The 918,142-nt window shown below is 38.5% G+C and overlaps 6 protein-coding genes across 14 annotated transcripts; 4 read left to right on the top strand and 2 right to left on the bottom strand.

The window, feature by feature from the left end:
- The first annotated feature begins 65,361 nt into the window (after positions 1-65,361).
- On the top strand, positions 65,362-187,271 carry LOC145982205 (uncharacterized). Its single transcript, XM_083115781.1, has 4 exons — positions 65,362-65,476; positions 173,103-175,407; positions 182,035-182,156; positions 187,050-187,271. Exons 2-4 carry the CDS (start codon positions 173,106-173,108, stop codon positions 187,257-187,259), a joined length of 2,634 nt encoding a protein of 877 aa, XP_082971907.1. The 5' UTR covers positions 65,362-65,476; positions 173,103-173,105; the 3' UTR covers positions 187,260-187,271.
- LOC145982152 (uncharacterized) lies at positions 88,490-89,194 on the top strand. Its single transcript, XM_083115722.1, has one exon. The coding sequence runs from the start codon at positions 88,524-88,526 to the stop codon at positions 89,049-89,051; it is 528 nt and encodes a 175-aa protein (XP_082971848.1). The 5' UTR covers positions 88,490-88,523; the 3' UTR covers positions 89,052-89,194.
- Positions 187,272-208,311: 21,040 nt separating the features above from the next.
- On the bottom strand, positions 208,312-324,669 carry IntS6 (integrator complex subunit 6). Its single transcript, XM_083115771.1, has 14 exons — positions 323,946-324,669; positions 323,751-323,828; positions 319,798-320,037; positions 317,797-317,977; positions 313,666-313,797; positions 307,911-308,254; positions 307,179-307,331; positions 246,744-246,971; positions 239,199-239,448; positions 235,023-235,217; positions 232,100-232,236; positions 228,119-228,428; positions 213,997-214,305; positions 208,312-209,106 (listed from the first exon to the last, which is right to left on the bottom strand). Exons 1-14 carry the CDS (start codon positions 324,060-324,062, stop codon positions 208,895-208,897), a joined length of 2,886 nt encoding a protein of 961 aa, XP_082971897.1. The 5' UTR covers positions 324,063-324,669; the 3' UTR covers positions 208,312-208,894.
- Positions 324,180-419,379, top strand: LOC145982202 (deoxyribodipyrimidine photo-lyase-like). Of its 3 annotated transcripts, none has more exons than XM_083115774.1 (10): positions 324,180-324,273; positions 343,205-343,361; positions 357,841-357,967; positions 359,895-360,020; positions 375,107-375,309; positions 380,806-380,964; positions 389,589-389,787; positions 395,942-396,134; positions 401,847-402,088; positions 418,145-419,379. In XM_083115774.1, exons 2-10 carry the CDS (start codon positions 343,260-343,262, stop codon positions 418,294-418,296), a joined length of 1,503 nt encoding a protein of 500 aa, XP_082971900.1. In that variant the 5' UTR covers positions 324,180-324,273; positions 343,205-343,259; the 3' UTR covers positions 418,297-419,379. The 3 variants fall into 3 exon arrangements, with proteins under 3 accessions (XP_082971900.1, XP_082971898.1, XP_082971899.1); XM_083115772.1 differs by lacking the exon at positions 324,180-324,273 and adding an exon at positions 324,423-324,884; XM_083115773.1 differs by lacking the exon at positions 324,180-324,273 and adding an exon at positions 324,424-324,780.
- A 2,549-nt stretch (positions 419,380-421,928) lies between these two features.
- Positions 421,929-422,345, top strand: LOC145982191 (protein GVQW3-like). The gene has a single exon (XM_083115757.1). The coding sequence runs from the start codon at positions 421,929-421,931 to the stop codon at positions 422,343-422,345; it is 417 nt and encodes a 138-aa protein (XP_082971883.1).
- Positions 422,346-428,325: 5,980 nt separating this feature from the next.
- Positions 428,326-731,950, bottom strand: LOC145982200 (uncharacterized). Of its 7 annotated transcripts, none has more exons than XM_083115765.1 (23): positions 731,395-731,950; positions 537,872-538,040; positions 512,803-512,940; positions 492,450-492,522; positions 492,041-492,187; positions 490,981-491,048; positions 486,550-486,786; positions 484,885-484,968; positions 480,217-482,244; positions 475,611-475,777; positions 473,582-473,787; positions 472,172-472,221; positions 469,658-470,035; positions 464,622-464,675; positions 458,148-458,222; positions 455,779-455,865; positions 452,520-452,626; positions 450,747-450,972; positions 442,528-442,657; positions 437,484-437,646; positions 436,572-436,716; positions 434,845-435,043; positions 428,326-432,779 (listed from the first exon to the last, which is right to left on the bottom strand). In XM_083115765.1, exons 1-23 carry the CDS (start codon positions 731,444-731,446, stop codon positions 432,621-432,623), a joined length of 5,142 nt encoding a protein of 1,713 aa, XP_082971891.1. In that variant the 5' UTR covers positions 731,447-731,950; the 3' UTR covers positions 428,326-432,620. The 7 variants fall into 7 exon arrangements, with proteins under 7 accessions (XP_082971891.1, XP_082971890.1, XP_082971894.1 ...); XM_083115764.1 differs by lacking the exon at positions 450,747-450,972 and adding an exon at positions 448,435-448,660; XM_083115768.1 differs by lacking the exons at positions 450,747-450,972; positions 469,658-470,035 and adding an exon at positions 448,435-448,660.
- Between the last annotated feature and the right edge of the window lie 186,192 nt (positions 731,951-918,142).

Here is a 918,142-nt window from a genome sequence, read left to right as displayed (position 1 = left end):
TCTCAATTTAATTCTCTCTCTCTCTCTCTCTCTCTGTCTCTCTCTTTGTGTGTCTCGCTATCTACCATCTCCTATTTATCTTCTTCTCTCTCTCTCTCTCTCGCTTCTGTGTTTCATTCTCTCTTTTGAGCTACGACGCCAGTGGTCCCTGGGTCAAATCCCGGCCTGGGCATGGATGTTTTGTGAATGTCCATTCATCCATTTCATCACATCATCACTCATCCCCATCTTCGCAAATTAGCCTAAAGACATAAAACGCGAAGTAAAATAAACTAAATCAATCTATCAATCAGTTTTAATAACTTTTATTCCTTGTTTTCTTCCTCTCTTCTTGACCATTTCTTTCTCTACGTTTTCCTTCCTTTGCATTTTCCTTTCACTCTATCTCTCTGTCTCTTACTCTCTCGTTTTCGATTTATCTCTTCAGTCTCTTTCTCGTTTCTCCATTTCATTCTCTCTTTCTCTTTCTCTCGCCATCGACAGTCTCCTTTTTATTTTGTTTTTCATTCTTATCTTTCTTATATATCTTTTTTCTCTCTTTCTCATTTTCGATTTCTCTCTTCACTCTCGTTCTAATAACTCCACTTCTTTCTCTCCCTCTTCCTCTCGCTAAAGACCATCTCCTATTTATCTTCTTTTTCTCTCTTATCCTTTTAAATCTATCTCTCACTCTGTCTCCCGTTTGCGATTTCTCACTTCGCCCTCTTTCTGGTTTCTTGATTTCATTCACTCTCTCTCTTTCTCTCGCTATCGACAATCTCCTATTTAGTTTGTTTTCCATTCTCACCTTTCTTATATATCAATCTCTCTCTCTTTCTCATTTTCGATTTATCACTTTAGTTGTAGTTTCTTTATTTCTCTCTCTCTCTCTCTCTCCTTCTCTCTATTTCTCTCTCCCTCTGTCTCTCTCGCTCGCTACTGGCCATCTGCTATTTATTATATTTTTCTTTCTTACCTTTAGTTTCTATCTCTCTCACTCTCTCTCTCCCTTTCTCTCTCTCTCTCGTTTTCGACTTCTCACTTCGCCCTCCTTCTGGTATTTCCTTTTCATTCTTTCTCTCTTTCTTACTCTCTCGCTACCGGCCATCTTCTATTTACATTCTATTTCAATTATATTTTTCTCATCTATCACTCTCGCTTTCTATCGATTTCGAATTCTCTCTTCACTCTTCTTCTTGATTCTCCATTTAATTCTCTCTCTCTCTCTTTCTCTCTCTCTTTCTCTCTCTCTCTATCTCTCTATCGACCATCTGCTATTTATCTTCCTTTTCTCTCTCTCTCGCTTCTGTATTCCATTCTCTCCTTTGAGCCACGACGCCAGGTGACACGGGTTCGAATCCCGGCCTGGGCATGTATGTCTTTTGAATGTCCAGTCATCCATTTCATCACATCATCACTTATCCACATCTTCGCAAATTAGCAAAAAGTCGCTCAAAAAGCGAAGTAAAATAAAGCAAATCAATCAATCAATCAGTTTTAGTAACTTTATATTCTTGTTTATTTCCTCTCTTCTTGACCATTTCTTTCTTTACTTTTTCCTTCCTTTTCATTTCCTTTCATTCTATCTCTCTGTCTCTTTCTCTCTCGTTTTCGATTTCTCTCTTCACTCTCTTTCTAGTTTCTCCATTTCATTCTCTCTCTCGTTACCGACCATCTCCTTTCTATCTTATTTTCCTTTCTTATTTATCTCCCTCTTTCACACACACTCCCGCTCGATGCCGACCATCTCCTATTTATTTTCCTTTTCTCTCTTATCCATTTAAATCTATCTCTCACTCTGTCTCCCGTTTTGATTTCTCACTTCGCCCTCTTTCTAGTTTCTCCATTTCATTCCTCCCTCTCTCTTTCTCATTTTCGATTTATCAATTCAATCTCGTTGTAGTTTCTCTATTTTTCTATCTCTCTTTCTCTCTCTCTCTTTTTCTCTCGCTATAGACTATATGCTATTTATATTCCTTTTCTCTCTCTCTCTCTCGCTTCTGTATGTGATTCTCTCTTTTGACCTACGACACTAGGGGTCCCGGGTTCGAATCCCGGGCTGGCCATGGTTGTTTTCTGAATGTCCATTCATACATTTCATCACATCATCACTCATCCCCATCTTCCCAAATTAGCCAAAAGACACAAAACGCGAAGTAAAATAAACTAAATCAATCAATCACTCAGTTTTAGTACCTTTTATTGCTTGTTTTCTTCCTCTCTTCTTGACCATTTCTTTCTCTACGTTTTCCTTCCTTTGCATTATTTTCATTCTATCTCTGTCTCTTTCTCTCTCGTTTTCGATTTCTCTCTTCACACTGTTTCTCGTTTCTCCATTTCATTCTCTCTCTCGCTAATGACCATCTCCTTTCTATCCCTTCTTATCTATCCCCTTCTCACACACACACACACACTCTCTCTCTGTCTCTCTCTCTCTCAATATCGATTTCTCTCTTCACTCACGTTCTAATAACTCCATTTCTTTCTCTCCCTCTTCCTCTCGCTAAAGACCATCTCCTATTTATCTTCTTTTTCTCTCTTATCCTTTTAAATCTATCTCTCACTCTGTCTCCCGTTTTCGATTTCTCACTTCGCCCTCTGGTTTCTTCATTTCATTCTCTCTCTCCCTCACTCTGTCTCTCTCGCTATCGACCATCTCCTTTCTATCTTATCTATCTCCCTCTCACTCTCTCTCTCTTTCTCTCTCGTTTTCGATTTCTCTCTTCACTCTCGCTCTAATATCTCCATTTCTTTCTCTCCCTCTCCCTCTCCCTATCGCTACAACCATGTCCTATTTATCTTCCTTTTCTCTCTTATCTTTTAAATCTATCTCTCAATCTGTCTCCCGTTTGCGATTTCTCACTTCGCACTATTTCTGATTTTTCGATTTCATTCTCTCTCTCTCTCTTTCTCCCGCTATCGACAATCTCCTATTTAGTTTGTTTTCCATTCTTACCTTTCTTATATATCAATCTCTCTCTCTCTTTCTCATTTTCGATTTATCAAATTCACTCTCGTTGTAGTTTTTTTTATTTCTCTCCCTCTCTCTCTCTCTCTCTCTCTCTCTCTCTTTCTCTCTCTCTCTCTCTCTGTCTCCCTCGCTCGCTACTGGTCATCTGCTATTTATTATATTTTTCTTTCTTACCTTTAGTTTCTATCTCTCTCACTCTCTCTCTCTCTCTCTCTCTCGTTTTCGACTTCTCTCTTCGCCCTCGTTCTGGTATTTCCATTTCATTCTTTCTCTCTCTCTCACTCTCTCGCTACCGGCCATCTTCTATTTACATTCTATTTCAATTATAATTTTCTCATCTATCTCTCTCGCTCTCTATCGATTTCGAATTCTTTCTTCACTTTTTTTCTTGATTCTCCATTTCATTCTCTCTCTCTCTCTCTCTCTCTCTTTCTCTCTCTCTCTCTCTCTCTCTCTATCTCTGTCTCGTTATCGACCATCTCCTATTTATCTTCCTTCTCTCTCTCTCTCTCTCTCTCTCTCGCTTCTGTGTTTCATTCATTCTTTTGAGCTACGACGCCAGGGGTCCCTGGCTCGAATCCCGGCCTGGGCATGGATGTTTTGTGAATGTCCATTCATCCATTTCATCACATCATCACTCATCCCCATCTTCGCAAATTAGCCAAAAGACACAAAACGCGAAGTAAAATAAACTAAATCAATCTATCAATCAGTTTTAATAACTTTTATTCCTTGTTTTCTTCCTCTCTTCTTGGCCATTTCTTTCTCTAAGTTTTTCTTCCTTTGCATTTTCCTTTCACTCTATCTCTCTGTCTCTTACACTCTCGTTTTCGATTTATCTCTTCAGTCTCTTTCTCGTTTCTCCATTTCATTCTCTCTTTCTCTTTCTCTCGCCATCGACAGTCTCCTTTTTATTTTGTTTTTCATTCTTATCTTTCTTATATATCTTTTTTCTCTCTTTCTCATTTTCGATTTCTCTCTTCACTCTCGTTCTAATAACTCCACTTCTTTCTCTCCCTCTTTCTCTCGCTAAAGACCATCTCCTATTTATCTTCTTTTTCTCTCTTATCCTTTTAAACCTATCTCTCACTCTGTCTCCCGTTTGCGATTTCTCACTTCGCCCTCTTTCTGGTTTCTTGATTTCATTCACTCTCTCTCTTTCTCTCGCTATCGACAATCTCCTATTTAGTTTGTTTTCCATTCTTACCTTTCTTATATATCAATCTCTCTCTCTTTCTCATTTTCGATTTATCAATTCACTTTCGTTGTAGTTTCTTTATTTCTCTCTCTCTCTCTCTCTCTCTGTCTCTCTAGCTCGCTACTGGCCATCTGCTATTTATTATATTTTTCTTTCTTACCTTTAGTTTCTATCTCTCTCACTCTCTCTCTCCCTTTCTCTCTGTCTCTCGTTTTCCACTTCTCACTTCGCCCTCCTTCTGGTATTTCCTTTTCATTCTTTCTCTCTTTCTAACTCTCTCGCTACCGACCATCTTCTATTTACATTCTATTTCTATTATATTTTTCTTATCTAACTCTCTCGCTTTCTCTCGATTTCGAATTCTCTCTTCACTCTTCTTCTTGATTCTCCATTTAATTCTCTCTCTCTTTCTCTCCCTCTGTCTCGCTATCGACCATCTCCTATTTATCTTCTTTCTCTCTCTCTCTCTCGCTTCTGTGTTTCATTCTCTCTTTTGAGCTACGACGCCAGGGGTTCCGTGTTCGAATCCCGGCCTGGGCATGGATGTTTTGTGAATGTCCATTCATCCATTTCATTACATCATCACTCATCCCCATCTTCGCAAATTAGCCTAAAGACATAAAAAGCGAAGTAAAATAAACTAAATCAATCAATCACTCAGTTTTAGTACCTTTTATTGCTTGTTTTCTTCCTCTCTTCTTGACTATTTCTTTCTCTACGTTTTCCTTCCTTTGCATTTTCCTTTCATTCTATCTCTCTGTCTCTTTCTCTCTCGTTTTCGATTTCTCTCTTCACTCTCTTTCTCGTTTCTCCATTTCATTTTCTCTCTCGCTACCGACCATGTCCTTTCTATCTTCTTTTCCTTTCTTATCTATCTTCCTTTCACACACACACAATCTCTCTCTGTCCCTCTCCCTCTCATTTTCGATTTCTCTCTTCATTCTCGTTCTATCTCCATTACTTTCTCTCCCTCTTCCTCTCTCTAAAGTCCATCTCCTATTTATCTTCTTTTTCTCTCTTATCCTTTAAAATCTATCTCTCAATCTGTCTCCCGTTTGCGATTTCTCACTTCGCCCTTTTTCTGGTTTCTCGATTTCATTCTCTCTCTCTCTTTCTCCCGCTAACGACATTCTCCTATTTAGTTTGTTTTCCATTCTTACCTTTCTTATATATCAATCTCTCTCTCTTTCTCATTTTTGATTTATCAATTCACTCTCGTTGTAGTTTCTGTATTTCTCTCTCTCTCTCTCTCTCTTTCTCTCTCTCTCTTTCTCTCTCTATCGCTACTGGCCATCTGCTATTTATTATATTTTTCTTTCTTACCTTTAGTTTCTATCTCTCTCACTCTCACCCCTCTCTCTCTCTCTCTTTCTCTCTCTCTCTCTTTTTCTCTCTCTCTCTCTCTCGTTTTCGACTTCTCACTTCGCCCTCCTTCTGGTATTTCCTTTTCATTCTTTCTCTCTTTCTTACTCTCTCGCTACCGGACATCTTCCTTTTACATTCTTTTCCTATTATATTTTTCTTATCTATCTCTCTCGCTTTCTATCGATTTCGAATTCTCTCTTCACTCTTCTTCTTGATTCTCCATTTCATTCTCTCTCTCTCTCAATCTCTCTCTCTCTCTCTCTCTGTCTCGCTATCGACCATCTCCTATTTCTCTTCTTTCTCTCTCTCTCTCTCTCGATTCTGTGTTTCATTCTCTCTTTTGAGCTACGACGCCAGGGGTCCCTGGTTCGAATCCCGGCCTGGACATGGATGTTTTGTGAATGTCCATTCATCCATTTCATCACATCATCACTCATCCCCATCTTCGCAAATTTTTCTTCCTTTGCATTTTCCTTTCATTCTATAACTCTGTCTCTTTCTCTGCCGTTTTCGACTTCTCTCTTCACTCTCTTTCTCGTTTCTCCATTTCATTCTCTCTCTCTCTCTCTCTCTCTCTCTCTCTATCGACCATCTCCTTTCTATTTTATTTTCTTTTCTTATCTATCTCCCTCTCCCACAAAAAATCTCTCTCTCTCTCTCTCTCGTTTTCCACTTCTCTCTTCACTCTCTCTCCAATATCTCCATTTCTATCTCTCCCTCTCCCTCTCGCTATCGTCTATCTCCTATTTATCTTCCTTTTCTCTCTTAACTTTTTTAATCTAGCTCTCACTCTGTCTCCCGTTTTCGATTATTCACTTCGCCTTCCTTCTGATTTCTCCATTTCATTAACTCTCTCTCTCTTTCTCTCATTATCGCCAACCTCCTATTTAGTTTGTTTTCCATTCTTATCTTTCTTATATATCAATCTCTCTCTCTTTCTCATTTTTGATGTATCAATTCACTCTCGTTGTAGCTTCTCTATTTCTCTCTCTCTCTCTCGTCCTAGCTCGCTACCGGCCATCTCCTATTTATCATCCTCTTCTTTCTTACCTTTAGAATCTATCTCTCTCACTCTCTCTCTCTCTCTCTGTCTCTCGTTTTCGACTTCTCTCTTTGCCCTCCTCCTGGTTTTTCCATTTCATTCTTTCTCTCTCTCTCACTCTCTCGCTAACGGCCATCTTCTATTTACATTCTATTTCTTTTATATTTTTCTGATCTATATCTCTCGCTCTCTATCGATTTCGAATTCTCTCTTCACTCTTGTTCTTGATTCTCCATTTCATTCTCTCTCTCTCTCTCTCTCTCTCTCTCTCTCTCTCTCTGTCTCGCTATTGACTATCTCCTATTTATCTTCTATCTCTGTCTCTCGCTTCTTTGTTTCATTCTCTCTTCTGAGCTACGACGCCAGGGGTCCCGTGTTCGAATCCCGGCCAGGGCATGGATGTTTTGTGAATGTCTATTCATCCATTTCATCACATCATCACTCATCCCCATCTTCGCCAATTAGCCTAGAGACATAAAAAGCGAAGTAAAATAAACTAAATCAATCAATCACTCAGTTTTAGTACCTTTTATTGCTTGTTTTCTTCCTCTCTTCTTGACTATTTCTTTCTCTACGTTTTCCTTCCTTTGCATTTTCCTTTCATTCTATCTCTCTGTCTCTTACTCTCTCGTTTTCGATTTATCTCTTCAGTCTCTTTCTCGTTTCTCCATTTCATTCTCTCTTTCTCTTTCTCTCGCCATCGACAGTCTCCTTTTTATTTTGTTTTTCATTCTTATCTTTCTTAAATATATTTTTCTCTCTTTCTCATTTTCGATTTCTCTCTTCACTCTCGTTCTTTCTCTCCCTCTTCCTCTCGCTAAAGACCATCTCCTATTTATCTTCTTTTTCTCTCTTATCCTTTTAAATCTATCTCTCACTCTGTCTCCCGTTTGCGATTTCTCACTTCGCCCTCTTTCTGGTTTCTTGATTTCATTCACTCTCTCTCTTTCTCTCGCTATCGACAATCTCCTATTTAGTTTGTTTTCCATTCTTACCTTTCTTATATATCAATCTCTCTCTCTTTCTCATTTTGGATTTATCAATTCACTTTAGTTGTAGTTTCTTTAGTTCTCTCTCTCTCTCTCTCTCTCCTTCTCTCTATTTCTCTCTCTATCTGTCTCTCTCGCTCGCTACTGGCCATCTGCTATTTATTATATTTTTCTTTCTTACCTTTAGTTTCTATCTCTCTCACTCTCTCTCTCCCTTTCTCTCTCTCTCTCGTTTTCGACTTCTCACTTCGCCCTCCTTCTGGTATTTCCTTTTCATTCTTTCTCTCTTTCTTACTCTCTCGCTACCGTCAATCTTCTATTTACATTCTATTTCTATTATATTTTTCTTATCTATCACTCTCGCTTTCTATCGATTTCGAATTCTCTCTTCACTCTTCTTCTCGATTCTCTCTCTCTCTCTCTCTCTCTACCGACCATGTCCTTTCTATCTTCTTTTCCTTTCTTATCTATCTTCCTCTCACACACACACAATCTCTCTCTGTCCCTCTCTCTCTCATTTTCGATTTCTCTCTTCACTCTCGTTCTAATATCTCCATTCCTTTCTCTCCCTCTTCCTCTCTCTAAAGTCCATCTCCTATTTATCTTCTTTTTCTCTCTTATCCTTTAAAATCTATCTCTCAATCTGTCTCCCGTTTGCGATTTCTCACTTCGCCCTCTTTCTGGTTTCTCGATTTCATTCTCTCTCTCTCTCTCTTTCTCTCGCTATCGACAATCTTCTATTTAGTTTGTTTTCCATTCTTACCTTTCTTATATATCAATCTCTCTCTCTTTCTCATTTTCGATTTATCAATTCACTCTCGTTGTAGTTTCTTTATTTCTCTCTCTCTCTCTTTCTCTCTCTCTCTGTCTCCCTCGCTCGCTACTGGTCATCTGCTATTTATTATATTTTTTTTTCTTACCTTTAGTTTCTATCTCTCTCACTCTCTCTCTCTCTCTCTCTCTCGTTTTCGACTTCTCTCTTCGCCCTCGTTCTGGTATTTCCATTTCATTCTTTCTCTCTCTCTCACTCTCTCGCTACCGGCCATCTTCTATTTACATTCTATTTCAATTATAATTTTCTCATCTATCTCTCTCGCTCTCTATCGATTTCGAATTCTTTCTTCACTTTTTTTCTTGATTCTCCATTTCATTCTCTCTCTCTCTCTCTCTCTCTCTCTCTTTCTCTCTCTCTCTCTCTCTCTCTCTATCTCTGTCTCGTTATCGACCATCTCCTATTTATCTTCCTTCTCTCTCTCTCTCTCTCTCTCTCTCTCTCGCTTCTGTGTTTCATTCATTCTTTTGAGCTACGACGCCAGGGGTCCCTGGCTCGAATCCCGGCCTGGGCATGGATGTTTTGTGAATGTCCATTCATCCATTTCATCACATCATCACTCATCCCCATCTTAGCAAATTAGCCAAAAGACACAAAACGCGAAGTAAAATAAACTAAATCAATCAATCACTCAGTTTTAGTACCTTTTATTGCTTGTTTTCTTCCTCTCTTCTTTACCATTTCTTTCTCTAAGTTTTTCTTCCTTTGCATTTTCCTTTCACTCTATCTCTCTGTCTCTTACACTCTCGTTTTCGATTTATCTCTTCAGTCTCTTTCTCGTTTCTCCATTTCATTCTCTCTTTCTCTTTCTCTCGCCATCGACAGTCTCCTTTTTATTTTGTTTTTCATTCTTATCTTTCTTATATATCTTTTTTCTCTCTTTCTCATTTTCGATTTCTCTCTTCACTCTCGTTCTAATAACTCCACTTCTTTCTCTCCCTCTTTCTCTCGCTAAAGACCATCTCCTATTTATCTTCTTTTTCTCTCTTATCCTTTTAAACCTATCTCTCACTCTGTCTCCCGTTTGCGATTTCTCACTTCGCCCTCTTTCTGGTTTCTTGATTTCATTCACTCTCTCTCTTTCTCTCGCTATCGACAATCTCCTATTTAGTTTGTTTTCCATTATTACCTTTCTTATATATCAATCTCTCTCTCTTTCTCATTTTCGATTTATCAATTCACTTTCGTTGTAGTTTCTTTATTTCTCTCTCTCTCTCTCTCTCTCTGTCTCTCTAGCTCGCTACTGGCCATCTGCTATTTATTATATTTTTCTTTCTTACCTTTAGTTTCTATCTCTCTCACTCTCTCTCTCCCTTTCTCTCTGTCTCTCGTTTTCCACTTCTCACTTCGCCCTCCTTCTGGTATTTCCTTTTCATTCTTTCTCTCTTTCTAACTCTCTCGCTACCGACCATCTTCTATTTACATTTTATTTCTATTATATTTTTCTTATCTAACTCTCTCGCTTTCTCTCGATTTCGAATTCTCTCTTCACTCTTCTTCTTGATTCTCCATTTAATTCTCTCTCTCTTTCTCTCTCTCTGTCTCGCTATCGACCATCTCCTATTTATCTTCTTTCTCTCTCTCTCTCTCGCTTCTGTGTTTCATTCTCTCTTTTGAGCTACGACGCCAGGGGTTCCGTGTTCGAATCCCGGCCTGGGCATGGATGTTTTGTGAATGTCCATTCATCCATTTCATTACATCATCACTCATCCCCATCTTCGCAAATTAGCCTAAAGACATAAAAAGCGAAGTAAAATAAACTAAATCAATCAATCACTCAGTTTTAGTACCTTTTATTGCTTGTTTTCTTCCTCTCTTCTTGACTATTTCTTTCTCTACGTTTTCCTTCCTTTGCATTTTCCTTTCATTCTATCTCTCTGTCTCTTTCTCTCTCGTTTTCGATTTCTCTCTTCACTCTCTTTCTCGTTTCTCCATTTCATTTTCTCTCTCGCTACCGACCATGTCCTTTCTATCTTCTTTTCCTTTCTTATCTATCTTCCTTTCACACACACACAATCTCTCTCTGTCCCTCTCTCTCTCATTTTCGATTTCTCTCTTCATTCTCGTTCTATCTCCATTACTTTCTCTCCCTCTTCCTCTCTCTAAAGTCCATCTCCTATTTATCTTCTTTTTCTCTCTTATCCTTTAAAATCTATCTCTCAATCTGTCTCCCGTTTGCGATTTCTCACTTCGCCCTTTTTCTGGTTTCTCGATTTCATTCTCTCTCTCTCTTTCTCCCGCTAACGACATTCTCCTATTTAGTTTGTTTTCCATTCTTACCTTTCTTATATATCAATCTCTCTCTCTTTCTCATTTTTGATTTATCAATTCACTCTCGTTGTAGTTTCTGTATTTCTCTCTCTCTCTCTCTCTCTTTCTCTCTCTCTCTTTCTCTCTCTATCGCTACTGGCCATCTGCTATTTATTATATTTTTCTTTCTTACCTTTAGTTTCTATCTCTCTCACTCTCACCCCTCTCTCTCTCTCTCTCTTTCTCTCTCTCTCTCTCTCTCTCTCTCTCTCTCTCTCTCTCTTTCTCTCTGTGTCTCGCTATCGACCATCTCCTATTTATCTTCTTTCTCTCTCTCTCTCTCTCGATTCTGTGTTTCATTCTCTCTTTTGAGCTACGACGCCAGGGGTCCCTGGTTCGAATCCCGGCCTGGACATGGATGTTTTGTGAATGTCCATTCATCCATTTCATCACATCATCACTCATCCCCATCTTCGCAAATTTTTCTTCCTTTGCATTTTCCTTTCATTCTATAACTCTGTCTCTTTCTCTGCCGTTTTCGACTTCTCTCTTCACTCTCTTTCTCGTTTCTCCATTTCATTCTCTCTCTCTCTCTCTCTCTCTCTCTCTATCGACCATCTCCTTTCTATTTTATTTTCTTTTCTTATCTATCTCCCTCTCCCACAAAAAATCTCTCTCTCTCTCTCTCTCGTTTTCCACTTCTCTCTTCACTCTCTCTCCAATATCTCCATTTCTATCTCTCCCTCTCCCTCTCGCTATCGTCTATCTCCTATTTATCTTCCTTTTCTCTCTTAACTTTTTTAATCTAGCTCTCACTCTGTCTCCCGTTTTCGATTATTCACTTCGCCTTCCTTCTGATTTCTCCATTTCATTAACTCTCTCTCTCTTTCTCTCATTATCGCCAACCTCCTATTTAGTTTGTTTTCCATTCTTATCTTTCTTATATATCAATCTCTCTCTCTTTCTCATTTTTGATGTATCAATTCACTCTCGTTGTAGCTTCTCTATTTCTCTCTCTCTCTCTCGTCCTAGCTCGCTACCGGCCATCTCCTATTTATCATCCTCTTCTTTCTTACCTTTAGAATCTATCTCTCTCACTCTCTCTCTCTCTCTCTGTCTCTCGTTTTCGACTTCTCTCTTTGCCCTCCTCCTGGTTTTTCCATTTCATTCTTTCTCTCTCTCTCACTCTCTCGCTAACGGCCATCTTCTATTTACATTCTATTTCTTTTATATTTTTCTGATCTATATCTCTCGCTCTCTATCGATTTCGAATTCTCTCTTCACTCTTGTTCTTGATTCTCCATTTCATTCTCTCTCTCTCTCTCTCTCTCTCTCTCTCTCTCTCTCTCTCTCTCTGTCTCGCTATTGACTATCTCCTATTTATCTTCTATCTCTGTCTCTCGCTTCTTTGTTTCATTCTCTCTTCTGAGCTACGACGCCAGGGGTCCCGTGTTCGAATCCCGGCCAGGGCATGGATGTTTTGTGAATGTCTATTCATCCATTTCATCACATCATCACTCATCCCCATCTTCGCAAATTAGCCAAAAGACACAAAACGCGAAGTAAAATAAACTAAATCAATCAATCACTCAGTTTTAGTACCTTTTATTGCTTGTTTTCTTCCTCTCTTCTTGACTATTTCTTTCTCTACGTTTTCCTTCCTTTGCATTTTCCTTTCATTCTATCTCTCTGTCTCTTACTCTCTCGTTTTCGATTTATCTCTTCAGTCTCTTTCTCGTTTCTCCATTTCATTCTCTCTTTCTCTTTCTCTCGCCATCGACAGTCTCCTTTTTATTTTGTTTTTCATTCTTATCTTTCTTAAATATATTTTTCTCTCTTTCTCATTTTCGATTTCTCTCTTCACTCTCGTTCTTTCTCTCCCTCTTCCTCTCGCTAAAGACCATCTCCTATTTATCTTCTTTTTCTCTCTTATCCTTTTAAATCTATCTCTCACTCTGTCTCCCGTTTGCGATTTCTCACTTCGCCCTCTTTCTGGTTTCTTGATTTCATTCACTCTCTCTCTTTCTCTCGCTATCGACAATCTCCTATTTAGTTTGTTTTCCATTCTTACCTTTCTTATATATCAATCTCTCTCTCTTTCTCATTTTCGATTTATCAATTCACTTTCGTTGTAGTTTCTTTAGTTCTCTCTCTCTCTCTCTCTCTCCTTCTCTCTATTTCTCTCTCTCTCTGTCTCTCTCGCTCGCTACTGGCCATCTGCTATTTATTATATTTTTCTTTCTTACCTTTAGTTTCTATCTCTCTCACTCTCTCTCTCCCTTTCTCTCTCTCTCTCGTTTTCGACTTCTCACTTCGCCCTCCTTCTGGTATTTCCTTTTCATTCTTTCTCTCTTTCTTACTCTCTCGCTACCGTCAATCTTCTATTTACATTCTATTTCTATTATATTTTTCTTATCTATCACTCTCGCTTTCTATCGATTTCGAATTCTCTCTTCACTCTTCTTCTCGATTCTCTCTCTCTCTCTCTCTCTCTACCGACCATGTCCTTTCTATCTTCTTTTCCTTTCTTATCTATCTTCCTCTCACACACACACAATCTCTCTCTGTCCCTCTCTCTCTCATTTTCGATTTCTCTCTTCACTCTCGTTCTAATATCTCCATTCCTTTCTCTCCCTCTTCCTCTCTCTAAAGTCCATCTCCTATTTATCTTCTTTTTCTCTCTTATCCTTTAAAATCTATCTCTCAATCTGTCTCCCGTTTGCGATTTCTCACTTCGCCCTCTTTCTGGTTTCTCGATTTCATTCTCTCTCTCTCTCTCTTTCTCTCGCTATCGACAATCTTCTATTTAGTTTGTTTTCCATTCTTACCTTTCTTATATATCAATCTCTCTCTCTTTCTCATTTTCGATTTATCAATTCACTCTCGTTGTAGTTTCTTTATTTCTCTCTCTCTCTCTTTCTCTCTCTCTCTTTCTCTCTCGCTCGCTACTGGCCATCTGCTATTTATTATATTTTTCTTTCTTACCTTTAGTTTCTATCTCTCTCACTCTCACTCACTCTTTCTCTCTCTCTCTCTCTCTTTCTCTCTCTCTCTCTCTCTCTCGTTTTCGACTTCTCACTTCGCCCTCCTTTTGGTATTTCCTTTTCATTCTTTCTCTCTTTCTTACTCTCTCGCTACCGGATATCTTCTATTTACATTCTATTCCTATTATATTTTTCTTATCTCTCTCTCTCGTTTTCATTCGATTTCGAATTCTCTCTTCACTCTTCTTCTTGATTCTCCATTTCATTCTCTCTCTCTCTCTCTCTCTCCCTCTCTCTCTCTGTCTCGCTATCGACCATCTCCTATTTATCTTCTTTCTCTCTCTCTCTCTCTCTCGCTTCTGTGTTTCATTCTCTCTTTTGAGCTACGACGCCAGGGGTACCTGGTTCGAATCCCGGCCTGGGCATGGATGTTTTCTGAATGTCCATTGATCGATTTCATCACATCATCACTCATCCCCATCTTCGCAAATTAGCCAAAAGTCGCCAAAAAGCGTAGTAAAATAAAGCAAATCAATCAATCAATCAATCAATCAATCACTTACTTTTATTGCTTGTTTTCTTCCTCTCTTCTTGACCATTTCTTTTTCTACGTTTTCCTTCCTTTGCATTTTCCTTTCACTCTATCTCTCTGTCTCCTTCTAACTCGTTTTCGATTTCTCTCTTCACTCTCTTTCTCGTTTCTCCATTTCATTCTCTCTCTCGCTAATGACCATCTCCTTTCTATCCCTTCTTATCTATCCCCTTCTTACACACACACACACACACTCTCTCTCTGTCTCTCTCTCCCTCATTATCGATTTCTCTCTTCACTCACGTTCTAATAACTCCATTTCTTTCTCTCCCTCTTCTTCTCGCTAAAGACCATCTCCTATTTATCTTCTTTTTCTCTCTTATCCTTTTAAATCTATCTCTCACTCTGATTCCCGTTTTCGATTTCTCACTTCGCCCTATTTCTGGTTTCTCGATTTCATTCTCTCTCTCTCTTTCTCCCGCTAACGACATTCTCCTATTTAGTTTGTTTTCCATTCTTACCTTTCTTATATATCAATCTCTCTCTCTTTCTCGTTTTCGATTTATCAAATTCACTCTCGTTGTAGTTTCTTTATTTCTCTCTCTCTCTCTCTCTTTCTCTCTATCTCTATCTCCCCGCTCGCTTCTGGCCATCTGCTATTTATTATCTTTTTCTGTCTTACCTTTAGTTTCTATCTCTCTCTCTCTCTCTCTCTCTCGTTTTCGACTTCTCTCTTCGCCTTCCTTCTGGTATTTCCATTTCATTCTTTCTCTCTCTCTCACTCTCTCGCTACCGGCCATCTTCTATTTACATTCTATTTCTATTATATTTTTCTTATCTATCTCTCTCGCTCTCTATCCATTTCGAATTCTTTCTTCACTTTTGTTCTTGATTCTCCATTTCATTCTCTCTCTCTCTCACTCTTTCTCTCTCTCTCTCTCTCTCTCTCTCTCTCTCTCTCTGTCTCCTTATCGACCATCTCCTATTTATCTTCCTTCTCTCTCTCTCTCTCTCGCTTCTGTGTTTCATTCTCTCTTTTGAGCTATGACGCCAGGGGTCCCTGGTTCGAATCCCTGCCTGGGCATGGATGTTTTGTGAATGTCCATTCATCCATTTCATCACATCATCACTCATCCACATCTTCGCAAATTAGCCAAAAGACATAAAACGCGAAGTAAAATAAACTAAATCAATCAATCAATCCGTTTTAATACCATTTATTGCTTGTTTTCTTACTCCCTTCTTGACCAATTGTTTCTCTAAGTTTTTCTTCGTTTGCATTTTCCTTTCATTCTATAACTCTGTCTCTTTCTCTGTCGTTTTCGATTTCTCTCTTCACTTTCTTTCTCGATTCTCCATTTCATTCTCTCTCACTCTCTCTATCGACCATCTCCTTTCTATTTTATTTTCCATTCTTATCTATCTCCCTCTCCCACTCTCTCTCTCTCTCTCTCTCTCTCTCTCTCTATCTCTGTCGTTTTCGACTTCTCTCTTTACTCTCTCTCCAATATCTCCATTTGTATCTCTCCCTCTCCCTCTCGCTATCGTCCATCTCGTATTTATCTTCCTTTTCTCTCTTAACTTTTTTAATCTATCTCTCATTCTGTCTCCCGTATTCGATTATTCACTTCGCCTTCCTTCTGGTTTCTCCATTTCATTCTCTCTCTCTCTCTCTCTCTCTCGCTCGCTACCGGCCATCTCCTACTTATCATCTTCTTCTTTCTTACCTTTAGAATCTATCTCTCTCTCTCTCTCTCTCTCTCTCTCTCTGTCTCTCGTTTTCGACTTCTCTCTTCGCCCTCCTCCTGGTTTTTCCATTTCATTCTCTCTCTCTCTCACTCTTTCTCTCTCTCTCTCTCTCTCTCTCTCTTTCTCTCTCTCCGTCTCGTTATCGACCATCTCCTATTAATCTTCCTTCTCTCTCTCTCTCTCGCTTCTGTGTTTCATTCTCTCTTTTGAGCTACGACGCCAGGGGTCCCTGTCTCGAATCCCGGCCTGGGCATGGATGTTTTGTGAATGTCCATTCATCCATTTCATCACATCATCACTCATCCCCATCTTCGCAAATTAGCCAAAAGACACAAAACGCGAAGTAAAATAAACTAAATCAATCTATCAATCAGTTTTAATAACTTTTATTGCTTGTTTTCTTCCTTTCTTCTTGACCATTTCTTTCTCTAAGTTTTTCTTCCTTTGCATTTTCCTTTCACTCTATCTCTCTGTCTCTTACTCTCTCGTTTTCGATTTATCTCTTCAATTTCTTTCTCGTTTCTCCATTTCATTTTCTCTTTCTCTTTCTCTCGCCATCGACAGTCTCCTTTTTATTTTGTTTTTCATTCTTATCTTTCTTAAATATCTTTTTCTCTCTTTCTCATTTTCGATTTCTCTCTTCACTCTCGTTCTTTCTCTCCCTCTTCCTCTCGCTAAAGACCATCTCCTATTTATCTTCTTTTTCTCTCTTATCCTTTTAAATCTATCTCTCACTCTGTCTCCCGTTTGCGATTTCTCACTTCGCCCTATTTCTGATTTCTCGATTTCATTCTCTCTCTCTCTCTTTCTCCCGCTATCGACAAACTCCTATTTAGTTTGTTTTCCATTCTTACCTTTCTTATATATCAATCTCTCTCTCTTTCTCATTTTCGATTTATCAAATTCACTCTCGTTGTAGTTTCTTTATTTCTCTCTCTCTCTCTCTCTTTCTCTCTATCTCTATCTCCCCCGCTCGCTTCTGGCCATCTGCTATTTATTATCTTTTTCTGTCTTACCTTTAGTTTCTATCTCTCTCTCTCTCTCTCTCTCGTTTTCGACTTCTCTCTTCGCCTTCCTTCTGGTATTTCCATTTCATTCTTTCTCTCTCTCTCACTCTCTCGCTACCGGCCATCTTCTATTTACATTCTATTTCTATTATATTTTTCTTATCTATCTCTCTCGCTCTCTATCCATTTCGAATTCTTTCTTCACTTTTGTTCTTGATTCTCCATTTCATTCTCTCTCTCTCTCACTCTCTCTCTCTCTCGCTTCTGTGTTTCATTCTCTCTTTTGAGCTACGACGCCAGGGGTCCCTGGCTCGAATCCCGGCCTGGGCATGGATGTTTTGTGAATGTCCATTCATCAATTTCATCACATCATCACTCATCCCCATCTTCGCAAATTGGCCAAAAGACATAAAACGCGAAGTAAAATAAACTAAATCAATCAATCAATCCGTTTTAATACCATTTATTGCTTGTTTTCTTACTCCCTTCTTGACCAATTGTTTCTCTAAGTTTTTCTTCCTTTGCATTTTCCTTTCATTCTATAACTCTGTCCCTTTCTCTGTCGTTTTCGATTTCTCTCTTCACTTTCTTTCTTGTTTCTCCATTTCATTCTCTCTCTCTCTCTGTCTATCGACCATCTCCTTTCTATTTTATTTTCCTTTCTTATCTATCTCCCTCTCCCACTCTCTCTCTCTCTCTCTCTCTCTCTCTCTCTCTCTCTCTCTATCTCTGTCGTTTTCGACTTCTCTCTTCACTCTCTCTCCAATATCTCCATTTGTATCTCTCCCTCTCCCTCTCGCTATCGTCCATCTCGTATTTATCTTCCTTTTCTCTCTTAACTTTTTTAATCTATCTCTCATTCTGTCTCCCGTATTCGATTATTCACTTCGCCTTCCTTCTGGTTTCTCCATTTCATTCTCTCTCTCTCTCTCTCTCTCGCTCGCTACCGGCCATCTCCTACTTATCTTCTTCTTCTTTCTTACCTTTCGAATCTCTCTCTCTCTCTCTCTCTCTCTCTCTCTCTCTCTCTCTCTCTCTCTCTCTCTGTCTCTCGTTTTCGACTTCTCTCTTCGCCCTCCTCCTGGTTTTTCCATTTCATTCTCTCTCTCTCTCTATCTCTCTCTCTCTCTCTGTCTAGCTATCGACTATCTCCTATTTATCTTCTATCTCTCTCTCTCTCGCTTCTTTATTTCATTCTCTCTTTTGAGCTACGACGCCAGGGGTCCCGTGTTCGAATCCCGGCCTGGGCATGGATGTTTTGTGAATGTCTATCATCACTCATCCCCATCTTCGCAAATTAGCCAAAAGACACAAAACGCGAAGTAAAATAAACTAAATCAATCTATCAATCAGTTTTAATAACTTTTATTGCTTGTTTTCTTATTCTCTTCTTGACCATTTCTTTCTCTAAGTTTTTCTTCCTTTGCATTTTCCTTTCACTCTATCTCTCTGTCTCTTACTCTCTCGTTTTCGATTTATCTCTTCAATTTCTTTCTCGTTTCTCCATTTCATTCTCTCTCTCTCTTTCTCTCGCCATCGACAGTCTCCTTTTTATTTTGTTTTTCATTATTATCTTTCTTATATATCTTTTTTCTTTCTTTCTCATTTTCGATTTCTCTCTTCACTCTCGTTCTAATAACTCCATTTCCTTCTCTCCCTCTTCCTCTCGCTAAAGACCATCTCCTATTTATCTTCTTTTTCTCTCTTATCCTTTTAAATCTTTTTCTAACTCTGTCTCCCGTTTGCAATTTCGCACTTCGCTTTCTTTCTGGTTTCTTGATTTCATTCACTCTCTCTCTTTCTCTCGCTATCGACAATCTCCTATTTAGTTTGTTCTCCATTCTTACCTTTCTTATATATCAATCTCTCTCTCTTTCTCATTTTCGATTTATCACTTTAGTTGTAGTTTCTTTATTTCTCTCTCTCTCTCTCTCTCTCTCCTTCTCTCTATTTCTCTCTCTCTCTGTCTCTCTCGCTCGCTACTGGCCATCTGCTATTTATTATATTTTTCTTTCTTACTTTTAGTTTCTATCTCTCTCACTCTCTCTCTCTTTCTCTCTCTCTCTCGTTTTCGACTTCTCAAATCGCCCTCCTTCTCGTATTTCCTTTTCATTCTTTCTCTCTTTCTTACTCTCTCGTTACCGGCTATCTTCTATTTACATTCTATTTCTATTATATTTTTCTTATCTATCACTCTCGCTTTCTATCGATTTCGAATTCTTTCTTCACTCTTCTTCCTGATTCTCCATTTAATTCTCTCTCTCTCTCTCTCTCTCTCCCTCTCTCTCTCTCTCTCTCTCTCTCTCTCTGTCTCGCTATCGACCATCTCCTATTTATCTTCTTTCTCTCTCTCTCTCTCGCTTCAGTGTTTCATTCTCTTTTTTGAGCTATGACGCCAGGGGTCCCTGGGTCGAATTCCGGCCTGGGCATGGATGATTTGTGAATGTCCATTCATCCATTTCATTACATCATCACTCATTCCCATCTTCGCAAATTAGCCTAAAGACATAAAAAGCGAAGTAAAATAAACTAAATCAATCAATCACTCAGTTTTAGTACCTTTTCTTGCTTGTTTTCTTCCTCTCTTCTTGACTATTTCTTTCTCTACGTTTTCCTTCCTTTGCATTTTCCTTTCATTCTATCTCTCTGTCTCTTTCTCTCTCGTTTTCGATTTCTCTCTTCACTCTCTTTCTCGTTTCTCCATTTCATTCTCTCTCTCGCTACCGACCATGTCCTTTCTATCTTCTTTTCCTTTCTTATCTATCTTCCTCTCTCACACACACAATCTCTCTCTGTCCCTCTCTCTCTCATTTTCGATTTCTCTCTTCACTCTCGTTCTAATATCTCCATTCCTTTCTCTCCCTCTTCCTCTCTCTAAAGTCCATCTCCTATTTATCTTCTTTTTCTCTCTTATCCTTTTAAATCTATCTCTCAATCTGTCTCCCGTTTGCGATTTCTCACTTCGCCCAATTTCTGGTTTCTCGATTTCATTCTCTCTCTCTCTTTCTCTCGCTATCGACAATCTCCTATTTAGTTTGTTTTCCATTCTTACCTTTCTTATATATCAATCTCTCTCTCTTTCTCATTTTCGATTTATCAATTCACTCTCGTTGTAGTTTCTTTATTTCTCTCTCTCTCTCTCTCCCTTTCTCTCTCTCTCTGTCTCCCTCGCTCGCTACTGGCCATCTGCTATTTATTATATTTTTCTTTCTTACCCTTAGTTTCTATCTCTCTCACTCTCACTCACTCTCTCTCTCTCTCTCTCTCTCTCTTTCTCTCTCTCTCTCTCTCTCTCGTTTTCGACTTCTCACTTCGCCCTCCTTTTGGTATTTCCTTTTCATTCTTTCTCTCTTTCTTACTCTCTCGCTACCGGATATCTTCTATTTACATTCTATTCCTATTATATTTTTCTTATCTCTCTCTCTCGTTTTCATTCGATTTCGAATTCTCTCTTCACTCTTCTTCTTGATTCTCCATTTCATTCTCTCTCTCTCTCTCTCTCTCCCTCTCTCTCTCTGTCTCGCTATCGACCATCTCCTATTTATCTTCTTTCTCTCTCTCTCTCTCTCTCGCTTCTGTGTTTCATTCTCTCTTTTGAGCTACGACGCCAGGGGTACCTGGTTCGAATCCCGGCCTGGGCATGGATGTTTTCTGAATGTCCATTGATCGATTTCATCACATCATCACTCATCCCCATCTTCGCAAATTAGCCAAAAGTCGCCAAAAAGCGTAGTAAAATAAAGCAAATCAATCAATCAATCAATCAATCAATCACTTACTTTTATTGCTTGTTTTCTTCCTCTCTTCTTGACCATTTCTTTTTCTACGTTTTCCTTCCTTTGCATTTTCCTTTCACTCTATCTCTCTGTCTCCTTCTAACTCGTTTTCGATTTCTCTCTTCACTCTCTTTCTCGTTTCTCCATTTCATTCTCTCTCTCGCTAATGACCATCTCCTTTCTATCCCTTCTTATCTATCCCCTTCTTACACACACACACACACACTCTCTCTCTGTCTCTCTCTCCCTCATTATCGATTTCTCTCTTCACTCACGTTCTAATAACTCCATTTCTTTCTCTCCCTCTTCTTCTCGCTAAAGACCATCTCCTATTTATCTTCTTTTTCTCTCTTATCCTTTTAAATCTATCTCTCACTCTGATTCCCGTTTTCGATTTCTCACTTCGCCCTATTTCTGGTTTCTCGATTTCATTCTCTCTCTCTCTTTCTCCCGCTAACGACATTCTCCTATTTAGTTTGTTTTCCATTCTTACCTTTCTTATATATCAATCTCTCTCTCTTTCTCGTTTTCGATTTATCAAATTCACTCTCGTTGTAGTTTCTTTATTTCTCTCTCTCTCTCTCTCTTTCTCTCTATCTCTATCTCCCCGCTCGCTTCTGGCCATCTGCTATTTATTATCTTTTTCTGTCTTACCTTTAGTTTCTATCTCTCTCTCTCTCTCTCTCTCTCGTTTTCGACTTCTCTCTTCGCCTTCCTTCTGGTATTTCCATTTCATTCTTTCTCTCTCTCTCACTCTCTCGCTACCGGCCATCTTCTATTTACATTCTATTTCTATTATATTTTTCTTATCTATCTCTCTCGCTCTCTATCCATTTCGAATTCTTTCTTCACTTTTGTTCTTGATTCTCCATTTCATTCTCTCTCTCTCTCACTCTTTCTCTCTCTCTCTCTCTCTCTCTCTCTCTCTCTCTCTCTCTGTCTCCTTATCGACCATCTCCTATTTATCTTCCTTCTCTCTCTCTCTCTCTCGCTTCTGTGTTTCATTCTCTCTTTTGAGCTATGACGCCAGGGGTCCCTGGTTCGAATCCCTGCCTGGGCATGGATGTTTTGTGAATGTCCATTCATCCATTTCATCACATCATCACTCATCCACATCTTCGCAAATTAGCCAAAAGACATAAAACGCGAAGTAAAATAAACTAAATCAATCAATCAATCCGTTTTAATACCATTTATTGCTTGTTTTCTTACTCCCTTCTTGACCAATTGTTTCTCTAAGTTTTTCTTCCTTTGCATTTTCCTTTCATTCTATAACTCTGTCTCTTTCTCTGTCGTTTTCGATTTCTCTCTTCACTTTCTTTCTCGATTCTCCATTTCATTCTCTCTCTCTCTCTCTATCGACCATCTCCTTTCTATTTTATTTTCCATTCTTATCTATCTCCCTCTCCCACTCTCTCTCTCTCTCTCTCTCTCTCTCTCTCTATCTCTGTCGTTTTCGACTTCTCTCTTTACTCTCTCTCCAATATCTCCATTTGTATCTCTCCCTCTCCCTCTCGCTATCGTCCATCTCGTATTTATCTTCCTTTTCTCTCTTAACTTTTTTAATCTATCTCTCATTCTGTCTCCCGTATTCGATTATTCACTTCGCCTTCCTTCTGGTTTCTCCATTTCATTCTCTCTCTCTCTCTCTCTCTCTCGCTCGCTACCGGCCATCTCCTACTTATCATCTTCTTCTTTCTTACCTTTAGAATCTATCTCTCTCTCTCTCTCTCTCTCTCTCTCTCTCTGTCTCTCGTTTTCGACTTCTCTCTTCGCCCTCCTCCTGGTTTTTCCATTTCATTCTCTCTCTCTCTCACTCTTTCTCTCTCTCTCTCTCTCTCTCTCTCTTTCTCTCTCTCCGTCTCGTTATCGACCATCTCCTATTACTCTTCCTTCTCTCTCTCTCTCTCGCTTCTGTGTTTCATTCTCTCTTTTGAGCTACGACGCCAGGGGTCCCTGTCTCGAATCCCGGCCTGGGCATGGATGTTTTGTGAATGTCCATTCATCCATTTCATCACATCATCACTCATCCCCATCTTCGCAAATTAGCCAAAAGACACAAAACGCGAAGTAAAATAAACTAAATCAATCTATCAATCAGTTTTAATAACTTTTATTGCTTGTTTTCTTCCTTTCTTCTTGACCATTTCTTTCTCTAAGTTTTTCTTCCTTTGCATTTTCCTTTCACTCTATCTCTCTGTCTCTTACTCTCTCGTTTTCGATTTATCTCTTCAATTTCTTTCTCGTTTCTCCATTTCATTTTCTCTTTCTCTTTCTCTCGCCATCGACAGTCTCCTTTTTATTTTGTTTTTCATTCTTATCTTTCTTAAATATCTTTTTCTCTCTTTCTCATTTTCGATTTCTCTCTTCACTCTCGTTCTTTCTCTCCCTCTTCCTCTCGCTAAAGACCATCTCCTATTTATCTTCTTTTTCTCTCTTATCCTTTTAAATCTATCTCTCACTCTGTCTCCCGTTTGCGATTTCTCACTTCGCCCTATTTCTGATTTCTCGATGTCATTCTCTCTCTCTCTCTTTCTCCCGCTATCGACAATCTCCTATTTAGTTTGTTTTCCATTCTTACCTTTCTTATATATCAATCTCTCTCTCTTTCTCATTTTCGATTTATCAAATTCACTCTCGTTGTAGTTTCTTTATTTCTCTCTCTCTCTCTCTCTTTCTCTCTATCTCTATCTCCCCCGCTCGCTTCTGGCCATCTGCTATTTATTATCTTTTTCTGTCTTACCTTTAGTTTCTATCTCTCTCTCTCTCTCTCTCTCGTTTTCGACTTCTCTCTTCGCCTTCCTTCTGGTATTTCCATTTCATTCTTTCTCTCTCTCTCACTCTCTCGCTACCGGCCATCTTCTATTTACATTCTATTTCTATTATATTTTTCTTATCTATCTCTCTCGCTCTCTATCCATTTCGAATTCTTTCTTCACTTTTGTTCTTGATTCTCCATTTCATTCTCTCTCTCTCTCACTCTCTCTCTCTCTCGCTTCTGTGTTTCATTCTCTCTTTTGAGCTACGACGCCAGGGGTCCCTGGCTCGAATCCCGGCCTGGGCATGGATGTTTTGTGAATGTCCATTCATCAATTTCATCACATCATCACTCATCCCCATCTTCGCAAATTGGCCAAAAGACATAAAACGCGAAGTAAAATAAACTAAATCAATCAATCAATCCGTTTTAATACCATTTATTGCTTGTTTTCTTACTCCCTTCTTGACCAATTGTTTCTCTAAGTTTTTCTTCCTTTGCATTTTCCTTTCATTCTATAACTCTGTCCCTTTCTCTGTCGTTTTCGATTTCTCTCTTCACTTTCTTTCTTGTTTCTCCATTTCATTCTCTCTCTCTCTCTGTCTATCGACCATCTCCTTTCTATTTTATTTTCCTTTCTTATCTATCTCCCTCTCCCTCTCTCTCTCTCTCTCTCTCTCTCTCTCTCTCTCTCTCTCTATCTCTGTCGTTTTCGACTTCTCTCTTCACTCTCTCTCCAATATCTCCATTTGTATCTCTCCCTCTCCCTCTCGCTATCGTCCATCTCGTATTTATCTTCCTTTTCTCTCTTAACTTTTTTAATCTATCTCTCATTCTGTCTCCCGTATTCGATTATTCACTTCGCCTTCCTTCTGGTTTCTCCATTTCATTCTCTCTCTCTCTCTCTCTCTCGCTCGCTACCGGCCATCTCCTACTTATCTTCTTCTTCTTTCTTACCTTTCGAATCTCTCTCTCTCTCTCTCTCTCTCTCACTCTCTCTCTCTCTCTCTCTCTCTCTCTGTCTCTCGTTTTCGACTTCTCTCTTCGCCCTCCTCCTGGTTTTTCCATTTCATTCTCTCTCTCTCTCTATCTCTCTCTCTCTCTCTGTCTAGCTATCGACTATCTCCTATTTATCTTCTATCTCTCTCTCTCTCGCTTCTTTATTTCATTCTCTCTTTTGAGCTACGACGCCAGGGGTCCCGTGTTCGAATCCCGGCCTGGGCATGGATGTTTTGTGAATGTCTATCATCACTCATCCCCATCTTCGCAAATTAGCCAAAAGACACAAAACGCGAAGTAAAATAAACTAAATCAATCTATCAATCAGTTTTAATAACTTTTATTGCTTGTTTTCTTATTCTCTTCTTGACCATTTCTTTCTCTAAGTTTTTCTTCCTTTGCATTTTCCTTTCACTCTATCTCTCTGTCTCTTACTCTCTCGTTTTCGATTTATCTCTTCAATTTCTTTCTCGTTTCTCCATTTCATTCTCTCTCTCTCTTTCTCTCGCCATCGACAGTCTCCTTTTTATTTTGTTTTTCATTATTATCTTTCTTATATATCTTTTTTCTTTCTTTCTCATTTTCGATTTCTCTCTTCACTCTCGTTCTAATAACTCCATTTCCTTCTCTCCCTCTTCCTCTCGCTAAAGACCATCTCCTATTTATCTTCTTTTTCTCTCTTATCCTTTTAAATCTTTTTCTAACTCTGTCTCCCGTTTGCAATTTCGCACTTCGCTTTCTTTCTGGTTTCTTGATTTCATTCACTCTCTCTCTTTCTCTCGCTATCGACAATCTCCTATTTAGTTTGTTCTCCATTCTTACCTTTCTTATATATCAATCTCTCTCTCTTTCTCATTTTCGATTTATCACTTTAGTTGTAGTTTCTTTATTTCTCTCTCTCTCTCTCTCTCTCTCCTTCTCTCTATTTCTCTCTCTCTCTGTCTCTCTCGCTCGCTACTGGCCATCTGCTATTTATTATATTTTTCTTTCTTACTTTTAGTTTCTATCTCTCTCACTCTCTCTCTCTCTTTCTCTCTCTCTCTCGTTTTCGACTTCTCAAATCGCCCTCCTTCTCGTATTTCCTTTTCATTCTTTCTCTCTTTCTTACTCTCTCGTTACCGGCTATCTTCTATTTACATTCTATTTCTATTATATTTTTCTTATCTATCACTCTCGCTTTCTATCGATTTCGAATTCTTTCTTCACTCTTCTTCCTGATTCTCCATTTAATTCTCTCTCTCTCTCTCTCTCTCTCCCTCTCTCTCTCTCTCTCTCTCTCTCTCTCTGTCTCGCTATCGACCATCTCCTATTTATCTTCTTTCTCTCTCTCTCTCTCGCTTCAGTGTTTCATTCTCTTTTTTGAGCTATGACGCCAGGGGTCCCTGGGTCGAATTCCGGCCTGGGCATGGATGATTTGTGAATGTCCATTCATCCATTTCATTACATCATCACTCATTCCCATCTTCGCAAATTAGCCTAAAGACATAAAAAGCGAAGTAAAATAAACTAAATCAATCAATCACTCAGTTTTAGTACCTTTTCTTGCTTGTTTTCTTCCTCTCTTCTTGACTATTTCTTTCTCTACGTTTTCCTTCCTTTGCATTTTCCTTTCATTCTATCTCTCTGTCTCTTTCTCTCTCGTTTTCGATTTCTCTCTTCACTCTCTTTCTCGTTTCTCCATTTCATTCTCTCTCTCGCTACCGACCATGTCCTTTCTATCTTCTTTTCCTTTCTTATCTATCTTCCTCTCTCACACACACAATCTCTCTCTGTCCCTCTCTCTCTCATTTTCGATTTCTCTCTTCACTCTCGTTCTAATATCTCCATTCCTTTCTCTCCCTCTTCCTCTCTCTAAAGTCCATCTCCTATTTATCTTCTTTTTCTCTCTTATCCTTTTAAATCTATCTCTCAATCTGTCTCCCGTTTGCGATTTCTCACTTCGCCCAATTTCTGGTTTCTCGATTTCATTCTCTCTCTCTCTTTCTCTCGCTATCGACAATCTCCTATTTAGTTTGTTTTCCATTCTTACCTTTCTTATATATCAATCTCTCTCTCTTTCTCATTTTCGATTTATCAATTCACTCTCGTTGTAGTTTCTTTATTTCTCTCTCTCTCTCTCCCTTTCTCTCTCTCTCTGTCTCCCTCGCTCGCTACTGGCCATCTGCTATTTATTATATTTTTCTTTCTTACCTTTCGTTTCTATCTCTCTCACTCTCACTCTCTCTCTCTCTCTCGTTTTCGACTTCTCACTTCGCCCTCCTTCTGGTATTTCCTTTTCATTCTTTCTCTCTTTCTTACTCTCTCGCTACCGGACATCTTCCTTTTACATTCTTTTCCTATTATATTTTTCTTATCTATCTCTCTCGCTTTCTATCAATTTCGAATTATCTCTTCACTCTTCTTCTTGATTCTCCATTTCATTCTCTCTCTCTCTCACTCTCTCTCTCTCTCTCTCTCTCTCTCTCTCTCTGTCTCGCTATCGACCATCTCCTATTTATCTTCTTTCACTCTCTCTCTCTCGCTTCTGTGTTTCATTCTCTCTTTTGAGCTACGACGCCAGGGGTCCCTGGTTCGAATCCCGGCCTGGGCATGGATGTTATGTGAATGTCCATTCATCCATTTCATCACAACATCACTCATCCCCATCTACGCAAATTAGCCAAAAGTCGCACAAAAAGCGTAGTAAAATAAAGCAAATCAATCAATCAGTGAATCAGTTACTTTTATTGCTTCTTTTCTTCCTCTCTTCTTGACCATTTCTTTCTCTACGTTTTCTTTCCTTTGCATTTTCCTTTCATTCTATCTCTCTGTCTCTTTCTCTATCGTTTTCGATTTCTCTCTTCACTCTCTTTCTCGATTCTCCATTTCATTCTATCTCTCGCTAATGACCATCTCCTTTCTATCCCTTCTTATCTATCCCCTTCTTACACACACACACACACTCTCTCTCTGTCTCTCTCTCTCTCATTATCGATTTCTCTCTTTACTCACGTTCTAATAACTCCATTTCTTTCTCTCCCTCTTCCTCTCGCTAAAGACCATCTCCTATTTATCTTCTTTTTCTCTCTTATCCTTTTAAATCTATCTCTCACTCTGTCTCTAGTTTAGATTTCTCACTTCGCTCTCTGGTTTCTCCATTTCATTCTCTCTCTCTCCCCCTCTCTCTCTCTCTCTCGCTATCGACCATCTCCTTTCTATCTTATCTATCTCTCTCTCACTCTCTCTCTCTTTCTCTCTCGTTTTCGACTTCTCTCTTCACTCTCGCTCTAATATCTCCATTTGTTTCTCTCCCTCTCCCTCTCGCTACCAACCATGTCCTATTTATCTTCCTTTTCTCTCTTATCCTTTAAAATCTATCTCTCAATCTGTCTCCCGTTTGCGATTTCTCACTTCGCCCTATTTCTGATTTCTTGATTTCATTCTCCCTCTCTCTTTCTCCCGCTATCGACAATCTCCTATTTAGTTTGTTTTCCATTCTTACCTTTCTTATATATCAATCTCTCTCTCTTTCTCATTTTCGGTTTATCAAATTCACTCTCGTTGTAGTTTCTTTATTTCTCTCTCTCTCTCTCTCTCTCTCTCTTTCTCTCTATCTCTATCTCCCTCGCTCGCTTCTGGCCATCTGCTATTTATTATCTTTTTCTCTCTTACCTTTAGTTTCTATCTCTCTCACTCTCTCTCTCTCTCTCTCTCTCTCTCTCTCGTTTTCGACTTCTCTCTTCGCCCTCCTTCTGGTATTTCCTTTTCATTCTTTCTCTCTTTCTTACTCTCTCGCTACCGGACATCTTCCTTTTACATTCTTTTCCTATTATATTTTTCTTATCTATCTCTCTCGCTTTCTATCAATTTCGAATTATCTCTTCACTCTTCTTCTTGATTCTCCATTTCATTCTCTCTCTCTCTCTCTCTCTCTCTCTCTCTCTCTCTCTCTCTCTCTCTCTCTCTCTCTCTGTCTCGCTATCGACCATCTCCCATTTATCTTCTTTCACTCTCTCTCTCTCGCTTCTGTGTTTCATTCTCTCTTTTGAGCTACGACGCCAGGGGTCCCTGGCTCGAATCCCGGCCTGGGCATGGATGTTTTGTGAATGTCCATTCATCCATTTCATCACATCATCACTCATCCCCATCTTCGCAAATTAGCCAAAAGACATAAAACGCGAAGTGAAATAAACTAAATCAATCAATCAATCCGTTTTAATACCTTTTATTGCTTGATTTCTTACTCCCTTCTTGACCAATTGTTTCTCTAAGATTTTCTTCCTTTGCATTTTCCTTTCATTCTATAACTCTGTCTCTTTCAGTGTCGTTTTCGATATCTCTCTTCACTCTCTTTCTCGTTTCTCCATTTCATTCTCTCTCTCTCTCTCTCTCTATCGACCATCTCCTTTATATTTTATTTTCCTTTCTTATCTATCTCCCTCTCCCTCTCTCTCTCTCTCTCTCTCTCTCTCTCTCTCTCTCTATCTCTGTCGTTTTCGACTTCTCTCTTCACTCTCTCTCCAATGTATCCATTTCTATCTCTCCCTCTCCCTCTCGCTATCGTCCATCTCCTATTTATCTTCTTTTTCTCTGTCAACTTTTTTAATCTATCTCTCACTCTGTCTCCCGTATTCAATTATTCAATTCGCCTTCCTTCTGGTTTCTCCATTTCATTCTCTCTCTCTCTCTTTCTCTCGCCATCGTCAATCTCCTATTTAGTTTGTTTTCCATTCTTATCTTTCTTATATATCAATCTCTCTCTCTTTCTCATTTTAGATGTATCAATTCACTCTCGTTGTAGCTTCTCTATTAATCTCTCTCTCTCTCTCTCGCTCGCTACCGGCCATCTCCTATTTATCATCTTCTTCTTTCTTACCTTTAGAATCTATCTTTCTCACTCTCTCTCTCTCTCTCTCTGTCTATCGTTTTCGACTTCTCTCTTCGCCCTCCTCCTGGTTTTTCCATTTCATTCTCTCTCTCTCTCTCTCTATCTCTCTGTCTCTCTGTCTCGCTATCGACTATCTCCTATTTATCTTCTATCTCTCTCTCTCGCTTCTTTGTTTCATTCTCTCTTTTGAGCTACGACGCCAGGGGTCCCGTGTTCGTATCCCGGCCTGGGCATGGATGTATTGTGAATGTCTATTCATCCATTTCATCACATCATCACTCATCCCCATCTTCCCAAATTAGCCAAAAGACACAAAACGCGAAGTAAAATAAACTAAATCAATCTATCAATCAGTTTTAATAACTTTTATTGCTTGTTTTCTTCCTCTCTTCTTGACCATTTCTTTCTCTAAGTTTTTCTTCCTTTGCATTTTCCTTTCACTCTATCTCTCTGTCTCTTACTCTCTCGTTTTCGATTTATCTCTTCAGTCTCTTTCTTGTTTCTCCATCTCATTCTCTCTCTCTCTTTCTCTCGCCATCGACAGACTCCTTTTTATTTTGTTTTTCATTCTTATCTTTCTTATATATCTTTTTTCTCTCTTTCTCAATTTCGATTTCTCTCTTCACTCTCGTTCTAATAACTCCATTTCTTTCTCTCCCTCTTCCTCTCGATAAAGACCATCTCCTATTTATCTTCTTTTTCTCTCTTATCCTTTTAAATCTATCTCTCACTCTGTCTCCCGTTTGCGATTTCTCACTTCGCCCTCTTTCTGGTTTCTTGATTTCATTCACTCTCTCTCTTTCTCTCGCTATCGACAATCTCCTATTTAGTTTGTTTTCCATTCTTACCTTTCTTATATATCAATCTCTCTCTCTTTCTCATTTTCGATTTATCAATTCACTTTCGTTGTAGTTTCTTTATTTCTCTCTCTCTCTCTCTCTCCTTCTCTCTCTTTCTCTCTCTCTCTGTCTCTCTCGCTCGCTACTGGCCATCTGCTATTTATTATATTTTTCTTTCTTACCTTTAGTTTCTCTCTCTCTCTCTCTCTCTCTCTCTCTCTCTCTGTTTCGCTATCGACCATCTCCTATTTATCTTCTTTCTCTCTCTCTCTCTCGCTTCTGTGTTTCATTCTCTCTTTTGAGCTACGACGCCAGGGGTCCCTGGTTCGAATCCCGGCCTGGGCATGGATGTTTTGTGAATGTCCATTCATCCATTTCATTACATCATCACTCATCCCCATCTTCGCAAATTAGTCTAAAGACATAAAAAGCGAAGTAAAATAAACTAAATCAATCAATCACTCAGTTTTAGTACCTTTTATTGCTTGTTTTCTTCCTCTCTTCTTGACTATTTCTTTCTCTACGTTTTCCTTCCTTTGCATTTTCCTTTCATTCTATCTCTCTGTCTCTTTCTCTCTCGTTTTCGATTTCTCTCTTCACTCTCTTTCTCGTTTCTCCATTTCGATCTCTCTCTCGCTACCGACCATGTCCTTTCTATCTTCTTTTCCTTTCTTATCTATCTTCCTCTCACACACACACAATCTCTCTCTGTCCCTCTCTCTCTCATTTTCGATTTCTCTCTTCACTCTCGTTCTAATATCTCCTTTTCTTTCTCTCCCTCTCCCTCTCGCTAACGACCATCTCCTATTTATCTCCCTTTTCTCTCTTATCTTTCTTAATCTATCTCTCACTCTGTTTTCAGTTTTCTACTTCTCGCTTCACCCTCTGGTTTCTACATTTCATTCCCTCTCTCACTTTCTCTCGCTATCGACAATCTCCTATTTATTTTGTTTTTCATTCTTATCTTTCTTATATATCAATCTCTCTCTCTTTATCATTTTCGATTTATCAAGTCACTCTGGTCACACCTATTTCTCTCTCTCTATCTCTCCTTCTCTCTCTCTTTCTCTCTCTCTCTCTTTCTCTCTCTCGCTATCGACCATCTGCTATTTATCTTCCTTGTCTCTCTCTCTCGCTTCTGTATTCCATTCTCTCCTTTGAGCCACGACGCCAGGTGACACGGGTTCGAATCCCGGCCTGGGCATGTATGTCTTTTGAATGTCCAGTCATCCATTTCATCACATCATCACTTATCCACATCTTCGCAAATTAGCAAAAGGTCGCACAAAAAGCGAAGAAAATAAAGCAAATCAATCAATCTATCAGTTTTAGTACCTTTTATTCTTGTTTATTTCCTCTCTTCTTGACCATTTCTTTCTCTACGTTTTCCTTCCTTTTCATTTCCTTTCATTCTATCTCTCTGTCTCTTTCTCTCTCGTTTTCGATTTCTCTCTTCACTCTCTTTCTAGTTTCTCCATTTCATTCTCTCTCTCGTTACCGACCATCTCCTTTCTATCTTATTTTCCTTTCTTATCTATCTCCCTCTTTCACACACACTCCCTCTCGCTGCCGACCATTCCTATTTATTTTCCTTTTCTCTTATATCCATTTAAATCTATCTCTCACTCTGTCTCCCGTTTTCGATTTCTCACTTCGCCCTCTTTCTTGTTTCTCCATTTTATTCCTCTCTCTTTCTCATTCTCAATTTATCAATTCAATCTCGTTGTAGTTTCTCTATTTTTCTATCTCTCTTTCTCTCTCTCTCTTTTTCTCTCGCTTTAGACTATATGCTATTTATATTCCTTTTCTCTCTCTCTCTCTCGCTTCTGTATGTGATTCTCTCTTTTGAGCTACGACACCAGGGGTCCCGGGTTCGAATCCCGGCCTGGCCATGGTTGTTTTCTGAATGTCCATTCATACATTTCATCACATCATCACTCATCCACATCTTCGCAAATTAGCCAAAAGACATAAAACGCGAAGTGAAATGAACTAAATCAATCAATCCGTTTTAATAACTTTTATTGCTTGTTTTCTTACTCCCTTCTTGACCAATTGTTTCTTTAAGTTTTTCTTCCTTTGCATTTTCGTTTCATTCTATAACTCTGTCTCTTTCTCTGTCGTTCTCGATTTCTCTCTTCACTCTCTTTCTCGTTTCTCCATTTCATTCTCTCTATCTCTCTCTCTCTATCGACCATCTCCTTTCTATTTTATTTTCCTTTCTTATCTATCTCCCTCTCCTCCACTCTCTCTCTCTCTCTCTCTCTCTCTCTCTCTCTCTCTATCTCTGTCGTTTTCGACTTCTCTCTTCACTCTCTCTCCAATATCTCTATATCTATCTCTCCCACTCCCTCTCGCTATCGTCCATCTCCTATTTATCTTCCTTTTCTCTCCTAACTTTTTAAATCTATCTTTCACTCTGTCTCCCGTTTTCGATTATTCACTTCGCCTTCCTTCTGGTTTCTCCATTTCATTCTCTCTCTCTCTCTCGCTTCCGTCAATCTCCTATTTAGTTTGTTTTCCATTCTTATCTTTCTTATATATCAATCTCTCTCTCTTTCTCACTTTTGATGTATCAATTCACTCTCGTTGTAGCTTCTCTATTAATCTTTCTCTCTCTCTCTCGCTCGCTACCGGCCATCTCCTATTTATCATCTTTTTCTATCTTACCTTTAGAATCTATCTCTCTCTCTCTCTCTCTCTCTCTCTCTCTCTCTCTCTCTCTCTCTCTCTCTCTCTCTCTCTATCTCTGTCGTTTTCGACTTCTCTCTTCACTCTCTCTCCAATATCTCTATATCTATCTCTCCCACTCCCTCTCGCTATCGTCCATCTCCTATTTATCTTCCTTTTCTCTCCTAACTTTTTAAATCTATCTTTCACTCTGTCTCCCGTTTTCGATTATTCACTTCGCCTTCCTTCTGGTTTCTCCATTTCATTCTCTCTCTCTCTCTCGCTTTCGTCAATCTCCTATTTAGTTTGTTTTCCATTCTTATCTTTCTTATACACATGTATATCAATCTCTCTCTCTTTCTCACTTTTGATGTATCAATTCACTCTCGTTGTAGCTTCTCTATTAATCTTTCTCTCTCTCTCTCGCTCGCTACCGGCCATCTCCTATTTATCATCTTTTTCTATCTTACCTTTAGAATCTATCTCTTTCACTCTCTCTCTCTCTCTCTCTCTCTCTCTCTCTCTCTCTCTCTCTCTCTGTCTCTCGTTTTCGACTTCTCTCTTTGCCCTCCTCCTGGTTTTTCCATTTCATTCTTTCTCTCTCTCTCACTCTCTCGCTAACGGCCATCTTCTATTTACATTCTATTTCTTTTATATTTTTCTGATCTATATCTCTCGCTCTCTATCGATTTCGAATTCTCTCTTCACTCTTGTTCTTGATTCTCCATTTCATTCTCTCTCTCTCTCTCTCTCTCTCTCTCTCTGTCTCGCTATTGACTATCTCCTATTTATCTTCTATCTCTGTCTCTCGCTTCTTTATTTCATTCTCTCTTCTGAGCTACGACGCCAGGGGTCCCGTGTTCGAATCCCGGCCTGGGCATGGATGTTTTGTGAATGTCTATTCATCCATTTCATCACATCATCACTCATCCCCATCTTCGCAAATTAGCCAAAAGACACAAAACGCGAAGTAAAATAAACTAAATCAATCTATCAATCAGTTTTAATAACTTTTTTTCCTTGTTTTCTTCCTCTCTTCTTGGCCAATTCTTTTTCTAAGTTTTTCTTCCTTTGCAAGGATTCACTCTATCTCTCTGTCTCTTACTCTCTCGTTTTCGATTTATCTCTTCAGTCTCTTAATCGTTTCTCCATTTCATTCTCTCTTTCTCTTTCTCTCGCCATCGACAGTCTCCTTTTTATTTTGTTTTTCATTCTTATCTTTCTTAAATATATTTTTCTCTCTTTCTCATTTTCAATTTCTCTCTTCACTCTCGTTCTTTCTCTCCCTCTTCCTCTCGCTAAAGACCATCTCCTATTTATCTTCTTTTTCTCTCTTATCCTTTTAAATCTATCTCTCACTCTGTCTCCCGTTTGCGATTTCTCACTTCGCCCTCCTTCTGATTTCTCGATTTCATTCTCTCTCTCTCTTTCTCCCGCTATCGACAATCTCCTATTTAGTTTTTTTTTCCATTCTTAACTTTCTTATATATCAATCTCTCTCTCTTTCTCATTTTCGATATATCAAATTCACTCTCGTTGTAGTTTTTTATTTCTCTCTCTCTCTCTCTCTCTCTCTCTCTCTCTTTCTATCTCTCTCTCTCTGTGTCCCTCGCTCGCTACTGGTCATCTGCTATTTATTATATTTTTCTTTCTTACCTTTAGTTTCTATCTCTCTCACTCTCTCTCTCCCTTTCTCTCTCTCTCTCGTTTTCGACTTCTCACTTCGCCCTCCTTCTGGTATTTCCTTTTCATTCTTTCTCTCTTTCTTACTCTCTCGCTACCGGCCATCTTCTATTTACATTCTATTTCTATTATATTTTTCTTATCTATCACTCTCGCTTTCTATCGATTTCGAATTCTCTCTTCACTCTTCTTCTTGATTCTCTCTCTCTCTCTCTCTCTCTACCGACCATGTCCTTTCTATCTTCTTTTCCTTTCTTATCTATCTTCCTCTCACACACACACAATCTCTCTCTGTCCCTCTCTCTCTCATTTTCGATTTCTCTCTTCACTCTCGTTCTAATATCTCCATTCCTTTCTCTCCCTCTTCCTCTCTCTAAAGTCCATCTCCTATTTATCTTCTTTTTCTCTCTTATCCTTTAAAATCTATCTCTCAATCTGTCTCCCGTTTTCGACAATCTTCTATTTAGTTTGTTTTCCATTCTTACCTTTCTTATATATCAATCTCTCTCTCTTTCTCATTTTCGATTTATCAATTCACTCTCGTTGTAGTTTCTTTATTTCTCTCTCTCTCTCTTTCTCTCTCTCTCTCTTTCTCTCTCGCTTGCTACTGGCCATATGCTATTTATTATATTTTTCTTTCTTACCTTTAGTTTCTATCTCTCTCACTCTCACTCACTCTCTCTCTCTCTCTCTCTCTCTCTTTCTCTCTCTCTCTCTCTCTCTCTCGTTTTCGACTTATCACTTCGCCCTCCTTTTGGTATTTCCTTTTCATTCTTTCTCTCTTTCTTACTCTCTCGCTACCGGATATCTTCTATTTACATTCTATTCCTATTATATTTTTCTTATCTATCTCTCTCTCGTTTTCTATCGATTTCGAATTCTCTCTTCACTCTTCTTCTTGATTCTCCATTTCATTCTCTCTCTCTCTCTCTCTCTCCCTCTCTCTCTCTGTCTCGCTATCGACCATCTCCTATTTATCTTCTTTCTCTCTCTCTCTCGCTTCTGTGTTTCATTCTCTCTTTTGAGCTACGACGCCAGGGGTACCTGGTTCGAATCCCGGCCTGGGCATTGATGTTTTCTGAATGTCCATTGATTGATTTCATCACATCATCACTCATCCCCATCTTCGCAAATTAGCCAAAAGTCGCCAAAAAGCGTAGTAAAATAAAGCAAATCAATCAATCAATCAATCACTTACTTTTATTGCTTGTTTTCTTCCTCTCTTCTTGACCATTTCTTTTTCTACGTTTTCCTTCCTTTGCATTTTCCTTTCACTCTATCTCTCTGTCTCCTTCTCTCTCTCTTTCTCGTTTCTCCATTTCATTCTCTCTCTCGCTAATGACCATCTCCTTTCTATCCCTTCTTATCTATCCCCTTCTTACACACACACACACACTCTCTCTCTGTCTCTCTCTCCCTCATTATCGATTTCTCTCTTCACTCACGTTCTAATAACTCCATTTCTTTCTCTCCCTCTTCTTCTCGCTAAAGACCATCTCCTATTTATCTTCTTTTTCTCTCTTATCCTTTTAAATCTATCTCTCACTCTGATTCCCGTTTTCGATTTCTCACTTCGCCCTATTTCTGGTTTCTCGATTTCATTCTCTCTCTCTCTTTCTCCCGCTAACGACATTCTCCTATTTAGTTTGTTTTCCATTCTTACCTTTCTTATATATCAATCTCTCTCTCTTTCTCATTTTCGATTTATCAAATTCACTCTCGTTGTAGTTTCTTTATTTCTCTCTCTCTCTCTCTCTTTCTCTTTATCTCTATCTCCCCCGCCCGCTATCCATTTCGAATTCTTTCTTCACTTTTGTTCTTGATTCTCCATTTCATTCTCTCTCTCTCTCTCACTCTTTCGCTCTCTCTCTCTCTCTCTCTGTCTCGTTATCGACCATCTCCCATTTAGCTTCCTTCTCTCTCTCTCGCTTCTGTGTTTCATTCTCTCTTTTGAGCTACGACGCCAGGGGTCCCTGGCTCGAATCCCGGCCTGGGCATGGATGTTTTGTGAATGTCCATTCATCCATTTCATTACATCATCACTCATCCCCATCTTCGCAAAGTAGCCAAAAGACATAAAACGCGAAGTAAAATAAACTAAATCAATCAATCAATCCGTTTTAATACCATTTATTGCTTGTTTTCTTACTCCCTTCTTGACCAATTGTTTCTCTAAGTTTTTCTTCCTTTGCATTTTCCTTTCATTCTATAACTCTGTCTCTTTCTCTGTCGTTTTCGATTTCTCTCTTCACTTTCTTTCTCGTTTCTCCATTTCATTCGCTCTCTCTCTCTCTCTCTATCGACCATCTCCTTTCTATTTTATTTTCCTTTCTTATCTATTTCCCTCTCCCACTCTCTCTCTCTCTCTCTCTCTCTCTCTCTCTCTCTATCTCTGTCGTTTTCGACTTCTCTCTTCACTCTCTCTCCAATATCTCCATTTGTATCTCTCCCTCTCCCTCTCGCTATCGTCCATCTCGTATTTATCTTCCTTTTCTCTCTTAACTTTTTTAATCTATCTCTCATTCTGTCTCCCGTATTCGATTATTCACTTCGCCTTCCTTCTGGTTTCTCCATTTCATTCTCTCTCTCTCTCTCTCTCTCTCGCTCGCTACCGGCCATCTCCTACTTATCATCTTCTTCTTTCTTACCTTTAGAATCTATCACTCTCTCTCTATCTCTCTCTCTCTCTCTCTCTCTCTTTCTGTCTCTCGTTTTCGACTTTTCTCTTCGCCCTCCTCCTGGTTTTTCCATTTCATTCTCTCTCTCTCTCTATCTCTCTCTCTCTCTCTGTCTCGCTATCGACTATCTCCTATTTATCTTCTATCTCTCTCTCTCTCGCTTCTTTATTTCATTCTCTCTTTTGAGCTAAGACGCCAGGGGTCCCGTGTTCGAATCCCGGCCTGGGCATGGATGTTTTGTGAATGTCTATCATCACTCATCCCCATCTTCGCAAATTAGCCAAAAGACACAAAACGCGAAGTAAAATAAACTAAATCAATCTATCAATCAGTTTTAATAACTTTTATTGCTTGTTTTCTTCCTCTCTTCTTGACCATTTCTTTCTCTAAGTTTTTCTTCCTTTGCATTTTCCTTTCACTCTATCTCTCTGTCTCTTACTCTCTCGTTTTCGATTTATCTCTTCAATTTCTTTCTCGTTTCTCCATTTCATTCTCTCTCTCTCTTTCTCTCGCCATCGACAGTCTCCTTTTTATTTTGTTTTTCATTCTTATCTTTCTTATATATCTTTTTTCTTTCTTTCTCATTTTCGATTTCTCTCTTCACTCTCGTTCTAATAACTCCATTTCCTTCTCTCCCTCTTCCTCTCGCTAAAGACCATCTCCTATTTATCTTCTTTTTCTCTCTTATCCTTTTAAATCTTTTTCTCACTCTGTCTCCCGTTTGCAATTTCGCACTTCGCTTTCTTTCTGGTTTCTTGATTTCATTCACTCTCTCTCTTTCTCTCGCTATCGACCATCTCCTATTTATCTTCTTTCTCTCTCTCTCTCTCTCGCTTCAGTGTTTCATTCTCTTTTTTGAGCTATGACGCCAGGGGTCCCTGGGTCGAATTCCGGCCTGGGCATGGATGTTTTGTGAATGTCCATTCATCCATTTCATTACATCATCACTCATTCCCATCTTCGCAAATTAGCCTAAAGACATAAAAAGCGAAGTAAAATAAACTAAATCAATCAATCACTCAGTTTTAGTACCTTTTATTGCTTGTTTTCTTCCTCTCTTCTTGACTATTTCTTTCTCTACGTTTTCCTTCCTTTGCATTTTCCTTTCATTCTATCTCTCTGTCTCTTTCTCTCTCGTTTTCGATTTCTCTCTTCACTCTCTTTCTCGATTCTCCATTTCATTCTCTCTCTCGCTAATGACCATCTCCTTTCTATCCCTTCTTATCTATCCCCTTCTTACACACACACACACACTCTCTCTCTGTCTCTCTCTCTCTCATTATCGATTTCTCTCTTCACTCACGTTCTAATAACTCCATTTCTTTCTCTCCCTCTTCCTCTCGCTAAAGACCATCTCCTATTTATCTTCTTTTTCTCTCTTATCCTTTTAAATCTATCTCTCACTCTGTCTCCCGTTTTCGATTTCTCACTTCGCCCTCTGGTTTCTCCATTTCATTCTCTCTCTCTCCCCCTCTCTCTCACTCTCTCGCTATCGACCATCTCCTTTCTATCTTATCTATCTCCCTCTCACTCTCTCTCTCTTTCTCTCTCGTTTTCGACTTCTCTCTTCACTCTCGCTCTAATATCTCCATTTGTTTCTCTCCCTCTCCCTCTCCCTCTCGCTACCAACCATGTCCTATTTATCTTCTTTTTCTCTCTTATCCTTTAAAATCTATCTCTCAATCTGTCTCCCGTTTGCGATTTCTCACTTCGCCCTATTTCTGATTTCTCGATTTCATTCTCCCTCTCTCTTTCTCCCGCTATCGACAATCTCCTATTTAGTTTGTTTTCCATTCTTACCTTTCTTATATATCAATCTCTCTCTCTTTCTCATTTTCGATTTATCAAATTCACTCTCGTTGTAGTTTCTTTATTTCTCTCTCTCTCTCTCTCTCTCTCTCTCTCTTTCTCTCTATCTCTATCTCCCTCGCTCGCTTCTGGCCATCTGCTATTTATTATCTTTTTCTCTCTTACATTTAGTTTCTATCTCTCTCACTCTCTCTCTCTCTCTCTCTCTCTCTCTCTCTCTCGTTTTCGACTTCTCTCTTCGCCTTCCTTCTGGTATTTCCATTTCATTCTTTCTCTCTCTCTCACTCTCTCGCTACCGGCCATCTTCTATTTACATTCTATTTCTATTATATTTTTCTTATCTATCTCTCTCGCTCTCTATCGATTTCGAATTCTATCTTCACTTTTGTTCTTGATTCTCCATTTCATTCTCTCTCTCTCTCACTCTTTCTCTCTCTTTCTCTCTCTCTCTATCTCTTTCTCTGTCTCGTTATCGACCATCTCCTATTAATCTTCCTTCTCTCTCTCTCTCTCTCTCTATCGCTTCTGTGTTTCATTCTCTCTTTTGAGCTACGACGACAGGGGTCCCTGTCTCGAATCCCGGTCTGGACATGGATGTTTTGTGAATGTCCATTCATCAATTTCATCACATCATCACTCATCCCCATCTTCGCAAATTAGCCAAAAGACATAAAACGCGAAGTAAAATAAACTAAATCAATCAATCAATCCGTTTTAATACCTTTTATTGCTTGATTTCTTACTCCCTTCTTGACCCATTGTTTCTCTAAGTTTTTCTTCCTTTGCATTTTCCTTTCATTCTATAACTCTGTCTCTTTCAGTGTCGTTTTCGATTTCTCTCTTCACTCTTTTTCTCGTTTCTCCATCTCATTCTCTCTCTCTCTTTCTCTCGCCATCGACAGACTCCTTTTTATTTTGTTTTTCATTCTTATCTTTCTTATATATCTTTTTTCTCTCTTTCTCATTTTCGATTTCTCTCTTCACTCTCGTTCTAATAACTCCATTTCTTTCTCTCCCTCTTCCTCTCGCTAAAGACCATCTCCTATTTATCTTCTTTTTCTCTCTTATCCTTTTAAATCTATCTCTCACTCTGTCTCCCGTTTGCGATTTCTCACTTCGCCCTCTTTCTGGTTTCTTGATTTCATTCACTCTCTCTCTTTCTCTCGCTATCGACAATCTCCTATTTAGTTTGTTTTCCATTCTTACCTTTCTTATAAATCAATCTCTCTCTCTTTCTCATTTTCGATTGATCAATTCACTTTCGTTGTAGTTTCTTTATTTCTGTCTCTCTCTCTCTCCTTCTCTCTCTTTCTCTCTCTCTATGTCTCTCTCGCTCGCTACTGGCCATCTGCTATTTATTATATTTTTCTTTCTTACCTTTAGTTTCTCTCTCTCTCTCTCTCTCTCTCTCTCTCTATCTCGCTATCGACCATCTCCTATTTATCTTCTTTCTCTCTCTCTCTCTCGCTTCTGTGTTTCATTCTCTCTTTTGAGCTACGACGCCAGGGGTCCCTGGCTCGAATCCCGGGCTGGGCATGGATGTTTTGTGAATTTCCATTCATCCATTTCATCACATCATCACTCATCCCCATCTCGTTCTAATATCTCCATTCCTTTCTCTCCCTCTTCCTCACTCTAAAGTCCATCTCCTATTTATCTTCTTTTTCTCTCTTATCCTTTAAAATCTATCTCTCAATCTGTCTCCCGTTTGCGATTTCTCACTTCGCCCTCTTTCTGGTTTTTCGATTTCATTCTCTCTCTCTCTTTCTCTCGCTATCGACAATCTCCTATTTAGTTTGTTTTCCATTCTAACCTTTCTTATATATCAATCTCTCTCTCTTTCTCATTTTCGATTTATCAATTCACTCTCGTTGTAGTTTCTTTATTTCCCTCTCTCTCTCTCTCTGTCTCTCTCGCTCGCTACTGGCCATCTGCTATTTATTATTTTTTTCTTCTTCTTACCTTTAGTTTCTATCTCTCTCACTCTCACTCTCTCTCTCTCTCTCTTTTCTCTCTCTCTCTCTCGTTTTCGACTTCTCACTTCGCCCTCCTTCTGGTATTTCCTTTTCATTCTTTCTCTCTTTCTTACCCTCTCGCTACGGGACATCTTCTATTTACATTCTATTCCTATTATATTTTTCTTATCTATCTCTCTCGCTTTCTATCGATTTCGAATTCTCTCTTCAATCTTCTTCTTGATTCTCCATTTCATTCTCTCTCTCTCTCTCTCTCTCTCTCTCTCTCTATCTCTCTCTCTCTCTCTATCTCTCTCTCTCTCTCTCTCTCTCTCTCTCTCTGCCTCGCTATCAACCATCTCCTATTTATCTTCTTTCTCTCTCTCTCTCTCGCTTCTGTGTTTCATTCTCTCTTTTGAGCTACGACGCCAGGGGTACCTGGTTCGAATCCCGGCCTGGGCATGGATGTTTTGTGAATGTCCATTGATCCATTTCATCACATCATCACTCATCCCCATCTTCGCAAATTAGCCAAAAGTCGCACAAAAAGCGTAGTAAAATAAAGCAAATCAATCAATCAATGAATCAGTTACTTTTATTGCTTGTTTTCTTCCTCTCTTCTTGACCATTTCTTTCTCTACGTTTTCCTTCCTTTGCATTTTCCTTTCATTCTATCTCTCTGTCTCTTTCTCTCTCGTTTTCGATTTCTCTCTTCACTCTCTTTCTCGTTTCTCCATTTCATTCTCTCTCTCGCTACCGACCTTGTCCTTTCTATCTTCTTTTCCTTTGTTATCTTTCTCCCTCTCACACACACACTCTCTCTCTCTCTCTCTTCTTTTCGATTTCTCTCTTCACTCTCGTTCGAATAACTCCATTTCTTTCTCTCCCTCTTCCTCTCGATAAAGACCATCTCCAATTTATCTTCTTTTTCTCTCTTATCCTTTTAAATCTATCTCTCACTCAGTCTCCCGTTTTCGATTTCCCACTTCGCCCTCTGGTTTCTCCATTTCCTTCTCTCTCTCCCTCTCTCTCTCTCTCTCGCTATCGACCATCTCCTTTCTATCTTATCTATCTCCCTCTCACTCTCTCTCTCTTTCTCTCTCGTTTTCGACTTCTCTCTTCACTCTCGCTCTAATATCTCCATTTCTTTCTCTCCCTCTCCCTCTCCCTCTCGCTACCAACCATGTCCTATTTATCTTCCTTTTCTCTCTTATCTTTTAAATCTATCTCTCAATCTGTCTCCCGTTTGAGATTTCTCACTTCGCCCTATTCCTGATTTCTCGATTTCATTCTCTCTCTCTCTTTCTCCCGCTATCGACAATCTCCTATTTAGTTTGTTTTCCATTCTTACCTTTCTTATATATCAATCTCTCTCTCTTTCTCATTTTCGATTTATCAAATTCACTCTCGTTGTAGTTTCTTTATTTCTCTCTCTCTCTCTCTCTCTCTCTATCTCCCTCGCTCGCTTCTGGCCATCTGCTATTTATTATCTTTTTCTTTTTTACCTTTAGTTTCTATCTCTCTCACTCTCTCTCTCTCTCTCTCTCTCTCCCCCTCTCTCTCGTTTTCGAATTCTCTCTTCGCCCTGCTTCTGGTATTTCCATTTCATTCTTTCTCTCTCTGTCACTCTCTCGCTACCGGCCATCTTCTATTTACATTCTATTTCTATTATATTTTTTCTTATCTATCTCTCTCGCTCTCTATCCATTTCGAATTCTTTCTTCACTTTTGTTCTTGATTCTCCATTTCATTCTCTCTCTCTCTCACTCTTTCTCTCTCTCTCTCTCTCTCTCTCTCTCTCTCTGTCTCCTTATCGACCATCTACTATTTATCTTCCTTCTCTCTCTCTCTCTCTCGCTTCTGTGTTTCATTCTCTCTTTTGAGCTATGACGCCAGGGGTCCCTGGTTCGAATCCCTGCCTGGGCATGGATGTTTTGTGAATGTCCATTCATCCATTTCATCACATCATCACTCATCCACATCTTCGCAAATTAGCCAAAAGACATAAAACGCGAAGTGAAATAAACTAAATCAATCAATCAATCCGTTTTAATACCTTTTATTGCTTGTTTTCTTACTCCCTTCTTGACCAATTGTTTCTCTAAGTTTTTCTTCCTTTGCATTTTCGTTTCATTCTATAACTCTGTCTCTTTCTCTGTCGTTCTCGATTTCTCTCTTCACTCTCTTTCTCGTTTCTCCATTTCATTCTCTCTATCTCTCTCTCTCTCTATCGATCATCTCCTTTCTATTTTATTTTCCTTTCTTATCTATCTCCCTCTCCTCCACTCTCTCTCTCTCTCTCTCTCTCTCTCTCTCTCTCTATCTCTGTCGTTTTCGACTTCTCTCTTCACTCTCTCTCCAATATCTCCATATCTATCTCTCCCACTCCCTCTCGCTATCGTCCATCTCCTATTTATCTTCCTTTTCTCTCCTAACTTTTTTAATCTATCTCTCACTCCGTCTCCCGTTTTCGATTATTCACTTCGCCTTCCTTCTGGTTTCTCCATTTCATTCTCTCTCTCTCTCTCGCTTTCGTCAATCTCCTATTTAGTTTGTTTTCCATTCTTATCTTTCTTATATATCAATCTCTCTCTCTGTTTCTCATATTTGATGTATCAATTCACTCTCGTTGTAGCTTCTCTATTACTCTTTCTCTCTCTCTCTCGCTCGCTACCGGCCATCTCCTATTTATCATCTTTTTCTATCTTACCTTTAGAATTTATCTCTCTCACTCTCTCTCTCTCTCTCTCTCTCTCTCTCTCTCTCTCTTTCTCTGTCTCTCGTTTTCGACTTCTCTCTTCGCCCTCCTCCTGGTTTTTCCATTTCATTCTCTCTCTCTCTCTCTATCTCTCTCTCTCTCTGTCTCGCTATCGACTATCTCCTATTTATCTTCTATCTCTCTCTCTCGCTTCTTTGTTTCATTCTCTCTTTTGAGCTACGACGCCAGGGGTCCCGTGTTCCAATCCCGGCCTGGGCATGGATGTTTTGTGAATGTCTATTCATCCATTTCATCACATCATCACTCATCCCCATCTTCGCAAATTAGCCAAAAGACACAAAACGCGATGTAAAATAAACTAAATCAATCTATCAATCAGTTTTAATAACTTTTATTCCTTGTTTTCTTCCTCTCTTCTTGACCATCTCTTTCTCTAAGTTTTTCTTCCTTTGCATTATCCTTTCACTCTATCTCTCTGTCTCTTACTCTCTCGTTTTCGATTTATCTCTTCAGTCTCTTTCTCGTTTCTCCATCTCATTCTCTCTCTCTCTTTCTCTCGCCATCGACAGACTCCTTTTTATTTTGTTTTTCATTCTTATCTTTCTTATATATCTTTTTTCTCTCTTTCTCAATTTCGATTTCTATCTTCACTCTCGTTCTAATAACTCCATTTCTTTCTCTCCCTCTTCCTCTCGCTAAAGACCATCTCCTATTTATCTTCTTTTTCTCTCTTATCCTTTTAAATCTATCTCTCACTCTGTCTCCCGTTTGCGATTTCTCACTTCGCCCTCTTTCTGGTTTCTTGATTTCATTCACTCTCTCTCTTTCTCTCGCTATCGACAATCTCCTATTTAGTTTGTTTTCCATTCTTACCTTTCTTATATATCAATCTCTCTCTCTTTCTCATTTTCGATATATCAATTCACTTTCCTTGTAGTTTCTTTATTTCTGTCTCTCTCTCTCTCCTTCTCTCTCTTTCTCTCTCTCTCTGTCTCTCTCGCTCGCTACTGGCCTTCTGCTATTTATTATATTTTTCTTTCTTACCTTCAGTTTCTATCTCTCTTACTCTCTCTCTCTCTCTTTCTCTCCCTTTCTCTCGTTTTCGACTTCTCACTTCGCCCTCCTTCTGGTATTTCCTTTTCATTCTTTCTCTCTTTCTTACTCTCTCGCTACCGGCCATCTTCTATTTACATTCTATTTCTATTATATTTTTCTTATCTATCTCTCTCGCTTTCTATCGATTTCGAATTCTCTCTTCACTCTTCTTCTTGATTCTCCATTGCATTCTCTCTCTCTCTCTCTCTCTCTCTCTCTCTCTCTCTATGTCTCGCTATCGACCATCTCCTATTTATCTTCCTTCTCTCTCTCTCTCTCTCTCGCTTCTGTGTTTCATTCTCTCTTTTGAGCTACGACGCCAGGGGTCCCTGGTTCGAATCCCGGCCTGGGCATGGATGTTTTGTGAATGTCCATTCATCCATTTCATTACATCATCACTCATCCCCATCTTCGCCAATTAGCCTAGAGACATAAAAAGCGAAGTAAAATAAACTAAATCAATCAATCACTCAGTTTTAGTACCTTTTATTGCTTGTTTTCTTCCTCTCTTCTTGACTATTTCTTTCTCTACGTTTTCCTTCCTTTGCATTTTCCTTTCATTCTATCTCTCTGTCTCTTTCTCTCTCGTTTTCGATTTCTCTCTTCACTCTCTTTCTCGTTTCTCCATTTCATTCTCTCTCTCGCTACCGACCATGTCCTTTCTATCTTCTTTTCCTTTCTTATCTATCTTCCTCTCACACACACACAATCTCTCTCTGTCCCTCTCTCTCTCATTTTCGATTTCTCTCTTCACTCTCGTTCTAATATCTCCTTTTCTTTCTCTCCCTCTCCCTCTCGCTAACGACCATCTCCTATTTATCTCCCTTTTCTCTCTTATCTTTCTTAATCTATCTCTCACTCTGTTTTCAGTTTTCTACTTCTCGCTTCACCCTCTGGTTTCTACATTTCATTCCCTCTCTCACTTTCTCTCGCTATCGACAATCTCCTATTTATTTTGTTTTTCATTCTTATCTTTCTTATATATCAATCTCTCTCTCTTCATCATTTTCGATTTATCAATTCACTCTCGTTGTAGTTTCTCTATTTCTCTCTCTCTCTCTCTCTCTCTCTTTCTGTCTCGATTTCGACTTTTCTTTTCACCCTACTTCTGGTTTTTCCATGTCAATCTTTCTCTCTCTCTCACTCTCTCGCTACCGGCCATCTTATATTTACATTCTATTTCTTTTGTATTTTTCTTATCTATCTCTCTCGCTCTCTCTCGACTTCGATTTCTCTCTTCACTCTTTTTCTAGATTCTCCATTTCATTCTCTGTCTCTCTCTCTCTCTCTCTCTCTCTCTCTCTCTCTCTCTCTCTCTCTCTCTCGCTTCGGTATTTCATTCTCTCTTTTGAGCTACGACGCCAGGGGTCCCGGTTTCGAATCCCGGCCTTGGCATGGATGTTTTGTGAATGTCCATTCATCCATTTCATCACATCATCACACATCCCCATCTTCGCAAATTAGCCAAAAGTCGCACAAAAGGCGAAGTAAAATAAAGCAAATCAATCAATCAATCATTCTCTCTTTCGGAGCGGCGGCGCCGGGATTACTCATCTAGGGCTGCCGAGGGGGTGCGGTATGAAATTTTGGGGGTGCGAGATGTTGAAAGTGAGGGAATCGTGAAATACGCATAAAACCATTGGCCACTATATCAAATACCAATCTACTTCTAGTAGGCATTTATTATACTGTGCCAATAAAATTGGACATTTTGTTTGATTTCATTTTTGTTATTTGGATGAGGTTTTGCATTAAGGTGGGAAGTGGAGCGATTTTCACGGAGATCGATTTCGCCATCGGAGAAATAATGGAAAATAAGTTCCTCAAATGTTGTTTCCAGTGTATGAAACAACTGTGAGAAAATCAACATTTTCAAATAAGTGAAAAATTCTGGAAAATCGAGATGCCCCCATGAAATGACCTCCGACTGTCATTTTCGAGAGTGGAAATTTCTGAATATTCGAATTATCTTATTGACCCCCTCCCCCTAGAAAACAGCTATGTAATATTCACATTTACAATTCCAGCCTCCCCCCCCCAAGAATAATCCTGTGTACGCCAGATGAAACTATTACGAACAATTAAAAACTACTTTAAATGCAAAATGAAGATATAATTTTGGGTAGCTATGTTTAGCAGAAAAGTGTACTAAAATAATAACGCGAATTTTAAAATAAAAAGTAAAGAAAATAACATAACTTATTTTGGAAAAATTATAATACCGAAAAATCGAGGTCCCTACCCATAGGTAATATAAAAAACACAAACAGATCATTAGAATAAACAATTCTTAACAACAATGCTGAGCGGCCGCTGATCTTGATAGAACTGCCGCCAATGCGGTTTCTCTTTCCGATTAGTAACAATGCTTGCCTAGATATGCAATATCAGCGGTCTCACTTCAATACATTAGGCGCTGAATATGACATTCTAAAACTTAGTGTTTTCGGTTGAAAATAGGTTTTGAAAAAGGGGTGTAGTAGAATGACAGCATTTTGTTCCTACGCGTCAGCAAAAATTTGATGCGCCTGGTGTTACGTTACATCCGGTTGTAGCGGGCCACGAGTGATTTTATTGTTAAGTCAGCAGAACGTGTCTGATCACCTTGAAGACATCGGAAGCGGTGGGGGAGGAGGGTCAATGGGTTTGTCACGTTGTTTCTTGATGTATGCTAAACTAACACGTGCGTATGTTTGTGTGTGTGTGTGGAGGAAATGCGCGCGCAACCATTGCGTATGATTCAAAGACATGAAGAAATGATTTAAAGATGGCGCCGAAGGTGCTTTACCCCCGAAAGTTTAGCGGCTAAGGTTATTGCTCTGTAAAACAAGAGGCGTCGAGGGTTCGATTCCTGGTAGAGTCAATATTGATTGGTTGATAGATTGAGTTAGTTTTTTTAAGTCTGTTTTATGCACGGCAAAACTAATCAGGATTGGAGCTACAGTTGAAAAGTGGTGATTCGGACCACTATGTGCCTCCACCGAGTATCGAACCTGGGACCCGTTGATTACAAGGCGACGATGTCAATATTGAATGGTCTCGATTAGCCTGTGTGTAAATAAAGGCAACAAAATGGTTGAGTTCGAAAATCGAGTTGGGTTAGTGGTTAATGTTGTCACCTGGCAATGAAGAGGTCGCGGGTTCGATTCTCTAGGTAGTTAAATTAGGCCAATTGTTTTGCCCCGCCATTATAGGTCCCGATTAGTCCATCTGTGCATAAATAGTATTTGAATAAAATCAAAATGGCGGCCGCGTTTTGTGTTTAGCGGCGGCGGCGACCGGGGCGCGGGGCGGCGCGGGGCGGCGCGGCGCGGGGGGTGTTTTTTATTCCGCGAGATGTTTTAACCAAGTGGTTGAGGGTTCGATTCCCAATGTTGGTGAAAATTGGATATTCAATTGTATTTGTTTAAAAGTTCCGATTAGCTTTTTGTGCACAAAGAGAAAATGAACTAATTGGAAATAGGATGTTTATGCTGTAATGAAAAGGTCCCCGGGTTCGATTCACAATGTCAAATTGGCAGATAATGATGTTGTTTAAAAAAAAAAAAAGAAGTGTGTTGAGTCCCCATTAGTATTTAGGCAGGAACAGATATTAAAAATCAAAACAAAATGCCTTTTGATTACAACGCAAAGACTTTACTGCTAATGTATAAAGATAAATTAGAATCTGTTGTTTTGCCGTGTGGGGCCCCAGTACCGATTAGCTTAAATGCATAAAGAGTAGGTAAAATAACCAAGATGGCCGTCACTATTGTTTTGTGATCAAAGAGGAGTCACAGGTTCGATTCAATCAAAGGAGGCAAGATTCTATGTTTCAATTCCATGTAAAAGTCTAAAGTTATGTTTCGATTAACCTCAATGCATAAAGAGGAATTAAACAAAAACAAGCAAAATGGCGACAGATGTGATAAAAGAAAAATTGAATTAGTTTTTTATAGTGACAAGAAAAAATAGCGAATCATTGTTAGAAATAGAATGAAAATAAAGATACTTGCCTTTGCGTGTCCAGCGCTGTGCAGAAAAGCTCTCATGCTTTATCTCCGACAAGTCCACAATACACATTTTTTTTATTGTATAGTTAATTATTAATGTTGTTATTAACACAGATTCTTACCAGTGTGAAGAAAAGCTCTCATGCTTTATCTCCGACAAATCCACAATACACACTTTTTCATTATATAGTTAATTATTAATGTTGTTATTAACACCGAGTTTTACCAGTGTGAAGAAAAGCTCTCATGCTTTATCTTCGACAAGTCCACAATACACACTTTTTCATTATATAGTTAATTATTAATGTTGTTATTAACGATTGTTACCAGTAAAAATATAAACCATGAGGATTTTTAAAGGGGGTGCTAAGTGAAAAAAAAGCCAAGACATATATTTTATCCCTGTTTATTACCAATATTTACAAAATTCAAAAGAGCCGCACACACACACACACACACATACATATGTAAAATGTTTATATTGTGTCACCAGTTTATCAGCATGTTATTTAACAAGTTTTTATTCTTCAAGTTTGTTCACTCACCCACATAAGGAATTGTGTCACTATCATATCCATTTTCTGCTGCAACCACTGAATTAAAATGTTTCACTATTTTTTCCACAAGCATGTTCTCGCAAAAAACAAACACTTCTTTGGAAAGTCTTTTTCCGTCGATGTTTTGTATAGACAAAGGCTCAGGTTTTGTACATCCATGTAGATGGGAAAGCACAAACTTCTCCTTATGACATGCATGGACAGGGGAAATATCTGTGCAACCGAAACATTGTTCGCGAAGGTCGAGAATGCAAGATTCCACACAGTTTCCAAAATATGATTTCAGATACGGCGACACTGTTTCACACATAACTTTCGCATGCTCGATGCACACAAATATCTTCATAAAGTTCCGCCACGAACTTTCTGCGATGAACACTATCTCCAGGGAACCGTAAGCTGGTTTCTTCCTTATAATGATCTGACGGCGATTGTACAGTGTGGTTATCAGCAATTCATGTTGCTCACTTAGTGGGTAGGAAACACGAGGCTGCTCACCTGGAATAGCGATGTAATTGTCGATTACTGGAAACAATTCCTGAAGAGCGTGCCACTCCTGCAACTGTAGTTCAACACCGGCCGCCCCGCTTCTGTGTAGCCTGACCACAGGTTGGAAATCCAGATGAGAGGAAAGTCCGATTGAGATAACTTTTGTTTTCGAAGCATTCAAATAGTAGACGTGATCAAATAATAGCGACTGGCGTATAAGACTAGTTACTTGTTTTTGTTCTTCAGGTAAATGCTGATCGCTCTCTTTCTGAAGAACCCCCTTGAAATTAGTGTACGGTTGAAATCTTTTTTTCAGCGGCATCGAAATAGAGGATTCCATGACTAAGAACTGCGAGATACTGCATGTCGCAGCGTGCAGGTATACATTTGAAGAAATGCGTGGGTGTGTTTTTGAGACGCATGCGCGCGTAGCAAACCAAGCATGTGCTGGACAAAAAAGGTGGAGGGGGCGGGGCATTACAAAGATCAATGGTGAGAGAAAAATCAGCAGAATATCATAAACGTCATATTGAGAAAATATTGGATAACAAATATTAATTAATTTAATTAAAACATCAACCGCATTGTCGATCTGAAATTAGGTTTATAGACAGGGGGCAAAATGGAAAATATCGACGATGTTCTAGTATTGGATTGTTTCTGTATTTCCATCGGTATAATCCTCCACCACATTTGAAGCATACTGTTTTATCCTCTTTTTGAATGTAAAATAATCCTGCTTCGGACAGAGCTTCTACAAACGGGAATTCTTTTGATTGCCAGTTTCTGAAAGAGGACAATCTAGCATTGAAAGATCCCATCTCTGGATATTGCGTCATTGTTCTGTAAAGACACAAAACAAGATAAATATTATAAGTAAGCTGTTGTAAACTGTAACGCTACAAAATTATTAATATACTATTAGGACTATATGTAACTTGTATAAAATTTCAAACAGTATTTACTGTCAATATTTTCTAGTATACGTACCGAGTATTATAAATTTAATTTACGAGTCAGCAAATAAGTTGATATAATATTGTCGTTTTTTATCGGTACTGGGAATAAAATTTGAAATTTATGCATGGGTTTACCAGAGGCTCTATGGAATAAATACAGAAAACAGTAATGCCCACAGTACACAGACCCGTAACTTTGTATCTGATGAGTGTTGTACGTATAGAATTTAGAGTTATTTTCCAAAAATCGCAAATGGTTATGCACATGTGGAGGTTTTCCGTAACTATCAAAAAATTCCCCCCGGGAGTTACTGTCTATGTAAATTGCTACCCAGTGCTTCCCGGGGCTATCTTTGGGATCTGTATTTACAATCAACGCTGCTGGTAGTTCCACATGTACAGGTAATTCATTAGCTGCGAAAACACCAACATGATGATTGTCAAAGGCTCTATTTGATATTAACCCGTCAAGCAAATTTAAAGTCGACAGCATTGCTGGACACTAAATAGTAATATTGCGCAACTCACCTTGTTATACAATTAATCCAGATGAATATCTCTTTGATTATTAATTTCCATGAGAGCGTCAAATTCAGAGTAGATAACACAAGTCACAGTAGATTCCAAAGCCGATTTGAAGTGGACTTCCAAGCTAACAGCCCCTTGCCGTTGAAGACTGCAGTGGGATATGGCACTTGCAGCTGCGTCTGGTGTTATATCGAAAACAAGTAATGCGTATCCCTGGGGGTATTCCTCACGCGATATATTGTTTCCTTCATCCATATAGTGTATCCCTGTTCCAGAGAAAAATGTGTGATATGCTGTTATGTACTTGTTTTCAAAGTCTGGTTGAAGTGGTTTGCCGGGAATTTGGACTCCATCAACATATAAAGTAAAGAAGTTGTAATTGAAATGTTGAAAATTGAATGGGTTTGTAGACAGAGTGCCGTTGAATGCATCGTTGGTAACAAACCCCACAACTAATCGTTTCGGAAGACGTCCAAGTATCACATTGTCAATTGTTTTTGAAACAATATCTTTTGGAATAGTTACAGCTTTAAGTTGTACTCTTGTTAGAGGGTATTTTGCTGTATGTTTTTGCAATATGCGATTGTGACTAAGTTTGATGGATGAACTGACCGATACTTTTCTCACATATAGTGTAGCATCCAGAATTTCCACTTTGCCTTCACTGTCATCTAACCCCATCAAGCAGAAAGTGTTTTTCGAAGGAATCAGTTTTATTCGCATTTCCACTCCATTGATCAAAAATTTCTCTTGATTGAAAATATCAGAATGCAAGTAACCAAACATATCAAATGTTTTACTCTGTTTTGTTAGTTGGTTACGTTTTGTAAAGCCTTTGTTGTCTTCCGAAACGTTATCAAAAGCGCCTGCTGTATCCTTGTACCACAATGCACTTTGGAGATAAGATGATTTTGCAGATATGTCATAGTTCAGTGCTTTTTCAAAATAGGACCTGTATGGGTGCATGTGAGATGGAAACGAGATGAGTTTGTTATTTAAGTAGATTTGTACTTCGCTGAACATTGCATTGAGAAAATCATTGAAAGGCCCAATTGTTTTATCTGTGGGTAACTGACCATTCGCTTTTACAATTCTGGCATCTATATTCAACATTGTGTGTGCTAAATCCATATAATCATCACCATGTCCAGGTATTACAAACTCGGTGGGGGCATTATCTGCCAGAGAACTAACAGGTTTGTATCCGATGGTGTGGTGTTCTAAGATGCTTGTCTGAGTAGGTTTTACCGAGAAAATATCCAATTCACTTTTAAAACACTCACATGATTTCTCCCTAATTAGCGCCATATCTAATCAAAAATATCTGATGTTATTTGAATTTTTTTACGGTTGCGCTTGGTTGTTTTCTTGGTGTTTGTATTGGCACTGGATCTCTTCTTTCTCTGAGCGATGCTTCCAGTTCGCTGTCCCGAAGCAGAGTGATTCCTTTTGAAATGTTTATGCCCCTGATAACCTGAACCAATCATTTCCTTTAGCTTTGTTTCAGCTTTTCTTTTAAGATTTGATCTGGCATCCGAAATTCTGGATTGTAGTGACTGTTTTAGGGGTGTTTTGTCTACAACATCACCTAACACATTTACCCCTGTTTTTAACATTTCTTTCCCTACAGCTTTCGCTCCTTTTTTGATAAGAGGCAAAGCTGACCGAAAAAGTCCTCCAAGAAAACTTCCAATGCCATGTCCTTTTTGATAGGCAGCACCGTAATATATGTTACCCACACCAGATCCAGCTTGTTGATGGTAGTATTGAAAATATGGGTCATTCATAATCAGAGCTTTTCACCACAACGTCTAAAATGAAGTTTCAAACACACTAGTCCGAAGGAGAATGGGATGTGTGCACCAGTGCTATCCCTTAAGTCAATTTCTATTTGTTCGAAATTATGTTTCTGCACTGGGATGTAATGTGGTGAATCGAAAATTTGCACACCATCACTTCCAAAAGTATGTTCCATAGGATTAATGTTTATAATACGTAATAGAGGGGCGACAGCATCTCCCACCATATGTGATTCCGCAATATCTGTGTAAATATACATCTGGGAAGGAATTTCTCTCACAACATTTGGAGGCGAGCGTCCAATTTTTACTTCTGATAGATCATCGGTCGGTTTAAAACCTAATATCCGAGCCAGTTGAGGTGACAATCTTACATTTATGTTTCTCTGCTTGGTAGATATATCAACAGTCACATGTTTGTACGCAGGATGATTTCGGAGACTAAAATTTAATGTTTCAGAATATTTATTGATTTCTGCAACAATGCTGTTTATAGATGCGTAATAGCCTTCGGATATTCGAAGTTCGTTCCATTTGACATCATCCATAGATTTATATTGAATATAGTTGTTAAATCTTGTAATGTTTAGTATTGAATAAGGATAATGCACTTCTACCAATGCCATCTCCCATTTGTTGGTGTCCAACTCCACACGGTTCTGAAGCTTTGTGGTGTAATTAGTTAGAATATTACTTGGGAAATATTTCATGGAACTGTTACTAGGCAAAGTAAGGTAGAAAGCGTTTGCTTTTCTCATGATGTGTTATGAAGGTTATTTGTACCACTGATGAGAATACCTACAAAAAATTATGCCTCTCTCTCTCTTTTTTTGACTCCAAAAACGATGCGCTAATCCAACTGTCAAATAATCTGGAGTAACCTTTACAATGAACTAACAACTTTTTACTGGCTCCTTTACCTTTGGTCGCAAGGATTTTATCAATTTCATGCATATCCGGTAAGCGGACCAATTGCAACTCTTCCGTATAAAATGTTCCATCGATTTTATGTCCTTGTAGATCTTTTAATTCATACACTTGAGGATTTCTTTTCAAAATACGTTCCACCACAAATATTTCTCTTGTCCAATTTTCCATGTAACCTTTGTCAAAGCGTTTTTTGGTTTTTGTTATTCTCACTGTATCTCCTATTTTGAATGGCATCTTCAATGACAATAGTGGAGATGAATCAGATTTGAGTTTTTTGTCATACATATTGTGCCATACTTTCAAAACCTTCTCAGGAGTAACATCTGCTGGTGCCATTTTAATACTCGAGTGAATTTTATGATTATAAGCTTTCAAAAGCTTTGGGAGTACATTAACATAACAGCTGGTTCTTTGCTTAGTAAAATACTTCCACATGCGTTCCTTTAAAGTTCTGTTGAATCTTTCAACAATACTAGCTTTAATATCAGGATTCTTTGTTGTAAAATAAATTACATTTTGTTTTTTGAGATATTCCTGCACAATACTGTTGGTAAACTCACGGCCTTTGTCAGTTAGTAATTGCAAAGGTTTTCTTTTGCTTTGTTTGAAAATTTGCTGGAAAGCCTTTTTTATACATACACCAGTTTTATTTTTTACAGGGACAGCCCAAGCATGCCTGCTAAAAATATCGATAACTGTGAGTATATATCTGTACCCTTTGTTGTGATTCCGCAAACTCTGCATGTCATTCAAGTCAGCCTGCCATTGGTCATCGATATTATGCACAAAATAAAAGTTTCTCGGAAATCGACGCTTTACAGGTCTATGCAAAGTGTATGCAGTTTGCTTTGTCAGCCAATGTTTGATTGTTGACAATGGTATGGATTTTTTTACAGCTTTCCATAGTGTTGAAGCTGTAGAATAGGATGCTGGATGAGATGGATTGTACCAGATATTCTCTAATATTTTTTCGCTCATGGTTTGTATCTTGACCAAACTGGAACAGCACGTTTACGTTTGTGCCCTGGAAATGATGATACAAAAGAAATTGGTTCCTTTTCTTCTTCTTCTTCTTCTGCTTCTGTTAATTCTTGTGCCTCTTCTTGGTTAGCTCCGGACAGCGGAACATGGCGTCCGGGGTTGCCAAAAACAATCTGTTGAATAAACTCCTGTCTCCGGGGGTTTCCAATATATTCTTGAGGGATATTAGATAACGCCAGAGCTCTATTGAATAGTTGCCACCCAACAGGATTGCTTGTTTTTCGTGGTCGAATTATATCCGATACTAGATCGACAATATTTGAGCCTTCAATTTTATTATTGTTAATAAAAACTGTCCCATATTTATCCCAATCAATATTACTATTATGTAAAAGACGTTCATACAACAGTTCGGCTTTTCTACGATACATGCTAGGTGTAGCAGCTAGAATTTCTTCTTTCATATCAGTCAACTTCTCAGTAGATTCTGTAATCGGTAGCGACACAGGTTCTCTTTGTTTTCGAGTAATAGACAGAAATTTTTGGAGCACAATACTGTAACGATTCCATTTTTCATCATCCGAAAGACCTTTGAGATTCAAAATTACTTGCATATCCTGATCCAATTGCGATAAGGATGTAGACGGTGCAGACATAACAGGATGTCTCATGTTATCCATAAATTCTTGAGGTATTATAACCATTTTTTTGGCATGCTCCATGTTCAGATTTTTTTTCACTTAAATAAACTTGATAACACACCTCCTATTAAAGGGGCTAATAACGCAGGTAGAAATCCTCCGTGTTGCACTAGTATCTGTTTCTTCTGCTTTGTAGAGTGTCCTTTGGCAGAGAGATTACGTATCACCTTCTTGTACCGGCTCAATCTTGTTTTCTGAGGTGTTGAAAGAGGAACATTCCCTTTTAGAACATTGTAACAACACTCACAGATTGAATTAACTAAGGAAGAATCAGCAGCTTGTAATATAGCTGTGCGAAGAGCTGGTTTAGCATCCGACAAAACTTGGAGCACTTTAGCGTGTTTCACTCTTGGAGCCATGATGACAGAATAAACGACTAGTGATTATGCTTGCTTTTTTTGTAGGAATATATACATAATTGATATCATCGTCGGGAAATATCCGCGACCGAAAACGTACTTCTTCCGGAGTGTTCTGCTTCAGATCAAACAGCAAATATCCATGGGGTTCAGCGGTGGCATTGTAATATGCATCTTTTATAAAATTTGGATTCTCCGGGTATACTTGTCTAGATAAATAATTAATTTGGGCTCTGTCTCTTGGATTTTTGAAGCATACAATATAATGACTATTTAAAGATATATCCCTATTCCCTTTTCCCTGATGGAATAGATTTTGAGTGATAAAGAAAAGACTAATATCACGATGATGACACCCTTTTGTAAATAAATCTGTGACTCTTTGATCGCATTCCCTCATCTGATCATCGATAATAATAAGATGAGGTCCAGAATTTGGCACAAATTGGTCAATATTAGGCATTCCTTCCCGAAATTGTACAAAACCAGGGAAATCATTGTATGCAGATTGCCATTCCCCGTAGCACACCAAAATATTGTTGAATTTTACATTTACCATTTGGGGTAAACACTGGAGAAAATGCTTCACAAAATATGTCTTTCCACATCCTGATGGACCAGCCAATATTGCAGAGAACGGGTGTTTCCACAAGCACTCCATTTCTCAAACTGTGAAGAATGTTTTAAATTACATATAATATAAAAGTCGAATGTTATGAATATTTTGCTAGTTGTTAGATTTTACTGATATGTTGTATCTTCAAATTACATATATATATTATATTGTATTGTATTATATATATATATATATATATACACACACACTTCATCAATAAATAAATATGCGTGTGTGTCTGTATATATATATATATATATATATATATATATATATATATATATATATATATATATATATATATACACACACACATACAGACAATTTTCTTATAGTACAAAATTCATTTTACAACAGCACATCAAATGCCAGATAGCATTGTACGCATGCGCGTTTGTAAACCCCGCCTACATATTCCGAGCATCTGCGTTGTGTTAGATAGCTCTCCATTATTTCAACAACGATAAACAGCTTGGTGACCCAGATCAAATTGGTTCTGGAATCGACTGTGACGTGTACCGTCTACTTTGAAGTATAAAAAGGTGAGTTGCACAATATTACTATTTAGTGTCCAGCAATGCTGTCGACTTTAAATTTGCTTGACGGGTTAATATCAAATAGAGCCTTTGACAATCATCATGTTGGTGTTTTCGCAGCTAATGAATTACCTGTACATGTGGAACTACCAGCAGCGTTGATTGTAAATACAGATCCCAAAGATAGCCCCGGGAAGCACTGGGTAGCAATTTACATAGACAGTAACTCCCGGGGGGAATTTTTTGATAGTTACGGAAAACCTCCACATGTGCATAACCATTTGCGATTTTTGGAAAATAACTCTAAATTCTATACGTACAACACTCATCAGATACAAAGTTACGGGTCTGTGTACTGTGGGCATTACTGTTTTCTGTATTTATTCCATAGAGCCTCTGGTAAACCCATGCATAAATTTCAAATTTTATTCCCAGTACCGATAAAAAACGACAATATTATATCAACTTATTTGCTGACTCGTAAATTAAATTTATAATACTCGGTACGTATACTAGAAAATATTGACAGTAAATACTGTTTGAAATTTTATACAAGTTACATATAGTCCTAATAGTATATTAATAATTTTGTAGCGTTACAGTTTACAACAGCTTACTTATAATATTTATCTTGTTTTGTGTCTTTACAGAACAATGACGCAATATCCAGAGATGGGATCTTTCAATGCTAGATTGTCCTCTTTCAGAAACTGGCAATCAAAAGAATTCCCGTTTGTAGAAGCTCTGTCCGAAGCAGGATTATTTTACATTCAAAAAGAGGATAAAACAGTATGCTTCAAATGTGGTGGAGGATTATACCGATGGAAATACAGAAACAATCCAATACTAGAACATCGTCGATATTTTCCATTTTGCCCCCTGTCTATAAACCTAATTTCAGATCGACAATGCGGTTGATGTTTTAATTAAATTAATTAATATTTGTTATCCAATATTTTCTCAATATGACGTTTATGATATTCTGCTGATTTTTCTCTCACCATTGATCTTTGTAATGCCCCGCCCCCTCCACCTTTTTTGTCCAGCACATGCTTGGTTTGCTACGCGCGCATGCGTCTCAAAAACACACCCACGCATTTCTTCAAATGTATACCTGCACGCTGCGACATGCAGTATCTCGCAGTTCTTAGTCATGGAATCCTCTATTTCGATGCCGCTGAAAAAAAGATTTCAACCGTACACTAATTTCAAGGGGGTTCTTCAGAAAGAGAGCGATCAGCATTTACCTGAAGAACAAAAACAAGTAACTAGTCTTATACGCCAGTCGCTATTATTTGATCACGTCTACTATTTGAATGCTTCGAAAACAAAAGTTATCTCAATCGGACTTTCCTCTCATCTGGATTTCCAACCTGTGGTCAGGCTACACAGAAGCGGGGCGGCCGGTGTTGAACTACAGTTGCAGGAGTGGCACGCTCTTCAGGAATTGTTTCCAGTAATCGACAATTACATCGCTATTCCAGGTGAGCAGCCTCGTGTTTCCTACCCACTAAGTGAGCAACATGAATTGCTGATAACCACACTGTACAATCGCCGTCAGATCATTATAAGGAAGAAACCAGCTTACGGTTCCCTGGAGATAGTGTTCATCGCAGAAAGTTCGTGGCGGAACTTTATGAAGATATTTGTGTGCATCGAGCATGCGAAAGTTATGTGTGAAACAGTGTCGCCGTATCTGAAATCATATTTTGGAAACTGTGTGGAATCTTGCATTCTCGACCTTCGCGAACAATGTTTCGGTTGCACAGATATTTCCCCTGTCCATGCATGTCATAAGGAGAAGTTTGTGCTTTCCCATCTACATGGATGTACAAAACCTGAGCCTTTGTCTATACAAAACATCGACGGAAAAAGACTTTCCAAAGAAGTGTTTGTTTTTTGCGAGAACATGCTTGTGGAAAAAATAGTGAAACATTTTAATTCAGTGGTTGCAGCAGAAAATGGATATGATAGTGACACAATTCCTTATGTGGGTGAGTGAACAAACTTGAAGAATAAAAACTTGTTAAATAACATGCTGATAAACTGGTGACACAATATAAACATTTTACATATGTATGTGTGTGTGTGTGTGTGTGCGGCTCTTTTGAATTTTGTAAATATTGGTAATAAACAGGGATAAAATATATGTCTTGGCTTTTTTTTCACTTAGCACCCCCTTTAAAAATCCTCATGGTTTATATTTTTACTGGTAACAATCGTTAATAACAACATTAATAATTAACTATATAATGAAAAAGTGTGTATTGTGGACTTGTCGAAGATAAAGCATGAGAGCTTTTCTTCACACTGGTAAAACTCGGTGTTAATAACAACATTAATAATTAACTATATAATGAAAAAGTGTGTATTGTGGATTTGTCGGAGATAAAGCATGAGAGCTTTTCTTCACACTGGTAAGAATCTGTGTTAATAACAACATTAATAATTAACTATACAATAAAAAAAATGTGTATTGTGGACTTGTCGGAGATAAAGCATGAGAGCTTTTCTGCACAGCGCTGGACACGCAAAGGCAAGTATCTTTATTTTCATTCTATTTCTAACAATGATTCGCTATTTTTTCTTGTCACTATAAAAAACTAATTCAATTTTTCTTTTATCACATCTGTCGCCATTTTGCTTGTTTTTGTTTAATTCCTCTTTATGCATTGAGGTTAATCGAAACATAACTTTAGACTTTTACATGGAATTGAAACATAGAATCTTGCCTCCTTTGATTGAATCGAACCTGTGACTCCTCTTTGATCACAAAACAATAGTGACGGCCATCTTGGTTATTTTACCTACTCTTTATGCATTTAAGCTAATCGGTACTGGGGCCCCACACGGCAAAACAACAGATTCTAATTTATCTTTATACATTAGCGGTAAAGTCTTTGCGTTGTAATCAAAAGGCATTTTGTTTTGATTTTTAATATCTGTTCCTGCCTAAATACTAATGGGGACTCAACACACTTCTTTTTTTTTTTTTAAACAACATCATTATCTGCCAATTTGACATTGTGAATCGAACCCGGGGACCTTTTCATTACAGCATAAACATCCTATTTCCAATTAGTTCATTTTCTCTTTGTGCACAAAAAGCTAATCGGAACTTTTAAACAAATACAATTGAATATCCAATTTTCACCAACATTGGGAATCGAACCCTCAACCACTTGGTTAAAACATCTCGCGGAATAAAAAACACCCCCCGCGCCGCGCCGCCCCGCGCCGCCCCGCGCCCCGGTCGCCGCCGCCGCTAAACACAAAACGCGGCCGCCATTTTGATTTTATTCAAATACTATTTATGCACAGATGGACTAATCGGGACCTATAATGGCGGGGCAAAACAATTGGCCTAATTTAACTACCTAGAGAATCGAACCCGCGACCTCTTCATTGCCAGGTGACAACATTAACCACTAACCCAACTCGATTTTCGAACTCAACCATTTTGTTGCCTTTATTTACACACAGGCTAATCGAGACCATTCAATATTGACATCGTCGCCTTGTAATCAACGGGTCCCAGGTTCGATACTCGGTGGAGGCACATAGTGGTCCGAATCACCACTTTTCAACTGTAGCTCCAATCCTGATTAGTTTTGCCGTGCATAAAACAGACTTAAAAAAACTAACTCAATCTATCAACCAATCAATATTGACTCTACCAGGAATCGAACCCTCGACGCCTCTTGTTTTACAGAGCAATAACCTTAGCCGCTAAACTTTCGGGGGTAAAGCACCTTCGGCGCCATCTTTAAATCATTTCTTCATGTCTTTGAATCATACGCAATGGTTGCGCGCGCATTTCCTCCACACACACACACAAACATACGCACGTGTTAGTTTAGCATACATCAAGAAACAACGTGACAAACCCATTGACCCTCCTCCCCCACCGCTTCCGATGTCTTCAAGGTGATCAGACACGTTCTGCTGACTTAACAATAAAATCACTCGTGGCCCGCTACAACCGGATGTAACGTAACACCAGGCGCATCAAATTTTTGCTGACGCGTAGGAACAAAATGCTGTCATTCTACTACACCCCTTTTTCAAAACCTATTTTCAACCGAAAACACTAAGTTTTAGAACAAAATGCTGTCATTCTACTGGTGTGGAATAAAATTAAGGGGTGCGACAGCACCCCTTCGGACTCCCTGGCGCCGCCCCTGCTCTTTCTTTCTTTCTCTCTCTCTCTCTCTCTCTCTCTCTCTCTCTCTCGCTATCGACCATCTCCTTTCTATCTTATTTTCCTTTCTTATCTATCTCCCACTCACACACACACACACTCTCTCTCTCTCTCTCTCGTTTTCGATTTCTTTCTTCACTCTCGTTCTAATATCTCCATTTCTTTCTCTCCCTCTCCCTCTCGCTACCCACCATCTCCTATTTATCTTCCTTATCTCTCTTATCTTTTTTAATCTATCTCTCACTCTGTCTCCAGTTTTCGATTTCTCACTTCGCCCTCTTTCTGGTTTCTCCATTTCATTCTCTCTCTCTCTTTCACTCACTATCGACAATCTCCTATTTATTTTGATTTTCATTCTTATCGTTCTTATATATCAATCTCTCTCTCTTTCTCATTTTCGATTTATCAATTCACTCTCGTTGTAGTTTCTCTATTTCTCTCTCTCTCTCTCTCTCTCTTTCTGTCTCGATTTCGACTTTTCTTTTCACCCTCCTTCTGGTTTTTCCATTTCAATCTTTCTCTCTCTCTCTCACTCTCTCGCTACCGGCCATCTTATATTTACATTCTATTTCTTTTGTATTTTTCTTATCTATCTCTCTCGCTCTCTCTCGACTTCGATTTCTCTCTTCACTCTTTTTCTAGATTCTCCATTTCATTCTCTGTCTCTCTCTCTCTGTCTCTCTCTCTCTCTCTCTCTCTCTCTCTCTCTCTCTCTCTCGCTTCGGTATTTCATTCTCTCTTTTGAGCTACGACGCCAGGGGTCCCGGTTTCGAATCCCGGCCTTGGCATGGATGTTTTGTGAATGTCCATTCATCCATTTCATCACATCATCACACATCCCCATCTTCGCAAATTAGCCAAAAGTCGCACAAAAGGCGAAGTAAAATAAAGCAAATCAATCAATCAATCATTCTCTCTTTCGGAGCGGCGGCGCCGGGATTACTCATCTAGGGCTGCCGAGGGGGTGCGGTATGAAATTTTGGGGGTGCGAGATGTTGAAAGTGAGGGAATCGTGAAATACGCATAAAACCATTGGCCACTATATCAAATACCAATCTACTTCTAGTAGGCATTTATTATACTGTGCCAATAAAATTGGACATTTTGTTTGATTTCATTTTTGTTATTTGGATGAGGTTTTGCATTAAGGTGGGAAGTGGAGCGATTTTCACGGAGATCGATTTCGCCATCGGAGAAATAATGGAAAATAAATTCCTCAAATGTTGTTTCCAGTGTATGAAACAACTGTGAGAAAATCAACATTTTCAAATAAGTGAAAAATTCTGGAAAATCGAGATGCCCCCATGAAATGACCTCCGACTGTCATTTTCGAGAGTGGAAATTTCTGAATATTCGAATTATCTTATTGACCCCCTCCCCCTAGAAAACAGCTATGTAATATTCACATTTACAATTCCAGCCTCCCCCCCCAAGAATAATCCTGTGTACGCCAGATGAAACTATTACGAACAATTAAAAACTACTTTAAATGCAAAATGAAGATATAATTTTGGGTAGCTATGTTTAGCAGAAAAGTGTACTAAAATAATAACGCGAATTTTAAAATAAAAAGTAAAGAAAATAACATCACTTATTTTGGAAAAATTATAATACCGAAAAATCGAGGTCCCTACCCATAGGTAATATAAAAAACACAAACAGATCATTAGAATAAACAATTCTTAACAACAATGCTGAGCGGCCGCTGATCTTGATAGAACTGCCGCCAATGCGGTTTCTCTTTCCGATTAGTAACAATGCTTGCCTAGATATGCAATATCAGCGGTCTCACTTCAATACATTAGGCGCTGAATATGACATTCTAAAACTTAGTGTTTTCGGTTGAAAATAGGTTTTGAAAAAGGGGTGTGGAATAAAATTAAGGGGTGCGAGAGCACCCCTTCGGACTCCCTGGCGCCGCCCCTGCTCTTTCTTTCTTTCTTTCTCTCTCTCTCTCTCTGTCTCTCTCTGTCTCTCTCTGCCCGCGCAATTGTGTATTGTCTCGCTTCTTTATTTCTCTTTACTGTCTCTCACTTAAGTTTCTTTCTCCTTCCCTTTCTCTATGTCTTTCGCTTCTTTAATTCTCTTTCTTTCTCTCAGTCTCTGCCGCTTCTTTCATCTCTCTAAAACACTTCTTTCTCATGATGACATGTAAGGTAGGGTTGCCGTACGTCCAGGATTTTCCGGAACAGTCCCGGAATGGTATATTTTATCCCGGTGTCCCGAAACGTTGCTTCGGGACGCACTAATGTCCAGGGATAGGGTGGGAAGGCAGAAACGATGAAGACTATACCATTATTTCATGAATTCTGTTATTTATTAATTACATCCCTATACACGAATGTATTATGTAACGTACAAAATGATTTTCTGAAAATGCTTTTAAATTTTGAACTTTTCTGACTTTTGTTGCTCAAACGTGTGTTCTATAACGTGTCTCAAGGCAGTGTATTGCTTTTCCTCTTCGTCCTTGAAAATCGTTTCTGAAATACCCTTTCATCTTTGGAACCCTATGGCAGTTTCAGTGCATAGTCCATAATAATCATGGTGTACAGCCTTGTAATCAAGGGGTCCCGGGTTCGATACCTGGTGGAGGCACAAGTGGTTCGCATCCCACTTAAAAACTGTAGATCCAATTCCGATTAGCCTTACTGTGCATAAAGTGGACTTAAAACACGAAATCAATCAATCAAAATCATGGTGTACAATATACACTGTACATACATAGTACTTCTTGGAATCAGGCTCCTCCTTCTTCCGGTCAACGGTGTCCCGGATTTTTATTTATGAAATATAGCAACCTTAATGTAAACATGATGTTAATAACGTAACTTAGGAATGCAGCTTTCGATTTTTATACCTCATTGGAAAATTTCCAGCTGGTGACCCTGTAATAACCACTCAAAATCTTGCTGTATATTCATATATGATCATGCATTCATGTAGTTACACGCACACATTTATTTTGTTAAAATCAAACGTTATTAATAAGATCCGGATAGTTATGCACTTAAAATACCTAAAATGTGCATCCAAATATGCACTAAAAAGGTGCAAAATATGCACCTTAAAGAAACACCTTACCCTTTTTAAAAATGTTTTCATTCAGTTGCTGCAAAAACCTTACATGTCAATAGATATTTGTTCGTTTTTCAACTCACACATTTCACCATGTAATGCATTGTAAATGTAAAGTTCCAGTTCTGAATTGTTCCACACACTTTTGTTTTATAAATGCAAGATAAATTACATTCCTCATGATTGCACTTCTTTACAACATATCTCAAATTTTCAACCTTGAAACTCATTTTGTTTTCATCAAGAATATTTTTAGACTAAAAAAAAATAACTGTACTTCACAAGATACAATTGGACAACATTCTAAGGCAACAGTTTTAATATCATTTACAGACTGTCCATTGCATTGTTCTTGTTTCTCTCTCAAATAGAGTAATTGTTGAGTGTTCCCGTGAGGACGACGAAAGATGTTTTATCTCCTTGTTTTGTAAAAGAAGTGATATCAATAATAGAAGGAAATAGGAAGTAATTTTACTATATTTGCATATGGAGTATGCAAAATGAATAACTTTCCGAGCCACCTTTAAAAGATGCCAGATGTATGTATGTATGTATGTATGTGTGTGTGTGTGTGTGTGTGTGTCGTACAGTAGTGAGGTAGTGGGTGAAATGAAAAATATAATTGAATTATCTGTATTAACAATTTAAAACAATTTCGTTATTCGTACCCAGAAACAAATTAAATCTCTTAACGGAACACGGTCTGGGAAAACAGAACGCATGAATTGACTGTAAGAAAAAACGTTGTAATTGGAGTAAATAGTTATTGCACATCCTGCAGTTTCTTTACGGTTGGCCGCAGTACGTGATAAGACGTTACGGCCTGCTCGCCATTCAATCTAGATGTCTCTAGTAATGCTCGGATATCGATCAGTTCCCGCCGGGGTGCTACGCTATAAGAACCCACGCACGGCAGCTGGAGGAGACTACCGACACTTCCCGGAACCGCCATTGACGAGTCAGGGGTTATTTATTTCTTCAGAACTTCTCTTCATGGGAAATTGGTGAGTTGATTCAAAGCTATAACTATGATATAATGTTAGCTTGTGTCATTGAGCCTTGTGTTTCAGGTTGTGATTTAGACACTTCCGCCCCCTATCGATCGTTTAGTCGCGACCCTTCTCATTCACCGAGTACATTTCCTTCAGGCTTGCTCTGCTCCGTTAGTGAATTATATACAGGTGAGTTCATTATGATCTTTCAACTGTGATTATGACGTCGTGAGAAATGTGAAAATTCCCAAGCAGAGGAGTGTGCAGACTAATGTATTTGGGGATGCTTTAGGGAGAGTTGTCGTAACATCATGTTCCCTTTTCACAGAAACGTTTGAAATTTTAACGTACTGTATTCGAATGTGAAATAAATGTTGATTAAAAAGAATACTGATAAAAGTTCCGACACAAAAATAACAATTTTGAAGAAGAACTGAATATTTAAGTTATTAGAGTAAATTAAAATGCAGTTCAATATAAAGCTTCGTTAAATCTGCTTTCATTTAAATACTATTAAGACGGTCTGTTAATATAATATCCACAATCGCAATACCACATCAATTTTTATATTGTATATTCCACTTGGAACTTAAGTGGTCCACTGTAATATAAATGGTCGAAACAAATCTTTATCCACCTTACTCGACAAAAACAACTTCTCATAAATACTATTTGCCGTTATTAAACCATTATTATTACAAATAAATTGCACACAGCTCCTCCATAAATCGGTTTGCATTTGTTTCTGTTGTGGCTATGTTTGGATAAGTACTGCAGTCTTCTTGTATAAATGTAAAGAGACAATAAGCGTTGCAAGTTGAACAAGTTTTCAATAACAATCGAGGCTTTGCCCGGGAGAGGAATTAGTGGAGGGGCTCTGTGCGATTTGCAAAGTGCAAAGCATCTTCTCTACTATGTGACATCTGATTATTACAGTAAACCATACTGCATTGTTTTGGGGAGGGGGGGAGAGAGGGGCCATCAGAAATGAAATGATATTCCTTACTTTTTTAACACGGATATTATATTTATTATTTAATGGTAGTTTCTACATTTTATTTTTATTTTTTGAGGATACATTAGGAGATTCCCGGGTACCCCCAGCGCACACGCTTTTGTTAACAGGGATTGTATATGTAATGTCTTAGTTTATTAGAAGTTCTGCATCTATAGTATCGTGCCCCATTCGTTGAAGTAAATACTTTGTAGCATTTATTCTGCGAGGTAACAGGTGACTCTGGTGTTATTTAAGGCACGGAATAGTCACACTGTCCGTTATTTTCTTTTAGTTGGCAACTGTGGCAGATTCGGAAATATCAGTCTATGCACAATGGATTTGAATTGAATTTTGTTTTTTAGCGTCGTTGGCTAATCGCGAAGGTGACAATGAGTGAAGATAGAGTTGTGCTTTGCAAAGAAAAGAAATAAAAACATTTTTTTGTGTTTTAAACGTGTTTTCAATATTTTGACAGTGTTATTATCAATAGCAAATAAGGGCCTTGCCGATGGCGCAGTGGTAGCGTCGTTGCCTTGTATTCAAGGAGTCCCGGGTTCGATACCCGGTGGAGGCACATTGTGGTTCGGATCCCACTTTAAACTGTAGGTCCAGTCCCGATTAGCCTCTCTGTGCATAAAGTGGACTTAAAATACCAATTCATTCCAATTCAAATTCAAAAGCAAATAAAACATGTTATGAACAAATAAAACGTTTATAATATAATGCCAAGAAGACATATATCCTAAGAATAATGGTTGATAAGAAGTCCGTTAATCATCAAAGGAATGAATGTGGATTCTAGTTATAAAGTAAACACTTGACTACTTCTTAAAATGCTTGTTTGTTACCTTTAAATCTAGCATGTACACTATTCGAGAAGGTTAGGTTATTCCACAGTTGTCAGGCCCTATCACCGTTGTAGCTACATTGTTTTCCGAATTATCGCATTTTAACATTAGTAATAATGTACGTTAAGTGCCTGACAACACTGTTTCATCCACATACTATTCATAAACTGTCACAATTAATAAAGTGTTTGAAACACTTATACCGGGTGGGGCAAATAAAAGTGGGGCTCTGTACCATGCACCTTGTACCATGGAATGTTGTTCTCCGGGCCACTTTTATTTGCCCCACCCTATAAAAACATAGGCATGTGTTTTAAACGTGTTTAAAAGAGTTATTTTAAACACTTTTGTTTTAAACATGTCAAGCCTGGTTCAGACGCCAGAGCCTCGTTCGCCTGTAACATTGCAGATACGTGGGTGTACTACGTGGAAGTGAGATTGACTTTTGGTGCCTTCTCAAGAGATCACCCTTACAGGATGAGTGATGATATGATGAAATTGATGAAGGGACACTCAACAAAGAAACACCAATACCCAGGCCGGGATTCGAACCTGGGACCCCTGGCATCGTAGCGCACCGTGATAACCACTCCGCCACTGAGATCGGCAACAACAGTTTATTGAACAATAAATTCAAGTTATTAAAAATAATAACGCTAACACTCAATCAGAAAAGGGTTTGCTATTTTTTCCACTTCTTTCGTATCCTTATCTGTCTGTTACTGCCAAAACAAGCATAGAGAAATTGTAAAATTACAAGCAACAGAAATTACATTGTTGGTCATGAGTTTTATAGCAAAATGTTTCAATAGTGTTCATAGCACACCGTAGTATGATCCCATTATTACGTAACAAGATTTTCACTTCCCAAGACTATACACTGGCAAGGAAAGAATAAACATCAATTAGTTATAATTTCTGTTCCTCGTTTACTGGCCATTAACCATTGTACAAGTACCTATAAGCAAGCATGATAAGCATGATTCCAAAACTTTTTTCTTTATTGTAAATGGCCGTTGAATTGATTGATTTGCTGGGTATTTTGCCAAAGTATCTGCTTTGTGATACGCTGTGGCTGTGTCCCTCCCTTAAACTATGAAATATTATAATGTTAACCTACAGAAATCTACGAAAATAAAATTGACAATTTTTCAGATTCTGCAAGAATTTCGATTTCGTCCTTGCATATATGAATGGGTTTGTCGTCGAGAGAGGCAGGCTCCACAAGTCTGCAGTCTGCAACATTGAGTAATTTTAGCTTTGTAACCATTGTTGGAAGGCTACCAGACGTCTCGACTCTTTTTCCAACTGCAGTTGTGTTGGTAAAATGTTTCATTCTTTTGGTTGACTCACATTTAGACATGTTTTTTTTATTTTAATAATCATTGATAATACAAATAATTTAATTTATTAATACATTATTTTCTAAGCATAGAATTATCATGGATGATCGGTGGTGCTAGTACAAGAAAATTAAAGGAAGTTTGAAAACATTGTTAATTTGCTGAACACTGTACTAATTATTCGAATACTCCTGAGAAAACAGTAAGCAGCAAATTGTGGCTACGTCGCGTGCAAGCCTTTGTCTGTAAGGGACTGTGTTTTTGATTATAGATGGTGCCTATCGGTGAGTTGATTTTTTTCGGTTACTTTGGACCATAACCTTGCAAGCATGCAATTGTACATTTAGCGCTAACTGCAATACTACCACAGCATTTCGGTCGAAGTGATTACTACAGGGCGCTACGACGCCAAAGGTCGCCAGTTTGAATCCCGACCTGGGAAGGTTGTTCTTTGTTGAGTGTTCCTTCATCAATTTCACCATATCATCACTCATCCTCATTGAAGTAAAATAAACCGAGTCAATCAATTTAAAGCACTGTTTCATTTCTAATGTTATTAGCAGTATTATTGAAGTTTTTAAGAGTATGCAAACTGGCAATACCCAAAAGCAATATCAACAACAACGTAAAATACAATAACATACTGTACTGTAGCCTTTACATTTAAATTGAATTCTTAAAATATGAGTTTCATGCTTTTATTTTAAGAACACCTTGCATATTGTTAAATGCCTTTCTTATGCCAATTATATCATGATGATCATCAGTATTTTACCATCAATGGCATTTTGTGTAGAAGTTAATTAGTTTCATCCATACACTTCATGTAAATATAATGTTAATGGGAGCATAGTCTCCACTTAACGTTTCACAAACTCAGAGTATACCCTTTGAAAACGTTGGGGCTACAGCACTGTGTGTATGATTCCAAAACTACTGTTGGAATCTTCATTGCAAATGGCTGTTGAATTGTTCGATTTGATGCGTATTTTGCGAAAGTATCTGCTACGTGATTCCCTTCCATTAAAGAAACACTGCTACATCTGTTCCAGCCAGCCCTCGCGCTGCCACCATTAAATCAATAACGAGTAGAAAGATTGCTTGGAAACCGTCAGCAGAGAGGAGTGGGTAGAGCCGCCTTCGCTTGGGTATCCGTGTCAGATAACAGCCCTGTTTGCTCACACGGCGTACTTTGAGGGTAAGCGGAGGGGGCAGTGCCTTTAAACTAGTGCGTATTTGCGTTTTCCTTTTAGTCCCGTCTAGTTGGCTGCACTTTTTGACACTAGATGTATTGGAGTTGTATCCCAGTGTCAGCCTGGTGCAAGGAAATGACGTTGAACCAAGTAGACGAATAGCGGTGTTCAAGTTCAGAAGGTTGATCAAATACTTTAAACGGCCATTTGATTAGTTATCACGCACCTCGTGACCATCCAGCACACATTACAACGCTCCAGAACGTAATGCAAACGGTGCAGAAACCAAATAACACTACGTGACACCAAATCAACGAAGTAGACGGGTGGGTGCTGCACCGTGCAACCAACTATACTGATCGCAACTCCAACTGGGCGGTTGACCTTGATGGCTATTTCTGGCGCGTCCTGTCCCCCAATCATTTTCGGGGGGGGGGGTCCGATGGGCGTCAACAACCTCAGTTGCGAAGCAAAAGCTGAGGGGATCACATCGCTCTCCCGAAGCAACGTTGCCAAGCGTACTTCTGCCTTTTCCGGTTGTCTCTTTATGATTGAGTGTCCGCCTGCATTCCGACCTGTGGGAGGTCGTTCCGGAAACTCCCTCGTGTAGCACCACGTGTGCAGTTGTACCATTAAACTCCGGTGATTTCTGGTGCTCACAATATCCTTGCCCGAGAAGACTCTCTCACGCTTTGCAGTACGTTTGGCAACATATGGCGCACCCACGTTACCTTGTGACTCGAAAATGCCCGATCTCGGTCGGAGAAAATTCAGCTGATCGCTGATTCGCTGTTTCCCAATCGGCAGTTGGGGTTGCGTTCAGTATAGACGCGCGAGTGCACAGAGAGTCAAAAAGTGCAGCGAACCAGACGGAGCCTTTGGGAGTTAGATTTCTTTTGGGAATGCACATTTGTATACACGTTGCCAGTCAGTAAACTAAACTAGTGCCTTGCGGTTCTAAGTACCCTACATTGGTTCTAACCTACGTCATTTACCTCTTATCTCCTTCTCCAACTCCACTGCTCTCTTCTCTTATCCTCTTCATTCTTCTGTTCTCCTCTCTTTTACTCCACTCCCCTTTTCTAGTCTCTCCTCTCCTCTCATCTCGCCCCCCCTATCTCTCTCACATCGTCTTTCCTTTCCCCTAATTTCTTCTTCTCTCCACTTCCATCCTCTATTTTTCCCCTCCAATGCTTTTACCTTCTCCTTTCGCCTCCTCTCCTCTTCTCTAATTTCCTCTCCTTTTTTTTCTTCCATCAACGATAAAATAGTGGAAAATCTATTTTTTTAAATAGTGGACCTCTACTTCTTTCATAAAGTATTTTGTCATTTGCGACATAATACTGAATTTCTTTATAATTTTAAGTACGTAATTCTTGGTTTTATTCCTTAGGGGAGAGCGGGGCATTTGGGAGTTTGATTTTTTTTTCTTTTTTACGTTGCTAGCAAGAAAATAAAACATGTTACTACACGATAGCTTAACTCTTCACCTTTATAAAAAGCACATAAAAATTTCACAGATATAATTTGTAAGCTGACGAGAACCTAATTAGTAACGCAGGACGCAATGTCTCCACTTTCCCCGTCGTGGGGCAAGTTGATACTGGTATGGGGCAAGTTGATAGTAATTTGAAGTAGGTTGATAACGATGTGACGTAGTGTGATTAAATAAGACAAAATACAAGAAAGTAATTTTGAATTAAAGTTTAGTATTCAGGAAAAGCATACAAACATGAACAAAATATCGTATCATGATGGATAGCCTACATGCAGTCAGTCATTATTACTTTCTGTTATGCACATATCTGATTTACAGTGAACACAGGTGTACATAGAACTATCGTATCCGCATTTCAAGTGAGCCCATCTACTGCAGAAAATGCATTGTATCCATTTTTCACCAGGCTTAGAAGCTGAAAATTGTTGGAGGCACATTAGACACAAGCTGTCTTCATCTTCTGACTCTGAATTATTATTATTCAAATATTTCCTGTTTGGTATTTTCTTCTTTTGACCTTGAGTTTCTCTTTCGGTCGGTCCATTATTTATTTTCTTACTACTATTATTTCCTGACTCAATTTTACCTTTTTTCAAAGAATGGCACAATCTTTTTTAACTCTTTCTGTTCTTAATAATTTATTGTTGACTCTTGTTCGATCTTCATTTTCTAATCTGTTCTTCACTGGTGTGTCTGTAAGAATTGACGATATCATTCGTTGTTTCCCTTTTCGATTTGCTTTTCGTTCTCCAGCCTTAGGGTACGGACGTAACTCTTCTGGGCTTACTGACACACGATGCAATTCTTGATTGTCGCTGCTGGTGGAAGGGGTGGCTTCTAATCCCAAGACGTTGGTTTCAGAGATTCTACTTCCATCAGGTAAACGATCTTGCTCATTTTCTTCGGTCATCGGTCGATCAGTTACAGAACATAGTAAATAATCTTATTAGAAGATTAAAATATCTAGATTGAACAGCTTAAAAGCCTGATATAATATTTTTTGGTGTTAGAGCATTGGGTAGTGAACTACTAACGACTCCTGGTATGTCGTATGTAGTAAAGGTCTTTCCTGGATTGCTGGTCATCCAACTGTCAATTGCTGCAAAATAAAACTTCTTAAAAGGTCCATAAACTGATCTGTCCAGGGATTGGAGTTTGTGGGAAGTATGAGGCGGAAATGACAACATAATGATCTCGTTGTCCTTGCAGAAATTCAACACTTCAATCGACAAATGAGAATCATGATTGTCCAGTATCAATAGACATGGGTGATCTTTACTTGCCTTCACGTGGCTTTGAGTGTGTTTCATATACAGCAAAAAATGAAAACGCTGTCACCCATCCTGTCGGATATGAAGTTCCAATACAACCACGGGATCCGCTCTTAATAAAGTGGTCTTTAAAATAGACCCTTGGAAATATGAACATTGGGGGCACGGAGTTTCCAATCGCATTTACGGCAGTGGCAAGTGTTACAATTGTGCCCCTTTCTGCTGACGTTGCTTTGGCTACTTGACGTACATCTTTTTCTGCAACGATTTTCCCAGGGTGCTGAACAGTGTGAATACCTGTTTCATCGGTGTTCCAAATATCTTTGCTCTCAAATTTGTACTTCTCCAGAACAGCTTTTATGTTATGGAAAAATATGCCTACCTTGTGTCGGTTAAAGCTAGTACCACGGCTTAGACTCGTGACTTCAGGCTCTCTAAGAGACAGTGCAGGATGCCTTTTCATGTATGCAGTAAACCATTCTTTCGAGGCATTTTATTATTTATCCAAGTGTCAGGAATTTTCACCTTGTTAGCTACTGCTAATTCATATGCGAACTCTCTGATGTTTTTAGGCGTCAAACCATAGTAGATCCTTGAACAGTGGACAATGTATTTCTTTAGTTGAAGTTCTAAATCTTCAATGAAGCTGACGATGTTTGAAGTAACCCATTTGTATTTTGGTACCCTCACTTTGGTTTACCTCATAAGAGTCATTTTGTCGATTCCATATATCTTTGCGGATTCTCTCAGTGACAAGGTACCATTCTTGACATCGGCGTAGGCTTTCTTAAATGTTTCAATTGGTATTTCTCCTCGAACGGTCTTTTTGACGTAATGCCGGACCATTTTCTGTAAACAAACAAAGAAACAAAGTAATTAGAAGCAGCTGGGGTAAGTTGATGCACCGTATCAACCCGCCCCAATTCAGCCGTATCAACTTTCCCCAACCGGCGCCATTTCGATTAACGAACTATAACTTACTACAGACAACAGAAAAACAAACAACAATAACCGAGTTTTCTTATCTTTTAGTGGCACAACAAACATCCACCAAGACAAAATAATTCACAGTTCATGTAAGCCTACCAGGAGACTTCAAACAACATTCAAAAAAGTTACTTTACACCCTGAAAAATACACTTGGTCGGATAACTTCGCGCACAAAATTGTTCGCTAGCCATGCACACGCTCAGGCAATAGGGACTGGTGAACGGCGTCTTCTGTTTAACAGACATTGCCCAGCGCATGCGCGTTCCCTCGTAAATGGCAATGTATCAACTTGCCTCCGTATCAACTTGCCCCGATCTACCCTACGGGTATTTGACACATACTGTCGTGCATGTGACAACCCTGAAATTGAGCCTGTCTATACACGGAACCCACCAATGCCTCGTGTAAGTTGGGTTGCCTAGTATTAAATGCCGCTGTCCTAAGACTTTTGAGAGGCGCTGTACAATACCGTCAAACGGGGTAACTTAGTCTTTGAGGGTAACTTCGTCATGAGACCGATAGATGTCGGTAGGAGTCACATGCTGCTGGAACAAAGGGAGTGTGAAGCCACGCACGTGCAGTTGTGGAGTGGACATCAAGGGAGGAAGTGCAGTGTGTGCAAGTGCATTGTGCTTTGGAGCTGTTTGCAGCATTTTCTCGTGCACGATGCCAAGGACATATAAGAAGGTAGTCGGTGGTCAGGTGCAGGAGGCTTTACGACGGATCGGAAAGGGACAAAGGATCGCGGAAGCGTGACGATCTTACCTCTTCATGGGGGTAGTTTTGACCTGCTAGGAACGTAAGCGGAGATGACGAAGTTACCCCATTTGCTGGGGTAACTTCGTCACGAAAAAGCTGACGTATTCCCCCCTAATATTTTGGAATTTCTTTGGTATTCCTTCAGTACATTTATAAAGGACAAGGATTCCTCGCGTATAATTTTCGTGTTGTCACTCGCCAAGGATTTTGCAGGGCACATTAGAATATGCCAAAATCTGTACGAAGTTACACGAGTACTTGGTAGTAAAAGCAACGGTAATGTCTAGCGAGGTGAACCTTTTAATTGTGTTATTTTTTATTAAGTAGGACCATGGTATCTCACACGTGAAAAGTATACGATGTGTACAAAAAATGAAGTCAGTAGCGGATCGTGACCATACATGCGCAATGTTTATCGAGACCTTCTTGCTTCTACTATCGTGTACTTTTCACCGTTTCAGTTCAACGAGAGAGAAGCGTGGAATTTCCTTCTCCCTTCCGCAGCTGCATTCCCGGCACCGTCCTTAGGAGACGAGGGAAGAAAGAGTTCTCCCTGTTTGCCATTCTTGCAGAGACTCGTCAGCCAGGCCTCGCAGGAAGGGAAACTCATTATGTAAGTTCCCACACGGGAGGAGCACAAGAAGAATGAGGCCGTCTTGGTCTCGTGTTTGATGGAAACTTCGGTTCCCAAGGGAACGCTCGCCGTGGCATCTCCGTAAGAACAATGCGCCAGCATTGAATCAAAATGTTCCATACAGAGATGGCAACGTTTTTTTTTTTTTAAAGAAACAAACAAAACAGTTTTCTTTTGCTTTAAATGTTTTAATCAAGTAAAATAACAAGATTTAAACAGATAAAACATTTAAAACATAATGCAAAGAAGACTTATTTCCTAAGAATAATGGTTCATAATGAATCTGTATCTAAGGGAAGAATGTTGCTTCAACAGGGCGTCCACAAAGTCATTCAACCGAGACTTCGAACGTACCTAACTTTTGTACAAGAAGCGATAGAGACATGAATCTTACATTTCGTAATAACTATTTCTATGGCGATATTTTAAAAATATTAAACGAGCAAACCGTTCAGTATGTGGAAAAAGTTTATTATGTCTTTTATCCATGTTTTGTACGAAGCGAAAACAAACGTGGATAAAAGACAGCTGTAGAGTCGACTGCAAAAAATTTCGATTACCTTTGTTGGTACTTATCGAACTGATAAAATAAGGATAAATATTTACGCAATTTAACCACAATTTATGTGGTTAATTATGGCATATTCATAAAAAAACTATTTTTTTTCGAAATTATGACGTATATACAGTACAATGGAAAAGATGCTTCTTATTTGTGAATGTAGAAGACTGTTGCAAGTACAGTAAAACCTCGTTAATCCGAACTAATGGGAGGATAAGTTGACCGGTTTAACGAAAGTCCGGATTAACTGAAATAACCTAAAAGAAGAGTAGAAAGTGCATTAAAACTCCGTTTATAGCAACAAAACACGTATATTATGGTGTATTTAAAGGGGCATAGGCCTAAATACACTATACAGTACAGTAAAATGTAAAGCAATGCTGTGCATACAATGCAGACAAACGCGATACCCATATTATGATGATGTGCCCAACGGGTTCTGCATCACACTTTTGTTTTTGCCATTTGCCTGTCCGGATTAAGCAAAGTCTGGCTTATCGGGGTCCGGATTAACGAGGTTTTACTGTAATAAATATTAATAATTATTATAATAATAATAAACTGTTGTTTTTAAACTCTTCTACTCGATTCCCCAGACGAGTGAATATCTTGCACAGTTGTTATTCGTACAGGCAAGAGTTTCAATCTTCCTGGCATACAGCGCCACCGCTATTCGGGCGATTTCGTGCAGTTTGCAACTTCGTAACAAGTTTGAACATGCAGGCGCGCTCCCTGTCAAGCGGAATGCTGGCGTAGGTATTGTTGTAGGCCCATCGTCTATCTATCAGCGTGTTCGAAATGGGCAAGGTGAAGGAACTTAGTTCCGATCCGATTATAAATTTGGCTCTCAGAGGTTATTCGTTAAGAAAAATTGGACAAACAGTCAATAAATCACACTCCATAGTTCAATACATAGTAAACAAATTTAGAGAGGAAGGTTCAACACAGAATGTGTCGAGAAAACCAAAAGAGAGACGGTTGAATAAACGTGACGAACGCTTTATTTTAAAAAGAGTGCGAGAAAACTCCCAAGTAAGTGTTCCTCAGTTACGACCGTTAGTAGAAAATGTTTCTGGCAAGATGATGTCCGATCAAACTGTCCGACGTGCCTTGTGGAAGCATGGATATCATGTCAGAATACCATGAAAGAGGCCGTATGTAAATAAGGTGAATCGCAGAAATAGACTTTCATTCGCGAAAGAGCACATTCACAAGGACCAGGAATTTTGGGATAGTGTCATATGGTCAGACGAGTCCAAGATTAATATATACGGGTCAGATGGGATAAATAGGGTCTGGAGAAAATCAAATAAAGACAATGATCACATTAACACAGTTCCAACAGTTAACACGGTGGTGGGTCATTAATGATTTGGGGCTGAATGTCGTCCAAAGGTGTTGGTACCATCCAGTTTATGGATGGTATCATAGATGCATATGTCTATTTGGACATATTGAAGAACAATGTAAAGCAGAGTGCCCAAAACATGGACATGCCGCCTATCTACAGATTCCAACAAGACAATGACAGTAAGCATAAGGCGCGAGTTAACATGAATTGGTTAATATGGAATGTGCCCAAACTGCTACAAACACCAGCTCAAAGTCAGGACTTAAATCCCATTGAGCATTTATGGGCAATTTTGAAGAGGCGAGTCCATAAAGCAGGCGTCAAGTCCAAACAAGAGTTGAAAACTGTTGTGCAAGCCGAGTGGAATAAAATAAGCTCTGAAACATGTCAGAAACTGGATAATTCTATGAAGAACAGGTGTCAAGCAGTAATTAGAGCCAAAGGATACGCATCAAAGTATTAGAACTGTCAGTCAATTTGCTCTGAATATACTTTTTTCTTTTATATTATTAAGTGTACGAATAGAAAAGTTGTACAAAAATGGCATGTTTCTCTTTCAATTTCATTCAATTTATTATCATTGGTTATACAGAATTTGGGTAAGATTTTATGTTCCTAATGATATTAGTTATTGAATTGTAAAGAAACAATTTTAAAAGAGTGTGTTTCCTTTCAGATATTAAAGCATTTTCTTTGAAAATCCGTGTGTACGAATAAGAATGTTACATACTGTATATTTTTAGAATCCTGCAGGACTTTTAAAACAGACTGTATATTCACTGGAGACTCCTTCTATATGTTCAAGCAGTATCCTGTCAGACTCTTCTTGAAATATGAGAAGCTCCGATAGCGTCATAAAACGAAATGCTCACAAGCGTGGAAAATGAGATGTGTCACTTGAAGACGTTATATATAAGCCTTCATGTCGACGCGTTGTCTTCAACTACAAAACTTATTTCCATCAACCCATATTTTCGACATGGTCGTTTGAATTTCAAAGAACAGCGCATCTTTGTGTTTACAAATTTCCTACAAAGTCATGGTAGCAAGATCATAATCACACGTTAACAATAGATCGAGCATAGACATAGATCGAGCAATGGATGATATTCAGAGAACAACTTCCCCCACAATCCATTGCGCGAAATCACTCTCCCCTGCCATATTTCTGGCAAGCAGAGCAGATCCTGCATTGAAAACACGTCGGGCAAGCATTGTGAGTATGATCTTTGGCGAAGTGATTCAAGGTATGAATATCGTGATCATGTGAGGAATGTGTACGTATAAAATATCTCAGATTTCTCGCTGTAAGAAGGATTCTCATACACTTTCCTTAACACCTGCCAATCTGTTTGCACACTTCATGCTGTTTCTTCCCCAAAGTGCACTGCGTGATGACGTAACGGTAACGGACTTAGAAACTGTCTTACTTATACTTTATTTATTTATTTGATGAATCAAATCATTGAATGAATGTGTGATTTATTGTACTTTGCGTTTCTGCCACTTTTGGCTAATTGCGAAGATGAGAATGGATGGTGAAGGGACAGTTACAGACACATGTGCACAGCACACAACATGGCCATGGGTTCAGACGCCAGAACCTCGTTAGTCTGCAAAATGCAGTCCAGGGTGTATTGCGTGGAAGTGAGCGTCTTGGGAAAGGATCGCCCTCACGTCCCTTGTAGATGATTCATAATGAAAAACATAATCCAAGAACGTAGTCGTTCTTCTTGCATAGTAAAATGTTTCACAATGTATTCTGCCAACACTACATAAAAATACATTTCAAGGTAACAGACACAATTGGCAACCTACGAATCTGCATTTTCTGAATGAAAGTTAGTGGAGTGGTACAGTGGGATTCATAAGTATTACCAAACAAACTGTCCACAAGCACCTTATTTCGCCCAATGAGAGTTTCAAGATTTGAAGCAAACTTCCATACAAGTGGCATCAACATGCGTAACACTCCAGTCCTTATAAACACTTAAGATGCAAGAGAAAAAAAAATAATGAAACTAGCCATTAACAATTTGCCGAGCAATACTTGTGCATCCCACTGTACTTGATGTAATTTTTACAGACAAATGTTAGAGCATAGAAACACATGTGTTGTATATCCGCCATCTAAAGATCTCCTTCAAGAAGATAATTAGGCCCCGGATAGTTATGCATTTAAGATACCTAAAATATGCATGCAGATATGCACTAAAAACGTACAAAAATATGCATTCACTTTAGAGATAAACATCTTACCTTTCTTAAACGTTTTCTTTCAGTTACTGCAAGAACCCAACATGTAAGCAGATATTTGTTCATGCTGTACTGTAATCTATAAAATACTGTAGCCCTTAGTTTATGTGCAATCGTTAAAATAAGCGTTTCATACAGGGAGTCCACAATTAAAGTTTCTCTACCCAGAGTCCTCTGTAGCCCGTTCGACCATCGGATTGCACTGGAACTCGGTGGGAATGTGTCGCTGAAGTTACAACAACGAGAAATTTGAGTTTATGTCCCGGGTTTTATCCCCGGCCGGTTCAAATCCGGGAACTTTTCTAACGTTGGAAGCTGCCCCGGCGCCCACCCAGCGTCGAATAAGATGGGTACCTGGGGGAAACCCTGGGGGGTAAAGGCGGTCAGGGGCGTGATGCTGATCACATCACCCCCACTCACGACCGGATCAAGAAAGTGTGGGGCGTTACCCCCACACCCCCTATACGCCTTCATGGCGTGGTGCTAAGCACAGGGGAACACTTTGCCTTTTTCGCTACAGCAATGTTCAATATGCACCCTATCACCGTGAATGACCCATTGGAAGCATAAGACACCGTCATCAATGATCGCTTGAACCGTTCCCCGAGGTGTTGTTTACTGTGCACCAGATTTCAACGTCGAATTCTAATCAAGAGGTCCAGAGTTGGAGGCACAAGTGGTTGTTGGTTCGTACTTTAAACTGTAGGTCTAGTCCCGATTAACCTTGCAGTTGATAAATTGGACTTAAGACTAAAGCTCAAACTCAAACCAGATTTCAGCGCCACATTTGCACCTGGTCTCCGTAGCCTCTATACAAAGTTTCAGCGCCAAACGGGATCCACAGGGCTCTGAGTAGGGGAACTTTAATTGTGGACAACCTGTATTTATTTTAATTTTAAGATTGCATTCTCTATTGTAATATGCCTATTTTATGCCAATGGGTATATCATCATCATCGTAAGTTTGTATTCTGCCATCAATAACTTACTCTAGAAGTTAAATCATTTCAATTGAAACACAAACATGGTCTCCACTTAAGGCCACGAGGAAGGTGGACATTTATTTCAATAAGGTCGAAATGTGAACTGCTACTGAAAAAAACGAGAGAGACAAAAGAGAGCTTGAATTTCTCCCCATATTGGAAGCGGTTTGAAAGTTGATTATTAAGCCATATACGATCTGTGAGAAATATGATTTGCAAGATTCCTCATATAACTTATGGAGAGACAACTTTAACTTTAAGTTATGTCTACTGAAGTCCTCCTCCGTGGCCGTGCGGCGGTCTAAGGCGCTGTGCTTTGGGCTCCGACTGCGGGACGACATGGGTTCGGGTCCGCCTGGGTTCAGTCTCTGGGTTCTCGGCCTGTGTATAGACGGTGGAGGTACTGCGGAGCATGCGCACTCGTCTGGTCCCCCTCGAACATCCGGTTACGCTTACGGTGCTATGGACGTTAATATGAGAGGGCAAGGTGGAGATTCTTTTACAAGGAAGTAGGGTGTCGGCTGTGTAGCATATGGTTGCACAGTTCGAACAAATTTGTTGAGTCAAGTATCACTTCGTAGGTTTCCGAAGGACGTAGAGAGACGAAACCTGTTGATACAAGCAGAACGAGAAAGGATTGGTACCCGGAAAGGATTTTTACGACTTGCATTTTGTTAGAAGCATGTTGATCGTTTATCTGCGTATTGTGTTGTGGTGAGAAGCAAGCCTCTTAGTGAGGTTTCAAACCGAAGCGACGCGCGATAGCAGTGGTTCGTACCGAAATGACAAGCGACACAGGCCCATTTGGTCTATAAATAAGCATTTACCGCTCATGGGAAATCAAGTCTCAGGCGGCACAATAACGCCATTGGGAATCTGAGCGACACATGCAGCTTGTCGTGTCGCTTCGGTTCGAAAAATTTCATTGATCACTAAGGACTCACTTTTAAGTGGCACGGAGATTACACACCGAAGCGACAAGCAACGGTCTCTTTACTCTATAGGAAAGAATTCACCAACAACAGAGCGAGGCGACACAATGTATGGTACTGAGATTTGATTTGATTTGAATTTAAAATTTTGGGGTGCGTCAGCACTAAGGCTATTTCGCACCCGTCACATTATACGGGGACCAGCCCCTTACCATTACAAATAACAACTCTAACGCTGCATAACTAAAAATCTTAAAATATTAAAATCTTCTGACTTTCGTCAAAAACTGAGTCTGTAAAGGAGCACTCAGCACGAATAAGGACAAAACACAGGACAACACAAACAAAATTATACTGGCCATAGTGCCAGTCGCCAGAGCCTCGTTTGTCTGCAGTCTAGGGTGTACTACGTGGAAGTGAGGGTATCTTACTGAGAAAACAACATTCCAGTCCAAGCGACACGTGCATTTTCTCGTGGTGAATTGGTTCGAAAAGAAGCTTTCAGACTGCAGCGATCTCCACACCTCTAGGTAGGACTGTGGGAGGGAGGCTGCAGCCGGAAGATAGGCCAAGGTCCTTACGGGCTGTAGATGCACGGGTTATATCTATATCTATATATATATATATTGATGCGTTCACAGATTCTTCATTCCACAATATACATATAGCTATGTCTAATCAAATAGGCATTTTGACTTTTCCATGAAATCATGAGCCTGCTCTATTTCCGTTCATATGTTTTTCTACACCATCGGAAGTTTCATAATCTCAAGAGAAGAAGTAAAATAATACTCCCATAAGCGTAATGCTAAGTTTTCTCCTCCTCCTACGACAATCTCTTTCCCCGCTCATTATAGAGAAAGATCAGTGGGAGATGAGCAGATTAGGGTTAGGTTCTTCGCTCAGTTTGGGACTACAGCCAAGGGGGCCCGCAGGGAGGGGCACCCCACCTGAGATTTCTGGAAAGAGGTAATGTAATTCGATTGGTGAAATTCTAGCGCTTTTTTATAACAAAAAATGTTTTCTGTAACTTGCTGGCCGTAAGTTACAGCAATTATTCCTATTATTATTATATTATTATTTGAAATAGGGTTATATTTAAGCTTACAGCTCATTTTACACTGATATAACTAACTATAAAAAACAGCTTTTTGTCAGTTATAAAAATTGAATATAGATATACAGAATATGGAAATAACAAATGTATGTATTTTTTAAAAAAAACATAAATAGTAGTAGTGATAATGATAACAAAAATAATAGCAACAATAAAAGCAGTAATAATAATAATAATAATTGTTAAGTGTGCATAATATCTGAATCTACATTCAATTGTTTGTAAAGTTGTTTCTTACGAGATTATGTGTTCACCCATCTTAGAAATGGTCTTATAAGTTGAGTATCATTAAATCGTTGTTATTTTGTATCCTCATGTTAATCTTTATATCATGAAGTACCTACGTGTGTGCATTAATTAACCTCTGCGTACATACACCACAATAATAATAATAAAAGTTTCTATGACCCTGCCTCCCCTGAGAAAATACCCTGCGGGCGCCCTGAGTACAGCACTGTTCGAGTTGGAAAACCATATCCGTGTAATTCGGCCTTTAGACGTGGATTTCAACAATGCACTGGAGCGGAATTGCTTCCGATTGTTGTTCCTTATCCCTCGACGTTGTCAACGTTTCGATGCACTTTTGGCCACGATGACAGATTGAAATTTCTGTTGTTCTTTCTCTCCGAAATGGAAAGGCTTTCAAGGTACAGGAGCGTCCTGGTTCTGCCTCGGCGGTTCGCCAGTTCGAAGTATCCGAAAACAAAGTGTAGGCAGCGCGAAGTCCAACCGATCTGCCCGTCCGCACGGAGCAAGTCTGGGACCCTTGCGGGCTACGCCAGGCTGGCGGCAGGGCTGGTGATCGCGGGAGGCGCGGTCCACGTGACCGTCGATCAGGGCGTGTGGAAGGACAGCCAGCACAGCGAGGAGCTGCAGGCGAAGATGAGGGACCTGTTCAAACCCGTCGTGGCGCAGGTGTTCTCGGCGGTGAAGGCACCGAGGAAGAAAAGCCGCCATCCCGAGCGGGAAACCAGCAAGGGTGACGTCACCGTCGGACACGTCGTCGTGGAGACGATGAAGTTGTGGAACAAGGCGGTCGTCACTTTCTGCGGTTTCGTCGTGGACCCTGTCGGGGGCTTGGGGAAGTTCACGGCGTCCATTACGGAGGCCAAACCGAGCGACGACGACGACGATTAGCTGGCCGGAGCTTCACAAAGTAAAGTAACAGGACGCTTGCGGAAAATCCCGGATCTTGTTGAGACTTCCAGGTGGATAATTTCAAGATAGTTTTCGTTTGAAGTGTTGTGACCAATTGCAAATAAGTAAAACTATATGGAAGACCAGTAATTCTATCTAAGTAAAAATGTAAAGAATTTAATAGCGTTACCTTTTTCCATCTACTAGTATAAACGAGTATAAAAGCAGGTTATGTTGACAACTCTTGAAAACTCTGGATTCACTACAGTGAGACGCTTAGAGATCGGTTGGTTCATTGAACTCTCCAGCCTAACTATTGCCTATTTTGGGGGGAGCAGGAAAAGGTTCTCAAAGTCCTTCCATTGACTCAATCTCACCCAACATGTTGGTAGGTGCCGGGGCTTGCCTCGATTTGATACCTTCTTCCTGGAGAAAAGGCCTGCTCGGAAAGGTTCTCATGGGGAGGAGATACAGTTACGCACCAATTCTGCATTTATTTCAATAACGCCCGAATGGGCACTGCTACTAAAAGAAAACCCTGGGTGTATCCAAGAGTAGGAATTTCTCTCCATGTTGCAAGTGGAAGCGTTTTTCTATGTTGATTATTAAGCTGGACACGATGTTTGAAAAATATGATGAATAAGAATTTTCGGAATCCCATGTATTCCTTATAAGAATCAACTTCAACGTCAAGTTACGGCTAATCAAATGCAAGTTTCAACCTTTCCGCTTGTCAAACACATCTTCAAACCGTCCTCTTTTCGTTGATATCATTTTCTATTCCATCGGAAGTTTGATGTTCCCAAGAGAAGAAATCAAATAATACTTCCATAAGCCCAATGCATTTCTCCTTGCTTCTTACGGCCATCCTGGCAGTGTTGCCAAACCTGATGCGCATAAAGGAGCTAAATTTCACCTTAAATGGAGTTAAAACTGACTTTCAAGGAGCTAGATTTAAGAAGTGCTTCCTAGAGTAATGTTAGTTGTCAAAGGGGTGGGGCGCTGCTATTACCGTTAACTCTAAATTGATGACAATTTATTCTTAGTTTTCACCATCTAGATCCGGCGGCATCACCCATCTTATGATCGTACGAAATCGAAAATAAAGAATTCCCCGATAACAATATTATGCCAATTTCACGTCAACACGGGGCTATAGAAGAAAGTAGCTGGGGATATTAGAGGGGATGGGGCGACGCAGCCAATATATAACAATATCACGTCAAGTGCAAAATGTATAATCATGTCAGAAATTGGTCTATATGGGCCGGAACCAGTGATGGTACCATAGTGGGGCACGGGGGCAGGCGCCCCAGTTCACAGCCAAACGAGTGCACGAAAGAACCAGATCTGGCTCCAAGAGAGCTAAGTTTGCAACATTGCCACGGGGGAAGATCTTGGGAAGAGGCCCGTGGAGATTGTCCGGCATGCCCTTAAATAACTCTTAAATCACGGTCGTAAACAGCATTTCTTTTCGGAGGTGGCTGGAATTTTATTATTCACCCTCATCTTCAAAATTAGCCAAAAGTGACAGAAAAACGAAATAAAATAAATCAAGTGAATGAACAATTCAAGGGCTGCCTATTAGATTCCCGACGTATATAAAACTCAGGTTGAATCACCATCGTACTCAGAGGGGGAGTTTAGGGCTCAAGTCCCCTCCCCGAAACTTCTGGCATGTTAAGTTAAGACGAAGAGTGGCAGTTTCGCATTTATTTCAATATCGTCTGAATAGACAATGCTACTAAGAGGAAGCCCAACTACACGAGAGATTATGAATTCCTCCCCATGTTGAAAATAGAACTGTTTTTTAAAGGAATTATTAAGCTAGACACGATGTTTGAAAAATATAATGTTTACAATCCCATGCATTCCTTATGGAGACAAAATAGGCAGCTACTTCAAGTTACGGCTATTCGAATGGATACTTTCCACTTTTCCGACGCCAAATAAAATCCTCTAACCACTACACCAAATCACAGCTCGGAGATTGGAGCGTCTGGAAGCCAGTTATCCTGTCAGATAGTCTCCAACACGACCTCGACAAGTGACCACGCTGCTTAAATTCCATGTTTGCATGGACATAATAAGTCTTCTTCTATACTAATTTAACTTTTTAGTGAATCACATCTTGTTTCATTTATTTATTTATTTCGAACACACAGGCACATGCCCAATTACAGTGTTCACAGAGTAAACAAGAAAGTAATACAAAATACAAAAATAATATTACATCAAGTGAGAAATATGACATTTCGATCTACAACATACTTATAAACATGACTGATTTCATATATTTCTTGATTTGATAGAGTTTATGTAATATTTGTATACAAGTTATACAGAGGTAATCAGCTTATATACATGTAAATAGTAGTAGTGTAATAGAGATATTGAGTAATAAGTTGCACATATAAGATACAATGATACTGACGGTGAAGTGGTCGAGTGTGGAACTTCGAAAGCTCCACGAAGCATCCATGTTGCTTTGCAACTTACAGTTAGGCTGGTAACTGCAAGTAAAAGTAGCAGTAAAGATAATTACGACCACACTTCCAGTTACGACTTAACTTAAATCTTAATTACACGTTGAAAAACCGGCCTTAAGTTGAATTTGTGGGAGTGTTTTATTTGTATAAATGTAAAATAAGAGATTCCCCACACCCTCTAAACACTCCATCTCCAGAAATCTGTCTTCACACACTTCAAATGTTTCACTAGCTGACAGAAGCGTCGCTCGTCTTATTGGACGGACGGACGGGATCTTTTCAGGCGTGCTTTACAAACTTGCCGCAAAATAATAATAATACTAATCGTAGCTCGTAAACTAATTGTCAAAGAGAAATGAAAAAGGTTTTGTTTTATTTTCATTCTTAAAAACAGGGCTTTTAGTGAACCTAAAAGTAATACATTGTGCCTGCCAACAATGGAAGTTAAAGGAAGAAGACGAAAATATTGAATTTTAAAGAATGGGTATTCTGCATGCCCCTGTGGCCGACGTAAATGAAAAAATGTAGTATGTAGGACCGTACAATCATGAAAAGTTTAATTGAAAATAAGGTCATACTGCTTGGGGGTAAAATTAATAAACATGTGTATGAGCGCCAGTTTACGGAAACAATTTCGAGAATTTTGCTTCTAGCGTCTGCCTTATGGACACTACTAAATGGACCACTCATTGTGGATATGTAATGACCGTGCCGGAATTGGAAAAGAAAACTGAAATTACGTAACGCCTACACTTTCGAAAGTCGCAATTTTCGGGATATTTCGAAAATTGGGCATTTCCCCTTGGAAATTGTCGGACGTTGGTAAAGCATTATTTTATTTTTATTGTTAAAAGTAAAAGTGAAATATATCAGGGAAAAAATCGGCGGCTGAGGAGTTATAGCTCATTTATAAGGTCTACCTCATAACGCTCAGAGGGAAACAAAGGACTTTTTCAAACTTCGATGTTAATAATAGTAACAATGGATATATTGTTTCGTAATTCGATTATATACTCATATTAGACCGTACACACTGCCACCTTTTGGTAAAATGTGAACTTGTAAAACGTTTCCTTGATCGTGTACATGTGCAATTTCGGAACGTTCAAGATTTCCAATTGGAAGGCTGTTCAACGACTTTCAACTGTCGATTTTCTTGAGTTATGAACAAGGTTGTTGGAGGTCAAGGAACCGAAAAGTTCTACTGGGTTCTGCAACAGGACCACAACCTTTTTTTCTCGCACAATTTAGATTTGGTACAGGTTGCGTATTGTTTCATTTCAATACGAAATTTGGACCGGATTAAAATTAATGATAGCTATTCAGCGAACAACTTCCCCCACAATTCATTGCTCGAAAGCACGCCCACTGCCTTGATTCCGGCAAATGTTTCGGAGCGTGTTGAGAACACGATTGATAAGTATTGCGCTCACATCTTTTGTGGCAGTGATCCATGGCACAAATATAACGATTATATGCCGAATGTAGTATTTCACATTTTGCTATAAGACTCGTAACAATGACCGGAGTATCTAAAAAGATGCTATTTTCCACAAAACAACGTTGAATAAAGCTACGTAACATACAAAAAAAATACAGGACTATGGAGCCTGTTTCTTATGGAATTAATCGGGCCTATCCGATAGTGCAGTGGCTAATGATATCCTCGTAATCGAAGGATCCAAAATTTGATTCCCGGTGGAGGGAATTTTAAAAAAAATAAATTAAAATAAAGTGAATTAAAAACATACTTCGTCTCGTGAAAATGATAATTTATAGAAAAGTTCCGAAGTACGAAATTGTGTACTATATTTTTTAAGGCCGTAACGTATCACTGTCACTTTTCGTATGTGTATTGAGACAGGCATGGAAGATATGCTGAAAAGTATACAAATGTACTCATACTTCGAACGTATCCGCTGATTGATAAGCATTATTATTATTATTATTTGTGTGTGAACGTTATTAGACATCGTACATCAACCACACGCGTTGCAAAGCATGCGGATGTAAAGAGTAGCATTAAAGTCATATAACGCTAGCCAAAAGCACAGAACTTGCCTTTCAAATACGATTCATATTTCACCCTGGATTGGAAAAATCACGCCATCTTAACCACCGAAGAAACTGTATGAAGGTATGATGTTCTCTTACAATTAATACATACACAGTGGCATACACACAAGACACACACAACTCATGAATTCACCAAAAGGAAACTTCATTTGAAAATCTACAATAATACAATTAAAGATGTTAAACATCGGGTCATTTTCATGCACGCAGCATATGCTTCGCTTCACGCTTGCTGTGATTTGCCGGACTGATGCCGAAGCACGTGTGGATTTGGCCAGATTTCCCATCATGCTGTGCACCGCTGGCGTCACATTGAATATCACCCAATCGAATTGAAATACTTTACAGATAAAAAGGTTCCTTACAGTTCAGAACCCATTTACGGTTGCTGATTTTCTCTCCTGGACCGGAATGGATTTATTTAAAATTGTTGGACCTTTATCAAACCTGGTTATGAAGGCTCTCTTTGAACGACAATTGGATGGTGTACGCACGGTTTAAGACTTCGAACTGTCCCTGAAAATTTATCGCACCGATTTGACAACAATGAGTCTCATTGTTGTTCAAGTTTCCAAAGTTACAGTCTTGAATTTGGCACCAAAATTTCCAGTGTTTTTAGCCACAATGCAAAGGTTCTTGAAATTCAGAAACGGCCTCCCAGCAGCTAGGAATCTGATGCTCGCTCAGACCAGACCGAAGTGCAAGGCATCCATGTGCGAGGAGTTCAATTGCCCCCCTAAGAAGCCCACCGGGCCCAGTCTCTTGAAGAGGACCCTCAGGGGCGTCGGGTGCCTCGTGAAGTTCGGGACCAAGCTGGGCATCGCGGCAGCGGCGGTCTACGTGACGGTGGACCAGGGAGTGTGGGGCGACTGCCGACACACGTCCGAGCTGCACGAGACGGTCAGCGAATGCGTTCACCCTTACGTGTCGCAAGCCCTGGAGACCCTGCGCTCGCAGACGGTCGTGGACACCACCAAGATCTCTCTGCCTTCCGTGAAGAGCATCTGCGAGACCGTTCGAAGCCGCTGGGAGCAACTGTCCACCACCGCCACCAAATTCTCGGAGAACCCGACCGACACCATCTACAAAATCATCGAGAGCTTCACCAAGTCGGGGGAAGACGACAGCGACTCGACGGACTCGCCGAAATAATAAACGACCAAGTGTATCCCCCCCAACATCGGCCATCAATTAAGCATATGTTTTTTATTGGTCCCTCTACTTGTAGTGTAATGAGCATGTTAATAAGTGTGCCCACAACTCTTTAGATTCGAAATTAAACACAATAAGCACAACCTCATTGAATCGTTAATTTTAAAAAATCAATCAACTTGTCGTGTTTTAAGTGTTCAGCTTGTTCTTCTCGAATGTACCGATTTTACATTCCTCAGACAGAGCCTTAACCTTCCCAACGATTCATCGTCCATATTTAGATACAGTGTTTTCGGAAATATTCTTAACAGGGGCGTTCCACTGTCTATGAGGTTATCAATCCTCATCCTGGTTATAATCCCTTATTCTCATTTTATCTTCTAATAACGATGTGACCACGGAGGGTGAAAATAATACAGGACACTGAAAAGTATCAAACTGGAAATGTAACGAATTATTATGAAATATTTTCATAATACTCAGTCAGTAATTAAGTTCTGAGAATCCTTTATGTGTAGGGTGCGGATTTTTTATTATTTGCCTTTTTTTATTCCTTTGTAGTAAAACGTAGGCTTCAATGTTTGAAGTTCGTTTCATGGTGTCTCTAGTCCAAAAACGCACTTTTATAGTGCTTATAAATGCCTATTCTGCCGTTTTGGCTTACTTCAGCTTTTTTAACTCGCCGTTGGCTTTCCCTACATTGAGAAGGTAACCCTTGTTTATGTTGAGCTGACTGAAATCTGGCATTCGCCAGATTTGAGGGTTTCAGATGATTACGTGTTGCGAGCACACAGAAGAGAAGCCGTTCATTGAGCGCACGTGAAGGTCACATAACTGAGTCACCCTATCATATCCAAGGTGCAGGTGGTGCAGGATAGGAGGAAATTGAAATTTGTAAAGTGGGTTCATTCTTGCAAAGTATTTGTAGTGAGAAAGTCGTAGTTGAGAACGCTTTGTCTTTGTGTAGTTTTTCAAATGGAAGTAATCACCACTTACAAGAGTAAACCTAGTCTTCTGCTCGACGGATATCGGTACCGTGTTGGCCGTCAAACTGAGAAAATTATCTACTGGCGGTGAGTGAAGGAACTGCAACTCAAGTACAAGGGTTAAGTGAAAACGTCTTCGAACAACGATGTTTTGGAATCGACACCTCACCAATGTGTGGCAAACGTTGCTGAGTCGGAAGTAGAGAAAGCCAAAAGTATAAGTGCACGAGAAGAGCCAGAGAGGACCTTTCGACGCCATCTACAAGCAAAAGTTTGGCAAACTGTTGAAAAGGGGATACGAATTGATGACCGAAGTTCCTAGATATGAGAACGTGAAAGGAAATCTGTGTCAAGAACGCAGAAGAGCGAGAAGTGTGAGGGAAGGTTGACATTTAATCATAAAGATAGAAAAATATGTGTGCGCTCGTTGTACGATCGTATAAAGGTCATTCAGGAAGTGTGTGCTCGATGTACGAAATTTCCTTTTGCGCTTGCTGTACGTGCGCTAGTTCTACGACACCTGTCACATTTTTCCTGTTCGTGACTGATACTTGGACTAAACGATGCCACCCACACCCTTTTTTTCCACCTGAAAGTACTCATTTGCATTGTTGTGTGTGTGAAAGGAAGGAGTTATCTGTGGAGATATGTTTCAAAATGCCAAAGCACAAGACGTCCAGAAGTGTAAGAATTAGAAAATGGATTGATGCCGAAGCTTGTTTCACCACTGACGACAAATTTGATTTTCGTTATTTATCGTCGCTTTTCTCCACGTTTGGCTAATCGCAACGATGAGGATGAGTGATGATGAAATTGATGAAGGTACACTCACAAAGAACACTCATGCCTTGGCCGAGATTAGAACTCAGGATTCCAGACATCAGTGGCGGCGATTGGAGGGCGTGGAGGCAGCTGCCCCCGCTTTGTGGCCTCTTAATGCATAACTTTGTCTACCGAGAGAAACAGGGTGCCTTTTAAGTGCCTATTTCAGTGTCTTTTCTTATATTATAGCGCCTTTGTAAGTGTTTATTTCAATCACTTTGTTGCCTATTTTCCTGCCTATTTGAGAGGTTTTTAGTGCTTATAAATCCGCACCCTATTTATGTGTAATGATGAAACATTCAGTTTTCTTAAGCGTTTGAACTCTATTTCTAAAATAAATAGAATAATTAGCAAATTATTGGGTGGGCTCGAACCCCACAGGTCCATATACGTTGTCGCCATTGCATCTCAGAATAAAACTGATCGATAGCTGAAATAAGTGATCTCCCTGGAGACGGAAGGAAAACATCTCAGCGTACCTGGCAACTCTGATAACTTCCGATCGATGATGACCAAGCCCACAGCACAACTGCACAGAAATAGACTGAAGAAGTTGAAACATGTGGAAAGCTAATGCGATGATTTCCTTTCATTGTGAACGACGTTTCGGAACAGTTTTTCGAAATCGATAAAAATGGAAATAGCTTGAGAGAAGGAAGTTTCAATTTGCATTGAAGTTCTTCGAAGCCAGAGAGTTTGTTAAACCTAATTTTCATTGCACCCTTGCATAGAGAAAATACGTACGTGCAAAGGAATGCCAAACTTCGTTCTCAACAGTTAAATAAATAGCGTAATCAGTAAGTGCACATTTGAAGACAAAGTAGTTAACAGGAATGATTAAGCATCAAATGTCTGGTATGTACCATATAATCATGAGCATGCCGAAAGAGAGCAGAGAACCTACTGTCTTTCAACTTAATGCTTTTGAAGTTTGGCGTTCGTCTTGCACGTATTTTCTCTACGTAAGGATGCACTGAAAGCAACAATACAACACTTTTCTTAATTTGAATTCGAATAATGAAACAATGGAAGCACCATCAGTACTAACTAGTTTCTTAGGATAAATAGAAAACCGGACATCGTTTCATGTGAAGACGGAAACCCGTTCGCATGATGCATTTACATTCGCCAGTCATAGTGAAAATATGGCCGGTGGGTCAATTTCAAAGACATTTTAGGAGAGCGATAGAGACATAGTAATTTCCACGTAACTGCGAACACGAAATGTTCGAGAGGGAGTGGGTAACAAAAATATGTAGGATGTCAAAAAGAAATGTACACGCACTTTAAAAGGAATGTATTGCATTTTGAAGCACTATCATTTGAAGAGTTGCATACCAAGAAGAGTCCATGCTCTCAATGCAGTTGATTCGTACCGAGGAGTGCTGTTTTGTGAGTGGAACTTAGGAAGATGTGCCAAACAGGTGCATTGCACGAAGGGGTACAGAAAACTACCCTTCGCGTTCACCAAACCTCACTCCACTAGACATTTTGTACAGGGATATACAAAAGATAATGTTAACGGTACAAAACCGGAAGAGTCGAAGAATTGAAGGCAGGAATTAAACGAGAATGCGCAGAATTATGATTGAGAATGTTCTTGGATGCGATTAAAGACAGTCACTTTGATAGGTTAAATAATAGTTTGGTGTTGAACACACCCAGTTTTGTAATTAAGTATAATGAACTATCACCAGTGACGCATCGGAAATGAGAAAAAAGGTAAATTGCTCCCCTGTGCTTAGCACCACGCCATGAAGGCGTATAAGGGGTGTGGGGGTAACGCCCCACACTTTCTTGATCCGGTCGTGAGTGGGGTGATGCGATCAGCATCATGCCCCTGACCGCCTTTATCCCCCAGGGTTTCCCCCAGGTACCCATGTCATTCGACGCTGGGTGGGCACCGGGGCCGCTTCCAACGTTAGAAAAGTTCCCGGATTTGAACCGCTCGGGGATCGAACCCGGGACCTATAGCATTTAGATACTTTTATTACCCTCACATGATTCTTCGTTTTATCGCTCAACATGTTCTGCTTATTATTCTTAGGTAATAATATAAAATTGTTTATTAGCTGTAATAAATTATATAGAACATTTGTACTTCAGACTCAGGATAAAAAAGTCTCCGATTTTTTCAGACATATTAAAAATGTTGGTTACAGGTTCTGCGCGTGCACATTGGATCTCTCAGGTCCCGCACCCACCTAGGAGCCTGCTTGCACCAATATCATAATGTGGAATGGTTCAAGAACAAGCTGAATTACAAAGACCCCGTCAAGTTCGCTGCGCTTTTTGACTCTCTTTGCAGTCACGCGTCTAGTTGGTTATACTCAGTGGCGGCGATTGGTGGGGGCAGTAGCCCCCCACTTTTCGTCACTTTGCCCCCGCACTATGCTAAACCTTATCTACAAGGTGAAATATACTGTCTTTGCCCCCCAGTTTTGTAACCCAATCGCCGCCACTGGTTATACTTGAAATCCTGATTCGAACGCGTGTATCTGGTTTCCAGCCAGCACCTGCTTTCCTGAAAAGCGCTGTCATCACTTTAGCTACAGTGTTTAGACTGCGACGTTATACTCCCAAGGCCTTCACATTGTATTAAAAAAAATAGCACAACACAAGAACACAACCTATCAAAGACAACCTCAACCTCACGTTATGAAATCTCTAAAAAAACTGAGTTAGCAACATCTCATTTACTCCACGTGGACTTGACAGCAGTTCCTTAAACAGACGCTATTGGTGGAAAAGGTTTGAGGCGAGGATTTACTGGGCTCCACGTGGACTTGACACATGGTTGTCAGAGGGAAACTGATCTTTCGGAACTTTTTTTGAAGTAAAATGGCGTTCGAGTGAGGACTTCAACTATACATGGTGCAGCACAGAGTCTTCTTCTTCGTTGATTTCATGTTACGTATTCAGGTCTTACACCTTTCTACTACGTTATGGAGCGATGCACAGCGTGGCACATGGTTATGTGGCGCGTGCTACCAATGACATTTATGCTTCATTGCAATTCGTTATGTGTCCCAGAGGGCTTCGCCGTTGCCTTGCAATCAAGAGGTCCCGGGTTCGATACCTTACGAGGCACATGTACAGTGGCTCGAATCCCACTTTAAACTGTAGGTCCAGTCCCGATTAGCCTGCCTGTGCTTAAAGTGGACTTAAAGCAACAATTCAACCACGTGCAAAGTACCGTGACTGACACAGAAACGTTATTTCAAATTAAAATCCTACAAGCAAAGCTGACTCTTTCTTCCATCGTGTTTCAATTGTTGTAATGATGTAAATATATAAAGATTTATGTATCAGAAACATAAATAAAAGGTACGTAAGTATTCATATATTTATTTTATTACAATTAATGATCATTGATGTGTAATTGATTCGCACGAAAATTTCGATCAGAAAGCAGCTGTAAAAGTCACTTACAGAGACTCTGCATGTACAGTGGAATCCATGAGTATTACCGTGCAAATTGTCCATGACTATTTTCATTAATTTTTCTCTCGCATCCTATGTGATTTTAAGCGATGGATTTTTATGTATGTTGGTGCAGAAGTTGGTCAACAGCTTGTTTTGAGTTTTCTTTTAATTCTTGGAGCTCTTATTGGGTCAAATAAAGTGCACGAACATGGTGATGGACAATTTGCATGGTAATACTCGTGGATCCCACTGTATTAAAACTGTGTTATTTTCTAAAATGAGTTACAGTAACTCAGTTACTACTTTTAAAAAGTAGCTTCCCGAACACTGCTATATATCCTTTGCTAGTGCGTGTATGTGACTGAGACGTGGAGTTCGAACACTATGGAATAACGTTAAAGTCATTTTTTTTTATTAAACTATACCAGTTATGAAGAACTTACACTTTAAAACAAAACTCTACCTGCGTTGCTTCTCTTTAAAAATGTCAAACGCATTTCCAGCTGAATGGAAGAGAGGAGAGACAACTCCATGAAAAGTTTGCTTTCGGTTGCAACGGAGGAGGCGAATGAACGTCCACTAGGTGTCAGCACCAGTCGCTTTTCATCTGATGAAGTGCGACACAAGTTAGGTGGAAGATTGGGGACAGGATAATAAGGTGGGTAATTATGCATTGACGAACAACACAAATACTTGAGGTGCCAATATTTTAGCCCCGTCTAGTTCGCTACACTTTTTGGCACCAGGTGTGGTGCATGTGCATCCCACTGTCAGGCTGGTGCAAGGAAATAACGTTCAGTCAAGTGGAGGTTTTACGCAGGAATAGCGGTGTACATTCAACAAATGCCTGACTGCTGTTTTAAGCCTTCGACTCACGAAAGTATAATTATCCTTAGGATCCAGAGAAGACAGAGAGTTGCTAAATTTAGCAATTTCTTCCCCCACGTTGCAAGTTAGCAATTTATTTACATGTGGTAAAATAAGTGTAAAAACGTTACTTATATCGCAATAAAGTAACTGTTTTACAGTTACAACTGCCTATTTTTAAACGTAACTAGTTACAGTTAGAATTTTTGAAGCGTAACTGTTACTAGCAACTCTAGTTGATTCCAGACGCTCCTACATGTATGCATATAAAACAATGAATGTTCGTTGAAAAGTTAGTAACCTGGCTAACTTGTTCATCTATTCACTGGCCCACACCGCTTTTACTCCTGTCTCCAGCCAAAGTTGCTATTGTCATTGGCATGCTTCTTTTTCTTGTCAAGAAGTTCATGGGGCACTGGTTGAGAGGTGAGGAATGTGTGGATGCACTAACACTTTTCCGTCGTCGCCAGTTTCGCACTTTTCACTTGTCACTAGCACTGTATATCACAACACACTTGTTTGCCGTGGCCACACTGGTGATCATATTTTCAGTCTTACGCATTCATTAACGTTGCTAGGCAAAACACCAATCCCCACTTTCCCAGTTTAAAGAAGACAAATACAATTGTTGGTACCTCCGAAGTTAGGTGAAGGGCTAGTGGTGAAAAATGGGGTAATAGGGAAAATGAGATAAATAGTTAGACATACTTATTTCAACAATAGAACTAGCATATTTCTTGTGTAATCAAATCGACCCTTCTGTCCTTTGAGGCCGCAATTAGCTGAAGTCACAATCCTTTGTGAATTGCAATATTCGTTAACGAAGAAAGTCTCTCTTGTGAAATTGCATTCCTGAGTTATCCGTCTGAGACATGAAAAGCTTCTTTCCATGTTTAGAATTCTCATTGTACCACTTACCGAATTTCTTAACTTCTTAACTAGCACTGATTGTTGTGTAGGACTTCCTTCTTATCTTCGTCTTCCCAAAGAGAAAGTGGTTTCTAACACTTGTGACGTTGGGGGGAGGGGGTAATGGGTGATCCTCGTACGTCGTAGGGCCTCCCCGATGGTGCAGTGGTAGCGTCGTCGCTTTGTAATCAAGGGATCCCGGGTTCGATACCCGGTGGAGGCAGTTAGTGGTTCGGATCCCAATTTAAACTGTAGGTCCAGTCCTGATTAGCCTTATTGTGCGTAAAGTGGACTTAGAACACCGACCGATCTTTCGCGTAGTACACCCTGGACTGCATTTTGCAGACTAACGAGGCTCTGGCGTCTGGACGTACAGCCAGTATAATCTTCGTAGGACTGTTCGTGTTGTCCTTGTTTGTGCTGAGTGTCCTTTACAGCCTCAGCTTTTAACCGAAGTAAGAATATTTTATTCTTCCGAGATTACAGTTGTTACTTACATTTTAGTTATGGTAAGCGGTTGGACCATGTATAATATGAAAGTGAAAGGTAAAGTGCTCCCCTGTGCTTAGCACCACGCCATGAAGGCGTATAGGGGGTGTGGGGGTAACGCCCCACACTTTCTTGATCCGGTCGTGAGTGGGGGTGATGTGATCAGCATCACGCCCCTGACCGCCTTTACCCCCCAGGGTTTCCCCCAGGTACCCATGTTATTCGACGCTGGGTGGGCGCCGGGGCGGCTTCCATCGTTAGAAAAGTTCCCGGATTTGAACCGGCCGGGGATCGAACCCGGGACCTTGAGCATGGTAGTCAGACGCGTTACCGACTGAGCCACAGAGGTGTAAAATAGCCTAAGTGCTGACGCACCCAAAATTTCAAATTCAAATTCAAATTAATGGTGTAGCATTCTCGTTAAAATGTTTATGTGTAAAATTCAAGTGTGCTGGAAATTACAAGAAGGAAAGTTACGAACCTTGATTTATATATTCATTTCTGCACGGGGGGCACAGAACAGGTATCGCAGACACTGCATTATTATGCATCACTGTGTATTAACGTTATTGGTGCATTGACATTATCAGTATAAACGTTCTGTTTTCATTGGTTACACATTCATGTCAAGTAGACCCAGTAGCCTATTACTACTAAACTTATTATTCTGAAGAATTTTATTTTATGTTTCTCGAACTTTCTTTTTTTGATAGTTTGGATTTAACAATATCATCCCGTTTCATAATAATTAGTAAGGACGTATTTAGAGGGGTCCAGGGGGTCCGGACCCCCGCCGAAAGACCTATCAAGTACTAAAATTAAATAATCAAAATGTAATTGTTTATCCATTTGTTATATAAGCGATGGTTATTTATTTCGCTGAACTTATTGGAAGGCAAGGATTATATTGGGATCATGTGCTTTGAAGAACAGCACCAAATAAGGTTTGTGCATACTATGCATAAAATATTAATCAGCAATTATACTTTTCGTTAGTTGTAATAGGCAATTGAAAGTGATCCCCGTACAATTATTTTTGGCTATAACAATTGGATCTAACTCCTTTTTTGTTATTCAATAAACATTCAATTCTTTATCTATTTGACATTAATTTCCTTGCCTGAGCAGTTGCTTTTATACAAATTTTGGCGATCTTAACTACACGTAAGCTAGATAAATATTACATGCTGTTATATCTCTATTATTTAACCTTATTTTTACGTATTCATGTAATAATAATACAATATTAATTCATATATATATATTTAATTAATATTATTTAATGTAATTGAAAATAGCAATAATTATTATTACTAATATTATTATTGCAACACTTGGTCGGACACCCCCCCCCCCGAAATGAATTTCTAGATACGTCCCTGATACCTAGGTACGTCCTTTGGTGGGGCACGTGCCCCGAAGCCCTTTGCTGTCCGCCAATGACAGTACTATTCGAACACTTCTGAGAATTGAATGTAAACAGTAAGCGCGAAGCTGTACGCCGTGTGACAGTCTTTGGCCCTTTGGCCCCTTGACCCTTTGCCTCTAAGCCACTGTGCTTTGGACCATATTATTGAAACTCTGTAATTGTACGTCTACTAGAATTCTGCCATAACGTTTATGGTCGCATCTAATACTCCAACAGTATTTCACCGTTCACCGTGGCGGAGTGGTTTTCTCGGCACTCTGCTACCCCAGGGTCTCGAGTTCAAATCCCGGCCTGGGCAAGGGTGTTCTCTGTGAGTGTCCCTTCATCAATTTCATCATTATTCTTCTTCATAAACGCGAGTAGCCAAAAGCGGCAGCAAAGCTACGTAACATAACTTATAATAATCCTTCCTCCACATTTTTGGATCTGCCCCCTCCCCCTCTCAAAAAATCCTTGGTACGGGCCTGACAAGAAGTTTACATAAAATGGTTTCCACCGGGTCGTACACCTGTGGTTCACTTTTAGTACGCTTTCAGTACAGATTTTGTACGCATAATGTAGTTTTGTTAAGAGTGTAAAATTCTTCGAGTTAATATCCGTGACAACTCTCCCGGGCAACACAAAGCCTGCTTTCGGCGCAAGCTTGGCTGCGTAGAGATCCTTAGGAGAATAATGATTGCCAAAAATAGAAAATTTCACAGAAGTGGACGCACACAACGGAGTTCAAGCACTTATTAGAGAAGCTCTCAAGCTATGAAACATTAATTTCAAGCATGTATCGACATGTTTTTAAAAAAAGGCTGCGTAAGCTTCAAATACGAGAAAGAACAGCAAATTTCAAGTTTTATAGCTTATTATTATTATTGTTGGTACTATTATAATTTTATTAATAACAATAATAATAATAACGTCAACCTTGTTATAAGGATATACGGGTTCGATACCGGCGGAGGCACATAGTGGTTGGGATCCCACTTTAAACTGTAGGTCCAGTCCCGATTAGCAAACACCAAATCAATCAATCAAAACAATTATAAGGATCTCCTCTTGGACTAATTTTATTTGCAATTTTTACTGTTGATATCATGTATAGAGTTATTGACTCTACTTGTCTCTCATATGCTGACGATCTAAATTTTTTAGGGAAATAACAAGTGGATCAGGTGTTTTAAAATTACAAAATTATCTTGATCGGTGTGAAAATAAAGGAATGCAAATTAATCCTAGCAAATGCAAAGTGATGAGATATACGAGACAAGCACTTTGTTGTCTCCAATTATTTTATTGAATATCAAAACGTGGGAATGTGTTCTAGCTAAAATGATCTACGAATAATTATTGATTGAGCAATATTATTTGATGAACACATAAAATAAACTTGTAAAGATAAAAAGTTACTAGGTTCCATATTTATTATTGGATTTCTTTTAACAGATTGGAAAGTATTAGCATTTTATGTCACAATTGCATGTCCATTATTAGAATATGGTTGAGAATTATGGAGTTCAGCTGCTGAATGTCATGCTGAAAAAATAGAATCACTTCAGTTTATCAGTATGCTTTGAGTGGCAAGTTGACGAACAGCGACGAACGATTCATTCATTTGTGATATATTTTGATTTCTACGTCAGACAGCGATCATATACGTAATCCGTAATGGTAATCCGACATTGTACTGTTTATTTTGAAAATTGTTGACTTTTCATTGTTTTGGATCTACCGCATGTTGAAGATGTTCAAGTGGCGGCACATTTCGTGCATCTCCTTCTTTGATACATTCTTCATTCATCTCAGAGTTGCTGTTCTTCATCTTGCCGACCAGCGGCGGCGCCTGGTTTAATCATCTAGGGGTGCTGAGGTGGTGCGGAAAGAAATTTAGGGGGTGCGATGCTGAAAATATAGAAAACATGAAACCTTTCAAAACTGGGGGAGGGGGGCAAAGACAGTTTAGTTTTCTTTGGTAGGTAAGGTTTATCATAGTGTGGGGGGGATAGCAAAAGGCGGGGAGCAACTGCCCCTAATCGCCACTGATTAACATAAATTACTGAGTAAAATAAAATTATGTGCGAAATATATAACTTTAGATAGGGAGGCTGTGCTTCCCTTACCTCCGCCCCGGACGTCCATGATGATGTGTATTAAGTCTCTACTCCAAGAAAGTTGTCATAGAGTCAACGTTCAGAGACATGTTGCAGTCTTATTGAACTCTGTAGTGTAATACAAAATAAAATTATCCTTGCATTTAAAAACACATTTTTTTTAACCTTTTCAATGTAACCAACGGTGGTACAAAATACATAGTATGTACCTTTCGTCTGTCACTTCAGGACAAAACGCGAAGCGAACAGCAACTTCGTCTTCGTTAAAATCCCTTCCGCCGCACTATCCCCAACAAGGAACTTTCTTCGTGAACATTGGGCCACTTCCTAACAGTTTTTGAAAAAACCTGAAATGTTTACTAGGCATGTTACGTGGAACAAATACATAGAACGTTTTAACAAGAAAGGTATACCCTTCACGTTACAACTCGCATCGCATTAAATAATTGCCTGAGCACGACCTGGTGATACCTTGAATGCAGCTAAAATTTTGTCTCCGCTGCGAGGAGGAACAAGCAGGCGGAAAATATACCGTTTATCAACAATGAAAAAAATAAAAAAAACATAAGTCACACTAAGCTACAGGCAATTATCGAAAACCCCAAACAGATCACTTGAATAAACAAGGGAAGAAACATTTCTTAGCAGCAATACTTACGGAGGAAAAAAATGGCCGCTGATCTTTATTGAGGCTGCCGCCAGTACAGTATATCGGCACCTATTTCAAGTGTTTTCAGTGGAACGTAGGGGGTGCTGAAGGGGGTGCGGAAGAAAAGTAAGGGGTGCGCAAGCACCCCCTCGCGCCTCCCTGACTCTGCCCCTGTTGCCGACATTTAGTCAACTTATCCACACCTTGAGGCAAGTCGGCGACTTTTGCACTGCCATGGAAATTGTTCTATGTGTTTTACATACCATTGTTGCCATGACAGCGTGTACTCTCTTCTTGTAGCATAAGACTGTAGGTCAGTGTTTTTATTTCTGGCGGTACGCAGAGGCGCAACCACGAATTCTTGTCTGGGGGGAGCAAGTACCAGGATAAACGTACCAACAATAATAATAATAACAACAACATTAATAATGACATTATTATTATTATTACTACTTCTACTACTACTACTACTACTACTACTACTACTACTACTAGTGGTAGTAGTAGTAGTAGTGATAGTATCAAATATGTTATTATCCTCATAAATTATGCAAAAGGGGGTAGAAGTCGGTGCTAAAGCATTTGTTTGAAACAAACGATTTGAAATATATTTTCAACACCGTCAATTTCACATTAGCTAATAATGAAAAACAAGCACACAAACTATATTTTTGAATGGCAGAAGATAAATGCATTCCGAAGATAATTTCTGTACATACAACATGTATAACTTTCATGCACAAGATATGTTTTACACATATGCAACATGGAGCGACATAAAATAGGAAAATACATATGCAACATGCTAACACTAAATTGTGTCCATATTCAAAGTTTATTCAATACATACTATATACAACACATATTATTTAAATACCTACATACAGCATACATAGTATATACAACACATGTTATTTAAATACATTACATTTTTAGATCCAATTTTTGCAACTGAAAACAATATTGATTTAATATGGAGCAAATAATTTCACTGGACGCCATGGCATTCTCTCTTTTACAACTTTTTTTCATTTAGATCGCTCGGCATCCATGGTCGATTCCCACCGCCGCCCAGATATTGCTCTGAACTTGACGAGACTGAGAAAAGCAGACATTGCGAGCGAAACGAGCAAGAACATTTTAGGAAATATATTTTTATTTGCATAATACTTGAAATCGAAGGGAAAAAATGCTCCTCTGTGCCCCCTGCAGGTGCCTTTGGCCGTCAATGTTTGCCCCCTTGACCCCCAAGAATTGATTTCCGTCGAAGGTTGGGGGGTAATGCCCCCTGCCCCCCTGTGGTTGCGCCACTGGCGGTACGCCGTACCGGCACCTATTTAAAGGTAAAAATAAACCAGCAACATTTTATTTCAACACATGAAATATGCGCGCACGTGTATGGTAACTACATGAATGTAGGATCATTTATGAACATGCTTCAATGTTCTTACATGGCCGCCGTAAAACAATTTCCAAGATTCCATCCTTGTGGTAGATATCTTGGCATGTTTACATGTCAGCTTTAGAAAGGAATGTTTTAAGAGAGATAGTAAAGAAAGCAATCAAACAAGCCACAGAGAGAGAGAGAGAAAGAGAGAGCGAGAGAAAGAGAGAGAGAGAGAGAGAAAGAAAGAGAGAGAGAGAGAGAAAGAGAGAGAGAGAGAGAGAGAGAGAGAAAGAAAGGAGATTAGATAGAAGAATGAAAACATACGGGGATGGACAAAAATATGGAAGCATCACGACATCGGAACGGGTGATATAGACGCAACTTTTGCACTTGAAATCGGACGCGGTGCGACATTCTTTTGTTTTGCGCCGTGAGATAGGACCCTATCGGACTGGTAGGAGTCGACAGTTCCACTGTAGATAGCGTGCAGTGCAGTTGATGCTGAATCATGTCCGAGCTGACAGTGTTTCAAAGAGGGCAAATTGATGGTGCCCGCCTCTGGTACCCAAGTAGCCATGGTAGTATTTGGCATATCGAGAGAGACTATCCAAGATCATGATGGCATAATAGTGTGTCTGGAAAGATATCATCAGATAAACACCTGCGTGGACGAAAATGTACGCTGAGTGACAGAGACAGACGGACACTGAGAAGGGTTGTGACAATGTTTTGCATGAAGAATGGTGCAAGATCCTATTATCCACCATCCAGGACTTGTATTTGTCCATTCCTAGGAGACTGCAGGCCGTTTTGGAAGCTAAAGGTGGTCCTGCACCTTATTAGCTACAGCATTCCGGCTTTTCTTCCCAGGTGTTTCCATATTTTTGTCCATCCCCTGTAAGGGAGGACAATAAACAGCAATAAAGAAGCGAGACAACACACACGCACGCGCGAGGCGAAAATGTGGAGAAAGAGAGAGATATAGAGAAGCCAGAAAAAGAGAGAGGGAGAGAGAAAGAAGAGAATAAATAGAGCATGGAGGTAGGAATGGAGAATGCAGAGAGAGAGAGAGAGAGAGTGAAAGAAATAAGAGGAGCCAGAAAGAAAGAGAGAAAATAGAGAAGCCATAGAGAAAAAATAAAGAGAGAGAGAAAGAAAGCAAATAGAGGAAACAAGAAAGAGGAATATGTTGAAGATCAAAAGAGAGAAAGAGTGGAGAAGAAACAAAAAATGGGAGAGAATACATAAAAAATAGTGTTAGGAAGAGAGGAAAGAGAAAAGATTCACATCTAGAAGGACGATACAAGGAAACAAAGACAGACCCATGAGTTCTTATGATGAACACAATAGCAAGCCAACGCCAGTGGCGGTGATCGGGTTCTAAAACTGGAGTGGCAAGATGCCAAAACGGTGGGGGGGGGGGGGGAAGAACAGTTTACTTTCCCTTGATGAATAAGGTTTAGCATGGTGCGGGAGCAATTGCGGTACTGGCCAACACACAAGGTTCTAGCTATGTATCTGGTCAACTAGATCCATTTTCATGCGATACTCTCGAACTCATGAAGCAAAATATATTAACTTCGTCATCTCGCCTCCAGTTCCCTTATTGTTTACACTTTGTACTGTCAATTATTACTCTTTTATGAATAAAATTATTAAAATCGCAGTCGAGAAACAAGATTCCCGTTTCTAGTCCAATTCTCTTCTCAGATCCTGCTGACAATATCTTTGATTGCCATCGCATCCTGTAGGAAGCTTCGTCGAGCTTTTCTAGAACGATTTTAGCGTCTTCCGTCTTCCTCGCGAGCTCAGAATGCAATAAATTCCTCGCAGGATCTTATTTCGGAATGTTGCGATTTGATCACAGGCAGCAGCTCCACCTCCATTGATCGTGGAAGAACAGATGGAGGTTATTGACACTGTTGCCAATTTAGCTGTTTTGGAGCCACATCTGGATATTTTCCACATTCGTTTGGCTCCTGAAATTTCGAAATCTTCTAGGAACTTTTAACTCCACGGGAGTAAATTTAGCTCCGAAATTAGCCTTTTAGTGTTATACTGTCAATAAATTCGTGTCCACAGATATCTAACACTCTTAGTCCAGAGTTGCCAACTTATGAAGTAAGGATCACGTGTCAGACGGGTGGTTTGCCGAGATCTTTGTTGTGGGGAGTTTCTTTGGTTCTTCGGGCAACAGGTGCGTATCCATGGCGCGGGCTATTGTGGGCGACCACCCCTCCCAGCTAATCTACCAGTTATTTTGTGTCCATAATGACACTGTGGTTGCTTTTCTACCTCTTGGGTAAACTGCGACGAGACACCTAAAGTTATTTGCGAACTACGATGCCTGTTGTTGGTTTTAGAACGTGTCGTTACAAATGCAAGTATTCAAAATGATGCTGTGAACTGGGGCACCATTCATTCTGCTCCACTAGGGCGTACAGTTAATTCCCCACAATTCTTTGGGATGTATGGGAAGCCATATTTCACAGTTCGAACACCAAAAAGATGTTGAGAGAAATTTTAAAAAATATAACATAGTAAATAGAATTTTGAAAATAAATTTTCGAAAACATATGAGGAACGAAATTCAAATTAGATACCGTAACATAATTTTAAAACGGACTCCTCCATATGGTAGCGAATGTTGGACTCTTCGTGAACATGATGAATCCAGAATAAATTGAGGACTAAAAGTGGTAAACGTTGTAAGTGCCAAAAGCGGAAGTGTTGGGAAATCGCATCGTTCAGCACATCAGCCCGTACGAACGTTTACACTAGTGCCTTTTTACACGCCCTTTCAACTACGTAGAGGGCTACCAGCCACTTTTCACGTTTACCACATTATCAAGCATGGCACATTATTGTGGCACTTACAGCGTTTACCAATTTTAGTCTTCTGTTGTTCACAAATGAGATTTTTGTAGTCTTTAAGTGCAGTAGCCTTACGAGACATAATTAGAAGTGAAGAAATTCTAAATAAATTGGATGTCGAAGGAATGGTGGAAGATATTTTGAAATATTCAGTGAAAGTGGAATCAACATGTTCTGAGGATGCCAGATAGCTGTTTGCTTCGAAAATTATTACAAGCCAAAAGGAAAAAGGGATTTAGGAAGACCATAATGGCGATGGAATTATCAATTCTTGTAGTCGCAGAGCAGACATGCAAGAGCAGGAAGAAAAAGAAGAGAATCATTTATTTTCGATTTCATACAACCATGTGTGGATTGTTAAGATTTAGAAGTTGAAATCTAAGAATAAATTGTCATCACTTTTTTGTCCCTTGATATCTAAAATTACCCTAACAGGGATTTTATCGTGTTTTCGAAAATCTGGCTCCTAGAAAGTCAATCTTAGCTCAATTTATGGTGCAACTTAGCTCTTTTATGCGGACACAGTTTGGCAACACTGGTTATTGATTCCAGACGTATGTGGGAGACGGAGTGAGACGTCGGGAAGACGGTTGGAGGTGAGCCTCGTGTGCGGAGAGGAGAATAGATATTCCTGCCATAAATTATTCCCTTTCGTCCATGCATGAAGCAGTCAGCTCCTTTGATGCTGTTTCGAACAGATAATAAAATCCTTGTTATGAAAGATATCGGCCCCAAGTGAATGAACAACTGCCAGTGCAGTTCGCTTCTGTCTTTAGGTTCAAGGCGAAAGAAGCTTATCTCTAGCTTCTGACTATTAATGAAAGCCACTACTATGGTTGCCTTCCTTAAACTCTGTGTCAAATTTATAAGCCCTGTGGCGCGGTCTTACCAGTGGCGTATTATCCATGCTACCTCTGGTAAACCAACTTTTTCATATATTTGTATACATTTATCGTCAATATGTGGGTAATAGCTCATTATATATTGCGCAAACTATTAAAACACGCTTCTAAACCATGATTTAAATAAATTATGTAAGGAACTTAAAGACTGGTTGACGTACGCCACTGACCGTTCTCCATCGCACCCTTCTGATGACAGGGTTTTCTCCCCTATTGTAGAAGGGGAGAGCGAGGGAGCCGAAGCGCCCAGAGGGGTCAGTTCCACCGCTGCAAACAACGTTGGCGGGGGAAAACTGTTTATATCTTCTTGCTTTCCGTGCCGCGCTTGGCAGAGGCAGTTCGCACAGTTTGTTCGCACTTATTTCAGTTTTCAAGTTTCGTTCCGCTCGCGCTAATTCCTGTGTTTAATTTTGGTCTCGTGCTTAATCTCTTCCTCTGTTATTCATTTCGCGCTAATTCCTTCGCGTTTATTTCGTTCGCACTTAATCTCTTTCGCGTTTAATCTTTTCAAGTATTTTCCGTTTCGGTCTTGTTCCTTTCGCGTTTAATGCTATGCTACGTTTTTCGGTTGCGTCCGTTTCGCGCTTTTTCCAGCACCCTCTGGTGAATGCGGAGGGTTTGTTCTGAAGTTCTTGGTCCAATCCATCTGCTTGGTACATCTTGCCCAGTACCACTCACAAAACTGCATTTTTCGGGCCATATCGTGTGCCTTAAGATCATGCACATCCAACGACAGTGCTTCAAAATGCAATGGACGCTTGATTTTGATGTTCCTGTTAACGTGCGCATACATTTGTGGGACACCCTGTACATTAAATAATGGATATTTTTTTTCTTAAGCTGGTTGTCTGCGACGCAACATTTAACTAAAATACTGGGCGTTGAATTAAGATAAAGTACAACGAATATGAAGGGATACATTGTAGTGTAAAGCTCAGGGCATTACAATCTACCATTCTTCGTTGACTGAAACAAACGACTGTGTTAACACGGAACTTGCATCAGAAAGTGTTCAGCTTTTTTCTGGATTTGGAAGAGAGGGAGACAGGGAAAGGGAGAGAGAATACTTCGGCTTGTGAGGGAAGGGGCGTCTCCTATTGACGCTCTGCTTTTATTACGCGAAGGCGAAGAATTGTTCTCATCTTTTATTCACCATGCTATGATGCTGCCAATGAGGGCAGTGTTGCCAAACAAAATGCGCAAAAAAGAGCTAAGTTGAACCTTACATGGGACTAAAAATGACTTTCAATTTGACCAGATTTCTGAAGGCGCGATAAAAAGTTAAATTAGAGCTCCAAGGGTACAAAAATATGCATTATAAAAGCGAAAAAAAGAAAAAATAGTAGTATACTGCTGTATAGGCAAAAGTAATGAACATGCAGTGAGCCTTACTGCACAAATTGCCTTATTTTGTGAGTGATACTATAGGTGAATTTCATGTGACGTCAAGATGCGTACAGCCGCCATGTTTGCGGCCAATTTTGACGGAAATATCCACCATGTAGCGTTCGTTACATCTGCACCAACTGCACGTGTGATTTAAATCCCGAATGTCCGTGTTAGCATCTCCCGCCCGCTCGCTTGAATTCCGAATGCTACAAGAACTGGCCTCAATCATGGCTGCTCGAAGCCACAATGCAACAGTTTGTGACGCATCTAGGTGAAACACACCTATAGAGAAAGCCAAAAGAATCCTCTCACAATAGTAATTACGCTACCAGTAAATGGAAAACACGTTTAAGTAAGCTGCATTAACACACAAAATGGCATGCACGTGTAACATTATCTACCAGTTCTCACTTGAAGGTAACAAAATCTTCAATTTAATTTATTGCGTGAAACAAATTATCACCAACGTTTGCTTGAGGTTCAATGAGCCATGCCTCATCATTGGGAACAACGTACATTGAGTAATCACGACTGACAACTGAAGGCAGATAAGAAGACTTTCACAAATCATTGACTATACCGCGTTTGGTAGAACCTGTCCCGCTTCCCGCGCTAGGGAGCGCTCGACAGTTTCGGTGCCAATGAGAAACGAGGAAAAAATCGTCTGCTGGGCAGCGAGGAGCGAATGGAAGCCAGAAGAGAGGCGCTTACGTAGACGCTGTTGCGACGTTGCGTATTTTAATTGGCTGCCTGGCTTTGACTTTCCCCAGCACCGAGAAAAGCCAGGGAGCAACTAGCGCGGGAACCGGGACAGGTTGTAACAAACGCGGTATAGTAGGGGGATGCTGTTCAAAGGACGAAGACCAGCACAAAAAAAGAAGTGGGCAATCCCAACTTATTGAGAAGAGAGTGGCAGCTGTACACCAGCAAACAAAAAGTTTCTATTTCCTAAAGCATGTAGGTCCAGTCCCGATTAGCCTTACTGTGCATAAAGTGAACTTAAAATACAAAATCAACCAAAGAACCAATCTTTCCTAAAGCTGTCTCTGGATACCTGACTTCCTACTATCCGAATAAAAGGTTCCCAAATTCGAATTATGATACATATGAATTTTTAACATTGGTTCCAATAAGAATTTCAAGGAGCATATACTTATGTTCGAATTATATAATAATTCTTATTATCCAACTTCCAATAATAAAAAAAGAGTTCACTGTATTAGGTACTAAGGGATGGTGGGTAGGGGATGCTATTACCTTTAGCTTCCAAGTGATGACTAGACTATTAATTCTTATTACCAGCTCCTTCAATAATCAACCGATGGTAGCATGAAATCCAAAATGAAGAATTTCCGGATATCAATATCGTGTCATCTTCACGTCACCAGTTCCGTTAGAAAAAAGTGGCTGTGGTTGCAGGAAGGGGCGCGGGACAGCCATAATACCTCTAATGCATATTCGGGCCAAAAGTTCATTGCTGTCGGCTGACAGATGTAAGTTCGATTCTCTGCACGAACAGTGTTAGATATCATGAAGAACTTACTGTGGACGAATTTATTTACAGTTTAACACTAAAAGGGGCTAGATTTGGAACTAAATAGCCCCTCGGAGCATTTTGAAATTTTAGGGGCAAAATCTGGGTCCAAAAGAGCTAAGTTGGCAACAGTGAATGAGGCAAGTGTATCAGAGAGAATAGCAGCGGTAAATTCTGTTTAGCTTTGCTTTATTAAAGGTTGAGATGCTCCCCGGTTTATTGCAACGTCGAACTCAATAATTTCAAATCGATGGAAAGCTCCAGTGCGTAGAGAGGCGTCCGAACAGCCGAAAAGCTGACACAGAGACTCGCTCTTCGGCTAAGGCCTCGTAAATCTCTCTAACACTATGCAACATCCATTCCACTTGCAAACTTGTAGAAAAGAGTTTGTAGCTCTCTTTCTTTACATAGGAAAGCATTTGTGACGTCAAATTGTCAAATGAACAAAGAATGGTGAGTGGAAAATGTTTTTGTACTTCTTCAAGCGGTTTTCTTATTCAGCATGGACATCGCCAAAAAATGTTGTAGGTGGGTCAGGCCATTGATAAATGTTGAATGTAGAAATAATAAATATTATTATTATCATCATTATGATTGTTATTATACAATAATAACTATTATAACAAATTTTATTCGAAATTATTATTATTATATAGATGGGAATACTGTTGTACACGATCCACCAGATGAATGAATATCTAGCAAAACTGTTTCTTATTATTTTTTAACATTTCATACAGTGAGTGTACTAAAATGCAGAGTTTTGTCACTAACATTTACACACAGAATTTAGTGAAAAATTTAGTCATAAAATTTGTCATGGAACTCACATAAAAAGTGTATTCTTTGGATTGATTGGTTGGTTGATTTAGTGTTTTAAGTCCACTTTATGCACAGTAAGGCTAATCGGGACTGGACCTACAGTTTAAGGTGAGATCCGAACCACTATGTGTCTCCACCGGGTTGTATTCTTTGGAATTTGGAAAACTGTGGAACTATTTATTTTCTTATTTAAACAGTAGAATGTGGACATATAATCTGGTTCCTGTATTTTACACTATTTTTTTTGTTCAAACACAGTTCTTACTTTAATCATTCTGTTTGAATACTAACAAACTAAATCTTATTTGTTATTAAGAAGTTTCCTTCTTTTTTGTAAATTGTAATGAACGATGCCAACCAGCGCAGAAAAGTCCACAAACCGATTCCACCTCCTTCCGACGGGGGTAGGATGACGTTACCAGTACGCCATCGGGGAGGCATTAATCTGTAGTGAAAAATAATCATATATCACAAACCTACATCTTCAAAGTAGCTTGTATATAGCAAGTTACTGAAGTTGTAATTATTATCAACCTGGGGAGCATATTCTAGTCCTTCAGGATATCCAAGACTTTTTTAAAAAAAAAATGTCCTCAGATTTCCAGCTTTTCCAAGAGTGCGAGTTTCAAACTTGAGAGAAATATCTGCGTTAGCAACAGAGCAATTGAAGTGCACTTAACCAGGATTAGATATAAGCAGAGTAATGATGAATTCCCTCACGAGAAATTATGTTTAATACCAGACCCTGAGCAAACCTAACCCCGACTTCCCTAGGGATTTTGTGATACATGCCTCATTATAAAGAAAATCTTAAGCTGTATGTACACGTCAAATCAATCACGAACAATTTTCGTATATGCGATACCGAGGAAGATTGTTAGCTCACGTATGCATGACGGGCATATTGGACGTACAGTCTTAGAAAAAAATACCTGGGCCACGGGACGTAGAATTTCGTAACGTCTTAAAGCCTGTTGCTTATGCAACCCAAATAACAAGATATTCGCTTAAGTTTGCCTGGTGATTCTGAGTTCTCGGGAAGGATTGAGCTTTGATAGCATGAGTCACATGACTCGTGCCCCAGCCACAACAAACAGCTGGGTGCTACGATGCCTCCAGAAGAAAATTTCAGGAACTGGTTTCTTGACAAGAGCTACTCGTAAGGAAATACTATTCTTTCAAGTGATATTAGAGTCATTGTCAAGAAGGTTCGCTGAAATTATGGTTCTCATCACAGACCACATGCCACACGTTAATTGTTTAAGTCCAGTTCATGCACTGGACCTACAGATTAAAATCAGTTCCGAACCAAATGCCTCTCTATTTGGTATTGAATTCGGAAGTCTTTCATTACATGGCGAAGACGTTCCCACTACGACATCAGAGAGGCAATGGAACCCCTTGAGAAAGAGATAAGCGAAAATTGCTACGTGACAAACCATATTTGCCCGTAAATTTTAAAAATAAGACAATATTTTGTACTGACAGTTTCGAACCGTGGGAGAGGCATATATTTTTTTGTACCATCGTCCATTTCACGAGTTTATAATTCTTCCTCACCGACACGAGTAACGCGAGTGGTAGAAGAAAAGCGAAGTAAAATAACTGAAACAGAAATAAAAGAAAAAGGGAAATAAATGTTATTCATAATATTCTGCAGTCACTTGAGTTGTATTCACGGGATGCTATCTTTAAAGAAAGTCGTGGTCTCTTCCTTGTCTTTTTCGCTTCCTTTGTGCTCTTGCTTTCCCCTGTCACGATTGGTCTAAAACTAATTAATGCGACGTTAATTAAACAATCCAAACAACGAAACAATGCACAATCAACTGCACAAAACAACATTCCAAATGTTTTCGAATCGGAAAACAATTGAGATGCTGTAAAATGACTTAAGATGCAGTAATAAAGTGGGAATTCGGTACCGTATAGAATTAAATCGGTAGAGATGTTCGATTTGATTGGATGTTTGTTATTTAGATTTGCTATTCTTTCACTTTTGGCAAATAGCGACGATGAAGATGAGTGATGCTATGATGAAATTGATGAAGGGACACTTACCAAGGACACCCACGCCCAAGTCGAGATTCTAACCAGGGACCCATGGCATCGTAGCGCGCTGTGCTAACCACTCCTCCATGGAGTGGACATTATACCATATTTTGTGTGCTCAATTGGGATCAATCAATGGAATGAATAGGCATATTATATGATTAATAAATTCATATCATAATACCACGTCATATTATTCGGCACGAAGTAACATCAGAGACATTCAATCTTGCATTTTTGCCTTTCAACTTATTCTTTGAATTCAGGTTAATCACAACAATAAGATAAGTTATGAAGCAAATGATAGTGAATGTGGGATATTATTACGAATTACCTGACAGAAACAACATTAAGCAGGCTCGGTGGTCAAGCTCATTAAGTGATTGACATTCGATATCATCGCCAAAGTTCCCGGGTTTGAGTACCGTCCTTGTCGGGGGTGTTTGACTATTTCGTCATCAATTTCATGTAATGGTCACTCGTCCTTATCGTCGCGATCATCGAACAGGGAATAAAAATTATAAAAATAAATACGATGGTTTTTGAGTTGGTGTTTTTTAAGTCCACTTTATGCACAGCAAGGCTAATCGGGACTGGACCTACAGTTTCAAGTGGGATCCGAACCACTTGTGCCTCCACCAGGTATCGAACCTGGGACCCCTTGATTACAAGGCGACGACGCTACAACTGCGCCATCGGGGAGGCCCTAATAAATACGATGGAAGAGTACTTATTTCATCTCTCACGAAATCTCCTACAAAACCGGAATATATGAAATACATGTATATTCATTCACATACATTTTCGATTTCTATATTTAACTAATCGAGACCGAGAACGGGAGAGCAATTTTCAATTCGACAAACCGAGAGACGGAGAAACTGTCAAGTCTCGTTTCTTCTTGGCACCTCCGTAATCGAGTTGTTCTGTTTGTCATTGGCAATTATTGTCATTATTCTTCCCCTGCAGGTAAACCATAACGATGAATTATGATGAAATGAAGCAGATAAAAGGGCAAGAACAAGAAAGTCATGCCTGTTCGGGACTCCAACCCAGAACCTTATGTAACGAGATTTGAAATTCTGGAGAAGGCGTCCGTGTTTCGCTTGGTTTTCTCTTTCCTCTACTTCTCTTATATTATCATACATGTATAATAAAAATGGATCTCATACGATATGTTGCGATTCATAATTGTGCTGGTTAGATGCTACAGATGTGAACTCCAACCTGCAATATATTATTCCCTTTTGTTTCGTATCTGGTTGAACATGACATTTTCTTACACTGCGACAATTTCTTTCTTAGTTTTGGTTTGGTGCACAGATATGCTAATCTGGACTCGACCTTCAGTTTAAAGTGGGATACTAACCACTATGTGCATCCACCGTGTATCAAACCCGGGATCCACTGATTACAAGGCGACGACGTTATCACTACGCCATCGAGGAGGCTCCATGACAAAATTTTATTCACTTGATCTCTACCATAATTTATTTCAGCATTTACATTTTCGTTTTCTTCTTCTTTTTTCCTTTTGTTAACTACTCTTATACAACTCTTTTTGCGTCTTCGAATTTCTTCTTGTTTCAGGAAAAAATAATACATGCAGGCTGTATAAAAATCCCCCGTTCAAATAGATAAAACGTTCACTCTCGAGAACTAATTTACATGTTTATCACTAACGTAACCATTAGGAAACTATTGAAATGTTAACTGATATAACTGCAGATGAAACAATACTTACAGCCACTAACGAAATATCTATTCTTGTGTAGCCTCACAGACAACAAGTATCTGTTGAGTCATTCGCTCTTGCTGACTACGGGCGAAGGTCACTGAACTAAAGGGTGGTGGCAAGCAAGCAGGCTTCTGCTTTACCAAAGACTAGGTCACGTGTTCCTGTTATCAATGGCGTACGAAATAAGGAGGAACACAGCTATCTGACGTATGTTTTGGTCCCGTCATTGCACGTCGTCGTGGCCTTGAAGTTCCCTCAGGGCACTCCTACGTAAAGGCTTCTCAGCTAGAAGGATATCTTCCCCATTGAGTGGAGGAAAAGTGGGTGCGTATAGAGGTCCTTCAACTTTCGTATTCTTTTTCATTTCAGAACCCGTGCTGTATCGTCGACTTAATTCAATCTATCCGATGTAGGTTTTAGGTTCTGTTTCTGTTCGGTTATTTCACGTTGTCTTCCTGCTTATGTTATTCGCGACGAAGGTTCTGGATTCGATAATCTGGACAATAACGGGATTGTGTTGGTTGCTTGATTTGGTGTCTTAAGTCCACTTTATGTCCTGTTAGGCTAATCGTGAATGGACCTTATAACGGTCAAATATTGAGTGACAAGTAATTAATCTAATTGCCCGTTAGTAGGAATTAATTGCAATTGGTATTATTAATATCCGTCGCGAATACAGGTGTCTAGCGAACTGTCTTAGCCAGCACTAGCTTGCTCAACCACCGTTTTTCGCCCGAATTCGGATTTACATGCATTCTTATGGGAATAACAAGAAAAATGCAACTTCTAAACCAATGGACCGAATTTGATGAGATTTCAACCAGCGGAAGACCACATCATGAAAGTACTGATTCCAAGATTTGAGCCTAATCAGAACAGAACTACGGGAGTTATGAATTATTAAAGATTCATCGCTGAATTGAAAGGGAGAAGCTACCCTACTGAGATGTCCTTGCTTTTCGTGACTGACTACAATGGAGAAAGAGTTAGCCTAATCTCTGCGCGAGGGGCTGCTACCAAAGGTTAAGGACCGGAGTGAGCATTGACCAGGATAGGAGGACAACGGTCAAAGCACCAGAAACAATAAACAAGCACCTGATCATAGAGGGTAGCGCGTCACTACGTTCAAATCTGGAATAAAAGGGATGATTTGAAACAGTTTTGCACAGTTTGCCTACAATCGCCACCGGAGTGTGAGCTACGCGCGACCGAGCTGCGAGTTGCAAGCAGACTCGAGGTCTGGATTTGTTTTTCCTCGAGTGAGTGTTTCAGAGCCATGGAGTAGAGCAGAATAGAACCAGGGGGTCGTTACTCCCCCTTGCCGTCAACGCATCCGTGCACATACGTGTGGTTATGTGAGAATAACGCCAGACACGTCCACCCGTGTCAATCGTCCGAAACAACGTCCTAAGTAGTGAAAGTTAATACCATTTGATATCCATGTGAAACCGCGAAGGGCTCATCGCGTATGTTCGTCTCATCGCCCAAGTCACGTATCTGTACTTACGAGTGACCGCGAAGAACTGACCTATTATTGCGCAAGTTGTCGTATGGAGTCGACAGTGAACGAGTGAAGCCAGGATCCGATGAGGCCAGATGGAGCTGCCGACTGATCCACTTTCGCCAACCAGGATAACCGCGGGGTGCAACGATGGAGTGTGGGGATGTCTTCCAGAACTGTAGGACCACTTTCACCCAACCCAGGTCAGAGGGAATGCAGCGAAGGTAAGATCCAACCATGTGCGTGTGTGAGAGAGATGACGACAATCTACCGCGAATCTGCGTGAATCAAATCATTGCTTAACTTAAATCAGCGCTATGGCATCCCTAGACATCTGTTTTCCGGCGGAGTAATCAAATGTTAAAGATGAGAGTTTATGTTAACAGCAAACAATAGTTTATTGAATATATTTATACCTTCAGAAAAGATAGAAGAGTTCGCACAAGGAACAATTATTCACTTTATGCTTAAAATCCTAAACGATAAATTGTAAAAGGCAATGTAGCCAGACATAATAAGATTATGGTCAAAGTAGTAATTAATCTAACCTTTGTAATTGTCATATTGTCGCCATATGCCATGGAATGAGAGTATGAATGTGAGATCGAGTGAAAGAGGGCAAGATGTAATGTCTATTTATCTGTGCTTTAATATATGTGTATATTCAGAAACACCGTAGTATTATGTAACGTCATTTCAGGTATTTAAAATCAAATCCTCCTAGGTTTATTCTCGGTAACTCCGACTGTTAGGCACTTATCCTGACCGTATTATATTTCATGTAATGTTTAATTCGCCCAGCAGGTGAGGCGAGAGATTCTTCGTTGTTGCGTTGCTAAGCTCAGCTCAGTTGAGTTAGTTGAGTTAATTAGTTTATTTATTAAATTAGCATCCCGTGACAACCTATAGTTTAAAGGGGGATCCGAACCACTATGTTCCTCCACCGAGTATCGAACCCGGGATCCCTTAATTACAAGGCGCCCACGATCCCACTGCGCCATCAGGGATTGTGTTCGAAACGAATGAATCAAATTTGAGTGATATGATATGCAACCATTGGAAGACTATTGAAAGAAAAGCTATGGGAACCTGCCAGTTTTTCTACTGCAGACAGAAAACCATAAACATGGAAGAGAAGCTTATATTCTATGAAACCTGACGCTATGTGCTCGAATACTGGCTAAATATAATCCATAGAGGCATAGCAACGTTAAACAACCTCTTATATGATACATATAGGTTTAAAAAGGTCGAAATACAAAGATTGTGTGCGCCTCACTGATGGCGTAGTGGTAAGGCCTTGTAATCAAGGGGGTCTGGGGTACGATACCAGGTGATCGCACATAGTGGTTCGGATCCCACTTTAAACTGTCTGCACTTCAGATTAGTCTATCTGTGCCGGTGACTCAGTCGGTAACGCGTCTGACTACCATGCTATAGGCCCCGGGTTCGATTCCCGGCCGGTTCAAGCCCGGGAACTTTTCTAACGTTGGAAGCGGCCCCAGCGCCCACCCAGCGTCGAATGACATGGGTACCTGGGGGAAACCCTGAGGGTAAAGGCGGTCAGGGGCGTGATACTGATCACATCACCCCCACTCACGAACGAATCAAGAAAGTGTGGGGCGGCGTGATGCTGATCACATCACCCCCACTCACGAACGAATCAAGAAAGTGTGGGGCGTTACCCCCACACCCCCTATACGCCTTCATGCCGTAGCGCCAAGCACAGGTGAGAACTTTACCTTTCTTTTTTGCATAAAGTGGACTTACAACAAAATTTAAACTTGCGATAAAGATTATGATAAGGTATTAAAGCATTGGGTCTAACACATTTTTTTATTGTTTACCAATGACATTGTTAACTAATATTCTTAATTTCAGTTTCAAGATGAAATCGGCTACGAAATAAAAGGAGTGGGTTCATATTTCTGTTACGAAATTCCACTTTTGTAGTAGACCTGTGCCACACTAAGTTGTGACAATAAACAAATCTGAGACACTTTCAAAGTATTAAATTGCTATCTACGTATTTGGGAAAAATCTTTCAATATAATACTTTTTTTGGATGCGTCAAATCATAGTATTTAATTCCTGTTTTAGCAGCTTTAAGAAACCTGATTTTTTTTGGGGGGGGGTTACAAATGCCCTTTCTGCTCCCGTCAAGTTACGCCTATGACAAACAGGAATTCAAAGTAAAAGACTGTCCCGACTAATTCGGGAGACACGTCTGATAGATTTACAATTGGGAAAATCATAATTAAGCGTGTAGTTGAAAACAACCTATTTTCATATATTGCATGCAGCTCTACTTTTTCTGCAATGTGGATCAAGAACTGGGGACGTGGAGAAGCACAACACTCCACGTAACCAATAGTCACGTGACCCTCTTTGCTTTCCTGTCATGTTGACCTTCGCGTGGAACACATTTCTCGGTGTTAAGACAGGCAAAATCACCCGATCATCGAAGGGTGCAATATGTGTTGCCTACCCTCCTGCATTACTTGCTCCTATTAAAGCCTTATGGGGAAGAACTTTTTTCCATGACTGTACATACCTAAACTCATGGAGCAGTTTGCACCAATTTCTTCTCCAGAAAATTTGCTCTCAGATACAGTTTTGGCTCGTCTCGTTCAAAATAAATTGTCTTTAATGAATAAATAAGAAGGCATTTTCCCTCCTCAAGTCATCCTCATCATTCTTTTGAATGATATACAAATTTAACAAGAACAAATTAATAGGTTATAATACATTAGTCAAAGGGTTTTCGAAGTTTTAGCTGCCGTGGCTCCCCTTCGATGCCAAAATCTGCACGTGCCACCCCTCAGTAATAGTAATAGATGAATACATGTGATGTGAGCATGAAAGAATCTCTTCATGTGCTTATTTACTGTTGGCACGCACACAAGTAATGGATATATAATGTGTGATATTAATGAAAAGAGATAAAAAAGGATAAATACAGACAGAAAGAAAAGTTGGATAATAGAATTTGTGTGTGGTAGACAACGAAAGCTGACGGTCAGTCGTAGCACAGGAACACATATAAGCGAAACAAATCGTGCCTGACACTATCCAACACTTAAACCGAAGTCCGCATGTCGGAAGTTCTGTTCCGAGCCGACTCTGAGCTACCACAAAGAAACACTGGACAGTTTACCACTGGCCGAGATGCCAACAATTGAAAGGCGCATGAAATTTGAATCCTTTCATTGCAGTTGAAATTAAAAGACTAAGAAGGAAAAAGCACGGCTCACTTCATGCAAAACTGCTTTGGCTCACTGCCATTGTTAGTGTACCGAATCAACTTCATTCTTAATAGTTTGTCTGCTTCACTAACCTTGTATTAATGCGAACTGCACGCTCCCCCCTTCCAAACCGATTCTAAAGGCATAAGAGGTGGTGTTTCATTTCAACCCAATTGCCGCGATCACCCACAGGTAGGAAGAACCATGACTAGAAATCGATAGCAAGTCAATCAATAAAAACGATTGTTGTGAAGATATATAGAATTGGTAGCTAACTATAAAATTTTGTCCCCTCCAAAAATTCCCCCTGTGGGCATCCCTGAATGTAGAAATGCGGTCACCAATGCTTTCATCTTTAATCTTCCTCTTACAAAGCAACAACTTCCATTAGAAGGTCAGTACAAAGACACTATCAGTGAAGTTTTCAGCCCTGGCATGGTTTTTGTCTACAAGGTACGAGCGCAGTTCTTGTTCCAGTTCAAAAGGACATCCAACGTGAGTTGAAATAACAAGAAATAGATTTTTTCATTAATAAACTTAACTTCAAGAAAAAATAAATATTTATTTGCGGAAGTTCTCGCGCCGAAATTTCGGCACCTCCCCAGGGAAGCGCGCCGCACACTTTAACTACCTCTGCATTAGTCCATCTCTTATATAGTAAAAAACTATAATAATATAATAATATACGAAGATATTAAAAATGTAAGTTCAAGGACGACATGTTACGAGTAGAGACGGGAATAAATTATCTGAATTCACGATTAATTGTTACTACCAGTGACAAAGAGCGAACATATTGTTGAGTAATCTCTTTTTTGTAATGACCCTGTGTGCTAATTAATGAAGAGATTCGAACCCAGGACCGCTGGCGTCTGCTCCTACCTTCGAGGTTCGTTATGTACCTTCAAGTCTGGTTAGGAATTCTCCCTCCTCTCCCAACGCCGTGAGCAAAAGACTGGTAAACAATATTTCCTTTTTTATATTAATAATAGATTTATTCTTTGTGAATGCGCTTATTAACAATTTACAAACTTAAATACACACACCGATATTCTTCTAGATATTTTCCTTGTTGTCTTATTCCTACGCTATTGAAAACTTGTTGATAAATCTATCCGTTTTAAAATTATGTTACCAGATTGGCATATGAAGGTTAGCCTATTTGTCCATCTAATACTAGTTGCTTGTGACATCTTAAATTTTGTTAAATTAAAAGCGAGCAAACGCAACATTTCAATTGCATGTGATGTAATGTCCAGGGCATCACAGGTTAATGAAGTCGCAGCAGAATAAACTACAGGAATTTTTAGACCACAAGTAAGACAGAAATAATTAATGTGAGTTCATTGTCGATTTGTTGTGATTTCAAGAATGATGTTTACAACATCCACGATCATGATTGGGCAAAAGAAGGATATGTACGGACCATCTATCATTAGGTAACTATATTTCCAGTAGTTACTAGTACGATTTACGATTCTTCAAATAAGAGAGCTTTAGAATTATTTCTTAGGCTTCAGAGTTTCAGCTATGACGTAATGTCGGGGTCTATGGGTCACTTTGATCGTCCAATTATTGCGATGCTCGTTGTCAGGGATTCGTTCCAATTCTGCCCAATTAGTGCTCCGAGTCTGATGTTTCCTGCTCTGTCCGCCATCTTTTGTTGGAATTAAAACGGGTGAAAGCCAGGCACCGTTCGTTTCCTTGGCGACCGTCAGTTGTTCCATGTTCCTACGGCTTCGAAGCTGCAGCTTCGTAATTGGTAGAGCTGGGCTACGATATCTGAAAATACACTAGAATATATCAGTATAGGAATACACAGTGTGTCCCAGTAAGAAAGTGATTGATTGATTGAATTATAATTTTTGGGTGCGTCGGCACATTTGGCCATTTTGCACTCTTCAATGTATGCGGGTAGATCCCCTTTGCTAAAATTCATACTAAAAATGTTAAAACAAAGGGTGTAAAATGCCCCTTGGTTAATGCTAGAAGTGTAAAGTTGTAACGGGACATGCACATCAAAAGGGAAAATATACTAAAAGTTTATCACAGACAGTGGAAGAGTGCAGCTCTTCACAACAAGGTAAACACATTTGATAAAATTCGGTCGTCATCCCGCAACAGAGATGACAAACAGTTCGAGAGATTAAAAGTCTGCCTGAGAAAAGTAAATTCTGAACTTTCAAAAAAAAAAAAAAATATGCCGAATACTTAAAATGACATTACGAACACGACACATTTGAGGGTCCAGCCCATGCATTAGACGGCTGTGTCCAATACGAAGTCGGGTAAGAAGAACTTCTTCTCGACGAGAGGGATTGGACGAGGAACGCCATGCACATATAATGGGCTCGATAGCGTGAAGCTTGTTCCCCGTTTCCTTATCCCAATCTTCCTGCCAAGTGTCATGAAGGCAACCACGAAACACATTCTGCAGGTCTCTAGCTGGCAGAAGGTGGACGAGAATGTCGTCGTCTACATCAGCAGACTTGGCGCCAGCATCGGCTGCTTCGTTCCCCTGTATACCCACGTGAACAGGGACCCAGCAGAAGTGGACATCGGCACAGGCAGATAAAGACACGAGCCGTCGGAAGATGCGTTGCACTACGGGATGCCGGGAATTCGGCAATTCCAGCGTCTGAAGAACACTGGTGAAATCAGTGCAGCGTGAACGTCAGCAAAGTCTGACCTGAAATGAGACACAAGACGTTATTTATGCTTTCATTATTGTCTATTCAAACTTGGACCCTTTACCTTGTCACATTTTCGTACCTGGCGACCGAATTAAATTACATAAGAGCTCCAGAATTTAGATTTATCTCTGTTAACCACCCTTTACCTGGAAACGAGGCCAAATTGCATGTAATCGCGGTAATGCATTGTTAGTACCAAAAGAAATTAAATTTCGAAAGTACGTAATATCCTTAAAACAAAAAAAAAGTGTTCCTAATTTTGTCCTCCTAAAAAGGTACGTAGGAATGAAGTCATTACGATTTCTCATTTTGTTTATTTAGTGAAATATATTGAATGAGTACAACATTTTATACTTGTAGAAAATTGAAAGTAAATTTAGCAAAATTTATGTTTACTTGAAAACAAATATGCGAGCTTGTAAGGTCCCATCTTCAACAAAAGAAAAAGTGTGAGGGGACGAAATTAGCAACAAGTCCCAAACTAACATGTCGGCCCCTGACGGCACAGAACTCACACATCCTTCTGGTAACGAAATGTCCAAGCCAATACATGCACATAATATAAAAACAACACGTGCTGGCGCCGATAGCATTCTTAACGGCAGGACCGAAAAACTGAAGGTGACGAAATTTGAGACAAGACATGCATGAATACCTACATACATAATGACATCAAAATAACAATAATCTCTTATTCATCTTTACTATTATCTCAATATAATATATGAAGACTAATAAATTTACGCACAAGGCCTGTTCTGGGCACCAGAATGGGTCCACACTTTGCACAATTTGTATCACCTTCACATTATGTATTAATATATCAAATACAAACAACTGACGTCGTGGTTTATTTAAAGGCAGGACTTATGCGGGAGGAGTCGGCTTACTTCGGGGGTTTCTTTTCTTTCTTCTTCTTCTTATTTCTTTAATGTCTTAGTTTGAATTACTACATGATTTTGCTTATTACGTTATGCAGCAGTAACGTCAATTAATTCTTGTCAACAATAAATCCAACTCTTTTCAAAACAAATAGCCACGCACGTGGTGGAGGTACATAGTAGGTCCACTCGCGATTAGCCTTTCTGTACATAAAGTAGACTTAAGAAATAAACTCGGGTGTAAGGGAAGACGCAGAAACGTCAACTTTATTTCCACATCGATCAGATTGAAGACCAGCGAGGCCCTGCCGTCTGTCTGTCTATGAGGTTCGTGTTGTGACTAACCCTTCATTCATCTCATCATCAACATTCATCATCATCTTCGCGATATGCACTTGCTCCCTGGGATACGTGGAAGAAGTCCATGTGATTCGAATAGTGAAATTGTAGCCATATTTTGTTACAAAGAATGTTGATTTCTGCTATTTACAGGCTGTCAGTTACAGCAATTAACTGTCATGTTCAACAAATAACAAGAGAACGTTTTCGAATTTGAATTTGAATTTAAGTTTTTTTGGGATGCGTGAGCACAGGCTATTTTGCACCCGTCACTTTATACGGGGTCCAGCCCCTTACCATAACAAATAACATAGTTGTAACGTTGCATAACTAAAGTCTTAAAACATTCTGACTTAGGTTAAAAGCTGAGGCTGTGAAGGGGCACTCAGCACACGTAAGGACAAAACACAGTCATTAGTCTGCAAAATGCAGTCCAGGGTGTCCTACGTGGAATTCAGGATGACTTTTGGATGCCTACGTGGAAGGTAGCCCTTTCACCCCGAGAGAACGTTTTCACAAGAGACGTTAGAATTATGTTGACTACAGTAACTAGAAGCGTGTGGAACGGAACATTTTGGTCAGGATGGGATTGGGAAGGAACTGACAGTCGAAACTGAAACAAATTTCTCGATTTTCTGACCGGGTCGGGAAATTTTCGAAATTTTCCGATGCTGTGAAAATCTCGAATTGTGCACACTATTTTCCCTTCAAGTGATTGCTTTGCACTTCTGAAATAAACTGTCAATTTCAAGAAATTTCAGACATGTACAGTGCAGAAAATAACAAGAATTAACCTATTTCAAACAAGCTCCTTTGGAATTTCTCTGCTGTTCGTGATTACGAAAAGTCCGGAAAACATCTCAAAGTGTGGATGTGACCTTGAAAATTCACAGCCCGTCATTTTGAATTAATACTTTCTTACAGTACTCTTCGCAACGTTAAAACATGGATCATCGGTTCCATAAAGGACAGTAGATTGAGTGGTCCCTGTTTGATATCTGTGCATCGTGAAAAAGTACAAAAAGACAAAGAACTCTTCATCAACAAAGTGACAGATGTTTATGGTAAGGATACAAGGGGAATCCCGTTTCTACCTTAATGGTAGACTGGAGTCTGAACTTGAACACAACGCCAAAGTATTTTCAATTCAATTTAAATGTATGATTTGCGAATTAATATTAATAATAGCAAAAATAAGAATAATAATATAAGTTTCTGTGACTGAAGATATGAAGTCTTACTGTCCCCCCTCCTCTCATCCGAGAAAAAATCCTGCCCTTGCTAGGTAACACTGTGTATGTGAGAGTGAAATTATAAGATGACAGCAAAATTCTCACTCACCATCAGATCTTCAACTGTGAATGTTTCATATTTTGTTTAATTGATTGATTGATTTGATTTATTTTATTTCTCTTTTTTGCCACTCGTGACTAATCGCGAAGATGAGGATGAGTGATGATATATGATGAAATTGATGCCGGCAAACTCACAAACAACACCCATTCCCAGGCCGGGATTCGAATCAGGGACCCCTGCCTCGTTTTGTGTTGCTGCGATCTTTAACAAAAGAAGTTCAAGACCACGCAGGTGAGAGATGCAATACAGTCAGACCGGAAACCTACATCCAGAAAACGATACGACACTCGCTAACTGCAGCTTAGCTGAGGTAATACAAGACTAGTGGCGGATGGGTGTTGCCAGACCACAGTTACCCCCATTATCTGTTATCTTACCTGGACAAACGAAGTACAAGCAGTTTGAGAATTGACATTCTGGAGGGTCACAAAATGGAAAATCACCTGGCTGTAGTTTATTTTAGTTTTGCATTTGTAAGGTCATCCATCGTCCATACAGAAAAACATTTATTGTGGTAGCGTGTTTAATGATAATATTAGCACCCAAAGTACTTGCTGATAAATAAAACACTTTATTGAGTTTACTGAGTTTTTTGTGTTATGCACAGATAAGCTAATTGGGACTGGACCTACAGTTTAAAGTGGAATCCGAATTACCGGCAATAAATATAACAAATAAACATATAAATTATATATTTATTTTCATGTTGTATACAAAAAGAAATACAGGTATGTACGTAAGTACATACAAAATATGATAAATGAACAAATACCTCAGTGTTTTTAGTAGCTCTTGTGATTAACTGTGTACTGTTATCAATTGTGTTGACTTACGAAGGGTACCAGCACACACACACACACACGCGCGCGCACATATATCAATTACATATATGTATATATTGATACAAGCCATTTCGTTGACCGAATGTGTTAAGTGATCGACTTACAAATTGCCTTCATACGTGTTAAGAAATTTCAACGTTGCTCCTATGTTGTTAGAAATTTTGTGTAAGGAGGGACTAAGACGTAAGATACGGTGCGATAATTAAATTATTGATTGATTGATTGATTTAGTTTATTTTACTTCGCGTCTTGTACCTCTTGACTAATTTGCGAACATGTGGATGAGTGATGAAATGATGAAATTGATGAATGGACATTCACAAACAACCAAGCCCGAGCGGGATTCGAACCCAGGACCCTTGAATTAAATTATTATATGTATTATGACATACATATTTATAATGTTATTAAATATAAAAGTTGACTACTAAATATTTAGAAATATATTATTATTATTAAATTCATAGAAAGGAATCGACTTGCTACTTTTATATATATATATATATATATATATATATACTAGTAATATAGTAGCTAATTTCTTTACTAACTGCTTAAAGATGTCAATAATAAATTGCGAAATAGTTGAAATGGTTTTATCATGTGTAAGTTTTGCTCAGTTCTTACTTTGCATTAATATAAATCAATTAGATTTCGTTCTGATATTTGTCTTGCATTCTTGTTTTAACTTTTCTTGTGGTATAGATCTATTATTATCTCTTGAGAGAGAGAATACTACGTTGTGTGTGTTTTCGATATTATCCTGAATAACGTATATTCGAAGTAAAAAGTAATTGCTTATGTTTTGTTTCTACAACAAACACTCGCCCATTTTGAGGCCAAGATAGATTGTAGAGGGACATACCACCGTCTCTCTCCACTTTTGCTCCATTCACATTGTACGTTGTATTTTCAGTGGAAAGAGTGTTTCTCTTTCTTCCCATCGGAATGTGTTTCCTCTTTTTAAAAAAGCAAAGAAGCACAACATTGAAAATCTTTAAAAGCAATAACCTTAAGACTCTCTGGAAGCTCTTCGTTGAAGCATCGAGCAAGTGCAAGAAAGCTCCTGCAGATAAACATAGACTAGTTCTGGAGAGAAAAATCAGATGAAGACAAAGACAATCAAAAAAGACGGACGTCTTTTTCATTCTATTCATCTTCAGCGGTGCAAAGGCAATGAAAGAAGAGTTGGAACGAAGTGTATAATTTAACGACAAAAAGGAACGTAATTTTGTATGTTTCTTTTCCCCCTTTGAACTGTGATATATTCCTTGAGTGTAAATCTTATATTTATTCCTGGACTTGCCCAGTGTTGTCAATCTATCTCTTTTGGAGCCAGATCTGGCTCTTTAGCACACTAGCCCATAAAAGTTTGAGAAATTTAGCTCCAAATATAGCTCTTTTAGTATTATACTGTCAATAAATTCGTATCCACAGCATGTTCGTCATGATACAAGGTGTACAACTTTGCTTCCGCCGTTTTCCGACAGGTGGCAACAACAGGAAGTAGCGGTCGAAAGAAGCAGATCGCTGACGTCAAGCAGTTAGCTTGGACCTCTGTCAAGATAACCCCATTCAAACATTAGTCGAGTGGTGTGTGCATCGTGAAGTTGTTCGCGATTGAAAATGTCAGTGTACGAGCCAAATTCTCGCCATTTGCGGGAGGTTCTACTTTTTTGTTTCAAAATGAAGAAAACTGCGGCTGAGGCTCATCAAATGCTCTCCACTACGTATGGTGAGGACGCTATAAGTGAGAGAACCTGTCGTGAGTGGTTTCAACGCTTCAAGAACGGTGACTTTAACGTCGAAGACCGGCATAGTGGTGGAAGGCAGAAAGTTTTCGAAGATGCAGAATTGGAGACATTGCTGAGTGAAGACTCGCGTCAAACTCAAGAAGAATTGGCACGATCATTGGGAGTGACACAGCAAGCCATTTCAAAACGTCTGAAAGCCATGGGTATGATTCAGCATGATAACGCACGACCCCACGTTGTCAAAGTGGTGAAAACGTACTTGGAAACATTAAGATGGGACGTCCTACCCCACCCGCCTTATTCTCCAGACATCGCTCCCTCTGATTATCACCTGTTTAGATCAATGGCTCATGAACTGGCTGACCAACACTTCCGATCTTATGAAGAAGTCAAAAAGTGGATCGCCTCCAAAGATGAACAATTTTTTAGACGCGGCATTCGTACGCTGCCCGAAAGATGGGAGAAAGTAGTGGCCAGCGATGGACAATACTTTGAATAATGCCTGGGTAAGCAATGTTTTTCATTCCAGCGTCATATTTTTGGGGAAAACGGCGGAAGCAAAGTTGTACACCTTGTATCTAAAACTGGTTTTTAAGATCTGCGAGCTAACGAAGTAAGGATTATATTATGTGTCCGACTGGTTGCTTACCAAACGCTTTGTTGTAGGGAGATAAATTCAAACAAGGGAATCATGTTTCCATGATGAAGCTTTGATTATTTTAAATCGCTATTCTATATACTTCTTGGGCAAATTGCGATGAGACGCCTAATGTTATTTACGAACTACCATGCATGTTATTGGTTTTTAAGCGGATGGATACAAATGCAAGTATTAAATCTTAAGCTATGAACTGGAGGTGCTCGTCTGTCTGTCGCCCTGTGACGCCATCACTGCCTCCGGCCGTCACAGACCAAGAAGGAATTGATAATTCAATGAGTTTTTGTACTAAAGATGCATTTTACACGTGATATTTAAGTATTTGGTTGTGTTGGTCCTATCCTGCCTCTCAAATCACTTTCTCTAGCGACGTGGATGGCTCATGTGAAGTTGACATTATATTGATCCACAAGGACTAAGGCGTAACTTGGGGTGGGGGGCAGAACCAACAACTTTTCTATCCCATAAAAATAGCGTCCAAAACTAGTTGGCTAAATAACTGTTACGTTTACTAAATTATAAAAGTTACTCATTACTAGGGTTCGGATAATTATGCATTTTGCATATTGCATATGAAAATGCATATTTAAGGATTTTTAACTAAAAATGCATATTTCATATGCAGGTGCATATTTTTATGAAAATAAGTTGATGTGCATATTTTTATACCCATAATGAACGCCGAGCATATACTGTATTTATTTTTTATCTCCTCGCTTCTCTTCTCTTTTCTGTCTTTCTTATTTCCTTGATTGTATGATACATGGCAAGTACGTCATTCTCACCTCAACAATCGACTAAGCTGGCAACGCCGCGTGTAAGTTTCTTATCGCAAATGGACAACGTGTGGATGATCTGGAACTTGATGTGTCTGACTTTGTTGCCCTAAAATACAGTCCACTTGTATCTTGCGAAGTGGAGCTTGTGTTTCTCAATATAAGACTATTCTAGCTGAAAACAGAAGGAGTTTCAAGTTCGAAATTTCAGACATGTTGTTATCTAATCAAATGAAATCATGATCTTGATCTGTAGTGTATTGTGTTTCATTTAACGCAGAACCGTATTAATTGAAAAGAATCTGTGTAGCGAATGAGCATTCAGAATAATGCATATTCATTGCCTGGCATGTAATCTTTCATAGTTTGTAAGATACAGCATTTATAAATTAAACAGGTTTTGAAAGCGCATATTTTTCACTTTTTAGTGCATAACTATCCGAGCCCTTCTCATTACTTTACACCTCAGGTCACAGGAGGTTAGCAAAAGTACAAATAACTTGAAAATTTTAATAAATACTGACATTTTTGGGGCGCAAATGCCCCTTGCTCCCGTCAAGTTACGCCTCTGTACGAGAATCCTTAATTTTCGAGTGAATGGATATGGTAATGGAACCCCGCATCGATTCCTAAAATTACACTAGGAACTAGTTTAACATGTCTTCGAAAATCTAGCTTTATTTACTTGGCTGTTTTATGCGCACCCGGTTGGCAACATTGCGCGTGTCTTAGTTTCAAACGAAGTCTATTCCAATTCTATTCTCCTTCTCTTCCGACTTCAAACAGGGGCTGGCACGAATTAATTACCTTCTCTTCAGAGGCTCCACTCTTCGTATTTTGCTCCTCGAGGCGTTCTTTCGCTTTTATTACTTTTATCTTCCCTAAAACTTTTCCTCAATATGAAAAACAAGATGATCTTCAAGAAATCTGTGTATTAATACTCCCACACTGAATTTTCTGTTTTTGACACATTGAAAAATTAATGGATTTCAGGGGGCATCAATGCTCTAAGTGGGAGGACGTGGGGGATGCTACCCCTCCAGTTAAGAAAATTCTCATAAAGCATCCCCCACTAAAATAATTTCCAAAGGCATCGCACCAAGCACTTCCTTCTCTCCATGTTGAACCATACAACCCCCCCCCCGTACCTTTCCCCACATTGGGCAAATCACCCCCCTAGCTAGAAATTTCCACTACGAGCATATCTTCTCCTTCAGTCATAAAACTTATATTTTATATTTTATTATTATTATTATTATTATTGTTGTTGTTGTTGTTGTTGTTGTTGTTATGTTTTCATAAATCACAACATTTAAATTGAATTGAAAATGCCCTTGCCTTGTTTAAGATTTTGTTTTAAATCACTTTATGCACAGATACGTAGCAAATCTGAACTGGACCTACAGTTTAAAGTGGGATCCGAACCATTAGGTGCCTCCACTGGGTATCGAACCGGGGACACCTTGAATACAGGACGACGACGTTACCACTACGCCATCGAAGAGGCCCCTTGGCGTAGATGTCAAGTTCAGACTTGAGTCCGCTATTGAAATACAAACTGCATTCGTGTTGCTTCCTTTCCATAAAACATCAACACTTTGCTGACGAAGAGATCTGTTACCGTATTTTTGTATTTTTCCACGGTGCACAGAAACCACTTGATTTGCTGTATTTAACGGCACCCCTCATCCATGTTATCACGGTACAATTTCACACTTCGAATTATATGATTTTTGCATGATTTCTCAGGGGGGAAGCTGTCTCCCCTCTGAGGGCTTTATTTTTGCTTGGTTTGACCACAGCAGTCACAAGTACAGATGCGGCTGCTCCATCAGATTAGGATCAGCGGTTTGCCTCTTGTGTGCAACAATAGCGGTCTTATCTAAATATCGGTTCCGGGTTCGATACCCCGTGGAGGCACATAGTGATTCGGATCCAACTTTAAACTGTAGGTCCAGTCCCGATTAGCCTTTCTGTTCATAAAGTGGACTTAAAACAACAAATTAAAAAATCATCATCTAAATAACAGACAGTGTACGCTCAATGTGACGAAAATGTTTTAAGTAGTCATACGCAACCTAATGTAACACTAAAGATAATAAGTGTTCTCGGTTTATATGATTACCTGTACAAATCAGCTTTTGTTAATCTCAACAACTATTTAGTTACTGTAAGACGTAGAGGCAGTGCAGCCAATCAGAGTAAGAGTTTGGTTTATTATCCTTGATGTAGTAAACAGTTTGCTTTCTTCTGACCTGTGCACTTTAAAGGAATCGACCAGAAGTTAATTGCACTAAACACTTAAGCCGAAGACCCTGCATGCAACGTTCGAGATAAGGCGCAGTGTTGCCAAACCGGATCCGAATTAAAGAATTAAGCTGTACCTTAATTGGAGCTAAAAATGACGTTCAAGGAGCCAGATTTTCGAAGGTCCGTCAAACTCCCTCCTAGGGTAATTTTAAGTATCAAGTAGGGGAGAGGGGAGGTTTATATTACCATTAACTTTAAATGGTGACAATTTATTCTTAATTTTCACCATCTAGATCGGGCGGTAGCTACTTAGCTACTCTGTAATCCACTGATGGTCACATGCACCCTACGGATTGGAAGTTGATGACGTACAAAATAACAAAATAAACTATAGAATGACCTTAAATTCAATAAGAAAGACCGAAAAAAATTCCTCTCAAAATCAAAGTGATTTTCGTAAATTCGCAGTTACATAATAACTGTACGTAGCTGTCACAAGAATTTCTTTTATTTGAAAAGTGTAATTTCAGTTGTTTTTATATTCTTTTATATATTTTTTCATACTTTTATAGTTTATGTCCGAGTAAATACTGCTGCATGATGTTTCATTTATACATATATATAATAATTATAATAAATATTGCAGTTCCTTACGAAGTTACACTTAAGCAATTTACAAATTCAAGTTACGTAAAAGTTTACGGAACGCATTACTTACGTAACTCGGGGGTTACTGTATATTACAAGAGAGTAATAGAATAATTCTATAAAACCCATTATTTGGTGGTTTAAACACAGCCAATATACCTCTGAATATCACGTGTAAAATGCATGTTCATGGCTGCCGTTTGTCTATGGGAGCAGCGGGGCGGAAGGCCACAGTTCACAACTTACTTTTGAATACTTGCATTTATATCAACAAGTTTTAAAACCAATAAGACAGATCGTAGTTTCTGAATAACATCTGGCATATCGCCGCAATTTACTAAAGATGTAGAAAAGCCATTCTAACCTAACAATTCTTAACCTGCAATTCTGCTTAGTTCTAATAATACACGTGTGGTTAGGTAAGAAGGGCCAGATTTAGAGCTCGTAGAAATGAGTTTTGTGACGCTCCACCCATCTGACACATAATACGATCCTTACTTCGTAAGCTCGCAGCTCTGAAGGGTGTTGGAAGCTAGATATCATGCAGCACATACTGTGGATACGAATTTATTGATAGAATAATACTAAAACAGCTATATTTGGAGCTAAAGTTCCCCTCGTTGAACTGAAAAGCTCCTTGTAGCATTTTGTAATTTTAGGACCCAAACGCTTGTATGAAAGATCCAGTTTTGCCGCCAAAAGATCTGAATTGGCAACAGTGATAAGGCGATTGCGAGCCTGAAGGTTAAGTCGAGCATGGCGGGAAATCTCCCCTTTTCGTGTGAGCTTTCGGTTATTTCGTCGGTCGCACGCAGAGCACAACAATAGATGAACGATGATAATGAATGACGCAGGAGCGCCAGTGGCGCCAACTTTCAGAAACATTGGGTGGTCCGAACTGTGGGATTTGTTTATAACTAAATCCTAAAATGCATTTTCTTTTGTTCCTTGCCAGAAAATGGCAATTTCATGACATTTCTTAATTTTGTTGTTGCTTTTTTTTTTTTACCAATTTTCGTCAGAAGTGCCAATTTTAAAGATAACTGCTTTTTAGTGCTTCATCCGGAAAAATAATGACAAATCCGTCCGTCACTTTTTGTGCCCAACCTGATTCCAAGCCCTTACCTTCCCTTACTTTCTTAATAATTATGTGACCAGGGATAATGTAAATAACATAGGACACTGATAAGTATAATATTAGGTTGATGCATAAGTTCGTAGCGTTTGTGTTTGGTATGGCAACACTGCGGTGTTAGGAGTTCGTTTATCGTTTAATTTTCATCAATTGGAGTGGCATTGCTGTGCTTGTGAACACGCATTGAATTTTACAGATTTGAAGAAAGGTGGTGTTATTTATGGGCTAAAGAGCAATAAGTGTCCAGTGGAGAAAAGAACATTTCCGACATATTCTTCTGTCCGAGTTTAACATAGGGCCAAAGGCAGCGGAGGCGGCTCGAGACATTTGTCAACGGGGAAAGCAGAGCAAGAAAATGGGTTTGTCATTGCAAAGAGGACATTTATGACTTAAGCATTTCTCCATGTTCAGGAAGACCATAGGACTTTAATGAAGATACTTTAAACGCTTTAATCCACGAAGATCCACACCAGTCGACTCGATAATTAGCAAATGTGATGAAATGTGGCCATTCAACCATCGTGCGACATTTGCATTTCATGGGTAAGGTTCAGGATATCGCACGCTATAAAAATGAAAACAACCAAATCAGCGTGTAGGCCAGGAGGACAGCATAAAGTGCTGAAACACGATAATGCACACCCACACTCCGCTAACATGACAATAGCTGCTATCCAGGAGCTTGGCTGGGTAGTTATTTCACATCCTCTGTACTCCCCTCGATGTTGCGCCCTCGGATTGCTACCTTTTCAGCTCTCAATCCATCAATCTTCAAGGAAACTCCTTTGGTGACGAAAATGCTCTTCAAACTTGGCTTGACGACGCTTTTAACCCGAATGAGCTGATTTCTTCAGGCGTTGAATTGAAAAACTGCCCCAGCGTTCGTAGACAGCCATAGACAATGAAGGAAAATATATTGCTGATTAATTTATGTCTTTTCTTCATCTCATATTAGTATCAAATAAAAATACTTTTGCCACGGTGAAAAATACGCTACGCACTTATGCATCAAACCAATACAATGGAGATATAACAAATTGTTATGGGATATTTTGATGACAGTCATTAAGTTGTGAGAATTTTTTAAGCGTACATAATGAAACGTTTTGTTTTCTTTGCGGACCTTATTTCTAAAATAAAATTCAATAACAGGCAAATTATTGAGTGGGCTTGAGCCCCATAGGTCCATGTAAGTTGGCGCCACTGCAAGCAGAAGAGATTAATGCCCTTGCACAGCTCTTTACAGCAACAGATATTAATCACATAACTCATTAACATTCATAACGAGGTTCAAATAACTATTTTTAACATATAAAAATAATATTAATGCGAAATTGTATACACGTATTACACATAATGTATGTGGCATAGTTATTTCTGAATTCGAAGGCTTTCGTTTCAGCGTTCTCTGTGACACGACACCAGGTGTCCCGGAATCCCGGCCTCGGCATGGATTGTTATTTGTGAGAGTTCCTTCAATTTCGTCATATCATCCTCATCTTCGCGATTAGCCAAAAGTGAAAGAAAGCCTAGTAATCAATCAATCAATTGCTTTCTCTTATATTACATCAATTATTATCCAATTAATTTACTTTCCCATATGTACACATCAAGTAACACAACATACGTGCCCAGGCCAGGATTCGAACCCGGTACCCGTGGCACTCAGCCACGAAGGTGGCATAGAGGCATATAAGTTGAAATTGAACATTATTTGAGAACTTGAGAGAAAAATTTACAAAATGGACAAATATGACAAAGAAACCCTCTTAATTTACATCATTTTTAAAATTACAAAATGTACAGTCATGCCTGTAAAAAATGCGACACCTACATCCTGAAATGGTGTCATCCTAATTGCGAACACTTGCTGCTTGAACAGGAATATACTCGAAGGACTATATCCTAATAATCGCGAACACATTTCTCTGCCTTGGGACCTACAACTTTCTCTCACACTTCCCGAGTCTATTTAACGACTTGAGACTGGTCAGTGTTTTGTTGGATCATAGAAAATTTGACATTATTAAAGTAGTCGTCATTTAATAATACACTTATTAATTTTACCTAAATTTCAAATTCAAATATCGAAACATGACACTGTTCTTAAAAATTTAGGAATACCACCAGTGCTCCTCGCTAAAAAAAACAAGAACTTTTTTTTATTCCGTTTTACATCTTCCTGGCTAACTCTTGGGCTAATTTACAGATTTACAGATATCACACATGTTTCTGCCCTCAAAACCTACTTTACAACGTGCGTTGTACCTATTCTTGAATATGGTTCCTGTATTTGGTCAATGGCCTGTAATAGCAATATAAAGAGAACAAACAAAGTGGTAAATTTCTTTATCAGAATAGTCAAACATAGATGCCCAGCCCTTGCAAACTTTTCCAAACATGAAATCCTGTCCACTCTTCAAATTCACGATCCTTCCCTTCTAACATTTCTTTTCAAATTCATGAATGGACAACTTTTCACTAACGAACTCTTGCCACATCTTCACATCCGGATCCCACGTACCAACAGCAAATGCAACAACTTCTTTTATACAAAAACCTCAAGGCTATCCCTAGAACAAAGGTCATTGCTCTATAGGCTACAAACAAGGTACAATACACTAAATGATCCTCCAGGCTTCCATCTATCTAAGCAGGCTTTCAGAAAGGCGTGCATCAAGCAGCTGAAGAGTAATTAATATTTGTTATACCCTAGTTATTGTTTTATTATTATTATTGTTATTATATTTTTTTAAATTTTATTATACTTGTTACATTTGTGTGCGTGCTTCTCATTTGTTAATTTCTATTTTTTCTCTCTGTTGATATCCTCATATAAAATGGGTTCTTTCTGTATTCAGGATTTCTCAAATAAATAAATAAATTTCCATCGTAAGAATCATGCCATTAGACTTTTCTGCCTCAGCCTTTAAGCTTTGAAGGTCTTCCACTCTCGGATGTGGACTACCTAGCTCTCTGTTGATTTTGTGGTTCCATCCCTCCACTACATTATTTGTCCGGTGCATCCTGTTGAAACAGTTCCACATCTCTTTTGGCACTGAGTAGTGTTCGAGACATCAACACAGGAATGAGAGTCACATTACGTCCACAGTCTGAAAGAGTGAAATTACCTTTGGGGGGGATTTACAAAGCAGAAGACCATGATAAGTCAATCAGGTTGGCTATTGTTGTTAGTCAACCCAGCTGTCTGTCTGCGTCACTACCTTATCGGTTTTTGAAAACAGGTTTTTCAGTTTCATGTGTTCGCAATGAGGACATGAAATTATTTCTGACTTTTATGTGTTCGCAATTAGAACGATTTAGGCGTTGTTCGCAATTAGGACAGAATCCCTGAAATACTCACTTCTCTGCAACACACATAACGCCATAGGGAAGCCTAAGTTTCAGGATCTAGTAAGTGCCCCATATTTATTGCCGGTGGCTGGATGGCGACACGTTTCGCAAAGTATTTCCAATGTGTCTGCAGGTGGCTTACAAATCATCAGTATTATAGAACTGTGTTTTGCGAGCGGAGAGTCTTTCAAAAGTGTTCTCGGACCTCGCAGTGAGATCGACCTGTTTCGTGCAGAATGGAAGAAGCCACATTAAGGGGAGCCGTTTCCACTCGCCTGGCAGCTGCGCCCTTTCGCTAAGTGGGAAACGAAGTAATTCAATTGAGGGATCCTCTCTCTGCTCTAAATGTTTCCTCGCAGCCACAAAGAAAGTCTCCTGTCGATTCAATCCCTTTCGACTCGCTTACACAAAACGATGTTTGGCTTCACGTGCAGTCAGGAAATGGCGTCTCTACCTCACAGGCAAGATTCTTTCGGTGGAAGACACGGTCACATAGATCCACCACTGTATTTGAAACTCTGACATGGAAGCAGTGTCGCTAGTTCAAGTCATTGGCCCAGAGGGAAATTTCCCTGCCCTATTACAACAATTTCCCTTTTAGACCCTAAAGCTCCCTCTTTCACAAACAATAAATACAAGAGAAAAGAAAAACACTTATTTAAGTTCATATCGAGATTTCGATTTAGAAGGGTGTACAGTGGGATGCATAAATGTAAAAAATGTAATGTACCTTTTATTAGGAACCCTTTTCCAAACACCATACTTTTCAAAATTTTCAATAATAATAATAATAATAATAATAATAATAATTATCTGGATATTATATTGTCAATTCTAAAAATAGACGAGATGTTACACGACAGTTAGTAGTTAACAAATATTGTCTCTCATTTGGGCACTTTTCCTTATTCTGACATGTAAAAGTACGTTCGTTTTAAGTGCATATAGTAGTGCAATACTGGAGTGAATCTCTCAATTGGGACTTGTACGATGCAACTGTTCACAGCTGTGCGAGGCCAGGGACGTCGAGTGCCACGTCCACCGCCGGCATCCAACACCTGCCCACCTCAAGTCTAAAATGACGAAATGACGGGCGTAAAACCTTCAGTTCTTTCTTTCAATGAAGAAAGGTGGAAGTACGCCTGGCAAGTAAAACTGCATTTGGTATGGAACCTGCAATTCAATAGCCTTTCTCAATGGTTGAATTAGTCTCTTTTGCGTCGCGCTTCTATAACTTTTGGATAATCGCGGAAATGAGGATGAATGATGATATGATAAAAGTGATGGACACTGCAATACCCAGGCAGAATACCCCTATGCGGTAGTATCTCCCGTCATTCACCATATTCTTAATTTTTACTATATTTTCGGTTTTTATCTCTTTAGGACAAACACAAACATCCATGTCCTAGCCGGGATTCGAACCCGGGACTTCACTCTTATCGGTGTTTATCACACTTTCTGCGATCATTGATTCATTGGTTGTTTTATTTTCACTTTTCGCACAGGAAGGCTAATCGGGACTGGACCTACAGTTTAAAGTGGGATCCAAACCACTTGTGCCTCCACCGGGTATCGAACCCGGAGCCGCTTGATTACAAGGCATTAACACTACGCTATCGGGGAGGCCTAGGATCGAACCGGGACCCTTGGCATCGTAGCCGGCTGCGATAGCCACTCTGCCATGAAGGCGGCGATCAAGAGAGCGTGGGGGGGGGGGGGGCAGTAGCTCCCCACTATTTGCCGCTTTTTGTCTGCACTATTCGCGATTAAAATTACCACCTGAGCGCTAGTGTCGCTTCCAATATGGCCGCTCTACGTAGGATAGATCTTTGTTTACATTCAGTAGTAGTACGTAATAGAAACGTTTAAATTGCGCGTTATATTTAAATATTGCGAATGCGATGTGAATTCCAGGAACTATAACGAAGAACAATGTGTGCTGAGAGGGAAGCATTTAATTATGATAATAAAAATAACACGGAAAACGCACACGAAACTAACGTGTACGCACTGGTTCTTCAAAGGAGGTCCTGTTTCATCTGCACCTCGGTTGTAACTGGGGCTCTCAGAAATGATTTGAAAATCAATTCATCTCTAATGCAAAGCTTTGGCAGGAGAAAAATGTAAACGTGCCGTTGCAGATCTTTCCCCAAAGAGACAGACTGGTTTAATAACAACACAGGATAATACTATTGTTTGATTTGTTTTATTTTACTTCGCGGTTTGTGTCTCTTGGCTAATTTGCGAAGATGGGGATGAGTGATGAATTGACGAAATTGAAGAATGGACATTTACAAACAAACATGCCCGAACGGGATTCTAACCCGGGACCCCTGGCGTCGTAGCGCGATGTGCCAACCTCTTCGTCACTGGGGCCGGCTGAGAGCAAAATAGAGAATGCAGGTTTGTGTAGGGACATTTTGACGCTAGTAATATCTCTTCCTACAACATACATGGTGGAGGACAAGGGGGCTTTCCACCCACGAACAATCTTGTCCTAAAAATACCTCGCACCAAAAATTTCCGGGGGGAGAGTTTTTGTTATAAGAGTAAATATTAACAATTTGTTTTAACTTCAAACAAAAACTACGAAAAAAATAGAAAACTCATAGCGTGTGTGTGAGTATTGCATCATGCTTTCTCTCTCTCTCTCTGCCTCAAGAGACCATTAACATATCTACACCAATCACAAAATATGCACAATGAAAGCAACACAACAATGTAAGACAAATATAAGTATTAAATCTAATTGATTTATATTAATACGAACAAAACCATAGATGAAACATAGTAAAATAACTTCAACTATTTTGCAATTTTTTGACATTTTTAGCCAGAAGTAAAGGAATTAATTTGCCACTTTATAAATATCTGATAAATATTCAAGTAGCAAATGAATTAATTAAGTAATTTACATTAATAAGCAACAATTAATAATTAATATGTGTGTGTGTGAATTAACATCGCCTCCAATCCCCACCAGTCTGGAATGATCTCGCGCACCCTGTCCTACTATAAGAAAACGTATGTGAGGTTCTCATCACACTGTTAAAATGATTTTGACAAAAGTAAATATAAATTAATGAGTTTTGATTAAATCAAATTGTCAAAAGTGACAACCAGCATTTAGTCAGCGAGTTAATTCACGAGCATTACATGTATTCTTCCGCCATCATTAGTACAGTGCTATTTCTCCTCAAGAAGAAGAATCCAAATTTATTTCAACGTTGGTTCCATGAAAACTGATAGCTTAAAAGCTTAGAACATGATTTGCCTGTACATTTCGTAACGTTCCAACATGAACGCGGGGATCTTAAATAGGGATGTAACTTGCCCCTCCCGATTAAATACTATTGATGGTCGAGACAGCCCTGAACGGGCCAGGTACAAATATCTAACTTATCATTAAAATAGACTCATGATTCGGTTTAGACTGAAGTGAGCAATGCGAATGGCAGAATGGGTGTAGACTAGCTTACCCTGTTCGGTTTAGAAATAAGACCAGTAGCTCCTGCTTCTCCGATGATTCCAGATTAAAAGACCTCGTGTCGCTCTCATGCGCACGTATTTAAACCCTTGCTTAGCCTCTCGTCACCTCTAGCCAAAGGCCAGTGTTGTTACCATTTCCTGTGAAAGGCTTACCCTACACATTTCTGAGCAGGAGCTGACAAGGTCTGCCAGGGTCAATATTTCTTAATCGAACGGGTATGCTACGATTTCACAAGTATATGTGCCAAGGAAAAATCAGAAGAAAAGATTTATTCATGTTTATTAAATTATGCCAAAACAGCTTTTCAAAGCAAATCTTTAAGCCTGAATAAACAACACTTCAATATGTCGCCTTACTTAGTTTTGACTGTCATTTTGAACAGTGCGGATACGTACCTGCAGGGGATGGCAGAACACACAATTGCAGATGTGTTCTGGGCTCAAAAGAGAGTACGAACACATCATCTTTAGTTCAGAGACACTCTCTTGCTGTGATGTCTGTTCTTTGCCTTAAAACTCCAGCGTTCTTGATTAAAGCCGACAGGCGAGGAAAAAAACAGCTCTCTCGTCTGTTTCCATGCGAGAGGATTGGTCCTCAGGTTTCAAGCTGGTCTGTCACTTCCAATGTAACCTTCTAACTGCTTGGCGCACTCCTTGGACTACATTGTGACTTGCAATATCACTTCCTACCTTAATTGAACGGCTCTGGTGTAAAACATAGTAAGTGACATTTTCGTAATTTCTGAGTTCATTAAGGAAAAATGTTATTAGAAGCTGTACTGTAGATAAATTGTTTTCGTGTTGTGTTTACCAATTTCAGAAGGCTTCACTGAGTTCAATGCAATTCGTATGACATGGCAATTTCACTCGAAAACTGAAGGATGGAACATTTTACTTTGTAACTCAAAAATGACCAAAATGTCACTTACCATGTTTTACACCCGAACCCTTCAATTGATTGATTGAGTTGGTGTTTTAAGTCCACTTTATGCACAAGTAAGGCTAATCGGGACTGGATCTACAGTTTAAAGTGGAATCCGAACCACTATGTGCCTCCACCGGGTATCGAATCGTAATAATGAGCAATTATTCAGTCCTGTTTACAATTATAAGTCAAAATACTGAACGGATTTATATACTAACTAGTAATTTATAATAAAATTCAATTTAAATAAATTCAATTCACACTCAGAGGTAATTTCATGCCTATGACATTTCCCTTCATGAAGTGGCCGGATTCGACACTGGAGACGTCGTCGCCTTGTAATCAAGGGGTGCCGGGTTCGATACCCGATGCAGGCACGTAGTGGTTCGGATCCAACTTTAAGCTATAGGCGCAGTCCCGATCAACGTATCTGTGTATAAAGTGAACTTAAATCAAAGAAACTCAACCTGGGGACTACAGCACTGACTCAAACCTCCTGCTCCAGAGTAACGAGTCTTCTCTTGTCCCTCGATGATTCCTCTTACGGCTATATGATCTTCTTTCGTCGCTCCTTTTCTCACACGCTGCTTCTAATATTAACTTTCCTAGAAGCTCAGCTAACAAGCTGTCAGACGTTGTCGCCGCGTCAATTTTTTTTTAATTTTTAATTTTTTTAAATTTTTTTTAATTGTTTTTTTTTTTGGTTATTTTCTTATTTTGCGAATTTTGTTTTAAAAAAAAAAAACTTATTTTGCGAATTTTGTTTTTTATATTGCACTAGTTAGACAAGAACGCCTAAAAGAAGACGCGTAGAAACAGCACGACAGTTTGCCCGAAGGCCTCTTAAACTGTCTAAGCATACGTGACCGGTTTTCAAATTATCCGATATCCGCTTCGGGTGCAACGAATAGTTCAGATATCGGAAGGATATGGATATCCGAATAATAGGAAAATCCAGATATCAGACTAATACGGTAATTCCTGATATCTCAGTATTAATATAATCTGTGTAAGAATATAACTATTTACGTTTTCAATTCCAGTAAGCTATTCTGGTAGGAATGTTTTCTGAAGTGAAATAATTACCAAGTAAGGGATAGCGACACCAAAATGACATTTTATTTGTTACGAAAGAAAATTTTGTGTATTTATACTGAACTTGATAACGCAGATATCGGTAAAACGGGTAAACGGACAAATTGGTTGAAGGTTTTGTAGAATCTGTACACTACAGGGTGGTCCATATGTCTTGTTACCCCCAAATTTTTACATAACTTTATAATAATACAATATAATATAATGAAGTGTAAGGTAGCCATTCATTCCATATGTCGTGTGACACCAACAATTTTACATAATTTTATATTATGATAATAGCAATATAACAATTTGTAAGACGTATGGATTCAGCGTCAACCAGGATGTTGTTCACGCATCCAAAAAGTCAGTATGACCACCATTATTTTCATGGCACAAAATGACACGGCGCCATGACCTGTGTGAGATTTTAAGAAGCAAATTTTTCGTGATTTTTGTCTGAAAGGCTGCCCTAATAGCGTCCTTTTATTGTTCTGTTGTTTGGTATCGTTGTTGTGATACCTTTTCCTTAATAATACCCCAGAGGGCATTGTCAAAAGGCGAGAGGTCAGGGCTTCTGGGAGGCCAATCCAGAGGCGCCGGATGATGTACTGATCCGCGTCCTATCCACCTATTGGGAAACACTTCACTTAAATATTCCCTGAGAGCGATGGCATAGTGGGGCGGTGCTCCATCCTGTTGAAACCAGGAACGTCCCAGGAGATTCATTCTTTGGGGCTGTGGAACAAAAATTGGCCGTAACATGGCGAGATAGGAGTGTTGATTGACTACGCCATCGAAGAAACAGGGACCTATCAAGTGTTTAGCGGACATAGCTACCCAGAGCATCACATGCGGGGGGTTGTTTTCCAGCTCTTCGTAATAATGCGGATTTTCCTTGGACCAGAAATACACCTTCCTTGCACGTGCACTTCGATATATTGCGCATTCATCGGAGAAGAAAAGGTCAGCCCGCTGCGGGAGCGTCGGAAATACCTCCAACATTCTTCCACATGCTGTATGTCGTCTACGCATGTCATCATCACCGAGCTCGTTGACGCTTGCTGGTTTAAAGGATTTCAATCCAAGATCCTTCTTCATGTGACGTAACATTGTTGTTTTCGGGATTCCAAGCTCAGAAGACCATTTGCGCAGTGACTTCTGTTATGACCGAAGCACAGATGCCTCCACTCCTGCACATGTGATATGTCTTTTGGTTGGTGCACCAGGCCTCGGTTTGTCTTTGTTACATCCCAACATAAACAGTTTCTTTTCCCAACGCAGTATTGTCACTTTTGGTGGTGCATTTTTTTGGAATCGTCTTGTGAAATCTCGTCGCACATCCTCCATGGTCTTGCCGGTATGTGGACGTTCATGGGCCCAAACACTGACAACAAGGCGCTCTTCTACATTGTAAGAGCTTGTGTCAGCCATCTCTGCAAAAGAAACACTCAATTAGAGATAACAAGATATTGAATCGGGGGGGGGGGGTAACAAGACATATGGACCACCCTGTAGAATCCTTTTGAGCCTCAGCTTTTAACCCAGGTAAGAGGACATTAGCCCTCCGACATTTTTTAGTTGCGTTATATTAGTTGTATTTTAATTACGATAAGGGACTGGATCGCGTATAATGTGACGGGTGCAAAATAGTATATTATCCGTACCAGCTAACTGTAGACCAGGCGAACGAGAACAAGTCTATGCGCAAGTAGTGACGCGAGAGAGCTCCACCAATGAACAGTGAGAGAAACAGGATTGTGTAATGGGCGACGGGAGTTATCCGAATTTCCTCCTTCGCTATGCAGCGTTGCAAATTTTTGAAAAGGATAATACCGAACGCACATGGCAAACGGACCGTATTTTTGTCTCCAGGTCCGTACCATTGGTTTAAGAATTTCTTAGGGAAATAATAGGGATAAAACTGCAAGCGCAAATTTTGACAAGCCGTGCATTTAGCGTAGGGACTAAGGTCTGGTCCGTACGGTTGACAACGCTGCGCTTTCACCACTCGATTTTCCTCCTCCTCCTCTGCTCTACAGTTAGCTGGGACAGGTTATAAGTGCTGATGTATCCAGAATTTTAATTTTAATCACTCAATCAGTAGAAATCATTAACTACATTAATTCTATTTTGAGTGTACGATTGATTAAGGACAGCTATAATCCTATTTGCTATATTTCTATATTAGTATTTTACAGTTGACAATTATGGAACTTTTGCCTTGTAGCCGACTTTCGTAGTGGAGTGGTTAGCAGAGCGACACCAGGGCTCTCGGTTTCAAATCCCAGTCTGAGAATGGATATTCTTGTGAGTGCCCCTTCAACCATTTCATCATTACGGGATGCAAGGGTTGACCTTTTCCTAAATGTCAACCTCACTTCCATTCCAAATTGCAGTCCAGGGTGTACTACATTTCTCAGACTAGCGTGATACGTATTTGTTTTATTAGCGAGGGATTCAGTGCTTCTATTATATTTAGTAATAACTGAAAAATGCCGAGCGGTGAACGATGAGACTCGCTGAAGTACACAGACTCCTCTCAGGGAAAGGGACAGTGTTAGGCAACGACAATACTTTCACTGCACAGAGGAATGAAACGTGCATGGTGTAACGACCGCCATGCTAGGCAGATTTCAGTTGTATATTGTCATTAATCTTATTCGTATACTTTCAAGTTAAGAACTTGGATTAAATTATTTATACTTAATTTTTTTTATAATGCATGTATATATTTACGTTTTATCATATGTTATAATATTATTGGCGTATTTTTGCAATATTTATTCAGAATTTATAGGCTAATGATTATCCCAAATAATATATGCAACGTTTTCATTGTTTTTCAAGCACAAGTTAAATACATCTCTTCTTAATATCGATTTTTGTTCAACAATGTACAAGATTGAAGTAATTTGTCTTCGTTATAAACTAAATCTTTATTTAATCATTTTTATGTGCAAGAGCAAATATGATTTATTGATAAAATCAGTTTAGTTATTTGTATATAGTTTAATATTGTAATATTATAGCAAAGTATTTCTCCCTCGTTTTCAATAAAATATCGTTTTCCTATTGGCTGTTTATGTTAGGAGTGGGGGAACCACGCTTCGTGTTCTTGGCGATGTAAAAACTTCCACGTTGGCATTTTTAATTGTTGCCAACCTGAACTTTAGCTTACTATCGCTAATTAACATTGATGTGTTATATAAATTATCAGTTTTTCTTGTGCTATTTTATGTTATGAGTTTGTATTGTAAGTTAGAACAATCTGTTATGCTGCGCCTCGCGCTTGAGGTAGGGAGTTGAGGTCTTGCTATTAACTGTGAAGGCGGTGCGCGGACTCTCGTGTTAAATAAGTTGCTTATCACTGCCTACGAGCGTGCAAGACCCAACAAATTATAATTTTAACTTGTGCGAATCAGTATGTACGCGCGCGATTCGTGATTAAAGATTTTGGACATTTTAAATATAAAGTATTTGGAATTTTATTTACTGTCACGTGTCGCAATTCGGTGGTTTCCTTCCTGGAGGAATGTGGATCGTCTTAATCCCGATCCCTGGGTGAGAACTGGTGCTCCCAACTGACCAGCCGGAGCAAGGAGCGGTGTGTTGCCAATTTGGATCTCCATACCCTGGAGTCACGAGTGGTGGCACGTTGCATTGTTTTTGTGGTGCCCCAACGTGGGGCATGGCATTTTGTGACCCCGCAACGTGGGGCATTGCAATGGCAATCGGCGTACATGTCGTATGCGAACAAACGATACTCAAATGTCCATGGACGCCAGAACAAAGAAAGAACCTATGGTGTCGCATAGGCCTTTGCACCGAACTACAACAGCAAGATGTATGTACGACACGGAGCAGTTCTTTTGAGTTTCTGTCGATGATGTCCGACGATTTCTCATGCGAAATCCTCGGTTTTATACTATCATTTTCAAGATCACAGATCAAACACAGATACAAATTACAAAAAGATGCTACAAAGAAAAGTGACATCTACATGTGTTTCTATCCCACATTAGATAAAACATTTTTTTAAACCATTATCCAATACACAATAAAACATACAATACAATAAATATTAAATCAGAAACATACATTACAAAGAAGGTACAATTTATGTACAGGAACACAAAAATTACGCTTTCTCCAGCAAAAGAAATATGGATCATATCAAGCGAGGCAGTGGCGTCTAGAGTCACAGCCCTAGCAATACTTTGTAGGGTTCGTGTTGTCTCGTCTATACTATATGATTACCCATTGATCAATCTCATTTCATTGCCATTCACCCTCAACGTCGTGATTAACCAAGATAGGTAGAAAAGTGACGCTAAATAACAAAAATGAAATCGAATCAAAATTAAATGAAACTTTAAACTCGCAAAATATAGAGCACGTCTGTACACACATCGGGTCACAGGATGAACCTGGTCACTTTTGAAATTCTCTCTCCCTACACAAAACCAAACGAAATTAAGGAAATATTTCGATTTGGCAGTGAAGTTTGGAACTTGTAGTAGTATCTGTTGAACGTAGAAGCTACCAACAAGTAGTACATTTGGAGCTGTCAAGAACTACAGATAATACTCGTGTTAAATGTAAGTAGACGAAGAAAAGCGTGTTTTAAAAATGGCCATGTGTATTTATTTGCATTGTACTGTACTTCATGCGATATTTTAAAGACCATTTGTTCATAACATGGTATTTAGTTCTCCTAGAAGAGATTATAAGATTTATCGCCATCTTTTTCTTTGATACAGTGTATCCAACTGATGAACAGAAAAATGTTGCACTTTTTGGCAAATAGGGTTACGAAAATCGTGTGAATAGGGTCAACACATGATATGCCCATTTTCCCTGAAAGAGCCTTCTAAATTACTTTGTCTCCTACAGATGGGGGAATATACAAAGAAATCGTGACCTTTGTAGAATGAGGAGGACATGTAGAAAGCGATTAAGGCATATAGGGAAGGTAGGAAGCCACAGAACTCTTCGGTGTTCCTTATTTCTGTCTCCAAAGAAGAATACAGAGTGGACTGGAAAAATCCCTGATAAAAAGTGGGTAAGCTACTTTGAACGTGGAACAGAAGGATGAGCTGGTATCAAATTATGTTTGTGTGTTTTTTGCCTCGACCCCAGTGATGTGAGAAATGTTGGGTTCGAATTTGTCAAGTCACTCGCACGCTCTCATCATCATCATCATGTTCAGAGTCGGAAAACGTCAGTGATGAAGGAAACAATACTGTTTGTGTGTCCTGTTATTTGATGTACTAATACAACAACCCTATTTCTGTGAAATTGTTTGATTGGGTAGAGTGGGAAGAAAATCTAAAGATGGTTATCACAGGAAAGGTGTGACTGCACAAGGAAGAATAACATTTATTTGTGGAGGTGTTCGAACAAAAGATAAGGTCCTACACTCTGACCATAAGATTTGTAATGGAAATTAAAGACTACGATTAAAGACTGACGCGAGTCATCCGAACTCTTAAAAGTAAATAGGGGCATGCAGATTTGAAGTTTAAACTCTACGGGCAAAAAAAAATTAAAAAAAAATAAGAGAACTTATGAAATTATTTTATAGTGGAAATTATAGTTAAAGGATTGCTTTATTACCATATTCCTGATAATTTTAAACTTGAATGAAACTCCAGGAAATATTTACATTGTTTGATTTTTAACCCGGTTCACCCTAAGTTGCCTTATAAGCTTGTAATGATAGAATCACTACAAGATCATTTTTTATTATTAGTTTTAAGTATGTTCAATGTTATTTTTTTTAGTGACAGCAATACTTCTTTTTTATGCAGTTTCCAATGTAACTTGCTGTAGGGATGGCCTACGTGACGGTGAAAGCCTGCTAGCAGAAGGCTGTTAGTTTTAAAATCTTGTCCTTTCAACTTGAGGGGTGTTGGGAAAAGTTCCGTTTACTGTTTTCTTTTGAATCGCCTATATAAGGGAACCGATTGAGTAACAGGGGTTGGCATTCTTACGTTCTTTTGGGCAGGAGGAACCTTTGGAAGGTTCTTCGGTGCCGGTAGAGTGATGGGGCTGGTCAAATGGCTAGGGAACACGGATCAACCATTTGCTTTCAACGACTTGCATAGATAAGACCACGCATTTATTCTTGATTCGTTTGGTGACAAGCTAAAGCTTAGTTTCGGTGGACATTTGTTATTATTATTAGTGAAACGTCATATCTGAGGGAATTAAGGGACACGTTTAATTTCAAGTACAGCGCATAATTATTTGTTATAATTTCAACCAAGTTTAGTCTATTTCTTAGAAGCCATTTTAATTATAAACAAGAAAGGGAGGGAATGCGAGAAACATGTCATGTATGCTAGTGACAAGCTAGATACATTTTTTTAAGTAGTACTGCTGGTCTAGGCCAGCGTACGAACCTCTCATATATATACTACAGTGTTTCAATTACAGAGGATCATGTGATTTTTTATGTGGGGTTATTTCATATGTAATTCTTTGTACATATTTAATCAACTAAATTAATAGTATTTATATATATTTTTTAAACAGAACGTCTGATCTATCGTTCAAGAAAAAAAACTGAGTTTTACCTAGAGATGTGACGAAGCTGAAAATTTACCGATGCCGATGTACTCAGCGATAATTTTTGGGACCGATAACGATGCCGATATTTAACCGATTCCGATACATAAGATTATTAAACAGAAATGGGATGTTATTTTCTGCATGACAAAAATAAATTTGATATGTACATTTCGATTGTATATCATATGTATATACATATATATTCTCAAGAGATGCGAATGTACATTTGCATCTACAAAATGTTATGTGAACCTTTAAGAAGAACATGAATTCTCAAGAGATTAAACATTAGTACACAAGCAGTTCTTTGAAATGCAAAATGAATTCGTGTTCTGCCAGATTCAACTTCAGAAACACCAGATTTGGAAGCACATTCAGGAAGTAACCTACTTCTTCTCTTATCTCAAATCTGTTCAGCAACACTGAACACTCAATCACTGAATATTGATGCAGCAGGTATGCCCAAGTATTTTCTCAGGAATTGCTTCAGATTTGATCTGTATGCAGATCCTGGTTCAGCAATGTACTGTTTTATTTCCGATGTATAGTTAGGTTGATCCTCTGAATGAGTTTGCAATAATTTTATTACAAAAACTCTTCAATAATGACGAATCATAACCAAATTTTCAATAAATCTTACAAAACTAGAATATAAAACTTATTAGAAGGTAAAAACTCTAGTATAATCTGTACCGGTTTAATTATCGGATTTTTGCCGATTCCGATGCCGATGTGTCAATTTCGGCCGATTTTCATACATCTGTAATCGGCTTCGGCACATCCCTAGTTTTACCCTAATATCCATGGTAAAAAATTATGGTAGATTATTCTATGACTTTATATTCGATTGAACCATTTTCGTTAGTTTTTTAAAGTGTTATGCTAATTACTTTGCCTGGGGAAGTAAAGAAGACAAGTAACAGGTCGAGCCAAGGAAGGTTGCTCTTCCTAGAAGAGAAACAGAGCATAACAAGCTTGAGTTGAAGAAATGAAGTCTAGCACATCCAGTGATTTGAGGCGAGCCCTTGGTGAGACTAAATGCATAAATTAATTCATTTGCCGGCTGTTTATTTTGCAAAGACCTCACCTTTCCTGCTTCACTCTGCTAAGGCCAACCGAGGGCCTTCATTTGGGCCACAAATTACTCTTGTGTCTGTTATTTGGTGACCTGGGCTTGATGGGAATGACGTCATAAAGCCAAAACTCAATCAGTTAAATTGGGAAGTCAGGTTTCCACCCCTCACATTTTTTACTTCCACAGACGAGGAATTCCGGAACAGTGTTGCCAAACCAAATGCTCATAAAGAGCCAAGGTGCACCTCAAAAAGAGCCAAATATTACTGTCAAGGAGCTAGATTTCAAGCGATGACAATTTATTTTTAGTTTCCAACGTCTATACCGGCATTACAGCCGCCTCTGAATAATCCAGCAATGGTTGTATGACATCCAAAATTAAGGATACCCTGGGGTAAAAATTGTAATCATTGCGAAGGGGTAGAGGGGTTTACGACCTCGAATTATCAAATCCTTGTGGGTATATGGGGGCCGAAGCCACAGGCAGGAAGGTGAGCGTCCCCAGTTCATAGCTTAATTTTGAATATTTGTATTTGTTCTGAGCGAAAAACATGCATCGGCGCTGTAGCTCAGTCGTTATAGCGTCTGACTACCGTGCGATATACCCGGGTTCGATCCCCGGCGAGGGAGAAACGGTATTCTTTGCACCTGTTCAAGCGGCTCCTGGAGGAAACTCTGAGGGGTAAAGGAATGGTGCTGATCACATCACTCCTACCTTCGGCCGTGATCAAGAAAGTGCGTGGCCTTAACTCCACACCCCTTATCTGCCTCCATGGCGTGGTGGTGCAAAGCACAGGGGAGCACTTTACTTCTTTACTTTTACATGCATCGCAGTTCGTAAATAACATTAGGCGTCTCGTCGCAAGTTACGTAAGAGGCAGAAAAGCGGCGTAAAATACCCAGAGTGTCATTACGGACACAAAAACACGGTAGATTAGCTGGGGGGAGGGTGATCGCCCACCATAACTCCCGCCGTGGATACGCACCTGTTGCTCGAAGAACAGAAGTAACTCCCTACAACAAAGAGATCGGCAAACCACCCGTTTGACACGTGTCATCTTTACTCCATAAGTTCGGAACTCTACGATGTTCGATAAGAAAACCACACTGTGGATACGAATTAATTAACAGTATAATTACTAAAAGAGCTACATTTGGATGTGGATCTAAAAAGCTCCTTGCACCATTTAGGAGCCAAAGAGCGAGATCTGGTTCCAAAAGAGCTGAATTGGCAACAGTGTTTCGGAACACCTACGCGCTGCGCAGTTCTCCTTTCTCAGCTGCTTATTGATCCTTGACCGCATCACGTGCTCAAAGCTCAACACCCACGCGTCTCACAGCATTGCCACGTTCCTCTGTCCTGGGTGTCTGAAATATTCGTGATGAAAGCGAAGGAATGCTAGGATTGATTGATTTTTCTTGATATTATAGGCACGTCAGTGCGTAGGCTATTCTAGCCCGTCATACAATACGGGGAAAGGACTTTAACTATGGGGTCATTCAGAAAGGACGTATTTAGGGGGAGGTCCAGGGGTCCGGACCAACCTCCCCGAAAGACTTATCAAGTACTAAATAAAGTAATGAAAAATATATCAGTTTAGCCTTTGTTGTATAATTTCCTCTGAACTTATTGGAAGACAAGAATTATATTGGGATCACATGGTTTTGAAGGACAGGAAGGACGTATTTAGGGGGTGTCCAGGGGTTCGGACCCCGATATATATTGACCAAGTACTAAAATTAAGTAATGAAAATATTAACATTTGTTGCATAATCTATGGTTATTAATTTCCTCCGAACTTTCTAGAAGGCAAGGATTATATTAGAATCATACGGCTCTGAATGACATTTGGAAGAAGATTTATGTCCACTACTACTCAAAATAATATGCATAAAATATTAATCAGAAACTTACTTTTCTCCAAGTACTACACGTAACATCATTTTTATTATTCGATAAATTCAATTATTCGCCTATTTGATTTTAAATTTCATTTGCCAGGGCACTTGTTTTTATGTAAATTATTCCGATCTTAACTATAAGTAAGCTACGTAATGAATATGCGCTATTATATGTCTATTATTATACAGAATTTTTACCTAAACGTGTAATAATAATATAATATTAATTTATGTATTGTAATTAGTATTAATTATTTTAAATTAAACATTATTATTATTATTACTACTACTACTACTACTACTACTACTACTATTCCTCAGACACTTGGTTCGGCTCCCCCAAAACGTATTTCTAGATACGTGCCTGGGTCATTGTAGTCATTCCATATAGTAGAAATAATAACAATAACAATTATTAGAATGGTTGTGATTATTATTAATAAGTAGTATAAGCTAATAAAATAAAAAAAATTAATAAATAATAAAATTATTATTATTATTATTGTGTTCTTAAGGAGGTTTTTCTACTGGATCCACCAGATGAGTGAATATCTATTCAGCTCAACGTTTTCCATTATACTTTTACATTTCAAACAGCTGGTGTACTGAATGCTTAGTTATTGTATCTTGTTCTTAAGTTTTAGTCTTCGTTCACGAACATCCTTCAAACGTTACATGGTGGGGGGGCTCTCACATAAAACGTTATGCCTGCCCCCGTGGCGGAGTGGTGAGAACAGTGCTCTACGACGCCAGGGGTTACGGGTTCGAATCCCGACCTGGGCATATAGGTGCTCTATCCGAGTGTCCCTTCATCAATTACGTCAGTCATCCTCGCCGTCGCGATTTGTCCCGCGGCGATAAGTGGATTTTAATAGGAAACTTTCAATGGCAACTTCTACCATTTAGGCAACACACATAAAACCTCGCAGGCAAACGAGCATTTCAGGACCTGGTGTCCCATTTTTATTGCCGGTGAGTGTACATGTACCAAATTAGACCCACCTAACTTCTTGTAATTTTTCTGAGGGAGATACAAGTTGGAAAAAAGTAGAAAGATATACCCCAATATACTGGCTATAAAGCACAAACATTATAATTTGTATCACTTAAATCGCTTAGAAACACCTGTTCCAAAGTGGCCGCGGTGGCTCAGTCGGTAACGCGTCTGACTACCATGCTCAAGGTCCCGGGTTCGATCCCCGGCCGGTTCAAATCCGGGAACTTTTCTAACGGTGGAAGCGGCCCCGGCGCCTACCCAGCGTCGAATAACATGGGTACCTGGGGGAAACCCTGGGGGGTAAAGGCGGTCAGGGGCGTGATGCTGATCACATCACCCCCACTCACGACCGGATCAAGAAAGTGTGGGGCGTTACCCCCACACCCCCTATACGCCTTCATGGCATGGTGCTATGCACAGGGGAACACTTTACCTTTTTTACCTTTTTACACCTGTTCCAAATAAGACCCATTCCTGGCACCTATACCCTGTCCCAGCTAACTTTGAATCAGGGTGGCGCATAGCGGCAGAGAAGGAAGAGGGAAATCGAGTAGTGGAAGCGCAGCGTTGCCAACCGTAGGGCCCTGATCGTACATGTACGGACGTACGGTCCAGACCGTACGCTAAATGTACGACTTGTCAAAATTTCCACTTGCTGTTTTATCTTTAATATTTCCCTAAGAAACTCTCAAATCAAGCGAACGGACCTGGAGACAAAAATACGGTCCGTTTGCCATGTGCGTACGGTATTATCGGTTTCACACGTTTGCAACACTGCAGAACGAAGGGGAGAAAGCGGGTAACTCCAGTCGTCCATTACGCAATCCCGTTTCTCTCCCTGTTCATTGGTGGAGCCGTCTCGCGTCACTACTTGCGCAGAGACTTGTTCTCGTTGGCCTGGTCTACAGTTAGCTGGTACGGGGTTTAACAAAGCGCACCTATAGAATTGTATGAAAAAGGACAGTTTGTAAATGATACCATGTACTCTAAGCCAAAACCACATCTTATTTTAACTTACAGGAATATGGATTGGCTTGAAATCATTAGGCTCATTTTGTGCATAGGCATATGGTAATGGTTAAGACACTAAAAAGTATTTAAACATTTTTAGTGGGTGTTTCACAACAACGACAACGATTTATTTCCAGTGAAAAACTGGCCCTTCTGATAATTATACAATACATAGATTTTGTGAGTCAAACAAGACACACTGCGCCTTATTGAGAACCTCATAATTTGCAGCGCATGTGCCACTGTTGTTTTCTAAAGATATATATTTCGAAAACTGACACCAGTAACTCAATGAGGATACTTTAGTTCACTTATAATATTTACCGCACAAAATACTTCGTTTAAGTATGCGTTTTAAAGCAAATGGGAGTACCTCGAATTGATAACAGAGTGAGTTTTTCCCTCGTCGTTTGTTAATTGTCTGCAGCACACTGGCTCATGTGCGACAGACACTGGGCATTGCTACTGCCCTGCCCTCTAGGTGGAAGGAGATGACAGAATCTCCAGAAACTTTCTGGATCATTAATGATTACCTCAGGACGGGCGGAGGGGGGAGGGGAGCCTTTCTATTCCTTACCCTGAACGATAGAGCCAACTATAGTGTATTGTGGATCATTTATTAAAACTTCAGATGCCTCCCCGATGGCGCAGTGGTAGCGCCGTCGCATTGTAATCAAGGTATCCCTGGTTCTATACCCGGTGAAGGCACATAGTGGTTCGGATCCCACTTTAAACTGTAGGTCCAGTCCAGATTCGTCTTACTGTGCATAAAGTAGACTTAGAACACCAAATCAAATCAATTCAGATCGGGGCGCGAAATCATTGAACACACAGACACATACACACTTATATATATATATATATATATAAGTAAATTACTAAATATTTAGATATATATATAAAGGAAATAATTTTGTTACTTTTATATATATATCAGACATTTATGAAGTAGCGAACTAATTTCTTTAGCATCTGGTTCAGAATATTAACAAATTGCACAATAGTTGAAACTCTTTTATTATTTTTAAATTTTCGTTTAATTTTTGCTTTTTATCAACATAAATCAATTAGATCTCAAACTTATATTGTCTTGCAGTTTTGTTTTACTTCTATTTTGCATAGTTTGTCATTGGTGTAGATATGTTAATGGTCTCTCGAAAGAGAGAGAGAGCATGCAGCACTCACACATAGAAATGTCCATTATCCTTTCATTTTTCATTCGTAAAGTGTAGTTGAAGTTAAAACCAATTGCTTATCTTCGTTCTTATAACAAAAATCCTCCCCCCGGAAATTTGTGTGTGGGGTAGTTAGGACAGCATTGTTGGTGGGGGGAAAATCCCCCGTGTTCCCAAGATTTCGCACCCTGCTTCAGATCGTGATATAGCACCATATACGAGGGGAGGGGGGGATAATGAACGCACCCAAGAGAACATGCGGAACGAAAGCATTTTCGTTCTTTTCTTCTGGAAGACAAATATCCTGTGTAGGCCAGCGGATAGTCTAGTGTGCTGTTAACATACTACCGCATGCTGGGGGTCTTTTTTGTGATGGCTGTTTCATGTTCTCATTGCTATCACACCACAGACCTCGATCATTATCATTAACCGAAATAGAATCGGTTCAAACACGAACGTGCACACACATCACTTTCCAATCGATGTACGACAAGATTTCGCTACATAAAACTCTCGTAGGAAATAGATTTATGCGAATGCCCCCCGGGTTGATGGCATTCAATGTTCTTTCTTGCTCGCCTCGCTCTCACAGCTTGAGTAACTCAGTGTTCCCAACCCAGTACTTCATTAAGGCTCCTGAGGTACAGGGTCAACGAAGTTAGTAATAAGGTGTGTTTTGTACAGCGTATATTGATGCACCTGTAGATTGAATTGTACCGTCTGCATATATGCTGTATAAAGAAACAAACTGCCGGAGTACTAAGTGAGGTGAGTGTACCAGTGTCACCCATCGATATTCATTGCGAGATTGCAACACTGTGAACTATACTGCACATTGTGATTGTGTGTAGCTGAACATTCTTTCGTTATCTTCGTTCTAAGCAAAGGCGTGGGCACAATAATTTATTTGGGGGTGCCTTAAGAAGAGTTGGATAACTTTAGCCTAGTTGTGGTAACTTCATGCCCCTTTTTCACGGAAACTATTAGGCATATGAATATGAAATTTTAGCTTCATAGTATCTAAGTATTCGTTATTACTTTATCACAGGATTTCCTACCCCATATTTATAATATTTAAATAATGAAAGTAAGGATTTGAAAATCGATATTCTTATAGAATAACCAACTGTAACATATGCAATACAATGCGAGGTTATATCGCTACAGGTAACATCAGCTGAATGACTCTCATTAAATAAATATGTAGGTTTATTTTAATTACGTTTTCTATAGTACATTATTTCATAAAATATAATATTGTCCATGCTGACTTTATAGTTAATACCATGTGTTATGTACAGTTTTAAACGGTAGAGCTCTAACTTTCAGATGAAATCAAAATCTGAAAATTGATATTTTTTAATGTATTTTATCCATTGGATATCCATTATGGGAGATAATACAGATATTTTTTTTTGTGATTTCCAAATTTACGTTACACAACTTCATGCGACATAGTATTTCATAAGCAAGAAAATAAAACCATTACAATAATATAATAGTTATTTTTTTTACTTAGAGCATATTCCAATGGAAAACTGAATCAAAAATTAGTTTCAATGTATCTAATGGTGTTTTAGGATTACAAACATTCAGGGCCATATGTGCTCTGGTGTAAAACATGCCAAGTGACATTTTGGTCATTTTTTTAAAATGTGCCATCCTTCAATTTTCGAGTGTAATTGCCATGTCATGCAATTTGCATTGGACTTGGTGAAGCCTTTTGAAATTGGTAAACACAACACGAAAACAATTTATCTATTGTATAGCTTCTAATAACCTTCTTTCTTAATGAACTCAGGAATGACAAAAATTTCACTTAGCATGTTTTACACCCGACTCCTTCATTTTTGCATGCTTTTCTTTACATATCTGAGACTGTCCTTTAGAGATTTATTTTACCTGAAAATTTACAATAATCTGAATTAGCGAACAGTAAACATAGGGCTATTATATCGTAATACCACTGACAGTATCTAAAATATGAAAAAAAAATATATCAAGTTTCATATAGTGTTATTATATTATCCACTTGGGACTTCAGGGGTCAAGATAAATCGTCAAAACAAACCTCTGTCCACCGTACTAGACAAAACAACTCATACCTAATTAATATTTCCTCTTATTAAACCATTATTATTATCAGTTTATAAATTGCATATAAATCGGTTTTCATTTTTTGTTCATGTGGGTGCGCTTTCTATTATTACCGCTATATTCTTGTTATGTATGAATGTAAGTAAGGAAATAAGCCTCTTTAGTTGAAGAATGTTGCATTAGCAATTGAAGCTGTGCTCGGGAGAGGGGTAAGTGGGTGGCTAACTTGTGGAGGGGGGTGACCATAATATTTTGACCCAAAAACGGGACATTTCAAGGAGGTTACTTTACCCCCTCCTGAAAAATCGGTTAGGTTTAATTATAAAATTATTGATTATTATTTATTATAGTATGGATCACATAAATTATACATCATAAAGAATATCTACATAAAATATGATCTCCCGATGTCAAGAGCTATTGATTTTTGTAATCTCGGTATGACTTACATCATAGTGTTTCTGGTTTCTTCTGATCAACCTTTGATGTCAGTCCTACGCTGAAGTTGAGGAATGTCAGAGTTATTTATAAGAAGAAACAATCTTCTTGAGAACAACTTTATTCTTCAGTAACCGTTAATAAAACTCCCCGAAAAACTTACCTCACATATCTAACATAAAACGCGGTATTTGTCTTTTGAATTTCTGTCAAGATGCAGGAATTTATTCTCCTTAAAACTCTTCATGCTAAAAATTCTTAAATAATTTAAGAATTTTTAGCATGAACCGTCTCTGAAATATAGACTTGGTTTTCAATCTAACTCCTGGACTTTCATAAAACGGGACAAATTGTGCCTTTTTAATAATATCGACGGGACAACCGGGACCGGGTTCTGAAACGGGACTGCCCCGGTCAATATATATATATATATATATATATATATATATATCACCTTTACTACGTGGTTATTGATTATTATGATTAACAATATCACATTGGTTTGAGAGAGAGAGAGAGAGAGAGAGAGAGAGAGAGAGAGAGAGAGAGAGAGAGAGAGAGAGAGAGGCCATCTGAAATGAAAGAAATTCTTTACTTTTAATAAACACATATATCATTTTAATTATTTTAATGATAGTTTCAAAATTTTTATTTTTTGAGAACACACTCCTGGCACCCCCCGTGGGCACGCCTATGGTTCTAAGGCCGTGTCCGAAAGGTGCAAGACCATTCTTCAAGCGAGCATCCTCCGAGTATGCTCTTGCAGTGCGGTCTTGAAATCGTGGAATGGAAGTGAAAGTCATACTTCGACTGCAGCGCCAAATACGATCAGGAGATAAAACTGAGTACTCGTTGTTTTCCCCACGTTTTAAACACTTATTTTTCACCATATAAATCACGTTGCATTTTCAAATGTTGGTACACATACATTTCCACACATTAGAAGCACTTTAACCAACAACTTGCTGGCTTTCTACCCACCGTGATTTTAAACAAATGAACAACGAGTGCGAAAATCACGTGACCTAGTCAGCAACCATCTGTACTGCGAGCTGTGCACTTGCGTACTTGTCTTCTTGGCGCTTTCGAACTGAACGTCACTTCCGTCAAGATTATACTTCAAGTCTGTACTATGACGATGGAACGTGATGAAAAGAGAAGAAAGTGTAACTAAATATCAAGAAGACAATTCAGTCCAATCTATCTCTCAACTAATCATTCACTTTGATAAATGTCCTCGGTTAAATATGAAGTCCTGACTGGCACATCATTTTATGTATATAACTGTCAAAAATTCAAATCAATGTTATAGCTCAGTAGGTAGCTATGGATATATGTTGAAAAGGAATACCAGCTTACATATGAAGAATAGTGCTTATATAATATAAAATAAATATTTTTATAATTATTACATTGATAAAATAACTAGAGATAACAAAAGTTACAAGAGCATCAAATTATGCAATTATTTGAAAGAACATTTATAACATATAATGTTATTTATATGAAGAAAACACTTCTTTACTGTCTCCTTGCGAGGCATCTATCAGTTCTACATCTGAGCACACTCAACATGTCAAATTCCTCAATCAGGTCTACAAGATGACTTCCTTCAATTTTCAAAACTTCACATTTGGCTTATTCACATCCAAAATGCAGAAAATATTTCACTCACTTAGTCTTATTTCTCATAACATTTCATTTTAGATAATGAAATATTCATTTACTAGCTAGTTAATGCAGATGCCAGCAGATAATAATTTCCTGCTTCCAATTTTCAAACTTGGCACTTTTCACCAGTTCCAAATCTTTCCTTTTTCTTTTCAAAGACTATTCCATTATAAAAGCATTTTCAAGCTTCTGTTATCAACAAAATGTCTCTATATAGTTTAAACAAACTATTAAAGATTAACTTATCAATTATAATCTCTCAAAATATTAGTGTTGCCCACGGGACGAGACGGGACAGGCTTTTAAAAATTTGAGACGAGACGAGATTGACCATGTGTCATAAGACAAACGAATATTTTCGAGACGAGACAGCATTTCCACGAGACTCCACGAGACGAGACAGGCCAAAGTCTCGTCTCGTGGGCAACACTACAAAATATCCAGATTTATACCAATATCAAACCTTCCCCAATAGCCACATTTTTACTTATCCTCCATCCATCATGAGTTTTTTTTTAAGTCACAGACAACTAGTATTAGAGCAACTAGTTCAAGCCAGATTTTTTAGTATGAGTTATCTTCAATTGTTTTTGTTTTATTTTTTTGTCCATAAGTGCTTAACAGCTTGAATGTTTGTGTAGTAAATGTACATATTTGCTCTGTTACAGCTATTTTACTCTGTATATCACAATATACTTATCTAATGATTACAATTACCATTTTTGAATGTTGATACAAAATACCAAGTATGACATCATATTATACATTGAACAATTTTAAAGAGTTGACCTTTGTATATAAACCTTGATGCCAATACAAATGTACAGTGGGATCCATGAGTATTACCACGCAAATTGTCCATGACTATTTTTATTAATTTTTTTCTTACAACTTGTGTGTTTCTAAGCGATGCATTTTTATGTATGCTGGTGAAGAAGTTGTCAACAGCTTGTTTTGAGTTTTTTTTAATTCTTGAAGCTCTTATTGGGTCAAATTAAGTGCACGAACATGGTGATGGACAATTTGAATGGTAATACTCATGGATCCCACTGTACATAATTTCAATAAATTTAATTATAAATTTGAAAGTATCATATCTTTCTTGTCAGGAAGAACACATATGATTTAAAATATTTGTTTTTCATTTTGTCAGTCAAAAATAACTGTTATGAATATGAATTCAGAATATTTCACAATTTGATAATTTTGTCATGATATACAAATTGGCTTTTTTAAACATCATATTTAATGTAATTAGTTTAAATAGTAATTTCGGACATTTAATTGCATTATATGAATAAATTTTGAGTAATCATATGACTAAATTATTATAGATACTGCACAAATGTGTAACTTTGAACTTAGCCTAACCATTTTCATATGTTGTTATGACAATGTATTATTTTTATTGTCATAGTACTTTGTACCTTTCGGACAGAGCCTAAGACAATCTGTGTTGTTCTGTTGCGCTTCTAAGCCACGTAATATTAAAAAGTTAACGTCAGTCGCATGCTAGGGGGACGGTTGACGTCCGGCTGTATGTACTAAATATGGTGGTTACCGCATAAGTCATGGCAACTATTCACAATGCATTTTGGCTGGGTGGTCAGGTACTCATGAGTGTCAGCCGTCGTCGCCTTGTAATCAAGGGGTCCCGGGTTTCATATCCGGTGGAGGCACATAGTGGTTCCGGTCCCTCTTTAAACTGTAGGTCCAGTCCCGATTAACCTTTCTTGTCATAAATTGACTTAAAACATCGATTCAATCCATCATGAGTGTCCGCAGGGAGAGTCCCTCAACACCCTCTTGGAATAAGGAAAAATCCCCTACTTCTCTTTCCCCCCTTTCATTAGTAACTTTTTTGTCTCTTTCCTTGAATCTTCTTTCTAACTTTGACCTTTTCTCAGTTTTACTACCTATTCTTCACAATTTCATTTTCTCAGTTTTCCAACCCATTTTCTGTCTGCTTTTCCTTTATTCCTTTCCTACGTATATCAATCTTCTGCTATTTATCTTCCTTCTCTCTCTGTCTTCTTTTAAGTTTTCTTTTCTTTCTTTGTTGCTTTTTATTTTCGTTCTTTCCTTCTGTCCCTCTCGTTTCCCGTCTATCTGCGTGTGTTTATCTTGATTCTTTATTTCTCTTTGTCTCCCACTTATGTCCTTTTTGCTTCCTCCTCTCTCTCTCTCTCTCTCTCTCTCCCTCCCTCTCCCTCTCTCTCTCTCTCTCTCTCTCTCTCTCTCTGCGGCTTCTCTTCATTCCTCTCCGTCTCTACCGCTACTTCTTTCATCTCTCCTTCTTTGCTTTGTTCCTTAAAGCACTTCCTCTTGTGATGAGGTAAAATGACGTTAATATCTAACTTAAGGATGCAAATTTTCGATTTTAACCCCAACCCCTTTTGGAAAAGTTTGTCCGGGCGCCCTTATAAGAACTACTTAAAATATTGTGGTATGTTCATAAATGATCGTGCATTCATGTTATCACACACACTTTCGTTAAATGTGTTAATTGTAAATTAGCAATGCTAATTTTATTACTTGATAAGTCATTCGGGGGGATCCGGACCCGGGTGAGAAATCATTTAAGACTGGTGGGGGAGAAAGATCTTAATCAACAAACCCCCCCTCCCACAAACATACATATAAATTATACCATATACATATTTATAATGTTATTAAATGTAAAAACAAAATACGAAATTAAAAATATATATTATTATTATTATTAATTACACAAAAAATAAATATATTTGTTACTTATAAGTATACCAGATATAATAAAGTAGCAGACTACGTCGTTTACTAACTGGTTAAATATGTTAATAAATTATGAAATAGTTGAAGTGGCTTTATTAAGTTTTTGCTTTATGTTAATATATTCATAGTTATTTTTTTGCATTCTTGTTTTACTTTTATTGTGCATATTGATGTAGATTTGTTAAATATCTCTTGAGAGAGAAAAAGCATTGAACACTCACAACACCAATTTGTGTATGTTTTCGATATTATTCTTAGTACAGTTTATTTGAGATTAAAAGTAGTTGCTTATCTTTTGTTTGTTGTAACAAAAACTCTCCCCCCGGAAATTTTTCGTGGGGGAATTTTGAGGCCAAGATTGTTGATTTCGCACCCTGATCCGGACCCCCTGTAAACCCAAAATACGTCCTTGACAATTGGTTTTGACGAGCTACAAGCAAGTTACCAAAACCTTGGCGAAGGCTTTCGTGCTATTATCCCTCCTGACCAGAAGCACGAGAGCAATCTATTATGAACCACGTACTAAGCTTCAGCACACGAGTGACGTCATCCGCATGTGCATATATAAGTGCTTACCCACCGACGCCAGCGTTGCATAAGGTTTCCTTGCAAAATGCCTAAAAATTGCTGGCCTTCAAGCCACTAGGATCAATCAGCGTCGCTCAGTTTCGACAGCCACGCACTCAACGCACTAGCATCTAAAATGACCTCACTTATCGCACGTAAGTCAAACAGTTTCTTGGTCAAGCAAAGGGCCGGATTAACGTGGGTGCTATTGATGCTGCACCATTAGGCCCATTCCTGAAATAGGCCCAGATGAAAACAGACGAGAATTTTCCGAAAGCTGAACAGTTTTATTTCGCTATATTAACCTGAAAGTAAATCTTAGAATGAAATTTGGAGCCCCAATTTTGGATGCCTAGACACAGCGTTACTTATTATACAGTTACTATTATTTTTGCGCTGTGACGTAACTATAACGTCGTTGTGTTTATTGTTCACCGAAGATTTCAAGCATCAGGCAGAATTTTGTCTTAATCCGCCCCTGGAAGCACCGTATTTGGTCTTCTGATGTCAGTCTAAATGTAGTATATTTGTGCTATAAGATTTCAACCTAACCACGAGAGCATTCCGCGCTTGCGTCAGAGGATGAAATACGCCGCTTGACCAAGAAGGTGTTAAACTTACGTGCGATGAGTCATATACCCCTTTCTCAGGGGCGTATATTCGGGGCTATCTGCGAAGCCCAGACTCGATGACAAAAATACAGAAAAAAATATCTATCATAAAATGTGCATAAAATTGTTCATTTCAATAAGAAGATGACCCTGATTTCTTAGGAGTTGGCACGTTGATTTTTTGGGAGTTGGAAACATTGCCCGCTTTCTTTGAATTCGCGAGGTGGCTGGCGCCGGCCGGCAACTCCAGGAGGGTGCAAACCAATTTTTCCCAGCATGTAATTTCCCCAGGAACGGGTAATTGTGGAGCCAAACTGCTACAGGAGAGAGAGGAACAGGGTTGCATATGGCGAGAAAATTCCCTCTGAACTACCCCAACAGTCTGGGTCAATGTTGCAAACCAATTTTTCCCAGCATGTAATTTTCCTAGGAAAGGGGAATTTTGAAGCCAAATTATCGCAGGCAATGGGAAAGTGTGGCATATGGCAGGGAGAAGAACATCATTGAACGCTTGCTAATGAGATGAAAAAGAGGTCGTTGATCTTCAAACAACTAAAGATACAGTTGGGGGTATAAAATTGTTGGCTGACCCGGAATGGTATATGAATCTAAAAATTACCGAAATGACAAGGACCAGGTCTAGTCTAGATCACGTCTAGTGGTCTTGCTGCTTGGAATTTATTTAGAGCCAGCGTGTGAATACAGTACTGAGTGGATTCTATTTTTGTGAATGGTACATGTTGCGTTGTGTGTGTGTGTGAACTGAAATGAGGGACATAATTAACAAGCTGTCTATTCGGCTTAATTTTGACAATAAGCTACAAATTGTTGTCGATTTTTCTTTTATGTCCACATTATGCACAGATGAGCTGATGGGGATCGGACCTACAGTTAAAGTTGTATCCGAACCACCATGTATCGAACCCGGGACCCCTTAGTTTCAAGGCACGACGTTACCACTGTGCCAATAAGGAGGCCCCGAACTTAAAATCGTGAAAATAGGTAGGTTGAAGTTTTATATTTATTCTCGTAAATAGGCCTACATACTATTTCACAATATGGCCCTCTTATTTGTGCAAATAAGAATTAAATTATTGAAATCCTTTCCTTACTGACAGTGTACATTTCCATATTTTATTTATGAGGTGTATATTTTTAATCACAGCGTCACATCACTTCAACTCGCCACCCCAAATGAGTTTTTTTAAAAAAGAACAACAAAAAACAAGCAAATTCTTGTCCATTCGAACACTATGATATGGTGCGATAGCCCAAGTTTATAACCCAGTATACGTCACAGCCCTTTCTAGAATCCACCCGGTGTACGAGCTGGTGAACGCTTCGGCGGGTGGCCAATGAAAGCTAATGTAGATGGCAGCACGATAGTTATCTTCTCATGCATTTGTTCTCCCCTTTAAATAAACGGGCCATTTGATGGTACTGAACGTGCTGTTATTAAATTATAATAAATTGCAAGCTTAATTTAATCTTAACCTCAGAAATTATGTCCAAACACGCTTTCGGTAGAAGTTACGCTCGTCGGTATTCTTAAATAATTCCGATCCGCTAAATAAAAAATCAGGTAAAAAGATGCATGGCGTCACACATTTTTGTCTACAGGGTGTTCCAAAATTAATTGACACATATATGCGAAATTTATTGTGAGAGTGGGATTATTTCCGTAACATCTCTGGCTGTTTCGCGTTGGTTGCTTGGAAGCGATTCTTAATTCCGGAATCCGCCAATCAACGAGCGCGCCGCTGACGTCATCTCAAAGGAGCACCTATCGCTAATCCCGTTGCTCACGCTCTAGGCTCTAGGTAGGCTCGCTAGTTGGACACTCTCGGTAAGCTGGAGATTTTACGAAAATTAACTGACTATGACTTTTGTTGTGTACGAAAATGTAGTTTTTAAACAAAATTTAATTCTCAATGCTGGAGGTTGATACGTCTAACTACTGTACGTATGTTTCGGTATGACTATGATCCTCTTTCTGTACTGTACAAGAATAAATGAACTTGTTGTCCAGTGTAAAACATCGGCTTGGCTCACATTTAGGTAACATCTGGACGGTAGCCGAATTCGTTCCACGCCTGGAGAAGAAGTGTGACTGAGTTCCTTGAAGGTGTGGTACGGTTTTTACATCGTCTAAAGTTGTTGGTAGGGGTGGTACATGAACTGCTTCTATCATGGATCCTCCAGGGTGTGAGATCATGAGATCTAGGGGGCCAGAATTAAGCGCCAGGATGGCCTGTTTGATCAAATTGGCGATTTCAACGACAAAAAACTTTTTCTATAGGTGGAGGTTCAACAGCGAAACGAAGACGAAACGCGCACTACACCGCAGTTTTAATGAACTCTCGAACGCAAGAAATCTTGCTCTGAACTGGCGCTAGGTGAGCGCTCTAGCGGTGGTATTTGAAAATTTAGGACCTCATCTTTCAACTGTTATGTAGATCACTCGGGGTGGTGAACCTCGAAAGAGATTAAGCGTGAAAGGCACAACTGCGAAAGGTAGCAAAGGATTAAACGTGATACGGATTAAGGCCGACAGAAATTAGAGCAACGCGAAGGAATAACCACGAGAGAAACAACCGCGAAACGGATTGAGCTGAAAAAAACTTAACTTTCGCGGTTGTTCTGGTGACCAGATCATTCCATACTATGTACAGTTCAGGAAATATAGCCGTACGAAAATGAGACTCCATATTTTTGAATCAGGCTGTATTTCACTTCGATTTCCCCTTGTCTGCTTGTACCCCCTCCCCCCGGCCCCCTGGAGCATCGTTTGTTCTCGATCGCTAACGACTGCCTCGTCCTTCAGCTGAGCGCCAGCCAGCCCTGTCTTTTATGCAGCTCCACCAAATCGTGACAATGGCTGTGATGACGTCTGCACCTTTTTCTTGGAAATGCCCCCTTTCCTTGCTGAACAGATGCTTCAATGAAGCCACTTTCCTGAATATTTGAAGAACTTTGTGCAACAACGTGACAAGCCACATGCGGTAAAAAAATTCAGGAGAGCGAGTTTTACCTTTTGAAAAATTCCATAACTTTTATTCATTTAATGTTCTTCATGCTTCATAATTTTTGAAATGCATATTTTATCTCTTCTCTGGCTCAAATAATAGTATGTTTTACTTTATTCAAATGTAATTCTTTTCTAAAATAATGGTTTTGTGGCTTGTCATGTTTTTGTCCTCGCATAAAAAAAAACTGAACGTCTCGCGGCATCAATATGATTAGCCTTATTCTCTCATTAACTTTAATAACAATTAGTTAGAACATTAAGCTTCTTTAGATGCCATCCGCTCCTGTGTTCTTGTTACTTTACGAAGATATCCGATGAACTTCAGATTAAAAAGTCATCTATTTGGTGCTTTAAATAATTTTGTACCAAATATTTTGCCCCCTCAAAAGTTTTAGAAATTACAGACACAATACTATGACATGTCACAAATTATTTTATTGTTTATTTACTTGACTTGAATACGACGAATTATCACCTTATGGTGGATAGTCAATATCATCATCACTATAGTCTGTAAGAGAACTGAAATCATCAGTAGAATTAGGTATCAAAGTTTCAAAGTTAAACAATTACCTCCTGAGACTGAGGAACACATCACATCATGACGTCACCTTACACAGTGGCTTGCTATGTTCTGGGCAACAACATGACAGTCTGCATGGTGCTGAGAAATTTACACCTCAAATAGTTGGACACGGTAGCAACATACCACTTAGGCAAATAATAATAATAATAATAAAAGATTTGTGCTAAAAGTGTGGTTTGTCATGTTGCTCCAAGCCCTTCATTTCTAAAATGTGTGTTAAGAATCTGCCTTACACATGAATTGGCATGTACAGATTTTCATTGAATACAAAAAAATGGAACATCTTTCTTCATAAAACATTTTACGGTAGTGACAGCGTGCCCAGGGGGGGGGGGCTTGGTAGGGGTCATAACCCCCCCATTTGGCCCAGTGTTTCTAAAAATAACGTCAAAGGCAGGGAAATATGACAAAATAAGAGCTGACTACTAACATAATTATACGTAACGCCGCTCCCTTCGAAAATCTTGGGCACGTCACTGGCGGTAATAATTCATGTAACATAAAATTCTTCTCTCCTGCTTCTAGGAACCATTTGTGTTTCCCGAGATTTCAACGTCCTCGATTCCTCTCCATAGAAATCTTCAGAGTTGTATTTCCTTCTCAATAAACCTTCAATGCCTCATACCAACTTAAATTGTTCCAATCCCGCAGTCAAGTGTCTGTTCTCACATTCCCTGAGACAAGACTTATAAAACATGGCCATTAAAATCGGATACGGTTTTATTGACGGAGAAATAGACCGTCCAATAGTGAATGTTTTTGTAATGTCCTTGGGCTCACCAAACTACATACGAGGGCCGTTCGGAAAGTCCTACCCTTTTCTTTTTAGAAAAAAAAAGTTGTGAAGAGAATTAGTTTTTATTTTTGTGACTGTTTTCAAATTGTAAAGTGTATAATCACTTCTTGTGTAAAATAAAATGAAAGAAATGTTATAGCATACTGTTTTGTTGCTTAGCAACCAGTGGTAAGAAACAAGTGAAAAGAGATAACAAGAAAGTTTGTGAGTAGTTCGAATTACTTCAAATAGAGCATAAACTAATTTATTCATTTAGTGCAAATAACAAGTATATTCACCAGAGAACGGTGTTGTGATTTTGAACTATTTACATTACTCTTATTTCATAATTTGCTGTGAAGTAGAATAGTGATTTCCTGAGCATAAAGTAAAATGCTCAAGCCTCTACGACACTAGCAACAAGTGGCGACCGTGTGACAGGACTCTGAAGTTAAGTAGTTCTTCGGATAAATGATGTGAAATATAATCTCAGTAGGTCTGGGATTGAAGCGAATTCTAACTGCATTTGATTGATATTCAAGTATTTAAGTGTGTGTGTAAGTTTTTTTGTTAATGAAAAATGTCTTCCAAATTTTCAACTAAATCTCGTAGCAGAAAGAAGACTGCTATGCAATACGAGGACACATATCTAGCAACGTTTACAAACGTTCAAGGTCAAGAAGTTAATTCTGATGATAAGACTGATACCAGTACTCGCAAGGTGGAATGTTGTGGTGATACGAAAGCTGATATCAGATTTGTTCAGTGCTATAAATGTCTTTCATGGTTTCACTTTTCTTGTCTTTAGTTGTCAGTTGTTCATTGCTCTATTTATTCTACTACGGTAGAGAATTACTTTTGTAAATCTTGTGAACCTAGTTATAATCCATATGAATTGTCAGCTTACAAAGAGAGTATTACTCCTAATTTTAACGATCTGCTAGAAACAATCAAGAACATTCAGTTCGTGGTAGTTAATTCTAGTAAAGAATTAAAATCTCAGCTTGAAGATTCCAACAAAGAATTAAAATCTCAACTTGAGGCTTCCAATAGAGAATTGAAATTTTCCAGCGAGGAATTAAAATCTCAGCTTGAAGCTTCCAACGAAGAGTTGAAATCCAAAATTGAAGCTTCCAATGTCGAATTACAGTTTAAAATTGAATCTATGAATTTTGATTTTAAGCAGGTTAATAATCGTATAGACATGTTGGCTTCTGATGTAGGAATAAGATCGAATCTTTAGCAGAAACGTGTGTAAGTTCAAATGAAGAATTACACAAGAAGTTGCAAAGAAAGCATGCGAAATTATGACTGTAAAATATCAGACATTCTTAGTACCAAGATCTTCATAAGAAACAAATAAATGAAATTAAAGGTTCTTTGTAAGGTGCAAAAGACGATATATTTAGATAAACTCAAATGTGGATTTGATGATTGTTGTTCGCAAGTTGAAACATTCGATTCTAAGCTTTCACAGTGTTTCGAAATTGTTAATCAGTACGAATTTGAAACAGCTTGCATTGCATGTTGATGTCATTGAGAATAATATGCAGAAACCAGTTAATGTAAATTATGGTGGTGCTGATTGTAATGTTATAGGTACTTCTCATAACAAATATTCTAATACGAACACTCAAGTTCATGGTATTGATAATGTTGCAAATCGCCAATCGAGAAGATTAAATGTAAGGCGTGATTCTGGAACTGGTCATAAGCATGATTCTGGTTTGAGTGATTCAGATGGAAGTTCTATTAACTCTACGGATACTACTAAAGTAAAGACGTTTTATGTAAGGAAACCGCATCTTAAACATGTAAGTTGGAAGCAAAATTGCAAACAATCTAGTTTACATAATGCTAGAAAGTAAAGTAAATTCTAATTGCTATTGTATGAATAGATCTAGTTGTATTTTAAACGAACACAGAGTACAAACTGAGAATAACATTGATGTTTCCTCGAATAACGCATTTCCTGAAACAACATCAAATATGTTAGGTAGGCTAGAGGACTTCCGCAGTTATGGACGATAATGTAATTTGAATTACACAAACTACCCTTGCACTTGTTGTTCCGGTTCTACTAATTATACTCAAATTCATCCAGACAGGTCTGATAACACAGCTTCAAGAATGAATAATACACAGAGACCATTTAATTCTCATAATGATAACGATGAGTCTAGAAGGAAACTGTTTAATCGTTCTTACCATTGCACATATTTTTCTGGTAATCAACAGTCACCAAACATTCATGATAGTGCATTTGTGAATGGAATAGAAAATTGTAATGGTGCACATAATTTTCAAGAAGATTGTAATGCAAGACCGGACTTTGATTCTTTGTCCTTGTACATGAGGAAAGATAGACATTTGAAGTTAAATAAATTGTCTTTATTACCAAATTTCTCAGGTCGAATTGAAACGCAATCTGCAAGATAATACTTGGAACAATTAAACTGATGGATCTGATGGAAGTGCCTGCTGATAAACGATTGCAGAGCATTCAGAATTGTTTTACAAATAGAGCAGCTTATTGGTTTAGAACACACAAAAGATATTTCTTTTGTTATTCTGATTTTGAAAACAAATTTATTCAACAGTTTGCTTCGCCTGAAATGTTACAGTCACAGTTAGCTGTTTTAAGTAATCACAAATATGACCAAAATGCGCATGGAAGTTTAGAAACCTTTGCATTAAAAACACATTCCACATATTGTAATTTAGTGAACAATCCGGATGATGTTGATGTTATACAGTTGATAATGAGCCAGTTGCCTGATAATGTTGCTAACAATATCGCTTGTCATAGTGTTCAGACGATGGATTAGCTTACAAATATGCTTCGTAAGTTAGATGTTATTAGAACTAGTAGGAAAGGACTTATTTATATACCTGAAGATTTAGATTGCGACAAGTCTAACAAAGGTCTTAAGAAGAATGAACATCAAAGATTAAATGTACGACAAGTAAATATTGGACAAACAAGAAGTACTAGTACTTCTTCTAGTCAAACTCTGCCTTCTGATAATTTGGGTGCCTCTGTTGGAAATAGTTCAGACAATGTAAACCAATCTATGAGTTCAAGATATAATGCAAGTAATGCTACTAATTTTGGAAATTTCCGACGAAATAGGAATCAGATGTTTCCTAGGAATTTTTACAATACTGGCAGGTTTTACCGTAATAATAATAGAAATATCCCGAATGAGAATTCCAGACAAGATAATGGTCTTAATTTTAGGCAGCCTAACTACAAATTTTCTAGGAATGGTTACTTTAATAGTAACAGATCTTTGGTTCCTTCTGTTTACGAAAACTGTCCACCACAAAATCGAGATGTGCCAGTGGTGAGTGATACAATGAGGAATCAGCCCAGCAATATGCAAAGTAATATAATGACGAGTACATCTAATACTGGTGTAAATCCTAATTTGACTCAAAATCCAACTTCTGGTGTTCAGTCTTTACAATTTAATGATGCTAGGCAACAGCAGTTGGAAAGGCAGTCTACTTTAAATTAAAGTGGCAGTCGGAAGAGCCTCTTTCCCTCTGCACTACCTACAAGAGGCACAAGGAAGAGTCAAATGATTTATTTAATGTTTGTGATGCTATGCAATTTTCGAATGAAAATGCATTAAGTAACTTGCAAATTAATTTTTTGTTAGAATGGTTTGAGGAAGAACCTGACTGGGTTATTAACGATGACGATATTCCTGTACCTTTAACAAAAGTTCCAATTGTACATGGAATTATATGTCAATTGCCTATCATTTGTATAATAGATTGTGGTAGCCAATCAAATGTTATGAATTATGAGGTTTGGTGTAAGATATCATCATGTATTGGTAATTTTACGTTGGACAAGGTGGATGACATTAGATTATGTGGATTTGCTGGAAATAAAAAGTGCAAAATTGTCGGTTGTAAGACGATAAATATTCAGATTGACAGCGAATATTTTCCAATGGAATTTTTCATTTTAAAAGAACTTAATGCAGATATTATTTTAGGTGTTCCTTTCTTACGAAGGTACAAAGCCATTGTGGATTTTAGGAATCAGAATATAAGTTTAATAACTTCATCAGGAAGGTAGGTTTGTACAACATTAAATAATAAGGATTCTAGTTCGATAAATATTGAATCTGATAAATGTGTGGAATATGATACTAAGATGACGGAAAATGAATTCCAATCTTGTGGAGTGTTAAACTTTGAACGTATGTTAGATGTTGAAGCAAATGATATGCCTTCTCAGAAGAATATTTAAGTAGAGTGTTTGAAGATGAAGATGATCATGAATTTAGTTTGGACGAGGAGGATAATAGTGAAATGGAAGATGCTAGTGATAACAATGATGAATCTGGTGTTAGTGATAGTTCAGCATTATATGAAGATAGTTCAGAATTTTATGGATAGAGTTCAGTATTGCATGATGATTCCTCTCCTGTGGAGAGCCTTTCTGAACTTGAGTCAATTGCATATGACGACGCTGATGATCAGACCAAACAACTGATCATTATTTTTTCGTTATTTACATGATTGATTTGATTTGATTTTAAAATTTTTGGGTGCGTCAGCACTAAGGCTATTTTGCACCGTCTTACTATACGGGGTCCAGTCCCTTACCGTTACACGTAACAACTCTGACGTTGCGTAATTAAAATCATAAAAGATTAAAATGTTCTGACTGTTGTTAAAAGCCGAGGCTGCAAAGAACACTCAGCACAAATAAGGACAAAACACAGGACAACACAAACAAAATTATACTGGCCATGGGGCCAGTCGCCAGAGCCTCGTTAGTCTTTAGTCCAGGGTGCACTACGTGGAAGTGAGGTTGACTTTTGGGCGCCTATGTGGAAGGTACGCCTTACACCCCGTTATTTACATGATAAACTGTTCTGTATGTGTATACTTATACTTATACTGAAATGAATACAATTTGTGAATGGGTTACTTATGGTATCTATTGTAATTGTAGTTGTATTATAATTCTGTAATTTTGTAATTACTACTCACTATTATTATTATTATGATGTACGCCTTCTGTCATTGGAGAATACCTCTGTCGAAGGTAATAATAAATAAATAAATAGTTTATCCCAATTCTTGATTGATTTTCTTCAAATACCACACCGATTGCCTAAGGAGTGTTCTCCTTTGCACTGTATTTTTATGGCTTGTTTCAAACTATATATATATATATATATATATATATATATATATATATATATATATATATATATATAGCAACTGTATGTAATATAGCTTTCGATATTCAGTATACGCATACTTACATCAATCTAGTATTTTATACAGGGTATTTCTAATGTTCGTTTCCAAAGCGTAGGAGGTGATTCTACAAGTGAAAATAAACACAGAAGTGCATGTGACGAAATGCCGAAAACGGCACCCATTCGGATTTATTGAAGTGGGAAAAAGTGCGAAAGTTATGTTTACAAGGAAATAGTGACACAGCGGCCAACCATATGACTGCGGCAAAAGGTGTTCCACAATCAAATGCGGCATGCTCTATTAAAAAAAGCACATGGCAGATGTGTGAAGTTGATGCGCAAAGGATTCCCCAAGGGGTCTGTTGAAGTCATGGAGGTAGGGAAGGATTTAGCGAGATGTGTTATCCACGGAAAGTGATATGTGGAGACTGACAACCAAGAAGAAAGCGAATATCCGCAGTGGGCATCACCATTACGTAGAAAAACAAAGATGGTGGTGGCTGCGCTAGGTTGCATATGTGTCATGTGTGCAGAGTGGAGGTGCCGAGGGATCCATATCACAGACGATTTTCAAACTGTCTGCCATTAAATTCCACACAGAAATGACAACGCCGAATCAACGATTGTCTAGTGCGAGGAAACAACCCCGCGGTGTCGTCTGCAATCGTCGCTGCGGTGACATTAATGCGTGCAACGAAGTCCTCGTCTGACACGACAGGTGTTTCGTATACGAGGCGTTTCATCTGATTCCCTTAGAAAGAAGTCCAGGGGAGTGATGTCCGGCGATCTTGCTGGCCACGGCACATGATCACCACTACCAATACACCGATTGTGGAACAAGCCATTGAGGAAGTCACGCACATTTTGGTTGAAATGTGGTGTTGCACCATCGTGTTGGAACCATAGTTCTTGCCTCCAACAGTTCAGGCAAAACATCACGAAGAAATGCATGATATGTGCCACCACACAGGCGAACACAACTACACTTTACGAATGATTTTGTTCGCTCGCAAGTATGTCATAATGTAAATACATGAACTCATATGTTATAATACAGCAGATGGGGAGTAAAACTTGATAACCCACAAAAGTATGAAATCGAGAAAAACACAGGTCATTACGTTGTGGCTTGTGTGTTTCTGTCTATCAGCGGCTAATGACGGAACTTCATTCACTAGACAATTGTTGGACAATCAATTTTGAACGGAGTGTGGGTTATCAAGTTTACTGCAGAGCTGCTAAATGCCATATAGTAATCTACGAGGACTTTTCAGACACTCTGTAGATCATACAGGCACGATTTCACAATAATATTTCCATGATAATGCTCTACAACTGGTATAATTGTGTAATTCGTTATTGGGGCATTCCTGCGTTATGTGTGGTACATTTCACACATAAAATGTGAAGTTTTAGACATGGTATTGGATTAAAATATTCACAATGAACTGATTCCATAGAATTAGCAAGTATTTTGAGATGTCAAGGAAAGAAAAACTTGAGGATGATGCCCGAATGCATGAGTGACGCTTGAAAAATCAGGCAAAGTTTGACTTCATTTGTCTGCAAAGCATATAGGCTTATGTAGATGCTGGTATTTTATGTTGGTGAAATATGCAAATTATATGCATTCACAAACATTTAAATGTTAATGTAATTAAAATCAATAATAATTAGCAGATTGATTCATTTTGTTATTTACATGAAGTAGAACTTTTCTCGGACAGTCTTTGATCTAATTTCACAATAATATTTTCATGATAATGCTCCACCATTAGAATAATTGTGCCATTCGCTATTATTGTCAATGTACCGTCGATCCAATACCAAAACCACGAATGTGCAAATTTTGACTTTTTCACCTAGAGCCGTTTCTCACTACTTTTTGCTGACACATTCCTATGCTAACTTACAAGCATGTTTTTCTATGGGGACTGAATATGAAAATGCTTTTGCCGGACCCTGTGGCTGAGTGGTTATCACATCGCGCTACGACGCCAATGGTCCCGGGTTCGAATCCCGCTCGAACTTGGTTGTTTGTGAATGTCCATTCATCAATTTCATCATTTCATCACTCATCCCCATCTTCGCAAATTAGCCACGAGGCACAAAACGCGAAGTAAAATAAACTTAATCAATCAATCAATGAAAATGCTTTTATATCAAAGTCATATTTAGCACATGCTTGGTTTTGGCATTGGTGCAACGATATTCAAGGCGTATTGCAGGCAACATTACATTTTCTGTGTCTTTGTTTTCAGGACATGAAGGCCATATTACTTCTCTGCAGCGTGCTCGTGGCCGCTGCCTGGGGCGCCGGGGAGAACCTGGAGGGTTTCTACGACGACGAGAACGACAGTCTGCGAGCGGCCATCGACGCCGTGTCCCGTCGGCAGAGGGACCTCGCGAGCGCACGCCCCTACGGCAACGCCCTGGGCAGCAGCCTCGGGCGCTACAGGTACCCAGTCTCCAAGAAGCAGGTCCCCGTGCTGAGCGAGGACGGTCTGGCCTTCCTGCCCGAGGACGGACAGCCGGAGAACATCGGCTACGGGTACCAGCGGTCGGCGATACCGGAACCTCCGAGAATCGCCGACCGTTCCGGCGTGACGGCGCTCGAGAGGGCGCTGCTGGAGTACCTGAAGGAGGCCGAGCAAGAAAACGGAGAAGAGGAGGAAGAAGAGCCGATGGATCTGATCCCGTTCGAGGAGAAGCGGCGGTCGGCCTTCCGAGAGATGAGCGAATTCCCCCAAGGGAAGCTGGAGGCCCGCAAGAGGATGCCTTCGTCGTTCAGAGAGCGGCTGAGAGGCGACCCTGGACGGTTCGGAGACGATTTGGAGGAAGGCGAAGCGAGGAAACGATTCATGACGGTCATCAAGAAGATGGAGGACGACGATGGATTCGACGAGGAGGAGCTGCCCGCCTACCGAGAGAGCGAGGGAGAGAGGTACCTGGATACCCTGGCCGCGCTGTGGGAGAGATACCGGGCCAGCAACCCGGGCACAGACTTCGAAAACTTATCCCAAGAAGATGCCCAGAGGATCTTGGAATACGTGGGAGAAAACGCCGAAGTCCCGAAACCGCAAGGACCTATATATAGAAACGAACGCAAGAGGCAATACGGCACGGGATACGACCATTTCAACTCGCACTTCGGTTGGGGAGGAGCCGGAAGCAACTGGGCCAAACGGGGTCGGCTCAGCCCGGAAGATTTAGAAAGCATGTCTCCGGCAGAACTCGAAGCGCTGTACGACTCTTACGTGGAGAGCGAGAGAGGCGTGCCTGGCGTGGGAGGGTTCGACCCCAGGTTCTCCCCTAGCGACGGGAGCTCTCTCGAAGTCAGGAGGCGGGGACCTGACTCTTGGGTCCCCGTCGTCGATCGGGACGAAGATAGCAGCGAGGACTTTGACAAGAGAGTCGTTCCCGTCCGTCGAGCCGTGCTGAAGAAGTGGTACCCAGAGAGCGACTACGAAGCTCTGAACCGTGGACCCGAAGGCCTGGAGTACTTGTACAGCAAGCAGAAGAGGTTCCCGGTGACGAAACGCGCCTTCAAGAGAAGCTCCGACCACGAAAGCCTTCAGAAGCGGAAGATGCATCTGGAAAGACGAAAGAAGGACACCACAGATCCCAAAGTGGTCAAGGAATTATCCGAGATCTTCTCCGATGGCGCACACAAACATGACTTAGTTCAGAACAAGACCGAAGCACCGGAAGTGTCGAACGTCACAGCAAAGGCACAGCCGAACGCCACCTCTGCTGCCACCAGCGCAAAGCCTACCATCGGAACTGCGCCGAGCAACGCACTGGACATCAAGAAGAAGTCTATAGATTGGTCCGACTACTTTGGAATCGACAGGAGGCGAAAAAAGAGCAACACGGAGCAAGAAACCTTAGAGAAGAACGAGGTGGGCACCGATAAGGATGATTTAGACGATTGGTTCGTCAACGAATACTACAAAAACTTTGCAATGTCGACAAACGTTAAGCGGAAGAGAACCCCGGAAGGGGACCATCACGCCAGTGTGTACGAGCCGAACAGGAGTTTTTCTCAGGAGGACAGCGACGAAACTGAAGACGACGAACTCGATAGAAAGAAGAGGCGAGACGGTGGAAACGAAGAGAGCGAAGGGACCAGCAAATCAACCTTGAACAACATGGAGGAAAGGCTGAGGACCATCGAAGACCTGATCGTCGACCAGGCTCTCAAGTACACGGGCGCCCACGAAGGCATCACGGACAGGAAGGAGATAGAGGAAGTGAAGGAGAAGGTCCTGTCTGAACTAGCCGCCGCGTACAGCTTGGAGAAGATGAGGAAAGCTTTGGAGGAATTCAAGTCTAACCTGGACGACCACGAAGATGTCAACGCTCAGCAAGAAACAAAGAAATCAGAACACAAAGAAAGTCACGAGGAAGCGGACGAAAAGGAAAAGAAGGAAGAGCAGAAAGAGGAGCCGATAGAAGATAAGAAGAAGAAGGATGAAGACAGCGCCAACCAAGTCTTGAATCAGCACGAACAGCTTCTAGGAAAGACCTTCAGGGAGAACGCAGGACTAGAAGAGGCAGAGTTCGGTGAGTACCGTTATTCTCTTAGAACTATTTATTCAACAGCGTAATTGGAAAAACTGTGTATTACTTATGTGTAAATCATCAGATTGTTCCACTATTATATCGCCTGGTATTCAAGAGGTTCCTGGCTCGAGCCCCATTTGATAGTGGTTCGGATCCGACTTTAAACTGTAGGTCCATTCCCAATTAGTCTTTCTGTGCATAACGTGGACGTAAAACAATAACTCATTAACTCTTCAACTATTATAAATAAGGCTCAGAAGTTGACCTAAAAAATTTCTACAGAATGACTTTAAAATTATTTTAAAATGACCTAACATTTAAGAAAAATTACCTAAAAATAAGTTTCACGCATAAAGTGAAAATTTGTTTTTTTCAATATTTGCAAGAGAGTTGTTGAATAATTTGATAAAAAGCGTTGTTTGATGGTTTACACAACCGAAGGAAAGGGAAAAAGTGACAATGTAGTTTTCTTTATTTTTACTTCAAGATTACATACTACAAGATTTTTCTGTATAAGTGATTCATCTCTTTAGAGTGGGCCTTGCACAATACAGTAGGCGCCCAGCATCTGAAAATACAGTTGTGTTTCGCGTGCATCAGATTATAATTATTTTATGTTGACTAATTTTATTTTAAAACCACAGATTAAATCGGTAATAGTAGCAAGCAACGGAACCTCAAAGTAGGCTTCACTAAGTGTGCTGGAAGAAAAATAAATTTACCACAATTGATTTTAGTTGAAATTCCATTGTTCACATTTTCGATTATGACGAACCTGTGAGGAAATTTAAATAGGTGTGTTATGGTAGCAAATGCATTTAAAATTCACGAGACAACAGGGAAGTAGCCAAAATGAACCTAAAAAATATTTAATGTGCAACAAAAACTAAAAAAAAACATATTGAAAAATGACCTAAACACCAAAAAAGAACACAAAGTGGAAAAAATAAATAAAATGAACTGCTATGAGGTTTAGCATTGCCTTGAAAGTTAAGAACATAGATAACTTTTCATCAACTTACGATCCCCAATTATAATTCAACCACAGTGTAAAATATGTTTGATGGACAACAAAAGTTGCAAGAGGCGCATTTCGATGCTTCCACGAGGTTCTTAATCCTTTATTTAAACTCAAAATTTTATTTAACCACACAATCATAAATCACAATCTTCCTTCATATTTATTAACTACCTGATTACCCGGCGTTGCCCAGCGATTTATTTATCCCAATCTTCTATTAGCCAGGAAAATAATGAATTAACTATAGTGTAGAATGTAACTAATTTTAAATGTGATCTTGAATGTCACCAATTAGCTTAGCATCTCCGAAAACTATGGATTCGACACTAATCTAGGTCATTTGTGGCATTTAATTTTTCACCCCTTCTCACCCTCCATGCCGATAGGTGATGAACTTGAAGTTGAACCGCATTGGGAGTGTCACGAGAACTATGGATTCCACACGTTTTCGCAACACAAAATCATATCAGCCTGAATGTTAGACAACCCGAGAAACACTATCGTTGTGCGGAATTGCATAGAGTCACGGATGTCTGTTTCTGCGGAATTTAATATCGGTCGTTTTGGATTATTTTTACGTCACCCCTTCCCACCCCACCCCTATGGGTGCCAGGGGTGTCTTACCCCCAAAATATTATTTCCAGATTGCAAGGTCTACGTGTACCAGGTTCGGTTGAAATTGCTCTAGGTGTTCGAGAGTTAGGCCGGAACAAACAAACATACACACCCACACACATCCATCCATTTTTATATATAGAGAGAAGAGATAATATCGAAAATAATTTATCACAACAGAAGGCTTGAATAGCTGAAATATGTAAAAGTCGGGATAAAAGTAACACCTTTTTCACATTCTGTACAGTCGACATTCGTGGCGGAGTGGTTAGCACAGTTCGAATCCCGGCCTGGACATGGGTGTCACTTCATCAATTTCATCAACAGACAAAAATAGAAATACGCAAGCAGGACGGACATGGAAAGAGAGAGAGAGAGAGGGAGAGAGAGAGGGAGAAGTAAACCAGCAATAGAGAGAGAGGGGGAAGGAAGGAAGATAAACAGAAATAAAGAGGCGAAAGAAGAGAAAAGAAATAAATAAACAAGCGAGCGAGAGAGGAAGAAAGTGGAGAAAAGAACAGTAATAAAGAAACAAAGAGATAGAAGGATGCAGAAATAAAGACGTGAGAGACAAAAAGAAAAAGAAAGAAGCAAGAGAGAAAGAAAGCGAGACAAAAGAGGAAAAATGAAAATAAACGAAATGAAGAAGCAAGACAGAGAGAGGGAGAGAGAGAATTGAAAAGCAAGAGAGAGATAAAAGATTAAGAACGAAATAAAGAAGCAAGGGAGACTGAGGGAAGAAACGAGGGAGAAAGAGAAAATAACAGAAATCAAGAAGCGAAGAGGGAAACCAAAAGAAAAATCAAGAAGCAAATGAGGGAAAGAGAAGGAGACATTAAAATCAACAGAGAGAGAGAGATATGGGAACAGAAAATAAGAAGGAAATAACAGATAAAGAAAAACAGGGGGAGAAAAGAAAAACGACAGGAATTAAGAAGCAAAGAGGGAAATGAAAGAGAAGTATAGAAGCAAGAGAAAGAGAGAGAAAAGAGGAAGAGAGGAAAAGGAATAGACGGAAAGAAGGAGAAGGGAGATGGAAAGAGAAAGAAAAAGTACAGAAATAAGGAAAAGCGGAAATTGAATAGGGATAAAGAAGCAAGAGAGGGAGGAGGAAAATGGACATTAATAAAGATACGAAAGAGAAAATAGGTAGAAAGGAAAATAAGAGTAATAAAGAAGCGAAGGAGGGAGAATGAAAGGGAGAAAATAGCTGAAAGGGGAGGGGGTAGACAGAAGAAGAAACGATCAAGTTGAGCGAAAGTAGGCATGAACAAAGAAACCCAAGGCAAGCTTCGAAGTATGCAATATGTCCTTATTCCATGGAGGGGGTCACCGATCTTCCTGGACCCGCCTTGCGGCCCCAATGGTTTAGTATGCTTTTGATTCGCTCCTCAATATTATAGATCATAAAAGTGAAACGCACTGAAAAAGCAAATACTCAAGGGATGGATATGTTCCATCAATGTATATAATACGAGGGTCACTATTTATATTTTGAGCCTAACAATGAAAAAACAGGAATTTGGCATTGAAAACTGCTTTATTGTTTTTCGAAGTATTCTCCTTTATGGTCAATACACTTTTGCATTCGTTCAAACCATTTGTCAAAGCAGTTTTTCCAATCTTGAGACACCTCCATAATATGGTTTTTGAACGCATCAACGGTGTCTTCCGCCGACGAAAATCGTTGTCCACGCAATTTATTCTTGACATTCGGGAACAAGAAGAAGTCATTGGGTGCCAAATCAGAACTGTACGGCGGATGACCCATCAATTCGATTTTTTGACTGTTCATAAAGTCGGTTGTTAGACGAGATGTGTGACAGCTGGCATTGTCTTGATGAAGAATGATCCGACGGCGTTTGTTTGTTTTCCGTATTTGACCGAAGACCTCTGGCAAACAAATTGTTGTGTACCATTCAGAGTTGACCGTTCTACGTTCCTCTAAAGGCACAGTTGCCACATGACCAGTTTTCCCGAAAAAACAGGCGACCATTTGTTTCGATGTGCTTCGAGCGTGAACAACTTTTGTTGGATTGGGTTCATCTTGAAACACCCATACAGTCGACTGCTGTTTACGTTCCGGCTCATATGCATATATCCATGATTCGTCACCTGTTACAATCTTATGTACGTCTTTTGAAGCACCACGATTGTATTTATTGAGCATTTGTTTGCACCAATTGACGTGAGCGTCTTTTTGAGTTTTTGTCAAATTGTGTGGGATCCAACGAGAACATACCTTTCTCACAGCTAAATGAGCATGTAATATGTTATATATGCTGGTGGAACTAATGCATATGGTTGCCTCAATCTCACAGTATGTCACATGACGATCTTGCAGTATTAGGTTTTGCACAGCATCAATGTTTTCTTGAACAACAACTGATTTTGGACGACCTTCGCGAATCTCGTCAGTGAGCAAATGGTGGCCACGATTAAATTCGTTATACCAGCGTTTCACAGTGGCAAAGGATGGGGCTTCATCGCCAAATGTGGAAGTAAGTTGATCGATGCACTCTTGTCTTGATAATCCACGTCGAAAATCTTAAAAAATCATCGCACGAAAATGTTCACGAGTAAATTCAATTTTTTTGTTGTCGCGCAATCTCCAAGGCAACATAAACAACACAAATCAAGCTATTGACAAAACATTTGAAGTACGTTATGGTCAATAATGCCAGACGATTCCGTGCAAACGTCAAATCGCGCCTAACTTCAATCAGTGTTGCCAAGGCTCAAAATATAAGTAGTGACCCTCGTAAGCCTGTCAGTATTCAATGGTGTGCAGGATGTCCAGAAAGAACACCGGGATTTTAAACACAAGTAATCGTGAAGCGACAACAAGCAAGATTTACTTCACGCATTCCTCGCCAGAAAGCAGCAACGTCACACAGCTGTACAGGCTAACTGTTCACAGCAGCCGCGCAACCGATTCCCAGTAAAATGTATAGCCAGAAGAGGTCACATTCCTTGGCTACTGCGAAGTCACGATTTCACGCCAATGGATTTCTTTCTTGGGGATACATAACAGACACTGTGTATCAACAAAAAATCCAGTCACTTGAACAATAACCACAACCATAGATGATATCCCTGCAGATATGCTTACCTGAGTATGGACTTAAGTGGAGCAGAGGAGGAGGGTTGCCACTATGCTATCCTAGGGTAAGCTTAGTGACCACTAGTCCAGAGGGGACACACAAAAATGAGACGCTGAAAGGGCAGAAGTGAGAGGAACCATCGATTATTAAAATTTTTACATTGTGACAATAGCGAAATACAACATGTACGTACATTATTTCATGAAAGAACTATTGCAAATACTACATCTATACAATAAAGCAAAATTGGATGGAGGGAAATACAGAAGTCTCGAGAATTTGACGCAACAATGCCTTTGTTTTTCGTTTTCTGCAGTTTTTGTGTTGACGCTTTGGCGCAACAATATAATTTTCTATTTCTATTCCAACTTACGAGTACTTAAGCAATTACTCATATTTCACGATCTCCATAAGAATATAGTGAAATTTAATTGTTTGCTTTGCAATAACGTATTTCTTCACTCGGCAAATGAATACCAAAAGAAAATACAAATATAATAATAAATAAGTAGATTAGTACTAAATCTTTTGATCAATTGATTGATTGATTTGGTTTACTTTAGTTCACTTTTTGTTACTTTTGGCTAACCGGGAAGATAAGGATGAGTTTGATGAAGGGACTCCCAGGCCGAGATTCGAACCCGTAACACTAAATCGCGTCATTCCGGGAGATAACAAAGTTTGTTCAGAGACCGACAGAGTGAGATCCATTCAGAGAGGAATGTCCTATCTTTGGGACCGATCCCAACGCTAGTGCATGGAGAGCTATCTGAAAGGAATTCGCCTACGTGTTCGGTGCCAACTGACACAGCGGATACGTCATCTCTGTTTAGTGAAAGGAGAGGAACTGAGGAGGGAGAGGGATTTGCCGCCTACAACTACTGCACAAAGCAAGCGTAGGTTTTTGTGCGTCGAGAAAAATATCTCCAAGGATACCGTCTTGCTCATCGGCTTAGGATTGATGACATAAGACCTGCTCTTGAATGTCTTTCCAATTTAGCCGTGGAATGAGGCATTGTTATGTCACAAATGTCAAGGATCATCCAGTGTAGTTTCCGGTTGTATCTTATGTTCTATTCAGTGCAGGATCTATGAACCGAAAAACAGGGGGGCCTTTAGGGGGCGTTACCATGCTCTTTACGTACTCAGATATGTCTACTTCAAACAATAAATGTAGTAATTTGTCCAGCACCGCAGAGCAGAGAAGATCACTTCAGTATTGTAAAGTGAAAGGTTACATCATGTACAGATAAAATCGACAAGTTTTTTTTGTAAGTATTACGAGAACACGAACATGATTTATTATTTTGTGACTCACCGCAGTTATTTTCCAATGCTAAGAATTATTTTGTCTTTTAATGCAGCACAATATATATATTTATAAGTTGCCCCTCCCCCACTCTTTGCCGCCTTTTATCACACACACACACACACTTCTGGAAATATTTCATTTAACTTTTGTTATTTAGCATCTCCTTTATTCAACCTTTGGCTAATCGCGACGATGATAGGATGAAATCGATGAAGGAACACTTAGAAAGAACACGTACGCCCAGGCCGGGGTTCAAACTCGGAACCCCTGGCGTCGTAGTGAGCTGAGATAACGACTTTGGCCTCGGAGGTCAGTCTACTTCTGGAGAGATGGGAATTCTACTTCTCATAGAAAGGTTTTGCAAAATTATGTACAGATGAAACTTATACGAGCATTTAAAGCAATTTAATCATATTTAAAGTGCTGTTATCTCCCATATTAGAATTAGTATTTAAGGATGCTCACTAATTTCATCATACCACTATAAATCCTCATCTTCGCAATTAGCCAAAAGCGGCAGAAAAGCGAAGTAAAATAAACGAAACCAATTACTGAATCGCTTCCCTTTGTTGCAGCCGAATGCCAGGAACAGGAGAGAAGAATCGTGAACACGTGCAAGTCGTTGCTGTCCATGGCGGGGGAATTCCACACCAGCTTCATAGAGCCATGTTTGGAGCACGGGCTCTGCCACGCATGCGTAAGTATGGAGCAAAACCTTCGGTAGGCTCACACATCAAATCATTCGTTAACTTTGAAACTGGTGTCAATTTTCCATTCATTTATTTCTAGGGCTAAGCCCTTTGATCCGATACCGGCGCTTGAAAATTGCAATAATTGAAATTTGTCAATATATAATTTTGTATGAGTGTGTAAGTATTCCGCCCTATATCAATTTACCAAGCGTTTGCTTTAAAATATTTAAGAATTACATCAGGTTATCACAAAATTCAGTGTTTTTACACAAAACTGGTGCATAATTAAAATAAACTTGGAATTTTCCATAATTTCCAGGATTCTCCGCGAAAGTGTCGCACGGCATTTGTTAGGACCCCATGAAAGACCAAAACGCCAGAAAAATTTTGGCAATTAATTCCAAGCGATAGTTTCGATACCGGTTTGGAAACACTGCCTGTGGGCCTGTATCGGGTGGCCACAATAAAACTAAAATTACCCTACTCACGGCTACTGGTTCATTATGTAACATGAACTCTCTAACCGTAAATAAATAAATACTGTATTTTCCCAATTGAAGGTCCTGCTGTCCATCCTTGCATATATGCAACCAACACGAGCCATTCGTTAAATGGGTTGCATAACTAACAGTTAACAAACTGATGGATTAGAACTACGGACCTGATTGCATGTCCATATGCAAATGCTAAGTAATTAATTTTAATCTTCCGGCACTCGCGCTGTTGTAAAAAGCACAACAATGTATCATTTTTAAAAGTAAAATGAAAAGCTTGGTCACCAACAATGGATTGCACCAACGTATTCGTTTGTTGGTCCTTCCTTATAGTTACTGCTAAATATGTGGTTTTATTAGTCACTCGTTTAGTTGCAACAGAAGAATGAAGCAGTGAATGTGTCTCTGTTGTACTGTGTCCTATATGAATACTGATGTTCAGTAGAAATTATAAATATTTGGCCTAAAATTTGTCTGAAAGTTTAAAGGAAAATTTCATTGTTTCCGCTGTTTCTTTTATTTAATGATTAATAGAATTGATTATTCATAGAATTTCTGTCTAAATAGCATAAATATGTATAGATAATGTTCAGTGGCCGCGGTGGCTCAGTGTCGACCTCCGTGGCGGAGTGGTTAGCAGAGCGCGCTACAACGCAAGGGGTTCCGGATTCGAGTCCCGGGTAAGACATGGGTATTTGTGTTTGTCCAGATGATAAGAAAACTGAAAAAATTGAAAAAGTGTAAAATGAGAAAATGTGTGAATGGTGGGGGATACCTCCGAGTAGGACGTATTTCCTTTTTTCAAAAAAAAAAAGTCGGTAACGCGTCTGACTACCATGCTAAAGGTTCCGGGTTCGATCCCCGGCCGGCTCAAATCCGGGAACTTTTCTAACGTTGGAAGCGGCCCCGGCGCGCACCCAGCGTCGAATGACATGGGTGCCTGGGGGAAACCCTGGAGGGTAAAGACGGTCAGGGGCGTGATGCTGATCACATCACTCCCACTCACGACCGGATCAAGAAAGTGTGGAGCGTTACCCCCACACCCCTATACGCCTTCATGGCGTGGTGCTATGGGAGCACTTTACGTTTTTTTACCTTAATGTTCAGTAGAGATTAGAAATATCTAAAACTTGTCTGAGAGTTCTTAGAATATATTTTCTTTCACCTTTTTATTATATTCAATGATTACTAGTATTCATGATTGATAGAATTAGTGTAAAAAGTATTAATAAATATTAAGAAAATTTGAAAAACTACTTTATTGCAGAATTGAAAATGTATGACTGAAAATAGAGAGTGTTGTAAAAAATACAACGTGCGAGCGAGCACTCATGTGACAGAAATAAGCTCAAGTGCCGGAAGGACGTTCTGTTGACAAATGCATATTGCTTATGCAAGTGCATATATGAATCATACGAGGTGTAAACTTGTTGCATATTTCAGATTCAACAATCAACAGTGACTGTAACATGGAACATTAACTTTTGCACGTAATTTAGATTCTAAGAAAACCCTAACTTATATGCAAAAAGGATTATTGAACACCGAGAAAACTTGAACAAATTTCCATTGCTCGTTCATCTCAATGACGGCGTGCGGCGAGAAATGCAATATGCCTCCAACGAATAAAGCTGACGAAATTAACTCGACTTGCCACGACGGTAGGTTTTCGTAGTTAACTTAACGATGGACAGAGTAACGGCGTTATTCTTGGAGCTGTTTGTAAAACCTCTGCACCGATCACAATGTAAACAAGTAAAGAGTGGGATATTTAAAAATAGAACTTCAGGTGCGAAGTAGGATGTAATTGTTTTAAAGTGTCTTGCACAATGATTTTTCAGTGGTTCCTTAGTTAAGACATACTTCATTTATTTATTTCCATATTCTCTAGGGACAAGAAAAGATCTCTCATCTCCTTGTTTTGTAAATGAAAGTGGAGATAAAACAGATTGCGCTGAAACCTGGTACAGTGGGATCCATGAGTATTACCTTGCAAATTGTCCATCACCATGTTCGTGCACTTTATTTGACCAAAAAAGAGCTTCAAGAATTAAAATAAAACTCAAAACAAGCTGTTGACAACTTCTACACCAGTATACATAAAAATCCATCGCTTAAAAACACATAGGATGTAAGAGAAAAATTAATGAAAATAGTCATGGACAATTTGCACAGTAATACTCATGGATCCCACTGTACAGAGGCTATGGAGAGCATGGGGAAGCGAATGCAGATGAAAAACAAATAGTTCTGAAGGAAATAGGAAGTTATTTATTTTATTAAGAAGACAATGCACCCAACGCACAGACAGAAAATACAATAGTTCAATTTTTCACCACCAGGTTGAAATGTGGCGCTGAAGTAACAACAACCAGTAATTTGAGTTTATGTCGGTATAGCAGTGTTCAATACTCCCTGTCAGCACGAAGCCTTCCCCGAGATGATGTTCACTGAGCACCAGATTTCAGCACCACTGGTTGGTGAAAATTTGAACTACTGTATTTCGTCAGCATTCACTTCCCCGTGGGCTTCATAGCCTCTATACCAAGTTTCAGTGAAATCTGATGGTTCGAACGGGCTACAGAGGGCTCTTGATAGAAGTTTAATTGCGGCCATATTATTCACCTGATTCCTTATATTGTGAATGTTTTGCAGTCTGGTAGAGTACTGCATTGGACCACTTTCGCTCGCTCAAACTCGCTCGAATCTCCCACGCTCGAGCATGATTAGCTCCAATATATAGAACATAAAATATCATTCGATTGTGACAATAATCGTGTGTAAAACTCGTGTTGGTAGTTTCAGTCGACAATCATCTATTTCATTTTTATATACTGGGTGGCCAGAATTAAAGTTACCCAACTCAGAGCCCTCTGCGTAGCGTTCCAACCTGAACGCGGGGATCTTAAATAGGGATGTAACTTGCCCCTCCCGATTAATACTTGTTGATGGTAGAGACGCTACGTCTGTAGCTTGTTTGAGGCATTGTGGACTCTGAAATTTGGTGAATGCACTATGCAGACCATGGGGAAGGATGGCGATAAGGAAAAAAATAGTTCAATTTTCCGCCACCAGGTTGAAATGTAGCGCTGTACTTCCATGATGGTGTAATAATTATGTAAACTGCTCCAATTGGTTATGGATTTGCCTTTACCTTGCAATCTTGCAATAAAGGAGAGATTATTTTCTCGCAACTTCCTGCCACTAGCAAATGTCTCTCTAATTAATAACTCAGCTGAATCACTTAACGTGATTATTTGTACAACCCATCATGGAAGTACAGCGCCACATTTCAACCTGGTGGCGGAAAATTGAACTATTTTTATCGCCATTCTCTTCCCCATGGTCTGCATAGTGGGTGGATTCACCAAATTTCAGAGATCTACGATGCCTCAAACAGGATACAGAGGGCTCTGAGTTGGGTAACGTTACTTCTGGCCACTCGGTATCACTTTATTGGTAAGATAGACTAAATTACACTTTAACATAGAGATGATGACTATGTTCACCTAATTTTCAATTGCACTGGGTCTTTCACTGCACGAAGCATATTTGAAGGCCAACTAGCACAGACAAATTACGGTTGTACAGTGGAATCCATGAGTATTACCGTGCAAATTGTCCACCGCCATGTTCGTGCACTTTAGTTGACCCAATAAGAGCTTCAAGAATTAAAAGAAAACTAAAAAAAAAAACAGTTGACAACTTCTGCACCAGCACACATAAAAACCCATCGCTTAAAAACACATAGGATGCGAGAGAAACATTAATGAAAATAGTCATGGACAATTTGCACGGTAATACTCATGGATCCCAATGTACACTCACCTCTTTACACAGCAAATTTGCAGAAGATACAATTGAATCAAGAGGTATATCAATATATGCTGTATAAACACACCTTATTACTAACATCGTTGACCCTGTACAGTGGGATCCATGAGTATTATCGTGCAAATTGTCCATGACTATTTTCATTACTTTTTCTCTCGCATCCTGTGTGTTTTTAAGCGATGGGTTTTTATGTGTGCTGGTGCAGAAGTTGTCATCAGCTTTATTTGAGTTTTCTTTTAATTCTTGAAGCTCTTATTGCATCAAATAAAGTACACGGACATGGTGATGGACAATTTGCACGGTACGTGAACTACTTGGCTTCGAGCTTATATATCGTTTGCCTGTTCGAGCGAAGAAACAGTCGATTCCGTAAGCCATCTAACGTCATCCGTGCAAACTATTAGACGATCGAGCAAAAAAAAAAAAAAAAAAAAAACTCGATGCAGCACTATACAATTTGGCCAATGCTCATGAGTTAGCATAGGATACATACTAGATTTAATGACTTATGTGTTCATGGGATACTAGGACCTTAACACCAAATATTAATTTTTCTTCATTGCTTTCCAGGCTTCCTTGACGGGCTCTAGATATCGAGCTGTGTGCGACATGGAATTCCTACGCGAAGCCAACGCCATCTGCGAGAAGAACGCCGTGTGCCAGAGAGTAGCTCAAACCATAGCGGAATATCTGATGAAACTTAGGGTGAATGAAAAAGTCCACAAGCAGGAATGCTGGCGCTACCCGTGCATGTCCGAATTCATGGCACGACGCCGATAAGAAATGTAAAAAGAGTGCCACGTCAACAAATGTTGTTTCCCTACCTGAAGAAGTGACGTAATGCTGCAAAAAATCATATTTTCCTTCTTTGTTATCTGTTAAGTAAAAAATATATATCATACATGTGAAATATTAATAACACAATAAAAATAAAACAATGTGTAGCATGGTAGTTCCACCGTGTTAGAATCGAAGGTGGTAACTGCAAAACATGTATGTTGTTGTGACATAGTAAGAATGCTGATTCCATATCCCCCCCTGGTATTGGTTTGTTACGAATCATACTTGAACGAAGAGCCATGCTCCACTTGCTGTGACCCTAAATATTTTAATGTGGTTTGTTGTTGTTTTCTAGGCTTTTTACTGGTGAAGTTTTCTTACATGTTCTGATTTGTGGTTTTAAACATTTACAATAGGGCTGGTCAACGAAAGCTATTGCAGGTGGCAGCACGATAGTTGTGTCCTCACGATTCTTATAGACATTTGTTCTCACATAAAAATACATGGGGAACTTGATGCTGAACATGCTGCTATTATATTAAATATTAACTTTAATTTAATTTAAACCTCAGAAATTATGTCATATCATCATGGATGAATAATAGTGCTGTAAAACTAGGAGCTTAAAAAGGATTATGCTCAACAACAGAAAATATATCGGAACTCCAAAAACCCTTAAAATTTGCACAACATTTGTTTACGTCACTTGTAATTTTTAAAATTTAAGCGCTCTTTTGTTGTGAGTTGGTCCGTTAAAGAATTATACATAATAATTCCGCACGACTGTACTTATGTTTTTATAGCCAGTTATTAATAACAACTGATTTTATCATGGTATCACACTTTTCGAAATGGTTAGTAAATATGTTTTAAACATACATATTTATCGGGAAGAAAAGTTATTACAAAAAACATTTAAAATTCTGTTTCATGTCTCGCAAAATCTAGGGCGTTCTTATTTACAGGAATTGTAATTTTGAAAGTGTTGTAACAAAAGAATAATAATGGACGAAAGTACGCTTAATACAAGGAAAACATACTTATTGGATAAGGCATAGTGTATGATAATAAATATTATACGCACTTAGTACAGTTTCTCCAATCGTGATTACACGTACTCGCAACCAGAGAGAAAACATAAAGCGTAATGAAGAATCTAATTTTTTGTATTATATACCCATGCTAGGGACTACCAAAATGACGTCAAGTTTAGAGCTCTTTCTGCATAAACGTACTATATTTAGTCCGTTAGAGCTACCCTGCAGTTGCGCTTAAAGATCCTTATGTTCAGAACAATGTAATTCCGAAACTCATGACAGTACATTTTTATTATGAATGCACACGAGAAACTCAAATCTTCGGCGAAAATAACGTTTCAATAGCCATTCCATCGCGCTCCACTGTAAAGCTTAGGGGAAATCAAATGACGATCGACACAACGAGCCTAGCGCCGCCACCGGAAAAGTTTGTCAATGAACAGCCCTATTGTGCATGATGCTAGGCCTACATTTATTCCAAGCATAACATTTCTTTACAATTTCAAATGCTAACTCTTTTTCATTCTGCACACACACACTATCGCCTTAATAAAGTGATGAGATATTTATATTGAAAAAGATGTCAGCATGATATATTGATCGTTTTATCTTACATTTGATATGTGAAAGAAATATTATTTTTATGAATTAGATTATTAAAATTATACCATTGAACATTATTGCTCATGGGAAAACTAAATATACGAATTTTTATACAAGAACTACCAGAAATGAGAATAAAGTCTATTCCCTGCCTAATATAAGTGTCAGAGAACAAAGCCTTCTTGTTATTCCCCAGAGGAAACCTTTCCAATATAATTCGGTTACGTCATAGCACAACCATTGATTGAACGAGTGAGCGTGAGGTCACGATCAACATTTTATACTTCCACATCACAATCAGCTTTTCCCAAGCTGTGACTGTTTACACTGTGATTACTGTTCTTTTATGACAATAATCTCCAAAGGAGTATCGTTTGTTGTTGTTCACCTTTGAAGTCTTTACAAATATTGCTGCTGGAATCACAAAAAAAAAAAACATTTTTATGAACTACTTTCTCCAACACATTTCCAAAATGCCAGTTTCAATCAGGGTTGGCAACATTTGTGTTTTATGAAAAGAAACAAACAAAACAGTTTTTGTTTTAAACGTGTTTTAAATGTTTTAAGCAGTGTTCTAATCAACCAAAAAACTATTTTAACCAAATAATTCCAACAAGACTTATATTCTAAGAATAATGATTAATAAGGAATCTGTTAATCATCCAAGGAAGACTGGGTTTCCAGTTATAAAGTAAACTCTTGACTAACTCCTAAAAATACCTAATTACGTCGCTCTTAAATCTCGCATGTAGGCTGTTCGAGAAGGTTCAACTAATCCACCGTTGCCAGTCTTCCCTCTATCCCCGTAGTAGCTACATTGTGTTCCGAAACATCGCATTTTATCGTGAATTCAACAAAATACATTGACATTAACAACAATGTGCAGTACGTTAATTACGAAACAAAAATATTCGATTATAAGAGTCTTTCAAACATTTGTAAAAAAAAACATAGCTATGTGTTTTAAACGTGACGCACAGATATTTCGGCCACTGAACAGATTTCTGTTCACAGTAAACTGACAAAGATTGAATGAAAAGACAGAGTTACCAAACACACAAATAACCATAGATTATCAAGTATCCAAGTATCAAAATGTGTTCTAAACCAGTATTAAAAAAACATATTTCGAAGATAATGTAAATAAAGCAAGTCGTGTGTTTTAAACGTTTAAAACAAGTTGTATTGAACACTTTTGTTTTAAACATGCCAACCCTGGTTTCAATTACTAACGGTGCATGTTCTCTGACATTCATTTTGTTTTGTAGTTTACAGAGAAGTCATTATCATGTATCTTCGGTTCAAAAGGTCACAGAGAAAGATGATTGTGTTAGCTCTTAAAAGCCTTGTTGTTGCTGTTTGAATTCAGTGTCTGACTGAACCCCTTTGTCTTGTACTGTAATAAAGAGAATATTCTGAAGAAATAAAATATGTTTCAAAATGTGAGACGATTCTTATACATATGTTAACCAACTTTTAAAATACGAGCATCATTCGAAAAAGGTGATTACTCAACAATACGCCCATTGTTTGCTACTGTAAGCAACAATGAATCATGCAATCAGATAAGGGCTTTATTGCTGCCTCTACACGTGAGGGACAGCGATCATAGCTTGGAGATACCTGACCTACCTAACCTACTCACGTATGCATTTAATAGGAGAAGTAAACATGTGAATAGATTAGGTAGGATACGTTTTGTTTAGTTTTGCTATTAGATGCATGCGTGAGTAGGCTAGGCACGTCAGGTTTGGTGTTGTTAGCATATACGTACATCCAAGTTGTTATAGCTGTCGTTAGCCACTTGTCAAGTGACATGTTGTAGTTCCACAGATTGACGTGTGGCGGCAGCACTGCGCTGCCTGTAGCGCTGCTCTAAAACAATGCTCTCACGAAAAGAACAAGTTGCGTTCATAGAATTCAAGTTCCACTTGGAAGAATTACTGTGAAGTCTCACAGAGATAACTCATGCAAGCTTGTGCTCACGAGGCACTTCCATATCCAACATTGGTTCATACTAGTTCACCTAAAACTGCGAAAGTTCCGACAAACACCCAGCATCGTTAAGGCGATGCTTCTTGTTGCCTACGACTAGGAGATCGTTCTTCATCACACACTGCCGAAGGGAGTTACCGTGAAAAGTGAGTGTTACAGTAACTTTCTAGAGAATCTCCTTCGTCCAGCTATTAGTTGGAAACGACCAACACTTCTGACGAGACATCCGATCGTGCTGCAACGCAACTCAAGGTACCATCACAGATAAACCTATAATACGTTTATCTGTGGTACCACGTTGCAAATTCAGTGAGGCAACTGCTGAGCGCGGGGGTTGGGAAGTACTAGAGCACAACCCTATAGTCTGGACATGAGTTCTTGCGACTATGACTTGTTTCAGAAGCTAGAAGATCCTCCACGAAGACATCGGTTCAAGACATAATGCAACCTATGGCGGTCCCTCGGAGATATTCAGAAAAAAACTATTCCGCTGACGTCATGAGAAAATTGCCAGAAAGTTGGGAACATGCGCTATACTCGACCGGAGACTATTGCGAAGGAGTACAGTAACATTTTCCTCCACGATTATATAAGTAGATAGTTATGAGTAGGGCTGGGAAGTTGAAGACCTATAAATTGCCAAAAAAAAGACCTATAAAAAGACCTAAAAATATAAAAAAAAGAACCTAAAAACGGAGAAAAGAACGTATAAATGTGATCCAAATTAATTAATAACTTCAGTTATCCTTATCTGACTTGAGATATTTGCAGGCGCGTGCTGTCTGGTCGTGTACAAGCTTCAAAACAAGAGAAATTTGCCACTTACAGCACGACTTTCCAGCCAAGTTACGGTTAAAGGACCGTACCTGCTTCAGTCGTCCAAAAATATTTTTCTCTCGTTTCAGGAATGGTTCAAATATATTTCTTTCATTTTTTATTTCTTTACTACAGAAAGGATGTTTAAGAGGTGATGATTCGAATTGAGAATGGGCAGCAAAAACGTAGTCGAAAGAAGGTGAAGTTGCAAAAAAAAAAAGGCTTTAAGACCTAAAAAAGGCTAAAAAAGGACCAATATGCCAATTTTGCCGAAAAAGGCAAAAAAGGACAAATAAAACCCACCTTTTTCTGGCCTACAATGACCCAAAATGAACATATATTATGTTGGGCCTCGTCTTCGGGCACTAGGAAAAAAAAGGATTTTTCCGAGCCCTAGTCATGAGCACGTAATCACTTTTTGTATGACCCTCGTAATTATCTTCTTCTCAGTGGCGTAACAAAATCGTCCAGGCCACAGCAACAAGAAACAAATTCGGACCCCCATGTACAGCCAACAAGAAAAGCTTTTCCTAAAAATTTAATTAATTACTGTGAATGGCTGATTGGGACTACACTTATATTGATAATACAAGTCGAATCTGTGTTTGTTAATTATCAGAAATTACAATTTATTTCCTTTTGTTGCTTCTTGTGAAAGAATAAACAGAAAACGGACTTCCCGTCTATAGTTTTCTGTGCTGCGAATGACGTTATTACTTCACTAACATGTATAGACCTTACCCTATCACTGAAAATACAGAGTTCAACAAGTCTGGCCTGAGTCATACTGCTCCGGAAGTAGTTCTTTATAAGTTTCTATTTTCAGAGAGGTCGTTCTGCTGCAGCGACAGTTACGAGAAAAGTATGAAACAAACAGAAGGCGGCGAGGAGATCAACAACACGGGAAGGTAGTTTAGAGTTATCGACCAGAAGGAACCCACATCTGAAATGAAGTTCGAAACAAGAACTGTCAAAACTACTAATAGTATCCATGCCCTCAAATCTGTCGAATTGAGTAAAACCTGTCCAAATAAATATTAAATACTGTTGCTCTTAATTAAATCTTCGGATTTATTAATCTTTTATCCACAAACACAGTTAATTGAAATGTTCTACGTGTCGAACTCTTTTTAATTTGAAATTTGTTTTGGCTCTGTCCGAATAGTACAAAGTAGATACTTGAAGTATGGTCTTGACGGAAGTGACGTCACCTAGTATAGTTCGAAAGCGCCACAAGTACGCAGCTCGCAGCACAGATGCTTGGTGACTAGGTCACGTGATATTCACACTCGTTGTTCATTTGTTTAAAATCGCGAAGATAGAAAGCCAGCAACAAGGGTTAAATATTAGTTATGGATCAGCAAGTTGTTGGTTAAAGTGCTTCTAATGTGTGGAAATGTAAGTGTAAGAACATTTGAAAATGCTTGTGATTTCTGTGGGGAAAAACAAGTGTTTAAAACGCGTGGAAAGCAACGTGATCGTATTTGGCGCTGCAGTCGAAGTGCACTCACTTCCAGTCCACGACTTCAAGACCGCACTGCAAGAGCATACTCGGAGGATGCTCGCTTGAAGTATGGTCTTGCACCTTTCGGACAAGGCCAATCTTCCCATGTTTTAGTGTGGTGTGTTTGGAAATAATGAGGAACGAGGAAGTGCAAGCGTCAGTATGAGCTGGAATGCAGAGCACAACATTAGATCAACCTTGCGTTCTGACGTCAGACAAGGAATGCCTATGTTGTTATGTTAGGTTCCATTAGCATAAATACATTGAAAATGTATTATTTAGGCTAAGAGAACTAAACCTAGCTAGTCAAACCTAACAACTTAGGCAGTTAGCCCAACAATAAAAGCATTCCCGGTGACGTCAACACCTTTACCACATCTTGCCCTCGCACCACTCTGCAGGGTCTCCCTCTTTAAACAACCCAAGTAAATCCAAGCCAACCTAGCACCTAAACTTGCGTCTGTCTCTGGTTGCATTACATTATTATTACTAGGGTACGATACTTTATGTTATAACATAATTTTATTTGGTATCGGATCGAATACGGAGGTGATATCTTCACGTATCTTTATCTGATGAAAATCAGCTGAAATAGACGAACTTTATAAGGCATATTTTGACATATTTGATCAATTTCACGTTTTTACAACATATTTCTTAAATTTTCTCGTAATGAGACATATTTCTGTTATAATCGGTTATTTTATATTTTATTTTTCGTACCTCTTGCGCAAAGGATAGTTTATATTATTGATGTCAGGATAACGGAATTACAGATGAAGAAATTAAAAGCAGATGCCATTTTTTTCTTATCAAGTAGTACAGAACAATAATATTATCCCCCAAGAGATCTTCAGTATTGCAGATTTTAGACTCGGCGAAGCATCAAAATCTGATTGCCTAGATTTGCCAGAATAGCCCCCCCCCCCCCCCTTTTCCTCCTGCAAACGGAAAGAATCCGGTATTTATGTTTTATGTTTCGTTTAGTTTCTTAGTTATACTCACTTCAATTACGGGCACAAATATAAAGAAACTACTTTTGGAGAATAGTGTGGTCTAAGGCGTCAGGATTTGGGATCGGCTGCAGGACGCGCGAAGGTTCGAGTCTCCAGGGGGAAGCGTAACAAACTTTTCTCCTGAGATTTCGGCCTGTGTATTGGACCGATGGCCACCCACCGTCGTGAGGAAGTTGGAAAGCTACGAAAGACTAGTGCAGCCTGGTCATTGAAACCTACAACGACAGGGGGTTCGCCGTGTTGACCACACGTCACCCCGTAACTGGTTGGATGATTTCACACTCCGGGGAAGAATCAGTTGGGAGTACGCCGGTAGTCGGTCGGTAGGCCAGGGACCTCGATGCGCCACGGTTATTATTATAGTTGTGAAGAATAACAATGCCTGCGCTGCACGTTCAACAATCAGCGGCTGTAGCTACGCAACTACACAGAAATTGCGACTGAACCAACGCCACGTTGAAGTGAAGAAGATCGGTTCAACTTTCATGTAAGGTAACCATTTTTTATGTAGTTTTGAGTTCAACCCAGCGAGGTGTTGCGAAAGGTGTACATACAAGTGGTAAACTCCTTTCATATTTGGAATAGAACATAGGCCTAGGTTTTACACAATTTAGTGACAGTTGATATCTGTGTCTATTCTCCTTTTATTCGAGTCTTTCTTCCCGGAAACTGCTCTTATGGGTGAAATAACTTGATACTTCAGTAATAGCAAGTCTTCTGATTTCAGCTTTTAGCCCCCTAAAATTACCATTATCGCTTTCTCTTTCGTTCGAGATAGGCACCAATATTGACAACAATGATTATATTCCTATTTAGGTGTAACACCCGATGATGTGATTCAAACGAGATCTACCAGCATATTATTCTGAAGTGGCAACCCCAATAATTTGTTGCTGGTACCTATTTTCAGTTGATTTTCTGTTTCGCAAAAATCTTTCAAAATCTAAAAGTTATAAAATTTGATACAGGATAGTTTACTGATGAAAGATTAGCAAATTAAGAAAGATTACCAAATTAATCTGTCAAATAGATTTGATGTTTTGCAGGATTTAAATGATGATGAAAATATAAATGAAGCAGACGTAAACAAGAATTGGGAGCACATATGTAATGCAATAGAATCAGCAGCTAAAGAAAGTATAGGATACCATAAACCGAGAAAAAGTAAGCCATGGTTTGATAATGAATGTCAATCTAATATAAATAAGAAATCAGGCTAGACTTAGGTCGTTAAATAACTCTCATGAATCTAATAGAAATAAGAAATCAGGCTAGACTTAGATGGTTAAATAACTCTCATGATACAAATCTAAACAATTATAATAGAATAAAGCGAGAAGTTAACCGCACGTTTAGAAGTAAAACAAAGAGATTACTTGAAAAGCAAAATTAACGAAATTGAAACAAACAGCAAAAATAAAAATATCAGAGAGTTATATAAAGGTGTAAATGAATTTAGAAAGGGGTGGCAACCTAAAGTAAACTTGATAAAAGATAAAGACGGTGATTTTCTAGCTGATCCAAGCGATATTCTAAATAGATGGAAGAACTACTTTAATGACCTTCTAATGTCCATGTAGGAGATAAATCAGAAGTAAATGAAGTCCACACAGCAGAACCTTTAGTTCCAGAACCTAACTGAAGTTAAAAATGCTATTAAAAGGCTAAAGAATAACAAAGCACCTGGCATTGATTTAATACCAGCTGAGTTAATTAAATATGGTGGAAATTCATTAATATGTCAAATTCATAAATTAATTTGTTTAATATGGAATAAAGAAGAAATCTCTAAACAGTGGAAAGAATCCATAATTGTTCCTGTGTTTAAAAGAGGTGATAAAATGAACTGCAATAATTACCGTGGAATTTCTCTACTCTCAACAACATACAAAATATTGTCTAACATTCTTTTAACAAGACTAACCCCATATGCTAATGAAATTATAGGTGATTATCAATGTGGATTTAAACGTAACAGATCAACTACAGATCAAATTTTTCACATCAGACAGACACTTGAAAAAAAGTGGGAATATAATCAAAATGTCCATCAGCTATTCATTGATTTCAAAAAAGCATATGATTCGGTCAAAAGAGATAAATTATATAATATATTAGTAAATTTTGGAATACCTAAGAAGCTTGTTCACTCACTCACTCCCTAGCCTTCTTAAACCCGAAGGTTCATGCCTGCAGCAACACAGGCCTTCCATCTTTCCCTATCTTGAGAAAGTTCTATATACTCTTTTCCATCCCTACCGATTTCCCTTAGATCCATCTCAACGTTGTCCCTCCATCTTCGTCTTGGCCTTCCAACAGGTCTCTTACCATCAGGTTTCCCAACAAGAATCCTGTAAACTCCTCTTTCCTCTCCCATTCGTGCCACATGGCCTGCCCACCTAAGTCTTCTTGATTTAATTGTTCTAATAATATCTGGACATGAATACAAATTATGTAGTTCTAAATTATGTAACCTTCTCCACTCACCTGTCTCCTCATCCCTTTTAGGTCCAAAGATTTTCCTAAGGATCTTATTTTCAAATACTCTCAATTTATGTTCCTCTTTCAATGTAAGGGACCAAGTTACACATCCATATAATACTACAGGCAAAATTACTGTTTTGTATATTTTAACTTTCAGTTTCTTAGATATTAAACGAGAAGACAAAAGTTTATGAAGGGAGAAGTAACATGCATTTCCTGAATTAAGCCTATTTTTTATTTCCTCTTTAATATAATTTTCATTTGTTAATATTACTCCTAAGTATTTGAATTTGGAAACTGGTTCAAACGAGTTGTTATCAATAATTAGATTTTGATTATTACCTAACACTTGGTTTCAGCCTGTAAGCATATATTTAGCTTTCTCTTTGTTAACTTCCAAACCTATCTCTTTAGCAGTTTTGAAAAATATTTTAGCATTATTCTTAATTGTATTCACATCATCCCCCAGTAAGTCTAAATCATCTACATATGCTAACAACTGAGTCACACCATTTAATTTTAGTCCTTCTTTAGTTTCTTTTACCTTCCTTACAGCATATTCTAAGAAGCTTGTTAGTATGATAAAAATATGCACCAGTGAAACAGAAAGTAAAATTTGTGTGGGTATTAATATGTCTGACAAATTTACAATTCATGATGGGTTAAAACAAGGAGATGCATTATCTCCATTGCTCTTTAATTTTGCCTTAGAATATGCTGTTAGGAAGGTAAAAGAAACTAAAGGAGGACTAAAATTAAATGGTATGACTCAGTTGTTAGCATATGCAGATGATGTAGACTTACTGGGGGATGATGTATATACAATTAAGAATAATGCTAAAATATTTTTCAAAACTGCTAAAGAGATAGGTTTGGAAGTTAACAAAGAGAAAACTAAATATATGCTTACAGGCTGAAACCAAGTGTTAGGTAATAATCAAAATCTAATTATTGATAACAACTCGTTTGAACCAGTTTCCAAATTCAAATACTTAGAAGTAATATTAACAAATGAAAATTATATTAAAGAGGAAATAAAAAGTAGGCTTAATTCAGGAAATGCATGTTACTTCTCTCTTCATAAACTTTTGTCTTCTCGTTTAATATCTAAGAAACTAAAAGTTAAAATACAGGGTTATTATAAATGATGGACCCATTTTCAAAACGTCATAGCTAGGGAAGTACAGATCCAAATTGAACAAGCTATATACCAATGGAAAGAGTTTCTGGCTGGCAGCGGCCGGCGGGCTGTGGTGGTTGCGGAAGCGGCCGGTAGAGTTCGTGAGAGGACCGTCTCTGTCAGTTGTGAGCGAGATGGCGACCTTGGAGCACAAGGTTTTCTGCGTGCTTGAGTTCGCGAAAAGTGAGTCGCAAATTGCAGTGCAGCGGGCATTCCGTACCAAATTCGGTAGCAAACCACCAACTAGGAAAAGCATTAGCCGTTTGGTTTCAGCAATTTCAAGCGACTGGAAGTGTGTGCAAAGGAAAAAGCACAGGCTTACCGCGTGTGTCAGAGGACGATGTCCAACGGATTGAAGAAAGTTTTGTGCTTAGTTCCAAAAAGTCTACCAACAGAGCTAGTCGAGAGCTTGGAATACCCCAACCAACGGTATGGAAAGTTCTGAGAAGACATTTGCTGTACAAGCCCTACCGATTACAAATGGTACAGGCTCTCACACCCAATGACAAAGAGAAGCGTATCGCATTTTGTGATTATCTGCTAGCAAAGATGTAGGATGACGCATTTCTACAGCGTGTAATTTTTAGCGATGAAGCCACGTTCCACCTCAGTGGAAAAGTCAACAGACACAATGTTCGCATATGGGGTTTGGAAAATCCACATGCAACCGTGCAACATGAAAGAGACTCACCGAAGATCAACGTGTTCTGTGCCATATCCAATGCAAAGGTTTATGGACCATTTTTCTTTGCGGAAAGAACTGTAACGGGAATCACGTACCTGGACATGTTGGAAAAATGGTTGTTCTCTCAAGTTATGGAAGATTCCCAGGACTTCATCTTCCAACAGAATCGGGCTCCGCCTCATTGGCACCTATCTGTACGAGACTTTTTGAACGACTCCCTTCCTCAGCGCTGGATAGGTTGCAGGGGAATTGAGGACCTGGCTCTGCACTTCTGGCCACCCAGATCTCCGGATCTCACACCCTGCGACTATTTCTTATATGGTTATGTGAAGGAAGCTGTTTACGTCCCGCCTCTACCAACAACTCTGAATGATCTGCGTAACCGGATCACTGCTGCCGTGCACTCGGTAACAGCTGATATGCTTACGCGTGTGTGGAACGAGTTTGGCTACCACGTCGATGTTTGCCGTGCAGCCAATGGTGGCCACATTGAACATTTATAACAGTTACAAACATTGTGGTAACAAACTTTGAACCATCCTCTTTCCATTGGTATATAGCATGTTCACTTTGGATTTGTACCTCAATAAATATGATGTTTTGAAAATGGGTCCATCATTTATAATAACCCTGTATACAAAACAGTAATTTTGCCTGTAGTATTATATGGATGTGAAACTTGGTCCCTTACATTGAAAGAGGGACATAAATTGAGAGTATTTGAAAATAAGATCCTTAGGAAAATATTTGGACCTAAAAGGGATGAGGAGACAGGTGAGTGGGAAGGTTACATAATTTAGAACTACATAATTTGTATTCATGTCCAGATATTATTAGAATAATTAAATCAAGAAGACTTAGGTGGGCAGGCCATGTGGCACGAATGGGAGAGGAAAGAGGAGTTTACAGGATTCTTGTTGGAAACCTGATGGGAAGAGACCTGTAGGAAGGCCAAGACGAAGATGGAGGGACAACGTTGAGATGGACATAAGGGAAATCGGTAGGGATGGAAAAGAGTATATAGATCTTGCTCAAGATAGGGAAAGATGGAAGGCCTGTGTTGCTGCAGCCATGAACCTTCGGGTTTAAGAAGGCTAGAGAGTTAGTTAGTTAGTTTCTGTTTCGCAATGGTGAGGATGAATTATAATGAGATTAAATTGATGGACACTGATAAAGAATGCTTAGTCAAACCTTTGATGGCCACTTAAGTCATGGCGGACACACGAGACAATCTGACAACGAGACAGATGCCCAGGATCATAGTAATGGAGGAGGATCTTTTTAAGTAGTCTGTACTGTATTTCGCCATCTTTACATGAACATTATTTCTTTTTTACTTGGGACAAATGGGAGGATATGAGCCTCACTAAACCTTCCTCAGCACGCCACTTCCGTTTCGGTATTCCCGTACCTTTACCCACAATTATTAATTTCTAACATATATTGAGGGTTACTGCGAACCATAATGCGTGTTTGTGTAAATAAGAAAGCAGTTGTCTGAATTTGAAATCTATGTTAAATATGGGTGGATACATTCGATTGCTATTGGTTCTGTTGACACAAATAACACGATTGCCTCTGAGATGATGTGAAACGAAGTTCCAAAAGAAAGGGCGCTTTCGAAATAACATATAGAGTGGAAACTTGTGTGCATTAAATGTAGGAGAGCAATTGTTGTCTTAGCATTTCAATTATCTTCTGTGTTCCTACATAGAAATTATTACCGTATTTCCTGGTGTGTACACATTTTTTATGGGGAAAAAGTTCACCGCTGAATATTATAATTCACTTACAGTATTTCAAATATAAAGTAATATGAACGTCTATTTTCAATAAATAGATTGCGTAATCTAACTAGGAAAGAATACATTTTAATCTTCATCAGAACCTGGGCATTCGTCTCCAGAACTGAATGAAGAGTCACTTGAAACCTCTTCTAAATCAGAACTTAAGTCCTCATACAACAAATTGTCCTCTGTACCATCCAGTGCATTAATAATGCCACACTTCAATGATTTAACCACCGAGTAGGTTTTCACAGATCCAAAGAAATGTTGACCTATTCACAAACTTGAGGAATGGTAGGCCTCTTCCATCTTCCTTATAACCCTGAGTATCGGTGTATAAGATGTACCCTGTCTTTCAGACCTAATTTTAAAGGGGGAAAAGTACGTCTTATGCGTGGGCAAATGCGGTACTTAAAAAGCATCATAGGTTAATAAATTAGGATCTTACGATTTGATAGGTGGTTGACTTAACTGACCTCCTCACTTACACCAAGAGGAAAATAGAGACTTAAAAACACGCACGGAGTTCGAACCCTCGACTTCCCGATTGTTAATCCATCACCGCAATAACTCATCTAAAGCCTCCCGTGTTAGGTGCCCGTTAGTTGATCAAAATGGCAGTTAGCGTTTTGGATTTACTAGTTCAAGCTACGTACTTAATATAAACAGGAGTTCACGCGTTCAATGCCAGCGAGAAGGAATTACGCTGTCCGGATATTAGGTACAAGTGTGGGACCGCTCTCGTAGAGCATGTGTGCATAAAAGTGAACAAATGCGGCCAAACCCTTTAAGGCCGTGTAGCTTCTCTGCCTGTAATGCCACGAGCCTACTAATTCAGATCAAAAGGGGAGGGAAGACGGACGAGATGTCGCCCGTTTGAGCAGGACCCTAGCCGAAGTTCCACCACCCCTTCCACCTGGGGTCGTTCACAAGTTGCCAGAATTAGTCGCCTCAAAAGTTGCAACAATGTCGGCTCTTCATACCCCTTCGCAGAGGTGCTATGGCTCTGTGAGTTTTCCTGTTGCTATGCGGGCGATAACTATCGCCGTGAACGCATACTGCGATGCCACCGTGTAGCTCCAGTCATTTTCTTTACTTGCGTAATTCAATTAGTTCTTTCTTTGATCTCTTTATGCACAAAGATGCTAATCGGGACTGGACTTACAGGTTAAAGCGTTATCGCATCCACAAACGCTGACAGCAGGATTCGACTCCATTGCCTACAGTAATTTAATTCTTTTGGAAATTACACATGTTAGTGTTAAGACAGTCCTAATAATTCCTGCCAACTGGTTCCTAATAAATAGGTGCTTGATACGTATTCAGGAAGTGGAAAATTCATCCGTATTCCGTCTTCTCTTTCAGAATCCCCGTGCAATTCAACAGCACATTCCTATTATGTCGACAGATATACATAATGATTCTCCTTTGTAAAGAGTAACTGTTCAAGTAAATTGTGTACGTGTTGCGTGCCACTGCTTAAATCTCCCTACCAAACCAAATTCCACTGTTCGATGGATTTTAATAATCAGTAGGATTCTCCTCCCCATTTTGATAAATCCATATTCGGAAGTATCCTATTCTCTCTATCGCATTTTATTCCTCACCAGAGCTGCTTTTGCTGCACTCAAAGTCAACTTCCTTTCAATACCAAACCCTTGTACAACATACTCTCAAGCCGGCCTTGGGCCAGGATGTTTGTGAGTGTGCATTCATCAATTTTTGTCATATCATCACTCATCTCCATCTTCGCAAATTAGCCAAAAGTGGCACAAGACGAAGTAAAATAAAGCAAATAAATCAATCAATCAAAACATACTCTCAAAGCGATTATAATACTTGGTGCAAGTGAGTAGCAGAATGACATCAATACTTAGAAAGAGTTACGATAATATATCAAACAGTAGCGCAGGAACGTTTCTCATTTGGGGGGGGGGCTACAAATTTCAGCCTCCCAGCTCCCATATGTGTGTTCATATACAGAGTGATTCAGAATTCCTACTACACACTTCTATGGGTTGTAGAGGGGACTTAGTAGATAAAGTTTTGCTAAGGAGCCCATGTCCGTAAACGTACCGTTTTGGTACTACACAGATGACAAGATCACATAATTTCACATCTCCCGCTTTACCTGAGTCACTACAAGAGATGTGGCACGACCCTGAGGTTCGTTGCTAACAGTGTACCTCCGAAGGATGTTTGCATACACATGCTCGAAAATACCGGGTGTGTGCTGTATCGTGTCTGCTGCAGCCTAAACTCGTGCAACCAGGTCTTCCTCCGACACTACAGGAGTCTCATAAACAAGACTCTTCATGCGGCCCCATACGAAAACGTCAAGAGGAGTTAGATCCGGCGATCGTGGTGGCCAAGGAGTTGGTCCACCGCGACCTATCCACCTGTCCCCCTATGTCAAACATCAAGGGAAAAGTGTGCTGGTGCGGCATCATGTTGGAACCATATGTGCTGTGTAAACAGATTGTAAACAGAGGATGTTGGAAGCAGCACACATGACATCAGGTGACTGAAGACGTCGTTCTCCGTCAACGTGGGCTGCCTACCGTGAAGAGGTAGATGTGAAATTATGTGATCTTGTCATCTGTGTAGTACCAAAATGGTACGTTTCCGGACATGGGCTCCTTAGCAAAACTTGATCTACTAACTCCCCTCTACAACCCTTAGAAATGTGTAATAGGAGTTCTGAATCACCCTATATATATGTGTGTGTGTGTGTGTGTGTGTGTGATAATGTGAAGGCATAGGATATACAAAATTTGCATAAATGATTTTATTTCTTTGTCTATGTTAAATTTATGATTATTTTAAAAACAGATTTTGAAACCAGATAACAATTCCGAAGTATGTAAAGCTCTGGACCTTGTTCTGGGTTCATTTTGAATTTAACGGAACGGAAAATCAGAAGTTCCAAATGTGAAAATTGCGAACAAAGATACATCTATTTATTTTAATGCAGGGTGTGATTTAAAGGGTGATGAGGATGATTCCCCCACCTCTATCTTAAGCCATCACAACCACCCACTCACTGGATATAGAAACCATATTATTTTACATGTCATATTTAAAGAATTTTACTTCAGTTCAGTTCGATATAAAATATATTTTAACATTGTGTGGCAGATGTGCACCACATCCAATGCCTCTTAGAAACCGGTATTTTCTCAGACATGTGTGTGTGTAATATATATATATATATATAAAGTTGAAATGGTTCCCGATCTAACTTTGGAAAATTTGTAAAACATTAGACAAAGCATTTACATATAATATAATTAGCTGTACCTAATGACGCTCTTCAAGCACTGAAAGTACTATCATTCAGTACATATACATATACATTTTCGTACAAAACCGAAAATTCTTCAGGTCTCAGAGTAAGCAAGGCAAAAACCATACGCTCGAAAGCGTTTATTATTTCTTTTCAATCTTTTGTGGACGATGTGAAGAGTCGGCCAAGGTTTCTTTTCGCATGTAGTAGTATTAAATGCAGATACATGTGTGTGTTTTAGGGTGGCATGTCAATTTCTCGTTTATGTGAAAAAGTTGTGTTTAACGCATGCAAAAGCATGTGCGCGTCACAGTTAAAGATTTTCGCATGTACAATGAAAATCCAAAACACATTCCTTCATCGACGGCCTCCGTGTAAGAGTGGTTACTGATTAGGGAAATCACTTTGAAGTTTTAAACCTATTTTTCTTTCCTTAGTTAGATCCCCCAGTGTATTGCTTTCATGCAGAAAAATTTGCAAGAAATTGGATCAAGTCTAAGCATCACAATGCCCTTGACAAGCAAATTGGCAAACCATAGAACCTGTAGTGAGTCTCATTTATCTCATGCGTTCATCTGACTAATGTAATTTTCTTACAGTTTGACTTTAGAGTTAAAGGTAACCAAAAAAGTTCTTGTCGTTTTTGATGTCCCTTTAATCATGCGCTCACACAGAGGAAACTAAAGGATGCACGTGCCTGCCAAACGATCGGGAGTTAATCTGACCATCGACTGTCAGTAATACAGGCACGTTGTGCACACACAGCAGTTATAGCTCGTCCAGTGTCGAAGAGAAATGGAGGTATCGAAGCAGCTTGTTCGCGTGTGTTTGTTGTATGACTTAAAGTGGGCCTGTCAGCTGCCGCCCTCAAGTTTCCGCATTTGCCAGGCATTTGGGGAGAATGCGGTGAACGAACGCACTGCCACGCATTGGTTCCAGAAATTCCGTTCTGGAGATGTGAGCCTTTCGGATGAACCTCGCAGTGGACGACCACATGTGTTGGATGACGAGGCCCTGAAAGCAGCCATCGAGGAGGACAGTGGTCTAACGTGTGATGAACTTGCAGAAAGGTTCCATGTTTCCGCTGAAACAGTCAGACTGCACCTGCATGGGATAGGGAAGTCATACAAGTGAAGCAATTGGGTACCCCACACATTGTCGGCAGCCAAAGAAGGAACAACGAGTGACAGCCTTTTTGTCCTTGCTCACTCGGCACCTGAACACACCCATATTCGATCGCTTGCTCACTGGTGACGAAAAGTGGGTCCTCTATGACACTCCCAAGCGTACCAGACATTGGTTGTCGCCACGTGACCCTGTTCCTCACACCTCAAGACCACCTCTGCACCCACGAAAGGTTATGCTCTCTGTATGGTGGAATTGTCGGCAAGTGGTGCATTACAAGATCCTTCCACCTGGTCGGACCATCACTGCTGACCTCTACTCTCAGCAGTTGCAAAGGGTGCACCGTGCATTGCGGCGGAAGGAGTTGGTATTGGTGAATCGCAAGGGTGTACTGTTCCTGCACGACAATGCCAAGCCACATGTGGCAAAGAGGACCCGGGAAACCCTTCAGCAACTTGGCTGGGAGACACTGTGTCATTCACCATATTCACCGGACCTTGCACCAACAGATTACCACCTGTTTCATTCTCTCGACAACCACCTCCGTGGGAGATCCTTCGCAAATGAGGGAGACCTGCGGAACACACTCACGGACCTCTTTGCATCGAAGCCTGCCGAGTTTTATCCCCAGGGTATTGTGCAGCTGCAGGAACGTTGGCAAAAGGTGTTGGATGCTGATGGAGATTATTTAAAAACCTAAAGGTAAGTGCCGTCCACTGTATTGCTCTTTGTTTATCACTGCTCTAGAACGGCAAGAACTTTTTTGGTTACCTCGTAACTTAAAATTGCATTGTGTTTGTGTTGCTTTCGATATCAACATTAGATTTTAATCATGAATGTCCAGTTCTAAGTATACATAATACATAGGTAAAAATAAGCCAACCCTCTCTGATAAAATCACAAATTGCACCCTGTTTTAATGTCTAGGAAACATTTAATTTGACCTAGGAATGATATCGCGATGAGACGAGTCTAGTATCGTGACAGCCTCATCTCGTCTCAATCTCGTTCTTGTTTGTGCTTATTTTTGTTTCGGTTTCCTCTCAGAAGTCATTGAGACTTATTCTAGATTCACTTCATGCTCAGATAGGCTAATCGGGACTGGATCTACAGTTTAAAGTGGAATCCAAAGCACTGTTCACGTGGGACCCCTTAATTATAAGGCGAGATATCTCGTTGCAACCCACGAAATGTTTAGTATAAACAACACATACTTTGAGTCAGTTTCACAACGTATAGATGTCATTAAAGCAAAAACTTTTCTTAATAATGTTTTTTCTGCTTTGCGTTTTGTTTCGATGCTGCGAACTGTCGAAATACGGAATTTTATTCTGAATAGATGAAACCAGGAAGAACAGGTTCACAATCATGCTTATAAGTTATAAACAATATGAACCTTTTTATTTAGCGACATGCAAATAAGTTCTCCCTAACAGTTGCTTTCATTTGATTGATTGATTTGTAGTTTTAAGTCCACTTTATGTACAGGAAGGCTAATCGGGACTAGACGTACAGTTTAAAGTGGAATCCGAACCACTGTGCCATGTGCCTCCACCTAGTATCGAACTCCTAACAGTTGCGTCTGTCAAATTATCTAAGGGGGGTACAGGAGGTACAATTGGATTTACGGATTTAGGGGAGTACAGTACCCCTCTTCAAAAATTTTGGGGAGTACAATGTACCCCTGTACACCCAACGTTCCTGCACCACTGATACGAGGGTCACTATTTATATTTTCAGCCTTGGCAACACTGATTGAAGTTAGGCGCGATTTGACGTTTGCACGGTATTCGTCTGGCATTATTGACCATAACGTTCTTCAAATGTTTTGTCAATAGCTTCATTTGTGTTGTTTATGTTGCCTTGGAGATTGCGTGACAACAATAAAATGGAATTAACTCGTGAACATTTTCGTGCGATGATTTTTTACGATTTTCGACGTGGATTATCAAGAAAAGAGTGCATCGATCAATTTACTTCCACATTTGGCGATGAAGCCCCATCCTTTGCCACTGTGAAACGCTGGTATAACGAATTTAATCGTGGCCGCCATTCGCTCACCGACGAGATTTGCGAAGGTCGTCCAAAATCAGTTGTTGTTCAAGAAAACATTGATGCTGTGCAAAACCTAATACTGCAAGATCGTCATGTGACGTACTGTGAGATTGAGGCAACCATAGGCATTAGTTCCACCAGCATATATAAAATATTACATGATCATTTAGCTGTGAGAAAGGTATGTTCTCGTTGGATCCCACACAATTTGACAAAAACTCAAAAAGACGCTCACGTCAATTGGTGCAAACAAATGCTCAATAAATACAATCGTGGTGCTTCAAAAGACGTATATAACATTGTAACAGGTGAAGAATCATGGATATATGCATATGAGCCGGAACGTAAACAGCAGTCGACTGTATGGGTGTTTCAAGATGAACCCAATCCAACAAAAGTTGTTCACGCTCGAAGCACATCGAAACAAATGGTTGTCTGTTTTTTCGGGCAAACTGGTCATGTGGCAACTGTGCCTTTAGAGGAACGTAGAACGGTCAACTCTGAATGGTACACAACAATTTGTTTGCCAGAGGTCTTCGGTCAAATACAAACGCCGTCGGATCATTCTTCATCAAGACAATGCCAGCTGTCACACATCTCGTCTAACAACCGACTTTATGAACAGTCAAAAAATCGAATTGATGGGTCATCCGCCGTACAGTCCTGATTTTGCACCCAATGACTTCTTCTTGTTCCCGAATGTCAAGAATAAATTGCGTGGACAACGATTTTCGTCGGCGGAAGACGCTGTTGATGGGTTCAAAAACCATATTATGGAGGTGTCTCAAGAAGATTGGAAAAACTGCTTTCACAAATGGTTCGAACGAATGCAAAAGTGTATTGACCATAAAGGAGAATACTTTCGAAAAACAATAAAGCAGTTTTCAATGCCAAATTCCTGTTTTTTCATTGTTAGGCTCAAAATATAAATAGTGACCCTCGTATCAAAGAGCAAAGAACAGACATAGCACTCAGGAAGTATCAGAAGTTAAATGCGACAACCGGTTGAATTTATCAAACCCCTTTTTTACTCCTTCTTGCACATTGACACAACTTCACTCAGTTAAACTCCTGTCAAAAGAAAACTGTACGCTACTGAGACTTGCAATTCAGAATGAAAGCATATAAAGGATCACTAAACAATAACAAAATAAAAAATCAATCATAACGTCATTCCTTCTATGTTAGGGTCGGAGCAACCTGATCGCCCCTCGTATGTGTGAAACTGCAAATATTCTTCTTACAAATGGAGTTAGTATGATGTACTTCTGTTGAGAATTGGTGAAAATATGGTCTTAGAAAACTGATCAATAATTTGCATGCACCCTATAAAACCAGTAATTCATACTACAACCATACACAATGAGAATAAATAAAACAAATTTCGAATTTAATAAATAATCATTACAAGATGTTTATGATTTTGTTCAGGTTCTATTTACAAGCATAGAAAACTATAACTAACTGCTTTGCTAACACAGTAACAAAGCAAACGTCATTACACATGTGGAGCATTTTGTGTTCATTCAGAAAAAAAATTAGCACCAATGTTCTTGTTTCACCGATCACTGACTTCTAATTGTGATAATGACAAATTTAACTGGTTCACGAAATGGTTCCATCTTTACATGGCACTTCTTAAAGCTCTGTATGAAAGGCATACATATTTGAAAAGTACATAGGTGGTGTTTTTAATCCTTCAAACCATATTATGAACAAAATATAGCTTTCCACTTTTAAAAATTCAATTCAATTAAAAAAGATGGTTCAACAATTAACCGTTAAGTGGTGCCCCATGTATGACACGCGAAAATAGGAGATTCGTAGAAATAAGTTGTCTTTCAACACCAAGTATGGAAGTTCCTCTGTTTCTCGTCTGGCAGCGTGCATGACAGACCGTCCAGCAACTCTCGGAAACTCTCAGCAAACCAATAATACTGATGCATTAATGCCGCTCTAAAGTACACAGACATTTCACTGTTCAGCCATGCACAGTTTTTGATCCCTTGGTTTTACACTGTTCACTTAGAACAGTTTGTTGTCAGTCTTCAAACAATATACACTATCTTCCGACACTGCTATTCTCCAACAGGAAGATGCTTCCGTTTTCTTGCTCTTCATCCTTGATCATTGTTTGAAGAAAGTTCCTTAACAAATCGGCAAGAGATCTACGCTTAAATCGCATGGACTCCTTTATCACATCTTGTAGGAGATTCACTCGAATATCTAATGTCCCTTTCATCTTGTATAGGTGACCGAAAAGTATGCTAAAATCTGAAAAGAAAAGAGACATCAGTTCACTCAAATATGTAACTACAACAACAATCAAATAAAAATTTAGGGATGGGCTGATGTGAAATTTTTGCCAATAGCAGTACTTTACAAATCCAATATCAAACCAAAATTTTCACTGACCTCCTTAATAAATATATGTAACCAGATGAACCAAGTTTTTGCAATACAAATGAAGCTGCACATTTAGACATTTACTTAAAACAAAAAATATGTATACAAGGTGAATCACCTAAAATTACCATTGGAAATATTTCTTGAACAACAATAAATATTGAAAAACTGCTTTCACAGATATAAAGGTGTGAGAGGGGCTCATGAAATTAGTGGACACAATAGGTTCAACTACATAAGGAAATAGGGTTTTAAAATGGAAACCCCATTTTATTTTTAGTTCATTTGAAAGTATGGAAAAAATCATTAAGAATACCCTTTGTTACTTTGTAATACGTCAAATAGTTCTCAAGTAATTGTAACGTGAAGTTGACACTTGAAACAAACATTCTCACAAGTTGATTTGTGTGTGTTAACATACATATCTCCCTTTTGATGCAATTTGTGTATCGTAACAAACATGTTACGCTTCTGCATATTATGTGTTGTGCTTAGGAAAGTTGAAATGTTCCAACAACTGTGAGTTACAATAAAATGTGTAGTTTGTAGATAAGTAAGCTTTGACAAATTATCTTAAAGGGTGTGATATTTGTTAATTAAAATGTATAAATTTTAAACATTCCTCTATAAAATACATACATAAAGGTTAGAACATTAACATCTTTCTAATTTGTAATTGGCGTTCATTTATTTACGCCATAATTTTTAGTACATCGGAACAATCAACTCTTCTCGTTTGGTCATGACAAATCTTTAAGTTTTCGACTATTAAACTTTGTACCTTAGAATGAAAGAAAAATTGTATTTCTTTCAAATTGATTTACCAAATTTATCAAATAAAGCAAGGGCATAACAAAGTACACTGTTTAACCAAATGTTTGCGATAGTGTACTTACGTCAGAACTGTTGCCGAGTAGATAGTATTTTCAAACCTTTAAAAGGATGATGATACGTATGTCCAGCAAGTGTAGGAAAAATGCAGCACAAGCTTGCAGGCTGTATGCACGACAGCATTTACACTCGGCTCTGCCGACAGGCATAGTGGGGATGGACCTTCAAGCTCAACTTCACGTTACAATTACTTGAGAACTACTTGACGTATTACAATGTAACAAAGGCCATTCTTAATGATTTTATTCCGTACTTTTAAATGAGCTGAAAATAAAATGGGGTTTCCATTAAAAGAAACTAAGTTTCTGTTGAAAACCATATTTCCTTACTTACTTGAACGTATTGTGTCCACTAATTTCATGAGCCCCTCTCATACCTATATATATGCGGAAAGCAGTTTTTCAATATTTATTGTTGTTCACACAATATTTCCGGTGGTAATTTTAGGTGACTCACCCGGTATATATAATTATCTATATATGGGATGGAGATTATATATTGCACTACATTGTGAGATATTTATACATATATGGGATTGGTAAAATTATGTTGATTGATTGATTGAGTTGGTGTTTTAAGTCTACTTTATGCACAGTAAGGCTTATCGGGACTGGACCTACAGTTTAAAGTAGGATTCGAACCACTATGTGCCTCCACCAGGTATAGAACCCAGGACCCCATGCTTACAAGGTGACAACGATACCACCGCGCCATCGGGAAGGCCTAAAATGATGTTTTTTGCCAATAAACCAATGTACCTATATCGACTTATACTGGTAAGAGTACCGATTAATCAGTCCCATCACTAACTGGCAATACAGTGACACCGATAACTGCACCAATATTCATATGAGTACATGAATTGAATGTTTAAATTCACAGTTATTATAAAAACAGGGCGATTCAAAATTCAGGTCCCATAGGTAACTCCGTTATTAGTGTACATAGCGAAAAATGGAAAGAGGGGAAATTTGTTGGAAATAGGTGAGTTTCAATTTAAAGTACTTGAATTTTCAATGTATCAGTACAGTTTAGGCTGTACACTGGTACGAGCCTCATTGGTAGCCGAAAATGCCACATGCTTGGCCCTTATACTTGCCGCAAAATTAGTTTGGTATTGAGAGCTGAAGGAACATGCATCACGGTGTTGCCATATCATGCGGTACGTTACAGTACGCTGTGCAGCTGTGCCGAGGAAAACGTGTTATGAAAAAGAACAACAATGATGAAATGTGTTATTGTTTTCTCTCTTCATTTCCATCTCCCTTACAACATGAACGAATTAACGAAACGAGCATTGTTTACAGGTTACCATTTCAATCCATTCTGAAAATATTGAATATATCCACTTGCAATAACCGTTTCTTTCTGAAGTCGCCCATCTTACAATTATACCGCAACTGAAGTGTACAAAAGTCCAGTTTCACGGAGGAGACCCTCGGTGGTTTGTGGAACTTTTTTCAAATATCCCGAGCGGCTCCGGGATCTACTCAGCCCAAGTGAGTACCTGGGGTAAAGGCGGTTAGTGAACCACATAACCTCCATAATATGGTCGAGGTCGAGAATGTGTGGAGCCCTACATCCACATATGCCTCCATACTTTACTTTATATACATTTGTTTAAAATATGGATAAAAAAGATAAGTCAGTTACATCAGTTACACGCAGTTTCCCAACAGTGGGATGATTTTTCCTCCTATAATAAGAGTAAATATGGTGACAAATAGCATCTTGCTGAAAGGCATCTAAATTTGTCACGCGTTTACTGATATTCCTCTTCTTTCCTGAGGTTTCCAATTTTGAAGCCTCGCATTGATTTATTTCCACCACATTATATTTTTTTCCCTATGGTAACAATAGTGTTCTTAGACATGCCGACAGCAGCAGCAGTACTGTTCAGAAGTTTATTTACAGAAATGATTGGAACCCCGATTGTTTTTCTCTTGCTCAAATTATTTGCACCTAAAACAAACCATCTCCCGCATTTGGCCTTTGAGAGGAATTCCTGAAGGCTTTCTTTCTTTCCTTTAGTACATGGCCTCTTTGGTGTATTGTCGTCTCGAGTATCGTCTCCTGCGTTTGACACTCTTCACACAAGCACACGAGACACACAAGTAGAACAGAAAATTATGTACAAAAAAATAACACTAAAACAACATGCTATATACATCAAGGAATATGCTAAATTCAGTAAACAGTAAACAAACGGACCGGTTAAAATATCACAGCAATGTAACAAACAAACAACACTTCCTCTCCCAACAACATGAAAACTGATCATCGGATCAAACAATATTGTATTTCAACACTGTGATAAATGTTTTCTGTTGCTAGGTAACCAGGGCTTGGGTGAAGAACTGGGAAGATTTTGATTGGCTCGCATGCCAGCAACCCACCCTCCTGCAGTGATGTACACCTGGTTTCTCCACGTGCTTCACAAGCGTCAATACCAAACTAATTTCGCGGCAGGTATAATACTGCATGGCTTAGCAATACCATACATTGCAGGGTAAATTAAGAATTGATGACGATAATTACAGGTAATGTTCATACTAAAGTAGAAAAATGTGAATGTGTGACATGTGCAGTGGCACAGTGTGAAGTACTTATGTATTGCAGCCTGATTCTCAATTCTGAGTTTTTTGGCTTTTCTAGAGGTCTGGGAAAGGAGGGGTGTGCACATCACATGCTCATGTATTTAATACTTATTTATTTTGCATATAATTAAAGTCATTAATTATTAATTTACTCTGTAATGTATGGTATTGTTAAGCCATGGAGTATTCAGGGCCAAGCATGTGGCATTTTCGGCTACCAATGAGGCTCGTACCAGTGTACAGCCTAAACAGTGCATCATACGTTGAAAATTCAAGTACTTTAAATTGAAACTCGCCTATTTCCATTTCAAGCTTTGTGCATTATAACTAATAACTGAGTTGCCTATGGGACTAGACTTTTGAATCACCCTGCTTTTATAATAATCACAAATTTAAACATTACATTCATGTACAGTAATTCAAACAATATTGTATTCATTTCAGTTAGACTTTTACTTTTGAATATCAGGAGTTTGTCTATCAAAATATGTTATCATACATCATACTCTTCTACCCTACCCTAACCTACCCTAAATCTAAATAAAGTAACACCAGATCCCACTGGCGTCCCATTTTTAAATTTTGTACAGTTATTGAGTAATAGTGTACGAATGACAATTTTTTTAAAAAAAATTAAAAAGATCCATTTTTGAGAAAATGGCTACCAAAGTTTTCTTTACACCACCTTCAATTGTTTTTTAATCCTGACATAGGCATGTGATATCTCGTGTGAAAGAGCCTTTCACTTTCATAGGTGCCCTGCATGCCGAAATATTGCCATTTGAAGTTAACAAGATCTTCGAAAACAATGGGTCAAAATTGCAGTTTGCAACACTGTAATTTTGGAATAACAAAAGATATGGATCTACAACTTAGCATATTTTCCTACCTTATGTGACCCTTTCAGTATGACAAATTTCAAATGAATCAAAATATGTGGGGTCGCAAAGTGTCTCTTGATTGGTTATTTCACATGGAATGGTCCAATAATAAACAAATATTAACAGAAATAAAACATTAAATTCAGAGCAGCTGACGTCCTGGCTTATTTAAAGGCACCAGGACTTAAGCATATACCCTCGAATGTATGTGGGTGGAGGTGGGCTTATTTCGGGGTGTCCCCTGCCCCCTCATTTTTGAGTTCCAATGAATGCCCCACCATGAGTTTCATCTAATGGTAAACTAATGGAACCAATGTGTGGCAATTAAAAATGAAAAATCCAAGATAAAAGAAAAAAAAGGTTTTAAGGAATATTCAAATGAGACTTACTTCTTCCTGGTTTCCGGACTTCCTTGTACACCAACGACCTGAGGTGGAGATTGTGCTTCTTGATGTCCACGAGATCTGCCTGACTCAACTTGGTTTCATGGCTGATCACAGGGGGCTCTTCACAGAAATGATTATTATTTCTAGAAAGCATGTTAATACTTGACTTGTCGTCATCCACATGATTGACCAGATCTGGTGGCAGTGTTGTTCCCAACGCATCCACGTGGTTGACGATTTCAGAAATGATCAATTCCCGAGGAGGAGGCGAAGGAGATCTGGATCTCTCCCTGTGTTCTGGTGGTCTTTCATCTGGAAGCAAATTCACCAATTAACAGAACAACAATGTTTCAAGATATCAACATGTGTACTTCAATAGAATAGATCATCAAGAGTTACATAAGAAGGTTCACAAAACCTCCAAATACATTTCTCCCCCACCCCCCCAAGTTTCCCAGAATTCTCAACTTTTTCCCCAGAGTACTTGATACACAGTTAATTACTATTTTAAATTCATTTTACGATTCGTACAATGGCCTGTTCCATTCACACTCATAGCTACACTATCCTCGCCACCTTTATTATTATTATTATCATCAATAGTGATGGGACAGATTAATCGGTACTCTTATCGATTGGTAGAGGCATGCACATTTAGTTTTTGACGAAAACACGAAATGTGAAAGAACACATTGCAATGTTAATTTATCATGTTTCTGAAAGATGTAAGGTGCATTTTTCTACCCTGTTTGTCACGAAATAATTCAAAATGAAGTACAAAATGCGAAATAAACTCTTAGACACAAAATTTTGAGTTTATTTACCTACGTGACACTTTCTGAAGTCAGAATTATCCTGCGAGTAATGCAAAATTGATTAATTCTGCTGTAAATTTTCAAGAAGAAAAATGTACAGGAATAAACTTAATATTCTGGTAATGACATAAATGTGCTATTAGAAGGGATATGCATATCTTGAATAGTAAGTACAGCTTTTAAATCAAATGTGGGATTGTATTCACATATTTAAAACCAAACTGTCAATCTATATACTGCTTTTTCAAAGCTATAACAACGAAATTTTATTTTATTTACCGCTTTTGAACCTGAAATTGACTGGCTTTGTACCAAAATTTTGCTTTCTTATTTATCAAAAATATGTGCCTCTATCGATTGGTATTGGCCAATATAGGCATATCAGTGTATCAGTAAAATTACCGACGATTTTACCAATCTGATATATCTATAAATATCTTGTAACATAGTGTCATTTTGTTATATTAATTATGGATATAAACACATAATCTCCATGCATTGTGTTTTTAAAAAGTAAATTCCTAAATATGCAGTTTCCTCTGCATTGCAGTCATATTGTAACATACATTTTAAAGGAAGTCAATGAACCATTGAAATTCTTCAAGGGCCATTTGGAATTATATATCGGATCGACAGAATATCGGTTTTTTGGTATCGGACAAAATTTGATATTGGCCCATCCCTAATATACACAGTGTATGCAAACTGTCAGACATATTTACATTATTAATAAATTAGAAACTAATGAAACGGATAGAAATAAACTGGTGGGAATGATAGATAAACTCAAAAAGTTTTATCAGTACACTCCTTTTATCACAAGAAGAATGTCAAGACTATAATCGATAGATATCTTCCCACGTTCGGGTCACCATGCCGACACCCATGGTGGCTATTGCATTGTTTATCCAGGCTTTCAGTTCATCAATTTTCATTACTGTTGTAAGGTTCATCATCACTGTTCGTTGAGTTTTGAACGAACGCTTTCCGGGAAGATGGATTTGACTTGGTGGTCCGATTCCTTTGCCCGAAGGTCACCCAGCAAAACCCAGTCGTATTTTCTCTCTAGGGATATGTGGCAGACATTGTTTTCAGGCAAAAGTGTGACAAAAGGAGCACATGTGGAAGTTTACTGATACAGGACATAAAACTTTTTGAGTTTATCTATCATTGCCACCAGTTTATTTGTATCTTCAATAGTTTCTAATTTATTAATAATTGAAATGTGTGACACTTTGTGTACACCGTGTATATAAAGTGCCTGTTTTTTAGTACATTCTGTTATTATTTATGAATAAAAACATTATTCAATTCGTGGTTTTGTAATAAATGCACGTAAGAGAATTACTAACTTTTTCAATGAAACTTATTTGTAGAGGTTGTATTAATTTCAGTGGCCCCTGCTGCCATCCACTTGAGCATGATTTTCAACCCCAATACATTAACCAGAAAGCATTTGTCACAATTGTAAATGCCTCTATGACATTCAAAACTTCTTATGTCACGTGCCAGAAACATTCTTATTGAAAACTTCACAAAATACATCCAGCCGTGATGATGACTTCAAGGTGGAGTCGAAAGCTTCACAAACTTTTAGTGTTTTGTATCATGTTATTTGTGTGTTTTGTGATGTTTTTAGCAATAGTGTAAATGTGTCGTCGAATATTGCAATGAACTTTTGAGCAAAGACTTTTCCTATAAAATTCAATTACAGTAGAGCATCGATTATCCGAACGTCGGTCAACCGAACGACCGCTTAACCGAACTGTGTACTCGCTCACTTTCAGATATCTGTAATGAAAAAAGTACGTGACTTAGCTGCTCGTAAGCATGTAGGCTTGCTTAGACAGACCAAAATAAAGGATTTTTTTAAACGTTAATTTTGTGTACTGTGTGTATTGTTCATGCAAAATGCGTATGTAATATGTACATATTTTTGTTTAATAAACTGTACCACATACTATATATTCCTACTAAAGTTGCCTTTGTACGTTACTTTGTAATACATACTTAAAGAGATGCCTGTTTTTATGAATAAATTTACTGTACAGTACTTCTTTTTGGCAAATAAACATGTACAGTTCGATTATCGGAACAAACCAGTTTTCCGAACACCCATGTCCCCCAATTACTTCGGATAATCGACGCTCTACTGTAGTTCAAACCCTTCATAACGGTACATGGTTACGTACCAATATAAACAAATATAGGTAAAAAGATAGTAACATTTTATAACATGATTACTAAAAATCTGCATTTTGGTGCAAAGACACTTTTCACTGGTTCAAAATTTGTAAAAAAAAATTAAAAAATTCTTGTCTACAGAGAAAAATTCACGCAGAATGCACGCATAATTCCCAGAGCCAATAACGGTATAGTGATAGATTTGGATAACTTGTAACAAATCTTGTGGTACGGAAGGGCTTAGAGTAATATGCATATATAGCTCTCGGACCAACAAATGGGGTATTTGTCACTTTAAGTACATTTTACTACAGTCTCATACTTTAAAAGGTCTCCTCAGGTGAAATGGAGCCTCTAGTTGATAAAACTTGCAAATTAGTAAGACAAGTACTTGCTTAAAAAACTTTATTTTAAAAATTTGTGCAGACTGTACATGTTTGACTAGTGAAATCACCATTTTGTATTTTCGTGAAGAGAGGTTAAGTATTTTCTACCCGTTTCTTGTAAGTGGAAGCTGGTTGGCATTTTGATATCTTGAAAAGATGCAGATTGAATATTGTTTTTGAAGAAACATTCATTCTTCGAAGTTAAATATGAAGACTTCTTCCATTCTGTGCGCCTGAAATGGCCAAAGTACAACAAATTATTTTGAGTTGGTAAGGTAAGTTAAAGTTCCCTGGGTAGGGCCCCACATATTCTCGATCTTGGCCATTTTGGAGGTGATTTGATCAGCACCAAGGCTCCTGCCACCTCCCCCCACCCCCCAGGGCACCCATTGATTTGAGGCTGAGTGAGCTCCAGTGCTTTATGCAGGGACAAGGTAAGGAAAATTCCAACCATAGATCACCCACCTTGGGAATCAAACACAGATCTCCCACGTGGCAGTCAGATGCCCTACCGACTAGACTACCATGGTAAGCCTTAGCAATTTGTGACATCGTCCACAAGAAATAACTACAAAAGAATATTTGTGTTAAAAACTTGCAACGCTGATACTTATTTGACATTTAAGTGCTACATGTGACCACTTTCGCTCGCTCAAACTCATTTGAGTCTCCCTCCCTCGAGCGTATCTCAAAGTTAGTGGAATGACTGGCAACATCCCGTATTTCAGAGCCTAATAAGCAGCACTGTCAACCTCAAACCAATACATGGAAGGAAATCACTCCATGCATTCTAAATCATAATTCCGTATATTATTATGTACGACTCAAATACAATATACGTGGGTCGTTCAATATATAAGTTTCCGTATGCTGTAAAAAAAATATTTTTAACCTTTTGAGTCCCAAGGCCATTTTCACATGTAAGCCTCTCTGTCCCGAGCCGGTTTTGAGCAAAATGCAGAGTTTCAATTAAATGAGTGTAGATCGGAGACTAATTGCCCTAGAGAGATGAGTGATATACCGTTGTACGCGGAATGAACCAGAGATTCAGACTATATGAAATTTATGCAAATTCGGCGTATATGTGGCGGGGGAGAGGGGGCTAACTCTCAAAATTCCAAAATTTCTGGAAAAAAAATTTGGTTCCCCCACCCTCCCCCAAGAAAAAAGTACATCAGTGTCGACATGCACATGGAAATGATCGCTGACATGTAAGGAACACAAAAATATATGCATTATTATCATATGACCAATGTAACTTGAGTTGTACCCCCAAAAGGAATGGTCGGCACACCACTGATTCAAGCTTCAAAATGCAGCGGTACCTTGAAATGACTTTAGCTCGGAGACTATTTGCCCTGGTGATATGAACGATATACCGTTGTACGCAGAATGAATCACAGATTCAGACGATATATAATTTATGCACATTCGGCGTATATATGGAGGGGGAAAGGGGGGAAATCCCCTCAAAAAAAAATTCTTAAAAAAAATGGTGTTCTTGCTAGTTCCAAAAAGAGACTGTGCTTCCACTCCATGAATGTTCTCTTGAATTCGGGAGTGAAATGATGGACAAATGTCTCATCCCCTGTCACAATGCGCATGAGCAATGCATTGCCATCTTGCTGCTTTCGCATTAAACCTTCAAGGCTGCAGTCCCTTCTCATCAGTCGATTATCGCGACTCAGTTGATGAGGAACCCAACGTGCACACACTTACAACTTGCACCAAAGCCTAAACATTTGCACTGTCATTACGGAATCACCATAAACAGCAACAAGTTTCGTATGAATGTCACTAGGAGGTAAGCCATTCGCCCATTCATATCAAATGACAGAACGAACTACAGTCAACTCTCGATTCAACGACCTTTCACAGTTCCCGGGAAAAGGGTCGTTATTGGAATTTGCACCAATTTTCAGCTTAAACGGAGCTCAAACGGACACAAAGATGCCTAGGAGATGGTAACACCATTTATCCTGGTAGTTATACAACCTGTTATGCACAGGGTGCATGTTGTGAGAAGGAAAATAGAACATGAAAAAGTTTTCACAAACGAGAATTTAAAATAATGTTACTTTGTTTCAATTGTGCACAGTCGTTGCTTTTCCAGGAAATTCTTACAATTCTAGTTCATGAGAACCCGGTTTGCACAGAGACCAATGGAAAGGAAAACAATCTCTCGCTTATTGCAAGCGAAACTCGAAGAATCTTGACACCAGTCAGACTGGTGCCAGCAAACGTCTGGAGATAATCGGGCAGAATGAATGTTGGATTTTATACGGGTTTACTGGAGCATTTTCTGTTACAAGATTAACTGGTAAGATTAGATCTCTCGGGAGAAACAACACAACCTCTCTAGGTACCAGACAAAAAAAAAAAAAAATAAAGGCACTTTTCTTTGCTTCAACCAACTTCATTCACCCTCCTTCCCCATTCAAGGGAGCAGTCCAAACTCCTTCCTTGACTTGCATTGTAATCCAGCGTGAAAAAGGAAACGTGCAACTTGCGATCTGTTTTCACCCAATGCGTATTCTAAAGTCGTTTTCACGTTCAGAAGACACAACGGCGCTTATGGAGAAACCGCACAGTGTTGCCAATACAGCACTAGCTCATGTCGCCCGGAAATGATGACCTTCCTTTACATATTCTGTATATATAATGATAATTATATGTAATAATTAATATTAATATTATACTGTGAACGTTACAGTTACCCTTTTTACTATGATCCATTGCGATCACTACACACGCGAGTGTAATGCACGAATATGACACTTCAGAAATCACTTAAAAAAGTAAAAATTACTGAGCGCTCACACAACTGAAAACACTTTTTCGAGAGAGGAAAAAAGTCTAAACAGACCAAAGCAGATCTCTCACTCAAGTAAGGGGAACCTGGCACATGGGTTAGATTCAAGTTGCAATCCAAACAAACAAATGAATTATGGCCCACTTGAACTGATAAGATGTGAATGACTCAAGCAAGGCATGTCATATTTCTATCTTGAAGCCCCATATTTTGTCACGTGTTGGAAAGCCTTTCAAAGTTAATATGGTGTCTATGAATTTATGTGTAGGTTGGAAACTGAAAGGTGATCTTCATTTCAGTATAAATGTCGACAGTAATGTAAACAAAAACAACGTGTATTTGCCACTGCACTAATGTTTGCTCACAACAGCAGCATTGGAAATAATTGTCAATTATTAAATTTAAGTAATTTCAATTCTATTATAACAAACTGCATGAAGTTCATATTTTTACTGAATGGAAATAAAATAACAACTCGAAAACTTGGTGGTGATTAGCCGGAATGCTGCGGTGAGTCAGCTCAAGATGGCCAGACAACGTCTCCTTACTTCGCGCGCGGTTCGGGTTAAAAAGAAACTCAAAATGCATGGAAGTAATATTTCTGGGAACCTTTGAGTGGTTATAAAAAATAATTTCATTATTTTCTCCACAACTTTGTCGCTGAAAGTTTTTACTCGGAATTACAGAACAAAAAATGGCCAGCGACGACATTTTCTACTGCACGAATATAAAAAATCTCCACATACTTTATTTGAATATTTTTTAATGCAAATATGTTTTACAGTATTGATAAATTCTGAGTACCAACGTCACCTATAACAATTAAAAAACAGTGTCAATTTTTTTAATAATGAATGCTTCAATTTTACGGCATGTTTCAACGTTAGGAATGAAAACAATGTAAAAATTGTGTTTTCACAGAAAATTTGCGTTTTTAATTTATCTAAAATTATGTAAGCAAGTTACCAGTTTTTTGTGTTCACCATCGTATTCTCTACAAAATTTCCTGCAGAACTGCAGGTACCGATTTTACTTAAGCTAAATTTGTAAATCCAGAAATTTCACAACAGCGCTCTTGTATTTCCCATAAGAGCCCATTGTGTCTTCTGAACGTGAAAACGACTCTAGGACACGTCATTAAACAGCATGGCAGTTATTTGGTTTTGGAATTCAATTTCACTTTAAACTGTATATTTAGTCCCGATTAGCCCATCAGCATAAAATGAACTGAAAACAAGCTTTATGAAACTGCGCATTTTCACATATCAAAATGGTAGATCATTATTTAATCTCACGTTAATCGACGATTTAATGTTGGATTTAGGAGTATTCTCGATGTCAAACACCCACCCCTCCAAACGTTTTCCCCTTGAATACTGTCTTTTTAGTCGGTCTCAGCGACCATTCCTACATTGAACTCTTTTTTTTTTTTTTCTCCACATGAATGGTTCTGAAGAAAAGCGGATGCAAATTAAATTTACAGATTTGCTTATCAGAAGACGCAGAACATGAAGTTATTTTAACTCTTGTTTTATTTTCTGGAGATCGAATTTCGTTATCGTCAAATCAAAACAGCTTTGTGAGACTCAAAACAATAACTTTTTCCTTCACGCTGGATGAGTCATTGCTGTTATCGGCAAGGTGGCGGAAGAGAAAAATCCAAGCATTTTAAACATAACACAACTGTCGAAGACGGAACTTTTAACAGCAGTGTAAAGAAGAAAGAAATGACCCTTGCTTTACGTTTTACCATGCAACAGACAATAATACGGGCAATATTTCCTATGCAGTCAACAGCATTAAAAAATTATTTTCCTGTAGTTTACGGTTATTACAAGCATAAGAAAACAGTTTTTTCTTTGTGACGTTTCAGGAGAACACACGCTCCTTTCATCAGACATTTATTTTCATTTTGACTAAAGATACAGTTATAACAATGGTTAGTAATTTTTAAACAAAAAGAATCTGTTATATAATGGATGTTGTCAATGGTACATTGCTGTAATATAGCAACTTAACTGTGAAAAAAGCAGTCTTTTTTTTTTTTTTTTTTTAAATTATGAATGCCAAATATCATCAGGTAATTCAAATTCATCATTGTTTTCACAAAGTCTCTTGATGTTTTCTGTTACATTAAATTTTAAAGATGGTGGCTTACTCCATTTGTGAAAAAGAAAACTCCACACTGGATCTATGTTACCATTTTCATTATTTAATTTATTCCAGTGTTCTTCTGCAATGAACGAGGCTTCCCAGACATTCAACTCTGTGTTTCCCGTTAATCTTTTTAAAACCCTTCTCTTTTTAATCAAATGCTTCTCTTCGATGATATGAGTTGACAAACCTGTTCTTGGGTTTAGATTTATAATGTCCAAATCATGTTCGTGCCATCTTATTGCCATTTTCCTTGCTGTTTGTCCCACATAGTCTTTTGAACATGAACAACTTATATTATATATTCCTGTGGTTTCCACATCTGGTAGCGAGTTTCTCATTTTGAATTCATTAAATGTACATTCCAAACTTCTTGGTGATTTAAAAACAATTTTGAAATTAAAACTTCTAAAAATTTTTGCACAATTTTATGTGAGAATCCCTTGTGGAATGGAATGCACACAAATTTCTTTTCAACAGATTTTTCATCTTTGTCTGTATTTCTCTTTTCCTTTAGTTTTCTTGCAACTTGTTTTTTGATTTGGTTTATTCTGTTAGTGTGAAAGCCATTTTCTTTTGCTATATTAAAGAGCCTTTCTTCTTCATTTTTGATATCCTCATTATTAGAACATAGTCTTTGTGCTCTCAGGAAAAAATTTAAAAATATGTTATCCATTGTTATACGCGAATGTTCTGATTTGGCATGGATGTATTTTTCCCCCGCTAATTTTTTTCTATGGACTGATGTTTGAATTGTTGAGTCAGTTGTCTTAATTTGCAGATCAAGGAAAGAAATTACATTGTTATTCATGGGTTCGCAAGTGAATTTTATGCGACGATGTGATTCATTTAACGATTTAAATACGTCCATGATGGTGTTCTCATTTTTAGCAATAATTAGCACATCATCTACATATCTGATGTAGAGAATGATATCCGCACCTATCTCATTAACAATTGGAGATTCTATGTAATGAAGGAAAATGCTGGAGATGATTCCGGATACTGGGTTTCCCATTGATAGACCATTATTTTGCTGATAGATTTTGCCATCAAATATAAAGTAATTGTAATTTGCACATACAGTAAACCATCGAACCATTTCCCATGATTCTACTGGGTTAACCTTCATCTCAATAAGCCATCTGTGTAATGCATCTGTGGCACCTTCTATTGGGACACTAGGATATAAAATTTCAACATCAAAACTTGCAATATGATACTCACTATTCCAAACAATATTTTTTAGTTTCTGTTTCACTTCATATGCATTTTTAACACTGAATGGTGTTTGTTGTTTAATTATAGCAAGTCTTTCAACTAAATATTTGGATAGTTTGTATGCAGGATGTGTGAAAGTTGCAATGTTTTTGTCCCACAAAATGAAAATAAATGTCTGATGAAAGGAGCGTGTGTTCTCCTGAAACGTCACAAAGAAAAAACTGTTTTCTTATGCTTGTAATAACCGTAAACTACAGGAAAATAATTGTATCATGCAAGCAATGCGTACATACAAGAAAAACTAGCATTAAAAAAACAACAAAAAAATGAATTCTGCAATTATCAACATTGCGGTGCACACCAGTGGTGGAGAATGAGCTGGAGAAAGGGAGTTGGGTCACTTTTTTTTTTACTTGGTTTTTGTTCGTTTCAAGAATATATCCAGAACTGGTTGCCCCTTTTTAGACGTCAAAGGAAAGAAGAGGGGTGGGTCCTTTTCCACCCACACCTGTAATCAGCCCGCATCAGCAAGAAAATCGTGGCTGAAACAATCTGCATCGCACCCCCCCCCCCACACACACACCCACATTTGCTGACAGGAAAAGAGGGAGAAGTCAGTCAGCCAACGGAACACTTTTTTGGCAGATATTATGACATCGACACAATTAGGAAAACGTTTGAAGTGGGAAACGGGAGTTATGATGCACGTAAGATCGAAGTAAACTTTTGTGGAAGCCTGGATGACAACGCATTAAGCGGGTTGAAGATCTTTAGTTCACCTATGTGGTTTTGATTATCTCTAAAAGTTTCGCTTTTTATGAAGTGTTGCAGGGAACAAAGAACACGTTTTGAATGAAAGTGGTTACCGAAAGTTGTCGTCTACAAGGCCGAGAGTTGCTCACTCACGGGAACCTGCTGAACTCTAGGTCAGAGCTGGACAGATGGGCCACACTTCCAGGCACCACACATCTATATTTTCAAACATTCCTGCGATCTTATCTCTCAAGGTGGTGTATTTATCGATGAAAGAGCTTGACCTGCCATATACATTGGCAAAGACTGCAAGTCCAGCAGTCATTTTGGGCTTCTCCCCCCCCTCCCCCGTGAGTTTTCAGCAGTTCTTAGGACAAGGAAACAAGTAAAGTCGATTTAAAATAACATCCAAGCACATTCGATCTTCTTTTCTCGCGTATCCAAGAGCAAGCGTGGCAAAACAAGCCTGGCGCGTTGGGAAGCGACCGTCAGGTGCGGGGTAACATTGGTGCACTTGAGGGAGGGGAGGGCAGAGGTCAAGTGCTATTGGATATCACTCAAGCATGGTGTGGTGGTGTCTATTTTTAGTTCAGACCCAATTGTGAGCGGTAGAGGAAAAAACAACGCATTTTTCGGCCGATTTCCTTAAATTTTTCAACTTTTTTTTCCAAATTTTTCTAATTTTTTCTAAATTTTTCTAAATTTTTCATGGAAAAATTTTTCACGGTTCCCGGGAAAAGGGTTGTTACTTCGAGAGGGTCGTTATACCCGGGGTCGTAGAATCGAGAGTTGACTGTACTTCTTTACTCCAGCTTTCCAACACACGTGCACCATCCATGCTTCTGAACTCCTTATGATGCGAGCCCGCATTTTCCGAACAAGCATTTACTTTTCGCCCTTGAGCGCATGTGCCTTCACGTCTGATAACGAATCGATTGTTGTTCCTTGTAGACGAAGGATGACGTTTGTCAACTACGTGCTTCTTTTTAATGGCATTGCTTTATACAATATTTTATAGCACAGGGAAACTTACATATTAAACGTCCCTAGTATATGAAAGGGTGCAATATCTCCAGACCGAAATGTAAAATTGAACCTCCGGATATGCATGCTGACAGATCTGCCTAAGCAATTTAAAGTATCGTATCATAGTGCAACAAGTACGTGTACACCATTGTTCACTCGCTGAAAAGGATAATCATATTCTGCGAAATAATAAAATGCAGTTATAACATTCAATCGAACATCATCCTAATGTGACAATAATCGTAGAAGCATAAAATGTCAGCTTAGGTACTTTCAGCCCATAATCATCTATTTCATTTTGACTTATCATTATGTATTGTAAGATACACAAAACCGCATTTTAACATCAAGATGATGACTATGTTTACTTAAGTTTCAATTTCACTGAGTCTTTCACTTCAAGATCCATATTTGAGGGCCCTCTACCACAGACAAATGGCGGAAATACGAGGAGTTACCCCAAAAAAAAAACCCCGAATCATAATGTTGCGCGGATTACCAATGTAGTTACGGCTTGTGCCGCTAGGTGTCATTAGTATGGGATATCTTGCATCAATCTGCAAGTTGGCATTATTCTGTGCTGAGCGGTTCGTTCGTAGTGTTGCATTGTTTGTGGTGTTGCGGCAAGAGTCTGTTGATTTTTCAGTGATTGTTGAGATGGCGGACCACAAGGAGCAAAGGACCTGCGTTAAATGTTGTTTCTTGTTGGGAAAAGTGGCTGCAGAGACCGTTGTTATGCTTCACCAAGCTTTTAATGAAGCTGCTTTGGGAAAGGCACAAGTCTACGATTGGTTTTCCCGGTTCAAAAATGGCGACATGTCAACTGAAGACTTGCCAAGGCCTGGCTGTCCTTTGACAGGCAGAAATGAAGAAAACATTGGAAAAGTTTGAGATGTCATTAATGAAGATCGTCGAAAGACCATCGAGCAAATTTCTGAAGAAGTGGAGTTGTCCTGGAGTACCTGCCAGCACATTTTAACTGACGATTTGAAGATGAGACGGGTGTCTGCTAAATTTGTGTCTCGCTTGCTGTCAGAGGAGCAGAGAAAGAATCGAGTGAATGTTTGTCACAACTTGAAGGCTGAACTGTACAAGACCCAAATTTTATCAAACGAATTGTGACTGGGGATGAGTCCTGGTGCTAATGGTACGATCCTGAATCAAATCAAACATCCAGCCAGTAGAAGTCTCCAAGTTCACCATGTTCCAAGAAAGCACGTCAAGTTCGATCCAATGTGAAAACAATGTTGATTTGTTTCTTTCATGTGAATGGGATTGTCCACAGGGAATTTGTTCCCCAAGGACAAGGAGCGAACCAGCAATTTTACCTGAATGTCTTGAGAAAATTGCGTGAAAGTGTGCAACGGAAACGTCCATAACTGTGGAGAAGTGGAATGTGGTTACTGCACCATGGCAAACGCCCCAGCCCACATGGCCATGTCAGTGCAACAGTTCTTGGCAAAGAACAACATGGTGCTTGTGCCCCATCCACTGTACTCGCCCGATTTAGCACCCTGTGACTTTGTTTTGTTCCCGCGGATGAAGAGGAATGTGAAAGGGAAGCGATTCCATGACATCAAAGACATTACCTACAAAACCTTGAAGAGTATTGCGCCAAAGGAGTTTCGAAACTGTATTCAACAGTGGGAAAAATGTTGGGACAATTGCATTAAAGCACATGGGCAATACTTTGAAGGTGACTAGAGTAGACATGCTTACCTGAATGTACCTACAACATGTACATGTACGGTCAAAATAAAACAAGGTGACAAAATTCAGCTTTTTTTTTTTTTTTTGTACCTCCTCAAATGTGTACTAATAGGCTTCGAGGATATTCTGCTAATTCAAGCTTTTTTCACTCGAGCGTGAAGACATGTCCATTCTGTATGGCATTTAGTGTTGCTCATGTGAACTATCGAGCACTTGAATGAAAAGCTCTCATTGCAGAACTCTATTTGACATAACTGTTTGACCTTGTTATGAAATTCAGTAATTTAAGTAAATGTTGAGTTATATTAGGCTGATGCATAAGTTCGTAGCATTTTTTTCAGTGGCAATAAGTATTATTTGACATTAATTAGAGATGAACAAAAGACATAAATTAATCAGTAATATATTTTCCTTCATTGTCTATGACATTAAAACACAAACCAAACACAAAGGCTACAAACTAATGCATCAACCAATACATTATGTTTTTAATTATGTCAAGATGCAAACTAGTATGTTATTGATTATTCAAGCATGTTGAACTGAAAGTGGTTAGCTTAAATTTGGACCAATAATTCTGAAATCACTATGCGAGTGAGAAATCATTATTGGGTAATTCTATATTTTGAATTCTTCAACTTTTGATTTCCGAGGAAGGCTAGAGTTAAAGATTGCTACTGTTTCTAAAGTTGGTTGAGCAACTTGAACAAGACTTGAAATATGAGGATAGCTTGAAAATTATTAAATTACATACAAAAGGGTTTTTGAGTTTGTGTTTTAAGTCCACTTTATGCACAGTAAAGCTAATCGGGACTGGACCTACAGTTTAAAGTGGGATCTGAACCCCTATGTGCCTCCAAGGGGTATCGAATTCCAGGACCCCTTGATTACAAGGCAACGACGCTACCACTGTGCCATCGGTGAGGCTACAGGACAAAAGGAAAAATAAATTTAGGAAGACCATATTGACAATGCAATGATCAATTTTTGTAGTTGCAGAACTGACTTTGGTTACGTAGACCTGCAAGAAAAAGAAGTACAATATATATAAATATGTTACTCACCAATGCTGCCATTAACCATAGTGAGCTTGGGTGGGCTGCTATTTTCTGCGTCACTATACGAGGCTGCCAAGAGCGAGTTCTGTTGTATTGTGGAAATCGGGGGGAGAGGTGTTTCAGGTGTAAGGACCGGAGGTGTAGGTGGAGGGGTAGTTGGTCTCTTGACAAGAACATATTTGGGAATAGGACCTGGTTTCCTTTTGTTGGGCCGAGGGGAACTTGGTAACGATTCCATAGAGCGCTTGCTTCCTTTTCCATGGCCTCCGGTGCTGCCACCAACTAAATCGATATCCGCTTCGTCCACCATCATTCGCTGCAAAGAAATTAATTCATGAATTACATCCCACAAGAAAATTATGCCCAATACTTTCCCAAACATACATTTATTTATGTAAAATGTCAACTTCTTAACCCTTAAACATCAAGGCCTGTTTTACACAGTAAGGCCGGAATGCTGAGGATGTTTTCAGTGGGAAGTTTAAAATTGTGCAAGGTTTTGAATAAAGATTTATATCTTGGCAACTACAAATGCTAGAGTTACAATTCAGTAGAGTCTAGGCTACAAGCATATGGTCGAAAAAATTCAATTTTCATTTACTAAATAGAAGTTGTTTTTTTTTTAAATTGGAACTTTGTCGGCCCCATGTAGGCAATGCCAGAACATAAGGGTTCACCTTCACATGCATTCCATTCTCCTGGCAAGAATTTAACACTTGCTGCAGATACTTTCAGACAAAAAAATAAAACAAATGTGAATATGTCACATCTAAATATGCAAGGGTTAAATGTCCAGCTGGTACAAATGTGTACCAAACAGTGTCTTCAAGTAGTATGTTACTTTTGAAACATACTGCGTCTCAGATAATGTTCAGACATACAGGTTTGAATTGTTCCATGAGCCGTGAAGTCTGTTGTTCGTAATTGGCAAAGTGAAATTTTATTCTGGCTATATTGGGGATGGGAGTGAGGGGAGAAAATAGTTTCTTTTGGTTATATACTAGGCATGTTGTATTACTTTAAAAAATGTCTTTTTCTTTGAAAGTATCGTATCTCGAGTGTTCCTTGACATGTTTTTTACTCCTTTGGCACACAAGAAGCAAAGAGTTACAAGTGTATAGACAATCAGAGTGACCCAAACAATGCTTAAGAGGTACCAACCTCTTGACAGGGAATCGGAAATATGCCTTCGTTTTTTTTTTTCACGTGTTCAAGTGCTTCAGTTGTGTTCCATGTGACGAGTGATAAAACGTTTTCTACGTCAGCACCTGACATGGGAGAATGCCCAGTCAGCATCAGCTGAGAAATCATAGTACGCATGCAGTCGGTCTTATGTACCACAAAAAATTGTTCAGTGTTTAATCCAGCATGTTTAGAGTTATTATGTGCATAGGTTTTGTAAAAAAAAAAAAAAAAAGTAAAGTGTTCCCTTGTGCATAGCACCACACCATGAAGGCGTATAGGTTGTGTGTTGTGTTTAACTTTTTTCCATTTGTATAACCTTATTTTTTTTGATTGGTGTAAATAAATTGTCTTCTACAATTGACTAGACTGGCTAGGTACTTCGTACTTCAGCCCCAGGCAGGAGGGATGTACCGGGACCACCACCAACATAACTCGATAGACTAATCTCTTCGTCAAGGGGTCTGGCTGAAGTGCTGGAGGTAGCCTCTTAAAAGCATAATACACCAGCGACCTTCAGTGGATCCGAAAACTCCGCTGAGATGTAAATCCACAGAAAATCAGTTGAAATAACATAGCGTCAGACTTATGCAAAAAGCACTGTTTACGACAGGACAGAACTCGCCTCACGGCTTTAACAATCGGAAATTTGAATCTCCCTTAAATAGTTCGAGATACCAGATCTCAGCCCAGTGGTAATCGGAAAGTTACTGAGTGAACAGTTGTGGCCTCCAAGTTGTGGGCTGATTATCAATTGATACGTAAAGAGTTACCGCGAGGAGTGATACATTATCGAAGTTTCATTTCAGGGACTGTGCCTGCACATCTAGAACTACAGGTAAACAAACATTCCTTTGTTCCTTTCCTATTTCTCATGACCCTGCTAGACCAGTCGATTGAAGTGTAAATATCGAATGTCGAAGTGTTCCCTTATCAGTGTCAGGGGCGAGTTCCCTTTACATATAAAGGTACCTTTCACAAAAGCGAGTTGCTTTAGGCTGGCATAGCCTACGTTTCGATCCCAAAACCCTAGGGGTTTTATATGGTATCAATAACAATTGCCTAATTTTTGCAGAGTGAGAGGAACACACATGTAGCAACATGTCGGTACAATTTTTAATTATCATGTTGCGGTGATGCCTCTGTGGGAGTCCTCTGAATTTGAAATTTCTTCTGCAAGGTTTCTTGACCATAGGCTTATAGCCCAATTTGTAGTGAACAAAACAAGGTGTGATTTGTAATTCTACTTTTCGTAATTTCCAAGATATTGAATTTTATTTGTCTCGAGGGGTGAGAGACTCAAATGAGTTTGAGCAAGTGAAAGCATTCCCATTCAGCAATCTAATGTCTTGAATCTTTTTTCTTAGTTTTCCTTAACCTTTATTTATTCAACCCCTACATATGTAAAGTTGGAAATTAGTAATTAAGAAAATAGATACTATTATTCAGTGAAAAACCCCCATCAAAAGGCCAGTTAACATGAAAACTGAAGCTGTATTTAACAAGAGAATTACACTTGCATCATCTATTAATGCATCCAGGACTGCAGTTGGCAAACTAGCGAGGCTCTTGTGTGTGGATTCGCAGCCAGTATAGTCTTATGTGCAGCTCATGTTGTCATCCCTATATATTTGTGATTGATAGATGATTCATTCATTTCATCTTAACACCATTCATCCTTACCTTCGTGATTAGCCAAAGAGGTAGAAAAGTTAATTAAAATAAACTAAATCAATCATTCTGATAGAAAAAATTCTTGAGCACAAGCATCATTTCTTGACTTCTTGTTGATTTCTTTACTTTTTCTTGACTTTCATGCCTTTCTTGACTGGAAGGCATCCTGTTAAAACTTTGCAGAATTTTAAATTTACCGTTAGACGTTCATGCACACACCCAGAAAAAAAATGGCGTGGGTATCTGAGGGTTAAAACATTCTTACAGTATTTTTTTCTTTAAGTATGAACTGCACTTTCTGCATCATTTATGCAACCCAAAAATAAGAAAATGGGAAATAGTAAATCAAAAATAATAAATATGTCTCTTCACTTAACTTGAGAAATTGTTTCATGTGTAAATTACAAATATTGTAAAAGACTTCATTAATTATTGACCACATCATTTTAAACACAAAAAATGGTACTTACGTTATATGAGTATGTTATTTACAAAATGACGTTTCGAGAATCTACTGTTCTTTTCTTCAGGTCCAAAACTTCAACTACAAGAAAACTTTCCATAGCCACGTCAAGATATTTTAAATTTATTCGGGCAGCTCAGATAACGCACGACTTTGCATATATGACGTAAGTGAATAGGGAGAAAAAGTAGGGGAAGTAAGCGAGAGGAGAACTGCTTGCGAACAACTTCCTGCATTCAGTGAGGAAACATTTTGGGGTTACTAAGGGCAGTGAAATGATGCAGGCAGATTTTAAACTTTTTTAAAATTGTTCAATGTTGAAATACGTGTTTTAGATGGAAAGGATCTTTTAACTTCAGGGACTGTTAATTTGTAACTGAATATAGAGGCTACAACAGTTTTAGGCATAGTTTTTGAATTCCTGTCTAACCAATATCAAATCCACACCCCTATTCCTGGTTTTTCAAATATTTTGACGTGGCTATGGAAAGTTTTTCGTAGTCGAAGTTTTGGACCTGAAGAAGAGAACAGTAGATTCTCGAAATGTCGTTTTGTAAATAACATACCATTTTTTGTGCTTAAATATTTTTAAAAGACCTGTTATGTTGCTATTGTAATTCGGACATTCACAATGAATTAACCACATCCTAAATTAAAAATTAACTTACCTTGTCTATCTTGAAAGGATTTCCGAACATATGCTGCCTCACTGGTGCCGATTCGATCTCTCTTAGCAAAGGAGTCATTCGCTTCAGGTATTCTTGGTAGTTACCCATCTGGCTCACTGGCATGCTATGCATTTGGTCTAGGAAGAAACAAATTATTATTAAACAAGGCACAAATATATTTATAGAAATTACATTTTACATTATAAAGGTAAGATAAAGGTACCTTGTGCCTGTGCATAATGAGCTGTAACTCCGCAACCACCACTTTCTTCTGATATATTTGGCTTTTACATGTAATAATGAGGACAAAAAACATTTTAACAACCTGGAACAATTCAGGTCCAGCAGGAAATGCGAATTTTCAAAAATTTTGTGTCACTTCATTGCCCAAAATTGGGGGTTGCACATTACATATCCTCCTAGGATGGTATTTCACCATACTTCGCTCCAAATTTCGTCCGTCCGGCATCCATGGGACCCACACTAGAAGCGAACTTCCAGATTTTTTTTACTGCCTCTCTTATGCATTGTTGTTACTCCCCAAGGAGTATTTGCATATTTTCAATTAGCTTTGCACGGCTGTAAGAATGTACCACTGCTACAACCTACATTTTCCATTCACTTTGGTCTATTGTGGTGGCCATAGGAGCATGATAAATACATATTTTTTAAAAGAATTCATATTTTGGAAATGACAGACACCGTAGTAAATCAATACAGATAAAGTAGTACTCACTTTTATCACAAGACTGTTTTTTTAATAATTCTATTAATATGAAGAATTTGAGCAAAAAATGCAGCGGCATGGTATGCTAGACACCTGGGCTCAAGTCCTGGCAAGCCTGCATTTTTCACTGAAATATCTACATAGTACATCTCCTGTGTGCTTAATCTTCATGAACTTTTTCTTAGTATTGGATATTCCTATAAATATAATCTTGGTATTTTATTGAAGATCTTTGCAGCTTTTTTAAAAACCCATTATCAGTGTAAACTCACATTGCAAAACTGATTTTATCAATTGGCTAGTGATGTGCATTGAACGTGGTAACACTGCATTTGTCGTCGCTAACTGCCTCACAGTGACAGCCTGCATATTCCGCGGTACAACCAGCATTTCTGTTGAGTTGCTTAAGGACAGCACGTGCAGTGTTGTCACGTTCAACATAGAAAATTAAGAATTGTATTTGAAACCTTTCTACTTGCAAAGTATTTAAATTTCATTACTATTGGACTACTAGTTTTCTATTTAAAGATTTTCAAATAAAGAAGTCGTTTGGAAAATTGCAAAAAATTACACTTTCATTTGTTCTCACAATGATAAAAAATCAAAGGAACAATTGAAAAAAAAATTGGTAACAATAGATTGTCGTAAAATTGAATACACTAAATTTTGATGTAACATATATTTTGTAGTAGGTCTACTGGTTAATTTTTAATTAGAGTCCAAAACTCAAATTTTCATAATATTTAATCTGACAGTAAGAACTAAACATATAGGTTCGGCACAGAGGTTTTGAAAATATATCTAGAGAACAAGCTGTTAAAAGGAAAAAAAACAAAATTCATTGTAAATAAATAGGGTTATTAAAAAATACGGAAGATTACAAATCTTTATAGTGGGCACAAGGTTAAAGATACAACAATGTGCTATACGTCACAGGAAGAGTAAGAATCAAAGTTTTACGCACTCAATGTGAGCACCGTATGTGATGTGACAAATGCCAAAACAATAATCCATTTTATCTCACACGTGCTTCAACTGGTCTACAGTTATGGACTCCACGGCTGCAAGAATTAGATGCCAGGTAGAGGCAAGGCACAAGCAGCATCTTTCATGAACCCCGCAGATAAAAAACACAGTGCACAACAATGTACAAGGGCATGGTTGATGGCATGCCCAAGGGAGGCTTGGTGGGTGTTATAATCACTCCACCCTATGGCTTAGCATCTCTAAAAGAAACAACTTTAAATGCTGGAACTTAGGGCAAAATACACCATGTCCGAAAATAATTTTCAAGGTTTTAAGAAGTTGGTATATTGCAACAGACAAAGGTGAATGTTTATATTGTACACGTATGATAAGAACAGTAGTGGAAGTTTGCTACCCCGAGCGCTTATTATTTGTTTCCCATCAGTTACAGCAGCGTAGGTGTCCCGTGAAGAAGTCATCTTGTTTCATTGAACTTGCAAGACGTGGTTCTGCTGTTTCAGTTCAGCAATTAGGAAGTGATCCTCTGTCCTATAACAACACTCGTCAATGGTTTTAAAAGTTTCAAACTGGACGTGTCTTCAAAGGAAAAAGTTCTGGACATCCAAGTGTGTTGAACGAAAGCATCGAGAAGCATTGGACTACCGGATGGATGTGTGCCGTGTCACAAAAGGTGCTCACATTCAACATTTACAAGGTACACAATGTAAACTTGTTGAGTTGTTGTTTCTCACATATAAGTGTTGTCCTTGAACCCTACACATAAGTAAAAATAAACAACAATGGAACCCCAACAATCATTTTGGGACACACTGTATATGGCAGACTACTAAAAAAATAAGACAAAACTCTCCCTTTCGAAAATCCTTGGCACACCACTGGTCATGGTATCCACCTCATTCAATGCAGCATCCATGAACACAGAAGGGCTCCTCCTGGGGAGTTATCATATTGCTTTCACCACCTCCAGCGCTGCCATGCAGAATCCAATGGAAATTCTATGCAGGTTATTAAACCTTTGATCTTCACTCTCTCCAGAGATGCATAACACATGCTTGTATCTGTTACCATGAGTCCACAATAAAAAAAAAATAATCAGCTCCTTCTTTTTGAATAACCCTGTATACTTGAAGCATTCAAAGATGTACAGTAGAAAAGAAATAAGGATATGAGACTGTGTATCTTATGTTAAAACATTAATTACATCCTTACCTTCATCCTGAAGGCGCATATGTGACAGGGAAGGCTGCAAGAAATTGGCCCGCATTCTTACAACTTGATCGAGGAGAGATCGTCTTGGAATATCAAACGGATTTCGGTAACTTTGCATTCGCATGTTTCGGTCCTTCACTCCAACAACAAATCCACTGAATTCATTTAATTGTTCTCGAAGTGGGGTAAATTTATCTGCGAGAGAAAGAAAACAGTAAATCAAGTTGAAAACTGTATGTAAGTAGTGATTTTTTAAATGTAAGAAACATTTATTCATACCTCTACATTCTAACATGCATTTAAAAGTTTATTTATTTATTTACCTACAGTTTCGGATACAGTATTGAGTTAGTATTTTGTACTGAAACAGTAACAGCAGGAAAACAACAACGAAATAATACAACATGGCACACAAAAAAATTTAAAAGTGAGAGCATTTCCACAAGCACCAACAAAATTGGTGGCAACAAACTTAGTTGTGAAGTAAAAGCTGTAGGGGCAATATCACTCTCCTGAAGCACTGTTGCCGAGTGTACTTCTCCTTTTGCGAGTTGCACACCAATGTGCGGGTGGTCGTTCCGGAAACTTCATTGTGCAGTTGTACCATTAACCCCTGCCGATTTCTGGTGCTGTTGATATAGTTGTCTGAGAACTCTCTCACTTTACAGTATGTTTGGCAACATGTGGTGTGTCTGACACTAATTTGTTTTCTCCTGCTACGAGCATTTGGTGCTTTGTGACTCGAAAATGACCGTTCGTTTCCAGCCACCAGCTGGAAATGCGACCAGTACAGTTCACGATGAATGTGTGGTGGTTAGATATTCAAGGCAAACATAATGTCTATTTTTATGGAGGTGTCTCAGGGAAGATATTCCATGATGAGTAAACGTTGAGGACAGCCAATATGGGACAGATTAGTTTTTGAAGCCATGGTCCAGATAGGAGAGCAGCATTCAAGAATAGAGGAGGTAAGGGATTTGAAAAATATGGAAATCGATGGCTGGGTTTGGACTGTACTGAACCTGTACAGAAGACCAAGGATGAATTGCTCTTTTAGTAGTGTCTGTAATGTGCTCGTTAAAGTTTAGTTTTTCATCCATGATAACACAAGATCATTTTGAGTCTAAACATTTCTGAAGGGATTGTTTTCAATAGAAAGAATTTAGTTTGTTCCTTTATAGGGAAATAGTGAGGCAGAAACATTTCTGTGAATTTAATTCCAGTTTCCACTGACAACAACACACCATAAAGGGGAGTACGCCCACTTGTGAGCACTTTACACTTCCAAGATTCCAAACTCCCCCTCAACCCACCAACCTGTCCATTATGAACAATGGTAAAGCATCACTAAATCTAGCACAACTCTTCTACCAATACTTGTGCTTAGATTACATTGTAACCTTATTATGCAGACAGGTTGCAAAATATTGAAACATTTCTGAGAACTGTGTTCTTTTCTTCATTTTTTAAACATTTACTAATTACTCCAGCTATTTGCTTTTCCGTATGTCTCCCTCCCAAACACAAAAACAAGCAATACAAGTGATATTGAATTTATGGAGGCATACATACAGTGGAACCCAGATTTTACATTTTCCCTTATTATACATTCAATCTTGATGGTCCCAACATAGCAAAATGTTATAAAATTTTCCCGTATTTTTAGTTTTTTTGTCTTGGTCCCCTGAGAAACATAAAATCGAGGTTCCACTGTATTTCATTTTTGACGGAAACACAAACTGTGAAATAACACACTGTAATGTTCATATTTACATGTTTTTGAAAGGTGCAAGGTACATTTCCCTACCATATTTTGTCACAAAATTATGCAAAATGAACCCCTTCTGAAGCCTGGATTATCCTAAGAGTTATGCAAATCACAGAAAACTGATTTATTTATTTATTTATTTATTGCGTCTTGTTTATCATGTCGAAGTTAAGGCCTTTTCTACCACTTAACCATGTTTACAACAACATTTAAACCATTACATAGAAAAGTAAAGATTTGGGAAGCAAAAATGGACTCCTTTACACAGGAACACACTTAATACTCCGAGATAAATACCAAAATGTGCTATTACAAGGGAAATGTTTATTTTGTGAAGGGATGGGACAGATTAATCGGTACTGTATAGGTATCTTTTTTAGCATTTTGTACGTTTGGTGCGTATTACTCGCAATTCCAGAATATAAAAAGGACGTGAAAAATTAAAGTTAAAAACTGTACTTACGTATGTGAATATGTTGTTCGTATTTTCCTTTCTTTAGAACTACGTTTCGGAGACTAACTATACCCTTCTTCAGGTTTGTATGAAAACACTAGGTACTTAACATAGTACCACGTCGAAATGTAATAAAAAGATTGTGGACAAGGGTTGGTGTGGTTACATTTAAGATATTATATCCCTGCCCCAGACATATATAAAAAGCTCGTTATTCACTAAAAATTTGCACAATTAAGCTATTCTCATGTTAAAAAACGTTAAAAAGATAAAAAAAAACCTGCGTGTATCACTATATACAACTTGCAGGTACGTCCTTTCCTGCTCGACTGTGCTTCCTAATCCACATGAAGATCACTCCTCCATGAACGCTTTCCTCTTTCCTATATTTCCTTATTTCCCCTTATCGCGTCACAAATCAAACGTAAATTCTCGTTCCTCTCGAGCAGCTTTGGATAACTTCCGGAGTGACGTGGAAACAGATATTGGGTGCAATCTTCCAGGCTTTATCCCATTTTATTAGGAAATTACCCAATATCAGTTTCCACATCACTCCGGAAGTTATCCAAGCTGCTCGAGAAGAACGAGAATTGAGCAACAAGTTGGTGGTAGTCTGCTGGAGGGATGTGCAGCCATGTAGTCTCGATTGCCATCCACAATTTGGTCATTGTTGCCGTACTTTTTAAAAAAGTAAATGTCTATCAGTAGAATGATACAATATACAATTTCTCACATTTATTACGGAGGATAATAAACCATTCAGATTCTGCAAGGACCATTTGGAATTTTACATCAGATCAGTAAAATATCAGTTATTGGTATCAGAAATTTTATATTGATACTTTATCTGTATCGGCCCATCCCTAATTTTGTGCAATAAGTTTTTTTTATAAAATCAAATTCAGCATTTTTAACAATCCAGTATTTGCACCAAAATCTTGATCTTTTATTCACAATAAATATAAGGTATGCCCAAATGAAAATGAGACCTTTGCTGTAGCAGCGTTGTATCTAATCGAAGAAGGTAAATATGTTTGCCAATAGATGGCACGGTGTTTGTCCCAGATTGCAGGTGTAGCCAACGGCTTCGCCTGCTGTTTCCTCAGTTGGCGAGAGTTGTTTGGCACAGACGGGTGCATTATGGATTCCTCCAGAGAGCTGTAATCCATTTGAACAATGCCAGGCCACATACCCTCAACCTGCTGAGAACATTTTAATGGGAAGTTCTTACACATCCTCCGTACAGCCCCGATATTTTCCCATGTGACTCCCATATCTTCGACCCTTAAAACAGTCACTGAAAGGTCAACGGTTCACCTATGACGAGGAAGAGCAGAACACCGTGGAAAACTGGATCCGTAAGCAACCCAGGAGTTTCTACAATGAAGCCATCCACTCCCTTCCTACGCACTGGGATCAGTGCATCAATATCAATGGCAATTATGTGTAGGTATCATGTTACACATTAACTGTAATTCACATATTATGTAATGCAAATATTCTGTAATATAATATTATTTAGATATAACCGTAGCTTCCATTTCATTTGGGCATACATTATCTATGGTTCTATCAATTTGCTGTTAGTTACCAAATCATTCCCAACCTTTCACGTGAAAGCACCACAATTCCGCCCATCACAGTCAGGACAGCCTTACCAAAAAGTTGAAGTCCCCACCGATGGTAAAGAAGTGCAGACTTTGCAACACTGTGATTACATCTATCCCGGGAATCTCTGAAACGAGCGAACGTAAACAAGTCTCTGCACCAAGTAACGACTCGAGGGGCTCGGCCAATGTACTCCCGAGAGGAGAAGTGAGTGCGGCTACCAGCCATTTGCAGAAGCGCACACTGCTTCGCTCCAACTTGCAGTCTCCCCTTCTCTACTGTTAAGTGTGGCCTTCTTCTACAGATTTCCGGGACAGAGAATAGAGAAAACTGGCTATCAGCTTACCTTGCAACAGTGGATGAGAAACTAAATCCTTCTTGAGCGTTGATCTAGGAACGACACGTATTCCTTCCGCTGGCATTGCTTTTGTTTTCCCGACATCATTACATAATTTGTCGTACTCCAGCTTGGCGGAGTTTTTGAGGCGCTTGAGGTAATTGAGAACGCTGTAGCTGAGGCTGTTCTCCATGCTGTCCGGAATAAGACTTTGAGCTAAAGTCGGAGCACCCATCCGTGTCAAGGCTCGGCGAAGAGGCTACAAGGAAACACAGGAGTCGATTAGAAAAGCCACCGAAAAACAAACACTCAAAATTTTGTGTAATGTGGCAGAGTTACAGTTAAATACAGTACAACCTCGAACGTGAAATCAGGCTTCCACTGTAATTACCAAATTCAAGAGATTAATAAAAATAAAGTAACTATTTAATAAGCAGTGGAAAGTATCCGTGTAAGAGCACTAATAAACTTTTTTAAATTCTTACAACAAATGAAAAATTCAAATAATATGCATATATTTTTTATTACTTAAAAAATGAAGTCTCTTTTGCAACTAAAGGAGAGTTTATATTACATACCATATTAAGGGCTTTAGACTCCATTCCAATTCAATTCCAAATTAAATAAAAAAATATCTTAATAACGAAAGAAATTGTTCCCAAGGCCAGGATTTGAACCCTGGCATCGTAGCGCGATGTGCTAACCACACCACCACGAGGGTCGCCTAAATGACACACATTAAATGACAAGACAATGTTACCAAACACACAAATAGCCATAGACTCATCAACTATCAAGTATCAAAATGTGTTTTAAACAAGTCTAAAAAAATGTTTAAAATGTGTTGCTTCAAACACTTTTGTTTTTACCCTTAGATGCTGGCCGTGACATCTGTGTCTCACCCAGTGGTGATTGCTCACACCGGCATGGAGTGTTGTGTGACTTTGGGAACACCCTGTTTATCAGATAATGTTCCGAGGTACATGTTTTGAGTGTTGCCATAAGCAATTAGTAAAGTTTAGTTTCATTCTGACTACATTTGGGGGGAGGAACAATTTCCCACCGAAAAATCACAGATTATACATTAGAATTTTTATTTTATTTTTAATGAAAGTATCTGTAGCAAGGAAGCAATTTTTGCCACGAGAATGAAACATATACCAGGCAATATGCAGGTGCCATTTTGAACCTTGGTGTTTTGACCATAGGCTAATGTGAACTGAGAAGAAAAAAAAAGCTAAAATTTATAACTGTAGCATTTGTAGTTATTGAGATATGCAATTTTATTTAAAACCTTGCATAATTTTAAACTTAAGACTTGAAAATATGATTTGCATTGGGGCCTACAAGGGGGGGGGGAGGCCTCTGTGGTTAAGGATTAAAGAAAGGGCTTAAACTGTATCAGCTGCTTATGATATTTCTATTTCCCATGCAGGCATTTATCTAGAAATACATTTTGGGGAGGGGGGATGGGGGATCCGAACCAAGTGTCTCAGAAATAATCCAATAATAAAATAATAATTTAAATGTTTGATTTAAAATAATTATATCATAATTATGTACAATTACCCGGCGCACACCCACCCAGCGTCGAATAACATGGGTACCTGGGGGAAACCCTGGGGGGTAAAGGCGGTCAGGGGCGTGATGCTGATCACATCACCCCCACTCACGACCGGATCAAGAAAGTGTGGGGCGTTACCCCCACACCCCCTATACGCCTTCATGGCGTGGTGCTATGCACAGGGGAACACTTTACTTTTTACTTTTTATGTACAATTAATTAATAATTAATACATGTAAACTAATTAATATTGTATTATTATTACAGGCACAGGTAAAAAAAAAGTATACGAATAGAGTTATTGCTTATGTGTAGTTAAAATCGACAAAACTTGTGTGTAAACAACTGTCCTGGCAGGAAAATTAATTTTAAATAGATAAAGAATCGTATATTTATTGAATAACAAAAAATAATGCAAGGCACAGTTGACGAAAATTACGGTTTTTGGTTAACATTTTATGCATATGAACTAGTAATGTGCGTAAAGTCATACAAAGCCTTATGACCTCAAAAAAATCCTTGCCTTCCAATAAGTTAGGTGGAAATAAACCATTGGTTTTGCAACAAATGCTAATCAAGTATATTTCCATTATGTATTTTTAGTACTTGGTAAGCCTTTTGGGGAAGAGGGTGGGGTACGGGCCTTCTGGAGTCCCCTAAATACCCTTATTCCCATGCATGAATGCCAAAAGGGGTAAATGATCAATACGAGGTCCACTATTTATATTTTGAGCCTTGGCAACACTGATTGAAGTTAGGCGCGATTTGACATTTGCATGGAATCGTTTGGCATTATTGACCATAACGTACTTCAAATGTTTTGTCAATAGCTTGATTTGCGTTGTTTATGTTGCCTTGGAGATTGCACGACAACAATAAAATGGAATTAACTCGTGAACATTTTCGTGCAATGATTTTTTACGATTTTTGACGTGGATTATCAAGACAAGAGTGCATCGATCAACTTACTTCCACATTTGGCGATGAAGCCCCATCCTTTGCCACTGTGTAATGCTGGTATAACGAATTTAATCGTGGCCGCCATTTGCTCACCGACGAGATTCGCGAAGGTCGTCCAAAATCAGTTGTTATTCAAGAAAACATTGATGCTGTCCAAAACCTAATACTGCAAGATCGTCATGCGACATACTGTGAGATTGAGGCTACCATAGGCATTAGTTCCACCAGCATATATAAAATATTACATGATCATTTAGCTGTGAGAAAGGTACGTTCTCATTTGATCCCACACAATTTCACAAAAACTCAAAAAGACGCTCGCATCAATTGGTGCAAACAAATGCTCAATAAATACAATCGTGGTGCTTCAAAAGACGTATATAAGATTGTAACAGGTGACGAATCATGGATATATGCATATGAGCTGGAACGTAAACAGCCGTCGACTGTATGGGTGTTTCAAGATGAACCCAATCCAACAAAAGTTGTTCGCGCTCGAAGCACATCGAAACAAATGGTCGCCTGTTTTTTTTCGGGAAAACTGGTCATGTGGCAACTGTGCCTTTAGAGGAACGTAGAACGGTCAACCCTGAATGGTACACAACAATTTGTTTGCCAGAGGTCTTCGGTCAAATTCGGAAAACAAACAAACGCCGTCGGATCATTCTTCATCAAGACAATGCCACCTGTCACACATCTCATCTAACAACCGACTTTATGAACAGTCAAAAAATCGAATTGATGGGTCATCCGCCGTACAGTCCTGATTTGGCACCCAATGACTTCTTCTTGTTCCCGAATGTCAAGAATAAATTGCGTGGACAACGATTTTCGTCAGCGGAAGATGCAGTTGATGGGTTCAAAAACCATATTATGGAGGTGTCTCAAGAAGATTGGAAAAACTGCTTTCACAAATGGTTCGAACGAATGCAAAAGTGTATTGACCATAAAGGAGAATACTTCGAAAAACAGTAAAGCAGTTTTCAATGCCAAATTCCTGTTTTTTCATTGTTAGGCTCAAAATATAAATAGTGACTCTCGTACTATCAAAGAAAGATAAAAATAGACAATTATCACCAGGGAACGGATTTACATGTAAATACAAATTTATGTATGAAGCAGAAATAAGTTATAATTTGTATTATTTTTGCCCATCATGGCAGGTAGACAGTTTTTGTATTCCATATTTCAGAACATTTCTCAACATATCCTCCTATTTTGCATGATAACTACATGTCCCATGTGACCGAAAGAGTTGGGCGAATTTCTTGGAAATAACTGACAAAGTCCAAAGCGATGTTAAACAAACAAAAGCTTACGGCCTTTTTCATACATTGCAATTGCATTAATTACAAGTTTGCTGTCATCCGAATATAATTTTTTTTTTAATTTCACACCTCTCAACTGTTTGCTTTTGCTATTGAGTCATTCCATGCCAAATCAACACAGATATGTGCAATTTCCAACCTGACCATCTCCGATTTTCATGAAATTTGGGGAGTTGAAACTATGCATGGAACTTAGTAACTATGAAAATTTTGAGTCTCGTGCATCTTGTAATTGTTAAATTATTCAAGGTCAAAGTTCGCATAAATTGTCCTTTTTGAGCCCGCTTAGCTGTACTAAATGTACTGTAACTCTGCCCCTATTTCGCCTAGGAAGCTCAAATAAAGCTTATTATACAGGAAATTGAACAAGCTTTCCAGTGATATATAACAAGCCTATCTTTGTATAAAACATTTAATTCTGTCACATGACCTTGACCTTTGACCTTGAATATCTCAAAACATGTCATCACCAAAAATCGTGAAAAAAATATATTTGGTCCCTCATGCCATACTATAAAACATATCAAAAAATCATTCTGGGACTGCAATGGGATCGGAAGATACAAAATAATATGTGTAACTATGTGACTGATAAAAGCCTCATTACATGAACTATGACGAGTGAAAAGTATTTTAACACCCCCTACAAAATGTAAAGAAATAGGTTAGGCACAGAGAGATCTCTATCTGTGTGTGTCAAGTGCAGGTCTGGCATATTGTTGACCGCCATATTGAGTTCAACGCAAAAATTTCAAAGGAAAGGGGGTGATGTGATATATCAAATCAGCCTAGAATTTCACGAGAAATGAAGCGGCGAAGGTTTTTCCAACGCATCTTTAGCCAGCAAAAACTTATATGCATATCTTTCACTTTTTGCACATTATAATGTTATCAATGTTCCTGTGAGCACACTCGTTGACGTCTCTCACACTCACATAGAACATTTGGCAATGTAGCAGGTGTAACATCACCGCAAGCAACAACTATGACTTCTCTCAGATGGTCAATATCACGGACTTTTAGTGCATGCAACATTTTCTTCAAATGTTTCTGAAGGTTGAATGATTTGTTGTTTTGAGTCCATTTTATGCACAGTAAGCCTAATCGGGACTGGACTTACAGTTTACAGTGGGATCGGAACCACTATGTGTCTCCACTGGGTATCGAACCGGGGATCCCTTGATTACAAGCCGATGACGCTATCACTGTGCTATCAGGAGGCCTGTTTCTGAAGGTAAAAGTCCTCCTGAGATGTTAGATGCAGGCCTTTTTAAAGATCCCCGTCTGCCAATCAATCTACCTAGAAATTTACCGTGAAACAATCCAAAACAATTGCTTAAGAACTATTCACATGATCTCCCAAGAAAATAATTCCCAACAATTGTGCAAGATTTACAACATACCCACAGTCACTTCGAGAATGCATTACATCTACCTGAATAAGGTATTCCATAGTATACATAACAAATCATCTCCATTGCACAATAGGATTAAGCTCCGCTCTGAGTTCAGCACCCGAAACACCAGATCGTCCTTACATAGACACCTAGTAATCCCCAAACCTAACAAAACCAGATTTGGCCAGAAGTCCTTCTCGTACCTAGCAGCGGTAACCTGGAATTCACTCCCGACGAAGGTCAAACTCAGTACACGCAAAGTGCAGTTCTGTTGTCTTCTACGTTCACATGCATATAAATTCTAACTCCAGTAATATTATTTTCAGTGCTTACCCCGCCCACCATCACCATTCCCACCAGACACATATGTTTTGTATCCATGTACTTTGAACATTAATTCCATACACACTCATACCCAAACCCACACCCCCTGACATTTTCCTTTCTTCTAAATGTGTATAACTCTCAAACTTTCATTAGTTCATTGCTACTATACAACACTTTATACTGTATGCTCATGTAAATTCATCTCATTTTCCTTAGATGTAGCTTTTGTATATTTTTTACCACATAGGGCATCAAGTCATTATTTGTATTAATATTGTTCTAAACTAAATGTTGTATGGCTTAATTGTAACCCTATTGAAATAATAAATAATAATAATAATAATAAAGAAATTGCCACAATGTCCACATAGTGTGGTCACACTCTGGCCTGTTTCAAAACTCTGGAAAAGTGCCATATCCCGTAAGCAAGGATGAAAAACCTGTTCACTTAACAAATCCAAGTAGCCCTCAACATTTAAGGTTCCCTTGATAAATATGGACCAACCATTCCCGTTCTCCATACACTATATCACATCATTAGCGTACCAGCAACAACCATTCGGCTGGGATCTGTCTACTGTAGAATATCAAATCACAGGTATTGCATATTCTTTTTATTAACTTCACAGTGAACATAAAAATTAGCCTCGTCAATGAAGAATTTTTCATTCCAAAGGAAGTGTCACGTAATTGTTTGAGATACTTTTCCTTTCCAAATATTCTTCACTATTCAACTATTTGGTGAATGTTGCTGATTAAAATCATATGCAATGGTGCGCATACTCATTCTCTCCAGAGATGTCAGCGCTATCTCGATGAGTTCCTAACACGTTAGGAGCATTCTGATTCTTTGTTTTTAACACCTCAAAAAGGAGAAAATGGTTACAAGCATGCACTAATAACTTTTTCCTGGCTAGAGATAAGTTGGGAAAATATAGCAATATGGACCTGCTGCAGTTGTACAACGTAAAGGTTCCCAGCGACATCACGACCATCTAGTACGAGTTTCAGAACACTGGACCAACAATATTCCACCATGTGCACAACATGACCTTCTTTTCAAACCATCCTCTTTGAACAAGTGTCATTGCTTCTTGCCGTGGCCGCAACCACTGGCAAAATATCGTAGAAAGGTCTACTCTTCGTCACTTGTGACAATTCGATGCAAAAACCTGTCGTCCCGTGGCTTTTGAAGCAATTGTTCACAGATTGAGACTTGTCATTCAGCCTCTTGTGATGTCAACTCGTGAAGAACAAGTCTAGGCCATCGAGAGACAAAACCCATTTGGTGAAGAGAGTGAACCATGGTGCTTTGGACGATGCAACCTGTTGTGCCAGTCGACGTGTACTGGCACTTTCATCTGCATCCATGGCACCCAGTCTCCCACATTGGACATCGGGGCTTCTCTTCACACTCCAGTCCCAAGACAAGAACCGCTTGAACTATTTCTGTGCTGTCCTAATGTTCACTGTGGCCTCGCCTTCCACAACACAAATTTCTCTCGCAGCACTCGTACAAAACAAGATACGCACGGCCAATTTATTGACCATGACAGACTGCCGTAATTGCACTGTGACTTGTAGAAATGTGTTGTGCCTGTGTGAATGTGTGTACCAGGTGGCGTGCAAGGCATGTGCTCACCGTGAGGTGTTCGCTTGGCTTTCCAGGCATTTTCTCCAAGCCCACTGTTTCCATTGTGAAAAAACAAACAAACTTTTGACTCAACTGGTATTTTGGCAACGTTGGAAGAGAGTCGCAAGTTGAGCAGATCATCGCTAACCCCACCCTCGCTACTAGTTGCATGCCTGACAGCAGCACCAGAAGCAACGATTTTGTGGCACATGTACGGGATTCACTTCTGGTTTCTCTTCAAGACAGAGTCAGTAATAATTACAATGCCAAGTCCACATTTTGGTGAAAATAACTAAACATGCAATTACATATTTATCACAGACACAAATATAAGCTGTTACTTACCAACGCATAATATGCAGGCATTGTACGTAAGTAGTTTGAGAATTGCATCCGCCATTCACTTGTTGGTTTGAGTCTGTGGGTCTTGAAAAGCTCCTCCAACAATGGTAACAACACTGGGTAATTGTAAGGCATCACAAACAAATTCACACAACTCAGATTAGTGCTCGCTTTGAGGTAACCGAACGGATGGCCTACTTCTGAATTCTTGTAACTGTTCGCCACAAAAACCTGGAATTATAAAAAAAATTAAAAATGATATGACGCTCTCGGAAACCTGAAAATATTAATTTACAAATTTTAATTATACATGGAGCCCAGAGATTGAATGAATGAATTAGAATTTTGGGTGCATGTGCACATCTGGAAATATTGCACCTTTCAAAGTGTACAACCAAGAATCCTCTTATTAAAAACCCTTGAAGTTGAAAGAGTGGTGTAAAGACGCTCTTGAGAAATCATGCAAGGTAGTAAAGGGTAATGCATAGTACGTACACAACACATTAGAAAGCTAAAAGCATTTGTTAAAACACTCTCATCATCTCTCAATATGGATAACAAACAGTTGGGAAAACTAGGGATGTGCCGAAGCCGATTACAGATGTATGAAAATCGGCAGAAATTGACATATTGGCATTGGTATCGGCAAAAATGCGATATTTAAACCAGTACCGATAATAGTAGAGTTTTACCTTCTGATAAGTTTTATATTCTACGCTTTATTGATTCGTCATTATTGTAGAGATTTTGTAATAAAATTATTGCAAACTCTCATTTAGAGGATCAACCTAATTATAAATCTGAAATAAAACAGTACATTGTTGAACCAGGATCTGCTGTTGTATTGGAAATTCAAAAATGAGTATTCAAACCTGAAGCAAGTGCTGAGAAAAATACTTGGGCATACCTGCTGCATCAGTATTCAGTGATTGAGTGTTCAGTGTTGCTGAACAGATTTGCGATAAGAGAAGAAGTAGGTTACTTCCTGAAGTGCTTCCAAATCTCGTGTTTCTGAAGTTGAATCTGGCAGAACAGGAATTCATTTTGCATTTCAAAGAACTGCTTGTGTACTAATGTTAAATCTCTAGGTTCACATAAGCTTTTGTATATGCAAATGTACATACCAAATTTATTTTTGTCATGCACAAAATAACATCCCATTTCTGTTTAATAATCTCATATATCGGAATCTGTTAAATATCGACATCGGTAAATTTCTAGCTCCGTGACATCCCTACTAAAAACATTTTTCTGAGGAAAGGAAAATTGGCACTTTCGATAAGAATGTGATGAACATTTAAAACAACATTACATACAGGACATATCGGAAGGTTCATCCGTTGCATTAAATTAGAATGGGTGATATGGCTGTGTCCAATTCGAAGTAGAGTTGAAATGACTTCTTGATGGGAGGGATGGTACAAGGAACACTATGGGTTTGATAATGTAGAAACTTGATCACTCTTCCTGCCACGTAATGAGTAATGAAACATTCTACAGTAGCGACTGCCAAATCCAGATTAAATTTTATCAGATAATTTCGTCTGACTACCATGCGAGAGACCTAGGTTCGATCCCCGGTGGGACAAAAACCAGGATTTTTTCCAGCTGTTCAAGTGGCTCTGGCATCCACCCATCATCAGGAATTTAGCGAGACCAGCGCTGCCATTTTCTACACCTCACTTTCTTCAAATGATTGACACACAAGCTGCTTCTTCAGATGCAGTAAGATGTAATAGTACTAGGCACGAAGTCAGGATTGTAAAGAGTTTTGCATCAGAACATCCTCACTATACTTTACACCATAAACAAACAGGTGCTTGAGTTAATGTGTAAGTAAGGAATGCAACACCACCATTCAAGCTCGCTTATTTTCAGTTCCTCGATTATTGTGGTTAAGAACTACAGACTCCATTGTGTTATGGGACTCCTATTTTCACCACCAAAGAAGAACATTCTTCTCTGATTCTCCTAGATAACACTAAAATTCAATTAAAATTTAAAATTGAAATATTTAGAAGTGTTGGTATTGTCGATATCAAACTTTAAAAATCAATATTACACAGCTCTACTTACTGGTAACATTTAATTCCAGATTTCAAGATCACTAAATATTCGAAGCAGCATCTGTTTTGAACCATAAAGTTTGGTCACAAAATGAAAAATCACTTTGTTGTGTGTGTGCATTCACGAAATAATAAAGGTATTCAAAGTGTACAGAGAACGTAAAAAATGTGAAGACGAGCTCAATAGGTGATTTGCCGAGTGAAATTTCTGCAAAGCTACAGACCATTCCAATATCAACCACCGAGTGTGAAAGAGGTTGCAGTAAAATCAATGTGACTCCTACTGGAATAGAACTAAGGTTGAAACAGTATGAGCATTGGTGGGAGGGGAAGAAAAAAAAAGGAGTAGATGATCTTTTCCAATAAAATGCCAGATTTTAAAAGAAACTAAAATGTTGTCATTTTGTCAACTGCAGCTAACTTGCAGGTTCAATTGTAAGTTTAGATGTTCAGAATGCAAAAATTTGCAAAGGATAACAGTCAAAAAATAACAAAAAAAGCAGCGAAAAATCTTTTTTTTTCTTTCCAAAAAAATGCTTTCTTTAGACCACTTCCCACTCTACTACGGTGGACAATTTTACTGTGAAAAAAAAATTATTCTAAAAAGTAGCTACAGGAAGGACACCATCTGCCTACTCAAATGGTACCTCAATTGTATTGGTGGAACAGAGCTATGTCACTCATACACAAAATCTGTTTTTCTTTTTTGTTTTTTTTACGAAATGGATGGGGCTTCTGGACTGTCATCTTCATAGAAATGCTGATCTGTCTACACTGCCAATTTTGATGTAAGCAAACAAACATGAAGAAATTGATTTTTTCCCTATGGGAAAACCCAGAAGCCCATCGATTTCATGATAATTTGTATAGATATCTTTCAGATTTAGTAAACTTCCACACTACAAATGGAGCAACATCCCTTAAAACTTGTTTTCTTTAAGACATTGTTTCTGTTCTCCTAAAACATCCATACATGTTTACCATGGGCATCCGGAAGGGGGGCAAGGGGGGGCCGTGGCCCCCCCCCTGGAAAATGGAAGTTAACCAAAAATTATGTATTTCACACATATAATTTCATTTTAGCCACAATAATGTGTGTTAATTATTGCATGAACACCATAAATTCAAATTTAAGCAATGTTTTTTTAGGGAACAACACTATTTTGGGGGAAAATGTGCCTTGTTTGCCCCCCCTGGAAAAAAATACCTTCCTTGCCCCTCCCTGGAAAAAATCCTGCGGACGTCCATGATGTTTACATACTTTTATCCCTGTTTGGATGCTTGCAATTTCCACAACTTGGTAGCGCCACCATATTTCTCTCATACATATTTGGGATACACCAAGTGCAAGTCATATAAAACTGCAAACATGTCATTGCACAAGAAGGTAAAAGATAGATGGGCAGTGGAATTGTATATCGGCAACAAAGTAACAAAGCATATGCTGGTGTGCAATTTGCAGTTTTCGTGAAAAGTTATTCCCTCCCATAAGTACTTGTTTCTTTGTATGTCATTACGTTATATGTAATTAGATACAATATTTATAAATAATATTCTTGTTTTGTGTTAGTGTATACATTACTTTAGATAGTGGGTCAAAATTCACTGGAATTTAATAAAGGTGTTACGATATAAAAAGTCCCATAAATTCATATATTACTATGGAAGCAAAAAGGAAGTTAGATCCACTAACAAACACTAACAGGGTGTCTACCAAAATAACAAATGCAAAATTCTTGACTTTTTCTTTTTTCTTAACATTTATTTAATCGTGCCCTACTTAGGTATAGTTGGAAATTAAGAATGTCAGACATACAAGAATATAAATCTTAAGAAACAAATTGAACAAATCTTAACCACAACCCAATACAATTTTAGATTTACAAATATTTAACTTTATTAAATACCAGTACAGGTATATAAGTAAGTGTTCCCCTGTGCTTTGCACCACGCCATGAAGGCGTATAGGGGGTGTCGGGGTAACGCCCCACACTTTACAGGTATATAACAATGTAAATTCACTACATGAAAATATAAAAATTCTTGACCATGAGCACAATCTCTTGACTTCTGTTGATTTCTTGACTTTTTCTTCGCTGGTCAACACCTTGACAAAATGCCAGGAAGTTAAATGTGTAGTATTTCTTTCTGGTTCAACTTGGACACACAAAGTACATGGTTAACCTTTCAAAATTGTGTTCTGACTTCAGTGTGATAAGCATTCAGTCAGCAAGCTATTGTTCGACATCTTCGTAATTGTTGAAGTGTTACTGGGAAAGTGAGTGAGACATCGATGAAAACATGTGGTAGTCTGAAGGGGATAAGTCTGGTGAGTATGACGGCTGGGGCAAGAATTCCCAGTCAAGTGCAGAAATTGTATCTCTGACGCCTTTCGCTGTGTGTGATGAGGCGTTGTCGTGCTGCAAAATCACTTTTCAGTGTCTTGTCGCCCAATCTGGGTGCTTTTTGGTCAATGCATGGTTCAAATTGATGAGTTGTTGACGGCAGTGAACGGTATTCACTGTTTCACCTGGTTTCAGAAGCTCATGGTACACCACACCCTTCTGATCCCACCAAATGCACAGCATTGTCTTCCTTCCAAAGCAATTTGGTTTTGCAGTCAAAAGCAATTTGGTTTTGCAGTCAATGTTGAAGGTTGTCCTGGGTCAACCCATGACTTTTTGCATTTTGGGTTCTCGAAGTAGATCCATTTTTCGTCCCCAGTCACTATCCGATGCAAGAAAGACTTTCTTTCATGCCGAGAAAGCAACACTTCACACACCGTTTCTTGCTTTCCATTTGTCTGTCCTTCAGATGATGTGGGACCCAAGTTCCTGCCTTCTGGATCTTTCCCATGGCATGAAGACCATCAGATATGGTTTGGTGACCAACATTTAACTTCTCTGTCTTCATCCAACAGTGCTTGCAATTCGGTATCTTGGAATATTTTCGGCTGGCCTGGGCGATCTTTGTCTTTCAAGTCTAAATCACCACTTTTGAATCATTGAAAACAAACGCACACATGCATCCTGCGTTAGGACATTGTCACCGTACGATTCCACAAGGATACAATGGCTTTCACTCGCGTTTTTCTTTTGACTGAACAAGAAAAGCAGGATGTGCCGCATATGCTCCTTATTTGGTTTGAAGGCCAACATGTTTCCCACACAAACCCAATATCACGATCACTCGCACTTGGTTGCACATCCATGGCATTTTGACAGGTACTGTCCTGGCAAAACACTGACATAACAGTTGAGACTGTGCACCAACCCTTGCTTCCAGCGCCATCCAGCGACAAAATTAAGAATTATTAACTGGCACACCTGGTATTATAATAACTTTGCCACTTTTAATAAATTCCTCGCTCCTATCTCATTTTCCACGCAATTGTTCATACAAAAAACACCAGCTAAACCACAAAAATAGCAGAAGCCAGGTACTTATGAATAACTTTCAATTAGCCCTGGACTTGTAACAAACAAATGCACCAATGTGAGGAGGTGTAAAATTTTCTCGTGTCTTGTACATGACGAAACCTCTTCACTGCCCGTGGCTTATATTTGGTTTCTGCACCTAGTACAAAACCCTCCCACGTTGAGTGAGGACACTAGTGTACAACATACATCAAACTTATCACCCTGCGAATGCCATACTGGAAACAAATAAACGAAGGTGACGCCTCCATTTCGTTCGCCAACTGCCAGAAAATATTGTGTCCGCTTCTGCTTTCCCACTTATGTTTCTCGTCCAGAGGGAAATTTCCAGGTCGTATTCCAAAACTTTCCCTTTTTCAACATTAAAATTCCCTTTCACAAAAAATAATAACACTAAACACGGACTTAGGGCTTACCTGGAGCTTTCAACCTAGGAGGATGTAAGAACAGGGTGTATATGAAAATAACAAATCCATAATTCTTAACTTTTTCATGAATTTTTCTAAACCTTTATTTATTCGACCCCAACTTATGTAAAGTTGGAAATTAGCAATTAAGAAAATAACATTTATTTAAGGGGGTTCTCAAGCCATGTTAAAGAATAGGCCCAAATTCCCAGACACAACCGTATCACAAATATAGATTCGGTACGGAAGAAATTTTTTATATGAAAGATTGTTTTATTCACTACAACCTGAAATACTTAAAATTTTCTTATGATTAAGGTATTTTAGTAAATAAAATATATTTTAGTAAATGAAATAAAGTATAAGGTTCTTATGTTCAAACTCCTGAGTGCAGATGGCGCTGAAGTGGACAAGTGTCTTTTACCAATAGTAAATAGCACTCTTGAAATTTGTAATAAGGACAACAGGTTTGACTTTTAATGGCAGTTGTGTACCATGGCAGTTTTGTGCATAAGCTTCTGTGGAATATAAATCGACAATGTAGACTGTTGAACTTTACATAGCAGAGTACATACATTTTTGCTTGCTAGCGTTGATACTGGCTTGAATGATGATGATTTACTAGAAATTAAGAGTCCAAAATATGCTCAAGAAATGATGTTGCAAGTCTTAATAATATCTGACAGCAAGTGGTCATCGATTGTGAATTGTAAATTAGAGGAAACTAGATAAAAAAAGAAGCACTGCAAGTGGTGTATCTATCACACATTTACTAAGATTATTGGAAGTTGAAATTTTGAGAGGCATTTTCCCAAAACATTAGGACATTCATTGCTTCCTGAATGGGATGATGATTTGCAAGAAGCATATCTCTCAGACACTGGCGGCAATTAGGGGGAAAACAGATACCCCCACTTTTTGCCATTTTGGCCCTTGCACTATGCTAAACCTTATCTATAGTGGAGCCCAAGTTAAGAGTTCAGTATGGGCCCTTATGGGCTTTTACTTTTGTTGCCACCACCCCCAAATAACAGTGTTTCTGTCAGAAAGGAAAATGCTTAACATTCGAAGAGTAAAAAATAAATATGCAATAAGCAGAGGGATTGTAAGGTTTTGAAATTCTACACCTTCTTTTACAAGTCAGACCATCGAATAAAGACGTATTCTTTACTTGTGTTTACGTGATTTGGGGAGCTAAAAATAACAGCCCTCCGAATGTTGCCACTTGCTGCAAACACGTGTTGGCCTGTTGGGAAGAGGGAAGGGGGAGGGGGGAATGTCCAGGCAAAAGTTCCTCAATAGACTTCCGTCCTTTCGTCCCTTGGGATCAAGAGTTTTATTGTGTGCGCGCTTTCTCATTTTGGGTAGTCGTTCAAGGAGTTCATTATTAGCTCTATTATTATTGTACGTACAACAGCAAAATGGAAAGTGGAAGTGTTATTAAGCGAAAAAGTGGCCAGTGTCTTAAAAGTAAAGAGAGACAAATTGTAGTAAATATTTTTGATTATTTAAAGCAGAAAAATCCTGGCAAAAGTGTTAGTTGGATTGTGAGTGAAACCGCTGAAGCGACTGGAATTTCATGTAAAACTGTTTACAAAATTCGCAGCGAAGCGGTTCAAGGAATTCTTACAACACCAAACAAAAGGAGACAGAGGAGAAACACGCCAAATAACAGCAGGTATGTAAAATACAACGACTTTGTTCGAAGCGCTGTGCGGTAGAAAGTCCACGAGTTCTTTTTCAAAAATCGTCCTCCAACCCTTCAATCTGTGCTACGATCAGTAAATGCTGACCCTTCGTTGCCAAATTTTAAGAGAACAACATTTCATCGTTTTTTGAAAGAACTTGATTTTGTGTATGAAAAAAGGGGAAGCAAAGCAATGCTCATTGAAAGGGAAGATGTTGTGTCTATGCGTCACAAATATCTGCGTCAAATTAGAAAATTTAGGGCCGAAAACAGGTACATTGTATACACGGACGAGTCGTGGGTTAATGCTGGTGCAACTGTGCAAAAAGAGTGGAGGGACAAGACAATAAAGACTCCACAACAAGCCTTTCTTTGCGGCCTTTCCAGTGGTTTGAGAGCACCTACAGGTCGGGGGGCGAGATTTGCTTTGGTGCATGCCGGTAATGAACACGGTTTTGTTCCAAATGCGAAACTCGTTTTTGTGTGCCGGAAAAACACCGCCGACGAACATGATGAAATGGACGGCGAGACATACGAAAAGTATATTCGGGACCAGATATTTCCAAATCTCCCTCCACGGTTCGTCATCGTTCTGGACAATACATCGTACCACAGCCGTAAGAAAAAACAGCTGCCCACCAAATCATGGAGGAAGGATGACATGCGAAAATGGCTGCAGACGCACAACATCACTTATGAAGATGAGATGCTTGAAAGAGATCTGATGGACATCATAAATATTCACCGGTGCAAGTACGATATGTACAAAATAGACGAAATGGCAAAAGATCTTGGCCACACAATTCTTCGGTTACCCCCCTATCACTGCGAGTTGAACCCTATAGAACTTATTTGGGCCCAGGTCAAACACTACGTGAGCTCAAGAAACAGCACATTTAAAATAAAAGACATGGAGCGACTGATTTGTGAAGGTTTCGATGAAGTGACAAGTGAACTGTGGAAAAAGTGTGTGGAGCATGTAAGAAGAATTGAAAGTGAAATGTGGGATGCAGATGAACTTCAGGATGACATCGAACCCATAATTATACAACTAAACGAGGATTCTTCGGATGAAGAGATGACCGCCAGTGACGATTCCTCAGGCAGTGGTGACCCAATGGACGGCGTTGCGCCTTTGGAATAAGAATTTAGTAGCATTGTAAGTACATACATCATTATTATTATTTTGCTATTCCCTATTATTTTCTCCTTTTTATTAAAGGGGGGTTTCTTTGTTTTACTGATGTGTTGTCGAATTTGCGCTCTTGTATCATGGCCGTATTTAGAGGGGGGGTTTCTAGGGTTCAACCCCCCCCCCCCCCCCGAAACTTCTGACATGTTGGATTAATGGAAGTTCAGAAACCAAAATCTGTAACAAATTTTCATTTTTTTTTTTCGAAGCATCACAAAAATACAAGGAGACAATGTTGAAACGATCGAGCTAGAATGTTCATACATTTGGAATTCTGAAAGTTGAGTGAAACAGGAAGGAATATAGACTGAATATTCCCTTATGATTGTCCCAAAATTCCCTTTCCAGCTTTTAAATTCCCCGTCCGATAAAGTCGAAAATAAATCCCCCTTGACAGGAGTTCAAACCTAGGATCTCCAGTTTTGTAGCGCATTACGTTCGCAATTGAGGTTACAATCCATCACCAGGCTAAGTTTTTAAAAAGAATAACTGGTTCCACACTTTTCAAAATTCCAAAAAATTAATTTTAAAGTCAAACAACAAAAACTTTATGACTAAAATTTCCATCTAACTTTTAAAGATTTTCTCTTGAAGGTATCTAAAGTTTAATGACGAAGTATAATAATTGTGCATTTCAGTACACACTGTGTGAAACGTAAAAAAAACAAAAAGAAACTTGTGCTGGATATTCACTCATTTGCTGTATTGAGTAAGCCACCTCAAGGATATAACAAAAATATAATAATTATTATTATTAGTATTATTATGGAATAAAATTGTTTTATTATTATGAAATTTTAATAATTATTGTACAATTATTGTTATTATTTCTATTATTCAAATTTCTGGCGACGCCCATGTGGGGGGGGGGGTAATTGAAAAAATGAGGAAGACATTTTTTAAATTTGGTTTATTGGTTTATTATAATTAGGGCTCGGAAGTTAGGACCTATAAATTACCAAAAAAAAGACCTAAAAATATCAAAAAAGGACCTAAAAACGGAAAAAGGACGTAAAAATGTGATCCAAATTAATTAATAACTCCAGTTTTAACCTCCACATCCTCATCCTCTGCGCGGCACATTGAGATCTTTGCAGGCGCATGCTGTCTGGTCGTATACACCGTGCTGAAAGCTTCAAATCAAGAGAAAGTTGTCACTTACAGCGCGACCTTCCACACACGATACGGTTAAAGGATCTTGTGCCGTACCTGCTTCAGTCGTCCAAAAATGTTTTTATCTTGTTTCAGGGATGGTTCAAATATATTTATTTCTCTCTTTTTTAATTTCTTTACTACAGAAAGGATGTTTAAGAGGTGATGAACTGATGATGATTCGAATTGAGAATGGGCAGTAAAAACGTAGTCGAAAGAACGTGAAGTTGCAAAAAAAAAAGCCGTTAATATCTAAAATAAAAGAGGCTAAAAAAGGACCAGTAAGCCATAAAACGCCGAAAAAGGCAAAAAAGGACAAATAAAACCTGCCTTTTTGTGGCCTACAATGACCCAAAATGAACATATATTATGTTGGGCCTCGTCTTCGGACACTAGGAAAAAAAGAGATTTTTCCTCAACTTCCGAACCTTAATTATAATATACATACAGTATTTATTATGTTACATACATAAGTAAATTACTAAACATTATGCATACAGGAATTAATTTGTTACTTTTACATATTTCAAATATTTAAAATGTTGAAAAGTAGCAAACTAACTGGTTAAAATACCAGATTGCAAAATGTAGTTGAAATGCTTTCATTACGTTTAAGTTCTGCTTTCTATTAACATAATCAATTAATATTCCATTACTATATTTATCTTGCATTCTTGTTTTACTTTTATTGCTTACAGTGGTGGCGATTATGGGGTCGGGGGGAGGGGCATTGCCCCCGCGCTATGGATAAAGTAAACTGTATTCCGCAAATTAGAGATATTTTAAAATTTCCTTTTATACTCATTTACCAGTATAATTCTATGTTTAGAAAATAATATATTTATAAATTAAATGATACGTATTAGCAAAGATTCTTGTAATCTTCGAGGGGCGGTATGGCTCCCATGCACCCCCTTGAGTATGGGCCTGCGTGCACCATTAACTTTTGTGTTGTCATGTACTACAGCAGACGCTCAACGCGCAAAGGAAGAGTCTTCTGCTGCGCCCCATGCGGCAACGCTGTCGTCATAAGCCCCATACTGAACTCTTAAGTTGGGCTCACCAATACCAAGGGAAAGTAAAGTGTCCTTCCCCCACTCCAACCCTACTGCTTTGGAACCCAATCGCCGACACTGCTCTCAGAAAACAAAATAATGTTTCACAGGCTATCATAAAGGAAAACAATAAATATACATTGAAACAACAATGTGAATCTGAATTTTTATGTCCGAAAATCTACTTTTAGTAGTACAGTAAAACCTCGTTAATCCGGGACTAAGGGGGGGGATAAGTTGACCAGTTTAACTTAAATAACTTAAAAGAACAGTAGAAAGAGCATTAAAACTCCTTTTACAGCAACAAAACACGTTTATTATGGTGTATTTAAAGGGCATAGGCCTAAATACACTATACAGTACAGTACAGTACAAAGTCTGCGGGAAACAGAATTCCATCAGTGGTTGACTGTCCTTTCTTTGGGAAGTTCTCTTGTTGACTACTAGCCACATTTAAAACCTTGCATTCTGTTTTTTTGGGGGGTGGGGGGCTTTTGCCTGTCCGGATTAAGAGTGTGACGCTTATTATGTAAATAGTCTGTATGGTTTATAAGACCTTTGAAATTGTCGATATGTGGATAAGAAACAGATTGTGTTTTGTCTTGTATATATGGAGTTCAATATAGTTTGTTGAATGGTAATTTGTGGTCAATTAAATAATGTTGAATTATGCGTGCATATCATTTATAATGTATTCGACACCTTGTGTGAGATCTTCATGTGTTCCAAATACACAACATAAGCGAAGTCTGGCCTATCGGGCCCCAGATTAAGGAGGTTTTACTGCATATGTAAACAATTATTTGTAAGCTATTTGACTTCTATTCTATTGTACAAGTGTCTTTTTTTTTTTTTTTTTTTTTTTAACATCTGATGGTGCCACCAGGAGCCCGTGAAGTGCTAGGAAGCGGACCACTCCCAAGGCCAACGCTTCAGTTGAAGCTGAGCACAATGCAGCTGAAATTCACTGTCGAATGAGCTGTGTGCCGGAGAGGCATGCTGTCATCAGGCATTGTCTTGCTTCATGACAATACCCAACTGCATGTTGCTGCATCAACGAAACCACTAGGAAGTGTTTGATCACCCTCCCTACATCCCCGACCTGGCACCTTCACTTCCCACCTTTTCTAGGCGATGAAGAAGTGATTGGGAGGACTGTGCTTCCACACCAATGTGGAGCTTCGGCAGACCTGGCTTAACAGACAGGCGGCACTTTTCTTTGCAGAGGGTATAGGAAAGCTGGTTCATCGGTTCGATAAATGTCTGAATCTTTTTGGTGATTACATTGAAAAGTTGATTTTACTTGTACATAACTTTCGTCAATAAACCCATTTTGCTATTCACTGTGGTTAGATTTCATTCCCTGTCGGAGGTTGAAAAAAAAAAATAGCTCTCGTATTACTATGTATTAGTGTAGTGTATCTTCCCTCGCAATATGTTTTTTTAAGTCCACTTTATGCACATTAAGGCTAATCAGGACTAGACTTACAGTTTACAGTGGAATCCAAACCACTATGTACAGTCACCTAAATCCTGAAATACACACTTCCCAGCAATGCGTTATACGTATATGTTGCCTTACTCAACAGCAGTGATAGAAATTGCCATTAAAAACAGGGATCGTGACTGAAAATCATTTCAGTTCGAGTTCTGGTTCGGGTCTGACTGATAATTCGGACTCAAACACGAATTAACTATGGCAGTTTCTGCTCCGGCCAGACAAACTGAAAACCGAAGTTCCTCGTGCAAAAGAGTTCTGGTTTGCACCACTTCAGAAACCAGTCTCGGGAATAGCAGTTCGACATTTCGATCCGAGTGTACAGTCTATGCTACGGCGGAGGCGAATATTGGTTCGTGCAAACAGAAATTGGCCAAACTACCAGAGATAATTCAGTTCAACTTTTATTGTACCAGAAAGGTACCATATTGAAAAATATTACTTCTTACGATAGAGGGGTGAAATTCGGTTTGATGATAGCTTATGGTAATTGAAGAATGGCCAATGAACTGGCTACTTTAAAACCTGAAGATGTTGGACACCACAATGAAAATTGTTCTTTCTTGTGAAATTCGGTTTGATGATTCATTAATGTTAAATGGAGGACAGGAACCGCCATGGTCTAGTCAGTCAGTAGGACATCTAAATGTCTCCCCCTGTAAAGCAGATCCATGGATCACCCAGCTTTACTTGGGGCACGACAACCAGAGCGTGGTGCTCATCATCTCACCTCCAAAATGGTTGAGATCGAGAATGTGTGGGGCCATACGCAGCTGGAAATTTCTATTGCTTCCAATTAAAATTTCAATTGGATGAATTGGTTTTAATTGGAATGAATTGGATTGTATTGGATGCTCAAAAAATGTATCGGAGTGAGTTAGTTTCACTCGGAATCTCAACTGAAACCAATTTGAAATAAAGACAACTTTCAATAAGTGAATTGTTTCCCATTGTTAGTTTTTATAAATTGTAGAATCAAAGCATAGAAAGTTTAATTCTTGACAACACATTTCCTGTGATTTAAAAGTTCTTTGGAAAAACAGCACATTTGAACTGAATTTCTTCTGAAATCTATTACATGTTACTGTAGTCAGATTAATCTTAATAAATAAGTAAAAAAAACAACTCTTTCTTAAAAACTAACTCAACCTTAAAGTAGCTAGAAGTTGGTATAATTTTTAGTTCCTTTTTTTTTCCAATATGGAATTTCCATGGTTATTATTGTGTGTTGTAATGCAATTGGAAAAAATTAGTATACTTTTGATCAACTTGGTCAATCTCGACAGTGTTTTGTTTGTTTATCACTTTTTCAAGTGTTGTGGATCAGATTCATTGTTTAACCTAATTTTTTTGGTGTTTTCCCATGTACAGTGCATTTGTTTTGGCTCTGGGACGATATAGCACGTGACATTACGTGAGATAACCCAGATGCCAGCATTTTCGTCCTGTAACATCTCGCTTATTTACGCACATATCTTTTACATGTAGACAATTGTATTTGCATTGCATAATGAGTACTAACCTGTGTTATAAGAGTTGTTCAAAGTTGTTCATACTATAACTCCTCCTCATCCAAAAATGACAAAAAAAAACATGCTTAATAACAAAATCAACTTCCGGTTTTCCACAATCATGTTGATTTGTTGTTCTCTAATTAGCATGAGCTACCATCAAACCGAATTTCACTTCTCTATCTTAAGAAGCAACATTTTTCAATATGGCGTCTAATTTCCAAAGTTTTTACCAAAATCATGTTGATTTGGAATGTCCTAATTAGTATAGGTCAAATCGAATTTCAGATCTGTAACTTAGAAAATAACATTTCTCAATATGGCATACATTAAATTCTCCTTTTTCCAGATTTATTAATTTGTAATATTCTAATCACCGTAAACTATCATGTCGAACCTGCATTCTCTTGCTTGAAAATAATATTTTTCCAATATGTTGGCATCACCTTGCACTCTATTATTACGTGTATTGGTTATATAAAAGTAACATTATTAATAACAAATCTCAGGATGTCATATATATATATATATATATATATATATATATATATATATATATAAAGTGAAAGAGGAGAGAGGAAACACTCACCGGACAAAGAAAAAATTCAAATTTTCATGATGTTATGTATATCACATCTTCAGGAGTAGAGAGACTAGAGGGAAGAGTAAGCATGACCTGCAGTGTTGCCAGGTCCCGAAGGAAAAAAAAGTGTTGACAGTACCACAAAAAAAATGGTTCTTACGCCTGGCTTGTCAAAAACTGTGAGTGGTGGTGGGGGCGTGGGTTGATTGGGAAAAGGTGGTGGTGGTGGTGGTGGTGGTGAGGGTGAGGATAGGGGATGAGGGGCATTACTGGGTGGCCTTGTTCAGGCCTGGAGGTGTGGTTGCTTTCATGGTCGATATGTAGGCCCTCTCCCATCTTCTACGTATTGAGGTGTTGGTGGATTGGGGCAAGGAGTGTACGATCGCTACCTGGAAGCAGTCATTAAAAGGAATATTGTGGTGATTGGTGTGAATGGCAACAGCAAAGTCCAGGTTTTGGGTAGAGGAGCGGTGGTTGTTGATGCGGAGGTTCAGGGCTGTGGAAGTTTCCCCCAGGTAGAAGCTCCCACAGATGTTGCACGTGAGGATATAAATTAGGTTAGAGCTGTTGCAGGTTCCTTTGGGGTAGAGGGTGAATTTGCCGGTGGCAGCGTGGATCTGGAGGGTGCGGGAAGTGACAAATATGGGGCAGGTTTTGCACCTTGGGTGGTTGCATTTGTGAGCAGGTGCGAGTTGATTGTCAGTAGGTGGTGGACCAGGACAATCCACACACAATCGCGCTACCAGATGTGGCGGTCCGATGGACGTGTGTTGGTGTGGCGTATGCCCGGTGAACGCTGCTTACAGTACTGTATCGTACCCACAGTGAAATTCAGAGGAGGTGCCATCATGATGTGGTCCTGCTTTTCATGGTATGGTCTTGGTCCTCTTGTTTTAGTTCGGGAAACATGAATGCCGATACATACCAAAAAGTTCTGGACAATTCTGCGCTACCAACATTGTGGTAACAATTCGGTATTGGCCCATACCTGTTTCAGCACGACAATGCTCCATGTCATATGGCAGGCTTTGTCAACACGTGGGTCGAGGACACGGGTGTGCAAAAACTTGATTGGCCAGCCCAAAGTCCAGATATCAACCCCATTGAACACCTTTGGGACGAGTTGGAGCACTGCTTGAGAGCCAGGCCATGCCGCCTAAAAAACACCACTAAGCTGTTTGCCGCTTTGCAGGAGGAATGGGGCAAGATTCCCGTCGACACGTATCGCAAATTGATGGAAAATCTTCCTCAAAGGGTTGCGGACGTCATTGCAGTGAAAGGTGGCCCTACAAGATACTGATGTGGTGCTGCGACCGGATTAACATACTGGTATGGGGTGTCCGGTGACGAATGGCAACATAGTGTGTGTATATATATATATATTGCCTATGACCTCCAATAACATTTATTATCGATTGTTCAAGAATTCGACAATGAAAGTTTTAAAATGAAGTTACGTGACATATATTTTCTGATACATTCAATCCCCATTTGATTTGTTAAAAATAGGTTTTGTTACAACTGTACCTGATCCCAAAGTTTCAGGTATGATTGTAAGGAGAGTTACGTACCATAACGAACCCGGCATTCACAGAAGGAATAAGTTCTATGCTTTCTGGTATGGGTACAGCAAAAGCGTTACTTTTCACCTTACCAAGTGGTTCCTTGGAATGGTCCACGGCACTTGGGCTGGTACGTGGTACCCGGTGACGGAAATAACGCGGGTCGGTGACAAATACCAATGAATTAATTGCCTTACATTACAGGCCCCTGAAACAGAGTAGTGGTACAGGTAAGTAAACGGATAACCTTGCGATGCAAGAAAACTGATTTCTTGAACTGGTTCAAATCCTATTCCACACTGATCAATCCCGAACTAAATGTGCTGTGTTTAATTACACGAAGACTGAAACTATAACCTGACCTTAAACATTTCGGTACTCCCGAACTGAAATTATGTGGAAGCCAATTCCAGTCTGAACCAAAATTGAATGAAAACTCCGCGCTCACTTTTGCAAGACTGAAACTTGCTTCTGGAGTTTTAGTTCAGGTTCATGAAGACTGAAAAAACATTGGAATCACTTTTTTTATTTTGGTTTAGTTTCAGTCGCGATCCCTGATTTAAAATTTGCTATTAAAATGTATTCATTGCTGTAGATTTAGACAACACACAACACATTTCAGGGAAGAAAGAATTTCAGGATCTCACCAACCAGGGACCTCTGTATTGAAAGGCGATTACAGTACCACTTTGCCATCGAGGAGGCTCAACTTTCCTCGCAATTCATACCAATATGATGCTGAGCTCAATTATACAGTGTGATCAGCAGTGTTTGGAAAGTTACTTTTTAAAAGTAACTCAGAGTTAATCACTTGAGAAAGAAATTCCATTATAATTACTGTTATTACCGTTACTTTAGAAAGTATCTAACATAATTACTATTACAGTTACTTTGATTTGTTTTATCTCCTAAGACGTTGTTCGGAACATGAATTGCAAGCGGAAAAATATTTCTTAAACACCTAGTCAGCATTGGTGGAAAAAAATTCTCCATAGTCAAACTTTCCTACAGAACCTTAGACAGGTCCTGGACTAAAAATGCTTAGCATTAAGTATCATAAAATTGTTACTTATTACATTTTATGTATAAATATTGAGGTGATAAAATTAACAGTAAAGCCCTGATACTTAACCATGAAGATTAACATTTGATTTGATTTTGTTGAGGAAAACAAATATTTTTTAGAATTTATGTTGAACTAAAATATTACTGTATGCCCATGGGGATTGTTGGAGATTACGGATATGTGGTAAGTGTTGATACATTCTGGCTCTTGGCGATAAAATACAAAATTGTTCTCATGGTCTCACGATTTTAATAATCATAAATTCACCCATTCTTTCAGACGAGTATTTGGTTCAAGTTTTTATTACTTTCCACGTGGAAAAGTAAAGAACAACTTACTAGTTACATAGAAAAATAACTGACAAGGGAGGTTATCTAAGTGTACCCCTCTGATTTCCATGAAACTTGGCAGGTGTAAAGAGGGACCGAAAGGAAGAAATATATGTTGTGCTTCAGCTAAAAAACTGTTTTAGGGAGCACCCCCCCCCCCCCATGTCAAGATAAGGACAAATTGAAGTGGGACTCTGACCCCGAATCCACGTAAATATGGCATAGGAAGAACACACACAGCACAGAACTGTAGGATTGTCGGTACCAAACACAAATGCTATTGTGAAGGACGATGGCGGTTCAAGTGCTGTGCTAACAGTACTGGCAGATACACAAGTGGGACACTTGAGATATTAAGTGCATATCACTGGCAAACATCTCTGTGCTGTGTGTGTTAGGCAAACATCCCTAAATTTTTTAGCAGAAACACCAAAATACATTTCTTTCTTTGGGCCCCTCTATACACCTGCCAAGTTTCATGGAAATTGGAGGGGAACACAGGGGTCAGATCCCCACTTCAATTTGTCTGTATCTTGACATTTGAGGGGAGGGGAGTTGCCACTAAAACAGTTTTTTAGTTGAAACAAAAAAAACACGTATCTCTTCCTTTGGGCCCCTCTATACACCTGCCAAGTTTCATGGAAATCTGAGGACACTTAGATAACCTCCCTTGTGAGTAACAATTACTAATTTCATAACGGAAGTAGTTTAGAGTTACTGTTACTGATACTTCCAAAGATTCTACATCAGCTGCAGAACTGAAAACAAGTTCTTCCGTGAAGAACTTTGAAACAGGACATTGTGTGGTGCGAACACGAGTAAATAAATTGGATGCGCTCCAAAACAATATTTAATATTTTACTTATAAAATGAGCAAATAATTACTCTTCTGATCGTTTATCTTTATTCCAGGTTTTCAAATAAATAATTTTCTGATACTATGTATAGTAATTTCATCTGTAATTTTTACCGTTAGTTTCCTTCCAATATTGCGAATAACACTATCTGATTTTTAATTAATTTTAATATAAAAAATTACTTGGTCTTAGCATCATCCTGAAGAAATAAAACATAATTTGGAACACATTAGAATTCTGCAAGTAGAATTTACCACGAAATTAAAATTTACGACCTTATGAAAACATTAACATTATGAATTCAACATTTTTCAGACAATCCAAAAATTTTGAACGGTCACTGACACACACAAACTTCCCTGCAGAAAACTCTTTTTACTGGCTTCTCTTCTATTGTGTATACAGAAATCTGACATTTTATTTTTCAAAATCGCGATATTAAAACTCAGGAAAAAATAAGGATGCAGAATTTCATGTTCATTCACTTCGAGGGGAAAGGATTGAGAATCGCTAGAGTGTGCTAATATTTATAAATATTTACAAATCTTACACTGAACTTCTGCAAATTAATGAAGAAAAGCTAGTAAAGCCACCGATAAAAGGTATAAATGTGTTCAATAAATATAAATAACGTAATTCAAACATAATTGTAAAAAGTTTTAAATTATTTCAATTACTGTCCTTTGTGCAATTCATGTTTGAACTAACTACAGTTATATACAGGGCTAGCATAAATGATTCATTCGTTTTGAAAAGGCTATATTTTCAAAAGTATTACACGTACACACATGAAAGATATATGAAAAGAACCACAAACTCACCAAGTTTATACACCCTCTACAAATGTTCGATATGTGCCCGTTTGGTTACACGACACACGTCCAGACGATACTCGAGCTCATTCCATACATTTTGTAGCATAGTCCTGTCAATGGTCTGCACTGCAGAACTGATGCGTTCTTTGAGATCGACTAAGGATTGCGGTAGTGGGGGTATGTAAACAAGGTCCTTAACGTACCCCCACAGGAAGAAGTCGCAGGGCGTTAAATCAGGAGATCTGGGAGGCCAGGGGAACAAAGCTAGGTCATCCTCACAAATACGCCCAATCCAGCGATGCGGAAGTTCATCGTATAGGTAGTCACGAAGTGGGATGTTCCAATGAGGGGGTGCCCCGTCTTGTTGGAAGACAAAATCCCTGAAGTCAGCACTGAATTGCGGGAACAACCACAACTGCAACATATCCAGGTAACATTTACCGGTCACAGTTTGCTCAGCGAAGAAAAAAAAACGGCTCATACATCTTTGTTTGTGACACTGCACGGAAAACATTCACCTTTGGCAAATCTCTTTCAACTGTCACGACTGCACGTGGGTTTTCCGTGCCCCAGAATCGCACATAATGGCGATTCACGTTCCCGGATAAGTGGAACGTTGCTCCATCGCTGAATATCAACTTGGCAGCGAAATAATAGATAATAGAAAAAGATAATGATCTCGTGCTGCCACCTGGAATACACAATACAAACTTGGTGAGTTTGTGGTTCTTTTCATCTATCTTTCATGTGCGTACGTGTAATACTTTTGAAAATATAGCCTTTTCAAAACGAATGAATCATTTATGCTAGCCCTGTATTTACTTTTCTGCTTTTGAAATATTAAAATAAATACATAATGGATTTTATATTAATATTTCAACCATTACTATCTTCCATTGCTGATAAATTGACTTTTTTTTTAAAATAAGAACCATGATAATCAATTACCTTGCTCCACATCTACTTACTTTTTTAAAAAAATCTGCTAACCAACATGACGTCACGTGGCATCAACCAGTACCCTAATCGATCAACCTGTATGTATGTACCTTGATTACGTGGAGGTCTGGCAACATGGCCCTCGGTTGCCATGACAAACGGTGCTGCCATCTGTTATCGTAAAGTTACCGCAAAATTGGCATTAGTATGGCCTTAATGAAAAACCACACCAAAAGGCCACTTAAAATAAAAACCAAAGCTGTATTTAACAAGAGAATTAAACTTGCTTTATTAATGCATCCTGGACTGCATTTGGCAGACTAGCGAGAATTTGGCGTCTAGACTAAGAGCCAGTATAATCTTATGTGAGGCTCGTGTTGTCCTCCCTATGTCTTTGTGATTGTTCCTTCATCCATCATATTTTACCACCATTCATCCTCATCTTTACAATTAGCCAAAAGGGGCAGAAAAGTGACGTAAAATAAACTTGAGAGAGCAAAAATTCTTAAGCACAAGTATAATTCCTTGACTTTTTATTTATTTCTTTACTTTTTCTTGACTTTCATGACTGGTGGACACCCTGAAGAACGATTTTGGGGTGTGAAAGGAAATTTACCTTCAAACTAGGTCCTTGCAAACACCTTTATGGGTCAATCACAAAAAAATGATTGGTATGTTAATTGGGGGTTGGTAAATCTTGCACTATGTACTTAATTAACTTTCCTTTTCATTAGACATCAAATTTACAAAATTTTCTTCACCTTCAATGTTCACTATTAATTAAACTTATAAATTGTAAGTTCTTATACTTTGCATTACAATTAAACAGCTGAGTTCAGATTGAAACGAAATTTGATATTTCATATACTGATATTTATACACCAAAGAGGAAAAGCAGAAGCAACCATGAGTCAGAAATAAACATTGTGTAGTGCATTAATACATGATGTCCAATTTCCGATTGTAGCACATTTTTGGATGTGATTCCCTTTCCTACAATTTTCAGGAAAACTTAAGAAAATACAAAAGAATAACAATACTCTGGTAGGGATTAAAATTATATAAAAAAGATAAATATCATTTACATTTTTTCATAAATCGCTAGTAGTTAGTCAATCACTTTGCACAAAAGTTGTCTCAAATGTCTCTCTTTTGATTTTCTTAAAATTGAGCAATGAAATGTCATTTCGTTGTCAAAAATTGTGGGTATTTGTCGAATACTAAATAATAAATTACTACAATCGTATTTGCTCAGTGTTTGGAAAATGCAGTTTGTTGTATGAAAAATAAACAGTGTGCGAGGAAGAATTTTCAGTCTCCACATTTCAGACATTTTATACAGATTAGCAAACATATTTATGTACATATTTCGAAAGTGAAATTTACAGTAAATACAGGCTCTAATTATGATTGCAAGCAGAACAACAAATGCTATTAGTGAACCCACTTACAACACAGCTGCTGTCTAGTCACCAAAAGTTCAGTGTCACGAATTTCGACAGCTAATTTCTAAAACTGCAATATACATAAAGATGTACATGCTCATATCAACGGCATCCCTCCCTGTCTCCCAGTAAGTTTTACCGAAGTACTAAAGTTAAATAATAACTATGTACTTGTTTAGCATTTATTGTATATTAGAGGGTTATTTATTTCTGCTGAAATTATTGGAAGGCAAGGATTATGTTTGGATCACACAGCTTCGAAGGACAGAACCAAAGAAGAATTATGCACACTAAAAATTAAAATAATATGCACAAAATATTAATCTGGAACTTGACTTTTGACAACTGCACAAAGAATCCTATTTTGTTGGTCAATAAATATACAATTCTTCATCTTCTCGACATTAATTTCAGAGCAAGGAAAGTTGATTTTGTACAAATTGTGGAGATCTTAACTACAAATAAGTTAGATAATGTATACCTGCTATCATATCTCTATTCTTTAACTGTCTTTTTACCTGTTCACGGAATAATAATAATGCAATATTAATTTACACATTTTAATTAATGTTACTTTAATTCAATTTAATATAATTGTAATAATTATTTAATTTTAACCATAAGCAGTCGGACCTCTTGCATGCCTGACTTTTGAACAGAAGCAGCACCATCTTAAGCACGTGCTTTTCAAACTTGCTGCGAAATAAAAAAATAAAAATAATAAATCTTAAGTCGAGGACTAATTGTCGTAGACAGACAAAATTGTTTTTCTCTTCTTAAAGACAGGGCTTTTAGGGGAGGTAAAATTTACACCTTGTGGTTCCCAATAATTAGTGTTAAAGAAAGAAGAAGAAAGTTGAATTTTCTTAAAAGACCGAAGTGAATGAAAAAATTTAGTATGTAGTGGTGGTACATTCTACAACCGTGCAAAGTTTTGTTCAAGTCACACTGATACTTCTTGCGTAAAAAATAATAACATTATATAAAGTGGCAGTGTTGCCAGCTTCGGGACAATGTCCAGAATTTCGCTTCTAGCGTGGAAGCTGGATGGACCAAATTTGGAGGGAAGCACGACAAAAGACCACTCTATGAGGACATGTAATGCAAGTGATTTCGAACTTTGGGCCTTTGTCCCTGCTTCACCCCTGACCCTTCATTGTCGGATTTTACAAAAAAATATTGCTCTTTACTCATTCTAACATTTATAACTAAAATTGTTCAAAAATATGGAGTGGTTGAGGAGTTATAGCCTTTTATCTTCAATTTACTCCATAGTAACAAAATGGAAACCAAGGGCTTTTATTATAGCACTTGTTATTAATAGTAACAATGGATGCATTGTTTTGTAATTTGAGTATATAATACCATTTGACGTAAACTAATGAATAAAAAATACAGAACTGAAATATAGTGTATACTTCAAGAAATGGCGCATTAATTGATGCCGCATGATAACACGTAGTTGGGGCAAAATTAGACCATCAGGCATTTGCCCCTGCATCCCCCCATAAGCCTTAATTGTCAGATGTTGATTAAAATGTTGCTCAATCTTGCTTGTAGAATTTCAAATTTTCAAAAATATGAAGTATTTAGCAGTTTAATAAATCTATCTCATAATAATACAGCAGCAGCTAGGAAGACAAACTACAGCAACTAAAAGACTTTATCAAACGTTGCTTGTTACTAGAAGTAACAATGGATATATTGTTTTGGAATTCAAGTATGTCATACCTTCATATGTATTCTAAAATATGATGTACCCTGGTACGTTTTTTTAAAGTCCAAATCACCAACTCTGAGACCTTCTATAAAAAACAAACCACGTGCATGCAGAAAGCATTGCAAACTCATAGAAGTAAAATAATCCACACGAAAATCCAGCGTTGTTACAGGATTCATTACGTAAGGTAAAACAACGGCCAATTTGTAGTATGGGATACGCTGCCGCAAAAGACGTCTCACTTTAAACCCAATGCTCTTTCTTTTGTACTTATTGCTTCACCTTTATGGTTAACTCTTTGCACCAGTAATAATTTCCCATAAATTTGACTTCTTTCTTGCATGCGAATTGAATATATTTTACTTGCATTTTTTAGACAAAATGACATAACATGGTAATGTATATTTCTAAGGTTTGATATGGATAGGAGTGTATTTGAAATTTGTTTGTAGATTTTATGTAAATTGTATCTTATGTAAATAAAATATATAATGGGCATAAACAGCCATATGCAATGCTGTAAGTCCAATAAATATATTGATGATGATGATCAAAACAAGACAAAGAAAGTTCGTAAATTTATTGCGGTTGGAAACTTTGACAAGCATCCTAATAACGATTTTTGTTCCGCCAAATATAGTGCACTTCGTAAAATAACTTGGTGACATGGCAAGTCAAGATAAATGTGAACATTTTAAAGGAATACGCATTGTAACTTTCAATGAGCTTACAGATTTGTGTACATAATGACATTTTATAACATTGGTTATTTTTTTTAAATATTCATGTGAACAGCAAGGAAGTAGTGCCACTTAGTAATATTACCTGACTTGTCCTTAGAAAAATAACATGGCGAATTCTATGCGTGCGGGAAGGTCTCTGTGTTCTCCGAGCTTGTTTTCAAAGCACCAAAGGGGCGAGAAACAGATTCTACTCAATATTTATGTAACGTTCTGTCAGTGGTATCCTGAGAAACCAGTAAAAGAAGTGGTTAAGTTGTATCCCAGTGCAGTGGTGTGTCAGTGTCTGCAGTTTTAAGGGTTATGAAAGAGAGCATGACCGGGAAAGTAACAATGTATGCGGCTGCATATTTGTCTGATGTTTTGAGAGCGGGTTCTCACATTCAGAGGCTCTTATATAAAATGAATAGGTGCGGCGAACTATGAGTATAACAGCGGATGATTGCAGTCATGAATCAGCTGACGCGGAGTGAACACCGAATCGGTGAGACGGTTTGTTTACAGAAGGTCTCAGGGTTGGTGATTTACACTTTAGTATTATACGCCATGTCTATCAACAATGATACGTCGTAGCCCCGCATCTCAACCATCTAGACATGTGTGGCTTTAAGGGATGAAACTCATTTCTGGGATCGAAATGATCATGCAATTCATGAGACCTTTATTAGTGCAATCACAAATATTATGGGATATACTAATTTATGAAAAATCATTAACTGTATAAGAATTTCAAACTCAAATTTACGTAGTCAACTTCGAGATATCTTTTCTTGCAATAACCTTCCGTCTGCCAGATAGATCACTCTGCAAAGGACACTAAGTAAACGGATTTGCAGAAGTTTGTCTTATTTTCCACGCAGATTTAATTTCCTTGCTTGATAAAAATTAAAGCTAATCTGTGAAAAATTTGCCTCAGAGTATTTATAAATATGTCTAAATTCAATGGGAATCGATTAGTAAAAGTTGCAATTTTTCTCGTCTATGGAGAAAAATTCACACAGAATTCCCAAAGACAAAAATTCATGCATTAGCCACCCTTGTTTGTGATATGCATGGTTCAGACTGCAGTATACCATTTGTATCAGAATTGATACACGAAGCCCATTTGGAACGTATCAGTGTATATCATGTTTGATACACAGTGCGAGAAATGTGCACTGCCACATGTATCAGAAAAATCAACCCTTAGGCATTCAACGCGTTAATACAAGTCTCTACAATGCATTCTACAATCATTTATACTTATAGAGGAAGCGTTCCTCTTTCCACAATTTGTTCTTTCAAAATAATACTATTAATACTCGAAATAAACGACTATTTATTTGCAAGGACAACTAAAATTTATGTATTGGAAGTACAATGCAGCAACATTCATTAATGTATTTCTAATATCTTAGAGGGTGCCCACCCAGCGTCGAATAACATGGGTACCTGGGGGGTAAAGGCGGTCAGGGGCGTGATGCTGATCACATCACCCCCACTCATGACCGGATCAAGAAAGTGTGGGGCTTTACCCCCACACCCCCTATACGCCTTCATGGCGTGGTGCTATGCACAGGGGAGCACTTTACCTTTTTTTTATAATATGTAACTCTACCATTCGTACTTTCCTAAATAGAAACATTTATTGAAAACCTTGAGAATTTGCTAGACTAGAGAAGTGCTGAGATTTTCTTTTTTTAGCCAGTTTACAAGGTGGACTGTTTGTTGATTGAATCCTGCGATGCACCCGATCTCGGCACACAACCACAAGCTAACCTACATTTTTCACAACAGCACAGATGCCAAAGGACTAGTGACCTCAATAGTAAGCCCTCACCTGAGTTGAAAGATGGCTTACAATCAACAAAATAACTACAGTGGAAGTGACCGAGGTATCCACGTTATGGGAAATCTGCCTCAGACACAACTACTTTCAGTTTGAAGACAAATACCTCATACAGACAGAGGGATTGGCCATGGGCAATCCTCTTTCTGCACCAATAGCTAATCATCCTTCGCTCAGCAGAACTCCAATACATAAGATATGACAGATATGCAGATGACACCATTGTTATGTAATCACCATTCCTGATCTCAACACTAACCCTGGGGCTCTCAATAAAACCTGGCTTCCTGCCATCATAAATATGCATAACCACCCAACCTATTCCCCCTGAATGACAACCTCAAAAAAACCAAGCGTGAACCTGAAGCACCAGTAAAAAAGCCTGCCTGTGCATGCGAGTGAAAACAAGCACACCTTCCACGGATGCAGACAACGAGACCAGCAACGGACAGTGAAAAAAGAGGAAAGTACCACGCTGGAACAGCAGAAAGTGAAAGGACACATAAACTAGCACCTCCATGAATGCGAGCACGAGGAAGAGGAACCACACCACTTACAGCAGGACAGTACCTGCCTGACGAAACCACCAGACAGGTGGCAAAATCAACAAAACAGTACAGAAAAATGAAACTTTAACTTTTTAGAGTGGATTATCATTGCTGTGTACACAAATGATGAAGAAATAAATACACTGATGAAAAACTAAGCAACATTCACCCTAGATCCTGAAAACCAAGGCAGCAGCAACTTTCTAAACCGAACTATCAAAAGGGACAACAAATTTACTCATTCTCTTTCCAATCATCCACCCAAATACAAACCAATGTATGGCTTAGCTTTTACCGAAGTTAAGTGAAGAAGATCTGAGGAAAGAAGTTACCATGGTTACAGATACAGGAGTTAAGATTGGGAACACAGTGCATCAACTTTCAACATGGTGTAGCAAAGCAGAGATGCATGTTCAACAGGCAAACCATCACCGACCAACCAGCAACAATAAAATGAAATGGAGTGCCTTCCCTGACCGCCATACCACATCCGATCATCTTGCCAAGACTCTGAGATAATTTGACATCAAACTAGGACACAAACCAGTGACCAAAATAGCCAGTCTTCTAAACAGACACAAGTGTTATTTCCTCTCACCCCTTCATAACCCAGGTGTATATGATGTCTCGTGTGAGTGCAATTCACAGTACATTGGCAGATCAATCAGAACCATCAATGAGCATATACAACGGCACTTATCTGATGCAAAAAAAAATTCCAACCAACTACCGGACTGGCAAAGCACCTGACGTTCAACAGCAAAGTCAAAGAGGCATATGCAATTATGCACTTTCCACACGGTCTGAACGACAGTGGTCAGGTGCATCACATTTGGCTCTCGCTACTCAAACAACTTAAACCCAGCGCATGCAGCACACAAACTTGCTACACTAGCGCTCCTAGCACCACACAGGGAAACGACAAGAACTGGCAGCCAGCCCAGCCGTAAAGCAACGAGTTTGCAAGCGGATGTTGGCAGAGGCCACCAAAATTAAAAGAACCTCTACAAATAAGATACACGGAAAAAGTTAGTAACATGCTTACATCTAATCTTTATCAACTGCATTTTTTATTCGCCAAATATGAATAGAGTATTTAATATGCAAATTGTACTCTAACTACTGTTAATACTAGGTATATCAAGCGGAGTATAGTTTGTTCACAACAAAAATATTCCTTCTTGTTACAAAAATGTTGACTTTTCCAGAAACATGGTAAATTTCCCTGACATTTCCATGTCTTTTTCTAGAAAAAAGTAAATTCCCTGACTTTTCCAGAATTTCCAGACTGGTAGACACCCAGATTATTTATTTATTTATTTTATCCTGTTCAGCCACTTCCTTCTCCCACTACCCGAGTGTGAGAAGAGTCAGGACCTCGCTGGGAGGCACACTACTGTCACCTGGCGACATTCTTGATTGCAGGTGAGACTTTGAGGGTTGGCGATTACAGAATCAAATTACGGTTCATGTAGTTTCTTCCTCTGAAGATGTCATCCTTACTAATAGTCACGATGCATGGGCGAGGTGATAGAAAGCTCCCTGAACACCTGGGATTCAACTGCCAGCAAGAAATGGTATCATGCTGTTTGAATGGCTAAGTCAAATTTAGATTTCTTCGTTACGTTACAAGTCTTCTAGTCATATTATTTGGTCTAGGAATTAATTCGTGCGCCTGGACAAGAGATGGCGTAACGAGCGTATCGTCCAACAGTTCCGTGTATCCATGCATTGAAAACTCCTGTCAGCGCACATCGTTCGTAGTATAGGGCAGTTGATTGACGCGTCAACAACAGCATTTTGTAGTCAACTGAACATGGCGCAGTTCGTGCCAGATAAAGTGTTTTTGCGGGGTGTTCTGCTTCATTACTTTAACAAACAGAAAAGTGCTACCGAAAGTTATTGTATTTTGGTGGAAGTGTATGGTGACCATGCACTAGCTGAGCGAACATGTCAGAAGTGGTTTGCACGGTTTAGAAGTGGTGATTTCGGCCTGGAAGACCAAGAGCGACCTGGACAGCCAAAAAAATTTGAAGACGAAGAATTGAGAGCATTGCTCGATCAGGATTCGTGTCAAATGCAGGAAGAACTTGCAGAAGCATTAGGCGTTGATCAAACAACAGTTTCCAAACACCTCAAAGCCATGGGAATGATTCAAAAGATGTCACATTGGGTTCCACATGAATTGAAAGACAGAGACGTTGAAAGACGAAAACCATTTGCGAATTGCTGCTTCAAAGACAGAAAAGAAAGGGGTTTTTGCATCGCATTGTTACTGGCGATGAGAAGTGGATCCATTACGCGAACCCGAAACGAAAAAAGGCCTGGGTGAAGCCAGGTGAACCAGCTTCATCACAACCGAAACGAGATATTCACTGTGCAAAGGTTATGCTGTGCATATGGTGGGATATGAAAGGTGTGGTGTACTATGAGCTGCTGCAACCGGGTGAAACTATTAATGGAGAACGTTATTGACGACAATTAATGCGTTTGAAGCAAGCTCTGGCCAGGAAACGACCAGAATGGGAGAACAGACATGATAAACCTATTTTTCAACATGATAACACTCGCCCACATGTCGCAAAACCGGTCAAAACCTATTTTGAAAATGTCGGATGGGAAGTTTTACCCCACCTGCCGTATTCACCACACGTTGCTCCTTTGGACTACTACTTGTTCGATTGCATGAATAACAATTTGATTGGACAGCGGTTCACTTCTTCAGAAGATATCGAAAAATGGGTCTCTGACTGGATCGCTTCAAAGGATGAGGACTTCTTTCACCACGGAATCCGTAACTTGCCTGACAGATGGGCGAAAGTGGTGGCTCGCGATGGACAATATTTTTCTTAAGGTATTTATGTATTTTGTGTTTGAACTACAGCTTCAATGTGTGTGTAAGAACCGCACGAATTAATTCCTAGACCAAATAGTTTACAACACTGTTGATCGTATTAAGGAACGCCCTGGGATTTCACCACACAGAGTGTCAAGGATGTTAGTGATTTCTAGCAGACGTCACATTTAGAACGTGGACCAAACACGCCAACTTGAGAAAAATACTGGAGACTTTGATTCTTCCAAATGAGTGCTAGAGGTTATGTGGGGGACCCAAAAGAAACCAGAATCATTTTCTGGTGGGCAGGTCCACAGATATCCACCGCTAGAAGTCTTTCTGCATCAGTCTGCCAAGTGGCATGGTCGAGCGTAGTTGTCATGCCACATAGTAAATTTTTTGGTTAAGTGCCTCCTGGCTTGTTCGTCGATTTTTGGTGATGGCTGAAAAGTGAACAACGTGTGGCTGTGAAATTCTGTTTTCTGTTATGCCCTGCAGGCAAACAGTTTAATGCTTGAAACAGCTTACAAGGAAGCTGCTCTGGGGAAGACAAGTTTCCGAGTGGTTTTCCTGCTTCAGGAATGGTGAATTGACACTTGCAGACCAAACTCGCTAAGGGTGACATGTCAAGACGATGTCGATTCCTTTTTCTGATGCAAACAGCATTGTTCACGCAGAATTTGTTCCTAATGGTCAACCTGTTAACCAGGCATTTTACCAACAAGTTCTGTAACGCTTGACGCAATGAGACGAAAATGCCCCAAGTTGTGGCAAGTGGGGAGGTGTGGCTTTAACACGACAACGTGCCAGCGCACAAAGCCTTGAGTGTGAAACAATTTTTAACTAAAAACAGCATGACCCAGCTAATCCACCTACCATATTCAAATGATCTCACTCTATGCAACTTCTTATTCCCCCAAATGAAAAACGTTTTGCGGACATGGAAGAGGTGAAGAAAAAAAAACGACAAAGGCATAAAAAGGCATATCTTTGCAAGAGTTTCAGGACTGCTTCAAAAAGTGGAAAACACGTTTAGATGGGTGCACTGCATCAAATGGACAGTACTTTGAAGGAGATTAAATTAAATACAATTTCTTATTACAAAATGTCAGTTTCTTTTGGGTCCCCCATGTATATATGTAAGTATGTTCAGGGTGGCTACAAGCAGAAATAAAATTGCCTGACTTTTCCAGGACAAAATTTACATTTTCCCCTGATAATTACAAACTAAACATTGATGTTTTCGCAAATGGAAATAATAAAGTCATACATATCCAGGTATGGATTTGCTAAGTACCAATATTATCTTCTATGAAATTGACTTAATTTCTCTATTCTCAATGATTTGAATTCAAACAGCAAAATAGTGAATTTGGAAAATTATTACAATTCACAAGCTAGGGAAGGATTACGGAATTTTATCATAAGCAGTAAGTTTAAAATAAAATATTTGATTATTTTTAAAGTTACGACTAAATGAGATAAGAGTGAAGAGTGATTGATTAAGAAATACAATTTGTAATTTATCAGTCTATTTATACATTCTCTGTATTATATGTTGATATTTCCACCGAGGTTTGGAACCCTCTGCTTGCAAGAACCATGAGTGCGGACTCATTTTTCGATGCATAAAGCTACTTCTCTCTTCTCTGTAAAGCAATCAACTTAACTCTTGCATATAAGTGAAACAATTGAATCGAACAAAATAAAGTGTCATATTTCCTTACATTGTCAATGGGATTTCTGCTTCAGTACAATATATCCAAGTGAAGTATGTACTGTGAAAGTGACAACATGCAGTTATACCATTATTGTTGACGAAAAGGGTATGTAGGTATTAGAAACTTAACGCAAGGAATTTATAGGATTGCATTGTATAGGTACCTGATTTAGCTAACCACACATTAAAACAGGAAAACACTGTTAATAACAGCTTCTGAAAGTCCATATATGAGAGGCATCCTGAAAAAAGCTCCAATGGTGCCTATACACAGCACTAGTGGTCGGAGAGTGACACACATGCAGGCAGGAAGAAGTGACATGTAGCTGTAATCTGGTACAGTTGCAATGCAGCCGTTTTAGGACAGTTCTAGGTTAAAGACTGCAGCTTTCATACAGTCTCCCAACGACTGCGATGTAGCCTACGTGTAGTAATCAAATTTTTGCACGCTCAGAATTTGGCACAGAGCCACCAGCAATCGTGTGAAGTGTGCAGACCGAACGTCATGAGCGATAGTGTGGTCAGACGATGGTGCAGACAATTCACAGAAGGCCAATCGAATGTGCACAAGCCCTTAAAGCAGAGTACATGCGGGTCCTTTGCATCAATTCAGCTGAGAGATCTTGGACCACTCCCAGTACAGCATGTACCGACTTTCATCTATTTGTTCAACAGTAGAGGTTTCTGGCAGGAAAAGGATTTGACAGCTACACTGAGGTAGAGATAGTTCCACTCTTTGCTGTCAGACACATATGCCATGGGCATACAAAATTTAGTGTCATGCTACGACAAATGACAGAACAACGGTGGTGATTATGCCGAAAATTAGGTTAGGACTCACTGTAAAAGTAAAGTGTTCCCCTGTGCATAGCACCACGCCATGAAGGCGTATAGGGGGTGTGGGGGTAACGCCCCACACTTTCTTGATCCGGTCGTGAGTGGGGGTGATGTGATCAGCATCACGCCCCTGACCGCCTTTACCCCCCAGGGTTTCCCCCAGGTACCCATGTTATTCGACGCTGGGTAGGCGCCGGGGCCGCTTCCACTGTTAGAAAAGTTCCCGGATTTGAACCGGCCGGGGATCGAACCCGGGACCTTGAGCATGGTAGTCAGACGCGTTACCGACTGAGCCACCGCGGCCACTGTTACTAATGCAATAAATTACAACTGATATTCTTGTTTTATTTATGCCTAATAGTTAGGAACCTTAATCTTTTGCTATTTTTTTTCAAATTGATGTAATTTTTTTTATTTTTTACTATTTGGTGTTATTTTTCCCAAAATTCACATTTTCATTTTACCGCATTTTCTGCCAAATATCTGAAATTATACCCTCATGGTGTTTTTAAACTACCGTTTCAAATTGCAAGTCACATGGCCTACGCCCCTTCGTGAGAGTTTGATATCTTGAAAGTTATTTTGCGAAAGTTATTTTCCATACCCCTTTTTAATTTTAAGGTAAGGGTTTTAGATAATGGAATATTCTCCGCATATACTGAAGGGTGCATAATGACCATAAGTGGTGACGCACCCAAAGAATTTAAATCAATCAATCTCACGTGACAGATACAGATATATTATGGCACCAAAAATTGGCATTATCTTTTTTTGACTTGTTAGTGTCAAGTTTCCAAAATTTTGCATTTTGTTAGTGTTAATTTCCAAAATTTTGTATGTTTGTTTTAGAACATTTTTCTGCCAAATATACCAAAACTTAATACTCCATTGTGGTATTATTTTAAATTGTAGGTCACATGGTCTACGTATTTTCGTGAGTTTGATATGTTGGAACAGATTTTTGAGGAAGTAAAAGTAAAGTGCTCCCCTGCACTTTGCCATGAAGGTGTATAGGGGTGTGAGTTAGGACCCAATACTTTCTTGATCACGGCTGAAAATGGGGGTTCTTGACGGATTGATACATAAAAGCTGCTGCAAAGTAGCTTGAAGCGCAGCTTCGGAAGGACACCCGAAAAGAATTAAAGAAACTAAGTAACGTTAAGAAGTAGATAAAAGACAATAACGTCTTCCTGATACGATCAGGCGAAGAAAATAAAATGGTAGTTGTTAGGAGAGAGGATTATAGAATGAAAACGAAGGAATGCCTCCATATTAGCGATTTCGAAATTGTACGAGGTAACCCCATCAATAAAATTAGGAGGAAAACCAAAAAAGGAATCGAAACTAGCATAACGCTTGCAAGAACGGAGAAAAAGAAACTAATCAAATGTTGTAAAAAGGGAGAAATTCCGGTCGCCTTTGGGATCCCCAAAACCCAGAAGGAGGCAGTACCACTAAGACCGATAATTCCTATGTACTCCCACTCTGGATATAACTTAGCAAAACCTCTTGTAACTACAACTGAAGAAGTGGGAAATAACACAGAATTCAGTATTAATAATTCTAGGGAAGAAAAAGAGAAGATCAAAAATCTAGAGCTAGATAAAGATCAAATAATGAGCTTTGATGTGGTAAGCCTCTACCCTAGCATCCCGAGAGACAAAGCAGCTGACTGTTTATTCAGATGGCTTAGAGAAAGGAGTAGATATAGTTGTAGCTTGGGAATATGTACTGTGGTTTGACCTATGTACTAGATATAACTATTCCAGTTTCAACGAAGAAGTGTACATACAGAAAGAGGGATTAGCCATGGGCAACACTATTTCAGGTATTGCATCGGGGATCTTCATGCATTGTATAGAAAAAACTGCCTTAGAACAAATGGTAGGAAATATTAAATATTTCAGGAGTTACGTCGATGACGTTCTGCTTATGGGGAGAAAGGCTGATCTTCTGAAATTATTTGATATATTGGGGGAACAAGACCCCGAATTAAATTCACAAAAGAAGGGCTGGCAAAGGATGTAATGGGCTTCTTAGTTTAAAAATCATCAGAACCGGAACAAAAATTAAAACCGGGATTTTCATAAAACCCTTGCCGGAGATTATACATTCATAGCAAGTCAGAACATGCCAAAAGAACAAAACACAACGTCTTTCTTAACTTTTTCATCCGGGGAATATGATTATGCAGTCAAAGAAACGAAAGGGAAAAAGAAGAAGAATGGATCTATAGGATGGGAAAAAAGAACGGATACAAAGAGGAACATCTGAATAAGATACGCAGGAAAGTGCACAAGATATGTAAAAAGGATAGGGAAGAGGGGGAAGAATTAAACAGTGATAACGGAAAAAAGATGCAAGAAAATGAAATCAACTTGGTGAATAAGAAATACAAATATATCGGCATTCCGTATTTCAAAGGAATTTCGGAAAAGATAGAAAGAGTGGCTAAAGAATTTGGCATTAAATGTGGGATGAGGGCACCACGAACGGTAGAGAAACATTTCACAAAATATAAAAAGGATGGGAAAGAAAAGGAGAATAAAACGGAAAATGAAAAAGGGGTTTATAATATAACATGTTCAAGTAATAAAGAATATATAGGTCAAACTGGCCGGAACATGAAAATTAAGTGGGGTGATCATGACAAAGATATAAAAGAAGGAACCCCAAGAACTGGACTATCAGAACACGTGATAGAAGAAGAACATGAAATTCAGAAGCGAGAAATAATGAGAGTTGATCATAAACCATTAAGTAGGAATGTATACGAAGCAGCGTATATCTGTAAAGGGAGGGATAATAAACTAAACAGAGAGGACGGGAACATTGATGAAAAATGGATTAAAATGTTCAAAAGGTGGGATACAACAAGATAAAAAATCAGCTTCCAGGTCGCCCCGGCTGTGATAAATGCGTCTCACGAAATAATAGATTTCGAGCTAGATATGACGTAACCCAACGGAAGTAGACGGGGGGGGGGGGAGTAAGAGGGGAAATACACCGCACAACTTCCAGCATTCCATGAGAGGCCTCCTTAGAGAGCTGTACTACATTCACCAAGTCACTTCTGGGAAAAATGTGTTTTTAACATGTTTTAGAAAATTCGTTTTAGACTCTTTTTACGGACTTTTACATCAGGATTCTAACGGAATGGTAAGAACAAGGCACCTACACATGATCAGCTGCCTTAAATCACATTTTAATCTTTTTATCCATTTTTACCATACCTCTTGATCCATGTCTTGTTTGACCCAGCCAATGGTATAATTAAATTAGCATAGCATGTCTACCTGATGAAGGGAGTAGTTTCATCCCGGGACGTAATTTCACTGAAATCATATACTCACCAAAGTAAGTACTTTTAGGTATTTTATAAAAAGATTTTTTCTTTTTATTTTGTACTGATAATTTATTATTAGTATTTTATTTCATAATAATGGACATTAACTTCACTCAGTGAGAGATAAATGACCATCTCTCACGAGTTTAGACAGACAGGACAGAGAGTGGCGTTAATTTCATTGCAATACTGTTGTTGTTGCAGTAAATTTGAGGTTGGGAGCATGAACTCTCCAATTTTTATAACGTTCACCAATGCAGATTTATGTTTCACTTCTTCGTGATAGTATTTAATATATACCCTTTTTTGTTGGATTCTTCTTGATATCTAAGAATAGTGCAATGTCATTGTAAACGTATGTTAACTTGTGCGAAACCAGTAATATGTCAGGATGATGAAAGAAGACCTTCGTAAGCACTACATTAAAAGGTGAAGTGAGCCAGAAGAGTAATAAAATTCCAGCAGCATATTTGCAGTCTAAAGCTCTAGTTTATGCATGTGATTTTTGTTGGATGTAGCAGTCCAAAGACATCCAACAAAAATCAATTCCATAAGAGTGCCATGCATGCAATTTCTGTCACATGTTGTAGTGAGATACTTTGTCGGGTGGTGATACTTGACAAAAATCGTATGTATCAATGGAGCCTATTTGTTTCATGTTCCTTCAGTTTGTCCAACAAAATGCCTTAACGACGTCCGACAACTATTGGACAGCACCACCCACTCCTATCCCCTCCATCTGTTGACAGTTCTGTCCCCTTACTACTCCCATACGGACAAGAAAAAATGATAATTCAATGCATTTTCCACGTAACTTTAGAGGCTTGACACATTTTTCTGCCCCTCCGGAAATTTCTCTCTCTCCTCCTGCCATCAATGGTTTTTGGTGCCGTGGTTGTGTTGTGCATAAAAGGGGCCTAAAGTTGAGGCCGAAACTTAGCAACAAGATTTCCTGTTCCCGTGCAGAGTTTCATAACTAAAGTCAATCAAGACAAAATTCCCTGACATTTCCATTACTTTTTTTGACACTTCAAATTCCCCGACTTTTCCTGGTTTTCCAGGTCTGTCGCCACTCTGATGTTGTATCTTTGTATTGTGTAAATGATGGTTTGTATTCACGCATGAAGCATTTACACCAGAGTGAATAAGTATTATCCCCCTCAGTAAATTCAGTAGTTTAGGAGCTTTCAGAGTCCTCATGTTGACTAAGAAACATTATAAAAGGGTATTAAAGGATTTCATTATTTCGAGACGATTATGTACAGATATCTATACTTAACCATTATTTTCATGAACTGTATTAATCATTTGTTATATCCCAATTATTGCTAATTAATGCAAAATCCTTGTTACTACTACGACCTATATTAATCAAGTGAATAAACCCTTGTTTAAAGATGAAAATATGCTTTCATTTGTGGATTATTGTGGCATCAGTTGTATGACCTTGCTCACTATTGCAACTTGATGTTTGATAAAAATGTGCACTTAAAATGTGCAACGTGGTTTTCTAAACAGCTGTATATTTGCATAGCTTGTAGGAAGGGCACAAGAAGAGGCCACAAACACTCCTGACCAGTTACTGCGATATGCCTATTCCAATTGGAACAAAAAGTAGTACCTTGATAAAAAGCCTCTGGATATTTCTGCACTTTATAAATGATTCTGTGGGCCAGTTGTATAAACATCACTAACCGGCAGTGGCAGTCCCTCCATGGAACAGAGGGAACAGGCTGTTCCCTCCTACTTACTGCGCTTTTGGGCTATTTAAATGATTTATATTAACATAATAGAACACTTCTTTCTCCCGAAATCAACGTTTCCAAAAGTAACACTCAACAAAATCTTTCACCGTGGTTGGACATTTGTTGACGTCACCTACCCACAACGCATCATGGTTCTCACCCCATGCTCTACCATGGTCTCTTAGTATCATGCCCTCTACTGTCTGAAGCCGAGTATTTCCGACCACGCGCGAAGGTAAACGATCCCTGAACGAAGCTGAAAACTCTAGCTGTTCTGTCCAAGAGATATTGCGGATTCACTTTTCTTCCAGTTTTTGCTATGTGCTGAAGTTTAATCGCGTCATAAGTGATACTTTTGAGTGTAGAAAGTCCATAACTTCCTAATCTCGTTGAGAACTTGCGTCTGACATTCATAACGAACTGAAAAAATCTTCTACAGTCTAAGCGTCTGCTAAATGCCTTGGCTAAACGCTGCGAAATAGCTTCCGAGGGAACAGCTCACATCCACCTGTTCCACCAACCCCAAGACCAAAGTTCCAAGGCACGCAGCAGCAGGACAAGAAAGCAAATGTTGCGAGTGTTGTATGATCGATTGGCTGAGTACGAAAGCCTGTAGTTCATTGAACTTTGCAGAAAATACAATAAACCAACACACATCCTAACTGAATTAAAAACTAAAACGAAATCATACACAAGCCATTTTCAAATGAGTTACTATAACTCTGTAAAATGATTAACTGGATATTCTTCCAGTGGCAAATTATATTGTTGTCCTTGTTTAATCCTGAGAAGGGAGTCTGGAACAGGTCGGGTTTTGTCACATTAACAACTTCTACTAACAGGGTGGCTACTCACCGGGAATTTCTTGAATTCTGGGAATTATGCGTGAATTATTGGCTCCGGGAATTGTGCGTGAATTCTGCTTGAAATTTTCTCCATAGACATGAAAAATTGCAACTTTTTAAAATCCCAATTCCATTGAATTTATACATATTTATTAATGACCTGAAACAAGTTTTTCACAGTTTAGATTTTATTTTTATCAAGGAAGAAAAAGAAAGCTGCGTGGAAAATGAAACAGAATTCTCCCAATCTGTTTACTTTGTTAGTGTTCTTTGCGGAACAATCCATCTGATGGACGGAAGATTATTACAAAATAATATATCTTGAAGTTGATTAGGTAAATTAAAAATTCTTATAGAATTAACAATTTTTCGTAGATTACTATTTCCCGTAACATTTGTGACTTGTGTTTGTAGATGTATTTATAGTCCCGAGTAGCAGTGGCGTGCCCAGGATTTTTGTAAGGGAGGGGTTACGTATACTTTTTCTTGGTAGTCGGCCCTCATTTTGTTATTTTGTCGTATTTTCCTACCATTGACGTTCTTTTTTAGAAATATTGGGCCAAGGGGGGGGGTATAACCCCTACCAACCCCCCCCCCCCGGCACGCTACTGCCGAGTAGCTATGTGAAATGACAAATGTAAACTCTGTGCCTTAAATTATATATATGTACCGTCCAAGTGAATTAGAATTATTGGATTCATTGGAATCGCACAACCATATAGGCCTATTGTTAATATCAGAATTTGTTTGTATGTATGTGTGTGGGTGGTGAGAGACTGTAAAACCTTAGTTTGAAATAGATAAAACATCTGCTTGAATTTTTGTAAAGTTCGCCTTGAAAACCGGGAATTATACTTGAATTTTATTATGGTCCTACAGTAGCCACCCTGACTAATCTAGCGAACGTCATGAAAAAACTCAACCATCTGCATGCCATTATTGCATTGAGGAAGTTTGAATTACAAGAATACTCAACTATATGAAAAAACGTCAACTTAATCTACGAATAAAGATATGAAACAGGTCACGACAAAATATTATTTTCTTTCTCTGATGACTCATAAATTTATATTATCAAATTTTTCTTTGTTGCGCATCAACAATTTTATTTTTAATGTTTTCTTTATATTATATCACATTTGCTTTAAAATTATTATTGTCATATAATTTTAACATGCCTCATGTTTGTCACTTCTGACATTTCAATAAGGGTTGAATTTTACTTGATCTATTGTATTATATTAAGACACCCATGCAAGGGGGAGCAAGTGCAGGTGACCTGTTCCCCTGCCTGATTTATCACCGCACGCCACTGCTAACCGGAGAATAGATTTGACCTACAATCCAGGAATGAACTAAGTTCAAGCTTCTATCATGTTGTATAAAGCTAACTGTCGATTTGTCTATCTTAGATCAAATCCTGATCTTAGGTCAAAGAAATATGTTTGGCAACGTGGCAAATCCAGGCATGTTGCTAGTGTGCCTGTGATGTTGCCAATTGTCCAACACTGAACAGCAAACATTTTAAAGTCGGTTTCGGAAAATGCATGTATTTAATACTTGAATAAACAATAAATCTGAGGTGCTGGATGTAGTAAATATTCGAACGTTACAAATTTAGTAAAAATCACGTAAATTAGATACTAAACTGACATTTATTGCTTGTGCAAGTTCCATGTGAATGATTTGTCATTGACAACGAAAGCAACTATCTGTTCTCCATTGCAAAGGTCAGAAAATATGCTTCCATAAATATAATTTTTTTTAAAAAAATCTATTTCCTTTTAATGCTAAAAAGTAGGGATGTGACAAAGCTGAAAATTTACCGATGCCGATGTAAACTGCTCGCCATTAAAAATGCAACACCCAGAAGGAGTAATCGGAATCGGACGAAATGTTCACAGTGTGTAGAGGAGAGGTGCAGAAGGAAATGATTACATGTTCAAGGCCGTCATGCGTCATGTGCGTCTGCCACGCCATCTGGTAAGTGGTACCTGTAGCAGGTCAGATAGGTGCAGACAAGCAGTGAAAGTGCATGGTCGTGAGTGTAGTGTGTTAAAATCGGTCAGCAATGCCACATTGTCGAATACGGCAGCGATTCCAGCAGGTTTCCCAGTTCGTTCGCGGCCAAATTGTTGCATACCGTGAATGCGGATTACCCTACCGTGAGATCGGTGCCCGTGTAGGACGCAATGCATCCACAGTGATCAGTGTATGGAACCAGTGGGTCCAGGAAGGCACTGTAGAACGACGTAGAGGTTCACAACGTCCGCATCGGACGACGGAACGAGAGGACAGACGTCTGATACGCATAGCTCTTACAGACAGAACGGCCACGTCAACGAGGATTGCGCATGAAGTATGGGATGTTTTACAACGTCCAGTGTCCCCAAGAACCGTGCTTCGTCGTTTGGCGAACTGGGGAATTTTTTCCCGGCACCCACTGCTGCAGATTTCTCTGACGCTAGAGCATAGGCGTTTGCGTCTGAGATGGTGCCAATACCGTCGTGCATGGATGGCGGAGTGGAATGCTGTAAAGTTCTCTGATGAATCCCGCTTCTGTATACAACATCATGATGGATGTACACACGTGTGGCGGCACCGTGGCACTAGGCTTCATGACGCCTGCATCATGCATCATCACACAGGGCCTTCATTGGGTATCATGGTATGGGGTGCCATTGCCATAGGTGTTCATTCGAGTCTCGTATGCATTCAAGGGACATTGAACAGCCAACGGTACATCACACAGGGTCTCACCCCTGTTGCTGTCCCATTAATCCATGCACTGCATAATGCCACTTTTCAACAGGATAACGCGCACCCCCATGTTGCAAGGAATGTCCTCGCATTTATGGAAGCTAACCACGTGCCCCTGCTTCCATGGTCAGCACGTTCGCCGGATATGTCGCCAATTGAACATGTCTAGTCCATGGTGGGTCGCCGGCTGGCCCAACTCAGGTTTCCGGCACGTAATGTTGAAGACCTCTGGCACAGTGTGGAAGCCGCTTGGGACGCCATACCGCAAGCAGACATCGATAGACTCATTCTGTCCATGCCTCGCCGTGTTGCAGCAGTTATTGCCGCCCGTGGAGGCTGTACACGCTACTAGCTCCTTTGGGTTATGCAACCATGTTCTACGTGTTACATGTCACACCACCGAGCTCTAACTGTAATCATTTTCTTATCTTATTATGAACTACATATTTGCCAAGTTTCGTGTTTCTATCTCATTTCCTTCTGGGTGTTGCAATTTTAATGGCGAGCAGTGTACTTACCAATAATTTTTGGAACTGATACTGATGCCGATATTTAACCGATATGTTATAACTGTATCTTCAGTCTAACTAAAAATAAATGTCCGATGAAGGGAGCGTGTGTTCTCCTGAAACGTCACAACGAAAAACTGTGTTTTTATGCTTGTAATAACCGTAGACTACAAGAAAAATAATTCTACAATGCAAGCAATGCATGCATACAAGAAATACTATGGTAAAGTATGATCTTTTGGTATAGCTCAGATTCCTTGAATGGGAATGTCCATCTTTATAATATAAGAAGAAATATCAGGAATCATCCGTACACAACTCTTGTCTATTCGTTAAAACTTAGGAATTTCGTGTCCAGTTGACTTTGAAAGATGAGAAAGTGCAACAATATTGAAGTTATATACATTACTAGCATCGATGTTCGTGAATTGGTGTATGACTACTAAACATATAGGTTATGCAAAGCATAATATAGATTTTGTAATTTAATTCAAAGTGATATTAATACGTTGAACTTTGACATCAAGAAAATCTGACTTTTGGTATTGATTGTTGTATACTTTCATATTGTCCATTGGTGTATGTAAACTCATGTAATATTCAGGAATTTGTATCATGTTTGATATACAACATTGATCTTGAGTTGGGATGCATCCTGCATAGTTTTAATTCATTGTGCAGTCTGAAATGCTATATATTTCTTTATGTAAATATCATTGACAAGATTTATGAATTACCGTATTTACTCAAGTATAATGCACACTTTTTTCAAAAATTTTTGCTCCCAAAAACTGTGGTGTGTATTATGCACGGAATAATTCAGACAGCCAACATGAAACCGTACAGGGTTATTCCATGATTTTGGGACACTTGCATTGATTTTTCATGTTTACGGAACCCTTTCATTGTAAAGCTTAAATCGTGCAGTTTCTGAATATGGAAACAGTATTCCATTCAAGATAACGACATTGATGTGAAATAGGTTGAAATAAGTTCATCACAAAATGAAGGAACATTCTGATTTCTATGGTGCTTTGGATGAAAGAAAACATAAGGAAAAATAAAACAATAATTAAAATGTATTACTGGCCAATATATGGAGTGTGTAAATTCCTTAATGGAAGAAATCTTGTGCTGCTAACTGCTAGTTTGAAGGTCCTGAATGTGCCTCGTATAAATGTTACATTAGTCACGGAAAAAATATATATTTTGAAATTTTTGGAAAAAGTAAAAAAGGAATGAGAAAAACCACGCATAAAAGTTTGGAGGACATTTCACACGATTTGTCACTTTGTAATGCAATGTTCTGCAACACCAAGAAAAGCAGTGCAACTCTAGCGGAATTCGAGCATGCACCTTCAGTCACATGGGATGCATATCAGCAGTATTTGTTGGGCACTGCAAATCCATAATGTAATTTTGATCTCGCTTTCCACTATTACAGAATAAATACGGTGGTTAAAGAGTGAAAGATTTGGGATGCTAAACACAGTGGAGGGAGAAGGGGGAGGTGGTATTGGTTGGAGACTTATTGTTTACACAAGAGGATATTCTCCTCTTGCTCCAGATAGCAACAGGTGACTGACTCATTGATTAGTTATCAGCTCATAGCAACAGCTTTACGGCCTACAACTAAGGAAGCCATTTCTTGAAACTGGATTGTACTGCACATTATAATAATACAAGATATAATTTTTTGTAACTTTTACCCACCAAAAACCAGGGTGCGCATTATACACGCATGCGTACTATACATGCGTAAATACGGTATACTTGTTTGTTCATAACTCGTTTCTTTATTGAACAATTCAAGCAGATATATTAACATTGTCCTGATAAAATTTCAATATGACTCATGATACCATACCTATCTAAAGTAAGTGTTTTAATCAAGGTATTAATATTAATTCAGATAGCTTAGTGTGCACCACACATCACAATATTTCAATTCTTGAGTTACTTTACTGCATTAAATAAATTGAGGCTAATTCTTGGTCCCACTCATTGAAATAATAAATATTAGTGTGGTCACACCAAATTTAAGTGACTCTTGTAAAATCAAGTTTCGAAGGTCGTCATATAACATAGCAACTTAACTGTGTGAAACAAGCAATCTGTTTTATTCAGGGTGGCTACAAACAAGCAAAAATGAAATTCCCTGACTTTTCCAGGTTTTCCAGGACAAAATTTACATTTTTCCCTGACAATTACAAACTAAACTAAAGCGATGTTTTTGTAAATTGAAATAATAAACTCATACAGATCCAGGCATGGATTTGTTAAGCACCAATATTATCTTCAATGAAATTGACTAAATTCCTCTATTCTCTATGATTTGAATTCAAACTGCAAAATAGTGAATTTGGAAAATTATTACAATTCACAAGCTAAGGAAGAATTACGGAATTTTGTTGTACCCAGTAAGTTTAAAATAAAATACTTGATTATTTTTAAAGTTACGACTAAATGAGATAAGAGTGAAGAGTGAATAATTAAGAAATACAATTTGTAATTTATCAGTCTCCTTATCCATTCTCGGTATTATATGTTGATATTTCCACTGAAGTTTGGAAGCCTCTGCTTGCAAGAACCATGAGTGTGGACTCAATTTTCAATGCATAAAGCTACTTCCCTCTTCTCTGTAAAGCAAACAACTTAACTCTTTCATATAAGTGAAACAATTGAATCGAACAAAATAAAGTGTCATATTTCCTTACATTATCAATGGGATTTCTGCTTCAGTACAGTATATCCAAGTGAAGTACTGTGAAATTGACAACATGCAGTTATACCATTAATGCTGACGAAAAGGGTATGTAGATTTTAGAAATTTAATGCAAGGAATTTATAGAATTGCATTGTATAGGTACCTGATTTAGCTAACCACACATTAAAACACTAATAATAAAAGCTTCTGAAAGTTCATATACGAGGGGAATCCTGAAAAAAGCTCCAATGGTGTCTATACGCAGCACTAGTGGTCGGAGAGCGACACACACACATGCAGGCAGGAAGAAGTGGCATTTAGCTGTAAATGGTAATAGTCGTAATGCAGCCGTTTTAGGAGAGTTCTAGGTTAAAGATTGCAGCTTTCATACAGTCTCCCACAGACTGCGATGTAACCTACATTGCACGCTCGGAATTTGGCACAGAACCACCAGCAATTGTGTGAGGTGTGCAGACCAGACGTCGTGAACGATAGTATGGTCAGACGATGTTGCAGACAATTCACGGAAGGCCAATCGAATGTGCACAACCCCATACAGCACAACACAGGCCCTTTGCATCACTTCAGGTGAGAGATCTTGGATCACTCCATGCCCTTTAATGTACCGACTTTCATCTCCTGGTTTAACTGAAGATGTTTCTGGCAGGGCAAGAATTTGACAGCTACACTGCGGTAGAGATAGTTCCAGTCTTTGTTTGTCAGACACATATACCATGGGCATACAAAATTTAGTGACATGCTACGACAAATGCCAGAAGAACGATGGTGATTATGCCGAAAATTAAGTTAGGACTCACTGTTACTAATGCAATAAATTACTACTGATATTCTGGTTTTATTTATGCCTAATCGGTAGGGACCTTAATATTTTGTAGTTTTTTTCTAAATTGGTGTATTTTCTTATTTTTTAGTTTTTACTATACGGTGTTATTTTTCCCAAATTCACATTTTCATTTTAGCGCATTTTCTGGCAAATATCTGAAATTATACCTTGACGGTGTTTTTAAACTACTGTTTCACATGGCCTACATATCTTCATGAGAGTTTGATATGTTGAAAGTTGTTTTGAGAAAGTTATTTTCCATACATCTTTTTTTAAATTTTAAGGTAAGGATTTTAGATAATGGAATTTCCCCCGTATATACTGAAGGGTGCATAATGACCATAAGTGGCGACGCACCAAAAAAATTTTAATCAATCAATCTCACGTGACAGATATCGATATATTATAGCACCAAAAATTGGCATTATCTTTTTTTGACTTGTTAGTGTTATGTTTCCCAAAATTCGCGTTTTTGTTTTAGAACATTTATCTGCCAAATATACCGAAACTTAATACTTCATTGTGCTTTTAAACTATTATTTTAAATTGTAGGTCACATGGTCTACGTATTTTCGTGACAGTTTGATATGTTGGAACTGGTTTTTGAGGAAGTAAAAGTAAAGTGCTCCCCTGCACTTTTCCATGAAGGTGTATAGGGGTGTGGAGTTAGGGTCCCACACTTTCTTGATCACGGCTGAAGGTGGCTAGTGATGTGATCAGCACCACAGTCCTGGCTACCTTTATCCCTCAAAGTTTCCTCAAGGTACCAGTTTCATATTATGCTAGCGCCGGAGCAGTCTGAATATGTGGAAAACATCCCAGTTCTCCCCCGCAGGGGATCGACCCCGGGTCTCTCGCATATTAGTCAGATGCCCTAACGACTGAGCTCCATTATTACTCGCTTGACAAATGCCGATGGTGCACACTTAGCTTGGTAATTCAAAACATATCTTCTGTGACAAATACGAAGATGTGGCTCCCTTGTGACGGTAGATATGCACTCGATCTCCTGTTAGAACCCTACCACTTTGCTCTGTGATGCAAATGGTTTTGATAGAAGTTGAAAAAATTGTGGGAAATACATGATTTAATGTGTCTATCAGAATTATTCCATGTACGTATAACCCTACAATTTACTCTTGAGTAAAATGTTGGAAAACTTGCATGTTCTATGTACATAAACATGGCCTAGAAAAGACAAGAATGTTGGATTTCATGGAATTTTTCATTTTTTTAAGGACATTTCTTTTAAAAAATCGTTAAAAATGCCAACAATTCGCATTTTATGCCAAATTCGCATTATTTCGATATTTCGAAGGGGCGAAAAATGTGTCCAGACATCACTGCACATTCCTAAACATAACTTCGCAGCAATTACCATTTTTCACGGTTTTGGCGTTTGCGAAAAATCAATGTCCCTACTAATTGGAAATTACTTTCTGGCCACCCCTCATATAAATCAGTAGATGGAAAGTGAAAATTTAGCAGGGCTGGTAGAGAAAAGTCAATCCTTGAAGAAAGTGATTTGCTTTTATGACTGAATGAATCGAGTAAATATGATATTAAAATATTTACGTATTTATTATTAGTATTTTGTTTCATAATATTGGATATTAACCTTACCCTGTGAGAGATTAATGACCATCTCTCATGAGTTTAAACAGACAGGACAGAGAGTGGCGTTAATTTCAATGCAATACTAGTGTTACAGTAAATTTGAGGTTGGGAGCATGCTCTTGCCAATTTTTATAACTTTCACCAATGCAGTTTATGTTTCACTTTTTCGTGATAGTATTCAATATATATCCCGTTTGGTTGAATTCTTCTTGATATCTAAGAATAGTGCAATGTCATTGTAAACGTATGTTAACTTGTGCGAAACCAGTAATACGTCAGGATGATGAAAGAAGACCTACATTAGCACTGCTACATTAAATAAGGTGAAGTGAGCCAGGAGAGTAATAAAATTCCAGCATCATATTTGCAGTCCATGCAATTTCTGTCGCATGTTGTAGTGAGATACTTTGTCAGGTGGCGATATTCAACAAAAATCGTATGTATCAATGGAACCTATTTGTTTCCATGTTCCTTCAGTTTGCCCAACAAAATGCTTTACTACGTGACAAGTCCCCTTACTACTCCCATATGGACAAGAAAAAAATGATAATTCAATGCATTTTGCACGTAATATTTAGAGGCTTAACCTTTACTCCCCCAATGATACCATATGTTATCATCAGAGTAAGGTCGTACTGGCCTGATGATACCATATGGTATAATGGTGCTGATTACGAAATGAATGTGCTTTTTGGACATTCATACTCTTATGTTTGGGTGGAAACTCTCACACAGGTCTGGAGCAAGCCTGGGAAATTCATATTGATGACCAACCTTCCCCCTCTCCGCAACATATCCATGCCACATTTCCGAACAGAGTTTCACATTTTGGCTCATTATTCAATCTGTATGGCACCCAGGAAAATGTAATATGTTTCATTCTCTTTGGAAACGACCATTCTTTGAAGAGAATACTAAGGTTTGCGCCTTTTCACTAAAATAGCGGGAGAAGAGGGGGCAAACTTCAGTTTTTTATGTTTTTTCATTGAAATTCGGTGGTCGCGCCCTCAAACCCCCCTTCCTCCGTTCGGCGATCTGAATTGTACACGGTTGCATGCTCTGATGTTTTATCTGTAAAACAAAACTTATCCGCAGTAGATTGCTCCCATAGTGCCCGAGTTATAACAATTTTCCTCCAAAAATGCAAATTACCTATTTTTCGTAAAAAAAATAATCAAATTTTGGCTTATTATTCAACTTGTATAGCAGTAAAGAACATGAAACATGTTTCATTCTCTTGAGAAATGCCCATTCTTTGAAAAGAATACTAAACTTCGCGCCTTCGTCCCAAATAGCGGGAGAAGAGGGGGCAAACTCCAGATTTTTATAGTTTTTAATTAAAATTCAGGGGTCGCGCCCCCAAACCCCCCCTTCCTCAGTTCGGCGTTCTGAATTGTACACGGTTGCATGCTATGATGTATTAGCCGCAAAACAAAACTTATCTGAAGTAGATTGCTCCCATAGTGCAAGAGTTATAACAATTTTCTGAGCAATATGCAAATTACCTATTTTTAGTAAAAAAACAGTGTTTCACATTTTGACTTATGGCACCCAAGAACATGAAACATGTTTCATTCTCTTTGGAAACGTCCATTCTTTGAAGAGAATACTAAGGTTTGCGCCTTATACCCAAAATAGCGGGAGAAGAGGGGGCAAACTTCAGATTTTTATGTTTTTTTCAATGAAATTCGGGGTTGGTCTCCCCCAAATTCCCTTCCTCGGTCAGGCATTCTGAATTGTACATGGTTGTATGCTTTGATGTTCTATCTGAAAAACAAAACTTATCTGAAGTAGATTGCTCCTATAGTGCCTGAGTTATAACAATTTACCTCCAAAAATGCAAATTACATCTCTTTCGTAAAAAAAATAATCACATTTTGGCTTATTATTCAACTTGTATGGCACCTTAGAACATGAAACACGTTACATTCTCTTGAGAAATGTCCATTCTTTGAAAACAATAATAAAATTCGTGCTCTGTACCCAAAATAGCGGGGGAAGTAGGGGCAAAATCATTTTTTTTCCCATTGAAATTCGGGGGTCGTGCCCCCAGCCCCTATTCCTCGGTCCGGCGTTCTGAATTGTACACGGTTACATGCACTGATGTTTTATCTGAAAAACAAAACTTATCTGAAGTAGATTGCTCCTATAGTGCCCAAGTTATAACAATTTTCCTCCAAAAATGCAAGTTACATATTTTTCATTAAAAAAAAAATCACATTTTGGCTTATTATTCTACTTGTATGGCACCCAAGAACATGAAACATGCTTCATTCTCTTGAGAAATGTCCATTCTTTGAGAAGAATACTAAAGTTTGCGCCTTCTTCCCAAAATAGTGGGAGATTTTTGTTTTTTCTATTGAAATTCGGGGGTCGCGCCCCCCAAACCCCCTTCCTCGGTTCAGCATTCTGAATTGTACACGGTTGCATGCTATGATGTTTTAGCTGCAAAACAAAACTTATCCGAAGTAGATTGCTCCCATAGTACCCGAGTTATAACAATTTTCCTCCAAAAATGCAAATTACATATTTTTCATTTTAAAAAAATCACATTTTGGCTTATTATTCTACTTGTATGGCACCCAAGAACATGAAACATGTTTCATTCTCTTGAGAAATGTCCATTCTTTGAAAAGAATACTAAAGTTTGCGCCTTCTCCCCAAAATAGTGGGAGAAGAGTGGGGCAAACTTCAGATTTTTGTTTTTTTCTATTGAAATTCGGGGGTCGAGCCCCTCAAACCCCCTTCCTCGTTCCGGCGTTCTGAATTGTACACGTTTGCATGTGCTTATGTCTTAGCTGCAAAACAAAACTTATTCGAAGTAGATTGCTCCCATAGTGCCCGAGTTATAACAATTTTCTGTTCCCGTGCAGAGTTTCATAACGATATCTTTAAATAAAAAAATTTAAAAAAGTCAATGAAGACAAAATTCCCTGACATTTCCCTGACTTTTTTTGACACCTCAAATTCCCTGACTTTTCCCGGTTTTCCAGGTTTTCCAGGTCTGTCGCCACCCTGTTTATTATTATTATTATAGATATGCAATGAACCAAGCTTCCCAGACATTCAAATCTATGTTTCCTGTCCCTCTTTTTAATCATGTGCTTCTCCTCGATGATGTGAGGATAAATATATAATAAGACAGATTGCCTGTTCCACAGTTAAGTTGCTATGCTACAACAATGTAACATTGACAAGATCCATTGTACAACTGATTATTTTTTGTTGAAAATGTTGAACCATTGTTAAAACTGTATCTTTAATAAAACTAAGAATAAATGTCTGATGAAGGGAGTTTGTGTACTCCTGAAACGTCAGAACAAATTCGGTTTCTATGTTTGTAAAAATCGTACACTACAAGAGAAATAAATTAATTGCATAAGAATTTCAAACTCAAATTTATCTAACCAAGATATCTTATCTTTAGAGGCACATATTTTTGGTAAATAAAATGAAATTTCCCTGTTATAGCGGTTAAAAAAAAACCCTTATAAATTGACATTTTTGTTTTAAAAAATGTGAATATAATCCAAAATTTAATTTAAAAACTGCACTATTACACAAAATAAACCCTTCTAATAGCACATTAAATCATTACCAGAATATTGACTTTATTCCTGTATAAAGGAGTCAATTTTTGCTTCTCAAATATTTACAGCACAATTATTCATTTTTCCGTGATTTGCATAACTCACAGGATATTTAAAACTTCAGAAAGTGTCTAGTCGGTATATGAACGGTAAATTTCGTGTTTAACTTCTTCCCTGTGTTTGGCATAATATTACGCCCTTAGTCACTATAGCTTATTCTGTGTTGGGCGTAATATTACGCTCGCGAACATCTCTGACTGAAGTAACCTGTGTTGAATGGAATAATACCTTTTTTGTTGGTGAAAGATACGTTTTGCTACTGAAGAAACAACGACCTTTTTTTTTAGTCACGATTTTCAGTGCTGACAAAAGAAGAAGTGGTAGTTCAGAGGAAAGTAAACTGTTTTTGTGTTATGCTGACAAAAGTGCAAATGTGAGTTCGTTTGTGTGCCACGTTTAGTCAGATGCTTTATATACATTTTTTTTGGTGTTGCGTTATTTGAACTGTTGGTGATTTATTTTTGGTTTTTGAGTTTGTGAGTTTCTAATAGTATGTAATAGTATTGTCAAACAGAATTGCGAAATATCTTTTCCCTCATCCCTCACCTCATACCTATTGAAGTAATTCCAACGAAACTTGGCAGATGCATTACGTATAGACCATAGTATTTTTCAAGGTAGATTATAATAGGGTACCAATATCCAGGGCCGGTCCAGAGGGGCCCAAAGTTACCAAAAGGAATTTTTTGGAGGGAAATTTCCTGAATTATCCCCAATTAGTATCTAATAGTATTGTCAAACTGGATTGCGAAATATTTTTCCCTCATACCTATTGCAGATATTGCAATCAAACTTGTTGGATGCATTATGCATAGACCATAGTATTTTTCAAGGTAGATTATAATCTGGTACCTATATCCAAGGCCGGTCCAGAGGGCCCCAAAGTTATCAAACGGGATTTTTCGGAGGGAAATTTCCCGAATTATCCCCGATTTCCCTTTCCTCATACTTGATGTAGACATGTGCATGGTACCATTTGAAAGCCTGTTCTATTCTGAAGAGGAAGACGTATGAACCATGATACTTGAATGAATTGTGCTGAAGCAGTAGCTACTTAAAAATATTACTACCCAAACTCAGAAAAAAAAAATGCACAGAATGGAAAACCATTTTGTCAGAAATTTCACAGGGAAGGGGTTAAGAGTCCATTTCGCATTTTGCAGTTCATTTAACATCATTTCGTGACAAAACAGGGTAGGAAAATGCACCTCACATCTATCAGAAACATGAAAAATTAACATTACAATGTGTTATTTCACATTTTGTGTTTTCGCCAAAAACGAAACATGCATGCCTCTACTTATCTTGCAATAATTTTCCATCCTTCGGATGTATGGTTTTGCAAAGGCCACTAACAAAGTCAAAATAATAGCTAAACTGTGAAAAACTAACCTCAGAGCATTTACAAATATGTATAAATTCAATGGGATTTGGATTAATAAAAATTGAAATTTTTCATATCTATGGAGAAAACGTCATGCAATATTCCCGGAACAAAAAATTCAAGCATAATTCCTAGAATTCAAGGAATTCCTGGTGAGTAGCCACCCTGCTCTAGGATAGAGGGTGAAATACAGTATGGCACCCTTTTGAGTCTCCAGTGAACTGATCTGGGATGGAACCCTAAGACCATGATATGTTCCATTCACAGATGGAGCCTCGCATATGTGGATAGCCTCTCCCACCAGGAACTTTTCAAACTTGCCAGGTTGTAGAAAAAAAAATCAGCTTGGGAATTACATAGAGAGATGAAATTGGTTTTGTTTTCCCTCTTAAAGACATAGCTTTTGGTGGAGGTGAAATTTATACAATGTGAATCCCAATACTGAAAGTTAATGGAAGAAGAAAACAGATTAAAAAAAAATATTTGTCATTCCCCTGTGCCAACCACAATAGACTAAAGTGGATGAAAAAATGTGTAGTAGAGGTACATTCCCACAAACATGCAAAGTGTCATTGAAAACAGACATACTTCTTTGGTAAAATAACAATGTAAAGTGTGTTTAGTTTGGTTTGAAGCCAAGATACTGAGTGACTTCAGACGACAAGGCATGGCTCAGATGCCGGCATTTTCAATCTGTAAGTCCCATTTATTTTTACACACATATCTTTAGCATCCAGACAAATATATTTATATTGCATAAAGAAAACTAAGAGTTGTTCAAACATAACCACAGAAATAAAATAATTGCCCACAGGAAAGCAAAACTTGGAAATTTATCGAAAAAGTAATCGGACACACTGTACAATGGAATTTTACACAAAAATTATTTTCCCACTTTATACTCAAGAAAATATTACATGTTTTCTCTATATTTTGTAATTTCCCCACCCCACATATTTTTTATTTTGGGGCCATTTTGCACTCACGTTGGCAACACTGCGTGCTTGTCGTTTTGCGCATGTGCGTTAGTTACAGACATGCCTTGCACGTAAACAGATGCCATTTGCACGTTGTGAAATGCTTGGTGTGGTTGTGGTGGACAATGGAAGTGGTGCAGGTGATTGAAAATCCTGCCGAGTATGATATACGATCAGTGATCAGGTTTTTGAACCGAAAAATGTGAAAGCGGTCGACATTTATCACCAGTTACGTGAGGTGTATGGTGCGAATGTCATTGTTAAAGGTGCAAGGTGCGTAAGAGGGTACGTCTGTTTAAGGCCGGTCACACGAATGTTCATGACAATCCTAATGGACTCATTAGCGCATGATGTTGAGAGCACGATATGAGCCAACCGCCGCCATTTGACAGTGTCAACGCTGACTGATTTGTTTTCACAAGCTTTTGCTCGGTGGGTGCCCAAAATGCAGTCGCTCATTTACTCATTTGGCTGGGAGTGGATGGACCACCCTCTGTACAGTCTGGATCTCACCCCTAGCGATTATCACCTATTCCTCCACTTGAAGACTTTCCTCCCTGGGAAGCCAAACACCCCCTTCTTGGACGAAGCCAAACAGACCGTGACGCATTGGCTGTCTGAAATGGCGGCAGATTTCTTTGATGAAGGTCTACAAAAGCTCATCTACTGCTATGACAAGTGTCTCAAGAACTATGGGAACTATGTTGAGAAGTAGCTGAATGTACATGTAAACAGCACAGAGGTAATTAAATTTCTTCCTTTGCATGTTTTCATTTTATTTCGAAACGGCCCCTAATTAAAAAATAAACCTCCTACAACTGTAAGTTCTATTGTATATCTTGAACCCTTTACGTGTATATGACTGACATACTAGCCATGCTTACGTATCTGCAGTGGGTTCGACATTCTATGGCTAATATTTTCTGCATATAACAAGCTACAGACATGTCTCTTATTACCATTGAGTTAGTTCTCATTTCCATCACGAGATGATACTCTTCAAAATCTCCAGAGTATTTAACATGGCATAATCACCATGAGATAGAGACACTTCTTCCATGTTGGCACTCTGCTAGCTGCTCTTACACTTTGTAATGCTTTTTCTCATATATTTACGTACTTTTGAAAAATAGCTACAACATTATTAGTGAAGCTTCTCCAATTATCTAGTTCATTCACTCTCTACTAGATGGCTCTGCATAAGCTACCTCCTTTTCAAAAACTTGCGCCTCTGACGGCAACTCCCCCAACTAAATCCTTGACCTCAGTTCGCTATAAATTCTGACTTCCACTTTTTCGCCGGCCGATGTAGGAGAGACAGTAAATTTTATCAAGCTCCGGCGCACGCAACTTACGTCACCTGTGTAGACGTGACCAGATTGTTTCACGATGTTAACGAGGAAGGAGCAGCCATTTGACCGCATGTATTGTGGGAACTAAAAGTGAAATATGTTAGCAAATGGTAGGATTGCAGACTAAGTGTTCATACAAAAATTACAACGGTCGAACAGGTATGTTGTAAATTTTACGTATTTGGTGTTTAGTGAAAAAGGAATTTGTGATAACCTCTGATTAGTGTTATTCACACAGGCTGTTCCTCTACGAAATTATTCGTCGTGAAAAGATAGAATGCATTGGTCGCGACTTGTGAAACAGTTCTTTTTCTCTCTCCTCGAACTTAATTATGTACTTTGACAACTTCGGCAGCAAGAAAGTCGTAAAATACACTCCCCATTTTTACCAAATGGAAGTTTATCGTGCAGTGCTTGCTTGCAAAGTACACGCTTACCAAAAACTAGTACAAAAATCGTGAGAACTACAATTTCTGTAATTTAGTGTCAAGAAACTAATCTCTTCCTTTTTGATTGTGGATTAACCAAGGATAACTAACTCGTTAAAAATTGAGATCGAACGCTAGAAGCAAAATTCTATTAATTAAAAAGGCAGTAATATAATTTTTGAGAAACAAAGAAAGGCGTTGATACTAACACATCCCCCCCTTTATGCCAAAATAGTAGCATTAAAATGACTTAATAAAACTTTAGTTTTTGTTGCATGGTGAATAAGATTAGCATGTAAAATACAAGAGATGAACCTAGTGTTATTTAGGATTGTATCGTAGTTATAAATTGAGAACAATGTTTGGAAAAAACAGAATTCTTATATGGATAAAAATCAGAGCTATTTTTACAAGCAAACAATACCAAATGCTTGTTAAATTTTATGGACCTCTATATAAATTTGTCCATTGGTTAAATGTTGTATAAACCAAGATACGTGTAAAATTGTTGATGTGGCAAGTAATGCAGTTGTTAACAAGATTGATTAAAAATCAAAAGCTAATTGTTAATGGATCAGTTGACGCAGAATGTGGATTGTAAATGAGCGATTATATTATTGAATACTCATGAATAAATTCGGCGTCTTGTTGTTAACATTTGTTGCTCATTGAAGACAAGTTAGGTTAAAATTATTCCTAGTTGCCAGGTGATGGTAGTAGTAGAAACGTGCATGAATTTAATTAATGTGTCTCGTAAATGATTTGGTACGTTGACATTGCAAGGAACGCATGCCCATCATTGCAAATTGCGCTCCAACTATTGTGGAACATGGTGCCTGCGCACTTCACAAATGTTTGCATACGTAATAAGATTTTGAACGAAGTGAGCGTGCTCTATCTTTTAGGTGTGGCACCGTGTCCATGCACACCCATTCTTCCTGCATTGAATTAATACTCGAATGAGTTATAAGAAATGGAAATTTTAGATTTGTCAAGATTAACAAGCAAAATATATATATATATATATATAAATCTCACGTGCAGTAACTTTCAGAGTCGAATCGTGTCTCAGAACATTTCAACGTCCTTTTTGTGACTTGAAGTAACGTTTCATTGTCCCTTAAGGAAGATTAATAATTTGAGGCTTGCCGGTTGTCCCCTTAACACGCTTCCTCCAAAATTCCTCTGGGTACTATTGTGTCTTAACCTCACCGGACGTCACAAACTTAATGGTAGCCGAGCAAGTTACGTTCTAATAATAAAATTTTAAGAATTTTTTGTTTGTACTCTAAGATTTTGAATTACAAATTGTAATTTTTTTGCTCATCTTTCTGCTGCCTTATCTAAAGACTTAAATAAGAAGAAAAAGATTGAATTTATCCTATAGGGTGTCCCAAAAAAAATTTCAATTGATATTTTTTTTAAAAAAAATCCTGTTTGCCTCCCAACTAGCCCCCTTCTTTAATAGGCTTGTTTTGCAGCCTTAACAAATTTTCTTCCCTTTTTATGATTTTCACTTATTGTGTGTTCATTATATACAAATTTGGCCTGGACTTGTTTGACCTTTGGTGCCATTATGACTTATGATGTGCCAACACCATATGCCCCTTCACAATTACCACCTCCCTCCCCTTCCACCTTGAACTTCCTTCGGGGATTGGTTATGCCACGGGAACAGAATACTGTCACTGATTATGTCCGTCTCCAGACTATTGAATTTTTACGCAAACAGCTACCTTTCATAACGGGCAAGGTTTTTTCGCAACCGTATATCATTATCTTCACCTTAATTCTTGACCTTGCAGATTTGCTAAATAATAATCCCCTGTCGAGGAACTCTCAATGTGTGTGACAAAGAACTTCTTGAGAGTTCCTCTGCAGGGGTTTTCATTGTGAGCATGAACAGCCCAACATCATACAGTACTGACGTTACACATTCATTGCCATAAAAAGCCTTCATTCTCTGATGAATGTCAATTGGGGACACATTTTCTGCAGTTAGAAACTCGGTCACCAAACGCAGTTTCAGGTGCACTGACATAGTATGGTTACATGCTGCCATTCTCCTCGCTCTACTTCAGCAACCCCTAGTGATAGAAGTTTGAAACTTGGAATCGAGAAGGGGGAAAGTCTGAAGAGTACAATGCATGGTTGCTCAAAATGTCTTTACACAGTCACAAAAAAATAGCAGGCATTACTTTTCAGCCTGCCCTCGTACATTGTTGATGATTCTCTTGTGTGGTATGTTTTTGCATTATGCCATCTGTTATTAATGCTACTTCCCTTCCGTTCCCTTCCCCTTGGCTTCCTTATCTTTCCTATTTCCTCTGTTCTTTCTCTCTTTCTACCTTTATATTAATTTTGCCTTTCATGTTTTTGCCTTAATGAGGATATTGCCGATATGAGGAATTCTACTATTGGAACGAGTTTTGAAATTGCCTTTTTGAGCATAACATTGCAGCTTTCTTCTATTCTACCCAATTGTGAATCTATCATCATGGTGCTTCGTTGATTCTGTGATCTGTCAGTGATAATGCGTGTGTGGTATATTTTGGATGAGTTCGACCGGGATGGCGAACGTGTGTGTATGTGAGAGTATCAGAAAATTGTATAATTTTCCTGCTTGAGTAATGAGCTTATAGCTCTGTGCAAGGTTTTATTTTCTTCCTTTTCTTACATATACCTTGTATTTGGCTATTTTGATGCCATTTTGCTTCTCAAAAGATGGTGCATAATGCATTTATAGGGTGTTTGTGGGTAAAATTTTTTTTCAGATTTCTATTGATTGTCCTGGAAGGTTTTATTAGATACCATTTTGTGGTTCTCTTAGGTGTTTTTGTGTGGCGAAAATAAGTCAAAATACTTACCTTTAATGCTGTTTCTCGAGTATGTTTTGATTTTCATCTTGATTTAACTTGGTTCTTGTGCCCGAGGAGTACCCAAGATCATAAACTTATGTGGTGTGTTGCTCATACTCACCTGTTCTGTGATACTACAGATGGTGATATATATGAACCATCCTTACTATATTAATGTCTTATACCTTTCATGGTATACCTTTTTTACAGATTGTATTATCATTATTCTATTATCTTTTTGGATGGAAAATGTTGATATTTTGGTATTTAAATACTTCTTTCTTTATAAAGGTGTCATATATATAAATACATTTCAAATGGCTCGTTCTTGTGGTATTTTAGAGTGTGGTATTTAACTATCTATTTATATCTATGTGTCTATGCATGGCTATGGTATTTATGATGACAAGTTCCATGCTTAATACTCAAAATTTCTCACATATATCTATATATTTATTTCCTCAACAAAAGGGTCTTGCCTTGGTATATTGTTAAGATATCCCCTCAAGTTTTCTTTTCTTCGGGTGGTGGCCCCTAATATAATCTCTGCTTGGAGCCAGGGTGTGTGCCAATTCAGGAGCTGTGCGAGCGTATTTCTTAATTCATTGCACCAGGTCTTTTTTCTGCCACTTTTGGATAATCATGACGATAAGGATGAGATATGAAATGATGACATCAATGACCAGGCCATAATTCGAATCCGGGAACCCTGGCTTCTTACAATCTATCTTCTTTGAGTAAACAAGATGTCATTTGAAGACTAATGAGGAACTGTCAGTTTTAAAATTACCCAATACGAAAGAAATTTGGCATGTGTAATTTACCCACTTAAGGGGTTAAGGACTGTACTTTCATAACTTTAACTTTGCTCTCTCTGCATATCAGAATTACACAGAATTTGTAATGTGCAAGGCCAATTTCTTCAACTGCACCTTTTTAAATTTCAGTTAGTAGGTGCATTGCACACAGCAATTCTCCTCTATTTTGAAGAAATAGCTTAACATTTAACATTTTTGAACACAATGACAAATATTTAGCTACGAAAGCTGTTTCCCAAAACAAAAATAACAGATTTATATAAAGGTGTATGAATTTAGAAAGGGGTGCCAACCTAAAGTAAACTTGACAAAAGATAAAAACTGTGAGTTTTTGACCGATCCAAGCAATATTTTAAATAGATGGAAGAACTACTTTAATGACCTCTTAAACGTTCATGTAGGAGATAAATCAGAAGAAAATGAAGTGCACACAGCAGAACCTTTAGTTCCAGAACCTAACTTGACTGAAGTTCAAGATGCTATTAAAAGGCTAAAGAATAACAAAGCACCTGGCATTGATTTAATACCAGCTGAGTTAATTAAATATGGTAGAAATTCGTTAATATGTCAAATTCATAAATTAATTTGTTTAATATGGAATAAGGAAGAAATCCCTCAACAGTGGAAAGAATCCATAATTGTTCCTGTGTTTAAAAAAGGTGATAAAATGAACTGCAATAATTACCGTGGAATTTCTCTACTCTCAACAACATACAAAATATTGTCTAACATTCTTCTAACAAGACTAACCCCATATGCTAATGAAATTATAGGTGATTATCAATGTGGATTTAAACGTAACAGATCAACTACAGATCAAATTTTTCACATTAGACAGACACTTGAGAAAAAGTGGGAATATAATCAAAATGTCCATCAGCTATTCATTGATTCCAAAAAAGCATATGATTCGGTCAAAAGAGATAAATTATATAATATATTAGTAGAGTTTGGAATACCTAAGAAGCTTGTTAATATGATAAAAGTATGTACCAGTGAAATAAAGTAAAATTCGTGTGGAAAATGATATTAAAGAGGAAATAAAAAGCAGACTTAATTCAGGAAATGCATGTTACTTCTCTCTTCATAAACTTTTGTCTTCTCGTTTAATATCTAAGAAACTAAAAGTTAAAATATACAAAACAGTAATTTTGCCTGTAATATTATATGGATGCGAAACTTGGTCCCTTACATTGAAAGAGGAACGTAAATTGAGAGTATATGAAAATAAGATCCTTAGGAAAATCTTTGGACCTAAAAGGGATGAAGAGACAGGTGAGTGGAGAAGGTTACATAATTTCGAACTACATAATTTGTATTCATGTCCAGATATTATTAGAATGATTAAATCAAGAAGACTTAGGTGGGCAGGCCATGTGGCACGAATGGGAGAGGAAAGAGGAGTTTACAGGATTCTTGTTGGGAAACCTGATGGTAAGAGACCTGTAGGAAGGCCAACACGAAGATGGAGGGATAATGTTGAGATGGACCTAAAGGAAATCGGTAGGGATGGAAAAGAGTATATAGATCTTAGGATAGGGACAGATGGAAGGCCTGTGTTGCTGCAGCCATGAACCTTCGGGTTTAAGAAGGCTAGAGAGTAAGTCAGTCATGAAAGTGGTTTCCCATCAGAAACTCACAAAAAATAAATGAATATGCCAGTAAAAATTAGTGTTCCACTGTGCTTTGCACCACATCATGAAGGCTTAGAGGGGTGTGGAGTTAGGGCCTCACACTTTCTTGATCACTGTCGAAGGTGGGGGTGATGTGATCAGCACCATGCCCCTGGCTGTGTTTACCCCCAGTTTCCTCCAGGTAGTCACTTCGTACGATGGGTGTGCACCGGAGCCCTTGAACAGGTGGTAAAAAATAACCGATTTCCCATGTTGGGGATCGAACCCAGGTCTCTTGCATGGTGGTCAGATGCCCAAATATGAATAGAGTATTTAATATGCAAAGTGTACTCTAACTACCAGTGATACATACTAAATATATCTACAGACTGCATGCCTTACTGAAACCAGAGGTAGATCATCCAATCAGTTATGGGGTGACATGTGGTCAGTATGAACCCCTAGTTCAGTATTACCATTTTAAGCTACTCATTCATAGCTCCCCAATTTTCTCACAATGGTGGGTGGCCACCCGTCCCATAATCTGGCCAAAATCAGAAGAAAAACTGTTACCCCCCCCCAACACAAGATGATACAGACTAGGACGTGCCCTGTACACGGAACTCAAAGCCTGACACTTTAGACTGCACGGTCACAGTGCAGGACAAATTCAACATACGGGGGAACTAATTTTGAAACAAGATGAAACCCTGCTACATTGTGCTGATTGCTCAATAAATGATTCCCATGAAAGTGTATGGGCAGACCTTGGCCACAGCGAAGTCCTGATTTGATGCCAATGATTTCTTTCTTTATTTTCCGGCTACGTAAAAGACATTGCAAATCAAGAAACAGTTCAATCACTTGACTACCTGCACCAAAGAATAACAGCAACCGGACTGAAGTGGATTTTGGTTTGATGACTGTAGGGTTGCAAATGGTGCATGCATGAATTTCATTTAGGATATGAAACTTTCAACATTGTACTTTCATAAAATACGTTACAAACATGTGTGATTCAAAATGTAACAGAATAACCTGATTTCAAAACTCCAGAGTTCATTCTTGGACACCTGTAGAATTAAATACATTAAAAAATCTTGCTAAATATATAAAATTACTGGAAGTTCATTAAAAAATAAATAAAGTACTTACCTGCCAGCAAATTGTTGGCTGTTTACGAGACAGAATGTACTGGGTGAGAGGGCTCGGCTCCAATTCGTACTTGTCAAATGGCAAATTTTCTATCACCATTGGTTCCTGGCTGACACACGAAAACTTCACATTAGGGTGTGCAGTCCTTGGTGGCTGAAAATACAGAAGAAATTATTGTAACCAATGTTTTCCTCCAGTGGAAGGAATAATTTATAAATACAGGGTACAGCAGCATTCATAGCATAATTTGAAGTCACAATTATATGTGCAAAAAGTTTTTTTATTGAATGAGCTAAATACGTAATTGTACAGAAAGGTACGTTTGAATATTATCCCTGGCATATGAGTACCTTGGCATGCCGCACAAGCTTTAAATAAGTAACTTAAATCCTTGTGTATAAGCTTGTTGCAATAGTTGTAATATATAAAGGTCAATTACCCACATATTAAAGCTAAATGCCAGCATCATCATTTTTTCCTACTCAAATTCCTCTATGAATGCTGCCGCATCCTGTATGTATACTCTCTTAAAGAAATAATTTACGCCTACAACAATTTACTCAATACGTTAAATAATGAATAAGGTTATTTTCAAGACATTTCTCTAATAGACCGTACCAATTCTCAATATTCTTAAAGACTCGTACTCTTAAAGCTACTAGAAAAACCTACAAGATTTTTTCCTATGTTCCTACTCACAGTCAGGACACATTGTGGTAACTTTCCACTTACCAAAGACGAAGCACTAACGTCCGGCCAGAACGACTCCGGAATAGGCCAGAATCCCACAGCAAACCCTTTTTGTGCGGATCGAGGCACATAGATCAATTTTCGACAATTATGCCAGGATGTGTTAGAACCAGATATAAGTTGGTTTGCAACTAGATTCAGATTTGGAGTGTGAGGTCGCGAATTTACCGCCCCGTTTTGACTGGGGGTGAGTTGAGGTTTGCTTTGGGACTGAGAGTCCGAGGTCTCAGATGGAATCTGAGCATACTCTTTCTCCCAGTCTTTTTCACTACTCTTATCTGTCTCTCCATCTAGAATGACCTCAGTATTTTGATCACCTTTGACACCTGAAATGAGAAAAAGCGAGAAGCAATTAATACTCGTAGACTTAGAAGTGGGATCTAAGCTTATTTAACAAGTCTAACAATCGTAGCCAAGGCCGATCACACTGAACTGGATATTCAGTGGAATGAACAAGTTGCCGTTGGAAATGATGGCTGCTAAAGCCAGAGTGATCAAATAGAATATACTAGAATCGCCTTTATTGAGCAGGCGTGTTTTGGCCTCGAGGGTCACTCTTACAACAAAGCCTTGTCAAATATTTATTGCAATTCATATTTACATAACACTTTCATAAAATCAGTATTACAGTGGCAAAGTTAAAATATAGAAAAATAATAGATATATACTTAGAAATATAAACTGTTAATGTACTGATTACACAAGAGTAAAATCTAAAACCACAGTCAGTATAATATTATTACAGTGTTAAAATTAAAACTAAAGACAGGCACTATTGTTTAGATAATATCCATTTCTTTAAGTTTAAATCGTATGTTGCAAGTTCTCTTATCACGGTGACAGCTGTTTTTGTGGATTGAAATCTTGAATTTAGATCTTTGACGAAGGTTAATTTGTTCACATAAATATCTGGGTTCCTTGTTGTTCACAATCCTGTACAGCAAGGACAATGTCAAAGATTCAACTTGAACAAATACAGACTTTTCGTCTCCAAATGCGGGAAGTTTTGAACTGCAAAAAGCAGTGTTGCCATGCCACATACCAGACTTTTGATCATTCACAAATGATATCTTCTGATGTAAACATGCACCCTTTGCTCACAGTTCTGGGGAGTGAGAGAGAATTGAAGGTCCATTTAAATGCTACCAGGCAGTTGTTCTAACCACTCTACTACGGGGGTCGGCAAGTTTTTCATGAATGGATCCTGTGAACATCACGTATGAATATCAGAGTTCATTACAATTTATGTTGAGTACACCATGATTACAAATTTCTAGCCCATGCATTTCATTTTCATCTAAAACCGTTAACTTTAGCAATGCTTGTCCATCTTTTTAGCTTGCCAGCCCTCCACATTGGCTTGTGGGAACAAAAGTCTACCAGCAAGCACTGTGGAGAGTATTGTGAGCGAGGTGAGCAAGTACCACACAAGTAGTCAGAGCGCAACTGGAAAGTGCAGCAGGAAATCTAGCCTTGTGTGATACAGGCATAATTTACAATTTACATTACAAATTTACTCTTAAGGGGGATAGGGATAATTTTCCCTAGGTCCTCCTCTCTTCGGCAGCTGCCGATCACTGTTGCCAGCTTCGCTCTTTTGGAGCCAGATCTGGCTCTATCGTGCACTCGTTTGGCTGTGAACTATTGCACCCATCTCCTACCCCACTATGATGCCATCACTGGCTTCAGCTTACATAGACAACTTCTGTCAGTCGTAAGTATACATTTTGCACGTGACGTGATATTGTTATATTGGTTGCGCCGCCCCACCCTCTTACATCCCCAGCTACTGTTCTTTATAGCACCTTGGCTGACATGAAGAGGACGTAATATTGTTACTCGGGAATACTTTTTCCATTTCATACGACCATCGGTGGATTATTGAGATGGGTGATGCAGTCTTATCAAGACGGTGAAAACTTAAGAATAAATTGCCATAACTTTAAATCTAACGGTAATAACAGCGCCCCCTCACCCACACCCATTTGACACCAGACACCCCAGGAGGCACTTTATCCAGTTTCATAAATCTAGCCCCTTGGAAGTTTTTACTCTGTTTACAGTAAAATTTAGCTCTTTTATGTGCATCAGATTTGGCAACACTGCCAGGATGGCCTTAGGAGGGAAGGAGAAATACATTGCTCTTATGGAAGTATTATTTTATTTGTTCTCTTGGGAATATCAAACTTCCGATGGCACAGAAAAATATATCAACGGAAAAAGGACAGACTGAAGTAGTAATTGACAGACGGAAATGTCGAAACTTCCATTTGATTAGCCGTAACTTTAAGTTGAAGTTGATTCCCCATAAGGAATGCATGGCAGCAGCACAAATAATAATCCGTCGCGCAACAGCCCATGAAGGGCCTAGGCGTACCTACCGACTGCCGGTCTCCCTCCCACGCTTTCATTCGTCACCTCTAAGCGTGGAGATCTTCAACCGGTATTGGAATAGTCGGGGGATCGGCCCGACGTATCCCCAGCCGTTATAGTAGGTCTCCGTGACCGGATTACGCTCACTCACTCGGAGCTCCCCAATTTCCTCACGATGGTGGGTTGCCACCGGCCCTATACGTAGGCCGAATAAATTCCGACCAGAGCCGGATTCGAACCTACGCCGTCCCGCAGCGAACGCAGCAGCACAAAACAGTGGGAAGAAAATTCAGGTTAAGTTGGAAAACAATAATATTTCTTGTTAAAACCACACAAAACAAAGAAAGAGCACAATAAAAGACCATACAAGCTTTCAACTCCATCCCAGAGCCTCCATCAGGGCTGGTCGAGAGACTGCGAGAAAGCAGCAGCGTGTCTGCCAGAAGATGTCATTGCAGTCATGGGTTGGTAAGTACCAGCTTGTCTGGAGGCCATGTTTTTTTTTAGTTTGTGTTGTATGATAATGAATAAAGATTGTTTGAGTATCTAATCCTATGTAAGGTAAAGTTCCCAGTGCATATAGCACTGTACATGACTATTCTACCTTACAGCACAAGTTTATTTTACTTCTTATGTTCATTTGTAAATATGCAATTATAGTTATTATCTATTTTTAACTTCAAATGTTACTGTTAAAGTTGATGCTCAATAACACTGTTTTCCCTTTATGATAAGTTGTATTATGTTAATGTGCTTGGCAACATTGTCGTTGCTATGGTAACAGAGATAACAGTTGTAAAAAGTGGGTGATAAAAGTTTCGATCAAAAAGTGATTTGCTGAGTTTCTATTCATGCAAATATTCAGGTAATTTAGGTACATAATCAGCCCATAGAAGTTTAGCTCCGCCTTCTTGAATTGTGAAATATATTATTCAGTTAATAACCGTACATGCATAATTAATCAACGACGGTAACAGAACAAGTGCCATGAAGGCACATTTAGGGGATGTGGTGGTAGGGTGGCACACATTCCCAATCGCTGCCATTTTGGAGGTGATCAGCACCACCCTCCAGTCACCTTTACCCCCCCCCCCAAGGAAAGTCAAGACACCCTACCGACTAGACCAACACAGCTATCTTAATCATCATGTGTACCCCTCCCTTAACATCCCCTTCTATTTAAAGGAAGCACAATCTGGTGCCAACTGGCTATTGGTTTCAGTGACATGTTTGGACAACCTGGAGCAACGTTCGTGGTTTTAGAACCTGAAATTTATAGTTGATTCATTGAAATAAAAATTCTGGGTGCATCAGCACTTAAGCTAATTTGCACCCATCACATTACATAGGGTCCAGCCCCTTACCATAAGTAAAATCAACTCTGTCTCTTGAGGACTTAAATTTCCTTGAACATGTTAAAATCTGAGGCTGTAAAGAGGCACACATAAGGACAAAACACAGTCCTACAAAGCAATATATTGGCTGTAGGCCCACACGCCAGACCAGTTACAATGTGGAAGTGAGTCGACATTTGGGTGCCTTCTCAAAAGGTCATCCCTAACCCCTCCGTCTGTGATAAGTCTCTTGCACTGGCCTCTACATATTTTTTCTTTTGCCATTCCCATTAGAAGATCTTTATAATAAGTTTTAAAACCCAATGTCTTTTATTGTGCCATTTATTTGTATTATGTTGTTTTTAAGAGGAATGTTGCTAGAACGTGACATAAGATTTTAATGTAATATAATATTTGAAACCAAATGCAATGCATTGAGAAAAATAGAATTCAACCCAACAATCAGGTAACAATAATTAACTTTGTCATATATGCAATACTTCTCAGTTTGAACTATCCACAGGGACTATTAAAATTGGGAGAAATGAGAGAGAAAAAAGAGATTATGAACAGGGTAAACCTGCAATGAAGTGAATCTCATAAATTGTTCCAATGCTCATAATCACACTAACATATATTTCGTTTTTAAAACAAACACAAAATATGAAATAACATGCTGTGAAAGGTGTAAGGTAAATTTTCCAACCATGCTGTCACGAAATTGTGTGAAATGAACTGCAAAAGGTGAAATAAAATCTCAAACATGAATTTACAGTTTATTTACCAACGTGGCACTTTCTGTAGCCTGATTGATTGGATTGATTTGGTGTTTAAGTCCACTTTATGCACAGTAAGGCTAATCGGGACTGGACCTACAGTTTAAAGTGGGATCCGAACCACTATGTGCCTCCACCAGGAATCGAACCCGAGACTCCTTGATTACAAGGTGACGACGCTACTACTGCACCATCGAGGAGGCATTTCTGTAGTCTGCAAGATACATACCTCTTTTGATCCTGAAATGTGGACAGTTTTTGTACCAAAATCTTGATCTCTTATTCATCACAAATATGTGGTTCTACAACTTTCCGTTCTTGAGTGTGCTATGTGAGTATAAAGGGTGACCATTTCCAAAGACAGACAATTGTCTACCTCCCTTCCACTTAAATGTTGTGTTATCCTGCAATTTGCAGTCCAGCGAGGCCCGAGCATCTGGACTCTCAGCCAGTATAAGTTCCAGTGGGGCACATGTTGTATCATCCCTACATGTGCATGGTTGTCCCTTAATGCAACTCATCTAGATTCATCCTCATCTTCGAAATTAGTCAAAAGTGCCAGAAGAGTGAAGTAAAATATATCCAATCAATCTATTTGAGTGTGCTATGTCACGTGACATAAAATTCGCGCCAAAGGCCTTGCCGAAACTGGGGTTTCTTTCTGACAACCCCCTCGGTAGAGTAAAGGTTAAAACATTTAATTTATCAATTAATACAAGACTGGATTAAAAGTAAATAATTCTTGTGCAGAAGTGGCATTCCTAAATAATGCTTAACTGGTAACATTGATTTTCATTTGGTTTATTTTACATAATCCTTCTCCCCCCTCGTAGAACACTATGGTAACCACTCTGCCACAGAGTCACTTCAACTGGTAATAGCATCACTATGTAATACAGTCAAACTTCATTCAGCTAGCAACAGTGAAAAACTTTATAATCACATGTTTATTATTCCGATTTATGATGCACATAAAAAGAAACATACTGTTCTCTCTATTCTTTTTTTTTAAAAAAAAGATGGAAATTTCTGCAAGGAAACTCTAGATATTAAAAAAAGTTAGAACGAAATTTAAAACTTTAGGCAAGTGGTGAAACTCTTTAGGTGCTATTGCAACAGGGCACCCTGTATTTCTCTACACCCCTTGCCTTGACTACTTGATATGGCCAAACAAAATTGAACTGCCCATATCCTCTCTCTCGCACACACACATATTCCCCATGCCAGAAAGCATTAATGCTACGCAATATTTACCTTCATTTCCTAGTGGTGGAGGATCGGGTCCAATCTTCTCAAAGTTTATAACCACTCCACTTTGTACTTTCTGGACAAGACTGTCTATGCATTGCATCAGCATCCGATGGGAAGTGATACAATATGACCGTCCTTTCAAAGAAATAAAAAAATTGAGGTGAAATATATTTCTGTACTCTATACTAAAAAAATAATTTCTCAACAGATAACACTCATACACATTATGACAGTGAACTCAATTTCATGTTTTCAGGCCCACGTTTGATACCCGGTGGACGCACATAGCGGTTCGGATCCTACTTCAACTGTAGATCCAGTCCAAATTAGCTTTACTGTGCATAAAGTAGACTTAAAACTAGGGATGAGCTGATACCACTATGAACCAATACCGATACTCTTACAGATTCCCACAGATACAGATAAGGTCCAATAAGCAGGTTTGAAGTATGCTCTTGCCGGAAGTGAAGTCATCTAGTGAAGTTCGAAAGCACCAAAGAAATGAGCAATTGAGACGGTAGAACAGAGAATGCATCGTTGCAGACTTGACTCATGCATTCGCTGTTCATTTGTTTAAAGTCACGGAAGTCGAAAGTCAACCAGACATTAGTCATAGCTCTAATGTGTGGAAATGTATGTGTAAGTACATTTTAAAATGCTGTGTGATTTGTATGGTGAAAAACAAGTGTTTATAATGCAGGAAAAACAATGTGTTCTTAATTTTATCTACTGAATCATATTTGGTGCTCCAATCGAAGTGCAATTTGACATACTATCAGTTCAAGGCTTCAAAACCGAAAAGTGAGGGTTGCTTCAACTTTTGATTATGAATTTCCCTGCCATTTCTAGGTTTTCCAGTCAAAAAATGAAATTTTTCCAGACATGTTTATCATAATGATCTTTGCTTTTTAACCTTGTGTTTTTCAATTAAAAATATAATCCATTAATTATTATGAATATTCACTTTCACAACTTTTTTTTTTTTTTGCAAACTTCATTCTACACACACAAGAACACGTGAAAATTCGAAGAGTAAAATGTAAAATTGTAATCGGCATCAAATGTATTGGGTGCTACAATCACGTGCATCCAGCCTAAGGTAACAGAGGTACGAGGGATGATCGAAAAAAAAAGGTTACAAAACCTATTAAAGCGTATGTGTTAGACATAGCTGGAAGATCAACACACCTGATGATGGAGGGCACTCAACACTAGTCCTCGATGTAATCACCTTTTTTGTTCAAGCACTTGTCACAACAGTAGATGAGGTTTTCCATACCGGTTACACAGAAATAAGCGTCAAGTTCTCATAGCCACCGTGAGGCAGCTCTTTTGACATCATCACATGTCAGATAATGGTGGCCAGCCAACCAAATGGTAGTCCCAGCTCAGCTGATATTGAGCGTAATGTTCTTCTTCTGTCCTCACGAATACACTCATCCACAAGAGCACAGTTCACGTCAGTGGTTGAGGTACTGGGCCTACCGCCGTGTCCAGGGTTGTCATTAACAATACTGGTCCGTTCTTCTGTGAAGGCACGGCACCACTTCGGTACATGTTGCCTTGAAATTGTCCCCTCCCCATACACCTCCACAATCTGCCTATGAATGCCAGCAGGTGTAGTGTTTTTGGCCCACAGGAACCGCACCACTGCCCTCACTTCTATTGACCAATTTTCTAGACGAGTCACCATTTTAAATGTCCGCTTCTCGGGTATACATGGTCAGAACCCGAAGTCCTCAAACTCGCAACAAGACAAACATGTTATTAATTTACCCATAAATTTTCGTTACATTACAGTTACAAAACAAATGTTATATGCTTTGTAACCTTTTTTTCCAATCATCCCTCGTACATTATTTCACCATAATATTTTTCATTTTCTGGCAGATTTATAGTGTCGTAGAAAATGCTGCCTTTTTGCTTACATTTATAAGTACACAGCATCTGGAGAAATTTTTGTTGCATATGCCAACAAGACTAAGACCTAGGAATGTGCGGAAGCCAATTACAGATGTATGAAAATCGGCAGAAATTGACATATCGGCATCGGCAAAAATCCGATATTTAAACCGGTACAGATTATACTAGAGTTTTACCTTTTAATAAGTTTCACCTTCTAATAATATATTCTAGTTTTGTAAGATTTATTGAAAATTTGGTTATGATTCATCATTATTGTAGAGTTTTTGTAATAAAATTATTGCAAACTCATTCAGAGGATCAACCTAACTATAAATCGGAAATAAAACAGTACATTGCTGAACCAGGATATGCTGTTGTATTGGAAATTCAAAAATGAGTATTCAAACCTGAAGCAAGTGCTGAGAAAATACTTGTGCATACCTGCTGCATCAGTATTCAGTGTTGCTGAACAGTTTTGCGATAAGAGAAGAAGTAGGTTACTTCCTGAAGTGCTTCCAAATCTCGTGTTTCTGAAGTTGAATCTGGCAGAACAGGAATTCATTTTGCATTTCAAAGAACTGCTTGTGTACTAATGTTAAATCTCTAGGTTCACATAACCTTTTGCAGATGCAAATGTACATTTGCATCTCTTGAGAATATATATGTATATACATATGATATGCAATAGAAATGTACATAGCAAATTTGTTTTTGTCATGCAGAAAATAACATCCCATTTCTGTTTAATAATCTTATGTATCGGAATCTGTTAAAATATCGGCATCGCTATCGGTTCCAAAAATTATCGGTGAGTACATCAGCATTGGTAAATTTTCAGCTTCGTCACATCCCTACTAAGATCTATAAAACAATAGACGATAACCTCATCTTCACCAACTTTTCTGATAATTATGATCATATTGTCAATGTACTTTAGTTATAAATCATATGTCTGGACTGAAAGTTTTACTTTGATATTGTTTCTAATATGTAGTATTATAAAAGTGAAAATTTATTATAGATATCCGAAGGAATCTTAATTTTGCACAAGACTGAGAATCATAAGAATGAAAGAAATAAGTTTCTAAACTGAATCTTTCTTGGGAGTGGAATCACAAGAACCAAATCCAGAAGTGGAAGTGAACTGCTTGATTCCAGACGATCTGCAAAATTCCCCGACATTTCAGTTTTCCAGACACGTAGAAACCCTGGAGGATATTCGCTTCAAGCATGGTCTTGCACCTTTCAAGACAAGATCCAGATATTCAGATTATCCGGATTTTATGGCAATCCCTAGTCCCCACCCCATCTTAGATGTTAAAGAAGATTGAAAATAAAAAAAGAGAAATACAGACAAAGATGAAAAATCTGTTGAAAAGAAATTTGTGTGCATTCCATTCCACAAGGGATTCTCACATAAAATTGCAAAATTTTTTAGAAATTTCAATTTCAAAATTGTTTTTAAATCACCAAGAAGTTTGGAATGTACATTTAATGAATTCAAAATGAGAAACTCTCCACCAGATGTGGAAATCACAGGAATATATAATATAAGTTGTTCATGTTCAAAAGATTATGTGGGACAAACAGCAAGGAAAATGGCAATAAGATGGCACGAACACGATTTGGACATTATAAATCTAAACCCAAGAACAGGTTTGTCAACTCATATCATCGAAGAGAAGCATTTGATTAAAAAGTGAAGGGTTTTAAAAAGATTGACGGGAAACACAGAGTTCAATGTCTGGGAAGCTTCGTTCGTTGCAGAAGAACACTGGAATAAATTAAATAATGAAAATGGTAACCTAGATCCAGTATGGAGTTTTCTTTTTCGCAAACGGAGTAAGCCACCATCTTTAAAATTTAACGTAACTAAAAACAGCAAGAGACTTTGTGAAAACAATGATGAATTTGAATAACCTGATGATATTTGGGATTCATAATTTTAAAAAAATCTGAAATAAAAATAAAACAGACTGCTTTTTTCACAGTTAAGTTGCTATATTACAGCAATGTAACATTGACAACATCCATTATATAAGGGATTCTTTTTGTTAAAAAAATTACTAACCATTGTCATAACTGTATCTTTAGTCAAAATGAAAATAAATGTCTGATGAAAGGAGCGGGTGTTCTCCTGAAACGTCACAAAGAAAAACTGTTTTCTTATGCTTGTAATAACCGTAAACTACAGGAAAATAATTGAAAATTCTCTCCATAATACCTTACCTCCTGTAACTTCACACATAGCATCTATGGGAGATGAGTCACTCGGGACAAGGCCTGTATCCCTTTCTACAGCTGGTGTTCCGGACAGCCTTAGAACTAAACTAAAAAGTCTTTGGTCCCACCGAAAGGGTTCTCGTGTCAACTCAGATCCGGGTATTGGAGAATTCATCGGAAGGTTTAGCTGGAAATAAAAATTCACTATTAAGAACAAACTAAATGATGATATTGAGAACATTTAATGTATCAATACTTTTTAACATGGATGGATAATGTACTGCAAAATAACAATGACATATCTACAGCAGTGGTAGACAAAACTAAAAACAATTCAGGTATCAGGCCCGTTTTCTCTGAAGCCAGCTTTTTTAAATATTTTATTTATTTATTTGGGCAAAGCAAGCCATGAATCCAACTAGGATAATTTTTGAAATTTGATCCTAATTTTTTTAATTTATTAATTAATACAAGATTGGATTAAAAGTAAATAATTCTTGGACCAGAGTGGTCCTCCTAAAGAAGGCTCTTCCATTTTAAGCCATGTAAAGGAGTCAATTTTTGCTTTCCAAATATTTACAGCAGAATTAATCAATTTTTTTGTGAACTGCACAATGGACAATGAAACAAAATCTGTGATGTTAAACACATTATAGGCTACAATTATATTTGTGTATAATAATCTACGAGGTTTATTTTTTAATTAGGGCCCATTTTGCGAACACGTTGGCAATACTGTGTTCTTAGCATTTTGCGCATATGCGTTACTGACCAACATGCCTTGCACGTAAACAGACTCCATTTGCATGTTGTGAAATGCTTGGTGTGGGTGTGATGGACAACAGAAGTGGAGCAGGTGACTGAAAATCCCGCCAAGTGTGAGATACGATCAGTGATCAGGTTTTTGACTGAAAAATGTGAAAGTGGCAGACATTTATCGCCAATTACATGAGGTATATGGTGAGAATGTCATTGTTGAAGGCAAGGTGCGTAAGTGGGTACGTCTGTTTAAGGCCTGTCACACAAATGTTCATGGTGAACCACGATCAGGATGCCCCTCAATCATAATAGACTCATTGGTGCACGATGTTCTGGGACAGCTTCGGGTGCTTCTGATTGAGTTTCTGCCGAATGGACAAACAGTTAATGCAGCCGTGTATTGCAACACGCTCAAGAAACTTCGCCGATCAATACAGAATAAACGACGAGGAATGCTGTCTTCTGGTATCATGTTGCTGCACGACAATGCACGGCCACACACTGCAGCTGCCACACAGTCATTAATTGACTCATTTGGCTGGGAGTAGATGAACCACCCTCCGTACAGTCTAGATCTCGCCCCTAGCGATTATGACCTGTTCCTCCACTTCAAGACTTTTCTCGCTGGGAAGAGATTCAACAGCGCCGATGAAGCCAAACAGACAGTGACGGGTTGGCTGTCGGACCTGGCGGCAGATTTCTTTGATGAAAAAAGCTCATCTACCGCTATAACAAGTGCCTCAACAACTATGGGAACTATGTTGAGAAGTAATTAAATTTCTTTCTTTGCATGTTTTAGTTTTATTTCAAAACTGCCCCTAATTAAAAATAAACCTTGTAAATATTGTTCCTTTATAATAAATTTTAAGGTCAAAATTGTGTATCGTAATCACTCAAAATGTCATTCTCTGATATTTTTTAAGGGGGAAGGCAGTTGATTAACACTTCATTTTTTCAATTACCTGTGTACCAAAAGTGTATGTCAAAATTATTTGAAGCTTGACAATTTCATATTTTTCTCTTCTCTCATTCCCATGGTATGAATAACCAAAAATAGATAATAAAATCATGAGGCGAGTTCATATTTATGTTTCTCTCTTTTGAAACTACACGTCAATTCCAAGTAATCCAGCAATCTCTATTTCCTGCCTAAAATAAATAAAGGCCTGGATAGGGTAGCAGAAAATTTACATTGAAAAGGGTTAAATGAAGCAAATTATACAACAGTCTAATTACTTAACTACTTACATCTTCTTGCACTCCTGTGTTGTTAGAGAGTTTCCCTCCATCTGTTATCACCACAATTACAGACGGTTCCAAATAAAATGGGCACCGACCTTGTCCGTACGTATCTATGCCTGTTTGCATCCGATTTATATTCAGCACATCAAAAGTCTGCTTCAATGCTGCACCCATGGTGGTCATACCCTGCGAATGGAGGTTCTTCAATTCATTCATAAATGTTGCCAGGTTCTCCTTCCAACCAGCCTGCAAAATAAAGTTAATGCACCAAATATAGTATAATCAAATCTAGAGAGAATATACTGCACACAAAACAATGTTATTAAAATTCAAAAAAACATCTTGGTCAGATACAACAAATTGTCGAATTGAAAACACACAAAAATGTTATGTTCATGGCCTTAAGTAAATACGTATATTTAATTAAATTGCCAGTACAGCAAAGTCATTTTAAAGATCAAAGAAACAATAGTAAAGAAGTAGACTAGCGTGAAAAAAAAAAAATGTTCCAACATAATCAAAGCTGTTCAACAATAGCACCGAGATATTATTGATCTGATTTAGTATCCTATGGCGAGAGGCACACATTTTTGGTAGGTAATTAAAAAAGCAAAATTTCGGTACAAAAACAGTCTATTTCAGGTTCAAAAGCGGCAAATAAAATAAAATTTCACTGTTATAGCAGTGAAAAATCAGATCAAAAGCAGTATATAAAATTACATTTTGGTTTTAAATAATCCTCAATTTGATTTAAAAACTACTTATTTCACAAAATACACATATCCCTTCTAATAACACATTTATGTAGTTACCAGAATATTATGTTTATTCCTGCATAAAGTGATCCATTTATAATAATAATAATGCACTTTACACCAATTCATTCAGTGTATACGACTTTTCCATTAAATTGTGTTAAAACTATTCGGTTGTTTCCATTGGAAATCCTCGTTGCATATTTTAATTGAATGTGCATCATTTGGTGCCTTTTCTTTAAAGCAAGATTGAATTTTGTTTAATTTCCTTTTCATTTCAATTTTTAGGGCGCAGACAACATGGAAGGCGATCAGCAAGGACAATGCTAGATGAAATGGTTATATTGGAAAGAGGGTAAATGTTTACTATCCTTCGGACACCTGTGGGGCTATGCGAGAATGGTGTGTGGGGCTACGAATATTTTTTTCGAAACCAATTTTTAACTATTGTAACCTATGCGTGGCCCTACCTTACCTAACCTTACCGGAAATTGGTTCGTGGGGCTATGTACGAAATCTGTCCGAAGGATAGTAAACAAGTACCGGAAAGAGTACTGGAGTACTGTAGAGCATCACAGGCAATAGTGAGGGGAGAAATGTGATCTTAAAACATTTAATTTATTAATTAATACAAGATTGGATTAAAAGTAATTAATTGATGCGTTGGAGTGGCCTTCTAAAAAGGCTCTACTGGTAACAGCATGAAAAATATAATATACTCTAATATATAGCTGACTTTTACCATATCGCTGCAGATTATAAAATTCAGCTAGCAACAGTGCAGAATGAGGGAAACACCTACAAATCATATATTTCGGACTTCTTTACATTGCTAACGTGTTATTTTCGAATATGGAACATTTCCTAATGTGAAATAATGCATATCAATGTCTATTTCTTACATTTACGAGTACTTACTGTTACTTGTTGTTTCGAATCTGTAGCATATTATGGCCGTGATAGCGTACTGGTTTAGGGGGCGTTCTGAGAGTGTTTTGTCGATTTATGGAGTGTTGCAACCTCGTTCACCGGAAAATATCTACTTTCGTGCCCGGATTTGAAATTATGCTAATACGTCGCAAACCATTGATGTTAGCTCCAAAAACCATTCACGTTAGCCCCAAAAACCATTTTCCGTAAGGTTAGGTTTGGTTAACTTAGCTTAGGCAAGCAGAGTTAAAAAAAAAAAAAAAAAAAAAACTCGACACGTCATGTTCTAGTGAAAACACATCGAGGCTGAAACACTGGCTACAGGTTGCATCATCTTAACACACGGAACATTGCACTCTCGTGCAGAAAGCAAATGGCGGGAGGAGAAACAGCATGTCGGACAGAGATTTTCGCAGAAAACAACATGCATTCACATTAAAATGGATCAAATCTACATTCAGGAACTTCCACAACGCTAAAGAAAATGATTTTCGTAAGTACTTTCTCCTGTAAATTTGAAGGAATCCGTTTCCCTCATCCAATAATGTTACCTTAGTCTGATTTAATGATACAGAAAATACACAAAAATTTTAAAAATTTACATACTGTACTTGTTATTAAAAAGTAATGGAAATTTCCGAAAGTGAGGTCAAAATTGAAAAAAAATAAGTTAGAACTGAACTTGAAAATTCTGGCACCAGGTGAAAATTTTCAAGTGCCATGGCAACTGGGCACCCTATATTTTACACAGAATTTCTTACATTTATTATTGTTTTTCTGTAACTAATTTTGTGAAAGTGAAAACACAAAAAAGTAACAAAAATTACTGAAATCAATACATAATATGCAAATAGCTAATGAAAAATTATCTAAAAACCTCTTGGTATCAAAATGGCCACTAACTACAAAATCTGAAGCAGCAGGTATTATGCTTCTGTACTCATTTTGAAATGTTTTCTGAAAGTCTGACCTATGCCAAAATTAGAATTATTTACCCCTTATTGAACTTTATGCAATTGCCAAAACAAATAAGAAACAAGTCTGGATCAAGATTAAATATAATTCCAGGAACTTATAAATATGAAATGAATCAATTTCTATTTTCAAATGCCGGACCCTGTGACCGAGTGGTTAGCACATCGCACTGTGACACCATGGGTCCCAGGTTCGAATCCTGCTCGGTCTTTGTTGTTTGTGAATGTCCATTCATCAATTTCATCACTCATCTTCATCTTCGCAAATTAGCCAAGAGGCACAAAACGCAAAGTAAAATAAACTAAATCAATCAATCTATTTTCAGACAGTGATAGCAAAGTGTTACTGTAAATGCAAATGAAAATATTAAACATCCCTACATATCTAATCAGTGCATATATGGTTGGTTGATTTGGTGTTTTAAGTCCACTTTATGCACATTAAGGCTAATCGGGACTGGACCTACAATTTAAAGTGGGATCCGAACCACTATGTGCCTCCAACGGGTATCGAACCCAGGACCAGTGCACACATGGCAAACACTATGTGAGACCCCCTCAAAAAATAAATAACTCCACCTTGAAAACCTGGAAAGGTGTTGAGTAACAGTTGTGAACACTATTATCACATCATTTCCAAACCAAATTAAGGGGGAAATTCCTGTCAGTGAGAGTGTCAAATATATAAAACTACATGAACTTGGGATTACATATTTTTTCCTTCTAAAACTATCCACAATTCATATAATTAATAATTAACTGAGGAAAACATATAGCTGTATGAATAATATGATTGAAAAAATATTAATACATAAACACAAGATTTCCAGATACAAAAAAAATGAACTCTAATGCCAATGTTATATTTTAAATTGCGTCATGTTATTAAAAACACAATCTAATAAACATGACGATCACCCAAATACTAAAAACAAAAAATGCACTGCTTGACAAAATTATGACTCTTGTATGTTTTCCTGTAACTCGCAATACACACACACGCTACAGGATTATTTTGATGACCATGGTACAAATTAGCAGACGAAAAATGTGTCCAAATATTCAATCGCCTACAATGGAAATAAAGAACACGGGATTCAAAAGTCATGAATGAAGTTTTCAACAAAATCAAATAAGCATTTATAAAAATATTTCTCTCCATCTCTAGCATTAGTGTGATGTAACCTGATGTGTAAAATAACTGCTCTAATCATCATACGATATTAAAGTTGATTAAAGATTTATGATCACAGTACTTGGTTACTAAATCTATCCACAATGTTGTCAATATTTACTGTACCTTAATGTTTGCGGGTGCATCTTCAAAGGTTAATAGCATATATCTATCTCCTCTACTTTCTGGAGACCTCTGCCGAACCTACAAAAAATATATTAAATAATTAGAATCATAAAGTTATCCACTTTGCTTTATGTACGCAATATTATTAGAACAAAATGAATAACGTTAAAAAAAAATCAAGCAAATTTTTCTCACCTTCACGAACGTTTCTACAGCTCCTTTTGCAATGTCCAGCAACGTTGGGCGTCCACCTAAATACGCCCGTTGATTCATAGAAGAAGACGTGTCTATAAGGAATACTATGATGGTCATATTGAACCTCAAAGTACCATGTACAAGTCAGCGTTATTATTTTTTCCGTACTATGAGAAAAAGCTGGTAATATGGCAAATCATTTTGACGCAAGAGTAGCCCATTCCTACTGCAGCTGCTCCCTTCAAGCAGCTGAAACGCCACGAAGACGGAGCCACGTGACCCACTTCATCATGATTGGTCCTTTGCTTACATGAGGAGGATCACAAGTGTTAGCTACTTGGTTGTTCTTTAGATTATAAATCTCTTTATGCTGTGCAAGATTTGTAGCAATAACTTACAGTTAATTTATTCTTCATCTAAGTCCAATAAAGAATATGAAGAATATGTAATTTCTTCCTTATTCATTCACAACCTCAGTATTCGACGTGAAAGGAACGAAAATTTACTGATGAGATCATGACATCGCGTTAATGTTTGTTTCAATTCACTCGAAACTACATATTTTTTAAAAACCCGTGCACCTTCAACGAGTACACTAAATACTAGCCGAAATTATAAACACAACACCACGTTTAAACGAATCTTCTAGTGTAAAAACAACCACTGCACCACAGATGTTGCAGGAACAAAGAATTTCTCGCATCCGTGACTTGACTGCCACACAAGGAGCATAACGTGACGTCATATGCGGCGGGAACGTACACAGAATACGACCTGCTTTATACATAATTAGATGAAAGATTCTTACGACGCAAACTGAAAATCAAAACAAACGGTGAAAATTCATTTTGTTCTTATACGTTACGGTGTCGTACACAAATATGTAATTACGAAAGTGTTATGTGATCATATGACAAGTCGTGTCAATGTCAATTTCAGGTAAGGTATTGACAATACAGATAAATCTATAACGTCGATATTTAAATTGTCCCACTACACAGAAAATGAGTTAAACATATACTATATTTATATACACCCATACCATCATGGTATTACCACACGTGTGTAAACAATGTGGTTTTGCCCTTGCACTAATGTATTCTAAGTGATCTAAGTACAAGGGTAAGAAGGTTTGCAGTAACATTTCCAAACATTAACGTTTTGCACTTTTGTAGTCTTCTAGAAAACGAGAAGCACCTGAATAATTCTGCAACACAAAATGAAATAATACAATTTGTCATTAATTGATAAAAGCAGGTGCCTTTTTGACTTTCTAATCTGGGTGGGCCACTGGAAGTCTGCCAGAGATTAAGTGGGCCACATTTTTGAACCAAAAAATATATATATTATATATATACATACATACACACACACACACACTTTATTTTTTATTGAAATTTGCCTGTTACATTTTCACAGGGTGGGCCAGCCTGATTTTGGATGATCCATGACCCATCCCTGTATAAAGATCACTGGTCTAATGATGGTACAGGGACATTTGGTCACTAAATTTTTCCACTTTGCTTCACACACAGTCTGTTGTGATATGAACTTAAAAGCCTTTATTCTCTTAATAATGCATACCTGTTTCATTTGTTTCCACTTTATCCTCTTTTACCCCCACACACCCTATACGCCTTCATTGCGTGGTGATATTCACAGGGGAGCACTTTACCTTTTTTTTTACCTCTTGATCTAATTAACAAATTGGTGGTCCAACAGCCTTTTGTGAGGCAAGGCATGTTGCATGAAACATTGTATTCAGTAAAACCCCAATGCCACTCTCTTCTGATATTCCACACTGGAGCTGCTACTTCTGTTTCAAGTAGCTCCCGATTTGCCCCAAGTTCCAAATGTTTAATTCCGTATCTTCATGGTTCACAGGCATATTTTCATGGTACGATTTCTATTTATTGTCTGTTAACACATAGGCTACTTCGGAATTTTAGCAATTACTTACTGCATGTTTGTTAATGGTTTTTCACTTCCATATATTCCTATATGATTCTTCTCTTCAAACCAGCTATTCTTTTACTGTCGTCTTGGTTACAGACTGCTGCTGGGTGTGTGGTGCGAAGGGGTTTCGTAGTTAGATTAGGCAAGTCAGTTTGGAAATTTACTATGGGGAAACTCTACAGGTGCAAAGGAAGTCTTTAAATGGCAAAAGAAGGCTATATATTGTATTAAAGGAGTACAGGATATGGAGTCATGTAGGGAATTCTTTAAGGAATACCGTATTATGACAGTGCCCTCTATAAATATTTATCATAGTGCATGGTGCATAAAGGAAAACCTTCCCAGTTTTAGGTTGCATTCTAATGTACATGACTATAATACAAGGCACAATCTGAATATAGAAATGCCATACGCTAAACTATGCAAGACTCAACAAAATTTTAAACAATGGAATGAGATTATTCAATTTGCTACCAGCTTCTATACGTAATTTAGAAAACAAGCAGTTTGCTAAACACATTAATAATATGTTAGTACGATATTGTATATATAGTGTCACGGAATTTGAAGAACACTTCCGTTAGGGCCTGTAAAATGTAAATGTCTACTCATAATGCATCACAGAGCTGTAAAATGGGTTTTTGTACATGACTTGTATTGTAATCAAAATAGAGTACTATTTTCCAATTGCTTTCGCTGTAATGAAACATGTAGTTTAATTTGCAAACTGTATTGTTGAATGTGTAATATTTTAATATGTATTTTTAATTTTCTTTTCTTTTGTAATTTTTATATTAGTAATTATATACTTATTATGAGAAAGTATATTGCAATCATGTTGTATAATGACTAATAAAGTAGTCTATTCTATTCTATTCTATTCAAATAACACCAGTAAATGCTTTTGTGGTTAGGTTAGGCAGACCAGGTTTAGGGCTTTTAGCATTCAATAATTTCCCTAAATGCTTCCAACATCTCATGTTGATCCTGGACTCAAGCACAATACCCCTTCAACCCTTGTGCCTGCAGCAATCTGAGGAATGCCTTTTCGCTGATAAAAAGTTATTTTCAGGACTGCCAACCAGGGTTCCATTTTACCGTTTATTTTTTTTCCCAGATAAAACCCGATTAAACCTGTGCAAAACTGGGTTTTATTGGGGGTTTTCAGGTTATGTTTAAAAATATATATTTTAGAAATGAAATACATTTTCCCCCTGGTAGTAATGCATCATAACATTCAATTTGTATTGCTTTGTACCCTGTCCCAACTTATCTCTGGAGCAGGACAACGAAAACAATTCTGCGCAAGTAGTGACGTGAAATGGTTCCACCAATGAAGTCGTGAGAGGGATTGCGTGGAGAGGGATAAGCGACTGCAGTTACCAGCCTTCACAGCAGTGTGTACTGCTTCACTCTGCCCACTTGATTTCCTCCCCTTCTCTGATGATATGCATGGCCTTGCCCCAGAGATAGTTGAGACAGGGTATAGTTGACTGAATCAAAAACTATTTAACATTTCTGGTAACATATTCTGTTCTAAAATATTTTGTCCAACAGTTTTGATTCTACTCTTCCTGGATGGTGAAATAGTTAATACTGTTGATTTGTGATCAATTTTCAGGATTGCATTCCCTGATGAGGCACATACTTTGGTGGTGCAACCAACGATCTGACTATGGTGGTTGTTGGGGGGTGGGTTAAAAATATGTTATAACCAGTGCTTTTCCCCCCCTGGCAGTCAACAACGATACTCCACAGTGGCACCTTATTGATTTGAATGTTGATTTGGTGTTTTAACTCCACTTTATGCACAGTAAAGGCTAATGGGGACTGGACCTACAGTTTATGGTAGGATCCAAACCATTGTGTGCCTTTGCCGGGTATCAAACCTGGGACCCCTTGATTACAAGGCAACGATCCTACCATTGCACCATCGGGGAGGCCCCATTTTGCACCTTATTATAGGTGAGGACTAATAACATTTTATTTTAAGAAGAGAAATTCCTAAAATGCCAGAGGTCCTGGGTTCGTTCCCAGCCTGGGTGTGAGTATTCTTTGTATGTCCCTTCATGAATTTCATCACTCATTCTCATCTTTGCGATTAGCCAAATTTGGCAATCCAACAAGATAAATGCATGTGTGTGTGTGTGTACTTGGAGATGCATCATCGTTTATGAAGATAACAGAATTTGGAATTTTGTTATGATGAGCACATTAACAAACTACACAGTAACATAACAAATCAACTTGAATAGTGCCAGAAACATTCTTTCCAGAAAAAAAATCAATAACTGTAACATTTTTACAGTGAGACTGAATTTAATCGATCAGGTTTCTTACTTTCTTCCTTCTGCAATGATACTCAAATTTAAGCATGTTAAGGAATATGTTTTTCAAGATGCAGCGCATTTTTAGTACTAGTGAATAGTCAATTCTGAACTTCAGTTTATGAAACAAATTATTTTGTGAATGCAGTGTTGTGCCTATGTTGGAATGATTTATGCTACAGCTACAAACACATTTTTTACCTCATTTATTTCATTTCCTTACAAGCTGCCATAGACTATTAAATAATCCAAGAATACTATGATTTAAATCACATTGATTTAAATCCACTTCAATACAGTTTACAGTTCATTACAATTGTGTTTTCCCATAATTTTTCTGGATGTTTGAAGCAAGCATAAATACCTCCTCCACACATTAACCATGCCAAATTACAAGTTTGCCAGATTTTATTGTCTGGTTGATTTCGTCGTTATGTACATAGGCTGATTCTTTAGTAGAGGCAACTATGATGTAGCGACACCGTGCAACGGAGCCAGGCACTGTCGTTTATACCAAAGGTTAATTACACGAGAACCCTCTCTCAGAGCAAAAGAACTCACTCTTCCCACTCCACGCTCATGCGCGGTGACAACAAGAACAAAGCAGTTGTGAGCGAGCGGTCACAGAGTGCAGTTGCGATGTTTACGAAGCAGGAGCAGCAGAGCTGGTTAAAAATTGAATGTGCTAGAGGTCGAACAGCACAACAGTGCCACCATGGACTTCAACAGGCTCAATGCCTAAGATGAAGGAACCACTTCGTGGGTTTCACTTCCGAACAGTTCGAGACATTCTTCTGGCAGTACAAAGCTCTCTTCAGACTATCAACAGATTAGGCAGTGCCAACGGCTTCCACATCGCTGGCAACACGTTGTACGCAATGCTGGGGACTACATCGAAGGCCTGTAAAACTTAGAACCATGCATGTATGCTGTGTGTCTAGTAAATAAATAGTTGCCACTACTAAAAAATCAGCCCTTGTATCCTTCAAAATATCTGGTTGATATGAAAATCGCAATTCCTATGCTCAAAACATTTGTAACCCACCAATTTGGTCCCAATGCTCCCTAAAAATGCACTATATTTCGAAACATATATTGTCAAACTGTAGCTTAAGTGGCACCCTAAAATTCTTAAAGGAGTTTCCTTCGTTAATGTCCAAAAATGTAGTTTAGATATTTGAAAGTGTCATCAGAATTGGAATCTACTTCAGCATATGAAAAATCCATTTTTCATCTACAATCTTGAACAAATGTAAATGCAAAACAAAATCACTCCTGAGGTGTATCTAGTTGCAGTTAATTTCAGCTAAAAACCTCTAAATTTGCTGCAGTTATCGTGGTCTCAAAATTGGTGACTTACTCCCACCCTTTCTAAAACACACTACATTACAGAGTTCTTATTAAAAACTAAAAACTCAAGCGATGCCATAACATTGCTGAGACCTGTGTTTCTTTATGTACGAAAATGTAACCTAGTCAAGTATGACATGTTAAACCGGTCTGTCATGTACTATCTTTAAACATGGTGACCAATTTTTCTCAAATGTGAGACCAATCCATCAAGATATCTTGCAATTATATAAATTGCAACTCAAAAGATTTGCATTTATGGTAGTTATCAAAAATACAACATTTTTGATTTTACCACCACTTCTCTCCTAATCCATGAAATATTATTTTAAAAGCTTTACTGCAAAATTGGGGTTCAATGAAATTTTGTATTCTAGACAGTTTTGAAAGAAAGAAAAAAAACAATGTAGAGCATAGTATAGAGCCTGCAACATTGGGAAAATCAGTTTTTCACCCACCATCTTGAAACACATTTTCTAGCTGCAGGAATAATTTTACCTAAAAAGGTAAAATGCTCCCCTGTGCATAGCACTATGCCATGAAGGCGTATAGGGGGTGTGGGGGTAATGCCCCACACTTTCTTGATCCGGTCGTGAGTGGGGGTGATGTGATCAGCATCACGCCCCTGACCACCTTTACCCCCCAGGGTTTCCCCCAGATACCCATGTCATTCGATGCTGGGTGGGCGCCGGGGCCGCTTTCAACGTTAGAAAAGTTCCCGGATTTGAACCGGCCGGTGATTGAACCCGGGACCTTTAGCATGGTAGTAATTTACCTAAATGATTCTAAATTTGCAGCTGTTATTTTGGCCACTAAATAGATGGTTTATCCCTTTCTGCCCATCCACCCTAACTCATACATCATATTTTGATAATTCTTTTGTGAAATTATAGTGCAAGTACATAATGCCGACAAAGCTTAAAGCAATAGTCTGTTCAAAGGTTTGAAAATGTCAAAAATGAACATAGTGTATGAAACCTGTATGTGAAAGTATACATGTACACTGAATTTACTTGATAATCTGTGCGTTTACTCACCAAATATATTTTTTTACAGTAAAAAAAAAGTATAAAAAACTTACGTGAGTGAGTATAATGGTTGCAGACGACGTTTTGTGAAGCTACGCTCCGCTTCTTCAGGTCTCTTTTCAATACATACAGTACTTCGTCATATATGTAAAAAATCCATGATTAGGTAAAAGAGGGTGTTTGGATATGGAATTTAAAATTACATGAAGATAAAAATGCCACGAGGCTAAGAGATAATTCTAAAAGAACGGTGTGCCCATATTATCATACAGAATGAGTGACTACTGTAGTGCACGAATGCTACATCCCCTCCAATGAGAACTCCACAGATTCCGACGCAGTGCATTTTTATCTTCGTGTAATTTTAAATTCCATATCCTATCCAAACACCCTCTTTTACCTAATCCTGGATTTTGTACATATATGACGAAGTACTGTATGTACTGAAAAGAGGCCTGAAGAAGCGGAGCGTAGCTTCGCGAAATGTCGTCTGCAACCATTATACTCACTCACGTAAGTTTTTTATACTTTTTTTACTGTAAAAGAAAGAATTTACTTGAGTACCCTAAAATATAAAAAATAAAATTGTGGAAGATCATGAAGGTGCATGTCTTACATGGGTATAGAACTCCTAACCAGACATAAATAGCAGTATATCGAATAGGCAAGCAACTCATTATGATGAGAAATCAGAAAATCATTTGAAGAGTGTTCCGATTTAATTATACCATAATTAACAACATTTCAATAAAGTGTACTCACATCTCCCATGTAATGCTTAAACATGCAAAGAAACTATGAAGTGCCACTATGGTTTCCCCCACATAAGGAAGTGACTGATAACCAAAGTGCTACCACATTCAAAATTATAAGCTTTGTTCAGCTGTGCTGTATCAATCAATGCAAATATTTTATCTAAAAATGTCTGATACTTTTCCTTTGTTTCTTGGATATATATTCTTTTTATTTCTGTTAAAAGTTCATTTCTAGCACGATTTGGGGAAAGTAGCCTAAAAAAACATTATGACTTCTACTACATTCATTATTTTTGGTATTATAAGCTCTGCTAAGCCTTTTCTTTGCAAGTTTTTCAAAAAAATTTGACAATCATAGAATCTCACAAGTACAAGGGTCGTTCAAGGTTGACCGGGACTTTTATTTCTGCAGAGGAAATAGGTAGCAGAAGAAACACCAAACTATGTCAGTTTTTCAAAGTATTCTCCGTGTGCACCGAGGCACTGTTGCCATCGTTCTGGCAGCTCCCGAATTCCTTTGGCGTAGAAAGAACTTTGTTGTTGTCGTAGCCATTGGAGGACATCGCTCCACAGTGCTTCGTCTGTCGTGAATTTCTTCCCTCCCAGATGGTCTTTAAGGAGTGCAAACAAATGATAATCACTGTGGACTAAATCGGGACTGTAGGGGGGATGGGGCAGAACTTCCCAGCGCATGTCGGCCAGAGTTGTTGTTGTCACATTGGCTGTGTGAGGGCGGGCATTGTCATGGAGAAGAATGACATTTCGAGACAACATCCCAGGTCTTTTCTTGTGAATGGACTTTCGTACAGCACCACTCAACAATGTGGAGTAAGACTGGGCATTAATCGTGCTCCCTTTGTCCAGAAAATCCACATTGATAACGCCCTTCATGTCCCAGAAGACACTTGCCATGATCTTTCCAGCGGACGGCTGCATTTTGCTTTTCTTGGTGGGCGGGGAACCTTTATGCCGCTACTCCATGCTGCGTCTTTTGGTCTCTGGGGTTGAATTGTGCAACCATGTTTCATCACATGTGATGATGGATTGCAACAATTCATCACCTGCTCGAAACCGATTCAGAAGCTGTTCACAGACCGTCCTGCGTGTCCACTTCTGATCGAATGTCAGCTGGCGGGGAACCCACCTTGCACAGATTTTGCGGAAGCGTAAGTGGTCGTGAATGATTGTCTCAACACTCCCGACACTGATATTCACCTCGGCAGCAATATCCCGCACTGTTACTCGCCGGTTCTCAAGAATCATTTGCTCAACACGTGCGATATTCACTGGTGTGACTGCAGTCGGGCGAATGTGTCCATGCGCTTCATTTGTCATCAGCTCCCGTCCTTCGCGAAACTGCTCACACCATTCGTACACTCTTGTACGCGACATCGTTTGTGCACCATACTGTGCTTGCAATCGTCTGAAAATCTCAGCTGGTTTCACTTTCTCCTTCACGAGAAATGTGATTACACACCGCTGCTCCACAGCCACAGACACACTGCTTGCCGCCATGTTCCCTGCAACTGCTGCGCATGCGCGAAATACGTCATGCCGGGTGCTAGTTACTCGCGAAGGAATACATTACGTCACCCGCACGTTTCATCATGATCCGGCTATTCATCGATTTTTTACGTGCGAAAATCCCGGTCAACCTTGAATGACCCTTGTATTTAAAACAATAATTTACAACATTTTCTGAAAAGAACCACTTTTTGACTTGGTTTTTTGGTGTTGTTTTTTTTTAAAAAAAAAAAGAACATGTGGGGAAAACTGGGCTGGGCCCTCCCGGGCCAACCCTGCTGCAAACAGTGCTAGTTACTATTAGAAAGCTCCAAATTTACTTTCACAATCATTCCCACTATTCATTCTTCTATACTTTCTCTTTCTTCTGTGAACGAAAAATACCTTGCCGATGGAAAGTGCAGGTTGCATAAGGTACTTTTTACATCTTTTTTTCGCTGATAAATTGTACTTTTCCAAACTCCAAACATTAGTAATTACTTTCACCAAGGTTCAAATTTACTGTAATAATCATTTCTACAATTCTGCAATACTTCGTGTTTCTCCTATGAAACTTCAAAAAATCCTTCAACATTCAGTATCATTACCCCCAGTTGTCCTCATTATGTTAGGTTGGCACTGACATTTTAAAGCTACTTGAAATGAATGGACCTTGGACCACTTGTATCAAAGACAAGAATACAGAAGCTACACAGGATCCCAGTACCTTGTATAACCTCCACAAATACTTAATGTGATAGCCTGTTATTTTCGGCAACTTAGACACATTATACAACATTAGTTAGTTAGCTTCATTAGCAACTCTGGCTTCCAATTTTTGTCTAAGTGCAAATGCTAAAATGGTCCCAAAACCAGTTTCTGTATCTATTTTCTAGCCTCCAAAATATTAATATTAAGATTATAACACCATTAAGCCTTGTTTCCATGATATGAAAAACTCAATATGCTGACAATTTTATTTTATTATAAAACATATACTAAATGTAACAAGGTACAAAACAGGACGATATATAACAGTTGGGCTGAAAATTTCGTAGGCTGACTCATAGATGGCGTTACTAGAATTAAATCCATGTGATTTTTACTTAGTACTAACCTTCAAAAGATACGTGTATAAATTTCACAGCTGCCGGATAATTAGTTCGTGAGATATAGCATTGTGAGTGAAGCAGCTTTTGTTATTGTGAAAAAATGGATAAAAAAGAATTTCGTGTGTTAATAAAGCATTGCTTTTTGGCGAAAAAAAATACTGTTGAAGCCAAGGTTTGGCTTGATAAACATTATTCGGACTCTGCACCAGGAAAATCAACCGTTGAGAAGTGGTTTGCTAAATTTAAACGAGGCGAAATGAGCATCGAAGACGATGCACGCAGTGGACGCCCCAAAGAGGCTGTTACCGACGAAAACATCAAAAAAGTCCACAAAATAATTTTAAATGATCGTAAAGTGAAGTTGATCGAGATAGCTAAGACTTTAAAAATATCAAAGGAACGTGTTGGACATATTGTGCATGAATATTTGAACATGCGAAATCTGTGTGCAAAATGGGTGCCGCGCGTGCTCACAATCGATCAAAAGCAACAACGTTTTGATGATTCGGAGCAATTTTTAACGATATTCAACCGTAATAAAATTGCTTCCCCATCCACCATATTCTCCAGATCAGGCCCCCAGTGACTTTTTCCTCTTTGCAGACCTTAAAAGAATGCTCGCTGGAAAGAAATTTAGCACTGATGAAGAAGTAATCGCCGAAACTGAGGCCTATTTTGAGGCTAAAGAGAAATCGTACTATAAAAATGGCATCGAAAAATTGTATGACCGCTATAATCGTTGTATCGCCCTCGAAGTCAACTATATTGAATAATAAAATAGAATTTTGTCAAAAAAATATTTTTTACTATGTTAGCCTATGAACTTTTCAGCCCAACTGTTATACACAAACATTACTCCCCTCCAGACTATTAGAAAGTTGTTCTGGAACATTCTAGCAGGTGGCTTTCCCTTGTCAACTGTACTTTCACCTAAAAGGCTAAACACATTTTCTTCCATCTAGAATGTGGTTGGACTCTTTATCTCACGCTCTTTTTCCTTCATTCTTTTTTAATATTAAGACTGATCTTTCATTCAGTTTTGACAATAAAGGTTACTATAGGCCAATAAATCATATAGGAAGAGAAATAAATTCACTTCATGATCAAGTAGGACATATTCAGGTATGAACTTCCTCAGTTCAAAAAATACGTAGCTAACCATCAATGATTCTTATATGTGGTTCCTGTGTATTTATTTTATTTTGCATTTTTTAAATTTATGTTTTGTTAAATATGAATAATTATCAAAAATAGCACAAGGAACATGCTCACATAGGTTCGAAGAAATACAGCAACTTTCTTGCAATGACCAGGCTGGCAGTAATTTATTTGATGTCTTCGTAAGTCAGAAGACTGAAGGAAGTAGTTAATATTTTTTTGTATAATTCTTGCATGGGTGTATGTATGAAAAAAAAATGTGTAAAAACTGCAATCTTAAAAAAAAGTTGTTTCGATCCCAACTGCAATGGTGGGATCACTGAAATATTTTACAAAGCTTCTTCATTTACCTTAATTGAACGTTATTGATTTTAATATATGGCAATAAAGTAAATTCACCATACACTATATTTTTTTTTTCGATATGTGTTGTGGCATAAAGTTATTTACGGATTGTTTCGGTTATTTTCTGTTCCAATGAAAATTTTATATTGATTCTATTAATGTAGCCTAGCTTTATAAAGAGGTGAGATTTAATGTCATTTACACCTAGAGTTGGAAGTGGTTGGAAACAAAAACTGGCTCTTTTGGGGGGGAAAACGGAGGGTTTTTTTCCGTGGCTTTTTTGGTTGAGCTTTTTTTCACAAAAGTGTCTCAAGTCAATGAAAATACAGGAGTTGGCAGAATTTTTCCTGTTTCATGGTTTTAGTTTATCTCCCTACTCTAAAATAGACACTCATTTCTAAATATAAAATACAATTTACAATATGAAATTCGTAGCTAGACATAAGCAGTGTTTTCAAGAAAGCTGGCTTTTTTGAATGGGCAGTTCTTTCAGTGTTATCTTCATATTTCGGTAAGCTTATCAAATATATCTAGGGCCTATGTAGTATAAACATATTTACATTACTAGAGTAGTTTTGTATGTGTTTTTAATGGGACCTAATAGTATGATATGATTTTGAATGTTTGAATTTGTTATACGAGCACATACATAAAGCAAAAAAGAAAATACTGCTCTACCTTTTAAAAATCTAGTATTAAATCTCTTTACATTAAATTTTGTGTTCAGTAAAATATATCTGTATTCTGGCTTTCCAATACATAATGTATAATTTGCTTAAATGGCCACTAAACCTGGTCACGGAGCAACTAGTGATGTATTTTGGCTGCTTGTTGCAGTGGTTCTCAACCCTTGTGAGACCACAGCCAGTAAATTTATTTATTTATTTATTTATTTATTTATTTATTCAAAGTTTCAGATACAGCACTTTTAAGGCCATTTTACACTGAAAACTCTAACAAATAACAAGAACAAGTCAAGATGGTTTTAGGTAAAAACAAGAAAAGTTAAATATAAACATAAGGCATAAACAAGGAAACAAACAAAGATTTACATATTCATTTTTAGGGAAGATCGGAAAATACTTTCAGGGGCAAAAATGTCTATGTTTATGGGTAAATTATTGCAGAACTGGGGCAGCCTGTGGAATAAAGCGCGTATAAGGGAAAGCCTAGCGGTGGAGGTGTGAACAATTCAGTGTTTCGGGTCGATCGAGAGGGAACTCTGAAGTTGAATTCTGTAAGAAGAAATTCAGATCTTAATTTCCCATTGATGATTTTATAGAAAAAAATTCATATCGGCCATATCGCGTCGGGTCTGCAGTAACTGAATGTTCAATGTAGTCAGGATGTCAGGTTTCTGAAGATGCCGCAAAGAAGGAATTCTATGACGAACAATGGCGGTAAAGAAGCTGAGGACGGAATCCATGCTAGAAAGATTTGTATTGGAAGCCATGGCCCAGACTGGAGAACAGTATTCGAGAATCGGAGAAATGAATGACTTGAAAAACAGGCTAAGAGAAGTTGGAGTATCAATTTCAGTGAATCTGTACAGGAGGCCTAAGAGGCGCATTGCACTTTTAGTTGTAGCTGCGATGTGTTCCTTAAAGTTCAGCTTTTCATCTATGATAACACCTAGATCTTTTTGGGCCGCAACTGTAGTAATATAATTGTTTTCAAGAACATAATGAGAATGTATTTTGTTCTTTTTTAAAGAGACTGTGAGGGAGGAACATTTCTGTGGGTTAAGTTGTAGATTCCACTGGTTACACCATGTGACAAGTTCGGAAAGAGCATTCTGGAGAATCACAGCATCTTGCGTGGTTGAGATTTCTTTGAAAAGTTTACAGTCGTCGGCAAACATGAGTAAATTGACAGGAAATGAGGAAAGTCTTTGAGGGAGATCGTCCATGTATAGGATGAACAAGAGAGGGCCCAATACGCTCCCTTGTGGTACCCCAGACAGGACAGGAAGAAAATCAGAAGAGGCGCCTGAAAGGGTGACACGCTGTGTCCGTGAGTGTAAATAATCCTGGATTAAGGAGAGAAATTTGCCATGTATGTTAAATCTAGTTCGTAATTTGTGAATAAGAAGAGCATGGTTTATTTTGTCAAAGGCTTTTGAAATATCCAAGTATATCACATCTAGCTGGGAATTTTTGGAAATAGCCCTAGTGGCATGTGAAAGGAGAACTGAAAGATTAGTCAAGCAAGAGCTACCTGGAAGAAACCCGTGTTGGGCAGTACTGATATGCGGAGATGTAAATCTGAATAATCTGTCCTTAATGATTTTTTCACAGATTATAGACAGAGGTGACAGGAGTGATATTGGTCTGTATGATGTAGCACTATTTTTGTCTCCAGATTTGTGAATGGGTACAACGTTGGCTTTCTTGAACATCTGAGGAAACACGCCTTCAGAGAAGCACCTATTTAGCAAGAGAGAGAGAGGATGAGCCAAGAAGTCGGCAGTGTTACGGAGGAAAATTGTGGGAATTTCATCTGGTCCTAAAGAGCGGTGTATGGGTAATGAGGCAAGGAGAGATTTAACTTCATGAGAAGAGGTTTTGATAGTTGATAGAGAGTGTGAACAGACCGACTGCACGTCGGGAAGTGGGTTGGTTGAAGCATGCGAGGTGAAGTTTTCGTGAAAGAAACTGTTGAATAAGTGCACTCTTTTATCTCCACAGGCTGATTCCGATTTGTACTTGATTTCCATGGGGACGCGTGGTTTTTGCTTTCTTGAATTTAACAAAGTAAAGAATTTCTTTGGGTTGGTAAGGCACTGTGCTGTTACGTTGTCTACGTAGTCCTTATATTTTTTCTTAAGTAAATACTTGGAGTGACGTCTAATACTACAGAACGTTTGGTGTGTATGCACATTGGGGCTTTGTTTCCACAGGTTCCAGGCTTCCTTTTTGTTCTTTAGCACCAGGAGAACTTCATTGTCAAACCACAACGGATATTTTGTCGATTTCGGTCTCCTGGCCGGCACGAAGTCATCAATCACGGCGTGCAGTACGTCCACAAACATCTCCACTGATTTGTTGACGTCATCATCCTGCACCAGACACCACGGGTAGAAATGAAGAGCTCGGCGAATGTCCTCCCAGGGTGCATTCCGCCACAGGCGATAAGGCTGCTTTTTCGGTCGAGACTTTCTCTTCTCCACGGGGGGCAGGTACACAAGGACATCTAGCGAGTCGTGGTCCGATGGTAAAATGTTTCTTTCCGGGGTTATTTCTGGATCAGGCAGAGTTGCCAGGACGTAATCTAAGTTGCTGTTACCGCGTGTCTTATGCATGTTGAATTGCTTCAGACCAATACCATTCACGAATGTGTCCATGAACCATTGATCAGCCGGGCAGTTTGGAGTACCAGACGTGGGGGTGTTCCAATCGATGGAAAGATTAAAATCACCAAAAAGCATTACGTCACCACACGTTAAGGCTGCCAAGACTGAATCCCTGCAGGCTTCCAGAATTTGCACGGGAGAGTTTCTGTTCGGTCGATAGTACGAACCAATTAAAATTTTTCTACCTTTCTCAATGTTAAGTTCAACCCACTCGATTTCACAGTCACGGTTCAGATCCTTTCGAATTTTGCTTTTCCACTTCACATTCACGCACACCATCACACCCCCTCCTCTTCCAACTGGCCGATCATTTCGAAAAATATTGAAGTGACTCGCAAAAGGCAATTCATTGTCTGGAACAGTGTCGTTCAGCCAAGTCTCCGTAAACACCAAGCAATCATAGTTTAACAGCTCCGTCAGATGAATAGTACAGTCGGTGAGTTTATTTTTTATGCTTTGAGCATTTTGGTAATAAACTGAGAGGGAGGTAGAGTTCCGTTGGAGGGGCCCGGGGTTCAGATGAACGTCACCACACAGGAGCGCGAGGCACAGGAAGTGACGGTAGCTGGCGAGGGTTGTTGACTTACCTCGAGGGTGCGGCTCCCGTTGTACCGGCGGCCGAGACATGGCTGCTGAGAGCTCGTCAATACCCTGAACCCAAAAATTTCACTCATAAATACATTTCTGGGTACTATTATCGTATGAGGGAAACACCTACGAATCGTATATTTCGGACTTCTTTACATTGCTAACGTGTTATTTTCGAATGTGGAACATTTCCTAAAGTGAAATAATGCATATCAATGCCTGTTTCTTAGATTTATGAGTACTTACTGTTACTTGTTGTTTCGAATCTGTAACACATTATGGCCGTGATAGCATACTGGTTTAGGGGCGTTCTGAGAGTGTTTTGTCGATTTATGCAGCGTTGCAACCTCGTTCACCGGAAAATATCTACTTTCGTGCCCGGATTTGAAATTATGCTAATACGTCGCAAACCATTGACGTTAGACTCACAAACCATTGGCGTTAGCCTCACAAACCATTGACGTTAGCCCCAAAAACCATTCACTTTAGCCCCAAAAACCATTCACTTTAGCCCCAAAAACCATTCACTTTAGCCCCAAAAACCATTCACGTTAGCCCCAAAAACCATTTTCCGTAAGGTTAGGTTAGGTTAGGTTAGGTTAGGCAAGCATAGTTAAAAAAAAAATAATTAAAAATACTCGACACGTCATGTTCTAGTGAAAACACAGCGAGGCTGAAACACTAGCTATGGGGTTGCATCATCTTAACACACGGAACATTGCACTCTCGTGCAGAAAGCAAATGGCGGGAGCAGAAACAGCGTGTCGGACAGAGATTTTCGCAGAAAACAACATGCATTCACATTAAAATGGATCAAATCTACATTCAGGAACTTCCACAACGCTAAAGAAAATGATTTCCGTAAGTACTTTCTCCTGTAAATTTGAAGGAAATTTGAAGGAATCCGTTTCCCTCATACGATAATGTTAGCCATTTCTGATCTTTAAAGTTTATATGGAAATTAATATGCACCCTTAATTAATATTAATATATCAACTATGTTATAGTCATAGTTCAATTATTTATAGACTTGCTGTCAAATATAAAATTAGATTTAAATCAGTCATCAACCCCTGGATGCAACGGATCTTTTGCAGCCCGGCAGTTGAAAAACAGTGGCACTAAAACTGAAGCAGAAGCAAATGAGACTGGCAGCAAATGGCATAAAAAAATCTATTTAAGAAATCTGGACTGGACCTACAGTTTGAAATGAGATCTGAATCATTCTGCCTCCAGTGAGGATTGAACCTGCCCCCCCCCCTTCTTATTACAAGGCTACATCATTACTTTAAGCCACTCCAGAGACCCATTCACGATTATAAAAGGAACCTTCTATCAAAACACCAGAATTTTTTCCGCCAGTACTTTACAGGCTCAATAAATTCTAAATCTCTGATGAAGTAACTAACAATCGTGTTAAGTATAGAGAACATTCAGACCAAAGCAACACATTGCAGGGGGGGGGGGGGGGTAACATTGAAATGACAAGCGACATGGTCCCCTTCAGTGTGTAAACAAGACCGAGGCGACACGATGTGTGCCACTAAAGGAGCTTTCAAACTGAAGCGACAGATGAGAAGCGACACAGTCTCTGTCAGTATAAAGCAAGACATTCATCGTGCATGCAAGAAAAATTGACCGAAGTGGCAGGATGCACGCCATTGAGAAAACAGTATAGTCCGAGCAACATGCAAGTGGCAAGTGACACTCCGGCTGAAAAGGTTGAATGGATTACTGAGGTTCTGCTTCCAAGTGACGCACGTCAATGTTGCTTCAGTCTGAAAGTCCCCTAGAAAACTGTACAGACCAAGTGACAAGTGACACTTGCAGTTTACGTTGCTTTGGTTCGAAAGGTTGCATTTACTTCGAAGGGTTGGTTTCCAAGAGCCACGTGTTGCTTCCATCTGAATGCTCCGTCAAACAGGATATATACACACATTCACGTAATGCAAATATTTCTGCATATGTGTTGTGAACAGTAATGATTTTTAATTGTGACGAAACATCGAATATTTTGATAATAACATTTGTTTCATATTTTATGACATCAACATATAAATTGAGACACAAACATGTAGAAACTTGTTTTAAGTCCATTTCATGGTCAGATGTGCTCATCAGGGCTACATGTTTAGTTTTAACCCTAGCTTACCTGTGCCGTACAAGAAACTTATATACTTGGGGGTGGCTCACAAGCCCACACTTTTTTTATCACTAAAATTCAAGAAACCATTTTTATTATTGAATCACATCTTCCTTTGCTGATTGCATAAGCAGTTATTTAGTAATTATAATAATTTCAAAAATTACTATTAATAAAAAATAATAACCAATTATTGTATGTGTCTCGAACATATTTTATCATTAAGTAAAACTCACAAAATCCATAATATTTTTTTATTAATGCTTTTTAGTTTGTATTTGTTTATTAAATATAATAATTACAGTAATCAGCATCATTACCAATCAATTGTACAATGTCACTGTCATGAGTGTGTCTCACATTGAAAGATGGTGCCTGATATGCCCTCCAAGTGCATTTTGCCTCCTTATTACATTACATTTATGTTTTTATGAACAAAAGTAATAAAGAAATATTAGGAACATCCTAGGAAACTATGTAATTTATTAAATTTAGAAAATAGAGGTGGGAGGCCTGCAAAGCCCCCTCCCCAGTTAGCTAGGGTTTAAATTGTATCTGAACCACTATGCAATATGTGTCCTCTGGGATTGGCCAATATCTGTCTTTTGGCTGCTACATCATGTACATTTTTTTGGCTAGTTGTAAAATATTTCACTACAAACCTGTAAACTCATAACAGTAACTTCAAGTTATATCGATTAGCTGTAATTGGTAAAAAGCCACAAGAGCCAAAATTTCAGTTTTTTTTTCTTTTTAAAAAGCTGGCTTTTTATAAATAAAAAAACATCCATTTACTCTATTTACACCTAATACTACTTTGAAAAGCAAGTCAGCTGCTGTTAAAAATCCATCAGCTCAAGAGTCAAGCAGACGATACACCATGCTGTTTGTAAACTACAGCTTGTGACAGCTTCGATAGTGAGGTCAACATGACATTTCCTATGATGTATGCATAAGCTACTCATAAGACCTGGGCAAATAATTTGTGTAGAATAATATATAAAATACTAATCATATTAAACCGTTAATAGTGGTATTATCATTAAGCTGTAAACAAACATGGCAGCTGATATTTTGCAAACTATCTTTAAAAAAATCGCCAAAATTCAACTACATAGATCATAGAAAATATTTTAAGTTACAATTATATAGTACATCCAGAATGTTTTACTTTCACTGGATGAAAAGTTACTGAAACTGAAATTATTATACTTTCGTTAACACACTCAAAAACCATTTCCATAGTAGGTTCATATAAACAGAATCAGAAACAAAAAATCTATATTTACATTTAATTTTTGATTTGCTTAAATCAAACTGTTCAATTATTTTACAAGCTCGTTTACAAGAAAAAGCCTTTCTGTAAAGAATGATATATCCAAATGTACGGTGCCAAAAAATATAAAAGCAATTTGAAGCATGTTTTTTTTAAAAAATGAAGAAATCATCAAGAACAATTTTTTTAATAAAAATTGTGATTTTTATCCACCCTGATATGTATTTTGCCCACTTCATCGCACACATGCAATTACACTTTCGCATCAACCAAGAAAATGTTGGAGTGCATTAAGAAGTGATTTATGTAGAGAATTCAACTGCCTTATTAGTAGATCTCTTATCCTTCTTTTCCTTGTTTCTACAGATGCCCTCATTCTTCTCAGAGTAGAGTGACCTCGTTTCTTCCAAGTGAAAAGAAAATGTCTTCTTCAAAAAAGAGGAAGGTAATGCAGTTAGATGAAGAAGCAGTTTCATCAAGCGATGGTGACTTCTTACAGAAAATTAAGAAAAATAGAATAGCTGTGAGTAGAATGTTTATGAATAACATTATATTTGATAAGAGAAATTTTATGAATTTGTAAGTCATGTTCAACGAAATAATTATATTTTAAGGTTGACAGTCACACACCAATATATCTATAAATATCTTGTAATTTAGTGCAAAATTCTGCCATTTTGCTATAATTTTAATGGCGAATCCCCATGTGCTACTTTTTTTTAAAAAAGTAAATGTCTAAATATTCAACTTATTTTTCACTGCAGTCACCTGGAAACACATTTATTGAGGAGGTCAATGAATCATTCTGGTTCTTCAAGTACCATTTGGGATTTTATATTAGATTGGTAGAATATCGGATGTTGGTATCTGTAAGTTTTATATCAGTCCATCCCTGGTTCCTTACCATGATGACTTCAAAGCACATGCACATCCACCTTCAAAGTAATCCTCTTGGTAATTATATGCTTTTGCCAATGCTGGAAGCTGAGTTTTGCAACTTCCCGTAATGCCTCTTGCGATGCTGCTTTCATCTCAGTTTCTGATACAAAACAACATCCCTTTCATGCAGGTAAAAAGGGTGGAAGTTGTAGAGGGATAAGTCTGGTATAAAGGCAGGATGTTCCAGCACAAACATTCCATGTGTGTCCATAAACTTAGTGCTGAGTATGGGCCTGTGGGCATGAGCCTTATCATGTAGAAGGTACCATTGTCCACTTTGCCACTTCTTAGGCTGCTTAAGGCAGATAGATTCAGGAAAACGACATAAAAGTTCCACATAGAGCTCCTTGTTTATTCAATGCCAGGGGTCCCGGGTTCGAATCCCAGCCTGAACAGCCAGAGAGTAGCACAAAAGCAAAGTAGCAAAATCAATCAATCAGTCAATCCTTGTTTACTGTTCTGCCCCCTGGAATGAATTCTAAATTGACAATTTCTTGAGAATCAAAGAAACATATGAGAACTTGATGAAAGAGACCAAAGAAAATTCGGCAGGATCGAAGCAAAGGAAAAGTCATGCTCGTGGTTTTCTTTCATGGCCAAACATGGAATGTCTGTGCTGGAACATCACACCTATTCAGTGGACTTGTCTCCCTGTGACTTCTACCTTTCACCCCACATGAAAACCCATCTAAAGGAATGTCCTTTTACATCAGAAATTGAGGTGAAAGCAGCATTACGGGAGGTTGCAAAACATGGCTCCCAGCAATGCTTAACACTTAAGAGGGAGGTGGAGTTTGGCGAAGGTCGCCGTGGAAAGTGCTTAAATTTAACATGGGCTTTTTTGCATTTTGTTGAATATAACGTTTTAGGACAAAAATTTGCCGGAAAACACGCAATAGATGTGAACTTACTTTATGAAACTTTGAGTACATGACACATTTATGCAATTTCAGTCCGATAAATGTGCACAAATTCCATTATTGTTTTTCAATTTCCCATAAGGAAATACGTAAATAAGCACAGAATGGTTATAGGATTTGTGGGTAGCACCAACGAAAATGGCCATTATGATGCATACTAACGTAATGCTCAATCCTTTTATGACTAAGCTAGGGAGGGCTTTTCTTTTAAAAATCACTTGCACAGCCCAAAATGATTGTTTAAAAATGTCATGTATTATCGACGGCGAAAGATACGGCCGCTTCAGCCGAATTTCATTCATCATAGTTCGACACTTGGTCACTAGATGCCTCTGTTGCAAAATTGCCCCAGGCTGACGGTGAGGGCTAGTACGCGCGGGTGTTTGAATCCTCTGCACAGCTGGGTTCCGTCCCCTCGTCAGAAGGTCCCGTAGCTGTCACAGCTTGATTTATTGCCTCTTCCCAGGCAAGAAACCAAGAAAGCAGGAAGGCCATGAGTTTGTGTATGTTTGATTGTAGAGAAGCAGAGCATATTTACCATGAATTGGAACCAGTGACACAGTAACTTTATCTCGATCTTACCGCGAAGGACGTATTTAGGGGGGTCCAGGTGTCCCAACGTCCCCCCGAAAGACTTACCAAGTACAAAAAAATTAAATAATGAGATCATAAAACTTCAATTAAGTAATGAAAATAAGGTGGTTGTTTAATCGCAAATTGTTTATTTCCGCAAAAATATTGGAAAGTAATACGACTTTGAATGACAGTACCAAAGAAGATTTATGCAAGAATTATTACTACTTATAATAACATGCAAAATATTACCAGGAATTTTACTTTCGTCAACTGATTCTAACATCATTTTTTCATACTCAATAAATATTATATTCTTTATCTATTTGACATTAATTTCCTTGCCAGGGCAGTTTCTATTTTTTACAAATTTTGCCGACCTTAACTACACGTAAGCTAGATAATGAATACGTGATGTTATACTGTATCACTGTTGTTATACCGCCTTCTTACCTATTCATCTTATAAAAATATATTAATTAATTTAATATAATTATACTTATTTTATTTTAACATTATTAATATTATTATTTTGAGACATTACGTTAGGACGCCGCTCCGAAATATATATCTAGATACGTGCCTCGTGTTCGATTTGAATAAAATGTAGAAAAGGCGGGGAGGGTGGTGACGCTTCTTCTTTTTACATTTCGATAGTTTTACCTCACATGTAGTACTTTGTGAGTCAACGGTGGGACGCGCGCAGGTTCGAGTCTCGTGGATGAGCGTGACAACTTTTCTCCTGATATTTCGGCCAGTCAAACTCGCGGGCCGCATGTGAGCCCCAGCATTCGTTAATGCGGTCCGCCTTGGCCCCACTTAACACTTCATGCTTGAAATTATCTATACATTTGTAGTTATCCCGTTTTCTCTTTTCTCGTGATACAAGACCAGACTCATCCAAACTTCAACACATTGACCAATTTTCCCTATACAGGTATACATTCCCTTATAGAGTAGGTGTTGTGTCAACTAAGCAAGCTGATTGACAGGTTACTTCTGAAGTACGAAAATATCTTGCCAGCTGGGGGAGGGCAGCGTGCATACTTTCTGTCGCCTATGAGTCTGTTTCTTGATTTTTAAGGATTTACCTGGAAGAAAAGCCAGTTTCTGTAAAAGTTTCAGAGAACCATATCGCTGCCCAAACTTCGTGGGAGTAAGAAAAGGACTATAGAAGAGGAATGCAGATTTTTCAAGTGAAATGCTTACTTTTGTTGTGAAGTGAATACTGAAAAGCGTAGAAATTTTGTACCCTGATAAAGTAAATTCATTCAGAAATATTTCTTTATCACGAAATAAATTTGCCATAATCTGTGGCGGAGTGGTTAGCACAACCCGTCGCGACACCAGAGGTTGCGGGTTCGAATCCTGGCCTGAGCATGGATTTTCTTTGTATGTGTCCCTTCATCAATTTCATCATATCATTACTCATCATCATCGTCGCCATTAGCCAAACGTTGCAGAAAAGGAACGCTAATAAAAAAATCAGAGGAGAGGATTTATTACTTAGTCAATGAACAATTGAAAGCGAAAATTGTTCGTGTTGTTGCCTTTTCGCTCACAATATGCGAAATTACGGACGTCTGTGAGCTAGCTCGGTTTGCTCCCTTCACTCGTGGATGCGATTCTTATCTCGATATGACAGTAAAACTACTTGAATGATTCCTCCCCGTGACACAAGAGCTGATATTTTGAAGGAAGTGGAGGCCATTTTGCAAAGTTACAGTCTTCCGTTATATTAAAACTTTTTAATAAAGTTATAATTTGTCCAAAGTAAAAATACTACGTGATGAAGTTGGAAACAGGTTTCAAGACTTCGTAGGGTGCGAAGGGCAATAATCTTGTTCTGCTCTGCTCCCTTTTCTTTAAGATGGTGCGTGTGAAAGTCCTGACTTCGAATGGAACTTATTTAATTGCAGTGCAACTCGTCTCGCTCCATGCAAGAGTCAGCCAGCAAGCAGAGAAATGCGAATTGCTTTGCCAGTGGAGAAATTTTAGCCTCCGAAACCAGAATTAAAAGAAACAGGTGGGTGTCATTTTCCTGGAAACCTCGCTGCGGGAGTCACGCGGAGGGGAGGGGGTGGTGAAGGAAGGAAGGTTCTCTGGCCTCAGGCTTAGGACAGCCGAAAAGAATACCTAGTCCTCTGTTATGTCGCTAGGTGTCTCTGTATCGCATCGGGCCAGGAAACTACTTTTATGCCAACCTCCAGCCCACTCTTAACACTGCTTTTTGCTGAGTTATTTAACTTTTACAAGGTAACCAGAAAAGTTCTTGCCATTTTTGAACGTCAGAAACAAAAAAGGTATAAAGCAAATGTTACATAACGTTAATCCTCAAAGTAATTCCCATCAGCATTCAGCACCTCTTGCCAACGTGTCTCCAGTTGTGCAATGCCATGGCGGTAAAACTAGGTGGTTTTGGATGCAAAGAAATCTCTGAGTGCTAGCCGCAAGTCTGCCTCATTTGCGAAGGATTTTCCACGAAGTAGGGTGTCCAGGGAATGAAGGAGGTGATAATCTGTTGGCGGAAGGTCCGGGCACAGTGTCTCCCAGCCAGTCTCTGTGCGGTATCCCTGGGCTCGCCACCCATGCCACATGCAGCCTGACATTGTCGTGAAAGAGCAAAACAGCCTTGCGCTTGCAATTAACCTATGATGGCTCCTGCTTCAGTGCCTGTTACACACGTTCCAACTGCTGCGAGTAGAGGTCCCCAGTGATGGTTTGGCTCGTTGGTACCAGCAGTATTGCACCACTTGGCGACTAAGAACATGATCTTGCGTGGGTGTAGAGGTGGTCTTAGGGTGTGAGGCAACCAATGTCTGGCACTCTTGGTAGTGTCATACAGGACACACGTTTCGTCACTGATTATCACTTGATCGAGAAAGCAACGAGAAACACGCTGTCACTCGTTTTGGTTGTTGGCTTCCGACAGAGCATGGAGTACCCACTAGCACAATTTGAATGTCTTCCCTATCCGATGCAGATGTAGTCTGTTTCCTGGGAGACCTGGAAGTGGTTGGCAAGCTTACCACATGTTAAGTTGCTGTCCTCCAGGACCTGTGACCGACCACTGCGGGGTTCATCACAGAGGTACAGATATTCCGACCTGAACTTCTGGAACCAATGCCCAGCTGTGCGTTCATTGACGTATTCGGTCACTTGATTCGGCTGCAGACATGTCCACCTTCAAAAAGCAGACAATCCCAAACGAGCTGCTTCGACACCTCCATTTCTCTTTGCCACTGCTCAAGCTATGGCTGCTGTGTGTGCGCAACTCACCTTGTATTGTTCAAGGTCAATGTCCCCACTCCCATCCTGACCGCTTTTCCAGCACGTGGCACACGTATTACCGCATCAGTGATCACTTCTTCTCGTTAGACGTCAAAAAAGGCAAGAACTTTTTTGGTTACCTTGTACAAGTAATATTGAAAAGAAAAGAACTTACTCACAATGTACGACAAAAGTCCAGCAGGAATCATCCAATTTTAAGAAAAATTCAGAAAATTACAATTTTCTAAATTTTTGCATATAGCCCTTCTTTTTTTTTTCAAAATTGGGGGACGGGCATTATATGTCCTCAAAGAGTGATCTTTTTAATTTGGTCCATCCAGCATCCACTACAATTCTGTGAGTTTTGGCCAGCTCAACAATATTGTGCCACTGCTTTCTATCTTTTGCTTGTCTCCAATTTCTAACTTTCATTCTCCTCAAATCTTCTTCTACGTCAGCTCCCCATTTCTTTTTCGGTCTTCCTCCTAATCTAGATGCCAATGGTTCTCTTAGCCGTTCGAGCTTCCTCCATCCTTTTGATATGGCCTATCCAAGCCAGTCTTCGAGATTTTACTTCTCTTACTATATTCCTTTGTTTTATCAGTATATCCAGTTCACTTTTGTTTTTCGAATATACATTTCCTCATTCGGTCCAAATATCTTCCTCAAAACATTTCGTTCTAAGGTTAGGAGCTGTACTTCGATTCTTTTCTTTAGTGTCCATGTCTCACCTGCATAGATAACACAAGGTTTTATTGTAGTGTTATAAAGTTTTAACTTAGATGTTCTAGTTATTAACTTGGTGGTGAACAGGTTCTTATGTGCATAAGAAGCGTGATTACCTGCCGCTTTCCTTTCTTTAATCTCCTCTTCCATAGTATTGTTAATGTTTACTACGGAACCTAGATATTTAAAACCATTGACATTTTCAATTTTATAAAAAGAAATCGTTAAAAAGATCAAAGATCAATCACTTACGTGTGCGAATACAAAATGTCGATCAAAACAACGTTTCAGAGGTCAAGATTGCCTCCTTCTTCAGGTTAATGCATTTTCTTAGGCACCAAACATGGTGTCACGTTAAAAAAGTGTTAGTTGAGGATAGAGGTAAAAGGTTATGGTAAAAAACACTTATGGAAAAGACCCCACTTTGTAGCTGTAGCTGCAATGACATTCGCTTCTCCCAAGCACTGGCCTAACAGCCGCTTAGGACATTTCTTTTAAGTGTTCTTAGATTAAGAATTGTGTGGTTTTAGATGTGAGTTTTAATAGTGTGAAAGTTTTTACAGCTACAAAGTAAGTGTTTTTTACCATAACCTGTATCCTCAACTAACACTTTCTTAACGTGACACCATGTCAGGTGTCTAAGAATACGCTTCAACCTGAAGAAGGAGGCAGTCCTGACCTCTGAAACGTTGTTTTGATCGACATTTCGTACTCACACACGTAAGTAATTGATCTTTTTAACGATTTCTTTTTATTCAGCAGTGAGTAATATGCACATCACAATATGTTTCAATTTTATTGTCTTCAATTGTAACTGATCTTTCGACTGCAGGATTTCTTGAGCATTTCATGTACTCTATATGATCAGAAGTATCTGGACACCCACCTGAAAATGAAGTACAAGTTTGGGCTGCCCTCCATAGGGAACACTGTCAGTCAATTCTGTGTTGGCCCACCCTTAGCATTGATGACAGCCTTCACTTTCGCAGGCATACTTTCAAACAGGTGGCGGATGTTTTCCCTGGGGAATGGCAGCCCTTTCCTCACAGAGCGCCGAAGTGAGAAGAGTTATCGATGTGGTTCGGTGTGGTCTAGCACGAAGTCTGCATTCCAAAACATTTGTGAAATGTTCTATGGGATTCAAATCAGGACTCTGCGCAAGCTAGTCCATTAGTGGGGCGGTGTTGTCTTCAAACCACTCCCCCACAAGGCCTGCAGTAAGGACGGGTGCTCGGTCGTGTTGAAAGACGCAACGGTCATCCCCGAAGTGGTCTTCGGCGTTAGTCAGCATGAAAGTGGTTAAAATGTCAACATAAGCTTGTGCTGTGGCATTGCAACATAAAGCAACAAGGGGATCAAGCTGCCTCCAGGAGACACATGACCACACTGTAACCCTGCAACCCCCGAATTTCACTGTCAGCACTATACAGGCTGTTCACCAGGCATTCGCCAAACTCTACCATCAGATCACCACATTGTGTACCGTGATTCATCACTCCACACAACGGTTTTCCACTGGTCTATGGTTCTGTTTTGACGCTCCTTGCACCACACGTTTGGCATTTGCCTGTGTAATGTTTGGCTTATGGACAGCTGCTCGCCATGGAAACCAAGTTGCTGAACAGTCATAGTGCTTGGAGTAGATCCTGATGCAGTTCGGAAGTCCTGTGTGATGGTGGCGATGGATGATTGACGATTATGCTGTACGACCCTCTTGAACACTTAACGGTCTCTGGAGGTCACCATTGGAGGTCGGCCTACACGCTCTTGGGTTGTACACGTCCCTTCACATTTCCACTTCACTATAACATCAGAAACAGTGGACCTAGGGATGTTTAGGGGGGGGGGGGTTGAAATCTCGCACACAGACTTCTTAGACAAGTGGCACCCAATCACCTGACCACGTTGAAAGTCTGCGAGTTCCTCAGACCCTCCCATTCGGCTGTCTTGCGCCGTCTGCAGACTACTGAGATTGCTGAGCATGTGTTCCATGCAGTAGATGGCCATACTATGTCGCCCTCTATGATAAACACATACTTTGCGGTGTGTCCAGATACTTTTGATCACATAGAATATTTTGTTTTAGCTGTATTTATTGTCGGGCCAGCTTTTCTTGAGTCTTCTGCTAATTTTTTGAAGGTATCTTCCATCATTTTTCCATGTTCTGGGCAATATTAATATATCATCTGCGTATGCACATACTTGTTTTAATCTTCTTGTTATTGTGCCTCTAACATCTTGCTTTTTGATAATTCTATCAATCGTTATTGAAAAAAGCATAGCTGATTGGGGATTTCCTTGTCTTACCCCAATATTAACTCCAAAGCTTCCTGTAATTTCATTGCTTATTCTAACTTGGCTCAGTTGGTAACGCATCTGACTAGCATACCGGTTCAAATCCGGGAACTTTTCTAACGTTGGAAGCGGCCCCGGTGCCCACTCAGCATCAAATCACATGGGTACCGGGGCAAACCCTGGGGGGTAAAGGCGGTCCAGGGCGTGATGCTGATCACATCACCCCCACTCACGACCGGATCAGGAAAGTGTGGGGCGTTACCCTCATACCCCCTATACACCTTCATGGCATGGTGCTAAGCACAGGGGAGCACTTTACCTTTTTATTCTAACTTTAGCAGTTGTATTTTTTAAGGTCATTTTAATTAGTTCGATTAGATTATTTGGTACTCTATATTCCTTTAGGGACTGAAGAATAACTGTCCTTTTTGCACTATCAAAAGCCTGTTTGTAATCTATTAATATAGTATGTATTGTAATATTGTACTCATAACATTTTTCGTATATTTGTCTGATTACTAGACAACAAATTTTAACTTTTTGTTTTTTACAGAGGCCAAAATAGCTGATTTATATGGATTTGAGTGTACTGAAGTTGAAAATGACAATTAAAAATCTAGATTAGCTCAGGTTTGGAAGTTATTGAAACTTTTATGTTCTTCACATATTATAATGGGCCATAGTCTAACAAGCGTAGCACTGCCTACCACACATTTACTTACCAAACAATTGACACTGGTTTTGGGGTTAATTCGATGCACTGATCACAAATATGGAGTTCGTTTTTCTCGAATGGCTCTAGTTTTTAAGATACAGGGTGTTGAAGTTAATATTGCTACTGAAATACTGATACATATATTTTTCATATTCTATTCAAAATTTTTGAATGACAAGCTTGCTGATTCCATATATCACATCATTTTTGTCAGACTAGTTTTTACAATGCAAAGTAGTAAAATGTAACCTATTCACAAATCATGTGAAAAATAAATCAAAGTGCTTTAGACTAAGTACATGAAATGCTAGTCAATTTAGTTAAATTAAAGATACACTATTAACATCTACCTTCTTTACAACACGCGTATTCTCTTCAACTGCCGCTTATGGGGAAGATGAGAGTCTTTCTGCAAAGTCCAGCAGAAACATTGAAGCACTGAATCTTCCATTACAGAGATTTCTTGGTGAAATCTCTCACCATGTTCATCACTAAACGCCCCACAATCTTCAGGGAAAACGTCGATATGTGAGTGAATGAAGTGCATTTTGAGTGACATGTTGCATTTCAGTTTCTCATAGGCACATATAAGGTCATTCACAAGTTCAATATAATTTTCAGCCCTCCTATTGCCCAAGAACAATGACGTAACTTTCTGAAAGCATTGCCACGCGTTTAGCTCATCAGGACTGAGAATACACTCGAATTGCTGGTCTCCAAGGACCTTAAGTATTTGTGGACCAATGAATACTCCCTGCTTGATCTTCTCAGCACTCAGTCCAGGGAATTTTACACGCAAGTATTCAAATGCTCGTTCGTTGCTCTTATTCGCTGCTTTTACAAATGACTTCATCAATCCTGGCTTCACATGTAGTGGTGGTAACAGGACTTTACTGGGATTTACAAGTGGCTCCCACGAGACATTTTTCTTGCCAGGCAATAAAGTTTGTCGTCGTGGCCAGTCCTTCTGTTTGTAATGTAAATTCTTAGCACGACTGTCCCACTCACAAATGTAGCAGGAATTCTTAGTGTACCCATCTTGTAGGCCCATAAGCATGCCGATGACTTTTAAATCAGCAGATACGAGCCATTGATGCTTATCATAGTCGATGCTGTTTAAAATACCTCTCATCATGATGTAACTTTTCTTTGTTAGGGCTGCATATGCCACTGGGATGGAAGGAAGCACATTGCCATTATGTAATAGCACGGCTTTCAAACTAGTTTTCGAACCATCTATGAAAAGTCTCCAATCGTCCTGTTTGTATAAGATATTGAGTTCTTGCATCAAACCTTCAACGTTCGTACAGTATGTCATTTCGTTTGTTGTGTTGAAAAACCTTTCGCGTGGCTTTTGACGTTGGCGAAAAATACATACTCGAGCTTTATCTTCCAGAGGATTCCACTCCATTAAACGAGAAGCTAATACTTCGGCTTTATGTTTTTGAAGGTCCAAGTCTCTAACAAGATCACCGAGTTCACTTTGCGTGATTTTGTGCATTTCACTACATGATGTTGGTGTAAAGGTGGGATCGTTAGATGTAGAAGGATGGCATGTATCTGACTGGTCTTCTACGAAAGCGTACCAAAATCTCTAAGATTGTTTTTTTTACTTTATCTCAAAAACGGGAGCTAAAAAACAAAAACTATTGTCATTTTCGAATTCAGCGTACCAAAATCTATAAAGATTGGGCATTTTCCTTTCTGTAAAAATTTCATTGTTGAACAGTGTTATATGGATATTATCTATTTTGGATATGTTTGGTCTGAAACCCATTTGATATTCTTCTAATTGTTTTCCACTATTTCTGTAAGCTGGTTCTACAATAGGACAGAAAATATTCTATATGATATATTTAGTAAAGTGATTCCTCTGTAATTACATATGCTTCGGTCCCCCTTTTTATGGACAGGGCAAATTATTCCATCTGACCATATTTGTGGATTTCCTGTTTTTCCCATACTTTTAAAATTAACTTATATATTCTACGTTTCAATTCCATTCCTCCAATTTTAATTAATTCAGGCATAATATTATCTGACCCTGGTGCTTTCTTTCCCTTCAAGTTTTTTTTAATTATTTGGTCTATTTCTTGATAAGTGGGTGGGCTTAAATTCTCTTGTGTCTCTATTTCTCTTTCTGGTGGTACTTTGGTTGATCTGAATTGCTGCAGTTGAAAAGGTCTTGAAAATAATATTTCCATCTTCTTAAAATCTCTTTCTTTTCTGATAAACTATTTCCGCCTTTGTCTTTAGAAGCTATGGATTGGGCTGGGAATCCTCTGTTGTAATTTCTCGCATCTTTATAGAATTTTCTTGCATCATGCATCCTTCTTGCTTTCTCTATTTCACTAATTTTCATTTGTAGCCAACGTCTCTTCTTTTTTCTGCGTAGCATTTTTGTTTCTCTACTTTTCCATTCATAACATTCTCGATTTCCTCATGTATTTCTATTCAAACACTTTTTACCTAGCATCGTTCTTTGCTTTAAGAGAGTTTAGGCACTCCCCATCCCACCAATCACTTCTCTCTCTTTTTGGATTCATTCCAAATACTTCAGAGGCTGCTTCCAATATGACTGTTTTAATGTTTTCCCTATCTTTTTCATTATCGTTAGTTTCTGCTCTTTCTCTTACTTTTGTATTAACTATTATTTTATATTCTTTTCTCCTAAAACTGTTATTTATGTTAGACTGATTCAATCTTCTATCATTTTTGTTTTGTTGACTTATTAACTTTTGCTGAACTATTGTTTTAACTAGAAAGTGGTCAGTTTCAGCATCCGGTCCTCTCATTGATCTCACATCTTGTATTACTTGCTTCTTGTTTTGATTTGTAAGTACATGGTCTATTTGATTTATTGTTTTGCCATCAGGGGAAGTCTAATTAATTTATGTTGGAACATTATACTCGGTATCCATTCATATTTGTTTTCTCATGTAACGAATGGTTTCCTGCAGTCTGCTTATATATGAAGAGGTTTTCTCGGGCAATCAGCCAGGTGATTTCCGGATAGCCTTCCGAGCCTTCAAAAGCTAACGTCACTCTCATCTTCAGGGATTGAAGTGCAGAGATAAGTCAGGGTGTGGGAGGGGTCCAGTGTAGGTGGTGGGCCAATCAGGTGGCATTTCTCTGACGTCCACACTCCCAGTCGACTATCGCTAACCATGCTGGGTCCAGTTTGAGTCCCGTGTCCCTGTTGAGGTTGTCCTTTTCCCCATGAATAGCTATTGCTTCTTTGAAGAGACGGTCCCAGTAATTTGATGATTTATCGATGATCTCGGTGGTTTTGAAGTCAATTCTATGGCCCTCCTGGATGAAATGTTCTGTCAACCCAGATTTTTCGGGATGAAAATTCTTGATGTAGCTGGCGTATTCTTTGCAGTGTTGTTCGATTGTCCTCCCTGTTTGTCCGATGTAGGTTTTACTGCAGGAGCAGGTGATATGGTAAACCCTTCGTGTCTTCTGTCCTAGGTCATCTTTATGCTTATATCCATCTTCCTTTCCTATTTGTGCATTAAAGTCTCCTACGACTATGGTTATATCATGCTTTGGTATTCGATCAATCATCCGTTGTAATTTTTCATAATATTGCTCTTTCGTTTCGTTATCTTTCTCCTCTGTAGGAGCTTAAATACATACTAAACTGATGTTATGGTATTTCCCTTTTATTCTGAGATTACATAATCTATCATTAAACAGTTCAAACCCTAAAACTACTTTTTCAATTTTATTCATTGCTAGGCTAACTTGACTGAAGTTAAAGATGCTATTAAAAGGCTAAAGAATAACAAAGCACCTGGCATTGATTTAATACCAGCTGAGTTAATTAAATATCAAATTCATAAATTAATTTGTTTAATATGGAATAAAGAAGAAATCCCTCAACAGTGGAAAGAATCCATAATTGTTCCTGTGTTTAAAAAAGGTGATAAAATGAACTGCAATAATTACCGTGGAATTTCTCTACTCTCAACAACATACAAAATATTGTCTAACATTCTTTTAACAAGACTAACCCCATATGCTAATGAAATTATAGGTGATTATCAATGTGGATTTAAACGCAACAGATCAACTACAGATCAAATTTTTCACATCAAACAGACACTTGTGGGAATATAATCAAAATGTCCATCAGCTATTCATTGATTTCAAAAAAGCATATGATTCGGTCAAGAGAGATAAATTATATAATATATTAGTAGAGTTTGGAATACCTAAGAAGCTTGTTAATATGATAAAAATATGCACCAGTGAAACAAAAAGTAAAATTCGTGTGGATATTAATATGTCTGATAAATTTACAATTCATGATGGGTTAAAACAAGGAGATGCATTATCTCCATTGCTCTTTAATTTTGCCTTAGAATATGCTGTTAGGAAGGTAAAAGAAACTAAAGAAGGACTAAAATTAAATGGTGTGACTCAGTTGTTAGCATATGCAGATGATGTAGACTTACTGGGGGATGATGTGAATACAATTAAGAATAATGCTAAAATATTTTTCAAAACTGCTAAAGAAATAGGTTTGGAAGTTAACAAAGAGAAAACTAAATACATGCTTACAGGCCGAAACCAAGTGTTAGGTAATAATCAAAATCTAATTATTGATAACAACTCGTTTGAACCAGTTTCCAAATTCAAATACTTAGGAGTAATATTAACAAATGAAAATTATATTAAAGAGGAAATAAAAAGTAGGCTTAATTCAGGAAATGCATGTTACTTCTCTCTTCATAAACTTTTGTCTTCTCGTTTAATATCTAAGAAACTAAAAGTTAAAATATACAAAACAGTAATTTTGCCTGTAGTATTATATGCATGTGAAACTTGGTCCCTTACATTGAAAGAGGAACATAAATTGAGAGTATTTGAAAATAGGATCCTTAGGAAAATATTTGGACCTAAAAAGCATGAGGAGACAGGTGAGTGGAGAAGGTTACATAATTTAGAACTACATAATTTGTATTCATGTCCAGATATTATTAGAATAATTAAATCAAGAAGACTTAGGTGGGCAGGCCATGTGGCACGAATGGGAGAGGAAAGAGGAGTTTACAGGATTCTTGTTGGGAAACCTGATGGTAAGAGACCAGTAGGAAGGCCAAGACGAAGATGGAGGGACAACGTCGAGATGGACCTAAGGGAAATCGGTAGGGATGGAAAAGAGTATATAGAACTTGCTCAAGATAGGGAAAGATGGAAGGCCTGTGTTGCTGCAGGCATGAACCTTCGGGTTTAAGAAGACTAGAGAGTTAGTTAGTTAGTTAATTCATTGCTAGGCAACCAGTACCAAACTGTCCGGTTCTATCATTTGAGCAACTGTAGTAATCTGTATATGTGTTCTTTTTTATTTTACCAAAACCTTGGCAGTGTATTTCTTGTAATGCTGTAATCTTTATTTGTGTATTTTTTATTTCTTCAGCTATCATTTGCATCTTTCCTGCTTGAGGCGTTGTTTTAACATTGTTGGTCTGGAAAAGTCATGGTATTTGGTTGTTAGGAAATTGTAGACACCCTGTTGTTGTTTTTACATTTTACATAAATGTCCATCCTTTCAGGCTGCTGCTTCTGTGATGGAGTTTAAATTCAACAAAAAGAGAGTCCGTGTTTTGTCCAGCGCAGACGTTGTCCCAGACACAGCAACAGGGATTGTGTATTGGATGTCTCGAGATCAGAGAGTTCAAGGTTAGGCTTATGCTGATTCAAGATTTATTGTGTAAAGTTCACAGGACCTGCTGTAATAGACAGGGTGTTTCCGTGACCTTGAACCAAACTGGCTGGGTGGATGGAGACTGACCCAAGTACCAATATGAGATGAACCCAAGTCTGGAAATGCATCAAGGCTGGCTATGATGTTGGTGGAGTAAGACAACTGAAAGGGGTGGCATGTAGATTTAATATGGACATTACTGTAGTGTATCGTAGCACTATACGACTAAAACGTTACAGTAGTTCAAAATGGCAGCCCCCAGTGCCGAAATGCGAGATGTTAAATGATACTCTGACCCCCCCCCCCCCCCCCCGCCCCCAAGAAAGAGTTCCGTGCGTTTCCTTGGAGAGCAGTTATTCAATTTGTGGTTAAGTGTACAATACAGGGTGATTCAAAAGTCACCATACATAGCATGGAAAGCAGTTTTGTGGTTACCCATGTTCAATGTGCCCTTTGTTGAGTTGTCGAGTTGTTGTTTTTAATTCCACTTTATGCACAGAAAGACTAATTGAGACTGGACCTACAGTTTAAAGTGGAATCCGAACCACTATGTGCCTCCACCAGGTATCGAACCCGGGACCCCTTGATTACAAGGCGACGACGCAACCACTGCACCAGACCACCTTTGTTGTGGAACCATTAGCAATGTAGTATATGAACCTGCCCGGAAGATGATCTCTATGTGTTCGTACTTTGTCAATGTAATTGTATCACTTTACCTGAAAGAAGAACCGTGAGTGTGCTATTGTGTGTATGATGACTTTTGAATCACCTTGTACATTGACTTGTGCATCCAGGAGAAATTGTCATTGTTATAGAATTATTAAAACACACCTTAAAATTAATATAATTTATACAGTTGGACCTCCATTTTATGTTTTTCAGAGGACAAAGGTCGAAAAGTTTGGTGTTCCAATCTTTTTTTTTTTTTCAGACAAGCCATGTAATAGTAAAAACAAAAGGCAATATGCAATGCAAGGGTATTTTTTCAGTATAGGGTCATAGTTGAAGAAGATGCAGCATGTTTTTCAATATGTATAGTTTGTGACGGATGTAGTAAATGTGGTTTAAGTATTACATGGATGGAGATTCGTGTCTCCGCATTGCACAATTGGATAGTTATTTTTCCGATTAATTTCGAAGGCTCACTGCCTACATTCACTAAGGGTACAGCATCTGGAGTGGAGATGGTAGTGCATCACTTCTTTGTTTATTCTCAGGTGGCGGTAGTTGCATTTTCTCCCATTTGGCAGCAGTGGTGTGCATTTCCTGGCTTGTGTCTGTCTGATGTGCTTTCTGCTTTCCATCGTCAGGTGGCATTGCTGGGAGGTGGTTGGGTGGTTGAGCTGTCTGCTTCATTGTGTTCCTCTGTGTGGTGTAGTTCCTGTTCTATTTGTGGAGGAGCTGCATTGTTTCTTTTTGTGCTCTGGGATTTTTTGAAGGACGGGATGCCAAGTTGGGTGTTCATGTCCATTATCTAGGTTCATTGCTGGATTCTGATGCATGATGGCTTGAGTTTCTTTGCTAGTGTTTTCTACACTACACCACACCAAGCAACACAATGCAGCAGACTGCCCAACCCCCCAACCATCACCCGGCTACACCACCTGACGATGGAAAACAGAAAGCCAGGAAACACACACCAGCACCGTCAAATGGGAGAAAATGTAACTACTGCTGCCCGGCTACAAACAAAGAAATGACCCTCGTACCATCTCACTCAAGACACTGTATGTACCCTTAGTGAATGAAGGCAGTTTGACTTTGATCAGAAAAATAACGATCCAATTGTGCAATGCGGAAACACAAATCTTCACTCACATAATGTAACTAATTTTTCCAACTTATTGTCACTGCATTTGGTAGTTGAGATCATCATGCCTTCATCTTATTTTGTTATAGACAACTGGGCAATGCTGTATGCTCAGAAGCTTGCTATGAAGAACAAGATAGGTCTGCATGTAGTCTTCTGCTTGGTTCCAAAATTTCTGGATGCTACAATACGACATTACAAATTTCTTCTTAAAGGTAAGACCATATTTAGTTAAATTCACAGCTCATGTGTTGTTAAGGGCGTGTAAAGGGTGACCTTCTGTTAAAGCAAATGCCAACCTCACTTCCACGTAGTACATCCTGGTTACTGCTTCTTGCAGGCAAACGAGGCTCTGGCATCTGGACCTGTGACCAGTAAACTCCTCTGTAGGACTGTGTGTGTTTTGTCTTGATATGTGCTGAGTGTTCCTTTACAGCCTCAGCTTTTAACCCAGGTATTGATATTTTAGTCCTCGGGACACAGTTTTATTTTTGTTATGGTATGGGCTGGGCCCCGTATTATGTGATGGGTGCTCACGCACCCACAATTTTTGATTTGATAGGTCATTAAATGGCATAGAATAGACAGTTTTAACCTGTTACATTATTTATTACTTCTGTGAATAGATTATCATAATATCCATACATGTGGAAATTTGTTAATATACTGCAAGAGTTTCATACATGGGTAAGCATAATGAGCTGAAGGTTTTTAAATAGAGAAATAGAACGAACACGTTTCACTTGAGCGTATTATGTAAATGGAATAAATTCTACACTTCTTTGAGAATACCGTAACAGTTAATCTGTACACTTCTTTGAGATTAATTCAGACAACACAAACTGATACTAACCTCAAATAATGTCTTTCAAGCAGTGCTTATGATGCTACACAGTATTTGAAGCTTTCTCTGAAGCTTAACCTCACACGCTTCAAGACATCCTTCCCAATGCTAGGGCTTCCCAGATGGCTTAGTGGTAGCGTCTTCACCTTGTAATCAAGGGGTTCGAGTTTAGTACCCAGTGGATGTACATGGTGGTGTGGATACCACTTGAAACTGTAGGCCCAGTCCCAATGAGCCTATTTGTGCATAAAAGTGGACTTAAAAGGAAACTCAAAAGTAAGTGTAACAGCTTCAGCACTGTCATTGTGTGTGGAAAACACATTATTCTAAAATAATTTAGGCTGAGGAATGCTTCATTAGAAAGGCTGAAGCATTGCTACATAAAACTTGTTTGCGTGCTTAATTGTATTGAAATAAAGTGTTCGCAGTGCACTTTTTGCCATATTAGTACATAGGAATCCAGTCTCTAATAATAGCTAAAATAATCAGGGTGTCTACCAATCTAGAAAACCTGGAAATTATGGAATTATCAGGGACATGATGCTGGTGATTGTGTAGGCATTTGTGGACAGGATACTGGTGATATTGATATGGAAGCCTATTGGGACTAAAATGTTATCAAGGGAAATGGCATGTGTGTGTCGGAGGGGTTAAACTGCTGAGTTTTGTCTGGGACAAACAGCTAGTTGTCAGTCCTGGAAGAAATAACATGATATTCAAACAGGCATCTGCCCAAGTTTCTGCAAGGTACCTAAAACATCAGGGTGGCTGTTCACTGGAAATTCCAGGAATTATGCATGAATTATAGGCTCCAGGAATTCTGCATGAAAATTTCTCCATAAACATGAAAAATGGCAATTTTTATTAATTCAAATCCCATTGAATTGATACATATTTATAAATGCTCTGAGGCAAGTTTTTCACAGTTTAGCATTTATTTTAATCGAGGAAGGAAAAGAAAGGTGCGTGGAAAATAATGCAGAATTCTCTCAATCCGTTTACTTTGTTAGTATCCTTTGCAGAACCATCTCTCTGACAGATGGAAGATTATTGCAAGATAAGATACCTTGAAGTTGATTATGTACATTAGAGTTTGCAATTCTTATACAATTAACAATTATTTGTAGATTAGTATATCCCATAATATTTGTGACATGTGTTTGAGTATGTTAAATGACAAATGTAAACTCCCGCACTTTAAATTAAGTATTTGAAATGTATATATGGTATATTTATTAATTGAATTGGAATTTTTTGATACATTAGAATCACACAGACCCTTTATATTGTTAATACATGTGTCTGTGTATGTGTGTGGGTGGTGAGAGGCAGTAATACGTAAAGTTGAAATAGAGAAAACATCTGTTTGCACCCTTGAAGTTTTTGGAAATGCCTTGAAAACTGGGAATTATACTTGAATTTTATCATGGTCCTAGAGAGGCCACCCTGAACGTACTGGAGTTGTTGGAGCTATGGATGCAATGACTTTTGTGTACATACCCATGTTTATAGTTTATAATAAGAATCTCCATATCAACTAAAAGTTAAAAGATTAAAAATCAGTAACTTACGTGTGTGAGCATGAGATTAGTCAAACAACGTTTTAAAGGTTATACTACCTCCTTCTTCAGGTTGATGCGATGTATACCCTCTTTTACATCTTTATCGTGCAAATTAGTTGGAGTGAGCACAATAATGATGTAAAAGAGGGTATACCCGAGACAGGATTATCTGAGCATGTATTAGTTAACCAGCATAAGATCGCTAAAAGAGAAGTCATCAGGAAAATTAACAACAAATTAGATAGGAATGTATATGAGGCAGCCTATATATGTGCAGATAATTGGAATAAACTCAACAGGGATGACGGAAACTTGGAAAACGGCTGGATTAACTTTTCTTAAAAAAACTGGATAAAGCTACCAGGAATAGAGCCGAGATGGGCTTCCATGTTACCCCGGAGGTTAGGAAAGCTGCCGACGTGGAAGTACAATTCACCTTGGACTGGTGACTCACAAGCCCCAGTTGGGGAAAGGCCGGAGAGGAGGAGTTTTCCTTCTCCAAGCACGAGCTGACACCGTACATTCGCCTACCCCAAGCACCAATCGGCAGTTTGCCTTCAGCAACTTTGAACGTTCTTTTGTTTTAATAGAGTATTGCGTGGTTTTAGTATGTACATTTTACATCATCTTTTTAGCAAGTGTTTCTTTCCTATACCTTTTGACCTAATCTTCAACCAACACTTTCTCGATGAGGCACCATGTCAGGTGTCTGAAAACATCATTTCAACCTGAAGAAGGAGGTAGTATAGCACCATGTCAGGTGTCTGAAAACATCGCTTCAACCTGAAGGAGGAGGTAGTATAACCTTCGCAACGTAGTTCGATAAATCTCATGCTCACACACGTAAGTTACTGATTTTTAATCTTTTAACCTTTAGTTGATATTCGATTGTGAGCAATTCACACATTATCAGTATACATAAGAATCTCCATCATCACTTATCAACGTACTAAATTAGGAACAAATGAAACGCAAAGGATTCAATTCTAATATTTAAGCAAGAGATAAGGATTGTCTTTGTCGATAGAAAAGTTGAAAGTGAAATTCTGGGCTTCTTAATTAAAATCTTTGTGAATTCTATCTTATGTGAATTCTATTTTTGTGAAAAACTTCACCCAAGTGTTGGTTGTTTTGTTCGCTGCTCGATGAAAGAAAAAGTAACAGATGATGTGCATAGTATTTTTTTAACCTTGCATGTTCCTGGTGGTCGTTAAAAATTATAAACATTGTATCCTCCATTTTGGAAATTACTACCATTCGATTCCTAATGGAGGGAGGGGTTAATCTGGGAAAATCTTGCTGGTGTCAAAATCAGAGTGAGGAGGAGGGAGTGTACCCCAGCCCATTCCCTCATTATTTTCATGTTTTTTTCTTTCTTTGGGACCCTAAAAACACACAGTAGAACATACAGAGTTATAGCAAATGATTAAAAAAAAAAGAAGAAAAGGTGGCGTTTAGGGTTCGAATCAACGTTTGGGTTATTTATAAGGCATGGACGTTCTTTCTTGCTAGGAGAAATTAAAATGTACCATTAAATTAGTCACGGTCCAAAATTCGGCCGATGGAAAAAAGACGATAAAGTTCCCTTTTCATCGGTCTACGTTTACAAGCCAAATTTATCATGATTTTATCATGAATTTAGGAATCGGAAATCAGAACACTGGACACTGAAATACGTTACAAAATAATGTTTAATACATTTCTGTCGATATACTTACAATCTCTCTCTCCTACGGAGGCACCATAAGAAAAACACACTGTCACAGACCCAGAATGCACCGGATCTAAACAAGTGAGAAACGCAGACCGCTGATGGTCGGCGTTATACGTACATAAACGCTATGTCTCGAGCACCATACCTAACCAGTTACGTTAAAGAAGTTTGAAATCACAAAGCTAGGACTCTATGCATGGTCCAGAGTAGATAAAACAACTTCTCTCTGACCTATAAAGGTGCTGAAAGTTTTAACTGTGAATGTTCTAAAACTGTCTCTCTAAAAATTGAATGTCGAACTGCCAAATCGAAATGTGTCTATCGAACTGTAACTTTCCACTCTCCTTGCTAAGTCCTTACTTCCTCTTTTCTTTCCGTTCTCCCAAGAATTGTCCTTCACTCTATTGGTCGTTGAACTTTTTGCTCCGCCCACACGTGGTCACTTCTGTATGTAGGGGCGATAATCGTAACACACGGGGGTGATAGGGGCCATATTCGCGTAGCACACAAACACAATAGCACCTTGTTTGAGAGCTGATCTCGAGGAATGAAAAGCATCTGTTCTAATTAATTTTAATGGCTCTCAGCTCAAATTTTATCGCACACAACTCGGACACTTCAGTAAAGTTATTCCTTCCTTTGCTGTCGAAATTGCATCGAAGCGAGGATATACGAAAAGAAATGTTCTGGCAGGGTTGGAGTTCAAGATTCTGTGCTATTTACTCTTGTCAATCCACTGTCAATGAGCCAGACTAGCGGGCAGTGGTCGTGGAATTTATGACGTCTCGTCCAGGCTGCCATGTGTAGGGTGATTGTCTAGAATCCGAGCCTGGCCAGCTGCAAACTCTCGCGAGGACAGAGGATCTTTGTTTCCTACAGGGGAAAAAGTCTTTAAATTTTAAATGCCTGAAGTCCCAGGTGATTAGCTCCTTCTCGGCCGAAATCATCTCGATAGCTGGAGCCGAAATTATCTTGACATGAACCAGAGTTTAGATGGATTTGTACGGTACAGATATGGGAATTTATTGCCGGACACACTGTTTCCTTCACCTTGAAGTAGGGGTGGTGATATATGAGAGTTCATGGGAACAAACGCTGGTTTCTCGAGGCAGCTGTGTTTCTTCTCAGAGAGCCGAAAATTAAGATCTTGGGGGAAAGCGTAGAAAGACCGATGGGGATTTGTAATTGGCACATCGGTTATACATCCCCCTGCTCCCGAATAAAATTTGCTGAACTGTAGGGAAGCAAATTTTTCAGCTAGCTGTTGCGGTGCCTCCTGCAGGACTTCTGATGTATCTTGCCTCACGATGTTAACTTAGGTCAGAATATAACCCTAGCACCCGTAGACTTAAGTGTTCGGGTCATATCTGCCTCTTATGGGCAAGTCTGCCTGTCTCTTTCCTCTTCCCATTGCTGTAGTTCTCTTCTGCTGCTCCTCCTCCTGCCTGGATTGGCTCTGGGCAAGCGAGTTGTGCCCTTGCTGCTTCATTTGGGGTCCATGGCATCTTCTTCCTTCTAACTGCTGACTCTGGTGTCGAGTGGCTGAGGAATACGGTCGGTAATAATGGTGGGATGCCCTCATGCCTAGTTATCTCGGAGTAGTAGCGTGTCCTGGCCTCCTCTTCTGCCATCCGGTCTGCCTGGCTGGAGCTCTCGTATCGGCTGAAGAAATGTGTCCGGAGTCTCCTTGGTGCATCTTCTCCTGCCATCTCTTTGGCTGTAGTATCTTATTCTGTGAAAGTTTTTAAAGGCATTAGAATATGCTTAGTTGAAAGTCTTAATTTATCTTCATGCACTTTCTTCACACGTCACAACTTCAAGTCTCTTTACCACTTTAAGTTCCTTGTCTTCTTGTACTTGACCACTATGTCTCTTGATTACATTTTTACGAGCAAAGAAAATTACACAAAATTTTTGTAGCTTCTACATAGATAGTATAATTATGAAAATCAATACATGATTTAATAAGATATTATATAAAAAATTGTTGGCTAGTTTTAAAATAAAAAATTGAAAAATTACCGATACACATATTAAAATAAGAAAATTCCCTTTATTTATTTATTTATTTTTTTTTTTTTTTTCATGCACCCTTCTCTTCAATATTATCTCATCGTTTTTAGCTTATTTCATATTTCATTACTGGGCTCAAGGCTTTACCAACACAAGTCTATTCCACTAACACACTTCATAGGTTAGGCAGTATTTGCTGCACGGGCGTTCAGCCCCTTACATGTGCATACTTAAAACTATAATGGCCACTATGGGCAAACCTTCTGCTCTATGGCAGGAATTATGTGTGCATCATAGGCACCGTCATTATGCTATGTAAAGCATAGGCCTCCTTGGGCAAATTAAAATTAACACAACCCTTATAACAATACCATCCTTGTTATGTGTTGTTGGCAAGTGTATGTGGTAGATGTATTTATTCTGTGTCTTATACCTCACATTAAGTAAAATTAAGCAACTTGAGCCACCTAAGATGCAAAAATTTAAATATTCTCCTTATCAACATAAAAACAAACAGTGAATACTTATTATGGAGATCTAGCCTCCATTTTCTCCTGATCAACGTTAAATGGTGCATGAAACTTGTTATTATAAAAACATAATTCTTATTTTACTATACAGACCCAACTTATTTTCTTCATCATACATCACTGGCCGTCACATGCCTTGGTTGGTCTGGTGTGTCTAGCCTATCAAATATCAACTATAATAAATCAAAATACACATTTAGATAAAAGTAGATAATCAGATAATAATCCATTGATATTAACATTTTCCTGTAAATATTGACAAACAAATGACAAAAAAAACCCAAAGAAAACTACTTCTTCTTCCAAGTAAATAAAAAGATTACATGGCACTATAATTGTGCTAATTATCCTTAGTAAACATAATTATAAGTTTCACCACTAACTAGACATTAATAAAATGATAAGGCGACTTACTGAGTCACGTGTGTGCATTTATAGAGTTGCACCTGATTACACAAGTTTACAAGAATTAAGATTACAAAATGATAAAAACATAAAATTTAAACACACAAGAACAATAGAGTATATGATTGTTTAAATATAATAAAGAAGTTAATATGAGCAAATGTATGAGATTATTACAAACAGAAGACCTAACACCACCTTCTGTTAGTTACATCATAAGAATCAAGAGATTAAAATACAACTATATTACAAGTGTATGCATGTGTATGAAATGTTTGCTTTTCGGTCGAGTGTAATTGTTGTCTTACTTATTGTTAAGCAATTGTTGCAATGTGTTAGCCCCGCAGGGCTATTTTATGAGGACTACGTAGTTAGGCCCTAACTTCTAGCAGCCAAATGTCGACCTGTCACGTGGCTGATAGAATCCAGGAACCGAACATGTCCAAACCCAACCCGCATGTATATATAAAAGAGTCCCCCCCTTGAATCCGACAGCAAGATAATATGTTGATAAAAAAAAATCCCTTAAAGCCTAAAGAAGGCAAAGTGTAAAATAAAATATGCTCCGCGCATGAAAACTGTCGAATTCCGCAATGATTAAGTCTAATCCATATTTAGAATCATATTTAGCTCACGCTGCCATAGCGTCTTATGAGCTGTTGGGAGGACAGGTGACACGTGGTGTGCTCCAATCTTCCTCTTCCTAACTCCTTAACTTCCACACCAAAAAAAAATCTTTCCAAGTTACCCGGGGTATACCAAAAGTATTCCAAAATGGTGGCAAAAATAAATTTTGGGTTCTAGTCTCCTTTGAGAATAGAGATTTTGATCTTTGAGGTTCTCTATAGCAAGAAATTAACCCTAGGGAGATATATAAAACGAAGAAGTTGGTCTCCCTTTTCATTATAAGTTTTTATTTATCATCAGGTCATCCGTCACATTCAGCATGTACAGGTAAGCACGCTTGCTGAGAAAAATATTCAAGTTGATGGTTGCAAAACCATTTATAATGAATTGTTACCTAGTAACTATTATACTGTATGATTACACAAGTCACAGGTATGCTGGTTTAATCAGTACATCGAAGAAAGGTGATTTCGGAAAATAATTCCTCGGAACGTCAAAAATTTTCTAAAAAATTAGCTGGCAACACTGATTTTCACTAACTTTAAATGGTAGTTGGTTGCAAAACATCTATAACACTTATATTAAATAATTGAACAAGTTTTAAGTAAATATCATGAAATAAAAGTAAATTTTTTACATAAATTCGAAGTTTCTCGGTTTACGAGCCTCCGATACGACACCTTCGTATAAAAACTGGATAATTAAAAATAAAATTATGCAAGTCCTGGTTGATTTTTTGTAATTTCCTTCAAGGGTAGTCTATTTATGACTTCAGTAATTAGTTTTCATAAAGATCCGACTGTAATTAAGCATTTTATGGCTGATTTAAAATTCAAGTTCTCCGCAAAGGTACTAGTTCAGACAAAATTTGGATTTCTACGTCACAGTAGCTCAATTTTATGAAGCAATACAAGCTTAACTCTTTATATTTAAGTAATTTATTGTTTAATTGTTATTATTAAGTTCTAAGTGTAAGAATTTGTTACAAAAATTGTAGCTTTTATGCTGAAAATTCATTTTAAGTGCCTTATTTAACAGCGTAACGCTTTTAAGTTTGGAAAATGAAAGATAAGCCAAATATTGTTTTTAAGAACCAATTTTAAGGTTGAAGGAGAAGTAAAGAACAAGATTCTATTTACGCCATCCTGAGAATCAAGTGTAAAAGAGTCTCCCAGCCTCCAGTCCTTTAAGAGGACTTCCCTTAGAAAAGTATGTGTGTTATGTAACATGTGTATCATTAACATCCTGTGGAAAAAGATCTGGTCTCTTACCCTTCAACATCCTGAGGTACAATGTCCTTTTACCTTCGGTACAGTGCCATAGCTTCATGTTCTCCACATGCTGATTGGTTACCATCTGGCCGGTACAGCAGTCCAACAGCGTGAACACATCAACTCTCTCCTCCTGGTAGCAGTAATAAGGACCGGAGAAGGTATTGCAGTATTTCCTGGTTATGGCATCCAATAAGCTACTAAGAAAGTGTGTTTTCAAAAAGATTAAGTTACCTACAGAGACACTTTGCCTTTGGGACAATTGTGCATTTATCCTGGTGTTTCTTTTGTTCCTTTCACCTGTTGTATTAATATTAGCCATGTACAGCTTATGTTCCCAGTTCATCTCTTCACCAGCTGGCAAATCAAAGTGTGTTCTTACCGCATTGTCTATGGGATAATTTAATTGAAGCTCTATGGGTGCAAAACCAGTGGAATGGTTGACACTTCCATTCAACAAGTTAACAACTTTGGTGACGTGCTCTGGCCAAGCATTATGCGCGCCCTCACAGACCACTCGCATAAGCCGGTTCAAATCTTTGTGTATCCTCTCTACTAGGTTACTGCTCGGTTTGTATACCGGGGTGTAAGCAACCTTTATGCCTAGAGAGGCTAATGACTGTACATATTTATTTGCCTTGAACTGAACTCCATTGTCACTTACTATTAAATTTGGGATCCCGAAATGTAAAAAATAGATATCAATTAGCTTCCGTAGTATGCTGTCGGTAGTACTGTTACGTAATGTGTAAGCGGTTAGAAACCTAGTTTTTGCATTTTTAATAGTTAGTAAGAATCTTTCACCTCTCTTACCCCTTGGTAATGGGCCCTGAATATCTATGAACAAAACAATATCTCTACCTTCCATACTGTGCATTAATAGCGTTTCTCTAGGTGGGTGTGTGTTATCTTTGGTACTTTGACATGTAATGCAGTCTGCAACATAAGATCTGACATCTTTCCTCATATTTCTCCAATTATACAGTTTTAAAATTCTTCTCATCATTTTATCTACTCTATAAATGTATTAGAATATCTTGGTAGTCTAAAACACTACTGGTACCAATAATTCTGGTATGCAAAGTTTCTATTCATTCAAAAAATGATAATCATAGTGGCTGCTATGCCATCTTGCAGAAAAATTTGTAAAATACAGCTAATTTCTGATCTAATTTAGCTTTTGTTTTGTAAACAACTCAAAAACTGTATGTTGGTAAGAAGTATGTGGTGTTTCAGCTGTTCCGCAGCTACGAAGTTACTGAAAAAATTAATTTTGGAAGAAATTGTTCATTATTTACACTTATATTGGTGTATAAAGTGTGTACATTGCACAGTCATCATAAAAATCTGGTCTCTTACCTACTGGTACATTTGTGTACTTTACCTCTCTTCTTTTTTCTGTTACCCTTCCATACTTGAAATATTTTATGCATGTTGGGTGTTGTCTGGCCTACATGGTTACGAAACGAGGCGGAAACGTCGTGCCGTTCTTTACCTCTGACATTACGCAGAGCCGTACGGATGTTGCTCAATGCTACATTAGCTTCGTCTACTAGAATGCTAAAAAGATATGCTTTAGTGTCTTGGCTACAGTTAAGATTCATGAATGGTTTCATACTTTCATTGCTGGTTAGGTTAATGCTAGCTTTGGACCATTTACTGCCCTTGACCAGTTCCTTGCTGGCAGGCAAATTAAAGAGGGGTTCCATTAATTCATTCACGTACTTGCTACCTTGAGCTATCATTAATGTAGATGCATTATTCTTGCCATTATTCTCTACTTTCTCCCTTATTCCCCTTCTCTCATTAATCTTCAAACTTTCAAAGCTACGCAGCCTACTCCTAACCTTCCCATTACGGTACATCCATCCTATTTCACCATACTCAATTAGCCTTAATTCATCAGCAATAATCTTCTTAAAGTGGGTCATATCCCCCCTCACTCCTAGCTCAAAAGTTACTCTATTACTAATAGCAAACTTATGCTTCCTAGCTCTATCAAAATCCATAACAATAGCATTATCATCATTAGGCCTAACTTCTGCCTGCTGTACCTCACTAACAATTAATTCATCATCATTCACTTTGTCTACAACTAGCACTTCATCATAACAATCTGGGGATGCATCTAATTTAGAACTATTTTCATCCCTACACTCATCTATTTGGTTTATCAATTCTTCATTTCCCCTTTGTAATGAGTCTAACTTTTCACTATTAGCTTTGAGCATTTCCATTAGGGTGTCCCTAAGCTCTTCCAAGGTCAATGCCATTTTTCTGTTGCAATTTTCACTTTAATTAATTATGAAATCAACCTAACTTTGCCCACTGGCATTATAAAAACAACACTAGAAAATTTTAATGCATAGTCGTCTATTTATTTATCATACTTCATTTTCACGGTAGCGATTAAGTTATCTCGCCCTCAAAATTAGCTTTTAGCTCCATAGTTCCCCTTTACTTGTACTTTCACTTTTTACGTATGTGCTTTTCAATAATATTGTCAACTCGTTGTTTCCACTTTATTAACTTATGCTACTCGGAAGTTAGTTCACTCGCGAGGCATGCAAAAACTACCGTAGTGTCCTGATTTCTATTAAAACTTAGGGCAAATTTAGAATATTAGCAGTACATAACAAATGACAACTTGGCTTTGTAAACAAGTCCCTGTTCGGGAAAAGCCATTTATAGCAAATGATTAAAAAAAAAAGAAGAAAAGGTGGCGTTTAGGGTTCGAATCAACGTTTGGGTTATTTATAAGGCATGGACGTTCTTTCTTGCTAGGAGAAATTAAAATGTACCATTAAATTAGTCACGGTCCAAAATTCGGCCGATGGAAAAAAGACGATAAAGTTCCCTTTTCATCGGTCTACGTTTACAAGCCAAATTTATCATGATTTTATCATGAATTTAGGAATCGGAAATCAGAACACTGGACACTGAAATACGTTACAAAATAATGTTTAATACATTTCTGTCGATATACTTACAATCTCTCTCTCCTACGGAGGCACCATAAGAAAAACACACTGTCACAGACCCAGAATGCACCGGATCTAAACAAGTGAGAAACGCAGACCGCTGATGGTCGGCGTTATACGTACATAAACGCTATGTCTCGAGCACCATACCTAACCAGTTACGTTAAAGAAGTTTGAAATCACAAAGCTAGGACTCTATGCATGGTCCAGAGTAGATAAAACAACTTCTCTCTGACCTATAAAGGTGCTGAAAGTTTTAACTGTGAATGTTCTAAAACTGTCTCTCTAAAAATTGAATGTCGAACTGCCAAATCGAAATGTGTCTATCGAACTGTAACTTTCCACTCTCCTTGCTAAGTCCTTACTTCCTCTTTTCTTTCCGTTCTCCCAAGAATTGTCCTTCACTCTATTGGTCGTTGAACTTTTTGCTCCGCCCACACGTGGTCACTTCTGTATGTAGGGGCGATAATCGTAACACACGGGGGTGATAGGGGCCATATTCGCGTAGCACACAAACACAATAGCACCTTGTTTGAGAGCTGATCTCGAGGAATGAAAAGCATCTGTTCTAATTAATTTTAATGGCTCTCAGCTCAAATTTTATCGCACACAACTCGGACACTTCAGTAAAGTTATTCCTTCCTTTGCTGTCGAAATTGCATCGAAGCGAGGATATACGAAAAGAAATGTTCTGGCAGGGTTGGAGTTCAAGATTCTGTGCTATTTACTCTTGTCAATCCACTGTCAATGAGCCAGACTAGCGGGCAGTGGTCGTGGAATTTATGACGTCTCGTCCAGGCTGCCATGTGTAGGGTGATTGTCTAGAATCCGAGCCTGGCCAGCTGCAAACTCTCGCGAGGACAGAGGATCTTTGTTTCCTACAGGGGAAAAAGTCTTTAAATTTTAAATGCCTGAAGTCCCAGGTGATTAGCTCCTTCTCGGCCGAAATCATCTCGATAGCTGGAGCCGAAATTATCTTGACATGAACCAGAGTTTAGATGGATTTGTACGGTACAGATATGGGAATTTATTGCCGGACACACTGTTTCCTTCACCTTGAAGTAGGGGTGGTGATATATGAGAGTTCATGGGAACAAACGCTGGTTTCTCGAGGCAGCTGTGTTTCTTCTCAGAGAGCCGAAAATTAAGATCTTGGGGGAAAGCGTAGAAAGACCGATGGGGATTTGTAATTGGCACATCAGTTATAGAGTGGAATCCCAATTATGCAGAATGTTCCAAAGTCATGCAACCCAAACTTTGATTCTCTGTAACATGAAAACAGTAAGAGATATTTACACCTGATTTTTCATTATGGCCTATATTAATGCACATGTTTCTTGCGTCTTTTTACAAAATTTTGATGTGCTAGTGTTGCCAGCTAAGGTAATATGTCCCTAAAAATGGCACTTTTTCAATTATGCCATATAATCGCCTGTCTCAAACACATCAAATGCTGTGCATGACTTGTATTGGTCGCAAATGACAGATAAACGTATCACCAGTCATCAGACATCTTGTTATGAAAAGTGCATTTCTGGAAAATTTTTAATGCTGCCTTCCACCATTTATTAATTTATAGAATTTTCTCTACAGAGTAAACTGTATCTCACCAGATGAGGCTTTATAATGCATGAAACCCAGTGTAAATATCTTGTACGATGTTCATGTTACAGGCGATCAAAGTTTGGGTTGCGTGACTTTTGAAACACTCTCTACAATTGCAGGGTTGCTATGCATCCGAAAAACCTGGAAAACAGGAAAATGTCAGGGAATTTTGCACATCATCTGGAATTTACATGCATTTTGGAGTCTGCAAGAGAAAAAGTTGTGAAATGAACAAGCAGTTCACTTCTGGATTCGGTTCTTGCGATTCCACTCCCAAAAAGAGATTCAGTTTAGAAAGTTGTTTCTTTCATTCTTATGATTCTCAGTCTTGTGCAAAATTATGGTTCCTTCAAATTTCTATAATGAATTTTCACTTTTATAATACTGGATATTTGAAAGAATATCAAATTAAAACTTGCAGTCCAGATACTATCTGAACTAATAACTAAACTACATTGACAATGTAATAATAATTATCGGAAATTGTTGGTGAAGATGAGGTTATCGTCTATTATTTTATAGATCTTAGTCTTGTTGGCATCACCACAAAATGAAAAATTTTGTATGGTTATTGAACTTTTTTGTTGTTTATATATTGTGGAGATCTGTTAGGGTGAAATATTGTACCTCTGTTACCTTAGCCTGAAGGATAGATGCACGTCATTGTAACCCAATACATTTGATGCCGATTGTACTTTTACATTTTACTCTTTGAATTTCCATGTGTTCTTGTGTATGTAGAATGAAATTTGCTAAATGAAAGTTGTGAAAGCGAATATTCATAATAATTAACGGATTATATATTTAATTGAAAAATACAAGGTTAAAAAGCAAAAATGATGATGATAAACATGTCTGGAAAAATTTCGTTTTTTGACCTACCCTGAATTGGGATTCCACTCTGTGTACATATACAAAGATTTTAAAGATGTAAAAACAAAAAATAAACCAATCTTAACCACTCCACAACACTAAAACTTATTATTATTATTATCTCAATAGGGTTACAATTAAACCATACAACATTTCATTTAGAACAATATTAATGCAAATAATGACTTGATGCCCTATGTGGTAAAGCATATACAAAAGCTACATGTAAGGAAAATGAGATGAATTTACATGAATATACAGTGTAAAGTGTTCTATAATAGCAATGAAATAATGAAAGTTTGAGAGTTATACACATTTAGAAGAAAGGAAAATGTAAAGGTGTGTGGGTTAGGGTATGAGTGTGTATGAAATTAATGTTCGAAGCACATGGGTGAAAATTTTAAAACATATGTGTGTGGTGGGAATGGTGGTGTTGTGTGGGGGGGGGGGGCAGGGTGAAGCACTGAAAGTAATGTTACTGGAGTTAGAATTTATAGGCATGTGAACGTAGAAAACGACAGAACTGCACTTTGCTGGTACTGAGTTTGACCTTAGTCAGGAGTGAATTCCAGGTTACCGCTGCTGGGTACGAAAAGGACTTCTGCCCAAATCTGGTTTTGTTAGATGCCACATGTGCACATTAGATATTGTAAAATCTGCTGATGGAAAATTTGATTTTAAAACGAAAATTATTCATGCAACAGAATTTGAGCAAATAATTTTACGTTTGTTAATTTCAGTCTTAAAAGCTAGTAAACGAATTGCCAGAAAGCAATGCACACAATTAGAATGACTTTATATTTAATTTTGATAAATATGAAAAATAAAGGGAAGTGACAATGGTGTTAATATATATTTCTCATTAATTATCTTCAGGTTTGCAAGAAGTCCAACAAGAGTGCCAGAGTCTTGGCATTGAGTTCCATTTGCTCATAGGGCAGGCTCAAAATGTCCTTCCAACCTTCGTGAATAACAACCAAATAGGAGCAGTGGTTACTGACTTTTCTCCTCTTAGAGTTCCCATGAAGTGGGTACAAGATGTGAAAAATAAGCTACCTGATAGTGTTCCATTGTGCCAGGTAATTATTTTTTTTCCCCAATATTTTTTCATAAGTATACTGCAGGGTGTCGCGTAAGTCTGAAACTATGGGAGTTTTCAACAAGATGGCACCCCTCCCCATTACGTGCTTATGGTACCTTAACACACAGTTTCACGCATGCTGAGGATGGATGAAGTGACCTCCGAGGAACCCAGATCTCACTCCACTCAGTTTGGTTTTATGGGGCTACCTAAAGGCCATGTCCAGTCAAGCCATGATGCTTTGGGCTCTGGCTATGGAACACGTTTAGGTTTGAGTCTCCTGTTTGTTTGTTTGTTTGTTTTTTAAGAAAGGGAGGAAGAAAGAGAAAAGGAGAGGAAGGGAGAGAGAGAGAGAGATAGAGTAGTGGAGGGGAGGGGAGGGTGACAATAAGGGAAGAAAGAGAGAGAAAGGGAAAGAGAAGAAACAGAGGAAGAGAGAGAAAAAGAGTGGTATCAAAGGGAGAGAGAGAGAGAAGAAGAGAGAATTTCTCCTCTTTTTGAAGGAGAGAGAGAGAGCAAGAGAAGAGAGAGAATCAGAGAGAGCAAGAGAGAATCTTTTTTTTTCTTTTTTTGGGGGGAAGCTAACAACTTTTCTTCTGAGATTTCAGCCTCGTATGTGACCTGTGGTCACCCACCATCGTTAGGAAATTGGGGAGCTATGAATGAGTAGCGTAACCCAGTCATGGAAACCTACGACGACGATTGGGGTTCATCGTGCTGACCACACTTCACCCTGTAACTGGTTGGGTGATCTCACACCTCAGCAGATGGGAGTTAAGCTGGCTGTTGGTAGGTAGGCCCTGGCCTTTACAAGCTGTTTTGCCTTATTATTATTTATGTACCTAAAAGGCATGGTGCACAAGGTCAAAATCCAGAACATTCTCCTTCTTAAAGAACGTACTGTGCAGGCATGTCAGCAAATTTCTGCAGCTGTTATCCATGAAGTGTTCCAGGAGGGGAGATTTTTTCTTTAACTGTGTATCTGATACAATAGCGAACACTTTGAACAAACTCTGTAATTCTACATATTTTTTCCTATGGGTCCAGACTTACTTTACCTGCTTACTTACCTTATACATGTGCTATATAGGCAGGTCATGTGCTGAACTGACAAACACTTCAGATGGAAGTGCATGATAGAATCATGCTCCGTGGTGTTCCTCCATGATTTAACTTACACCTGTTAATTTACATTATTGAATATGTTACTGGTTGTGCATCATAACAGTAGATTTCTTGAGGAACAAATGAAAACTTTTTGTTTCAAGGAGTAAAGAAAGAAGGCAATTTGGTAGTCAATGAAGGGAATAACGTCTCCGGACTTGCAGGTGTGGAGGTACGTAGCTGTTCCTGGTCGAGCTTGCATTTTTCGCTGTAAATTTCTACATAGTACATCTCCTGTGTGTGCCTAATCTTCAATAATTAACATCTCTACGCTGGGAGGAACCAGGCAAGATTGAAGTCTGCTGTGTTTGAAAGGAAACAGATCCCATTGTGGTAGCACTGGCAGAGACGATTCCACACAGGTTAAACAGCGACAGCAAAAAATCAGGCAAGCGGTAACTCAGTGGTTAGAGAAATGGCACGGTATGCCAGAGACCCAGGTTCGAGTCACGGTCAAGCCTGCATTTTTCGCTGAAAGTTTCTACATAGGACTTCAGCACAATTCTTCACTTCGTTTTGCTTATAGTAGCAAGGTTTTGATATTGTACAGCAGGGTGAAGTGTCTTGCTTCCTTTCTTTCCATATCTTATACAGGGTGTTTCATAATTCCCTCTGGGGTTTCAAACGTTTATAGTACAAGAACTATAACACATACAGTAAAGAGGTGCATATCAGTACATAAAGAATCTCTCCAAGTTTGGACTGTACCTTGCAGGTGCTCGATATGTGCACGCTTGGTGATACGGCAGACATCAATCCTGAAAGCAAGTTCCTATCACACACACAGGCAGTCTCCTTGTACTTGTACCATGCACAAATTATCTTGTGTGTACATGCTTCTGTTCAATATTTTGTATGAAATCTCAATTGTACCATCACAACCAACTCACATTTAGCAAATGCTAAGATGCAAAATGCTTTGTGTTCACCAGTGCACACCATGTTTGCATTAACTGCATTATACTACCACCTAACAGCTAAATCTACAATTACGTGATGCGACCTATTAACATTAACTCTTAGATGCCAAGGCTGATTTTCCAGGTATTTGCACTAACACAGAGCATGTTTTCAGCGAGAAATTTGAAATTCTGCATGCTTCTAAATGAAATTTTATATTTCCGGAACTATGAACGTTAGAGGTACAAATGATACCTCTTTTTGTTCAGTATACTTTGGGCTATAGTCCTGATGGGAAAAGAATCCATAATCGGTTAGAAGATGAAGAAGAAATAAAGGTTAAGTAACTGTTTCTTTTGCATGTAATTTGAAAATCATCAGACCCTGATGCAGGCTACGCAAGGACGTGAATCTCCCAATAGGTACCAACATAATACCTGGTATGTGGAAAAATTTATGCACTTATTGCTAATACTTTCAGAGAAAAAACAATTTCAATGCTCTACAACTGAGCGTGTTTTCAGCGGGAAATTTGAAATTCTGCATGCTTCTAAATGAAATTTGATATTTCATATTTTATATTTACCAATTGTTAATTACATATCCTAGACTCATGCAAAACTCAAAACATGTATCTCCAATCATTATTCTAGTTACAGTATATTAAAAAAGTAACATACTACGAGAAAAAGCTGCTTGTGACACCCATGTCACTGCCCGTCCTTTAAGGGTTAAGAGCAGTGGCATAGCATTATAGTATGCCCATACGCCCAGCATTCCCAGATTTAAAATTTCAAAAATATGTAAATGCTGTAAATATAAAGTAAATCTTGACTAATTTCATATATGTCTGACCTTCATGGCATTATAATAGCTATTTTTCGCGATCCGCTTGCAACGTTCCACTAACAACAACACTCGTTCCACCATTTTTTTCAATGCCTTGCCTGCCTGGACGCTAGGCAGGTTCAGCGTAAAGAACTCTATATTCCTTGCTGTCTTTCTGGAGGGAAAGCCTATATTCCTTGCTGTCTTTCTGGAGGGAAAGCTTGGACAGGCTTGGATCTCTACAGCACGTGCGTAAATGCTCTCTCGTACGCCAGCGTATGGAGCAGAGGGCTACGTGATTGGTTCACGTGACCCTTCCTGCCTTCTGAAGCAGACGACAGCGGTAGAATTCCTACCCGGTTCTTCGCTCTCGTGCCACTCGTGCTATGTGATGCTACAATATGCAATATTGACTGACGTAACTTTACCAAACTCAAATATACCATTTCTTAATGACCATTGCATTGTATAATTTATCGCACGAACAGCGATGTGCATTAAAAACTAAAAGATCAACACAGTTTTTGTCAAATAAGTTGGTGAAGTCCTTGTGGTAGAAGTTCAGCCTGTGGCTGCTCTACCACTTAACGCGCAAAACTATTCTTTTTTTATTATCATTATTTTTTTGTTAGTATCTAACTGCTTAATATTGTGTCAATGGAAATGTTTAGGATTCATTTGAAAACTCATTAACATCGAATGGTCTCTGGACAAAATTATTTTAAAATGTTTATCACCATTCCAAGATGCAATAAACAGTGGTCTGAATTACTAATCGGCACTGTTATGTCAGTAGAGTGTACGATAGTTGGATCATCCACCCACCTCCGTGTCAGAGTGGTTTGCACAGCGCACCAAGACGACAGAGGTCCCTGGTTTGTATCCCAGCGTTAGCACGGGTGTTCTTTATGAGTGTCCCTTCATCAACTTCATAAATATCATCACTCATATTCATATTCGCGATTAACCAAAAATGGTAGAAAAGCGAAGTATTACATTCTGAAACCTTATTTTGACCGCCTTTAGAGACAACTAAAAGTGTTCAGAAAACATAATGGTGTCTTGTTCAAGTATTTGGGTATATTGTATTTGAGAAACTTGGGCCAATTTATTTTAGTATGCTAAGAGCATTTATTGTTTAAGTTGAATTTGAATATAATCTAAAACCCTTAAGGTAACATGTAAAATAAACTCTCCATTTATTGTGTTTTAAGTTCACTTTATACACAGATAGGCTAATAGGGACTGGACCTAAAGTTTAAAGTGGGATGCAAACCACTATGTGCCTCAGGCCTCCCTGATGGTGCAGTGGTAGCGTCATTCCCTTGTAATCAAGGGTCCCAGGTTTGATACCTGGTGGTGGCACATATTGGTTCAGATCCCACTTTAAACTGTAAGTCCAGTCCCGATTAACTTTACTGTGCATAAACTGGACTTAAAAGACCAACTCAATCAATCACTAGGTGCCTCCATCGGGAACTGAACCAGTGACCTCTTGATTACAAGGCAACAACGTTACCACTACCCCCATTTATTGGAAGAGAGATTTAATTTCAAACTTAATCAATCTTCTACAAATTTATTTTTTATTATATGTAAGTTTAGAAATGTTTAATAGATGCACACAAGTTTGTTTCTTGCTTATCAAATAGAGTCATTTTATTTTTGTTAATATTTTGAATTTGGTAAATAAATTTCAACTGGACAATTTGTTTTTTGTTGGGGACCATCAATGATCACCTGCTTCAGTTGGTTTTTATTAACACTTAGACACAGAGGTTGATTTTCCAGGTATTTGCACTAATGCTGAGCATTTTTTCAGTGGGAAAATTGAAATTCTGCATGCTTGTAAATGAAAATTTATATTTCCAGGACTAAGAACGTTAGAGGTACAAATGATACCTCGTTTTGTTCAGTATTCTTTGGGCCTGATGGAAAAAAGAACCTCCATAATCAGTTAAAAGAAGAAAAAAAGGGGAAAGTAACTATTCTTTTACATGAAATTTGAAATTCATCGGACCCCTATGCAGGCAAATTATAAAATAATTTGTTATCTTACATGGCCTGGCTGCCATGTACCTCCTATCGGTGTCGCAAGCCATTCTTAGGGGAAATACCTGCTGTTACACCCATGTCCTTTAAGGGTGAAGTTCTGTTGAAGCAGTACTTTATTTATTGTAGGGATGGGCCGATACGATATTTTGGCAGATACCGATAAAGTACAAATATAAAATTGACCAATACCGATAACCGATATTCTACTGATGTGATATAAAATTCCAAATGTTCCTTGAAGAGCTGAATGGTTCATTGACCTCCTTGATACATGTGTATCCAGTGATGCATATTTAGAAGGTAAGAAGGTGCATATTTAGATATTAACTTTTTTTAAAAAAAAAAAGTATGGCATGGTGATTATCCATAAAAATTATAACAAAATGGTAGCATTTTGCACTAAATTATAAGATATTTATACATATATCGGATCGGTAAAATAATCAGTAGTTTTACCGATAAACTGATACACCGATGGGCCTATATCGGCCGATACCGATAGAGTACCGATTAATCTGCCCCATCCCTAATTTGTATCATCTGATAGGTGGATGCTCACAATATTGTCCCATGCTGGGTGGCTTCTGATAAGCAAGAGTATGCAGCACGAACCATACGAGGGAAAATAACAAGCAAGCTGCCTGAGTTCCTCACGCATTTCCCACCAGTTGTAACGCACCCGTATCCTGCTAAGGTAAAATCTGAGGTAAGTTTAAGTTAAGTTTAAATTTTCCTTTAATGAAAATATGTGTGTGAGGTAAATACTTAAAACTGTACTTCATCTGATAATTAAGTTCGAAAATTTGCCAGAGAATGTCTGAACTTGAATTAGAGCAACGAACAAACATTAAATTTATTGTTAAAAACAATAAAAACACACACAAACAGTTCAATAAAATACACTTTAGGAGTTCTTCCAAGCTTTCGATTCCATCTTGGAATCATCATCAGGGCTGGTCGAGGAGCGACGAAGGGGACGCGGTTGAAGTTCCTGTGGCGCTACTCACTGTGTCTGCCGGAAGATGTCAGTGTGGTCCTGCTGTGTTTGTAAGTTCTTGTATGTTGGGATTGTTGACTGGGGGAGATGTATTTTTAAATTTCACTGTGTTGTACCATGATAAATAAAGATTTCCAGGATTCCCACACACCTGGAAATATCTGGAAAACCTGGAAATCTCAAGGAATTTGAAAATAGTAAAATCTCAGGGAAAAACACCTAATTGATCAATGAGTCACATTGAAGTACCTCTGAAGGGATTGAATATGCTCATACTGGTTGATTTTCTTCACACAAGCTGCTTTGAAGACACAGGCTTGTAACATATGTTTATTTTTTTGATATTGTGTCCATTTGCATTTATAAATTTCTGTTTCTGAAAAGTGTGAAAATATTTGTTCTGTATGTGGTATGTTTGGAATGTTATGTTGTGCACTGCAACACAGTTGGAAAAGGTGTTAACTCAGACAGATATCTGTAACAGTAGTGCACAGGGATTCTTCATTTACTTTGATTTCAGAAAGTGAATTGATATGAAGTATTTCCCAGTACTGATAGACTACTGATATAAAATTTACTGATTCCGATAACTGAGCCAATGCAAAATTGCAAGTGATTCTTGCAGAACATTCATTCACCTCCTCAATTAATGTATGTAACCAAGTGATTCAAGATGATTTACTTTAAAAATGAACTTATTTAGACATTTACTTCACAAAACCATGACATACAAATTGTATTTTTTTATTCATAAAAGTAATAAAAAATGGAAATCCAATTTGTATATTGTTCCTTTAGAGCAGTTTTGAAAGGCCAATTTATACACACATCAAGGGGTTGCAAAACTGATGTTAAGCCTCCAGGAAATATCACTTGGTCGGTGTTTTTTGAATCTAGAAGATGCTTAACTGCAGGGGTTGTATGGCCATGGAAACTGTCCATTACGATCATGTTTGAAAGTGCTCCAGGTCGGTTTTGCCACACACGCTTGATCTAATCCTGAATTAGGCTTCCATCCATCCAAACTTTTTCTTGTGCTTGCACAAAAACTCCTTGGACACTAATTTTAGGAACTGTTCTTCTCTTTAGCACAATATATGGTGGAAGTTTTCTTCCATCTGTTGTAACACACAATATCACTGTGCATCATTGTTTTTCATATCCACCAGTTCACTCAAGAACAATGGCATTTCAAAATAAACTGGGGTTTGATCCGCATTACCGATTTGTGACAGAAGATTTGAATTTTTTTTCCTAAAATTTATCACATAAGGTTGGAAACGTAGGATTTTATCTTCAAATGCATCAGGAAGTCACTGGGCTAAAGTTGTTCTTCTTTGTAACTTTTGTAGATTGCATCATCTAAAAAACCTGACAATCCAACCCCGACTTGCTTTAAAACCATGAACTCCAAGTTCTTTTGCCAGTGAAACAGCCTTCAATTGACACATTTCTGCAGAAACTGCAAATCCAAATTGTCGTTTTTCACAAACATAGTGATGCAGCTTCCCTTCTATTTCTGGAAATTTAGCCTTTTGTCCTCGAAAAGCTCTCCAATCGCCACACGTGTTTAGCAGTATTTGCTTTTTTTCTCCAAAATCTCACACAGCTCTTATTTATATCATATTTTTCACCAGTAGCACCGATTTCCAATTTCCTCCGCTTCTTGAATGAGGCGTAACTTTTCATGTGCTGTAAAATATCGCAATCTTCTTCCTTTAGTGGTCATCTTGCTTTTAGCATCCATCTGTGAAGCAAGATAAGAAGGAAGGTACTCAAATGAGTCTCTGCAACACAAAACAAGCCTTACAACTTCCCAGACTGGTCAGATGTAAACATCCAGCGCCAGTGTGACTGCAGAATGATTCCCTTGGAAGAAGCAAAGGAGAATATTCTTTTCCCTTCTGTCTGCAAGCTTTTCATGAATCAAGTTGACCCATTTTTTTGAAGGAGGAGGAGGAGGGGGAGCAATGCAGGGAGAGAGAACCGTGATTTAATTAAACCAGGACATATGTAGAATGATTTTTTCCACTTGATACACAAATTATGGCAAACGTGTTTGGTTTTCTTTCCAAGAACACAGACTGTGAGATAACATCTTGACCTCCACTCCTTCTCTCCTAAGCTTGTATAACGGGTTGCATACCTCTGCAGGATAAATTGTTTACACCTGGTGATAAGCTCTATACTCGAGTAAGCCGCGCATCCCCATTTTCTGCCACTTTTGTAAGTTTTGTAAGGAAAAAAAGTGCACGGGGTATTCGAGTAAATACAGTATATTTATTAACCTTAGATAAATAGTTTTGTTTACTTATACAGTAGAGTCTCGTTTATCTAACCTTCCGTATTTTCCGACATACCACCCGAAAAGAAAATCATCAATTGGCAACAAGAACTGCAAGTTGCGAGCATGAGCGTACTCTATTTTTGGTTTCTCTGTATTGTTTGTATTATTGTCTGTATTATTCTGTATTGTTGTAAAACATGATTACTGCATTAGGTTCATAATTTGTAAAATTATAACATTAGTTTGACGTTTAATAGGCTTTTTCTTAAAACCTCCCTATTATCCGACATTTTTGCTTATCCGACATTCTGCCGGCCCATTTATGTCAGATAAGCGAGACATTACTGTAGTTATATTTTCATTTGAATAGACGTTTTTCATTTAACATTAACAATTTCAGGTTATGCATTTTCGAGGCAACTCATCTTCAAATATCCCCTGGCTGTTATTAAAATCTCATGTTACTAGAAAAATACATTATATCTACACCCCACTCTGCACAGCCTCTGCATCTGATAGATATGTCTTTCTTACCCTACAAAAGCACTATAGTAATAAACATCGAAGGTTGCTTGCTAATGTTAAACATTTATTTCTCCTGTGAAGTACAGTTGCATCTGGGATCTGATGAGGCGAGTTTAGTCCAGTGATGCATTCATCTTGTAGGACATCTCTCTTCACTCTGAAATAAAAACTTTAAATTATTTTCAATGCAAAATACAAGCAGAAAGAAATCCTCTCTAATCAAGTATATAGGCTTTTAGGTTCAAGTTATACTGTACAGATCTTCTGTTTATCACGTTCTGCATCTCTTTACCTAGAACCATATTCTTCTAATTCATTACACTTTGTCAGAACCTGAAATTTGTTGACTAAAATACTGCAAGGTGGAATTTTATTTCAGTGATCAAGCTGCACATACAAAATGCATGTGTAAACTAAATACTAATTTTACCCTAAAAAACAACTGTGCTTGGGTGCATGTTTGTGTTTGAATTCTTAATCAACATTTGAATGTGACTAATTCTACAGAAATTGTTGTATCGAATATATTTCTCCATTCAAATCAATGGGGTTATGGGGGGGGGGATGTCCCCAAAAAATCTTGCCCTTAAATATCCCCCAACAAAAATTTCCAGGGGGGGGATTGTTGTAACCTCAATATAAGCAATCAGTTTTGACTTCAAATATATTTTACTAAAAATAATATTGAAAATAAACACAAAAAGGATATGTTTCTGTATGTTTGCATGCTTTCTCTCTCTCTTTCTATCAAGAGACCATTAACAAATTGTGTACACCAGTAACAATATGTGCACAGTAAAAGTAAAACAAGAATTCAAGACAAATATATTATGAAAATAAAAGTATTTACTATTAATAGAAAGCAGAAACTAAACATAAACTTATACATAATAAAACCATTCCAAATAGTGTGTAATTTATTGACATTTTTAACCGGTTAGTGATGGAATTAGTTTGCTACTTTATGCATATCTGATAGAATATATATGTAATAGTGATTTACATTTCCTATCATGTAATAATTCATTAAGATCTTCCTCCCCTCCATGGCCGCTGTGGCTTAGTCAGTAACCCATCTGACTACCATGCTAAAGGTCCCGGGTTCGATCCCTGGCCGGTTCAAATCCGGGAACTTTTCTAACGTTAGAAAACATTGGAAGCGACCCTGGCACCCACCCAGAATCGAATGACATGGGTACCTGGAGGAAACCCTGTGGGGTAAAGGCAGTCAGGGGTGTGATGCTGATCACATGACCCCCACTCACAACCGGATCAAGAAAGTGTGGGGCGTTACCCCAACACCCCTACATGCCTTCATGGCTTGGTGCTAAGCACAGGGGAGCACTTTACCTTTTTACCTTCCTCCCCCCCACAAGTTTTAAATGATTTTGCAACCTAGTTCATATTGTTTTACAACAGACACACATTTTCCATGTATACTATACCAAACAAAAACTTTTAAAGAAACTTACTTGTGTATGCTGCACTCCTCGATCCTCTCCTTTTTTTTTGCGTGGGCCATGCTCCCACGGAACTGGAGTTTCACTCTCTGATGGGTTTCTCTGCCTTACATGTTCCCTCACTGACTCCTTGAGCCTCCCTCCTCCAAGACCTAAGTGCCTCCTAGGCCCTTTAGTCCCCCTGGGCTCCTTCAGGGTTCCCCTGGGCCCCTTCAAGGTCTCCTTCTTGGGATCCCTTTGGGCCACCCAGTTTCCCTGGGGAGAAAACTAACACTGCCGAGGAGATCCTGGACAATGGGGGAGCCCAGGTCGGAGGGGGATGTTTTGGTGCCTTCACGCCTACCACCCTCCTTCCCGTCAAATCCCTTCACTTGGGAATGAGTTCCCAGGCAATGCAGTAATGGTATAGCAGAAGAGGTGCACGGTATCCAACCCCCTGTAGTGAGTGCCGAAAGGGACAAGAGAGGCTCCCTCACATGCACAAACTCACGGAACATAGATACACTCGCACTTCAAAAAAAGAAAACATAAACTATGGGCTAATAACTGAGGACTAAGAGGGGACTTGGAGTGTGAACTAGCATATCCACCAAATACAACTCCTACTCATTATGGTGACTCCAGCTGCCATACAGCAGCCGGAGACCACCCTTACTCTCTATGGTGACTCCGGCTGCTTAGAGGTGGCTGGAGTCACAATAGTGAGTAAGTGTGGTCTCCAGTTGCTCCCTACGGCGACTTCAGCGGCCTCTAAGCAGCCAGAGACCACTCTTGCTCCCTACGGTGACTCCTGTATATACAACAGGGGATATCATCTCCCGTCTCCCCCGTTCACTGTATATAAGTAGGAAATAGAAAAGGATTCTCACCTACTGCTTGTATGGTACTCCTCTTGCCATTTGCCTTTTCACTGGATTCTCTTCAACCAGTTCATTGGCTTCTTAGGAGACGTCCTGGAGTCGAACATAGAAGTCAGACTTTGCTGTTCCCTCAGGCTGTCTTCAAGTCTGGAAACATACAGAAACTTCTCCTGAGAAGAGAAAAAGTATTATTTTGGACTATTCATGTTGTACCACAACTTTTCCTTAAGAAATAGTGCAAAGTGTGTAATTGTACTGTTTAGCTGCATCTACAGGATATATCTGAATGTTATCCACACAGTTTCAAAGTTTTCAAACATTGTATAATTTGCTATTTTTGCTTGTAGGTACCATGTACTTTCCATGGTCAAGTTTTATGTAATACATGTAGGTAGTGTTTATTATAATGCCATTATTGACATAACATTAATAAAACTTAAACTAACCAATAGTTTAATTGCTAATTATTTTGTTTGCACATCAGGGTTGGAAAAATAATGAAATAACACACACAAAGATACAATAATGTTTCCAATTTCTGAAACTGGTAGTTTGACTCTTTCTAAGCTTGGAGACAACAAAACAAAGGGCTCATTCAGTTGATTTATTTCATTCTTCAATCTAAGATGGATGATATTTCAGTACTAATGTTTCTTTCGGTTTCGGTACACTAAAATTAGGTATTAACAAAGAATTTAAAATCTGCAAAAATTGATTGGTTCAGTCAAGCGCCTTCTTAGACAATGCTCAACTATGCTTACATCACAAAATGACAAACTTCAAGCAAAATTTATGTGGACCGTTACACACTAAATCTGGGGGGGAGGGAACAAAAAAAATATTTTCCATAATTAGAGTTGAACAGTATCATGTACAGTTTTGTAAAATATGAAAGTGTTATTTTAAATGTGTGTGACTGGGACTTAAGAGTAACCAAAGTGAAAAGGCATGAAAATAATTTAAACGAGAACTACCAGTCAACATCTAATAAAATGTTTCAGATTGGTATTTTATAGAATTATATTGATAAATGTGACCATTTTTAGGAAATTTCATCTTGTCCAGGCAGACCTTTGAAGGAAATATTAGCTAAAACCTTAAAAATTGTGTTACAAACGTCCTCCCCAATCTATTTTCAAACATTACGGAATATAAATAATACTACTGTGTTTCATACAGCAATACCTTACAGTATACCAAACTCCCTTCTACATTTTTCACTATTCAAAGCAAGCTTGAACTTTAAAACAACAAAATGCCAGATGAGCTACATTTTTTGTTTGTCAATTTGTGTATAAGTATGTTTGTTAACATTTGAATCTTAACTTACACAACAAACTTAGGTTTTGAAAATGGAACAACATGGAATATTCAATGCATAATTTGTATACAGTTCTGATAAGGTATGTTACGTGCATTTATTTTTTTTTTGTCATTTCATATTTTCATGTACTAACATATGGATCATTTTTAATCAAGATGATTTTCAACTGATCACTAATAATCTGATGTCAGTGAAACTGAGAATTTTTTAAAGAATATATTTACATGTTTTATATTATTATATGAAACTTACTTACCTTTCAATCTTTCCTTGATTTCCTATTGGTTTTATCTCGGTCAAAGTTGCATCAAAAGCCAATCTGTTATTAGCGACCACTTGAATTTATTTTGGACAGTTCTTTAGTAGCTTGAGTCCTATGGAAACAGTTGAATCGAAAGCATTGTTACACACCAACAATGCAGTATTGTAAATTGTTTACAATAAGATGTTAAAAATGTCTTACTAGAATATTCTCTAGTCTGCACATGGATTGGATTAGTTCCTGCCTAGACAGTGGCGTTAGCCCGCGGGCCTCGATCCCACTCAATAATTTGTTTATTATTTTATTTTATTTATTTATTTCGAACAGTATTTATAATGCGATAAACAGAGAGTTCCAAAGTACAGCACTTTTACACATAGACTCATAAGCAAATATCGCAAAGCAAAGTGGTTAGCACATCGTGCTGATGATGCCAGATGTCCTTGGTTCGAATCCCAGTCTGGGCATGGATGTTTGTGAGTGTCCATTCATCAATTTCATCATGTCACCACTCATCCACATCTTTGCAAATTAGCCAAAAGCGGCAAAAAAGCGAAGTAAAATAAAGCAAATCAATCAATGAAAACCAATAAATTGCCAACATAAGATCTACTGATAACGATATTCTGCTGATCCAATGTAAAATTCCAAATGGTTCATTGACCTCCTTAATAAATGTATGTTACTAGATGAAGCAAGCCTTTGCAATGCAAAATAAGCTGCATTTTTAGACATTCACTTTTTTAGAAAGTACGGAGTGGAGACTATTATGTTTATATCATAAAAATTATAACAAAATGGCACAATATTGCACTAAACTGTAAGATATTTATATACATATCAGATTGATAAACTGGTACACTGATATGACCATATCGACCCATATATATTTTGAGAACCAATCAATCTGTCCCATCCTTAGATTTTGTATAAGATGTTTTTTTTAGCATGCAGTGTTAATTGGGCACTATCCATTGTCTGGTGTTTTAAACTATATGAATTCTAACACTTTGTTTCAAGAGAGCACCTGTTCTCTCGTACTGAGGGTTTCTCCTTGTATACTTTGAACGATGCCAATGAACCCAAAACCCATTTATTCATTCATTTTGTACATGCAAAGTTACAGACTATTTATACAGGGCATCCAAAAAGTCACGTAACCGAGATTTTGAAGGTACGTAACTTTTGTAGATGAGAAATGAACCTTGTATGTGTATTAACTTGTTATTTTTTATGTGTATTGATGGTCTCTGGGTATTTATGGAATTTTAAAATACCAATAATTTTTTTATGCATTAGATGCTGTTTATGGGTTTGATTATGACATATTCATAAAAATGCATGTTTTTCGAAATTACAATGTGCACTGGCAACATTGGTTGTGTCAGAGGGAAGTGAAATGTGTGCCCAACATCTGGCTATCTTATTCAATCAATTCGGAGATAAAAGAAATAGTTGAAATTTATCATGCAAAAATACTAACATACCTATCATATCTCTATTTTTTTGTTACATTCTTTCAAAGTCTCGTTTGTCTTTTCAGACACCCTGTATGTACATGTCAATTATCAGCTTATAGTCACATCATTTTTATGTATATTGTCTTGTTATTTAGCCAGTTGATTGGTGTGCAGCTGAAGAGTCCCTGGAAGTCAACCGCACAGTTGATGAAGTGGATTGGGCCGTACCTGGAACTCAAACAGGACTTCTGCAGTTGGAAGATTTTTGCAAGAACCGTTTGAAATTGTTTGCTTCAAAAAGGAATGATCCAACAGTCAATGCGTTGAGCAATCTCTCTCCCTGGTTTCATTTTGGTAAGTGGTTTTCTTTTATATCACTTCCATATTTACTGGGGCTGAGTTGATACCGCCATTTGTTGATACCCTGACCGATTCCTACCCACCGTTAATAGCTTGAATTCTGCGTAGACGTGAAAAATTGAAACTTTTATTAGTCCAAATCCCATTGAATTTATATGTATTAACTCCTTGAGGCAATTTTTTTCACAGTTTAGTTTTTATTTTTATCGAGGAAGGAAAATAATGCTGCGTGTGAAAATGACACAGAATTCTCTCAATTATTTTACTTTGTTAGTGTCCTTTGCAGAACAATGTATCTGACAGAACGAAGCTCATTAGTTAAAATTGATCTTGAAATTCATGTACAATTAACAATTTTTCGTAGATTTGTATATCCTGTAACATTTGTGATTTGTGCTTGTAGATATATTTCGAGTCTGAGTATGTGAAATGACACCTTAAATTGAATATTTGAAATGTATGCACTGTTTAATTTAATTAAATTAGAATTTTTGTATACGTTGGAATCACATGGACCCTTAATATTGTTAATATATTTGTGTGTGTGTGGGTGGTGAGAGACGGTAATATATAAGGCTGAAATGGAGAAAACATCTGTTTGTATCTTTGATTTTCTATAAAGTTCGTCTTGAAAACTGGGAACTATACTTGAATTTTATTATGGTCCTAGAGTAGTCACCTATACTGATACTTGTATAATTCAGTTTAAAATAGCAAAGGCTAGTTACAGAGTCATACTAATTCTTGTTCTTCCATAAAAAGGGGGGGGTGGCGGGAAAAAGCAGCTTCCTTTGAAACTGAGTCAGTGGCGCATAGACATGTCGTTTGGGGGGGACAAGTCATGTTCTATTGCTCGTATGATAATAGTGCAATTATTTTCTTGTTCCAGACGTGCCAGCGATCATTTCCATGTGTATTTTGACAATGTCCTGTACTTTGTTGTCCAGTGGGGAAGGGACATTTTTCTTCAGAAATTTTGGAAGTTTCCGGTTCCTTCCCTCTCCCCGCATCCATATATACACTCAATGTGCATAACTTGTATGTAGTCCGAATCTATGGTTCATTCGGCGTATAACTGTACTTGATTCATCCGTCTAGGGCAATTAGCTTCGGACCTACAGTCGTTTCAAGGTAACTGCACATTTTGCTGAATGGATCAGTAGCGTACAGACATATCGTTTTGCGGGTACAAGTCGTGTTATATTGTTCATATCATAATAGTGCAATTATTTTCTTGTTCCAGACATGCCAGCCATCATTTCCATGTGTATTTTGACAATATCTGTAATTTGTTTTCAGGGGCAGAGGGGCATTTTTCTGAGTTTTTGGAATTTTCCAGTTCCTCTCCCCCCCCCCCCTTCATCCATATATACACTCAATGTGCATAATTTTATATTGTCCGAATCTATGGTTCATTCCGAGTAAAACGATATATCATTTGTCTGTCTACAGCAATTAGCGTCCGATCTGCAGTTCTTTGAAAATCCAAAACTTGTAAATCCTTTTTTATCCATCGAAAATCTCAAAGCGCATCATGGGGTAACTATGCATTTTGTTGAAATTCGAGACTTGAGTCAGTGGCGCGCAGACATGTCGTTTTGGGGGTACAAGTCGTGTTCTATTGATCATATGATAATAATGCAATTATTTTCTTGTTCCTAACACTCCAGCGATTATTTCCATGTGTATTGTTACAATCTTGTACTTTTTTTGAGGGGGGGGGGGTGATATCCACGAGTAAACCAAAGCAAATCGAATGGCACAATCGTTTGTGAAATTTTAGCCCAGTAAGTTCCAGTTTGGTATAAATGTTATTGTAGGTTGGCAATTCAGGTACATACTTGTGGATCTTTTTCTCTTGTGTGTCATATAAAATGTACACTATACAGCCAAAAGTCACCGGACACCCAGTGCTGTTCATTCCAAAGATGCCAGCCAGGTAACCAATAAAATGTCGGACCTCCTTTTGCTATTATTACAGCATTTACTTTAAGGGGGGAAGCTTTCCACTAAGTTCTGGTGGATTTTTTTCCCATTCATCCTGTAGCCTCATAAATAGTTCAAGGGTGATTTTCGGTGGAGTGGGTCTGGCACGCAACTGGCACTCCAGTTCATCGTAAAGATGTTGAATGGGGTTCCAGTCGGGACTTTGAGCGGGCCAGCTAAGCACATCCACTTGATTGTCCTCAAACCACGATGCAGTGGACCTGCTTTATGGACAGGGGCATTATCGTGATGATAGAGAAAAGGGCCCATTCCAAACTCTTGGCCCAGTGTTTGCAGCATGCTGTTGTCTAAAATGTCCTCATAAACATCAATGTTCATGTTGCCATTGGCCAATTATGGCTCAAGCCCAAACCAGGAAAAACATCCCCTGACCATGACACTACCACCACGCTCACTTGGGTGTCCAGTGACTTTTGGTTGTATAGTGTATTGCATATAAGTACTCAATGATGAGGAAAAGACAGTTTTCCAGATACATTGGATGAGCAACTGGGAAGAATATGTAGTTATTCAGCATGACATCCATTTACTGCCTGCTGTTGCATGTTGCCATATTTATGCATATTCAATTGAAAGTATTTGCATCTACACAAGACAGGTGCTTAAAGTATGCCTACAATTTCGTTTCAGATCAGGATGGGCATTTGGGGCAAAATAAATGGTATTTTCCCAACTAAATCAGAAAATCTTCAGTGCATGAAATATTAAAAGTTTCCTGAGACTAAGAATCTCAAATTCTATACACTATTCCTGACCCCAAGTGATTGTCTTTGCATTTCTCAAATCAAGACTGCTATACGGTGCACGCTTTTAGAAGGAACATGAGTTCGGCCAATACCCAGCCAGTGCTACTGCGCTGTTGCCAAACTAACTGCTAGCGCAAGGGAAGGACAAAAAATTCGCGATGTGTCCATTATTTTTGATAATGCATGCACGGTACATATGAGTACAGTGAAATAATATATTGAATATTTCTACACAGGATTATAATATCATATCACTGTAGCATATACGAGAAACCCATACCTGAGAGAAGCTTGAAGGTATTTATTTATTCATCACCGCTCTCGTCGTCTTCCTCGGTCTCCGCATGGACGTTCGCAGGATTTTTTCCAGGGAGGGGCAAGGAAGGTGTTTTTTTCCAGGGGGGCAAACAAGGCACATTTTCCTCCATAATAGTGTTGTTCCCTCAAAAACATTGCTTAAATTTGAATATCATAGTCATGTAATAATTAACACATATTATTGTGACTGTAATGAAATTATATGTGAAAAATATATAATTTTTGGTTGACTTTCATTTTCCAGGGGGGCCATGGCCCCCTCTCGGCCCCCCTCCCGGACGCCCATGGGTCTCCGTGTCACTGATTTCACTCATTTCCGAATCACTCTCCTGGAGGTTAATGATTAGATTTTGCACCCTTGGTGCCTGTACTACTGGTGCTAAGTTTTGAGAGTGACATTATTTAAAATAAAAAGAACACACACTATCGCATGAAAGGGCTGTATTTAATCTTTTCATAAACTGTTCTTTGTGCCGCACGAGTGAAAGATGAGCGAATAATTTTACACCAGCCTTGCTACGAAAACGCTGAACTCAAACTCACCCAGGCTTTCGATGTTCGAGAACGCCCTGAACAATGAAGGGTCATTGTTTATATCGAGGCGAATTTAACACCCACAGTTTTCCCTAGACACAACAACTCAGCTGCGTCAACACGGTGGCAACGAAAAAAACAGGCGGAAGGAAATGAAAAGTGATGTTTCCCTTGTTTCTTCAAGGAACGATAACTCCGGCTGTAGGCTACGGAAATTCATGGGACTTGGACAGTCAGGTTCAAAATGTCTTTCCCCATCTTATGATAAACCTTAAAGTGGCGAGTTTTATGAAAACTTCTCGCGCGCAAGAAAAATACAGAACACTGCTTTTAACTTCCGCGCCGCAGTCTCCTAACTGTACAACGCTGCACTCCTGCCATTGGGTGATCGCCACGCACACCCTCTGCATGGCTCCACTCGATATCGCTTCTAAAAGCGTGCGTCGTATAATTTCAAGAAATTGCAGACACTTATAGTGCAGAAACCATGAAGAATAACATTTTTTAAAACACTATCATTTGGAATTTCTCAACTGTTGATGATTTGCTGAAGGCGGGATTTGGATGACATTATTTTCTGGTACCACTACAGACGCTTTACAGCCCACATATTCATAGTGATTACTGCAGAGTCTGTTTGTCAGCTTCCAATTTTCATGCCTGGCAGCTTGAAACCAAAAATTTCAGTGTCCTAGATCAATAGGAAATTTATGAAGAGATATCTTTGAAAGATTATTTAGCCCTGACCATATGTTACCGGTATATGCTACTGCCATGCACCCTTTCATTTCTTCCCTAAATGACACTATTAGCTCAGTTTATCTACATGTTGTGGACTTATGAACTGGAAATTGTTTTACTAAAACTATGGTGTCTGCATGAGACACTTCCTTCCATTGGATAGACTGTATAGGGTTTTCTCCCCTCGGTGGGTTGGCATTACTGTACATTCGGAGCCCTTCCTGCCCCTCAGTTTTCTGTCAGGGTTTCCTTCCTTTAGCCTTTGGGGGGGGGGGGGGCGGTCCCCTCCCTTACCTGCAAGGCATCAGTGGCAGTGTTTTTTTAATGGTGGCACTTTCTCACCATGTCGCAGTGTCATCATAGAGCTTTCCAGAAGTTTTATTCAGTTGTTCTGCCTGAACTACCCTCTCCAGACCCTGCTGACACTGTCGCCTCAATCCAGAATTGCTTATTTGCACCTAACAATCATATCTGATGGTCTTTCGCTATCCGCTGCCTGCGGCCTGCCCGGTTGCTGAGGCCCCTCCCTAGGGAGTTTGGGGGGATGTTAGTGTTAGGTTAATGAAGAACGTCGCAGTTTCTATGCCAAGAATTTTATTATACCATCTTGCTTGGACAGACACAAGTGCTGAACAAAAAGGTCAAGAGAACAAAACAGTTGAACATTGATAACTGTGCAGCTTCGCACAGACTACAAATTATGTAGTATATCAACCCTTGAATCTGACACACTTTAATGTTTATTGATAATGCAACCTACATTTAGTCCACGCTGGTTTAAAACTGTCCATCTTTTTTTTTCCTCCATTAGTTTGCAAGTATGAATTGGCAATGAATGGTTTATTTTATTTCCGTACAGGCCTTCGAGGTCGGGTTTGGGTTCACCTTTCTTGTCATCTGTTTCCCAAGAGGGCTGAGGTTTATGCAGCATTTCTCGGAAAATCTACATGGAACATTTTGTGCTGGCATCCTAACCTGTCACAAGAAAGGGTGAAAGGACCTTTGAAAACGGCAAATGTTGACAGACTAAGTGTTGCTCTTCTCCACCCATGTAGCCAGTAAAAATCATTTGTTATGGGAAAAGAAAATTCAACCAATTCCAATCGGTACCGGCTCAGTCCTGATTATTAATGTGATAAAAACTTTCATTACAGTATAGTGTAATTTTTTAACATACCTGTGTCATTGCATACAGCGTGTTCGAAAAGTCACGTAATGGAGACTTTGAATGTACGTAACTTTTGTACAGGAAGATATAGAGACATGAATGTTACACTGGGTATTAACTTTGCCTGTGTGGATATTTTTTAAACATTAAACATGAAAATCATGCTCTACATGAATGTTCAGTAAGGGGGGAAAAGGTTACTAAGGTGTAAAATCTTTTTTCCATGAAGTAAAATGAAAAATGGATAAGAGACAGCTGTGTACTCACTTGCTAAAATTTTCGATGGTCTCTCTAGATATTTATCAAATTGATAAAAATCGTTACACATTTTATGCATTACAGATTATTTATGAAGTTAATTACGAGGTGTATTGGCAACATTGGTTGTGTCAGAGGACAGCATCAGGTATGTCCAACATCTGGCTGTGTTATTCATTCAATGCCGAAATGAAATAAAAGTGTTGAAATTTATTGTACAAAAAGATAGGTCGGTTAGTTTTTCATGTCTCTATTCCCGTTTTGTGTAAAAGTTATGTATGTTCAAAGTCTCGGTTCCGTTACTTTTTAAACACCCTGTATATCTACTAGAATTTATGATTAGTATTATTATTTTACTTGAACACATGCTTTCCAGGGCAGTTGTCAGTTCAGCGTGCTGCTCTTGTTGTGAAGGGGTATAAAAAGAGCTATTCAGAAAGTGTGGATTCTTTTCTTGAAGAAGCAATAGTGAGACGTGAACTTGCAGATAATTTCTGCTTTTACAATAAGCATTATGACAATCTGGAAGGAGCATCATCTTGGGCCAAAGAAACTCTCAAGAAACATAAGTATGTCTGATTTTTATTCACTGTTTGCTTTATTTTTTTAAAACCCTCTCCTTTTTTTACTGTGTACTCCTTTCAGCTATGGGAAGAACATTTAAATTATGAACTGAAGAATTTTTTTAATGCCAAAGGTGCTTAAAGAGCTTTTTTGTTTGTTTATACCGAGAAACATGAAATTACGAGCCTCAAGGCCACATAACACGTTATTTTCTTATATTTTTATTTCTGTTATTATTATTATTTCATTTTATTTTTATTTTACGTTTACGTTTATACTTTATACTTGATGCTTTTTTCACTTTATTTTATGCTTTTCTTTAACTATAATAAAAGACAGAAATTCTTAACAAATGAATAAAACATTTAAAATACTGAGAAGTTACAGTAAACATGCCAACAGAATTTTAAGTGTCTGACTTGTCGGAAGTGTCAGATTCATAATAGGAAGAAGCTCGTGTAAAAGCAATATCTCTTTTTCATCATGACTGGAGGGGCATAGGGGTCAAAATGGGACAACGTCGCCAATTTTGTGACCACTGTAACTTTTGGAGGTTTCAGATTGCAGGCAAAAAAAAATAAAGGAGTTTTTCCTAGGTTGCAGAAATTCCAAATTAATTTGATATTTTCAAATTTTTATCTAGTCGACATTTTCTGATATTATACAAGGGTCTGCTGAAATCTTCATGGCCCAACCATGTTCCCAAAGGATTTGAAGGATGGTCATATTATGTCTTGAAAGTTCATATCCTTGTATGATGAAGCACCAAAACTCAGAGCATTAGTCAAAGACTTTCTTTTAAGTCCTATGTAGTGAGCATGTCTGCCCAGCAGGCGATATTTATGAACACCGAAACCAAGGCTGTGATGAAGTTTTTGTTTCTCCAGGGCAAGTCTCCAAAGGATATCCATAGGGAAATGAGTAACACTCCGCAGGACTCTGTTCCTTCATACGCAGCTGTGAACTAGTGGGTGGCACAGCTTAAACACTGTGAATTCTCAACAGATGAAACCCTCCCTCTACACATAAAGACCAAAAACTGTAATCGTTCCACAAGACATGTTCAAACTCATGACCTGATTCTTGCAGACTGCTGCATATCAGTGAAATATGTGGCAGAGACTGGGCATTTCACGGGAACGCATTGGTGCCATAATTCACTATGATCTGGACATGTGCAAACTCTCAATGAAATGGATGCAAAAAATCTGTCCATAAATGCAAAATGTGAAGCATCCAGGAAAATCATGTCCCATTTTGAACACTCCAAACAATTCCTGTCAAAATTCGTCACCATGGACAAAACCTGTTTATAAATATCACCATGATCAGGAGACAAAGCAACAGTGAATGGAATTGCAACACCTTGCCCCTAGAAGTTCAAAGCACAATAGTCTGCAGGGAAGGTCTTCACTTCTTTTTTCTGGGGCAAGGATGGTGTGTTACGAGGGCTGCTGGAAAAGTTTCTGTAAACTATCACCAACAGTGGCGCTAGTGTTCCGCTATTATAAAAATCCGAACAATAGACCTTTTTTTATGTTTAAATTATCTTTGATTGTTTGTTTAAGCCTATTCGTTTATTTTTCACAGTTGTTTGAAGAAGTAGTTTCGTGTGAGAAATGGAAATTTCTCGTGAACACTTTCGGGCAATGATTTTTTTATGATTTCAAATGTAGTTTAACACCGAAACAATACATCGAGCGACTTCATTTGGCTTTTGGGAATGAAACACCATCCAATAGGACTGTGTACAATTGGTTTTCCGAATCCCAGCGTAATCACACATTTCTCAGTGATGTAGGTCGTCCATCTACGTCTGTTGTTGCCAGTAATGTTGATGCTGTGCGTGAAGTGATTGAGAGAGATCGGCATGTGACATACTGTGAGATTCAGGCATCCTAGAACATTGACATGAAAGCAATACATACGATTTAGCATGGTCATCTGAACGTACGGAAACTTCCAAGCCGTTGGATCCCACACAACTTCACCGAAGATCAAACACAGGCTCGTGTAAATTGGTGTAAAGAAATGCTCAAAAAATTTAACTGAGGCAAGTCAAATTTGGCGTACTACATCGTTACAGGGGACAAAACTTGGATCTATTCATACGAACATGAAACTAAACAGCAATCCACTGTTTGGGTGTTTCAAAGTGAGCCGAAACCAACAAAAGTTGTTCTTTCAAGGAGTGTTGCCAAGCAAATGGTTGCTTGTTTCTTCGGTTATACCGGACATGTGGCAACAAAAGCTTTAGAAGATGTAAGGACTGTAAATGCTGAGTGGTATACAACAATTTGTTTGCCAGAGGTCATCAATGAATTGTGTAAAACAAACCCAAATCGTCGCATTATTCTTCACCACGACAATGCCATTTCCCACTCAGCACACAAAACTGTTGATTTTTTGTCCAGTAAATGTGTCAAATTAATGACTCATTGTCCGTACTCACCTAATTTATCACCTAATGACTTATTTGTGTTCCCACACATGGAAAATAAGATGCATAGTGAGCGATTTGTGTCGCCTGAAGCAGCTGTTGACGCATTCCGAACAACGGTTTCTGAGGTATCAGCTTCAGAATGGAAAAATGCTTTCAAAATTGGTTTGAGCGTATGCAAAAGTGTATCGATCTTAAGGGTGAATACTTTGAAAAATAATAAAGCCATTCCCAGAATTTCACATGTCTTTTTTCATATTGATTGCAGAAACTTTTCCAGCAGAACTTGTACTTATATATTATCTACCCAAGGACCAAATAGTTAATGCAGAGAACTACACATCATAACCCACTCGACCGAAGGAGAGACTGAAGCAGCAGCACCGTGGAAAGCTCAAAAAGAGGGCCCTGCTCCTGCATGACAATGAAGGCCTCCCCTATGGTGCAGTGGTAGCGTCATTGCCTTGTAATCAAGGGGTCCCGGGTTCGATACCCAGTGGAGGCACATAGTCGTTCGGATCCCACTTTAAACTGTAGGTCCAGTCCCGATTAACCTTACTGTGCGTAAAGTGGACTTAAAACACCTAATCAATCGATCAATCAATGATAATGAGCCTGCTCATCGAGCATTACAAACACAGCTGCGTGTTTTAATCTTTCAGTGTCTTAATGATCACCCCCCCCACTTCCCCGATCTTGCTCCATCAGGCTACCTTTTCTTGCCCCCCAACTCAAAAAGTCATCTTAAAACAAAAGTCTGAAGGTATGCCATGGAATGTTCGTGTGAGGAGTAAAGTTCAGACTTCTTTTCAAGTTGTCTGCAAAAGTTGGAGCATTGTGCCAAGAAGTGCACCGAGCTTCGAAAGGAGTATGTTGAGTAACTTAAAAAATTCATCAGTCCCACTGCAATCCTTCTGGGACAGGCCATGAACTTTTCAGCACCTCCTTGTAGATTGTTTTTGCGAGGATCAGATAGCTGAAACAAGCGGTAAATCAATAACATTGTGACAATATCAGCTGCTCTAAAATTAGATCTTTATATCCAGGATTTTTCTACCAGCGACCTGCATTATAGAAATGCTATGGAAATTGTTCAAGGTGATTAAGTATAACTTACTTATAACTAGGGCTCGGAAGTTGATGACCTGCAAGGTTTTTCTGTACAAGCCATTCGCCTCCTTTCAGAGTGGGTGTTGCACAATACAGTAGTCGGCCAGCATCTGAAAATACAGTTGTGCTTCACAAGCATCAGATTAATTTTATTTATGGTGTGTCTAATTTTACTTTAAGACCACAGATTAAAGCGATAAAAAGACTAGCATGTCAGGCAATTTAAGTATGTAAGTTATGCTAGAAAATGCATTTAAAATTCACAAAACAACAGTGAAGGTGAGAAAGAAACCTCAAAAATGAAGAAAAATGCAACAAAAATGACAAAAAAGTACTGAAGAATAACCTAAAAGCCAAAAAAGGTAGAAAAATGGGAGTAGCCTTTCGATCACAAGTTCAATGAAATGGGATTCTGTCCAATTCACTTGCAGTAACAACGCACAACGCTTTCTCTCTAAGAAAAACTGGAGTGGGGATTCCGTCACTGATTGCTTGCACAGCACGTACTTCTGGATAATCTCGTTCCTGCCTAATGACGTCACAAAAACGTCCAATATATCATTTACTAGCTGCTGCCATTGTACACCTTCTCGAAGATGCTTCAACCACTTAGGAACTAAACGTTCATGTACTTTGTCTAGTAATTAAACAAGAATATCATGTGTAGGGGAAATTTTAAGTTCTAGAACTTTTTGAATTTTTAGCAAGAAACCAAATATAGATATAGCATCACAATTAATCAAGCGAGGAGATTCTGCATCGAGCTAGATGCTGCCTGCGTTGATATTTTAGATAGTTCTGGTTCCTGTATTCGCAACATTTTCTTGACAAGAAATGGGTTGAAAGTTAATCAAATCTCGCACACTAGAGTTACCACGGTTTACACACGTTAACTCCATTGCAGATAAAGGATTTAGTTCATTATGTAAAGCAGATCTTCTGGTTGAAGACATTCCGGAGAAGGGAATTCCTTGTGGAGTATCTAGTACCCCGTTTCATGTACAGTTGTAAATGGGTTTGACTGGTAGTGTGCCATTATATCGAAGTTTTAACTGCCAAATACAATTTGACAGAGAACCATGCATCTGTATGCACGTTACACTGGCTTGTTTAATGCATACGAACCTTGAAGTAAGCGCGCAGTGCAAGATTTCAACCTTAAAGGTCTACTTATTAGCTATGGGGCAGCTATGCTATTCGAATGTACAGATACAACACTGTTCCAAATTATGTGAGTTTATTGACATAATGTGCAAGCACAATTAGACTACATATAGAAAGATTGTTCAAAGATAGACTCGCTGAAATAAACATTGTCTTATCACTTGGGCCAGTTTGATGGATATTAGTTTAACTAATTGATAATAATGAACTAAATCTGTCTTTTGACTGTCAAGTTACTTCTTCACGTAGTGTAGACGAGAAAGATGATGAACAAAATATAATTGAGTGAGTGAGTGCAAGATCAGAACTTAAAACATTATGGAAAGTACTTATGCTTCTCCTCCATATCGTGGTTCCTCGGACAACTTCACAAAGTGTCTACCTATAGGAAGCCAACTTCCTCTCTCTCTGGGTCAGAATCCAAAATGCGCTGCCTGAAGGGCTTGGAGGTCGCACAGAGGCTTCCTTATTACGTCATTGCTTAACCGATTCTATTGACCTCTGCCGGCAAAATTAAGAATGATTCCATCAATCTGGCACAAATGAAACACAAATATAACAAAATGACGGCTCCGCGTGCACTACGTCCATACACAAGATGGTACTAAGGGTTGCCATCTCGAGAACGAACTGACTGAGAGGACTACAAGTTCATTCCTTTGAGATGGTAGGAAATAATTACAGAAAAATTTAAAGGAATAAAACAAAGTATTTTGCAACTGTAATGTTGTACTGCAATGTATGCCCATGGAGTTTGATTTTAGTTACGATAAGGGGCTGCAACCGGTATAATGTGACAGGTGCAAATAACCCAAGTGTTGACGCACCTAAACATTTGCATTTCAATCAGTCAGTTATTGTTTAAGGCAGCGACGTCAATGTTGTACACAGGTGCTCACTTGGGACCCTTAGCTGTAGTGTTTCTAACACATTCTCTCTGTTAAAGATAGTATGAGATATCTCTACTTATGCTTTCAGTAATAGTGATTATTTTTAATTACAGAAGTGATAAAAGATCATACGTATATTCTTGTGAGCAACTGGAGGAATCAAAGACCCACGATGACTTGTGGAATTCAGCTCAGATTCAGTTGGTTCGTGAAGGGAAGATGCATGGATTTCTGAGGATGTATTGGGCAAAGAAGATACTAGAATGGACGACGACTCCAGAAGACGCTTTGCAAACAGCAATCTATCTGAATGACAAATACAACTTGGATGGAAGGGATCCCAATGGTTATGTTGGTAAGTGAAGCGTGACCAACACTAGCGAAATAGGGTCATTCGAGGAGAGTTACTACCTAATTAGCATTTAGTCTATTGGTATGGTTATACAGGGTGAGGCGAAAGTCCCTTTAAATATAAAGGAGTTATGTTGGGTCAGGGCCTGAATTTTGATGACATTTCATCTTTTAACTGGTGCATCGTAGACATTGCTAACTAGTACAGAAATCCTGAACACCCTCCTCAGATTGAAATGTAATTTTTTTTGTCATTTTTTAAAAATTTTGGGTCATTTTTTAAAAATTTTGGGTCATTTTTTAAAAATTTTGCATCATTTTTAGGTCATTTTTTAAAATTTTGCATTATTTTTTTTTAAAAAAAATGTGTTGTTGCATGCTGAGACATAAGAAGTTCAACAATTTCTGTTTTGTATGAACGTTATATTGCGGTACTTACTCTGAAAATCGGGAAATGCAACATTGTCGAGTTTCTTATTCACAGTCCATACAAGACACCAAGGTGAAGAAGCATATATACTACGAGGCGTATTCGTAAAGTAAGTACCGTTTGCAAATATTGCCTCTGTAGCGATGCAGTTGCAACCTTGTGAGTTCTCGCTGACGTCATTCATCCTTAGTCAGCCACAGGCACGCGTGGGAGCAGGTCATGCTTTTTCTTCGTAGTTTTCTGAAGGTTTGAAATGTTCAAGAAAATCAATTGGCCCACTGACTGTGAAGTCCAGTCTGTGATTTGTTCTCTCAATGCAAGAATGGTTGAATTCTTGCCTTGAGGACAGACCACCAACAAAGATGCCTGCTGTGACACATTAATCCGGCTGCATCGTGCAATTCAAAACAAACGACGCGGACTGCTTAGCGAAGGCATTGTGTTGCTTCACGACAATGCTCGTCAGCATACGGCCCAACAAACTCAAAATATCATCACGTCATTCGGCTGGGAACAATTTGTTCTTCCGCCAATAGCCCTGACTTGGCACCAAGTGACTACCATCTCTTTCTTCATCTGAAGAAGAAGTTTCTTGCTGGTCATCGTTTTGACGAGGATGACGACTTCGAAGCAGCAGTACATGGATGGCTTTCGTCACAGGCGGGAACATTCTATGATAATGGGATACAAAAGCCAGTACCACGCTACGACAAATGCTTGAACAATGGTGGAAACTACGTAGAAAAGTAGTTTAAGGTCTGTATAATGGAATGCAAATAAAAAAATATACGAAACCATTTTACTTTATTTTTTACACTCTTTCGGTACTTACTTTCCGAATATGCCTCGTATTTTCAATAAGCAGATTGAGTTTTGTACGAATTTTTGGGTCATTTTTCAAAGATTTTAGGTCATTTTACAGGATTTTGTAGTCATTTTCAAGGTCATTTTTCAAAGATTTTTAGGTTATCAAAATCCGGGCCCTGTGCTGGGTACTATTTACTTTTTTTATTACGTCTTGTTTGTCATGGTGAAGTTAACGCTTTGCAGCCTTTTCTATCACTTAACCATGTTTACATTGAAATTTAAGGATTTGATAATTAGAAATCAATTTAGAAACAGATTAAGCCCAGGTGGTATCATAGTTGCACATGTCAAGCCAAGGTCCACCATATTGAATTCAACTCCCAAAATTTTTAATTGAAAGGGTGTGATATGATATAACCGATTAAAATGATGTGCAATGGCACGTAAACTTCTCACCCTAGACGTCAGCATGATGTTTATGTGTTACACTTTAGAAGCTTTTTAATGCTTTCTTCTGGCACCTTGAAAAGGAGGAACTGGGTACAAGTTTTCATTCATAACTTTCTACTGGTTAAAGATACATCGAGAAAACCTTTACCACTGCATTTCTATGAAACTCAATATTTATCATATCTCTGTCTTTCCATTTAAAATGTTTGAGTTGATTTCAGTATGGCAGCCAACAATATGGTGGACCTTGGCTTGACCCAAACAACTATGGTTCCTCCTGGGCATAACCTGTTTCTATCGTAACCAATTGTACCCAGAATATCTCTTTTACATTTTATAAGGGGTGTTAAGGGACTTTTGACTCACCCTGTATTTTGAACCCAACCCTAATTTGGCCTTGTTTCCATGGGTCTGAAATGGCCTGAAATTTGAAGTCATTACATGCCATATAAACCTAAGAGAAAACTTGAAAATTTATTAACAAATTAGTTTTCTAAAATATAAAATGGACAACGTTTCATAAGTAGGTTAGTCGTATTCCTCTCAGATCTATTCATGGTAGGGATGAAAGTAAGAATGTGTTTATAACATATTGTTACATGCTAATATACATATATATATATATAATATACATACATACACATATATATATATATATAGTGTGTGTGCGGGCGTGCGAGATTTGTAATTAATTAATACACTTACAAGGGAGGTCTAAGTCTCCCCCTCCGATTTCCATGAAACTTGGCAGGTGTATAGAGGCACCCCCCTCAAATGTCAAGATGAGGAGAAATTGAAGTGGGGATCTGACCCCGAAACCACGTAAATATGGCATAGGATGAAACAGGGGGCATAGGGCCTCTCTATACACCTGCCAAATTTCATGGGAATCGGAGGACGACACAGGGGTCATATAATCCCCACATCAATTTGTCCTCATCTTGACATTTGAGGGGGTTTTGCCCCTAAAACCATTTTTTAGCTGAAACAAAAAAACACGTATTTCTTCCATTGGGTGCCACTATACACCTGCCAAGTTTCATGGAAATCGGAGGGACACAGTTGTCAGATCCTCACTTCAATTTGTTCTCATCTTGACATTTGAGGGGGTTTTGCCCCCTAAAACCGTTTTTTTAGCTGAAACAAAAAAAACACGTATTTCTTCTTTTCGGCCCGTTTATACACACACCTGCCAAGTATCATGGAAATCGGACTGGGACACAGGGGTGAGATCCTCACTTCAATTTGTCCTCATCTTGACTTTTGAGGGGGTTTTGCCCCTAAAACCATTTTTTAGCTGAAACAAAAAAACACGTATTTCTTCCATTGGGCGCCACTATACACCTGCCAAGTTTCATGGAAATCGGAGGGACACAGTTGTCAGATCCTCACTTCAATTTGTTCTCATCTTGACATTTGAGGGGGTTTTGCCCCCTAAAACCGTTTTTTTTTTAGCTGAAACAAAAAAAACACGTATTTCTTCTTTTGGGCCCGGTTATACACACACCTGACAAGTATCATGGAAATCGGAGGGGGACACAGGGGTGAGATCCTCACTTCAATTTGTCCTCATCTTGACATTTGAGGGGAGGTTGCCCCCTAGAACAGATTTTTAGCCAAAAGAAAAAAACACTTATTTCTTCATTTGGGCCCGTTTATACACACACCTGCCAAGTATCATGGAAATCGGAGGGGGACACAAAGGACAGATCCCCACTTCAATTTGTCCTCATCTTGACATTTGAGTTGGTTTTGCCCCGTAAAACCATTTTTTAGCTTAAACAAAAGAAACACGTATTTCTTCCTTTGGGCCCCACTATACACCTGCCAAATTTCATAGAAATCGGAGGGGGGCACATAGGTCAAATGCCCATTTAAATTTGTCCTCATTGACATTTGAGGTGGGTTGCCCCCTAAAACAGTTTTTTATCCCAAACAAAAAAAAAACACGTATTTCTTCCTTTGGGCTCATTTATACACACACCTGCCAAGTACCATGGAAATCGGAGGGAGAGACAGGGGTCAGATCCTCACTTCAATTTGTCCTCATCTTGACATTTGAGGGGGTTTTGCCCCCTAAAACCGTTTTTTAGCTGAAACAAAAAACACGTATTTCTTCCATTGGGCCCCACTATACGCCTGCCAAGTTTCATGGAAATCGGAGGGACACAGTTGTCAGATCCTCACTTCAATTTGTCCTCATCTTGACATTTGAAAGGGTTTTGCCCTGTAAAACCGTTTTTTAGCTGAAACAAAAAACACGTATTTCTTCCTTTGGGCCCCACTATACACCTGCCAAATTTCATGGAAATCGGAGGGGGGGCACATAGGTCAAATGCCCACTTAAATTTGTCCTCATATTGACATTTGAGGTGGGTTGCCCCCTAAAACAGTTTTTTATCCGAAACAAAAAAAAACACGTATTTCTTCCTTTGGGCTCATTTATACACACACCTGCCAAGTACCATGGAAATCGGAGGGGGAGACAGGGGTCAGATCCTCACTTCAATTTGTCCTCATCTTGACATTTGAAAGTGTTTTGCCCTGTAAAACCGTTTTTTAGCTGAAACAAAAAAACCCGTATTTCTGCCATTGGGCGCAACTATACACCTGCCAAGTTTCATGGAAATCGGAGGGGCACAGGGGTCAGATCCTCACTTCAATTTGTCCTCATCTTGACATTTGAGGGGGTTTTGCCCCCTAAAACCGTTTTTTTAGCTGAAACAAAAAAAACACGTATTTCTTCTTTTGGGCCCGTTTATACACACACCTGCCAAGTATCATGAAAATCGGAGGGGGACACAGTGGTCAGATCCTCACTTCAATTTGTCCTCATCTTGACATTTGAGGGGAGGATGCCCCCTAGAACAGATTTTTAGCCAAAACAAAAAAAAACACGTATTTCTTCATTTGGGCCTGTTTATACACACACCTGCCAAGTATCATGGAAATCGGAGGGGGACACAGGGGACAGATCCCCACTTCAATTTGTCCTCATCTTGACATTTGAGTTGGTTTTGCCCTGTAAAACCATTTTTTAGCTTAAACAAAAGAAACACGTATTTCTTCCTTTGGGCCCCACTATACACCTGCCAAGTTTCATGGAAATCGGAGGGACACAGGGATCAGATCCTCACTTCAATTTGTCCTCATCTTGACATTTGAGGGGGTTTTGCCCCCTAAAACCGTTTTTTTTAGCTGAAACAAAAAAAAACACGTATTTCTTCATTTGGGCCCGTTTATACACACACCTGTCAAATTTCATGGGAATCGGAGGATGACATAGGGGTGAGATCCTCACTTCAATTTGTCCTCATCTTGACATTTGAGGGGAGGTTGCCCCCTAGAACAGATTTTTAGCCAAAACAAAAAAAACACGTATTTCTTCATTTAGGCCTGTTTATACACACACCTGCCAAGTATCATGGAAATTGGAGGGGGACACAGGGGACAGATCCCCACTTCAATTTGTCCTCATCTTGACATTTGAGTTGGTTTTGCCCTGTAAAACCATTTTTTAGCTTAAACAAAAGAAACACGTATTTCTTCCTTTGGGCGCCACTATACACCTGCCAAGTTTCATGGAAATCGGAGGGGCACAGGGGTCAGATCATCACTTCAATTTGTCCTCATCTTGACATTTGAGGGGGTTTTGCCCCCTAAAACCGTTTTTTTAGCTGAAACAAAAAAAACACGTATTTCTTCTTTTGGGCCCGTTTATACACACACCTGCCAAGTATCATGGAAATCGGAGGGGGACACAGGGGACAGATCCCCACTTCAATTTGTCCTCATCTTGACATTTGAGTTGGTTTTGCCCTGTAAAACCATTTTTTAGCTTAAACAAAAGAAACACGTATTTCTTCCTTTGGGCCCCACTATACACCTGCCAAATTTCATGGAAATCGGAGGGGGGCACATAGGTCAAATGCCCACTTAAATTTGTCCTCATATTGACATTTGAGGTGGGTTGCCCCCTAAAACAGTTTTTTATCCGAAACAAAAAAAAAACACGTATTTCTTCCTTTGGGCTCATTTATACACACACCTGTCAAGTACCATGGAAATCGGAGGGGGTCAGATCCTCACTTTAATTTGTCCTCATCTTGACATTTGAAAGGGTTTTGCCCTGTAAAACCGTTTTTTACCTGAAACAAAAAAACACGTATTTCTGCCATTGGGCGCCACTATACACCTGCCAAGTTTCATGGAAATCGGAGGGACACAGGGGTCAGATCCTCACTTCAATTTGTCCTCATCTTGACATTTGAGGGGGTTTTGCCCCCTAAAACCGTTTTTTTTTAGCTGAAACAAAAAAAACACGTATTTCTTCTTTTGGGCCCATTTATACACACACCTGCCAAGTATCATGAAAATCGGAGGGGGACACAGGGGTCAGATCCTCACTTCAATTTGTCCTCATCTTGACATTTGAGGGGAGGATGCCCCCTAGAACAGATTTTTAGCCAAAACAAAAAAAACACGTATTTCTTCATTTGGGCCTGTTTATACACACACCTGCCAAGTATCATGGAAATCGGAGGGGGACACAGGGGACAGATCCCCACTTCAATTTGTCCTCATCTTGACATTTGAGTTGGTTTTGCCCTGTAAAACCATTTTTTAGCTTAAACAAAAGAAACACGTATTTCTTCCTTTGGGCCCCACTATACACCTGCCAAGTTTCATGGAAATCGGAGGGACACAGGGATCAGATCCTCACTTCAATTTGTCCTCATCTTGACATTTGAGGGGGTTTTGCCCCCTAAAACCGTTTTTTTTAGCTGAAACAAAAAAAAAACACGTATTTCTTCATTTGGGCCCGTTTATACACACACCTGTCAAATTTCATGGGAATCGGAGGATGACATAGGGGTGAGATCCTCACTTCAATTTGTCCTCATCTTGACATTTGAGGGGGTTTTGCCCCCTAAAACCGTTTTTTAGCTGAAACAAAAAAACACGTATTTCTTCCATTGGGCCCCACTATACACCTGCCAAGTTTCATGGAAGTCGGAGGGACACAGTTGTCAGATCCTCACTTCAATTTGTTCTCATCTTGACATTTGAGGGGGTTTTGCCCCCTAAAACCGTTTTTTTTAGCTGAAACAAAAAAAACACGTATTTCTTCTTTTGGGCCCATTTATACACACACCTGCCAAGTATCATGGAAATCGGAGGGGGACACAGGGGTCAGATCCTCACTTCAATTTGTCCTCATCTTGACATTTGAGGGGAGGTTGCCCCCTAGAACAGATTTTTAGCCAAAACAAAAAAAACACGTATTTCTTCATTTAGGCCTGTTTATACACACACCTGCCAAGTATCATGGAAATTGGAGGGGGACACAGGGGACAGATCCCCACTTCAATTTGTCCTCATCTTGACATTTGAGTTGGTTTTGCCCTGTAAAACCATTTTTTAGCTTAAACAAAAGAAACACGTATTTCTTCCTTTGGGCGCCACTATACACCTGCCAAGTTTCATGGAAATCGGAGGGGCACAGGGGTCAGATCATCACTTCAATTTGTCCTCATCTTGACATTTGAGGGGGTTTTGCCCCCTAAAACCGTTTTTTTAGCTGAAACAAAAAAAACACGTATTTCTTCTTTTGGGCCCGTTTATACACACACCTGCCAAGTATCATGGAAATCGGAGGGGGACACAGGGGACAGATCCCCACTTCAATTTGTCCTCATCTTGACATTTGAGTTGGTTTTGCCCTGTAAAACCATTTTTTAGCTTAAACAAAAGAAACACGTATTTCTTCCTTTGGGCCCCACTATACACCTGCCAAATTTCATGGAAATCGGAGGGGGGCACATAGGTCAAATGCCCACTTAAATTTGTCCTCATATTGACATTTGAGGTGGGTTGCCCCCTAAAACAGTTTTTTATCCGAAACAAAAAAAAACACGTATTTCTTCCTTTGGGCTCATTTATACACACACCTGTCAAGTACCATGGAAATCGGAGGGGGTCAGATCCTCACTTTAATTTGTCCTCATCTTGACATTTGAAAGGGTTTTGCCCTGTAAAACCGTTTTTTACCTGAAACAAAAAAACACGTATTTCTGCCATTGGGCGCCACTATACACCTGCCAAGTTTCATGGAAATCGGAGGGACACAGGGGTCAGATCCTCACTTCAATTTGTCCTCATCTTGACATTTGAGGGGGTTTTGCCCCCTAAAACCGTTTTTTTTTAGCTGAAACAAAAAAAACACGTATTTCTTCTTTTGGGCCCGTTTATACACACACCTGCCAAGTATCATGAAAATCGGAGGGGGACACAGGGGTCAGATCCTCACTTCAATTTGTCCTCATCTTGACATTTGAGGGGAGGATGCCCCCTAGAACAGATTTTTAGCCAAAACAAAAAAAACACGTATTTCTTCATTTGGGCCTGTTTATACACACACCTGCCAAGTATCATGGAAATCGGAGGGGGACACAGGGGACAGATCCCCACTTCAATTTGTCCTCATCTTGACATTTGAGTTGGTTTTGCCCTGTAAAACCATTTTTTAGCTTAAACAAAAGAAACACGTATTTCTTCCTTTGGGCCCCACTATACACCTGCCAAGTTTCATGGAAATCGGAGGGACACAGGGATCAGATCCTCACTTCAATTTGTCCTCATCTTGACATTTGAGGGGGTTTTGCCCCCTAAAACCGTTTTTTTTAGCTGAAACAAAAAAAAACACGTATTTCTTCATTTGGGCCCGTTTATACACACACCTGTCAAATTTCATGGGAATCGGAGGATGACATAGGGGTGAGATCCTCACTTCAATTTGTCCTCATCTTGACATTTGAGGGGGTTTTGCCCCCTAAAACCGTTTTTTAGCTGAAACAAAAAAACACGTATTTCTTCCATTGGGCCCCACTATACACCTGCCAAGTTTCATGGAAGTCGGAGGGACACAGTTGTCAGATCCTCACTTCAATTTGTTCTCATCTTGACATTTGAGGGGGTTTTGCCCCCTAAAACCGTTTTTTTTAGCTGAAACAAAAAAAACACGTATTTCTTCTTTTGGGCCCATTTATACACACACCTGCCAAGTATCATGGAAATCGGAGGGGGACACAGGGGTCAGATCCTCACTTCAATTTGTCCTCATCTTGACATTTGAGGGGAGGTTGCCCCCTAGAACAGATTTTTAGCCAAAACAAAAAAAACACGTATTTCTTCATTTAGGCCTGTTTATACACACACCTGCCAAGTATCATGGAAATTGGAGGGGGACACAGGGGACAGATCCCCACTTCAATTTGTCCTCATCTTGACATTTGAGTTGGTTTTGCCCTGTAAAACCATTTTTTAGCTTAAACAAAAGAAACACGTATTTCTTCCTTTGGGCGCCACTATACACCTGCCAAGTTTCATGGAAATCGGAGGGGCACAGGGGTCAGATCCTCACTTCAATTTGTCCTCATCTTGACATTTGAGGGGGTTTTGCCCCCTAAAACCGTTTTTTTAGCTGAAACAAAAAAAAACACGTATTTCTTCTTTTGGGCCCGTTTATACACACACCTGCCAAGTATCATGGAAATCGGAGGGGGACACAGGGGACAGATCCCCACTTCAATTTGTCCTCATCTTGACATTTGAGTTGGTTTTGCCCTGTAAAACCATTTTTTAGCTTAAACAAAAGAAACACGTATTTCTTCCTTTGGGCCCCACTATACACCTGCCAAATTTCATGGAAATCGGAGGGGGGCACATAGGTCAAATGCACACTTAAATTTGTCCTCATATTGACATTTGAGGTGGGTTGCCCCCTAAAACAGTTTTTTATCCGAAACAAAAAAAAAAACACGTATTTCTTCCTTTGGGCTCATTTATACACACACCTGCCAAGTACCATGGAAATCGGAGGGGGAGACAGGGGTCAGATCCTCACTTCAATTTGTCCTCATCTTGACATTTGAAAGGGTTTTGCCCTGTAAAACCGTTTTTAAGCTGAAACAAAAAAACACGTATTTCTGCCATTGGGCGCCACTATACACCTGCCAAGTTTCATGGAAATCGGAGGGACACAGGGATCAGATCCTCACTTCCATTTGTCCTCATCTTGACATTTGAGGGGGTTTTGCCCCCTAAAACCGTTTTTTTTTAGCTGAAACAAAAAAAACACGTATTTCTTCATTTGGGCCCGTTTATACACACACCTGTCAAATTTCATGGGAATCGGAGGGACACAGTTGTCAGATCCTCACTTCAATTTGTCCTCATCTTGACATTTGAGGGGGTTTTGCCCCCTAAAACCGTTTTTTTTTAGCTGAAACAAAAAAAACACGTATTTCTTCTTTTGGGCCCATTTATACACACACCTGCCAAGTATCATGGAAATCGGAGGGGGACACAGGGGTCAGATCCTCACTTCAATTTGTCCTCATCTTGACATTTGAGGGGAGGTTGCCCCCTAGAACAGATTTTTAGCCAAAACAAAAAAAACACGTATTTCTTCATTTAGGCCTGTTTATACACACACCTGCCAAGTATCATGGAAATTGGAGGGGGACACAGGGGACAGATCCCCACTTCAATTTGTCCTCATCTTGACATTTGAGTTGGTTTTGCCCTGTAAAACCATTTTTTAGCTTAAACAAAAGAAACACGTATTTCTTCCTTTGGGCCCCACTATACACCTGCCAAATTTCATGGAAATCGGAGGGGGGCACATAGGTCAAATGCCCACTTAAATTTGTCCTCATATTGACATTTGAGGTGGGTTGCCCCCTAAAACAGTTTTTTATCCGAAACAAAAAAAAAACACGTATTTCTTCCTTTGGGCTCATTTATACACACACCTGTCAAGTACCATGGAAATCGGAGGGGGTCAGATCCTCACTTTAATTTGTCCTCATCTTGACATTTGAAAGGGTTTTGCCCTGTAAAACCGTTTTTTACCTGAAACAAAAAAACACGTATTTCTGCCATTGGGCGCCACTATACACCTGCCAAGTTTCATGGAAATCGGAGGGACACAGGGGTCAGATCCTCACTTCAATTTGTCCTCATCTTGACATTTGAGGGGGTTTTGCCCCCTAAAACCGTTTTTTTAGCTGAAGCAAAAAAAAAGCACGTATTTCTTCATTTGGGCCCTTTTATACACACACCTGCCAAGTATCATGGAAATCGGACTGGGACACAGGGGTGAGATCCTCACTTCAATTTGTCCTCATCTTGACATTTGAGGGGGTTTTGCCCCCTAAAACCGTTTTTTAGCTGAAACAAAAAAAACACGTATTTCTGCCATTGGGCGCCACTATACACCTGCCAAGTATCATGGAAATCGGACTGGGACACAAGGGTGAGATCCTCACTTCAATTTGTTCTCATCTTGACATTTGAGGGGGTTTTGCCCCCTAAAACCGTTTTTTTAGCTGAAACAAAAAAAAAACACGTATTTCTTCATTTGGGCCCTTTTATACACACACCTGCCAAGTATCATGGAAATCGGACTGGGACACAGGGGTGAGATCCTCACTTCAATTTGTCCTCATCTTGACATTTGAGGGGGTTTTGCCCCCTAAAACCGTTTTTTAGCTGAAACAAGAAACACTTATTTCTTCCATTGGGCCCCACTATACGCCTGCCAAGTTTCATGGAAATCGGAGGGGGACACTTAGATAACCTCCCTTGTTAGTCTTACACTTTGTAATTATATAACACTGCATATATTATAATGTTTTATTTTAATTTGTAAAACTGTAACTGTAGAACAATTGTATAATTTTTGTATAACATTTCTATCTTGTTATATGTGTTAAAGGTTTCATCCTGGAATGGAATGTCTCACATTTATGTGTGTTTCCATTTCCAATACATTCGAATGAATACATATTTGTTTCAATGGCATTTACAAAATCACCTCTGACATTTTATGTTATACAAATAAGATTATTTTTGTGCACGAGTGTGTTAGCCGATGCATAGCAAAGTATTTTAGGAACAACACTTGAAAAAAATTCTTGTAGGACTAACTAATGAAAAATTTCTTTGTAATCGAAGATCATAATACCTTTTAAGGTGCGGTAATATTATAATGGGATTGAGATACAAAACTCTCGGATCCAGATCCAGATCCGAAACTTTCGGACCCGGATCCGGATCTGGAATTTTCGGAGCCAGATCTGGAATTTTCGGACCCGGATCCGAAATTTTGGGATCCGGAACTTTCGGATCCGGATCTGAACGGATCTGGATTTTTCGGATCCGGATCCGTTTGGCCATCCCTAATTCACAGTTCTTTATTTCCCACTTTCTCTCGCAAATATTACGCCTGTCACCATACAACATGCATGTTTTCTCCATGCACTTCTGACAGTCTATTCTGGATGCTGTATTTTCCCAGTCTTCCAGGCATCCTAGACACTTGAATTCCTTTCCTACTTGTGAGTCCATGTTTTCTTCGTCATATGAGGATTCCAGTGCATTGGTTCCTAGGTTATTGGCTCAACTTGTATTCTTCATCATGCATATTTCCCCTTAACAGATCATTTCTTTCTCTTTGTCTGTAATTTGTTAGACTTTACTTAGATTTTAAGAAATATCTTCATTTATTCATTTTTTTAAAATTGTTACAGTTATTGTTTTAAAGTAAATTAAGATTAAAAAGAAGTGTGGCATCTGTTATTTCTCTAAAATTGAGGATTTGTCGTACTTATGTAAAATACTACATGGCCATAATATTGTAGGAAGCAATTTCTTTGTACATTTCTTACACTATTTAGTACAAAGCAAGGTTAAATTTACCATTATTGTAAAAAGTACAACTCTATTTTAAAAGTTGATATTTTACTCTTGAGGTAGAAAAGTGATGGAACTTACAGTACATTCGGTTTAGCCTGAGCTCGGGCATGCGCAAAGTGGGAAATGTTTGTTGTCTGCAGAAGACGTCACGTGATGCCAAAGTTGCAATTCTACTAGACATGGAACTGGCATAGGCTATATGCTGCTGTCTCATTAAAAAATTACTTACAAATTTAAGAATCTAAAGTAGGATGCTGCCCTTCATGATTGTGAAATTTGTTAATTGTTCTACAAATAACACACTTGTCAAATTCGTCCGCGTCACTTTAAATGTCTTTCTTCTGTATGATTTGTTAGGCATTACTAATTACTTACTGACACATGAGTAGCTGCGGAAACATGCTTTTTCACTTGTTTAACATTCAATGCAAGACCACTGTCAGCATCTTTCTTTACAAATTATGCACATTGAGATAATTTCTCTACTCTGACTGTGAATCACTTTGCTTTCTCCAATATTCTTTCCAGTTTTCACCCTAAGAAACACAGGTCAACAATCACCTTACTCGTGGTAACACAATCTGCCCTCCCTCCTTCCCCTGGAGAGGAAGAGGAGGAGGAGGAGGGGAAGGATGCCTCTTTCGCCGAGGGGATTAATCAAGGGTGGTTTCACCGACAAAAAGAATACCCTGTCATTCTTTTCCTTGAACTATCACCTCAAACTGTTGCTTAAAAAGAAGGGGGGAAAATGCAGGCATCAGTAAGTACCTAACAATAAGCTCTAAAGTCAGATGATGGATATAGGTAATTGTTAAGGCAGTTAGCAACTCTGCTCTCAGTGAAGCTCTCGCATCTTCACGCTGACGGCAGGCTTCTGCGCAGCCAGAGTTCAAGCTAGACCGAATGGCCTGTACATTTTGCCTCGATTATTTCAAAAAATAAAAAAAGATGCATCAAATCAGATTTCACACGTGATAATGTTCAAGTGCGAATAATGAAATAACAAATGGTGCATTCTCGCAGAAACTTGCTGAATTATGGGACGTGGGGCATCTCACCTCGAATGACCCTATATCCAAGTTTGGGTACTAATATCTCATGTACACCAAAAAAAGGTACTGTACATTTTTGACACAGTTAACAAAAAACAGGATTTCAGATTGTGTTTGAAAATGTGATTGGATTATAAGGATAAGGTAATAAGGATTATAATTGCATTAATTTAAATTATATCATTATGATTTTATTAGCAGTACTACGTTAACCTCGGAAGATGAATGCTGGGTAAATATTACAGACAACGAAAATTACTTCTTAAGTCCAAATTATAATTGTTTCAAATTATATAAATAACAGTACCTTTATTGATAAACTAATTTTATTAACTAAGTAACTGAAGTCCAGTTTTGGCATGTGCTTACTTTTTATTCAAACTTTCACCACATCATGTGACTTGTTCAGGAGTTTAGAAAAGAATAGTCCAAGTTTAAAACATGGAAAGGTGAGGAATTCTTGAAGCTTTCCTGGCGGTGAATGATGAAGAAGTTTTCTCGGGATATCAGCCAAGTGATTTCCGGATAGGCTTCCGAGTTTTCGAGAGCTAACGTCACTCTCATTTTCAGGGATTGAAGTGCAGAGAATGGTTAGGGTATGGCTATAACCTATAACTATTCATGTACTTATAACCATACCCTAACTATTCCCTGCACTTCAATCCCTGAAGATGAGAGTGACGTTAGCTCTCGAAAAATCGGAAGCCTATTTGGAAATCACTTGGCTGATATCCCGAGGAAACTTCTTCATGGGAAGGTAAGTTGGGGTAAAAAGGTTAAAATTGAAGGTGATTCTATGTGGAATCCAGATAAACAGATGAGAGCCATTTCACAATAAACAAATGGCAATGAAAATGCAGCCATATTTACTTCCCGTCAGCTGGGCAGCCATATTGAATATGACAGTCAGTTGCCAGCCAGAGGTGGAGTAGGAAGGAGTGCATTGTCTTTCACCTTCAATCTACTACAGTAAATGACTATTGGCATTTTCCACTTCCTTGTTGGTATTTTGATTAATATGTATTTTACTCTAATTATGTATTATTTATGATATAATTGTTATGATTTTATAAAAACAAGTTCTTTGTTTATCGTTAGTCAATATGTGACAAGTAATGCATAAAAGCTCACCCCCTGATGCCCCTGTCCAGCAGTCTTGTTATTATTTTTAATGTTCCAAGTAAATATTCTAAACACTTGGTTAAGTGAGATTCTAAATGTTATGTTTAGCTACACTTCTTACACCCATGTTTAAATGCATCGATCGTCCTGTTGCCTAGGTCTGGAAAAAGTCAGCAAATTTCATTTTTACAATATTGTAGAACCCTGAAAAATCACTCTTTCAAAAACTAATCAAAGCTTCATTTTTCAATACTAAGTTATCAAATCAACCTAAACACTGAAGTTCACATTCTATGTTCATTTGATATAAAATGGCCCCTTACTTACATATCACATGTATAGCATTATAGGTTCTTCATGAGGTATGTGTGAAAATGTCTAGAATTAGTGTGTCTATCTGTGTTTCATGATAGGAATTTTTCTGTGAATTTGAATGTTCTCTTCTTGAATCCGAATCTTCATAATCTTAATCTGTCAGGATTCGATATTCGAATTGTGAAAGATTCAGCTCCACCCATCCCTAATATACGAGGCGTATTTGTAAAGTAAGTACCGTTTGCAAATATTGCCGCTGTAGTGATGCAGTCGCGACCGTGTGAGTTCTCGCTGACGTCATTCATCCGTCAGTTAGCCACAGGCACGAGTGGGAGCAGGTCAAGCTTTTTCTTCGTAGTTTACTGAAGGTTTGAAACATTCAAGAAAATCAATTGGCCCGCCGACTGTGAAGTCCGGTCTGTGATTTGTTTTCTCAATGCAAGAATGGTTGAATTCTTGCCTAGAGGACAAACCACCAACAAAGATGCCTGCTGTGACACATTAATCCGGCTGCGTCGTGCAATTCAAAACAAAAGATGCGGAATGCTTAGCAAAGGCATTTTGTTGCTTCACGACAATGCTCGTCCGCATACGGCCCAAAAAACTCAAAATTTCATCACGTCATTCGGCTGGGAACAATTGTTCATCCGCCAACAGCCCTGAGTTGGCACCAAGTGACTACCATCTCATTCTTCATCTGAAGAAGAAGTTTCTTGCTGGTCAGCGTTTCGATGAGGATGACGACTTCTAAGCAGCAGTGCATGGATGGCTTTCGTTACAGGCAAGAACATTCTATGATGATGGGATACAAAAACTAGTGCCACGCTACGACAAATGCTTGAACAATGGTGGAAAATACATAGAAAAGTAGTTTAAGGTCTGTAGAATGCAATGCAAATAAAAAAAGATACGAAACTATTTTACTTTATTTTTTTACACCCTTTCGGTACTTACTTTCCGAATACGCCTTGTAAACAGAGTTGCCACTCAGCACTGCACTGGAAATGAGTGTGACGTCAGCTCCCGAAAGCTCAGATCTTTTCCAGAACTCCTCTGGTCCATATCCCAAGAGAATCTGTTCAGGAAAGCTTCAGGACTTACTAAAGGTAACCTCTTATTTCAGGTTGCATGTGGTCAGTTTGTGGAGTCCACGACCAAGGCTGGGCGGAGAGGGAGATATTTGGAAAAATAAGATACATGAATTACCAAGGCTGCAAGAGGAAATTTGATGTTGCAGAATTCGTGACGAAGTATGGAGGAAGGGGTGGCCACTGAGAAAACACTTGCACTCCAGATGCTGATTCTCATAATGCCATTATCTTGGTGCAATCTCCTGCAGCGTTTAGCAGGTATAGAATGTTTGCATATGAAACTTGTACAGTATGGCTGGAAATAAAGTATACCAAAATGCAGAATATGTGTCCTTTTTTTTCAATTTTGTAAGTATTATGAGAAATGTCACCTGTTTCAATACAGCATTTGAACACTAGCATTATCACAGTTTTATTAATTCATTGAGCAGGATTTGCATGTGTAGTGAACTTTTGAGCACAAGTTTGAGAAATCTTCTCGGAGATAGCGCACCGTGTTGTAATCATTGGCCTGCCTCAACGGCCACTTCCGTGGGAGAGGAAATAATGCTCCATAACAACTCCCTCTTTTCTCGAATACTCAAGGCCATTCAGGATTGCATTTCACTGTAAATGTTCTCTGTAAGAACCAGTGTCACACTATAACTGCACTTCCCACACAATACATAGGATCCTCGACTTTACGTTTTTCAGTGGACCAAACTGAAAAAAACTTAAGATACAGGAAAATGTAAAATCGAGGAAAATTTATAAACATTTTGCCATGTTGGTACCATCAAGATTATATGTAAAAGCAGGGTTCCCCTTATAACACCATTAAGCCTTGTTTCCATGATTATGAAAAACTAAATATGCTGACCAAGGCAGTAATTTATTTTATAAAAACATAAACTAACGTAACGTTTCAACCTTCTAGCAAGGTCTTCCTCAGACTCTGTATCAAGTACAAAAGTAACCAGATACAACAAAAGGGCATTATATATACACAAAGATTACTCCCTCCAGACTATTTAGAAAGTTGTTTGGAACTTTCTAGCAGATGACTTTCACTTGCCAACTTTACTTTCACCTAAAAGGCTAAACACAATTACTTCCATATAGAATGTGGTTGGACTTTTAATCTCACGCTCTTTTCCCTTCATTTTTCTTCCTTCTCCTCTCCTCTTTCTCTCTTGTCCTTTCCACTCTTTCCAACATCATCTTCCATTCTTTGTTTAACTTCAGTCCTCCATTCCAGTTCATTGTGTCTTCTTCACCTTTCTTCTCTATTTCCTTGGCTTCCTTCCATTTTCTCACTAGCATTCTCTTCTCCCTTCCTATCTGCTTAGCCTCATCCCACTCTATGTCATGTCCTGTTTCTCTCGTGTGTTTAAATATTGCATTTCTCTCTCTCTTAAGTCGTACATCATCCCTATGTTGTTTCAACCTGTCTTTCAGCCTTTTTTTCGTTTCTCCTATGTACACACTCTGACATTCTTTACATTTCACTTCGTAGATAATCCCTTCCTCTTCCTCTTCTCTGTTTTCCTTTTTCTTGTTAGCATTCCTCGCTATTCCTAAGATGCTTCTCCCTCCCTTCCTGTAAGTTTTAATTCCCGCTTTCCTAAGCACTTTGCATATCTTTTCTGTGGTCTTCCCCATACTCCTTATTCCAAACCTTCTCTCCTCTTTTTCTTTCTCTTCCAATTCTCCCCTGCCCGTTTTCTTACTTCTTCTGTTTATGTCCAGTCTATCCTGCTTCTCATAGCCATTCTTTTCCAGCTGTTTCCATAGGCTATTTATTTTGCCTTCTTTTTCACATTCTTTCATGCATATTTTCTTGATTCTGTCCTCCATATTCTTTATAAAATTTCTTTTTGTCACCTCACTTACATCACTTCTTTTGTGGCAGAATACCCCTGCTGCACACTTCTTCTGATGCCAAGCAGTTTCAATTTCTTGTCCTCTTTTCCTTTTCATCAATATATCTAGATAGCTTAACTTGTCTTCTTCTTCTATTTCAAGTTCCAATAATATCCCTCTTTCTTCATCTTGAATTTCTTTGGCAAAAATGTCAAGCTGCCTCTTCGTTCCCTTCCATATTCCAAAACAGTCGTCCACATATCTGCAAAACAGAATCATTTTGTCACCTCCCTTTTCTATCACTTTCTTTTCCCATTCATTCATAACCAATTCCGCCAATGCTGGGCTTAGACTGGAACCTATATTTAGTCCTTCACTCATTAACATTATTTTATCTCCCATTATACTGTAACCGTTATTCCAAATGGTTTCCAGCGCCTTCACTACCCTTTCACTATCCCATTCTCCTATAATTTCTTGTCCCATTCTCTTTTTAATAATGTCCAAAACGTGTCCCCTCTTGATGCTCGGGAACATACTTTTCACGTCTAAGCTAAACATTGTCGTCTTCATCTCATTTAACTTAAGTCCTTTTATGAGGTCTACTACTTGTTCACTGTTCTTAACTGCTCTGCTTTCTTGCTGTGTTACTAACACGTCAATAACTTTCTTTAATTTCTTTTCTAAGGGTTCCAAAATATTGTTTCTGCAGTTCATTACTGGTCTTAACTTTATCTCCTCTTTGTGTATCTTTGGAAAGCCTTTCAAACTTGGTAGTCTTCCTGTCTCCTTTATGCATTTCTTGAATCCACTCCTCCTACAGTCTTGTATGACCCTTTCTTTTATAGTTTGTTCTTCACCTGTTCCACAAATCTCCTCATATCCATTTTCTTTTAGGTCTTCAAACTTCCTCTCGTACCATTCTCTTTCCATCACCACAATTGCTCCTCCTTTATCTGCCTGCTCTATCACCACATCATTTCTTGTCTTGATTTTCTTCATCCCTTCCCTTTCTTTTTGACTCAAATTATCTACTTTTTCTTGTCTTCCCATTTCTTTCTTCAGTATGGCTGCTGTTCTTCTTCTTCTAATCTTGTCTCTTTTTGGTTCTTCTTTTATATGGAGCACTGCTTCTTCAATGTCATATATAACTTCCTCATAATCTACATTTCTTTCTTTAACTTTGAAACCTCTTCCTAGTTTTAAAAAAGCTTCCTCTTCTTTTGTTACGTCTACATTCCCTATTACCACAACTCTTCTTCTGGTCTCCTCTTCTTCTTCCTCTTCTCCTCTTTCTTCTTTCCATCCTAGTCCCTAGTTCCCCTGTATCAATGTTGTACAGTGTTGCCAAATTTCAATATACTTTATTTCTGGTCATACTGTAGTTTAATGCTCTCTAAATTTTCCGATTGGAACAAGTAAGATTGCGATGTTATTTGATGCACAAAACAAGTTTGTCTACAGGATGTGATGCAAGAGCAATAAAAAAATATATAAAATGACTACCACTTGAAATTATTACTTTGGCATGTGGTAAACTTTATTCTGTTTCAGTGGATAGAGTAGAACAATTACAAAAGTGATTGAAAAATGTACATAAGTACAATACGATGGCTTGTGTGTTGTGAAACCTACAGCGACATGTTGGGTGGCGTGCGAGGTCATGTCAAAAGTATAGTGCAGTGAAGTAATATAGAATATGATCCACTTCAAGGGGGAAAAATCAATGAGTGCCATGCTATATGTTTTATTTAGGCTGTTTGGAATTGATTGAGACTGTGTCCCATGTGCCTATTTGCCATAACCGAGAATGAAAGTAAGGGTGGTGTGTAAACGGTGATTTCGGACTGTGCATCACCCGAGTTTCATTTTCCTAGCTGCAGATGGTGCCACGTGACAGGCATTTGTTTCTCACAGTGTAGTCTGAGTCGTGGACAAGTAAGGTGCTGCCAAGTGGAGGTGTACGATATCAGCATGAAAGGTGACTACCGTGATCAATGGTGGACCATGAGGTTACTGTGGAAAGAAGGTGTGCCTACAGCTATGATTCATAATCGGCTACAAGCAGTTTGTGGTGAATCAACTCCAAGTCTTGCGACTGTGTTCTGCTGGGTGGCAGGTTTCACAACCGGATGTGCGAGCACCAAGAAAGGAACCAGCTCTGGACGTCATCATTCATCTCGAACCCCTGGCACGATTCAACAGGTGCCTGACATAATAATAAACAACAGGCATGTGACTGTGGAGGCTCTGCAGCATGCAACTGGTTTGGGAAGGGCAACGATCCATGCTATACTCACCAAGGACCTGAAGATGAAGAAGGTGTGTCCGCAGTGGGTTCTTCACGAACTCGTCCAGGAACAAAAAACTGCGTGTGTGAACTGTTGCTAGGATAGGATCTCTTGGCCCTCCATGAAGAAAATTCAGATGACTTTTTCACTCGCTTGGTGCTCAATACAAATTGAGAATGAGCAACATGAGACTGTATATTGGTATACATGTAATACCTCCCAGGGCACGGGAAAACATTAAGATTTGCAGTAAATAGAAACAAAAACACAGAACTTAAGTTTTAACATATGAATTCAGAATCTATTTATCTTGATTATGCAATTTAAAAAGAACCAAAGTTGTACATCATAACGAAACTCACAAAAAAAAAAAAAAAATCACAGTAACAGCACAATCTTTCTCTCGTGCACTTCCATTAATCTCGTAACTTCCAGCTACAAGATTCATATATACCAGGTGGGATGGTGTACTTCAACAGTCTGTTCATACGTCCGGGAAGGACATGTCAATCTTTCAATCATAACTCTGCTATGACCGGGAAGTGAACTGTGAGATCCTCTATCTGACAACATTAGTTTAACAGCTGGATAATGGGCGAAATATCTCTCCTTCATTAAGCGAATTATCTCAGCGGTACTAGCCTTCCGCACAGGATAAACTGTGATGAACCTGGAGAAAACATCTATAAGGCTGAGAATATAATAGTACCCTGAAGAAGGCGGTAACTTTTCAATAAGGTCAATGGAAAGCATCTCGTGAGGTTCCTTTCCACTAATGTGCAGCTTTTCTTTCATGATACCTAACTTGTCAGGTTTCATTTTTTCCCAATAATATCGGGATTGCATTTGCCAATAACATTTTCCCACACCAAAATGACTGCCATCATAAATTTTATGCAGCAGCTCGGGACGTCTCGAATTCGAACACACAACTTGTACCCCCACTGTAACTTCTAAACAGCAATCCATGATGAAGTTTAAATGACTTCCGTAACCTGGTTATGCCTGCATCTTTCTGTACTGGACATCTGGAACGGTACTGGACAAATGAATATCACAAACTAAGTTCTTGGCAGTGCCAGGCCTCTCTGAAAACACTTTACAATGAGCAATAAATATCTTAAATAATTCGGCTCTTTGCTCCTTAGTCAACAATTCACTGGAGTCAATCTTCTCCCTTATATCCTCTAGCGGTGTAGCCCATTTATCGTAGCTTCAATCCTCCGGACGGTCGGTCATCTGCTGATCAACGAAATCATCATCATCTAGCTTTTGCTCAATTGGCTCTCCATCCACCATTAGATATAACTTTTTATGCTTGAGATTGATCTCTGCTTCATATTTCTGCAGGAACGAATAACCCAATAATAAGTATGAAGGCAAATCCTTCACAACAAAAATTTCTAAAGGTATGGTGCTCTCAGCAATTTCCAGCACGATTCTGCGCTTTCCCACAACTAGAGTTCCACTTTTTCCAGTGAAATCAATAAGTCGCACCTCTGGAGTAGCCTGTAACATGGCCCCTGGCAACTTTTGCTTTATTTTCTTTCAAATATTTAGACTCAGAACAGATATTTCAGCTGCAGTGTCCACTATACAAGTGATATCAACATTTGCTACACGTGCCTTGAACTCGGGCACTCTTCCAAAGTTTTTGGACTGACTAGCCTGACACAAATTGTAAAGAAACTCACTCTCTTCATGATTGATAACAAACACCAGCTTCAGATCATAATCTACAGACTGGAAAATATTTTCTGCAGGCCCCAGTTCTATCCGAGACTGCCCGACATCAGACGTGTATGCCAGACGTGTATGCCAGACGTGAGGTAAAATCCTGCACCATGTCGAGATTTGCTCCATTCTCCCAGCAAAAATTTCTGGTCAGCTCGACTCTCTGTTGCTGCTCGTTACTAGGGTACGACACTGCATCATCGGTTTGTAATCCACTGCTCGCCACTTGCAATCGTGGAGAGCTACGACCTTCCCTCAAAGGTTCACTGTGCTCCGGTGAAGATAAACGGTTCTCAGTTCGTGGTCTCTCACAAGGTTCGTATCTGGCAGCAGCATACTCTCGTCTCTACCTATTTTGGCTTTGTTGACGATAACGATTGCCGTTTCTATATGGACCTGCAGAGCGATTTCCATCGTAATTATTCTGCATCTGGACCATACGAACCCTCGTGTTTCTGTTTACCGAGTTGCTTGGAATATCTCGGTTGTTCTGGTGAGTAGGATTCTCCTTCCTCCACGCAGTTCGTCAAGCATCCTGCTCTTCCGCTTGCTCGTATCTCTTAACAAAATCTGCAAGCAAATCAACAGTTACTGGAGCGTGGGCCATACACAATTGCTTCACTCTATAAGGCAATTGGTCGATTATGAGGTTTACCACCTCCTGCTCTGTGTAGTGGCTACTCAGGTTTCTGTAAGCAGAGTATACAGACCAAACATATTCTTCCAAACTATTGTCATTGTTTTTGTTGTACTGTTTGGCCCTAACACATGCCAACTTCCTTTCTTTTGCCTCTGAAGAAGCAAAACGCCTCTTAAACGCCGTACGGAAATCTGAATATGTGTGGAAATCATTCCTATGAGAGTAGAACCAATGATAAGCCATTCCCGTTAGCAAACGAGGAATAATCACCAGTCTGTATCTATGCGGGATCTGAAGGATCTCAAGGTTGGTATCTAATTCCTTCAGATAAATATCAGCCGAAGTGGCTATAATATTTCCGTCGAATTTCCACATGGAATTCAGGTCAGCCATCCGGGGAGTCATCCCACCATGCGTAGCATTGGTTCGAGATTTTCTTTCTTTTCTCTTTTCCGATAAAGTCGACTCACTGCCTGAAGAACTGGAAACGACCTCTCTGTGGCATCTTTTTTTTACATGTGTACTGTTTCATACTGCTCCAGTGCCCACCCAGCATCGTATCAAGCGTGTACCTGGAGAAAACTTTGGGGGCTAAAGGTAGCCAGGAGCGTGGTGCTGATCATATCACCTGCACCTTCATCCGTGATCAAGTAAGTTTGGGGCCCTAACTCCAAACTCCCTAGATGCCTTCATGGCTTGGTGCTAAGCACAGGGGAGCACATTACTTCTACTTCCTCAAAAATATGTTCCAACAGATCAAACTGTCATGAAAATACTTAGACCATGTGACCTACAATTTAAAATAATAGTTTAAAAGCACAATGGAAGTATTAAGTGTTGGTATATTTGACAGAAAAATGTTCTGAAACAAAAACGCAGATTTTGGGAAATTTAACACTAACAAGGGAAAAAAAATAATGCCAATTTTTTGTGCCATAATATATCGGTATCTGTGCAAACCTACAGCTATTGAGGAGTCAGGTAATTACACGAAAAACGCAAACTGGTTAACACATCATGCTACAATACCAGGGGTCTAGGAGTCGAATCCCAGTCTGGGCATGGATGTTTGTGAGTGTCCATTCATCAATTTCATCATATCATTACTCATCCCCATCTTCGCAAATTAGCCAAAAGTGGCACAAAAAGCGAAGTAAAATAAAGCAAATCAATTAACAATAATAAACGATAATTAGAGGAAGATGAAGATGGGTGTGGCTCGGAAACATGAACACTCGCAGACTTGGACAAGAAATCCCTCAACTCATTTGAAAATAAAATACTAAGAAAAATATATTGACGAGTCCGAGAAGACAATATTTGGAGGATAAGATATAATATGAACTGGAAGAATTAATGGGCAGAATATTATGAGCTATGTGAAATCACAAAGAATATGGTGGCTGGGACACTTGTAAAGATCAGATACCAAAAAGAATACTGCAAGGAGAGGGAGACCAAGGCCGAGATGGATTGATGACATAATGGCAGATCTACGACAGATGTGGATCAGGAACTGAAGACAAAGAGCAGGGGATAGAGAGGATTGGAGGCTGATAGGAGGAAAAGGCCCACCAAGTGCTGTAGAGCCAGGAGAAAGAGAGAGGGGTATTATGTTTGTAAGGTTGTATTTGTTTAAAATATGTTTAAAACAAGAAAAACAAATCTTTCTTTCTTTGAAAAAAAAAACACACACAAATTGTGCCAAAACTTACCAGAGTTTTCATGGTTGCTTAATAAGGAGATTCATTGATATTATTTTGAAAATTTTCCAATTCAGTGTTGTAAAAAGTATTTTCCTTTAATGGATGGAAGCCTCTTCGGATCGGAACTTTTCACATGCTTTTCAAATTTACCACAATCCACAAAAAAAAAAAAAAAAAAAACGAGAATTAAGTGTCGCAGAGAGATTAAATAATTTTTTTTCACAATGTCGGGGCTTAAAGCAAGAAGAAGAAAATTGGAACTTTACCACAATAGTGTGAAGTGAATGAAAAGAATGTACGTACATTCCTCCAACCATGTAAAGAGGCATTGAAAACAGACTGATACTTTGCTTGGGGAAAAAATAATAACAATGCTTAATAATGGCAGTGTTGCCAGGTTGCAGAAATAATTTCTGGAATTTTGCTTCTAGCATTGGCCTTATGGATGCTGGATGGACCAAATCTGCAGAGAAGCATGGCAAAAGAGCAGTCTTTGAGGACATGTAATGCCTACCCCCCAATTTTAAAGAACAAAGTAAAATTACACAACATTTTTGAAAGTCGTAATTTTTTAGAAATAGGGTGTTTCATGCTAGACTGCTAATTGTTGCATTTCGTGAACGTGTTCTTTTGTTCTCATCATTACATTTAAAAGTGAAATAATAATAACAGTCTGTGAAGGCCAGTGCTTACCAACCAACTTCACTCCTACCTGCTGCAGTGGGCAGTCATCCAACCAGTTACAGGGTGACATGTGGTCAGCACGAGGAATCCCCAGTCATTGTTTCCATGACAGGGTTATGCTACTCATTTTTAGCTCCCCAATTTTCTCATGGTGGTGGGTGGCCACCAGTCCCATACATAGGCTGAAATCTCAGGAGAAAAGTTGTTACGCTTCCGCCAGGAGACTCGAACCAGCGTGTATCCTGTAGCCAGAGCCCAAAGCATGACGCCTTAGATTGCATGGGATGTAGAAGTGAAATATATCAGTAAAAAGTGGTGGTTGAAGAGTTATGTCCCATTTTATAAGATCTATCCCATATTACTGTGAGGTAAAACAAAGACCTTTTCAAATTGTGCTTGTTAATAATAGTAACAATGGATATATAGTTTTGTATTTTGAATATATCATACCTTCATATGTGTACAAATGAACAAAAATGACCGAACAACAATTATGATTTGTAGCTTGCAACATATAACATGTTAATTGCTACCACATGGAGGTGGTTTCGTTCAAAACCGTCTGTCCGCTAAAGGGTAAGCACTGAAGTGTTGAATTATTTGTATGTTCACAATACAGTGCATTTGAAAAGTAACTGTACACCTATATAAACACGATTATATGTTGAGGGATTGTATTCCTTGTGCTGCAAGTAATGTTTTCTGAAAAGGTTGTTAATACAAGTTGTTCATGTGGAATTCTTCGTAGAAACAATAAATTCAGCTCGTTATTGTGAAATGATTCACCAATTCATGAGAGAGCTAACCAAGGACGAAATTAATAATGCTTGGATTCAAGAAGACACATACAGCCAGGCAGTCCATGAAGTTACTGCAAGAGGTTTTCGGAAATCAAATCATTTCTAAAGGCTTGTGGCCACCTCGCTCTCCGAACTTAAGCCCACCGGATTTTTACTTCTGGGGTTATGCAAAAAATAATGTTTATCGAGGAAACCTCCACAGCCTCCAGGAACTTCAAACTGCTTTTCATGATTTCACCAAGAACATTCCCCATGAATAACTTGTACAAGTCTTCGAGAACAAGAAAAAAACACGTGCAGATATGTCTGGATGTTCGTGGGAACCATTTGCAAGAACTACTGTAAGGTAAGTCGATGTTACGTATTGTTGTACTAGTGCATGACAGGTGTATAGTTACTTTTCGAATGCACTGTACCGTATCAGGACTGGATACTTTTTAACCCATTTTCCCAAGCTGTTGTATGATCCAAGTTACAGATACACATATATATGCCAAAATGAAAGTCTTTCTCGTATGTACAATTTTTTTTATTCATTCTATAGTCATTGTAACAGGTGTATTCACACGGAGTGGTACGTGAAGAGAGCTAAAACTATTTTTAATAATGACCTTAAAAATTAAAAACACTTTTGTTACTCTTTTACAATTACTCATCTTGTTTGTGTTTTGAAAATATGGATATAACTTATCAAATTTGATGAGAAATTATGTGTTTAGAAGTCACATTTGGTTGGAATTATTACACAGAGTAAACACTACATAGAGCAGTTAAAATATGAAAAATAATTTTATTTGTGGTTTAGATTTTAATCTGACAATATTATATTACTTGCTTCAGGATGGAAGCCAAATCCAGATTAACGGAGGATATTCGTATTTCAAATTATCTGATAACCATTTCAGATGCAGCGCATAATCCAGATATCAAAATATCTGGGTATTCAGATAATCTTTGTATACAGATCGCAATATTCAAGTTCAGTAAGTTATTCTGGTAAGAATGGTGTCTGAAATTAAGGAAATCATTACCAAATAAAGGTTCAAGATGCAAATGACCTACATTGAAAAATAATCAAATATCATAATTACTTAACTTTGTAATGCACAGATCTGTTTACAAAAAAGGTAAATTTTTAAAGAATATACTGAGAACCCTTAACAGATAAACAGACAGATTGAATGACGGACTGCTTGAGAATCCTTGCGGAAGATATGAAAAAGGTAAAAAAAAAGGTAAAGTGTTGCCCTGTGCATAGCACCACGCCATGAAGGCGTATAGGGGGTGTGGGGGTAACGCCCCACACTTTCTTGATCCGGTCGTGAGTGGGGGTGATGTGATCAGCATCACGCCCCTGACCACCTTTACCCCCAGGGTTTCCCCCAGGTACCCATGTTATTCGATGCTGGGTGTGCGCCGGGGCTGCTTCCACCGTTAGAAAAGTTCCCGGATTTGAACCGGCCGGGGATCGAACCCGGGACCTTTAGCATGGTAGTCAGACGCGTTACCGACTGAGCCACCGTGGCCAGCGGAAGATATGAGAATATGACTAATAAAAGAATATGCTGAGATGCTTAAAAACATTAAAACTGTCCATATAATGCACACATTTGGATATTTCAGACATCTGCATATTTTAGATATTTTGGATAATCCAAATATATAGATTATTCTGACACCTGGATAATTCAGATATCAGAATATCCTATGTAAGGATATTTGGAATCTGGATAGAAAATTATCCGATGTCCGGATTTGGCCAGCCCTAGTTTATTAGTGTAGCACAGATTAGGATGTATTGTAAATAACACAACAAATTTTCAAATATGTACTTGTGCAGTAGATTTATCATAATGTAGTTTTACATTTAATAATTTTTTTACATATGCATATTCTTATGTAATATTTTCATTTAATGATAGAATTTACTGAATGAGTTCTAAAAGTAATAAATATAAACTCGTGCTAGCATTCTCTTATGATTGTCAATTATTTTAAATTTATTGTCATACAATAATTATATACCAAACTTCAAAACACATAGTTTATCATTTTAAACAAAAGTTCTCTCTGGAGAACAATACAAATGGAAGAAAATTAAAACCGTGCAATTTAATTATAGAATTACTACTCTATTTGCAATTGTTGTGACACTGTTTCAAGGATAATACATATAATGGCACAACTTTTCAGTAGACAATGCATTTACATTAGAATAGATGTTTAAACGTCTTTATTAATCAGTTACTGTCATGTTCAAACAATGGAGATTCCTATAACCATTGTTACGTAGCATGTGAGTGTTATAATGGACTTCCAAATTTCACCATCAAAAACATTCTAAATTTTTTTTGCTTTAATAGCCACATCACAATTTCAGTAATATTATTTGTATCAAAATATTTTCTTTCCTTAACCCTGAGGCAGGCACGCTGTTGCAAAGAGTGTGCCATGACCTTGTTTTCGTTGTGGCATCTAGAGGTGATGGGTCTGGTGTCGTGTGATGAAGACATCTTTGTTACATCTCCATGTCTACATAGAGGAGAAACTTTTCCTTTCGAATACACTCTTGGTGCACCGAGTGTGACATGCAGGGTTGGTAAAGGCCCAGGATTTGTAAATACCATATTTGCCGACATATAGATGCACTTTTTCCCTTTAGAAATAGGCCTGAAAAACAGTGTGTCTTATACGCTGATACTCAGTTTTTTATTACCTTCATTTCTGGAAACTTTCTCTGTTCTGAGTTAGATGATTGCTTTCTTGCTTCCTTGGGGTGTGTGACAAAGATGATTAAAATGTATTCTTTCGTAGTTAAATTAGGGAAGTTATTTGTTGAAAGCAAATATACATATTACTTTATATTTGAAATACTGTAAATTAATTTTATTCAAAACTGGGGGTGGGGCCAAGGTTCCAAAACTGGGGGGGGGGGCAAAGACAGTATTTTTCCCTTTGTAGATAAGGTTTAGCAGGGGCAAAAGTAACTAAATGTAAGGGGGGGCAACTGCCCCTCACCCCACCTAATCGCCACCACTGATATTCAGCGATAAAGCTTTTGCCTCAAAAATGTGCTGGTGCATCTTATATGTCGGTAAATACAGTAAATTCAATTCTGGACCGTAAAGAACCTTTTTTACCTTTAGTATTTCAATTCAGTCCCGGAACCTTTTTTTTTTTTCCCCGATAAATTTAAATACAGTCAAAGTTTGGTATTGACATAAAACAATACTCAACTTAGACCGAATTGAAATTGTGCAGGAAAAAGGTTCCAGTCCTGTTACGGAACCCAATAGAATGTATGACTTCCTCCACCTTTAACAACCCTGGCTCCACATGCCTGGTCATTTTAAGTAAAACTCCAAAAATACAGAATAAGAGGATCACATTTGTGCATTATTTTAACAAGCTTTAGTTTTTATTATGCATCCAATATGGCGAGATAGGTAACAATTACATCTGTGTATCATTTAAAATGAAAAAACTGGGCATAAGGTGCAACTTTAAGCAAGGCATGCCAGCCTGAGGGTTCATTATCAAAAATTAATTTTTGTTCAATTTTTTTCCATGTAAATCAAGAAAAAAATTAGGTAAATAACCAACATAATTTAATTTTTAAAATACTTAATTCATGGTGTAATTGGAAAATTAATCTTAACAGTATTTCATGCTACGGAGTTTAATAGCACCAGGACTTGTTTCTGGCTAAGAATCAGGATTTCTGACTTAACTAAAGTGTCACATTAATTATATACAGTAAAAATATACAGGACTCTATGTTGAGAACAGCCGAAAGTAAACACTCTCTAAGTGAGGTTGTACGTCTATGCTAACAGTAGCGGAGAATGCACTAAAAAGATTTCAGCACCAAGTAACCACAGACAAGGACAAAAGTGAAAACTGAACAAGAATATAGAATCAGAGGAGTATGAAATAAATTCTAAGTGTTGTATGTCATATACATTATGCAAAAATTTTGTTTTTAGCATACAAACGCTATAATTTTTTGCAATTCTTAACATTTTTTACAATTCTTCTTCTTGCATGATGTATATGTTGAACAGAGTCTGAGCTACTACTAGACTGACCAACTCTCTCTATTTCCCAGGAACTCCCATATTAGAGCTATTTTTTTTGGATCCTCCCGTATTGCCATTCTATTTCTCCCATATATGTCAAGATTGTGAAATTTAAATTCATTCCGATGTAATGCAAGTTTGATGAGTCATGCAAAACTTGAAGTCGACTGCAAGATCTCGCACATTTAGCCTTTGGAACTGATGTCATATTTTGTGGTAGTCAATTGATGCTTGAATCTGCAGTAGCATTGGACAAATAAATATAGTTTCGGACTAAGATGTATGCAAATTCTTAAATTTTTATTCTGTATATTATACAACATGTGTATTTTGTTTAATGTTATCCATTCCATTAGCATTTGCTGGAGTGATGCCTGTACTAAAAATGCACAAAATTTGACACAACTAAATCTCCCGTAAATTCAATTCCGAAACTTGGAAATCTCCCTTAAATTCATGGCCGAAAGTTGGTCACCCTAGCTACTACCAATAATAGATTATAATATTTGCATGTGTGGCAACTAGTGTGTATTTAGGAGCTGATAGATCAATAAATAATTACTTCAATTGATTTGTACACACACCAAATTAAAGAACACCACCGCAAATCACAAATGACACTCGTCCGGTGTCATTACCCAAGACAGACCCTCTCTCAGGTATATCGAAACACTCAGTTCATGCCCCCTCCCAACCCCCAAGTTTTCGCATTAGGATCCTTTGTAGTTAAGTTTATTCGTCAATTTCGTTGTCGACGCGGCTGTTCCGTACGCCAGTTTTTCCTGTCCAAGGGTAGATGTCAGGGCAGGGTTGGCAGGTCCTCATGTAACGAACGCCTGACTTGTGCCAGAGATTGCAAACTTTTGGATTGTTACAACGTCTTGGACGTTCCTGTAAGAATAAAAACGGAAACTCATAAGCAATATTCTTACAAATTGCCCACGTTACAACAACAGCGTAACATCAAAAGTCTTAAATGTGTTTTCCTTGTTGATATGTGATCAATTCGAGAAAAATGGTGGTGAAAATTATATATCATTATGCCATACATTGTTTAAAGGAGAACACCTTTAGATTGGAAATATACAATACATGTGTTTCTAAACTGCAAAATTTGTCTGTAAAAAGTTACCTCATCAAGTAGTATTCCATTAAAGTTGATTCAGAAAACTCAGATTCAGGTTGCCAATTGCGTGAGTCTGTTACTTTCAAATTTATTTTCATGTAATGCTGGCAGAATACATTTGAAGAAATTTTGCTGTGCAAGAAATACCACTACTTGTAAATTTCCTTGGTTATTTTTTTTTTCAGTATGAAGTAAGTCTTAAAGTTTTCCTGGGAACGAATTATGAAAAGATTATCTCGGGCTATAGACCAGGTGAGTTGTGGAAAAGATTCCAAGCTTTCGAGAATTGACGTCACTCTCATCTTGACATTAGCTCTCGAAAGCTTGGAATCTTTTCCACAACTCACCTGGTCGATAGCCCGAGAGGATCTTTTCATAATTTTTTAATTATGTTTTACGAATCACATAGAAAGATAGAAATATAAATAAAACTGGTTATAAAAAGTCAGCCTGTTTTCTCTGGAATTACTTTACACATATAAACAAACATACAAAGGCTGTCGCAGAGAAAGTGAGACTAATTCCTGTATAGGAAAACGGCGACCTCCATTGGCTAGCAAATGTACTAGGTTGAAAATTTGGTTCATTAGCTGTTGATTGAGACCAAAATGATCGCAATAGGTCAAAACGTCGTGACTGCGTAGCAGTTAAAAGAGAAGCATGTACATGGACCCCTCCAAGAATTATTAAAATGAAACAAAAAAATTACAAACCACAAGATTTTTATGCAGAATCAACCATATCGGGTAGACGTACATCTTTTTCAAAATAGGCACCATTGACAGCTAAGCAAGCGTCCATACGCTCCTGCCACTTTGTGAATGTCTTTGAAAATTCGGCGTCAGGTAGCGAACTGAAGAAAACTTGCGCTGCGGTGATCACTTCTTTGTTCTTCATGAAATGACACCTCGTAAAGCGGCCTTTAAAAGTGGAAATAGCCAAAAGTCACAGGTTGCAAGGTCCAGGCTGTATGCTGGAAAATGTATATTTTTCTCTTCGTCGTGAAATCCTGAAAAGCCCGCGCAGTATGCCGGCGTGCATTATCGTGGTGCAATATGAAGGAGTTTTTTTTTCTGCTACGTGCTGGTGCAGAGTCTCAATGACTTCTTGGTAATACTGTGGCTCTACTCAGTCTGCCTTGATCGGCATATGCCTGTTGAAACATTGCATATGTTTCCGCAGCACTTTTCCCTAAATGCGAACAAAATTTTATGGCATGTCGCTGTTCATCTTGAATATTCATCACGAAAAGCAATGTTATACACAAAAACCTGGAGTTGTAAACGTAACACGTTCCACATAAATCAACACACCTGCTCACTAACGTGGTTTCGCAACATGTGACAACTTGCTACGGAAACCGAATGAGTCATCCTACACGACACGACTAGTGCCGAAACCATAGGCAGTGTTGCCAAGCCAGGAAAAAATCTGTCTCACCTTCTCTGCGACAACCTTTGTACATGCGCAAAACCAAAAACATTTCTGCACCACCACCCCTGTGTAAGGTTATAGTTTCTTAAAGCCTCACTGTTTTAAACTGAAACAGAGTGTAATAATGAAATAATACGTGCTCCTCAACATCTGGAAAATTGTTTACAAGAAGTAATGCACACGTGGAATACAGTTAAGTGTTGTTGTTTTTTTTTTTAATTTAACTATTTAATCTTAGCATCACTATTTATGTTTGTACTTGATTATATTCTACTTTTCAATCAGGTTTTTAAAACTATTTGTCATAACTGTTAAGTATAAACAACTAAGACAGTGAGCTTTTGTTAATATTCATCCTTAAAAGTACATACTTAAAAGTAAGAAAAATGCACTTACTGGATAATTGCATTGCCATGGTCTGAAGTTGTTGATGCGGGACAAGGGAGTGGGGTCCCTCATCCACTGGATCGCCTGCCAGTTGGTGACCAGCCACACATCCTCCATGCTGGTGATGGTGTCCAGGAAAGCCAAAAATCCTTCTTTGTGGTGAGGTTGCGTGAACCAAGCAGCGTGGTAATAGAGACCAAATGGGGCTCTGGAAAATGTTACACAAAAGTAAATACATGGAAACGTTCATAGTGGCAACTATGTAGGCTTTCTGGAAAGTAAAGAACGTTTATCTGTACAGCCCATGCAACTGTTTCTTTGTAGCCAGCCATTTGTTTGCTGTGTTTAGCATGTGTAGGTAATTGCCTGGTGCATTTGTTGCTGCTGACCTGTTCACGTCATGAGAGCGTAACAAGCTGTAACAATGAACACACCAATTGGCTGTAAGGTGGCATGGTGTGATTCCTTTTTGCAGGCAGAAAACTTTAAGCCAGTGGTATTCATCCGAGACTTGTTGCAATCTGCATCAAGGGAGTTATGAACAAGGCAAGTGTCCGGAAATGGTGCAACATGTGTAAGAATGGGTGAACAGATGTTCATGACGTGGCACGATCAGAGCATCCCTCTGTCATCATGGATGCACTGAAGCAAAATGTGGACCACATTATTCAAGAGAATTGATGCAGCTTTGGACTTTTACCTTTTTTCGTAAGATGAAGGAGCACCTTTCTGGTAAACGCTTTGCAGGTTATGAGGACATACAGGATGCCTACATGAAGTTGTTGAATCCCCAGGTGGCCACTTGGTACGAGGAGGGGAAAGTTAAACTGGATTTGAGTTACAACAAGTGCTTCAATGTCAAAGGCGACTATGTGGTAAAACATGTATATTCTGTTTCTGCAATATTATCAGTAAATCTCTTTGTGTGGCAAGACGTACTTTACTTTCTGAATGACCCTCATATTTATTTACAATTGATAAAAAATGGGTACATATTTCAAAGTTTTACTGTCCCTCGATATAGTCACCAACATAGTGCCCAACCCATTGCTAACGATGTGGAAGGCATAAGATACCTATAGCAGTGCCTGTAAGGTTGATAGTGCAAATGGAGCAGTCTACTGCTTGTACTCACCTTGCCACTGTTCTGTAAGGCAATGTCCAAGCCTCTTGCAGACCTTGGTGATACTATTGTTCTGTACAACCTCTGGCACTTTCGATCTTTATCGAACTCCAATGTTCTTGTTTCAAAACAATGGTAACAACATTACCACCTAACACAAGGCTCTGTTCTTTGCACATGATGTGGAAAGTAATTTGCTCTGATGTAAAGCCGGTATGTACCTAACATGTGGTACAGTGGATTTTCCTTGTTCCGTTACATGACATCTATACAGCAGTGTTGTCACTTTTAAAGTTCCACCCCACGTAAATTTTATTACAGTTTTCGTCGTAAACTTTCTATAAGGAACAATTAACAACAAAAAAATTCCCCTCAAATCCATTATTGCTTTGCATGCATGAATCCAAAGCTATGTGCACCAATCACAAATAAGCAGGAAAAACCTTTCTATTGTACAATCTCTATCCAATAAACACTGAGAACAATGTACAATGTATTACTCTGAACCAGAATTTGAAATATGCTATGATAATGCAAGTAACTGTTACACAATTTTCTTAAAGTGTATTGCAAAAATATTAGTTTTAAGATTTGGAAATAGACAATTTCTTACCTGTTTGTTGTATAGTGTCTTTCAAAGTTCTTAATCAACATCTTGTAAACTCCATCAGCGGTTGGTGGATTGCTGCAGGCATCACCCATCGAACACCGACCGCCATTCAAATCTTGCCACATCACCATAGGAACTTCCCATACTCCTATAAAATAATGCATATGTAGATGTTGAACTTAGGTCCTACACTCATATCTGTAATTAATACATTTTCAATATTCTGTATTTTTTTATGTTGCAAAAAATATGCACTGGCTTTCTCTAGAACACGTGCTTTTATTTACATCCACTTTGTAGTGGAAAAAAAAACTGACTTAGTGTTGGCCCTATGGATGCTGGATGGACCAAATTTGGAGGGAAGCATGACAAAAGGACCACTCTTTGAGGACCTGAAATGCGTGTCCCCAATTTGAAAAAAAAACAAGATTTTCAAAAGTTCTAATTTTTTAAAATTGGTCATTTCCCCCTGCCTCCTAATTGCCACATATTGTGAATGTGTTCTTTTGTTCACGTTATGACATGTGAAAGTGAAATATATCTGAAAGAAGCACTGGTTGAGGAGTTATAGCCCTTTTTTATAAAACCTATCCCATAATACTCAGATGGAAACAAAGGATTTTTTTCAAACTCCAGTTGTTAATAATATTAATGATGGATATATTGTTTATTCGAGAATGTCATACCTTCATATGTATACTAATGAACAAAAAAGACAAAACTGAAATATTGTGTGTACTTTTCAAGAAATGCATATTTTATATATATATATATATATCCCATCCATCCTGCATGGAAATATCCTATGCATCCGCTCAAGGCTAATGAAAATAGTTCCATTTGTAGGTTGAAATGAATAATGCTTTTAGTGAATAAGAGTGAAAGTGAATTAATCAAATTTAAAGACGTGCTTACCTGGATAAGATCTCGTGGGGCAAGGTGGAATCATACAGTCGTGGAAAACCTTGTAGTCCAACGTGTATGGCCAGCTGGGTGGGCGATTCTCGTATATGGGCATAGAAGAATCGTAGGTGAAGTTGGCGTCGTACAACATTTTGAACATTTTATTACCACCAATCTGAAATTGCACGGAACACATTTTCAAACACCGTTTTCAAATATTCACAGGTGTCTAAGTTAAGACTCCTTACTTTTAAGTCAGTACATGGACACTTGACATTAATACCTTGATGTATCTGAAACTTGTAAACATATATTTATTATGTACATATGTCACACTTAATAATATAACATAAAATTGCTGGAATGGCACTCGTTATACTAATCACAAAATTTTGATTTTCTTTTGTTTACTGTAGTGAAGGCTATCATTCAATTCACACGACAAAGGCAAAAGTAAAGTATGAGATAAATTAATTAGGGACATATAAATAAATAATAGATGACATTATTGAATTATCAGTGACATATTCTGAAAATTTGACCTGTTTTAATGCAACAATTCTTACTGTATATATTTATTATATAAGGTGGCTACTCACTTGGACGTGAAAAATTGCAACTTTTATTAATTCAAATCCCACTGAATTTATACATATTTATAAATGCCCCGAGGCAAGTTTTTCGTAGTTTAGCTTGTGTTTTTATTGAGGAAGGAAAAGAAAGCTGCGTGGAAAATGAAACCGAATTCTCTCGATCCGTTTACTTTGTTAGTGATCTTTGCAGAAAAATCTATCTGACAGACGGAAGATTATTGCAAGATATCTTGAAGTTGGTTATGTAAATTTGAGTTTGAAATTCTTATAAAATTAACAATTTTTCGTAAATCAGTATATCCTGCAACATTTGTGACTTGTGTTTGTAGATGTACTTCGTGTCTGAGCATGTGAAATGGCAAATGTAAACTCCGTACCTTCAATTAAATATTTTAAACATATGTATGTACTGTTTAATTGAATTTCATTTTTTTGGATACATTGGAATCACACAGACCATTTATCTTGTTAATATATTTGTGTGTGTATGTGTGGGTGGGGTGGCGAGAGGCGGTAATACGTAAGGTTGAAATAGACAAAACATCTGTTTGTACCCTTGAATTTTTGGAAAATTCGCCTTGAAAACCGGGAATTATACTTGAATTTTATCATGGTCCTAGAGTGGCCACCCTGTTATACACTCCATCTAGATTAATTTGATGTAATTGAAATAATACACAAATGCCAGCACCATGCAAGTAAAACTAAAACAGAAGTCTGGCAATTTCTATATTTTTCATAAAATACTCCCTTTTTACCGAAAGTCCCCTTCATGTAGCAATACTGCCTTTGCCAAGCTCGGCACAGAAAGCAGGCAGGAACAATCACAGTGTTCTCCTGCCAATGCTGTTTTGAACAGTGGAACTGACCTTTGACACTTGCAGTGCTAACCACGTATATATACGGTGTTCCCGAACTTCCCTAGTGTGCAGAACACGTATATATACGGAGTCGAATTCAAACTTTATTTCAACGGTCATTTGCCGTACGTTTACGGAGTTTGGACATCGTACTTCCTCATACTGCCACTCTGAGTGGTTAGCACATCGTGCAGCGACGCCAAAGGTGCCGGGTTCAAATCCCACTCGGGCATGGTTGTTTGTGAATGTCCATTCATCAATTTCATCACTCATCCCCATCTTCGCAAATTAACCAAGAGGCACAAAATGCGAAGTAAAATCAAATCAAATCAAAATCAAAAATTCATACTGCCACTAGATGGTGGGCAAATGTGAATAACCTTTCTGTTTGCATCGTTGTCTGATAGCGATATGCTTGCTTCACTTTTCTACAGTGGCAGTGATTAGGGGGGAGGCAGACAGTTGCCCCCCAATTTTTGCCACTTTTACCCCCACCAAATGTTAAATCTTATCTACAAAGGGAAATATACTGTCTTAGCCCCCCGAGTTGTCTTGGCACCTTGCCCCCCCCCCCCCCCCCCAGTTTTGGGACCAAATCGCGGCCACTGCATGTCATATATCTTGTCAGCTTTTTATTTTTAGTACATTTCATATCATTTATGATGAAACGTCCACGGTAGCCATGTAGTTATAATGTAACATATCATATATCAAAATAAAAAGGAAGAATCAAACTTTTCAACAGTGTATGATACATATATTTTACATTTTGAGTTTCTGAGATATGATTTTTTAAAAAGTAGTGAAAATGGTCAGCATTCTTGGGCAGCACTATAAGTGTTAAATAGTCACTTGCTTAGACTCCCTCACCCTCCCTCATGCAATCGGGGAGGAAACCCAGTTGTCAGGAAGGTGGATCAATGGCATACTTAAACCATTACTTAAAATCTGCTTTAGAAGCTTGTTTTAATAGTTTGCCTTACAAAGTTTGCCAGAAGTCTGGGTTTACCCTGTCTGACAGTTTACAGTTTAGATTACGTGAATCTTGATTAAATGACAGTGCACACATTCCTGTTGTGACATGTTTATTCTCAGGCATACATTGAACTGCAATATTTGATGATGCACAAGTGGCTAGATGGCTAATGAATGAAAATGAAATTACCTGTTTATTACAATTTAATTCACTAGTTGCCTTCAATATATATTATCAGTTTCAAATATATTCATCATGTTGCTTAGTCCAAGGAGCAAATTTCCACGCACTTATATATTGTGTTTTTCTTTTCAAAAACTCCAAAAGTTGTAGAATATGTAATACTTTCTATATGTAATTGTTACATAGTATTTATTGTTGGTGTAAATATAAATATTGCAGTATTCACAAATAAATGTATACAAAAGTAACATTATTCTTGTTCTGTTCTTAACCCATTGAGCAATGTGTGTGTGTATTTGGAACTGACCTCGCTGTAGGGAGTTTTTTGCATCAAATAAAGTATTTGATTACAATCATTTAATTTTTTGTAACTATTATTATGAATAATGAAAATGCTACTAAATGTTATACTAACTAACTAACTAACTCTCTAGCCTACTTAAACCCAAAAGGGGTGTAAGGGCTGACATTCCATGTAGTACACCCAATTGTCAACCTCATTTTCATATGGTATGTACACCCTGGACTGCATTTTGCAGACGAACGAGGCTCTGGCGACTTGCACTATGGCCAGTATAATTCTGTGTTTTGTCCTTATGTGTGCTGAGTGCCTCTTAACAGCCTCAGCTTTTAACCAGTCAGAAAATTTTATTATTTTAATATTTTAGTAACGACAAGACATTACAGTTATGTTATTTGAGTTATGGTAAGGGGCTGGACCCCGTATAAAGTGACGGGTGCAAAATAGCCTAAGTGCTGACACACCCAAAATTTTAAATTCAAATTCAAATTCAAAATTCAAATTAAACCTGAAGGTTCATAGCTGCAGCAACACAGGTCTTCCATCTGTCCCTATCCTGAGCAAGATTTATATACTATTTTCCATCCCTACCAATTTCCTTTAGGTCCATCTCAACATTATCCGTCCATCTTTGTCTTGGTCTTCCTACTGGTCTCTTACCTCTCCCATTCGTGCCACATGGCGTGCCCGCCTAAGTCTTCTTGATATAATCATTCTAATAATATCTGGACATGAATACAAATTATATACTTCTAAATTATGTAGCCTTCTCCACTCACCTGTCTCCTCAATGCTTTTAGGCCCAAATATTTTCCTAAGGATCTTATTTTCAAATACTCTCAATTTATGTTCCTCTTTCAATGTAAGGGACCAAGTTTCGCATCCATATAATATTACAAGGAAAATTACTGTTTTGTATATTTTAACTTTTAGTTTCTTAGATATTAATCGAGAAGACAAAAGTTTATGAAGAGAAAAGTAACTTGCATTTCCTAAATTAAGCCTGTTTTTATTTCCTCTTTGATATAATTTTCATTTGTTAGTATTACTTCTAAGTACTTGAATTTGGAAACTGGTTCAAACAAATTGTTATCAATAATTAGATTTTGATTATTACCTAACACTTGGTTTCAGCCCGTAAGCATATATTTAGTTTTCTCTTTGTTAACTTCCAAACTAATCTCTTTAGCTGCTTTGAAAAATATTTTAGCATTATTCTTAATTGTATTTATATCATCCTCTAATACGTCTACATCATCTGCATATGCTAACAACTGAGTCACACCGTTTAATTTTAGTGGTACTAACTGTTATATTTTTTTATTCCCATAAATTTTAAGGGGTACAATTATTTAATAAAATTGTGTAATAATGTGTATTACACATTAGAAGGTGTTCAGGGTTTGATACTCTTCAAAGCAAAGGTGTTCCCACAGAGCTTTGTTACCAAATAGCACCTGTTCAAAGCAAAATTAAATGGAGAACGTCTGGCTAATAGATGTCAGAACACTTAGGAGTAAAGCCGAAGCTGAATGTCACATTACATCAGTACTCCTTTGGCGCAAAGTTCGAATCATTAATGTCCGTATGTACTACAGCAGTCCACGTTATCAGGTAACGTAAATGAACATCCATACTGCTCAATGGGTTAATAGATGCATAGTAACTGGGACAGAAAGAATCTATGCTGTGCTATCCCCCACTCACCCAATGTTAAATACTAGAAGTTAGGGATGGCAGATATAAATTTTTGGCCAATACCGATAAAGTACAGATATTGATAAACGATGTTCTTCTGATTGATATAAAATTCCAAATGGTTCATTGACCTTCTTAATAAATGTGTGTTACTAGATGAACCAATCTTTTGCAATGGAAAAAAAGATGAATATTTAGACAAGTACAGAATGCAGATTATATATTTATATGCATAAAAATAACAAAGTGGTGCAATATTGCACTAAACTGTAAAATATTTATACATAAGTGAATCTGTAAAATTTTACCAATGCCTATATCGACCAATATGATAGAGTACCAATGAATCTGTCCCATCTTTGCTATAAATTAATAATTCATTTCAATATTCTCAAGATTTTGGTTGCTTCACAAAGTAAAATTTGAAAAACAAATATTGACTTACAGCTAAGAAAGGTGCCCTCATTCCTCTGATATCCTCGAGACGAACTCCGCCATAGGCTGACAAAATTTCTCGTTGGCCTGCAATCTCCTTTGTCCATTTCTTCTGTGAGAACTGCTCACCAAAACTATGTCTAAATGTAGAAATATGTGTTAAATATTTTTCCAAGAAGAAAATCTATTTTCAAGTGTGAAATTCATTTATGAAATATTCTAAGCATTCTGTTAAAATACTCATTGTTACCCTATTCTCTAAAATATAATAGGGTTGGCGTGATATGAAATTTTAACCAACATCAGTGATGTACCAATATGAACTTTATGGAAACAGTAATCAACATAATTGTATTCAATAAGGAACATGAATGGTTCATTACCCTTGCTAATTGACTTATGTAACCAGATGACTGCAATAATAATTTTGGCTTAGTAAAAGAAGGTGTATGGGTTCATTCCATGTCACAAGTGGTTCATTATTGTCCCTCCGATTTTCACAAAATTAACATGATTTACCTACGCTCTATGAAGTTTACAACCACTTGTTACAATTTCCTACCTTAACAATGTCACATCTGAAGCAGTGATAGTAACTTTTGTACATATATGCATAAACTCATTGCTGCTTCACTCAATATCTATTCTGAATTTCTTTTGTATACAACATATTATTGTAACTTTGTAACTTTTCAATCATATAGCTCTGAGATATTTTTTTAAGTATGAATGTATTCACTCACAATGCAAAAAAATATTTACTGTATTTCATGCATATAAAATTTCAGGATAATATTTTGTTAAAAAATTAAAAACCCTGTACCTCCTAGCTTCATGCATTTTCTGAAAAGTAAAGGAAAAAAACTATAAACCCATCCTAAAAATTGCTCTGTGACTGCTGGCAATAGCTCTATGATTTTTAACAAAACATAAAACTAATAAGAAAAAATATAATTAATGTACATATGCTATCTAGCGTTGACCATGCGAAGTATTTGGCACTCTGGCGAAATCATCTCCCTGCAGTACTCTAGTATGAACAATGAATTTAAAACAGTTTTTATTTCTTCTCAAGCATTCCATGATTCAATCAGATTACATACGAAATAAGTAAATATTATTTTAAACATTGATAATGAAAGTTTTCTGAGTAAAGGTAAAATATACACTTCAAAATAATTTGTTCATGTTTCAGTATTGTAAATACTGAAGTTGTAAATGATATCAAGTGGATGTAATTCTGTACATTGAATATGAGAGAATAGTGGCCAGTTTTTGTAGAATTTTGTGTTTTCTGCATAACTTTTATCATGTTTTAACCCAACTCTTGTCCAGAATTATGAGATGTAGGTGAGAGTTTAAGCAAGTAAAGATACATACTAAATTAGTGAACATTACCTGTGTGAAATTTGATCAAATTCATTACTATAGATATCAAATTGAACCCTTTTTTTCTGCAAGCGTCTATGCAGAAGATTTACTTAAAATTATGTTTGACTGGTCTATTATGCAGTGTAAATTTAATAGACAGACAGAGAGATAGAGAGAGAGAGAGCAAAATAAAATTCCTGAAGCATAAAATTGAAGCTATGCTGCTATTTTGTTTCTCTAAATAAGCCACAGCAGTTAAGAGATTCAATAGCTAAGAAATAGAAACTATGGGCATATATACATTAAGTGTTGATATTTTCACCATCCAGTTGAGGGAATGTTAGGTGAAACTGGAAAAAAATTGACTTAATAAAATATAAAATAAGTTTTCTATTACTATCAAATGAATCTTGAAGGTACTCTATCACAGCAAAAGTTAAAACTTATATATGTGCAAAATATTTAACTTGACAAACATAAGCATCAGTCGTTAGTCTCTTATTTCATGATGATACTCAAAAGCCATTTAAAATTATTCCTACTGAATGTGCATTCATGCTTGAAGCTACAGGTTACATATCATATTTCATGTGTTAAGGAAGAAGTAAGTAATTTTTAACCTTTTCTGGTGAGCATATTCTCAATACACTTGTATTGTACTACGTAGAAAGTTTCAGCGAAAAATGCAGGCTCCACCAGGACTCGAACCCGGCTCTCTGCCAGTGCTACCGCAAAGGGATCTGTTGCTTTGAAACACAGTTGACTTCGATGTTGGAGACGATTCCACGCAGGTAAAACAGCGATAGCGAAAAATCGGGCAAGGTCAGGCTGGCTCGGTAGATCAGTGGTTAGAGCAATGGCACAATATGGCAGAGTGCTGCGTTCGAGTCCTGGTCGAGCCTGCATTTTTCGCTGAAACTTTCAACGTAGTACATCTCCTTTGTGTGCCTAATCTACAACTTGTATTGTAAATGGTGGGCTGTAATGGCACCATGTGTGTTGTAACCACCTCTTTCAAATTTCAACTGCTAGATGTCACACTTTCTTCGTTGCGGAATTTTACTGGTACTCATGTCAAATTACATTGTGCTTTTGCTTATACTCTTGAGAATAGCATTGAACAATGTATATGCACATTGTAGAAATTGTTTACAAGGATTCAGCTTCGAATTTTGCATTTAGTGGTGATTTCAATCCCAAGAAGTTTTTAGGTTGTTTTTCATTATTTATTTATTTCATAATTAGTTCAAGAGAGATGTTGTGTGAAACTGTTTTTTTCTTCTTTGTTCAGAACAGAACAGAACAAAAAAAAAAACAGTTTTGTGATAAAGTGAGTACTAGTTTCTCCGTATTTATTTATTTCTTTATTATGGAAAAATGGAAAATATTGAAAATATTTTATTACAATGCATATTTTTCTTTTTTAAAAAAAATTGTTACAGAAAAATATTCATAAATATGAGAAAATATATCTAAAATGTAATTTCAGAAATAATGCACTTAGCAACATATTTTCTATGATTTTTCTGAAAAACTGGGGGAAAACATGGTATTTCAGGCCCATCTGGAAAGGGTTAAAACCACTACATGTGAAAGAATTTTTGAACATGATAAATTAATTTCTTGTATTATTTACTGACCACTCTGATTAACTTCTCGTTAGCAGAATAGAATTTCTCAATTCAAGATATTTTCAAGGGCAGAAATCCCTGGGTATAATTCTGTGCCTGTAAAAATGCCTTTCAAAATGTGGAAGTAAATTAAATAATCTACTATGACATATTTTCTGTGATTAAATCTCCTTGTATAACAAGAGTTAGTTCAGCACTGATGCATTAATGAATGACATGCAGAAAGTAAAAGCATTATTGAAGTTTTTTTTATGTGTATTTACAAAAGATTAGATTTTTCATTAACTTATTTTAATAATAATACATATAGAGGGGCTTACAATGTTCTTAATATTCGATGGAATGTTTCTAAAAACTATGTTTATAGGTTCTGACATATAAAACCATCCCTCTAAAATTTATTTTTCTTCATGAATGAAAGTTAATTTTGTGTGGTTAAAATAATCCAAATCAAAGCATAAAGGAAATAAAAAACTTCATTTAAAAATGAATACTTTTGAAGTGTTTTTTATTTACACTGAATTCTACTGTGGGAAAATAATCTTTTAATTTTGCATGTTTGCCAACAAATTGTAAACATGCTTCATTAATTTAAAAAATGCAGGAAAATACTGAACAAAACTAAATTTAATCCAAAGATAATTTACAAATAGTGAAAAAAATATTTTTATATTTAAATTGCCAAAATGAATTTGACTCCATTCAATTTATCAATTATATTAAGTTGTTTTGCCCCCTTCCTTGGAAATACAATTAGTAACTTAAATGGAGCAAAAATTGTATAGAAATCAGAGGAGAAAATAGAGTAGTGTTTATTTAGAACATTGGATCAGTAATAATCCACAAGTAAGTTAATACCTCATCAGGATAAAAGCAATTCACTTGAAGATTAAAGAAGAAAAGAAAAAAGCCAGACTTAAGGTGGAAATTAGACGCTGGATAATGTGTCTAAATCAGATTGCATGCTAGTATAGATCGATTGTTACTATACTTCTTCCATTTTGCTCGTGCTTCATAATTTTGGAAATATATATATATCAGCTAAGGATACACATAGGAATAGTTTTCATCATATTTGAACAATGCAAGCAAAAGTCAAGAAACACTGTAAAGAAATGATATCATGCCGTTGTTTAACAAAGTAATTCCCAAATTTAACATGCATATCAATTAAGAAAGTTATTCAAAAATAATTTGAGAGTAGTTTCAATTTTTAACTCACTCAAATTAATATATAACTTTTGTTACAATAAACATAGCAATTGTACGAGGTTTATTTTTTAATTAGGGGCCATTTTGCGCTTTTGGCAACACTGCATGCTTGGCATTTTGTGCATTTGCGTTAGTTACTGACGTGCCTTGCACGTAAACAAACGCCATTTGCACGTTGTGAAACGCTTGGTGTGGTTGTGGTGGACAATGGAAGTGGTGCAGGTGATTAAAAATCCCACCGAGTGTGAGATACGATCAGTGATCAGGTTTTTGACCACAAAATATGTGAAAGCGGCAGGCATTTATCACCAGTCCCTCTATACCCCTGAAACAAAACAACAATCCAAGGAATGGCACCAGACATCATCCCCCACAAAGGTGAAGTTCAAGCAAGCAACCTCCACCAAGAAACTATGCTTACCGTCTTCTGGGACAGCTTCGGGATGCTTCTGATTGAGTTTCTGCCGAACGGACAAACAGTTAATGCAGCCGTGTATTGCAACACTCAAGAAACTTTGCCGATCAATACAGAATAAACAACGAGGAATGCTGTCTTCCAGTATCATGTTGCTGCATGGCCACACACTGCAGCTGCCTCGCAGTCGCTCATTTACTCATTTGGCTGGGAGCGGATGGACCACCCTCCGTACAGTCTGGATCTGGCCCCTAGTGATTATCACCTATTCCTCCACTTGAAGATTTTCCTCGCTGGGAAGGAACAGCGCCAGTGAAGCCAAACAGACCGTGACGGATTGGCTGTCTGACCTGGCGGCAGATTTCTTTGATGAGGGTCTACAAAAGCTCATCTACCGCTACGACAAGTGTCTCAAGATCTATGGGAACTATGTTGAGAAGTAGCTGAATGTACATGTGAACAGCGCAGAGGTAGTTAAATTTCTTCCTTTGCATGTTTTCATTTTATTTCAAAATGACCCCTAATTAAAAAAATAAACCTCGTATATCCTGCTTTCCTTTTCAAAAAATCATTGTTAGTATAGCCACTAATGGAATTTGAATTAATACTTTCTACATGACTTCCATATACTTTTAGAATTTTGTATGCTTTATAAACTATATTAACCTTTAGCAGACAGCTTAAGCTATACTTTACATTTACATGTAATAGTGAAAACAAAAGTACATGTTTGCAATGTGACAATTAGGGGCAAACAGAAACTGCCCAATTTTCAAAATTTCTTTCAAAATTATGGAGCAGTCATAACATGCCCTCAAAGAGTGGTCTTTGGTCATGCTTCCCTGCAAATTTGGTGATTTTCCAGGCTTTTTTCTGTAAGCTAGCAACACTGCTCTACTTATAAATTGTCATTTCCCCCATCCCAAGAAGTATCAGCCTGTTTAAACGAAACTTTGCATCGTTGCCTTGTCATTCTGGAAAAAAATATATTTCATCTCTCTCGAAGAATTAGTTCTCAAGGTACGATTTTTTGTACATTTCATAAAGTATGAAAAATTCACGGTTGAAAAGTTCCTCATCTGGATAGGGTAGACAGACATGTGAGCCTCTGTCCACTAAAGGTTAAGCTAATATACACACACACTGGAAATTAGTGAAATTTTGTAATTCATTACAGCATAAGTTTTCAGTTGATTTCTGATTAAGGTGGGGAAATTTGTTGCTACGTGTATCATAATGTGCGAGTCTGAGGCAGAATTTGTAATGTAGAAAATATGGCGTCACTTACGAAATGGAATGTGAAGCAATCTCGTGTCCATCCGCGTACAGATTTTGGACTTGGCTGTAGTCAGTCCATTCGTGAGACACATAGAACGTGCCTGAAATGGGGCAACCGTTGGCGTTACGTCTTCCCTTCTCAAAGATTGACTTGTAGAGTTCCTTATTAAGATCGTTCACAGAGTCGTCGAAGGTGAGGAGTACGATCTGTGGGATCTGCTCTGGCTCAAACCCACCTATTCAGACAAGCAGCACAGACACAGAGCATTAAGATTAGCAAGCAGCAGCAGTAACTGAGACAAAGAATGTATGTACAAAGAGTAAAAGCTAAGACTTGAGACATTTTATTCCAATATTGTTGATAAACTTTAGACCAGGGATCGCCAAACCGTCGATCACGAGCTAGCGGTAGCTCGCGGGCTAATTTCCTGTAGCTCGTGAGAGGTTTGGCTAGAATGGACCGTACATAAGAGTGGCAATATTTGAGTGGCAGAAAGATCTGCTTTTGCAGACAGATGGACACCTGGACAACTTGTTCCAATATCTGTGACAACCTGTTCACCCAACCTAACAAATCTTGTGGATGAAAATTAGGGTTATCGTTATTAACATAATAAGAAGCAAGATGATAATGGTTAGGGCAAGTTTTTAAATGTTACTGTGTTTGTAAGAAGTATGTTTTGAACTTCCTTTAAGAAATTACAGCTTCTGTATGTTGCATAAGAATTAAAAATAATAATTTGATGCGATTCGGTTTGACTTTTGTTATTTAGTGTCGCATTTATGCCACTTTTGGCTAACGGCGACGATGAAGATGAGCAATGATATGATGAAATTGATGAAGGGACCGTCAAAAAGGAAACTCATGCTCAAGCCGGGATTCAAACCTGAGGGCCCTGGCATCTTAATGCTGCAAAATATGATTACGTATCTTAATTTTTTTATGAACTAACAATGGATCATAAAAAATTCAATCCACACTTGGTATCTCATCATGAATTTTCAAATGTGGGAAGTAACTCAATGGCTCGCTGAGTTTGGAGACCTCTGCTTTAGACAGACGTGTTTCTTGTATGAAAAGAAAATAAACATGTTATGGGACTGAAAGTTGATTTCATTTTATCTTGGTTATTTTGCTTCACTTTTCTGCTACTTTTGGCTAACGACGATATGGTGACATCGATGAAGAGACACCTACAAAGAATACCGAGGTTAGGATTTGAACTCGTAGCATGGACTGGAACTTCAATGTGAGTAAATCCTGTATGTAGATATTTTTGATTGGCCAGTAAATCATTTTATAATTTTGCCAATCTGAATTCAATTTGATTATTAAATTGTTTGTATTTATATTCAAATTCTCAATTATTTTCTTCATTTTATTCTGCAACTAACTATTGTCTCTTGGTTTGAGTCCACTTTATGCACAGATAGGCTAATTGGGACTGGACCTATAGATTAAAATGGGATCCAAACCATTATGTCCCTCCACCGGGTATCAAACACAGGATCCCTTGATTAGACGATACCACTATGCTATTGGGAGGCCTCTCGTTAACTACATATAAACCATAGTGCAACAACTCTTGAGGGAAAGGGCCTACCTTGCTCCCACATCCCTCTGCAGAGGTGGGCAATCATCCAACCAGTTACGGGGTGACGTGTGGTCAGCACGATGATCCCCCAGTCGTCGTCGTAGGTTTCCGTAACTGGATTTAACTATTTATTGTCAATATACTTCTTATATAGGCAAGTTGATAGGCTGGTCAGTTTAGCGTACCCACATCTTCCATTCTCTGCTTCTATTTACAGGGGAGGGTTTCTAACTCTTGTTGCCAACCTCTGTCGCAGCAGGAGTTATCACAGCATGCTACAATGCCGAGGGACCCAGGTTTAAATCTCATCCTGACCATGGGTGTTCTTTGTGAGTGTCCCTTCATCCATCTTATCAAATCACTGATCCTCGTCTTCGCGATTAGCCAAAAGTGACAGAAAGGGGAAGAAAAAATCAACCACATGAATCAATCTAATTGCCAATGTAGGAATATATCCATTTCTCTCTGCAAAATGTTAAGAAAATTGACAGGTTTTCATCCAAATCATCGTTCATATTTTTTGAACATTTAGCAGTATAGATGTTAAGCAAGTATGATAGCTTAATATCCTTCTTATAAACAGAAAGGTGTGACTTCAGAAGTTCCTTTTCTGGTCACAGGAATAATATATCTCAAGGCTTTAGCAAACACATAAAAGCTGAAGAAGAGGAAACCCAGAGATGAGAAACTTACACGTGTCCCAGAACCACGCAACCTATGTACTTACGATACGGAATGTGATGCCAACTCGTGGCCGTCTGCGTAGAGATTCTGCACTTGGCTGTAGTCCGTCCACTCGTGGGAAACATAGAAGGTGGCAGAGATTGGACATCCGTTCGCATTCCGTCTGCCATTCTCGAACAAATCCTTGTAAAGTTCTCGATTAAGTTCGTTAACAGCATCGTCAAAAGTTAAAAGAACAATTTGTGGGATCTCCTCGGGATTCAAGTTTCCTAAATAGTTACAACATTTAAAATACATCATAATAATGTTTTGTCTTCTGTTAGTGGTTTTCGATGTAATCTCCATGGATCATTTAAGTAAGAATAAATATGGAAAACATCATAATTGAAATTGATTATTTGTGTACATACATACCAATTAAACTCATATTTAGTGTGTTTTGTTAAATATAGATATCACTTTAAACCTGTAGGGTCTGGCAGAAGTAACGCTTGCTTCTAAGTAGTGTAGTTTATAGTGTATATTCATTCAGTGGTGTAATTGTAATGTTAGTGTTTCTTAGAAACCTCTGGTTTCAGGTTTCCTGAAGAAAATGGCTAGATCGATCCCCGGATCAAACTCTGCCCGATTTCTCTTTGTGCAGAGTCCTTGAAGATGTGCTATGTTGGAGAAAATTTTGCTGACATAACTGTCGAATTATGCCCTAAGACTTGCTTGAGTGTGGTTGCTAGGGTACATGATCTTGAAGAAATGGACAGCATTTTGAACATTTAACCTAAATTGTTATGATGTGCTTCAGTGTGGTGGTGTGGTTACATGCTTATGACTTTCGGTAAGAAATCTGCACAATCCTGATCCTATAATAAAGATTTGGTGTAGATTACCAGCTTATGAGAAACGGACGTTACTTCTGCCAGCTTTGTAAATATATATATGCATGGCATGGTCAAAAAGTAATGTCCCACATCTTTTCTTATTGAGAATTGTTTACTCAACATACATGAAATTCACAGCAGCAAAGGTACATGTTTCATCTACGTATGTTATTTTTATAGAAATTCTGCATTCAGTTCAGTTCATTCATTGCATCAGTCCTATCTTGTTCCACACATTGTGTCCTTCAATGGGCGGAACAGATAGAAATCTGATGGGGCAACATCTGGGATGTAGGGTGGATGGAGAAGCATAGTGTAATCAACTTTCGCTTATAAAAGTTTAAAGGCAATTTCCCATGATTTTTTGCTTTGTAATGTAATGTTCTGTAACACCAAGAAAAGACTGCTTCCAATGTTCTCAGGTGTGTGTGTGAGTGGGCATCATCATGGCGGAGCAAGACCCTGTTGGGCTGCACTCATCAGATTTGCTTCCGGAGTTTATGGAGGGTGCTAATTTAAGAATCTTGATTTAACCATCACAACTCCATCGATACCCCCAAAATATGATTGTTCCGATCGTGGTATGCAGCTCCATTCTCCCCAATTTGACATTTGTTATTCTCTTAGCCAATCGTCAGACTGTACACCTTATTGAGTACACACTTTTGTGTTCCACTACCAAAAATTTAATGACAGGGAACTCTTGCTTCCGCCATTTTAATTTATTGCTACAATGGCACCATCTGTTGGGTGATCATGAAATCACACACATGGGTGCGCAAGTTATCCAGCTTTGCTGGATTCAAATTCCTACCTTGATATCTTGCTTTCAGAGTGAGAAAAAAAAGGGGGCATTACTTTTTGAACAACCCTTGTATTTCAAACTCCCTGTAATTTGTATTTAATTCTATAGAACATAATTTAAGGAACAATATCAGTACCTGGTACTTCCTTGCCTCCACAGCTGCAATCTGGCAACAAACAAATGTCTCTCCTGCACTTGGCGGCTGGTTGGTCAGTTCGTGGCTGGGGATACACAGGGGGTGGCCTTCAAAGGAAACAACATGAATGAGCAACACAGCAGATAATAAAAACTTTCAGAATCAAGTGCATTAGATTGCCTGGTAAGAAATATGTCAATCATCTTTTCATATTTCTTGTTTGTGCACTGGAAAATATTCTGTGTTCAATTTACTCACTAAACCTACAATACACAGGCTGTCTTCCAGTCTGGAAAGCCTGGAATTTACTTTTTCTGGAAATATCAGGGAAATTTATTGCATTTCTGAAGAAAAAAAAATTTGTAATAGTGCGCCTGAAAAGGTTTTTTTTGAAACAAAGAAAAAAAAACAAAGGCAAAAAAAATAATTTGTTGTGGACAAACTATATTTCACTTTGATATTTGAGTATTACCAGTAGTTACAGTAGAAATTATACATTAAATAATGTAGGAAAAGGGGCCATGGTTTGAACTTCCTTCATGTAGAAATTTACTGCAGTAAATGACTATTGGCATTTACCACTTTCTTGTTGCAATTTTTGGGTTGTATTTGGTAGATATTAGGGTTAATACATATATGACTAAATTTTACATTAATGGTGTATTATTTATGCTATAATTGTTCTGATTTTTATATAAAAAATAATTATTTGTTTGCCATTAGTCATTAGGTGGAAAGTACATGTATAACGTAAAAGCTCACGCCCTGATGGCCCTATCCAACAGTCAATTTCTGTTGAGTTACCCTTCTTTTTATTGCTTATAATATGCGAAATAAATATTCTAAAAACTTGGATAAGTTGGATCATAAGTGTTGCGTTTAACTACAATTCTTACACACATGTTTAAATTAGGGATGGTCAAATCTGGATAAAATTTTATCCGAATATTGGATAATTTTCTATCCAGGTTTCAAATATCCAGATATTTGATATTCTGATATCTGGATATACAGATTATTCAGATATCCAAATTGTCTGGATTATCCAGATATATGAATTATGTGTATATCCAGATTATCTGAAATATCTGGCTATCCAATTGTGTGCATTTTCTGGACAATTTTATAATTTATCTATTTTACGGGTTACCCACATATTCTCATATTCATCATTTTCATATTTCACTGTACAGATTTTCTACAAATCCTTCATCCAATCTGTTCTATCTGAATATTGGAATTGTCCAGATATTCAATTTGTTTGGATATTCTGGATTATCCAGATATCCAAGTTATCTGGATCCAGATTATCCATTGCATCCAAAATGGATATCGGATAATTTGAAATCCAGATATCTGTAATACGGATTTTGTGGCAATTCCTAGTTTAAATACATAAATTCTCCTAATGACTTGGTCTGGGAAATTTTGGTTCTTGGCCTGGAAAAGTCAGGGAATTTTGTTTTTACAAAACTGCAGACACCCTGAATACATTATATCAGAAAGACTTCTGGCAATTTCCATTGCTTTGTCTATATCTAAATCTTTACAAAGTTTCTTCCTCATACTTGTGGAAATGCGTACTCACAACACACTGCATATTTAGACATTTACTTTAAAAAAATAGGGCACGTATATTATATATTTATATCCATAAAAACTGTAACAAAATAGCAGAATATTGCACTAAATTATAAGATATTTAGAGATATACTGGATTAGTAAAACTACCGGTCATGTTACGATACGTTGATTATCCCTATATCTGCCAATACTGACATAGTACCTGTGTGGGGGTTAAATAATTACAAAATTCAAGAGATTAATAATATAAAGTAACTAATAGCAGTGAAACTTGCATGTGTAAGTAAGACTATTAACCTTTTTACATTTTCCAACAAATGAAAAAATTCAAATAATATGTAAATATTTTTTTATTGCTGACCAAGTGAAATGTTTTTACCAACCAAATGAGAGTTTATTTTACATAATACTTTAAAAGTTTTGGACTACATTCCAATTCAATTTAAAAATTAAATCACAAAGTCTCTTAATAACAAATAAATTGGCTCAAGTTTCTCAAATACAATTTAACCAAATATCTTAAACTACAAAAAAAGGCACCATTATACTTTAATTTGTTTCATGTAAGAGATCTTAGAAAACAGAAGGGGGACAAATAACGGATTCAGCATAACAAGTAAGATGAAGCATCTCATGTTCATGTAAGGAAAGTGAAATTAAGAAAACTATAGAAAACGCCAGACTAATTATAATAGATGTTGTCAACGTTACATTGTTGTAATATAGCAACTTAACTGGAACTTAACAGGAAAATAATTCTACAATGCAAGCAATGCGTACATACAAGAAAAACTATTAATTATAATAAATGGAAAGGATGAAAGTGTCACGCACATAAGACACTTCACCCCACCATACATTAACAAATTGTTGTAAACCTAAGGGAAACCAAAGAGGTGTGACCTAGAGTCTGCATCGCAGGAGAGTGAGGCCCGGAACAGCTAGGTACCTTTGCACCTGCAAGTCCCGTGACTTCAATCCTGTACTATCAGCACACCCTCTCTACGTTTGGGAAGTAAAAGATTTGGTTTTGTTTCTTGAGGAATTGACTGTCGTGACTAGGGATGGGATTTTAAGGTGCAAAATTATGGTCGGGAATGAGAGAAAAAATGTTTTCCAAAAGGTGCTGATTCAATGCTCTCTTCTTATGCACCTTCTGTATATAATGTGCGCAGACTGCATAGTGAACTGTGGTTCTGCTGAATAAACTTCGTGTATTCTTTTGCAGGTTTTTCTACGTTATCTTGGGAACTATTGGGGCTGCAATGGTTATATTATACCGTTTCATAGCTCTCGTTCTGCTCTACAAAATGAGATTACAGGGTTTTATGTAACTGCTGCAGAAGAGTGAAAATAATTTATGTTTCTGTCCAACTTTTTAACAAAACATGAAAGAAAAGGAAGGGATAAGGTGCTGAAGGATCAAACAGGGGATAAATGTGCTAATCTCATGAAAAGGTGCAACAAAGTGTGTTCATTTTACTTGATTTAATGTCCTAAAATACATATTTCAAATGATTGGTATGAAAACAGCTATATTTTTGGAAAGGTACTGCCCCTTAAAATCCGTTCTCTAGTCATGACGTACAAGCAGCTACATGTCAATTAATCTGTCCCATCCCAATTATGAAGTAAAGGTGAAACTCGATATCTAGCATATAAACACATAACTTACCTGTTTGGAGGAAACCTGTAGATATCAATATATTCTGATGCCTTTGAAACTATGGCAGTGGAAGGTTTCAGTGTTGGGCGAGAACGTCTGAAATGTCAAAGTTATCTTTGAGCAAAAAAATATTACCAAATTGAAAGAATTGAATATAAATATATAAAAATAATTTAATTAATTAATTGTTTGCATTCTTATGAGCTTGCTATTTGACACACACATGCATGTTAATTAAAGTAATATTTTACTAAAACATTTAAATGTTTCAAAGTAATGAAAATATTATTGTGTAATTTTGAGAGAACAATATTGAAATATTATAAATAAGAATGGTAACAGTGTGTAGAAACTTCATTGAAATGCCATGAGCTGTATCAGCTATACTTTGAAAAGTATAGAATTGCAAAATAGAAATTATTTTTATGGACTGTTCTTTTTGCAGTATGTGTTCCAATAGATATTGAATAGTAACTTAAAACTACAATAGTGCCATTGAAAAGTTAACATCACATCCACAATTAGGAAGTTAACTTGGTGCAGTAGGTGAGTAATTTAAAAAAACTTTCAAGTTCCCATTCTATTGTGTAAGTATCTACGGTATACATATTTATCATAAATATTTACAAATATTTGTATGTACATTCCTAAAACTATAATATTTTGCTGAATAGTCAATTAATGCTCATATTTTTTTCTGAAGATGTATTTATTTCACTTGTGCACAAATTGAAGCAAATTATTTGCCCAACGTAACACTTGGATGATCTATCACCTCACACCATCAATTTGCATTCATTTCAAAACTGTTATTTTTGGGCCAATAATATCAAATTGTGATATGTACAGTGCCGATTCATTAATATTAGCTAAAATGTGAAGACTGTAACATCGCAGGTGCCGACCTCAATTGTGGAATGTTTAGCACAGCATGATGCAAAGGCCAGGGGTCATGGGTTTGAATCACAGCCTTGGCATTTAGACACCATTAAAGCCAAGTTTGTTTATATCGCTTAGAACCTACAAATGAACTGAAACTTCAAATGTGATGTAATATCTAAGTATAGATATCCATATGAGTTTGCGTAATACTTTTATAATAAAGGTAAAATGAAGAACAACAATCACATTGAAATTAATCGTCTACTGCTGCTTTCAGAAAAACACATTATCTTTTTTAATTGTTGTAATATTGTTGCCTTTATTTTTGTAACTGATTTCATCTCATTTTTTATTGGCTCTTTTAAATGGCAAGCATATTGAAGAATTTCAGTCACTAAAGGAAAAAAAAGTTCTCATTAAAATTAATTATTTCATCTGACTGGAAATTATAAATATTTCTTCATTTCAATAAAAACAGCACTTAATGTATTGACAAAGGAATATACATCGTGCATCAGCAGAATCTCGACAAAGTTGAAGTTTCTGCTAAATTTGACTTCGGCATTCTGCTCGACATCTTTAATTATTTGCTCGTTTCAGCTTCACTTAAGCCTCTGGACGCCAGCAGTAGTTGGTTGTTGACACGTCAAGAGAGTAGACTTGTGTGTGTGTGTGTGTGTGTAAGTAGTGCACAACATTGAAATGGTCAGGTTAGTGAGATCAACGGTGCAGTACAATCAGAGTGTGGTGATTGTTTTTGCACTGTAAGGTCGCCAACTGAAATATAATGTTTTTGGGTACCTGAGATCAATTGTGTACTACATCTCACACAAGCATGAAGCCTTGGAGAAAAATTCATTCAAAGAAGAAGACAACAGGGACTCCGGCAGTTGTCCAAAGAGCCCAAGAGCTGGTTTTGGAAGTCCCAGGGATGTTGCTTAGGAATGGCAACCACCATGGTTGCAAGTGAGGCCAGTATGTATTGGATCACTGGAGAGGACCTGAGATACACATCCTACATGATCAAGGTATGACAGATGCTGTCTGAGGCTGCCAAGGCCACGAGAGTTGCCCGATGCAACTTGTGGGGTATGTTTTTGTCCAAGGAATTCTAGCCTCCTAATACTCCAGATTTGAACCCTGCCTTTAGGCACCAGGCACCATTCTTGGAATTGGACTGAGAGCAGTTAAAGAGTGTGTGCCCATGGTACAGGCAGAGATTTGAGGTAATGATCGAAGCGAAAGGGGATTACATTGAATAACAGGACTCAGGAGGATCACTTCAGTGACATATAAAAAGTTGTTTAGTAAGTGTAAGTGTTTGACAAATAAAAACTTGCTATAATGCACTGTTTGTTTCATCCAGATTTTGCTGATGCACCCTGTATAAATTTTCATAATTATGATACTGTTATGGAGGCATCTTCTTTAACATTGTGTGAAGGAATACCTTCATAGAAACTAAAGCAAAACAAAATTTCTCATTGAAATCTTACCCGCTGGAACTTGAGCCTGCATTGGAACTAACATATGAGGCACTTCCGCGATTCCTACTTGCACTATTGTTTTCTCTGTTGAAATAAATTTCATCCATAAATAAAATTAACATTTAGCAGTACAAATGATGCTTTATAAAGAATCCAGTTGTACACAATATTGGAATGATAATGTCTTTTTTTTTTAATTAAAATTTTTCTGTTTCATTAAATTCATGTCAGTTGCAAGTCTTAATTAGACCAGATGTTAGGCAAAATTCCTATACTTCATTGTTACAGATACCATAAAAATGACTTACTATAAGTTCATGTAAGGGTATTAGAGTTTAGTACTTGAAAGATTATTTTGCCTATTTTTGTGTATAATGCCTATAAATCTGATTTTCGAACTTAACTTTGCATTGTATTAAAAACTTGAAATGTGCATTAGCCAATATTTTCTGTATGCGTTATACGTACTTTCACTCCATATTGTAAAAATCCACTTCATATTTTGATTACATTTGTGGCTACTCAAAACTTCTTTCTGAAAGGACATGTTTTTGTTTTTTCAAATTTGTGGCTTCTATTGTGCACGATCAGTCACAATCAATACCCCCATCCCTTCCTTAATCTGTCAATCACTTCCTTTCATTCAACTGCAAACACTTGTGGATGTCATGTTGGAGGTAATCTGCAAGTTACAGAGGGACATCGTGACCTACCGTCTCTCAGTTCGTTTTCCTCATCCACTGCAGACTGATGTTCTCTGCAAGTGGTCAAAAGTGTTGGTGGGTTCTCTTTGTCATTTACTGGGCAGTTGTTTCACCATTCCAAAAGACCCACACAATTAAAAACCAAACTGACAAATTCCATGCAACAATTCGGTAATGTATTTTCGACTGATGAATCTATCTTATATTGCAAAGCCTGTGAAACATCAGTGAATGTCACAAAAATTATCATATTTTGCAGCATGTACAAACTGCAAAACTGCTCTTAGAGCATGATTTAGAGATGTGTAGTAAGTTTTTAGTGCATATTTACTAGATTTCTAGTGTCTATTTTGACTATTTTTAGTGCCTAACATCCGGTCTCTAGTCATAATTTACAGAGATTCAACAAATTAAAGTAACAATAAATCAAATAAGAATTATTTACAGTCTTTAATACCAATAACATGCTTTTCTGTTAGTTGCTGGTTATGTAAGCCCCAACAAACCACTAATATTAGTGTTGCAGTCAAATTATGTGCAATAAAGGAACACTAGAGAAGCAAATATGTACAGTAAGTAGCTAAAGTCTATTTTTGGTATATACTTACTTTTTCCTCAATCTTTCACCACATCATGTGGCTTCTTCAGGAGTTAAGACGAGAATAGTCAAAGTTTAAAACATGGGGAGGTAAGTTGGGTTAAAAAGTTAAAACATTTCACAATAAATAAATGGCCAACAGGAAGTGCGGCCATCTTTGCTTGCTGGCAACCAGGCAGGCAGCCATGTTGAATAAGACAGTCAGTTGCCGGCCTGATATAGAGTAGGAAGCAGTGACAGTCTTTTGCCTTCAATTTTAACCTTTTTAACCCAACTTACCTCCCCATGTTTTAAACTTTGACTGTCTTAACTCCTGAAGAAGCCACATGATGTGGTGAAAGATTGAGTAAAAAGTAAGTACATGCCATAGCTTAGCATTTCAGCTACTTAGTGAAATGATGCATGTGATGTAACTATGCTTTATCTAAATATATATATACATATTTGTTCAATGATTGAAACACTTCAGATGCATACATGATTTCATAAACTCGGTGAAAGGTTTCTGGAAAAAAAGTCAAAAATAAAATGAAGTGAACTGGCATTAAACAGAATGAATTTTGATAGAAAATTCATACTACCGATGTAGTATCTACCAGTGGTAGCTACCAGTGTAGCTCCATTAATTATGATGATGTCACAAAATAATTTTAGAATGTTGATGGAATAACTGATGTAATGATGGAGGTTTAGGTTTTATTTATAAATTAATTTTTCTTAAATACACACACACACAAATGATAATTCACATTGCAAATTTCACATACCGTTCTCTTTTTATGATATGCATATATTTGATCTTGATGTATTTTTAACTTTTCATGTAACAAATAATAATATTTACAACTCTCCCAATTTTGAAGAAAAATATACACATTAACATTTTCGAAAGTAGTAATTTTGAAAATTGGACATTTCCTCTTCGACCCTAATTGTTGTACATTGTTAAAGTGTCCTTTTGTTCTATTAATAAATGTAAAAGTGAAATTTGTCCGAAAAGAGCAATGGTTGAGGAGTTATAGCCCATTTTATAAGATCTATCTCATAATACTCAGATGGAAACAAATGACTTTTTCAAACTCCACTTGATAGTAATAGTAACAATGTTTTCTAATTCAAGTATGTCATGCCTTCATGTGCATACCAGTGAACAAACAAAACAGAACTTCATGTGTAGTCTTGAAGGAATGCCTCATTAATTCTGCCACATGGTGCTGGAAAAACATTTTCCCATCCGTCCACTAAGGAATACTTTCAAGTAACACAAATACTTTGCACCATTAACATTCATAAGGATCAACTTCAATTGGAAAATGAAAATGGAAGGAAACATATGTGAAAAGGAAGTTGAAACTATCAGATTCTGCACCTTCCTACTTTGCCTATCTTTGGAACATCTGGGTAAAGGAAAATGATGTCATATTATATCTTGTTATGTAATGTCACAATTTACAGAGAAAAATTATGCCTTTTTTCTTTATTCTTACTGTAACTATTTGTTTATTTGATTATTTAATGCTATTTTGATGTAATGTTATGTATAGTTACAAGGGTTGTTTAGAAAGTAATGCCCCACATTTATTTTATTAAGAACTGTTTATGAATGAAATTCACAGTCAGCAAAGGAACATGCTTCAGCTGCTTTTCTACAAATTCTGCATTCAGTTCTATGGTCTTGCATCATTGCAGAACAAGGGTATGTTTCCATCCCTGTGCCAGGTTCAATCTCGTTCCTGTAGTTATCTCTTGACAGTCCCAACATCACTTTCATCATCTTCAAACCTCATTACGTCCTTCATTTAGCCAAACAGACAGCAATCTGATGGAGCAAGATCCGGGTGTAGAATGGATGGGGGAGTACAGTACAACCAAGTTAAGCAATTGCCTCCTTTGTTCTCAAGCTTGTGTGGGGGTGCTGTCGAGAGGCGCAGCAGTTAACTCCGATGCTTACATGACCACCCTTCAAAAACTCAAGAAGCTATTAAATCAAGTACAGACTAACAGGTATTTCAGAGACATCTTGTTCCATGACAATGCCTGCCCACACACTAGCCTGAGGACAATGGATGCAATCGCTAAACTTGGTTGTACTGTGCTTCCCCATCCATCCTACATCCCAGATCTTGCCCCATCAGAATGCTATCTGTTTAGCCCAATGGAGGACTCAATGTACGTAATTATGTTTGAAGACAACGAAAGCATTCTTGCAGCTGTACGGGAACAAGATAGGACCTGGTACAGGGACAGCAAACATGCCCTTTGGTGGCACAAAGGCATAGAACTGAATGAAGACTATGTATAATAAATAGTTCTCAATAAAATAATGTGGGACATTACTTTTTTTGAACAACCCTTGTACAGTGTCTCTCAAAAGTCTTAGGACATCGACATTTTAAACTAGTCAACCCAATTTACGCAAGGCATTGGTGGGTTGCATGCAGAGTTAGGCTGAATTTCAGGGTTGCCACATACACAATAGATATTTATGAAATAGCCGAAAGAAATAAAAACAAATATTATTGTATAAAATAATAAAAATATCACTATTGTATCGAAAATGACAAAAATCTTTCTCAAAGAAAAAAAATAGGTTTTCTAGTATTTCATCACTGATGAGTCTACAGAAAGGAAAAGACGCGAGCGGAAATGAAAGGTGACAAAGGAGAGGAGAAAGAGAAAGCAAAGGTAGAAGAGGAAAAGTAGAGGTGAAAAGAAAAAGAGGAAAGACGAGGAGATGAGAAGTAGTGAGAAGAAAGGGAAAATATTCTAGGAGAGATGAGGAATATGGAGCAAAGAGAGAAGAGAGGAGGAAAACGAGAGGAGAAGAGAGGAGTGGAGAGTAGAGTAAAAGAGAGAAAAATAGAAGAATGAAAAGAAGAGGCAAAGAGTGCAGTGGAGTCGTAAATGAAGGCAGGAGTGGAGAAGAGGGGGATGGAGACAAGATGCGAGAAAAGTAGGGAAGGCTTATGAGATAAAAGCAGAGGAGGAATGAAGAGAAGATGGAGAAGGAGAAGAGAAGAACAGAAGGGACTAGAGACGAGAGGAGAGAAGAGGTAGTTGCAGAAAATATCGTATCAGCATCTAGAATTGATGCATTGATTAAATTATCAACATAAAACATTCAAAAACACTTTGAAATGTATTAGAGAATGTATTAGATCGGTGCAAAATGCCTTTTAGCTGAGTACAGAGCAAGAAAAAGTCTTCCACGTAAAATCTTTGATTTTATCTGCGATTATATCACTAAAAGCATGAATGTAATTTTAATATTTATAAGAAATATCCAATTTTTCTCTTTCTTTCAGAAAGTATTTCTCATTTGCTACAATAATACTGATATTTTTTCTACTTTTATACAATAATACTTAGATTTATTTATTTCGTGTATTTCATAAATATCTATTGTGCATGTGGCAACTCTGAAATTGAGCCTAACTCTACACGCAACCCACCAACGCATTGTGTAAATTGGGTTGCCTAGTTTAAAATATCGTTGTCCTAAAACTTTTGAGAGACACTGAACATACATGAATGATAATGAAGTAGTTATAATGATGAGAAAACGAGGCAGTGTGTACTCTATGATGAATTCAACTTACAAATTAGCATGTGTTCAGCATTAATCTCTAATATCATTTACAATATAGTCACGCAATAGAACTAGTGTTGTTTACATTACTAAGAGTAATTTATTGTCTATTCTGACATAAATAGTGCATATAGAGAAAGGATAGACTATTTAGAAGAAAGTTTTCTACAAAGTGCAATTTTGTGAAAATTAAACATGCGCTGATCATATATATTAGAATACTTGAAATACATGCAAATTTCAGAAATTTTGACTATAGATATGAAGGAAGCAAATGCAACTCCAAGAATGTACATTCTTTAAATCAACTTCAACACAACTCTTGCTGAATCAGTACCCTTTTAAGTTAAGGCTCTGTTGGGCCTTTGGCCGATGCCAACCGTCAACATTCAAGCTTGGCACTGAAGTTCCCAGGTTCGAATCGCAGCCAAGGCATGGATGTTCTTTGTGATTATCCTTACATGAAGTCGTTTTCAAAAGTTCATCTCCTTTTGAAAAACCCCTATGATATTCCAAACTCTGAAAAATTACATTGCTTACAATTCCTTCTAGAGCACTGGTTCTCAACCTTTTTTCAGTTGGGGATCCACCTTGAAGGATATTACACTCCATGGGACCCATGAGCAGAATTACTTGTCGGGGTGTGCACCCAGTTTTGTAATCCAAGCAGTCTCGATAGCAATGTGAAATTATGACAGTTGACACCTTTTGGCAAATGCATACACACAGGCTGTCGGACATATCAAGTGACATCTTAAGTCAACATGCATGTGAGATACAACAGATAATTAAGAACCCGTTGCTGCGACTGAAACGAAAACGACAGATATCCAATTCCCTTGAGTTAAACATCAGAGATATGCCGCTAATAAACAATGATAGAGTGTGAATAACAGAAATGTAGAGTTTATACTAAATACAACACGGGTTGAATTTAAATTGTTAGAACAATATATCTTCATAATTAAATGTAATAGGTTTTTAAGACACAGTAAATAAATTTTCAAGCCCGACTTCACGACCCACCAAACTCCCCTTGGGACCCAGCATTGAGTCCTGCCCCATAGGTTGAGAAATGATGTTCTAGAGCATTCATGTGAATCTTCGTCTGGTTTGCTCCTGTTGTTGCCTACATATTATCAATGTAGATTTACGAAGTAATGAAAGTATAAAATAAAAAAAAACACGAAGATTCTCAGAAATGCTCTGAAGCAATTCTAACCAGATGTAATTTTCCAGAATTCGGAATATCATAGCAATTTTTCGAAAAAAGAGGAAATTTCAAAAAACTCCTTCGCTGGCATCAGCCAAAAGTCCAGCTGAGCCTTAATAAATAGATGTTATTGCATTAAATTATGGGCATATGTAATATTTTAGGAATTCGTATTCTACATCGCAAACAGAAGTTGTTTATCTTGTTACTTTATTTTTTTTAGATACGTTGTGTGTATTTTTGAGTATTTGCTTTATTTTATTTTATCTTTTGCTCTAACACAGAAAAGTACCTACAAGAAAGTGAGTAAGAAAGATGAAGCGATGCAATATTGTTAGAGTCTCGTACAAAGCATCTATTTGGAAAGTATCAACCATACCTGGAGTATACTGTAGTGGATTGGCTTTCAGGGGAAGCCGTTGTAGGCCTAACTCTGTCCATGGAAAGCAAAAGTTTCTTTTAAAGTTATAGTTTCAGAGTGTGAAAAAATTATGCAGTCAGAAAATAATTATTTATTGTTTTCGTTAAAATTCAGCTTAGATTGAAGTACAGTTACTTTGAATTATTTACAAGGAAGTTAAGAAAAAATAAATATAGTAGCTACTCTAAAAATAAAATCTTTTATTATGCAAGTGCATAATGATGTATTTACAAACTTAGCAAACTTTGATATTGAAATTGAGTAAACCACTCATTATATATTATTGGACATTTTTATTCACTTGTATAATTATTTTGTATATATGAAGTAATGCAAATCAACCAGGTAAAAATATTATGTGAGTTCCATTGATATTAACGGTCTGTATTCTACTTCAAAATCAGTGTGTTGTGTTTGTTACAAGGGCTAGATAAAAAGTAGTGGTAAGACGTGAGTCGTGAGTATGTGAGCAATGGGGTTGCCACGGATGTTAACGGAAGGTTAGACGAGCAAGTGTTGTGAGTGGGAACGGCTGTGTGTTATTCAAATACTGCAGTGCCTTGAAGAGGTACACGAGGAGAGTGCAAGCTCCCCAACAATTTATGTATATGGAATTGTGTTACTCCAAAGCATACTGCACCTTGCTGTACGTCACAGGCTAATCAGTCTACTACTTCAATTTCTTGGAACACCATCTTCGTCTCACACTCGGGAGAAAGCGATGGTACTTGCTGCAGGCCAATGCAAGATGTCACACTGATAATGCTGTTGCAGGGTCTTGCGTAACTGGCGATGGGAGGTAGTGGAATACCTGCCATTTTCACCCATGCAATTATGATCTCTTAACAAAAATGAAAGAACCACTTCACAGGTAGGATTACTACACAAGAGAAGCAATCATCCGTGCCATAGGACAGTCACTGCAAGATATCAACAAAAATGGACGCTGACGGTGTACAACGCCTTCCACAAGTGTAACAGAATATGGTCAACATGGTAGGGGGGGATTACATTGAAGCAATATAACTGATGTATCCTCTGCCAATAAAGCCTGGCACAAATTATAGCAGTGTTGCCACTACTTTTTATCCAGTCCTTGTATTTTGAGCACCATTCTTGAATGTGACTGTGTTCTTCTTCATCATTTCCTGCTGTTACTTAAAACTTGTATTATTGACTGATATTTATGTAAGCAGAACCAAAATTACGTTCTTTAATTAATATAGTTTCACTTGGTTTTCTCTCTGAAAGACAATTTTATGTATCTAGAAATATATAAGAAATAATAATAATATAAATGTTTAAATTATATCTTAATATAATTTGTAAGTCTATTCATAATTATATATAAACTAATTGATATTGTATTGTTATTTTTAATTGAATAGCTTACATGTAGTTAAGATTGCCAAAATTTGTATTAAAACAACTGTCCTGGCAAGGAAATTAGTGTAAAATAGATGAAGAATTAAATATTTATTGAATAGGAAACAAGGATGTTAGATCCAGTTGATGAAAAGTAGAGTTCCTCATTAATATTTCATGCATTAAGTAGTAATGTACATAAAACTGCTTTAGTAGTGTCAATGATTCATCAACATTTAAGTATTAAATATTTGCATTTACTAGTTTTAAAAATTAACCCTTACAAAATATATGCAATGAATCACTAGATATATTCTCTTTAAATATATTCTAAATTTAACATTGCTATTTCCTTTCTTCTTATACTTTTTTTTTAAGTGTGTATGAAATGAATGGTTTATTTTATGAAAATATACTTTGTATTTGGGCAAATGTATGGCTGCCTCTTTAGTAATATTTTGATGCAGTAATTTTCATTTACTGTCAGTAATATTTGTAATTTCTTGGTACCTATCAGAGCTACCGAAACTGATTTTCACAAAAGTGTTTGCTTTCAAAAAATAATTAATATTTTCCTAAATTGTTAATACCTATTTTATGGAACCACATAAATTATTACCTGCTTTGGTGGCCAAAATGGTAACTGGATTTCATGTAATTATGAAGTTTATTTAATGTGATTATGCAAATTAAACTGAAATATTCAAACTTCTTTTAAATATGTTTACTATCACTTTATGTTCAGTGTAATTAATAACATTAGAAATAATTTATTCTTTCTGATGTTAGCTTGTATATGGTTTTCGATATTAACATGGACATCACAAAAAATGCAAAAACTTGATAAATGTAGAATGCTACACAGCATAATTTAAACTAGAAATATTTACATATGTTAAGTACAAAGTCAGCAAACTGCAAACTCTATGCTCAGGTCTACTTGCTGTAATATGTATGTGTACAGAAATATGTACATATGGATGTGTTTGAACAAACACATGCTCATACTTACATACATAAATAATAACCCATGGCATAACAGCTCATGAGGACAGGGCCTACCTACCAACAACCGGCCTCATTCCCACCCTCTAAGGGGGGAGAACATCCAACCAGTTACGGGGTGACGTGTGGTCAGCACGACGAACCCCCAGTCGTTGTTGTGGGTTTTCATGACCGGGTTAAACTCATTTGAAGCTCCCCAATTTCCTCACGATGGTGTTTCCCATGCACTGACCAAAATCCCAGGAGATAAGTTGTTATGCTTCCCCCAGGAGACTCGAACTTGCATGCATCCCGAAGTCAGAGCCCAAAGCATGACGCCTTAGACCACTTGGCCATAGTGTGGGATGTACATACATCACACAAAATTATCAACTATTTCGTTTGCTATAGTATAATGCTTTTTTGATGTGACAACATGTTTCAACACCTCCCACACAGAAATAAGGTTTAAAATAATATTACTTATGAGGTTAAAGAAAATAATATCTTCCCAATGAAGTTGATAACTTTGCATATTTTCTGTAGGCCACCCTCATGGCGTAGTGGTAATGTCATCTTGTAATCAAGAGGTCCCACAGTTCAATACCTGGTGGAGGCACACACTGGTTTGGATCCCACTGTAGACTGTAGGTCCAGTCCCTGTTAGCCTTTATTTCAAGTGAACTTAAAATAAACTCCGATCAAAGCATATTTTCTATCTAGCTGTTTTGTTACACATTAATAGACTTCATTAATAATATTTTTTGTGATCCTTTGAAATTAGTTTGGAAATGCTAAAAATCTGCCAACATGTACAGGCCATGCAGTCTAAGGTGCAAACTTTGGGGTTCAACTATGGGACGTGTGGAGGTTTGTGTCTCCTGGGGAAAGCGTAACAATTTCGCCTGAGATTTCGGCCTGTGTATGGGACCAGCGGCGACCCACCATCGTGAATAAATTGGGGGAGCTACAAATGAGTAGTGTAACCCAGTCATAGAAAACTCACAACAATGACCGGGGGTTTGTCATCATCTGATTGGATGATCTCCCACCTCTGGTGGAAATGAGGCTTGCAGTCGGTATGTATGCACTGACCCTTGTGGGCTGTTCTGCCATGGGTTTTCTACATCACAACAAAAAGGAGTAGGGTAATACAGTACGTGGTCGTTGAAAGAGAAAGATTCCAAGTTTTGCAGGCACTTTTCAGTTGTTAGGGGAGTTCCTGTCAGGCAGTATGGTAGAGAAATGGTATTACATTTTGGAATGTGCAATAATTAAGTCAATCATCATCTGAAACTACGTAAACGTAGACCTATATTGAGAGTTATCAGAATTGCAACAATGCAGTACCACTTTGGCAGACAGGCAATGCTGGGTTTAATTGGATTATGAGGTAGACATTTGCCACGTGATGAAGTGCCAATATATCAAGCATTTATAGACGTAATGGAGATGAACTTCTAATTCTTTATTTGAATCATTCCAGCTCATGAAATATATTCTTTGCAACTCCATATGATGGAATTCCATTTTGACTGATGACATTATAATATTGTGTTTCCTATTTTCTTCTGCAGGTGTCTAGGTTTACAATTAATTATAGAGCCTTCACATGACTTATGCTATAATGTCACTATAATTACATGAAATCCAGTCACAGTGCATTTTTTTACATGTGTATATGTATACCTGGCTGTACATGTGTGCAAGTGTGTGTTTCTCTAGCATGTATTCTTTTTAATAAATGTGTATTTTCATTAAAAGTTTTTATCTCAGGGTGGCAACAACTAAAGTTCTCCCACTCCGAGCCCTGTGAAGTCTGTTCGAAGCATTGGCTTGTGGTGAAACTAACTATAGAGGCCATGAAGAACATGGAGAAGCAAATGCGATGTTGAAAGATTTCAAATTTTCACCGCCAGGTGGAAATATGGTGCTTACAATTAAATTTCCCTTACTTGGAGCCCTGTGGAGGCCGTTCGAAGCAAGGGATTGTGGTGAAACTTGGTAGAGAGACTATGAGGAAGCAAATGGTGATGAAAAATAAAATGTTAAAATTTCACCACCAGGTGCAAATTTGGCACTGAAATAACAACAATCAAAATTTGAACATGCAAAACTTTATTTCGAATTTATGTCAGTACAGCAGTGTTCATTATACGCACTGTCAATATGAATACTCTTTTGCAGGTATAAGATAGCTTCATCAATGGTCACGCAAAGTGTTTCCCAGCATCTTGTTCACTGTGAACCAGATTTCAGTGACACATTTCCACCTGGTGATTAAATTTTAAATATATTTTCATCAGCACTCGCTTCCGCCATGGTCTCCATAGCATCTATAACAAGTTTCACACAATCCTATACTTCAAACGGGCTCTGAGTTGGGGAACTTCAATTCTAAGTGCCACATTACCACCTGGTGGTGAAAATTTGAACTATTTTTTTTCAGCAGCAATCATCAGTTCTCCATGGTCTCCTCAGCCTCTACGCCAAATTTCATCGCAATCCGATGCTTCAAACTGGCTACTGAGGTATCTGAGTAGAAGAGCTGTAATTATGACCACCTGGTATAATCCACACAGTTAATAGGTGCTTCAACACTGATTGCACCAAAATATCTTTTAAAGTCATTGTGATAAACGTACCTTACTTGTGGTTTGTTTGAACGACCACAACCACCGTAAGAATCTGTTTCAGAGCAAATCTTGGAACGGGAATTGCTTGAACTCTGGCTAGCTCCACCCCTAGAGCGAGATGCAGCCGCTAGGGGTGAACTGCTCTGTGTGGACTTATTGTTTTGGTAAACAACCCTTCCTCTGGGGATGGATTCAGAGTTTCTGGTAAGGTAGGCAAAGGATTCGTTTCTGGCAGGAAGGGCGGTGGTGGTGACACGTATGGTTTGCCTGGTTGGGGAAGGAACCCGCCTCGGGGTGGGTGACTCGGGGGCGTAAGTTGAAGTGGTGGTGTAGGGAGTGGAGTGAGTGGTTGTCACTGACGAAGGGCCTCTTGCTCTATTCCTATTTCTGTTAGGGAGAAAACAGAAGATGCATTTAACTATATCTTGGTAAGCTGTCTCTTGCTTAGAAGTAAAAGTTTGTTGTGTCAATCATCTTTTCCATTAAGTAGGAACTGCAGGTTTCCTAGTGACGTGATTCGAACAAGTGTTCTCACGTTACCAGTCAGGTTAAGTTGTCATTTACTTCCAACACATGCTATCAAAACGTTAGAAGCTAACACCGACTGAACCTGGCTGGTAATCCAAGAACGCTTATTCAAATCTCTTTCATTGTACATGTGATTGATTTTTCGGTAGTTTTTGTAAAATTTATAATGTGAGGTGGTTATAATTCAAGTTCCCTTACCCAGAGCCCTCTGGAGTCCATTTGAAGCGTCGGATTGAGTGTAACTTTTATATAGGGGCTACAGAGACCATGGGGAAGTGAATGCTAATGAAAAAGAAAAATACTTGAAATTTTCACCAGCAGGTGGAAATGTGGCGCTGAAACAAAAACAGCCAGAAGTTGGACATGCAAAACCTTATATTTAGTTCATCAGTATAGCAGTTCAATATGCATACCATGAACATGAATGACCCTTTGGAAGCATAAGACAATGGTCATACAAAGAGTTTCCCAGGACATTGTTCACTGTCCACAAGATTTCAGCGCCACTTTCCACCTGGTGATGAATATTTTAACTATATTTTTTCGTCAGCATTCACTTCCCCATTGTCTCCATATCCTTGTTACCAAGTTTCACTGCAATTTGATGCTTTGAACAGAGTCAGAGGGCTCTGGGTAGGGGAACTTGAATTTTGACCACCTGGCACACAAGATGAAATATGAGCTGTCCAGGTGACTCTAGATGTCAATATATTTACATGGAAACAACTTCATATTTATTCCCAACTCAGCCATATTCTACTGTAAATATCCGTCAAGAGGTAGTTTGTTCATATTAATATTATGCATGCTTAAAATGGTGTGAACATAAAGCAAATTATTGTAAATCAGCTATATTTACATGAATGAATGAATGGCAATTTGAGAAGCCTTCATCTGTTAACTATTTTTCTTCTTACCATACCATGAAGCTATTAATAGCCATTTCTTCATATAATACAGCTGTAAAATCTTTACACCACCACTCCAAAAGCTCTTGTTCTAAATTATACTAATTGTGTGTGTTGATAAATACAAGGGCTGGACAAAAAGGTAGTGGCAACACTGCTGTCACATGTGAGTCACATGTCTGTGACCCATGGGACTGTGGCTGATAACGGAAGGTTCAATGAGCGAGTGTGTGAGGTGGGAGGAGGAGGAGACTACAAGCTTGCCAACAATATGTTCATCAAATAGGAACAATGTGTGTGGATCGAAATTGAAGTGGCATGTGGTCGGAGTACACAAGATTCTTGTCAGTGACTGTGTGAGGCATGCTGTGTTGCCTTATTGTACAGTTGCATGATGGATGAAAGAGTTTCGTGAAGGCAAGGATGCCGGGATGTTGTTCACACTGCCAATGCTTTGACGTAACTGGCATTGGAACACACGCCGTATTCACCCGGCATGAATCCGTGCTATAACGATCTCTTTACAAAAATGGAAGAATCACTTTCCGGGAAGCATTACAACACAAAAGAATCCATCATCTGTGCCATAGAGCAGTCACTGCAAGACATTAAAAGAAATGGGTGAGCTGACTATGTACGACATGTTCCACAAGTGTAGAAGAAGGTGGTCGACATGGAAAGCAATTACATTGAAGCAATGTAATGTATACTCTGCCAATAAAGCCTCGCATGAATTATAGCCACTACTTTTATCCAGCCCTTGTATATATGTATATATACACAATGTGAAATTATCCTTTGATAATCTTACATATGGCATCTATCTCTCATTTGGATTTAGAAGTAACAAGAAATTAGATTTTGAAAAGTCAAGGAAACAATGCCACAGAACTATACAGATTAAAGAAAGAAAATTAAAAAAATCTGGGTTTGAGCAAATATTCACAAAGAGATAACCATTGCTGTTATGCATGGAAAAATATAACAATTTTATGTACAGAAATGTTCATCACCCAGAGCCAAAGTTTATAGTTACAGTGTAAATAAATACATTGTATATTGTAAATAAAAGGTCTCATGTACTTACCGAGGTGGTGCACGTGTAGATTGTTGTTGACGATATTGCAGCTGCTCATCCTGAAATGTTGAAATAATATTTTAATGAACAGATTATAAAAATGTATGCAAATTCACATCACCCCCACTCATCACAGGATCAAGAAAGTGTGGGGCGTTAACCCCACACCCCCTATATGCCTTCATGACATGGTGCTAAGCACAGGGGAGCACTTTACCTTTACAATTTATATGCAAATTCATCTTATAAATTAATAAAATATTTGAATGATAAAGGCAAAATATTCACTACCAGGTGTAAATGTGATACGCCTTGTTTATTTTGGCTATATGTAATATTTTATTTGTTTTCTGTTAATTTCACAGAAATCTGTATGATTTATTTGTTAGTTTCAATACTGTTGTTTGTGTTGATTTAAATTTGTAATTTTTGCTGTATATATTTGTTACATGCAATATCGGAAGCAGAAGTCATTTCCGGTTTATAAACATTTGTAGAACTGTCCAATCTTTTATTGATTCCGTTGCCGGGACAACAGTGCGTGAAAAGGAAAAAGTAAGTTGAGTTGCGTGAGATGATGTTAATTTTGTGAAAAACACTGTCATAAAGGAAAAGCCGCAGCTTAATTGAAATGTGATTGTCTTTATGAATATTGTTGTTATTTTGCAGTGATTGTTTAAAGGTAAAATGTGATTTTAAATTTGTAAAGTGGCAAGAAACTATTTCTTTTTCAAATCGTTACATCCTGAGAATGCTCAGTGTAGCATAACATTAAGGAGAGTCTCATAACTCTGCCGCACAGGAAAATTGGGTAGCTACTGTGACATAGTGATCCAGTAGCGAACACCAGAAAGGAACGTCACAAATGTGGCACTTAGAATTAAAATTTTCCTACTCAGAGCCTTTTCGAAGCAACTGATTGTAGTGAAACTTGGTATAGAAGCTATAAAGACTATGGGGAAGGGAATGCTGGTGAAATTTTAAAAAATCAAATTTTCATCACCAGGTGGAAATGTGGCATTTAGAATTTAATTTTTCTCCACTCGGAGCTCTTGGGAGCCCATTTGAAGCAAGAAATTGCAGTGAAACTTTGTATAGAGACTATGGAAGCCATCGAAAAGTGAATGCTGATTAAAATTATTAGTTTAAATTTTCACCACCAGGTGGAAACATAGTGCTGATATAACAACAACTAGTAGTAGGACATGCAAAAACTTTGAGTTTATGCCAGTACAGCAGTGTTCAATGTGCATGCTGTTGATGTGAATGAACCCTTGGAAGCATTTGACAGCATCTTATATGCTGACAAATACGGTACTTATAGAAATTTTTCTTTGATGATTTCATAACGACAGCAATGTTCCCCTGACTGAAAATGTTTGTCATGTTTAACTCAGTGCAGTAATGTTTAAAACTCACCTGTGAATTGTAGTCATTGTAATCTTGTGATCCAACAGACTGGGTATACACGTTTTGAACCTCTGGCCTGTAAGATGGTTGTGAGAAGGTGTTGGCTCTTCCTCCAGTGTAAGTATTCTGTTGCTGTTGGGGCTGTTGAGGCTGTTGAGGCTGTTGCTGCCTTTGTCCACTGTATGTGTTCTGGCCGCCACTGTATTGTGAATAGTCTGTGCAAGAAATTGGACATATGTTATATAAAATAATTTTATTCCATCATGAGATTTAACAACACTATTAAGTCACATTGATTTAACAACAATGTAGATAAGTAAATACACAGTCTAACAATTAAGTAATGAGACAATCATTATAAAATGGACAGGAAAGAAAATATTTGAAAATTGCCTGTTTATTACTCAAAGTAAATTCCTCCTGTGTCAATACAGCAATTGGCACGGTTGGCCAGGGATTCAAATGACATCTGCAAGTCTTCATGTGGCCTGACTGGAAGAATGCACGTCACAACCTCTTGGATGCTCCTGTGCTTGTAAAAAGTGTGTAATTTCAGAAGCAGCTTCACTTTTAGGAACAGGAAATAATCACAGGGGAATAAATCTGGAGTGTAGGGAGGATGATTCAACACACTCACTTGTTTTTGGACTAGTAATACCTAGACAACTGCTGCTTGCTGACACCGTGCATTATCGTGGAACAGGAACCCATAATCATTCAGAGCACTATGATAGTAACAGCCAATTACAGTTTCACCCTCTGAAACAATTTCATGATGAATAATTCCTGTGCTGTTGTAAGAAACACAACATTGTCTTCACCTTTGATTTTTTGGAGCTGTATTTTCTTGCCTCTTAGTAAATTTAGTGACTTCCATTCTGCGATTTATCGTTTCGTAGGAGGACTGTAGCGAAGTTTATTCCCGCAAGCAGTTTTCTGAATGTCTTTCATGAAACTTGATGCTCACTCGCTGCTCCATGGTGATTATGTGATGACACCCTTACACCTCCCTCACGACATGATGGCATAATTCCCAACATGCCCTTCACAAGTTCATGAGGTGTTGCCAGGTTGTAGATTATAGACCACACTACATCGTGAACATGTTACTTCACAGATAGAATGCACATGTGGGACAACATAAAATCAGTCTCATTGCTTAACTGTTGGACTGTGTAGATACCAAGTAACCACATCATGTATACAGGCAGGCTTTGGGTCACCGGACCATAAGTTATTGAGTCTTTTCCATTGTTGTGAATGTATAATACACTATTGTTTCATACCAGGCACAGATTGATGGGGAGGATAATAGGGGCGATGTAGCCTCTCAACTGCCAAGTTTTTGGATGCCTAATATTTTTGAAGACTCAAGTGTTGTGTCTTTTCTTAACAGGTTTGATTTTTTTTTTTTTTTTTAGTTTGATTTGAGACTACTTTATGTTCATGATAGGCAAATCGGAACTGGGCATACAGTTTTAATTTGGATCTGAACCACTGTGCAAAATGCCTCTAAAGGGGATCAAACCTCTTAAGTTCAGTTTACCATGGCAAAAGGAGGAATTATATTAATGACATACAATAATAATCATCTATTCCAGTCCTGGACCTGTATTTTTGCAATACTCTATGCCAATCTCTATAATATGGGAGTCAGCTTGATTCCTGTTCACAGTACTATATGTTGCGTATACAAAACAGTGCAAGTGTAGGTTAGAATTGATTCTTGGTGAGTTGAGGTACCCAACTGAAATTTACTGCTCCCAACTGTAGCTCTTGGATCCGCCACTAATGGGTACAGCATGTGAACAATTTCTACAATTAGCTCACATCACACCATCATTTTAATTTATCTATCAAAAGAATAATAATACTCATCATTTCTACGATTTTCTGAAAAACTGGAAAAAAGATGGTATTTTCAGGCTTGTCCACAAAGGGTTACCATAAAGTTTGATTTTGTTATATGATTCAAAACTTTTCCCCTGCATTTGACTACTCTCTTTGTTTAGAGTCAGTCAATTAAAATTCTACTCACCAACATCACGATATAATTCAACATCCTCATCGTAGAGAGCATAGTAGGGATCATACTGAGTGCCAAACTGTGAGCTGTTGTACTGGTTCAGCACTGGACGAGAGCTTGGAGTAGCACTCACTTGCACCGCTGGTTCCGAATATACAGGAGCACGGCTTGGATCTGGCCTGGAAAATTAAGTCCATTTAATTTTATAGAATACTTTAGAGTGAAATAAGATGGATGAATGATAAATAAGTTGTGTGTAAAATACAGGGAGATTCTGAACGATGGGAAGAAACTTCAGGAGGTGATTCCTGACAGGACAAGGAACAAAAAATGTCCATATGAATATATGTTCGGTGTTTTCCAAGATAGATGGCACCACCCATAGTCATGGCAGGAGTCTCCCGTAAAAGCACTAGTTGCCTAACGTGGGGAAAGAAATACAGGCTATTTTCGCAAACGGACCAAAATTCATGTTTCCAGATACTCAAAATTTGCTATTTTTGATGTTTTGAGAAATTTCGTAAAAGCAAAAGAAGGTGAAAGAAAATGTGGAACGTCTGCTAAGCTCGTATACATTGCAATCAGGTCTTCCTCGGTGGCGTACGTGTTGTGTCACGTACTACACTTGCAATTCTGTGCCTGAAGCTGGAAATTTTTCCAATTGATTCCGATAGCCAATATGAGTTTCTAGACACACTATCGGAACCAATTGGTCAATTGTAATGAATTGTGTTCTATTGGAAAGTATTTGGTTGTTTTCAGTAGATTGCTACATAAACACACACTAATGAAAAATTTTTATCTACGAGTATACAACTGTAAATGCCATGGAGAAATCAGATAAAGCAACTAAAACAAATCTCTGGTAAAGCATGTAGAATTTGCTACTTAGGAATGCTTTCACATACAAAAACAATTCAAATATATGAACACGTTTTTTTAGTCTGTAGCTTGTTTGTGTTTAACACGCTTGTAGAAAATTGGAAAACATACTGTTTCAGTCATAAATTGACATGTTGTTCTTCCTATATACATGCGAAAACAGCAAAATATTAGGTTAAAGTAAGAATCCGATCCACAACACGTGAAAAAGTGTTGAGGTCAACTAAGGTGATCAAAAGATCGCTCATTTTTCCAATTGCATTACACATACATAAGAATAACATTGGAAATTACATATTCAAAAAGACAAAAACTACACAAAAATTTATTCCAACTAATAGGTGTTTTAAGGTTGAGTTAGTTCTGACTTCAGTAGTATGCATTATAATTCAGAAGAAATTCAGTTCAAATGTGCTGGTTTTCCAATGAACTTCTAAATCACAAGAAATGTGGGGTCAAGATTTAAACTACCTACGCTTTGAACCAATAAATGAATTTGTAACATATTGAGTCTACAATACATATAAATTGGATGTAATCCACCACTTGGAAATTGTTCTGCATTTCCAATTGATCTCAGTTGAGATTCCGATTGAAACCAATTCATTCCGATACCTATATTGAGCATCCAATAGAATCCAATTCAATCCAGGCATGATGGCGGGTGTGCCATCTATCTTGGAACACATGCACTTACTGACATATGTTCATATGGACAATTTTGTTCCTTGTTCTGTCAGTAATCACCTCCTGAAGTTCGTCCCCATTGTTCAGAATCACCCTGAATAGTGAATATTCTACTCCTAAAGTCTGGATTGCATGTGATGTATAGATATGCATTCTTATTCCAAGATCAATTTTTGAAATTGTAAATCATACAATGCTCTACATTATGACCATGCTAGCAAATAGCTCAAAGAAAGTATTCTGTGATCAGAATTACCATTACAAGGCAAGATTTTTTTCTCATAAAGATGAATCTCTACTTTTTTATGTGATGCAAAAATTATAAGAGAAACGTGATGATGATCTAATAATATGCATTAATACATACAAAATTAAACATTTTACACAATGATCAGAAATATTGTGCAAAGTGCAATAAAGAAAAATTGCTCTGTGTCAATTTACTTCTTTGTGAAAGTTGAAATCCAAACAGAGAAAATTATTTCAGTACAAGAAAGGAAACAAATTGAGCTTCAATTATTGAAGGAGATGTGTTTGATTATTATCAATATCTTATGCTAATAAGATCGGAAACTGGAGATCCTGCATCATGTAAATTTTGTTTGGGAAATATAACTCTGGCATATTTTCTCTTCTTCCAAGTTTCTGTTGCAAAAACTGTATTGAACAAAAAATTAGAAATGGATAGAAAAATAGAACATCTGCAGAGGTAATCAGAATCAGTCTCCAAGTTGACATCTCAACACCATATTTTCGTATTGGCCAAACAAGAAGCCATACATGGTTGTGGCCATTCAGTATTAAGAAAATTCCTGATATTGAGATGAACTACTTCTAAATTCACTAATACACCATAAAACATTATTCTGTTTCAAAACATAATTCTTTCCGTAAGTTTTTTGCGAAACTGTGAACTATAATTGTGTATATAATGTACTCAATATACGAGGGGGCATCAATAAGTTTTCCCTGTTGAGGTATATTTTGGTTAATAATGGAAAGATAGAAACAACAAACATACCTATAGTTTGCCTGTAGTGTCCTCTACTCAGAGTTATCCTTCCACATCACGTTCAATGCATTTGAGCCATCGTTTTTCCCAGGTCTCAAAAAAGGTTTGGGAAAATTCCACAGAACACTCCCTGCCCCACTAATCAGAGCTGTTTTAACCTCCTGTAGGTCCTCGAATCTTGTGCCATGAAGCACAGACTTAGTGCACCGACACCGAAAGTGTGGACAAGACAAGGAATGGCAGGCCATCAACATCGGTAACCGACGACAACCGCCAATGAGCTCATTCGAGCGGATAGACGCATCACCACCCAGGAAATTTCTGATGCAGTGCACATGTCCTATGCGTCATCACAGGCAATGATTGAGAGTTTGGGATATCATAAAGTCTGTGTTTTGTGGCATGAGATTCGAGGAACTACAGGAGGTTAAAACAGCTCTGATGGGTGGGTCAGGGAGTGTTCTGCGGAATTTTTCCAAACTTTTTTTGAGACCTGGGTAAAATGATGGCTCAAATGCATTGAACATGATTGGAACTATGTGGAAGGATAACTCTGAGTAGAGGACACTACAGGCACACTATAGGTATGTTCATTGTTTCAATCTTTCCATTATTAACAAAAATATACCTCAACAGGCAAAACTTTTTGATGCCCCTCATATTTTTTAAATACCCTAGCTGTTTACTACCATAAGAAACTCATATAGATTGCTCCACTAGGACCGATATTTTTATATATTTAGGTATTTCAAATATTTCAGTGATATTGCTTCAGTTTAAAACAGCAATTATTTTGCTGTTGATTTAATATAATATATGATCCAGGCACTTACATCAGTGAACTTTGCTTGATATTAAATAATAATAACCCGTGGCATGAGGTCATGGCCTACCTACCGACTGCCGACTTCACTCCCACATGCCTCAACAGAGGTGGGAGATCATCAAACCAGTTACGGGATGACGTGTGGTCAGCACGACAAACACCCAGTTGTCCTCGTAGGTTTTCGTGACCGGGTTACGCTACTTATTCATAGCTCCCCAACTTTCTCATGATGGTGGCTGACCACTGGTCTCATAAACACGCCGAAATATCAGGAAAAAAGTTGTTACGCTGCCCCCAGGAGACTCGAACCTGTGAGCGTCTCGTAGCTTTAGCCCAAAGTTTAGCTTGTGCCACAGACCACATGTATTATAGTATGTATCTATTGTGTTCCTGTACATGCTTTAATCTTTATGGATAACTAAACTTTAGTTTGCTTACAGAAATACAAGGTGATTCATAAGGTGTGAAAATGTCTGTGTCAAACAAGTAGAGGTAGATAAATATAGATTCAATGTCCAGACACATGTTACAGGAGAGGGAGAATTTGTTACGATATGCTACCAACATGGTTTCCATCTTCAAATAGACCTTTCTTTCAATGGAAACGAGACACGTGACACATCATGTGCTGGAGTTTTGAATTGTGTTCACCTATCCATATTTGTTGTCGACAGGTCTTTACTCATTCCTGAATCATACTGTATAATTGAAAACCTTGACGCTGGCTTCAAAGTCGTAATCCATTCCTTAAAAAGAAAAATATTGCCTCTAGAGGATAAGTTGCTTTGTTGTATCTGTCTGCTAGATGTAACATTCAGGAGTTTCTTACATTTTCACTGAGTGAAATATTCTTTTACATAGGACAAAGAACTTGAAGAAATTCAGAATATTGAATTTTCCAATGATGATTTCTTAAATTTTTTAATGAAGTGCACTTGACCTTTTCTTCTAACTATATGCTATGCTCTAAATTGCCTATTGGAAATTATGTAGTCAAAGATACACAAGACAAAGATCATTTCTACAAGAATTTCGAGTATCTAGAATGCAAAATTTAATGATGAAACACCAGTCCAGCCGTCACTTACCTCAATGCATTAAATATAGAGAGCGAGTGGTGAAATATTGAAAGTAAAAGATAGTGTTGTGATGTGGAGGAAGTGGTGTGAAACAGGAAAGAGAATAGAGAAATCTATGAGCCGATTCGATACCTGGCAGTTTCAGCTGTACTTGAAGGTGGCGTTGTCGTCGCTTTGGTAGACGTTCGTCCTCTGTTCAGTTTATAAGGAAGTTTGGGACGTACTTCGTCCGGTTCTACATGATCCGGTTCAGGAGAATGGGGCTTGTCTACAGTGGGTTGGGAGGTGGAGGTGGTTTTGGCCACCGGACGCCGTCTGGGAATCGGTGTCGTTGGCAGTTTCCTCCTGTAAGTTGTAGCAGTGAGGGGTGGCTTTGTACTGATGCTGTTCTCCATAATGTCTTCAGTCGTCGATTGCGGGCGCGTGCGAACGTACGGGCGTCGGCGAAGTGGGCGTCTGATTCTCACTGGACGCCTCGACGAGACCTCCTTGGTTGTCGTCGTAGTCGGTGATGTCACCCTGAACGGTCGCGTGGTGGTCGTCTTGTCGCTTGGGGTCACAAAGGTCGATTCTGTTTCTCCTTGGAAATTCGGACTAGGCGTGTTACGAATCGGCGACAAGGGCCTCGCTGGCGACAACTGGACGTTGACTTGGTCGTACGCTTCACCATCATCATCATCATCATCCTCTTCTTCTTCCGAGTATTCGTAGTTGTTTGGCTTCGATGCTGGTTCCCGAGAACGAACGGGCTCTTGGTATTCAGGTACATAGATTGGGGTCGTGGGAGGATCCTCCGAGATGTCCTTTGGTACATGGTGAGGCCTCAAGTAGGGCGACAGGGTCTGGAAGTTGTTCCTGTGCTTGTTGCTTGGCCGAGGGGAAGGCCTTTGGTGGTAGATTTTGTGGTCCTTGTACGCGGGATCCAAAGCTTCCGGTGGCAACGACTGCGTCGGGTGGAGAGTGTTTATATCCGCCTCGTGGAAGTTGTCGAACGTCGTCGGCCTCAAGGCCGGGTCTGTTATTTCCGGTCTGCGAGTCGATTCGATATTTTTGCTAAGGTGAGATCTGAGGAACGGATTTTCAAGGAGACCCTTTATGTATTTTCCTCTTTCGTCAGAATTGTATCTCGGATCTTCCGTGGCTGGGGACAGGTTGTATCTCTGAGGGTTGTCTCGCGGTCTTTCCTCGCTCTTCTGCCTCGTTTGGTGATTGCTCGACGGTTGCCGCTGAGGAGGGACCGTGGGGCCCGGTCTCGGTATGGGGAACGTGAAAGTGGTGTAGTTCACGTCTTCATCTTCCTCTCCGCTGCCGTGCTGCTGCGAAGAATAGTCCACGAGCCTGGTCGGTCCCTGAAGCGGGCCTCTGGCGAACGGTGGCGGGGACGTGTCCTGTTGGTTCTCTCTGTAGAAATTGGTGAACCCTGGTCTCTCGGTGGTCGTAGAGGGACGCGAAACGGGCTTGAAGCCGCCATCTTGGTTGTTGTACTCGGACAGCTCGAATGGACGCGGAGTTATGGATGGAGGAACGTTGGATGGGAGGAACCTGTGGCTGTTGTAGAAACTTGGGTTAGTAACGCCTTTGCCAAAAGGTCCGGTGACCGGTTGAAACCTCTCCGTGTACCTGCCTTTGTCGTGAGAAGACACAAACGGGGAATAAGGGTTGCCGTAGAATCTGAACGGGTCTGGGTGCTCTTCGGGTGTCTGCGTCTGCAGTCTGGGTCTTTCGAATTCCCTATTGGGCGGCTGGGGGAGGGTGGTGGGGTAGGAGTTCTGTCCTCCTGGCGGCCTCGCCTGCAAAGGGTGGTAGTTCCGGGTCTCCTGTGCGTTGGATCCGTTGAACGAGGGAGCAGGGGGCGTCCCTCTCGAAGACTTGGCATCCGAATTTCTGAAATAAGAGTTTGCAAAGTCTAAAAAGTCGTCCAGAGTGGGGAACTCTAGCGGTCGGCGAGTCGTCTGTCGTTCTTGGGCGCGGAGGAACGTGTTCGAGCCCTGGTGGACGGAGAATCCTTGGTTGGACGGTTGGGCTCGGGGAAAGACGGCGCCGTTTGCGGAATCGGGGGGCGCGGGGGGTGGTGACCAGGAAATCCCCAAATCGGGAGGGATTTTTATAATTGTTGGCTGCGGTGATTGGCCCTGTCCAGTGTGCGTTCGTCCAGGGAATCTGTTGTCAAAATAGATAAAAAAACATGATTTCAGAATAACCTTTTAATACTGAAGGTATAAAGTATTATTGAGAAATTTGATATGAATTCTAAAAAATATTTTTTATGTATTGCTTGCATTGTAAAACTATTTCTCTTGTGATCTACGGTTGTTGCAAGCATTGGCGCCAACTTTGAAAAACATTGCATGATACGTGGGCTGAACTCGGAGACTAGTTTTATAAGTTTATGCAAGAAAATGAAAATGACTTTTTGTTCCTTGGCCACAAAATGTCGGCTTTTACTTAACAAAAAAAAAAACATTTCGGAGAGTACATTAATTTTATAGTGGCTGATTTTGCCATAAGTGCCTATTTCGCAGATGACTGCTTTTTCAATGCCTAATCCAGAATAATGACCCAATTTTCTGTCGATGTTTATCAATTTGAGTGCCTATTTTGTACTTTTCGATTCTTTTTTGCCTGCCTTTTAAAAAATCCTATCACTCCTCATCCTAATTCTAAGGTCTTATCCTCCCTTACTTTCTTAATAACGATGTTTGATTAATTTGTTTGGTTTATTTTACTTTGGAGATCTAACATTTTTTTTATAAAATATTTTGATAACAGTTAGTCAGTAATTAGTTGCGAGGATTCTTTAGGTGCATAATGATGAATCAGTTTGTTCTCTTAAAATAATAGCCAAATTATTGGATGGTCTCGAGCACCATAGGCTCATATAAGTTGGCGCCACTGGTTACAAGGAGATAGTCATAATTTTTGCTGTAACGTTTCGAAGGAATAATACATGAGAATATCAATATAGACTCTTTGAAATTTAATCCTGCAGGAGAGATCAAGAATCTTTGTGGAGGAGAGGGTGGTTTTGAATTGCCTGATGATATTTAGGCCCATGATTAGAATTTGATAACAGTAAAAAATAGTAATAAAACAAATAATAATAAATAAATAAATTAGTAATAAAGGAGATTGCTTTTTCACAGTTAAGCTGTTATGTTTCAATAATCCGACATATTTGCAAATTTCATTGTATAACCGCTTCCTTTTGTTTTTACTAAATTTACTGTATTGTTATAAGTGTAACATTAATCAAATTAACAGTAAACATGTATTCCCCGAAACGTTACATTAAAAATTGTATTTACATCCGTAAACTACAAGAGAAATAATTCTAAAGAGTATTATTTGAAGCCAAATATTTTATGATTTATTTTTCAAACTTACTTGATATTTACTGTGCAATAAACATACTGTGTGCAAAAGCGTGCAAAATAATAAACATATACTTTTAAATAGTCAATGTTCATATTTATTATTGATCTTTTTATAAAAGTTTATAATTAAAACAAACGAAAATATAACATTCTAAATATATTTTCAGGTGAGTAGTATATTTAGTATTATAGTGCAAGTGCTAATCATGCCTCATTCTAATCTACATTTTAGAGATGCTATAATAAATTTAGAAAATCTAAGTGAAGAATGTAGGATATTTAGACAACAGATACCACAACTGTTAGAACAGCACCTTATTCCCATATCTAACAACCACGTCTTCATCCAAAGAAAGAGGTTTCTACGTTTCACTACTATCACACACCAAGGACTCAGTTCATTATATCCAATTTACTTCCAGCAGTTAGAACTAAATGCTGAGAAATCCAGGAATTAGTCGCGTTATTTCAGGAAGAAGTTAAATGTGTGAATTCGCATCATTCATGCAAACGGTGACTCCGTTAGTATATCTTGAGAGACTGTGATTTAATTTAATTCTATCAACCCAGTGCAACACATACCGAAAATTCATTGCCTATTTTTAATGTGTAATTTAAATTCAGCAAAAAAGCTTACTACTGTAATCGTTTCGTTAGGCTATTTACTTATTTTATGATATATATTAATAACTACATAATTAACAACATTCCTACTGTTATTGTGCTATTAAACGCATGATAACAAATTATCAAAGTACCCGCTTTAGATCTCCAGTATATATAAGATATTCTCTTTACACGTTATTTCAAAGATTTTAAAGTTCTATATTTTCGTGGCATGAAAATATATGCATAAATATCCACATAAATAATAATTTTCATCTGGCAGATGTTTTATTATAATAATAATAATAAAAATTTATATGGCAAATATATAACAATAATTTTAATATTTTAAAATTTCGAAATAGTAGATCGCGAGATAGTTTACGCTTGTAAAATCATAACTTATTCCTTGCAATATTGTTTTTTGAAAGACAATAAACAGACCTAAAATTTTCATGAACCAATTTTTAAAAATTATGTCTAGTTCTAGTTATTAGGGTTTAGTGTTCTAACTAAATTAGAAATATTCCAATGGTTTTGACAAATTTATATTTTTTATGTTTCGGTAAATTGCGTTTTATAATAATTTAGCGCCTACATTTATTATTCTATCCGTTTAGCGGCAATGAGTGGCTAATATTTAAGTGTCAATTTTAAACGTGCATGCAACTTTTAATTTTGTTTTTTGGTGGAGTATTGACGAAAATTCGAAGTTATGAGAAGAAAAGAAGATTCATTTATATGTACAGCGTGTAGAAGGTAATGGCTTAGATTGCGTTAGGATAGAGCCCAGTGCCGTGTGTCACCGTTCTTCAGTTACCTGAATCTGATCTGCCGCCGAAATCTTCGTGTCGAGTTCGTCAGAGAGTTTTCTGTCAGGTCAGGGTCGTCCAGGTGGTCAAAACTGGTCAAAATGACGAAAACATTTAAGGATAGTTATATTTGAAGGAAACAAAAATGTTCATATTTCTAAAGATGACATCTCAACGCAAGCGAGGCTTTCGCTTGCAATAATTTGTTTGAAGTTCCACAGAATTAAGAAATTTAATAGCTGCAAGGAAACAATGGTTGGTTTCCTCATTGTCTCCTTCGGTAACAACTGAAATTACGTTTAAGTCTAACAAATACAACAACTGGCGTACGCAGGGGGAAGCTGATGGAGCTACAACCCCTCCCGAAATTTTGGGGAAATCAAAACTTTCAAATGAAAGCAGTAAAAGGTTAGGGAAAACCAAAGTTGTACATGCAAACTCGCCTTAAAATGGACTCCGAGTACCATTTTTTTTATTTGAAAAACTTTTACAACGAAGGTTAGAAACGACAATTGCAAACTATTTTGTAGTTTATCCCGTCCCCACTCTGAAAAAAAACAATCCTGCGTACGCTAGTGAATTTTACAAATAGAATGCTTTTTGCACGAATATGCAATATTGATAACTTCTTTAAAATTAACGTCTTTCCTATCCTGTGCGTATATAGTTATAGCTAACTAACTTTGAAATATAGATGGTTTTGGATATTCTTAACGTAATTTCATTATGTCTAGTGTGTGTTCCCAGAAGAGAAATGAAAGTATTCATGTCGTTTCATGAAAAGACCTTATTACATAAGAGATTCATTTCGTCTTGTAAAGTTGTTGCCAGGATTAAAGATGGCTAAATGTTCTAGGTAAGATTTCAACAAACAGGTTTAGATTCTGTGACTTTGTTAATATGGTTTTGTGAAGCAATAGTGAACATGTTGTACAGTTGTAAGAAATGATTATTTTATAAATGACGTGTCAATTCAAGATCATGTAGCCTAATTTTATAATTCGCGGCGAGGACTAAGGACTAAAGATTCTAATATTATATTTAAGAGCCCTACTTCGACAAAACGTTGATTGGTTTGATGCTCAAAAGAGAATTGATTTTACAGGTAACATGATAGAAAATATCTTCAAGATCCAAGATGGTATTGGGGAGAAACTTTGAATATTTGTATCTCTAATTGTAAAATTAAACTACATGTTCTTGAATTGACACTTCATTTATAAAATAACCATTTCTTACAAATGTACAACATGTTCACCATTGCTTCACAAAGCACATTAACATTGCTTCACAAAAGCACATTAACAAAGTCACAGAATATAAATCTGGTAGTTCAGATTTGGCCTAGAACATTTAGCCATATTTAATCCTGGCAGTTGTCACCAGTTATTGCGGATATTTCCACATAAACAAGAAAAATATGCTTTTGATTATAACTATAGCTTGGTATAACTCAATGTCGCTATTCTAATGAGGTATTCTAGAGACGTTCTAACGAAAATGCACAGATGCAGTTGAAGTACTATCCACTGGACTATGCCCGTCACCTAAGACTTACGAAAGCGTTTGGTTTTCGAACTGACTGAAAAAGCTTCGTTCTGTACACGTTACACTTGAGAAAGATAAGTAAAGCGAAGACCAGAAGGAATGGTTATGTACAATCATGTATGTACCTCTCCAATATCTCGTTTGTGCTCACGGTATCGTCATTAGTAGAAGACATTTCTGTTGTTGCTTCTGCTGCTTCTGTTGTGCTTGTTGTTGTGCCTCTCGTGCTTCGTATATCTTTAACATAATACCGTGTTGGCTTGGATCTCTTGTTCGATTGTGCTAAAGATATTATACTAGGACTGCCTTCTGTGTCAACTCCGAAGCCGCAACAACTTTCATTGGCGGGAAAGGAGTGCGTGCTGCGGACAAAAGTGGCTTTTTTTCAACGGACCATATTAGAGATGACGTCACCAGCAGTCAACTGAGCTTGATCGAGTCCAAACAAACCCGTCACGTCGTTTCCCATGTGCAATAGCATTGGAAAATTCATCGTAAGGGGCAACCTTTAAAATAGTGACAGCAGTCGTGAAACAAAGACCGTGTCCGAAAGGTGCAAGACCGTACTTGAAGCGATTATACTTGAAGAATGGTCTTGCAGTTCAGTCTTGAAACCTTGAACTGGAAGCGAAAATCTTCGACTGCAGCACCTAATACGATGAGTAGATAAAACTAAGAACACATTGCTTTTCCCGCGTTATGAACAGCTGTTCTTCACCATGGAAATCACATAGCATTTTAAAAAGTTCTTGTACTAACATTTTCACACATTAGAAGAACTAGAACTAGCATCAAGTGCATGAGTCAAGTATTCAAGCCTGCAATCTCGCGTGATCCATGCTGCGATCTCGATTGCTCGTTTACTTGATGTTTTCGAACTGCTCTAGGTGATGCTACTTCCGACAAGGCCGTACCTCAAGACTGCTGTTTTGATGCACAATTGTAATTGATCATCAATGTAAACATGAGATTTCGGAGAATACGTTTATGTATTACACATACCTATCAAAGGATAAGATAAAGAATAACTGGAGTAAGGAAATCGTGCATTTTTTAAAAGAAAAGTCGAGCCATTCTGGTTCTAGAACTCAACTACCGCGATGAGTGCTGGGAGTTCAGCAGCCTCACGTGACTGCAGCGACGCCACGTGTTGGCTGCGGTTCCGGATCAGACGCCGGCTAGGAACATTTGCTTTATTCGATTTCTTACTCCAGTTATTCTTTACCTCGTGCTCTGTAAAGTATGTGTAGTACTATGTAGACGTAGGTATTCTTCGAAATTTCAATGTACGATGCACATCACAATTTTGTTTCATAACTGCTGTCACAATTTTAAAAGCTATTCTTCCGATTGCTTTTCTAATTCTATCGCATTGGGAGAAACCACGTGACGGGTTTGTATGAATTGAATCTTGCTCAGTGACGTCACTCTAATACGATCTATTATACACTTAAATCTACGACTACCTTCTCACCCTACAACTGCCAACTTGGTTCTAATTAGACCAAGAAACTCAAATGAAAGAAAGATACACCCCATAAGATTTCCAATTTTGATACACTACACCAATTTTTTAAGGTCATATAACAACCAATTAAAAATAGCATCTATTATTAGATCAGTGACGTATTTAAGTGGTATCCCTGTCCCACCCCCGCTACAAACTACGCAATAGTGGAGCACATGTTGATCGTCGGAGCTGGAATAAAATGGTGGTAAATACGCCACTGAACAAAATCGTAAAACTCGTTAAATGCATGGATATCCAAATTTGAAGCTTGTTGCTTCATACCTAGGTATAATCAATGTGGTTCTCTAGAGCAAAATAAAAATTAGTAAGAAAAGAACAAACCATTTTATGACCCACATTTCTTAACATCTCGTAATATAATCTAGTTTGGAACTATTTCAATGTCAGGTGGAATGCCAATTTTCATCTAAACACTTTTTAAAATTGAGTAATACATTTGCGAAACCTATGACGGGTGATTTCTGAAAATGATGTGCTTTCTTTTCATGCTTAGATGCAATGTTATCTGTAAATATTTTTTTTTTTTTTAATGATCTTGTTAAATAAGTTGAGATTAGCAGCAAGAAATTAATGAATTTAAAGCAAGAACATCCAAATTCGCGATGGGGACAAAAACTAAAATGTTGCTACCCAACAACCAATTTTCTCCATGAAGATCTATTTTAAATCGTAAATCCAAACACTGTCATTAGTTGCATCTATTAGGAATGTAGTGTTTCATAGAAATACACGAGCATAAGTTTAGTAATAGAAAATAGAACTTCAATTAGTAGCAACCAAAGTACGTTATGAATAATATAGTAACACTGGTCAGGAATTTATATTTAAAAATGCTGACTTGAATTCACTTCATGATCAAACTAATATGCTACAAAATAATCTTATCGATAGAATGTAAAAGTGGGATATTCAAGCAAACCATGTATAGTCTCTATATAGGCAGTAGATAGATGGCAAAAGCGATTGCTTTTTAAAATATGCAATTCCCTCGTACTTACTGCTCAGTTACTTCAACTAACAATATTTTCTTACTGTTCAGTTACTTCAACTAACAATATTTTCTAAAAGAAATAGCCGAAAATCCTATACTTGACGAAAACAATAATCCAGTTCGATGATGCAGCATTATAGCAAACACTTCGTACTGATTTGTTATTCTAATTCGTATTTTAGTAATGAAACATTATTTTCATTGTAGTCTATCAATTATTTCCGGTTAAAACGCTTTCCGTAAGTAGGTTTCATATTACCACCTCCTCAGCTACTGATTTGGAGTTTAATATTATTAAAAACGTTTGAAGATACAGAATTGAACTTGTACCCAACCTTAATAGGAGAAATAAGGAAACAATTAAGCAACAAAACAATATTGTACTAAAGAACACATGAAGAATAGGGTTTGTAAATTGAATTAATAAAATAAATTAACCTAAAGCTCTTTATAACTTTTATATGAAATTAACAATGAGATGAAGTTTGTAATTGAATGTGCAATTGGAAACAAACCTATAAAACATACTCGCACCCATTTTAAAAACAAATTATGCAAAATTCATTATTTTAATTGGTTTGCAGTGGGGACATTGTAGTTGGTACTGAAAATTTCGTGAAATCGGCAAAAGAATGAAATGTTCATATGCCCATTAATTATTATTTCCAAAAGGCAACCAATATTCAAATATAGGATTGGCACGTGTGAAAGGAGTCACGTTGCAATAGATCAATCTCAGTAGACCGAGAAAGGGAGTGGTTTTTATGTTAAGACTAAGCTTAGAAGATGAGACTGTCATTTTCTAAAATCTTAAATGCACATTACTGGTACCTCACAGTAATCTTACATTTTACTTTTGATGTTCCGTAATAATAGACAGTCAAGTATGTAAAAGACCATACATCCAGAATAACATGTTGTAGCCAAATAGTGAATGAGAAATATCAGTAATTTCAATAATATAATGTTGTTTCAATAATTTGCGATTTGCATGTACGAGACGAAAGTTGATATCATGAACTTTAGAAGAAGAATACAGAAATGAATATCCATCCTCTTACTCTGGAGCACAAGTTCAAGTAATTAGTATAGAGTTTTAATCTGTCAAATGGAAATTAAGTTCAATTATGTAATTGTTCAGCCTCAGTATATTCACATTTCGAAAGAAAAAATGAAGAAAATACAGTATATTGGTTTGAAACAGTTTTGGCATTTCAGCTGGTTAATATGCAATAGGCAACACAAGGCATTAAATAGTGTTATGGTTGTTGCGTATTTTGTCAAATTGCCTCGCAACAAAAGGCTATCGGTTCAACCGATTTAAGAGTGTGTGGTGTTAACTGCTTTAGGAACGGCAAATTTAACTGAATATAATATGAAATTGCTATTGAGAGAAGAATGGATGTTAACATTCACATCACAACAACTAATCCTAGACTGTGTACCAAGTAAAATAACAGAAGTTACTCTGGCCAAATATAATCGCACTACATATTAAACTAGAGTACTTTTGTCGATTAATTGCAAATTTTTGTTTGCGTTCAATTTTATATCTGCTATAATATTTGAAAAGTTTCACAAATACAGTTAAGTTTTGCAAAGATGTAACAAAACAAAAACAATTTTGTTTCTAATTAATATACCAAATAAAAAGCCTATGTTTTTGTTCTTTTTCACCGAGGACGTAGATGTACGCTCAATTCTGTGAGTGATTATAATTGTTCATCATATTTTCAATATCTGTAAACTTCATTTGCATAGCCAGTTTCTGTTAAAGAGTAAATTTCTAATTTTCCAGTTAATTCTGCACATGCAAGGGAAGTAGAAGGAACTTATTTGCTTTTAATGATCACATACCACACAGGCTGATAATAATCGTTTTACAAATCTTATCCTACAGCAAATAAGGAATGTCTATAAAATTCCCCGATAGTTGTGGCACAATTTCATTTAAACAGTATAGCAGTATATCCTTCTTCTTTATGAATTTGAAACTTCATTGAAAGTTGTTGCAAGTGAAAGAAATGAACCTACCTGTACTGTTGCTGTTGTCCTGTGTAGGATATAATCTTGTCACTGGCTACGCGACCACTGGTTGAAGACTGGAAACAAAAGAATGCATTGTGTCTTCTTAATGGCTTCAACTTTCAAATGTTAAAATAAATACAGTGAGGTCATTCTAATTCGAACTTCAAGGGACACGAAAAAATTCGAATTATAAAAAATTTAAAAAAGAAAATCAGTGAAACAAAAGTACAGTATAAACAAAAATAATGAAAACGCAGTGGACCTTGCCGTAAAAATTGCATTTTGTGCGTGGTCCTATAGTGAACAACTTAAAAATACACCCGTTAATGTCATGACAAACGACTGCACATTGAAGAGGTGGCTAATCCCACGTTATTGAGGAGAGCGTGGAGGCTGCATACCAGCAAACAGAAACTTCCTCTTCCCTACAGCTGTCTCTCAATACCTGCCTTCGAATTATCCAAATAAAAGGTTCGAAAATTCGAATTACATATGCATTTTTAACATTGGTTTCAATAGGAATTTCAATAAACTTCTTCTCGAATTACCTAATAATTTGAATTATCCAGGTTCGAATTAAAAAGAGTTCACTCTCAGCTACTTTCAACTACAGGCGATTCGAATCGGTTTCCTACAGGCTAAAATAACAGACGCACAGAAATTATATGAGAATATGGGATAAGGTTGAATGGAATAATCGAAGCTTATATGATTGAAGCAAGGTTGCCATGTCTAGTGAAGAAGCTTGCAGCAAGCTGTTCATGACAAGATGTGAGCTTGCTGAAAGCTTGCATCCAGCCATCTAGTTACCATGAGTCGAAGTTGCAGCAAACTTGCCAAAGCAAGCCTACATCAAGCTTGTCATAACCTGTTGTAAGCTGCTTGCGAATACTCACTAGCCAAGTATAACTTACATAGAACTTTTTGCCGTATCAAACTTGCTTTGACAAGCTATCGTAAGTTTGCCACAAGCTTGCATGCTATCTGGCTTGATACAATTCTCTATTTTGAGGAGATTGATACGATACATAGAATTCAGTAATGAATATGGAATAGAAATACTTACAGGAATTGAGTTTGTGACGGCGTGGCGGAGGCCATCTCTGTCCCTGGCCACCTGGCCTACAGTGGCCGGCTGGCCACGGTACACTCGCTGCTGTCGCTCGTTCTCCTGCTCTTCTGCAGGACCCACTTCGTCGGTGTACAGCGGGTACTGAAAAAAGGAGAAGGTCCCTTTCAACGTCTACTAGCTTTGACAAACATCAATAAAGAATGGAAAATGAAAATGTGTTTCTAGAATTATTTTGTACCATTTTATCACTAGTGTTGCTACAATTAGGATTTCTTGAAAAGAATTACCCTATGTTTAAATCCGATGAGAATTTATATCTGCAGCGTTGTTTGCATTAAATAAGAGCATTTGGATATTATACTGGAATGCATTTATTATTTAATGACAATTATTTCGTACTTACTTGGGCTTTTGATAGTTCATCTTGTTCTTGATTTCTCGTTTGAACTGTCACTGGAACTGGAGATGGTGATGGCCTGCAAGAACAGAATATCACTTATTAATGAAAGACAAATATCAACAAGACACATATTATCAAAGGCGCCCGCAGAGGGGACAGGAGGGGCATTTCCCCCTCTCCTCAGATGTAATTCGAATGATGAAATTGTAGCGTAGAAACATGGGTGAAGGGTGCCTTGAAATATAGCATAATTAGCATATTTCACAGGATAAAACAAAGTCAATGGCAATAAATGGTAAAACAAAAACCTTCCCGGAGTGAAAATAGTGGAATCGATAAAATAATTGAACAGGCATATTTGGGAACGATATTTCACACTTCGAACACCAAAAAGATGTTGAGAGAAATTTAACGCGGTGGCTCAGTCGGTAACGCGTCTGACTACCATGCTCAAGGTCCCGGGTTCGATCCCCGGCCGGTTCAAATCCGGGAACTTTTCTAACGATGGAAGCGGCCCCGGCGCCCACCCAGCGTCGAATAACATGGGTACCTGGGGGAAACCCTGGGGGGTAAAGGCGGTCAGAGGCGTGATGCTGATCACATCACCCCCACTCACGACCGGATCAAGAAAGTGTGGGGCGTTACCCCCACACCCCCTATACGCCTTCATGGCGTGGTGCTAAGCACAGGGGAACACTTTACTTTAACATATTAAATGGAATTTTGAAAATACATTTTGGAAAACAAATGAGGAACGAAATTCAAATCAGATACCATAACATAATTTCAAGACTGACTCTTCTGTATGGTAGCGAATGTTGAACTCTTCGTGAACATGATAAATCCAGAATAAATTGTTCACAAATGAGATTTTTGTAGTCTTGAAGTTGAGTACAAAATTAGAAGTGGCGATATCCGAAATAAATGGAAGAAATTAAAAAAATATCGGTTAAAGTGCAATCAACATGTTCTGAGGATGACAGATAGCCGTTTGCTTCTAAAAGTTTTAAATTACAAGCCAAAAGGTAAAAAGAATTTAGGAAGATCATTCCGCCGATGAAATGATCAATTTTTGTAGTTGCAGAACGGGCTTTGGTAACCTAGAAGACCTGCAACAGGAAAAAAAAGAGACAGAAGAAATAAGAAGAGAAACGCAAGGGAGCAACAGATAAAAAAGAGAAATATAGAAGCAACACATGCACATGTACACCACACACACACACACAGAGAGAGAGAGAGAAAAGCAGATACAGACAGAAGAAAGACGATTTGAAACGTGATGAAAGACAATCCTTGGTGTGAAAAGGTAGAAACATTCAAGGGCGCCCGCAAGGGGGCCAGAGGGGGCACTGGGCCCTCCTCTGAGATGTCTGGAAAGGGTTCATGTAATTCGAAATGCGAAATTGTATCTAAATTTTAGCTGTTTTCTGTGATGTTCAGGCTGTACGTTACAACAATTAACTACCATGTCTAACAAAATAACGATAGAACATTTTTACCATAAACATTAGCATAGTGTTGGCTAGCGTAACTAGGGGTGTGGGACGGGATTGGAAAGGGGAAATAATCGCCATTTCCAAACTACAGCGCAGAAGAAATAGCTTGGCAGTGACGTCATCTCCCACCTTCACCTCTCCTTCCAGAAGCGAAGGCTCATTCGCTAGAGCGGACGACAAGGTGGCGTGCAAACCAATCGAAATCATTCCGAGAGGGGTGATGCAGGCGTGCAAACCCCCACACTGCTAATTAGTCTAACAAACCGCAGCTACGAGCGAGGGATTGCAGGCTATTTTGTTTCTTTGTTAGGGAGGGTTTTTTGTTTGGTTTTGTCATTGTTGTACAATGAGCAGTGGAGTAAAGAAAGGTAAGCCCTTGCACAGCGATACAAGAGAAATAGTTTTCAATGTGTATAAGTACTTTGATTGCGATGAAAACAAAACCACAGCTGTTCACAGAACGCCCGTGGCGACAGGTGTCAGTGAAAGATCTGTGTGGAGAATTTTGAAGAAGAAACACAAAAGTGTTGCGATTGCGAGCGGGAAATCTTTTTCAACGGCGGGCAAAAACCGACCGAACGCCCAGCAACGTGTCACAAATCTGGATTCTTTTGATGAAGCAGTCGTGCGCCAAACAATCCATTGTTTAATACACGAAAGGCATTGTTGTCACCATACATAAACTGATGAAGGAACTGCAAGAAAATGTTAATTTTAAGGTTTCGCGTTGGTCGTTGCGTATGATCATAAGAAAATTAGGATTCAGATTTAAAAAAGCACAGCGTAAACAGCAGGAAGCTACTCCTTGAACGAAACAGCATCGTTGCGTTGCGTGAAGTTAAAGAACTGCGCACAGAGCAAACCGCCGGTCTTTCATTTATATGGATGAAAGTTTCGTGAACACACACCACACTGTCCCCAAAGTTTGGCTGGATTCCAAAGATTCGGGGGAGTTAAAAGTGCCTACAGGAAAGGGTCCCAGGTTTATTATTGTGCATGCCGGTGGTGAAAGTGGATTTGTGGAGGGGCGAAGTTAGTGTTCCTTTCAAAAACAACTTCTGGTGACTATCATGGGGAGATGAACGCTAACCATTTTATGTTGTGGTTCGAAGAACAGCTTCTTTCCAATCTGCCCCCAAACTTGTTATTGTGTGTGACAATCCTCCATACCACAACAAGTTACTGAAAAAAATCCCAACATCAAACAGCAGAAGGATGAAATGAAGTCGTGGCTATCATCTCACAATATTCCGCATGCAGAAGGTTTGCTGAAAGCCGAATTATATGAAATAATTAAAATAAACAAACATAAAATAAACATCTAGCAGTGCTAACATTAAATTGAAGATTGGTAGTTTGCACCGCGATCCTTGCTGCTCGTACTCTTACTCGTGCTATGGTTCCTTTCATAGTAGTTGGCAACGCTGACTTAGCAGGGAGTGACGTTACTGCCAGGTTATTTCTTCCCGGCTGTAGTTTCCTGACCCCGTAAAAATTTCGAATTCTAAACATTATTCCGCCCTCAAGCGATTGTTACGACGCCAGGGATCCCAGGTTCGAATTCCGGCATGGCTGTTCTTTGTGAGTGTACACAAAGACACCCATGTTCTTGTAACCAACCCTAAGGTTTCCTCACTTTCTACATTGTTATTCAATATCCTAATTATGTTATGCAGCAGCAACTTCAATTAATTCTTGTCTACTGAAATCCAACTCTTTTTAAAACAAACAGCCACGCTTATAGCTATAATCAGAAATAAGGTTTTGGCGCTTCTCCATGGTGACGCCCCCAAAGGCGGCGCCCCGGGCAATCGCCCGGCTCTTAAGCCGACCGATATTGAAAATTTAACAAAATAAAGTACAAATAGTAATGAAGTTCTCATCAGCACAATAACAACACATTTAACTGTTTAAATGAAGTTACGAAATAGCATTAGCTTGTCTCGCAAACTAGTATCTGAAAAAGGGCTTGAGCGAAATGAACACTTGGAAACATGGAGAGGCCAGGAAAGTACACATTTGGTGGGAGACAATTCGGTAAGTCCCACGGTTTAGGAAAGACAATTATAATATCCCCATGAGATACTTCTGGTTTTCCTCTCGCACGGAAAACAGTGACTTCGTTACAGCAAATTATAAAGTCATTTTGTTATTTTTCCTTTTTAGTAAATTACTAGGTTTTGTTCGAAGATTTCCAGGGAACACTATCCATCATCTAAACCGTCTCTAAATCACAACCAGAACAACAACAACAACAACAAAATACACTGTTGAAGCAGTCAAATAACGATGTATAGGTCCTTACAACATTCTTGTACTTTGAAACCTTACCTAGTGCCAATTTAATTTACAGTAAATTACACTTCTCATATTATATTAAGTTTTCATACGGATAGATTTGCATTTCAATATTATGTTTTTAAAATTATGTACATTTGTAATACCCATCCAGTTATATTGATACAACACCTTCGTTTGAAATTACATATGTAAGTAACTTTTACTGCGATGATAAAGGTAAGGTGAACTTCCCCGCGCCATGTAGCACCGTGCCATGAAGGCACATTTAGGGGATGTGGGGGTAGGGCCCCACACACTCTCGATCTCGGCCATTTTGGAGGTGATGTGATCAGCACCACGTTCCGCCTGCCTTTACCCCCCAGGGTACCCATTGATTTGAGGCTGGGTGAGCCCCAGAGCAGCTTTATGCGGGGACAAAGCCCAAGTAATTTCAACCTTAAATCACCCATCCCGAGAATCGAACCCGGGTCTCTCCACTTGGCAGTCAGACGCACTACAGACTAGATCACCGCAACTCATTATCTCATTTAAAGAGAAAAAAAACTGATATATTTCAACAACTATTTTCTTTTTCTGTTTAGCAAGATGGATGCATATATGGCCAGCCGTTTAAATCAATCAACCAAATAGCTATTATCTGCTCACTGATTCATCAATACAAAGCCTAATTGTTCATTCATTCCGAAACTTGACCCTTAAAGAGCAATACACTACTAGCACTTTAAGATGCTTACAAGTATACGAGGTATGTACGTCATAATAGCCGATCCAATATCTCAGGAGACGCATCTAGGACTTGTTCCATTATGAACCTGAGTTGGGACAAGTAGCAACTTTCTAAGATGAAGTGAACGAGTTCCACCAGGTTGCAAATTATTACTGGAACCTTGCACTTGTCCTCATTGTTGACTGTGCTATTGCTGTCGTGATGTCTCGAGGCGATGCTGCAGCTATGAAGAAAACACAGGGGGCTTTTAATGGTAGGCAGTGTACGTCGAACTGGGCACCAGGCACGTACCCAAGGAAGGGGGGTCCATGCCCCCCTACAACTATGAAATATTATAATATGAACTTATAAAAACCTACGAAAATAACTGACGATTTTCAGCTTTTGCAAGAATTTAGATTTCATCTTTACATAAATGAAGAATATGTTTGTTGTGGAGAGAGGCAGGCTACAGAGTAATTTTAGTTTTATAACCAATGATGCGAGGCTACTAGACGCCTCGATTTAGTCGAGACAGTCCATTGTTTTTAATCCCTTTTTTTTAAGTGCAGTCGTGTTGCGAAAACGACTCTCGTTTATTGGTTAACTCACATTTAGACATGTTATTTATTTTAAATGCTAACACGTATAATTTAATTTATAAATATATTATTTTATAAACACAGAATTGTCATGGTTGTTTACATAAGTGTGACTTAAGGAGAGTTTCAAATGTTTACCTCGGCAATGTTAGCCTGATTGTCATAAGTTCATGTTCCTTCTTAATAGAAACTATATGACATTTTAACATTGTCGTTTTTGAGTATTCGTTATGATTTTAGCACAGTTTTTTTCTACTATTGTGACGATATTTATATTACTTAAATAATGAAGATAAACAAAAATCAATTTGCCATTATTGAACCACTTTTCATAACTTTATAAATTGCACAGACCTCCTCCATAAATCGGTCTGCAGTTCTTTTTCTTGTGGTGTGGTTTCGTTAACCACTGCGATCTTCTTATTATATAAAGGTAAATAAGCAAGTAGCCCTTGTGAGTTGAAGACGGTTGCATTAGCAATGGAGGCTGTGCTCGGAGCCCTGTGCGATTTATAAAGTGAAAACATCATCTTTACTATGTGATTAATGATTTTTACCGTAAACAATATCACGTTGTTTTTGAGAGAGAGGGGGGATCTCAAATGAAAAACCTTACTTTTTTAAATACTGTTTTCATTATTTTAATGGTATTTCCAACATTATTAAAATATTTTGGGGACACTTACGGAGGTGCCCAGGTACCCTCCTTGCGCACGCCTTTGCCTGCAGGCACTGTTTTCGCTGGAACAAGAGAGACGGCAATTCCGAAAGTTGCTCCTCATGCCATTTCATAATGTCTTTGGACATCGCCATTTGCACTTTGCACAAATGAGTGCGAAAACTTGCTCAGAGAACGGCCCGCACCTAACAAGCTGTTCGTGCGAATCAAATGTCCAATTTGACGCATTGTTTTGTAACACAGTTAAATGTTCCAGGCGCCGTGCAATAAGCAGCCAAACACTGTTGCCAACTCAGCTCTTTTGGAGCCAGATCTGGCTCCTAAAATTTCGAAATGCTACAAGGATCTTTTCAGCTCCACAAGAGTAGATTTGCTCCAAATCCCACCCTTTTAGAATTATACTGTCAATAAATTCGTATCCACAGTATGTGCTTCATGATATCTAACACTGTTTGTTCAGAGCTGCGAGCTTACGAAGAAAGGATCACATATGTCAGCCGATAGCAATGAATTTTGGCCTGAATATGCATTTTACACGTGCTATTTAGAGGAATATTGGCTACGTCGCCCCCTCCCTGCATCCCCAGCCTCATTTTTCTAGCACCATGGCTGACAAGAAAATGGCATGATATTGATATCCACAAAATCTTCATTTTCAGTTTCATGCTACCATCGGTGAATTATTGAGGGAGCTGGTACAACCTATTCTAGAAGTTGGGAACTAAGAATATATTGCCATCACTTCAAAGTTAAAGACAATACCACCTCACCGTTGGTACACTGGCCTCAACAAGTACTCCGGCAGTCTGTATCTTTATACAGCATATTTGCAGAAGATACAATTCAATCTACACGTGCATCAATATACGCTGTATAAAACACACCTTATTACTAACTTCGTTGACCTTGTACTTCATATTACCGTTTATTGTCCTTCGAAAAGTAGCTCGTCGGGTAATGCGTAACTTAGCTATTTTATGCGCATTCGGTGTGGCAACACTGTTGCCAGCCATTTCGTCTCGTGGAAAACGCAAGAAGACAACCAAGAGGCCAGGCGAAAGTGACAAATGGGTTCTTGGGGATAGCTTCATTACGGCAATCCTTTTTCGAGCACGAGTCTGTGGTTTCGCAATGCGGCCATTGCAGCAACGGGCTGTCTAAATGCGATCATTTTCTTCTTCTTTTACAAGAAGCTGTCACGAGTCGTGCGGTCGGAGTGCTCAACATTCGCACCTCTTGCCAACACGACCTCGCTTTTGCTCAAGACGATTGTTGGTCTCCGTGGCAGAGTGGTCAGAGTGCCGCGGTACCAAAACAGAGGGCGCAGAGTGGTATAGGTGAAGTCCTGATTCGAACGTTGTTCGACATATTTGACAGCTCGAGAGGAAGCCGACAGGACATGTATTTGGTATCGATCCAGCGCCTGCTTTTCTGAAAAGCGCTGTTACTTGTCACTTTTACTTGCAGTGTTCAGACATCCATTCATTGACTGCGACGTTATACTCCCAAGGTCTCCACACTGTATAAGAAAATAGCACAACACAATAACACGACCTAGCAAAGCTAATCTATCTCTAAGGAGACTGACTTGGCAACATCTAATTTACTCCACTTGGACTTGACAAGTTCTGTCAGTTCCTACAACGGACGCTGTTTGTGGGAAAGGTTTGAGGGGATTTACTGGGCTCCACGTAGGTTGTCAAAGGGGAACTGATCTTCGGAACTTCCTTTGAAGTAAAGTGTAGTTTCAATCAGGACTTCAACTATACTCTGGTCAAGACGTTGGTAGGGACCTTAACTTTTCGCAAACACAATAACAACAAACCTGTTAATTGCTGCAGAAAAGTGTTTATGTATGTGCAATGACATGTTCTCAAAACATTTTTATTCATTCGAAATGGCGAAATAGTGCAAACTTTGCATGAAATGCGGATTGTGGCATTTTTCTAGAATTTCAACACATTTTGTGCTTATAAAACGAAAAATACCGCGTAAATCCAACATTGTTTTGTTTTAGGCTTATAAAATAAAATGCACTATAGTTACACATGTATAACGTGAACGTTCTCCAAACTTTTATCCAAATGAAAACTATGGTACGTGTTATACATGGAATATTTTCGACAGCTACTCGGGAAGCCGTAACATTCGTCGCGCGAGAGATAATGGAAAATAACTTCCTCAAAACTTGTTTGCAGTGTATAAAACTGACATGAACAATTTAAGTTGAGTTGGTGTTTTAAGTCCACTTTATGCACAGAAAGGCTACCCGAGACTGAACCTACAGTTTAAAGTGGAATCCGAACCACTATGTGCCTCCACCGGGTATCGAACCCGGGATCCCTTGATTACAGGGTCTTTAAATATCCAGGAACCCATACATTCTAATGGGCTCTAATAGGTTCCATAACAAGTCGGAACTCTTTTATCTCGCGCAATTTAAATTCCATCCAAGTTACGCCGGCCCCCGTGGCGGAGTGGTTAGCACATCGCGCTACGACGCCAGGAGTGCCGGGTTCGGATCCCGGCCTGGGCGTGGATGTTTGTGAGTGTCCATTCATCAATTTCATCATATCAACACTCATCCCCATCTTCGCAAATTAGCCAAAAGTCGCACAAAAGGGGAAGTAAAATAAAGCAAGTGAATCAATCAATCCAAGTAGCATATTGTTTCATTTAAAATGGCCCGGAAAAAATAGGGTCCATGGATCGTATTTATATTGATCCGGGAAGAAAGGTTCTTGGACCGAATTGAAATACTTTACAGATAAAAAAGTTCTTTACGGTCCAGAACCCATTTACGCTTGCTGATTTTCTCTCATGGACCGGAATGGAATTTCAAATTCCTGGACCTTTAACAACCCTGCATTTAAAATTCTCCTTGAAGAGCACAATTAAAGTGTAATTATAGGTATGTTTTGCAGGAAAATAGAGAAAATAACACCGAAAGGTGGCAATAACACCGATTTTGGGAAAAAAAACGAAAATTCAAGGTCCCTAATCATTGGGCTTATCCCATCATCGATATCATTGAGTTCATCATCTATCCTCATCGTCACGAATAACCCGAAAGGTAGAAAAGAATTCTCGAAACGGACTTTATTTTCGTTAATATGGTGTTGTATTGCCTCCTCGATGGCGCAGTGGTATCGTCGTCGCCTTGTAATCAAGGGGTCCAGGGTTAGACACCCGGTGGAGACACATAGTGGTTCGGATCTCACTTTAAGCTGTAGGTCCAGTCCCGATTAGTCTTACTGTGCATAAAGTGGACTTAAAACAGCAAATCAATGTCTTTTTGTTTTGTCTCTGGTTACTAGAGCGACGAAATAACGACTAGTTATTACAAACCATAATAGATAATATTAAAATATTTACATGAACGCAAATAGTATCAAATCTTACATTTTATTCCCGTTTCAAAATTCAAACAGACCGAAATCGTGGATGGTACTTACCTCGCCCAACTGGGGGAAAAAATGACTTAAATGTGCGTACATGTCCTCAACACTGTATCTTAATATTACTTATTAAAAAGTCAATCTTTGCAAGTGAGAAATATTTCCATATTGTTATTTTAGATATGATCAGGAATTGGGTCTATTGTTTGATTTGAATTAAAAATTTTGGGTGCGTGAGCACTTAGGCTATTTAACACCCGTCACATTATACGGGGTCCAGCCCCTTATCGTAACTAAAATAGCATAATTGCTATGTATTCTGACTTTCAATAAAAGCTGAGGCTATAAAGGAGCACTCGGCACAAATAACGACAAAACACAGGACAACACACAGAATTATATTCGCCAGAGCCTCGTTAGTCTGCATAAAGCAATCTAGAGTGTACTACGTGGAAGGTCGCCCCTTACACCCCGATTTAGTTTTTGATTGGCATGGAATTCTACTGTTGGGTTAATCAGGGCAAGGAAGAAATGACGACATAAAACACTTGAAGATTTGACTGTTGGGTTAATCTTTCAGAACAATCCATAAAACTCGATAAATAATAATAATTAACATAAAATAGTGAAATCGAAAGCCACAAAAAGATGAAGGCGACATCCCACTCTACTAATCATCCTCGCGACCACAAAGCATTCCCATGTAGAGGGGAAGCGTATATGGATGTTAGAATATGTACATTAAAAGATATTAACAATTTAGTTCACACTGAAAATAAAAATGTAGAGATATTTATTTAAAAAAATGAAACGAACCGGAATGTTGTTCCGGTCCGCTCTGGTACATTTCGGACTGTACGGCGGCGGTAGAAGATGTAATTGAAAATTTGCTATTATTATCGCCTGAGAGTTAGGCAACACACATAACGCGTTGCATGGAAACCAGTATTTCAGGAAATAGGTTCTCATTTTTATTGCTGGTGACCATACACAAGTCTTCATGAAATAATTTTCAGTTCATCTGCGTAAATAAATTAGTCGGAATTTCTGAATGAATCCCTTAAAATTTTCATTTTTGGAATAAATGATCATCATTAAAAATCCAAGATAGCGACTCTGGGGCTCACCTAGGCTCAAATCAATGGGTACCTAGGGGTAAAGGTGGCCAGTGCGTGGTGCTGATCACATCATCTCCGAAAATTGCCGAGATCGAGAACGTGTTTCACCCTAACCCCTCCCTCATCCCCTAAATGCCACGGTGCACGGGGAAACTCACCTTTTTGCCTGCATGGGTGAGAGTCTGGGAGTTGCAGCGTGAAAAGTTTCCTTGCCTGCAAGTCAAAACAAGTTGTGAAGTTAAAACGTTTTCCAATTTCGATTATTAGGATCTCGGAACATCCTTGCAAGCTGCCGTGGCAAGTGGAGGGAATCGAACAAGCTGTATAGCTTCCATCCATTCCGCAACCAGCGTGGCCACAGATCTCACTTTCTTCCACCGACAGAAGCGTAACGGCCCAGTCTCCATTGTGACGACATCCACCGACCGAGATTTCGCCTTCTTTCTCAACGACTGCGAGCAACAATGGCCGTGGGAATACAACAATTAATTTTACCGCGTCAATCCCTTTAGATACGCCCGCTACGAGCTTGTGGAATTCAAAAGAAAAACAACATTTGAAGATTAAGAAGAGAATCGTGAACAAACACTAATCTCAAATCCGGACTTTGGAGTTAAACAGTGCTTTTGTCCCATTTTTACAGTGTTTTAAATGGAGACAATGCTTGACTCCATGGGCGTCCGGAAGGGGGGGGGGGCAAGGAGGGGGGGCCGTTGCCCCCCCTGGAAAACGAAAGTCAACAAAAAATTACATATTTCACACTTATAATTTAATTTCAGCCACAATAATGTGTGTTGCACGAACATGATATATTCAAATTTAAGCAATGTTTTTTTGAAGGATGAACACTATTATTGAGGAAAATATGTCACGTTGGCCCCCCTGGAAAAAAATACCTTCCTTGCTCCTCCCTGGAAAAAATCCGGCGGACGTCCATGCTTGACTCCAAAGCTTACAAACACAGATTTGAGGATGAGTTCACGTTTCTTAATCTTCAAATGTTTTTTTACCTTTTCAATTCCAGAAGGGAGGCGGATCCTAGTTGAACAGTAGAAATATTAATAAAAATGGCTATTATCAGGTTCTCATTGTAATATACGATAATGACCATTATACGTAAATTACTAGAAATAAACCAATTTTATTCCAAATTATTAGTATTATTATTATTATATCCCTGGGAAGACTCTTCTACTCGATTCACCAGATGATTCACAGTGGCGTGCCTAGGATTTTTGAAAGGGGGTTATGTATACTTCTTTTAGCAGTCAGTCCTCATTTTGCCATGTTTTCCTGCCTCTGGCATAACCTCCACCAACCCTTCCTTTGGCACGCCACTGTGAATGTTATTGCATTATATTTTTACATTTTCAACAGTTGTGTGGAATATGTATTCTATTTTATTATTAAAGTTTCCACACAAGAGTTAGGGGAAAATTTTAGTCATTAAGTTTGTGCTGTGTGGCCTCTCACAAAAAAGTAATTTTTGGAATTTTGAAAACTGGGAAACTATTTATTCCTTGAAATAAATGATACAAGAAAGGAAATGTAACTAATTTACTGCACTTGTTTTTCACTCAGTTTTTTTTTCGATCAAGGCAGTTTTTATGTTAAAAGTAACAAGCTTTCATCCTTATTGTAACTTGAAGCGAAAGTTGGCAATTTCCGGGGTAGTGAACCGCTTCGCCCCTTCCAATGCCCACTTGTTGTTACCTATCACTAAAATTGAAACACTGTTTTGTTATCGAATCATTGCTTGCTTTGTCGTTTATGTTAGTTTTGTGTGAGGACGCTTGGCCTGATTTATTTGTCCTTAAAATATGCACTAATACTTTTTTTCATAACATTTCCTCAACGTACAGTGACCGCATAACAATTAGACCTGTTTCAATTAGATGCGTTGCATTCCATATTCTTGAGACTGGCGTCTCGATAGAGTCACGTGATGTTAAATTGTATTAAATGAATACCATTAATGTACTTTTTAGCACTTTGAAATATAATGAAACAACGCAGTCCTTGTAATGAAGGTTTATTTCGTGATAGGAACAAATACGTCCGTGTTTCGAATTGCACGAAAATCCATTCCTGAGTTGCAAACTTTTACCTGGCAACACTTGCGAGTGCACACAGTTATTGTACGATTAACAGAATTCCCTTCACAGATTGCATGTTTTGTATTTCTCGTGCAGATTGAATTGACGTACTCCATATTATTAGTTGGAATTCACCAACGAAACAACTTCGCCAAGAGTATATTAAAGAGATGCATACATGAAAGGTGTTTCTTCCCTGCAGCTGACCCTGACTAAATTGCACAGAACGTGTCTCAACTTTCTACCGTTAGTCAAATGTCACGAGCGCCTCTCGAGGCAAGCCTTCGGTCATCGTGTCTGGCGGATAATGGTTGTTATATCAGTCGGTTAGGTGGCTTCTTTTGAGAATGCGCGAGATTTGTATCACATTTGCCAGGTCTGTAGTCACAGATTTTTTTTTCTCTGGGAGGGGAACAGAAAATGCTCTAAGCTGTAAGAGATCTAACACCGGAATTAGAATGTGGATTTTTTTCTAGATATTAAACATAGTTTATACTTTGAATATCGTACAACTAACATTGAGCAATAAAGTCTTCTTTTGTATCTGCCCAAAGTATATCTCTTTATGCTTCACCACACATGTTTTGCACATACTTATCGTCATATGGTCCGCTGGACCTTTGACCGACACCAGCGCAGCTTTTATCGAATTTTCCTCTGCTTTCGTAAAAGCGCTTCCACATCCCAAAATCTGAGATACCCTCAACAGTTTCATAAGTATATTACACTATTGATAATAGGTAGACAACAGCGAGGCACAGGAAGATTCACATGAATGCTCCGGAAGGAATTGTAAGCAGATGATGGGCCGGCCACCGTGGCGGAGTGGTTATCACATCGCGCTACGACGCCAGGGACCCCGGGTTCGAATCCCGGCCTGAGCTTGGATTTGATCACATCACTCATACCCATCTTCGTAAATTAGCCAAGCGTGGCACAAAAAGCGAAATAAAATAAATCAAATCAATCAATCTAAGCAGATTAATATTTTCAGATTCCATGAAACAACGAAAGTAGAATGTTTACGCATTGTAACAGAAGGTTAACAAGAAGGTATACCCTCGACTACAGCCCACACAGGATAGTACGCTGATGGCAAGAAGGATGATGCTGATGAAGTGCAATAGTGTTCAACGTTCCGATATTGGCTGCAGCTGTCGATTAAAGTTGAAAACAAGCCTGTTACGAAAAATAACATTCCTTGGAAAAGTTGAGTAAATGCTTGAACTTCTTGACCTTCTGATTGAATGATGGCTTCAAGGGCGAGTGCCTCTAAGATGCTTCATTAGGGACAGCGGAGACAGGAACAGAAAAACAACAAACTCCAACCGGGGTCCTTGAGATACTAATGCCACTGGAGACACGGACTACTTTCTTCCGGAAGCCGTTAATAAGTCAGGGTCAGCTTGGAAACACCGGAGTTATAAATTCTCCTGGCTCTGATCTGGAAGCAACAATGGAAAGGGACGTCCACAAGGCAGGACAGTGTTGCCACAATCTGTGGACCTAATTTCCCTTTCGAGAAGGCAAAATTTCACTTTTCCAACCATTTTTTTTCGTTGACATGAAGAAATCATGAAATAGTCATAATAAGGAATAGTGTTAATAGTAGTTGTAGCAGTAGAAGTATTTTCGTTGAGCCTGGTCTGTATGTATGAAAAACATGAACAAATTAATCAGCCTTATCGTTACTGGGCCAAATGTCCCAAGTTTGAATACATGTGGGACAAAAGCTTGGCGCCCACTGAGACGCCGAAAACGCAGCAAGAGAACTCAACGGACCCGCTTCCGGCATCTCAGTGGGCGATAGCCCTTAAGAGAACCTGCAGACTTCTGGCAAGGAAATTCCCGCTTCCGTTCCGCGCATCTCCTTGTAGTGGGCGTTACACCATTTGATTTTAATAGAAGCAGACAACAGAAATTAAACGGTGTGACTCAGTTGTTAGCATATGCAGATGATGTAGACTTACTGCCGGATGATATAAATACAATTAAGAATATTGCTAAAATATTTTTCAAATCAGCTAAAGAGATAGGTTTGGAAGTTAGCAAAGAGAAAACTAAATATATGCTTACAGGCCGAAACCAAGTGTTAAGTAATAATCAAAATCTAATTATTGATAACAACTTGTTTGAATCAGTTTTCACATTCAAGTACTTAGGAGTAATACTAACAAATGAAAATGATATTAAAGAGTAAATAAAAAGCAGGCTTCATTTAGGAAATGCGTTACTTTTCTCTTCATAAACTTTTGTCTTCTCGTTCAATATCTACGAAACTAAAAGTTCAAATATACAAAACAGTAATTTTGCCTGTAATATTATTTAGATGCGAAACTTGGTCCCTTACATTGAAAGAGGAACATAAATTGAGAGTGTTTGAAAATAAGATCCTTAGGAAAATATTTGGACCTAAAAGGGATGAGGAGACAGGTGAGTGGAGAAGGTTACATAATTTGTATTCATGTCCAGATATTATTAGAATGATTAAATCAAGAAGACTTAGGTGGGCAGGCCATGTGGCACGAATGGGAGACCTGTAGGAAGGCCAAGACGAAGATGAAGGGACAACGTTGAGATGGACCTAAAGGAAATCGGTAGGGATGGAAAAGAGTATATAGATCTTGCTCAGGATAGGAACAGATGGAAGGCCTGTGTTGCTGCATCCATGAACCTTCGAGTTCAAGAAGGCTAGAGAGAGTGGGATATTCCCGTGTTTCGCCGCGTCTCAGTGGCCGTCAAGCTTAACTTTGGCGGGGGAAGGCAGAATCGAACTTGTGGCTCAACTTTGGAGGGACAGAATGTTGGAGATGCAACAAATTAATACAAATATTTTCATAACACTGTCACTAATTAAGTTCTGAGAATTCTTTAGGCGTATAATGATGAAACGTTATGTGTGGGATCGAGTTCCGCAGGCCCACGTTAGTTGGCGCCACTCCCACCAGGCAATTGTCTCGATGACGTAGCGCAGAATCTCACATGCTAATCTGGACGAAACGTGTGTCGATAGCTTTTAAGAAGCAGGATGACCCTGTTGGAGGGAAAATGAGAACACAAAGAATGAGACTTGGGCATCTACCATGCCATAACGGGCAGGAGAAGGACAACACCAGATTGTTCCTCCTCACAGCCACAACGATTGCGCAGGAGTTGCACTCCTATTCTGTCAGCTGTGTCCCTGCCCTTTTCTCATGCGGACTTACAATATTACTGCTGTGCCTGTATTTTCAAGAGCGTATACGCAAAGTTTCGTGAAACGTTAAGGGCAGACCATGTTTCCATTAAATATAAGGATAAAATCATTTAACTTGTGCCGTAAAAACTCCTTTCATGATATAATTCTGACGATGATACCCATAATTGGCGTAAATGAGACATATTACAATAGGGAAACCATTTTAAAAATATGAAATGCGTATTTTGATGATTGCATTTGTACTTAATAAGGAATACAGTACATGTTATTGTACTGTATTTTCTTGTTGATGTTGCTATTGTGAATTGTCAATTTGTATGCTGTTAATAACTCTATTAATTTTGCTAAAAACACTAAAACTGAAAACTTGAGGGGAAAATGCTTTGAAGGCCTCACCACTTGCACCGAGTGGTAGAGAGTAGTCTTCTTCTGTAGCTGTTTCTACCTTCAAAGTACCTACCCACAAAGTTTCTACCCACAAACTGTAGGATAACTGTTATTTTCAGCACGGTGCTTTTCCAGTAATATCTTTAGATACTTCTGAGGCTTCAGCCGGACCTTCTCAACATTATGTTCCCGATCACGTGAAACCAGAACTATTTGACCATAATAAGCTCACTAGAGTAATGGCCAAATTATATAAATAGGCCTAAATGTAAAAGAAATTAAAGTAGAAAGAACGTAGAAACATTATAGCCAAAGGTATTCGCTAATGAGTAAGATTATCTAGAGGGTATAGGCATGTACCCTTGATTACAGTCCTGAATATACTTACTGGAAGAACCAGTTTTAACCCTTAAATCCCGGGTTGTGACATATTGTCACAAGGAGCTTTTTCTCGTAGTATGTGACTTTTTGGACATAATGTGTCTCGGATAATGTTCGGATATACATGTTTTGAGTTCTGCATGAGTCTTGAGGTATGTAATTAGCAATTAGTAAGGTTTAATTACATTTTTTCTTCGGACAGTATCTGCAATATGTGCGCAATTTTTTCCACGATAATGAGAAACATATCAGACAATATGTAGGTACCGTTTTGTATCTTTTCGTCCCGGCGTTGCCGTGGGGTCCGACGAATTTCAAATTCCATAAGAAAAAAAATCTTGTTTCTTCTTCTTCTACCCGATAACGAAAAATTTGGAATTTATAGCATAGCCTTATGGCCCTATGTACACTTAACAAAACGAGATATAATTTGTAACTCTAGCGTTCTTAGTTCCAGAGATATAACATAGTTGTTCATGTTTTATTACGTCGCAACATGTTTGATCACTCGAGGCTGGAGAATCTTCGAGAATCTTTCTTCCGCCACTGTCTGAGAGGATCACTCTTTTGGAAAAAAATCAATCTTTCATTCTGTTGTTTATTGAATATGTAGCTGATCACTTATTTGAGAAAAAAATACACCGTACAGTGCTAAAGTCAGTATCTATATGATTGAAACTTTTCAAAATTGTATTCACTCAATTAATTTGTGGGCCTCCCCGATGGCGTATGTGAAGGCACGTAGTGATTCGGTTCCCACTTTAAACTGTAGGTCCCGTCCCTTCTGTGAATAAAGTGGACTTCAATTTCAAAATTAATAAGTCAATTAATGTATAATATAGGCCTAATTTATGAAAAAAGTCAATTTAATTTCAGAAGCACAATATTTGTCCTCAGTTTTAACACGTGGTGAAAAATTTAAGTATACATATTTTTTCCATCAGCATTCGTTTCCCAATGGTCAACGCAACCTCTACACCAAGTTTCACAATGGTGTGCAAGAGGTGACCCTTTCTCCAAACACCAAAATGCCAACCTTAATTCCACATAGTACATCCTGGACTGCAATTTGCAAGCTAGCGAGGCTCTGGTGACAGCCAGTATAATCCTCTGAGGGGCTTGTGTTGTCGGCCATATATGTTTGTGTTTGTCCATTCATCCGTCTCATCTCATACCATTCATCTTCATCTTTGTGATTCGCCGAAAGTGGCAGAAAGCAGAGTAAAATAAATCACTCATTCATGTTCATTCGTTCACCAAGTTTCATCACAATCCGATGATACGAACGGGCGCCAGGGGACCCTGAGTGACGGAGCTTTAATTCTAAGCGCCACATTTCCACCTGGTGGTGAAAAATTGAAATTTCTTATTTCGTCTGCATTGGCTTCTACACAGTCTCCATAGCCTTTATACCAAATTTCACCACAATCTGCTTCGAGGACTCTGAGTAAGGGAACATAATACTGAGCACCCGGTATTAACTACGGCTTAGTTTAACCAAACGTTGTTTCAACCGTCGTGTTGATTTACTCTGAAAAGATCTGTTTCATGTAACTCACAGAATTCAATGATGCACACAGATATGGTAAGGAAAGTATCTGCTTAACATCTATCAATCTCCGTAATTTGAAAGTTCTCCTGGGCCGTGTGCTACATGCTCAAAAGTGAAAATGCATTGTCACATACTAGTGCTAACACGAAGAGGTCAACATTTCCTCGCCCGCTGCTCTCCGAGTAGTCGTGAGGTCTCGCCCACTGTTTCGTGGCAATTGACGTGGGCATTCGTCCGAAAAGATCTCATCGCTTCTTGGTCATGTTGTAACTGGATGGCCTTCGAAATATAAACGTTTCCAAAAATGCATTTTGCAACTCCCAGATGGTCACGATAGTCGAAAATCATAAATGATCTACAACGTGCATTTGTTAATGACCTGAAAAGGTAGAATGGCCACACCCAGAAGCTTCTTATAATATCTATATCTCGAAGTTCCCGGGTTAGAGTCCCGCCCTCAGCATGAGTGTTCATTGCATCCATCTAATCATCACTCTTCCTCTTCGACGCGATTATCCAAAAAAGTGGAAAAAAAATCAAATACGAAATACATAACACACACACACACACACACACACGCGCGCGCGCGCACGCACGCACACATTTCTTTCGTTAAAATAAAATGTTGTTGGTGTTATTCTCAGGCATAAAAAGGTTCAAGTATGGCGTACCATTTCATACCGCCAGAGAAAACACTGTATTTACACACATAATAAATTCTAATTTATTTTAATGCTCATTCTATGAAAAGAAAAGTTAAATCCTGTACATTAGGAAATGACTAATATACCCTACGTGTTGCAAAATGTAATAACAATAATATGTAATGAAATATGATAATTTATTAAGATCCAACAGAGAAACAGTGTATGCTTGCGAAAAATATTTGTTTGAGGAAATTAATACGTACACCTAGTTGTTATTTTCTAGTTTTTGTAAATAATAATAATAAGGATTATATTATTGTTAATAATGTGCATTTATATCTTCCTCTTAAAAGAAAGTGCCACAGTATACGTATTTCATGCGTACGAACATGTAGGTTAAGCAATGGATAGCACTCTCCCCCTCCACGGCCACCCCTTACACCCGAAAGGAGTAAATACAGGGTCGGTCATAGGTGGGTGCGGCCCCTGGGGCATATAGTATTCTCGAGGCCTACAAACAAATTCTGAAGAAATAAGGTTTTTCTTCCTTAATCGGAATTACAGGCGTTCTATATAATCATTATTGCATTTATATACATATTTCGTATTACTATCTAAGACCAACAAGCAGAACATGTTGAAGGTGAAAACTGAGATTAATAAAAGTTTCTAAATTAGTGTGTTTCTTTTCATTTCCCACTGTTGTTTATGTTTAATTATAAACCTTGGCGTGTTTAATATGAAACTAGTATTTTTTTCTATGGAAATTGCAATTTTTAATCATATTAAATAACAGTAAATCCAACTCAACAGAACACCAGAATTCGCCCATTCTAGGACTATGTATTAAACATAATGAAATTGTCAGAAACGGTGGAGACTTGGATTTCGCTATGCCATTCATGCAATTCCTGTCCGTCCTTCGAAGAATATCATGAATAAATAATTATAGATATTTTCTGTGTACATGGGTATGTTTGTAAATACAATTATGCCTGTATGTGTGTGTGTATTTGTTTATATATGAGTATTTACATGTGTATAGTTATAAATGCCTCAGTCTGTATATAGATATGTACCTTGTTCTACCTCAGTGAATATCATTTTTGGATTTATGTTCTCTAGAATACTTGTGCTGGTGTTCTTTATGGAACGATTGTTGTAGTTTTGCTCTCCTTCTTCTTCTTTTGTTTTGTATTGTATTGTTGGAATTGTAATTTTTAATTGTTTAATATATATATATATATATATATATATATATATATATGTGTGTGTGTGTGTGTGTGTGTGTAAGCCTATTGTAATTGGAGCGAAAGCTCTGTTCTAGGTGACATAAATAAATAAATAAATAAATAAATCTGTTTTGTTTACTTCTCATTGAATTTTACTGTAGTGAAGGTACATTGTTTCATATAAAGTAATATTTTCACATCATGTGGAGTAATAACTATTGTTCTGCAAGTTAACGAATACTGCATATTAACTATTTTTAATACAAATATTTGAAGAAAATTTTCTATAGGTATTACTCTTCTAGGATATGATTTCAGTGGTTTGGATATATTACGCCAAAACAATCCAGAAGTGAGGAAAAATTAGATTATTTGCTTAGTGGACAGCCGAGTTGCCCCTCCCTAGGGTGAATGCCACGTGAAAATATCAATTTAGTTCATTTTGACTACGTCATTTTGAACAGTGTAGGTTAAGCAATGGATGACAAGCCTTGTCTTCTCCTCAGAAGCAGAAGTTTAATTCGGGCCCGAAAAGAGAAAGAAAAAAACGAGCACCACTTACCGTACAGATCGTCCGTCGGCGGCCGGAGTGGTGTGACGGGTGCGGGGGTCGGTCACTCGGATGGTGCTCACGGTGGGGGACTCCCCACCGGAGTTGCAACCCACGTTCCTTGGCCAGTCGCACGTCTGCAGTTCATGACTGAAATAGGAAATGTATATAGTCACACTTATGCACTTATAAACAGACACAGTAATAGCTCCCAGTTTCAAATACCAACAGGTTTTTCCGTGGTGTTCCTACGGGCTAATGCATTATCCAGGCTCGTAATGAGGGGATAGGTTAGGGGAACTGAAGCCCAGTGCGCCATTCATTAAAGAAAAAAATGACAACAAAGTCAAAATATGCGACGGGGAATATAAAAACTACCTGAGATTGTCGATGGGTTAGGAGAGTTTGAATAACCTCTCAATATTTTCAATTGAAAAAGAAATTGCAAAATGGTTAATTTAGAAAGAATAATTGATAATTTTCCTTCATGGAAAGCGAGAAAACTTCAATTCTAATTATATTATTTCTGAGATTTCAGTAGGGTTTTGTAAATATTTTGAAAATTTTTACTTAGAATCATGTGTAATGCATAGTTCATAACGATGCTTTTTTTCCAACCTCTACAAAATACTGCACACTGTATTTTGTATTTTAATTATTATCCTTAACCTTTTCTTCTTCTTTTATTTGTATGATTATATTCTGGTAACACACTACCGAATTTTCTGCTTCCCAAAGTAGTAGCAATAGTACGTTTTTAAAGTTGTTTGTAAGACATACTTAAATATTCTTAAATATGTTACTTTTTTAAAAAAATCAGAAATGCAAATTACGAGTTTTGAAATATAACCTGCATAATTTTTAATGAGTTTTCTTTGTTTCCTCATTTCAAAATTCGTGGAATGTAAGTATCACAAACCATGTGATAATTGAATTGAAATGATTGATTGAATCTAGATTAGAACCTTCCTATATTTTCTTATTACATGTATAGAGCTACGGGGCTGGTATTAACGCAATAAAAGAAGAAAAGAGAAGAAAAAAGGAAGTGTGAGAGAGAGAGAGAGAAAGAAAATAGAACCCTGCGTGCGCGCGTGTGTGTGATTCTCTTTCCTCATCTTCCATATTTTCCCTTCTCCTTTCTCTCTGTATGTGTGTCTATCCTCCTTCTCTTTCTAATAGTACAGGGCAATTTTAAAATCAGAAACGGCCAAAATATGAAGTACAGTAAAACCTCGTTAATCCGGATCCCGATAAGCTTAATACAAACAGGCCAAAGAAAAGGGAGCAGAATGCAAGGTTTTAAATGTGGCTAGAAGTCAACAAGAGAACTTCCCAACGAAAAGGCAGTCAACCACTGATGAAATTCTGTTTCCCGCAGACTTTGTAGTGTATTTAGGCCTATGTCCTTTAAATACACCACAATAAACGTGTTTTGTTGCTATAAACGGAGACTTAATGCACTTTCTACTGTTCTTTTAGGTTATTTCAGTTAATCCGGACTTTCCTTAAACCGGTCAACTTATCCCCCCACATTAGTTCGGATTAACGAGGTTTTACTGTCTGTGCTTTGGGTTTTGATGACATGATGGTGACAGTACAGTCACCGACAATAAAAATGAGAACCTACGAGTACAAGTATTTCAGGATCAAGGTTCTCCTTTTGATTGCCGGTCGACGTGCATACTGAAACAGCTTTACAAGACGAATAATTCTCACTATTAGTTCATAATGTAAATTACAAAATAACACCTAGAGTGCTATATTCGAAGCATTTTGACAAAGTTGTTGTTTTAAACATACTATTGTATTAAACAATTTTCTATATACCGTAATATTTATACTCAACATACTACCACAGATTAAGATATATAAGCAAAGCAGATCTTCATCTAAGGTTACCGGAGCACGGACCTCCCACTGGGAACGGCCTCTACCAAGAAGTTCCGGAATAATACGTTGAGAGGCGCTGAGAGGCACAACTCGAAATCTTGTTTCCACTTCTTGTGCCACAAAAAGACAAGAGATGGCACTAGTAAATTTCAACGCTCGGGTGCAAAGCCAGGCGTCATCGATATCTTTATCTGTGATACTACATTGTAATATCCAATAGAACATAAAGATGGCTAATGTGAAATACACATTTGTAACTAGTTGTCGCGGGAGAGTTTTGTAGTAATATGAACTTTGGTACAGTCGAGAGTTGTATTGTAAAGGTACGCGCACGTTTGAAAGAATTTGATTGATTGATTTGATTTTACTTCACATTTCTGACACTATTGGCTAATCGCGAAGATGATGATGAATGGTGATAAGATGATGATGGATGAAGGGAGAAACACGAGCATATATGGTCGACACAACACGAGCCCCACGTAGGATTCTAGTGGCCGTGAGACAAGACGCCAGAGCCTCGTTCGTCTGCAAAATACAGTTCAGGGTGTACTACGCGGAAGGGAGGTTGACGTCTGGGTGTTTTCCTAAAGGGTCACCCCGTACACCCCACCTTTGAGAGAATATTGATAACACTTTTGTGTTACTAACACCCTTTCTTGAGGGCCTCCACAATGGCGCAGTGGTAGCGTCGTCGCCTTGTAATCAAGGGGTCCCGGGTTCGATACCTGGTGGAGCCACATAGTGGTTCGGATCCCACTTTAAACTGTAGGTCCAGGCCCGATTAGCCTTACTGTGTATAAAGTGGACTTAAAACACCAAATAAATCAATCAATCAAACCAACTTCAAACTGTAGGTCCAATCCCAATTAGCCCATCTGTGCATAAAGTGGACTTAAAACAACAAATAAATCAACGTCCTTGCTTGATGCGTGAATTGCTCGAGCGTCTAGCTCTGGACACAACTCTCACGAGTCAAAATCCACAAATAATTAATTCCTTCATTGATAGATTTAGCAAAGCAACAATTAATTCTGAGCGATCGTAGAAAAAGAGACGATACAAATCGTGGACTGAAAGACTTGCCAAACTTTATACACAAATATACTAATCGGACTGGGCCTACAGCTAAAAGTGGGATCAATATCAATATCTCAAAAAAGCGTACCACTGGCCGTGTTCGATCTCCGAAACCTAATTTAGCTGACAGTGTGAGGTCACTGGTTTAAATCATGCCGCCTTTGCGTGCACGAAGGCTACTAGGCCATTGGGAAATGCTTAAAAGGTCCAAAAAGCAAAGGTTCCCACAATAAAAAACCGTGGGAAATATTTTGCTGAGAACCACTGCTTCAACCCACGCGGAAGTATACATGACCACAACATGGCCTGCAATTTCAGAATTCGCGATTACGAAACACGCGAGGGCCAAGGAAACTCAGTTTAAAGTTATAATCGTTTCCCATCTTCTGCATATCTACAGGGTCATTTAAAAGTGTGCAACAATCTATGTAATTTCTACAGATATTACTGAACACGAATGTAACCGTATGTAATATGTAGGAGACCAAGTGCTGCATCTTTGATGAATGTTACTCGAGCCATACTGGTTACGCCATATTGGATTCAACTTGTTTTCTTCAGATGGGAATAGGGCATGTTTCATATCAAAATCATGTGAAATCGAATCCAATATGGCGGACGGGATGTATAACATGTGTCAGGGATGCGATGTTTCATCTCCCGGATACTGCATAAGCAGTGGCGGCAACTGGGTTCCAAAACTAGGGGGGCCAGGTGTCAAAATTGGAGGCAAAGACTTTACTTTCCCTTGTAGATAAAGTTTAGTATAGTTCGGGAGCACGCACCCCCCAATCGCCGCCATTGTTCATAAGGTTCCATTCATGATAAGTGATATAGAAATTATAAAGTGATTCCACACTTTTGAATCACCCTGTATACATTGCGACTGTTCCTGAAGATAACTGCGTCTCTATTTAAGTGCTCATTTGTTGCCTTTAGGTGGACTAGAACCCATGAACAAGTGACACTCATTGGTAGAAAAATAAAACTTCTAAAAATAACTACAATTAGTTGGATGCATCGCAACATACAGGGTGAGTCAGAAGTCCCTTAACACATTCAATAAAATGTAAAGGAGTTATGCTGAGTACAATTGGCCACGACAGAAACATGTTAGGCTCAGGGGGAACCAACCATAGCTGCGTGTGTCAAGCCGAGATCCGCCATATTGTTGGCCGCCATATTGAATTCAACTCAAAATTTTCAAATGGTAAGGGGGCGATGTGATATATCAAATGAGGCTAGAATTTCACGAGAAATGCAGTGGTGAGGATTTTTGTATGTATCATTAACCAGTAAAAGGTTATGAACGAATCTTTGTACCCATTTCCTACTTTTCGAGGTGTCAGAATAAAGCATTAAAACGGCACAAACTCGTCATTAACTGACGTCTAGGGAGAGAAGTGCACGTGCCATTCGTTGCATGTGATTTTAATCAGAGAACTGTCGCCTTAGAGGCAAATTAATGTTTTTTCTGACTCCTTTGAAAGGAGCAAATGGGTTCAAGGATTCATTCATAACTCTTTATTGGTTAAAGATACGTCGAAAAAACTTCACCACTGTATTGGTTAGATTTGTTGTTTTAAGTCCACTATATGCACAGAATGCTAATCGGGACTGGACCTACAGTCTATAACCAGGTAGGTTATACTACTTCTTAGTGTTAGTAATAATGTAGATGTAAAATAGAAAATAATTTTGAACAGGACGTGGCAACACTGAAGAGTGCCAATGGAGGACAGAGAAGAGACTATTGCGTGAAATGTAATCTTCTGTGTAAGTTAGCTGTAGTAGTTGTATTGATACTACTATAAACCCGAGAAAGTATGAACCCCTCCTCACTGGATTTGCTATACTTAAAACAAGCTTAACATGAGCATATGAGCTTTTTGTTCAAGTGTGGAATCTTGTCTAATCTAAGATTTTTGTGAAAATGCCCTCGGGAATTTCCTCAGAAAGTATGACCCTCTCAGATTGATTTGTTTATACTTACAAAAGGCACTTCTGTGTGATTGTTATCCATAAATTTGTTAAAAATATGCCCCTCTTGTGGCCACACTTAAAACTAGGCCATACACACACATACACACCCACACACACATACATACACACATACACATACTCACATACACATATTTATTTCTGGTTTAAGTTCAATTGGCCACCAGGCTCAATTTACATATCTAATATTAAGACAATGTAATTCTTCTAGAATTGCTCCGTGACTCTCTCATTTCTTACATCATAAACATATGATTTTTCACCTATGAGAATGACGCTACATATGGTGTCATCTGGTAAAGCCTCGTGGAATTCACAGATAATTTTAATGTTTGTTCTGTCATTAACCACAACTTGTTTTCTTTTTGAAGTGTTGATGACAAACATGGGTCTCCGTGTTTTGAATTCATCTGGTGAGTAATACATATCAGTACTGCCAGTAGTGACCCTTTTGAAAGCCGAAAAAGCCTCATATAATTTGAGGAAATCATCCTTGGACATGTCTAAATTGTAATTTTCTCTAGGAAAGACTTCATTTCTGCCATTTTTAAGATATATGTTCTTGATGTTGCAGTTATCAAATCTACTTGAATTTTTTTCCTGATTATTGTGTCTTCCAGTCTGAAACAGTACCACTACAAAATCGGGCATGTCGTATTGAATACTGGAGAATGAACTTGTGGCATCAAATTCATAATAAGTACCAGAGGCAGGCTTCTGTACGCATTGATATGTGTAAAATTGAAGAGGAACCTGTGGATTTTTTAGGATATCTGCTTTGTATTTAAGAGCGTAACTGGCCTCATACTCAACAACGGGGATTCTTAACTCCATAGTCTGAATAATGCATTTGCCCTCATCAGGTAGGGTATTAGGCATAGCTTCCCCTGTGGGGTTTATTGCACTGTACCTCATCAAAGCATTATTATCATTTGCAGCTCTTCTAAATGTAATTCTTAACCCACCCTTCCACATAATTTCTTTGTAATCCGAGAAGAATCCTGGCAACAGGCGCATGGGGAACAGCACAGTGTGGTTCTTGGTTAATATCTTATCACCAGCTTCAAATCCACCTATTTTGTAGTAAGAAGCCTCGGTTTTGGATAATTTTAGTGTGGCCAAAGCCGTGGAGGTAATGCCGGGATAATCTACTCTGTTTATAACAACCCCATGCTTTCTGATCTCAATTTCAGAGAACAGATGGGGCACAAAATTGTCCACCAATCTTATGTTTGAATTTGCCGGATAATCTGTTCCATCGAGCTTTACAACATCAAATTTGATGTATAGATCTGCTCTGTGGGGGTGTATAAAGCCATCCCCTACATCAAGATCCACCTCTATCTCTGTGTTGGGTTGATTTAAATTTGCAAATGTCCTCCTGTTTGGAGGGAATGATTGTAGCTCATAACTCTCAATATTTTCCATTGTATGTATTTTTATTTAAATGTTAATCTCTATGATTGCAGTTGTTGTGGCTCCAGCAAAATCAACTAATTCTTCTTTTTCATTAGTGACCATCAATTCAATGTAATCTATTCTATTATGACATACGGGAAAATATAATGTTGGGGATGGATTGTAGATGATGGGCTCCATGAATTCGGAATTAGGTTTGAATGTTGCAATGATGCCGGTTTGTTTGTGAGTGCCTATGCCATTTGATTTGGTGATCATACCCTCAGCCACATTACAGTGAATATTCAGAGTCTCTATGGCCAAGAATTTAGGTATATTCATAGCAGTGTGTTTGATGGCCGGTTCAAGTTTTGTGTTGTTCTCAAATCCTAACAGCTCTCCTATAGTACCCAGATGCACTGTTTCTGTAGCAGATACAATTTCTACTCTGTGAGTGACAGAATTTTGACTTAACACTACACCTCTGGGTAATTGAGCATTTAGAGTGGACAGATTATACTGCCCTGGAGTGATGACAATTTTTTGATCCCCTACTGCAATTGTGTTGTTGTGGTGCGTAATATTAGGGATCAGGTACATGCCATAAAATGCTCTGAGAGCTATTGTTTTGGGATACACTATATCATCATGTAATCTGAGCTTCAATATTGAATTTTGGCTGGTGAGATGGAATACCCCCATGATGTTTCAGATACCACAAGGCTTTTTGAAAATTTTCAATTGATGGTTTATTTATTTGAGACATATATCTGAGAACAGATAAACACAGATGTCCGCAATTAACATCTTTGAAGTTTTGAACACGGGCATTATTGTAATAAAGATTAGCTGATTTTAGATATTTTACTAAATTTTCAGGTGGAACACCTCCAAATGAATCAAACACAAATGCCTCATTTTTTAAATATTTAAGATAACAGATCCAGTGAGTGCCCTGATTTTTGTACTCATCCAAATTAACAATGCCACACTCTTTGTTGAGTGGTTGCTCCGGCAAAGAATCAGACATGTACACACCTCTAAAATGTTTGATGCCCAATGGCTTGATTAAAGCTTCAATATCTTGGTTTGTAAGCGCCTCTTGTTTTTTTTAAACTTATTCATGGCTCTCTTAAGACCTTTGCCTTTTTTCTCCATTGCCAGGTTATGGCGCCTCTGCTCATCTAATTCTGCCTTATTCTTCTTGGCATCTATTACTGTTTTTGCTATGGCAGCTGATCCCCCAGCCAAGCTCCCAACAGCCCCGAGAGCAGCTAAGATGGCAGGGATGGTAAATATAAATCCCCCTGTATGCAATTTTTTCCTTGATTGCTGTAATTTTTTTAATTGGGGGGTACTAAGCAACAATTTCATACCATGCCCCTTGGCAATACAAGAGCTTTTTTTCTTCCGCTGCTTTTTGGTCAAAAGGCTATCAATAGTTTTAAGAGATTTGAGACCTGCATAAGGTATTTGATACATAACACCCTTGGCCTTCATTGTAGGTTTATTATATACATGTTCACAACCCCCACCCCAGTTTTTGTTTGGTGCTCATAGCTATGGTGGTTCCCAATGCTGCTATTTTTTCACTCAAAGAAGCATCTTTGCTTACAAATCTACCAAATGCAGCCTCTTCTAATTTCTTGTCTGCAACATGTCTCTTGTCAAGATCAGAATGTGTGTTGTATGCTATGTCATGGTCTCTACAAGCAGCATCTAAAGGATTAACACCAGGGTCCCCTCTGTTTAATCTATGGTCCAATTTTGTACCGGGACCACAATACTGATAGCCTGGAATATGTAGTTCAAATGGCAGCTTGTTTATAATGTCATTAACCAACCCCCGACCCTCAGAAATATTCCAAAATTTAGGTGGTAGAGTATTAATAATTTTTATGAGATATCCAATCCCTTTAGGGTCATTCACTATAAAATTAGACAATTTTGTGCTTATCATGTCCATAATTCCAACTTTTTCATTGTAAAAATTGTGGTTCCCTGCATTTTCCTCCCCAGCTATCACCAATAACCTATCTACAAGTTTCCTGACATCATCAACCCACACAAATTCTTTGGGCAGTGTGTTGTATTGTTTGATCCCACTACCAGTCTTGATCTGTGACCATATGGGCTTGATTAAATTGTTGTATTTTGCCCCACTGCTAGACTTGACTCTTTTTTGTGTGGGATCATTGTTCTGGTATAGAGCATCTGATTTTATTAATATTTCTTTGTAATCCTCATAATCTTGATCTGTATAGCTGCCAGGCCTTTTCCTAGTTATCAGTTCCCACAATCCAGGTGTGCCGGTGTACTTAACAAAAGCACCTTTTTCTCCGAGACGAGATTCTGAATATACAATTATATCATCCCCCATAAAAGTTACTCTGAAATTACCGATTCTATGTATGATGCTGCCATCAAGCTCTGTGTCAGCATATAAGCCAAAAACCTCATCTTTGTTGTCTTTAGGTGTGGTTAAATATTTTTGAGCAAGAAGACCCAATTCAATAGGATCCTGACTAGCCTCAATTCTTCTAGGAGCGACAGGACTAGGTGTATGAATACTGGAAAGTGGGGTGAATGGATAATCTAATATGTTCCTTGCAGCTACAGGCACAAGCTCTGTGATCAAATCTTGATTTTGCTCTGTAACAGTTTTGATATTCTTACCTAAATTATTAATAGCATCAATGACAGGCTGTTCTGTTTGTTTGTGTTTTTCATAAATTCCCCGGTTCTCTGATTTCCATCCCTTAAATCTTTTTACAAGATAATCTCTTAACTTAAGATCATCAATGACTGGTCGTTTCATGGTTGTTTATTTATGTCTCAACGTCTAGAAAATCGTTGATTTTATTTCTGTATTTACCACTATTGGGTGTTCTTGTCATATCAATTGTGACAAAGCCATAACTGTCCTGGTTCCAGCATCTACTGCAAAACTTGGAAAAATCATTGTAGCTCAAGTCCCCACCTACATATTCATCATGTATGTGTTTGAGGTTGGTATGGTCTTGATGAAACACACATATAAAATTGCTGTTGTCTCGGATCAGCTGCTTCGGTATTTTTGAAAAAGTCTGTGCAAGGTAGAAGCAATCAATGTTTTTGTGCCGGCCCTGTGTAAAGAAATTTCTAACCTTGTTTTGATTATCCAGTATAATGTCATCAAACACAACAACAGAATTATCGAGACATTCATGAAGTGGCTTAACATCTGATTCAAAAGTGGCTATATCCAATCCATCATATAGCTTCATCAGCTGCTGATATTTTAATTGTTCCAAGCTCTTAGAGAAAACATACAAGTGCCTGTTTTTCCAGTCTAACCAGTTGGGTGCCAATAAAAAATTATCAACCATTAGTGTAGTTTTACCACAAGCAGATGGCCCAACAATAAGACACCTAATATTATCAGGCAGCAAGTTGCCATTTCTCTTATTCTGTTGTTCAGGTTCTGGCAGCCTTTTTATAACATCCCAGGTGCTCATATTATCACTTTGTCTGCATCGATCCAGCTGTTTTCCGGATGACCCAGCCATTTGACAAATAACTTGTTGCCTTTTCTGCGGATTATTTTTTCTATGAGATATGTGTCAGGCTGTTTAGTTTTGCTGAGCTCTTGTTCATAGAATCGGCCTTTGAGAATTTCTCCTCGGTGATCTTTTATTATATATGTGTTAAGGGTCCCGGGTTTAACTTGAACCACTGTAAATAATTCAGTGCTCCAGTTTCTTGTAAAGCCTCTTTTGAATAAGTGCTTATATTTGCTGATTCTTACTTGATCACCCACCCTGTATTTGGCCCTTCTTGTTGTTGGCTGGTATCTAGGATAATAAACAGTCCTGATCAATTTTTGCTCATCAGATGGAGTTACTTCAGAGGGTTTCATGTTGATTGTGGAATGGACCGAGTTGTTATATTTATGTAGAAGTTCTGGTAGGATTGTAAGCCATTTATAATTACCTTGGAGTGTAAATTGTTTATACATAAGATTTTTTAAGGTTCTGTTGAATCTCTCTACAATTGAGGCTTTGAGGTCACTGTAACTCGAGTAATGTTTTATTGCCTGGCTTTTAATAAATTGTTGAAACACTGAATTATAAAATTCTTTGCCATTATCTGTTTGCAAATAGCGCGGTGATCTTCCTGAATGATTGATGATTGTCCTGAGGGCTTCTGTAACACATTTTCCAGTCTTGGATTTGAGTGGCACAGCCCAGGCAAATTTTGAAAATGTGTCTATCACAGTGAGAAGATACTTGTAGCCCTTGTTGATTTTGTCCAAGTTTTTCAACTGTCCACTTGACAACTCAATCAAGTCGCTCTGCCATAAATCATCTATGCCCTTTGTGACTACTGGGAGTCTCTTATAATTATGTCTGGCTTGTCTGTGTAATTCATCAACAATAATTTGTCTAGACATGATATGTAAACAAGAATATTGCAACTATGGGGTGTTCAGCAGCTGATACTGCAGGATTTTCTAAATATAATTTGTCCCCTATTTGTATTTTAAATTCCAGAGAGTCATCATCTTCAGTATAGGCTGTTTCTAATGTATTGGGGTCTGTAAAATCCTCTAACTCTACACTGGTGATTTTTGGTTTGTTGTCAGCATTTGTTATTGATAAGGTAGGGTAGTGGTGTGCCTGTGGCTGATGCCAATATTTGATCTTGATTGGTCTCAATATGCCCCCAACAAAAAATTGATAATAAAATTGTGCAGGGGACAGCATATATATTTTGCCACCTGGTGTAAATGGAGAATCATATTCTTTGTTGGGGATGCTGTACAATTCAAGAATTACTGTATGTTTTGGATTCTCGATAATGCCTGTTATTTCTTTTTCTGCTGTGAGCAATCTGCTTGTTACAGATTCAAGGTGCTCATTGATGGTCCTAACAACATCATCGTGGCCTGGCTTTATTTTTATGTCCACAACAAGTTTCTTGTATTGTTGCACAATCTCTTGTAGCTGGGTGGCAAAAACAGACAGAGCATTTGCTTGATTGGATTCCATGGTCCCTAGCTGTTGCTTGATATTAGCTACAATTTGTTGCAAATTTTCAATAACTGCCAATTTTGAATTTTGAGCAGTAAGATCATGGACCTGTCTTCTGATATCCTCAAACAGGGCATGCAGTTCATTAATATGTTGATTTGTTGGTAGAGTGGCCACTGTCTGTGTGAGTTGTTTGATCTCTGCTTGGATATTCTTGATATCTTCTGATTTCAATATGCGATTCACTGCCCTCTTAATATTTTTAAGTTCCTGTGATGTGGGAAGATTTGATACAGTATTCTGCAAAAATTCAAGTGCCAATTTTACATTGTTTAATTCAGAAGCATCAGCCACATTTTGCATAGCATTTTGGAGCAGGGCTATATCTGCCTGAGTAGGTGTTGATTGTTGTAAAATTTCAAGTTTTGTTTGGATATCATCGATCAAGTGATGAAAATGAGATAGCTCAGATTCAGTGTTGAGGTTTTCAAGTTTTGTGATCTGTTGCTGGACACTGACAAGAGTATCTACAATCCCAGGCAATCTGGATTCTAGTACATTTGCCAAATCACTTTGCACTGCTGCTATTGTACCTTCAAGATGGGTTATGGAACTTTGAATTTTTCCAAAATCTTCATATGTTTCAAGTTGCAGCTTGATGTTTGCTACACTCCGAGTTATTGCATTCAAAGCATCAGAAGATGGCAAATTGTTCATAAAATTTTCAAGTGTCTCAATTTTTTCTTTAACCTCGGCTATGGCATTGTTCAGAGGATCCAGATTAGGTATCTGCAGTGACTGAATTTGTTCCTTTAGAGTAGAAATCACTAGATCAAAATCTTCTTGTGATTTTATGCTTTTGACAATTGTTTGGAGTTGTGTCTGGACATTATTTATTTGCTCTTCCAATTGCTGTTTCAATTGCTCAGAATTGGTGGCCTGGGTCTTAAATTTGGCTTGAAGAGCTGCTACAGCTTCTTCTAAACTTTGAAAATTATCCAATGTGGCCAAATCAGTATATTTCTGAAGCAACAATTTAAGTTCAGAATCAATTTTAAGAAGAGGGTCCATGCATTGTGATTGTAAATTTGTAATTTCTAGTTGAAGACTGGCATTGAGTGTGGTTTGTAAAGCTTGTAAATCACTTCTCAATTTCTTGACTCTGACATCAAGCATCAGAATCTCATCACTGTGATCTTCATGTCTTGTGTGGCCAAATATATCATTAGGCATTTTCTTTTAGTGGTTATTTATTATAGAGTATCTGATTCTTAATTCTATAAAAAAAGGTATAAGCTTGTCATAGGATCCAGGGACCTCAATATATAAGCAGTCACCAGCAGAAACAGTATATACAGTGCCAGAAATCATGTTTGAGTGCTTAATTCTATAAATATTTCTCCCCACTGAAATCTTGACATCACCCTCAGGAGTTGTAATAAATTGCAATTGACCACCTACAGGTAATTGGTAATGATTTAAATTATTGTTAAATATGTACAATATTTTACCTGTTTCGTCATCATTATCTGTAAGTATGCTGTTCAGATGAATAATTAACAAGCCACTCAGTTTAGACATTACAGATTGTAAATCAGGAGAGGCTTGTGGTGTGGGCAGGTCCATAATAGCCTGTTTTTTGAACCCAAATAAGTTCATAGGCATGTTTATTTATTTCAAATCATGCTCTGTAATTGGGCATTGTTTCCCACTTTTCAAATCACAATGCCCCCAAGGTAAAGTATGTATGTTACATGACAAAATGCATCTCTTGTCATCATGTGGGTCCAGGGCCACTTTTCTTACAACATTTGAAGTCAACAAGTGATCCTCACTCTGAATTCTATTTTCTGATGTTCTGATTGAACTCTGTGATTTGATGCAATTTTTGTAATCTTCAAATACAAGCTCTTTTTCCACAGTAACTCTGCCAACGCCCTTGGCCTTTTTGGCAACAGCACCACTACATGTTTCAAAACTGTACATCTTGGCTCTTAACCCAGCAAATTCCACAATAACATCACCAAGTGTCTCATCTTTTAACTTGCCAGGCACCTTTTTGTTATGGGGTTGAATTCTTGTATGTTCACTGGTATCAAAATATTGAAACAATTCAGGCTGTGACATATCTTGATAAACATCTTCTGTTTGAATTTCAAGAATAAAACTATCCGTGTCCATGTACAATAATTTCACACGATCACCATAAAAAGGTTTCAACACATCATAATACAATATTAACATATGTAATTTGGACAATTCCAATATCACAGCCCCTACATAAATAGGTTTATCAAATTTGATCTTTGTTTTCATCATGTTGAAAAGTGCCATGTACTCATCATAAATTCTTCTGTAATTGAAGTTGGGCTTTGCAACGAATTTTTTGCTCCGGCTGGGGTCAGTAATTATTTTAACATCGGTATGTTTTCTGACATTTTCAATTGTTTTGCCATACACTGAATTCACCATCAATTTAAACAAGCCCTTATCAAATTGGCTCTTTGCAGATGTTCGAAGCTCCGTATTTGTATCAATGTATGGTTTCAACCATTCTGAGTGCCTGAACCTTAAGACTTTTCCAACTTTGGTCACTTGAACACCATGTTTCATCAGGAATTGGAGGTTTTTATAATATATGACATAACCCTGTTTTGGCTCCAGTGTCGTCATGAGCTTCTTCTGTTTAGAGCCAGGCGCGCACTGAACCTCGGGAATTGGGGGCAGATCAGAAAATTTATTGTGTAAATCATCAGGAATTGTCAGATCAACCTCTAAGAAGAGTCCATACTCACTGTCATCAAAATTCTGAAGATCTTCAATATTGAAATCTTCGACCCACTCAAGCTCTGCATATGGCAATTTATCCATCATAGCATGACCATAGAGGTTGTTTGCATCTACATACGTTATATAATTTGATGGCCGTGCTGGATCATAATCAGGCATGTATTTGTTATTTGCTCTGGCATATCTCTGGGAACATTGCACTATCCCACCTCTTATACATTCCTCCATAAACAGATACTTATTTTGATCTGGGATCAGATCCAATGGCTTTTTGGTATTGAAAAACATTGCAGCCCATGCTAGGCCATGTAGTAAAAATACACTGGGTCCAGTCCATAATTTTGCATGGAAGATTTTCTGAATGCCTGCAATATATCAGCTAAGAGGGTCACATCAAGTTTCAAATATGCCATGTGATAATCACCAAATGTCTTGCATTTTAAATTGTTCCACATCAACTGGGCATGGTGATAATCTTCATCAGTAATTCCAGATCCTCTGATTCTGCTGTAAAATGCTTCTTGCGGTGGCAGGGAGCACTCATCAAATTTAGAAAAATCTGTGGCATAGTCATATGGATATACACCCTTCCGCCTAATTAATTTCAGCTCCTGATCTGGAAACATTGCACGTGTGATTTTCAAGTCATCATCAGATAATTGAGAGGCCAGTGTATCCAGGCTAGCAGATAAAAATCTGTAAGAATCAAGAAATCTTATGTGAATAGGAACACCATCAACTTTAATTATCTTGCTAATAGATATATATTTTTCATCATTTTCAGCTAAAATGTTTAAATTCTGCTTGTCAAACCCCTCGTACCTGATCAGATGATGGAAATCATAATTGGATGCTCCATGGCAAAATATGGGGACAAATCTTGGTCTCTTGATCTTAATATTACAGCTATTACACAGGGCCATTAAGAATTTACCATCTGTATGAGAATGGTGTTTCACCTTGATATTTGTATCTGAAAATTCACAATCACATACCGGGCATTTTTCTGCTTTGTTGAAATCTTCAATCTGTTCCTCTGTTAAAGGCAACATAGGCTTTGATATTAATAAGATGTTAGATGCTATGTCACGGCACACATTTTCTATTCTATGTGCAAATTTTTTGATGGCATTTGGTCCCTTGTATAAGTATGGCTCACTAGCTACACCATCCCGTACAACCACATAACAAAAGCTGGAAGGTTCATGTTGCTGGTATGGTGTACTTGATGATTCTTCTGGATCTGGGCTACAGAATGCAATAGGTTTGAGGTTCGATTCGAAATCACAGACAATATATGCTGGGTGTTCCAACAAGGCTTCAAATTTTTTGAATTCTGCTTTTTCACTTGGATTGGGCATCACCATATGAACAGGTTTATGGTTGCCACAGTATTTCAGATGCTCTTTTAACTTGTTTTTTGCAATTTCTGCATTTTTTTCACGAATCCCATTTACCATTTTTTGACCATCAAATACAGTCAAACATCTTCTGCACAACTTGAATATTGTATGAGTTTTGTCTAGTTGTTTTCTGACTAAAGCTTCAAGACTGTGTATCAGAGTGTAATGATATGTGCCATCCCCTTCAATTAAGAGCAGATCAATCGGAATTGCAGATTCATCATCAAGTGTACTGATTCTGAGAGGTTCTATCAAAGAATTGCCACGTCCAGTGGAACAAATAAATACATTAATAGATAATTGTTTGCCATTGATGTGCCTGGCCCTTTTTTCAAATTTATCAATATTCTGAACTGACATTGGATATTCTAAACCCTTCATTGCATCGTCAAAAATATGTTCATGCTGTTTGTAATAACTTATTCTCTCAGGATGCCTTGAAACTAGAAACAAAGCAGCTAATATACACCACAGAAAACATTTCTGGTCGGTATTTTCTATATTAACCACGGCTCTTCTGTTTTTAATATTGGCAGGTAATGGCAGATAAGTGGAACCTTGTAATGGGCTGAATTCAGAAATATTAACATATAACTTGTGTGATGAACCGCATAGGCTCCATCCGGACTCTTTTGCCGCAAATTCAGAGTGTTTGATGTTCAGTTGATTTATCAAGCTGCTTATTATTGTGTCTGAATTTGCATTTGAATATACCGGTACAGTTTCTGTTAAGTGGGGCTGTGTAAATTTTGTGCCATTTGGTTTCTTATATTGTACAAACAATTTGAGGGATAGCTTATAAGAGCCATTTTGTGCATTAAGAATTGCCTGCAGATCAGAATTTATACTGTTCAAAAAATTTTTAATACCGCATCTTAGCTCTGATACAAACTGGTAATCCCTAAGTTGGGCATTAAAACTGCTACGGGTAGGTGGTGCATAGCGTGGCTGTTTTGCTGCTCTGGCATTAAGAGGTGCTTCGTGCCTTCTTTTCAGACCAGATGTAGATGGTTGAGAGGGCAATGCAGATGACTGTGCAGAGCAAGTATCTTTATGTTTATATGTGAAATATTCCATGTTGTATTTTCTATTGCATTTGGGGCAAATTTTTGTGGGAGTTTTGTATTTATCTGGATTACAAATTTTTTGATGCTTGGCCCAATTGGGGCTGGATATATTTTTATTGCATTGATTACAATATTTTTGATTCGGCATTTTTGTTGTTGTTTATTATATACAATTTCCTGGGTTTCAATTCAAAACTTTATACTGGATAAAAATATCAGTTGGGGTTCAGCACTGTACTTTGTATGTGTGTATGTATATATGTGTGTATACACTTAATATTTTTGGGCTTTGGTATTTATATAAAATTTCCTGGGATTCAATTCAAAATTCTGTACTAGTTGGGTTCAGTACAGACAAAAAAACTGCATAGCTCTATGTCAATTAGTTCTTGAGATATTGTATTTAGGAACCACTTTGGCCCCCCCCCTGCCAAAAATTGGCTTTTATTGTATCAGTGTATATTGTCTCTATGACCTTACTTGGGCTATTCCAGTGCAGACAAAAAAACTGCATAGCTCTATGTCAATTAGTTCTTGAGTTTTGTATTTAGGAACCACTTTGGCCCCCCTGCCAAAAATTGGCTTTTATTGTATCAGTGTATATTGTCTCTATGACCTTACTTGGGCTATTCCAGTGCAGACAAAAAAACTGCATAGCTCTATGTCAATTAGTTCTTGAGTTTTGTATTTAGGAACCACTTTGGCCCCCCTGCCAAAAATTGGCTTTTATTGTATCAGTGTATATTGTCTCTATGACCTTACTTAGGTTATTCCGCCAAATTATATGCTTCAAGTCTCCTATACTTTGGTGGAGCCTGTTCAGGTTCTATCCCCCACTTGTGGGTTCCACTGCCGAGCCAGCAATGGTGAAGAATCTGCACTGTGCCCTGGCTTTTATAGATTTGCAGAGCCAATCAGAAAACACCACACATCGCATTATGTCGTACAATATTAATTGATTAAATAGTTACAACATGATGCAATAGAAGTGACTGGGGAGTAAATATGTATAGATGTGGGTAGGTGCGAGTACAGGTGGGTTAGGGGTGGGTAGGTGTGTATATGGGTGTGTAGGGGTGAGTTGGGGGTATATGGGGTGGGTTGGGGGTGTGTGGGGGTGGGTTGGGGGTGCATTCAGAAACATGAGACCTTTTCTTATATTTTTGTCTCCTGAGCGTACATCCCATTTTTCTCCTGAGCGTACATGCAATCGAGACCGCAGCGCCTCCACGCTTAGGGGAGCGGAATTGTCTGGAACTAAAAAATTCAGTCAATAAGACTGCGCGAGCTTTGTCAATAAGAATACATGCAGGCAATAGAACTTGTTCTGCTCGAAATATCGATCCGATCCCACCTGTTGCCTGCCGCGCCGAGAAATTGCCCCGAATATTGATCCCACAACTCCGTGGCGCGGGAATCTGACCTGCACAGACATGCATGTCCCAGAAGGCACTGACCTAAAGCCAAGTGTATTAATTTTATATAACAACTTGGACAGACTCTAAATATGAATAGATTATAATAATAAGAGAGTCACGGAGCAATTCTAGATTATCTTAATACTAGATATACAAGTTGAGCCTGGTGCCCAATTGAAATATTCCAGGTAAAATAAATATGTGTATGTGAGTATGTGTATGTGTGTATGTGTGTGTGTGTGTGTGTGTGTATGTGGATGGCCAGTTTTAAGTGTGGCCACAAGAGGGGCATATTTTTAACAAATTTATGGATAACAATCACACAGAAGTGCCTTTTGTAAGTATAAACAAATCAATCTGAGAGGGTCATACTTTCTGAGGAAATTCCCGAGGGCATTTTCACAAAAATCTTAGATTAGACAAGATTCCACACTTGAACAAAAAGCTCATATGCTCATGTTAAGCTTGTTTTAAGTATAGCAAATCCAGTGAGGAGGGGTTCATACTTTCTCGGGTTTATAGTAGTATCAATACAACTACTAGCTGTTACTTCTATTTGTGTTCAGTGCATCAATACATTAGTCTTCTGTAACAAAGACGGTTATTTCTAGTGACATTAGTGTTTTGCCTATGTGTACTTTCGCCATTCACCTTCTACTCGCTGTTCCGAGGTGAGATAATCCGGTACGATTTGGTTGAATGGTACATTCGTTTCCGGTCACAAGTCTAAAATAACGTAGCCTACAATGCATATTCTGTGCGCAAGCCAGAAGAATTACGTGGTGCCTTTTCTGTTGTTCATTTCAATCATGTGGTACAGTGGGATCCATGAGTATTATCGTGCAAATTCTCTTACATCCTATGTGTTTTTAAGGGTTGGATTTTCATGCATGCTGGTGCAGAAATTCTCAACAGCTTGTTTTGAGTTTTCTTTTAATTTTTGAAGCTTTTATTGGGTCAAATAAAGTGCACGAACATGGTGATGGACAATTTACACGGCAATACTCATGGATCCCACTACCATGAAACAACTAGATCCATCAAGTTTTCTGAAACCTCGGAAAATATGTGAACTATAAGCTTCCCCACAACTTAGCCTAGCGACACTAGCGCCATTGCTCCCACGCCAGGGTTTCAGATGGGTTGGTGGATCTTATATCTTGCACTTTTTAACCTTTCTCAAGTGCCTTTTACACCCTTAAAGGTAAGATTTTGAAATGTTTTGATCGTATGCTTTGAAGGGTGCAAAATGGCCCTACGTGTCGACGCACCCAAGAATTTTAACTCATTCATTCTCTTGTCTCTATCATTGCACATCAGCCACATCATTTGCATGGCTGGCGCGATAAACCAAGAAATTCCTAACCCTCATATTTCGTTTGAATTCTGTCCGAGTGGCGATGACGCAGCCCAACGTCATAGAGAGAGGACCTTGGAAGATTTGCCAAGAATAGAGCCTTATGACAAATTGAGCGTTTCCATTGAAAACACAAACAGGAGAAAGTCGGACAGGGACGTGTCAGGGATTCGATTGTTGTTTTGTGAGGACGAGAACAGGCTGTTGAAATTCCAACAACAACACTCATCAAAGTACATTTATTTATGTGTAAATACCTTCTGCATATCTTTGAGCTCAAGATTTTCAAAAAAAAATAAAGTGGAGATCCTTTGAGGGGCAAAGAGCACGTTCGGCGGGATGGAAAAAATAAAACGACTGTGGCAAATGTTGCTCGGGTTCCAAACTTCATGTGGGGTGTTTTATAGTCAGGGTTGTTAAAGGTCTAGGAATTTTAAATCAATTCAATTCCGGTCCAGGCGTGAAATGGGTTGTGGACCGTAAAAAACCTTTTTTATTTGTAAAGTGTTTCAATTCGATCCAGGAATCTTCTTTCCGGGTGAATTTAAATCCGGTCCAAGATCCATATTGAAATGAAACAATACCGAACTTGGACCGAATTTAAATTGTGCGAGAGAAAAAATGTTCCGGTTCTGTTGCGAAGCCGAATAGAACCGATTTGAATTTATGGCTTACTGGACCCTGCTTTTAGGTCCATTGGCACCCAACTGGGGGTGATTTGCTTACCCTAAAAGAAGGGAATTTTGCAAATTTTAGATCAGGCTACTGTAGCAGTAATGTAGTTTCGCAGTGAGGATATACAATTTATTCCTATCGTATTTGCGTGAAGGTAATAAGCAGAATGTAGTTGGAAGAGGTAGTAGTACTCTGTCCGAACTATCTATGGAGGGAGACCGCGCATAGCGGCGGAGAAGAGGGGGGATTCGAGTGGGCGGAGCGAAGCAGCACACGCTGCTGCGAATGGTGGTAACTGCAGTGCAGTCACTTCCCCCTCCACGCAATCCCATTCCCTCTCACGTCATTGGTGAACCCGTCTCGCGTCACTTGCGCAGAGACTTGTTTTCGTTCGCCTCCTCCAGAGATACATGAGACAGAGTATAATCGGATTAGTTTTTTCATGCAGATGGAGCCAACTCCACGAACTGCTTATCCCAGAATTTGATTGATTGATTGATTTGCTTTATTTTTCTTCGCTTCTTGTGCGAAGATGGGGATGAGTGATGAAATTGATGAATGGACACTCAGAAACATCCATGCCCAGGCCGGGGTTCGAACCCGGAACCCCTGGCATCGTAGCTCGATGCGCTAACCACTCTGCCAAGGTGGCCGGCTGTTTATCCCAGGAGTCGGAAGCGAGCGAACGAGCGCACCTGCTGATTGGCTGCCAGTCGCTAACGAGGTGCCGCTGAAGGCTAGCGGAACCCGCGAGTGGAAAGAAACAAATACTAAAATTTATATCAGAAAGCGAGAGGCAGCAATAAAAAAAAGCTGTGCCGAAAGAGCCTTTTAATGGCCGTCGTGCGAACAGGAAGCAAAGCCAGCGTTCACGAACAGGTGCTGGGAACGAATTTCGTGCAAATATCTTAAGAGAGATATTCCGCGCTATTGTGGGATATTTGGGAAAAATATGGTAATTACGGCTGTTGAATGACTTTGGTCTTCAAGGAAGGAGAAAGAGTTGTGGGGGGCAACGGGTTCCTGCTAGAAACGTGACGCACTACAATCTCAGAGTCTATAATCTTTCCATATAGCTCGGTGCAGCCAATTGCTTTATTGCTAATAATTCATGTGACTAAAGTCCCTGGACAAAGCCTTTGAAAGTAACGTAACATTGCAGCATTACGTGAAATCTTGCTTCTCTCTTTAAATAAAGCATTCGTTTATCAGCTGACAAACTTTCCGGTACCTTTCGGCAGGGCTGTTAAAGCTCCAGGAAGCCATACATTCTTTTGGGTTCCCCGACAGAACCGGAACCTTCTTTCTAGCACAATTTAAATTCGGTCCCAGTTGCGTATTGGTTCATTGAAATAGGTTCCCGGACCGTATTTAAATTCATCCTGAACAAATGTTCCAGGACCGAATTGAAATACCTTACAGATAAAGAGGGTCTTTACGGTCCAGAACCCATTTACGCTTGCTGATTTTCTCTCCTGGACCGGAATTGAATTATTCAAAATTCCTGGATCTTTAACAACCAAGCCTTTCGGTTATTTCTTAGACAAGTGACACTAACTCATGTATTGTCTCACCTATTACAGTATAAAATTACTCATTTCTTACAGTGTCGGCTAAAAGGGGGCGTGGGGGCAGTTACCCCCCCGCTTTTTTGCCAAATTTGCCCCCGCACTATGCTTAACCTTATGAACCAATGGAAAGTAAACTGTCTTTGGGCCACCCTTCCCCCCTAGTTTTGGCTTCTTGCCCCCCGGAATTCAAATCCAATCTTCGCCACTGATTGCATACGTATCTAAAACAAAAGGACACGCTGTTTCTATTTGTTCCTGTAAAACCGTTGTTTGTAAATTGCTACATTTGTTTGTTTATTTGTTTGCTTGTTTTAATATTGTTGTTTGTCTTGTTAATAAATTTATGGCTCTCACTTTATGATGATCCCGGGTTCGAATCCCGGCCTGGGCATGGGCGTTTGAGAGTGACCCTTCATCAATTTCATCGTATCATCATCGTCACGATTAGCCAAAAGTGGCAGAAATGCGAAGTAAAATAAACCAAATCAATCAATCAAGCTAACGAAATTCGCATTCATAGGTGGCAACACTTGCAGGTAGGAACGAACCTTAGCAGAAACCAAGGCCAGCTTTAGACAAAAGCATGTTCCTTAGCAGTTTTCTTAACATTTATGCCATGACCAAAAAGCTACCGTGTAAAGCGAGAAATCTTTTGGCATTTCAGATGCCATGGCATATTTCATGGCATTTCTCATGGTAGAACCGGCTCTCTTTCCGCAGCGTAACCAATCAGAAGCGACCTCATGGTCACGAGTGCAGGTGTAATGGCGGCCGCGTGAAATGTAAACAATGTATCACTTCACATTTTTAAAAGCCAATAACTATTCAACCGAGAGGAACAAGGTTTGGTATAAAACGTTATCAGATACAAAACAATGGCGCTGCTTAAATACATACTTTACAACGTTTACTGTACACGTGTGGAAGAATATTTTAGTTGTCTCAATTGTAAGCACCATGAACTCATTATAGTAGATGGTGTAACTCGACGTGCCTTTCATGCTGTATATATTAAACATTGTAATCGTAAAAGCTAACAGAAATGTTACATGAAATGCTTCCGTGTAAAATACTATCTTCTACAAGATTTTTTGAAGCATTTACATAGCATTCATGCTAGCAAAAATGTTAAAGAAAATGCTTGCCTCTAAAGTTGGCGTAACTCTCAATGTTACCATGTTATCAAATTCGGTTCCTACGGTGAAATTCACTTGGATTTGACCCCTTACCCCCTGCTGTTCGCCACCATATTATTTTACCCCAATGTCCTGTTAGTTGTTTCAAACTGGCGCTCCGATGACAGAACTCTTCCTTGCTTTTCCTGGTCACTTCGTTCCATTCACCTCCCAACGTTCTATAAGTCTCGTGGAAGTGGGACAAGGAAGTTCGCTGGGACATTTCTTCCCACGACGCCCTTTCAAAACTAGCTTCACAGATTCCCATCTTGTTAATTAAGTCGCAACGCGTAATAATGTGACGCAAAGCGTCCTAACCTTGCTCTGAATTACCCAAACAAAGCCTTTAACGTGCAAGAAGGGAAATTTGGTTGCGCATTACTCTGAGAGGAGATCAACTCCCCCCTCCCCCCAAATGACATCTGCTGCTGACTGAAAGAAAGCAACACGCAAAGACTGTATTCTGGTTAATGATATTACCTTAGAAGAAAAAAATCGCCGGCTGAAAACCATGTTGTCGTGTCTCCCTTTTCGTCGGAAATGAGTTGACATCGTCCTGTTCCGTACATGTCAAGGCTTCACGTTGCAAAGAGGCGTATTTGTATGTCAAGTGATGTGAATTATGAACATTAATAAAATGTTTGCATAAATCATGAAATACCTATAAATATAACTTTAATCAGCTCTCACGTGAAGTTAGTGCACATCACATGGATATACGACAAAATAGTATTCAGGCGATTTGAAGAAAAAAGAAATAGTTCCTTCCTGAAAAAAAAATCGTATAATTGGATCATAGTGATTGAACATGTCACGATTACGAAGTTGTTTTATCACATCCACTCACTAGCAATTGTAGTAAGATTGTTCAACAGGTAATATTGTGTTTGTTATTATAAAAGGAAGTATGTAGCCTACTTTGCCAAAGACGATCTCCGTGACGCAGTGGTTAGAGCGCTAAGACACTCTTTGTGCGTATCCCTTCATCAATTTCAACATATCGTCACTCATCCTCATGTACGCAATTAGCACATCGCGCTAAGAAGCCAGGGGTTCCGGGTTCGAATCCTGGCCTGGGCATGAATGTTTGTGAGTGTCCATATTCATCAATTTCATCATATCATCACTCATCCCCATCTTCGCAAATTAGCCAAAAGTGGCCAAAAAGCTAATTGAAATGAACCATATTAATGAATTTAATCTACTCTATTTTTCATAACAGCAGTAGGCAAGTACAGCTAGGGGAGAGACATCGTGTGATTTAATCTGCGCGATGGAAATGCTCTGTGAAATGTGAACTGAACAGATTCAACGCCGACTTGATTAAACACCACAGCATTTACTTTTTTCAGTCTGATAGACCTGTTTGCCTCCGTGACAGCTAGGTCTCAAGGCCGAGTAGTCTTTGTGTCTGCCGGAGAGTGGCTCGTGCGCAGTCGCCCGTGATCCAGGCCCCTTCACTTCAACGCTCAATGCTGGCCTCGCTCATTTGGTACAAGAGTCTTGGGTTCAAACACCAATGCACCAGGAGTTCCTGGTTCTAATCCCGACCTCGGTGTCCCTTGAGAGTGTCCGTGCATCGTCACGATTAACCTAAAGTGGAAGAAAAACGAAGTAAAATGAACGCCACATTTTCACCTGGTGGTGAAAATTGGAACTTTCTTGTCAGAATTCGCTTCATCATGGTCTCCATAATTGTGGAGCCTCGCGCACGTAGCTAGCCTCTGCAGGCGGGACCTTTTCAAGCGCGCGACTTTCAAACTTGCCGCGAAATACAAAACAAATTGTAGCTCGGGGACTAATTGTAGCAGAGAGATGAAATCGGTTTTGTTTTCTTTCTTATAGGCAAGGCTTTTAGCGGAGGTGAAATTTATACATTGTGCCTTCCAACAATAGTGTTCGTTCAAGGAAGAAGAACAAAAAAATTGAAACTAAAAACTGGTCCCCTGTGGCCTCCACGAAAAAGCGCTGGTTGAGGAGTTACAGCCCGTTTTTATGAAATCTATCCCATAATACCAAGAGGCAAGCGCTTGTTAATAACAGTAACAATGGCTGTATTGCTTTGTAATTCGAGTATGTCATAAGTTCATATGTGTACTAATGGGTAAAAAAGACATAACTGAAATGTCATGTGTAGTTTTCAAGAAACGACACATTAATTACTACCACGTGGTGCTGGGAAAACCTTTTCCCCTCCAGCCGCTAGGGATTAAATAATTATTGAGTACAGAAATGCCTTACCTGTACATAAGTCCTCCAGTGCAGGACTCAAGTAGTGCACCTCCGAACACGCAGACATAGTACTGGGTGCAGTCCGTGGGGTGAGCGTAGTAGCCGAACTCCTCGGGACAGTCAAATTCCACCTGCGACACGCCTGCCCCCAAGCGCCGCCTCTGAGCATTGCATGAATCTGAAAAAAAGACAATCGACACTTTGAGTTTAATGTTTTCCAGATAATTATAATTGCAAAATAGGAAAGATAAATAACTTTTGATTGATATAACGCATGTTCAAAACAATAGTGCAAAATAAAAATGATATATTTTGAAACTGTTGTCACTTTTAATTTTCAACATGATCATTAATCAGGTCTGTATAGAAGTCAAGGATTAATCACAACTTTCAGATATCCACAATTATTTGATTTTGATTTTTTACGAAAAAAATAATGCAGAAGATTTACATAAAAATGGAATCTTATATAGATTTGACATTTAGTTCCAATCGAGAGAAGGATTGATTGAGTTGGTGTTCTAAGTCCACTTTATGCACAGTAAGACTAATCGGGACTGGGCATAAAGTTTAAAGAGTAATCCGAACCACTATGTGGCTCCACCAGGTATCGAACCAGGAACCCCTTGATTACATGGCGGCGACGCTACCACTGCGCCATCCCGGAGGCCCTCGAGAGAAGGAATATGTATATATATTTCTAACCTATCGGTATATAAAAGCCACGGTAACTCAGTCGACCTCCGTGGTGCAGTGGTTAGCACAGCGCTACGACGCCAGGGGTCCCGGGTTCGAATGCTGGTTAAGACATGGATGTTTGTGTTCGTCTGTCCTGAATGAAAAAGAGATTTGAGAGTAATTTATAGGAGTGGATGTGAGGGGAAGGCTGAGCCTTAGGGGTCGTCCTTGAAAAAAGAAAAATAATCAAGTTGGTAAATCATCTGGCTGCCATGCGGAAGACCCGGGTTCGAATCCTGGGTCAGGTGAACTGGACCAGGAAGTTTTGAAGTCATTTCTACGCTGCTCTGAGGCCCATCCAGCCTCGTATAAATTGGTACCTGGAAGCAACACTGTGAAGTAAAGGTGGGCGGGCGTGATTCTGATCACATCATGGCCGAGATCAAGAATATCTGGAGCTCTACCTCCACATCACCACACATACCTTCATGGCATGTGTGCACATGCACAGGGGTGATAAAGGGGGGAAGGGAAGTCAAAACTAAGTAATCTTCTTGGTGGAAGATAATTATCAACACTGATGTTGAGTTGATTTGAGTTGTTGTTTTAACTTCACTTTATGCACAGAAAGGCTAATCGGGACTGGACCTACAGTTTAAAGTGGGATTCGAAGCATTATGTGCCTCCGCCGGATATCGAACCCGGGACCCCTTGATTACAAGGCGACGACACTACCACTGCGCCAGCGGATTTGATTTGATTTGATTTATTTTACTTCGCTTTTTGTTCCACTTTTGGCTAATTTGCGAAGATGGGGATGAGTGATGATATGATGAAATTCATGAATAAACACTCACAAACATCCATGCCGAGGCCAATATTCGAACCCGGGATCACTGGCGTTGTAGCGCGATGTGCACTGCGCCAGCGGAGAGGCCCAACACTGATGTTATTTATTCCATGATTAGCTTTGTTAAATAGAAAGAAGGAATTCCCTTTAAAATCCGGTGTCTGACAATTATAATATGATACGAGAAATCATTTGGTGAGCTCAGGCCCTACGGTTCCATATAAGTTGACGTTCCCGCAGGCAGGGTGGAGTGAAATAAAGAAAAATTACCTACGTCTCCCTCCCTTTTAATTCCCTGTTTCTTCCTTTCTATAGTTTTCGATCTTCTTTCCCCAGTTTTAATAAGTTTTAGTACATCTTTGTTCATATTTACTTCTTCTTTCCTTAATTGTATTTTTCTCTTTCCTTCCGTCTGTTCCCTCCTGTCTCTGTCGCGTCTTCATTTCTCTCCTCTCTCTATGTGCTACCTCGCTTCATATCTATCTCTCTCTCCAACACACACACACTCTTTTTAATACTACTCATATTTTCTCTCATTCTCTACCACTCCTTTCAACTCTATTTCTCCGTTTAAAACACTTCTATCTTATTCTTAAGGAAAGGATTGTAATGTGCAAAATTATGGTTCGGGAAAGGGAAAAAAAGATTCTGAAAATGTTTTCAAAAAGGTGCTGATAAAATGCCTGTATTCAATGCTCTCTCTTTCTGCGACTTCTGTATATAATGTGCGCGGACCTCACAGAGAACGGTGGATCTGCCGAATGGTTTTTCTTGAAGTTTGTGTTTTCTCTCGCGGGTTTTGCTACATCATCTTGGGAACTATTGGGGTTGCAATGATTATACGGCGTGTTTCAAAATGATTTGAACGATAAGATATCGTTCTATGAGCGTTAAAACACTATCAACGATTAAAATTGTATTGAAATTCTTTTGACCACATCCTCGAGTTTTGTTTGGCACGGTCATAGTAGTTCGAAGTTCTTCCGCCAGGTGGCAGAGTGACAAGTTGCAAACTGGCTGCCTGTGGTTCAGAGGAAGCATTTTGCATCCTACAATTTCACGTTAATCAGTCTGTTGTGAGTGTTCAACGTGAGTTTGGTACCAAATTTCGTAAAGAACCACCATCAGAGAACTGTATCAACAATTCGAGACAACAGGATGCATTTGCGAGGGAAAATCGTCTGGTAGGCCTTCCACGTCTGAGGCAGATGTCGAGAGAGTTCGAGCATGTTTTCAACTGTGTGGCGCGTAGTGCGTAAGCGTTTACGCATGTATCCCTATCGAGTGCAGTTGTTACAACATTTAATTAACACCTAATGATCACAAGTCCCGCAATGAATTTTGTGAGTCATTCCAAGAGTTGTGCTGTGATGATGATTTTTTGAACAAAGTGTGTTTCAGTGATGAGGCTACGTTCCATGTTACGGGACGAGTAAGCAAACAAAATGTTCGTATCTGGGGGACTGAGAAGCCTCATAAAAAACATGCTGAAACGAGTCTGGGAAGACTTGGACTACTGAACTGATTTACGCAGGGTAACAAAGGGGCTCACATTGAGCATTTGTGAGTTACTGTATTACAATTTTTACCAGTAAAACTTGGACAGTTATAGTGTGTAAAGTTTTAACTAAATTGCACAATTAATAACAAAAATTATAAGCAGTAGAAATCATTCAAATCATTTTGAAACACGCTGTATTGTACCATTTTATAACTCTCGTTCTGTTATACAAAATGAGACTATAGGATTTATTTTTCTGTCCAGTTTTGTAACAAAAGATGAAAGAAAGGGAATGATATAGGTGCTAGAGCATCAAAGATTGGATAAAAAAGGGATAAATGTGCTAATCGCACGAAAGGATGCAAAAAGGTGCAACAAAGTGCGTTCATTTTATTTGATTTAATTTCCTAAAATGCTTATCTCCAACGATCGGTATGAAAACAAGTTATTTTTGGAAAGGTGCTGCACCTTAAAATCCGTTCCCTAGCTATTATGACCTAAAAACAATGTATGTAACGAGGAACAGTTTCCATGTCCAGCCAGACGCGAGGACCCCAAACTGTTCCCCCGCCGACATTTCCCCGCGGCAAGCTGAGGAAAGAGGTCTGTGCGCTGGATTGTTGTAAGAGGAGGAAACTTAGCATTGCGCTTATGGGAGTATTATACTTATTCTCTTGGGAATATCAAACTTCCGATGGCGTAGAAAAACATATGAACGGAAAGACGCGTTGTGTTAGGGAAAGTCGAAACTTCCATTTCATAATCAATTTATAGAACAGCTTCCACTTGCAATATGGGGAGAAATTTATACTCCCTTGTGCTAGATTTTGTTTTTGTTTTCCATTAGCAGTGCCCATTCTGACGATATTGAAATAAATGCATATTGTTTTAGGTTTTGACCCCCTAGATTTTTTTTTGTTTTCATGCTTATAGCTGGAATAGTCTCGCAAATATCCCAACGTAAATATATATTCACATATCGATCGTTAACTTTCAAGTTTTCTGTTTCCATAGACAGACGAGTCGGGAGGACCAATCTACCAGCTTCCTGATTTGTACACTAAAATTGGTTTCTTTAATGAGCAATATACTCTCGCAATAAAATGTAACCAGCAACAGAATATTTACACAGGATTAACTAATACGCTATCTTAATATTTATTTATTAATAACAAATTTAGCTGTACTTAACAGGTCATAAAACTAGTGTTGTTGATCAATGTTTTTTCTATAAGAGATAATGATTTCAAAATTGGAAAAATCTATCGAAAGTCATTGGTTTAGCAAACACCATATTATCTTGTATGCACTATATTATCGGTAACTTAATTTTTAAGGTAAATTATGCTTCATAATATACATTGCTCATGCTTGCATACATACAAGTAGATTTATCAGCCGGTCTCCGTAGCGTGGTGGTTAACACACAGTGCTACGACGCCAGGGGACGTGCGTTCGAATCCCGGACTGGGCACGGGTGTTCTTCGTGAGTGCTCCTTCATCAATTTCAACATTTCGTAGTGTACCTCTCATTCTTGAGTTACACTTACCTTTGTAGAAAGCAGGAAATACGAAAGAATGCGTAGACTTCAGTAAAATGCATTTCCAGCTACAGGAGAGGTAAAGTGGAGTGAGAAGAAGGAAGTAAGGGTTTGGAAGGATGCAAGTTCGGTCTTGGACGGGACGGTCGGTCTTTAGCTTGGAAAGGGAACTTCGTTTGGGGGAATTGTAAGGAGAGGGAGTACCGGGTGAGAAGTACAGAGAAGTGAAGAGACAGTTTAAGAGACATATGGGAGTGTGTGTGTGTTTGTGTGAAAAGTTAACTTTCGGACTATTATTGATCATCTCAACGAACACGAGACAGGAAATATCCTTTTCTTTCTAAAAGCTAACCTTGCCGATGCAGTCTTAAGGTCATTTAACTTAAAATGTGTGAGTTGCCATTCATTTAAGAGTTGTATAGGTTTACATTTATCTAGGTACCTCAGCAAGTGAAGATGCAGCATAAGCGAGTGGCCCCGACCTAGTAAAGTCTTGCACGATATTATCATCACTAAACCTGATCTTCGCGATTAGCCAAAAGTAGCAGAAAAGCCAAGTAAAATATACCCAATCAATAAATTTGTGTTCCGCCTAAGATTTTTTAAGTATCGTAAATCTAATTATACAATTAATTTCTTATATACCACATAATAATGCGTTTTTATAATAAAACTTTCTTGCTCAAGTATCAAGTTAAAAGCAGACTTTAAGAAGTTATTTAAACGAATATGGAATAAACTTTCCTATATATACAGGCAACACTGCTTAAAGAACGTGAACTCATTATTAGAAATCCGCAACGTTATTTCAGGTACAAGTAAAATATTTAAATTATCTGCGTGTGACTTTGAATTTTGGTAACGGAAAACTCACTTCCTGCACTTCACTTCGCTATGAAAGTGCGTGTGTCTAAGTTACACGAAAAAATAATTACACAAGCAAAAGTTGAAAGTGATTATAGAGTTCGTGTTAACATTTCTGATGTAACATCACTGATTGCAAAACAAGCGTTGCAGGAATGTTCAAAGAGCACAAGAAGCGTAGATTCCTCGTGAACCTTATCGAACGATTTACTACTACGAACGTAGAACACTCGTATTTAATTTGTAAAGGAAAATTTATATTGCAGCAGGTCTGGTATAATAATGCCTTAAGGTGGAATGATTCGGCACGTTTACAATGGAAATACTTTAAAATGAATCAATGCAGGAAAGAGGCGCAACGGGTGGGGGGGGGGGATTAGCCTAACTTCAAACAACAACCTTTCTTAGCAATTTCCCTATCTTCACCCTAAGATGACCTCATACCATGTACGAAATTTCTGAAATGCTTTTTCACATACGTTAAATTAATATGCTGTAGCAATAACCTTGTCCTGGTCAAATTACGAGAGAAAGTCTATTAGAAAAGCCATCCCCGTTGGTGACATCCAATTCTCACGCACTCTGTGACACGAAGACTTGGCTAAAGACTCATTTCGATACATAGAGACAAAGGTTACGGATAGAAGACTGTGCTGGAAAGTTGCCCTCAGAGAAACAATAGTAATTAACAGTGTTTTGACATTGCATGACAACTGAATTTCCATAATCATCTTCGTTCTACGTGCTTGGAGGACATGTTTAACACGAAACAAAGTTCTGAATAAGATACGTTTTCCTGAATGCGACTGTTGGATGTGACACGAAACTAGATCAGGATGGCAATGAAAATAAGGTGATGTCAGTTACAAATGAACCTCAAGATATCAACATCCCTTCATCTCTGTCACGATTGAAAAGTGTGACTAGAATTGATAAATCAAAGAGCCTTGAAATTCAATAATGATTTTTAGGCAATTTTTAGGCAGATGTTAGTTCAAGCAAGGTTACTCTGTGAGGACTACAGCAAACAAACACACAAGGTGCCTCTAAAGTCAAGTTTGGAGTTGAAAACAGTAGAATTGTTAAAGAACTCAAGCCGAACTCAGTGGCGGATAGAATTGGGGCAAGTTGGGTCAGTTGACTTTTTGCCCCACACTGCCCCTTAATACTAAGCCTAGTCTACCAAGAGAAAGTAAACTTTCCTTGCACCCCGAGTTTTGCAACTTAATCGCCGCCACTGTTTTAGACTAACAATTAGAATTTGCCTCTCAATCTACATAACAATGTCAAATGCAAGAAAATTAATTACTGAAAATCATAAGATTGCCTTCAAAAGTAGGAAATTGCACTAGAGAATATTACACACTTTTTCATAATTATCATGGCTTAATTTTAGAAGAATTTAATCTAAAACAAATCAACTAGTAGGTTCATTTCATGCATAAAATGTAACATTTGAAATGTCGATATGAAGTCTCTACATTCAGAGGCGTAGGAAAGGGTGCGAGCCTCGCACCTGAAGGGGGTCCGCGTCCCATTGGGCTTATTTTTGAAAAAATAATGTAATAAATAGAGGTGGGAAAATGGATGAAAAGAGCTAATCAACCTAAACATTCTCTTTTTATTCGACTTTAAATTTTAGTTAAACGTCACAATTTGAATCAAACGTCAAATATTTGGTATTTTAAATAAACCGGATGATAGTCCTCCACAATGAAATGAAGTTCACAATATTGAAATTCAAAATGAACGGATAAATGTAACGAGCAACAAAGTCAAAATGGCTTAATTAAAAAAGGTAAAATTAGTTAATGCTCAGTTTCAATCTTTACTTTCTTTAAGTTCGAAACTTCTTTTTGTACATCACATATTATTTTGTACGTAAACGTGACCTAAGGCTTTTACATTTGGAGCACAACAATGTTTAACATTCAACAGTAATTGTCCATTGTTGAAGCTCGTTACGGTAGCTATGAAACTATATTAAGAAGCTGACGGCACGACACGTATAAGAATTCTATTCTACTGCCAGCTGCAGGATAGTACGTAAGTTTTTTAAAAATGTTATTATATTCAGTTGCTTTTCTGCAGATTTTGGCTAATAGCGACCATACGGATGAGTGATTACATTAATGAAAGGACACTTGCAAGGTCACCCATGCCCAGGTTAAGATTCGAACACGGGAACTCCTGTGACTAGATCGAAAGTCGGTCACTTAACACACTCTGCCACCAAACGAGAGTGTTTCTGTTATTAGTGTTACATTGACTTGGCTTATTTTACTGCGCTTTTCTGCCACTTTTGGCTACTCGCGAAGATGAAGATGATGGGACAATCATAAAGAACACCCTTTCCCAGGCTGGCATTCGAACCCGGGACCCTTATTAATGCTACATATGTTCAAAGATGTTTGTAAAATACATAAACCCTGTGGCCAACGCCAACCAGATTTCAGTTAGTGAACTCATAGTCCCATCACTGCTGCTGTATACAGCTTGATAGATTATATTGCAGAATGATTGCTAGTTATTCTCTTTATCTGCTATTTTATCTACTACTTACATCCTATGTGTCAGATTTTGTGCTAACAAAATAAAACACACAGGATTTTCCTGAAGTAACTTGGATTCTTGCTGTAACACGATTATGCCTTGTTTCCATATTAAACACATTATAGTTGCTAACCAAGGCAGCTTTTTTTTTAAAAAAAAAATTAAAAGCACTTTACACGTTGCGTTTCCACCCTATATCTCATGAATTCTTGTTATTCGGATGGCAAGAAAAACTGTAGGATCTCTCCCAAAAAGGATTTACCCTAACGTTTGGTAGGAGACGTCGTGGAAGTTCCACCCAGGACACTGGGCGGTATATATTGAGAATACCGGAAGTATCTCCAATTGCTTTCAAATTCGGTATACTCACTAATTTTGGCCTCGTAATCACGAATCTGCAGTTAAAATTTGGCGGTCACGTCTAGAAATTGCAAAATAAGCTTGTCAATAACTTGTCAAAAAGTTTTGCAATTTCTAGACGTGACCGCCAAATTTTAACTGCAGATTCGTGATTACGAGGCCAAAATTAGTGAGTATACCGAATTTGAAAGCAATTGGAGATACTTCCGGTATTCTCAATTTGCTCCCAATGGGCCTGCCTCTGCGTTGGTGGCCTATACTTTCCGAGCTAGTAAGAGTTCGTTTGCTCTGGAATATTGCTGGGTCGGGAAGGTCCTATGTTTGCTCAGCATCCACTGTTGTTATGCTGGGGTGAATTTGGCCAGCATGCCACAGTACAATTACAGTAATAACAGTAATCCCTGAGACTTTCCCATGTCACTTCAGGCAATGTAGGTGTGTAATGAAGTAAGTCTTGATAGTCAGTGTGTAGGTATGCAGATAGTAGTATATAATGTAAGATCACTAACGGTTCTTCCTTTTGGGTCTGCGAAGTAATTCCTTACTTACAAACATAAAACTTTATGTAATAAAATCGGTTACAAATGTAAACTAATCACAATATAACTTTTTCTTAAAAGCTATTCGTTAAAAATAACCAATAAACGGGCGAGTATGCCAGTGCACTGTTTAGTTCAGTGCCCATGGATATCGCGATTATCTACTAACTGCATTCCAACTTTTTCCTATTATTGAATCGTGTAGTGCTTTTTCTGCATATCGAAATGAAATCAACGAGAACACAAACTCTAAATATGACATTTCTACAGACTTATGTAGTACGTATTTCTTGTTTCAAATCAAAATGAATGTTTCGTTACAAGTTGCAAGAGTGGAATAGTATTTTTAAGAGGAAAATGCATTGTGTGGGGAATGTTTTCACACACACAAGTGGATGTATTGAATCACCTGTCAGATGTAAAGTCCTGCATGGCCTTGAGACCACGCATTCACCTAAGATCTCCAGCGTTTAAAAACATTTCGCGTGAGAAAGCATGTCACGATTTATAGGTATTGAGTGCCTTGAAAAAATATACTTGAAGAGGCAAGGATTCTTGTGGAAAGAAAAAACAGAGCTGAAGAAAATATTCCAGTTTTTTCTCATTTCCTGGTCTTGTATATAGAATGTGTGGAATGCAAACAATTAGAGCAATTTCAGCAATTGCAAGGAGGGCTTTCTGAACTTGATATATATCCTACGGTGTAGAGAAAATGAATTCAACTTAGGAGAATTTCCTTTTACAAAATTAAGCGACAGATTGCACTAAAAGTATGAACTGTATATTGTATATATACCATGTGAAGAAATCTAGATGAATAAATAAGTTTTTGAAATATAAACCTTACCTCCCCCTCCCCATCTTTTATGCCACTAGGGCTATTTCCAAAAATTCCCAGCTAGATGTGATATACTTGGATATTTCAAAAGCCTTTGACAAAATAAACCATGCTCTTCTTATTCACAAATTACGAATTAGATTTAACATACATGGCAAATTTCTCTCCTTAATCCAGGATTATCTACACCCACGGACACAGCGTGTCACCCTTTCAGGCACCTCTTCTGATCTTCTTCCTGTCTTGTCTGGGGTACCACACGGGAGCGTCTTGGGCCCTCTCTTGTTCATCCTATACATGGACGATCTCCCTCAAAGACTTTCCTCACTTCCTGTCAATATACTTATGTTTGCTGACGACTGTAAACTTTTCAAAGAAATCTCAACCACGCAAGATGCTGTGATTCTCCAGAATGCTCTTTCCGAACTTGTCACATGGTGTAAGCAGTGGAATCTACAACTTAACTCACAGAAATGTTCCTCCCTCACAGTCTCTTTAAAAAAGAACAAAATACATTCTCATTATGTTCTTGAAAACAATTATATTACTACAGTTGCGACTCAAAAAGATCTAGGTGTTATCATAGATGAAAAACTGAACTTTCAGGAACACATCGCAGCTACAACTAAAAGTGCAATGCGCCTCTTAGACCTCCTCTACAGATTCACTGAAATTGATACTCCAACTTCTCTTAGCCTGTTTTTCAAGTCATTCATTTCTCCGATTCTCGAATACTGTTCTCCAGTCTGGGGCATGGCTTCCAATACAAATCTTTCTAGCATGGATTCCGTCCTCAGCTTCTTTACCGCCATTGTTCGTCATAGAATTCCTTCTTTGCGGCATCTTCAGAAACCTGACATCCTGACTACTTTGAACATTCAGTTACTGCAGACCCGACGCGATATGGCCGATATGAATTTGTTCTATAAAATCATCAATCGGAAATTAAGAGTGGCCTGGAGGTTGGCATGAAAAGAGTTTTCCTGCCCCGGCGCGATACAGAGACACCTAGCGACATATCAGGGAACTAGCAATTCTTCTCGCTTGTGTCCTAAACTACTAGAGGAAGAGCACAGGCCGGGGGGCAGAGGACCTCCCCCCTGCCTTCACCAACCCCTCTCCTTTGTGACCGCTGCGAAAGGGCACCACCTGTTTCATTTCATTCTGGTTCCCGCTTCTTTCAAGATTTCTCCACTGGCAAAATATTCACTGCAAGGGAAGTGGCAAAGGCAAACAGTCAGGACCTTCACAAATGAGATTTGCATTGAATAAATGTTGTTGATTACAGTGGCTGCTATAATTATGTGGAATTTCTCTTTGTGCGGTTGAGATTATAAATTGATAGTAGAGATTATCAGTTGAAAGTAACGACGAATCAAGTAAGAATAACTAATTGAAAGTACGCTGTGTAAATGTATAGCATACCAGTGGCAGTGATAACAAGGCAGAGGCATACTAGTCGCCATTTTTTCTTTTTTGTAGGGGGTTTCGTGTTGATACAAAATTTGTATCTAATAGTAATAAGCACAAAAAATAGTAACAGTTATTATTTTAACTACTACGAACAGTGCTGATAATAATTCGAGATGGACGGGAGCGAGACTATTTCGAATTTAAAGGAACAAGTCTCGGATATGTGGAATGACCTAGGGATAATCAGAAGAGGCAAAAGACAAACCAATGGAACAAAATGTACAACTACAGTAGTAGCAATGATGTAAGGTAACGAATAGGTAAACATTGAACTTACAGTTTATGTATTACCCATCTTAAAAACAGCTCAAGCGTATTTGAAACTTTCTACATGTTATCATTTTGTATCATTATGACACGTGCTTCCCCTCGAACTAATATTTATTGTTGTTAATTTATTTCTCGTTGCACAAATGTTTATTGCTCTTTCCAATTCTAGAAATATTTTTAATGTTATTCGTAATACCTTTAATTTGCTGCGTGATTTTTGTGTTATTTCATATTAAGACCTATTACTGATGACGTCACAGAATAGTGACTCACCTGTATGTATATATCTTGTAAGACAATATGCTATGGTAATTATGGACTGTGTTTAGTTTTTAGCTTTGGCTTTCGCACCCCTCAGGATAAGTCACGTATCATATCTGGTCATCTTGCTCCGAAATAACTACAAGTATTACGGTCACAATGGCAGTCTTACGGATGACGTCAAGATGGAATGTTTACTGGAATCCGAACAATTTCTTCTTACAGAATTCAACTTCAGAGTTCCCTCTCGATCGACCCTAAACACTGAATTGTTCCACAACTCTACCGCTAGGCTTTCCCTTATACGCGCTCTATTCCACAGGCTGCCCCAGTTCTACAATAAACTACCCACAAACATAGACATTTTTGCCCCTGAAAGCATTTTCCGATCTTCACTAAAAATGAATATGTAAATCTTTGTTTGTTTCCTTGTTTATGCCTTTTGTTTATATTTAACCTTTCTTGTTTTTACCTAAAACCATCTTGGCTTGTTCTTGTTATTTGTTAGAGTTTTCAGTGTAAAATGGCCTTAAAAGTGCTGTATCTGAAACTTTGAATAAATAAATAAATAAATAAATAAATTTCCAAGTTTTAAATCAATCCTGTGTTGTTGTTTTAACTATTCATCAATGACTTTCTTAATTTTACTTAATGTTCTTATTTTTAAGAAGCTGGTCAAAATATGAAAAATCCTTCAACTACAACAAATGCCTATTTTATAAATAAAACAGTTTTATTCATATAAATATACCTTATATATATGTGTGTGTGTCCTCCCGATGGTGCAGTGGTAGCGTCATCGCCTTGTAATCAAGGAGTCCCGGGTTCGATACCCGGTGGAGGCACATAGTGATTCGGATCCCACTCTAAACTGTAGGTCCAGTCCCGATTAACCTTATTGTGCATAAAGTGGACTCAAAACGCCAAATCAATCAAACAATATATATATAATATTGCATGTGTGTGTGTGTGTGCACGATCTATGTGACGGAATTGTTAGCACAGCGCACAACAACGCCATTTAGATGTGTTCAACACAACACACCAACGGTCTTAGAAAATTAATGGAATCATGGTGTTACGCCCGTTACCTATAAATAAACACAAAAAGTCAAATAAATATACGCAAATTATTTAGTACTGCATGTGATGTTTGTAGAATGTTTTTCAAATTCTGATCCATTATATTAACTGTTATAAGAAATAACAGTAAATGATGACTCATTATCGCGAGTGTGCGTTACTGAGTTAATGATCAATAGTACCTTTCTCGTGACATAATCAGGCTTTGCAAGAAATGGATTAGGTTGGAATGTAACCAGAGAAGTGGCATTTCTCATACAGCAATCTGCCTCTATGAAGGTTTCTGCACGAAAGTGTAGCTACTGATCAAAATGAAACTTGTATTGAACCTTACATAATTCAATAATTGATTGGCCTCCTATACAGGTGAACCTCGTTAACACATTTACTTCTTGCCAATCGATTATCACTGTTTATTTTTATTGGTAGAAAGTTTTTATTGAGCTTTAAGGACGTGTAAAATTGGTTGGAAGAGGAAGTCAGTTGCTCTTTACCAATTACGCAATGTCTTTTGTGGTGGCACGGTCGACAGGCTTTGTGGGTTGGGAACGGAGGAAATAGTCAAGGGAAATGCATAACTTTTCCTTCACTGCGATTGGACAAATGCACCCTCATGTCTAGTTTCATGAACCACCGTAGAAGTTCAGCGGCGTCGTCACCGGGTGAGAGACGGTGGGCTCTAGCCCTCGTGAAATTGTCCCAACATTTCTTCCAGCTCACGTAAATAGCAAGAATTTCGCACACTGAAAACGATAAAGAAAAATAAAAGGAAATAGAGGCAAGAATGGAACAGAAATAAATAGAGGGGAAATATAGAATGAGAGAAAAACAAAGCAAAGAAACATGGTAAAAGGGAAAGAGTAAAACGGAGGAAGGTAGGAAAGAGAGAAAAAGAAAGAAAACAGGAATGAAAAGGAAAAGGGAAAGAAAACAAAGAAGCTTGACGAGCAAGAGAGAAAGGGAAATGAAGGGAAAGTAAGAAAGAAGGAAAACAGAAAAACCTGGTAAGGAGAGAAAAGGAAAGAGAAGGAAGAAATTAGAAAGAAACGAGAGAACAGAAACGTGGTAAGAAAAAGAGAAAGGAAAAGAAGGAAAGAGAAAACAGATAAACGTAAAGAATAGAAAGAAAAAGGAAAAAAGAAAAATATAAAGAAAAGATAAACAGGAATGAAGAAAGAAAGAAAGAAAGGGAACAAGAAAGAAGAGCAGAAGCCACCTGCTGAAAGTATTTCGTGCAGCCTTGAGTCCACCCAAATGAAATCATATCGCGACGCCATTTTAGAGAATGAATTTGATGATATGAGAAATCCTGGAGAATTAATCTCCATCTTGTTACACTATATGTTCTGGCAACAGGAATTTAGACGAATATCCACGTAAATTATATTCACATGCATATTTATAATGTTATTTAATTTGAAAGTATATTACTAAATATTTAATAGTTCATTATTATTATTATTATTAAATACATGTAAAGGAATTAATATGTTACTTTTACATTTATCAGTAGCAACTAACTCCTTTACCAACTGTTTAAAAATATCAATAAATTACAAAATAGTCGAAATGGTTGTATTATGTATTGGTGTACAGAGATAAAATTCAAAACTCGCAACCCCCATTTCTATATGCGTATTTTCGATATTATCCTTAGTAAAGTATATTTGAATTGCTTATACTTTGTTCTTGTAACATAAACTCTCCCTTCCCAGGATTTTTTTGTTGGGGGAATATTTGAGGCCAAGATTGTTGATGGGGGAAAATCTCCCCAGGATTTAGCACCCTGGTTTTAATCTTCTTCTTTGTGTGCTTTGCATGTATTATTTGCATTTCTTCTTTTGGCCTTCTGGACCAACGAAGACTTTCCTTTTTCTTTTTCAACCGGTTGTGCAGCCACAGTTCCTCGAATGCTCGAGCACTGCAACCTCGATTAGCAAGAAGAAGTGATTTGCGGTTGCACAAGCGTCGTTTTTTCCCACCAGGACATTTTGCACCGATGTCTCTTCTAGGTGTGGTCGCGCGTCCTTGAAATTTCCCCGCAAGGTCGGGAGGCGGGGGGAGGGCAACATCCAGGTGAAGGATGTTCCGAGCAGGGAAGAACGGTATCGAAGGCAGAACAGTTGAACGACGACCTTGCCAGCGGCGCGCGTGCAGTTAGGCGCTGAACCCGGCTGGGTGTGGCCGCAAAAGGAGGGTTGGCGGTTCGAACGGGCCGCGTTACCTAACAGCCCCGCCCTCCCTCGCAAGGCGAAAGCACTTGCACCGCGGACAGGGCGGTGCAGGTTCTAGCAGTGTTGCCACGCGAAGGGAAATTTCCCTTTTTTGAAGCGAAATTCAGACCGAATTTTAAGCCAAAAGAGGAAAGACATCTACTCAGTACTAGCGAGGGCATCGTCCGCAATGGGGGCAAGGGTTGACCAGCGCCCCCCCCCTTGAGATATCTTGGAAAACTCATACAATTCGAATAGTGACATTGTAGCGTGACTACATGAACGAGGTGTACCTTGAAAAACAGCATATTAAGTAAGGTTACCAGACGTCCCTTATTAGCCGGGAAAGTCCCTTTTTTTTAGTTTGTCCCGATTATTTTAAACGAAAAAGGGACACCAAAATGTATCTTTTCGTGACAATGACTTATCGGCATAGAATTTCTGCAACAATACACTTTCTCTACTATTACTATGAACTATGGCATTGTTGAGTAAAAACTGTTTCCAATTTCCATGTCAACAATGTGGCATATTCAAATTTCCTTCACATATTGGAGTTTCTTCTCTGTTACCTGTAACTAATGCCCCACTGAACGAGTGTTTTCGTACATGAATGGTTTGTGAACAAGTGACAAGAAATTTGAAAACTCTGTTGATTAATACGGTGAACTTTAATCACACGTGTGTAAACTTTTACAAAATGTTATTTCAAAAGAAAGATGTTCTGAACGAGGGATTTTATTGTTGCCGCTTGTTGCCCAAGCACTAGGCCTAATTGGTTGTTTCACTGCCATAAAGGCGGTCTATGCGCCGGGTCCTAGGCCGTCGCCGCTATAGTTCGATACATAGTCATAGATGTATAAGGAAACGAAGAAAGTCGAGTCACGTTTCTATTTAAATAGTGAACACAATTCTGAACTTGACAACAACGCCACGGTATTTTCAATTCAATTTCAATTATATGATTTGTAAAACGACAGCCATAAGGTAAAATGAAGGCAATCCTACCAGAGTTAAAGATATATGTCTTTATCTGTGATCCTGCAGTGCTCGAAGTGGAAATTCCTAGCTGGGGACAAGTTTGCCAAGTTTAGGGGAAGATATGGGATGCTTGTATGATGAACACGGAGAAAATGAATATGCAAATTATCCTAGTGTTGAGGATGCTTCATTAGAATTTTCGTAACTGGGGGATAGCATCCCCCCAACTCCTCTACCTTTTGTTTTGCTGTCCCTGAGAAAAATTCCTGCAGATTATATTAGGTTTCAATTTCGTATCTATCATTGTATTTCTTCCTTCTTATTTCTTTTGTTTTGATTATAAGCCTATGCATCTATTTGTATTTTGTTAATTCTATGCATCTTCAGTTAATGGGAACTAGAAGTTCAGTTGAGTTGTTGTTTGTAAGTGACTTTATGCAGAGATAGGCTTATCGGGACTGGACCTACAGTTTCGGACCCGTATGTGCCTCCACCGAGTATCGAACCCGGTACCAAGGATGGATGATGAATTTATGTAATGGTCAATGGAACAAAGACAATGTAGACACGGGAAATAAAAATGGGTCACCTAAATCCTGAAATGCTCGCTTTCATACAAGGCGTTATGTGTGTTGCCTAACTCTACGGCGGTGGTTAGCGAGTTTTTCAGGATCTAGGCACAGATAAGGGTATATACCCTGACCAAGGTTAGAACAATCTGCCCCAATGTGTATTTTCTTAGAAGAAACATTTTTCAGATATGAAACATGGAGCCAACGAAAACACCACTACTAATACTTATTATCAGTGTTCTTTTATAAGTGATCAGGGCCTCCCCGATGGCGTAGTGGTAGCGTCGTTGCCTTGTAATCAAGGGGTCCTAGGTTCGATACCCGGTGAGGCACATAGGGGTTCGGATCCCACTTTAAACTGTAGGTCAAGTCCCGATTAGCCTTACTGTGGATAAAGTGAACTAAAACACTAAATCAATCAATCATAAGTGATCATGAATGAACACACAATATTTTGAATAGTTATGATGAACATAAAAACGAACTAACTTGAAGAGTACCGGAACCTTTCTACCCAGAAAAAAACACAATCCTACATACATACATATAATCACTCGCATACAGTGCTCATTTCTGGCGGTACGCAATGGTAAGTCATGCCAGCACCTTCTTATAAGTGATAATTTATGAACATTTATGATTGATTGATATGCTTAATTTTACTTCACCTTTTGTGTCATTTTGATTATTTTCGAAGATGGGGATGAGTGATGATAAGATGAAACTAATGAATGGACACTCACAAAAGGTCGGGATTCGAACCCGGGACCCCTGGCGCCGTAGCGCGATGTGCTACGGGGGCCGGCATGAACATTTACGAACCTATCACAATATTTTAAGTAGTTATTATTTGAACACTAGAACAAACCAACATGAAGAGTATCGGAACCTTTCTTTCCAGAGAAAACACTGCTTATTATTAATAATATTGTACATGAAGGGAAATTTTGGGAAAACCGTGAAATTTTGCTCCTCGCAAAAGGAAAATTTGACCTCAGATTGTGACAACACTGGCTAGAACGCAGGATAAGCTCCAGTTAGCGAATGCTGCCAGATATGATAATGAGCCCTCGGTAGACGGACAGTGGCGATCATGAAACAACTTTCGCTCTTTCCTTTCGATCACCCGCATCACGAGGACCTTTCTCTTTCCAAATAAATTACCGTCCCCAGTTCGCTTCCAGTGACATTTCTGTCAACTCTTTGCAGGGAAACAAAAGTCCAACCGCTGACATTCAGTGGATCCCTTATCTGTGCCTATTTGTTTCTTCTCGCCGATTTACCAAAAGGGCAGTGTGACCTTGAACCGCTCGGGTGGGGCCACAAGAGGTTCTTTCCCCTTTAGTCTCCTGGAGACTGCAATTTGGACAGAAAGTCCCGTCATGCATCTTGTCCTACCTGGCGTGGCCTCTGTCCTGTTTTTATACGTCACAGCATTTTCAAATATTAGAACGAAACAAAATCCTGACGACGTTCTAAGTCATACGGACATTTCCGGACTAATGAAGGAAAACTTCAAACATGTATTGAACCAGAGGTGGCCCTATGGAAGGCAGGGCAACTCGGAACAGAGACCCTGTTGTTCAGGGGGCTCCGCATTGTATACAAATAATTGTTTGTGTACGGTTTATTTCGAGGACGCTTTTTTCTTAACTTCATGGATTGTTTTTACATAGCCTTTTGAAAATGCACTTAGATAAAAGTATTTCAATCATCATTCATGTAATATTACAATGAAATCATGAAGTGAAAATATTTTCTGTATATGAAACGATCTGAATTAACTACAATTCAATGAAAATTAAACAGAAGTGAATGGTGATAGCAAATATTATTGGATATGATTGAAAATAGCTACTCTCATAAGTACAATAATAATTTGATATTGAACACACCCAGTTCCGTAATTAAATATAATGAACATCGCTCCAGAGGCACATCAGAAATGAAAAGGAACACAAATTTACAAGTTTTATAAGTTTTATGAGCCTCTCACAATTCTCGGTTTTAACCTTCCATGTTCTGGTAATTGCTTAGATAATAATACGAAATTAATTATAATCGTGTTCATACTGTTGAGATTTTTCCTTTCAGTCCTAAGAAATATTTTTGGTTATAGACCCTGCGTATAGTATCATATTTCATTCACCTGATGAGTGAAAACTTAGCGTTCTCAAACTTTCGACTACTTCTATTTGTACTTTGTCTGTTTTCAAATGTTTAAAAATTTAAAGAGACGTTCAACGTGTCGTAATTGTCACTCTGACATATGGCTTTGCTAACCCTCCTTAGTTCTTGTCTCATATATGCTTCTTCCACGCACGTATATAGAAATATATTTCAGGGGGAGTCCAAACCAAGTATCTCAAAATAATAATAATAATAATTTTAAAATTAAAATATTTATATTTAATTAAAATATATAATAATAATAATATTTAAATTAATGAATCTATTTTTATTGCATGAATAGTTAAAGGCGGATAAGGATAGTGATATAACAGCACGTATTCATTATCTAGTTTACGTATAGTCAAGTTCGGCAAAATTTGCAAAAAGAGAAAATAGAACTGCCGTGGCAAAGAAATTAATGACAAATAGATAAAGAATTGAACATTTATTGAATATAAAAAAAGGATGTTAGATCCAGTTTGACGAAAAGTAAAGTTTCTCGTAATATTTTATGCATATTTATTATTATAAGTAGTAGTGTGTGCTGTTGCCGTCATTGATGAAGACAAACTTCTAGGGGCTAATTACATACCTAAATAACCTGAATATTTGTATGAACGAAAACGCATCAAATCACTTTTTAATAAAAACTTTTATCACACTCTTTTACAACTTGTCACCATGCCAACGTCAATGTTGCTTAGCACATTAATATAATACAACTTATCATAGACTCGAAACAAACGTTATTCAACAGCAACTTGAACATTACCATTTTAAGTTTAAAATACATCATAATTCTATCTGTACATTTAAACAATGAATGTAAGGAAAAAATGAACTTGTCCTGTCAGATAGAACAGTCACAAGTGTGCATAATTCTTCTTTGGTACTGCCATCCAAACCCGTATGATCCAAGTATAATCCTTGCCTTCCATTAAGTTCGGTGGGAAGAAATAATCCTCGATTACACAAGTATGCGACCAATTTGCTTCAGCGAAAGTAATTACATTTTCAGAAAGCTTACCGTCAGTGATGACAGAAATGACATTTCGTTCCTTTTCATCACGTCAGGATTTTTTTTTTTACGCTTTTTCAATTTCTAACGAAACTGCCTTTTTGCTAGTATAAGACAATTAGTTAGGATATATCTACTTAGTAATTTGCAGTTAATTTCAATTTTGTTTTAAGAAACTTGGCGTCCAACAATGGCCTGATATTGACTTTCAATAATGCCCTGATATGGGCTTCAACAATGCCCGAGTATTGCTGATACAACAATGTCTACCTATTGTTTCAAAATGCACGTCAAGAAAATACTGATTTCTTCACTGGCGTTTGTTAATTTCATTTGGGAAATGCTGCTCACTTGTTGAACAGTTTTTCTGTCTTGGATTTATTTATTTATTTATTTATTTATTTAATTGTAGTTGTCTCCAACAGAGAAAGCTTCTCCAATTATGGGAGACTTGCATACAGTTTAAATATACATACATAATTAATAATATATAAAAACACACATACACACAAATAAAGAGATACTTCGCACAAATAGATATTTACAAGACAAAACAATACAAAGCCATACCTACACTCATAGTAAATGGTAACAATATACCTATCACCCATGATATATATACATGTTTAGAAATCCCTAAATGTCTGCACTTACAAGACAATAATTTCTATAATTTCTTGCGCAAACCATAATGATTGAAATTTTGTCTTGCAAACATTCAGGGAAAACAAAACAATACAAAGCCCTACATACACTCATAGTAAATGATAACAAATAAATATCTCACCTATAACATATATTTATATTCAGAAGTCCTAAATATTTGCACTTATAAGACAATAATTTCTATAATTTCTTGTGTAAAACATAATGATTGCAACTTTGTTCTATAAATATTCAGGGAATACGAAAAGTCTAACTCATTATCTATCATTGATAACTTATTGTACAAATCTAACATTTGCTGTAACGGAGAGTTTTGATACTTCTTAGTTTTAGCCATTTGACAATTCAGCAAGTTTCTATTTCGAAGATGACAACATTTAACTGCATTCAGGTGGTCTATATGTGTTTGTGTGTGAGCTTATCGAGGAAACCTAGTTTTGAGATTGTAGTGTGAAGTGGTGCTGAAAAATGTCTCACCGGGCGTGTAGAAATCACCCCGATAGTTTCTGTTACACTTGTGGAAGTTATATGTTGCCAACACAGAGGAGAAATATTACTTCTTTCTGCAAAAAGGCCTACTTGGCATATTTTGGTGTTCGTCTAGGCGATCAAGACAAAGCCTGGGCACCTCATTACATATGTAGAACGTGTTCAGTGAACATGAATCAGTGGGTGAAAGGAAAACGCGCTTCACTGCAGTTTGGTTGTCCAATGGTGTGTTTGGAACCTCGAGATCACACAAGTGATTGTTACTTCTGTTTATGTAACTTGCAAGGCATAAACAAGAAGAACAAGAAATTCGTGAAATATCCCAATCTTAGATCAGCCATCTGCCCCCTTCCACACAGTGATGAATTGCCAATCCCTGCACATACGCAGCTGGAGGATAACAGTGGTGAATCAGAAGAGATCTCTGAACACGAACATGATCCTTCATTTCAAACAAGTGGACCTTCTTCTACTCATCTGTTCACACAAGGTGAGTTAAACGATTTAGTTAGAGACCTGTATTTAACCAAAATTAGTGCTGAACTTCTTGGATCGCGACTCAAAGAAAAGAATTTACTTGCTCCGGGAACTACGTTTGCTTGGTACAGACATAGGGAAAATGAACTTGTAATTTTTTTTTCAAATGTGGATAAACTGGTGTACTGCAATAACGTGGTAGGTTTGATTGATGCCCTTGGAGACGAGTATAATGCTGCTGATTGGAGGTTATTTGTTGACAGTTCGGTGAGGAGCATGAAAGCAGTACTGCTTCATAACGGCAACTTGCTGCCCTCAATACCTGTAGGATATTCAGTAGTTTTGAAGGAAACGTACATAAACTTGAGGTTCATGTTGGAAAAGATAAAGTACAACGAGCATAACTGGATTATTGTTTGCTCTGATTTAAAAGTGGTAACAATTGTTCTTGGTCAACAAACTGGTTTTACTAAGTATCCCTGCTTTATGTGTTTCTGGGATAGCAGAGCACGAAATGAACACTGGACGAGAAGACACTGCCCAAGACGTACTGATCTTATACCAGGACAGAAAAATGTTGTGAGTGAATCTTTGATTCCTAGAGATAAAGCTGTCCTTCCTCCACTCCCATATTAAGTTAGGTATCATGAAGCAATTCATAACAAGTCTAAGCCAGCAAAGCAATGTCCTTCAATATCTCAGGTCAAAGTTTCAAAATAAATCTGAAGCCAAAATTCAGGCAGGTGTATTTGATGGCCCACAGATACGCATTCTTATGAAAGACCAACATTTCCCTAAGTGCATGAATGAAGTGGAAAAATCAGCATGGATGTCATTCAAAAGTGTATGTGAAAACTTTCTGGGCAACAAGAAATCAGAAAACTACGAACAGATTGTTGACGAAATGCTACAAAACTTGAAATTGTTAGGGTGCAGAATGAGTGTTAAGTTGCATTTCTTGAATAGCCATATTGATTACTTCCCTGAGAATCTTGATGCAAAAAGTGATGAGCAAGGTGAAAGATTCCACAAAGATATCAGAACCATGGAAACAAGATATCAAGGGCGGTGGAATGAGGCCATGATGGCTGATTACTGCTGGTGCCTCAAGAGAGATACTTCTGTCAATTACAGTAGAAGCTCAGTGAAACGGCGCAAAATATCTTCTGTTTGATCTGTTAGGGTTCACTCACACTCTATGAACTTCTCTTTATGATGGTGCACTGACATCAATGACAAAACTTGTATGAAATATGTAATTCCTATGACTGTTGTAATACTTCAGTTTCATTGAAAATACTCCAAACTTGATTAATGTACATTAATTTTAAAACCATATTACAAAAGAAATTGACGTGATAAGAGAAAACTGAAAGCAGATCTGAATTCAGCACACATAAGTTTATGTAAATCAGTTCTTACTTGCAGTGAAGCAGATAAAAAGTTTCAAAATGCATACTTGTGTTATACAACAAGTATATTTTGGTTATTTAATTTTAGTTATTTCATTCTTTAATTTTAGTGGGGTGGCGGACCCCCTAGACCAACCCCCTAAATACGTCTTTGGCTTCTTCACCTGTCCCCCTCCTCTTCCACGAACACACTTGACAATTTCTAGAACACAAACGTTGCTCACAACGACCGTTCTCTTGCGCAACCCGTCAGTGTTTCACCTTAGCTTACATGACGACGGCGAAGGTCTTTCGTTTAGCATTCAGAAGAGCAACAATCGGAAAGGTTGATCTCACTTGGCAAACAATTCAAAAGATCCGAATAATCGAACTTTCCACTGCGATGAAAGTGGCCAGTGACTAGAAGCCCCAATCGAGCTGCTAACAATGCAGACGCTGGACGAAGCACCTAAGTGAACCTCTCTCTCCGCCCGTCGAGATGAGATCCATTTCCTCCGTCCTTAAGCCGATTCTATCTTCTTAAATGAAACAATGGAAAGCTTCGGCTAATCGCAAAAGGTCATTGTTTGGATATTAAAACCGCATTTCGCTCTATTTACCCCCGCACCAATGAGCTCTGAATTTACTGCTCGTTACCACGTACATTGACAAGATAGTCCATTGTTGCTTTTCCATTGTTTTCGACGAGGAAAGCTGATTGTTGAAGTAGAATTTCTCTTCTTTACTCATTATTTTTAGGGCTTCATCGAAATTATCTGAACCCATTAACGAAAAAATGGAGAAAGGTGTATTTAATGTAGAGAGCTGTTGCCATATCCGACGAAAGGGCGTTTTTTAACATAAAGGAAAACATAACTTCGAAGGGTTTTTTTTCAGTCCTTACTAGAAACAGTGTTGCTCATTTTAGTAATACTAACTGTAATGCATTTTGAACTTAGTAACTTTAATTCAGTTGCATTTATATGGCCATGCACCCTGCATGGAAAATGAATGCCAACATAAACATAGCTATACATGTAAGTGCGTTTCACCTAAGTTGCAAACTGTTGCATTGTGAGACTTCTAGCAGCAATGATCGAGGCCATAACTTAGGTGATTGGTGTGCACAGTAAGGCTAATCGGGACTGGACCTACAGTTTAAAGTGGGATCCGAACCACTTGTGCCTCCACGGGGCATCGAACCCGGGATCCCTTCATTGCAAAGCGACGACGCCATTGGGGAGGCCACAATAATGTAGTCAAGTTAATACAAAGGCATAGCAGGAACATGATAACTTCAAACGATGCATGCATGATAAGGGGGCAGGGTTTAACAAATTCATTTACCTTGGCATATCTGATGACATGATACTGTTTCCACAGAGTTATTACTGTGTTTACCAACAAAGATGTAGCAGTGCCAACCATGGTCGCCCATCATAAGAAAAATGTGTTTTAAGGGAGATGCGAAAAAGAGAAGTGAAAGGAACCGTAGAGAATGAGAGAAAGAAGAGAATTAAAGGGAGAAAGAGATAGATAGAGAGAAGAAAAGGATAAAGAAAGAGAAATAGCGCAACGACAAACACACACGCACACAGAAAGAAAAGGAAGAGAGATAGTGAAAGATATAGCGAACCGAGAGAGAGAGAGATAGTTACAGAGAGAGAGAGAAAGAGAAATAAGTAGGGACGGGAGAAACAGAAGATACCGAAGCGGGAGACTATAAGAGAGAGAGAGACAGATACTAAATAGAAAAGAGCAGAGAGAGAGAGAGAGAGAGAGATAGAGAATAAATAGAGAGAAATAAATAAAGAGAGATATGGAAAGAGAAATATAGAGGAGAAAGTGAGAGAGAGAGAGAGAGAGAGAGAGAGAGAGAAAGCAAATAAATAGACAGAACGAGAGAAAGAACTAAAGAGAGACACGAGATATAGGAAAAGAGAAATATAGGGAAGAGAGAGAGAATAAATAGAGAGAAGGAGAGAGAAATAGAGGAAGCGCGCGCGAGAGAGAGAGAGAGAGAAAAGGAGAGAGATACAGAGGAAGCGCACGCAAGAGAGACAGAGAGAGAGGGAGAATAAATAGAGAGAAGGAGAGAGATATACAGGAAGCGCAAGCAAGAGAGGGAGAGAGAGAGAAAGAGAAATAGAGAGAGAGATGGAAAGAGAGATTGCAAAAGCGAGCGAGAGGGGAAGAAATAAAGAAGTAGAAACGGAAAAAGAAAAAGACAGTATGAGGCAGAGAAGAAACAGAAATAGCAGATCCATAGGAAGAATAATAAAGTAGAAGCATACAGAAAAACAGAGGGAAAACAGGAAAATAAATTGTTGTCAGAAAGAGATAAGGTAAACATGAACGAAGAGGTTTTAAAACTGAGGGAAAAAAGAGATGGAAGGCTAGAATGAAGATAGAAGTAATGAATAAACAAAATAGTTGCAAATAAAAGAGAGAATTAAGAGAAGTGTTCCATTTCTTCGTTGTTCCAAAGGGGAATGAATGATTCCTTTCAATATATATCGCATAGTTGCGTACAAATGCGTATAAAATGCAGTGTTTGGAGATCTTGTAGCATCGAAACGAAGACCCCTGTGCACTTTCTTGTTTGAGATTTCATAATACTTTAAATTTGTAAATGTAACTGTTACCGCAACATGGCTGGGAGTCTCCCCGACACACTTTGTTATCTCCCGAAAAGACCAGATTTAGTGTTCTATTTTCTATCATTATATTTTCATTTTATTGTGGTATACATTTGCCGAGCGAAGAAATTATGCAAGCCGAACAATTAGACTTCGAAATATTCCTTTGAAGACTAGTGATAGTGAAAAATCATTCATTGTTTAAGTGAGAGGAGGGAGAAACAAAGTTTGAACTCATTGTTGTGCCAAAGTGTCTGTACAGGAGCTACAAAAAAAGAAAACAAAGGCATTGTTGCGTCAGTCTCGAGACTTCATTAATTCCTTCCACTCAATTTTGCTTCATTTAATAGATTTAGTTCGTAGCAAGTAGCATGTTTGTGGGATTAGTAAGTGCATGGCCAGTTCAGTATTGCGAGAGAAGAAATGAAAGTGTTACTTATACAGTAAAACCTCGTTACTCCGGACTAATGGGGGGGGATAAGTTGACCGGTTTAACGAAAGTCAGGATTAACTGAAATAACCTAAAAGAACAGTAGAAAGTGCATTAAAACTCCGTTTATGGCAACATAACACGTTTATTATGGTGTATTTAAAGGGCATAGGCCTAAATACACTACAAAGTCTGGGGGAAACAGAATTGCATATGTGGTTCACTGCCCTTTCTTTGGGAAGTTCTCTTGTTGACTTCTAGCCACATTTAAAACCTTACATTCTGTTTTTTTTTTTGGGGGGGGGGGCTTTTGCGTGTCCGGATTAAGCGAAGTCCGGTTTATCGGGGTCTGGATTAACGACGTTTAACCGAATGTACTTATTTGTTTACTTGCAATTTTTTTGTTACTAGGCTGTTTTGATCAAGTTAATTCACAGTAGAAACACCCCAAACAGTCGAACCTTTCTTTCTCGCACAATTTTAATTCGGTCCAAGTTGCGTGTTGTTTCATTTCAATAAAGAACTTGGTAAAGGTAAAGAAAAGATAAAGTGCTCCCCTGTGCTTTGCACCATGCCATGAAGGCGTATAGGGCCCCACACTTTCTTGATCAGGGCCGAAGTTGGGGGTGATGTGATCAGCACCACGCCCCTGGCTGCCTTTACCCCCAAGAGTTTCCTCCAGGTACCCACTTTATACGACGCTGGGTGGGCGCCGGAGCCGCTTGAACAGGTGGAAAAAATTCCTGTTCTCCCCCGCCTGAGATCGAACCCGGGTCTCTCGCATTGTAGTCAGACGCGCTAACGACTGAGCCACCGCGGCTTCTTGGACCCTATTAAAAATGATCCGGAAAGAAGGATCCTGGACCGCATTTAAATTGATCCGAAAAAAAAAAAGATTCCACAACAGAATTTAAAAACTTTGCAGATAAAGAGGTTCTTTACGGTCCACAACCCATTTACGATTGCTGATTTTCTCTCTTGGACCGGAATTGAATTTATTTAATATTCCTGGACATTTAACACCCTGGTTTGAAGAGAGAGAGATTGAAAAGAGATTGAAAGAGAGAGTTATATAAAAGAGAGAGATGGAAAGAGAGAGAGAGAGAGATATAAGAGAGAGATTGAAAAGAGATTGAAAGAGAGAGATATATAAAATAGAGAGATAGAATAGAGAGAGATATAAGAGAGAGAGATAGAAAAGAGAGTGATGGAGAGAGAGAGAAAGAGAAAGGGAGAGAACTATAAAAGATAGAGAGAAAGAGATGATCCATAATGTGAAGAAATAACCTCAATATAATAATAATAATAATTTCTGTAAAGAAATCTCCAGGAATTTTATTCTCTGATGGCAGCTTATCTGTGTGTGCCACTTCGTCAATTCCATCCAACCATTCATCCTTGCCTACAGAGGCGGGAAAGCTACGCAGAATGAGAGAAATACGATCACAAGGCGATTCCAGTAAGAATGAGGGGAAGTAATGACCCACTCTTCCAGCGAAACATCAAACCGCGATCCGCTCTTCAGTAGGCTCCGGTGGTTATGAAACTTTCCATTGAGCGTCACCCACCTTAACGGAGTCTCGAATTTCAAAGCATGTATCCGCAAGTACACATGATGATTTGAACATCAATAAAATTGGGCGAATATTATCCACCAAGACTTGCATTCCTTACCAATTACTTCAGACACGAAAAATTGTGTTCATATGGTAGAGTGACATGTGTAACACACATTGTGTATATATACATATATGATAGGAAAGAAGTGTTTTATCTTACCCGTGCCGTACGAGAAACTTACATGAGGGGAGGGGGCTCATAGGCCCACACTAATTTTTTTCCCACTAAAAATCAAGAAACCATTTTTTTATCGAATCATTGCTTCCGTTGTTGTTTATATAAGCGTAGTTATTTATTAATTATAATAATTACAAAAATTACCATCATATATAAGAAATATTAACCAATTATTGCATGAGTGTCACACATTTATTTTATCATGCACTAAATTTCACAAAAAATATACTAATTTTTCATGATTTTTTGTTCATATAGGTGCAGTTATATACTAATTATTACTATAATTACCAATCAATTGCACACTGTCACTGGCATGAGTGTCTCGCATAACATGTATCCAAACAGGCTGCAAGATATGCCCACCCCTATGTACGTTACATTTATGTTTTTATGAACAAATGTATTACAAAAATATTGGCAACACTCTAGGGAACAATGTAATTTATTTTTTATTTTTTTTATTTTTGTGAAACAATCACAGTTGAAAAATCTAAAAACGAGAGGTGGTTTGCCCAGCAGCACCCTCCCTAGGGTAAGCTAGCGGGTTAAGGCAGGTAAAAAAGAAATGAAAGAGGCTGGAGAGAATGAAAAAGGAACACAGACAAGACAGACAAAGGAAGAGAAGTAATGAAGCGACACACACAGAGAGAGAAAGAGAGAAAGAGAAAAAGAGAGAGAGAGAGAAAGAAAGAAAGAGAAAGAGAGAGAAATAGAGATAAAAGAGAGAGAGGGATAAGAGAGAGATAAAAGAGAAAGAGATAGAAAGAGAGAGAGAGATAAAAGAGAAAGAGAGAGATACAAGATAGAAAGAGAGAGAGATAAAAGATAGATATAGAAAGAGAGAGAGAGAGAGAAAATAGAGAGATAAGATAGAGAGAGATAAAAGGGAGAGGTAGAAAGAGAGAAAGAGAAAGAGAGAGATAAAAGAGACAGAAAGAAAGAGAGAGATAAAAGAGAGAGAGAAAGAGAGATATAAAAGAGAGAGAGAGATAAAAGAGAGAGATAAGATAGAGATAGATAGAGAGGAAGAGATATATAAAAGAGAAAGAGAGATAAGATAGATAGAGAGAGAGAAAGAGATATATAAAAGAGAGAGAGATAAAAGATAGAGATAAGATAGAGATAGATAGAGAGAAAGAGATATATAAAAGAGAAAGAGAGAGAGATAGAAAGAGAGAGAGATAAAAGAGAGTGATAGAGAGAGAGAAAGATATATATAAAAGAGAGATAGAAAGACAGAGATAAGAGAGAGATAGAGAGAGAAAGTGAGAGAGAGAAAGAGAGAGAGATAAAAGAGAGAGAGTGATAGAGAGAGAGAAAGAGAGATATATAAAAGAGAGAGAGAGATAGAAAGAGAGAGAGAGTGAAAAATGAGAGCGAGAGAGAGATGATCCCTCCATCGACAATGTGAAGAAATAACCTCAATAATCTCTAAGCTGGATCTTTAGGAGACAGGAAACCGATTGAAGATGGGTGCATGGCTTGCAAGCTGGAGAAAGTGGAGCAAAATGACTGGAAATGAAAATTCCACTAGGAAATTGGAATTCGAAATGACGCAACTGATATGAGCCTAAGGACAAAACATCCTGCTCATTAAAAAATCATTTGAATGTCTTAAAGGCCGTCACCTATTTTTTGAGGCTTCGATTTGAATATGTTGAAGGTTAAAGCTAAGGGCTGAACGAAATATGTCAATTATCCCTAATTGAAGTGAATAATGTAAATCACGCTTTATTCCATCCGTCAGTGTTTGATTTATTACAAATTGCTTCCATGTTCGTCGACTATTTTGTTTTTGGTACAGTAACGAAAAGGCTGTGCATATTGACAGTGCAAACTGAGATGGAATCATAGGAACAAAAAAGAACAAGCAAAGATATTGCGTCTCATTACTGCGCATTACACTCTTATAATTTGAGCCTGAGGATAAGTCATTGTGGCCAGGCACGTATCTAGAAATATGTTTCAGGGGGGAGGTCCGAATCAAGTGTTTCCCGAATAATAATAATAATAATAATAACAATAATAACAATAATAATAATGTATAAATTAAAATAATTATATTAAATCAAATTAATACTAATTACAACACAAATTAATATTATATTATTATTACACGAATAGGTAAAAAACTCTATAAGAATAGATATAACAACGCATATTCATTACATAGCTTACCTGTAGTTAAGGTAGGAATAATTTACATAAAACCAAGTGCCCTGGCAATGAAATTAAAGTCAAATGAATGAATAATTTAATAGATCGAATAACAAAAATGATGTTACATGCAGTTGGAGAAAAGTAAGTTTCTGATTAATATTTTATGCATATTATTTTGAGTAGTAGTATACATAAATCTTCTTTGCAATGCCATTCAAAGCCGAATGATCCCAATATAAGTCTTGTTTTCCAATAAGTTCAGAGGAAATTATACAACAAACGCTAAACGAATATATTTTTCATTATTTAATTTAAGTACTTGATAAATCTTTCGGGGGGGCCGCTCCCCCCTAAATACGTCCTTGATTGTGCCTTAAAATAGTGTACTTCAAATCAACAAAATGATATCGTACACAAACCTAACCTACCCATCTTTCTACACGATTTCCACTCTTTTTATTTCATCTGGGCATTGAATAGGATAGCCAGATGTCGGACAGGCCTGGTACTGCCCTCTGACAGCACCAATGTTGCCAGTACACCTCGTAATTACAAACAACACTTTTTATGAATATGCCATAACTAACCCCATAAAATCGTCTGTAATACAAAAAATGCAAAAAAATGCATCGTTCTTTTATCACATTCTTATCTTCGCGATTAACCAAAAGTGAGAGAAGAATGACGTAAAATACGCTAACTTAATAAATCCAACAGCATTTCGGATCTTCTCTTTGTTACACATTTTTGTATCTGCCAGGGGTGCCTACAGGGGGAGGGGATTATGACGCAGACTGCGCCATGGCAACTTTTGGGGGGGGATTTTATTTAATTTAAATAATATCAAATCCAACATTTATATATTATTCTAAAACATTTGTAAAAAAGTTTGCACCTTTGATGCATCATACGTAATCTATTAGATTAAGAAAAGAAAGTTCTTAGGAGCAGGGATGACCACATGTGGGGAGGTGTTCGTCCACCCAACTTTGGAAGTTTGACGATAACATGTCTGGGGGAATATCCAATTCTTACATATTAGGCCTTAAATTGACACGTGGATTCTGGGGGGCTTGAGAATTGAACGTTGGGGGGACAATATCGAACACTTGAATATCAGTAATGTCTTTTGAAACAATAATTGAATCGGTCACACGGCTGCAGCATATTATTTGGTTTTCCCAGGTTGAATTTTCTATTGTTCTAAATATTCAAATTGTGATGTTTTATAAATCTTATTCTCCACTCACAAACACTGTATAAATGCATATTTACATAGTTAAATTTATGACATTTGATATTAATTTAAGTAGCTAATCAATGTGCTAGCTTTCCGTTATGTCGAAAATTTGAACAATTACAAAAATGTTCAAACTAATTTGGGGGATTATCACGTGATTTGGGGGAGGATGCGACATTGGCCTTGGGGGTATGGGAACCTCTGGGATTTGCCACCCTTCAAATAAAATCCTTGGGCCTGGCAGATATTATATCAGTGGCGTAAGTTATTTACGTATAAACCTGAGTATATATTGAATGCAAGAACCGAACAGTCAAATATATACGCCATGTTGGGACCAGACAAAACAGTACATGCTAGACAATATAGACGGTTCAATCTGACATGGAAATTTAGATTTCATACGGAACATGATTGGCACGTTCTGAATTTAATCGACTGCCTATTGGTCACGAATGCGCGCCTTGTTCTCAATCACTGTCAGCCGAACGAAACATCCATTGTTCGCAGATCAGACGAGGCTGTTGAATCCCGTTCGACTATCAATTCCGGACAGTCGGAACATTACAAGATTGCAGACGTTCCACGAACAATGCACGATCGAGCTCACACTCGGCCATAGCGCCCTCGTTACGGAACGCGGGGTGGAATATCTTATTGCGGATAGAAAGAAATGCCTGTCATTTGCAGGAAAGATTGTGGCCGTGCGAGATAACAATCTGCCTCGCGCCGAGCCATTAATGCCAAAAACAAGCATGCGTGGAGTGGCCATTGCGAGTGTTGTACCCGGGCAGTCACGATTTCCAATGCGTCCGGCGAGCAATTACGGTTCCCGGCGAGGTCCTTTGGGCGTCAACCCCTTCGCCACATGGACCACTTGTTTTACTTTGGTCTTCCTCCTTGCTTTCGAGTTTTTAAGTCTTTCTTTTTTTTTTCCCCGAGTGGGAAGAGAAAGTGGTTCGTCGTGCGCTGCGAGGGAACGTATGCGATCTATATTTCCAACCGACCGTGGCTGCCCTCGGAAGGTTCCCGTTGCAGTGTTGCTATAATTTCCCTTTCCAAGAGGAAAAATTTCTCGTTTCGCCCAATTTTCTCCTCCATCTGAAGAAATAATAAATTGATTGCATTTCGAGTTTTAAGTCCACTTTATGCACAGAAGGCTAATCGTCACTGGAGGTACAGTTTCAAGTGCGATCAGAACCACTATGTGCCTCCACCGGGTATCGAACCCGGGACTCCTTGATTACAAGACGACGACGTTACCACTGCGCCATCACGGAGGCCCCGAAAAGGGTACAATAATAACAATACTAATAGTAGTGGTAGTAGTAGCAATGGTATTCTCCTAGTCCGCGGCGATTGGGGTTTGTGGTGTCATTTGCCAACCCCACCCCCCACTATGGCCTCTTATTACTAACTTTGCCTACTAAGTGAAAATAAACTGTCTTTGCACTCCTAGTTTTGGCACCCAATCGCCGCCTCTGAGTGGGAATACGTGACAGCCAAAAATGACACTGAACCCAATTATGAGCCACGTCTACAAATTTGCCTGAAATTTTGGCGCTTCTTTGTAGAATTTCCATTTTCGCTTAAAACTCGGTTCGAATTTCCCTGCAGAAAGGGAAATTTCGCTTGATGTGGCAACACTGCTCCGGTGCCGCTCCATTTGTTAGTTTCCTACGCCTGCGTTACGAAAGGTGAGGGCGGGGTGGAGACAGAAACGTTTTCCTTCGGGAAATGTTCTACGATGCACTTGACGCCTGCTAATCGGTATTACTTACTATCGTTGCCAAATAAGTGACTGGAAACCGGAAGGCAAGAGGTAAAAACAGAGAAATATTTACTGGTTCCTTTCTCCACGTTTTGTTCTGCTCTCTAGTTCCTTCAAGCGTCAAGGGGAAAATACTATCATGCATGTGAAGTGTTTTTGGTTTTAGCTGTCTCCACTTATTATGCATACATACGTTCAACCGAGCGTTTATCGTTGCAACACAAGTTAGAGGCGTGGTAATATGACACGTGCAGTGTGGCGCCAACTTACGTGGGCCTGTGGAGCTCGAGCCCATCAAATATTTTGCCTGTTATTGTACTTCATTTTACAAATATGAAAAATAAAATCATTTTACATTTAAAGAATTCTCACACTTTAATCACTTACTGTTAAATTTTATAAGTGTGTCGTGGTTGGATGTTCAAGACGGACATAATATAGGTTTTCATTTATGGAGGTGTATCAGAGAAGAGATTCTATGGCGAGGAAAAAGTTGAGGACAGAATCAATCCTGGAAATATTAGTTTTTGAAGCATGGTCCAGACACGGAAGCAATATGCAAAAATAGGGGAGATAAAGGATTTTAAAAATATGCTAGATTGGTTTTGGATTTCAGTGAACCTGTACAAAAGACCAAGGATGTATTGCTCTTTTAGTAGTGTCTCTAATGTGCTCATTAAAGTTTAATTTTTCATCCATGATCACACCAAGATCTTTTGAGAGGATTTTTTTTTTGTTGATTGGATTGTTTTCAAGAAACTCAACAGAAGACACTTTGTTCCTTTTTAAGGAAATTGTGATGGAGGATAATACTGAATAGGCATAATTATAAAAATTCCAGTCCACTTTATTTTTTACATATACCATTACGGTTATTTACTTACATCCTTGTTCTACGAGGACCGAATCTGGATTCCAGCAGGATCCTGTTCTTGCATTGACCTCAACATGACAAAATATTAACGACGCAGAAAATCCTCGAAATGTGATACTCTAACCCAGTTGCCACAAGACAGATGCAGTCTTACTTTAACTGGTAATTACAATTCTTGAACAAAATAAGAAGTGGACTGTTTTTGCAAGTGCATGCCTGCTACATTCGACACGCTGTGCAACGTCCTTCAAGGTCAGAAAAACGAGTCAATTTGTTGGCTAAAATCTGCTATCAGATTTTACCAACGCTCGCAGTATGTCTACGTCTGCCTTTTATAATTTGGGAAGCGGATTTATAATCATGCATTCTAAGTTTAACCATTTAGAGCAAAATGAATGCATCAATGTACCAGGTGGCGCAAAATTCAGTTTACCCATACACAAATTCAAGTTTATACACAAAATTCAAGTATACATACAAAATACAAGTAAATATATACACAAAATTCCAATGTCAGTGGTTTTGTTCAAAGTGTCCTCCATTGTTTGCAATACATTGTGTGCAACGATTAACAACAGAATTGCAAATACGATACAGTAAACTTGTATCATTGTTGATGACATGAAACGCATTGATAAAAACAACCACACTACAACAAGCTAGACTCAACTGTCGACAAAAGAATAACGAGTGCACTGTTGCCAGCGTCACACGACAATATTACCAACCGTATACCTAAAAAATATTAATTAACACAAGAAACACATACACTATCTTAATACTATTATCAATGTGCTTTTTGGGTAAACTGACTTTTGCGCCACCCTGTATGTGCAGAATTCATGTATCAATTTATGTTGTGAATATATTTCTAGCATATTTTGTTAGAAAATACGATATTAACCATTCAATGACTGAAGATACAATATAAGGAATGAACTGTTTTTTGTAACAATCGACACGTTGTGCAACTTGCCTTAACAACATCAAATGTCCAAATTTTCCCTTCTAAACCACTCTTTGACATTTTATACTCCGGAATTTGTTTTGTTTGTATATTTTTACAAATATTTTAAACATTTCAAACATAATGTTTGAAATATATTTTTAGACTTGTTAAACACACTTTGATGTGTGGTTTGTTGTTAATGTCAATTTTTTTTTGTTGCATTCACGATAAAACATATTTTGGAACACAAGAGTAGCTACCACTTGTGGATGGAGTGGTAACTGTCAACTACGGATTAGTTGAATCTTCATAGGTATTTTAAGAAGTTAGTCAAATATTTACTTTATAATCAGAAACACAGTGCTTCCTTTGATGATTAAAAGTTTCCTTATCAACTATTATTCTTAGAAAATAAGTCTCATGAATGGCATTTTGTTTAAAACGTTTTATTTGTTTAAAACAGTTTTTTTGTTGTTGTTGATTAAAACAAAACTGTTGTTTTATTTATTTAAAAAAACACACACATTTTGTCAAACGTCGAGTTCTCTGTCTCAAATGTCAATCCGCTGGCAATAGGCTCGCAAAATAACCCAAGGTGGATTTTCACTAAAAGGAGGACATAAAGTGGGTGTTGTCCCTTGCTGCGGCTATCTAGTCCGTATATTACAAACAGCGCTTATCCTTTGCCACGCAGAAATCGCATGCCAAGTTAAGTAAAAAACCTGGATCCTGTTTGAGTTCAAAGCACGGTCATTAATGTCATACTGCAGACATACTAAATGCAGACATTTGTGTTCCAAGAATGCAGACCCTGTACCTGGGCATTTATAACCCCACAACTGCGATTTATGTTGCCAATATGAAGAGCGACATCGCGAGACACCAGCTGAGGTGCCACGTGTGCAAGAGATAGAGGTCGCAGTTTTCTGTTCTGCTTCTAAAAGCCTCCCCCCCTCCGTTCTTCGCTGAATGAGTTTTCTGCTTGTCATTCGAGGAATACACCTCTTCTTTGGCTATTGCTTCAGCGAAAGGAGGTAAAGGTCAGGCATAAAACACAAGCAGTCACCTGAGGACATCTTTTCTCAGTTCTTGCCAGTCTGGGCCAATTTTATACTTCTTTTCACGACATGGGGTGCGAGTTTAGAGTACTAACCAGCAAAAGGTGACAAGAGTAATGCAGCATCTGGCAACTAAGGATATCTTAGACACTACGAGACGTATAAAAAGCAAAATTTTGTGGACTGATAGAACTAAGAATGAACAATTCAACGCAATAAAAGCCAATTTCATCAGCCTGTCCGTCTAGCTGTGAGGAGCACCAATTGATACAGAGCACTGGCGTGCGCAGAGGGGGGACTGAAGGAGCTACAGCTCCCTCCAAAAGTTTGAGAAAATTAACATTTTCAAACAAGAACAGTGAAGAACTCGTGGAAAACGGAGTGATATATGCAAACCCGCCTTAAAATGACCCCCCCCCTCCCGATTGTCATTTTTGAGAGTGCAAAGTTTTTAATATACGAAATATTTAATTATGTATGCCACCCCCTTGAAGCAGCTATGTACTATCTACCTTTACAATTCCAGCCCCTCCCCCCCAAAAAATTCTACGTTAGTGATATAAAGAGACCCTTCAATCTCAAAAGCTAGCAAATATTAAGTCCTATAATTTTCTACAAATTAAGTATTGGTTAATGCTAATTTGACCTGCACCGTGGTCATGCTTTGGGCTCCTGCTACAGGACGCGCGCAGGTTCGAGTCTCCTGGGGGAAGCGTCACAACTTTTCCCCTGAGATTTCGGCCTGTGTGTGGGACCGGCAACCACCCACCATAGTGAGGAGCTACGAAAGAAACCTACAAGATCATCTTGGGGTTCTTTGTGCTGGCCACACATCACCCCGTAACTGGTAGGATGATTTCCCACCTCGGCACGTGGGTGTGAGGTCGGCAGCCGGTCTGTTCCTATGGGGATCAAGAAATACAGAGCCTGCCTCCGTGGCGGAGTGGTTAGCACAGCGCACTACGACTCCAGGTATCCCGGGTTCAAATCCCAGCCTGTGCATGAGTGTTCTTTGGGAGTGTCTCTTCATGAATTCATCATATCATCATTCGCGGTTAGGTAAAAGTGGAGGAAAATACATGCCAAAAACAAAACAACAAAATATAGAAACTAGAAAAATAAATTGTCAGTTTTAGAATAGACTGTATTTTGATAATTCAATACATATTTAAAATTACACATTATATGTCTAATAGATATAGTTATAGATCCCGCAAGGACCAAATATTGTTTCTCACTGCTAACAGCGATTGAACATATTGCTACTCTTTCCTGCCTGAATCCTAACTGGAGAGACGCCCTCGGCACGTGTAAAAGTATTTGCATTTCATTGTAGGAACAAAGGGTTACGCTCTGTTGCTTTTAGAAAGTCCACATTGACGCTGTACTTATATTCATTCTTATATTTAACTTACTCATTTTCCTTTAAGGGACAGATGTTGAACTACTCAAGTCTTCTTGTTTGCAATGTCCAGGGCATGGATTCGAAACGCTTGGAAAAATCGCACTTCTTTTATTCTCAGTCTGGATTCCATAGCCATAAGAAAAATTATGTTAACAAACAAAAAAAGAACAAGTATTTTTATTTTAGTTTCATAATCCTTAATGTAAAATAACTTCCTGGTAACTTAGCAAGATATTTTTTCTCTGTAGTGATTTTCGTTTCAATATCAAACTTTATAATTATACATTAGGCCTACTTATCATCGTCCTTACTTTCAACCATTAGTCACTGCCTCTATCCTAATTGGCAAATGTGAACGAGGCAGTTCTTTTTTACTTAACGTGCTCGAGTAAATTTATATTATTTACTTAAACTTTCATTTTCAATTATATCATTCCGCAAGTCCATGACTATAGTGGACTTGCACCGTTTCACACATAATTTTAGCTACCTTGACTTTTTGTTACTTATCGTCGCTTTTCTTCCACTTTTGGCTAATCGCGACGGTGAGGATGAGTGAGGAAATTGATGATGAAACACTCGCAAAGAACATCCTTCGAAACCGAGACCCCTGACACATAGCGATGATTTAAACGAATTTGAAATAGAAATCAACTGAAAATCATTCTTCCATATGATAATTGGTAAGGATATTTTCCAGTTTGGTTGTGTGTGTGTTTAAAGTCCACTTTTTGCACAGATAGGCTAATCTGAACTGGACTTACAGTTTAAAGTGGGATCCGAAAAACCGTGCAATATGTCCCCATCGGGGTTCGAACGCGGAACCCCCTTGATTACAAGGCGACAACGTTACCGCTACGCCACAGAGGAGGCTCCAGTTTAGTTGTAATTGATTTAGTTTATTTTTCTTCTCTTTTCAAATCGGGAAGATGAGGATGAAGGGTGATGAGATGAGATGGAACGACACAACACGAGGCTCACAGCCTGTGAGAAGTCCAGACGCCAGAGCCTCGCTAGTCTCCAAAATGCAGTTCAGGCTGGAAGGGAGGCTGACATTTGAGTGTCTTCAAAAAGGATCACTTCTTCACCCTTCAGTTTGGTTGTGGTATTCGGACCTATAGGCTTCAAGTGGACCACACTGAAATGCATTGACTGATTTCGCTCAAATGCAAATCGAAACATGAGAAGTTTTTACCTCAACATCGCTCAATTTACGCCATACGACTACAGGGAAATATATTTTCTTGTCCCTCATCTTTAAACGCTTTGACCGATTTCTAAATATTTCAGCTCAAAATCTCCCAATTTAAGCCCCTATCACACGGAACTGGAATTCTATTAGGAATGCCCTAGTTGGCGCTGAACTAAGTTTCTAGGTAGCAATCATGGCCGCCTGGCTGACTGCTTGACTGGTTAGGAGGAATATGACGTGTTCTAATTGCTACTTGCTTTCCTCGACTGGATTCTGTGGAACAGCCAATCAGAGCAAAGTTTCGCCATGTGGAGGTAATCTGTGAGTGTGCAAAGGAGCGCTTTTGTCTGTGGTTTCCGAGTGTTACTCCAGCAATGTATAACGTATACAGCATGAAAGGCGCGTTGAGTTACATCATCTATGCTGAGTGAGTGCACGGTGTTTACATTTGAAACAACTAAAATATTCTTCCACACGTGTACAGTAAACGTTGTAAAGTATGTATTTAAGCAGCGCCATTGTTTTGTACCTAATAATGTTTTATACGAAACGTTATTCCTCTCGGTTGAATAGTTATCGGCTTTTAAAAATGTGAAGTGATACATTGTTTAGATCTCACGCGGCCGCCATTACAACTTCCCTTGTATGGGAACAAAAGTCTATCGACAAGTACGCTGATAAGTGTCGTGCGAGACGAAACCTAGCAAATTGGTAGCCAGTCCAGCGCCAACTAGGGCATACCTACTGGAAATCCAGTTCCGTGTGATGCGGGCTTTAGAGTAATTTACCCTGCTCACAAAAGTGGTAACTTGCCACCTTATCCCACATCAGTGACCCACTACATTTCAAATTTATTTCGCCGTATCGGGCGTTACCAATTTCCTTTAAACTACCCATGTAATCGAACATTTAGTGAAATTTGTCAGCTTGTTAGGTGTTTGAAGCAAAAACGTTGTACGGATTTCAATTACAAAGGCAGCTACCCATAATATAATTGCATGCCCAACATAATGATGCCTGTAAACCAATAATAAAGGAATGTGGGTTGCAGTCACTTGGGAGCAAAAGCTCTTGTGGAGAGAGACACATTGCAAGGTTTCGCAAGTGGAACCTTTACCGCAGCACGTGACCCACTTTTCCCCTTCCTGTGGAATGCCTGCCGGTGGGTGCTGCGACTTCGCAAACTGCCCTGCGAGATAATCAATCCATGCAAATCATGCCCGGCTCACTTTCACAAGCAAGATCCGTTTCTTCGGTCACTTGGTTCGCAGTGGCAGAGTTTCAGGTGGTTGCAGGGTTGCGAAATCCTGGGGAGATTTTCCCCCAGTGTTGGATCCAGGCACTTTCCTCTGATATGTAATCGAAGTAACTGTAAATCTCGATAACACTGCACAAGCATATCATGCCCATTCCACAGCAAACTGTTAACTAAAAAACAGCTAAAATAGCTCCAAGAAGTTGAAATTCCTTACAACAATATATAGAAGCTTAATTACACCAGCTCCACCGCAGGCTACCAAGAATAATCCTCCAAGGCAACCATTTACAGGGTGTACCAAAAGTCCCATTACTCCCCTTTGAATTGTAGACAAACCTGCAAAATATTATTTTAACAGCATGCGTATGATGAGAGGATGGTATACCATTAAATCAGACCAATGCCACCATTTACTCCAGAGGATCTGTGTGCAAACCGCCATTTTCATGGCACAGTATTATTCGCCTCCTGGTGCAATGTGAAATCCTCCGTAACATGGCTGGCGTGAGGGAAGCAAACGCACTGCGAACAGCTTCTTGAAGTTCCTCGTTGTCTGATAACGATTATGGGCGACTTTCTGTTTGATGTGTCCCCATAGCGCATTATCACAAGATGTCAGATTTGGACTTTGGGGTGGCCATTTTAGAGGTGCCGGGAAATTTGGCGATCCTCGTCCAATCCATTTGTCTCTGAACACATCACTGAGGTATTCCCTTAAAATGGCCACCTGAAATCCAGATCTGACATCTTATGTTACGGAGGATTTCACATCGCACCTGGAGGCTAATAATACTGTGCCATGAAAATGGCGGTGTGCACACAGATCCTCTGGAGTAAATGGTGGTCATTGGTCAGATTTAATGGTATACCATCCTCTCATCATACGCATGCTGTTAAAATAACATTTTGGAGGTTTGTCTACAATTCAATAGGGGGGGGGGGTAATGGGACTTTTGGTACACCCTGTATATGATCTAACAGACTACACGCTACCTTGAAGACGGAGGCAGATTCAGCCTCTGAAACGTAGGTAAATCTCTTTTAAAAAATAACAGTGGTTAAAAGTCCAAAAACTAGAATGAATAAATCACCACTGATTAGCTACAAAGAAGAATTTTATGATATTTTACTAGTTAGCAGTTATCAGAACGGACTAAAATTTAAATTATTTTAAAGCCCTTCAAAAATTATTACAATATTTACTTGTAAATAATTTCCTGAAAATAGAATTCACAGTATTTTTTTAATCAAGTATTGTGATGCTGTAAAAGGGACAGAGGTCTTGGGTTTGAAATCTCATTAGGCATGATGCTTAGGCCTAATATTTATTTTATCTCCCATCAATTAACCACATATCTCAATCATCTCAATTAATCTAGTCAGGAGAAAAAGTGCACAAAATTACCGATTATGCATTCGTTCATGTCAGACAACAGCATTATTTTCAACTCTTAATTATAAAGAGGACAGAATCAGTGCTTATTATTGCGAAAAGACCAGAAAAAAGACAAAGTGAAAATTTCTTAACTAACGTTCGAATGTTCTGCCAGGTTATTGAAATTTTCAGAGCGACCTGTCCATTTCCGTAGGGGATTTCCCCGGGCCACTACCTGAATTCATAACTGTTCCCTCCACCAACAATCTTGTCCTAAAAAATCCCCCACCAAAAATTTTCGGAAGGGGGAGTTTTTGTCACAAGAACGAAGACAAGCGATTAGTTTTAACTTGAAATATACTAATAATCAAAAACACACAGAAAGAATGGAGGATGACGTCTGGCTCTCTCACTGTGTATCTGTGTCTGTGCACGCGTCTTACGTGCTTTTTCTCTTTCTCAAAAGACCATTAATATATCTACAACAATAACAAATATGGACAATAAAAGTAAAACAACAATGCAAGATAGATATCGTAAGCGTGAAATATATTTATTTACATAAAGCAAAAACTGAAAGTAAACTTAAACATAATAACACAATTTAAATTATTTTGCAATTTATTGACCTTTTTAAACAGTTGGTAAAGGAATTAGTTTGTCACTTTGCAAATATCTGATATAGAATGAATTCCTTTATACATATATATTTAAATCTTTAGTAATTTGCTTTTATATGTAACATAATAAATACGTGTATATTATAGTAATTCATATGTGTCAATTAAGATCTTCCTTGCCCAGTCTTCAATAATATCCCGCCCTAGAGCAGGAGGAAGCGATCAATTACCCCCCGCGGAAGGCCACTGGTAAGGGCGCCCCTCCTTCAGGAAGCCGCCGTTTCCTCCAAAGACAAAAGTGAAGGCCTTGGGAGCTCCAACTAATTTCACGGAATATCCTCCCTCGCTTTTAACAAAAGTCCTGACCTTGCAGAAATTCTTTGCTATTCTTTTTTCCACTTTCTCACCAAAGTAATTGTGCGTTTATCAAAGAAGAGGATCTACCTTTCGTTAATCCGATATGAAAAAGGACTAAAACGCTGGAGCCAATTCTTTCCTCTTTCATTATATTTTCCACTCTGCTACCTTCGATAGAAAAGAACTTATTATTTTTTTCACTTTGAATGTTTCTGTCGGTTCTTAAAAAAATCGCAGGAAATGAATGATAATGATCGTGCAAGGACGGGAGAAATCGAAGGATATTTCAGTCCAGTATCTCAGCGTCCGTCTGAAGGTAACATAGCATCACAAACGGCATTGTGGGGTGTAAGGGGTGCTCCTTCCACGTAGTGCACCCAATAGTCAACCTCACTTCCACGTAGTACACCCTGGACTGCAGACTAACGAGGCTCTGGCGACTGGCCCCATGGTCAGTATAATTTTGTTTGTATTGTCCTGTTCTTTTGTCCTTCTGTGTGCTGAGTGCCCCTTTACAGCCTCAGCTTTTAACGGAAGTCAGAAGATTTTAAGATTTTAAGATTTTTAGTTCTGCAACGTTAGAGTTGTTATTTGTAACGATAAGGGGCTGGACCCCATATAATGTGACGGGTGCAAAATAGATTTAGTGCTGACGCACCCAAAATTTTAAATTCAAATCAAATCAAAAACAATCGGCATTGTATCTCCACTAAATAAGGACTAAGAAAAAAAATACTCGATTGGACATGTCAAAAGCAAGTATAAAGAACGAAAATTTTTCTATTGATGTGCATTTTTTCTGTTAGACGCTACATTTACCCCCTTCACAAAACCTATTTCGAAATTATGGCATACACATATGCAATTACGATCAATAGGACTAGACAATTTTTATTTTTAGTATTGTTTTAACAAAGAATTACGATTTTAAAGATTGTAATATGCCAATTTAAGAAATGCTTTTAAAATTTGGTATATTTTTGATTGATTTGTTTTATTTTACTTCGCTTTTCTGCCACTTTTGTCCAATTGCGAAGATAAGGATGGAAGTGATGAAGGGACACCCATGCCGAGGCCGGGATTCGAACCTGAGACCCCTGGCATCGTAGTGCACCATGCTAAACACTCCGCTTGTGTGTATTGAAACCCATTCTGCATGTGCAACCTCGACAGGCTAAGAAAGCGGAAATAGCTATTCCGGAAACATGTTTTTTATCACACCGAATAAAAAATCGTGGTTGTTCTTGAGAATTACGATCACTCTATGCCCTTCTGGACATAGCCACACGTTCCAACAAGCCACGACCACGCTGCGGGCGATATCCAAGAACTGTTATTATTCTCGGTTCAGAATAGAACCAATTCCTTTTCAAATGTGAAAGGTAATAAAACCGAACCCACAACATCTGTCCGGGTACCCAAACAGCGCTACGTTTGTTACGAAACCTAGGCCTGTGCTCTGAATTAGTACTGCAACACCTTGACCCTTCGACCTGCAGAATCCGTTCGATTGGTCCTTTCTTCCAACGGGAGGCGCTGGAGTGGAGCCGCGGTTTGACATTTCACTGCAAGGACGCTATAAGTGTTGCCAAGTCCGTGTTTTGAAAGGTGACGTTATCCTTCTTTATTAAGTACTATATGTACGCACCACAACAATAGCATTGTGCCATTGTAAGCGCTGTGAAGGAATTTTTAAAATGTTTTGCACTTGTTTTTTATCCATGTATTCCTTTCTCTTTTTAGTATATCCATTGTCAAGTCTTGTTCTAGAAACCATGAAATGTAGGAATTACGTTTGGCACACCATCCTTCATAAACGAACTTGTGTGAAGTGTATAAATCATACACTTTGTTGTTTTTGAACTTCGGACATTTTATTTTCCTTACCCGTATGCAGCAAAGTGGAGAAGTGTTGATAAATATGTTCTTTATGACTGGACTTATAAAGCTCAAGCAATTTTTATTTGGTATCTTTTGCTTCACTTTTCTGCCACTTTTGTCTAATCGCGAAGCTGAAGATGTGTGATGATTAGACCTCGTATTTTAGTTTTTAAACCTATTTGTTTTCCTTTACGAGTATGTAAGAAATAATAAGTTATGTCAACGTTTCGTTAAAAAAACGCAACTGATGAAGTTTTATAGTGCCTAAAAGAACTATTTTGCTTGTTAGAACCCATTTTACGTTTATGCGCCTAAATCAAGCCTTCTCTTAGGTATTTATATTTTTTAAAGGTTTTACAGGATTTTTCAAAGCTCTAAACAAAGCGAAATGTCTGGTGCCACTGTTACCTGTACAGTCCAAAGTGCAAACTTCTGATCCGAGTGGTCTTGCTCCACTTTCGCGTCACTTTGGTGCTTTGTGGCATTCACCCCCTTCCAAACTAACATTTCAGCATAAGTTTGCACCACTGACTATGCTTTTGTTGAAAGATCATTTTCAGCATATAAGATGATCCTCACAGGCAAAATGGTGGAGTTTTACTGTGGATAAAATGTAAAACGATTGTTGTTTAACTATATACGTCGCAGAGTGGATTTTAATAGCAAATTTCCAAGGGAAAGTTCTGCCATCGCCGTAGGGTTAGGCAACACACATAACGTTATGCAAAATAGTGCGTATTTCAGGATATAGGTGTCCCATTTTCACAGTATTATTCACGAATTTTGAACTATTTTAAGATCTTTTGAACGTACTGTAGGATTTTTGGAGCCTAACCTAACATACCGTACTTGTCCGAAAGTAAGCCGCACTTTTTACCCAAATTTCAACTGTGAAAAGTTAAGGTACGATGTTCCCGACCTTGGCTTTTTAGGAAGAACCTATTTTAGAATTTTTAGGACCTATTTTAGGATTTTAGAACCTATTTTAGGGACCTAAAAGCACACTTTTCAGAACCTAAAAATCCAAAGTCTAGTGATGACATGATGAAGGAACACTGACAAAGAACATGCCCAGGCCGGGATTCAAAACCGGGACCCCTGGCGTCGTAGCGCAGTTCAAGCTATTGAACGAGGACTTTTGAATACTCACAAGTCCAAGGCCGGCTGTAGGTGGGGTGCCTGGGGCATATAATTTACGCTGGGCCTATATACAATTTTTTTTTCAGAAGTCTAGAAAGAATCAGAGAATTTTGTTCCACAGTTTGAAGTACAGATGTCTATGTAATAACAAAATAAACATTATTACAAGGAAACAATTATTTTTACGTGTTTTGTATCTATTACCTAAGATCTACAAGCAGAAAGTGTTGAAGAATAAGGCCAAGAATTATGTGAGGCCAATAGAAGTTTCAAAATTAGTGCCTCCTTTCAATTCTGATGTGCCACTGGTGCAACGTTCATTATACTTAATTAACTGTGTGTGTTTAATACGTATGAAACTGATATTTTTACCTATCATTGTGGCAATTTTTAATTATATCCAATAACATTCGCTATCATAATTCTCTTCGTTTATTTTTCGTTGAATTTTGACGGAAGTAAATATATATTGTTTGTGTTTCATATAAAATAATATTTTCACTACATGATTTCTTTCAATAATTAAACGATATTTCTTTGTTTAGAATATGATTTCAATACTTTTTGATATTTTTAATCATGTCAAAACAATGCTTGAAGTTAAGAAAAGTCAAATTAATTACTCAATTGGGAGCACCAGCGTCCAAATAACTCGTAATGAACCGTACACAAACATTGGTTTTATTTGATCGTACAGTATTCAGTATTCGTGAGTTCATTATCCGATCGGAGCGGGCTGGTATTGTAAAGGTAAATGTACATACCGTACTTGTCCGAAAGTAAGCCGCACTTTTTACCCAAATTTCAACTGTGAAAAGTTAAGGTACGATGTTCCCGACCTTGGCTTTTGTGGCATTTCATCACATTGTATGATATTTAAAAATTGTCATTGTATCTCATTTTTAAATAATACACCAATACAGCTAGCGTCTGTAAACGATTCGCAACTATAACCAAAGACTGATTGTTTGATTTAGTTTATTTTACTTCGCTTTGGTACCATTTTTGGGTAATCGCAAAGATGAGGATGGATGAAGGGACAAGCACAAATGTATAGGGACAACACCACACGAGCCCCACATCATACTGGCTGTGAATCCAAACGCCTCGTTGGTAACCATAAATGGTCCACGGATGCGATACAGATATGGCAACTCTGTTTGCAACCAGTTTCACTTTCAGCAATCGGTTCACCTCTTCATCTGGCTGACTGCTCCCAATACGGTGATCTCATTTCTTCCATTACGAGTCCGCCCCCACCTCGCAAGAAACCACTAGCGCTGATACATTGTTTCGGCAACACCTCTCAAATTACCTTTGCATATCAGAGACCATGACAACGGCAACCCGTGGTGAAATATGTATCTTGGTTGCAGAGACCTAAGTGGGATTAATTTTCACGATCGAACAGCTGAAGGTCTTGTTGCGTTCCATTTCATAACACTCTTGCGTTAGACGAAAAAAAAAAAGAGTTTTCTATCTTTGGTAATGAATGAAATCGTGACTGCAGGTCAGAAATGTTAGGCCCCTGGAAAGCCTGCATAATCGACAATTGTCTGCAATTGACATTTTATTGAAAGCAGTAACAGCAGCAGAAAGGTTTCACTCCGTCGGATAATGGTCACGACTGCTCTATTCCCAAGATTAGCTCCACGACTGGGAAATGGGAAATCGTTGCGTGTTATAGGGTAGTGTTGCTTCTATTGCAAGGAAATTCTCAAGGGGAATTATAGGTAGTGTTGGCGATATATCGTCACGATATTTGGCGATATATATCGTGTTGGCGATTTATCGTGACGATATTTTAGCGATATATCGTCACGATATTTTGCGATATTTATCGTGGAGACGATATATCGCCCATATCCCGATTCGGAAAATATAGTATCATATCGTCTGTGACGATATATTGCAATATCAAATTTCCGATATCGTCCATCCCTAGTTGTAGGCATACATACAGGGTCATTCATAAAATTTCCCTCTGAGATTTCGTAAGTCGGTTACTCACAGGACATCTCACCCACGGGGATGACAGCATGTCACTGAAGAGAGTAAATATCGAAGATTTAAATCCACTTTACAAATGTTGGGTATGTCCTCTCTTGATGACTGGACAGACGTCAATTCTGTAAACTTGCTCGTGTGCGGTCCACAGTCTCACGTGATGCCCCAGTCTGCCACGTCACCAACAGAGAATTATGAAACGCCTTGCATTGTCTGTTTCCCCTATGATTGAGTTGACGTTTTAAGTTCACTTTATGCACAGTAAGCCTAATCGGGTCTGGGCCTACAGTTTAAAGTGGGATCCGAACCACTATGTGCCTCCATCGGGCATCGAACCCGGGACCCTTTGATTACAAGGCGACGATGCTATCGGAGAGGCCGTGAATCTGAAATGGTAGAAGGCAAGTGAAGCAATTAAAATGTCTCTAGCACTACAAGTGAATTTCCAAACATTTGTAAGTTTTACAGGTCGGCCATCTTGAAACATGACCGATCTCGTTCAAATGTGATGTCGACTTGCGATTTGTCTCCCACCAGGCACTCCTTGCAGTGCAACTCATGCTTTAAATTGCTGTCAGATTTGTTGGTTACGCTTTTAGAATGGTATCCAGAGATATCTAAAACTATCAGCATAATAAGGAAAAAATATTATTCGCCAGCCATATTGTCCTCCTTTGATAGGGTTTCACTCAAATGCATTACAGAATCAATTGTCGGACTGTCTAGTTGTCCATATTAAAACCCCATTTTGAACCGCCAGCCCTCCCAAGTTAGGCATTATATCATTTGTTTTCAAATACGTGGTATGTTAGGAAAGTAATGAGACTGATTTTCTGTAAACGATGAATTTTATTATTTTTACAAATCAAGGTTATTTCCTTCAAAATAGTTCCCTTGGGCAGCTACACAGCGATGGAGGCGTTGTTTCCATTGTTCGTAGCAGTGCTGGAAGGCTTCTGCTGGAATACCTTTTAGCTCGTCGGTTACGCTCTTCTGGATATTATCCAAAGTATCAAAATGGCGTCCTTTCAAGTGGTTTTTGAGCAAGGGGAATAAAAAAAGTCACAGGGACTGAGATCCGGCGAATAAGGGGGCTGAGGAACCACAGGAATGCCTTTTTTGCCACAAATTCATTGATGGAGACTGCCGTGTGACATGCTGCATTGTCGTGGTGCAGCATCCAAGTGCGTGCAATGTCTGGTCACCTTTTCCTGGGTCTTGCAAGGACTTCATTCGGTACACACGTTCAAATTTAACTCACTACTGATCATTCTCACCGTCAATCGACGATCTGACTCACAAGAGACCTCACTCTTTCCACATTGTCATCCGTTTTTGAGGTTGAAGGTCTTCCCGCACGAGGTTCGTCTTCCACTTGTTCTCGGCCTTCTAAAAAGGACTTCTGCCATCTGAACACTTGTACCCTAGATAGTGCATGTTCTCCATAAGCCCTTTGTAACTTTTCATAAGTCACAGTGGCGGATTCGCCAAGCTTAACACAAAATTTGATGGCACAACGTTGTTCAAACTTTTGGCAGTCCATTTTCGTAACGCACCTCACAAACACAACTTCACGTCAGACGCTCTCAACAATCGTGTAGCAACTGTAGCAAGTTGAAACTTGTACTGAGTCAACGGCAAACATTCACCTACCTGCCGTGTGAAGGTGGGGGCAGCAGCGTTGCTGGTTCGTGCACAGTGTTACCAGTCTCATTACTTTCCTAACAGACCACGTAAAAAAAATATGTAGCTCGAGTGACGTCCTAATCTCCGAAAGTGTGGCATAGACCGCGATTTAAAAACATCAGCAGAGTTCGGAGTGTCCTCAAGACAGGATTTGTCGTCCGCTATCTTGAAACGTTCTGACCGGTTTCCCTCAAATGCAACACCAGATCACTCATTTTACGTATCTACTCGTAGTTGCTCTATGAATTTGCTCAATTTCAATAGCATTCCTGGTCTTCGAGACCACAGAAATATTTTCCCCCCCGAAACAACTATAAATGTATGGCATTCTCAAAACTGACAACTTGCCTCCTCCTATATATAGCACACTATATTTTAAAGATCTTAATTAAAATTTCTAACAAGCCTCTGCATTTTGTTCTATAATACTGCACAGATTTTTAAATATTCCAAATATGGCCAAATTGTTTGTGTTGCTTCCGAAAAAGAGCTGATATATACTGAATGATATGCAACACACAGATCATTACTATTTTCGTTAATTGTTATGATAAAGTTACAATTAAAAGTAAGACTGGTTGTTGCAGGAACGTGATTAATTAAAATAGAAGCACCCTACTTGTCCCCCACCACACCAAGGTAAAAATACCTTGCTCGCTCCTCCCTGAAAAATCCTTCGCACATGGGCGACCGGAAGAGGGGCAAGGAGGACCATGCCCCTTCCCCACACCGGAAAATGAATGCCAGTCTACAATTATAGATTTCATTCGTATACTTTCAATTCAGGCACAGTAATTTATGTTGATTGTTGTAAGGACGTTGCAGGAACATGATAACTTCAGATTGAAGGAGTGTTTTCTTTAGGGTAAAACCCTTTTTATGGGGAGAAATATTCCTCGCTTGCCCCTCCCTGTAAAAAATCCCCCGAACGTCCATGATTGAACAGATGTATAATAATAATTGTTTCAGTTATAAGCAGGGAACGGATTTATATGTAGTGAAAATGTGCTAAATATGAAAATACATATTTAGTTATTTTCACCAAAATATGAAGTTAAATATGGACTTAAAATTGTACAAATTTACCTTTTTAGTAATATAAGACACTACACGAGCTACATAAAATACAACAATGACATTAATTGTAAAACAATACAAAATTTGTTTTCATTTTCTGTTTCCAAGACAATAAATAACAACATTTTGTTGTAAGTGTTCGAACGTCAATTTCCTTCTGTATCTCGTAAGATGGTTTATATTGACTAAAACTGTGTTCAATATGGAAAGAAGCAATGGGAGTGTATTTCAAATTTGTCACTTATTTCCAAGAAATTCACCCAATTCTTTCGGTCACATGGGGGCATGCACGAATATGGAGTATATGTTAATAAATGTTCTGAAATATGGAAATAATATGTAAAAATAACTAAAATTTGTAAAATATGAGCCAACACCTAATATATGTACAAATATGGAAATTAAAAACTGCATTTTTCGACTCTACATGCCATGATGCGCAAAGATAATACAAAATGTAACTGATTTCAGCTTCATACATAAATATGAATTTACATGTAAATCCGTCCCCTGGTCATGAGTAATATTGTTTATGAAAACTTTTCCTGTTACGCTGTCCCCTTTTATAGATAAGTAGACGTGTAGTAGGGCCTTATTAACTATCGGAACTTGTATCACTCCAGTACATTTTTATGGATTTCGGGATATCCCATTTTATTACTCCGTGTGCAACATGTGTGTGCGTGTTACATGTATAGCCGCAGTGAATGGAGTGTAGATATGGTTCGTGAAGCTGTCTCAGGCGACTGAAACTCCGGCATCTTCCTCCAACCGGAAACGTTGTCGCTTGCAGGACGCGGTTGGCGTCGCACGGAATTTGATCCCCTCCTTTTATCTTTCTTGTCGTTCCTCCCCGTTGCGATCAGCGTTGCCAACCCTAGCATAATGATGCTAAACCTAGCACAATTTGAGTTTCGTTTGCACCTAGCACCCTCTGTTTCCCAAATATGAAAATCTAGCATAATTTGCAAATTTCCTTCTCTGGGAGGGAGAAATTCACTTCAAAAGACGATAATTTGAGAAATTAAAAATAAAATTATATCCATATCTTATTTCCGGTCCAATCACACCCTCTTCTCTTCATATTTTCTATATTCTCCCCATTTTACGTCGCGAGGAACATTTCATGGCAAGAAATCGGTAGAAAGTTGTGGGGCACAAATAAAACAAATGTTCCGCTTTGTAGTCGACGAATTTTCTCTAGTTCAATTTTGAACTCATCCGAAAGAATTATAAATTACTATTACTAATTGTCAAAATGAGTAATAATTCATTATTATAATTATAGATCCCAGCACAATTTATCAGCATTTAGCATAATTTCACAGATTAAACAGCACTTTTTTCTTATCTGGAGGTTGGCAACGCTGCTTCCGATCTCAACCGCAACACCATTCCACAACTACGCGTAAATTCCATGCCGACACAACCCTCTTGAGTGCCAAGGCCTGCCAGAGCGGCTTTTTCATTGGGTGACGCGTGGTCAGCGCACCGTGTCCCATCGTCGCTGTTTTCTGGCTTTCGAGACCGGAGACTTTTCATGTAGCTCCGCAGTTGTGCTCACGACGCTGGGACAACACCGAAATTTTGGGGTTCCCACAGGGAATCGAACCTAGGACCGCTCGCACCAAAGGCGAGAGAATTAGCCTTACGAGGGGCGTTTGGCCGCTGTGTTCGAAATTTCATCTCCTTTCGAAACCGATCGGAAATTCCAAAATCTGAAAAATTACATCAGTTTAGAATTCAATCAATGCGTAATCACGAAACTATTGATAATATCTAGACAACAGCAAAAGCAAACTCACGTCAATGCTCTAGAAGGAATTCTAAGCATATGTAATTCTTTCAGATTCTAGAATATCCAAGGGATTTTTCAAGTAATTTCGAGAACGGCTTTGTTGGCGTGAAACAAAAGGTGTGACGAGGGAGTCGATTTCAATCAATGCTTTTAGCTTAGAGAAAAATCATCTTTCTTCCACGGATTAGCCGTTCCCTGCTGAATATCAATTTAGACACAATTTAAATAATAGCATCACCATATGTGAAGCTGAGGAGGTTTGGTTTACATGCGTGAAGACCCGAAACTAACTTCATCAGGCCCCTTAGATACAATTTCAATTATAACTTTTAGACCGAGTTGTGACAGATTTCAAATATTTCATTCTTTATAATTTTGTGGCCCTTTTCGAAGTCCGGATCCCAGAACTTCTGGAAAGTACATAACCACTTGAATGGTTGATTGGTCGAACTGACTACGAAATATGTTTGAGTGTTCATGTTTCATTTGCCAGTTAGAAAATATCAGCAATATTTTATACCAATTGAAATGTTTATGCACGACTTTCTAGAAAGAACATTATACTATCGAAAGGTTAAGCGGCAAAGAGATATCGCAACTGTGCTAAGGAAAAAAGAGTTGCTCTCTAAATTATGATCCTTGCGGTACTCGAGTTGCGCAGGATAAGTATTAGCTTTTGTTTCACTCAGTGTTACCAAATATGAGAGCAAATTTTCCCTTTGCAAGAGGTAATATTTCCCTTTTCGCCCAGCTTTCCACATCGTCTAGATCAGGGGCCCGCGAAGCCAGTTTGCAAAATACATTAATTTTATTTATTTTTATTAAAATACATTCTATATTTACTGAAGAAACGGAAGCTCTGTGAAGAAAGACCATATCACAGGTAGAATTTATTTTGCAGTCAATAATGATCATCAGAAGAATATCAAGTGACGTAACTTTCTCTTCACATCATGCATTTCAACCTCTTCGCTATGCGGAATGAACGTTTGAAAGTGTTTGTTCTTCAATGAAGTTCAAGAACCGCTACAGAAGCCGACTGGCAGATTCTTCACTGCTTCACCTTCTGAGACTTTCAAATACAGAAATTGAAGTGGACATTCCAACTTTAATAAGAGAAGCAGATCGGCCTCAATTTTCAAATTGAACACTTACTATGAAGGATTCTCATTTCTATGGTCTGTTTTTCATTTCTTTCAATTCATCCATAACTATAGTTTGTTTTTTTTTAAAATAAATTGTAATTATACAATTTTGATTTGTGATTCCATTGTTTTTATTGCCGCATTTTAGAAATTTAGGTCATGCGAAAGTACTACATATTTTCAGTTCAGTACTTACAATTTTTGTAATTTTTAATCCCCCCACCCCCAAAGAAAATGCGTTCGCCAATTAACTGCTAGATATAATTTTGGCCCTCAGACCTTTTGAAGTTGGAAACCACTGGTCTAGATAAATCACATAATAGCAATAATAATAAGAAATAGTAATAGAAGTAGTATTTTCGTAGACGAAGGATCGTATACATGCAAATGAAACAAAAATTATCAGTCTCCTCGTTGCTGGGCCAGATGTTGCAGGTTCGAATACTGTCAGGTTTGCATTAAGGATGGCCACAAAGTCCGCATAACAGATATCTGGATTTCAAATTATCCCGATATCTGTTCCTGATGCAACGGATAATTCGGATATCAGAATATCGATATCCGGATAGAAAATTACCAGATATACGGATACAATGTTACCGGATTTGGCCATCCCTAGTATGAATGTACAGTTGTGTTTGTCCCATTGCCCATATCATAAATTGATCATTCATCCTCATCGTCGCTATTAACCGAAGTAGCAGAAAAAAAGCAAAACAAACGAAAAGGGAATAGGCACACATACATTATACTAAAAAAAGTTTTTAAAAAATCCCTTTTCGCTTAAGATACGGTCGGAACTTCGTTGCAAAATGGAAATTTCCCTTGACGTGGCAACACTGATTTCACTTCCATGTTCACATAAGAAAGACAGCCAGGTAAAAAATAAAGTTTATCCCCGCTTTCCACTTGCGACAATGTCGATTGGCGATTTTCTGTTTTCGCCGTCGCTGGCTGTGTCCACAGACCTTGTGCTGGATACTCAAGCGGTTCCACCCTGCCCCCGGGCGCCTTCGCCTAGGAATAACCTTGGCCACCGTTAGACACGTGACAGGCCGCTCCCGGATATCCTGCAACGGGAAGGCGAGCGACTGCTCTCGGAGGAGGAAGGAAAAGGACACGGCGGAACAAGGTACTTCTCTCGTCACCCAGCTAATGTAAGGTGACCACATTTTCAAAACAAAAAAGGGACATTTTTAATATTTTTACGAACGAAAAACGGGACAAGACACATTTTAATATAAAAAACGTTTCATCATTAATAATGATTGAGCCTCCTGGATGGCGTAGTGGTAACGTCGTCGCCTTGTAATCAAGGGGTCATTGAAGGGATCCCGGGTTCGATACCCGGTGGAGGCACATGGTGGTTCCGATTCCCTTTAAACTGTAGGTCCAGTCCCGATTAGCTTTTCTGTGCATAAAATGGACTTAAAGTAAAAACTGAAACTCATAGATACTTATGTGTGAAAACTAATCAAATAAATAAATACTGTTTTTTGAAAAACGCCATCTTTATACATTATGTGTACTAATTACGTTTAAACAATTATAAATTCCTTTAACTGTTTTTAACTGGTTTTTTTCCAGCGCTTGATAAAAATGATATCGCTATCAGTTCGCATTGTTACATAAAGAAACGTTTTGCTGGATCCTCTAGTGATAAATTTGTTACATAACAATAACCGTGCTGGCACCACTGACGAACAAGGGCTGCCATCTGTTTTGTCCTATCCAACGTGAAGGTTGTGCTTTGCAATTGCAGGTGTTTGTGTAAAGTTTTAACGTTTGTGGCGGGTTTCTGTTAGTGAGGTGTGTATGAAAAGGAGGCTTCGTTCAGTGGATAATAATGTCCCGTCAGTGTAAGAATAACCTTAATTCATTTTGTTATATATGTTATATATATGAACTGACGTTGAAAAGTCAAAGAAGTAGCCTTACCCCTGTTGTCAAAAAAGCATATGAACTGTATTTTGGATGCCGAGTAGGCGATCAAGATAAGCGATGGGCACCACATATCTGCTGCAATTCTTGTTCCAGGAACTTGCGAAACTGGATGCAAGGAAAGCGAAGTGGGCTAAAATTTGCCGTACCAATGGTTTGGAGAGAGCCCAAAGACCACGTAAGTGACTGTTACTTTTGTTTGACAGATGTAATGGTCTTCTCTTCAAAATCAAAACATCACATCCGATATCCTAATTTGGAATCAGCAAGGCGCCCAGTGGCTCATAATGAAGAGCTACCTGTGCCGAAAGCTCATGAAGATTGTACATTTGATACATCAATTGAAGAAGGAAGTTCAGGCAACGAGGACGTCGACTTCGCGCCACCAACCCTCTCAAGTGCACCACATCTCATCACACAATAGTTAAACTATCTGGTACGGGACTTAAATCTATCAAAAAAAAATAGCAGAAATCTTGGGCTCTCGACTTCAAGAATGGAATCTATTGGATAAAAATGTCAAAATCAGCACGTTCCGAACGCGACAGAGTAACTTTTCATCTTGCTTTTCGGAGACTGGAGGAATTGCGTTTTGTAACAATATTAATGCTTTATTTCAGGAGTTGGGCCATGAACACAATCCAGCAGAATGGCGATTGTTCATTGATTCGTGTAAGATAAGTCTGAAGGCAGTATTGCTCCATATTTGTAATGCTTATCCATTAGTGCCAGTGGCGTATACTGTTCTCAAAAAGGAAACATATGAGGTAATGTGTGACATATCGCAGTACATTGAATATAATACATTCAAGGGGCGAATCTGTGGAGACCTGAAAGTAATTGGAATTCTTACTGGCATGCAACAAGGGTATACCAAATTTTGTTGCTTTCTGTGTGAATGGGGCAGCCGGGACCGAGTTAACCATTACTTGCGGAAAATGTGGCCACCACGACAGGAATATGTACCAGGAATCAAGAACGTATCACATCAACAACTCGTGAACCCTAAAGATGTTTTTCTTCCCCCATTGCACATCAAACTTGGTGCACTGCTTCCAAATCATGGGATGTCACATGTCCCTGAAATTACATTTTTTGGATTCTCATTTTGCCTTCTTTCCACAAAATTTAGGGGCTGTTAGTGATGAACATGGGGAACGGTTCCACCAAGACATTGCAACATTTGAAAAGCGGTTCAGTGGACGATGGAACAGCAGTATGCTTGCTGAATATTGCTGGTCTATCATCAGATAGACTCCTTCAAATAGATACAAGAAAAGAAGATCACAATTATCATTTCCGTAGAAGTTTGTACTGTCTTTGGTTTGTATACGTAAAAAGCCTGTCTAATCTCTGTGCAACAAAATGTCATGTGGCTGTACAATACAAATGGTATGTCTTGGGAGAAAACTGACTTCACATATCGATTTAGCACTTTTAACTTATTTAAACTCACATGTTTTCAACCAAAGGACATTTTCGTAGAAATTTTTATAGTCTTGTTTGTATACGTTGATTTACCTGTCTAATGTCTGTGTAACAAAATGTCATGTGACTGTACAATAAAAATGGTACGTGTTAGGAGAAAACTGATTTTACATATCGATTCAGCACCTCCAATTTAGTCAAAATCACCTGTTTTCAACTAAAGGACAGAACATGACCTCAAATTTGTTGTACAGTGTAATTATTATTCCTGAGACACTTGGTTCTGACCCCCCCCCCCTCGCCCGAAACATATTTCTAAATACGTGCCTGGTCACAAGTAACAGTTACTTTCTTGAGGAATTTTAAGTACAAAGTGGCGTATTTTTTATGTTACTGGGTTTACTGTTGGTAAACCAACTTTTTTACATATTTCTGTAACACATGGGTAATTGCTCATTATACTATTAAAAGAAGCTTCTAAACCAGGATCTTAAATAAATTATGTAAAGAACTTAAAAACTGGTTTACGTACGCCACTGGTCTTTCTCCATCGCACCCTTCTGACGACAGGGTTTCCTCCCTGATTGTACGAGGGGAGGGCGAGGAGCCGAATCGAGGGGCTGTCTAACATGTGCCCTGCAAACAACATTGGTAGGAGAAAACTGCTTGTTCCTTCCTGCTTCCTATTCTGCGCTTGGCAGGGAAATCTAGTTCTAATTGAAGGTAAAAAAGGGATTTTTTAATAAAAAATATAGAAATTGTTGGAAAATTTGAAGTTGACCTAGTCCTGTTTTTTATTAACTAACATCCCTGTATTGGTGGATTATTTCTGTTAGATGTGTATAATAAATAAGGATTGTTGCTGTAAACCAAATTTTGATAATACGTCCCTGCAGGGAGGGATTTGCCACTTAGGGGCTGAAGTCCAGGGGACCCGCCCAAAAGTGAAAAGGTAGAAGTGACAAAGAAATCGAATGTCAACAATTGAAAGTCAAATGGAGGGCTGTTGACAGTTGAAATGAACACCCTTTTTTCTCAGTTCACGGCCAGTGTGGCTACCGTAATGTAGTGTCGGTTTCTTTTCCTTTGGTGTATTTTCGGTATTAGGGTTGTCTGATGTGTCTATATTTTAAAGTTTACAAGTGTTATTAATACAGAGCATGAAATTAGGGAAAGTGAAGTACCATGATAACAAAAACTGTTGATAATACAATAATGATAAAATTAATATTAATGCCGGCAGAACACAAAACAAAGGATAAGCTAGGCGCCCAAATTTTATAAATCCCCCTCTGCGTCCGTCCCTGGAAGAGAGAGAGAGAGAGAGAGAGAGAGAGAGAGAGAGAGAGAGAGAGAGAGAGAGAAGTCGAACCGAACCCATGTATGAGAAACGCTCTTCTCTGGAGATCTGCCAATATGGCATCCCTGACGAATAGATTGTTGGTGGCTTTTAAGAGTGGTCTGCCCACGCTAACACCTAACGAGCGATAACAATGCTTCTAACATCTCGCATTCTCGTTCCGGAAGGCCATAAAGCGTTGGTGGGTGATGGCTGGGTCACTCCGCCCAGAAGAAATAGTCCCCCGCCGCAATGGCATTGGCCTCGGTTGCCAAGCGATCTCGCAGTCCAAGGAATCGAACGATGACCATCCCACCACTTTCTGCAGACGCCGTCGGTTAATCACCTCGTCCTCCCTCCCACACGGGGATGTTCGTTTGGGACATGGCACCAGGAGAGTGTGGACAACAAGTCACCTTTTGTGGTAAAGAACATTGAGTTATACATATTTAGAATCCTGACCTGGGCATGGCTGTTGTTCGTGAGTGTCCCTTCTTCAATTTCATCATATCATCATTCATCCTCATCTTCGCGATTAGCCAAAAGTGGCAGAAGAGCGAAGTAAAATAAACTAAACTAAAGTGTTAATATTATGTTCAACTATTCTTGGATTTTGGAGTTACTGAATCATGGCCAGCAACACGACACGGCGCGGCAAGACGAGTTAACTTGTTGGCTAAATACTGATAGATTTTATCAATGTACGCGTAGGTCAAGGTCTGTCTTTTATAATTTTGAAAGCGGGTAACGATTCATTATAAGTATGACAGTTTACATCAGAATTAATGTGCATGTAGGATTGATGTATCAGCTTGTACCAGCTTGTAACAGCTCGTCTGTTACTGCGTTGCAAAATTGTTTAGCGCTGTCATTAGGTCGTACCTGTTTCAGTGCGAAGTGTTTGATTTCATGAAGAATAGGGGAACTGTACATAGCAAAAGCAGAGTCTTAATATTTAACGGTGTTGAACTTTTGGAGGGAAGTTAGCCAGCCACAAAGCCTGTAGCAACTGAAGTAATATATAGATACGGCGGAAGGCAAGGAAAAATTCTGAACTACGAAGCAGGGCAGTGTGTACTGAGTGAGTACTGTTATTTGCTTTAACATTTATTATTCTCTTGATTTGCTTGGTTCGATCAGTCTGTCATTAGAAATAAGCAGCGGCTAGATAGATCACAACTGATTTCCTCCATGTGGTAGTTGGATTGGCTTCTTTGGTGTACGACAATTCTCCTTGTTCATTAATATCAGCGGAGCGGAAGAGGAAGTTTTTACGAAATATTTTGCAAATCGACAATAGTATTGATATTTCTATGTTTTGAGTGATTTTATTAGGTTATCGAATGCTGAATTACCTATTGGATAATAACATCGCTCTTCTCGTGATTGGCTGGATAATTTCCGAAATATATAAAAAAATCCGTGTTAAAAAATCATGAAATATAACTCTGTCATAGCCTCATTTTCAGTGAAAGGTGATCAAAACTTTGGTTGCCAATATATTAGGCATCATTATGTACACAGAAAACGGGTGCGAGTGTTTGACAGGGGTGGTATAACACTTCTGGACGCGAGACTAAAGTGCACACCCATAGAGTCAGACCACGAGCCGCCACTGATTCAATGACTACATTTAATTGCTTCAGTTCGGTCTGTGATTAGATGTCTGTCCTGAAGCGAGTGCATTGGCGCATGCGCAGATCGTTATGTTCGCAAACGTTTTTGATGCTAAGACTGATAGAATGAGCACAGAAATATTTACGTGATAGGAAAATACATTGAGTGCAGAATAAGTACTGAACGGAAATTCTCTTCACGACAATATGGCGTAATTTCCACTTCCACGTGCACAGGTAGTTGGCTGAGAAACAAAATACCGGGAGTTTTTATTTAACGTTTACGACAGCATTTACGACGGGAACAAAGCACACGAGAAATTATTTTCTCACATAACACTGACTTCCGTATGAGCAAAACGAACCACCCAGTAAAGACACACTAATCGTCAGATATACACTGTCTCGCCCTCTCCACTCTGATTCTAATATGCCACCATTTTGTACAAAATTGAAGGATCAGAGGGAAATTCAAGTAAGCGAGCGGTGGTCAAACCACAGAAAATTGAAATTTTAATTGCAAAACGTTACTGGACTTGTAAATGAAAAGATGCCAGAAACACATACTTTGATGAAGGGAAGCGTCAAACTTTTGTAAAGCCCAGCACAGCATCAATGACCAATACCTCGCTACCACAGAAAATTGGCTTACCTGGATTTTTCCCCTGGCCCTTCAATTCATGTTATTTATTTGTATGGTCATCCTTGTATTTCGTCACTATTCTTGTAAATCAAGTAGTACCTAACACACACAAAGTATTACTAATATTATTGGAATTATAATTGTTATTATTTTTATTCTTGCTTTATATAACTCTTTGTGTAAGGTTAGATTTTTAAAACAATAAAAGGAGATTCTGATTTAATTTGTGCCGATATGCGGTCCAGAAATTGATATGAAAATTGAAATTACTGATAGCATTTGTTCTTTTAAATTTAGTGGTTTATTATTAAAAATTCACATATTAGTTTTGTAGTTTATTAATATTGCTGTGAATGAAGATCGTAAGTAGTAATATAAGGATAGTAGTGATATACTAATTAGAATAGCAATTATTATTAATTGCTTATTTGGATAATAACTATTCATTTTGGTAGAAATCCTAATAGCGGTGGAAGGCATCCTAGTGGTCCAAGGGTGACGGACAAGGAATGGCCTTCGGAGCTGCAACAAATTGACAAATTTTTCTGAATAGTTACTTAGAGCTGAAAATTACTTCACATTCTGAGGATTATTTACTTCTTGGATACTTCATGTTGCCCATCAACTTTTCAATTGATTGTTATGACTAAATCTAAGCTTTTAGCGGGGGGGGGGAGATCATTGATGATTAACACGCATTTTGGGATAACATAGTTGAGTGAACTGAACAGGCAAGGGAGCAATGGACAGAATTTACATATACCTATATAAATATTTTTTCTCAAAGTTAAAGGTTGGTATCACAATATGATTGTATGACACCTGTATTATGTGCAGAAGTCACTAGATGCAGTGTGATGAACGGCTATTGTACAGAGGGCAGTGGTAATTCATTGTTGAGTGAACCACCATAAACAATGGGAGGAAATGCCAAAGAATTCCACAGGGAGCTGATGGAAACTGTGGGGAAGACTATCCTACCGCATCCGCCACTTTGGTTCCGGTCATGCTAATGTATACAGAGCATTCCCTGACATTCGCTACGAGACTCGGCAACAAGCGGCCCGGCATCAGCGCTTGTCATTCCCGGTGAACGGATCCGCGACAGTCGCTTATATTAAACCTCGAAAAAAAGTTTAGAGTAACAGGGTCAGTTCTGAATAACAGTGGAAGGAAAAATGGGGAAATAAAGTATACAAAGACAATCCGCACACCATCCGTGAGTTAAAAGAGAGTATTGTACGACAAATCTGGAGAATTACAGTAGACGAACTTGCACCTGTAAATGCCAATTTCCTTCGGAGATGCCAGGAATGTGTTGCAGCAGAGGGACATAATTTTCAACACCTTCTGTAGTCAAGGTTAGTACACAATATGAAAACTGTAATTTTAATAGCCGACTCTACCGACTATCGCTGATTGTGGACAGTAGCGGTGATTGGTTACCAAAAACTGGGGGGGGGGGGGTGCAGGATAGATATTTTATCTTGGTCGACAAGGTTTAGCATTAAGAGGCCATAGTGCGGGGGCAACAGTAACAAAAAGGGGGAGTGATTTGGCTGGAAAATCCTTGGCGTCAGTGGGACAGTTTCTATCCTGACTAATGTGTGACACAAGTTAGGAATATTTTTCTTTCATATTTCTTAAAGAACGTTAATCGGTTGTCACGCTTTCCCTCCTTTATTTACGTTAATTACTTGTTTACTTACTTACTCCAGCCTTGTTTATTTATGCATAAGTACTACTTTGCGCGTGCGTCGTCCGGATCTTCCTTGGCCGCCACAGAATATTGCAGGACTAATTGTGATAGTCTTAAGATAACAAATGCATAACGTTTCTTCTTGGTGGGGGAAATAAGAGCGACACCCCTGTGTTGTTTTTCACTCATATGAATAAAACCAATTAGCAAAGAGGACAGAGAATAATGGGTAGAAAGTGAAAGAGACCAAAGAAACCTTTTCTCCTTCTCTGAAGGAGAAACTGTTCCTTGTTGTCATTTGTTGTTTGTACAGACAGTGTTTGTTGGTTGGGGATTCCTCTTCACGGCTCATTTCTGCATCTAAACGGATGAGACATTAGGCATTCCTGCACATGCACGTCTGGAGGGCATCGTTCATTTCAAGTTTAAAAAAAGTAGAAAGCTTGTTATCTTTATTCTTAATAACAGAAAAAGTTCAGTTAGTTAGTATTCGAACAGAATAGCCAAAGTAAAAACTGCATTAGATGGAGAAATGAGTTCAAAATTAAAGGACCAAAGATTAAAGTTTTCAAGGTTCAAAAAATAAGAATTTTCTGTGTGAGGTCAAACAACTTTTAAAGGTTGTTGAACAAAACATGTGTGCTGGATATTCACTCATCTGGTTAATCTAGTGGAAAAATCTTTCCAACAATACAATATTATAATAATAATAAATTACAATAACTTTGTTTTTATTAGATTATAATAGTTATTATTTCATTATAATACTTATTATTATTGTTACGTATTATTTCCACTATTCAAGTTTTATGAATGGCTGGCCCTCCCCCCATAGTATTCCTGCATGCTGACGTCACTAGAAAGGACGAAATATTTTAGAATAATATACACCCTGTTTATTTTTACGTTGATTCTTATTAAATCAGGAAGACTTAGGTGGGCAGGCCATGTGGCACGAATGGGAAAGGAAATAGGATTTTGCAGGGTTCTTGTTGGAAAACCTGATGGTAAGAAGGCCAAGACGAAGATGGAGGGATAATGTTGAGATGGACCTAAAGGAAATCGGTAGGGATGGAAAAGATTGGATTGTTCTTGCCCAGGATAGGGACAGGTGGAGAGCCTGTGTTGCTGCAGCCATAAACCTTCGGGTTTAACAAGGCCAGAGAGTTAGTTAGTTATATTAAGTTTACTTCCTTACATGAAATATCAGTAAACAGGGCTCATTATCGTGTGTGTATTTGTTACTGAATTAATGATCAGTAATGTCTTTTTCGTGACATAATCAGGTCTTACAAGAAATGGATAAGTTGTTTATTTTTACATGTTTTTTAGAAATTAACCAAAAAGTACTGCATGAAGTTGCATTACAGTGAAGCTAACAGGAAATAAATTCCGGTTTTGAAGCTTGTTTTAATAGTTTGCATAACATACGTACAGGGTTATTAAGAAAGAACTCCCTAGTTTTCTGATTTTATTGCGGTTGAACTTACGGAACATATAACTTTTACTAAAAACGTTCATTTTTTTCACTATATTTTCTATTTTTGGTCTTTTATATTATTGCTGGTGTACATCTGTGCCTGATGTCCTCAAGTTTTTATTGGAAGGGTCCCGCACACTACTGGATCCGCACTTCGCCGCTAGGAGCGCACAATGCAACATGGCTACATATGGAGAGGCATTTTGAGTCCAGCAGCACAAAATGAAGTCTGTCACGACCTACGAGGACAGAGGACGACGAAAGCCACCAATGGAGAAAAGCATTTGTCAGTGGTACAAGCAATTCATGTGCAAAGGGAATTCCAGTGGCCGACCATCAATGTCGAACCAGACTGTGGACCGGTTTCACGAATCTTTCCAACGAAGACCACGGAAATCAACAAATCGGGCAAGTCGAGACCTTCAACTGTCACAAACATGTGTGTAGACAATTGTCTGAATGAAGCATACTGCAGGGCATAGACTTCTCTGCTGAAGACACCATGTTACATTTCACGCTCCTAGCGGCGAAATGTTGAACTAACGTTGAGCGGGGCTATTAGAATAAAAAATAAGTCACGGGAATTGAAAATGGTAGAAGTTGTCATTGAAAATTTGCTATTATTATCGCCGCGGAGTTAGGCAACACACATAACGCCTTGCATGAAACGAGCATTTCAGAATCTAGGTGTCCCATTTTTTTTGTTGGTGACTGTACATGGCAATATGTTCCCCGCAATAAAACCATGGCGTTATTTTTTAATAACCCTGTATAATGAGCAGTTAAAGCTAAATGAACAAAAAATATACGAAGAAAAGTTGGTATCACGGACAAAACGTAACTTCTTCACCGCCTCACTCCAGCCAAAGAACTCCTCTGCAGCTCCAGGCGTGCGGGTAAGAAAGATCTCCGAATGCCCCGAGAATGCTAATGAGTGAGAGATGAGGTGTGGAATGCGCCTTGCAAGTGTCCCTTTATGGTTAATCCACCCTGTGGGGGTGAGAATCAACCCCCGAACTCGTTTTACGGGCCGCTCCCCGTGACAGGTTCCTTGTGCGAAGGAATCTCTGGCATCTCTTCTCTCTAAATATAGCCGCGACGGTCACTCCCCGGGGTGAGACTAAGGTCACGAGGCTCTTAGAGTGATGCAAGTTGGACGCATCACGTGGAGGGCGTTTCCAGCACTTGCGAGCACAGGTCTCGAAATGGGATAATGTTTATATGTAGTTTATTTTTAAAATTAACATTTCCACAAATGGATAACTTTTCATCCAATATTGACGCTTAACATTGATTTCTTGTAATACAGGATGTTTCATAACAGAGTGAACAGCTTTAAGAATTTATTTCGATTAAACTATACGAAATACAACAATGATATTTGTTATGTGCCAAACTATAGCCAGGACGGCCTAGGATCCGGCGCAGAGACCACCTTTATATCTGTTGCCGCCTTTACCTCTGAAGGATTGATTTGTTAATTTGGGGTTTTAAGTCCACTTTATGCACAGTAAGGTTAATCGGGACTGGACCTACAGTTTAAAGTGGGATCCGAACCACTTGTGCCTCCACCAGGTATGGACCCCTTGATTACAAGGCGACGACAATACCACTGTGCCTTCGGGGAGGTCTTTACCTCCGAAGGAACTCGCGGTCAAACCGTAACATACCCTTCGGTATGTGGGATCAAACTGGGATCATGTAGCTCACTGATCATTCATCCTTGATTATGGATCAACTCGCTATTCATGGTAAGCTTGATGGTAAGGTGCGAGAGGTACTAACTACACACATATGAATGGTAAGACACAACGCTTGAGTGTTAAACCCTTAAAGACTGGATCAGCATGGCTAACGGAAAACGGTATACCTGCCTCTGTATAGCAGCTGAAGTTCTGCGAAGTATGGTTATGGTCGTGAGTGTACAAAGAGTCTGACTCGCGACTCGCTTCAACACGTTCTTTCTCGATGATGTTCGTAACTCTCCTCTCAATGTTCGTTCTAAAAACTGACCCCTGACCTCTCTGCCCCCAGACATTTATTCCGATCGAATTAACTGACAATGCCGAATCAGTTAGTTACCTGTGGTCTCTTCCTTGGTTGCAATTGTTTTACACCTGTTTGCAACGATGGCGACCAAGGAAGCTCGGCAATGTCTGACAAGACATTCCTCAGATGCTTCTAGATATTTCCTGTCTGGAAACGTGATGGCAAAATGTCTAGAAGTTGGAGTTCTTTGTACTTAAACATTTCCAATGATTTTATAGATTGTTACGAAACAACCAATTAGGTACCATTTTGGACACCGAAAATTTCCACTTCAATATATTCGTTAATGAAAACTACTGCGCAAACTCAATCGACGGTGCTGTCCGTCCACCAAAAGTCAAATTTGGAGGGAAGCAACGCGCTCCCTCGGTTAGATTGCTTGATCCTTCATCAGCATTGGCGAGAAAGAATTTTCTGTTATCGCAATGGAAACCCGGACGAAATGCTATATTTCCAGATGGTTGCCAGCTTGGGCTGCAAGTCGCAAACTTCATGAGGACCTCTCGTGGCCAGGTATAATTTACGCCAGGGCTCGGCGGTTGAGAAACACTGCTCTATACCAAGTTTCACAGCAATTCGATGTTTGAAACGGGCTCCGTAGGGTTCCGAGTAGAAGAACTTTAATTCTAAGCGCCATATTTCCACCTGGTGGTGAAAAAACGAACTATTTTTTTCCGTCAGCATTCTCTTCCCCATGATCTCCAAAGTCTCTATAACAAGTTTCACAGCACTCTGATGCTTCGAACAGGGGAATTCTGACCACCTGGTATGCTAACTTGCCCCTTTGGTTACTGCCCCCTACACGAACCGGCCCTGCGATGCCAGAAAGCTGCCCGCGTTGACCGGTAGTACGACTGATACTCACTGGAAGAGGAAGAACTTTCTTTGTTCCACTTCGAAGGCGTGGAACAGGTTAAGCGGCATTTAGCGAGACATGCCATATGTAGCAACATTTGAATATAATGTAACTCGGAAGTAGCAGAACTCCACGCAGCAGGCGAGGGCCCCACCCACGCCCCCGAAGGCGGTGGGCGACGCCTGTTGCACTCATTCCCAGCTATGGGCGTCGGGAAGGAGGGTCGAATAGGTCCGTCGACCCCCCCCCCCCTTGGATATTGGTATCGTTCGAATCAAATATCAGAAATCTTGCTATTTTTATTGTTAGTAACAAGATAAAAGTTCAGTTTGTTAATATTCGAACAAAACAACCAAAGTAAAAACTGCGTTAGGTAAAAAAAAAATTGTAAAAATTACAGGAACCTGATTGAGTTTCCCTATTCCACCATTTAAACCAAAGATTAGAATTCTCAGGATCCAAATAATTAATTTTCTGACTAAACCTTCTCCTTGGTTTTAAAGGTTCTACTTGAACGAAGCGTGTAAATTAATAACAAAACAGAATAACTATACATTCAGTACACTAACTGTATGAAATGTAAAAATATAATGAAAACTGTTGAGCTGGATATTCACTCGTCTGGTGATTCAAGTAGAAAATTATTCCCAAGGATACAACAATAACAAATAAGAAATAATAAAAAGAGTAATAGTGATAATGACATGGAAGAAAATGTGTTTATTTTTATTACTTTATAAAAAATATTTTACAGTAATAATCACAACCATGACAACAATAATAATAATAATAATTATTATTATTAGTAGTAGAAGTTGTAGTAACAGCAGTTCCCCAAAATGTTCTCGAAGTTTCAGTGATACTTTTCCTCAAACAGTTATAAAGGCAACGTACTTACGAGGCAATGTGTGTCCGACATGACACTAATGCCAGTGATAATGTACAATTGGTTGGAAACGATTGGACTTCCTGCAATTATTATAATTACCATATAATGCACTTATATAAACGTAAATAGCATTGATGAAAAATTAACATGAATTTTTGAGATTTAGTGATTCGTTTGGTTTTCGGTCACTTTTGTCTCATCGCTAAGATGAGGATGAGTGATGAAATTGAAAGGGCACTCACAAAGAACACCCATGCTCACACATGGGCTAACCACTCCTAGTGAATGATAAAATATGTGTGTGACACTCATACAATAATTAGTTCTTGTTTTTTTATTAGTGATCGTAATTCTTGTAAATGTTATAATTATTATGTAACTACACCTATATAAATAATAAAGGAAACAGTGATTTAACAACAAAATGGTTTCTTGAATTTAAGTGATAATAAAACGTGGGTCGTCGAGTCTCCCCCCCACCCCCCGGTAAGTTCGTTCCTTGTACGGCATGGTACGCTAGGATCAATGCAAAAGAAGGCTCGTAAATATGTCTGCCCTCAGGATATTACTTATCCAAGCAGGAAGGAAGCACAGAACGTGCGTGTTTAGCCAAACTTCGTCTCCTCAGGAAAAGCGCAGCTGAAGAATTTCCCAGCCTCGGGAAAACTGAAAATATACGCGCCTCGAATCAGGAGAAATTAAAATAAATGTATTCCGAATGTGCTTTGCGATCAAATCACCAACTAAATATGTTAACAGCCAGTGCTTTTCTTTTCCGGCGGTACGTCGTACTGACGCATGTTTTTATGGGTGAGTAATTTTAACAAAGGCAATGTGTGTGTGTTTGTAACTACGTGAATGAACGATCATTTATGAACGTATCACGATATTTTCAGTTGTTCTTACATGGGCGTCGGCAGAAAATTTTGCGAGGGGGGTCAAAATAAAATAACTGCATCGTTAAGTTACGTATATTGATATCGTCATAGAGAAAAGACAAATGAAGGAAAGGAAGATAATTAATGAAGTCACAGAGAGATAGAGAGAGAGTGGGGTGAGGGGGAAAGAAAACAGAAAAGAGACAGATAAAGAAAGGGAAGCAAAGAAGCGAGACAACACACAAGCGCAGAGTACAAAGTACAAAGAGAGACAATCAAATAAAGAAGCTCCTCGCCCGATTTGGAGGAACAATTGCTGCAGTAGTGTCTTGTTCTGGACAGAAAACGTTTTGGCTTGCTACCCCTGAAACACCTCTCCTTCTTGTCTTATCTGCCTCTGAGGATGTATTCGAACTTCTGCCAGCCATGATCCCTTCAACGTTAACTACACCTGCTACATCTGGCAAGGAAAATTCTCAATGGACGGTTTCTCCAGAGCCAATGGTACGTACAATTTGAGTGGTTCCCTCCCTTCTCCCGTAAATACTGTAGATATAGTCTTGCAGATTTTCAGCAACAGGATGCCTCCTACTTACTTTACATGTATTTACCTCAGAGTTACGGATTTTTTTATAGTATTCAATGCTAAACTCTATTTTTTGTTCCTATGGCATTCCTACATTTGAAGTACTTTTTCTTATGATAGACTTTTAACAATTTTACGATTTCATTTGTTTGTTTTTTGAGATAACTGAGTGGTGGATATATTTTTGTGAGTAATTAAATTCGCTAAGGTTAGCTGAATTTGCCAAAAGAAGGATTGGTATTACATAATTAGGTTCTTTCCTTTGTGTATATATAGACAGTGGAGTTTTGGGTTCGAAAACTGCGGGGGCAAAGGCATTTTACTTCCCTCTGTAGATAAGGTTTAGCATAGTGCGGGGGCAAAACTGCCCCCCCCCCACCTAATCGCCGCCACTGTATATAGACAGAAACACAATCAGTGGGGGACACGAGATGTTGCTAGAATAAAAATCCAGGCCTGTTGCTGCGTCCAGTACGATTTCGAAGTCTCCCCAGCAAACCCTTAAACAACGTTTATGACGCCAATATCGACTGCGAAGTTCACTTTCCCTCCCGGACACAGGCTTGGCTGAGCTTCAATGTTTTGTGTCCAAATAATGAAAGCTATGGTTAGTCACCTCCGTAAACTTAGCAAGGTTTCCAATAAGATTCCCGTGAAGGAAATCAACGCTTTCCTTCCGTTTCCTATATTCTTCTACACATCTTACTTGCAGCGTGTCCCCATGGATGCCAACGGGAGCGCTGGCAGAAGTTTATTTTTAAAGTCAACATTTTAATAAATGGCTAAGTTTTCGTGCAATATTTACACATAACATTATCTACTTGTAATATAATTTTCGATGTAACCTTCACTTGATATATAGGTTGTATATGTTACCGTAAGCCATTTTCGTTTGCCTGTATCCACTACTCCTTGCATAGCTATTTCTCATGTTCTTTAATTTGTGAATATTGTTATGCTCAGTGTAAACCCTACCTCGTGAAGTCAGCCCCTGGGGTGACAAATATGTTGCCGCCGAAACAAATGTTGGTAGCACCAAATAAGCCTAGCAGTTTTTTTTTTTTAATATTTACATTTGTCATATTATTTCATTTTGTAATAAAATGATTGTTTCCTGTCAACGCTGCCAAGAGGTGTATGTTTGTTGGTTGCTTGATTTGCTTTATTTTACTTCGCTTCTTGTGCCACTTTTGGCTAATTTGCGAAGATGGGGATGAGGGATGATATGATGAAATTGATGAATGGACACTCACAAACATCCATGTTCCGGCCGGGATTCGAACCCGGGACCCCTGGCGTCATAGCGCGATGTGCTAATCACTCCGCCACGGGGGCCGGCTAGGTGTATGCTTGTGTTCGCGACTTAAACTGCATATCGTGTCCCGGTCAGCTTGTCTGTGCATAAAGTGAACTTAACAATTCGACAATTCACTTCTTCCAAATATCCGCAAAACCATCCTTTTTATTATTTTTAATGGAAAATTATGCCGACCTCTATGATGGAGTGGTGATCACTCCGCACTACGACGCCCGGTGTTCCGGGTTCGAATCCAGGCCTGAGCATGCGTGTTCCTTCACGAATTTCATCATACCATTACTCACCTTCATGTTCGCGATTAGCCGAAAGTGGCAGAAAAGCTAAGTAAAATAAAGCAAATTAATTAATCAATCAATTAATGGAAAATTATTGTTCATTACACCAAATTATAAACCTGTATATCTACAAACAAAGGCATTATTGGGTTTCATCATAAAAATTTTGAAAGGAAAATGATTCCTTGTGAGTGTCACTGTTAAACAAAAGAGTTCATACATACTGCCTCAGATTTAAAAGGAAATGTATTATTACAATGAACACTTTCACTATATGCTCCAGTGATCTGTTCTATGTGAATTGTTCGTCCATGAAGGAATGGCTCATTTTTTCTATCGTTTATAATAAGATGGCATGGGGAAGCATTCTCTGCGAGACAAAACAGTGTTGGGCCCTAAAACTGAAAGTAAAATCCACTTGCTTACTTTTTGCATGCGTAGTTATGAAACATTGAGCGAGCAGTGTTGCCATAGAGCGAAGAAAGTTGAAGTACCATTTGCGAAATGTCTTGGTTCAGTGCCAACGTAGAATCAAGGTGAATGGGCCACGCCTGTATGTACTGTAACAAGTGATTGTAAGGGACACACCAAAGTATTCTGGGTGCCTAGTCCCTTTCGATAAAAATGACAATCCTTCCATTTAAGGCTACTTGTAAGTTACATCTTGAAGTATACCTACTGTAAATAAAAATATAGTTGTTGTTTTCGTTTTCGTTAATTAAAAAAAAAACGAATTTCGCTAACATTCAGGTTGTTTATTTCTTTCATTAGGAAATACACTTGTAATTCTTTCTTTGAATGTTAGTGTGAAGGGTTGTACATCAGCATGCAATGTTAATTGGACATAATCGATTGTCTACTTCTTTAAACTATACTTCGTCCTTCCTAGAAATAAGGAAGGGCTGCGCGAGGTAATTAGACTATGTCGATTCATTGATATGAGTGGATGTTCATCCTTGGCAAAAGAAAAGAACATACGCCTACGAATTTACGTACTCGAATTATAAAATACCCATTTATTCCCACATTTCTAACTGGTACAATAGACAGAATCAATCATTTACGTGCTAGGTTGGTATAATTTACCTGGGATGAGTGAGGATCTTCTCCTTAAAGGACACTATTTCGTTGCCGGCTGTAATTCAACTCCTCTACCCTCGTCCTTCCCTTTCCACCAAAACTCTCGACCCCTCTCTACGTCAACACCCATACCACATCTCCTAACACACCACAACTTATTCTATCTGTCTGTCCTAGGTTGGATTTCCATCACCTGAAGACGAGAGAAGAGGTGCTCTCTCGAAATGGAGTGTCAGAATAAATAAAGTTTACACCACTAGACAATGGATAATGTACAATTAACATTGCATGCTTAAATAATTAATGATATATATTTTTACATTTATGCGCTGACCAAGAGGGTAATTTACAAACTAATAATAACAAATTACTGTTAGTTATACGAAAACATTTCCATACATCTAACATTGAAAAACTTAAAAACTGAATGTAGCATAACAAAATTTACGAACAGTTGTGGTTTTGGACAATTTATTTCATAAACGTAGATTTCAAAGGGCTCTAACATCGAAACGGTATGATGAGATATTATCTCCTGTTTAAAACCTAAAGAAACAAAAATTAAATCGAAGCTTTAGAAAAATACATCAGACAATACAATTTAAAATCATTAAGGAAAAGCAACCAAGACTTTTTCTCATGGTGGGAGGGGGCAAAGTAAGATTTCATATCCTTCAGTCATAGAAACTTTTTAGTGTTGTTGTTGTTATTGATATTATTATTATTATTGATATTTTCACTATTATTATTATTACTTTATATATAAAAAAATGAAAGTGAATTGAAAATACCTTGGCGTATACAAGTTCAGGTTTGAATCTACTATTTAGATAGAAACTGGATTCGCCTTGCTTCCTTTCTATAAACATGTCACTTTGTTGACGAAAAGTTCTTTGTCCATTTGTAATTTTTCACAATGCAGAGATATCAAACAGAGACGACAATTTATTGTCCATCATGACCTCTCCTTCATGCTTTTACGTGCGGAAGGCCTACCTACTCTAACAAAAAGTAATACATCAAAATGAAGGGGTGTGAATTTCGAAGGTCAGGTCCACACTTTGGGAACTTATTTCCCGACTTTTCGTAAACCCGAACAACCGAGTAATTCCAAAGGATCTCATTTTTAAAAAAAAGTTAATTCTTGATATTTTCTGCACTATAAGTGTCTGAAATTTCTTGAAATCACCAGTCTTTATTCCATAAGTGCAAGAACAATCACTTGAGGGAGAAATAGTGCATACAATTCGAGATTTTTGCCGCATCGGGAAATTTGAATTTTTTCCCAGATATGGCTAGCAACCCAATAGTTTGTACGCCCGCGGTGTTCGATAATTCCATTTGTGTTCAAAATTCCTTGCAGTGAAGACGCGAATAGCATTTGCAAGTGGTGAACGTCAATTACCACCTTCAATTGTTTCTTCCAGCTCCATTAAACATCACATTGTGCTTCGCAACATGCTAAATCATTGTCAAGTCTTTTGTCTTCAGTCTCCAAAGAGAAATACACCAGCGTGCCAAACTGTTTCTTCCCAATTTCGCTGCAGAAAATTTGTACAATATGAGAGAAACATGTTTGAAACATGGGGAAAAGGCCCCACTTTCTCCACTTTCAGCGTAAATTCGTTTTCTGTTACATCTTCGTGCTTCCCACCATGAGAAACGCTCGCATGCAAATTTTCAACTTGACATTGTTTCTGCGAGTGGGAGAGGGTTTTTTAGGTTAAAGAAGAAATTCGTGTTTGTTTCGGAAAGAGTCAGGCTTCGTACAACGAATTCCACAAGGTTTAAGATACTACGTCCAGGATAAACTTTAAGGGAATATGCATTATCACAGAAAACGACATTTATTTCAAGTTTGAAAGCATAGCGTCCCAGAAATGTTTGTAAAGAGAGTTAGGCCATTGATAAAACTTCATTAGTAGAAATAATAACAATAATAATTATTACCATGGTTGTAATTTCTTAACTATTATAAACTAATAAAGAAACAATTTTATTACAAATTGTCAATATTATTATTATAGCTATCCGTGGGGAGACTTGAGTGAATATCCAGTTAATGTACTGAAATGCATAGTTATTCAGTTATTCTATTTTGTTATTAATATTTATACATTCCTGGTTGGAGAAGAAGTTGTAAAAGTGAAACGAATATTTGAGTTATAAAGTTTATGTTGTGTTCTCTCACATAAACCTCTAACTTTGGAAACGGTGGAACCAATTATTATTTTGATTGAATGACAGAATATGAACAAGGTAACTTGGTCGCTGTTTTTTACACTCATTCTTTATCAATATAGCGTATTTTTACTTTGATTATATTTTACTCTGTTTTTTTGTAACTTGAAATGAAAGATGCCAATTTCTAGGGTGGGAGTCGACGAACCTGTTCGACCCTCCCGCCCTTGGACGCCCATGTTTGAAAGCATGTGAACGTGAAACCATACCTGGTAAAGAGAATCTTCTAATTGAAAATCAACCTTCATTAAAAATGAAAATAAAATATACTCTTTATTCTGGGAAGAGAATTGATTCATAGTTAATTATAAGGGAACAAGAGGAGTCATTACCAGAAACAGTTTCGAATGTAACAAGATAGGGGCGTAATAGAATAGAATAGAATTTATTTCAAGTATGAGCCTTTACAGCTGTGCATACCATACAAGGATGAAACTTTTTAGTGCAAATTTCCTACACCCTTCCTCCTCTCAGTCTACTTCCACATTCACAAACTTCACAAACACCGTCTTTCATTTCCATTCTTTCACCACACTTGTACTGTTAACTGAGTGATTTCTTAATTTTCTCCGATTTATTATTTAGTAGCCCCCTTTCGCACATTTTCGCTATCCTCACTGAGCTTCTTTGCTCTCCTTGCCCAGACATAGTGTAGGAAAATTCCCAGATTCCTTATTTGCGCCTCCCCCCCTCTCGGTCTCTCCCTCCGAATAACGCTTGTCATTATATTCTCAATGTTAGCTTCATTTATTTCCATGATATATTTTTGTCTTGCCTCCCTGTAGCGATTATGTAGTCAAGAGAAATATTGCTGTGCTAATTTTGAAGGTTCCACTGCTTTGACTTAGGTAATATACAGTGGGGTGTAAGGGGTGACTTCAGTTCCCCGTTGTACACCTCCTAAACTGTTTCTAAGGAAGTTTTTAGTCTATCCTTATCTTTTTGATGTGTTGTGTATGTATCGTTTGCAGGTCCCTTTACAACTTTGCACTTTTAACCTTTCTAAGAGGCTCTATAAAGTAAGGGTTTTAGATACACGATTTCTCCTCCTACATTTTGAAGGGTTAAATGAAACACAAACACAGCCACACATGCCTTGGTCAGGATTCGAATCAAGAAATCCGCGGAATATGCGGGGATGAGGTGTGTACCCGGTATTTGACCTCTGGCTTAGTAGTCACAGCTGGGTTATTGCGAATCGAACTTCTTAGCTTCGAGTAACAGATTAGGATAACTCTCTATCCGGGTCTCAAATATTTGGTTAACGGATATTCTGATATACGGATATACAAATTATTCGAATGTAAGAATTGTTCTGATTATTCGGATTATCCTTTGCATCCAAAACGGATATCGGATGATGGCCAGGTGTTGACTGGTGTCGGATTTATACCTTTTCTTATTTGAAATGAAAATATTATGGAATACGTTTGCAACAACTTCGTTTATTCCCACAGTTACAAGAATACATCTAAATATGGAGATTCCTTAAATCATTTCCCTCTCTCCGCATTTTGATAAATTGGAATACTACTGCAAGTTGAAGCGAACTTCATTCCAGTATTGTTAATTTTTATTTATTTTCTGAAGGAAATCGACAAGGATGGAAAAGATTGGACTGATCTTACCCAGGATAAGGAGAGATGGAAGGCTTGTGTTGCTGCAGCCATAAACCTTCGGGTTTAAGAAGGCTAGAGAGTTAGTTTGTTAATGATGGTTACATCTACAGATTGTTAATAAAAACACACTTACAAGGAAATTCCACATAAGATTGTGCAAAGTAATTTCATAAATCGGAAAATAAAAAAAACAACACAAAAAGCTAAACCTAGACAAATACATTTCACACACACATACATATACGCGCGTCTCATTTGGGAAATATTGCAGTTTATGTAATGAAAAATATTTGACGGATTCCAGTGTCCTTCTTTGCAGTTGATTTTTGCATTAGATTTAAATTGATGGGTTATTGTTTGATAGAAACTTCCTTTATTGGCATTTAAAAATAGACTAAAAACTGTTGTTTCTATTTGCTTATTTTTTATGCTGCGTAGCATGTTGCACAAATCGGTGGCGAAAGGCGAATGAACTTCGATGAGCCGTCGTGTCTGATCTGTGAACTGCCAGATCAACCAACTTTTCACTGTCTTCTTAAAGTTGCAGGTAAACAAGTTCTCTCTCCACAGAAAAAGTGGACTTTTGGGGCTTAGCTTTTCTAGGTCACAGAATCTACGTAAATCCATTTTTCTAGGAAAAGAACCAACGAACGGGGACAGATCTCGTTTGGTGGCTTTTTGTCGTGACGAAGAAAGATTCGTGATTGAGATAGATGACTTGTGGCAGCGGGACGCTCTGTTGGAGCAACGGTTATGGTTCCAATGTTTGAAACTAATTCATTGACTCATTACTAAATAAGTACTAAAACTACGCTGTCTCTGAGTGTTAAGGGTTCAATATCGTTGTGTTCTTGTTTGTTACTTTGTTGTTAGATGGATGAAACCAAGATGGAAGCTGTAATTAGAAGTGTTTGACAGTAAAGTATTTATTGTGTATTAAATAGTAGTGTGTTTGTGTTTCACGTGAATGCATGTGTATATTAGCTTGCGCATACATGACACTGAGGATCTTACCTAGGCAAAGAGCTGAGGTTGTAAAGGGCGCTCAACACACAGGAAACACAGGACAACATACAGAGCCTCGTTGGCATGCAAAAGCAGTTACTACGCGGAAGTGAGGTTACTTTTGGGTGCCTTACCAGAAGGTCGAAGAATAAAAGTAACACATTAACCCTTCCCCACCTACAATGCACCAGAAAGGCATCCATTGTGTTTTATGATATTATACTAGAAACAAGTTTGCATTTGTGCTTCTCATTTTTTGTAAAAATAACGCCAAAGTGCATCATATGATGGAAGTAAGTATTTCTTATTAATTCGAGCTGCACTTTAATGCATCGATTGAAACATTGCCAACAGAGACGGCAACAGACATTGAATTGAATAGAAAAAGTTATGGCTGATACGTTCTCGTATACAGTGCTACAAATAGTAAGAGCGGCTCCAAACCACAATTGGACGGATATGGACGAATGGAACAGCTAAACACCTCTCGAGTATCGGACAATCATTGGTATGAAGTAGTCCAATGTGTAATAGTGACAGCGGACAGACGGTACCACTACGGAATCAATGACTCGCCGAAATGCTTGTCCTGTAAAGTGCTCGACTCTTTAGCCCATAGTTTAGCGCAATGTCGAAACTCCTCTACGGCATGGACAAAACTAAGAACTATGTTAAGTCGCACATCAATAACTAAATTTACGGAAACAGACATAGTTTTCCCAGAATTCAACTTTTCTTCCTCCGACGAAACAATATGTGCACTGCAACGGATGATCACTCCCTAATGACAGTGCAGTAGGAAGACCAAGACGAAGATGGAGGAATAACGTTGAGATGAACCTAAAGGAAATCGGTAAGGATGGAAAACATTAGATCCATCTTCCCCAGAATAGGGACAGATGGAAGGCTTGTGTTGCTGCAGCCATAAACCTTCGAGTTTAAGAAGGCAGAGAGTTAGTTAGTTAATGAACAGTGCAGCGTCCAAAGAGACTTCAGTCTATTCTTGAAAGGACACTTTGAAAAAAATATTCCACTAACCAGGAACGAATCCTGTATATTTCTTAATTGTACTGTCTGTAGGGAGACATAAAACGGTTATAATCAAAACATCGTGAAAGACAATGTCCAGTCAGTGAATATTTGTATACCTGGTAGTTTTATTTCTTGGCGTATTGCAACAATTTGTAGCGCATTGATATCGTTAGGTTAATGGAAGAAAGGAAACTACAATATTGAAGAATATGAAATACATGAATTGACCGTCCACAGTAGAGACACCCTGTTCTTGTGGGTGTTCCTTCACCATAGGCCTATCATCACTCATCGTCATCGTCACGATTAGCCAAAAGTGGCAGAGAAGCTAAATAAGAAAAATCAAATGAAAACTATTGAGGATTCAAGAAGCCTGAGCGCCTTAGCCATTTGAGTGATATGGAGCCCAGCCTCAAGGTAATGAACGGCAATTAAGCTACTCCACGGAGCACAGGATATATTGCAATATATACGTTCCACGTTTCCTTCTCCTGAAATTGGACACCTAAAGACAGTCATTGGGAAGAGATCATGGCAAGGAATGAAACGAATGGGAGAAATCCTCCAAATAATGGTGCATGAAAGTTTCGAGTACCCGAACATTTTCCTTGCTGCGCTGCAAAACCATTTACGAATCAACCGACGGCTACTCATTGGTGCTAATGGGGTGGCGGAGATCGTTGCTTGCGGATCAAGGCCATCCAATTATTACATTTCGAACGACTCTTTCGGTTGGGTAATTTCGAAAGAGAAATTTTATAATTTGCCAACGGCCCCTTTTCCTCAACTTATCTCCCGTTGCTTCTGGCAACAGTTTCAGACGAACGTGGTTCCCCCGAGGTGGATTTGGTGGGGAAACCGGGTGGTGCTCCGACCTTCCTTGGAGGCAAAGCGTTGACCTCCTTCGTGGCACCCTTGAAGCGAAGCCAGGAGCGAAATGTCACGTTCAGGTGTCATGGGAATTGTTAGCACTTCGGACGCCAATGATTGAATTTGCCATTGAATGATTCCTGTAACCTTGATAATAAACATGTGTCGCCACAGTCGATACTGTCATTTCGGGCATTGTAATCGGAATTTAAGCATCTGTGTGTGCATAATCTATGGACAACTTTCATTTCGAATCGTCTGAAATAAATTTTAATCTGCATTATAACATTTGTATTCTGTAATGGCTTCAGAAAATATGTGCGTTAATTTCAAGTTTATACATCTTATTTACTAAATTACATGACTTAATTCTGTATTATTAGTATTACTGCATATATAGCATGTAGTTTGTATGTTATGTTATTATTTTTTTTGTCCTTATGTTCTATAAAATCGTTCCAATGTAAAATGGCTAACGCTGTATTTGGAATCTTCTATTAAATAAATAAATAAATAAATATAACTATAAAAGTGCTATTATCTCAAAAACAAGAACTAATCAATCGATTTAAGCATCGTTTTTGTGTTCAGTGACCCCCAAAACATAGATATATCATATTCTGCTCCCCATAACATTCAATCATATAAAATGTGTTGACCGGTTTAATATATACAGTACAAAAGGCATACGATGTACGCGGTTTTCATTTGACAAGTAAAGAAGATATGAACTTTAAAATAGGAAATGATCATTCAATTGGCGAGAAACTCTACACATTTTTCTTTAAAACGTTAAGTAACCACCAATCTCACCTATATACTGAAGTATTTCTATCAATGAGCCAGTGCCCGGTGTTTAAAGTTGAAACAACTAATTTATTCTTTCATGCGTGTATTGTATGCGCTATAAGGTATGTATTTAAGCAGTGCTGTTGATTTGTACCTAACATATCTTCATAGGAAACGTTATTCCTCTCGGTTTAATAGTTATCGGCTTTTAAAAATGTGAAGTGATACCTTGTTTACATCTCACTCGGCCTCCATTATATCTGCACTCGTGACCTGGAGCTCGCTTCTGATTGGTTATACTACGGAAATAGGACCGATTCTATTGGACCATGGTATATGCAAGGGAATCAAAATGCTGTATGATTTCTTCACTTTACACGGTAGAATTAGATCGTTGTAGAAATGTTAGGGAAAATGCTTTCGTCTAAATCGGGCGTAAAGAAAGAGAGGAGGGAGAAAAGTGAACAGGAAATTCGTTCAAAAATAATAATGATCGATTAGCTGCGACGTGTGTCCGTGCAAATCGAATCGAAGCAAGTGTCGTGGCTGTTAGACATTATAGAGTCCAGCCACGCCCAATGCGCTCGCCGCAAACGAGTTCTCTCTCTCTCTCCCGTCTCTCAGACATGTCGAAGTACACAGGTTCCGTGACAGGCCGATTCGACACTGGAAACATTCCACACAAACTTTCACTGTTGCCAACATAGCTTTTTTAGAGCCAGATCTGGCTCATTTGTAAACTTTGTTCTTTTTTAGCTCCTAGAAGTTCGAAATGCTCCAAGGAGCTTTTCAGCTCCATGAGGGTAAATTTAGTTCCGAATCTAGCTCTTTTGGTATTACATTGTCAATAAATTCGTATCCACAGTACACATACTACTTTTTTCGAGTATATTTTATTTTCGATTTCATACAACTATCAGTGGATTATTGAGGGAGTGGTACGTCCCAATCTAGACGTTCAATTGTCATCACTTTAATGCCTAGGGATGTGCGGGGTCCCGAAAAGTTGGAGATCGAAAAAAAATTCCCGTCTCAATCCAACTTCGAGAAATTATTTCCCAACTACTCGGAAAATTTCAAATAATCGTTTTATTTAAGTGGCTAATTATGCATTTTATCTGCACTCAAGTATCCGAAATTTCTTTCAAATTAGTAGTTTTAATTCCAGAAGTGTAAAAATATAGCTCGAAGGGAAAATGGTGCGTGGAATTCAAGATTTATACGGTGTCGGTTTTGATTGATTGACGTTTTAAGTCCACTTTATGCACAGTAAGGCTAATCGGGACTGGACCTACAGTTTAAGTGGAATCCGAACCACTTTGTGCCTCCACCGGGTATCGAACTCGGGACCCCTTGATTACAAGGCGACAACGCTACCACTATGCCATCGGGGACAGTGTCGGGAAAAGTAAAATATTTCCCGTTCCGAACGTGGTGATTGTGAAAATTTGTCGTTCCGATCCCGTCCCCCACACCCCTAGTAATAGCAACCGCCCCCACCGTCATCTTTGATACCTAAAATTACTGAAGAAGATTTTCTTCTGGCATTCGACAATCTGGCTACTTGAAAGTCATTGTTAGCTCTTTTATGAGGAACCCGTTTGGCAACACTGCCAACTTTCCCTTCCACTCTCGTCCGCTGCTACACTTTTCCCGCTCCAGTAGTGTTCTGGTCTATTGAAATGTCCTGCATTCTACGGGAGAGAATTAGAATAAAAAAAAGGCTCTAAATAATCGTCTACGGTTACGTGTGCTTGCCGAGGTATGCACCACACTCGTCTGTGGAGAGACAGGCGAACAGGTGACGTAAGAAGGGTGGAAAGCGAAACAATTTGTAGGCGACGTGAAAACGAAACTCGGTCCAATTTAACGGGCAGAGTCTATACACCCTTCCTGTGTTTCACTTTTATACATCTCTACGTTAATCGAAACGATGGGATGAACTACATAAAAAAAGGAAAAATTGTGCATTACTTGGAGAAGATGCCAGACCTGTGAATAATCTCTTTCACAGCTGACTGTTCTATCTTACAGCACAAGTTTATTTTACTTCTTATGTTCAGTTGTAAATATACAATTATAGTTATTATGTATTTTTAAACTTCAAATGTTAATATTAAAGTTGATGTTGTGACTGTCATCTTTTTATAACATTCATAATTTAGTTGTATTAATGATAAAAATCTTTGATAAGAAGAAAGACATTTCATTTTCACTGTTACTGTTTTAATTATGTATTATGGGATATATAGTGTAATACACGAACTCGTAAGTCGATTTCTGCATTTTATTTCTTGCAAGAAGTTATCTTCTGATTACTTTAAATAATGGATCGGAAGCAACATTCTTGTGTGGCGAGAAATTGAACAAACGTTGATATTACGAACAATTTTGTTCACTTGAATTGTGTCACTATTCTAATCTAGACAATTAAATGTTGAAAGTACTATAAACACATTTCCACATATTATATTTAAGGAAATGTATTTGATCGCAAATAAAGTAAGACAGAAATTCGCTGTGGACAAGCAATACGTCTTTTGTTTCAAAGTTTAAAAAAGCCAAGACACTAGGCTACTAACATACCACAGGAATGCTATTGTATTAGAGACAGTCCTTCGTCGAAGCATCGCTTACCTGTAAGATAAAGAAATGAAATACATTAATTTAATAAACTACCATTTGAAATACTTAGTGCAAACATATTTCTAATGCCTTTTACATATATAAGAATGAATGGTCGACATATAACTAAATAGATACACAAACACTCCTAATTACAGAATCAAAGACCTAGTTTCTTTTTTATGGTTGATTTCAACTCATATTCATTTTATTTTCCGTTATGCGGTTTATTATCTTATTTATCTTTTGCCATAACATTATTTCGTTATATAATAATATCTATTTCTTCTTCACGACTGATTTTGTTTATTTTACTTCGCTTTTCTGCTTCTTTCGGCTAATCGTGAAGATGTGGATGAGTGATGGTAGTATGAAGTTGATAGAGGGGCACTCACAAACAACACCCATGCTCAGGCTGGGAATCGAACCCGGGACTTCTGATGTCTTAGTAAGTTGTGATAATCACTTCGCCACGGAGATTGTTGATCATATTTTATACATGAACATAAACACGCTTCCGCAAGTTAAGCAAGCGATGGTAAAATCAACAAAAATGGAGAAGTAAAGCTTTGATTAACACAAAATTGCACATGTAGCTAATGTGTTTATGCATTAAAGAGAACAAGAATTGTGCACAAACATGAAAAAAATATTTACTTTTCGTAAGTTATATGATGACGTCACATTTGGGTCATTAACATAATGATGTTTAAAGGCAAACAAACCAAACAAAACTTACAGTAATATGGTATGTGACCAAAACAAAACTTATATTAATATGATATGTGACCACCCCGGACCGTCACACAAACTTTACAACGATTTTCCATGGTTTCAATCAGGTGATCAACCATCGCAGATGCGAGTAATGCCCATTCCTCTATTAGGGCAGTTTCCAACTCTCTGAAACTGGCTGGAGGAGGTAAACGTGCAGAGACAGCACGCCCGAGGGCATCCCAAAGGTTTTCAATGAGATTAAGGTCGGGGGAATACGCCGGCCACTTCATACGAGAAATGACTTCACTTTCCAGGTACTCGTCAACGATGTTGGCTCGATGGGGACGGTCATTATTGTCCATAAGGAGGAAATCAGGAACAACTGCTGCAGCGTAGAGTTTCACAATGGGGTCTAGGACTTTATCCCGATACCGCGCAGCCGTCACAGAACCGCCTTTAAAGATTTGCAGCTCGGCGCGATAACCCATTGAAATTTCAGCCCACGCCAAGACGCTGTCACTTCTGAATGCGTGATGTTAAATGATGTTCTTGGCCTGATTGCGTGTGCCTCGTTCTCTCCAGACCCTTACACGCTTATCATCTGATTCCAGGGCAAATCTGGACTCATCCGTGAACAGGACGTTGCACCAATCTGAGACAGTCCAATTGACATGTTGACGACACCACTTTAACCATGCCTCTCTGGCTTGGACGGTTAGTGCAACACAGACACGTGGTACTCGGACGTACAATCCCTTCATGTGGAGCCTTCGGAGCACAGTACTGGCAGATGTTGTCTTACCAAGTGCCGCTGCAACCATAGATGTAACAGTTGTGGAGGTCGCTCGTCGATTCCGCTTGGCTGCTATAGGAATATATCGATCATCAGAGGGGGCGGTAACCCTTGGACGACCGGGCACAGGTCTCCGGACAACTGTTTGACTTCTTTGGAATTGTTTCCATAATCGAGAAATTACCGAATGATCAACGCCAAAGAAAATAGCGACATCTTTGATTGACTGTCCTGCTACAATGCGTCCGACAGCACGCCAGCGCTCACTATCTGTCATTAGTCTTCTTTCAGCCAGAGAAACACGAATATTGTCAAAAATAATCCTACAAAAGTTATAAACACTTCGTATCAGCTTTTCAAACCCTTCAGAATCCTGGTGTGATGATTCTTGCACGAAATCCTCGCTTTTATGCTATTTCAAGAGCACAGATTAAGCTCTCTACTTACAAAAAGGAAGCTACACATAAAAACTGACATCTACATCCGAAGCGATTTTCAGCCACTCAAATTCACACACGCTTTCGAAAATTTGCATTGCGTGCTTAACTTTTGGAAGGCAGTGTATATAGGGGGGTGGGGGTGTATTTCATCTCTTAAATTCTTATATGAATCTAGGCTAGCCGTGAGGATGTTGATATAGTGTTAATTGTGAAAAATAGGATGGAAGGATTGATCTACCCTGTTTAGCATTAGAGCCTGAAGCTTCTGACCTGACATGGATCATGGCTAACGGGGAATAGAAAACTCGTTGCGAAACAAAAGAGTCCTCTCTCTGCCCTGGCGATTACCAGGCCTGGTTGGTTCCCATGCATCTGCGTGGGAAACAAATGATGTGGAAACGTACTTTGCTAAAAAAATCATTCAGCGGTATGATTTGATGAAAGGGAATGATTTATGTAAGAAACCGTTACGTCTGTGGAAAATCTAAACCACTGCATTTCCCATCTACTTTTAAGGAATACATTAACGATTGTGCGCACCAAATAAACAAAGGTATGCAGTAGGCATATCCCTTAGATGCATTGGCGAATTTAGAGAGGGGCAAGGAGGGCACGTGCCCCTCCCAGAAGACACGACTAAGTGCTATATACAGGGTGTACCAAAAGTCCCATCCCCCCTTTGAATTGTAGACAAACCTGCAAAATGTTATTTTAACAGCATGCGTATGATGAGAGGATGGTATACCATTAAATCAGACCAATGACTACCATTTACTCCAAAGGATCTGTGTGAAAACTGCCATTTTCATGGCACAGTATTATTCGCCTGCAGGTGCAATGTGAAATCCTCCGTAATATGGTGAAGGAAGCAAACGCACTGCGAACAGCTTCTTGAAGTTCACCAGTTGTCTGATAACGATTATGGGCGACTTTCTGATTGATGTGTCTCCATAGTGCATTATCACAAGATGTCAGATTTGGACTTTGGGGTGGCCATTTTAGAGATGCTGGTAAATTTGGCGATCCTCGTCCAATCCATTTGTCTCTGAACACATCTATTGTCTTAAAATGGCCACCTGAAATCCAGATCTGACATCTTATGTTACGGAGGATTTCACATCGCACCTGGAGGCGAATAATACTGTGCCTGAAAATGGCGGTGTGCACACAGATCCTCTGGAGTAAATGGTGGTCATTGGTCTGATTTAATGGTATACCATCCTCTGATCATACGCATGCTGTTAAAATAACATTTTGCAAGTTTGTCTACAATTCAAAGGGGGGGGGGGTAATGGGACTTTTGGTACACCCTGTACATTATACTACAAAGAACAAAAAATATTAGAGCAATACTTGATCCAAATAGTAAAAGAACATAACAAAATTTCGCATAAATACATTAATGGATTAGATTTATTAGACATGTAAGTCGACCCCGGAAATGTAATCCAGAGCTTGTTGGTTACAAGGCAATATATGATTGATTTAGTTTATTTTACTTAGCGTTTTGTGCCTTTTGGCTAATTTGCGAAGATGTGGATGAGTGATGAAATGATGAAATTTATGAATGGACATTCACAAACAACCAAGCTCGAGCGGGATTCGAACCCTGGACCCCCGGCGTCGTAGCGCGATGTGCTAACCACTCGGCCACAGGATCCGGCACAAGACAATATAATAGAGTACGAGGTGGTAATATGGAACCCCTCAATATCTGAAGAACACGCTGCTTCCCTCTAGTGGTGACATTTGTCACTTGTTTATTAGTTTGCCTTGAATTTCACAGGACCGCTACAGTCTGCGTTTGTGTAATGGCGGGCGTTCGAGAAGCACTTTTGTGTTTCGTCAAATTTCAAACCTTAGGAAAGGTATATAGAACCTCATTTTCCTGCAGCTTTTGATGATTTACAGATGATATTTAGAATCACACACTTTACCCACATGTTATTTTGTAACATCTTTACGTGTTTACATATATTTAGTCTTGTTCGTTTTAATGTTAAGATAGAATGTTCTTCAAAGTGGCAATGTTTGTATTATGTTTTCCCATGGTCCTGGTAATATGTAACGGGCTTCCACATTAAATACACGTTCTAGAAAGGTTTGTTTATATTTTTATATGTTGCAGTGCTGACAGAGATGCATATATGTGTAACTTTTTTTAGATAAATTTTAAAAAAAAATCGTTCTCCATTTGGTTCATTATTTTCTATCAAAAGAAACAGATATTGCATGCGTTCAATATTTGTAACATTTGTGATAACTTTGCTCATTAAATAAAATATATTCATCTAAAGTTATCATTATTTTGTAATTTTTACTAACTTTCTATCTACTTCTATATTACCAGTACATTTAGTTTGGTGACTTACTTGGACTTTTGTCGATACTTTTACACAGATTAGCCTGTTACTGAAATATCGTACATTCTAATTAGGAATGGGTAGCCAATAGAGTAAGGAAGCACATACCAGAAACTTTAAAATTTAGTTATAGTTTACACAAAATAGCTAAAAATAGTGGGGTTCCATATTACCACCTTTTCCTCTATAAATAGATAAATATGTATGTTATAATAAATAAATATGCCATATATATCTATAGGTAGTATGTATTATGTAATACAATTTAGGACTTCTCAGACACTTGTCAGTGGCGTGCCCAAGGGGACGGTTGGTAGGGTCGTAACCCCCTTTGGCCCAGTTTTGCTAAAAACAAAGTTAACCTATAGTTTGGCTATAGCTACGCCACTGTACTCTGTACAGTACGATGCACAAATATTGCTCGGAAAATTGTCCATGATCATTTTCCTTATTTTTCTCTCTTGCATCGTATGTATCTTTAAGAAATAGATGTTTAAGTATGTTGGTGCAGAGGCTGTCAGCAACTTGCTTAGTGTATTGTTTCAAATCTTGAATCTCTCATTGGATAAAACAAGGAGTATGAATGTGGTCATGGACAATTTGCTTGATAATACTTATGCATCCCACTGTACAACTCTAAAAGCTATTCCTTTCGCCACCCTTCATATCCACCAAACACAACCCTTTCGCAGAGCGCTGTAACAAAGAGAGTGAATCGACGGTGCCCAGGTAAGTGGTCAGTGGACTGTGACTTTGAATCTTTGAGGTTCAAGACCCTCGCCAACTTCCACCGAGGCGTACGGCGAGGGGAAAAAATACCGAAAGGAAAAACGAAGAAGGACGCCAAGCGAGACGCTTTCACTTGCTTTAATTTGGCTCTCTCCGCGATAACCTTTATCCTTGCAATATGTTACCTGGGAGAGACAGCCAGACAAGTACGCAATGTCAACTAGCTTCCGCCATAGAAATCAGCAATGCCACCTGCACGCTGAGAGCTGGTACCACTGGGAAAATAGGCAGTCCTCTAGTTCCGTTATTTTCACAGGGCAGACGCTAAGTTTCGTGGAATATACCGTGCGTACAGTTTGGCTCGGGGCCGAGATAGCGCGTGACATGGCACAGATGCTGGAATTTTCGTCCCGTAACGTCCCGTTTATTTTTACGCACATATCTTCAGCATGCAGACAATTATATTTACATATCATAACCAGTACTAACCTGTCTTATAAATAAGATTCGTTGAGAGTGGTGGCCAATTGACCATTCCCGGCATCTTTTGATGAAATTTTGATTGACATGCAAAAGTTCCTCTTCCATAATTTTTGCAAGTTCTGTTTCTCATAATCTCAGAACAAGAAGCCTAACTGATTCTCTACGTGGAGCTACAACGCCTGGGAATTTCTGTGAAAAACGTCTCGACATGATTCCGTTTCACGTAAGTGTCGTACATAAAAATTCTTTGTTCTAACGTCTGCAGTCACGCTCTCTATCGGCCCCGAGCCAAACTGGACGCACTGTATTTCCATTAAATATAGGTATGCCGGTGATAGTAGACCACTGATGATAATTGACATAAAAGACGCATATTGCGATAGAGAAGTCATTTTTAAAATAAAAAATAATATGAAACAAGCATTTTAATAGTTGCAGTTATACGTAAAGGCTGCAGTAATATTTTAGGTTGCAGTGCAGGATGTTATTGTAATTTATTTTCTTGTTGATATTGCTTTCGTGAATTGTCACTTTTTATATTGCTAATTACACAAATACTTTGAAAATGTTGAGCGATAAAGTATTTTCTTAGTTTTTCTACCTGTCTACTCGAAAACGCTCCAAGTGCCTCTTTTGATACGATCGTCACTTCTCACGTTTTCCACAAACTCTTCAATTAAGGGTACTTTAGTACTATACAGACTATCTCCAATTAGTACGTACCTAACCTAACTCAACCTAACCTAACCTTCATATCTAATTAGTTAGGTTAGGTTGCTATGGCGTATATATAATACTAAAGTACCGAATTAAGGAATTTGCAGTAAGGTGGGTTTGCAGCAATATCTTCATATATTTCTGAGGAACTGGTGGGCTTCCTCGACATCATGTTCCGGATACGTGAAACCACAAGCATTTGACCATAATAAGACCAAATCACACAAATAAAAATATGTAAGCGAAACGAAAGTACAAGTTAAACGCATTGTACCAGAATATATACTCTCATGAGTAAGATATACGGGGTATATCGTCGAATACTCTCGACTACAGCCATGAAGTTAACGCATACAGCAATCAGTAGAAAATAATATACAATTGGCACAGAGAAAGACAATGTTAATTTGCTTCCAATTCAATCATTGTCTTTAACCTTTTACTACAGAGAAAGTAAGCTTTCGTTTTTACACCACAAAACGATTTTCAATACGCCATCAAACAAATTAAATATTCTGAAATGAAAAGTCGATGCACGATTAAGATACTCGTAGTATGAATAACGCCTTTCTCTGTCGTAATTGTAGTTGGCTAAAATGAATATTCTGATTTCGAATAATTGGAATTTCTCTGACTCAAAATAAAATATATATTTAGCTAGCTAAATCAAGGAAACACCATTAAACGCACCATGTTAGATGAAATGAAGTAAAACGTCTCAGTTAGAAATGTTAAGATCTAACTAACTAACTCTCTAGCCTTCTTAAACCCGAAGGTTCATGGCTACAGAAACACAGGCCTTCCATTTTTCCCTATCTTGAGCAAGATCTATATACTCTTTTCCATCCCTACCGATTTCCCTTAGGTCCATCTCAACGTTGTCCCTCCATCTTCGTCTTGGCCTTCCTACAGGTCTCTTACCATCAGGTTTCCCAACAAGAATCCTGTAAACTCCTCTTTCCTCTCCCATTCGTGCCATATGGCCTGTCCACCTAAGTCTTCTTGATTTAATTATTCTAGTAATATCTGGACATGAATACAAATTATGTAGTTCTAAATTGTGTAACCTTCTCCACTCACCTGTCTCCTCAACCCTTTTAGGTCCAAATATTTTCCTAAGGATCTTATTTTCAAATACTCTCAATTTATGTTCCTCTTTCAATGTAAGGGACCAAGTTTCACACCCATGTAATAATACAGGCAAAGTTACTGTTTCGTATATTTTAACTTTTAGTTTCTTAGATATTATGTTAAGATCTTACACTGAAATAAAATTTCCTTGATGGTAGTGCCGCCCGCTTTTCTGCCTCTTTTGACTAATCGCGAAGATGAGATGATTTATGATATAGATGAAAGAACCCTCCCGAACCTTGACGTCGTAGCGCGCTGTGCTAACCACTCCACAAAAGAGATAGGCATTTACATATTTTCATCTCGATCACTTCCAGCATTGTCTTTTCACCAACTTTCCATCACACGTTGGTTTCTTATTTTCTTCAGTTCACAAGCTCCATTCCTCGCCATGAGACACATTTCTCAATCTTCGAGTCGCTTTTCCTTATTTTTTCGTAGCGTCCATGTAATACTACACTCCATAGAAAACATTTCATTGGTCGTTTCCTCGGTTCTTCATGCAGAGAATCACAAGAACACAAACGTCTTCTATTCAAGGCTTCCCGACTGCAGCTTATGTCACTCGCTACGATGCATCCTAGCTAATAACTTTCGCTTCCAGTTCTCACGTAAAATTTCTTTGCTTTTCTTTCGTTTTTCCTTGTTCGCATTTATTTTCATTCCGTACTGCTCTAGAATACCGGTCGTTGTTCTTTCGTCTTTCGCTAATGGAGTTATGTCGTCTCACTTTGTTCCTTTTCCCGTCCTTATAATAATTCTTCTGACTATATTTTGGAGATAAGCGGTAGTCTTGTCGTACTCCTCTCCCAATTTCAACTCTTTGTTGTTTCTCATCCTATTCTCCATTTAACTGGTTGTTTCTTGTATAGGTTGCTTAACAGTCTCCTAAAGTACAGTAGGAGACACAAGTATTACCAAGCAAATTATCCATCAACATGTTCATGCACTTTGATTTAACCCAATCAGCGCATCAATAATTGAAAGAAAACATCAAACACCAGCATACGTGCCGAACCATGTGGCCGAGTGGTTAGCACATCGCGCTGCGACGCCAGGGGTCCCGGGTTCGAATCCCGCTCGGGCTTGGTTGTTTGTGAATGTCCATTCATCATTTCATCACTCATCCCCATCTTCGCAAATTAGCCAAGAGGCACAAAACGCGAAGTAAAATAAAATAAATCAAATAATAATAATAAAAAAACAGCATACGTAAATATTTGTTGCTTAAAGACACATACGATGCTAGAGAAAAATTAATGAAAATAGGCGTGGACAATTTGTCGAGCAGTACTTGTGCACCCAACTATATGTACAGTCAACGGCAATAAAAATCGGACACTTTTATCCTGAAATACTGGTTAAGTGTGTTGCCTAAATCTAAGATGATGGCCAACTTCAATAGCAACTTTTTAATAGGGAGGTCTGTTACCGCCATAAAGTTAGGCAACACCCATTGCAGGAAAGCCAGCATTTCAGGATAAAAGTGTCCGATTTTTATTGCCGGCAATAAAGGGCTTTCACCCAGACGGTCACTGCATCTTACCACAGATAAACGTACTATAATACGTTTATCTGTGATCGTACTGTCAGTCAGAAGACGAAGTCGAATGAGTTATGTCTACCTGTATATGAAGAGTGCGTCGATAATAAAGGAGCTGATAAATGCTTCTGAACATGGAAAAATAGCGTTGCAATTACTATTAATAAACAGAAATCCGCTTAATTGTAACTACGGCTGAACCGATGCCGATGTATCGGTATAGGCTGATACCACTGGTATCGATATCGGAAAGTATCGGTTGCAATTTATTTACGGATACTTGCCGATATTTTGACGGTATTTCGTCTTTCACTGGCTCCGTAAAAATGCCCGCCGAAACTTTCGCGGAGACTAATTACCCTGGAAATTATGCAAAATCCGAAGTTTATTTTTATTTTGCACCGGTTTTGTGTGAACACTCTGAATTTTGTGATTACATAACATGTTATTAAATTTTCTGATATAATTATTGAATATTTTAAAGAAATACTCTCGGTAAATTGATGCATACAGTTAGAGTGGAATAGTTACACACTAATATTAATCTCTATTTTGAACAAATTTTAATCAGAGGCCTCGATTAGGGGGGGAGGAAGTTGCACCTACTTTTTGCCCGCACTATGGCCTCTTAATATTAAGCCTTGTCTAAGAAGAGAAAGTTAACTGTCCTTGCCCCCCAGTTTTGGCACCCAATCCCCGCCACTGCCTTTATTTATTATAATTTTCAATGATAGGTATCGGTGGGAATCAGTGAGAGTATCGGCTCATCCCTAAATTTTACCCTCCTTAAGCTATAAAGCTCTTTGGATTCATTGCTTGATTTGGTTTATTTAAGTCGCTTTGTGCCACTTTTGGTTAATCGCGAGGATGAGGATGAGTGATGATATTATGACATTGGTGAAGGGACACTCACAGAGAACGTCGAAGCCAGGATTCGAACCCGAGACCCCTGTCGTCGTAGCGCGCTGTGCTAACCTCTCTGGCACGGAGGTTGGCAGAAGCTGCTTGGAGCATTTCGAAACTTTAAGAGCCAGAGTGTGCAAAAGAACCAGATCTGGCTCCAAAGTAGCTAAGTTGGCAACGGTGGTTAATATACAAGTTTTTGGATAATTGTTTCCAATAACTTATCGTCGAATTTTGCACGGCGTAGGCGCTGTCTTCTCCACGCAAGCTTTCTCAGGAAGCACAGGAGTGGAGGACTGATGGATGTTGCATAACAAAACCTTTGCCGCAGAGAAAGCGTCGGTTATGAAAAGATGGATTCATACGAGAAGATGCAGGAGGATCCCTGGGAAAGGTTACGTCAGAGGGAAGTGTCAAACAGCGAGGGAAAGGAGATGTGGGTGCAGAGATGACGACATCAACAAGGACTCCTTTGACGAGATAAAACTCATGTCAACCGTCTCAGGAAGAGAAAGCCTCGGCCGGGGATCTTTGGTCCAGGGAGGATGCTGCGGTACTTCCGCCATCTCCCATCTCGCTCGCATTTGCATCGTCATCAATCACGAAGCATTTTCAATCACGGCCTTTTCGATTAGTAGAAAACGTCCGAGGAAGTTCTGGTGGGAAGTCTGAGAGAAGAGCTGTCTCTGATTCTTGCAAAATGATCGGTGGCGCATCAACTCACTCCCTAAAGAAAAAGATTTATTCCCTATTCAGCTTTTCCAACTCAGGAACTATGGAAATTCCAACGAAAACAGTACCATTTCAGGAACTGATATATACCACTCTGAATGCTAGTGCCAGTGGTACATTAGCATGCAATGTTAATTGAACATTATCCATTGACTTGTGCTTTAAACTACATTTGGAGAGAGCACCTCTCCTCTCGTCTTTTTGAGGAGAGAGAACCATGTGTGCTTGAATTCTGCACTGAGATGACTTACAGTGTTTTGGACCATTGCTATGACGCCTGCTTTTTCTATTTTCCTTAATTTACAATTCGGTTCTTTGTGCACTATTATTACGTTTCTCCACTCTTCAAAAATGAGAAATAGCAGCATAAGTGAAGAAAAATGGTAACACTTCGATCTAGTGAAAACGGATTTCTTCATTTTTACATAAGAAACCACTTACCGAAATCAGTTTCTATAGCATTATCTAAGTTCGTCAATGTATTTTCTTTCATCGTGTAATCTCTTTTACCGCGAATTCATATTTTTTTCTAGAAAAATGAATTTTTAACTATGTTTGCCTAACCTAACCTAACCTAACCTTGCCGTGAATGGTTTTTGGAGCTATGCGTGAATGGTGTTTGGGGCTATGCGTGAATGGTGTTTGTATGCGCGAATGGTTTTTGGGGCTATCCGTTAATGGTTTTTGGGGCTATCCGCTATCATTTTCGAGAGAAAAGCATAATTCCACCCTAAAGAATGTTCCGCAATGTAGAATACATAAGTAGGAATGTTATAAAGGACGAAATAAATGAGTTATAGGTGTTTTCACGAGATCGAAGTGGTACCAAGAAAAATTAGTACAGAATTGAGGACATCCTACTAATTGCCTCGGTGCAGAATGAATTGGCGTTTGAAATAGTTGACATCTATGTAACTTCTAACCTACCCTACAAACAAAATATATCCAACATACTAAGAATATATTAGAAGAAAGAAAAACTCTTCAGGGTACCGTGCAGTAACGATAAGAAACTCTCAAAAGGGTCCCGGGTTCGAATCCCGCTCGGGCTTGGTTGTTTGTGAATGTCCATTCATCAATTTCATCATTTCATCCCTCATCCCCATCTTCGCAAATTAGCCAAGAGGCACAAAACGCGAAGTAAAATAAAATAAATCAAATTAAATCAAAGAAACTCTCAAAAACCGGTCCTTACCTCTCCCTCCTTCCCTCCCAAGGCAGCGGTTCCTGAGTTGGGAAAAGATTAGTTCCTGAATTGGGAAATTTTGTCACAGTTCCTGAGTTGGGACATCACCAAACATTAGAGTCGGAGACAATGAACTCTTACCATGCACAGAAATAACTTTGAATCAATTACAATGATTTTCTAAAATAAATTTCAGTAAACGTTATGACACTATACATAAGCAGCATGAACTTATCTGCAGACTTTCGTGGAGGAGTGTTTAGCACAGGTGTTCCAGGTTGGAATCACGGCCTGGGCAATGGTGTTCAATTTCATATCTTCAGTCATCTTCGCAATTAGTCAGAAGTGGCAGAAGAGAGAAGTAAAATAAAACTAATCAATCAATCATTCAACTACGATGTATCATTAGGTAGATGTATCAGTTTACCAGATTTTCTATTTGCAGTAGTTTCTGTGATACTTATAGTTGATACGGAGACAGACATACGGACATATGGGTATTTTTGTAACCTTACTGATGAGTATCATGAAAATGACAATAAAACTGTTTCTAATGTCGTTACACACATTTAACGAAAAAAATAATAATAACTGGGTCAAAGACCAGTAATAGATTACCAAAAATGCTTTGACTACCACAGAGAACACTGTGCCTTGAATTCAAAGGAGAAAAAAAAAATCTTGTCGTGGAACAAGTAAAGATCAACGTGCAACTCTAACATGGATTGAGCTGGAAGAAGCCTGTTCGACAGGTCAGCTTTCTGAACGTAAATGTCAGCTGTATACACTTGCAGCGAAGTTATTCCCATTCAGTTAGGCTACAAATACACCAAGAGGTAAGAACGTCAAGATTTACGACCGCAATTATCTTGGATTGCGCTCAAATGCTGTAAAGTTCTACTTAATAGTTCAGTTTCAGTTTTTGCAGATGATATTTTTAAGTTGCTCAAATGGGTATTTTTTTCCATTCGGAAAATTATTGACAAATCTCTCTTATTTTTATGTATTGTTATCATGGCGAAGTTAGGGCTTTGTGGTCTTTTCTCTGCTTTCCTCCCTCCTCTACATCACGAAGCCTCCTTCATTGAAATACAAAGGACAGTCAAGTGAAAACCTTCATTTGTTTTTGTTTCTTATCTAGGAGATTTCCGTGTATAAAGGGTTGCACAAGTCTGCTGCATTTTAGCACAGACTATTGCTCATCTACTTATATTTTCAACTTTCAGTTAGTGCCTGTATACCTCAAGAAGGAAAAGTCTTTGGGGTCCACGTGCAGTCACTTATGAGCCACTGCGAAGGCCTTTTCACCCATCTGCCTGCGAACTGAGGCCATTGTCGAACTTTCTCCTCCATTAATAAACTTGCTGGTGCCGCAAACATGCACAGATATATTTAATTTTCATTTGCCGAGAAAGTTCTAGGCTGACAGAGCGCAAGAAAACATTCCTCTTCACTGGTGCAAGTGTGTATATGAGGCACCATCTTTAAAATAACAAAAATAGCATTTTGAAGCTCATTTGATTACTGTTGCAGCCTTGAGGTCCTTTCATACCTCTTGTAAATTTGAGCTGTGTACAGCTTGCCCTACAATTTTTATTACACTTTTAAGGTTTTCATTGGTTAACTCCATCCAGGAAATTCTAGATATTAATTAATGACTCAAGTCAGTCTGGCTTGATTTTGAAATGATATCTCCAGATCCAGAAATACTATAAATACTTTCTTTCCTTTCTCTAGGTATCTTTCGCCAATAGAATTACAACTGCATCTCTCGCACCTTTTCCTTCCACCAAACTGTTCTCCCCTTTCTCATGCATTTCATTGAATTGGTGCGTTTGTTTATTTTGGTGTTTGGTTTATTATGCACAGTAACGCTAATGGGGACTGGACCTACAGTTTAAAGTGAGATCCGAAGCACTATGTGCCTCCACCAGGTATCGAATCGAACCCAGGACCCCTTCATTGATATATCCTTCTTCCCCTCACCAGGGACTAGATTAGTTTGATAGGGATCACATCCACTCCTATATATACAGCGTGTAACAAAAGTCCGGGAACACTTTAAAGAAATTATTGTAGCCAAACGAGTAGCATTACAAAATAACAAAGTACATTATTTCAAAGAGTAAAGTTGTAAATTTTTCTCATTGCAGGTGTTACGTGTAGTTCCATATATCGTCGCTAGTGGTGTCATAATCAAGATGGCGCTTTCTAGAGCTGAGAAGGCTTTCTGCGTGCTAGAATTTGACAAAACAAAAAGTGCAACGGATGATTTTTTTTATGGGGTTATGTAAAGGGCCATGTACATGTCCCTCCTCTTCCACGTGATGTTGTGGAACTCAAAAGGAGAATGGAATAGTAACAGCCACAGTCTCGGAAGACATGTTGGGCCGTGTGTGGCAAGAGTTTGATTATCGCGTCGACATTTGTCGGGTCACATATGGTTCCCACAAAGAGTGTTTGTAAAATGAGTGTTGTTGAATAAAACTTACAACTTTACTCTTTGAAATGATGTACTTTGTTACTTTGTAATGCTACTCGTTTGGCGACAATAATTTCTTTAAAGTGTTCCCGGACTTTTGTTACACGCTATATCTCCCACATTTTTTATACAATGAGCAATCGAAGTTAGGGTTCCGTGACTTAAAGAACTCTTTCTATCAGGCGCCTACAATGTACAGGGTGTATCATAATGTAGTAAACAATTATACTGAATACAACAATGATATTTCTTATACCAATCAGTAACACTTTAAGTTTCTATGAATGGCTACAAATGTTCAATGTGACTACCACCAGTTATGCGACACACGTCCCATCGAAATCCTAATTCTTGCCACACATTTTCCAAGAACTCCTCGTCCACCAAAGCAAGGCCGTTTCTTGTTCTCTCCTTTAGCTGTTGCACATTCTGTAGCATTAGTGCCACATAGACTTTGTCTTTCACAGAGCCAGAAATGCAATCCCTGACAAAAATATTGGGCCCTCGGTTTGCGTGCTTGTAAAATTGTACTCCGTGGGAGGAAAAAAGTCAAATATACCTCATTGGAAAGCTACAAGTGTCTGCTTTTAGACAAATGCAAGACAAATTGCTTTTAGCTTTGTCTGTTCTCTATTCAAACAAAAATTTTCGTAAAAGTGTAGTTTTTCGTGTGTGTTTTATGTCAGTCGAGTTGAATCGTGTGTAGCTTCTCGAAAACCAGTCGTAAAAATATCAAATTTCTTGTGATGGAAGCTTGTTTATGTGTAAATATCTCGGCCATATATAATGTTGCTATAATTTGTGGAACAGCCAATATTAATGTTTAATAACAGTGTTGCAATCTCGGTAATGGTCAGCCCAATGGCGATGCAAAGCATATCTAGATGATGAGCATGGAATAAAAATCAAATATTTATGGCTTATGTTTTCATATTCTGCAAATTGAAAACGACAGACAGAATTGTTTCTGTTGGCTTCACGTCCAAAGATCTCAATATTATATTAATTGTGGATTATGAACTGTATGATGTTAAGTTCCCCTCCCCTTTCTTGCAAACTGAAAGATAAAACTACACTTTTTAGTGAATGTTTCATTATAATACGAAAATGCAACGAAGAATAATTTTTAGATGACACTTATTAAAAAATATATAATTGAAGCTTTCCAATGAGGTATATGTGACTTTTTCCACCCACGGAGTACAATTTTTCAAGCACGCAAACAGAGGGCTCAATATCTTTGTCACGGAGAGTAGGCGACACCAGCGCCTTAATGACCTTGTTTACACAAACGTCTTGCGCATGAAAAAAAACTTGAAGATTTTGTCATTGTTTCTTTTCTTTTTTTTAAAAAAAAAAAAAAGAATCAGATTAGCTCGATTGGGTTTCAAAACTGGAGGTGCTAAAGTGGCAAAACTGGGAGGGGATGGGGGGGAGGATCAAGGATAGCTTCCCTTCCCTTTGCAGATAAGGTTTAGCATAATGCGAGGCAAAGGCAGGTTTGATAAAGGTCCAGGAATTTTAATTAAATTAAATTCCGGTCCAGGAGAGAAAATCAGCAAGCGTAAATGGGTTCTGGACCGTAAATAACCTTTTTATCTGTAAGGTATTTCAATTCGGTCCAGGAATGTTTTTTTTTCGAATTAGTTTATAGGGTCCAAGTTCCGTATTGAAGTGAAACAATACGCAACTTGGATCTAATACGTAACTGACGACAAACAATTATCTACTTGTAAGCATGAAAGACTAATCCAGGTGCTGGTTGTCTCGAGAATCTAGAATAGGGCGAAACGCAAACGATGCAGTCACGTTTTCCTTCTCCATGTACCCCCATTCTCTCGCGAGCGTTCCTTCTCTTGGTTGTAGTAGCAGCACTGCCCGTACATGCTGCGATATCTGCTGGGAACATAGCAGCCTCACGTTACCTCATCAACGGCTGCAGTTCCTGGATCGGATGCCAGAGCAACACGTGACGGGTTTGTTTGAACTCAATGTGACGCCACACCAATATAGTGCATTGCGTTATGTTCAGTAACTCTTCGAGAAGGGAGTTTTTGAACCTGGTCCACGGAGAGAACAACAGCGTTTGGATTTATTACCTGTGCTACGTTTTCTACAACCGCAGTGTGACATTCTAACGTAAAACGTTCTCGCGGACATTTTTAGAAGGTAACCAACGCTGGTCTGTAATTGTAAATAAATTCAATCCCGGACTGGGAGAGAAAATCAGCAAACGCAAATGGGTTTCATATTTAAAGCATTTCAATTCGGTCCAGGAACCTTTTTCCGGATCAATTTAAATTCGGTACAGAAACGTTTTTTCCAGAATGAATTTCAATGAACCTTTTTGCAGAATGAATTTAAATTTGGTCCAGGAACAATTAAAATACGGCGCAGGAAACTTTTTTCAATGAAACAACAAGCAACTTGGACCGAATTGAAATTGTGCGAGAAAGAAGGTTCCGATCCTGCAGAGAAACCAATAGAACCCATTGGAATTTATGGATTCCTGAACCTTTAGCAACCCCGGTCAAAAGTGACAAAAAGTTTGGAGGGGCAACTGCCCTCCCATGTCCCTCCTAATCGCCGCCACTGCAGGAACTATTGAAAAACAGCGAAAGAAAACCACACGAAGCTTCACGTGAATGTTCTAGAATAAATTCTAAGCCTATGTAGGCAAATGTTTCAGATTGTTTCGACAGGAGAGGAAAATTTTTAAAAAAAAAACAGAGGCCCTGGGCAAACGGTCCAGCCGAGCCTTAATGACGTCTGCGGTAAAAATGTCATAACCGGGAAATGGATTCCTTCAAATTTACAGGAGAAAGTACTTACGGAATTGAGTTTCTGTGTAATTTCGGAAGGTCGTGGAAGTGTTTTCTCGCATTTTTCAATGTATTTGGCCGCTAAATCATGTATCTTTCCATAGTAATGTCCGTCCGATGCACGAAAGCTGTTGCTTGCATTTCCATCCATGTACTTGAACCGGATGTTGCGAGCATCTGACGACGTAATCCCCGGCAAGTGTTTCCAAACGCACAGTTTTTTTTTCACTATATTGCCCAACCTAAAGCAACCTAACTTAACCTTGCCATGATGGTGCGTGGGGCTATCGTGAATGGTTTTTGGGGCTATTCGTGGATGGTTATACGATCCAGAATAGTTTTTGGGGCCATGCGTGAATGGTGTTTGGTGCTATTCGGGAATGGTTTTTGGGGCTATTCGGGAATGGTTTTTGGGGCTATTCGCGGATGGTCACAGTATCCCGAATGGTTTTTGGGGCTATGCGTGAATGGTTTTTGGGGCTATGCGAGAATGGTTTTCGGGGCTATGCGGGAATTTTTCTGTTAAGAAGGTTGAAACACTGCTTTTCCGTTTGAAACACAACGCTAGTCAAGATTCGCCCGCCATTTTGCGTGTTCAGGAAGCGAGAAAAGAACGAACAATAATTACTCGATATGTCGACAATAGATACTAATTTCGTTAAAAAAAAAAAGCGAAATCCCTTGTTAAACAATGTTTCGCAATGCAGAATAGGTAAGAACGAATGTAAATAAGTAGAAAGTGAACGAGTTAGAGCGATTTCCCGCACATGATAGTTTTACCATGTCTGCTTCTGATACATAAAAAAGCACCAACTGTCAGGTACTCTTCTGAATGCGCTCTGACCTCTTGCACTTTATGCACAGCAGAAGCAGTTCCATTTTTTCTGTTGGCAGGAAGTTCCACGACCACAAAGAAGGGCAATTTCTGAGGCAACGAGAGAAGAAAACTACAGTAAAAGTGATCTAGTTATTGCAAATCGTTGCACCGTTTCGAATCAAAGGCAAAGAGATCCCTCGTGACGAATTACCGCAATCAGTGGATCCGAACCCACCACGCTCTGCTCGAGAGGTTGATGTCAAGTATACGCGAAGCTCGCTTCGTGACCTGAGCTTACGTCACGTTATCAATAATGCCCTATTATTGTTATTTCACAGTGCTGCAAAAAAGGAACGAGAGCGATATTACTGTCGCTTTCTCCCATCGCGGATGGGGCGAGCTAAGGAATTGGATCAACGGGATTCGTCCGCCTCAGTGTTGCCAACCGGGATTCGCATAAAAGAGCTAACAAGGGAGGTTATCTAAGTGTCCCACTCCGATTTCCATGAAACTTGGCAGGTGTATAGAGGGGCCCAAAGGAAGGAATACGTGTTTGTGTGTTTCAGCTAAAAACAAAACAGTTTTAGGGGGCAAAACCCCCCTCAAATGTCAAGATGAAGACAAATTGAAGTGGGGATCTGACCCCGAAACCACGTAAATATGGCATAGGAAGAAACAGGGGGCATAGGGCCCCTCTATACACCTGCCAAATTTTATGGAAATCGGAGGGGGGACACAGGGGTCAGATCCCCACGCCAATTTGTCCTCATATTGATATTTGAGGCGGGTTTTGCCCCCTAAAACAGTTTTTTAGCCGAAACAAAAAAAACAAAACACGTATTTCTTCCTTTGATCCCCTCCATAAACCTGCCAAGTTTCATGAAAATCGGAGGGGAGACAGGGGTCAAATGCCCACTTCAATTTGTCCTAATTTTGACATGGGGGGGGTTGCCCTTTAAAACAGTTTTTTAGCCGAAACAAAAAAAAACACGTATTTCTTCCTTTGGGCCCCTCTATACACCTGCCAAGTTTCATGGAAATCGGAGGAGGACACTTAGAAAACCCCCCTTGTAAGTTGAACCATAAGGCCAGGAGGACCGACCTATCCACGCGGTGAGCTGGAGAGATGTCTGTGCGCTGGATGGATGGAGGGGGCGGACAAAACTTAGCATTACGCTTATGGGAGTATTATTTTACTTGTTCTCTTGGGAATATAAAACTTCCGATGGCGTAGAAAAGCACATGAGCGGAAAGAAGACACGTTGAAACTTTAATCTGTCGTCCGTAAAGTTTATAACTCCCATTTAATTAGCCGTAACTTGAAGTTGTTGCCTTTTTCTCTCCGTAAGGAGTGCATGGGATCCTGAAAATACTTATCACATTTTTCAAACATCGTGTCTACCTTAATAATCAACTTGAGAAACTGCTTCCACTTGCAACATGAGGAGAAATTCACAATCCTTTGTATACTCTGGGTTGCCTTTAGTAGCAGTGCCCATTCCGACGATACTGAAATAATTTCACACCCGATGCGAAACTCAGTCTTCGCCTTAATTGCTGCTAAAAATCAAGGAGCCTAATTTTAGGTATCAAAGGAGGGGAACCGCTCTAAAGTGATGATAATTTATTCTTAGTTTCCACCGAGTAGATAGGCTGGCACCACCACCTCAAAAACGCACCCATTGCCGTATGAAATCGAATATAAAATTGCCCGGCGAGCAATATTATGTCGTCTGCAAAAAGGGGTTGGCGACGCAGCCAATATACCTATAAATATCATGTGCAAAATGCATGTTCATAGAGCCGTGGCGGAATGGTTATCACAGCGTGATACGACGGCAGGGGTCCCGGGTTCGAATCCTGGTCTGGGCATGGGTAATCTTTGTGAGTGTTCATAATATCATCACTCATCTTCACCATCGAAATTTGCCAAAAGTGGCAGAAAGAGAAACAAAATATACCAAATTAATCAGTCAAGCATATTCATAGCAAAAAGTTGGTCTTTGTGAAAGAGGATCTGGTGATGTAGCCATGGTGGGGCATTTCTAGTTCGCAGCTTAATTTTGAATACTTGAATTTCTATCCACACGTTTTAAACTAATACCAGGATATCCTAGCTTGTAAATAACATTAGCGTCTGGTTGCATATTACGTAACAGGTAAAGATGCGAGGTAAAATAGCCAAAGCACCCCCGAAGTTTGTTTCTTGAAGACCTTCCCAGCCCAATACTCAACACCTGAACCACGACACACAATACAATCCTTTCTTCGTAAGTTCGTTATCTCTGAACGAACAGTGTTAGATATCATGAATTACATAGACTGGATACAAATTTATTGATAGCGTAATACTAAAAGAGCTAGATCCGGAGCTAAATTTACCGTCGTGGAGCTAAAAAGCTCCTAGGAGCATTCCGAAATTCTCCGAAATTTTAGAAGTCAAGCGAGTTTTCGAAAGAGCCAGATGTGGCTCCAAAAGGGCTACGTTGGCAACGGTGGTTCGCCTCTCGATAGCCGAGCGTTTCGTAATGCATTTTCTGCCCTAGAAACCATGTGCTCCGGATCATGGAAAAAAATATATCACGTGAAGATGCTCGCATCGCAGGGATGGCCTGGCACCGCCACTTTCCCACGGGACACGAGGTGAACGCCGCTCTCGTAAAAACAATGATGAGCAAAAGATGTAAACTACGGACCAGAAACGTGCAAAATTTTCACGACAAACTAATAATAAAGCAAGGATATTAGGTAATATTCATGGATTGATTTTAAAATTATGGGCACCCCAGCACATCTACGCATTTGACACAATGGCAATGTCTTACACTTAAACACATAATTTCCGAATAGAATGGTGTTATAAAGTATATATGTGTGTGTGTGTGTGTATTTTTATATATATATATATAAAATTAATAATTTAAAATATATTTTCATTATATTTTTCATATATTTCTATTCTAATGTATTCACTATGTATCCATTATATGGGCTCTGAAATTAGGTATGTACCTGTTGAGTTCAATACATAAATAAATAAATAAATACATAAATTTGTGCCCGTCACGCAATGCGGGGCTAAGCTCCTTAACTAAAGCAAAATGGAAGGCGCAACCACGAATTTTGTCTGGGGGGCAATGCCAGGATAAACGTGCCAATAAAAATAATAACAAAAACATTAATAATGGCATTATTATTATTATTATTTCTACTACTACTAGTGGTAGTAGTAGTATCAAAGACGTTATTATCCTCATAGATTATGCAAAAAGGGGGTAGAAGTCGGTGCTAAAGCATTTGATTGGAACAAACGATTTGAAATATTTTTTCAACACCGTCAGTTTCACATTAGCCCCCCTAGAATTGATCCGTCGAAGGTTGAGAGGGACAATGCCTCCTGCCCCTCTGTGGTTGCGCCACTGGACAGGACATTAGTACAGAAAAAAATAGTTTAAGAACTGTAACTAATTCTGTCGTAGACAACTAACAAAACTATAGACTCTGAGAGCTAAAATCTCCTTACCTATTAAAAGCTGAGGCTGTAAAGGGGCACTCAACACACACAAGGACAAACACAGGACAGCAGAGAGCCCTACAGAGGTTTATACTGGCCGTAGATCCAGGTGAAAGAGCCCTCGTTGGTCTGTAAAATTGCAGTTCATTTTAAGTGCTGCGGAAGTTCCAAAGTGGAAGCCAACAAGAGAGGAAGGGACTTAATTAACACTTATTTCCGGACGCGCAGGAACGTTTTGGTGTTAATCCTGGAAGCAGACGTGTTAATTTCCTTTCTGTTACCTCCAGCCACTGCCATCCTCTGGCAAATGCGCGAGGTACTTTCTACTTGTAATCCTACACTCACACTCCACAGCTTCATCCCTGAGATGTTTGTTTTTGTCTGTCAAATATCCTCTTGCAGCCTTCCTCGGTGATCAAGGCAAGCAACCTATTGAAAGTGTTGCAACTCACAAAAATATTGCAAATTGAATTTCGCTAAGAGCCACTGGTTTCTTTGTTTGACTTTTTGTTTTAAGTCCACTTTCATGCACAGATACGCTAATTGGGACTGGACCTACAGTTTAAAGTGGAATCCGAACCACTATGTGCCTCCACCGGGTATCGAACCCGGGACCCCTTGATTTGAAGGCGACGGCTTTAACACTAAGTCATCGGGGAGACTTCATGGTCCACTGGTGTTATGAGTTATACCATAACATGCTATCCAAGTCTACAACTCCCTTTCTCACCCGGTTGGCAAAATTTGTGTCTTTATTTAATCAAATAAAACAATTCTTTTGTTTCAAACAGCGTTTTTAATCAAGAACAAAAGAATGTGTTTCAAATAAATAAATATATAAAAATAAGTACGTTAACAGTGGAACAAAACTGTTTCATTCATATACTATTCAATAATAAAAGTGTTTCTTAAAAACTTGTAAAAAACAGTGATACATAGGTACTCATTACGATATGTTTCTTTGTTAGTTGAAAATTCGTTTTCAGCCACTGAACAGATTTCTGTGCACAGTAAACTAACCAAATGACACTGATTGAATGAAAAGACAGAGTTACCAAACGCATAAACAACCACAGACTATCGAATATCAAGTATCAAAACGTGTTTTTACATATAAAGAACATATTTAAAACACTGTGTTTGAAACGTTTAAAACATTTGAAAAAAAAACAAAGCCAAGCCTGTTTCTTACCAATTATTCTGTCTGTAATCTTGCCCTTTTGCCTTGTTGGTAGCAAGGAACTGTTATCGCGCAGACGTAACTCCCTTCCCATCCACAGAACAGGGATTAGGAAAAGCTTCCACATCACGCATCGCCAGCCAAGCGACTGCCCACGCTTCCCCCTAATTCCGCAAAATTATGAAACAACACGTGAAGTAACGAGAAATCTTTCCTCAGCACATGTGGAAAAAGTGAAGACTTGCGAGTAACAGTCCTTGACGCTCTGCCCCATAAAACTAAAGGCATGAGAAAATAACAGGGTTGTGAGTGTGTGTGTTATCCAGTACGTGATATCACGAGCTCGGTAGGTTAGGGGGAATCAAGTTCGGAAAACAACCTTTCGCTCCTATGAAATATAAACGCAGGATCGTTAGAGGCAGCCGAAAGATAATTATATACAGAGCGCAAGGATGCATTTACTTTCAATTACGATGGTAAAGTTTAAGAAATTGCACACGAGATGGCGATCCGCAAAAAAGAAATAGCACAAAGACTTGCTCTAAATATTAATGAGCAGTGCTTAAAGTGTTTTCAGTTAATAGTCGGAACGCCAACCACAAATGTCTAGACAAGACTAGTATCACTACTACTACTACCACTTCAAGGGGTCCCGGGTTCGATACCCGGTGGAGACACATTACACAGCGGTTCGGATTCCACTTTAAACTGTAGGTCCAGTCCCGATTAGCCTACATGTGCATAAAGTGGACTTCAAGCAACAAATCAATCAATACCACTTCTTATCATAATAATAATAATGTATATTAAAATAACGCTGGTGTCTATGATTATTATTATCAGTGCTTTTTTCTGCGAAGGAAAATGTCGGATCTCTTGTTCTTATTACTATTTGTTATTGTGTTCATCATAGAACTACTCTAAATATTGTGGTACCTTCATAAATGGCGGTGCATTTCTTTCGTTAAAATAAAATATTTTTAGTTTTAGTTCCACCTGTACAAATTGAGTATCTCCATTAAAAAACACTGATTATTATTATTACTATTGCATCCAAAGTAAATATATAAACACAAGATAGCTATACCACATCTGTTATTTCAGAAAATTAAGCTCTCATTAGGATCCATTGGTTTCATATTTCTATTTCTTTTTTGTTATTTTACGAGCAATTACTAGCTCTCTGAGTTAATCGCGACGATGAGGATGAGCAAGGAGCTCAGAGTTGGATGATGGTGTAAACGCATACATCCATGCTTTACCAAAGTTTCAAATGGACCCTTGGCATTTTAGCTGTGTTTTCGAATGTTTGTCGAAGACATGTTAAGTTCCATTTTGTATTTGTTTTTATATTTGTTTGTTGTAATTGTGAATTCCATGGAATCACCTAAAAGTTGTTTAGCGACGCAAGTACACACAACAAAATTACACATATAGCTCTGTCAATTGATGCATTAAAAGTGAAATTTTGTTATCTTTGAAATTGATCTTCCCATTTTTAGTGCATCACGCGGAGCACCAGCTGATGAAAGTGCCTTCCTATGCATTTCTGTGTACTTTGACACTCAAAAAGTGCATCATTTGCAGTTTATGCACGTTAATGTGTCATTGGAAGCAACACGTATGTGTCAATTGACACGTTTTTTGTTCTTTGTGAGAGGGTAGGGGGCTTCTGACCCATTAAACCCTTTATTTTCCTTTTAACGCCGAAGAGGGATTCACTTCCGAAACGCCTTCTGGAACAGGATTCACTGCTGCCATAAATGTACTACTTGTTCTTCAAAATTACACATAAATTCGTGCGTTTAAGCATCCGCTTTGTAATTGCATTCTGTCTTAAATTTGAAGGGAATCTTCACTTCTTTCCTGGCCCAGTTAATTGTCATGTGTTATATTTAGAAGGAAAATTAGATTGTTCTTCACCAGTCCGGTAGCTGGCATGAACAGGTTACGGGAATCTAATTAGGAATGATAAAAGTGGGTTTCTGTGGATCTCAAGCTCACATGAGGTCGTGCACTTTCTAACCATCATCTGTAATTACAGAATCTTGTTCACGAAACGTGTTCCAAAGCTTGGGTTTCATAGTTTTCCACCATGTCGTTTACTTTTACCTACCGGGAGAAGTACTGATGCAACATTTACCTCCAATCGTGCAAAATACAGAGCTATGCTTTTACACGTGCGGTTCTGAGTGCTATCCGAATGAATTTTACATTGAGGTGAGGTGCAGTTATCGGCTCAATCGGAAAAGATGATAAACGCAGGCCTGATACCAGTAATGATGGCAGCATGGACGTAGGGAGGGAGAGTTGAACGGGTCCGTCGACCCCCCCCCTCTCCGGAATTTGGTATCGTTCAAGTTACAGAAAACAGAAATCTTGTAATTTTTATTGTTATGGTCAATAATGTTTATTTAGCTAGTATTAGAACAGAATAACAAAGTATATGTTTAGGTTATATTTTCACATTCTAACTTTTAACCCAAATAATAAGTAGTTCCATATTCTTCAAAATTATACTTTTATGGGAGAGTTCACTTAACATAAACTTTACGAGTAAAATTTTCCCATAGCTGTGTAAAAGTTAAAAAGAAAATACAATAACTATGAATCAAAGTACACTAACTGTATGAAATGTAAAAAAAAATGGAAAACAGGTTTGCTGGTGGATTTAGTAGCAAAGTCTCTCCGTGAATACTATAATAATAATAATATTGATGTTCATGATGATAAAAATTGGATTATAATTGGTTTATCTTTAATAGCTTATAATAGTTATTATTGTGACATAATTTTTTCTGCTAATCAAGTTTTATCAATGGCCTACACAAATTTCTGGCAATGCCCATGGATGGCAGAAGAATTCAATAAGGGAGAAGAATAAGAAATATATATATTGGCTTTTATTTTTGTTATTTAGCGTCGCTTTTCCGTTACTAGTCCAATCATGACGATGAGGATGAGTGACGAATGGACATTCCCAAAGAACATCGATGTCCAGGCCAGGATAAACTTTGCCCTTTTTATACTAAAGATTTGACAACCTCGTTGCTGTTTACAAACCTCTATCGTTTTTCATAATTACATGATGGAATATTACAATTTACAACTTCTACATCAAATACTTAATCTTGTAAATAACGTACCTTATTTCAAAGATTTTTTCAGGTCTGTTTCAAAACGTAGATGGTAAACACTGCTATAACATTCTAGTCGCATTCCTTCCACAGATCATACCGATAGATGATCTTTTACAAAAGGATACATGTGAGAATTGACTGAAGCGACACATGATGTTTCATTTTGAGTTGCTGAAGATGAAACCAACCACGGCTATTTAACATATATCAATGTTTACTCTTAAACGAAATTATAACGAACACAAAGAACGTTCGTTGCCCTCACGCAAGGGTACAAACTGTATTTCCATTGGCCCAGATGGGTCACGGAATCACGTATTCCCACGGGGCAGTTGTTACATTGCAATTGCCACTTCTTTCATACAAAGATTTAATAAATTCTACCGCTGCGTCGTTTCCAAGAGAAAACAAATGACTTTCTCTGTGCGAAACCCGACTATTCTTCCACGCCGGGGGCCTCGGGGGCTTGGCCCGGAGGGACCCATCTCCGGCTGCAGACTTTCCACAACTTCCGACACCGCTGAGGTGGAGTTCATCGACTCTCTCCCCTCCAGCTGAAAAGCCTAAAACCAGATACGTTATACTACTCGTTAATGTTGGTAATATTGCAAATGCATAGCAGAAAAGAATGATAGATAGGACCTGGCAACATCTGAGAATGAGAATGGAAGACGGAGAAGAAACAGTTGTGTTGAATTTCGTGTCGCAGACTTTGTTTCGTGAACAGGTTTTTTGTGTGCAACAGCTGACTAATATTTATGTGTCTGTTTAGTGAAAAGATACACTCATATTTTGTGTACATACCATATGTTGTTATTTCTTGTGACTAAGCTCCTCATGCGTGTGCCAGTGTACGTTATCGAGATTCGCTTCCTACTTACTGTTGCAAGGAGAGTTATTCCGGTACGGTTTTGTTGAATATTACATTCGATCACACCTAAATCCAGTTTCAAGGCAGGGAGTTTGCTTAAGCAGATCCTAATGGTGAAAAAAACATGAGATGGGAGTGTTATTTGTTTAAGAAGACACATTGCGATTCATTGATCTGCAACAATGTACTTTTTATTCGACCCGATTGCCTTTGGCTGTCATTGTTGCTGTTCACGATTGCTCTCAAATGCGGCAGACGAAGGGGTCGCTGGCTTAGACCCGTACCCAGGGGAAGGGACCATGGGAGCCATAATCCTTTCCGAACTATGAAATATTTAAATGTGAATCTATAAAAAGCGAGGAAAATAACATCGACAATTTTTCAAACTTGTAAACTTTGTTCCTTCATAAATGAGTGGGTTTATTGTGGAAAGAGGCAGTCTGCAATATTGGGTACTTTTAGTATTATAACCAATAATAACCTTTTAATCCCTGTCCCGACTTTCTTAGAAGCAGTCGTGATGTGAAAATGTCTAGTCTTTTTGGTTAACTCACATTTAGACATATTCCTTATTAAAATAATAATTGCTAATATGTATAATTTAAAAATATATTTTCTAAACACAGACTTTGTCTGTTAGTGACTGTGTTGCTGATTGTTGTGTCGGGGGTGTGGGGTCGTGTATATTGGTGAGTTACTTTTTTCGCGTTACTTTGGACCATAAATTTACAACTCAAAAATTGCGCGTTTAGCTCTAACTGTAATTTTACCATAGCATTGATGGTTACTTCTAATTATCCAACAGCAACTCCGTCGTTGCCTTGTGATCAAGGGGTTCCGTGTTCGATACCCGGTGGAGGCACATAGTGGTTCGGATTCAACTTTAAACTGTAGGTCCAGTCTCGATTGGCCTTACTGTGCATAAAGTGGACTTAAAACAACAAATCAATCAATCAATCAAAGCAACAGCATCTCGCTGACTACCATGGAGGAGTGGTTAGCAAACGACGCTGCAAGGCCAGGTGTCCTGGGTTTTCATTCCGGCTTGGGCATGGGTGTTCATTGTTCGTGCATTCCTTAATCTACAATTCAAAAGAACAATTCAATTGAGCCTGCACAGTTGCCTTATTTGTATCTCATCTAAGCATACGGACATGGGTTTGTTCCTTGTTAATATTCTTCATGAATTTCATCTCATCAGTACTAGTATTCATCGTCACGATAACCAAAAGTAGTATAAAAGAAACATGAAATATCAAAAATATTGAATTAAGCATATTTCTACTAATGCTTCTCCATGAGAAAAAAAACTTGTGCAAAGTTGACTAAGTGTTGTTTTGACTGATTGATTTCCTTTATTTTATCGCTCTTCTGCCAATTTTGGCTAACTGCCAAGATGAGTATGAATGGTGATAACATGAAATGGATGAAATAACAATCACAAACACATAAGGACAGCACACAACAGGACCCACGGTGGATTATACTGGCCGTAGGTTCAGACGCCAGAGCCTCCCTAGTCTGCACAATGCAGTCAGGGTATTCTACTGCGCCATCGAGGAGGCCATGTTGTGGTTTCCGTATAAGGATATTTCTTTCATATTTTGCATTTGCAGGTTTCTGTCATAACTTACCATAACATGTAACAAAACTATAGTGTCGCATAACTAAAATCTTAAAACATTCTGACTTAGGTTAAAAGCTGAGGCTGTAAACGAGCACTCAGCACATACAAGGATAAAAAACAGGACAACACACAGAATTATACTGGTCAAAGGTCCAGTCGCCAGAGCCTCGTTTCTCTGCAAAAAGTGAGGTTGACAATTGGGTGTACTACGTGGAAGGTCAACCCTTACACCCCCTGTCGTAACATTAGTTCAGAATATTCTCATTGATTTGGTCTATTTTATTAGCTTTTCTGTCACTTTTAGCTAATCTCGAAGATGAGGATGATATGATGAAATTGATGAAGAGACGTTCACAAAGAACACCCATGCCCAGGCCGGGATTCGAACCCGGGACACTTGAGTTCAATATATGCAATTATCGTTCAACTAATGGCTTCAAGCGAGATTGTGGAAATTGTGTGCACGTTCAAACATGTGCATCATTTACAAATGCTTATTCCTGATCTGAAGAAAGAATTACCATGGCTAATTTCAGTCCAGCGCAAGGTCATCAGCTGGTGTTACGAAACAAGTCAAGCGAACAGTTACAGAAACCGGAAATGCTTGCCAGGAATTGCAAATATCTCACTCCAACTGGAGCGAGATTATTCCCGAAGGTAATTCGGTTTGTTTCGATGTAGCGAGTCAAAGACTTGTAAATTGGGCAAATTCTAAAACATGCAATTGATTTGTCGATGGAGGCGTTGTGTAAAATTAGCATACATCCACCCTTATGGAGGCAAATGTCAAGGTATTTCGTGCAGTTTATCGCCCAAATCAGGTCCGCCCTTGCCTCAAAACCTAATCACATATTCATGACACGGAAGAAATCCTACGTTATGTAAATGAAAACTGTTAAACATTGTAAAACGAGGAATGTCGATCTTGGGTCTTAACGAAACACTGAAAAAGTACAACGAAAATACTCCTACTTCATTTCTCGGGTAATGTTTGGGTTTCTATAGGTGAGACCTGCAAAAGATAAAAGTTGTGCAAGGATTTCTCGAGCGAAGAAACACAATTTTTATCGTCAATCTTTATTGTCCGACAACATTGACCTTGAAAGCTCTATCGAATTTATTATCTGCCCAAAGAAGAATTGTGCGTGTTAGCTTATGGAGCGTGGAGTGGGTGATATACGTGCTAATAAACATGAAAGAAATATCAGTTCTTTAAATGTCCCGATATGGCGCAATTGTGTAACGGAAATGCTTACGACCTTCATGCTGGCACATGCAGTTCGATCTTGAAGAATTTGAAAGCATCATAAACCAAAAATAAGTTGTTTAATATTCACTTGGCTGCTTACCATGGACTAAAATGGGCAATGTCGATCATAGGACGTACTCAGTCCTCAAGGCACTGGACTTTGCTGACGTTCAAGTCTGAAGAAAGTCCTTATCTGCACAAATTTGACCAGTGTTTTCCAGAGTCTGGAATCTCCGATTTGCAGACATCCAGTAGTGCAGCGCATCCTGCCAGTTCTGATGTCCACTTGTGCTGGGTCTAGTCACGTGGGCATCAAGGGGAACGAAGCAGCCGATGCTGCCGCCAAGTCTGCTGATGCAGATGGCGACGTTCTAGTCCACCTTTTGCCAGCTAGCGACCTGCAGAATTTGCTTCGTTGTTCCCTTCTTGACACTTGGCAGGCCGAGTGGTATACGGAAACGGGAAACAAGCTTCACGATATCAAGCCCTCGATAGGTGCCTGGCGTTCCTCGTCCCGTCCCTCTAGTCGAGAAGAAGCTCGTCTAACTCGACTGCGTATTGGACACAGCCGTCTATCCCATGGTCACTTGCTGCAAGGACTGGGCCTTCCAATGTTATGTCTGTGATGTCGTTTTAAGTATTCGGCATATTCTGATTGAATATGCCGACTTTGCTATCCTCGGGCAAACTTTTCATGTTCTCAACAGTTTGTCATCCCTGTCGGGCGATGACAGCAGCGTTTTATCAAATGTTTTTAGTTTCTTTGCGAAGAGCTGGTCTCTTTCACCTTCTGTGAGGAAGTGTTTACTTTATTCTTACTTTTTAATGTGTTGTGTTTGTCTTGTGCAGGTCCCTTTACAACCTTGCACTTTAATTTTTCTCAAGGGGGTTCTTACACTCCTTGTTTTAACCGTTTAAGTAAGAATTCTTGATAAGGTGATATTCCTCCGCATACAGTGAAGGGTGCAAAATAGTCATACGTGCCGACGAACGCAAATAATTTAAAACAATGTAATTTATTATGTAATGAATCACGTATTGTAAATAACTTAAATATCTGAGGAAATTTTTCGAATCACATTCATGTACTTTTTATCATCCGATTTAGCTGTGAGGATCTCGTAGCTCTGTCTTTCCTCTCTTAATTCATAAGCGATACATGAAACTTCCACTACGCTATCTTGCTTCTCTAATTCTGGTGATACTACGGAATGAATACAGTTTAGGGAGATCATTTTTATGCAGGATTTACGTGACTGATGGTCTCAAAATTTGGAGAAGATGTGAAAAACACGTTTCAATAATTGCCGATCTCGGTGGCGGACCACGACAGAGGTCTCGGGTTCGAATCCTAAATTGGGCATGAGTGTTCTTTGTGAGTGTAGCCTGTGCAATTAGTCAAAAATGACAGAAAAGCTAAGTAAAATAAAACAAATCAATTAAAGCAAACATTTCAATATTTTTTGGTCATTTTACGTCGCTTTTTCCCAGTTTTGACTAATCGCGAAGATGAGAATGAGTGATGATGAAGGCCGTGATTCGAATGTCGCATCCATGGCGTCATACCGCGCTGTGTTACCACTCCGCCACGGAAATCGGGTTTCAATAATTGAATTCAATGATTTGTTCTTTTAAGTCCACTTTATGCACAGATAAGCTAATTGGGACTGGACCTACAGTTTACAGTGGGATCTGAACCACTTGTGCCCCCAACGGATATCGAACCCGGAGCACCTCGATTACAAAGTGACGACGTTACCACTACGCCATCGGGGAGGCAGGATTTCAATAATAGACTTGGCCATATAGCCTATACTCAAAGTCATATGCTACTAAATACAACAAGAGAAAATAATTTTCATAGGTTAGTAATATTATTTCAATATTAATTAGAGTGATTTTTTTGTTGCAAAGTCAAAAGTGACTGCGTGCTAATAAATTATTTTGAAGTAGCTACTGCTTTGATATTTGAATTGTAAATTTGCGCACTGCTCAAATTTTCAAAGAAACCGAACAAATACTGCGAACCCTTCTAATGTAGTTGAATCTGAGGACTGAAAAAACTGTTTCGTGGGTTTTGTAAGCAGTTACAACCATATCAATCACTCACCTTGTCAATTGGGCAAACATTGACCCAAACCAAGACTAATTGTTCATGGAGCCATTACGGCCAACGCAGTCAAGTTCGGTATTTAAATTAGACTTAGGAGTGGAGGCAATGGCCGCCTTATAGAGCTTCCACTTTGTGTTCTAAACTCAAGATCAAGGTTGTTGACCGCGGAAGCAATCGCCCACTTCTAGGGTTTGTTGGGAAGAAGAGATTTAATGGGAAGCTGAACAATAGCTGTTGAGACATTTACTCTTTCATAGTAAACACCGGCCCCTGAAAAGTCAGCATTGCGCATACTGTAAATAATGTTGGATAAATCCTACATTACTCAACTGCCTATTCATCTACTTACCATTTACTAACGTCTTATTTTAAATGGCGGAGTTAAGGCCGTACAGAGCGTTATCTTCCACTCAGCCATATACATAACACATTGAACACAAAGTACATATGATGGTTTCTCATATGTCCACACACGCACACACACACGCGCACGCAAACACTACCCGGTCCCTGTGGCGGAGTGGTTATCACATCGCACTACGACGCCAGGGGTCCCGGGTTCGAATCCCGGGTATGAATGTTTGTGAGTGTCCATTCATTAATTTCATCACATCATCACTCATTACCATCTTGAACTTGTGTTCTGTGATGTCCATTTCTGTTTGTGATTATCCCTTCATTTATTTTATCTATCATCATTCATCCTCATCGTCTTAATTAGCCAAAAGTGGCAGAAAAGCTAAGTAAAATAAATTATACATAATACTACATAACAAATGGAGATATAACAAAGACACCTCCAACACACTCCCCTGAAGAAATAGGCGGGCGAAGTTAAGAGTGGCACCCATCACCTCTGAAAATGTTTTAAAAGGTCGCGCTGGCGCACTTTAAGAACACATGCTGAAAATCCAGACGAAGTATTGGTTCGTGCAGAAGCTAATGGCTCAGGGGTCCCCAAATTTTTCGTTTCATGGCGGCCTAGCGTTTGAAGATATTTCCGCGGGGTCCAAGTCAGCAGTTAGTTTGGTTAGGTTTCTTGCACTAAGTTAAAAAATAAACACATATTTCAAATTCAGAAACATTTGTAAAACATTTGTACGTGTAAAAAGTACTAAATAAATACATATTTGGAATAAGTGTCATTTCAGTGAAAATATTGGGACTTTTACTCAAAACGTGAGGTGTGATTCTGCAACGATCATGACTAATTTCTTCGGGTTTGAAGAATCTGTCGCAATTAGCGATTCAGTTAGCACCTGCCTGCTGAGGTAGAACATGGGAGTGGTGGACCAGACTTTATCAAGAGCCAAGGATCCCGATCTACATTACGAGGCTAAGGTGTGGCAGGCATCAATTATGCTGACTTCATCCTTTCATAGGAAGAGCTCCGAACGGCAAACGTTTTGACCCTGCACACGGCAATTTCGTCAGCGCATGCATAAACTGCCACAATGCATAAGTCACTTCTGGAAAGGTGCGTGTTGAATATCCTGTGACAAGTCTGCAACCAGTTTTTACCAGTTCAAAAATACCTTTTTCCGTCTCGCTTTAGTTTCATGGATGGTAATTGATGTTTTGTCATGTGCGAGGCGATTTACGTCAGCGTTCAAGGTCCATGTACGGCATCAACCCATTTCTCCAGTCTGGCTATGGGAGTGTCTTTTCCTTCCTTAAGACAACCAAATAGAGTACTCTGACCTGACAATTCACACAGCAGTTCAGCACCACACTCTTATCACCTTTGTCCGTATGGTCTTCGATTGTCACTCTCATTAATTTCATTACTCAAATTTGTGACGAGTTTTTAAAACAGGCAAACCTTAATAAAAGTTCGTCTTCGTTCGTACATATGCTAATGAATCTAAACAGTAATATCTCTAGTTTCAGTCAAGGAACACATTTTTAAGCAAGTGAGTGAGTGAGTGATTTGGTTTATTTTACTTCTCTACCCCTTTTGGCTAATCGCGAGGATGAGGATGAATGATGATATGGTGAAACCGTTGAAGGGAAAGGGAACAGAACACCCATTTTCGGTCGGGATTCGAACCCGGGACCCCAGGAATATTTTTAGCCCAATTCTCACGAGAAGTGGTTCTACTTCATGTAAATAACAAAATCAAGCAATCTGGAAATTGTTTTTAATTGCATTACGGTTTAAAATGTTTGTGAATGCATATAAATTGCATATTTCACCAACAGAAAATATTAGCATATGTACACTATATGCTTCACAGTTCACAGACAAATGAAGTCAAGCTTTGCTATATTTCATAATCGTTGCACACGTAACACATTTTCGTTAATGCTTTTAAAATATTCAGACTATGTCGTCATATGCTATTTTTTGAAATGTATTAGCAGTTCCCGCAAAGTACATCATAATTCAACGAAATCAGTTCATTATGAATATTTTAATCGGATCGCATATATAGTCTTACATGATGTAAATGTCAGGCACGGAACACTGGAATTGCTCAATTTCAGACAAAGAGCTTGGCAAGAACCAAGGATGTATCTAGTAAAATTAGCAGAGACAATATGCAAACATATTGCTTCAGTCACTATATATTTCATTCAGTGTAATGCTATGACACTAATACAAACATTAAAATCAAGTTTCTATGTATATGTCGATATCATACTAAAATATATATTTACTTACGGTCTATTCGGGGTTAGAGATCGGCAGAATAAAGCTTACCTGGAAAGAGAAACAGAACTATTTATTTTTCAATTCTCATCAAAGCACGAAAGTTTATACTTATAACTAATACCATGATGCAACCAATTAATCACTATGTTCTATTATTTTCCTTTATTTATTTAGAATTCTTAACATTATAAGAAAATGTGGAAAATTATATAATGACATTTTTAAACATACAAAGTTGTAATGCACAACAATACATTTTAAAAATGTAGCGGTTACAATAACGCTAACGATACCTTCAGCGGTATGTCCTGTGGTATAATTGTTTCAGTAACTAATATTCAAATATTTCAATAAAAAAATGCATTATTCTTTTATAATTATAAAATAGTCATCACGTGAAAGTATTATTTTCTATGAATGTATGTAAATCCACTGCTTGATTGATTTTATGCTTATTTATTTTGAAAAACTAAATATGCTGACCAAGGCAGTAATTTATTTTATTAAAAACATAAACTAAAACGTAATAAAATAAATTACTGCCTTGGTCAGCATATTTAGTTTTTCATAATCATGGAAACAAGGCTTAATGGTGTTATTATTTATTTTACTTCGTATTTCTGCCTTTTTTGGCTAATCGCGGGGATGAGTATGAGTGATGAAACTGATGAAGGGACACTCACAAAGAATGCCAATGCCCAAGCAGAGCTTCGAACCTGGGACCCCTGGCATCGTAGCGCGCTGTGCTAAGCACTCTGCCACGGAGGCCGGCAAAATTCAATGAAAACAAAAGATTATTGTGACAGAGATGTGCGATTGGATATGATTAAAATTTGCCACTTTGATAAGTAAATAATTAGTTTCATATTGAACAAACCCAATTTTGTAATTATACATATAATGAACGTCACACCCTGCCTGCCACCGGAAATGAAACTAGTTTAGAACGTTTTTTTAGTCTCCCATAATTCTTGGTTTTACACTTCAACATGTTCTTCTTGTAGCCCTTAGGTAATAATACGAAATGTGTATAAATTAATTGTTTGTTAATGATATAATGACTACCATGCGAGAGACCGGGTTCGATCCCCGCGGCAGGGGAGAACCGGGACTTTTTCGACCCGTTCAAGCGGCTCCGGCGCCCACTCAGGGTCGTATAAAGTGGGTACCTGGAGGAAACTGTGGGGAGTAAAGGCGGCCAGGGGCGTGGTGCTGATCACATCACCCCCACCTTCGGCCGTGATCAAGAAAGTGTGGGGCCCTAACCCCACACCCCCTATACGCCTTCATGGCGTGGTACATAGCACATGGGAGCACTTTACCCCTTTTTTTTTGTTAATGATATATATTGTGATTATTTAGGACACTTATACTTCAGACTAAGGACTAATAATATGATTGTTTTTCAGATCTCTCAAAACCTTTTGTTCGAAGTCCTTAGGCTCTTCGTATATTGTATGCCCCAGGCCCCACACCCACTTAGGGCCGGCCCTGTACAATAGAGAATGTATGTTCCAATGTGTTGGACAAGTACACAAGTAAAAACAATTGAAGGGCCTCCCCCATGGCGCAGTGGTAGCGTCGTCGCCTTGTAATCAAGGGGTCCCGGGTTCGATACCCGATGGAGGCACAAGTGGTTCGGATCCCACTTTAAACTGTAGGTCCAGTCCCGATTAGCCTTACTGTGCATAAAGTGGACTTAAAACAACAACTCAAACCAAAAAACAATTGAAGTAATCAATAGCCTCCAAAGTAGTTGTCAAGATATAAACCTCTGGGAATTATAAACAAAAACTTCAACGCCAGCTGAAAAGTAATAATTATCTTCATTAATAATCACCTTGTAAATGATCTGATTGTTGCGAAAGGCAACAATAAGCTAGAGTATCTATGTAATTAACAACAATTGTCCTCAGGGAGCAGCGCGAAGCGTTATCATTCAATATCGACATCCAATTTTTACACATTGTACACGTCAAACATATTCTCAGACTAATACTTAAGTTTTTGCTTGCCTTGCAAGGAATTAGTTGCCTTGTTACGTCACTCCAAGGCCGGAGGCTATTAGTATTGCGGAGATATATTCGATAGAGACTAAAATGGAGCAATTGTGAAAGTCTCTTCCACTTGGAGCATGTCCAACACGCAAGTTGCTAGATTTTCACACTTGAGGTAAGTGGATTAACTAGACCGAAAACTTTAGGAAGGAAAATGATGCATTTTTACTCTTACGCACATGTATTCTGTTCAGATACACATCTGAGAATTCGTCTTCTTAATCGGTAAAACTCATTTTGTCACTACATGCATCAAACAATGGAAATAGCGATTAGAAAACCTTAAATGATTGATTGTATCGGATGCCTTAAGCACTGATCATAATCATTTATTGATTTGATCGACTTCCTTGCTACTGTTCCATGTTAAAAAGCAGTCTCACCCACTTGCTGCAAAGGCTGGACAGTCCAGTGTGTCGAGTCTGTGATACCATTTCAAGTGTTCCGCGTATTCTTCATGAATGTGCCAATTTTGCTTTCCTCAGGCAAACTTTTCATCTTCCCAACTGTTCGTCATCCATATTGGGAGATGAAGACAGTGTTTTAACATACGTTTTTAACTTTTTAAGAAGAGCTGGTCGCTTCCACTGTCTGTGAGGAAGTTTTTGGTTGACCTTACCTTTCTAATGTGTTGGGTTTGTCTTCTGCAGGTCTTTTTACAACCTCGCAGTTTTAACCTTTTTCAAAGGGCTTCTTACACCTATTTCATAACTCTTCCCCTAAAGCATCCCCACCCACTGCTTTTTCTCCACGTTGAGCCATACAAGCATCGCCCAAAGTGGGCAAGCGACCCCACAGCTAGGAATTTCCACTTGGAGCAAATCATATCTTGCTCTTCAGTCATAAAGACTCATTTTATATATTCCTATTAATATTACTGCTTTACAAGTCACAAAATTGAAATGAATTGAAAATATCATTGGCGTTGTTGTCAAGTTCAGTAGCCTGTCTGTGGCGGAGTGGTTATCACAGCGCGCTACGACGCCAGGGGTCCTGGGTGCGGATCCCAGCCTGGACATAGCTGCTGTCTGAGAGTGAGCCTTCGTCGATTTCATCACCCATCCTCATCTTCGCGATTAGCCGGAAGTGGCAGAAAAGCGAAATAAAATACACCAAATCAATCAAGTCAAGTTCTGTCTCGAGTCCACTATTTAAATAGAAACTGGATTCAACTTGCTTCCTTTCCATTAACATCTATGAATTGTTCTGTACTTTTTCACGATTCACAGATACCAGAGACCACTCAATCTGCTGACTTTCATCCACCCCTCGTCCAGTTTTCACGCTACAATTTCACCCAGGGTTCTTAAAGGTCCAGGAATTTTAAATAAATTCAATTCCGGTCCAGGAGAGAAAATCAGTAACCATGGGTTCTGGACCGTACAGAACTTTTTTATCTTAAAGTATTTAAATTCGGTCCAGGAACATTTTTAGCAGATCAATTTTAATACGGTCCAGGAATATTTTATTCCGGATCAATTTAAATTAGGTTCAAGAACCTTTTTTCAATGAAACAATACGGAACTTGGACCGGATTTAAATTGTGCGAGAAAAGAAGGTTCCGCTCCTGTTACGGAACCCAATAGAACCCATTGGAATTTATGGGTTCAGGGACTTTTAACAACCCTGATTTCACCATTCGAATTATATTAAGTATTCCCAGATATCTTAGGGAGCAAGTGCCTTCCACGGCCCCTCTTTGCGGACGCCATTGGTCACAGCAATTGCTTTAAAGACTTATATCAAACGAAAACGTCGCGTGTGCTAAATGGGTTTAACTTAGCTTCCAATTATGTGCCATGTCTTTCGTGATGAAAATTACGCAAACCCCGCATCTAATACATTATTCATGTAAACGGTTCCACCACGTAAGGTACTCCTTCGCAGCACTGTTGCCAACTTTGCTCTTTTGAACCCAGATCTGGGTCTTTTGTACACTCGTTCGGATCCTAAGTTTCGAAATGTTCCAAAGAGCTTTTTAGCTACAAGAGGGCAAACATAGCTCGAAGTTTAGCCCTTTTAGTATTATACTGTTAATAAATTCCTATCCACAGTATGTGGATGATATCTAGCACTGTTCGTTCAGGCTGCGAAGTTACGAAGTAACAATCATATTATTTGTCACACCGGCGGCTTTGAGATGTCCCGGCAACTCGGCCATGTTTTGTAGTCCATAATGGTACTTTGATTAATTCACGTCGCTTCTCTACCTCTTGAGTAAAATGCGAAGAGACGCCTAGTGTTATTTACGATCTACGATACATGGTAATCGTTTTAAAACGTGTCGGTACAAATGCAAGTATTCAAAATTAAGCTGTGAACTGGGGAGCACCCACCCCTACCCCCTATTGGATCCACCAAGACAAAGAAGGAATTGATAATGCAATGAAATTTTACCCTGAATTTACATTTTCCAGAGCCTTCGCAAATCTAGCTCCGTGAAGGTCATTGTAGGCCGAATCTCACGGAAATGTATTTCCAATAGGAATGCCCTAGTTGGCTCTTAACTGGCTATCTGGCTGGAAATGATGGCTGCTAGACTGGTCTTGACGACTAGACCGTGTTCTAATTGCTACTGGCAGTGGCGGCGATTGGGTTCCAAAACGGAGAAGGGGCAAGGTGCCAAAACGTGGGGGGCAAGGACAGTGTATTTCCCTTTGTATATAAGGTTTAGCAGAGTGTGAGGGGGGAAACGTGGCAAAAAGTAGGGAGGGGCAGTTGCCTCCCCTCGTCCCCCTAATCGCCAATATATTTAATGTTTGACATATTTAGTTGAATATTTTTTTAATGAATGAATTCTGTGAATCTCAAGTATGAATACATACCCGAATTCATTATAAAGCTTGTTGAGTACACTTTGATTACCAAATATTCTTTCGAGCCAATTTCTAGGCCATACTATTATTTTATTTTTTAATAATAACAGCAATAGCTATTCTCCTACGATGCAATGCGAAACTAGGAGATCAGCAAGTTCAACACAACTAGTCCAAGTCCAACAGGAAATCTAGCCTCTTGTGATTCAGGCATTAGCTCCTTTATGAGGATCCAACCTGGCAACACTGCTCGGCAGAGCCAATTTTCTGTGGATAGGGCCTGTTTTCGTGCACGACTACTCACGGTTGCAGTGTTACCAGGTAGAACGTGCAGGAACAGATAAAAATATGCGTGGCGTGGACGGTAACAGCGCCCTCTCGTAATGACGCAACGACGATAACGGTCCGTTATTAAAACGGTTCCTCCATTGTGCAATGCGTATGCAGGCTGCCTCTGATAATTAACCACTCACTTTTCGCATGCAAATCCCTGTGCACGGAATTTCATGTAGTTCCTGGCGTAACGCATGGACGAATACAAAATATAAGAATATGTGAATAGTTTTTACTCTTGTGAAAGTCTCTGGTAAATGCTGACGAAAATTTCCTGTGAGTCGGGGAGTTAATCAATTATGTTAATTTCACTAAAACGGATGCAATGTTTGGCAAATTACATTCCACGGTGGAATGTATTACGTTCAATTAAAGGTATGTGTGAGATGTTTCAACTTGACCACGATGGCTACTACGCTTCTGAGTGAACGTAAGAAAATAAAATTCCGGATGATTTTGTAGATCTATATTTGGATCTTTTAGTAGAAATAGACATGCATATACAATCTATTATCATTACTGATAATATACAAGGATGTACAGTGGGATCCATGAGAATTACCGTGCAAATTGTCCATTACTATTTTCATTAATTTTTCTCTCACGTCATACACGTATATGTTTTTGCCCGACCCTGTGGCCGAGTGGTTAGCACATCGCGCTGCGACGCCAAGGGTCCCGGGTTCGAATCCCGGTCGGGCTTGGTTGTTTGTGAATGTTCATTCATCAATTTCATCATTTCATCACTCATCCCCATCTTCGCAAATTAGCCAAGAGGCACAAAACGCGAAGTAAAATAAACTAAATCAAATCAAAAAAAAAATAAACTTATATGTTTTTAACTGATGGCTTTTTTGTATGCTGGTGCAGAAGTTTTCAACAGTATGTTTTGAGTTTTCTATTAATTCTTGAAGCTCTTATTGGGTGAAATAAAGTGCACGGATATGGTGATGGACAATTTGCACGGTCATACTCATGGATCCCACTGTACGTACACGTGCACATAGATACTATGTCTCGAGTCAGCCATTCTCGGTGTCACAGACTACTCATTCCTGCGTAATGTGAGCACTGTGGCCAGTCCACAACAGATTTCCTTACAGCCTTCAAACCATTTAGATTAAAAAGTTCTATAATAATACTAAATCTCGTCTTTCCGGGAGATAACAATGAAAGCAGTGCAATCTCAGGCACTGGACTTGGTTGTTTCACTGAAATGTCTTACTTACTCAGAAACTATGGAAATTCCAATAAAAGCAGTGCAATCTCAGGAACGGGTCTTTACAAGTTGGATATTTCAGTGAATGTCTTCCTTACTCAGGAACTACGGACATTCCAATGAAAGTAGTGCAATCTCAGGAACACTGATCTTTGCAAGTTGGATACATCAGTGAAATGTCTTCCCAACTCAGGACGTCATACTAATTGCCTCGGGGAAGGATTAATTGGCTGAGCTGATTTGGTGTTTTAAGTCCACTATATGCACACTCAGGCTAATCGGGACTGAACCTACAGGTTAAAGTGGGATCCGAACCACTTGTGCCTCCACCGGGTATCGAACCAAGGATCCCTTGATTGCAAGGCGACGACGCTACCACTGCGCCATCCGGGAGGCACTGGATTAATTGTCGTTTGAAGTATTTCGCATTACACATACGTAACTGCCAACCGAACCTAACCTACAAGCAAAAGATCTGCAGTATACTCAAGATATATTTGAGGAAAGAATAAACCCCCCGTAAAGCGCAGTACTTTTTTTGCAAATGGATATATAACGTTCGCAGTATTGCAGCGTAACGTGCGGTAACGATAAGAAACTCTCAAAAGCCGATCCTTACCTCCCCTCCTTCCTTCCTGAGTTGGAAATATTCCACGTGAAAATATCGGTTCCTGAATTGCGAACTTTTGTCACGGTTCCTGAATTGGGACATCACCACACGGACTCGAGAGGAAAGTACTAACTATTAATTATTAACCAAGAAAGAAGAGTGATCATTATAGTTACTAATCGCTAAGCATTTCTTTGTTCCTTACGCCATTTTCCTCTTTCTTCGTGGTTTACAAGCATTGAAGTAGTTAAGATGGCGACGTACCAAGATCGTGCTGCTTCTTACAATCTGACTACTCCCATTGCGATTGTGGAAATTACACGAAAGCGATTGTCTCAGCCCCTTTGTGATCCATCATAAATAATTACAGGATGGCCTCATGAAGTGAGCTGGAGCATTTTATGCCCGTCACGAGCGCTTGGTGTTTTCGCTGTCCGCACCTCGTGAAACTTGATTCATGCATCGGAAACCGTTACGACGGGCGTTCGGCTGCTCTGGGTGAATCACTGCACCCACGACTCCTTCCTTATCCGCGAACGAGAGAAAAAGGCGGGGAGATCGTATCGACGGCCGAATCCAGGTTATGAAGTAACTTTCTATCTTACATCGCCGCCGAGCGTTGGATAACGGCCTATTTAAGCTCACGCCGCTACGGAACGACTACTGGCAGTGTGCCTGCAGGGAAACCTAAGTTGGTAAAGTTGAAGTCCTGATTCGAACGCCACTTTACTTCAAAGAAAGTTCCGAAAGATCAGTTCCCTGTTACAGGAGTGGACAACCATCAGTCACGTCCGCGTGGAACCCAGTAGATCCTCCCCTCAAACTTTTCCCACCAATAGCGTCCGTTTTAGGAACTGGCAGCTCTTGTAAAGTCCTCGTGAAGTACGTAAATTAGATGTTGCCAAATCAGTTTCTTTAGAGATTTCTTAGCGAGGGTAGGTTGTGTTATTGTGCTGTGCTATTTTTTTTATACAATATAAACACCTTGGGAGTATAAGGTCGCAGTCAATGAATGGATGTCTGAACACTGCAAGTAAAAGTGACGAGTAAAACCGCTTTTAAGAAAAGCAGGTGCTGGCTCGAAGCAAGATACATGTCCTGTTAGCTTCCTCTCCAGCTCTGTCAGATATACCGAGCTGGCATTCGAATCAGAACTTCAACTATACCTTCCGTGAATGCCGCAGTCCACTTCCTGGTCGCCTGATCCTCTAGACGCTAGATGAAGTGCACAAGTTAGCGATGTTTTAAAACAAACATGGCAAACACGAAAGTATTACATTTGAAAATAGTCAAGATGGATAATCGATAACAGATAGACAAAAGTCAAACAAATTATAAAAGTTGATGATTAGATTTTAAGTCTGGCGTGTAATGTTAATCAGTACACGACACTTCCAATAAAATCTTTCGCATGAAATTTGTGAAAGGAAACTGAATGTTTTCTGTGTCATGGTGTATAACTTGTATATTTTCATGTTATATATCTGGTTCATTGTGCATTTTTGTGAATTGTGTTGTGTATTCATTTTATGTATATCTGAATGTATATTTATATATTGAGTAGTAATTTATAATTGTTTATTTAATCTTGGACCAAAGCTTAAGTAGATGTCACTTTCTTTGAAGTAAAAGGTCTACCAATTTGAACGTCAGAACTTTAAAATTAGACAGAATGAAAAGCACAAGTGATAATGACATATTATTTTGAAGAGCAAACAATGGCATTAAGTTTTGTGTTATTCCGACAGGACGGTGCAACTTGGAACACACCTCGCCAAACAATGGAATTATTGCAGGAAAAGTTCCCCGGACGAGTTCTGTCCAGAAAGGGTGATGTGAACTGGCCACCAAGATCATGTGACCTAAACCCCCAGGATTATTTTCTAGGCTATGTCAAATCTAAGGTCTATGAGACTAAGCCACGCACAGTTCGTTACCTGAAATGGAACATCGAACGAACCATCGAAGCTATACAGCTCAATATGTGTGCAGACGTGCTGGAAAATTGGGCATTCCACCCACCGAAGCAGAGGAGGACATTTGTTCGACATATTGTTCAAAACTTAATGACATTGTTTGCTCTTCAAAATAATATGTCATTATCACTTGTGGTTTTCATTCTGTCTAATTTTAAAGTTGTGACTTTCAAATTGGTAGACCCTCTATGTTTAGTACCTAGAGGCCAAATTCCTACCTTGCCTCTGTAATAAATTCTGACGTTCATGTTTTGAAATAAGAAAAATGAAGAATCACTCACTCACTCACCGTAGATTTCGTGGTGAAAATAACTTTATTTAGGTTCCATAGCAATGTCCGTTTCCATTGTCAACAACAAACATTGAAAACACGACAGTGTTACATCTATAAATATTTCATTATAACAGCCATGATGGACCTATTTTCGAATTTTCAGTACTAAGTTGTGTGTAACTCTTTATGTAATCCCTGGACTGAATAGTCTTACATATATGTCACTCTTGTTTGATGCACGTTTTCTAACTTGGAATTGAATCATCTGCGTATTTGTTGATCTCGGGGATAAAGTATGAGAAAAATGTCGGATTTTTTAGCTCCTGCAAACGGACATTGCTAGGGACGTCAAAAATGGGCATACTCACCCTTAAAAAAAAGGCAAGTGGGTGTTTTTTAAACGTTTTTCGGTCTTTTGGGACAATTTCATGGGGGGTCGTAATGGAGCAATTTTTGCCTCCGGTGCTTCCTTCATGGAGAACATTTATGTGAGTGGTGGGGCTTTTTATATGTTGGATGGACAAAAGACGAAATGAAACCGTCCATATCTTAGATAACATTGGGCTCCGTACTTCTTAGCCTGCCTATCTAATGACGGACGCTGCCGCCGACTTCTTGCACATGGTTACGTGGGTGTGTGAGTAGCGAGGGGGAGGAATTACTTTTCGTATTTCTCCGCAGGCTCAAGTCTTGGCAGATATGTGAAAGCGTTGGTGTCTTATTAAGGATATCGCAGCAAATATTTATTTTCGCGAGTGTTACGCAATGTCGCTGGTAGTGGAAACAGACTTAAGCAATTGCCCGCTGGAAAGCTTGCTTGCTTAATTAATTAGATTCTGTCTGTCTCGGTTGCTTAAGCCGTTTCCACCGCTTGAAGGATACTTTTTCTTTGTACAGGCCACAGGACATCGCTTCCGTATGTTGTATCCACATGCATCGCTCAGGGAGCCTGGGCTAACATTTAGTTTTCCCGTCGTTGTGTTTGGAAGTGTTTGAGCGCGTCAGCCGTTAGGCTATTTTCCAGCGTTACATAATACGGAAACATGAACACCAGAGATCGGTGGCAGGATTTAAGAAAGAGCCGAACACCGTGGCGGGTCTCGGGTACGAATCCCGACCTGGGCATGAGCGTTCTTTGTGAGTGTTCTTCATCACATCATCACTCATCCTCATCTTCGGTATTACGCAGAAAAGCGAAGTAAAATGAAGCAAATCAATCAATCATTCGTGTGTGTCATAAATATTAGCGCAAGTAGGGCGTAAGGGGTGACCTTTTCTCAAGCAACCAAATTGTCAACCTCACTTCCACGTAGTACACCCTGGAGTGCATTTTGCAGACTAACGAGGCTCTGGCGTCTGGACCCATGGGCGGTATAATCCTCTATGGGATTTGCGTATGTTTGTTATTTTCCCTTTATTAATTTCATCTTATCATCATTCATCCTCAACTTCGCAATTAAGCAAAGTGGCAGAAACGTAAAGAAACAGAAAATCACATCAATCAATCAATGAAGCATAAATATATTATAGGCTAATTGAACATTGACTTAGTGTTGGATTAGAAAAGCTACCAAAGATCATCATAAGTCAAAATGACGGTATGAATAAAGAATCAGTGTCTCAAGCCATTCACTATCAAACGTCATTCAAATGACTAAACGAAAGTATTTCCTTTAACATTTTTGCTAGCATAAATGCTACGTAAATGCTTCCAAAAATCTGATGGCAGATAGTACTTTCCACGGAATCATGTCATGTAAAATGTCGGTTACCTTTTGAGGTATAATACATACAGCATGAAAGGCACGTCGAGTTACACCATCTATGGTGAGTTCACGTTGTTTACAATTGAAAGAACTAAAATATTCTTCCATACGTGTACAGTAAACGCTCTAAAGTATGTATTTAAGCAGCGCCATTGTTTGGTATCTAATAACGTTTTATACGAAACGCTATTCCTCTCGGTTGAATAGTTATCGGCTTTTAAAAATGTGAAGTGATACATTGTTTACATCTCACCCGGCCGCCATTACAACTGTACTCGTGACTTAGAGGTCGCTTCTGATTGGTTATGCTACGAAAAATGCTACGGCAATAGGACGGATCCTATCCTTGAGAAATGCCATGAAATATGTCATGGCATCTGAAATGCCATAAGATTTCTCACTTTACACGGTAGCTTTTTGGTCGTGGCATAAATGTTAAGGAAAATGCTTTTGTCTGAAGCGGGCTTAAAACATGTTGTTTTAAAGAATACTAACTGTGTACAATACAAGGTTCACTACTTGTCAGTAACATTGTTGAGATACGTCTTGGCGGTAACTGCGGTGGCCTATGAGAAAAGAGATGCAATGGCGTTGAAACCTTACTTTCCTTAGACAGCTTTTTTTTTATCTGCAGACATTGCTTTGAATTAGATACCGTGATACCGTGTTTGCAGTAACGAGCAACAGGTTTAAACTCAAAGTCCGGAGACAACGAAGACCTTCCAAGCTCTACACTGGGCTTTTTGAGAATAGCGGGCCTCTGGCACTGTTTCTGAGAAAGTTTTTTAATGTGTTTTATAAGGTAAGGATAGACTAAAAACTTCATCTTTCCAACTTTCCACTTTAAACCTTTTTCAGGGAGCTCCTTTACATCGCCTTTTTAACATTAAGGTAAGGATTTTAGAAAGAGGTTGTTTTCTTTGAAGGCTGCAAAATTGCCGTACTTGCCGATGCGTCCAAAAATGTTAACCCTAGCATACCCTAAGGAGGGTGAGGGTTGTCACGCCCACCATCTCCATTTCCTCAATTTTTCAACTATATGGAAATTTTTATCAAAAATTGAAAATAAATTACTTTGTTTCCTAGGGTGTTGTGAATCATAACTGTAATGTAAATAGGCGGCAAAATTCACCTAGAGGGCGTACCAGGCGCCATCTTTAAAAGCGTGTCATTCGAGACACTCATGCCAGTGAGAGTGTACAATTGGTTGGTAGTGATGGTATTTTTTGTAATTATTATAATGAATAAACAACTGCCCCTCTATAAACAAAGAAGCATTAATAAAAAAAATATCATGTTTTTTGTGAGTTTTAGCGAATGGTAAAATATGGGTGTGACACTCATGCAATAATTGGTTACTATTTTTTATTAATTGTGGTAATTTTTGTAATCAATAATTAACTAAAGATCTACAAATAAGAAAGCAAGCTAGGGTTAACTCATTCATTAGTTCATTTTATATACGTAATAAATAATTTATTCATGCTGAGAATAAGTGAGTGTTCTCTTCTTTGGAAGCAAAAGCTTCATACTGCAACAATATACGTACTGGTTCTCCAAAAAGGTACAAGCAGGTCCTTGACAGAATACGACTCATTGAAAAGATTGACCTATTTTTACTATTTGCCAATTCAAATAGGCGAAAAGCTCAGTTGTATTACGGACATGAGTAAGTGCTCTCAATTAGCTGATCAAACACCGTTTAGCAACAATTTATTGACACTACACCGAACATTGGCGTTCATTTCGTTGTACAATCTTGCGTGACTTGCACACACTACCCTGTCTCCCTCTCCTGAGCACGTATTGTATGAACAAGGCTGTACAAAGATTTTTTCACCCAACGTTGGAGACAGTTGCAAAGAAATTTCGAAATTCCGGTACATTTAGATTTGATTGGCGGAAATACTTTTTACTTTTGATGTTATCGTCAGTTCTCTTTTCGTTCGTATTATTATTATTATTACTATACCCTAAGGAATTTTCAACTGTGAACATTTTTAGAAAGAATTAAAAATAAATTACATTGTTCCCAATATTTCTGTATTACTTTCGTTTAAAAAATCATCAGGTAAAATAATTCACGCGGTGGGCCTATCAGTCTCCCCCTCCCCCGTTGGAATGAGTGTTTCGACTCATAAGGCCTCCCCGATGGCGTAGTGGTAGCTTCGGCCTCCGTGGGGGAGTGGTTAGCACAGTGCGCTGCAATGCCAGAGGTCCCGGGTTCGAATCCCGGCTCGGACGTGGATGTTTGTGATTGTCTGTCCTGAAAGTCTTGAACAAGATATTTGAGTGAAAATGATATGAATGAATGAAGTGTGATGGGGGAAGCTTCCGCTTAGGGGTTTCCCTTTATAAAAAAAAATAAAAAATGGTGCAGTGGTAGCGTCGTCGCCTTGTAAACAAAGGGTCCTAAGTTCCATACCCAGTGGAGGCACATAGTGGTTCGTATCCCACTTCAAACTGTAGGTCCAGTCCCGATTAGCCTTACTGTGCATAAAGTGGACTCAAAACACCAAATCAAACAACCAACCAAAGCCAATGACAGTGTACAATTAGTTGGAAATTATGGTAATTTTTGGAATTATTACATAACTGCACCTATATAGACAACAAAAGGAGCAATGACAAAATGGTTTCTTGAATCTTAGTAACAAGAAAGGTGTACGTCTCATATCAAATCATTGTCTGCTTTGGTGGTAGTGTTAATTATAATAGTAATAATAATCAAACCGTGTCAATAAATGTCACTTGGGTAAATTAATTAGAGATATCATCTTGGTCTTGTAATACGATACTGACTATGCAATATCGTGAGTATCAATTGTACTTTAACACCAACATTTATTGCAATATGTTAATGCACTTTTGTCTAAATAAGAATGGTAGAATATTTCCGAATAAACTGTAAACCTTGTGTGTTCTGGAAACCAGAACAGATTTTTAAAACAACAAAACGGGACTTCTTTATATTTTCCTGAAGGAAAAGCGGGACAAAACGACACGGCAAAATGTACACATTTTAATATAAAAACAGTTCTGTTATAAATACTTAAATTTGAAAACTATTTACATAAAGAAATGAATACTGTGTAAATAGCTTCCATAATATGGTGATATGCACTGTATCCTAATTCTAAAGAACTGCTTAGTTGAAGTCATTCATTGATATTTTGGCAATGGATCTTCTTCACTGCATACTTCATTTCAAATAACATTTTGTGAAAGTACACACACGTGTGATTGAAGTTCACGTTATTGATCAACATAGCTTTCATTCAGAGGTTGCACTGAAAGAGCATTTTTGTTACTTCTCCACAAACCGTTCATGTACAAAAACACTCGTTCAGTGGGGCATTAGTTCCAGATAAACAGAGAGGAAACTCAAATATTTTATGGAACAATGTGGTACATTGTTGACATTGAAATGTTAAATAATTTCTACCCAACAACGCCATAGTTCATTGCAATAGTAGAGAAAGTGTATTGTTCTATGCTGTTCTGTTGTACTATTATATGCTTATAAGGTCACAAAAAAAACGGGATTGTCCCTGCGGCTGGTCACTTTAGGCGAGGTACTCTAACTGGATAATGTATAGCCCAAAATTGAACGATGAAGAGCAACCAAAAATGGGGGAGCCATTCGGTGTTGTGCCGTAGACTATAAGTTTACGTCTACATGCGTTGTCTACACGTAATCTACGCGTAGATTACATTGGGTTGTAGTTTACATAGACTACGTAGACAATCTAAAGTGCATTAAAATTAATTTTCAAGGGTTTCATGAAAAGAAAGTTACATTTTCAATTATATTGGTTCCTAAAGAAATGAATAGAATCCTATTTATAACAAGATTTCTCTTCTCTTCTTATCAACTATGGAAGAAGATAAATAGTATGCAAAAAACAACAACAGATGACAGTCGTGAGGCAAAAGTGGTATTTTTCCCATAAAGCACTAGAATATTTCCTATATTAGGTTTTTTCCTAGGTGAGAAATTCTTCGAATTTGGAAGAAAGAGTATGAAAAGTTCTCCTCACACATCAGCAACTGATACACAGTATAATTTTATTTTAATTCCACGGCGCCCTTTGCTAAGTTATCACCTTTCGCCATGTTGTTTACATAGATTTCGTAATCTACGTGTATAAAATAGTCTACGTGTAGAATGTAGATTATCGTTGTTTACGCGTAGACGCACATCACTGGAGCCATTATTCGACAGACGCCCTGGTTAACTGTGCGTCCAGCGACGATCCCGTTCCGACATGGCGGAAGCCCTGTGTGATCTGTGGGAGCGTGCCACTTCCCAGCATGCAATGAGAGCGCTTCTCACTTTCCACCCTTGTCGTTCCCAGTGGCTGCAGCGTTTCTCTCCGAGCAATTCCGTGGAGCTATGCCGCTGCCCAAATTACAACTTCCTGGAAGAAAAATAAGGCTCCTTTTCACGGAAAGTGAATTAACAAGAGTTACGCGGTTGGGTGGAACCGATCCACATTCTCCTGTGGCGGACAACGAGGGCTTTCCAGCCACGTGCGCGGGTTGAAAGTTACAGGGACAATGGCGCCAGACAATAGCTGCCATATTGTTTAAGGAAATATTTTGCTTAGAAATGTATCGTCTTTGCATTGGATTCAATAAGCATCAAAATTATACAGAAAATGTCAAAGTGGCCCTGACTTTCCATTTTTGAAATTACTGTATTTGCCGCCGCATAAGACACATTTTTGACCTCTCCAACGCCGATACTCAATTTTTTATTACCTTCATTTCTGGAAATTTTCTCTCTTCTGAGTTAGGCGATTGCTTTCTTGCGGTGTGTGCAATTGTAAAGAAATCCCAAAGGGTCCTAACAGAACAGCGTCTGATCGATGTCAGAGTAACAGTACAATCATCTGTAATATCAAACTACTGTCTTCTTTAGACAGTAGGGTGCGCTGCGACGCCAGGGGTCCCGGGTTCGAATCCTGACTTGGGCATGGACGTTTGTGATGTCTATTCATCAATTTCATCATATCATCACTCATCCCCATCTTCGTAAATTAGCCAAAAGTGGCACAAGAAGCGAAGTAAAATAAATCAAATCAAGTCAAATTAGACAGTAGGGTGTTCAAACTCAACAGACGACCGACGACGTATATTTTTCCGTGGTTTTCCTCTGTCATTCCAGGCAAATACTGGACGCATTCATTCATCGAAGGTCACGGACTCTTCCACGTATTTCCTTCACCCCTTTGGCCTCTCGACGTACCCGGCGTTCATTAAATCAACCAACCTCATCTCTCGTAAGATCAAAGTGGATGAATTCACGTTTCACCATTGCATTTTTTCTCAAACCAGGAATTCAATTTCTACCTGTAATAAACGGCTAATCCTTCTTAATCGTTTCCGCAAAGGATACCCTCCGCTTGAGGTGAAGGTACCGCAACGGGAAAAGTCGGAAATTGAATTGCGTGACATTTAATGGGATAAAAAGGAAACAACCGAGCAATTTGCAGTCCTTATCTCTGCTTTTCCAGTTTACCCTACCAGCCAATTGCGTCATCTCCAAGTTACCGCTTTTACCGACGGTAAACTAACTCTTTCTTATATTTTTTAATAAATTGCTCATTATAAACTATGCAAAGTACAAAAACAAGATCCTAAATCAGAATTTAAGTAAACTTTTCAAAGAACATAAAATACTGGTTTACGCACGCCACTGGTGCACCCTTGTGACGACCGGGTTTCCTCCCCGATTGTACGAGGGAAGGGCGAGGGATCCGACGCGAGTGGCTATTGAAAAACGCAAACAGTGTCCTTTCATCAATTCCATCACATCATCACTCATCCTCATCTTCGCGATTAAGTGTGGGAAAAGTGGCAGAAAAGCGAAGTGACATAAACAAAATGAAGAAAATCTAGAAAGCACACGTATTGTAATTGTGTAGAAAAGTATTATATAGTCAGAAAGAAAATCATATTTAAAGCCAAATCACCGGGATGGATTTCCAGTAGGAATGACCCAGTTGGTTTTGGACTGGCTACCTGACTGGACACGATGGCTGTCAACTGCTAGGCTGGTTTTGACGATTGGACCGTGATCTAATTGCAACTGGCTTCTCTGCTAGATGCCGTGGTAACAGCCAATCAGAGCGAGAGTTTGGTCATGTGAAGACAATTATTTTACAAGATTATTTTATACAGAAAAACCTAGACTTGAAATTCAAAAAAGATCTATCTTTTACAGACTTGCCACACAATACAATGATCTATCATGAAGAATCTATATATTTTCCTCCGAGTTTGCATTTCGGTCATCTATTAGAAGAAATGTTTGTAAATAATACCAAATAGTGCCATCTTTTACTTATTTTTTGTTAACTTGCTATTCACTTTTCTGTTATTTTGTTACTTTTATTATTTTTGGCTTATTATTATTATATCTGCATTTTCATTGTTGACAATTTCAGTGTAAAATGGTCAACTGTGCTGTATCTGGAATTTTCTCAATAAATAAATAAATAAATAAATCTGTGAGTTTGGCAAGGAAATGAGTTTTTGTTTTTGTGGTTTCAGAGTGCTGGTTGTTTTTGTTCCCTGCTCGATGAATGATGTGCATTCGTGTTCATTAATACTTAGGAATTCATCCATTCATTTTATGAATGAATCCTGCGAATCTCATGTGTGAATATACATTTGACCGAGTTCATTGAATGGCTTGTTGAGTACAATGTCATTACCGTATTTTCTTTCGAGCGAATTTCTAACCCAATCTTTTCTTTTAATTGTTTTAATTTTAAATAATAACAGCACTAGCTATTCTCTTCAAGTCGCTCGTCCATCTTTTAATCTTGTCTGCTCTTCGCAATGCCTTACGGGAACAAAAGTATACCAACAAGTACGGTAAAGAATATCGTGTGTGGCGAAAACTAGCAGAAAGTGTAGCTTCGTGTAATTCAGACATTACTTAAAGTGTACGTTGGAAATAAAAATACCTTTTAAGCTCTAAAATGATGTACGATGAGACATAACAAACAAAAATACATATCTTAACGTCATGTGATAAGTGACACTTCAGTTTCCATCAATTCAGTGTGTTCCGCTACATCACCTAAACTACGATGACCATGTTGAAAGAGAGCCTTGAATAAATCACACGATGCAGCTCGGAACGTACAAGTAAATTACAGTGTTGAGAAGACCTTCATTATCATGAAGGATGGAGAGAAAGAATACCTCAAACAGGCAACAAGACGTTTTCGTTCAACTTCCTCTTGTATTAAAAGGACTCGAGTCCTGATTATACAATGGATTCTCATTTTAATGTGATGCTCACATCATCTATTTCATTTTCTGGTAAGACAGACTTGCATATTTTAACGTGGAGATGATGAATATGTTTACTTAAGTTTCAATTTCACTTCTTCTATCGCCTCATGAACCACATTTGAGGATCCACTACCACAGACAAATAACAGTTGTACGTGAACTACTGGGCTTCGAGCGTATACCGCACGTTTTGCCTGTTCGAGCGTTATTCGCTCGAGCGAAGAAGCTCTCAATTCCGTACGCTATCTAGCGTTGTCCGTGAGACTTTTTGGCGCTAGAGCAAAATCCTCTCTCTGTAGAACTCTAGTAAGGACCCTCTGCATGAACAGACCAAACAAAGGCTAACGAAAATCAAATAACGTTGTCACAGTGTATTTATTGGCTTAGTTCTAAAGCGAAGACTTTGCCCTCTCAGTGGAATACATAAATGTGAAGTGATACATTGTTTACATCTGACTCGCCATTATATGGGCCTCCTCGATGGCGCAGTGGTAGCGTCGTCGCCTTGTAATCAAGGGGTCCCGGGTTCGATATCCGGTGGAGGCACATAGTGCTTCGGATCTCACTTTAAACTGTACGTCCAGTCCCGATTACTCTTACTGTGCATAAAGTGGACTTAAAACACCAACTCAACTCAACTCACTCGCCATTACATCTGCACTCGTGACCTAAAGGTCGCTTCTGATTGGTAATGCTACGGAAATAGGACCGATTCTGTTCTTGAGAAACGCCATAAGATTTTAAACTTTTCACGGTAGCATTTTGGTCATGGCATAAATGTTAAGAAAAATGGTATGGATAATGCTTTCGTCTAAAGCGGGCCTAAGTAGCCTGGTCTTGTCGAATAGCAAAAAGACTTTACTCTCACAATGATATATATGTTGTCTTGTGTATTAGCACAAGAATCAATGTGCAGTATCGTCCCAAAGTAGTAAAAACACTGTCGCCCTCTCCCAACATGGATGATCCTACCTAAGGCGCCACAGATATCATTGTGGCAGTAACTGCTAGGATGTCTTTTTGGCGATAAAAGATGGAAGTTGTTTGGGTATTTGAGGCAGAACACACGAAAGTGAGAGGATTCGTGAGATTGCGAAACGGGCGAGATATTCCAGGTCAGTGGATTGCTCGAGATGTCAAAGGTGAAGCAGGAAAAAAGCAGAGAAGATCGGAATCGTGTCTGGGGAATCATTCCTCGTGTGGTGTAAATCTCTTCCCGGCAGCCATAATTGCCACTGTTGCCAATTCAGCTCTTGTGGAGCCAGAACTGGTTCTTTTGCACACTCCTTTAGCTTATAAAATTTGGAGGAGCATTTTAGCTACACAAATGCTAGTGTTCAAGTTTAAGCTGCGAACTGGGGGGGCGCCTGCCACTCTATGGTGCCATCACTGGTTCCCGCCCCATTTAATAAACTTTCGCCCTGAGTATGTATCTTACGCACTCTAAGAAATATGCAATCGAATTGCCGGTGGTGGAATATCCTTATTGGTGTAACTCAGCACCCAATCAAGTGGTAAATGCCTCCTCCCTTGGTGTGGTTTGACAGCAAATGATGTCACCAAAGATGCTGAAAAACAATGCATTAACACCAAAAGTAGTGTCCTAGTACAGTCAACGGCAAAGATAATGGTAGGCAAATTGTCCACCGCTATTTTAATCACTGTTTTATTCTACATCCTGTGTTGTTTTAAGGAATGAAACTATGTTGGTTCGAAGATGGCATTGTTCTTTGCTTACTGACGTCATTATTTCAATTCATATTTATCACATTATGTAATACAGACCGAATGAAAATGGTGGTCGACAATTCGCCTACTGTTTCTATCGCCGTTGGGTACACCACTATACTTTGGTGGCAACTCTTCCATACCTTTTAGAGTGCAGAGGTATAGGTATTGGAAGGGCTCCTGAGTAGCCAAATGCTTGGCGCTCTCGCATCTGGTGCGAGCGGTTCCTGGTTCGAGCCCACAAAATTCCGGTGTTGACCCAGCGTCTTGAGGAGAATTGTGGAGTTATTTGAAAATAATAAGTAGCGGGCTCCAGTATCAAAAGTCAGAAGTCAGTGGTAATGATGAAGTCAGCTCCCCCCACGCCTCCATAACCACTTTTATTCTAGACGACATAATACTAATCTCCTAGAATCCTTTCTTCTCGATTCCATACGCCCATCGGTGGATTATTGAGAGGGTGGTACCACCAGACCAAAAAGATTGTAATCTAAGAGAAAATTGTCGTCACTTTAAAATTAATGACAGTGGCGGCTATCAGGAGGCCTGCGGGATCAACTAAACCTCAATATTTTGCCGCTTTTGGGCCCGTCTCTTAATGCTAAGCATTGTCTACCAACTTACTCCCAGTTTTGGCACCCAGTCACTGCTACTAACTGGTTCATGGTACCCTTGATACCTAAAATTACCCTAGGAGCCAATTTATGGCGCCATTTGAAAATCTAGTTCTTTTTATGGTGCAACTTGGCTTCTTTGTTGATTGGTGTGGTTTATTTTACTTGGTTTTTCTGCCAACTTTGGCTAATCGCGAAGTCAAGAATGAATGAATAAAATTGATCAATGGACACTCACAAGGAACATCCTTCTCACGCCCAGCCCGGGATCCGAACCCTGGACTCCTCGTAGCGCGCCTTGCTAACATTAGCTCTTTTGTGTGGATCGGGTTTGGCAACACTGGTAATTGCAAACACGACTTCATGACAATTGCAGCCGCACGCTCTGGCGCGAAAGTTATGTCATAATGAACTCATAAAAAAGCAACGGTTTTTGTCCTTCGTTGCAGGAGACGGGATGAAATGGGTTGCTTCCTCCGTTAAACGGGGGCGTGATTGTAAATATTCCATCTTTACGGGCACCGACGCAACGATCTATCACGTTGATCACGCTTGAGTTTTCTTGCACAATCGCTGGGAAAATCTTTATATCCGGGGAAATATCAGATGGCAGGGAAAAAGGGAATATCCTTGGAGATATACGACAGCTCCATGTGCATCACACAGCACGTCTGAAGGTTTTAGGATAACTGTACATTAATAAAGAAAAAAACTTCTTTATTTGTCCAGGGGTCGGTATTGCTGCTACAACCATTTTTCGTCGTCTTCTTCTTCTAAGAGAACCAAACCCAACAAGCCTAACCTAGCCCCACAGATTATTTACTACCCTAAAAAGCTACCAGCCATGGCAATGCTTAAAACATTTGTAGCAGCAATCACTTGTACTATATTGTCCAGGGCTCTCATTTCCAAACTTTTCCGGTGGCGGCGCTAGGCTCGTTGTGTCGTTCGTCATTTGGTTACCCTAAACTTTGCATTGGAGAGCGCTAGAATTGTTATTCGAACGTTATTTTCACCGAAGGTAATAATATCTCGTGTAAATCGAAAATAAATATGTGTTTAGTATACCTTTGTGATTATGTAGCGAGTCATAAGTATCCAAATATTACTTTTTCCTGAAATTAAGAATTAATATGCAACGGCAGGGTAGCTCGAACGAGGTAAATATCGCATGGTTACCCACAAAGACTAAACGGGACGTCATTTGGCTCGTCCCTAGCTGCCATGGTTCAATAATACAAAACAATATATGCTACATATGTTTTATGTTATTCCTGGCTCTGAGTATGTGTAATTCAACTGCGGTGGTAGATACCTGAAAAATTCCCCGAATTATCCAGAAAAAAATTATTAAGCGCGTATATGTATGATATTTATTATTATACACTATGTCTTATCCAATAATTTAATGTTATCGTATGTTTTCCCTAGTATTATGCAGACATTTTCCCCTCGTACTTTCGCAGGCATCTTCTCAACTGTTGCCATCCCTGTTGGGAGATGAAAGTGTTTTTGCTAATGTTTTTACCTTATTTAGAAGAAATCTTGTCTCTTCCGCTGTCTATGAGAAAGCTTTTAGTATATTCATACCCTTTAAATGTGTTGTGTTTGTCTTGTTTAGGCCTCTTTACAACCTTGCACTTCTATCTTTCCTCAATGGGCTCTTTATTCCCCTTTTTTAACTTTTTAGGTAAGGATTTTAGATAAGGGCCTATTTCCACGCTTGTATTGAACGGTGCAAAATTGCCTTATATGGCGACGCATCCACCAATTTCAATTCATTCGTGGTAAGAGACCTGTAGGAAGGTCAAGACGAATGTGGAGGGATAACATTGAGATGGACCTAAAGGAAATCTGTAAGGATGGAAAAGATTGGATTGGTATTGCGCAGGAGAGGGACAGATGGAAGGCTTGTGTTGCTGCAGCCATAAACCTTCGGGTTTAATGAGGCTAGAGAGATTTATTCATCACTTTCAAAATTATAATTCCTGTATATAAAAACGCCTTACAGTGACCATATCTTGTCCTACAGAAAATAGAAATAAAAAAAACACTTCTTGTTTGAGCATTGCCCAAGAAGCCAGTCTCCATGTATTCTTTATACTTGTATTTCAATGGCTTGAATTATTTCTTGATCATGAGAGCCTTACTTAGTTTCGCAATTATACGTACACACGTTAAGACGCACACGCGTTGTTTTTCTTACGAAAAAAGCATCTTACAAGATCTTCATTATTGCTAGCTGCGCGGCTGAAATCCGTCCTTTGTTAACCCTCATTGTTTCACGCGTTCTTGTGTTGCGTCAGTCGCTGTTTCCTTTGTTCCCGGCGCATAATCGTTCCTTACCTCGTTGCAACGGTTGGGTAATGCACGAAGCCTTCCAACGCTCTTTCAAGGAAATTAGATTTACGACTGAACACTGGGAGAGCGTCGAGGTTGGAGTGTGCTGCGGCAAATGATCACGAGGTTCTGGGAGTTTCACAGGAATCGGTGCCCGAGGGACGAAACACGGAGACACAAGCATCGTTGACCTTTGGAGGGTTGGCAGGTTGGGAGATTCGGTCGCATCGTCTTCTTTGTATTTCAGTTCATGGCCTTTGAAACTTTGGATACATACTACTATCCTATTAGGGTTGCCACAACAATCGTAATAGGGATTAAGCGCGAAAGTGAAATTTTCGCTGTTGTTCCTTTCGCGGTAATTCCATTTCCCTCTCGTTCCTTTCGCGTTTAATCCTGTGTTACGTTTCGCTGTTCTGTCCTTTCGCGCTTCATCCCTTTCGAAGTTTTGCCTCCACATTCGTGGAATTAGTTGTTATGAATTCCAACGCGTCCAGCAGCATGCAAAGGACACAAAACTGGTTGTACAATACCGGACACTTCTGGATTGTAACGATTCCTTTGACGCGACGCGTCATTCTTGCCGCAAACCGTCTCGGGAAAGGTTTAGCATGAGGCTCTTATGGGCGGCCGCACACCGGATGAAACAACTGACTCGAATCATCTTGCTACTGTTTCCGACTAAACAACGAAGGTCCATGGAATTTGGTCTCGCGTGGAGCAGTTAGCGACAAAACGATCTGCGCATGCGCCAATCCATTCACTTCAGGAACAGACATCTAATCACAGACGGAAAACCGGGGCAACTTTAAGCGAGCAATTTAAGTAGTCGTTGAAACTCACATTAAATGGTTAATATCGTATTTTCTAACCAACTATTTGCTACAATTATATTCAATTCACAACATATAAATTGATACATCAATTCTACATACTCATTGATGCATTGATTCTGCTGTAAACTGTTATTATGTATTGTTAACCCGCTTCCCGAATTATAAAAGACCGACCTAGACCTATTACGTACATGGACGAAATCTACATTCGGACTTTAGCCAACAAATTGACTGATATTTCCGCGTGGTGTCGTGTCGGATCTGCGCCTGGCCTTAAAGCAAAAAGGAGAGGTAGGGAGGGTGACGTTGGTGTGAGACATTACCGAGGGTACCACAACAGAACAGAACCGATTCCTGGAGAGGAAGGCTGTCCTTCCGGTCTGTGTCTTCACGGGCCTCCAATTAAAACCCCCGCGAGGCAGCGGAGGTTGAAAGTAGGCCTTAATTTAACAAGGGCAGGGAAACGGCCTCAGAGCTTAATTCGCCATGCGCCATGAATGCTCTGGTTTCGGAGGGGAGGGAAAGTAACTGAGCTGTAAAAAAGATTTCTCTTTTATTAAATTGTGAAACATGAACTTCTAATATCGACTTGTGCAGGATCGCCCCTAAATAATCGAACATTTTCAGAGTTCTGAAAAAATCAGAGATTCTTTTTCCTTAGTGTGAAGTACAGGCGACCTATGTAGTGTCAAAATTATTACAATTAATAAACAATTACTTTATATATTTTGTATTATTGAGAGCAATAAGCATAACACATTGAAAGTTAAAACATAGAATTATGGGAGGATATTATTTTTTCTTAACGACGTTCATTATATTTAATTACAAAAGTAGGTGTGTTCAATGTAAAACTATTATTTTTGGCATCAAAGTGCTAATTTTTATTCATATCTAATAACAGTTTATATCATATTTCTCTTTGTTTATGTTTAATTGAATTTTGATGCTGTATAAAGTAATATTTACCCTTCATAATTTCATTCTGTAATTAAACGAATAACGCATGTTAACTATTTCTCACTTCTTTGTTCACAATATAATTTCAGTAATTTTGGTTATTTTTTTAGTGTCAAAACAATCCACGAAGTCAGAAAAAAATTAGATTTCTTGCTTAATTGGAAGTGTCCTATCAACTCGTAAAAAGCCGTACAGAAATAATTATTTTAATTTTCGCCCCCCCCCCCCCCAAAGTGCGCGGCATCGGGCGTGTGCTAGAGTTACCCGGGACCAGGTCTAGATTTGTGACAGCTGCTTATTGACGTTTATTGAGTCGTAAGAAACACATAAGTTGATGTTCTTCAATTGCGGTTATTTCTGGTTGGAGAAGAACGTCTCCTCAAGTAAACACTGTAAAAGGAGAAGAACCTGTCGTGACGCTTCGAAAACTCTTGTCCCGCTCCTTCAATAACTGGAATCAGAGATCTTGAGACCGCTGTGCCGCTGATACAAGGGACAAAGCTACAATCTTCACATTTCGATAATGCTTCCCTACCATGGGCATTGCCAATATTCAACAAGCTTGTACTTAAGGTGTTTCACTCGGCGTAGCAGGCATCTTGCTCTAAGTTTATGCGATTGCAAGGACGGTGCAAGAAATTTTACATACAGGAGAACTTTTCTCCCGCTTCCCGCCTCGAAATGTGGAGGTTGACGGGCAGGCACCAAGGTCAATTCACTTTGCGCAGCAATTTTCATCAACAAATATTTTGAAGTTGAAATATTCTGATTAATAGAAATTATTCGGTGTCCGAAATGAATGTTGCATTGAAATCAGCACTTACCAAATTTATTTATTGATGTTGGCCAGAGGAAACTAAAACATTACATTAGATTCAGTTGTTGTCATCTAATTTAAACCAAATTTTATATTAGTCAAGAAGCCTTAAACGTAATCGAACTAATACTATCAATAATTAAGGTAAGTCCGGGATAGACCACCACACGTGGGAGATGGCCAATCGCTGTCATTTCTACAAAAGTAGTGGGATTTGAATGTTACTCCGTTTGAGACAAGCCTTTTGTCCGAACAACTACTTGTTGAGTATGTTCGTTGCTTATTGTTAAAAGCGCACGAACATTTCCTCATTGTTAATTTCAGGTTTCTCGATTATTTTGTGTCCTTTGAGAAAGTCAGACATTCTTCCCTTATTCTGTGTTGGGCGTAATATTACGCCCGCGAACATCTCTGACTGAAGTAACCTGTGTTGAACGGAATGATACGTTTCTTGTTGGTGAATCATATGTTTTGCTATTGGGGAAACAACGACCTTTTATTTAGTCAAGATTTTCAGTGGAAGAAGTTCAGAGGAAAGTAAACTGTTTTTGTGTTATGCTGACAAAGTGCAAACGTGAGTTCGTTTGTGTGCTGCGTTTAGTCAGTTGCCTTATGCACATTTTTTTGGTATTGCGTTATTTGAACTGTTGGTGACTTATTTTTCGTTTATGAGTTTGTGAGTTGCTAATAGTATGTAATAGTATTGTCAAACAGGATTGCGAAATATATTTTCCCTCATCCTTCATACCTATTGAAGATATTGCAACGAAACTGGGCGGACGCATTACGTATAGAAAATAGTATTTTTCAAGGTATATTATAATCGGGTACCTATATCGAGGGCCGGTCCAGAGGGTCCCAAAGTTACCAAAAGGGATTTTTCGGAGGGATATTTCCAGAATTATCCCCGATTTCCCTTTCCTCATACTTGATGTACACATGTGCGTGGTACCACTTGAAATCCTGTTCTGTTCTGAAGAGAAAGACGTATGAATCATGATACTCGGATGAATTGTGCTGAAGCAGTAGCTGCTTAAAAATATTACTACGCAAACTCAGAAAGAAAAATACACAGAACGGGAAACTTTTGTCAGAAAATTTCACAGGGAAGGGGTTAGGATAGAGTAAATGGAAATTTATCACATAAGGTAAGTTGTGTGTTTCGCAGAACCTAATTCAGGACTAAAGCAATATCCCCAGAAGAAACCACCAAATGAAACTATTTTGTAATAAAGAACGAACATTAATGAGTTTGAGCTTTTGTTCTAGGTCCACTTTTATGCACAGATAGGCTGATCGGAACTGGACGTACGGTTTAAAGTGGGATCCGAACCACTGTGCGCCTCCACCGGGTATCGAAGCCGGAACCTCTTGATTATAAAACGACGACCATTTGGAGGCCAACTTTTTTAACAAGCTCTAGATACAGAAAAAGCATCGTGCATAATACTCAAATAACAAAAGGGTACCAGCTAGAAAAGTCTACTGCTTTTCGTCTCTTTGCTTCCTTACACAGGGCATACAAACACCAGTTGCAACACACGAAGTCTGCCCCGAAGGAACAAGTGTAATTTTTATTTTGAATAAGTCGCTTGCTATATTGAATATCATTAATATTAAACAGGGCAGGGCAGTTGCCACTATTGTTTCATAACAGACGTAAAATATTTCTGTAGTCATACGTGGTCATTAATCTGAGACCAGTTCCCGCTTTCGTTTCTTGCTCTGTCAAACACATTTCACGCCTTTCACCAAACACCACTTCGAGAGACCGGCAGATCCTGTTTTGCTATGCGCAGAGTGTCACCACACTGGAACGTATCCCGCTGGAAAACAACCTCCATTTGGTAGCAACCCATGAGCGCTTTAGACCAAAGCAATTTCAGTAGCATTTTTCATAACGTTTGTGCCCTGACCAAAATGCTACCTTGTAAAGTGAAAAATCTTATGGCATTTCTCAAGAATATAGAATCGGTCCTATTTCCGTAGCATAACCAATCAGAAACTTGGCTCTAGGCCCCCCGATGGTGCAGTGGTAGCGTCATCGCCTTGTAATCAAGGAGTCCTGGGTTCAATACCCGGTGGAGGCACATAGTAGTTTGGATCCCACTTTAAAAACTGTAGGTCCGGTCCCGATTAGTCTTTCTGTGCATAAAGTGGACTTAAAAACAACAATTCAACCAACCAACGAAGCGAGCTCTAGGTCACGAGAGCAGATGACATGGCGGCTGAGTGAGATAAAAACTTCACTTTTATAAAGCTGATACGAGCGTATGTATTGAACCGAGAGGAATAATGTTTCCTATTAAAGAGGTATTAGGTACAAATCAGTGGCGCTGATTAAATACTGACTTCACAGCAACATGGTACACGCACGGAAGAATAAATCAGTTGTTTCAATTGTAAACGCCGGACACTGGCTCATCTCGTATGCCTTTCGTGCTGCGTATATCATCTAACGTTCTCTGCACGCTTTGCATCGCAAACTCAAATGGAATGGAATGTTACAGGAAATTCTTCCGTGTAATGTATTGTCACCCACAAAAAATGCTATAAGATTTTTGGAAGCATGGATCCGTCTATAGCGGCCCCAAGATCGGCGATTCTGTGAAAAAATATCTTCTTCCATATCCACTCAAATCTACTGTCTTAATTATCTTCTTTGTTCCTGCCTCTCTCTCTTTCTCTCCACTTTTCTTTCTCTCTTGTTTCCTCATATTGCTCTTCAATCTTCCTTATTTTCTTATTTGGTCCTATTTCCATTTTCTTCTCTTTCTCCTCTTTCCATATTTCTTTCTTCCTTTTCTCCTATTCCTCTTTTTTCTACATACCTCTCTCTAATTCCGTTTCTATCACCGTATTTCCATTTTCTTCTTTCCACTCTTTCTATTCCCCCTATTGCTTTTCATTCTTTTTCCTACCACCTCTCTCCTCTCTTTCCCTTTATTTCATGTTTGCCTTCTTTCTTTCTGCCTCTTTCTTTACACTTTTCTATTTTCCTTGCCTATTCCACTTGCTCTTTTTATTCTACGTCACGTTTTCACGGGGATATAACAATGTGTCCCGTTTTATAAAACTCTATAGGTTAGTTTAGAAACCAAGACTAAATTTAAGAGAAATTTCTTGCTAAAAAATTATTGTCGGAATGTTTAACGTAGAGTCATGCCAACAGGGTGGCAAAACACATTCTTAATCTCGACCACTTTGGAGGTGATGTGATCAGGACCACGCTCGGTCGCCTTTACCCTAGGTACCTATTGATTTAAGGCTGGGTGAGCCTCAGAGCAGCTTTATGCTGCTCTTTCTATTCTACACCGACCTTGGAATCGAACCCGGGTCTCCCACGTGGCAGTCAGACGCTCTACCGACTAGGACTAAACAGTGTAGGACTAAACCTCATTAGTTGCTACACCACTTCTCTTCCCGCTTTTACAGGTGAAATGTCCTGTACTCCAAGACATAACTGCAGACTTCTACATAAAAATGTGTAATGCCCTGAACATTACATAATAGATGTATGTTATTTGGTTTGTTCAATTTTTTTTTATTTCATCAACTGTTTAGAGTGTCACAGGCAACCAGTAGTAGAAGGACAAGTAGACCAACCTGTAGATATTAACCTGAGAATTAAATTTTCGAAACGATTCATTTATCAACGCTCACAATAGCCATGGCATAAGGTACGAAGAAATCTTGAATACCGATGCAGGTCTTGAAGTTTGTAAATTATTGTGAATACATTGTATTCATGTCCAGATATTGTTAGAATGATTAAATCAAGAAGACTTAGGTGGGCAGGCCATGTGGCACGAATGGGAGAGGAAAGAGGAGTTTACAGGATTCTTGTTGGGAAACCTGATGGTAAGAGACCTGTAGGAAGGCCAAGACGAAGATGGAGGGACAACGTTGAGATGGACCTAAGGGAAATCGGTAGGGATGGAAAAGAGTATATAGAACTTGCTCATGATAGGGAAAGATGGAAGGCCTGTGTTGCTGCAGCTATGAACCTTCGGGTTTAAGAAGGCTAGAGAGTTAGTTAGTTAGTTAGTGAATACATGAAGAAAAAACCTTTTATTAAGGTTAAACCGAAAGTTTAGTTTACCACACGACTGGTAATTGCCAGAATCCCTTTCTCACGATGTGAGAAGCGTAGAGTAAATTCCTCGTACAGACACAGAAGGTCCGTAACAAGTGGTACCAACCAATTTCCAAACCATTATTTCCACATTTACTTGCATGGGACAAGAGGAAATCATTGTGAGAATCAGCGTGAGCGTAAGAGCAAAACTGATGAAGCTTTCTGAATTTCAGTGCAATGATCACCTTTGACCTTAGCTGAAACAGGTTTTTTCACACTTCATTTCCTTGTTACATCGAATTATTACATTGTTGGACTTTCACATATCTTCAAATCCGTGCCATTAGCTAACGCGGCAAACGATTTTCTCCTATTTTGTCCAATAGGCAACATTTTCGGCAAAACGGAAATTCTCTTTTCGCCGAATACTTTGCAAGGAGGTAATTTTCTCTCGTCTTCTGTTAACAAGGCCATGTCGTCCGTATTATACATTTTATTCTTCTTCCTGCTATTGTTAATCCTCCCTAATTCTGGAAACGGTTCTTTACTAATTCTTTTAAGTAGATGTTGAATAATGTAGGTATTGGCAGCATTCCTGTTCTACTTCTCTACGAGTTTCACTTTCTTCTTGTCATTTCTTCTCCAATTCTCACTTCAACTCGATCTTTTGTTATACTTTCTCAACAAGTTTTCAGTTTGTTTACAAAAAAATTAAACACATTCACTTTAGCATCCAACACCTGAAATTTACCAGCTTCTCTCTCTTCAAAATATTCGTAATTGAATTCTTTTTAAGTCCACTTATGCACAGATTGGCTAATCGGGATTGGACCTACAGTTTAAAATGAGATCGGGTGTCGAACCCGGACCCCTTGATTACAACGCGACGTTGTTACCACTGCGCCATCGGAGAGGCCCCTCAAAAGATTCGAGAAGACGGGAAATCCCTCTTTGCCGAAAGTTTTACCTAGATGGGAAACATGGGCCATTCGGCGAAACGGGAAGGCACGCTGCAAACTGACCGCTATATTCTGTCCTCTTGAGGTGGAAAGGCAAAGTTTACTTTCAACTGGGGACCAATTCCTGGTCCTCAAGGTCAGTAGCAAGGGCAGATGTCAATATTTTTCCTTTGATTATTATTTATCCGACCGGGACTAAAGACAATTTACAACAACAAAGGAAAGAATACCACAACAATCAGTACGAAAGCGTTTGTAGGTTTAATGCTTGTAGAAAACCCAGGCACGGCCGCATAATTAATCGCCTCCTTTGCCTTTTGATAATCACCGGAAGCCTCACGTTTCAAGGCGACTGTCTCTCATTATGCGATACCGTTTCGTCTTTGCAGTCGGATTCCTAATGTTCATATTTTCACTTTTATATCCTATTCAAGGAAACGCAACGTTCAGTATCTTAGAAATGCAGATTAATGTAATTTACATGTTTTAAGTCAACATTATTTGTGCTAGAAATCATTTCGAATTTCTCTTATTAGTTACAGTCAGGGTGATATTTGTAGGGGGGGATGGGGGATTTCCCCCCTCTGGGTACTTGCGTCCCCCCCTCTGCTTGATAAATTTTATCCATGGGGGGAAATGTTATATGGCATATAGTCATTATCTCATGCTGTCCCTAGACAGGCAGTAGAATCACCCCCCACTGGAAATTTCTTAAATACCACGCTGGGTATAATTGCGAAGTTTTCCTCAAGAGAGACAATTAGAAATATTTGTATTCCGTTACCAGACTTAAAATATTAAAGGCGGAAGCTTTGTGTGGCTGGGTAAGCGGGTAATAGAGCGAGTTGGTTGATTATGGAGTGGTGATGTATTCCACTTTTTGTACTTCTGAATGGATATTTTTGTACTTAGTGCTAAGTTATAGTTGTTATGTAATCTTGGGCTGAAGGTTGTGTAGATGTCACTCTCGTTTAAAGCATGCTTAGTATCTAAACTCAATTAAGCTGTATTGATCTTGAGGAAAGTGTTAAAAAAAATGGCAGAAATGGACTTGCTAGGGCCCTCAAAAAAGGAATTTTAACCCGAAAATTGTGGAAAATGAGAAATATTTGAATTTTCTCGATGTTTTGAGACAATTTCGGCCGCCTCACTTTTAGCTACTCGCAAAGATGACGATGAATAGTGATAGGTTCGAGTGAACCGTATCAAATAGTAACAAGATAAAATAGATGAAGGGACAATCACAAATATATAGAGAGCCAGCCTTCGTGGCGGAAGCCAGAGGTTCCGAGTTCGAATCTCGGCCTGGGCATGGATGTTTGTGAGTTTCCATTCATCAGTTTCATCACATCATCACTCACCCCAATCTTCGCAAATTAGCCAAAAGTGGCACAAAAAGGGAAATAAAATAAAGCAAATCAATCAATCAACAAACATATAGACGCAACATAAGCTCCACAGAAGATTACACTGGCTTGGAGTCCAGACGCCAGAGCCTCGCTAGTCTGCAAAATGCAGGTTGAGAGTTTGACGTTTTGGGTATTTTCGGAAAAGGTACCCCGTGCACCACAGGATGAAATTGCTCGCAAAGAACGCCCGTGCAGAGGACGGGATTCGAACTCGGAACTCTTAGCGTCGTGGCCTGCTGTGCTAACCATTCCGCTACGGAGATCGGCAGTTTCGGTTTTGATTCCGCGTCAAGATGAACAGGAAGAAAACATGATTGTTAGTCTGATTGCGGACGCTACTAAAGAGAGGCGATGCGTCGATTGGTAAGCGACACCTACGAATTAAGTTTTGCCGATTCGATTACCATTAAAGGTTCCCGCATGAGAAGACGGACGCATAGAAGTTTCTCTCCTTTCTATATTCTTTCTTTCTCTCCCTTTCTTTATTTCTCTTTACTTCACCTTTCTCTTTTTCTTACCAAGTTTTTCGGTTTTCTCTTTCCTTTCTTCTCTTTCCTTGTTTCTCTTTTTTCTTTATTTTCCTAAACTTCTATTTCTCTTTTTGTTACCAAGTTTCTGCTTTCTTTTCTTTCTTCTATTTCTTTTTCTTACTATGTTTCTCTGTTTTATCTTCTCTTCATTTCCTTTACTTCCCTTGTTTAACTTGTTCTTACCAAGTTTCTTTCTTTTCTCTGTTTCTCTTCTCTTTCTTACCATGTTTCCCTTTTTCTCTCTTCTTTATTTCCTTTTATTCCTCTCATTCTTTTCCTCCCTTTCTTATCATGTTCCTTTCATTATATATATTTTCTGTCTCTCTTTTTCTTACGTTTATCAGCTTTCTCTCTTCTTCCTTTTCCTTTTCTTTCTTTACATGTTCTTACGAGGTTTCTGTTTCTCATTTCTCCCTTCTCTTCCCTTTACTCTATTTCGTTCCAAGTTTCTCTGTTTTCTATTTTTTCTCTCTCTTTAATTCGTTTCTCTATTTCTTACCAAGTTTCTATTTTATTTTCTTTCTCCGTTTTTCTTGCTCTTCCTCTCTTTCTTACAATGTTTTAGTTTTCTCTTTTCTTTCTTCTCCGTTTTCGTCTTTCCTTTTTACCATGTTCCTCTGCTTCTGGTTTTCTTACTTCTCTTTTGTTTCCCTGTCTCCCAATCTCATAATTTTCCCTTTGTGTATTTCTGTTCCATTGTTGTCTTTCTCTTTCACAGATTCGAACCCTCCTGGCGTCGTGCTAACAAGTCTTGGGTCCTGATTGTTAATCTGAACGCGGATGCTACGATCGATAAGCGACGTCTATTGAAGTTTTACCGATGCGACGGCCATAATAGGTTCCCGCAGGTGACGCTGGACAGAGGACGTGCCTTCCCAACGAGGCCAGAGGAGGTTTTCCCTCTCGACGGCCACTGGAGCTGCCCCACATCACGTTCCCTGCGACGGGAGTTTCTCCTTCGATGTGCGTGCAGGAGGAATGCGAACGGGGGAACGAAAGCGGGCGCTGGGAACTTGGTCAGTGCGACATGCAAAACCGGGTTACTAGATTATTTACTGTTAGCCACTACCCCCGCTGCGGTGGTCGCTTCCCATGGCTTTCCTCGTCACTCTCAGGGAAATCCCGGCTTAGAAGGGGAACTGGCTAGGCTGGGTCTTTCGCCAACGACGCTGCGGCAGCTCCTTGCGAGAAACCCCTGTGATATTAGAATTACTTTTAGAGCAGTTTATGTGGTCTGCTTTCGCTGTTGCCGATATAATCTCAATATTTTCGTGGCTACCGGAGTCTATTAAAATATTTATAATATCTACCCAGTACCCACTTCCCCTACTGCGATTCCAGTAAGACCCCACCCTAAATCGTCTCGAATTACTAATCTCCAAACTTCTTACTTGACCTTTGCTAATTCATGGTGATGAAGAATTTTTAACATATAAAAGTTAACAAATAGAGACTTTTAAAGTTCCTACCACTCTCAATTAATTAGTAACTTTGTCAACTTTAAATTCCTAACCCATTAACTCTTTTATCACATTTCGTACACTTTACACTAGTATTACTAACCTGTTCTCACTATCTTCAAGGTCTTAAAATCAATAATTGTAGATCTAACTCGATGACATTTATCATGTATTGATTCGAAGAACTTATTCAATGAAACTCTTGGGTTCGAACATTTTTATATTAACTCCATCACACATGTATCTAAACTCGACAACAAGTAACCATAACAACAATATACTAGTATATATCATTTGAAATTTATGGCTGTTTAAGCCCATGGCTCCATAACGTAACTTCCACTAATATATAACAACATTTTAACCCTACTAACACTATTATAATGTAAAGTAATGATTATTCTGGTCTTCGAATAATCATTGGTCCTTTCTCTGGTATGATATTAAGTCATGGAAATTACAAATAAAGAATAAAGAACAAGGACAAACGGGTGTATTCGGTAAACTGACATTCCGGTATAATTTATGCGAGTGAAGGAGGACATTAATTCATAAAATTAAAAACTCTAAGGAGATGTAATTCTTAAGATTTTGGAATATCACAGAGGAAGATACGAAAACAGCTGCCCTAGCGAGAGACCCAGCCTAGCCTCAGAACGTGCAAAAAATTAAAGCACGGCAAATTCTGGTCCAATTTCGAATCTAATTTTCCAAATCGCGTCGATGAGGGTGAATGGTAATAAGAAGTTACTGATGAAAGGATAATCACAAGCCCCACGGAAAATAATATTGGCTGTGGGTCCAGAAGCCTGCAAGGTGTCACACCTTACAGCCTTCAAACATTGAACACCTGTGTGAAGAGGAACACTCTTGAAATATGGAACTTGCCAACCCCAGAAGTGTATCTTTGGATAATATGCATTGAAATTCAAATTTACAAGTTTCATAAATATTTATCGCCTTCAAATGGTATAAAATAAAGAACAAATGCCACATTCTGGTCAACATTAATTAATTATATTTACGAATGTACTCGATGAAGAAGCAAACCTTCTGAGTTGTTTCGCTGAGTCCAAGTTACAAGAATCAATCTGTGAAAGTTCCATAGAACAGTCAAGTTTGTCTAACATGTATAAAGAATTGAGTTAGAACCTACTAACAAACTGCAATTGAATTGGATTGCCGATTGGATTGCCTCCAAAGATCCCTGGTTCCTTCATCAAATCATCACTCATCTTTGCGATTAGCCAAATGTGACAGAAAAGCGACGTAAAATAAACCAAATAAATTATTAAATCGAGTGTAATAAATCGTTTTATAAAATTGTGTTACTAAATATGGATATGAAAATTCAAAGGGTGTATAATTTTTGTAATTTATAAGTGAAGGAAGCTATGTCAAAATCTTGAAAAGATGAATGATCAACAGGAAGTAGAAATAGTTGACAAACTTAAATTTACGTACCTATACAATATTTTCGGCATGGTAGAACATTTTGATTTTGTCAATTAATGATTGATTACCGATTGAAAAGTATTTGTGTATACTTGGATACAGTAGCGGCTTCTGCCTATTCGCACATTCGGACGTGCACACCCAAATAAATCTGTAATGCAAATCATTATTATTATACTTATTTATTGAACTCTCTCTCCTTCGGTTCGATACCTGGTGGAGGCACAAGTGGTTCGGATCCCACTTTAAACTGAAGGTCCAGTCCCGATTAGCCCTACTGTGCATAAAGTGGACTTAAAACACCAACTCAAACCATACCAAACTCTCTCTCCTTCTAAACATCAAGTGTTCCCACGCCGCTCCACCAAGAGAGATGGTGGAGAAGTCTGCGATCAGTGATATCAACCCGCGTAGACCAGACCGTGATCGGGGCTGGAACACAATGTTAGTTTCGCTCGCTATGACGCTGTTGCAGCAGTCGCGTAGAGGACGCTGATTGGGTGTTTTGGCTTGAGCGCAGTGTGAGGGGAGGTTGCATCATTTAGGAAGGCTGTGAACTCAGGGATCTGTGTGCGAGCGAATGTAGTGTTGCAAACCATTGGAGATCGTGTTACGCAGTCGATGCAACCCATACATCATCGCAAATTGAGGCATTTTTTTTTTTTTTTTAATGAAAGGGAAATTTCGATGGTATATTGTCCCGAGCATAACAGGTGAAGAAAAGGAGGAGAGGGGGGAGAGGGCAACTTAAACCAAAACGGATGATTTAAGCATGTCTTTGCTTCGTGCATCTTGGTCAAAATAAACGGCCTCTGTGGCGCAGTAGCCGAATTATCAACCCGCGGAGAGGGAGCTGTTTTGCATTGTGTGGCTGTTACTGCGTTACAAAATTATTTAACGCTGTCAAAAGGTCGTCCCTGTTTCAGTGCAAAGTGTTTCATTTCATGATAAATAGGGAAACTGTACATAGCGAAAGAAGACTTAACGTTGTTGAATTTTTGGAGGGAAGTTAGCTACAAAGCCTGTAGCAACTGCAGTAATATATGGATACGGCGGAAGAGAAGGAGAATTCTGAAGTACGATTTCGAAGCAGGGCAGTGGGAACTTAGTGAGTAGTGTTGTTTGCTTTAATATTTATTATTCTCTTGATTTCTCTTGATTTGTTTGGTTCGATCAGTCTGTCATTAGAAATAAACAACAGCTAGACAGATTACAACTGATTTCCTCCATGTGGTAGTTGAATCGGCTTCTTTGGTGTACGCCAATGTTATTATTCTCCTTGTTCATTAATATCAGCAGAGCTGGGGAGAAAGTTTTTACGAAATATTTTGCAAATCGACAATAGTATTGGTATTGTAGATCGGTAATTTTATGTTTTGAGTGATTTTGTCAGATTATCGAATGCTGAATTACATATTGCACAATAACATTGCTCTTCTCGTGATTGGTTGGATAATGGATAATATTTGAATTTTTTTAAAATATTAGTGTTCAAAAAATCATGAAATACGTATAACTCTGTCATAGCCCCATTTTAAGTGAAAGGTGATCAAAACTTGGGTTGCCAATATATTAAGCTTCATTATGTACCACAGGGGTGGTATAACATTTCTGGACGATAAACTTAAGTGCACACCCATAGAGCCAGACCACGAGACGCCACTGCTTGGATACCGGGTGGTAGGGAAATGCATTCATGTAAGTAGCAAAACTGATTCCCAATGTCGAAGTACTGAATGACAGCAGGACCCGAGAGAAATTCCCCGCTTGAAAACAGTTATGTTCTCAGATGACACGGAGGAACCTCCCGCAACTTTCGTCGCACGAACAGCAGATGTCTGCAGTGAAATGAAACATACAACCTCATTAGGAGAAGAAAAGAACGACGAAACCGAGAGTTACAAGTCAGTGGCATTCCAGGACTTCGTGAAACAGTCAAATAAATTGGGAACAATCTATGACCGGTTAAAAACAGCTGCTTTCCCGTTACAAGGATGGGTTTTCACCTATCTGCCTCTCCTTTCCGTGTAGTTTCTAATTCCGCCTTTGTACGATACGCGGCACATCTAGAGCATTGTCGACTCTAGAACGGGAGGTGTGAAAGTGCCTAAGCGAAACCGCACGGCACATTTGGCAATTCTGAAATCGATAGAAGACGGATGCAATATTACTGACAATAATTGCTTTATTAACGCACTACCATTCAACGGAAGTCACTACGTTTTTCTTTTCCATTTTTGTAACTTGTACTTGCGCACTTTCGACGATGAGGTTCTCAAATGCTCGTCAAGTCTTTATGTAACAGACATGGACGTCCGCAGGATTTTTTTCCAGGGAGGGGCAAGGATGGTATTTTTTTCCAGGGGGGGCAAACAAGGCACATTTTCTCCAAAAATAGTGTTGTTCCCTAAAAAAAACATTGCTTAAATTTGAATTTATGATGTTCATGCAATAATTAACACATATTATTGTGGCTAGAATGAAATTATATGTGTAAAATACATAATTTTTGGTTGAATTTAATTTTCCAGGGGGGGCACGGACCCCCCCCCTTGCCCCCCTTCCGGACGCCCATGGTAACAGACAAGAAAAAGTGAGTACGTTCACTTGTTTATAAAGTTTGTAATCCCCTGGACATTTCACCGTAGTTCTCTATTTAGTTGGAATATTGTGTTGTTGTTTTTTTTTTGTTGTTTTTTAATTTGTCAAATATTTAAGACGTCACAGGCAACTAGTATTACAAGATCAAATAGACTAGCCTGAATATGTCAACCTGGCAACATAATGTAACAAACTGATAGATTTATCAATGGACTTCGAGAGGAGTTTTCATGGTGGTATCGTTTGGATTCTGTGTGAATAGCGTGTTGAATTGTTTGTTTTTCTAGTTTGAGATCTAATTAATTGAAGTTTGATTTGAGAATAATAGTTCTAGAGTTACAAGATTAAATCTCTCTATACATTTTACATTTGATATGTGAAAGAGAAAAGCGAAATAAAAACGCTTGTGATTTCCCAAGATGGCTCAGGATGTGAAGATTAATGAAGAAAATTTAATGCAAGCAATCCAGAGTGATATGAATGTGATTGTACCTGAACAGTTAGCGGAAATGGAATTTAGTGATAAGACTTCTTTCAAAAGAGGTCGATCTAATGAAGAATGCACGGAACCTGAAGTGGAGAAAAACCCCAAAAATCCGAAAGTAAGTGCAAGTACAAAGGTTGGTGTTGCTAAATATAAAAATGAGGCATATGATATGTCTTTATATTATGAGGGACATCAAGGCCCATATATCGTGTTGGTGGACAGTACATTACCTGGATCACAGAGCCTGAATACGGTAAAATTAGGTTATAATTTGTGTAAGGAGAAGGTTGATGTTGAATTCGTTAAACAAAGTGGTTTGAAGCAGGCAAAATTGTCATTTCGCACAGCATATGATGCAAATAAATTTGCTAAAAATGAATTCATCAAGGAAAAATACCATTTAGAAGCCAGAATTCCTAAAGGTCTATTAGTGAGAGAAGGATTAATATATGGTGTACCTACCGACATCCCAGTAGACGAGATAATCGAAGACATTAGAGCTGAAGTTCCAATAATAGATGTAATAAGGATGAAGAAAACTTTTTTCAATGAGGATGGGGAAGTAAGACAAGAACCTACTAAACTCATTAGTGTAACATTCCAATCTCAACAGTTACCAAAAGAAGTGAAGTTGTGGAGACAAATATTTGAAGTGAAGTCAAAAGTAAGATCTGTGATTTTATGCAAGAAATGTTTCCGTTTCTCACACTCACAAACACAGTGTAAATCCTCTCCCGTGTGTTATAGATGCGGTCAAGCGGAACATGGAATCTGCAATGCCAGTCCTAAATGTATTAATTGCAAGGGAAACCACTTATCTACCGATAAGTCTTGTGTAAGATGGGAGCAAGAGAGAGAAATACAAAGGCTGATTGCTTATAACAACATCTCCTATCAAGATGCAAAGAAACAAGTACTTTTTGGAATTGATCCACGAAATGAACGGCGAACATATGCGACCTCTGCTAAAGACTTTCCTAAATTGCTGGAGATAAGAAAGGAATCAATAAACAAGGAAAGCCCTTGCACAACAGAAAATTATACTACAAACAGATTTAATTCTGTTACAGATTGGGAAAATAGAAGAAATGACACATATCTAAGTAACCTCTGTTGGAAGAAAGTGCCACCAGAATCTGACCGGTCTTATGAAAGTTTTAAAAAACAACACGGGGAAAATTTTAGACTGCATTCTGCTTCACAATTGAGGAAAACAATTAAACCTGTTTTGATAAAGGACAAAAATAAACACAAGGATCCACAAATTGCGTCAACATCATCAGCAGTGGATAATTCAAGTGAACCTGTGAGCACGACGTGTTCCTCTAAGGAACAGGAGAGAAAATCAGATTCGATTGGACGCAGGACAACAGCAGAGAGTCCTTCTCAGAAAGAATCGCTAGTAAATCTGCTACATCTAATAGCAGAACTAACCACAACAATTTCAGTGAGTGATGATTTATTATATATTAGGAAAATAATATTAAAATGTAACGAAATTTCTGTACAAATTTTAAAACTAATTCAAGACTTACAAGATTTCGGGGACACCCCCTAATTTAAAACAACAATGTGTTGCCAGCAAAGAAAAATCTTGCCATTAATAATACAATGGAATTTAAGATCCTTTTCTGCGAGGAAACTTCAATTAATTAAATTAATAGATGAGTGTCACCCGTTAATTATTTGTGTTAGTGAGGTATGGGGTTTAAAATCAGAAAATATTCATATTGCTCACTATCATACTATATTAAATGATTATAATGTGGGAAATAAGGGTGTGGGAATTTTTGTTCATGAAAGTGTACCATTTCAACAAATTCAGTTTAATTCAACACATGATTTATTTTCCAAATATAATGTAGAAGTGGTCGGTATAAAAATGCAGTTAAACAACTTACTTTATAATATTATTAGTTTGTATATTCCATCTCATTATACTTCTCAACAAATACAGAGCTCTCATCTAAATTCTCTTTTGTCTGGCTTTCAACATCCCTTTATCATAACAGGAGATTTTAATTGTCATAATACATTGTGGGGTGATCATAGAATTGATACTTTGGGAAAGACAGTTGAAGATTGGATGGATTATAATAACTTGACAGTTATAAATGATGGATCTCCAACACATGTACCACCAAATGGAAACAATATGTCCTCAATTGATCTAACTTTAATATCTGATAATCAGTGTTTTGAATTTGTATGGGAAATAGACTTTGATTTACGAACTAGTGATCATTTTCCATGTTTCATCACGCTAACATCATCTCAAAAATTTCCAAAATTGATAAAACAAAAAACAATTCGTAAGTGGAGCGTAAAAAGGGCAGATTGGATGAAATATAATTCAGTTTTAGACTTAAAATTTTCAGCTAAAGAATATCAAAACCAATATACTGTACAATATGAAAAATTTGTGGATATAATAACTCAAGTTATGGATTATGCCTGTCCGCGACTGAAACCGCAATATGATCGAAATTTTCCTAAAATAGATTGGTGGAATGAAGAATGTTTTCAAGCAAAAAGGAAGCGAATACAAGCATTGAAACAATTTGTAAGTGCTCCTTCACCTGCAACTTTGATAAATTTAAAACGAGCTACTGCAAAATCTAGAAAAGTATATATAAAGGCTAAGAGATTTTCATGGCAAAAATATTGCGAAGAAATAAACCCTAAAACAAAATTAGACGTCATATGGCGCAAGTTCAGATCACTTAGAAAAGCACATGTAAGTCGGACTTTACCTTTGTCCACTGAATGGAAAACTGATTTTATTAATAAAGTAATTCCTACACCCTTTACATCAGCCTGCGAACCTCCTAATATATTCTACACGTTCTCATCTACATCAAAATACTCAAAGGGGTTCACATCCTCTATCACTGTAAATGAAATTCATGAAATTCTTCAAGGGTCTAAAGATTCTGCTCCTGGCATTGATGGAATTACGTATTCTATGGTACGAAATCTTCCACAGAATGCACTAAGCATTTTATGTAAAATTTACAATCAAATATTCCTATCGGGTAAAATTCCTGTTGCATGGACCTCTCAAATTATTATGCCAATTCTAAAACCAGGAAAAAAACCTTCGTTGGGTCAGTCATATCGCCCAATAGCTCTTAGTTCCGTATTGGCAAAAATTTTTGAGAAGCTTTTATTAAAGAGATTAGAGTGGTTTATGGAAGGTCAAAAGGTATTTTCTCCCAGACAAATGGGATTTCGTAAAGGTTATGGAACCCAGGATGCATTAGTAACATTATCTTCTCATATTTATAGCGTTATTAAAAAAAAACAATCAGTACTTTCAGCCTTTATTGATATTCAAAGTGCATATGACAACGTAGATATTAATGTTCTATTGAGACAACTACAATTACTAAAAGTGCCTCATTGTATACTCATATTGACATGGAAATTGTTATCTAAAAGACAACTTTATTTTCATTTTGGTTCAGAAATGGTAGGTCCAATATATATTGGACAAGGACTACCACAAAGAAGTCCTCTTACCCCATTATTATTTAATGTTTATTTATCAGATATTAAAACAATAATAGATTCCCCATTTCAGTTTCTACAATATGCTGATGATGTATGTATATATTTAGACTCAAACAATCACTTGAAAGATTTTTCAATGTTTGAAGATAAATTAATAGAATTTAACCAATGGTTAAAGCAGAAAAAATTATCAATATCTTTAGAAAAGTCCAAAATAGTAGTATTTAAACATAAGGGTCTTCAAAATATTTTCAACATTAATCATAGGAGATTACAAATTCCAATTGTTTCACAAGTAAAATATCTAGGTGTATACTTTGATGCATCATTATCATGGCAGTATCAAATAAATATGATGAAAAATAGATCCGATAAAATATTTCATTTATTTAAAGCTATGGCGAATACCAAATGGGGAGCACATCCTACCAGCATGCTTATGTTTTATAAGAATTATTATCGAGCAGTATTAGATTATGGATTAATGGTCTTGTGTAATCTTCCAGTAACAAAACTTTCTCCACTAGAAGTCCAGCAACGAAAAATTCTAAAAAGATGTTTGGGATTAATGAACAGTACTCCTAATGTAGTGGTATATATGGAGTCAGTAGAATGTTCGGTTTCTGTGAGGATAAAGTTAATTGCAATAAAAATGTTATTTAAAATACAACATTCACCATGGCATCCATTCAATGATGTTTTATTAAACCTTTTAGAGCTGCATGATTCAGGAATAACCAATGATAAATCAGCTACCCTTTGGGTACAACTATTTAGTAAATATCACCATGAATGTAGTCAAGTACTCATAGCAAGAACATTGCCAGTATACTCGTTAGAATTTCCCACACAACCAATTCAAAATATATATATCCCGAAATATAATCATTCAGCTGAGTTTAGAGAATCTTGGGAAGACTTTTATCATATATATACAGATGGGTCTAAAACTGAAAGTGGAGTAGGAGCAGCTCTTTATGATACTGAAAGAAATATATCAAAAATGTTTAGGTTACCAGTGGAGGCATCCATATTTACAGCAGAAATATATGCGGTATATCAAGCTTTGATTTATATTGGTACAGTTCCTGAACAGAAATTTCTAATACTGGTTGATTCGCGAAGTGTTTTACAAGCAATACAATCTAATTATAAAAATTTATTTAAAATATCACCATATGTCATCAATTGTATTCGTGCAACTAATAGCTTAATTAGCAATGGAAAGGTAGTTCATTATGTGTGGGTAAAATCACACATTAATATTTACGGAAATGAACAAGCAGACAGATATGCAAAAGAAGCTGCTCAAATGAATGAAACAATCCAGTTACCATTGCATTACACAGATCTTCTTCCGAGGGTTAAGAAGAAAATTTTTGAAGAATGGAACTTATGGTGTAATAATGCATTAAAAAGCGTTGGTGAAAGTTATCGTCCTTATGTTGATTACAATAGAAAAAAACCTTGGTTTTATAATTGTAAAGGATCAAGAAATGCAATTGTTTTAATAAATAGACTAAGAAGTGGTCACGCGAGAACATATCATCATTTATTTAAAATACACATTTTAAAATCTCCGAATTGTGATTGTGGTGATTTAAGGGGTGATGCTCATCATATTATTTTGGAATGTCTAATTCACTCAGAGAGAAGAAAGACTTTATACAAAACATTGTCAAAAATTAATGTTCCTTTCCCTATTAATATGACTTCAATGTTGTATGCTCCAGATATTAGAATTGGATATGTTATACTTGCTTTTTTGAGAAAAGCTGATATAAAATTATAATATACTTCTGTTACTGACTGACTTAATGTAGTTACATAAAATTGTATTTAAGAGCGTTTATGAACTTTGTGTGTAAAATTTATATTAAAAATGTTTATTGTGTACTTATAATGTATGCTGGGCATAAACAGCCATCTGTAAAGCTGTAAGTCCAATAAATCTTTGTTGAGTTGAGTTTATCAATATTACAATAACTTTACGACCACAACTTACTATGACTTCGATTCAATGGTACTTCTGCTCACAAGTGTACTACATCGCAGACCTTTGACCAAAACTTCCATATACCCGGCGGTAAGGGTCACGAAGAAGAAGAAGAAGAAGAAGAAGAAGATAGATTTATCAACAAGCTAGAAACAAGATAACCGTAGTATGGAAATATCGACAATAACACAGGTGTGTATTTAAGTTTGCAAATTGTTGTTAAGTGCGTGTATGAAGAAAATATATTTTATTAATATAAAACAGGAAGTATTGTTTACCACCACTGGTGATTATCAGAGTTCTTGCTCACGACATGAGGAGCGAAGGCTAAATTCCTAAACAGACTCAAAGGTACGTAATAAGTTACATCGCAATATTATGAACGTACCTCCTCTAATATTATACAAATAGTTGAAATATTATTGTCTATTTCTCAATAATATACTGCGCAAATACACATACATAATACTTAGATGCTTCTTAAACGACACTTATCGCCGAAAGCAATATTTACCTCCCTTGACAATTTTATATTTGCAAACATAATGGAAGTAATTGTTTTGCAAATGCAAATATTATAGAATTCCGCGCATTCTCCTTAAATTCCCAAATTGCTTCCGTAATAAATTCTCAGTCCCATATTTTGAAGTAACATATGTGCATATTCTGCTTCTGAACTGACGAACAACAAACATAGCAAACACGAAGGTATTACATCTATATACACTTAAAACAGCCAAGATAGATAATCGATAACACATAGGCAAAAGCCAAACAAATGACAAAAGGTTGATGATTATATATTTTAGGTCTGTAATGTTAACCAGAAAACGACACTTCCAATGGAATATGTCACGCATAAAATTTATGAAAGCATACGGGATTTTTTCTGTATCATTATGCACAACTTGTACATTTTCATGTTGTAACTCTGGTTTATGGTGAATTGTTTTTTGTATTCCATTTTGTGTAGTTCTGAATGTCTATTTTTGTATTAAGTTGTAATTGTTTGCAATCTTGGATTTAAACTTTTGTAGTTGATTCATCTGTATTTAGCCATGAGAAATGGACATTGCTAGGAAGTCTCCCGAAAGGTCTTTTCACCCATAAAACTATGGAAAGTGAACGAAATTTGAAATTTCTCTGTATTTTGAAACAATTTCGTTGGGGGTCGTAATGGATTATTTTCTGGCTCCGAATTTCCTTCATGGTGAGAATTTATATCAGTGTAAGTGAGTGGTAATATTGGGGCTTCATATATTATGGATTATCAATTAGGACAAGAAATCAATTAAAGCATTCACACACTTAAACAAAATGCTTCCACGAAGCAACATACCACAGTTCCCTTTTCAGTCGTCATTCCTTAATTATTCTCTGAATTTCTTCAGATCACAAGGGACCACTTCTCTCGTCATACGATCCCATCACAAGCTATCTCATTGTTTTGGATTATTATTTATTTTTTTATTTTGGATTACCGCCTTTTGCAGTTTTTCCGAAATCAATGTACTGTACATATACTTACATATCTCTTTTTTACTTTTCTACATTATTTTTCTTTTAAAATCTATTATTGATACAAATTACTCTTATTGTACCGATATTCTACATTTCCTAAAAAATGATAACAATATATATCCAACTGTAAGGTTAGGTTCACAAATCAAAGATCCCAAACACTGTGGAAGAGGAATTGCACAGTTTATGAGTGTTTTCTAGAATGTTTCTCTTTCTTGTTTTGGTAGTATTCGAGGATGGATAAGGTTTCTATAGTTACCAATGAAGCACGTCAATTCATTGTTGTCTCAATTCTTCTTGACCTAAATATTTCCATGGAAACTTGAATTAAGAATTTCTTGGAATTTTAATGTAAATAGAAAGCTTTTATTTTTAATTGGATTTTATCATTAGCGAAGTATTAATTCCGCAAAAATATATATGCAGATAGTGAAAAGAGAAAAGTGTCTTCAATAAGACTGCAACTGGGACTCCCTGATGGCGAAGGGGTAACGTCGTCTCATTGTAATTAAGGGGTCCCGTGTTCGATACCCGGTGGATACATATAGTGGTTCGTATCACACTTGAACACTGTAGGTCCAGCCCCGATTAGCCTACCTGTGCATACATTTAAAACAAAAAAAATCAATAGTGTATTAAAATAGTTTTCTTCGTTTTTTCTTTAAATAGAAGGAAATTTCACAGCGAGTTTCATTCAAACTCTAAGATGACCGACACTGAAATTAAGATCAAGAGAATTTTCAGATATTCCCATAGACATCGATAAATGCAGCGTTTCAACATATCCGCCAGTCACTCAGCTGGTGATACGGAAATGTGTGCCATAAGCCGACGGTGACACAGCGATTCGGACACTGGCCTGATTAAAATAAGGGTCTTCATGTCAAGCGTCGGTGGCGGAGGCATCGGGCCGTGACGTCTACCCGCAGTGGTGCCAAGACATGCGACACCTCGACACTAGTTCTTGCAAAAGGGAAAAACAACGTCGAAAGTAAGAGTTGGGTCGCAGAGCCAGGTCGTAACATCGTTTCGCCGGGGTCTAACACGCACCCACACTGTAACGGAACAAGAAAGACTCAACGCAGAATATAATTGGAGAACGACGCACGGCACATCTTTTGTCTTCTACTACCATAGAATGCCATGAAACGTGAAGATTCGACAATTGTTAGCTAGTACATAACATAATAAATAGACCACATTATTTCTATTGAATACTTTAGGTTCAGTATTATAAATTGAAATAAATTAATTTATACAGGATGTACATAAAATAATACAACAGTTTCAACTTTTCTTTTTATTTCTCGTAGCGACGGGGTATGAAAACAAATATTAGATTTGATGAAAGAAGAACTATGAAAGATTTTACAAATTATACCAGCGAACTTGTACTTCCCCTCACTGCCACGGGCGACGCCACTGTCGAGAAATGACGATTCCTCAGCAGAAACAGCAGAAAGCAATCTGCTTATCTCTACCGTGGCGAACGCACCCATGTGATTTCTTCCTTTGGGGATTTGTGAAAGACCATGTTTACGTGTCACGACTACCGGCCGATCTGCCTGAATTGAGAAACCGGATTGGTTCAGCCATGCTGATACGAGTGTGGCAGGAAAAGGACTTCCGACTGATGTATGCCATGTCACCAAAGAATCGCACATTGAACACTTGTAATGCAAGTTGTAAAAACTTGGTCAGTTCTTCTTTCACCCAATGTAACATTTGTTCTCATAACCCGTCGCTGCGAGAAATGAAAAAAACATGTTGAAACTACTATATTATCTTATGTACACTCACAGGCAATAAAAATGGTACACCCTAGATCCTGAAATACTCGCTTCCATGCAAGGCGTTATGTGTGTTGCCTAACTTTACGGTGATACGTGGATTTCAATAGCAAATTTTCAATGGCATCTTCCACCACCGCCGTAAAGTTAGGCAACACACCTAACGCCTTGCAGAAAAACGAATATTTCAGGATCTAGGTGTCCCATTTTTATTGCCGGTGACTGTACACCCTGTATATACCGTCTATCATAAGTAATAGTTCAAACTGACACAATTGAAAGTATACGATAATAGAAGCAAAAAAGTCTCAGTAAACTTGGGTCTGCAAACGAGCCGTTTTCGAGATAATCGCGAATGTGTGGTTACAAGCCGCCACTGACTTCATTGTTTGTAAACGTCGTCCTAGTTGGTAAAATGCTAATGTGTGCGAATGTGTGGTTTGAAGCCGTCACTGATTGCATTTTGTAAACACCGAATGCTTTACTCCTTGCCAGGGGCGCCGACTTGTTAAAATTATTGGGGGGGCCTCTGATCACTGAAATAAATTAATGAATGACTCACTCACTCACTTTTTTAAGTTTTGATCTCAGTGTTCGGAATCACGTAAAAGCGCATGAATTCCTCAAAAATATCAAAATTTTTATTCACAGTTCTAATGCAGAATATTAATATTGTCCACGAACGGATATTTCACACGTTTCGTCAACCATAATAGCAAAATATTCCCGCCTTTTAATATCTGCTACCACGGATTGCAAAACAGATCTCCCTAATATATTAATGATTTCGTTCTGAATGTCATGTTAGAGTCATTTGTAGCCCAAAAGTCTCATCCACTACCCTAGTTCATGCACATCGACTTTTGAAACTCTTTTTAGTAAAACTTTTAACAATACTCATAATTACATACTTAGTATATAGTAATAAGTCATGTGTTTTGCTGTCTCTGGTCATAGCCTCCCCCCCCCCAAGTTGATGGTTTAGCGGTCTCAGCCCCCCCAGCCCTCAGCTTCTATTATCGTGTACTTTCAACTGTGTCAGTTTGCGCTATTACTTTTGATACACCCTGTATATATTTTTGATCATTTTCCCGGATTAGGCACGCAAAATGCAGTTACCTTCAAAATAGGCAAAAAAAAAACACCATTTTAAAATTCCTCCCAGGCATGTTCTGAATGTTTTTTTTTTTTATGTAAAAGCCTTCATTTTCTGACCAAGGATCGAAAAAAAGGCATTTTAGGGCAAATTATCCTCCTAGTTATGACATATCATTGCACAAAATTATAAAATAAATACAGGGAGTCCAGTCCACCCAATATTTCTTAAAACTTGGCGCTACAAGAAAACATGAACTTAACATTAGTCTTGAAAGGTTTAGTGGTCAATAAATTTTAAAAACGTGAAAGTGAACACAGCGACATTTTTTTCTATTTCACAAAATTGTAATTGAGAGTACGTAATTAAACAGGTATTTGAACTTCAAAATTAAATGAAAGAGGAAGCACAATTTTTTTCAAGATGCATTTAGAAGAAAATTGAGTCAACATTAATGGTATGAGAAAGTAAGGTAGTGGTATGTGTGGCCTTGTATGTACAGTACACATGGGTTCATTTTAGATTAATCTTCCCATAAAATCTATTTCTTGCTTACTACAAACTCTCTCCTTGCCTTGTATCTTTTTAAATGAAGGAAGCCTTTTTTTCTATTTACAATCCTTCGAAATAGAAAGTTGTCAGCAGGACATGTTTTTGCTCCTAGTCCACCTGTTGGAACATTTTCCCGCCACATTATCAGTTAAAAGAGCTTATTAACTTGCTTACCTTGATGTAACTACAAGAGAAGTTTTATTTTCATTCAAGTAACATGTTTTGGAAAGGTACATGATTGCAAATGCTCGAAATCAACCAGTGTAACACCTTATGGGCAGGGTTTAATCGGTTAGTAAACATTTTGCATTAATTACATAATCAAATCAACAATTAATCATTACATTACTATATGTTTTTAAATAATTTTGAAAATTATATTTATGGTTTATTCATAATTGATCGTCACATACTCTTTAAACACAATAATCATTAATTATTCACAACCTTAGAATATTTCAGAATTTGTTTTGAAAAAAAAAATACTGTAGTTGGCAATAATCACTTGTATGTAGTTTCAAGAAGTGAAAATTTCAGACATATTTTGATAGATTTTTCAAAAGTTGAAAATAGAACTATGAATGTACTCCTACAATAAACATAATGAATAATAATAATAATGTTGATCTTAATAGGTGTACATTGATATATACAATCAGATTGTTTAAAATGATTGTATTATTGATTAAAAGAACTGTTATTAGTAACCCTTTTCCAAATATGATCATTAACATCAAGCAATATTTCTTATTATTAGCGGTCTATAAGTATTAAAATGTTACTATCCGTGCGTTGCTGAAAGATGAACCCCTCGAATTATATCTCTATGTGTATGGTCATGATCAGTGGCGTGCTCAAGAGGGGTTGGAGGGGGTCATAAGACTTCTTTGGTCCAGTAGTCATAAAGAAAGAACGTCAAAGACAGGGAAAGAAGGCAAAATGAGGACTGTCCACTAAAAAAACAAAACTATATGTATCCCCCTTTTTCGAAAATCCCTGTCTCCAGAATTTTATTTCAGGGGGCTCATCTCTTAGCAGCAGCCGCCATCTAAAGGTGAAAAAGTGGGGGGGGGGGGAGAAGCCCTGAAGATGACTTTCTCAGTATATTACAATTTATTATGCAAGATGTTTAATTCTGCTACGGAAGTAAAATTAATTACCACTATCCACTATTTAAATAAGATATTTGTAGGATTTCGTGGGAGGGGGGCTGAACCCTTAGACCTTCCCCTGGCTACGTGCCTGCCTGTAGCTTTTACAACAGTTGTGTAAGTATGCGCGCAATTGTAACTGCAGGATGGAACTTGAAGAAATGAAATCTGGGATATAATACAACTGCATTCACAACATTTTTGCTTTCTTTGTCCTTTTTGTTGCACAGATTTTCATGGTAGACGGATGTGAAATTTCGTATCCGCCGCATGCCACGGAATCTCTGGACTGCAACTGTTTCTCACGCTCGCCAGATGGCTCTGCTGGCCTCTTATTCCACATCTTCACTTTACAGCCATCACTTGCATAACCAGCATGCAACGCTTTCGTGAAGATTATGACAAAAAAAAATCTTCAAATTTTCACGTAACCTCATATTCATTCAATACTTCAATGGCATTAGTTCTTTCGAGATAAACTAGCTTCCAAGGTAAAGAACCGTTCAAGATTGTTCATGTAACTTCTTTTCAACATTATATTACGTTCCTTCCTTCATTCTCAAATCCAATGATTGATATTCAATGATCAACTTCCCCCACAATTCATTGCGCCATATTTCGAGTAAACAGATCAGATCCTGCGCTGAAAACATGTGATTCAAGATATGATTATCGTGATCACATGAGGAATGTGTACTTTGTACCTTTTTCGAAGCCCTACAAGTGTGTAAAGTGGTGAAATGCAAATGTTCTCGTTGTAAGAAGGCTTCTCATACGCTTTCCTTAACACACGTGAATTTGTTAGGAAGATTTCTTCCCGGAGTGCAGTGCGTGATGACGTCAAGTTGAATAGCATCCGCATTCAGCTGTCACTAAAACTAATTGCTAACAGATCCACACCTGGCCCTTGTAACCTGACAATTCCTAACCTACAATTTCGTTTATTTCTAATAAGGTGAATGTGGTTAGGTTTAGAGGTCTTAGCAATTACTTTTAGTGACTGTTAGCAGCTGGAGGTGCCTCACACCATACCCCGACAAGAGTAATCTTGGATTTTAGGTAGTGCACACATTGCAAGGTGCAAATGTGCTAAATTACATTAACCAATTGAGGAAATGGAATGAACGATTTAAAAGTTGTTGGTGTGTCGGCACAGATGGCCATTTTGCACCATTCAAAGTGTAAGAAGAAAATTCTCTTATTTAAAACCCTTGCCTTAAAGTTAAAAAGGGGTGTAAGGTTAAAAGTGAGAGGTAGCAAAGAGACCTGCGAAGGACAACCACATTAAAGAGATAGGAATGCTCTAAAAACTTCGTCATAGACAGTGTAAGGGGCTCGCTCTTCTGAAAAAGCTAAAAACATTTTCTGAAACTCTGTCATCTTCTCCCAACATGGATGGTAAGCAGTTGGGAAGGTTAAAACTATGTATGATAAAAGTAAGATCGGTACATTCGACCTTAAAACGTGGAGACAGAAATTCAACATGCTACACACGGATAAAGTGAAAGCTTTGTCAATCCTATCCTCAAAGCATGTTGCATTGACTGATATATTGCAGACGAAACAAGTAATATTGCGTTCGATTTCAAACAAATCTTGAATGAAAACTCTTTCTATTTGCATTGTAGTATTTATCGCTTGAGTATCATCTAATTTGGTATAGAAAAGAAAAGTCGCATACACTGCTCAATGAACAAGCAAATAAGTTATTGTTGTAAAAGTAGAGAAGCAATGCATTCTTTTCTTGGATCCTCATTTGCGTATCATCTAAATTCACCAGTCATTATTTTCAGGCATTTTCATTTTCATTACCACTGTAATCGTAACCGAAGAAAAATGAACAATGAACTTCTGATGCTTTCTTTATATCTTTCAAATAGAAATCTTATATTTGCACCAACAATCGTTCCATGTTTCCATTTCGTTGCCATTGTTGAATACACTGACTTATGTAAGACTTATTCGAGCAATGCTTCCACTCGATTATGTAATTTCCTTTAATTATTCCATCATTGCATTGTTGTCCAGTATGGAAAGATTATGGAATAATTATTTCATAATTTGAAGATATACGTCTAATTATGTTTTGGAGTGTGATAGGTATATACAGGAAAGAGATACATTCAATACAAGACTTAGAAACTAAAATTCCTCATGCACAGTGTTTGGAATCGACAACCTTATAGTGCGTTATTTTCTTATAAATTGTGGAATTTCAGTATAACAAAAGTGCCTTGAATCAATAGTGAAACATGTTTGTGTTAAAAATAATGTAAACAAGGTAAGAAGAGGAAATACGACAGGTTATATACAGCAACTGAGGCACTCGCCCGTTCAAGGGGAGCCAAGCGCCACTTAAATATAATTGTTATTAGTGTATGATTTTGTAAATATTATTTCATATGAAACATTGTAAAGTCACTAGTGTCAAAATTCAATGAAAAGTAAAGAAAAGAGAATTATGATAGAGAATATAATTTTATATGATTTAAAAACGGCCACTTTGATAGGAGAAATAATAGTCCGATAGTGAATATATACAATTTTGTGTCCTCCTCCGTGGCCGTGCGATCTAAAGGCGCTGTGCTTTGGACTTCGACTCCGCCTGGGTTCAGTCTCTGGGTTCTCGGCCTGTGTATAGGACCGGTGGCAACCCACCATCGTGAGGAAATTGGGAAGCTACGAGTGAGTAGCGTAACCCGGTCATAAAAATTTCCTATAACGGCTGGGGGTTTGACGTGCTGCCCCCATCTCACCCCATTACTGGTTGAAGATCTCCACACCTCTAGGTAGGATTGTGGGAGGGTGACTGGCAGTCGGGAGATAGACCAAGGCCCTTCCAGGGCTGTAGAGCCATGAGTTATTGTTATATCCAATTTTGTAATTAAATATAATGAACGTCGCACCAGTGCCAAATCAGAAATGAAAAAAAAAATAGCTTAAAACTTTTATTAATTTCATAAAAGTTGAACTCGTTCTGCTTATTGCTCTTACAAAATAATAATAATGTATGTATTAATGCTTAATAATGAGAATAAAGTTTATATTGTAAATATACGAGTACAGGACACAGTCTGTTTTTCAGATGAAGGAACAAAAATATATTTTTTTAGGTCTGAAAAAATTGGTTACAGGTCTCCCGCGTATATTGCATGCCCCAGGCCTCACACCCACCCTGTGTGCTGTAAATTATTACGGGAAAAACTGCAAAAGGCGGTAATCTCAAATAATTATTTTGAAAAGAACATCGCTCTTATTTCGAACAAGTGATGGTGGACGTCGCTGCCTCGTTGCCAGACGCCCGCCAACTCTTGCTTGCGTGATCGCCTTGCTCCAACTCGTTGAAAACACTCGTAGCTTCCACGCTGGGCTGGACAGAGCATTCCGTTGCTTGTGATCGCATTCCAGAGGCACCCGATTCTCTTTCTCCTTCGGAGACCAAAATAAGTGTTCAAGGGAGAGTCTACAAGTGGGATGAGAGCCGAAAGTGACCTTAATGTCTTCCGCAGCCTAGTAGTCGACCGTGAACGAAAGCGACGGACTGCTCTTACTTGCATCTTCCACGTCGACAAGGACACCCTTCAGGGTCCTTACTACATATGGGACATTCCATCGTCACCTAAACTACATTTTTGATTAAAGTAACTATTCTACTGATACTTAAGCAACATTTTTCTTACAGTTTCTGCGCAATGAAATGTGAAGCATAACACTTGATTAAACCTTTAAAATACTTTCCCACATTGATTACAACTGAAAAATTTTGTGTCACGGGTTGGACAGACGAAACACTGCCTCTTCAATTAATAAGAAAATTATCTTAATTTGAGAATTGTCAAATGATGAAAAATAAATGATTTAAAACAAAAAGGGAAGGAAATTGACTTTTGAATATGCTATTGAAGGGGAAATGCTACAGGTAAATGAAAAAATAATTATTTTTTGTGTAACGGGTTAAAATAAACGAACAATATGTAAAACACCTTCTACCTTCGAATTTAATTATGTATAATACAGTAAAACTTCGTTAATCCGGATTAATTGGGGGATAAGTTGATCGATTTAACGAAAGCACGGATTAACTGAAATAACATAAAAAACAGTAGAACATTCATTAAAACTCCTTTTATAGCAACAAAACACGTTTATTATGGTGTATTTATAAGGCATAGGCCTAAATACACTATACAGTACAGTAAAATGTAAAGCGATACGACAATGCAGTACGTACATACGTTCTCCCATGGACGTTGGATCTCCGTATTCTTAGCCGTTACGGAGCAATATGACGGATGCGATTATGTTGACTTCTAGCCACATTTAAAACCTTGCATTCTGTTTTTTTTTCCCTTTCGCCTTTTGCCTGTCCGGATTAAGCGAAGTCCGGATTAACGAGGTTTTTCTGTACTTGAATTTTCATCCAAATGATAAGACTATATTACTTACAAGAGAGACTCAAGTTACAGCATTTCATTTCAAAAATTGAGAGTCACGGTCCCTACAACACGGAATCCACATTTGAGTTGTTGTTTTAAGTCCATTTTATGCACAGATAGGCTAATCGGGACTACAGTTTAAAGTGGGATCCGAACCACCGTGCAATGTCTTACACCGGGTGTCGAACCCGGAACCCTTTGATTACAAGGGCGACGACGTTACCACTACGCCATCGGGGAGGCCTAATCCCTCATATTATATGTACATGAAGCTGTACGATGAAGGATGGCTTCAAACAATCTTTGGAAAACATTTTTCGCCTACAAGATGCATCTTGATTGATTGATGATTTCAATCAAAAAGGATGTGCCCGAACGAGTGTATTTTTAAAAATTTTTGCACTTTAGAAGTTGTAAGTCAATCTTCTATTTGTAAAGATTCATGCGCCGATATTATTGTTTATAATCAATACCATATACACGATTCAAAACAGGCATAATTCAGGAACAGGTAAGCTTTTGCACTCATTTTAAGCACTTTTCCATTCATTTAAAGGTTTTTGAGAGCACAGATCGAGTTAGTTAACTAATGTAAGTTCACAGTGGTTTGAATTGTGTTGCATTTTGCAACTAAAGGAGATTGTTTAAACGGAAACATCTTTCGGCTGTCAAATTATTTTAAGGGCGGTACTAGTGGTACAATGCCCCCCCCCCCGCGTTCTGCGCCACTGTCTAGAAACTAGAATTTATTTATTTGAAAAATCCTGAATTCAGAGAAAATCCATTTTAGATCAGGATATGAACAGAGGAAAAAATAAATTAACAAATGAGAAGCATGCGCGCGCGTGCCCGTACACACACATACATATACATATGAAACAAGAACAATTATAGCAGAGTTTCCCAAACTTTTTCGTTTCACAGCGCCCTTAGTGGTTCAAGATTTTTCCGCAGCGCCCGAGTCAGAATGTAGGCCTATCTAAAACTTGCAACGCTCAGTTAGTGAGGTTGCTTGCCGTAGTTTAAAAATATACACATATTTCAAATTCAGAAACATGTAAAAAGTACTAAATAAGCAAAGCAAATATTTGGAACAATCATTTCATTTCAGTGAAAATAATGGAACATTTCGCGGCACCAGGACGCCGCGGCGCACACTTTGGGAACCACTGAACTAGGGAATAACAAATAATAACTCTTCGGCTGCTTGCTGCACGCCGTTCTGAATGAATGGGTTGTACAAAGTTTCTTGACTGTCGAATCTTCAGGAATAATGAAAAGTAACCCTTCGACAATCAAAGAGCAACAATTGGTTGAATAAGCAATGAAAGAGCTTTGCCAGAACCGTTCTGCCAAGACGGATCCAATTGGAAAGGAAATCTGAAACCAGTTTACCAAGTAGGTTGTTAATCTTGCCTAATGCAGCCACACCCCCCTAACCCTTTCCTCACCAACAGCCCCCCCCCCCTCCCCCGGCCACCTTATTTCCTCCGTTCCACAACGCTCGCACACGATGAAAGCGCGGAATTGTAATAAAGGCGAGAGGAAATGAAACCAAAGGACATTTTATGAGCGACGCTTGAGGCGGAATCGTGCCACACCGCTTCCACCATTGCAACGTCTTCTCAGCGGTTACGAAACGTCAAGTTTTCCAGATTGAACCACGACAGATTATTTCAAAATATATTTTGAAGCCACAAGAATTTCCAGATTTCGAAACATGCCTAAATAATTAGAACATATATTACAGCTCATTGCTCTTGTTGACGAATATTTCTCCAAGAACAGATAGCGGAAAGGGGCCTCACAGGTTACTGCTTCCGAAGGAATTTCTGGCATGTTGCCCTAAAGGTTAAAACTCTTATCACTTTGACAGATTGTTATTTGGAAATATTGCAAATATTTTGCATCAACGTTTTGAAAATTTGACTATTTCTTGAAATATACATTGAGATATGTTCACATGTTAGACATTTGCAATTCAAAGTGGATCATTACGTTGATTTTCCCTTGCAAAGATTAATTTAATGAAGGGAAATGAACCCGGTAACTTCGGCTGCGAGATCAAAAGTCCATTAGTTAACGCACTGTTATTTAAGCCCCGATGGACAGTTTGTAATGTCATTCTCTTTCTCTATTTTCTACTCAATTCTCTATTTTTCTCATCCAGAACAAACGCAAACATCCACGTCTTATCTGGGACTCGAACCTTGGATCCCTGCGTCGTATCGCGCTATGCTAATCATTTCTCCACCGAGTCGGCCACACAGCTTGTGTTTGTACAGTTCCTCAGGTTCCAGGAAGTTAACAAAAGTACCATTATGTTGTAAATTTTAATAAACCTGAACATTTGTGAGGCAACTGTCTCTCTTTGGCCCCGCCAAGTTACGCCAAAGACTCACTGTTGTGCGATTTCGAGATTTTCGAGAAAAAACTAGATTTATTCCAAACTCACAAACAAGGTACAACTTTACATATTAACGAAACTGCATTCCATCTTTGTTAGACTCCAGTTTTTGTTCTACAGCCTGGTTTCGACGAAGATTCGGACAATTTTGAGGTCTATTTGTTACGTGCCGAACAGTTGTGCATTGTTCAAAAGTTCACCGATGAGCAGAGAGTTCCTATTCTCATCTCTTCCATCTAACAATTTACACCCTGATAGATACGGTTATATTCGTTGATCATTTCTTATAACTCAGGGAGGAAAGTGCTGCCTCCTAGAGGAAGAAGATGCAAACGGCTGTTACTGTGCAATAGTCTGTGAGAAGAAACGTGTAATGCATTTCGTTGAGTGTTATCTGTGTTCCGGAGTTTCCGGAATAAATGCAGTTTATGTTGATACTGATTTTGTTTCCAGTACACAAGTCCACGGGCGGGCGCCGGGGGGGGGGGGGCAGAGGGTCTTTGCACCCATGAGATCTAATAACAGTGTATGGATAATTTATTACAAATTATTTATTTCTGTTATTTACAGTTCCGTGATGAACAGTGTAAAATAATACTAATAAACGGTAATATTGATTGATTTGCTTTATTTTACTTCGCCGTTTGTGTCACTTTTGGCTAATTTGCGAAGATGGGAATGAGTGATGAAATTGATGAATGGACACTCACGGATTCGAACCCGGGACCCCTGGCGTCATAGCGCGATGTGCTAACCACTCCGCCACTAAACGGTAAAATGTAAGTCTTTATGACCGAAGGGCAAAATATGAGATGTTACTCTGTCCACCCCTTCCCCAGAAAAAATCTTGCGGGCTCTGTTACTCACGTCCGATCATGTGTCTAGGGACTTCAGCTGGATATCTCGCGAACACATACAGTAGCAAAAAACTGTCCGTGTTCAGCTTTCGACCGATGAGCACTCATAGATCGTGCGATAGCTGCCTGTTGAATACACGAGCGCTCACTCGCTCGCATGTGGTGTTCGTGACGTCCTAATGGGAATCTACCCCAGATATCAATGAGCAGGTAAACAAAAGCTGGGATAATGGGGCAGTCGTGTGACTGGGAGACACGCTCCACCGACGAGAAGTGAAACCGCGGGCCCCGTTACTCGCGAAACGGGTTCGCTTGAGAACCGTTAGCCGTCGGACGTCCTTCGTCAATGCCGCAGCCGTAACTGTTCTTGGATGCGCCGGTGACGTCACGCAATGCTGCTGTGCAACGAGTGCGTCTTGTTATCTGCACTTTTTCTCTCTTTGCATTCACGTGTCTAATTGGTTACAAAGTGCAATACCGAGCAGTCCAAATTCGCTGATTTGGTGTCTACAGTCGCGGAAGGAAATGCTTCCCCTATAATTTCGATTGATTGGTTGATTTGGTGTTTTAAGTCCGCTTTATGCACAGTAAGGCTAATCGGGACTGGGCCTAAAGTTTGAAGTGGGATCCGAATCACTATGTGTCTCCACCGGGTATCGAACCTGGGACCCCTTGATTACAAGGCGACGACGCTACCACCGCGCCATCGGGGAAGCACTCGCTTCCCCTATAAGACTACTGGTATTAAGCTCTATGGGGGAAGTACTTTCCTCCATGCCTGTACGCCATTTGACCTGCGTTCTGGAGAGGTGTAGTGTGTGGTGTATGGTCACGTTGTACGTGTAAACCAATGAAAATGAACGTTTAAAGCAGCGGACAGGCATTTGTTGAATCTTCTTTCGTACAGCGTCTTCTTGGTTGAACGCTATTTCCTTCAACCAGCCTGATACGGAATGGACCTGCACTACACCTGGTGTCAAAAAGTGCAACGGAACGAACTAGACTGGGTAGCAATAAAATAGGAAATTTCTAGATCACAAGGCAATGTTTACACTTTGTTCAACAGGAAAGAACAAATCGAAAGAATGATCGTTTTCATATCAATTATAACCTGTTATGGACTGAAATCTGCCGTAGGGTTTGCAAAATGGTAAGGTACTTCACAAACTATCTTCAAGGATGCGTAAAGCCGGCCCTACACAGCGGTCCAGTGTTCGAATCCCGGCCTAGGCATGAGTGTCCCTTCATCAATTTCATTACATGATCACTCATCCTCATCTTTGCAAGTATGCCGAAAGTGGCAGAAGTAAAATAAACCACATGAATCAACCAATCATAGCGGTCTTTGGAAAGGAGAGGAAATATTGGAAACTGCTCGGCCGTCGTGGTCGAAAAGACTACAACGGAAACTCTTGTCTTTGAATGACAGACATTGAGTGGGCGGCGCATCAGAAAAAGAGTCCATGGACCAATTTCACTCGGAGGCCTCCTGCAAGTGTGTCAAGTTGGGATGAAGATGGAGAAACGCTACGGGGCTTTTGACTTCCTCGTCGCCGAGAAAGGAGGCAGCCCACGAGGCCCTGGGAGACATCTTCGCGTTTTCTTTCGTGGAATCACCCAGCAGCAATGTCAACCCCAGCATGATGATACTAAACCTAGCACGATTTGAGTTTCGTAGGCATCCCAGAGGGAGAAATTCACTTCAAAAGACGATATTTTGAGAAATTAAAAGTGAAATTACTACAGTCTGTAACAAAATAACTGTACCACTTAACACAATGGAACGCAAACTGTGTTTTAGGTGATATGTAGACAATTATACCGCTCATATTTTACTTTACATTACTCCTGGGCCATGTTTTATGTCTGTTAAAGCCTGGATATTGACCTTTTGTCGTTTTTTTTATTTTACAGTAAAATAATAACTACATGTTGATTTTGAACAAACTGACATTATTAATAAATCCCATTTCAACCACAATTTATTTTTAGCTATTTTTTCCCTAGCAAAACTCAATGTATCTGCTCAAACTACGAACAGGGATTAACCCATTGAACATTAAGAGAAACATGAAAATTATTACAACACAAATGGCACTCAGAACTTCGTATGTCACCCCTTACAGGCGGCAGCCATTTGCACACAGACGTCAGAGACACCTGTTGGCAGAGTGTGGAATGAAAGACAGCAGTGCAAAAATAACAGAAAAGAATTAAGATGCACCAAGGAACAATCCCAGGTGCAATTTACCATTGGCCATTGTTACCACATTATTGCAATGGAAATTTAAACAAATTTATTTCATTGTTATTTCCGGGCCAATCACACCCTCTTCTCTTCATCTTTTCTTTATTCTCCCCAGTTTACCTCGCGAGGAGCATTTAATGGCAAGAAAGGGTGGACAGTAGTGAGCCACAAATACAACAAATGTTCCGCTTTATAGTCGACGAATCATTTCAAACTTCAATGTAGAACTCATCTCAGACAATAAAATGCGTAACTTAAAATTACAATTCGAAAAATAATTATGATAATAAATTACTATTACTAATTATCAATAATAGTAATAATCCATTGTTCTTCTTCTTATTATTATAGATCCTAGCACAATTTATCAGCATAATTTGACACACTGAACAGCACTTTTTCTTATCGGGAGGTTGGCAACGCTGTAGTCAGTTCAATCGTCATTTGTTCACGTGTCGCGATGCAAATGCCACGGCTCATTGGATGGAAAAACTACGGAAGAACTTTCTCAAGCCTATTTGTCTCCGAGAAGAATTCGGGCCTTTGGCCTAGTGGCATTTCGGCTCTCTCAAAGGTCAAGGAGCACGTTGCTGTGCGCAGGACGGCCTCATCAAACTCTCGGGAAATGGACGATGTTTTGCTTCGAGATGTGCCTACAATTACCCACAGATTTACCTTGCCAGCTCTTGAGACTTTCTTGGAATGGCTAACTTGTAGTTGTACTTTTAGACGAAGTTTCTCAACCTTTATGACACCGCACCGATCCCAACAACTTTACGCGTAAATATATTTCTAATTTTGTGCGTTAATTAATACGCACCTTTGAAATTAAATATGCTATGACAATCATAAAGAGATGGGGTGATCCTTTCTGAAGACAAATGTCAACCTCACTTCCACATAGTACACTGGGCCTCCCGATGGCGCAGTGGTATCGTCGTCGCCTTGTAATCAAGGGGTCCCAAGTTCGATACTCGGTGGAGGCACATAGTGGTTCGTTTTCCAGTTTAAACTGTAGGTCCGGTCAAGATTAGCCTTACTGTGCTAAAGTGGACTTAAAACACCAAATGAATAAATGAATCGATAAAACAGTTCGATTTTGTCTAGGCTCGTTGACAAACATAAAAGTATGATCCAATAAAATTCTGTAGTTTCCTTGCACAAATTACTTTGGCAAATGCTGATTTTTCTTTGGCATGTTGCATTCTGAACACCGAAAAATTCCCGTTAATCATAATATTTGCACTACAAAATATTCGTTAATGAATATTCGCATTATTAACTAAATACTCTGAGAGTACACTAAAAAATTGAACTTTAGTCAGGTTTGTACTCTTATTCAAGTAAACAGTATTCATCATTCTTTGTTGAATGTTCGTGTTAGGCCAAGATTAGTAGGTCACTGGATCACTGCATTAAACCGAACGAAAGTTTTCTGGAGAAAATGTAAATATTTAATGCCGAGAGAAACGGATTTCCCCTGTTCTTCCGAACGATGAATAATCTCAAATGGAAACGCTCATAAAATGTCTCCCTCGATAACAGCGTTTCGCTCAGCATAAATTTTACCTTCCGCTTCGCTTGAGCTGTTCCTTGTTTTCATCTGGGGATAAAAGGCCGTGCCAGGCTGTGGGACGCGACGCGATGCGATGCAACTTCCGCGACCATTTTCAAAGAATCAATCACCTCATATCTGCTCCCATAATTCCACGGGACATCTTTATTATTCTTCTCATGCTAACGTAATGAAAAAATAAGTTAAATTCTTCGGGGTGTTTAAACCTTCTAAGCATATGAAGCGTCCCGAAACCTGACCGTGGGGTCAAAGAGCATTTGCAGACGTACCGATATTTTGTCGTAGCAGTTATGGGCAACGACACTGACACCCACCGATGTCTTGGCGCAAGAAGTTGTGGACAAAGTAGAGAGAAAAGATTGCTCCTGCCTGGAATAAAAAGGTTTTGTTGCATCTTCTACGTGTACAACCGTGTAGAAATAGAAGAACTTACTGGTTGCATCCCCGAATGCGAAATCGTTGAAATAGCAAGATCTCTGGATGGCAGTTCATATATTCTTCCAACTTGCTGCCGGCCCCCGTGGCGGAGTGGTTAGCACATCGCGCTACGACGCCAGGGGTCCTGGGTTCGAATCCCGGCCGGGCATGGATACTTGCGAGTGTTCATTCATCAATTTCATCATATCATCACTCATCCCCATCTTCGCAAATTAGCCAAAAGTGGCACAAAAAGCAAATCAATCAATCTTTGCTGTTTTCTCTCCATTTGGGGAAAGGCAGCTTCCAAGACAGCAAAATCTGAATTCCAGCCCATTTGCTTTTTTGTTTAACCTTGGAAAGGATCACTGGCTTTGTCTCAAAGTTAGGAGAAGCTGGCTACTTTAACGACACAGCTAAAGTGTGTGACTGGTGGTCTGTGTCTTTTACATAGAGAGCGGTTGTTGGTCCGGTCCGACAGCGGATTTGTCGAGGGGAGCTCCGGCTGCATACCGACCTGTCGGTGGTCTTTCCGGAAAATATATCGTGCCTGACCACGTGTGCAACTGTGCCATTAACCCCCGTTGGTTTCTGGTGTTGATGATATCAGTTTCGGAGACGACACCTGTTTTCTCGGTGCGTGTGCAAATGTTCAAAGGCTTGATCCGCATCTACGCTCAATCAACGCTCAGATTTCGCTACGGTCAAGATACGATCATGGACAGTCTGGTGTTGGGTGCTTGGATGTGTATACCGATTTCTTCTGGTACCTGCCGATTGTTCTAACTACAATGTTTAAAAAATTTTCAACGACGGACTTGGCTGTTATAACATTGGCGTTAGAAGAAACTACAAAAGGGAATGAGAATTACATAAACCAAAATGGCTTTGTGTTCATCCAGTTAGTGCAAGCCGGAAAACAGAAAGCGAATTTCGTCGTAGCTCCCCAATTTCCTCACGATGGTGGTTGGCCACCGGCCCTATACACAGGATGAAATCTCAGCAGAAAAGTTGTTACGTTTCCCCCAGGAGACACGAACCAGATCGCGTCCCGTAGTCCGAGCTCACAGCGGGACATTACACGAATTGGCGTGCTTAAAGATCATAATTGTTGTGCGTTGAAAATAAAAGTTGCCACAAAAAGTGACATTAGTTTAGTAAACACAACGTTCTCTTCCCACGAATTTAAGTCCTTATAGTCCGAAAACGTTACGACACCGACAGGATTTTTATAAAGAAAATAAAATAAGAAAATAAATACTCTTTCTATCTCTTGTAACGCGAGAAGTAAAAGGTGGTGGTTGTCAACGTACTCCAGATGTTCGCGTGCTTGTGCTTGGGCTGTCTGTAGGTGCCTCACCTGCTGTACTTCTTGCTGTAAAACCTTCACTTCTAAGTTCTTGGATTTCGTGCTCACGTTTATGGTGTTCGAAATTAACACGCATGCATCTACGATAGACTGGGTGTGGTCGAAATTACGCACATGGAAGGGTGCAACAGTCGCCATGCAGGGCGGATCGGGCCCTTTCGTAACCGTGGAATGAATTTGCACCGTTGCCAACTTAGCTCTTTTGGAGCCAGATCTGGCTCTTTCGTACACTCGTTCGTCACCTAAAATTTCGAAATGCTCCACGGAGCTTTTTAGCTTCACGACGATAAATTTAGCTACAAATGTAGCCCTTTTAGTATTACACTGTCAATAAATTCGTATCCACAGTAAGATCTTCATATGTCACACCGTTCAGAGCTTACGAAGTAAGAATCATATGTGTCAAGAGACTTACAGAGCTCTTGTTGTTGAGTTCTTAAGTCCACTTTATGCACAGTTAGAGTAATCGTGACTGGACCTACAGTTACCCGGGACCCTTGATTACGATGTTACTACTACACCATCTGGGAAGTTCCACCCACCACTCCCTATCGTGGCATCAAAAATCGAGCTTCTTGAAAGTCACATTTAGCTCCATTGAAGGTGGAACTTAGTTTTTTTCTGCGGATTGTGTTTGGTAACACTGCATGGCGGATCGGTCCCTTCGTAATTGTGGAATGAATTTGCGGACACCCCGTGGCCATCGGTCACATTGAAGCTTTCACTCAGCGTTGCCTGGTGGGTGCAAAAATGAAAAATATTTTTAGGAAAGCTTGTTTTCATATTTGTTGATCTTTCCTGTGGCAAGTTAGACCAATTCTGAACTTAAGAAAACAGGCAAATTGACGCAAGGGAAGGAATTTGCTAGCGTTTTGTGTGACGTATGCAGGCTTGTATTATCGCAATAACTTAACATAAACATAACCAGTAGCGCAACAGCCCTTGAGGGCCAGGACCTAACTACCGATTGCCGGTCGGTAGAGGTTGGCGATCCTCCAAGCATTTAAGGGGAAACGTGTGGTTAGCAAGACGAACCCCCAGTCGTTGTTCTAGGCTTTCACGACCGGGTTACCCTACTCATTCGAAGCCATGGTTGTTAAACGTCCAGTAATATTAAATAAATTCAATTCCGGTCCAAGAGAGAATATCGGCAAGCGTAAATGGGTTCTGGCCGTAAAGAAGCTTTTCATCTGTAAAGTACGTATTTCAATACCGTCCAGGAACTTTTTTCCGGATGAATTTACATATGGTTCAAGTTTCGTATTGCAATTAAATAATGCGCAACTTAGACCGGATTTAAATTGTGCGAGGAAAAAGGTTCCTGTCCTGTACCCATTAGGATTTATGGGTTCCTTGAAGCTTAGCAACCTGTTCGGAGCAGAAGCTCAGTCGTTAGGGCGTCTGACTACCATGCGAGAGACCCAGATTCGATCCGCGGCGGGGGAGAACCGGGATTTTTCCACCTGTTCAAGCGGCTCCGGTGCCCACCCTGCGTCGTATAAAGTGGGTACCTGGAGGAAACTCTGGGGGGTGATCACACCACCCTCACCTTCGATCGTGATCAAGAAAGTGTTGGGCCCTAACTCCACACCCCCTACACCCCTTCATGGCGTGGTGCATAGCACAGGGGAACACTTTACCTTTACCTTTTACATCCTGAAATACTCGTTTCCATACAAGGCGTTATGTGTGTTGCCTAACTGTACGGCGGTGGTAGAATTTGCCATTGAAAATTTGCTATTAACATCCATTTATTGCCGTAGAGGTAGGCAACCCACATTACACCTTTGCAGGGAAGCGAACATTTCAAGATCTAGGTGTCCAATTTTCATTCCTGGCGACTGTATAATTGCTATGGCATGAACTTTCGTTTATGTATTCATTTTGTTTGTACAATAGTACGTTCGTGTTCAATATTTAGTACTCTGGCTGTGTCACATAGTTGAAAATCGTCCTGATTTAAAAATTAAAGCTAAACCTCATTTCAATGTCACTATTTCAATTTTGAATTTGGATTTAAAATTTTGGGTGCGTCAGCACTTAGGCTATTCTGCAGCCGTCACTTTATACGAGGTCCAGCCGCTTACCAGAACTAGAATGTAACTAACAACATAACTGTAATGTTGGGAGACTAAAATATTCTGACTTAGGTTAACAGAACTAAAACAAACATTACTGTAATGTCGAGTTGTAACTAAAATATTAAAATATTCTGACTTCGGTTAAAAGCTGAGGTTGTTAAGAGGCACTCACCACACATAAGGACAAGACACAGGACAACACAGAATTATACTGGCCATGGGGCCAGTCGCCAGAACCTTGTTCGTCTGCAGAATGCAGTCCAGGCTGTACTACACCCCTAATATCACTATTAATATTATTATTAAATAATAATAATAACCCGTGACTCGACACCCTTGAAGGGCCTTGGCCTGCCTATCTTCCTTACTGCCAGTCTTCCTTCACAATCTTACCTAGAGGTATAGGAGATATCCGTGACGGGGTTACGCTACTCACTCGTAGCTCCCCAATTTCCTCACGATGGTGAGTTGCCACCGGTCTTATACACAGGTCGAGAACCCAGAGATTGAACCTAAGCGGACTCGAACGACTGCCGTTCCGTAGTCTGAATCCAAAGCATAGCGCTTTAGACCGCACAGCCACGGAGGAGAACCTAATATTATTATTATTACTAGAGCTATTTTTCAACTTTATAACTTCATTATTTCTTCCAAAAAAAGTGTTTGTTTATTTGCTTCTTGCGAGTACGATATAACAAGGACAACAAAAAGTTTGGAAAAATGGCAGACGTATGGAATAATTGATTGAATGATTCTTGTTATTTACCGTCACTTTTCTGCCACGTTTGGCTAATCGTGACGATGAGGATGAGTGATGGTATATTGAAATTGATGAAGGGACATTCACAAAGTACACCCATGCCAATGCCGTGATTCGAACCAGAAACCCGTAGCACGCTATGGTAACCACTCCGCAGGAATACACAAGGATTATTGTTACATGGTACAGTAACATTACTATAGTATACCAGTAGTTAGTGTTTCCAAACGCTAGCATGTATGGAAATGGTCGAACGAGAAATCTCGTCTCGTAGCGGACGCTGACATTTCGTAATTTCCATTTTCGCAAATCCACTTCCTGCTTTGCGTAGTGTTACGTGTCGTGCCGGCATTCACTGTGGCTGCATGCGGCTGTGTTTTGGAGCGTCAAAAGGGCAATTAGACCGTGCTGTAAGAAAGCAGAGTCCTTTGTAGGACACTTGTCGGAATAGAGCTTTACAATGTTTCAGGAATTGTCTGTTGCGAGTGGTATCTGATGGTAACGCTGGGGAACAACGATATCTTGCGATCTGGCGGAAGCAAGGAAAAGTTCTTGTAATGCACAAGGCACCAGGGAACCATGGAAACATTGTCGATTAACCACCTGTTTGTAAAAGTGCATTTTCATGTGAAGGCGCGATGTTTGGTTTTTTTGTTTTTATTTTTTGATGATGTTTTTAACAAGTGATGGCCTTCACTACTACCTAGGTATAAAAAATAATTATTGAAACTGACCAGGGCAAAATAATCCCTCTAAGGCAGTAATTCTTTTCCAAAGTAACATAATGTTACTTTGGAAATGAAAAATGAACAGCTATAGCGCTTTATGAATTTCACTTCTTTGAACTTGGCTTGAATTTTCAAATATTACTTACAGAGATCAAAATGATGTCAACGTCATCATGCACTCCAGTACATTATTCATGAGACCATTGTTTACACACATGACACATAATCCAACCTTCGCCATGAACTGCAGTAAATACTCTGAATTATCATTATCACTATCAGAAATGTCTCTCCTCAAAGGGTTGATTTTGCCCAAATTGCTGTTATAACAGAAAACACAATGTCACAGCAAAACGGCACCTTCAATGGAAGCGACAAACCATATGCAAGTAACCCTATTATATACTTTAAACACCTAAATATTTGTGATATTTTCAGAGTTACTATTCTGTGCATACAGTGTTGAAAAACAATCACTTCCCTTACATCAAGATGTCTCGCAATAACATTTTTGGCCGTGAATTTGAAAGAAAAGATTGTGAGCGAAATGAACTCCCACTGGTCGCTTTACCTCAACTGATGAGGTAGTACATGAATTGTGGTACCATGATAAGCAAATGAGAGTTCCACTATCCGAGCAGAAATTACGAATGGTTGTTTTGTCCTGATCTACCCTGCATTTGCATTTACGCACCTGATACACTTTTATTCAACAACAATGAGCTGCTGATCATGAATCTGTTCTTCACAATGCACTACCAACAATGCAATGAAACATTGTTGTTGACATTACTTCGTTAACGTCGAAGAACTGAAGAAAGCCGTCGCCACGAACGTGGGTGGCGATAAATAGCAGGCGAGTTGTTTTCGTCCAATCACACTCCACCTTCAGCCAATGGGCGCAGCTGTCATTCTGCTCGTCTACTCCACGTGGAGTCTTAGTCACATGACTGCGGATACGCTGTTGCCGTACTTTGCAACTTCAATGTGGAGACCGTGAGAAGACGGAGGGACAAGGTGGCGTAGAGTAGATGTGTAGCAACACTGTACGTTGAATGTGATTGTTGCAGCTGGTGGGCGCGCTCCGTGGACTTGAAAGCCAGCCGGTCGTTAACGTAGCTAGCGCGTCGACTAAATTAATTCAATTCATTCATTCTACAGGGATCACACAAACATACCATGTGCTTTAAATATGTAAACAGGCACCCCTGTTTTTATTATTAACTGAATATTCATTTTCGGCTACTGAAGAGATTTCTACGCACATGTCACAGATTGAATGAAAACACAGAGCTACCAAAAGCACAAATAACCACAGACTATCAAATATCAAAATGTGTTTTAAGCAAGCCTTTAAAAGAATGTTTAAAATACTGTGTTTCAAACAAGTAGTTTTCAATCCTTAGCACAAGAGATCTGTACAGGTGGTTGGGTCAACGGGCACATATTTTCACTTTCACAGTCACTGCTTGTAAAGATGACGGCGAGACTTGTTGTCGGTGAAGAAAGAAGTGCAATGCGTGGCCCACTTATTGAGAGGTGACACTGACCCGGGGGTCCTTCTCCTTCCTTGGGTTTAAATGTTTTATTTGCCAAATGTCTTGTGAGCCTCCGATCTCTGCCTCTCGCTTGGAAACGAAGTCAACGAACCCCGTGGGAGGGAGGGGCCCTGGGTGCCCAGAGGGGCCGGTTTTTTCCCCCGTGCTGAGTCCGTTGCGTGAATACCAATGGCTCCAATGAGGCCACGCGAGGCAAATTAATCCATTTCCCTCCCAGCCACGACCGAACTCGAGGGACGGAAAAGTGGCCAGCTTCTGGTGCTCCAAATAAGTGCTAGGATCCTTCCTTTCTCTCTCGGTTCTCTTAATGGCTCCTTCCAGTTCGCTGCACTTTTTGACACTAAACGCACGGCCATGAAATTAGGCGGGTGGCAGAAGTTTGCGCTGTTGCCACGTCGGAACACAGCTGTGTTTCGAGGTTTAAGAGAATGAAAGATCTCGTTGTAGTGTTGGTCTTTGTAATCCATGTGATACAAACTGACAGTATTTTCTCGAAAGTGCCCTGGAGAGAGGTCGGGCTGAACTAGGCAACGCAGCCCGGTTGACGTTGTCGCTTTGCTTTTCCATATGTGGCACCAGCGCAATTCTGACAGCCGCCTATTTCCATTGCCGTGCGTTTAGGTGTAGTGCAGGTGTATCCTGGTGTCAGGCTGAGGCAAGCAAATGACGTTCAACCAAGTAGACGGAAAGCGGTGTTCAAGTTCAGAAGATTCAACAAATGCCTGTCTGCTGCTTTAAACGGTCATTTGATTAGTTAGCACGCACCATGTGATCATACACCACACACTCCATAAAGTAGTGTAAACGGTGCAGACACGAAATACACTACTTAACACCAAATCAACGAAGTAGGTGAGTCGTTGTTGCACTTGGTAACCAACGAGACTGCAGAGAGAGTCAAGAAAATTCACATTTACTTATATAAAACCTTTATGCATAATTGTAAATTGAAAAGAAAAAAACATAAGCATTCTTCGAATGAGGAATTTTAACTCAACCTTTGCATTTTATTTATTCATCTTGATTCTGAGCGTTGATAAATCAACATATTATGAATAATCAAAAATTCCTATGACTTTGCAGAAATTATTTTCATGCCATATTTAGATTCCTTCAACTCATTTACTTTTACATTTTAATTTTCGTCTCAAATTGTTTTTTTACCTTATGATTTTATTCTTATTGTACTCTCTTGTCGTTGAATTTCTTTGTAATCTCTAATTTTATCTTAATTTTTATCTGTACGTTTGGAGTTTTGGTGGTAGACCAAGAGCTGAACCTCGCCCAGAAATAAATATATAAAAGTATATACGTACACTTTATACAAATTTTATACGAAGTATTCATTCATTGTTTTATTTTCGACCTAACAGCTTTTTAACCACTTTTATGCCCATGATTTTTCTAAAATCTAAAGAATTCCTTTACATTAAAAATATCCTTACATATTTCCTTCCTTTTTTCACAGACGTTAGATTAAAAAATAAAGGTGTTCCCCTTTATAATTGTAAGTTATATTTTCTTAAGAATGTTAACAAGCTATATCCCAGCCGAACATCTGGATTAACCACCAAACGTGACATTTTTGTTTTGGAAACTGTTATATCAACTAGCTGGCCTGCCAGGCTTTGGCTTAAAAATATTGGAAGTAATCCTACACTGACAAGAAAGCAGGGAATTTGTAGATGTAGATATGAAATTAGGCAACGCTGTAAGTGATAGCTACCGTTTTAAAAAGAAACCCTTTTTCACAGTTCATTTTTTAAAAAAATCTATTCGAATGTAGTTGTAAAGCAACATGGCTACCCCTGGTATCGTACAAACGTCGTGACTTTTCTGGAGTTATATTCGCAACTCACGAATACAGTAACACGAATGCAGCATGAAATTATTCCAGAACTGCTATACTCAAGACATGTCACAATATCCTTTCGACCCACGATATAATTTTCTCATGCAACGAGAAACTTACACGATTCTACACAGGACCATCAAGCTAAACAGTTTGATATCCTCCCATTCTAAAAAAACAATAACATTGCGACAAGACATCCCGTAGACAGCTCAATGCTTTCTTGCTAGTTCACAGCGTTATTTTGCGCACAAAAGTTTGTTATGTAGCAATGTTGTCCTTAACTCGAATGAAGACCAATGATAATTACTAATTATATTTAATATGTTATAATTGTTATTAGCTATATTTATCGTTATTAATGACGTAAATGTTCTCCATGAAGGAAGCCCCGGAGGCAAAAGAAATGCCTCATTACGACCCCATGGAAATTGTCTCAAGACAACGAGAAAATTCAAAAGTTTCTCACTTATCGCCTTTTTAAGGGTGAAAATGCATTTTTGAGGTCCGTAGCAACGTCCTTTACCTGGTGCACAAACTTTCCTCAAGATCAAAAATACAGATGAATCAACACCATGGATAATAACACGCTTCTAAGAAGAATGACATCTACATACGATTCAGTCCGAAGATTATATAAACAGTTATATAACTTAGTATTGAATATAAAAAATAACTCCTTCGTGGCTATTTTAAAATGTATAGTGATGTAACACTGTCCTGTTTGCCATATTTGTTGTTGGCGATGGAAACGCACGTTGCTAGGGAACTAAAGAAAGGTTATTTTCGCCCCAAAACTACGCTGATATTCTTACATTTTTGAATGGACCTATTGAATTCGTTTATGTAAGAAAGTATTGTGAAACTTACCCAGTTCGTTATTAAGATATAGACAAAATTTTGAGTATTTGTACAATATTAGAGCACATACGTTCCTAATGTGGATAGCCTTAAAATCCGGATTTCAAATTATCCGATATTCGTTTCAGATGCAACGGATAGCCTAAGCCAGATATGTTAATAATATGGATATTCAGATAATCCATGTATGTAGATTACTATTTACTTTTCTAAGTTCAGTAAGTTGTTATGGTAAGAATGGTGTCTGCAATTAAAGAAATAATTACCACATAAAGGTTCGAGATTTACCTCGAAAAAATGACCCACATTTAAAAAATAAGCAAACGTGATAAATACTGAATTTTGTAATGCAGAGATCTGTTTTAGAAAAGAAAGGTAAGCATTTAGACTTTGTAAACGGACAAACGAAGAGATTGGATGAAGGATTGGTTGAGAATCCGTATGGAAGATATAGAACATGACGAATATAAGAATCCGCCGTGATTCCGTAAAACAGATAAACGTTTAAACTATCCGGATAATGCAAACATTTGGATATTTCGGATATTTGGCTAATACGAATATCCGCTTTCTGGATAGAAAAATTATCCTACATCTAGATAAAATTTTATCCGGATTTGGCCATACCTAGCTTGGATGTTGTATTATTGTTACTGTATTTATCGTGATTAACATCAATGATCAAAGTGTATATCATGAAGGGACATGCTAAGCCCATTCTTACTATTTGCTTGGACGAGTGAAGATGGGAAAGAACGTGTGTGCGTATGGAGTCATGCTGTGAGCAACTTCTCCTGAAACTGTGGCACGGATTATAGAGCTCTGTCTCCCAACGGGCTACGAAGTGATTCACAACTCACCACCCAATCCTCACAATTGCTTAAACAAGTCACACTCGACAAAATAAAAGTAAAATTCTTCTGCTCTCTCTGTATTCCTTACTTTCATTACTTGACGAGGCTGGTTATGTACACGTCAACCCAGTAATTACAAGAACCCATTTCTTACCCTGTATCTAAGGTTATTAAATTAAATGGCTATTGTCTTAGGCTCCTTCTCGTGCTATGATTTATAGTAAGTGTCACATAGAACTGGTCAACTCCTCTCACAACAGAGCGTTTGTTGATCTCGGTGCTTCTTCATCTAAGACAAGAAGACAAACTAGTCCACAAACACGCCTACAGAGAATGTGAAAAGGACTATGTAAGGTTCTTGAACGTTGCGGACGGTTGAATGCCTTCACTGGGCTTATCCTTGTAACCGAACGTGCTAGAGAAGGTAATGATAACTTTGGTGTCTGCTTGAGAAAATTATCACAAGTCACTTTCAGTGTCTATGTACACGGATTGTTGATGTTTCTTACGAATGCGAAATTAGGTACGCAAATTTGTAATGAACTCTCTTAACCTCTCGTTTACCAGTGCAAGAAGCACTTGGAAAAATCGAAACAAAAGTATTTCCATTCACGCAATCTCAATATTCGAGATATATCAGGCAAAGAAAGCTAGTCCCGCACATTGTAATATGGCATGACGGCAGGACCCAATACACATACGATCTCGGCCATTTGGGATGTGATGTGATCAGCACCACGCTTCGATCGTCTCTACCTCCTAACGCTGCCCCCGGATACAAATTTATTAAAGGCTGGGTGGGCCCCAGAGATACTGCACTGAGGGACGTTCCTTCAAAATTTTCCACCCGAAGTCACCCATCTTGTTTGTGTGCGCGCGCAAAGATACAATCAAGTTCAGTTTTACGTACTTTCATCTCTCAGTTAATCTTTCTGTAGTAACGTCTGTCTGCCCTGCAATGACATCATTAACTGGGTGTTCTGTGGTGATAAAATGTTACGGTGAAGTGGGAAAACCCAGAAGTACATGTTCATCATACTATCTGCAAAGTTTTGCCCATAAGGGTTCCTCCGTTCGAAATACTCTGATAACCACTTCAACTGACTAGAGCATCCCTTAAGGTTAAAAAAGAAGAGGACCGATAGAAGATGTGAAAGAAAAACAGTGACCAGGGAAACAACCTCTGTAATCTGGTCTTTCCAGCCTGCTCGTGGCTGCCCCGATGGCGTAGTGGTATCGTTATCTTGTAATCAATATGTGCCTGGTTCGATTCACGATGGAGGCTGATAGTGGTTCGGATACAACCTTTAAGTGTGAAAAATGTTGTATCTGAGAATGAACCAGTATCCAATATCATGAACGCTATTTTCAGTTTCAAAATGTAAAGTTAGCCGACCTCCGTGGTGTAGTGGTTAGCAGATTGCTCTACGATCCAAGGGGTCCCGGTTTCGAACCCCGGCCTGGGCATGGGTGTGTAAATGTCCCTTTATCTATTTCATCACATCACGAATCTTCGCGATTAGACAAAAGTTGAAGAAAAGCGAAGTAAAATAAACCAAATTAAACAATTATAATGGATAATTATCATCAAAGTCAATTGAAATTATGTAAACTTGTGTTATGTTAGGACAAGAGTTAAATTTTTCTAAATTTTTCTAACTCTTGCAAACACGGAATTGCACAAGTACTGTTATTAGCTTATGGCCTCTGCTGTGCCGTGTGTTTAATGCTAAGTATTCGGCATATTCTTGTCACTAACTATTTATCTTCCATGTTGGGCGGAGATGACAGTGTTTTACCAAACTTTTTTAGGTTTTTGAAAAGAACGAGCCTCTTACACTGTTTCTGAGGAAGATTGTAGTCTGTCCTTAGCGTTTAATGTGCTGTGTAGGTGTCCTTTAACAACCTTGGATTTAAACCGTTCTCTCTTTGCACCCCCTTTTTAAGGGTTTTAGATAAGGGGATGTTTTCCTCCTACACTATGAAGGGTGCATAAGAGGCAACACACCCACAACTTTCAATTCACTAATTCAAAACATACAGAGTAACGAATACAAGTCATTAACATTCGGTATTGTGGATTCACATCCAAACGCAATAACCTCTTTCGCTATTGCAGTATAACTTCGGTGCTTGTTTCCCACCCGTTGATTGGTTAAGGAAACGCGTCTCGGCTGACAGTTTTATGTCTTCCTAGCACACGCCACACTTCCGCGGTGAGGAAGTGAAAACGGTTGCAGTGAAGTGGCGTGTGCTGAAAGCGGACCAACACAACAAACTAAGAAGGGAATTGTCAGAGTATTTAAGAAAATCAGTCGTGTGGATTTAAAAAATAATGTATTGATTAATTCATTGATTTGGTGTAGTTTACTTCGCTGAGGATGAGTGATGATATGACGAAATTCATGAAGGAAATTACAAACATATACAGGGTGTATCATAAGTAATAGCGCAAACTGACACAGTTGAAAGTACACGATAATGGAAGGAAAACAGTCTCAGTAAACATGGGTGTACAAACGAGCGGATTTAGAGATAATCGCGAATGTGTGGTTACAAGCCGCCATTGACTTAATTGTTTCTAAACGTCGTCCTAGTTGGTAAAATGTACTCTTCGTTGCTGTAAGGTTCCATTTTCACTACGCAGTACAGCACAACTGACGTGACTCCCGCAGTACGATTATTATACTGTCTACTGATTGTATCCATCCTGTTTGATTACAACGCCACCTCTCGGAAATGTTCTGTTTTGTAAACCTCGGAACGCGCAAGGAGTAAAGCACTTGGTGTTTACAAAATGCAATCAGTGACGGCTTCTAACCACACATTCGCACACATTATTAGCATTTTACCAACTAGGACGACGTTTACAAACAATGAAGTCAGTGGCGGCTTGTAATCACACATTCGCGATTATCTCGAAAACGGTTCGTTTGCAGACCCAAGTTTACTGAGACTTTTTGCTTCTGTTATCGTGTACTTTCAACTGTGTCAGTTTGCGCTATTACTTATGATACACCCTGTATGTAAGAAACAACACGAACTCCGCTTATGATTATACTGGCAGTGTCCTCATTTGGGTGTCCTCAGAAAAGGTCGCACCTTACAGGATGAGTGATGAAATTGATGAAGAGGCACTCACTAAGAACACCCATAACCAGGCCGGGATTCGAACCCGGGACTCCTGGCGTCGTAGCGCGATGTGCTAACCACTCCGCCACGAAGGACAGCATGTTAGAAATGCAGAAACTAGATAGATACCTAAGACCAGACCAGAAACTTGAAAACTTAATCGTAAATATTAAACATACTACAGGGTGTGCAAAAAGTCACGGAATCGAGACTTTGAACGTACGTAACTTTTGTACAAAAAACGTTAGAAACATGAAAGTTACACTGGGTATTAACTTTGTCTATGTGGATATTCTTTAAACATTAAACAAAAAAATCATGCTCTACATGAACGTTCAGTGTGCGGAAAAAGTTACTAAGGTGTAAAGAAGTTATTTTGTATGAAGTAAGAACAAATATGGATAAAAGATAGCTGTAGCAAAACTTGTCGATGTGTATAGATGGTCAAATTTACAATAGAACGATACATTTTTACACACTTTGTGCTTTACAGACAATTTATGGGGTTCATAGAAAAGTGTTTTTTTTTCGAAATCACGGGTGTACTGGCAACATTGGTAGTGTCAGAGGGCAGTACAAGGTCTGTTAGAAATCTTGTCATTCAATCAATGCCCAGATGGTACAAGAAACTAACCTACCAATCTTTTTGTACGATTTATTTCAACGTTCAAAATCTAGGTTGCGAGTCTTTTTGGACACCCTGTAGGTGTGATTCAACGCGGGAGGTTTTTGAGTGAGAATACGCCTAATTAAATATGCATTAATGCAGTGGCTGCAACTCTGCGGTTTCTAAATTCCGACGCGAACTTTCCACGAGCAGAGAGCCTCTGCTTCCGATAATGTTGTTTCCTTCTTCAGGGACAAAGTGGGTTAAGACAAAAGCGCTTACGATAAAAGTGAAATTTTTATGAAGAATTTCTCCATTTATGAATTCCTACATCTAAACAATTTTTAATTGAGGGCAACCGTGCAGGTTTTCACCCGGCAGACGATGTTTATGTTGTCATTAGTGAAGCAGGAAATTAACAATATTTGCATCTTCGTGGAAAGAAACATGGACTTTGTCGAGCATTTCTTCTGTGTGTTTAGGTAGTTTAAATTCATCCAACGTACAATGGGATGCACAAGTATTGCACGACTATTTTCATTAACTTTTTATCTTGCATTGTACATGTTGTTAAGGATAGGTACAGAGGTTGTCAGTAACTTTTTGTTTCAATAATTAATGCACTCGTTGCGTAAAACAACAGAATAAACATGAATGAATTTTTGTTTGGATGTATAACACTGTACGTGTTGTTTGTCTTTCAATCAGGCAACTGCATTTTAGGAAAGCATTTTTGTTTTGTTCTTCATTGATAATTGTTAGCAAGTTATTACAACTAAAGACAATACTATTCCATAACCAACGTCATATCTTAACGTCTGAATTGGATTATAATAATACATTTTTAAAAACAAGCATTCTTTTAGAAATAAGGAAATTTACTCTCAGTGCTAATCGGAACTGGACCTACAGTTTGAAAGTAGGATCCTATCCACTGTGCCTCCACTGAGTATCGAAACCTTGATTACAAGATGACAACGTTACTACCAGGCCAAGAATTCTCAAATCCCAACGTCATATTTCAAGACATTAGAAAGCATGTATAATCATCACAATTAACACTGATTATTTAATCATTTTAATTCTTAACAGGAAGTGAACGCTAGAAGTAGTGAAAAGTTAATAACAGCAATGATTTGGAAGGAAATATTAACATTGAACGACATAATTTAAAAAAAAAAAATGTTGGTGGAGTACACCATGTGTACGAAATCTCAACACACTCCAGCAGTTAGGTTCCTCACCATCAGAAACAGGGAAGTTGATCGTTCATTTCCTCTGACAAAATTAAATCAATGAGGAATGTTCATGTTACTAAAGCACATATTGTGTTCACTATGAGATTTCGCGCCTTTTCAATTGCGCTCAGAAAGTTTAAAGTTCCACTGAGGAAATAACTCGCGAAGAAAAGGGCAATCAGACCGTTCAAAGTATAAACTAATAGTAAATCTTAAATTCTCAGCTGGTAGTATTACTTGTGTAATTATTTTCCCACGCATTTGATAATGGAAGCTACTTGATTGGATCTACGTGATGAAAAGCTTGAGGAAAATCTAAAGAAAAACATTGTTAATTCGCAATGGAGAGAGTCCTCCTAGCTTTTCAGTTAATCGCTAATTTTAAAGGCTATTTTTGTTCTGAAATGTTAATGGAAAAATTACAATACACGGCCCAGACATTAGTACATGGTTAATGGGTTCGCCAAAGAAGAGAAACCATGCAGAGACTTTCTGTGTGGAGTTAAAATGTATGTCAGTTAATGTTTCGAGCTTAAGTCCAGTTCTGAATTAAATGTCTTCTATGTTCAAATTCTTTGTCTTTTTCTCCTAATCACAAACTCATGTCCCATCCACGAACTTAGAAATTCATTCAAATTAATTTTGGGTCTATGTTTGGCAGGAATATCAAATCTAATATGTTTATTGTTGTAAGTTGTAACATGATACAAATTATACTTTTTCGTTGGAATTTGGTGTCAGATGTTTGTTTATTCTGGCATCAAATTGATCTTTAAGACGGAGGTTTATTGAGAATTTTTAATTTGGGGATGGTAGTTCGTGTTTAAGGGGGTATAAGGTTACATTCAGAGCCAAAATAACCATAAATTCTCACCCAAACAAGGTGTATCCAATAAAAACCAAATGTCACAGAAACAGCAAACACTTTGTCATGTTTTTAGGAAGTTCCAAGATGCATATACTCTTTCATATGTTCATAAAACGCCTCACTACTATATTCCCAAAATGCTTGTTTTCTAAACTTAATATCTCAGGCGGCAAAACTGCTGCTTACAACGTTGATCATGTGACCCGATTCATTTGGGCCTTCGTGAAAAATTTTAGGGTGGTGTTGAGGATGTGTAGATAAATCATTGCCTGAAACCGTAAATAAAATTTAAAGTATTTGTGTACTCACCGTTTAAGAAGAGAAGCACTGCTACAGCACTGATGAAGGGTTTCCAACTCATTTTCACCGTGTGTATGCTGCCGCACTACGAAGTGAACAAGATCACCGATAGTCAAAACATGAAACACTGAACTGCGCTACACGATCGCTTCTGCACCAGCTGTCGAACAACACTGTCCACCACTCCGCTGACACCGAGAAAGGACTGGCCTCGCAACCTTGGGCGAACGCTTTTCAATCCCGTTCGAGATGTCGACCGGGGACCTTGAGGTCGGGAAGGACACTGCAACACCTTCAACCGAGCACTTTTCCTATTGGGCTGGCCGCACCGGAAGGGGCACGAGCGGAGGAAGGATTCTGGAAGAGGGAAGACTTCTACGGTGGATCGGAAAGGAAGCTAGAACCCGCATGCACGGGGAAGGTCCTGGGGTAACGTCTTATACGTAACGCATCCACATCTGTGAGAGGTCGCGTGTAACATGCCTCGCCCGAACCACGTTGGTGAGGTAGCGAAAAGCCACTGGCGCAGTGGCTATAGTTGGGCTCTCGACGTCTCTCGCAGGAATAAGCTCTGGATGTGAACGGTTTCGACTTCGCTGGCTGAGAGCTTCGCTTCGGTGGAAACTGGGCCAAAAAGAAAGTGCAGGCAATAGCTCGCACGGCACCGTTGCCAACCTGCCAATAAGAAAAGGGGCTGTTCCAACTCTTAATTTATGCTAAATGCGAATAAATTATGCTAGGATGTATCATTATTAGGACTAAGCCGATACTGCTTTCAACCGATACCCCTTAAGTTATTGAAAATATTGATTAATATTAGTGTAAGTATTTCACTAATTATATGCATCAATTTACAGGGACCCCTTGATTACAAGGCAACGACGCTACCACTGCGCCATCGGGGAGGCCGGTATAAGAATAGAGATATAACAGCACGTATACATTATCTGGCTTACGTGTAGTTACGATCGCTAAAATTTGTTTTAAAGCAACTGTCCTGGCAAGAAGATTAATGTCAAATAGATAAAGAATTGAATATTTATTAAGCAACAAGAAAGGATGTTAGATACAGTTGACGAAAACTGACGTTACTGATTAATATATATTTTTTTACTGCCATTCAAAGTTCGGCCGAAATAAATTACCCTCGATTTGGCAACAAGTGTTGAACAACTATATTGTCATGGACTCCTAAATACGTTCTTAGATGAAACTGATAAAGGGACACTCCATGCCCAAGTCAGGACTTGAACCTAAAGCCCCAGTCGTCTTAGCGCTTTGTGCTAACCACTCTGCGACATAAAGGTTCCTCACGATATAAATTGGGGAAGAGGATATGATTGTTACAGCTTGTAAGCACACTATCTTTTTGTTTGAAGCAAAGAAGTACAAATAAGATCTGGAGATTAACAGAAAATTCAATTTCTCTCTCTTCCAGGCATGGTTAGTCGACTCTCCCCACCCCTCCTTGGAAATTGGCACGATTCATTCCAAGTTACAAAAAAGCTGAAATATTGTTATTGTTAATAACGTAAATAAAGTTCATTTATTTAGTATTCGAACATAATAACCAAAGTCAAAAATGCATACGATTGAATGCGAAATACAGGACCCACGTTACTTCCTTTTACCATTGAATCAAATTAATGAATGGTTTCACTGTTTCCAAAATTCCAAATATAATTGTATGTGAAAGATCACACAAGATATAGGATATAGCTACTTTTTGAATAAAATTTCTCCAAACATTTTGAAGGCATTTCTTGAACGAGGTGCGCAATAGTTAATAACAAAATACCATAAGTATAAACTTGGAGACACTAACTGCACTAAATGTAAAAAATAGTTGAAAATAGTTTTGCTGAATATTCACTCATTTCGTAGATCGGGTATAAAAGCCTCACCATTTACATAATAATAATAACAACAATTATTATGAACGAAATTTATTTTTATCAGTCTATAATAATTATTGTAGAATTACAATTATAACCGTAGTAATAATTATTGTTATTATTTCTGCTAATCAAGTTTTATCAATGGCCTGACCCCCTCCCCCTTCAAAAATTTGTGGCAACGCCCATGCTTCCAGGGACTCGCGCTTGCATGTTGTGGTACATTTTACCATTATGTTCGGAGGTTCAGATTGTGTCAGGTGTAGTTGCATTGTGGAAGGGTTGGCACCACTGAGGCAAGAGCTCGCTCAGAGTCTCGGCGGGATGTGGGGCAGCGGAACCCAAAGAGCAGACAGTCAGCGAGATTTTCTTGCTGACCCACTTCGGCGCTGCGGTCGCTTTTTTAATTGATAGTGCAACACTCGCTCGTGCCTACCTTTACTCGCAAGCCACCAAGATCAAGACGGATTACGCAACAGCCACGAAAATCCACTTCCTCTCTCCTTTCTAAGTCTCTGGAGGTGCGCGACAGAAGGGAGGGGGGGACTGTTCCACACATCGCTACCTACCATTAGCGGGAGGGGCACGCCTCTGCTACCTGCAAACTATATTATTAAATAAAAACAACATCAAGTTTGTCCTATAGGAAATCCACTCAAGAGATTGAATGATTGATTGAGTTTAAAATGTTCGGTGCATCGTCACATTAGGCACCCTTACGGGGAAATAACCCTTATCTAAAATTCTTACTGAAAATGTTAAAATACGGGGTTTAAAAAGCTCGTTGGGAAATGCTAAAAGTGTAAGGCTGTACAGGGACCTGCTCAAGACAAGCACAAGACATTAAAAAGTCAGAAGGTATTAAAAATCTCCTCACAGACGGTGGAAGAGTCCAGCTCTTCGCAAAAACCTAAAAACATGGGATAAAATACTGCTGTCATCACCCAAGAGGGATGACAAACAGCCGGAAAGGTTAAAAGTCTGCCGGAGGTAAGCAAGATCGACACATTCAACGAGAATGTGACGAATGCTTAAAACGACATTACATACACGACACAGCGGAGGGTCCAGCCCTTGCAGCATGAGTTAGACGGCTGTGTCCTAGACGCATGCGGGTAAGAATATAGCAAAATACGTACATTCGTATATGGACAACATTTGGTGCACTGCCTCATAAAAGCCCAGGAACTTATTATGATCACTGATTACGCACGGGGAAGTACTGCGAATAGCAAAGAGAACAGTGGCGGATTCAGAAGTTACACTTGGTGGGCATGAATTTCAGTCGAGCACCTCACCTCACCGACAATCAATTCTAACAACAGTTGTAATGTTTTATGTAAACTTTCTTTATATGGAACCGTAAACAGGAACCAAGGTGACTTCCATGTTTTAAAGATTAGCGTCTTGTTACAAAAATAGGAATCTATGAATGGAATAGATGTCATTGTCATAATTACTTACTTTTCCACGATAAACTTAACGATCAGATGTAAGGAAACACCCTTTTTTGAGGAATATTGCACAGTAGTTCAGAACCAATTCAAACTGTAGGTCCAATTCCGATTCGCCTATCATGAGCATAAAGTGGGCTTCAATCAAACTTTAAAAAATATTCTTGATCCTGTAAAACTTTGTGATGAAAGTCGAAACATTTGAGTTTTCAAAAATATTACGAATGATAATATATCCAAAAACCTGACACTTGGGAGGGCTGATCGCCCCTATAGCCCTCCCTGTCGATCCGCCGTTCTATTTACATCCTGATGTTCCATTTCAGAGTATCTTTTAACAATCAGAATGATTGATTTGGTGTTTTAAGTCCACTTTATGCACAATAAGGCTAATCGGGACTGGACCTACAGTTTAAAGTGGGATCCGAACCACTACGTGCCTCCACCGGGATCCAACCCGGGACCCCTTGATTACAAGGCAACGACGCTACCACTGCGCCATCAGGGAGGCCCGCTTTTAACATTTAGACAAAGTAATAGCGAGTAAATGCTGTTGTACAGCAAACAACCCACCCAGCCATAAGATACAATTATGTATTATACGGAAATTATGGTTTGATTTGATTTGATTGTTAGATTATGGGCAAATGAGCACAAATGCTATTTTTTGCCGTCGCACAATACGGGAAAAATTAGGACAGGGGCATAACAAGAAAATAAAAGATATCTGTTAAAATCTTAGTCATTCAATTTCTAAAACTAACACATTCATTAATTACTTAAGAAGAACTAAAGCCTATGCTGTTTCCGAGGTCTAAAATCTCGTTGCCCAGTTAAAAGCCGAAGGGCACTCAGGACACGCAAGGACAAGACCGATCACACAGAGGATTACAATGACCGTAGATCTAGGCGCCAGAGCCTCGTTGTCCTGCAAGAAGCAGTTACTGGTGTGTATTTCAGGGAAGTGAGATAGATTTGTGGGTGCTTTTTCTTCTGGCGGTTCGGTACCGGCATCTTTCTACAGCTGAGAATAAAAACTAATAACGTTTTATTTTAACAAAAGAATGTGTGTGTGTGTGTGTGTGTGATGGTGTGTGTGTGTGTGTGACTACATGAATGCACGGTCATTTATGAACATACCACAATATTTTGAGTAGTTCTTAGGTGGGCGCACGCATAAAGCTTTAATACTTTCTATCCTTAAGTTGGACATATGTTATAGCGTGATTCAAAAAGATGGACTCAGTTTCGTCAACATCATGATTACAACTCATAAAAAAGAAGTCTTTTATGGGAGACAGAAAAAGATAGATGAAAGAAACGGTTCCGAATTAGAGAGAGAGAGAGGAAGGTAATTCAAGAAGCGAAAGAGATAGGGAAAGAGAAAGAAAAGGAAACATAAGTGAGAAGCAGATAAAGAGTAAAGAGAAATATAGAAGCGAGACAGTACACAATCGCGCCGGCAGAGAGAGAGAGAGAGAGAGAGAGAGAAAGAGAGAGAAAGAGAGAGAGAGAGAAAGAAAAGAAAGGAAGACACAAAACATTAAGAGAGAAAAGAAGACAGACAAAAACAGACAAGACACGAGAGAAAGAGAGAGATGAAGGATAGAGAGTGAGTGAGTGAGTGAGAGAGAGAGAGAGAGAGAGAGAGAGAGACAAAGGTAGAGATGGAAAGGATGAGAGAGAGAAAGAGAAAGACAGAGAAAAAGAAAGAGATAGAGAGACAAAGTGAGAGAAAATAAATAGAGTAATGTAGAGAAATAAAGTAGGAGAGAGAGATGTATAGAAGCAGAGAAAGATAGGGAGAGGAAGAGATAGAAAGAATGAGACAGACAAAAAGAAAGTGGAATACAGACCAATAGAGTGAGAGAGAGAGATACATAGAGAAAGGTGAGAGAGAGAGAGAGAGAGAGAAGGGAAAGAGATGAAGAAATATAAAAGCGACAGAGAAAGGAAAGAGAAATTTAGAAGAAAAACAGTCGGGTAAAGAGAGCGAGAGAGAAAGAGGTTGACAGAAAATGGGAAGGAAAACAAAAGTTTCAAATAAAATGGAGGGAGGGAGTAGAAGTGTGCATTTTTCGTTCTTCCAAGGGGGTAAAGCGAACACAACAAACCAACTCTTCAAGTCGAGTACCAGAAGCTTTCTTGCCAGATAAAAAGTAAGGCACTGTATATGTTTGTATGTATGTATGTATGTATGTATGTATGTATGTACGTATGTATGTATATGTATATAAGGTAGTACCCCAAATAAGAGACACTTGGTTAACGTCTCGAGTATTCGCGATTAAAATTATCCGATATGCCATCTGGTGAGATTTTCAGAAACCACTCCACGTAGGACACCTCGCTGCACTTCGCCGTGTTGAAGCCATTCAAAGCAAGGGGAACATGCGAAGAAGTAGCGTATACTGTTCAGTTTTTATCTCTAAATCGTTTTGTGGTTCAGGACAAGTGAAAAGCTTACATGTGTTTTCCACCCCGTGGAATCAACAAAATGAAATGTTTAAATAAATCAGGGAAAACAGAACTGATTGACAAGATTGGCATAACTGAAATGCGGGAAGGAAATTACGAAGAATGTACGAGTCTGTAGACTCTATTTTCTGCAACAGCATGTTTTCATTTATTTCCTCCCAAGCTTTGCAATACAGGTGAATTGCTTTATTTTCAAATCATTTCTGAGAGCCCCAGTTAGGCAGTTACAACCGAGGTGCAGTGCAGATGAAACAGCACCGCTTTGAAAAGCCAGTGCGTATACATTAGTTTCGTGTGCGTTTCCCGTGTTATTTTATCATAATTTCACCTTCGTTATAGTTCCTGGAATTCACATCGCATTCGCAATATTTAAAAATATCGCGTAATTTAAACGTTTCTTCCACACCAGCAATGACAACACGCTGCTATTACGTACTAGTACTGAATGTAAACAAATATCTATCCTACGTAGAGCGGCCATATTGGAAGCGACACTAGCGCTCAGGTGGTAATTTTAATCGCGAATAGTGTGTCATTTGTCGGCAACTACGGGAACAAAACGCTTTTGCAACGCATCGGGCTACTACGCCGGAGTATCCGGGTTCGAATCCCGACCTTGGCATTGGTGTTCTTTGTGAGTGTCTCTTCATGAACTTTATCATATCATCATCATCCCCACCTTTGCGATTAGACAAAAGTGGCATAAAATCAAAGTAATATAAATCAAATCAATAAATAAACAATAAATACAATACAATAAGTTATAACTTTAAAACTTTGAGGAAGGAACGAACTCAACCCTCCGCTATTGCTTTGGCAAGAAAACTGTGGCTGCTTCGAAACGTATTATAAACCTTAGAGGTGATGGAATTCATTGCAAGGGATGTACGTTACGGCAAGAGAACATTGACGCTCTCATAAATTAAGAATGAATATCCTTTCGCGTTAACAGTTGCTGAATTTTATTATCAAAGATACTGTTACATTTAACATAATGAAGACATTTCACTGGCAGCTACTATAAGGAAGACTTCAAAAATGATAAAAATGGGATTAAAATTTTAAACTAGAATAATGAATAACGGTAGCTCTGGTTGTCTTGTGCACATCCTGTAACGGCAGACAAGTTGGATCTGTGGTGTCGAAAGTATTCCATATCCCGACATTTCATTATTAAATTTTGTTATTATTATACGTATCTATACAGGGTAAGTAATAAAGAATGAAACAACTTTACACAGTTATTATGACGTTACTATTTATGATAGAAAATCAGACAAGGCATCAATATAATGAAGAACTCTGGAAGTTTTACTCACATGACTCACATTATAAAGATTCAACATGCGAACCACGTGCAATGCAGTAAACATCCAAACGATAATCAAGTACTTGCTATGCACGAGACAGAAAGTGGTTGTCCACGGTTTCGAAGGCACTAACAATTCGCAGTTGTAACTTTGACAAATATTTCGGAAAGGGTGAAGTACATACATTACTACCGAAACGCATGCGGAAATGTCTTTGCACCATTGTGATTGAATCAGTTCTCGATAGCTCCAACACACAATACGCCTTCTCTGGTCATAAGCCATTTTGCGACACTGGCGATCCTGGTGGAGCAGCAGCAAAGCAGCATTAGCACACTAAATGGGAATAAAACTTCCAGAGTTTTTCATTATTTAGGTCTCGTTTGATTTTCTGTCACAAATAGTTACGTCATAATAACTGTGTAAAGTTCTTTCATTCTTTTTTACTTACCCTGTATATTGAGAAATATAATAAAATAATATTTGTTTTATATTTAAATATGTTACACTAAAATTCATAAAACCAGAACATACATAGGGCATGGACGAAGGTGTACTGACAAAGTGTCGCATTGTAACCAAATGGTTCCGGGTTCGATTCTCGATGGAGGGATGCCGTTTTAAACTGTATAGGTCCAGTCACGATTAGCCTATTCGACAAATACAGAGAACTTAAACACAGCTTTAGCAAACAAAGAAGAATCCTAAATAGAATACTCACTGCGATAAATACACAAGATGAATCTCTAAATGCAACATTCATTTTCATTATTTATAATAGAAATAATAATATCATTCCTAAAATTCTACCTCCTGTACTGGAAGGTATGTAAAGTTCAGGCACCCAATACATGCTCGTAAAAACATGTATCTATCTATATACACACAAGAAAACACATTCAAAACATGGAATACAGTCACAGGGAAATAAGCCTACCGATGTACACAATTAGCCGTAGATAAATTTAATTTATAATATTATTCACAAAGTGGCAATATATGATAAACACTAATCTAAAACAATACTTACAACAATCAATCATAGCATATTAACAATTTTGGTTCACCTTATCAATTACATTTCATTCCAGTTTATTGAAAGTGGTTTAGTTGGCCAATGTAGAAACAGGTTAGAATAATTTTTTGTGCCTAAATTAAATTTACAGTATACTTAGCAATAAATAATATCCATTTCATTATTTATAACATTATTAATAACATGAGATCAAACGTTCTGTCCCCCTGGACTGGAAGGTATTTGAAGTGGAGGTAGCTAATACATACTCGTAAAACATACTAAAATATAAGTATTTTGTAAAAATCTTGAGTGCTTCATAAATTTTGTCATATAGCGTTGTACAAAAATAGAGTTATACATAAAGGTAGAGAGACAGTACTTTCTTACGTGGCAATAATTACTTTTACAATCAAGACTTTCAACATGTATGGTATGCAAATTGCAAAAAAAAAAATAGTGCACTCCTTGAATTACAACCAATATGAATTAACTTGGAATATAAAATCAAAACCGCGTAGATATAATGCTATCAATTTTATCTTTCATAAAACTTTCTACATTATATGGAACGTTGAGCCTTGTAATAGTCATTCTTACAGTTTTAGGTGTGCTTTTGTTACCTTTATTATATACTTTTGATGATTAAAGCTTTTTTAGAATTTTTTTTTAGAAACTGTTTCTTATCATTAGCATAAAAATATAAGTAGTGTAATTGATGATACTATAAACTCAACAAATGATGAACCCCCCTCAGGCAGATTTGGCTACACTTAAACCTTGCTCAAGATGAGCATATGAGCTTTTTGCTCAAGTGTAGCACCCTGTCTAATCCAAGATTTTTGTAAAAATGCCCTCGGGAATTTCCCGAAACTACAGTGTACAAATGATGAGCCCCCTCAGATTGATTTGCCCATACTTACAAAAGTTGCATCAGCCAGATTGTTGTCCATAAGCTTGTTAAAAATATGCCCCTTCTTGATATTGTTTTGGATACACTTGAAATTAAGCCAAACTCCTCATAAAACACACACCCACACACACACACATACACACACACACCCACCCACACACACACATGCTTACTTCTGGTTTATTTCTATTGTATCATGATGTGCAACAAATTATTATCCAATATTATGCATGTGTTGTTTTCTGATTGGTTAATTATGACATAATGTGATGATGTGTTATATTCTGATTGCTTTGTTGTTTCAGATGTTTTAATCCATGCTTAGGGTATATAAAGAGATTTTGCATTACATATCAGCCAGTATTGTGAGAGTGGCTGCGGAGTATAGCTGTGTTGTTACAGTGCTTCTCATACTTACAGGCCTGTTTGGTTTAATATATAATATTTCTTATTATTCATATTAAATATATTTCTGGTATATTGAACAAAAAGGGCTTATATTTTGTATAAAAATCTGATATTTGTTGCATCCAGCTTGTTTGTTGTAATCCACTCTTATTTAGAGTCAGGCTTATATCTGTCCCAGCCTGTTATACAAAAATCAATACATAACACAGTGCTAGGTCATTGCCTTTCTAGGACATGCATGTCTGTGCAGGCATTTGCGGAAGGTCAGTGTAGATCAATATTTATTCTCTTTTTCCACTTGTAGGCTATTAGCTTTACAACCTGTCATAATAAGCATAGAGTTTTGATTTAAAACCCAAAAAATTTTGTATAATAAACCGAGAATAAAAATTAATAATATTAACATATTAAATATACACAAGAAATATACAAAGCACACAGCTGAACAAAATATATATATATATTAAGTACAAAATTTTGAATTGAACCCCAGGAAATCTTATATAATAAACCAACAACAAAAAATGCCAAATCAAAAATATTGCAATCAGTGTAATAAAAATATATCCAGCCCCAATTTTGCTATGCACCAAAAAAATTGTGACCCAGGCAAATATAGAACTCCCACAAAAATATGCCCCAAATGCCATAAAATATTTAGCAAGGCATATTTCAATAGACATGTAGGCTCTTGTTCTGCACAGTCATCAACATTGCCCCCACAACCATCTACATCTGGTCTGAAAAGGAAGCATGAAACACCTGTTAATGCTGGACCGGCAAAGCAGCCACGCTATGCACCACCTATCCATAGCAGTTTTAATGGCCAACTTAGGGATTACCGGTTTGTATCAGAGCCAAAATGTGATATTAAGAATTTTTTGAACAGTATAAATTCTGATGTGCAGGCAATTCTAAATGCACAAAATGGCTCTTATAAGCTGTCCCTCAAATTGTTTACACAATATAAGAAGCCAAATGGCACAAAATTTACACAGCCCTACATAACAGAAACTGTACCGGTATATTCAAATGCAAATTCAGACAAAATAATAAGCAGTTTGATAGATCAATTGAATATTAAACACTCTGAATTTGCAGCAAAAGAGTCTGGATGGAGCCTATGCGGTTCTCCACACAAGCTCTATGTTAATATTTCTGAATTCAGCCCATTACAAGGATCTACATATCTGCCATTACCTGCCAATATTAAAAACAAAAGAGCCGTGGTTAACATAGAAAATAATGATGAGAAATGCTTTTTGTGGTGTATTTTAGCTGCTTTGTTTCCAGTTTTAAGGAATCCTGAGAGAATAAGTTATTATAAACAGCATGAACACAATTTTGATGAAGCAATGAAGGGCTTAGAATATCCAATGTCTGTTCAGAATATTGATAAATTTGAAAAAAAAAGCCAGGGATATTAATGGTAAACAATTATCTATTAATGTATTTATTTGTTCTACTGGCCGTGGCAATTGCTTGATAGCACCTCTCAGAATCAGTACATTTGATGATGATTCTGCTGTTCCGATTGATCTGCTCTTAATTGAAGGGGATGATACACGCCATTACACTCTGATACATAATCTTGAACCTTTAGTCAGAAAACAACTAGACAAAACTCATAGAATATTCAAGTTGTGCAGAAGATGTTTGTCTGTATTTGATGGTCAAAAAATGGTGAATGGGGTTCGGGAAGAGAATGCAGAAATTGCTAAAAACAAGTTAATTGAGCATCTGAAATATTGTGGCAACCATAAACCTGTTCATATGGTGATGCCTAATCCAAGTGAAAATGCCAAATTAAAAAAATTTGAAGCCCTGTTGGAACACCCAGCATATATAGTCTGTGATTTTGAATCAAATCTCAAACCTCTTGCATTCTGTAGCCCAGATCCTGATGAACCTTCAATTACATCATACCAGTTACATGAACCTTCTAGTTTTTATTATGTGGTTGTACAGGATGGGGTTGTTAGTAAAGAAGATATATACATGGGAGCAGATGCCATCAAATAATTTGCAGATAGAATAGAAAATGAGTGCCATAACATAGCATCTAATGTCTTATTAAAATCAAAACCTATGTTGCCTTTAACAGAGAAACAGATTAAAGATTTCAACAATGCAGAAAAATGCCCGGTATGTGATTCTGAATTTTCAGATACAAATATCAAGGTTCATCACCATTCTCATACAGATGGTAAATTCTTAATGCCCCTGTGTAATAGCTGTAATATTAAGATCCAGAGACCAAAATTTGTCCCTATATTTTGCCATGGAGCATCCAATTATGATTTCCATCATTTGATCAGGTACGAGGGGTTTGACAAGCAGAATTTAAATATTTTAGCTGAAAATAATGAAAAATATATTGCCATTAGCAAAATAATTAAAGTTAATGGTGTTCCTATTCACTTAAGATTTCTTGATTCATACAGAATTTTATCGGCTAGCCTGGCTACACTGGCCACTCAATTATCTGATGATCAATTCAAAATCACATGTGCTTTGTTTCCAAATCAGGAGCTGAAATTAATTAGGCGGAAGGGTGTATATCCATATGATTATGTTACAGATTTTTCTAAATTTGATGAGTGTTCTCTGCCACCACAACAAGAGTTTTACAGCAAAATCAGAGGATCTGGAATCACTGATGATGATTATCACCATGCCCAGTTGATGTGGACCAATTTAAAATGCCAGACATTTGGTGATTATCACAAGGCATATTTAAAACTTGATGTGACCCTCTTAGCTGATATACTTCAGGCATTTAGAAAATCTTCCATGCAAAATTATAAGCTGGATCCAATGTATTTTTACAGTGCTCCGGGCCTAGCATGGTCTGCAATGTTTTTAAACACTAAAATGCAATTGGATCTGATCCAGGATCAAGATATGTATCTGTTTAAGGAACAATGTATAAGAGGAGGCATGGTGCAATGTTCTCAGAGATATGCCAGAGCAAATAACAAATATATTCCTGATTATGATCCAGCACTGCCATCAAATTATATACTGTATGTGGATGCCAACAGCCTGTATGGTTATGCTATGATGGATAAATTGCCATATGCAGGGCTTGAGTGGGTTGAAGATTTCAATATTGAAGATCTTAAGAATTTTGATGACAATGACTATGGGCTGTTCTTAGAAGTTGATCTGACAATTCCTGATGATTTACCCAACACATTTTCTGATCTGCCCCCAATTCCTGAGGTTGAGTGCTCACCTGGCTCTAAACAGAAGAAATTGATGATGACTCTGGAGCCAAAACAGGATTATGTCATATATTACAAAAACCTCCAGTTCCTGATGAATCATGGTGTTCGAGTGAGCAAAGTTGGAAAAGTTTTGAGGTTCAGGCACTCAAGATGGTTGAAACCATATATTGATACAAACACAGAGCTTCGAACATCTGCAATGAGCCAATTTGATAAGACCTTGTTTAAATTGATGGTCAATTCAGTGTATGGCAAAACAATTGAAAATGTCAGAAAACATATTGATGTTAAAATAATTACTGACCCCAGCCGGAGCAAAAAATTGATTGCAAGGCCTCATTTCAATTATAGAAGAATTTATGATGAAAATATGGCACTTTTCAACATGAAAAAACAAAGATTAAGTTTGATAAGCCTATTTATGTAGGGGCTGTGATATTGGAATTGGCCAAATTACACATGTTAAAATTGTTTTATAATGTGTTGAAGCCTTTTTATAAGGATCGTGTAAAACTGATGTACATGGACACAGATAGTTTTGTTCTTGATATTCAAACAGAAGATGTTTATCAAGATATAACACAGCCTGAATTGTTTAAATATTTTGATACCACTGAACATTCAAAAATTAAACACCACAACAAAAAGGTGCCTGGCAAGTTAAAAGATGAGACATTTGGTGATGTTATTGTGGCATTTGCTGGGTTAAGGGCCAAGATGTACAGTTTTGAAACATGTAGTGGCGCTGTTGCCAAAAAGGCCAAGGGCATTGGCAGAGTAATTGTTGACAAAGAACTTGAATTTGAAGATTACAAAAATTGCCTCAAATCATGTAGCACAATCAGAACATCAGAAAATAGAATTCAGAGTGTGGATCACTTGTTGACTACAAATATTGTAAGAAAAGTGGCTCTGGACCCACATGATGATAAGAGATACATTTTATCACGTGGCATACATACTCTACCATGGGGTCATTGTGATTTGAAAAGTGGTAATCAATGCCCAATTACAGAGCATGATTTGAAAGAAATAAACATGCCTATGAACTTATTTGGGTTCAAAAAACAGGCTATTATGGACCTGCCAACACCACAACCCTCTTCTGATATAATATCTAAACTAAGTGCTTTGTTAATTATTCATCTGAACAGCATACTTACAGATGTTGATGATGAAACAGGTAAAACATTGTACATATTTAACAATAATTTAAATCATTACCAATTACCTGTAGGTGGTCAATTGCAATTTATTACAACCCCTGAGGGTAATGTCAAGATTTCAGTAGGGAGAAATATTTATAGAATTAAGCACTCAAACATGATTTCTGGCACTGTTTATACTGTTTCTGCTGGTGACTGCTTATATATTGAGGTCCCGGGATCATATGACAAGCTTCACTTTTTTTTATAGAATTAAGAATCAGATATTCAATAATAAATAACTACTAAAACAAAAATGCCTAATGATATATTTGGCCATACAAGACATGAAGATCACAGTGATGAGATTCTGATGCTTGATGTCAGAGTCAAGAAATTAAGAAGTGATTTACAAGCTTTACAAACCACACTCAATGCCAGTCTTCAACTAGAAATTACAAATTTACAATCACAATGCATGGACCCTCTTCTTAAAATTGATTCTGAACTCAAATTGCTGCTTCAGAAATATACTGACTTGGCCACATTGGATAATTTTCAAAATTTAGAAGAGGCTGTAGCAGCTCTTCAAGCTAAATTTAAGACACAGGCCACCAACTCTGAGCAATTGAAACAACAATTGGAAGAGCAGATAAATAATGTCCAGACACAGCTCCAAACAATTGTCAAAAGCATAAAATCACAAGAAGATTTTGATCTAGTGATTTCCACTCTAAAGGAACAGATTCAATCACTCCAGATACCTAATCTGGACCCCTTGAACAATGCCATAGCCGAGGTTAAAGAAAAAATTGAGACACTTGAAAATTTTATGAACAACTTGCCATCTTCTGATGCTTTGAGTGCAATAACTCGGAGTGTTGCCAACATTAAGCTGCAACTTGAAACATATGAAGATTTTGGAAAAATTCAAAGTACCATAACCCATCTTGAGGGTACAATAGCAGCAGTGCAAAGTGATTTGACAAATGTACAAGAATCTCTAGAATCCCGCCTGCCTGGTATTGTAGACACACTTGTCAGTGTCCAGCAACAGATCACAAAGCTTGAAAACCTCAACACTGAATCTGAGCTATCTCATTTTCATCACTTGATCGATGATATCCAAACAAAACTTGAAATTTTACAACAATCAACACCCACTCAGGCAGATATAGCCCTGCTCCAAAATGCTATGCAAAATGTGGCTGATGCTTCTGAATTAAATAATGTGAAATTGGCACTTGAATCTTTGCAAAATACTGTAACAAATCTGCCTACATCACAGGAACTTAAAAATATTAAGAGAGCTGTGAATCGCATATTGAAATCAGAAGATATCAAGAATATCCAGACAGAGATCAAACAACTTACTCAGACAGTGGCCACTCTTCCAACTAATCAACATATTAATGAACTGCATGCCCTGTTTGAGGATATCAGAAGACAGGTCCATGATCTTACTGCTCAAAATTCAAAATTGGCAGTTATTGAAAATTTGCAACAAATTGTAGCTAATATCAAGCAACAGCTAGGGACCATGGAATCCAATCAAGCAAATGCTCTGTCTGTTTTTGCCACCCAGCTTCAAGAGATTGTGCAACAATACAAGAAACTTGTTGTGGACATAAAGATCAAGCCAGGCCATGATGATGTTGTTAGGACTATCAATAAGCACCTTGAATCTGTAACAAGCAGATTGCTTACAGCAGAAAAAGAAATAACAGGCATAATCGAAAATCCAAAACATACAGTAATTCTTGAATTGTACAGCATCCCCAACAAAGAATATGATTCACCATTTACAACAGGTGGCAAAATATATATGCTGTCCCCTGCACAATTTTATTACCAGTTTTTTGTTGGGGGCACACTGAGACCAATCAAGATCAAATATTGGCTTCAACCACAGGCACACCACTACCCCACCTTATCAATAACAAATGCTGACAACAAACCAAAAATCACCAGTGTAGAGTTAGAGGATTTTACAGATCCCAATACATTAGAAACATCTTATGCTGAAGATGATGGCTCTCTGGAATTTCATATACAAATAGGAGACAAATTATATTTAGAAAATCCTGTAGTATCAGCTGCTGAACACCCCATAGTTGCAATATTCTTGTTTTCATATTATGTCTAGACAAATTATTGTTGATGAATTACACAGACAAGCCAGACATAATTATAAGAGACTGCCAGTAGTTACAAAAGGCATAGATGATTTATGGCAGAGCGACTTGATTGAGATGGCAAGTGGACAGCTGAAAAACTTAGACAAAATCAACAAGGGCTACAAGTATCTACTCACTGTAATAGACACATTTTCAAAATTTGCCTGGGCTGTGCCACTCAAATCCAAGACTGGAAAATGTGTTACAGAAGCCTTCAGGACAATCATCAATTAGAGTGGAAGATCACCGCGCTATTTGCAAACAGATAATGGCAAAGAATTTTATAATTCTGTGTTCCAACAATTTATTAAAAGCCAGTCAATACAACATTATTCGAGTTACAGTGATCTCAAGGCCTCAATTGTAGAGAGATTCAACAAAACCCTAAAAAATCTTATGTATAAACAATTTACACTTCAAGGTAATTATAAATGGCTTAATATTCTTCCAGAACTTTTACATAAATATAACAACTCGGTCCATTCCACAATCAACATGAAACCCTCTGAAGTAACTTCATCTGATGAGCAAAAATTGATCACGACTGTTTATTATCCTAGATACCAGCCAACAACAAGAAAGGCCAAATACAAGGTGGGTGATCAAGTAAGAATCAGCAAATATAAGCACTTATTCAAAAGAGGCTTTACAAGAAACTGGAGCACTGAATTATTTACAGTGGTTCAAGTTAAACCTGGGACCCTTAACACATATATAATAAAAGACCACCCAGGAGAAATTCTCAAAGGCAGATTCTATGAAGAAGAACTCAGCAAAACTAAACAGCCTGACACATATCTCATAGAAAAAATCATCCGCAGAAAAGGCAACAAGTTATTTGGGATGTTATAAAAAGGCTGCCAGAACCTGAACAGCAGATTAAGAGAAATGGCAAGTTCTGCCTGAAAATATTAGATGTCTTATTGTTGGGCCATCGGCTTGTGGTAAAACTACACTAATGATTGATAATTTTTTATTGGCACCCAACTGGTTAGACTGGAAAAACAGGCACTTGTATGTCTTCTCTAAGAGCTTGGAACAATTAAAATATCAGCAGTTGATGAAGCTATATGATGGATTGGATATTGCCACTTTTGAACCAGATGTTAAGCCACTCCATGAATGTCTCGATAATTCTGTTGTTGTGTTTGATGACATTATACTGGATAATCAAAACAAGGTTAGAAATTTCTTTACACAGGGCCGACACAAAAACATTGATTGCTTCTACCTGGCACAGACTTTTTCTAAAATACCGAAGCAGCTGATCCGAGACAACAGCAATTTTATATGTGTGTTTCATCAAGATCATACCAACCTCAAACACATACATGATGAATATGTAGGTGGGGACTTGAGCTACAATGATTTTTCCAAGTTTTGCAGTAGGTGCTGGAACCAGGACAGTTATGGGTTTGTCACAATTGATATAACAAGAAAACCCAATAGTGGCAAATATAGAAATAAAATCAACAATTTTCTAGACATTGAAACATATATAAATAACCATGAAAAGGCCAATCATTGATGATCTTAAATTAAGAGATTATCTTGTAAAAAGATTTAAGGGATGGAAATCAGAGAACCGAGGAATTTATGAACAACACAAACAAACAGAACAGCCTATTATTGATGCTATTAGTGAATTAGGTAAAAATATCAAAACTGTTACAGAGCAAAATCAAAATTTGATCACAGAGCTTGTACCTGTAGCTGCTAGGAACATATTAGATTATCCAATCACCCCACTTTCTAGTATTCATACACCTAGTCCTGTTGCTCCTCGAAGAATTGAAGCTACTCAGGATCCTATTGAATTGGGTCTTCTTGCTCAAAAATATTTAAGCACACCTAAAGACAACAAAGATGAGGTTTTTGGCTTATATGCTGACACAGAGCGTGATGGTAGCATCGTACATAGAATTGGCAATTTCAGAGTAACATTTATGGGAGATGATCTGATTGTATATTCAGAATCTCATCTTGGAGAAAAAGGTGGTTTTGTTAAATATCCCGGCACACCTGGGTTGTGGGAACTGATGACTAGGAAGAGACCTGGCAGCTATACAGATCAAGATTATGAGCACTACAAAGAAATATTAATAAAATCAGATGCTCTATACCAGAACAATGATCCCACACAAAAAAGAGTCAAGTCTAGCAGTGGAGCAAAATATAACAACTTAATCAAGCCCATATGGTCACAGATCAAGACTGGCAGTGGAATCAAACAATACAACACCCTGCCTAAAGAATTTGTGTGGGTTGATGATGTCAGGAAACTTCTAGATAGGTTATTGGTGATAGCTGGGGAGGAAAATGCTGGCAACCACAATTTTTACAATGAAAAGGTTGGAATTATGGACATGATAAGCACCAAATTGTCTAATTTTATAGTAAATGACACTAAGGGGATTGGATATCTTATAAAAATTATTAATACTCTACCACCTAAATTTTGGAATATTTCTGAGGGTCGGGGTTGGTTAATGACATTATAAACAAGCTGCCATTTGAACTACATATTCCAGGCTATCAGTATTGTGGTCCCGGTACAAAATTGGAGCATAGATTAAACAGAGGTGATCCTTGTGTTAATCCCCTAGATGCTGCTTGTAGAGACCATGACATAGCATACAACACACATTCTGATCTAGACAAGAGACATGTTGCAGACAAAAAAATTAGAAGAGGCTGCATTTGGTAGATTTGTAAGCAAAGATGCTTCTTTGAGTGAGAGAATAGCAGCATTGGGGACCACCATAGCTATGAACACCAAACAAAAACTGGGGTGGGGGTTGTGAATATATATATAATAAACCTAGAATGAAGGCCAAGGGTGTTATGTATCAAATACCTTATGCAAGTCTTAAATCTCTTAAAACTATTGATAGTCTTTTAACCAAAAAGCAGCGCAAGAAAAAAAGCTCTTGTATTGCCAAGGGCCATGGTATGAAATTGTTGCTTAGTACCCCCAATTAAAAAAATTACAACAATCTAGAAAAAAATCACATGTGGGGGGTTTCATATTTACTATCCCGGCCATCTTAGCAGCACTTGGGGCTGTTGGGAGCTTGGCTGGGGGATCAGCTGCCATAGCAAAAACAGTAATAGATGCCAAGAAATATAAGGCAGAATTAGATGAAATAAAGCGCCATAACCTGGCCATGGAGAAACAAGGCAAAGGTGTTAAGAGAGCCATGAATAAGTTTAAAAAAACAAGAGCCGCTTACAAACCAAGATATTGAAGCTTTAATCAAGCCACTGGGCATCAAAAATTTTAGAGGAGTGTACATGTCTGATTCTTTACCAGAGCAACCACTCAACAAAGAGTGTGGCATTGTTAATTTGGATAAGTACAAAAATCAGGGCACTCACTGGATCTGTTATCTTAAATATTTAAAAAATGAGGCATTTGTGTTTGATTCATTTGGAGGTGTTCCACCTGAAAATTTAATAAAATATCTAAAATCAGCTAATCTTTATTACAATAATGCCCGTGTTCAAAATTTCAAAGATGTTAATTGTGGACATTTGTGTTTATCTGTTCTTAGATATATGTCTCAAATAAATAAACCATCAATTGAAGATTTTCAAAAAGCCTTGTGGTATCTGAAACATCATGGGGGTATTCCATCTCACCAGCCAAAATTCAATATTGAAACTCAGATTACATGATGATATAGTGTATCCCAAAACAATAGCTCTCAGAGCATTTTATGGCATGTACTTGATCCCTAATATTACACACCACAACAACAAAATTGCAGTAGGGGATCAAAAAATTGTCATCACTCCAGGGCAGTAATGCTCAATTACCCAGAGGTATAGTATTAACTCAAAATTCTGTCACTCACAGAGTAGAGATTGTACAGAAACAGTGGATCTGGGTACTATAGGAGAGCTGTTAGGCTTTGAGAACAACACAAAACTCGAACCGGCCATCAAACACACTGCTATTAATATACCTAAATTCTTAGCCATAGAGACTCTGAATATTCACTGTAATGTGGCCGAGGGTGTGATCACCAAATCAAATGGCATAGGCACTCACAAACAAACTGGCATCATTGCAACATTTAAACCTAATTCTGAATTTATGGAGCCCATCATCTACACTCCATCCCCAACATTATATTTTCCTGTGTGCCATAATAGAATAGATTACATTGAATTGATGGTCACTAATGAAAAAGAAGAATTAGTTGATTTTGCTGGAGCCACAACAACTGCAATCATAGAGATTAATATTTAAATAAAAATACATACAAAAAAATGGAAAATATTGAGAGTTATGAGCTACAATCATTCCCCCCAAACAGGAGGACATTTGCAAATTTAAATCAACCCAACACAGAGATTGAGGTTGATCTTGATGTAGGGGATGGCTTTATACACCCCCACAGAGCAGATCTATACATCAAATTTGATGTTGTAAAGCTCGATGGAACAGATTATCCGGCAAATTCAAATATAAGATTGGTAGATAATTTTGTGCCGCATCTGTTCTCTGAAATTGAGATCAGAAAGCATGGTGTTGTTATAAACAGAGTGGATTATCCCGGCATTACCTCCACAGCTTTGGCCACACTAAAATTATCCAAAACCGAGGCATCATACTACAAAATAGGTGGATTTGAGGCTGGTGATAAAATTATATCTAAGAGCCACACAGTGCTGTTTCCTATGCGCCTGTTGCCAGGATTCTTTTCAGATTACAAAGAAATTATGTGGAAGGGTGGTTTAAGAATCACATTTAGAAGAGCTGCCAATGATAATAATGCTTTGATGAGGTACAGCACATTAAACTCTACAGGGGAAGCTTTGCCTAATACCCTACCTGATGAAGGCAAATGCATTATTCAGACTATGGAGCTAAGAATCCCAGTTGTTGAATATGAAGCCAGTTATGCTCTTAAATACAAAGCAGATATCCTAAAAAATCCACAAGTACCTTTACAATTTTATACATATCAATGTGTACAGAAGCCTGCCGCTGGTACTTATTATGAGTTTGATGCTACAAATTCATTCTCCAGTATACAATATGACTTGCCGGATTTTGTGGTGGTACTGTTTCAGACTGGAAGACACAACAATCAGGAAAAAAATTCAAGTAGATTTGATAACTGCAACATCAAGAACATATATCTTAAAAATGGCAGAAATGAGGTATTTCTTAGAGAAAATTATAATTTAGACATGTCCAAGAATGATTTCCTTAAATTATATGAAGCATTTACAGCATACAAAAGGGTCACTACTGGCAATACTGACATGTATTACACACCAGATGAATTCAAAGCACAGAGACCCATGTTTGTCATCAACACTTCAAAAAGGAAACAAGTTGTGGTTAATGACAGGACAAACATTAAAATTATCTGTGAATTCCACAATACACTCCCTGATGACACTATATGTAGTGTTATTCTCATAGGTGAAAAATCATATGTTTATGATGTAAGAAATGAGAGAGTCACAGAGCAATTCTAGAAGAATTACATTGTTTTAGTACTAGATATGCAAGTTGAGCCTGGTGCCCAATTGAACTTAAACCGGAAGTAAATATGTGTGTGTGGGTGTGTGTTTTATGAGGAGTTTGGCTTAATTTCAAGTGTATCCAAAACAATATCAAGAAGGGGCATATTTTTAACAAGCTTATGGACAACAATCTGGCTGATGCAACTTTTGTAAGTATGGGCAAATCAATCTGAGGGGGCTCATCATTTGTACACTGTAGTTTCGGGAAATTCCCGAGGGCATTTTTACAAAAATCTTGGATTAGACAGGGTGCTACACTTGAGCAAAAAGCTCATATGCTCATCTTGAGCAAGGTTTAAGTGTAGTCAAATCTGCCTGAGGGGGGTTCATCATTTGTTGAGTTTATAGTATCATCAATTACACTACTAATATATAATGCCAAAATTTAAAAATTCCACAATATTCTGTATGTAGACCAAGAAAATGGTACAATTCAAGAAAACAGTTATGAATACATTGGCTAGAAAACAGTTTGAAATACACGTTAGAAAACTGTACAGTATTGTCATTTTATGTGTTATGTAAGAAATTGGTGTAATCCTGTTGAGTTCAATATTATTATTATTATTAATAATAATAATAATAATAAATATAGATTCTTTAGTTACACCACAAAATATCTGACAAATATTGGAGTTCTTAAAATTTTAAATCGAAATGTTTCCCTTGTAAATTAGTTTTAAACTATTTCATAAAAAAAAAATCAAATCTGCGTAACATTTCCAACACCACATCCACTCCCAAAGACTATAAGAGCGTTGCTTCAGCTGATTTTTGTCTGAAAAACTAGACCCGGAGCACTGAAGTGTCACAGCTGCGCAGTTAACCGCCTAAGTTGCAAAATTGTCTTGCACTAGAGAAGTCTGATAGGTGTCTAACTTATCGTACAAGCCTGGAACAACTTTCCAGCCCTTCGCCTTCTGACGTGTAAGCGCAGAATGCTTTCGTTGTTAGGTTAGGCTTGTGAAGTTTAGGTCTGTTAGCATAAATACACTGAATTTTTTCGCGGCTTCACCAAAAAGCTACTATTGATGGTAACAGAACTACGGTAAACCTACCATGCCTAACCTATCTGTCGTGTATGCACACAGGCTAATACGCACGCGTTTTATACATACTTAAACTTGAGACATACGCGTAAACAGACCACTAATTAACATGTAATAATATATTTACTGACACACAGCTTAAAATACAACTTCCACAATGAACACCTCCGTATATCAACAAACCATAAACAAAAGCCTAGACGATATTTCATACCTAACACTATCAACAAAGACGTTGTCTCAATGCGAGAATTTGGGCTGACGCACGGCCAGCTTTATTACAGGCCGGAGCCTTCAATTTGGCACCCCTGTAAAACGTGACATCAGCCGTACTGTACTCGGAAGAAACATTGTAGAATATGAACTTACAGACGTAAAAAAGTAATAATTTTATTTAGCCTATTCATCCCGATTTCACTTTATTCGCTCAAATTATATTTGCTAGTGTATTCAACGTTATTTTTCATAAGTAAAGCAGTATGTTATTAAGTTGTTAAAAATATACATTACATTTTTTGAGCTGAATACCAGCACGGAGCATTCCGTACTTTTCACATGTGGTAAATCATCAAATATAAAAAATATCCAATATTGATGTCATAAATATTCTTAATTATCATGTGCAAAATAAATTAGAGACGTCGAAGGCTTTAAACATGTTTACGCAAGAAGCATATTCCAAGCTGAGAAAAGTTGTGTGCGTGAGGTACCACATGCTAAGCTTTTACTTGTATTAAGTACAAGGGTTAAACTACTCAAACACTCAAACAAGAATTCGGGAAACAATACAAACTCAAAGAAACCTCTAAGAGCATAAAACTGCCTAACCTAACAAAAACGAGCAGAACACAAAAACACTAATTCCTTCACTGTAACATATCTCCGCAAGAGAAAAACAACCCTGCAAAGTTATCCGCTTTCTCGCAGGGAGTACATAGTCACCAGCACTCGGTATTATTTTAGCCTTGTGCATACATAGGCTATATTCACACAAAACAAATATTTGTACATATGCACATCGGAATTACAATGTATTGTCTGTCAAACAAAATCTTGGCAATGATGTCATTGACTGCTAAAATGAAGACGTTGTACAGAAATATATACAGTACATTGTTATTCGTACACATAGAATTTCTGAGGAAAAAATGTCATATCTACTGATTGTAATATAATTAAGCCTTGTTTCCATATTAAAACCAATAAGTTGCTGACCAAGGCAGTTTATTAAGATAAAAACACTTAACACGTAACGTTTCGACCCTGTATCAGGGTCTTCCTCAGACGAAGAACTAAACTAAAATGATGAAATATACTACACACAGAAAGATTACATACACATAACAGGGTCACAAGCCACACAACAACAAATCAAGTTGACAGTCCTTATCTTTACCCGCCAATCACCTGTCAGTGTAGTAGACCCATTAGTCAACAACTGTCAGGAGGTGATATGTTTAATTCCTTTGGAGAAATCTTCCTAGATAAGGACTGTCAACTTGATTTGTTGTTGTGTGGCTTGTGACCCTGCTATGTGTATGTAATCTTTCTGTGTGTAGTATATTTCATCATTTTAGTTTAGTTCTTCGTCTGAGGAAGACCCTGATACAGGGTCGAAACGTTACGTGTTAAGTGTTTTTATCTTAATAAACTGCCTTGGTCAGCAACTTATTGGTTTCATATCTACTAGTAAATATAATCATTTTCATATGTACCTGGAAATTAATGTTAATGAAGGTTTCACCAACAAATGTCAATAAAAATGTATGTTCAAAGTGTATAAACAGAGCATATAATTTGTGTGAAAAGAGAAAAACACGCTGTTTCATGCAACATTGTTATTCGTACAGGCAAGAGTTTCTTCCTGGCATACAGCGCCACCGCTATTCGGACGATTTCGTGCAGTTTGCAACTTCGTAACAAGTTTGAACATGCAGGCGCGCTCCCCGTCAAGCGGAATGCTGGCGTAGGTATTGTTGTAGGCCTATCGTCTATCTATCAGCGTGTTCAAAATGGGCAAGGCGAAGGAACTTAGTTCCGATCTGAAGGATGTTATTATAAATTTGGCCCTTAGAGGTTATTCGTTAAGAAAAATTGGACAAACAGTCAATAAATCACACTCCACAATTCAATACATAGCAAACAAGTTTAGAGAGGAAGGTTCAACACAGAATGTGCCGAGAAAACCAAAAGAGAGACGGTTAAATAAACGTGATGAACGCTTTATTTTAAAAAGAGTGCGAGAAAACCCCCGAGTAAGTGTTCCTCAGTTACGACCGTTAGTAGAAAATGTTTCTGGCAAGATGATGTCCGATCAAACTGTCCGACGTGCCTTGTGGAAGCATGGATATCATGGCAGAATACCACGAAAGAGGCCGTATGTTAATAAGGTGAATCGCAGGAATAGACTTTCATTCGCGAAAGAGCACATTCACAAGAACCAGGAATTTTGGGATAGTGTCATATGGTCAGACGAGTCCAAGATTAATATATACGGGTCAGATGGGATAAATAGGGTCTGGAGAAAATCAAATAAAGACAATGATCACATTAACACAGTTCCAACAGTTAAACACGGTGGTGGGTCATTAATGATTTGGGGCTGTATGTCGTCCAAAGGTTTATTGATGGTATCATTGATGCATATGTCTATTTGGACATATTGAAGAACAATGCAAAGCAGAGTGCTATCTACAGATTCCAACAAGACAATGACAGTAAGCATAAGGCGCGAGTAAACATGAATCGGCTAATATGGAATGTGCCCAAACTTCTACAAACACCAGCTCAAAGTCCAGACTTAAATCCCATTGAGTATTTATGGGCAATTTTGAAAAGGCGAGTCCGTAAAGCAGGCATCAAGTCCAAACAAGTATTGAAAACTGTTGTGCAAGCCGAGTGGAATAAAATAAGCTCTGAAACATGTCGGAAACTTGTTACTTCTATGAAAAACAGGTGTCAAGCAGTAATTAAAGCCAAAGGATACGCATCAAAGTATTAGAACTGTCAGTCAATTTGCTCTGAATATACTTTTTTCTTTTATATTATTAAGTGTACGAATAGAAAAGTTGTACAAAAAAATGGCATGTTTCTCTTTCAGTTTCATTTAATTTATTATTGTCATTGGTTATACAGAATTTGGGTACGATTTTATGTTCCTAATGATATTAGTTATCGAATTGTAAAGAAACAATTTCAAAAGAGTGTGTTTCCTTTCAGATATTAAAGCATTTTCTTTGAAAATCCGTGTGTACGAATAAGAATGTTACATACTGTACATAAGATTTATTTCAACTCTGAATGTAGGGTAATACTCGCTGATGCTGGTTATCTCATCCACAACTGCTTTGTACGTCTTACTATTAGAACTGTAAGGCCAGTGAGTTAGATCTTCCATAATTTAAATATATAGTTGCTAAACAAATTCGAATGTCATTACGAAATGCTAGCAAATAAAATAAGGGCAAACTACACACTATTGGAAAGTTCCATACTGCGTATGAAATGCCAAGTTGGCCTTATATTTTCTGCTTATTTCCAGTTATTTAACGGAAAATTTATACTTCTATTGTTAATGTAGGTTTTTAAACTTACATTGTAATGTCAATCTTCTGTCCAGATTTGGAAAAAGAAAGAAAAATACAGTTTCCCTTACTTCTTTAAGAGTCAACATCAATTTTGCTATTCGCGCCCATACTATGTTTAGGCCGGCGAGACAGCGTTGCCAAATTTCAGAATTCCGGTCTGTAATAAAGCTGGCCGTGGCTGACGTCAAAAGATGAAAGGCGGGGAAGTTGTTTGAGGCTTGTACGATAAGTGAGACGAGTCAATTTTTTCTGTTTGAAAGGAGTTAACCCATTAGTTATTGATTTGTGCATTATAATATCACACTGAGAAAATTTACTACACTGTTATTTCATTACGCAATGAAAGGTTATAAGCGAAGAACGGATTGTACCAGAAAAGTGTTAGATATTAACTAACTAACTCCCTAGCCATCTTAAACCCGAAGGTTCATGGCTGCAGCAACACAGGCCTTCCATCTTTCCCTATCTTGAGCAAGTTCTATATATCCTTTCCATCCCTACCGATTTTCCTTAGGTCCATCTCAACGTTGTCCTTCCATCTTCGCCTTGGCCTTCCTACAGGTCTCTTACCATCAGGTTTCCCAACAACAATCCTGTAAACTCCTCTTTCCTCTCCCATTCGTGCCACATGGCCTGCCCACCTAAGTCTTCTTGATTTAATTATTCTAATAATATCTGGACATGAATACAAATTATGTAGTTCTAAATTATGTAACCTTCTCCACTCACCTGTCTCCTCATCCCTTTTAGGTCCAAAGATTTTCCTAAGGATCTTATTTTCAAATGCTCTCAATTTATGTTCCTCTTTCAATGTAAGGGACCAAGTTTCACATCCATATAATACTACAGGCAAAATTACTGTTTTGTATATTTTAACTTTTAGTTTCTTAGATATTAAACGAGAAGACAAAAGTTTATGAAGAGAGAAGTAACATGCATTTCCGGAATTAAGCCTACTTTTTATTTCCTCTTTAATATAATTTTCATTTGTTAATATTACTCCTAAGTATTTGAATTTGGAAACTGGTTCAAACGAGTTGTTATCAATAATTAGATTTTGATTATTACCTAACACTTGGTTTCGGCCTCTAAGCATATATTTAGTTTTCTCTTTGTTAACTTCCAAACCTATCTTTTTAGCAGTTTTGAAAAATATTTTAGCATTATTCTTAATTGTATTCACATCATCCCCCAGTAAGTCTACATCATCTGCATATGCTAACAACTGAGTCACACCATTTTATTTTAGTCCTTCTTTAGTTTCGTTTACCTTCCTAACAGCATATTCTAAGGCAAAATTAAAGAGCAATGGAGATAATGCATCTCCTTGTTTTAACCCATCATGAATTGTAAATTTGTCAGACATATTAATACCCACACGAATTTTACTTTCTGTTTCACTGGTGCATATTTTTATTATACTAACAAGCTTCTTAGGTATTCCAAACTCTACTAATATATTATATAATTTATCTCTTTTGACCGAATCATATGCTTTTTTGAAATCAATGAATAGCTGATGGACATTTTGATTATATTCCCACTTTTTTTCAAGTGTCTGTCTGATGTGAAAAATTTGATCTGTAGTTGATCTGTTACGTTTAAATCCACATTGATAATCACCTATAATTTCATTAGCATATGGGGTAAGTCTTGTTAAAAGAATGTTAGACAATATTTTGTATGTTGTTGAGAGTAGAGAAATTCCACGGTAATTATTGCAGTTCATTTTATCACCTTTTTTTAAACACAAAAACAATTATGGATTCTTTCCACTGTTGAGGGATTTCTTCTTTATTCCATATTAAACAAATTAATTTATGAATTTGACATATTAATGAATTTCCACCATATTTAATTAACTCAGCTGGTATTAAATCAATGCTAGGTGCTATGTTATTCTTTAGCCTTTTAATAGCATCTTTAACTTCAGTCAAGTTAGGTTCTGGAACTAAAGGTTCTGCTGTGTGTAATTCATTTACTTCTGATTTATCTCCTACATGAACATTTAAAAGGTCATTAAAGTAGTTCTTCCATCTATTTAGAATATAGCTTGGGTCAGCTAGAAAATCACCGTCTTTATCTTTTATCAAGTTTACTTTAGGTTGCCACCCCTTTCTAAACTCATTTACACCTTTATATAAATCTCTGATATTTTTGTTTTTGCTGTTTGTTTCAATTTCGTTAATTTTGCTTTTCAAGTAATCTCTTTTTTTTACTTCTAAACGTGCGGTTAACTTCTCGCTTTATTCTATTATAATTGTTTAGATTTGTATCATCAGAGTTATTTAACCACCTAAGTCTAGCCTGATTTCTTATTTCTATTAGATTATGACTAGAGCCCGGAAGTTTGGCAAAATGCCTCTTTTTATCTACTGCATATATTGATAACATTTTTCCGGATATACGTTTCTTATGTTGTTTCGAATGTTTTGGAAGCCTTTTCATTTTGCCTATTTGGGACCCCACTGCCTATTTTTAATTATAATGCGTTTTTTTTGCCTTTTTCAATGAAATTTGACATTTTTTTAAAAAAAAATGTGTATATAAATTATGTTTCTCCCAAAAAACGTTGTTGGCACTTATTTTTCTTCCGTTTATTATCTGAATAATTTTCGCCTTATTTAAGTAATATTGAACTCACGCATGTTTCAACATTGCTGAAGGAGAAAAGTGTGAGAAAAAAGTATTTCATGCTGAGTCAGGATATTGCCTTTCGGTTAACATTTCTTGTGCATGATTGACTGCTGAAGTGGACAGGTTGATTTCGAACACAAAGAAAATATTTCTGAAATCTCCCTCTCGAACCCGAAAATTTCAGGAAGTTGCGATTGAGTTTAGTTTACCTCAGCAACCAGTCTTTACGAGATAGGGAACCTGGATATCAGCAGCTATATATTATGCTAACAACCTTCAAAAAATCAGTGAGGTGATCGATGCTCTTCCAGAAAATGAAGCGGCTTCAATTCGTGAAGTGAAAAAACTCCTGTGCTATTCAAGTTTACTTTTGCACATTATGGTGCATTGCCAGAGACAATTACAATTAGAGCATCCATGAAAATCTTCGAGGAATCTATGCAGCAGATGATGGAAGTGCCAGGAGAAAAGGGGTGAGCTGTTGCGGAAAAGTGCTAACGGGTAGTGAGTGCAAATGAGAACTTGAAACAATTGAAAACAATTTGTGATATTCTAAAAGGTGAAAATGCTGTTACCAAAATGAGTTCAGCTACATTAGCTTGTTATATGTATGCTCCAATAACTTCTGTCGAAGTAGAAAGATCATTTTCTATTATGAAAAACATTCTCTCTGACAGACGACTATCAATGAATGTTTAGAACTTAAAAAGCACCTTGGAGTTATGTGCAATCAAGACGGAGAAAATCGAAATGCTCTTCCCAATGTAGATTTTAACATTTTGCCAGAAATTATAGATAAAAGTAAGCGACTTCTAAATGTGCCTTTTTTCGGTTTATTTTGCCTTTTTTTATTTTTAGTGCCTATTTACCACATTATAAATGCCTTTTTGCCTGCCTTTTTTAACGAAAATAAATGCCTGAACTTCCGGGCTCTAATTATGACATTCATTATCAAACCATGGCTTACTTTTTCTCGGTTTATGGTATCCTATACTTTCTTTAGCTGCTGATTCTATTGCATTACGTTTGTGCTCCCAATTCTTATTTATGTCTGTTTCATTTATATTTTCATCATCATTTAAATCCTGCAAAACATCAAATCTATTTGTCGGTTTAATTTGGTAATCTTTCTTAATTCTTTCATCAGTAAACTTTCCTGTATCAAATTTTAGAACTTTTAGATTTTGTTGCTTATGATTTATCACTGAGAGTCTTTCTCTTAATTTAGCAATTACTAAATAATGGTCACTGGCACAGTCAGCACCTCTATGTGTACGAACGTCAATTATACTAGTATGCCTTCTCTTATCAATGAGAATATGATCTATCTGATTATGAGTTTTACCATCTGGAGAAGACCAGGTATATTTATGGATATCTCTATGTTTAAAAGTGGTACTTTTCACAATTAAATTCTTTGAGGTTGCAAAAGTAATCAATCTTATACCATTATCATTACTTAATTCATGAAGACTTTCTTTACCAATCGTGGGTTTAAATGTATCTTCTTTGCCAATCTGTGCATTACAGTCACCTAACAGAATTTTCATATCATACTGACAAAATTTATCAAAGACCTGTTCTAACTCTGTATAAAAATCATATTTAGTATTATCATCTTTATCTTCCGTTGGTGCATGAATGTTTATTAAAATAATTTTACACCACCTACCCTGTAAAACTGCATATGATATCCTATCATTAATAAATTCTACTGTTTTAAGAGCCGAGATAATTCTATTATTTACAAAAAAGCCTGTTCCAAAATTATGATTTTCAGTACCACCATAGAAAAAAGTATAATTTTTAGTTTTACAATTTCCTTCTCCTGGCCACCTAACTTCCTGGACAGCTACTACATCTAATTTATACTTAACTATCTCATTAACTGTACACTGAAATGCCCCAGGCCGGTAAAGGCTCAGAACATTCCAGGTGCCTAATTTAATATCCTTATTCCTAACGTAGATCTTATCCTTAGTCCAGGGACCTCCCAAAGTAGTCCCCACCCGGAGATCCGAACGGGGGACTATTTTACCTCCGGAATATTTTACCTCCGGAATATTTTACCTTGGGAACATCCGTGGCCTTATATTGCTGTTTCTTGACATTTTTTTACAGTGCAGAGTTGTCAGCTCTACGCCTAACCCCCAATATGAATGGAGGAACTACGTACTACACAAGACAAACACAAACACATTAGACAGCACAATTACTACACAAGACGAACACAAACACATTAGACAGCACAACTACTACACAAGACACACAAGACTGCTGTTTACGTTCCGGCTCATATGCATATATCCATGATTCGTCACCTGTTAGAATCTCAGATACGTCTTTTGAAGCACCACGATTCTATTTATTGAGCATTTGTTTGCACCAATTGACGCGAGCGTCTTTTTGAGTTTTTGTCAAATTGTGTGGGATCCAACGAGAACATACCTTTCTCACAGGTAAATGATCATGTAATATTTTATATATGCTGGTGGAACTAATGCCTATGGTTGCCTCAATCTCACAGTATGTCACATGACGATCTTGCAGTATTACGTTTTGCACAGCATCAATATTTTCTTGAACAACAACTGATTTTGGACGACCTTCGCGAATCTCGTCGGTGAGATATTACATATCTATTTATTTATTTTAATCAAGATATGGAATTAAATATGGACTTATAGATGTGAAAAATGGCAACTTCACAAGAGGCTCACATAGATAAATAAAACACATTAGGCTTACAGCTTTACATGACATTAATAGTAATGCAAAAATCAAATACAAAACATGCTTAATTTTTTTGCTACCAAATCAAAGGATTATCAAACTTTCTTTTGAAGTGGCGAAAAATAAATCTCCCAAATAACGTTTACAGTGACTAAAACTGCGTTCAATATCGTATGAAGTAGTGGGAGTATATTTAAAATATGCAAATGATGTCACCGCGAAAGCATTCTCTATTTTTCTCAAGAATGTTAGAATAACAGATACATTGAATAATGTCAAGAGTTAAAATAAAGAGAGAATACAAAGCGAACAGAATGCAGATAAACTGTAAATCTTTTGTATTTAACGCAAGAAGGGAAAATGTAGTAATGGGCATGAATATGGAATATAGTCGGAAAATATATGAATATATGGAAATTATATGAAAAGATAATTAAAATATGTGCTAAAAACGAATATATGTAAAAATATGGAAAATAAAAATAGCATTTTTCGAGCTTACATACCACAATTCGCCAAGATAATACAAAATAACAATGATTTTATCGTCATATGAAAATACATATAAACCCGTTTCCTCGTTATATACCAATATTTGGACTGAAAAAACAAAACAGAGTGCGACGATTATGCAGTGAATCACGGTATTAACTAAACCATTGCCTTGTATGTAGTGAATTCGTCCTGGGTTGGTTCAGTATTTAAGATTGTTCAACTTTACAGTTCGCATTCCTAGTCATTCTAAGGGTGGACACGGAAATCTCTAAGTGACTTCTGGTCTCAGAAGAGTCGTGTAACTCGCAGGGTCGAAATCCGTGACATTTACTTAGCTAGTTGGAAGGGAACTTTCTCCCATCGTCGAATAATGTGTTTCGCAACTCCGCCGCTAGAGCGTGTAGTTGCTGGCACTAAACAATATGCCTCGTGAAACTGGCAACAGTGCCACTGGGTATTCGGGGGAAACTGAGTCTCATCAAAGATCACATTGATTCGCTGTGTCGGGTCAAGTTAAAGTGCAAACTTCCTTAATCCACAGATAGATTTTCATACATGGATGTAACTAGTGAAAGTGTGTTTGTTGACTGCTATTCTTATGGTTTAAGTCAATGGTCGTTATTGCTGGTACAACCATTTTCGTTGTCTTCTTCTTCTAAGAGAACCAAAACCAACAAGCTTAACCCAACCAGCCATGGGCGTCCGGAAGGGGGGCAAGGGGGCCGTGCCCCCCCCTGGAAAATGAAAGTGAACCAAAAATTATGTATTTCACACATATAATTTCATTTTAGCCACAATAATATGTGTTAATTATTGCATGAACTACATAAATTCAAATTTAAGCAATGTTTTTTTAGGGAACAATAATATTTTTGGAGCAAATGTGCCTTGTTTGCCACCCCTGGAAAAAAAATACCTTCCTTGCCCCTCCCTGGAAAAAATCCTGCGGACGTCCATGCAACCACCATAGATTATTTACTACCCCAAAAAGCTACCAGCCAATGGTAATGCTTAAAACAGTTGTAGCAGCAAACAATACCTAAGTAAATAGCCGGAACGCCAACAAAAATGAATAGGCACAAATACTACTACTACTACTACTGATAATAATAATAATAAATGTACATTAAAAAAATGCTATTTATTTATTGATTCATTTAATTAATTTTATTTCGTCTTTCTGGCTAATAACGAAGATGAGGATAATATGATGAAAGGAAACTCATGGCCAGACCGAGATTCGAACTCGAGACCCCTGGCGTCGTAGCGCGATGCAGTATGGAGGTCGGCTAATGCAAAACTGCATTGGGAATAATTAAGACATTAAGAACGACAAGACGAAAGATTAAGCAACTTCAAAAGATGGGAAACCAGAAACGAAATTACTTTTAAACCATAAACTCTAAATTGTTCTCATTGCTGACTTCCTTAATAAAGGAAAAAGTCCCCTCAAGTCTTACCAGCTTCCGCTACTCAAACAGGTACACTTTTGTGTTGTTGTTATTACTAATGTTGTAGTTTTCTGCAGTTCAACTAAAATTTTAAGAATGCAATTAAAAATGTAATCATATCACTTATTGGGATCCAAAATGGGATGGACTAGGCGCATGGAACTCTCTTTTAATGTAACCTGGAATCTTTGTAGTAGGTCGTAATTTACTGGAGTCGGAACTTACATACTTTATCCTCTCTCTCTCTCTCTCTCTATATATATATATATATATATATATGCCTTAAATTTAGAAGGAAATAGGTCTGTCTCTCCGAAGTCACAATCTCTAGTGACTCTGCGTGCAGATAATTATCACCTGTATGAAATCTTCATTTGCTTCATTGACAGGCATAAAGAAAGAAAAAAGAAGATTGGCATGGAAGATTAAAAACTTGAAATACAGGCTGCTGCAATGAATCGGGCGCTTTTAAATACTCCACACTTAAGACAAACTAATAATACATAAGGAAACATGCGTAATTAAGAGAAAATGAACTACTTTATTCATTGATGAAGAAATACCAAAACAATCCTTACAACTTGAGTTTGGGTTACTTGAAAATAACATCTTTAGGCGTTATATATCGTTATACACACTTCATCAGTCTCTTGGGTAGGTTAGGGTTACGCATCTCACTTCGCGGCATAGCCATATGAAATTGAGCCACCTCTTCCCGAGGGCTGAGGGGGAGAGTGATTGGAAAAGTTTAGCTTTCATGTAACCCTGTTCCCGAAATGCACTCTCCGCGGACACGTAACTATCATTATTTTTGTAATAGGTTTTTATAGCGACTGCGCTCTCTGCCCTGTTCCACGACTACGGAACGGATTTTAAGATGCAGCACCTTTCCAAAAATATAGCACATACCGATCGTTTGATATATGTATTTTAGGACATGAAATCAAGTAATATGAACACACTTTGTGTAACTTTTTCATGAGATTAGCACATTTATCCCTTTTTTACCCTCTCCTTGATGCTTTAGCACCTTTTCCCTTCCTTTTCTTTCATGTTTTGATAAAAAAAAATTGGACAGAATAATAAATGATTTTCACTCTTTTTGAGCAGCTACATAAAATCCTATAGTCTGATTTTGTAGATAAGAACGAAAGGTATAGATATAATCATTACAGCCCCAATAGTTCACAAGGTAATGTAGCAAAACCCTCGAGAGAAAACACAATATTCAACAAAACCTTTTTTTTTTTTTGCACCTTTTTGAAAACATTTTCAGAACCTCTTTTTCCTCTTTCCCGACCATAATTTTGCACCTTAAAATCCTTTCCCTAATCATAACTGAATGGTACAGCAGGGGTTGTAAGGTGGTGGTAGTCATGTGTTACCTCTGATTCATTGCCGCGCCCTCTACATACAAGGAGTAAGAATCACTGAACATGTTTGACACTGAAGCACTTATGGTGACGGCACTTTGAAAAGTATTTGAGCCGGCCCCCGTGGCGGAGTGATTAGGACATCGCGCTACGACGCCAGGGGTCCCGGATTCGAATCCTGGCTTGGGCATGGATGTTTGTGAGTGTCTATTCATCAATTTCATCATATTATCACTCATCCTCATCTTCGCAAATTAGCCAAAAGTGGCACAAAAAAGCGAAGTAAAATGAAGCAAATCAATCAATCAATCAATCAACAGCATTTGAAGCGTGTGAAAATATTGATTCATACATCATCGATTTCCAGAAGTCACTTTTTTCGCCACTGCTAATTAACAATGTAAAAATGCTATGTGCTCAAATTGCAATCAGTCTTCAGAGCAGACGATTAACGAAGTGCCAACCTCCCTTCCACGTAGAACACCCTGGACTGCAATCCGCAGACTAACGACCCTGCGTGGTCGCCATATTATATTTTGTTAAGAAGAATGCATGCTATATGTCCCTGCGAGGCGTACGCTTTTAGTTTAAATGTGTTAACGGATCCACCTCTACGATAATTAGTTTCGCTTATTATTTGACCCTGCGTGGTCGATGTATTCAGTAAACGTTAACGGTTCCACCTCTACGTTTAGTAGCTTCACTCATTATTAGACCCTGCGTGGTCTAATATATTCTTTTTAATGTTATCAATTATTGTCATTTACATTGTTCAACGTGTTGTTTAGAATAGCAGAGTCCTGCGAGGCTCATTATTAATTGTATTGTCTGAATGCACACAGTTTTAGTTTATATTGTCACGTGCATCTAGTGATTTTCCCACTAGTGATTTCTCAATGTCAAAATCTTGATACTCCTCAGTACGAAGTTTGCAATATGTAAAAAAATGAGTTAGCAACGCGTACTTGTAGTTAAAATTTTCACCACCCATGCGCCACCGCGAGTATAAAACCCAGCGCAGCGAGGCCGGAGTTCAGTTGGCTCCCTGATGTCAACAGGCAAACATCCAGGGTTAACTGGCCTTCCAGCCTGAGAACAAGAAGCCATCCCAGAAGGACGGACGGAGAAAGAAGAAAGAAGAAGAAGAGCCTAGCAGCAACCTACCTACCTGGTCCGCTCGCTTAGGCTGATAGGTGCCCAGGTTCTACCTGCCCGGCTTGTCTGGGAGCACCCGGACCCTCCTTTCTAACCTGCCGCCCCTGCATAGGAGACACCGGTTGGCTTGCCAATTCCCAGCTTACGCCGGGGGTGTCGCGGCATCCTTTAATCCTTTTACCCTGCGCCCGTTATTCGGGAGTACCGATTGGTTTCGGCCAATTCCCGGCTGTGGTTGGGGTACTACGCACAACCTACTCTCTTTTACAGGGGAACCCGTGACGTCAGCGGCGACCAAGGCCCTAAGTAAAATTAGGTCCCCATACTCCCCGTGGCGCCTCACAGCGAGGAATAAATTGGATGTTCCCTGCCCCCCTTTTCTCTTCGAGACCAAAGGTGGTACAGGTAAAAAAACGTGCGTGGTACAGGTAAAAGCACGTGGGTGGTACAAGTAAATGCACGCGCATGGTAAGGATTTCAGGTAAAGACACGTGTGTAAGTGTGCTAACGGACACCCTTGTGTTAAGATTATAATAAACATATATATACATAAAGCTGGTATAATCTTTCCTTACACCCAGCAAGCCCTGAGATAATTCTGAGTCCATGTTCTACGGCTGACAAAAAGTTAGCGCATCTGGGTAGACTTTTGCCGTCCACCTAATTGCAAGGTTTAGTGTGTAGAACGCAGCCTGTGCCAGTACTCCTGCGCTGTGTTGTTAGTGTAGTGCGGAGCACGTGGGGAGGACGTTGCAATTTTAAGCATTATAAGGAGTTATTGTACACAGAAAAGCTGGACCTATAGTTTAAAGTGGGATTCGAACCACTTTGTGCCAGGAACCCCTTGATTACTAGGCAGGCAACGACGTTACCAATCCTCCATCGGGAAGACCCCAGGCACGTATTTAGAAATATATTTCTGGAGGGGGTCCCGAACCAAATGTCTCAGAAACAACAAGAATAATAAATTTAATATGCATGTTTAAATTAAAATAACGATATTATTTAAATATGTAAAATAATATTGTATTTTTATTATTACATCAATAGGTAGAAAGATGGTATAAGAATAGAGATATAAGAGCACGCGTTCATTTTCTAGCTTAGGTGTAGTTAAGATCGCCGCCAAAATTAGTTTTAAAGCAACTGTCCTGGCAAGTTAAATGGATAAAGAATTAACAATTTATTTAAGAGCAAAAAGAAACGAATGTTAGATCCAGCTGACGAAAAGTAAAGTTCCTGATTAATATATATATCATAAATAGTAGTATGCAAAAATCTTATTTGGCCCTGTCATTCAAAGCAGTGTGGTCCCAATACAGGGTTTCTACGATTTTTTTATTATAAAATTCCCTGACATTTCCAGTCCAAAAATGACATTTTTCAAGACATGTTTATCATTATGATTTTTGCTCTTGAACTTTGTGTTTTTCAATTGAATATACAATCGTTAATTATTATGAATATTCACTGTCGCAACATTTTTTTTTAGCAAATTTCATTCTACACACAAGAACATGTGAAAATTCGAAATTCGAAGAGTAAAATGTAAAATTACGATCGGCATCAAACGTATTGGGTGCTACAATCATGTGCATCTAGCCTTCAAGCTAAGGTAACAGAGGTACAATATTTCACCATAACAGATCTCCACAATATAAAAAACAGCAGAAAGAGTTCATAAACCAAGCACAATTTTTCATTTTCTGGCGGATTTATAGTATCATAGAAAATGCTGCTTTTTTTGCTTACATTTATAAGTACACAGCATCTGGAGATATTTTTGTTCCACATAGGAATTTTATAGGAAATGCCAACAAGACTGAGATCTATAAAACAATACACGATAACCTCATCTTCACCAACCTTTCCGAAAATTATGATCATATTGTTCGATGTACTTTAGTGTTCAATCAGATATCTGGACTGCAAGTTTTACTTTGATATTATTTCTAATATCTAGTATTATAAAAGTGAAAATTTATTGCAGAAATCCCAAGGAACCATAATTTTGCACAAGACTGAGAATCATAAGAACGAAAGAAACAATTATAACACCATTACACACAAGTTTCTCTTGCAGACTCCAAAATGTACGTAAATTCCAGACGATCTGCTAAATTCCCTGACATTTTCCTGTTTTCCAGACGCGTATGCAACCCTCGATAACCCAGTAAATGTAAAGTATGTTTTCATTATTTAATTTTAGTACTTGGTAAGTCAGTCGGGGGAGGTCGTGACCCCCTTGGACCCCTCCTAAATACGTCTTTGAATTCCCCTATCTTGTTTCTTGCCAGTCCCACTGCTAAAACGCTCTTGCGGAAGTGGTCGGTAAATGTTGAATGCATGCAGCGAGGAGAAAGTTTGATCAGATGCCTAACACCAGAAAACAAAAACATTGCTTTGGAATTCTTATCCACAGCTTTCTATTATTTTCCTCCGTTCTTAATGCTTATTGAAGAAATGCCGTTTCAAGGTCGCGTGTAGCCGTAATTGAGAACCCTGCTTGGCCTTGGGTGGCAGCACCATTTTTTCCATTCCTTCCAGACCTGATGCAATATTTCTTGCAAAATTATCTGCAAGTCCTCTGTTGTTCTCTTGCTTCAGTGCACTTCAAAGCTGTTGCTTTCCTTTTTAAGTCGTGATATGTATTTTTCTGGAAAAGAAAGAACATTCCTGCCACTGGAAACGGAGATCACGTGTGCGAGCGAAAGAAGACTTTGTAAGGGCCTTTGGGATATTCAGGGAGGGTGTGTAGTGTCACATTTGTCTGTGATTACTCCCCGTGCAGAACCCTCCTGCCAAGTTTCCTATTGTTGTTACACGGCCAACTCAACGCAGAATTGTGCGAATTCCTTCTGTATCCTTCGCAGCGTTCGGCTGTTCTGGAAAGACACCCTACGACAAGACAGACGAGAGACTTTCCTTCTCCCTTGAAGGTCTAAAGCCTTTTTTACAACCCCTATGTTTGCAATCACGGCAGGATTTCTCTGACGTCATCAAGATTAAACTTCTTCCAAGTTTTCCAGCATTGTGAAGCATGCAACGCTCTTGTTTTTAATTACATATTGATTAATGAGTGACATATTTAAGGGGGGTCCGGACCGCCCCCCCGAAAGGCTTACCAAGTACAAAAATTAAATAATGAAAATATGCTTGTTTAGCATTTGTTGTATAATCGATGGTTATTAATTTTTTCTGCACTAATTGGAAGTCAAGGATTATATTGGGATCATACAGCTTTGAATGACATTACACACTACTATTCATAGTAATATGCATAAAATATTAATCAGAAACTTTACTTTTCTCCAATTGCATCTAACATTGTTTTTGTTATTCAATAAATATTCCATTCTTCATGTATTTGACATTAATGTCATTGCCAGAGCACTTGTTTCTACATAAATTATTCCGATCTTAACTACAGGTAAGCTACATAATGAATACGCGCTGTTATATCTTTATTCTTATACCGTCTTCATGTAATAATAATACAATATTAATTTATATTGTAATTAGTATTAATTTGATTTAATGCAATTATTTTTAATTCAAAAATTATAATTATTATTATTGTTGAGACTCTTGGTTCGGACGGACCCCTTCCCCCCGAAACATATTTCTAAATATGTGCCTGGTGATATGATATATGTTTTTCATTATTAAAACCAAGATAGAAGCTTGACTTATAGTGACTTGAGCTTTCGAACTATCGAATAAGCCCCGTGCGAAAGTTTCATGTTCTTGTTTCACTTTCTCGCAACAATTGGCTTTAAAAGCAACAATTGAGGTTTTGGCAATTCAGTTTCAAACACGGAGAGACAGAAAAAATGAGAATTGTTGCTTTTTTCGTATTGCTCAATTAAGTAGCGCCATGCCAAAGTATTTTCTTCAAAGTTTATAATTTTTAGTGTTATTAGCAGTATTATTAAAGTTATTAACACTATATGAACAGGCAATTCACATTAATAATATCAACAACTACATAAAACACAATAACATGCTGTACTATAGTCTTTATGCTTACTTTGTAATTCGTATATCTCAATTTGTTTTAATTAATTACAGCAATAATAGAAATTAATGAGATTTCAAAATTCTCATCCTATTTGATAGCATAATTTGTCTTGTGTAGTCGCAAGGTCTGGAAATGACCTTGGCGTTTTCCGCGGAGGAATAACGTGCATAACTTCCACCCCCCCCCCCCCACTCCCCCATCCGATTAAAAGATCGACCCTGACGTTTGGCAAGTCTTGCGATGACTACGCGAAAAATTCACGCTTCGCCACTGATATTAATACATATCGTGAATAAGAAAAGACTATAATGGTAAACAAATGACACCTCTCAGAACACGGGAAATCTGTATATTTGCAGTCAAAACGAAACTCAGAACTTACTTTTCGATTATACGTTCAGACATCGATTTCTTTATTTCGATTATGAAATTAATATTTTAAAAAAATCAAAATCAAAATGTGCATAAGTGTACAAAGGCAAAACTATACAAAACAAAAAATCAATTCAAATAGGACCGATTTTTAAGACACAACTAATTGCTTATCGTTTGTTGTCTTCATGGGGGGAAATCTCCCCTGTTCCCCCGAAAATTTCGCACCCCGCCGATTAGTTAAATCCGCAAATAGGAGATTTCGACCGATGATCTCCCACTTCTGCGGAGGAATATGATGGGTGAGACCGGAAGTCGGTAAAGTAGGTCCTGGCTCTCAAGTTGTATTGTGCCACGGGTTATTACTTGAAGTGAGACCCTAGAGACGCTTTGAATGTTGTTGATAAAGCTTATAATCCTTATCTGGTAAACGCTGCTTAGCGTAGCTCACGGGGTGTGTTCAATTTTAATCCATTGTTCAAACCTTATACTGTTTAAAAATCAATACGCCGAACTGAACTGGAAACTAGAAGTTTTATTTCTGAAGCCACAGAACAAGATGAACCAAAATAAAAATGAGTCGCTTCACAGAATATATACCACATATGAAAAAGTTACGTGAACATATTTGAGTATGAGAATCTTTTGGAACAAAACATTTTTTCAGGGTGTAAGTGCATTTCCGAAGGCACCCAAATGTCAACCTCACTTCCAAGTTTATACACAAGAGGTTAATGTACGTATCTCCGAGCAGCTTGTTGTAATATAAGCAGAAAGGATGTATGTTTGGAATGAGTGGAGGTTTACAGACTTCAGCCACATGGCGGCGCTAATGTGCATGGTAACAGCGCACACAGTATGTCGTATGGTATGAGAAATTTACGAGTATTACATGCATGCTACTGCCGCCACGCAGCTGAAGTCAGTAAACCTCCACTCATTCGAAACTTACATCCTTTCTGCTTATGTTACAACAAGTTGCTCGGAGATACGTACATTAACCTCTTGTGTATAAAGGTTTACTTTTCTGCCATCTCAAACGGATCACCCGGTATATTCTGAATCGGAAATAAATCAACAAATCAAATTAATCAATTAATTAATGTAGCTCACAACTGAAACAATTTCAGTGCGCGGTTAATCCCTTTGACTAATATTGATGGAATTCGTATGCTACAGGCTACACGCTGCCTTGAGCTCAACATATTTTAACTCTACTTTTTTTAAGACAAGCAGGAACAAATAGAGTCATTTACATTGGAATTACGTAACCCCAGTGTGAATATTTAAATTGGTTTATGCATGTTTTAAAAATAATTTAATATTACTTGCTTCCAGTATCGAACGGCGTGCGACTTCATTGTGAAAAATGTCACGTGATTGTCACTAAACATTTATTTGTCGAGACCAATGCAATGCGAACATTAGCAGTTACGAAGGAGTTAGGTTGTTAGTTGATCATGAGGTTCTCTGTTTCTGCGTCTCACATGCAGAAACCGGAATACATATCTCACATGCTTGGCCAACAACTTCTAAGAGGAAGTAGGGCCAATAAGTTGTCTTGACACCCACGCGCGCGATTGATTGATTGAATTAAAATTTCTGGGTGCGTCGGCACTTAAGGCCATTTCGCACCCTTCTATGTATACGGGGAAATGTCCCCTTATCTAAAATTCTGACTGAGAACTTAAAAAAGGGGTGTAGATAGCCCCTTGGGGAAAACTAAAAGTGCAAGGTTGTAAAGAGACCTGCACGAGACAAACACAACACATTAAAAAGTCAGAAGAAACAAACTAAAAACCTCCTTACAGATGGTGGAAGAGTCCACCTCTTCGCAAAAAACTAAAAACATTTGTTAAAATACTGCTGTCATCACCCAAGAGGGATGACAAACAGCCGGAAAGGTTAAAAGTCTCCCGGAGGTAAGCAAGATCGACACATTCAACGAGAATGTGTCGAATGCTTAAAATAACATTAGAAACACGACACAACGGAGGGTCCAGCCCTTGGAGCAGGTGACCATGCGTTAGACGGCTGTGTCCTTGACGCATGCGGGTAAGAAGCGCGAGTGGAGTGAGAAACATTATTAAACCAGGAAATGGATTTATATGTAGTATAATTGTGCTAAATATGTAAGTTATTTTCACCAATATATAGAGTTAAATATGGACTAAAAATTATAAAACATTTCGCTTTTAATAATATAAGACACTACATAAAATACAGTATGCTTACATTGACATTAGTTGTAAAACTCCTTCTTTTGTCTCTTAAGATGGATTTGTATTGACTAAAACTACGTTCCATATCGCAAGAAGTAACGCGAGTGTATTTGAAATGTGTCAGTTATTCGTAAGAATTTCACCCAACTCTTTCAGTCACACGGGGACATGTAGTTATTGCGCGTAGTTATGTTGAGAAATGTTCTGAAATATGGAAATAATATGTAAGATAACTAAAATATGAGTCAAAACCTATATACGTATGTTCAAATATGGAAAATAAAACTGATTTTTTTGAGTCTACATGCCATGGTGCGCAAAGATAATACATTATATACCTGATATCAGCTTCGTACATGAACATGTATTTACATATAAATCAGTTCCCTGCTTATTACCTTTTGCAATATTTACGAGTCATCTAGAATGTGTCACAGTTACAATATCCTCGTTGCAAACAACCAATGTGTAGATTTTTCACTTCCATTTGACAGATATAAAATAATAATAGATTCAGTGCTATAGAAAACGAAACTCTGATAGAATATAGATTGTTTAATATAAATGTTACCATTTACAGTGTGCAATACCTATGAACTACGTTATAAACCTATTGCCTAAACGTATGCAGATAAGTGTATATGTGTTCTCATGTGTTATATGTGTTGTGCGTGAATGCATATGTGTTTATATATTTCCATGTAATTTATTAACTAAACGCAGTCTACTCCTTCTGTAATTGGAGGTTCAATCCTCTGTAGAAGTGCAAAGCATAAATGAATAAATAAAGAACAGAAATATGTGCAACAACGAGACAGACAAGGATAAAATGAGAGAGGTGTTTGAGAAACATAGACAAAGCAGGATAAGAATAAAATAATAAAAGAGAGAACGAAAGAGAAATATAGAAGCACTGGCGTGCGACAGACAGAATGAAAAAGAAAGAAACGAGAGCGCCAGAGAAATAAACAAAGAAACAAGCGAGAGAGAGAATGTGCGAAAGAAAGAGAAGTCAAAAAGCGAGGAGGAAACGAGATAAAGATAGTGTGAGAAAGAAAGAAGAAATATAGAAATGAGAGAGAGAGAGAGAGAGAGAGAGAGAGAGAGAGAGAGCTAGGAAGATCGAGAGTATGAGAAAACGATACAAAGAAAGAAAGAAAGAGAAAAGTTATTAAAAGATAATGAAGAAGATAGGACGGAAAGAATCAAGTCTAATCACATTAAAGAATGAGAAAGAAATGCAAAAATATAGTTAGGACATAATGGGAGATACGAAATAAACAAGGAACCATACGTAAACATTTTTTCTACATTCCGAGGGGTGTGTTCTCGAGTGACTAACCGTGAGTCTTTGTGTGGTCGTCTACGTATTTGACAACCAGGATAAGTCGTGAAAACCTGTAAAACTCAAAGAGTGGTGTATAAGGCAGGCTCCTGGTGCCTGAATTTTCAAATTCAGTACCAAAAAATATATTCTTTTAATATTTCGAGTTCGCTTATAGAAATTTCCATTACCTTTTTTCTAAAAAATAACGAGTTCAGTATGTGTTTTTTAATGTTTGTGTCTTTTCTGTATTACGTGTAACATTATATCAGACCAATAAACATGCCATTATACATTATTTGAACTGTTGCTAGCCCAATTTTAAAATATACAGCGATATGGCATTGTCGGCCATATATTACGTCACACAGAAAACTAAGTGCATCATATCGATTGATGCACCAGAATGCATCGATTGATGCACTAAAGTGTGTTTTGTAGCTTCTTCAAATAATCAGATTCACATTTTATGCATTTGGGTGCATTTTTGTATCTCGTGAAAGAAACACCAAAGTGCATCATTTGATTCAAGTGAGGATTTCTTTTAGTTGAGATGCACTTTAATGCATCAGTTGATGCACCTTGATGCACCTTCCTGTATCCTTTTGGATGATGCACTTAAACGTTTGGTTTGAGCTAATGACTTTATGTAGCTCAGACGAAACGTTTAAGTGCATCATAAAAAAAGATGCATTCTGATGCATCAAAACGCATCAGCTAATGCATTAAAGTGCATCTCGACTGAAATAAATCCTCACTTGAATCAAATGATGCACTTTGGTGTTTCTTTCACGAGATACAAAAATGCACCAAAATGCATCAAATGTGAATCTGATTCTTTGAAGAAGCTACAAAACAGACTTTAGTGCATCAATCGATGCATTCTGGTGCATCAATCGATATGATGCATTTAGTTCTCTGAGTGTAGAATGTATTGCATAGTTTTCAATGATGTTACCAGTTAAGTCTTCTATAGGAACGCCACTCCGGCGCAATAATTAATTGCCTTTAAACCAATCTTGTATTAATTAAGAAACTATATGTTTTAACGTCACATTTAAAAAAAGCTGGCTCCTGAATTAATCTTAGTTTCTTCTACCTCTGTGTAAAGGTATGAAAAAATATGAACCTTTTGGAGCGCTTACGATCTGTTGAAAAGTAGAAATCACAACGAAGACTACTAACTACTTTTATTCCTGTCACGTGCAGAGCTTCTTTGCCCTGGTATCGAATCTGGAATCAGGTTATGATTTCATATTCTCTCTTTTATTCCAAAGAATAATTGGTGCCACTGTTCTCAAACTTCCAAAAAATAGAGTTTATACGTGAGAGGTCACACAACATGAACTTTACGAGTAAAAATTACACCTAACTTTTAGAACTTGATTATTAATAACAAAATAGAATAACTATGCATTTCAGTGCAATAAATATAGGAAATGTGTATAGATAATGAAAAAACAGTTGTGCTGGACAGTCACGCATCCTTTGGGTCAAGTAGTAATCTTTCCCAATAAACACAACAACAACAATATTAATACTAATAAATCTAGAATGAAACTGGATTATTCTTATTAGTTTATAAGTTTTTATTTTGTAATTATAATAATCATAAGCATGATAATTATGATTATTGTTATTATTTCGACAATTCAAGGTTTATCAATGGGCTGGATCACCTCCCCCGCCTACAAAAATTTATGCTTTTTCAGTTATCCAAATTGTTCAGGGTTTTGCAACCAAATTACTTACTTGTTATCAATATCCATTCGATCAACCTTTGTCGATTGATTGATTGATTTGCGCTATTTTACTTCACTTTTTGTGCCACTTTTCGCTTGCTAAGATGAGGATGAGTGATGATATGATGAAATTGATGAATGGACACTCACAAGCATCCATGCCCAGGCAGGGATTCGAACCCGGGACCCCAACCTTTGTCGAATCAACTAATCCTGCCACTGATATTCGTGAAAGTTATTTGAAGGTGACTGCGGAGACATTTGCAGAAGTAAAACCGTTTTGATATCTAACGTAACGAAGTCTGAAAGTGATTTTTGATGACGTAGTAATTGTTCGATTGCAGCGTGTTTATCTTTTTAACCCGTTGGAGGAAACTTTCCGATCATGCCTTCCTTCGCACGCTCCTCCACGCTCGAATTCCTTCTCCTCCATCAACCCGTGGGAACCCCTCGCCTCGCTCTAACCACTTCCGTGTCAAAGCGACGGACAGCGGCGACGGAATTCGCATTTTCACGGAATTGTGGCAACCTCTCTCTCCAGAGGCAGAGGCGTATTGTTCTGCAAATACTTTTTTCTAATACAGTTTATTGATTATAATGGTTGTTTTATATCACTGTAAAGCTTATTTATTGGTTCATCCACAGGCTTAAAATAATTTTTCTAACGCTTCATTTGTCTTGATTATAGCCTTTTTACTATTTATCTTGATTATAGCCTATTACACTAGAATAATGAATGTAAAATATACGTTAGACGGCAAAAAAATATTGTAAAATATATAAACGAGATCAGATCTTCATATTTTTATATTCTATCACTTAATTCAAGTACTAAATGGATACACGAGTATTCAAAACATAAATTTTATGATTAAAATTTCGTTCTTACTTTCAAAGACTTTTCTTAACGATGTGTAAAAATTAATAACAAAATAACTATGCATTTCAGTATGTTAAATATAAGAAATATAAAGAGAAACAGTCATGTCGGATTTTCATTCGTGTAGTGGCTCGAGTATAGGCTTTCTCAAAGTTACAATAATCAATCACATATAAAACAATAGTTTATTAATAGTTTATATAATTATTATTATTATTATTGTACTATTCAAATTTATGTCACGGTCTGACCACCCTTATATAAAATTCTGGCGACAGCCCTGCAGTACACGATGTCTAATTGATTTCTGCTATAACATCACAGTCAAATGACACACAACGAATTGCAATAAATAACGTAGTGCTATTGTGCACTATCTAATTAAAACTTGAAGTATACGAACAGATAAAACAAGATACAATGAGAAGTTTAAGAAAGGTTAAAAATGATGTAGTACAAATACAGGTTTATTAAAAAAGAACTCCCTGTTATTGTGATATTATTGTGAGGATCTTATGGAACATATCGTTATTATATACATCTGTGTCTTATGTCCACAAGTTTTTACTCGAATAGCACTGCACCCCGCTGGTTCGATACTTCGCCGCTAGGAGCGCGCAATGCAACACCCTACGGAATGTTTGCCAAATTATCTAGAAATACTGAGCAGCACATTGAATTTGCAACCGACACTGCGAAGCATACTGTGATGATCTTGAAATACTTTCGTTCTTTAGCATGAAATCTCAGTTTGTAAGCAACAACAACTGGAGGTAACAATTTATGATACAAAAACTTGTTCAGGGGTGATGGTTTACGAAGACTCCCAAATGTCAACTTTACTTCCAGGTAGTTCACCCTGAACTGTATTTGCAGACTAGAGAGACCAGTATAATCCTGTCCCTAGAATCTGTGAAGCAAGGCCATGCATAACAGTAGAGAAGGGGAGAAAGCGAGTTGGCGGAGCAAACGGCTGGTAGCTGCACTCACTTCCCCCCTCACGTGTTCATTTGTCGAGCACTCTCGAGTCATCGCTTTGGTTCACTCGCTCCAGATATTCTCGTGACAGATTGTACATGTCTGTGATTGTCCCTTCATCCATCAACTTCTCATCATTCATCTTCGCGATTAGCCAAAAGTAGCAGTAAAGCGAAGTAAAATGAATCAAATCAATTATCCAAGCCTATGGTCTCTAGTAATAAGAAGATATAAATGATACAGGGTGGACCATATTGATGGGACACATTTCAAATGCATATGTGGAGCATGTAGGAAGCAACATTTACTACCAAATATATGGAAAACACTGCCAAAGGACGGGAGTTTTGCACTGTGATCAGTGTTTGAAGATTACATCCGTGAGATGGACACCACCTTGACGAGAACATGCTTTGGCTCTAACAGTTATGTTCAGCATAGTTTTGTGCAGGGTTTCGGCTGGGTTGGCCGCTATCTCCCTTCCGTTGTTGTCCTTCAGTTCATTGATGGTAGTGGGCCTTATGGTGTACACCTAGTCCTTTGGAGGGGGCACTTGCCTTCCCTGAGATTTCTGGAAAGGCTTCGCATAATTCAAATTTTGAAATTGAAGCGTGAAAACATGGACGTGAAGTGCCGTGAAAGACAGCAGATTAAGTGCCTAAGAAAACATTCTTCATACCCGAAATGAGACGGCTTGGCCTAAGGGACACTTGGCTGCATCAGGATGGTGCCACTAGTCATACAGCAGTAGTGTCAATGACAACCCTTCGACGACACTTCTCGGGACGGCTCATCTCGAGATTCGGTGATGTCCATTGGCCATCCAGATCCCCGGATCTAACTCCACCGGACTACTTCCTGTGGGGTTACCTAAAGGAGAAGGTGTACACCACAAGGCCCACTGCCATCAAAGAACTGAAGGACAACATCCGAAGGGAGATAGCGGCCATCCCAGCCGAAACCCTGCGCAAAACTATGCTGAACATGACTGTTAGGTGGTGGTGTCCATCTCAGGGATGCAATCTTGAAACACTGAACACAGTGCAAAACTCCCATCCTTTGGCAGAGTTTTCCATATATTTGGTAATAAATGTTGCTTCCTACATGCCCCACATATGCATTTGAAATGTGTCCCATCAATATGGCCCACCCTGTACGTTTAAAAAATCTTAACAGAATGTAACACAGGGAGATCTGATGGATAGTGTGGTGCAATTCGGGAGCTGGCGCTGCCTGGCTGCAAAATATGAAAGTGCAAACGAGAAAGGAAGTCATTTGATTGCAGTTCTTCTTGGCCGAGGAAATGTCAGTCAACATGGATTCCAGCAGGGAGTGAATGTTTTAATTCTCTCTGCTCCCTCTTGAGAAGGGAACGAGATGAGAGGAGAAAATTGAACATGTCAAATTTTTCGTTCCGGTCTGATATTGCCTCCATCAACAACTTTCTCCCGTATTTGGCTTCTGTTTCAGCCAGAGTAAGTTAAAGTTCAGAAATACACATACAAGCACTTCCAGGCATACACACAGGGTGTCATTTTAATGGCGCCCACGAACCAGAGAAACGTATAGAGGACATCAAAACAAACAACTTTTCTCAGTAACATTTTTCTCGTTGATGCATCACTTCGGCGCTACAGTCGTTCAAAAAAATCCAGTTTTACCGCCTGAATGCTGGCAACCCAACATCGCATCTATGACGTCATTTCCTGCTGTGAAACAGCACAAGGCAGTGTTGCAAGGAACACGCACATTTTCTGGAAAATGACAAACTATCAACCACATTATGTGCTGTAAAATAAACCGACCAGCGCGTCTAGTAGACCAACGGGAAGTGAAGGAACGACACGAAAAATGGTAAAAACTACGGAATTTCAGATTTTGTCTTTTAGCCTAAATGTCAAATATTTGGAGACCTCGTTGCAAGGTTCATATCTACAGGTTAGTCTATGCACTTGTCCTTCTGATACTAGTTGTCTGTGAAACACTGAGCAGTTGACGTAATAAAAAATTAAAGAACTCAAAATTCCAAAGGCAAGTAACACATAACTCTAATGTAATATTCAGGGCATCATAAGACAAGAGACAAAAGTGGTTGAAATGCAGGGATATAAGTAATAGTCAAACAAGCTTTCCGACGACTGTGATACGGACCGGATACATGTGTAATAGTTGGCAACTGCGAACATGGCAGTATATTCGCTGCTGTTTCATCATAGTTGTACGTGTTTTAGCCATATTGTAACAACGTGAACCTCGAATGATGTCGATATCAGCACCACAATACCACAACGCATGCATGATATGTCCATGGATTGAGAGAAATAACTTTAATATATGGGGTGAGCAAAATGTAACTGTGCACCTACACTACGCTACATTACGCAGAGAAAAACTTCCCTTTCTTGATGTTTGTTGGTACAGTGTCTCTCAAAAGTTTTAGGACAACGACATTTTAAACTAGGCAACCCAAATTACGTATGGCGCTGGTGGGTTGCGTGTAGAGTTAGGCTCAAGTTCAGGGTTGCCATATGCACAATAGATATTTATGAAATACGCGAAAGGAATAAAACATACATAAAGTATTATTGTATAAAACGCTAAAAAAAATATCAGTATTACATTTGTCGCAAATAAGAAATACTTTCTGAAAGAAAGAAAATCGATTTTCTAGTATTTCATCGATGATGAGTCTACACAAAGGAAAAGAGGAGAGAGGAAACGAAAGGGGACAACAAATGAGAGGAGAAAAGAGAGAGCGAAAGGGGAAGAGGAAAAGTAAAGGAGGGAAGGAAAGATAGGACAGATGTGTATAGGAGAAGTAATGAGGAGAAAGGGAATAGATGCGAGGAGAGATGAGGAAAATGGAGCAAAGAGGAGAAGAGAGGAGGGGAGGGAAAGAGATGAGAGGAGAGTAGAAGAGGTGGTTTGAGAGTAGAGGAGGAGACGAGAAGAGGGGAGTTGAAAGTAGAGTAAAAGAGAGAACGTGAGAAGAACGAAAAGAAGAGGAGAAGAGTGCAGTAGAGTCGGAAATCTAAGACAGGAGAGGAGATAAGATGAATGGAGAAGAATGTGATGGAGACAAGAGGGGAGAACAGGAGGGAAGGCGATAATACATAGGAGAAGAAGGGAAGAGAAGAAGGAGAGGAGAAGAAGAGAAGAGAAAGAGAAAGGAGGCGAGAGGAGAGATGAGGTATTTGTAGAAAATATTGTTTCAGCGTCAAGAATTGATCCATTGATCAAAATATCGACATGAAACATTCAATAATATTTTAAAATGAATTGGAGAATGTATTAGATTGGTGCGAAATGCCTTTTGGCTGAGTTCAGAGCGAGATAAAATCTGCCACGTAAGATCTTTGATTCTACCTGCGATTATACCACTAAAAATATGAATGTAATTTTCATATTTATAAGAATTATCCAATTCTTCTCCACTTCTCAGTTCGTTGAAATTGAGGTTTTGTTATTTAACATTTCTCCTCCCCCATCGTTAATTCCAAACAAAATCATTCCGTTTCACACTGGGTGGACAAAGAACGCAATGGGATATGTCTAAAACTTACGAAAATTTTCTGCCACCGGAGGGGTTTGAACCTACGACCATCAGGTTGACGATCTACAATGGTAACCACTACCCTACAAAATTTCGTTCTTGACAATAGCTAGGAGGAGCTGACCAGTGTGAAATGTAGATGCAACTCTCCTCCTACATGTAATGTGCAAAGAATACTTGTTTGTAACAAAGAAAACGAAGGTAGTACGAATCGACGCAAACATCTAATGAAGAATTGAACATTATGAAAACTTTTCATTCGATATTTGCGGAGGTATCCCCTTGCATTTTACTGGAGTTGGTAAAGTGGTAAAATTAGTATGTCCTGAATTACCACAAATATAAATAGTTATTTCATTAATATTTGTCAATGTCTTTGAAGCAGTACACAATTATCGTTACGATCTTATACGTAAAAATATCCCTTTGAACATGTGTCAATTCATTTATGTTTTTTTTTTAGTAAATTCCAGATGCAGAACAATGTAGCCACTCTACACTACTATTACAAATAATGTTACAATGCTCTTGTTTAATGAAAGGAGAAGTAAAAAAAAAGAACACGTCGTAAGGAGAATCGAACCTGGGACCGCTTGATGCTCAGTCGAGAACTCTAATCACTACACCACGCTCTTACAACAACAACAATTTTTGTATATTCAATTCCAATATTGTAAATGTCCTTTGATATTATGTAGTTGAGCTTTAACTTTAATTTTGAATTGCTTTTCTTTTATTAGCAGCTATCTTCGAAAAAAAAATCGAAGTGATGAAGAAAAACGAGAATATTGGTAGCTGTTGTGAAAATGCGAGTTATTTCTTCTAACTTATTAATGTGGTTAGACATTATTAATGGAAAAGATCTAGAGGCTTCTACATTGCAGGACGATGTTCTCTTCCCGTGATACTGCAACAGACGAAATGCCATGTGTACTGACGAAAGCCTCGTGTTCAGAACAGTATTATCAAACGTATTTGCTGTTGCGTAAGGGAACGCAAAACAAAGATATTCTACATAATACGTGTAGTTATAAAGTGCTCATTTCATTTCTCATTAATAAAACCACAGAACAAATTTTTCCATAAACCTGTATGTTAAGTAGGTTCTAATTTATGTTTGGCCATTTATCATTCTATATAATTATCATTCCAATTAATCATATACATACACATGTCAGCTGATTATTAATTTCACGAAAAAAAGAAAAGTAGGCATTTCTACAAATGCTGTGAAGGTAGTTTGAGGATTCGCAGATTGAAATAGAGCTTACATTATTTATAAACATTCAAATACTTCGAAGCCTACCCGATAGCGTAGATGTAACGTCGCCGCCTTGTGATCAAGGAGTCCCGGATTCGATATGTGGTGGAGGCACAATGTGTCTACTTTAAAGTGTAGGTCGAAAGCCGATTTAACCTTACTGTGCATAAAATGTACTTAATGCGTCCTGCAATGTAGAAGCCTCTGGACATTTTCCATTATTAATGTATTATCACAATAATAAGTTAGAAGAAATAACTCGCATTTTCACAACAGCTACCAATATTCTCATTTTTCTTCATCACTTCGATTTTTTTTTCGACGATAGCTGCTCATACAAGAAAAGCAAATGAAAAGTTTTCATAATGTTCAATTCTTCATTAGATGTTTGCGTCGATTCGTACTACCTTCGTTTTCTTTGTTACAAACAAGTATTCTTTGCACATTACATGTAGGAGGAGAGTTGCATCTACATTTCACACTGGTCAGCTCCTCCTAGCTATTGTCAAGAACGAAATTTTGTAGGGTAGTGGTTACCATTGTAGATCGTCAACCTGATGGTCGTAGGTTCAAACCCCTCCGGTGGCAGAAAATTTTCGTAAGTTTTAGACATATCCCATTGCGTTCTTTGTCCACCCAGTGTGAAACGGAATGATTTTGTTTGGAATTAACGATGGGGGAGGAGAAATGTTAAATAACAAAACCTCAATTTCAACGAACTGAGAAGTGGAGAAGAATTGGATAATTCTTATAAATATGAAAATTACATTCATATTTTTAGTGGTATAATCGCAGGTAGAATCAAAGATCTTACGTGGCAGATTTTATCTCGCTCTGAACTCAGCCAAAAGGCATTTCGCACCAATCTAATACATTCTCCAATTCATTTTAAAATATTATTGAATGTTTCATGTCGATATTTTGATCAATGGATCAATTCTTGACGCTGAAACAATATTTTCTACAAATACCTCATCTCTCCTCTCGCCTCCTTTCTCTTTCTCTTCTCTTCTTCTCCTCTCCTTCTTCTCTTCCCTTCTTCTCCTATGTATTATCGCCTTCCCTCCTGTTCTCCCCTCTTGTCTCCATCACATTCTTCTCCATTCATCTTATCTCCTCTCCTGTCTTAGATTTCCGACTCTACTGCACTCTTCTCCTCTTCTTTTCGTTCTTCTCACGTTCTCTCTTTTACTCTACTTTCAACTCCCCTCTTCTCGTCTCCTCCTCTACTCTCAAACCACCTCTTCTACTCTCCTCTCATCTCTTTCCCTCCCCTCCTCTCTTCTCCTCTTTGCTCCATTTTCCTCATCTCTCCTCGCATCTATTCCCTTTCTCCTCATTACTTCTCCTATACACATCTGTCCTATCTTTCCTTCCCTCCTTTACTTTTCCTCTTCCCCTTTCGCTCTCTCTTTTCTCCTCTCATTTGTTGTCCCCTTTCGTTTCCTCTCTCCTCTTTTCCTTTGTGTAGACTCATCATCGATGAAATACTAGAAAATCGATTTTCTTTCTTTCAGAAAGTATTTCTTATTTGCGACAAATGTAATACTGATATTTTTTTTAGCGTTTTATACAATAATACTTTATGTATGTTTTATTCCTTTCGCGTATTTCATAAATATCTATTGTGCATATGGCAACCCTGAACTTGAGCCTAACTCTACACGCAACCCACCAGCGCCATACGTAATTTGGGTTGCCTAGTTTAAAATGTCGTTGTCCTAAAACTTTTGAGAGACACTGTACATAAGGGCATGGACAGTTGGTTAGTTAGACACTTATTGTTGTTTCTTCAGTTGTCCCGTCGGAGCGCGATCTTGCAAAGCGCGGAACTGCATTAGCAATGGTTTTGTTACTCGAAGCTCGTGTGTTTTTGGTGGAACAAGTCTTTGGACATGGAGGTGAATGTACGGAAGAAGTGCGAAATAAATTTATGGAAAGGTTTCCTGATACAGATCCACCACATCATAATGCAGTGCGGCGGTTGATCGATAAATTTCGCAGAACGGGATCAGTGAAGAATGCGCCGAAATCAGGCAGGTCACGGGTTCTGACAGAGGACACATTAGAGGATATTTCGATTACAAGTTCGCCTGAATTGACACCTCCAGATTTTTATCCGTGGGGAGACTGAAAACTGCGTTTTCAAAGACAATCCCCACTCTCTGGATCAACTAAAGGAAGTCATTACAGCCTTCATCAGGAAGATCTCACCATTGGAACAGTCAAGGGTTCTTGCAAACAAGATAAACGTGTCAATGCATGCCTAGATGTACATGGAGAACATGTTTAATATTTACTGTAGCAGGTATGTAGCATGTAGCTTGTAGCATGCAAGAATGTGTGAACAGTAGGAACACAGTTACCTTTCGCTCACCCTGTGCAAGGTGATTGAAAATTCTCTTGACATTTTAATGAAAAAGCATTCTATTGACAAAATTGACGTTACTGCTAAAAAGTACTGTAGAATAGAAGACAAACTCAGTACCTTTCAATGTGGTGGCCCTGTAGCTGTAGGCATAGCACGCACCTCTCTTGAGTAGACCGGAACACGTGCTCCAACATAGGTGGCGTGATCTCCCCTGGTCAGTTGCTCTATGGTGTTGATCTCTACTTGGTACACTGTAGACTTAATGACAAAAACGTCTAGGGGAGTCATGTCTGAGAGCGAGCCGCCAAAGTCTTGGCGAGTCACGGCCAATCCACCATTCGGAAAAGGTGTCAGCGAGATAGTACCGAACAATTCTGGGGAAATGGGGTGGTACACCATCTTGCTGTAAAGCAACAGTCTCCTTTATCCCATCCCGAGCACCATTGATTAGCGATATAAGGAAAATGTCAAGATACTTTTGAATCAGCCTGTACTTTCTTTTGCATATAAAGCTATGTTAAAGGTGATTACAATTTGGTTAATAAAAAAGAAGGAATATCATGCCTAAACCTTAGTTTGTGCACACAGTAGGGGAGACCGGGACAGCGTGATCCCCCTAAGCTTTGACCCTTCCTACAGAACACTGTATGGCGACGAATACATTGAAACTTAACACAGTTGATACCACAACATTTGCTTTTACATTAATATATGTTTGACGTTATTTTATTGTGTATTTAAGAAGTAATTTGGCCAAAAGTAAGGTAATAGAAAGTGATCCCTTTTCAAATTGTTATTATCAAATACGATTTTATGTATATGATTAATTAATGTTATTAATAAAAAGTAAATGTATTAAAAGTAAGTAACTCACAAATACGTTGAAGAAAATAGGTCTCATTCAGAGAAGAAAATACGAAACAGTTTAGGTATACACGATATTGTAAACTGCTTACTTTAGTTCAGACGTGCCAAAAAACAAATTTTTTATCGCCACTTGTTCACAACCCACGTTCTGCAACATTCATCGGCTACAACACACTCAAGATAGCTGCTCTGCAGTTGACATGTTTCCCGCTTGGAAGCAGCACCGTAAATTGCATTCTTTTTTCGAGGGATTACTTTGCCCCAAGGGATCGCTATGCCCCGGTCCCCTTAGATCTCCGTAACATGCGTCGCACGTGCTGTGTGGGTCCTTGTATCACCTGTTGCACGTGACACAAATGCACTTCCTACATGAAACACTAAAGGCAGTCAGGCCCCTCGTACGTGTGGCACTGACATTTCCATATCTGCAAAGATCTTCAGGTGAAGATACTCCAGTGATTTTGTAAAGTCCACGTTTCCACGGGTCGATGCTCCGACCAGCGAAGGCGTCGCCTGGATGGGATTCACGGAGCACACGAACACCCAACAGAAAATGGAAAACTTTCAATCTGTTTTGTTTTCTGCACAATAAAACACTACATTTCAAGATACTTATTTTACAAAGCAGATTTTTTCGTTCATGAAGTCTTGACAATGCTTGAAAATTCCAAATTTTCTTCGACAGTTGACAAGAAAAGCTCACCAGATTAGGCAGCGAGAAGTCGGCGCACATCTGGCGTGTAAACTCTTGTGGCTCTTCTTAGCTCCACGAAGAAGCCGAGAGAAACGAAGGAAAACCGCCGAACAAAGTGAAAATTGGCGCACGTGAACCTTCCGAGTCGTCTCGATTAAAAGTTACACAACTGTCAACAGATGGCAGCAACTGTTAATGGTTCGGAGAATTTCGGTGGAGGTACTTTTATTTTTTATATTCTCAAATATTTTAGTTTTCGTTTCGTTTGGCTTCTGTATTGGGCGAAAGTAAGTAGTAGTTAAGATATTACATTACATTACATTACATTATTACAGTAATTCCTATCTTCTTCGATGTTTTTGTCTAATGTCTTCTATTTGCAATACATTTTGCCAAAAATTATGGCGACAAACTTCCTGAACAACTCAATTGCAAGTAGTTGTTGCGCACCCATTGGGTGTGAACACCAAACGATTTACTCCACGCGACGCCACTGAAACCAGGAACAATTTTTCTGCTTCTTCTCTTCTCTACCGTGACTTTCAAGTATAGTTGCATATATATGCAGCGAATCAAACAATCCAACGGCCGCTTTCAATAAAGTTTCCTTCCGTAGTTTTGGAATCACACATTAAAAAAATACTATTTACTGACTGGCAAAGCTTGTGGACAAATTTTGGCACTCAATGCGGTAAGGCCTACTTTTCTATACAAGAAATAATTCCAAAGGAATGTTGGTTTTAACAGATTCACTCTCCCTGAGCTCCCTCATAACTATATAATGCGCTGCAGGTTAAATCACACTATCGCCGCAGCTCACCTGTACAGTGTCTCTCAAACGTTTTAGGACAACGACATTTTAAACTAGGCAACCCAATTTACACAAGCCGTTGGTGGGTTGCGTGCAGAGTTAGGCTCAATTTCAGGGTTGCCACATGCACAATAGATATTTATAAAATACGCGAAAGAAATATAAACAAGTATTATTGTATAAAATTATTAAAAATATCACTATTATATCGCAAATGACAAAATTCTTTCTGAAAGAAAAAAATAGGTTTTCTAGTATTTCATCGCTGATGAGTCTACAGTAAGGAAAAGAGGTGAGAGAAAACGAAAGGTTACAAAGGAGAGGAGAAAGAGAAAGCGAAAGGAGAAGAGGAAAAGTAGAGGAGAGAAGAAAGAGGGGATAGACGAGGAGAGGAGATGTAGTGAGGAGAATGGAAAAATATTCGAGGAGAGATGAGGAAAAAGAACAAAGAAGAGAAAAGAGAAGGAAAACGAGAGGAGAGGAGAGAAGGAGACGAGAAGAGGGAAGTGGAGAGTAGAGTAAAGAAGAGAAAAAGAGAAGAACGAAAAAAGAGAGTGCAGTGGAGTCGGAAATCTAAGACAGGAAAGGATATAAGAGGAGTGGAGAAGAATGGGATGGGGACAAGAGGCGAGGAAAGTAGGGAAGTGGATATGAGATAAAAGCAGAACAGAAAGAGCGGAGAGAAGAAGGAGAAGGAACTGGAGAGAAGAGGTAGTTGCAGAAAATATCGTCTGAGCGTCAAGAATGGATGCATTGGTCACATCATCGACATGAAACATTCAATAACATTTTGAAATGTATTGGAGAATATATTAGATCGGTGCGAAATGCCTTTTGGCTTAGTTCAGAGCAAATTAAAATCTTCCATGTAAGATCTTTAATTTTACCTGCGATTACACCACTAAAAAAATGAACGTAATTTTTAATATTTATAAGAATTATTCAATTTTTCTCCACTTCTCGGTTCGTTGAAATTGAGATTTTGTAATTAAATATTTCCCCTCCCCCCATCGTTAATTCCAAACTGAATCATTCCGTTTCACACGGCGTGGACAATGAACACAATAAGATATGTCTAAAACTTACGAAAATTTTCTGCCACCGCAAGGGTTTTAACCTACGACCATCATATTGACAATCCTGAACGGTAGCCACTACCCTACAACCTTTCGCTCCTTAAACCAGGTAGAAGAACCACTACACCACGCTTTTACCTTCGAATGATGCAACAATTTTTAAGTATTCTGTCCCTCCAATATTGTAAATGTCGTTTGGTATACGTGTAGTTGAACTTTTACTTTAATTTTGATTTGCTTTATTGTAGTATAACCGATATCTTCGAGAAATAATTTTCGAAGTGATTAAAAACGAGAATATTGGTAGTTGTGAAAATGCGTGTTATTTCTTCTAACTTATTATTGTGATTAGACATTAATAATGGAAAATATCTAGAGGCTTGAACATTACAGGACGATGTTCTTTTCCTGTGATACTGTAACAGACAAAATGCTTGTTTACTGATGCAAGTCTTGTGTTCAGAACAGTCTTATGAAATGTATTTGCTGTTGCGTAAGATAACACGAAATATTTACACCGTGTGCGAATACCAAATCTGAGCAACGTTATACGTAAACAGGCGGAAAATTTTATTCATAAAATCATGTCACATTTGACAGTATTAGTCAAGAGAGACTCGTGGGACACTGTGTTAAGGTGCTGGACTAAATCCTTCTAATTTTTCTTCATCGAAGAACAACAATTTCTAAGGAAGAGCAACATGATGATCTTTCTTATATCTTTTTAATGCTTACACTTTCCTTTAATTGGGTTAAAAATAAATAATAATATTGCTTGCATTTCTGTCATTGACGTAGACCAGAGAGAGAGACAGACAGACAGACAGACAGATATTACAAAATAGTTCAAATAGTGCGAGCGCCATTAAAAAGTCATGATAATTCTATGTTGCGTACTTAGAATTATTCATACAATAAAGAACATGTCTAATTATGAGTTAACAAAAAACAATAATAAAGAGACATTTTCGCATCACGATTGCAGTTCGAAAAGTCGGGACGGGGATTGAAAGTAACGCACTGTCCTGACTAAATCGGTGAATCGGACGTCTGGTAGCCTTGCATCAATGATTATAAAACTAAAACCATTCAATATTGCAGCTTGAAGACTTTTGCGCAAGAAAGAGATTCATTTATGCAAGAGCAAAATTGAAATTTTTACACATTTCAAATATCGACGATGTTATTTTCGTATTTATTTATTTATAGGCTCACATTTAAATATTTTAGGGTTCGAGGGGGGAGCATGGCCCACATGGCCCCTCCCCTGGGTACTGATCTTACGTAGACAGTGGAAGAGAAATTTTGGAGAACCTTTCTATTAAATTTAGTATTTACATTCTCCTTATGCTCAGATATGTTAAACCGTTTATTGACAATCGTGAACTTTTCGTTTAATAGATAATATTTGGTTTTAAACGACGGGAGAACATTGGTCGAATTTCCTTTCTTGCTCTTTTGAGAGAATATATACTTCTACAATAGCAATCGCGTTCGGAAACCGTGAAAAAAATGACTTGGTTTTCTAAGGCAGACAAGCTTGGTAGTCTACCTTGCTCGCGATCAAAGTGACTCACTCACGCTATTCAAGGCCGCTTCTTATCGCAAAACACTATGCTTCGATGCACAGTGTCTGCACCCAGCACGTTACAAGTGACCAGAGTCGAATTTTAAAGAGAATCTGAAGAATGGTAGATTTCATCAGAGGCGGCTAGGTAGGCACCAGCTTAACATGCAATAGTTTAAGTGATAATTCCTGACAAACAAAAAACAGTATTGAATAATTATTGGGATAGTAATACGTGTATCCGCTCCTTCTTAACAATGTAAGCTTGAAGACAATCTGTATTCCATTTATTTACGTATATTGGCAACTTGGTCAATCGGAGGTTATTTTATCGCCTTCGATAATCGAATTGTCTGATCGATTTTTTTTTTTTACCCAGGAACATGCCCCATAGGAGATTTTCGAAACCGGGTTACGCTACTCACTCGTAGCTCCTCAATTTCTTCACGATGGTGGGTTGCCACCGGTCCCATAAACAGGCCGAGAACCTAGAGAGTGAGCATAGGCGGACTCGAATCCATGCCGTCCTGCAGTCGGAGTCCAAAGCACAGGTCCTTAGACAGCACGGTCAAGGAGGAGGAATTTTCTTATTTTACCTTTGGCTAATCGCGACGATGAGGATGAATTGGAATAGAAAAATAAAGAAGGTCACGCACAAAGTAGAGGACGATGTTCAACCTCTTAGGTGACGAGTTCAAGCCCTAAATATGAGGATTTCAACCTTAGACGACCTCAATTTCAAAATTATAAACAAAATGCCTACTTACACTAAACTTCTCATCAAGGCCAAAATAGTTTGTAACTGTGAAACTACCCCTGAATACAAATCGACTTTTTTTTCCATGTGAGTAAGAATTAAATGTGTGGCATACAGACATAGATGATACCTTTTGAGAAACAAATAACTGTGCCCTGTCCCAGCATTTCTGGAGCAAAGCCGCGCATAGCGGAAGAGAAGTGGAGGAGGGGATCGAGTGGACAGAGCGAATCAGTGCACGCTGCTGGGAAGGCTGGAAACTGCAGTGGTTTTCCTCCCTCCACGCAATCCCATTCCTCTCACGTGTTCATCGCTGCTCAGATACTTGTTTTCGTTCACTTGCTCCAGAGATAAGTGGGACAGAGTGTAGTTCGCATACATGTAGCAAGTAAAGAAACTTATCCCAGAATGAAAATTCCACATAGTTTTAAAACGTTTGTTTAAGTAATGAATGACTGGAAACGGATCACACATAATTCCCTTGCCAAAATCTATTGGTCGAAAATTAATTTCATTCATTATATTCCAAGTTATAAGGAACTATTTCGTAGATGTTCATGAAACCGTTATAAGATTACAAATAAAATATATTCACAAGCTTAGATATACTAATACGAAGAAAGAAATTCAGAGTTAAATTTCAAATGCATGTGTATAAAGTAATTCTAGAAGTACAGAGCTATATCTGAGTATTTAACTTCTTTATTGCAGATAACGTTTACAATATTGAGGCGACAGAATAATTAGGAACTGTAGCTCCAAGAAAACAAAGGGCGTAGTGTATTGGTTAGAGTTCTTGAAAGCATTGCGATCCCACGTTCCTTAAAAAAGAATCACTTCCATTAAACAAGAGCATGGTAACATCATTTGCAATAGCAGTTTATGGTGGATACATTGTTCTGCATATGGAATTTATAAAAAAAATAAACAAATAAATGAATTGACACACATTCAAAGGGATATTTTCATGAATAAGATCGTGAATTATGATACTCTAACGATAATTGTGTACTGCTTCAAAGACATTGACAAGTATTAATGAAATAACTATTTATATTTGTGGCAAAACAGGACATACTAATTTTACCCCTTTTCCCACTCGAGTTCAATCCAAGGAAACGTCCGCAAATATCGAATGAAAAGTTTTCATCATGTGCAATTCTCCATTAAATGTTTTCGCCGAGTCATACTACCTTCGTTTTCTTTGTTACAAACAAGTATTGTTTGCACATTACATGTAGGAGGAGAGTTGCATCTACATTTCACATTGGTCAGCTCCATCTACTTACTTTTAGGAGCGAAAGCTTGTAGGGTAGTGTTTACCGTTCAGGACTGTCAATCTGATGGTCATGGGTTCAAACCTTTCCGGTGGCAGGAAATTTTCGTAAGTTTTAGACCTATCCTATTTGTGTTCATTGTCCGCGCCGTGTAAAACGGAATGATTCAGTTTGGAATTAACGATGGGCGGAGGGGAAATATTTAATTACAAAATCTCAATTTCAACGAACCGAGAAGTGGACAAAAATTGGATAATTCTTATAAATATTAAAATTACATTCATGTTTTTAGTGGTATAGTCGCAGCTAAAATCAAAGATCTTACATGGAAGATTTTATCTTGCTCTGAACTAAGCCAAAAGGCATTTCGCACCGATCTAATACATTCTCCAATACATTTCAAAATGTTATTGAATGTTTCATGTCGATGATGTGACCAATGCATCCATTCTTGACGCTCAGACGATATTTTCTGCAACTACCTCTTCTCTCCAGTTCCTTCTCCTTCTTCTCTCCGCTCTTTCTGTTCTGCTTTTATCTCATATCCACTTCCCTACTTTCCTCGCCTCTTGTCCCCATCCCATTCTTCTCCACTCCTCTTATATCCTTTCCTGTCTTAGATTTCCGACTCCACTGCACTCTCTTTTTTCGTTCTTCTCTTTTTCTCTTCTTTACTCTACTCTCCACTTCCCTCTTCTCGTCTCCTTCTCTCCTCTCCTCTCGTTTTCCTTCTCTTTTCTCTTCTTTGTTCTTTTTCCTCATCTCTCCTCGAATATTTTTCCATTCTCCTCACTACATCTCCTCTCCTCGTCTATCCCCTCTTTCTTCTCTCCTCTACTTTTCCTCTTCTCCTTTCGCTTTCTCTTTCTCCTCTCCTTTGTAACCTTTCGTTTTCTCTCACCTCTTTTCCTTACTGTAGACTCATCAGCGATGAAATACTAGAAAACCTATTTTTTTCTTTCAGAAAGAATTTTGTCATTTGCGATATAATAGTGATATTTTTAATAATTTTATACAATAATACTTGTTTATATTTCTTTCGCGTATTTTATAAATATCTATTGTGCATGTGGCAACCCTGAAATTGAGCCTAACTCTGCACGCAACCCACCAACGGCTTGTGTAAATTGGGTTGCCTAGTTTAAAATGTCGTTGTCCTAAAACTTTTGAGAGACACTGTACAAGAAGAATTTAGTGACTTCACCAGTTTGTTTGTGCAATGAATATACTGCAACTCCGAACCACATTATATTTCAATGCAAACTTTAGGAAACTTACAGAGAACCATTTTTACAGGAATTGTACGGGAGTGGACATCAAGCGCCACCGACACTGCCTTGTTTACTGACTTCACCTTCACCCTTACAAAATATCTTAATAAGTCGAATATAAGTCTGTAAAAGTGTAATTAAATTTGGTAACTATTTATTATGAAAGGAAGAATTGTGAGTAAATATTATGTGCATACATGTATATATTACCAATTGATAAATTGTTAACTGGTGCATGGATTTTGTCCACTATAAAAGTATAGTTGTGGAGATTTTGCAGCACCTCTGCAGGGCTACTATCCTTCTCCTTGCGAACACTAGTGTGTCGATGCTGAGTCTTCTGCTGTAGCACTTGTTGTGGATTGAATGGGTGCAACCCTGTTGCTCTTAATGCATTCATCATTATCCTTTGCGGAATATTTTCAAATGACGAAGTAACCCCGGATGACGAAATTACCGCGTTTGACGGTATATAATAATAATTATTATAACTCGACAAATTATTGGATGTTCTGGTCCCCACGGGCCATGATGAGTTCACTGATTCTTCAGCGGTTACGCGGGACCCCTACAATCTCCCTTATCAACCCCTTGGCCGTGGCGTGGAAGTAAAGAAGGGATGTTATGCGTCGACCAACTCACCTCTCGATCAAGTAGTCCGGCGTAGACGTCAGGGTTTAGACTCGTGTTGTAGTACTCCGTTGTCCGTGAAGTCTTCCGTTTGTGTAGCGGTGTAGGCTGCTTGGGTACTGGCGACGTAGATGACGAGCGTCGGCCTCGTAATGTGGAGCAGGAGACGGCTAACCGCTTCAGCCTAAAGAAGCAAGGCTGGTTGCCCTGGGGTCTCCTTCGACGCTCGTCGCAGTGTCCTCAGCTGACAGACTTCTCCTGGAGCAATTATTCGCAGATAGCGTTTACGATCAACTGTCATCTTTTCCAAATTTGCTGGGCTTTTTAGCGTTGTTGCTGTGCTTGCTTTTTGCTGATGAATCGTTCCGGGTTTTGGTGTTTTGATGAGTCCTAGTTGGCTCCACTGTAAACAGACACGCATTCATAAGCATGAGCAACAGCTTGGCCTTAGATCCACATAATGCACGTATGCTAATCACGATTTCAGTTTGAAAAGCCATTGAGAGCAACAAGTCGCAAACCACCGTGGTGGAATGGTCAGCACATAGGGTTACGAAGCCAGGGGTCTCGGGTTCGAATGCCGGCCTGGGCATTGGTGTTCTTTGCGAGTGTCTCTTCATCTATCATCACTTATGCTCATCGTCGCTTACTTACTTGCTCCGATCCTTTTCTACCCAAAGATTTAATGCCTCTTCTGCTGCTCAATGTTCCAAAAGTCGTCGTAACATGTCCTCTCCAGTTCGCCTTCCTTGTAATTCGTCCGTCTAGTTCTATCTTTGTTAAGGTCCATGAATTTAAAATAAATTCAATTCCGGTCCGGGAGAGAAAATCATCAAGCGTAAATGGGTTCAGGACCTTAAAGAACCTCTTTATTTGTAAAGTATTTCAATTCGGTCCAGGAACATTTTTTCTCAATGAAACAACAAGCAACTTGGACCGAATTTAAATTGTGCGAGAAAGAAGGTTTCGGTCCTGCAGCTAACCCAATAGAACCCCTTAGAATTTATCGGTACCTGGACTTTTAACCACCCTGCTATTAATCATGTAAAATTCGAATGTGCAAGGGATTGGCCTACAGCATCCGATCCCAGTATAGAGGCTGTCTCCTCTTTGCCTCTGGGCTTCCAGGGAGCATTAGATGTTGGTGCTCCTGCTCTTGTTCTGTTTTATGGAGTGAGTCTCTTTACTCACTCCAACCCTCCTCCTTTCTCATCCGCCGGAGTTCTCATCGTCGCGATTAGCCAAAAGTGGCAGAAAAATTAACAATTAAATCAAATCGAGATCAAGAAGTCGCAATATTGTGAACTCCAACTCTCTCTCGGGGAGACCCATAAGCGAGCGGACAGCTTCTAGCTCAGCGAGCGTACACATTGCCAGCTATCGTGGAAATCATATCACGTTTTTGCGTAGAAAGTTGCTCGTTTTGTTTCCTTCATTGCACAAAATGAATTTGAATAACAGCTACCAGTTTATATCTTGTGTTGTGGAGAAACCGCGAAATGTGCCTGACGGAACTCGCAACAGAAACTCCTTGGGAGTGGGAAGTTGCTCTGACCTTATCATTCGGGCAGAGCCGCATCACATGTGCGTCACCAGAAATGTTTGAATGGGGGGGGGGGGGTCAGGCTATCGATAGAACTTGACTATTAGAAAAAATAATGACAATATCTATGGCTCGAAAGTTGATGACCTAAAATATCTTTAAAAACTGACTTATAGAATGATGAACACATGATCTAAAAATTTTAAAAATAGACCTAATAATTATTTTCGATCTTAGAATGAAAGCTTCATTTTGATTTGGTGTTTTCAGTCCACTTTGTACACAGAAAGGCTTATCGGGACTGGGCCTACAGTTTAAAGTGTAATCCGAACCACGATATGCTTCTAACTGGTATCAAACCACGGACCCCTTGATTAGAAAGCGACGACATAACGCTATCGGAGAAGCCCAAAACGAAAGCTTGATTTTTTTCGTAATTTACAAGAAACGAATTGAATAATTCGACGAAACCCGTTGTTTGGTGTTTTAAACTACCAAAGCAACAGGAGCGGCGCCAGGGGACGCGAAGTGGTGCTTGCGCACCCCCTTAATTTTCTTTCGCACGCCCTTCAGCAAACCTTATCCAAAACCTATATTCTACAGAAAATATTACCTCTTACAGTGTCATATTATGCCATGTCGTTGTCATATTCAAAGCTCAATGTTAGGTACTCAAGTGAAACTACTGTTATTTATTATTTTTAATTTATTTTACCTAAAGTTTCAGATACAGTACTGAATGACCATTTTACACTGAAACAGTAACAGCAGGAAAATAACAAAATAGAGTACAAGATGGCACAGAAAACAAATCAAAATTATACATACATCGTTAACAATTTTCTAAAACTTTTACAACAGGCAGTCTATAAAAATCAGCTGCCCTTGTCTTTATTTCTTCAGAATTGTTGCTAAGAATTGTTTCTTCTTGTGTTTGAAGTAGTCTGTTTGCGTTTTTCGATAAATGTATGTAGCTCAGTGTCAGTTGTATGTTTTCCTTTGCACTGTTGATACTAGTTTTTGTTGTGCGCCTACTTCTTCATCCACTTTTCTTCAAGTCGGATTGTAACAAAAATTTCAATTGCTTTCAAGTATCATCAGGTCGTTCTCGTATCGTGACGGTTGTGTCTTTGTTAATTCGTTCTATTTGTTGTAGTAAACGTAACATTTCAGACTTTTTTCGAAGACTGTTACGAAGAGGCCTGACATTCGCGAAGAAATGTTACAGTTCGTTGTTGGGGACAGTGCGGTCCAAGGGAGTTTAACTAAGAAGTTGCTGTGCACTTAGCGTTTTGTCCTGACACCACAGCATCTGGGCAGACGGAAGGTAGGCCATGTATTGTGTAAAACGAACGCATATGAATAGAGAGGTAACAAAGAAACGGAACATTTTCAGAAAAGTGAAGCAGTCCAAAAAAAAGTGAGTTGATAATTACATGAAAGTGACTTCATGATTTCGTATTTATTGTGTCATTTTCTTTTTCAAATTGCAGAACTTTAGGTTACATAGTAGCGATTTGTTTATTTTACCGAACGTACGCAAACTGAACACTCAGCAGTTGTTGTCACCTATGCAACGTATTTAACATTTCATTAATAACTGAATTTTGTACCTCAATTGGCTGTGCATTATAATTAGACGTCGCATTTTTAGGTTCTAAAAAATGTGCTTTTAGGTTCCTAAAATAGTCTCTAAAAATCCTAAAATAGCTTTTAAAAATCCTAAAATAGCTTTTAAAAATCCTAAAAAAGGTCCTAAAAATTTTAAAATAAACTGCTCGCCATTAAAAATGCAACACCCAGAAGGAGTAATCGGAATCGGACGAAATGTGCACAGTGTGTAGAGGAGAGGTGCAGAAGGAAATGATTAGGTGTTCAAGGCCGTCATGCGTCACGTGCGCCTGCCACGCCATCTGGTAAGTGGTACCTGTAGCAGGTCAGATAGGTGCAAACAAGCAGTGAAAGTGCATGGTCGTGAGTGTAGTGTGTTAAAATCGGTCAGCAATGCCACGTCGTCGAATACGGCAGCGATTCCAGGAGGTTTCCCAGTTCTATCGCGGCCGAATTGTTGCATACCGTGAATGCGGATTATCCTACCGTGAGATCGGTGCCCGTGTAGGACGGAATGCATCCACAGTGATCCGTGTATGGAACCAGTGGGTCCAGGAAGGCACTGTAGAGCGACGTAGAGGTTCACAACGTCGGACGACGGAACGAGAGGACAGACGTCTGATACGCATGGCCCTTACAGACAGAAAGGCCACGTCAACGAGGATTGCGCATGAAGTACGGGATGTTTTACAACGTCCAGTGTCTCCACGAACCATGCTTCGTCGTTTAACGAACCGGGGAATTTTTTCCCGGCGCCCACTGTTGCGGATTCCTCTGACGCTAGAGCATAGGCGTTTGCGTCTGAGATGGTGCCAAGACTGTCGTGCATGGATGGCGGAGTGGAATGCTGTAGTGTTCTCTGATGAATCCCGCTTCTGTATACAACATCATGATGGACGTACACGCGTGTGGCGGCACCGTGGCACTAGGCTTCATGACGCCTGCATCATGCATCATCACACAGGGCCTTCATTGGGTATCATGGTATGGGGTGCCATCGCCATAGGTGTTCGTTCGCGTCTCGTACGCATTCAAGGGACATTGAACAGCCAACGGTACATCACACAGGTTCTCACCCCTGTTGCTGTCCCATTAATCCATGCACTGCATAATTTTCAATAATGAACTCAACAGGCTGGCGCCCAGTTAGAGAGTTCAGAGATACAGGTTTTCATACATGCTTCAGTGACTGTTATTTGATATTGTATTCATTACACAGTTTTTAAATTGTATATATGGCATAGAGAACAAATCAATTTTTTTGTTACGCTTTTCTAAGGCATTGTAGAGAATACTCATTCTCCAGATAGGGGATTTCTTGACAATGTTTGTTCGCGCTCTATTCACAAAAAAGGTTTGATGATTGGGTCGCGTCTTATTGTTAGGAACGCGTAATTTAAATTGTGAGATCCAAAGAGGAGAGCGAAGTTTTCCATTATATATTTTCCAGAGCAGCAGCAGGTCGCGCACTGTCCTTCGATCGTCAAGCCTGTGCATTCGGAGCTCCTCTATTAGATTACTGTACGAATCAAATTTGGGATAAGTACTTCAAGTTTATACTTCATATAACGTAACATCTTTGATTGTACTCGCTCTATTTTTGTAGTCTGTACTATACTGTCAGTGTTCCATACAACAGACCCGAATTCAAGTTTTGAACGCACTAATGAGTAATATAATACCTTAAGTGTTTGGGTGTCTCGAAAGTCTCTGCCCATTCTAATAATGAACCCGATAAGTTTGTAAGCGTTGCCTATTACTTTGTTAATATGGTGAGTGAAAGTTAGCTTAGAGTCAAAATATATTCCTAGGTCCTTTGCTGTTTCAGATTTTTTTAGATCGGTATTATTAAGTTTATATTGAAAATTTAAGATCGTTCTTTGTTTAGAATAAGTAACGGAATTGCATTTTGCTACATTAAGAGAAAGACCGTCGCGCAAGCACCACGCACTCAACCTATTTATGTCTTGTTGTAAACACACACAGTCTTCAATATTTTTTATTCTTTGAAAGAATTTCAGGTCGTCTGCAAATAACAGTTTTCTAGAATTAATCAAATGTTCCGGTAAGTCGTTGATTAATAGAAGAAAGAGAAGAGGTCCTATGTTGGACCCTTGAGGTACTCCGGAACGTACTAGAAATTCGCTGGATGCGTGGCCTTTATACGAGACATATTGTTTTCTATTCATTAAATATGACGCCATAAGTTTCCTGAGGGGAAGGGAAAAGTTGAAAGTGCCCAATTTACTTAGTAGTACATCATGATTTACAGTGTCAAAGGCTTTGGAAAAATCAGTGTATATTACATCCACCTGCCCCCCATCATCTAGCACTGTGCTTATATAATGCAGTTTCTCGCCAAGGTTTGCTTCTATTGAGCAGTTGGGCAGAAAGCCATGCTGGAATTCAGATAAAGTTTCTTTGACATGGTTATATATGTGGCAATATAAGATTTGCTCAAATATTTTAGCAGGGGCAGATAAAAGAGCTATAGGACGATGGTTTTGTATGTTTCTGTTCTCCGAGGATTTCGGTACTGGACATACAGCAGTAACTTTCCACCGTTCGGGAAACTGCGTGGAAGATAATATCGCATTGTAGATAACAAAGAGTGGAATTTTTAAAATGTCTACACATCCTTTGAAGATGTAGGGTGGGATTTTGTCTGGCCCCGCCGACTTCTTTGGCTTTAATTTTTTTTACAGCTGCTTCAATTTCAGACATACTGATCATCTGAATGTTGAGTGAATCTAGCGTTTTGCACTCTGTGTGCCCCGCCAGGATCTCGAGGTTATACTTTGCCGTATTGTTTGCGTACACAGATTGAAAGTATTTCGCAAATTCATCAACAACGGTATTCAGGTTTAATATGGGTTCATTGTTTGAAGAAACTGGAAACTTTGTTTTGCCTGTTGCGATTTATGTACGACCTGAAAAGTGACGGGTCACTTTGAATATTGCTTTCGATGTCGAACAAGTAATTATTATGAGCGGCTGATATTTCTTTTTTGATTGCTTTTCTGAGTTCTTTAAATTTGTTGGCATGGTGAACTGGGTTACCTACGTTTTGCTTCCATTTTTGGTGGTGGTGAGCCTTTGCTTTTATTTTTTTCATTATATTGGCGGTAAACCAGCATGGATATTTAGGAGGGGTTATGCGTCTCAAGGGGATGCACGCGTCAAATGCTTCGTATATTATGTTGTAAAACATATCTGTCATTTCGTTTACGTTATCACAGAGTTTTAGTGTATCCCAGTTAACGACCGATAGTTTGTTGTATAGTTTGTTAAAGTCAGCTTTTTTGAAATTGTACGAGAGGTTGTTTGGTGGATGGTTACTCTGTGTCCTTTTTCTGTGCTTTATTTTAATTACGAGACAAGGATGATGCTTATCCTCGGGCACGAGTGGCTGAGTTTCTCGTGTCAACTGCATGCCAAAAACGTTACTTAGCACAAGATCGAGAGTTTTGCCGTTAATATTTTGAATGTTATTTACGCTGCGTAATTGAAAAAAGCACATATGATTGTATAAATCGCGACATACAGGAGTGGCGTTAACGAGGTTGTATTCGTTGCTTGTTATGCAAGGGATATGAAATCCCCTATGAGGAGAATGTTATGTGCGGGTCTACAATGCCTTTCAAGAAAATTATAAAATAAGTTGTAAGACTTGTCGTTACAGCATGGAGTAAAGTAAACAATACAGATGTATAATGTAGGCAGTCCATGAATTACAATTTTCACAAGCAACGAGTCGACGTTAGGGTCGTCGTTAAATTTGCCTACGAGCGTCGCTGCGTATTTGTTATGAATTGCCAGAAGAGCACCCCCGCCCAGATTTTTCCCAGAGTCAGTCGGGTTCCTGTCAGATCGGAACACGTTATAGCGATCATCAAAAAGTTCCGTGCTTAGATGGTTTTCATTAAGCCAAGTCTCTGTAATTGCTACGATGCTGTAATTGTTAGATAATATGTTCCGAGAGAACACTTGCATTTTGGTACGCAACCCGCGAACATTTTGGTACACTATGCTCAGGCCCGTAGCCAGGAATTCTTAGTAGGGGGGGCGAAGTCAATCCTAGAGGGGGCAAATTTTTAATATATTTTGTGTTGTATTGACAGTTATAGCAAGGTACAGAGAGACACTTGTCCCCCCTCCAAAAGTAATAAGTAACAGGAAAGGGATGTTATCTTGAAACTCCAACAAACAAAAAAAGTTCGAGCAACATCAAATAACAATATTTCGATAATAACCTTTTGGACTACCAAAGAATATAAAGATAAAGTGTAACATAAATAGGCTAATCAGGACTGTATCTACTTTATATTTACAGGTCAATAATGTTAATAGACGATTAATGTGTACTAACAGATTCGGGCTTCTCCGCAGAACTGATTAAGGAAGTCATTTATAAATCGTGCTTCATAATGTTTCCCCTCTAGATTCCAGTATGCAAGATTTTTATGCAAAAAGGAATCTAACGAGAATCCAACAACACCATTGTGTTGTGTTATGCAAGAAAAAACGAATTAATTAAATAATAATGGTTACATATTATCTAGACTTTGATGAATTGTGTAAAAATGTGTAATACATTTGTTGTAGGCCTACTTGCTAAAACATTGAAGCATGGGTCTCTTACTCCACCACGGATTCTATTTGCTTCAAATGAAAGACTCTTGCATCACTACAGACAATGTTTGCCTACTGGTTACGTTAACCATTTCGCAAAATATTGTGTTGTTGAAATACATGTGTTTGACACCCGACAATCAAATAGGAATCCCTTGATTGATCAATGGCTTCTTGGATTACAGTGTCATCATTAATATTTCATATCAAGTTTTATAGAGGGAAATGTTGTATCCTCTTTACATTATGAAAAATACCTTCCTTAATGACTATGGTACGAAACCGAACGATATAAGAGACCTCCTTCGCTTACCCCATTTCCAAGGCACGAGGTCTCTGGGCCGCTTATCGTCACCACTTTTTGAGCAGAAGCGTACAAACCCCAAATATCAGGTTTTCTTTATGCTGATACTGATTTCTGCCAGTCACAGAATGGCTTAAGATAGAATGAATAAAATTAGGAGAATCCACTCCTTACAAGAAGAGTTGACATAATAATTTGTCAAGAAATTAGGTTGTGCCTGAGGTACTTTAACAGACAACGTCTACAACACACACAATGTAAATAGATTATAATTTGAGAGATTTTCAATCGTATTTAGGGCCTCCCCGATGGCGCAGTGGTAGCGTCGTTGCCTTGTAATCAAGGGGTCCCGGGTTCGATACCCGGTGGAGGTACATAGTGGTTCGGATCTCACTATAAAATTGTAGGTCCAGTCCCGATTAGTCTTACTGTGCATAAGTGGACTTAAAACACCAATTCAATCAATCAATCGTATTTATTTCACTGCAGCATTTTTCTACTTGTCATTTTCTTGAACCTATATTCATAGGGTGCTGCCTAATAACACAGACAACTTTCACAGTGTGTACAGGACATCAAGGCAAGCAACTCTTCTCAGTCACTATTTGCTTGTCTAATTCTTCTTTCGATGTTACAAGCAATCGAAATATGGCATCTTCTGTCCTTAATGTATGCAATACCATTGATAGCTTCACAGTTGCAAATGGCATTAATTTTTACTGCCCTTTAAAATTCTGAGAGCAATATATAACATGCTGTAGAAACGATATCATGCAAACAGTAAGGGTTAAAACTTAACTTTTTCTTTATAAAATGGATATCATAACACATACCTATGTTGCTTATCATATTTGATGCGTTTGCATAGAGAAATGATTCATAAGATTTGAAATTGATATTTACACTCCATAAGATGCTTAGTGTAACCTGTATCAAACTACAAATTTTATCGCTTTCTAACCGAAATAATAAATGTGAAACACTATCACATTTTCATCGTGTCTGATAATAATTTGAGACAGTAAGCTGCGTCCTACATCTTTCACTAGTCGAACTGCATATTGGGATGGTTACATAACACACTACGAAGCCAGGGGTTTCAGGTTCAAGCCTGGGCATGAGTGTTCTTTATGGGCAGAGGCGAAATCACAAATTTTTATCTGGAGTCAAGTACCAGGACAAACGTGCAAATAATAATTACAGTACTATAGAGGTGGTAGTGGTAGTAATAATAGTAGCATTAAAAATATTATTATTGTCGTAAATCATGCAAGAGGGGGTAGAAGTCGGTGCTAAAGCATTTGTTTTTCAACAAATGATTTGAAATATTTTTCCAACAAGTTCAATTTCATATTAGCTAATAATGGAAAACAAGCATACAAACTGTATTTTTGAAAGACAGAATATGCATGACGAACATTATTCTTTTTGTACATATGACACGTATAACTTCCATGTACAACATGACTGCTTGACTGGTTTTGAGGAATAGGACATGTTCTAATTGCTACTAACTTTCTTCGACAAGATTCTGTGGAACAGCCAATCAGAGCAAAGTTTGCCCATGTGAAGATAATCTGTGAGTTTGTAAAGTAGCCTTTTTTGTCTGTGGCTTCCGAGAGCATACAACACGAAAGGCATGTTTACAATTGAAAAAGCTAAAATATTCTTCCATACGTGTATAGTAAACGTTGTAAAGTATGTATTTTATCAGCGCCGTTCTTCTCTACCTAAAACCATTTAATACGAAGCGATATTCCTCTCCGTTGAATAGTTATCGTATTTTAAAAGTGTGAAGTGATACGTTGTTTACATCTCGCGCGGCCGCCATTATGGGAACGAAAGACTATCGACAAGTACGGTATAACAAGTACCGTGTGAGGCGAAAACTAGCAAATGGGTAGCCAGTCCAGCGTCAACTAGAGCGTTCCTACTGGATATCCAGTTCCGTGTGATTCAGGCTTAATATAACGGACGCCATGGCATTCTCTTTAACATTTTCCCCCCCATTTAGATCGTTTTGGCTTCAATGGCTGACTTGCGCCGCCCCCTAGCTATAGCTCTGAACTTGGACTATAAGAATAGCTTATATTTGATTGCGAGCGAAGCGAGCAAGAAAATTTTACAAAATGTACTTTAATTTGTATAAAATTTGAAATCGAAAGTGCAATTGCCCCTCTGTGCCCCCTGCAAGTGCCCTTAGCCGTTTGGAAGAAAAGTGCAAGAAACACTTGAAAACTAATTCCATCTTGAGTATCCATTTGTCCTGCTATTCTTAGATTCTGCTACTCATGTTTCTTTACTTCAATGTTTGCCCCCCCTAGATTGGACTTCCGTCCAAGATTGGGGGGACAATGTCCCTGCCCCCCTGTGGTTGCAACACTGTTTGTGAGTGTCTCTTCATCAATTTCACGTCATCACTCGTTGTCACGATTAGCTAGATGTGGCAGAAAAGCAACGCTAAGTAACAAAAACACTCCCTCTCTTTATCACATGAATCGCTATTACCAAAAGGTAGACTTGCGAAACAAAAAATTATGCAGTTCAAACCTCATAGCAACACATCCAAGAAAAACATCTAAACACATTAGGCACCTTTAATACAAGACTATTGAAAATGTCACAACAGTTCTACTATATACTGAAAATTGCAAAATCATTTCCCGAAGTCTGAAGCTGGAAGGGAATTCTTTCCCCCCAATCCTGATACGACATTATACAGAATCCACCTTCATAAATCACAAAATCAACAAATGTCTTTGTTATGATGCTAGAGTAATACAGAATATAATTGTAAAGATTAGTGAGAATCCCAGGTAGGAATATGTTCTGTATTTTTCATAGGGGGGGCAAGGCAGGCAACTGCCCCGCCTGCCCCCCTTCTAGCTACGGGCCTGACTATGCTAAATATTTTAGTCTGAGAACTTACGTGTTTATGTTTGTGGGAGTTGCCCCCGGGCTGACATTCTTCCTCCGTTGCTGTCACTGCTACCACGTCACTTGGGGGAGGGGTGGGATTTGGGAGGGGGTGGGGATTTCCAACTTGCTTCCGAGATTCGGCCTTCGTCTTCATCCCTCCATAGAAGCGGCACGCACCTTCCGAAACTCATGGCCTGGGGGTTTTGGACGTCCACGTTCTATCAGATTTAGTTCCAAACGCTGGCGATTGTCCACCGTGTGAAGGGGTGGGGGGAGTCCTGCTGTTTCCGCCGAGGTCGACGACTTCCTTCTTTCCTGGAGACGATCGGGGTCCTTTGTTCGAAGTTGTTGCCAAATTTACTTGTGCGTCTCTGGAACTTGCTGGAAGTGGTTTTGACGGGACGTTGTTGGATTTCAATTCTTCCAAAGTAAATGGTTTTCCATTTATGAGTAGCTTGTTATATTGCAATGGACATTTCCACTCAATTTTTTTTACAACAATTTTAAAAACTACACCCTGGAAAAATGACCCCTGCAAGTCCAGTTCCGGATGGGTAGCCCACGGTGACCGAACTCGTGCAGCAGTTTTACAAATCTCTACCGATTTAAATAATGGAAGAAGGAGCGATAGGAGAAAGGAAAGCTATGCTCTGTAATGATCATCTTCTATGAAATATCCGTGCTGCTCACGTGCAAGATAAATGAAAGGGTTCAGCTGCGTGTGTGTTCTCAGGCCATGCGAAAAATATTGCTTATAAAATTGGTTGCTGACCAGACACTCAAAACTATTTTTTAAAATTATATTTATCGATATTTACCGTAACCTATGTAGTGCAAAATAGGAATTTTCACATTCTTCACTTTATTTATAAAGCCTATTTAACTTTCTTTTCCATAAAGCAATTTCAGTTTGTGTTCCATTTCTGTTGCGCAAATTATGATCAAATATTTTTCTGCAGATAAGAGAAAATACACTGAGAAGATTACATTAGTTGCACAGTACATATCTATACTTAGTTTATGTATAATTATTGCAAGGAAATAATGTGTATAACCATGGGCTTATTTAAGTAGGATTCAACGGGTCCAACCCCCCTTTTTTTGGTTCACTAAAATTACCAGTTTCCTTGTTCTATCCGCTTGTTCATAAAAAAATCCTTCGGACTTATTTCATTCTCTTAAATTAGAGACGTATAGGACGGGATACGGATGGGGAGGAAATTTCGTAATTCCACACACCAGATGAAACTGCAGACCAATATCTGCAATTTCCTGATAGTTTCGGAATTTCTGCGATAAGAAACTGCATTGAGACTGTCAAATCAGTTATTTCCCCCCCCCCCCCTCGAATCATATAAAAGGAATTTGGTTCTTAAAAACGTAGTGACACAAGATGAACAGAAAAGTATCAATACTTTGTGACTACAAACACACAACTTTGTCGGGTCCAACATCCCCTCCCCCCATGCTCCCCAACAAGCTTCCGGCCAGCAGTGTCCTGGATTTTCACTTACGAAATAAAGCAACCCTAATCATACCAAAAGTTGATCCAACCCTCCCCCCCCCCGTGAACTATATATACGCCCATGTGTATAACAATATCCCATACTGAAATGGTACGATATAATTATTTTGAATTTTGTACTGCGAAAAAAGCCGCATCATCTCGTTACCCCGAACGCATTAATTGGTTGGTTCACAACTTCACCACTAAGTATCCTATCGAGACGAGACATGGCAGCCTTGGTCTCGTTCTCGTTGAGAGTTGTAAATGTCTGTCTCGTGTTTATTTGTAAATGTCTCATTGACAGTCTCGTCTCAATTTATAAACATCCGTCTCGGTTTGGGAGGGCAATTCTCGTTCTCGTCTCAAGTCTAGAAAAATATAGAATTAACAACGTATGCAAAGGCTTATCATTATAAATACAAAAAAATCTCTCTTAATATTTTTTTTTATTTGACTCCTCGTTTCGACGGTACAGCCCCCGAAAACTAAATATTATTCTGCTTATATATGCAAACCAAACTGCAGATTCAGAATTACCAGGAATGAACTGGCGTTGTAATTATTATACACAAAATTCATGATTTTTCTGAGGAAGTTGCATGTTCCAGGTTTGACTCTCGACCTGGGCATGACTGTTTCCTTGTGAGTGTCATTTCATTGAACTGGAAATTGTTACATGGGAGGATGTTTGTTCGAGACTTTGGGGACAGCTAGGGGGATGCTTCTATTGTTAATGTTAGTGTTGCTCACGAGACGAGACATTGCCCGTCTCGTCTCATAAAAGGAGATGGGACTAGTGAATGATTTAGAAATGAAATGGGACAGAAGAAAAAGTTCGCCTCTTATCATGGCAGGTTGGGTGATACTTGTGCAGTTGGTGGTAGTATGTGTGTGTTGGGGTGGGGGGGTGTACTCCTGCACCCCGACTTCGAATACTGCTTGTAGTTATTCATCTTCATTGTAACGATTAGCCAAAAGTAGGAAGAAATGTGATGTTAGAGATGATACATAATAAATTAACCATGCGTTCTCATCGTTGCGGTTAAACAAAGTGAACGGAAAAGCGACGTAAAAGTAGGCTAAATACAAAAATTTGCAATATATATATTACCTGAAGAAAACTGTCATTTACTGCAGGAAATTTAAAAACTCCCCGTACCTTTTTATACCGTATCACCTCTTATATTGCAGAAATTGGCGTGTAAACCAGTGTGTTCTAAAAGTATTATCTTAGAATTTGTGAAGAAAATATTATGACGAAAACAATTGTAATTCCAGAAAAGGCATTCCTATAACATTAAGTTCTTGCCAGTCAGAACAATGAACAAGGCTGTTCACGTGTTCAGCCATTGACTGTTACAAGGTTTGCTTTGTCACCCTAATGGGAAAACCCTCTACCGAGTGGCTGAATTATAGTAAATACTACTACAGTATACTGCTAGGGCATAATTCATCTCCAAGAAATGGAGCACAGATTTTTGCACTGGAAGTTACAAGATACTTGTTTTACACAGTAACAAGTGACTTGCTGTCGCTTCCGCGGCTCATGCTAAGTTGTCGGGACGAGCAGAAGCCCCGCCTGCACGCATTTCTAAGTGATGACGTCAGAGGACCTCCTGTCTGTGGAGAGGACGTTTTCAAATCCGTGACGTAGGAGGTGAATTTCAGCGGTGTTTGAAGGCGTGTTTCTCGAGAACCGAAACAAATATCACCAAGATATTTTGCACATCTCATGTTGGTGTCATTATCTGTAAAATGAATGGATTTAAAACGTTTTTCATGTCAAAGTGGAAATGTCCATTTAGCATGTTGACCGCGAGCCTTTGCTTCTATAAGGTACGGTTTGAGTTCTGAACGTACCATCCGCGTTCGGCGCGGGTAGTCTTCTTGGATATAGACTGGTGTATTCTTGGCTCTATAACTGTTCAATAAAATTTCCTCCCTCCTTTTATAAAATGCCAATTTTACAATTATTGGCCGGGTCCGTCCGTTTGGCCTGCCGAGACGATGCGCTCTGTCAATGTCGAAATCATCAGTATCGATTCCCATTTCCGTTGATAAAAACTCCCTTACCAAGTCTTCTGTTCTGGCCCATGTCTCCTCACGTTCCTCCCTTATGTTGTAGAAAACGAGGTTATTTCTTCTTGATTGACTTTCCAATCTATCTATAGCGTCCTCGTTCATTAGCACTTGTTGCTTAAGCCTGTCATTTTCTTGTCTCGTGTCATTCAGTTCCTTTGTGAGTTTGGATATTTCACCCTTCAACATGGCCGTGTCTTTGGTCACTGAGTTAAGTTTTTCGTCCATGGAGTCAAGTTTTGCCATGACGTCCTCGATGGTGCAGGGGCCAGGATTCTCTTCCAAGCCACTCAACACTAATAACACCAGAGTAATCATGGCCACAAAAAGCAAACGCACTTCTTTAGCGGGGAGCTGCCCTCTCGCTTGCCCCGATTGGGGCCTCCACCTCCCGCTCCACGCGCCTATAGCCAGGCGCCACTGCACAACACTGTTTCCCATTCCGTTACACTTCACTGCACTCAGGAGCTGCACGAAAACACGTCCGTTCAACTCAGACTCAGACTCACACTTTTCAACAGGATAACGCGTGCCCCCATGTTGCAAGGAATGTCCTCGCATTTATGGAAGCTAACCACGTGCCCCTGCTTCCTTGGCCAGCACGTTCGCCGGATATGTCGCCAATTGAACATGTCTGGTCCATGGTGGGATGCCGGCTGGCCCAACTCAGGTTTCCGGCAAGTAATGTTGAAGACCTCTGGCACCGTGTGGAAGCCGCTTGGGACGCCATACCGCAAGCAGACATCGATAGACTCATTCTGTCCATGCCTCGCCGTGTTGCAGCAGTTATTGCCGCCCGTGGAGGCTGTACACGCTACTAGCTCCTTGGGGTTATGCAACCATGTTCTACGTGTCACATGGCACACCACCGAGCTCTAACTGTAATCATTTTCTTATCTTATTATGAACTACATATTTGCCAAGTTTCGTGTTTCTATCTCATTTCCTTCTGGGTGTTGCAATTTTAATGGCGAGCAGTGTAAATCCTAAAAATCTTAAGTTAGGCTTGAAAAATCCTGGAGTAGGTTCAAAAAACTTAAAATTGTTCAAAATTCCTGAAAAATGCTGATTAGGTACAGACACCAGCAAGGAAAATGGGACACCCATATGTGTGTTGCCAAACCCTTCGGTGATGGCATAACTTAACATTGGAAATTTGCTATTAATATCCATTTTTCGCCGTATTCTTAGGCAAAAATCTTTTTTCATGTTATCCACAGTCAAATTCCGCAATTTTGTCTGTGAGGATCATCTTATATTTCAACAGAAACATAGTCAGTACTGCAAACATCAATGCTGAAAAGTAAGTTTGAAAGGCGTGAATGCCACAAAGCACCGAAGTGACGCGAAAAGTGAGCAAGACCACACAGATCAGAAGTTTGCACTTTGGACTGTACAGGTAACAGTGGCACCAGACATTTGAGCTTTGAAAAATCACCATGGACTTGGAGGAAGGGAAATCGACAGAGAGTAGATTTCTAGTAGTAGAATTTTTTTGTGACCAAACAAAGCAAATGCCTCTGTGTGACATAAAAATCCTGTAAAACCTTTAAAAATATATAAAAACCAAAAAAGGTTTGATTTAGGCGCATAAACCTAAAATAGGTTATAACAAGCAAAATAGTTTTTTTAGGCACTATAAAACTTCATCAGTCGTTGCGTTTTTTAACGAAACGCTGACATAACTTATTATTTCTTACATACCTGTAAAGGAAAACAAATAGGTTAAAAACTTAAAATCCAAGGTCTACTTATAATCAAGGGAAAGCACATAGTGGATCTTTTGTCTTCTCGTTTAATATCTAAGAAACTAAAAGTTAAAATATACAAAACAGTAATTTTGCCTGTAATATTATATGGATGCGAAACTTGGTCCCTTACATTGAAAGAGGAACATAAATTGAGAGTATTTGAAAATAAGATCCTTAGGAAAATATTTGGGCCTAAAAGCATTGAGGAGACAGGTGAGTGGAGAAGGCTACAAGTAGTGTGTTTTGTACTATTATAAACTCAACAAATGATGAACCCCCCTCAGGCAGATTTGGCTACACTTAAACCTTGCTCATGATGAGCATATGAGCTTTTTGCTCAAGTGTAGCACCCTGTCTAATCCAAGATTTTTGTAAAAATGCCCTCTGGAATTTCCCGAAACTACAGTGTACAAATGATGAGCCCCCTCAGATTGATTTGCCCATACTTACAAAAGTTGCATCAGCCAGATTGTTGTCCATAAGCTTGTTAAAATATGCCCCTTCTTGATATTGTTTTGGATACACTTGAAATTAAGCCAAAATCCTCATAAAACACACACCCACACACACACACATACACACACACACCCACCCACACACACACATGCTTACTTCTGGTTTATTTCTATTGCATCATGCTGTGCAACAAATTATTATCCAATATTATGCATGTGTTGTTTTCTGATTGGTTAATTATGACATAATGTGATGATGTGTTATATTCTGATTGCTTTGTTGTTTCAGATGTTTTAATCCATGCTTAGGGTATATAAAGAGATTTTGCATTACATATCAGCCAGTATTGTGAGAGTGGCTGAGGAGTACAGATGTGTTGTTACAGTGCTTCTCATACTTACAGGCCTGTTTGGTTTAATATATAATATTTCTTATTATTCATATTAAATATATTTCTGGTATATTGAACAAAAAGGGCTTATATTTTGTATAAAAAATCTGATATTTGTTGCATCCAGCTTGTTTGTTGTAATCCACTCTTATTTAGAATCAGGCTTATATCTGTCCCAGCCTGTTATACAAAAATCAATACATAACACAGTGCTAGGTCATTGCCTTTCTAGGACATGCATGTCTGTGCAGGCATTTGCGGAAGGTCAGTGTAGATCAATATTTATTATCTTTTTCCACTTGTAGGCTATTAGCTTTACAACCTGTCATAATAAGCATAGAGTTTTGATTTAAAACCCAAAAAATTTTGTATAATAAACCGAGAATAAAAATTAATAATATTAACATATTAAATATACACAAGAAATATACAAAGCACACAGCTGAACAAAATATATATATATATATTAAGTACAAAATTTTGAATTGAACCCCAGGAAATCTTATATAATAAACCAACAACAAAAAATGCCAAATCAAAAATATTGCAATCAGTGTAATAAAAATATATCCAGCCCCAATTTTGCTAGACACCAAAAAAATTGTGACCCAGGCAAATATAGAACTCCCACAAAAATATGCCCCAAATGCCATAAAATATTTAGCAAGGCATATTTCAATAGACATGTAGGCTCTTGTTCTGCACAGTCATCAACATTGCCCCCACAACCATCTACATCTGGTCTGAAAAGGAAGCATGAAACACCTGTTAATGCTGGACCGGCAAAGCAGCCACGCTATGCACCACCTATCCATAGCAGTTTTAATGGCCAATTAAGGGATCACCGGTTTGTATCAGAGCCAAAATGTGACATTAAGAATTTTTTGAATAGTATAAATCCAGATGTGCAGGCAATTCTAAATGCACAAAATGGCTCTTATAAGCTGTCCCTCAAATTGTTTACACAATATAAGAAGCCAAATGGCACAAAATTTACACACCCCCACATAACAGAAACTGTACCAGTATATTCAAATGCAAATTCAGACAAAATAATAAGCAGTTTAATAGATCAATTGAATATTAAACACTCTGAATTTGCGGCAAAAGAGTCTGGATGGAGCCTATGCGGATCTCCACACAAGTTATATGTTAATATTTCTGAATTCAACCCATTACAAGGATCTACATATTTGCCATTACCTGCCAATATTAAAAACAAAAGAGCCGTGGTCAATATTGAAAATACCGACCAGAAATGCTTTTTGTGGTGTATTTTAGCTGCTTTGTATCCAGTTTCAAGGAATCCTGAGAGAATAACTTATTATAAGCAACATGGACACAATTTCGATGGGGCAATGGAGGGTTTAGAATATCCAATGTCTGTTCAGAATATTGATAAATTTGAAAAAAAGGCCAGGCACATCAATGGCAAACAATTATCTATTAATGTATTTACTTGTTCTACCCGTGACAATTGCTTGATAGATCCTCTCAGAATCAGTACACTTGATGATAAATCTGCAATTCCGATTGATCTGCTCTTAATTGAAGGAGATGGCACATATCATTACACTTTGATACATAATCTTGAAGCTTTAGTCAGAACACAACTAGACAAATCCAATACAATATTCAAGTTGTGCAGAAGATGTTTAAGTGTATTTGATGGTAGAGAAATGGTGAATGGGGTTCGTGAAAAAAATGCAGAAATTGCTAAAAACAAGTTAATTGAGCATCTGAAATACTGTGGCAACCATAAACCTGTTCATATGGTGATGCCAAAGCCAAGTGAAAATGCAAAATTCAAAACATTTGAAGCCCTGTTGGAACACCCAGCATATATAGTCTGTGATTTTGAATCAAATCTCAAACCTCTTGCATTCTGTAGCCCATTCCTGATGAACCTTCAATTACACCATACCAGCTACATGAACCTTCCAGGGTTTATTATGTGGTTGTACAGGATGGTGTTGTTTGTAAAGAATATTTATACATGGGAGCAGATGCCATCAAAGAATTTGCACATAGAATAGAAAATGAGTGCCATGACATAGCATCTAATGTCTTATTAAAATCAAAACCCATGTTGCCTTTAACAGAGAAACAGATTGAAGATTTCAACAATGCAGAAAAATGCCCGGTATGTAATTCTGAATTTTCAGATACAAAAATCAAGGTTCATCACCATTCTCATACAGATGGTAAATTCTTAATGGCCCTGTGTAATAGCTGCAATTTTCAGATCCAGAGACCAAAATTTGTTCCCATATTTTGCCATGGAGCATCCAATTATGATTTTCATCATTTGATCAGGTACGAGGGGTTTGACAAGCAGAATTTAAATATTTTAGCTGAAAATAATGAAAAATATATTGCCATTAGCAAAATAATTAAAGTTAATGGTGTTCCTATTCACTTAAGATTTCTTGATTCATACAGAATTTTATCGGCTAGCCTGGCTACACTGGCCACTCAATTATCTGATGATCAATTCAAAATCACATGTGCCTTGTTTCCAAATCAGGACCTAAAATTAATTAGGCGGAAGGGGGTATATCCATATGATTATGTTACAGATTTTTCTAAATTTGATGAGTGTTCTCTGCCACCACAACAAGAGTTTTACAGCAAAATCAGAGGATCTGGAATCACTGATGAAGATTATCACCATGCCCAGTTGATGTGGAACAATTTAAAATGCCAGACATTTGGTGATTATCACATGGCATATTTGAAACTTGATGTGACCCTCTTAGCTGATATATTGCAGGCATTCAGAAAATCTTCCATGCAAAATTATGAGCTGGACCCAGTGTATTTTTACAGTGCCCCGGGCCTAGCATGGGCTGCAATGTTTTTGAATACTAAAATGCAATTGGATCTGATCCCGGATCAGGACATGTATCTGTTTATGGAGCAATGTATAAGAGGAGGCATGGTGCAATGTTCTCAGAGATATGCCAGAGCAAATAACAAATATATTCCTGATTATGATCCAGCATTGCCATCAAATTATATACTGTATGTGGATGCAAACAGCCTCTATGGTTATGCTATGATGGATAAACTGCCATATGCAGGGCTTGAGTGGGTTGAAAATTTCAATATTGAAGATCTTAAGGATTTTGATGACAGTAACTATGGCCTCTTCTTAGAGGTTGATCTGACAATTCCAGATAATTTACACAACACATTTTCTGATCTGCCCCCAATTCCTGAGGTTCAGTGCTCACCTGGCTCTAAACAGAAGAAATTGATGATGACTCTGGAGCCGAAACAGGATTATGTCATATATTACAAGAACCTCCAGTTCCTGATGCATCATGGTGTTCAAGTGACCAAAGTTGGAAAAGTTTTGAGGTTCAGGCACTCAAGATGGTTGAAGCCTTATATTGATACAAACACAGAGCTTCGAACATCTGCAATGAGCCAATTTGATAAGGCCTTGTTTAAATTGATGGTCAATTCTGTGTATGGCAAAACTACTGAAAATGTCAGAAAACATACCGATGTTAAAATAATTACTGACCCCAGCCGGAGCAAAAAATTGATTTCAAAGCCTAATTTCAATTACAGAAGAATTTATGATGAAAATATGGCACTTTTCAACATGAAAAAAACAAATATTAAATTTGATAAGCCTATTTATGTAGGGGCTGTGATATTGGATTTGGCCAAATTACACATGTTAAAATTGTATTATGATGTGTTGAAACCTTTTTATGGTGATTGTGTAAAATTGATGTACATGGACACAGATAGTTTTGTTCTTGATATTCAAACAGAAGATGTTTATCAAGATATTGCACAGCCTGAATTGTTTCAATACTTTGATACCAGTGAACATACAAAGATTCAACCCCACAACAAAAAGGTGCCTGGCAAGTTAAAAGATGAGACACTTGGTGATGTTATTGTGGCATTTGCTGGGTTAAGGGCCAAGATGTACAGCTTTGAAACATGTAGTGGTGTTGTTGCCAAAACGGCCAAGGGCATTGGCAGAGTGATTGTGGAAAAAGAGCTCCAATTTGAGGATTACAAAAATTGCCTCAAATCATGTGGCACAATCAGAACATCAGAATCCAGAATTCAGAGTGTGGATCACTTGCTGACTAGCAATATTGTAAGAAAAGTGGCTCTGGACCCACATGATGACAAGAGATGCATTTTGTCATGTGGCATACATACTCTACCATGGGGGCATTGTGATTTGAAAAGTGGCAATCAATGCCCAATTACAGAGCATGATTTGAAATAAATAAACATGCCTATGAACTTATTTGGGTTCAAAAAACAGGCTATTATGGAGCTGCCAACACCACAACCCTCTTCTGATATGATATCTAAACTGAGTGCTTTGTTAATTATTCATCTGAACAGCATATTTACAGATGTTGATGATGAAACAGGTAAAACATTGTACATATTTAACAATAATTTAAATCATTACCAATTACCTGTAGGTGGTCAATTGCAATTTATTACAACTCCTGAGGGTAATGTCAAAATTTCAGTAGGGAGAAATATTTATAGAATTAAGCACTCAAATATGATTTCTGGCACTGTTTATACTGTTTCTGCTGGTGACTGCTTATATATTGAGGTCCCTGGATCCTATGACAAGCTTATACCTTTTTTTATAGAATTAAGAATCAGATATTCAATAATAAATAACCACTAAAACAAAAATGCCTAATGATATATTTGGCCATACAAGACATGAAGATCACAGTGATGAGATTTTGATGCTTGATGTCAGAGTCAAGAAATTAAGAAGTGATTTACAAGCTTTACAAACCACACTCAATGCCAGTCTTCAATTAGAAATTACAAATTTACAATCACAATGCATGGACCCTCTTCTTAAAATTGATTCTGAACTCAAAGTGCTGCTTCAGAAATATACTGATCTGGCCACATTAGATAATTTTCAAAGTTTAGAAGAGGCTGTAGCAGCTCTTCAAGCCAAATTTAAGACCCAGGCTAACAACTCTGAGCAATTGAAACAGCAATTGGAAGAGCAGATAAATAATGTCCAGACACAGCTCCAAACAATTGTCAAAAGCATAAAATCACAAGAAGATTTTGATCTAGTGATTTCCACTCTAAAAGAACAGATTCAATCACTCCAAATACCTAATCTGGACCCCTTGAACAATGCCATAGCCGAGGTTAAAGAAAAAATTGAGACACTTGAAAATTTTATGAACAACTTGCCATCTTCTGATGCTTTGAGTGCAATAACTCGGAGTGTTGCAAATATTAAGCTGCAACTTGAAACATATGAAGATTTTGGAAAAATTCAAAGTACCATAACCCATCTTGAGGGTACAATAGCAGCAGTGCAAAGTGATTTGACAAATATACAAGAATCTCTAGAATCCCGCCTGCCCGGTATTGTAGACACACTTGTCAGTGTCCAGGAACAGATCACAAAGCTTGAAAACCTCAACACTGAATCTGAGCTATCTCATTTTCATCACTTGATCGATGATATCCAAACAAAACTTGAAATTTTACAACAATCAACACCCTCTCAAGGGTATATAGCTTTGCTCCAAGATGCTATGCAAAATGTGGCTGATGCTTCTGAATTAAACAATGTGAAATTGGCACTTGAATTTTTGCAAAATACTGTGTCAAATCTGCCTACATCACAGGAACTTAAAAATATTAAGAGAGCAGTGAATCGCATATTGAAATCAGAAGATATCAAGAATATACAGACAGAGATCAAACAACTCACTCAGACAGTGGCCACTCTACCAACGAATCAACATATTAATGAACTGCATGCCCTGTTTGAGGATATCAGAAGACAGGTCCATGATCTTACTGCTCAAAATTCAAAATTGGCAGTTATTGAAAATTTGCAACAAATTGTAGCTAATATCAAGCAACAGCTAGGGACCATGGAATCCAATCAAGCAAATGCTCTGTCTGTTTTTGCCACCCAGCTACAAGAGATTGTGCAACAATACAAGAAACTTGTTGTGGACATAAAAATCAAGCCAGGCCATGATGATGTTGTTAGGACCATCAATGAGCATCTTGAATCTGTAACAAGCAGATTGCTTACAGCAGAAAAAGAAATAACAGGCATAATCGAGAATCCAAAACATACAGTAATTCTTGAATTGTACAGCATCCCCAACAAAGAATATGATTCACCATTTACACCAGGTGGCAAAATATATATGCTGTCCCCTGCACAATTTTATTACCAATTTTTTGTTGGGGGCACACTGAGACCAGTCAAGATCAAATCGTATCAATCCCTAAGATTGTATGTTTATTTTATTAAGTCTCTCTGAACGCTTCATGTTGACCAAAGCGTGCTTCCACTATCGACCTCCTGTCTTGCTGACATCCTCTCTCTACCAACTCAATTCCCAAAGTCCAGCCCCTTCCCAGCTTGTCTCACCTCTATATTCCCTGGCCATCGAGCTCTTCCTCGATGCCGAATCGCCGAATCGTGTTTATTATAATTGCTACCATGCAAACCGCTGACACCAAACCCAGAAGTGTTACCTGTTTCCTGAATGCTCAGGAGGTTTGCATGGCACAACACAATGCATTGTAAACATGCCTAAGAGGCTTGAGACAGCTGAGAAAAACAAGTGAATGCCCTGGTCAACATGAAGCGTTCAGAGAGACTTAATAAAATAAACATACAATCTTAGGGATTGATACGAAATATTGGCTTCAACCACAGGCACACCACTACCCCACCTTATCAATAACAAATGCTGATAACAAAGTAAAAATCACCAGTGTAGAGTTAGAGGATTTTACAGACCCCAATACATTAGAAACAGCCTATGCTGAAGATGATGGCTCTCTGGAATTTAAAATACAAATAGGGGACAAATTATATTTAGAAAATCCTGTAGTATCAGCTGCTGAACACCCTATAGTTGCAATATTCTTGTTTTCATATTATGTCTAGACAAATTATTGTTGATGAATTACACAGACAAGCCAGACATAATTTTAAGAGACTGCCAGTAGTCACAAAAGACATAGATGATTTATGGCAGAGCGACTTGATTGAAATGGCAAGTGGACAGCTGAAAAACTTAGACAAAATCAACAAGGGCTACAAGTATCTACTCACTGTAATAGACACATTTTCAAAATTTGCCTGGGCTGTGCCACTCAAATCCAAGACTGGAAAATGTGTTACAGAAGCCATCAGGACAATCATCAATCAGAGTGGAAGATCACCGCGCTATTTGCAAACAGATAATGGCAAAGAATTTTATAATTCTGTGTTCCAACAATTTATTAAAAACCGGTCAATACAACATTATTCGAGTTACAGTGATCTCAAAGCCTCAATTGTAGAGAGATTAAACAAAACCCTAAAAAATCTTATGTATAAACAATTTACACTTCAAGGTAATTATAAATGGATTAATATTCTTCCAGAACTTCTACATAAATATAACAACTCGGTCCATTCTACAATCAACATGAAACCCTCTGAAGTAACTCCATCTGATGAGCAAAAATTGATCAGGACTGTTTAATATCCTAGATACCAGCCAACAACAAGAAAGGCCAAATACAAGGTGGGTGATCAAGTAAGAATCAGCAAATATAAGCACTTATTCAAAAGAGGCTTTACAAGAAACTGGAGCACTGAATTATTTACAGTGGTTCAAATTAAACCTGGGACCCTTAACACATATATAATAAAAGATCACCGAGGAGAAATTCTCAAAGGCAGATTCTGTGAAGAAGAACTCAGCAAAACTAAACAGCCTGACACATATCTCATAGAAAAAATCATCCGCAGAAAAGGCAACAAGTTATTTGTCAAATGGCTAGGACTTCCAGAACACAGCTGGATCGATGCAGACAAAATAATAATATGAGCACCTGGGATGTTATAAAGAGGCTGCCAGAACCTGAACAGCAGATTAAGAGAAATGGCAAGTTGCTGCCTGAAAATATTAGATGTCTTATTGTTGGGCCATCGGCTTGTGGTAAAACTACACTAATGGTTGATAATTTTTTATTGGCACCCAACTGGTTAGATTGGAAAAACAGGCACTTGTATGTTTTCTCTAAGAGCTTGGAACAATTAAAATATCAGCAGCTGATGAAGCTATATGATGGATTGGATATAGCCACTTTTGAACCAGATGTTAAGCCACTTCATGAATGTCTCGATAATTCTGTTGTTGTGTTTGATGACATTATACTGGATAATCAAAACAAGGTTAGAAACTTCTTTACACAGGGGCGACACAAAAACATAGATTGTTTCTACCTTGCACAGACTTTTTCAAAAATACCCAAGCAGCTGATCCGAGACAACAGCAATTTTATATGTGTGTTTCATCAAGATCATACCAACCTCAAACACATACATGATGAATATGTAGGTGGGGACTTGAGCTACAATGATTTTTCCAAGTTTTGCAGTAGGTGCTGGAACCAGGACAGTTATGGGTTTGTCACAATTGATATGACAAGAAAACCCAATAGTGGCAAATACAGAAATAAAATCAACAATTTTCTAGACATTGAAACATATATAAATAACCATGAAAAGGCCAATCATTGATGATCTTAAATTAAGAGATTATCTTGTAAAAAGATTTAAGGGATGGAAATCACAGAACCGAGGAATTTATGAACAACACAAACAAACAGAACAGCCTATCATTGATGCTATTAGTGAATTAGGTAAAAATATCAAAACTGTTACAGAGCAAAATCAAAATTTGATCACAGAGCTTGTACCTGTAGCTGCAAGGAACATATTAGATTATCCAATCACCCCACTTTCCAGTATTCATACACCTAGTCCTGTTGCTCCTCGAAGAATTGAAGCTACCCAGGATCCTATTGAATTGGGTCTTCTTGCTCAAAAATATTTAAGCACACCTAAAGACAACAAAGATGAGGTTTTTGGCTTATATGCTGACACAGAGCGTGATGGTAGCATCATACATAGAATTGGCAATTTCAGATGTAACGAACCTGAGAGTTTAAGATTTTATATTTATAAGAAGTTAAGATTTTTAAAATGTTTGTTACTTCAAATAATGTGCAAGTTGTCACAGATAATTATACTTAGACTGATACAGTTGTAGTTGCAACTTTTATACATGTTTATAAATACGTCAAAATCTGTTCGTGTTGACGTCACTTTCTAATCTCAGCCGAGGAAGTGAACTAACCTGAATGTTTCTCACCTGACGACAGACTGAGTTTGAAAAACAATTGAAGGTGAAAAATAATAGGAACTTGAAAACGGAGAGAATTGAAGTATAGATTTTAGTTTTTCGAGTTTTCTTCTTGACGATAAGTTGAAAGTAAACAATTAATTATGTTCTTTGACTTTCGCTTTATGTGAGGGAATATACCAACGTTAGTAGTGAATGTTCTAGTGTTGTACTGGTAAGTGATTATGAAATATACGCGTTTATAAAACTGCGTTTTAACTTTGAAAACAGTGTTGTGTTTCTTTTCTACCCAGCAAGCCCTGATGATTTGCAGATTCTCATGTTCCCGACTAAAGGAGTAGCGGAGTAACTTTGTGATGACTGGTGTCCAACTGGAGTACGTTGCATAGTTATTTTGGCGCCCAACGTGGGGCTCGAGTGCATAGTTATTTTGGTACAATCGTGGGGCTTGAGTGCAAAGTTATTTCAGCAATTAAAACGTAATACCCGATTTAGTGAATACTGAAAGTGCTCGTGCATAGAATTCACGAAGGTGATAGTGAAAGTCCTTGGAATTCACGAAGGTAAAAGTGTGATAGTGAAGTGAAGGTATTAACTGGTAAGAGCCATAGACGGTGTAGTAGAATGGAGAAAGACGCGACAGGAATGAATCTGCGAAGCAGAGGAAGGACGACAATGGATGCAGAAACCAAGTTTGGATGCTGTGATGATCTTACCAATGACAGGGAATTCTTCCAGTGTTGCCAATGTTTGCAGAGGTTTCATAGTAGTTGTGATGGGCAGGAAGTAACGTTGGCATCAAATAAAGAGATGCGATGCACATCATGCTTGTCAGCACCAGAACCAGAACTGAGCGTTCCTACCAAACCCTCATCAGATCACTGGCTACTTGATTGGTTGATGAAAGATAAAGCAGAGCGAAAACAGAAAGAAAAGGAGGATGAAGAGCGTAGACAGAAGGATGAGGAGCGTAGACAGAAGGATGAGGAGCGGAGACAGAAGGAAAGAATAGAGGAGGAGAAACAGCGTAAGAAAGAGATGGCTCAGATAGAGAAAGTTCGAAAGAAGGAGATGATGGATTTTAAACTCATGGTTGAGTCTATAGAAGAAAAGAGAAGGAAAGAGAAAGAAGAGGAAGAGGAAAGGAGAAAGAAGGAAAAAGAAGAGGAAGAAGAAAAGAGAAGGAAAGAGAAAGAAGAGGAAGAGGAAAGGAGAAAGAAGGAAAAAGAAGAGGAAGAAGAAAAGAGAAGGAAAGAGAAAGAGGAGGAAGAGGAAAGGAGAAAAAAGGAAAAAGAAGAGGAAGAAGAAAAGAAAAGGAAAGAGAAAGAGGAGGAAGAGAGAAAGAGAAAAGAAGACTTAGATATTTTCCGTGCATTGATTGAAAACCAGGAAGAAAGGAGGATACAGGAAGATATAAAACTAAGGTCAGAGCTACAGGCTCTATTCTCTCAACATAAACTTGAACAGGTACAGAGCATCAGAGGAGAGATAGAAAAGCTTAGTAGTAAAGTCACTGAAATGGTGGACGAAAGGGTAAAGGAAATTGTGGAAGAGCAGCTAGAGTTCTTAACAGTTCGGCAAGGACGGATAGAGAAGGAACAGGATCAATTGAAGAAGAATATGGAAACCTGCCTTGAAATTGTCCAGTCTGGGATAGAGAAGGAACAGGATCAATTGAAGAAGAATATGGAAACCTGCCTTGAAATTGTCCAGTCTGGAAGAGAATCTGAATGTGACCCTCCAGAGAGAGTTCAAGAATTAAAGAGTTCTGTAGAGTCTATTAATGTAGCACTAAAAACCTTTGGTGAACGAACAGAACTCATAGAAAATATAGTGCAAGAACAGAAAGTTGAAATAAAAGAAGCTGGAGAAAATGTTAATTTTCTCCATGAGAAGGCTAAAAAGATGGAAGTATCTCTTCGCCAAGAAATTCAGGAACAGACAGTTACAATTATAAGTAGGGTCAGTGAACTGCAGGAAAAGATCCATAATTTACAGATTCGACCAGTAACCTCTTCCGATATACTGCCTGATCCAATCCGAGGACTGAACCCAGAAGCTACTTCCTATGAACCTCCAGTTGTACTTCCAAACCCTTTCTTCCCCGGTAATACCACAACTTCTGATAGATGCAAGAGGCCTAGAGAAAAGGATAGTAATGACAGTTTTTCTCCTCGACGAAGAACAGAGTTTAAGATGCCCAGAATGGCTGATATCGCGAACATTCCTAAGTTTAAAGGCGATATCGAAGCTCAATCTGCCGAAAGATATCTGCGTGAATTAAATGTCAGTTTCGACTTAATGCAAGTGCCAGAGCATTATAGATTGGAATTATTACCTCGGGTTTTCACCGGCAAGGCTGAGCATTGGTTAGCTGGTAATATGGACAACTTTGTGAATTATGCTGATTTCTGCGCACGCTTTAAGGATGAATTTGCATCAGAAAAGGCAAAACAAAGACAACTAGCGGCTGTGAGGAACCGAAGGTATTCTCGCCTGGTCCACGACAACTTAGAGAGTTTTGCCTGGAGTGTCTACGCAGCGTACAGAAACCTAGCTGACAATTTTAATGAGAGCGAAGTTCTTAATTTGATCATTGGACAGTTGCCGTATCGCATTCGGAATCTTTGTCTGGCGCACGCTCCACGAAGTGTGGATGAATTGACACATTTCTTGAAGGACTTCGATATTTATGATGACCCTGATGCCTGGAAGAATAAAGAAGACTCTAAGAATAAAGATGCTGCAGGGAATAAAAGTTTTAAGATCCGGAATATCCAGATGGATTCAGAGAGTCGAGCAGGAAATTTCTCACGACCTCGAAGATTCAACAGAGGATTAGGCAGGAGAGGTTTCAATCGAGATCAAAACCAAAGACAGAGAAATTTCTACAGACCTCGTCCAGAACAAGAGCTTAATTCTCCAGACGGATGGCGTTACCAAGAACAACGTAGTCCTACTTCGCCCAGACGGTACTCTCCACCACGTAGAGGTGACAATTGTAGTTCCTTCTCACCAAGACATGACGTTGCCTCAGAGCAGGAAGAAGCAGTGGAGACTACTACAGAGTTTCTGCAAAACCAGCGATCCCAATCATGTCAAACAAACTAGGACCTTGTCTAGGTGTTTCGCTTCCGTTTAGGCAAGGAGCCTCTGAGGAGCGTCCCATACAAGAATTACATGTAAATTTTCAGTTAACAGAAATGGAAGAAATTAATTTACAAAGCCAATTAAAATCAGCTCGAACATCAAAAACTAAGTACAAATCTCCTGCAGTTCCTGCAAAATTAATGGACATCCCGGTGACTTGCATTATTGATACTGGAAGTGAATGTTCAATATTAAGTTACGAGATCTGGACCCAGTTAATTAATCTGATACCAGGCATTCAAATGCAAAAAGTTTCTGACATAAGACTGGTAGATTTTTCCGGAAGTCATAAGAAGAGAGTGTTCGGAAGTAGACGGGTAGAACTGGAAATTGGTGGCATGAATTTTAGCACAGAAGTATTCATCTTAAAAGGTTTTCGTACGGATCTTCTTCTAGGTATGCCTTTTCTAAGACAGCACGAAGCAGAAATAAGTTTCAGGAAGAATTCAGTTACTTTGTTGTTCGGTAGAACTCCTGATCAAGAAGAAGGGAATCCTGTAGATATAGAAATAGTGCGGTACATCCAAAAGGTCCAGGATGAGGATGAGAAGTGGATGTATAAAACCGCGGACCTCAGAGAGAAGGTTGAAACTATTAATATTTTAAATGATTCCCAGAAGCAGGAGCTAATAAACGTGCTGACTCGTTATTTGAAGGTATTCTCTGAGAAGCCCGGAACAATGGAGAGCGCTGAGTGTGAAATACTCTTAACAAGCACCGAACCAGTCCATCGCCCACCATACCCCGTGCCACTTTCAAAAAGGGCTGCTCTGGAAAAGGAATTAGACTTATGGAAGGCCTGGAATATCATTCAACCGTCAGTATCTCCTTACTTAAATCCTCTATTGGTTGTAGACAAGCCAGATGGGAGTGTCAGACCATGCATAGATTTCAGACTGCTAAACTCCATCATGTTAATACCTAAAAGTTCGGTTCCGCCAATTGACGAGTCTCTTCAGAAGTTTAAAGGATCGCGGTACTTTACAAGTCTGGATCTTGCCTCTGGTTATTTACAGATTCCTTTAAAACCAGACTGCCGCAAATACACAGCGTTCTCATATAAAGGCAGACAGTACGAATTTTTGAAAATGCCTTTTGGTTTGTCAAATGCTGTGTCCACTTTTGTATACGTAATGCATCGAGTGTTTGGGCCAGAAACAGAGCATTTCTTAACAGTTTATATCGACGACCTGTTGATTTTCGATGCGGATTTTAACACTCACATTCAGCACATACAAGAAGTACTTCAAAGACTGAAAGACGTAGGTCTTAAAGTGAAACTTAGGAAGTGTAATTTTGTTAAGGGAGAACTAGTGTATCTAGGACACTTGATTTCTGGAGACCATGTTAGAGTTGATCCAAAAAAGAATGAAGCAATTTTAAAATTCCCACAACCTAAGTGTAAGAAGGATGTTCGAAAATTTTTAGGTTTAGCAAATTGGAGGCGGAAGTTTATAAAAGACTTTTCCATCAAAACGGAGCCTTTATTAAGATTGCTCTCAAAATCTGCTAAATGGAACTGGGGCCAGGATCAAGAAACTGTTTTTGACCAGCTGAAAATTGAGTTAACTAATACTCCAGCCCTAGCTCAGCCTGATCTAAACAGAGAATTTTGTATTCAATGTGACGCCTCTACCAAAGGTCTAGGTTGTATCTTATTTGAAGAACAAGGCGATGAGAAAACTGTCGTGCAGTACGCTAGCAGAAAATTAAAAGAAAATGAGAGACACTATTCGATTCACGAATTGGAATGTTTGGCTATTCTTTTTGGTATCAACAAATTTGAAATATATTTGAGAGGAAGGCATTTTAAAATATACACAGATCATCGTGGATTAATGTGGCTTCAAAATTCTAAAAATTGGAATTGCAGGCTTACAAGATGGTCTCTAAAATTGCAGTCTTACTCTTTTGAAATTAAATACATCCAAGGAAAGGATAACGTGGTACCAGATATTCTCAGTCGCTATCCCATCGATGAAAGCAAAGGGAATGAAGAAGCTAACTATTTTCATGTAAATTATATATGGCAAGAAAGAGGAGAAATGGAGGACATAACAAATTGGGCTGAAGCACAAGAAGATGTTGTTTTTTTGCCAGAGCATAATAAAGCTTTTGAATCAGCCAGAAACTGAAGACTCTCCGACTGAAACTAAGGTGAAAAACGTGTATCAGGTTTATGGAAGTCTCTTATTCCGAAAAACCTCCGGTGAAGAATTTACTTGGAAATTGTGTGTCCCTATAAAGTTCAAAGAAAAAGTGCTTCGGGAAAATCACGACGAACTAGGACATTTCGGGGTAGCAAAAACCCTAAAGAGAATAAAAAGTAGATACTTTTGGCCAATGATGAAACAGGATGTTGTTAAGCACACTAGGGATTGCCTCGTATGTGCCAAGACTAAAATGGACAAGTTAGGAATCATCAAAGATAAGTTACATATTAATCAAAAGAGTCCTCACGAACTACTATCAATAGACCTGATCGGTAAATTGCCCATGTCCCAAGGATTCCAATACATTCTATCCTTGGTAGATTTAGGAACAAAGTTCGTCTCCGTTTACCCACTGAGGCGTGGCACCGCCAGAGAAATAATCAATGTGATGGAGAAAGGGTACTTCACCCATTTTCCTAAAGTCAAGGCAATCTTATCGGATCGAGGTACACAATTCACTTCTGCGCTGTGGAAAGAATATTTGGACAAAAAGGGTGTTAAGTATTTATTCACTACGGCCTATCACCCTAGTAGTAATACTATAGAACGTATGAATCAGGAGATTGTTCGACTGCTCAGGCTATTTTGTCATCACGAACATCAAAGTTGGTCGAAATATTTATCAGAAATTGCCTGGTTACTGAACAATTCTGTTTCGGACACTACTGGGTATGCTCCTTCAGAACTATTTTTCAATCGCCCTGTGCCCAATGAAATATTGGACCACTTTTATTGGCCTGATAACGACGATGATCCTCATTTAACTAACTGGGATAGAAAGATGTTTATGGCAAGGAAAAGGGAACGCTCGAAAAGTGATACGAGAAAATTCAAAGTCAAGTGCAATGCTCTTCACCTAAAAGAAGGAGATTTGGTGCTCGTAAGAAATCACAAACTAAGTTCTAGGAAAAATAAAACCATCGCTAAGTTGTTTGAGGTATATATTGGTCCCTACATTGCAACAGATATTCGAAGCAATACTACCCTACTGTTACATCCCAAGTCCAAGAACCCGATCGATCGAGTAAATTTTGACAATCTTAGGATCTTTAATTGTTCTCAAGAACACAGACAAGCATTGTTTGGTGAAGTTGACTTAGTGTCAAGATAATTTCTATATTTAAAGTTTCAAAATTTTTTCAGAACTTGTAAATTACAATTTCTTCAAAAATTTTCCCCAGACGAGGGGCAATTGTAACGAACCTGAGAGTTTAAGATTTTATATTTATAAGAAGTTAAGATTTTTAAAATGTTTGTTACTTCAAATAATGTGCAAGTTGTCACAGATAATTATACTTAGACTGATACAGTTGTAGTTGCAACTTTTATACATGTTTATAAATACGTCAAAATCTGTTCGTGTTGACGTCACTTTCTAATCTCAGCCGAGGAAGTGAACTAACCTGAATGTTTCTCACCTGACGACAGACTGAGTTTGAAAAACAATTGAAGGTGAAAAATAATAGGAACTTGAAAACGGAGAGAATTGAAGTATAGATTTTAGTTTTTCGAGTTTTCTTCTTGCCGATAAGTTGAAAGTAAACAATTAATTATGTTCTTTGACTTTCGCTTTATGTGAGGGAATATACCAACGTTAGTAGTGAATGTTCTAGTGTTGTACTGGTAAGTGATTATGAAATATACGCGTTTATAAAACTGCGTTTTAACTTTGAAAACAGTGTTGTGTTTCTTTTCTACCCAGCAAGCCCTGATGATTTGCAGATTCTCATGTTCCCGACTAAAGGAGTAGCGGAGTAACTTTGTGATGACTGGTGTCCAACTGGAGTACGTTGCACAGAGTAACATTTATGGGAGATGATATAATTGTATATTCAGAATCTCATCTTGGACAAAGAGGTGGTTTTGTTAAATATCCCGGCACACCTGGATTGTGGGAACTGATGACTAGGAAAAGGCCTAGCAGCTATACAGATCAAGATTATGAACATTACAAAGAAATATTAATAAAATCAGATGCTCTATACCAGAACAATGATCCCACACAAAAAAGAGTCAAGTCTAGCAGTGGAGCAAAATACAACAATTTAATCAAGCCCATATGGTCACAGATCAAGACTGGCAGTGGAATCAAACAATACAACACCCTGCCTAAAGAATTTGTGTGGGTTGATGATGTCAGGAAACTTGTAGATAGGTTATTGGTGATAGCTGGGGAGGAAAGTGCTGGCAACCACAATTTTTACAATGAAAAAGTTGGAATTATGGACATGATAAGTACAAAATTGTCTAATTTTATAGTGAATGACACTAAGGGGATTGGATATCTTATAAAAATTATTAATACTCTACCACCTAAATTTTGGAATATTTCTGAGGGCCGGGGGTTGGTTAATGACATTATAAACAAGCTGCCATTTGAACTACATATTCCAGGCTATCAGTATTGTGGTCCAGGCACAAAATTGGACCATAGATTAAACAGAGGTGATCCTGGTGTTAATCCCCTAGATGCTGCTTGTAGAGACCATGACATAGCATACAACACACATTCTGATCTTGACAAGAGACATGTTGCAGACAAGAAATTAGAAGAGGCTGCATTTGGTAGATTTGTAAGCAAAGATGCTTCTTTGAGTGAGAGAATAGCAGCATTGGGGACCACCATAGCTATGAACACCAAACAAAAACTGGGGTGGGGGCTGTGAATATGTATATAATAAACCTACAATGAAGGCCAAGGGTGTTATGTATCAAATACCTTATGCAGGTCTTAAATCTCTTAAAACTATTGATAGCCTTTTAACCAAAAAGCAGCGCAAGAAAAAAAGCTCTTGTATTGCCAAGGGTCATGGTATGAAATTATTGCTTAGTACCCCCCAATTAAAAAAATTACAACAATCCAGAAAAAAATCACATGTGGGTGGTTTCATATTTACTATCCCGGCCATCTTAGCAGCACTTGGGGCTGTTGGGAGCTTGGCTGGGGGATCAGCTGCCATAGCAAAAACAGTAATAGATGCCAAGAAAAATAAGGCAGAATTAGATGAATTGAAGCGCCATAACCTGGCCATGGAGAAACAAGGTAAAGGTGTTAAGAGAGCCATGAATAAGTTTAAAAAAAAACAAGAGCCGCTTACAAACCAAGATATTGAAGCTTTAATCAAGCCACTGGGCATCAACAATTTTAGAGGTGTGTACATGTCTGATTCTTTGCCAGAGCAACCACCCAACAAAGAGTGTGGCATTGTTAATTTGGATAAGTACAAAAATCAGGGGACTCACTAGATCTGTTATCTTAAATATTTAAAAAATGAGGCATTTGTGTTTGATTCATTTGGAGGTGTTCCACCTGAAAATTTAATAAAATATATAAATTCAGCTAATCTTTATTACAATAATGCCCGTGTACAAAATTTCAAAGATGTTAATTGTGGACATTTGTGTTTATCTGTTCTTAGATAAATGTCTCAAATAAATAAACCATCAATTGAAAATTTTCAAAAAGCCTTGTGGTATCTGAAACATCATGTGGGTATTCCATCTCACCAGCCAAAATTCAATATTGAAACTTAGATTACATGATGATATAGTGTATCCCAAAACAATAGCTCTCAGAGCATTTTATGGCATGTACTTGATCCCTAATATTACACACCACAACAACACAATTGCAGTAGGGGATCAAAAAATTGTCATCACTCCAGGGCAGTATAATCTGTCCACTCTAAATGCTCAATTACCCAGAGGTATAGTATTAACTCAAAATTCTGTCACTCACAGAGTAGAGATTGTATCTGCTACAGAAACAGTGGATCTGGGTACTATAGGAGAGCTGTTTGGCTTTGAGAACAACACAAAACTTGAACCGGGCATCAAACACACTGCTATTAATATACCTAAATTCTTAGCCATAGAGACTCTGAATATTCACTGTAATGTGGCCGAGGGTATGATCACCAAATCAAATGGCATAGGCACTCACAAACAAACTGGCATCATTGCAACATTCAAACCTAATTCTGAATTTATGGAGCCAATCATCTACAATCCATCCCCAACATTATATTTTCCTGTGTGCCATAATAGAATAGATTATATTGAATTGATGGTCACTAATGAAAAAGAAGAATTAGTTGATTTTGCTGGAGCCACAACAACTGCAATCATAGAGATTAATATTTAAATAAAAATACATACAAAAAAAATGGAAAATATTGAGAGTTATGAGCTACAATCATTCCCCCCAAACAGGAGGACATTTGCAAATTTAAATCAACCCAACACAGAGATTGAGGTTGATCTTGATGTAGGGGATGGCTTTATACACCCCCACAGAGCAGATCTATACATCAAATTTGATGTTGTAAAGCTCGATGGAACAGATTATCCGGGAAATTCAAATATAAGATTGGTGGACAATTTTGTGCCGCATCTGTTCTCTGAAATTGAGATCAGAAAGCATGGTGTTGTTATAAACAGAGTAGATTATCCCGGCATTACCTCCACAGCATTGGCCACATTAAAATTATCCAAAACCGAGGCTTCTTACTACAAAATAGGTGGATTTGAGGCTGGTGATAAAATATTATCTAAAAACCACACAGTGCTGTTCCCTATGCGCCTGTTGCCAGGATTCTTCTCGGATTACAAAGATATTATGTGGAAGGGTGGTTTAAGAATCACATTTAGAAGAGCTGCCAATGATAATAATGCTTTGATGAGGTACAGCACATTAAACTCTACAGGGGAAGCTATGCCTAATACCCTACCTGATGAAGGCAAATGCATTATTCAGACTATGGAGCTAAGAATCCCGGTTGTTGAATATGAAGCCAGTTATGCTCTTAAATACAAAGCAGAAATAATAAAAAATCCACAGATTCCTTTACAATTTTATACATATCAATGTGTTCAGAAGCCCGCATCTGGTACCTATTATGAGTTTGATGCTACAAATTCATTCTCCAGTATACAATATGACATGCCGGATTTTGTGGTGGTATTGTTTCAGACTGAAAGACACAATAATCAGGAAAAAAATTCAAGTAGATTTGATAACTGCAACATCAAGAACATATATCTTAAAAATGGCAGAAATGAGGTATTCCCTAGAGAAAATTATAATTTAGACATGTCCAAGAATGATTTCCTTAAATTATATGAAGCATTTACGGCATACAAAAGGGTCACTACTGGTAATACTGACATGTATTACACACCAGATGAATTCAAAGCACAGAGACCCATGTTTGTCATCAACACTTCAAAAAGGAAACAAGTTGTGGTTAATGACAGGACAAACATTAAAATTATCTGTGAATTCCATGAGGCATTACCTGATGACACCATATGTAGTGTTATTCTCATAGGGGAAAAATCTTATCTTTATGATGTAAGAAATGAGAGAGTCACAGAACAATTCTAGAAGAATTACATTATCTTAATACTAGATATACAAGTTGAGGCTGGTGTCCAATTGAACTTAAACCAGAAGTAAATATGTGTGTGTGTGTGTGTGTGTGTGTGTGTGTGGCCTACTTTTAGGTGTGGCCAAAAAAATATCAAGAGGGGCATATTTTTGACAGGATTATGGACAACAATCTGACAGAAGTGCCTTTTGTAAGTGTGGACAAATCAATCTGAGGGGGGTCATCATTTCACAGGAACTTCCCGAGGGCATTTTTACAAAAATCTTGGATTAGACGGGGTTCCACACTTGAGCAAAAAGCTCATATGGGCATGTTGAGCTAGGTTTAAGTGTAGCCAAATCTGCTTGAGGGGGGCTCATCATTTCCGGCACTGGTTGTACCACAAATCACACTACTGCTACATAATTTAGAACTACATAATTTGTATTCATGTCCAGATATTATTATAATGATTAAATCAAGAAGACTTAGGTGGGCAGGCCATGTGGCACGAATGGGAGAGGAAAGAGGAGTTTACAGGATTCTTGTTGGGAAACCTGATGGTAAGATACCTGTAGGAAGGCCAAGACGAAGATGGAGGGACAACGTTGAGATTGACCTAAAGGAAATTGGTAAGGATGGAAAAGGGTATATAGATCTTGCTCAAGATAGGGAAAGATGGAAGGCCTGTGTTGCTGCAGCCATGAACCTTCGGGTTTAAGAAGACTAGAGAGTTAGTTAGTTAGTTAGTTATTGAATTATTTTATATTTATGTATCCAATTTTTTTTAATTATGTATCACTGTATTTTGACACTTGGTTGTCATACCGTGCTCATGACTTTAATAAATTCATATTACATGATTATTCCTGCGACACTTCATTTGGGTTCCCCCGAAAATATGTTCTAGATACGTTTTCAAGGGCTTCTTAAAAATATTTTTCACCCCTTCGGCTCCCCCCTTGTCTCGGTGCCCTGGTCGGCCGTCTCCATCTCCCAGAAACGATCAAGGTAAAGAGATGATGTTTCCCTCCTGAGGGAGCAGACCCTGGTTCGCAAGAGCTCGATCGCCAAGAAGGCGAGATTTTTTTCCTTCAAGTTCTATCTCGTTAACCTTGTCGCGTCATTTGCCATCCGCATCTCTCATCACATCTCTCAACCATGTTTCTTCAGGAGGGACTATTAATGGAAGTTAGTTACACCCTCCCTTTGGCCTTGCTGTCCTTATAAGAAAGGAAGGCACTCAAGGAGACACTAAACTATAGCACTGACTCAGGATCATACCCAATGTGGACCAATCCCCCCCCCCCCCACCATTTTCGAACTTTGAAACTATTTTAATGTACACACTCCGACAATTAATGAGACAGTCGTTATCAAATGAAAAGGGAAGAAAATATTTGAGCATTGCCTGTTTGGTACTCAACGTACATCCCTCCTGCATCAATACAGCAATTGTCACGGTTGGCCAGCGATTGAAGCGACATCTGCAAGTCTTCATGTTCTATGACGTGAAGATTGGACGTCACAACCTGTTGGAAGGTCCTGTGTTCATCAAAAGTCTGTAATTTCAGCAGCAGCTTCACTTTCGGGAACAGGGAATTATCACAAGAGGATAAATCTGGAGAGTAGGGAGGATGATTCAACACACACACTTGCTTTTGACACCATGAATTATCCTACTGAGGTCTGACACGGTCAGTTCTCTTTCATAATATTCATAGCACTAATATAGCAACAGCCAATTTAAGCTGTCGCAAAAAAACACAACATTGTCTTCACCTTTGATTTTTGGAACTGCATTTTCTGCCTCTTGATAAATGTAGCGACTTCCATTCTGCTATTTGTCGTTTCTTAAGAGGACCGTAACGAAAAATCTGTTTCGACCTCCACAACAATGGAATTCAAGAAATGTTCATTCCTGCAAGCAGTTTTCAGAATGTCTTTGATGTTCTGTCAGTGTTCATTGGCGATTGCGTAACGACACCCTTATGCATCCCTCACGACATGACGGCATAATTCCCAGGATGCCCATCGCAAGTTCACTACTCTCCCTGTGAGTATTTCTTGTTCCCGAAAGTGGAGCTGGGAAGAATTTTTCATAAACATGAAATCTCTGCAGTCCATCATCCTACGTACATATGCCTATCCATCAGGGGCGGAGCCAGGGGATGCACGAGGGGGTGCCCTTAATTTTCTTCAGCACCCCCTACGTTCAACTCAAAACACTAACCTTTAGAGTGTCATATTATGTCATGTCGTCATATTGAGCACAGAATGTTAGGTACTGAAGTAAGAACGTTATTGTTGTATGCGACAAGCAAGCACTGAAAGAGATGCCGATGTACAAGTACATACTTTTTTGTACTGGTGGCTGCCTCTATAAAGATCAGCAGCCCTTTTTTTACTTTCGTCAGCATTGTTGTTATGAATTTTTCTTCTTTTGTTTCTTCAAGTGGTATGTTTGTGGTTTTCGATAATTGCCTATTGCTTAATGTGAGTTATGTTTTTTGTTTCTTTTTTGCATTGTTCATAAACGGAATATTTTCCGCCTGCTTGTTCTTCCTCACCTAGAGCAAAAATTTCAGCTGCTGTCAAGCTATCACCAAGTCGTATTCGGGAAATTATTTAATGCGAGTTGTAACGTGAAGAGTAGTTTTCTTCTTAATAAGTTCTATGGATCTGTTCCACGTAACATGTCTAGTAAACGCACCATTTCAGGCATTTTCAAAAACTGTTAGGAAGAGGCCCAATGTTCAAAAACAAATTGGTGATAGTGCGGCAGAAGGGATTTTAACGAAGGCGAAGTTGCTGTGGACTTCTGCGTTTTGTCCTGAAGTGGCAGGCGGAAGGTACAATGTACGTACTATGTATTTTGTACATCCATCGGTTACATTGAAAAGTTCAAAAATTGTGTTTTTAAAGGCAAGGATAATTTCATTTTGTATTTCAGTACGTAGTTCAATAAGACTGCAACGTGCATCTGAATGTTTACACTGTATGACCACTTTCTTGGAGTATAAGACTTAATGCACATCATCATGAACGTCCAGGAGGAGGGCAGGGGGGCACAGCCTCCCTGTAAAATGAATGTCAATCAAAAGTTATATATTTCACACATATAATTCATTTCAGTAAGTAATTTATGTTAATCAGTGGCGGCAATTAGGAGTGCAGTTGCCCCCCCCCTCCCCCGCTCTTTACTATTTTTGCCCCCGCACTATGCTAAACCTTATCTACCAAGGGAAAGCAAACTGTCCTGAACCCCCTCCCCCCAGTTTTGGCACCTTGCTCTCTTAGTTTTGAAAGGTTGCATGCGTATTTTTAATGTTTTCCTTACTTTCAGCATCGCACCCCATAAATTTCTTTCCGCACCCCTTCTGTACCCCTAGAATATTAATCATGGCGCAGCCGCTGCTATCTATATAGAAGAAAACTTATCAATGGACAATCCTAGTTAAATAATAAAGTTCAGTAATATCCCATGTTTACTTTCCTGTATTGCTTATACGCCGAGACATGCAGTATTGACAAACATAATAGGTTTTGTTTTAAGATCCGTGGAAATGAGATAAGAAACGTGAGGCTCGTGGAGAAGGAGGAAAGTATATAGGAGCGACCGTCACATCTTAATTCCGATGGCGCCTACGTGTTTGAAGCGGGAGTTCACTGAAGCAAGAACCACGAATATCCATTAACTGTTGCTCGTTGGGAAGCACCAACTTTCAAATGCGATAAGAAACACACATTCCACGTCTCCCGTGTTGGGAGGAAATATGCGGCAGCATCTTCCACGCGGAAACCATTCCTTTTACTTTCTTCTCCACATACTTCATGCACATATGTGGAAGCACCGAGCAGGAGTCAAACCAGGATCCATCAGGGTGATAAATCATCGAAGAGGAAGACTTCTGTCTCTCTCTCTCTCTCTCGCAAATATATTATGGTGACCAGACGTCCCGTATTTTTGAGTCACTGTCCAGATATTTTTAAAACGTGAAATGGGACGCCAAAATGTGTCATAAGCAGTTTAAACAGAAACTAAAAAATCATCTACTAGCAAGGCAGCTAAGCACAAAATCACGAGCAACTTTTCTGTTGTCAATATATATCCATTGTAATAATTGGCAACTCTGTTCATGTAACTTGTTATAACTATGTATTAGAATTCTAAATTTCATAATTTTCTTTTGTCTTTTTAATTTATTATTATTTTTTTTATTATTATTATTATTGCTATTGCTGTTTCATTCATTGTTCCAGCTGACTTCATACATGTATATGTACTAAAGATGAAAGCGACGAACATTAGACATTAGTTTATACATGTAATCCTTTTTTTCTTCTTTTTATTAAATTTGTATTTTTTTGTAATCAATGTTCATCCATCATACATGTAATCAGGGCTATTGACTTATCGGCATAGTATTACTGCAACAATACATCTTCTCTACTATTACTATAAAGTATAGCATTGTTGAGTTGAAATTATTTCACATTTCAATGTCAACATTGTGCCATATTCCAATTTTCTTAAAATATTGGAGTCTCTTCTCTGTGTACCTAAAACTAATGCCTCCACTCAACGAATGCTTTGATACATGAATGGTTTGTGGACAAGTGACAAGAACGCACTTTTCAATACAAACTTTGAAAGCTGTTTTGATTATCATTAATAAGGTGAACTTTAATCACACATGTGTAAACTTTCACAAAATGTTATTTCAAAAGAGGATGTACTGAATAAGATACATTCATCGGCAAAATATCAATGAATTAATATTACTTCTAATTCCGAAGGACTGCTTGGTGGACTGCAATGCATGCCAGCATTTTATGCAAGTTATTTACACAGTATTTATTTATTTATTTAATTTTCAAACAAAAGCATTTAAGATTAAACAGTTTTTATATTAAAATGTGAACATTTTGTTGTCACGTTTTGTTTTTAAAATCTGGTCACCTTACAATACGGGGATAAGATTATTAATTAAAAGAACATCGAGAACACGCTCCTAACAAGGAAATAAAATATTTATATTAAAAACTTCCTTAATTTTTCAAACTAATTTATTAATTTATTATTTAAAAAGATCTAAAACTATTCCATCTCTCAGGAATAAAATCTCCTTACCTATTAAAAGCTTGAATACAGTGTAAATAACTTACATAATATTGTGATATGTAATGCACTGCAACCTAGCAGTCCTTTAGAATTACAAGCGATTCATTGATATTTTGCCGATGAATGGATCTTCTTCAGTACATCCTTGTTTTCAAATAACATTTTGTGAAAGTTTACACAGGAGTGATTAAAGTTCAGTTTATTAATCAACATAGCTTTCAGAGTTTGTTCAGAAAGAGCGTCTTTGTCACTTGTCCACAAACCATTCATATACGAAAACGCTTGTTCATTAGTTCCAGGTAAACAGAGAGAACTCCAATATTTTAAGAAAATTTGAATGTTGACATTGGAGTGTGAAATACTTTCTACCCAACAATGTCATAGTTATATAGTAATACAGTGCGTCCATTTCGATCTGCAGCCGAGAGATCGGGAGAAACGTGGCGGGCGGCGCTGACGGAGATGCCGACATTTGAGGCCTGTAATGCCCGCTTATTTTTGTGGACATCTTGCAAAACGAGCACTAACCTTTGTTATAACACGCAAAAGTTCTTCTGTAATTCTTCCAAGTTCCACCCTTATATACACAAATAAATTCGCTTTAGAAGCGATGTTAAGAGCCACAGATAATAAAACATTTCAATCATAGTTTTGACCAGTAACGTCCTGCTTAAGTTTATATCATTGAAAGAGTTTTGTGTCGATGGGGATCGTTTGGAGGTTTCGAATGTGAAACACTGTATCAAGATTACGCTGCAGACGAACCGTTAAAAGCTAATGGTGTTCGTGAGCTTCCTTGCAATCCGAAATCTCCTAGCTCAAGTTTTTTGTTCCTTCGCGACTACAGAGCTGTGAATATAGTGGCAGGCAGATGTAAACCAAGAGCGTGTTAATTTCGTACTGTGCGTAAGAGTGTTATTCTTGGTTACTTGCCGTTACTTGTTTGTGTTATTGCAGTGTGTATGTGTGTTGTGTCAGTCAGACGATTGGAATGTCAGCCGCAAGGTTCACGTTAGAACAAAGAATTTTTATGTATGACACTTACGTGAAAACAGACTCGTGTCGAGACGTGTGTAGGCAATTTGTACAGAAATTCCCAGGCGTTTCACCTCCACATAGAGATACGGTTAGACGTCTTGTCCTTAAATTACGAGAAACTGGATCGTTAAATTTTAAAACACCTAAGCAAAAACGAAGGATTCTAACCGAAGCAAAACTCGATGAAATTGGTGCAGCGTTAGAACGTTCTCCAAACAAACCTCTACGCCGTGTTTCACAGGAGATGGGCGTGTCAAAATCATCAGCACATACAGCCACTAAGCTACTAAAATTAAAACCGTACAGAGTTTCTATAGTGCAAGAATTACGGCCCCCTGACAACGTAAGTAGAGTAAATTTCTGTAATTGGGTTTTGCAGAATATTGTAGATGGTATTGTTGATCCACAGTTAATAATTTTTTTCGGATGAGGCATGGTTTCACTTGCGTGGTCATGTTTGTTCACAGAACAATAGATACTGGAACACTGAAAATCCCCGAATAATACACGAAGTTCCGTTACACGATGCAAAAATTGGTGTGTGGTGTGCTGTAAGTGCCAAAAGAATAATAGGGCCTATATTTTTTGAAGACACAACAAATTCAGAGAGGTACCGCACACAAATACTCGCGCCGTTTTTTCAGTTGTTATCAGATAATGAGAGACAATATTGGTATTTTCAACAAGATTCGGCCACAGCCCATACCGCCGCTGATTCTTTGGACGCTATAAGGGAGGTGTTTGATGACAGAATAATTTCAAGAGGTTTATGGCCTTCACGTTCGCCAGATCTTACCGTATGTGACTATTATTTGTGGGGAACCTTGAAAAATAGAGTCTACCGAAATAACCCTCATAGCATCGACGAACTAAAAGACAATATAAGGGCAGAACTAGGAAGAATTACGGAAGAAGAACTTTTGCGTGTGAATCAAAATTTCATCAAACGATGCCAGGAATGTGTGAATGTAGGTGGACATCACTTTGAACAACTCTTATAACACAAGTTAGTGCTAGTTTTGCAATATTTATATAAATGTCTGCATATGTCCATAAAAATATGCGGGCATTACAGGCAACAAATGTCGGCACCTCCGTCAGCGCCGCCCGCCACGTTTCTCCCGATCGAAATGGACGCACGGTAGTAGAGGAGGTGTATTATTGCAGTAATTCTATGACAAGTCATTATCATACAAGAAAGGAACATTTTGGCTTCCTGTTTTACATTCAAACAATCGGGACAGAGACTCAAAAAAAGGAACTGTCCAGGCTATTACGGGACGTCTGGTCGCCTTACCGTATTATGTGACGGGTAAAAAATAGCTTACGAGTTGCTAAACCAAATCAAATTTCATCGACCACCTGCATGTTCACTAATGTTGATTATACGAGAGTCGAATAATAACCTTCAAAGTCCGATAAAAATTATATGATAGACTGTGTACAGGTCAAATTTACATCAGGTATCAACTGCTATTTACAAAACGACCTGAAGGGTGCAACACGGAACAACTGAACTACACAACACTATTTTCGTAATTTTTAAAGATGGCGTCTCCTTCACACACTTGCACCAGGGAAGAGCAGTGGTCTGCAAGCCTGAAACTTACATAAATTCTCTGTAAAATGAAAATTCAATATCTCTATGCATGATTACCGCACCAGCAAGTTTACGAATGGAGGGAGAAGTACGACAATGGCTTCAGTTCGCAGGCAGATGGGTGGCAAGACCATCGCAATGGTGGCTGCACGTGCATCCCAAATATTCTTCTTCCTAAGATATACAGGCAGTAACTCAAGACTTGAAAATATATTCATATTCTTTATTTCCATAGACCCCTGTCCATAGGTATGGAAATCGTCATATAACAATACATACAGCAAAAAAATTATTAATACAATTTTAGACTAGGATTACAGTAATGATTTTAAGAACCACTACATGAAGTGAATTCAAATATACTAATAAAATATTAATACAATTATAGACAAGAATTACAGCAATGATTTGAAGAACTTCCAAATGAAGAAATCCAAATAAGGGAAGAATACACTATGGGAATGAAATTACATACAATATTTAAGGCGAGCACAATAATAAGCGAAGAAACTTTTTTAGTGTAAAAATAAAATGTAAATGTAAATATGTAACTTATACAACATGGAAGAAAGTGGAAGAATGCAATATATATACAAAAAAAAAAAAAGTGTTCTCCTGTGCATAGCACCATGCCATGAAGGCATATAGGGGGTGTGGGGGTAACGCTCCACACTTTCTTGATCCGGTCGTGAGGGGGGGTGATGTGATCAGCATCACGCCCCTGACCGCCTTTACCCCCCAGGGTTTCCCCCAGGTACCCATGTTATTCGACGCTGGGTAGGCGCCGGGGCCGCTTCCACCGTTAGAAAAGTGCAATATATATACAAACAAAACCAATTAATGATCATTTAGGCACAATAATAGCATATAGTGAATACTTCGTACATAATAATATAAATAGTATAATTCCATTTTCTGTACAATCGAACTCTCTATGTTGACAATTTATGTAATTTAATATTTACAAGTTTAGAAATTCATTTATTGAATAAAAACAATGTCGTAATAAGAATTTTGTTAATTCCCTCTTAAATTGGGTACTTGATTCCATTGTTTTCATGTGATCAGGTAATTTATTATACAGGTGGATACCTACGATTTTAGGACCTATTTCAAGGATAGTTGTATTATGAGTTTGTATAACCATATTGTGATTTTTTCTTGTGTTGTATTGATGTACTTCCTTGATACGTTTGGAGAAACTAGACATATCTTGTTCTACATAGTACAGTAAATGTAATATATATAGGAAGGTAATGGTAGAATGCCAAGATCTCTGAAGATTTTCCTACATGGTTCATTTGTTTTCTTTCCTGCCATAATTCGTACTACTCTCTTCTGCAAAATACATTGTTTTGCACTGTCTCTAGCATTCTAGATCAGCAATAGGTCTGTGCTACAAATGCAGAAAACTTGTGGAACTCTACATACAGAAATCTAATAGATAAAAAACTAAAACAAATTAAAGTTTCAATTTGACTGTTCCTCCAATTTACAATTTCACTTCGCTTCATGTGAAAGGGTCGGTGCTTTTTCCAAGAGAGGTGCCAAGCAAGCAAAAACACGCAACGAAATATACGACCACAAACACATCCCAGAAAGACATTAAACAGGGAACACAAGGAGGCACAATTTTTGTATCGCTGAGGCGTAACATTTCACACGCGTTGTGTAACTTGCACTCTGTATGTACAAACGCGCAGACGTGATTCGGGTGTTCTGGAGGCAGTGAACATGCGAGGGCCTTGGTGGATGACTCCAACTGGGTTTTATGGCTGAAACTTCAAAGTGGTTCTACGGTAGGGCTGCGAATGAAACTCCCAGGAGTAACGAATAAGAGAAACACGTGTGTTATGCAGGAAGCAGTAAGGGAAAGTCACTTACTCAGCACACGGAATACGTTTTAGACAATACTGAAAGTATTTTGGTACAGTACTACACTATTGAATAGTGGGTACACCACTGTCTATCTCTACATAATTTCTAATGCACTGTACAGCGCCGGATCTACAATTTTTCAGGTCCTCATGCGAAATATTACCAAAACCTCCCTACTTATCTACCTATATACGAGGGTAAGTCATTAAATAACAGGAATTTTACTCTAAATTTCATGGATATTTATCCACAACGAAAATTTGCATTTCGGGACTCAAAATTGTTTGCTTGGTGTCGTGATGATCGAGTAGTATGCGCCTGCGCAGTAGCTCGTACAACATGGCCGTTCCGGTGATGACTTGCAACGTAGAAGAGCAACGAAGGGTTATTAGTTATTTGTGATCAGAGGGGGTGAAAGCTTCTGAAATCTACAACAGAATGAAGGTTGAGTACTGAGACAATTGTTTTAGTGAGGGGAGAGTGTACTAAATTAACGGATTCGCTGGTCGATCTGGTGTTTCACTGCCTCAGTTGACACACAAACTGGCCTCCAACTCCGGTGTTCATCACTGACATTTCGCCTTACGTTCTTAAAATCGGATCTGTCAACCCATTCATACGGGTCCTGACTTAAACCATTGTCTCCGTACTGAACCTTCATTCTGCTGTAGATTTCAGGTTTCACTCCCTCTGACCACAAAAAACGAATAACACTTCATTGATTTTCTACGTTGCAAGTCAACAGTGGAGCGGCCATGTACGATTGATTGATTGATTGATTGATTTACTTTATTTTACTTCGCTTTTTGTGCCACTTTTGGCTAATTTGCGAAGATGGGAATGAGTGATGATATGATGAAATTGATGAATGGACACTCACAAACATCCATGCCCAGGCCGGGATTCGAACCCGGACCCCTGTCTACGTAGCGCACATGTTGTACGAGCTACTGCGCAGGCGCATACTGCTCGATCGTCACGACACCTTTATGGTGTGTTGCTAAGGATGTATTTTGAGTCCCGAAATACAAATGTTCGTTGTGCATAAATCTCCATGAAGTTTAGAATAAAATTGCTGTTAGTTAATGACTTCTCCTGTTAAATGAGCGTGTGTGTGTGTGTTCGACATAAAATACACGTCGAGCTTTTGTTTCGCTGCTATTCAATTTCTTCAGTACACACACACACACAGCACATACACTGAAGAGACTAAGAAACAGCGAAAGCTTTACACACGCACACACACAATGAGAGGGGAGGGATTTGAATTTTTTGAATTTGAATTTAAAATTTTGGGAGCGTCAGCACTTAGGCTAATTTGCTCCCGTCACATTATACGGTGTCCAGCCCCTTACCATTGCAAATAACAACTCTAACGTTGCATGACTAAAAATTTTAAAACCTTAAAATATTCTGACTTCTGTTAAAAGCTGAGGCTGCAAATGGCCACTCAGCACACACAAGGACAAAAAACAGGACAACACACACAAAATTATACTCGCCATAGTGCCAGTCGCCAGAGCCTCGTTAGTCTTTAGTCCAGGGTGCACTACGTGGAAGTGAGGTTGACTTTTGGGCGCCTACGTGGAAGGTACCCCTTATACCCCGAGAGGGGAGGGAAGGAGATATTTTCAGGTATCTAGCCTTAGGTCAGATAGGCAACAGCAATGCAAAGGAATCTAGCAGTGGATATTCTGGAAAGGTAGGCAGAAATGTTGTGCACTTCTCATACAGAAGCGTTGCTCAATCACATACAGATGAAACTTTTTTTTAAGTTACTTTCGAGAGCTCTTTGAAGACCCAACAATTCAGCTGCGAATAATGAACTATTTACTTATTTGTTCTTTGTACTTCTACAGAGGATGAAATCTCCAATTACAAAGGCGTAGCAGACTGCGTTCAGTCAATACAGTACAATATACTATACGTACAAAAACATATTCATACACGCACGACGCTTACAACACATGTAACACATGAGAGCATATATACACTTATGTACATACATTCAGGCAAGAAGTTTATAAGTATTGCACACTGTAAATCAGTGGCGAAGCGTAACATCTTTACGTAGTCATTGCAAGATTTGCCAAAAGCCAGGGTCGATCTCTCAACGGGGGAGGGGGGCACAATATGTATCTGCGATAAACGCCAAGGTCACTGACAATTCAATGTGAAACCTCATACCACAGATCTTATGACTACAAAAGACACATAATTCTGTCCCCCCATACGATAAGAATTATCAAATATGATTATATCGTTCAATGTGTGTTTCTCCTTTTAACAAGTGGAAATAGCAGACATTCGCAGTGGCGTGCCCACGATTTTCGAAAGGGGGGGGGGGGTTACGTGTACTTTTTTAGTAATGATTCCTCATTTTACCACCTTTTCCTGCCATTGTAATTCTTTTTTCCCATTTTTAAAAATAATATTGATCCTAAGCAGAGCTATGACCCTCAGCAACCACTCCTTGGACACTCGGAAGAATCTTGATGACTCCAGAGAAGCCCTGTCGTGGCTGTAAAAAAAAGGCCTGTTATGACCCAGACCTTCCAGAGTGGGGGAAAGTAGAGGTCGTAGGATCTTGGGTTTGCCTACACGGAAGTGGTCGGCTGTTTTCGGCACTAAGAGAGACCCATGACCGTATTTATGGTGGGTAGGGTTCAGACCCCTCGAAACTTCTGGCATGTTGGATGAATGAAAGTTCAGAAACAAAATTTGTAGAAATACAACAGGGAGACAATTCTGGAATGATGGAGATAGATTTTTCAAACATTTTGAATTCTGAAATTTCAGGTAAACTGATTTAATTCTCAGAATCGCAGCCCACCCGCAACCCCTTCATTTTCACTTCTGCTGTCCTCTTTCCAGTGCTGTTCCTGGATCAGACTGAAAATTCCCTCGTGATTGTCCCAAAATTCCCGTCCCAACTTCTAAATTCCCCCTTTATAAGAGTTAAACCTAGGATATCCAGCTTCGTAGCGCGTTACATTCACTACCCTTCACCAAGCGGTTCGATATAGTACATACATTTACCCTAGATGCGGTCCTATAAAACATATACTTGTATAGTGCATAGTGGTTGTATATAATGCTGTTTGGTAAGTATAGGAACAATATGAGCGTCGGAAAGTGGGGTCGAACTGGTCCATAAACCCACCCCCCAATTAACATAGTTTATTCTAAGTTACAAAATAGCGTTTGTTAGTTTTATTGTTAGTAACGGAAATGAAGTCCAGTTAGTATTCCAACAGAATAACCAAAGAGAAACAGCGTTAGATCGAAAAATTGAGATTACAATACAGGCACCAGGTTATGTTTTACCATTTAATCCAAAGAATAACTGGTTCCATAGTTTTCAAAATTCCAAAAATTAAGTTTTATGTGAATGGTCAAACAACATAAGCTTTATGACTAAAATTTCTCTCTTACTTTTAAAGCTTTTCTTGAGATAGCCTATCTAAAATTTAATAACAAAATATAATAACTGTGGATTTCAGTATACACTGCATGAAACGTAAAATAAATACATAAAAACAGTTGTGCTGCGTATTCACACTTCTGATGGATAGAGTAGAAAAGTGACCTCAAGGATATAAGGACAGTAATTATAATAATAATAATATGTTTGGAATTAATTCGTTTATGAAATTTTAAAAATTATAATTATTATATTAATAATTATTATAGTTATTAATTCTATTATTCAAATTTCTTGCGACGCCCATGGGAACAATTATGAGTGAACCCCGCCCCCCCCCCACCCGAATTTTTTTCCTGCCTACGGCCGTGCAGAGACCAGAGGGATTCGCACCATTCTGCGATGAGCTGAGACTTCTAACATTATTGCATTCAATAGGAAACTTTACGGGAGGGTTTGGCGCGAGGGGTTGTACTCGGCAATCATTTCGATGCTCTAAGATTAACGAATCTCTTGCGTATTTCGAGCTGTTTCTTGCTGTCGCTTGGCTTATTTCGCACAAATATGCGAGTATTCTGACTTATTTTTTTTTACTTCTTCTCTAAAATATTTAAAATGCTATAATTTTAATATTTTGCTTGGTCATCGTCGCATCTCCCGATGGCCGGACGCCTCTGCTGTAAATGCTAAGCCTAACATTTATACTTAACAGTCTATAATCTATCAGTTTCGTTTTCTACAGTACTGACTTTATTATTCTTTTATATAGGGTTTTCCAATAAGAACGATATGATTTTACAAGCATAGTTACCAGTTCATTTCAAAATCATATCATTCTTATTGGAAAACCCTTTATCTGTCAAATGGAAGTGAAAAATCTACACATCTGTTGTCTACACATCATGTGTCTCAAAACATTTCTGTAATTTGCATGCTTATTCTATCAGTTCGTCATGGATTGGGTTGGGTATACAGAAAAACTACATATGCTGACCAAGGCAGTAATTTGTACTTGATACAGAGTCTGAAGAAGACCTTGCTAGAAGGTTGAAAATAAATTTTCTGCCTTGGTCAGCATATTTAGTTTTTCATAATCATGGAAACAAGGCTTAATGGTATTTTAATTGGGTATACAGTTGTACGTAGTTATGTTAGTAAATTAGATTTGTTGGGCCCCAAAGTAACTGTAGTAATTTCGTTCCATCCACGGGTTTATATTAGACTTCTAGTAATACCAGTTTCACTTGTTACCTTCTATGTACATTTATGGAAAATTCTGGGTTGAAAGTCACTCTCCACTTAGCGTTTAGCCTCTAGAAATTTCGGGACTACAACACTGGGTATACGGTGTATGGAGGATACCGCGGTAAACAAAAAATAATCGATCAGTCAATTCGATCATCGAAGGCGAAAATAACTTCCGGTTTCACCAAGTTTTCCATATAAACAAGTGGAGCTTCGAGCTTTTGTTGTTACAAATGATCGCATACAAAATGGATCACTTGAAATTTTTAAGTGATATGGAGAAATAAAGGCACTTAGAAGGCAAGTTTCCAGAGCTTCTGGATGAAGATTTATGGAACAATAGTAGTCTTCCGAGACAATGTTGATCTTCTACCAACGGTTTCGTCAGGAACTTCACTTTTCGCCAACTGGATCTAATACTCTCTGACTGGATCTATCATTCTTTTTTTGTTATCCAATAAATATTCAATTCTTTATTAATTTCTTTTATTTTGGCGATCTAAACTACATATTTTGTAAGCTAGACAATGAATTGCTATACCTCCTTTTTGTCTATCAATGTAATAAAAATACGATGTCAATTAATTTACATATTTCAGTAATTTAACATAATTATTATAATTTAAACAATTATTATTATTATTATTGTTATTATGAAACACGACTTGCTTCGGACCCCCGAAATATATTTCTAGATACGTTCCATGTATATATATGTATGTATGTACGTAGGTATATATATTTAATTGACAACATTGAAATAACATTGAAATATTTCGATTAGAACAGTAAAATGGTTAACTTTATAAATTGTGTATACAAACACATAATTTTATATCGTCTTGGAAAGGGCTTAGTTCTACCAAGGCTAATAACTTGCATGATATAGCCGAATAACATCTTTTACATTTGTTATATCAACATATTCGCGTTAATTTTGAAACACGTAAAGTATTTCATTGGGTTTACTTGCCGGCGATGAAGTGCCGACTCTAGAGCCTACTCCTTTGTGTTGGTTCCCAGTCTTTTCGCTTCACTGCCTGAATCAACTGATTTTTCATATCGGGTATGTCTGTCTGTCTGTCTATGCATCACAGATACTTGAGAAAAAATATTCGTTTCCGACCTCATGTTGCAACCAACCACCAGGCAATGGTTGTTGCCTTTTCTGTAATACATTACCCTTACACTTTTGATATCCATGTTATTTTTTTCAAAACCGGAAGTAGAGTCCCCTCCCGCGCCAAACACGGACGAAAATGTAAACATCCGGTGAATAGCCCCTATGCCACCGTATACCCTCGACTCCAGTCTTGCGTTTGACTAAGAAACAAGGTGGAGGACATCAGACTGCAAAATGTATGGATTGAAGGTTTCAAATTCCTCCGCAAAGTATGCGTTTCCGCAGTGTTTGCTACTCTTTCCCGTCTAACTGTTGTGTTCATTTGTCTGTTTAATGGAATTTTACCGCAAGGATCTACCCTTTCCTTGCCGCTGCGCATACCTTAGGTAAAAGCTGCGAAGAAAGAACTGAAGCGTGGCTCTTTCCTTCCCACTTGCTTATTCAGGATATATGCTAAGGTGCCAGGAATGGGGAAAAGCTGTGAATATTGCTCATAAATAAATGTAAGTTGTGTGTGCAGGAAGGGCACAAGGCGTGTAATTCCAATCATTAACGTTGGTCACATTTTCTGTCATGGGCGTCGGTAGGAGGGGGTGGGTCGAACCGGTCCGTCGGCTCCCCCCTCTGGAAATTGACATTGGTTCCCTTCTCTGTACACCTTCCCCTCTCCCTTCCTGATTTCAAGTTAAAGAAAGGAAAAAGCACGAATCTTGTTATTGTAAATAACAAAATAACCCGTTGTTCGACAGCCCTGGAAGGGCCTTGGCCGATCTCCCGACTGCCAGTCTCCCTCCCACAATCCTACCTAGAGGTGTGGAGATATTCAACCGGTAATGGGGTGACGTGTGGTCAGCACGTCGAATCCTCAGCCGTTATAAGATATTTCCGAGACCGGGTTACGCTACTCAATCGTAGCTCCCCAATTTCCTCACGATGGTGGGTTGCCACCGGTCCTATACACAGGCCGAAAACCCAGAGACTGATCCCAGGCTGACTCGAACCCATGCCGTCCCAGTTGGAGCCCAAAGCACAGCGCCTTAGACCGCGCGGCCACGGAGGAGGACAGTTGTTATTGTCATTGTTAGTAACATAAATAATGTTCAGTTCATTAGTATTTGAGTAGAATAATTGAAGTAAAAACTACCTTAGACAGAAAAACGTAAGTGCAAAATATAGAAATCCGGTCATATTTTCATATTCTACCATTTAATTCGAACAATAAATGGCTCCACTGTTTTCAAAATGCCAAAAATTAGTTAACTGATTTGGTTTATTTAACTTCGCTTTTCTGCTACTTTTGGCTAATCGCGAAGATGAGGATGAGTGATGATGATGAATTGATGAAGGGACAGCCGCAAGGAACACCCATTCCCAGACCGGGATTCGAACCCGGGACATCTGGTGTCGTAGTACACTGACGTAACCACTCTTGCACTGAGGTCGGCAAATAGAGTTTAACTGAGAGGTTTCATAACACAAACTTAATGACAAATTTTCCCCTAACTTTTTGTGTAGCGGTCAGTAACATAACAGAATAACTATGCATTTCAGTACTTTCAGAAATGTAAAAAAATAATAAAAATAAACAGTTCTGCTTTATATTCACTCATGTGGTGGATCGAGTACAAGTGTTTCTCCAAGGAAATAATAATGATAATAATCTTTGGAATAAAATTTGTTTTCATTAGTTTATAATTGTTATTATTTTATAATAATAGGCATAATAATGATAATTATTATTATTATTATTTCTACTATTCAAGCCTTATTAGTGCCCCCCCCCCTTGGAAATTTTCTGGCGAAGCCCATGTTTCTTGTCCAGAAACTCTATGTACCGAAAGGTCCAGCACTGCTGTCTTGGCCATTATTTTAGATCGTAATGTTGTTGTTGTAACCCCTGTGCAAGGGTAGTTCAGTTCAAAACAGGCATTATTAATTTTAAAGACTTTGTTTAAAATTTGTGGTGATTTTTGTTTCATTGACTTTGGCCTTCATAGCGACATGCAATAAATTTGCATCCCCATAAAAACTACTCCCCAAAATGCATTGCATTGCAGTGTGTGACGACTTAAATGCTAAGCAGAATGAAATATGTATTTCTGCAGGAAATAAAAATAAGTAAACGCCACACAATACGGTTTTCTCGTGGAAGAAATTCAAGTAAGAATTTAGCCAATGCTTATTTCCTTTTAAAACAATCACCTGTCATTGTTGTCCTTGAGTATTTTACTTTTATTGCCATTGTCAAAAAGAAACAATGGTTCTCTGTTCCTTACTCTCGTTCATTGGCGAAGGGCCTTCGCGGAATGAAAGGTCATTGCTTAGCGACGCTGTTCAGGAGGTTGGTGTCCGGAGCAATGGTCAATGGATGATGCTCTTTGGAAGGAATGCATCCTGCTCAAAGCACTCTGCAAGTGCGAGTGCAACGAATCTGAAGAATGATTTCAATTATTTTCATTTAGGAATCGCTCGTGGGAATACAGTGGCGCAATCACAGGGGTGGGCAGGGGGCATTGCCCCGCCAACCTTCGATGGAAGTCAATTCTATGGGGGGGGGATGGCAAACGTTGACGAACAAGGGCACCTGCAGGGGGCACAGAGAAGCAATAGCTCCCATTGATTTCAAATTTTATGCAAATTAAAATACATTTCGTAAAATTTTCTTGCTCGCTTCGCTCGCATTATAATTGTTTTTTGTAAGGTATATAAATAATATGTGTTGTATATATGTATTGAATAAACTTTGAATACGTGCACAATTTAGTGTTAGCATGTTGCATATGTATTTTCTTATTTTATGTCGTTCCGTGTTGCATATGTGTAAAACATATCTTGTACATGAAAGTTATACATGTGGTATGTAAAAAAAATAATTAACTTCGGAAAACATTTATCATTCATTTTCTGCTATTCCAAAATACAGTTTCTGTGCTTCTTTTCCATTATTATCAATTTGAATTGAATGTCTTGGAAAAATATTTTAAATCGTTTGTTCCAAATAATGCTTTAGCAGACTTCTACCCCATTTTTGGGTAATTTATGAGGATACTAACGTCTTTGATACTACTACTACTGGTGGTGGTGGTGGTGGTAGTAGTAGTAGTAATGTCATCATTATTATTATTATTATTTGGGACATAGTGCTGTATAAGTTTTTTTAACTGTTCTCAGTACTTTAAATAAACTACTATTATTATTATTGGTACGTTTATCCTGGTACTTGCCCCCCCCAGACAAAAAATCGTGGTTGCGCCTCTGAATGGGATACATAGGCAGATATAGGATTTTTTCAGGGAGGAAGATGTATACCTGACAACGAAATTTACAAAATGATCAATTTTATCAACAGTCTCACAATAGCATAGCAACGGGATAACAAGAGCATGAAGAAAATCTAGAATAATGCCGATGTGTGTATTGTTGTGAGTGAGTAGCCTACACGAAGAAAAAAACTGTTATTAAAGTAAAACAGGATTTGATTTTTTGTTTACCACGACTGGTGATTGATTACCAGTAGGTATGGGTGTAACTTGGGGCCTAATTTTGAGGGGGCAGAACAACCCTGGGGCTTATCTTTGGGGGGAGGGAGTTTTCCATCTCATAAAAATAGCGTCCAGGATTATTTCCTAAATAACTGTCACGTTTGCGAAATCCCAAATATTACTCCTTATTACTTTGCTTCTTGCAAATTTTAATAAAACAGAAAATTTTGAGGGGGCCAGCCACCGCCAAGTTACGCCTATGTTTACTAGAGTCTTTTGTTCACGACGCGACGAGTGAATGGTAAATTCTTCCATGTACAGACGTGCAGGTCGTAACAACATTATGAAAATGATGGAGGGGCACTCACATGCCCAGGCAGGGAGGGAATCGAACCTGGGACCCCTGTAGTCTAGTGCGCTGTGCTAACTACTCCGCCACGGAGGTCGGCACTGCTGATGATGACTATTTGCTCTGCGAAAAACCTAGTTAAAGAAACGAAGAACACGTGGAAACATAGAAAAATTCGAATTCCAACTTTCTTCGTAACTAACGACTAGTGTTCATTTTGTTAGTGCAATCCTTTGCGTTGTCCCGTTCGATTGTGTGAATTTTCTTTCGAAATTTTTAATTGATTTTTGTTTCATTTATTGATTTCGCTTATTTTATTTAGCATTTCGACCACTTTCGGCTAATCGCGAAGATGAGGATGTGTGGTGTTATGGACGAAATTGACGAAGGAAGACGCACAAAGAACACACATTCCCAGGCCAGAATTCGAAGCCGGGACCAAATTTTGAATTGAACATCATCACAAAGATCCACTGTCGTAATAAAGCTATTCTTTGTGCATTGCACTCAGAGGGTAAGGAGATGTGTATTAACATATTCTCGATACTGGCCATACTGGAGATCATGTGGTCAGCACCATGATCCCGCCGGCATTAACCTTATGTATCAATTAATTAGGGACCGTGTGACAATCGAGTCACCGAGAAAGAAATGCGAGTATTTTGGGTGTATTTTATTCGGTTTGCCCGTTTCCTTGTCATGTTTCGACGGTGACGTAACTAATAGCTCCATCTAGTTGGCTGCACTTTTCGACTCTCTTTCCACTCACGCTTCAACACATAAATGAATTCAACAGCGACACTAAATTGGAAAAGCAATGTTTACTTCTTTTGTCATGTTTACATTTTTAAAAATAATTGTGTAACGTCATTCCCCCCAAATTCCTACCTTGTCTCTGCAATAAATTTTGATGATCATACTTTTAAAAACGATAATTCAAGTATTACTCACTTGCCTTAGTATTTAGGGTGAAAATAACCTTTATTTAAGTTTCCTAGCAACGTCCATTTTATTGGTCAACAACAAACATTGCAAACACAAAAGTATTGTTACATCTCTAAACAGTAAACATTACATTAAAACATCCATGTAGCAATTTTCACATTTTGAGTACTAAAGTTGCGTAACTGTTTATGTAATCTCTGGACTGAATATTCATATGTAGATGTCGCTCTTGTTTGATGCACGTTTTCTAACTTGGAATTGAATCATCTGCGTTGTTGTTGATCTCGAGGATCAAGTATGAGATAAATGTCGGATTTTTAGGCTCGGACATTGCTAGGAACGTACAAAAAGGGGATTTTCACCAGGGGTAAGTGAGTGATTTGTGAATTTTCTCTGTCTTTTGCCCCCGGGACTTCTTCCTTCATGGACAGGAGAGTAACATACAGGCAGTGATGTACGTACATCTACCCGTAAACTACGATAGTCTACATCAAGGTTATTAGAAGTATAGGTTGGGCCAATCCGTTGTTTACTCGTGATGACGAAACGACGGTAAGAAGTGAATTTATCAATGAAATGAATTCCAAATCTATGCGCTAGTGTTGCACTATGCAGATAGGAAAACCATACCAGAAACTGAACACACGAAATCGAGTACACAAATTGGCATTTCCACCCATTTACATTTTGTGGCTTTAGACAAATTGAAAATAAATATCGATAGGTACTTATTGTTATGCGGGACAGAATATTATTCATCGGAACGGGATTTTTTTTAAAATCCCGTCATTTGGGACGGGAAATATTCGCAATTTCTCGACTAGTCGGGAAATTTTCGGGACGGGAAATTTCGGAAATTTTCCGACGCTCTGTAAATTTCAAATTCTACACGTCATTTTCACCTTAAGTGATTGTCTTTGTATTTCTGGAATGAAAACTAACAATTTCCGATAAGTTCCAGGCACTTGCAATGTAGAAAAGAAAAGAATTAATGCCGTTTTGAAGTGACCATTCGGTATTTCCCGACTGCTCGGGATCCAGAAAAGTAGGGAAGTCATTTGCTGAAGTCGGGATCGGGACAGAATTTTTCTTTCCGATCCCGGTCCCGACTTTTCTAGATACCGCACACCACTTGTTATTATTATTTATTACAAGATACATCTTCCAAGTACGTTGAACGTAATGTACTGTGTATACCAGAAAAGAAAAGTTCAAATGAGCATTTATGTACGCTATATTTACACTAGGCTATGCACTTGTATTTTTTTCTTCAGTGCACAACATGTTTCCGCGAATATATCAAAGTCTGCCTAACATGAAATGTAATATTGTACAACTTTGCTTTCACACAAACTTGGCATAAGGTAATATTTCATTCTCACAGGCAGTGGTGTGCCCAAGCGGGAGTTGGTGGGGGTTATAAATTTTCCTTTTGGCCCAGTATTCCTAAAAAGAAAGAACGTCAAATGTAGGAAAAGATGGCAAAATGAGGGATGACTACCAAAATAGTGTACGTAACCCCTCCCTTTCGAAAATCCTGGGAACGCCACTGCAGTCTCAGGTTAACATGCAAGGGCAGATTTTTTCCACCTTTCGATGTGTAGTCTTTAATTTCTGCAGTAGAAACCAAGTGTGGCTTCTTACCGATGTGTTAAATGATTAATACAACTTTCGTGTCGGTATTTTATAAGCACAACATATACACGAAGTTTCGTTCAAAGCTAAGTTGAGTTACTGCGAAGCCGTAATTAGATTTTGATCAGCTGTAGGAGTTTAGCTTAATGGTTTAATTTTTGCTTTGTAACTTGGCCATAAAGCAGAATTGAGTTGCAGAAGTATTGTATTTTTTAATATCGCTTATACGTTCTATGAAATAAATGTTAATGTGTCTGTAATGGTCTTACATAGTAGTATACATTTTTAAGAATACTTCAGTGAATTGAACACGTTGCCACAAATATTTAAAATACTATTACTAATTTGTATAATACATTTGAAACTTCTGCTCTATAGAATCCTTCAAAATGTCACCAGTATTTTTTTCATACAATCAAAAGAACATCACGTTATGAATCTCCTGCATGTGATTGCAGAGTAATCAAACAAACGCCAAATTATCTATTCTTCCATTGCACGTTAAGGAACAAACACAGACACGCCCTTTTTTAACAGACTACACAGAGCCAAGATACCATTTCCTGTATCATACACTCCCTGTTATCGTCTCCCCACCCCCTCGTACAATGTGGATACTATATAGTTTTGCCCGCCAGATTGGTATTTAATTTTAAAATTTGTGTGTATATGCAAGTTTGTGATCAGTGTTACAGGTCAGTGAAGTGAAGTATAGTATTGCGATATCTATATGACCACAGCTACTACTACGAATTCAATTCTATGGTACTCCTCCACAATTCCCAGTGTTGTACACCTTCTTGACCAAGACTGCCACATACCAGGCTGTGAGGGTCACGAAGGAGAAGAATTACAAACGCTGTTTTGACTTTTTTATATTGTTTAATCAGCACTATATGTCTTAACTTTGTTGAGATGTCAAATGGGAGAGGTCTATGATGCGCTCCTTCAAATAATTGGCGACAATAAAATTGTCCAAATGGTCGGATATGAGGCTCGGTGTATTGCAAACTAAACCCCGCGACAGGTTAAGTTTGCAGCAGGTTTTATGTATCAATCCACTCTAAAATGTCACTCAGCATCCCCGTGCCAGTCTCGCCTTAACCGCCGAGCTGTTCACATCACAGACAGTGAGAGAATCCGCAGTATTGAAGCGGAACTATTTTCTGCGCGCACGTTTGGGTCTATATATGCGAAAAGTTGCTGCAAGGTTAACCTGTCGCGGGGCTTAGTTGTGTGGCTTTACATTTCTTTGCTCACTAGTTATATGGTACGTATGTGTTTGATGATTTCTTGCAAGCATATCGGCGTTTTGAAAAAAGCCTTTACCTCCCAGGGTTGCCCCATGGTAGTACACCCATTCATTTGAGGCTGGGTGAACCCCAGAGCCGCTTTATGCGGGGAAAACGCAGGAAAGAATTAAGACCTTAGATCACCCACATTTTAAAAATCCAATCATGTATCACAGACCTACAACGTTAAACATATGAAGTCAAGCCTTCATTTCTTTCCTAATACTTGTTACATTTAAGATACATTTAGAAGAAAGAGAGAGTTTTCATAAAGTATAATAATAAGTCTAATATAAAATTAGTGTTTAACTGTGGTCGAGCGAGATATCCTTTTTTGGTTAATAGTATAATAAAATTATTTATTTTATAGTTTGATGTTTTACTTAGGAATATATTAATTTTCAATTTACCGTTGCTACGTAATGACGGGAGGGGGGGGGGTTCGAGAGGGAGCGGCATCTGTCGCTACCTCCCAGGGCGGCAAAATTACTAGCGCCAGCCCTGGTGTACACTGTATATAATACACCTTATTACTGACTTCCTTGGCCCTGGATGTACAGGGTCAAGGAAAACAAAGAAATGAGCATAATTTTCTCTACGGAAAAGATATTGAACCTAAACCAAAAATAACACAAATAATAAACTCGACAATGTAAATTGATGAGATTTAGTAAATCATTTAATGAAGCGACAAATCGGAAAGGACATAATCAGCTCAGATCCTATTACTTCTTCATGGTATGTGACGTAAAGTTCCCGCCCAACCGTTTGACGGCGTTAGTGGCTATCACGTCTCCTTTTCCACAGCCTGTAGTACACATCCTCATCTAGACATCGTTCTTGTTCTGGTGTTTAATATGTGCATACTGGAACACTGTCGTTTTGTCATTTCACGTGACTTTACATTGAAGTGATGGATTCACTTGGCCGGTCACACGTCATCGCAAGCAAAAACTTCAACCGTTACCATGGTTTTGGGCCAGGGCTGGTCTACATTCTACACGTAGACTATTTTATACACGTAGATGACGTAATCTATGTAAACAACATGGCGAAAGGTGATAACTTAGCAAAGGGCGCCTTAGAATTAAAGAAAATTATACTGCGTATCAGTTGCTGATGTGTGAAGAGAACTTTTCATACTCTTTCTTCCAAATTCAAACAATTTCTCACCTTAGAAGAAACCTAATATAGGAAATATTCTAGTGTCTTATGGGAAAAAGACCACTCTTTGCTCACAACTGCCATCTGTTGTTGTTTTTTGCATATTATTTATCTCCATAGTTGATAATAGAAGAGACGAGAAATTTTGTTGTAAATAGGGTTCTTTTGATTTCGTTAGGAACCAATGTAGTTGAAAATGTTACTTTCCTTCCATGAAACCCTTGAAAATTAATTTTAATGCACTTTAGATTGTCTACATAGTCTATGTAAACTACAACCAATGTAAACTACAACTAATGTAATCTACGCGTAAATTACGTGTAGACAACGCATGTAGACGTAAACTCATAGTCTACGGCACATCACTGCATACAGGCCCGAACTGAAGCAGTATATTTAGTAGCTAAAGTTCTGCATTCAGAAAATGTGGACTTGGAAAATCTCCAAACCTCCTTAAAAGTTCTTTAATTTCGTTATGCTAATACAGAGAGAATTTTCAGAAAGCACTGTCATCGGATAAATCGCTGTCTCATTTGCGGCGAGTTGAACCAAAATTTGAAAATAAAACAGTTCAACATGTAAAACTTTATTTAGAGTAACTAAATCTGGATGAAAGTTTTCTACTTCTATTACTGAAGTAATAGCTTCATTCGAAGCCCAGAAAACTCGCTAACTGTAATCAAGACGGTATGTGGTCGTTTTTTCTCTCTTTTGAATACATTAGTGCGAAAGGGATATAACTATGATATTTCATAGGCACAGGTTCGACTTGTGAGGTACACTCCTGTGCGTGTGCACACATGCCATGAAGGCAAAAGGGGTGATGGGGAGGTACAGCTCCACATATTCTTGACCTCGGCCATAGTTGGGATGATGATCAGAATCAATCCCGGCCGCCTTTACCCCCCATGGTTGTCCCCAGGTACGAGGCTGGATGGGTCTCGGAGCAACGCAGAAACAGGGAATGACTGGAAAAATTTCCGGTTCAGATCGACTTGCATAATTATTTCATGTAAGGGTATCCCAAACCAGCCATTCAAAGTTATTACGCGTGCTTAAATATATCTAGAGATATTTTTTGTTGTACGTACATGAGGGGCCCAAATTTGTTTCTTGATTTTCTTACGTCACTGTTCAAGGAGGACATTTATGTTCGTGCGTGAGTTAGTGGTGGAATTGGGACTTTATACGAGTATACACACACCACTCACAATTAGAATCTGTACATTCTCATTAGCAGCACTCTAAATGCAGCTATTGGCCAGCATGTTTTTAAAGATAAGATCCCTTAAGGAAAACGAAGAGAGAATTTAGAGCACAGACTTCGGAAAGGGATTTCCTGGACTACAATTAATGAACGTGTTGCAGTAGTTTAATATGCAAAATACAATGTTCTGTGAATTTCCGTTTCCATTGCATATTTATGAGGTAACTACTTTCAATCGACAAGTACCGGATATCGGAAAATTAATTTGAAATTGTCGAGTGCAATCTTGAAGGAGTGAGTCGCTAATTTAATAGGCAATAAGATTTTTATTTCCTCGGTTTCCCATACTTCTTCCTCAGTATCTACTAACGTTTGTTGTTCCTGCAATGCCTTTGCCAACTCTCAAATGAAGATTTCGATAAATCATTCACGCCACACACTCCTGAATTGGAATTATAATTTCAATTCTGCACTTATTTCATTTTCATCCTTCTTTATAGTTCAAAACCCCTTCATTTTTTTATTTTTACTTATATTATCTATAGAAGTTTTTCATTATATAAAACAGGCTCGTATCTACAAATATATCTCGAGGGGGCTCGACCCAAGTGTCTCAGAAATCATAATAATATTTATAATAATAATAATAATAATTACATTAGATTAAATTAATATTATTTAAAATATGTAAATGAATCAATATTGTATTGTTATTGTTATTATTATATGAATTGGGTGGCCTGCCCGTCGCCTTGTATTCAAGGGGTCCCGGGTTCGATACCCGGTGGCTTCACATAGTGGTTCGGATTCCATTTTAAACTGTAAGTTCAGTCCCAATTAGCCTTACTGTGCATAAAGTGGACTTAAAACAACAACTCAATCAACAATCAATCAATATGAATAGGCAAAAAGACGATATAACAGCATGTAGGCTATTCATTATCTAGCTTACGTATAAAGAACGTCAAAATTTGCATAAAAACAACTGTCCTGGCAAGGAAGTTATTATATAAAAGGTAAAGAATTGAATATTTATTGAGAAACAAAGGATGTTACATGCAGTTGATCAAAAGTAAAGTTCCTGACTAATATTTTATAACACCATTAAGCCTTGTTTCCACGATATGAAAAACTCAATATGCTGACCAAGGCAGAAAATTTATTTTATTATAAAACTTTTAGTTTATGTTAAAATAAATTTTCTGCCTTGGTCAGCATATTGAGTTTTTTAATATTTTATGCATATTATTAGAAGTACTCCTGTGCACAAATCCTCGTTGGGACTGTTTGTTTGTTTGAATTGCTGCTTTATAGCTAATCGGGACTGGACCTACAGTTTAAAGTTGGATCAGAACCACTGTGCCATGTACAAGAAATATTAAGCAAGTATATTTTAAATATTTACTTTTTGCACTTGATAAGTCTTTCGGGGAAGGGTCTTGACCCCTTGCGCCCTCCTTTAGATACGTCCTTGCTTTTAAATCACAACATACTAGTGTTCTAAACAACCTAATCGTCAAAAGAAAACAACGGTAAGACAAGTATCTGAAGTCAAATTACTATGTTTGCAATCAGTACTGAAATATCTTAAAATACGTAAAAAGATTTTCATGTTTAAATTAATAACACTGGTTTTATAAACATTTTGTAAATTTTACTTAGAAAAATGTGTAATACATAGTTTAAAGCGATGTTATTTTTTCGAGCAGAGTTGAAACATCTTAATTACCAAACATTTTTTTCTACTCAAAACATTCTGCACTTCGTATTATTTATTTAAATTATTGTTCTTAAACTTTCCATATTATTTTATTTGTATGATTATATTCTGGTAACACACTGCCGGAATTTTCTGCTTCCCAAAGTAGTTGTAATAGCACTTTTTAAAGATGTTCTTCAGACACTATCACATAACTGAAATAACCTTAAATATGCTAAATATTTTATTAAATCAGCAATGGAAAGTACGCATCTTTAAATATAGCGTACATTATTGAAAATATTTTTTTCTTTGTTTCCTCATTTCAAAGTGTGTGATGTAAATATCACAAACCATGACATAAGAAGAAAATATCGAAGGACACATGTCGGTACTTGGTAGAGCGAGGGGCAGGCATGGAATTGGGAGGGGGGGGGGCAAATCACAATCCTGTGTAGGGAGCCAAAATATCTAGCTATGGGTCTGGCAATTGGTCTGGTCATTTGCATGTGGAATTGCGAGGACTTCAACCACTGCTGTGCACGGTTGCTTGCAAACATCTTGCAAACACAAAACGTTTTTAAAGAACCTTTAATATCTATTTTGCACGTTTATTCGCATGTTTTGTGGCAGGAGTTTTTCAGTGGAATGCGAATTACAAGAAATTGTTGCAATGAACGAACACTTATGCAGTAAATAGTAACATTAAGAATTTTCTAACATAATGTTCATAATTGTATGTGAGAAATGCAAATTGGAAAGTGAAATTTTGGAAACCAAAGGTGTTCATGGAATGCTATGCTATTTGGTTCGAGGTCAGGCAGTGAGGCTATTGAGAAGATTACCAACACTGACCCTGGATAGTGGGCATCTTACTTTCACTCCAAGACACGTGCAAAATACATTTTCTGCGGTACAAGAAGGGTTTAGCGTAATTGGAATTCTATTATTCCATTGTATTTCTTCAGAGCAGAGACCTTCAATGCGTTGGGTGGCACACAAGGGTTGTGAACTTTACCTATATATTTTTATGGTTGTCCTTCTTCCCATTGGAAGCATGGTAAACATTTCCTGTACAGCAAAATATCACCTTAACATGTCGACATACAATAAATAACTGGATTTAATCAATGCAACAATGTTTCCTTCGTTGCTAAGTGTTAACAGAATGAGTTGATCTAATTTCCGATACAAATTATAAATTGTAATTTAAAACTTCAAAAGCAAAAAAAGAATGCTTTTTGTGCATGTATTGTTTACTTGCCCCATCGCTATAAGAGGCATTGCACTTTTGCTTGCAAGTTGATTAAGTTAAATTATAAATGTTGAACTAAAATCCATAAATCTGCGATGTAAAATGTTTTCATCTCATGATTTACAACATCCATATCTAACTAGAAGATTAATATTAAAAAAGAAACAGAATTTGACTTAATACACATTTTGGTATTACAGTTGAAGGGTCAGAGGAAACAGGTAAGCTAACGCTCGTCAAACTTCAGAAGAATTAAAATTTTAATTGCAAAACGTCACAGGACTTGTAAATGAAAAGGTGCAAAAATTATGCTTTGAAGAATGGAAGTGTCAAGTGTATGAAACAAAATAATGCATGTTGTAAAGTCCAGCACATCATCCACATGGCAGGAATTTGCACCACTACCTTGCCTACAACAGAAAACTGACTTACCTGCCTTTCTTCCCCCCAGCCTTCAATTACGAATAATCATCTCACCAGATATTCGAATTGGAAACATTACACCTGCATTTTGAGACAAGCTAAGATGAAATTGTAAATTTGTTTTTTTATAATAAATGAGTGGATGTAGTTACATAAAACAAGTTATCTAAGAGTGTATTTGAACTTTATGTTTACAAATTTATATCAAAGTGTTTCTTTATGTACTTAAAATGTATTCTGGACGTAAACAGCCAAATGTAAAGCTGTAAGTCCAATAAAATTTGTTGTTGATGATGATGATGACGCTAAGAATGAACACAATATATGTACTACTCCCGTCATCGGTGAAAAAATACTTGGTGTGAGTTTCTAAACATCAATTAGAATTATTCGTTCACTGCTAATGGATTTAGAAAATGTGCTACGATGTATAGCCTATACCACCACCTCAAGAGAGTAAGCATTCACGACCCCTACCCTTCATAGGGTACAGCAGTTATTCTATTGAACATATTTTGGCTAGGTAGTCGTACTACTGCACCAAGGGCAAGATGAAGCACATGAATATCACGTCGGAACGTTAGTCTGTAACAGCTGCCTGTCGCACGTGAAAGAACCTTCTCCACCAACCCCAGCCCTGTACTTCTGTCCTCCACAAGGACGTTTACTCAAACCGGCAGATGTCCTTGGTCAATGACACGGCGCTAATGAAATAATTTAATTTGCGGGCAGCTTTATGAGCTGCCTTAATTACTCTCCGCGCCCGTTCCCACATGCTAAAGATTAAATGTACTCCTGGTGTCATGGAAAAGCACAAGATTGTACAGCCATGAAGTTAGCATTGAGAAAGGGTCCCCAAGAGTCACTCTTACACTGATGAAAACTTTCTGAAATGATTGATTCCGCAGCTCTTTGAAAAAAGAATGCCCTGACATCAGTAGCGCAGCGGGGAGAATGGGGGGTTTACAAGGGTGCATTGTACCCCTACATTTTTTGAGGGGGAACAGTACCCCCTAAATTCGTAGATCAAGTTGTACCCCCTGTACCCCCATAAAATAATTTGACAGATGCAAGGTGCTGCTGTCAAAATAACCTAGGTTCTAATAGCTCAACTCAAAGATATTAAGGTAGGTGTACGCAATTTCGCCACGTTAAGCTTTGAACGACCGTTACAAATTCCTGATAAGTATGATGATAACGTCTGTACTGGAAATTGATAGTATATATGTTACGGTATGTGTGGAAAAAAAATCACGTTCATGCGCTATTAATCAGGTACTTCAAAAGACAAAAGAAAAAAACCTTGCAACTGGCGAAATTGCATACACCCTGTACACAATTTTGCCACCCACTGTAAACAGAGGGGACAGGACAAACCGCGCTACAAAACAAACATATTTTCACCCCATAAATATAATGAAAAAAGTATAGATAGTAATGACATACATAATATACAGGGTGGACCAAAAGTCCCTTACCACCCCTTGTAAAAATCGTTTTAGTGGAAATTGATGAATAACAACCATGTGTGACCACATTAGGCCTAGGGGGAAGTCATAAGGGGGGGTGCCCTTGACGGCGGCCATCTTGAAAGCCGCCATCTTGGATACAAGTCCAGTTTTGTAAATAGGAAGGTAGGCATGCGATACATGGCGAAATTGCAAGCACTTCCAATGACTACACAAATGGGGTGAAAATATGACTCTCAATGTATACGACACAACACTACACATATCATTGTAGGCAGAAAGCGTTCGTCTTCACAATGCAATACTTGCTACATAGCTTCGAACCCTTCTTCCTGGACAAAAGGACCGCACTTTGTTGCTCTCGATCTTATAACAACGCTACGTCTCGCACACACAATGGCTGCCTGTCTTTTCCGTCTAGCTCCTCCCCATCAAAATGAGACAAAACACGATCAGCGTGCGCTACCTACCTATACACTAGCACCATCTGCCGACTTAGGCCGACGTGTTGGGAAATACAGGTATCTGGCAGAATTGAAAACATGGCGAAATTGCGCACACCCACCTTATATTGTTTACAATCATTATCTTCCTTTGCAATAAAATTCAAACCACTTTAAACTTATTCTACTACATTGTGGTACTAGTTCGCTTCATTTGTGCTCTTGGAAACCATTTTAAAGGGATGGAAATTCTTTTAAAAGAGTGTGAAACGATGGAATAAGATAAAGTTTAGTTTCAGAAAATCACGCTGCAGGCTAACTCCCCGCTTGTGTAGGGCAGGGGGGGGGGTGAGGGGTAGAGTTTTCTAAAGAGGTAGTATGTAGATTGATTAATAAGATAAATACCTGTTTTCCTAAAGTAAATATTTTCACAATTGTCAGAAACGAAATTGTGGGAATTTTTACGATCTATGAAATTACATAATTACATAAACTTTTCATATTCCATCCCTATAAACAGAATTTATAATTTTCCAATTTTATGCATACATAAATGCGTTGAAATTCCACATAATTTTATCAATCAAATTATTTGTAAGATACTTCTATTTCTATTTAAACTGTAGATCCAGTCCCGATTACCCTATCTGAGCATAAAGTGAATGTAAAACAAGTTTTGACAAACTTCTGAATCGAGACCAAACCGAGAACAAGCACAAACAAGAACGAGAAGGACCTCTTCATACAGGAGACAAGCGGAGAATACGGAGACTTGTGCTCTGGTGAACTATTGTCAAACATCTATAATCTTATTGAGATAGGAAACGCACCAAGTCTATCCCTCGCTCTGATAAAATCACAAGTCGCGCCCTGTTTTAATGCCTAGGTGTTCCATTTCAACTAAGAACGATAGCGAGGTGAGTCAAGTTAATTAATTAAATCAAACTATAAGAAAATTATATAAATCAGGTGAATACACAAGATGTTCCTGTAGGTTGCATGCTTTGCCAGTAGCTTCGTCAAGGGCACTCTGGTGCTTAGATTTGATCCATTTTGTTACGATTTTTTCTGCATCAAAGCAATGCACTGGAGGTCTATTAATTGAAAGGAAAAGCAAGTTTAAAAGTACAGTTCTAAATAATTTCTCTGATCAGTTAAGGATAGATTTATAGCACTGAATCCGCTTTGACATTGAGCTGTAGATATTGGTATAATTTCGATTGTATACATAAGGTCTTTGAGTGAGGTGGGAATCTGTTAGAGGTGTTTACCCAGCCACTTGGTAAGTAACAGGAATCGAAGCAGAACTTATACACTGAATCCTTTGGATTTCCTTTTATTAACATTCATCCTCTATTCGCGATTAGCCAAAGTTGGCATTATAGCTAAGAAAAATAATTCAATGAAATATACTTGCGGACGTGGAGCATAGAGTCCAGGTCATTCCATTATAAATAACTGCTATGTCAAATGTTTTATCAGTCCTATAAACTTGGACCTCTCACGAGTAGATTGTGAATAATCCCGACTCAGTTTTTAAAGCGATACAACAAACACAACAGCTCTCAACAAGTGCTTGAAGAGCATTGAAGAAAAGCTGTCCGATGAAGCAAGTCTTTCACACACACTTCAACGAAACATCCTAGCATTTATCTTTATCCAAGTCTACTTACAGTTTGTTAAATTCAAAGAAAACTCGGACGTCACTATATATAATTTCAATATATTTTTCACTTATTGATCTAATGTCTTTTGTTTTTCGTTGCTATGCTCAAAATATGTATAGAAATTTATACATCGTAATTTCACATTACGTTACCCCCACACCCCCTATACGCCTTCATGGCGTGGTGCTATGCACAGGGGAACACTTTACCTTTTTTTAATTTCACATTATCAATAATTAATTATACATCTTATTAATTCAACAACGTTTTAGAACATAACAAAATAGTAATTGATAACAACATAAATATCATAATGCATTTTAAACACAAAATTAAACAATAAATATAAATGAAATAAATGAACATCTTTGGGTCAGTCACACCGACAAGGCACAGTTTTTAGTTCTCGATAGATAACTACTTTTTGGAACACGCTCTAGAAGTCTGAGAAAATAACGAATATATCTAAAAGAGACTACATATGGTATGGTACACATCCGCTAGAAATAGCTTACGATATCTTTATGGGACTAAAATTAACTGAAATGAACTGGATCTCTATACGTATTTAATAATACCGTTTACATATCCAGTGAGTCCCTGGTTGGGATTTGTCGTGCATAAGCAGAGGTTGACATGGCTCAAGACAGAGGGTGGGGAAATTTCTCCCATCCCTCTTCAAATTGCACTCTGCATTAAAATAAATAGCTGTGTGCTTGTTCTCGACTTTCATATCACAAACTTCTGATTTTCATTTCCATTAAATTACAAATGGACCAAGAACGAGGTCTAGAGCTTTATATGTTTTGTTATTTGTTTTTCAAAGCTGTTTTTAAAAATAGCTGTAGGTTCTAAGAAATAAAGAAATGAAAATTATTTAACAAAACTTTCGATTCAAACAAATCATGTGTGCTGTTCTAAAATTGAATTTTCTATGTTCCCTATATATATATATACATTCAATTGAAAAACGTTCCTGCGCCACCTGACTTAATAAAATCTATCTTTTTCCTTTCTTGTGACTAAGTCCCACACTTAGCCCGTTCTCTGTTTACATATTTTCCACTATTCTTTAATTTCACGATAATCTGTGTTTCTTCTTTTCCTGAATATGCGTAAGTCGAGTGTCTCATTGTAGATAGGTTGTGAGATAAATGTATGATTTTATGTGAAAGCTCATAAATGTGCTAATAAAAAATAATTTGATTGTGTCGATGTAGAAAATATAGGTCAGAACACGCACAGACAAGCTCATCTTTTCGAAGGAAGGAAGTAGGAAATTTTAGTAGGGATTGACATTCTTGTCCCAAAACCATGTGCCAATGTTTTGTGGAAACTTATATTCATTATTCCAATTTTAGTGTATGTGCCCTTCCTGAAATATTAAAAACCAGGATTTTTTGTTCAGAAGTTGGAAGCCAAGGATGATGTTTCAGAAGGGGCAAATTTATCCGGTAAGTTCTAGCCCAGAGAGAATTGCATATAGTCCAGAGATTTCGTTTGACATGCTAGGATGTATGCTCAAAATATTTGCATTGGGTGATCTCCATACTACAGCTATTGAGGAGACAATTTAACGCGTCTGAAATTCTTGCATGCGTTTACGAAAAGAAATGTTTCTGCAATTAATTATGTAATAGAATGGAATCCTGTTCGTAATTTCCATTGTAGGAAACGGGCGCAAGTCACCAATAGTGTGATATTTGCTTTTGTTGGCTAAAACAGGCGTATAAAATAAATTCAGAGCTAAAATTTCATAGAATGGAAGAATCTACCCCATGAAAGGCTTCTCGTTTTGTCAGTACACATTAACCCTAGCTTGCCCGTACCGTATGAGAAACTTACTTACCTGTGGAGGGGGAGAGGGTTCAGAGGCCCACACTTTTTTCATCACTAAAATCTAAGAAACTATTTTGTTACTGAATCACTGCTTCCCTTGTTGTTTATATAAGTGCAGTTATTTATTAATTATAAAAATTACAAAACTTTCCATTATTAATAAATAATAATGACCAATTATTGCATGAGTGTCACACACATAATTTATCATTCACTAAAACTCGCAAAAAGCATATTAATTGTTCGTCATTGCTTCTTTGTTTATATAGGTGCAATTTGTATTAATTATAATAATTTTAAAAAATTACCATGTTTACCAACCAATTACACTGTCACTCGCATGAGTGTCCTGAATAAGACGCATCCAAAGGGGGTGCCAAGTGAATTTTGCCTCCTGTGTACTCTACATTTATGTTTTGTCAAGAAAATTAATACAGAAATATGTGGAACAGAATTAGGAATAATGCAATTTATTTTCATTTTTTTATAAAAAAAATTACTGCTGAAAACCCGATAAAACTGACAGCCCCTCCCTCCCCCCTCATGTCTTTGCAACAACACGAACACGTCACAACATCTAAAGATAAAACCAATTGGTACTGTAATAAAAACTGCACAGGTTGTAGACCTAGAAAACTACCAATGCACATGAAAATAAAAATTCAATAGAACGAACAGTAGTTAATGACAAATGTTTGTTGCTAAGATAACCTAACTCTTTGAAATGAAGTACTTGATTAACCTATGTCTAGTTGGGATTGATGGGGGGACGAAAATAAAAACGTAAGTATGAGTTAATCTAAGTCACGTGATCATATTATACATTGTATCGTATTACGGTAGAAAGTGATCTAATTTGTAATAAATATTGATTACTGTAAATCGTAGAGAAGGGAGGGCAACGACAGAAGAGACGAATCGCGATATGAGGTGATATAAGTCATGCGGTGATATCATATTACAGCGTATTACTAAATGAATGAACCTAATATATATTAAATAATGTTTATGGTAAATCATGAAGTGGAGGAGGGAGGCGACAAGAGAGAGAGAGAGAGAAGTCTAGCGTATTACTGTACCACATATTGTTTATTACAAATCACAGAAAAAATCACAAACATTTAAAAAATGAAGAGATTGGTATGGCAACGTTCATCATAATATTGCTTCTTCCTTGAAAATATTGGAACGTGTTTAATATGTTCAATAAAATTATAAAATTCTCCACATACTCAACAGATAATAATAATAAGGAAAATTCTCACTTTCCTTGCAGACGTAATTCTCTTCTTCAGAAAAACCTACTTCCAATTCTGATGACAAGAATTTATTGTTACAGAAACAAGGTTGCATGAAGCTGCGAATGCACCACGTGATATTCTCAGAGTAACCTCTTGAGATAAAGTTCAGCAATAAACATCTGTCTTGTCAATACAAGAATTGAACACGCGTTTAATTACCAATCTCAACATTTTCCTTAATGTTATTATTAATATTTTCCATTTGTGACAAGCAATCTTTCTGTCTTATCTCTCTCTCCTCCTATTTCTTTTCTCCTCTATTTCTCTCGATCTAGCTATTCTCTCTCCTTCCGATCTTCTATTCTTTATTCATCTCTTCAATTGTTCTTTCTTCTATTTCATTCTTATACCCACTGTGCAAATAAAGGTTTTTATTTGGGAGGATGTCCACTCAGTGGCGTGTTTGTAATTTGATTTCACTTGGGGGTAGTTTTTTGGGGGGTATGCACATATATATACACGTATGTTACCAGTTAGTAAATTAAACTACACAGTGTGTCTAGTGTCTACAAAGTTTTTAGACTGGCTACATTGTAAGGTAAATGCTGCAATGTGGCATTTGGTACATGTATTACGTGGTGTCACATGTAGTGAGTGTGTTGTGAAATTGGTGTCTGATTCGGTGCAATATTGAGTGAGTTTACAGCTTTAAAACTAGTGCAGTGTTTTGTACCCTCGTCATGCATTTTAAAACAGAACAAAAAGTAACGATTACGTTTTGTGTAAAACTCAATAAAATCTCTTCAGAAACCGTTGAAATGCTGAAAACTGTTACGGCAATGAAGCCTTTTGTCATTCCATTGTTTTCATTTGGCATCGTCGATTCCGTGATGGTCAGGATGATGTGGCGGATGATCCGAGGGAGGGTTGTCCATACACCAGTCGAACTGACGATAATGGTGAAAAAGTTATACAAAAACTGTATGAAAACCGGGCACAGTCACTGAGGATGACTGCTGATAATGATTGATGATTGCAGCTGTGTGTAGATCCATTTTAGAGCGCTTGCTAAAGAGATTATGATGAGTGAGACCAGAGCTGCCTAACTTATCCACGTACGCATCTACAATAATAGCTTAAACCCATTTCCATGCTTATTTCTGCTATTATATGCCTACATGGATAGGTTAGGCACGTCATGTTTGGTGCTGCTAGCATAGCTATATCTCACAAGTTGCTGAAGCTAGAGCTAGCAGCTCGTGGGAAGTTCTCCGAGACATACCATGATATTGTGGTACCACATTTAACTTTGAGAAAACATATAGTTGTCGTAACTTATGCCCCATCCCTCGTATATCCAAAATATGGTAGTTGGGAGGGAGATCGCCTGTATTCTGGTCAGCATTTACGATTCAAATGCACCCCATGAATTTGAAGCCTGTATCGGGGGGGGGGGGGGGGGTTGGCCCAGTCCATTGAACCAGTTGGTGCTGGTGAGAAGAATGTCATGGTCCTTCCGTTAATTAGGTGAGATCCACTCGCCTAATTAATTACGTACTTGCTAATGAGAGAATATTGAGGCACCCAAAGGAAAGGAAGGCGCTTCCTCTGTAACGAGGTGACGAAATGAACCACCCACTGGAAAACTAGCGCCCAAGTAGATCAAGGTGGAATACGTAAGTCGCGAAAAAGCCTCAGTGCACAACCGAGGTGTTATAAAATATTGCCATTAAGTCGTTGGTCTTTGAAGCAAATTTATTATTCAAGGTCACGGTCAATTCTTTACATATGCCTGCATTGTGGGAAGATCTCTCACGCTATAGTACAATAGTGTTTGTCCGTTCTACGAGACTGCAATACTTTTGGGGAGAAAGTGTTGATGCTTTCCCATAAGAGGAACCTCAAATTGCTCTACATGGCAATTGCAACCCATGGCGCAATAAGATTATCTTTTATTTCAAGACTAAATCTATCTTAAGACACAAGTTGCTCTTCATTCATGCTGTCATCTCTTGCAAATGAAAAACATTCATTTCAAATGAATTTTATTAGAAAGATAGAAAATATAATTCAAAATAATTTCAATAATGGGAAATATTTAAGAAAACGAACTAGTAGAAGATATGTATGTAATAATCTGTGATAAAGTATTTCAAACACGGAAGATTATCCATAGCTTCAAGAAACTTACTTACCTGAAGGGGGTCTCATTATCAATAAAATTCAAGAAACAATTTTGTTGTTGAATCACTGCTTCTTTGTTGTTTTATATCCAATAATTATAATTTTAAAAAAATACCATAATTAGAACAAATTATTGCACGAGTGTCACACATGGACGTATTTAAGGGAGGTTCAACGGGCCCAAACACTCCTCTTTTGGTTTAGTAAAATTATTATATTACCTGTTATATCCGTTTGTTCATAAAAAATTCTTGACTTATTTTATTCTCCTAAATTAGAGACGTATAGGACGGGATACGGATGTGAAGGAAATTACGTAATTCCACACAGCAGATGGGACTGCAAGACCAAATGTATGCAATTTCCTGATAGTTTCGGAATTTCTGCGATAAGAAACTACATTCTGACTGTCAAATCAGTTATATTTTTTTCCCCTTGAGTCCTCTTAAAGGAATTTGGTTTTTAAAAACGCAGTGCAATAAAACCAGGGAAACACCGTAACATTCTCAAGTTGTTTGACACAAGATGGACCAAAAAGTATCAATACCAAGTAGCGTGACTTGTGGAAATGTAGAAACTTTGGAGGATTTACAATTTTCCAGTACAAGAGAAACGTTTCAGCAAGCTCTTCAGTCTCTATAGTGTGTAACCTGTGGGGAGCTTGAAACATATCCACTTGTTCTAACCAAATTGCTTTATGTAGTGCAATATTATTTTGGGCACCTCTAAAGGTGGACTGTTCAATATTGTGAACATGCCAAGACATTTATTTAAAGAATCTAAGAGAGAGTTCTGAGAAATTTATTTGAAAGCAGAGAAAATACTTAGAGACTATGATGAAGAAATGAAGAGACCTAGAACACCCAACCGTCAAATAGGAGGAACAATGCACCAGCTGAGAGCACAAAATAATATTACAAACTAAGTCATCATTGTCCATTTGATAACCATTTTTTAGTAGAATTCCGGGACAATCCCGGAATGATATAATTTGTCCTGGTGTCCAGAATAGTTTCCTTGGGAATGCCAAATGTCCTGGAATCGGGTGGGAAAGAAGAAATGATGAAGACTATACTTTCCTGAACTTTATTTATATTTAAATGCGGATTATTAAAATGCTCATTTTACTAAACAACCTAACTGTACATTGAACTACTTCCTCTCGATAATACAAGAGTTATCCAGTTACAAGATGATGCTGCAAAGATATTTGACTTCACGACAGCGCCGCCGACTGCTAGCAGCACTGAAATTCAGTTGCAAATCTCTTCCATTGCATAGTAAGTTGCTTACTGTAAACAGTCGGTGCTTGGGTGCCCGCACTGTTCAGTCCGCAGTTTTCAAATAAAGGTTCGACATTGTTAGAGTAGTTCATTATGACCCCCAAAAGGAATTGGAAGAGATATACTTCGAAGAGGATTCCCGTTTTCTTTTTAATAAGTGTGTACATACACACAACTTTGTCGGCTCCAGCACCTCCCCTCTCCCCCTTCGCTCCCCAACAAGCTTCAGGTCAGTTGAGTCCCAGATTTTTACTTATGAAATATAGAAACCCTAATCATACCAAAAGTTGACCCCCCCCTCCCTTACGTGAACTATATATACGCCCATGTCACACACATATCTTATCATTTACTAAATCTCAGAGAAAAACATATTGCATGAATGCTTTACTGTTCATATAGCCTACGTGCAGTTATATAACTAACTAATTAACTCTCTAGCCTTCTTAAACCCGGAGGTTCATGACTGCAGCAACACAGGTCTTCCATCTGTCCCTATCTTGAGCAAGAGCTATATACCCTTTTCCATCCCTACCAATTTCCTTTAGGTCCATCTCAACGTTGTCCCTCCATCTTCGTCTTGGTCTTCCTACTGGTCTCTTACCATCAGGTTTCCCAACAAGAATCCTGTAAACTCCTCTTTCCTCTCCCATTCGTGCCACATGGCCTGCCCACCTGAGTCTTCTTGATTTAATTACTCTAATAATATCTGGACATGAATACAAATTATGTAGTTCTAAATTATGTAACCTTCTCCACTCACCTGACTCCTCATCCCTTTTATGTCCAAATATTTTCCTAAGGATCTTATTTTCAAATATAACGTGCAGTTATATAGTAATTGCAATATTTACATTACCAATCAATTGTGCACTATTACAGGCATGAATGTCATGTCCGACATAACATAAGGTGACCAGATTTTTAGAACAAAGAAACGGGACTTTTTCATATTTTGCTGAAGGAGAAATGGGACGCTACACATTTTAATACAAAAACAGTTTCGTCATAAATACTTATGTTTGAAAAGTAAATAAATAAATGCTGTGCAAATAACTTCCATAACATGGTGATATGCCACGCACTGCAACCAAGCGTTCAGGCACGTAGCCGGGGGAAGGGCTAAGGGGCCGAAGCCCCCGAAATCCTACAAATATCTAATTTAAATAGTGTATTGTGGTAATTAATTTTACTTCCTTAACAGGATTAAACATTAGATACAAAAAAGTTTAGTGTATAATAGAAGAACCAGGTTATATTTATACGAGACAACTTAATCCAAAGAATAAATGGATACACAGCTCTCAAAATTTATTTTCTTTGTAAGAGGTCACACAATGTAAACTTTATGGGTAATTTTTGGCCCTAACTTCTAAAGCCTTTTTTTTAACGCAATGTGTTAAAGTTAATAAGAAAATACAATAACTATGAGTTTCAGTACACTAACTATACAAAATGTAAGAAAAATAACAGACAACAGTTGTGTTGGATTATTCACTCGTACAGTGGGTCAAGTAGTAAAGTATCTCCATCCATTTAAGTAATGAAAATAGTAATAATAATAATAATAATAACAATGCATTTGGACTACAATTGGGATATTTTTAATAACTTATGATAGTTATTATTGTAAAATGACAATTATAACCGTAGTAATAAGTATTATTGTCATTATTATTTGTACTAATGATCAGTGACCTGCCCCTCTACAAATATTTCTGGCGACGCTTGTGCTAATAAGGAATGAGCCCCCCCCCCTCCCCCGGGAAAAAATCCTCGCTACGGGTCTGCAAGCAGTCTTTTAGAATTAGAGTCATTCATTGATATTTTGGTGATGAATGGATCTTCTTTTCAAATAATATTTTGTAAAAGTTTACACAAGTTCATAGTAATAGTAGAGAATGTGTATTGTTGCAGTGATTGTATGCCGATAAGTCAGTCACAAAAAGGGACATTTTGGCGTACCGTTGTACGTTAAAGAATTCGGGACAGAGACTCAAAAAAATGACTGTCCCGGTTAATAAGGGCGTCAGGTTACCTTACCCAAGGGTGGATGGGGGGCTGATAGATCCACCACATGAGTTTTGCGTCCTATGTCGCTTTTATCATTTTATGAACAAACTTTATGCACAAGCATTGGGAACACAAAGAAAAACCCTAGGAAACAATGTAATTTACTTCCAATTTTTTTGAAAGTATTCACAGTTGAAATATCGAAAAACAAGATATGGTGGGCCTAGCCCCCCCCCCCTCTCGGGAAAGCTAGGGTTAAGTTTTTCAATTTGGGGAGGCTGTTTCCTGGTCTTAGGAGGTGTCTATTTGCTTTCAGAAATACTATAATCCCCTTGGCGTGGTGGCAACGCCGTTACCTTGTAATCAAGGGGTCCCGGGTTCGCGATACCCGGTGGAGGCACATAGCGGTTCGGGTCGCCCTTTAAACTGTGGATTCAGTCCCGATTAGTCTTTCTGTGCATAAAGTGGACTTAAAAAGTAAAAACCCTCAAGTAACACTATAAATGCAGTTGCCCCTTTCAACCTTTTAAAATTGCGCCTTGTAATTGAAGTAGAAGGTGACCAATCAGGATGAGCCAATGGCACCGACTCAAGGCGAGTACCTTGCTCTTCCCTTGACCCGACATTCCTACAATCCTTTCCGTTTCCTGTCTTCCTCTAAACCTATATTCAGTGCTGTAATCCCAAAATTTTCACAGGCTAATCGCTAAGTTTTGTGAAACGTTAAGTAGAGACCAAGTTTACATTAAATAAATGGATGAAATCATTTAATTTCTATAATACTGACAATGATGATGATAGACCCAATTGTCATAAAATGGGCATTACAATAGAGGAGACATTAAAAATGATACAATTTAAACATAAAAGCTACTGTAGTATTTTATGTTCTTGATGTTGATTTTGTTTAATAATACTGTTAATAAACAAATATGAAAAACTTGAAAAAAATGCTTTGGTTCTGATAACGAAAGACAGATCTGCACAAACAGACCAAACTAGCAACAGTTCTGCTAGAATTGCCTGTACACATTATTCGCATTCCTACAACATTATTATATTAGTCAAATGATGGGGATGAAAATCCAACGTGCATCCTCTATTCACACCGTCTACCCTTTCCAACCTTATGTTCCCGATGACACTGGCGGTTTCAGGATTCGTGAACAAGGGGTAGGATAAGCAAAACAGCGCCTCCTCCCTCGTTACTTATACAGAATGAAAATCGATTACACAGTTTCACACCGTCTTTTATGTATTACAATACCTTTACCAATTGACGTGACAAATGTAGGCTACAATTTGTGTCTCGTTAAACAAAATACAAAATGCGCATACAATATCATTTATTAAACCTTAGGTTATTGAGAGACAATCAAAACATGTAGCCTGTTGCCCCTGAGAAGATTTGATTAACTGATTGATTGATTGATTGATTGATTTGTTTTATTTTACTTCCTTTTGTGCCACTTTTGGATAATTTGCGAAGATAGGGGTGAGTGATAATGAATGAAATTCATGAATGGACACTCACAAACATCCATGCCCAGACCAGGATTCGAATCCGGAACTCCAGCGTCGTAGAGCGGGGGCCGGCCCCTTGAGAAGAAAAGTTAAAGAAATGCATAATAACTTTTGCAAATATCTTCTCCATTAACTACCGTGTTAACCCTAAAAATTAAGATTTTTGGTCCTAAGTATACATAACAACATAAAAAAAAAAACAACTATAAGCCACAAAAGAAATCAGGAACTTCAGAGTTCCGAACAGTATAATTACATGTCTAATCCTAATATTTGATTTTCTTTGGGGGACGATAAAAGAGAATTTGTTTCGTGCTTTTAGAATCATTAAGACGACCGGAAGTATGAGGAATGGGTGAAACTATACGACTACTTCACTCAAAACGTATGATTTGGTGAACTTTTTTCTCAGGGGCGAAATGTTACATGTTCTCATTGTCTCTCAATGACTTAATTTCACGAACGAAAGGTTGGTTAGCTCATGTTTCGTTTTGTTGTTGTTAGCCGTAATACTATACGCAGTTTTACCAAGAAATGTCCAATTTTTTCAGCAATAACAACACTAAACCTGACATAACTAATGTTATTCAAAATTCAAGTGTCAATATCTCTAGGTTCGAAACTCGAATCGCAAAATTGTTTTCACTATCATACTGTTCGGGAAAAGTGTACTCGCTAGAAGTAGGCCGTTTTTCAGTTATTTCAATAACTCACCTGATTTCGAACGTTTCAGAAAATTATTCATGAAAGTAGACTGACTCAATGTAGCCTTTCCTCGTTCTCTCTGCCTTTTCCTATTTTCTGCACCTGACAGTTTTTTATTTGTTGTACTCATTTTTATTGGACGCGAAAACGGAAAACCAGAAAGAAAAATTCAAGTATGGAAACTGCTAAGACCGTACTCTTATAATGCATTCGATTCACTCACTACCAGACCACAACTGAGTATCCGAAGGGAAGCAATACTACGAACTATTTTGAAAAGAATGTTTATCGTGTCGCTTATTGTTGCGGATTATTAAAATGTTCAAAAATGTCCAGTAGCCCTTCCGAACAGCCGCCTGCCGGGTTCTGAAGCAGTGAACGGAAAAAGAAACACCAACAATTTAATTCGTCAAAGAGAGAATGGATCTGATTGTTGACGTTAGAGGACACGTTCCGCGTGATTGTTGACAGTTGATTGAAGCAGCAAACAAAATGTACGATGTTTTGACATTTTTTCCTCTCACATATCTCCAAAGTGTTTCAGTCGGAACTTTGCAACATGGAAGTTGCATAGCAACAAACATGAGCAAGAACAAAAACAAGTTTACCCCAAATGATGCATTCAGTAAATAAAATCCGGCTTCGTTCTGCCTTCATGTCGCTCCGGGTTCAGTGAAACAACAGGGGGTACCTTCGTACGCCCCACCCCCTTTCCCGAAGCCGCCGGTGCCCGATGACGTGAAACCAGATGTATTTGACCATAATAAGTTCATTGGAGTGACGGCCAAATTACATAAATAAGAATAAACGCAATCAAAGTAGAAGACATTCGCATTGAGTAAGGTTAACCAGAGGGTATATGGCATATACCGCCGTATACCTTGGATGCCTATATTGCACATCCAGTACCTTTGGAATAGTCGAAAGTCACGAAGGAAGGCAGTTATGGAACAGATCTGGTCAAGTTCAGTTAGATTCAATTCAAATACGAACATATTTATATTATAAATTCATACTCTTCAAATACTGCTATGATTCGATTTGGTTCGATGTGGTGTTTAAGTCCACTTTATGCACAGTAAGGCTAATCGGGACTGGACCTACAGTTTAAAGTAGAATCCGAACAACTATGTGCCTCCAGCGGGTAAATACTACTATGAGTACAATAATATAAAGATTTCAAATTAGACAGCCTTGAAGTAAGAATATATTAGAAGGAAGACTGGAAGTTCCTAACCTACTAACTTTAATGTGTTTGAAAGTAAATCATCACTTTTGTTGCCGGATCTTAAGAGAAAAAAAAACGAAAAAAACAAACAAACATGTTTTTACTATTTCTATTTACGATGAACAATTCTGATTTAGCAAGGTTAGAAAATGATTTTTAATATTACTCTTGAAGTGAATCGTTCAAATGAATAATTATTCTAAGTAAAGGGTTTTCCAATAAGATGATATGATTTTGAAATGAACTGGCAACTACGCTTCAAATGTTATAACTCTCACTAGTTGTCATTTGTGTTTAGTATACTGTGACAATTTATCATGGCTAAATACACGCTTCAAGAACGTTTGGTTATTATCAAAAAAAAAAAAAAATGAAAATACACGTTCTATTGAACTTGAAACGGATCATAATTTTGGGCAAAAAATTATCTTCTCAGATGAAACACATTCCTGGTTAAGTGGATATGTTAACAAACAAAATTGTCGTTTTTTGTGTGAAAACAATCCACAAGATTCACGAGAAGCCCTTGCATCCGCAAAAGGTCACTGTATGGTGTGATTTATGGCATGGTGGACCATTTTTTTTTTTCAAAACGAGGTAGGAGATGCAGTTACAGTGACTGGTGACCGGTACCGATTGATGTTAACAGATTTTTGTGGCAAAATTTAGATGAAATTGATTTGGAGAACATGTGGTTCCAACAAGATGGTGCCACATGTCACTCTGCTAATGCCACTATCGACGTATTGCAAGAACAGTTTGTGGAAAGGATAATTTCAAGAAATGCAACTGTTAGTTGGCCTCCAAGAAGTTGTGATTTAACTCCTTTAAGCCCCGCGACAGATTAAGTTTGCAGCAGGTTTTATGTATTAATCCGCGCGAAAACGGCGCTCAGCATCTCCCGTGCCAGTCTTGCCTCAACAGCCGAGCTTTTCCCATCACAGACAGTGAGAAAATCAGCAGTATTGCAGCGGAACTATTTTCTGCGCGCACGTTTGGGTCTATATATGTGAAAAGTTGCTTCAAACTTAACCTATCGCGGGGATTAGATTGCTTTTGTGGGGTTATTTGAAATCTATAGTCTACGCAACAGACCACGAGCCCTTAATGCATTAAGATTACCACATCGAACGCTACATTCGTGACATTAGACCCGAGTTATTGCACAAGTCATCGAAAATTGGGTTAAACTCGTGTGCTCGAAGTCGAGGTGGACACGTAAATGATGTGTTATTCAAAATATAATGTAATAAACTATAAAAAAAAAAGGGTAAAGTGTTCCCCTGTGCATAGCACCACGCCATTAAGGCGTATAGGGTGTGGGGGGGTAACTCCCCACACTTTCTTGATCCGGTCGTGAGTGGGGGTGATGTGATCAGCATCACGCCCCTGACCGCCTTTACCCCCCAGGGTTTCCCCCAGGTACCCATGTTATTCGACGCTGGGTAGGCGCCGGGGCCGCTTCCACTGTTAGAAAAGTTCCCGGATTTGAACCGGCCGGGGGTCGAACCCGGGACCTTGAGCATGGTAGTCAGACGCGTTACCGACTGAGCCACCGCGGCCTCCAATAATAAACTATGCTTCAAAATAATATAACAAGTTTGGTTGTACCTGAAATAGTTTTTATTTTATTTCATTGTAAAATCATATCGTTCTTATTGGAAAACCCTATACACCTATTGGTAGTGTATCTGTTTGATTAGGATTCAGTGTCAATCTTCTTAGTATTTTATTAATTTTACGTTACTTTAAGTTTCGTTCTCCATGTTCATAATTATATGTAATTGAATGTTTTATCTTTTATGTATTGTAATTGTAAGTTATGTGTTTTTGTACTATTTTGGACCTAAAAGGGATGAGGAGACAATTGAGTGAAGAAGGCTACGTAATTTAGAATTGCATAATTTGTAATCATGTCCTGATATTATTAGAATAATGAAATCAAGAAGACTTAGGTAGGCAGGCCATGTGACACGAATGGGAGAGGAAAGAAGAGTTTACAGGATCCTTGTTGGGAAACCTGATGGTAAGAGACCTGTAGAAAGGTCAAGACGAAGATGGAGGGATAACGTTGAGATGGACCTAAAGGAAATCGGTAAGGATGGAAAAGATTGGATTGATCTTCCCCAGGATAGGGACAGATGGAAGGCTTGTGTTGCTGCAGCCATAAATCTTCGGATTTAAGGAGGCTAGAGTTAGTTATGTAGTTTGTTAGTGTTATTTGCGTACAACTGCTGTAATACTGTTGTCAGCAGTATCAACTCCTACAATAAATAAAACAATAATTACATAAAGAGAGCAACTGTATTGTGCCAGATACCTACAAAAATGTATGAGGCCATAACTTTCGTTAACACATTTTCAATCACTCGAATATTAATGAAGATGTGCGAGAAGAACCATATATTTGAATTGACACTTTTTCTCGTGCTCATATAATTATATGGGGAAAGCGTAGTCGTGACGGTATGTGGTAGTTCATTCTTTTAAGAGCGTGTGTCGTTTTTCGTCGTTTTGGAAGTACCATGTGTACGTGATCAGTTTTCAAATGTTATTCCACACAGTTTTGTTAATTTGTTTGTTAAATGCCAGCAAGAATGTGGCTATAAATAGTTTCCTGAAGATGCAGGCTGCAAAACTACCAATACGCTGAAGATTACAGTGTAACAAATTCAACCTCACTTCCACGTAGTATGTACATACACCCCGATAACTGCAATTTTGCAGACCGACGAGGCTCTGTCGTCTGTATGTACAGTCAGTGTAGATTAAGATGTAAATGGGAACCTAACATCCTGAAATGACAGACATGATAGACCTTGTGTTTATATATACAGGGTGATTATAAAGTCCCATAACATTTTTGGGAAATCGGCGACTAATAACAAAATAAATGGTACTGCAGTACAGAAGAGACACCAAAACACAAAATTAACGCTTTTCCACATCTTCGATCTCTGTGAGTCTGCCCATCAGGAACAGTTAATGGACAACATCCTTTTCAGCGACGAGGATACATTCCACGTATATGGGGCAATGAGCAGCCCAATGATACCATCGAATGGCAAAGAGACACTCCGAAAGTGAATGTCTGGCTCGGCATGGCCAAACAAAAAGTCTATGGGCCATTCATGTTTGTGGAACAAACAATCAATAGAGGCACTTACCTCGACATGTTACAACTGTTCCTAGAGCCGCAGTTGTTGGATGATGGTATCCTTGATACAGTGGTCTTCCAACAAGACGGTGCACCGCCCAACTTCGCAGGTCATGTGGAAAAGTATTACTTTTGTGGAGGTCATGTGGGAAGGTGTTAGTTTTGTGTTTTGGTGTGTCTTCTGTACTGTAGTACCATTTATTTTGTTATTAGTCGCCGATTTCCCAAAAATGTCATGGGACTTTATAATCACCCTGTATGTTTTGGATGCAAATCAATGTTTTTTACTTTACTGTATGCAATGGTTAAGCTGTACCGGCATCTTTTATAGGTCAGAATAAAGCTAAAACATTTTATTTTAACCAAATAAATGTGTGTGTGTGTATGGACGCGATAATTTATGAACATATACCACAACATTTAGAGTAGTTCGTATGATGAACACAATAACAAATTAACTTTAAGAGAACCGAAACCTTTCTTTCCACTGATAATAATAATAGAAATACCACTGTTATTTTACTATGCAATTATTATTATTATTATTATTATTATTATTAGTAGTAGTAGTAGTAGTAGTAGTAGTAGTAGTAGTAGTAGTAGTACTAGTAGAAGTAGTGTCTATTGATTTGTTGTTGGCGTTCCGGCTATTGCCTGCTACTGTATATTGGTGTATTGAAGCTACACCCACTAATACAAAGAATCTCTAAAATGCAAGTGTACGGTCCGGAAGACAAAAATTAGATCCATTTGTCGGGTTGAACACTTTGAAATTCTGGCAGCCAATCGCGTTAATCAACAAAGGCAGCTGGACTTTCACTTGTAGAAGGTCACGAAGTAAAAAGTAATTCCTTGAGGAAATTCTACGGAGCATGCTGCGTGAAGATATGGAAGAAAGAAGATAATGGAGAACAGTGACGGTAGAAGAATAATTATTTGTGTACTAAGTTTTTACTAAGGGCCTTTTGTTTGAAGTTATGCAAAAAGCATTAAGAACTGTTACTTTTACCGCGAGAGAGCATTGGCATCGACCATTGTATTCACAAAGAAAATCAACTTCGTTGGAAATGAATATATTAATATATTTATGGCTAACAGAAGATCAAGTTTTCGGTACAAAAACTGGACATATTTTGGGATAAAAGCCAGTAATTACATAAAATGGCATTTCGGTGTTAAAATGGTGAATATAATTATAAATTTGATTCATTTTCTTTGTGTTTAAAAGTCCAGTTTATGTACAGTAATGATAATTGGGACTGGACCTACAGTTGAAAGTGTCTCCACCACAAGGCGACGACGTTACCGGGGAGGCCCTTATAATCCTAAATTTGATTTTAAAAAGGACACTTATTGCACAAAAAAAACATTTCCCTTGTAATAGTACATTTATGTGGTTATCAGAGTATTAAGTTTATTCCTGTATAAGGGAATCCATATTTGCTTCTCAAATATTTACAGCAGAATTCAATCAATTTTCAATGCATTGCAAAACTTAAGCATAATTCGGACTTCAGAAACTGTCACGTCGGTGAATAAAACTCTAAATTTCTTGTTCAAGAGTTTATTTCACATTTTGCAGTTCATATCGCATCGACTTGTGACAAAGCATGGTAGGAAAACCAAATTCAAAACTTTTAAAAATATGAAAAATGAACTTTCGTGTAGTGCGTTATTTTACATTTCGTTTTTTCGTCAAAAACGAAATATGCATGCCTCTAAATGTATAAGCGTAAATTCCACCTTTGTAGAATCCACCCGAGCATGGGCGTCGCCAGAAATTATTGTGGGGGTCAGATCATTTACAGTTGAATAGCTTAAATAATAATAATAATAATAATAATAATGAAGTTGTTATATAATAATATCTCTTATAGACTAATAGAATTTAATCAATTTTATTTCAAATTATATTATTATTATTATTATTATTATTATTATGTCCCTAACAAGGCTCTTCTACTCGATGAGTGAATATCTACCCCCCAACAGTTTTTCATTATTTTTAATGCCTTTTATGCAGTTCGTGCACTGAAATGCATACTTATTCTATTTTGTTAGTTACCTTTCCCCACAAAAGTTACGGGAAAATTTTAATCATAAAGTCTTTGTTGTATAATGTGTCATGTAAAACTCTAACTCTTATTTCTTTTTAAGTCCACTTTAGAAGGTATACACATTGGTATACGCTAAAAGGTTAACCAACGGGTATACAGCATATACAGTGCCGGATCTACAAATCTTGGGCCTCCCCGCAAAATATTACCAATGGCCCCTCTATATACCTACCTTTACACCCCATATACAGGGTTGTTTCCGGGCTGATGATACAAACTTTCAGGGATGCTGGAAAAGGTCACATGCATCAATTTGAGATAAGGAGCCCTGGTACGGAAACGACTCAGTCGAAAATTATAAGCGAAAATCGGTGTATGAAGATTTAATACTTCTATTACCTGCACACGTTTCACAAGCTGCTACATTCACAACAGTTGTTCAAAGTGGCGTCCCCAAGCTTCGCTGCAGGCATGACATCGTCGCACAAAGTTCTGGCGTACCCTTTGGAACAACCCCGGGGTCGTTCGAACAATGTACAAGCAGCGAGAATTCTTGCCAGGAGATCCTCTGCAGTCTACTACAGGTGTTTCGTACACAAGACTTTTCACATGACCCCACAAGAAGAAATCAAGTTGGGTCAGTTCAGGTAACCGAGCTGGCCACGGAACAGCTTGTGCAGGTAGTAAAAAAGTTTTACATCTTCATCGATTTTCGCTTATAACTTTTGACTAAGTCGTTTCCGGAGCAGGGATCCTTATCTCAAATTGATACATGTGACCTTTTCCAGCATCCCTGAAAGTTTGTATCATCAGCCCGGAAACACCCTGTACATATATTTGTATGTATGTGCGTGTGTAATCCTTGATCGCATGTTGACAAAGTCACATATAAAGGCCTAGAGGGTGATTCAAAGTCCCTTAACACTCCCTATCAAAAGTAAAGGAGTTAGGCTGGGTTTGGTCATAATAGAAACAGGTTAGGCTTAAGGGCAACCACATTTGTGGCCACAATATTGAATTCAACTCAAAATTTTTAAATGGAAAATAATACATTTGTTACAGTCATGCAGTCATAACTTTTTCTTGATTAATGATAGGTTGAAGAAACCTTCATCACTGCATTTCTCGCGAAATTCTAGCCTGACTGCAACGCGGGAAACCCGGAATTTTTCCGGCTTTGTTCCTGTATGAAGCGGCTGCAGGGCCCACCCAGCCTCCAATCAAATGGTAACCGGGGTGGGGTGTAAGGGCGGTCGCAGCGTGGTGCTGATCACATCACCGCCAAGATGGCCGACATCGAAAATATGTGGGGCCATACACTAAATATGCCTTCATGGCACGGTGTTATAATATATATACAGGGAACATACCTTTCCCTGTATATATTGTATTTGTTTCTCTACCCCGGAGTAAATACTTTTATATTTTACATACGCATATACGAACTCTCTACTGTCAATGGTTTAAGGCCCCCTTAAAGGCTTACTTGCCCCCGGGACCCCCCGCACTGCGGGGTTTTGCGGGTTGTGGATCCGGCACTGACTGCATATATCGCCGTATACCTTCGACTACAACCCCGCTTTTTATGTTTCTCTGCTTCTTTCCTTTCTATCTCTTGTAACCTACCTAGGACTTCCTAACTTTTATATTATGCGTTACCAGCAGGTCCGAAACTAGCGGCATTAATTCTAGATACACCTAATCTTCAGTATCAATTTCCACAATGGGGTTCGTAATAAGCATACAGATTTAGAAATCGATTCGCAGACACAAATTTGTATCAGTCTTTTCACATCTTTAGATTTCGTATATACATACAAATGGGCATGTGATTAATTTTATCTTTATTGTTAATAATTTGTCGTCACTGTTTCTTTTCATTTTTATCTAACACTTTATTCCGATATTGTTCATTTTTCTCATTTGCCTTGACCTTTATTTACACTATCATTTATGTACAATATACCAATCTTCTTTCTTGCACGCTTTGTGCTGCCATCTCCAATGAACTTTCGTAACTATTTGCATGGGTTAGGCCTATTGGGTACGTAACACTCTCACCCTTCTCTATGCATATCTCTCTCACTCTATTGGTCTGTCTTTTCCTTCCTCTTTCTCTTTGTTTGTGCCTTTCTCTCTCTCTCTCTCTCTCTCTATCTCTTCCTCTCCCTATCTTTCTCTGCTCTGCTTCTATATGTCTCTCTCCTACTTTATTTCTCTACATTACTCTATTTATTTTCTCTCACTTTGTCTCCCTATTTCTTTCTTTTTCTCTGTCTTCTCTCTCTCTCATCCTTTCCATCTCTCTCTTTCTCTCTCTCTGTCATTCACTCTGTTCTGCAACTCTCTCTTTCTCTCTGGTGGCGTGTCTTGTCTGTTTTGTCTATCTCTTCTTTTCTCTTTCAATCTTTTGTCTCTTCCTTTTTATCTCCCTCTCTCTCCTTTATTTTTCTTTCTCTCTCTTTCTGTATCGATTCCTTACTCTTTTCTTCTCTTTCTCTCACTCTGTTCTTTTAGTATCTCTCTCCTCCTCTGTCTCTATCTTTCTCTATATATATATATTTTCTGTCTGTCCATTCTCCCTTTCTCTCTCTCTCTCTCTCTATTTTCTGTCCATTCTCCCATTCTCTCTCTCTCTCTGACTCTCTATTTTCTGTCTGTCCATTCTCCCTTTCTCTCTCTCTCTCTCTCTTTTCTGTCTGTCCATTCCCCTTTCTCTCTCTCTCTCTCTCTTTTCTGTCTGTCCATTCCCCTTTCTCTCGCTCTCTCTCTCTATTTTCTGTCTGTCCATTCCCATTTCTCTCTCTCTCTCTATTTTCTATCCATTCTCCCATTCTCTCTCTCTATATATATATTTTCTGTCTGTCCATTCTCCCTTTCTCTCTCCCTCTCTATTTTCTGTCTGTCCATTCTCCCTTCCTCTCCCTTTCTATTTTCTGTCCATTCTCTCATTCTCTCTCTCTCTCTCTCTATTTTCTCTCCATTCTCCCATTCTCTCTCTCTCTGTCTCTCTATTTTCTGTCTGTCCATTCTCCCTTTCTCTCTCTCTCTCTCTCTCTCTCTTTTTTTTCTGTCTGTCCATTCTCCCTTTCTCTCTCTCTATTTTCTGTCCATTCTCCCATTCTCTCTCTATCTCTCTATTTTCTGTCCATTCTCCCATTATCTCTCTCTCTATTTTCTGTCTGTCCATTCTCCCTTTCTTTCTCTCTCTATTTTCTCTCCATTCTCCCATTCTCTCTCTCTTTCTTTATTTTCTGTCTCTCCATTCTCCCTTTCTCTCTCTCTCTCTCTCTCTCTCTCTCTATTTTCTGTCCATTCTCCCATTCATTCTCTCTCTCTCTCTCTATTTTCTGTCTGTCCATTCTCCCTTTCTATCTCTCTCTCTTTCTCTCTATTTTCTGTCCATTCTCCATCTCTCTTTCTATTTTCTATCTGTCCATTCTCCCTTTCTCTCTCTCTATTTTCTGTCCATTCTCTCATTCTCGCTCTATCTCTCTCTCTCTATTTTCTGTCTGTCCATTCTCTCTCTCTCTCTCTCTCTCTCTCTCCATTCTCCCTTTCTCTCTCTCTCTATTTTCTGTCCATTCTCCCATTCTCTCTCTATCTCTCTCTATTTTCTGTCCATTCTCCCATTATCTCTTTATCGCTCTCTCTCTATTTTCTGTCCAGTCTCTAATTTTCTCTCCCTCCCTCTCTCTCTCTCTCTCTCTCTCTCTCTCTCTATTTTCTGTCCATTCTCCCATTCTCTCTCTCTCTATTTTCTTCTCTCCATTCTCCCTTTATCTCTCTCTATTTTCTGTCCATTCTCCCATTCTCTCTCTATCTCTCTCTATTTTCTGTCCATTCTCCATCTCTCTCTCTATTTTCTGTCTGTCCATTCTCCCTTTCTCTCTCTCTCTCTCTCTCTCTCTATTTTCTGTCTCTCCATTCTCCCTGTATCTCTCTCTCTATCAATCTAACCCCTGTTCCTTTCCCTGCTTTAAAAATGAATTTTTCACTCCCCTCAGCTTTTCAAGAACAAATACAAACACTCCAGGTTGACAGAAAACAGAAATCCATTTCCACCCTTTGACTCTGCCGAGAGAAGTTGTCTCCTAAAATTTCGCACTGGCAGTTGCTTACGACACTCCTTATCAGCAAGAGCGACATCTTGTGTTGCAACAGATAGAAGAGTTAACTTGGGAATGGGGTCAGCCGCAGGTCAGAAGCCTTTTGTCGCTCAACCTTTGTTTTCATAATTGAGGAACGTACGCGGATACATCGAGGGGGAAGAGGTGGCCGTGTCTCCCATGCTGCGGTACTTATGTCACTTGCAGTGTTGCCAATTTAGCTCTTTTGAAGCCAGATCTTTAACCCTTGAGTACAATGGGCGTTGACTCGTTTCATGTGACTAAACGTTTCTGTTAATTGTTATAAGTGTTATTTACGAAATAGATTTGAATTTGAATTTAAAATTGTGGGAGCGTTAGCACTTAGGCTATTTTGATCCCGTCACATTATACGGGGGCCAGCCCCTTACCATTACAAATAACAACTCTAACGTTGCATAATTAAAAATCTTAAAATGTTCTGACTTCTGTTTAAAAACTGAGGCTGTAAAGGAGCACTCAGCACACACAAGGACAAAAGGACAATACAAACAAAATTACACTGGCCATGGGGCCAGTCGCCAGAGCCTCGTTAGTCTTCAGTCCAGGGTGTACTACGTGGAAGTGAGGTTGACTATTGGGCGCCTACGTGGAAGGTACCCCTTATACCCCTATTTACGAAATACAATGAATACTATTGGTTTTAAAGGTACCGATACAAATGCAGATATTCAATATTATTAAGCTGTAAACTGTGGGGTGACAGCCTCCCCTTCCAACGAACTTTAGAAATGAATATGCATTTTACACGTGTCATTTAGATATATATGGGATGTGTCGACCGTAGCCGCCTTTTTCTAGCGCAGTAGCCGATGTAGAGATGACATAATATTGCCCCCTGAGAACCTTTTTATTGATTGATTGATTGATTTTGGTTTATTTTACTTCGCATTTCTGCCACTTTTGAGTAAATCGCGAAGATCAGGATGAGTGATGATATGGTGAAGGGACATCACAAAGAACACCAATACCCAGGCCAGGATTCGAACCCGGCACCCCTGGCGTCGTAGCGCGCTGTGATATACAGTAAAACCTGTCTATCCCGGAACATGATGGTTCCGAGCAACATTTTCCGTCTTAACAGTTTTCCTTTTTATAGAGGGTTGATTTTAAATACAGTATAGAGCGCTGCAGGAAATAATGGAAAGACAGATTTACATTTCGCATTACTTATAATGTAGAGTACTAATGCATTTACGTACATGAATAAAAATGCGATACAGTCGCAATAAGCATAGCAGAAATTACAATTATGTAACTACACAACATGTTGGTATACTTTTTACAGTATTTTAACAACGTACAGTAAGTACTTATGTATCTTTTCGAACCCGGGACCCCTGGCTTCGTAGTGCGATGTGCATAGAGGGAAAGAGAAAGATTGAAAGATGGAATAAGAGAGGTGAAAAAAGATTGAGATAAAAGTGAAGAAAAAAGAAAGAAACAAAGAGAGAAAACAAGAAAAATAGAAAGAACAAAGGATAAATAGGCAAAGAAAGGTGGAGAAAGAGGGTAAAAGATGAAAGAAACTGAATCGTAACAGCTATGAGTATTGTAGCGCATTCTTTCATATCGACAATGTTACCAATAAGAGAGTGGCAACAGAGGCGTGTTCCACTTACAGTATTGCATTGTTTTCTTGCGAGCGAAAAAAATAAAGGAAGAAATTTCCGTCTTACTGAGATTAAAAACATCTCGATGGTCTTTAAATGGTGCTCCGTTTCCGCCTTAAAGAGGTTTCCGCCTTAAGCAGGTCATTTTCAGGTATAAAATCGATCCGTTCTGGGGAAATTTGTTCCGTATTTACAGGTTTCCTTCTTATAGACGTTCCGGGATATGCAGTTTTTACTGTATAACCAATTCTCCACTGAGGTCGGCTGAATCGTTATCACTTTAGAGTTAATGCATACTGTACTGATACCTAAAATTACCCTAGGAGGCAGTTTTTCTTGCTCCATCGGAAATCTAGTTCATTGAAAGTGATTTTTAGCTCTTTTATGCCCACCCGGTTTGGCAACACTATTCAATTGGCGCGTAAGAACTCGCCTCGCGTGTAACATGCATTCTCACAGGAACAGCATGCTTTGTGCCACTTGTGACCAACACCAACAATGATAACATTCACAACACTCCGACAATGGGGAACAAATTTGGGCATTGTTGCTTCCTTGGAGATCGGCTGGAATCTGTGCTCTATGTATGTGAAAAGATGAGGCATCTTCCACTGCTGGAAACAATTGTCCTCCACCAGGAGAATGAAACACTTCCACAGGGAAGAAAAACACTTCTCTCAAGATTCATATTCATCGCTGCCATACGGGAAAATGCGGTATATTCCGCCAGGCAAACACCCAAGCTTTCTCAACACACACCTAAATATTTTCACAAAGGCCCCTTTTATGGTCATTTTGGCTCTAAATTTCCCGTTGCATAGAAAATTCTGGATAAACCCACGATTTCGGGTAATAAATAATCTGCTACCTAAGGGGTATGGTGGTACGAGACCTCCCAATCAAAAAAATCTAATTACACTAAGCTTACATCCCATTCACGTCCAGCCTCATTTGAGGACAGTCAATTGGTTACATTATTTTTGACATGTCATCTTCATTTTTGTTCTGTTATTGCTTGAAATGTTGTTGTAAGTCCACTAATCGGGACCGGACCTACAGTTTAAAGTGTGATCCAAACCACTACCGGGTATCGTAGCAGGGACCCCTTGATTACAAAGCGACGACGTTACCACTACGCCATCGAGGAAGCATTTTGCTTTCTTATGTTAATTGTACTATTCTTCAAAATATATATTTATGTTCTTCATATCTTCAGTAGTATTTTTATATTATCAATAATTTTAACTGATGTGCTGTGACGGTAATTTGGAATCTATTATTTAATACATTTTAAATGTGTGTTTGGTTTGAGTTGCTGTTTTAAGTCCACTTTATGCACAGTAAGGCTAATCGGGACTGGACCTACAGTTTAAAGTGGGATCCGAACTACTTGTGCCTCCACCGGGTATCGAACCCGGGATCCCTTGATTACAGGGCAATGACCCTACCACTGCGCCATGGGGGAGGCCCCTCAAATGTGTGTTCAAAAACATATTAATTGTGAAAGCAAACTGAGTTTACTAAAATCAGTATAAAATATGATTAAACTGTATTTTATATTGGCAAGCAAGGAAGATGTAGAAAGCATGTTTGAGATGCTAAACCACGTACAGTCACGGGCAATAATAATGGGACACCTAGATTCTGCAATATCTGATTCCCTCTTCGGCGATGAACGAATTTCAATACCAATTTTTCAATAATAAGTTAGTTCTGTAACCGCCGTTCAATTAGGCAACAAACAACTTGCAGGGAAGCGAGCATTTCAGGATATAGGTGTCCCATTTTTCTTGCTCTTGACTGTACACATTGCAGTGAGTGAAATGTAACACTATGCATCCAGTGTTGTATCCCCCCTACTCTAGTTAAAATAACAGGATAAGGTGAAATACTACTTTCAGCTATTAGTCAAAATATCCTATAGTTACATTATACATTTTTAATATTTCTTCCATGTGAGAAATTTATACTATATCCGCCCAGCGTTCTCATTTGAGAAGTGCACTGTTCCAGAAAATAATATGCGTCATTCTTTTCATCCTATCATATTAATGTAAATAGTTTTCAACTGAATAAAAGAAGAAAAATTAATAAATGAAGAAAAATAATTTGGGCGTTAATGGGTCTTTATTCTTTAACTAGCTCAAAAGCCTTCTTAAACCCGAAGGTTCATGGCTGCAGAAACACAGGCCTTCCATCTGCCCCTATCCTGAGCAAGATCTATAGAGTAGAGGCGGCGAATGTGGAATGGTCGGCAAAAGTGGAATACCATGATATTTACAACTACATACGTCTACCATCTATCGGGGTAGTTTAGAACCATCAGACGGTATGTACAGATGGCAGCACTGAAGCAACCCCTGCCATCCACTGTGAATGTTTGATGACAGAGCACATAAAGCTGTTTTGGAGTGAGCGGACTTTTTTTCGTTACCGTCGTTTTGTACACACAAAGCAAACACAAGGTAAGATTTCTGCAAGTGTTCTATGTGACATTGTTCACCAATGTCGTAGCTAAATAAGCATTGTCAATTAGGTGTCCTGGAAGTTTCCGTTATTATCTAATTTAAGATTAAAAAAGAAAAGTAGTTAGCGGGTAATGTGGAATAGGTGAGGGTGGTTAATGTGGAATACTATTCCACATTACCCTCTCTTTTTCAGGCCTGATACAATTTGTTAAAATCACATTTTTATAGTTTTATGACTTCCTGCATGCAGTTATAAGGTACAGCTAAATGGCAGAGAACGTTTATCTTGTTGTGGGGGTTCAAGACACCCTCAAAATTTCTGCAACTTGTTAATGAGAACATTTTTGGCAAATATTCCCTCGACATTGATCTTATTATGCGACAGCCATTCCTTCTTCAGCCCTTATTACTGTTCTTATTACGAAATTAGATTTTCCTAAACCCTTTCAGAAAACAAATAGAAATTGTGCCCATGTTAAGATAGAATAATTACTGTAAATGTATTATGACAAAAAATCCTATATTTAATCTGCATATTTAATGCTCAAAATGGTCTCTTTATATTTTGCAGATTCACAGACCCTCCCAGAATGCCGAAAGGCGGAGTACAGCAGAAGAAGTGGGACCCAGAGAAAATGACGCAGGCAGTGACAGCAGTCAGGCAAAAAGAAATGGTATTTCTGCGTGCCAGCAAAACATATGATGTTCCACGGGCCACATTATTTCGATTAGTTAGAGAACATTCTGACAAATCTGCAGATGACGCTGCAATAATACGTGTAGGTCGAAAGCCAATCTTCTCTTGTCAGTTATGTCTTAGAAATGGAATCTCGTTACTATGGACTCACAAAACGTGACATTTGTTCAGTTGCTTATCAATTAGCTGTTCGAAATAATGTGAAGCACCCATTCTCTGTGGTAAGAGAATGTGCTGGTAAAGACTGGTTTAGATTGTTTATGCAAAGACATAAAGATGTAGTGACTCTTCGAAATCCCACTGGAACCTCATTTGCGAGAGTAAATGGCTTCAGTCGCGAAAACGTGGCTAAATTTTTCAACAACTTGGAAGATGCCTACAAGAAGTTCAATCCCCCCCCCCCCCCCCCGACCGTGTGTATAACGTAGATGAGAGTGGCCTTACTGCGGTGCAAACCAAACAGGACAAAATCATTGCATTAAAGGGGGAAAAGACAGGTGGGTACTCTGACATCCGCTGAGCGAGGATCACTAATAACTGTAGTAACATGTATGAGTGCGGGTGGTTCATTTGTCCCTCCCATGTTAATTTTTCCAAGGAAAAATGAAAATGTTCAACTGATGAAATATGCACCTCCAGGTTCCATCGCCGCGTACCATCCCTCAGGCTGGATTCAACTCTCAATATTCACTAACTGGTTTCGTCACTTCATCAGTAAAGTGAAGCCAACCAAAGATGACCCAGTACTCCTCATACTTGATGGCCACTACAGCCACACCAGGAAAATTGAGGTTATTGACCTAGCTCGGGAAGAATCTGTTGTTATAATTTACTTTGCCCCCACACTCGACACATAAGCTACAACCTCTTGAGAGAACATTCTTGGGCCCTCTGAAGAGATATTACAACGAGGAGTTGAGATTGTTTCTCCGTAACCATGGGAGAAGAGCAACTCATTTTGACGTAGAACTCTTTTCCAGAGCTTACCTACGTGCTCAGTCGGGCGAGATTGCTGTTAATGGATTCAAATGCACAGGGATTCATCCCCTGAATCCGAACGTTTTTAGGGATAGTGATTTCATTGGAGCTACCAACACAGCCAGTAATGACGTCTCTCTACCTCCTGATAGTGTTAATCCACAACCATCCACATCTTCGCCAACTGGAAATCCCACACCGCCTGTACAGAAAACAATTTCACCATGTGAAAAGTCTACAAATGCTGTCTACACTCGCCGATCAACTCAACCCAACCATGCAGTAACACCATGGCATATATCTCCAGTTCCAACTACAAGTAATGCACAATCCAAGAGGGGAAGCAGAACCACTTCGTCAACTGTACTCACAGGAACACCTTATAAACATTCTCTACAACGCTCTCTTCATGAATCAGAAAAGAAGTCGTCAAAGAAAAGCAACTCGCGCAAGTGATGTATCTTCAAAGAATCAAATCAGTGTGAAGGGAAAAAAGATGAAATGGCAAAATCCAGAACGCAGCGTGGCAAGAAGCAGGAAGACATTGCAAGTACAACAAGTGAATCGACCATTGAAAGTGATGGAATCACCTCTGATCATTGTAGTGTGATTGGTGAAAGTGTAGGTCCGAGGAACCCAGACACTGAGTGCTTGTTCTGTGGAGAGAATTGGTCGACTGATGTTCCAGGCAGTAAGTGGATCCAGTGTTTATTGTGTGAATTGTGGGCCCATGAGCTCTGTAGTGCATCAGAGGGAGATGTGTTTATTTGCGATTTTTGCAAGTAAATTTGTAGTTTTTCATTTAACTGTGATATGATCCATATTTTATGTGACGTCACAAGTAGAAAATATGTCACTAATATTTTATTTTGTGAAAGAAAGCGTAATTTCCTTGTTATTCTATGTAATATTGCTCCTTATTAGTAATATATATATTTTGTTTAATGTTTGTTGTATTTTATGCTGTGTTATGAGTAGTTTAATGTATCTTTCTTTGCAAGAGTGCTCTATACGAATTTGTATTTCTAAAGATGTATAGATGTCAGTCTTGTTGATAGTAACCTTTTGTAAATAGTGAGTGATTCATCTGTACTTGAATCTGTGTTCTCGAAACAGTATAAAAGCGAGGATATCGCGTAAGAAATATCACACTTTCGCGACGGATCGTCGAAGCTTTTAAAACTAAAAAGAACTCCTCGGTGTTGTGCATACATCTTGGTATGGTAGTTCGGGGCGCAAGCTAGGCCTATGTGAACATAGGTACGCCGATGGCCATGCATTGATGATATGCACAATACTGCAACCATTCTACGTCAAATAATAAAGTTAGCCTAAAGATTAATTTGGAAATAAAAGACTAAAGAGCAATTATTGGCTCGGTTATCATTGCATATCTCTTGGTGTGGTAGTTCGGGGCGAAAGCTAGGTCTATGTGATCATAGGCTTGCCGATAGCCACGCATTGAGTTTTATGCGTTTTAATTGAGTCAATCCATCAACAAAGCGAAATCCTCGCCTTCGTTTCAAGTATAGTTGCATTATAATTGCAATAAATAAAGAATAAAACTTTTCAGTTTATACATACGACAGTAATGTGGTTTTATTTCTCTGTGCTGTGAATATTGTCTTTGCCCAACACTATCCCTGTACCTGAGAGGAGTCTGTGTACTTCACCGAGTCTCATTGTTCACCGCTGAGTATTATTAAGTTAATATTAATAGTAAAATAATACGACGCGTGAAGTCATTGTGTGCCTTTTAAAAAATTGGTACGTGTCAAGTGGCAGCTCAACGTGTTGGCTCGATTTTGTAGTGTACAAGGGCAAAACAATTGTTTAAAGTTGATATTCATTGTGCAAGAGCACTAAACTTTTATATTTGTAGAAAAGCACAGAACTACTTCGTTGAAATGGAAAGAAAACATTTGCGAAGCGCAAATAAAAATCTTGCTTCAAGTTCAGAGCTTAATGTTCCCGATTGTTGTCGGAACATTGATAAAGATATAACCACATTTGTGTGCAAGAAATGTACAAAGCTTTTGCATTATGAATGTTGTGGCTTAGATGTTCGATCTGAAAGCCACGAAGCTACCGATTTCGTTTGTAAAGAATGTGAATCATTGTCTACAACTATTACATCAGATCCATTAAATACAAGGGTCGTTCAAGGTTGACCGGGACTTTTATTTCTAGACAAGAAGTATACATACATAGAAGTACCAAACATTGTCAGGTTTTCAAAGTATTCCCCCTGAACACCCAGACACCGTTGGCATCGTTGTGGAAGTTCCTTGATGCCTTTGGCGTAGAAACAAGTAGGTTGGTGTCGTAACCACCGCAGGACAGAGTTCTTGAGTTCCTCATCTGTCTGGAAGTGCATCAAACCCAAGTGCTCCCAATCAAGTGGAAATCACTGGGGGCTAAATCTGGACTCCAAGGACTGTGTGGTAAAACCTCTCAGTGCAAGTTGGTCAGTGTTGTTGAGTCAAATGGGCCGTGTGTGGCCTGGCATTGTCATGGAAAAGAATGACATGTGTTTCGACAACATTACAGGTATTTTCTTCCAAACGGCCCAACGTACAGCACCGTGAAGCAGTGTTGAGTAATACTGGGGAATTAATTGTGGTACCCTCCTCCAAAAAATCCACATGGATAACACCTTTCATGTTCCAGAAGACAGTTCCTAAAATCTTACCGGTTCAAAAATCCGTGCGGTTCATTTGCTACCAACTCCCGCCCTTCACTGAACTGTTGACACCATTCGTATACTCTTGCCCGTGACAGTATTTGTTCATCATACTGTGCTTGCAGTCTACGCCAAATTTCAGCAGGTTTCACCTTCTCCTTCACAAGAAATTTTATTATACACCACTGTTCCACAGCAACAGATACACTACTTGCCGCCATGTTCGCTGCAACTGCTGCGCATGCGCGAAATACGTCATGCCGGGCGCTAGTTACTCGCGAAGGAATACATTACGTCACCCGCACGTTTCATCATGATCCGGCTATTCATCGATTTTTTACGTACGAAAATCCCGGTTAACCTTGAACGACCCTTGTATGTTTGAAGCTTTAAAAGCCATGATTGAAGGAATTAGCAAGCAGCAAGTTGAAAGTATGGAAACATTGCAGGCTGATATGTGTAAACAGTCTGAAGCACTGAAAGCTGATATCTGCAAACAGTCTGAAACATTGCAGGCTGATATGTGTAAACAGCAAGCTGATTCCATTAATAACTTGAAGGCTGATATCTGTAGACAATGTACGCTATTAAAGGATGATATCGGTAAGCAGCACGATGAATTTATGAAAGCTTTAAGAGCCGAAATAGGCGAGATGGCCTGTGAAATACAACAGCTAAAGTCTGAGAACGAGAATACTAGGGCCCGATTCTCTGAAGAAATTCGGCAGGCTAGAGAGATGGACTTTGATGAGTTCCGACGTAGCTTGGCAGCCGATGTTAATAAAGCCACGGAAAGTGTTCGCATCGATGTAGAGGGTATTAATTCGAGATTCACTGAGGAGTGCAATAAGATTGTTGAAAAACAGCTGACGATGGAACAGATATTGGCCGAGGCCGAGACAGACAAAATACAGTTCCGGGCTGAGGTCCAAGAAAATTTTAGTCAGATTTCCGTCGTTGTGTCTCAAAGAAGCAAGGATGTTGAGGAAATAAAGACTCAAGTAGAACAACTTACGAATCAGTTAGAGACTATGCACGTTTCCCGGCAAACGGAAACAGAAACTGGATCTCGAACAGCTGGTCACCCGTCTGCAGTTGTTGAGAGTGCAGTGTTGCCAACCATTAACATTGAACTAAATGAAGCGATGGACAGAACAGGTGGAGAGAGAGCTAGAAAAGACAAACAAGTCTGTCGCCCACGAGTTACTGCTGATTCAAGAGCTAGTGAAGTGGTCTCTGCAGTTCCACCTACCTTTAGTCTTTCGGGCGATGATAAAGGTTACAGAGAGCGTGAATCTCCCAGGTCACGGCATCGTCGTTATGAAGAAGGGGCAAAGAGGAAACGTCTAGCAAGGAAGAAAGATCGCAGTTCCTCTTCTTCCAACACCAGCTCTGACTCTCAGTATCAAGCGAGTATCAGGAAGCGAACACGAAGGCATGGAAATGTGAAAAGCGGGTCAGATGAGTCGCCACCGCGAACTCAGCGATCAACGACGACAGGAACCCCAAGGATGGCAGACCTTAATTCCTTGTCCAAGTTCAAGGGAGACCTGGAAGCCCAGAATGCTGAACAGTATTTAAAAGAACTCAATATCAACTTTGATTTAATGCAAGTTCCATACGAATACCGATTGGAAATTACTCCTCGGTTATTCAAAGGCCAGGCTGAGCATTGGTTTCGAGCAAATCAGTTGGAGTTCAGGTCCTATTCTGATTTCTGCCACCGTTTTCGCAAACAATATGCTTCTGAAGAGGCCAAAGAGAGGCAGCTGACGGCAGTGAGGTCTCGTCGATATTCAAAGCAGTCTGGTATGAGTATGGAAGAATACGCATGGTCCATTTACTCAGCCTATCGCAATCTGTCTGCCCGTTATGTAGAACCCGAGATAGTGAACTTAATTATCTCTCAGCTTCCATATAGAGCCCGCAGTCTGAGTTTGGCTAATTCTCCTCGAACTGTACGACAGCTTGCTGATTTTTTGAAAAGGTTCGAGGTGCTTGAAGAGCAAGACAGTTGGAAGCCTGTGTGGAATAAGGAAGGTGCAGGCCAGGAAAATGCTCCCAGACAAAATAGAATTGGAAACCAACAACCCAGAGTCAGACAAGTTATGGAGAACCAGAGGAATGGATATTCAAATTACAACGGGCGACGTAATCCTCCTAGAAGGGATGGCAGGAACAACTACGCACGTGGGCCGCGTCGTTCCAGATCTGATCCAGAAGACCATTCCCGTGACTCTTCACGTAACGCCTCTGAACCCAGTAACTTCAGAGCGACGGCGCCTCCGTTTGAACCTTCTGCTTCACGTTTGACGAACGAGCAACGTCAAAGTGTCGACATAACAAGAGACTTTTGTTGGGCACCATCGACAAGTGCTAATCCGAGTGGTATGCAGTCGGATTTAGCCAGTCGCCCAACGTGAATTCTTCGTTCCCGATCACGGTTGGGCTAAAATCTTGGACTTCTCTGGGAACCGATAACAGCGATATAAATAGTGAAGATAATCATCTTTTTGTTGTGCTGACTCTCAATGAAGGAAAACAAAGTTTAGAGAAAGCACTACAACAGGCAGTTAGAAAGGAAAATTTACCCAGGGCTCCGTTAATTAAAGCAACTGTAGCAGGCGTCGATTTTATTTGTGTTCTGGACACTGGCAGCGAATGTAATCTCATGAGCTGCGCCATTTGGAAGAAGATTAAAGAGAAACTGCCATCATTGCAGTTACAAACATGTCCAGATGTTAGGCTGACTGATTTCACTGGGAGAATCAAAACTAGAGTTGTAGGATGTAGACAAGTATATCTGGAGATTGCTGGAAGAAATTTATTGGAGGACATGTTTGTCTTGAAGGGTCTCGAAGCTGACTTTATTTTGGGCTACCCATTCCTCAGGAAATATGAAGCAGGAATTGACCTACAGCGCGAGAAGTTATCCCTCACCGTAGACGGAGTTCCGGTAGAGCAGGACCTCGTGAATAATGGATCTTCGAAAGGGACGTATGTAAGAAATGTCCGTGAAGATTCCCATGTCGATCAGTGGACGGCTAGTCCTGACGACATTCTGCAGAAGGTCAATGCGAATGAGATTTTATGCGAAAGGGGTAGAAGCCAATTGAAAGAAGTCTTATTGAAGCATAGAGATGTATTTTCCGAGAGACCAGGTACTATTAAAAACTTCCAGTGTGAGATTGAACTCACCACCACAGAACCTGTGTATCGATCTCCGTATCCCATACCTATAGCAAAAAGGAAACTCCTGGAGGAAGAATTAGAAAAGTGGAGACAATGGGGTGTTATAATGCCTTGTAATTCCCCTTACTTGAACCCTTTAATTGTAGTCGACAAGCCTGACGGTACAGTACGCCCATGCATTGACTTCAGAAATTTGAATAAAATTATACGTGTTCCACGGAATTCAGTTGAGCCCATTTCGGATGCCTTACAAAAATTTAAAGGTGCTCGTTATTTTACAAATCTGGATCTGGCTTCTGGATATTTACAGATCCCTGTAAAAACTGACTGCCAACCATGTACTGCCTTCTCCTATAAAGGACGTCAGTGGATGTTTGCTCGAATGCCTTTTGGTATCTCTAGTGCTGTGTCAATTTTCATAGCTGCCATGCATGCTGTATTTGGTCCTGAAACCGAAGAATATCTAACTCAATATATGGATGACTTGCTGATTTTCGACAAAGAACTCTCCAAGCATCTCGAACATCTGGTCGAAGTGTTGCAGCGACTCCAAGAAGTGGGCATGACTGTAAAGCTGCGAAAGTGTGAATTTGTCAAAAAGGAAATCACCTACTTGGGTCACGTTGTTTCTGGAGATGCGATCAAAATCCAACCAGACAAAAATTCAGCCGTTAAGTTATTTCCTAAACCTAAAACTAGAAAGGATGTTCGGAAATTTCTTGGCCTCGCCAACTGGAGGCGGAAGTTCATTGAAAATTTTGCAGCTAAATCTGAACCGCTCACCAAGCTGTTAGGTAAAAATCAACGTTGGATTTGGGGAGACGAGGAAGAACAAAGTTTCCAGCTACTGAAGAATGAACTTGTAAGAGATGCTGAATTAGCACAGCCTGATTTTGAACAGGAATTCTGTATCCAATGCGATGCTTCTTGGAAAGGATTGAGTAGTATTCTTTTCCAAATGGATGGTGAAGAGAGAAAGGTCATTCAGTATGCAAGCCGAAAACTGAAGGAGAACGAATGCCATTACTCCATCCATGAGTTAGAATGTTTGGCCATAATCTTTGGAGTTGAGAAGTATGCTGTTTATTTGAAAGGTAGGCCCTTCACTATCTACAGTGATCATAAAGGGTTGGTATGGTTACAAGACGCCCGTAACTGGAACAGTCGGTTGACTCGCTGGTCTTTAAAACTCCAACAGTACCAGTATAAAATAGTATACGTCTCTGGTCGCCAAAACGATCTGGCAGATATTTTATCTCGGTATCCTGCTAATGATATACCCCAGATTCATCCTGAAAATAGCCAGCAGACATTCAGAATAAACTACCTGTGGGCCGAAAGAGGAGAAATAGATGACGTCGACAAGTGGAGAGAAGCACAATCAAAAGATGAATTCTGCAAAAATTTACTCCAATCTCTAAATTCTCAGGAACCTAACCTCAGATTGCATCGTTCCTATCGCGTTCAAGAAGGAATTTTATTTAAGAGAGGATCAGACAATCAGTCCCTTTGGAAATTGTGTGTTCCGGTGGTAATGAAACAACCTCTCTTGAAAGTAATTCATGATGAAGCTGGACATTTTGGAGTATCCAAGACATTGAAGCGACTTGCAGTACGATACTTCTGGAAAGGCATGAGGGATGACGTGATACAGTACATCCGAGATTGTGAAATTTGTGCCCATAGTAAACCAGACAAATTGGGGATACTCAAAGAGACCCTTCATATCAGTCCCAAGCAACCTCATGAGATGCTTTCTCTGGACTTGATTGGGAAGCTTCCTCGGTCTAATGGATACCAGTACATCTTGAGCCTTATTGATGTGGGTACACGTTTTGTCTCCGCATATGCTTTACGGACTGCCAGCACCACAGAAATTATAAACACGCTTCAGAGAGGATATTTTGCTCACTATCCAAACGTTACGTTTACCCTGAGCGACAGAGGAGCTCAATTTACCTCTAAGCAGTGGAAAGAATTTACCAAAAGCCGTGGTATCCATCATGTTTGCACAACAGCTTACAATCCAAAGGGGAACATGGTAGAACGAGCAAATCAAGAGATAGTCAGATTACTTCGTTTATTTTGTTATCGAGAACATCAGACTTGGTCTCGATACATATCAAAAGTTGTTTGGTTAATTAATTATTCCATTTCTGAGACTACTGGATATTCACCTGCTGAACTATTTTTCAACCATCCCGTACCCAGAGAGATCCTAACCCATTTCAATTGGCCCGAACGGGAAGAAGCCCAACCGGATTGGAAGTCCAAATTATTCTTAGCCCAAGTCAGGGAGAAGAAGAAGCTGTCGAAGAATTTAAAACAGAAGGGAAACGCCAAGACAGTGACAGTTGGAGACTTCGTGATGGTTAAAAACCATTCCTTAAGCTCCTCACTAGATAGGACCATTCAAAAGTTATTTATGTTGTGGATAGGACCTTATCTAGTGGACAAAGTGGAAAATAATGTTGTGACATTGCTAATTCCAAGGACTAAAGAATTATATGATAAGGTTAACTTGGATAACCTAAAACTGGTGCGTTTTTCGGAGGATAAAATGAAAGAGTTTGTACTTTAAAACTAAGTTTCCTCCAGGTAGATAACTTCCTTCCTGAAACTTAGTTTCCGAAAGGAAGGGGCAGATGATATGATCCATATTTTATGTGACGTCACAAGTAGAAAATATGTCACTAATATTTTATTTTGTGAAAGAAAGCGTAATTTCCTTGTTATTCTATGTAATATTGCTCCTTATTAGTAATATATATATTTTGTTTAATGTTTGTTGTATTTTATGCTGTGTTATGAGTAGTTTAATGTATCTTTGTTTGCAAGAGTGCTCTATACGAATTTGTATTTCTAAAGATGTATAGATGTCAGTTTTGTTGATAGTAACCTTTTGTAAATAGTGAGTGATTCATCTGTACTTGAATCTGTGTTCTCGAAACAGTATAAAAGCGAGGATATCGCGTAAGATATATCACACTTTCGCGACGGATCGTCGAAGCTTTTAAAACTAAAAAGAACTCCTCGGTGTTGTGCATACATCTTGGTATGGTAGTTCGGGGCGCAAGCTAGGCCTATGTGAACATAGGTACGCCGATGGCCATGCATTGATGATATGCACAATACTGCAACCATTCTACGTCAAATAATAAAGTTAGCCTAAAGATTAATTTGGAAATAAAAGACTAAAGAGCAATTATTGGCTCGGTTATCATTGCATATCTCTTGGTGTGGTAGTTCGGGGCGAAAGCTAGGTCTATGTGATCATAGGCTTGCCGATAGCCACGCATTGAGTTTTATGCGTTTTAATTGAGTCAATCCATCAACAAAGCGAAATCCTCGCCTTCGTTTCAAGTATAGTTGCATTATAATTGCAATAAATAAAGAATAAAACTTTTCAGTTTATACATACGACAGTAATGTGGTTTTATTTCTCTGTGCTGTGAATATTGTCTTTGCCCAACACTATCCCTGTACCTGAGAGGAGTCTGTGTACTTCACCGAGTCTCATTGTTCACCGCTGAGTATTATTAAGTTAATATTAATAGTAAAATAATACGACGCGTGAAGTCATTGTATGCCTTTTAAAAAATTGGTACGTGTCAACTGTATAACGAATGTCGAATTAACATAAATGAACAGAACAATAAGGCTAAGTGTGAAAGTTGTGTAATCTCTAATTATGAGGGTAATGTGGACTACTGTATTACACATTACCCCCAACTTTCATTTTGTTGACATTTCGCACTTTATTCACTAATGTTTTTTCTTCAAAAGCTCATTAATTATTTCAAATATTCTGAGTGTTTTTTTTTAAAAAGGAATGTGTATTGTATTTTTTGTTGAATTTTCATATTAAAATGTGCACAAATAAAGTAATTATAGTTCAAAATAAAAACGGTATTCCACATTTGCCGCCTCTACTCTATACTCTTTTCCATCCCTACCGATTTCATTTAGGTCCATCTCAACGTTGTCCCTCCATCTTCGTCTTGGCCTTCCTACAGGTCACTTACCATCAGGTTTCCCAACAAGAATCCTGTGAACTCCTCTTTCCTCTCCCATTCGTGCCACATGGCCTGCCCACCTTATCCACTCACCTGTCTCCTCATCCCTTTTAGGTCCAAAGATTTTCCTAAGGATCCCATTTTCAAATACTCTCAATTTATGTTCCTCTTTCAATGTAAGGGACCAAGTTTCTCACCCATATAATACTACAGGCAAAATTACTGTTTTGTAATTTTAACTTTTAGTTTCTTAGATTTTAAACGAGAAGACAAAAGTTTATGAAGAGAGAAGTAACATGCATTTCCTGAATTAAGCCTACTTTTTATTTCCTCTTTAATATAATATTCATTTGTTAATATTACTCCAAAGTATTTGAATTTGGAAACTGGTTCAAATGAGTTGTTATCAATATTTAGATTTTGATTATTACCTATAACGCTTGGTTTCGGCCTGTAAGCATATATTTAGTTTTCTCTTTGTTAACTTCCAAACCTATCTCTTTAGCAGTTTTGAAAAATATTTTAGCATTATTCTTAATTGTATTTATATCATCCCCTAACAAGTCTACATCATCTGCATATGCTAACAACCGAGTCACACCATTTCATTTTAGTCCTTCTTTAGTTTCTTTTACCTTCCTTACAGCATATTCTAAGGCAAAATTAAAGAGCAATGAAGATAATGCATCTCCTTGTTTTAACCCATCATGAATTGTAAATTTGTCAGTCACATTAATACCCACACGAATTTTACTTTTTGTATCACTGGTGCATACTTTTATCATACTAACAAGCTTCTTAGGTATTCCAAACTCGACTAATATATTATATAATTTATCTCTTCTGACTGAATCATATGCTCTTTTGAAATCAATGAATAGCTGATGGACATTTTGATTATATTCCCACTGTATATTCAAGTGTCTGTCTGATGAAATTTGATCTGTAGTTGATCTGTTACGTTTAAATCCACATTGATAATCACCTATAATTTCATTAGCATATGGGGTTAGTCTTGTTAAAAGAATGTTAGATAATGTTCGATAATATTTTATATGTTGTTGAGAATAGAGAAATTCCACGGTAATTATTGCAGTTCATTTTATCACCTTTTTTAAAGACAGGAACAATTATGGATTCTTTCCACAGTTGAGGATTTCTTCTTTATTCCATATTAAACAAATTAATTTATGAATTTGACATATTAACGAATTCCCACCATATTTAATTAACTCAGCTGGTATTAAATCAATGACAGGTGCTTTGTTATTCTTTAGCCTTTTAATAGCATCTTTAACTTCAGTCAAGTTAGGTTCTCGAACAAAAGGTTCTGCTGTGTGCACTTCATTTACTTCTGATTTATCTCCTACATGAACATTTAAAAGGTCATTAAAGTAGTTCTTCCATCTATTTAGAATATCGCTTGGGTCAGATAGGAAATCACCATCTTTATATTTTATCAAGTTTACTTTAGGTTGCCACCCCTTTCTAAATTCATTTACACCTTTATATAAATCTCTGATATTTTTGTTTTTGCTGTTTGTTTCAATTTCGTTAATTTTGCTTTTCAAGTAATCTCTTTTTTTACTTCTAAACGTGCGGTTAACTTCTCGCTTTATTCTATTATAATTGCTTAGATTTGTATCATCAGAGTTATTTAACCACCTAAGTCTAGCCTGATTTCTTATTTCTATTATACAATATTATGACATTCATTATCAAACCATGGCTTACTTTTTCTTGGTTTATGTTATCCTATACTTTCTTTAGCTGCTGATTCTATTGCAATACGTATGTGTTCCCAATTCTTATTTACGTCTGTTTCATCATCATTTAAATAATGCAAAACATCAAATCTATTTGACAGTTTAATTTGGTAATCTTTCTTAATTCTTTATTCTTTACGATACGAAACAATTTACTTACTGCATCACATAAGGTGAGCAGAAGTGTTGTATTAACCGGGACAGTCCCTTTTTTTGAGCCTGTCCCGATTCTTTTTGAACGTAAAACATGATGTCAAAATAGCCCTCTTTTGTGACAATGACTTATCGGCATAGAATTACTGCAACAATACACTTTCTCTACTATTACTATAAATTATGGCATTGTTGAGTAAAATTATTCCACATTTCAAGTCAACAATGTTCCACATTGCAATTATCTTAAAATGCTGAGTTTCTTCTGTGTTTACGTGGAAGTGATGCCCTCACTGAACGAGTGTTTTCGTATGTGAATGTTTTCTGGACAAGTGACAAGGACGCTCTTTCAGTGCAACATTTGAAAGCTATGTTGATTAATAAGAGGAACATCTGCACGTGAGTAACATTTTTACTTAAAATTAATTTTCCATTTCTCGTCAACAAATACAGATGCTAGGGCTCCGTGTGACGGTAAGAGCACACTCGGTCTCCACCAAAGCCTCACCATTTCGATCGGTGACGCAAAAGGATCTCGCGCGACAAATAGCAATGTGTGACACCGGAACTTCGTCACCATGTAACTTTCTTAATTGTTCCATGTATAAGACGCACCATAGCTTTGGGGGGATAAACTTTAGGAAAACGTGCGCGTTATACACGCGTAAATATGATAAATTTCCTTTTATTCAAGTCTAGAACACAAGAAATGTTGATTTCTTGTGATATCTTTCGTTTTTTAAAAGTACAAAATGTGTTGCAATTCGCGAAAAAGGCCTAATTCGTGTTATTTCGCAGTTTCCTATGCATGAAAAATGTGTTTAGAACAGGCACATACATAAACACATTTTTGCAACAATTAACATTTTTCGGTGTTATTCTATTGGTGAAAATCAGAGACCCCTATCCATAAGATATACACTGAAGTTGAATATCTTCGTTAGTGGTATTATGAAAAGTTTATTTAGCTTAATAGTCTACTTAAAAGCTACTTGCTACTGTGACTTGAGGAAAACCACGTGCTCTAGAATACATCTGCGTCTCTGTTTAATATTCGAGCGCATTTCGACAGGTTTCAAATAAATGTGCTCCATGTGCACAATCTAGCCTGATACAAAATTTGCAAAAATTTCAGATATTTTAAAGTCAGTTGGGTGCGAATGGACTTAAAAGCACCCCACACGTAATTTGGGATCCAAGCAACATTTTTCGGCTGTGACCCAAGCGTTTTTATTTTCCCCACAAGGATAACATGCCTAGAATGTAAGCATCCTCGTCCAACCTGTTCTACGGCCCTCAAAGGGTCTGATCACTTTAATGTTCTTTTAAACTTGAGCTCAAAGATATGCAGTATGCACTTGACACGTACAGCTATGGTCCACCCTGAGCCTAACCTGTTTCTATCATAATAAAAGTATTATCATACTTTTGACTCACCCTGTACATAGAATAATATCTTTATGAGTATGGTGTTCAGTACTTGCCTAACAATTGTTAGGCTAGTATAAGTTAGTTGTGACTATGAATCTTCTTTTAATGTTAAGCAAGTACTTAAGTACTTGTACTCTTTTTTTAAATATAATATTGTTATAATGTCGAGGCATTCCAGCGTTGCGTGTGTGACATTTTACATACAAAATGTAAGGTTCTTGATATGATATTGGATTAAATATTCACAATCAACTGATTTCGTAAAATCATAAAGCACTTTGGCGTCTCGGCTAACAAATGAAAAAAGACTTGAGTATGATTGCAAAGGCTGAATGCATGTAGCAAATTATGACTTTATTTGTCTGTGAAGCATATAGGCTGGAGGTGCTAATAATTTTTATTGGTGAAATGTGTAAATTACATGCATTCACAAACATCTAAACCTTAATTCAATTAAAAACAATAACAATTTCCATATTAATTGATTTTGTTATTAACATGAAGTAGGGTAACTTTGCGTGGAATTCCCCTTTTATATAAATTTCCAATGTAATGTTTCTGCAATGAATATGTATTCTGTGAGACTCCGACTCTTCTGCATACCTTGAGCTCAAGTTTAAAAGAACATTAAAGTGAGCAGACCCTTTGCGGGTCGTAGAACGGGTTGGGCGTGCATGCCTACATTCTGGGCATATTATCCTTCTGGAAAAAAATAAAAACCCTTGGGGCACAGCCAAAAAATGTTGCTTGGATCCCAAATTACGTGTGGGGTGCTTCTAGATCCATTCTCACCCAACTGAGGGTGACTTGCTAAATTCTCACATTTTGGAAATTTTGAACCAGTCTACCCATGCCCTTAGGTTGAAAAACAAAGGAATGAAATGCTCCCACCTTCGCATGTTTGAATTGCCGACTGACAATGCAAATTCTACTACAACTCATCGTTTACAGTGCTGTATAATATTTCCTGTTCTACGGTATACCGTATGTGCCTGATGACATTGTTTTATGCCACATGTTTTGCTCGTAAATTTTGCATTAATTATGATCAAGGAAAGTTAATAAAAACTTTCGCTGCAACTTCCTTGTAAGGTGTGCTTTCCTTTTTTTATTGAAATGATCGTATTTCTTCGTGTTCAGAAAATCTATGTGTCGTCGTTTACGATTTCCCTTTAAGTATCAGGCTACTTCATTTTCTTCATATAATCATTAGCATTGGAAGTGAAATAATTAATGTAGCGTGTAATGTGTGAGTATGTGTTCAAATCCACGGAGCCACGATATTTATACTGCAAAACACATGCACGTTGAGGACTTGATACCCAAAGGAACTAAATTCTATTTTTAGATTCTGCAACTCGAAGACACATCTGGAATATATGGAGGGTTAACTTGAGAACACCTAGGCATCTTGGTAAACTCTATTTCATTCCGTGCTTCAAAGTTACATTAGCCATTGCCAATGCGCCTGATGTGATTGGGGGGGGATTTTATATATATATATATATATATATATATATATATATATATATATATATTCATTCATTCATTCATTGTTTTCTGCCTAATTGGCAGGTTTTTCACTGCAATCTCCAGCTTTCCCTGTTCTCTGCCTCACGCTTCGTAATAACATACGACCCAGTTAATTTAATATCATCCATAAGCTGATATCTCTTTCTTCCACGGACTTTTCTTCCTTCAACCATTCCCTCCAAGGTATCTCTTAGCAGGCAGTTTCTTCTTAGACAGTGTCCTAACCAGTTTCTTTTCCTCTTCTTGATGGTCTCCAGTATAGATCTTTTTTCACCAACTCTTTTCAGTACGGCTTCGTTTCTTACCTTGTCCGTCCATTTTACACGCTCCATTTTTCGCCATGTCCACATTTCAAAAGCTTCAAGTCGTTTCTCTTCATTTCTTCTCAACGTCCAGGTTTCTGCACCATATAGTGCTACACTCCACACAAAACATTTCACTAATCTCTTCTTCCTTAGACCTATGTCCATGGGTCCACAAAAAACATTTTTTCTTCTATTGAAAGCTTCTTTTGCTATTGCGATTCTCATTTTCACTTCTTGGTTGCAGCTCATGTCACTGCTTATAGTGCATCCGAGGTACTTGAAGCTATCCACTTGCTGGATTCTTTCACTGTTTGCTCTCACATTAATATTCCTTGGTTTCCGTCCTATAACCATTGCCTTTGTCTTCTTTACATTAATCTTCATCCCATACTGCTCACAGCTGCTGTTTAACTCTTCTAACATACTATTTATGGTTATTTCATCCTCAGCGAATAATGCCATGTCATCAGCAAATCTTATGCAGTTTATTCTTCTTCCTCCTAATTTGACACCTCCTGTGCCCTGGAAACAAGTTTTCACTATATCTTCTAAATAAATATTAAACAAAGTAGGCGATAGGCAGCATCCTTGTCGTACTCCTCTTCCAATTTCACAGCCTTCTGTCATTTCGTCTCCTGTTCTCACTTTAACTCGTTGATTCATGTATAAGTTGCTTAGAAGTCTTCTTTCTTTCCAATCTACACCAATTTTCTTCAGAATTTCTAAAAGTTTAACCCAATTCACTCTATCAAAGGCTTTCTCCAGGTCTACAAATACTACAAACACCTCCTTTCCTTTCTCTAAATATCTTTCCCCAATATATATATATATATATATATATATATATATATATATATATATATATATTGTAGCTTGACGTCGGGTAAGGTACGGGATTGAGTCACGTCGGGACGTAGCTCAGATAAATACCATAGGTCTTAAGTTTGACTTGGCTAACCACCTCTACCCTTAAGGAAGCAGATGAAGGATCGTTGGGAGCCTGTGATGTTGAACGCTACTCACCCCTTGCTGTAGGTCTAGCCCTCGGCTTCTGGTGTCGGCGACGGTTGTATGTTGACAGGTGCCTCTGGAGAGATCGAAGGTGGCGATAAGAGACGGCAGGCAATTCGGCGACCTTGATTTTATGGATTGCAGATTCTTCGGCTGGCTTAGTCCGCACTGCTTATGGACTTCTCGCTTGTTGCCGCCTCGTAGTGTCGCGATCTCTCAGCAGGCCGTCGTCCTCTTCTCGTCGATCAGTTTGGTGGTGATATTGGAGCGAAGTGAGAGATCGATTTACCGTCTCCAGGGGTTTTATACTTTGGATTTGAGTCATGACTTGGTGGACTTTGCACCTCCAGCTGTGCACCTGGGGTATTCCTGGATGCAGATGGAAATTTACAGTGGAGGTGCACTCACCGCTGGCGAGGGCCGTTGCCTTGCTGACTGTGCAGAGCCAAGTGGAAAATTCTTGTTGCTCGGCTCTGCATCGGGTGGAATGTGGGGTGAATGAGCGTTCAACTTGCGAGCTTCAGAGCGATGTTTTAGGAAAATTGATGTTTCTACCTTTATGCTCCCAATTCCTTCATCAATATATAGGGTGTCCCATGTAACTTGACAAATCGAAACGAATAAATGTTCTATATGGAAGTATAATAATATTGTGGGGGCAAGTCATCTACGCTACAATGAGCCCACCCCGCCAGCTATATTTTATTACAGATTCGAATTCGACGTCCGAAAATACGTAGGTTTTGTCCGACACATTTTGTTCCATTCGTGATAGATAGATGGCGCTTTCCGTTCGCCTCTCACCATCGGTGTGCTTGTCTTGGGTGAATCCCCTCGCCTCTCACCATCGGGGTGGTAGATGCAATTATTCCATGCAATGGTCGAAATGATGTCCTCGAACTTCAATGCATTTGTTGACGCGTTGTTCAAATGATTGAACACAATGCAGAAGTGATCTGCATCAATGTGTGCTCAAGCATTTCTTATTCGTTTGATCATGTTTGCGCGAGTTGTTGGCACATGTTGATAAACACGTTCTTTCACATATCCCCACAAAAAGAAATTCGGCGACGTTAGGTCTGGCGATCTGGCAGGCCAATGCACCGAACCGCCTCTACCGATCCAACGACCATTGTACATGCAGTTTAATTCCTCCCGTGCTACTATTGCATTATGTGCTGGACAACGGTCATGCTGGAACCACATGTGCTGTCGCAGTGCAAGGTTTACGTCGATAATTTCTCATGCAAAAACGTTCGATATTTGTGCCCGTCCAAAGTACTGTCAATAACATAGCCACCAATCAGTTTGTCGTCTATGATTCCACACCACACGTTAACCGACCAAGGACGTTGACGTTCAACTTCACGCAACCAATGTGGGTTTCCCACACTCCAATAATGCATATTGTGACGATTAACCTGACCGTGGTTTGTGAAGGTTGACTCGTCGGAGAAAAGTACTCTACGAAAGAACTGCTGGTCGATTAGTATTTGTTCCCGTGTCCATTCACAAAACACCACTCGATTGTGAAAATCGTCGCCATGAAGTTCCTGATGCATGGACACGTGATAGGGATGAAATTTGTGACGTTTCAATATTCTCCAAAGACTATTGCGAGAAATTCCTGACTGCGATGATATTACTCGCGTACTCGCCTGGTGATTATGAGTCACCGCGGCTAGGACTGCAATTTCATTATGCTCTCCAGTGGCAGTTGCTCTACGAAACCTTTTCTTAGGTTGTACACTTCCTTCAGCACGAAACTGCTTGACAACTCGAACAAACGAAGAACGCGATCGTAGCCTGTCAGGAAAACGTTCCGCATAAAGGGTCACAGCATCGTCGATGTTCCTTCTGCATTCACCATAAACAAGGATCAATTCAATTTTTTCTTCCACGGGTAGAGAATCCAAGATGTTGAATATTATGAGTCCCCATTTACTATTACAGACGCAGTATATGCGTCCACATTCTTCATAGCAACAGGATTCCATGGATTGCATGTTATTATCGGATCAACATTTCTAGGAGTCTGCTTAACTCGACATATTTTATGTCACTTTTCACCAACACATCACATTTCGTATTTGAAGCAGCAGCATGATAGTGACACTTCGTAGACGTAGTATGATTATTCCTTTACATTTCAATTTATAGATGAGGTAGATAACATTTACTTAGTATATTTAGAGTACACTTAACTTCCAATTAAAAAGATTATAATAAAAGAAAGTAAATAATTAATATCATCATAAATATCTCATTAATTATGATAATGATTATCTCAATTGTAATAATATTATCCACACTATTATCAAAAAAAGTAATTACAGACCGAGAAAAAAGATCCCCTTCGAATGTGGATTTCACCCCAAATCCTCAGCCCGAATTCCATTCTCCATAAAATTCTTCCTAATTGCAGTAATCGTTCTCATTTTTGATGTAGAAATCATACTACTATTACCAATAACAGTTATTGTTACTAGCTCAAAATTATTATACTGATTATGTGTAAGATTCTTATTTCTATTAATTTTACTTTTAGGACTATATCATGAATGAACCAAAGGATCACTAGAATGAGCATGCTGGAGTAATAGTTAATAATAACATTTGAGTTGCATTCAAAAAGTATTGAATGCTTCAATTTACTTCATCAAGTAAGAAGCAAATGCAATCAGCTTCGACCTGAATAAATTGGTACTATATTACCCTTACTTGCTTAACTGAAGCCAAAGGAAGGCGGCATATTAATGTTAATAATAAAATTAGGGTTAATTCCTCAGTTAAGGGAGTGTAATATTAAAAGGGGGGCTGCTAACTTCCACCTTTAGAGGTGAAATTCCATTAATACTCCTTCCGTTGTTTCTTTAGTATAAAATTACATTATCTTTTCATGATAAAGTTGGGCTTTAACTAAACTCAAGAAATGCTTACAAAGCTTTAATGACTTTTCCTAACAACTTCAATGTCATGCTTTACTTATAAGCTATATAAACACACATAAATTATTAATAAAATTACTATTAAAAATGAAAATATAAAATAAATATTAAAATAATTAGAATGTATTAGTTGAATATTCAGAGAACCACTCCTTATATATTTATACCCTCGTTGTCCACCAACCAATTCACTCCACCCATAATCAATAGACTTCGACTCCTTGCCGTCACACTGCACTGACCATTACAATCACTGACTTGAGAGCGCGAGTACAATGCTTTCTGTATACAACAGCATCCCTCCTCCCACACTTGCCAGCCACTGCATTTGCGAGACACAACCAACACGTTGCGCTTACGGCGCCATCTATCTATCACGAATGGAACAAAATGTGTCGGACAAAACCTGCGTATTTTCGGACGTCGAATTCGAATCTGCAATAAAAAAATAGGGGTTCCCTTTTAACATTTCTAGGTTGCTCTCTGCCCACCACTCCGGTATAGCGGGGTGAGTTCAATGTAGCGTACGTGACTTGCCCCCACAATACTATTATACTTTCATATGGAACATTTTTCGTTCGATGAATATTTCTCGCGATATTTCGATTTGTCAAGTTACATGGGACTGAAGTGCTACTGTACATACTTCACTTGAATAGCCGCCACTGTGTGTATCAAAACAGGTTATTTTAACAATTTATTTGCAACTAATTTATGCATTATGCTTATCAAGGACACCCGGATTCGATTGCCATTAGAGAAACGTTGCACATTGGTTGGAATCCAAGTTCAAGTTGTCGTTTTGGAGTATTTCAAGTGGCTCCCTCACTTTTCACCCACTTTTTAAACAGTAAAGAATTATTGCACTAAAGTGTTCCCTGGTGGCGTGAACAATAGCAACGTGCATCAATAAATTTCTTCCGTTGCTAGGCAACACCTCTGAGAAGCTTTGCATGGAACGTTCGAGGAGTACTGTTTTTACTCACGACTGATCTTGTTCCATACGAACGTTTGTCTGAACTTTCGACGTGATCTAGTAGTGTGAGTACCTGATTATGTATAGTTATATTATTTATGTTTTTATAGTAATTGAAAATTTGATCTGTCAGTGGCAACAATGAGTCTGTGCTATGGTCGAATTATACAGTAAAAAAATATGGTTTCCCAGAATTAGTCAAAACGAAGACACAATGACCGATTAATTGATTTGGTTTATTTTACATTGCTTTCTGCAACTTTTGGCTAATCGCGAATATGAGCATGAGTGATGATATGTTGAAGTTGATGAAGGGATACTGACAAAGAACATCCATGCCCAGGCCGGGATTCGAACCCGGTGACACAGAGAATAACATTAACCAAAGTTGTTTATCTTCGCCTTGATGTTCTGTAGACACTGTCAAGGTTTGTAGCTTGAACTGCAATCCTCTGTATAAATTGTTTCACATAATTGCAAAGAAAAAAAAAGGCAGCTTATGTTACGAAAATTGCCTATTAAAATTTCAATTTATATCAGTGATATTTGAAAGCCTTTCTAATCTTTATCATTTTTATTTAGGAAGATACGATTGATTGATATTAAAATTGCAGGTGCGTTAACGCTGTGGCTATTTGCAACGTCACATTATACGGAGCCCAGCTCCTTACCATAGCGAAAATCAACACGTGTCTAAGGACAAACATTTCCTTACCGATGTTAAAAGCTGAGGCTGTAAATGGGCTCTCAGCACACAGATGGACAAACCCTGGACAACACACAACACTACCAAGGATTATACTGGCCGTAGGTTCAGGCACCAGAGCCTCGTTTGCCTGCAGTTACCGCGGTCTACTACGTGGAAGTGAGGTTGTCATCTGTGTCTCTTCTCAATATGTCACCCTTTACACTCCAATATATACAGGAGTGTACCTTTCGCTAATCATATTCAAATTCCGTCTAATATTTTAAAAGTGCTGAATTTATTTTTTTTAGTTATTCTGTGCATTACTGGGAACTATGAATGAGATACAGTAAGTTACGTTCTGGGGGGGGAGGTGGGGGGAGCAGTGTTGAATCGAGCTCCTTTTCTCCGGGGGTGATACGAAACTTCACGGGGGAGGATATCGTAGGCATAAAATTATGTTAGTATTGGCATTGTTTTATTATAATACTAATAAAACAATAGTAATATTTTAAAATTGCCCTCATATGTAACTAAATTAAATTTACACGTCACCACCATTTCACAGCAAATTGTTGAATGACTAACCATTAAAATAGCTGCAAGAAGTTGAAATTCATTACAGCAAGTGAAGGTTAGATATTACACCAGCCTGCATGTGTAATATTACATGTGTACATGTGTCCATTGCTGAGTTTCAATTAAATTGAATATTATTATGTATTACTACACTGAGTGCTCATTGAATTGCGACACTCCAAATAACAGGGAATGGACCAGCAGCTGCTCTGATCAGATGATTGGACCGTGTACGATTGGGAAAGGGTGCGTTAGTTCGATTAATCGCGATTTTTGGTACACCACTGTGACGGGCGTGTCTGACGCCAACAGCACGAGGCTATGGAATCTTCCTGCATGGTGAGTGCTGTACAGGCGGTTGGGGGCGGCTGTAAGGTGTGGGGTTGCTTCTGTTGGCATGGACTGGAACCATTGGTGTGTATGGACCGCCGTGTGACATCCGTTGTGTATCGGGAGGTGCTAGGGGACCATTTACACCCCACAATGCAACACCTCTACCCACACGGGGACGGCATTTTCCAGGAAGACAATGCACGGTGCCACCGAGGTGGGACTGTACTTGCATGACTGGAGGAACATTCCACAGAGACGCAGCATATGAATTGGCCACCTAATTCCCCCGATCTTAATCTCATAGAGCATCTGTTGGATGTTATGGAACGAGCTCTTCGAACCATGCGTGCTGCACCGACGTCAGTTGGCTCGTTATGGGATGTCATCAGGAATATATGATGTCAGTTCCCCGTAGAGAGACATCACCATCTCCTGGAATCCATGCCACGTCGTGTCCAGGCCGTCCGACGAGCCAAAGGCGGATCAACAAAGTATTAGGTAGGTGGTCGTAATTTAGTGAGCACTTAGTGTAGTTATCAACTATCAAACTGTACGATAATTTAAATTAATTCATTATTTTGAATTTTAATTAGAAAGAAGATCGAATCAGTCCTTATTATTACGAAAAAGCCATGAAAAATACGTTCTACGTTGAATTTTGAATTAAAGTGAACGGAAGAAAGTCAAAGTGAAGATTGTTGCTAAATGCCATAACTATTGTTCGAACGAAAGTAAGGGTTATTGAAATTTTCATGGGGAACTTTCCTATTCTCAGAAGCCAAGTTCCAAATTGTCCTTAGCCTCCGAACACCAGCCAGGCAAGACTCCGAGCTCCAGTTTGGCATCCAACAGTCTCACCAAACAAGTTCCAAATCGTCCTTAGCCTCCGAACACCAGTTTGGCCTCCAACAGTCTCACCAGCCAAGTTCCGAATCGTCCATATCCTCCGAACACCAGCTAGTCAAGATTCCGAGCTCCAGTTTGGCCTCCAACAGTCTCACCAGCCAAGTTCCAACTCGTCCTTAGCCTCCAAAGACCACCTAGGCCACATTCCACCAGCCAAGTTCCAACTCGTCCTTAGCCTCCAAAGACCACCTAGGCCACAATCCGAGCTCCACTTTGACCTCCAACGGTCTCAGCAGCAAAGCTCCAAATCGCCCTTAGCCTACGAACACCAGCTAGGCAAGATTCCGAGCTCCAGTTTGGCCTCCAACATACTCACCAGTCAAGTTGCAAGTTGTCCTTAGCCTCCGAACACCAGGTAGGCCAGATTCAGAGCTCCAGTTTGGCCTCCAACGGTCAACAGCAAGTTCAAAATCGTCCTTAGCCTCCGAAAACCAGCTAGGTCAGATTCGGACTTCCAGTTTAGCCTCCAGCAGTTTCACCAGCCAAGTTCCAAATTGTCCTTATCCTCCGAACACCAGTTTGGCCTTCAAAAGTCTCACCAGTTAAGTTCCAAAAATGGTCCTAAGCTTCCGAACATCATCTAGGCCACATTCCTCCAGTTTGGCCTCCCATCAGTATCAGCAGCCAAGTTCCAAATAGTTCTTAGTCTCCGAACACCAGCTGGACAAGATTTTGAGCTCTAGTTGGGCCTCTAACAGTATCACCTTACAAGTTCCGCATCGTCCTTACCCTCCGAACGCCGTCTAGGCCAGATTCAGAGATCCAGTTTGGCCTCCAGTGGTCCAACCAGCAAGTTCAAAATAGTCCTTAACCTCCGAACACCAGCTAGGCCAGATTCCGAGATCCAGTTTGGTTTCCAATATATTAACCAGTCAACTTCCAAGTTGTCCTTATCCTCTGAACACTAGGTAGGCAAGATTCGAAGAGGGAGTTGGGTCTCCAACAGTCCCACCAGCAAAGTTCCAACTCGCCCTTAGCCTCCGAACACAGCTAGGCACATCCTGAGCTCCAGGTTGGACTCCAACGGTCTCAGCAGCCAACCTCCAAATCGTTCTTAGCTTACGAACACCAGCTAGGCAAGACTACGAGTTCCACTTTGGCTTCCAACAGTGACAAAAGCCAAGTTCCAAAACATTCTTAGTTCCCGAACACCAGCTAGGCAAGATTCTGAGCTCCAGTTCAAACCTCCAACGGGCTCATCAGTCAAGTTCCAACTCATCCTTTGCCTACGAACACCATCTAGGCCAGATTCTAAGCTCCAGTTAGGCTTCCAACATACTCACCTATCAAGTTCCAAGTTATCTTTATCCTCCGAACACCAGCTAGTCCAGATTCCGAGCTCCAGTTTGGCCTGCAACGGTCTCACAGCAAGTTCAAAACCATCCTTAGTCTCCGAGCACCAGCTGGACAACATTCTGAGCTCTAGTTGCTTCTCCAACAGTCTCACAACCCAAGTTCCAAATTGTCGTTAGCCTCCGAACAGCAGCTAGGCAAGATTCTGAGCTCCAGTTTGGCTTCCAATGGTCTCAGCAGACAAGTTCAAAATCTTCTTAGCCTACAAATATGAGCTAGGCAAGAGTTCAAGCTCCAGTTTGGCCTCCAGCAGTCTCACCAGGCCAAGTTCCAAATCGTCCTTAGTCTCCTAACGCCATCTAGGCCAGATTCCGAGATCCGGTTTGGCCTCCCACATACTCACCAGTCAAGTTCCAAGTTGTCCTTAGCCTCTGAACCCCAGCTAGGCAACATTCCAAGCTCCAGTTTGGCCGCCAACGGTCTCAGCTGCCAAGTTGAAAATCGTCCGTAGCCTCCGAACACCAAATAATTCTTGAAGCTTTCCTGGCGGCGAATATTGAAGAGGTTTTCTTGGGCAATCAGCCAAGTGATTTCCGGAAAGGCTTTCCAGTTTGGCCAGATTCCGAACTCCGGTTTGGCCTCCAAAAGTCTCACCAGCCAAGTTCCAATTCGTCTTTAGCCTCCGAAAACCATCTAGGCCATATTCCGAGCTTCAGTTGGGCCTCCTACAGTCTCAACACCCAAGTTCAAAATCGTCTTTAGCCTCTGAACCGCCAGCTAGACAAGATTCCAATCTCCAGTTGGGTCTCCAATGGTCTCAGCAGCCAAGTTCCAAATCACCTTAGTCTCCACTCACCAGTAAGGCCAGATTCTGTGCTCCAATATGGCCTCCAATCATGTCACCAACCAAGTTCAAAATCGTCCTTAGCCTCTGAACCGCCAGCTAGGCATGATTCCGAGCTCCAGTTCTGTCTACAATGGTCGCAGCAGCCTAGTTCCAAATTGTCCATTGCCTCCGAACACCAGTTAGGCCACATTCAGTGTATCTTCTGTCTAAATTCTGGTTTACTGGGACGCTTTCTGTATGTTCACATATTCCAACCAATAATCATAAGTCTTACCTCCATTTACTTATTAACAACACATTAATTTCCATATTGAAAGTAGGACAAAACCGTTTATTTTTTGCTTAAACGTGAAACAAAATTGTAAAAATATATTAATAGTGTTCAAGCCATTTCAAAGCTTTATAACACTTAGCTGGGAAAAGGATTTTTTTCTCCAAAGGTCTGCGGTGTTGATCGGAAGTGCCTCTTTTCAAACACCAACAGTAATAGGGTATCGTGGATACATCCTTGATATTGGGTATCCATTGTTTTAATACCTTCATGGAATCCTTTACCATATTTCTATTTGAACGAAATGGTTGTTAGAAAATGTACTTTTAAATTTAATTTGCACACTAGTTTTTCTAACAATTTCTCCACAATTTCCTTAGTGTTCTGATTTGCTGTTTTCCCTCATATGGCAACCCTGCCAACTTTCCAACTCAGACACAGACCATGGGAAGCTTTCATCCTCCAAGAGTTTTTTTTTTGTAAGTCCACTTTATGCACAGATAAGCTAATCGGAATTGGACCTGCAGGTACAAGTGGCTTACAATCCACTATATGCCTACAATGGATATTGAATCTGTCCCCCCTTATTGCAAGGTGATCATCCTCCGTGAGCTAATGAATTTCGAGTCTGTTCAAGAAGGGGTGCTGCTATTTCAGCTTCAGTTTTCTGAAGGAACATTCTAACAAGAAAGTGGAAACAGGCTCTGTCTATATTTAGGGCAGTTAGAAATTGCTACATGCAGCCAGGTGGACACTGGCAGGCAAAAGCAAAGGCTCTTATATTATATTTCTTTTCCCTACAGGGCCATTTTCTTCTGTCCCAGTGTTCATTCTTTTCTGTCCCATTCATAAGGGAAATCCCAACTGCTGTCCCAGAAGAATAGTTCACACTTTTCGGTTGCCACAAATGCTCCATTTGTGGTTTTCATACTTTACTTTCACCAGCAGAAATTTCATTGTGTAGTATGATTCTCTTAAGCAGACTTAATGGGGAACAAGCATGGAAGGTAGTAAATTCCTTGAAACTTGTCTCTGAACTGTATATGCAAAGTCTCCCATCACGAAGACCTTATGAAATGCTCATAACACTAAACATGCCAACTACAAGAGTTGAGGCATAAGTCATGGCAATATTTTTTTTGAGAGAGAATATGGGTTTGATTTGATTTGCTGTTTTAAGTCCACTTTATGCACAGTAAGGCTAATCGGGACTGGACCTACAGTTTAAAGTGGGATCTGAACCACTTTTGCCACCACCAGGTATCGAACACAGGACCCGAGAGAATATGGGATTGGCACCAAAATTCAAAATATATAAATGAAAGGGAGCAGTGTGAGGAAATAATATAAATCAGTTGTGCTGTACTCATCTGCGGGATA

Source organism: Lepisma saccharinum, assembly GCF_977018435.1.
Source record: "Lepisma saccharinum chromosome 12 unlocalized genomic scaffold, izLepSacc3.1 SUPER_12_unloc_1, whole genome shotgun sequence".
NCBI lineage: Eukaryota > Metazoa > Arthropoda > Insecta > Zygentoma > Lepismatidae > Lepisma > Lepisma saccharinum.
Note: the sequence above shows the minus strand (reverse complement) of the source record. Positions and strands in the feature narration are given on the sequence as shown.

What these genes read in the sequence shown, in the direction of transcription:
- LOC145982191 (XM_083115757.1), top strand. Translation starts at nt 421,929, where the DNA reads ATGAAAGGTGACTACCGTGATCAATGGTGGACCATGAGGTTACTGTGG.
- LOC145982152 (XM_083115722.1), top strand. Translation starts at nt 88,524, where the DNA reads ATGCAAAGGTTCTTGAAATTCAGAAACGGCCTCCCAGCAGCTAGGAAT.
- LOC145982205 (XM_083115781.1), top strand. Translation starts at nt 173,106, where the DNA reads ATGAAGGCCATATTACTTCTCTGCAGCGTGCTCGTGGCCGCTGCCTGG. An exon ending in ACTAGAAGAGGCAGAGTTCG is followed by an intron (nt 175,408 to 182,034) that starts GTGAGTACCGTT and finishes CCTTTGTTGCAG; the next exon opens with CCGAATGCCAGGAACAGGAG. An exon ending in ACGGGCTCTGCCACGCATGC is followed by an intron (nt 182,157 to 187,049) that starts GTAAGTATGGAG and finishes ATTGCTTTCCAG; the next exon opens with GCTTCCTTGACGGGCTCTAG.
- LOC145982200 (XM_083115765.1), bottom strand. Translation starts at nt 731,446, where the DNA reads ATGAGTTGGAAACCCTTCATCAGTGCTGTAGCAGTGCTTCTCTTCTTA. An exon ending in CGGCGGCAGATCAGATTCAG is followed by an intron (nt 482,245 to 484,884) that starts GTAACTGAAGAA and finishes TTTTGACAACAG; the next exon opens with ATTCCCTGGACGAACGCACA. An exon ending in TCTACACGTGCACCACCTCG is followed by an intron (nt 470,036 to 472,171) that starts GTAAGTACATGA and finishes TCTCCCTAACAG; the next exon opens with AAATAGGAATAGAGCAAGAG.
- IntS6 (XM_083115771.1), bottom strand. Translation starts at nt 324,062, where the DNA reads ATGACCATCATAGTATTCCTTATAGACACGTCTTCTTCTATGAATCAA. An exon ending in CTGTAGAAACGTTCGTGAAG is followed by an intron (nt 323,829 to 323,945) that starts GTGAGAAAAATT and finishes TATTTTTTGTAG; the next exon opens with GTTCGGCAGAGGTCTCCAGA. An exon ending in ACACAGGAGTGCAAGAAGAT is followed by an intron (nt 317,978 to 319,797) that starts GTAAGTAGTTAA and finishes TTTTATTTCCAG; the next exon opens with CTAAACCTTCCGATGAATTC.
- LOC145982202 (XM_083115772.1), top strand. Translation starts at nt 324,856, where the DNA reads ATGACAAGTCGTGTCAATGTCAATTTCAG. An exon ending in TTACAAATTTCTTCTTAAAG is followed by an intron (nt 360,021 to 375,106) that starts GTAAGACCATAT and finishes AATTATCTTCAG; the next exon opens with GTTTGCAAGAAGTCCAACAA. An exon ending in GGATCCCAATGGTTATGTTG is followed by an intron (nt 402,089 to 418,144) that starts GTAAGTGAAGCG and finishes CTCTTATTTCAG; the next exon opens with GTTGCATGTGGTCAGTTTGT.